The sequence below is a fragment of the Stegostoma tigrinum genome, chromosome 12, assembly GCF_030684315.1.
Source record: "Stegostoma tigrinum isolate sSteTig4 chromosome 12, sSteTig4.hap1, whole genome shotgun sequence".
Taxonomy (NCBI): Eukaryota; Metazoa; Chordata; class Chondrichthyes; order Orectolobiformes; family Stegostomatidae; genus Stegostoma; species Stegostoma tigrinum.
In genome coordinates, this window is record NC_081365.1 from 44,459,890 (window position 1) to 45,511,605 (window position 1,051,716).

The 1,051,716-nt window shown below is 41.5% G+C and overlaps 8 protein-coding genes and 2 long non-coding RNA genes across 26 annotated transcripts in view; 4 read left to right on the forward strand and 6 right to left on the reverse strand.

Annotated features, from left to right (window-relative positions):
- The window catches only part of atp6ap2 (ATPase H+ transporting accessory protein 2), a 43,388-nt gene extending 27,672 nt beyond the window's left edge, over window positions 1–15,716 (reverse strand). Inside the window, exons 1-3 of the mRNA XM_048540778.1 lie at window positions 15,555–15,716; window positions 8,438–8,565; window positions 4,183–4,311 (exon numbers count right to left, since the gene is read on the reverse strand). Coding sequence (XP_048396735.1) covers window positions 4,183–4,311; window positions 8,438–8,565; window positions 15,555–15,633 — 336 coding nt within the window. The 5' untranslated portion in view covers window positions 15,634–15,716. The remainder of the gene's footprint in view (window positions 1–4,182; window positions 4,312–8,437; window positions 8,566–15,554) is intronic.
- Window positions 15,717–16,462: 746 nt separating this feature from the next.
- Window positions 16,463–327,499, forward strand: bcor (BCL6 corepressor). Of its 12 annotated transcripts, none has more exons than XM_048540211.2 (17): window positions 16,463–17,385; window positions 17,618–17,699; window positions 267,907–268,034; window positions 271,919–272,009; window positions 275,710–278,580; window positions 279,840–279,896; window positions 280,266–280,443; window positions 288,220–288,297; window positions 291,916–292,272; window positions 294,066–294,431; window positions 300,596–300,930; window positions 310,290–310,562; window positions 316,357–316,523; window positions 317,795–317,940; window positions 320,546–320,623; window positions 324,343–324,490; window positions 325,915–327,498. In XM_048540211.2, the coding sequence occupies exons 1-17, from the start codon at window positions 17,276–17,278 to the stop codon at window positions 326,201–326,203; spliced, it is 5,754 nt and encodes a 1,917-aa protein (XP_048396168.1). In that variant the 5' UTR covers window positions 16,463–17,275; the 3' UTR covers window positions 326,204–327,498. The 12 variants fall into 12 exon arrangements, with proteins under 12 accessions (XP_048396168.1, XP_048396177.1, XP_048396167.1 ...); XM_048540210.2 differs by having other exon boundaries at window positions 16,464–17,385; window positions 271,916–272,009; XM_048540220.2 differs by lacking the exon at window positions 294,066–294,431 and having other exon boundaries at window positions 271,916–272,009; window positions 325,915–327,499.
- Window positions 327,500–371,027: 43,528 nt separating this feature from the next.
- LOC125456789 (uncharacterized) lies at window positions 371,028–393,369 on the reverse strand. 3 transcript variants are annotated; one of them, XR_009446528.1, is made up of 7 exons: window positions 393,211–393,369; window positions 392,964–393,102; window positions 389,830–390,162; window positions 383,469–383,591; window positions 380,164–380,318; window positions 378,971–379,173; window positions 371,028–371,899 (listed from the first exon to the last, which is right to left on the reverse strand). It is a non-coding gene; the product is annotated as an uncharacterized LOC125456789 (long non-coding RNA). The 3 variants fall into 3 exon arrangements; XR_007248512.2 differs by lacking the exon at window positions 378,971–379,173; XR_007248513.2 differs by lacking the exons at window positions 378,971–379,173; window positions 392,964–393,102 and having other exon boundaries at window positions 393,162–393,369.
- A 50,813-nt stretch (window positions 393,370–444,182) lies between these two features.
- si:dkey-100n23.5 lies at window positions 444,183–639,894 on the reverse strand. Of its 3 annotated transcripts, none has more exons than XM_059650315.1 (13): window positions 639,819–639,894; window positions 631,510–631,562; window positions 628,402–628,456; window positions 591,827–591,883; window positions 591,053–591,113; window positions 582,607–582,694; window positions 537,174–537,263; window positions 513,408–513,446; window positions 509,461–509,539; window positions 501,119–501,166; window positions 498,292–498,374; window positions 453,805–453,952; window positions 444,183–448,887 (listed from the first exon to the last, which is right to left on the reverse strand). In XM_059650315.1, exons 3-13 carry the CDS (start codon window positions 628,447–628,449, stop codon window positions 448,723–448,725), a joined length of 906 nt encoding a protein of 301 aa, XP_059506298.1. In that variant the 5' UTR covers window positions 628,450–628,456; window positions 631,510–631,562; window positions 639,819–639,894; the 3' UTR covers window positions 444,183–448,722. The 3 variants fall into 3 exon arrangements, with proteins under 3 accessions (XP_059506298.1, XP_048396044.1, XP_059506297.1); XM_048540087.2 differs by lacking the exon at window positions 639,819–639,894 and adding an exon at window positions 639,129–639,523; XM_059650314.1 differs by lacking the exons at window positions 537,174–537,263; window positions 639,819–639,894 and adding an exon at window positions 639,129–639,523.
- A 22,273-nt stretch (window positions 639,895–662,167) lies between these two features.
- On the reverse strand, window positions 662,168–663,500 carry LOC125456937 (mid1-interacting protein 1-B-like). The gene has a single exon (XM_048540548.2). It carries the CDS (start codon window positions 663,222–663,224, stop codon window positions 662,760–662,762), a length of 465 nt encoding a protein of 154 aa, XP_048396505.1. The 5' UTR covers window positions 663,225–663,500; the 3' UTR covers window positions 662,168–662,759.
- Window positions 663,501–691,197: 27,697 nt separating this feature from the next.
- Window positions 691,198–781,471, reverse strand: tspan7b (tetraspanin 7b). The gene is made up of 8 exons (XM_048540132.2): window positions 781,292–781,471; window positions 708,423–708,611; window positions 705,921–705,995; window positions 704,377–704,472; window positions 700,802–700,957; window positions 696,828–696,911; window positions 696,222–696,319; window positions 691,198–692,154 (listed from the first exon to the last, which is right to left on the reverse strand). Exons 1-7 carry the CDS (start codon window positions 781,370–781,372, stop codon window positions 696,251–696,253), a joined length of 750 nt encoding a protein of 249 aa, XP_048396089.1. The 5' UTR covers window positions 781,373–781,471; the 3' UTR covers window positions 691,198–692,154; window positions 696,222–696,250.
- On the forward strand, window positions 781,292–793,880 carry LOC125456750 (uncharacterized). Its single transcript, XR_007248506.2, has 3 exons — window positions 781,292–781,658; window positions 782,324–782,412; window positions 793,032–793,880. It is a non-coding gene; the product is annotated as an uncharacterized LOC125456750 (long non-coding RNA).
- On the reverse strand, window positions 786,129–853,209 carry otc (ornithine transcarbamylase). Its single transcript, XM_048540131.2, has 10 exons — window positions 852,980–853,209; window positions 846,232–846,370; window positions 845,214–845,295; window positions 823,013–823,100; window positions 813,474–813,627; window positions 803,746–803,868; window positions 802,098–802,151; window positions 801,854–802,003; window positions 793,006–793,143; window positions 786,129–789,728 (listed from the first exon to the last, which is right to left on the reverse strand). Exons 1-10 carry the CDS (start codon window positions 853,054–853,056, stop codon window positions 789,669–789,671), a joined length of 1,065 nt encoding a protein of 354 aa, XP_048396088.1. The 5' UTR covers window positions 853,057–853,209; the 3' UTR covers window positions 786,129–789,668.
- A 37-nt stretch (window positions 853,210–853,246) lies between these two features.
- rpgra (retinitis pigmentosa GTPase regulator a) lies at window positions 853,247–942,026 on the forward strand. The gene is made up of 18 exons (XM_048540121.2): window positions 853,247–853,323; window positions 855,613–855,920; window positions 866,854–866,979; window positions 868,331–868,423; window positions 873,195–873,257; window positions 875,931–876,089; window positions 883,538–883,687; window positions 888,952–889,110; window positions 889,786–889,941; window positions 891,022–891,146; window positions 893,107–893,298; window positions 894,096–894,285; window positions 895,798–895,904; window positions 900,525–900,590; window positions 930,605–930,763; window positions 933,388–933,436; window positions 936,928–937,601; window positions 941,052–942,026. Exons 1-18 carry the CDS (start codon window positions 853,247–853,249, stop codon window positions 941,286–941,288), a joined length of 3,090 nt encoding a protein of 1,029 aa, XP_048396078.2. The 3' UTR covers window positions 941,289–942,026.
- A 16,354-nt stretch (window positions 942,027–958,380) lies between these two features.
- srpx (sushi-repeat containing protein X-linked) lies at window positions 958,381–1,042,696 on the forward strand. 2 transcript variants are annotated; one of them, XM_048540935.2, is made up of 11 exons: window positions 958,381–958,466; window positions 958,559–958,645; window positions 974,668–974,739; window positions 983,364–983,555; window positions 987,423–987,599; window positions 1,010,262–1,010,388; window positions 1,021,883–1,022,004; window positions 1,024,846–1,025,025; window positions 1,032,175–1,032,308; window positions 1,036,823–1,036,944; window positions 1,041,057–1,042,696. In XM_048540935.2, exons 2-11 carry the CDS (start codon window positions 958,579–958,581, stop codon window positions 1,041,235–1,041,237), a joined length of 1,374 nt encoding a protein of 457 aa, XP_048396892.1. In that variant the 5' UTR covers window positions 958,381–958,466; window positions 958,559–958,578; the 3' UTR covers window positions 1,041,238–1,042,696. The 2 variants fall into 2 exon arrangements, with proteins under 2 accessions (XP_048396892.1, XP_048396893.1); XM_048540936.2 differs by lacking the exon at window positions 974,668–974,739.
- Window positions 1,042,697–1,051,716: the final 9,020 nt, after the last annotated feature.

The window sequence follows — 1,051,716 nt, forward strand, 5'->3', positions numbered from 1 at the left end:
GTCATTTCCTTTGTGATTGCTGCAGAAATAGGGGAAATCATTATCATGTGTATTGCTCCTCTTCCATGCAGCAGAGCCAATCATGATGCAACAGAGTTGGCTGTTGCCAATTCCTCTTGGATGCCAGTCATTCCAATTGTACCGCAGAGGAATGGCCTCAAGAGAGACTGATGCACTGCTAGCCTAGACTTCTTACTCTGTCTGGCAGTCATCCATTCCATTCCCGCTTGTGGAGTCTTAGCCTGCCAAGTTAACACCTCTTATACAGCTATCCACAATACGTAGCCTTGTGGATGCTCAACAGTGCTCCAAGTCACCACCCCAGCTCCAAAATCCAAAAGGACAATTCCTGCACACATTCTGGTCCTGATCACTGCAACTGTGGCTGACTTCCCACAAAACAGGAGCAGCACACCGTAGTCCTGAGCACTCCTTCGATGATTTACTTCTTTTACTTAAACACTCAGCATGCTCGTAAAAGAGAAATGGCAGTAATTGCTCTTGGGCCCTTCTCTGGACCACCGCACTATTGCCCTAACAAACTATAAGCATCAAATAAAGACCACACAAATATAAGCAACATAAAGTACAATACTCACCAAATCAGCTGTTGCTCACTTTCATCCCAGGTCACCTTTTCAATCCTAATTTCATTTCTTCAGTGAAGGTTCACTCTGCTCTGAATGAACTCAATCTATGTGTCACTTCTCAGTCCTTCATGGGGAAGCTCCACCGCTGCTGGTTACCCCCCGTTTATTGGCTCTGCTTCAGCTGATTAGGGTAGGCTCCAAAGTCCCAGAGATGTAGAGGAAAGGATAGCAAAGATGATTCTCAATAGGAGTGAGAGAGACAGGGTAGTTGTCATGGGGGACTTCACTTTTCCAATTATTGACTGGGAACACTATAGTTCGAGTACTATAGATGGGTCAGTTTTAGTCCAGTGTGTGCAGGAGGGCTTCCTGACACAGTATGTAGATAGGCCAACAAGGGGCAAAGCCACATTAGATTTGGTACTGAGTAATGAGCCTGGGCAGGTGTTAAATTTGGAAGTAGGTGAGCACTTTAGTGATAGCGATCACAATTCTGTTATGTTTACTTTAGTGATGGAAAGGGATAGGTGTATACCACTGGGCAAGAGTTATAGCTGAGGGAAAGGCAATTATGAGGAGATTAGACAAGGTTTAGGGAGCATAGGATGGGGAAGGAAACTGCAGGGGATGGGCACATTAGAAATGTGGAGCTTATTCAAGAAAAGCTCCTGTGTCTCCTAGATAAGTATGTACCCGTTAGGCAGGGAGGAAGCTGTAGAATGCAGGAGCGTGGTTTACGAAGGAGGTGGAATCTCTAGTCAAGAGGAAGAAGGCGGCTTATGTTAGGATGAGATGTGAAGACTCAGTTAGGGCGCTTGAGTGCTATGAGGTAGCCAGGAAAGACCTAAAAAGAGAGCGCTCAGAAGAGCCAGGAGGAGACATGAGAAGTTGTTGGCGGATAGGATCAGGGTAAACCCTAAGACTTTCTATAGGTATTTAAGGAATAAAAGAATGACGAAAGTAAGATTAGGGCCAATCACAGATAGTAGTGGTAAGTTGCGTATGGAGTCAGAGGAGACAGGGGAAGCACTAAAATGAATATTTTTCAACAGTATTCACTCTAAGAAACGACAATGTTGTCGAGGAGAATACTGAGATACAGGCTACTAGACTAGGTGGGATTGAGGTTCACAAGGAAGAGGTATTAGAAATCCTACAGAGGGTGAAGATAGATAAGTCCCCTGGGCTGGATGGCATTTATCCTAGGATCCTCTGGGAAGCCAGAGAGGAGATCGCCGAGCCTTTGGCATTGATCTTTAACTCGTCATTGTCTACTGGAATAGTGCCAGACGACTGGAGGATAGCAAATGTGGTTCCCCTGTTCAAGAAGGGGAGTAGAGACAATTCTGGTAATTATAGACCAGTGAGCCTTACCTCAGTTGTTGGTAAAGTGTTGAAAAAGGTTATAAGGGATAGGATTTATAATCATCTAGAAAAGAATAAATTGATTAGGGATAGTCAGCATGGTTTTGTGAAGGGAAGGTCATGCGTCACAAACCTTATTGAGTTCTTTGAGAAGGTGACCAAACAGGTAGATGAGTGTAAACCGGTTGATGTGGTGTATATGGATTTCAGCAAGGCGTTCGATAAGGTTCCCCACAATAGGCTATTGTACAAACTGCGGAGGAATGGAATTGTGGGAGATATAGCAGTTTGAATCAGAAATTGGCTTGCTGAAAGAAGGCAGAGGGTGCATGTTGCTGGGAAATGTTCATCCTGGAGACCAGTTACTAGTGGTGTACCACAAGAGTCGGTGTTGGGTCCACTGCTGTTTGTCATTTTTATAAATGACCTGGACGAGGGTGTAGAAGGATGGGTTAATAAATTTGCAGACGACACGAAGGTCGGTGGAGTTGTGGATAGTGACGGAGGATGCTGTAGGTTGCAGAGTGACGTAGATAAGCTGCAGAGCTGGGCTGAGAGGTGGCAAATGGAGTTTAATGCAGACAAGTGTGAGGTGATGCACTTTGGTAGGAGTAACCGGAAGGCAAAGTACAGGGCTAATGGTAAGATTCTTAGCAGTGTAGATGAGCAGAGAGATCTCGGTGTCCATGTACACAGATCCTTGAAAGTTGCCACCCAGGTTGACAGGGCTGTTAAGAAGGCATACAGTGTTTTATTAATAGAGGGATCGAGTTCCAGAACCAAGAGGTTATGCTGCAGCTGTACAAAACTCTGGTGCGGCCGCAGTTGGAGTATTGCGTACAGTTCTGGTCGCTGCATTAGAAGAAGGATGTGGAAGCTTTGGAAAGGGTGCGGAGGAGATTTACTAGGACGTTGCCTGGTATGGAGGGAAGGTCTTACAAGGAAAGGCTGAGGGACTTAAGGCTGTTTTCATTAGAGAGAAGGTGGTTGAGAGGTGACTTAATTGAGACATATAAAATAATCAGAGGGTTAGATAGGGTGGATAGGGAGAGCCTTTTTCCTAGGATGGTGACGGCGAGCACGAGGGGGCATAGCTTTAAATTGAGGAGTGAAAGATATAGGAGAGATGTCAGAGGTGGTCTCTTTACTCAAAGTAGTAAGGGAATGGAACGCTTTGCCTGCAATGGTAGTAGATTCGCCAACTTTAGGTACATTTAAGTCATCATTGGATAAGCATATGGACATAAATGGAATAGTGTCGGTTAGATGGGCTTCAGATCGGTATGACAGGTCGGCACAACATCGAAGGCCGAAGGGCCTGTACTGTAAGTTCTATAACTGAAGAATGACTTATCTTTCATAAGCCAAATAGACAAGTAGTTTAAGTTTGAACAGTGGCAAGCTCCAAGAAATATCTCAACAGAAGTTACTGAACATAAATCAGGAATGAGAAAGATGACAACTCTTCCAACTTAGGTGCACCAGGGACACATGGAGCGGCAAATGGCCTAGTGGTTTTATCGCTAGACTATTAATCCAGAGACCCAGATAGCGTTCTGGTGACCCAGGGTCAAATCCCACCATGGCAGATGGCGGAATTTGAATTCAATAATAAAAAGGATGATCTTGAATCCATTGTCGATTGTCAGAAAAACCCATCTGGTTCACTAACTTACTTTAGGGAAGAAAACTGCCGTCCTTGCCAGTCTGGCCTACTGTGAATCCAGACCCACAGCAATGTGGTTGACTCTCAACTGCCTTCTCGGCAATTAGAGATGGGCAATAAATGCTGCCTAGCCAGTGATGCCCTTATCCTGCGAATGACTACAAAACCCACCACCTGTTACCAACCAAGATACATGATTAAATTCCTTTCCACAGATGACAATGTACAAATTCATAAAGCCAAAAGGAAATCCCAAAAAGTTTTTTCAGTAATCAGCACTGCTAAAATATTAGCAATATCAAGTTTGGATGGCATAGTAAACACTAGTAACCCGGCACTTTCACAGGAGAGAACTGGGCTTCAACACCTAAATGCTTGGTTAATACTTCATCATAATTTCTGTTACTTACAAAAAAAATCATGAATTGAAATGAAGTTAAAACGTTATAACCTGGTAGAAACCTATTGTCTGCCAAGGTGCAGTATTATAATAATTTCCATGTCAATTTTGCAGAAAGAATTGACCTTTGTCAGGTTACACACAGATGGAAAACTACTCACATTTTCAACAACGTATGAAATTTCACTCTTGGGCAAAATCAGTTCTTCTATTCCCCTCACAGTCACTAGAAAGTTGGCACCTGGTCGACGAAACAAGCTGCCACGAGCAAGTCCTGGCCATAAAAGATCCTTGAAAAGCAAATTGTATAATTTTCAGGCAACTGGTACAACTTGTTCCTGCTTTTCATAAGCCAAACAAACACAGCGTCAAATTCAGCTTCAATTTTGATCAAGGTTAGGTTCCAAACTAGCTATAATCACAAGGCCATTAAGGATACCACCCATAACAAAAAAACTAATAATACAAAGCAGACGAGCAGTACAGGGATAAAGAGCGTAACCTAGCTCAATGATTGTGGTTAATAAGACAACTAAAAAGCCACCTCACCCACAAAATAAAAGAGTCACTGTTCATATGCAGGATACAACAGTCAAAACGATAGCAAGTTTGTTCAACACAAAACAGTCATGCGTGCAAGTCTCCTCAACCCACAACCAAAATGGACTTAGATTGAAAGTAATGTTTTAAACTTCAATAAAGGCATTTTAAAAAGGTACGAGAACAACTTTGGCTAAAGTGGAGTGGAAATTTTTTTGAAAGTCGTTCTAGCAGATATACAGCAGCAAACATTTAAGGATTTTTTTGTAGCTCTCAAATATATGCTACTGAAAAAGAGAAAAATGTTATGTGAAAGATACTTCCTTACTTGGGCACAGTGTGTATGACATCAAATTGAAAAGACAAAGTTGAAAGAAAGGAGCACAATACTACGACAACATAGGGTTCGCTCAAGGAACAATTTCTAAACTCTTCCGAAAGGAAGGCTTAAAAAAGGACAAATTAGAAAAAAAAAGAGAGAACTAGCAAGATGATAAAGACATTATCAGCTTCTGGAATTGTACAAATGAAAAAGATGAGTAGCCAAAGCAAGTGTTGGTTCCTACAGCATTAGATGGTAATGGTAATTGATAACAGAAAATAAAAGCATTGGAATAGACTTTGTACAAGTGTTTGTATCTATTTTACTAGTACCAAGGGAATATAGGCATTCCCCAAGAAAAACAGGTAAAATAAAGATGGGCAAAGGGAAGGGGAAAACCTTAAAACAAACCACTATTATCAGAGCGATAAAAAGGTTCTTGGAAAATTAATGGGACTAAAGGCAAACAAATCTGCTGAGTCTAATGGTCTGCATTCTCTGGTCTTAAAAGTAGCTGCAGAAACTGTGGACATTGTCTGTAATCTTCCAAAATTCCCTCGATTCAGGAGTTCCAGCCGAGGGCAAACTGCAAATCTAACTCCTCTATTCAAGAAATTATGCAGACAGAAAGCTGGAAACTTACTATAGGCCAAGTAGCCAAACATCTGTCATTGGGAAGATGTTGGATTTCATTATTAGAAAAGTAATAGCAATACAGTTAGAAAATCAGAATACAAGGGAGTCAAGAGATAATGGGAACTGCAGATGCTGGAGAATTCCAAGATAATAAAATGTGAGGCTGGATGAACACAGCAGGCCAAGCAGCATCTCAGGAGCACAAAAGCTGACGTTTCGGGCCTAGACCCTTCATCAGAGAGGGGGATGGGGAGAGGGAACTGGAATAAATAGGGAGAGAGGGGGAGGCGGACCGAAGATGGAGAGTAAAGAAGATAGGTGGAGAGAGTGTAGGTGGGGAGGAAGGAATTGTTTTACCCATTTGAAGCTCTGGGTATCTGGAACACAGTGGGGTGTAGAGACTGGAGCCACAACATTTAATAAGTGTTTTGATGTTTGCTTGAAGGGCCACAGCAATAGAAGGCAATGGGCAAAGTGCTGGAAAATCAGATTAGAGTAGATAGTGTTCATGCTGGTCAGTAAGAAAATCTATGGGCCAAAAGGCCTCCTTCCATGCTTAATACAAAGACTTGCTTTCTTGGTTCTACTCACTGCCTGCAATACATGTCTCCAAGTCTGGAAATCAGTGTACAAACAAACCATGACAAACAGTGTAAAGATTGATAGTCACAATTACGCCTTAACTTCACCTCTATTAGTATCATGGAAGAATTTTGGTAAAGCACTTAAGAGTCCAAGTCATAGGGTCTGTAACCACGTACAGCTCTTTGGTCCAACTTGTCCATGCCAACAAGATATCCTAATCTTGTCCCATTTGCCAGCATTAGGCCCATTTCCGTCTAAAACCTTTCCTATTCACAGACCCATCCAGATGCGTTTTAAATTTGTAGTTGTATCAGCCTCCACTTCTTTTGGCAGCTCATTCTATACATGCACCACCGTTTGCGTAACAAGTTGCCACATAGGTCAGTTTTAAATCTTGGTCCTCTCACCTTAAATTTATGCCCTCTAGTTTTGGAATCCCTCCACCCCAGGGAAAAGACTGGATATTCATCCTTTCCATACAACTCATGATTTTATAAACTAAGGTTAGAGACCTCAGCCTCTGACACTCTAGGGAAAATATTCCAAGCTTCTTCAGTCTCTCCCAATAGCTCAAACCTTCCAACCCTGGCAACATCCTTGTGGAACTTTTCCAAACCCTTTCAAGTTTCACAACATCATTCCTATAGCAGGAAGACCAGAACTGAACACAATAGAACAGAATTGATAAGTGGCCGAACCAGTGCCCTCTACAGCCGCAACATGACCTAACACCGATCCTCAACACACTGACCAATAAAGGCAAAAATATCAAATGCCTTTGTCAGAATTCCAACTACGTGTGACTTCCTTTCAAGGGATTGTAAACCTGCAATCCAAGTTGCTCTTTGTTCAGCAACTCTCTACAGGGCCTTGCCATTAAGCATACAAGTCCCTGTCCTGGTTTGCCTCTCTAAAAATGCAGCGTCTCACATTTATCTAAATTAACCTCCATCTGCCACTCCTCAGCCCATTGGCCCATCTGATCAAGATCCTGCTATACTCTGAGGTAACCTTCTTTGCTGTCCACTACACCTCCAATTTTGGTGTTATCTGCAAACATACTAGCCATACCCGCTGTGTTCACATCCAAATCATTTACGTAAATGACAAAAAGCAGTGGACCCTGCAGTGATCCTTGTGGCACACTGCAGGTCACAGGCCTCCAGTCTGAAAATCAATCCTCCACCACCCGTCTCCTTCCTCCAAGCCAGTTCTGGATCCAAATGGCTAGCTCTCCCTATATTCCACATGGTCTAACCTTGCTAACTAGTACCATGCGGAACCTTGAATGCCTTACTGAAGTCCATACAGATCACAGACACCGCTCTGCTTTATTCAATCCTCTTAGTTATTTCTTCAAAAAAAAAACTCAAGTTAGTGAGACACTATTTCCCACAAAGTTATTTTGACTGTCCTTGCCCCCTCCAACATCTTGCCCACCAGTGATGTCAGGGTCACTGGTCTTTAATTCCCTGGTTTTCCTTACGACCTTTCTTACATAGTGGCACCAACTTCCAGTTTTCCAGCACCTCACTTGTAGTGATTGATGACACTAATATCTCAGCAAGGAGCCCAGCAATCACTTCCCTAGGTTCCACACACAGGCAGCCTTGCTGATCTTTAAGGCACTCTATGCTCTCCCTAGCTACGCTTTTGTGCTAAAATGTATTTGTAGAATCCCTTTGGAAGTATAACTAGAATACATAACTGAATACAAAAGTTATGTAAAAGAGGAAAAGAGGAATGGAGGAGAAGTTGGGATTGCAAGTCTTAAAATTAAAAAGCAACAAGAAAATACTTTAAAAATCTTTAAATCATCAGTAATTAAGTGCCAAAGAACCAAAACTGCATTTTTGTTTAACATAAATGTTCAGTGCTAGATAGAACATTTAACAATAAAGGGCCAGGCATTTAAAAAGTTAAATATCTTTAAAGATTTCTTCAGTATGTTTATTGTTTATCCAAGTACTGCCAGGTCATAGCCTTCCATGCTCTTCAAAGCAAGAGAAGAACTAGACAACAGGTCCCTGACTTCTGCATTTCATGTGCAGTTGCTGGAAATTATTATCTGTCTTACTCCTAAATAATGGGGAATGCTGATCGTTTCACCGGTATTGCTAACCCAAACTTTGGGCCGCTTGATGTAATTTACATAGGTGAAAATGCAAAGCATATTTCACAGCATGTAACTCAAAGCTCTTATACGTGAGGCTCAGATTCAAAGGGTATGCAAATATTAAGCTGGTATCCCATGACAATAATTAATAAGTTTTCCTTTTATAGAATCGTGACAAAATTCAGTTTGCCGTATACAGGAAAAAAGTGTCAGTTACCTCATCAACTGAAAAGCCCATAGACAAAGACACAACATCTGGAATGCGGCCCCCAGGCAAAGGTCCAGCGTCTTGGAAACGAACAGACTGTGAGGCCCTCAATACACTGAACCGATCACCAAGGATACCTTTAAAAAGGGATTAAATGGTTAGATTTGAGATTCTTCCATCAATGGCTTTCTAGATACAGTTGATGACAAGTGCATCAGATACAGTTGACTTATCTATGGAGATGGTAACAATGTAGTAATGTCATTTGACTAGAAATACAGATAGAGGCTAATACTCTGGAAACATGGGCTTAAATCCCATCATGGCAGCTGCTGGAATCTGAATTCAGTTAGTAAATCTGGAAAGTTGTTTTCAGTGATAGTGGCCATGCCAATTGTCATTAGTTATTGCAAAAACACATCTGGTTCACTATCCTTTAAAAAGAGAGGAAAAATCTGTCCGGCATCCTTATCCGAGGAGGCCCACATCTGACTCCAGATCCACAAGTTGGCTGTCTCCTAATTGCCTTCTAAATGACCTAGCAAGCCACTCCGTACAATGGCAATTTGGGACGGACAAGACAAAAAAAAGGAAAGGTTCAAATTTTACACAAAATCACAGTAACATTCTATGATGTTAAGTCTAACTTGTTGGCCAAAGCACAAGGGATGCCATGCAGGGAAACTCTAAAGCCATAACTTAAGACACTTGACCACTTGGAACAGTCATGAAACATATAGGTGAAACAAAGATCACAAAATGGGCAAATATTTAGCCCATCATGAATCACAAGCAATTTCTGGTATGAATGCTGATCAGAGATAATGGGAACTGCAGATGTTGGAGAATCCAAGATAACAAAGTGTGAAGCTGGATGAATACAGCAGGCCAAGTCGCATCTTAGGTGCACAAAAGCTGACGTTTCGGGCCTAGACCCTTTGGAGTGATGAGGGGTCTAGGCCTGAAACGTCAGCTTTTGTGCTCCTAAGATGCTGCTTTGCCTGCTGAGTTCATCCAGCTTCACAATTTGCTATCTGGTATGAACGCTATTTTTTTTCATTTGAAATGAAGAGACTGAGACAGAGACAAAAGAACAATTGAGAATGCCTTGAAAGTCCCCAAATCAGTTTTTGAAATTCAAAAGTTATAGTAAATGCATTTTGTAAAGATAATATGGCTACAAGGTGGGTTATACTAAAAACCAAAGAATTATGGATGCTGTAAATCAGGAACAAAAACACAAGTTGCCGGAAAACCTCAGCTGGTCTGGCAGCTTGTGTGAAGAAAAAGAAAAGTTAACATTTTGGGCCTGGTGACCCTTCCTCAGAACAACGGTAGCTGGGAAAACATCAGGTTATATGCAGAAAACAGGGAGAGGGGTGGGTGTGGGGAGTAAAAGGTCACCAGGCCCAAAGATTAGCGCAAGCTGGAAAAACAGCACCACATTTTCTGTTTGAGGACCCTGTAGCCTGTGGACTCAATATCGAGTTCAATAATTTAGGGCCTAAACTCCCCCATGTTCTAGCCCCTTAACGCACACACCAGGCCTTGTTATCACAACCTCCTATTATACACTACCTATTGTTAGTCACTAACTGTCCTCATTAACAACTATTCACCCTCTCAGCTGAATCGTTATCAACTCCTTTGTCTGTCCAACTGTTCTCTCTCTTTGGGCCCCTCCCTATTTTCTCCACCTAAAGATATTTTCCCAGCTACCATCAGTTCTGAGGAAAGGTCACCGGATGTGAAACATTAACTGATTTTTTTTCTTTACAGATGCTACCAGACCTGCTGAGCTTTTCAGGAACTTCTGCTTTGGTACTAAACTATGGTGGGGGTTATGCAACGTAACTCCAATAGCTAGAAAAGTAGGCCAAATGAATCTGTCATAAGTTTCCTTTAATTCATGTAATTACGACATCTACGCATCTCCCACCTAGACCACTATTGAACAAAATTCCAGTATTGATCAGAAGGTTCCAGTTCCAATTCTTAGTTTAAAAGGAGTTTCGATCTCAACCTGATTAGAAACCAAAGGATAATATCACTCTCAAGCTAGTGAGGACAAAAAGCAAGCCAGATCTTGTTTGTTGCTTTTGTGCTGATGTGTGAACGGATGGCAAGTCAAGTTCAAACCAGTCTTGGCTGTGACAACTTCACAGTTTTCATCTGCTGAAACTCATCTTTTAACCTTGGACATGTAGAAAAACACTTGGTAATGCACCAAAAGGCACATCAAATCACAAAAGAGGTCTTAAAGATGTATGAATTGACAAGTGGTCAGTTGGGAGTTTTAAGGTAAACATTATCTCAGTGATTACAGTACCAAAGTTTAATATTTAGGTCTTCCAAGTCTCAGTTAGTTACTCAGGCACTTGCTGGGTTTTAAAAAATCTTGTCAATTGAAAAAGTGTTGCAAGTTTCAACTGACAGCATTAGGTACAGTAATATAATAATAAGGTTTCAGTAGTCATGGAAAGAGACAAGGAAAAACTAGCACATGACAGTAAACGAGTAGCAGTATCTCATTGTAGGCTTCCAGAGTCCAGGCTTGACATCCCCATGAGGGAAGGGAATGGCGACTAAAGCTGAAGTTCCAAAGACAAATACAGTGGAGTCATTACAGGTCAAGTGGTGTTCAAATGGCCTCCTGATATCTTGCTTTCATTCCATAATTTCATAGAATTTGACCATTGTGCTTATGCATGCACAATTAATTACTTATCTCTCATTTGTGTTGCAAAGCTAGTATTTTTACAATTACTTCAAGAATTCTTCTTAAATAATCAGCCCTTTTTTCAAATAATTTTGCAAAGATAGTTGAAGGGTTGTTTAACATTAAAGCAGACATTCCCTTTTAACTTATGCTCTCAGTAACATGGTTCCATTTCCCATCAACTGAAGTCTTTCTTTCTCAACAGGAGTAACAACCAGCCCAACTACCAGTATTAGTTTGAGTCATCCAACAGATAGAAATTAATTGTACTTCACAAACAAAATGCTTTGCTAATTGTTTTCAGCACAGAGACAATTTAGGCCAAGAGGCAGGGTTATGTAAAAATGACAGTAATTGTGGAAAGGTTTACACATCTAATGGTTTCATCTTTGTGCTGGAAAGGGAGGATAGAAACAAAATACAAGCAGGTGGTGTAGTGGTAATGTGACTGGACTCCATCCAGAACTGCCAGTAATGATCTGAGCACATGGGTTTGAATCCTGCCACATAAAAATGGTCAGAGATAGCAAGGTGCAGAGCTGGATGAACACAGCAGGCCAAGCTGTATCAGAGGAGCTGGAAAGCTGACGTTTCGGGTCTAGACCCTTCTTCAGAAGGGGGTCTAGGCCCAAAACGTCAGCTTTCCTGCTCCTCTGACGCTGCTTGGCCTGCTGTGTTCATCCAGCTCTGCACCTTGTTATCTCAGATTCTCCTGCATCTGCAGTTCCTACAATCTCAAGCATAAAACGGTCAAATCTGAAAATGGACTCAGGGTGAAGTGATGTCCCTATCTGAGGCAAGAGGCCCAGTGTCACATGCCACCCCTGCTTCAGAAGTGTGCCATTGCATATCTGAAGAAGTTGATTAAAACAAAACCTAAAGAATGATACATTGGGAAGTAACACAGTAAATTTCATAAAATAGTATTTGCACTACAGGACAAAGCCTTATGCTACACCATTGGCATAATGTTGCCAGTGTGAAAGCATCACAAGTATGATAGCCATTATCCTAGAGGTGGCACAGTTGGTAGCTTTACTCAGCTCTGAATCAGAAGGTTCTTCAATCCTATTCTTGGGCTCGAATAGAAAACTGAAAATGATCCTCCAATGCAGTGCTGAGGGAGTGCTGCACAGTTGCAGGTTAAAGTGAGAGCCAAGACTGTTTCTGACATTCTGGCATGATTTAAGAACAGAGGCATTATCTCCCAATGTCATCACCAATATATCTCTCTTGATCAGCACCATAGATTATCTAGCAAATATCACTTGCAGTTTGTAGACTTAAAAAAAGCCAGAATAACAGCAGATGCTGAAATCTAAAACAAAAACAAACTGCTGGAAAACCTCAGGTCTGGCAGCATCTGTGAAGAGAAAGCAAAGTTAACTTTAAAGGTCCAGTGACCCTTCTTCAAAACAGTTCCTGTGACTTTAGGCTGTCCCTAGGACATTGAAGACACTACTGAAGGGAAAACGCTTTCTTCTAGAAAGCAAGAAAGCTTTAAAAAGCTAGAATTTGCAATTTTGAAGGTGAATCTTTTAGATTTAAATACTCTCAGATTCTTCATTCTAAAATAGAAAATAGAAGAATAAGCTGTCAGTGCAAGAATCAATACAGGCGTTCTGTAGTCTCTCAACTTACTTTGTTCCACCTCCTTGTGAGGCTATGCCTTAAAAAATCAAAGTAATTTGGTCTTGAGACGTTTGTGGGTTAACTTAATACTTGGTGCAAAAAGCATGCTGGTATTTGTAAACAACAAAATGAGATCCAGTCTGACTGCCCACTTAGAGGCAGAAATATCGCATCATTCAAAAGGAAACAACAGCTCTCCTAGTATTCTGTCTAATATTTAATATCCATTCACCAAAGGTTTATCTGCTCTAGGCTCACAAGAGATTACTCTGGGGGCTTCTGTGGTGCAACAGTAGTAGTGTACCTGCTAAGCCAGTTTGCCTGGCTTCAAGTCCCATCTACTCCAGAGATGGGTATTAATATCCTCCCTGAACAGGTTAATTACTAAACTTAGCCACAAGAAACTATTTTATATAATAAGCTATTGGCAATACCAACTTCACTTTTACAAGTCAAATACATCTTTGTAAATACAAGTACCTACTTTCAAACACGACTATTAATCAATACTTTGACTAGTTGAAGAGATCAAGTGGTAGTGCTATTTAATATCACTAAAATTGTTAAAATGAACAACAGGTTCACATCTATTCCAATATATCATACGGCAGAATAAATTAGAAATGTAAGTATATCGCAAAAAATATTCTACCCCACAAAGCTTAAGTATTTCAATATTCTCCATCAAAGCTTCCTTGAGTTTGCACCGACTACATGAGAACGTACCACAAACAATGGGCCCAAAGGAAGTAGTCTCAACTGCCGGTAACTAGATTTCAAAGTAAGGACAGGTCATGAAGCTGTTTTTGTATTCTTTTACCAAGAACCAGGTTTATTTTCTTGAACGCAAAGCTATACAATTTTAAAATATTTGTTCTACACCAAAATATTTAAGTACTAGTAGACTGTAATACAAATGCTAAAATCTACAGCTCATCTTAATCAGAAAAATAAAAAACTTAAATGCATAAAGTATTCATTTACTTGCAGGTTTTACTATAAAATTTAGACAAACCACACAAATACTCAAATCATTTACCTATTTTATCTGAACTATTCAAGATTGTTTTAAATAGCATTTGCATTATGTTGCTACTCATTACAGCAGTTCTGCAGGGTATTCAGCAAAACAAATCTGATTTAATACTTTGAATTATTAAAGCTGAAAAAAGGAGTCACTTGACAAGTATGTGCTAACAAAATGGATGATAACCATAATACTCAGGAGCTCCAAGCAAGAAAGCATAAGTTTAAACCAGTGACAAATTATGAAGAAAATTTAAATAAATTACAGTATCATTATGAAGCATCACATTTCCATGACATTCCAAGATTGACTTCCATTCAAAAGTTAGTAAAGACATTAGATAGGCAAACACAGCAGCTAAGATAATAAAGTGTGAAGCTGGATGCACACAGCAGGTCAAGCAGCATCTGCTCCTGAGATGCTGGTTGACCTGCTGTGTTCATCCAGCTTCACACTTTGTTATCTTGGATTCTCCAGCATCTGCAGTTCCCATTATCACAAACACAGCAGCTAAATTGGGATATAACAATTTTGGTAAAGTGACATTCATCACCCTTTACTTGGGAAAATTGTGGTAGTATGCTGCAGTGAATTTTTGCAATCACTGTGCTGATGATGGTTCTACAATGGTACTAGCCCATTAGTTAAAAAAGATTTTGATTCAGTTACAACACATCCAAATTATAATGGTATATAAAGTTGGAGGTGATGCTATAATCTTGCAACTCAGCCTTATTAGAACTCAGAGGGGCTCTCAAAATAAGCTAATTTGCTGCACTACATCTACACTAACATTGGCACCTTATACAAAGGGTAGCTTGCAGCTCTATTGGCAAGTAAAGCAGCACTGCTCTTATTAAAAATGTTGCTACTACATCCAAATCACTGATGTGTGTTTCATTATTCTACTAACACTTGCTAGCAAAATAGGCCAGTGGTTCCAAAGAATCAAGAGGCAGATCACATGATACAAAGCCTCTGTGGTCTTATAGCCAAGCTGTCATCACAGTTACTTCATTAAAAAAACTTTGGTCAATGGTAACATCTGGCAGACTCATGGAGAATGTGGTAATGATGGTGTAATTTCAAGCAAGGAAGAATGTTTTTTCCACTTTCTTTTATTGAAAAAGCATCACTTGACAAGTGTTATCTGCCTCCTGTCAATGCACGTGCTGAGGTTGTTCAACTACCGTTGCAGGCTGACATGCGAAGCTAATCTGATTTACATCAGTCCAAGCAGAAATATTGTATGGGTACACATCGGTCTTCAATGTAAATCATGGGATCTAGAACTTGTTCATGAACCTCTGTCTAACGTTTCTTCTAACGTGGAACGACAATATCTCAGTATATTAAACTTAGTCGACCAGTTTGGTCATATTTTTAAGAAGTTACTGTTTTAAAATACAGTGCCTCTGAGAAAGCTCTGACTTAACATACTGAGTCAGAGGGAACCGAAAAAAAAGTCACATGACATCTTCATCTCCTTTTGAGTCAACGTATTTTCAATTGAATGTAAGAAACGTCAACTGAGTACATTCCCAAAAATAAATTAACCGTCAAGAGACGATTGCAAATAGTGTACTACAGCATTATTTTAATATAAAAGCCTTCCCTTGATTCATCGAACTGCCATAATCAAAACCGGCGTTTAAAACCTCCCGTTTGAGGACAACTAATTTAAATCAAAGGATGTCGCAACATACAATGAGGATTTCATTAGACAGATGGACCGATGTAAGTCTTACCAGTTGTCAGGGCTGCGCTGATGAAGAACAGCTGGGCGAAAACAACACTACTGCTCAAACCTCCGACTCCACGCGCCATTTTGCCGCCGCACTGCTTTCTGGACGAAGTAGGCAAGAGGTAGATGGGAGGGAAAGGGACTGGCCGATACCTTCCCGGACACGTGATTTAGGGCACGTGATGAGCTTCGATTGACAGAAAATGAACTAATAGGAGGCTACGTATGCCATGCCCCGCGTTACCCTCTTCATCTGATTGACACCAGAAGCACCAATCAGCCGTGGGATCCGAAAGAGCGAACCACCAGTCAGTAGGGCGTTCGTTCTTCTCCTCCCACCTACATCTCTCATCAGAGATAATGGGAACTGCAGATGCTGGAGATTCCAAGATAATAAAATGTGAGGCTGGATGAACACAGCAGGCCAAGCAGCATCTCAGGAGCACAAAAACTGACGTTTCGGGCCTAGACCCTTCATCAGAGAGGGGCTCTGATGAAGGGTCTAGGCCCGAAACGTCAGCTTTTGTGCTCCTGAGATGCTGCTTGGCCTGCTGTGTTCATCCAGCCTCACATTTTATTATCTACATCTCTCATCAAGTTGGTTTGGAAAGTGCTGGTATCAAAGGTGGCGAGCAAGCGGTGTAATAATTTATTCACTTTGGAATGTATAAATAAATGTATATGCTCCAGCGCGGACTACACTAAAACAATTAATATAGAGTAGAGAATCCCCAAGCCGCCCACTGTGAGATATTTTATTAATTTCTTTCACTCATTCAAGAGCTTGGTGCCGACTGATACTCAGGCTCGCCTGGTTCAATCCAGCGAAACTCCCCGGACCGAGACGAACCTGAACCGAACGGCGGCCGAGCCCGAGCCCGAACCCGAACCCGAGCGGAGGAACCAACAGGGACAGCCCAGCTGACAAGCTGCTACAGCAGCAGCCACACAAGTCGACTCTCGAGATTTTAACCTGCTCGTTTTCGCTGCGTCGCTTTTATTGCCTGTGCTTTTTGTGTCTTTTTTTCCCTACGTCAGACACAACTTTAAAAAGTAAAAAAAAGGGGAGAGACAGGATTGTAAAATCGATTTAGCAGGACACCGTGGCGAAAGGAGGGCAAAGGTGGAATCTTCAGTGACCCGGACCCCAACCAGGACTGCATGAGAGAAAGTGGTGACATAAGGGAGGTAAAGGCACGAAAAGCTCGGCGCATTTCAAAGGGCAAGACTGGAGTACATTATTTAATGCTTTAAATATCAAGAAACTACTGTATTAAAAATAACTGACAACAGGGAAGCTGGAACCTGTTTTCTTTCCTTTCACTACAGCGTCAGTCAGAAAAGAAGATCTGCTTTCAGCCTCCCGTGTGTTTAGGTGGAAATCAAAAGGAAGCAGTTGAAGTTGTTAGAGATTTGTTTGGAGGAACAGCGTCCCTTCACCAGTGCTTGGCATGAAATAACGTTGCAAGCCATCTCATCCGACCTCGATTTTATCTCTCCAGAGTAGTGAAAGCCGCGGAGCAGCCTCCTCCTCCTCAGCCTCCTCCTCTTCCTCATCATGCTGCTGCCGCCTCTGCCGTGAGGGCTCGATCAGCTTTTTCGATACGTTTTCCCCTGTGGGATTTTCTATCCTCTTAAGTTTTTAAAGAGAATGAAACAAAAAGGCCTTCCGATCTCGTGAGGACAACTGGTGAACGTTGGTTAGAGACTGTTCTGTAAAGACACATGGCGAAAACCAAAGAGAAACGCGTTTGGAAGGAAATGTATGGCGATTTTCGATCAGTGCCCGCAGAGCCCATCGGCCGCAAGGACGATCGCGACAAGCCCAACGCCAAGTGAGTTTGAGCTTCGGGTTTCCTCTTCGAGCGCATATACGGGTCATCTGTTTTCAGTGAATCAACGGATGCAATCATAGACGACAAATCTTGTGAAATACAAACGTTGCACATACATCCCAAGTCAAAGTCAGCATCGTTTTATTAACTCAAACACCACAATGTAATATTTTTCCACGAACTTTTAAGTATTAATTGATCGAATCATGTTCTTCAATATCGTCTTTTCCAGGTTAGAGGACCCAGAAAATGACAGAGGAAGACTCGAGAGTTTGAAAGTTATTGATTCGCAGTGTTTGGGAAGTGGGAAGAAGGTGGGTCCTGCTTCTAAATGTTTAACCGTTTCAGTCCGAAAGCACGTAGTAGGCCATCATAGGGAGATGTTGATAACACTTCCAAAGGTGAAGTGCCGGCTGAATTGAAGGTGATTGGAGCAGAAATTCAGCCAGCATGGTAATTGCGATCGTAATTCTAACACGTTTACCTGCTCTCAATCAAGTATATTTTCTATCAACTCCTTGCTCCTTTTCTATATTTACCCTTGCAGTGCTGAACCTCTCTATAAGATCGCAAGTTAAATACAGATTTATTTTGCCTTGATTTTATATTTTGAGAGGCTTTTAAAAAGCTGCGCATTAAGGAAAAAGTGGTTCTGGAGCAGGTAATTTAATTCTTACAATCTCGAGATAATTCTAGGCTCCTTTTTTACGATTAGATGGACCATGAGAGTAGTTAGAGCAATTTTGCTTTTATGTGGAATTTTCGGTCGAAACGCCTCCCAAAATCGGGGAAAAATGGAGGCTCAGTTGAAGAAGAGATTATTAGATTGACTTAAGATATGAGTGAGTATCATTAAAGGAGAAAAGGAAGAGCGGTTTAGAGAGGGAATTCTAGAACATGGAGCATAGGCAGTTGAAAGTACAGCTGCTGGTGATGAATTTGGGGATGGGTGCATTATGGACAAAAATTTTGGATGGTAGGTTCTGCTGCAGAAGGCTACATGTTTATGGAGGCTTTAGACCCAAAGCAAGGAGTATAAAATGTGAGGCCTTATGGGACAGGACCCAGTGTAGCTGGGCAAGAATAGCGTGGACAGTCACATTTTGGATGAAGAGATGGTGATCAAGGTTACCAAAAGGGAGGATAGCCATCAGAAAAGTGGTGGGCAAAATTGTCACATTAACATTTCATTGGCACCTGCATGGGGATATGGCAAAGACGGGAGGTGGATTTTATGAAGGACATGGCATTGATATCTCAGCTGAAGGTCAAAGTGAGCACCACAGCTGAGAGTAGCATGACACCTTTTGAGTTGGTGACTGGAAAGAGCTTGAATTTCTGGAGGGGATTAGGATAATGGAATCGACCATATTGTTAAGTTGAAGAAATTGTCTTTATCTAAAGTCAATTGTTGGACAAACCACTTGATTTTGTACATGTAGTGAAAGGATCAGGAATGCTCACTGAGAGTTAAAGCAGGAGCTGTTATTCAAGGAAGAAGCCAAGGATTGGTTCTTGAGGGACTCTTAAATAACTAGGAAAGTAAGCCATCGAGAAAGGAGGTGGGCAGTTGAGAACTGGAAGATCAACATTGTCAGAACCACGGTAAATTTAAGAAACACGGGAATGCATCATGTAACACAGTTGATCTCACTGAATGTTTCTGACTTGGTTAGTTTGTGTTGTTATGATACTGTAAGTGGAGGGATTTCAAGAGTTGGTTGCAAGATGCGCTGGCCTGGATCTTAGATGCTAAAATCTTTAGACAGGAAAGAAGGTATGGAAATTTGCAACAGAAAACGTGGAGCTTTTGAAGATTGATAGTGATGATTTTGAAAGAGAGAGGCACTGAGCACCATAATATTTGGGAGCTACTTATAATATGAATTAGTGCTGGGGACAGGAAAGGTAGTTGACTGTTCAACTGTGGGAAGTAGGTTTGGGAGGCAGCAGGTGCATGACATAGGTGGAAGAATTGCAAGGTTGGGGGCTTTTGTGGTCCAGTAGCAGTGTCCATGCTCGAAGCCAGGATACCTGGGTTCAAATCCCAATTACTCCAGAATGTGTAATGAAATCTCTGAAAAGATTGATTTTTAAAACAAAATTTACAGCATTTAGAGCTGTGAGGATATTTAGCTTGGTGGGCAAGGAGAAGCAGCAGTATCAATAGCTGAACATTGTTTCCTATCTTTGACAAAGAAATGCTTGAGTTATCTATAAATTTGTTTAAGAGCTTGGTGGGTTGGGGGAGTGGGGGAGTTGCCCAAGTTGTAAGGATACAATTTATTGTAGAAAAAGGAATGCCAGTTAGCTCTCCAGAATTGAGGTTCAATAAAAATTATTGTGGTGCAGCTAGACACAGTGATGGATTGCTAAACCATCATGTGCGAGAAATGCTTGCCTATGTCCATTTGGGCTTTATGAAGTGAAGTTGGACATACATTAGCTGAATGATCAGAATAGGAAATCATGAAAGTTTCCCAGAAGGAGGATATCTAAGGTGGGCATAGCTATTATGTTGAATGGCAGCACCAAAGGCTAGGTGGTTTGAAATTTGAAAAAACAAGTTGAAATGACTTCGACTAGGCAGAAGGAAGAGCATAACAGGATGTAGGTGGTTACCAAAGGGAATTGTGTATTTTTATGTTTAAGGGTTTATAACTTGCATAATTGTGTCAACACTCATTACTGGTAAATGTGAGAGATATTGGACAAATGAGAGATTTACATTTTCATAGGAATCAATTTTAAACGTTCACAAATATTCTTGTAGAGTGCATCTTAATATTACGGATGTTTTACTTTTGTTTACTAACTCATTGAACCTTTTTAAAGCAAATTAAAACACAAAAATATATTAACGACATATTTGATAGAATTCAGTTGTCAAGAATGTAAATAATCAGATTTTGTCAATGCTATTTTTAATACATGAGACTGGGTATACGCTATAGACATAAGACTTTGAACACTTGGGATTATATAGTTAAATATTCCTGTATTTAAAGAAATCTATTTGCTGAGCTTACATGCCTTTGGACTGTGGGAGGAAACTGACACAGACACAGGGAAAACGTGCAAACTCCACACAGACAGTCACCCAAGTTTGGAATTGCACCTGGGTCCTGGTGCTGTGAGGCACCAATGCTAGGCAACAAATCTATCTTACACTTAACTCCAGTGTAAGATAGTCACTGGAGCTTTCAGAGAGCTCAGTTTTGACTTTAAGGAATAAGAAATGTACACTACAGATGTAGTGCAGCTGATGCAGAAAAGTCTGTGATAATAAAGTGTGAAGCTGGATGAAGACAGCAGGCCAAGCAGCATCTCAGGAGCACAAATGCTGACGTTTCGGGCCTAGACCCTTCATCAGAGAGGGGAATGGGGTGAGGGTTCTGGAATAAATAGGGAGAGAGGGGGAGGCGGACCGAAGATGGAGAGAAAAGAAGATAGGTGGAGAGAGTATAGGTGGAGAGGTAGGGAGGGGATAGGTCAGTCCACGGAAGACGGACAGGTCAAGGAGGTGGGATGAGGTTAGTAGGTAGGAAATGGAGGTGCAGTTTGGGGTGGGAGGAAGGGATGGTTGAGAGGAAGAACAGCTTAGGGAGGCAGAGACAGGCTGGGCTGGTTTTGGGATGCAGTGGGGGGAGGGGAAGAGCTGAGCTGGTTGTGTGATGCATTGGGGGGAGGGGACGAACTGTGCTGGTTTTGGGATGCAGTGGAGGAAGAGGAGATTTTGAAGCTGGTGAAGTCCACATTGATACCATTGGGCTGCAGGGTCCCAAGCGGAATATGAGTTGCTGTTCCTGCAACCTTCGGGTGGCATCATTGTGGCACTGCAGGAGGCCCATGATGGACATGTCATCTAAAGAATGGGAGGGGGATTTGAAATGGTTCGCGACTGGGATGTGCAGTTGTTTATTGCGAACCGAGCGGAGGTGTTCTGCAAAGCGGTCTCCAAGCCTCTGCTTGGTTTCCCCAATGTAGAGGAAGCCACACCGGGTACAATGGATGCAGTATACCACATTGGCACATGTGGAGGTGAACATCTGCTTGATATGGAAAGTCATCTTGGGGCCTGGGATGGGGGTGAGGGAGGAGATGTGGGGGCAAGTGTAACACTTCCTGTGGTTGCAGGGGACGGTGCCGGGTGTGGTGGGGTTGGAGGGCAGTGTGGAGCGAACGAGGGAGTGACGGAGAGTGGTCTCTCTGGGAAGTAGACAAGGGTGGGGATGGAAAAATGTCTTGGGTGGTGGGGTCGGATTGTAGATGGCGGAAGTGTCGGAGGATGATTTGTTGTATCCGGAGGTTGGTGGGGTGCTGTGTGAGAACGAGAGGGATCCTCTTTGGGCGGGGGCGGGGTGTGAGGCATGTGTTGCGGGAAATGTGGGAGACGCGGTCAAGGGCGTTCTCGACCACTGTGGGGGGAAAGTTGCGGTCCTTGAAGAACTTGGACATCTGGGATGTGCGGGAGTGGAATGCCTCATTGTGGGAGCAGATGCGGCGGAGGCGGAGGAATTGGGAATAGGGATGGAATTCTTGCAGGAGGGTGGGTGGGAGGAGGTGTATTCTAGGTAGCTGTGGGAGTCTGGTGGGCTTGAAATGGACATCAGTTACAAGCTGGTTGCCTGAGATGGAGACTGAGAGGTCCAGGAAGGTGAGGGATGTGTGGGAGATGGCCCAGGTGAACTTGAGATTGGAGTGGAAGGTGTTGGTGAAGTGGATGAACTGTTCGAGCTCCTCTGGGGAGCAAGAGGCAGCAATGATACAGTCATCAATGTAACGGAGGAAGAGGTGGGGTTTGGGGCCTGTGTAGGTGTGGAAGAGGGACTGTTCCACGTAACCTACAAAGTGGCAGGCATAGCTGGGGTCCATGCAGGTGCCCATGGCCACCCCCTTTGTCTGTAGGAAGTAGGAGGATTTGAAAGAGAAGTTGTTGAGGGTGAGGACGAGTTCAGCTAGGCAGATGAGGGTGTCGATGGAGGGGGACTAGTTCTGTAGGATGCCACCCGAAGGTTGCAGGAACAGCAACTCATATTCTGCTCGGGACCCCTGCAGCCCAATGGTATCAATGTGGACTTCACCAGCTTCAAAATCTCCCCTTCCCCCACCGCATCCCAAAACCAGCCCAGTTCATCTCCTCCCCCCACTGCATCACACAACCAGCCCAGCTCTTCCCCTCCCCGCACTGCATCCCAAAACCAGCCCAGCCTGTCTCTGCCTCCCTAAGCTGTTCTTCCTCTCAACCGTCCCTTCCTCCCACCCCAGCCGCAACTCCATTTCCTACCTACTAACCTCATCCCACCTCCTTGACCTGTCCATCTTCCCTGGACTGACCTATCCCCTCCCTACCTCCCCACCTATACTCTCCTCTTCACCTATTTTCTTTTCTCTCCATCTTCGGTCCGCCTCCCCTTCTCTCCCTATTTATTCCAGAACCCTCACCCCATCCCCCCCCTCTCTCGGTCTAGGCCCGAAACATCAGCTTTTGTGCTCCTGAGATGCTGCTTGGCCTGCTGCATTCATCCAGCTTCACACTTTCTTATCTTGGATTCTCCAGCATCTGCAGTTCCTATTATCTCTATCGCAGAAAAGTCTGTGTCTATTTTATGGAGATGATCCTAAATCTTATGGCAAATGTTTTCTCCTGCTGTTATACAGCACAGTTGGTGTCAATGTGAGGTAGACATCATTTTGTGTGATGCATAAGATAGTATAAAGTTGTATCTGCAGAAAGTAGACATAAAATATTTGGAAACCTATTAACAGCTTCTGAATTTAATGCCACTTTCAAAATCCAATTCATTGAAAGGAAATTGAAAATAGTTATTCTGTTCAAATAATTTCTACCAAATGTTCAGAAAAATTTAAAGGTGTCATTTGTTAGTTAAGTTTAAAATCAGAATTTTGAATAAAAAACAGCTTTCCTAATCGATCAGCATGCTTATTCAGCAGGTAGCTGAGCCATACAACCTGCATTATTCCAGGTCAAACTACTCGTTTAGCTGATCTCAGCCAAAGTAGCAGTAAGTAGGGCATTACAATGCCTTTACTACTTTGTAATTTAATTTAAGCAGAAAATGTTGGTGGCTTTGTAGATTTCTAACTGTAATTATTAACAAAGATGGAGGGATATGTGTCCAGCCGCAGCGTGTTTTCCCAGAAGCCTGTTGGAAGTTCATGTGTTCACACTTCTGAGGTCAAGATCTGGCTTGACTGTGATGTTCCCCATTGGTAAATAACTTGTCAAAATTCTTTGTCAAGACTCAAATAAGGGTGAATTGGATATAGTACCAGTGGCAAATCAGTACCTGTTGATTTGTACTCCAAGAATACCTATTTGGTGGGGAGTGAAGGTGAGGGAAAGGAACACGTTGTAAATTCAAGAAAAGCATGTAAAGGGAGGGGTACCCTTAATTCATGTAGAAGAAGTTTCTTGGGTCAAACTTATTCAGTTGATCATTGTTTTGTAATTGCTCTTGACCCCTTTTTCGAGGTGCTCACACAATTGATTGATATTAAAGATCCCAAATTCATGAAGCAACAATGTCCTGCAGCCTACTTGGAAGTCTTTTTGTACAGTTTGTAAATAACCAGTGTTTACTCGCATTAAATACAAATCTCATATTACAAGTGGCCAGTCCACAGCTGTATGCTACTAAAAGTGGTCAATTGCTTTTTTTGTAATTGACTTCTTTATGGTAGTGTGTATTTTTCTTCTTTAAAATATCGACCGGATTTCGGCCCAGAAGTTACTGTTCCATAATGTAGTTATTCACTCAACTACAGTGAGAAGGATGGCTTATTTACAACAGAACACCTACGTCACTGATGTGTTTTTATTCCGTAGTCTGCAATAATGATGTATAACATTGTTGTGTATAATTACCTATTAGAGCAATCGAGACTCTGGAAAATGTATCCAAATCCAGAAAAAATTCTCAGAACACTAGATATTTAAAATTTAACTTTGCTTGTTAAAATGTAATCAGTATTCGTAAAGGGTTAAAATCTAGTTTCTTTGGTAGAAAAGCTGTATATTAGATTAAATTTTCTGCATGCAGTGCTTCAGTCTACCACAGAAATGTATGTTGTCTGGATGATTGCCATTTCTGATAAGGACTACGTGTTGTTTAAAATATTAATTTAACAGTCGCCGTAAACTTTGCACACAATTTTCCACTCGGAAAGCGTATCTAGGAACTGCAGCATGCAACAGCAAAGCTTTGAACTTGAAAAACGAAACTTTGCAAGAAAGAAAGGCATAGCTTTTCATAAGTATGTGTTTGATATCGAGGAAGCTGCCTTTCGTGTTTGTCGGATAATGTCGCTATTGAGGGTGACACACTGGTGGCTGCAGGAGTAGGGAAATTAGCATTTTAATCTTGTGTGATTGCTTTAGCTCCCACTTTGCATGTGCGCCACCATTTATATGGATGCTATGCCAAACTGAAACAGAGAGTCAGGTCACCACGAAGAAATTCTTTGTACTTTATAGATACCATACATTTTGAAGTTAGTGGATAACTTACTGCTGAATAAAGCCTTTTCTCTTTCGAGAGGAAAATAAACAATATTGTTGAATAGAGAAAGTTATGCACATGGTCAAATTGCTGATTGCTTTCTGCCCACACAGCAGTCATGTCATGTGTTCGAACCGTCCCATTTGCACCAGTTTCTACCTATGAACGTTTGGTAGGCAATCGGGAAAGGATTGCTAGGCAATCGGGAAAGGATTGCTTTAAGCGCATTTATTGATTCTCCCGCGGAATACGTCTAAAAATATCGGTGTCACTTTTGTCGTATCATTAATACAGCCAGGCTTCTGCGACATTGTGTCTCACCAGATCAAATACATACTGTTCTGCACCATACGTTAGCGTATCGTTAACACCTGAATTGATGAGTCATATTCCGATAAATCATCTTTTTGCCTAAATAAACTCTCAAAATTGAAGTAACGGCCACGTTTTTGTGAATAATGTGAAACTCGTTACTAACAAATGGTTAACATTTCTTGGACTTTACATTGTGCTTTACCATCTTTGCTCGCAGTCATGTGAGTCTCACACAGGAAGGTCACACGCAAAGCACCAGGGAGCTTTAGACCCCTTGTGAGCCGTGCGCTTGTACTAAAGACATTAAATCTGTATAAAAACGCTTTACGAACCAAAGCAGTATTATCTACAGTAGACAGTATTAGTTTACAATTTAAAAAATAGAAACTGTGACCATCAGTGAGTGGTTCGGAGTGATCTACAACTGTCTGGGATTTCTGAAAGAGATGGCCGAATGGTTTATGTCGGTCTGGCAGTGTCTGTGGAGGAAAAAACTGAGTTAACGTTTCGGATACGGTGATCCGGTTCTGAGGAAGGGTCACCGGACCCGAAACGTTAACTCTGTTTTCTCCTTCACAGATGCTGCCAGACCTGCTGAGCTTCTCCAGCAACTTTTGCTTTCGTTCCTGATTTACAGCATCCGCAGTCCTTTTGGTTTATGTCAGTAGAGCTTTTTGAAAGTATTCTGAAAGCGGACCTTGCAGAGTGTGTATTTCTGAAAGCGGACCTTGCAGAGTGTGTATTGGACTGCTGCAGACTTGCTCCGGTATTTTATGTATCTTTTGGTATATTGAAAAGTTTCTGCAGTTAATAAATAATTACACCTCTGTGGGGCTGAATTTAATTTTACAGCACTTTGACTGTGACTCAGAACAGAATCTAACTAAAGACGATATTTAGAAAAGAGGCGTTTTGTTGATCTGTCAACGAGAGGAGGAGCAGAAACGCTCTGGTCGCTTTTATACACAATACAGTATGGATGTGTCGAACGGTTGTGAATTATTGTATTAAATTATCACTAATTGTTTAACTGGATGAAAAATATGACTCGATGTCTTGTCGCGATATTGCTTTTCATTGGCCATGTGTTCTGTAAATAAATTGTTTACGTAATTGTGGTAAAAGCATCTCGAAGCGGTATCGCATGTTTTCAAATTATTTATTAGGAATGCTCGCTAAGTATTTAAAACGGTACCCCTCTCATATTTAACCGAGATTGCATAGGCCCAAATAAGCATGGTGGTTGAAAGATATTACAGTTCTTATTAACTGCGAGGCTTTCCCGTATCGATCGTAACCCTCCTGTCGATCGCAACAGACTGCACTCGAAAATGGAGTCGAAAAAGTTTGATATCATATCCTTCCTCCCCGAAGGCAGTGTATTGCTTATGGTATGAATGGGTCGCGGAATGTAGTTATAGATCGTGCAGAATGAACCTTAGGCTGTGGAATGGGAATGTGAAGGGGGCCACTGTTGTTGAGACGCATTGAATACTTACTTAGCTTTGACTGCCTGTTCACAGACAATGGCTCCGACTCGGGAGCGGGAAAGCAGTCAGCAGTAGCACTGTGCCTGCATATTAGACACATGCCCCACCACATGCCAATCATACTTGCTACCTTGGGTTAAACAGGGATCGTTATCTGTGGGTCAGGACGCAGTGTTTGTGCTCCCGGATGCACTTTACATACGAAGTGCATCAGCAGCAAAGCAGTGGCGCTGTCTTAAAAAAAATCTGCCCTTTGCATCCTTGTCGACTGCAAGTACGGACTCGAACCTACAGCGATATTGTACATTCAGTGTGCACGCCGCCACGTTTTCCGAAGACTATACACGAAGACAGATCCACACTTGTATCACTAGAATGGTATAAACAATTTAGCCTTAACAAGGTCCTGTGCGCTGACGATGGTTATGGTGTGTGCGTGAGGTTTCTGAACACAGCAATATATCGCATTATTCACCCCAGAGAGGGTGAGTGACGTACTTGGGCGCAGATCCATATTTCCTCAAAGTATGCATAAAAGCCATAAACGTAGCGATTTTGATTGGTGATCACTACCGTCTAGCTATTTAGTAAAACGGGGTCAAATCCATGCCAAACAAACATAATCACGGGGAGCGGTGGAGACGTGGAGAGTAGGAAATTAAGGTTTGGAAGGAATCTTTGCCTTCGAAGTTCCATGTTGGCTCGTAAACTACGACATGAATATCGCCTACACCTTTAAGATCGCTATTTATCGAAATGGGTGATCGAAAACCTTAACGACAAGAACAAATTCCGTGAACAATAGGCAATAATATCTCGACTGGAAGAGCTGTTTCTGACCACGATGCCATTTTCTGTGACTTGTGAGCCGCATGATTGTAAGCACAAAGTAGTGTTAAAATTTTAAACGCCCTTTCCGCGTGTGACAGATCAGTTTGCTGGATGTAGTAGTGGCTCTGATCGCTCATGCTCCGGATCATTAATGGAGCTGCCATGTATATAGGTTGTCCTTCACACTCCGCGCCCTGCCCATGTTTACATGTGAAGAGCAAATACTATATTTAAAAGTACACAATGAATATCTTTCATTCAAGTCTAAGCGCAACTATTTTGAGACACTTGTTTTTAAAGAACTCTCTCATACTTTGAAGCAAAAGACGTGAGTTCTGTTTGTGCGTAGTTTTCAGTGATCGTAGCTGATGGAAGAGTACGTATTTCAGCAATGTTTTTCAATTCGTGTTTGTGACGTTATGGGATAAATAGGGATGTCAGTTTTATTGGTTGAGTGATCAGATGCTGAGGTCGCAGCTTTGTTTTTTTTAAGTTTTACCCCATAACTTTAGTATATTAATGTTGAGAATTTTCAGTAATTAGTCAGAATTCTTCTGCTCCGGCGGGCAGACTAAACAATTGCAGTCAACTCACTGTGCGCCGGCCCATCTCTCTGGATCGTTATTACCTTAAAGGCCGAAAAATAAAAGAAACTACAGACTCTGAATTTTTGAAACAAAACAGAATGTGCTGGCACCATCCAACGGGTCTGGCAGTATCTGTGGAGCCAACAGATGTTAAAGTTTCAAATGTAGACTAGTGGTCAACATTGACCAATTGTTTTGAAAAAAAATCTACACCTGGAGTGTTAACCCCATGCTCCTCTCTCTGCACATGCTGCCTGCAATATTTCTTGTGTTTATTACTTAAAAATGAACCTGACAATGAATTTAAGCAAAAGCAAAATAGTGATGTTATGTGTTAAATAATATAACAGAGACTTCTGGAAGTATTCAGCAAGTGAGCCAACGTGTTCAGAGAAGTAAAGGTGGAGGGGTTGTTTAGCTCAGTTTGCAGGATAGCTGGTTTGCAGTTCAGAGTGTTGTCAACAATGGCTTCAGTTCCTAGCTGAGGTTACCATGAAGGACTCCCCTTCTCAAACTCTCCCCTCACCTGAGGTGTGATGATCCTCAGGTTAGATGACTGCCAATCACCCCTCTCTCTCTCTCTCTCTCTCTCTCCCTCTCACTGTCTCTCTCTGAGTGAGCAGCTAGTGGTCTGGTTGGGCTATGCTATGTTTACCTTTTTATCCAGAAAAGCAGAGGTTCAGGTAATGATAATTTTCAGGAATTTTTATTGGAATGTACTTAAACATTTTTCACAGTTGAGATTGAGAGCAAGAGCTACACATTTATATAAAATATGAAAATTTGACTTGTTCTTGGTTTTAAAGATTTCAACTTATTTATCATTGTGATTGGAGTGAAAAGCGAGTTTTATTTCAATCTGTTTGATGTCCATGATTGTGGGTATTTCAAAACCACATTGAAAATGGAGGTGAAATTTCTTTTCACATTAATTTTTGCAAAATAGTCAGCACAAGTATGAAACCGCCAACATTTTGTGTTCTCGCTATTTTTTCATTTAAATGAGTCACACAAGTTTCACTCTTACTGGAATTAACAGTAAAGCAGTAGCATCAGTCCTTCTTTCTACAGTTTCCACTCAGACTTCCTCCTTGGTCTTGCTTTCATGAAAGCGGGTACTTTATAGTGAGGAGTGGATTCTCTATCATAGTTGCCCTTTAATAACCCCGACTGCTGGAACCACCATTGTTGCGCTAACCTCGCACAATGTTGATATGACTAATTCTGCAACAGAAATACCGGCAAACTAGTGGAAAGTTTGACTTTTTCTCCCTTTTCCTCTCCACATTTAATGTGGGCTATGGTATTGTCAGGATTAATTCAAGTAAGATCAGCCGAGCCAAGAAATTGCATTGTGGTCCTTTACAGATTGTATAGCTCAGTGTCACACCATATGGTACATGTATTAGTGTGATGTCAAGACACTCATCCCTTGCTTCTTTAAATTCAGTTTTTGACAAAATACTGTGTTAATATTGGGTCATCATACTGACAAATCCTTTTTCAAAAGACAGTTTGTAAATCAAAAGTGGATTTTGTTCCACACCAGGGTCATTTGTATAACCATTGGTGTCTATGCCTTTAATCATGTAGGCTCAATCCCAAACTCCCTTCTTTAATCTTGCCGCATTTCTATGCCTTTCTCCTCCTCCAAATTACTCTATGAAATGTAACCCTTCGACAACATTTTTGGCCATATATCTAATACCTCTTGGTGTAGCTTGGTGTCAAACCTTGCCTGATTACCATGCCTGTGAACTATTTTGGGATATTTTACGATGTTAATAACACTATTAAAAACACATATTGTTGTTTTTATCCCCAACTATTAAATGACATAACAGTACAACTGTCAGGTGGACTGACTTTTTGAACTGCATTGACATTTGAAAGTTTGAGTTTGCACTTGAAGTTAACTCTGAAATTGAGACCAATTTGTAATTCCATAAACCTTAATATGTAAATATGACATTGCTTTACTGGAGACATGAAAGAGGTCATTTTGTTTTCCATTACAATGAAATCCAGGAAATTGCTTGACCCTGCTGAATAGCTAATAAATCAAAATAAATTAATATGGATTGTCTTTGCTTCATTTTTAATTTCATAAATTGTGTATTATGACAATGGTAGAAATAGATGATTACATCCTTTATGAGAGTACAAATCTTATGGCCATTATAATTCTCTTAGAGTCATTCTTATCGGAAGATAGAATGGCTTTTATTCAAAGTAAGTGCTTGGATGGATTGTCCATCTGGAAAGATGAAAATTGTGAATCAAACTCTGTACCTGACTCTTATTAGCTTAATTCACCCAAAATAAATACGCTAAGTTCTGTAAATGTAACCGTGAATTATTTCATTTTCAGGAACAGAATAGGTTCATGCTTTAAATTTGTTCAATCTAGTATTTAAACTTGACTAATGCCACTGCTGTATCCTGAAATTTCATGACAGCTTCTGATATTTGTTAAATAATTAATTTTGAGATTTTGGCCATATGGCCTGCTGTCATTTTTGCACCATCCGTAACTTATTAAACTTATGGACCACCACAGGATGTGAGCTGCATGTAAAAAAAAATGGACAGCTTTAATCTAGGGTGCACAAAGGAATAAATGTGCTCTGTGCTTAACTCTGCAGTGAAACGTGAGCCTCTGTACCGTATGTTTGAGTCAGTCTTCTGCATTAATGTCAAGTTTCTATGTCAACTTGCCAATTTGAAATAAATTTGCAAGTTGGCATCAGTGGTGATTGATTGGAAGAAACAAACTTGATACAAGGACATCTCTGGTGAGTGATGGACTATTCTTTGTAGTAAAATCAATATTTGCAGGGTTTGTGACACTACTATTATAGTTATTGTTACTTTCTAATTCTTCAGTTATTTTTGTATACATAATCAACTGTATTTTCTGTAGACATGATGTGCAGTTTCTGCCCAATGTGGGAGATCGGGAAGAATTTAAATATGCCTGGAGACTGCATCTGCAGGAAGTATGTTTGATTGCAAATTCTACCAGACCATAAGGATCGGTTGGAGTGGCAATTACAGGCAACGAGAAGTTTACAAGAGCAAGGGAAGGTGTGATGGATGCCAGTTTCAGGAAGGTAGAAAAGGTGTCGATACAGTTAGGTATGTGGTTGAGAGCTAGAAAAGGTAGGAGAGGTTGCTAGGTTGAGCAGGAGTCTCCAGTGGCTAACTCCATCTCAAATAGGTAAGCCATTTTGGATGCTGCAGCAGGGGGAACGGCCTCTCTGATGAGTATTGCCATGATAGGCAGGCTTCTGAAACTGTGACTGGCTCTGTTGTAATTAGCAATATGCCAGGTACCAAGCGATAAATTGTTATAGGGGACTTTCTAGTTTGGGGCACGGGCAAACATTTCTGCAGCCGTCAGCGAGACATCAGGATGCTTCCCTGGTGACAGAGTCAAGAACGTCTTGAAGAGAATGCAGACTATTCTGAAAAGGGACAGTGTTCAGCAGGAGGTTGTGGTGCGTGTTGCTGCCAACAATATAGCTAGGGAAAGGGATGAGGTTCTACAGATAGAATATAGGAAACTAAGCAGGAGGTTAAAAAGTAGATCCTCAAAGTTAGTAATATCTGGACTACTACTGGTGCCATGTGCGTGTGAGAATAGGAATAGAGGATAGAGCAGATGAATGAAAGGCTGAAGAATTGTTATGGGGATGAGAATTCACATTTTTGGACCATTGGGATCGCTTCAGGGGTAGAAATGACCTGTACAAGAGGACCAGGGTTTCACCTGAAGTGGAAGGGGACTAATGTATAGTGCTCCTCAGGAAGCCTTAAACTATTTGATGAGTGGGTAAAACCAAAGCATTATTGAGAAAAGACAAAAGGGTGAGGTTGGTACAAAAAATAGGGGATCAAGTCTAATAGTCAAGTCAGACAAGAGCTCGGCAGAGAATGAATGAAGACTGATAAATTAAACTGCATTTACTTCAATGAAAGAGGAATGACAGGTAAGACAAATGAACTCAAGGTATAGTTGGGAACACGGGACTGGCATATAATTAGCTATTATAGAAATGTGGTTCAGGGATGGACAGGAATGGCAGTTCAATGTTCCAGGGTATAGATGTTATAGGAAAGATAGAAAGGGAGGTAAGAGAGGGACAGTGGAGTTTTGGGAGGACATTACTTGGTATTTAGGGAGAATAATCCTGGGAGATTGTCCAGTGAAATTGTATGGGTGGAACTAAGAAATAAGAAAGGGATGATCACTTTGTCAGGATTATACTATGGACCCCCCCCAATAGTTATCGGGAAATTGAGGAGCGAATATGTATGGAGATCTCAGATATCTGTAGGAATAATGGAGTTGTAATAGAAGGGGATTTTAACTTAAATCCTTCCCCCTCCAGGCTGTTAAGTGTGTACCAGAAAATCTTATAATTCAACATGTGGATGTACCTACTGGAGAAGAAGCAATACTTGACCTTCTGTTGAGAAGTAAGACCGGGCAAGTTATGAAGGTGTCAGTGAGGGAGCACTCTGGGGGCACGTGATCATAATTTACTGGTTTTAAAAAAATTATGGAAAATGGTAGAACTGATCAATAAACTAAAGTTCCAAATTGGAAGAAGGCCAATTTTATTGATATTAAGCAGTAACTTTCAAAAGTTGATTGAGGGGAGGCTCTTTGCAGGTCAAAAGGACATTGAAAATTAGGAGGCCTTTAAAAATGAGAGTTCAGAGACAATATGTTCCTGTTAGTGTGAAAGGAAAGACTGGTAGATGTAGGGAATGCTGGATGACTAGAGAAATTGAGGCACTGGTCAAGAAAAAGGAGGAGGCACATATCAGGGCAGTACGGTGGCTCAGTACTTAGCTCACAGCACCCCTCAATCAACTTTTGAAAGTTACTGCTTAATATCAATAAAATTGGCCTTCTTCCAATTTGGAACTTTAATTTATTGATCAGTTCTACCATTTTCCATAATTTTTTTAAACCAGTAAATTATGATCACGTGCCCCCAGAGTGCTCCCTCACTGACACCTTCATAACTTGCCCGGTCTTATTTCTCAACAGATAGTCAAGTATTGCTTCTTCTCCAGTAGGTACATCCACATGTTGAATTATAAGATTTTCTGGTACACATTTAACAGCCTGGAGGGGGAAGGATTTAAGTTAAAATCCCCTTCTATTACAACTCCATTATTCCTACAGATATCTGAGATCTCCATACATATTCACTCCTCAATTTCCCGATAACTATTGGGGGGGGGGTCCATAGTATAATCCTGACAAAGTGATCATCCCTTTCTTATTTCTTAGTTCCACCCATACAATTTCACTGGACAATCTCCCAGGAATCTGGGTTTGATTTCACCCTTGCGTGACTGTCCATGTGGAACATAGAACATTATAGTGCAGTACAGGCCCTTCGACCCTCAATGTTGCGCTGACCTGTGAAACCAATCTGAAGCCCATCGAACCTACACTATTCCATTATCATCCATATGATTATCCAATGACCATTTAAATGCCCTTAAAGTTGATGCGTCTACTATTGATGCAGGCAGGGCATTCCATCCCTTACTACTCTCTGAGTAAAGAACCTACGTCTGACAACTGTCCTATATCTATTACCCTTCAGTTTAAAGCTATGTCCCCTTGTGCTAGCCATCACCATCTGAGGAAAAAGGCTCTCACTGTCCACCCCATCTAATCATCTTGTATGCCTGTATTAAGTCACCTCTTAACCTTCTTCTCTCTAACAAAAACAGCCTCAAGTCCCTCAGCCTTTCCTCATAAGACCTTCCCTCCATACCAGGCAACATCCTGGTAAATCTCCTCTACACCCTATCCAATGCTTCCATATCCTTCCTATAATGCAGCGACCAGAACTGTATGCAATATTCCAAGTGCCCCCACACCAGAGTTTTGTACAGCTGCAATGTGACCTCATGGCTCCAAAACTCAACCCTTCTACCAATAAAACCTACACACTGCACACCTTCTTAACAACCCTCTCAACCTGGGTGGCAACTTTGAGGGATCTATGCACATGGATACCAAGATCTCTCTGCTCATCTACACTACCAAGAATCTTACCATTAGCCCAGTATTCTGTATTCCTGTTACTCCTTCTAAAGTGAGTCACCTCACATTTTATCACATTAAACTCCATTTGCTACCTCTCCGCCCGGCAGTGCAGCTTATCTATGTCCCTCTGTAACCTGCAACATTCTTCCACACTATCCACAACGCCACCGACTTTAGTGCCATCTGCAAATTTACTCACCCACTCTTCTACGCCCTCATCCAGGTCATTTATAAAAATGGCAAACAGCAGTAGCCCCAAAGCTGATCCTTGCAGTAATCTACTAGTAACTGAACTCCAGGATGAACATTTCCCTCAACCATACTCCTCCCTTCCCCTTGTCCACTAAGCAAAGCTTCCAAGGTTCTTACCTTCTATAGCCATAAGTTTGCACATTCTCCCCATGTCTGTGTGGGTTTCCTTTGGGTGCTCCGGTTTCCTCCCACAGTCCAAAGATGTGCCAATTAGGTGCTTGGCCATGCTGAATTGCCCAAGGTGCCCAGCGATGTTTAGGTTAGGTGGGTTAGCCAGGGGAAATGCAGGGATAGGAGAATGAGTCTGGGTGAGACACTCTTCGGAGGGGTGGTGTGGACTTGTTGGGCCGAATGGCCTGTTCCACACTGTAGGGATTCTATGATTCACTCTGTCCCAGCTTTCTATACCTGATATACCTGTTCTTTGCATTGTAGGGAGAGGCTGCATAAACTGGGGCTTTTTTCCATGGATTGTCAGAGGCTGAGGGGTGACCTTATCGACCTTTACAAAATCATAAGGGGTGTGGATAGGGTAAATAGCCAAGGTCTTTTTTTCTCGGGGGAGAGGGGAGTCCAAATCTAGAGGACACAGGTTTAAGGCGGGAGGGGAAAGAGTTAAAAAGGACCTGAGTATTAACTTCTTCTTACAGAGGGTGATGCCAGTATGGAACAAGTTGCCAGAGAAAGTGGTGGAGGTGGGTACCGTTGCAACATTTAAAAGACCTCTGGATGGGTATGTGAATAGGAAGTATCTTGGAGGGATTTGAGCCAAATGCAGACAAATGGGACTAGATATGATTTAGATGTTTGGTCAACACGGACGAGTCGGATCAAAGGACCTGGTTCTGTGATGTACGACTCTATGACTCTGACTGTATTAGTTGATGACATGATTTTGATTCTTTCACATTATCTATTTATAACATTTTTTGATAAACTTTTTTTATTAAAAAATGCATAATCTATTATACTGGTATTAAGTTGAAAGAACTTTGTATCCCCCACTGATTTAATGTATGCTGCATAACATGGTTACTGGATCAAAAACCAGAAAGATCCCAAATTTGATCCATTGGCTAGTTGGCTAAAAAGGTAGGATAGTGGTTGGATATTCACTATGCTGCAAAGAAGAAAAACTAACCAGTGTTGTCTTGCAGCAGTTGTTACATAGTAAATCCTACTTAATATAAAAATGTGTGAATGCGTGTCAGGTAATAACAGGATTGGACTTTGCCATAATCTCTTGCCATACCTCTGATTAAGTAACCTGCTAAAATTCCACTTGAGGAAATGTACTGGTGTCCCTACCCCAGCAGAACTTGTAATTGTTGGAAGAAAGCAGTTAGGAAGGATGGAAGTTGGAGGCCAGTGAGCAGTGCTTCATTTAATGTTTTGCTGTTCAAATGGAGGTTGTCTGTTTCAGTGAAAACAGTGTGAGCAGCCGGTGTTTCCGGAGTGGCTCAAGATGCTGCATTGTTTGCTGCAGAAACTCTGAGGAATTGTCAAAAACTAATCTAGCTGAGTTTGTATTTCTGACTGATTCTATGTAATGTCAGTGCAGTGTAACCACAAGCCGTGGAAACCACCAAAGCCTATCTTTTGTCCTATGATGGTTGCCTTTTAAAGAGAAAAATGCAGCTGTATGGTAATATAGTGAATTGCTATGTAGTCCTTTAAATTATTACTAAAGCGTGAGGCCTATGTTCAGTTTATTACTATGTTAGCATTCAGATAAATGTGCTCTGACAATGGAGCTCTGATAAATGTAAAATTCAATCCCCCCAATCTAACAAACACACTACCCAGAGTGAGCATTATAGCTACGTGCCTTAGGCTGGTATCATTGTTGAAACACATACTTTATTTAAATTATACCGACACCATTAGTTGTCCAAATCTTAGGGATTAGCTCAGTACTGTACCCAGTAAGTAGTACTGGAAAATCAGTGGGTAATAAATTGTATTTTGCATTTTAGTGAATATACTTTATAATAAATGGAGAAAAGTGATAAGCAAAGTGTGGTTTTCCATTTGTGGGAACTCCAGTGATTGCGTGCAGATTTAGCTGTATGTATTCCTCACATTGTATGTGGTTATTTCCAGTGTAGCATCAGGAACAGTGTGGTGGAACATCTACTAAGAGGTTTCCTAAAGAGATGGACAGAAAACAGCAGTATCTAGCCAACTTAGACTGACAAATTTCCTTTTCATAGATTGGCTACACATTCCCGAGGAGAGTGAATATTTTGCAAGGTGAAATGAGAAGATGACCAAAAGTGAGGAATTGTATTATACCGTTTTTTTTTCATAGCTTCTACCTGTTGTTACTTTATAATTTATTAGTTTGGGTGTCAAATGTGATTCAGTGGGTACGTTGCTCACCTCAGATTTAGATTGTGGATCAAGTTTAATTGTAATACCTGTTGGAATGTACTTCCATTTGAATGCCTGCTAGGCCAAGATTTGGCTCAATTATTATGCACCCCAAAATTCCAGAGCTTGATAGCACCCACTATATAGACTGAAAGAATGAAGAATGAGGACTGCAGTGTGGCAAAAACCAGTGCTTTCAGGAGATGTGAACAGTGAAAATCAGAGGAGAGGGAGGATTTTTAAAATAAGTATCAATTATTGACTATACTGTGGACATTATGAGGAAACTTCAGAATGCTTCTTTTGTCATTTTGAAAAGTAGGTTCACATGAAGACCTTTCTCAAGATCAAAGAACTATTTCATAAACTAATGTTGTCAATTCAAAAAGCTTACTGACCCAACCTGTCCATCTTCTCTTCCACCTACGTGCCCCACCCACGTCACTGACCAATCCCACCACTCCCTACCTGCACTCACTGATCACCATCCCATCTACTAACCTGCAGGCCCACCCCTCCTCCCTATTTATTTCTGAGCCCCCTTCCCCCTCCCCATTTCTGAAGAAGGGTCCTGACCCAAAACGTCAACTTTCCTGCTCCTCTGATACTGCCTGGCCTTCTGTGTTCCTCCAGCTCCACACTATGTTACCTCTGGCCCTTGTTAATTTTAATTCTAAAATTAAACCAAATAATTGGATTAAATATATGCAGATTGAACGACAGTGTCACCTTAGTACAAATCTGTGCTTTCAAAAGTGATTTTCATGCAAGTATCACATGGAACCCAAAATATCGCATTGTGACAGCATAAATGACTGCCTGAGGTGTCCCTGTATAAGATTTGAATTTTCAGCAGAAGCTTCTGATATGTCACTCGTGTTCCCACAAAACTGAAGAAGAGTGATAAATTCTTGGAGATAACAAGGCCACAGGTTTTAAGTATCAACTGATTCTTTGTATTCTGTAATCACTGAAAGCTTGGATGCTTGATTTGACATACACAAAGCCAATTTTCCTCAAACCAACCCATTAAAAAAGTTCAAACATGTTTAAACTTTTTATTCTAAATGAGAATTTAGTGCTTTCCTGTGGGATTAATGGGCCAATAATTCAATTGAAAATGTCAGAGGGCTATATAAATAACTAAAATGAAACATAAATGGTATACAATTATTTAACCTTCAGGTAAAACCAAGAGGGAAAACATTGAAATTATGTTTTAGTTTCTCCTATTTTTAAAAATTGCATAGATGTTTTACACTAACTTTGGCAAATTTGCTAGCAGGAACTGATAATGCAAACATTTTTAACTTCTGTGTCATGGCTAAATGTTAATGTTTTAAAATACATTCATGTGATATGGGCATCTTTGGCTAGGCGAGCACTTATTGCCCACCCCTAGTTGCCCTTAACAAACTGGTGGTGAGCTGCCTTCTTGAACTGCTGCAGTCTGTGTCCTGCATGATACATGTATAGGTGTGTAGGAAGTAGGAACAAGATTAAATCATTCAGACCCTCAAGCCTGCTTTGCCATTCAGTAAGATCATGGTTAATCTGTTTATGGCTTCAATCCCATTTTCCTGCCTATCTTCTATAATCCTTCAAAACTCTGTCCAACTCACCCTTGAATATATTCAATGACCCAGGCTCAGTGCTCTGAGCTACGAATTCCAAACATTTTAACAACCTTCTGAGAAAAGAAATTCCTTCTCATGTAAGTTTTGTTGGGAGGTCCCTTTATTCTCAGTCACCAGTGACTGCTGTTATTTGCCAATTCTTATCCATAGCCAAACTGTTTCTACATTTGTATCCTCTGAACCAAGATCATTTCTCATCATTAGAGAAACAAATCATCCTTTGTTAACATTAATAACACTTGCTTTTCCTTTCCGCATGTCCTTCTGAAAGGTCATTTATATTTGAATATTTAGTTCCTAGCTTAGGTCACCTTATAACCATGTCTGTCATTGTACTCACTTATTTCCATTTGTGCCATTAATTCCTCTTTCCTGTTAAAATACTAACATATATTCACGTAAGAGCTTTAAGTTATTTTAACTATTTTTCCCAACAGTTATTTGCTACTGAACTCATACGGTGTATGTACTGTCACTCCCTCTCACGCTCTGCCACTCTATCACGTTCCTGTGTTCCTAGCCTCAGCTATTGTCTGGCCCTTTTTTCTTTAACTTCCTAAATTTTATCCCAGCTGAGCCCCTCCCACTGTTCATTTTAATGCATTATCTACAGCCCTAGATATTAAATTCACCAGGACACTAGTTCCATTGCGTTTCAAGTGAAGCCCATTCCACAGGTAGAGTTACCTCTTTTCCCAATACTAGTGCTGGTACCCAATGAACTGTAACCCATTTCTCCAACACCAATCTTTAGACCTATGAATTCAGTATTAATTTTATTTGTTCGTGGCTCAGGTAATAATCCAGAGAATATTACACGTTTGTCTGTTTTTACTTTATTTCTTAACTGTTCATACTCTCTCAACAAAACGTCTTTCTATGATATCAATGACGTAGGTGAGACTAAGTAGATGATGACAATGGGATCCTTTTCCTCCCATTGCCCAGACCCAAGATGACGTTCCTAACTTGGGCACTTGCAGGCAGCAGTGCAGTCCGGAATGTGCTCTTGGTTGTATCAAACGATATCTATCCCTACATAATGTTTGCTTCTATTACTACAATCCTGATTACTTCCCTGTATCATTGCCCTCTGGCCAGTTGTACTGTTTTCAAATTCCTCATCCACCCTGCATTGTATATTGTCATTCACGCATACTGCAAGAAACCTGGATCTGTTGGATAAAGACTGAAGCTCCTCTAATTAGATTAGATTAGATTAGATTCCCTACAGTGTGGAAACAGGCCCTCTATGCTGGATCCCCATTTCTGCCTCATTCATAGCCATGTCCCCTGTCCCTGACCACTAACTAAATGTTTATTTATTAAATCAAAGGGATGTGACTACCTTCTGAGAAAAATTGCTTGGGTGATTTTCTGCCTTGTTCATGCATTGCCGAGTCTGAAGATCGTCAATTCTGACCTGAAATTCCTTGGTCTACAGACACTTGGTGCAGATATGATTTACTGTAGGTCACACTGATCCTCTAATTCCTACAAGCTACAATTGCAAACCATCTTGTTGTATGTGTTTTCCATTATTTAACTATTTAAGTTTCATTTTTAAAAAGCACAGAACAATTATTTGTGGATATAGTAAGTGTTTAAACAGTTAGGATATAAATATAACATACTGCTTTAAGCTTCCTGGTATCTGATTTGATTTATTTTTGTTACATTTATTGAGATACAGTAAAAAGTATTGTTTTGTGTCCTATACAGACGAATCGTACTTTACATTATCACATCATGTTAATAGAACAGAATGCAGAATATAGTGTTACACCCACTGAGAAAGTGCAGACAAAGATAAAAAAAAATAAAACTTTAGTATATGAGAGATCCGTTCATAAATCTGATAACAGCAGGAGAGAAGCTGTTCTTAAATCTGTTGGTACATGTTTTGAAATTTTTTTATCTTCTGCCCGATGGTAAGGGTGGAGGAAAATATAACTGGAGTAGGAGGGATCCTTGATTACATTGGCTGCTTTCCCAAGGCAGTGGGAAGTGTAGACAGAGTCAATGAAAGGAAGGCTGGTTTCTATGATGGATTGGACTCCATTCACATCTCCCTGTAATTTCTCATGGTCTTGGCAGAGCAGTTGCCATCCCAAGTTGTGATGCATCTGGGTAGGATGCTTTCTATGGTGCATCTACGGAATTTGGTAAGAGTCATTGTGGACATGCTGAATTTCCTTCGCCTTCTGAGGAAGTAGAGGAGTTTGTGTTTTTTTTTGACTGGAATCTTGACATGGATGGACCAGGATAGATCATTGGTGATATTTACTCCTAGGAAATTGAAGCTCTTGACCACCTCTGGCCTTGGCACTATTCGTACTGACAAGGCATGGCCTCCACTCTATTTCGTGAAGTTGATGACCAACTCCTTTGTTTTGCTGACATTAATGGAAAGCTTATTGCCTTTACACCCTGCTACTAACTTATCTCCTTCCTGTACTCTGTCTCATTGTTTGAAATTTGACCCACCACAGTGGTGTCATCAGCAAATTTGTAAATGGAGTTGAAACTGAATTTGGCCACACAGTTGTGAGTGTATAAGGAGTGTAGATAAGGGGCTGACTGTGTAGTTTTGCGAGGCAAGGTTTTTGCAGATTATTGTGGAGGAGATGTGTTGCCTAGACTCACTGATTGTGTTTTGCGGCTCATGAAGTCGAAGATCCAGTTGCAAAGGGAGGAGCAGTGTTCTAAGTCTTGGAGTTTGGAGATGAGTTGTTTTTTGAAATTATGGTGTAGAAGGCAGAACTAAATAAATAGGATTCTGTCACAGCTGTCCTTGTTATCCAGATGTTCCAGGGATGAGTGTGGGGCCAGGCATCTGGCATCCGACACAGACCTGTTGCGATGGTAGGTGAATTGTGGCGGATCAAGGCAATCCAGGAGGTTGGAGCTGATGTGTGTCATTACTAACTTGGTGAAGCACTTCATAATGGTAGATCTCAGAGCCACTGGGTAGTAGTCAGTAAGGCATGTTGCCTGATTTTCCTTTGGCATTGAGATGATTGTTGTCTTCTTGAAGCAGATGGGAACTTCACATCGTAGTTAGGAGAGGTTAATGATGTCTGCAAATACTCCTGCCTGCTGGTATGTCTTAGTTTGATCTGCTGACCTGGTTTAGAAAAAAAGAATACACAGCCACCAATCAACCTACTCACCTAATTTATGTATTATGCTTCAAGTTTAAGATTTTGCTGTCTCTCACCCTAACGTTTGGACTGCTGACCATCTTGTTTCAACAAAAAAGCAGAATGTCGTCTCTTATCTCACTGCACCAAATGTCTAATTGAAGTACTCTTTCTGAGCCGTGCTCTATGAAGTTGGCCTCCATATTACTTATTCTTTGCATTAGCAATAGACCCTCTACATGCATTCATATAACAGCAAGAATTCCAAAGACTTGAAGCGGCAACACTAGCTTTGACTAACACTAAATTTACGTAAATTAATATTAGAGTTAAATACTAAGTGCAATATTCACTTTAAACAGATATCAATCTTTGGAACACTTAAAATCTTTCACTGACAAAATGCTAAGTCCTCTGCAGAGTCCTATTGAGCTGGTCTGTAAAACTCTACTTCCTAATCTAGGTGATGACGTGCAGGTTTAAGGGAGTGTCATTTGGAAGAAGAACTATGTACCTGTTCGGGGGGATGTAAAATTGCAAGGCACTTATGAGGAATAATAACAAGAGAGATCATTTGTTTCAAGCATTTACCTCTCAAACAACACTACAAACTGAAATGGCTAGTAATGATTGACACGACCATGGTAAATAAAGATATATGCAATAATTCAAGATCCTCGTCAAAATGTCTGGAAAAACGAACTGAATTTTCTTTTGTCAAAGTAGTCTGGAACCTTGACTTTCCTGCTCTTCTGATGTTGCCCGACCTGCTGTGTTCCTCTAGCTCCACACTGTATTGACTCTGATGTCCAGCATCTGCAGTCCTTTCTACTTCCTAGTTGCTGGATTTTTTTAACTTAACTTTTTAAAAGGTGAATGAAATTTAGACTTATTTCCTAATGAAAATTAAATGCAGCAGGTCCTTGTTTGAGAACTATTCAAAAGGAAGTTATTTATTGATAAATGTAATTGGTTACCTTGGGGTAATGTAACACTGTAAGAATCTGCTTCATCAATAACATTCAAAATCTTGAAATTCCTACCTAAGACACAGTAAGTCTACCAACGCCAGATGAACAGCAGTGGTTCATGAAGTCTTCTCATCATCACTTTCTCAAGGGAAGTTAGGGATGGTCATTGAAAGCTGGTCAGGTAGAACAGGCTGAAAATGGCATTTTGGGTGGAAGGACCTCATCAATCTCACAAAGAATTCTATGGATTCCTGTCAAAGTCTTTATGGTTGAGAACAGGATTTTATGTTGGGTGTCATCCTTCTGAGCACGATTTAAACCTAAGACAACAAGGTGTAGAGCTGGACGAACACAGCAGGCCGAGCAGGAAAGCTGACGTTTCAGGCCTAGACCCTTGTAGAGAAATGGGGGAGGGGAAGGGGGTTCTGAAATAAATAGGGAGAGAGGAGGAGGCGGCTCAAAGATGGCTAGAGGAGAGGATAGGTGGAGAGGAGACAGACAAGTCAAAGAGGCGGGGATGGAGCCAGTAAAGGTGAGTGTAGTTGGGGAGGTAGGGAGGAGATAGGTCAGCCCAGGGAGGATGGACAAGTTAAGGGGCTGGGATAAGGTTAGTAGGTAGGAAATGGGGGTGCAGCTCGAGGTGGGAGGAGGGGATAGGTCAGAGGAAGAACAGGTTAGGGAGGCAGGGACAAGCTGGTCTGGTTTTGGGATGCGGTCGGGGGAGGGGAGATTTTGAAGCTTGTGAAATCCACATTGATACCATTGGGCTGAAGGGTTCCCAAGCAGAATATGAGTTGCTGTTCCTGCAACCTTCGGGTGGAATCGTTGTGGCACTGCAGGAGGCCCAGGTGGAAACGTCACCTGAGGAATGGGAGGGGAGTTGAAATGGTTCGCGACTGGGAGTTGCAGTTGTTTATTGTGAACCGAGCGTAGGTGTTCTGCAAAGCAGTCCCCAAGACTCCACTTGGTTTCGCCAGTTTGGAGGAGGCCACAACAGGGTACAGTGGATGCAGTATACCACAATGGCAGATGTGCAGGTGAACATCTGCTTGATGTGGAAAGTCTTCTTGGGGCCTGGGATGGGGGTGAGGGAGGAGGTGCAGGGGCAGGTGTAGCACTTGCTGTGGTTGCAGGGAAAGGTGCTGGGTGTGGCGGGGCTGGAGGGGAGTGTGGAGCGGACAAGGGAGTCACGGAGAGAGTGGTCCCTCTGGAAAGCAGACAAGGGTAGGGAGGGAAAAATATCTTTGGTGGTGTCAGATTGCAGATGGAAGTGTCCAAGGATGATGTGTTGGATCCGGAGGTTGGTAGGGTGTTATGTAAGGACAAGGGGGATTCTTTTTTGGTTGTTATTGCAGGGACGGGGTGGGGGGATGAGTTGTAGGAAATGCGGGAGACATAGTCGAGGGTGTTCTCGACCACTGCAGGGGGGAAAGTTGCAGTCCTTGAAAAACAAGGACATCTGAGATGCACGGGAGTGGAATGCCTCATCCTGGGAGCAGATGCGGCAGAGGTGAACGAATTGGGAATAGGTGATGGGGGATGGCATTTTTGCAGGAACGTGGGTGGGAGGAGTTGTATTCTAGGTAGCTGTGGGAGTCGGTGGGCATGAAATGGATATTGGTTTCTAGGTGGTTGCCCCAGTTGGAGACAGAGAGGTGCAGGAAGGTGAGAGAAGTGTTAGTGATGGTCCAGGTGAACTTAAGTTTGGAGTGGAAGGTGTTGGTGAAGTGGATGAACTGTTCAAGCTCCACGTGGGAGCACAAGGTGTTGCCGATGCAGTCATCATTGTAATGGAGGAAGAGGTGGGGTTTAGGGCCAGTGTAGGGATGGAAGAGGGATTGTTCCACGTAACCTACAAAGAGGCAGGCATAGATTGGGCCCATGTGGGTACCCATGGCCACCCTCTTTGTCTGTAGGAAGTGGGAGGAATTGAAAGAGAAGTTGTTGAGGGTGAGGACAAGTTCAGCTGAGCGGATGAGGGTGTCAGTGGAGGGGGACTGGTCAGGCCTTCGGGACAGGAAGAAGTGGAGGGGGTTTCAGCCATCTGCGTGGGGAATGCAAGTGTGTAGGGACTGGATGTCCATAGTAAAAATGAGGTGTTGGGGACCGGGGAATTGTAAGTTCTGGAGGGGTTGGAGGGATTGGGTAGTGTCACAGACATAGGTGGGGAGTTCCTGGACTAAGTGGTAGAAAATGGAGTCAAGATGGGTGGAAATAAGTTTGGTGGGGCAGGAGTAGGTGGAGACAATGGGTCGACAAGGGCAGTCGGGTTTGTGGATTTTGGGAAGGAGATAGAAGCGGGAGGTGCGGGGTTGGGAACTATGAGGTTGGAGGCTGTGGGTGGGAGATCACTTGAAGAGATGAGATTGTGGATGGTTTGGGAAATGATGCTTTGGGTCTGGCGTCTGGCCTCAGCGATGTAGAGGTCAGTGCACCTCTGCTAATGTGGTATACTGCATCTGCTGTACCCTTTGTAACCTCCTCTACTTTGGGGAAACCAAGCAGAGGCTTGGGGACCGCTTTGCAGAACACCTACGCTCGGTGCGCAATAAACAACTGCACCTCCCAGTCGTGAACCATTTCAACTCCCCCTCCCATTACTCAGGTGACGTTTCCACCCTGGGCCTCCTGCAGTGCCACAACGATGCCACGCAAAGGTTCAGAAACAGCAACTCATATTCTGCTTGGGAACCCTGCAGCCCAATGGTATGAATGTGGATTTCACAAGCTTCAAAATCTCCCCTCTCCCGACCGCATCCCAAAACCAGACCAGCTCATCCCCGCTTCCCTAACCTGTCCTTCCTCTCACCTATCCCCTCCTCCCCCCTCAAGCCGCACCCCCATTTCCTACCTACTAACCTCATCCCACACCCTTGACTTGTCCGTCCTTCCTGGATGACCTATCTCCTCCCTATCTCCCCAACTACACTCTCCTTTACTGGATCCATCCCTGCCACTTTTGACTTATCTGTCTCCTTTCCACCTATCTTCTTCTCTATCCATCTTCAATCCGCCTCACCCTCTCTCCCTATTTATTTCAGAACCCCCCCCCCCCCCCCACCCCCCTATTTCTGAAGAAGGGTCTAGGCCTGAAACGTCAGCTTTCCTGCTCCTGGGATGCTGCTTGGCCTGCTGTGTTCGTCCAGCTCTACACCTTGTTGCCTCAGATTCTCCAGCGTCTGCAGTTCCTATTATCTCTGATACAAGTTAAATCTAACTGGGGAAAATCATCCGTTTGTCATGCTCGCGCTTCCATCACAGTAATTATGTGCAGGAAGTGAACAGAGGAAATATTGTAAAGATGAATATAAAATGAAACCTGTTTTAAGTACATACTTATCTCACTCCAGATATTGCATTTCAGTTTGTAGGTTTGTAGCTATTTAACTGAAATATCTTTTGAAGGGAGCCTGAAGTCATGACCAAATGGGAAGGAATGAAGTAGGTACAAGCGCTACAAAGGTAAACTTCCAATGGCTAAAGAGTTTACTAAAATACAAGAAGAAGTAGAAAATGTCTAAAGCCTGAAGTAGGATCTTTAAAGAAAACATTAAAAGACAAAACAAAATTCAGTGCGTCAGGTGGTCAGAATGTAGTTGTGTTGTGATGAGGTGTGGGGTAACTGGTTTATATCAGAGGATACAGTCAGGTTGATTGGGTCAGAGAGGGGATGGTATGTGAGGCTGAAATTAGTTGGGTGGTTGAGGGGATGATCTTGATCAGCCAAGAGAGGTAGTTGGGTCCATTTGGTGACTGGTGGGGAGCTTGTGTTTTTCTTTTCAAGTGGCTGAATGGTTAGATGGGGGGAATGCTTGAGTATGTGGAGGATATTGTGAGTTTGGAGATAGTTGGGGTGCGAGTTGGAAAGGTAATGCGGGTAATAAGGGGTCAGGTTGATAGAGCTGGGAGTTCTGGTTAGGTGTGGTGTGTAGCTTCAGGTGGGTGCTTGTGGGAATCGATTATTTAGCTACCCAGGCATAACACCACATTTTGATGTCAAACTGTTCCTGGGAAATATAAAGATAAGTACCCTGGAATTTTTCAAAATCTTTGATTATATCTCCGAGTCTGAGACGTTCACGCAGAATGTTGGGCACAGGTGGGGAGTAAAGTCCATGAGAAATTTAGACTTCCCAGGTAGTTCGTACATATATCCATGCATCAGGCTTTCCACAGGGATCCCGTGTGCATCTCAAATTACTCCTCAATCTCCAATGATCTACAGACTGGAAGATTTAGTTCAATGTTTTAATAAATCTCCTTGAAATAAGTTCAACTCATTGTTTATTATTATTTGTAAATGCCCAGGTTTTAAACTTATACAATATATTTAAAAAACAGCCTTTTGAATTAGAAACTATAATTTTCATAATCAATGACCTTTATCGTAATTGACCTTAGTTTTGAGAATGTTTCCATTCAGCTGTAACTATCAAGTGCCCAGGCCGTCCTCCAGCTGCCAGCCAGGCCCTGTTGCAAACTGTTCCCAGATAATCTGAAAGACATATTCCAAAAATATATCAGAATGCTTGTTTATTGTAGTTTAATTTTAAAAAATTCATTAACAACGTGCTGGAACATTTCACTGAAACAAAAAAGCTTGAGAAGATTCACTTTACTCAGGAGTGGAGTTCAAGTTGGGTATCTCATTGTTTGAATACCAAACATTTGTACTTGCTTCCAAAGTTTGCTGAAGTTTTTCTACGGTGCACGTCTACTACTATTTTGTGAACAAGTATTAATAATACTGAATAGAATAATGTTGAATTACAAGCATGCAAACAACATTGCACTTACCATTAAGATTTAATGATGAATGAGAGAAGGGCATTTATAACTCAACTCTTGTACCGAACAAAAGCTAATTAATAAAATAACCATATGGAACAACAATATATTGATAACATAAGATTGATACAAGAAGTTTAGACTATTTCCTAAATTAATTGTTTTGAATTTTGGGGATACTTTTTTTTAACCGTTTAACCATTTTAAACAATGATACTAAAATAATTGTATACATTTAAGTTTGAGAATCAGACATAGCCAAATTTGCTGCTGATGGATTTTTAAGATTGTAATCCTTACACTGCAGTTCAGATCTCCTGCTGCTGAATATACTCATACTGTTACCTCTGTGTTTTATCATTTTAAACAAATTCCTTTCTCACAATAAAGTCTTTTTGTAGGGGAAATTGAGACTCTTCAATGTAATGTGAAGAGTACACTTCTGTTAAACTGGCTGAAAGCTTACATATGAGTCAGAGTTCCTTTGGTAAGGCTATTATAAGTGGTCCACCAGTTTGCATAATAAATATTTTCGATCACTGATGGTTAGGAGGAGAGAAAGAGAGTTTATTTTTTATTGGTATTCAAACAAAAGAATTAATTATTGAAAAACTCTTCCACCTGTACCTTGGACAAAGGTCTTTCTTAGTGTGGGACACCAAACAGGAAGTACTGATGGGCTGTTTTGCTATGGGACTCTTATTTCAATCCTATCCTGTTCTCTTATGAATCAAAACAGACACATCAACAAAAAGGGCCTTTGGGATATGAAAAAAAAGTAGGAATCCTGTTTGCGATAATGTCCGAATACTGTTTTTAACTGAAAGCAGTTGTATCTCCTTCAAAACTGTCGATCAAACACGAAGTCTAGAGAAGTGACAGGGTATCACAGGCATGCATGTGAAACCTCTTAATATGTCTTTGATTGATGTCTGCACAAAACACCATATAGATCAGGAAAGTGCGTGGATCAAAGGTAAATCCTTATGGAATTCCAGAGTCAGTGGACAGGGGCAGGAAGAGTCACTATGTAAGGAGAAGATCTGGTTACAATCATATATTTAAGAGTGGAACTAAGTAAGAGAATTCACACACATCTACACAGTGAAGAGGTGCTTCATTAGAGGAAATTGATCTGACCTGCTGTGTCAGATGGTGAGGAAAAGTAAGAAAAGATACTATAGCATGTCACAGTTATAGAGGGTACTGTTTCTGGCTTTAATTAGAGACATTTTAACACTCTGGTGATGTCAAAAAAAACTTGAAATTCAAACTCAGAGTTGCAGGTAAAATGAGTAAGAGTTTGAGAAATTACTTTTCCATTCATTGACCTTGGTTTTATTTCCTACTTCAGGTTACACTTTAGAAGGTGATGTGGTGAGCTGTTTTCTTGAATCACTTCATTCTGTATAGTTTTCGTTTACCCACAATGTTGTTAGGGAGGGTGTTTCAGAATTTCGCCTTAGAGACACTCGAATTTCAAGTCAGGATGATGAGCAGCTTAGATAGTAACTTGCAAGTAGCACAGTTTTCATGTACTGGCTGTCCTTGTCAGTGGGCATCAGATTAAAAGGTGCTGTCTCGGGAGCCTTGATTAATGTCAACTGTTCATCATGTTGATAGTAGTACCAGTACATATTACATGTCACTGGTGGAGAGAGTGAATGTGGGTGAGGTGCCAAACAGGATACTTCATCCTTGATGTTAGGCTTCTTGAATGTTGTTGGTGTTGCACTCACATCCATGCAAGTGGTGAACATTCTGTCATGTTCCTGACTTGATTCTTGCAGATGGTGGAAAGGTTTTGGGGTGTCAGGAGGTGATATATTTGCTGCAGGATTCCTGGCTGTGACATACTTTTGCAGTTACAGTATTTCTGTGACCAGCCTAGTTTAGTTTCTGGTCAATGACAACTTCCAGTATATTGGTAGAGGGGGATTCAGCAACAGTAATGCTGATGAACGTCAAGAAGTGATGGGAAGGTTCTCCTTTGTTAGAGGTGGTGACTGCTTCATACTTAATGTGGTATGAATGTTTCTTGTCACTTGTCAGCCTGAAGCCTGGATATTGACCATGTCTTGCCGCATATGGATGTGGATTGCTTAGGACATGGACTGCTTAGGTAATCCACTTTAAAGATCCTTATTCAGTAGGCATGGCTGTATTTAGTTTCTTTCTGGCAAATGTCTGCATTTGCTTGGGGCTATTTTCTTCAGTTACTGCCCCTTTATGAGATCCTCTAACAAACTGCTAACACAGCTCATTTACTCTTAAGAGATACCAAGATGTAGAGCTGGATGAACACAGAAAATGTCAAGCAGCATCAGAGGAGCAGGAAGGCTGGCGTTTCGCGCCTAGAAGCTTCTTCAGAAATTTCTGAATTATCTCTCACTTACTCTTAACATTTGTTTGTCGAATGCATGCATTCGACAGCCTTATAGGATGTCTTCCTCCCTGATTCCTTGAAAGCTAATATTTATGAAGACATAGTAAAAACTGCTGATGCTGGAGTCAGAGATAAGTGTGGAGCTGGAGGAACACACAGGCCAGGCAGCATCAGAGAAGCAGGAAAGATTTCACACTCTGTAATGTTTGTGAAGCTTTTTTAGTTGCTAACCCCTAAGCTGCTGAGGACTTAACTGTTTTCTGCCCCGACTGTTTGAAGACAAGGATATTCCTGACCTATTCTGTTTAATGTCTAAGCCTATATATTTATTGGCCTGAAAGGGTGACTTAAAACTTAAATTCACTATAATATTATTTATAAGATTAATCATAAAGATGCCTGAGAATTTCTCTTTGTGGTACCAGTAGATCATTCCTGGAACTGCTTTTAGGTGACCACAGCTAACATTCAGCAGGTCAGACCTAAATAGGAAATAAATGATGGCATTGTTCAGTCTGTAAATGCATTTGCTTAATTTCCACAGCTTTCCTTACATATTGCATAACACTTTGGTCAATTTCAAAAGCAATTGTTTTTGAAAATATTTTATTTCACAAGAGTACAGCATTTGTGATCAGTCTGCTTTCTCATGAACGTGGGGCCGACTGAGCTGAGGAAATTTTCATTACCAAATTCCCATTGTGAAGGGTCTGGTGAAGGGTCTAGGCCCGAAACATCAGCTTTCCGGCTCCTAAGATGCTGCTTGGCCTGCTGTGTTCATCCAGCTCCACACCTTGTTATCTACTTAATTTTCTTGCTTTATACCGTTTAACCTCATTTTGTTTGTCAATAGATGTTACCTTATGTACTTCATCCTGGAAATTTAGCCATAGTTTAAAATTTCAGTAGCTTTCTTTGCACATTACTGCATTCTCTGGACCCTAATTATATGTGCAACCCTAGTGCTGACCATACACAGTGATCCTTTTGGGTATATTAACTCTGTTCTGTCCATTGGTATGATTTTGTCTAACACCATCTGCACTTATCTGTCATATTCTGTTCCATGTAACTGTTGGATATAAAAAGATGGAAGGTAAGGTACAGGGTGTCTCATCACTTTGTATTAATTATTCTGATTCTGAATATTTGCAATTAATCCTAATTAACCAAGATGAATGAAGCTCAATAGTTTGACTGTCACAGTTGGAGAACATCTATCTTCCCATCACATCCTATCTCCTTACTTGTACCTTTTTCTTCTTTCTGATTCTCTCTTTCAAAGTATGCTAGACAACTTGCACAGTGGGTCAGTGGTTAGCACTGCTGCCTCACAGAGCCAGGGACCCGGGTTCGATTCCAGCTTTGGGCAAATATCTGCGTGAAATTTGCACATTCTTCCCGTGTTTGCGAGGGTTTTCACCGGGTGCTCCGCTTTCTTCCCACAGTCCAAAGATGTGCAGGCCAGGTGGATTGGCTATGCTAAATTGCACATAGTGTGCAGGAGTGTGTAGGCTAGGTGGAATATAGTGGGATGGGTCTGAGTGGGATGCTGTGAGGGTCAGTGTGAATTTGTTGGGCAGAAGAGCCAGTTTCCACACTGTAGGCAGGGATTCTATGAACTAGGACTGAATTTATCTTGGAGAGTCTTCTGAAACATCATAAAGCTCTCCTGCATTTTTCCAAGACTTTTGCTCTGATCAATGTCCTTCTCCCTGCATGCACAGCATTCAAGCATGCTTTAAAAATAGAACTTGTGGTCTCTTCTAGAGTTGGGATTTATCACACAGCACAGAATAGACTTTAAGTTCTTGTTCGACATTGTAGATGAAACAGTGTTAAGTGAATTATGGTTTCTCATTTTCACTGATGTAACAGCTATAGAAAAGTTCTGTAGGACCATTCACATTGAAAATAACATCAAAACATCACATTCTTTAAGTGAACATAATTTACATTACTGCATTGGTAAATAAATTAGCTTTAAACTAAATTTAAAAATATTTTTAAAATGTGCTGTCTCTTTCTCTTCTTAACCTCTGGCTCACCACCTCTCTCGCCACCTATTCCTCTGACTGACTGCTTCTCATGCTCCCCATTCCCGTGGCTTGCCACTTCTTCCACTCCCTGCCACTTGTGTTCACCAACTCTCCCTCTCACCTGCAGTTGCTGTGAGCAGTAGGCAGGAAGAGTAGTTTCAAATTACAGAGATGAATTACAAGCGAAGAGGCAATAAGGGGGAATGTTGGCAACAAGATGTAAGGTCGGCCGTGACTGGCTGAATCAGCAAGAGGGAAATGATACTCTAAAATGATTCGCTCAAGTCATGCACCTTCATTTTAGACCTAGGGCAAATGATGTTGAGAGGAAACTTCCGCAGTCAATACAAATAAGGGTGCTGATAACTGATCGAAGTTGAATTCGAATGACTTCAAATAGGGAATTTTTTTATTATTCACTGATTGGACGAGGGCATTGCTGGCTAGGCCAGCATTTCTTGCCCACCCCTGATTACCTAGAGGGCAGTTACAACTCACCTACATTGCTGTAGGCCTGGAATCAAATGTAAGCCAGACCAGGTAAGGACATTTGTTGCTGATCGGAAAATCCTCAACTCCACTTTCCTGCCTTTTCCCTAAACTCATGATCCCCTTCCTGATTAAAAATTTGTCTGTCTCACCCTTGAATGTACACGTTAAGATTCATTACATTCTTAGAGACTAAATTTATTTTTATCTCTATGTTAAATATGTGACACACATTCTGAGATTATGCCACCTGGTTCTCACCTCTCCCTGAAGGGGAAACATCCTCTCCACATCTAACCTGTCAAGTCCCATGAGAGCCTTGTACCATTCAACAAAGACAACCCTCATTCTTTTAAACTCATAAAACCGTCCCTATGTATCCTGTATCAGCCTAGTGAACCTTCTCTGGATCATCTTCAATGCCAGTATATTTTCTATTAGACAAGGGCCCAAAGCTGTTCACAGTATTCCAGCTGTTGTCTGACTAGTGCCTTGTATAGTTTTAGCAACCCCCCCCCCCCACGTTTATACTCTGTACCCAAAGAAATAAAGGCCAGCATTCCATTTTCCTTCCTTATTACCCACTGAATTTAATGCTAGCTTATGTATTTCATGGGCAAGGACTTCCATTTCCCAGTGTGGAGCTGGAGGAGTAAGCAGGCCAGGCAGCACCAGAGGAGCAGGAACGTTCACGTTTTTGGTCGGGACCCTTCTTCAGAAATGGGGAGGGGGTAGAAAGGGAGCTCAGAAATAAATGGAGAGAAGAGGAGTGGGGCTGGGGAAGGTAGGTGGGATGGTGATAGATGAGTGTAGGTAGGCAGTGGCGGGGATTGGCCAGTGAGCTGGGAGGAGTGGATAGGTGGGAGAGAAGATGGCTAAGTTGTGCCAGGTCAAGGAGGCGAGGATGAGAGGGAAGGTTGATCATAGGATGAGGCCAGGGGTGGAGAGATTTTGAAACTGCTAAAATCCACATTTAGGCCATTGCCTACAGTGCAGTTCCTCCAGCTCCACACTGTGTTATCTCTGACTCCAGCATCAACAGTTCTTCCCATCTCTGACTTCCATTTCCCTCTTTTGTAGCTTTCTGCAGTCTTTTTCCATTAAAATAATACTCAACTCTTCTATTCTTCCTGCCAAGATATGTAACCTCATCTTTTTTCCCATGACAGATGGAATGCAAAGTTTTTGTCCGTTCACTTAATCTGTCTTTATCCCTCGGCAGACTCAGTATCATTCTCAACACTTGCCTTCCTGCCTATTTTTGTCAACCACAAACCTGGCTTTAGTACATTTACTCATACAAGTCATTAATATGTATTGTATTATTAGTACTTATTCCTTTTGTCTATAATTCTTCTGTTGTATCAACACCCCTGTGCTCTGTACACAGTCGGCTACTTAATAAAATTGAAGCCCTTAGTGTTGGAGGTAGTATATTAGGATGGATAGAGGATTGGCTATCTAGTAGAGATAAAGTTGTGATAAAAAGGGTATTTTTAGTGTGCAACTTGAGGGTGAGGAATTTTTAAGCAGGAACTTTAAAAGAGTTATGATCATAGTAATATTGATGAAATCGAGTTATTGAACTAGACTTCCCAAATATTTTGTTTCTCTGTTAAAAATCACTGTCTCAAAATTCAGAAGTATCATCTTAGTTTTTTTTCAAACAAAACAATATATTGTGAATTGCTATTCTGAATTATTGGATTGCCCCAAGTCTGACAAAATTAAGGTCTCCTGATTTAAAAACACTTCAAAATGATAAATCTCATTGGATGCTTTATGAAGCCTTATTATTTACAGCTAGTTTAGGGTATTGAACTTCTCTAAAATTTTGTCCACCCTGTATCATTTTTCTCAGTGCAAATCTCTATTGTTGAAATCCCCTCTTAATAATCTTTTTCTAAATTGACCCCCAATATCCAGAGGCTGTTTTGTTGGCTGCATCAATGTGAATTATGAGTTGACTCGTACTGTAAATTGCTACTGCAATATTCTTTAACAACAATTTGTCTTTGAAGTCATTACTATTGCAATTACTGTTGTTATTGATGAGTAAAACTTAAAATTCATAGTATTTTCACTTAAAAGATCAAAATAGATCATTCTGTGACAGCGGTGTTACAACTGATATGAAGTCAGAAGTCACTTCACCAGGTTATATTCCAACTGGTTTATTTGAAATCTCAAGCTTTTGAAGAGTTGCTTTGTCAGAAGACTTTACCTAACAAAGGAGCAGCGTTGTGAAAGTTTGTGAATTCAAATAAACCTGTTGCTATAAGTTAGTGTTTGTGACTCCTGACTTCGTCCGCCCCAGTCCAATACCAGCACCTCCACAGCATGAATAATATGAGCAGGATTGCAATTGCCATTTTTGAAATTACTTCACAAAAGTTATGTCATAAGTAAATATTATTTAGGAAAGGCTAAGACTCATGAATTGATATAAAGTGAACAGTACATTTGTTTTGCTTCCAGGCACACAGTCCTTTGGAGTGGACACCTATGTCATTAGTAAAGAACTAGTGATAACTCAGTGGTTTTTCAGTCATAGTGAACATTTGAAACTAATGTTTTACATTAACAGCTTCTTGTATGTCAGTTGTCCACTGGTTGTTGTGGTGTTCCAATACCAAAAGTAACTTTTGGGCGCGATCTGGTATTTTGATATGAAGGCATTATTTTAGACCCTCATGGAATCTAGGAATGCAATTAGAATGATAAAGGATTGACATTTCAATGATGAAGTTTATGTTATGTAACTTTGCAGTTTTGACAAGAAATTTGGCTGCATTTCGTGTCTTTTTCACTTTATCTCTGCAAAGAAAGACGATATGCTTTAAAGCATTGTATATGGCATTTAACCAAAGTTGGAATTCATTTAAGTTCATTTATTTATTTAACTTCATTGGAAGTTTTATTCTTCTTCATCATGATTATTTGTTTCACCTAATAAGGATTGTACAAATGAAGTTAATAGACGAAGATTACCATTGAACCGAGGGATGCCACATAATTTATTGACCAAATTTATTTGGAATAAGTGTTTAATCTGACTTCTTCAAGATGCTAAAATAACATTAAATTTGTACAGTGAGTCTGCAGTAGTACCCCAAACTGCTGCATGCTGTTTGTGCTCCTCATACATAATTGACCTTTTCATCAAAACAGAAATGAAATGAAGGGTGTGTTGTTTATTAGTGCAAGATTCTTGTAGGTATATTTATTCAGTTTAAATTGTTCACTTATGAATATAGAATTTTTCTTCATCTGAGTTCTCCTCCCTGAAGGCACCTAGCGTTAGTGTAGTATTGTTGAAGTGGCAATGGGAACTTTCAACTAGTTTTCTCTGGTGGCCATTTTTCACCCATGAACCAAGATGTAGATGAAAAATAGGCCATTAGATAAAGCTGCTTTTAATATATCCAGAATTTCACACAAAGTATGCCTCTAAGATCTAACATTTTAAAAATGTCCTTCAGCACTGATTTACAGGGATTCTCAACTGCAGTCTGCAGGAAGTTTCAAAAATGTCACCACACTAAGGTCGGTAGAGTTGTGGATAGTGATGAAGGGTGTTGTAGGTTACAGAGAGACATAGATAAGCTGCAGAGCTGGGCTGAGAGTTGGCAAATGGAGTTTAATGTGGACAAGTGTGAGTTGATGCACTTTGGTAGGAGTAATGGAAGGCAAAGTACTGGGCTATCGGTAAGATTCTTGGTAGTGTAGATGAGCAGAGAGATCTCGGTGTCCATGTACACAGATCCTTGAAAGTTGCCACCCAGGTTGACAGGGCTGTTAAGAAGGCATACAGTGTTTTAGGTTTTATTTATAGAGGGATCGAGTTCCGGAGCCAAGAGATTATGCTGCAGCTGTACAAAACTCTGGTGCGGCCGCAGTTGGAGTATTGCGTATAGTTCTGGTCACCGCATTATAAGAAGGATGTGGAAGCTTTGGAAAGGGTGCGGAGGAGATTTACTAGGATGTGGCCTGGTATGGAGGGAAGGTCTTACGAGGAAAGGCTGAGGGACTTGAGGCTGTTTTCATTAGAGAGAAGAAGGTTGAGAGGTGACTTAATTGAGACATATAAGATAATCAGAGGGTTAGATAGGGTGGATAGGGAGAGCCTTTTTCCTAGGATGGTGACGGTGAGCACAAGGGGGCATAGCTTTAAATTGAGGGGTGAAAGATATATGACAGATGTCAGAGGTAGTTTCTTTACTCAGAGAGTAGCAAGGGTATGGAACGCTTTGCCTGCAACGGTAGTAGATTCGCCAACTTTAGGTACATTTAAGTTGTCATTGGACAAGCATATGGACGTACATGGAATAGTGTAGGTTAGATTGGCTTCAGATCGGTATGACAGGTTGGCACAACATCGAGGGCCGAAGGGCCTGTACTGTGCTGTGATGTTCTATGTTCGATGTTAAAATAATCAGAGAACGTGCAGAAAACGAACTGATGTGATAATAGACTGATCAAATCTCAGTCAGAACTGGAATTTGTGAAGGTGCTTTGCTAATCAAAGGGCATTATCTAATGAGGGTGAACCAGAACGGTGGTTTCTTTCAGTTTGCATGGGTTTTGACTAAAGTGTGGAGATAGGTGGAAAAAAGAAGGAAACCAGTACAAAACTCAATGTAGCAGTTAACATTTCAATGCGGAGCAAAGGAAGACCCTGGATAGAAGTTTGCAGGAGACAAGTAAAGTGCGAAGTGTACTAACATTCGATGTTATAGAGTTTGTGACATAACTTTGTCTTCTCCTTCTCCGGTGACATGTCTCTGCAACTAATAATTTGGCAAAATTCTGTGTCCTTGTTTTTTTGTGCTACCAGTGTCTTCTCAGGTTCCACTTCTGCAAATGATTTCACTCTCCTAATTTTCCCCTCCTCAATTCATTGATTTTTCTTATATCTTATTTCTCATTTATTTTGATATTTCCACAGGCTTCAAGGAAATTTACATATTCTCCAAATTGCAGCTCAAAGCCTCCTCCCATTTTGAGACTGGAGAATGACCACAGTCCCTTGCTTTTCAGAAGTGCCTGCTTCTTTCCTCCTCAGTCTTATTGCCTCCATCATCTCTTATTCTTAACACCTGACACACTTGTTCTTACTTATCCTTTTTTGTTTAATGATCCCTTTTACGAGACATAACAATTGTTTTTCTGATGATTGAATATTTATTAGATAAGTCACTTTACCAGCATACTTAACTACTTTTAATGGACTATTGAATTTTGCTTTGAGGTTCACCTTTCAAAGGCAACCACACCAAAACTTCATCTCCTATATAAAACATTCTAGTGCTGACTATTTGTCTGCCAGTTTTTTCATTTTAACTTGTAAAACTTCAAATAATCTTGTTCTTCCTTATGTGCTCTAGAACCTTGGACACTACACTGAGGATTCATCTTTTTGGATCAGAACTTCTCTCTGATCAATTTTAGTGAATCTCTAATCTAAGACCATAAATCAATTCAAATAGATGAAACCCAGTTGACTAAATTGGGGAATTTCTGGTGATAAATAGTAAAAAATCTAGCTCTTTGTCCCAGGTCAATGGATTTTCATGACAATATGCCTTAATCATGGTTTTGAGGGTTTAGTGGTATCTCTTGAAAGCTCCTTATGTTTGTGAATGATATGCAGTTGACTTCAGTTGTTTTATATCCAAACTACTCATGGTTTCCTGAAAATACTTAGACTTGCAGTGCAATCAGGATTCTAACTTTATCTGAATTGTTGGTCCACGTTAGTGAAAATGCTGATTTTAATTTTGGAATTACTACTCTAGTTGTAATTATCCTTGAAGGAATAGATTCTGGGAATTGGGCTTTAATGTCCATCTTTGTAAAGATATACTGATGATCTTTTCTTGCTTTTGATAATGGTCATACAGAATCTACTAACACCCAATAAAATGGAGTTGTAGAGATGTACAACAAGGAAACAGACCCTTCGGTTCAATTTATCAATACCGAGGAGATACCCTAAACTGATCTGGTCCCATTTGCCAGTATTTGGCCTGTATCCCTCTAAATCCTTCCTAACCATGTACCCATTCTTTTAGTTGTCTTTTAAATGTTGTAATTGTACCAGCCTCCTCCACCTCCTCTGACAACTCATTGCATACATCACCACCCTCTGCATGAAAATGTTGCCTCTTAAGTTCCTTTTAAATCTTACTCCTCTTGTTCTGGACTCCCCTGTACTGGGGAAAAGACCTTGGATATTCACCCTATCCATGCCCCTCATGATTTTATAAATGTCTATAATGTCACCCCTCAACCTCTGTTGCTGCAGGGAAAATAGCCCTGATCTATTCAGACTCTTCCACCAGCTCAAACTGTCCAACCCTGGCAACATCCTTGTAAATCTTTTCTGAACCCTTTCAAGTTTCACAACATCGTTTCTAGCAGGGAGCCCAGAACTGAATGCAGTATTCCAAAGTGGTCTAACCAGTGTTCTATACAGCTGCAACATGACCTCCCAATTCCTACGCTCAGTGCACTGATCAATAAAGGCAAGCAAGCTAAACGACTTCTTCACTATCCTGTCTACCTGCGACTCCACTTTCAAGGAACTGTGAACTTGCAAACCAAGGTCTCTTTGTTCAGCAGCACTCCAAGGACCTTACCATGAAGTGTACAAATCGCCGCCCTGATTTGCCTTCCAAAAACGTAATTCCTCACATTTATCTAAATTGAACTCCATCTGCCACTCCCTCGCCCATCAGCCCATCTGATCAAGGTCCCATTGTACTTTGAGGTAACCTTCTTCACCGTCCACTACACCACCAATTTTGGTGTCATCTGCAAATTCCTTCAAAAACCAAAACAGATATCAAAAGCGCTGGTTTGAATCAATTTTGAAATTTTCATACCACCCGACATGGTATGTTTTTCAGAACTGCACTATATCCTTATGAAGCCCTTGGCTTATAAAGTATCTGTTTATCAATGCCTGCTTTTTCTGTATTCTAATACGTCCTGTCATTGGATGTTTGTGTGCAACTCTCAACATAGTCTTGCAGTGTCTGGGTGATACCACTACTTGATGAACAACAGTCTATTCTTTGTCCATAGGTCTGTGAGGATATATTCACTTATTCACCAGAACTATGTTTTTAATTTAAAAACACTCTGGACAGTATTCAAGCTATGCTGCCTTTGGATATGGACTGCTTTAGTATCTGAGGAGTTTGCAAATGGGTCTGAACATTGTGCAATCATCAACAAACATTCCCACTTGTCACTTTATGTTGGAGGGAATGTCATTGAATTAAGCAAGTGAAGATGGGTCAAGGATGATTCCCTGAGAATCCCCTGCAGAGATGTCCTGGAGCTGACGTGACTGGCCTCCAATAGCCATAACCTCTTCCTTTGTATTAAATATTGACTCCTAACAGTGGAAAATTTTGTGCTGGTTTCCATTGACTGCAATTTTGCTAAGGTTCCTTGATGCCACAGTCGTTCAAATGCTGTCTTGGTGTCAAAGGTTATCTTTCTCATCTCTCCTCTGGAATTCAGCTCTATTGTTTATGTTCGAACCAAGGCTGAGTGGCCTCCTGGAACCTGAGAGTCAATTAGCTGGTTATTGCTAAGCAAATACTGCTTGATAGCACTGTTGATGACTCCTTCCATTGATTGACTGATGATTGATTGAGGGTAGACTGAGGACAGTAATTGGCTGGATTAAATTTGACCTGCTTTTTGTTTGCAGGACATACCCAGGCAATTTACCACATTGTGGTATAGATGCCAGTATTGTAGATGGTTGAAGTAATTTCATTGAAGCCCAAATTTAGGGCAATACCTATGTCTTAGGAATCTATGCACAAGGAGGCCTGGCTCAAGTCCCACCTGCTGTAGGTTTATGTCATGTTTGATTTTTCTAATCAGTCCATTCAGCATTGGTATTACATGCCTCTGGAGCAGGTGTTACTTGAAACTAGGCCTCCTGGCCCAAAGATAGAGGCACAATCACTGCACCGCAAAGGTTCTCATAATCCATTTGAATAGGTTGATTAGAGATATCCACACTCTCTTGCCTTTGACTGAAAAAGTACGGTTTGAGACAGGGAATGTCAAATGCTTTGCAATTAAATTGACTTAACTAAGTCATTGATGCAGATATTGCATTTGCATATTCTGATTTTGCAATTCCTCAAGTGACTTTATTAGAGTGGGAAAGTTGAAGTTGAGTTACTGTCTTTATTTCATTGTGTATTTAAATGCTTGCTTAAATTTTGAACAAGCAACTTGCAAAGTGAGAGGGCCATAGGTATCAGAAACATGTGCATGCCTTCTTCATGCACAAATCAGTGTACATGAAGGGACACCCACCCATACCTGACAAGCAGCCTATACAGGTTTACCTGTTGGATGGGCCGTCTGTTATGTGTCCTGCCTGGACCTGAGAAAATTTGCAAATCAGGCAGGAGTCAGCCCTTAAGTGGTTCTTCTATGATTGTTAATTGATCACTTAAAGGTCTTAAGTGGAGACAGGTTGGGAAGGTCAGCCAAGAGCTTCCCTGCTTGGAATTAACTTGGCTGAAGATGGGCATGCAAATTTTCCAGGTCATTCCAGCTTCATGCCAATCTGGAAGATTCTGCCAATTCTTTCTGACTCTGCCATTTAAGTAAGACAGTTTAATTTAGTGTGAGTGCATCAACATTTGCTGTTGTACACTGCGATTTAAATTCCATCGAAACCAACTATAATATTTAAAATTTAATAAACTGTCTTGACTTGAGCATTGGAATCATTCAAAAATAAATTGGTTAAGTTATAAGCATACACACTGTGGAAAAAGTGGTAACAGCAAATGATGGAAATAGATTAGATTAGATTCCCTACATTGTGGAAATAGGCCCTTTGGCTCAACAAGTCCACACTGCTCCTTGAAGCATTCCACCCAGACTCATTCCCCTATAACCCACACACCCCTGAACACTGCGGGCAATTTAGCATGGCTGATCCACCTAACTTGCACATCTTTGGACTTTGGGAGGAAACTGGAGCATTTGGAGGAAACCCACACAGACACGGGGAGAATGTGCAAACTCCACACAGACAGTCGCCCGAGGCTGGAATCAAACCCGGGTCCCTGGTGCCATGAGGCTGCCGTACTAACCACTGAGCTACCGTGCCGCCCCAAATACTTAGTGGATAAGGCAGCATCTTTAGAGAGAAACAGAATTAACCTTTTCAGCCGATGACCCTTTATTAGAACTGAAAAAATATAGATAACGTAACTGGTTGTGAGCATGTTGAAGTTGGGAGTAGGGAGAAAGGCAGAAGTGATTAAGTGACAGAAGGTTTCACAAGATAAACACCAAAGGGAACGATGGTGGGAGTCGTAAAGAAGGAAAAGGAAAAGTCCAAATGAGGTGTGCATGACTGCATTGTGTCATTTCAATTCAATATGAAGTAATAAAGAATGAAATGATACAAAACTGAATCAGCAAAACAAAGAAACTGAATGGACGCAGTTTACAATCTAAATTGTTTAACTCAACTGTTGTTGTTTCAATGTCCAGAATGCTGTAATTTCGTGGCTGAGGATGACTTGTACTCGAGGTTATGAGTTTCTGCCGTGGATCTTCATGTTACTGAACATATCATTTCTTAATTTATAGATCTTTGAGCATGTGGGCCAGGTTGTCCATGAGTTAGTAGGATTTGAAGTGCAAGATTTGCTTCTTTTCTTACTTCCTGTTCTTTTCCTCTGGTGGAACTCAGTGTGTGTGACATAGCCTGATGGACAGATGTTTGTCATTTTGAACAATCGTTTCAAGCTCTTCCCAGTTGCTGAGGTCAGTGCTGCCTCATTTGGTCAAAGCTACTTTGCTTCCAGCAGAATTTGGCCATTTGAGAGTTGAGAGAAGAGAGGCTGGTGGGAAGATGGTCTTTCATGATTTGGGATAGTGTCCAGTGCATCAGAGTTGATTTTGCAACAGTTTATCTGAATATTTGTGAACTTGGCTTCAAAAAAGAAACCAGCATTCATTTGACAGCCTCCCAGAAGTCTCTAGAGGGTATAACAGTGTTTTCGCTGATAGAATTTCTTTGGCATTGTTATGTATTGTAGGTACAGCGGCACAGTGGCTCAGTGGTTAGCACTACAGCCTCACAGCACCAGGGACCCAGGTTCGATTCCAACCTCGGGCGACTGACTGTGTGGAGTGTGCACATTCTCCCTGTGTTTGCATGGGTTTCCTCCGCGTACTCTGGTTTCCTCCCATAGTCCAGAGATGTGCAGTCTATGTGGATTTGCCATGCTAAATTGCCCGTAGTGTTCAGGGATGTGTCAGTTATAGGGGGATGGGTCTGGGTGGGATGCTTCAAGGGGCAGTGTGGACTTGTTGAGCCGAAGGGCCTGTTTCCACACTGTAGGTAATCTAATGTAATCTAAAACTCTATACAGACCCAGCTCATTGCAATACAGCACCGTGGTGATGAAGACTGCTTTGTACATTTGGAATTTTGTTGACTTGTGAAGGTCTTCATTGTCAAACACTCACTGCCATACTTTGTAAAAGATGTAACTGACTTAGTGTTGGATGTCCTCACGAATGGTGGCAATCACGGTATGGAAGAGCTCAATATATTAAATCCTCTCTTCAACCTAATCTCAGAAGTGAAATATTTGGTTGACCAGATGAAGGTTGATATGGAGTGGCAACATCCCACCCCATGCCAAATTCCTTCAATGCACAACTGAAGACCTCACAAGTGACTTGTAAATCCAGTGCAAAGTGGGCAAAATTCTGCAGACTTCAGCAAACAGTGGACCACATATATCTATGGAGATTAGTTTATTTTTGGCATGGAGGCAACCCTCAAAATATTCAGGGGTGGTGGGAGAATTTGCCCCGAAGGCCATCAACGCACATGGGAAGACTCAATAACAGGATGATCAGTCAGAGAGGAGTCACTTTATAAGTGTAACTGACCAGAATCTGTGAGGAGCAGTTCCTGTAATCAGAAACTGGCTCTTTCTCACGTTTGATAATGTAGGAGAAAAGCAGTGTGAGATTTGGAAGAGCAGCGAGAACATGAGCTGCAGCAGTCAGCAAAACTGCCAGGGTGGAGAAATGAAAGACTGAATGTGATGTTGGGATTTGGGAGAATGAGTCTAGGGCTTGGGGGAGGTCATGGGGGGTGGGGGGGTGGGGGGGTGGGAGGTGTGGTCGGTGTGGTCTGGTGTTGGCGGGATGCAACTAGTGGGGGATGTTAAGGCTAGTGAGGCTGGGGGAGGGGTGGTAGAGTTGACATGAGGCTGGGGCTATTATCTCCCCATGTGTTTATTTTCTTGTCCTAGTTTCACTAATTAGAGGGTTTAATTTCTCTCCATCCATCATCTCTATTCTGCTTATGTTGTTGAACTTTGATTAAATCACTCCTTAATCTTCTAAATTTTAGGGAATAAAGCACTGACTTGTGTTTTCTCTCCTTGTAATTTGAGCCCATGAATTTAGGTATTATTTTGTTAAACCTGTCCTGCATATTCTAAGGACAATATATCTACATTCTGAAATTTGGTGCCCAGTGTTGCTCACAGAATGCTGAGGTCGAACCAGGGCTTGGATTGCTGCAGTGTATTCTCAAACCCTTGTAATCAGGTGCTCTAATCATGTTTTCTGTGTCTCTTCATAGTATTATCATAAATTATGTATTTGGACACTAAAATATCTTCAGTCCATTGCTGTTTCACCATTTAGAGATGCCATAGTTTTTACAGCCAAAATTAAACCAAAACTGACTCTCACTTGCCTTCATTTAAACTAATTTGCTGCTGTTTTCATTCCTCATCAAAGTTGTAATGTCATGCTTCCTTCAACACATCTTAGTGTCATCAAACCAAAAGTCATTGGAATGAGTGAATTTGATCATTAATTTACAAATTCAGCTCACAATCAAAATATGCAAAAACCAGACATGAACCATTGCAGCATTATAGAAAGTGAGGAAACAGTGAGGCTAGAGCTTTAAGAATTAAGACTTTTCTTTCCCTTCCCCTCCCTCTTCACTTTTTGTGCAACACCTGTTTTTGACTGAGCAAGAGATCTGAGCTTTGTGATGCCAGTTCTGTTCAGTAACAACTGACCAAGAGGTATTTCTGTTTGTTGTTTCTTCAGCAATGGAGAGTTGCATAAATGTCAGATAGAAATGGAATTCAAGCTTGGGTTCAGTGTCTGATATCTTACTATGAGATTCAGTCATCAGAATCTCAAGACCGTCTTTTAAAAAAAATCCTGATTCCTGTAGAATTGAATGTGATTCTTTATAGTATCCAAAGCTAGATTAATTATTTTTATGTTGCAAAGAAAATGGTGGAATATTTTTCAGGTATACAACTATATCAGAAACCTACACTTTTCGAAATGTTTTAATGTCTTGGTATTGTAATTATGGAGGAATGCATCAACCATTTAAAACAACAGGAACAGATAATGTAGTGTGCCTTATGACAGGCCAAGATAAAGTGTAGTTACATGTACTACGAAGAAACGCTGCAACCAGTATGTGTCCAACAAGGTCACCCTAACAGGTGAGATAAATGACCAGATAACTTGTTTAGTGATGTTGATTGAAAAATAAATCTTGGACAGGAGATCAGAGGGCTGTGCTGCAAATAGTGCCATATGATTTTTACATTCACCTGGAGGTGCAGATCGACCTTTTACGTTATGCTCCGTTGAAAAGAAAATGCTTCTAAAAGTGCAGCTCTCCTTCAGAACTGTGCTGAAGTGTTAGATCAGATTGTGTTTAGTTTCTGGAATGGACTTGAACCCACAATTATTACAATAAAAAGTGAGAGTGCTAACGATGGACCAGAATCATTATTCAATGTCTGCAGTAGTACCCACCCTTCCTTTCCCTATAACATTCCATTGTGGTCTCTGTTCTGGTGGTGAGAGTGGGTCAGTCAGGGGGCAGTGGGTAGTGAGAGCGGGGTCGGTGAGAGGGCAGTAGTGGGTGGTGAGAGCGGGGTTGGTGAGGGGACAGTAATGGGTGGTGAGAGCGGGGTCGGTGAGCGATCAGTGGGTGGTGAGAGTGGAGCCTGTGAGGGGGCCATGGGTGGTGAGAGTGGAGTTGGTGAGGGGGCAGTGGCAGGTGAGAACAAGGCTGGTGAGGGGGCTGTCCCTCCCCAATTACGTTGAGGCCATGATTGTTGTAACTGTGGATGACCACCTACCCATGCAGTAATCCATGTCCTCCAATGCATTTACGCCTCACCCCCTCACTCATGTTTTACTCCTTGCCTTCACACTTGTTGTCCCCTCTGCATCCCAGCATGCTGCATCCAGTACCCAGCACTGATTTTCCCAACTTCACTATTATACCAGAGGCTCCTGATAATTCATTCATTGACAATCATTGAGCTGACCCAGGACAGACTGTGGTCCATCCTCCTAACTGACTAGGACAAACAGCCCTGACTGATGACTCGCCAGACTTCTCAATGATCTGTGTCCATCTCCCTGACTGACTCGTTACAAATTCCCAGACTAGTTGTGTTGGATCTGCAGGTCTCTACATGTTCCATTTCTTGTAGAGGTATGAGTCTCTGTTTCTGACTGCCCCAAGCACAAAACTGACTCTGTCCAAGCCCTAGGTTGATAATAGACATTGCCTATAACTTACCGTGCCGGAACACTCTGACTGAAGGCTGTCCTTGCACTGACTATTCTCATAGACTTTGAGGCAAGACCATTCAGTTAATGTGCATGCAGTATGTTTGTCATATAGACTGCTGGCATGTGGTGTAGGTGTGACATTGACATAGCATGGTGCCACACAACAACACATGTACCCCCTTACTGATCACTGCTGACAATCATGACAAGCTGCTTGGTGTTGTGTCTATACTAAACAGCAAGACAAGACAGAAGTACTGTGAGCCTTTAAGCTCTGGCTCATAGGGCAAAGTCAAAAAAGATGAGGCAATGCAGAGATGCTGTGAGCATCCACTGGACACAAAGTGAGTGAGTTTATTTAAGAGAGCAAGCAAGGTGCCCTGAGAGTATTCTAGTTGAATCCATGAGTTAGGTGCCTTCTGTCTGTGTGAAAAGTGCATTGGCGGCAGCATTTCAGCGATAGGTGCTAGTCAGTTGAGCAAAGATGTGTCTTTAAGTGGGGTAAGGCTAATATGCATCTGATGTCAATATCTATGAATGCAGATATGGGTAGTTGTTGCCCATGGAGCGCCCAAACATTGATAACTGCTGTCCAAGAAGGAGGCCTGGAGGGGCAGGCAATGAGCTGAAGTCACTCATGTCAGGTATTAATTGCCAATTTGTTTATGTCTGGTAGTGTGTGAGAATGGGAAATAGCATATCAGAGAGGCAAAATCAGGCCATGATGACATGCTAATACATACAGTTGATGTAAATAGGCCTCATTCCATCTTAGAACCCTGTGCAAGGGAGGGCTATGCATTTCCCAATGCTCAATGTATTTCACTGCTTAGTATCACAATTCTCATCTCAAGGTACAAAGCTTGGTTGGAGAATCTGACTTTTCCTCTCAACGTTGAGAATCTGCTGATCTTACTCCATTGTCCCAACTGACTCACTGTTTTACGAGGCCTGGGAAGATTCTGCCCAATGTTTCAGGTTGATGACTTTTCATTAGAAATTCTGATGAAATGTGATCAACCCTGTGAAGTATTTCTATTTTTATTTCTGGTTTCCAGTGTCAGCAGTATATTGCTTTTGTATTAAAGATATTAGTTTTTTTAAAAACAGCCTTCTCAATGTGTCCTTCTGCTTATAAAGATTTCTGTGCATTTATGCCTGGATTTCTCTTGTTTCTGCAGTTCTTTAAAGTATTGCATATCTTAGAATACCTTTTGTTCATCCTTCACACCAAATGGATATCGCTGTACAATTCTCTGCATTAGATTTCATCTGCCCTGTGTCTACCTTTGTCAAAAATCTTGCTTATGTTCCTGAAGTCTGTAACTAGTCTCCACATTGTTGATGAGTTTGAGTTTTGAGTCATATACAAGTTTGCAGATATGTCCATGTCTAGTCATTAATAGCTATCAAGAACAGTGGTGGCCTTAGCAACACCTCAGAAAATCAAACTGAGTACTGCCCTCTAGTCTGAATAATAATTACCCATTAGAAATTTCTGCTGTCTGTATGTTAGTAAATTTCAAATTTCTGCACCAACCAACCTTCACCATTGTTCCAACAGAGCAGGAAATGGGGCAGTTCCCAATATCTGAGTAGTTCTAACATTCATTACGCTTACGAAAAACACAAACCGTTCTTTTTGTGGCTGCTCAAGAATTGCATTCATTCAGCCCAATATTATCTGCTTCTTGATCATTCTATAATATTGTCACCATACTTTTTAAATGAATAATATCTTCATATTTTTCTGCTTTTGTCAGTTTCTCTCTGTCCAGATCGTTCATTTTCTATTATTTCTGTTTCCTTGTTATTACATTATAAGAGCTTTTCTTTTCTCCAGTGCATCCTATCGTGGCATCATGTTGCTTCTTAAACAATTCCTAAATAATTCCAGTGTGATAGTTTCAACATAATTTCATGTTTTGATCACTCAACGAAGGAATTCCTGGCCTTGGTTCTTAATTTATCTTTGACTGGTTTGAACTTCTGTTTTCTTTGTCATACTTACACTATTTAATTTGAAATAATTTTCCATAATATGTTTTCTCTACCATTTACCAACTCTAAGCCATCTATGAAAGCTGAGCAGCCTAAATTTCTGCAGTATTTCCTCATCTCGCTATCAAGTTCGGTGTTGTGGCTTTTCTCTGTTTCTAATGCTTCAGTATTTCTCTTTTGTCCCACTGATGAAAACCAGGCACAATACTTCATCCAGCAACTCACCACCTACCAACTCCCCACACCCTCCACCACCTCCAAAACTTACAATTCCCTGATCCCCAACACCTCATCTTCACCATGTTCATCCAGATCCTATATACCTGCATTCCCCATGCAGATGGCCTAAAGGCCCTCCACTTCTTCCTGCCCTGCAGGCCTGACCAATCCCCCTCCACTGACACCCTCATCCGCTTAGTTGAACTCGTCCTCACCTTTAACAACTTCTCCTTCAATCCCTCCCGCTTCCTACAGACAAAGGGGGTGGCCATGGGTATCTGCATGCGCCCAAGCTTTACCTGCCTCTTTGTAGATTATGTGGAACAGTCTCTCTTCCATAGCTACACTGGCCCTAAATCCCACCTCTTCCTCCGTTGCATCAGTGATTGTATTGGCGCCACCTCATGCTCCCACGAGGAGCTCAAACAGTTCATCCACTTTACTAACACCTTCCATCCCAACCTTAAGTTCACCTGGACTGTCTCTGATATCCCTCTCTCCTTCCTGGACACCTCGGTTTCCATCTCTGGCGACCACCTGGAAACCGATATCCATTTCAAGCCCACATCTACTCAGAATACACCTCCTCCCACCCACTCCCCCTCCCATTCCTTCAACGACATGTCCTTCCTGGGCCTCCTGCAGTGCCACAACAGTGCCACCTGAAGGTGCAGGAAGTTGCAGGAACAGCAACTCATATTCCGCTTGGGAACCCTGCAGCCCAATGGTATCAATGTGGACTTCACAAGCTTCAAAATCTCCCTTCCCCAACTGCATCCCAAAACCAGCCCAGCTTGTCCCCGCCTCCCTAATCTGTCTTTGCTCCCACCAAGTCACACCCCCATATCCTACCTACTTGTCTCATCCCGTCCCCTTGACCTGTCCGTCCTCCCTGGACTGACCTATCCCCTCCCTAACTCCCCATCTATACTCACCTTTACTGGCTCCACCCCCGCCTCTTTGACCTGTCTGTCTCCTCTCCACCTATCTTCTCCTTTATCCATCTTCTATCTGCCTCCCCTTCTCTTCCTATTTATTTCAGAATCCCCTTCCCTTCCCCTATTTCTGAAGAAAGGTATAGGCCCAAAACATCAGCTTTCTTGCTCGGCCTGCTGTGGTCATCCAGCTCTACTCCTTGTTATCACAGTACGTCATCATTTCTGGAGAAAGCTTTACTTAGTGAGCATGGCTTTGACTCAGTTTTATGATACTCCTTTACCTACACAGTAAGACTTCTATTAGATTTACTGATTGCTGCTGTATAGTGGTTGAACATGTTGAGAATCAAGTCGACAAGGAGTATAAATCTTTAGCTTCATTTTAGCTGTATTAGCATTATTTACGGCCATTTTCTTCCTATGGATCCATTATTTTCTTCCAAAGGATCAATTTTTTTTCATCCATTTCCAAGATTACCCTGAATTCGTTGAAAGTATTTAGAAAGTCTTTGTACATAATGACTAGAGTTTGAATAGTCCACATGGATAGTCGCTTCTCAAAGGTGTAAAGAATGTTTACCAACTAGAACTGCCCTCTTTCCCCCTGTCCCCCATTCATGCCCACACCTCTACACCATTCTCCCCACCCTCATTCTTCAATCCTATTACTTCCCTCCCCATCCCAATCTCCCCTCATATCCCTCATCGTCTTTATTACTGTGGCAGTGAGTATCAGATTGGTCTGTTTCCAATCAGCAGAGTCTTCCCTCTAATCAACAAATTCCACATAATCGTAATCAATGCCTTGCAATTACAATCCCTTCTCTTATTATTCAGTGATAAACACCATCTCTCTCTGGGGTATTTATTTGTGTTGAGTCTTTTAAGCTTACTGAAGATATCCAATGTATTTTCATTGAAGGCATTGAGTTATCATTACCTGGGCAGATCATATTGCTAGTGCCTTTTCTAATGAACACCTGGAAGTGGTAATTATTCAGAACATTAAATTCCTACCATAATCTTCTGCTTCGGGCCTTTTTTCAATTTTTCATGGTACTGACCTAAAATTAGCAGATTAGTGCAGAAATTGCCTTACTTTACATGTGTGGATATACTTTATTCCAGTAATCAGACCACCATTTTGGAAAGTTTCTATTCTAACTTTCATTAATTCTACTGAACTACAGAATCTTTTTATACTTCATGTTATGTAGGTTTTACTTTGCATTTCATGTCTGATTGATCTGTTACTTTATTTAGAATTATGCTTGTTTGGTCTTCGAGATTATTTATCTTTCTTATTCCATGCTTTCTACTAGGGATTCCATTTGGGAGTCCAATCAATACCATGCACCAAGAATAAGATGGACTCTGCTCTGGTTTTGTCAAGTGGGAGTTAAGCCCAAGTTTCTTCTCAAACTACAGCTGAAAAACCATTGGAACATTCAAGTCCATAAGTTACAAAGACTTAAATGAGGATTTTTACAGCCGCTTGCCTGAGCTGGGGTTGGAGATTTGCAATAATAATGGAGCTGGATTTGCTCTTTGTCATATAGTGTATTTAGGTTCAGAAACAGATCATTGAATCAAATTGGACAACGAGGTGCCAAAGAGGCTGGTTTGGCTGGAGACAGCACATGGCGATGGGAATGTGCCAGTAACAAATTGGGGGATGTTGCAGACTGTACAAGTCTGATGTTAAAGTAGTAATCTGATATCAGAAATGTTGGACAGGTAAAGTTGGTTTCCTTAGTATCCATGTGGACCTTCAAACATGTCTTCAGGTTATATTATCAAAAGTGTTACGAAATAGGAAGAGAACCAACAGTTGATGAAGTGGAGCAAGTAAGCGTAGTGGCACTGAACTTGAAGTAGATTATCTACTTCAAAGGTTGAAGAGAAGTTCTGAGGGATGAAGAGTAATAGTGTATTATAAGATAACTGTTTTTGAATGGAGTCCCAAGTAAGAACTTTATTTCAGTTAACCACACTCTGTAAGCTGCTCACCCCACTGTTTATTACCTCCCCATTTTTATACAACTGATTTACAGCCAATTAACCTTTCCTTAATACATCCCTCACCTGTTTCCTTATTCCACTAATTCTCAGGCATCCTTTCAGACCACATTAGATGACAACAGTGCAGCAAGATAACTTTGACTAGTGCTGTTTCAGTAATCTAGCAGCATAGAAACTGCTTAGAGAGACTCAGACATTAAATTGCAGGACAGGTGGACACTGATTTTGAGGGTTACATTTGTTTATATACTATCGCAAGAAAAGGGTAAGTGGATTTGGAGCAGTGGCCTAGTGGTAATTTCACTGGCCCAGTGATCCAGAACTCCAGGCAAATTTTCTGGGGACATTGATTTGAAACCCACCGTGGCAGATGTTAAAATTTGAATTTGAACAAAAGTTGCTCCCTGTTTTTTTCAAAATTATTTGAAGCACATTCTCTGCACAACAGGGTAAAGAAGCTGAAGAAAAAATGTCAGCAGAGCTGATCACATGGCACTTCTGGGAAGTTAACATTTATATGTTCAGATTACGCAATCTAAATTCAGCTAAGTGTTAGACATGTAGATAAAAATGTCACCTCCAAGCTCAAATTTCTGTCAGATCTAAGAATTGTGAGTGAAATCTTTAACAAAGACAATTTAAAAGGGCACAAAAGAAAACTCAATTGATTTATTTATTTATTACACACTCTGAGTGTTAATATTTTACGAAGTTATTTACTTCCTAATTTTGATCATTACTGAGGAAAAAGTCAGAAAGCTTTGAAATTTGTGATAGTTCAATGGTCATGGTTGAACAACCAATGTTGGGTTATGCCAGCTGATTACTCTGTTTGCACGTGCAAAGCCTATGTTAAATGTGGACATAAGAATTCATAGATGAAAATGTTGAGGTAAAAAGTGTGACTAAAAACTGACTGACGACAGAGTCATGTAGCACTGACATAAAAATGTACACAAATATAAAATTATCATGGTTAGCTAAGCAAGAATTACTGAAGCAGAAGTACAAAAATATCTTTGCATCGGAAGCATGTGTGGCAACAAGAAGTGTGCATACTTGAAGAACTTTTAGTATAACCAAAGAATGTTCTGTTCTATCTCACATACCAGTTTAAAGGAAGAAGTACCTCCATCAACTCTAATTTTCTTCCCATTTGCGTCCTCCATTGCTCTCCTCTATTTTCCTTCAGCCAACTGGTGGGTATGAGGAGACCAGATCTATAGGAGCAGTAGACGTCAGATGAAACAAATTATGTTGCGATAATGTGTTATTTGGCTTATGAAGTGAAGGAGCGAAGAGAAATATGTAATGGGAAGACAATACATTTTTAAAATCTTCAATTTGAAGTTCAAAATTAAGTGCAATACACAGCTCACCAGGGAAGAATCATAGTTGGAAAAGTTCAATGTGATGGCAGAGTTAAGTTCATAATAATAATTACAGAATTGTTAAAGTGCAGAAGGTGATCATTCAGCCCGTCACATCTGCAGTGACTTTGTAAGTGAGCTTTGTATGGGGTTATTCTCTTGCCTTCTCCCCATAACCCTGCATGTTGTTGTTTTTCAAATAACAATCTAATTTCATTTGAATGCCTTGATTGAACCTGTCTCCACTGCACTCTCAGACAAGGCATCCAGACCTCAACCCATTGCTGTGTGAAACAGCAATTTATCTCACATTGTGCATTTTTCAATTTATTGGTGAAGAAATGATCTTTCTTGACAATGTCTTTTTTTCTTTTGTTATTAGATTCAAACGTTACAGAAAGTTGAAGACTGTGATTAGTGAGGCAAATTATTAAACACTGTAGTTATCTTGATCTTATCTGTATGATAGAACCAATAAAACATTTTAATTGGGTAGTGGGAATATAGTTATGTTTTGAGTAAAGTAACAGCTCCAGTACCTGAGGTAGCCTCTGATAATGAACCAAGGAAAATACTTCTATCTATAGGTAGTACCTACAGCAAGTTCCATCATTGGGTAGGGCTATGTTTGGGTGCAGGTAACACCACAGTGAAACCCTATTTTTGGCTGAGCTGCACATTATCTCTCTGATCATCAAAAATAAAATGTGGTAAAATTGGCATTTTAAAAATTTTGTGGCAGACAGAAACCAGAATTATTTGCAGGAAATTAGTTTCATTCCAGAGAACTGGGTGGGCCAAACAGGCTGCTTTCTCCTCAAGTGGAGAAGGAGCTGTATTGATTAAATAGTTTGTCCCCTAGATGTTTCTATGTCAGTTGTGTCTGATAGGTTTGATTATGCACTCAATGTACAGGACTTCAATGTGGACTCAATCACATTTTTCATTTCAGCATATTTCTCGCTTATTGTACAGGCCACTATTTATCCTAGATTGAAAATTACTAAACACAGATTATCTGGTCATTCATCATATTCATATTGTTGGAAGCTAACTTTGTGCAAATTATCTGTTATTTTCTGCATTACAGCAGTGACTGCACTTCAAAGGTGTACTTTTGTTACGTATAAAAGTGTGGTTAGGGATGATGTATAAAGTGTAAGTTCTTTCCTTAATCTCCTGTGTTTTGGACAATGTGATATGCAGTACGGTGAAACTCGGCGCTGGTGCACAAATATCCATCCTCGCATAATTTAGCACAACTCTTACCACTGAAAGTAAGGATAAAACAATTGCAAGACATAGGTCAGACAGAATGCAATCAAGAAATTCTCTCATACTTGGAAAATAACAGACTTTTAAAAACGTAAACAAGGATAAGCCAGTGCCATACTGCAAGTCACAACTGGATCAATAAACTGTAAAATCACAGCTGATTCTTCCACCTCAACCCCACTTTTCTGCCCAGTCACCATATCCGTTAGTGCCTAGAATTCTATTCTTGGATATGTTCAATAATGGAGCATCCTCAGGCACCTGGGGTAGAAAATTTCAAAGATTCAAGATCAAGGCTCTTCATCCAGGGGCAAAGTATGACAGCACCTGCCCTTTCAAACCCAGCAATAATTTTGTGCGTTTCAATGGAATTACCTATTTTCTAAACACCAGAATGCACAGACCCGTTCTACACAATTTCCCCTCGTAGGACAGCCCTCTCATCCCAGGACTTCTAAAGTATATCCTTCCTGAAAGAGATCAGTACTGCGTACAGTATTCCAGCTATTGACTTTAGATGAACCATCACAAACTTACTCTGAAGCTTCAACATACTCCCAGTTTGTGAACAGTCTTATCCACTATAAGCACCAGTTTATATTTCTATAATGTTCCTTAAAACTGCAATGAAATTGCATAATGATTGGATTGTAAGCAACATCTTACATATTTGGAATCATCATTTGACTTCATTACATTGCTGCTTTAAGAGGGAGTAAATGCAGAATTTCATTTTGACCTAATTGACGCTTACTGGCACAGTCAAGTCAAAAAGATCAAAGACCTCATTAGATGTAAAGTCAGTGAACTAGTTTTATTACATTTTTTATAATGCATTACAAATAGTACTTTTGTTTGCTGTGCAATACTGTTAAACAAAACTGTTACAATATCATCGGTTATCATACAGACATTGCTTTTAAAATCCAGTGAACACCCACTGATGAGCTGGTGGTTCAGTGAAGACCCCTCAAGCTTAAAAGACATCCGAGTCAACCCTGCAGTTTCAACAGAGCTTTACTGTGTGGCGGTTAGCAACAATAATCTTGACTGATTTTCTCCCTCTGACCTGTTGCTGTGCCCTAACTGTTGTGATTGTTTGCTTCAGAGATAGTAGGAACTGAATCTAAAATAACAAGGTGTAGAGCTGGATGAACAGAGCAGGCCAAGCAGCAGAGGAGCAGGAAGGCTGAAGTTTTTTGGTCTAGCCCCGAACGTCAGCTTTCCTGCTCCCCTAATGCTGCTTGGCCTGCTGTGTTCATCCAGCTCTACATGTTGCTGTGATTGAATTTGTCTTTCAAATTATGTACTGTTTTAACGCTTTTAACTCCATATGGATAATATCTTACATAATGGGGTCTTCACAGAACCCCTACAGTGTGGATACAGGCCATTCGGCCCAACAAGTCCACACCGCCTCTCCCAAGAGCATCCCATCCGGACCCATTTTCCACGCCTAGCCCACCTAACGTAAACATCCCTGGGCAATTTAGCATGGCCAATCCACCTACCCTGTACATCTTTGGACTGTGGGAGGAAACCGGAGCGAACTCAGGCACATAGAGAACGTGCAAACTCCACACAGTCACCCGAGGCTGGAATCTAACCTGGGCCCCTGTCACTGTGAGGCTGCAGTGCTAACCACTTTTATCCTGTATTTTCCATTCTGAATTGATTGCAACATTCATAATTCTAGGGGGCCTTTGTCCCCACTCAGTCTACCTACAAGTTCTCCTGTTATGGACTCAAACTTTCAGACCTCTAGTACCTCTTCATGGCCACTCACCGGGAACAAACCAATACAGAGATAATGGGAACTGCAGATGCTGGAGAATCCAAGATAATAGAATGTGAGGCTGGATGAACACAGCAGGCCCAGCAGCATCTCAGGAGCACAAAAGCTGACGTTTCGGGCCTAGACCCTTCATCAGAGGAGCAGTTTCAAGGCCGAAGAGATTACAAGAGAGTTGCAATGGGAGAGAGATTCCCTGAGGTTGGTCCGGAGGGAGGAGGGTAACTTCTTCAGGTTAGGCATCCCTGGAAGAGGCTTCGCAGTGAGGTTAAAATAGTATCAGTGATAATGGGAACTGCAGATGCTGGAGAATCCAAGATAATAAAATGAAGGGTCTAGGCCCGAAACGGCAGCTTTTGTGCTCCTGAGATGCTGCTGGGCCTGTTGTGTTCATCCAGCCTCACATTTTATTAACCAACAAACCAATACAGTAACTGTTTCTAAAGAAGGGTCTCGACCGGAAATGTCAGCTTTCCTGCTCCTCTGATGCTGCTTGGCCTGCTGTGTTCATCCAGCTCTACACCGTGTTATCACAGTAACTACTATAGGCACTTTGACTATGAAAGGGTTCAAAACTGAGCTTATTCTAATTTTTAGCAGTCATCGAGAGATCCATACTTTTCACTAGCTCTTGTTAGTTTTCTTTTGAAGTGAACAAAAAAAACCTTTTGTATTATCAGTGCACTGAGAATATAGGGATAACTGAATGACAGTTCTAACCTTCTGAGGGAATGTCAGTAAGGTTGTATGTTTTACATTCCTGTGTTTTTTAAAGAAAAGTATTCTCGGGGTGTAGTGACATTGATAAAGCTGCACTATTATTCATCTATGGTTATTTTGACAAACCATTAGTTTACTAAATTATAGCAGAGGTCATCGTGAATTAGTCAGGTATTTGGGGACTGAAGTTGTGTATACCACACCAGGGTTTAGATTTTTCTTCGCTGCCTATCATCAATTTTATTTTAACTAACTGAACAGCTTTCACTGTCATTTACTGGTCCTGACCCACAAGTGATCAGATGTATTGAATTCATGTTATCCATTGAGCACACTCCAGGCAGCGCTATTCCCCTATTATTGTTTCCATCTCCAGCTTGCCAGTTTTAACGGTGTTTTCAGTGGGTGAACTGGATTTGGCGAATTGTGAATTGTACTTATTCCGAACGGTATCTTTGAATTACGTTTTTGTTTGTGTTCCTCGATCAAAAGGAAAACTAACTGTTGCATATAATGTGTACCTTTTAGTAAGCAGCGTGTCCCTTTTTTTCTGGCTGTAATTGGAACATTTTAAGGCTGTAGAATTTGAATGGTGCGAGTGCTGTGGAATTAGTAGCAAAAAAAATGTTCTTAGTCTGATTCTGACTCTGGCTCCAAGGCTTGCATCTAACGCTCGCACTCCCTTCTATTCGCATGGCGTACAGACGATGGAGAAATTCCAACGTTGAGTACTGGATCACACAAAACAATATCTACTAAAATGTGCTTTAGGAAAGCTGTCGCAGTACTTAGTCAACATCCCTTTGTTATAACTGATAATAATTGACCAGCGTTCTGGGCGCTATCGCAAACCTGCTACCTCCGTTGTGTTGATGCAGGGCCGATACACTTATTACACAGTCAACAGGCTTCACTAAACATATTATGGTCAGAAAAAGGCCGCTTATTCATTGAAGACTAACGGGTGTAATTCTCTTGAAAGCCGTTTCTCTGGTCTTCTGCGTGCTATCATGAGGGAAGGAAAGTATTTCTGTTAGCTAAAAGGAAAATATCTGCAAAGTCGAAATTACTGTTTTCCAAAGCTGTCATTTTTTAAAAATGTGGGTGGTTATCCATTTAATCGCTTGTTTTTCTTTTTTGAAAAAGGGCTGACGAATGCCGAGTCTGTGTTGCATTCCTGTTTAATCTTGCAGTGATTCTTTGATAAGCGTCTGTTGACAGGACAATACAGAGTTTGTGAGGCTACAGTCCTGCTAATGTTGTTCAAAGCTGGAAAAACTCGGTTTAGACCTTGCTGTCAAAAGAGAAAAAAACGGCATCAGTCACGTGATTACACCGGACAAACCAAACCTATTGGGAAAACACACATAACCATCAAATTCCCAACCAGTACGCCCAGGATAACTAACGGAAAAGGGGAGGACGGCCTTCTCGAAACTAGACTACGACATTCTTTTGAATTAAAACAAGTAACTGTATGAAAACACAAATCAAGCCATATTCGGAGACAAGAGCCCGAACGAAACTATTGTAAAAAGAAAATAAACAAAGAGCAAGTCTAATGTGGAAGTTTCATTGGACAAAAAAGTGCTCGAACAAATCGACAATTCAGATGGTAAGTTCGAGGCTGATTTTGCTTGATTACATTCTTAAATTTTGTCCATACACAGGTGCTTTTTAAATATATGTATCTGCCCAATAGACTCCATTGTCCGTGCAAATGAACTGCTTGTATAATATTTACCAGTCAAAGCTAACTCGTTATAAAGACTGTGACCCTTGCAGCTGTGTCGAACTCCTGTCTATATGTTGAACACTGGTTAAGTTCCAGTCAGCTAAGCACGATGAAAACTTTCTTTCGTGCAGAGAGGAGTGACTTAGACTAACCCGGATATCACGAAAGATTCGAAAAAAGCTCCTCCTCGTGGGGCTTAAAATGTGCAGAAGAAAGCAATTTTTAAAAATGTCAAGTAGAAGAGAAAGGGTTAATTCGACGCATTGTTCCAGGATAAAGCACAGCTGTTGGGCAAGGTGACATCATTATGAACTGATAGAAGGGAAATGCAGGGACAATGTCAGGGAGCACCTTTCCCTGCAGAGCGCTAACGTTAGTGTATCACAGTGGAAGCGAAAAAAGACTCTGGAATCGTGTAGCAGACAGATGTACTAGTGAGAGAACCTGTGCAAGCATGAACAAGATAGATCAATGACCCCTTCCAGTGCCTGCAGGTTATATTTATGACCTAAAAAAGTCAACAGCCCAAACGATGCAAAGTACACACCATTCTCGACTATTGGTTCCAATCACGTGCATACAACTACAGGTCTTCTAAAGATGATCTGTTAATTTTTGCATAACTAATGTCTGATATTTGTATTCATCAATGTTGAAAGTATTTTAGTTTAATTATTTTGGATTTAAAATACATTTCAACAGTGGACATCTTAAATTAACAAGTGTGGGATCAGGAACCACACGGAAAATGACTGGACTTAGCACAGTTTAATGTGTCACATTGTTTTGAAGCAGGGATCATTGCACCTTTATGAAAAAGTAGACAAACATTTGAAGAATAGGGAAAGTGCAGAGTTATGGGGAAAACAAACAATGTAATTAGCTCCTGAAAAGAGCTGACAGACACATGATGGGCTGTACAACCAACTTTCTCCTGCCATTGTCCCAATTTGGGTTTTTGTATCATCTTGACCCCTCCTGTCTAATGCTGTACGTCCTCGGTACTTCGTCCTCATAGAGAAGGAAATCTTGTGGATTAATGATCGTTTCATTCTGTTAACCCAACAGAAAGTTGCTTCAAAGTGGTAGATAAAGATACTTACAGACAAAAGTAATCACTGCTTTTATTAATTAGGGCAATGTTGACAAATACTGTTTACCTTTGCTGGAATCACTTTGAATGGAATATAAAAAGCTCTAGTTTCTTCCACTGCAGATTCAAGTGGTCTCGGGACATCAGTTACTATCAATGTTTCAATAATCTTTAACAGGAATACATGTAACACCTTCAATTTAGGAAAACAATCAAGAATCTTCACAGAAGCATGATCAGACAAACATTAACAATGAGCCAAAGAAATGCTAGAGTAGGTAACTAAAAGCTTATTTGTGGGTGTATGTTAGGAGCTATTTTAATGGATGAGACAGAGTGGAGAGGCTGACTAGTAAATGGAGACAACTATAGAGCTTAGATAAATAGCTGATGTGACAGTTGGCAATCGTGAGGACGTTGTAGTGGATGGTGTACAAGAGGCCAGAATTTGAGGAATGCAGAGTTCACAGAAGGATGGGAGGACCTTACAAAGATAGGCACTGGCTTTGCCATTCAACAAGAGGACAAGAGTTTTAAATTCAAGGCACTCCGTGACTGGAAACCAAGGGAATCAGTGAGTGCAGGTGATAGGTATATGAGACCTGACCTGAGTGAGGACACAGACAACAGAACTTAAAATGATCTAATGACTATGGAGGATGCAGCCTGATAGACAGGACAGGAAGATTGGAATAGAAGAGACTGGAGGTGACAACAATATGGATGAGGGTTTCAGCATAGGATAGGTTGAGATCATTGTAGAAATGGATGTTAGACGAGTAGAAGGTAGTCTTTGTGACTGAAAACATTTAGGTTAGGAACTTAGCTGGGCTTGCATAGGATTGATTGTGAACATTCTGGTTCAGCCTGAGACAGTGGCTGAAGAAGACTAAAGTCATTGATGAAGAAACAAAGGCTCAGAAGTGGATGCACAGCAGGTGACTGTGTTCTTCCCAATAGTTTACTGGAGAAAATTACAATTCGTCCAGGATTCTGTCAGATGAAGTGGTTTGACAACATCGTTTCAGTGAAAGGGCTAAAAGAAATGAGGCTGGGTGCCATCAGCATACACACGGAATCTGATGCGTGATGGTGCTAAGGGTCAGATGAACATGAGGAAGAGGACCCAAATGAGCTTGTTAGGGGACTTGAGTGATAATAGTGTGAACATGTCAAGTGAAGCTATAGCGAGAATTTCTGGCTAAGATCAGATTGACAGGAGTGGAGTCAAATGAAGACAGTCCAACCAAGCTGGACAAAGGCAAAGGAATTGAAGGAGGATTGTGTGACCAACGATATCAAAGGCTGAAGAGGGATAGGAAGTAATGAAGAGAGTCACAACATGACAATTGGAGCTTTGGGTTTGAAGTAGAGACTTATTTTGAGAGGTTCAAGTCTGGAGTGTTGGGAAAGGTATACACATGCGACAGACAAAATCATGCTCAATGCAATTGTGAATACAAAGTAATGTTAGATACAGGTGATAGTTCGCAAAGATCAACTGATTAAGGTTTTTCAGGATGAAGATTGTGAAAATACATGTGAAAGATATGGAGATAGCATCCAAGGAGAGGGATCAGTCTTGGGATAACAGCAGGTGATCAAGAAAGCAGAGGAATTGAGCAGAAGGTGTTTACCTAGTCTCAGGGGAGAGAGACCTTTTAAAGTGGCATGACTGTGGCGGAAAGCAGAGGAGAAAAGTGAAGGGATCGAAGAGATAAGACAGAAGAAAAGATGAATGGATATAATGGACTTATGTTTGGAGTAACGGCCATTGCGTGCATATGAATAGATACACACAGTCTGTTTTTTGTTAAGGCAGCGGCTAAATGGTTAGCACTGCTGCCTCACAGTGCCAGGGACCCAGGTTCACTTCCACTGCCGGGTGACTGTGTGGAGTTTGCACACTCTCCCAGTGTCTGCGTGGGTTTCCTTCCACAATCCAAAGATGTGCAGCGTAGGTGGATTGGCTATGCTTAATTGCCTGTTGTGTTCAGGGATTTGTAGATTAGATGGGTTATGGGGGGGGTGGGGTTGGTCTGGGTGGGATGCTCAGTGTCGGTGTGGACTTGTTGGGCCAAAGGGCCTGTTTCCACACTGTAGGGATTCTAAGGATATCACAATGTGCTGAATCCATAATATTGTGTCCCTCGCACAAGGTATTATTTTATTGGCATGATCCAAATCTTCCCCATACTTTATTTTTAGTCCCTTTGGTGTCAAAATGAATACATTAGTTGCTTTTTTGAGACATTTTGATTAAAAATATTGATAGCATTATAGTTATGCTGATGTGGTCTAGTGATAGTGTCTCTACTTCTGCATTAGCAGGCCCAGGTTCAAGTCTGTCCTGCACTGGAGGTGTACCGAAATATGACTGATTAAAATAGCAATGCATGTAATTGACCAAACAAAAATCACATCTGAAATGAAATTCTAAGTATCCTTGAAAGACAATTTAAACATGTAGACTTCAAATACAAAAATCTGTACAGAAACAATTTGAGAAACATGATTTCACTGCAAATCTACAATTTTGTTAATTAATGAAAATAAACCTATGATAACAGTCAACTCTCTCCTCAGCTCTTTCTCAACCATTAAAATTTACCCTCCAGTCAGAAACTGGTGATCACAATACTATGCCTGAATTTACAATGGTAGGCATATTGCATTTTCCGCAATGACATTGTGATACCACTGGCATTGAAGCACTGTTCTCTATTTGTATTTATGTAGAAATTTCATATTGTGTAACTTTAAAAGAATTTGGTGGTCTATTAATGTGTCTGCATTCCATAACTATCCACATATTTTCAAATTTTCCTCTCTATAACAATCAAAAGAATAATAACACCCCCACTCCAAAACAAAACATACAGATATAATAGCTCCACTTGGAATTATGACTACTGATGCACTTATACTGCTGGTCAGACTGCAAATAGGGGGAAAGAAACATGAATGTCTTCCTTGTTGGCACAGTGCATATCTTGCAGACAATTAACTCATTGCACAGTTTGTGACGTTTTATTGTTCACACAACCTCTCTGCCTAGCTGTATGTTTCACTGCCTGCCCCATCCAAACCATTGTGGTAGTAGTGTGGTACATCTCACCATGCTTTAAGAGTTTTTAATTCTGTATTTGTTTCTGGAAGTCTGAATTTGTGACAATTGATCACAGGGCACTTGATCATGTATATTGGACCTGGTACTTGACCCCTTGATAGTGAGATAAAAACTTATGCTCATGACGCTATGTTTATAATGGTGGAGCAAGTCTAAAGAATTTTGATCTCAATGTCATAGAATCCCTACAATGTGGAAACAGGCCCTTCAGCCCAACAAGTCCACACTGACCCTTGGAGCATCCCACCCAGAACCATTCCCTATAGCTTGCCTAAGCTGCACATCTCTGAAACACTACGGGCAATTTTTTAGCATGGCCAATCCATCTAACCTACACATCTTTGGACTGTGGGAGGAAATCGGAGCTCCCAGAGAAAACCCAAGCAGACGCGGGGAGATTTGTGCAACTCAACACAGACAGTTGCCCAAGGGTGGAATTGAACCCAGGTCCCTGGTAACAGTGAGGCAACAGTGCTAACCACTAAGCCACTGTGCCCCCCACCCTGGCATTTCATTAACTTTGTTTTAAATCAGGCTATGTAAGATCAGTGAACAGAATTCCTGTCACCACTGTTGATAAGGCTAGGGGAAATGAAGTACTATACTAGCATGCAGCATATGTGGACCCACTGGATGTCTCCTGTGACTGATGAACAACATTCTGAATATTTTCATTTCCTCTTACTTCATCACTTGGATTTATTCTTGTTCATCCTTTCGTTTGTTGTGTTTACATTCTTATTTAGGTTGCTGATGGAATGCTGGTTATCAACAGCTAGTGGCTGTACTTCTGATGAGTGTTATGGCTAAAATAGTTTCTGTGGCACCCAGCAGCTCTCATCACATCTTTTTGTCCATCTTCAAGGTTTCCACCATCTTCATCCTCATCTCTCACTATAGTCACTACTCCTACAAATAAATAAAAAGTAAAGTTGCCATAATCTTACCAGACCATTGGGCTGCTCTCCCATTACATAGACAACTGGTAATGGTTTAACCTCAAGGTCACCTTGCCTTGGAGAAGGAGAATCTTTCACAGTAACCTCATTACTACAGGAATTGAACACATGCTGTTGGCATCAAACTATATCACAAATCACCTGTCCAGCCAACTGAGCTAAACCAACTCCCACAACTAATTACAGGTATCTGCCCGAACCATTTCCCTTTTGAAACAACCTCTTAACATTTATATTACCTGTGTCTTTCTGAAAACTTCCCCTACGAGAAAACGCTTAATATCTATATGCACTTATCTGTCACTGGTGGAGGGAGGAAGAAAACATCAGTCAAAAAGAGTCAATTTGGCTTTGTGAAGGGGAAATTATTTTTAACTCATTTATTGCCATTCTTTGAAGAAATAATGGATGTTGAGGATTAATCAGAGCCTGTATAAGTGCTGTACTTGGATTCCCAGAAGATATCATGTTGTCATAGAAAAAGTTATTGCACAGAATAGGAGCTCATTGTATAGGGAGTAACATGTTAGCATGACGAGAAGATTGTTTTCTGCTAGCTGAACAGAGGTTACTCATAAATCGCCATGGTCCTCAGCCTTTTACAATTGATGTCAATGAGGGGAGTGAAGGCGGAGTAGTTATTTGCAGATGACACAAGGATAGACAAGAAAGAACATAGTGAAGAGCACATAGAGGATATTGACAGATACTGATATGTTAAATGAATGGGCAAAAGTCTGGCAGCTGGAGTATAATGTGAACATTAGAAATAGGATTAGGAGCAGGCCTTTCAGCCCCTTAAACATGCCCTGCTATTAAACAGGATCATAGTTGATCTGTCTCAGGCCTCAATTTCTTTTATATGTCAGTTCAACATTGCCCTCAACTTGCCAAAATTTTAAATGTGATCAATGATCTAGCATCTACAGTTTTGTGGGGGTAGAGAATTCCAGACATTTACTACTGTCAAGAGGAAGGAATTAATTGAATCTCAGTTTTAAATCAGTGTCTCTTTATTCTGTAACTATTGTTTAGTTGGCTGATCCACCACTATTCATGATTAGATCTCCATAATGATACAAGGAAGAATGACCACTGCACAGTCCTCGTGGAGACAAAGGCCCAACTTCACATTGAATGTGCCTTCTATTGTGTTGTGTGGGATTATCACTGTGTTAACTGAGAAAGACCTTGAAGAGACCTAGCAACTCAAGACTGGGCATCTGAAGTGCTGTGGGCCATCAACAGCAGTGGAATTGTACTCAAACAATCTGCAGCCTCATGGCCCAGCATATTCCCCCATTCAAGCATTACCATCAAGCCAGGGGATCAACCTCATTTGAATGAAGTGTGCGGGAGGGCATGCAGGAGCAGCACTGGGCAGTGTATGCAGTAAGTAATGAGATTTCCCCTACGAATCCAGATCCCTGGAATATTAACTGGGTTTCTTGATTACTTGTTCAGCTACAATACCACAAGGCATCTCCTAAATTGAGATTCTCTTCTAATGGAAACATCTTCTCAACATCTTCCCTGTCAAGTTCCTTCAGAATCTTGATGGTTTCTAATAAATTTGAATGAAGGCATTCATTACCCTTATCCAAGAGGGAAGTTAAAAGTCAACCACATTAGAGTCTGGAGTTACATGTAGGCCAGACCGGATAAGGATGACAGTTTCCTTCCCTGAAGAACATTAGTGAACCAGATACGCCTTTCCAACAGTGGATAAAGGTTTCACAGTTATCATCAGATTCTAAATTCCAGAGTTTTATTGAATTTGAATTCAAATTCCACCATTGTGGGATTCAGATCTGGGACACCAGAACACTCCTTGAGTCTCTGGATTAACAGTCCTGCAATACTACCATTAGGCAATTGCCTCCCCATTCCCGAAATCAGCCTAGTGAACCTCTTGAATTGCCTCCAATACTGGTATATCCTTTCTTAAATACAGGGACTGAAACTGTGAATGCTATTTCAGATCAGGCCTTGCCAGCACCCAGAATAACAAGTCTTCCCTATTTTTAATCGCCTACACTTCCAACACACCAAACTGCATACTAATGTTTTGTGTTTCACACCCAATTCCCTCTGTAGTACACTTTTGGACTCTCTCCCTTTAAACAATACTCTGTCTTTTGATTCTTCTTACCAAAGAACATAGTCCTCACATTTTCCTACATAAACTTAATCTGTCAAGCCATTGCCCTCTCACTTTATCTATCTATATCCCTTTTGTAGATTTTTTAAATGTCCTCATTAAATATACTCTCCAACCTAATTTTGTATTGTCAGCAAATTTGGATACGTTTCATTCTGCCCTCTCCTTTGGATCAATAGTGAATAACTGTGACCCTAGGACTGCTCTTTCAGACATTCCCCCAGTTGTCTTTCCATCCAGAAAATACCCTATTAATCCTCTGTCTTCTGTGTTAACCAATCCTTAATCTCCACTGATAATTTACCTCCAATATTGTGAGCAATATCTTGTGCAATAACATTTTAGTGGCACCTTACCAAATATCTTATGGAAATCCAAATGTACTCTTCCTACTGGTTCCTTTTATCAACTCTACTTCTTAAATTTGCTAAAATTCTTTAGGATTTGTCAAATATGATTTCCCATTCTCCAAACCATCTAGACTCTAATTGATTGTGTTAAGAATTTCCAAATGATCTACTACTTCTTCCTTAACAATGGACTCATTTTCCCAATGACAGATGTGAGACAAACTGGCCTTCAATTTCCAGCTTTTTGTTTCCCTCCCTTCTTGAATGGTGGCATCCTATTAGCAGTTTTTGAACAACTGGACCCTTTTGGATTCAGTGAATTCTGGAATATTTGAAGCAATACCTCCATTATTTCTACAGCTATTCCTTTAAAATCCTTGTATGTAGTCCATTGGGTCTTGTCTGTGGTCCCATTAGTTTGTCCAATACTTGGTCCCTCTAGATACAGACTGACATGATTTTTCCTTTCATTACCACCTTGCTTATCTGTTATCTTTGGGATGTTTGTCATGTCCTCCACGTGAAGAATGATGCAAAATATTAGTTTAAATTATCTGCCATTCTCCATCATTAATTCCCCAGTTAGGCCTCCAAGGACCACACAGTTCCTTGAGCTACTGTCTTTCTTTATATATATTCATATAAAAGCAAACAGAAAGACCTTCTATTTCCTGCAAATCAACATTCACAATCAATTTTCTCCTTTCTTTAGCTTTTTAGCCATCGACTGTTGGCTGCTACAGAATTCCTAATCCTTCGGCCTACCACTAGTTCTTTTGCCCCTTTGCATGCCTTCAGCCTTGATTGAATACTCTCACTTATTTTAACTGTGGGTGGTTCCTCCTTCCCATCAAGACCATTTTGAATGGATTATGTTTTTACTGATGAAATATCTGCTTCAGTATCTGCCATTGCTCAACCACTTGCTCTCCTCTGTGTATTTTCCCAAGTAGCTTTCAACAACTCTTAATTACCTCGTAATTGCCCTTACTTACATTGAGGAAATAGATTTGAGATCCAAGTTGCTGTCCCTCAAACTGAGTTTTAAGTTCTATCATGCTGCGTCGCTAGCATTTGAATATCCTTAACTAGGAGCTCTCATATTAATCCTACATATTACACATTACTAGATCTAAAATAGTTTGTTCATAGGCAAGTTGTGCATCCTACTCCTCTAAGAAAAAATCCCTGATACATTCTACAAGTTCATTTTCCATGTTACCCTTGCCCTTGAAGTGCATATTGATGGGAAGAATAAAAAAAAAAGTTAAATAGGGAATAACTGCAGAAATCAGCGATGCAGATTATCAAGGTGTTCTCGTGCATGAGTCACAAAAACCCAGTTTGCAAGTATGGCAAGTAACTAAGAAGGCTAATGGAAGGTGAACCTTTACTATAAGAAGAATTGAAGATAAAAGGATGTTGTGCTTCCAATATATAGGCCTTCATGGGATTACATAGTATTTGACAATGTTCAGTTTTGATCTCCTTATTTAAGGAAGGATTGCATTTGAGACTATTCATAGGAAATTTACTAGACTGTTGCCTGGAATGAGTGGGTTGTTTATTGAGGAAAAGTAGGATCAATTTAGCTGGCTTGCATATGAATTCAGAAGTATGAGGGGTCACTTGATTTAAGTATATAACATCTTATAAGATAGTCATAGAAAGGATGTTTCCCCTTGTGAGTAAGTCCAGAATTAGGGATCATTGTGTAAAAATTAGGAATATCCTTTTAGGGCTGAGATGAGGAGAATACTTTTCTCCTGGAAGGTTGTGAGATTTTGGAACTCTTTGCCATGAAAGATTGTGGAGGAGGGTCGTTGAATATTTTTACAGTGGAGTTGGATAGATCCTTGTTAGAAATGGGAATCAAATGTTATCTATGGTAGATGCAAATGTGGAATTTTAAAAAAACAAACTGATCTTCCATGATTTTATTGAATGATGGGCAGGCTTAAGAGGCTGAATGGCCTGCTTCTGCACCAAATTTGCATGTTCATTCTTTCCTCACTCATTACCCTGTCACGCATTCCCCCCTCACTTCTACTTATCTAAAGAATGGACAATGAGGTCAGAGGCCCTTCATGCTCAACCCTTTAAAGTCTACTCCTCTCTCCTTTTCAGTTCTCTCAAGTGATTTTATTCACTTCCAAAGATATACATGAGGATTTTTTTTAAAAGAAGGGAAAAGTTTCCTGTTTGTGGACAATGTGCCTGACTGATTTATCATTATAAATCATAAGGTATGAAATATTTGCTTCAGGTATATATAGTATATTAGAAAAAATGGTATTTGCTAGTTCGTTTAATTTATCTTTTAAACTACACACTTACAGTTTCTAAGAATAGACAAGGATCTCTCAAGGCATTGATCATGGGTGGTATTTGGAAGCAAAGTCAAGGATGGATTGCTCTGGTCAGGGAGGCGAGGATAGCCTTTTTGGCTGGAGTTGTGGTCAGAACAGTTTCAAAACACTTGGGTGGTCCTGCAGAAATACAATTCAACATTTTAGTAACACTTTACAGAGCACTGAAGCATGCATGACATTTCAAAAATATTGTGCTGGATTAAAACACAGCACCAGTGAAGGAACAAAGCTCCATGTTCCAGGCTACAGAGAAGATGGGCCTCTGGGATGGGGGGGTGGTGGTGGTGGTGGGAATCAATTGGATATATTTCTAAAACATAAGGAATTTTATAAGTAAGCCCAAAATGTACTTGTCTATTATTTAAGCACTTATGTATTACTTTTCCTTCCATCCTGTAAGGCTAAATTTACAAAAACAATTCTAACACAGTACTTTGCCTACCAGGAGAATACATCAGGAATTAAAGTGTGTACAATTCAATACCTATTAAAATGACCAGAAATTCACTGAATGTGAATGGTAAAATTCTTTATATGTTCTGTCACAGGGTGCTGCTTCAAATTCATAATGCAAGTTTGTAAAATTGCCTTAGTTCCTCAGATACTGAGACTGCGAAATGAAAGCATTTTAGTGATTTACAGTGATTTGTTTGGTTCCCAATCTCCACATTGATTACTGTTTATTGGTGGATATTTGCTGCCTCTTTTACTTACTCTTCTATTTCCTTCTGCTTGCTCACTGCTTTCTTAAATAGTGAGTAATATTTATGATTTTCCACATTTTAGTAGGTGATTGCTTTTTCTTAATATGGATAGAACTTTTTAATATGTTTAGCATTCTTGAAGCTGCCTTTGCTCCTTGTTTCCCATAAACTGACTGTACTACTAGTTTCGTATGAGCAACCTTCCGCTAATTTCAAAAGTGCTGCTAATAGCAAACTTCTTGTGACAATATCCCATTTATATTTCAAACCATGCTTTAATGGGAATATTTCTGCAATGTTACCAGCTTCCAAAAAGGTGCTGAATTCCCTCTGTTATTGTTGATAATGCATCAGTATAAATAACTGCATGCACACCATTGTTCGCACTTTAAATATGCAAACAATATTGATGCAGGTAAATTTTGGGAAAGCCTCGATATTAGGCAGCCAAGGTACTAACTGTGAGCAAGGCAGCTAGAACGGCATGGTTATTTGACAATAATATAGACCAAAATCAGTTTTGTACTTCTTGTACAAGATTGGGGGTGTGTTCGTGGATGGCTAACTCAGTTGGCTGGACAGCTGATTTTGACAAAGAGTAGTGCCCACCAAGTAGGTTCAATTCCTGTACTGGCTGAGGTGACCATGAAGGACTGTCCTTCTCAACCTCACATGAGACATGGTGACAGTCAGATTAAACCCACCACTTGTCTAATGAGGGAGCTGATCTGTGGTGACTTTACCTTTAGAGCTTTTACATTTACAGGTAGGCACCACAACATCTCTCAAGATAATCCTGATGACTAATATGACGGGTAGATTAATAATTGCAATGGTAAGAGCAGAATTGGCTCTGGTGCATCAGCAACAACTTCTGGTGCAATAGTTTAAGGTTTCATAAATCCCTAAGGAGAAAACATTCAATGAGCTGAACAGTGTTTTTTTCTGTCACTTCAATGAATTGATTTTATACTTGGAAATATACTGCTTTCACATGTGCAGGACAGGTTAGCTTGGACCTAAATCTTTAAATGGTTTAATCTGTATTTTCAAAATATTTCACTTGGTAATGATTTATTTATAACAATTATCAGCCATTTCACTTCTCATTCTACTTGAATCCATTTGAGGTGCCTGTCAGGTGAAAGCACTGTTATTTATTGTTCTCAATTTTTTTGCATTGGATTCCTAAACCTGTGGATCATGTAAGTCATTTCTGCCACTGAAGATGTTTTCCCATAATGCTTTTTGCAAGTCATTTTAGACCCATGTTTGTCAAATTAAAAAAAACTGTTTTCAGCAATAATTAACACAAGAAATGCTGGCCAGCATCCTACAAGTAAATAAACAAAAGCAGTTGCTTTAGCATAATGGAAAATTAAATACTACATTTGGCCTTAAATTTTCTGGCTTGGATTTTTTGCTTCCTTCCATGCTAGTCCATAATTTTCCATCCATTAAAGTGAATGGACAGAAAAGAAATCAAAGGCTGGCAAATACAGAGCAAAATATCATGACTATTTTCTGCTAGTGGATCTTAAATCAGCTAGTACAGTCAATGATGTGGGCAGTTTGAGTGAACTTCATGCTGCTATAACACTTAAGTTTTTAGCCCATTACCATCCAGTATTTAGGCAGTGCAGTGGTTCAAGCTGTGAGCTGTAGTTACTTAGCTTAAACTTCTTAATTGTGCCCACATGCTTTGTATGTTGCACATTTGTTTCTGACTACAGAGAAATTTCTGCTAGTTAATGAGAACTGATATTTGGGAAGCAGGCAGAAGAGCATGGATACAAGATGCACCATAACAAATTGATTGGCAGTTAGATTGTCTGATTTTTCTTTCCGCTCTCTTCAGAACTGTCTTCAGTGGAAAGTGGGTGTACATTGAAAGGACAGTTCTCTACCATGCAATTTGTGTGCCACCAAAATTGAATTTCATCCCATGGTGTCACTCAACAGATTTAGTCGAGAGAGCAAAATACAGAGTTCCTACTACATGACCCCAACCACATAAGTACTTAGTCAGAGGAATGGCTTTTGCAATCCAAGATCCTCCATCTAGTGCACTCCTTGTCTACACCTCCCAACAAGTGATATTGGCACTTAGTGCCCAAATTAGTGTCATTTCTACACTGCAGGCTCAGCCACATAGAATTTTATTTAGATTGCCCAAATAATACCTATACAATCATGAGACAAGGAAGATTTTTAAGTTATAATTCTGGATTGGATTTTAACCCATACCAAAACAAAAGATCAGGACTAATCAACACTGCTGCCTAGTTTCTCCAAATAGCATTTATAGCTGTGCAAAAATTGCAGCAAAATATTTTAAATTAAGTGATAGGCATTATACCATTACTTTCATTCTTCCTTACATTCCTTTTATGAATGTAGACGCTCATTCCTTAGATACCATGTTAGCCACAATCCATACTTTGCTCAATGGGCTATTTTTCAGTCAGCCATTCAGCTGTGGCAAGTGCATCACTGACAAAGCTAATCCTGCCCTCACCTGTGCAGTTCCATTTACTTAAAGTTTTTGAGAAGACTTGTAGCTGGGGTTGTGGATGAGGTTGTAGACATGCTCACTGAGCCGGTGGGTTTGGTTGCAAACGTCACCCTGTTAGGTAACATCGTCACTGCACCTCTGGTGAAATGTCAGTGTTCTGTCCTGCTTGTTATTCACATGCCTTGGGTTGCTGGGGTGGTTAGCATTCCTTTCTGGTTTTGTTTCTCAGTGGTTTGTACACAGGGTCTAATTCAATATGATACCCGAAAAGCACAATCCACCATTACCTCCAAGACAGACCTCAACAGGAAGACACAACATGACCAGAATCACTTATCCCCCTACTGTACATCAAGGACATTTTAGAGATGATCATAAGACTACTTAGATCCCTAGATATCAGAGCAGCCCAAAAACCAACAACCACCCTACAACAAATGCTGATGAATGTAAAGAATCCTGTACCACAAACCAGCAAAACTGGGCAATATACAAAATGCCATGAAGGACTGTGAGAAACACTTCACAGGCCAAACTGGAAGGAAACTGACAATATGGATACAAGAACACCAACTAGCCACCAAGAGACATGACCAATTCTCGCTTGTCTCAGTACACAACAAGGGATACCAATTTGACTGAGATAACACATCCATAATCACACAAGCTAAACAGAGACACATCAGGGAATTCCTGAAGGCCTGGTATTCTAACTGGAACCCCTTCAACAAACACATTTGAATTAGACCCAGTGTACAAACCACTGAGAAACAGAACCAAAAGTAATACCAAATACCCTAGCAAACTGAGGCGTATAAATAACAAGGGGGACAGAACACCAACGCTTCACCGGAGTGCACTGATGATGTTACCTAGCAGGGTGACGAAACATTTGCAAACGAACTGAACAGCTCAGGTGAGCATGTCTACAAACTCAGTTCCATTTGCTGTTGAAATAGGACCTGAAGATATCACCCATCTCAGAGAAGTTAACTCTCAAATCCCAAAAATACTTAGAACATATAACATCCCAAAGGAATCCCAAACAGAATTTAATACCAAGCCACATAAGGAGATAATTAGAAAAAAAACAAGATATTGGAGAAACTCAGCAGGCCTGGCAGTATCTGCAGAAAGAAATCAGAGTTTCCAGTCCGGTGACCCTTCTTCAGAACCTGAAGAACAATTCTGAAGAAGGGTCACTGGGCCTGAAACCTGAAAAATATGTCCAGTTACTATTGTCCCACCATTGGTGACCAAGCCTTCAGTTGTTTAGGGTTTAAGCTCTGGAACTCGACCCATATACATCTGTCTCTTTATTTCATTTCCACATTTAAGTCATTCTTTGAGGCCACTCTTTGACCAAGTTTTTCGACATTTGCTTCAACATCTCCTTACGTGTTGCAGTGTCAGACTTCATCTTGAATGCTCATATAAATACTCTTGGGACATTTTGCTATGTTAAAAGTGCTGTATAAATTGTTACGTTGTGATTTTCATTTGGAAAAGCTAGCCTCATTACATATTTAATAGATATACTTCCAGCTCCTAAATCTAGGCTTTTGCTGCTTGTAATATTGGTTTTAAAACTAGTTTTTTAAGCTACCAAAGTTCTTTTAAAAAATATTTGTGTTCACTTCTAAAATAGACAATGGAAGTGTGTTAAAATTACTACTAAAAACATCTATGATCTCAGGAAGCAGGTAACAAGTAGAGTCAGAAGGCAAAAGTGAGGAGAAAATAATATTCATTTCTATGAATCTTTTACATTTTTAAATGTGTCATCATCATCCCGTCCCTTGCAGACTAGGATGACTGTCATCCATTTTCAGGGTGAGCTGGTAAATGACTGTGCAGACCCGACACAGCTATCGCAGGCTGTGATACTTTGGGCAAGTGGTAGTCACGGGAAGGGGTGGGTGGGACATTGACGTGGCAGCACGGTCCTTTCGCTGTTTTCGCCTGGCTTCCGTTTTCATTGACGGCAAGTCACGAGGTGCTCAATGCCTTCTCAGATACACATTTGGCTGCTGTTTCAGTGACCTTATAATATGATATTAATGTTTATTTCAGGATCAAATATGTGTCTGATGATAGAAGAACTTTCCTTGAATATACTGCTACCTAAGGATTACAGAATATTGCAACATTTTGGTTCATTCCTGATTGGAACAGTTAAATGTGTTTTGGAACAATTTGCTGCAGTATGAATATACAGTACACTGACCACTACAGTTGTACTGTAAGTGTTGGCTATGCCTTTGGACTCTTAAATAAATCACCATCATTATTTAATTAACTGTCATGTACAGTTTTGCTTTTCATAGAAATTTAGAAATTCCATTGTTCGCATAGAATGCTACAAATAATGAGAATTTTATCATTGGGGAACACCAGTATCACTTTCACTCTCACTGAAGTAATGCACATTAAAAATTAGCCTCTACTATTCATCTGTTCATAGCTTACCTTAATTTCTGATTTTTAACTTTCCTTGCAAAATTTTACTTGTAGTCAGAGGAAATTCCTATTTTCATGCCTAGCTTATTGACAGGTTGTTGTATGACAGGAATGGGGAAGAATTTTATTTCTGCACTTTGTTAAATAACACTTATTCACTACATGGAAAATATTTCTCTCATTAGTGTTAGTTTTATCTGTGCAACAATGAACAAACAGTGCAGGTAATATGCATGTCCTTACCTTTCATTAAAATCATTATGGCTCAGGTAATCAATACTATGAGGTTATGGATTTGCTTGCCGGGCCGGTGTGTTTGATTGCAAACGTTTCCTCACCATTCTAGGTAACATCATCAATGCGTCTCCGGTGAAGCGACGGTGTTCTGACCCACTTGTTATTTACATGGCTCATTTCACTGGGGTGGTTGGCATCACTTCTGGTTCTTTTTTCAATGGTTTGTACATCCAGTTCAATGTGTTTGATGGAGTTCTGGTTGATATGCCAGGCCTCCAGGGATTCCTTTGCATGTCTCTGTTTGGCTTGTGCTATTATAGATGTGTTGACCCAGTTGAATTTGCGTCCTTCTTTGTCTGTGTGAATTGAGACCAGTGAGAATTGGTTGTGTCTCTTGGTGGCTGGTTGGTGTTCAAGTATGCTTATTGTCAGTTTTCTTCCAGTTTGGCCTATGTAATGTTTCTCACAGTCCTTGCATGGTATTTTACACAAACCAAACAGACTTGCCAGGGTAACAAAGTGTGTAGATGGATGAACACAGCAAGCCAAGCAGCATCTCAAGAGCACAAAAGCTGATGTTTCAGGCCTAGACTGTTCTTCAGAGAGGGGGATGGGGTGAGGGTTCTGGAATAAATAGGGAGAAAGGGGGAGGCGGACCGAAGATGGATAGAGGAGAAGATAGGTGGGGAGGGGATAGGTCAAGGAGGTAGGATGAGGTTGGTAGGAGGGAAATGGAGGTGCAACTTGAGGTGGAAGGAGGGGATAGGTGAGAGGAAGAACAGGTTAGGGAGGTGGGGATGAGTTGGGCTGGTTTTGTGATGCAGTGGGGGGGCGGGGGGAGGGGACGAGCTGGGCTGGTTTTGGGATGCAGTGGGGGAGGGGGAGATTTTGAAGCTTCTGAAGTCCACATTGATACCAGACTTGGCCAGGGAATCCCTGGAGGCCTTGCATTCCAACCGGAACTCCGTGAGCAAACACATTGAACTGGATATACAATCCGCTGAAAAAAGAACCAGAAGTGATGCCAACCACCCCAGCGAAATGATCCAGGTAGATAACAAGTGGGCCAGAACACTGACGCTTCACCGGAGGTGCACTGATGATGTTACCTAGCATGGTGACGAAGCATCTGCAACCAAGCACACCAGCTCAGCAAGCAAATTTACAACCTCATCCACAACCCAAGCTAAACATCTGCTCAAAAACTTTAAATCAATACTATAGTCTGTGTGCAGAGTTGTCTCTGCACATTAGGTACGTGACCAGCTTCAAAAAGCCAATGTTGGAATGAAGCGCATCTCACTTTAGCACATTCAGTCTGTGTCAATCAGGCACGCACTCACTCATGCTTATGTGTACATGCACTCACTCTCATACAGTGATGCATACTTGCTTGCTCATACAGGGAACACACCATACTCATTTACTTCTTCATCCTTTTGAATAATTCTTTTCGTACACATCTTATTTTACCTAGGCAAAAAATGATGTTCAGCAAAAGAAGGGTTATTGTTAATTGAATGTAAATCTTAATATTTTCCTTTGGGTGATAGTTGGGGCAGTGGATAATCAGTGGAACTGATCATATCCAACAGCTGAGAGAAGAACACAGGTATCAATAGAAAGGAAAGCCTGATATTAAATTTTATAAAGCTAGTTGTGTAACAATTTGCTGTTCAGATCCACCTTTTTCTTTGAAGGGCTCATTCACATTGTAACATTAGTGTTAGCATGAAGCCGTTCAATTTTGTACTAAAACTGCACATTAAACAGTCTCTTTCTCGTGTAGTCTGACATTGGAATGAAATGGCATGAATGACTCTTGAGGCAGCAGTAACATCCCACCATTTCAGAATCAGCTTAAAGTTCAGATGGCAAGTTCACAAGTTGTGTTTTGTTTTTTTCATTCATGAGATGTGTATGTATCTGGCTAGACCAGTATTTATTGCCCACCCCTAACTAACTTTGAATTTTGGTGATGTCACCTTCCTGAACCAGTACAGTTTGTGGTGAGAAGTGTAGGTGTGAAACAATTTTGAATTTGCACCAACTTGGAGATACTGTCAGACTTCCAACAGAAGTCAAGATTGATTTAGCTCAAGGTGTAGTTGAATAACCAAATGTGAAAGAAGTGGGAGTGCAATTGTTGACCGTTACTTTTAAACATTGAAATATTGATCGATAAGAATCATTTCTGAACTTACAAATGGCAAAATAACATTTTTTTAACTGCAAACTAAAGTCTAAGAGAAAAGAACGAAAGTTCCTGCAAACATTTTAAAGCCCTGATGATTTTTGGAAAATGGGGAAGTCAGATTGTGTTGCCTGAAGTTACAATGCCATCCTTTTGGAATGATCAAATGTAACGTGAAGTGAAATTCCATGGCAACCATGCTTCATTAGGAAGACCCTATTGGAAGTATTCTACACAAACATTACTACTTGAAAATTCAGTTGCTTGAGGTAGATCTTTAGGCTTACTGTCTGCCAATGCTTCATCCCAAATTGTTTTCTCAAACAGGTTTTGCAGTGATGATTTGCCATTGCCGTTCTCTCTGGGCATGATGAGGAGGCAGATCAAACGTTTACCTCAACTAGATGGGAATTGAACCTATGCCTTTGTTATTCTGAGTCACATACAAACCATCTAGCTAACTGGCCTTTTTAATTTTGCAATAGCAGCACGGTGTACTTCCCTTGCAAGTGGAGACAATTTACATCCAATTCAAAAATAAAAGGACATTTATTGAGGCCTCTTATGGAGCAGTGGCAGTATCAATTCCTCAAAGCCAAGAAGGCTGAATCCAAGTCCCATCTACTCCTGAGGTGTGCAATAATATCTCTGAACAAGCTGATTACAAAGTATCTAACGTGCTAACTATGGGAAGGCAAAAATAAACAATATAAAAGATGTTTATGGAAAATAATGCGGTTTTGGTCTCCCTCCCTAGCCAAAACTAGAAAGGGTTCAGAAAAGATTTACAATGATGTTCCCATGTTTGGAGCATTTGAGCTATAAGGAGAGGCTTAATAGACTGAAGCTATTTTCCGTGGGGAGTTGGAGGCTGAGGGGTGATCTCTGTGGAAGTTTATAAAATCATGGGTGGCATAGATAGGGTGAATAGGGAAAAGGGGGCTGAGGGCCACCTTTTTCCAATGCAGAGGGTAGTGTGGAATGGAATGTGCTGTCAGAGGAAGAAGTGGAGTCTAGTGGATCCCCTTTGGCCCATCGAATTTGTATTGAATGTCCAGATAACATCACACCCAATCCCCCTGCCCATAACTCCACATTTCTCATGGGCAATCCACCTACCTTGCACATCTTTGGACCGTGGGGTGAAAATCCACGCAGACACGGGGAGGATGTACAAACTCCACACAGAATCGAACCTGGGCCCCTAATACACTGAGATAGTAGTGCTAACCACTGGCAGCTATTTAATTAACAAGGCGAAAGCGGGCTTTGCAAGTCAGGTTCAGGACAAGCCCGGCCCCTGCGCTACCAGCCTCCGCCACTAGGGCCTCAGTGCAAACCCTTTGTGCACTTGTGGAGATACAAACAATGCTGTACAAATCCAGAAGACACTCGCTACAGATTAAATGGCTGACTAATCGCCTTAAATTCGGCAAACGACGCTTTTGCTTGGCTTTGGGGATTTGCATTTACTAAGTAAAACAGTTGAATACAGAGTGCTGCTTTGATACCTTTCTGGTACAATGTTCCCATTCTGCTGCATTGTATCAATGTTGTAAAAATGTATGTTTATGTTGACTTAGTTTTAAGTATTCCACAATGTAACGTATAAAGTACGTTTGCAGCCATCTTCACAAATTCATTACCAATAAGCCTTTCGAATAAATAGTTGCCAATCAACTTAGCACAGACATTGAAAGATTAGGTTCACGACAACTCAAAACTTACAACAATCCATGGTAAAGTCTCACCAACACGATGAGAATGTAAGCAGACATTTACAGAAGCAGCGCTCAAAGACTGTTGTAGTAGCTGTCAATACGCGTGCACTCTTTCAGAAGGCCTATTACTAGCCCCATGATGGTTTCTCCCAGAAACACAGACTAGGATATTATTAATATGTATGCTGCCAAACTATCCCTTTGCGTTAGCAAATTCTACTTATACAATCTGCCAATTTGGAAAGACTTCAGCTCGTACAAAGTTGTAATGGCACTGAGAAGTACTTTTTAAAACAAAATACACTGCGCTGTAATTTACCAGACCCTAGATACCATTTGAATCTTTTGTTGGTGGAATAGGAGGAAGGTTAGAGCACAGAGTACTTTACACGTATTACCAGCATTCAGCAAATTACATGGTAATTACGGAGCCTGTAAGGATCTCACGACATCTGCTCTGAACATTTAATAGAACTGCGATTTAAAAGATCAGACGGAGAGATTTGAATGCAGGTTTGTTGGGGGTGTGAGGCGGGGTAGGTGGTAGAGTTGTCCCACAATTCGCAATGTGTTTCTGTTTATTTAGATGCCGCAAGACTGTGCTTAACGTTGACTGAAAGGTTTCAGGCAGAAAGTCGGACAGTGAAAATAAGCGCAGCCATTTTGGAAGTTAAGCGTTATTATTGTTTTTTAAGATGTAAAAAGGAGGGAAATTTAAACGAATGCCTGCTGCGGTGAAGTGTAACCAGCTGTGTTCTGTGGGGGGTCATGCGGTAAAAGTTAAACATGTCTCACGTGCTTTCAGTTGTTCCCTTGAGGCGTGACCTGGCTATACTGCTTACAGCGCAGGGAAAACATCAAACCAGCATAACGAGCACTTGTTTTTGTCTAGATATTGTGGAGAGCTTTTTTTTTAAAGATTGAAGACCACTTTGTAATCCCGAATCATGTACGTTTCGTTTTAGAAAGCTGTGAGGTTAAGAAGGCTTAAATTGAACAGTATTCGGATTTGTGTTTCTGAAACCTCACTTTCCAAATGTTGCACTTTTCTGATGGAAGATGCCGTTCCTACTTTGTGAAGTTCGGATTAACACGAGAAAGTTAATTTACCAGTAGAATGGAATGATTTTTTTCAAGTTGCATTGTCAACTGCTCACCGGATCATCATTTTCACGCTGCAATCCTTAATACCGAATACACGAATCGTTAGCGTGTAAAGTGTGGTCAAGCTGTGGCATAGATCAACACATTCAGTACAACACTATGCACACGTGCTTCATTTATCAGCTATTTTTAGGTTTTTTTTCCTTTCTGTTGTATTGCCTTGTCTTCGCAATTGCTAATATAACATGGTAGTCTCTAACGCAGGCATGTTTCTTCAAATCATTAAAAAAACTCTCTTTAAAGATGAAACGCATACAAACGTGTGATAGGCTTTATTTCCTCAGTTATTTTATCCATATATACTTTTATGAATAAATTTAACCCTTGTATTGATCATTCTCAGTTAAACACAAGCAATATTACATTGTCTCGTTGGCGTTGAATCGTGCATGATCATATTACCCAGCGCTGCACGTTTTCTGTTTAAATGGATTACGTGAATGTAAATTAATGAATTGATCATTATATTTAATCGGATGAAGGCATAGCTATCCGTCGCTATCTATAGGTTAAATGTACCTGAACTGGTTTACACTCGGTTCGTGTTAAGAGTATATATACATTTGCGGTACGGAATGGAGTTGCTTAGTTCAGTAGATAATATCGATTTACTTCCATCTTTGTAAAGCGGCTTTGCGGCGCTGGGTTTTGTACAGGGCTGGCGAGTCGAATAACCACGAACATACTGAGCCCCACGTCCCAATGTTTGTGAGAGAATGAGCTGAAAACCGTGCAGAATACGCTGCACCAATTGGCCATTTACTGTACGTAGCGCAGCAGACTTAATGGGAACCGCATGTTCTACTGTATTTTAATGAAGCGTGCTCTGTAGATTTATTGCAGGTCATAAAAGATAGCTTGCGCCTATAATCAGCAGGAAACATGTCTGTCTTATGACGGAGGTTGGGTGGCAGTGCTGATTTTTATCTCCTGCTAAGGGAACTCCAGTTTGATCGCACGATAAACTGAAGTTTTGAGCCAAGATGATGATGATATCTACCATTCTTTTCTTAGAAAAAAGTTGCAATGGACATCTGTAGCTTGAATGGATTCACGCTGGTATACAACATGCAATGGGCTGGCATTGTGTGGTTTGGTGTGTACATTCAGTACTTTAATAAAGTATCTCGTTTGTCTGTGCAGCAGCTAACAAAGGCCATTTAGGGGTAATGTTACTGTAACTTGATCATTTATGGACCTCACAAAGTCACATGCTTTTTTGATTTGTTATCCATATGATTTTTTTTGCTCCATACATTTTCCCCCCAAAAATATACCTTATTCATAAAATATCTCTTAAGAATTTCCAAAGTGTTTCAACTTGGACATTATGAAAATGAATTTTATTCAACTTTTCCCTGCTGAGTATGGTGGTCTCTGAGCTCTTGCAAGACAGTTCCAATAACCTGAAGAAGTTACCTTCCTCCCTCCAGACAAACCTCAGGGGATCTCTCTCCCACTGTAACTCTCTTGTCCTCTATGCATCTTCGATCCGCCTCCCCCCCTCTCCCTATTTGTTTCAGAACCCTTTCCCCATCCCCCTTTTCTGATGAAGGGTCTAGGCCCGAAATGTCAGTTTTTGTGCTCCTAAGATGCTGCTTGGCCTGCTGTCTTCATCCAGCTCCACACTTTATCTCCAATAGGCGTGACATTTACTTTTCTACAAAAACAAGCATGCAGTCTCTTCATCGCCCTTTCAGACCTTCCTTGTAAAAGCATATTGCACAGACTATGTGTGGTGGCCTCTTCCCACAACAGCTACTTGAAGGACACTGTAAGTGGCACTTGGACTCTCAGATGTGCATGAGCACTATGACCATGGGAGCCTGTCTCACCACCAGACTGCAGATTCCCTCCTAAAACCCCATTTTGGGGATCACATCTCTGAGTAAAGCAAGTCTATTGGAGATCTTCTTGCCATGTATCATGTAGGTCTGAACATGGTTAATCACCAACTCTGGAACAGAATTGGCCCAATTGAGAATAACCTTAGACAGAATGTTGTCATTGCACAGAGAACAGTATAGTACAGGAACAGGCCCTTCAATCCATCATATCTGAGAAATGGGCTGCCAGTTTCTCCCCCTACTGTTTGTAGATGAGGGTGCTGTTGTCATTCTTCATGGATTATGACATGCAGTCAGCCTGGAGCATACTATTGTACATGTCCAACAAGTCCGGTTTAATCCAATCCCACCCATATCCAACTTCCAGGAGTTTATTGGTCTGGAACAATTTGACAGCCTTAGTTAGCTCATTAGAGTTAGAAGTTTGTCTAGACTCTCCCACTGACTGTCATGTAAGAACTTTGTGATAGAAAATAGAACAGGAAGATAGAAGATATTTATGAATTTTTTATTGTGAAAATATACTTTACACACAAATTATTTATGTACATATACAAGGTACCAATACAGTTCTGTGCAATCTTTGCAAAGGAAATAAAACAAACATTGGAATTTGACATTACTCAGAGCTTCCCTGAACTTGCAAATAAATGCATTTTCTACTCATACAGGATATTGTTTACATTCATTCTGAGGCAACATTAGGATCTGATGACTGAATGGAGTCCCATTATACCTTGACAGAAAGACTTTAGACCATGGTCTTTCCTAGTTGCACTTTGTGGCAGCTGTCCCAGGCTTTAGTGCATCCCTTGGTATGTAGAACTGGGCTTGGAATGCACCAGTCTGCAACACTTAGGTGAGGTCAATTCTTTACACTGGAATTCCAAAACATTTCAGGCAGTCCAAAGAGTGTTTTTCACTGAGTTGATGGTATTCCAGGCCCAGTCAAATGTTTGTCTCGGTGTGCATTCTGAGGAGAGGAACAGAATGTAGAACATGGGAGTTCTGTATCACAGAAGTACTCAGGATGAACTTTGACAATAACCACTGCTCCTCCCTCCAGACTGCCTCTCATCTCTCCTTCTCCTCTGTTCCTTTGCAAAGGAGATATTTGACAGCCTTTTACCAACTTACCTGCCACGCCCAACCCTACATCTGCCTCGAGGGCAACGTGGTGGTACAGAGTTTGGGCATTCATGAAGCACCTGACTAGGAGTATCCTTCTCACCAACAGCCAAGCTATGTCTTGGTACTTGTTGGAAATCTCTGGCAAGGAGGCATTCTGTCAAATCACTTTTAGCAACTGCACATGGAATCAAGTGACAGGACTAACCCTGTCCTTTTCCTGCAGGGTCTTGGGCACTATGTGCTGACCATTGCCAGTTGTTTAGTCAGTTGTTGTAAAAATTATGAAATGTTGTCTGTGTGAAACAAAGATACTCTTGCTCCCATTTTCATAAAGAGTGACTGTCTTGGAACTCAACCAAAATAAAGTGTGAAGTGCATTATGTTTAGATATACTTCACAGCATTTAAATTTTTTTTTGGAAATTGTACATGGATGCTACTATATATATGTATGCACTTAGCATCAGATAAAATATATCCTCTCCACCAGACTCTTAGAACTCTGACCCATTTTGACAATCTTTGGCTTCATTGTTGGTAAAATGTTCCAAATAGGTGTCCGCCTAGGGTTGCTGGATAGCTTTCCAAGGAGAATCCCAGTACAGTTCTGAACTCATCAATCAAGTTGTAGCAACTATTACGATGGTGCAGAAACAGATAAAGCTAAAGACAGCAAGTCTGGCAACATGTTTTGAGAAAAAAGGGACTCAACATTTTAGCATTAAAACCTTATTTGTATGGGTGAACAGAGCAAGATCTTGGGGGAGAAGCATATTCCTGCATGTAGGACTGGACATAAAATTATCTCTTTTAACAGTTGACATACAGATGAGAATATGTTTAAGGGACAAAAATGATAAGCATGCAAGTAATTAAGATTATAAGGTGCTATGCGTTAAACGGACAAAAGCATGTTATTTAAATAGATCAGCAAGCATGAAAAATCTGGTAAATTGGTGAGAGTTTATGAATCAAGTGGACTTTGAACTTACTTATCTGTCTGCCAAACAAAGATATTCTAAAAGCGATTGTTATACTGAGAAACAGCGGGTGAAAAAAGGAGACATGATCCAAATAATGTTTAAAAACAGTTCAGATAAGAGAAACAAAAAATGTACCTTGGTGGAGATCAGCAATAATAGCCTCTTATAAAATTCTTGATTTGTCCAGTAGTTATAATTAATTAATCAATGTGGGTTTGTTTGTGTGCCTGAATCAAGTGGAGATGACATGTTGCAGGGTTTTCACCCTATCAGGAGAATTATTACGTTTTCAGGAATTGAAAAGAAATCTTGGATATTGTTGCACTCAGCAAATGAATCAGTTGACTTTTTTTAAAAAAGAAACTTTAATTGAAAGCCTGTTTATTAGCTACAATATTATCAGGAATGTAAAGGGAAAGGATTGTTTGGCCACAAATCATGTTGAAGGATATGAAGTCTCCTCACTTTTCAGTTAATGCGGGAAGATTGTGATCCCCAATCCACCAAATATAATTGTTAGGTGATCAATATCAGAAGTGTGAATGGAAGATTTGGAATTTGGGTGTCAGAGATGGAATATTGGAATAAATACAACCATCCATGCATTATATTGTGTTGGGTGGAGTAAAAGAGCTGCCTGTGATCTGCATTGGGTTGACTTCAAGCATAGTTGTGAGCATCATGGATTCACAACTGGGTTTCAATTGTTGAATACACCATTGAGGTTGACTATTGAGCCATACAGAGCAAGAAGATTCCAGGCTTGCTCTGTTCCATGCTGAATATTTCAAACAGTTCAAAAGATAACAAGTCTGAAGTGTCATCATTAATCTGAACTGTTAACTCAGTTTTTCTCCTGACCTGACTTCTTCTAGCAGTTTCAGTTTTTATTTCACATTTTAATTGGCTGTATCCTTGGTATGCCATCTATTTTATTGCTGTCTGTAATTTTTGACAGTGTTCACCACACCATTGCATCCAGCTAGTCTTCTCTGTGTTGTTGCTGAGTAGAGCTGTTGTTGCTTGATTCCATTTTTGTCTGTTCAGTGTAGCCATGGAATCATCTGCAGTAGATTCTCTTCCTGCTCATCCATCATTAACTCTGGAGCCCTCCTTACTATTTGCCTAATTTCCATCTTCATGCTGCCCCTCAGTCGCACCCCTTGAGAATATGAAGATTCATGGATGCCTTCGATGCCCAGCTCCTCTTCATTACCAGCATGTCTCTCTGTCTCCCCCTCATTCTCTGACTCTAAATGACAGTCATTTAGAAGATGGAAGCCATTGACTTTGGGCAGCTGTCTCAATCTCTGTTACCTAGCCAACAATATTTTCCCTCTTCTCTGGTTGCGGTCTCAATGAAACAGTAGGCAGACTTAATATCTCCCTCCTTAACCATTCTACCTTATTATTTAAATAAAAATAGATCATCTATGACACCCCACTACGCCATATGTGTAATTGTCAACCGTGGATTAGTTACCTCCAGATTTGAGTATTATCCAGTAGTCTCCTGGATCACCTTTTTAATCTTCTATCTCTATAAACATGAACCGTTTCAAGGTTTTATTTTGCCAATTTGTAACTCTTAACGTCCCCTACCCCAGTGTCTGCGGTCCTCAATTTTAAAATTCATATTCACATTCAAATCGCTCGAGCGCCTCACCCGACAACTATCGGAGAATGTTATCATCATCCATTTCTGGTCAGTCGTACAACCCCACTTTGTCGTTGTTAGTTGTGCGTTCAGCTATGTAGGCCTTAAACCATGGATTTTTCTGATACAGCTGTCCCACTTCTCCGTCACTCTTGCTTTAAGACACTGTCAACCCAGTGGATTAGCTTGCATTATCTGTTTAATGTCTGTTTAATTGGGCCTGGCGATGGGACTCATCTATTAAGAGTCTCGGGTCGGTTCATCAGCGTTTGAAGGCGCTCTGAAAATGAATTGTTGGTTAAAGCTTTCTGTGCTCAAGCTGAATGAGAAGAGATTAGATTTAGGCCGTGGTATTGCTGCCCTGCTGACACTCTGTCCTGGCTGATTATTTGTGAGAGTGCTCTGGGTTGTAAAAGCCCGTGGAAGGGAAGTTAGTCATTAACCAAGAGGGAAGTCGAGACAGAAAATGAATCGAGCGAGTTGGTGGGGTCGTGTCGAGAGTTGCGGGGGTGGGGGACGGGGTCGCGGTATGTAATGTGTATGAGTCAGAATGAGAGCTGATGCGTGAAGGTAAGCCATTGTTGGTGTGTGTAAGTTGTGGGACCGTGTGGGAGTAATATGTGCAGTGTGAATGTGTGGACCAGGAACAGGCTTTCATGTAGCTGAGTGAATTACAAGGTTTGCCTTTTGTGCTTGGGGCATCCACTGATTGTCTTTTAAACGTTTCAAACTAGAACCTGTAAACTTACTATAAAGCTTCTGTCCAATCCCTACAGCGCGGATAAACTGATGCAACTAAAGCGTTTTATAAGCAAAAGGAAACGTTTTTTTAAAGGAAGTCTCTTTCATTCTCGGTGTGTCACGCGATCAGCGCCTGCCAGCTGGAAAGATCTTTAACTGTTTGCAGTTAAGCGGTTTTGTGTGTGCTCGATGCCGCACTGATCGCAGTTCCCGGAATTTAAGGGGCCTAACTGATCGCTTGTCTTTGGCCCCTGTGAATGGGTATCCAGACTCGGGAGGAAACCAAACTGGGAATTCCTGTAGGTGAAATCATGCGCGCGATATACAACCCGAAAGTGGTTTTGGTGGATATGAGTTTCCTAATAAATTGTGCGGCGCTTTCATTATTTTTAAGAGGTGGAAGATTTAGTGACTGGTGGAGACAGGAGGGCTGATTTCACTGAATTATATTCGTGACTATTAAACAACTTGTAATCCGGTAACCTGTGCAGTCCAGAATCGTTTTAATACAAACAATTTGATGGATTCAAATGTGTGTACACCGTGTCAAGTGTGATGTAGACATTATTGATGGTTGGAAGCTGGACGAAGTCCTCGATCACCGACCGAGCCCCTGAGGGTGCTTGGATGTCTGGATATGGTCCAAATTGCCTTGCAATGCTCAGGGATAATAAATAGGCATTTCTACATTCCCATCTAATTCCAGATCATTAAACGGAGGCGAAGGCATGCTGTCCTCAATTTAAGAGCTTGCATACAACTGGGCATGTTTCTCCCAATTAAACCGTATTGGTGTGGGCTGGGATAGGCCGGCTGGAGTGGTATTTGAATATTTCTATTTCCCAGAAGATCGACGTCCTCACTATCGATCTGAAAGCAACTTCCAAGGAATGGTCAGTACGATTGGTTACAGTTTAACTGTTGAATTAAAATATTTTGAGAACGAGCCGCGTGTATTTCAGCTTAGCTGTGTATGTCAGGGAGGGTGGCTCATTTTGTATCAAAGAACGCAAACCCCGACAAGCACAAGTGCTGTGAGTCGAGGTGTTGGCGTTCGGGGAAACAGCGGAGCAGTTAACTAGGTTTTGTTCAAAGTGTCAGCCTGATCCGCCGCGAGCTCGGTGGCTATGTTGTGAAGACATTTTAATCTTACATGTTGCTGTTGGTCGTGAGAGAGCCTACAGCATTTGTGTTCTGTCAGACAGTACCCCATGTGTGAAATATGCCCGAGGCAGATCACACCGAGAGGTGCTGCTACCTTACACAGGCCGTGCGTGTGCCGGAGACGAAAGGCTGACTGGCAGAGCTACACGCAGGCCGAGTGAATCACAGGCTGGACAGATCGCTGTGCAAGATTTTCCTTTATGACCGTGGATTGTGTGCACGTACCGTACCGAGACAAAAAAAAACAAAACCCAGCCTTCAACATAGGACAGCTGCCTGATAGTTACTTTTCCTTTCTCGCTAAATGAAATGATGGCCTCGTTTTTTATGTTGTGTACTCATTGTAATGTAAGCAACTTACAACTTCACTATGGGAACTTCACACGATTTCCGTTTCTCTGAGCAGCGTCGCAACCGACATTACATGGCCTGGAGATGTCGGTGCATCAGGGCAGTACTGCACATTCCAGGCGATCTTTGAGCGAAAGACCACGACGGACTGATATAATCAAATATATCGCAAATTGATGTAAACATTTTATGTATGTTAGTGTGGCGTTTGTTTTAGTACGGTGTACATGTACAATGTCTCCAAAGCAGACTGAGCTCGGTCTCTTTTCATTGGAGAAAAGGAGGAGGAGAGGGGACCTAATTGAGGTATACAAGATAATGAGAGGCATAGATAGAGTTGATAGCCAGAGACTATTTCCCAGGGCAGAAATGGCTAGCACGAGGGGTCATAGTTTTAAGCTGGTTGGTGGAAAGTATAGAGGGGATGTCAGAGGCAGGTTCTTTACGCAGAGAGTTGTGAGAGCATGGAATGCGTAGCCAGCAGCAGTTGTGGAAGCAAGGTCATTGGGGTCATTTAAGAGACTGCTGGACATGTATATGGTCTCAGAAATTTGAGGGTGCATACATGAGGATCAATGGTCGGCACAACATTGTGGGCTGAAGGGCCTGTTCTGTGCTGTACTGTTCTATGTTCTATGTTCTATCCCAATTTCCAAGAGTAAATGGTGGCAGTAATTCTTTTCGCCCCCTCTTTTAGAATCAAGGTAATGATCCATAATAGTTGAGAACTAAGAACATCAACCTCTCCTTCGTCACTAGTGTATAGATAGATTTGCCGCGCAGTAGTTGATTTGAATTCTCAAGTTTGAAAATGTGAATTTTTATCTGGGCAGAATATAATAAAAATGCCGAGCAGAAGCTGTTTATGTTCCTCGAAGTGAATAGGGGGAAAGAAAGCAAAGAACTGCGAATGCTAGGAATTTGAAACAAACATAGAAGTTGCTGGAGAAACTCAACAGGTCGCACAGCATGTGTGGAAAGAAGACCGTCCACGTTTCCAATCCAGTAACGCTTCTTCAGAACTGATTGCAACTAGGACAGGGATGCTGATGAAGGAGTTTTGGGGGAGGGGCTTGGGAGTTGGGATAAAGGAGTAAAGGTTAGATGATGGCGCCAAGACAAAGAGAATACGGCAGTTGGGCAGACAAAGGGATGAATGGTGAGCCGGGGAGAAAGAAAAGCTGTTAAATCGGGTCCTTTAGTGAGTGAAAATGGGTTGGTAATGACGAAAGGAGCCCATGTGGTGAAGAAGCCGGCGGGATGGTAAAGCACATGAAAGGTGGTGTTTCGGTTCTAAAATTATTGAACCCGATATTGAATCCTGAAGAATTCCGGGTTCCCATTCATAAATGTCTCCGATTAGGCAGCTTTTCTTTTCACCCCGGCTCACCATTATCCATCTCTTTATCTGCTCAACTGTCGTTCTCTGTCTCGCTCTGGGCACCACCTCCATGAAGATGTTACTCTTCATTTTCTCCATCCCCTGTATTCAGTATATATACCACTTTTTCCTAGTTGCAATAGGTGCTGAAGAAGGATCACTGGACCCAAAACATTAACTCTGCATTCTCTCCACAGATGCTGCCAGCCCTGAGTTTATCCAGCAATATCTGGATTTTTTTTCCCCTTTTGGGATTCAGCATCACATGAACTAATGTAACATTTTTATAATGCTCTGTTAACAACTAATACATTCCAGTGACTGAACCGGTGACTGACCTTCCTATCTTTTCTAGCTTAGCACTACAATTGTCTGCCTTTTACTCTGGATCCCCATTTCCAAGGATTGAGCCATGAATTTCCATTGGATTGGTCCACATTTATCGACAATGACCTGCATTGGTTTACTTTTGCCTCCTGCAGTTTAGCTGACCAGGAAACACTCAAAGAACAAAAAATTACAGCACAGGAACAGGCCCTTCGGCCCTCCAAGCCTGCGCCGATCAAGATCCTCTGTCTAACCTGTCATCTATTTTCTAACGGTCTGTGTCCATTTGCTCCCTACCCATCCATGTACCTGTCCAAATATATCTTAAAAGACACTAATGTGTCTGCATCTACCACCTCTGCTGGCAATGCGTTCCAGGCACCCACGACCCTCTGTGCAAAGAACTTTCCACGCATATCTCCCCTAAACTTTCCTCCTCTCACTTTGAACTCATGACCCCTAGTAATAGAGTCCCCCACTCTGCAGAAAAAGCTTCTTGCTATCCACCCTGTCTATACCCCTCATGATTTTGTAGACCTCAATCAAGTCCCCCCTCAATGTCCGACTTTCTAATGAAAATAATCCTAATCTACTCAACCTCTCTTCATAGCTAATACTCTCCATACCAGGCAACATCCTGGTGAACCTCCTCTGTACCCTCTCCAAAGCATCCACATCCTTTTGGTAATGTGGTGACCAGAACTGTACACAGTACTCCAAATGTGGCTGAACCAAAGTCCTATACAACTGCAACATGACCTGCCAACTCTTGTACTCAATACCCTGCCCAATGAAGGAAAGCATGCCATATGCCTTCTTGACCACCCTATTGACCTGCATTGTCACCTTCAGGGAACAATGGACCTGAGGACCCAGATATCTCTGTTCATCAATTTTCCCTAGGACTTTTCCATTTACTGTATAGTTCGCCCTTGAATTTGGTCGTCCAAAATGCATCACCTCGCATTTGCCCAGATTGAACTCCATCTGCCATTTATCTGCCCAACTCTCCAGTCTATCTATATTCTGCTGTAATCTCTGACAGTCCCCTTCACTATCTGCTACTCCACCAATCTTAGTGTCATCAGCAAACATGCTGATCAGACCACCTACACCTTCCTCCAAATCATTTACATATATCACAAACAACAGTGGTCCCAGCACAGATCTCTGTGGAACACCACTGGTCACAGGTCTGCAATTTGAGAAACTCCCTTCTACTAGTCTCCTGTTGCCTAGCCAGTTTTTTTTTTATCCATCTAGCTAGCACACCCTGGACCCGATGTGACTTCACTTTCTCCATCAGCCTGCCTTGGGGAGCCTTATCAAATGCCTTACTGAAACCCATGTATATGACATCTACAGCCTTTCCCTCATCAACCAACTTTGTCATGTCCTCAAAGAATTCTGTTATGTTGGTAAGACATGACCTTCCCTGCACAAAACCATGTTGCCTATCACTGATAAGCCCATTTTCTTCCAAATGGGAATAGATCCTGTCCCTCAGTATCTTCTCCAATAGCTTCCCTACCACTGACATCAGGCTCATCGGCCGATAATTACCTGGATTATCCTTGCTACCCTTCTTAAACAGGGGACAACATTAGCAAGTCTCCAGTCCTTCGGGACCTCACCCATGTCACTCAGCTCTCACTACCCGCCAACAGATATATTGGAAGGATTTACAGGCTGATAATCCGTCTATTTGGCTATATTCCAAACATATCTTACATGGTTAACAAGTCCTGGCGTGGGACTTGAACCCAAAACATCTGGCCCAGAGGCATGGATTTGCTACCACTTCACCACAATACCACCTCATCAACACATCAGGATGTATGTTTAGAACTTTTGTAATACAACGAGGAACAGCTTTATGCAGATTGGGGATAGGTGGTGGTTTAGTGATAAAGTCACTAGACTAGTAATCTGGAACACAGGCTAATGGATTCTGGGACATGGATTCAAAATCTGCCGTGGAAGAGGGTGCTTTTAACTTCAATGCTCATCTAATAGTGAGTGTCGATTATCACAAAACCATTGTTTCACTAATGCTCTTCAATGGAAGGAACTTTTGCTATCCTTATCTACTGAGATTACATGTGTCTCTAGACCTACAACAATGCAGGGGACTCTTAGCTATCTGCTGAAATCACTTAGTAAGGCACTCAGTTGTATTAAACTGTTGAAATGCCTATGACAGGAAACAAAACTGGAAAGACCACCTAACATTATCCTCATCCCCAGAAGCAATGGCAAACACAACTCAAGTGGCTCTGCAAAATTCTCCTGACCAACATATCGCAACATTAGGAGAGCTGCTTGTCAAACAACAGCCTGACGTTATTTATAAGGTATGACTTTGTGAATACGACTGCCTCAGACAGTACCATCACCGACACTGGGTATGTTCTGTCTTATTGGCAGGACAGACCCACCAGAGCTGTGTTCCATTTGTTCGCTGAGCTGGTCCATTAGTGCGAACTAATGGATCAGCTTGGCGAATGAACCAACCATAGCATCGACAACCTGAGGTACAGATCTACTCAAGAACCTTCAAGACCCATCAGAGATTATGGCACAGTGGTATATTGTCAAGACGTTGCCCCAGGAGTGTTCAACATTAGCTCTGGATTCCATGAAGTCTCAAGGCATCTGGCCAAACATAGAACAATACAGTGCAGAACAAGCCCTTCGGCCCTCAATGTTGCGCCGACCTGTGAACTAATCTAAGTCCCTCCCCCCTACAATTCCATCATTATCCATATGCTTATCCCAGGACTATTTAAATGCTCCTAATGTGGCTGAGTTAACTACATTGGCAGACAGGGCATTCCACGCCCTTACCGCTCTCTGAGTAAAGAACCTGCCTCTGACATCTGTCTTAAATCTATCAACCCTCAATTTGTAGCTATGCCCCCTTGTACAAGCTGAAGTCATCATCCTCGGAAAAAGACTCTGTGTCCGCGCTACCTAATCCTCTGATCATCTTGTATGTCTGTATTAAATCGCCTCTTAGCCTCTTTCTCTCCAATAAGAACAGACCCAAGTCCCTCAGCCTTTCTTCATAGGGTCTGCGCTCCAGACCAGGCAAATCTCCTCTGCACCTTTTCCAATGCTTCCACGTCCTTCCTGTAATGGGGCGACCAGAACTGCACGCAATGTTCCAAATGAGGCCTCACTAGTGTTTTGTACAGTTGCAGCATGACATCACGGCTCTGGAACTCAATCCCTCTACCAATAAAACCTAACACACCGTAAGCCTTCTTAACAGCACTATCAACCTGGGTGGCAACATGGGCAAATAAACCTCTTGCTGATTACCACCTACTGCTCCCCTTGGTTGAATTAGTACTCCATATTGAATACCAATTGGAAGAAGAACCTGTAGGACAAGGGCATAAAATGTACACTGGATTGAGGACTTCACTGTCCATGATCAAGATTCACTCAGTGGCACCAGTTCTTACAGAGTTGACTGAGTCAAGTTCAGCACAGTATTGGATGGAACAACCATCACATAGTTATTGTGGAAGTAAAGTCTCATCTCCATATGGAGGGCACTGTCCATTGTGTTTTTGACACTACCACCTCGATGAATGGGAACTGACTTTGAACAGATCAAAACCAACTCAAAAATTGGCATCCATGGGCTGCAGGGTAACATAGCAATATTGTTTTCACCCCCAATTTGTAACATCATGACCCGGCATATTGCCCATTCTACCATTAGGCCAGTGGATGAAGCCTGGGTCAGTGAAGAATACAGGAGGGCATGCTAGAAACAGAAAAAGGCATACCTAATATGGCATCAACTTGGTGAAGCTGCAACACAGGTCTATTTACATGCCAAACAGTGGAAGCAAGACACAGCAGACACAGCTTTGTGATCCTACAGTCAACGGATCAGAACTAATGTCTGTGGTATTGCCACATCAATTAAGCAACTCATTAGAGGAGGAAGCTTTACAAATATCTCCATGGTCAATGATGAAGGACCCCAGCACATTAGTGCAAATGACAAGATCAAAGCATTTGCGTCCACCTTCAGCTGTCAGTGGCAAGTGGATATACCATGTCTGCCTCCTGCTGACGTTTATAGCATCACAGATGCTAGTCTTCAACCAGTTCAGTTCATGTCACATGATATTAAGCAGCTGAAGACACTGGACGCTGCCAAGGATATGGGTCTTGTCAAAATTATGGCAATGGTACTGAAGACGTGTTAAGAACTAGCCATGTCCCTAGTCAAGCTGCTCCAGCACTGTTACAACCTGGTATCTATCCAACAATGTGGAAAATTGCCTAGCTACATCCTGTATACACACCAATCAGGATAACTTGGCTGTGTTGAATTTATCAGTCTAATCTACGTCATCAGCGAAGTGATCAAAGGGGTAATTTGACAGTGCTATCGAGCAGCACTTGCAAAGTGGTAATCTATTCACTGATGCGCAGTTTAGGTTCTATGAACTCAGCCTTGGTCCAAACATGGACAAAACCGCAAAATGCCAGAGGTGAGGTGAGAGTGGCTGCCCTTGACATGAAGTCTACATTTGAATTCGTATAGAATCAAGGAGCCCCAGCAAAACAATTAATTCTCAATGAGAATTATGGAGGGATGGGTGAGGGGTGGGGGAGGCTCTCTTTAGGTTCAGCTGCTTCTTTGATCTTCCATTCATCCACCAGAGCCACAGAGGGGATGTTTGTACAAATCAACAGCAATGTTCAACATCATGCAGGAGTCCTCAGATACTAAAGCCGTCCATGTTCATATGCAGCAAGACCCAAACAATATCCAGGCTTGGGTGACTACTGGCAAGTAACATCTCCAACGGAGAAGATCTAACCATCACACCTTGATATTCAGTAGCATTACCTTTTTGCTGAATGCCCCATCGTCAACTGGGTTACAAGACTGGATAGCCCCATACATACTGTGGTGACAAGAGCAGGATAGAGGCTAAAATTGTTGAGATAACTAGTTCCCCTCCTGTCTCCACAGTGCTGTCTGCTATCTAGAAGACACAAGCGAGGGTTGTGAAAGAATAATCTTCAATTTCCTGGATAAATACAGCTCCAACAATACTCAAGAAGCTTGATTCTTTTTCCCAATATGCACCATGGTAGCAGTGTGTGCCATCTGTTAGATATACTGCAGGAATTCAGCAAGACTGCCTCTGACAGCATCTTCCTACCATGAAACTGCTACTAACACAAAGGACAGTCAGCAAGTGCACGAATATACCATCTGCAAGCTCCCTTCCAAGCTACATACTGGCCTGACTTGGAGCTGAATTAAAACAAAGAAAACGGAAGAAATAGCTGATGATCTGAAAGAAAAAAAAACACCAGTATGCTAGAGTAACAGTGGCTCTGGCAGGATCTATGGAGAGCAAGCAGAGTTAACGTTTCGAGAAATCTTGAAATCTTTTCCCCAGACCAAACTTATTCCTGGGAAAAATCAATTCCTGCCAAAAACATGCAGAATACTTTGACAATATCAGCCAATGATCATAAATTCTTGAATGCAAACTTGAAGAGAGAGAATTTGAATAGTGGAGGTCTTGAATTTCGCTGAAAGACCTGAACAAGTTACTGAAGCTTCTTGTCTTGGATTCAGCAGGACAAGCATAATTGTTTGAAATTTGCCACAGAGAAAGCAACAAGAAAGCCTAGACTTCCCAAACTCCCTGTTAATTGTAAAAAAAGCAAAGCTTGAACATAAGGAGGAAAGTTTAAGGGAGATATGCATGGAAAGTTCTTTACACAGAGGGTGGTGGGCGCCTGGAACGCGTTGCCAGCAGAGATGGTAGACGCAGACATGTCAGCGTCTTTTAAGATATTTTTGGGCAGGGAGCAAATGGACATAGACCGTTAGAAAATAGATGACAGGTTAGACAGAGGATCTTGATCGGCGCAGGCTTGGAGGGCCGAATGCCTGTTCCTGTGCTGTAGGTTTCTTTGTTTCTTTGTTATACTCCTTATTTGCCAGAGATAGACCCTTGCTTATGAATGCATGTAAAAACTGGAACAACTGCGGATGCTGTGAATCAGGAACTAAAACAAAGTTGCTGGAAAAGCTCAGCAGGTCTGGCAGCATCTGTGAAGGAAAAAACAGAGTTAACGTTTTGGGTCCGGTGACCCTCTGTTCTGAGGAAGGGTCACCGGACCCGAAATGTTAACTAGGAATGCATGTTCCTTATAACAAGCACAAATTAGGCACATTGTCAGATTGATTATCTTAATTCGGGTGATTGTTTAACTATTAGCTCTCAGGATTGTTCAGCAAATGCTTGTCAATTGCAGAATCTCATTTAATAGTAAGTGTTTTGCTTTGGGCTTTGTGAGTTTGAACTGGTTGAACGTGATCTGTGTTCTGTCTCTTACAAAAAAACTGGAAGAATTTACTTTTTGATCAACTGGTACTTATGGCCTACGTACTGTACTGGAACTGAAATTTGTATTGCTTCACAGAAGCTGTTTCATGCTGCTTCAGTGCTATGGCTACAATGTATTATTTTTCAGTGCTGGGATGCTGCCATCTCTCCAAATTTTGCCTACCACATAATTGGGGCATGTTGTTTCATGTTCAATACGTACTGAACGATGCTGAGTGTGCTAATAATTGCACTGACAGCCTATTTAGGATAATCAATTGAGCTTATACTGTGGCTCTTTTATGCTGGTTAGAAGTAGCATACATTCATTTAAGGCTGTCATTCTCTGTAAACAACAGGAATATGTTGAAGCCTTGAAGCATTTTTGAATTACCAAGAAGCTTTTGGAGCCTACAGTTTCCTATTGTTTTCTTCATGGCAATGCTTCAGCCATTCAAGTCAATCAATTTGCCAACCAGCACCTATTCTTCCTTCAGTATAAATTGTCATGATCATGTAAAATTTGATATTTTTGCATTTTGTTCTCAAGTGCAAAACAAAAAACATCAGCAACATGACTCTTTTCAGCAATTTTATTGGGTTATTTCATTCTAATAGTTTACCTTCAATCAGTAACAGTACATCAAATAACAATATTGTGAAAATTTAAATTATATTTAGTTGGTGAACTTTTTTTTGTTTTGAGACATGGGGTTTTCACTGTAGTTAATTTTGTTACTAAAATGTCCATTTCCTCAGGGGTTATCAACCAAAATGTAATACTTGGGACATCTAAAGTGTTTTTGATTTAACCAAGCTTATGAAAGGTGATGCATAAATAGAGGTAGATCAAGTTTATCCAAATCTCTGCCAAGGTCATAAATTGTACCAAGTTCCTTTAACTCATCACCTATGCTCACTAACTCATTGGCTTCCAACATGACAATGCTCAACTTCCTGATCCCTGCCTCTAATTTCTAGAAACCCTATAAATCTTAAGAAATCCCTGTGCTCTTCTAATTTCAGCCTTTGCTTCATATGTTAAACATGCTACAGAACTGCAGTTTCTTGTTTATTTCAACTTAACACTACACACGGCCAGTTTGGGATGACAATCCACAAGAAACCAGTTTATCCTAGCGATTATCTTGGTGCTGTTGTTCACTTGATAAAACAACATCATGGCTTAACTAGAGTTATTCTTGAGAAAGCTATCCAAAATTTGCTCCTGTACTATAATGCCGTACTGCAGAACTGAGCAACTTGTGACATGACAATAAACAATAAATTAAATTAATTTACTCTATGGAATTCATAAAATTACTTGCTGATTTGAGGTTTTAGGGAAGCAAGCTCTGAAGCAGCAATGGCGGCTAAAGAGCTGGGACTGAGCTTTGACTGCTGCTTGTGTCCTTTTTAAATGCTTATGCTTTTTGTCTTTATCACCAGGGATGGCTTATTGGCCTGTATTCTTAGTTCTAATTGTTGTTGCAAACACAGCCTGCAAAAAGATGGTCCTTTTGCTTTTTTTTTCAGGGCAAACCGAATTAACCCTCTTGCTAGTTCGTAACTCTCTCCTTTCTTCCACATCCTGCCACTCAACATCTTTCTTCCCTCCCAAGCTTCACTCTGGGCTGCACTATTTTAATTTATAATTTTTGTGCCATACACAATGTTTTGCCCCAAAAGAATACTGACAGTTTTGAGAATGTAGTGAATAGTTACTTTCCCCAGGTTACAGATTCTTCAACATGATACATTCAAGTCTCTGCAGTGTAAATTTTACTTTTAGTTCTCCTTTTCTCTGCCTGTTTTTGTTACCTCTTCCTGTCTTTTTTTAAACTTATCCATTTCCTCTGTTTCTTCTCCTTTTTTGCCTCTGGTTGGTTCTTAATGTGTTTTAAATTTATTTTCGGAGTTAAAATGTAGAAACATAAAAAATAGGAGCAAGATCAGGCCATTGATACTTTAAGTATGCTCTGCAATTCAGAAAGATCATGATTGATCATCCCACTCAGTCCCCGACCCAGCTTTCTTCCCATACCCTTTGATCCTTCGAATCCCATGAACTATATCTAACTCCTCCTTGAATATTTTCAATGTTTTGGCCTTCTCTCCTTATTCTGACAGAGAATTCCACCAATCTCTGGGTGAAAAAATTTCTCATTATCTCAGCCCGAAAGGTCCTACCCACATTTTAAACTGAGATCCATGGTTCTGGACTCCACAGTCAAGGGAACATCCTTTATACATTTACTTATACTGTTTGAATTTTGTAGATTTCTATAAGTTTGTAACCCCAGCTCCCTGATTCTTTTAAACTCCAGTCTATCTTCATACATCAGGCCAGCCATTGCAAGAATCATCATAGAATCACGCTCTTTAGAACGTCTTTGTGGACTTGTTTGTCCTAATGGCCCGTTTTCACACTGTGGGGATTCTATGCTGATGACAAATCAGTCTGGTAAGCCTTCCATTGCACTCCCACTATAGCCAGAACAGTCTTTCTCAGATAACGAAGCCAACATTGCACATAATAATCCAGGTGTGGTGTCACCAAGATTCTGTACAATTGCATCAACCATCCCTTCCCTGTAGTTGAATCCTGTCATTATGAAGGCCAGCATACCTTCAGATGCATTCACTACCTGCTGTATCTGTTTGCTTATTTTCAGCAACTGTTGTACAAGCATACAAAGGTCTATTGCATATCTCCCCTTCCCGATCTATCACCATTGGAGGTGATAATCTGCCCTCCTTTTTTTTGCTACCTCACATTTATTGACATTATACTTTATTACCACCACCTGCAATTTCCCCTCCTAGCCACTCACCGTACTGACCTCCAAATGTGTCGCTGTTCTTTCAGTGTCACTGATTCAGGATCTTGGAATTCCCTCTCTAACGTCATTGTGAATCTACCTACAGTTGTTGGACTGATTGCACTGGTTCAAGAAGGCAGCTCACTGCCACCTTCTTGAGTGCAGCTAGGGATAGGCAATCAATATTGGCTGGCCATCTGGACAGTGACACCCACATCCCAGAAGAGAATTGAGAAAAAATGTGCCATTTATTTGCCCACTCACTCAACTTGTCCAGATCACACTGAAACATTTCTGCATTCTTCTCGGCACTCTCCCAACTGGTTCTTTATTGTCTGTAAACTTGACAAATAATTTTATTTCTGTTTTATTGCTTTTTCTTAACTGCTGTACTAAAGTGGTTTCATTTAGTTTCTTTTTGTTTTGTCCTTTTGCTGAAGTTCCTGAATCTGTTTCCAGAATTTGCTGTGTGCTCAATCTTCCAGCTTTGTTAACTCCTACATGTAGAATTATCCTACCTCTTTGTGCTATTTCTCAGCTTTAAGACTGTCATGTCTAAACTTGTTCTTCTTATTTGCATCTTTTGTTGTTGTAACTATATCATAGCACAGAAGCATTGGCCATCTCACCAAGCATGGCCAAATGCACACTGTTTAAGCATTGGAGAGTAGAAACCTGATGTTTTGGTTTTAAATATTAAAATTGGAAGATTCAGACATGATTCTGATTCGTGATTTCCCTAAGTTTTAAAGCTCTAAAATCTGCTAAGTCTCTGCATTCCACCAACTCAAACATGCATAATTCTGACGTCTATTGCCTCACCAGCTGCCTAGGTCTTTTAACTATAGGAGTCTCTCTCTAAATCTCTAATTTCCTACACCTGTATCTCCTTTCCTGACAAGCCATCTTTTTGACTAAGCTTTAGATCACATGTCCTAATACTCTTTGAGTGACTTGGATGCAAGATTTGTCTGATTGTTCACAGGAATGTCAATGTTATGGCATCTTCCTATGTTAAAGGCACTATATAAATGCGACTTGTTTTTCGTTAGAGGAATGGATGGAGTATTCAGATTACAACTGAACTGAATCTAAGTGGCTTCGAGACAGAAAAGTTAATCAGGGTTTTCACTTATGTCCAATAACCTTGGAGGAAAGCAAGTATCATACATAGGTAATAAAATGTGAGGCTGGATGAACACAGCAGGCCAAGCAGCATCTCAGGAGCACAAAAGCTGACGTTTCGGGCCTAGACCCTTCATCAGAGAGGGGGATGGGGGGAGGGAACTGGAATAAATAGGGAGAGAGGGGGAGGCGGACCGAAGATGGAGAGTAAAGAAGATAGGTGGAGAAGGTGTGGGTGGGGAGGTAGGGAGGGGATAGGTCAGTCCAGGGAAGACGGACAGGTCAAGGAGGTGGGATGAGGTTAGTAGGTAGCTGGGGGTGCGGCTTGGGGTGGGAGGAAGGGATGGGTGAGAGGAAGAACCGGTTAGGGAGGCAGAGACAGGTTGGACTGGTTTTGGGATGCAGTGGGTGGGGGGGAAGAGCTGGGCCCAGTTCATCCCCTCCCCCCACTGCACCACACAACCAGCCCAGCTCTTCCCCCCCACCCACTGCATCCCAAAACCAGTCCAACCTGTCTCTGCCTCCCTAACCGGTTCTTCCTCTCACCCATCCCTTCCTCCCACCCCAAGCCGCACCCCCAGCTACCTACTAACCTCATCCCACCTCCTTGACCTGTCCGTCTTCCCTGGACTGACCTATCCCCTCCCTACCTCCCCACCCACACCTTCTCCACCTATCTTCTTTACTCTCCATCTTCGGTCCGCCTCCCCCTCTCTCCCTATTTATTCCAGTTCCCTCCCCCCATCCCCCTCTCTGATGAAGGGTCTAGGCCCGAAACGTCAGCTTTTGTGCTCCTGAGATGCTGCTTGGCCTGCTGTGTTCATCCAGCCTCACATTTTATTATCTTGGAATCTCCAGCATCTGCAGTTCCCATTATCTATCATACATAGGTGCTCAGTTGTGATTCCATCTAGTGGTCACATGAAGTTCCAACAGTCCCAGACTCACTGAGCATCAAAAATGGCCACCTGAATGAGATACTAAAGAGCATATGGAGCTCCAGGAATTGAAAGTTACTGGAGGTTTGATGCCTTTAAAAAGGACAGGAGAATGGTCAAATGACAAAAATATGGAATTTATTCATGAATAGCTCTTTAGTTAATAGTTTATTATACCCTGTCAATATATGTGGATTTGTGGTTAATGGATGAAACAGGCCTTAAAATACTAATCTTCACTATATTTGTATGAAATCATCATTTAATGATAGGCAACATTTGGTTGTGGTCAGAAGTAATGTGTACACTGTACACCCAAGATTTAATTTACAATTTTTTGCAAACATTTTATTTGTTGAAGCTTTACACACCTCAGGGCACTGACCTATGATTGATTGTATCTATGTCAGTGACTTTTTAAAGAATGGCTTACTGCTAGACTAATTTAACTGTATTCCAGTTTTAAAATGACTCAGATTATAAAGTGAGTTTGAATGTAAATATGATTTAATCTTGGGGTTAATTTGACTTGAGTTCAAAACGGAATAAGATGCTTTGTGTATCTGCAGAGCTTTGGCTTAATTGTGCCAGAGTGACAGATTTCGTCAGTAATTCAAAACCTGTTTGAAGCACTTGATAACAAGTTACCTAAAAGCACACTAAATACTTTTTATCTTCAGACATTAACATTGGTTCATGGCTTGTCTTGTAGGGTATCACCAAAATTAAAAACATGAAGATAGACTAGATGAACTTGAAACCACAATGTGGAATGCCTATTTCTGTTCTGTTTTGTCTGAAAACTTGAGTAAAGCAGAGACTGTATCTGTCCTAATCGTATGCATTATTATAATAGCTTCTCTTATTCATCTGTCCAAGATTATTAGTTTGGCCAAACAAAATATATATCACACATGACCATGTTCAACACCTTTTAACACAAGTAAGGCTGTAGAAAGGAGGAAAAGGGGAATGTCATGGCAGAGTGGTAATGTCACTGGACTAACAATGTGATTGTCCCGGGATAGGTTCCAATCCCAGTGTGGCAATAAATAAAATCTGAAATAAAAATCATATTAATGCCATGAAAAAAAAACCATTGATAAAAAGAATCTACTATCACTTAGGAGAGGAAATCTCTAGTTTAGGCCTACTTCTGATTTCAGATCTGCAGTCATGTGACAGAACTGCCTTCTGAAATGGCTCAGCAAATTACTTAGTTGATGGGCAACTATTGCTAGTCTAATGATGCCCACATCCCATGAAACAATAAAGAAAAGAGAACGTCGAGTGACACAACTTCAGAGGAATAACAATAATTTGTGGACCATGGCTTGAAGTTAAAAGGCACAGTGTGGTGGTGGAGGGTTGCTTTTCAGACTTGGTCAGTGTACCAAGTGGTGACCTTGTAGAGGTTAATAAGATCATGAGGGGTATGGATAGGGTGAATAGCTAAGGTTTTGTCCCCAGGGTAGGTGAGTCCAAAACTACATGGCATTGGTTTAAAGTGAGAGGAGAATTATTTAAAAGGGACCTTTTGGAATGAGCTGCCTGGGGAAGTGGTGGAAGCTGATACAATTAGATCATTTAAAAGGCATTAGGATGGGTATATGAATGGGAAGGGTTGAGAGGGATATGGGCCAAATGCTGGCAAATGAGACTAGATTTATTTAGGATATCTGGTCAGCACGGACGAGTTGGACCAAAGATTCTGTTTCCATACCATACATCGCTTTGACACTAACCATATTAGTGCCAATAAATTGAAACAAAGTACAAATATCTCAAGAATCTAGGGCAAAAGTTAAAAACAATGGTCACTTGGCTAATTGTTTCTTATCGAGGCTTCTTACTGTTTCATGCTGACATCTCCATCCTTGGTTGCTGTACTATTCCAGTTAGATTCTACATAAGCTTCAGAAACAGTACCTCACTGTTCAATTAGAACATAACAGCTTTCTGGATTCAAAATTTGAGTCCAACTATTTTACACCATGAACCCTGCCCCTCGTTTTGATTCCTGTTTACTTAGTCTTTGTTCTCCACTAAGCAGGACACCTGCATTGGACACATCTTTTGTTGCTTTTCTTGTCCCATAAACGTTGGAAAACTAACTTTTCACTTTTTCTTTATCTCCTGTCTTCCACTCCTCCATTGTTCCTTCGGGCTTTGTCCCACTCACCCTTGATCAAAATCATTTTTAACATTTCCTAGTTCTGATGAAATATCAAAAATGTGAAATAGTATCTCTATCTCTCTCTTTACATAAATGCTGCCTAACCTACTGAGTTTTTCCAATGTTTTCTATTCTTATTTAGAATTTCTAGCATCTTCATGATGCTGCTTTTCTAAGGCATAGGCTTATTTCTGTTTCCTAAGATTTTTTTTTCAGGAGTAGGTCAGTAGACACTTGGTAGAGGCTACAGCTTGAGATGTGGCACTCCTCATATCATGCATGATTGACCATCAGACTGTCCCATTCCTATAGCCTGGCATAGACACATTGGCAGGACTTCCATAGATGTCATCCTGGATCAGGACCTAAACTGGAATTATGGCTCAGAGGCCAGGGTCCCTCCCCACTTCAGCACTTTCTTTTCTATTTAAGGTTACATTTCATGTCTGCAAGACAAATGTTAGATAATCCAGGCATGCTCACAGTATTGAAGTATTAGGTTGGTATAGCGCATCAGCTCAGCTATTTAATCTAATTTTGATACATAAGAATATTCCAGCACCAAAAGTACACACTGTGTTTTGAGAGAGAGGATCAACTGCTCATTTGGTTCTCAGCAAGGTTCATTGCATTTGTCTTGATTAAGCCATCTACAATCCTTTTATCCTCAATGTAGTAATATCTACCATGACTGACTAGGTCGTACGCTTATGTTAATGTTAATTTTTAGATCTTTTGGTAGATTTTACTTGATTGGCTTTCTTGAATACATTTTTTTCCTAGGCAAATCTCTTGTTTCAGTAGCTGTGGGAAATTTTTGAATCAATATTCAGAAATCTGAATATTGAATTTCTGGGTTCTAGAACAAGGATTATGTCATCAATTAAAATGAAAGAAGTGACATCTGCAGGGTTTGTTTTAAATTAAACTGGATATTTGAAAGTTTACCCACATGTGCAATTCCAACCTTTTGAAATGAGAGGTGAATCAATTGGCATGATAATGCTAGATCCAGATGTGAACATGTAACTTAGAAGCAAAAGTTGGCAGTTTAATGCCTCAAGCCTGCTGTACTATTGAATGAGATCATCACTGATCTATCTGTGTTTTAACTTTTGATTCCAAATCCTAACTAGAATCTACCCACACCTGCCATATAAATTTCCAGTGATCTGTTTCACTATTTTTTTGAGGCAAAGAAGTTGTTTTATTTGAGTCAGGAAATTAACATAGTCAAGGTCAATGCAATGTACCTAACTGTACCTTACATGAAGTGTGCAGAAGAAGTTTGATTAAGAGGATCTTTGAGATGCCAATCATGTGGGACATCACAAATCTCTTCATCATCTTAACCTTTTATTTGCCGTAAAGCTGGGAATCAATAAAGTTTTCATTGACTGATAATATGGAAGAATGCTGACAGCAATGTAGAAAGGGCTGATGAGACACTCCAGCCTGTTTAATAGCTCATTGAGAAGATGGGCATTCCAAACTTAACTTGCATTCTTTAACCTTCAACTGAATGTTTATTTTGCTGTATTTTTGGCAGTTTACAATTTTCATTGATGTAGCCCCTTTATCCCAGTAAAATGTTCCAAGATGCTGAAATATTGTATTCTCACTAAGCTTTCAGCTCAAATTTTAGGAATGCCACAGCCGCTTGCTCAAAAGCTGTCAATCTATAGGATGCTTTGTGTAGAGGACACTGGGCTTACATTTTAATTACAAACTAAAATGGAAGAACTGTGGATGCTGGAGATCTGAAACAATCAAATAACAGAAATTGAAACCGAACTGAAAAGTTCTGAAGGTCACTGGATTCAAAACATTAACTCTGCTTTCACTCCACAGCTGCTGCCAGATCTGTTGAGTTTCTCCAGCAATTTCTGTTTTTTTTTGTTTCTTGCATTTTACCGTTCCACTATGGCACAGCCATGGGCCTGTGCAACAACATCAGGTATTCCTTTTCCATTGGTGTTGACATTTAAAAACCGGATCATTCCTGATGACAGTCTGATGGCTATCGGTGTGCATTTTTTAAGAAGTCCATCTCCTGTTCTCAAGGTTAATGTGGTTTGTTCTGACCTTGAGATAGACAACGGGGTTTTATTATCAGTTTAAAGCAGACTTATGAACTGTGACATTTCAGAAACTAGCCTGTCTGGTTTCAATATACATCTTCAATAACCTGTGCCTCCCCACCTTAAAAATTACCTTGTTTCCAAAACATCAGCGTAACTCAATGCCATTTTTTAAAAAAATCCAAAGCATGGAAGCTACCGAACTTCAACGTTTGTTTTTGAGAACAGGACTACACTTCTTTGCTTTTATCAACAGCTTACAATGAGCTCTGCCCTGGGCTGTAACCGGGTTCTCTTGGACGAAACACTGATGGCTCCTGTAAAATCAGGTAATCACGTTTACTTCTGGTCTAAAACGAAAGTGCAGCGACAGGCAATATAATTGCAATCATAAAGTGCATTTAAACAGGACCTTTAACATCGTAAAAATTTTACAAGAACGTTATCAAACAGGATTCTAGTCTGAGATTAGGACGTGACCAAAATTTTAGTCACGAGTTAAAAGGGCTGTGGAGGCGGTGGGGATGGGTGGGTGGCGTGGCTTGCGTGTGAAATTTCAGAACTTGTTGCCGAACTTTAAAATTGAGGGCACAAACCGACCATGTAGCTTCCAATAAACAAACATCACAATTTCACATTCAGAATATCAGTTAGTGACGAAGTGGAAAGTGTTCATGTAGCATTTTCCTGTTATTTATCCGCAGTGCAAACCAATGCAATCAGAGGAGCCATGATGCAGACTGTTTACAATCGATAGTTATATCTTGACACTCAATCAGCCATTTGGGTCTTTTGAAGCATCACGATTTCTGTTCCCTTTCTTAAATCGTGTGTTCAAACTGCATCCATATTTTTAAAAAACGTTTAAACCATGTTTACCATGACGTGCCAGTTTATTTACGGTATGTGCTTTATCTAAAGACCTAAGAAAACAATTACCATAGATCCCTACTGGTGATCGTAATGTCCATAATAAAATTCCGGATGTGTAAAAGCTGCAGTTCAAATGAACGTAACTGATTCAGCCAAGGTATGGGATAAAACATGGTGAGTAAGCGAATTACGTGTTTTCTGGCTGCTGTAATTCTATAGTAAGGGTTGTATTTACGTTGAGTACGAGAAACGGTATGTAGAATTGATGGTGCAACATTTTAGGAGGCACGATATTATTTAGAGTTGCTTCCCGAAATAAGACTGAGCTCTAAACGCCCGCGCCTGTTCGACATGGAACCGCGATATCTACTGCCGATCTCCCGCATTGTTCTCGTCGTCGGGAAGTACAGAACATGTAGGTTGAGTGTTAGCTCCGGGCTGTCAATCACCCGCTGAGCTGCGAGTTTTGTCTGCGACAGACTGGTGAAGCCTTCTCCTCTGTCAGCTTCTCATCTTCGACATGCTGTACTTGTTAATTCAACCAGCGGCCTCGAAACAAGGGAGGTAAAACAGAACTAACTCGGATCCAAACACGAATAGTAGTAACAGCCTGGCCCAACCTCAGATATATTTTCAGTGCTGTTTTGTCCAAATAAAGGGGCACACGCAGATCCAAATGCAATAACTGGTAATCACAACTTCCGAGAATAGGTAACAACTTCTTTCAATTACTTTTTGAGAAAACAAAAGATTTTCGAAACCTCGTGATACTTACAGTAAAATGACAAATTTAAAACCAGGTCAACACATTCTTTTCCGAGTGACGGGACGTTTGGATGGACTTTTTTTAAACCAGCCGTTCAGAAATAAATGTAGCTTTGAAGAACACCGTTTCCCCTCAGGTGATAATTTTGAATTGGATTGCAGTCTCTCCTGTAATACTTCTCTTCCCTTCACACTTGTATTTCCCGCAATGGAAATTATTTCAGTAAGCTGATAGTGTGTGCGTGGGCATAATTTTCCCTTCGTGAAATTATTAAGTCTTAATCTATTTGTCAAACCAATCTCGAGACGTAGTACAACTTTTAAAGTGAAATCTAATGTTAAACAACCAAGCAGTCAGCGATTATTTGAAAGAGTTTGATTTTATTTTAAATGAGCTTTGATTTAGCAATAAAAATACTCTGAAGTAGGCATGATTTGCACAGAGCATACAAAAGAGCATATGAATTATGGGGAGAACAAGCCTATGATACCCTTCGAGGCTGCTTTGCCGTTTAAAGAGTGCCAGGCTGCTCCTTGCCCTCGCGGAACTTTCCCTCCTAATCCTCATTCCCCTTGGAGTCCACAAATCTATCAATCTCTGCCTTAATATATGCGAAATATGAACATCTAAAAAAAATTCCAGGGTAGAGAATCGCAAAACTCACTAACATCTGATATGAAGGAATTTCTCCTCGACAGTTAGAAATAGCTGTTCCTCTTTGTTTTGCTGGTTGGCGAGGATTAGGATAGATTCCCTAGAGTGTGGCAGGCCCTTCGGCCCAACAAGTCCACACCGCCCCTTGCAGCATCCCACCCAGGCCCATCCCCCTTTTAACCCAATCACCCCTCTGAACACTACGGGCAATTTAGCATGGCTAATCCACCTAGACTGCACATCTTTGGACCGTGTGGGAGGAAACCGGAGTACCCGGAGGAAACCCACGCAGACGCGGGGAGAATGTGCAAACTCCACAAAACGGTCGCCCGAGGCTGGAATCGAAGCTGGGTCCCTGGCGCTGTGAGGCTGCAGTGCTCACCACTGAGCCACCGTGCCGCCCCAGGATGTGGAACTCTCGAACGTATCACATCAAGTCCTCTTGGAAACAATCTCACCAGCTTTTTGAAATATTAATTCGTCTAAAGAGTATTATATGCAGTCCATCCCAGGAATCATCTTTGAACCTTTTATTCTTGTGTCTCTTTATGACAAGTATATTCATTCCTTGGGTAGGGAGACCAAATGGTACATAGATGATGATTTACCAAGGCCTTAGGTAATATCCCAGCTCCACTTTCTTCTCCCCACCCTATAACTCTCAATTCCTTTGTCTATCCAAAATGTATGCAATTCAGATGGAATAAATTTTAAGCCCTATCTACTGCCATCCACAGTAAAGACGTGTACTCTCTAATGATCCTTTGAAAGAAAAAAATCATGTTACGAAATGGAGATCTCTTCTATATCAACTCCTTTCCCTCAAAAAGAGGAGAAACCTTCTGAGTATCCATCTTATCCAGTTCCCTCAAGATCTTTATGTATTAGTGAGGTCATCTCTTATTTTCTGATCTCCAATAAGTCACATACCTAATTTGTTTGACCTTTCTTCATAAAGCAAAAAAAAATATCCTAATCCCACCAAATTTGATTTGTCCATTGCCTTACAGTTCCAAGTCAATAGACAATAGACAATAGGTGCAGGAGTAGGCTGTTTGGCCCTTCGAGCCAGCACCACCATTCATTATGATCATGGCTGATTATCCACAATCAGTATCCTGTTCCTGCCTTATCCCCATAACCCTTGATTCCACTATCTTTAAGAGCTCTAACCATCTCTTTCTTGAAAGTATCCAGAGAGTTGGCCTCCACTGCCATCTGCGGCAGAGCATTCCATATATCCACCACTCTCTGGGTGAAGACGTTTTTCCTCAACTCTGTTCTAAATGGCCTACCCCTTATTTTTAAACTGTGTCTTTTGGTTCTGGACTGACCCATCAGCAGAAACGTGCTTCCTGCCTCCAGAGTGTCCAATCCCTTAATAATCTTATATGTCTCAATTAGATCCCCTCTCATCCTTCTAAACTCAAGTGTATACAAGAAAAGTCGCTCTAATCTTTCATGATAGTCCTGTCATTCTGGGAATTGACCTCGTGAACCTATGCTGCACTCCCTCAATAGCAAGAATGTCCTTCCTCAAATTTGGAGATCAAAACTGCACACAATACTCCAGGTGCGGTCTCACCAGGGCCCTGTACAGCTCCTATAATCAATTCCTTTTGTTATGAAGGCCAGCATGCCATTAGCTTTCTTCACTGCCTGCTGTACCTGCATGCTTGCTTTCATTGACTGATGTACAAGAACACCTAGATCTCATTGTACTTCCCCTTTACCTAACTTGACTCCATTTAGATAGTAATCTGCCTTCCTGTTCTTGCCATCAAAGTGGATAACCACACATTTATCCACATTAAACTGCATCTGCCATGCATCCGTCCACTCACCTAGCCTGTCCAAGTCATCCTGTATTCTCATAACATCCTCCTCACATTTCACACTGCCACCCAGCTTTGTGTCGTCAGCAAATTTGCTAATATTACTTTTAATGCCTTCATCTATATCATTAATGTATATTGTAAACAGCTGCGGTCCCAGCACCAAACCTTGTGGTACCCCACTGGTCACTGCCTGCTATTCTGAAAGGGACCCATTTATCACTACTCATTGCTTCCTGTCAGCCAACCAATTTTCAATCCAAGTCAGTATTTTGCCCCCAGTACCATGTGCCCTAATTTTGCTCACTAACCTCCTGTCTGGGACTATATCAAAGGCTTTCTGAAAATCCAGGTACACTACATCCACTGGCTCTCCCTTGTCCATCTTCATAGTTACATCCTCAAAAAATCCCAGAAGATTAGTCAAGCATGATTTCCCCTTCGTAAATCCATGCTGACTCTGACCTATCCTGTTACTGCTATCCAAATAAGTCATAATTTCATGTTTTATAATTGACTCCAGCATCTTTCCCACCACTGACGTCAGGCTAACTGGTCTATAATTTCCTGTTTTCTCTCTCCCTCCTTTCTTGAAAAGTGGGACAACATTAGCCACCTTCCAATCTGCAGGAACTGATCCTGAATCTATAGAATATTGGAAAATGATTACCAATGCATGCACGATTTCTAGAGCTACCTCCTTAAGTACCCTGGGATACAGACCATCAGGTCCCGGGGATTTATCAGCCTTCAGACCTAACAGTCTATCCAACACCATTTCCTGCCTTATATAAATTCCCTTCAGTTCATCCATTACCCCAGGTCCTTCAGCCACTATTACATCTGGGAGATTGCTTGTGTCTTCCCTAGTGAAGACAGATCCAAAGTACTTATTCAACTCTTCTGCCATTTCCTTGTTCCCCATAATAAATTCACCCGTTTCTGTCTTCAAGGGCCCAATTTTAGTCTTAACCTTTTTCTTCCTTTCACATACCTAAAAAAAAGCTTTTACTATCCTCCTTTATATTTTTGGCTAGTTTGCCTTCGTACCACATTTTTACTCTGCGTATTGCCTTTTTAGTTATTTCTGTTGCCCCTTTAAAAGCTTCCCAGTCTTCCGACTTCCCACTCATCTTTGCGATGTTATACTTCTCTTTTATCTTTATACAGTCCTTAACTTCCCTCGTCAGCCACGGCCGCCCCTGCCTCCCCTTAGGATCTTTCTTCCTCTTTGGAATGAACTGACCCTGCACCTTCTGCATTATATTCAGAAATACCTGCCATTGTTGTTCCACTGCCATCCCCGCTAGGGTATTGAACCATGGAACTTTGGCCAGCTCCTCCCTCATAGCTCCATAGTTCCCTTTGTTCAGCTGCAATACTGACACTTCTTCCTTCTCGCTCTCAAATTGCAGATTAAAACTTATCATATTATGGTCACTACCTCCTAATGGCTCTCTTACTTCGAGGTCCCTGATCAAATCTGGTTCATTGCACAACACCAGATCCAGAATTGCCTCCTCCCTGGTAGGCTCCAGTACAAGCTGTTCTAAGAATCTATCTTGGGGGCACTCTACAAACTCCCTTTCTTGGGGCCCAGTACCATCCTGATTCTCCCAGTCTAACTGCATGTTGAAATCTCCCATAACAATTGTAGTGATCCCTTTGCAACAGGCCAATTTCAACTCCTGATTCAACTTACACCCTACATCCTGACTGCTGTTTGGGGGGCCTGTAGATAACTCCCATTAGGGTCTTTCTCCCCTTAGAATTTCACAGCTCTATCCATACTGACTCTACATCTCCTAATTCTAAGTCAAACAACATCTTAATTTTAAAATTCTCATTTTTATTTCAGATCCTTCCTCCAGTCCTGCAACCCTCTGATTCCATGCCTCTGAAGTTATGATCTCTTGCACACCCTCAAGTATCATTGCTCCCTATTGTTAACAGAGCATTCATTATTTAACCGCTAAACTCAGAAAATTTTCTCCTGCCTACTTGCCCCTCTTCCTTCAAGGCTCCTGAAAATCTACGTATTTGGTCAGGTTTCTGGTCGCCACTCCTAATGTATCCTTATGTGTCTGCATTACATTTTATTTGAACATTTTATCACAACAATAATATTGTTAAAGGAAGACATTTTGTGACAGCTTGTCATCTTACACGCGTCAGGACAGTTTTCAAGAATACCAAATTCAAGAGAAAAACCAACATTTATATTGCATAAGGTTGGGAATTGGTGGGCAAATGGACTTTGACAGAGGTGTTGCTATGAAGTGTGCATCAACGAATGATAGATAATTGACCAGAATTTTCTTAGCTTTTAAAGAAGTCAGAGTGGCTCTGATTAGTCAGGGTATTACCTCAGAAACAAACCATCAATTGATTGTCACTTATTTTTGACTTGGAGCAGGCAAAATGAGTGCACATTCATTGATTGCAAAAACAGGGCCCTATGTATTAATTTGTAATTTCTGATACATGCAAATGGGCCATAGTCTCTGACAATCCCCCTTGGTAGCAAAAACAGAAATTGCAGGGAAAACAGAGGTCTGGTAGTGTCTGTGGAGAGAAAGCAGAGTTAATGTTTCGGCTCTAGCCATCCTTCTTCAGAACATCCTCAAAATGTTGACTATGCTTTCTCTCCACAGATGCTACTAGATGTACTGAGCTTTCCCAGCAATTTCTGTCTTTGTTTCAGATTTCCATCATCTGCAGTTCTTTGGTTTTTTTAAAATCCTAACTTGGTTGTCAGCGTAATTCTTCACACACTTGGGATGATCTAGCAAATATCAATAAATTGCAGAATCCCCTCTAATGTTGACCACTGTGTTGTGAGTTCTATAAAGCCAGAAATCACAGGACACCAAGTTATAGTCCAAGAGTTTTATTGGAAATCACAAGCTGCCTGAGCATAGCATCTTCGTGAAGTGAGTGAGAGAAAAGCACACAGACACAAAATTTATGGCAGGGAGATCAAGAGATCATGCAAATGGTACAAGTGGAGTATTGAATAACAAGTCTCTGTAGATGATAAATAGTGTCAGATCATGTGAGTAAAGTGTCAACCGCTGAATAACAAATGAAGGGATGACCTATATTCCAATTAAATGAGGCAGGGAGATATTTACAAAAAAAAATAGAAATAAGGTGGTGCTGGAGACAAACCAAATGAGTGGAATAACATGATATGTCATGGATATGTCATTGCTTCTCTCACATCACCTTAAGAAGTGGCTATGCTTCGAAAGCTGATTTCAAATAAACCTGTTGGACTATAGCTTGGTGTTGTGTAACATCCGACTTTGTGCACCCCAGTCCAACACCAGCACTTGCACTTTGAGTTTTACAAGCACAGATTCCTTGGGTGCAGTTGCAAAAGGATCTTATTCAGCTCATCCAGAGTTGTCCGATTGTCCAGACTCTTCCATGTACTGTTGTCTAAAACCTTCAAAATAAAGGACAGGAAAACTGGGAGGCTGTGCTGTCTTTGGGCTTCATGTCATCCAGCCTGCTGCAAAAGGATTTGCTGATCTTCAAATTCTCAGAGTGTGATGACCTTACTGAACTATTTTTCTTTAGATTCCTAATTATAAAGCTCTCTCTCTGCATTCTGGAAAACGACATGCAAACATCTCATCCTGTTCCATGAAATGGAAGACCATCTTGGAGGCCTATGCATCAAAGGACAAGGCTTGCTGGCTTTTTGCTTCTTGGAGATCCTCCTTGATAGTGACCTCCATTCACTGCATGGAATTAGATTCCGCATGCCTTTGAATTGGCAGATTTATCTCTGTTCATCTCTTGTCTCCTGAGGAGCTTTGAGCATGAACAACCTGTCGATGTTCACCTTGACTGCTTCCTATCAGAATCCCGGATGCGCAAGGTTCACAATTGTCCAACCTTTGAAATGAACTTTTTCTTTCTAAATTATTCATAAAATTTGTTAAAATTGAATTTGCAATAGTATTCAACTTGTCCCCCTACAGCATGTACCACTCAATATGAATGTGACAGACAAGTTACTTACAAAATGTGTTCTTAACAGATATGCAGCCTGAGGTAAAAGCAATTCAAATTGGAGATGACAGGAAGTGAAAAAAATGTAACATTTCTCTCCATGGATCATGTTACACTCTGTCCCTCAAAACATTGCTTTGTAATGTAACCTTTGTGGAGCAGGCCCAAGCTTTAGTATGTTATATAGACCAGAAGATATCAATCTGTAAAACATGATTAAGGACAGCTCTGCACTGGAAGATTTATGTGATCATGAGGGGTATAGATAGGGTTAATGGTAGGTGTCTTTTCCCTAGGATGGGGATTTCAAGACTAGGGGGCATAATTTTAGGATGAGAGGAGAGAGATTTAAAGACATGAGGGGCTTTTTTTTATACAGAGGGCGGTTCATGAGTGGAATAAACTTCTTGAGGAAGCGTTGTAACTGTGCCTGCATCCAATGTTTAAAAGAAACTTACCTAAGTACATGAATAGGAAATGTTTGGTGGGATATAGGCCAGGAGCAGTCAGGTAGTTTGGGATTATATTTGGCATGGACTGATTGGATCAAAGGTTCTGTTTCCATGCTGTATGACTCTGTGACCAAACAATTTTGGGCAGGCAAAAGAGTATCTTTCACTGAGTTGATAGTCCTATATTGTAACTTGTTTGATGAGGTGTGTGACCCTGGGAACAGATGATAGAGAGCAGTGTGTCCTGAGCCATAGAGCAGCTGGGGAAAAACTTCAAAATCACTACAATTCTTCTAGGGCCTCCTTTGTAAATGCACCTTCATAGCTAAAGTCAACTTTTAAAAATCATGAGCCAATTTATTTTTAATAAAACAAAGCATTGTAGAAAATGGAGATCTGAAAGAACAAAAACAGAAATTGTTGGAGAAACTTAGCAGGAGACAAAACGGGGTTAACATTTGGAGTCCAATGACCCTTCAGAACTGGAAATTATTTTTGTTTTGTAAAATTTCTCTCTCATTCTTTACCTATGCTGTGAATTTGAATGTGTAGGTATCCATTTTGGTATTTGTGATTATAATTTTTTATTAAATTGAGAACACCATTCAACCGGCAACTCTTTGAAAGTTACCCATGGGATTTGCATAAATGTTGGGATTTTGTATCTCCTCTTGCGACAGTGAATAATTTTAATCACAGTTACTTTATGAGATTTCATTTGGCAACTTTAGGTCCAATTACAGTAGGCTCTAGTCTACTGTTGAAAGAAATGAGACTAAAGCGAGATTTCTACTGAAATTGATGGGATCTGTCCAATTAAAATGAAAAGTCAGGTTGGTTAAGACTTCAGAATACATCTTCATTATTGATTTGTGAAGCGACTGGGGACATCCTCATAATGCTGTCAACCAATCACCCAGTTCTGGCAGTAAAGTGACAGAATGTATTTAAAGTCCAGCATTAACTTGGAACTTTAAGAACTTAAAAGTGAACAAAATACCAGGACACTAGCTATCAGTATGAACGTAGGAAGCAGTTTAAAACCTCTACCGATTTGGAGAGGGTTAGAGTGAGGGGCCGCCAATAACAAAGTATGCGGCAGTTGTTTCAATACAGAACCAAAACCAGAAACAAATGAAATTGATTAAGATTAAAGGCAATTTACATCGATCTCCTGGTTTTATTTAATTGTTTTGGGAAAACTCGACACTTATGGTTAACATGTTTCTGTCTTTCCTTTAAAATAAGAAAATGAGAGTTGAAAATAAGAGATTACTTTGCTTATGATATATCATATAATTTCGGAAATTAGTATACCAGCGTAAGTTTTATTCAACACAAATCCTGCCGGATGTGCTCTGTTGGTCTGGACTAATCAGACCCTTGTTTTGAGGTGAGGCCCATTTAGCGGCCTAATTACCTGATAAATCAGAAACATGTAAGGACTGACAAATGTTTTTAAAAGAATACCGATTCTTTACAAAAACCCAGACAATTGTAAGAGGGTCAATGGTCCATTTAAATCATATTGGGTGTTCCCGAAGAATCTGTCTGAAATAGATACAATAGTTATGAGACTGGCCTGAAAATTTGCAAACAATAAATTAACTCAAACGCTAACTACAGCTTACTTGTTCAAGAAGCGCAGATCTACCAATGATTAATTCAGTAGGCGGTTTTATTTTTCCTTGTCTATATGTTTGCCACCGTTGGATAAAAAGCAATTTGTCCAGGCTAGGAAAAGTCTGGAAGGAACTGCTCATGTGGTTGCTCTCGATGCCAAACAGCGGGGCCGAAAAGCACATTCATTGATATATCCCATATTTCTGTGCTTTCACTGAGGCGATTTTGCTGGGCGTTGCTGGGGCCACGGTGTGGGTGTAGCGCTCGGAAGGCGAACCATCATGACTTTGCACATTAGCTGTTTGGTGAAACATTAGCTGCAGCGATCGGGGGAGGGAGCAGTGCCTCGCAGCGATCAGGATCTGGGAATCTGTGATACAAAGCAGCAATGTGTTTGCTGCGGGTGGATAGGGAGGGCCTCGTCGGGCTGGTTTCCCTTGATTGATGCCTCCTCTCGCGTTTGCAAATTTTCTAGTGATTTGGATTTGTCGAGAGGTTTCGCTGGTGCCGGAGGGGTGGGGGTGGAAAGGATGATACACCAACACTGGCGGAAAGTTGGAAAAGCATGGCGCGCTTTTTTTTTACCACCCCCAACTCGATTTGCCTTGAAAGAAACTGGTTTCAGTGTGCAGCGAAGCGGAAGGAAGTGGAGATGTTTCTGAAGCCCGCGCCTACAAGGACCTAACTACAGGAGAGTCGTGACACGGTCGCGGTGGGGGCGGGAGAGGGGTGGGGGTGTGGGGGGTATTAAACGGCACAATCTGGAGAGGTGTCTAACAGTAATGCCGACTGACTGCTTTGAAACTGGAACAGAAACCACTCATCCCAGCATGCAGTTCACACTTTCGTTTCAACCGCAGTAGCCTGGCTGGAAATTACTGTTAAAAATTCTCTCCCGTGACTTTGAAATAAAGGTTACTAAAGTCGCTCATTCATTGTTGTCTTCAGATAGCCACCGCCTCGTTGCGATTGCTTGGCCGATGTGAGTTTTGTGCAGGCTGTAACGGCCCGAGCAAGCGAAATCCCAGGGATATGGAAGCGATGTTTTGATGGACTTTGGGAAAGTCTGTCTTTCAGCGCAGCAGAAGCATTGCTTATTCTGGATGCTTGATGTGTACACGAGGTTTGTCTGAGCTGACTGTGTTTGTGAGGGGGTAGGTTAGGGTGTATCTGACGCCACTTAAATTACGTATTGTGTCTATTGCATGTTTACTCAGTTTAAAGGGCAGACTCGGGCAGGTTCTAACTTTCAGAAGCAAGGTCATTGGACCTGAAACGTTAACTTTGCTTTCTCCCCACAGATGCTGCTAGACCTGCTGAGTTTCCCCGGATATTTATGTTTGTTTTTGTTTTTGTTTTTGTTTTAGCGTTCCGGCATCCGCAGTTCTGTTTTTGTATCTATAACTTTCAGATGTAATTCACTTACTGTGACAGTATTCTTTTTTTCTGAAGCAATGATAGTGTAAATCAAACTTTTGAATAGGCCACTCGCACCTCACTCATGATCCAGCAACACTGTAGATGGAGGACCGGATCGACCAAGAGACGGCGTGGGCATATGTTTTATTTCATCCAGTGCGGAGAAAACCTGCGGATTGTTCAGTAAATGCCATTGTTGGCTGGGTTTTGCTCCTCTCCTCTGGCGGTGCAGCAGTGAGGAGGAAATGAGTTCACAGCCGTTCTGCTGACACAGGCGTGTAATCTGAGATGAAGCCACGATACCGCACTGAGGCGTCTCATTCAGTGCTCCTCGCCTGATCATTCTGCCAGGTGTTTCGTGGTCTCAGTTTCAGAATGTTTTGTACATTTCTAATTTTCTCCCATCCGTTTCACCGGTCAGAGCACAATAAACACCATGTAGATAGCAGTTACATGGCTGCAGTTTGTGTGTAGGACAGCGACGTTGTAAGCGTTTCCTCGTCTCTTCATTGATGTCATATGGCTATCTGTACACAATGCATAATCCGATGTTTACAAGTCTCGCTCTGTATTTCCTGGCATTTATCTGGGTTCTTGTTGAAATCTATTGAACGTATGACGATTCTTGTTTAGAGTCTGGTAGTGGTTTGCTCTTGTTTTTGAAGTTATTTACGTTCTGGTGACTTGTTATTATCGGAGGTACTCTGTGTCTGGCAGCGAATGTGCGGATGTTTCCAGTAGTTTGGCAGATTTATCTGATGGGAATGGGTCAATTTTGAACAAATGGAGCACCGTTTGGTTAGATAGAGCCTCGTAAGAGAAATGGGCATTCAGCAATCTGAGCGTGGGCGTTTACTGTATTTTTTAATCTCAGGCACTGATATGTTTATCGTAGTGATTTAATACTGGTGTGATGTAACATTAAGCTATGTTTTACAACCGTGAGGATGATCTGTGGTGGGGGTTTTATTGCCTGTGATCATTGGTTGCTGATTGACGCTTTACACCCTGTGCTGGTCGGGGCTTGACAGAAAGAGAGACGGGGACGTAGAGGCAGACAAGGTGGGAGAGACTACTTGTGAAATTCTTTCATTCCAGTGACGACATTCCCCAGTATTGAGCCACCCGGGAGTTGTTGAATCCCATGTTCATTAGCGCGCGCTCTCTCGGCTCCAGAAACAAATGCCTCGCCAACTTGCGTCTCTCTTCTTGGTTCGGGATTAAGGAAAGCACAAAACATGTTCCTCCTTGTTCCGAAATGGAAATTTCAGTTGATATTTCGCAGGTTTTAGATTTAAGTAAATTAACACACATTGTGTTTTAACAACCTCAATTCAGTTTATCTCAAACAAAAAGTCGATCTTAATTTGATTAGGATGCCAAGGACAAAACAATAGAGGGATGCATGTTTCAGTTAATTTGTAACATGACAGTAATGTGACAAATTGTCTGGAAAGCTTTATGATATTAATATTCTGTTATAGTCTGTATATTTATGGACTCGGTCACATTTTATAATACGTTTGCAATTCACTAATTTCAACATTCAGTTGCTATCTTTTTGGCGTGTGCCTGAACCAACAAAAAGTGGAATCTGTATTTATTCATGTTTTTACGTGTTTTAGAATGCACAGTACTGCGAGAAACTTGCCACAAGGAGGACAATTGCTTGGGGCAGACTTATTTTTGTGTCACTTGATTTCCCTTGCACGGACCAATAGCTTTGAACGGCCAGTTTTAATTGGGGCAGGTATAACAGTGTTATAAATTTTGTTCCTGTCTACTGCGTCAAAGTGTGTGTATGCAGCGGGGGCGACCAAGGATACGGATGGAAGCGGCGCCTGATTGGTTATGTCAGCCTGCGTTCGGTCCTTCAACTTGCCTTGTTAATGATGAGTTGGGTGTGAATAATACAACAGCGCTTGAACCTTGAGCCCTTCAAATGTTGTATCCGGGTTTTTCCTCTGCATTCACCACGCAACATAAATATTCACGGAAAGTCAAACAACTGCTTTGGGTTCTGAAGGCCTTTACTTGGCCTGCGTATTTTCCCCAAGACTCCGGAAAGGAGGGAACTGGTATCTGACGGCCAAAATAAACTAGGAATTTGGGTGTAAAAGCATTCTACATGGAGTTGGGGTCTTGAAAATGTTAGTGTCATCTATCACATGATGATCGCTTTATATGTAGATAATATTGTTATATTTACAACTGAGCAATGGATGATGGGGAGGTTCACCGACAAGAAGCAGTGTGAACAGTCGTGTCTTCCGCGGACAGTTGTTGCCTTAAATGCTTTTCTCACAAACAGCTAAGGAGAATCTAAATGACTCTTCCTCGCACTGCGCACAAATAGCCAAGGTTGACTGAGGAGTAGTTGAATTGAACCACAAAGAAAGGAAGTACTAAAAGAGGCGGTTGGGAAAGGGAAAAGGCTTGGGAGGAAGAACCGGATGAAGGGTGGTAAGATGAAAGGAGGGAGGGCTGAGCAGGACGGGACACCTGGAGAGAACTTCTCTTCAGGTAGTGCGCGAGGTTTGGGTTTGGATTGGCTCCCAGTGTGAGGGTGCGGGAGGTGAACGGGGAAGGCAGGGGCGAGCGGGCGAAGGAGCCCGAGGATCTCTACTCGTGAAGAGGGCTTGAGGTTTTTTGATGACATCATTGACGAAGGACAGTTCCGATTCCATATTTAGCAGGAGGGCATGCTTCCTGCTTCTTTGGAAGGAGCGGTATCTTAACTGTGTTACAATAATTGATTCCATCTTGTTTAGGACTCCCCCCAAGCTCGTTGCTCCATTGCGGTCAATCCAAAGGCTTTTGGAGGCTCCTGTCACTCGAGCCTTTTAACTCGCGTCTTTCGCTGGATTTGGCTGCTCAGCCAGTGAGGGTGTGTGGTCTTTCCAGCTGCGAGGAGAAGCCCGTGTGGAGAAGATTGTGATTCACGCTCTATGGGAGGCGACAGGGAATTTGTGCAGGACGGTGGAGTGGGCTTGTCCTTAGTGGGGGAGGGCTGTGATTTTGCTCAGCTGAGGCATGGGGGATTCACCAGTTCCTGTATTCACCCATTTCTTCCTGATAGGCAGTAATGATGTTTGTATGGATTGTTCTTTTGGCCAGGAGGTTTACTTTGCCGAGTTTCCTCTGCTGTATGAAGATATTCATCGTCCATTTGCGCATTGCTTTGCTGCAATGGCGCAAGAACCTCTTACGAATTCTCTTCATTCCTTGGAGACGCTGTTTTGAATTTGCGTCCCATCCGCACTCACCTTTCGATTTCAATTATTTTATTACTTGTGTTGCGCGCGCATATTTTGGGAGCTTCTCGGATCGTACTAGACAGTACCAATTTTCCTTCGCTAAAACAAAAGTCTTGCTGAGTTGACTACTTTCTTCCTGTTTAACGTCCTCTGCGAGAGGCTTTTCTTGTTTCACTTTTGAAACTCGTTCTTGTAAGATATTTTGAATTCAGAAACATAAGGTGCTGCCCTGTTGCTTGCAGTCTGTCACAAGACATTTTGTTCACAGCACCGCTGTTCCTCTACAATTGGAATCCTGAAGCTATGCAGCATAATAACCAAAGAAAACTATTTGTTTCCTACATGGGGTTTTCACCTTCTCAGGACGTTCCAGAATGTTTCATGGTCATTGAGATACTTCGTGTTGTAATGCCCTAAGTGAACTATTGTATGGTATCGACTTTGGACACGGCACTAAAAGTAATAAACAAATGATCAGATAATAGACTAGATATTGGGCCTCATAGCACTCTTTTTTCAGGTATTACAGGGCTGTTGTGACGGACAGGGATCATGCTGTGCCTCCTAAATAGAATGGGCCACTTGTTATATAGAGTAAAAGCAGGAGCCATTCTTATCTACCCAGAGAATACGTACATTTTGAAATAAGAGGCCTGATGCCCGATTTAAGCTCCTATTCCAGTATCGGCTTACCCTGAGGCAGTCAGGGGCTAGGAAAAACAGCCTGCAGAACGCTTACTGACCACGCAGACAAGTGCCTTGCCTGAACGTAGAGCCACTTGGACTAAGTGTGCAGAAACATGAGTATTCGTCCCCGCCACACATTAAAAAATCCTCTTGATCACCACAAATTTTCCCCTTACCTCTCCCATGTCCTCACGATTTCTGACCCCCTGTTTCCGACCACAGTGATTAGTATCGCTACTGAATATCAGAGGCACCTTGAATTTCGCAATTTGGTGGTGGATAATTATCTGAGCACCCGACCAATACGTCCAGTTGAGTTTCTTTTAGGCCAATATGTTTAATGGTGTTAGCAGTATATCTTTGCTGGCCGTAATTCTGGGAAAGTCCATGCTCTGATTCAAATAATGCTGTAGGATCTTTTCCGGTTTCCTCTGAAATTTTAGACCACAGACGCGACAACATTTCCTAAGCACCACACCAAACTGTGAATCAGTTTCTTTTTAATCGCGTGGGGATGCAAGTGTCGAGGCGTGGACATCACGACTTGACTTTCTGCTGACGTCTCGAGTGACATTTGATCCCACGGCCTTCTAGTTTAGAGGTGAGAGGGCCGCTGTCGAGTGAGGAAGTGATCCATTTTCGAGAGAAGAATGAAATGATGCAATTTTTAAAACAAAGTAGAAGAGCAGAGTGATTCCTAGTTCACATAGAGATGTTGAAAAGTGGTACAAAGACTGCAAAAGGAAAACAATAGAAAATGCATTCGAGATCTTAGATTTTATGGAGTAATGATAATTGGGTCAGCCGGTAGGTGTCATAAGAGAAATGGGGGGCTGGCACGAAAGAAACAGACTGGATCCTAATAGTATGGCGGGACAGACTTGAGGGACCGAATGGGCTACTCCTGCCTCCTATTTCTTATGTTTCTGACTGCCGTTCTAAAGTGTGACACTCAGAATATTCCCCGAGCAGAAAGGCAATACAGAATATGCCATAAGTGAAGTCCGTGAAAATGACTGTACAAAAAATGAACCGTCCCAACTAATCGGCGTTCTGGCGCGACACTAATCTGGGAAGTCAGAAAGCAAAGAGAAATTGTGTGCTCTGATAAGAGTAGAGTCCGGTTGGAGATGCTCGACGCGTCTGCGGGGTTCCAGGGTTAGTGCCACCTTTTAAATGATTGGGCGCATCAAATCTAAAAGAAACGATCAGACATATCAGTGGCATACTGGATTTTATAAATAGGCTTCTAAAAGATTTGGACAGAAGAGCCGAAACTTGAGCTCAAGTTGTGGACAAAGCGGCTGGTGAATGGGTAGCTGAGCTCACGTGATTATTTTGTTTCGCTTTATTGAAGCTAATTTATTTCCCGAGGCCACATTCTTGAACGCAGGAAGTAGCGGTCAGGCCCGAGTCTCGTCTGTTCCGAGATAACTCTGGTCGAGGCTGTTGCTGCAGAAGGGCGAGCTGAGCTCGAACTCCAGAGATGAGCTTTTCTGTTGCTAATCTTTGTTAAGTAGGGAGGGAGCTGGGAGGTCTCGGCAGCAGCATTGCGTGAGATGGCTGAGCCGGAGAAGCAGCCCTAATGTCCAAGTCCTCGCTAACTGGAAAGAGACTTTCCTTACAGACCGTTTCCTTTTCTACACAATCTACCGCATCAAGGTTAAACGGGGCATTGTGAGAGCCCATGCATTCACTCAAGGTGGATTTTGAAAGAGCTCTCTTGTATCACTTGATCGGGTTAGAGACAGCTGTACGGTGTCGAGAAAAGACCAGTTTCGCGATTCCGACTACTCGATGATGTTGGGAGAGCCTCAAACGCTGACTGTGTGCCGGCGACGTGCTTCAGTGGACGCTTACCCGACGAATGCATCACATGCGCAGGAATCGTAAACGGAGGGTTTCTATTCTTCCATCGAAACTTGACAAGCTCGGGATTCTGGACTTGTCTGATTGAAGCTTTTTCCACAGAGAGCTGATACTGGAGATGGAAGACTCGCAAGCACTTCCTCCAGGTTGGAGAAGTACAGCGGCCAAGCTTTGTAGGAAGAATAAGGTGACATGACACACAATAGATTATTGTAGATCAATCGTTTTTGAGTTGCCCTTTAGTCCGCGCATGCAAAAGGTTCATACTAAACATGTTCTGAAAAAAATTGCGTTATAGATACAAGACTGATTAGATAAGCTTAACCCTTAAACGGGCTGAAGTCGCCTGTGGCAAAGTGCAGTTGTTCTAATGAATAGAGTTACGTATTAGTATTTGTTCGAAAAAGGATGCTTTAAGTCACACAGTTTGAAGGTCTGAATTCAGCCATTTGATTAAGTATTTCATTCAATTAATTGTTGGGAGGTCTGAAGCTATTGCTTTTGGTCACCATCACAAACTTTGTTCTGCAACCATTCAGTCCCCTGCTCTCATTGGGCGCGCACTGCCTGAGCCTGACCCAGGCTCTTCGTAATATTGGCGTTCAATGTGAAACAGAGCTTCAACACCAACATTGCCCACTCTAAACGACATGACATCGCCAGCTCTGCCCCCTGCTTCCGCTTTATCTGCTGCTGAAGCCTCATCCCTGTTTCTCGACTCGAGAGACTCCATATTCCGAGTTAGCCTCTCATCTTCCAGTGTCTGTAAACTTTAACCGGCCTAGACTCGCCCACTATACCCGCGCTTGCTAACGGTTCCCAGTTGGTCACGCTTGGGCCTTCCAATAGTAAAATCCTTCCATGACTTCGTCCTTCCTACCCTTCTAGCCTTCTCTAAGCCGCTAGCCCTCCGCTCTCAGCGCTCCTTCAACACTGGCCTCTTTCTAAAAAAAACAATGGCGGTTATGTAGTTTCCCTCTCCCGCTTTTAAGATGATCCTTAAAACTTATTCCTTTCACCAAACCTGTCCTAAAATCCATCATCTTGTTTTATGTCAAATTTTGTTTCTTTATGAAATGCTTTGAGCTGTTTCACTGCATTTAAAGGCTCATTATCACCGTTGCAAGAAGGAATCTAAAGAGCAAAATAGATGCAATACCAGGCATGGCATGATTGGCTTATTGGAAATTGGCATTTGTAACCAGAAACAATGAATATTTTATACTGCACGCATTATATTTGTCTTAATGTCACCCAGCAAACGCGTACACTACCTTTATTGATTAGTCGTAGTATTTCTACTTCCAGCTGATATTTCTGCCAGTTTTTTTAAAACTGCATCGATGTGATTGAACAATATTTCACAAAGAATGTATTCACGATTTGTATACACAGGGTCACGTGTTTATTCCCACACATGAAGTAGCGGGCGCCTTAGTGTATAGGTGTAGTATCTGCTGTGCGGTTTAGTCTGTGTTTAGGAAATAACAGAAAACTGAAAGTACAGAAAACTGGTCTTGTCGGCCGGCCTTCTCCCCCATTTTAGCAGATTTGAAGCAAACCTCCTTGCACCCTTGTAGCTGTCGACGTTGGTTGCACAGAAGGTGTTGCGCCTCTGCTCCTGGTGAATCTCTGTGAGCAGGAGGTGAGATGCAGAGCTCTGTAACTGATCTCTATTCATCAGTTTCCGTCTGAGACGTCGCTCTGCGCTGGGGTCACCCGGGGCAGGGGAGTGGTAAACTAAGCCGAAACGGATAATTAATCTGCATCAGAGCTGCTGGCGGCCGACACAAAACGATTCCGGCATCGCTGGGCTTTTCAATTCATTTTTAATAACAAGCACCACTGTCTAGAGGATTGTGTGTGCGTTTTTCCTTTTACTATCAGACAATACCTCAGCCGTCAGATTCAAAACCGAAACACGAAATCTGCAGGGTTAGGTGTCGAAATGTGCGATAGCAGATTCGCATAAAAATGTGGATTAGAAAGCAACTGGAGCGTAGCACGGGTTTCTTGTGCGAAATCCTTCATTCATTAGCAGACTGAAAGCCGAAGATTGAAGACATTGTATTTCGGGCAATGAGGGTAAGAGTTGAAAACCGCGCTTCGTTTAGAAGCAACATAAACCCCTGATTTGGCTAATCTCGCTGGCGACGTTTTTGTTGCTCATTTCGCAACTTCAGCACCCATTTATGTAAAAAATATACTTGTTCTGTTTTTCGATGATCAGTTTCGTAAACGTGCCGAAGTGCAAGTAATAGAATTTGCCTGCAACCACTTCATCTCGAAGTTTACAACCTCGCATTAAGTTCTAAATAGAAAGTAAAACATTCACTCGAGCTCGCGGTTAACTCGGATGCTGATCGTAGGCACGTTTTAGCCAAAGGATTTAGAATCATTTAGAATTGACCCCATTTAGAACTGACCGTCAGCCCTCGATTTATTATTCCGACAAAGGTTTGGTTATGGCAAGAATTCCGGAAAATCGCCATTTGGAAGCAGCAATTTACAATCCCACCCAACTTCGAAGGAAGGTTGTGCACACCCAGTTCCTCCAATACTTGCTGGCCTGCTCTGAATTCTGAGTAGTAACGTAGGGGAGTAGCAGCAACCTTGGCGCAGTGTGGCCCGTTTCTAGTGGAGGTAATTCGGTAATAAGAGCGTCATGAAAGGAACCCCGGAACATGCTGCACGCCTGTCTACTGTTAGGTATTGATAACACGCCAGATAGTAAATTAGGATACCGGGGAAGTAATTGACCAAATTTTGATCAGTAATGTTTAATCTGTTCTGGCCATTTTTGATCAGCAAAATTTTGTAACTTATGTAACTTTTGTAACTTATGGGTTTTACTGTAAGTTTTGTGTTCTTGTATTGGTTCATGGGATGTGGGCATCGCTGACTGGCCAGCATTTATTGCCAGTCCCTAGTTGCCTTTGAGAAGGTGGTGGTGAGCTGTGCTCTTGAACCACTGCAGTCCATCTACTGTAGGTTGACCAACAATGTCATTAGAGAGGGAATTCCAGGATTTTGATCCAGTTACACTGTACAAATGGTGATCTTTTTCAAAGTCAGGATTGACTGTGTTTGAGCTGAACTTGCATGTGGTGGTGTTCCCATGTATCTGCTACTGTTGTGCTGGATGGAAGTGGTTGTGAGCTTGAAAGGTGCTGTGTAAGGATCTCTGGCATTTTTGTGTTTTGCATCTTGTAGATAGCATGCACTGCTGCTGCTGAGTGTCAGGGAATGGAAGGAATGGATGTGGTGCCAGTCAAGCAGGCTGCTTTCTCTTGGATGATGTCAAACTTCTTAAGTGTTGTTGGAACTGCACCCACCCAGACAAGTGAGGAATATTCCTTCACTCTCCTGACTTGTGTCTTGTTTGTGGACGGGCTTTGTGGAGTCAGGAGACTTTTTTAACTTAAAGTCATAGAGATATACAACATGAAAACAAACCATTTGGTCCAACTCATCCATGCCGATCAGATATACTAAAAAAAACTACTCCCATTCGCCAGCATTGGGCCCATATCCTTCTGAACCCTTCCTATTCATATACCCATCCAGATGCCTTTTAAATGTTGTAATTGTACGAGCCTCCACCACTTCCTCTGGCAGTTCATTCCACATACACAACACCCTCTGCGTGAAAAAGATGCCACTTTTAAATCTTTCCCCTCTCACCTTAGGCCTATGCCCTCTGGTTTTGGACTGTTCCAACCTAGCCTCTGACCTGCTCTTGTAGCCACTATATTTGTGTGGTGAGTCCCATTGAATTTCTGGTCACTGGTAACCCCAGCACACTGATAATGAGATGCCCAGTGATGGGAACACCATTGAATGCCAAGTGGTGGCGACCAGAACATCCCCCATTGGAGATGATCACGGCCCCACAGTAGTGGTGTGAATGTCACCTGTCATATGTCAGCCCAAGCCTGGAAAATGTTCAAATCCCATTGCAGCTGAAAATAGACTGTCCCAGTCTCTGAGGAGTCATGAATTATGCTGAACGCCATGTAATCATTGCCAATTACACTCATTGTGACCCTATGATGGAGGGAAGGTCATTGATGAAGCAGCTGAAAATGGTTGGGCCTAGAACACTATCCTGAGGAACTCCTGCAGAGATGTCCTGGAGCTGAGATGACTGACCTCCAACAACCACAGACATCTTCTTATGTGCCAGGTATGACTCCAATCAGTGAAGAGTTTGACCCCTGACACCCATTGATTTTAAATTTTCCTACAGTTACTTGATGCCACACTCAATTGACTTTGATGTCAAGAGCTGCCACTCTCACCTAACCTCTGGAATTCAGCCCTTTTGTCCATGTTTGAACCAAGACTGTAATGAGGTCAGGAGCTGAATGGCCCTGGCAGAACCCAAACTGAACATCACTGAGCAGGTTATTGCGAGTAGGTGCTGTTTGATTGCACTGTCAATGACACCTCCCATCATTTTACTGTTTGATTGAGAGTTGACTGATGAGGCAGTAATTGGCTGGCAACAGAAAGAGAAATTACTGGATAAACCTCAGCAGGTCTGGCAGCATCTGTGAAGAGAAATCAGAGTTTACATTTTGGGCCCAATGAACCTTCCTAAGAAATGATTGGCTAGTTTGGACTTGTCTTGCTTTTTGTGTACAGAAGATACCTGGGTAATCTTCCACATAGCTGGATTGGTGCCAGTGAACAGGACAGCTTAGTCAGGAAAGTAGTAAGTTCTGGAGTCCAAGTCTTTAGTAAACTGGAATGTTGTCAGGTCCCATGGCCTTTGCAATATTCAATGCCTCCAACTGTTTCTTGAGATCATGTGGAGTGAATTGAATTGATTGAAGAATGACAAGCTGGGAACCATTGGAGGAGGCTGAGATGGATCATCCACTCAGCATTTTTAGCTGAAGATTGTTGCAAATGCTTGAGCCTTTATCTCTTTTGCACTCATGCTTGGCTCTTCCATCACTGAGGATAGGGATATTTTGTAGACCACCTTCTTCCAGCAAATTGTTTAATTACCCACTAGTACTCAAATTGATTGTGGCAGGACCACAAAGCTTAGATGTGGTCTGCTGGTTGTGGGATCTCTTAGCTTATCCCTTAAGATGTTGGCACACCAAGTAGTCCTGTTTGGTAGATTCACCAGATTGACACCTCATTTTTAGGTATGCCCGGTACTGCACCAGGCACGCCCTCTTGTAGTCTCCATTGAACCAGAGTTGATCCCTTGGTTTGATGGTAATGGTCAAGTCTGGGATGTGCCAGGCCATGAGCTTGCAGATAGTGCTGGAGTACAATTCTGTTGCTGTTGATGGCCCACAGTGCTTTGTGGATACCCAGTCTTGAGTTGCTAGATCTGTTCAAATCCTGTCCCATTAACGCAATAGTCATGCCACACAGCATGTTGTGGAATATTCCACAATGTGATGGCAGAACTTTGAGACAAAGGAAAAGGTGGTGCCACTCTTACTGCTACTGTCATGGATGGATGGATCTACAGTTCACAGATTGGTAAGGGTTAGGACGAGTACGTTCTTCCCTTTTGTTGGCTCCCTCAGCACCTGCCATGGACCCAGGAAAGGACCTATGTCCCATAGGGCTCTATCAGCTTGATAAATAGTGCTGCTGCAGAGTCACCCTTGGTGGACATTAAAATTCCATAACCAGGGGGTATGTTATGGCTTGCTGCCCTCAGTGCTTCCTCCAAGTGTTGTTCAACAGGAAGGGGTAATGATTTATCAGTCAAGGGACGACAGTATGTGGTAACCAGCAGGAAAGGTTTCCTGTCCTGAAACCTCATGGATTCTGCTGTCAATGAAGAAGACTCCCAGGGCACCTTCCTCCTGACTGTGTACCACTGTGCTGCCAGCTTTGCTGTGTCTGGTCATGCTCGTAGGACAGGACATACCCAGGGATGATTTAAGCTATGATTCTGTGAGTATGACTATGTCAGGTTTTTGCTTGACTAGTCCGTGAGACAGCTTTCCCAATTTGGTATTCATTCTGAGATGTTAGTAAGGAGGACTTTGCAGGGTTGTTAGGGCTATTTCTACTGCTCTTGTTATTGGTGCCTAGGCTGATGCCAGCTGGTCCACCTGTAGCAATTGATACAACTGAGTGGCTTGCTCGGCTGTGTCAGAGGACAGTTGAGAGTCAACCACATTGCTGTGTGTCTAGAGTCATATGTAGACCAGAGCAGATAAGAATGGAAGATTTCCTTCCCTGAAGGACATTAGTGAGCCAGATGGGCTTTTCTGACAATCAGCCATGGCTCTGTGGCCATCAGTAGATTCTTAATTCCAGATTTTTAAGAATTAAATTCAAATTCTACCATCCTCTGTGGTGGGATTCAAATTCAGGTGCCCAGAACATTAGCTTAGTTCCTGAATTAATAGTCTATTGATAATAACATTAGGCTATTGCCTCCCCTATATGTGGAGACAGGAGGAGGTGACCAAGATCTCGTGCTAAGCCTCTGGAAGATAGAGATCTGTATGCCACATGCAGATTGTTAGCAGATAAATGGTGGCCCAGAAGCAATGGCCACCGTGTTGGTGTGAATTTTTTTAAAAAATGAATAATGGAGTAGGCTTGAGGCATTGTTTATCCTTCTTTATTTTTGTTATTTGTTCATAGAATGTGGGCCAAAATTTATTCCCTACTTTGAATTGCCTTGGAGAAGGCAGTGGTGAGCTGCCTTCTTGACCTGCTACAGCCCTTGTGTTGCAGGGACACTCATAATGCCATTAGGAAAGGAGTTTCAGGTCTGATCAACCCCTTTACCCCTTCTGAATGTAGTGATTCATTAAGGGCCTTCAGTATTTCTCATAAATGTACCATTTGTGTGGATCAGGACAATAGCAAAAATAATCTACTTATCGGCAGTAATTTGCCCTTAAGACATAGGAACAGAAATGGCCATTCAGCCCATCATGGCTTCAGTGCCATTTAATGAATCACCATAATCAACAATAATCAGGAAGGTTAATGCAATATTGGTGCTTATTTCAAGGGGGTTGGAGTATATCAGTAGAGAAGTCTTACTGCAACTGTACGGGGCACTGGTGAGATCACGTCTGGAGTACTGTGAACAGTTTAGTCTCCCTTATTTAAGAAAATAGATACTTCATTAGAGTCAGCTCAGAGGAAGTTCACAAGGATGATCCCTGGTATGGAGGGATTAATTTATGAGCAAACAGATCAGGGCTCTGCTTATTGGAGTTCAGAAGAATGAGAGGTGATCAAATTGAAACATATAGGATTCTTAAGGGGCTTGACAGGGTAAATGCTGAGAGGATGTTTCCCCTCATGAAAGAGCCTGGGCTTAGAGGGTATAGCCTCAGAATAAAGTGGTGCCGATTTAAGACTCAGGAGAAGATGAATTTACTCTGAGGGTTGTGACTGTTTGGACGTCTTTGCCACAGAGAGCTACAGGGAGCGGGTCCTTAAGGTTGAAGTAGATAAATTCTTGTTCAGTCAGGGAATCCAGCTTTATGGAGAAAATGCAGGAAATTGGAAATGAGTAATAGCAACCACAACCCACTGAATGGTGGAACAGGCTGAAGGGCATAACAACCTATCCTGTTTCTATTTCTTATGGTGCAACTCTACTTGCTGCCTTTTCCCTGTAATACTTGATTCCCTTACTAATTAAAACAAAAACTATTTATCTCAGCCTTGAATATACTGAGTAACTCAGCCTTAACAGCCCTGTGTGGTTAAAAAAATTCTACAGGTTCACTGAGAGAATCATCTGAGAGAATAGACTTCTCCACATCACTGCCTTTAAATGTGTGACTCTTCATTCTGAGATTGTGGACGTTGGTCCCAGACTCTCCCAAAATGGGGAACAAACTTTCTGCATCTACCCTGTCAAGTTCCCAAAGAATCTTTGGTATTTCAAAAAGGTTGCATCTCATTCTTCTCAACTCAACAAATACGGGCCCAATCTACTCAACTACTCCTTTAGTACAGTCCCTCCATATCTGGGATCAGCATATTGAAACTTCTGTGAACTAATTACAATACATCCTAAGATGGTTTAGATGAGTGTTATCAAACAAAATTTGCCAATAAACCACAAAAAGATATTCACGTAGGTGACCAGAAAGTTGATTAATATAGATACTTTTTAAGGCAAAGAAAGTGCTAGAGACCTGGAAACATTTCAGAAGGGAATTTCAGTCTTGGAGCCAAGGCATGCTTGCTATTGGTGCTATGATTAAAAGCAGGAGCCAAAATAGGAGGAGCTCTGAGATCTTGTAGGCCTGGAAGAGGTCATTGAAATATGGAGAGACGACCCCATGCAAGTTTTGCACATAAGCATGGGAGATTTTATAATGGTGACATTGCAAAAATGGAGCCATTGTAGGCCAGGGAGTGCTAGATATAATGTAAATTAGAATACACAGCAAAATTTTTGCTGAACTCATTTATGAAGTATTGAAAATAGGGTACAGCATTGGAACAATCAAGACTAGGGGCAAGAAAGGCGTGGATGAGGCTTTTAGCAAAAGATGAGCCAAAGTAATGATTGTATCAGTGATAATGGGAACTTGCCTCTGCTCGGTTTGCAATAAACAACTGCACCTCCCAGTTGCAAACCATTTCCACTCCCCCTCCCATTCTTTAGATGACATGCCCATCATGGGCCTCCTGCAGTGCCACAATGATGCCACCCGAAGGTTGCAGGAACAGCAACTCATATTCCGCTTGGGAACCCTGCAGCCCAATGGTATCAATGTGGACTTCACCAGCTTCAAAATCTCCCCTTCCCCCACCGCATCCCAAAACCAGCCCAGTTCGTCCCCTCCCCCCACTGCACCACACAACCAGCCCAGCTCTTCCCCTCCACCCACTGCATCCCCAAACCAGTCCAACCTGTCTCCGCCTCCCTAACCTGTTCTTCCTCTCACCCATCCCTTCCTCCTACCCCAAGCCACACCTCCATCTCCTACCTACTAACCTCATCCCACCTCCTTGACCTGTCTGTCTTCCCTGGACTGACCTATCCCCTCCCTACCTCCCCACCTATACTCTCCTCTCCACCTATCTTCGTTTCTCTCCATCTTCGGTCCGCCTCCCCCTCTCTCCCTATTTATTCCAGAACCCTCACCCCATCCCCCTCTCTGATGAAGGGTCTAGGCCCGAAATGTCAGCTTTTGTGCTCCTGAGATGCTGCTTGGCCTGTTGTGTTCATCCAGCCTCACATTTTATTACCAAAGTAATGATGATGGGTAATATTACACAGGTCAAATTAAGCTGTTTAAGTGATGAAAAGCTATTGTCATGATCCCAGCTGTTGTTCCCATTAGACAAGTCAGATTTTAAAATAAAATCTGGCTTGACAGATCGTATATTGTTTTCTTTTAAACTTAATGTGGAGACGTTTTACTAAAATATTAGTACACCAGGCTGGGAATGTAGTTTTAACAATAAAAGTTTATTACACAAAAGGAACATAAATAAAATCAAACTAAGCTAAACCAAACTAAACAAATAACTTTTTAAAGATCTCTAAACACATGACAAAACAAAGTTCCATCTACTGTGCAACACGATCACTTACAGTTAATCAAAAATCCAGAGAAATGTTTCCTTCCCTGTCAAATCTATAAGTTTGATGTATCTGCTCCTTTTCTGTTCCTGAGCTGGGAGATGTAAAATATCTTCTGTGGAATATCCACACAAGTAAAAACTTTATAATATAATCAGTCTCTTAATAATTCGCTGGGTTCTAACCAAGAACTCCTGGGCTGGAAGTTTCACAAACTAAACTCTTTAACTGAGGTAACTTATTCCCTTAAATGCTCTGAACAATCTTTTTCAAGGAGAGACTAAACTTCTGTCCCCAGTCAGTTCTCCTTTGATCTGGAAGCAACCATTTTTGAATTAATTAGTTAAAAGCTTGTATATTTTAGAATTTGCTAATGTTTTAATATTTTCCCTCTCCTGTGATAAACCTACACAATATAAACAAACTTCTAGTAACACTCAGGAAACCTTCAGTCACCTGCTGTCTCACACAAAATAAAACCAAAAGAACTGCAGATACTGTAAATCAGAAACAAAAATAGAAGTTGCTGGAAAAGCTCAGGCAGCCAACATTTTCCAAGCTACCATCAGTCCTGTGGAAGGGTCACTGGATCCACAACATTAACTCTCATTTATCTTCACAGATGCTGCCAGACTTGCTGAGATTTTCCAGTAACTTCTGTTGCTATCTGACACATTCTGGTTTTAAAATTATGTTACTGGAAACATTGACATTGTTAATGTTTGAACCCTTTCACAAAAATAAACATACCCATAGGCCACTGTTTAGCATCTAAACTCTCAAATAATATATGAAACACACAATTCTCAATATGCAAATTATTAATCTCAGGAAAGACTGGACATCAAAGTTGAAAACTATTTGGTTCATTCTATCAGTGGCTTAGGTATGGGGCGTTTGGCAGAGATGGAAGACAATGGCTTTGACAATGATAATGGCTCATAAATCTAAGATACCCAGTAGAGAGAGGTGACGGTGAGATACAGCTTGATGTCATCAGTGCACGTATGGAAACAGATGTTATGATTTTTCAATGACACCATCTAGGGAAGCATGTGAAATGAGAAACAAGAGGGAGCCAAGGATAGATTCTTGGAGTCTGGTGGAGGAACCATGCAAGAGGACAACAATTTGCAAGTGATTCTCCTGTCTATGAATGCACCAATGAGAACAGAATGAAGTGAATGGGCATTCCATGTACCTGAACCATGGAAGGCAGCTTTTGAAGGAGGAACATGTGGTCAGTCATGTCAAATAATGCAAACAAATTGAAGGATGGAGATACCTTTGTCACAGCTACATAGGATGTAGTTTGTGAGTTTGATAAGGGCCATTTCAGTGCAGTGGTAGGGCTACATTTCAACTTTTTAGAAAGGTTCAAACATGGAGTTGTAGGAAAATAAGGACCGGTTTGGGAAACAGCAATGGAACCTACTTTACCTGAGCTCAATCCTGTTTGCATTCGTGCACTTTTCATTGTTTGGCAAGGCATATAAGCTCCTAGGCTTTATTCTTAGCGTAAAAGAGACACTGGTACTCAAGCAATCACCGCCCAACAGTCCTTTCACCCCTCCTACAATAACGATCAACAATCATCCCCTTGAAAATGGGATCACTTCCCATATCTTAGCAGCCTTCTCTCTCCAAGGCCAGCATCGATGCAGTAATACATTACCATCTGAGCTGTGCCAGTGGAGCCTATGCCTGACTCGGAAGAAGGGTGGATCTTCAGATCCAGATCAAACTTCTGGTCTACAAACCTGTTGCCCTTACCATACTGTTATATTGAGCTGAAATGTGACCTATCTACAGTAGGCAACTTAAAGCACTGTAACACCACCATCAGAGATCTCTATGAAAAATCCTGTGGATCACCTGGGAAGACTAGTGCATTAACACCAGCATCTTAGAGGAGGCCAACATAGCCAGCATTCCATCACCATAATTCAACAATAAATCCGATGGACATGTCATCTGAATGTCCAATGCATGCCTCTCAAAACCGATCATGTACCCACAGCTGGAGGAAGGTCAGCATGCTCCTGATGGCCTAAAGAAATGCTTCAAAGATAACATCCAGATCAGCCTTATGAAATTACACAACATCAACAATTAGGAGGACATGGCTATAAACCAGAATCACAGGGGAAACATCATCCAGCAGGCAGCTATATACGCCACTAAAGCGATCTCCGACCTGCCGCTTACCAGAAATGACTTTTTCCCAAGGAGAGACAGAAAATCATGAAGGCCCACCCAACACCACCTCCAGCCACCTATACCACCCACTGATGCCCACACTACAGTAGAATCTTTGGATCCCAGACTGACCTCATCAACTATCTGAAGACCCACAAATAGATGCCCTTGTGGAGGACATTCATACCCGACCCAAGTGATCATCAATAAATGTGTAGCATTGAACAATTGTAGCAACTTAGGAGATTGTTATCTCTCTAAACAGCAATAAATAATGCCAGTTGTAATACGCGTACTGCCTCCTGACAATGAGAAAGAATAGCTAACTGAACAATAATTCAAGATAAAACCTAAAACTTTATTTGTTTGTATAGAGCGGCACAGTGATGTGTTGTGCATCAATTTGCTTGACATGGAAGTAACACAGAGACAGAGTAAATGTAATTTATTACAAACACATTTAGGATTGCAAGTATAATTTAAGCCAATTCAGTCTGACCCAGAGTGTTTATAAATGTTGTGTGGCCTGCATCATTTTAATTGCAGCATCTGACAATGCATTTCACTGGATGGTAAATATCGTCTTGCAGTTTGTTTATTCATAATGCAGATGTTTTAGTGTTATGAACACTTTCATTTAGGATCTTTTACAAATCTGGTATGAGTCATCAATAGGAGATAGTCGCCATTAACTATCTGTTTATTCTGGTACTTCAATTTTAGATCATTGAGCAGTGCTCTGGAATCTGTTTCTAGCGTTACTTGTTTCATACTTAAAAAGAAAATAACTTAGTACATTAGCAAATGGTGAATCTGAAGCCTGGTCCTTTTGAGCTGATAACTAAAAGCTGTTGCTGAAAGTTTGTCTGTTAATAATCATATATTCAAATTTTCATTTTTATATTTCTTATGGAAAATCTCCTGATTTGCATGTATTGTGCCTCATGTGGATTGCAGCCTCATGTTCTTGTTCTTCTACTATTGCAGTGCCAAAATGTTGTGTATTAATACATAGTGCTGTCTACCTCGTTCTTTTTTAATAGCTAATTTACAAGGAAATTTTGAGAAAAACAGGAAGGACCGTAATTATTAAATGTTTAATGGATCCAAGTCCAGTAATTACAATCTTTCTCTAATGGATGTGCCAAGCATGTGTAAATTGCAAAAGAATGTTTTTAAATTGACTTCTGGGTATGTGGCAGGTAGATTGAATGGTTGGAAATTTGTCTAAAATAATGCAAGAAAGGGAAGTTGCAAATGCTTATTTAGAGATACTTAACTACTGATTCTCTAGCTGGTCAGACAGAAATCACATTGTTGAAAAAAATTGCACTGTAAACCCAGCTCAGATGTACAGTTCTTCTTGTCTTCTTGCAATATCATCAGATCAGAGTAGGCCAGTTTCACTTGCACATCATAATGTAGTTGCAATAATATAGTACTACACTTTAGTTTTCTAAAGATCTGTTCAAGTAACAATTGGAAATCCATATGTGCTACTGTAAGAGTGAATATTAGTATGCAATTAGTAAATACCAATATATCCAGCCCACTAAACATACACTGAATTAATAGTAAGGGAGGAAGTTAATATAATGCTTGAATGAGTATATTTTATTATTCTTGCAATAAATACAGTATTTGACAGTCAGATATACAGCCAGCATGTGCAAATGTTTGCACAGTAACCTCTTTTTAATTTCTATTGTTTTATTCCACCACCTATTGAGATTGACATTGCAATTTTCTTTTGTTTCTCAATCAAATGTGAAAAGATATATTTTGTCATATGAGCCAGTTGTGACATTAATTCTTCCGCTATTCATTTTTCAAATAGTATGCTACTCTTTTTTTTCATTATGAACCTCCACACAAAGTCAAAAGGCAACATAAGATAATCCATACCAACAATTGTACTTCAGCAGTTCAGACAACATCCCAGATACTACTCTCTTCTTTACGTAGGGGAATGCAGGCATTTCCAGTTTATACAGAAATTAAAAATGTAATTGTATAGTCTGACCAAGAACCCTGGTTATTTAGCCACCATCCCCTTGCCCCCTCACCTCATTTGTTCAAGTCAGTCAGATTAAAGGCTTATAAATACTATTTGTTGATGTTATTGGTGAGGAATTGGATTGAGTTAAACTAATGTCTTAACCCACTCTGACTCAGGAATTCTGTGGTCAATCATAATACTATGTTAGAGTACTGAAATTGGCCAGGCTTCCTGTTCTAGTCACTACTGAACAATCACAACTGGGAATGTGTGTGTGTGTGTGTGTGTGTGTGTGTGTGTGTGTGTGTGTGTGTGTGTGTGTGTGTGTACCAGGTCGTGATGATCTCTACACTTTGGATAATTTGCCAATATTCACCATTCAACCTCAACTGATGACTAATAGCCACTTACATAACATAACACCTGGAAAGATTCATTTGTGAAATGACTTTGTTTTAAGGAAGTCTGTGTCTTCAGAGAGAACAGGAGAGTGTTCAGTTTTTATTGTAAATGCTCAATTTTCACTGAAATATGAAGTAGAGTGACTCACATGAAAATTTATGTTATAAATGTATATGTACAAAATGAATTGAAAATAAAACATTTGTTTCACGTTAACTTGGCATTAATCCAGATGCTAATTACTGCCCTGATAATTCTATGCTCTGGATGTCAATCAGACATTGGGTCTTCTGCTATTTAGGTCCATTTATACATTCTGAATCAATCCCACTGTAACGAGGCTCACCGTGGGGTCTGGTCATAAGTGGGTGCTGATGTAGATTCAGTATGACTTCTATCCCTGCTGTACAAGGACTGATGCAGTAGAAGACTTTACAGTGAAATGGTAGTTTTGGATTTTCTGAAGTGCAGGTCAGTTATTCTGATTACGTGTGTCTGTTGAAATGGTAAACAGCAGCATGCATAAATTTTGTCATTCTGTGGACTTGTTTCCTTTTTTGTTCCTAAGTAAATAGAACAGCAGTAGCTGGAGACTTACAATTACGCTAGACTAATACTGATTCAAAATCTCCAGTGTCACCAGAGGCTCTGGTCTTGTCAGTGGGCCAGGATATTGCAGAAATGTGTCATCAGTGAACATCATGGGACTACAACAAGACGTTAGTACTGTCTGATGGCGGTGAATCCACTTGAGATCAATTCATAAGTCAGACCAACTGTACTGTTAGTATACAATGGCATGCTACGCAATATTCAGACACACATTGTTGCAAGATCATGCAAAACTGAACCTGACTTTTGTGATGAAATAATATCGAAGGAAACTATTGTAAATATTGCAAATCAATTATTAGTGGCCTAATAAATGCTTCATTTAGAATCATTATATAGAATCATTAAATGTATTACTTTTTAACGTTAGAAAACCAGGACTAAATTGAGAACGTGGTTTGATTTATTGTAGTCACATGCACCTAAGTAAAATAAAAAGTTTTGTTTTGTGAGCAGAACAGGCAGATCATAGAAAACAAGGACATGTAGATCATAGGATGCTTAGACTGAGCAAGGCATACAAGTTTATGACTGCAAAAGAGGTGCAAGATCAACATTATTTGAAATCAGAGAGGTCCTTGGGTCGAAGGAAGTAGAAATGATGGATTAGAAGGAATTGCAGATTGCATCATGTCAAAAATGTGGAAGGAAAGGAAGACTTGGGTCAATGAATTTGAGATCTTTCAGAAAAAGATTTTGATGTCTTCATTTGAACAGTTAAGATGTAGCCTGTCCTTGATTCAGTTCAGGATTGCAAAAAGAGTATTGCCTGAGGATATAATAGTGTGAATATATTACCAAAGCAAAATGCAGAGTCTAATAATGTGTAAGAAACTTTCTATGATCCATTCATTTATTATTAAAAATTTCAATGGCGATATAAAATGTTGGCATGAGTACAAGTGATCTTAGATGGTTGTCAAAAACCTAACAATTTTATCATTTAAAAATCAAACCTTTCAGAGAATTATACAAATATGAATTAGGAACTGAAGTAAGCCACTGTGCCCCTTAACTTGCTGCACTACTCAGTAAGATCATGGCTAATCTGCTGAACCCACATTATTACATACCCTTGTTTATCAAGAATCTATCTATCTCTGCCTTAAATATATGCAAACATGCTGCTTCCAGTGCCTTTTGAGGAAGAGTTCCATGAGCTCTTGACCCTCGAAGACAATTAATCCTAAATAGGCAACCACTTTGGATTTAAATAGTGACCCTGAGTTTGAGAAGGAAATCAGCCATCCTTACCCAGTTTATGCTTAAAGAAATCACAATGAATTATTGATGAAAAATGTACTGCCTGTAAGGATGGGAGAGGGATATTCAGTAGCAGCTTTCAAATAGGAAATGGATATATACTTAAAGATGAAAACAAATCACAAGAATGCTGTGTAAGATCTGGAGAATAGGACTAATTGGATTTCTTTTTCATAGAACTGCCACTGGCACAATGGGCTGATTTGTCTCCTCCTTTCATGTATCTTTTTTTGTTTGTGATTGCAAAGCAACATGGTTCATTCTTTAACTTCTCTCTGCAGCAACTCACCTAATTTGGTAGGGAGAACAAAACACTGTACATTATTTGAATGGAGACTCTACAAAACTCTAGCAGAAATTGATCTGGCTGCCCTGATACATGAATTGTAAAATGTTAGTATACAGTGTCACAAGTGATTAGGAAAACAAATACTTTGGAATTAATTGCGAGAGGAATAGAATGTAAAAGGAACATTTTTTGCTGCAGTTGAATATGGCCTTACGAGGCCTCATCTCGAGTATTGTGTACAGCATTAGTTTATTTCCTTAATAAATGAGAAACAGTTCAGCAAAGGTACATTTAATTGAATCCTGAATGAACATGTTCTTTTATGAGAAAATGTTGGACGGGTTGGTCCTATGTCCGTTGAAGTTTTCTTAAGAGGTAATGATGATCCTGAAACATGTGAGATCCTGAGGAGACTTGACAGGGTGAATTCTGAGTTTCCCATACAATGGAGTTTAACATTGGAGGTCTCCTATTTCACACTCGATGCAAGTGGTTTTATTTTGGTGAGAGTGGTCAGTCAATGGAATTCTCTTCCCCCAGAGTGCACTAGAGGAAAATTTAGGCAGATTTTTGATCAGCAATGAAATCATGTGTTTATGTGGAGTATATAGGGGTGTTGAGGCTACAAGCAGGTCAGTCATGACCTGATCAAATGATGGAGCAGGCTGAAGGGACTCAATGGCTCACTCTTGTTTTTAATTCAAAAAACATTTTACACATGGACCACAGTAGTTTAAAAAAAAAGCCATCACCACCTAGGGATGGACAATAAATGTTGGTGTTACTTGTAAATTCTACATCTAGACAATTGAATTTTAAAAGACTCTAGTTGATCACCCTGGTCAGTAATGTAAAACTGTCTCACATTTGTATCCATTTCCCCTGGACTAAGAAACAAAAATTATTTTGGTGTCCCTCTGCTTCTGTATTTGGAAGTCCAGTGCTATGGGACTGGATGAAGACTGCAATGCTACGTAGTTAGTTGGCAATCGCAGTCGACACTCACTTTGAGGGCCAAGTGATGGAAGGCTAGTGACATAAATGCATTCCTTCAAAACATGTAGGACAAAACTGGAAGCTGAGGAAGCAGTATTTTTATGCTATACAGAACAATGTACTTTTTTTGTCGAGTTGCCACAACCAACTTAATTTGGTGATAGATCTGCACCTAAATTTGAACGAAGGCTATTCTAGTTTGGTCCACCTACATAATGCTCCAAGCGGAGAACGTACTTAAAGCATAGTGTGGGGGCGTTTAAGTCCAGATGTGGCCAGCACAACCACAGTAACATTCTTCAATATTGTGGTGTCGTTGTGTCAGATTCAAAACTGAAGCACGAGAATTTATAAGATTGTATTTGCATAGATATGGAATAAAACAAGGGAGTCCGACCAAGTAGGCGGCCATTTCACTAAATGGCGCCGGTATGATGGGCCAAATGGCCTCCATCTGTTTCAGTGCTGTTTGATCTGATCGTTCTAATTACTTGCATGAAGTTTTGGCCGAGCCTTGACCTGCAGAAAAGATGAACGTCAAAGTACTGGGAGGGTCTGCCACTCTGTGTGCGTGCGTTTCTGATCTGATTTAACGTTGTTAGCCCATTGGTGTTTCTGAAGTGAAAGACATGTTTCCTCCACCATAACTTCAAAAGATGTCCTTTACAAAATAAGAATCCCAAAAATAGAATAAATGTCAGTGATTAATGTATTGTTAGTCTAATTTGAAAAACAATTAAAATGGGTGAAATTATGTTTGCGACAATTTTTTTATATCTGGATGGTGACCCAGAAAAAAAATACAGTGGACACTAAATTCCACAAAACAAAAATGGGTCGCTGCGTTTTAATCTGCATCCAGTCAGGGTCTGGTATATCTTCGAGTGCTGTCGTTAGTTAGCACTTGTGACAGGATATGAGCCGCTGTTGAGATCTGAGAGCCGATAGTAAAGGTGGATAGATAACATCCGCTGTAAATTGCCTGGTTATGACGTCGAGAGTAGGTGTATCAGTGGTCGAGGATATTTTTCTCTGGTGCAATTGCTAAAACCTTTGTACTGAGAAAGGAAAATCTACCGAACATAAATTGGAGCTTTCTTGCAATAAACGCTGTCACTTTTCATTGGTGTACGTAACGCCTAGTTCAGTTTGAGAAACAATCGTATTTGCTGTTTATTAGAATACCGCTAAAGTTCAATAGTTGCATAAGTGAAACTTGTGTGCTTCAGTTTACACTGGAAAATCGCTTTCCTTTTAAACTTTGCGATCAGACTGAAGTACGCAGAATTAACCAGTTTGGTCTGCAGCTTTATTGTGGGTGGGGGCCTGGGGAGGGTCGAAGACAGCTCACCCTCCCCCATTGCTGTAGTAAATTTACTAGATGTCTGAGCTGGAGGCATTGTACGACTTCGCCTGAACCCCAAGTACTTGTAAACTGGCATGCGCCGGGCTAGCTGTTTGCCAGCTCATGTCCGTGGATCAATCAGGAAGTTGTCGGCGTTGTATTATGCATTTGTTCAGGAGACATTCGCCCTTCAGCAGCAACGCTATTCGGCAACACTTTTTGACCTATTTCGACTCGGTTGAAACGTTACTGCGTTTTAAAAACTGTGAAAAACAGAAGCAATAGTTGATTAAATCCAATCAGTTGAATAGATCGAATAGATTCTTGTAACTCACCACAGGCTTTTTTTTAACAAACATTTTTCATTAATATTTCATGAATTTTACTGGCATTATTGGCTGCCTTTTTTCGGAGCCACGGCACGCTGCTTCTCTTTTAAAAAAAAACAATATTTAGTGATGATAAGGAGGTGAACATACAGACAAATCTATTTGCGACAGCCTTTCGGATCTTTCAAGGCTTCCCTCCGATCCTGAGCTTTTGGAGAAAAAGAACCAAACCTTTGATTACTCCTATCCCTTGAGTAATTTTACTTCTTCATTTGAGGTCGACCTGAAGTCTCATCTGTTGCTGTTATTAGCAACTTATTTACAGTTTTCGCATATTTTATATTCGGTAAAGATGCACTCCCAGAGAGGAAAAAGTATACACTGTTCAATTGCAGGAACAATAATTCAATCGCTTCAAACGGAATTTACAATTATGTGAGTTTTGAAAAAAAATGACTCGCTGTTTCGTAGAGAGGGTGGGGGTTCGAATCTATTAAAAGACAAATGTGTGAATGTGGTGGTTTCGAGTCTTGTGCAGTCAGATTCGCTGGGCATTTTTGCGGACAGCACTGGGTTTCATTAACCCAGTCTGTAGTTTATTAAACCGTGCACTTTGAGCCCTCTGCAATGCAGACTACTTCTTTCAATGGATGACTTTTTTTATGAATAGAATGCTTTTGAAGAGGCGTGTTGCGAAGTGCAGCGTGCTGTGCAAGGTAGAAGTTCCTTTCTTATCGACCTGAGCGATGTGTTGCGGAGAACAATGGGACGGTTATCCCGACGATCAGAAAAGCTACATTTGCTGCTTTTATTAGATTTGTCCGAAGACATTGGTTTGTGATAGCAGTTACATTTGTGAAAATTTCGCTGCATCTAGTCTCTTGATCATTAGGCAATCTGATGCGTAAATCTATTATTTATCTAACAGCTTCTGTTGAAAGATCCAGTTTTTGTTTAATCGCCGATTGTGCGATTTAACTTTGTAAGTTACATTCCAGCGCCAGATATTCGGACTGGACTAGCTCGCTGTGGGCGATCATTGTCCTCTCCGCTACCAACAGGCCGGGATGTTCCTTTTGTAGGCACGGCGTCATTCTTCCTCTGTGGTGCAGACGAGTGCACGGGAGGCTTTGCAGCGCTCACTGCCCCAGGCGACCATCAACCGTGACTGTGAAAGCGCTCCCTCTACCTGCTGACACGCCATTACTCATTGTGCTCCTGCAAATCTGTTCCATCCAGCTCATCTGGAGTTCACTTCTTCTAGGCTGGTGCACACGAGTGGACCGAGATGAGGTGTGAAATGGACCACCAGGCTGTCCTATCTCTGCGCACTCTGGTCACCGTCTGCGGGAATGGTCTTGAGTGTAATGCACTTCATACGATGTAGACATTTGATCTGTAAATCAAAACATCCCCAGCCGTTCTGTGCTGGGGTGATTACTGTTTTTTTAAAGTTACCTTGATTTAAACTAAATTGATGGCTACAATTTCACATGAACGGGAAATGGCACAAATGGCTATATATTTATTTAAACTCCCATGCTTCCAATCACAGATTACAGTATAACAGAGATGCCACGGTGCAGAAGGAAGCCATTGAGAGGGAGGGTTGGAACATGGGATGAGGCTGGGGGTGGGGAGATTTTAAAACTGGTGAATTTATCAGACGTCCCTCTCATCCCCGCCTTCTTGACCTGACACAACCTGTCCATCTTCTTCCTCATCTCTCCGCCCCACCCTTCTTCCCACTGACCAATCCCCGCTAACCCCACCTGCATCCACCTATCACGATCCTATCTCCCCTCCCCCCTCTCGCCTCCTAGATCTGACGCAACCTGTCCATCATCTTCAGAGATAGTAGGAACTGCAGATGCTGTAGAATCCGAGATAACAAAGTGTGGAGCTGGATGAACACAGCAGGCCAAGCAGCATCTTAGGAGCAGGAGAGCTGACGTTTCAGGCTTAGACCCTTCATCAGCCCGAAACGTCAGCTTTTGTGCTCCTGAGATGCTGCTTGGCCTGCTGTGTTCATCCAGCTCCACACTTTGTTATCTCGTTATTCTGCACACAGTGTTGTCTTCCCTCGCCATCCACTCCACCTTTCCCACTGACTTATCCCCACTACCCCCAACCTATCACTAACCCACCTACCTTCGCAATCCCCCCCCCCCGAAACGTCATCTTTCCTGCTCCTGTGATGCTGCCCGGCCTGCTGTGCTCCTCCAGCTCCATACTGTGTTATCTCTGACTCCAGTGTCAACAGTTCTTGCTATCGCTGTAATTCTAATAGGTTCCGACCAATGAGAAGGGGATGCAGGCCAACATTTAATTTTGATTTACAGCAAATGAGTGACGTTTATAAGGCGCCTTTCACCACCGCCACACCCCGTATATACTTTATATTCAATAATGTGTTTGTGAAAAGTGGAATTTCTTGTTATGGGGCATATCTGGCAGCCAATTTACACAGAGCAAGGTCGCACAAAAAAAAGCGAGATAAAGACCGGATATGTGTTTAGGTGAAGCTGTTTGAAGAATAAAGATTTGCCAAGAACGTTAAAGAATACTCTCGCCGTTTGTGCAACCGTGTTTTGGGATCCTTTACGTTCTCTCAGGTTAAGTTTAATGTGTAACCGAAAGCGGACATCTTCGATAAAGCAGCTGTATACCCATGTATAGTACTGAAGTTGAATGAGGAGCTGGGCGGTGCTCTAACCCGTGACCTTTGAACTCAGACTGTGATGTGAAGGTGCCGATGTTGGACTGGGCTGGACCAGGTCAGAACTTTCACGACACCAGGTTATAGTCCAACGGGTTTATTTGAAAACGTAAGCTTTCGGAACCTGAGTCGTCCTTCAGGTGTTTGAAGAAGGTTTGAGGCTCTGAAAGTTTGCGTTTTCAAATAAACCTGTTGGACTATAACCAGGTCTGACTTTGTACTCAGACTAGGAGCTCATTCATAGTTGTACAGTGGGAGTGGAGAAGATCCCAATGTTCCAGTCACAGCCTCCAGTATTTTTTTAAAAATTCTGTATCTAGATTTTTTTTGAACAGATTTTTGTGTAAATTCCTGTTCTCTAAATCTTCAGCAATGATCAATATTTTTGAAGCGGTGAGAAAGTTACTATGTATTTTGTGATCTGTTCAGGCAAAGTCAGCAATTGACAAGAAAAAAGTGTACATCAAGTGGGCGGGGTGAGGAGGATGTGGTGGAGGGAACAACATTGCATTTATGCAGTACCTTACATCCTTGGGACTTGAAAGTGCTTCGCAATAAATCAATGAATTATTTTGAAGTTATGTTACTGCTATTTTGTAAGGATGGTCTAATTTTGCCTTCAGCACTCCACAAAAATTAAATGAGATCATCAGTTAAACTGCTCCAGTCGTGGTTGAGAGAAGAATATTGTTAACAGAACCAGCAAATCTCTTTGCACAGTGCTAACATAATGAATTATTTCCATTTGAAATGGACACAAAAGACTTCGCTCAGTTTAGTATACAACATTATCAGTATGAACCCAGGTCTTGCATAGGAAGTTGAACTCATGATTCATTCATGACAGTACCGCCCATAAGTAATAGAAGATTGAAGAAAAATTAAAACACAATAAAGATTTTCAAAAAAGGCACTTGAAGGCAGAGAGAATTAAGAGAAGGTGGTAAGATATTTGAACAGAACCCGAGAGCCGAGTCATGATAGCTTACAGATGAAAGAATCTGATGGATGGTGAGAAGTAGTTTGAATGGATTTCCTCCAAAAGCATGGACTAATACAGAAGATTTGAAATGAGGACCAGAATCTTGAAGTGATTCACTGAAGTTGAAGGAGAGATTGAGTGAGGGTGAAAGTGATAAGTTGGGTGGGAGTTCATGCAGAGGGATATGAACAACAGAATTCTGGGTGAATTGTGTAAGAAGCAAGGTCATAAGATCATAAGAGCAAAAGTAAGTCTTTTGACCTGTTGAGGCTATTGCATCATTCAATTAGAATGTGGTGGCTTGGATAATCCTCAACACCACTTTCCTGCCTTTTCCCTACAACTCTTGATTCCCTTACTGACCAAAAAGTCTGACTATGTCAGTCTTGAATATTCTTAACCTTGCTTCTACAACTCTCTGTGGTAAAGAATTTCACAGATTTACGACTCTCTGACAGGAGAATGTGGATGAACCCTTACTGATTGATTGATTGTCGTGGATACTGAAATACAGTGAAAAACATTGTTTGAGTGGCACAGGCAGGTCAGAGCAAGCAAAGGGTGTACAGATCAAGAGGACATCGAGTCATACAGGTTACATTATTTGAGGCTAGAGTCCATTCAACAGTCTGATAATGGCCAGGAAGAAGCTGTTCCTGAAACCGTTCATGCATGTGTTCAGATTCCTGTATCTTCTGCCTGATGGAAGAGGTTGTTGGAGGTCGTTACCAGGGTGCAATGGGTCTTTGATGTTGGCCACCTTTCTGCAGCAGCGAGCTGTGAAAATAGAGTCCATGGATGGAAGGTAGGATTCAATGATGGTCTGGGCCGTGCACACCACCTTCTGTAGTTTTTTACATTCGTGGGCAGAGCAGTTGCCGTACCAATCGGTTATGCACCCAGACGCTCTGCTTTCAATGGTGCATCTGTAGAAGTTGGCAAGGGACCTTATGGACATGCCAAATTTCCTGTGCTGCCTGAGGAAGAAGAGGCATTGGTGTGCCTTCTTGACTGTCACATCTATGTGGGAAGTCCAGGACAGGCTGTCAGTTACTGTCACTCTGCAGAGCTTGATATTCTTCATCCTCTCAACCTCAGCTCCATTATGTAGATGGGGCCGTGTTGTCCTCCTTTCTTTCTGAAGTCGATGATCAGTTCTTTGGTTTTGCCAACGTTGAGAGATTGTTTTCATTGCACCATGTCACCAAGTCCCTTCTGTATTTTGACTCATCGTTGTTAGATATCCATCCCACTACAGTGTTGTCATCAGTGAACTTACAGATGGTGTTCATTTGGATATGCCCTCCAGCCTTAGTTTCTCACAAAGGCAAGCAATCTCTCAGCATTTATCCTGCCAAGCCCCCAGGTGTCTTTGTCTGTTTCAATAAGGATGCCTTCAATTCTTCTAAGCTCCGAGCACAGGCCTAACCAACTCAATCTCTCCTCAAAGAAAACTTTTCCATACCTGGCATCAACCTAGTGAATCTTCTCTGGACTGTATCCTATGCCAGTAGATCTTTGCTTAGATAAGAAGACCAGAAGCGTTCACAGTATTCTAGCTGTGGTCTGTTTGGTGCCTTGCATAGTTTTAGCAAGATTTCCCTAGCTTTCTGGATTTATGCACAAGAACTGCAGTCTTTCTTTATTTAAATAATATTCAATTCCTCTTCCCACCAAAGTGCATAACCTCTCACTTTCTTGCATTATATTCAATCTGTCAAGTTTTTACCCACTCACTTAGCCCAAGTATGCCCCTCTGTAGAATCCTTATGTCACTCTCACCGCCTGCCTTATCACCTATTTTTGCATTATCTGCAAACTTGGGAATAGTAAATCTGAAGATAGTGAAAAGAAACAAGAGGCCGCTCGGTCTTTTGAACCCACTCCACCATTCAATAAGACCATGGCTGATCTGATTTTTAAACTTAACTTCCCATTTCTGCACATCTTTGCTAATCTTTCATCCCTGGGTAATCTACCTCTGCTGTAAAACAGTTTAAAGATTTTGCACCCACTGCCTTTTGAGGAAGGAAATTCCAAAGACGCTGAATCATCTGAGAGGAAATTATTTTTCGTCATCTCTATTAAATGGGTACTCCCTTAGTTTTAAACTATATTCACTTCACTCATTCAGATCATTAATATATATAATTAAACTGATGTCTTTGTCATGGCGCGAGTTACAGGTCGACATCTTAAAAATGCCGAAAATCTGAAACAAAAACAAATAAATAATCTGACTTTTCATCAGAAAAGAAAATAATCAGAGGTGGACAATCATTTTTAATTCATTTAAAACAAGTGGAATGAATAAACTGAGTTTATCTTTGTTTTTGGTTTATTTTGTTTATCAAGTAGAATATCCTGAACCATGTTGAAACAAAAAACAACTAACTGAAATAAAAAAAAGTTCAACTGGTCAAGCATTGTCTGTAGGGAGCACAACAGTGAAAAATAGACAGCTGTTCTGAAGAGGAATCTTGGGATTTAAGAGTGTTAACTGTTTTTCTGTCTCCACAGATGCTGCCAAACCTGCTTAGTTTCTTCAGCACTGTTTTTATTTCGGATTTTCCGAATGCACTGTATTTTACTTCTTGGTGAAAATAGACAAGCTGGTAAACTGTGGTGGGGGCTGGGGCTGCTGGATTCTAAAAGATAAAAAGAGAAGCAAGGGTGTACACCTCTTCCCAAATTACTGTTTTCTGATAGGAAGGTTTCTGTCAGCCTCCCAGTGCTGAGCCACCCTAAAGAAAACAAAGGCAGCCTATAAGAGCTGCTGTTGAGGTCTGAAGCAACTGAAGTCTGGGCTCAAGCTAAATGGCTGCAGAATGTACAGGAGCTCTCATCTGATCAGAGTATTTCGACTGAGTACAAGGCTCAGCCATAGCAATTCACTAAGAACAGAGGTAAGCAGGGATTTGCAAGAATGATTTTGATCAAATATTCCAAATCTTGATTTTGGTTAAATGATTGGATAGTACAGCTTTAAAACACACTTTCGTTATGGTGAACTAGCCAAGTTGATTCCATTTGTGAAAATTGACATTGTTTTCTAACTATAATACTAAAGGCATAGAATGCAGCTAATGAACAGAAACAACCCAAACCTGAGGGCCTAGAGCTCCCCAGAAATGATTGAAAGCATAAAAGGAGAAACTGTTTTAAGAAGATGCTGTTCAAACAGGTAGCAAAGGAACAGTCAGTAAGTAGTTTCAAAGATCTGGGGCCAAGAGAAACATGGGGTGTAATTGAAGACCAGGAGAGTGCCAGCTTTTTTTTCCCTAGTCAGACAGGTGTCATTGGTGATTTTGAACAAGATGATCTTTCTGGTCTGGGCCAGTTGGAAATGGGATTTGAAAAACTCACTCCAGATAGAAATGGTAGGACAAGAAGTGAATGGTTAGAGGAGCAACGCCATTAACGTGAAACAATGATAGGAAGGCTGAGGGTGGCATTTTAATGGCAGGAGGGCAGGATAATGGTTTTAAGAACGAGATCAGTGGAGAGATTGAAAATGCAACGATCACGATGTGGTGAAGGGAATACTATGGCTGACCAGATTGTTTTGACAGCATGGTAGTAAATGTGTTTATCTTTTATTTACTGATGAGTTCAGTATGTGAGGAAAGGCTAATTTTCATATGAACATTTTCAGTATTTGGAAATCCTTGTCTTTGAGGATGATTATGCTGTAACTGTTGATGGATTCTAAACAGACTGTTCTTGGGCAAAGTAAGAGACAGACTTCTTTTGTGCAGATAGTTCATTGACTTGCACCTAGTCCCAGCTATTTTGTTTGTATATATGCCTAGTTTTTTTTTTTGAAAAGTTAACCAACATGTGAAGACACACCTGCAGCACAGGAGTGACTAGAACACTGATCTTCTGCTCAAATAAGACCATAAGACCAGAAGACATAGGAGTGGAAGTAAGGTCATTTGGCCCATCAAGTCCACTCTGCCATTTAATCATGGCTGATGGGCATTTCAGCTCCACTTCCCTGCACTCTTCCTGTAGCCCTTGATTCCTTGTGAGATCAAGAATTTATAAATCTCTGCCGTGAACACATTTAACATCGGCCTCCACTGTGCTCCGTGGCAGTGAATTCCACAGGCCAACCACTCTCTGGCTGCACAAATGTCTCCTCATTTTCCATTCTAAATTTACCCCCTCTAATTCTAAGGCTGTACCCACAGGTCCTAGTCTCCCCGACTAACGGAAACAACTTCCCAGTGTCCACCCTTTCTAAGCCATGCATTATCTTATAAGTTTCTATTAGATCTCACCTCAACCTTCTAAACTCTAATGAATGCAATCCCAGGATCCTCAGCCGTTCATCGTAAGTTAAACCTACCATTCGTGTGAATCTCCTGGACATGCTCCAGTGGCAGTATGTCCTTCCTGAGGTGTGGGGCCCAAAATTGGACACAGTAAATACAGGGATACTATCATTGTACTACAAGAGTCCCAAATATCTAGACAAATGCTATTATGGAAAGATAAGAACAAAGAAAATTACAGCAGTAGGAAAACAATCAACACTATGCTGAATGGGAACAGTCCCAAAGAAATTCATCCCTTTTCAACAGCTCTTCCTTTTGTTTTCCCCTTCTGTGTAGACCTCCAAAGTCTATTTATGACATTGACTTCAGGAACCAGAAGTCAGTGCTGCTGTCTGCATTGGCATTGCTGATCGCCATACATTGAATGTTGAAGTGGCAGCATGTGCAAGCAACCGTACACCTTTGAGGAAATATTGCTTATAGATATTTACTTTAAATTACCTTAAATCTATTCAGGAATATTATGACAGACCTTTGACCCAGAGGTGGGGACTCTACACAGTGCTACAAGAGCCCCATGTATCTAGACAGGATATTTTTATTCAACTCATTGAGTTGTTATGACACATCTTTAGAGGAGGTTGGACTGTAACCCAGGCCTTCTGACTAAGAGCTAGGGTCACTATCAGCTTGCAACTAGAGTCCCCATGTTTCCACAATTAATCAATTAGCAGCAATTAGCTACTTCCCTTCCAACCTTAATTACTTTGTTATTAACAGTAATAGGGCAATTGGTCATGAACTTAGGATGGTGCTGTTTCTTGAATTGTTCAAGATATTTCTTCAAGAGGACAGCTGAGCTAGTTAGTTTACATATATGCTATAGTTTAAAACCTACAGATTTTATATACAGCAATATATACATCCAGGTGACTGGAGACTTTTAAGGTCCAGTTGGATGTGAAGTAGCAAATCATAGACTTCTGGAAAAGTATGGTGAGGAATTTGGGCACAACTTCTGCAAATGCAGAACTGTTTAGAAGCAGGTGAGGGGATGAAGTTAACAAATAAATAATTTGAGGTGACCGTGTTGGTGCTCAAAACAACATTGGAGGCAGCAGAGCATTGACAGGTAATAAGGTGAAGAGTTAACTGTACATGCCCGTGGCAGAGGTTTGGGCATAATGAGATTGTGGATGATTGAGGATAGACAACAAACTGAAGGTGAGGCTAGGTGAATTTTGTTGCAATTGAAAGTGACTCAGAATGAGAGTAATTGAAGCATAACTGGGCTAAGGTCAAGCAAGAATAGATTCTATTTCAAGAAGAGCCAGGGAAGTGATTGCTGGGCCACTTGCTGAGATATTTTATCATCAGTAGCCACAGGTGAGGTGTCGGCAGGTTGGAGGCTGGCTAATGTGTTGCTACTATTTAAGAAAGGTGGTAAGAAAAAGCCAGGGACTGGTGAGTCTGACATCAGTGATGGGCAAGTTGTTGGAGGGGATCCTGAGGGATAGGGTTTACATATATTTGGAAAAACAGGGACTAAATAGGGATAGTCAACATGGCTTTATGCATGGGAAATTGTGTCTCACTAAGTTAATTGAGTTTTTTGAAGAAGTAACGCAGAGGATTGATGACAGCAGAGCGGTGGATGTAGTCTGTATGGACTTCGGTAAGGTATTCAAAAAGGTTCTTCAGGGTAGACTGGTGATCAAGGTTACATCTCATGGATTACGGAAAGAATTAGCCATTTTGATACAGATTTGGCTCAAAGGGTGGTGGTGGAGGGTTGCCTTTCAGACTGGAGGCCTGTGACCAGCGGTGTGCCAGAAGGATCACTGCTGGGTCCACTGCTTTTTGTCATTTGGATGTAAACATAGGAGGTATGGTTAGTCAGTTTGCAGAAGATACCAAAATTGGAGGTATAGTGGACAATGAAGGAGGTTACCTCAGAGTACAACAGGACGTGATCAGTTGAGCGAATGGACTGATGGAATGGCAGATGGAGTTTTATTTAGATAAATGTAAGGTACTGCATTTTGGAAAGGCAAATCAGGGCAGGACTTATACACTGAAGAGTAAGGTCCAGGGGAGTGTTGCTGAGCAAAGAGACCTTGGAGTGTTCATAGTTCTTTGAAAGTGGAGTTGCAGGCAGACAGGATAGCAAAGAAGGTATTTGGTACACTTACAAATAAGATAACACAGTGTGGAGCTGGTGGAACACAGCAGGTCAGGCAGCATCAGAGGAGCAGGAAAGCTGACGTTTCAAGTTGGGACATTGCCTCTCAGGTCCTTTTTAAATCTCTCCCCTCTCATCTTAAACTTATGCCCACTAGTTTTGGACTTCCCTAGCCTGGAGAAAAGACTTTGGCTATTTACCCTATCCATGCCCCTCAAGATTTTATAAATCTCTGCATGGTCACCCCTCAGCTTCTGATCCTCCAGAGAAGAAGAAAACAGCCTTTCCTTATAGCTCAAATCCTCCAATCCTGGCACCATTTCATAAATCTTTTCTGAACCTTTTCAGATTTAACAACATCTATCCAATGCAAGACCAGAGTTGTACGCAATATTCAAAAAGTGGCTTAAGCAATGTCCCATACAGCAGCAACTTGACCTCCCAGCTCCTATATGCAATGCACTGACCAATGAAGTCAAGTGTGCCAAATGCCTTCTCCACCATCTTGTCTATCTGCGACTCCACTTTCAAGGAACGATACACCTACACCCCTAGGTCTCTTTGTTTAGCAGTGCTCCCCTGGGCCCTACCTACCATTAACTGTATAACTCCTGCCCTTGATTGCCTTTCCAAAATGCAACATCGCACATTTATCTAGATAAAACTCCATCTGCCTTTCCTCGGTCCATTGTCCCATATATTCAAGATCCCATTGTAGTCTGAGATAATCTAAAAATGCTGGAAATACAGAATCATATCATCAGAAAACTATGAATAAAGGAGGCAAAAATAGACAAGTTATGGCTTTTGACGTATAACAGCTTCAGTTGGCATCACCTCTGTCAGATTCTTCACCACCCCATCTCCCCAAACAGCATTGAGCCCTACAGTATCTTCTACATTTGGTGGTGTTAACCATCTTAGTGCTGAGTTCATTCATTCTTTGTGTTCTTGAGACACATGAAACAACTGGTGATAGTTGCAGCGCTGCCAGATCCTGCATGCAGCGACAACTGTTCTGTGGACACTTACTCAAATCCACATAGTAGATATTAAGGCACTAGAATACTTGGACAATCAATTTAGAGCACAACATACAGCGGTTTTGGCAAAAATTCAAGATTTACTTAGAATATTGTTCTTCAAAGCATAGCACTAAATGACCTCCATTCAGAATAAACGTGGAACAGTCCCTCTTCCGCACCTACACAGGCCCCAAACCCCACCCCTTCCTCCGGTACATTGATGACTGTATCGGCGCCGCCTCTTGCTCCCAAGAGGAGCTCAAACAGTTCATCCACTTCACCAACACCTTCCACCCCAACCTTCAGTTCACCTGGGCCATCTCCAGCACATCCCTCACCTTCCTGGACCTCTCAGTCTCCATCTCAGGCAACCAGCTTGTAACTGATGTCCATTTCAAGCCCACCGACTCCCACAGCTACCTAGACTACACCTCCTCCCACCCACCCTCCTGCAAAAATTCCATCCCCTATTCCCAATTCCTCCGCCTCCGCCGCATCTGCTCCCACGACAAGACATTCCACTCCCGCACGTCCCAGATGTCCAAGTTCTTCAAGGACCGCAACTTTTCCCCCACAGTGATCAAGAACGCCCTCGACCGCATCTCCCGTATTTCCCGCAACACGTCCCTCACACCCCGCCCCCGCCACAACCGCCCAAAGAGGATCCCCCTTGTTCTCACACACCACCCCACAAACCTCCGGATACAACGCATCATCCTCCGACACTTCCGCCATCTACAATCCGACCCCACCACCCAAGACAATTTTCCATCCCTACCCCTGTCTGCTTTCCAGAGAGACCACTCTCTCCGTCACTCCCTTGTTCGCTCCACACTGCCCTCCAACCCCATCACACCCGGCATCTTCCCCTGCAACCGCAGGAAATGCTACACTTGCCCCCACACCTCCCCCCTCACCTCTATCCCAGGCCCCAAGATGACATTCCACATTAAGCAGAGGTTCACCTGCACATCTGCCAATACGGTATACTGCATCCACTGTACCCGGTGTGGTTTCCTCTACATTGGGGAAACCAAGCGGAGGCTTGGAGACCGCTTTGCAGAACACCGCCGCTCAGTTCGCAACAAACAACTGCACCTCCCAGTCGCAAACCATTTCCACTCCCCCTCCCATTCTTTAGATGACATGTCCATCATGGGCCTCCTGCAGTGCCACAATGATGCCACCTGAAGGTTGCAGGAACAGCAACTCATATTCCACTTGGGAACCCTGCAGCCCAATGGTATCAATGTGGACTTCACCAGCTTCAAAATCTCCCCTTCCCCCACCGCATCCCAAAACCAGCCCAGTTCGTCCCCACCCCCCACTGCACCACACAACCAGCCCAGCTCTTTCCCTCCACCCACTGCATCCCAAAACCAGTCCAACCTGTCTCCGCCTCCCTAACCTGTTCTTCCTCTCACCCATCCCTTCCTCCCACCCCAAGCCGCACCCCCATCTACCTACTAACCTCATCCCACCTCCTTGACCTGTCCGTCTTCCCTGGACTGACCTATCCCCTCCCTACCTCCCCACCTATACTCTCTCCACCTATCTTCTTTTCTCCATCTTCGGTCTGCCTCCCCCTCTCTCCCTATTTATTCCAGAACCCTCACCCCATCCCCCTCTCTGATGAAGGGTCTAGGCCCGAAACATCAGCTTTTGTGCTCCTGAGATGCTGCTTGGCCTGCTGTGTTCATCCAGCCTCACATTTTGTTGTCTTCCATTCAGAATAATATGGATCTGGCTGTACATTGATGTTCTTGCCCAGTTATAAGAAGTGAAGCCTGATGTCATGCCCATTAACCAATGTTCTTCATAATGTCATTACAATGTGATGTTTAGAAGGGCTGGAATCTTCCCTTTTGGATACAATTGCCATCGACTTGCACCGGAAATAATTTGCCAAGTGCTTGCCTAGATGAAGTGGATTGCATGCACGGGGCATTCTGACCTCTGCTGTAATTTAAGAGCACCAGTATGGTTTAGACTTGCATGTACACAATGAAGCTCCAAATCTGAAGAGCAGAGTTTCAATGCTGCTGGCATGAGCAAAACGACATTGTTAAATGCACTGCACTGTTGTGTGGCTAACCCACCATCATGTTACCAGTATAAGCATCATGACAACTGCAGCTGGCCTGGTTCATGAATGCTTGCCAAATTGCTGCAGCAGGCTGTGAAGTTGTGGTGTCTTGTTTTCATACATATGCAATAAATAGCCATGGTGATTTAAAATAAAATTTACAATGAATTGGGACATTTTTTTAAAATCAGCCAAAGGATGAAAAATAAATTAACTTTTTAACTTTATTTTTAACGGCCAAGATTCTCAATTTCTTACTATTTAAATTATACCATGTACTTAAATATTTGAATTGCTTGTTTAAAAGGAGTAGTAACCATTTGTATTACTATTCCTATACAGTAACTATTAAGGTGCCTTCGAAGCAGCAAATCATCCTTTTACTTGTTTAGTGAATTTGGGTATGGCTGACATGGCCATCATTTGATACCCCTGTCAAGTGACCTTTGAAGTGAGTGCCTTGTCACATCATTTGTGTTGCAGATAAGAGCCATTCACATTGCTGTGAGTCTGGAGTCAGGTATAGGCCAGCCTAGGTAAGGATGACAGATTTCCTTCCCTAAGTTCATCAGTGAACTAGATGGGTTTTTATGGCAATGGGCGATAATTCCAATGTCACTATGACAGAGACGAGCTTTCAATTCTAGATTTTATTAATTGGATTCAAATTCCACCAGTGGGATTTGAAACCATATCTCTCTTAGAAATAAGAAGAGGCTTAACAATTGTGCAGCAGAATGTTAGCCTGGTCCTCTGGATTACTCATCCAGTGACAATGCCACTATGTAACCATCTCCTTTAATAACTTGATAACTTAATTAAGTTGCCCACTGCATAAAATTGTTAAATTAGGGTATCTTTAATAAATCTATTTGTTAATCTAAATGGTTGAATTGTTTGTCACAAAGCATCGAAATCATGTTCATGTTTCAAAGTGTATTTGCTGCAAAATATACCAAAATGTAAAGCAGCTAAAATTGATGTAACCTGCTTTGGTGAAAGTTTCTTTCGTTTGAAGAAATACAAACTTTTTCGTTTAAAGTGCTGCAGGAACTCAGTGGTCTAGTAGCCTCTGTGGAAAGAAAAACAGAGTTAACACCTTCAATCCAGTGGCTGTTTATCAGATCTGAGAGCAGCTGGGAAATGGTGGTATTTAAGGAGTGAGTAAAATAGGTGGAGACAGTGCCGAAGAGACAGAAAAAAAATGGAAGCAGGCAAAGGAATTGCTTATCATAAACCAGGAGAGAGGTAAATGCTGAATGAGTGCTAACCAGAATTGTGAGTAGTTGAAAATGGGATGACTATGCTGGGAGAAACCAATGCAGAATAGGACCTGGGGTTGTGTGAAGGGGTAACAAATATGGAGGAAGGTGTTCGTGCTCTGAAATTGTTAATCTCAGTGTTTTGAGTTGTAAGGTACCTAGGTGTGTTGTTCCTCCAACATGCATTTATCCTCACTGGAGCACTGCAGCATATCTGAGACAGAAATGTTGCCATGGGAGCACGGTGGTGTGATGAAATGGCAGGCAGCTGGAAGCTCAGGGTCATTTTTACAGACAGAACAGGGGTGTTCAGCAATGTGATCACCCAGTCTGCATTTAATCGCCCCAGTGTAGAGGAGGCCACATTGTGATGCTCTTTCAAATAATTGATTCATTAGAGGCTGACTAGGCAGACCAAGAAGATCCCACATTTAAATGTTGATGCATGCTATTTCAGCTGGAATAGAGGTAGAGATGCTGTCCATAAAAGCCTGCATATGAGCAGACACTGCTTCTGTTGTATTGACAGGCTTGTGGAATTCAACTCTAGCATCTAATTCCTTTGGATTAGAGGAGAAAGTTGACAGAGTAAAATATCAAGTTTTTTTTGGGTGTCTTCACAATCCATGTATTAAAAGTCTGGTTTGAAATTATGTGTTGTCAATGCTTTGAATTAAATAAGCCACAGAGTTTGGTGTTTAACTGCCTTAGCACCAAAGACTTAGTTTCCATTCTGTTGTTCATGCCTGGCCCCTCTCTCAAGTCTTGTTTATCCACTGGCGTTCATTGACTTACATTGGTTCCCAGTCTGGCAGTACCCTTCTATTAAAATTTTTATCCTCTTTTGGAAACCCTCCATGGCCTTTCCCTTTCTTTCTTTTAATCTTCATCGGACTTGCAAGCCTCCAAAATCTCCATGCTTCTCCAGTCCTTGCTCTAGTGAATTCTTAATGATTAATCACTGCAGCATTGGTGCTTCACCTGCCAAGTCTCTAACATTTAGAATTCCCTAAACTTTGGAATGCTTTCTCTAAACCATTATATCTTGCTATTACATGCCCAGCTCAAGTAGGCCCCTAGAAGTATTTGTATCATGTATAACCACAGGTGAGGTGCTGGAGGACTTGCGGCCGGCTAATGTTGTGCCTTTATGTAAGGAGAAGCCTGGGAATTTGTAAACCTGTGAGCCTGATGTCAGTGGTGGATAAGTGTTTGAAGTGATTCTGAAAGATAGGATTTATACGCATTTGTAGAGGCAAGGAATGATTAGGGATAGTCAGCATGGTTTTGTGCGAGGGAACTTGTGTTTCTCAAACTTGATTGAGTTTTTTGAGAAAGTAACCATAAAGATTGACGAGGACAGAATGGTAGACATTGTTGACTTGGACTTTAATAAAGCTTTTGACAAGTTTCTACATGGTAAACCAATTAGTGAAGTTAAACCACATGAGATTCAGGTGAGCTAGCCAATTGGATACAAAATTACCTTGAAAGTAGGAGACGGAGGGGGTAGTTGTGGAGGGTTGTTTGTTAGGCTGGGGGCCTGTGACCAGTGGTGTTCCACAGAGATCAATAGTAGGCCCACTTTTGTCTGTCATTTATATGGCAATTTAGATGGCAATGCAGGACACATGCTTAGTAAGTTTGAGATGTCTTAGTAGCTTTGGTGGTATAGTGGACAGTGAAGAAGGTTATCTAAGATTCCAAAGCAATCTTAATCAACTGAGTGAATGAGCTGAAGATTGGCAGATGGAGTTTAATTTAGATTAATGCATTTTGGTAAAACAAACAAGGACAGGACTCATACGGTTTATAGTCAGGCTTTGGGTAATATTGTAGGGATTCAGGTACATAACTCTTTGAAATTTGCATCTCAGGTGGACAGGGTGGCTAAGAAAGCGTTTAGCATGCTTGCCTTCATTGCTCAGACAACTGAGTACAGGGTCTAGGACAACATGCTGAGGTTGTAAAGGACGTTGGCAACATCTCTTCAGCAGTACTGTGTGCAGTTCTAGATGTCATGCTGTAGGAAGGATATTATTAAATTTGAGAGTGTTTAGAAAAGATTTACCAGGCTGTTTCCAGGAATGGTGGCTTGAGTTGTAAAAATGGGCTTGGACTTTTTTCACCAGAATGTAGGAGGTTAAGGGATGACATTATAGCGGTTTATAAAATCACGAGGGGCGTAGATAAGGTGAATAGCGAGGGCCTTTTCCCTAGTGTGGGGGAGTTCAAGACAAGGGGGCATATTTTTTAAGCTGAGAGAAGAAATATTTAAAAAGGTCGAGAGGCAATTATTTTACACAATGGTTCGGGTGTGGAATGACCTGCCAGAGGAAGTGGTGGATGCAAGTACAGTCATAACATTTAAAGTTAAAGTTGAACAATTTCATGAATAGGAAAGGTTTCAAGGGATATGAAGAAAATGCAGGCAAGTGAGACTAGTTTGGTTAAGGAACATGATGGGCATGGTCTAGTTGGACTGAAGGGTCTGCTTCCTTGCTGTATGACTCAATGTCGATGTCAAAAGATTTTCCTTAACATGTACCTTTTGACTGAGCTTTTGATCACCTATGCTAATATTTCCTTAAACAGCGCAGTGTCAAATTTGTTTGGTAATGCTCTTTGAAGCGTCGGTGCCTTTGGACATTTTACAACACCAAAGATGCGGGATAAATGGAAGTTGTTATTGATATTACTGTTAATACGTCCATATTTTTTCTTTAGCTGTCTGTTATAGAAACCAAGTGCACATCAAAGCTTATTCCATTCTTGAGTACTAAGAATACCAATTTCAATCAAAATTCAATAACCAGGAAGAATTAGCTTTTAAGCATTTTGCTAACTTGTGGAATAACTTGTTTATGTATTACCAATACAATTAAAGGAAATGTGGATCAAATAGGTTCTAATAAGAGACAGGTAATCCTCTCTGCTGTTTTATTGATTTAAGGTGAAGGTTGCCCCTACCTAAAGGAAGCCCAGATTCCAACAAAATTTACTTCTCTTTTGTACTGACCCAAGCATTCTCCACATAATTTTCTTTCCTCTTGGATGGCTTATTTATTACGTGAGTGCAATTAAAGCTCATCATTGAATCAAAGTTAGATTATAAGCAAAATATGATAGCACTAATTTCGAATTTACCTGTTTTCATATTGAGGTACATTATTTTCCTATGCATCCACTGCATCTCAACATAACTAATGTATTCTTCACCTGAAAGGAAGTAGCTCTTGGCAAAAAGAATATGTTGCACACCTACTTGCTACTCTATTTTTAAAAATGGATGAGACTGTCTAGCCTAGATACAATCTTTCAAAGAAAAAGCAGTTGCATCTTCATATTCTGTTCAGTTAAGATTTTCCCCTCTCGGAAGTTTTCTACAGCATGTCATTGCCACCAAGCCTTAATGACACATGTATTTTTTACTCAGTAAAATAAATGTGTAAGGATCTTTTATGAGCAGGAGCCAATAATCAGTTTTGACCAGACTGACAATCAAGTGTACCCATGAAGAAAATGTTCTCTTACCTTTCTGATGTAATAATTACAAATTTTCTTAAATTATAATAAAATCTCACAGACATGATCAGTGATTTCTCTGCCAAGGCTTTGGGATGCAATGGCTTATGAAAGTTGAGAAATAAACAGAGTCAAACAGGGGAGGCGATGACCAAGTGGTATTATTGCAGGACTGTTAATCCAGAGACCCAGATAACATTCTGTGGACCTGGGTTCAAATCCTGCCAAGGCAGATGGTGGAATTTGAATTCAATAAATATCTGGAATTAAGAATCTAATGATGACTATGCGTCGATTGATGGGAAAATCCCATCTGGTTCACTAATATCCTTTAGGGTAGGAAACAGCCATCCTTACCTGGTCTGGCCTACATGTGACTCCAGACCCACAGCAATGTGGTTGATTCTGAACTGCCCTCTGGGCAATTAGGGATGGGCAATTAATGCTGCTAGCCAGTGATAACCTCATTCCGTTAATGAGTTTCGAAAAAAATTGTTGGTATCTGTTTCATCAGTGGTGTCATTCATTCCATTTACTGCCTTAAATATCTTCCTTTTGATTTCAGGCATATATATATAAAGCCATGTTAAGCTTTTCAGGAACAAATCCTAAAATACTTACTGCAGTGATTGTAACAGGTTAGCCAAGTGGACACCATAGCATGAATTCCCTGACTGGACCTGATTTACAGCCCCAATCAGGGAGCCCTGGCTGACAGATACAAACAGGAGTGTCAAAGGTTCAATGATAACTGGCTGAGGAAGCCAGACTAGTGTCAAGTAACTATGTACGTATAAATAAGGGGTGACTTGGTGACAGGATTCTCGCCTCTGAGGAGTTATTTCATTTATGAGGATGTGAAAAAGGCAAAGGCAATCAAAAGCAAACAAAAGGAATATTGAATTTTTTTTACCAGTAACAATGTTAGTTGGAGAAGGCACTAGTAAGGGTTATGGTTTGTATAATCATGACTTCATTTCAGTAATCTGAACTCCAACTGAGAGAGAACTGAAAATCTGGAAAACCAAGCCTTTTTGTATCCTGTAACAACAGTTTTTCCCATGCTGTTGCAAAATAGATAACTGTTGAAACTGTTTGCAGTGTTTAAGGAGGCATCTAATGGCTACATTTATTTTACTAATTGAAAACTGCGTATTGGGTGTCACAGGCTTTATGCACTCAACGTTTCTGTAGACTGTATGAAAAATATATTGTGAAGTCTAAATCTATGATTTCTTTCAATTATTAGATTAGATATCTAATAATTGAAAGAAATCATAGATTTAGACTTCAAAAAGAAACATCTGGAAGAAGGTACATTAATGTTCTTTGAATTAATTATTTGAATTACTGTTGTTAGAAGCCCAGCCAATATTTATTACCTGTCCTTTATTGCCCTTGAGAAAGTGTGGTAGTGAGCCAATTCCAGTGCAGCCAGAGCTGAGCAGTAACGATGCTCACACAGTGCTGTTGGGGACAGAGCTCCATGAGTTTGCCCAATGATCATGGAAAAGCAGTAATATATTTTCAAGTCAGGTTGGTATTTACTTGGCAGGGAATTTGGTCATGATGATATTCTTGTGTGCCTCCTGCCCTTTTCTTCTATTTTTTAGATGGTAGTGTATGTGGGTTTGGGCGATGCTGCCAGTGAAGTCTAGGAGATTTGCTACGTTGCACCTTGTAGATGGGAGACACTGCAACCATAGTGAGTTGGTGGTGGAAGAATTAAACATTTTAAGGTGGAACATACAGTGTCATCAAGCCGGCAGCTTTTCCTGGATGGTATTCAAGTTGTTGAGTATTGCTGAAACTGCTTACAAATAAGGAGTATTCCAAGACACTGCTTCTCAGGATGATGGGCAGGTTTTGAGGGATCTAGAGATATGTTATGTCTCTGAAAATCTATCTAATGGTAATATTGGACAAGCCAAATTTCAATGAAATTTAGCTTGGTAGATCATAAGTTTTTAATTTTGGTTACCATGGCAACCTGTCGCTGAACATATTCACACAAGGCTGCAATAATTTTATAAAAAAAGATCATAAGCTTGTTACAGAAAATGTCAAAGCTTTATGTATGATAATATAGAAAAAGCTTAACATAAACGGCTAAAAAAAACTTCAGCTATTTTCCTGTAATATCCTTTATCATCAGTCAATCCCCATGAAGTAACTCTTCGATTTCTTTCTTAACTTAGCAGTTAATTTACTTAGGCCTGTCTGCACATTCACCAGATGTAATTCACTCTCTACTGTCTCTAATGAGGACGTACGGATACAGACTAACTCACTGATTCTTTACACTGAACCTTAAATGAAACTCAGGGTCTTTTTCAGCCTTCTAATGTTTTTTAGGAATTTAGTATAGAACCCACTTCAGCTTGAAGACTTCTTCACAAACTAGCTGCCCATCTGCTATTATGAAACTGATTTAAACTGAAATCATGTTCTTGCCTCTGAACATCTGTCTTTCCATAGTCTTAAAAGTTCCACTTTATGAATATTCAACCTTATCGTCTCAGGTATCTGATCAAATCACATACTTTTTTGGAAATTATTCTTGAACCCACTGTTCAAAAAATGACTTTAAAAGAAAATATCTTCCATATTACTGACAACTAAAATCCTCCTTTCTCTACTTTAGAATCCAAATTCCTGAACGATGATACATTGTAAAGTATTACTATACCTATAGCATTTACCTGATTGGTCCAGTTGAGATAAGTTTATGGTCATTAGGAACCCAACAGGAATTTGATGGTGGGGAATTTAATGATAATGCTATTGAATGTCAAATGAGTGTGGTTAGATTCTCTTGTTGTTGATGGTTGTTGCCTGGCATTTGTACAATTCAAATTTTAACTTTCTGCATGAAGGCATGGACCCTTTCTTTCTCAGAGGTAGTGAATGAAGCTGAAATGTGTACAATCACAGAATCATCGAATTGTTATGGCATGGGTGGCCATTTGCCTCATTGTGTCTGTGTCAGCTTTTCAAATGAGCATCATTGGCACGAGTTAACCTGCTTTTTCCTCACTCTTGCGCACAATTTCTGTCCACATAATCACCCAATGCCCTTTTGAATGCCTCAATTGAACCTGCTTCTACCGTATATCCAGGCAGTGTATTCCATACCCTTGCTTTATGAAAAAGTTTACTCTCACATTATCCTTGCTTTCTTTATACATCATCTTACATCCAAGCCCTTTATTCTTTTTTGTATTAATTATGAACAGAATAGTTCAAATGGGGGAACTCCAGGACTAAATGCTTAATATAAACATTTGCCAAAATCATAAAAAAAATTGCTTTGTCAGTCACAGTGAACATATCGTGCTGCTTCCCCAATTTTGGAACATGTTGGGGTGCCTTTGCGGGGACATCAGATTTATGTTGTCAGTTGATTTTCACTCGGTAATAATAGTGACTAAACTGCAAAAGATGTTATTGACTGTGAAGTGGAATATACATGTGAAAGCACCAGAATAATCCTATTTGCTGGTTGGAATCCATTTTCCTTTGCAATGAAGTTTCTTATGGAAGATGAGCTTCAGTCTTGCTTTAGAAGCTAGTCTTATCACTTAAGGGCGGTAAAATAAATAGCTAATCTAACCTGGGACAGCCAAAAAGGCTCTCGCCTTGTATTATGATTAAAGTTAACTGTTGTATTTTCATAGAATAGTCACAGCACAGATTGATGCTATTCAGTGTTTTCATGATGTCTTTAATGGAACAACTCGCCTAGTGCCACTCTCTTGGCATGCCACCTGCCATGTTCTTCCTTTTCAATTAATCCAGTTCTCTATTTAATGCCTAGATTGACTGACTGCAAAACATTCTAGATCCTAAAGATTCACGACATAAGCACTTTTTACTCCTGTTGTCAGCCACCTTAAATCTGTCCCTCTGGTTATAGATCCTCTCATTGATGGAAATAGTTTCTCTATGTCTGTCCTGTCCAGACACTCATAAATCTGAGTTCCTCTATCAAATATCGCTTCAATTTTCTATTTTCCAAAGAAACTGAACTGGATGCAACTGTAAATACTGTGACTGCTACAGCAGGTAATATCTCAGGTTCGAACTCTACTAAGCCTGTCCACCATTTCCAAGGCAGAAGTCAAGTGTGTGATGGAATATTTTCTACTTGTTGGATGGATGCAACTCTCTCAACACTCAAACACAACACAATCCAGAATAAAAGAAGCCCTTTCAATTGACACTCCAGCCACTGCCTTCAACATTCGTATGCTTCACCACCAGCACCACCAACACATGGTGTGTATCATCTGCAAGATTCATTACAATAACCCACTAAACCTTTGACAGTATCTTTCAAACCTCTCTAAAGACAGGGAAGCAATTGTATAGGAACGCTGGATAATAAAATGGGAGGCTGGATGAACACAGCAGGCCCAGCAGCATCTCAGGAGCCCTGAGATGCTGCTGGGCCTGCTGTGTTCATCCAGCCTCCCATTTTATTATCTTGGATTCTCCAGCAACTGCAGTTCCCATTCTCACTGTATAGGAACGCTGACACCTGCAAGTTCCCCTCTGAGCCCCACAGTATCCTGACTTGAAATGTATTGCTGTTCCTTTACTGTTGCTGGGTCAATTCTGGAACTCTGCTCTTGTCAGCAATGTGGATGTAACTGCACAGCATGGATGTAGCAGTTCAAGAACATGGCCCACCACCTCCTTTTTGCAGTCATTTGGAATGGCAATAAATGCTAATCTAGTCTGTTATGCCCATGTACATTTATTATTCACAGGATCAGTTTCTAATTCATTTATGTAACTGACATTCCTTATTCCTAGGACCATTCTTATGAAACCATAGTGTGTCCATTCCTTTCTAATGCTTCAGACTATTCCTAAAGTCTGGTTCCCAGAACTGGCAGTAACATTCTAGCTGAGGCTCACCTAGAGTCTTACGCAGGTTTAACGTAACTGTTCTTCTGTGTCTATATTAATCAAACCTTGAATGTTGTATTTTTTATAAACCCCATTCTCAATCTGTCCTGACACCTTCAATGATTGTGCACTTTTACATATCAGATCTAATTCGGACCTCCCGAGAAACTGGCACTTAACTGGCTTGGGACTTTTTATGTGAAACGTTGGTAATTGGATTGCAAATTGTGCTACATTCATTAAATGTTGAAATTTAAGGGGCTTTCTCAGTGTTTCAGTTTCTGAACATCATTCCCTAATTATCTTTCACTATGGCCCCACAGGCAACAGCAGAACTGTTTTGGAGATAAAGTGGACTGGTGGTTTATTGACGCAAGCAGGATCACAGAGCAGTAATTCTGGCTGTCCACATTTAACTGTTTACTTATGTATTGTGAACGTTGATATGTGGCCAGCATTAACTGTACATCCCTAATTGTCTTTGACAAGGCAGTGGTGAGCTGCCTTCTTTAACTGTAATGTGAAGTAGGAACACCCACAGTACTGTTAGGGAGTTTCAGGACATTGACCCGAAGACAGTGTACAAATAGAAACATAGTTCCAAGTCAGGATGATGTGTGGCTTACAGGGGAACTTGCTGTTCCCATGTGTTTACTGCCCTTAATTATTCTCTGAGTTGATGGAAATTGTGGGTTTGGAAGAAGCTGTTGAAAGAGCTTTGAGTTACCATAGTGCATCTTAAAGATGGTACACATAGTTTCTATGCTGTGCATAGGGTCGAGAGAGTGAATGTTTGAGGTAGAAGATGGAGTTGCAAATTGCTTTGGCTTGAATAGTGTTAAACAACTTGAATATTGTTAAGATGGTTGCATGAAGTCTTAGTGGGCAGTATTTCATCATACTGTTGACTTGTGTTTGTAGTTGGTGAACAGACTTTGGGGAAGAAAGACGTGACTCACTTTGAAGTCTCCACCTCTGCCTTGGCGTTGTAACCACAATATTTATGTACCTTATCTGATTAAATATCTGGTCAATGGTGAGCCCCAGGATGTGGTAGATTTAGTTACGGTATTATTGTTAACTGTCAAGGATACTAATTAGGTTAATTGAATCATTACCTGGCACTTGTATGGTGTAAGTTTTGCCTGTCATATCATAGCCAAAGCCTGAAAGTTGAACAGGTCTTTTGCTTGTGCTTTATTATTTGAGGAGCTGAGCAGAACTGAGCACTGCAATCCACAGCTTTCCACTTCTGACCTTATGGTGGAGATAAAGTCATTGACAAAACAGCTAAAAGTGGTTGCACGTTAAGACATTGCTGAGAAAAGACCTACAGTGATGTGGCTGAAATGATTTATGTCTACTCAGACATCATCTTCGTTGGGCATCACATAGCACTAAACAGTGGAGCACTTTCTTCCTCATTTTCATTGACTTAAACTTTGCTTGAACTCCTTGATGCCACCTTTGTCTCACCTCATCTCTGATGATTACTCTTTTTGTTAAATTTAGGCTAAGACTACCATGAAGTCTGGACCAAAGAGTCCTGATGAGACCCAAATGGCACAGCATTGGACAGGCTACTGCTGAGTAAGAGCTGCTTGATAACAGTCTCAATGATCTCTTCAGGAAGTCAATGACAGTTGTGACTAGATTACTTTGTTTGTAATTGTCTGATTTGGATTTTGTGAACTAGGGAGATCTTTCACATAGTGTAGATGTCATCGTTGTAGCTCTCCTAGAACAATTTGTCCAGAAGCTTAGTCTGAAGCGTGAGTCATTAGGCGTGATGTTGGGTTCCATGACCATTTTTTCATACCCTGGGAATGATTTGAATTGTCTAAAGACTAGATTCTTCATTTGTGTTGTCCCCAAGAGAAGGCCAAATGGATCATGTACTTGGGCAGCCCTGACTGAAGATGATTGGAAACACTTCAGCCTTTTGGATTGGTGTACTGGTCTCTGGCATCATTGGGGATAAGGATGCTTGCTTACCTCCTTCGATTTGTTTACTTATCCACCATCATTCACAGCTGAATTTAGCAGAAAATGCTGGAGAAACTCAGCAGATCTGGCAACAAGTATGGATAGAGAAACTGTTGTCCTGTCCTGGATTGTCCTGTACTCTTGGCTGAACCAGGTTGATTCCCGAGCTTGATGGTAATGGTAGAGAGGGGCATATGTGAGGCCATGAAGTTATAGAATATGTTTGAGGAGAATTCTGCTGTTGATAACCCATTGCACCTCCTAATGCCCAGTCTTGAGTTGCTAGATCTGCTCAAAATCTCTGCCAAATAGCTCACTAGTGGCACCACACAATACCATGGAGGTTATCTCAATGTGAAGAAGGGACTCATCTCAACAAGGATTGTACACTCCTACTAATACTGTCATAAACATACTCTTCTGCATAGGAAAATTGGTGGAGTGAAGTGTATTTTATAAGCCTGAAGTAACATGTAAGCTAGATCAGTTAAGGATGGCATTTTTCCTTCCCTGAAGGAAGGCATTGGTGAGAAAAAATGATGCAGTTGCAGGCAAGGCTACAGAATTGGTAGTGGGAGATGAAGACACTTGTTTCAATTTTATTGATGTTGCAGCAAACTAGGTAAAAGCCATTGCAACCAGTGATGCAGATATCACGAAAAGTGGTGGAGATGCAGTGCTGGTTGCCATTTGCCTCTGTGTGGAAGCTGACCCCTTACCTATTAAGCAGCTGTATACAGACAAGGGGGAGGAAAATACATGGATTGATCTCACTCCAGAACATATAAATATCCATTAGAGGTGGTGTTATTTGATTAATCATATCAAAGAAGATTGAGAAAGGCAAGGAGGCATGATACACAACAGTATGACTTTGGTCGGGGCCATCTTGACACTGTGATATTTTTTAATTGCAAAAAAAAACTTATGCAAGGTGAGGGAAAAATACTTTCACATGAGTAGTTCAAGCCTGGAATGCATTGTTTGTTTGAAATGGATAGCGGCTCAAATGAGGCATTCAAGAGGGAATTCAATGATTATTTATATTTAAATAATGTGCAGTGGATCACAGAGTCATGATGCTCATTTGGAAAGTCAGTGCAGCGGTAATGGGCTGAATAGCCTCCTTCTACACTGTAACACTTCTGTCCTGTGGTAACATGTTCTAATATTTTGGATGATCCATATTGCATCACTTAGGAAGAATAGATACTGAATTGGATAACATAATTATCAATGTTATTGAACCCAGCACATAGATAAAAATATCAGAACATGGAATTACACTCCCTCTCTTTTTTTGAAGTTGTGGTTTCAGGTAATCCTATGTAAACTGGTAAAATGGCTGGCGCACAGTCATTGTGGAAACAATATTATTTTAGATTCTAAACCTGGAGGATCATATTGCTACCCGAGTCATTTATATTTCAGTGTTGGTCACTAATTTTCAATTCATCTTAAATTGGCTTAAATTGACCTTTAAATTTCTCTAGAATCGAATAGAATAGAATCCCTACAGTGTGGAAACAGGCCCTTTGGCCCAACAAGTTCACATCGAACCTCTGAACATCCCACCCAGACTCATCCCCCTGTAATGCACCTAATCTACACATCCTTATGGGCAATTAGCATGGCCATTTCACCTAGCCTGCACATCTTTGGACTGTTAAACTAAACAAAGGCATGTCTATGCATTTAGCCTAACTGCTTTAGGATTGTGATTATGCTGTTACTAATTTGTCTGTTCTTCTTATGCTACTTTTTACTTTCACTTTACTTTCAAGTGGCATGCAGCATAAACTTCTCAACTTTAGAATTATTTCATTACAAACTGATCCCATGTGGCATTGTCGTTGACTATTTTAACATAGTATACTTGCAAAGTTTAGAAGCAAACCTGGAGTGTCCCTTTCAAGATCATTCCTGAAAGACCTTGTGTGGTAGATTGGCATAAATAGAGAATTAAATGCAATTGTAGATTTAAAAATGCTGGCTGGAATAATGATCTTGAATGGCCCTTTTTGTTCAGTCATACATAATGGAAACAGACCCTTCGATCCAACTCATCCATGCTGACCAGGCTTCCCAAACTAAACGAGCCCCATTTGCTTGCATTTTGCCCATATCCTTCGAAACCTTTCCTATTTATGTAACTGTACAAATGCCTTTGAAATGTTGTAATGGTACCCACCTCCTCAACTTTCTCTGGCAGCTCATTCTAAGCTTGATTTACAATTTTAAAAACAATTTTGAGACATAAGAAGTTTTTAATACATATGCAGATCTCCCTTCATGCTTCTCCTAACAAGTCAGTTGTTTTATAATGACAGGAATATTGCATAATATGAAACAATGTCCCATTGCAAAAGTGTGGAAATGTCTTTTTTTAAGGCCACAAAGCTTAATTGATTAACATACCCAGGGAGAGTTAATACTGTAGTGAATTAAGAGGATAGGAATTTTATGGCTTTGGTATGTTCTGTTCCAACAGAGTTTGACTGTACATTCCAAATATTTGTCTTTGTTTCTTCACACTTTGTTTCATTAAAGTTTCTGCATCATGTTTGAAAATTTGTGATGTTGAAAGTGTGGGATGGACAGGAAGTCTGAGCACATAGAAAGATTTCAGAATTGTTGAAGGTATAGTTAACTCATTTCAGACATCCATTAACCTAACTGGATGCAACAAAGAAGCTGATTTCTGATTTAGAAACATTATTTCAAAAATTGTTGATGGCTTGTTTGCTGCCTGCAATAAGGAATGCGAAGCAAACGTGTCCATAACCACTCAAGCAAATATTAGTTTCCAATAATTTTATTGATTTTATAAATAACCCAATTTCAGAATTAATTGTAACAGATTATATCACAGAATTACGGAAGCACTACAGTGCAAAAGGAGGCTGTTTTGGCCCATTATGCTTTGTCAGGCTCATTCAGTGAACAATATTACCTAGTGCCAATCTCTTGTGTTCTTCCCCTATACTCTTGCATATTATTTTTATCCAATGAGCTATCGGATACCCAATTGAACCTGCCTCCACCACACTTGCAGATACTGCATTCCACATTTGCTAATTATGGATTAGCAAAGAAAGGATTTTCCTCTCTTCATGCTTGCTTCTTTGCTGATCACTTTAAACCTATGCCCTCTTCTTTTTCTTTTTTGAGTGAGAACAGTTTTTTATCCCTATCTACTCGACCCAACCTACTCCTGAATTTTAAAGCCTCTATCAGATCTCCGGTTTCGCTCCAAGAACAGCAACCCTAGCTCATCAAACTATTCTCATAGCTGAAGCTACTCATTCCTGAAACCATTCTTGTAAACTGTTTCTTCACTGTATCAGAGATAATACAACTGCAGATGCTGGAGAATCCGAGATAACAAGGTGTAGAGCTGGATGAACACAGCAGGCCAAGCAGCATCTTAGGAGCAGGAAAGCTGAAGTTTCAGGCCTAGACCCTTCAATTCATTCACATTCTTTCTTCCCAGAACTGTACACGGTTCTCCAGCTGAGCTCTAGCAAGTATCTTATACCAGTTCAGCATCACCTCCTTGTTGTCATGTTGTGTGCCCCATCAATAAAGTTGATGATACTGCATGGTTTACTTACTGCTGTCTACCTTTCCTGCAATTTTCATTGATCTATGTAGGCATGCGTTTAGATCCCTCTGCTCCTGCACGCTCCCTTAGCACTTTAGTCTCTATTTGTTTTTCGATATTCTTCCAACCAAAATACATCAACTTACATTTCTCTGTGTTGGAACTAATCTGCCACCTATCTGCACACTCCAGTAACTTGTCTGTATCCTTAAGAGTTCTACACTGTCGTCCTGAGTTTAAAATTCATCAAAGTTTTCTGTTACCTGCAAACTTTGAAATTGCCCCCTGCATAGCAAGATTCATGTCATTAATATATATCAGGTGAATCAAGGGTCTCAATACACAACCTTCCACTACAAATCTTCCTCCAGCCTGAAAAATCTATTGACGATTACATTTTTTTTCTTTGGCCCAGAAAATGTTGTACCTTTATTTCGACTGACCCTTTTTATTTAATGTCCCATAATTTTCCTCACAACTCTTTTGTATGGCACTGTATCCAGTGTCTTTTGATGTGGCTTGATGTTGATGTTTTATTCAACATTAACACATCTACTGCCTCCCAAAATCCTGTCTGACATCCATGAAGCACAATAATTGAATACTGTCCACTTGCCTGGATGGGAAGACCCTCATCAAGCCTTTCTGTTACCTCTTCAAAAAACTCTAACAAGTTGGTTAACATGATGTCCCCCTTAGAAATCCAAGCTGACTCTTCCTAATCAACCCACCATTTTCCATGCAACTTTTAATTTGTGAATAATTCAAGAAGCTTCACCATCACTGCAGCTAAATTAACAGGTCTGTAATTGCTGGGTCTATCCTTATAAATGTTACCGTCCTACAGCATGGAAATAGACCTTTTGGTCCAACTTATACATGCCGGCCAGACATCCTAATCTGACCGAGGCCCTTTTGCCACGATTTGGCCCATATCCCTCTCAACCCTTCCTATTCATGTACCCGCAGATGTTTTTTAAATGATGTAATGGTACCCATCTCCACCACTTCCTCTGGCAGTTCATTCTATACATCCATCACCCTCTGCTTGGAAAGTGTTGTGCCTTAGGTCCCTTTTAAATCTTTCCCCTCTCACCTTAAACCTATGCCCTTCAGTTTTGGATCTCCCCCACTGTTTGAAAATGACTTGGCTGTTCACCCTATCCATGCCCCTCATGATTTTATAAACATCTATAAAGTCACTCTTTGGCCTCTGCTCTGGGGAAAATAGCCCTTGCCTATTCAGTCTCTCCCTCAAGCCCTCCAGTCACAGAAACATCCTCATGAAATCTTTTCTGCACCCTCGCAAATTTAACAACATCCTTCATATAGAAGGGCAACCAGAATTTTATATACACTATTCTAAAAACGGCCTCACTAATGTTGTGTGCACCCGCAACATGAATTGAATAGAGTAGAATATCCTTTATTGTCACTTGTATTGAAGTACATGAGTACAATGAAAAGTTTAAAATGTCGCCCCAAATGGCACCATCTTTGATACAACATACCTAGATACAGAACTTAGATACAAAATAGAGAAATAAAGGGAAAAAAGTCAGATTACTTTCAGTTATTCATAGTATAAGTTAGAAAAAATGAGAAATAATGTTAAGATGATAAACGTTACAGCCTTTCCATAAAGGCCATGCAGTAGATCAGTGCAGGAAGCTTACACAAATGGTCCGACTGGGCTTGCAAGCCATTGACCCTATGCTCCGGCCCCCAGTCCAACAATCGTACCCGATCCTCACAGGCCTTCAGCCCGCTGGCTGTCCCTGCTCTGGTCATGAAATCACAACTCCTATACTCCATGATCTGCCCAACGAAGGCAAGCATGCCAAAAGCCACCTTCACCAACCTGTGTACCTGCGACTGCACTCCTCGGTCTCTTTGTTTGGCAACACTCCCCAGGGCCCAACCATTAATTGTTAAAGTCCTGCCCCGGTTTGCCTTACTAAAATGCAACTCTTCACATTTACCTAGATCAAAATCCATCTGCCACACCTCGGCCCAGTGGCCTATCTGATCAAAGTCCCATTGTACCCGGAGATAATCTTCACCAACAACTACACCACCTGTTTTGGTGTCATCCATGAATTTACGAACTGTACCTCCTATATTCACATCCAAATCATTTATATAAATGATGAAAAGTAGTGGATCCAGCATTAACCCTTGTGGCTCACTTCTGGTCACAGGCCTCCAGACTAAGAAGCAACCCTGTACCATCACCCTCTGTCTCCAACCTTCAAGATAATTGTGTATGCACTTGGCTAGCTCCCTGGATCCTATGTGATCTAACCTTACTAACCGGTCTATCATGCACCACCTTGTTGACTGCTTCGCTGAACTCCATAGAGACAGCTACTGCTCTGCTTTCATCCATTTTCTTGAATAAGGCCATAATATATAAATTTGCCAATCCACACACACCTCTGCTGAGTCTTCGGAAAATTGCAATATTGTAGCCAGTGCTCCTATATACATGTCTTTATAAGACAAAATTGATTTGCTGCTGGAATTATTGCCCATATTTGGGGATACGTTCATGTCCATTTAATTGATTGATTTTTTTCATTCAAAACAAGAAAATATCTTTTATAAATCACATTGTTACAAGGTCTGATAAGATGACTGAATCTACCCTTTTAAAAAAAATCTGATAAATCTGTCCCTGCCGCTTTCCTCCTTGGTTCACAGTTCCTAGACACCTAGACACAGATCCCTTCTGAGATGGCAGTGGCAGAGTAGGCAACATCTGGGCTCCAGTGCCCAGAGCTTTACCACACCATTTGCTTTTTTTTTGTCTTTCTTTTCTCTTCTTTTTTCATTGTTATTTTAGTGGAAGGTGGGATGAAGGCATCTTTGTTGGGGTCAGGAGCATAGTGGCAGCTAGTGAGCCTAGAGCAGGACCTGGAGGACAATGAGGCAGTTGGTGAGTATGGAGTGGGACTCTGGAATTGGTGTTGAGAAGGCGGATAGCAGAGGAGGAAGTATGGTGACCCGCTATTGCCTGTTACATCAGCGGAGGCCAGCAATTGGCTTCGGCATTGAGGTGATTTCGGCCTAGCATCCGGCGGCCCGGGAATTCTTTGGGCAGCTATTGCAACATCTTCCTTCCTGGGATTGGCAATGAAATTAATTTTGAGATGGCTTCTGTGGAGTCTTGCAGCCCAGATTCCAGTGGTCTGGTGTGGATGGACTGCTGAGAAGCTAGGTTCCAGCATGGTATTCCAGCGGCCTGGCACAGCAGCCTTGCAATGGTACTGTCTTTGCCTGAAGCCAAGACCTGGGAATTGACCTACGATAGACTTTGTCTCAACTCTTTTTAAACTTTTTTTCTTATCTATGGCTCCTGTTATTACCACATGCGCCATGGTAGGCTGACTTAAACACTCTTCACTGTACTTTTTAAAATTAAAAATACAAGTGACAATAAATGACCTTTCTCTTCTAAAACATGTTGTAAACAGGCTGCATAGAAGCCAAGTATTTAATATTAGTTGTGCACCTCTAGAATTCTATGGCCATCTTGATGTTGCAGGCAGAGATTCTTTTCTGTACAATTTGACAATTTGGAAGCAAGTGGGAATATTTTGTTCACCCATATTCGAAGCATTTAGCTTACTTGTTAATAAACAAAGGCATATTTAAACTCAAATGGCAGAATTACATTCCTATTTGAATGTACAGAGAATTCTGGAAACAGCCGTTTGCATTCAAAAATACCTAATATGAAAAAATAGTTTGATTGGGGCTATTAATATAGAAAATAATCAAAATAAATATATTATGATGCATGAGTATTAGAATAAGTCAAAAGGTGTATGATGAAGGTCTGATCGGTAAAAAGGAAAATAGCAAAACATGGGTTGTATCTTAGAGCTGCAAAGAAGTAACTAAATTACTACTTCATTTCAGTTTTCACAGCAGAACATGATCATAAAAATCCACAGATACACGACAAGTAGTGCACAAAATGTAGTAGGACAATCATGGCAGTTAAAACATAGTTTAGACTGTAATGGATGTTGGACTCTGATGACATCCTTTCTGAAATGATGACAGAAATCAGTAGAAATATCTCTGACCGCAATTTTGCAAATTTTCCAGAGTTTATACCATGGAAAATATTTGATACTCACTCAGAGACATGGATTATTTTGAGACTACTACACAGGTTTGTAAATTTCACCATGTGTGGCAAAATTTAAAGAACAATTTCAGGAAATAACACTGTATTGGTAAAAGAAATAAAGTAGATGGAAAACGTTGAAAGTAGAAGCAGGAATAAGCCATTCAGCCCATTCTTTCTAATTCACCATTCAACATCAGTATGTATCTGTTTTGTTCTTAAATATATTGAGTGACTTCACCTTCACAGCTTTCTGTGGTAGAGAATTCCACAGATTCATTTGTCCTCTGAGTGAAGAAATCTCTTCTCGTCTCAGTCCAAAATGACCTGATACATTTCATGAGGATGTGACCTCTTGTTCTGTATATGCAGTCAAAGGAAACATCATCCCTGTATTCTGTCTCACTCTGTCAAAATTTTATCTGCTTCAATGAAATCCTGTTTCGTTCTTCTGAACTCCAGTGAATAGAGGCCCAGCCAACCCAATCTTTCATCATAGGACAAACCTGCCATGCAAGGAACTAGTCTAGAGAACTATTGTTGCACTCTCTCTTTGGCAGGTATATATTTTCGTAGGTAAGGAGATCAAAATTGCTCATGATATACCGGGTGTGGTGTTACCAAGACACAGCACAGCTCCAGTACAGATTAACCTGCTCCTACACTCAAATCCTCATGCCTTCCTTGCAGCTCAGTTCACCTGCGTGCCTGCTTTGCATGGCTCAATTAAAAGGGCACCAAGATATCTTTATAGATTAAAATTTCCTAATCTATCACCACTTAAGTAATACTCTGCCATTCTGTCTATATGTGGGTTTTTTAATGATGTGTCCCATTTTGGGATCATTGGTTAGGTCAGGGTCAGTGATATTATGCAAACAACTATTTTGTGGTATAACAGAAATTGAAGATATAAGTTGATGGAGAAATTTACTATTCCAGGATTTTGAAAGGGAGATATTATTTTGCTAGTCAGCAAGACAGTAGCTGGAGGTTACAGGTTTAAAATTTTCACTGACAGATAGAAATGCCAAAGAAGTTTTTATTGTAATACAATAGCTTGATTAGATCATGGAATGAATGTTTTAAAATAAAGAATGTTGAAGGCAGAATCCATAAAAATAGATTCTAAAAGGGAAATATACATCAAATTTAAACTCACAACAGCAAAGAATCCATTGGTACATCTTGTTCTCCGTGTAGTTACAGTGCCTTATGATTCATAATACAGACACTTGAGTCAGTCATGTGATCTATTAGTTGAAAAAGTAAATAAAATCCCAAGCTAATTAGGGAAACGAAGTCTAGAAATATCCTCTTTGACCACTTCAATCCTAGTTTAGATCAGACGGAGTATCTACACCTCCATTTGATGCAGGCCTCTACTTTTGCTTGAAAGACAACAGCAAATCAGTGTTCACCACAAAACCTTGCAGCCTGTTCTACAGGGACACTATATTCACTGGTAAAGAGGAATGTTTCTAATATTAAATTTAGGCTGCTCATACATCATATGTAAGTGTGCCTTTCCTCACCTATCCAGTTGAAATGCAAGTAAGGTGGTTCACATAAACCTAATCTAGTCCATTCATTATTTTATAAACCTTTGTCAAATTACCTGGTTCTGTGCTTTTCTGAAATTTGCAGTTTCAGCTGTCTGAGCACATCTGAGTAACTAAGCTGTTTCAAAGAGGGAATTAATCTTCTGGCCCTCCTTTGAACTCATTTCAAAGGCTGAATATCCCCATATGATAGTAAAACAAATCCAAGAAGGCCTAAACTTAAGTTTTGAAGAAAAATAAAATGGTATGATTTTTGTTTTGTAATAAGTTGTCTCGTGAATGCATCCTGGAATCCTGTTTGCTTTTGCTGTAGCTTCGCAGCATTGATTTTGAACCTTTATAGAATGGATTAATGCAACAACCAAATTTTCCTTATAGCACAGTTTCAATCTTGTTCCTTTTATACATTGTATATACCTTTATCACTTTGACCTGTCTGCATGGAAAGCTTTTAAAGTTAAACATGATTTGCTAAACATGGGCCCTTTCCCACCAACATATCTAGATCTGTTTTACATAGTCCAGCATTTCCTGCACACCAAGCCTTCCAAATGACTTGGCAGAATCTGCAAAATTGTGTTTAATCCCCTAACGCTTGTACTATAGGTTATTAATGCAGGACATTTGTCAGAACAGGTTTTCAAGTAGATGTCAATTTATTGATAAATTAACAACTTTCCACCTACAAGCATTCAGCCATTCCCTATCAGAAGATTATCATGAATTTTGCAAAATTTTAAACTTTAGTAAAGCCCTTTGAAAGGTAACTTTTTCATTAATCAAAATTTTTTTGCATTTGTTCATGGAATGTGGACGATGTGGCAAGGCTTTCATACATTTACCCATCCGTAATTGCTTTTGTGAAGATGAAGCTGAGTGTTTTCTTCAACCACTACAGTTCACACCCACAGTGCTGTTGGGAGGTTTTTTTTAGCTCAATGACAGTGAAGGAATGACAAGACTATACTCAGGATAGTGTGTAACATGAGGGAAATTTGCAGTAGCGGTGTTTTGATGCACCTGCTGCCCTGAATTTTCCAGGAGGTGCATGTTGCAGATTTGGAACATGAAGGTGCTTTGAAGGAATCATGAGACTTGAAATAGTGTATTTTACAGGTGATACATGCTACTGCCACTAGGCACCTGGAAGGAACGATTATCTAAGGTGGTGGATATTTTCTCTAGTGATACGAGCAAACAGGTCTAGTTAGCCAGTCGAGGGCAATAGGGGATGGGCAACAAACATTGACCCAGTTGGTGACACCCACATTCCACGAACAATTAAAAATGTTCTGCCAGTCCAAATGAGACTTCGGTGAACTATCAAAGATGCAAACAAGAGTCTCATGTTGAACCAGTACCACTACTTTAAGGACCGCTAGTTGAAAATAAAACAGGAAAAAGATTTTTGGAAAGGGTATCAAAATGGGAAAAAGTGGATGACTCAATATAGTTACAGCGAGAGCCCAAATTGTTTTAGCCACTTTGGCTCTATTTGAACATTTAGAATCTCTAAAATATAATTTGATTTATTTTAAACAGAAATCGATCGTCAACGTTGTTTTTAAGCAGGACACAATGGGGAAGAATGAACTACCCTATTAAGTTCACTCTTAATAAAAGCATTCTTGCTTCAATTCTGATAGAGTTCTGAGATAAATGTAGTTTCTACTTTTGTTCATTACTACTTTGAGCAAGTGATCATAATTCTATTAGTTTTGAAATAGTTATGGGAAAAGATAAACCTGATGCACAAGTTAAAGTTATAAATTGGAGAAAGGCCCATTTTGACAGTGTTAGGCTAGAGCCTTCAGACATTGATTGGGGGCAGATGTTCACAGGTGAAGGGATAGCTGGAAAGTGGGAAACCTTCAAAAATGAGATAATGTGAGTCCAGAGATGGAATGTTCCTGTTGGGCTGAAGAGCAAGGCTGGTAGGTGTAAGGAATGCTGTATGACGAGAAAAATGGAGGTTCTGGTCAAGAAAAAGAAGGAAGCATATGTCAAATATAGACAACAGGGATTGAGTGAATCCCTAGAGGAGTATAAAGGCAGTAGAAGTATACTTAAGAGGGAAATCAGGAGGGTCAAAAGTGAACATGAGATAGCTTTGGCAAATGGGGTTAGCAAGAATCCATTGAGTTTCTACTTTGAAGACCAAAGAGTAACTAGGGAGAGAAAGGGCCCCTTAAAGATCAATAAGGCTGCCTGTGTGTAGAACCACAGGTTGGGTGAAATACTAAATGAGTATTTTGCATCATTGTTTACTGTGGAGAAGGATATGGAAGCTGGAGAACTTGGGGAAATAAACAGCAATATCTTGAAAAGTGTCCATAATACAGAGGAGGAAATGCTGGATGCCTTAAAATGCATGAAGGTGGGACTGGATCAGGTGTATCCTAGAGTTCTGTGGAAAGCCAGGGAAGTGATTGCTGTACCCCTTGCTGAGATATTTGTAACATTGATAGCCACAGGTAAGGTGTGGAAGACTGGCTAGTTTTTAGAGTGGCCTCTATTTAAGAAAGTTGGTAAGGATAAACTAGGGAAATGTAAACTGGTGATCTCGACATCAGTGGTGGGCAGGTTGTTGGAGGAGATTTTGAGGGACAGGATTTACATGTATTTCAGAAGATAAAGAGGGATTAGGGATATCCAACACACCTTTATGTGTGGGAAATCATGTGTCACAATCTTAATTAAGCTTTTTGTCACTTCTTCGAAGAAGATTGATGAAAGCAGAATGGTGAACATTGTCAAATGCCTTAAGGAAGTCCATACAGGCAATGTTCTGCATAGTAGACTGGTTAACAAGGTTCGACCACATGGAATACAGTGAGAAGTAGCGATTTTGATACAAAATTGGCGGAGAGGTAGGTGATGTAGAACAAGGGTGGTCGTGGAGGATTTCTTTTTGGACCGGAGGCCTGTGACCAGTGGTGTGCCACAAGGATCAGTTCAGGATCCATTGCTTTTTGTCATTTATATTAATGATTTGAATGTGAACATAGGAGGTATGGTTAGTAAGTTTGCAGACACCAAATTGGAGGTGTAGTGGATGGTGAAGACGTGCAGTGGGATCTTGATCAGATGGGCCAATGGACCAAAGAGTGGCCGATGGAGTTTAAACGAGATAAATGTGAAGTGCTACATTTTGGAAAGGCAAATCAGGGCAGGACTTGTACACATAATAATCTGGTCCTGGGGAGTGTGGCCAAACAAAGAGACCTTGGAGTGCAGGTTCATAGTTCCTTGAAGGTGGAGTCGCAGGTTGACTGGATAGTGAAGAATGCATTCGGTACGCTTGCCTTTATTAGTCAGTGCATTGTGCATAGGAATTGGGAGGTCAAGTTGTGGCTGTACAGGACATTGGTTCGGCTACTTTTAGAATACTGTGTTCAGTTCTGGTCTCCCTGCTATAAGAAAGATGTGGTTAAATTTGCATGGGTTAAGAAAAGATTGACAAGGTGTCACCAGGGTTGGAGGGTTTGAGCTATAAGGAGAGGCTGGTTAAGCTGGGGCTGTTTTCCCTGGAGTGTTGGATGCTGAGGACTGACATTTGTAGAAGTTTGCAAAATCATGAGGAGCATGGATATGGTGAATAGACAAGTTCTTTCCACCAGGATAGGGGAGACCAAAACTAGAAGGCATAGCTTAAAGTGAGATTTAAAAAGAACCTAAGAAGCAACTTTTTTGTGCAGTGGATGGTGCATGTATGGAATGAACTGCCAGAGGAAGTGGTGGAGGCTGGTATTATTATAACAGTTAAAAGGCATCTGGATGGGTACATGAATAGGTAGGATTTAGAGGGATATGGGCCAAATGCTGGCAAATGAAACTAGATTAATTTCAATATCTGGTTGGCCTGAAGGGTCTGTTTCAGTGCTGTGCAACTCTATGCTGCAGGTTTCCCCTAGAAACAGCAGTCCATTCTTGCCACTGTTGTCATTTCACTATTGAATGCTCAGGAGATGCAAACTGGTGCACCAAAAATTCTGCTAGGGAGAAATTATTTGCCCTTCCCATACATGGGCAGTATTTTTCCATCCCAGTTTTCTCCTTTCGTCAGAAGCTGTTGAGTTTTGCTCGGGATGCAGTTCCAGAACCTCTCTCAGCAGCCTATTATTAATGTGTGAAGAATGGATATTATGTGAATACTGGCACATACTTTGAACAAAAGGACTCTTGGCCTAACCTTTTCCTTGCTCTTCATCGGTACACGCGCACTTTGCTGGAGTGGGACCTCTGATTCATTGGCTTCGTTTCTTTCTGTACAATTAGTTTGAGCCCAAAATCTGATTTACCTTTGTAGTCTCTACAGTCAGAACTAATTATCTTTAATATTTTAAAAGTTATTTTGTGTTTCCATTGTGCCGTCCCTAAATCAGTGCTGAGTGTAATACGTCTTTCCCTTGTAGGGGAGTTTAAATAGTCTCGTCATTCTGGTATTTTCCGATAGTAACAGCGAGGTGGGCACAAACTATTTAATTTGCGATTAGGGAATGAAGAAAAATTGGTACACGTGGATGCATATTTTTTATTTACGTTTGCTAAATGTATAAATAAGTGTTTGGCCCAAGTTTTCTGCATCACATTGGGATATTTCCTATTTCGAAGTTATAATTCATTCAGTTTGAGACACTGGCTTTCTAGAATTCAAGAATAGAGTTAAATTGTTTACAAACCCGAAAGGGCTGTAAATCAGGAACAAAAGCAGAAGTTGCTGGAAAAGCTCAGCTGGTCTGGAAGCATCTGTGGCCCTTCCCGGACACGAAATGTTAACTCTGATTTTAATTCACAGATGCTGCCAGACTGGCTGAGTTTTTTCTGCAACTTCTGTTTTTGCTCAAGACTTAAAAGATGTGTCGTTCGATGGCTTGTATTTTAAAGGTCGGCGTAGTGGGGGCAAGACCCTAATAAGCTTTAGCAACACGATACGAAAAGAGCGTTTTGTTACTCCACGGTGCGTGTGTATGTGTATAGGAGTATTGCTCATTTTAGTTTAAAACTTTCTTGTTAAGTTTTCCAAATGATGAACGTGGATCCAGCTCCGTTCTCAAACTGGAGTTCCACTCTGCATTTTAATTTGCATTTGATTTAAGTAAAGTCCGCACAGAGTTCAACTAGTTCACGGTTTACGTTTGTATCTGATCGGAAATTGTACTCCGCAGTTGACGTGCGATACAAGCGAGTGCAGTGACATTGAAAGCCCCGGGTTAGAGCATCTGTTTGTGCAGTGAAAGCTAATACTCCTCATGGTCAAGAAACCTTTTAACGTTTCGGTGGTATGTGAACCAAATCAACGCTCTTTAACAAACGTGCTGCTGATTTTGTTAAAGGTGCAGCTACAGCTGCGGTCAGACTTTTGTGCAGTTCAGTCGTACTTTTTTTGTACCTCGTTTTGCAATGAAATAGCGATAACTCGATCGAGTCTCGTCCTCCCCGCCCCCGCACTCCAAGCGCCTATTTATTGTTCTTTGTTCGTGTCTGCAACATGAACATTGTGCATTCTTCAAGAAAGAAGGCGAAGGGGCTTTCAGTGTTTTGTTTTAAGCTGTTGTAGCGTGGGGTATCATTCTTGTCGAGTGCCTTCCATTGCTTGTTTCCTGCGTCCGTTTGGAAACGCGTTTCGATCTTGATAATAAGCTTGAGATTGGCGCTGTACACGTACCGCAGTGAAGCGGTCGGGTCGAGGAAGTGGCACTAGCTGGTGGGGGATGGGAGCTTTCGCCATCTTTGTCTTGTGTGAAGTCGCTGCTGCTGGGGTTTCTGCTAGAGGCAGCAGCACTGAGACAGGTGGCGCACTTCGCGCAGCCGCTCTCGCCAATCACATTCCCGAAAAAAAGACACAGGGATTTCATCCCATTGAATAATTTTTTAAAAACCCGAAATGTCTAACCAGTTACACCAACCTCATTATCGGCGGTGACTTCATATATAGCTTTAAAGTATGTCACCGTGGACTCGGATTCCTTTATTTGCATCGAAAACTAAGATATAGAACAAAGAATGTAGGCATCGATCTTTTATTGGTAACGTTTACTGTCAGGAACAGGTAACAAAACAGCGAGTTGTGGATGTTACCTCTTTTTAAAAAGCGAAGTTTCCTTGGGGGGGGGGGAATTACAGAAAACAGCTGACCTTAGTCATATTTGTAGGGTTGTTCATTTCGAAAGAAGGATGCGGTTCCCTGAACTAGGATGTGAAACGAGAGGTTGGCGATATGTTCTTCAGAGTGAGGTGCTTTTAACCGTCTCTGGGAGAAACCAACTAAAACAGAAGAATATCGGGAGCGGTGATGGAAATTGTGCAGCACGTACTGCGCTACACATCACACACACACACAGAGAGAGAGAGAGAGAGGTCAGCAGCTCAAGGCTATGAGGCGAGTGATTAAAGAGCCCGAACTCCACGCAGTACCGATCCCCAGGAAAGGAAAGCGTCGTGCAGTCGCTAGCGCTGACACAAATTGCTATGAAAGAACACCTCCAACTGATTGTGAATAATTGCTACATTAAACAATGCTGGAGTACAAATGAGCAATTCATTCATTGTAACGAATCTTACCCGGCACTTGTGTGTGTGCTGGGGGTGGGGGTAGATATTAGTAAAGGGGTCGGTAAGGTGACTCCCACCTCTCCTCTTCCTCCTTGTTATCTGGGCATTGGGCTTTCTTGACGCTGGGAATACAACCTCTTGTATCTCATGACCAAGATAACTCGGACTAGTGGGGTATGGAATATCTCAAACTGCAGTAGATGAAAACATTATTCGCAGTTTGTGCAATTTTTAATCTAACCGCCCCACCCCCTCCCGGACTCCCCTGCTATCGGTAAAGAGGAACTTTGTAAGTGTTATCAGCTAGTATCAGTCATGAGGTCACAACTATATCTTGGAGACTTCGTGCCCCGTGTGAATGTTCAGAGCGATTCCTTATCTTCGCGAAGTTATCGCAGACAGTATTCTCACCGTTTAAACAAACACCCGCTCTCAAACTCTGCATGTTTGATCTGTAGCGGACTGGGGAAAGAAACCTTAGCCAAAAAATGTGTTCTGTGGCGGGGGGTGGGTGGAGGAACGTCTGACAAAGTGGTGAGAAGGCTGAAATATGTTCTGCATTAATAACTGAGCTTCCTCGTGGTTGCGTCCAAAGCACTGGCTTCTAAATGAGAACAGTCAAAACTCTCAACGCCCTGTTTCCGCCCAGTTTCGGAGAAACAGAGAGCGGATTCTGCTTATACGGGCCGCGGAGAGAGAAGCAGCTGGTGCGAGCTGTTCGTGCGGGTGAGACAGAGATTGCTTCGACATGACTGAGAGTTTGCGGGGGAGTCATGTGTAACTGTGACTCCAACAAGCGGCGTGTAATGGAGGGAATGTGTTCGGTTGCGAGGGAGGCTGTGGGCGTGTGTTTCTGTGTAAGAGTCTGTGCGTATGTTTTGAGACTGTGAGAATGTGTTGGGGGCGGGGGCAGTGTGACGGACACAGTGAGGAAAAGAGCACCAGAGTATTTGCCTGGTGTAAGGAAAGAAGAGACGTGTGATGGAGATATGCGAGTGTGAAGAATACGTGTGCGTGTGTGACTAAGACTAAGGTTGTGTGTGTGTGTGAGAGAGAGAGGAAATAGTGAGAGAATGTGGCTTTCCGAAACTCGGAGCGCTTGCCTGCTGGAGGATGGATCCGGTGGTACCAGGGTATTTCGATCTATATGGAATTAACAGAATTACTGAGATGGTGATTTGCGCAACTCGTGTGTGCGTGCGTGCGTGAGAGAGACTTGCTGTTCGGGGAATTGGTGGGGAAGGGTGAGCTGGGGATTCACTGCAGGGCAGTGTGTGTCATTTTGCAGGTAAATGTGAATATTTCCATTTGTGTCTTGTTAGCCAATTGTGTGCAGTGAGGTGGTATACCGTGTGTTGAGCATGTGTGAACAGTGAGCGTGTCCCGGGGGTACAGGGTGAGTGTGCACTGTGAGGTTTATGGTGAGTGTACAGTGAATGTGTACTGAGAGGTTTGCAATGAGGGTGAGTGCTCGGTAAGTATGTTGAGTTTGTGCGCTGGGGAGACAGTGGTGAGTGTACTGGGGGAGTATGGTGAGAGTTCAGTGAGGATACTGCGAGAGTGCATTGAGGGAGTGTGGTGAGTGTGCACTGGGGGAGTATGGTGAGAGTGTGCAGTGAGTGTGCGCTGGGGGACTGCAGTGAGAGTGTGCTGACGGAGTATGGTGAGAGTGTGCAGTGAGTGTGTGCTCGGGGAGAGCACTGTGTGTGTGCTGGGGGTGACTGCAGTGAGTGTATGGCGAGTGTGCTGAGGGAGTATGGTGAGAGTGTGCACTGAGTGTGCGCTGGGGGAGTGTGCTGAGTGTGTGCTTGGGGAGTGCACTGAGTGTGCACTGGGGGCACTATGGGTGTGCGCTGGGGGAGGGGATTGTGTGTGTGCTGTGGGGGTGAGGTATGGGGCTGTGTGTGCCGTGGGGTGCGGTGATGTGTGCTGTAGGGGTGGAGAAGAAGTGTGGGGGTGTTTGTACTTTGGGTGTGTGTGTGGGTGCGCATCCTGGGTGAATGTGTGTGCACACGTGCAGAGAGAGTTTGTGTGGTTGTGGGTGTGTGTGCTGAGCGATAGTGGTCTGTGTGGGTATGCTGGGGCAGTGTGGTTTGTGTGAGTGGGCTGGGGGAGTGTGGTGTGGGTGGGCTGGGGAATTGTGGATGTGGGTATGCTGGGGGAGTGTAGTGTGTGTGGGGGTCTAGGGGAGTGTGGTGTCTGTGGGTGGGCTAGCGGAGTGTGGTGTGTGTCAGTCTGTGTGGGCTGGGAGATTGTGGTCTGCGTGGTTATGCTGGGGGAGAGTGGTGGGGGTGTACTGGGGAACTTTGGTGTATGTGATGGGGAGTGTGGTGTGTGTAGGTGGGTAGGGGTAGTCTGGTATGAGTGGGCAGGGAGGGTATGGTGGAGGTGTGTTGGGGAAGTGTGGTGTGTATGTGTGCTGTGGAGAGTGGTTGTGTGAGCGTGCGGGCGCTGTGGGAGAGTGGTGTGTTGTGTGTGTGTGTGCGTGCGCGCGCGCGCTGTGGGAGAGTGGTGTGTGTGTGTGCGCGCGCTGTGGGAGCATGGTGTGTGTGCGCTGTGGGAGCGTGGGTGTGTGTGTGTATGAGTGCTGCGGTAGAGTGGTGTGTGTGTATGTGTGTGCTTGCGTGTGCCGTGAGAGAGTGGTGTGTGTGTGCTGTGGTAGTGTGTGTGTGTGCGCGCGTGTGTGTGTGCTGTGGTAGAGTGGGTGTGTGTGTGCGCTGTGGGAGAGTGGTGTGTGTGTGTATGTGTGCGCACGTGCTGTCGGAGAGTGGGGTGTGTGTGTGCGCTGTGGGAGAGTGGTGTGTGTGTATGTGTGCACGCGTGCTGTCGGAGAGTGGTGTGTGTGTGTGCGCGCACGCGCGCTGTGGGAGAGTGGTGTGTGTGTGCGCGCCGTGGGAGAGTGGTGTGTGTGTATGTGTGCGCGCGCGCTGTGGGAGAGTGGTGTGTGTGTGCGCGCCGTGGGAGAGTGGTGTGTGTGTGTGTGTGCGCGTGCTGTGGGAGAGTGTGTGTGTGTGTGGGTGTGTGTGTGCGCGCGTGGTGTGTGTGTGGGTGTGTGTGTGCGCGCGTGCTGTGGGAGAGTGGTGTGTGTGTGTGCGCGTGCTGTGGGAGAGTAGTGTGTGTGCGCGCGCGCGCTGTGGGAGAGTGTGTGTGTGCGTGCCTTGTGGGAGAGTGGTGTGTGTGTGGGTGTGTGTGTGCGCGTGTGCTGTGGGAGAGTGGTGTGTGTCTGTGTGCGCGCGTGCTGTGGGAGAGTGGTGTGTGTGTGGGAGTGTGTGTGCGTGCGTGCTGTGGGAGAGGGGTGTGTGTGTGTGTGTGTGTGTGTGTGTGTGTGTGTGCGCGCGTGCTGTGGGAGAGCGGGGTGTGTGTGTGTGTGTGTGCGCGCGCTGTGGGAAAGTGTGTGTGTGCATGCGCTGTGGGAGAGTGGTGTGTGTGTGCGCGCGCGTTGTGGGAGCATGGTGTGTGTGTGTATGAGTGCTGCGGTAGAGTGGTGTGTGTGTATGTGTGTGCTTGCGTGTGCTGTGAGAGAGTGGTGTGTGTGTGTGTGTGTGTGTGTGTGTGTGTGTGTGTGTGCTGTGGTAGTGTGTGTGTGTGTGTGTGCGCGCGCGCGCGTGCCGTGGGAGAGTGGTGTGTGTGTATGTGTGCGCACGTGCTGTGGGAGAGTGGTGTGTGTGTGTGCGTGCGCTGTGGGAGAGTGGTGTGTGTGTGGGTGTGTGTGTGCGCGTGTGCTGTGGGAGAGTGGTGTGTGTGTGGGTGTGCGCGCGCGCGCGCGCTGTGGGAGCATGGGTGTGTGTGTGTATGAGTGCTGCAGTAGAGTGGTGTGTGTGTATGTGTGTGCTTGCGTGTGCTGTGAGAGAGTGGTGTGTGTGTGTGTGCTGCGGTAGTGTGTGTGTGTGCGCGCGTGTGTGTGCTGTGGTAGAGTGGGTGTGTGTGTGCGCGCGCGCTGTGGGAGAGTGGTGTGTGTGTATGAGTGCGCGCGTGCTGTGGGAGAGTGGTGTGTGTATGTGTGCGCGCGTGCTGTGGGAGAGTGGTGTGTGTGTGTGTGTGCGCGCGCTGTGGGAGAGTGTCTGTGTGCGTGCGCTGTGGGAGAGTGGTGTGTGTGTGGGTGTGTGTGTGCGCGTGTGCTGTGGGAGAGTGGTGTGTGTGTATGTGTGCGCGCGTGCTGTGGGAGAGTGGTGTGTGTGTATGTGTGCGCGCGCGCTGTGGGAGAGTGTGTGTGTGCGCGTGCTGTGGGAGAGTGTGTGTGTGTGTGTGTGCGCGCGTGCTGTGGGAGAGTGGTGTGTGTGTGTGCGCGCGTGCTGTGGGAGAGTGGTGTGTGTGTGTGCGCGCGCGCTGTGGGAGAGTGTGTGTGTGTGTGCGCGTGCTGTGGGAGAGTGGTGTGTGTGTGTGCGCGTGCTGTGGGAGAGTGGTGTGTGTGTGTATGTGTGCGCGTGCTGTGGGAGAGTGGTGTGTGTGTGTGTGCGCGCGCGCTGTGGGAGAGTGTGTGTGTGCGCGCCTTGTGGGAGAGTGGTGTGTGTGGGTGTGTGTGTGCGCATGTGCTGTGGGAGAGTGGTGTGTGTGTGGGTGTGTGTGTGCGCGCGTGCTGTGGGAGAGTGGTGTGTGTGTGTGTGTGTGTGTGTGTGTGTGTGTGTGTGTGTGTGTGTGTGCGCGTGCTGTGGGAGAGTGTGTGTGTGCGTGCGCTGTGGGAGACTGGTGTGTGTGTGGGTGTGTGTGTGTGTGTGCTGTGGGAGAGTGGTGTGTGTGTGTGTGTGTGTGCGCGCGTGTGCTTTGGGAGAGTGGTGTGTGTGTATGAGTGCTGTGGTAGAGTGGTGTGTATGTGTGTGTGTGTGCGCGCGTGCGCTGTGAGAGTGGTGTGTGTGTGTGTGTGTGTGTGTGTGTGTGTGTGTGCAAGTGCGCGCTGTGGGAGAGTGGTGTGTGCGTGCACGCGCTGTGGGAGAGTGGTGTGTGCGTGCGCGCGCGTGTGTGCGCTGTGTGAGAGTGGTGTGTGTGTGTATGAGTGCTGTGGTAGAGTGGTGTGTGTGTGCGCGCGTGCGCTGTGAGAGTGGTGTGTGTGCGTGTGCGCGTGTGTGTGTGTGTGCGTGTGCGCGTGTGTGTGTGCATGCGTGCACTGTGGGAGAGTGGTGTGTGCGTGCGCGCGCTGTGAGAGTGGTGTGTGCGTGCGCGCGCTGTGAGAGTGGTGTGTGCGTGCGTGCGCTGTGAGAGTGGAGTGTGCGTGCGCGCGCTGTGAGAGTGGCGTGTGCGTGCGCGCGCTGTGAGAGCGGTGTGTGCGTGCGCGCGCTGTGGGAGCGTGGCGTGTGGGTGCGCGCGCTGTGGTAGCGTGGCGTGTGGGTGCGCGCGCTGTGAGAGTGGCGTGTGTGTGCGCGCGCTCGCGCGCTGTGAGAGTGGCGTGTGTGTGTGCGCGCTCACGTGTGCACGCCGTGGGAGTGGCGTGTGTGTGTGCGCGCGCTCACGCGTGCACGCCGTGGGAGCATGGGTGTGAGTGCTGTGGTAGAGTGGTGTGTGTGTGTATGAGTGCTGTGGTAGAGTGGTGTGTGTATGAGTGCTGTGGTAGAGTGGTGTGTGTGCGCGCATGCGCGCTGTGAGAGTGGTGTGTGTGCGCGTGTGCGCATGTGAGTGTGCGTGCGCACGCTGTGGGAGAGTGGTGTGTGCGTGCGCGTGCTGTGAGTGGTGTGTGCGTGCGCGTGCTGTGAGAGTGGCGTGTGCGTGCGCGCGCTGTGAGAGTGGCGTGTGCGTGCGCGCGCTGTGAGAGTGGCGTGTGCGTGCGCACGCTGTGAGAGTGGCGTGTGCGTGCGCTCACGCGTCCACGCCGTGGGAGCGTGGCGTGTGGGTGCACGCGCTGTGGGAGCGTGGCGTGTGGGTGCGCGCGCTGTGAGAGTGGCGTGTGTGTGTGTGCGCGCGCGCGCGCTGTGAGAGTGGCGTGTGTGTGCGCGCGCTCACGCGCTGTGAGAGTGGCGTGTGTGTGCGCGCGCTCACGCGCTGTGAGAGTGGCGTGTGTGTGCGCGCGCTCACGCGTGCACGCCGTGGGAGTGGCATGTGTGTGTGCGCGCGCTCACGCGTGCACGCCGTGGGAGCGTGGGTGTGAGTGCTGTGGTAGAGTGGTGTGTGTGTGTATGAGTGCTGTGGTAGAGTGGTGTGTGTATGAGTGCTGTGGTAGAGTGGTGTGTGTGCGCGCGTGCGCGCTGTGAGAGTGGTGTGTGTGCGCGCGTGCGCGCTGTGAGAGTGGTGTGTGTGCGCGTGTGCGCATGTGTGTGTGCGTGCGCGCGCTGTGGGAGAGTGGTGTGTGCGTGCGCGCGCTGTGAGAGTGGTGTGTGCGTGCGCGCGCTGTGAGAGTGGTGTGTGCGTGCGCGCGCTGTGAGAGTGGTGTGTGCGTGCGTGCGCTGTGAGAGTGGAGTGTGCGTGCGCGCGCTGTGAGAGTGGTGTGTGCGTGCGTGCGCTGTGAGAGTGGAATGTGCGTGCGCGCGCTGTGAGAGTGGAGTGTGCGTGCGCGCGCTGTGAGAGTGGCGTGTGCGTGCGCGCGCTGTGGGAGCGTGGCGTGTGGGTGCACGCGCTGTGGGAGCGTGGCGTGTGGGTGCGCGCGCTGTGAGAGTGGCGTGTGTGTGCGCGCGCTCGCGCGCTGTGAGAGTGGCGTGTGTGTGTGCGCGCTCACGTGTGCACGCCGTGGGAGTGGCGTGTGTGTGTGCGCGCGCTCACGCGTGCACACCGTGGGAGCGTGGGTGTGAGTGCTGTGGTAGAGTGGTGTGTGTGTGTATGAGTGCTGTGGTAGAGTGGTGTGTGTATGAGTGCTGTGGTAGAGTGGTGTGTGTGCGCGCGTGCGCGCTGTGAGAGTGGTGTGTGTGCGCGTGTGCGCATGTGTGTGTGCGTGCGCGCGCTGTGGGAGAGTGGTGTGTGCGTGCGCGTGCTGTGAGTGGTGTGTGCGTGCGCGCGCTGTGAGAGTGGCGTGTGCGTGCGCGCGCTGTGAGAGTGGCGTGTGCGTGCGCGCGCTGTGAGAGTGGCGTGTGCGTGCGCGCGCTGTGAGAGTGGCGTGTGCGTGCGCTCACGCGTCCACGCCGTGGGAGCGTGGCGTGTGGGTGCGCGCGCTGTGGGAGCGTGGCGTGTGGGTGCGCGCGCTGTGAGAGTGGCGTGTGTGTGTGTGCGCGCGCGCGCGCTGTGAGAGTGGCGTGTGTGTGCGCGCGCTCACGCGCTGTGAGAGTGGCGTGTGTGTGCGCGCGCTCACGCGCTGTGAGAGTGGCGTGTGTGTGCGCGCGCTCACGCGTGCACGCCGTGGGAGTGGCATGTGTGTGTGCGCGCGCTCACGCGTGCACGCCGTGGGAGCGTGGGTGTGAGTGCTGTGGTAGAGTGGTGTGTGTGTGTATGAGTGCTGTGGTAGAGTGGTGTGTGTATGAGTGCTGTGGTAGAGTGGTGTGTGTGCGCGCGTGCGCGCTGTGAGAGTGGTGTGTGTGCGCGTGTGCGCATGTGTGTGTGCGTGCGCGCGCTGTGGGAGAGTGGTGTGTGTGTGCGCGCGCTGTGAGAGTGGTGTGTGCGTGCGCGCGCTGTGAGAGTGGTGTGTGCGTGCGCGCGCTGTGAGAGTGGCGTGTGCGTGCGCGCGCTGTGAGAGTGGCGTGTGCGTGCGCTCACGCGTCCACGCCGTGGGAGCGTGTGTGTGAGTGCTGTGGGAGAGTGGTGTGTGTGTGCGCGCGCGCTGTGGGAGAGTGGTGTGTGTGTGCGCGCGCATGCTGTGGGAGTGTGGTGTGTGTGTATGAGTGCTGTGGTAGAGTGGTGTGTGTGTGCGTGCGCTCGCGTCGTGGGAGAGTGGTGTGTGTGTGCGCGCCTTGGGAGAGTGGTGTGTGTGTGCGCGCGCTGGGAGAGTGGTGTGTGTGTGCGCGCGCTGGGAGAGTGGTGTGTATGTGTGTGTGCTCGCCTTGGGAGAGTGGTGTGTGTGTGTGCGCGCGCTGGGAGAGTGGTGTGTGTGTGTGCGCGCGCTGTGAGAGTGGTGGGTGTGTGTGCGTGCGCTGTGAGAGTGGTGGGTGTGTGCGCGCGCTGTGAGAGTGGTGTGTGCATGTGCGCGCGCTGTGAGATTGGTGTGTGCGTGTGCGCGCACTGTGAGATTGGTGTGTGCGTGTGCGCGCGCTGTGGGAGAGTGGTGTGTGCGTGTGCGCACTGTGGGAGAGTGGTGTGTGTGTGTGCGCACTGTGAGAGTGGTGTGTGCGTGTGCGCGCGCTGTGAGAGTGGTGTGTGTGTGTGTGCGCACTGTGGGAGAGTGGTGTGTGTGTGTATGAGTGCTGTGGTAGAGTGGTGTGTGTGTGTATGTGTGTGTGTGCATGCGTGCGCTGTGGGAGAGTGGTGTGTGTGCGCGCGCGCTGTGACAGTGGTGTGTGTGTGCGCGCGCTGTGAGAGTGGTGTGTTTGCGCATGCTGTGGGAGAGTGGTTGTGTGTGTGTGTGTGTACGCACTGTGGGAGAGTGGTGTGTGTGTGTGTGCGTGCACTGTGGGAGCGTGGTGTGTGTGTGTGTGTATGCGCACTTTGGGATCGTGATGTGTGTGTGTGCCTGTGCTGTGGTAGAGTAGTGTGTGTGTGCGTGCTCGCGCCGTGGGAGAGTGGTGTGTGTGTGCGCGTGCGCTCGCGTCGTGGGAGAGTGGTGTGTGTGTGCGCGCGTGCCTTGGGAGAGTGGTGTGTGTGCGCGCACGCCGTGGGAGAGTGGTGTGTGTGTGTGTGTGCGCGCGCGCACCGTAGGAGAGTGGTGTGTGTGTGTGCGCGAGCTGTGGGAGAGTGGTGTGTGGGTGTGCGCGCGTGCTGTGGGAGTGTGTTGTGTGGGTGCGCTCACGCATGCACGCCGTGGGAGCGTGGTGTGTGTGTGTGTGTGTGTGTGTGCTGTGGGCGAGTGGTGTGTGTGTGCGTGTGTGCGCTGTGGGAGAGTGGTGTGTGTGTGCGCGTGCGTGCTGTGGGAGAGTGGTGTGTGTGTGCGTGTGCGCGCTGTGGGAGAGTGGTGTGTGTGTGCGCGTGCACGCTGTGGGAGAGTGGTGTGTGTGTGCGCGCGTGCGCGCTGTGGGAGAGTGGTGTGTGTGTGCGTGTGCGCGCTGTGGGAGAGTGGTGTGTGTGTGCGTGTGCGCGCTGTGGGAGAGTGTTGTATGTGTGTGTGCGTGTGCGCGCTGTGGGAGAGTGGTGTGTGTGTGTGCGTGTGCGTGCTGTGAGAGTGGTGTGCGTGTGCGTGCTGTGGGAGAGTGGTGTGTGTGTGTGTGTGTTTGTGTGCGCGCGCTGTGGGAGAGTGGTGTGTGTGCGTGCGCGCGCTGTGGGAGAGGTGTGTGTGCGCTTGTGCGCGCTGTGGGAGAGTGGTGTGTGTGTGCGCGTGTGCTGTGGGAGCGTGGTGTGTGGGTGCGCTCACGCGTGCACGCCGTGGGAGCGTGGTGTGTGTGTGTATGAGTGCTGTGGGAGAGTGGTGTGTGTCTGCGTGTGCGCGCTGTGGGACACTGGTGTGTGTGTGTGCGCTGTGGGAGTGTGGTGTGTGTGTGTGCATGCGCTGTGGGAGAGTGGTGTGTGTGTGTGTGCCTGTGCATGCTGTGAGAGTGGTGTGCGTGTGCGCGCTGTGGGAGAGTGGTGTGTGTGTGTGTGCGCGCGTGCTGTGGGAGATTGGTGTGTGCGTGTGCGCGTGTGCTGTGGGAGAGTGGTGTGTTTGCGCACGCTGTGGGAGAGTGGTGTGTGTGTGCACGCGCTGTGGGAGAGTGGTGTGTGTGTGTGCGTGCGCTGTGGGAGCGTGGTGTATGTGTGTGCGCTTTGGGATCGTGATGTGTGTGTGTGCCTGTGCTGTGGTAGAGTGGTGTGTGTGTGCATGCTCGCGCCGTGGGAGAGTGGTGTGTGTGTGTGCGTGCGCTCGCATCATGGGAGAGTGGTGTGTGTGTGCGCGCGCAGTGGGAGAGTGGTGTGTTTGCGCGCACTGTGGAAGAGTGGTGTGTGTGTGTGTGTGTGTGTGTGTGTGTGTGTGTGCGCGCGCTGTGGGAGAGTGGTGTGTGTGTGCACGTGCTGTGGGAGAGTGGTGTGTGTGTGTGTGTGTGTGCGTGCGCTGTGGGAGCGTGGTGTCTGTGTGTGCGCTTTGGGATCGTGATGTGTGTGTGTGCCTGTGCTGTGGTAGAGTGGTGTGTGTGTGCGTGCTCGCGCCGTGGGAAAGTGGTGTGTGTGTGCGCGTGCGCTCGCATCGTGGGAGAGTGGTGTGTGTGTGTGCGTGCGCTGTGGGAGCGTGGTGTATGTGTGTGCGCTTTGGGATCGTGATGTGTGTGTGTGCCTGTGCTGTGGTAGAGTGGTGTGTGTGTGCATGCTCGCGCCGTGGGAGAGTGGTGTGTGTGTGTGCGTGCGCTCGCATCATGGGAGAGTGGTGTGTGTGTGCGCGCGCAGTGGGAGAGTGGTGTGTTTGCGCGCACTGTGGAAGAGTGGTGTGTGTGTGTGTGTGTGTGTGTGTGTGTGTGTGTGTGTGCGCGCGCTGTGGGAGAGTGGTGTGTGTGTGCACGTGCTGTGGGAGAGTGGTGTGTGTGTGTGTGTGTGTGCGTGCGCTGTGGGAGCGTGGTGTCTGTGTGTGCGCTTTGGGATCGTGATGTGTGTGTGTGCCTGTGCTGTGGTAGAGTGGTGTGTGTGTGCGTGCTCGCGCCGTGGGAAAGTGGTGTGTGTGTGCGCGTGCGCTCGCATCGTGGGAGAGTGGTGTGTGTGCGCGCGTGCCTTGGGAGAGTGGTGTGTGTGTGCGCACGCTGTGGGAGAGTGGTGTGTGTGTGCGCGCGCGCGCCGTGGGAGAGTGGTGTGTGTGTGCGCTCACGCATGCACGCCGTGGGAGAGTGGTGTGTGTGTGCGCTCACGCATGCACACTGTGGGAGAGTGGTGTGTGTGTGCGCTCACACATGCACGCCGTGGGAGAGTGGTGTGTGTGTGCGCTCACGCATGCACGCCGTGGGAGAGTGGTGTGTGTGTGCGCTCACGCATGCACGCCGTGGGAGAGTGGTGTGTGTGTGCGCTCGTGTGCGTGTGCGTGCTGTGGGAGAGTGGTGTGTGAGTGTGTGCGCGCGCAGTGGGAGAGTGGTGTGTGTGTGTGTGTGTGTGTGTGTGTGTGTGCGCGCGCGCGCGCGCGCGCTGTGGGAGAGTGGTGTGTGTGTGCACGTGCTGTGGGAGAGTGGTGTGTGTGTGTGTGTGTGTGCGTGCGCTGTGGGAGCGTGGTGTCTGTGTGTGCGCTTTGGGATCGTGATGTGTGTGTGTGCCTGTGCTGTGGTAGAGTGGTGTGTGTGTGCGTGCTCGCGCCGTGGGAAAGTGGTGTGTGTGTGCGCGTGCGCTCGCATCGTGGGAGAGTGGTATGTGTGCGCGCGCGCCTTGGGAGAGTGGTGTGTGTGTGCGCACGCTGTGGGAGAGTGGTGTGTGTGTGCGCGCGCGCGCCGTGGGAGAGTGGTGTGTGTGTGCGCTCATGCATGCACGCCGTGGGAGAGTGGTGTGTGTGTGCGCTCACGCATGCACGCCGTGGGAGAGTGGTGTGTGTGTGCGCTCACACATGCACGCCGTGGGAGAGTGGTGTGTGTGTGCGCTCACGCATGCACGCCGTGGGAGAGTGGTGTGTGTGTGCGCTCACGCATGCACGCCATGGGAGAGTGGTGTGTGTGTGCGCTCGTGTGCGTGTGCGTGCTGTGGGAGAGTGGTGTGTGAGTGTGTGCGCGCGCAGTGGGAGAGTGGTGTGTGTGTGTGTGTGTGTGTGCACGCGCTGTGGGAGAGTGGTGTGTGTGTGTGCGCTGTGGGAGAGTGGTGTGTGGGTGTGCGCGCGCTGTGGGAGAGCGGTGTGTGTGTGTGTGTGTGTGTGTGTGTGTGTGTGTGTGTGTGTGTGTGTGTGTGCGCACGCGCTGTGGGAGAGTGGTGTGTGTGTGTATGCGCTGTGGGAGAGTGGTGTGTGGGTGTGCGCGCGTGCTGTGGGCGCGTGTTGTGTGGGTGCGCTCACGCGTGCATGCCGTGGGAGCGTGGTGTGTGTGTGTGTGTTTGTGTGTGCATGCTGTGGGAGCGTGGTGTGTGTGTATGTATGCACGCTGTGGAGCGTGGTGTGTGTGTGTATGAGTGCTGTGGGAGAGTGGTGCGTGTTTGCATGTGCGCGCTGTGGGATAGTGGTGTGTATGTGCGTGTGCGCGCTGTGGGAGAGTGGTGTGTATGTGCGTGTGCGTGCTGTGGGAGAGTGGTGTGTGTGTACGTGTGCGCGCTGTGGGAGAGTGGTGTGTGTTTGTGTGTGCGCGCTGTGGGAGAGTGGTGTGTGTTTGCATGTGCGCGCTGTGGGAGAGTGGTGTGTGTGTGTGTGTGCGCGCTGTGGGAGAGTGGTGTGTGTGTGTGTGCGCGCGCTGTGGGAGAGTGGTGTGTGTGTGCGCGCGCTGTGGGAGAGTGGTGTGTGTGTGTGTGTGTGTGTGTGCGCGTGCTGTGGGAGAGTGGTGTGTGTGTGTGCACTGTGGGAGAGTGGTGTGTGTGTGTGCGTGTGTGTATGTATGCATGCTGTGGAGCGTGGTGTGTGTGTGTGTGTGTGTGTGTGCATGCTGTGGGAGCGTGGTGTGTGTGTGTGTGTTTGTGTGTGCACGCTGTGGAGCGTGGTGTGTGTGTGTATGAGCGCTGTGGGAGAGTGGTGTGTGTTTGCATGTGCGCGCTGTGGGAGAGTGGTGTGTATGTGCGTGTGCACGCTGTGGGAGAGTGGTGTGTGTGTGTTTGTGTGTGCATGCTGTGGGAGCGTGGTGTGTGTGTATGTATGCACGCTGTGGAGCGTGGTGTGTGTGTGTATGAGCGCTGTGGGAGAGTGGTGTGTGTTTGCATGTGCGCGCTGTGGGAGAGTGGTGTGTATGTGCGTGTGCGCGCTGTGGGAGAGTGGTATGTATGTGCGTGTGCGCGCTGTGGGAGAGTGGTGTGTGTGTACGTGTGCGCGCTGTGGGAGAGTGGTGTGTGTGTCAGCGCTGTGGGAGAGTGGTGTGTGTGTGTGTGTGCGCGTGCTGTGGGAGTGTGGTGTGTGCATGTGTGTGCGCGCGCTGTGGGAGAGTGATGTGTGTGTGTCTGTGCTGTGGTAGAGTGGTGTGTGCGTGCGTGCTCGCGCCGTGGGAGAGTGGTGTGTGTGTGCGTGCGCTGTGGGAGCATGGTGTGTGCGTGTGTGTGCGCTTTGGGATCGTGGTGTGTGTGTGTCTGTGCTGTGGTAGAGTGGTGTGTGCGTGCGTGCTCGCGCCGTGGGAGAGTGGTGTGTGTGTGCGCGCTGTGGGAGAGTGGTGTGTGTGTGTGCGCGCTGTGGGAGAGTGGTGTGTGTGTGTGCGCGTGCTGTGGGAGAGTGGTGTGTGTGTGTGTGTGTGCGCGCGTGCTGTGGGAGAGTGGTGTGTGTGTGTGTGCGTGCGCTGTGGGAGCGTGGTGTGTGCGTGTGTGTGCGCTTTGGGATTGTGGTGTGTGTGTGTGTGTCTGTGCTGTGGTAGAGTGGTGTGTGCGTGCGTGCTCGCGCCGTGGGAGAGTGGTGTGTGTGTGTGTTTGTGTGTGTGCGCGCGCGCGCTTGCGCCGTGGGAGAGTGGTGTGTGTGTGTGCATGTGCGCGCATGCCGTGGGAGAGTGCTGTGTGCACGCACGATGTGTGTGTGCGCGCGCTGTGGGAGAGTGGTGTGTGTATGAGTGCCATGGGAGAGTGGTGTGTGTGTGTGTGTGTGTGTGTGTGTGTGTGTGTGTATGTATGTGCGTGCGCGCCATGGGAGAGTGGTGTGTGTGTGTGTGTGTGTGTGTGTGTGTGTGTGTGTGTGTGTGTGTGTGTGTGTGTGTGTGTGTCTGTGTCTGTGTGCGTGCGCGCGCGCGTGCTGTGGGAGCGAGGTGTGTGTGTATGTATGCGCACTGTGGGAGCGTGGTGCATGTGTGTATGAGTACTGTGGTAGATTGGTATGTGTGTGTGCGTGCGTGCTGCGCGAGAGTGGTGTGTGTGTGTGCGTGCATGCGTGGGCTGTGTGAGAGTGGTGTGTGTGTGCGCGCGCTGTGTGAGAGTGGTGTGTGTGTGCACGCGTGTGCTGTGTGAGAGTGGTGTGTGTGTGCACGCGTGTGCTGTGTGAGAGTGGTGTGTGTGTGTGCGCACACGCGCGCTGTGTGAGAGTGGTGTGTGCGCGCGCTGTGTGAGAGTGGTGTGTGTGTGCGCGCGCTGTGTGAGAGTGGTGTGTGTGTGCGCGCGCTATGTGAGAGTGGTGTTTGTGTGCGCGCGCTGTGTGAGAGTGGTGTGTGTGCGCGCGCTGTGTGAGAGTGGTGTGCACGCGTGCGCGCTGTGTGAGAGTGGTGTGCGCGCACATGTGCGCTGAGAGTGGTGTGCACGTGCGCACGCTGTCGGAGAGTGGTGTTTGTGTGTGCATGCTGTGGGAGAGTGGTTGTGTGTGTGTGTGTGTGCGCGTGCTGTGGGAGAGTGGTGTGGGTGTGTGTCTGTGTGTGTGCACGCGTGCTGTCGGAGAGCGGGGTGTGTTTGTGTGCACGCGTGCTGTCGGAGAGCAGGGTTTGTGTGTGTGCACGTGTGCTGTCGTAGAGTGGTGTGTGTGTGTGCACGCATGCTGATGGAGAGTTGTGTGTGTGCACATGCTGTGGGAGAGTTGTGTGTGTGCTCGCGTGCTGTGGGAGAGTGCTGCGTGTGTGCGTGCGTGCTGTCGGAGAGTGGTGTGTGTGTGCGCGAGCGCGTGCTGTCGGAGAGTGGTGTGTGTGTGCATGTGCTGTGGGAGAGTGGTGTATGTGTGCGCGCGCGCTGAGGGAGAGTGGTGTGTGTGCGCGCGCTGTGGGAGAGTGGTGTGTGTGCGCGCGCGCGCTGTGGGAGAGTGGTGTGTGTGTGTGCGCGCTGTGGGAGAGTGGTGTGTGTGCGTGTGCGCGCGCTGTGGGAGAGTGGTGTGTGTGTGCGTGCGCTGTGGGAGCGTGGTGTGTGCGTGTGTGTGCGCTTTGGGATCGTGGTATGTGTGTGCCTGTGCTGTGGTAGAGTGGTGTGTGTGTGCGTGCTCGCGCTGTGGGAGAGTGGGGTGTGTGTGTGCATGTGCGCGCATGCCGTGGGAGAGTGCTGTGTGCACGCACAATGTGTGTGTGCGCGCTATGAGAGAGTGGTGTGTGTGTATGAGTGCCATGGGAGAGTGGTGTGTGTGTGTATGTATGTGCGTGCGCACCGTGGGAGAATGGTGTGTGTGTGTGTGTGTGTGTGTGTGTGTGTGTGTGTGTGTGTGTCTGTGTGTGTATGCGCGCTGTGGGAGCATGGTGCATGTGTGTATGAGTACTGTGGTAGATTGGTGTGTGTGCGTGCGTGCGCGCTGTGCGAGAGTGGTGTGTGTGTGCACGCGCACGTGAGAGTGGTGTGTGTGTGCGCGTGCGTGCGCTGTGTGAGAGTGGTGTGTGTGTGTGCGCACGCACGCTGTGTGAGAGTGGTGTGGGTGTGCGCGCGCTGTGTGAGAGTGGTGTGTGTATGCGCACGTGTGCTGTGAGAGAGTGGTGTGTGTGTGCGCGCGCGCTGTGTGAGAGTGGTGTGCGCACGTGCTGTGTGAGAGTGGTGTGCGTGCGCGCTGTGTGAGAGTGGTGTGTGTGTGCGTGCGTGTGCTGTGTGAGAGTGGTGTGGGTATGCGCGCGCGCTGTGTGAGAGTGGTGTGTGCGCGCACTGTGTGAGAGTGGTGTGTGTGCGCGCGCGCTGTGTGAGAGTGGTGTGCGCGCGCGCTGTGTGAGTGGTGTGTGTGTGCGTGTGTGAGAGTGGTGTGTGTGTGCACGCTGTGTGAGAGTGGTGTATGTGTGCGCGTGCGCGCGCGGTGTGAGAGTGGTGTGTGTGTGTGCGCGCGCACGCGCGCTGTGTGAGAGTGGTGTGTGCGTGCACTGTGTGAGAGTGGTGTGTGTGTGCGCGCGCTGTGTGAGAGTGGTGTGTGTGCGCGCGCTGTGTGAGTGGTGTGCACGCTGTGTGAGAGTGGTGTGCGCGCACGCGCGCACTGAGAGTGGTGTGCGCGTGCGCGCGCTGTCGGAGAGTGGTGTGTGTGTGTGCGCGCGCGTGCTGTGGGAGAGTGGTTGTGTGTGTGTGTGCGCGCGTGCTGTGGGAGAGTGGTGTGTGTGTGTGTCTGTGTGTATGCACGCGTGCTGTCGGAGAGCGGGGTGTGTGTGTGTGCACGTGTGCTGTTGTAGAGTGGTGTGTGTGTGCGCGCGTGTTGTGGGAGAGTGGTGTGTGTGTGCATGCTGTGGTGGAATGGTGTGTGTGCATGCGTTCTGTCAGAGAGTGGTGTGTGTGTGTGCACTGTGGGAGAGTGGTGTGTGTGTGCGTGTGTGTGTGTGTGTGTGTGTGTGTGTGTGTGTGCACGTGTGCTGTCGGAGAGTGGGGTGTGTGTGTGTGTGTGCCCGTGTGCTGTCGGAGAGCGGGGTGTGTGTGTGTGTGTGTGTGTGCACGTGTGCTGTCGTAGAGTGGTGTGTGTGTGTGTGCACGCATGCTGATGGAGAGTTGTGTGTGTGCACATGCTGTGGGAGAGTTGCATGTGTGCACGCGTGCTGTCGGACAGTGATGCGCATGTGCTGTCGGAGAGTGGTGTGTGTGTGCGCGCGCGTGCTGTCGGAGAGTGGTGTGTGTGTGCGCGCTGTGGGTGAGGTGTGTGTGGGAGAGTGGTGTGTGTGTGTGTGCTGTGGGAGAGTGGTGTGTGTGTGTGTGCACGCGTGCTGTCGGAGAGTGGTGTGTGTGTGTTTGTGCTGTGGGTGAGGTGTGTGTGTGGGAGAGTGGTGTGTGTGTGCGTGCATGCGGTGGGAGAGTGGTGTGTGTGTGTGTGTGTGTGTGCTGTGGGAGAGTGGTGTGTATGTGTGTGTGCGCTGTGGGAGAATGGGTGTGTGCACGCGTGCTGTCAGAGAGTGGTGTGTGTGTGCACGTGTGCTGTGGGAGAGTGGTGTGTGTGTGCACGTGTGCTGTGGGAGAGTGGTGTGTGTGTGCACGTGTGCTGTCGGAGAGTGGTGTGTGTGTGTGCACGTGTGCTGTGGGAGAGTGGTGTGTGTGCACGTGTGCTGTGGGAGAGTGGTGTGTGTGTGCACGTGTGCTGTGGGAGAGTGGTGTGTGTGTGCACGCGTGCTGTCGGAGAGTGGTGTGTGTGCGTGCTTGCGTGCTGTCAGAGAGTGGTGTGTGTGTGTGCGCATGCTGCGGAAGAGTGGTGTGTGTGCGCGCGTGCTGTGGAAGAGTGGTGTGTGTGTGCACGCGTGCTGTCGGAGAGTGGTGTGTGTGTGTGCGCGTGCTGCGGAAGAGTGGTGTGTGTGTGCGCGTGCTGCGGAAGAGTGGTGTGTGTGTGGGTGCGTGCTGTGGGAGAGTGGTGTGTGTGTGGGCGCATGCTGTGGGAGAGTGGTGTGTGTGCGCGTGCTGTGGGAGAGTGGTGTGTGTGTGTGTGTGCGTGCGTGCTGTGGAAGAGTGGTGTGTGTGTGGGTGAGTGGTGTGTGTGTGGGCGCGTGCTGTGGGAGAGTGGTGTGTGTGCGCGTGCTGTGGGAGAGTGGTGTGTGTGTGCATGTGCTGTGGGAAAGTGGTGTGTGTGTGTGTGTGTGTGTGTGTGTGTGGGTGCGTGCTGTGGGAGAGTGGTGTGTGTGTGTGCGCGTGCTGTGGGAGAGGTGTGTGTGTGTGCGCGTGCTGTGGGAGAGTGGTGTGTGTGCGCCTCCTGTGGGAGAGTGGTGTGTGTGTGCATGTGCTGTGGGAGAGTGGTGTGTGTGTGCGCGCGCGCGCGCACGTGTGCTGTCGGAAAGTGGTGTGTGTGTGCACGCGTGTTGTCGGAGAGTGGTGTGTGTGTGTGCACGTGTGCTGTGGGAGAGTGGTGTGTGTGTGTGCACGTGTGCTGTGGGAGAGTGGTGTGTGTGTGTGCACGCGTGCTGTGGGAGAGTGGTGTGTGTGTGCGCGTGCTGCGGAAGAGTAGTGTGTGTGCGCGCGTGCTGTGAAAGAGTGGTGTGCGTGTGTGTGCTCGCGTGCTGTCGGAGAGTGGTGTGTGTGCGCGCGTGCTGTGGAAGAGTGGTGTGTGTGTGTGCGCGTGCTGTGGGAGAGTGGTGTGTGTGTGCATGTGCTGTGGGAGAGTGGTGTGTGTGTGTGTGTGTGTGTGCATGTGCTGTGGGAGAGTGGTGTGTGTGTGCGCGCGCGCATGTGTGCTGTTGGAAAGTGGTGTGTGTGTGCACGCATGCTGTCGGAGAGTGGTGTGTGTGTGTGCACGCACGCATGCTGTGGGAGAGTGGTGTGTGTGTGTGCATGCATGCTGTGGGAGAGTGGTGTGTGTGAGCACGCGTGCTATGGGAGAGTGGTGTGTGTATGTGTGCGTGCGCTGTGGGTGAGTGGTGTGTGTGTATGTTTGTGTCTCCTGGGGGAGTGTGCTGAGTTTATGTTGTGTACAATGAGTGTGTGTTGAGTCTACAGTGAGTGTACACACAGCGCACACTTAATATACTCCTCCAGCACACACACAGCACACATTGTACACACACTCTGTGCACTCAGTGTCGGCACACACTGTGCATTCACGGTGCACACATTCGATCGTTGTATGCTCAGTGCACATTCACCGTACACTCCCAGCACACACTGTGCACTTATTTTACACACACTCAACATATTATACATTGAAGCGCACACTCTGTAAACCTCTCAGTACACATTGTACACACAGCACATAATGTGTGCTGAGATGTTTAGAGTGAGTGTGTGCTTCATTGTATAATAGGTGTATAGTGAGCGTAAGAGCCCTTGAGTGAAGATTTCCCGTGCGAGACCTGCGCACCGCGTCCTGACCTGTGGGTCAGCTCCCAGGAGACTGGTGAAGGCAGCGTTCCTTGAGCTCCGCAAAGCACCTTCAAAGTAAACTCTCTGTATGTGTGTGTGTGTGCGCGCGCGCGCGCGCCCGTGCTTCAACGATATGATTTGCATCTTTCGTCATTTCTGCTTGCAATCTCATACCTGGGAAAGCGTACTTTGTATTTCTGAAGAGCATGAGTTACCTATTTGCACTATGCTGTAATTTTCAAATCATTTGCACCTTGTGTCTATTTTGGGGAGGTAAATGTGACCTCTTTTCAGTGTACAGATAAATAAACAAGTTTCGAAGACTACCTGCTGAAAGCTGTGGAAGTGATAAAAATGAAGGCTGACTCCCTGTAAATTAATTTTATCGAAACAGTGAAGACATTTTATTCGACGTGAAATTTAGTCTCTGTGAGCTTTTCTGGTTAGATTCCGATGTTTTTTTCATTGAGTTGGGGGGGTGGAATGTAACGTTAGCACTTCGTCTACGGAAAAATATACCTTCATTTCTGTTTGTGCAGACAAGGTGGAAACATCGAGGTTGGCAATTGAACATAAAATTGCTCATCGGGGGCAACAACTAGAGGAGAGAACAAACCCCCGAACTCCACTCCTCCTGGTGCAGACCACCCGCTAACCTGGAGGATGTGTGTATGTGAACGGGAGTGTGATTCTCACCACGTAGTTGAGGAACGCAGTGAACAGCAGGCAGGAGCCGAGTGAAGCGGACGCTTGAAAGTTTTATCTCGCCGTCGCTGTTTCTCTCTCTCTCTCTCTCCCGGGATTCCGCCCTGTGCTCTGATTAAGACTAGGAATTCCCCCCCCCCCCCCTCTATGTTTCGCTTAAAAAATACCCAGCCAGAATGAAGCTGGTCGGCGTTCCGCGGTGTCTGCGGATTGTGAATGGCGGAGGTTGTTTTGCGGGGGTGGGGGGGGGGGTGTAGGAGGGTTTGGTCTTGGGGTTGTGAGCTAAAGGTTGATGTTTATGGTAATTGAAGTTAGCGACTGGCCTTATGGGTAAGAGATTTTTTCCAGGCTCGGAGGGGAGCTGCACGCTAAGGGCTGGATCGGAAATTTAAAAAAATCCGTTCGCTCTGTGCAGACGCTGAAGCACATCTGCTTCAGCGATCTGCCAGAAGGCTTCTTCTCTGTAAACACCGCCAACCCACCCCCCCCACTCCCCCTTCTTCCAGCAGGCAGCAGCCTGAGGTTTTACGCAAGGCAGGGCATGTGGGGCGAGCAGAGCCTGAGAGAGAGAACCCACAGACTGGATGGTTTCGCCGCTCTCGATGTGGTGAGGAACCAACATGGCGCTGCGGAGTCTTGCCGTGCCTGAGACTCGCAGCCGCCCGCCACCTGTACACTGAGAGCCGCTGCTACAACCCCAGGGGGAAGAGCCGGCAACACTGGGAGGGTGTGGGTTGGGGGGGGGCAGGCCTGCCCTGCTCGCACCTTTTACTGTGAACCGGCGGCGGATTGCTCTGTGTGTGTGAGTGTGTGTGTGTGTGTGGTGGATATCCGGACTTTTTGGGGGCGATCTGTGAGCACACGTCTGATCCGCTCAGATGAAAGAAGTCTCTCTCTGGCTTGGCGATTTAAAAAAACCTGAAAAGGCACGTGGATGAATTAAAGACGAGGTCAGCACCAGAACAAGAGGCTGGTGAAATTCTGCCGAGAGCCTGCAATCAGGTAAGGGGTGATTTTTTGTGTGCGTGTGTGAAGGGAGTGGTTTTTCGACGGGGTTTTTCTGGTTAGTAAAGCGTTTGTAAGGACGCGGAGACTGGGTGGTGATTTCTCTCTCACCCAGGAGCGGGCTAACTAGAACCTATTTCTCTGTTTTGAGGAAGATTGGCTCCTCATTCTTTCCACGTTAGCTCGGCTCTCGCTGTATATGTGCGCGTCTCGCCTGAATGTTGAGGGCAAGTTTCGAGACTCGGACTATCCGAGCACGATCCTGCTCCTCCCGTGCCTAACTACTTCGTGGGTTTGGCGCAGGATCTGATCCAATCGGCCTTTCTTTTTTGAAACCACACCGATCATTCATCTGGAGCGGCTTGGCCTGACTTGGGAACGTCACTTTTTGTTGAGAAGATTTGCGAAGTGCTGTAGACATTGCCCGCACAGTAACTGCGGCTTTTCGCATCGCATTTCGCTCAGTCTCCGGATCGTACGAGAAAGCGCGGAGCCAGTGCCACCCCGAAGGCTAATCGCGGAAAGCCAAATCTAGAAACCCCCCACCCCCACCAACTCCTCTCCCAAACCGGCGAGGACGAGGATTGATTCACGGAATTCCGGTCCGAGTATAACCAAATGCTTTTAATTGATTTATTTACGTTGTAAGAATCAGCTCAGGTACAATGAATCAGGACGGGAATCGTTTATTTGTAAAAAAAACATCGTGTCCCTTACACGGTACAGCAACTGAGTAGATGGAAGCGTTTTATTAAAGGGAGTTAACTGATCGTTTAAAGGCGGCGGGGGGAATTAGTTCCCAATGTGTATATATCGCAAATAACTACAGCGTACCAAGTTATTCTGAGCTAGTGAGTTGAACCTTATGGGTCACACTGACGGATGATTTATTTTTGAACTGTGCCTTTGAGATTATTGCGAGAGCAGCTTTTAACAAACGTGTCTCTTTTACTGTTTAAAGTGTGCATCGTCCGCCTAATATGTTACTAGTCACTTCAGACGATAAGAATGTGCCTTTCAGCTGAGGTTTAATGGTGAAGGTTGTTCTAGCCGGTTACCTGCAAGGTGACAAGTACCCGTGTGGCAGCTACCAGCTTTGCCTGACTGAAGGCTTCTGACTGTATTTCTATGTCTCTGTCTAAGTGATCGATTAGTCTAGACAGCAGTGGCCGGCTCCCTGCTCGCTCAGGGAGGAGAGAATGATCATCGCAGAGAGAGAGAGAGAGAGAAAAATTGAGGGCAAGTAAACCAGAGCCTGGTTTAGGTTTTGATGGGCAGGCCCGGCCCTCTACCCTGTGAACAGAGACTGAAAGTTGTTGGCGGAGAATTTCATGATACGGATATAGCGCGGGAGGTGTTAGCATGCATGACCATCTCGTGTGCGAGTCTCACAGTCTCAGCGTGACACAACACAAGACGTGTATGCTGGAACTGTAAGCGCATACGATGTATTTTTAAAAATATCCATTTATACAATTGCTGAGCGCCTCCTGGAGTAGATGCACCTTTGTTCAGCAAATTAACTTTTCTTTGAACTATTTAAAATGCTGCATGAATGCAGAGTTCCCTCTACTAAGGAGAGTTGGTTGGGGTGGAAGCGGCAGCAGTAGTGACGGCCTGTTCCCTTTTGTCTGTTTCGCTGGCTTGTGTGAGCGCGGTCTGCGCATCTGTCGGAAGGTCCAGTTTTAAGTGAAACGATCGCGGATTGCGAGCTGGCGCGCCGATTTCCCTTGTTAAACCCCTTAGAATATGTGGATTCTACGCGTTTCCGTTTTGTTGGAAATGTGTTGCTCTTCCCAGCTGCGTGAGTACTATTTGTTTAGTGGCGCTGTGAAACTCTCTGTTGAAGTACGTAAGGTTCCTTGCTCAAAGGCGACTGATCCGCTGACCACTCGCCTTCCGCGTCTGTTTAGATGGAAAGTAAACAAATACCTTGAAACTACCGATGTCCCAACTAGGCATCTACGGTTTCTCTACGCCTCGAAATCATGTTCTCATATCTCGATTTCCATTTCACCCTAACTTTTAAAAATATTAGTAAATGATATATTTTGACTTGAAATATTCCATTTTCATTACACCCGCATCATTAGAATTTGCTGTCGAGTTTTTTTTTAAAGACTGCAACCCACTTTAAACCAAACAAAAACTGAATAATCGCAGAAGTAGATTGCCCTTCGGTCAGAGCGCCAGAATGTGAGGAGGGGACACACTGCGTGCATCTGAACCGGGCCAACTCCATGGTGAATTCCAGACTGAACGATCTTCTCTTGGCGTAACTGACAGGTCACAGATTCCAAATGAAACAGAATCCTTATGTTGGAGGTTGTTTCAAACATTAGACGCCAGTAAAAAAAACCCGGTCGATTTTCACGAGAATATCACACGCACCTACGATTCGTTGATTTAAATACCCTATGAACGTATTGGGACAACTTCAAGAGCAACCGGCCACAGTCCACAATCCGATCTACCCTAACAGTGGCACAGTTGGATAGTAAATACGATTAAGTATCGACATGGTATCTGTACTAAACTTGGTCATGACTTTTGTGACCAAGCAAACTGTTATTTTTGTAAATACGTTAGAAATTGTCTTCATTGTCCAAAACCACAAAATTCCGCTTTGCAGCCCTCTAGGTACAATCGCTAAAGACCACGCCGTACCATTCTTTGGAACTATTAGTACTTTTTAAAATTTTTGTTATTTCCCGGGATGTAGGCTTTGCAGGCTAAACAAGCATTTATTGCCCATCCTAATTTATCTGGAGGTGGTAGTGAGCCGTCTTCTTGAACTACTGAGGTCATTGTGTAGGTGTAGCCATAGTGCTGCTGGGAGGGGAGGTCGAAGACTGTATATGTAAATAAACCACATTAACCTTCACACAAACCAAGTGTAGTGTACAAAAAACGGTAGTAAACCTGGCTTTTCCACTAAGGCCAGTATTTAGGTGTAATTATATATATGTTAGTTAGGCGGTAGGAAGCACCGAAAATATATTATTACTGTAGAACCTCTGAACCAGCTGAAGAAATAAACCTGCGTTTGTTGTATAATTCACATTGAAATGCTGCAGTGTTTTAAGTTCATTTTTTTTATTTCCACTTGTAATCGGTGCAGAAGATTTTCTGTCACCTTTGTAACGAGCAAACAATTTCAGTCAGAATCTGAGATTTTGCAGTTTATGGCATCATCTGTTGCATCTGGTAGCTACATCTGGAAGCAATATAATACCCAGGAGTTGGATTTTTACCACCTATTATTGTCCCCAGATGGCTGAGCTCACCTCGTCAGATAATCTAGCCATTCGCACATTCACCCTTTTGCACTTACTTGTGAATCGAGGCGCAAAATCCAACTTATTGTAAGTAAATGCACTTTTGTGTGTTTTAGCATTCAGATGCAAGGTTTAGTATCCGTTGCTCCGGATTTGTGATTCCTTTCACGCACAGCAGTTTATTTGGTATATTTATACCTGGTTGATGAATGACGTAGTTCGAAATTTCTCATGGACTTTAGAATTCCTGTGAATATTTGGAATACCAAATTAAGCCACCGTTTTACTCTCCGTGTACTCGAGCAATTAATCTAAATTAAAAGTATAATTGTATCGGATAACTTAAACACCTCAAAACGAGATACACGTAATTAACTTCGAGCTAATAACGTACATCATACAATCTTGCCTTCTCAGCACGTGTTATGTTTCGAAACAAAATCTACGGCAAACGTGTTTTGATTTTGCAGATCTGTTGCACATCTTTAGAAAAATTTGGCTAAATGAACAAAATATTTCCTTAAGATAGACCCCGTGAATCTGTTATCCAAACAAGGGCCCACAAACTGACATGCATCACTTGGTCAAGAATGGGTTAAGGTGCCATTCGCAATACTATCATCATAGAGACACTGACGGGCTTGCAGGAGTTAATTGTGTGTTTGCTAAGCCAAGATCAACACAAACACGAACTCTGATGAATAGTAAGGGCAGGGAACCGGTGCTTACCGCCAACCTTTTGCATAGTTGTGGAGAAACGTTTCTTGTTACATGATAGTGTAATATATGCTGCAATGTTATTGGATACTGATTTCTCTGTCGAGATAGAAGCGGGGATATTCTGTGCTCCAGTTTTATGTCGTCCTGCCGGTCGATGGACGCATTATCTTCACGCTCATTGGGTTCTCTGGCAAATAATTGTCTAGTGTTTGCATTTTTAGACCTATAAAATTGAGATTTTCTTAAACAATCAAGGTCCAGCTAAAGAGCAGATATTTTCTAAAGTTTCTTGAAGAGTGATATTTTGGCGTTTGACGTGTTAAATTTAATTGATTGAACCCAATTCTTAACCGAAATAGAATATAGAGTATTCCATTTCAGTTCCGGGCAACTATTTTTCTTATTCATCTATTTTGTGCTCAGTTTATCAATAACACTATTATTTGATAATACGTCTTTTAATGTTATCATGCAGCAACATTCTGTGTAAAGTTTAGTAAACTACAATGAATCCGAGCAGCTGCCGGGTATACATAATGCTGCAACAGCTGCAGTGACCAGTAGTAGCCTTTAAAACGTGTGATTTAGATATATTGTCACCTAGTTGACAAAATCAACTTAGAAATGTATCGGCAATGAAGTTTCTACTTCGCAGCTCGAGAGTTTAGTTCCAAATTTACTCATTTCACGTAGCATTCAAAAAATATCGAAGTGTTGCATCTGAGCGCGCGGTTCAACCCATGTATTCCGTGTTTCTCAGCTGTCGCTCACTGATGTAAAGGCTGCTTAAGAAGGTCACTTCCTTCTTCCCACTGTGGTCTCCAATGCATTTTAAATTCGTCTATTAATTCGACAAGCTGTTTTCCGAACGAAGTTGCATCAGTGGGAAGACCTGCGGTGGCGATTTTGATATGTTTTCTGTGGAGCTTATTTTGTGGATTCTTGTATTTCAAAAATGCCTTGCTTTAATATTACACGTGAGAATTTACATAACAGGCGCAAACTGGAGTGCCGTGCAGAGGCTCATTGCGCCAAGCTTAGATAAATGAAAGGATGGAAAGTCTATTGTTGGAAACCTTCTGCCCTGACCATTTGTAACTGCCCTTGCATTGTTCCCTGCAAACTGGGAGCTTGAAAGCTGGCTTTAAAGTCTTAACACAGGAGACAAGTATGGTACTTAACACTTCAGCATCTGATTATACGTTTCTTGGATTCTCTAGAGGACATGCAAAAAGAGTCCACCCTCGAGCTCTCACCCACGTGCATCGGGTGGTTGGAAATTGCAAAATTAGCTTCACTTTCCGGACTGGCCATATATTGCATAATTTTGGAGCGACAGAAGTAATATATTTGGCCGTTACATTTTTGACAGCAGAAAGTAAACCACCAGAACAAAAATGAGGAGGTTTGTGACACTTTGATTAAAGAACAGCGATGTTGCAAATTTGTAAAACTTACCGTATTAGTTATGCAAATCCCTAAAGACTATATTGTTCATACTGTCGCTCGACTGGATTTATTTGAGGTTGCTATAATCTGATGGCATCGCACGGTATATAAGAAAAATACAAATTTAGGTTTTGCCTCGTTTAAAACGATACAGCTGAACTTAGACCTGAGTATTCCTTAAAGGTGTCTATTATAAGCCGTGCGTTGAATGCATGCTTGGTTTTGAAATTTTAATTTGAACGCTGAGGCGGCTACGTGTAACATGTTAAGTGATCTGCTTATATAAGCATTTACATTTGAACAGATACATTTTGGTCTGAATTATTTTAGTGCAATGCACTCACCTCGCTCGCTAGACATAAGTAAATTGAAGGAAGGCAAAATACAAATTGCTATCAAATGTTGCCATGGGGTTGGGTATTTGCACAACAGCACTGCGTCATGTGCAGACACGTGTTACCAGGATATCTCGAATAGTTCATTTGTGGTCCCGTAGAATTTGAAATCTGATTAGATTGGCGAACACAGCAGAGCGGCCGTGGAGAGGTTTTCGAATCTGAATCAAGATTCACATTATCGTTTTTGTTCACGTTAAGCAAATCGAGTAATTTTAAAAAAACCGCACAGCCATTTAATTATAATCTGTTAAAAATCCAGTTGTGGTGTGTTACAGCAGGACTCGAGTGACACATGGGCAATCACAAGCTGAAGCATTCAAAGCACTTCTTAAAAATATCCGAAAGTTTACACTTTGATCTCTCTGCAGATATTTGCTATCCGGTCAGTGGTGATGACTTGATTAACTTAAATCCTGTTTAACGTCTTAACCTTACAATGCAAAGAAAAGACGTGCATTTATCTCGCACCTTTTACGACCACTGCATGTCCAAAGCGAAGTTCTTTCAAAGTGTAATCACTATTGTGTAGGATATGTAGGAATTCACACGGCCAAATGAACAGTTCTATTCTCTTTCTTTATGACCACGAATTGAGAAATACTTTATGCTGGCACATTTGATCTTGCAGTACTTGGTAATATAGTAGGAAAAGCCACATGATTTCTTTAAAAATCTGAAGACATGATAGTGTCAGAGTTTGGAAATGACTTCTTCCGTATGGTAAACACATTCTGGTTGTTTACGTTGGACCGGGTGTCCTTCAATATTTTCTTTACCTTCGGTACAGGGAAGTTGTGCAAACATGGAATCTGCCTCATGGCGATTTGTTGAAAGCGCCCATTGCATTGAGAGTTGGTGTCGTGCTGAGCATTTCTCATGATGTGATTTTTGTGACTAACCTCAGAACCTGCACATTTACCTTTACATAGGCAGTACCCCTTTCAGGACCTTCTGGAAGTATGATACCATACGGTTTGGTTACTTATTTACTTTGCTCAGGCCGCCACTTCTAGTCTATCGGTCACGATGCGCCGTTATGTACACTGGATACCGATTTCACAATCGCTACATCCTGTTTAAATATCTAGCATCCCCCTCCCAAACGTGTTTACAATAAACTGAGAGGTTATTACGCCCAAAGAAAACGCGTGGAATGAGGCAGGCAGTAAGTGGGCGAGATCAGATTTCAGGCTGTGCTCCCAGCGGAGAAGTCAGGGTTTGATTGAAGCGCACTCGGCTCCTGCCTCCCCTGGGAGACCAGTCCTGAAATCTGAGAGCGCAAGCAGTTTTTTAAAAAAAACCTTTGTGAAAAAAAGGGCCGAGAAGGCACGGATCGCTGAGCTCTTTGGAGGAAACGAGCTGCCTGTGCCTCCGCAGTGAATATCGAGTTGTGTTCTAACGGTGATTGACTGAAATAGCCACGTAATGCAAGCTATCGTTCATTAAAACTTGCTATGGTAATACTTCGCATATTATAAGCTGGGCTTGTGTGTCTGTGTGTGTGTCATGGCTTAACTTTATCGGCTGGATGGCATTAAGTACAGACGTCGAACTTGGCTAACAGTATCCTTTGTCCTCTGCAAGTCAAATAAAAATAATTACAGTTTTAAAAGATAATGTCAATCGGTACTTTCAACTTGAAGTGATTTTATTGTGCCGCACTCGTGCAGCTAAGTAGGTAGTGACATTCACCGGAACATTTCCTGTACTGAAAAAGAGACTTTCTAAAAGAATGGTTATCCTATTAAAACTTAATTTAGTGCACGGCACCTTCATATTACAGTGCAATCCACATTATTCCAAAACGTGCTTGGAATAAATTATTTAGCTATCCCTTTGAACACTTATTGGAAGCATTTAATGAAAAATGGGAAAGGAAACAAGCACAGCGACAACAGAACATTTGGTGTTGTTTGATAATGCATTATGAAAAGTGGAAGGTGTGCTGGGTTTATCAACGGGTGGTGTGAGTCACGCGGGACAGGTGCTCCAGGCGCCAGTAGAGCAGAACCACTGGCCCGAATATTCAGGTAGCAGTTTGTTGTTTATGGAAGATGATTTACATCAATACCACCTTCCTTGTTGTTTATTTTAAAAAGTGCACTGGATGCTGTTAACCCAGCTTGGGTACGTTCTTGTATATATAATCATTACACCCATCCTCCATCGAGGGAAAAGAAAACAAAGCGTTCTTCTCCGGCACAAAGGCTTTAGACTCCAGGCGTATCGCAAATCGACTTACGGGGTTTGGATTGTGTTTGTGAGAAAACGGTTTTGGTTGTTTAACAATTACGTGTGTGGTCAAACCTTGCGACACATCTAAAACATGTTTTGGAGCACATTTTTCTATGCCAAACTCGAATGACTTAGCTAACAGTTGAATTGTAGCTCTTTCTAGTATCCTATTAATGGATGTTTTAAAATTCATACCTAGGGATACGACAACATTACTTAATCTTTGTATAGGGAATAACGGAAAAAAATGCGCTGATGATAGAATACCCCGAAATGTGGTCGGACATAGGACTGTATATTCCTAAGATTTTCTCTTTGTTTTCCTTTGTATAAAATTCGATGATTGCGTTGCACATGGTCAGTTGAAGCAAGGAGAATTTGGTCCGTTTGAAATGCAGTGGGCCTGCTTGGGCGCCGCATTGACACTGCGATCGGAAGGAGTTGTGTGGTCTGTTGACGATCAAAATCTCGGCCAATACAGTTGCAAAGACCCTTCGTAATTTATTGCAATTGGTTAGATAGTTAGTTTGATTTGGATGAAAAACAACACGCGGAAATATAGGCTCTGTTTACTCTGGTCTTGGGCCTGTGGTGATGTGTTTGCTCCAGTCTCTATAATGGGGTGATACCATGATTAGGGAACGCAGCTGCTGCTGTAGATTCTAAAGCAATAAGAACAGACAAAGATGTTGTTGTTGGGCGGTCTCGTGGTCTTCAAATGGGAGAATGCGTAGTTCTTTTTTACAGCGGTGATCCTGAGAGACGAGTGGAAATAATCTGACATCTGTTCGAGGATGCGGCCTTTAATGCGAGGACCCGCTCGTCTTTTTAATTGAAAAAAAGAGACGTAACAACCTCACTGCTGATGTGATTAAAACCGTATTTTTTAAAAATCAGAAACAATGCTTTTTTTAAAGTCTGAGGTTAACTCTTTGAGAGCCATCCATATCACGAAAATAATAAAATGTGAGGCTGGATGAACACAGCAGGCCAAGCAGCATCTCAGGAGCACAAAAGCTGACGTTTCGGGCCTAGACCCTTCATCAGAGAGGGGGATGGGGGGAGGGAACTGGAATAAATAGGGAGAGAGGGGGAGGCGGACCCAAGATGGAGAGTAAAGAAGATAGGTGGAGAGAGTGTAGGTGGGGAGGTAGGGAGGGGATAGGTCAGTCCAGGGAAGACGGACAGGTCAAGGAGTTGGGATGAGGTTAGTAGGTAGCTGGGGGTGCGGCTTGGGGTGGGAGGAAGGGATGGGTGAGAGGAAGAACCGGTTAGGGAGGCAGAGACAGGTTGGACTGGTTTTGGGATGCAGTGGGTGGGGGGGAAGAGCTGGGCTGGTTGTGTGGTGCAGTGGGGGGAGGGGATGAACTGGGCTGGTTTAGGGATGCAGTAGGGGAAGGGGAGATTTTGAAACTGGTGAAGTCCACATTGATACCATATGGCTGCAGGGTTCCCAGGCGGAATATGAGTTGCTGTTCCTGCAACCTTCGGGTGGCATCATTGTGGCAGTGCAGGAGGCCCATGATGGACATGTCATCAAGAGAATGGGAGGGGGAGTGGAAATGGTTTGCGACTGGGAGGTGCAGTTGTTTGTTGCGAACTGAGCGGAGGTGTTCTGCAAAGCGGTCCAGCTCTTCCCCCCCCCACCCACTGCATCCCAAAACCAGTCCAACCTGTCTCTGCCTCCCTAACCGGTTCTTCCTCTCACCCATCCCTTCCTCCCACCCCAAGCCGCACCCCCAGCTACCTACTAACCTCATCCCACCTCCTTGACCTGTCCGTCTTCCCTGGACTGACCTATCCCCTCCCTACCTACACTCTCTCCACCTATCTTCTTTACTCTCCATCTTCGGTCCGCCTCCCCCTCTCTCCCTATTTATTCCAGTTCCCTCCCCCATCCCCCTCTCTGATGAAGGGTCTAGGCCCGAAACGTCAGCTTTTGTGCTCCTGAGATGCTGCTTGGCCTGCTGTGTTCATCCAGCCTCACATTTTATTATCTTGGAATCTCCAGCATCTGCAGTTCCCATTATCTCTGATATCACGAAAATAATGTTTTCTGTCCAGTCAGCGTTTAACAGAGCTGCATTTTTATTTAATTCCTTCAAAAATCCTGACGCCGTGGACGTTTTATTTGTTCTGGTATAAATACTGTGTGTCTTGTTACCTTGGGAAGCCGAAAAGGAAGTGCAGTTCTCAGATAAAAAGTTCAATGAACACAACTTTGAAAGCTCAAAGCAGTCATGAACTAATTCATTGCAGTGACCAATCGAGGGGTTAGATCAAAGAGTTGCCTAATATTCACATACTTCTCCGTAATCCATGATGTTAAAAAAGCGGGATATTATAGACATCGACTGCAGTGTCTCTATTTGGATTACATGGGTGTGAAAATGCGCCGTGTCATAGCAGCGCAAGAGGCCAGGTTGTTAATTTCCCGCTTATTGTGTGGTCACGGAGGGCTCCTGACTGAGAGACCGTCTACTGAACAATGACGGAAAGTATCCGAAATAGTTGTACTGTCCATCTTTCCAAATTAATTGTGTGCACAGTTTTAACTTGTTCTGTTCCTGGTGTGGAAAGTCCAAGCCTCTGTTATTGGAAAGCAGTTTTGGAAACTGCCAAGCATAACGCAAACCATACCGGGACTCTCTTCACTGGAAAAATGCCTGAGAGGTCATCTGATTGAGGACTTTCAAATTCAGGAAGGATTCGATAGATAAGCTGTTCCCAACACATGCGGAAAACGATGCCAACGTGGAGTGCCTACCATGTGGAATGAATGGTTGATGTGAGCAGCATAGATGCATTAAAAGCTAGATGAATACATGATAGAGAAAGAAACAGAAGGATATGAGATGAAGTAACTGGAGTGGAGGAGGCTCATGAAGAGGGCATAGATACCGATCTAAACCTGTTGGGTCGGGTGGGAATGTACAATACGTTTTCTGATTACACCGGAACAATAGTATTGGTTCCAGTTGGATACTGTCCCATGTATACTCTAGCAAAAACTACAGGTCAGTTACCCGGGAGAGAGCTTTGCACACTGGTGCTCCTCAGTTCACCGTTAAATCGCCTGTCATTGCAGTGATACTGAGCTGTGTGAAACCGAAGGGGCGGGGTGACCCCCTTCTCCCAGTTCCCGTTCAGACTCGGGTAAGAGGCTTGCTCACGTTCTCGAATGCACCTTTCTAACCCTCGGCAAGTCCGCCCAAGGTTCAGCGTTGAAGTTTCTGCCCTTTCACGACAGCCCAACCCAAAATGAACAGTCTGTCCACAGGGATACGACACAATATTTTCGAAGATGAGTTGTTTTAGTATGAAATATTGAATTCGGGCTTCATAATTAATGCTTTCTTCAGTATAAGTGGGACTGCATAAACATTTCATGTGTTTTTAAAATCTAATTTGTTGGGGACGGCACCTCGATCAAACCACTGCTTATATTCATGATCTAAACTTGCAAGAACTGACGCTTCGGTGACTTGGCTATTGCTCGATGCTTACTGCGATCCCAATGGCCAAAAGAGGCAACACTCAGAATCAGAAACGCTGTTTTTACTGCGAGCGCGTTATAAAGAGACCAAGTGTGGACAGCCACCTTAGAGAAAGGAGATTGGTTTTCGCCGTTTTTGTTCCAGGATTTCGCCGAAAATGTATCGCCGGGTGGCGGGAGGGCCGTGATTTCATTTAGCTGGTTCAGTGTGACTCTATAATTCGAGCAGATCTGGCTGCGTGCAGTGTGATGTTCTTGGTGAACTCCTAAGAATGTGTACATATGGCTGACAGTTTTAAAGCAGGTTGTCAATACGAGGAGCGAATTTTGTCAAGGAAAGCTATGGATAACTTTTTTTGGAACCAGAACCTTTCAGTCTCTCCCGATGCCATTTCCTCCGACCCGGTTTTGCTTGCCCTCAGCAAACTGCTGTTCCTGCTAACCTTCGGAAAACTGCCTTTCTGCTCCCCGGAATCGGAAGTGTGCCGATTCCGCTAACTCTGACCAGACTGCAGTTTCTGCCAGTTCTGATAAGGCAACGGTTTTTCCCAACTTTAGTTGGAAAGTTGCCGATTCCGCTAACACTAAAGTGGGGGGTGTGAGGGAGAAAAGAGACAAGCGATTCCGCTCAGACTGACCAGACTTGTTTGTACTGAAGCGAGTGGTGAAATCGCAGTGCTGCTAACAAGCACGGAGCTCTCATGGGCGGGGAGACGAAATCAAATTCGAGCTAAATTCCTAGCTCCCGCTGTAACATTGTCCTGTCAAGGCGAGTTCATCTCTCTTCGAAATTTGAAGTTAGTCCCAACAAAACCTGAAATGTAATTGAGTAATATCGCAGTTGAGTCTCCCTCACACGTCCCCACCTCCCAATCTGTTGAATACATTGCACTATCTGCGCGTATTTTTCTCTCTCTCTTGCCTTTAGCTTAAAGGAAGCAGTGGGCCGTTTAAGAAATCCCACCTAAAGGTCTTTGGTGTTGTAATGAGGATTGCTGGATACTCCTGGTGGAGTCCTGCAGACTACTCTCGGTTTCCCCCAGGGATTGCCGCTAATCGATCCTGCCGACTAAGCTGTTGCTCCGACAAAAGGGAATACAGCTAGTTGCCTGCCTTCCATAATTATGCAGAAATCACCCATCCGCGATCAATATCTCCTAACGTCCCTTCCAGTTTGTCTTTGTTTTCTCGCGCTGTTGACTGGCAGCTCTGCTTTTGGGCCAACCGGCTTTTCATTGTAAATCTGATTATCCTGTTTAAAGGGGGCTTGCAACACATTCAGAGAGCGAGAGAGAGAGAGAAGATCGCGATTGTGCTGTTAGAGAGAAGCCGGGGAGGAGAGCGCAGTCAGAAAATGAACTCGGTCCCCATGGAGCTGAGCTTCGTTGTGTCTGGCGAGCAGGAGCTGCTTCTAAAATGGCGCGGAGTGTTTGCGGAATGGAGAAAGTCCTGTCATTAAAGTTAAGCCCATCTCAGGGCAGAGTGAGACTGCCTGGTTGTGAAATGTTTAGAAGGCAGCGTTGCAAAACCCATCAATAACCAGACGCCTTGCGTCTACCTGGTTTATTGATTACGATGGAGAGATCAGGCCGGACTCTCTCTCTCTCTCTCTCTCGCCGACCCACGGCCCGCTGTGTATTACTGCAGCAGCGTCTGCTCACTCGGACTTTCGGGTTCTAAAAAACCTAGTGTTAAAACGTAGTCCATGATCTATTTTTTAAAAAAGGCACCAGCTGCCTGAGGAACGCTTCTCAGTTTAGTTCCATAAAACTGCAACTTTTTGCTTCGGCTAATGCCCCACGGGAAAAAAAAATCTCCCCTCCTCTCGGAAATTGTAAACAGGGACGTCTATATATAAGACTCTGGCTAACTACGGGTTGCCGCCATTTTAAACCGGCCAGAATCTTCAGTTCTGCGCCAGTGAATGTATAAGTAAATAACCATATCAAACTTGGCGAGAAAGCTGTACATGGGGAAAGTGCTATGTTTTTGTGGTGAGCTATTCCCCGGCCAGTTCTTTGGTTTGGAGTACAGGGTTTGCAGTGAGGGGATCGGTCAGATTCTGAAAATGAAATTTGCATTGGCGTGTCCCCCTTTATTCAAACCCGCAATTTGATCCCGCCAGCAGATTAGAACAAAGGTTACGTGTGTTTACGGACCAGCCCTCAAGGTCATTTCTCAGTGGGCTGCACGTGATCTGTCCGGGTCGACTCTCCCTCGGTTATGTATCGCTTTCAGCTGTCAGATAGCCCAGAATGAGTTGCCATGTGTAATAATTACCAGGGTGGATCGGCAAGATAACTAGTTCTAATAATAAATTCTAATTTGCCTACAATGTGTTTATCTGGGCACAACGGACGAAAACAATTTTGGGAGGATAGCCCACGGCAGCGCTCGGCATACTGATAGAGTATAGAAATGATTTGGTGTTACGAGTGCTATTAATAGACTACTGACTTTAAAGCTCGCCGAGTTGACATTATTTACAAGTTCTTTCTCGAAATGGTATAAGCTTTTCTTTCACCTTTGTATGTAACATGATGTGCAATTTGGTCCTCAGGGAAAGTTAAGTATAAGGTGCTGTGACCGTGAATTTGATCTGTTAATTCGCATTTTTGTACTTTTAACGTGTTCAGACAATTGTGTGTGCGTGTAGAAGTGTGGTGGGTGACCATATATTAACTGTGATGAAAGACAGATTACAGGCTTTTAAAATTGCGAACGCGTACAAAGTATTGTGTATTTGTCACTTTTATCTCGAGCTAGGCTAGTTCAGTGATAATGCTCCGTCCAGGACAGTTAGTTACTTATGGCTATTGGAGACTGAGGTTACAGTAATACGATCTATTTTCTGGTGTAACACTTAACAGTTGAATTGAAACGATCACTGAGGAGGGTCCACCAGGATATTTTCTGGGGTGGATGGGGAAGGCCTTTATGGAATTAAGTCTTTGGGGAGACAGGCATTTTGAACATTATCCTCCGCCTTCCTGTGTGACAACGTGATAATTTGCAGTATTCAAGTAACAGGACATCGACCAGGAAGTGAAATAACATATCTGTGATCTTATTAACAGAACCAACCAGACCTTTCAGATTTTTGTTACATTGTTTAGTTGCCTTCTACCTATTAGTCAGATGTTAACTGGTAGGATAATGTCCAGTTGTAGGTAGCACACTTTTAAATGTATGTATTCATGTTCTTGATGGAGCGGGGAGTATAACAAGTGCATTAATGTGCCATGAGAAGAAATTATGTTAAATGTGTGAATAAGCTTCAGGCGCCTATCTGTTAGATAGGAAATTGACATGTCATTGTTTTCATTAAAATTTACTCCACACATCAAAACTGTTTCAAATGACACAAAGAATAAAGAGAGCACTCTACGTTGGTCAGACCTTGGAAAAATAAAAAAAGAACTGGGTGAATGATATTCACCCAGCAACTGGTAAAATAATCTGTCCTTTGACCTTTTTCATCCAGCAGCTGCAGAAGGACAGAACGCTTGATTATTTACAGAGGAACTATGTGAATAAGGCCCTGTGCCTCTCTTATTTACCATGGGGTTATGATGTAAATAGCCATTCCCAGTTGTGCCCTAAATCTGTCTAACAACTGGAATTCAAATTGCCTGTCTTAAACCTATAAAATACCAATTCTAATATTCTATTTGTCCATTTTGGATTTAGTTCATCAATTTATAATCAAACAATTTCACATAACAGAATAGGATTCAATTTACCAATGATCCTCGTGTAAACTAGCACAAGAATATATGTATCTTATGCCTCCATGATAAATAAATTTACATTAGGATTGTCATTAAACATAATATCATCCTGTGGAGTACAATGGTTTGGATTATCTTTAATATTTATTTGTATCATATCCCTTGTACTGTCAGCAAGAATCTGTGATTAGTCACTTTGTAAGGCTCACTCTGTAATGTGTTCATTGTATTTTTGAATACTGTGTACTAAAGTGTTTCTTCACTTGTGGTTAAGTCTGGTAGTTGCATTGCCACTTTTTACCCTATTTATCCCAAACTGGAAGCAATGCTTTTTAACTAAAGTGCTATCAACTACATGTATGTGAGACGTGGCAGAATCAATTTTGTCACAACTACAGTATAATGTAAAGCAAGCAACCATACCTAGTCTATCAATGCATTGATATGGGCAGTCAGTGCTGAAACTGGAAATGGTGCAATTCATTTCCATTCTTAAGGGATAATATTTACAACTTACTCAGGGAACGTTCATATTTTTTCTCTCCACCCCCACACACATTGCCATGTATGCACTTCTCTGTGTGAATTTATTTCTGCAGGATTGTGACTCCATCTCTGTACTGCTTAATAAATGCGTAGGGAAATGATATCCAGCAATTGTTTTAAATTTGATAGAAATTCATTGATATGGTGTATCACTGTTAAGATCAATTATATTGTTCATCCCAATTTGCCATTGAGAAGGAGGCACCTTCTTGAATACATTTGAGATCGTTTCAGATGCCAGTTAAGTGTTGGTGACATGAAGTTGCATAGATCAGGTAGGAATGGCAGATTTTCTTTCTTAAATGACACTATTGAGCTGGGATAGTGAACTACAATCCATTAGTTTCATGGCCATCATTGCTGATACTGAATTTTTAAAAAAATACTGATCTAACATGGAAGTAACAAATTTTTCAGGTGCTTCCCAATGGTTGACTTGAATTCCTATCTGTGGATCATCAATTGAGACCATTAGTCCATTTATATAGTCGCTAAAGGCCCTAGTGCTCTAAATGATCTTTCCTCCATATCAATGTGACTTGCAGTTTACCAGTAAGGAGTGCTGACATGAAAATACGATTAAAAACTTGGATCCTAGATTTTTTTATATTAAAAAAACTGCTATATCTGATGACAATGGTTAGTGCTAATTAGTTTTGTGCAGTTAATTGGTGTCTGGCCAGTTGGCAGATCATTGCTTGGCTGACATCCATGCCAAGCTGTATGCACAGCTCTCAAAACCTAGTAAAATGTTACTTTCCTTTTTGATACGCACTTGTTCAATGCTTTTGAAATGTTTGTTTAAAAAGTTTGTTTATACTTTGATCCTGTTTTAATTGAACGTATAAATGAATATGGAGTGTTTTAGTTATATTTTGTCTGCTACACATAGGTTATGCTTGTCATGTTTAGTTTTGTCATTTCTACACCTACGATGGGAAATAAACAAAGATCTAATCCGAAGGCCAAATTTGCGATATTTTATTGCTGAAGTCGTGTTTTACCATTGCTTCCTGCTTTGAAAATGTCTCAAACCGACAGATTCAAATTAGGCCGGAGTTACATTCAAAATCCAAGCAGCACAAAGGTGCATTTACACCAGTACGGTGGCATTTGTACAACGAAGTTTTTGTTTACACGTGCCTTAACGTAAATCGGCAAACGTGTATTTGGATAGGAGTGGGAGCGATAGTTTAGTTCCCTAGCTGGTCAGCTGATTCGTGCATAGTGAAAGGAAAAAAAGTTCACGACCACCTCCGCCGAGCGACCTTTTGTTTTCATTTGAATACAGCTCACTCGAGCAGTGCTCAGTTTGTACAGGCTGGCTACACGGTTCATTCTACTTCTCAGAGAGAGCTCCATTATTTATACCAATCCTTTTCCAGCAGTTACACCTTAAACATGTGGACAATTGCGTTGACATTGTCTAAATGGTTAAAATTAAATGTAGACAACGTAAAATGTCCAGGTGATCCACGAATACGGAGGGTACGTTGGACATCTGATTTGACATCACGCTGAATTTACACTCAAGGAAGTCTCCTAGGTTTTACTCCAATCAGGGCAGGCCCTGTTTACCGATTAACGTGAACGCTTGTGCCACCAGAAGCTGCCCACGAGTTTAAAGTTTAACTGGTGGTATGGAACTGGCATAAAATCGGAGCTCTCTCCCGAGAAGGAGAATGAAACGTGCAGCCAGGCTTCATAAATTGAGTGAAAGCCGAACTGCATTTAAATAAGAACAAAGGCCGCTCGGCGGAGGTAGTCGTGAACTTTTTTCTTTAGCTGGTCAGCTGACTCCAATATACAGGAGGGAATTATACAATGGCCCCCACCTAGATACAATCTCAAAATCCTTGTGCTTTTGACGTGAAAGTAGCACCGCACTGAAGCCTTGAGGTTAATTTTGCACAGCAAGTTTGTTGGTGAAGCAACAGGATCTTGTGTCACGCTGATTCAGTTTGTCACTTAACGGACTATACGTTCAGCCTTGTACCAAATCTGCTGTGGCAAATCCTGAGCGTGTAAACCCACCGAACTTAGTTTCAGTGTTTAGAGGAGGGAAGGAAATGGTCCCCTTCCTGCTGTAAATTGACATTATTTTTAACAGTTGGGACGCATTTCTGTCCTCGCTTCTATTGAAAGATCCCAGAGCACTTTACAAAATAAGACAATTAAACTTGTAACTAGACAAGAATCGTTTCAGCCTAGCTGAAACTTCTGGTAGCTATATTTCAGGTTCTAGTTAGACAGGATCCAGACTGGTCGTTCCAGTGTTAATATACATTTCTTCTCAAATGGTATTGTGTAGGTACAAATACTGCAGAGTAACGGGCCCATTCTTCTACAGTAAGATCAGCGGGTCACTGATCTCGGAAAAGGCAAGGCTCATCGCCAGAGAATTAGATATAGGTACCAGCTTCTCTCACTCTAACTATACATCCATGCATATGGTTACAGCGCAGACACAAAGAGATCGCTGGTTTATTTACAAAACGGACTCTCCAGCTGGCACCACTTACAAGTTGTGTCATGAGATCACAGACTGCTTTAACAGGCAGTCCCGTGTTGTACACTCAGTGCGGATTTAAAGACTGTAAGGAAGGCCGTATTTGTGTCCGAAATGATTGAACAGTATTAACAGAAGTAAACAGGTCCGTAGGAGGGGCAGAGGTGGAAAATTGAAAATTCCCGGGGTTTTCTTGTACTGCTAGCCCGCCACAGTATTCATGGGTTCTTAGGCCCAGACATGACCGGCTCTGCATGTATAAAGTGAGCATCTCGGGGTGGGGGGACAGGGGTGGAAATAAAGATGATCTTTCAGGAGTGCGGAAGATCTCCCTAATCACTACTCCATTCTCAATCGGTGGTTCTTTTATATTCATTCTAATAGTATTGATTGTAGTCTTTTTGGTAGAACAACCATCAGGTTACCCATGCGATTAAACGACGCACTTTTAGCTACTTGGAATTCGGAGCGATCAGGGCAGTTATGATTTTAAACAGCTGACCGCCAGTAAAGGAGATGCACGTGTGTAAACTAATAATAATTTTGCATTTTGCGCGGAGGAAGTTTTAATGTGTTTGCAACCCTGAAATGATGTCTTGTGTCCCTGGGATTGTTCCCGGTCACCGGGTACCAGCGGCATTGCCTGGAGTGGTTGCGGTAGCAGGGACTATAGCGGCGGATCCCAGCTTACGATGAGGCAACCAATATTCGTATAGTCGATTGTTTCATTAAACGATTGCGACTAAGCCGCCGTCATTACCAGCATGGCCGAGTTTACTCAGTACTCACATTGTAACCTATCACCAGAAGACACGCGTAAATGAAGGGAAACCTGTAAACCATTATGTAGGAGAGGAAACAGCAGAAAACAATAACCCGTCACAGATTTAATATTAGGTATGCACGCCCATGTGATGTAGGGTAATTCCAAATAATGCTCCCCTCCCCAATGAAATCTTTTGCGTTCTTATTAAGAGGTCACCCCCTTAAAGGCCGCTCCTGGCGAAATACAAATATTTCTGGCGCTACTCTTCTTTTGGAGGAGCAACCTTCTTCCACAGTTCACTTGGAGTTCAGTGCGCCGCCAAAGTTTTTAACTCTATTGGAAGTGAGCTTTAAAAGCGGCATGCCAGTCTCATCATTCAAACAGTCAGCCGTGATCCGGAACTGCAGCTGGGGAAGCAGCCGGTCGCCAATCGCCGATTGCAACTCCGTGAATCATTTCCAAACGATGGTACAGGTTTCAAAACGGCTGCAGTGTGACTTTGTTTGACGTTTTGAATATCGATTAGTCGCAGTCGAGGGTCAGGAACTGCACTTTTTAACATATTTCAGTCAAGCCGAGCGGTGTTCACACGGAACCCTGAGAAAAGTGTTGGGGTTAGACGCTGAAGGGTTTATGTAACTTGATCTGATGCTTGGGGATAAACCTCCGCAAATCATTTGAATTTGTGAACATTTCTGGCGCATTGTTTGGTCCCGTGTTCACCGTTCAAGGTTCAGTTCGAAAGGAGTAGGATACGTTCGTTGCTCACGTGAGCAGGAATGTTTTTGTGGGGTTAGATAACAGGGTTGACTTAATCATGGATTTGAAGATGATGTGACACTCCCTCCTCTTCTCCAACCACCCACCCCCCTCAAAAGGCGCTAGGGCTCCGGCTCCAAGTGGTTTGTTTTTGTTCTGGTTCATTTCTGTCCACATTTTCCCTTTACCTCTCTGGACTTCTTTTCCCAGAGGTGCCTGGTTTCGCTTCTCTCATTCCCTTGATTTTTCTCTGGTGCCGATGTTCCCTCCTCCACGTCCCCACCTCTCGCTCGCCCTTTGTCTACTTTCCCGCAAACCCCCCTCGCTCGCCCCATTCCTCTCTCGATATCCTTGGCCTCCTCTATCTCCCTGCTGCCTCCGCGTTCCTTATATCTCTTATCTGCGTGCCTGTTTCTTTTCTCTGTCGCCTTCGGTGCCTAATTCTGCCTGTGCCCTGTCTCTGGAGGTGGTGTGTGCTACCGGCGGAGGCAGCACTTTATCTATAGACGTGAGTCGCCTCTGCTAAATGCCCCGGGGGAGCGACACGATCCCAGTTAATCCTAACGAGCTTGTACCCCCTGGAGATCAGCGCGATAACCCTCATCACGTGGCCTTGGGCTGCATCGCTTCCTGAACCACATACACACGCACACAAACCATCGACAAATACTCGCAAGGCGCCCGCCGATCTCAGACTTAATCGAATCAGAGCTCGAAATCAACTTTTCCGACCTATTGTCAACATCTGCTAAACAGTTGGGAGTCTGCACCAGAGAATAAAAGGGTATCTTGCCAAAACTGAAGTCGCATCTTTAACTTCATACCGTGGCCACGACTTAACGACAAACGATTTGAGTTTGCGTTGGTGAGCTTACAGTACGAGTACAAACGCTGTATGTTCGCCCATTTATTCCGCACTCTAACCACTCTGTAGATATGTAGGTTTTTTTAAAATCTAACTTCCTAACCGGGAAAAGAGCGGTCCTACGCGTTCTGGCCAGTGTTGACAATAGCTTCTACTTTAGAATAAAGACGTAATTGAGGGAGGAATGTTTAAACATTTTTTTTGTTTCGTGTGACGTTGGTGATATAATCGACCATGGCTAAAAATTGGTGGGTTTAAACGCCGCTGTGTTTTATTGACTGCCATTTAGAATTGTGCTCATCACAGTAGAACTTTGTGTCTAGTTAAACAAGAAGGTACAGGAAAAAAATTCACCAGTCGGGCACGCCAAAATAATTGGTAGCAAATAGGCCACAAGATGACAACCACACCGTAACACTTTGACCTTCCCTATGGGTTAGACCTTTGTCAGGCGTTTGCTTACAATTGGCTAAAGCTGCATCCTTTTCTAGTTTTATTTGTTATGTTCAATAATTGATTGGAAATGTTCTGCTGTCATTGGAGCTTAGAAGGTTGAGGGGAGATCTAATAGAAACTTACAAGATAATGTATGGCTTAGAAAGGGTGGCGGCTGGGAAGTTGTTTCCATTAGGCAGGGAGACTTGGACCCGTGGGCACAGCCTTAAAATTAGACGGGGTAAATTTAAAACTGAAATGAGGAGGCACTTCTCCACCCAGAGGGTGGTGGGCCTGTGGAATTCATTGCCACGGAGAGCAGTGGAGGCCGGGACGTTAAGTGCCTTCAAGGCAGAGATCGATAAATTCTTGATCTGACAAGGAATCAAGGGCCCAGGGAGAGTGCAGGGAAGTGGAGTTGAAATGCCCATCAGCCATGATTTAAATGGTGGAATGGGCTCGATGGGCCGAATGGCCTTACTTCCACTCTTATGGTCATTCATAATTTTTTAAGAAGCTTCATAGAATCCCCCAAGTTAGGGTACCCAGATGCCTCCATTTTTTTAGGGACTGTCCACAGATAAGGCTCAATATCCTAAGGAAGAAATACAACTTGGAAGAGTCCCTGTCCATCAGGTTCTTGCCTAAATATCATTTCTATTTTTACACTGGAATATCTTCTGTGTTTGAGAAGTGCAATATGTAGCATAGGACACCTTGTCTGCTAAATATTTAAATAAAAAGCGAGTGAGAAATACCTAGAACATCTGTATTCATGTTACTTTAAATATAACACAGATGGTGCAGCAGTATTGAGGTTGGCATAGTTATGATGCTGTCTGAATGGAGTTTGACATAAACATGCATGATCTGTGATTCTGTGGAAGGTGAAAATAGCATTGTAAAAGAATAATTTCTTTAAGATTCAGCTTCAGATGGATTTTCCATATTTATGGCCAACTGGGAAAGAAACATCTGCATAATGTTGAATTCAGCATCTACTTCAGTTGGAGGCATCACACCAATTGATGCCTCCAGTTGAAATAGACCACACTTACATCACACATTAGTTTAAATTCTGATACCCTTTTTTAAAAATTTGAATGTACACTAACTTTGTCTTTAGACAGGAGGTACAAGGGGCGCTATTATACTATTTCTGTATAGTTCCTGAATGCACTTCTGTATTCTCTTTTAATATATAAAAAGCAAGGGAGAAACCAAAGTGAATGTAAGCTCCTTAGAGAATGAGACTGGGGAAATATTAATGGAGAACCAGGAAATGGCAGAGGTTTTGAATAAATACTTTGTATCAGTCTTTGCAGTAGAAGGCTGGATTAAAGACTGGACAGGATTCCAAAATTACTAACTAATCAAGGGACAAAAGGAGGAAAGGAAATAAGTACAATAACTATCATTAGACAGCAAGTGCCAAGGAAGCTAATGGGACAAAAGACCAATAAGACCCCTGGACCTGGTGGTATACATCCCAGGACATTAAAGGAATTAGCCACTGACATAGTGGATGTACTGGGTAGTAATCTTCTGGGAATCTTTTAGATTCTGGAAAAGGTATAGAGGATCGGGATACTGCTAACCCTTTTATTTCAAAAAGGAAGGAGACAAAACACTGGTAACTACAGGCCAGTTGACTTGATGTCTGCTATTGGGAAAATGTTAGAATCAAGTATAAAGAAAGTAATAGCAAAGCATTTAGAAATATATACGATGACCAAGCAAAGTCATGGCTTCATAAAAGGAAATTATGCCTGACAAATTTACTCAAATTCTTTGAGGAGGTAACAAGCAGAATAGATAAAGGGGAAGCAGTGGACATAATATATTTGGATTTCCAGAACGTGTTTGGTGTGTTTGGTAAGGTTACACACATTAGGTTGCTTAATAAATTAGGAGCCTATGGTGTTGGAGGTAGTGTATAAGTATGTTTGGAGGACTGGTTAATTTGTAGAACAGAGAGTTGGAATACAGGTGGCATTTTCAGAATGGCAACCTGTAATATGTGCTACAGTGATTAGTGCTGAGCCCACCATTATTTGCAATACATATTAATGGCACCACATAGGTGACAACGCAAATGGTGAGGATGACATAAACAGACTACAGAGGGCTATAGACAGGATAGGTGACTGGGCAAAAAATGGCAGATGTAATGGGGAGATGTGAGGTTATGCACTTTAGCAGGAAGAGTAGAGGAGCTGAATATATGTAAATTGAAAAAGACTGCAAATGTTACAGAACAGAAGGAATTAGGAGACCTGTTCATGAATCACAAAAAGCTAATATCTAAGTTCAGTTGGCAATGAGGGAGGCAAATGGATTTCGGCCCATATTTCAAAGGAAATAGCGTGTAAATATAGGCAAATATTTCTGAAGCTACACATGGCACTGGTCCCTAGCTGGAATAATGTGAAAAGTTTTGGGACCCTTACTGAATGCAAGATATACTGACATTGGAAGAAGTGCTGAGAAGGTTCACCACACTGATATTTGGTATTGGAGGAGCTGTCACATGAGAAGAGGTTAAGTCAGTACTCACTGGACTTTAGAAGAATGAGATGTGACCTTACTGAAACATGCAAGATTCTTAGGGTACTTGACAGGGTAGATGCAGATAGGTTGTTTCCCCTTATGGGAGAGTCAAGGACCAGAAGGCATCATCTCAGAATAAGATGAGGAGGAATCTCTTCTTTCAGAGGGTTATAAATCTGTGGAATTCTTTACCGCAGAGAACTGTCAAGGATGAGGCAGATTTTTAATCAGTAAGGGAATCAAGAGTTGTTGGGAAATGTGATGTCATGATTTCAGGTCTGCAGTGATCTCATTAAATGAAGAATCAGTCTGGACGGGCTGAATGGCCTACTTATAGAGTCATAGAGCTGTGCAGCATGGAAACAAACCCTTTGGCTCAATTTGTCTATGCCGACCAGATATCCTAAATAAATCTAGTCCTATTTGCCATCATTTGACCCATATCCCTCTTAAACCCTTCCTATTCCTCCACCCATCCAGATGCCTTTTAAATGTTGTCATTGTACCTATGTCTTATGGTCTAATTTAATGAAATCATACGTGCATTTATTTTGCTTTTGTAGTGTATATCTGTCCAAACCATGGCCTGCTAAAAAATTTGCTTGTTTCACCCAAATATGTACATTGTCCATCCTGTCTACTTTGCTATGTTTCTACCGTGTATCTCCCTGGATTTCATCTAGCTCAGAATTATGGTGAATTATGAAGACATGAACATAAAATTTGAATTTATGCATACTTCCAATCCTTTGCCCACATATTCCCAAAGCATGTCTGACAATGTGGCTTCCCCAAAAACTATTTGAATCTGTAACAAAATGGGCCAGTTGAAATAGTCCTCGAATGTTTGCAACTAATAAATTTTTTTGAAAAACTGGAAACAAGTACATGAAAATGGACACTTTGTTAAATTCTTGTTCACCCAATTTACCCAAAAGTTACTTACATAGTAGTTCTACTTCCTTCTCAAGGGCAATTATCCCCTTCCACTTCCTGCCCAGATTATGAAGGCAAACTCCACCTCCTGCTATTTCTTCATTCCCCATCAAATTTAATGACACCTCTGTGATGTGTTCATCACTGCCAGTCTTGGCAACAATGCCGAACTGATTCTGCTTTAATCCAGTATTAGGTACTGTCCTGCTGACAGGAGTTCCTGATTAATCATGATCAGAAAGTCCCATTAGCAGAATCAGAGGAAAGTCCCAATTGCAGAATTAAAGCAGCTGGTTGGGTATGAGCAAAAGCTGAGTTCAGCAGCCTCCCTGACAACCACGTAAAGGAGGAAAAGCTGACTAGTTTCCAACAGCCACGTATGATATTTATATGGGGGAAGATGATGCCTTAATATTAATATCAGGAATCTATTGTTGACTGTCTTAAAATACCAACTGGATCGCTATATCGTTAGAAGAGGAAATCTGCCATCTTTACCTAGTTTGGTTTACCAGTATTCCAAATCCACAGTCATAAGGTTGACACTCCTTCATGGGCTAACAAACCGGTCAATTCAGGGTGATTAGGGATGGGCAACAACTGTGGTTTCAGTAGTGTCATCTACGTCACCAGAAAGTTGGAAGCTTTATGATATACAGTTGCAGGGAATGGACTGTGGGCTTGTCATAATTAAGCTGCAGCTCTGTATCAAATGTTCCAACACTTAACAATGCTTGTTTATTATTTTCTGGGGAAATATGGATTATGGATAGGTATTTTTCGTTGCTTAATGTTAATAGCAATTATTTTTAAATGCCCTGCATTCTTGTTATTATTACACAAGAGGTATTGATTACCTATCATATCTCAGTTTGCAGAAACACTTTCCTTCTTGGTCTTCCTCATTCCCAGTTCATACTCAGGCTCTTCCCTCTACTGCAACAGTTAATGTAGACATTACCTCTTACTACCCTCTTCAGTTGAGACTGGCGTCTTTTATGGTATTCTTCCCCCAACCCCCAACTTCCAGCAGTACTTTCTAATCCTCTTGGTTTCATGTGCTTACCTTCAGAACTTCATTGTCGCACTTCCCTTTTCTGGCTGCAGCTGCTTGTTCCTGTGGGTGTCTTGAACATTACTGTGAGATTTTTCAAAAATCAAAATCAGACGGAGTAAGGAGAAAGGTAAACAAGAGAAAAACGTGCTTAGATGTGGAACAACAATGAGGAGTATTAGAAGTTGTTAGCAATCAAGAGAAGTACATTAATCTCAAACAAGAATAAGATTCCATATTCACTAATGAGGTAAATATAAAATTTAATCGAAAGGAAATGTCATGTGCAAAACGTGTACTATAAGAAAAGGATGACAAAAGGAAATATAATGAACTTCATAAAGAGATAATAATGCCAAGAGAGAATTGTAGAAATTTACAGCACAGAAATTAAAGGATACACCTGACACGCCTGTGCTTGTCCTTTGATGGAGCAATCCTGTTTGGTCTCTCATCCTCGCTTTTTATTCATAAATCTGTGTAAAAGTCCCATCCTCTTACACTTGTCCAACTCCTTTTCAAAATTATTTCTGGAATTGGCTTTTACCACTATTTTTGAACTAGCCTTACAGATCTGAACAATTCTGAGTGAAAACATTTCTCTCATCTCCCCTCTGGACATTTTGCCAATGACTTCTTATTTTTTTACTCATTCGTTAAAGTCAATTAGTGGTTTTCTTCTATCTACTCTATCAAAATTTCTTAGCATTTGAAACTCTCTTGTGTCACTTTTTATCTCCCTCTGTTACATGGACAGTAGACATTGTTTACTTGACTGTAGTAAAGCCTTCAACAAGGTTCCACATGTTAGACTAATCAGTAAAGTTAGGTCACATAGGATTCAGAGTGAGTTTGCCAATTGGATTCATAATTGGCTTAATAGCAGGAGCCTGTGTGTGGTGGTGGAGGGTTGTTTTTCGGACAGGAGGCCTGTCACCAGAGGTGTTTCACAGGGATTGGTTCTGAATTCTCTTTTCTTTGTCATTTATATGAATGATTTGGATGAGAATATAGAAGGCATGCTTATCAAGTTTGTGACAATACCAAAATTGGTGGCATAGTAGGCAGTAAAGAAGGTTTTCTAAGATTACAAGATAATAAAATGTGAGGCTGGATGAACACAGCAGGCCCAGCAGCATCTCAGGAGCACAAAAGCTGACGTTTCGGGCCTAGACCCTTCATCAGAGAGTTAATCTTTCTAAGATTACAAATGGATCAACTGGGTTAATGGGCTGAAAAATGGGAAGTAGAGTTCAATCTGGATAAATGCAAGCTATTGCATTTTGATACAACAAACACGGTTAGGACTTAGACAATTAATGATAGGGCCCTGGGTAATGTTGTAGAACTGAAGGACCTAAGGAGTTCAAGTGTATAATTCTTTGTAGTTGGCATCACATATAGATAGGGCACACTTGCCTTCATTTCTCAATCCTTTAAGTATAGGAGTTGGGAGGTCATGTTGAGGTTGTATGGGACATATAGGATGGATATTATCAAGCTGGTGAGGGTTTAGAGGAGATTTACCAGGATGTTGCTGGGTATGGAAGGTTTGAGTTATAAATGAAGGCTGGATAGGCTGGGATTTCTTTTACTGAAGCGTGGGAGGTTGAGAGGTGACCTTTAGAGAAATTTATAAAATGATGAGCAGCATAAATAGGGTTAATGATAGTTGTCTTCTCCTAAACATGGGGTTTTTCAAGACTAGGGGCCACATTTTTAAAGTGACAGGAGAGAGATTTTAAAAAGACACGAGGGGCAAATTTTTTACACAGAGAGTGGTTCACTTGTGGAATGAACATCCTGAGGAAATAGTGAATGTTGGCACAATTACAATATTTACAAGACATTTGGTTAAGAACATGACTAGGAAAGGTTTGGAACGAAATGGGCCAGGAGCAGGCAGGTGGGACTAGTTTCGTTTGGGATTATGTTTGGCATGGACTGGTTGGAATGAAGGGTCTGTTTCTGTGCTGTATGACTCTAAGAGCAGTCCTAACCTGTTGCAACATTTTCTCATCATTGAACTCCCACATCCTTCGGAAAATCCTGGTGATCCTTCTCGATACACATTTATAAAGTTGTAGGAAAATTAATTTGCTTTTATGATTCTATTTAACAATTTCTAAATCCAAGTAACCCATTCCTTTATAATCATCTTATCAACTTATTGCATATGTTGTATTGTGGCACTCTCCATCCTCATTTTTTTTTAATGATGCCATTTGTGGTCTACGTCTTTCCGCATTAGTCTTCCCAAAATGTATAACATCATACACCTCTGCATCTAAGTTCATTTGCCATGCTTCTGCCTATACCACAGTGCTATCTGTCTTCCTGAAAACTGTAATATTTTCATTACAGCATAGTGCATTGATCAAGGGTGATATCATATGAATTATGAAATGGCCATGTTGAAAAAATTAAAACGTATTCTAAAAAAATGTTTAAAGTTTGCACAAGTAGTAAGTGGGGACTTAAAATAGAGAGGGGGCCATGAAGGGGTGAGATTGGTAAGCATGGAGTATGGGTTGATACTGAGTCAATACTTTTCCTCACTTTTTCAGTAATGAGATGGCAAAGAGAAATTTGGGTATTGTAGAGATCGTGAAGAAGGCTGTTGCAGTGATTAAGATAGCAAGAACAAAACTGAGCCTAGATAGATTATGAACGTAAATATTTGAAGGGAGAGATAGCTGAATCACTGTGAACCTATATATGAATAATTATTAGAAAAGTGTCCGAGAACTGGTGGGCAGCAAAGCATTGCCTAACTTGAAGAAAGGAGCTAGGTCTAATCCAGGATACTGCAAATGAGGTGTCTTAACATTTGGAGTAGGCAATGTATTAGAACTTTTTCTAAAAGATGGGACAATGAAATATTTAAATATGAAGAATGTATATAAACATTGATTTCTAAAAGTAAGGCTATGTTAGCTAATCTTATTGAATTTCTTCGAACAAGTTGAGCACCAGAAAGCACAGAGGATTGAATGATGACTATCATCTACTAAATTAGAAAAGTTAATAAATTAGATGACTAAATTAGTAAACAGGGTAGGAGCTATGGAGTGTTGCTTAAAATTGTAAGTTGTAAGCTGCAGGGATCCAGCTTATCCTATATTTAAATAATTAGGACTGAGAAATTGGAGGATTATATTAAAATTTTCAGGCAACACTAAATTGCAGATTTAGCTAATAGTGTGGAAGATTTTCAAAACAAGCATAAGCAGGCCGTGATGGAAGTTAATAAAGAACAACTTGTATGGGGCACAGTGTAAGGTGGTTTACTTTGCTAGAAGGAATGCAAAATGAACTTGTTCCTTGGAAGATAAGAAATCAGATGGAGTTACGGAGCAAAGTGTCCTGGGAATATATTGCTAAAAGTAATAGCACAACCAAGTTAAGTGTAAAGAATGCAAAATTATATTGGGGTTTATTTTGACAGGAATAGAATACAAAAGCAAGGAGTAATTCTGAAATTTTGTAGAAAGTTGGTAACATTTGGAAGTACTTTGATTTAATTTGATTTATTGTAGTCACGCATACCTAAGTACAAGGTAGAGCAGTCCAGGCAGATCATAGTAAGCAAAGATCATAGGGTACTTTGATAGAGGGCAGCATATAGGTTATGCTGCACAGGAGGTATGTGAAGCAAGATCAACATTATTTGAAGTTGGAATGTCCATTCATCAGTGTAATAACAGCAGGGAAAAAGTTGTTCTTGAAGCTGTTGTTGAGTGTGCTCAAGCTTCTCCATCTTCAACCTGATGTAAGAGGTTGTAGGATAGCATTATTGGGGTAAGAGGGGTTTTTGATGTTGGCAGTCTTTTCACTGATGAAAAGTGTGAGTGGAATCGATGGATGGAAATATGGCTTCCGTGATGGTCTAGTCTGTGCACACAACTTTCTGTAGTTTCTTACGGTCCTCGACAGAGCATTTGCGGTATCAGGCCATTATGCACGCAGGTAGTATGCTTTCTATGGTGCATCTGTAAAAGTTGGATGAGTGCCCTTATGGATATGTTTAATTTCCTAAGCTGGCCCCAGGATGAAGATGCGTTGTTGTGCCTTCTTGAAAATTGCATCTATGTGGGAAGTCCAGGACAGGTTGTCGGTTATCGTCACTCCGAGGAACTTGACACTCTCGGCCTCAGCTCCATTGATATAGATGGGGCATGTTCTCATCCTTTGTTTCTGAGGTCAATCAGTTCTTTTGTTTTGCCGACACCAAGAGAGAGGTTGTTGCCGTTGCACCACATCACCAAGCCCTCTATCTCCTTTCTGTATTCTGACCCATCATTGGTATCTGTCCTACCATGGTGTGTCATTAGCAAACTTGTAGATGGCATTTGTTCAGAATTTGGCTGCACAGGTGGGTGTATCAGGAGTGCAGTAGGGGCCTGGGATGCTTCCTAGTGGGGCGCCAGCGTTGAGGATTATTGTGGACGAGGTGCAGTTGGCTATCTGTTGGCTGAGACTTAGGTGTCAGTTTTGAGATCTGTCTAGACGAATTATGTTGTTGAAGGCATAGTTGTTGTCAATGAGTAGGAGTCTGACTTAGGTGTCCTGGTTGTCCAGATGTCCCAGGGATGAGTGGAGAGCTAGGGAAATGACACCCGCTGTGGACCTGTTATGTCAGTAGGCAAATTGCAGGGCATCAAGTTCGGCTGGGAGATTACTGTTGATGTGAGCCATGACCAGCTTCTCCAAGCATATCATGATTATGGAAGTCAGAGCCACTGGGCAGTAATCATTAAGGCATGTTGCATGTGTTTTCTGTGGTACTGGGATGATAGCGGTTTTCTCGAAGCACGTGGGGACTTCGTCTTGTAGGAGGGAGAGATTGAAGATATCAGTGAATAGCTCCACCGGTTAGTCCACGCAGGATCTAAGTGCACAGACAGGGACTCTGTCCAAGCCTGTCACTTTCCTCAGGTTGACTCGCAGGAAGATTGATCTGACATCTGCAGCAGTGATGGGGGGGAGCAGTGCATCCGGGGCTGTCGGGGCAGGTGACACTGTGCTGCTGACGTTCTGCTCAAACCGAGCATAAAAAGCATTGAGTGCACCAGGGAGGGATGTGTTTTTGCTAACTTTTGGCTAGCAAAATGAGTTTGGAGAAATTGCAAAACATTTTCAAAGATGTTCGAGTGCATCAAGTGGACGTGTTTGTATCAGGAAAGCTGGATAAAAATTAAGCTTTTTTATTTGGATAAAAGAAAGCTATAGTGAGAACTCTTAAGAGATCAGAAATTATGAAATGATTTCATAGGGTGAACATAGGGAACCTTTAATGGAGAAATTTTTGGTTGCATCCAGAACAAGTGGCATAATTATAGAATAACTACTAACTGACTGCCTTCTCAAGGGTCCATTAGAGATATAAAATGACTGCTGCTCTTGTCAGTAATGCTCAAGTTCTAACAATGAATAAAAATAATGAATGAATGAATGTGGCACGAATTTTGCACAGAAAGTGGCAAGAATGCAAGTGTTTCTGCCATATGAAATAATTGAAATAGATAGCAATGATGTATTAATGGGACGCTTGATGCATATAAGAGGGAGAAAGACTTACCACTACCTATGGGGCAGGGAGGGAAGAATTAGAATAGGAGAAGCTCATGGAAAATAGAAACAAAACCAGAGAGCTCATTAAAACACTAAACCAGAGGGCACGTAAGTTATCACATTTCATCTGCACATTTCATCTCGGGCCATTTGCTTGTTTTGATCATCATAACTTTAGCTAACACTATTTTGTCCATCATAAATTGAGAAAATTTTATTTGTTCCATTCATTTCAAATTAAAATGTTTCATCATAAAGCAACAAAGTCACCTTTTGCTTTTGCGCAGGGCTATTCTGCGGACAACATATAACAAACTTCAACATGAAATTAAAAAGTACATTGCACTCTAATGTTACTATCCTCCACTGATAGCACGTAGACGTGTTCCAAATGGGAAACATATTTACCCATGATATACAGTCAGAGTTATAGAGCTGTGTAGCAAGAGAACTGACCCTTTGGTTCAACTCATCCATGCCGAGCAGACATCCTAAATTCCATTTGCCAGTATTTGGCCCATATCCCTCTTAAACCCCCCATTCATATACCCATTCAGATTCCTTTTACGTGTTGTAACTATAGCAGTCTCCTCCACTTCCTCTGGCAGCTCATTCCAAACATATGCCATCCTCAGCATGAAAAGAATTGCCCGTAAGGTCCCTTTTAAATCATTCCCCATTCACATTAAACCAATGCCCTCTAGTTTTGAACTCCCCTGCAGTGGGAAACAGACCTTGGCCATTCACCATATCCATGTCCGTCATGATTTTGTAAACCTATAAAATCTTGATAAACAGTTCGGGGAAAATAGCCCCAGCCTAATCAGCCTCTTCCTATAGCTCAAACCCTCCAACCCTGGCAACGTTCTTGTAAATCTTTTCTGAACCCTTTCAAATTTCATCAAATCCTTCCTATAGCAGGGAGACCAGAATTGAATGCAATATTCCAAAAGTGGCCTAACCAATGCCCTGTACAGCTGCAACATGAAAGATTGAAAGATTAGATTCCCTACAGTGTGGAAACAAGCCCTTCGGCCCAACAAGTCCACACTGCCCCCCCCAGAGCATTCCACCCAGACCCATCACCCCATAACCCACACGCCCCTGAACACTATGGGCAATTTAGCATGGCCAATCCACTTAGTCTGCACATCTTTGGACTGTGGGAGGAAACCGGAGCAAACCCATGCAGTCACAGGGGAGAATGTGCAAACTCCACACAGATAGACGCTTGAGGCTGGAATTGAATGCGGGTCCCTGGTGCTGTGAGGCTGCAGTGCTAGCCACTGAGCCACCCTGCCGCCCCTTCCAATATGACCTCCCAACTCCTATTCTCAACACACTGACCAATAAAGGCAAGCATACCAAATGCCTTCTTCACTATCCCATCCACCTGGGACTCTACTTTCAGGCAACTATGAACCAGCACTCTGAGGTCTCCTTATTTGGCAACATTCCCCAAAACCTTACCATTAAGTGTAAAAGTCCTGCCCTGATCTGCCGTTCCAAAATGCAGTGCCTCACATTTATCAAAATAAACTCCATCTGCTAGTCCTTAGCCCATCAGCCCATCTGATTAAGGCCCCATTGTACTCTGAGGTAACCTTTTTTGCTGTCCACTACACCACCAGTTTTGCTGTCATCTGCAAACTTACCAATCATACCTCCTGTGTTCACATCAAAATAATTTACATAGATGGCAAAAAGCAGTGGACCCAGCACTGATCCTTGTAGCACACCACTGATCACAGGCATCCAGTCTGAAAAGCAACTCCCCACTACCTCTGTCTCCTATCTTAGAGCCAGTTCTGTAGCCAAATGGCTAATTCTCCCTGTATGCCAAGTGACCCAACCTTGCTAACCAATCTACAATGTGGGACCTTGTGGAATGCTTATTGAAGCCCGTACAGATTACATCCGACAATCTGCCTTCTTCAATTCTCTTCGATGTTAGTTTCCAGTTCTCTGTAATCCTCCCTTTTTACATTGCACAGTGCTCTGTTTGAAGTGTAAGAACTTGTGTAAGCTTGCATAGTTTATCAAGTCACAATTCTGGTTGTGTGCTTTCTGCAATATTGGGAAAACTGTAAAGACTGCATTGTGTGAACAAACTTGTTATGTAGTCTGCTGTCTTGGGCAACAATATATGGTGCTGCTATAGTACTGAGTTACAGTATTACAGAAGACATTAATACAGAAGAGGGAAAACCTCTCTAGGTGACACTTGGCACCACTTGGGGAGATGGCACCACTTGGGGAGATAGCACACTTCATTTGTACTTTAGTATTACTTTTGAAAAGTAGTATGCTTATCATCAAATATTTTAGTGATGGAACTCTCTTTTGATTATATCTATGATTATGCATATTAAGCTCTTAGATATAGCTAATTATTCTTTACTCCAAATTTTCTTCTGACTTTTCCATCCTTATCCTACTTCTACTATAGGTGTGATTTGTTGGGATGTATATCATTGTCTAATACCTTGTCTCATGCTATTTTTTCGTATGTGAGCCTTACCTTTGTTGAATTATATGGCCCCCTCACTGGGTGGCCTTCATGCAAGCTGACCAGCAGCACAATTTTTGGGTTGTGGGTAATGCCAAATTTCGTTCATCCATCTTCTCCCCAGTTGTTATCCCATCACCTAAAGTCTGTAACCTCCTTTGATCTCAATTTTGAGGGTAGGAGGAAGGATTCAGGGAGACGGGAGCGGACTGGCAGATTATTCTCCCTAGATGGGGGGAGGAAGCACTTGTGAACCTCTGTTACAAATATGTTCTAAAAATAATACGAACGCTTGTAATTTGCCAAAATTTTTTGTTTCTTTTTTCTGTAATCTTTCTCTAAATGTGGGCCTGGGTGGGATGCTTCAAGGGGCAGTGTGGACTTGTTGGGCCGAAGGGCCTGTTCTACACTGTAGGTAATCTAATCTAATCTAATCTAAACTGTTATAATCTACTTTGTAAACTACGGGTCTATAAATCTGCCATATTTCATAGACTAAATTCGATCTGAAAGTAGACTCAGCTTCAGTGTTTCTGCCGGTATTGCTCTTGAACTAGCTATAATGAAAATATACAAGATTGCCTCTCTGGTTAACTTCTCCTTTGTGTATCTCTTCATTATACTCCAAGGATGTGCATAGACCGTAGTGGATGCTCTTTACTTCAGGGATATTCCATGTAAACATCCACAAGCTTTAATGAACATTTTCAAAATATTTTATGGTTCTCTCAACTGAATACCAGCCTTTCAAATCCCAATTATGTAGAAAAGTTTAGTAAATACTGCAAAATATGAATAACTGAAGTGAAGAAAAGAAATGTGTTAACATAAATAATATAGCAAAGTAATTCTGCAGCACAGTACGTAGTATGCATGTAAGTAGAAGTGGCTGAGTACAGCAGCAACATATCGTGTCATGGTCAGCACTGCCCTAGCTTGCTCGTACCCTACTAGTCTGACATTCCACATGTCTAGAAGGCTATTTTTGTTGGGATGTTTACCAGTGAACGAGCATTACTGTAATCCCAGAGCCAAGATCTAAAATGTTAGATTTTCTTCATAGAACAGAAATTTGCATAGTTACGATGGATGATGCTGCTGCCTGCTGTTTTCTTTGCAAATAGCAGTCAGCAGTATTAATCATTTGGCATCAAAGCCATGTAAAATCCTGTATTGAAATCTCTGTAAATTCTGCTTGAGGGGATATTGTTCTAAAATCCCTTTTTCAGAAGAGTTCCTATTAAGAGTCTGTACAAATATACTTTAATTGTTTGGCAGTCAGCTGGACATTTTGTCAAAAAACTTTGCTATAATCTGTTAACTTTAAAGAAAATCTAAATTATGTAATAACATACAATTCAAAATTCAACTGAGATTTGATTAGGATTGCTGTTCTGAAAACTTTTCAGGGCACAATACATTTAGTATGAATAAAGTTGGGCCGACATTCTTTTGTGCTTCAAAGTACGTGTGATTCCAACAGAAATTAAAGCCTGAGGACCAAAATAAATTTGCCAACTGACCTCATCAGATTCTTGTGTAAGGTAGTGGTTCTGAAAGGGTTGATGCTGGGGATTGTTCTAGGTTCCACCTGTTCTGCTGACACCATACTATCTTTGGTAGAGAATCAAGGAATCTAACTGTAGATCCTGATGGGGCAGTTTATGTCATTTCTGGCTGCTAATGGTCACGGTAATTATGTCTAGCCAGCAATTGTAGATTGTGCCTAATGCGATCATGAAGAATTGCATCTTGTCATTCAGATAAGTGCTTCTTCTTGCTAAGTCTCACTGGTTGTTTATTCTCTACCACTGTTAACAGGATCTTCTCCGAGACATAGTGTATGGGGTAGCATGGTGGCTCAATGGTTAGCATTGCTGCCTCACAGCACCAGGAGCCTGGGTTCAATTCTGCTCTTGGGCGACTGAATGGAGTTTGCACATTCTCCCCGCGTCTGCATGAGTTTCGTTCAAACGCTCTGGTTCCCTCCCTGCAATTCAAAGATGTGCAGTTTAGGTGGATTGGCCATGCCTATTGTGTTCAGGGATGTGCAGGCTAGGTGAAGAAGAAGGGGGGTGGATCAGGCTGGGATGATCTTTGGAGGGTCAGTGTGGATTCACTGGGCCCATGGCCTGCTTTACACTGTGTGGATTCTGTGATCTGACAAGAAGAAGAATTAGGGCTTTTGTAGCATAGTAATCATGTTCCTACCTCTCAGCCAGCAGATCTAGGTTCAAGTTCCACCCTCTGTAAGGGTTGTGTCATAATACATCAGAACTGGTTGATTACAAATACCTTGTAAAAAGGGTTAAGGTTTTTGTTGCCTAGTGCTAGAGTCTGTATGTCTGATCCAGAAGGCTGTATTCAAATCCCATTTGCATCAGATGTGTGTCATGTGTTTGGGTTCTTTACAGTTGTTGGAACTGTAATGTATTACATGGTGCTCGGTATTGAGATTGTTTCTTAATTGTCTCAAGGGAACAATGGTGAAAAAAATAAACAAATTCAGAGGAGTTATTTTACCACTTTGACTCAAGACTTCTTAAAGCAGTGATATTATTTAATCAGTAGCTACAGGTGCTTAAACAGGGAATCAGTCTGTGAACTCATGGAAGGAATGGCATCACAGAAGCAGGACTTCTGGGAAAGATCTTCAACTCAGAGCTGCTATGAGGTGCAGGAAAGTCAGTTTCATCTACGAAAGGAGTAAAATGACTAGTCGCACTTAATAGTTAGAATTTTTAGAGGAGAAAGATCTGTGGGAGCAATCTCAATTCAAAGTTTGGCTGGGAAGCAAATATTTTGGAGCTGCAGAATAACGTTCAAGATCCCAGTTGGTAAGGGGCCAAAAGGCCAGGTTGAAAAAGATAGAAGGACAGAAAGGAGAACTTACCACCATTAACAGTGGGCATGGTTATCACAGTGAGTGTAGTGTGCTTGTCAGTTATAGCTCCAGAAGTGATGTCAAAGGCTATTAAGTTAATTTATAACAAAACTGTAGCATCAGGAACATTGTCAGCTTTGACAATGATTTTCAAAGATTTACAAGGCAGAAGACTTTGATTACTTTGGGTGATATAGAATTCGTACCTTGGATTTGAAAGAAGATTTTTTAAGGCCCCAGTCACCTAAGTTTATTTGAAAATCCAATACAGGGATATGCATCATATAGTAGTTCGATGAAAGCAGCAAAGTGCCCATTTTGCCCATGCAGGAATGGGAAAACTCCATCCTGACTGTGGAAGGCAAAAAAACTTTGCATTTTCTCTTCAAAGATGAGAAACCACCATTTTGATTGCATGTTGGCAGGAAACCCCCCAGCAGGCTTTATAGAGACAAAGTATTGTTATTTAGCAGAATTTCAAGCGGAAATGTAAAACTTTACAGTTTTGCTTTAATACTGAGTTTAAAAGCTTTTTGGAAGAAAACAACACAGTATTGTGATAGAGTTAAAAACTTTGAAGAAACTGCAAACCAAGTGAATTAAAACAGCATTAAAATGCTGAAAGATTAAAAACTTAAACCCATCAAATTACAAACAGATTGATGTCCCTGAAATTTATATTTTAATGGAAATAAAAATTAGCCACATTAAGAAGGAAAGAAAGGAGAAATATTACTTGAAGGATTTAATGTCAGAGATGGTCCAAACAGAGCATGGCATTGGAAAACTTGGTGAAAACAGTTCTTAAGATGCAGAATTACTTAAAAAACTAAATACTAATCTCAAGCTAAACAAGTAAATACATTCAGCAGGATCTGCAGCAGCTGATGTAAATTGCCAAAATATCAAAGGCAGTACTGATACTTTCGAAGACATTTGATAGTTACTTCAATAAGAGAACGAATGGAATTCTTGAAACAGGGAGTTATAATAGAAGAGTTCCAGATCTGGGGCATCCGTAGATAATTTCATTAATGGTTCTACAGATAAATGACTATGGAGGCCTGAAATAAAAATTAATAAGATAATTGTCACTGCAATTATTGATGACATTTATTACACTTCTTCATAAAATTTGACTTTGGAGAAAGTTATTCAGATTGCACAGGACAGTTCACAGGCAATTCCTGAGAGGAGTAAAGTCAGCATTAGCACAAGAGACCAACAGAACCAACCACTTATTAGTACAAACAGTGTAGACAGATGTGATAAGCCAACACAACGTTTAGGCCAAATAGCAGATACTAACAGCCATTACTTTGGAACAACAAAGCCTTATGGACAATGGTAGTGCCCAGCCATGATAAAAGAATGCTACATCTGTAAAACTACAGGTTATGTCCAGAAGAAGTACAGAAGTAGAGCACAGTTTCAGAGCAGCAAACGTGGTGGTGGTTACTCACTCAAAGAGTGCATTATGGTGGATCATGCAACACAGAAAGGGTAACCAGCAGCATTCCTATGTAACATTGGTGATTTGAACTTTTAATTTAATAGAACGTATGTAAGTCAATAGACATCTGTTCACTTTTAAGCTTGATACAGGAATGAACATTGCCGTCCTGTCAGATTAGATTAGATTAGATTCCCTACAGTGTGGAAATGGCTGAAGAAACAGGTTGTAGCCTATGCACATCATGCTTTGGAATATTTCCCAATTAGGAGAGGTATGCTATATGTAATGTAGCGGAAAAGGTTGAAAATGAGTACGTAGTTCACAATCAACGGTTTACGTTTTTGAGCCTGCATACATGTCTTGGTCTCAAATCCTGTAATAGTAGAAGGAGTTCCAATAATTCAAAGAGAATCATTGATTCAGAAATAAACTGTTATGGAGAAACAGGTAGCATGGTAAATTCAGCACATTAAATAAATTTGAAACAAAACTTGACATTAATAACTAAGAATGTGAAATTGTCCTTAAAACCAACCAATTCACTTTAATGTCTTTATGCCCCTTAGTGCTCTTTTGGCAAAAACAAATCTCTGCGACTCTAAACCCAAAGCATGATATTATTTTTTGAAAGAGAATGCAAAGATTTCTGTTGTAATCTGTCACTTTTATGTGCCAAATCATAGGAATTCTGTTTCTGAATAAATACTCAACTGTGAGATAATATATTTTGCTCCTTGGGCCTAGTCACACAGATTTCTTTTTGATTTTATTTGCTATGCGTGCGACCAGTAGTGTTGATGTTCATATTTTGTTTAGTGAAGAGTTTTAAGTCTCAAAGAGTTATTTAGAATTTAGAATCTGCGTATTTGGTTCTTTCACCACCTACTTTGTGTTTGTGCAAAACTTCATTTTAAGGAGGATGTACTTGTCACAGAGAATTTTACTTCAACATCCCTTTAGTTATCTGTCAATCTCTGCTGATATTTTAATAAAAATTAAAATCAATTTTGTTCAGTTCATCGGTGGGGGGGACGACGAATTAGAGGATACTTTGGCAGTGTGAATTTTAACGATTCACAGTTAGAATGCCAAGATTCCTGGGTTATTAACTGTAAATACATGTTCAATTTCTTCACACTGTCAAGTTAAGTAACCCCACCCTGTGAGGTAATAAAATGTGAGGCTGGATGAACACAGCAGGCCCAGCAGCATCTCAGGAGCATAAAAGCTGACGTTTCAGGCCTAGACCCTTCATCGGAGAGGGGGTTGGGGTGGGGGTTCTGGAATAAATAGGGAGAGAGGGGGAGGCGGACCGAAGATGGAAAGAAAAGAAGATAGGTGGAGAGGAGAGTATAGGTGGGGAGGTAGGGAGGGGATAGGTCAGTCCAGGGAAGACGGACAGGTCAAGGAGGTGGGATGAGGTTGGTAGGTAGGAGATGGAGGTGCAGCTTGGGGTGGGAGGAAGAGATGGGTGAGAGGAAGAACAGGTTAGGGAGGCAGAGACAGGTTGGACTGGTTTTGGGATGCAGTGGGTGGAGGGGAAGAGCTGGGCTGGTTGTGTGGTGCAGTGGGGGGAGCGGACGAACTGGGCTGGTTTTGGGATGCAGTGGGGGAAGGGGAGATTTTGAAGCTGGTGAAGTCCACATTGATAGCATTGGGCTGCTGGGTTCCCAAGCGGAATATGAGTTGCTGTTCCTGCAACCTTCGGGTGGCCTCATTGTGGCACTGCAGGTGGCCCATGATGGACATGTCATCTAAAGAATGGGAGGAGGAGTGGAAATGGTTTGCGACTGCGAGGTGCAGTTGTTTATTGCGAACCGAGCGGAGGTGTTCTGCAAAGCGGTCCCCAAGCCTCCGCTTGGTTTCCCCAATGTAGAGGAAGCCACACCGGGTACAGTGGATGCAGTATACCACATTGGCAGATGTGCAGGTGAACCTCTGCTTAATGTGGAAAGTCATCTTGGGGCCTGGGATAGGGTTGAGGGAGGAGGTGTGGGGGCAAGTGTAGCATTTCCTGCGGTTGCAGGGGAAGGTGACGGGTGTGGTGGGGTTGGAGGGCAGTGTGGAGCGAACAAGGGAGAGATGGAGAGAGTGGTCTCTCCGGAACGCAGACAGGGGTGGGGATGGAAAAATGTCTTGGGTGGTGGGGTCGGATTGTAGATGGCGGAAGTGTCGGAGGATGATGCGTTGTATCCGGAGGTTTGTGGGGTGGTGTGTGAGAACGAGGGGGATCCTCTTGGGGCGGTTGTGGCAGGGGCTGGGTGTGAGGGATGTGTTGCAGGAAATGCGGGAGACGCGGTCAAGGGCGTTCTCGACCACTGTGGGGGGAAAGTTGCGGTCCTTGAAGAACTTGGACATCTGGGATGTGCGGGAGTGGAATGCCTCATCGTGGGTGCAGATGCGGCAGAGGCGGAGGAATTGGGAATAGGGGATGGAATTTCTGCAGGAGGGTGGGTGGGAGGAGGTGTATTGGGGAAACCAAGCGGAGGCTTGGGGACCGCTTTGCAGAACACCTCCGCTCGGTTCGCAATAGACAACTGCACCTCCCAGTCGCAAACCATTTCCACTCTCCCTCCCATTCTTTAGATGACATGTCCATCATGGGCCACCTGCAGTGCCACAATGAGGCCACCCGAAGGTTGCAGGAACAACAACTCATATTCCGCTTGGGAACCCTGCAGCCCAATGGTATCAATGTGGACTTCACCAGCTTCAAAATCTCCCCTTCCCCCAGCGCATCCCAAAACCAGCCCAGTTCGTCCCCTCCCCCCACTGCACCACACAACCAGCTCAGCTCTTCCCCTCCACCCACTGCATCCCATAACCAGTCCAACCTGTCTCTGCCTCCCTAACCTGTTCTTCCTCTCACCCATCTCTTCCTCCCACCCCAAGCTGCACCTCCATCTCCTACCTACCAACCTCATCCCACCTCCTTGACCTGTCCGTCTTCCCTGGACTGACCTATCCCCTCCCTACCTCCCCACCTATACTCTCCTCTCCACCTATCTTTTTTTCTCTGCATCTTCGGTCCGCCTCCCCCTCTCTCCCTATTTATTTCAGTTCCCTCACCCCATCCCCCTGTCTAATGAAGGGTCTAGGCCCGAAACGTCAGCTTTTATGCTCCTGAGATGCTGCTGGGCCTGCTGTGTTCATCCAGCCTCACATTTTATTATCTTGGATTCTCCAGCATCTGCAGTTCCCATTATCACTGATACAATTTTAACCTCCCTGTGAGGTCTCTTTTTTTCTTGAAGTCATTCTACAATATTACCATTGCTTGCCAGTGCTATGCAATTAGTCTCAATTTATGCCATAGGTGAATTTCAAAGTCACACAAACTGCATTTGAGTTGCAAATTATTTCTGCTTACTGCATCTTCCACAGTAGCTGCAGTTAGTCCCGAGTGGCTAGTGAAAGAAAAAGCGTACTGCTGGTCAGTTTTGCCCAGGCTGGATGTGAGTTATGACAGAAGAAAAGATGGCATCCTACCTAATGGTAGCACATATGTTACCAGCTGTGTGCCAACTGTGGTGAGAACCACTCACTTAGATTGCTGTTGGTACCCATGGAGGCAACCTTGTCCTTATTTGTTGTCCTACTAATAAGTGGAATGTGCATTTCCCAAAAGAGTGATGAAACATCTATATATGTCCATAACTGTACTCCTTCTCTGGAATATGGCATGTGATTTTCTCCTTTAGAAATAATGGAAAAGGTGGTGGAGGAGTACATACTTGGGTGGGCTAGCACCAGAGAGATACCAGTCACCTCAGCAATTAAATTCTGAGCAGCAGGATCCGTGGCCAACTGCCTTGATAGGCCAGCAATCATGGCCCTAAATGATCCATTAATGACCACTTAAAGACCTCAGCCTCCAGTGCCATTATCACCTATCTTGCCAACTGCTTTGGAAAATGGCTGCCTTCATAACTGGGAAAACAGCCTCCCTGGTTGCTAGGTTTGGGGCAATAAGGCTCCATTTGTCCCAGTTTAGGAATTGGAGGCATGAGTGGAGATTGAGGAGGGGTTGCAGGAGCATGGTTGCTGAAAGACTCTGATCTTTCCACTGATTCCCCTGGGTCTCTGACATTCCTGCAGGTCTCAGAGATGCCACTCTCGCATTGGTTGCCAGCTTTAGGCAGGGGAGGGGGTGGTTACCTCTCCAATCTGGGACCTGTTATGTTTCCACTCAAGACTAAAGTACCATTAGAACTTTGTCTCAATGGTGGGGCAGGAGGATCCATCAGCTTTAAAGATACCCAATTTTACACAGAACAAAGAAAAGAAAATCCCATTCTTAGCATCAGACAGTTATCACTCTGTACTTCACACAAGCTACTTATTCGATTACTCTCCTTAATGGTGAGTGCTGCCAGGCTCTCCTACACAGGAGCATCAGAACTAAAGCCATTTTTTGTTCTTGCTTAATGCATTAAATGAGCTGCTTGTTCATACTAAGAATCTCTAACTTATTCATCCTTGAACCAGGATGTAGCAACTCATGCATAAACATATGATCAATCTTGGAGGTGTTACAGGTTGTATGGCAGGCACATAACAATGGATGACATACCATGGCCTTGTCCCACCTGAATTTCAGCTTGAATGAAAGTGAAACTTTAAATGCATTTGTAATCAGAATTTTTAGCATCAATGGTCATAGCTGCATGATGATCAAAGCTACACTACTGGATCTGGGGAAATAATGTTGATGACCAGCTGCTTCATTCTTATCATTTAAAGCCTGTCCACTTGGTGAGAGTAGTCATGTGATTGCTGTGATAGAGGAACTGAAGCACTGATTCTGTTCTGAAGAAAGGTCACTGGACCTGAAACATTCGCTCTGCTTTCTCTCCGCAGATGCTGCCAGATTTCTGACTTTTTCTAGCAAATTCTGATTTTCAGATTTCCAGCATCCGCCGTTCTTTGTTTTTGTTTAGCTCTGATTTAGAAACTGCCTGTCAGTTATCCATCCATGTGGGAAGGCAACTGACTGTTATAATGCAGTTGGGAGTGCATTGAGTGGGTTAGTGACGCAAAATAGAATGGGATTACACTGACCATATCCCATGAAAGAAAAAATAAATCTGGCAATGGCCATCAACCAATTTATTTCCACCCATCCCAACCGGCAATAGAAGCTTTTTGAATGTTCTATGGCAATAATTAATTGGAGGACTTGCACAGTCAGGGCATAACACATCTGCTCTACACCACTTCTATATCATTTGATTATGCACTTGACACATTTGTTTAGCTGTTAGTGGGGTCCATTTTAACTTTCTGAAGAGATTCACCTAGTCTTCTTTGCATCAGATTGATGACAAAAGGATGATGTCCTACTGTAAGAGTTGATGCACAATACAGGATGATATAACAGATCTTAGCTAGTAATGTTTCATGTTTCTGTTTAAGATAGATGCTAAAAGATTTTATAGCACTGCCCGAAGAGGAATAGGTTGTTTTCCTGATGTCCTGGTTATGGCTCCTTCCTCAAGCCCAAAAACAAATTAATTGGTCACTTGTCATTTTTTTTGTAGGCTCTTGCCATGTATAAAATAACTCATCTTACAGAATAAAAGCAATGACTACATTTCTCGGCAATTTGTTATAGAGAAAATAATGGTAAATGTCTTTTTGTCATAGGGTGCAATGACATTTCTTTAAAATATTTATCAATATTTACATTGCAGAAAAGTGAAAAATAATTACAAAGAAGTAAAAGTGACTATTTTTGTAGACTTCCTTTCTGTGAACTCACTAAAATTTTTGGTGGAGAAAACAAAGTGTGGAGCTGGATATACGCAGCAGGCCAAGCAGCATCTTAGGAGCACAAAATCTTTTGTGTTGTTAAGATGCTGCTTGCCCTGCTGTGTTTATCCAGCTCCACAGTTTGTTACCTCGGATTCTCCAGCATCTGCAGTTCCCATTCTCTCTGATCAAAATTTTTGGTGGAGTCCTATTTGCTCAAGAAGTGTTTTCTAGGTTGTGTGTCATAAAGGAACAGAACCGTGTCACTTTTGTTACAGTGTTGTTATATGTATTGTGATGTATTTCAATCAAACTTTTGAATATTGCTTGTTCAGTAAATACATTTAAGACCTGGTAAGGAGTGGTAATTTGGCTCCCTTTTTAATCTCTCGCTCAGTCAAGTGCAGCAAATGTTTTTATTCTTTTAAGCCTGCAACTATCATACTTCAATTTAAATGGAATACTAATTCATATTAAGGATCCACTTAAAAGGTTTTTAATGGATAGAAAGAAAGAGAAATTTTATTATTTCCTAACCCTGAAAATCAACATAAATAGCAACATCAAATACATATACACAAGCACAGGTAATAAGCTTTAAGAGCACAAACTGTCTACTGCAGACAAGAAGTGTAAAGGTTATGAAGTTTAAGTGTCCTTAGAGCTTTTGAGGTATTAGATTTTTAATCCAGGATCACAGTTGTTTAATTGTTGATGCATATCCTCAGCAAAATCTGTTGGTGGGAGGTTTGAGCAAAAATATTTTCACCCAAGTTTGCGAGGATCTGGAACTCACTGCCTAAAAGGGTGTTAGAGGCAGGAGCCCTCAAGATAATTAAGAACTATTTAGATGAACACTTGAAACGCCGTAGCAGACAAGGCTATGCACCAAGTGCTGGAAAATGGGATTAGAATAGGTGGATGTTTAACTGGCATGGACAAGATGGCTTGAAGGACCTCCTTCCATGTTGTAAAAACTCTATGACCTATGTTCAGAAATTTGTATTTGCAATTTCTTTAAAACACATCCTGTAGAATGGTTTTCCTTGGTCAGAACATTGTAATTAATGTAAAGGTTTGTCAAGAGTAAGGTCATATCATTTGTCTTATTGATGACACTGAGTATACAGTTCTTAACCAAATGACAATGAACCCATCAATCTCAAGATTAAGAAGATACTTGAGCTTTCTGCCTCAAGGAGTGTAAAAATCAACCAGAGTTACTCATTCCAATTGCTCTACTGTGCACTGGTGGCTGAGAGTGAACTCTACAAAAATCTGGCAAATCTGTTTTGAGAATTATGCATGAGTTCACTGACTGCTGTTTCTGAAATGCGACAATATTGCATAAATCATGCTTGATAAAGTTTTCAATGAATAATACTCTATTTTCACATAAAATATTACTCATAATATGGGTTTGTTCTTCTTTGATGTATACTATTAGAACAAATATAGTATACATGTGAAATTGGGATGTATGTGTATAGTGGAACTTCAGCAGGCTGCTTCCTTTACTTCAACAGAGAGGAAGTATGACGGTTATTGCCACACATGTGGCACCAAGTCTGAGTACAGTGTTGTTCTGAATGATTGTATGCATCTGATGATGACTTGTTGGAAAGCTATATCATGTACTTTTGAATACATTCCTTATCATATTCTTGTGAAAGAACTTAGCATCATATTGACTGGAAACTATGTAGGTTAAACAACATTTAATAATGATTTATTTTAGATAAATTAAAACATTGTTGATTGTAACCAATAATATGAATTAAATAGTTTGAGGATTGTGATCATTAGTATTAGAGCTTCATCCTAGGAACTCTGAAAGTACAATAACCTAATTTATTTATCATTTCTTCCACTGTAAAGATACAAGGATGGGGTACATTCCATTCAAAACAACTGCTAATGTTTACTGTTTAATATTACATAATGTTTTAATCCTGACTTACTAATGATGTTTTATACCTTTAACTTTTCCAGAACAAAATTGTGATTATAAATGAATACAAATGTTACATTTCATAACTGAGTACAATGCTCCAAAGATGTGTAGATTTACTGCAATAAAAATATTTTAAGTCATGTATTTACATGAAATAAGGATGTTTGATATAGATCTATATGTTAAAAGAATTTTTCTTTTTAATTGAAGAATAAAATTGTGGAGAAGGGAGGCATCAATCAAAAAGACACCATGCTGTCTGCGACACCCCTGTATGGCAACCTTCACAGCTGGATGAGTACTGATCGGGTCCGCATGTGCGGAATTAATGAAGATGGGTAAGATGAGTTCCATTTTTCCATAACTCTAAGTAAAACTACTTTTTGGCCTGCATTTTGCATTGGAATGAATGTTAATCTGTCCACATTTGCTGTCATTACTTTGTGGAATTGACAGCACCTTCTGGTGTCCAGACATGTGCAGCTTAAATAAAGAAATGTAGATGTAACTCTGTGGTCCCATGCTTATCCGCAGGGTGTGCAGTTGAAATCCACGTCGATGGAAATCAATCAAAAATCACTGAATTTGTGTGATGTTTTGCTTCCTGCACTATTATTATTCTCATTATTGAGGCAAAACCCTCAAACAGGTTCACTAGGGCTCATGAAGTGTAAGTTGTCCATTAACTGCACATAGTTCTGGCTAAGCAAATTTTTGACCCTGAATAATGAACTGTATTTGTGGATTGCCAACCTCTACATTCCATGCTAAAAATTTAATAGATTTAAATGTTATTATTTAAAAGTTTAATATTTCAGCATTCACCTTAATTCCATGTTTTTGGTAATCCACCAAAACCTTCTCTAGGGCAGTTAGGGATGGGCAATAAAAGCTGACCTAGTTAATAAGATGCATCCCATAAATGAATAAAGCAAATGTTCCATTTCTTCCGCTTTCAATAACATTATGAAAATGCCAGTAGAACTTACATATAACTTCCAGGTTTGCTGCTTAAAAATTCTTGAGTGTGGTTGACTGCATAACCTGTTTGAGGAAATCATTGTTATTTAATGTCAGAGATTCTTGTGGCTACAGCCAGATGACATGAACACTGGGAAAAGCGAAATCCGTGCTGCAGAAGATGTTTGATCTTTGTGGGAAGTTTACTTCAAGGTCAGCAATATGTGCCATTACTTTGCTGCTGACTGCTAAGCTTTGGCCATTAAAAGAGGGACTCACCAGTGTCAAGTTCTTGTTATCAAAGAAAGAGGTAGTTATTGTTATTACCACAAAGTTCCCACAACAATTGCTATAACTGCAATTCCTACACACACAGAATAAATTCTGTTTACTTGCATGAAATGGAAGAGTATTAACTAAATTTCATGCTTAGACATCTTGGTTTATAGTGTGGGGTTACAAGATTAGCTTCCTCTTTAAACTTGAATTCATAACATTTCTAAAAAGCATTTTATTTAGTAGTTTGTTTCAATGAAACAACAACTGCTTGTGATTTCAATGAAACAACAACTGCTTGTGAATGAGGAGCAAAGTTTCAGAAAAGAATCTGCAGAAATTTGGCACCGTTTCTTTGCAGTCAGCTGATTTACATGCTGGTTATCTGATATTGAAGAATTTGTCTTCAGTGCAAACAAATAGCGCAAAAGGGTCAGGCAAAGTGATAAGAGATTCTAACTTAACAAACATAATTTATTTCAATCTCATTAAGTATTGATGGAATCCCGAAGAGATTTACATATTGCTTGACAACATATCTATGAGATTTTGATTGTAATCACCTCTCATGTAATTTGTGGAGCTAGTTTGGTGCAGTCGACTTTAGATATATCCTGAAATTGCAACGTGCAACTGGTGGACAAATGCTGTTGGGTCTGTGTAAAATTTTTCTCCATTATTTGATGTGTGATGGAAATTGCAATTGTAGTGTTAAATAAATTAAACATCTGAAAATGAAATGCAAGTATACTTACGGTGCAAACAATTAGCCATATGCTTTCAGGTGTGATCTGGTTTGTTCCATTTGTGCCAAAATTGTTTGCATAGATGGGTAGGACCTGCTCAGTCTCTAAACCAAACTGATCCGGACATGAGCAGTAGGGACTATGTATTGCCAACATGCAGAGTAATATATGTAGCATGTGATTTCTATACTATTGTTTATATTTTTAATTACTAACACCCTTTTGTCAGTTTTGATGAATTGTTACTGCATTTGGTTATTTGATTCTTACTTTTTTCAACATTTTTTATCTGTCCAACTTCATTGTTCAATTTGCAAGAACAATAGAATATTGTTTTTATCTCACCAGAAATGTCACTCTAGATAGATGTCCTATTTGTCACCAAATATATGACCCCCTAACAACCACCCCCACTCCCACATCCACCCACTCCACCATGCCACCATACTAACTTTGTACCTATCCCAGCTGGCTCAGGAATACTTAAACTATGGGGCCTTTGTCTAAATTATCAACTGTCTGATCAGATTCAGAAAGTGATGCATCAAATCAATGAACAAATCTGATACAACAAGCTTCAGTGTTTGTTGCTGACTACCTGGCTGCTGAATGCATTTTATTAGAGGAGCTAGTACTTCAACAGTACATATTACTGGTACTGTCATGAATATTTCTTTCTTGAAGATTTACAGCATGAAGTAAAAACAATTAGCATAATGGTGCCACCAGTGTTTTTCAATCTGATGAAGTATGATATGCTGATTGTGGATGTTAATAATACTTAACAAAGTATGGGATTCGTTGGCCCTGGGCAATATCTGTTTCATGTGTCAGCACGTAGAATATTCATCTTAAATGTATTTCGAAGTGGTTATCTGGAACAGTAAGCATGTTTTTTCAAAGTGTTTATTTTCTTGTCAAAATAAGTGGATAACACATTTGTATTTTGCTTCTAGTTGGCTTGAAGGATAGGGCCTCAAAAATTAGCTACCATTATTTGTTCTTATTGTGTTTGTTGTACTTGGAAGTTGAATATAAAAAGTAATGTAGTCATAATCCTAGCAGACCATAGGCACATTCTTTTGTGAGAGAGAGTCAGCAGGTGATGGTTTAAGCTGAGGGTTGCTACACTTCAGGTGAGGGAAGAGGTTGAGAAGGAGGGTCCTTCATGGTAATCTCAGCCACTGGGAATTGAACACACTGCAGTGGAATAGCATTGCTTTACAGCTATAATATGAGGGATTAAATTAGTTTGGTTACTGCATATGTGACTTTGTTCTTTGAAATACAACTTTCGTTTCCGAACTCTCAGACCGTATCCTCTTGTTTCTCTGACGTCTCTATTACTTCTCGTTTTCTTTAAGAAGGTTATTACTTCGTTACTGTCTTGAGTTCTTGCTATTGCTTGCCTCAAACCTGCTTCCTGCAGACAAAAAAGAACCGAGAGTATGACCCAGAACAAGTACAGAAATCACAGAAAATGTGACATATGATGGTCTTTGCTGAAGTTGCTGTGGCCAATTAGGTGAACCCCTGAAGAAATTTCCTTAGTAAAGCAGAAGCAAGATGTTGGCCTGACCCCTAAGGGTTTAGGTTATTTTAAAGGCATAGTGTCTTAGATGGCTTTTCCCTTGGAGAATGATTGCTTGTCATGTGTTGTTTGTATGAAAAGATTGAACTTTTTTGCAATAATATTAAATACCGTATAAGTATTCAAACACTGTAGGGAAGATGAAACTACATGCTTAACATCTGATTGGAGAAATACTTATTGAAGTGGAAATGTCCTGTTGGAATCCTAAGATAATTTCTAAACCTTGTGCAAATTGCTGTGTGAGTGCATCTGCATGTGTGTGCGTGCAGCTTAAGATTCATTTGGAGAAGTGGACATAATCATGGTAGATAATAAAATGTGAAGCTGGATGAACACAGCAGGCCAAGCAGCATCTCAGGAGCACAAAAGCTGACGTTTCGGGCCTAGACCCTCTCTGATGAAGGGTCTAGGCCCGAAACGTCAGCTTTTGTGCTCCTGAGATGCTGCTTGGCCTGCTGTGTTCATCCAGCCTCACATTTTATTATCTTGGAATTCTCCAGCATCTGCAGTTCCCATTATCTCTGATAATCATGGTAGACCTTTGTTTTAAAAGTAGCCAACAGTTATGAAATATAATAGTCAATTAAACAGTGATATGTAGAACAAGATAGAAAACACTATTAACTTTGAATTTGTTTCACAGCAGGAAAGTCTCTGTAAGCGATGGTGAAACACAGAAAAGCATGAAGCGGTTTGGGATCAGGGATGACAATCACATGACCCACAACTTGGGTGTGGTAAGCTTACATAATGTCATTTTCATTACACTTTCATTGTAAATTCCTCATATTAACCATGCAATCGTAATCCAGTCTGAATGAATAATTTAACCAATAAGTTAATCATTTAGTTCTACACTAATTGAGAATTCCAGAAGACGAGCATTCACTTTTGAGAGGGGAAAGATTTAAAAAGGACATGAGGAGTAACTTTTTCACGCAGAGGTGTATGATACAAGCTGCCAGAGGAAGTGGTCGAGGCAGGTACAATTACAACATTTAAAAGGCATCTGTATAGGTAATTGAATAAGAAAGATTGAGGCGAATATGGTCCATATGCTGGCAAATGGTACGAGATCAGATTAGGATATCAGTTCGGCGCTGATGAGTTGGACCGAAGGGTCTGTTTCCGTGCTGTATGACTTCATGACCTTTGCTTATGGGAAACATGTGATCAGCATTTTGAAAGGTTAAATTATAGAACTTAGTGCATGATGGTATCGAACAAATGCCTAATTGACGAGTATCACATTTCTCTCTCAACTATTTTAGTGGAGGAGATAACATATTTGTTTAACAGGTTCATGCCTCTGTTAAAATGAGAAAAAAACTGGTAGAATGCATTAAGCAGTAGCTTTGAAGTTTAAGCTGTTTTCTCTATTGAGAAATACACATTAATATGAACATTAAAATATACTTTCAAGCTCCCTTATTTCTACCACTACTTGAAGTATGCAAAATATTGTGATGTGAACAGCTACATGTGGTATTTAGCAAAACAAATTAGGAAAATTGCATTTGACGCCAACATTGTAGTAAGAATTCGGCATTATCGTTTCAGTGCGATAATATCAAAGACGACAACTAAAATTAACTACTCAAGTATTCGGAATAAAATTCTATATACATTTTGCTACATTTTTAGTTTAGGTTTAAGTGGCTTTTGATTCCACGAGGAGACTTTTTTTTTCAAAAACTTGGCTTGTTAATTACTAGCTAAGGCCTTGTTGGAAACTAATTTACAGAGCAAAACATGGAAATCTTTGGCATGAGTTGTTTAAGGAAGTTCAGTTATTTAGCCACTGAATCAGTGTTACAAAATGCTGAAGATGAGCAAGATATTCCTGACTCCTGCATTGACTGACCCTGATTTATCATTTGTTGTTCTCCTAACGCTGATCTGTCTGCACAGGTCAGCTGACAAACTGAAAAAAAGTGGTGTGGTAACGATTCAAGATAAGTGCAGCTCATTTTGTATATATGGACTTTCAAGAAGCGGTTGATAAAGCGCCGTGCAGTCCATTTTTTAGTAAAATTGAAGCTCTTGGGACTAAAGGAGCAATAGCAGATGAACAAAATTCATTGGCAAATGAAAAAGATAGCAACAGACTTTAAGAGGTAATTGGCAGACTGGTGAAGTGGGCCGACACATGGCAAATGTAACAATGCAGAGAAGTGATAGGAGATGCATTTTGGGAGGAAGAATGGAATGGGAACAGAGAGCCCTGGAAATATGCATTCACACATTTTTAAAAATGGCCAGGTACGTTCCGAAGGCCATTAACTTTTAAAACAGGCATCGGAGTCAAAAGATAAGGGTGTTATCTAAACTTTTATATAGTGCTGGTTAAGTCCAGCTGGAGTATTTTGTGCAGTTCTTGACATTAAGCTTCAGGAGGAATATGAAGACCTTGGAGGGTGTTAAAGTAAATTTACTAAAATGGTAACAAGGATGAGGGGCCTCACTTACGTGGAGAGGCAAGAGAAACTAGCATGTTCTCTTTAGAGCACATTAAACTAAGGGAAAAATGAACAGAGACGTTCAAAATTATGAAGCGCTTTAATTAGAGTAAAAAGATAAACTTTCTAATGGAAGAACAATCTGTAACAAAAGGATAGAGATTTACGGCAATGACAAAAGATCTAGACTAGCCACGTGGACATTTTCTTTTACACAATGATTGGTAGGAAACAGAAATGTACTGCCTGAAAGAATGGTAGAAGCATATTTGATAATTCTCTGGAGGGACGTGCATGCATACTTACACGGAAATTAGTTTCTGAACAACGGCAATGGGTTAGATCTTTGAGTTACCACAAACATAGTGGCCTTATAGACCATAATGGGGCCAAGTGAAAGCTGCTCTTTTCTAAAGGGTGTTCGTGAATCAGTTTGATTTTTGTGATGATTCAACTCCTTTTACAGATTTCCATTTTTTTAAATTACAGATTTATTTATCTTTTTAAAGAACTAATTCAATAGCACAAACTTTCTTGGTGAGATTTGAACTTAAGCTTTTCTGTGTCTTCAGTCAACTCTTCTGGATAATCACCATTAATGTTCCTAGTTTGAAATTTATTTTCCTGCCTTGGTCTGTGAAATAACAAGATGTGGAGCTGGAAAAACACAGCAGACCAGGCAGCATCAGAGGAACAGGAAGGCTGACAATTTTCTGAAGAAGGGTCCAGACCCAAAATATCAGCTTTCCTCCACCTCTGATGCTGCCCGGCCTGCTGTGCTCATCCAGCTCCACACTTTGTTATCTCAGACTCCAGTATCAGCAGGTCCTACTATCTCTTGGTCTGTGAATGAAGTTTGCAGATTCAATACTTGTCAGATTTTTTGCACTGCATGGCTGGGTTCATGACAATGACATAATCAAAGCCACTTTTGTGATACAGTTCAGCCTTAAGTGGGGATTGTAAATTTATTGGCTAGCTCATTTCCACAGACCTTGCAGCTTGAAAGTCATGCTGTATATGCACAGCATGTAGAATCACTTTTATTGTACATACAACAACAATACTTAAATGATCACTTGATGCTTCCCATTGACTTTGCCGAAAGCTACCCAAAAAGATCTAGCCATAAATGTGATAATGGGAAGTGCAGATGCTGGAGAATCCAAGATAACAAAGTGTGGAGGTGAATGAACACAGCAGGCCAAGCAGCATCTCAGGAGCACAAAAGCTGACGTTTCGGGCCTAGACCTCTCTGATGAAGGGTCTAGGCCCGAAACGTCAGCTTTTGTGCTCCTGAGATGCTGCTTGGCCTGCTGTGTTCATCCAGCTCCACACTTTGTTATCTTAGCCATAAATGTGATGTATCTTTCCCCCTTCTCAATGGCAGTATGAACCCGGCATCAAGTCAAAGGGGCCTCCAAGCATCCAGCAACTGATATCAGGAAGCAGGATGAACATTTAGGTACACAATAGCTGCTATTTTAAAATCATGCATGTTACTTAATAATGGCTTTTAACATTTACTAAAGTAACAACTCTGACTATGGCAGAAAACAAGCCTAAACCAGGTGGCAAGTTGGCTCAGTGGTTAGCACTGCTGCCTTACAGCGCCAGGAACCTGGGTTCAATTCTACGCTTGGGCGACTGCCTGTGTGGAGTTTGTGCATTCTCTCTGTGCTTGTGTGCATTTCCTCTGGATGCTCTGGTTCCCTCCCGCAGTCCAAAAATGGACCGGTTAGGTGGATTGACCATGCTAAATTGCCCATAGATCCAGGGTTGTGCAGGCTAAGTGGGTTAACCATGGAAAATGCAGGGTTACAGGGAGACCATAAGGTGGTTGAGTTTGGGTGGGATGCTCTTTGAGGGGGTAGTGTGGACTTGGGCTGAATGGCCTGCTTCCACACGGTAAGGATTCTATGAACATCAAATTAACAGAATAGATATTTATTACTAATTTTTGTGTAATTCTGTCTAGGTGGATGCAGCGTCAGTGAGACAAATTGATCGACTTAGAGCTGCTAGTGGGATTATGCAAGAAGAACTGAGAAACCATAATGGTATTATGTATCCTACTGCACGTGGGCTTAGAAATGAGAAGGAGCAAGAGGCTGCTGTTGCAATGACGAGCCTCGGATTTATGACTGATAGAATGCCTGATTTGAATTATAAATCACATCCACCAGAAACCCTAGAAAATGGCAGTGGCTGCACAAAGCCTCATGAAAGCTTTAGCACACTGTATAAATCACCACCTGGACTACAAAATGCTGCTGGTGCAAGAAGTGAATCATTGGGTTTAGAAGGATCTTCGGCTGGTAAACAAGCACCAGTGAATGGAACTGGTCCTAGTTATTTGCGGCTTCCTTGGATTAGCCCGTACATGGAGAGTCCAGCACCAGGGATGTATCCATTTGTGGAATCACCAAGCAAATACTCAATGAACATGTATAAAACATGCTTGATACCTTCACAGAATTCTTATGGCTTACCACAACACATCTCCTATTCACCTGTCTGTAGCCACAGTGATCGCTTCTTATACATACCACCTCCACATTATGGTTTGCCTCACATCCCTTCATCTCTTCCTTCTCCACTAAGGATTACACCAGCTGCAACATCACCCATAATGTCTTCTATGGTTCATTGTCCTGATAAATGCCTGTCAGGAATAATGACAGGAAATCCTAGATTGCAAGTTGATCCCCAAATTTTGACGCATCAGATATCGAGTGGCAAGAAGACAAGGGTTACGGCTAATGAAAAGTCAAACGCCAGTAGTGTTCCTGCAGACCCTGCTTCATTGTTGCAATCTCCTAAACCACCTGCCCGGCTTCATCTTTCCTCAGCGCAGATTGGAGAGAGCTCTTCTGAATTCCAGAAACACCTAGCCAGAATATCTGGTTCTTCTCCTTCAATGGCACTTCCTCATGGTTATTTAAGCATAAATAGTGAATTTACTTCTCCTGCACGATCAACGAACAGCAAAAATTCAAAACCAACAGAATCTGGTGATAACTTGCAACAAACAGTTACACATTCACGAAGCTCTCAGGCTGAACCAAAAGCTACAAAATCTCCATTACAGCAAGAAACACAGACACCCACCAAAGACTGCAGTGAGAAGCCTTTAGATTTGTCATCAAAAGTAGGCTGTGGTGAGACATCAAGTGATCAGGTGTCCAAGACTGACAGTACTGATAAAGTGGTGCCAGTATCAGCAGCTGGCAAATGGCGCAACAGCTCCTCATTGTCTAGCAAGGAAACGTTTTCTAGCAGGGAAACTCATTCTGAAGTTTCAGCAACTTCAATACATAATGAACTCCCCATTGAAAGACCTGCTATTATCAACAAATTACACTCAACCTGGGCTGTTCCTGGCACTAGTTCTCCTGGTGACCATCAAACCAGTAGTATATTGGTGAGCAATAAAACACTACAGCGTATAATTCCTCATCAGAGAAGTTCCTCATGCCCTAGGATTGGGAGTTCCAATGGTTCTGTCAATCATATTCCAGGCTCAGTGTCTGGATTAGGCCGACCTGCTTCTGCTTCCCCATCACCAAATGTTAGTACTGAATGGGGTCACTCTGACAAGGCTCATAGGAATAACTCTTCAAATAAAACATCTGTGATTCACCAAACAGGGCAGTCCTCTCCAGTACCCAGTAAACAGACCACTAAAGGGACCAAAGGTGGTTGTCAGGATTTTACATCACATTCAACTGAAAGTGGCCATTCATCAGGTTCAATATTTCTCACTCCAAACGAGACATTTTTATCCCCACCTTTACCGTATCCGAACAGATATTTCACCTACTCTACACCTGAAGGAATCTCCATTGGCCATCTTCCTTTACCTGATAAAGGACTTGTATTTCCCCATCCTGCTTTGTTGCCTAATGGCAATTTGTATGCAGGAAACTTGGCACCAAAGCACAGACTTTCTTATACCAGCTTGCCAACTTGCAGAGGTGAATACACCGTGTTTCACAACACACAAAATTTGATCAACCCTATAATTTCATCACATACTTCTCAAGAAGAAAAAAGGAGTGAGGGAGCACAGCGGCGATCTAGATCGCATGATCGACTTCGATGTAATGAAGAGCTGGTTAACAGAGGAAGATCATCAGAAATTTCTCAAAAATCAAATGTAACTCAGTTACATGTTTCCACTGGACTTGAGATCCCGTGTTCTAATCCAAAGAACCATGGCAAAATGTTTGCAAAAGATTACAAGGATAAACCCTTAATCGTGGAACACAATGATCAATGGGGGAAAGTTGAAGTAAAAGCATCTAAAAGGAGCATCCTGCCAGAAGGAAGCAACAAACAATACTCAATGAAGGAAATTGATGAGAAAACAGTTGACCCTGTGGAAGCCATTGCCATACAAGACAGTGTCCACAAAGACAAAGATGTCCACAAGGCAGTAGAATTTTGTAGCTCATCACAGGGTCAGTGTTTACCAAATCAGAACTTAAACAAAGATTTTATTTCAGACTGCCAAAGTAAAGAGAGTACAACAGTTCAGTTGATCGCTGATCTATCGGAGGGTGGTCGTATCATTGATAGTGTTGCCACATCTTTGGGTAATACAAATACCGATAAGGAATTTGGTGCTGAAGCTGAGCAGTTTTTGGCTCAATTGAATCACAGTGATACCAAAGACAGAACTGATGACTTGGACATAGCAGCTGCTAAATTTATGAAGCCAAAAAAGTCTAATCTAACAAAGCGAATTGCAAACTCAGCTGGGTATGTGGGAGATAAGTTTAAGTGTGTCACAACAGAACTCTATGCTGATTCTAGCCAGCTTAGTCGAGAACAACGAGCACTACAGGTGAGTTGCTGACTTATTTGTCAGTAGCTAATATATTAAATTGTTAAAATGCTGGTAAGATCTTTTAATTTTTAATATTTTATATTCTCAATGCATGAGAAAGCTATTTGTGAAATTCAGAGAAAGGGTTTTTGAGATTTCTGGCTTGATTTATATCCAGTGCTATGCTGTGATATATTGTTGATTATCCTATTATGTCATGAGTGTGCAAGTGATGATGCTTAGCAATTAAATCTAAATTGTCCTAGGGATACCTGCGATACCAACAAGGCAATATTTATTGCTCCTCTTAATTGTCCTGAATGTATTAAGGGCCAACCACACATTACGGAACTTGAATCACATTTGGCAAAGCAAGAAATATAATGACAAAACTTTAGCTTTCCTGGTAATTTTCGTGACATTGTTGAATATTTTGGATTCATTTTCTCAAATTGCCACATTGGAATTGAACTTGAGACTTGCTGGTTGCTGTTGCATTATCCCAACACTAGACCATTGTACCCATGTAATGTACCTTGCCCCAGAAACTTTACATATTTTTCCAGCAGCCTTGTGACTTTGCACTATTAAGATTGCATGTCCTTTATATTTCATTATCAATGGTCTTCTGTATAATCCAATCATCCCAATGGAATACATGTTTTAAAAGAAACAGTAGAGAAAGATTAACATGTATACTGTGCATTTAAAAGATGAATGGTTTAGGTATGTGTTCTAAACTTGTGTATTGTCACATTTTGGATTTGTCCTTGTGTTTGTTGTCGTGCTGCTCAATGAATTGAATTTTGGAACTGGATACCACATGTAATCATCCCAATAGGTGCTCTTATTTTATACTTGAGTAGCATGTTCAAATGTTAGACATTGTCTCCTGTTATTGTTCTTGCACCATATCCTCAAACCAAGATGTAGCAAGGGTAAACCCAATTAGTGATACCATGGTCAGTAGGCCTGCAAAGATGAGCTTGCCCTCTGTGGTAGTTACACTACACACATATTGATTCACTAGCTATGGTGTGGACAAGGTGAACTCCTTCCCTTCCTCTTCATGCTTCTTTGCTTTGTTTCTCGCATTTGTACTAAGCATTCCATACATATTTGTTGTTTGTGTGAAGTCTTCAGTAAGCATCACAGATTTACAGACTTTTTGATAGGTAATAAGGCTCTTAATTTTTGTTCTTGTTGTGAAATATTGGTTTATGTCTGTAAAAATGAATGAAAAAGTTCCCCACTGAGTGATCATTTTAATTGAATAGATGGAAGGATTATCACAAGAAGACAGTATTTTATATCAGCCTGCTGCTTACTGTGAGGTCAGTTCTTAAGATTTTTCTCAGATTGTTTTAACTAAAATAAAAGAACTGTTAAGTTTTAGCAGTGAGCCAATAGCTGTGGACCTCAAGATGAGTGTACAAACTACATTCCTTATGTTGTGTTGAAACTCTCCAGCATGTTACAGAATTGTATGTAACAGAAATGTACTGATTCTTTAAAAAAAAACTGCAATATTCTCTTTTTCGCATGGGGACACTGTGGCTATTCATTCTATTAAATCAGTACAAATTAATACTATTCAGTGTTTTTTAAAAAAATACTTTCCAATGGGTGTATAATACAGGTGTGAAAATATTGTTTTATTAACATTATCTATTATTATTTCATCTTATCATTTATGGTTTTAGCGTGCTATGATGCGCTTCTCTGAACTTGAGATGAAGCAACGGGATGATAAAGTTTCTGAAGAATCATTAGAGGACAACAAAGTAAGTGACACTGACTGCAGAAGCCTCACTGGGAAAAAGGAAAAGAAGTCAAAGGGAGATTCAGAAGAAGAAAATACATCTGTGGAAAATTTTGAAGGCGAGTGATAACAGCCTTTGCAATATTATTTGAACATTAAAATGGCTGATATAATCTTCTCATAATAATTGTATACTTAGCATCCCATGAAGAGCCATTTTCTTATGGATATTGATCAAGTAATTCATTTGTCTTGATAAAGTGACTGGCATGTTGAAAAGTGTAAAATGTCTCCAAAGTTGTTTACAAAATGGAATACTGAAGTGGCTAGAGCTGTTTATTCTTTTGCTAATCAAGTTGCATTCTATGAAGAGATACCAGAGCCTTTTTATTATTTATTTATGGGTTGTTGACATCACCAGCTGGCCCAGCATTTATTGCCCATTCCAAATCGTTCTGAAAAATGAGATGGTGAACAGCTTTCTTGAACAATTGCAATCCATTTGGTGTACACCCACAATTCTGTTTCAGAGATGGTCTAGGATTTTGATCCAGTGGCACTAAAATATTTCAAAGTGACGATGATGAGAGGCTTGGAGGAGAACTTGTAGCTAATGGTGTTTCCATGCCTCTGATGCCCTTGTCTTTGATTGTGTGGCTGTGGGTTTGGAAGATTCTGATTAGGAGACTTGATAAATTTCAGCGGAACATCTCGTTGATCACCAGACTGATTTTTTAGATTCTACGTTTGCCAGGATTGACATTTGAATAGAGACTGGATCAGTTAGGACTATATTCACTGAAGTTTGAAAGAATAGGAGGATCACATAAAAACCCATAAAATTCCAGCAGGACTAGACAGGCTAAATGCAGGAAGGATATTCCCAATGACAAAGGTGACTATCTAAGGATATAGAGAAAACCATTTAGGATTAAGACGAGGAGAAATTTCTTCATCCAGAGAATAGTAGACCAGTGGAATTCTCTGCTGCAAAAAACAATTGAGGCCAAAAGTTTGAATGTTTCCAGAAGGATATTAGACAGGGGGCTAAAGGCATCAAAGGGTACGGGGAGAGAAGTGGGAACAGGGTACTGAATTACATGATCAGTCATGATTAAGTTGAATGGCAGAGCTGGCGCAAAGGGTTGAATGCCCTACTCTTGCAATGTTTCTATGATTCTAAATGGTACATGGCTGTGCATTGATGGTGGAGGGAGTGCACATTTGTCGATGTTGTGCCAATAAAGCAGCTGCTTTATCCTGGATGGTGTCAAGCTTCTTGAATGTTCTTGGAACTGCAGTCATCCAGGCAAGTGGGGGATATTGCAACACACTCCTGTCTTCTGCCTTATGTATGGTGGATAGGCTTTGGTGAGTCACTCACTGTACAATTCCTAGCCTCAGACCTGCTTTTGTAGCCACAATATTTATTTGGCGAGTTCATTTCAGTTTCTGGTCAATGAAAACTCCGGGATTGATAGTGGAGGATTCCGTGGTGATAATGCCATTGAATATCAAGTGACAACAGTTGGATTCTTTCTTGCAGAGATGGTAATTGACTGGCACTTGTGTTACAAACAAGTGTTACTTGCCGCTTGTCAGTCTAAGCCTGGATATTGTCTAGGCCTTGCTGCATTTGAACATGACTGCTTCAGTATCTGATGAGCCACAAATGGAGCTGAATGCTGTGTAACAATCAGTGACCATCCCCACTTTTGACCTTATGATGGAGGGAAGGTCATTGAAGAAGCAGCTGTAGATAGTTGGGTCTAGGACTCTTCCCTGAATAGCACCTGCAGAGATGACCTGGAACTGAGATTTCTGACTAGCAACAACTACAACCATCTTTGTTTGCACAAGGTGTGACTTCAATAAGCTTCTACAAAGTATATGCAATTTTAGAATCTGTTCATGCTCCTTGGATAATAAAACTCAGTATTTAATTAACAATTGAGAAAGTTTTAACTTTACTCAGGAAGATAAATATAAATTTCATACAGTTAGCTTGACATGCTATGAATAGGCCTTCTTGCTAGTGGCTTTGATGTTTTCCACATTGAAAAGAAGAGAAACAAGTTTATTCAGCAGCATATTTTTACTCTTCTTCTTGGAACAATTGAGGTTTTAAAAATGCATTACATCACAACAACAGGAGCTTGCATTTGTGTCATATAACTAATGTAATAACATGTCCCTGAGTGTTTCACAGGAGTATTATCAATAACATCTGACATGGCGATAAGGGAGGTAGGAGGGCAGGTAATCATAAACCTGGTCAAAGAGCTGGGTTTTAAGGGGTGATATCAGAAAGAAAAGAGAAATAATGAGAGAGAGATGTAGATGGGAAATTCCAGAGTTTAGCACTGAGGAAACTGAAGACATAAAAAGGAATTCTGTTGGTTTTCAGACAAATATGCTTTTCACAACAGTCATCATTACACTAGTGTATTTTTTTAAATTAGTTTTTATTTTGAATCAAGTATTTTTCCTTTTTAATGGCAATCAAGTGACAACATTGAGCCACAATGCTTTAGGGTGAAAAGTCAACATTGTGGTTTACAGAGATAATAGGAACTGCAGATGCTGGAGAATCTGAGATAACAAGGTGTAGAGCTGGATGAACACAGCAGGCCAAGCAGCATCAGGGGAGCAGGAAGGCTGACATTTCAGTCCTTGGTCCTTCTTCAGATTGTGGTTTACAGATCTGTTCTAATGTCACTCTCTTCTATTAATAATTATCATCGCCTGTCCTAATAATGTCGCTAATTTATATTCATCCTTGTCTGTCAGCGAGTGTTCAGAAATCATCCAATTTTTTGTTTATTTCTATTTACATTGAAAATAATGATTTAAATTGTCTCAACTGCTTTAATGCAGCATACTATTTAGTTACACTTCAAGCTGTTTCATAGCTGCATTGCAGCCTTATCTGTTTTATTAACTTGCCTGCAGTTGAGACCAATAACTGCCATAATATCTTGACTGTTTTGAAAATTAGAGAATTTCTAAATATGAATGTAAATAATGACTTGAGTTTTCCATTCTGAGCATCAAAAGTAAACTTGCAGAAAAATTGTCACCCCCGCCCTAGTATGACTATTGAAGTGCTCCCCCTTCTGTACCATTTATGAAAAAATCTTGGGGCTGTTTAGCATCTCAGTCTTTTCTTGTCCTTTTTATTCAGGGGATGTAAAACCAATATGTGTGTATATGCTTATTTAAAGGTACATGGGTGGTTTATGAAATTATTTTCAAATATAGTTTTAACACTCCAGATTTAAGCAGAAGAGCCACATTACTAGTAAGACTGCAAAAATTGTCGTCAAGGAGGATGGGGAAGGCTTTTAACAACAAAATTCAACATTTTTGGCTGTTGGCACTGAAACTGTGCTGTCCAATAGTAGCGAGCAAATGCTAATCTTATTCATCTTACATTTCTTTAATCCACTGACTTTGGTAGCAAGTGAAGAAGTTTTAGATACCCTTTAATCTCACAGTGTAGCTTCAAGGTCATTGTCATATAGAAACCGCCAGTTTCAGAGCATCAGAGTGCCTGTTGAAAAAAAAGTGACAATTTTTGGGTGCATTCAGGAAGTTGCACAGGTGAAATTGCTGTCCATGTTCACTAAAGGTTCCATCAAATTAATTTGCCTAATCAGTAATGTAAACAGCAATCTGACAGTAATATAGCCTGCAAGCATTTATCTGGTCTTTACAGTGTGTTCCTGGCATATTTAAGATTTGGTGATCCAGCCCCATTTTACTAATGCAGCTAAAAATAAGCCTTTGACAAAATATAATCAAAAATAAGTGTGCAAACTTCCACCTGAAATTACCTGCTTTAAAATTGCCAAAAAACATTTGAATGAGTCAATGTAATTTTTTCTCTGCTTGCTCTATCGGTGCTAACAAATGCTTAATTAAATATTTTTTAATGTGAGCATAAAATGTGTCCAAGTATCTCATGCCAAAATAATCGGTGCAAATTGAAGAGCCTTTCCCAACCAGTGCAATTGATACGTGCCACATACTCTGAGTTATCTCCCAATTTCCACCTCCTTGACCATATCTACCAATGGGCAATATGCGGATTAAAAATGGTCAGTGGTGGCGTCAAAAACCACAGATTGACTGGGAAAATTCAATTATTGTGGGTGAACAGGGAGGTGAGTTGAGTGAAGAGAGGGCGGGAGAGACTACCGATTCGAAGAGATGACACTGGAGGAGGAAGAGAATTGCAAAGCAGAGAGAGGGTTGCAAAGGAGTGAGAGGTGTGAATAGAGAGAGAAATTAGAGAAAACATCTCAATACACTTCAAAAAAAGCTATTTGAATTTCATGCAAATTGTAGAATGTCGAGAACAGAGCTGCAGGAGTTCAGTAAAAGTTCATAGAATCCCTACGGTGTGGAAACAGGCCCTTTGGCCCAACAAGTCCACGTTCACCCTCAGAGCATCCCACACAGACACATCCCCCTCATCTACACATCCCTGAATACAATGGGCAATTTAGCATGACCAATCCACCTAGCCGGCACATCTTTGGACTGTGGGAGGAAATCGATGCAGACACGGGGACAATGTGCAAACTCCACACAGTCACCAAAGCTTGGAATCGAACCTGGGGCTGTGGGGCAGCAGTGTTAACCTCTGAGCCACAGTAGTTAGTGTATGGGGAAAAAAGCAGTGGATGTTATTGCAATGAACACTGGCAGTTGTATAATATTGAACAGTTTTATTTCACATACGTTTTGCATTTGTGTGTTAGCCATCTCAAAGCATCTTGCGTGACCTGAATTCCTTGAGGTGCAGTGACTATGTTCAAATTAGACATATAGCAGTTTAGCTATGATGTCAGTAGTGTGCAGAATGCAATTTTTGTCTCCAGAAGAGTCAGTTTTTTTTAGTAAAAAGCATTTGTTGCTAACTTACGCCAATTGTTTCATGCTAATTTAAGTATTGTGGTGTCTGGCTGACCAGTATTTTCCTTGTATGTTGTGGCTCTAAGTTTAATAGAATAATGATAATTATTGATGATATTGATGATTTCTTCTAATTCTGCTTCTGAGCAACCTTGTCTATTAAGACAGGTTGGTGATGGTATTGATGGTGAGGAGGATGGCCCCAGGCAATACTCTGATGTAGATCAGCTGGTAAACAGAGTGCAGCAATGCCAGATGGAATTTAATCCTCAAGTATGAGGTAACACATTTTGGGAGGTTTAATAAGAGAAGATGTACACAATGAATGGTAGGGCCCTCAGAGTACTGAGGAATAAAATGTCTTTGGTGTACAAATCCATAGATCATTTAAGGAGTCAGCACAGGTAGACAGGGTGCTAATGAAGGCATATGGGATGTTTGCCTTTATTAGTTGGGATTAGAATATAGGAGCGAGGAAGTTTTGTTGCAATTTTATAAAACATTGGTTAGGCCATAGGTAGCGTTCTGGTTGCCCTACTTTTAGGAAGGACGTGCTGATGCTGGAAAACATGCAGAGGATATTCATCATGATATTGCCTGCGATGGAAAGTCTCAGTTATGAGGAGAGATGGACAGGCTGGGTTTTTCTAGGAGCAGAGGAGGATCTGATTGAGGTATACAAAAATTATGAGAGGCATTGTCATGATAAGTTATGAGAATCTTTTCCCGTGGCAGTCATGTCTGAAACCAGAGGACATAAGTTTAGATGAGGAATAAGTGGTTTAGAGGAGATCTGTGGAAACTTTTTTTTCACCCAGCGGGTGGTAGAAATATAGAATGCCCTGCCAGAGTGAGTGGTGGAGGCAGGCACTTTCTAACATTTAAGAAGCATCTGGTCAAGCACTTAAAATGCTAGGGTACAGCAGGCTGTGGACCAAATGTTGCAGGTACGTGGGATTAGTATAATTTGGTGTTTCCTGGTCAGCATAGACATGATGGGCCAGAAGGCCAGTATCCATGCTGAAACACTTTATGACTATGACAAATACAACAGCCCTTGTTGCTAAGTGACTGCATCACTTTAATAAGGAGCGAGTGAGATTGACAAAGGAGGCCTTGTAAACCAAAACTGAGCCACTGAAAATTAAAAAGAGCCGTAAAAAAAAAATTTCAAGAGACTCCTGAGTTGTATTTGAGCCCTGGGTCTGATCTCTGTGAATTGGTCTTGAACTTAAGAATTGCTGGAAAATATGAGCATAAGTGGTTTCAACATAACTTATTTGAATTCAAAATTGGCCAATGTTGCTTGCATTAGCTGATGTTAATCATGCAGTTAGTTCAAGTTTGATATATGAAATAGTATCATTTCTAAAACACAGAATCAGTGAGCCAGTGTACTCATCATAGTTGTATTGTCAAGCTCATTGTTTTCAAGACCACCAGCCTCTGTATTTAATGTCTAATTACTCAGCAAGCCATATGCTCATCATCAGTGGCATTTCAGTGTCTTGTACTATCATACAGTTTTAAATGCTTTATTCAGAAAGTGACCCTTAGTAGAGAGAAATTGTATCAGTGATCATTTCAACCAATAGGTTTTCCCTTCACGAGGTCATTCATTAATGCTGTTGAATTAGTGGTTGACACTTCAATTCCCTGTTAGTCTACTTACTCGCCTGCCAATCATCTGTCAGTGAAAGACCAGTAATGAAACTGCCTGGTTGCTGTGTGAATTGAAACTATTACCATGACAACAACGCAATGGAGTATTTCCATGGTACACCACGTAGTGATAAATTACGAGATGTGCCATGTGTCATACGATTCTTGTTAGCTGTGATTAACTAATTTAAACAACCACAAATAATTTGCCATTATGTAAGTGTTTGTCATGCGTTAGTCAGAAATCTTGAGCACTACTGATAATATTATCTTGTACACTATTAACAGCAACATTAGAAAGGCAGATAAATGTTGTAGAAATTTGCTTTTTCCAAAGTCAGTGTTTCAGTGATGCCATCAGTCCTTGCATATAATGTGTCTGTCCTTTTTAAATATGAACCAAAGCAGTAAGTGTGAACAGGTGAATAGATCCTGCCCATCTTCTGACTCACCTATCCGCTGCGCCCTTCCCAGTGAGCATACACAATAACTCCCGACCTGCATCCACCTATCCTCATCCCATCCAACCTACCTCCAGCCCCATTCACCCTCCGTCAGTTTATTTTTGGGCTCCCACCCTCTCCCCAGTCCTGACAAAGGGTTTCAGCCTGAAACATTGACTGCTGCTCGAATGCTGCCTGGCCTTCACAGTCTGTATCTCTTAGTAACAAGTAAGCTGTGTTAATGAACAGAAGAAAGATATGGCATGGTTCTCATTCCCAATCACTATTCAGTGAATCCAACTGTAAAATTTTACTAGAGATAATGGGAACTGCAGATGCTGGAGAATCCGAGACAACAAAGTGTGGAGCTCGATGAACACAGCAGGCCAAGCAGCGTCTTAGGAGCACAAAAGCTTTTGTGCTCCTAAGATGCTGCTTGGCCTGCTGTGTTCATCCAGCTCCACACTTTGTTTATCCATATGAAATTTTACTGTGTGTAGTCTGAAGTCTGAAGAGGAGTATGAACATAGAATTGAAAACAACACTTGAATTTCCTGTTGATAACAGCAGACCAGTATTCCAACACATGCAAAGAATATTCTCATACATTTCCTTTTTAATACAGCATTAACTGTTCATTTTAAAATGTTTGATGTTTCTGCTAAAATGCTAAACCAGAAATGTTGAACAAACACATAAAGTTTAAATACTTAAGAGTTACAACAAGTATTTCTTGAGTTTAGTCACCTGTCCCATTTGTTGTTATTTGATAGATTATAGCCGAATATAACTGCAGGACTGAATAATTGCATCTATAATGTGACTGACCAACCAAAAGCTGTACTTTTAATTTTATTTCTTATAAATTAGCCTTCCGAAAGAAGCAAAAGAATGGATTCCGAGATTTCATTCCACTTTTTCTGAAAGTGCAAACACGAAGCCAGTCTGGTATGTATGTATTCTGCTATTGCAGCAGAAGGTTAAAAATATTAATTATTCATACATTTTAGTCTGAATTAAGACTTTATTATTTTATAAAAATAGCATTGTGCTTGAACCAGAATAAAAGTCAAATACTGCAGGTGCTGGAGATCTGAAATAAAAGATATTGTTGAAACATCTCAGCAGGTTCAGTAGTATCTGTGGAGGGAGAAATAGTTAATGTGATCGGTCCAATATGATTTTCCAGTAAGAACACTTGGGCCAGATGTTGTTTGTGATTCTGTGCTTAAATCTCGAATGTGTTTGTATGGCCTCATATAGCAACTAATGTTTATAATATTCGTATCATACAAAGTTGTGGTCTGCAACTAACAATTATTGTTCTGAAGACTATTTATATTACATAAGAAGAACTAAATGAACCAGACCCCCTTCCCACATGTATATCACCCACTCTTTGTGAATAGAATTGTGAAAATATTTCCAAGGGAGAAGCTTGACCCATAATAAGTCAGAAATGACACTAGGTTATAATCCAACAGGTATTTGAAAACACAAGCTTTCAAAATTTCCAAGTTTTCAGATAAACCTGTTGGACTATTACAGTCCATCACAGTCCAACATCAGCACCTCCACATTACAGTAACTGTGCAATAGGTGCCATTCTACACTGCAGCTGCTCTCATCCCACTCCCTACTCTTGCCTTGTACCGTTTGATGTTTTGCTTCAAATGTTTATCTTGAATCAGTTGTGGTAATCTCTGACAATGTCATATTGAATAGTTTATTAATCCTATAGATGAAAAATTGATCCCAAATTCCTTTTTATGTTCTAATACTAATATCCATTTGTTTCCAGTTCACTGACTGGTCCAATTTGTTTTTAATTACACCTGAAAGCTATTTAAACTTTTAAACACTTGTTAAAGCACAGTTTAACCTTTCACTTGTAGTTAACACAGTTCTGATTTTTCAAAGTTTTGACAGTTACGTTTCCTTATTCTTGCAAATATTGTTTTAAATTGACCTTGCATCTTTGCCGATAACAGGGTTCTCCAAACTGCTCAAGGTTCTCTAGCTCTAGCAATGTGGTCTGCTTTTATCTTGCAACAGACTTCTGGGTTGTAGGGGTTTGTTTTACATTGTTAGTTTTCCATGCTTCACATTGTACTTATGAAAACCTCTTGAACACTTCTTACACTCTATCTCATAGATGTCTTTTATTTCTTTGATTTGTCTAATTATGCTTTAGTTATCTCTTCAGTTTGTCAAGTTTGCACTTTTTAAGTATTTTCAAATCTCCACAGTGTCTCAGGTTATTTCTTTGTCTTCTGTGTGCGCATGTGTGATTTTGTATCCTTCACCCCACCAACCTGATTTCTCTTAAATGCTGTTCATTTGTAACATTGTTCAATTCTGGAGGAGTGATTTCTACTTGAAATCTGAATTATCCCATATTTTTAAAAAATAAAACAAAAGACTACAGACTTTGAAAATCTTCAACAAAAATAGAAATTGCTAGAGAACCTCAGCGGTCTGGCAGCACATATGGAGATAGAAACAAACTTGATGTTCGAGTCTGAAGAAGGTTTACTGGACTTGAAACATTAACTCTGTTTTCTCTCTGCTAGACCTGCTAAGTTTCTCCAGTGATTTCAGCTTGCAGTTTTTAATGTTTCACAAGATCAGTTGAGTACATGTAGCATAATCTGGTTTTGTGGTCTGTGATGTTTGTGCGGATTAATTATGCTTCTTATCATTGAGTGCTGATCTAAAAAATAAAATCAGAGTCTTCTGGTTTCGCGTAGAAAAACATCACATTTTAAAGAAATATCTTTGTGCACTCTAGATCACTTTTTTTACAGATTAATAGTGTAAAGTTGGATATAGAACAAGTTGTACCTTCATCCAAGTCATTTTACATACTTATCAGTCAGTAGAATTGTCTGATAACCCTTCTTGATATCCCTTCCTTCTACATTTTACAAGTGTATGTTGCTGCTCCCTTTCTCAATTTTCCAAGCCCATTTAAAATCTGATAGCCTGAAATTCCATATTTCACATTCCTGAAAATGCTGGTATCAAAATCGGAAATTTCACGTATCTGGTGTAGATAAACTGTCGATATTTATCTGCAGCCTTTGACATGATTGACCACACTATCTTCCTTCAGCACCTCCCTTCTATTGACCAGCAGTGGGCTGAGTGTAATCTATCTTAACTATTCTTAGCAGTCTAATCATTATCAGAGAATCACTTCTTTCCCTTCTACACAATTACACCTGGTGTGCCCAAAGGATCTATCCCGAACCCCCTCCTATTTCCCAGCCAAAAGCTTCCTTTGAGTGTTACAATCATGGAACCTGATACTGACATTTTCTGTGCACTTCCTTATACTTCTCAAAGTATTTTGGCTTCTGGTTAAGCACTGATTATTTTTTAAAAAACTGTTCCCTTGTTTTCTAATCTCTCCCTGATCTGCTCCATTCCCACAATCCTAAAATGTCATGGTGCCTAACTAATTCTGGTGTCTTGAGCATCTGGAATTTATAATTGTTCTACTATTGGGGGCTGTGCTTCAGTTGCCAAGGCATTAATTCTGAAGTTCCTTAATAAACATCTTTACCATTCTTTCCTCCTTTAAGAAACTCACTTATTTTACCAAGCTTTTGGTACCTGCCCTAATATCATCTTGTCCGGCTCAGCACCAAATTTTGTTCGCTAAAACCACTGAAGTATCTTGGTGTATTAAAGGCATTGTAAAAATCTAAGTTATAGTCATGTTAATATTCCAAACATCTGCAATGTCTCCTACATTTCAATAGTTTTGAATTTGTATTTTAATTCTTTTATTTACTCTACATGCATCAGTGTTGGGTAATGCATATTTGAATGCTTGGTGCCCAATGCCTGAAATTTAGATGCACATAATCATATTCAAATCCCACTGCTGACTGTATTCTGTAGTCTTATAATTCTCTGACACTTCATCAGTTTCTTTTATTCAATCATAGGATGCTGGTGATGTTGGCAGGGCCAATATTTATTGATTATCACTAATTTGCCAAGAGAGCAATTAAGATTCATCAACATTGCTGTGGGTTTGGAGTCACATGTGGATCAGACCAGGGCTAGCAAATTTCCTTTCCTAAAAGATATTAGTGGACCAGATGGGTTTTTGTGACAATTGACAGTGGTTACATGGTTCCCATTAGATTTCTTTTAATTCAAGTTTTTCTTAAAAAATTGAATTCGGATTTCACCTTTGAACCATAGTAGGACTCAAATCATAATTCCAGAACTCTATTCTGGGGCTGTGAAGTGTTAGTCAGTCGCAATACTATTATGTCACTGCCCCCTTATTTTAACATTTGTTAAATTTACTACTATTGGTGTGAGGCCATTTTGTCTATAGTTCCTTGATTTGTTCTTTTACAACTTGTGAAAGGGGTGACAATTTGTTGTCCTACTTTTACTGTTGACCTAAGTATTCTAGTGTTTATACCATGCCTGTTTGTTTGTCATAAGTAAAATTTGCCCTGGTGTTTTCAAAGAATTTTATTCGTTATCAAACATAAGATACTGAAGTGTACCTGAGAACTAATCAGCCTTATTTTACTACAGATGATCTAGATGGTAATGAAAAATACCTAGATGGGTTGGTTGAAAAGTATAAAAATGGAGAATATTGGACAGATCAAACCAATGCAGAGAGTTCCACCACCCAGAAAGAATCCACTTTGAATGAGGAGTTTGAAAAATCTCTACGAACTTATCATCACAATGATGCTACCTATTGTTCTGAGTTGAGCTGTGAGAAGAATGCCCAGTATTGCAAGGAAAAGTTACAGGACAAACAGAATGAAACAAACACTCATGAAGTACAATCAGAGATGAAGGAATATCATGAGAATTGCATCAGTCAAGCTGTGCAGCCAGACATTTCCAAGACTAAAAGAAAAAGACAATGTTCCATCACTGGTAAGAATAATATTTTACACTTTAGTTGCGTATGTATTGTAATTATGAGAAAAAAAATAAAATGTCTGTCAGTTAGAATGAGTAAAATATATCCCGTATTTCAAGACAGGTTGAAAATTCATTCCTTATTCAAATGTCCAGCTGAATAAACACTTCTGGTATAAATTCCAAATATATCTTTCTGTTTGATATGTACACTAAAGGTTTCAAAGTTCCTTCTCCTTTTTTTGCATTTTGAACAAACACTTTGAAGGCATTTGAATCCTTAGAATGCCTGAATAGCCTCAGATGTTGCAAAAGTGCAAATACCATTTTGTTAATTTTTTTCAATTTATTAATACAAAATATTGCAAAAAGAGATTTCAAAGCAACTTGCAAAAATCAGATTCAAAATCACTATTCTTTAAGCAAAATGAAAAAGATAACTGTATATTTTAGGTTTTGGTCCAGAACTGCTTGCTTGGAAGTTAAAAAAACTAGTATTTTAAGAGTAATAGTTGCTATTGTAGGCTGTCGAGTACATTACTGGACTGTATTGCTGAGACTCCAGGCTCAAATTTTTGCTTAATTTAGTTGCTCCAGGTAGGTTTATTTCCTCAGATCTAGGATATTTTGTTCAATTGAATACAGCAGCATGTAGAAATATCTCCTCCATTTGTTGCGAGAGAGGATTTATGGGAGATGAGCACAGAGGAAAAGCCCACTGTTTGGGCTGTCCTGACCAAAGAAGATCATATGGTGTTACAAAGAGAACCAAAACAGTATATTAGCAGAGAATAAATTACTTTTAAAGGATAAGTTGACAGTGATTAAATCTTTGCCTACTTTTTTTGTACTTCTAAATTCCTTCAATTTTCAACTTACTTTCTCTGAACTAGCCATTCTGCATCTATTATTCTGGACAGTGAGTGATAGTTGTCTTTGACCATGAGGAAGATATTATAGCAGCCTGGTCACATCCCATAAAAAGTACATATGAAATGTAGGAAACACTGAAAGGCAATGAGCAGAAGCACCACAAAATTTTTGTTATTATTTTAGCTTTCTAACTTGGCAATATTGAAGTAGCTGTAACACCCCTACCTGTAACTTGGCTGATCATTTAATGCAGCACAGAATCTGGATGAGCTTGAATTTTCCTAGTTTGCACCATGCTGCGCAGTCTACTGATCCACCAGGGGATTCATTCTTACCAAGTTAATGACAACAAAAACTTACATCTTCAAAGACAGCTGATGGAATTTCTGTCTCAACATAATACCCTCTAGATATAGGCCATTCATTTTATATAAATAATAAATAACAGTTTAGGTTTGGCTTCTTGTCAAAGCTATCCACCTATGAGTGCACTATAATAGGAAAGGAACACGTTTCTTAATTTAAATATTGTGATTTACTTTCTTCAGGAGCTGTGCTACATGCAAGCAAAATCTAAATTCTAAGTACAGAACCTTATCCTTCAAGTCGTCTGTATTTTTTATATTAACTTTATAATAATAGTGATTACAAATTTGAATAAAATTGAGAATCTTCATAAGATAATTAAATTATATTGCTGTCTTTAAATAGTTAACACTTTCATTGGATAAAATGAACTTTAGAGTTACTGAGAATCTCATTTTTCCAGTATCATGTTGTGAATACTGAAAATGATGCACTGGTATTATTTAGAATACATAATTTTTTTAATCATTATGGTCATCTCTTGGTAAAAATGTTAGTGCTACATAGGGGTTTGTCTGTAGTGTTATTAGCTGTAGGGCATGTTTCATTGTCCTGAACTATTTTCACAGTAGATGAATGGACTGAGAAGGAGATGAATGATGAATCCACAGACAACTCAGAAGACTCACATTCAAGTGAAGTAACAAACCTAAAGGTGTGCATTGAGCTGACAGGACTGCATCCCCGCAAGCAAAGGCACCTGCACCATCTAAGGGCACTCTGGGAGCAGCAAGTGTCTCCTGACAGATCCACTCCCTCCAAGTCAGGTCGGCTCAGTAAGAAAGAGTTAGCTGGGGCCAAGGAGCCAGAGTTCATGGCAAAGGAAACTGAAGTCAAAGACAGGTTAGAAGAAAGAAACACCAGGAAAGGATCTGAGGCCAAATCCAGCAGAATTGGATCTGAGGAGACCTTCAATAGAAATGACATTGAAAAAGGTATACTTGTAACCTGGAGAAGTCTGTATATATTTTTTCTTAATTCCCGACATATCTATCATACTTTGCTGAGCAAAGTGAAAGTTCTTACAGTACCCACAATTCCCTCTTTAACTAAATATGAAGCTGTCCAGGAGAAGGAATTCTGAAATGTTAAAGTACTTCAGTGAAAGAAATTGAAGTACATTGACTTCAATGTATTTATTTTTCATCCTGGCCATTTCTTAACAAAGAGTTAAGTGCTTTCATGCAATTATCTATTTATTGATGGCTCCCTTCTTTCATTTCTTTCCAAATCATTTAACGCAGTGCATCCTGTTTCAGTTTTGAGGATAAGATTGTCTAGCCTGTGGGCAGGCCTACAACCACAGTCAGTATTAATTCAAGGTGGTTGACAGAAGGTCCTTTTCAAATTGTCAAATCAGGTGATACCAATCATCGCTTTTCAAAAAAAAAGGGAAGAAAGTGTTTGATATGCTACTCCAACTAAGTAACTCAACTAAATACTGGTGAATTGACCTGACTGAAGCAAACAGATATGAGCATCAGGCTGAATTAAAGCTCACATTTGGGATTTCCACTTTGGGGTGTTGGCTGCTTAACTAAATTGACCATAATATAACCAGGTCAATAATTGAATACTTTGAAAATGTAACATTTGGCCTGTCAGTTGATGAAATACAGTTTCTCGACTGTCTGTTGAGCTTCATTGGAACAATACATACAGCCAAGGACAGAATGGTCAACGTTCAAGTAGCATGGAGGATTAAAAGACACTCAACTGGAAACATTGAGTCATTCTTGTGGACTAAATGAAGGTGTTCAGCAAAATGGTCATCCAGTCTGTGTTGATCTTGCCAGTGCAGAGAAGATTACTTTGTGTGCAGCAAATTTGTACGCTGTTTTGAAAGAAGTACATGTAAGTCTCTGTATCCCCTAGGACTGTTTAGGATCCGGATGTTGGGATGGTAGGAAAAGGCAGGTATTGCATCTCATTCTTGTGTGGAAAATGGTTTTGGGCTGATGGAAAAGTGGACCCAGGTATCACTGAGGTAACAATCCCATCAGAGTGTTGAGCAAGGAGAGAAAATGGCTTTGTCAGTGGCATTATGCCAGAGGTGTCAGAAATGGCAGAGACAATCTGCTGAATGTGGATCTTGGTGGATAGAAGGCGAAGATGAGGAGAATCCTATCATGCTTCTGGAAGGGAGGCGAGAGGGTGAGACCAGAAGTGCAGGAAATGGGATTGACACAGCCAAGAGTGCTGTCAACCACAGTGGAGGACAATCCTCAGTTGAGGAGAAAGGAAGACATATTGAAACACTAGTGTGGAAATGGCATCATGAAAGCAGATGTGATGGAGAAACTTTGGAGCAAAGAATAGACCAGAATTAATATGAAGCTGTCCAAAAGAAGGAGTTTGAAAATAATAAAACATTCACAGTAAAAAAAATTACAAAGTATAATCAACTAAGAAATTCCATTTGGTCAGAGAATTAAACATAAAAACATTAATGTGTAGAATTTGAGTTGAAACACCAGCACTGATTTTCTGAGGGCATGTTCTACAAACTGAGGTCTTTGCTGAAGTACTTGCACAGCAGCCTGTTTTTGCAAGTCTCTTTAAAAGAAAATGACACCTGATTTTCACTCTTGTACTCTTCTTGCATGACATGATTAATTTCTGAAAGAGTGATAGAAAGAAGGAGAACCGTTTATCTGTTTTTCATTGAATACTGGTTCAATTGAAGGCGTTGAATTTTATAACATATTTAATATTTTGTACTTTTTCCTGTTCCCTCCCTTCTCTGTTTGTTTATTTGGGTGGTCTTCTCATCTTATTCAAAATTGTTGAACTTTTTCAAAAGTGACATGTAAGTCCTCTTTTCTGGTTAATATGACCAATTAGCCATTTTTATGTTGGCCTGTTGCATATTTCTGATGGCAAATGCATGAATATAGAGAAATGTCAGGTACACGCACAGACTGGAATCACAGTTGATCACAGTCTGTGTCCAAGTTGTAGTGTAAGTAGCAAAGTGATAATAAAAACATGGAACTTATTTTTAACCTAGGGCCATTGCGTACAAAAGCAGAGAGGTAATATCAAACTCATATAACCTTCCTGGGGATCCCATTAAAGAGCAATGGCTCTCAGAAAGGGTACAGATAAAAATTGCTAGGCTGCGCCATGTAGGCATTAGTCATGAGCAGCCACTTCAGAAATTGTTACCTTTTTTAAAATGGACCTCAGAAAGTTAGGAAGTGATCTAATAAAGGTTTTCTGAATTGTGAAAGGGTGTAATAAGGTAAGTAGTGTGTGCTGGTGGATTATTAACAGGATTCAATTGGGTTGTAACCAGAGACCAAAATTTTTTTGAAAAGGTTAAGGGGAGGGTTTCAAAAATAACCTGTGATTAGAATGTAGAATTCTTCGCCACAAATTGTTGTTGAAAAGGAATGCATAAATTCTTTGGAAAGAAAAAGATGACTATTTAACGATATGGAGATTGAACTTCCCATTAGTCATCCAATCTTCTGTCCATCCCAATATGCTACATCCTACACCATGAGCCTTAATTTTCTGCAATAACTTTTATCAAATAGATTCTGCAAACCTAGTACAGGACATCTGCTGGAACTCTGGTAATAGCATATGTTACATCCTCAAAGAATTCCAATAAATTAGTCCAACACTATTTCCCTTTCACTAAAGCACGTGGATCCTGCCTGATTACCTTGAGCTTGTCAAAGTGCCCTGTTTTAGTGCCTAATGGTTTCACGATAACAGATGTTAAACCAACTGGTCTGTAGTTTCGTGCATTCTGTCTCCAGCCCTTTTTGAATAAAGCAGTTTATTCTGCTCTCTTTCAATCTAATATCATGAATTAAGGGAGTTTTAGAAAAGTAAAACCGCAATTAATCAACTCCTCACTGGTACTACTTTTAATATGAAGCCCATTAGGACCCAGGCACTTGTCAGCTGCAGCTCTGACAATTTACTGAGTTCTGCTTCTCTGGTGATGATTTTTCCAAGTTGTTCCCCAATTTGTTGTTGCTTTTGGGATGTTACTTGCATCCTTTGAAATGAAGATTGATACAAAATACCTGTTCAATTAATCTTTTTTTCCCATTAATAAATCTTCATTCTGACTTTCTCTCGAACCAGCAGTAACTTTATTACCTCTTTTTTTTCAACTATTTATAAAAACTCTTAGTCTGTTTTTCTACAGTTTTTCTGGCTAGCTTTCTCTCATGCATATTTGTATCATTCTTTGTGTTTTTTAATGGTCTGTCCAATCTTCTGACTTGCCACCTGTCTTTGCTCAATTGTATGATTTTCCTGGTATGTTTAATACTATCTTTGGATGGATATGTCTCTTGGGATTTTTATTATTTGTCTAAATATATTTATTTCACATGTTCTGAAATATCCACTTAAATGTCTGCCTCAGCACCGCCATTAAACTAACACTTAACCTAATTCACCAAATCACTGTGGTCAGCTTTCCTTTGTGATCTCATAATTCCCCTTATTTAAATTTGCAAAAATAGCCCGCTACTTTTTCCCTCAAATTGAATCCAAAGGCTCTTGTGTTGCAGGGGTAGTGTCCCCACCTCTGAGCCAGGCGGCCACTGTTCAAGTCGCACCAGGCTTCAGAGGTGTGCAATAACATTACCAAGCTGATAGATCAGAAAATATCCCAACCTGAATGTAAAATTATTAATGGTGTGGTCACAGCTACCTAAGGCTGCCTTTACTATATATCATTATTACTGCTCTTTCACTGCACAATACCATGCCTAGTATAGTCTACTCTCTGGTTGGCTCCAAAGCCTGCAGTTTGCAGAAGCTGTCCTGAAAACATTCTATGATCTCCTCAACTAGACTACTTTTGCTCATCTGACTTTTCCAGATGAAATGTAGATTAAAACAATACTCCCCTAAGTGATATCTTACCTTTACCATTCTCCATCTCAACTCAAACTAATTCCATATCCTGGTTTCCTGAACTTAAGTCATCCCTTTCTATTGTGCAAATGCCACTACTAACAGGACCTTCACCTTTCCCAAGCTTCCTTTCGATGCTAAATGCTCATCCTCCTTGTCATGCTCATGAACACATTTTATTCAAATTATTCTTTAAATTCGAAGTTGCTTTTTGCAATTCATTTGCACCTTCTGGTTTGGGGATGATCTGCAAATGTGATTCCTTCACATTGAGTTATCTAATCTGGAGTTTGTCAGCTGCTTTTTATTGAAATGTTCTTTGGATGCAAAAGATCTTTGACCTCTGTGATCAAGGCTTTGTTACCTTGGCAGCCTTGACACCAGCAGGGGTGGTAGAAGGCTATCAATGTGCTGTAAACAACATTTTTGGCCTGGCTCCTAGTGGTACTACTTAACACTGTCTCCATATGTCTGTGTGACAACAGACTCAATAACAGCAGTGAAATGCATCAGATTTTGTGTTAACCGCAGCATCTTATTGTTATGGCCTTTGTCATTATAGGCTGTGTTGCAAATGGCCCTGGTGTTGCTTAACAATGCCCTGCAAAGTTTCTATCACTCTGAAAGTAAACAACGAGAACACATGTTTTCTTAAGATTCTAACAATAGCTTTTCTTTGCTGAAGGCTGCCGGGAAAACTGCCTAACGAATTTATCATTTTTTCACACTCTGTAATCATTTTTTTTCTAGGTAACCACTTGAAATTTGGATCTTTATCCTCCAATGGCTAAAAACAGCCAGAGCTAACCTTCTCATTAGATGATTCCTGGTTCTCAGCACATCATCCAGAGCAAACTCCTCAAACTCTCTACCATTTACAACCCTCACTTTTTACACTTACCTATTCTGCTACTTTGCAGTATTTGAATAAAAGATGCAATTTGATTTGAGTTGTGTCTTTGGCCCATGCTCAGCTTCCAGCTCTAAAGCAGGATATGAATAGGAACAAGTGCACCAATGATATATTCATGACAGTTTTATGAAATGTAGTAGCTACATATGTTGTGTTCACTTTGTCAATGGAATTCATATGTTAGAGAGTAATGAGTGAGTAACTGAACAGAAGAAAACAAATTAAAGATAACTAACAATTATGAGTTTCCTGTTTTCTCTCCTATCTTGATGGTCTCCATCACTCGTTTTAAAGAATCTCCCCTCAAATACAGTAAAAATAATTAGGTTTAGAAGTTTTCCATTCAAACATGTATTCGTGTTACACTCAATCTCCTCCTGATAAATCAGCGACCTTAATGGCATGAAATACTACTATGATGGTATCCATAGGTATTGACGTATTAGATACGTGCATCATACAGGAACTTGACACAGAGTAGTTGTCAGGAAATGGATTTGTTGAAAATGTTAATGAAGGTGTTCTTGGGCAAGAGCAGTGTTATGGCTGGTAGATGAGTGTAATGAAGAGTGGGTTAAGGCTGGAAAAATATTGTAAGATGATTTGGGTGGAATGGAGCTTTTAATCCATTTATACTTAATATACCTGATGTTTACTGAGGTTACAAAAAGTACCCAATCTTTGAGCCATACTGAGGATATTAAACCTCTGGCATTGAAGCCATGACAATGTGCTAAAATAGTTGTTACCTGCCATGACCTATGAGTAACCAAACCCAGCTGCATCCTATTTCTAGTTCATCAGTGTGAAAAAATCCTCTTCCACAAATGCCAAAGCAAAGGTGTTACTATCATCACTTACCAATATGATTCTATGCTTTATGAAGCTAATTCCACCCTCCATTCCAAAATGCAAGATTTTCCAATCCCTAATGATGATTGACCATTCTACGTTAAAGCATTAGAACCAAAATTATTGGCAATTTTAGAATTAATCAGGTTGGCATTTGCAAATAATGCTGCTGACCTGTTTATATCTGCAATGCTGAAAAATGCAAAAATCAATTTTTTTTTATATATATGTCTCTTATTGTAAACCTATATGAAATGTCCATTAATTTGGAACACTTTATTCTGTGCCTGGTCACTGAGTGTATCAGATCCATAGAAGGATTAAAAAAAACTAAAAATTTGGTGAATATTCAAGTTGCAAAAAGGCAATATCTACAAGCTATTTATAAGATTGTGAAAATTATTAAATTTCAAGAACCTTTTTCTAAAAATTGTTAACTATTTTTAGGTTTATCTACACCTCCAGCATCTCCAAGGAAAAGGACAATTTCATCTGGCATAACAAGCAGCAACTGGCAAGTACAACGAAAGACAAGCACACCAGCATCACGATCGTCAAATAAGCGGCAAAGAAACAAGGAAAGCCGCAAGCGTGGTGTCTCGTGTTCTGGAGAGGAAGAGAACCATCTACACTCACCAGTTTCACCAAAGTATTCAAGCACCGAACGGGAGAAACCTTCAGGAAAGCGCCAATGTAAAACAAAGCACCTAATGCGTCAGGATAGAAGACGGTCATCACTGACAGCAGATGACTCAACTGATGTTGAGAGCTCAGAAGAAAAGGTATAAGCTTAATTTAGTATCCGAGATAATAGGAACTGCAGATACAGGAGAATACGAGATAACAAAGTATAGAGCTGGATGAACACAGCAGGCCAAGCAGCATCAGAGGAGCAGGAAAGCTGACATTTCGGGCCTAGACCCTTCTTCAGAATTGGTGGGGGAGAGGGTTCTGAAATAAATACGGAGAGAGGGGGAGGTGGATTGAAGATGGATAGAGGAGATGATAGGTGCAGAGGAGACAGACAAGTTATAGAGGCATGGATGGAGCCAAAATAGAGGTGAGTGTAGTTGGCGAGGTGGGGAGGGGATAGGTAAATCCGGGGAGGATGGACAGGTCAAGGGGGCGGGATGAAGTTAGTAGGTAGGAAATGGGGGTGTGGCTTGAGGTGGGAGGAGGGAATAGGTGAGAGGAAGAACAGGTTAGGGAGGTGGGGACGAACTGAACTGGTTTTGGGATGCAGTAGGGGGAGAGGAGATTTTGAAGCTTGCGAAATTCACATCCATTGGGCTGCAGGGTTCCCAAGTGGAATATGAGTTGCTGTTCCTGCAACCTTCGGGTGGCATCATTGTGTTTTGAATCGGTTCGCAATAAACAATTGCACCTCCCGGTCGTGAACCGTTTCAGCTCCCCCTCCCATTCTTTAGACGACATGTCCATCCTGGGCCTCCTGCAGTGCCACAATGTTGCCACCCGAAGGTTGCAGGAACAGCAACTCATATTCCACTTGGGAGCCCTGCAACCCAATGATATCAATGTGGATTTCACAAGCTTCAAAATCTCCCTCCCCCTATTGCACCCCAAAACCAGCCCAGCTCGTCCCCGCCTCCCTAACCTGTTCTTCCTCTCACCTCTACCCTCCTCCCACCTCAAGCCGCACCCCCATTTCCTACCTACTAACCTCATCCCGCCCCCTTGACCTGTCCGTCCTCCACGGACTGACCTATCCCCTCCCTACCGACACTCACCTCTACTGGCTCCATCCATGCCTCTTTAACTTTCTGTCTCCTCTCCACCTATGATCTCCTCTATCCAGCTTCGATCCGTCTGCCCCCCCCTCCCTATTTATTTCAGAGCCCTTTCCCCCTCCCCCATTTCTGACGAAACATCTGCCTGAAACATCAGCTTTTCTGCTCCTAAGATGCTGCTTGGCCTGCAGTTTGATTCCACCTCTACACCTTGTTATCTCATAAGCTTAATTTATTTGTATTTTCACGTAGGATCTGACAGGTCACAGACACAAGCCCATAGGAAGATAGTTCCTGTAACAAATTCGCATCTCCCTTGGGTACAGATGAAGAATCATAAAATCAAAAGCAAAATATTGCTAAACTTCAAAATAAAAACTGAAAATTCATAAGGCAGGTGACATCTGTAAAGGAAAACAGTTAATGATTCAGGTCAGTGATCTTCCATCAGAACTAAAGGATAGTAAAAATGTACGATTTTTGAAGCTAGTATAGAGGGAGACAGGAAAAGAAAAGCCATAAGATCAGTAATAGATTGGATCACAGATGTTCTTCCTGCCCCCTCTTCTCCTCTTAAAACACCTTTAATTTCTACATTCCTTCTATTGTAATGAAGTGTCATTGAACTGAAAAATGTTTATCTCCACAAGCTCTGTCTGACCTGAGTATTCCTGGCATCTTTATAATAAGAATATATTTGTTACTTACATAGGTGGTGGTAGAGTGTACATGAACACTATCAGTAATTTGAAAGTAATTAATCAAATATTAGTTAAACTTCATATGACCAGATTCATCTGCTGGTTTAATTTGAAATTGTGCAAATTGGTGTTGTGCTGAACCATCCAGATCTCTCAAGTTTAGATTCAGACCCTGATCTTTCCTGAGTTATCCGATGTTGGTAGTGGCACCAGTTTGGCCAGTACTGTTAACAAGTATATAGCCCAGGAAGTGGAAAAAGCAGCTAAGGTTCCTCCTGCTAAATTCTGTCCAGTGATCCCAGCTCAAAGATATTTTTTGACATCAGTTGAAGCTGAGATTGAACCCTCTGATGCTGCCAGCAGTTGATTGCTTTAACAAAACTTATTAAAGAATGGCACAGTGGATTGCTGTTCCTGGAGCTGCACTCCAGAATAATTGTCACCTCCTGGAAGAGGAATAATGAACAAATATAAAATAGATATGGTAATTCCTACAACTATAAAATATTAGCAGATAAAAGGAGTGTACTATTTTAACCTGAATGTCAACCTATGATCTATCTATTTATTGGTCTATAATTTCTGCAGAGATTCCTTTAATTGTAGAAAATGTTCAATGATTATAAACAATGGTAATTTTAGACTGGTGTGTCTTTCCCATCAAAAGTGATTCTTTAAGAACTGTAACATTTATTGTGGAAATACTTTTCTGTTAACTGACATTTTTAATCATGTTTCTGTGTTGCAATACATACCTTTTGCATGTTCAAACCGTTACACTATTGTAAAAACATTTTTTAACATTGAATTATTTCCACTAGACTCTATGGAATTCCACTCTAAACTGAGCTGCCCTTAAAGGTTAGGGTGTATTGGAGGCACTCACTTTTTCCCCCTTGTTCCCTAAATCACAGTTTACCAACTGCTGGGAATGGAGACAGGAAAATTTTAGTCAATAAGTGCAGGTGCACAAGAAGCTTTTGGTACTATAGGTTTCTTCACAACATTGTTGTTCTTGCCATCAAAATATTGGTGCAACAGAGGCACTAAATCCTTTCTTCTAGGACTAGAACATAGAACATTACAGCACAGTACAGGCCCTTCGGCCCTCGATGTTGTGCCGACCTGTCATACCGATCTGAAGCCCATCTAACCTACACTATTCCATGTACGTCCATATGCTTATCCAATGACGACTTAAATGTACCTAAAGTTGGCGAATCTACTACCGTTGCAGGCAAAGTGTTCCATTCCCTTACTACTCTCTGAGTAAAGAAACCACCTCTGACATCTGTCCTATATCTTGCACCCCTCAATTTAAAGCTATGCCCCCTCGTGCTCGTCGTCACCATCCTAGGAAAAAGGTTCTCCCTATCCACCCTATCTAACCCTCTGATTATTTTATATGTTTCAATTAAGTCACCTCTCAACCTTCTTCTCTCTAATGAAAACAGCCTCAAGTTCCTCAGCCTTTCCTCGTAAGACCTTCCCTCCATACCAGGCAACAACCTAGTAAATCTCCTCTGCACCCTTTCCAAAGCTTCCACATCCTTCTTATAATGTGGTGACCAGAACTGTACGCAATACTCCAAGTGCGGCCGCACCAGAGTTTTGACTAGTGTGTGTTTAAAAGAACTTTTTTGTTTGTATAATTACATATCTATCAGAGCTAGGATTGATTTCTTGAAAAGTGTGCATTACCAGATAATCTCATAGAAAGGTCAGTGTATCTGCTATACCCTCAGTCCTTTGGACGTTTTCTTACATGTGCTTAAAAGATCCGATAACTATAACAACCTTCCTGAAACAACTACAGCCACCCCTTTATTGTCATTATTGCAATGAAAAGGAGTTTGTTATTTCATTGGGGAGATTATTTTTTTAAAAACCCTTCTTTATCCCAATGAATCCAGCATGTGGTTCTCAGATAAACCTTAATCTTTCATCAACTCACTTTCATCTGAATGTAACACTTCAATTTAACTTTATATCCTCATGAAGTAATAGTTGAAAGTTTTGGATAAATGAAGTGTTTCACCATGTAATGCAGTAGTGAATTGCACAAATGCAAAAATGCAAATTTAATCCTTAGGCTATGATATGTTAAGCTGTTTTTGTCATGATGACTGTAAGTGTGCTACCGTGACGTGTCCATGTAGGGAACAAGAGATTTTCCATTCTTGATCACTAAATTAGACTGTCTAAAAATGTTTGTTGGTGTACATTTCACAGGAGTGCAGTCAGAAACACAGAAACATAGAAGATAGGAGCAGGAGGAAGCTATTTGGCCCTTTGAGCCTGCTCTGCCATTCTTCACGATCATGGCTGATCATCCAACTCAACAGCCCAATCCTGCTTTCTCCCCATAACCTTTGATCCCATTCGCCTCAAGTGCCATATCTACTTGCCTCCTGAATGCATTCAGTGTTTTGGCATTTAACTACATCCTATGGTAATGAATTCCACAGGCTCACCACTCTTTAGGTGAAGAAATATTTCCTTATCTCTATCCTAAATTGTCTACCCTAAATCCTCATACTGTGATCCTGGTTCTGGACACACCCACCATCAGGAATATCCTCCCTGCATCTACCCTGTCCAGCCCTGTTAGAATTTTATAAGTCTGTATGAGATCCCCTCTCTTTCATCAGCTTGATGAACTAGCCTTGCTGACAAACTACGGAGACTTTAGTGGTCATGGCACCATGCATGCTTTTGGGCTCAGTTGGTGATAATCAGAAGGAGAGAAAGTGCACTGTTGTGTTCAACATTCCTTCACTGAAGTGTTCAATATTAATTATTTTCTTCCAACAAATCTAATACGCCCATCAGATATTAAATTGGCTTGGGATTTCAAAAGTCAAAATACTAAATTTTATTTCACATCTTTTCTTAAGATTGTGCACAATTACATTAAAAACTGGATATTGTCATAAATTTTGGAATTGTTTCCTTTGACATCCGGTGGAAGTTACACGTGGATGGAAACAATTATTGGTAATTACACACTTAAATTTCCCGGTTCTTTGTTTTCTTGGTTAGCAATTCTGTACACACATCTGTGGGGTTTGTTTGGTTAATGTGGAACAGAACTTGCTGTGGATCCAATTACAAGACATGCGCCACTTCCAATATCTGTCGTATGAGAGGGTTAAAATGGGGACAAACTGATCATCGTTTTAAGTTATTTTCAGGAAAGAGCGGCTAAATTTGTGAAATACCCAAACACAGGAAAACCTAGTATAGTCTGGAGAAATGTCCTCAGTGGTATTGGCATTCAGATACAGAACATTTCTTTCTGTATAGTATAATATGGAAGTACTACTGCGTATTTCGCTACCTGGTTCTCTCCCTCATTATCACTTTAGAATTTGTTTTTGACATTGCAGAATGCAAAAAAATAACATTTTACCGAGTTTGTTACAACAGGGAAGATGAGGCGTGTATAACAGGAACAGATTTTCTGAAGAGTGGCTATCTCACCCAGAATGACACTCCGTCCCATTTTTAACCAAAGGAAAGGGCTCTGCATTTCTGACTGGAGATTTTGATCAGGACTCCTTCAGAAATGCAGAGCCGTATTTTATTTCCGAGATTTCTTTTGTAGTGCAAAAGTATTTCAAACGGTCGGCAACTGTTTTCTGGAATTTAAATATTCAGAATTAGATATTGTACAATTAGGGTGCCAGAATTAGGATACTGGGAGGATAGGGTAGTAGGTGCCAGGTGAGTATGGTCCCAGCTGGGTAAGGGATAAAGTGCCAGATGGGTAAGTTGCCAGTCTGCAAGGTGACACGGTGGGGGTTGCAGGTAAATGATACCATGCTCAGGATAGGTTGGGATTGGTGGGAGAAATTGGCCAGGTGGGGTAAGGTGAGCCAGGTTCTGTGGATAGAAGGGTGCAGGGTTGCAGGAGTAGATTTTGTCTGGAGCAGGGGAATGTAGAGCGGAGCTCAAATGCAACACAATTCATGCTACAACTAGATGTAGCATTGGTATCTTGAAGTAGTTCACTGCATGACTGGATTAACTAGTCCTACAGTGTAGGTTTTCATGAATAATTGTTTGCTGCATGCTCCTGAATTTTGCCTCAAAATAAGACTACAGCATGGACAAAGCAAGCCGCTGGTTTGACACCACTCCTGCAGATGTTCACTCATGGCACCACCAATTCAAAGTAACAGCAGTGTGTACCATCTATGAGATGCACTTTGGTAATTCACCAAAGCTCCTTGGAGAGCACCATCAAAACACATGGTCAGTTCCACCCGGAAAGACGGGAACAACAGTTACAACTTATGGGGAGGTGATGGCCTTGTGGTATTATCACTGTACTGTTAATCCAGAGACCCAGATAATGTTCTGGGGATGTGGGTTCGAATCCTGCCATGGCAATTGGTAGAATTTGAATTCAATAAATAACTGGAATTAAGTGTCCAATGATGACAGTGAATCCATTGTCGATTGTTGGGGGAAAGAAACATCTGGCTTACTAATGTCCTTTAGGGAAGGAAACTTCCATTGTTACCTGATCTGGCCTACAAGTGACTCCAGACCCACAGCAATGTGGTTGACTTTAACTGCCCTTTGGGTAATAAATGTTGCCTGCCCAGTGACACTCTCACACAGTGAATTAATAAAAGAAAACACCACAAGCTGCAAGTTCCCCTCCAAGATGCTGACTGGCCAGATTATTATTGTCACTTCTCACTGTCAGTGGAGCATTGTGGATGTATGCAGATACTATCGTGCACCAAATGGACTGAAAATGTTTAAGATAGTAACTTACCATAGCCACCACCTCTTGAGGACAACTAGAGATGGGTTGGCCCAGCCAGCAACACTGACATGCCATGTATCAATAAATAAAATTAATGTAGATAGACCAGAATGACTGAAGCATAGTAGATTTGGAGGATGGAAATACTAATGAGGAATTAGTAGCATTATAGCAATGCAGCAAAAAATATCATGCACTGGCTGTTAAGATTAGATTCCTTCCAAGGTGTGCCACAGCTATCTCATTTCTTAAACTGCATTCATCAAATAACTGCTCAAACATCTTCAGGTACATTTTCATTTCTTCTGATGCCATATTTATTGCCTAATGCTGGAATCCTGTTGTAACCAAAGATGTAAAAGTAATTTGTCGTGTTCGGATCAGTTGCACCTCATTTCCTCTATTACATACTGTATGAATGTTTGCAGCCTGAGTTAGCATTGAAGCTGTCCATTAACAATTGTATTCTGATTCAGGTATGTGACAGCAAATCTAACACTTCCCTAAAGAGATTTCCCTGTGAGAATAGTGAACATATTGACTGAAAGCACTGATAGTCTGCAAGGGTTGTAGTAACTTGAGACCCCTTTGACCTGCGTATTGAGTGCTCAGCACATAAATCTACTACATTTAAGACTGTTTGCCATTTGTCAACTGTGGTTTTTGCCTGCCTTAGGCTATCTCTGGCCATATATAGTCATATAGTTAGTGTAACCACTGTCCTTCAAATTATGCATTTGACTTCTGGAGTACTTGCAGAAGAATATGCAATTCTTAGTCTGTGAAACGAGCTTTCCACATCCAATGGCAAGTAAATCTTAAGCAGTTTTATTTTGTCAGCTTTGCTGTTAAGCTATTTCAGGTACATGAACACCTCCAGAGTTCAGTTAACAGCTGGTGTAAGGAAATAATGCTGCTGCTCTTCCTTCAGGTAGTTCACAGACTGCAATCGAGTTTACTGTAAACTGGCTGGAAAATATAATTCTGGAAAAAGTTTCTTTTTCTATGAATAATACACCAGTAATTCCTAAGCTGATATATATTTAATGTAATTAACACCTATTTGATAATCAATTCTTGATATCAAAATTTCACTATCTATATGATTACGTGTTGGGAATGTAAAAAAGAATTTGCTAAAGGTCCAATTACAATCTGTACGTCCTTTCTAGCGCATGTCTAATTTATTCAGCACAAGCCTCACAGCCTTTTGAAAAGCATTTCTAGGAGATAAATTTGATGAATGCTTTGTCAAACTTCTATAACTTCTAAACATTTGATTTTAATTTATACAGGCACCATAATTAAAATTTGTGCTACAATTCTAAACTGTCATCTTACAATATTTTTCTTCTAGGTTCACACTCCTTGATTTTACATCTCATTTTTATGAATTGAATATTGAGGAGCACAAAACCATTACAATTTTTAATATTCATTGGAATAGACAAGGCTGTGTCCACATTTCAGAAATTGTCCCTTACATTTTGGCTGAATTATAGAAATTACAATACATAAGTAGTGTAATTCCTGAGCCAGCATTACCACTTAAGTTCAAAATATCTGTTCTAATTTCAGTTCAAAGCTTTTTAAAATTCTTTCTTTTCCCATATGAAATTCTCTTTTAAATGATGCAATACTTTAACTTCAATAGCCATTCACAGTAAAACAGTCATATCAATGATTATTTTCCTGTGAAAACATTTCATCTGATTTTCTTACTTTTTCTTCTATTCATTGAGCATACCTAAACCAAGTCAGCATAATTATTAACCCATCCTCATCTACATTCTCTTTAGGGGATATCATCTGCAGATAAGGATTCAGCTTTCACTTGTATACCGATAATACCTAGTTCTTTTGCCACCATCTTCACTGCCTTTATTTTATCAGATTGATCTCACAACAACTTTATGCACTCACTATTGACTCCATCCTCCTGTTCAGCCACTGTCTTAAAGTTGAATTGATTTTTTTTCAAATGTTGTTTTCCTATTTGATTCTGGACTGAGCTCCCTGATCTCGTTCTCTCTTACCACAACAACCCCCTTCTTCCACCTTTGTAACATCACTTGTCTACATTTCTGACTTGATCATCTGCAGAGTCAGCTGTTCTTCTTGCTTCCTATACAGCCCCCTACATAAAGTTCACGTTTGCTGAAACTTACGCTCGTTATGCCTGTTTCTCTTCAAGAACTGCCAACCTATCACTGCTGTTTTTTCTGACATGCATTAGTTCTTAGTTCTCCCATCACTTCCCGTTTCAATTTCTGACCTGTGTTTTAATCCACGGTGTCCTTGTTCCTATAATCATCCAGTCCTAACACTATCTGAGTCCTGAAATCTCTGTTCTTTTATGCACAACTGTCTCCCACTCCTACCCCTTTCGATTTACATTTGGGTTCCTATCCGTTCAGCTACTTCACCCCATGCTCTGGACTCCTTCCAAAATCCCTCTACTACTTCATTTTTGTGATGTGAATTCTTTGACCAGTATACAACAACAAACCCATTTAAAGTGTGTTGTTCGTGACCATTGCTAGGTTTGTCACCTCTCCTATGTTCAACAGCTTTCAGCAGTTTTCCTCTTGCACTTCTCAAATATTTCACTTCTTCTTGATTGAACAATGTATCATTTAATAGTGTACACCAGTCCTACCAATCTCTTGCCTAAATAACAGCAATGGATGCATTTCAAAATAATTTGTATTGAAAGCACCCCAGGATGTTTCTGAGACATATTATAAAGCAGGATGCAAATGTAAGTTTTTTGCTTTTTATTGCTGTTTAGCCAATCTTACATGATTTTTGTTAACCCTAAGCAGAGAATGTAAGTCATGTGTTTGCATAGGCTCAGTTTTATCAAAGCAGTCCTCTGTGGCATTAATTTATTTTTGGTTACTTATTTACAGCAAACCAGTGTCAGCAGGAATTCTAGAAAACGTCCAGCACCAACCACAGACATAGATTCCACACCAAAGAAAACATGTGAACAGAAGTCTGCTGATCATCTGTTGCAGATTCCATTATTCCTGCAATGCTCCCGGCCCTTGACTGTACAAGCAGTCAGCACTCCACAGGAGACAACTCCAAGTCGTCCCATGCCTCCAGAAGCACGCAGACTCATTGTCAATAAAAACGCTGGTGAGACTTTGCTGCAAAGAGCAGCGCGTCTAGGCTACGAGGTAAGTCCTGCATTCAGAAACAGATAATGAAATATTCTTTTATTTTCGGTCATCTGTTGTAGCTGTAAAAGTGGTTGAGTTTTATTTGGGAATGTGATAAACTTTAATTTCCATCCAGATTTATATAGCATTTTGTAACTGGCACCATCAGTTGGTACATACAACATTTAAACAGTTTGTAACTGTTTGCAAATTTTCCAAGCATATGTTAATTATGCATATATGTGTATCATGTTGGTGTACAAATTTAGAACAAACACTTCACTTTATTTCACTTTAAATATTGCATTATACCACATTCAGAATATCTAAACCAATATCCCATCTCCAGTATCTGAAGTATGGAAAAGTTCTCAGTAAGATTTAAAGTGTTACATCTTCAAGCTGCAAGGATTAGTAAGTTTTGTTTTATTTGGTATTGGGTTATCAATATTTTTTTTCCTAAATAGTCGGATTATGTCACTAAAGATCACCCAATTAGCTAATTTAGTATCAGGAAAAAGTAGAAGTATTTTGCTGGATTTCCATATTTCATTGTGAGTTTTTAAAAAATGTTTTTATTTTGCAAGAACAACGTTTGGTGGCATAGGGAATTATCAAAATCATAACCTGTACCAATTATATGTATAATGTGTTTAACGTGTCACAGATTTGGAAACCTCAGCCCTTAGTTAATGTTCTGTCTGGGTATAAAAACTTGCTTCAGGTCTGCAAGCCAATGTGACAGCCAATAAATCGGATTGGAAGAAATTGTCAGGTTATGAGCTAACCTGTGGTTGATCAAATAGTAATGAAATACGTTAGTATTTTGAAGATTTAATTAAGCGTAGTGAATTTATCAGCTGGTAACAACAAAGAATGTACCTGATTGCATTGTGCTAAGCTGCATTGTGTACTAGGCAATTTTTTCACTCTAATGTGGAACAGGCACTATTTTGCTGTTTAAAGCATGTTATCAATAATATTGTAATGAATAAATTTCCAGTGTGGAGTGTTAATTGTGAACACTATTGAAGAATCCCTACCTGTGCTGCATTCAACAAGCTGGCAGCAAGGCTTTGCAAATTCTAGCTTTCTATCTTAAATGTATATTTTGTGAATGTTTACTGACTGACTCAATCCACCAAAATGTTGAAAATTAGGCTGAATTACCCAGATGACTAATTGTTGTTTTAATCTGGCCGTCAATTAATTAAGCGTATTAAATTGTACTGAGTCATATTCACCAGACAGATTTTGCTTATTCTAGACACTGGAGGCTTGATTTTTCAATCATCTGTGGAGACAAAATCAGATGCAGGCATGCTTTGAAAATAGCATTGCTGGATGATGTGTCAGTGTCCTGATACCTCCCAAGCATAGTGCTATTTTCAGAGCAAAGGGAGTGGGATTAGGTGCCGACAACCCATTTGGCTTTAATTAATTGCCCGCTAAACTCCTTGAGCTTATTAATGGGCTGAATGTGCAGTGCGAGGATCCATTAAGTTAACATTTCTGCTGAGAAAGATTTTGGCAGAAAGGGTTATTCTATCAGAGCAGCTTTATACCTTCATGCTGGCCATTTGATTATTTGTTTGCATTGGATCTGATCACCTGCCTTTTCTGTTTTTAAAGCTGCTGTTTGCTTTTGAGTGTAGTACATAAAAGTCAATTCCCACCTCCTAGCGACACTCAGCTCCACTAATGAAAACTGCAGTTAAAGATTACATTGTGGGATTGGAATTCAGAAATGACCTGGGCATCAGATTCCCAATTCCAGATTGAAAATCCAGTCCTAGATGTTCCAATTTTCTCGAACCTATTTATACACTTAGTAATATCTCAAAGTGTGTGACAATTAGCCTCAAGATGAGGATCCCATTATTTCAGTATAACGTAGGTTCAACATACAATTGTGATTTTCTGATGCGCACTAAAATTGACAATATTTTGTTGACCTTTGCAACGATCCGAGGCAGTACTGAACTTACATGCCCGAACAAAAAACTAACCTTCCATGACATCACTGCTATTGGACATTGCAATGAACATTTCTTCTATTATTTTCTGTCCTCTGATGTTCCTTAATTCTATACATCATCATCTTCTTCTTAGGCAGTCAATTGCGATCAAGAATGACTTTCTTCCACTTTGGTTTTTGGGTTTTTTAGTCACTAAACAGTCCACTTCTGACTCTGCACATCCTGATCTGCTGCAGATGCCTTTTGAAGAGGTGATTGGGTGGGGTTCTCAGTTTTTGAATGCGCCTTCCACTGTTTGTGCTTAACTTCAATATAAGCTTGTCAGAGATGCTAAAAATGGTTGGCACCTTCAGAGATGCTTCTTTCCCAGTTTGGGCAGTCTTTGGCTGGAGATTCCCTCAAATTGCAAGGAATATTGTATATTTTTTAGGGAAGCTGCCTGCATGGTAACTGCTTGCTGTGATGAAACTAACAGAGAACTGGTTTTGTAAGTCATGTCAAGCATATGGATGATGTAGCCTACCTAATGAAGCTGACAGTCATCAGTGCCATGATGCTGGGGTGTTGGCCTGAGAGAGGACACCAAAATTGGAGTGTCTAATGTGTCACTGGATTAACAGAATTTTGAGGAAGAATCACTGGTGACATTTCTCAAGGTATTTGAGGTGTTTGTTGCATGTTGTCCTTGTATCCGAGACATATAGGAGGGTTGGTAACACTGCTGGCCTGTATACCATTAAGTTTGTGTCAGGCTGGGATCTTTATCATCAAGCACGCAGCTCTGATCCTCAGTTTGCCAAAGCCTTGCTGGAACACTCAAGGCAATGTTGAATTTCATTGTTGATGTTTGCCCTTGCTGAGAGGCTGCTCACAATATATGGAAAATTATCCATATTGTCAGGTAGTTCCATAGATCTTGATAGCCAGGGACTGGTGGCAGTGTTGTGTCGTGGAATTGGGTGAGTAGAGACCCATTGTCTTCTGGGTGTTTAGCCTCAGGCCCATTCTTTCAATGGCCACTATACATTCATTGGCGATAGTTTGGAGCTCAGCCTCTGAGTGTATGCACTTGCACACGTGGTCTGCATACTGCAGTTCAGTGACAGAGCTTGGTGTTCTTCATTCTGGACTGGAGGTGCCAGCTTCAATAGTTAACTGCTCATCCTGTAGATTATTTCCACACCAGCAGGAAGTTTGAAGAATAGGAAGTGGAATGTTGCAGTGAGGAAACTGTTTGCAGTGCTCACTCACTTTTGCTGAAATCCTTTTTCTTTAATGAGCTAATTGTGTCTACTACCTTTATTTCAATGCTGCCATTCTTCTTGCATTTCAGGTCCACCAACAAGTACTTGTATGTCAGGTCTTTCAGATCAGTTAAAAAGCTTAAATGAGTTATACAATATTTGAAAACGTAAATTGAACAATTTGGAGTGGTTGTAAATGTAAGATATCAAAGAGGCTAGAAATCTGACAAAAAAAGCCAAAGAATAGTAAATGCTTAGTAGCTACAGCAGCATCTGGAGAGAGAAATAGTGTTAATAGAGACATAAAGCTGTACAGCATGGAAACAGACCCTTCAGTCCAACTTGTCCATGCCAACCAGCTGCGTTAAATAAATCTAGTTAATTGCCAGCATTTGATTCATATCCTTCTCAACCCTTCCTATTCATACACCCCTCCAGATGCCTTTTAAATGTTGTAATTTTACCAGCCTCCACCACTTCCTCTGGCAGCTCATTCCATACATGCAGCATCCTCAGTGTCAAAAAGTTTCCCCTTATGTCCCCTTTAAATCTTTCCCTTCTCACCTTAAACCTATGCCCCCTAGTTTTAGACTTCTCTACTCTGATGAAAGGACTTTGTCTATTTAACCTATCTATGCTTCTCATGATTTTATAAACCCCTAGAAGATCATCCCTCAGCCTCCAACACTTCAGGGAAAATAGCCCCAGCCTATTCAGCCTCTCCCTATAGCCCAAACCCTCCAACCCTGGCAACATTCTTGTAAATCTTTTCTGAACCCTTTCAAATTTAACAACATCCTTCCTACAGCAGGGAGACCAAAGTTGCATGCAGTATTCCAAAAGTGGCCTAACTAATGTCCTGTGCAGCTGCAACATGACCTCCCAACTCCTTGCTCAATTCATTGACCAATAAAGGCAAGCATACCAAACACCTTCTTCACTATCCCGTCTACCTGTGACTCCATTTTCAAGGAACTATGAACCTGCATTCAAAGGTCTCTTTGTTCAGCAACACTCCCCAGGATCTTACCATTATTCATATAAGTCCTGCCCTGATTTGCCTTTCCAAAATGCAGCACCTCACATTTAGCTAAATTAAATTCCGTCTGCCACTCCTTGGCCCATTGACCTATCTGATCAAGATCCCATCGTACTCTGAGGTACCCTAATTCATTGTCCACTACACCTCCAATTTTGGTGTCATTTGCAAACTTACTAACCATACCTCCTATATTCACTTCAAACCATTTATATAAATGAGAAAAGGCTGTGGAACCATTACCAATGCTTGTGGCACCCCGCTCGTCACAGGCCTCAGTATGAAAAGCAACCCTCCACCACCACCCTCTGACTCCTACCTTTTGATCCAGTTCTGTATCCAGATGGCTAGTTGTCCCTGTATTCCACGTGATCTTACCTTGCTAATCAGTCTACTATGAGGAGTCTTGTTGAATGCCTTACCGAAGTCTATATGGATCACGTCCACTGCTTTGCCCTTATCAATTCTCTTCATTACTACTTCAAAAAACTCAGTCAAATTTGTGAGACATGATTTCCCATGCACAAAGCCATGTTGACTATCCCTAATCAGACCTTGCCTTTCCAAATACGTGTAAATCCTGTGCCTCAGGATTGCCTCCAACAACTTGCCCAACGCTGATGCCAGAGTCACCAGTTTATAGTTCCCTGGCTTTTCTTTACCACCTTTCTTAAATAATGGCACCACGTTAGTCAACTTTCAGTCTTGCACCATCTTACTGTGGCTATCGATAATGTAAGTATCTCAGCAAGGAGCTCAATCACTTCCTTCGCTTCCCACACAGTTCTAGGTTACACCTGATCAGGTACCAGCAATTTATCCACCTTTATGCATTCTAAGCCATCCAGCACTGCCTCCTCTGTAATATGAATATTTTTTCAAGATGTCACTATTTATTTCCACACGTTCTATATCTTCCATATCCTTCTCCACAGTAAACACTGATGCAAAATACTCATATAGTATCTCCCCCCTCTCTTGAAGTTCCAAACATAGACAGACTTGCTGATCTTTAATGGGCACTATTCTCTCCTTAGTTACTTTTCTTTCCTTAATATAATCAGAATCTGTTAATCTGCTGGAATATAATTTTTATTAATTACAAATTTGGAGTTTAAGATAATTGCCTTTCAAGATTAAAAGGGATTCAACTGTCGTTTGAGTTCAGTATCAGACTGCTAAAGTTTTTGTTGCATTGTCCAACTGACTGCTCCAATTCACACATTTTCTTTATGGGTGTAGTTTGCTCATTAGCGGCTTGCTGAGGAAGCACATGCTTTTTTTAACTTATTAGAAGAGATTACTAGCTGTTATTCCCCTTGGTCACTGGTGTTAAACGTATCTGCTAATAACACCATACATATAGTTAAACCTTATCAACGTGATCATTACAACATTTCACAAACTGCTCAGAATCGATTTGTATGGATTTTGTTTTGGGTTGAAACATTATTCTATTAAAATAGTACTTGTTGTAAAGTGAGATTGGGAACAATTTTATAGGATCACAGAGGATGCAAACAAAATTCATTCTTTTGTTTATTTTCTAGGAAGTAGTACTGTATTGTTTAGAAAACAAGGTTTGCGATGTAAATCATCGTGACAATGCTGGTTATTGTGCTTTGCATGAAGCCTGTGCCAGAGGATGGCTCAGCATTGTTTGTCACCTTCTAGAACATGGAGCTGATGTTAACTGCAGTGCTCAGGATGGAACAAGGTATTTATTTCATTGGGTTATTTGAGTCATCTCATTAAATTGTTCTAGATTCCTTATGTTAAACATCTAGTAGTGAAACTTAAGTTATCTGATAATTAGTAAAGCTAGTGCACAGAAGTGCTCAATTCAAATTTTAATTTAACCCTTCAATTAACTTTTTAATCCAAGCAACTGAAATGTATGCTTTTTCACTATAGTGAATTCTGTAGTTTCATAGAATCCCTGCAGTGTAGCAGCAGGCCTTTGGAATCATCAAGTCCACACCAACCCTGCAAAGAGCGTCTCACCCAGACTCAACTCCCTGTCCTATCCCTATTTTTCCCATGGCTAATTCACCTAGGCTGCACATCTTTGGACACTGGGCAATTTACCATGGCCAGTCCACCTCACTTGCACATCTTTGGGCTGCGGGAGGAAACTGGAGCACCCAGAGGAAACCCACGCAGACTCAGGCAGAATGTGCAAAGTCTACACACACGCATTTGCCCAAGGGTGGAATTGATCCTGGGTTCCTGGCATTGTGAGGAAGCAGTGCTAACCGCTGAGCCACTGAGCTGCTGTTTGATAAAGCTGAAATTAATCTGTACAATTTAAATGAGTTCTTTTAAGTAAACAATAACTGATTAAATCTAATTTTTAAAAAATTTGGTAGCATCATTTCTTGTGCTATTTGTTTTTTGCCTTCCAAATTCACTTTTGGTGAATTTTATTTTGTTTACCGAATTACAGTAGTGAGAGCAAGGCATAAATCAAAGACTCCATTGCAAGTAATAAGCTTCAACATCAAGTACCTCAACAAATTTATTGCTTGTAGTTGCAACTAATCATAGAAATTGGGCACTTCTCCGTATTCAGTGCTTCCATGCTCTGTCAGAGCAATTGTACCGATCTGCATCCTTAATTCTCCAACATACATGATCACTGAGAGCAGCTCATAGCTGGACACTCTGTATTACTGAGTTTATATATATGTACGTATGTGTATACACAATGGAGTATTGGCAGTCTATTCAACCACCAGTATGAAACAGAAACCAATCCTATACACATGTGAAATTCCAGTAGGATAAACTTCATCAGCCAGCGTCTCATGCCAATTTCCTATTTATTGATTCCTCCTGAAAAAGTACATAGTTATCAAGGAGATTTTTCTCATAATTAAATAGTGTTTCAAAATACCCTGTCTATTTACATTTGTTTGTATAAATAAGATTTGCATTTGTACAATAGTTTACTACCACATTAAGTTTGAAGTTTTGCTTTTACTAAAGGCCTATTCATGATGCCGTAGAAAATGATCACTTGGAAGTGGTTCGGCTGTTGCTTTCATACAGTGCAGATCCAACCCTGGCCACTTACTCAGGTCGTACTGTTCTGAAAATGGCACATAGTGAAGTGATGGAACTGTTTCTCGCAGGTATGGCGAAATTTGAATTGCTAAACATTTCAGTTGACTTCAGTGGGGGACATTTTTCAGTTGTGAAATTGCCTTTGATGTAAATTTTGTAGCACAATGATGACATTTCTCAAGTCGCTTGATGTAGTCAATTATCACAAATGCTATACATTTGATTTTTAATAAAACCCAAGGTGATTTTGATAATGCATGGTGAGATTTAATATGAATAGAAATGATTGTCTCCATATTTGGAGTCTGACAAAACATTATGGATATATATGTTCTATAACATTAACATGCAAAGTCTGTAAATTTAAGTTTGATTAAGTGTTCAAGAATCACTCCAGGATTTGAGCATCTGTTTTGGCATGATTCACGTTTCTGCATTATAAGGAATGCTTTTGAAATATTAAAACTTGATTTTACCTGTCTGTTCAGGATGCCAAAAAATAGTCAACTCCCTTCTGAAAAAGAACAGGGAATAAAAATCCAAAACCAACCCTTGCTAGATAAATTAACTAGTCATTTATATAATTGCATTTTGTAGGACCTTGTGCTCTTTTACCACATTTTTCTATACAGGACATTACAAAAGTAATTAATTAGCTGTTGAATATTTTGGTTTACATTATCCTGAACGTGCTACATAAACTCTCACGGTGAATTAACTCAGTTATTACTCAGGACATTTTCAATCTCTGTTGAATCCAATAATGGAGGTCAGCCTTGTAAAGTCTGATATCGCAGTTGCAGCACAATGGCATTACAGCACTGATGCTCAGACACCATATGCCAGTAGTACAAGCAGCACATCTTAGCAGATAACAAAAGGTTAACTGTTTGGCAGTGTAGCACAGAACTGCTTGTGCATTGACCCCAATGTTCTTGGTGATGCAGGTGATGAGTGCTCATAGAAAGTTTAGGACAATGGCAGGGGTGGTTCAGGTGGCCGAGATAAAGAGATTCTGTCCCTATAATCAAGGCTTACTACATACTGATGGAGTGAACTCTGTTCTTCTCAGAAAGGGAACTGCATTGTAGGCAGTGCTGTGCATTATTTCATGTGATCCATCAATAGGCAGGGCTGTTAAATTTTGGATGTTGAAAGAGACTATGGAAATATCTATTTGTCTTCTATTAGAGGATTTCCTCTTGCGAAGGAATAGGTTCATTATGTAATGTGGATAAAGTAGCCTTCTATGACTTGCAGGATATACCTGTGCACTATAAGGAAGATATATTGGGAGATTTTGAACTCACTTATTGGTAGGAAGAATCCAGTGACATATCAGCTCAGGCAGCAGTTGCTTTGATGCAGAATGGCATAGCCATTCCTATCCAATAATTCTTTCCAAGTTAGTTATAAAAGTAAGAACAGATTTGTTATTTTCTCCTTAAAGACTAATATTCTTCACTTAAAGCAGTTTCCAAACTGGCCTGAAATAATTGCCTGACCCTTTACTGATGGGATGCAGTATAAAGCTGGGCTATAGGAAGTGCCAAAGATACAGGAAAATCTGTCTGGTATTCTTTTCTGGGAACCTCCTTTTCTTCTTCAAAACATTGTAAATATGGAGGCCTGTATATCTCCAGGGAAATGAGCAGATTCACCAGATGTCTGAAACTTTTAAGAAGTTGTCTCTAGATTGTTCCTGTGCCCTGAAGCAGTTAAATGTATTATACTCAATACACAGGTGTGTGTGTAATGTATGAACTCTCATTTGGAACTAATTTGTAAATGCTATGATGCAGATCAACTTAATTTAAATGATGAATTGAGTTGAAATTATTTCTGAGTAGTCCAATTCAATAAGAATGAGATGTAGATTTTAAAACTGAACTTCAATTATTGCACAGACCTTGTTCTCTTTTAGCTCGAAATAAATGCATGTTTAGCAGAGATTTTAAATTCTCAAAGATTTTACCTGAAGGGATGCTTTAATGGATATGTCCTCAGGCATTCAAGTGAAAAACACAATCTGTATCTCTTTTTAAAAACTCACCATCAGGCTAGGTACGAAAACCTGATGATACTTCATTTCCCCTCAGCTCCTTTCACCCTTTCCCTCCCACTGCTTCACTAAAAGTGATTTGTGGCATAGGCTGCTGAGAGCTGTAAGTAAAGGAACAAGCAGCCTCAGAAATGTCACAAAAATGGTCTGTTACTTTCTGGGTACTTATGTTTTACATTTGACTGTACAAAAATGACAGAGAGGAAAAGTTCAAGTTATCCATCTAGCCACACAATGGGTGAGACATCACACATAATGAAACAGACCGTCCCTAACCCCTATTCAAAGCAATGTAATTGCCTGGAGGAAGCGAATAACCGAGTTTTAAAAAAAAGCACCAATCTGGGTTGGGGGTTGCGTGGACTGGGTGGAATCAGAGATGTAATGGACATTTTAATAACTGGTCCAATACCCTGATACGTCTATTTTTATAAATTTGGCCTTGCATTATTATTGAAATAACCTTTCCAATTTTAAACTGCACAGTTGGGATACTGAATATTTCACTGCCATATTTTAACATTTTTATTATTGTATGACTAAACCACAATGAGCAGAATTCTCCGCCGTCAGTGTTTTGACCATTTTGTATGTTTTTGCCCCACCCCCAGAGTACTTTGCTGATTTGCAAGGTCGAAGCAATGATGACCCTGGCTTGTACTGGGATTTCTACGGCAGCTCTGTGTGTGGTAAGTGATACCCATATGCACACTCCTACATGGGAAAGGAATAGTGTAATTGCAGCAGTAAACAGTTGAATTCCAAAGACAAACTTGACGGTTCTGTATTAATAAAGCTGTGATGAATTGATCTAACTATACAGTTAAAGGAGTTTTGTTCCACATTAACAAATTTGCCTCTATACAGTCCAGTTTACTGGGTCTTATTTTAATTGGCATTGTTTTTGTGACTCTGACATTTATTTAAAGGAAACTGTTTTCCAAAAGTAGAATGTCTCTAATTTATTGGATTACTAAGGTTAAATTTAGACTACTAGTTAAATGTTGTTATTTCATTTAGAAATTCTAATTTTGAAACCCCAGCTTAATATTTCTGAAGAACACATTTCCTGATATCTGAGACACTACTTCAAAAGGAAAGGGAAAAGCTCCATACCAAATGCATCTCCTAGCAAAGATTAGACACTACCTTGCTGTATAGCTAAAGAATGCATTTTGAATACAATTTGAGAGGACAAAATTAGAGGCGGAAGGAAGAATTACGAAAACTGTCCTAAATAATCATCCTATTCAAAAAGTATACAAATTTACAAAAGGTGCAAAGTTGTGTTCCACAGATACTGGAATTGCCGATGTTTGCTAAATATATAAAAGTTGGACTTGACATACCATATCAAAATTTGTGGGTGAAATTAGTGTTACTGTTGAGGATGGCAACAAAATATAAGATGACTATGGCTGTGCTGGTGTGGGATTTTTGATGGTGAATGGTAAACATTTGGCATAAAACCTTCTTAGTGTGTTTGCAACTTCAAAATTTAGCACAAGCACTGATTTAAAAAGATATTCTGACTTTGCAGACACACGTTCACTGTTTCACCATAAACTGTGCAGTGGACCACCCTCACAGTACCAGCACCCAGTGAAGTTATTGAACCTGGAAACTACTCCAATTTTTTTTTCTTTCGCATATTGTTATTTTAAAACCCCATTAAAATGTTGAGCCTTTACAATGAGGTGTAGTGGGTTTTTAATAACAATCTGAGTAATAACGACTGCTGAGCATCAGATATGGCGCTGAATAATTAATTTTATATTTGTCTCCACTATAATCCCTTCCTAACAGCATTGTAGGTGTACCTACCCTCCATGGAGTGCAATGCCTTAAAAGGGCAACTCACCATCATCTACCTAAGGACAGCAAAAGCTGGACTAACTAGAGGTGTCACATCCCCTGAACAAATTTTAAACAAACATTTTAACTGATGAATTTTGCTTTAGAATTTGTTATTTTTCAGTTTCTACCTAACCCCAAGTATTGATCCTCATTTTTATTTTACACTCTGTGGTTTGATTATTAGTGCTTTTTATTTCTTGGTTAGCTATCTGGGAGGAATCTTTAATGTGATTGACTGCTTCTGTTTCACCACAAAAAAGATTAGATCTCTCATTGAGACTTTATTCCAAGGCAATAATGAGGTGACTATTCTTTGCAGAATGAGTATGTGTGCTGCAATTTAATCTGAATATAGAAAGTCTGAGATGGCATATTTTGGTGAGGAAAATAAGAAGCTACGTACTCCTTGAAAATAAATGTCTAACTGGGAGAGTTGGCTGATTTCTCAACTGTCTTTGCCTCTGATTTCCCTGGCATGCCTGCCTGCATTCATCTTTGATTCAGGGTTGCTTCTATGGATTGATGATAATGACAGAGTGAAGAATATGCTGGACCACCAGGTTACAAATTATGTTGAATACAATTTCACTACTGCTGATGTTCCTCAACATCTCATGTCCACACAGTCATGAATTGCTAGATCTGTTCAAAGTCTGTCCCATTTAGCACAGTGAAAGTGCCACGTAACAGCTTAGAAGATATCCTTGATGTGAAAGCAGGACTTTGTCTTTAAAAGGACAGGGGCCCAGGGTGCAGGTACATTATTCTTTGAAGTTTGTGTCACATGTAGACAGGGTGGTTAGAAAGGTGTTTGTTGCTTAGTCCTTTGCGTACAGGAGTTGCGAAGTTATGTTGAGGTTGTACAGGACAAGGATGAGGCCTCTCTGGAATACCGTGTGCAGTTCCTGGGGTTGCTCAGTTATTGGAAAGCTATTATCAAGCTGGAGAGGGTTTGAAACAGATTTACCAGGATGATGCCAGGTATGCAAGGTTTGAGTTATAAAGAAAGGCTGGAAAGTCTAGGACTTCTTTCACTGGAGCATAGGAAGTTGAGAAGTGACCTGATAGAAGTTTATAAAATAATAAAAGGTATAGATAGAGTTAATGGTGGTTGTCTTTTCCCAGGGTGGGGGATTTCAAGGCTAAGGGGTATATTTTATGGTGAGAGGAGATAGATTTAAAAAAACATGAGGCAAATTTTGTACACAGGCAGTGGTACATGTGTGGAATCAACTTCCTGAGGAAGTGGTTCATGTAGGTACAGTTACAATCTTTAAAAGACATTTGGATAGATACATGAATAGGAAAGGTTTGGAGGGATATGGGCCAGGAGCAGACAGGTGGGACTAGTTTAGTGTGGAATTATGTTTGACATGGACTGGTTGGATTGAAGGACCTGGTTCCGTGCTGTATGACACTATGACTCTATGGCTATGTGGTGGCCGCTCCTAATGATATTCTTATGGACACGTGCATCTGTTAGATGTAGGTGGTGATGCTAATCCAGACAATGCTAAATTATTTGATTGCCCCCAAAAGGTGGAGGCAGTGTTGAAAATGGCATTAACCACGACGGACTCTGTTCCCTTCCCACATGGCAATTCCCTAGATAGGTTACAGAAATCCTAATTGTGACTCTTTCTATGGTCAACCATTTGATTGACTTGATATGAAAATATCTACTTAGGCTAATTACTGAGTGATAGATATTTCTAATGGAACAGTGCACTGGTTTGAACCATTGCCTTCAGGATAGGATGAGATCATTTCTGAGATAAAAATATGTAATTGAATATTATGGTGGAACAGTTTATCAGTCTTAAAGGAACTGTCTTGACCTCTGAGTTTCACTAGATTTTGATCAACTTCCAAGCATTTCGTGGTGGCAGAGAATACATTCTAGTTTGAGAAGTTCATTCAGCTGAAAGATATGTGGGAATCTTGCATTTAGGAGCTAGAGAATTTTCATGGCCACACACAATATTTCATTTTCGTTAGTGCCTCATGTCTGGAAAGCTTAACTGGAGTGGAAACAACCCCTGCTTGAGCTGAGACAGCATTGTTGCTGTTTTGGGTAGGGGATATCAATCAACTTAAAGATAACAGCATCTTATCAACCACTTTTTGTATGGAGCAACCAGAAGCTGGTAGAGAACTGGTAAAACTTATCTCATTTATTGCAATGAGCTTGAATGTTAACTAGGTTTTGGAATTTGAAACTGGAAGCCCAGATATCTGATGAGATCATCTTCTCCCCAACTGATGGGATTTTAAGAACTATACTATTTATATTGTTTACATGCTCTGTGAATGCCAGAAAAGATGTTTCAATTAGGATTATTTATTTGATTTATTATCTTAAATTTATTTAACATCTTAAAGTCACTTCTTAATATGGCAGCAAACATTTTGAATAGCGTGCTGTATGTTTGAGATGTATTCTCTTCTGGTGCTGATCTAAGGTGTAAACTATTGCATCATACTTTGATAGCTATAAAGAAATTCTTTATTCTCTCCTGTTAGTTAACTTTGTTGGCTTTTATGATTCCAGAATCAGTAGAAGAGTCTGGCTTTGATGTCTTGGCTAATCCACCAGGCCCCAGTGATGAAGAAGAGGAGTATGATGATGTGTTGGAATTTGAGTTTTCTGACACACCTCTTTTACCTTGTTACAACATTCAGGTCTCTCTCTCTCAGGGGTATGTGTTCTGATTAGAATTTGATAAACCATCTGATTATTTAGCTATTACAAAATAATCAATGATGAAAGGCAAAATGAGAAAAACCCAGCAACGTTCCCTCCCTTCCATTGGTTTAGCATTTTATCCATGTGCTATGATTGATATGCTAAACTCATTTCATTTGGTTCAAAGTTCAGATGTAACTACACAGTTTCAAAACTACACTAAACACTCACTTTAGCCCTCTGTTGTCTATGTGTAATGTGTACCATCTACAAGATATATTGCAGCAACTGGACATGTTCATTTGACAGCACCCTCCAAACCCACAAACTCTACCACCTAGAAGAAAAAGGGCTACAGCTGCATTGGAACACCACCGAATAATTCCCTGCCAAGCCATATAATATCATGTATTAGAACTATTTTCCCCTCTTTCAATGTTACTGAATTAAATTCCCGGAGCTTCCTTCCCAATACCAGCATCACATGGACTGAAGTGCTTCAAGAAGAAGCTCACCACAGCTGCATTCAGGAAGGCAATAAATGTTGTTGTAGCCAGCAATGCTTGCGTTCCATGAAAATAAAATTTCTACAATGCAAAGGCTATTTAAGAGTTTTGTACGTGCAAATATGATTGTATTCTAGCCTTTAACACACACATCTATAACCACCTCCCAATAACATCCCATTTGCTTCAATATGTAACCCAATTGTTGTGTAACATTTTTTTCATTTCCCTTTGGTGGTTATGCTTTCATTAGAGAATAATTTATTTTCTGATTCTGTAATTCATTGCGGAAATTAAAGTGCAATGGGTCATTAGAAATGCATGTTTCATACATTCAAACAAGTACATGATATTGATCGTGTGTTAGTTGAAACATTTAACTTTCATTTGGAACAACAGGCTGTTCTTCATTATAGTCTTGAGAGAATAATTTTAAATATTGTCCTTTCAAAAGGGAGGCAATGGTCTAGTGGTGTTATTGCTGAATTGTTAATCGAGAGACCCAGGGATTGTTCTAGGAACTCGGGTTCGAATCCTGCATGGCAGATGGTGGAATCTGAATTCAATGAAAATCTGGAATCAAAAGTCTAATGATGACTCTGAAACCATTGTTGAATGTTGGAAAAAACCTATCTGGTTCGCTAATGTCTTTTAAAGGAGTAACATTCTTTAGGGAGGAAAGCTTCCATTTTTAACTGGGCAATTAGGGATAGGCAATAAATGGTGGTCCAGGCAGCAGTGCTATCATCCCATGAATGAATTAAAAAAAGCTGATGTATTTTAGTTCTAGATGTATAACCTAGCAAATTAACAGATGCTATGATTAGGTTAAATTTTATTTGGGATATCCAGTTTGTAGACTATCTTCTATAATTCAGAGACAGGATGATTCATATAAAACTTGCAATGTTTTCTTCCTTCTCCATGACAGTCCCCGGAACTGGTTGCTACTAACAGACGTAATCCGGCGACTGAAAGTTTCAGCCCGTGTCTTTCGCTCCTCTTTCCCTCATATTGAAAATGCCACAATTTCAGAGGCAGAGTTCTACAGACAGGCTTCTTTGAGCCAACTTTTTACCTACCCAGAGAACTTTGAAACTCATGACATTGACAATAAAGAAACACTGGAGCTGGTGGAATTCACAAGCGAACTTCAAGAACTATTGGGATCATCTATTATGTATCTGTATTCTGACGATGAGGTTGAAACATACAATTAACTGCAAAAGGACTAGGTCACGTATTGGCTGCTGTTCTTACATTATGGCCTACATTCAAGAAAAAAATCTGTAAATTATGTAAATGATGTGCTATTTCATGGATCGTTGTGTTTGGAAAAAACACTATTCTGAATACTAAATGACACTGTTGTCTATGTTCTTGTACATTGAAAGCCAGAATTCCATTTTGGATGGATTTGTGAATTTTTCAAAAAGAAATCTCCCTGTTTATAATTTTTTTGTATGCTGTCTGTTTCTTATCTTTCTGTAAATGTAATTTTCTGCTTTTTGGCAGGTAGCCCAAATTAGGAACTTTTTTCCTGGCACACTGCATATGTAAACACATTCATTTGATTGTTATTTTGTTTTATTTTAAAGAAGCACTGATTTTTAAGATGGTGTCCACTTTCAGATCGTGTGGTCCCTGTCACATGATCTGTTTAGGAGGCTCGGTTGTGTTAAGGCACTTCACTTTATTGTTTACAAAGTTACTTGCCGTGGTCAGGTACACTTGTAAGATAATGAAAACTGTGTCCTTGTTTCAGAAGTACTCTGACTTGGATTCACTTTTAGATAACCACACACACACACATACATCACCCAGTCCTTTATACATACAGATATGTAAACATGTTTTACATTTTTGCTTTTATTTAAAAATGAATTTAAAATATTTTTTCTGTACTTTGTACAAAAAATTATGAAATTTAAAATTTTTGAGGATTGTACAATAAAATCTGTTTTGTCAAGAGTGGAGTTATATACTGTGGATGTTGGGGAACTAAATGTTTCTGATAGTTGTATAATATTTTAGAACATCTGTTTAACTTTGTAAGTAAAACTGCTGTATATTTAGGTTTATATTTTACAGTGACTAAAACAATTTTTCCTTAAAACAAAAGCCAAAAAAGGAAATGTCTGTAATAAAGACATTGTTTGATAAAGGGATATCAATGTGCCATATTACTTGTGTGCATGTATGATCACAATCACGAGGAAAACATTAGAAGGTAACACTTTTTCATCATCTTGTTGTGTTCATATTATTAAACAAAAACATCAACTTGATGGAAGATCTAATTCACTGCCTCCTCCTAATGTTCTCCTTTCTATAAACGTGTTTTCATCTTTCTGAAAAAAAGTAACCTGTGAGGGATAGGTCAAGACTAATTTAGGAGCAAAATTGCTACAGCACAAATTATGCCAACAACTAGTTAAAATCTGGTAACCACAGCACAACGTTATGTGAGGAAATGGTTACACAAGTTCAACCTATTTTCACGTTAAGTCTATTTTCTTGTTGAGGATGGACATTTGAGGTATTTTCCTTGCAAAGTGTGCAAGTGTTACACTCTGTGTATAATGTTCAAGGATAATAAAAAAAGCAAAGCATTTAATTCTGAAAATACAAGTGTTCATCTTATAAACAAAAATAGAAATTGCTGGAAAAATTCAGCAGTTCAGCAGCATTTGTGGAGAAAATCAGAGTTAACATTTTGGGTTGAGCGATCCTTCCTCAGAACTTCTGAGCTTTTCCAGCAATTTTATTTTCGTTTCTGATTTACAGCATCTGCAGTTCTTTCAGTTTTTATTTAGTGACCATCTTTTATGTTATTTAATGGTGCATTGCAAATTTACTCTTACTGTATCTAATAAGAACTTGCAATCCGAAGCACCTTTGACATTTTCTCCAAATTTTCTCATCTTCTATGAAGCAATATTTTTATTGGAGTATCTTTCTATGGGTAGAAAGATACCTTATTTATCGTTTCTAAATGATCAGTTTTCATGTGTGAACTCTGTCTGATCTTCAGCTTTGATTCTAACCTCATACAAATGTCATCAATATTTGCCAGTTATCAAACAAAAACCTGAAATTACATGATAATAAAAGGTGAGGCTGGATGAACACAGCAGGCCAAGCAGCATCTCAGGAGCACAAAAGCTTTTGTGCTCCTGAGATGCTGCTTGGCCTGCTGTGTTCATCCAGCCTCACATTTTATTATCTTGAAATTCTCCAGCATCTGCAGTTCCCATTATCCCTGAAATTACATATTGACTTCATCGCAGAAAATAATCCCAAGGTAGTTCACGGGAACTATCTAAACATGGACACCAAGCCTTAGGAGAACATACTAGGAGAAGGTATTGAAAGCTTGCCAAAATAAATGGTTTTGAGGATTGTCATTAAGGAGAGATGAATGTGATGAGTGTCATTTTATGAAAGTGTTTGTGTAGAGTTTAGGTGACAGAAGGTAAGGCCAAAAACGTCAGGGATCTAAATGATGGACAAAAGACTAATATCAGAATAATAGTTTCTAATGCTGTCGGTAACAATTACCTTAATGTTTGAATACTTTCTTCAATTTCAGGAGTGCTTCTGTGATCTAAAAGTAGACCCATGGTTGCTGCAAATCATTTAGGATTGTTTTCATTCTTCGCTAAAAAGTTGTGCATAAGCAGTTGTAAAACTCGGCAACCTAATTTCTAAAGAGAAAGTAATATACCATTTAAATGATAGACATACACTCAGCTTGCATCCTGTTGATGCGAATTGGATCCTATTTATGAGTCAAAATACATTTCAAGCTTTTAACAGTTTTGCCTTTCACAAGATATGGATGTGGTGTCATTGTCAGCATTTGTTGCCCATCTCTTGACAGGATAAGCTGCCATTTTGACCTACTACAGTCCATGTCATGCAAGTACAATCTCAGTGCTGTTAGGAAGGAAGTTCCAAGCTTTTGACCAAATGCCAGTGAAGCAACTGTGATAGATCTAAATTAGGATGGCATGTGGCTTGGAGAGGAAATTGTGGGTGGTTGCATTTCTGTGCACCTGTTTGAGTCCTTCTTGCTATGGTTTGAGACAGTTAGTGTCTGAAAGAGTTAGCTGACATGCCATTCAGAAATAAAAGACTGTGGGAGTAGCTAACCAGTGCTTAGGTGAGTGTTCTTAATAGCATGTATCTAAAGTAGTAATGTTTACTTATGTTAAGAGCAACATGGACAACAATGCCTGGGAGACCCTCACTCAGGAGAGTGGAACCTCCTGTATGAAGAGACATGATTATTAAAGAAAACACACCAGCAAGAGGAAGTGAAAAGGAACCTGCAAAAGGAATGACAGCACCGTCAAGGACCACTTCCATCCCGCAGAAACACCCGTGAAGTGTTTGATTGGAGATGAGACTCTAGAACTGGGTTCATCTGCCATAGAAGAACGTGTGAAACCCTTTGGTGAATGATCTTACTCTTTGGCAAGTGATTGACAATGATTTATCTTAAGTCAAGCTTGATGTCTCACAAGAGATTGTATCCTAGACTTAATACAACTAGCTATTAAGCAATACATAATAAACCTATCCTGCTGAGTCAAGATTGAGCTTATCTTCTGCCTGACACTTTATGTGGGCATCCTTCACCACTTGCAATAAGCAGCTGGACTAATAGCCATAAGAATGGTGGAAAAGCAGATCTACTCGTAAAATGTGGTCTGGCTGGCAAACAAATTTATAGCACTTGTGGGTTTGAAAAGTTCTATTGAAAAAGCACTGGTGAGTCACCACAGTGCATCTTGTAGATGGTACACTGTTGCCACTCTATGTCTGTGATGAGAGGAGTACATGTTTATTGTGATGGATGAATTATCAATCAAGCTTTGTACAGATTAATGTCAAGATTTTGTGAGTACTATTGGAGCTGCATTTATCAAGGTAAATTGAGGTATTTCATTACACACCTAACAGTCTTATAGACAGTGGTCAAGCATTGAGGAATCAGGAGGTGAGTTTCCTGCCACAGAATTCCTAGTCTCTGACCTCTTGTTGTCACCAGGGTATTGATGTAGCTAGTATAGTTCGGTTTCTGGTCAATGGCAATCATCAAGATATTGATTGTCAGGATACAATGAGGAATGTGCTATTAGTCAGAAATGATTGGATTCTCTGTCATTACGGAAAATCATTGCCTGGCAAATGTTCCTTGCTGCTTATCAATTCAGCTGGAACATTGTTCGGGTTTTGCTTGGTATAGTCATGAAATGCTTTGGTACCTGAGAAATCCAAATCACGCTGAACATTGTGCAATCACCATTGAATATCCCCACTTCTACTTTATGATGGAAGAAAGGTCACTGAAGCAGCAGAAGATGGCTTGGCCTAAAACACTATCTTGAGGAACACCAGGCATCCAACAACCACAACTATTTTTCTTATGTTAGGTATGACCTCACTCAGTAGACATTCTTACCGTTGTTTCCACTGTCACCAGTTTTAGTCAGGCAACTTGATGCCACACTCAGTCAAATCTGTCCTGATTGCAAAGGCAATTATCTTCACCTCACATCACCTCACCTCCTGAGTTCAGCTCTCTATCCATGTTTGAACCAAGGCTGTAATGAGGTCAGGAGCAGTGTGCCTCTGGAAAGAACCAAACTGTCTATGAGACAGTAGGTTAATGCTAGTTGATAGATAAATCCAGTTGATAGTATTGTCAACAACTCCAGCCATCACTTTGCTGATGATCAAAGTAGACTGTTGAGATGAAAAATGGGCAGATTTAATTTCTGATCAGAGATAATGGGACCTGCAGATGCTGGAGAATCCAAGATAACAAAGTGTGGGGCTGGGTGAACACAGCAGGCCAAGCAGCATCTTAGGAGCACAAAAGCTGACATTTCGAGCCTAGAACCTTCATTAGAAAAGAGGTATAGGGAGAGGATTCTGAAATAAATAGGGAGAGGGGAAGGCGGACCGAAGATGGATAGAGGATAAGATAGGTGGAGAGGAAATTATGGGTGGGGAGTTAGGGAGAGGATAGGTCAGTCCGCAGAGGACGGACAGGTCAAGGGGGCGGGATGATGTTAGTAGGTAGGAAATGGAGGTGTGGCTTGAGGTGGGAGGAGGGGATAGGTGAGAGGAAGAACAACTTAGGGAGGCGGGGACGAGCTGGACTGGTTTTGGGATGCAGTGGGGGGAGGGTAGATTTTGAAGCTTGTGAAATCCGCATTGATACCATTGGGCTGCAGGGTTCCCAAGCGGAATATGAGTGGCTGTTCCTGCAACCTTTGCGTGGCATCGTTGTGGCACTGCAGGATTCCCAGGTCTAAGGAATGGGAGGGGGAGTTAAAATGGTTCGCGACTGGGAGGTGCAGTTGTTTACTGCGAACCGAGTGTAGGTGTTCTGCAAAGCAGTCCCCTAGCCTCCGCTTGCTTTCCCCAATGTAGAGGAAGCCACAACGGGTACAGCGGATGCAGTATACCACATTGGCAGATGTGCAGGTGAACATCTGCTTGATGTGGAACGTCATCTTGGGGCCTGGGATGGGGGTAAGGGCAAGTGTAGCACTTCCTGCGGTTGCAGGGGAAAGTGCCTGGTGTAGGGGGTTTGGAGGGGAATGTGGAGTGGACAAGGGAGTCGCAGAGAGAGTGGTCTCTCCGGAAGGCAGACAAGGGTGGAGTTGGAAAAATGTCTTTAGTGGTGGGTTCGGAGTGTAGATGGGAGAAGTGTCGGAGGATGATGCGTTGTATGCAGAGGTTGGTGGGGTGGTATGTGAGGACGACGGGGATTTCTTTTGGTGGTTATTGCGGGGTCGGGGTGTGAGGTATGAGGTGCGAGAAATGCGGGAGACACAGTTGAGGGCGTTCTCGACCACTGCGGGCGTGAGAAGTTACGGTCCTTGAAGAACGAGGACATCTGGGATGTACGGGAGTGGAATGTCTCATCCTGGGAGCAGATGTGGCAGAGGCAAAGGAATTGGGAATAGGGGATGGAATTTTTGCAGGAGGGTGGGTGGGGTGAGGTGTATTCCAGGTGGCTGTGGGAGTCGGTTGGCTTGAAATGGACATCGGTTTCTAGGTGGTTGCCTGAGATGGAGACAGAAAGGTCCAGGAAGGTGAGGGATGTGTTGGAGATGGTCCAGGTGAACCTAAGGTTGGGGTGGAAGGTGTTGGTGAAGTGGATGAACTGTTCAAGCTCCTCTTGGGAGCAAGAGGCAGCTCTGATACAGTCATCAATGTAACGGAGGAAGAGGTGGGGTTTGGGGCCTGTGTAGGTGCGGAAGAGGGACTGTTCCACGTAACCTACAAAGAGGCAGGCATAGCTTGGGCCCATGCGGGTACCCATGGCCACTCTCTTCGTCTGTAGGAAGTGGGAGGAATCGAAAGAGAAGTTGTTGAGGGTGAGGACAATTTTGGCTGGGTGGATGAGGGTGTCGTTGGAGGGGGACTGGTCAGGCCTGCAGGACAGGAAGAAGCGGAGGGCCTTTAGGCCATCTGCATGGGGAATGCAGTTGTATAGGGACTGGACATCCGTGGTGAAAATGAGGTGTTGGGGACCGGGGAATTGGAAGTTCTGGAGGAGGTGGAGAGCATGGGTGGTGTCAAGGACATAGGTAGGGAGTTCCTGGACCAAGGGGGAAAAAATGGAGTCCAGATAGGTGGAGATGAGTTCGGTGGGGCAGGAGCAGGCAGAGGCAATAGGTCGACCGGGGCAGGCAGGTTTGTGGATTTTGGGAAGGAGATAGAAGCGGGCCGTGCGGGGTTGGGGAACAATGAGGTTGGAGGCTGTGGGTGATGAAGGGTCTAGGCCAGAAACGTTAGCTTTTGTGCTCCTGAGATGCTGCTTGGCCTGCTGTGTTCATCCAGCCCCACACTTTGTTATCTCAGATTTAATTTCTGCTGCTTTTTTCAGTACAGTACATTCCTTGGCCCTTTTCTATTCTGTCGGTGTTATTACAGTGATGTGAGACATGAGGGCCAAACATTTGTCTGTGGAAATAGACTACTGCCATGAATCCTTATTCCAATGGTAATTAGTCTGTAGTTCAGGGTGAACTTACGTTAAGTATTTAAAAGAAGTTTATCACTTCTCAGTAGCTATATTCAATGTCAGAAGTCACTTAACACCAGGTTATAGTGCAACAGGTTTATTTGAAATCACAAGCTTTCAGAGTGTAGCCCCTTCATCAGGTAAAGTGACAGAGTGGCACACAGACACAGAATTTATAGGCAGCAAGATCAAGGGCAGAGAGATCAAATGATAATACAAATGGTGTGAGTCGAGCGTCAAATATTAAGACTCTGCAGGTGATCAGAGGTGCCAGATGGTGTGAGTAAAGTGTCAACAGCTGATTAACAAATGAAGAGATGACCCACAATCCAAATAAGTGAGGGAGAGAGATAATTACAAAAAATTAGAAGTAAGTTGGTACTGAAGACAAACCAAACAGCTGGAATAACATGATAGGTATAAGAGTCACATGCTGAGGATCTAATCAAAGTAATAAGTAGCACAAAACTGTCCAAACTAATTAAGGTAGTTATCATAACAATTTATCAAGGTGATGGTGTCAAAACAGGACAGTTGGGATGATTTCACAGATACAGAACAGTGTGGTGGGGCCTACATGTAGCGCAACATGAACTCAAGATTACAGTTGATGTTGTCTTCATGGGTATGGAACTTGACTATCTGCTTAGTGATTCTGTGTTGTTTTATATCTTGAAGTCTGCCTTGTAGGACACTGAACCAAAGATTGGAGGCTGAATGTCCTTGATTGTTGAAGTGCTCCCAGACTGGGAGGGAACACTCCCACCTAGCAATTATTGCACAGTGTCTATTCATCTGTTGTCATAGCATCTGCACAGTCTCACCAATATACCATGCCTAGCAACATCCTTGCCTGCAGTGTATGAGATAAACAACATTAGTGAATCACATGAGTATCTACCATATACGGGGTGGTTGGTGTTCCCATGTGTGGCGGTAGTATCCATGTTGAAGATCTGACGTGTCTTGCAGAGGTTGCCGTGGCAGGGTTATGTGGTGTTGTGGATGATGTTGTCCTGAAGGCTGTGAATGATGATCTGTTTAAGGCTTGATGGTCGTGTTTGAAGGTAAGAAGTGGAGACGTGGGGATGATCTTGGCAAGATGCTCATTGTCATATGTGACATGTTGAAGGCTGCAAAGAACATGGCATTCTCTGCTCCGGGGAAGTTCTGGTCAATGAAGGAGATACTCTATCGGTTGCATCCTGTGTCTATATTCTGAGGAGGTCATTGTTGTTTTTCACTGTGGCACGTTGGAATTGATGATCAATGAATTGAGCATCATATCCCATTCTCATGAGGTCATCCTTTAAAATATTTAGGTGTCCATCACATTCCTCCTCATCTGAGCAAATCCTGTGTATGCGCAGTGCTTCTCCATACGGGATGGCTGTTTTAATATGTCCAGGGTGGAAGCTAGGGAACTGCAGCATTGTGAGTTATCTATGGGGAGGCATGCGACCCTTATACCTATCATGTTATCCCAGTCATTTGGTTTGTCTCCAGCACCACAACATTTTTTGCAATTATCTCTCTGCCTCATTTAATTGGATTATAGGTCATCCCTTCACTTGTTATTCAGCTGTTCTTACTTCACTCATATTGTCTGATACTGTTAATCACCTGCAGAGACTTATTATTCAACGACCCACTCACACCATTTGTAAGATACTTTGATCTCTCTGCCTACAAATTCTGTGTCTATGTGCTTCCCTCTCACTTCACCTGACAAAGAGGCTACACTCTGAAAGCTTGTGATTTCAAATAAACCTGTCAGACTATAACTTGGTGTCATGTGATTTCTGACTTTGTCTACCCGAATCTAACACTGGCATCTCCACATCATAACTATATACATTTCACAGTAACTCATAGACATTTTAACTATTGCTAACAAGAGGTAGATAAGAACATGTGTGCGTGTTTTAGGAGACCATGTCAGACTGCTGTCTGCCTGAAATGCCGAATACTCCACCCAATGGCTATATTATATGCCAGAATGGGTGGAAATACAGGTTAGCTCATAGCGGGAGAAGGTTGTTAATGTTTCGACTCTATTTTTCCACTGATGTGCTGGGCTCTCCATCTATTCTCAACTTCTAATCAAATAATTATAATTCTGAACCCCATGCACAAATCCGATATATGTTTGTATTGCTGACATTGTGTGCAGCCAAGCATTTCAGTCAATCAATTAATTAGAAAACTTTTGCAGGGTTTACATGGACTTACTAAATACAAAAATAAACAGCTGCTAGTATGCTGCATAACAGAGCAACTGCGTACAAACTGGATCAAAGCAAATATTAGCATAACATCCTTGGTAAGAATCAAACTTCTACAAAGTGTTATGATTTTGGCACTTCTTCCCAACCTTCTTAGGATGATGCAGTTAGGATTCACTATCTAAACACAATACTAAAAGATGTATTTTAGCAATCACAAATCTGTGAGAGAGTTGAATTAATGTATGCTCATATCCTGTTGCATTATATCAAGCTCAGCAAATAAATCTAGTCCGGCAGATCCATGGAGCTAACAAGGTGTAGAGCAGGATGAACACAGCAGGCCAAGCAGCATCAGAGGAGCAGGAAGGCTGATGTTTTGGGCCTAGGCCCTTCCTCAGAAAAAGACCCTTGTGTTCATCCAGCTCTACACCGTGTTATCTCAGATTCTCCAGCATCTGCAGTTCCTACTATCTCAGATCTATGGAGCTGGCATGTTTACAGTTTTAGATATCACCCAGTACATATTCACAATAAAACAGCTAACTATAAAATATTCATGTGTATTTTTATTCTACACTTTAAAGATGATGCACCAAGTGGATGTGCAATGGGAAACAATTCTAAAATGGAAATGAGACCCAACAATGCCCATGCTTCTGTTTCTGTGAATTATTAAGGTTTCTTGTGAATTCTTATAAACAGCAAAACAGCAGATGCCAAACCATGATGCCCAGACCTGTTTGTTTAGTTTTCCATTTGGCTCTGGACGTAAATGAGCTTCTGATGGTGCACTTGAACAGTAAGTGGGTGGCCTTTTGAAGTTCCTCAACTTTTCGATGGATACGCAGACAGCTTTGTCTCTGTTTACTGATGGTCATGGGCAAGATTCTTCATTTTATTTTAGCTGACTGAGAGGACATGTGTGGCTTCCCTACAGATAGTCCAGGAAACACAATGAATCATCTGTATTCATTTCTGTAGACAGTTAAAATCTAAGGAACTGAAGAATAAAAATAACTTAGAAATTGGGAACAAAAACAAGAGAATGAATCATCAGATAAAGCTATCTCGGTGGTGTTTTCAAAAAGACAGATTTCTAAATAAATGCATGTGTAGCAATTAAAGTAGCTGTTATAAATAAGGACTGTAATAGTGTTTCAGAGATAGTAGGAACTGCAGATGCTGGAGAATCTGAGATAACAAGGTGTAGAGCTGGATGAACACAGCAGGCCAAACAGCATCAGGGGAGCAGGAAAGCTGACGTTTCGGCCTCGGCCCTTCACCAGAAAAGAAGGGTCTAGTCCCGAAACACGAGCTTTCCTGCTCCTCTGATGCTGCTTGACCTGCTGTGTTCTTCTAGCTCTATACCTTGTTATCTCAGGACTGTAACAGTGTCAGCTTTTTGGGTAGTGACTGGCTTTGGACATTTTTGTACTTCTGTGATATACATCATATAAATTCTCACAACATGTGAAGAACAGCTTTCGAAATGTCCTTCCACCTCCGCTCTCTTCACATTACATGAATGTACTATTCATTGTTCAGACAGAGTACACAATACCTACATAAGATAACAAAGTGTGAAGCTGGATGAACACAGCAGGCCAAGCAGCATCTCAGGAGCACAAAAGCTGATGTTTTATGCCTTGACCCTTCATCAGAGAGCTTTCTGATGAAGGGTCGAGGCCCGAAATGTCAGCTTTTGTGCTCCTGAGATGCTGCTTGGCCTGCTGTGTTCATCCAGCTTCACACTTTGTTATCTTGGATTCTCCAGCATCTGCAGTTCCCATTATCTCTCAACACAATACCTACAGGCTAGGCTTTCTATTGGTCAGCCGTTATCCCAGTGTAGATGGAAGTTGTACATGAGACGCCGTGGAATAAGCATGACAGCAGGCTCATAAGGAATTGGCTGGGAAGTTGAAGATTCTGCTAAGCAATCCCCCAACGCTTGGAGCCCTCTGATAGTCTGCAATTAAATCTGCTAGTTCAGAGGGTTTCGCTGAAATTAAGTAAAACGCTACCCAGGCAATGTTTGACTATTAAATACCTACCCTAACTCCTGAGTAATTTATTCGACTGACCCCATACTTATCTCACCTCCGGCTCCACTTCTCTCAGCCCACTTCTAGCCCCCAGACCTGACATTTCCGGGACCAGACGCCACTGTTCCGCCAGTGGCTGAACGTCGCACTTATTTACTTGGCATTCGACAGCAGCCGTCAAAGTGGAACGGCAGCTGACCTCTGTGATAAGGATTGCTGGTTTGCATTCTCCTGACAGCTCTGCGCTCCAAGAGATCCATCAAAACGGAAATTCAACTCTGCATTTCAGAAGACGCCCTGATCAGACTCTCATGTCAGAAATGTGGAGTTCGCTCCTATTAGAAAACAAAGATCTCTACGTGAGATTGCCCTTCTCAGAAAATCCAGCCTAATGTCGTCACAGCTGAAACATTCAGGTTTCTATCTAATGGGAGACAAGATTAGACCTGATCAGTCTCGCCAGATATACAGTACTGTCATGTAGCAGATTTGATTTGAAACGTTATCCCTCAGACAGCATATTACGTCCATGACATTGCAAAATACACCTAAATACACAAATTATAAAACAGTGTGTTATTTTGAAGCTATTCAATTTTAATGGCTACATATTATAATACAATTCAATTCACATCAAAACATCTGAGGAAAGATTTTCCCCTCCTAGAGCTAAAGTGGTGGCACTTCAGAGCAGACAGTGTTACATTCATTGAAACCACGCTGCGCTAATCTTATTTATAACAAGCTCCCAACCCAGGTTGTGCCCATTTAGAGAAGCATGCTGTGTGTTGGGGAGATATTGGCAAAAGATAACACGCATCTGCGATTAAATGAACTGCTTTATTTTTGCTATCATACCCAGCAGACATGGTTGGAAAAAGTCAGAAATCATTTTCATTTTCAGTGGAAAATTTTGGAATAGAGAATAGGAGGTACCCCCTCCAGCATCCTTTGATGCTATTCTCACAGAAGGCAGCAGCAGCCCTCATTTATATTGTGAGGTTCGGAAGTAATATCTTGGAACTGTGCTTTTAAACATTAGGTAAATGAAACACATCGCATATTCAAACAGTGTGTTTGACAGCAAGCCAGGGCGGTTTGATTATTAGGGACCAAAAGGTGGGCACAGATTAAAGAAGCTACAATACATTCACATTTGGAAACAAAGCAGCAGTCTCAGTATACTACAAGTAGACCACATGTCTCACAAAGTACCAGGAATGTGTTACAGGTGTATTACAGATGACTTAGGGAGTCCAAGTTGCTTGGCAACATGTGCTTTTTACATGCATGTTGCGGTCTGCAGTTATAGCTAGTGATGAGAGTCTTCAGCTTCCTTTTCACCAAATGACTCACCAGGAATCTCTTGCATGGGCACTATCCGCCACTGGCATGTGTTGGAAGGGTTTGTAGATTGATATCAATCTGCTTGATAAAGTTTTGAACAGTTATCTTGAGGATCTGACTCAGAGACAAGGATGCTATTCACCGTGCAACAAGACCTCAATGTGCAAATGATATGGGTTGTAAAGTCGTATTATCAAGTACAATCCATTCATTTTCAAAATAAAGGAGAGTCTGGAATTCAGGATAATGAATTAGCAACCCCAAGTAAATAGAAGACTAATAACATATTACCTTTTTATCCCAATTGTCTGTCTATTTCTCAGCCATTCCTCTAACTATGCTAATATGCTATTCCCAACACTATAGGCTCATATCTTATTAAGTAGCCTAATGTGTAATACCTTTGTAAATGTCTTTTGAAAGTCCAGATATATTACATTTACTGGTTCCCCTTTAACCATCCTGCTTGTTACCTCCTCAAAGAATTATAATAAATTTGTCATGCAATGATTTCCCCTTCATGAAGCCATGCTGATTCTGTTTATTTACATCAGGTGTTTCAAAATGCTCTACAAGGTCACTGTCAACTTCCTACGGTCCAGTGAAAAAAGTTCCAGCCCATCCATCCTATTTTTGTAATTCAATCCATCCATTTCCAGCAATATTCTGGTAAATCTCTTCTGAACCTCTCCAATTCAACAATATCCTTCCAAAACAGGGTGATACACAGCTGTACACTGTACTCCAGAAGAGGCCTCACCAACATACTGTACAACCTCAACATGACATCCCAACTCCTGTACTGAAAGTTCTGAGCAATGAAGGCAAGCGTGCTAAATGCCTTCATTGCTATCCCGTGTCTAGCTGTAGTTCAAATTTCAAAGAATTATGTAGCTGAATCCCTCGGTCTATCAATTCAACAACACTACCCAGGGCTCTACTATGAACTAGTGCTGCCCTTGTTTGTTTTACCAAAGCACAATACCTTGCATTTATCCAAATTAAACTCCACCTGTCACTCCTCAGCCCATTATCTAATTGGTCAAGATCTGTTTGTAATCTTAGGTAACCATTTTCACAGTCCATCATACCATCATCTGCAAACTTACTAACCATGCCTCTTATATTCACATCCAAATCCTATATATATAAATAATAAACAGATGTGAATCCAGTACTGATCCCTATGCAACACTGCTGGTCATAAGCCTCCAGCCTGAAAAACAACCCTGCACCACAACCCAATGTTTCCCACTGTAAAGCCAATTTTGTATCCAATTAGCAAGCTCAGCCTGAATCCCATGTGATCTAACTTTACTAATTCGTCTACCAAGAGGATCCTTATCAAAGGATTTACTAAAGTCTAAGTAAACGACATCTACTGCTCCACCCTCATCAATCTTCTTAGTTACTTCCGCAAAAGACTCAATCAAATTTGTGACACATGATTTTCCTTGCATGAAACAATGCTGACTATCCCTTAATGTTCCTTCCCTCTCCAAGTGTATATGTCCAGGGTTCAATCCTTCTGCAGTGCCATTCTCCAGAGTTCTGCTACTGAAGAATCCTGATGTTGAATTTATATATTATTTTCTGGCCTTCGGGTTTATGGTGTGACATTATTGTTGACACTTCTGAAGTCACCAAGTCTGTCGCTTACTTTCTTATCAGGAGCAATTTCACTGTTCCTTGCTACGTTCAGCGTTAGCTGTCTGTTTGAAACTCAGCCTGTCCTGCCATTAACTCCTTAAATTCTTCTGCAGGGCAATCATTTGTCCTCGTGGAGAAAGGCAGCCAGTTATCAAGCAAATGTTAAAACAATTGTTCATGTAGCTTTGACTCCCTTCTTTCCCAGGCATGCCTAACTGCTTTCAATTCCCGTATAACAATTACTCCTTGACCTTTTTATCTCAGGCTCAGTTTATTCCAGCAAGAGTTATTGCTGATTTTCAATCCATGGAGAGTTATTAAACTTACATTATGTTCTGTAGGGTGTTCAACCAGCATTTGGCTGTTACTCATATTTTCCTCATGTTAACTTTGGAATATTAGAATATAAGTTATATCTATTTTTGCATTGTACAAACCTTTCTTTTTATCCCAATAATCTTGGAATGTTTGATTAAGCTTTATTTGTTATAAACAGATGATTCTTTGCTGATGAAAGAAAACTAGCCGAATAGTTTCTTATACTAGAGACCACTCTCTCTGGGACTCCCTTGTCCGCTCCACACTCCCCTCCAACCCCACCACACCCGGCACTTTCCCCCGCAACCGCAGGAAGTGCTACACTTGCCCCCACACGTCTGCCCTCACCCACATCCCAGGCCCCAAGATGACTTTCCACATCAAGCAGCTGTTCACCTGCACACCTGCCAATGCAGCATACTGCATCTGCTGTACCCGTTGTGGCTTTCTCTACATTGGGGAAACCAAGCGGAGGCTTGAGGGCTGCTTTGCAGAGCACCTACACTCGGTTCACAATAAACAACTGCACCTCCCAGTCGCGAATCATTTCAGCTCCCCCTCCCATTCCTTAGACGACATGTCCATCCTGGGCCTCCTGCAGTGCCACAACGATGCCACCCGAAGGTTGCAGAAACAGCAACTCATATTCTGCTTGGGAACCCTGCAGCCCAATGGTATCAAAGTGGATTTCACAATCTTCAAAATCCCCCCTACCCCCACGGCATCCCAAAACCAGCCTAGCTCGTCCCCGCCTCCCTAACCTTCTTCGTCTCACCTCTGCCCTCCTCCCACCTCAAGTCGCACCCCCATTTCTCACCTACTAACCTCATCCCACCCCCTTGACCTGTCCGTCCTCCCCGGACTGCCCTATCCCTTCCCTACCTCCCCACCTACACTCACCTCTACAGGCTCTATCCCCGCCCCTTTAACTTGTCTGTCTCCTCTCCACCTATCTTCTCCTCTATCCATCTTCGATCTGCCTCCCCCTCTCTCCCTATTTATTTCAGAACCCTCTCCCTATCCCCCTTTTCTGATGAAGTGTCGAGGCCCAAAATGTCAGATTTTGTGCTCCTAAGATGCTGTTTGGCCTACTGTGTTCATTTAGCTCCTTATACTAAGCCAGATACAATCTAAAACCTGTATAATTGATACTATTGCCACTCTGGATAAATTTAAAATTTGCCTGACCAGTGGAGGAGTGGAACGAAAAGGCAATTTGAGCATTCCTCTAAATTTGCTCCAAACATCAAAAATGTAGGTTAGAAACCAAAAAGGCAACTTGTATATTTCATGGAAAATGTAGGCATGGTTCTTAATGAATACCTGACATCTGCCTTCATGCAGACATTGGAAAAGAAGTGCAAAATATTGAACAGTCTGAACATAGTGAAACAGGAAACATCGAAATTCAGAATTTACGAATGTGGATAAATTGCCAGGTTGGAAGGAAATTTATCCCAGGCTGTTCAGAGAAGCAGGTGGGGCAATAACAGAAGCTTTGATAACCAGTTTGCAATACTCTTTGGCTTCAAACATGGTGCTCGAGGAGTGGGGAACTGACTATAATTCTACAGTGTTTAATAGAGAGGTAAAAGAGAGATAAAGTAATCGTAGGTCTGTTAACTCAACTTCAGTAGTGGGATAATGAAATGTGAGGCTGGATGAACACAGCAGGCCCAGCGGCATCTCAGGAGCACCAAAGCTGACGTTTCGGGCCTAGACCCTTCATCAGAGAGGGGGATGGGGTGAGGGTTCTGAAATAAATAGGGAGAGAGGGGGAGGCGGACCGAAGATGGAGAGAAGAGAAGATAGGTGGAGAGAGTATAGGTGGGGAGGTAGGGAGGGGATAGGTCAGTCCAGGGAAGACGGACAGGTCAAGGAGGCGGGATGAGGTTAGTAGGTAGGAGATGGAGGTGCGACTTGGGTTGGGAGGAACGGATGGGTGAGAGGAAGAACAGGTTAGGGAGGCAGAGACAGGTTGGACTGGTTATGGGATGCAGTGGGTGGAGGGGAAGAGCTGGGCTGGTTGTGTGGTGCAGTGGGGGGAGGGGACGAACTGGGCTGGTTTAGGGATGCAGTAGGGGAAGGGGAGATTTTGAAGCTGGTGAAGTCCACATTGATACCATTGGGCTGCAGGATTCCCAAGCGGAATATGAGTTGCTGTTCCTGCAACCTTCAGGTGGCATCATCGTGGCACTGCAGGAGGCCCATGATGGATATGTCATCTAAAGAATGGGAGGGGGAGTGGAAATGGTTTGCGACTGGGAGGTGCGGTTGTTTATTGCGAACCAAGCAGAGGTGTTCTGCAAAGCGGTCCCCAAGCCTCCGCTTGGTTTCCCCAATGTAGAGGAAGCCACACCGGGTACAATGGATACAGTATACCACATTGGCAGATGTGCAGGTGAACCTCTGCTTAATGTGGACAGTCATTTTGGGGCCTGGGATAGGGGTGAGGGAGGAGGTGTGGGGGCAAGTGTAGCATTTCCTGTGGTTGCAGGGGAAGGTGCCGGGTGTGGTGGGGTTGGAGGGCAGTGTGGAGCGAACAAGGGAGTGACGGAGAGAGTGGTCTCTCCGGAAAGCAGACAGGGGTGGGGATGGAAAACTGTCTTGGGTGGTGGTGTCGGATTGTAGATGGCGGAAGTGTCGGAGGATGATGCGTTGTATCCGGAGGTTGGTGGGGTGGTGTGTGAGAATGAGGGGGATCCTCTTGGGGCGGTTGTGGCGGGGGCGGGGTTTGAGGGATGTGTTGTGGGAAATGCGGGAGGCACGGTCAAGGGCGTTCTCGACCACTGTGGGGGGAAAGTTGTGGTCCTTGAAGAAAGCCATTTAAAAAATTTTGATTGCCATACAGATAATAATTTAGACAGACACTGATTAACAAAGGGAAGTTAGTAGGATTCATTAAAGAAAAGTTATGTTGGACATATAAATTATATAAACTCTATTTCAGGAGGTGAATGTAGGTCAAATTGCTTTTGGGATTGAATTTCTGTGTGGGGTTCTCCTGCTGCTATAACTTTGGACAAAGATCTATAGAAACCGTAGAAAAGTGACGTAAATGATATTTACACTTCTTTTCTGCCAAAGATATGGTTAATCATTGGAAGGAACCCAGTTTGAGTGCATGTGTGGTTTTGTCCATATTGCTGAATCCAAAAGAGAAATTGCAGTTCAGTATTTACCATGAACTAGACAGCATTTTGTGTCACACACTCCATCTATAACAATCATCAGTACACATATGTCTTTTCCAAGTGATTTAATTTGAAATGCACTGTACAATGCATGAATGAGATGTGTGCATGATGGAGCTACAGAGACTGAGGAGCAACTAGCTGTCCACAGCACCATCTTACAGTCTCAGTGTTGACCCCTAGGGCCTTGAGATCACAGGGTATTATTGGAACATCCATTGTTTCCCTTGTCATTACAATGTGCACCAAGTGTCCATCAATTAATAATGGTGATTGTTGTGGAGTGCACCAGCTATATCTGTTTGGTCATTCATCACTATTTAATTGAATATAGTCGAACCTGGAGTACTTGGCAATTTCGGGGCAATTTAAATAGAGGCCCCAGAGTGTTATGAAGATGTGTCATCTAAAATGTTGTTATGATGTGATTGGCTAGACATATATCTCAAACCTTTTGAAAAGAAACAGCAGCAACAATGTTGTAGCTGTGAAGAACACAAGCTGCTTGAATGGTTGCTGAATCTGCGATGCTTTCAGAAAGTGGTCACATGATTCAGTTTGGGGGTGTAAGGTATATTGCAGTCAGAAAAACCATGCCAAAGGGGAATAAAACTTTATTCTGTCTTTATCTGAAATCCCTTTCATCAAACTTTGAGAGTTGTCGACCTACTGAAAGACTTAATTGCCACAAGTGAAGGATAAATAAAGAAGTCTCAATCAGCACCACTGTCTTCAGGAAAGGAGGTTTCAGCCAGTCATAACTGATCCAGAGTGACACACCAATACCAATAGCTTGTGTGAAAAATGGCAATGGCTACAGAACAGCATTTGGGCAATCAGCAATTTTTTCCCTACTGTTGCAGAGTTTTATGGATGGCACGGTGGCTCAGTGGTTAGCACTGCAGCCTCACAGCACCAGGGGCCTGGGTTCAATTCCAGCCTCGGGTAACTGTCTGTGTGGAGTTTGCACATTCTCCCTGTGTCTGTGTGGGTTTCCTCCGGGTACTCCGGTTTCCTCCCACAGTCCAAAGATGTGCGGGCTAGGTGGATTGGCCATGCTAAATTGCCCATTGTGTTCACGGGTGTGTGAGGGTGATGGGTCTGGGTCGGATGCTGCAAGGGGTGGTGTGGACTTGTTGGGCCGAAGGGCCTGTTTCCACACTGTAGAGAATCTAATCTCATATTTTGTTAGGAAGGGGGAGAAATTGTGTTAATTTTCAAGAACGATATTTGGATATATTTCCTCACTTTAAAGATTTAGTTAATAATTTCGCATGTTTGGTTTGAGCAGTTTTTTTGGCAAATAAAACCAAATTATTAATTTGTTGTCTTAATGAGCCTTAAAGCTACCTTGTTTTTGAACAATACACAATTTCAATTGACAATTTGCTTGTTTATTCATTCAGGGGATGAGGTCATCCCTGGTTAGGTCGGCATTTATTACCCATCCCTAATTGCTCAGAGGGTAGTTAAGAGTCAACCACATTACTGTGGGTCTGGGGTCACTTGTAGGCCAGACCAGGTAAGGATGGAAGTTTCCTTCCCAAAAGGACATTAGTGAACCAGATGGATTTTCCCACCAACTGACAATAGTTTCACAGTCATCATGAGACTGTTAATTCCAGATTTTTATTGAATTCAAGTTTCTAACTGCCGAGGCGTGATTCAAACCCTGGTCCCCAAAGTATTAACTGGGTCTCTGGATTAACATCCAGCAATAATGCCACTGGGCCTCCTTTTTAAATCACCTCCCTTTTAACTTTAATGCTCTTGTGGCTAGTAGAAGTATAGGATAAGGAACGGAATCCAACCACTCCTTCTAACTCAGTGGTATTGCTCGTCAAATCACTCCCATGACTGCCATTATAAGGATCATGACAATCAGTCCCTTATGAAGCATCATGTTGATTGCACCATCCTTAAGGTTTGAATAGGGAGATCAACCTACACAGGTTCACTGCTGTCATTCCTGTTCAGTGACCCTTTTCCATGTAAATAATTCATTCTACTGAGGGGGTACCCAGTATATCAGGCTGAGGAGCACAGGGAAGATTTCAGTTGACAAATACATCTAACTTCTCCAGACACAACTGTTCAAATGATAATAGATATATCAGACAGCAAACAGAATCAGTCAACTAGCACAGAAGCAGAGATGGTGGCAACAGTTGCTAAGCTATCCCATAGCAATGAACGGGAAGGTCACCTCAATCCCAAATGTTTCCAATGATATTCAGCAGCTAATCTGCCACTGCTCGTTGTGTAACATTGAGAAAGGAGCTTTGTATTAGGTTCTAGATCACTAAAAACATACTCCTCATCTAAATGGAAACATTTGGGTACAAACATAAATTCCTAAAAGGACAATAAGTATCATTTTATTGTATTTATTTTGTCAAAATAGTTTTCTCGTGACGATTTTATAAAATATATTAATTTAGAGGATGAAGGCTTTCACTGGCTGAGCCAGCATTTATAGCCTACTCTGTCTGCTACTGAGATAATTATGCCGAACTGACTTCTTCAACTGCTGCTTGCAATTTGTTCTAGGTACATCCGCAATGTTATTAAGGAGGGAGATCCAGGGTTTTAATACAGTAACAGTAAAACAACAGCACTGTGTTTCCAAGCCAGGACGGTGAGTGACTTGGGGGTAAACTTGCAGGTGATGGGGCTGGCCTGTTTAGAAATAGGATCCCTACAGTGTGGAAACAGGCCCTTCGGCTCAGCAAGCCCACACCAACCCTCAGAGCATCCCACCCAGATCCATCCCCTTACAACTTACCTATTCGACACATTCCTGAACACTATGGTCAATTTAGCATGACCAATCCACCTAGGCTGCACATCTTTGGACTGTGGGAGGAAACTGGAGCACCTGGAGGAAGCCCACACTGGCATGGGGAGAATGTGCAAACTCCACACAGACAGTCACCTAGGGTGGAATTGAACCTGGGTTCCTGATGCTTGAGGCAGCAGTGCTAAGCACTGAGCCACCCTTTTAGGCACCAAGCCATCATGTCTAATCCTCTCAATGATAGATTACGGCTTTCACTCCATACCTCTTGAAGTCGTTAAAATCTAAAAAGGTAAGAATCTCTTTCTTGAATATAGTGAGTGACCCAGCTTCCACAGCATTCAGTATTATTGAATTCCTGAGGTTGGCCACTCTCTGAGTGAAGAAATGTCTATTCATCTCAGTCTTAAATCATCTATCCTAAGACTGTGACCCTAGTTTCTAGATGTCCCATCCAGGAAAGCATCCAGTCTGTCTAGACTAATTATAACTTTATTCATTTCAATCAGATCCCATCTCATCCTTCTAAACTCTAGTGGATATAAGCCTGGCCAAAGCAATCTCTCCTCATAGTATCAGCATAGTATCAGCTCGTGAACCTTCATTTCCTCTATATCAGGTATATCCTCTTTTAGGTAAGGAACCAAAAACTGTATGCAGTACTCCAGGTGTGGTCCCACTAAGGTCCTGGAACCCAATCTTTACAATGGATTCCTCTGTACTTTCACCACAGGAATATAATTCCATGTAAAAATGCTGTGTAGGTATTTCTTTAGACCCTTACTCTACCCCACCCTGGAATCAAGTGGACAGTTCAAAATATACCTGTTTACAAAGCTAACATTTTTAGCACTTTCCTGAAGCTTGGAGCCACATATCTGTCCATTAGCATCAGAGCAGCTATCATCATTTTCTGTAAGGATGAATACTTTGGATCTTGTTCACTGTAAAACAACTTGGATTTTCCATTCATCCTTAACAGTCTCAACCTGTTGTCATGCAGATGTCAGTCCAGGTCACATAATACTCTTCATTTTACCTTGAAGATCAAAATATAAGAAAGATTCACAAGATTATTATAACATATCAGCCTCATATTTATGACTCTTTGAATGACAATGCTGGGAAGCATGCTGCAAACTATAAAGCCCTTTGTAGGCAATGTAGTTTGGTGGTTTTAGAGGAGCTGATCTGTCTAAGTATTAAAGTCTCCAGTGTGTTTAACAGTGATCCTATTGACTATATCCATCTTGTTATCTCTGCTACAATAAAAGGTTGTTTCAGAATTAAAATAAGAGTTGGTGAAGAGTAACCTAGATTCTCTCGATACCAAATTTTCAAGTCTTTCCTTCTTGGTCAATAAATCATGCCATCAAGGACTGTTTTGAATTGAAGGCATAATGTCTGCTGTTTGGCAAGCAGCCAATCACTTTTATGTTTATATTTAGATAATCATAGACAACATTCATGTTGATGCACTGGAAGTTCTTGTGAGTCACAAAGGCATAATATTTTGTATAAAAGCATGTAGGGTCAAAGGCAAGCCAAAACGGCTTGGATTTTTAAGAACCCTGTTCTCCCACCCAAACCCCACCCAAATAAAAGCTGTACATCTTTCATTCTGCTGTCAGATATGCAGGGAAGATGATTAAATTGTTTGTCCTTGCAATAGTACATCATGATATGCTGGTGGGAGTTGGCTGTAGTTCAGATTCTAGGAGACAGCAAATGTTATCATTATTTTGTCAGTAAAATGGAGCCTTTCATTAATCATGGGTAAGTGTGCCTCTATCTAAAAATATAGATTTGAGGGTGATGTGGGTGGAGAGAATGAGGTCAGTTCAACTCTGATATAATCTGACCTACCCCTCATCTCTCCTTTCTGTATCTCATGCAAATAAGACAGAGAGAGGGCTCCTCATCAAAATGATAACTCCGAGACTTTGGAAATTTGGGAATTTCTGAGTGGTTGTGGGGAGATGGGGTAGCAGGGGAAGGCATGAAGATTCTTTATTGATGACCATAACTTTACCTGGCAGTCTTGCTAATTTTCCAAAGTTGCAGTAGTTGATCAGACTTCTCAGAGTGTTCCAACTGTTGGCCCAGATTTGATGTGATAATGGGAACTGCAGATGCTGGAGAATCCAAAATAATAAAATGTGAGGCTAGATGAACACAGCAGGCCCAGCAGCATCTCAGGAGCACAAAATCTGACAAAATCTGAGCTCTCTGATGAAGGGTCTAGACCCGAAACGTCAGCTTTTGTGCTCCTGAGACGCTGCTGGGCCTGCTGTGTTCATCCAGCCTCACATTTTATTATCATGGCCCAGATTTGATCATGCTTTTTCTGGATGAATTCAGCCAGAGTGCTAGTAAATTAGGTAAGGTGCATCAGAGAAGATTTCTTCCTGACTACTGCTGCCCAGATATTTGGACACTGGATGAGATAGAGATAGAATGGATTGAAGTGTTCTGAATTGTTGAATGTGCTAATACTAACCCTCGCACATCTACAATAGATGTTAATATTTGTTCTGTTATTGGAAATGCACTGGTTACACTGTGTGTGCCAGGAAGCTCAAAAATTATGTTGTTTTATCATGCAAGCAAAATTTAAGTGATAAACACTGGATATTACTTTTAAGTAAACTGAATTAAAAGAAAATTATACGCAAGATCCAATAATGTTCTTTTTGCACCTCCACATGGCCAACTGAAATGCCCTTGACATATTCTTAAAATCTGGGCAGATGTTACTAAAATGCATGATTGAGTGAGATAAGCAACCTTGCATATCAAAATCACCATTTCAAGAAAATTCTGCCCAAATGCTGGCATGTTCTTAAAATCTGTTGTAAATGTTAATAAAGTACATTACTCAGTGAAACTTTGCACATCAAAATCAGTGAGCATTGTTATCTTAACATAGGTCAGGTGTTACAGTCTCCAGTCTTTCCCAATGTGTATGACTTGAAACAGCACTAGGCAGAGTTAACTAACCGCATTAAAGGAGAGACCTCTGGAAAAGTCTTAAGGATTTAAAAAAAGACTCTATTTAGATTCAAAGATAAAACATGTCTTAGGATCAATCTTATTACAGTTTGTGGGGGTGCAAACTGCATCTCAACAGAACAAAAACAGAAAAAAAATTATTACTTGCAAGTATAATGACTATCAACACAGCACATTAAAGGGGAGGTGCTGACAAGCACCATGGCTGTAATTTTGTTCTGAAATTTGTTGCCTCATTTTAATTTTCCCACTGATTAAAATAAGATTTGGCTTTCCTAGTGAAGCCATAAGCATACCAACTGATGGCTAGGAGTTTAGCTGGCGAGTAGCTGATTTGTTTAATCCAAAAAGGTTAAGGTGCTTAATGAGATGAATTCAGCCAAAGTGCCTATAGGTTAGAGTAAGAAACATCAGCTAGTATTCCCCCTCCTAACTACGGCTGCCCAGATATTTGGACACTGGATGAGACAAAGTTAAAATAGATTGTGATACCCTGAATGTGCTACAACTAATGCTCACACATCAACGACAGATGTTGTTATTATGCTACTGTTTGGATGCCATTGTGATTTGCAGGTATTTTGCTAAAATATTCTTTGTAAGATAATCAATACCTAACATGAAAAGCCAGTTTCCACTTACACTTTTTCCAGTTTCTCATTTTATCACAGTGCAAATAAATTTGACTTGATGCACTATTTTAAATGTTGCATGTTGTTGTTTACATTCTTAGGTTGGAAGTTAAAATACAAGATAATAAAATGTGAGGCTGGATGAACACAGCAGGCCAAGCAGCATCTCAGGAACACAAAAGCTGACGTTTCGGGCCTAGACCCTTCTAACATACAATATTGACTGATACCATATCTGCTAATGCCTGGGGCGGATTATCTCCCCTGAGCACGTGCTTCTCAGCTTATTATCCATACAAGTGAGATGTTGTGTGAGTTACTTAGTGAATCGTGTAGTGTGGAAGCTGAAATTCCTCACAGCTGCATGGACCTTCAGGGTTCAAAGGCTTTGGTTGCATTTTTAAAGATCAGCTAAACGCTACTGGAGATGCTGAGAGCCTGGGCTTCCTCTTCAGTTCGTGGTGCTCACTCTTGTGACACGAGAGATGCTAGCAAAAAAGTTTCAGTTTGTCCCCATTTCACAAAACTTGGCCTGCAGCCCTATCTGGATAGAAAACCAAAATGCAAGAGAGGACATTCTCTCCCAGTGAAACAGAGACTGTCCAGGTTGGGCATAGATAACAGTCCAGGTCACAGGCTGATGGACACCTCAAAAAGAAGGAGGCAGCAGCGTAGTGATAATGTTCCTGGACTAACATCCAGAGATCCAGGCTGCTGATGAAATTTGAATTTAATTAATAAATCTGATTCTGTGATGGTGCCTATGATGGCTATTGTCAATGTTTATGAAAACCCATCTGGTTCACAAATATCTTTAGAAAATCTGCCATCCTTACCTGGTCTGGCCCACATGTGAGCCCAGACTCACGACGTGATTAACTCTTAAGCACCCTCTAACCGAGCCTAGCAAGACACTTAGTTCAAGGGCAATTAGAGATGGGCAACAGATGCTGGTCTTGCCAGGAATACCCACAGCCCAAAAATGAATGATGTGAAAACTAAGATGGCAAACAGTTCTGTAAAAAGGTCAGTGATTTTCTCCTATGCTCTACAAAGGTAAGTGGCACTAATTTCTCTCTGCTATGTCACACTCACAGATTTACCGTCAACTCCTCACCGTCAATCTAGCTGCCCTTTCTCCTTTCTCCTCAAGGACCAGAGAGACTCAGATACATAATTCTTTGAAGCTGTGTCACATGTAAATAAGATGGTTAAGAGACACTTGTGCTTGCCTTCATTGCTCAGATCTTTGAGTATTGGAGTTGGAACATTATGTCGAGGTTGTACAGGATGTTGGTGAAGCCCCTTATGGAGTACTGTGTCCAGTTCTGGTCTCTTGGTAATAGGAGGGATATTATTAAACTGAAGAGATTTACAAGGATGTTGCCAGGAAAGAAGGGGTTGAGTTAGAAGGAGAGGTTGGATAGTTTGCAATTTTTTCACTGGAGTGTAGGAGTTTGAGAGATTACCTTATAGAATAAAATCATGAAGAGTATAGATAAGGTGAATGGCAGGAATCTTTTCCCTCGGATGGGAGATTTTAAGACTGGGGACATTTTTTAAGGTGAGATGAGAAAAATTTTTGAAAAACCTAAAGGGCAATCTTTTTACACAGTGTGGCCCATACATGGAATGAACTTCCAAAGGAAGTGATGGCTGTGGACACAGTTATAATGTTTAAAAGATATTTTAATAAGTACACGAATAAGAAATGTTTGGAGGGATATGGACCAGGTGCAGGCAGGTGGGACTAGTATAATTTGAGATTATGGTTGGCATGGAGTGATTGGACTGGAGCGTCTGTTTCTGTGCAGTATGACTCCATGACCACGACTCTATGCTAGCAGGTACCACAGGAACCAGGAGCAACAGATATGCACCCCAACAATGTCTCCTCAGGACAGTCCGCGGGTACCCTGCATATCTGCCTCCCCCGTCCTTGTGATGGGACCTTACCCCTCTGCCTTCCCGTTCCTTATGACCTTTGCTTCCATCAGGATAAAGGAGGCTGTGCCTGTCCTTGGAGGACACTCTCAACAGGCCAGCGCTGTCTATGTCCAAAGCTGCCAGTGAACACTCACCCCCTAGCTCACAGCGGGGGTGGAGGGAGCCTATTAGCTATGATTGCACCTTGACAGAATGGGAGGGGGAGGAAAGACGTAGTGTTTTAAATGTTCATCGATGACACAGATGCTCAACCATAGTTTATATTCTAGTAAATATTCATTCATTTACATGTTAGTCTTATTGTAGGCAACATATCCAATATGAAAGCTGTGAATAATTGTGATGGCTAAGCACACACAATGAACGAGGGGCAGCTTGGTGAATTTTATCAGGGAGTGGAATCCCTTATGTCACTCAAATACCATTGGTGCAAGGGTCACTTTAGCATGCTCATCCAGGAACAGGAGCTTGGGGAAGTGCTCCCTGTGTCACAGAGTTTTAGATAATATTTGTGTTGGGCGCACTTTGTGCAGGCATTGAAACCTTTGCCAAGGTGAAGGTAGAGTCACAGTTTGAAAAAGAGCTTAACATTTTATTGTGTATATCAATCAAATAGAAAAAAGAAGTAAATCCCTGATGAGAGCATGCAGAGGGCCTTCTGCAAATTGTGCAAACTAAAATACAACTTGTAATTTCAAAGTCTCAGCCCAGCTCAGTCTGGGGGGAAGTAGGGGACTATATAGGGTCACTCTGGCCTGTTTCCTCTAATAGTTGTCCTGTTCGATCTCATCCTCATTTTCCTCCTCAGAGGTTTCCTCTCATTCATGCACCTTTTCCTCAGCTATCACTTGCCCACTTTGCCAACTGAAGGCGTGGTTAAGGAGTAGCACACTTTGACGCTATGAGACCCTCTGATTGGGCTGATTCAGGATGTGCATGTTATGGCAGTATCCTGGAAAGCTAATGCAGATCTGCATTATGAGGCTGTGATGGTCATAAATTATGGAGTGGAATGCTGCAAAAGGATATTTCAAAAGCACCTGGACTGACTAAGCAGTGAGAGCCAGGCTGATTTTGTTTGTGTTGCAAATTTGAGTAGAGTGCTTGTGGATTGGAAAGCAGGATGTTAGAACTTGATGTTTGTAAAATATTGTTGTTTCTAAAATGATAGGGGGGAAAGCAGTGCATAGTCTCCTTAAAAGATGATGTGCTTTTCTAGGCTTGGAAATTTAAAAAAAAATGTCTGTGGGCAGCTTGTGGGTTTGCAGGTGAGCAAAGCACCTGAATTGTAACATTTACATAGAACATGGAACAATACAGCGCAGAACAGGCCCTTCAGCCCTCGATGTTGCGCCGACCTGTGAACTAGTCTAAGCCCATCCCCCTACACTATCCCATCATCATCCATATGCTTATCCAAGGACTGTTTCAATGCCCCTAATGTGGCTGAGTTAGCTACATTGGCAGGCAGGGCGTTCCACGCCCTTACCACTCTCTGAGTAAAGAACCTGCCTCTAACATCTCTCTTAAATCTATCACCCCTCAATTTGTAGCTATGCCCCCTTGTACAAGTTGAAGTCATCATCCTCGGAAAAAGACTCTCAGTGTCCGCCCTATCTAATCCTCTGATCATTTTGTATGTCTCTATTAAATCCCCTCTTAGCCTCCTTCTCTCCAATGAGAACAGGTCCAAGTCCCTCAGCCTTTCATCATAGGGCCTGCATTCCAGACCAGGCAACATCCTGGTAAATCTCCTCTGCACCTTTTCCAATGCTTCCACATTCTTCCTGTAATGGTGCAACCAGAACTGCACGCAATATTCCAAATGAGGCCGCACTAGCGTTTTGTACAGTTGCAGCATGACGTCATGGCTCCGGAACTCAATCCCTCTACCAATAAAACCTAACACACCGTAAGCCTTCTTAACAGTACTATCAATCTGGGTGGCAACTTTCAGGGATCTATGTACATGGACACCAAGATCCCTCTGCACATCCACACTACCAAGAATCTTTCCATTGATCCGGTATTGTGCCTTCCTATTATTCCTCCCAAAGAGAATCACCTCACATTTATCCGTATTAAACTCTATTTGCCACCTTTCAGCCCAATTCTGCAGTTTATCCAAGCCTCCCTGCAACCTGCAACATTCTTCCACACTGTCTACCACTCCATTGACTTTAGTGTCGTCCGCAAACTTACTAACCATCCACCTATGCCTGCGTCCAAGTCATTTATAAAAATGACAAACAGCAGTGGGCCCAAAACAGATCCTTGAAGCACACTACTAATGGCCTGACTCCAGGCTGAATATTTTTCATCAACCACCACTCGTTGCCTTCTTACAGAAAGCCAGTTTCTAATCCAAACTGCTAAATCTCTCTTAATCCTGTGCCTCTGTATTTTCTCCAATAGCCTACCATGTGGAACCATATCAAAGGCTTTACTGAAGTCCGTGTACACCACATCAACTACCCTTCCCTCATCCACATGCTTGGTCACCTTCTCAAAAAACTCAATGAGGATTGTGAGACACGACCTGCCCTTGACGAACCCATGCTGACTATCTCCAATCAAATTGTTGCTTGCTAGATGATTATAAATCCTATCTCTTATAAGCCTTTCCAAAACTTTTCCTACAACAGATGTAAGGCTCACAGGTCTATAATTACCTGGGTCATCCCTACTGCCCTTCTTGAACAAGGGCACAACATTAGCAATCCTCCAGTCCTCTGGTACTAAACCTGTCGACAATGAGGCCTCAAAGATCAAGGCCAACGACTCCGCCACATCCTCCCTAGCTTCCCAAACAATCCTCGGAAAAATCCCATCAGGCCAAGGGGATTTATCTACCTTCCCACCTTCTAGAATTGATAACACCTCCTCCTTACTAACCTTAATCCTTTCAATTCTAGTAGCCCGTAACTCAGTCATCACCTCTACAATATTCTCCTGTTCCTCAGTGAAAACAGATGAGAAATAATCATTTAGCACCTCTCCAATCTCCACAGGGTCCACACACAACTTCCCACTTCTGTCTTTGACTGGCCCTATTCCTACCCTAGTCATCCTCTTATTTCTCACATACCTATAGAAAGCTTTAGGGTTCTCCTTTATTCTACCTGCTAATGTCTGCATATGTCCCCTCCTTTCTCTCCTTAACTCTCTCTTTAAATCATTCCTAGCTAATCTGTAACTCTCCATCGCCTCATCTGAACCATCTTGTCTCATGGTCACATAAGCCTCCCTCTTCTGCTTAACAAGAGATACAATTTCTTTAGTAAACCATGGTTCCCTTACCTTATTGCTTCCTCCCTGTCTGACAGTGACATATCTATCAAGGACACGCAATATCTGTTCCTTAAACCAGCTCCACATTTTGATTGTCCCCATCCCCTGCATTTTGCCAACCCATTCTATGCCTCCTAAGTCTTGCCTAATCACATTATAATTGCCCTTCCCCCATCTATAACTCTTGCCCTGTGGCATTTTCCTATCCCTTTCCATTGCTAAAGTAAACATAACCGAATTATAGTCACTCTCTCCAAAGTGCTCAGCTACCACTAAATCAAACACCTAGCCTGGTTCATTGCCAAGTACCAGATCCAGTGTGGCCTCCCCTCGTGTCTGCCCTTTGACATACTGAGTCAGGAAACCCTCCTGCACACATTGCACAAAAACTGATCCATCCGACGTACTAGAGTTATAGCATTTCCAGTCAATTTGTATCAACAGGCTGTTTTGTTAGTAGGCTAAGCTACAGTTTTGTTTTGTTATCAAGACAACCAGTTCTGATTTTAGCCAATTATTTTAAACCAGCCACTCCAATACCAAAAAGCAATTAAATTTAAATCTGTATCAGTGGTAATGGGAACTGCAGATGCTGGAGAATCCAAGATAATAAAATGTGAGGCTGGATGAACACAGCAGGCCCAGCAGCATCTCAGCAGCACAAAAGCTGACGTTTCAGGCCTAAACCCTTCATCAGAGAGGGGGATGGGGTGAGGGTTCTGGAATAAATAGGGAGAGAGGGGGAGGCGGACCGAAGATGGAGAGAAAAGAAGATAGGTGGAGAGGAGAGTATAGGTGGGGAGGTAGGGAGGGGATAGGTCAGTCCAGGGAAGACGGACAGGTCAAGGAGGTGGGATGAGGTTAGTAGGTAGGAGATGGAGGTGTGGCTTGGGTTGGGAGGAACGGATGGGTGAGAGGAAGAACAGGTTAGGGAGGCAGAGACAGGCTGGACTGGTTTTGGGATACAGTGGGTGGAGGGGAAGAGCTGGGCTGGTTGTGTGGTGCAGTGGGAGGAGGGGACTAACTGGACTGGCTTTGGGATGCGGTGGGGGAAGGGGAGATTTTGAAGCTGGTGAAGTCCACATTGATACCATTGGGCTGCAGGGTTCTTAAGCGGAATATGAGTTGCTGTTCCTGCAACCTTCGGGTGGCATCATTGTGGCACTGCAGGAGGCCCATGATGGACTGCGTCTCCTGCATTTCCCACCACACACCCCTCACACCCTGTCCCCGCCACAACCGCCCAAAGAGGATTCCCCTCGTTCTCACACACCACCCCACCAACCTCCGGATACAAAGCATCATCCTCCGACACTTCCGCCATCCACAATCCGACCCCACCACCCAAGACATTTTTCTATCCCCACCCTTGTCTGCTTTCCGGAGAGACCACTCTCTCTGTGAATCACTTGATCGCTCCACACTGCCCTCCAACCCCACCACACCCGGCACCTTCCCCTGCAACCGCAGGAAATGCTACACTTGCCCCCACACCTCCTCCCTCACCCCTATCCCAGGCCCCAAAATGACTCTCCATATTAAGCAGAGGTTCACCTGCACATCTGCCAATGTGGTATACTGTATTCATTGTACCCGGTGTGGGTTCCTCTACATTGGGGAAACCAAGCGGAGGCTTGGGGACCGCTTTGCAGAACACCTCCGCTCGGTTCACAATAAACAACTGCACCTCCCAGTCGCAAACCAATTCCACTCCCCGTCCCATTCTTTAGATGACATGTCCATCATGGGCCTCCTGCAGTGCCACAATGATGCCACCTGAAGGTTGCAGGAACAGCAACTCATATTCCGCTTGGGAACCCTGCAGCCCAATGGTATCAATGTGGACTTCACCAGCTTCAAAATCTCCCCTCCCCCCACTGCTTCCCAAAACCAGCCCAGTTCGTCCCCTCCCTCCACTGCATCCCAAAACCATTCCAGCCTGTCTCTGCCTCCCTAACCTGTTCTTCCTCTCACCCATTCCTTTCTCCCATCTCAAGCCGCACCTCCATTTCCTACCTACTAACCTCATCCCACCTCCTTGACCTGTCCGTCTTCCCTGGACTGACCTATCCCCTCCCTACCTCCCCACCTATACTCTCCTCTCCACCTATCTTCTTTTCTCTCCATCTTCGGTCCGCCTCCCCCTCTCTCCCTATTTATTCCAGAGCCCTCACCCCATCCCCCTCTCTGATGAAGGGTCTAGGCCCGAAACATCAGCTTTTGTGCTCCTGAGATGCTGCTGGGCCTGCTGTGTTCATCCAGCCTCACATTTTATTATCTTAAATTTAAATCTGACAGTTTTGACAACATAGGACCAAACTTATTGTAAGAAATTGATATGTCATCAAGGTATAAAAGATAGATATAGCTGCAAAATCGGCAGAGAGCAAACTGCCCTCTGCTAAGAGACCAGCTTTCTCAGCTCTTAGAAAAAACATTATCTAAATAAACGTACTGTGGCACTCTTAGTTAATATTCCTAAAGAAGAGCTCAACGCAGAAGGCGTTCCTGACACAAGAATTCGACAGAGAAGGTGTTCCTGACAGGAAATCAGTGGAGAAGGCACAGAACATTCTGGAAGACGTAACTCCGCTGTAGTTTTGAGAGATTAAGTTCTAATGTTTTTAAATTTTAATTTATATACGTGTGACTTATATTCATTGGAACAAGATACCATTAGAATGCTGCTTTATTCGGGAATAGTTTGTAGTTAGAAGGGTTGTTTGGTCTGTTAATAGTTCAGTTAATTTGTTTCCTGTTAGAGTTAGGTAAATAATTTGTTACTTGTTGATAATGGAATGAGTGTCAGAAGTTTAATTCATTTAACCACTCCTTTATAACAGATCAGGGGTGAGAGGCAGGTTATACCACATTCACGCTTCTTTTAATAGATTATAAGGTGAGGTGAGCCTCTCTGGGTGTTTTGGTTTTACTTATCAGAGGGAGGTCGACCTCCCCTTTGTAACAATTTGGGGCTTGGGTCCAGAATCTGGTTGGCTTGGATCTGGGATCTGGCCAGCTCAGGTCCAGGATTTGGCAGGTTGGGGCAGATTGGGTTCAGGAAATGGACAGATCTGGACAAACCTGCAGGGATCTGGACAGATTTGAACAGATTTAGGGTATGAAACGGCAGAGCAGATTTAAATGGACTTGGGGACTAATGTCCAAATCTTTAAATAAGACTTAGATAAGAAGTAAAAAATCTGTATAATTTCGGTTACTTGTTGTTGTTTAAATCAAAAGTGAGGTAATGGCTCTTTCAGTCACTGAGAGTTTTCTGGGGGTGGAAGAAGTGTCTTTGCGGGTTTTATAAAAGGTGAGCAAGGAAAAGCTGCTGGAATTTGCAGACAAGCTGGAGTTGGGGGTTGCCTGTGGCTATGACAAAAGAAGAGGTAATTACAACAAAACTTTGACATTTAAATTTGCTCGGAAGGCCATCAGAATCTTTGGAAATGACTAGAATTCAATTGTGGATGAAGCAGCTTGAACAGGAAAGGAAACTGTTTGAATTACGGTTACATGCAGAGGAAAGACAAAAAGAAAAACAGAGAGAAGAAAGGGAGAAAGATACAGAATTTGAACAACATTTCTCCCTGAGTGTTTTGGTTTTTGTTATCAGAAGGAGGTCAACCTCACCTTCATAACAGTGTGATGTCCAGCATTGGCGTGACCCAGTTTCTGGATTGCAACGCTAACCTTGCAACCCAATCCCTGACTTGTGTTGGACCAGTTGCCTGACTGATTGTAGCCGACTGTATGACTAGAAAAGAGCTAATCCCTGGACTGACTGTAGCAGAACACCCTGACGACTGGGCGTTCACTCTTGTCACACACCTCCATGCTGTTTGAGCACATACAGTGTGTTTACTACAGAAGCTGCTAGCATATGCCCTTTTTGTGAACTTGACACAGCACTAAGCTATGCATCGAGAATTCACTTTTATATTTACTCCTTGCTGCCTGCCTTTCCTTATTAATTAGACCCCTCTATTTCTGACATAAGATTTCCTAACCTTCCCCTAAGCTTTCCCTATCAGCCAAAATCTGCTGGCTGCCTCTGCCCACTAATCTGCTATGCCAGGGAAGAACTATTCCTAAACCTACAATTTTTTATTCGCTGTTGTGCTCTGCTAATTCAAGCTGATAGTCGGACGATCCAGATTAACAGTGTAGCCAGTGATTATGGAGGCTCCAGCTACAGTTGCAGCAGTTCCATCTAAATTTGGGAAAGGGAAAGCGGCCAGAACAGCCAAGGGATCACCTAGAACTGAAGGAGTCAAATCAACAAGTAGCCACTTTGTTTTTGCTGTCAAATACTTGAAGTGTTACATTTCTCAGATGGGCTAAGTTGCACTGGGAAGGGGAAGTCACTTCAGTGAATTGGATAATTAAGGAAATGCAAATTTATGTATGTCAACTTCTCACCATTTGCTGGCAAGGAGGGAGAGCTTAATTCTGACTGATTTGCTTGATGGTGAGATCTGGATTTTTGGACCCCCGCCCAATTAAGTCATAAGACTCACTATTATTCTTGCCACGTGAGGGAAGGAAAAAGCACACACTGAGTGTGTTACTTTGTTCAAAGTGGACACAACCTACCATAACCACCATGAGCAATATGATGAATTATATCTGATGGTAACATACTGCAGAATTCAAATGTTACAGATAGAATATAAGTAAAATAACATTACCTCCAATCTTTGAAAGATGAATTAATTTTGAGTTGAGACCCACAAAAGGCCAGAGATGTGTAATTTATGCCAGTTTAACAAATGAAGTTTCAGATTCAAAAATGTAAAATCATCTAAGTTGAAGGAAACTTTTTATCCAGGCTACAGTGCAGAACATAGAATGACATGACAAAACACATACACAGTAAATTTAAGCAGCAGAATCAAGTGGTTATAAACAATTTTATTTAGCCAGTTATTAAACATTTTCCAACCAACTCTTAATTCAAAACATATTGCTTGTATACAATGTTTATTTGAGATCCTCATCTGGTAATCTTCTACATCCATCCTGGTTGTACCCGAAGAGGAACTATTTGATCTCTGATACAAGCAAGTGTTGAAACCAATCCAAAATGCTAACATTTTTGATTGCTTTGGTAAACCTATCAGTCATTTAATTGTGGATAGTAGAAATATGTAAATGTTGAACTCAGTATGAATACATTAAGTACATTATTAAATGAGCTAAATAGTATTAAATAATTAACTCAATAAATAGCAAATATCACTTTTCATGTTAATGCTAGTCAAGAAGGAATGTGGGAACACGTGCAACACTACAGTTAAGGCATAAAGCTTTCTACTTTGATGAACAAATTTATGTGTACGCAATGTCATGCAATGGTGTTTATATCGCATCATTTTTAACATCTTCGGCAAAATCAGAGAATTAAGTTTGGATTTAAAACTAGTATTACTCAATCATCCTTTTAAAATTAGGGGACCACGAATAGAAATAGATAGGATGAATGATTCACTCATTCTGTTATTTCACCTCTTTGGGTGAAGTTATGAATGTACATATGAATGAGGAGCAAGAGTAGACAACCCAAACCCTGAGCCAGCTCTGCCATTCAAACAGACAGAATTACTGCCTAGATACCAAGCGAGTAACCCTATACATTCATCAATGTCCCAAATCTATTTTGCTCATTTATTTGAGCACTCATTTTCACCTCTCATTTAGAAGGTCACAGATTAAGGCCCTGTCCAGAGACTTGACCACATTGTCTAGCTTACACTGCGGCACAGCATTGTTGGAAGTCTTGCCTTTCAGATGTAATGTTAAACTAGCAGTGCTGTCCGAGGATGTGAAAGATCCTCTGACACTTTTAGAAGAAGATCAATAATGTCTCTAGACCTTTATGTCACTGCTGTTTGGTCCTTGCTGCGTACAAAATAATTGAAGGAGAGATCACAATTTTTAGGAATATTTAGTACATTAGCTGAAGAAAGTAAATGATAAAAAGATGCAAAAGGTGGTGGCCATGTGATATTAGATTAAACACTATTGGTTGTCCCCAGTAACCTGGTTGCATGTTATAATTCCACGGGATCTATTATGTGGAAATGGTTTGCGACTGGGAAATCCAGTTGTTTATTGTGAACCGAGCGGAGGTGTTCTGCAAAGCGGTCCCCAAGCCTCCGCTTGGTTTCCCCAATGTAGAAGAAGCCACACCGGCTACAATGGATGCAGTATACCACATTGGCAGATGTGCAGGTGAACCTCTGCTTAATATGGAAAGTCATTTTGGGGCCTGGGATAGGGGTGAGGGAGGAGGTGTGGGGGCAAGTGTAGCATTTCCTGCGGTTGCAGGGGAAGGTGCTGGGTGTGTTGGGGTTGGAGGGCAATGTGGAGCGAACAAGGGAGTCACTCCGCTCCGCTCGGTTCGCAATAAACAACTGCACCTCCCAGTCGCAAACCATTTCCACTCCCCCTCCCATTCTTTAGATGACATGTCCATCATGGGCCTCCTGCACTGCCACAATGATGCCACCCGAAGGTTGCAGGAACAGCAACTCATATTCCGCCTGGGAACCCTGCAGCCCAATGGTATCAATGTGGACTTCACCAGCTTCAAAATCTCCCCTTCCCCCACCGCATCCCAAAACCAGCCCAGTTCGTCCCCTCCCCCCACTGCACCACACAACCAGCCCAGCTCTTCCCCTCCACCCACTGCATCCCAAAACCAGTCCAACCTGTCTCTGCCTCCCTAACCTGTTCTTCCTCTCACCCATCCCTTCCTCCCACCCCAAGCCGCACCTCCATCTCCTACCTACTAACCTCATCCCACCTCCTTGACCTGTCCGTCTTCCCTGGACTGACCTATCCCCTCCCTACCTCCCCACCTATACTCTCCTCTCCACCTATCTTCTTTTCTCTCCATCTTCGGTCTGCCTCCCCCTCTCTCCCTATTTATTCCAGAACCCTCACCCCATCCCCCTCTCTGATGAAGGGTCTAGGCCTGAAACGTCAGCTTTTGTGCTCCTGAGATGCTGCTGTGTCTGCTGTGTTCATCCAGCCTCACATTTCATTATCTTGGATTCTCAAGCATCTGCAGTTCCCCTTATCACTGTTTCAAATCCCACCATGGCAGATTGTGAAATTTGAATTTAATTTAAAAAAACTTCTGGAATTAAGAGTCTAATGATGACCATGAATCTGTTGTCAGAAAATCTCAACTGGTTCATTAATGTCCTTTATGGAAGGAAACTGCTTTCCTTACCTGGTCTGGCCTTCATGTTGGCTCCAGAACCACAGCAATGTGATTGATTCTTAGCTTTCCTCTGGGCTATTAGGGTTGGGCAATAAATGCTGGCCAGACCAGTAATGCCCTCATCCCATCAATGAATAAAGAAAGGTTGAGGTTGATGAAAATATGCAGCTCTTAGGCATTAAGACAAATATTTAGGAAGTGCAGGAGACAAAGGAAGATGCATTAGCTTATGGGAAAACAAAGAAGTCTCACAAGATTCAATAGAATTCTCAGGATCACAAGAAATTCTAAGCCAAATGCATATAAAATATGCAAATACATATGAAATTCCACTCCCTCCACAGAACCTGTGCTGTTGTGCCGACATGATGTATATATCACAACATCCACACTGTTTTAAGCATGGTACATTTCTGGAAACAAGCTCTGCTGCATTGTCTGTTATAGTCATGTCTACAGGAACCTTCTTTTTTATTCATTATGGGATTAGGGCAAAACTGCCTAGGCAGCATTTAGTACCCATCCCAAATTGCCCACAGGGCAGTTAAGACTCAACCTCCACATTGTTGTGGGTCTGGAGTCACATGAAGGCCAGACCAGGTAAGGATAGCAGTTTTCTTCACTAAAGGGAATTGGTGAAGCTGTTGAGATTTTCTGACAACGGATTCATGGTGATCAGTAGATTCTTAATTCCAGATATTTGTTGAATTTGAATTCCACCATCTGCTACTGCAGGATTTGAATCTGGGTCCCCAAAATGTTAGCTGGGTTGCTGAATTAACAGTCCAGAGATAATACCACTAGGCCATCCCTATTCCCTCCCCTGAGCTGTTCACATACATTCACTGCCCCCAATTTGTTTTATTAGTATCAGTCTAAGTTTCCAATGTCACCTAGGGAAGGATGCCCACAGAAGAATAAGCTAGCTTTATTTCACAGCAGTGAATATCCCAGCATGGCAATGTCTCAGTGACATGCAGTAGTCTCTCAGCCTGGAGTGCGGGTCTTTTAGTGGCCCATGACGGTGTCTCAGCGGCCTGGTGTCTGAGCAGCCAGCAGTGAGAGCGGGCCCCAGTGCATATGGCATTCAGAAGCCGTGAACGGATTCTGTCCAGGCATGTTCCAGAGGCAGCAGGAGGAGATTGGAGGCAGCAGCTTCAGTAGCAGCAGCTGTGATGCCATTGCGGCCCAACACAGGAACAGTGAGTGGTGAGGGTGGTCCCCAGTATCTGCGGCAGTGGGGTTGAGAACAGGCAGCTGAGGTCTCCCAGAGAGCGAGACAAGTGGACAAGATTGGGGCCCCAGCATGACTAAGCACTTAAGGAAGGCTGGAGAACTTTTAACTTTACCCCTTTATTTTTCTAGTTTATATTAAGAAGGATATTAATGTTAACTACTATCTTATTTCTTTATTTTTCTACTTATTCCATGAAGATCCGTAATGGTCAACTTTTTAATTTTGTTTCTCTCTTTTACTGCTTTGTGCCTGAGGTTTTGTCACTAGGTACCTAAGGTGGCACCATGTGGGACTGTATTATTCACTTTTCACTGCACTCTTGTACTTCTGTATTTGAGTACACATGACAATAAAATCTAAATCTAAATCTAAAATATACAATCTAAACATTACATCAGAGTTACAAGGGAACCTTTTGTGAGCCTTCAGGTCAGACTGAAGAACAAGTATATACTACAGTTAGCTTCGTTGACATAGTACTGGAACAATAACTGGATAACAACCCCCCAGGAACAGTCTTCTATAACTTGATGGATAAAGCTTATCGCATGATATCAGTTAACCCTTTCAGGTACAAATTGTCTGCAAATGCATGACAGGATCAGTTCCTGCAAACGAAACCCACTGTGAATCTTCACCACTGACTCCTTCCTATCCATGTCTCACCATTGATAAAGAAACATTTTGGAACCTTTATGCATCGTCCTCTTTCTTGATTGTTGTGGTTCTCAATGCTCCCACCAGGTTGTGCAACCTCATAACAACCTGAATGCTCCTGCATTGGTGAAGTACAAGTCAACAACTTTAAGATAACATGCCTGGGAAACGACACAGAAAAACGAAACACACCGGTAGTCTGCAAACATAATGTCAACAGTACATCGGCTGTTATCATTGATGTTGCCAATTGCTCAAACTTCTAAAGGAAGTTATGTACATGTAGAACTCTGACTAAAACCCCAGGGTATCTAAAATTACAATTTGTGTTACCTTGTGTTAATTAATCCTGAACTATTTACGTTCCACAGATATTGATGAAATCATGATAATACAAAAGACAACTTGAAAGACCTTGCACTTATATAGCATCACCCATGGTTCAATGGAGCGCTAGTGAAAACATCTTCAAGTTTCACTGTTGTAATATAAAAAAACCTGACAGCCAATACAAATAAAGCAAGATTCATAAGACCATAAGATAAAGGAGCAGAATTAGGCCATTTGGCCCATTGAGCCTGCTCCAACATTCAATCATAGCTATTATGTTTCTCAACCCCATTCTCTTGCCTTTTCTGTGCAATCCTTGATCCCCTTACGATTCAAGAACTTATCTATTTCTGTCTTAAATAGACTCAATGACTTAGCCTCCACAGCCATCTGCGGCAATGAATTCCATGATTAACTCTGATTGAAGAAATTCCTCCTCACCTCAGGACTATAGGATCACCCCTCCACTCTGAGGTTGTGCCCTTGGCACCTAGTCTCTCTTACTAATGGAAACATCTTCTTCACATCCACTCTTCTGTAAGTTTCTATCAGATCCTCCTCAGCCTTTTAAACTCCACTGAGCCTAGGCTCAGAGTTCTCAACCACTCCTCATATGAAAAGCCCTTCAACCATTGAGTCATTCTTGTAAATCTCCTCTAGACCACCTCCAAGGCCAGCATATCTTTCCTGAGATACAAAGCCCAGAATTGCTTACAATATTCCAAATGCAATCTGACCAAAGCCTTATTAAACCTCAGCAGTGCATTTCTGCCCTTGTATTCTATCCCTCTTGAAATGAATGCTAATATTCCATTTAATTCCTAATAACCTACTGAACCTAGCAGGCCAAGCAGCATCAGAGGAGCAGGAAGGCTGAAGTTTCGGGCCTAGACCCTTCTTCAGAAAACAAAGTTGCTGGAAAAGCTCAGCAGGTCTGGCAGCATCTGTGGAGGAGAAAAAGGTGTTAACTGAGGAAGGGTCACTGGACCTGAAACATTAACTCCTTTTTCTTCTCCATAGATGCTGCCAGACCTGTTGAGCTTTTCCAGCAACTTTGTTTTTGTTTCTGATTTACAGCATCTGCAGTTCTTTTGATCCTTCTTCAGAAAGGGTCTAGGCCTGAAATGTCAGCCTTCCTGCTCCTTTGATGCTGCTTGGCCTGTTGTGTTCATCCAGCTCAACACCTTGTTATTTCAGATTCTCTAGCATCTGCAGATCCTACTATCTCTGCTAACTGAACCTTCCTATTAACCTTAAGAAAACCCTAAGCTAGGACTCCCAATTTCCTTTGTGCTTCAGATTTCCAAAACGTTTTCCTGTTTATAAATTAGTCCATGCCTCTATTCTTCCCACCAAAGTGCATAATGTCACGCTTTCCTGTATTGCATTGTTTGTCCACTTTTTTTATTTTGTCTAAATCCTTCTGCAGCCTTCCAACTTCGTCAACACTACCTGCATATGCAGTTGCCTTTGTGTCACATGCAAACTTTGCAAATTGCCCTCAGTTCCTTTGTCCAGATCATTAACATATAATGTGAATAGTTGTGCTCCCAACACTGACCCCTGTGGAATTTCACTAGTCATGTTTAGCCAGCCTGAAAAAAGATCCTTTATCTCTACTCTCTGCCTTCTGCCAGTCAGCCAATCCTCTATCCACTCCAGTACCTTGCCCCTAACACCTTGGGCCCTTGTTTTATTTAGCATCCTTGTGTGCAGCACATTGTCAAAGGCTTTTTGGAAATCTAATAGGTCATGTCCACTGGCTCTTCTTTGTCTAAATTGTTCATTACATCGTCAAAGAATTCTAATAGATTAGTTTGGCACTATCTCCCTTATTGAAGCCATGCTGATTCTGCCCTATTTTACCATGCACTTCCAAGTACTCTGCAATCTCATCCTTAATAATGGATCCTAAAATCTTACCAATGACTGGAGTCACTCTAACTTGCCAATATTTTCACGTCCTCTGCTTCCCTCTCTTCTTAAACACAAGAGTTACGCTAGCTATTTACGAGTCCTCTGGGACCCTCCCTGACTATACTGATTCCTGAAAGATCACCACCAAATCCTCTACAATCATCCGGCTCTCTCATTCTGAATTCTGGGGTGGGTAGCCCATTCGGTCTGGGAGATTTAGCCAACTTTAGACTTTTCAGCTTCGCCAGCACGTTCTCTTCACTGTTGGCCACTACACTCACCCTCAGCCCCTTGACTGTCTTGAAGTTCTGGCACGGTGCAAATGTCTTCCACTGTGAAAACTGATGCAAAGTTCCCATTTAGTTCCTCCGCCAATTCTTTTTCTCCCATTACTACTTCTCCGGCTTCATTTTTCAAATGGAACAATGTCATTCTTGCCTCTCTTTTACATTTTAGATATCTCAAAAAAACTCTTGTAATCCTGTTTTATATTTCTAGCTAGTTTACTCTCATACCTCATCTTCTCTCCGCTTCCCCCACCTCCATCCCCACCATAGTTTTTTAAGTTTTCCTCTACTTTCTTTTAAAGGTTTCCCAAATTTTAGGCTTTCCATTATTCTTCACCACATTGTATACTTTTACTTTTGTTTTTATACTGTCACTGACTTCCCTCATCAGCCATAGTCATCCCTTAGCACGTTTATTCTTCCTTGGGATGAGCTTCATCTATGTCTCTGAATTTACCTCCAGAAACTCCTGCCATTGCTGCTCCACCATTTTCCCTGCTAGACTCCCCTTCCATTCGACTCTGGCCAGCTCTTTCCTCGTATCTTCTAGTTACCTTTACTGAATTATATCTGATTCAGCCTTCTCATTCTCAAAATGCACAGTGAACTCTATTATTTTACAGACACTGTCAACTAGGCATTCCTTCACAAAATAAAAACCCAAAAGAACTGTGTAAATCAGGAACACAAACAGCTCATCTGGAAAAGCTCAGCAAGTCTGGCAGCATCTGTGAAGAAACATCAGGGCTAACATTTCGGGTCCAGTGAACCTTCCTCAGAACTGATGGTAGCTAGGAAAATGTTGGTTTATATGCAGGTGATAGGGTGGGGGGAGGGGATGAGGAGTAAATGATAGGTGGGGATAGAGCACAAAGAAAGGGAAGAGCAGTTGGATGGACTAAGGCGTTGATAATGATCTGCCTATGAGAATGAATAGCTGTTAATGGAGACTATTAGTGGCTAACATAATTAGCGTGCAGTGGCAGTCTATGTGATAACAAGGCCTGGTGTGTGAGGTGGGGGTAAGGATGTGGGAGAGTTCAGGCCTAAAATTATTGAACTTGATCTTGAGTCCAAAGGCTGCAAGGTCCCCAGGTGGAAAATGAGGTGTTGTTTTTCCAGCTTGCACTGAAGTTCAGTGCAATACTGAAGCAAGCCTGAGACAGAAATCTTGGCCAGGGAACAGGGTGGTGTGTTAAAGTGGCAGGCAACTGGTGGGTTAGGGTCTGTTTTGCAGGCAGAATGTTAATGATCTGTCAAGCAGTCACCCAGTCTACACTTCGTTTCCCCAATGTAGAGGAGACCACATTGTGAGCAGTGAATGCAGTAGACTAGATTGTGGGAAGTGCAGATAAAGTGCGGCTTCACCACAAGATATGTTTGGGCCCTTGGATACTGGGGAGGGAGGAGGTAAATAGGCAAGTGTTCCACCTTTGCCAGTTACAGGGGAAGGTGCAATGAGGCTGTGAGGCTCTGTTAGGAGTGAAGCACCAGTGGATCAGGGTGGCCTGGAGGGAACGATCTGGATGTGGATGCTGGTGGGATGGTAGGTAAGGACAAGGGGAACCCTATCGCTGTTGCGGGAAGGAAGAGAGGGGGTAAGGAGGGTATTGCGGGGTCAGACCCCGTTGAGGGCCCTGTCGACAACAGTGCTGAGGAATACCCAGTTGAGAAAGAATGTGGACATTTCAGAGGCTCCCTTGACAAAACTGGCCTAATCAGAACATTTGCACTGGAGATGGAGGAACAGAGAGAATAGCATGGAGTCTCTACAGGAAGCAGGGTGCGAGGATGTATAGTCCAGGTAGCTGTGGGAGTCAGTGGGTTTATGGTGGATATTAGTGGCCAGTCTATCCCCAGCTATCACCTTCAATTCTCAAATCAGTTCTGCCTCATTACACATCACCAAATCTAGAATTGCCTGTTCCCTAGTGGGAGCTACCTCAAGCTGCTCCAGTACAAAATCCCATAGACATTCCACAAATTCCTTTTCTTGGGAACCACTACAAATCTGATTTTCCCAGTTCACCTATGAATTGCAGGTCCCTGCAATACACATAAAAATGGCTTTGTAACATACTTTTTCTATCTCCTGATTTACTTTCTTCCCTACATCCTGACTACTGCTAGGAGGCCTGTACACATTTCCCATCAGGGTCTTTTTTCCTTTTGCAGTTCCTCAACTCTACCAACACAGATTCTATGTCTCTGACTCTATCACTTCTCACTATGTATTTCATTTCATTTCTTATGAACAAGGTAACCCTATCCACTCTGCCCATTCTTTTGACCAAACATGCATTGTTGGATATTTTATTTCCCAGCCCTGATCCCCTTGCAGCCATGTCTCCGTGATACCCACAACTTCATAGCAATCAACTTTAACTTGCACTACAAGCTCATCTATCTCATTTTGCATACTGTGCACTTAAATCTTGAATTGACTGTCCCCTTCTGTCCCCTTCATTCCCTCATCTGCTGTGCCTGACCCTTTCCATATTTTCTATCCTTTACTTGATCCAGAAACTCTAATAAACTCTACTGAGCTCGCCCCACTTTTTAAATTTTTCGATAATTTTCCACACTATTGATCCCACCACCAATATTTGGTCTAAAGCCCTATCCACAGCCCTAGTTACATTATTCGCCAGGACTCTGGTCCCAGCATGGTTCAGGTGGAGCACATCCCATTGGAACAGCTCCGTCCTCCCCCAGAGCTGGTCCTAATGCCCCATGAATTCAAACCCTTTTCTCCTACATCAATCTTTGAGCCACGCATTTACCTGTTTAATCTTGTTGACCTTTTGTCAAATTGCCTGTGGCTCCAGAAGTTATTACCATTTTGGTTCTGCTATCTAACTTAGTCCCCTGCTGTTCATATTCCCTCAGTAGAACCTCTTTCCTCTTATATTGTTGGTGTCTATGTGGACCACAACAACTGGATCTTAACCCTCCCATCCCAAGCTCCTCTGTAGGCCAGATGTGACATCCTGAACCTGGGCACCAGGCAAGCCACACAGTCTTGGGACTCTCAATCCCAGCCACGGAGAAGACGATACATATACCCAATTGCAATGACATGTCTCTTTACTCCACCCTATTGAATGACTCCCTGTACCATGATACTGTGGTCAATTTGCTCACTCTCCCTACAGCCCAAACTCTCATGCACACATGAAGCAAGAATCACAAACCTATTAGGCTCAAGGGTTGAGGCTCCTTCAGTGGAACCTCCAGCATCCCTCTACCTGTCTCTCTTGTAGTCACACCCTCCTGTTCCTCACCACTCACCAAATTTGAGGTATTTTGATTTTGTTTTGATTCAATTTGTCCCATAAAATCCTGGGGCAAATAATCAGTTTAGTAATCTTCATCACAGAATTCACATTAACCGGGAAGCCAGGAGTTCTGCTTTTGAAATAGTGCCCCAGGATATTTCATGTTCACAACAAATTCTTTTACATCATATTTCTGAGAGAAAATACCCAACACGATCCATAGAAATGGAATACAAAAATAGCCAACCTGGTTCAATGGGTCACAAGGTCCCAGGTTCCACAATTAAGACTGGGTCTTTGTTGTGGAGTACTGTGGGAGTGATGTATTGTTGAGGGGTTGTCTTTTAGAGGAGGTGGTTGAGATGAGTTTCCCAGCTGCCTACTTTCGTGTGTGTGAAAATATCCCATTGTGTTATTTTAAGGAGCGGGGGAGTTACTCCCTTTCTACTGGCCAACTTTTATCCCCCAATGGCCATCATATATGACCTGACCTCAGACGAGTCAGAGTTTGAACGTGGGAAAAAAATAGCGCAGTCAAACAGCTAAATTAAATATTTTGTTTAATTAAATCAGAAATACAATGCAAAATCCGTCCTACCACTGGAAATCAATGAAGGCTCAAAGCAGGTTGAACAGAAGTGTACGCACGCAGTCATATGTCTATCTGGCCATAACAATGTTCTTGTTTATGTTTAGTACAGCTGGCAGCACAATAACCTGATTGGGACTCGGTAATACAATGACTTTCTTCAGTTTACACGCACAGAGACACACACACTTCAACCCCCTTTATTCCACGCATAGTAGTAAAGACGCTTCCAATGCCCAAATGTGCTGTCAGTTAATAGTCCATCACGTAAGCGGCAACCTCCCCCTTCAATATTCTTTGCGATGATGACTCGGTTTTTATTATACATTCGTTCGTCCACTTTCCTTTGGGTTCCTCAAAATTCTTCCGAGCATGTCAGACCCGCTGTAATGATTTAGATCTGAGCACAGAACAGATATTGTTCACAAGACAAATCAGCTTCTTTCTTGACTGCATTTTCCTCCCGACAATTGTTGCCCTTGTCTGTGGTGCTCCTTCCATGATCGTTAGGTTCCTCCCTCGTCTGCAGTCACAAGGTCAGCTGAGCAGTTCCTTCTCTCAACGGGCAGCATGTTACTGGCAAACGGCTCGTTGGGGTGGAGGGCTGTGATTAACAACCTTCACCTCACATCACGGTAACCAATCACCGGTCACGTTCATAAAATGTGGAGCTGGATGAACACAGCAGGCCAAGCAGCATCTCAGGAGCACAAAAGCTTCCAAGATAATAAAATGTGAGGCTGGATGAACACAGCAGGCCAAGCAGCATCTCAGGAGCACAAAAGCTGACGTTTCGGGCCTAGACCCTTTAACCTCACCGGTCACGTTCAGTTGGGAGTTAAACCTGCATGGACACTGTCCATCTGTACTTAGAGACTGTTGGGGAGAGAAATAGAATTAACAAAGTTAATTTCGACTCTAAAAATCTTTCACTTTGAAGGAGTCTTTGGACTTAAAATGTTAACTGTGTTTCTCTCTCAACAGACCCTGCCAAAACTGCCAAGTTCTTCAAGTTTTCTCAATTTTTATTTCAGATTTACAACAAATTCAGCTTTTTGTTTTTATTTACTTCCTTTCAGTAAATTCTACCATCTGAAGACCACATTAACAGTGGGTTAGCTGCATAGATTAAATCACAAAAGTGTCTAACTGGCAAGCGTCCTGATAAGGATTGTTTCTGGTTGCAGGGCTACATTGTGTTTAGTCTAACACTGGAGGTACCGTTTTTACACGGGCTTCTCCTTTTGTCTACACGTTGTTCTGGCCTTGCTTCTTACAAGCGCCGTTTGGTGCTGCTGTTTTACAATGACTCAGCACGCTTCGGTGTTCGAAGCAAACACCCACCACCAACCCTAATCCAGTGAACAGGTTCTGGTTGACAGTCCAGCTTCAAAATTTCGTCGAAGCAATTTTAATTTCTTACGAGGAAAATAACATTTATTTCCACACTATTGTTTGTAGAAGTTTGCACAATCGGCTGCTGTGATTCCTACATTATGAAGTATTCCAGAGATTGTAAATCGCGTTGTTCCAGCCAATGGTTGTTAAAGGCGCTACGAATGGAAGCTTTTTTAATTAGCCCAAAGATGAGATATTAGGAGGAGGTGACTAAAAGCTTATTCAAAAAGCATGCCTTAAGGAGGGTATTTAAAGGGAAGCTAGCAAGGGAGAAAATTGCAGAACATGGGGTCTGGGTACTCGAAGGGGGTGGCCATGGGCACCCGCATGGGCCCCAGCTATGCCTGCCTCTTTGTAGGTTACTTGGAACAGTCCCTCTTCCGCACCTACACAGGCCCCAAACCCCATCTCTTCCTCCGGTACATTGATGACTGTATCGGCGGCGCCTCTTGCTCCCCAGAGGAGCACGAACAGTTCATCCACTTCACCAACACCTTCCACCCCAACCTTCAGTTCACCTGGGCCATCTCCAGCACATCCCTCACCTTCCTGGACCTCTCAGTCTCCATCTCAGGCAACCAGCTTGTAACTGATGTCCATTTCAAGCCCACCGACTCCCACAGCTACCTAGAATACACCTCCTCCCACGCACCCTCCTGCAAAAATTCCATCCCCTATTCCCAATTCCTCCGCCTCCGCCACATCTGCTCCCACGATAAGACATTCCACTCCCGCACATCCCAGATGTCCAAGTTGTTTAAGGACCGCAACTTTCCCCCCACAGTGATCGAGAACGCCCTTGACTGCGTCTCCCGTATTTCCCGCAACACATCCCTCACACCCCGCCCCCGCCACAACTGCCCTAAGAGGATCCCCCTCGTTCTCACACACCACCCTACCAACCTCCGGATACAACGCATCATCCTCCGACACTTTCGCTATTTACAATCCGACCCCACCACCCAAGACATTTTTCCATCCCCAACCCTGTCTGCTTTCCAGAGAGACCACTCTCTCCGTGACTCCCTTGTTCGCTCCACACTGCCCTCCAACCCCACCACACCCGGCACCTTCCCCTGCAACCACAGGAAATGCTACACTTTCCCCCACACCTCCTCCCTCACCCCTATCCCAGGCCCCAAGATGACCGTCCACATTAAGCAGAGGTTCACCTGCACATCTGCCAGTGTGGTATACTGCATCCACTGTACCCGGCGTGGCTTCCTCTACATTGGGGAAACCAAGCGGAGGCTTGGAGACCGCTTTGCAGAACACCTCCGCTCAGTTCGCAACAAACAACTGCACCTCCCAGTCGCAAATCATTTCCACTCCCCCTGCCATTCTCTAGATGACATGTCCATCATGGGCCTCCTGCACTGCCACAATGATGCCACCCGAAGGTTGCAGGAACAGCAATTCATATTCCGCCTGGGAACCCTGCAGCCTAATGGTATCAATGTGGACTTCACCAGTTTCAAAATCTCCCCTTCCCCTACTGCATCCCTAAACCAGCCCAGTTTGTCCCCTCCCCCCACTGCACCACACAACCAGCCCAGCTCTTCCCCCCCACCCACTGCATCCCAAACCAGTCCAACCTGTCTCTGCCTCCCTAACCAGTTCTTCCTCTCACCCATCCCTTCCTCCCACCCCAAGCCGCACCCCCATCTACCTACTAACCTCATCCCACCTCCTTGACCTGTCCGTCTTCCCTGGACTGACCTATCCCCTCCCTACCTCCCCACCTATACTCTCTCCACCTATCTTCTTTACTCTCCATCTTCGGTCCGCCTCCCCCTCTCTCCCTATTTATTCCAGTTCCCTCTCCCCATCCCCCTCTCTGATGAAGGGTCCAGGCCCGAAACGTCAGCTTTTGTGCTCCTGAGATGCTGCTTGGCCTGCTGTGTTCATACAGCCTCACATTTTACTAACTCGAAGTCAATATTGCCACCTGAGCAGGGAAACAGGGTTTGGGTTTAATCCATCGGTAAGTTTTCATTTCTGATAACATAGCACTCCTTCAGAAATGCAGAGTTTTACATTTTCTTACAAGAGCCTTCATCAGAAAGTGGTGCTACTAAATCCAGAAGGGACCGGACTTTCTCAATTGAATAAAATCAGCCTGGAGAGAAACTAAATACTTGTTTCTGAACCCAACTTTATTAAGGCTTAATATGTTTATGCTGCCTGCCATGAATCCAAATGTACAAATATCTCACTCCATTAGCACTCCCGTGATTGTGGTGACGTCTTCTTGGAACTGATGCATTTAGATCACTGCTTAAGTATGATATTTCAACTATTTGTTTAAGAAGTCTTCACAAGTCAAATTCACAATCATGTGCCTCACTTTATAGAACAATCAACACTTCAAAATTGATAACATAGTTTATACTGTTTATCACAATCTGGACATTTAATTGCATCATTCATCAGGAATAGTTGGTGTCAAAATATCTGAATTTGAAACATTTTTAAAAGTGCTTTATCTTTATACATGGAGTTTTCTTCTGAAAAAGGTTGGAAAAACTGGGCTTGTTAATAATTGAAACATATAAGATCCTGAGGGGATTTGACAGGGCAGGTGTGGAGAAAATGTTTCCTTTTTTTGTGGGGACCTAGAGATGGGTTACTATTTCAAAGTGACGATTCACCCATTTAGGAGATGAGGAGGATACTTTTCTGTGGTTTGAGAGCCTTTGAAACTCTTTTCCACCAAAAGGCAATTAAAGCATACTCTTTGTATATGATAGAGGCAGATGTAGACAGATTGTTGATAATAGGGTGAAAGATTATCATGGGTAGGTGGGAAAGTACAATATTCAGACGAGCCATAATCTTATTGAATGGTGGAGTAGGCTTGAGGGGCTGGATGGCCTACTCCTGCTTCTAATTCAGATGCATTGTAGAAATGGTGAATTACATTGAAAGCCATGAACTGATTACAGGAAATCTGGAAATCTCATTGCTTTCTGATAGCTTCTTTCACTTTGCAGGTCCACCTGGTTTTCACATGAGATAACTGATGGACTCTTTTTGGTTTTAGAATGTTTCAATCCTGTCCAAAGATTCCGAATTGTTCAATTCAAGCAAGAAAAGTACAGAAAAGGCTCAAAAATTACAAACCCTCAATCAATGGATTACACACTGTCATCATTTAGTCATAGATTCATAGAGATATATAACACCGAAACAGACCCTTCAGTGCAACTCGCCTATGCCAACCAGACATTGCAGATAACCTTTCTCCCATTTGCCAGCATTTGGCTCATAACCCTCCAAACCCTTCCTATTCATATAAACATCTACAAGGTCACCCCTCAGCCTTCAACACTCCTGGGAAATTAGCCCTAGCTTGTTCAGCCTCTTATTATAGTTCAGACCCTCCAAAGTTGGCAACATCTTTGTTAATCTTTTCTGAACTTTTTCAAGTTTCACAACATCCTTCCTACAGCAGGGAGACCAGAATTGTACACAGTATACATACAGGCCGAACCAATGTCCCATACAGCTGCAATATGGCCTCCCAACTCCTATACTCAATATACTGACCAATAAAGACAACTGTACCAAATACCTCTTCACTATCCTATCTACCTGAGACTTCACTTTTGAGGAACTATGAACCTGCTTAATAGAAAAGTCCAGAGATTTTTAAAGAAACCTTTATAGTCCTTCTACGCTTTATTTTGTGAAGTATGAACCATCTTTCTAAAGCCGCAGCACAATTACATTAAGCAGACTCTCTTAATATGATAGCAATACTGCCAAGGGTCTCACAAACAGTTGTTGTATCCAGACAAATTATATCTGGAATGAAAAGAAAGATGGAATTGTTATCAGAGTTACTACAAATCCTGTTTTGTAAATAAACAAGCGATTTCACTGTAGTTATACAGGTGAACCAGCACATACTTCTTCACTATCTTTAAGATTTTTGGAAATTGTCGTACAAAAGAAGTCCCACAATTAAAATCTTTACACAATCTGTCTCCTTGGTCTTCAAGATATCTTTGATGTCTATGGCTCAGTTTGTTTTTAATTGGCTGAATATTTCTCCAGAACAGTTGTCTGTTGGTCCTGTGTAAGGATGGAGTTTTCATTCACCGCCTAACCTTATCATGACCCCCATCTCATGTTTCCTGGGTTGTGGTCATTAATTTTGTAGCCCAGACTCCTAGCAGTATTGCTATCAGATTAAGAGAGTCTGCCAAATGTAGTTATGCTGCAGCTTTAGAAAGAGGGTTCAACCTTCACAAAGAATTGTAGAAGAGCTATAAAGGTTTCTTTTAAAATCTCTGGACTCTTCCAATGGGCCTGGACAGTGAATGAAAGATGGCAAATATCACACCCTTTCTATCCAATTTATCTAATAACTGGATTGTGACTGATCCCCCAATAAATATCAGCATCCCTCATCGACTGAGATCTAGAGGTAGCGATACAGAATGCAAAAGCAGCGAATTGGCTTGTTGGCCATATTTTACATGCAATAGGACAATGAAAAGTCTTTTGGATCGGCAAGTGCAGGGTTCCTGCTGGAGTTGAACAAAAATTGTAATAACACCGAGAGGGGGCATTTGATATCCGCCTTCCTGTCCATTCTTGTCATTTCTTTCCTGCAATTCTACCTGTTCACAATTAATAGAGAAAAACATCATCTAGAATGTCAAGCAATTCTTTTCCCACAATATTTATCAGATATCATATACAAAAATATTCGCTGAAGACGTGCTTCTACAAGACAAGCCTCATCCAATAGGAGACAGATATATTTAACACACTGATGTAGTTGGGGCTCAGTTTAACTACTAAGATGTAGGAGTAGAATTTCCATGTAGGTTGTCACTAATCTCTGTGATAACTTTGATAAAACATTCTTAGAATATTCCAGAAATGGCACAAAGAATTTCTTATGTCTCTTTTTTTCCACTGCTTTGGTCAATCTTTATCGAATTGTGGCAGAAGATTGCAAGAACTCAGCAGAAATTCTTGCCCTTGGAGCTTTATTATGTGACACTTGCCGATCTGAAACTTTTTATTGCAGCACATTAGTACTGTATCTGAGGTGAGCATTCTACGTCAAAGTTATCCTTGCAAAGGCTGTGTTCCCGCCACATGATATGAAACTAATGTTACAAGCTGATATTTCTGCAGAGCCCTAAATGATTAAAAATGCGATAGAATTTGTGCATTTTCATCTGAAGACCCAGTGCGAATAATACTTAATTTTCAAGCCCAGGCTCACTTGCATAATCATTCACAAGATTAGGTGTAGACTCAAACAGATCACACAAGTGGCAAGTCAGGTAACTTGCACATGTAGGTTTAATATATCAGGATAAAGACAATTTAAAAGGAGATTGGAGCTGACATCAAGCCAGTAGCTTTGGATGAAATGAATAAGACAAACTAAGAGGCCAGAGGAAGGATCTGAGTGGAATAAAAATTCTTAAACTCGAAGGAAGGGTTTTCTGTTCAACAGCGGAATCAAGGAAGTGGGCACTGTGGTGTAGGAACAAAGGAAGAGCTTAAAATCATGTCATGTACTTGTAGTGATTAGGCAGAACTTTGGCAGGGACAGTGAAGATGGTGAAAGCATATATACAAGGCTTATATAAAAATGTGACGATACTGTTGCTTTAAGAGGCGTGTTTAGCCCTGTTGTTTTTTTAATGAAGAGAGGTTGAGATAGAGGCGCCAAGCAGTGTGTTCCCAGCCAATAATGGAAACAGCTTATGAGGCCTTTTTCTTTCAAAGTTGGAACAATAGAAGCAGAATGAATGGGTGGGGTAAAACTCCCACAGAACCAGGATTTTAGCTTAATTTTCAACTCTTAAATTCTTGGGGTTTGGAATGTGCTATACATCTCTCCCTGCTCCAGCAAAACACTTGAACTCTCTCTCTCTCTGAGTTTTCTCTCAATGTTCTTTTCTTCTGAACTGGAGAATTGCATGTGAGAAAATCTACTTTACTGAATTTGCCTTTGCCAAGCGTGTGTTTATGGGATATTACTATGTTGGAACTGTTTCTGTTTAGCAGTTAAATAATCTATTATTCTGTTAATTTTTCCTTCAGAGTTAATTTATTCATTTTTTTTTCCTTTTGTTTGTATTTTAACTATAAATTAAAAAGAAACTATATTTTGCATCGAGCCTGGTAGTTTGACCAATTGAATTATATTTGGAACACAGTGCCTTACACTTTCCTATAAAAATAAGAAAATAGCCTAGACCCCAATTTTCTTTCTTATTATATTTTGAGGGTCCATAAGAAATACTAATATATAATGATTATAAAAGATAGCTTTGAAAAACGGAACAGGGTTAGCAAACATAGAAAGTATGTGCAGGAGTAGACCATTCAGCCCTTCCTGCCTGCTCCACCATTCAATATGATCATAGCTGTTCATCCAACTCAGTATCATGTTCCTGCTTTCTCCCCATACTCTTTGATCAATTTAACCATATGAACTGTAGTTAACTATTTCTTGAAAACATTCAATGTTTTGACCTCAGCCGCTTTCTGTGTCAGAGAATTCCACAGGCTTACCATTCTCGAGTGAAGAAATTTCTGCTCATCTCAGAAGAGTGAAGTGAAGAAGCAAGTCAAAGTGTTGATACCTAAGAACTGTTCAAGCTTGTGGTCATTAACACCTGAACAAGGCAAAAGTATTTTTTGTTCAAGGATCAGATGAAGCAAGGATGAAGGGATGGACCATCACAAGGACCAAGACAACTCAAATACAGCTACTGCTGTAAAGAATAGACACAGAAGATGGCATTAACTATAATTAGTGAGTGCACTGGGGAAATGCAGAATATCATGGATATATCTGCAATCAAGGGCAAAACATGAGGATTGAATTTAAATCAGAATTTCAGTATAATATTAAGCTGACAATTGGTAGAATGTTGTTTTAGCAGTAGTACCTAGCCTTTTGTAAGAACTGTACGGATCATGTTTCTGATCATTAAAACAGAACAGACATATCAAGACTTGTCACACCGTTTCCCAATTTTATTTATTTATGATTCATATATTTTGTCAATCCATCTTTTGATTTTTTGCTTGCCACTTTAAGATCTCCTTTTGTCTTGCACTATCCTCCCTTTGACAATTGATCCTTCCTGGCTTCTATTAAACACATTCACCTTTGTTCTTCTCCCTTCCCTACCTCTGCACTTAAACTGGCTACATTGCAACTCCTTCCAGTTCTGACAAAAGGTAATCAACACAAAACTTTTGCACAATTTTCTTTGCTACTGCGCATGACCCGCTAGACTTTGAGGAGTTTCAGCCTTCATTTCAGATTTCTAGTTATGTGTATATTGCTTAATATTCTGAATCAAAACTTGTTTATTCTGAGTTACTTGATCTTCTGTAGTCAGAGTGTTATAAATGTTGCCGCATCCCTGGGCTGGGGGAAGGGGAAGAGCTGTTGTAAGCTAACCATGAAGCACTACTGAGAATTGCCTTTTTGTGACACGAGCTGAGAATTGGATGGGCTTGGGTTTGATGATCTGAGGGTCAAACAGAAGGCTAACACTCATCATTTAGGCTGAAACTTCATGCATGCATGTGAAGAGTGGCTTGGAGGCACAGGAGTCCTGCTGATGCCCTGGATAGTATATAGCATATTGTGTACTCAACAATGAGTGACAGCTTTAGGTGAGGAGCAAAGTTACTAAGTAAGGAATAAAAAAGGGATAGAAAGGAAATATTTTAAAACTAGGAGAAATTACCTCCACAAATAAGAATATTTGTTAAATTGATTAATTCCACAACATTATTGGCATCCATGCAAGTCTGAGGAATGGGAAGGATTATCGAGAAAATGCTTTATTGCCTTCTGGGATGGAATCAGTGAAAGGAGAAATGAAAGCTGCCAGTTCATTTTCTGAAAAAAAACACAAAATGTATGTGTAAGACCAGGAACTTCAGATAACTAAGCGGGAGACTCAAATCCAAATGGTCAAGAAGTAAATTTGTACAGATCGTATCCAACTGCTCCATCCTTTAAGAGATTGCATTAAAACTCAGTGTTAAGCAGCAGCAGGACTTTTTTTACTTTAAATAATGATCATGGCAGAGCACCGCAACACTCACATCCTGCAAATGAATATTCTTAAAAAAATCTTTGGTGGTTACTTTGATAAAAGAAAGACTTGCATTTATATAACACTTTACTCCACCCAGAATATCCCAAAGTATTTTACAAATAATTAAAGTACTTCTCAAGTGTAAAGAATATTGCAGGAAATGAGAGATCCTCCCTCTTCCACTTTTGTCTTTAAAGATTACCACTATCCTACTTTCTTCATTGACCATGTGCAGCCAGCACAGGTTCTGCAATAACCAAAGCAATTCTGGGGAACTAAGCTAGACAGTGTACTGCAATATGGGCCTTTCCCTTAAATCTAGGACAACACAAGACATAGGACTTTGTAGAGCCAGACTTAGTGTCATTGATTCACAGAGTGGTACAGCATGGTAATAGACCCTTTGGTCTAACTCATCCGCATAGACTAAATTAATATAGTCCCATTTGCCAGTGTTTAACCCATATCCCTCTTAATCCTTCCTATTCATGTACCCATCCAAATGCCTTTTAAATGTAATTGTACCAACCTCCACCTCTTCCTCTGGCAGCTCATTCCATACATGTACCACATTCTGTGAAAAAGTTGTCCTTCAGGTCCCTTTTAAATCAGGTGTAGAGCTGGATGAACACAGCAGGCCAAGCAGCATCATAGTGGTCTAGGCCTGAAACATCAGCCTTCCTGCTCCTATGATGTTGCTTGGCCTGCTGTGTTCATCCAGCTCTACACCTTGTTATCTCAGATTCTCCAATCCCTTTTAAATCATTCCCCTCTCACCAATGCTGTTTAGTTTTTGACTTCCCTTTCCTGGGAAAAGACCTCAGCAATTCACCTTATCCATGTCCCTTATGATTTTATAAATCTCTATAAGGTCACCCATCAACCTCCAATGCTCCAGGGAACATAACTCCAGCCTATTCAGCCTCTCTCTAGAGCTCAAACCATCCAGCCCCAGCAATATCCTTGTAAATCTTTTCTGTAAACTTTCAAGCTTAACAATATCTTACAAATGGCAGGGAGACCAGAATTGAATGCAGTATTCCAATAGTGGCCAAACTAGTGTCCTGTACAGCAGCAACATGACTTTTTTAAAAATGTTTTAAACGTTTTCACAGAGATGAATTGGAATAGTCTCAGGCAAGTTTCTGATTAATTTAAGCTCACTGTATAGAATCGGATTTTCTCCAAATTGATGCAGGTCTGTGAGCCTTACACCAATTATTGGAGGAAATTCTTTGGGACAGATTTTACTCACCTTTGGGAAAATATAGACTTATTAGTGATAGGCAGTATGGCTTTATGCAACAGAGGTCATGTCTCACAATCTTTATAAGAACCCCCACTGTGTGGAAACAGGCCCTTCAGCCCAACAAGTCTACATTGACCCTCATAGCATCCCACCGAGACCCATCCCCCTAATAACACACCTAATCCACTTATCCCTGAACACTATGGGCAATTTAGTACGGCCAATCCATCTGCACATCTTTGGACTTTGGGAGAAAACTGGTGCACCTGGAGGAAGCCCACACAGACACAGGGACAATGTGCAAACTCCACACAGACAGTTGCCTATGGATGGAATCAACCCCAGGACCCTGGCACTGTGGGGCAGCACTGAGCCACCATGCCACCCCAAACTCAATCTTAATTGAGTTTTTTGAATACGTCACAAAGATGATTGATGAAGACAGCACAGTGGATGTTGTTGATGTGGACTTTAGCAAGACCTTTGACAAGATACCACATGGTAGGCTGATACTTAAGATGATGTCACATGTGATTCACTGTGAACTTGTAAGATGGTTACAATACTAGCTTGGTCATACAAGCCAGAGAGTAGTGGTTGAAGTGTATTTTTCTCAGTAGTTAGCTCTGTTGCTTCACAGTGCCAGGAACCTGGGATCAATTCCAGCCTTAAGTTTGCACATTCTCTTGGTGTCTGCATGGGTTTCCTCTGCATGCATCGGTTTCCAACCACAGCCCAAAGGTGTGCAGTTAGGTGGATTGGCCATACCAAATTGCCTGTAGTATCCAGTGATGAGCAGGCTAGGTAGATTAGCCATGGGGAATACAGGGACAGGTCTGGGTGAGTAGCTCTTCAAAGGGTCTGTGTGGACTCTGAAAAGCCTGCCTCTTCACTTTCAGGGATTCTATGATTCTTATATGAAGTGACAGTGATGTAGTTAGGGGATGTTTCTCTGAAGAGTAAAGCAAATATACAGCAAGTCTTCATAGCTAATCTGAAAAGTGCAAGTCTTGATGTTGACAATTCACTGAAAAGCAATACTCTATAAACCCATACATTCTATCATTTTCATGAGAGTGTAAAATGCTGCTCATTTGAAACAATTAAAGTAGACTGAAAAAAAATTTAAACGACTTTTTGTGAATTTTTTTCTTCTAGTACATTAACTGTGACGATTAATATGCAACCCTTAAACAAACAAGAATGGGTATATGATCTCCCACAGAGAAAATATATTTGACTTTTCGAAGATACATGATATGTCACTCACAGATACCCCAAATCTTTTCCCATTCTTGTTGGTTTAGTACAGGGTTTGCATAGCACAAACACATATTAAAACTATATTCTGCAATAAAAGCATGAAAGAAGCAGAATGATTTTGCATTTCAATGCAAGCATTGTTGAGATATTCCATGTCAGTGTTCCTTTAGCTTACAGCAACTTGCATTTCATTGATACACAAGCCAAAGAAAATGACATTAATGGCATAATATGTTGCAGTTTTATAGATAATATCAAAGCACAGGTACAAAGCTGTCCATAAAAAGTAGCCACCATAAAAGATATTTTAATAGTGTAATTTTGTTCAAGTTACTTCACACTTTTCAATACTAGAAGTTACTTAATTGTCAATTGTTGGACAAATCATCAAGTAGGAAAGCATGGCTGAGATTTCAAGCACTGACTGATCACTCACCCTGTGCCAGCAATTCTTATTGCTTCTCTTTCTCTTTCATGACATTTTGTGTGTCCAGAATTCTTCACTTAACAGAATCCATGGCTCTATCTTTACAGAGCATGGTGCCAGGATTGAGAAGAACTAAAATAAGACAAGTTATAAATGGAAGGATGTTAACATCTGTTTCTGATAAGGTCATCACAAGGTTTTGAAAGTTAATAAACTTGCATTTCAAACAAATGTCACTGAACCAAGCAAATAAGGTCAACTTATTACACCCTAAATACTAACAAAACAACTGCCAGAAACATGTTAAATGCAAATGCTACCACTTACACATGTCCTTGTTTAAACATTATGGCCAAAATGTACTTCAGGTGGTCTACCACAACCCTGCTGCTATTCAGCAGGAAATGAGCAAAACCAGAATGCAGCGGCTATTCATTTCTCTGGTCAGCTCACTTACTGTAACCTCATTCTCTGAACTTGCAGATCTGCACTCTCTCAACCTCAGCCCTAAAATTTTCATTAAAACTCACAAAAATCAGTGGCTTGTTGCTGATTTGCATATTGAATTCCCCATAGCAAAGCCCTTCTCCATTCTCAAACCTACTTCCTGTAAATGGCTCTTATTCCATTCTCCCAGTTCCCCACATCCATTTGGTTTCCTGTAATTCCACTCTCACCCTTTCCTGTCCCTTCCAAAAGGGTTCTCCTTGTCCTGATAATCCCAATCCATTAGCTTTGACATATTATATTCAGCCACTTCTCCAATTTTCAAGGGTTCTTCCTCCACAACCCATATTATGAACAATATATTAAACCATTCAAATCCCTAATGTGTGGAACCAGGCCCTTTGGCCCGACCAGTCCTTCAAACAGCATCCCACCCAGAACCATCTACATCGCCTTTCCCATAACCCTGCACTTTCCCCATGGCTAACACACCTAATCTACACATTTCTGAACACTAAGGGCAATTTAGCATGGACAACCCACCTAATCTGCACATCTTTGGACTGTGGGAGGAAACCACAGCACCCAGCAGAAACCCATGCAGACATGGGGAGAATGTGCAAACCCCACACAGACAGTTGCCCATGGGTGGAATTGAACCTGAGTCCCTAACACTGTGAGACAGTAGAGTTAGACACTGAGCCGTGCAACATTCATCAGCACATTCTGATGAAGGAAAAAACATGAGGCTGATATTTTATTTTATGATTGAAAAATAAATATAAAGATAATTGACTGGAAGTTGGAAAGTACTTTTTATCATAAGAAATGCCTTCTTAAAAATAGCAGACTGAGGAATTTTAAATTAACATTTTGCATTTGATTTATTGTCAACAATAATTCTAAATGTTGTTTTGATTGATTGTAGCTGCAATAAAATAGCTGTTGAAATTATTTATAAAAGCATAAAAAGTGAATCAGTTGAGCAGGCAAAAATAATTTATGAACACATTAAAGGCAAGTTATTTGCATAAACACTAGTTGCGTAATATTGTTCAGTAGATCAAAGCTTACACAGTATACATACACTTTGATAATTTCTGTCTAAAGCACATCACAGAGCATGTCAAGTCTTAGCCCCAAATGCTTTGTGTTTCCAGTCTCCATATCTTTCCTCAGTATCCACACAAGTGAGTTTCTGTCCTGCGTAACATTTAAATTCTTTGTTCACTCCACTTTTTCCAGCTTCACAGTTGCTCCATTCCACTGGGCACCTCTTAATTTATAAAAACCTCTTAATTTATATTAATTTAGTACCAGACCTCTTTCCTTGACTGTCCACAGAAGACTGCATCTTAATATTATTAAAAGGACCAAATTATATGGATCTCCTGTCACCATATCTAGATTATTCCTGTCTTGATAAATAGCTTTTTCCCAGTTGTCACAGTCTACTCAATGAGCAATTCATTTACGTAGTGGTCTCTGAAGATGGTTCCAAAGTCCAAATAATTAAAAAAGTCATGGAGATCCCAGAACATGATGCCATCAGGAGAACCTCCGTGGTATGATGGTAGGATCCCTGCCTCTGGGAAGAGCCACCCACCTGCCCGAGAGGTGTGTCATAACATCTCAAAATCATTTGTATTTTGAATCAACCTATCAAATAGACAGACTCAGCACATTTTCATAACCCACAATTCATCCTGCCTATATACACCTATATTTTAACTCCAAACTCTTGCTTTCTTCAATCATAGCCCACCCTACATTTTCTCCTCAAGTGTACCTTTGCTTCTGTCTAGGGCTTTTTAAAAAAATATACCTATGATAAAACATAATACTGACATGGCTCACAAAACCACACCTAACTCACCAGCCATTGACTTTAAATCTTTCTACAAAGCATTGATCTTAAAAAAAAGGTAAAAATAAATGTCAGGAAATTTTTTTCTGAAATGGTACCAAAATTATGGGACTGCACACAACATAAGTTTATATGTTAATTGAATTTTCAATACTTGATATGAATGGCAAGACTCCCCAACCATGTGATAAAGATGAAAGTGATCCCATGAAGGACATTCTTCTTCTGAGTTCTTTGCTTGAAGATAGGTCTTTGGTGAATGTTCACCGAAGCATAGCACAGTGTCATGATATTTTTAACAACAAATCAGCCTCAAACCTTCCACAATCTGAGCAGGAATCAGATCTCATGCCGTTCATGTTAATCTGAGCTCTAGCATTTTATGGGGATCCTTCCATTAGCTTCTGGTTAATCAATACTCCAAATTTTCTTCAAATCTCCATGACTGTAGACTTCATAGCTGAAATTTAGGACTGACTGCAAATACAAATTAGGGGCACATCTATTTACACACTTTTTCTTGGCTTTGGATAGATACAAACTACACTCCACTTTCTCCAAACTAATTGCCTGTTTTCACTAAGGCAGTTAGTGCAGATTTCTTCTTGTACCTTTGAGCATGACAAACCTTCCAGCCTTTTTTTCCAAACAAACTCTGTCTCCAAACTGAAATGTTGCTGCCCCATTTCTTGTGATGAACTATCAAGTTAGTAATTTCACTGCTTAAGGCGCACTTAGTCTACATTCTTCTCTTTTGCTCCATCGACTTCAGCTGTAACTGTCAAAAGCCGAACTGAACCACTACTCCTGTGAGAAAACACAAAAATCATAGGGAACCTCCATAATTGTTGCAGCCCACCTCCTTGGCACGATGACACACTTGGCATGGTCCAAACAGAAAAACAAAATTAATTATGTTTTATCTTCAAAACAATCCATTTGATTCTGTGATCCACAACTCTAATTTATATCTCTACAACCTTTTTCCAGAATTGCTGGTCTACCATGAAATTCATTCTGAAGAAGCAACAGCATAATTGGCTTGCTAATTCTCTCTCTGTAGATGTTGGCAGACCTATTGAGATTTTCCAACATGGTCTGTTTTGATCCATGAAGGAACTCCTGATTTACAAAGGTTATGTATCCTTCTTGACCTGTGATGTGTATAAATGATCTAAAACCCTTACTTAAACAGTTGTAGGCCCCCTGCCTCTATTAAAAATTTTCGTACTTCAAACCATAACTTTATTAGCTAAACACATTATCCTATGAAATGCAATTACTCGAAGTTTGATCACTAGTTTCTCAAATTTATTCTCATTTAAAATTCACTTTATAAACTAAAATTTATACTTCTCAAACGCCTGAGTCCTGAAATTAGACATTGCACAGTAGACAATTATAAGAGAAAGACAGAAATTTATGAGGCACATATAAACAGAAAAGAAAACAAAGCTGGAAGATAATAACTGAGAGAATGAGACAAAAATAATAAAGAACAGGAAAGAATAAAAGATGTCATAGTCTTTATCCATGTGAGAACTAAAGAAAGTCAGTCGTATTTCAATACATTAACCAGGATATTCCAATGTAATCGTTGGGGTGCCACACTGGTTAGCACTGCAGCCCCACAGCACCAGAGACCTGGGCTCAATTCCACCCTCAGGCCACTGTCTGCGTGCAGTTTGCACATTCTCCCTGCGTCCGCACGGGTTTCCTCCAGGTGCTCTGGTTTTCTCCCACAGTCCAAAGATGTGCAGGCTTGATGGATTAGTCATGCTAAATTGCCCATAGTGTTCAGGGATGTGTAGATTAGGGGGTGGGGCTGGGAGGGATGTTCTGAGGATCAGTGTGGACTTGTTGGGCCAAAGGGCCTGTTTCCGCACTGTAGGGATTCTATGATCTATGATTTACATGTGAAAAGGGAATCCTGACTAAATGGTCAGGCAAAATCTGATTACTCAGGCCAGCTATTTTCTATGAAATTTCCAGCAGCTTTATGAAGTACTCAGCCAGATTTCCTCATTCTTTCAAAATGAGATAAACATGAAATCATGCTTTCCACCTTCTGTTTTTGTTTTCTGCAACAGTAGTATTAGTTCCAATTTGCTATACAAAATGTTGCTTGCTAGGTAGTAGGAAGCACAGACTTTTGCTTTCTTTTGTCTGTTAGTTTGACTTCTGCTTTTTTAAGGTTTGCTGTGACACTTCCCTGTTCCTCCCCAACCCTTGCTGATGCCTTGCAGCAAGGCACACAAGGCGCCTTTTGATAAGTATTCTTGTACTATTCTTTTGAGAAGAGCAATCAGAGTGGGACACCAATCTGATGGGAACATCACCACTCACTCACCAGCATTCTAAAATCATGATGATCAGAAACGCTCACATCAGCTCGAAGAGCAGTGGTTTTCAGGGTTTTGTCTGCAGGGGAAGCTGGCTTGCTGCATGTGTAATGTTAGGCTCTACCACAGACACTGCACTGTCAAAGGATGTAAAGCTCAAAACTGCTCAAGTTTTATTTTGCAAGAAAATTCCAGGCAGCGACTGTGAACATCAACCAAACCACAGATGCAACATTTGATAAAATATTTTTAGTCCCTAATCATGAACAGTACATTGCAATTTTACAAGTGGTGTACATGGAAAAACATTTGTGTACAGTTAAGAGCTGTGCATGTAATGAGTAATTTCAAGGCCATATTTAAGATAGGAATGCATGCACGTGCAGGAAGACTTCCAAGTGAAGGCTGGGATTGTTAGTAGCACTCTGCAGCCCCACCCACTGCTGCCACAACCCCTCCCAAAACCTTTGGGCATTGGAAAGCTAGCAATGCACTTTAAGAAGAAAATAGTGTAGATGCACTTTACGGGAAATTAGACAAACACATGAGGGAGAAAGGAATAGACAAGTATTATGACAGGATTGATTAAGACTGCTGAGAGGACCCTCGTGCAGATAAATATCAATAGTTGAATGAAGTGAGAGGTGTCTGAATTGTACATATTTATACAACATGAGGTCATTCTAAGAAGCAAAAGTACTAATACTTCCTATGACAGTGCAATCTCTGTGGTAGGGCCTAACACTACACATGCAACGAGCCAACATCACCTGCAGATGAAACCCTAAAAACCACTGCTCTTCTAGCAAATGTGAGCATTTTTGTTCATCCTGACTTTAGAATGCTAATGAATGAGTATTGCACACCTCTGGTGTTCCCATTAGGTTGGTATCCCACTCTGACCGCTCTTCTCAAAAGAAAAGTACAAGAATAATTGTCAAAGGGAAACCTGTGTGCCTTGTTACGGGACATCAGTGGGGTTTAGGGGGAGGAATACATAACTGCCAGAACATCTCCTTTCCCAAATGCAGTTTCTACAAAGGTATGAACAAAGTATATCACTATCCTCTACTCTACTTCCTGCTGAAATATTTCTACTGCCTCAGTATATTTCCAAATTCATCATCCTTAAGTCTTTAAAAAAATGCACCTCTATGCTGGGAAGTGTTTTGGTGCTTTGTGTAAAGTACAATATCAGTGAGTTTCTCTTTTCATTTCAAGTACCTAAGGGTTTGCTGCCCTTTCAGGTTTGCTACCTAAGCCAGACTATTGTACCCTGTAAGAATGGTATTTTTGTTCGTATCACTCATTCTATTTCTACTGATTTCATAGACTTGAACGTTATTTGTGTGACTTGGATACTTCATTTCATATTTTCTGTAACTGATTCAACTTGAACAGTATTGTTCAATCTCATATCTTCTTTTGTGTTTGAATAGATTCCAACTATCCCATTGCCATGAGAGTCACAGAAAGTTCAGATGTGACATCAGTTAAATACAGACAAGTGAGTTTTTTTAAAAAAGAAACAAGTTAATTTCCAGTTTGAGATGTTCCAACACAAATAAATGACAAGGATTTACTAGTTTTGAAACTAGTGATCTACCTAGTCATTACAATTTAATTAATTTTAAAATCACAAAATCCAACCATCCATCCAAACTACCATTTAGTAACAACAGCAGAGGATAGTTAGATAGAATGAAATACCTACTTTAGCTACATACTGATGACTGTATTGTCTTCATTGGAACTGACCTTCTATAGGATAAGTGGGTGCTTTACAGGAATTTTTTTTTTTTACAGATGCAATCTACAAGTGATAACAATGACTAAAGCAGTCATGATTGAGAGTTGTATTTGAAATATTGTAGTCCGATGTAAAAAGTCATATTCAGAGTAGGAGAAACTGATTACAACTTCCTCAGAGCACTTTGTCACTTTGACAATAGCTCTGCAAACACTACAGTTGATCAAACCTCCCTGATTTCTGATTCCTTAAATATGAATTGAAAATGCCAGAAATATTCTGCAGGTCCAGCATAATCTGTGGAGACAGAAAGAGTTAAAGTTTCAGGTTAACGATCTTTCATCAAAACTACAGCATGCTTTGTTTTTATTTCATCACATCATCCAAAGTATTATACTTTTACCCCTGATTTCCTGTATGAGAGGTTTCTCTCAATATTGTGTGTGATAGATTGAGGTTTAAAACCCATTTCTCTGTCTATCAACAAAAAAACCCCAAAGGAACAATGGATGCCGTAAATCAGAAACAAAAGCAGAAATTGCTGGAAAAGGTAACAGGTCTGGCAGCATAAGTGGAGAAAAAACAGAGTTAATGTTTTGGGTCGAATGACCCTGCCTCAGAGCTCACTATGTACCACCTGTCAAATAAATTAAACAAAAAAAAGTGAATTCTGTAAGTCTAAACCTGAACACCTTCCTCTGTGTTGTTTCTCCCACACTCCAGGCCCTGTGCTGATATGGGTTGTTTTCAGCATAGCAAACCCATTTTCATTTACCCGTTATATTTTCTCTCTTCCTGGCATACTATAATCCATCCCTTTGTCTGCCGAACAGTTATTCCCTCTCTCTGGGGATCTCTGCCTAACCACTCACTTGTTTTCATTTTCTCTCTCTCTCTACCCCCCCCTCCCCCACCGCACACCATCCCCCCCATTTGCTTTCTTCAGCATGTATCACCTTTTCCTAACGACCATCACCTCTGAAGAAGGTTGAGTTCCTTCAACAATTTCTGTGTTTGTTTTAGGGTTTCTTTCAGAACTCTGCAGACTGGTCACTAGAACCATAACATTAACTCTGATTTCTCTCCATATATACTGCCAGACCTTTGTAGATTTTCAAGCAATTTCTGTTTTTGGTTTCAAATTTTCAGCATCTGCAGTTTTTTTGTTTTTTTTAAACATAGGAAGATGTGATAGTTGTTAGAGCTCAATCATCTCAAGCCCAGAGCATCTTTGCAGGAGTTCCTCAGGGCAGTCTCCCAGGCCCAGCCATCATGGAATCCCTATAGCATGGAAGCAGGCCATTTGGTCCACACAAACCCTCAGAAGGATATCCCACCCAGACTCACACCCCTACACTATCCCTGTAACTTTGCATTTTCCATGGCCGATCCATCTGACATGCACATCTTTGGACTGCAGGGAAACCAAAGCACCCAAGCAGACATAGGGAGAATGTATTAACTCCATGCAGTCGCCCAAGGCTGGAATGGAACTCGGGTCCTTGACACTGTTAGGCAGCAGTGCTAACCACTGAGCCATTGTGCTGCCCTATCTTCAACTGCTTCACCAATGGTTATCGCTTCATTGTAAGGTCAAAGACAGAATGTTTGCCAGTGATTGCACGACATTCAGCACCACTCACAACTCATCAGTTACTGAGTCATTCCATGTTCAAATGCAACAGGGTCTGTATGATAACCAGGCTTGTACTAACTAGTGGCAAATTACATTGATGTCACACAAATGCTAGGCAACGACTGTCTCTGTTAAGGGACAATCTAATCACTTCCCATTGACATTCAGTGGTGCTCCCATTATTGAATCCCACTCTATCAACAGCCTTAGGATTACCATTGATCAAAAATTCAACAGGATAAATACATTGGCTACAAGAGCAAGTCAGAGCCTAGGACCACTGCTGTGAGTATCTCATCTCCTGACTTCCTAAAGTTTGTCCACTATCTACAAGACACAAGTCAAGAATGTATTGGAATATTCTCCACTTCCTAGGATGAGTGCAGCTCCAACAACACTCAGGAAGCTTAACACAATCAGGACAAAGCAGCCCGCTTGACTGTCACCACCTCCACAAGCATCCACTCCGTCCCACCACTGACGCTCAGTGGCAGCAGTGTGCGAGCTATCTACAAGATGTACTGCATAAATTCACTGAAGATCCTCAGTCAGGACCTTCCAAACCCATGATCATTTCCATCTAGAAACACAAGGGCAGCTGATGCATGGGTACACATCCTCTTACATGTTCCCCTCCAAGCCATCCTGACTTGGATATATATGGCCATTCCTCCACTGTCACTGGGTCAAAAAATCTTGGAATTCCCTCCCTATGGACATTGGGAGTCAACTACAGCAGGTGGACTGCAGCAATTCATGAAGGTAGCTCATCATCACCTTCTCAAGGGCAACTATGGGCGGGTAACAAGTACTGACCAGCCAGCGACATCCACAACCCACGTGTAAATTTTGAACAATTGTTTTAAAAGTCCGTTGGTGACACATATTTGAAATTCATAAATACGTAAATTGGCTGAGTTTTTAGTTCCATTCCTGGAACACATTACAAATGTTCAAATGACAAAAGAACGCAGCACTTAAAACTTTATATTTTCGATTTATTGGATATAGGTAATTAATTGTCAGTTGTAACAGTCACTCTGATTTTTAGCAATACGGACACATATTATGAGCATTTTATCTCAGAGACCTGTTTGTAATGAATCTAAAATGTTGGAACCCTCACTTGTTTTATCCAAAGTATATAGAGCTATCCTGAAGCGACGCAATGTCAATCTTTACTGTTACATTCAGCATAGATTAGTACTTTATGCTTTCCCGCAGAGGGAGGTCAAGAACTTAGCTAGCTACGTACCAGAGGTCAAGTCTGTGCTCAATTTACAAGATAGTCGCTTCCTCACTGTGAGATTGTGAACTTTGAAATTTGTCTTGACTGTGATATTTGGCAATCCATAATAATATTAATGCTAGTCCTTTTGTCAGTCACATAGTCGTATCATCTTAAGCAATAAAGGCGAAATGTGTTTTTTCCCAATCAATAATAATTTTATCAATAACATACCAAAATGTTTTTGTTGTTTTTCCGGGACAGTCCAGATTTTTGGTTTTAATGACTTAGCCCAAATGGAACCTTCTGTACAACTGGTTTATGCAGGAGAGTGGGGTCAGGTCCATCTGCTCGGAATTACGGGGGGGTAATGCTTCCAAAACAAAAAATCAACAGGGGATGAATATCGGCATTAAATAAGTAAACACTTACCACTGTCGAAACCTCAATTAACAGATAGAGAGCCACGATTTTCCCCTACCTCTTGCTCCAAGCGTAAAGGTGACTTTAACTAAATATCTGCGTTCAAATTATTTCAGCCTGGGGATCTTCGTTCCAAGGCAGAGGAATGTCCTTGTGCTTGTAAGAGCGCCAATTCTCAGCATTACACTGACAGAATTTCGAGCCAGATGGCCTCCACCTCCGCTGTGCTGCATTGAAACAAACATGAGGACGAGCAGTACTTACCTGCGCTAACAGCTTCTTGCTGGCCTATCCCTTTGCAGAATCCCAAACACTCGCTATCGCTGGGCAGGCTATCCCAGGGCATTTTAAGGGAAAGTCACGTTATAACACTACTCTGTTATATTCTTCCCACGTAATTTGCATGGTATTTGAATAACTCAGAAATAAAGGAAAACAGGAAATATTGGAAAAAAGTTAGCAAGTCTGGTAGCAACTGTGCAGAGAGAACAGGGTTAACGTTCCACCTCTCTCTGTCAAACGCATTCAAATACTCCCAGAAACACTTTCGGTTAATGCATAGAGGAATTGAATATTTGAAGGTCTCCACGTCTTTTCCCCTTAACTGTGAAAACAGTCGCGTATGAGACCTATGACAGAGAAAACCATCCATAGAATATGCAAGAATTCACAGCTCAGGTGCCCCACTGAGCACACCCAGCGTGCTGTTTGATTATCTCTGTGGTGCACAGTTGCTTTCCGTCTCAAACGTGCATCCTGCACATCCTTTTGGTAACTAGTTATGCCTTTCTGGATGGTGTCTAGGTTAAAAAAAAAGAGGAGCAGGATTAGACATTCGCCCTTTTGAACTGCTCAGCCTATTAGTCTGACCACGGCTGGTCATCCAACTGAGTATCCTGTTAATAAAATGTGAGGCTGGATGAACACAGCAGGCCAAGCAGCATCTCAGGAGCACAAAAGCTGACGTTTCGGGCCTAGACCCTTCATCAGAGAGGGGGATGGGGGGAGGCTACCTTGTCCCCACACCTCCTCCCTCACCCCCATCCCAGGGCCCAAGATGACATTCCACATTAAGCAGAGGTTCACCTGCACATCTGCCAATGTGGTATACTGCATCCATTGTACCCGGTGCGGCTTCCTCTACATTGGGGAAACCAAGCGGAGGCTTGGGGACCGCTTTGCAGAACACCTCCGCTCAGTTCGCAACAAACAACTGCACCTCCCAGTCGCAAACCATTTCCACTCCCCCTCCCATTCTCTTGATGACATGTCCATCATGGGCCTCCTGCACTGCCACAATGATGCCACCCGAAGGTTGCAGGAACAGCAACTCATATTCCGCCTGGGAACCCTGCAGCCATATGGCATCAATGTGGACTTCACCAGTTTCAAAATCTCCCCTTCCCCTACTGCGTCCCTAAACCAGCCCAGTTCATCCCCTCCCCCCACTGCACCACACAACCAGCCCAGCTCTTCCCCCCCACCCACTGCATCCCAAAACCAGTCCAACCTGTCTCTGCCTCCCTAACCGGTTCTTCCTCTCACCCATCCCTTCCTCCCACCCCAAACCGCACCCCCAGCTACCTAATAACCTCATCCCACCTCCTTGACCTGTCCGTCTTCCCTGGACTGACCTATCCCCTCCCTACCTCCCCACCTACACCCTCTCCACCTATCTTCTTTACTCTCCATCTTCGGTCCGCCTCCCCCTCTCTCCCTATTTATTCCAGTTCCCTCCCCCCATCCCCCTCTCTGATGAAGGGTCTAGGCCCGAAACGTCAGCTTTTGTGCTCCTGAGATGCTGCTTGGCCTGCTGTGTTCATCCAGCCTCACATTTTATTATCTTGGAATCTCCAGTATCTGCAGTTCCCATTATCTCTGAGTATCCTGTTCCTTTTTTTTCGGATGCCTTTTGATTCCTTTAGTCGTGCACTCAGTGCTTTGACCTCAACCACTTTCTGTGGCAGAGAATTGCACAGTCTCACCAACCTGTGGGGTGAAAACTCACTTCAGTTGTAGGTGGCCTATTCTGTATTCTTAAACTGAGATCCCGGTTCTGAACACCCCTGTCATAGGGAATGTCCTTCCTGCGTTTCGCCTGTCTAGTCCTGTTTGAATTTCATAGGTTTGTCTGAGGTCATACCCCTTCATTCTTCGAAACTCCAGTGAATATAGTCCTAACCAATCCAGTCACCATTCATATGCCAGTCCTGCCATCACAGAAAAGGTTTGGTAAACCTTTGTTGCACAGCCTCCATTCCGCAGAAGATGAGATCAAAACTGTACACAATACTCCAGGTGTGGTCTCATGAAGGCCCTGCACAATTGCAGCATGACATCCCTCTTCCTGTAATCAAATCCTGTCACTATGAAGACCAACATACCATTTGCCTTCTTGACTGCCTGCTGCACCCACATGCTTACTTACAGCGACTAGTGTACAAGGACACTCAGGTGTTGTTGCACCTTCTCATTTCCCATTAGATACACATTGGACAGGTCCAAGATGCTTCTGTCAAATATTCCTTTGATGATTACTAAATTTACTGAAGAAAACTGGCATAATGGAAATATACAGGCTGACAAGTTCTTGGAAAAAACCATAAACTGTACGTTGTCATCTGTTTCATGTGTTGTCAGGAAAGTAGGCATAAGAATTTATTTAACTGGAATACTGCTTGACTATTGAATTTTGGTTTTAGCCAAACTTGCACTTGCTATAGAATGCTAAGAGACACACATAAGCCTGTAGAAACACAATTCTGTTTTGTGTGTAATTTTAGTGAGTTATCTAAACAAGTAGCAGGTCTTGGCAGCTCAGCCGACCTTACAGAAAACCCACAACTTCCTCAACAGAGGACTTTCACTCTTTCAATGTACAAATGGTGTCTAACAATATGCAGAGAATCCTATAAATCAATATGCAATGTGCTGAATCTTTCCACAATGCATTCATATTGTAAATATCCTCTGAACTTGGACATTGGTTTGGACGTAGAAATACATGGACATTTTGCAGAATGTTCCTCAACAATTGCTGCCAGGGCTTCAGAGGACATATTATCACTGAAATCTTCTCTTCTGTTTAACGTAACCCTACTTCCTTAAACCATTAGTTTAAAAAAAGAGCATTCTTTCTAACCACTACACATCCTTGAATATGACGACCCATCAACACACTCGCAATAACCACATTTCAATAAATGCAGTTTTTAATTCATTCATGGAATGTAAACTTAATCGCTGAACTAACATTATAGCCATCCGTAATTGCCCTTGAGAAGGTGCTGGGGAGCTGCCTTCTTGAACTATTGCAGCCCATTTGATGCAGGTACACCCAATGTGGTGGTGGGGATGGAGTTCCATAAATTTATATCAAGGAATCTGAAGGAACAGTGATATATGACCATGTTGGGATGGAGAATGACTTGGAGGGGAAGTTGCAGGTGGTGACATTCCCATGCATCTGCTGTCATTGTCTTTCTAGTTGAGCGTGGTCTTGGTTTGAAAGGTTCTGTCTCAGGAACGGTGTGAATTTTTACAGTGCATCTTGAGGTGCCACACTTTCAGCTTTGGAAGGACTGAATGTGTGTAGATGTCATGCCAATCAAGTGGCTGCTTTGACCTTAATGATGTCAAGCTTCTTGAGTGTAGTTGGAGCTGCCCTCATCCAGGCAAGTGGAGAATGTTCCATCATTTCCTCATAGATGATGGACAGGATTTAGGGAGTGGGGAGATAAATTACTTGCTATAGGATTCTTAGCTTCTGACCTGCTCCTGTAGGGACCCAGAAGGCAAGAGTGTCTGTCTCTGCAATTGTCTAATAGGCCTGAGGTTATTTCAGCCTGTTTGAATCAAAGTGGACGTGCAAACTGACCACTGTACAGTGATTCAGGAAGCCAATCAAGTGGGAGAACAATAAGGACTACACAGGACTGGAAAAAAATTGCACTGGGAGAGAGAGATTACAGTTATCATTTTCATATAGATACAAATGATACAGATAGAACCAGGAAAGATGTCCTGCTTAGAGAGTAAAAGGAGCTAGGCACTAAATTATAAAGAAGAATCTCAAAGGTTATAATCTGTGGATCAGTACATAAGTTGCAGGCAAATTAGCATAGGACACATAGATTTAGAATTACAGAGAAGAATACATGGATCAAAGGCTAGTGTGGGAGAAGAAGGAACCACTTTGTGGACAACTGGCACCAGTACTGGGGAATATGGGGGATGTACCGATGGAACAGTCTACACCCGAACTGTGCTGAGGCCAGTGTTCCTGTAAACTGCATAATGGAAGAGGTAGAGAGGGTTTTAAATTAAGTTATGAGGTAACCAAACAGACGTGGAAAGATGTGATATATGGCAGAGTATAGATAATGTAAAAGAGGAAGATTATAATGTTGCAAATGAGAGAAACAGAATGGCAGGAAGGGACAGAGAGAAAATATGACCTAATAGCCATTGTGAGACATGGCAATGATTCGGTCTTAAGTATTGAAGAACATATGACTTTCAAGAAAAAGTAGCATGATGGACAAAGGCAGAAGGGTAGCATTATTAATGACGGATAGCCTTTGTGCAGTAGTTAGAGATAACCTTGGTTCATGAGGTCAGGACATATAGTCAGTTTGAGTGGAGATGAGGAATAGTAGGGTAAACAAGTCATTCATTTTTTCAGGAGCACGCAGAAGAAGAGATTTAAGAGTTGAGTTTTTTCCTTACCTAAATACAATATGGGTCAAAGTATACAAAAATAAGAAAGGTGCTTGTGATAAAGGGATATAATCTCGGGTGATTTTAATTTGTATATAAACTGAAAACATCAGGTTAACATTAATAGCTTGGAGGGGAGTTTATAGAATGCTTTTTGGATAGTTTCTTAGAGTAGCAACTTCTGAAGTATCAGACAGGAAATTACATTAGACTTGGCATTGTGTGATACGACAGGATTAATTAATTATCTCAGAGTTAAGGTACCCCGAGGTAGTAACAACTACATAACAGCAGACTTTTAATCGAGATATTTCAGAATAGGTGTATTCCTGTTATTAAGAAAAGTTCTAAAGGGAGGACGACCATCAATGTTAGGTAAAACACCAAGCTTAAGGAAAAAGCATATAACTGCACAAAGGTGAGTAGCAGTTCAGATGATTGGTCAGAATATAAAGAACAGTGGAAGGCCCCTTGGGGCACAATGTCATTGGAAGGCTCAGGTTCAAGGCTGACCTGCTCCAGAGATGTGTCATACATGCCTGAACAGACTGATCAACATATTTGTATTGATAGGAAGTTGGCCAACTGACAGAAAACAGAGTATGACTGTCAATTTGGACTGGATGTGACAAGTGGAGTCCTACAGAGATCTGTGCAGGAACCTCAATGTTTACAATTTATATAAATTACTTAGATGAGGGGAGTAACAGAATGGCAGCCAAATTCAAATGTGAAACCAAGAAAGGAAGAGAGTATGTTGTGAAGCAGATGTATGGAACTTACAGTTAGATATAGATAGGTTGAGTGAGCAGGCAAAAATCTGACTGATAGAGTATAATGCTGGAAAATTTGAAGCTGTTCATTTTGGAAGGAAGAGTGAAAAAGCAAAGTAGTATTAAATAAGGTATAACCACAGAATTCTGAGGTGCAGAGGAATCTTGGTGTTCTGGTGCATGAGTCAAGGAAATGTAGGATGCAGGTATAACACATAATCAGTAAGGCTAATGGGATGCTATCCTTTATTATGAGAGGAATTGAGCATAAAATTAACAATCTAATCCTATCAGTGAGACCACATCTGAAATATTATGTGTGGATCTGGTCTCCTTAATCAAGGAAGGACGTAAATGAGTTTGAGGTGTCAAATGAACATGGGCTGATCAGGGTTGTCTTGTTTCTAGTGGAGTTTAGAAGAGCAAAGGATGATTTGATTGAAATGTATAAGATCCTGAATTGTCTTGATAAAATGGATATGGTAAGAATGTTTCTTCTTGTGGGCCAGTCCAGAAATAGGGGACACCATTTTAAAATTAGGAATTGCCTTTTCAGAACAGAGATGAGTGGATGTTTTTCCGGCCAGGGGATTGTGCAACTTTGGATCTCTGCCTCAAAAGACAATGGACGTGATCTCATTGAATATCTTTGTGACTAAAGTAGATAGATTCTGAATGAGGAATCAAAGGTCATTGGGGTAGATAGAATGTGGAATTTGAAACATAACCAGAGCCTTGACAAGGCCAGTGATATATTTCTGGTCCTGTTTGTACATTTGAGTGTGCTTCAATCAAGCAGAACTTACTGCTCCATCACCATCTTCAACTTCCACTCATCATTATAGTTGACAAGATATTATTCATGTTTCTTCATTATTTTAATGACCAGTTCCTACTTCCTCCTTTACATGTCTCCCTTTTTGTGCATTAAGAGGAATAGAAGACAAAACTAAGAATGACTGAATATAATTCCTTAAACTTAAAGAGGCGGTGAAGGTGCTGTGTGATAAGACCATAAGAGACCATAAGACATAGGAGCAGAAATTAGGCCATTTGGCCCATCGAGTCTGCTCCACCATTTAATCATGGCTGATAAGTTCCTCAACCCCATTCCCCTGCTTTCTCCCTGTAACCCTTGATCCCCTTGATAACCAAGAATCCATCTTAAATGTACTCAATGACCTGGTCTCCACAGCTTTCTGTGGCAGTGAATTCCATAGATTCATCACTCTCTGGCTGAAGAAGTTTCTCCTTATCTCTGTTCTAAAAGGTCTTCCCTTCACTCTACGGCTGTCCTCGCGTCCTAGACTCTCCCACCAATGGAAACTTTGCCCAGGGCATTCAGTATTCTGAAAGTTTCAATTAGATTCTCCTCATCCTTCTAAACTCCAATGTGTATAGTCCCAGAGTCCTCAAACATTCCTCATATGTTTAGCTTTCCATTCCTGGAACCATTCTCGTGAATCTCCTCTGAACCTGCTCTAGGGCCAGTACATCCTTCCTGGGAAATGGTGCCCAAAACTGCATACAATACTCCAAGTGTGGCCTCATCAGAGCCTTATAAAGCCTCAGTAGTAAATCCCTGCTTTTATATTCAAGTCCTCTTAGAATAAATGCCAACATTGCATTTGCCTTCCTGACTACTGACTCAACCTACAAGTTTACCTTTAGAGAACCCTGGACTAGAACTCCCGAACGTCTTTGCATTTCTGACTTCTGAATTTTCTCCCCATTTAGAAAATAGTCCATACTTTTATTCTTCTTACCAAAGTGTACGACCTCACACGTTCCCATGTTATAGTCCATCTGCCACTTCCTTGCCCACTCTCCTAACCTGTCCAAATCCTTCTGAAGCCCTGCCACTTCCAGGATACTATCCACCTGTCCATCCACCTATCTTCATATTGTCTGTAAACTTAGCCAGAATGCCCACAGTTCCTTCATCGCGATTGTTAATATACAAAATGAAAAGTTGTGGTCCCAGCACTGACCCTTGTGGAACACCACTTGTCACCAGCTACCATCCTGAGAAAGACACTTTTATCCTCGCTATCTGCTTTCTGCCAGACAGCCAATCTTCTATCAATGCTAGTATCCTGCCTCTAACACCACAGACCCCTATCTCACTCAGCAGCCTCCTGTGTGGCACCTTATCAAAGGCCTTCTTGAAGTCCAGGTAGATAACATCCATTGGATCTCCTTGGTTTACCCTGCTCATTACTTCCTCAAAGAATTCTAACAGATTTTCCAGCATGACCTCCCCTTGATGAGACCATGCTGACTTTACCCTATTTTACTATACATTTCCAAATATTCATAAATTTCATCCTTTACAATGGACTCCAAAATCTTAACCACGACTGAGGTTATGCTAATTAGCCTGTAATTTTCCGTTTTTTGCCTAACTCCCTTTATAAACAGCAGTGTCACGTTAGCGATTTTCCAGCCCTCTGGGACTTTCCCAGACTCTAGCGATTCCTGAAAGGAACACTTCCACTATCTCTTCAGCTATCTCCTTTACAGGGATCCCATAATAAAAGGGAGGTGACGAATCAGACGCCAATCTAGCTCGGCCACTATGCACCCTAATTCGTCTGTTTTGATCTCATAATTAAATAGTTTCTGGCATTTTCTACTGTTATGAAGGTGTAACTTTTAGCAGATTGCCAGTACTACCTCACACCCCATGCATTCCCAACACATTGGGCTCTGTGTTATATTTTATCTAGCTGGATTTGCAAATCACACTCAGTGAAACTGTGACATGTTCTTATCTGCCACTGTGCCATTCCCTGTTTTTTAACAGTCTCCATCAGATTCTCTCCTGTTAGTCATTTTTGTAAAATAGCACAAAAATAGCCACAAGACATCCAGTCAAGTTGGCTGATAGCCAACTTACTGAGCCATTTATTTACCTGTTGCTCCCGTAGCCTTCTGCTGCAGTTTCAGCCAAGCCTGTTTTTTTAAGGGCTACCCTGTAATTTCCAGCACATTAAACTCCTTTGCATGGGTTCTGTGACTGCAACACACATGTAAATGAGCTGAATCATAAAATTCTGGTATAAATACCTCTCTAAACCACCAGTATGTATAGAACACCTTGTGGAATTTCAGCATCATAGTATTTGTGATCATTATTTTACAAATAAGCTTTTGCTTATATTGCAAAATATTATTGACTACAGGCAGAAGGAAGCCTATGACCTAATTCATTTTGTGATCCTACATCAAGTATAGTGTGATAACAGACAGGCAGAGAAAATACTTGTGAAGGGGCCCCAACTGAAGAAAATTGGTATTTCCTGACCCCTTTCTCTTGATTTGCAAGTGTACAATGTAATCATGAGATTCATATCAAAATATATGAATGCTTTCATCTAACTGCAGTAGTGTGGCCTAACTGATGGACAGCTCCTTTGAAACATTTTACTCCCCCCAAAAAATAATTTCCCAAAAATTATTCCCTTTTAAAAATAAATACCAAAAAACTTACAACTATTTTCATTCACTGAAGGAGATTCACTGATTTAGGTGCAAAATTCTAAATTTAAAGACATCTAATGACTTAGTTACTCAATTTTGTTTATGTTAAACAATTGGATTAGAGAAATGAATCAATCTCAGAAACTGCTAATTATTTTATTATATAATTTCATAATTATTTATGACATCTGTTCTGTAATCAACTGTAATTGTTTCAATCTTGTTCCACTTTATTTTGAAAATGATGGGGCATTGGGTTGTTCAAATAAAATCATGATATATCTCAGCATATCATGATCTTATCACGAAAACTGTGCCTATCAAGAGAATGAAGGCTGTTGAGATAGATATAAACACGGTTCTTTGTGTTTATGCAATACAATGCCACATGGATACAGTCAATAGCCTTTCCAATACTGGGGCATCTGTGCACTCTATATATTATTATTACATTGTCAGTCATTTTTATGGACTTTGTGTTCACAAACATAATTGAGATACCCTAGCAAGAGGGCAGTAATAACTTCTTCAAGAATGCTAGCAGCTGACAGGTAAGAAAGCAGAAATTAGTTTTTCTGAAACTGGGGAAGATAGACTTTTAGCGTTGAAAGGGTATAAAACTGGGCAACTTAGTGCAACTTAGCATTTGAATGCAACTCACAATAGATGCAGGTTGGGTGATTAGGGATGTTGGGTGGTAGGATGGAAGTGCTCTATTGCTTTTCGTTTTGCTAACGTTTTCAAACTCTATGAATTGGTTCTTACTCTGCAGCAGAAGAAGAATGTAACTATTTAGTGAATCTCTAGCAAGTGACTATGTTTTATTCCATTCTTAAGGTTCAAATTGGTATAGCAAGTGACAATAAGGTTTAGAAAATACATAAAGATTAAGTGAATAAATCATTGAAGTAAGTTATGAAGTGGCAAACTAGGATATTATGAAGGATGGTAGAACAGGTCATGTGTCATTGCTGCAGCATGTGGGTGCTCCTAAGTGCTTACTTGGTCTGAGGAAAACTGGTCTGCTGTAAAGTTTTGAAGCTCAAGCAGGTTCAGCTCAGCGTTTATGAGTTAGTGTCTGAAATGTTTAAACTGTGACATATCAGGAAAGAGGAAAGATACCTGGGTTCTTTATGCTGGGAGGCAATCAGACGTTTTAGGGTCAGGTCTTTTGATACGTCAGTGTTCCAAGACAGGAGAGCATGACAATGAGTGAAGCAGGTAAAGGGACGTAGAGGACAGGTGCATTGTAACCTGAGTCTTTGAAATTGTTGAGATAATAAAGTGTGGAGCTGGATGAACACAGCAGGCCAAGCATCATCAGAGGAGCAGGAAGGCTGATGTTTTGGGCCTAGACCCTTCTTCAGAAATGGGGGAGGGGAAGGGGATTTTGAAATAAGTAGGGAGAGAGGGGGAGGTGGATAGAAGATGGATCGAGGAGAAGATAGTTGGAGAGGAGACAGACAGGCCAAAGAGGCGGGATTGGAGCCAGTAAAGGTGAGTGTAGATGGGGAGGTAGGGAGGAGATAGATCAGTCCAGGGAGGACAGACAGGTCAAGGGGGCAGGATGAGGTTAGTAGGTAGAAATGGGGGTGGGGCTCGAATGGGAGGAGGGAATAGGTGGGAGGAAGGAAACGTTAGGGAGGCGGGGACAAGCTGGGCTGGTTTTGGGATGCATAGGGGAAGGGGAGGTTTTGAAGTTTGTGAAGTCCACATTAATATCATTGGGCTGCAGTGTTCCCTAGCGGAATGTGAGTTGCTGCTCCTGCAACATTCGGATAGCATCTTTGTGGCATTGCAGGAAGCCCAGGATGGACATGTCGTCTGTGGAATGGGAGGGGGAGTTGAAATGGTTCGTGACTGGGAGGTACAGATGTTTATTGTGAACTAAGCGGAGATGTTCCGCAAAGCGGTCCCCAAGTCTCTGCTCAGTTTCCCCGATGTATAGGAGGCCACAAGGGAACAGCGGATGCAGCATACCACATCAGCAGATGTGCAGGTGAACATCTGCTTGATGAGCAAAGTCTTCTTGGGGTCTGGGATGGGGATGAGGTGGTAGGTGTAGGGGCAGGTGTAGCACTTCCTGCGGTTGCAGAGAAAAGTGCCAGGTGTGGTGGGGCTGGAGGGGAGTGTGGAGCAGGCAAGGGAGTCACAGAGAGAGTGGTCACTCCAGAAAGCAGATAAAGGGTGGGGAGGGAAAAATATCTTTGGTGGTGGAGTCGGATTGCAGAAGGCAGAAGTGTCAGAAGATGAAGCGTTGGATCCGGAGGTTGGTGGGGTGGTACGTGAGAACGAGAGGGATTCTCTTTTGGTTGTTATTGCAGGGAGGGGTGTGAGGGATGAGTTGCGGGAAGTGCAGGAGACACGGTCAAGGGAGTTCTCGACCACTGGAGGGCAATGTTGTGGTCCTTGAAAAATGAGCACATCTGAGATGTAAGGGAGTGGAATGCTTCATCCTGGGAGCAGATGCTGCGAAGGCAAAGGAATTGGGAATAGGGGATGGCATTTTTGCAGGAAGTTGGGTGGGAGGATGTGCATCCTAGGTAGCTGTGGGAGTCGATGGGATTGAAATGGATATCGATTTCTAGGTGGTTGCCCGAGATGGACACAGAGGTCCAGGAAGGTGAGAGAGGTATTAGAGATGGTTCAGGTGAACCTAAGGTTGGGGTGGAAGGTGTTGGTGAAGTGGATGAACTTTTCGATTTCCTTATGGGAGCATGAGGCGGTGCCGATACAGTCATCAATGTAACGGAGGAAGAGGTGGGGTTTAGGGCCAGTGTAGGTACGGAAGAGGGATTGTTCCACATAACCTACAAAGAGGCAGGCATCGCTTGGGCCCATACGGGTACCCATGGACACCCACTTTGTCTGTAGGAAGTGGGAGGAATTGAAAGAGAAGCTGTTGAGGGTGAGGACAAGTTCGGCTAAGTGGATGAGGGTGTCGGTGGAGGGGGACTGGACGGGCCTGCAGGACAGGAAGAAGTGGAGGGCCTTCAGGCCATCTGCATGCGGACCCCAGCATCTGCAGTTCCTACTATCTCTTTGAAATTGTTCAACAGCTTTGTTTTTTCAGCTTATTTGGATAACAGTAGAGCTGCAGAGTGGATGAGCCAACTGCCCATGGCACTGCAGTAATGGAAGACTGTAGGGGCTTTAAAAAAAATGTAGTGGTAGGAGGGGACAGTATAGTCAAAGAGGTTGACAACATTCTCTGCAGCAAAGAGCAGGAGAGCAGACAACTGCAAAGGCTTACAGGAGGCAATGATCAGGATATCTGCTCAGGACTGGAGAGGACTTACATTAGGAGGAGGAGAAGGATCCAATTATCATGGTAAATGTCAGTACCAACAACATAGGCAGGACAAAGAATGAGGTTCTACATTTAAGCATAAGGAACTAGGAACTAAACCAAGAAGGAGAGCATCAAAGATCACAATCTCCGGATCAGTAACTGAGCCACATGCAAATTGCCACAGAGGAAATCCAATTAAAGAGATGAATGCATGGCTCAAGATTGGTGTGGGAGAAGTGGGTTCCGTTCATGGGGCATTGGCATCCAAATTGGGGAAAGTGGCATCTGTACCAGTGGGACAGTCTCCATTGAACTATTCTGGAACAGGTGCTCCTGTGAGCTGCATAACTAGGGAAATTGAGGGGATTTTAAACTAAGCACTGACAGCATGGAAGATCTGGCAAATTATCTTAAGGTCTTAAAACAGATAGCTAGTTATATGGCTGATGCAATGGTTTTAATTTTCCCAAACTCCTTAGATTTGGAGAAATTATCATTAAACGGGAAACAGCAAATGTAACTTGTTTATTCAAAAAAAGGAGGCAGGCAGAAGCAAGCAACCTCAGGCCTGTTAGCTTAACATCTGTCATCAGGAAAATATTAGAAGCGATTATTAATGAAGTTATAACAGGGAACTCGAATAAGTACAAGGTAATCTGGCAGGGTCACCATTTCTTTGTGAAAGAGAAGCCATGTTTAGCCAATCTACTGAAGTATTTTTGAAGAAATGTGCTGTGGGTATAGGAGAACTGTACTAAGATTTCCAGACAGCATTTGATAAATTGGCACATCAAAGGTTATTGCAGGGAAAAAGGAAACCTTATGGTGTAGGGAGTAGCATATTGACATGATTAGAAGTTTAGTTGACAATCAAAAAGAAGAGAATAGGGATGTAAGGGTGTTTTATGGTTGGCAAAATGTAATGTGTGGTGAGCCACATGAATCAATTGTTCACATTTATGTTAAATGACATGGATGAAGGCATGGGAGAACGCAGCATGCCAAGCAGCATCTTAGGAGCTCAAAAGCTGATGTTTCAGGCCTAGAAACGTCAGCTTTTGTGCTCCTTAGATGCTGCTTGGCCTGCTGTGTTCATCCAGCTCCACACTTTGTTATCTTGGATTCTCCAGCATCTGCAGTTCCCATTATCTCTGAAGGCATGGAAGGTGTGGTTCCCAAAACTATTGTTAATTCAAAGACAGGTAAGAAAATAAATTGTGAGGGGGATGCTAGGATTTTGCAAAGTAAGCTAAGTAATTAGACAAAGATCTGGCAAATGGAAAATAATGATGTGGAAAATGTGAAATTTTATCTTTGTTGGGGAAAAAATTTAAAAGAAACATATTATCCCAGTGGTGAGAGGATGCAGAGTTCTGAGATGCAGAGGGATCTAGCTGTCCTGCTGGCAGCAGGTCACCCAGGTACAGCAAGTAATTAGAAATGCTTATATATTTATTATTATTATTGCAGGGAATTTGAATATAGAAGTAGGGACTAAGTGTTTCAGTTATAGAGGGCACCAGTAAGAACACAGCCAGAGTACTGTGCACAGTATTGGTCTCCTTATTTAAGAAATGTTGTAAATGCACGCAAGGCAGTTCAGAGAAGGTTTATCAGACTAATACCTATAACAGCCAGGAAAGTTTGGACAGGTTATGCTTGTATCTCCTGCAATTTAGAAGAATAATAGGTGATTTAATTGAAACATATATAAAACTGAGGGATCTTGACAGGGAAAATGTGGAGAGGATGTTTCCTCTTATGGCAGATTCTAGGACTGGGGATCATTAATTTAAAATAAGAGGTATCATGATCATGAATCATAACTCCAGATCACTTAAAGACATATCAAACCTTTAAGTTTTAAAAAAGACTGATTAGCTAAGCTGACTGACAACTGTGGCTGTCCAGAAAAGAATTCTAGAAAGTCACACCTGCACAGAGTTAGGGAAACTTCAAAAAGAAAGACTAAAAAGGAAGACGCAATGAGAGAATGACTATCCAACCCTCTGTCACGTGTAGACATGTTTATGTTTCCTTCCAGGGTCATACAAAAATACAGGATGAAAAGGAAGCTTCAATCCTGGCCTGTGTGTGTTAGTGGTCTGACATTCCAGTGTGTGGCCTATTGTCTGCTGTCAGTATCACAGTTTGAGTACAGCCATGAAATACCCTTGCAGAACAGTTGAAGAAAGGAAAAATGCACTCTCATAGTCTGTGTGCTTTATGCCAGACACTGTCAAAAGAAAACAAGACAAAAGAATTTCAATCAATCTGCAAAGGCACGAATCTCAAAATCAAGTATTTAACTACCAACATCACACGATGGATAACATACAGTGTAACGGCCATAACATTTTATGACCTACTGTTCACATGCAACCCTGAGACTTACTTTATAAAATTTCTATACTTTTTGGGCTCAGCTCTCATTCCTAATTGGCGTGAATGTTTGTTACATTATTTAGCTTTTCTAGTTTATAATTATTACACTCAATCTTTTGTTAACTTAAGAAAGCCTGGTAAAATTGGCTCCATTTAATTCATTTGGATTGGGAGAAAGGTATCCACAAGAGGAGGGATCCTTTATAAATGAATCTTGTTGTAATCATCCAAAGGGGCTAGTGAGTAAGGAAGGGGAACCATTTTATCCTTCCTCACCTGGGAGCTTAGAGATTTGAACTGCCTCATCTAGAACCATAAGGAATTGGGGAAACCTGTCTGGGGAGTGGAAAGAACAACTGCCCAAAATTTGAACCCACAGATAAAATGCAAGTATGAGAGTGGGTAAATTGTCTCTTTGAAACCACTGTTTTAAAAGAAAATTGAAAAGGGCTTTTTTGACATGGCACAATAGAAATGACTTGATGCCAGTGAATTCCTTGCAGAGTTAGGAAAAATTATTTCTAGGATTTAAAAGATCTGCCCCCCTGAGCAGTTAAAAAGCTTCGTGAGGTATTTAAAGTATAAATTTTAAAAGGTGTGGCCAGCAGTTTACAGATGAAAGCTGAGGATGATGAAACAGATAGGGCAGTGGCAGAAGGACTAAAATTGAAGAGGAAATGAAAATCTCAGGAATGAGAAGACAAAGAGTGAGAGAGAGATGGTAAACAGTGGAAAGCACAAGGAGAGAAAAGAGAGTATTTCAGGAAATCAGCAGGAGAGGGGGATTTGAACAAAACAGTATGAGCTGAGGATCAGATATCCCACTGTGTCATATCTAAAAGTGGATGGAATCTGGGTGTGTCCCTTTAATTTGTAAATTTGTAGAGCATTCTTTGTCACTTTCAAATCATTAGCACTGAAGATAAAATGGCTGATTTGCCTTGGTCCTTATTACTGCATAGTAAGCTTTTCAGGAAAATTCCCACAGTTACTGCCTCTGCTTGAGGAGGTGCCACTGATTATGAAGCAGTAAAAGAGGCTTTCTTACGTAGATTCCAGTCAGTGGGTAGGCTTACCAGCAGAAATTCAGTACTCTTCAGAAACCTCCTGACCAGGCACACCTGGAAATTGAAAGGTTTAAGCAGCTTGCTTTTGGCCAGTTTGTCGAGGCACTTAAAGCAATGGTGACTTACAAAACCCTCAATGAAATAATTCCCCTTGAGGGGTTCAAAGACTCCATCCACTTCTCAAAAATAATGCATTTCGATGAACTGAGATTGATTGGGCTCAGGCAGGTTGCTAGGCTATGATTATGAGCTGATCTACAAACCCCCGAAGGTTGATGGGGCTAGTCAATGTCCACTATTAGGGAAAGGTGCCACCCTCCCACCAAATAGTGCAACAAGGGCCAAGGTGACTACCGAAAAGTTAATGCAGTGCCCAGCGCTAGCTCCCACCTGACAGCCCAGTTAGAAGATTGTATAGATAGGGTAGGTAAAGCAAGGTAGATTTACTCAAAGGGCATTGTCAAGTTCTCTTGACTGCCTGTACAAACCTCTGCCTCCAGTGCTGAGTCATGTCATTTGGACTCTAAGATTCCCACAGCCATCTTTCAAAGGCTGATGAGCTATATAGTGGAGATTTATCTAATTGTGAAACGTACTGAGATATGCTCCTAATTTACAGCAACACCAGGGAAATACACTTAGAACAACTGGAAACCCTTTCTCAGAAAAGTACAGATAGCTGACTCAGTGGTCAGTTGTGCAGAAAGTGTATTCACTAAAATTCAAATGACTTATTAAGGGATGGGTCTAGGCCCGAAACGTCAGCTTTTGTGCTCCTGAGATGCTGCTTGGCCTGCTGTGTTCATCCAGCCTCACATTTTATTATCTTGGAATCTCCAGCATCTGCAGTTCCCATTATCTCTATTAAGGGATGTGGTGGTTCAAGAACAAGTGTTGTCCCTGGCTGCAATGGTATAAGTGGTAGCACAGTTCTCCATTTCCACACAAATCAGGAACTTGTGATATTCTTTGAAATGTAAGGGTTCTGTCAAAAGTTCGTCCCAAACTTCAACACTGCAGCTGTTAGGCCTTGTAGATCAAAGGTAGGATGGACTGAGAAATGCCAGTCAGCTTTTGAAAAGCTTAAGGCCATTTTAAGAAGTGAGCTGACTTGCAGCTCTGAGCGCTGCTGCTGAGCTAACTCAGCTCAAAAGAAAGCGGGACCAAAAAACTGAGCCTGCAAAGCTAAAAATCTCTTCATTGAAAAGTGCCGGTGTGACATTGGCTGTCTCAATTTCCCTGCTCCTCTCACCCTATCTAACCTGTCCCCTTCTGAAATTGCTGCACTTCGTGCTCTCCAGTGCAACCCTAACTTTGTTATCTACCCCACCAACAAAGGTGGTGCCATTGTAGTCTGGTGCACTGAGCTGTACCTTGTGGTGGCACAAAGCCAACTCTTAGATACTTCTTCTTACAACCGCACCCCCCCCCCACCCCCGGACCGTTACCCCACACCTGAACATCAAGACGTTGCTCCCAGGACTGTCACCACCTTTATTACCTCCAGAGAACTTCCCCCACTGCCTCCAACTTTACAGTCTCCCAGCCCTGGACAGCCCACTTCTACCTCCTTCCCCAAATCCGCAAACCAGACTGCTCCGGCAGGTTCATCGTGTCAGCCTATTCCTGCCCAACCAAACTCATTTGCCCCACCTTGACTCCATCCTCTCTCCACATGTCCAGACTCTGCCCACATACATCTGTGACTCCTCTGATGCCCTCCACCATATTAATAATTTATAGTTTCCTGGCCCTAACTGCTTCCTGTTCACCACACACATCCAATCCCTCTTTACCTCCTTTCCCCACCAGGATGGTCTGAGAGTTCTCGGCTCCCTCCTTGACCCAAGGCATGAACAATTCCCATCTACCAGAACTCTCCTCTGCTTGGCTGAACTTGTTCTGTCACTGAACAATTTCTCCTTTAATTCGTCTCACTTCTGCCACATCAAATGAGTGGCTGTAGGCTCCTGCATGGGTCCCAGTGATGCCGGCCTCTTTATGGGATATATGGAACAATCCTTGATACAGTCCTATACTGGCCCCCTCCAGCAACTTTTTCTCAGTACATCAACGACTGTTTCGGTGCCACTTCATTCTCCCACCTGGACGTTGGAAAATTTCCCCTTTATGCCTCCAATTTCCATCGTTTATAACTTTCACATTGTCCATTTCTGACACATCCTTCCTTCCCTTGACCTCTCCATCTTCAATTTGGGAAATAAACTGTCCACTGTCATCCACTACAAAGCCACTGACTTCATAGCTACCTCCACGACAGCCCTTCCCACACCAAGACCTACAAGGATTCCACTCCATTTTCCCAATTCTTCCATCTGATTTGTATCTGTTTGGATAATGCCACCTTCCGAACCAGTGTGGCTGACATAGTTTGCTTCTTCCACAACATGGTTTTCCACTCACAGTGGTTGAGGACCCTCAACTGCATCTGGCCTATCACATGTGCTTTTGCCCTTGCCCCTCCCCATCACTCACATCAGTGTGATTAGGCACCCTTGTTCATAGTTTTCCATTTCAGACAACTCCAGCAGAGTGCCACCACCAAACACATCTTCCCTTCCCTCTCCTGTCTGCATTTCACAGGGATCATTACCTCCAGGACACCCTTGTCCATTCCTCAACTACCAATACCAACCCCCTTCCCACAGCAACTTCCCATGCAACTGCAGAAGGTGCAACACCTGCCCCTTCACCTCCTCCCTGCTCACCATCCAAGGGCCTAAACAGTCTTTCCAGGTGAAGCACTATTTCACCTGCATTGTATTCGCTGTCCTGAAGGTGGCCTACTCTACACTGGAGAAACCAAATGCAGACTGAGTGACCACTTTGCGGAACACCTCAACTCCATGTGCAGGCATGACCCTGAACTTCCCATAGCTGGTCATTTTAACACAGCTCCAGTGAATCACCGCACAAACTGGAAAAACAAAATCTGATCTTCGGACTGGGCACTTTACAACCTTCTGGATTTACTTTTGAGTTCAACGCTTTCAAGTGGTGAACCCATTCTGTCTTTTAGCTAATAAAATGTGGAGCTGGATGAACACAGCAGGCCAAGCAGCATCTCAGGAGCACAAAAGCTGACGTTTCGGGCCTAGACCCTCCATCAGAGAGGGGGATGGGGTGACGGTTCTGGAATAAATAGGGAGAGAGGGGGAGGCGGACCGAAGATGGAGAGAAAAGAAGATAGGTGGAGAGGAGAGTATAGGTGGGGAGGTAGGGAGGGGATAGGTCAGTCCAGGGAAGACGGACAGGTCAAAGAGGTGGGATGCGGTTAGTAGGTAGGAGATGGAGGTGCGGCTTGGGGTGGGAGGAAGGGATGGGTGAGAGGAAGAACAGGTTAGGGAGGCAGAGACAGGTTGGACTGGTTTTGGGATGCAGTGGGTGGAGGGGAAGAGCTGGGCTGGTTGTGTGGTGCAGTGGGGGGTGGGGACGAACTGGGCTGGTTTTGGGATGCGGAGAAGGGGGAAGGGGAGATTTTGAAGCTGGTGAAGTCCACATTGATACCATTGGGCTGCAGGGTTCCCAAGCGGAATATGAGTTGCTGTTCCTGCAACCTTCGGGTGGCATCATTGTGGCAGTGCAGGAGGCCCATGATATCTAAAGAATGGGAGGGGGAGTGGAAATGGTTTGCGACTGGGAGGTGCAGTTGTTTATTGCGAACCGAGCGAGGTGTTCTGCAAAGCGGTCCCCAAGCCTCCGCTTGGTTTCCCCAATGTAGAGGAAGCCACACTGGGTACAGTGGATGCAGTATACCACATTGGCAGATGTGCAGGTGAACCTCTGCTTAATGTGGAAAGTCATCTTGGGGCCTGGGATAGGGGTGAGGGAGGAGGTGTGGGGGCAAGTGTAGCATTTCCTGCGGTTGCAGGGGAAGGTGCCGGGTGTGGTGGGGTTGGAGGGCAGTGTGGAGCGAACAAGGGAGTCTCTGCTGCTGGGCCTGCTGTGTTCATCCAGCCTCACATTTTATTATCTTGGATTCTCCAGCATCTGCAGTTCCCATTATCACTGTCTTTTAGCTTTGCTTGTTACATTCTCTGTTACCATGTCCTCTTTCCCCCTCCCCCTCCCAGGTGGGACTGTCTGTTCTTTCTAGTCTGGCAGTTAGACACACCATTGTTCTGCCATTGTCACATTCTTATCACTTAATCTGAATTATTAACACTCATTCTCCCTCAGCACTCCTACACCCAGCTGACTCACCCTTCCCCACCACAATGGCATAAATACTGCCTCCCCCACATTTCATTTCAGCTCTGATGAAGAGTCATTTAGACTTGAAACATTAGCTTGCTTCCTCTCCACGGATGCTGCCTGACCTGTAGTGATCTCCAGCATTTTGTGTTTTTACTGAAATCTTGGTGATTGTGTTCCACAAGTATATTCTGGCTTTCCGTTAATTTGGCGTCTCTTGTGGGTTTCCATTGTACTCCTTCCTGCACGGTTCCTAAAAAGTAAATGTAAAGTGGGATCCCCACCTTTTCACCTCCAAGTGTCACTGTAAAAGTCTCTCCAACTACGAGGCTCTCCATAGATATTGAAAAAGCTGTCTAGTATTACTCTGAGTATTTCATACATGAAATGGATCAAAGTCAGTTCCAAATGAATCAAGTCTGCGAGAATATGTATACCTTTAAGAGATTCTCTTTAAACAACCATCTCTGCCTTGATTAGACATTCTGGCAGCTCTGTCTGCTACATGGTGCCCTACAATCACAAAAGGCAAATAGTAATGTGAAAGTCATGTACAGTGCCACTGAGCAGGCTAATGTTTCTTTGTGCCTCCCTGAAACGTGATGGCATTTATACTGATGAGCCAAAACCTGGTGGCTATAAGTCTAGTTTAAATTAATGTTTCCATGTAGGCACAAATACTGTATTCTCCGCTGTAATCCAAAACTGCCAGTACCACAGAAAGTAATTTGGATGTCATTGCTTACCCTGAGTCAGAAGTGACTCAAAATGAATTGAGACTATCTCCTTCAGGGAATTTCATTTCTTTTTCTTCTGATATCAAGCTGGGCCCTTACTCCAGAATTAGTTTGCATTTACTCTATTGTAACCACTGAGTAAAATCGCTTCACTCCTGCTACATTATTGTGAGTGTTGCAGCCATTCTCAAAACCAGCTAAGCTGTATTGTACTAAGCGTTCAGCAGAGACCAAGGTCCAGTTTTAACATAGTGCCAACAATAAAGAGATTGCGCCAGGAAAACAAATACCTGGCAGATCTTGCAAAAATGAAGTGTGATCACACAAGAACAAGATATCAATCCAAATCAGTGGGACATTAGATATACAAGTGGAGAAAATCTGGACAGTGTATATGCAATTCCTGACAGACATTGATTTACAGCGTAAAGATGTCTGCGATATATTACGGATTTGTTGATGTTACTCAAACAGATTTCAAGGAAAGCAGGTGAGGAAAGTAAAAATGAAAACAGAATCATGGTGTAGCACAGGGTGCTCCTCTGGGGTTGAGGTACATTTCAGGGAAGTTTAAAAGGAATGTAGAATGGCACATAGGGTCCAGGCTACAGCTAGAGCTTGAAATGATTGGTGTTAACACTGGCTGGAAAAATACAAAAATACTCAATCCTTTGGAATTATGATCAATTCTTTAATGAGGAAACAGTAACCCTTTTGCTCAAAAATAACCAAAACAAAAGAACTAGCATGAAGCAGTTTGCAGTTCACTCAGTCACTCATCTGTCTGGCGAGAGACGTGGAATGCAGCTTTTAAAGTTAGCAGATGGCAAGTCTAAAGATTCTCATGAGGTTTATTCCCTCTCCAGCAAATGTATATGGCTTAAGTATGTGATTCATCATATAGTATCTGTGATCAGTCAACCAACAGAAAAAAACTCCCAGTGGCAAGGTGAGCTATGCAATAGCAATTTAATAAATGGCAATTTACCTGACAACTTTTACATTTTCTATTATATTTAGAAGGATAATTTTGTTCAAATTTTTGCTAGAAGTACCTGATAGGAAAGTTTTCTTAAAAGCATCTTGCAAAGCAAGATATTGAATTATGACTGAAACCATGGTAGAAATGCTGCATCATTGATGCCACTTTACATAGTGCTCTGCTGATATTTGCAAATCTAATCTCTGCAAGAGCTTAAAGGAACAATAGCTACTTGAAAATGTTATCTTATATGTTGGAAACATGGGCTGCCAAGGTCAACTTCAAACTCTGCGAAACTCCTTTTCTAGTGGAAAAACCTTTCATATTGTGCATTACTGTGGAGTTTGGTGAGGAAATTTTTGACTACACAAACAGCTAAAATGGAAACTTGCAGCAGTCTGTGCAACTCCACGTAGTTAACTTATAGCTGGGCTTCTTTCATATAGACTGACAATAACAATGTTCTCCAGTTTGATTTGTGTCTCTTGCATTCTAGATACCAGAATAGCATTGGGATTTTATTTCAAACTTGTAGCTGGAGCAGATACATGGCTGTGCCTAGACCAAAATTGGTAGATAAAACAAGCTTTAGCCCTAAAGGTGCTAGGTTTATAATTTTGGCAATTACTGGGATTCTGCACGTGGGGGGCCTTTGGTGCTGACAGTACCAAAATTTGCAGCATATGGAAGGGGTCAAAATGGAATCACAGAATTATTACAGTGCAAAAGACGACCATTTGCCCATCATGTCTGCACCAGTTCTATTATCTCGTGCTAGTCTCCTTCTTTTTCCTTATATTCCTGCAAACATCACTATTCAAATAAGCATTTAAGCCTTCCTGATTACCTCAATTCAGCCTGCTTTCACCACCTTTAGAGGTAATGCATTCTGCTGTGCTTCTGATATTGGCCACTCATACAATGAGGAATATCTCAGATGACCACCATTGTGGAAACATTGAGACACCACAGTGTTTAACTATGGGGTAGTGTGTGCCTGGCCTTTCATCTCTAGAAACACATTAGTATTGTCCTCAGCTGCTCTGTCTGAAAGGGAACACAAGTTAACAAATGAAAAATATTTTTTTGTGATTGCATTTTTCGAAGGTTCAGATAATATTCAAAGTGGATTCCGTTGTCCCATTTTTCACAAATGCTGTGGTTTGCATAAGCTAATTTCCACTGAAAATAGACCATGTATCACTGCTGGCTTTCAGATTTCAGCCTTCTTACACAATCCTCAGAGATTGCCTCCTCTCCTCCTTGCCCTTTCTTCTGATTTTGTTCCTTGTTGTTGCCTGTAGCAATTAGGGTTTGGTTTTCCACTCCCATTTCAGCCCCAAGTCCCCTAGGGATGAAGGATCTCCTGCCTCCTCCCCCTAGCCTGGGCCTAGCTACAACACTGCATTAAGGAACTGAAGGACCTGTTTTAGGTTTTGCAATTCATCACTTTGCACTTGTTTCTGAGTACCTGCACCCAGAGTACACTTCTCCTTTAAGAGCTGTCAGTGACCAGTAAATGGTATCAGTGAAGCCACATTTTTTCCCCTGACCCAGTTCCATCCTTGTGAAAGGTACACAAACAGTGAGCAGTTCAAATCCAATGTGATCACTGGCACCATGTGAATAAGTAATCACAGAATGCATGCTTCCTCCACCATGGCTACTTTCAGGTGCAATTAGATTTATAGGTTGCCATTTCTTCATAAGATTCTCTTAATATTTTCATGACCTGTAGATTCCATGGCTGGTGGGGGTGAGTTGTTTGAAGAATAGAAAATTACTTCTAGTAGGATGCATCTTCTTCAGAAGTTCCTAAAGCTTAATTTCATTCATTGTGTAATGTTCTTCCTCAACAAATGAAGCAAACCTCTTGAGAATTTTGGAACTGTAGCTTAACACTTTTACTTTGTATGCATGGAAGGATATGCCCTGGATCTCTCCCAAGCCATTTTCCAATGCTATCTAAGTGCAAAGCAACATTTCCCCTTCAGAGCCTCCATTCTAAGTCCAGCAATCAGTTAGTTTAAAAAGAAAATCACTAATTCTCGCAGTTTCAGCTGATGCTGGCAACATCTAATTGTGAATAACTCTTGTTGAAACAGGCTTGCTGATCATGGAGCTGGGCACTAATGTGGTCTTCCATGTCATTTTAACATACAATTGTCAGCTCCCAATTATACTGGCACAAGTGCTGTTGGAAACCACAAACAGCAGCACACTCATCATAACAGACACTCACTCAGTATTTACAGGATCTGTCCCAATCTGCAGGTCTTAGTGAGTACAAATTCTTTATTATTATGAAAGAATCAATTTATGAAATTGGCCATCAGCCTTTCCAGTAGAATAGCAGGGATCAGATGCATATTTGGTCCCACACCAAACTGTTAGAACTCTCCTTCAATTCTTTCATGGCCTATTTTTTGATTTAATTTGAATTTTACCCATTTGATCCTTATCTAAGCCCTTCCACTGAGTGAATTTGATGATCCAGAAAGCCTGGCTAGACATAATGGACTGAATGGCCTCCTTCTGTTATGTAACAAGTATGTGTTTGTTAAGCGTTCCCACCCACTAACTTGAAGCCTGTCTACAGCGAGATCTATTTGATGTCTCACTGTACAAATGTTATGCTGTCTCATTTGCCTGACTGCAACATAACAGCCAAGCAAAATCTCTGCTGGCTGGCTGCATGCAAACATGGAGCCCAACCATGTGCAATGTTTTCAGGTCTTAGTCTTCAGGTTTTAAAAGTACTTAAAAGGGAGCTGCACTGCCTGAAGCATACCATCAAGGAATGCCCTCTGAAGGAGATGGGAGCGAGTGACTGGGGAGGTCAGTGCAAGGAATGTTTAATCATTTCATATAAATGATCAAGGTCAGTAAATATACTTTCAAAGGGCATCTTCTACCCACCAACCTTTCAGGTTACCCAGAAGTCTACATCCTCATTACTCAGCAAGAAGCAAATTCAGGACTCAGGTCTTATATTCACATACTTTGCCTCACTGCAACATTCTCAAAGGCACCAGTTTCACATCCATCTCTTGTTGCCTTCAGATTACTCCAGCTATTCAACCATGGCAGGCACATGACCCGAACACAGAGAAGAAACCACTACTGACATTCAGTCCCCTCTCTGCCAGGACAAATTCATGTGAAATACGAATGAAAAGAGCAAAAGCATACAGGAACTGCACATCTTCTTCCCATGGAGATATGGTACTTCTAATCAAGGATCTAGGTGTGACACAAATACTGTGTCCATCATTGCTGAGGTCCCTGAGGATGATGGCACGTTCCTCCATTCCCACATCATCCTCATCCACTTCATGGCATGAAGTGCAAGCTGCAGATTGTATGACTATTTATCTCCTACTTGCCCTCCCTGCTCACTTCCCTCATCCCAACTCTCTCCTGAATTTCTGCTTTCAGCAACCAAGAATGCCGTCATTTCAAGTACAGAAACCTTAGGAGGAAAAATGCGCAGCAGCTCAGCTCTGATAAAGAAACATTATTACTTGGTCTGATAGTTACAGTCACCAATGGTTGTGCCAATGACACAAACTTTAGAAGCTTTGATCTGCATATGGTGAGTCACCAAGCACAAGTGGGATACAGTGATAATGGGAACTGCAGATGCTGGAGAATCCGAGATAACAAAGTGTGAAGCTGGATGAACACAGCAGGCCAAGCAGCATCAGAGGAGCACAAAAGCTGATGTTTTGGGCCTAGATCCTTCATCAGAGACATCAGCTTTTGTGCTCCTAAGATGCTGCTTGGCCTGCTGCGTTCATCCAGCTTCACACTTTGTTACAAGTGGGCTACAGACGAGCCTGTGGGGAAAGGGCCACTTGTGTATCAGCTCACTGAAAGGCAAGGACACACAAGAGTATCAGAATGGAGGGAGATTTAGATCAGGATTTTGAAGGAGCAGCAGACAAAACCATTCAGACAGCCATTCATATTGAAATCAGGAACAAAATCAAAGTTGCTGGAAAAAACTCAGCAGGTCTGGCAGCACCTGTAGGAGAAAACAAAGTTAACGTTTTGGGTCTGGTGACCCCTTCTCAGTTCTGAGGATAGGTCACCGGACCCAAAATGTTAACTCTGTTCTCTCCTTCACAGATGCTGCCAGACCTGCTGAATTTTTCCAGAAACTTTGTTTTTGTTCCTGATTTACAGTATCTGCAGTTATTTCAGTTTTTAATTGTACTGAAATGTTTGGAGCATTTGGCAAGGCTCTGCTACTGTCAAGGAGCATTGGGCAGTCCAGCTGCAAAGCCACTTGGGGCATTGTGACGTGCTTGGAGACCAACATGTTGACAAGCCCTTGTGGATGCAGTAACTTATTTTCATTTCCCTCTATGACCTCACCAATGTGTGGTTCTGTTACCTCCTTCAGCTTGACACCTCTCTGAGATATCTGTGCTCCATTAATTCTGGTCTCTTCAATCTCCTGAGTTGATATTCTTCTTCGTTGTTGGCATATTGATGTTGTCTGGGCCCCAACCTCTGCAAAGTTTGCCTCCCTCTGCCTTTCTACTTCATTTGCCTCCTACAAGGCATTACATAAAACTGATTTCTCTGACCAAGGTTTTCATTATCTGGCCAAATATCTCTTCTTGTGATTCAGTGTCACACCTGCTATAATGGACTTTTAAAGCACCTTTAAGTACATTCAAGATGCTATGCAAATATATATTGTTATTGTTATTGTTGTTGTTTTGACAGTCACTATCTTAAGAGTTTCCTCAAATTGAATAAGAAGCCACATAACATTTCAGTGGTGTAGTGAAGCTCAGACCTGCAGGCTCAGGGCGCTGCTGTCATAGCTGCAGCAATGTATCCTCCAGTAGATTATTCATAGTGGTGTTGATTTTCCCTGTGGGAGTGACAGAGGACTATGGAACATGAACCTACTTTTTATCTCAGATTGACAGCATCTGTTCCTCCAACAATGCCACACTCTGCCTGCTGTTACCTCTCAGTCTGCCAGTCTAGACCGCTGTTGCCAATGCTGAGGTAGTGCAGTCAGAAACTGGGCCTTCATTTCCCCAAGGTGCTTGAGGGCCTGCTGGAAGGTCGCCTGCAGTGGTCTTCTCTGTAAAAAGCAGCAGCCTTCCAGTAGGTACATTGCAGCCAGCAGAATAGTACTGCAATAGGAGCTGAGTAGGTTGACACCTACACAAGGTTCCTTTCTGTTTGCATGTGGATTTATTTTTGGATAAGAATGTTCTTGTGTTGTTGATGTTTTTTTAATTGCTGGGTCCTGCGCACAAGGCACTGAGATGGGGTGTCCCAGAGGGATGGAATAGTGGGGAATGATGGAGTCATGGTGGTAAGGGGATGTTTCCTATGGGAAACCACATCTGAGTTGGCGCTCTTGGACACACAGGCCAGATGTGTCTTCCCTGTTTTCTCTTCATCCTCCTGAAGTATTTTCTGACCTGGATGACTAAGGCAACAGTGTTATTGCATGCTGACGATCAGCTCCATAAGCTTTTCAGTGGCTGGGTGGCTTTCATTATACACTTATTGCCCCCATGTGGTCATATGTTTGAGGGGACATGAGCCAATTGTAGAGAAAATAGCCCATGTTTCAAACTGATTAATGTACAATGCTGCTTGGAGGCCTGTAGATGTTAGGACTGGTGGACAGTCTCAGGATGAAGGATATTGTGGCTCTTTCCAAGCAGACATTCACTGTACCAATCCCCATATATCATTGGCGGTCCCTTGCAGATGAAGATGACCCTCTTCACTTTCAGGGTAAGTCCTTAGGTGGCTGTACAGACTGATGTGGCTACCACAGGCTGTTACACTTGGGGCAGAAGGTTGTCGTGGGAAGGGGTGTTTGGGGATTTGGTGTGGCAGTCCACTCCTTATGCTGTTTTCATCTGGCTTCCACTTTTTCCCAATGGCAAGTTTTGAGGTGCTCAACACCTTCCCAGATGCTCCTCCTCCCTTTTGGACAATCCTGGGTTGGTGATTCCAGGTGCCTGTGGGAATGCCACACTTTGCCAATGGGGCCTTGAGGGTATCACTGAAGTGCTTCCTCTGTCCACTTGGGGCTTGCCTGCCATTTTGAAGCTGGGAGCAGAGCACGTGCTTGGGTATTGATATAGGGAATCATGGAATCTCATAAGAACAATAATTGTCTCTCTCAGCACTATTAGGAATCTTGGTCTCTGTTACCATCCAGCCGCAGTGTATGGGCACATGTCGAATATATCTCCAGGGTGGAATGATCCATTTGATTAGAGGTTTAGTATGACTGCAGTCCTAATGACATAAGCCATTCCACTGTTTTCCTGGTTTGAGGCTCCAGGTCATTAGATTAGATTAGATTACCTACAGTGTGGAAACAGGACCTTTGGCCCAACAAGTCCACACCACTGCTTGAAGCATCCCACCCAGACCCACCCCCCTATAACCCACACACCCCTGAACACTACGGGCAATTTAGCATGGCCAATTCACCTAGCCTGCACATCTTTGGACTGTGGGAGGAAACCGGAGCACCCGGAGGAAACCCACGCAGACACGGGGAGAATGTGCAATCATGTTAGAGGAGATAACACTGTGAATCTGAGCTGCTTTGGACATTGCTCTTTGGCAACATGGAGATATGAGAAGCATTCTCTGAAAACATGGGTTGGACAGTTTTAGTTATGAAGAGAGATCAAATAGACTGGGGCTGTTTTCCTCGGAGCAGGGGAGACTGAGGGGGAACAGGATTGAGATGTTTAAAACTATGAGGGGCAGAAATACCGTGGACAGGAAGAAACTTTTCATTTGATGGAGGGAATCACTGACCAGGGGCATAGATTTAAGGTAAGGGGTGGGAAGTTTAGAGGGTTGTGAGGAGAACCTGTTTCACCCAGACGGTAGTGGGAATCATTGCCTGCAAGGGTGGGACAGGCAGTAACTCCTATAACATTTCACAAGTATTTAGATGGGTGCATGTGATGCCAAGATATACAGGCTGTGGGTCAAGTTGGAAAATCGGCTTAGTCAGGTGCTTGTTTTTGACCAGTGTAGGCTCCATGGCTAGAAGGCCCAAATGCTGTGGTGTACATCTTTATGACTTTGTGGCTGTGCTGGGTATGACTTTCTGTGGAGAGATTTCCTCTTCCTCTTTTTGCAGAGTTCCTCTGGCTGCAGCCTTATTTCCATCCTTACTGTTGTAGGCAACGACGATATACAATGCTAAAAACCGAAAGAACTGCGGATGCTGTAAATCAGAAACTAAGCCAGAAGTTGCTGGAAAAGCTCGGCAGGTCTGGCAGTATCTGTGAAGAGAAATCGGAGTTAACGTTAACTCTGAGCAAGGGTCACCGGATCCGAAACGTTAACTGATTTCTCTGCACAGAACCTGCCAGACTGACCGAGCTTTTCCAGCAACTTTATGGTTTTGTTACAGCGTGCCTACCTCTTGCAGGGTTGTCTGGCAAAATCTGCAGCTTTTCCTGATTTAGATTCACTATTTCATTAACAAATCGTCATAAGCAACTATTAGCACTTCTCTAAACTTCTTCACGGCTGGTGAGTCAGAAGCATCACACTTTCATATCGGACACACGTCCCTTTGAAGCGGCTGACGGCGGGGAGGGAACGTGGATAAGCTCCCGGAGCTGACACTGAGGAATACAGGCGTTCCCAGCTCTTCACACGACACTGGCCTTCTACAGCTCGCAGAACACACAGCAACGAGCCAGCACCCAATTCGCACCATTACAACTCCGTGTTACTGCCTGCGCTTTAAACCCCGAGCATGATCTTATCATGTTTGTATGGAAGTCTTCTCGTTCTCGCGCACTGGTCAGAAATGCTGATGTTGAGATTGCTGCTGGACTTCCTTATCCTTCCCAACCTATTTCATCCAGCCAGCCTCTCAGCCTACCCAGACTGAACCCAGCCTCATTTTGCACCTACTCCTGCCGGCTGATGAAACCCTGGGCTCAGAGTATGCACCAGGTATTTCACAAAATATTCCCCAGTAATTTCCATCTCTTAAAAATAAATAAACAGATGGAAAAATCTGGCGAGATTTCCTGTTGGCTAAAATGCCAATAGGTCCGGGAAAGATCTGCGGGAGCGATTTGAATGAACTGAACTGTCAACTGCAAGATTCAGACGCGAAACCGAATTAAAGCAGGCCTGCCATTACTCAAGGGTGGCAATTTGCCATTGGCTCTGAGTTGCCTTAGGCACTGAGCAGCACTAACAAGCGGTGCTGCCATCTATCTATAAAGTTAATTTAAAAACTGCAATTGCGTACTGGACATATTCCACGCCACAATACACACTGTGTGGCAAGATATAAGGGGTCTTGGAAAAAAAGTGTAAATATTCACAATTACTTTACCACAACTCCTTATATTCATCTCACTTCTTTTTGAACACGTATCCACATTGAAAGTCCAGTAGATATCCTCTCCTGAGTAAAACAATTGGATTTTACAGTATTGTATGATCTTTGTAAAATTCATATTATAATAAATTACGCAAGACTTAAGGAATAGATCTAAAAATCTTAGGGATGCTACAGAAAAAATTAGAAACGTATATGAAGAGGCATGCCACAAGCAGTTTTAGAAAAGAAAAACCGCTATTTAAAAGTAAATTTACATTTATTTGATTTGTTCTTTGCTGAAAGCTAGACTTTGCTTCACTGTTTTTCATATTTCCTTTCACTTCCATGACAAGACCGAAGCTATCTTTTGCCAATTACGTCAGATGAGAGAGAAATGCTTCCAGATCACGTTACATATATCCTATTGCCATGCTACACTCCCATGAGATACAACCTCCAAGTAGCTTAAAATTATAAATCAACAGCAGAAACTTAAGTAATTTTTACTGAGCTCCGTGTGTTCTATTGGCAGCCTTATTTTTCTGCGATGAAAGGTCACTCAATGCATGATCTTTATCAGCACTGCATTAACTTGTTTCCTTTGTTAGTGTTTTTGCCCCTCCCGAAGGTCTGCTTGGGTTTATGGAGAAGTGATTAAAAGAGAATAATGATGAGTCAAAAATCGGTGCAATATGACATCAAAACAGAATATTCCTGATTACAGTTTGTCCACTATGGGGAAGTGGATGGAAGCAATTTTTACAGCCATGAAGGAACAAAATGAATCATACTGCTATTTAAGGTGCAGAAATGGGTGCCCTGCAAACTAAGATAACAAAGTGCGAGGCTGGATGAACACAGCAGGCCAAGCAGCATCTTAGGAGCACAAAAGCTGATGATTCGGGCCTAGACCCTTAATCAGAAAAGGGGGATTGGGAGAGGATTCTGAAATAAGTAGAGAGAGGTGGGGAGGCAGATTGAAGATGGATAGAGGAGAAGATAGGTGGAGAGGTAGGGAGGGGATAGGTCAGTCCGGGGAAGACGGACAAGTCAAAGAGGCGGAATGAGGTTAGTAGGTAGGAAATGGAGGTGCGGCTTGAGGTGGGAGGAGGGGATAGGTGAGAGGAAGAACAGGTTAGGCAGGCAGGGACGAGCTAGGCTGGTTTTTGGATGCAGTGGCGGGAGGGGAGATTTGAAGCTGGTGTAATCCACATTGATATCATTGGGCTGCAGTGTTCCCAAGCGGAATATGAGTTGCTGTTCCTGCAACCTTCAGGTGGCATCATTATGGCACTGCAGGAGGCCCAGGATGGACATGTCATCTAAGGAATGGGAGGGGGAGTGGAAATGGTTCGCGACTGGGAGGTGCAATTGTTTACTGTGAACCGAGTGTAGGTGTTCTGCAAAGCAGTCTCCAAACCTCCGCAATGTAGAGGCAGCCACACCGTGTACAGCTGATGCAGTATACCACATTGGTGGATGTGCAGGTAATGCAGGATGTGCATTAGCCCTGCAAACTAAGCTCTGCACACATTTGCACGTCCATGTGGTTCATAGTCAACTGGTGCCAGTCCTGATCAGCTATCTTCACTGATTTGCAGATGTGTTGTAATTCTGAGCAAGGGTAACCCTTGTGCAAGATCGTTGTTTTAGCAGCAATCAGACATGCTTCAGGTGATAGGCTGCTCTCCATTGCCTGAGTATCTTGTGTGTTTCTGAAATTCCCTTTCACATCCTGCCAATCCCAAGACCTCTCAGTATTGACAAAGGTTGCTAATGGGTTGAGATGCATTAAAAACCTTTCTCAAAGCTTTCAGAGTTGTTGTCAACCTTCTTCTTTTAAATTTCACTAACGCATAATTTTCCAGCTCTACTACAAGTGTGCTTTCCAAAACCAGCTAAAATCTTCAATCTGAGAAGAAATGATGCAAATTGGCTGAATCAAGAACTTAGAGTGTGATCAGTGCTGCATCAACCAAGCTATTGTTCAGCACCCCAGTTTCCATTAAACCACTTTAAACTAATTGATTGTATCACTAGCTTTTTATTGAGTTTCCACTAGACTGTATTTTAACCTTTTCCTTCTCCTGATGGTGTTTCATTATTACAGTGTAATTAGTTCTAGTTTTTAACCATGCAGAATCTATTTACACCATTTGAGAAGTATTGGCAAATTCCAACTCACATATAGTTCTGGAAACACAAGCAACTCTCATTACCTAAACCAAGTGACCATTTTTCCTTTGTGACGCTGGGGAGTGAATTTCAGCAGGCTACTCAATAAAGGAGGTCATTAATGCTGAGCTTGAACTTGCCATAACATCTATCGCAAAACACTTCCTGCAGGATTGCATTCCTCCCCTGTTTGTCTTCCTTCTTACAGTTCACCCAGGCTGGCAACAATTGTAATTTGTAAGCTGCTGCTCTGATTGACTGTTAAATCAAATCTGTACCATTAAATCCACTGTCATGCTGTACATTAATGTGTTATGAGTGAAAGCGTAATGATGGCAAACCTCTGCCATTGACTCTCCAAGATGTTCAAATAAATTCTCAGTCATGGAATGGGAGCATTTTCAAGTATGTTGGGTTACCTGTATCTGTAGAGGCAACAAGATCTACCTACTCCTATGAAACACACCACACTACTTCAACAGGGCAACACAAAACAAAGGAATGACTAAAAGAAAATAGGCCTTGATTTTTCTCAACTACCTTAAGGAAGCAAAAGGTCATGTTATGAAGAGTAATTGTTCTTCTCTAGTATCAACTATTTTTAATTTTGGGAGGTATGAGGTTTTCCTGTGGCTCAGTGCAGGGCCTATAGCAAATCTTAGGAAGCACAGGTCACACTGGAATGACAGGATGCTGGATAGAACATCCCAGAACTGTTCTGAAAAATTCTGCCAAATGTAAGTGCAGTGAACAGTGGACTCATCAAGATCCTCACTTTCTAGTGGCATTTGGGATGAAGAGGTAGCCAGACTTAAATCCAGTGAATGTTTCAAATTCCTGCTCTTCCAAAAGGCAATTCACAAAAGCTAAGCCTAGCATCTCACAGAAATTTGTACAGTTTGGTGGCACTATGGTGTGGTATACTGGCACGCCAACCTGCTGTTCTCTAGATTTTTAATGAGTCTCTCCCGAAGGAACACTAAAAGGAAACTAAGTTCTTCTCAAAGAGAGATGATCAGGAAATCAATCATTATCTCAGGTTGCACTTGGACACCCCTTACCGGCCAGTAATAAAATGCCATCGGCAGAGGCCTCAGGAAATATGTTGCTTGCCTTTCTTCCTGGAGGGCCTGATGTTTCAGTGCGGAAGACTGAAAAAGAAAACAAAATAAACAAAAATAATCAGTGCTGAAAATGATTTAGGAATCAAAATATCAGAAACTCTCAGGTTCCCACTGCGTGTACTTAAAAACATGAGGTGCAGTAAAGATAATCTATAATGTCTCTTGCATATATCTTTACACTCTTATTTAAAAAGATATATTCTTTAAATGTATTTTATAACAATTTCAAAGATTCGAGCCTTTTATTGTAAGTATTAATTTACACAATGACTGTTTAATTTATTTCCAGTACTAACAATTATAAAAAGCAAAGAACAAAGGTCAAATATATTTGATATTAGCGAGTTTTGAGAAGACCCTGTACAGACAACAAGCAAAACGAACGTCATCTACAAAATACCTTGCAAGAACTGTGACAAACACTACATTGGACAAACAGGCAGAAAGCTAGCCACCAGGATACATGAACATCAACTAGCCACAAAACGACATGACCCACTATCACTCGTATCCTTACATACAGATGAGGAAGGACACCACTTTGATTGGGACAACACATCCATCCTAGGACAAGCCAAACAGAGACATGCATGAGAATTCCTAGAAGCATGGCATTCCAACCGGAACTCCATCAACAAAACATTGATTTGGAGCCAATTTACCATCCCGTGAGAAAAAGAACAGGAAATGACATCACCAAAGCAGGAAATGACACCACCAACCCAAGGAAACCTAAACAGATAAATAGAAAGCGGGACATATCACCAACACTTCATTGGAGGCTCACTGTTGATATTACCTAGAATGGTGGCGAAACATCTGGGAACAAACCAGCAAGCTCAGTGAACCAGCTTACATCTGGAACACAATAAAGACCCACTCTCTTGTGGACCGAGGGGAGGAGAGTGCTGTCTTGGAGGTGAAAGGAGGACGTTGGGTTGGCTGTGCACCCTTGCGACCAGTGGATCTTAATGCTGGCTTCGGCCTAACGCTGGTTCAGGGGAGTAGCCAACCTGCAACGATGGCTGCGGCAAGTGCTCGTGCCCCAGGTCAGGGGGTCCGGAACACCATCCGTGTTTCTGTGAAGAAGGTGGATGAAGGTGCACCTGTGGACCGCACCTTCTTCGTGAAGAGGGTCCTGTTGGACTGTTGTGGGGAGGGCCAGGCCGCGAAGGAGGGCCCAGCCCCGCAGGATGGGCCCGAGGCCGGCAAAGCACCCCTGCAGGCTCTGCTCCCGCCCGACAATCCGGAGTCGATGGAGGCGGCGACAGGCGACCCAGGGGAGTGGACAACAGTCCGGAAAGCGAGGAGGAAGGTGCGTCGACGGGCCCAGGAACCGCAACCATCAGGCGGGAAGAGGCAGCTACAGGGGGGCTATAAGAGCTCCTCTGACGAGGGGGATTCGGAGAGGGCCCGCCTGAAGCAGAGGTTAAAGATCTCGAGGGGGAAGGAATGCAGCACCCCGCTTACAGGTGACGGGAGGTGTCCTGAGGCTCCCAGTCAAGTGCCGCTGGGGCACTGGAGGGCCCCCCGGAACTTCCAGGCGGGAAGGAGGAAACAGCGCGTCTCCAGCCTGACCTCGAGCCGGACCCTCCTGCCTCCACATCCCTGATGGGGGGATGCCAACCGGAAGGCAGCACAGACGGTTTCCTGAGCCCGGAGAGCGTCCAGCAGTTAGCCCGGGCAATGGGCATGAAGGGACAGACGGAGGGGCTGGACCTTGGACTTGGGGAGGGTACTGCGGTCACTGCCCACAATGGGAGTACGAGTTGCGAGCATTAATGTGTGCAGTGTCAGGTCCACCGCAAGATGTGTATCCACGTTGGCCTACCTGACAACCATCGAGGCAGACCTCCTGTTTCTGCAGGAGTGCCGGATACCGCACCTTGGCAGGTACGGGAAATGGTCCGGCGCCTGGACCTGTGGGCCTTCAATCTAGTCGGGGGGTAAAGACTGTCGCTCCTTGGGCCTGACTATTCTGCTGCGGGGGCGCGACTTCACCATCTCTCAAGTTCAGGAGGTGGTGGGGGGGGGGCGCCTCCTAGTGGCTGACGTCACCTACAGGAACACTCACCTGAGGCTGATCAACGTGTACGCCCCAGCGGTACGGAGTGAGCAGTTGGCCATCCCGCAGCAGCTTCCACCCCTGCTGGCTACGTCCAGGCCGGTCATCCTAGGCGGAGACTTCAACTGCATCATCGATGCTGATAAGATCCGGCGGGGGACAGCAGGTGGGTGGAGTCAACTGGACGTCACATCCAGATTCCTGATGGGCACGGTGAAGGACGCCGATCTGCTCGACGTCTTCAGCACCCCTGCAGACGGAGTGCAGCGGAGGTACACCTGGTTGCAGCCGGATGGGTCTATTCGCTCAAGGATAGACTTCCTGTTTGTGTCACGGGCGTTCTCGGTCAGGTCCACCGGCGTCGAGCCGGTGTTCTTCTCTGACCACTGCCTCCTGCTGGCCGATTGTCACTTACAGGATGACCAGCCGGCCAGCAAGGGGACATGGAAGCTCAACACGACTCTGTTGACCCCAGAGAACGTCGAGGAGCTTAAGAGGGAGTACGCTGGTTGGAGAACCGTGAAACCCCTCTTTGAGTCTCCGGGCGACTGGTGGGAGACGGTGAAGGAGAACATCAAGAGGTTCTTTGTCCTCAAGGGTGTTCGGAAGGCGAGAGAGAGGCGGGGAAAGCTGTCGCGACTCCAGAAAAGGGTGCAGAACCTGCTCCTTTTGCAGTTGATGGGGGTCGATGTCACGGAGGACCTCCGCGAGGTGAGGGGCCAGCAAGCCTCGCTCTTCACCGCGGAGGCCTCCAGGATAATCTTCCGGTCCAGGGTCCGCTCCGTGGAGCAGGACAAGACGTGCTCGCGTTTCTTCTTTCAGAAGGTGCACAAAGAGAGCTCTGTGCTTAGCTGGCTGAAGGAGGACGACGGCTCGGTGACGTCGTCTTGGCCCGACATTTTGAGGATCAGCAGATCCTTCTATGCTGGACTGTACGACACGAAGCCCACGGACAGCACGGCCTCCGAGTCATTTCTGTCGTCTATCACAGAGGACTTAGACAACGGCACGAGGGAGTGGCTGGACCAGCCGATATCCCTGGATGAGCTGACCAGAGCCCTCAACTCCTTGGAGAGGAATAGGACTCCTGGGACCGACGGCTTACCAGTCGAGCTGTATTCCGCTCTGTGGGACCTGGTCAGCCAGGACCTGCTGGAGATGTACGATAGTGCGCTTCAGGCAGGGGTAATGTGCAAGTCCATGAGGAAGGGCATCATCACCCTCATTTACAAGAGGAAGGGGGTGAGGGAAGAAATTAAGAATTGGTGTCCCATTTCACTATTGAACGTGGACTACAAAATCCTGGCCAAGGTCATAGCCAACCGGGTCAGGTCTGTCCTGGAGTCGGTGATTCACCCTGACCAAACCTGTGCTGTGCCGGGCAGGAAGATTGCTGAGAGCCTTGCGCTCATCAGGTGTACGATCGCCTACGTGCAGGACAGGAGGGTGGACACCTGCCTCGTCAGCCTGGACGAGGAGAAGGCCTTCGACAGGGTCTCTCATGCTTACATGAGGGACGTCCTCTCCAAATTGGGGTTCGGGGAGGGCATCCGCAATCGGATCCGGCTGCTCTACACCAACATCGTTAGCGCAGTCTCGATCAACAGGTGGGAATCGGACAGTTTTGCTGTCAGATCTGGAGTTAGGCAGGGCTGCCCGCTCTCTCCTACCTTGTTTGTGTGCTGTGTGGAGCCCTTCGCCGCATCCATCAGGAAGGACGTGAGCCTGAAGAGCGTGGCTATCCCAGGCAGCGGAGGCCTTCAGGTCAAGACCTCCCTGTACATGGACGATGTCGCCGTCTTCTGCACTGATCGTCGGTCGGTGAGTAGAATATTGGACATGTGCAGCCAGTTTGAACTGGCCTCGGGTGCCAAAGTCAATAGGGGTAAGAGTGAGGTCATGTTCTTCGGGAACTGGGACGACCGCTCCTTCATCCCCTTCGCCGTCAGGACAGACTACCTGAAGGTGCTGGGTGTTTGGTTTGGTGGAGCTGGGGCATGCACTAAGACTTGGGAGGAGCGTATCACCAAACTGAAGCAGAAGCTGGGCAGGCGGACGCTCCGGTCCCTCTCCATCGCGGGTAAGAACCTGGTTGTCAGGTGCGAGGGGCTTTCGGTACTGTTGTATGTGGCGCAGGCCTGGCCTATTCCCTGGACCTGCGCCGCTGCAGTCACCCGGGCCATCTTCCACTTCATTTGGGGGTCGAGGATGGTCCGGGTCCGCAGGGACACCATGTACAAAGACCTGGGAAATGGGGGAAAAGGCGTACCGAACGCCACCCTCGCCCTGACGGCTACCTTTGTGTGCGGCTGCATCAAGCTGTGCGTAGATCCTCAGTACGCAAACACCAAGTGTCACTACTTACTGAGGTTCTACCTGTCCCCGGTGTTGCGAAGGATGGGCCTGGCCTCGTTGCCGCGGAACGCTCCGAGTAGTTGGACCGTTCCGTACCACCTGTCCTTCGTGGAGAAATTTTTGAAAGGAAACACCTTTGACCACAAGGCCATCAGGCAGTGGTCAGCACGTAGTATCCTCGGGACCCTTCGGGAAAAGGAGAGGGTGGATCCCGTCGTGTGGTTCCCCACGCAGACTGCCAAAGTCGTTTGGCAGAATGCCTCATCGCAGAACTTTCAAACAAGCACAAGGACATTGCTTGGCTGGCGGTGAGAGGGGCTCTGCCAGTGAGATCCTTTATACATGCCCGGAATCTCTGCACCACCGCACGCTGCCCTCGAGGTGGCTGCGGGGGGGACGAGACTGTCAATCACCTCCTTCTGGAGTGTGCCTATGCACAGGAGGTCTGGAGGGGGATGCAGTGGTATTTGTCGAGGTTCGTCCCGAGCAGGTCCGTGACGCGGGACTCCGTGCTCTACGGGCTGTTTCCGGGGACGCACACCGAGACCAACATCAACTGTGCCTGGAGGACCATCAATGCGGTGAAAGACGCTCTTTGGTCTGCCCGCAACTTGCTGGTCTGCCAGCTGAAAGAACTGACCCCGATCGAGTGTTGCAGACGGGCGCACTCCAAGGTCCAGGACTACGTGCTGAGGGACACGCTAAAGCTTGGGGCAGCCGCCGCCAAGGCGTGGTGGGGAAAGACCACCATATGAAACCCCTCGTCCAGAATAGAAAAAAGAACCCTATCTGGTAACTGGACCCAGCTGGCACCTTCCCCAACTGGTCAGGGGGTCAACGGGGACTGTGCGGGGTGACGACTGCCAGGGTGTTTTCTTTGCTTTGTTTTTTTTCTTCTTTGTTTGTTTTTTTTTCCTTTAGTTGGTGTATGTACCCCCTGGGTAACCCGGAGCGGCTTGCATGACTGGGTAGGTGTGTAAATATGTTTTATTTTTTGAACATCTTATGAATAAAGTATATTTTTTCAAATAAAAAAAAGTGACGAAACGTCTGAAAACTAACCTTCCAGCTCAGCGAGCAAACTCACATCCATATTTGATATGGTGGGTAATAACACTTATTACACTCATTGTAAATACATTAATTTCATAAGGTGATAAAGGCACAGAAAGTTAATCTCCTTCAGAGCTGTTACATTTTCTTTTGCAATTTTAATTTAAAATCTACACATTTTACGTGTTTCTTTGACTCAAACATAAATACAAAAGCAATATTCAAAGATTACACTTGTCAGTAAAAACACTCAGCATGAATTTTAATAGTTGCTACAGAGTTTTGTAAGTTGGGAGCATGCCCAGCAATAGCTCCCAAAATTCTTTTCAGGATCCATACTGGACAAGTGGAAAATTATATTGAAACATTCTAGGCTAGACATAATTACTTGTCCCTTAGATAAAAATTCACTAATAATCTGAGCAGTGATTATGGGTTACATTTACACTCAGTCACGCCTGGTTTTCTAATTTGCTTTGCTTGGAACTGACAAAACACAACAAAGGAAAGTGGAATGTTAAACTGAAATTGCACTCAGTGTAAACTGAATTTCTGTAATCTTTTGCATTCATTTAGAAATTATTGCCCTAGATACCATCATTAGGATGCATTAATCACCATTGGGAATGTCCACTGATTGTACTCATTTGCTGGCTTTTCCAGGAGGCTTTAAGAATTCAGTCAGTTCTTTTGTGTGCAAGGACATTAATGGATTTGTTTTAAAGCATCTGAATGTGAATTTAAAACAACAGTAACAAATAAATTACTGTACCCTAGCATAATTAAGAAATGGTTTTGGATATATGTTTTAAAGTCACTTTCAGTGTTTTAAAATTGGATTACTCAGAAGTGGTGATAGATATGTATACAAATACTTTTTTTGTGATAAACATATTTTCAGTTGCAGGAATAAGTCTTAACATATCAAGTAATGTTTTAAAGCATTTATTTTATCTTTTTAAGTTATGCTTTAAAATGCTGCTTAATTGCATTAGTTCGTGTCAGGTTTTGTGACTGGTGATACATACAAATGAATTTGACTAGTAATTCAAGGAAAGTACTTTTCATAATTGGTGTAATTTTGGCAGAAAATTTGCACTTAGACCATTGATTGCTCCCACTCCAAAAAACTCTACTCCTATATACCAAATACCAGGCCTATTTTGAGTTGGTTACTACCGTAATCTAAGAATACAATCAATATTTTAAGTTCAATCTTTGCGTGACCATGTTCAACTCTTTATTTGCAAAGATTGAAGTGTGGTTCCACCCCGGATCTGGAGAGCAACCTGGAGCAGAAGCAATGTGAGACTGCTTCTTCCTTTACCCAGAGTGCAAAATTTATTTGCACCTGCTACTGTTTCTGAATATCAGCTAACTCAGGACAATCCAAAACTAAATCAGGAACCTCCTAATCTATATTGATAATCATCACACCATGGCAATGCACCTAGCACTGAAGTCATGAGGAAATGATATTGTATTTTTAGATGTCTGCATGAATAATAATTTAAATAACCCACTAAATGTTTTTAATACATTCAAACATGTTACAACTCATTTTATAAAAAAATGAAATTTATTATTCCTCGATGAGAAATGTTAGTACTGGAGAATCGAACAATTTTTGTTTTGTGTTCAGTATAAAACATCTTACAATGTATTTTACTATATTAAAACCAAAGTAAAATTCTTGTACTTTACCTCAGAAAGCTAGCAACCTCAGAATCTCACTCCTGACATTTTTAAAGTAGGTAGCCCGTGGACTGGATCACTTTGCCTATACAGATCTAATGTTCATTTAGGGGCTTTGGCCACATTTACCTTGAAAAACTAGGGTGAGAAACTCCAATCTCTTCTCGCATTGAATTTCACAAGTTGGGAGGCAGACGGAACTTCTAGCGAACAGGTCAACCATGTACTTGAACCTCAGATTTACAACTGAAAAGCCAGCTACAAACTTTGAAAAATATTGAAAGTGCAAACCATGTTGATAATTGTTATAGTCACATATACATGATAAAAATACAAATAGTGTTCTAAAAACACACTGTAATAATCATAATATTAAAATTATTAACTCAAAGGAATAGATTAATTGCATTCAACGAATTAAAAATGACAAAATAAGCTATTCATTCTAAGTCAGCATGTCAGAGAGATGCAAAACCTTGCAAGAGGCAAACAGCTAAATAAATAAAACTCAGACTGGAGGGGTGATTGACGCTGATCACTCCTGCAATCTATTATGCTTTACAGAGAACTTGCTTTCTTTTTTAGTGGGGAGGAGATGCAGCGTGCTATAGATCCAATGACTGAGAAAAATCAAATGGAAGAAAAGTCAAACATTGACACTATTATTTCATATGGTAAATTGTGGAATCATTTTAAGAAATGGTGTAATTCGGGGAGTTTAACAGATAAACAAAGAATGTGAAAGTTGCTGTTTGATCAGACGGTATAAATCGCTGAAACAATGAAGATTTGAGATTCATTTCATGGTCTGTGCTGAGCTACTTGAACAAAATTGTCTTCATCTAGCCTGGATTAGGGAGGGAAATATTATTGTGAGAATTCATTGCCGATAGCTGCTGGAAATGCACATGTGACACTGTTGCGTGTTGACAACTCATTGTCAACGCTTGCATTTAATTAACGGCTACTTAGGTGAGGTGTCAAGAGGATACCAGCTTCTATGAAGTGTGAGTTATTCTGGAGAAGTGGGAAGGTGAGAACATTTCTCAAGAGAAAAGTTCTCAGTTAAAACGGTATATAAAAAAAAGCAGAGATACAGCTCAAAGCTAAATGGCTAAAGCAGGGAGGTGATGGCCTTGTGGTATTATCACTAAACTATTAAATCCAGAGACCCAAATAATGTTCTGGAATCTCCTCACTGTGGCAGATGAATTTGAATTCAATAAAAATCTGGAATTAAGTCTAACAATGATGATGAAACCACTGCTGATCGTCTGGAAAAACTCACCTGGTTCAGTAATGGGGTCTCCTTTAGGGAAAGAAACTGCCATTCTTAGGTGATAACAAAGTGTGGAGCTGGATGAACACAGCAGGCCAAGCAGCATCTTAGGAGCACAAAAGCTGACGTTTCAGGCCTAGACCCTTCATCAGACCCCTCTCTGACAGTCACATTCAAAGCACTATACTGATACAAGAATAAGAATCTTGGAACATTGCTCGTCAATCATCTGAGGATACTTTAAAATGTTTCAGTCACAAAATATTAAAATGCTTGTACTAACCTTATGATTAACTCACCGATAAAAATTATTACTTGAAATATGTGTTTGTAATCATTAAACTGGCCAGAAAATATTCTTGGAAAAAAATCTCTACATAACTCATTGAGCCCTGCAAAGTATCAGGTAGTGATTATTTAGGGATCTGTCACTGTCCTTATGAGTAGCATTTTGCAAAGGTTAAATTGAGAGTGAATGGCTGTAATTACAAGAAATCACATGGGAAAAATGAAATGCTTTAAGACCACAGCTGTTAAATTGTTAGCCTTTGTTCCTAGCATGGAGTCTCACTGACCATAAATGCAGATAGGTGAATTGCAAATGGAGTATGGCACACCCAATATGCAGCACTCTCGACCTTCACCCATTCATTTTGGGGCTAAAATGATTCATCCTAAACCAAGAGTATTAAACATTAAACAAAGAGATGCAGTGGGGAAGTCATTAAGGTTGTAGCCTCCACAGTTGCTCAACTATCATTTGCAATACTGGCAAGTACATTTACAAAGAATAGTGATTTCCAAGCATATTATAATACTGTGCTTCCAATCCATTCTAAGTTGTAATGTGGGTACATGCTTCTCAGAACACTTGGCTCTGTTTAATCTTTACTTACATAATTCTGCTGGGACAAAGAATGGTTTTGAATTTGTTCACCAAAACTGGCTCATTCGACATGATGTTACTGTCGAAGCAGCTTTTTTTCCCAACTCCCACACCATAAACTAAACCCTATGGCTATTCAGACTCATTCCTGAAATCACTGACATGCCTTGCATCGTGGTAAAGCAAGTTTGTTTTTGCTAGAGGTGATTTTGCTCTGGTGAAGAATGGGACTGTGACACACCAAATTGTTCCCACTGCACTTCACTATGGTCATCTAAGTCACTGTAGCAGATTTACAGAAAATGTCAATTTTTTCTCAAAATGAAGGAGACAAAAATTCAGACTGTCACTTAAACTAAGCAACTGTTTTTTATTTGTTCCCAGGCTGTGGGCGTCACTGGCCAGGCCAGAGTTTATTGCCCATCCCTAATTGGCCAGAAGGCAGTTCAGAATCAACCAAACAGCAGTGGGTCTGGAGTCACCTGTAGGTGAGACCAGGTAAGGACAACAATTTCCTCCCCTAAAGGACATTAGTGAACATTGGTGTACAACAAGACCTTGTGGCTCATTAGGCAGCATCTCTGCACACCATAACTTCTGGGCCAAGCACAAGTATTTGGACATGTTTCAACAGACTGATAATCAAACTGCCAATCATTTCAACAGTTCCCTACCATCCAGCACAGGGAAGAATGTGCACAAAATGAAACAGCAAACATCAGTTCATATTCTGGAAGCAAAGAAATATACTGGAGGATGTACTGGAGCATACACACTAACACAATAATGGTGCATAAAGTAAATTAAAAATCTAAAACCTTAAGTCCAATATTAAGACAGAAAGGTCAGATCATAGAAGACTTAAAGTTCTCATGCCCATAAATGAAACTATCGTAATGTTCTGTGAAAACCTGGGGCAGATTTTGCTGCAAGTAGCAAATGAACACTTTTTTGTACATCAACTTGTTAGTAACTGACCATTCAGGGCATCAGTCTTGTGTGAACAGGGCAAGAAATGAGAATCTACCTAACTGCTCAGATTGAAACATTGTTAACAAGCAGTGCAGAATCTAAATGAGGAACCATATGTTAGAAAAATGAATTTAATGTCAAATCACATGCAGAAAGTGATATAAAGAGTGAAGAAATGGACTTGGAATAGCAATCTTTAAAAAAAAGAGCAGAGATAAAGTCATTCACAACCAAGGGAGATTGATTTACAGTAATTAAAACTTAGCATACTCTTAAATGAGCAAGCTTTGGTCTTCAGTAGCAAAATTAGTCTGTATCGATGATGCCAGCACAGGAATTTCGTGCACTCAATATATTTCAATGACCGGGTGGCGTCAGATGGGGAGGTGCTACTTTCTCATTGCTGAGTAGGGTAACGTCTGGATTTCTGCATGTGTACAGTTGAAGGAAGTTGCTGAGTGATCTGCAAATAATGGTGAGCACTCTAAGACTACCACTTCCATGGCAAAATTTGGTCTATTAGCATGACAATGAGTTCTTGTCCTCTAATATAGAGGTATGATGAACCTGAGTTGCTGATTTATGTGATCTAGTCTGCAAAACAAATTGGGCTCACTGGAGGTCAGGTTGGAAAAGCGAACAAGCAATTTATACTGGATGATGGGGAATGGTGGTGGTGTCAAGGGTATCAGACAATGTAGTTTTCTAATAGTATATTCAAACTGTCAATTATGAGTTTCCATCAAGACAGTTACTCCATCTGAAATGCTAAATAGAATAAGATGCTTCTCCTAAGCAGTAGATTGGGGAGGCGATGGCCTAGCGGTATTATCACTGGACTGTTAATCCAGACACCCAGAAAATGTTCTCAGGCGTGGGTTCAAATCCTGCCATGGTAGAATTTGAATTCAATAAATATCTGGAATCAAGAATCTAATGATGACTGTGAATCCATCGCCAACTGTTGGCCAAACCCATCTGGTTGACTAATGTCCTTTAGGGAATGAAACTGCCATCCTTATCTGGTCTGGCCTACATGTGACTCCAGACCCTCAGAAATGTGATTGCCTCTGAACTGACCTCTGGGAAATTGGAGCTGGACAATAAATGCCCTCATCCTGTAAATTAATAAAAAGAAAAAAAATTCTCAACTTGAAGTTCCTGGACTCACTGATTATGTGATGGAGGCTCAGGCAATCATGGGAATATCAGATTTCTTTATTGTCCTTGTTTTTTGACTTCTTGGCATATATTAAAGCTAATAATTTTTTTCTCTACCATTTTCCTTTGGGTAACCTTGACAAAGACAATGAAATGGATTTGGGGCCTCAGTGATATTAAGAAAACTACTTCAGAACTTGTAGAAGAAAGTGGTAGAGTGGCAGTAGTTTATGAAGAGGTGGTGGCATAGTAGCAATGATGCTAGACAAATAATCTGCAGATTTAGGCTAATACTCTGTGGAAATCGGTTCAAATCCCAACATGGCAGCTGGTGGAATTTAAACTGATAAATGGAATGCTAAGCTGGTTTCAACAACAGTGATCAATACAACCATCACTGATTGCGTAAAAATCTATTACATTCATTAGTGCCCTTTAGAAAGGAAATCTGCCATCCTGATATGTCTGGGCTAGACGTGAATCTGTACCCACAACGATATGCTTAAGTTTTAACGGCCTTTTTAAATGGTTTAGAAAGCCACTCAGGTTAAAGGTCATTAGGGATGGGCATTAATGCTAGCCTTGCCAGTAACTGCCACACCCCCTTAAAGAAATATAAAACATTTTCATCTTATTCATTGGTGGGACTTCACCAGGATTATTGTGCAGTTTTCGTCCCTTTATCTAAGGAGGTATACTTGTCGTAGAGCAAGTGCAATGAAGATTCCCATTAATCTCTAGGATTAATACAAATTCTAAATCTTTGGTGGGATTGTTTTATGAGGAGATATTGAGGAGTCTATATTCCTTAGAATTTCATAGAATGAGGGGAGGCCTCATCGAAACATACAAAATTGTTGCAGAGCATGACAGGGTGGATGTCGATAAAATGTTTCCCCTAGCCAATAAGCCTAGAGCTGGGGCTATAATCTCAGGGCATTGAGATGAATTTCCTTATTCAGATAGTGGTGAATTTTTGGAATGCTCTAGCCCAGAGGTTTGCAAAAATTTAACCATTGAGCATATTCAAATGGGAAATCAGTAGATCTCTGCAGATTAATGACATCAAGGGATAAGAAGATAGTACATAAAAGTGGAATTAAGATGTATGTTCAGCCAAGATCTGATTGAAAGGTGGACCGCGTTTGATTGGCTAGTGGAAATACAGACAGTAAAGGGGAGAAAAAGACAAAAAGATTTCTGAGTTATTTGAAAATAAAAGTGAAGGAATCCTGTTGAATGTGCATCAATTGGTTTGAAGAAGAATCCACGGACCTGAAATGTTAACTCTGCTTTCTCACAACTGAAGTTGCCTAACCTGATGAGTACTTCTATAATTTCCTGTTTGTATTTCTGTTTGAGAATTACTTTCAGTCTGGTCAACAAGAAAAAAAGGAACCGGGGAAGGGTGCATCATAAATAATAGGAACTGCAGATGCTGGAGAATCCAAGATAACAAAGGGTGAAGCTGGATGAACACAGCAGGCCAAGCAGCATCGTATGTGCCTCATAGTTTGCACATACCGAGGCTCCCATGAGTGCAGATGCAATAGCAGCTCTCATTGTTGCCATCAAGGTACCCTCAGCGTGTATGAATAAAAATGGATTTAAATTCTATGAATAGTTAGGTGGTCATGGACTGTCACAACTGACAAAAGGCAAGTGATCAATCCATGAAGTATTGATTTTGTAACAATTGGTGGTACCACTGTTTGCTGAGGGAACAGGAGGGCAGAGCTACATCATACCTTGGACCTACTATACTTGGGCACACACAGAGGACACTGTGCAGTTGCTATTAACTCTGTGGTACTGTAGAGGTTTCTGCATTTTGTTTTTGATTTTTTCAGGAAATGTGGGAGCGACTGGTTTGGCCAGCATTTATCTCTCCACTCATAAAAGCCCCTGAGAAGGAGGTGGTGAAACTTGAAAGGGTTCAGAAAAGATTTACAAGGATGTTGCCAGGGTTGGAGGGTTTGACCTATAGGGAGAGGCTGAATAGGCATGAGCTATTTTCAGTGGTGCAATAGAGGTTGAGAGGTGACCTAATAGAGGTTTATAAAATCAGAAGGGACATGGACAGGATAAATAGCCAAGGTCTTTTCCCTAGGGTGAGGGGATCCAAAACTAGAGGGCATAGGTTTAAAGTGAGAGGGGAAAGATATAAAAGGGACCTATGGGACAACATTAGAGTAGGGAATGAGCTGCCAGAAGAAGTGATGCAATTATACCAATCTGGATGCCTTTTCAATGTTGTATGAAAAGAAAGGGTTTGGAGGGATTTGGGCCAAAAGCTGATAAATGGGACTAGATTTGGTGACGATATTTGGTCAGCATGGACAAGTTGGACATAGGGCCTGCTTGTGTGCTGTACATCTCTATGACTCTATAACTGTATCTACTGTGTGATGTATATACATCCATAGTGCCATTACAAAGGTATGCCTAAACAGTTGTCAGAATGAAGACAATAGCACAAATTATGATTCTACTAATGATTTGACATCAGAGGGTTTGACTAGTGAGGACTGTCATTCAATTAGCACTGGTTTACATGTATGTTCTGGCTGCAGGGTTGGTTCTACGAAGCTAACTATAGCAATTCATCTATGATGAGGAGTGTCGGCAGATTAACAGCTAAAATAATTATTTTAGCAACTGCGGCTGTTTTGTTTCCAGTTTGAAATAATTTTACTCAGTTTTAGTTTTAAACATTTTTGGTTATGATCTCATTTTACCTTATTACATCACCACAAAATGTCATGTTGATTTACAAGTGAAGTAAGATCCGAAGACATCTGTAAATTTTACTGACCCAATAATATTCGAGGTAATGTCCTTTACTCTTTCTGCACTTAAATGTGTGGCTCTTCTTTTACAAACTTCCTGCTGTGCCCATATTGCTTAGTTTGTGCCTTTAGAAAGTGTAGCTTACTGCGTTTAGACACATCCTCATTAATTCCCCAGCTTTACTCCTGACAATTCTTTTCCCTTGCATTAAAGCAAATAAAAATCAAAGGAATGTTTATATCAATGCACTGTGAAAATGACCAGAGTAAATTGGTACTCATCTGTCAATCAGAATCTAACTCAGTCTATCAAATTGAATAAATCTCTGCATTAACAGAGAATAGTTCCCTCATTTTGATTTTACTGTTTTGGCGCTTTTAAGATTAAAAATTAAACAGCTTGGTGGTCAGTTATGGCATCCTATATGCTTTGTCTCATCCCTGCATCTTTACTCTGCTGTAGTCAAGACTTAATAAGCTGCATTTCAACTGTAAGCCATTCTTTTCAAGGGCCTCATAGCTGTGGAACTGCTTCAACATTCATTTCCATTATCAAACAGCTCTTAAAACTCCAGCCTGACATCATTCAATTACTACTTCCTTCTCTCTCACTTCAACCTTACACTCCAATGTGAAAATAGTAGCAGCAAGCTAATCAGCTACACTTATTCAGCACAGTCCTTTTAAACTGTCAATTCCGCATTGGTTTAGTGGAATAACAATCACACAGGATATTTTGGAAATTTTCCGTATGATTGATCTTGCAATAATAACTTTTTTTTTACACAACATACAGTTATAAAGACTGTGCAATGTCAATGTTAAAATATACCTTCAGATGATTGCGTTATCATGTATCTCTTCGTTTCTCTGATCATCATTTCTGTTGCTAGGTCTCTACAATTAGCCCTTTACAATAACCTCCAGATGACACGGTACTACCCAAAAATTAATTTCATCCTGCTCTGCCATGCTTTTCCAGTGACGTTTAGATGAGAATGGTATATCAATCGATATTATTTTATGTCACACTTCATTCTGTGGTTCTATGATTCATGGTTTAGCAGTGGGCTGACCTCATAAACTGATTCATAAAATAGTAGTTTCTGGATTGGGAGGGATAATGTTAAGCACAGCACAAACTCACATTTATGCAGCACCTTTCAGAGAGAAATATGCTTCATGGAGGCATAATCAAAAACATTGATGCCAAGTCAGAGGAGATATTAGCGGATGCAATCTGAAGCTTGGTTAAACAGATTGGCTTTTTGGAGAATCTTCAAAAAGGAAAGGGAGGTGTAGAGGTTAGCGGGATTTAGGGAAGAAACATCAGAGAAAGTAATCTGAGATAATGGGAACTGCAGATGCTGGAGAATCCAAGACCACAAAATGTGAGGCTGGATGAACACAGCAGGCCAAGCAGCATCTCAGGAGCATAAAAGCTGACGTTTCGGGCCTAGACCCTTCATCAGAGAGGGGGATGGGGTGAGGGTTCTGGAATAAATAGGGAGAGAGGGGGAGGCGGACCGAAGATGGAGAGAAAAGAAGATAGGTGGAGGGAGTATAGGTGGGGAGGTAGGGAGGGGATAGGTCAGTCCAGGGAAGACGGACAGGTCAAGGAGGTGGGATGAGGTTAGTAGGTAGATGGGGGTGCGGCTTGGGGTGGGAGGAAGGGATGGGTGAGAGGAAGAACAGGTTAGGGAGGCGGAGACAGGTTGGACTGGTTTTGGGATGCAGTGGGTGGAGGGGAAGAGCTGGGCTGGTTGTGTGGTGCAGTGGGGGGAGGGGACGAACTGGGCTGGTTTAGGGATGCAGTTGGGGAAGGGGAGATTTTGAAACTGGTGAAGTCCACATTGATACCATTAGGCTGCCGGGTTCCCAGGCGGAATATGAGTTGCTGTTCCTGCAACCTTCGGGTGGCATCATTGTGGCACTGCAGGAGGCCCATGATGGACCTGTCATCTAAAGAATGGGAGGGGGAGTGGAAATGGTTTGCGACTGGGAGCTGCAGTAGTTTGTTGCGAACTGAGTGGAGGTGTTCTGCAAAGCGGTCTCCAAGCCTCCGCTTGGTTTCCCCAATGTGTCTGTTGCGAACTGAGCGGAGGTGTAACTTGTAACTGATGTCCATTTCAAGCCCACCGACTCCCACAGCTACCTAGAATACACCTCCTCCCACCCACCCGCCTGCAAAAATTCCATCCCCATTCCCAATTCCTCCGCCTCCGCCGCATCTGCTCCCACGACAAGACATTCCACTCCCACACATCCCAGATGTCCAAGTTCTTCAAGGACCGCAACTTTCCCCCCCACAGTGATCGAGAACGCCCTCGACCGCATCTCCCGTATTTCCCGCAACACGTCCCTCACACTCCGCCCCCGCCACAACCGCCCAAAGAGGATCCCCCTCGTTCTCACACACCACCCCACCAACCTCCGGATACAATGCATCATCCTCCGACACTTCCGCCATCTACAATCTGACCCCACCACCCAAGACATTTTTCCATCCCCACCCCTGTCTGCTTTCCGGAGAGACCACTCTCTCCGTGACTCCCTTGTTCGCTCCACACTGCCCTCCAACCCCACCACACCTGGCACCTTCCCCTGCAACCGCAGGAAATGCTACACTTGCCCCCACACCTCCCCCCTCACCCCTATCCCAGGCCCCAAGATGACATTCCACATTAAGCAGAGGTTCACCTGCACATCTGCCAATACGGTATACTGCATCCACTGTACCCGGTGTGGTTTCCTCTACATTGGGGAAACCAAGCGGAGGCTTGGAGACCGCTTTGCAGAACACCTCCGCTCAGTTCGCAACAAACTACTGCACCTTCCAGTCGCAAACCATTTCAACTCCCCCTCCCATTCTTTAGGTGACATGTCCATCATGGGCCTCCTGCAGTGCCACAATGATGCCACCTGAAGGTTGCAGGAACAGCAACTCATATTCTGCCTGGGAACCCTGCCGCCTAATGGTATCAATGTGGCCTTCACCAGTTTCAAAATCTCCCCTTCCCCTACTGCATCCCTAAACCAGCCCAGTTCGTCCCCTCCCCCCACTGCACCACACAACCAGCCCAGCTCTTCCCCTCCACCCACTGCTTCCCAAAACCAGTCCAACCTGTCTCCGCCTCCCTAACCTGTTCTTCCTCTCACCCATCCCTTCCTCCCACCCCAAGCCGCACCCCCATCTACCTACTAACCTCATCCCACCTCCTTGATCTGTCCGTCTTCCCTGGACTGACCTATCCCCTCCCTACCTCCCCACCTATACTCTCTCCACCTATCTTCTTTTCTCTCCATCTTCGGTCCGCCTCCCCCTCTCTCCCTATTTATTCCAGAATCCTCACCCCATCCCCTCTCTGATGAAGGGTCTAGGCCTGAAACGTCAGCTTTTGTGCTCCTGAGATGCTGCTTGGCCTGCTGTGTTCATCCAGCCTCACATTTTGTTGTCAGAGAAAGTAATCTAAACAGTTTAAGGCATGGCTGCTGAATTAAGAGCAGAGAGAAGGGGAAAAACATATGGATGGAGAAGAAGGAATGCAGAGTTGAGACAGGGTTACTGTAGCTTTGGATGATGTTCCAGAGGTAAAGTGAGATGAGGCACAAGGACAAGAATTTTAAATCTGAGGCAATGGGAGCCAACTTGTGTGCAGACACAGGGGGTAATAAGGAAGACAAATCAAATTTTGGTATTTATTGCGAAAGGAATACTATATGCAAGTGGGGAAGTATTGCTCTATCTGTACATGGATTAGTGAGACTGCACCTGGATTACTGCATGCAATTTTTATCCCCTTACTTGAGGAAGGATGTAGTTGCAGTTCAGAGGAGATTGATTTCAGTGACGAGGAGCTTGTCTTATGAAGACAGAATGAGCAGTTTAGGCCTATACTCTCTGGAGTTTAGAAAAATGAGAGAAGATCTAATTGAGGTATATGAGATGCTAAAGAGGATTGACAATGTAGATGGAAAACAGATGTTTCCTCATGGGCAATCTAGAATGAGAGGTCATAGCTTTAGAATAAGGGATAGCAGATTTAAAACAGAAATGAGGAGAAATTACTTGTCTCAAACAGTCATGAATCATGAAGAGTGGATAGATGCTGGGTCATTGAGTAAATCGAAACAGGAGTTAGACAGATTCTTAATTATTAATGTGTTGAAGGTTTATACAGAGTGGGCAGGAAAGTGCAGTTGAGACCAAGGTGAGATCAGCTATGTTCATATCAAATGATGGAGCGGGCTCAAAGGCTGAATTATTTACTCTTGCTCCTAGTTTGTTTGTTCTTGTGTACTTACTGAGGGCTTAAGGCTGACTGTAATTGGTCGGGCAGCTCCATCTATCCTAATTGGGTGAGCTGACTGAAGTGGGGTTACTGAGTTGGGAAACAGAAAGAGAAATGAGAAGAACTGGTTTGCGCCTGACGTCGTTATACTTGATGTTACAGGAAGTAAACCAAGCTTCGTCACAACTGATTTAATTGAGAAAATGTTAACATTCCCAAAAGGAATTGGGTTGCAGTAAAGAGAAATGCTCAAATTTTAGAAATTTCAAATCCAATTTTAAACTCTCTTTCAGTTGCCAATACTAGTATCCGGATTTAGTGGAACTGGGTTAACCCATTCCCATGAGGCAGATTGTTTATTTCAATATTTTGATGGGACATTCCAAGGGAGAATATTTTCTTCTCTTGAATATGATCTATACCCTCATCATTCATCAAAGAAAGACACCCAAAACTGGAATCAAGTTATGACGTTGGGAATTTGATGCCACCACTATCCCAGCTTAGGGTCCCAAAAGCAGTATCAGCCCTTACTTTTGGTGTGCTCCCTGTCCAAATGAAATGCAAGCCTGAACCTCAGGCTGGCTTCCTGTTGGGGATCCTGTTGTGGAAATCTAGGGCCGCACTTAACACAGGAAGGGGTTGAGGGGTTGGCAGGTGCATTTGGCGGTCATCGATTCTACACAGAGGAAAACTGGAGACATTGGATGGCGTTGGTTCAAACATTTTTGGGATTGGGAAGCCATAGTGGGTTGCAGTGCAAGCAGAGAGGTATGCAGAGTTTTGGTTGGGCAGAGTGCTGTGAGGGTTTGCCTGTGATGCACAAAAGGCACATTGAAGATTGTACACCCTATGATTCCTACTGTTCAAAATAAACACTTTAAAAAAAAAAGGTCACCCACTCCAAATGAATCGTGACATGGGCAGGGTAATATTGGGATAATACTTTGACCCTTAATTATTATTGATTTATAGTGGGCAGGCTGCAGCTTTTGGCATCTATCCACACCCTATTTTATTGGAGTGAGTTCAGGCACAGGTGAAAGTGTGGCTGGTTAGCTACTCAATCTGTTTTGAATATTTCAGCCACCCCGCCCCTCCTCAAAAACACACCCCATGGGCCATGTAATATTTAGCCTCTAGGCCCCTGAATTTCCTGATCAAACTTCCATTCACCCTATCCCACTACTAAACCAATTCAAATAATAGATTTCAGTCGATTTTGCCTATATTAAATTTTTATTAAAATATTAAAATTCCTCAATTGTTTAAACAAGTGAAAAATCAGTATAGTCTGAATTATTTCTTGAAGTTCAGCATTTTTCAAAGTGAATGCTCAACTTCTCCATTGCTGTTCAGCACTCATTTCCTTTTGAGAATTAGCACTGGAACAATGTGAGAAATCAATAATTTATAATAGAATTATATTTTATGCTTTCTTAATTAAAATTCTTTTTCAGACCTCCAAAGGACATAACTTACTATGTAATTTTCCCTCAAACATTGGGTTGTAATCCAATGAGCTGAGCTCATCTTCAGAGTTCCTGTCATACAACTCTGACTGCCAAACAGGATGTCTGTTTTTGATGGGAAGGCTAGTCCTGACAGCATTCTCTCTATTCAGCACAGTGGCAGAGGATTAAGAAAAAGCATTTCAATGTCAGCTGTGGCCCAGAGGTTACAGTCTCAGCTCACAGTTCGAAGGCTGAGAATTCAACCCCCATCCCCGAGACCTCAGCACATAATCTGAGTGAACACTTTGCCGCACTACTGAGGAGGACTATGCTATCTCAGACACTGTCTTTCAACAGGAATGTCAAACCACTCTCATGAACACGAAAAAAAATATTAAATCATTGGAGAAAAGCAGGGTTTTCCCAATTCCGAGGGTGTAAAAGACACTGTACAAATTCAAATTCTTTCAATTGTGTCACAAGTCAAATAATAACTGTAGTTATCAGGCCGTTATTCTACTTTAGACCTCATATAGTTTGAATGCCAAATTCATATTTTAAAGTTCAGATGTGGGTTTCGGTTTGTTCCTCTATTAGACTACAGGATGAAATTTGACTCTGGTGGAAGCGTTAAATGAACTACAGTGTGGTCTTGATTAACTCTTCTGATTTTGCTTTACACTGAAGTAAATGAAAAGAAAATGGATCAGTGTTTATCATGGATAGCTGATTTGACACTGCTGATTTGCAGTCCAACTGAATTTTAATTACACTCCCTCTGCTTTAAAACTGCAATTATCAAATTACAGGGAACAGGATCGCCCAATATGTAAGTATACAAATTTAGAAGCCCAATTTGCTTTAATAATTACATTTTGTTTCAACGATGGTCTTCTCTCATTCTCATTCTTGGGTTTAGTCAGATCTCACTTAACAGCTGTTTAGTGTATGAGATTTTACATTTTGGGACAAATGGGTTGAGTAAATTGAGGTGACTGCCTAAATAATACTACTTTAGTGGCAGTAAAATTGATCACAGAACAATGTAAACAATGTCTCTGTAGAAAAGGCTTCAATTTTGCAAAACTTGATGATCAACTCTTTTTAATCTTTGCCAGTAGCCAAGTAACGGCTGCAGACAAGCAAACAAGAAGATTATCTGCACGCAGGCTCCCATACAGCAGCTCTGAGCAGTCTGTCAGGAGGTTAAACACAGCAGTTTACGGTGAGAGGCAATTGTATCTTCCCACTGCCACAAAGATGCACCATCTTGTTAGCCAGTTAATTCTGCAACACTTCTACTAAATGAATAAAATCAAATAAAAATGTTTCTGAGGCAATTTTGTCCATTTCAAATACAGCATTTCTGTGAGGTTTTGTTGGAAGTCTCCAGCTACAGATATGCACAATAATCTTGTAAGCAAGTTTAAAAAAACACAAAGCAGTCCATAAGCCAAAATCTGATAACAAAACACAATTAAAAATTGCTAATAAAATAAGAATCTTAATGGATTTGGACATTGACTGTAATGTTTGATTGCTCTTTGAAAACAATTATCTTCAAATAACTGATTATAAAATAAAATTGTATACATTTAAAAAAGAAATTGTCCTGCGGTTATGGCCCTCCACCATTTTGTCTCAGTGTCTACTTAGGGCTCTGCAACTGTGCATTTCCTCTCCTTTACAGCTTCCTGAACTGTCTGCGTTCCCCACAGCATACTGTACAGGGATCAAAGTCATAGTTTCACTCATTATAATTCACTACGCAACCTGAATCAAATAGACAAGTCAGCCAAATTGAGAACACACTGTTCTGAAAACATTCAAATACAATTAAAACAAAATCAACATAAGAATCCAATGCCCTCACTAAAGGAATAAAGTAAAAATAGTTGTTTTGAAATAAAACACTGCACTTAACTTTTCAGATACAACCATTACATCAATTTCATCAAACATCTCCCTCTTACTCAAAATTATGTTCTTAGTTTTCCTATTGCTTTAGACTATCTTTTTCCTTAGTGTGTAATATAAACCAGAGACAACTGAAAGGAACAACCTCTTTAACTATGTGTTTTGTTTAGCATGATGGCTCATCTACAAATCTGAAGCTTCCAGTTTTATGACATTAAATATTAAGACCCTAGAATTAATAATGAGGGTTGACAGCTCAGCTCCTGTGTCACAGAGGGGTTCTTCCTTTGTCTAGCAGTCCAACAGTGCACATGCTCAGTTGCGGGGTGTTGCTGTTGTCAGGGCCTCCTGTCCCTAGATGTCACAGTCGATGAATAAATTGCTCCTGTGCCGTCATCACATGAGTCTGAGGAATCACTTTCCAAATGGGCCATGTAGCGCACAGGCCCCGGCTGGTACTCCTTGATCAATGTTGTATCAGAAAATCGGGACTGGAAAGCAAGCTGAAAAAAAAGAAATGTTATGCAGTGCAATAAAGGAGTTATTGTAGGGCTTTATATTTTTCTACCTAAACAGTAACATGTGAAAAGTCATAAAATTTATTATAATAAAATATATTATTAAAGCAAACAAAATGCACGGAACAACAGCTCCTACAACAAAGCTCTCTCAACCTTTTTTAACAGTTTGAGAATATTAGGGACCTTACTATTTTGAAGAAAGGTTGGGATGGCATTTTTGATCTGCTGAAAAGGGGAACTCGTAACATTCATGTATTGGAGTCATCTTTCCAATCTACAAGCTACATGATTTTTACTTAAAGGTGACCTCAAAACAAAATAATGAACAAACAACAAAAGGAAATAGCCAGGAAATAAATGACAAAAACAGATTTTAAAAAATTGCACTAATATGAAAAAAGAACTGTGGAGATGTTGAAATGCAAAGTAAAGAAATGAATATATTACTTTCAAGGTCAGGGTTAATAGCAGACTAATTTATTGATGGAGCCAGTGACAAGATATGAAAGCTACACCATTCATGAAAAAGCTTTAGATGTACTTCTATGTTGAAACTCAACTTAATTTTGGCTGAAATACTTTAATCTGATCATCAGCATGATGGGATACTGTTAAGTACTGTGTTGACGTGTGTTTTTTTTGTAACATTATTATTAACTGGCTCAACAACAGGGTGCAGCTGCAGACAACTAATAAGCACAGATATCTCAAGGCTTTGACCCTGGTGCTCGCTGGAAGTACGGAAATCATACTGATCTACCAAAAGGCAAGTCAGATTTCCTGTAGCCTAAAGCATGCTTCAACTATTTTGGTTCAGTGAGTGAAGATAAACTTAGCTTTTGAATTTCTGTATAGAAAACAAATGACATTCAACTGATCCTGTTTGGTCAACAGTAACACGGACAGGAAATATAGTTTGTGTAAATTTGCTGCTAATATTCCACTCGTGCCCCCTCAGCCAGAGGCAGCGGGCTCATGTTACTGTTGTCTTGCTGCACCATTTAACACACTAAAAAACTAGGAAGCTTGTCATAGTTGTCAACTGGCCTCAGTCAAGTCAAGGGGGATAGCCTTCACTGAGGGGGCTCTGCATATTAAGTCAAGGGGGGCCTCTGATACAGTTCAAGTCCCTTATCACAGTAGTCAGAGTCAGGATCATCTCCATATAAGGGGTGAGAAGCCTAATAATAGGCAGCACATCACCCATATTGTGACTTTCAGTCCTATTGTAGTCTGTTTTCCTTCTGGAATGAGAGACAGTGAGCTATTATGGAAGATGGCACAATAATTACTGTTGGTGCAGGTGGGAAGGCAGCACAGAGGACATGCAGGACTGGTAGTGTCAAGGTGGAGAGACTGAGTGGGGAAGAAGTTGCAGGCTACAGTGAGAGTTATAGAGCATGAGCCTTGGAGGCAGGTGGATGCAGTAGCAGAGAGAGAATAAATGTGAGGTATCGCAGAGAAGATGGTGGCAATAATGGTGGTGGCGAGTACAAGGTGTCAATGACCTTCTTCCTATATTGCTGGGCATTCCTCCAAATGACTGAGAATGAACCACGTAATTTTCAAGACACGGAGCCAGGCCATTTGGCCCATCATACTTGCACCCATTTTATTAGCGAGTGCCAATTTCCTGCCTCTTCCCCATATTCCTGCACACCATTTCTGTCCAAATAATTATTCAATACACTCTTAAATGCCTCAATTGAACCTGCCTTCATCACCTTTCCAGGCCATACACTTCATACCCTAACTACTTGCTGTGCAAAATGCATTTTTCACATCCCTCTTGCTTCGTTTGCATGTCACCTTAAGCCTATGCCCTTATGTTTTCCTTTAGTTTACGAGTTGGAACAGCTTCTGCTTATCTTCTCTATCCAGTACACTCATGGTTTTGAAAACCCCTATCAAATCTTCCTTCCAAGGAAATATTCCTAATTTCTTCAATCTATCCTCACAATTTCTCATTCCAGGAATCATTCTTGTTAATCACTTGTGTGCTGTCTCCAATGCATTCACACCATCCTATAATGTGGTGCTACCATTATAGGCAATGCTGCAGCTGAGCTCTAATAAGTGTCATGCACAATTCAGCATCACCTCCCTGCTCCTGAACTCTATGACCCTGTTAAAAAAGCTGAGAACGTTGTATGCTCTCTCTACCTTCCCCACCACCTTCAATAACCTGTGCACATATACACCCAAGTCCCTCTGCTCACGCATCCTCCGTTAAAATTCTACCCACAATTTTTTATTATCTTTCGACGTTCTTCCGGCCAAAGTGCATCATCTCACGTTTCTACATTGAATATCATCAGCCACCTTTCTGTTCATTCCATCAACTTGTCGATGTCCTTTTGGAGTTCCACACATCCTCCTCACGGTAGTGTCATCTGCAAACTTTGAAATTGTCTTCAACACACTAAAGATCCAGATCATTAATAAATATCAGAAAATTACGCGCCCCAGAATCACGCCCAAGACAACTTCACTACAAACCTTCCTCCAGCTTGAAAAATATCTAACGATAACTACTGTTCCTTTCTTATCACTCAGCTACTGTCCCTTACATACCCCATGACGAGACCTTTCTTCACATGTCAATTGTGTGTCTCTATATCAAATGCCTTCTGGAAATATACCACATCAATAGTATTATCCTCATCAAGCCTTTCATGTTACTTGTTCAAAAAACTCCTTAGTTTTATCTGATGTGGCAACCTCAGACCAGACTGCCACGGTCTGCTGTCATGGACTCTACTACGGTCCTGAGGGATGAAGAAGTCTTGCTTGGGCAAGCAGGAGCTCCACGTTTCTGTCCACAAAGCAGGGTACCGATTTCCCCATCTGCCAGCTCTGAACCCTGCAGGCCAGATCTAGGAATATCAGGAAAGGGTTACGGTAGGTTTTTGCAAGGGAGATGGTATGAGCTTGAAAAGAGGACTACTTCAGTCTTTTGTCTCTCTTTGTCCCATTTTATAATCATAACATTTGTCACTTAAGTTATCTGATCATCTCATTGTCCTCCATTTAACGGTCCTCCCAAAAAGCTTTGCTGTTCTTTGCAACTTATGTGTAAATCACTACAAGTTACCTTTAATTTGGCTGCTTGTTCAGAAGTCTCTCAGTCAATGAAAACACACACCTGGATTCACAATGGGGTGGAAGTTGGGCATCTCACACACACACACACACACACACACACACACACACACACACACACACACAAGGAATGGGAATGGCAATTAATGTGACGGGTTTGGCAAGATTGTGTGAAAAACCTCAACTCAACTTGCACTTAATCGTAAACTGTAAGACTCAGCCCAATGTGTTTGACTCTTAACTGCCGGCTTAAATGGCACAGCAAGTCACTCAGTTCAAGAGCAATTTACGGGCCTTGCCAGCCGTGCCCACACACCATGAAAGAATAAATTAAAATAAAACGCTGTTGCTCAGGGGTAACATGTAGATGATAAATTGGACAAAGTTGAGGATAGATCATTGAAGGGCGTCCAAGGTAATGGTGTAGGAGTGGGAAGAGAAGCTACTGAACGTGATCCCCAGGGTACATTTGGGTAGATAAGAATGCAACTTGTACGGGTGCAATCCCACTCACCTGTGCAATGGTGGACAGGCAGCAGAGGAAGTTAGTGTTATCAACCATGTTAAAGACAGCAGAGAGGTCAAGAAAGGCAAGGTGAGACAGTTTATCTTTGTCATGGTTCAATATGAAGTCCACTGTAACTTTGATAAGAGCTGTTTTGGTAATGGGGCAGGGGTAGAAAACGGATTGAAATGATTTAAACAGAATTCTAGGAAAGTTGGGCATGTATTGGAGTAGTGACAATACTTTTGAGGATTTGGGAGTGGAAACTGATGTTGAGAAATCAATGCTGGAAGTGATGGCGGTTGGGCTCAAAGGAGAAAAAGATGCCACAGGAGTATGAAACCCATCAAGGTGCGATTTGGCGATAAGAACCACAGTACCACTGTGATTGAGTAGCAACTGGTGGAAGATATAGTCAGATGGGAAGGCTTCATTTCAGGGAATCTATCACTGAGCCTCTGCCAGGTTTATGTTAAGTTCACAATGACACTCATGAGTGGCTCACAAGTGAACAGACAGTCTGGAAGGAGATGGAGAGATGGATAATGACAGGTCCCCTGCTGGCAGAGTCCACATGATGAGGACTTGGTGAGTTTGACAGAAATTGGCAATATTATTTCCCATGCTGAGAAAACAGAATGATTGGCTAGTGGGGATGCTGCTTGCAAAGGAGGTTGTGACATGTGCTTGAATGGTCCATTCAGTGGATGACAAAAGAAGTACAGAGAATAGATACAGGCTTACCTAAGAACTTGTCAAGCCTAATACAATGTCAGGACAGTAGCAGAGGCAAAGAGGATTTGGGGTCGGGACAGAAATTTGGGAGGGCAGGTAAAAGATATTTAACACTTTAGAAATGAATATCCTAATGGCTGGTGCCGTCTTTTAATTATTTCCAAAGTTCAAAATGCTCTACACTGTGGCACGTTGCAGGAGTTGAGTTGGTGCAAAAGCAGCTAAACAGAAGTGCAGCAGTGAGAGAATCACAGCCATCTTCTAGCAGTGCTGCAGTCAAACTAATTTTAACAGAGTGGCTGAAGGACTATGACTCACATACTGGTGGGAAGGAAACAACCAGTTGTTTCATATTTTAACTTCCTGCAACTACTTAAAGGGAAAGTCTTTCAGCTTCTTAAAGGCATAAAACAACTGACTTTTAAGTTTGAAACTCAGGCGGTCTGTGGTAAAACACAACTTCTGCAGGAATTGTATAACAATTCTTCAAAGAAGGAAAGGAAGGAAGCCATATTTTTAAACCTCAGACAAGACTTGCTACTGATCAGCAAAGTTACCTGTAGTGATGTGAAGTTCAGCTGGCCCCACGTTTCCCTGTCCAATCCAAACACAATGGCATTTGCCAGTCCGTGCAGCGGTGCAGTAATAACATGGAGGAGCGTTAGGACAAAAACAGGATGATTTGGATCAAATGCATTGTGCAGCCTAACGTAGGAAAATAGAGCACAAAGTAAAAATCAAAAGCATTCTCTTATATTAAAGTGCAAGTAAAAGTTTGCAAGTACTAAATTACCCTGTCAAATTACAGCTGCATTTCACATCAGACAGTTTTGAATGTACTTCAGTGTAGACTGGCAGAGAAGTATATAAGAACAAAGACAAAATTAGGGGATATCTTCCTGGATTTGTTGGTGGGGTGAAAATCTGTTTAGCTGCTTTTGCATGCAAAAAATCCATGTAGCTTTCTGATTTTCACAGTGGCCAGGGGATCCAGTACAGGTCGACATGTATTTGAGAAAATCTCTGATTATCTCCAATGGACAAAAGTTATGTAGCCAAGAACAACATCCATCAAGAACTATGCTAACGGTTCTTATTAGGAGCTGTTTTTCTAAAGCAGGCTCATTCCAGGATTAGTGTGAGATGGGCCAAAGAATAACTTATGGATAGAAATTACTTCAGGATAGGAACATGGGAATAAACCATTTGGCCACGCAAGTCTATTCTTCCGTTCGATAACATGTTGATCTGTAACCTACCTCCTTAGCTCAACTGACCTTGACTCCTCAGGTTAAGAAAATTCTGTCATTCTCAGATTTAAAGTTAACCATTGATATTTGTGGAAAATTACATACGTGGTGGTAGACCCTGGGAACTCTGCATGCATTGCTGACATTGAAAGATCTGTATTGTTCCAGGGCATGCCTGATGCTCGACCAGCCATGTTAATTCACTAATTACATCTGGGAAGGTTCACTTTCAGTGGAGTCTAGAATCCTTCTCACTGTGCTTCAGATCACCCTGCAGACTGTGGTGCTAATGGGTAGGACGCACCTAGCTGAAAAAACAGCAGGAAGCTCACCAGTAATCTGTTCTGATTAGCTACATGATTAGCTGATTAAACTCCAGCATTTGCACATTTGGGATTCCTAAATCTCAGCTCTGCCACTACGCACCTGAATTATTGGATGTAGTCGAAATTTCACAGAATCTTGAATTGGAAACACTTAAACATTCTAATGGTGGGTGCATATCACAACAAAATAAATAAATTAGCACATAAATAGGCCTTGAGCTTTACAGGTTTAGGAGAAAACAAGTGAAAAACAAAATGTGAAACAATGAATTATAAGCTATTTTAAATGCAACATTACATAGAATTAAGACATTGTTTGAATTTGCTATATAATGCTGCAATATGAAAATATATTCAATAACAAATTTTGTTTTCAAGTCCATTTTTGTGTTTCAAATCAAATGCAGAGTATCTACAGGACTCTTAAAGCAAATAAATAGACAGCCTAACCTCAAGGCCACAGCAGCTCATAGGACTATACGTCATTTAGCATGAATGAATTGTTGCGGTGAATCATAGAGTGTATGAAGATACCAGGGGAAATTGATATTGCCAGAAGAAAACAATGCTTTTATACATTTTGGGGCTATCTTAAGAAGCAGAACCATGTGTTAGTTTTGAATTTAAAATTCAATGCATTTGTCAAAACTAATTGCTCAACACATTTAATTTGTTTTAGAATAACAGATACAGGTATAATAGCAGTCATAAAAGTTCATTTTAACTACGATATGGAACAATATTGTAAAATATATTGCTACAACAAATTATTCCTAATTGCCCAATAATTGCTGGCATGCTGACCGCCACTCACCATTTACAGAATTAACAATCTCAGTCATAACAAGGTGTTTAAATGGAGCTTAGATACTTCCCCATATAAAGATAAGTTGGAGGTCTCTCGCTTTGGGCACCTCTTAATCATGTCTCAACTGATATTGCATCCGTACTGGATAAAATACAGGTAGAAATTGCTAATTCATCTCTTCGGCCAAGGGAGGTGTATGTTGCAGATAAATCCAATATTGCCCTTTTGAGAATATCACACATTATTACTTTGTTTCACCCCAGTAAAATCCTTCCAGGCCTTAAAACAGATACAGGCAAAAGAACAGACGAATGGTCTGCTTTCAGCTATCTATACATGTCAATCTTGAGTTGGCCGGAAGAGCAAGCAGGAGTATCCCAATGACAGTCGCTGAAGACGGCTTGTTGATACTGCAGCAAGGAAATCTCTATCCCTGTTGAAGATGATGTTTGGTTTCTGCTTGACAGCTCCATTCCGCAAAATTATGAAGATTTATTTCAGTGTGAAATCAAACTTCATGTCCACCAGTGCAATACTATGCTGGATTTAATGTAACCACAAATTACACCATATACCACTAGAGAAGGTGTTTTCACTTTCCAGAAAAATACAAGTTGTAACAGTATTGTGCATGGCATGGGATCTTCAGAATTATGTTTCCTGCAGGATTAGGATAACGTACCTGCCAGTTCATAAATAAGACTTTCTTTCATTAATAGGCTTTCACTATCTACAAGCTTCCCTCCAAACCAGTAACCATCCTGACTTGGAGATACTGCCGTTCCTTCAGTAGGGTGATGCGAAGGTTTAGCTGAGGGATATGGAGGTAATTCAGGGAAACTCTCAATCTCTCCAGTCTGGAAAGCTCCACCAAAGCCAGTAATCAGAGTTTCAGGTTGCAGATGTCTGGGTCCTAGATTCCTACAACGGGGACTACATCCGGACTGCTGAATATAAATTTGCCACCAAAAATTATCGTCTCCAAAACTGAGGCAACAGGTGTGATTTTCCCCTGGCTTGTACTGGCAGGGAATGTGGCTGGAAAGGCAATCAACTGGGCAGAATGTCACCAGAAATACGACCGTTTTCTTCATGCCACCTCAGCAATTCTTGACGTGAAGACTTTCTTAAATCAGTTAAAGCCCTTAAGTAGAAAACTGATGGACACTTCAGAGCCTCAACCCACCACTAGTCTGATCACCTGAGAACACAGCATCCTGCCTGCCAGCTTGGGGGCTCCATTTTCTCCCAAACTAGCAGAAATTGGGGGCTGGGGTTAACTTCTGAAAGCCAGCCTCTTACCCTTGCCTCTGAATCTTACGATATCCCCTTTCCCTGCAGTTCCCATCCTGTGATCTCATCCTCAAAAAACACACCTTCACACTGGGCCTGGTCTTCGTGTCTGCTGAAAGCCAGCAACCTCTGACAATCTCCAGCTCCCAGATATCAGATTAGACAGCGGTTTCAGGCAGGGTAGTCTCCCTCTGCCATGGCAAGTGAAAAATCAAGTAGCCTGCCAGTCAGTACTTATGTGCCTGATGGGGGCATAGGGGCACCTATCCCCACACTTAGGGCAAACAAGGCAGAATTCCAGCCAACGTTCAGTCAGTTCCAGGCACATACCATGAATCACCATTTTCAGCCCCATTCACAACTCCTCAGATACTGAAGCAGTTCATGCCCAAATGCAACAAGACATGGACAACCCTATCGCATGTGGCAAGTGATATCCAGGCCACCTAAGTGCCTGTAATGAACATCTTCAACAAGGCAGAATCTAACTTCCGCCCATTCACATTCAATGGTGTTACCATCATTACTGAACTCCCCCATTATCAACATCTTGGTTACCACTGACCAGAAACTGAACTGGACTAGTCATATAAATAAGGTGGCTACAACAGAAGGCCAGGAAACCTGCTGCGAGTAACTATACTGTTATAACTTATATTTTTCTGGAAAGTAAAAATACCTTCTCTAGTGGTATGATGGTATAATTTGTGGTTACATTAAATCCAGCATAGTATTGCACTGGTGGACATAAAGTTTGATTTCACTGAAATAAATCTTCATAATTTTGCTGTGAGTAACTCCTGACTCCCCAAAGCCTGACCAGCAACTAGTATGGTGGACTATTTCCAACTTGCTTGGATGACCACAGCTCCAACAACACTCAGGAAGCTTGATGCTATCCAGGACAAAACTACCCACTTGGCTGGGACCACATCCACAAGCTGCCACTCCCTCCACCATTGACTTTCAGCAGCAGCAATGTGTACTATTTATAGGATGTACTGACAAAATTAATGAAGGCTCCATAGACATGACCACTTCTATCTAGAAAGACAAGAGCAGGAGATACATGGGAACACCAATACCTGCAGGCTCCCCTCCAAGCCACTCACCATCCTGACTTGGAAATATATGCTCATTTCTTCATTGTCGTTGGGTAAAAATACTGGAATTCCCTCCTTAACATCATAGTGGTCTATCTACAGCAAATGGACTACCATGGTTCAACAAGGTAACTCATCACTACGTTCTTGGAGGAAACTAGGGATGGCAATAAATACTGGCCTGGACAGTGACACCCGCATCCTGTGAATGAATTAGAAAATGCAGCTGTTGAGGACACCAGTCTCAAGGTTAGAAAGATTCTCATACCATCGTAATGTGAACTTCAGGGATACCATTATTGATGTAGATATATGTGCATGCAGAAAGAAAGCAAGTTCTGCCTGTAAACAACTCCATAAATGCACCTGGAAACAGCAGGCCATTAAGCGGAAGTCTATAATCAAATTCCACAAGGCTATAGCTTTACTGTAGGCACCATGTCAAACTGTGGAAGGCTTTCACCAAATATACCCAATGTACTTTCAAAAATCACAAACACTGGGGTTCTCCATCATGCTGGGCTCAACAGCATTGGGGCCACTCTCACAACATTCAATTTTGATCTAGATACAATAATTTCTACATGGAGGTCAACAGAATCCCCAAGAAGATTTCCTAATGGGAACTGCCTCAGGCCAAATGACATAAAAGTGATCTTGGATGCGAACGTAGGAGGTATGGTTATTAAGTTTGCAGATGACACCAGAATTGGAGTTGTAGTGGCCAGTCAAGAAGGTTACCTCAGAAACAAGGGGATCTTGTTCAGATGGACCAATGGGCTAAGGAGTGGCAGACGGAGTTTAATTTAGATAAATGTGAAGTGCTGCATTTTGGAAAGGCAAATCAGGGCAGGGCTTATACACTCAATGGTAAGGTCCTGAAGAGTGTTGCTGAACAGAGAGACCTTGGAATGTGGGTTTGTAGTGCCTTGAAAGTGGCATCTCAGGTATATAGGATAGTGAAGGGGGCGTTTGGTATGTCTGCCTTTATTGGTCAGTGCATTGAGTATTGGAGTCGGGACGTCATGTTATGACTGTACAGGACATTCGTTCAGCTACTTTTGGAATACGGCATGCAATTCTGGTCTCCCTGCTGAAGAAAGGATGCTTTAAAACTAGAAAGGGTTCCGAAAAGATTTACAAGGATATTGCCAGGGTGGGAGCGTTTATGCTATAGGGAAAGGCTGAATAGGCTGGGGCTATTTTCCCCGAGTGACCTTACAGAAGTTTATAAAACCATGAGAGTCACAGATAGAGTGGACAGGCAAGGTCTTTATCCGGGGTGGAGCAGTCTAAAACTAGAGGGAATAGGTTTAAGGTGAGAATGGAAAGATATAAACGGGACCTAAGGGGGCAACTTCTTCATGCAGAGGGCAGTGTGGTGTATGGAATCAGTCGCCACAGAAAGTGGTGGAGGCTGGTATGATTACAACATTTTAAAGGCATCTGGATATGTGTATGAATAGGAAGGGTTTAGAGGGATATGGGCCAAATGCTGGTAAATGGGACTAGATTTATAGAGGATATCTGTTCAGCATTGACAAGTTGGTTTGAAGGGTGTGTTTCCATGCTGTGTATTTCTATGACTCTGACAAACTTTGTTCAGTTTCTTTTGAGGAATACCTATGTCAAATTCACAACCATTTGACATGCCCAGCACAAGGTTGGATAACACAGTCGCAGAAGATGCCCCAAACACCAACATAAACCGTTAGTTCTGTGGATGTCAATACCAAAGTTGCTCTGGAATCTTCAGACATGACAGGATTCAGTGAAGATGATGAAATCACTTATAGCTTTGATGTTATTGAGCAATAAGGAGTTTAAGAGCAGAGGGGTCAATAAACAAGGGTACAGTTTTACAGTAATGAGCAGTAAGTTTACAGGGAATATGAGGAATTGTTTTTTCATCCAGAAGGTTGTGGATATCTGGAACCTACTGCTTTAAAGTGTGGTAGAGGCAGAAACTTTCAAGACATTTAAGAAGTATTTAGATGAGCATTTGAAACACTACAATATACCATGCTGAAGACCAAATGCTGGAAAATGTGATTAGAACAGATAGATTCCCGATGATCAACATGGACATGTTGGGCTGAAAGGCCTTTTTCTGTGCTGTATATTCCCTGTAACACTACATAAATACTTACACATAGACTCCTATAATGTTTAGCTAGACTGTTTCAATTACAAATGCTGACATACAAAGGTGACTCAACATTACAAAATGGCAGGTAAAGTTTTTGGGTTATAGGAAAGTATCTTGCAATTCATTGTAAAAAGTCCATGTTCATAATTAAATATTCATTTCTCCATTCAAGGACATGAACTGCATTACCTCAACTGGCTCAAAACAAAAAAAAAGTAGGTAACTCATTGCAAGTTTAGACACAGGCCAGTTCAATTTTTCATTTATCATTTCCTTGAGAGCACAAAGAGTATCACAGAATCCCAGAATTGTTACAATACGGAAGGAGGCCATTTGGCCCATCATGCCTACACCTGCAGGGTTAGCTAGTACCAATCTCCTGCTCTTTTCCCCCATAACCGTGCACACCATTTCTATCTAAATAAACATCCAATGCCCCTCTTGAAGCCTCACCTGCCTCCACCATACTTCCATATACTTCAATTGTCATCCTTTTGAGGGATAAGTTAAGAAAATTAGAAGTGGGCAGGATATTGTACAGGAGTACTTTTAATAAGACATAAATATAAAATACGAAGGGGCTCTTGTGGTGTTGTGACAATTACCCTACCTCTGGGCCAGAAGGCTAAGTCTCTCCTTATCCAGAGTTGTGTAATACCATTCCTGATCAGGTTGGTAGAAAATATCATTGTAAAACATTAACTCATTCATCAGCCCGATTACCCAGTGAACTGTTATCTGATAAAAATGACGAGTTAACAGAAAATCTGCTGTATTCTGTGCTCAAGCTGATTGTACTTGTCAAGTGCATCCATTTATCAAAACAAAACCTTTATCGCGACTTCAATGAGTCAGAAAAGATATTCAGCAGCAGTCTGGTATATTTATCACATTTTTACTTATTCCTTTAACCAAAACATAAAAAATATGTGCTATGGAAAACATAAAGCCTGCAAACATTGCCAGTTTATGAACAAGAACTACCATTTTGACAAAGTCTCAATATTGTATTTAAAATATTTGAACGTCCTTGGGAAACATGGCCTTGAGGTTGGGAATGTTCTTACAAGACATAGCAACCAGAAGACTGCAGACAGAATTTTACAGGTGTCTGAGTAACATGGGCTATGCTGAGAACTGGACAAACAGCGCAGCCAGGCCCATCTTGAAACAGGGTGCACCTCACTCCATCTTTAATGCTTTTTGCCAAGTTGCATGAAGGAGTTTTCTTACATAGCCATGGCAAATTGTCAATTGAGAGGTGGGGGGGGGGGAGGCGGGGCTATTGCTTGTTAAATGCCTTATTAATGGCCCCTTACCTGATTAATGTTCGGCTTCCTACCTTACTAAACACACTAAGAATGGAAGTCATGACAGGTACTTGTTGACCTCAGCTCACCACTGGTTGAAGATCTCAGAACACAATGCACAGGCACCAGCCACACACACTCCCCGGCCCATGGACTTTGGCATCTGACACTTATCAATCTTCACAGTCATCATGACATCTCTCTGATCCATTTCAAAAACACAGAACTATAATGCAGGGCGCACCAGCAACTAGCGTTGAAAGACTACAGCAAAGTCAATTTGCACATGTAGGCAGGGGCCCTGCTCAAGGACTAGACCAGCCTGCACCTCAGGGTTGCTTGATTGCTCCTTTAGCCCTTGCTCATTTAGTGCCTACCCACATGCTTGCAGTATCCATGCCTCACCTCGCCATGCCAGTTGGTGCACTGGCACTTCAGACAGAGCCAAAGGCCCACCAATACTGTTGGCACCATACAGGTTAGTGGCTTGTTGATGAGGATTTATACAGAGGTGAGAAGGCACTTGATGTACCACTCATCAAGATGGCCCCTAGCATATCCACAGTCACTCATCCACTGTCAGTGCATCCAGGTTTGTAGCACAGTCCAGGAGTGGGCAGTGGTCCACTCTATAGGGTCAGCAGCAGCAATCCGGGGAGCTCAGGGGTCGGATAATGGAGTCGTGATGACCTAGTGGTATTATCACTAGACTATTAATCCAGAGAACCGTATAATATTCTAGGGACCTGGATTCAAATCCTGCTCTAGCACAGTGAAATTTGAATTTAATGTATTAAAAAAATCTCAAATTAAGAATGTAGTGATGACCATGAAACCATTCCTTATTGTTGGAAAAACCTTTCTTGTTCTTTAGTACCCTTTAGGGAAGGAAATGTGCTGTTCTTTCCCAGTCTGGCCTACATATGACTCCAGATCCGGAGCAAGTGGTTGTCTCTTAACTGCCCTCTGAACTAATTAGGAATGGATATTAAATGCTGCCCCAGCCAGTGACATCCATCTTTTGTTAATGAATTTTAAAAAAAGGGCAGTTGGAAGTTCAAAGTAGAATCTCTTCACATTGTGGGGGATGAGTAGAAATGGGCAAAAACACAGGATCCACATCTGCTGGGCATTAGGGCCTTAATGGGGCAAATACGTGAAACATGTTTGCAAGCTCCAGTTACTTTTCATTCGGAATCATTTCTTCACACACATGCAATGCATTCAGGGCGATCACGTTTAAGCTCCAAATGCTGGTCACGGCAGATGGCACCACACCATTGATTTTAATTAAACTAACATTGTCATTTCAGTGCTGCAGAAGTCAGTGGCAAAAACTTAAAAGGAGGCAAATGCTGGCCAAAACCACCCATCATGTGTGGAACTTCATATTTGCAGGATGGGGCAAACATGGCTGCATCCTATATCATGCGACGAAAGATGAATGCAATGAAAAGTGGAATGATTGATGTGAATCTGGGATGGGAAGGGAGCTGGAGACAGTAGGCACTCCCTTTCTGATGTAATGTGTTGGTCATTCAGCCAATGTGGCACCTTCACCAGGTTGGTGCATATGCTCTAAGCAGGGCAGGCACGCAGCAGACAACAGGGTGCTGAAGGCCCAATTCCACTGCTTGCAGTAACCTGCAGGGGCCCTCCAGTATAATCTGCATAGAGTGTGCTGCACTATCCTGATGTGCTGTGTTCTGCACAATTCAAACAGGCAATGAGGCGATGTGATAAATGCTGAAGGGCCAGGTGAACGTAGCAATCATCTGAGAAGAAGGATAAGGACACTGAATTGGAGGAAGCTCTCCTTGTGCATGACAGAGCTCAGCTGTGTCAGCCTTACATGGCAGACAAAATCTGGTTAACACCCAGTTCCAGTAGATGAGAGCTGGATGCAGAAGACCATCTACTCGTGTCTGAATCAAGTTATACAAAAGCAAGGTCAAGATGCTAGCATCTAGTTTGCACTGTGGGAATGAACTGCAGCCTGTGCTCCTTTCCTTCATGTTCTCCTTTGCAAGCTGTCAATAAAAGCGCCTGTTTGGAACTGTCCAACTGCTTGCATGTATGGGATGTTACCCTACAGGCAAGAACAAGATGCAGGTAACTGCCGGGAATTAGGAAGAAGTAACAGGGGCTGAGAAAGGGTCTTCAGATAGAATTTTTCTAAGGGAAGGTAAAGTGCATGGCCCAGTAGTTAAACAGAAGCGTGGCAGAATGGGATTTCATGTGAGGTAGTGCCAGCTATGTGCCATGGGCAACGTGCCTTTGTGGCTGTTGTACCGTTACACACGCCATTGAGTGAATAATGCCAGATTACCTACACATGTCTGGGTGCAAAGCAACCACTCAAAGATGGTATGGGTGGAAGGGATGTCAGTCTTTCGGCAATTTTAATTGAGTAGCGAGTTGCTCTGGGAATACAGCACGGTAAGATGGGGATAGAATCAGTTGGTACGGGCACCATTCAACTGGGATAAGTAGCTGAGGAGGTTTGGTAAACAAGATCCAATGAGAATTCTCACTATGACTTGCAGTGAAAATCCATCCAAAATACTGTCTGTGGCTTGCACTTAGCCACAAAAATGCTTAGCCCTATCTATATGTTAACAGATGTACTAAACTTTCATAATTTTTTGATTAATTATTTTATATTTAAGCAAAAATTTGTAAAGCCAATTTTGGTATAGCACAATTAACGTGCTTTTGCAAAACTGGATTCAGAAAACAGTAAATGTTCAAACTAGATAAAGATATTTAGCTTGATGCCAATTCAATAGCAAGGTTGACAAAATACCCTTGTATTTGAATTTTATTAGAATCTAGCACTAGTGACCTACTTAGTTTGAATCCATCAGCTTTAAATTTAAAGTGGCATAAGGAGCTGGAAGCCTTTAATGTAAAATTGGATTAAATAAATTCAGGCATATTTGCATGCTCTGCATTTTAATTCATAATTGCTGTAAAATTTAGGAAAAAGTTGTGGTGTAAACAAGTTTCTGGTTAGAGAGGATAATTAATGTGCAGATGATATAAACTGGTAAATAGAACAAGATGACAATAAACAGCAGCAAATTTTTGCGCTTGTACATACCAGAGAAGCTGTTTGATCAATAGTGCTGACTGCAGTGTCAGTTCAGAAAGAGAAGTACACATCTATTTCTGACAGACCACCTACACGTTTAAATTAGTTTTTTTTGAAGTTAAGTGTCTGGCCTTTTGTCACGGATAAGCTGCCCTTTTCAGAATGTTTGCTTGGGTTTTACTTTCCAAATCTGAGCTACTCAAAGTACTTTGTTATTCAGAACAAGGAAAAAAACAGTCATAATGGCGCAGCCCTTCAACAAAATAGCAGGCTAGGTTAGTGGGAATGCCTTTCTCTACTTCAAGCACTGAAACATGCAACGCATTTTCCTCTGGTTAATGAGATTTACATTCTACAGATTTTTCTTTTGCATTGCTGAGGCTGATTGGAAAATTTTCCAGAAATTTACTAACATTTAACAGCACTGAAACAATGACAGAATTGTAAGAAACATGCTATAATTTAACCGTCTCAGCTGATACTGTTTTGACAATACCGTGTTGTTCTTACTGTTGCCCAATAACAGACTAGCACCCAACGTTTACAGAAGTGAGGATAATACGCATGGAGGATACCGAATGGATGGAGCAACTTATTAAACCAACGAGGCATGGAAATTATGCCATGTCATCAAAAGACATGGTCAAAAATCACATGACACTATGTTATTTCCAACATGCTTTTTTGAAGACACAAGCTTTCGGAGTCTTGCCCCTCCTTCAGGTATCAGTGAGAGAGGTGACATCAGACACAAAATTCATAAGTTAAAGATCAATGGGTCATAGAACTGATGTGAGTGTGTTGAACAAACCTGAGATGCCCGACAAGTCTTTAATCAGTTAGAAAAAATTAAAATCGAAATTCCAGAATTTCTTTCAAGTCATTGGCCCCAAGATAACTAAAGGTTTTATCCGTTCCCCCAGTACACCACAGGTGACGTGTCAGGTTAGACAATGCCTTTTAGGTGTGAGGCCCTGTTTAGAATGTGGCTGTGTAATAACTTGGAGTCAGACTGGTTTTATTTCCAAAGTAGGAATTTATAAAATGACACATTGACTATCTACAAACTATGTGCTTTTTGAACTAAAAAGTGTTGTATCTGTGTGTGTACTTTGTGGTGGGGTCATCTGTAGTGCAACATGAATCCAAGATCCCAGTTGAGGCCGTCCTCATGGGTATCAAACTTGGCTATTAGCCTCAGCTCCGCGACTCTGCATTGTTGTGTATCCCAAAGTCCGCCTTGGAGGACATTTACCGGAAGATTCAAGGCTGAATGTCCTTGACCACTGAAGTGTTCCCCCACTGAGAGGGAACATCCCCATCTGGTGATTGTTGCACAGTGTCCATTCATCTGTTGTCATAGTGTCTGCATGGTTTTGTATGAGATAGACACCATTGGCTGAGTCACATTAGCATCTGCTGTGCACATTGGTGGTGTTGAAGATCTGGCATGTCTTGCAGAGGTTGCCAAGACAGGGTTGTATGGTGTTGTGGTCAATGTTGCCCTGAGGGCTGGTAGTTTGCTGTGAACAATGGTCTGTTTAAGTGGCGGTTGTTTGAAGGCAAGAAGTCAAGGCATGGGAAGATCTTGGCCAGTTACTCACCATCACTGATAATACGCTGAAGGCTGTGAAGAACATGACGCAATTTCTCCGCTCCGGGGAAGTACTGGACAATGAAGGGTAGTCTATCGGTCATATCCCATGTCTGTCTTCTGAGGAGGTCATTACTGTTTTTCCCTGCGGCATGTCAGAACTGGCAATCAATGAGTTGACATCATATCCTGTTCTTATGAGGGTGTCCTTCAACACCTTCAGGGGTCCGTTGTGTTCCTCCTCATCCGAACAGATTCTGTGTATGTGTAGGGCTTGTTCGTAGGGGATGACTGTTTTAATATGTTTAGGGTGAAAGCTGGGGAAGCACAGCATTATGAGGTTATCCGTAGGCTTGCGGTAAAGTGAGGTAGAGGTGTCTGTCTCTGTTGGAGATGGAGAGTGATTTGGAAGAGTACTCCATGGTAAATTTGATGGTGGGATAAAATTTGTTGATATGCCTACGTAGTCGTTTCAGTGTTTCCTTGCCACGAGTTCAAAGGAAGAAACTGTCATCAATGCATCTGGTATACAGCATTGATCAGAGGTCCTGTGCAACATATTTGGGGAGGAAATCTGGTTTCCCATGGCTCTTCCATGTATCTGGATGAAGAAATGTTTGTTGAAGGTGAACACATCACAAGGACAAAGTGGATGAGTTGTAAGATGGTGTCTGGAAATTGGCAGTTGTTACTGTTGAGTACTGAGGCTGTCGCAGTGATGTCACTGGCGTGGGGGATGCTGGTGTAGAGGGCCGAAACATCTGTTATGGCGAGGAATGTCCTGGTTCGACTGATCCATAGGTGCTGAGTTTCTGCAAGAAATCTGTGGTATCTTGACAGAAGCTAGGGGTTCCCTGTACAATGGGTTTCAAGATATCCTCAACATAGTCTGAGAGGGTGACACACAGGGTCCCATTGCTTGATACAACGGGATGTCCAGGTGTTGGCTTTGTGTCTCTTTGGAAGGCAGTAGAAGTAAGTATGCAGGATGAGAGTGCATAGGGTAATCTAAAGGTCTGGATCAGTCTGTTGAGTTGACACGTGTGTTCTTTGGGAAGATTGGCAGGTAGTGGTCTGTAGTAGTCCTGGTTGTTCAGTTGTTGGTTGCACTTCCTTACAGTAGTCCATTTTATTCTATATGACGCTGACTCCTCCTTTGTCTGCTGGTTTGGTGACAATGTTGCAATTGGTCCAGTGAACACGGATGTGCCTTGGTGACGTTTTGTGCTACCTTGTGAGTGTGGCTGATGAATCTGGCATTTACACATTCGCTGCCAGCTTGAGCATACTTGTCAAGCCCTGGGCATCAGTCCTGCCGAGGGGTCCAAATCAAGAATGTGCATATTAATCCTTTCTAACTGATTAAAGATCTAACAGCCGGCTCAGGTTTGTTCAACACTTTTGCATCACTTCTATGACCCTTTGCTTATACATTCTGTGTCTGATGCCACCTCCCCCACTGACACCTGAACAAGGAGCAAGACTCTGAAAGCTTGTGTCTTCAAAAAAACCTGTTGGACTATAACCTGGTGCCATGTGGTTTTTGACCTCGTCCACCCCAGTCCAACACCTGCACCTCCACATCATCAAATGATGATAGTTACTCTATCAGCAAGTAGTAAACAGGATTAATCTAATTTGTTGTGCATGTTTCATTTACTGTTTTAGCTATGATTTTTAAAAATTTACGTGACTTTAATTTTGTCACCAAAGTCCAATAATCTGATACTCCCAGAGTCCCTCCCTGACTTACATTACTTAATAGTACCTACATTGCTGTTCTACCTTAAAACAACAACATTTTCATTGCTGATTCTGAGTCTACCCTTTTTGAATCCTTCCATCCACATCCCCTGTGCTCCTTTTACTAGATTAGGACCTGGTGTGGTTGTGGGAATTACATGAGATCCAGAGGAAGGGGCACTGATTTTTTTGGGGGAGGGGTTTACAATGCTGTAGAAGGTGGCATACGTAGGGACAGGGAAGGGCATGAAGGAATTTAAAAACAAAGGTGAGAAGTTTAAGTTTTGTAGATGCTGGGAGACCGAGAGTCAAAATAGATCATTGTGCAGAGGGCAATGAGTGGGTGACTGTAGCAGTATGGAAATAGGTATAGACAAATGCTTTGAAGGGCAGAGAATAGAAAGTTTGAATTTGATTGATTGTTGTCACATGTACCAAGATACAGCAAAAATTTTGTTATGCATGCCAGAAAGCCAGATGGTGCCAAACAAAGTGCATTTCGGTAGCAGAACAGATCGCAGATTACAGTGATACAGCTGCAGAGAAGGTGCAGAATTAACATTTGAGAGGTCCATTCAAAAGTCTGATGACAGCAGCGCTGAGGCTGTTCTTGAATGTATTCGAATGTGAATTCAAACTTTTATATCTTCTCCCTGATGGAAGAAGATGGAAGACAGTATAGCTGGGCTGGGAAGGTTCTTTGATTATGTTCTAAATAAAAATCAGAAAAACTGTAGATGCTGTAAATCAGAAACAAACTGGAATTGCTGGAAAAGCTCAGCAGGTCTGGCAGCATCTGTGGAGAGAAATCAGAGTTGACATTTCAGGTTGAGTGACCTTTCCTCAGAACCTATGGATGGAAGGCTGGTTTGTATGATGGACTGAGCAGAGTTTATGACTGTCTGTAGTTTCTTGCAGTCTTGGGAACAGCAGTTATTACACCATGCTATATGTACGCAGGTGGGATGATTTCTATGGTGCACCTCTAAAAATTGGAAAGAGTCAAAGAAATATTAATATCAAAGAATTCCTACATTGTGGAAATAGGCCCTTCAGCCTAACAAGTCCACACTGACCCTCAGATCATCCCACGCACACCCATCCCCCAATCTACACATCTCTGAACACTATGGGCAATTTAGCATGGCCAATCCACCTAAACCACACATCTTTGGACTGTGGGAGGGAACCACAGCGCCCGGAGGGAGCCCACGCAGACACGGGGAGGATGTGCAAACTCCACACAGTAAGTCACGCAGCAGTGGAATCGAACCTGGGTTCCTGGCGCTGTGAGACAGCAGTGCTAACCATGCTACCTGTGGACATGCCAAGTTTCTTCAGTCCCTTGAGGAAGTAGAGATGCTGCTGTGTGTCCCTGAGCACTGCAGTTTGCTTCATGAGGAAAGGTGGGACAAACCTGACCTGTTTCCAGTGGAGTTTAGAAGACCGAGGGCTGTACTTGTTTGAAGTGTTTTGAGGGACCTGAATGGTGTGGAATGGATATTTCCTCTTATGGATCAATCCAGAACTAGGAAGCACAGGTTAAAAATTAAAAATTAAAAGTTGAAATTTTAGGACAGAGACAAGGGAATTTCTTTTATCTTATAGGATTGCGAAACTTCGGAATTGTTGGTCAATGTTGGTGGAGCAGGACAGATTGTTAGTGATCATCAATCCCAGGAAGTTGACACTCTCAATCATCTCCACCTCAGCACCACTGATGCAGACAGAAGGATGTCCTCCACTCTGCATCCTGAAGTGAATAACTAGCTTCTTTGTTTTGATGTTGATGTAGAAATTGTTGTCTTTACACCACACGGCTAAGCACTCAATCTCTTTCCTGTACTCTGTGTTGCCATCAGCAAACTTGTAAAGGGAGCTGGGGCAGAAATTGGCCACAGTCATGAGTGTATAACGAGTATAGTAAGAGGCTGAGTATGAGGCACCAGTATTGAGAACTTTTGCGGTTGAGGTGTTCAGGACAAGATGGAGACTGGCAATTCTACAGAGATGGAAGTGGGCAATCTTTGTGGTGTGAGGAAATATAGGGCTCGGGTCAAAGGAAATTGTGATCAGTTTGGTTCAAACTAATACAATGGCTGGAGAGAGTGATGGAATTGATGTCAGAGATGTGGGACTCTTAAACAAATATGTTTTGTAAATAAAGGGACTAAATTTCTTGCCAATTTCCATGTATTTCTAGCTAGTAACGGTGCAGATGGTATTTTATGGTTTAAAAACTACAGTGGACACCACATTTGCTGGTTTTCTATAATAAAATCTTCTTTGGTCAATTCAGCTGATGAAAGTAAAGATTTATAAACATACAAATTAGGAGAAGTGAGTCATTCGTTTTCTCGAAACTGCTTTGCCATTCAATAAGATCATGGCTGATCTGTTTGAATTTCAAATTTTACAATCCCTTCTCCACCTAATAACCTTTGATTCACTGGCCTAATATGAAGCCAACTCTACTTTAGAAATCTTCCGAGACTGAAAATTCCGAAGTTTCACAATCCCATAAGATAAAAGAAATTCCCTCGTCTCTGTCCTAAAAATTCAACACTTTATAATTTTTAACCTGTGCTTCCTAGTTCTGGATTGACCCATTAACATGGGATAGCATCCCATTAACCTCAGTCACTATGTGATGCATCTACACTCTGGTTGTGATCCATAGAACATAGAACATTACAGCACAGTACAGGCCCTTCGGCCCTCGATGTTGTGCCGACCTGTCATACCGATCTTAAGCCCATCTAACCTACACTATTCCATGTACGTAAAAGATAATAAAATGTGAAGCTGGATGAACACAGCAGGCCAAGCAGCATCTCAGGAGCACAAAAGCTGACGTTTCGGGCCTAGACCCTTCATCAGAGAGGGGGATGGGGTGAGGGTTCTGGAATAAATAGGGAGAGAGGGGGAGGCGGACCGAAGATGGAGAGAAGATAGGTGGAGAGAGTATAGGTGGGGAGGTAGGGAGAGGATAGGTCAGTCCAGGGAAGACGGACAGGTCAAGGAGGTGGGATGAGGTTAGTAGGTAGATGGGGGTGCGGCTTGGGGTGGGAGGAAGGGATGAGTGAGAGGAAGAACAGGTTAGGGAGGCAGAGACAGGTTGGACTGGTTTTGGGATGCAGTGGTGGAGGGGAAGAGCTGGGCTGGTTGTGTGGTGCAGTGGGGGGAGGGGACGAACTGGGCTGGTTTAGGGATGCAGTAGGGGAAGGGGAGATTTTGAAACTGGTGAAGTCCACATTGATACCATATGGCTGCAGGGTTCCCAGGCGGAATATGAGTTGCTGTTCCTGCAACCTTCAGGTGGCATCATTGTGGCACTGCAGGAGGCCCATGATGGACATGTCATCTAAAGAATGGGAGAGGGAGCGGAAATGGTTTGCGACTGGGAGGTGCAGTTGTTTGTTGCGAACTGAGCGGAGGTGTTCTTCAAAGTGGTCCCCAAGCCTCCGCTTGGTTTCCCCAATGTAGAGGTAGCCACACCGGGTACAGTGGATGCAGTATACCACATTGGCAGATGTGCAGGTGAACCTCTGCTTAATGTGGAACGTCATCTTGGGGCCTGGGACAGGGGTGAGGGAGGAGGTGTGGGGGCAAGTGTAGCATTTCCTGCGGTTGCAGGGGAAGGTGCCGGGTGTGGTGGGGTTGGAGGGCAGTGTGGAGCGAACAAGGGAGTCACAGAGAGAGTGGTCTCTCCGGAAAGCAGACAGGGGTGGGGGTGGAAAAATGTCTTGGGTGGTGGGGTCGGATTGTAAATGGCGGAAGTGTCGGAGGATGATGCGTTGTATCCGGAGGTTGGTAGGGTGGTGTGTGAGAACGAGGGGGATCCTCTTAGGGCGGTTGTGGCGGGGGCGGGGTGTGAGGGATGTGTTGCGGGAAATACGGGAGACGCGGTCAAGGGCGTTCTCGATCACTGGGGGGGGGGGAAAGTTGCGGTCCTTGAAGAACTTGGACATCTGGGATGTGCGGGAGTAGAATGTCTTATCGTGGGAGCAGATGCGGCGGAGGCGGAGGAATTGGGAATAGGGGATGGAATTTTTGCAGGATGGTGGGTGGGAGGAGGTGTATTCTAGGTAGCTGTGGGAGTCGGTGGGCTTGAAATGGACATCAGTTACAAGCTGGTTGCCTGAGATGGAGACTGAGAGGTCCAGGAAGGTGAGGGATGTGCTGGAGATGGCCCAGGTGAACTGAAGGTTGGGGTGGAAGGTGTTGGTGAAGTGGATGAACTGTTCGAGCTCCTTTGGGGAGCAAGAGGCGGCGCCGATACAGTCATCAATGTACTGGAGGAAGAGCTGGGGTTTGGGGCCTGTGTAGGTGCGGAAGAGGGACTGTTCCACGTAACCTACAAAGAGGCAGGCATAGCTGGGGCCCATGCGGGTGCCCATGGCCACCCCCTTAGTCTGCAGGAAGTGGGAGGAGTCGAAAGAGAAGTTGTTGAGGGTGAGGACGAGTTCGGCTAGGCGGATGAGGGTGTCGGTGGAGGGGGACTGGTCGGGCCTGCGGGACAGGAAGAAGCGGAGGGCCTTGAGGCCATCTGCATGCAGAATGCAGGTGTATAGGGACTGGACACCCATGGTGAAGATGAGGTGTTGGGGGCCAGGGAATTGGAAGTCCTGGAGGAGGTGGAGTGCGTGGGTAGTGTCACGGACGTAGGTAGGAAGTTCCTGGACCAAAGGGGAGAAAATGGAGTCCAGATAGGTGGAGATGAGTTCGGGGGGGCAGGAGCAGGCTGAGACGATGGGTCGACCAGGGCAGGCAGGTTTGTGGATTTTGGGAAGGAGATAGAAACGGGCCGTGCGGGGTTGGGGAACAATGAGGTTGGAGGCTGTGGGTGGGAGGTCCCCTGAGGTGATGAGGTCATGAATGGTGTTGGAGATGATGTTTTGGTGCTCGGGTGTGGGGTCATGATCGAGGGGGCGGTAGGAGGCGGTATCGGAGAGTTGGCGTCTGGCCTTGGCGATGTAGAGGTCAGTGCGCCATACGACCACTGCGCCACCCTTGTCTGCAGGTTTGATGGTGAGGTTGGGGTTGGAGCGGAATGCTGCCCGTTCTGCAGGGGAGAGGTTGGAGTGGGTGAGAGGGGTGGAGAAGTTGAGGTTAATGTCTCGACGGCAGTTGGAGATGAAGAGGTCGAGGGAGGGTAGGAGGCCTGGGGTGGGTGTCCAGGAGGAGGAATTGTGTTGGAAGCGGGTGAAGGGGTCAGTGGAGGGAAGGTTAGGCTCCCGGTTGAAGAAGTAGGCATGGAGGTGAAGACGGCGGAAAAACTGCTCTATGTCCAATCGTGACTGGTATTCGTTGATGTGTGGTTGTAGGGGGACAAAGGTGAGCCCCTTACTGAGGTCAGTCCTCACCCACTCCAACCTCTCCCCTGCAGAACGGGCAGCCCTCCGCTCCAACCCCAACCTCACCATCAAACCTGCAGACAAGGGTGGCGCAGTGGTAGTATGGCGCACCGACCTCTACATCACCGAGGCCAGACGCCAACTCTCCGACACCACCTCCTACCGCCCCCTCGATCATGACCCCACACCCGAGCACCAAACCATCATCTCCAACACCATTCATGACCTCATCACCTCAGAGGACATCCCACCCACAGCCTCCAACCTCATTGTTCCCCAACCCCGCACGGCCCGTTTCTATCTCCTTCCCAAAATCCACAAACCTGCCTGCCCTGGTCGACCCATCGTCTCAGCCTGCTCCTGCCCCACCGAACTCATCTCCACCTATCTGGACTCCATTTTCTCCCCTTTGGTCCAGGAACTCCCTACCTACGTCCATGACACCACCCACACCCTCCACCTCCTCCAGGACTTCCAATTCCCTGGCCCCCAACACCTCATCTTCACCATGGACGTCCAGTCCCTATACACCTGCATTCTGCATGCAGATGGCCTCAAGGCCCTCCGCTTCTTCCTGTCCCGAAGGCCCGACCAGTCCCCCTCCACCGACACCCTCATCCGCCTAGCCGAACTCGTCCTCACCCTCAACAACTTCTCTTTCGACTCCTCCCACTTCCTACAGACTAAGGGGGTGGCCATGGGCACCCGCATGGGCCCCAGCTATGCCTGCCTCTTTGTAGGTTACGTGGAACAGTCCCTCTTCCGCACCTACACAGGCCCCAAACCCCAGCTCTTCCTCCAGTACATTGATGACTGTATCGGCGCCGCCTCTTGCTCCCCAAAGGAGCTCGAACAGTTCATCCACTTCACCAACACCTTCCACCCCAACCTTCAGTTCACCTGGGCCATCTCCAGCACATCCCTCACCTTCCTGGACCTCTCAGTCTCCATCTCAGGCAACCAGCTTGTAACTGATGTCCATTTCAAGCCCACCGACTCCCACAGCTACCTAGAATACACCTCCTCCCACCCACCTTCCTGCAAAAATTCCATCCTCTATTCCCAATTCCTCCGCCTCCGCCGCATCTGCTCCCACGATAAGACATTCCACTCCCGCACATCCCAGATGTCCAAGTTCTTCGAGGACCACAACTTTCCCCCCCCAGTGATCGAGAACGCCCTTGACCGCGTCTCCCGTATTTCCCGCAACACATCCCTCACACCCCGCCCCCGCCACAACCGCCCTAAGAGGATCCCCCTCGTTCTCACACACCACCCTACCAACCTCCGGATACAACGCATCATCCTCCGACACTTCCGCCATTTACAATCCGACCCCACCACCCAAGACATTTTTCCACCCCCACCCCTGTCTGCTTTCCGGAGAGACCACTCTCTCCGCGACTCCCTTGTTCGCTCCACACTGCCCTCCAACCCCACCATACCCGGCACCTTCCCCTGCAACCGCAGGAAATGCTACACTTGCCCCCACACCTCCTCCCTCAACCCTGTCCCAGGCCCCAAGATAACGTTCACCTGCACATCTGCTAATGTGGTATACTGCATCCACTGTACCCGGTGTGGCTTCCTCTATATTGGGGAAACCAAGCGGAGGCTTGGAGACCGCTTTGCAGAACACCTCCGCTCAGTTCGCAACAAACTACTGCACTTCCCAGTCGCAAACCATTTCCGCTCCACCTCCCATTCTTTCGATGACATGTCCATCATGGACCTCCTGCAGTGCCACAATGATGCCACCCGAAGGTTGCAGGAACAGCAACTCATATTCCGCCTGGGAACCCTGCCGCCTAATGGTATCAATGTGGACTTCACCAGTTTCAAAATCTCCCCTTCCCCTACCGCATCCCTCAATCATCCCAGTTCGTCCCCTCCCCCCACTGCACCACACAACCAGCCCAGCTCTTCCCCTCCACCCACTGCATCCCAAAACCAGTCCAACCTGTCTCTGCCTCCCTAACCTGTTCTTCCTCTCACCCATCCCTTCCTCCCACCCCAAGCCGCCCCCCCATCTACCTACTAACCTCATCCCACCTCCTTGACCTGTCCGTCTTCCCTGGACTGACCTATCCCCTCCCTACCTCCCCACCTATACTCTCTCCACCTATCTTCTTTTCTCTCCATCTTCAGTCCGCCTCCCCCTCTCTCCCTATTTATTCCAGAACCCTCACCGCATCCCCCTCTCTGATGAAGGGTCTAGGCCCGAAACGTCAGCTTTTGTGCTCCTGAGATGCTGCTTAGCCTGCTGTGTTCATCCAGCCTCACATTTTATTATTTTGGATTCTCCAGCATCTGCAGTTCCCATTATCTCCATGTACGTCCATATGCTTGTCCAATGACGACTTAAATGTACCTAAAGTTGGCGAATCTACTACCGTTGCAGGCAAAGCGTTCCATTCCCTTACTACTCTGAGTAAAGAAACTACCTCTGACATCTGTCCTATATCTTTCACCCCTCAATTTAAAGCTGTGCCCCCTTGTGCTCGCCGTCACCATCTTAGGAAAAAGGCTCTCCCTATCCACCCTATCTAACCCTCTGATTATTTTATATGTTTCAATTAAGTCACCTCTCAACCTTCTTCTCTCTAATGAAAACAGCCTCAAGTCCCTCAGCTTTCCTCATAAGACCTTCCCTCCATACCAGGCAACATCCTAGTAAATCTCCTCTGCACCCTTTCCAAAGCTTCCACATCCTTCTTATAATGCAGTGACCAGAACCGTACACAATACTCCAAGTGCGGCCGCACCAGAGTTTTGTACAGCTTCACCATAACCTCTTGGTTCTGGAACTTGATCCCTCTATTAATAAAAGCTAAAACACTGTATGCCTTCTTAACAGCCCTGTCAACCTGGGGGGCAACTTTCAAGGATCTGTGTACATGGACACCGAGATCTCTCTGCTCATCTACACTGCTAAGAATCTTACCATTAGCCCTGTACTTTGCCTTCTGGTCACTCCTACCAAAGTGCATCACCTCACACTTGTCTGCATTAAACTCCATTTGCCACCTCTCAGCCCAGCTCTGCAGCTTATCTATATCTCTCTGCAACCTACAGCATCCTTCGTCACTGTCCACAACTCCACCGACCTTAGTGTCGTCTGCAAATTTACTGACCCATCCTTCTACGCCCTCATCCAGGTCATTTATTAAAATGACAAACAGCAGTGGACCCAACACCGACCCTTGCGGTACACCACTAGTAACTGGCCTCCAGGATGAACATTTCCCATCAACTACCACCCTCTGTCTTCTTTCAGCAAGCCAATATCCAATCCAAACTGCTATATCTCCCACAATTCCACTCCTCCGCATTTTGTACAACAGCCTATTGTGGGGAACCTTATTGAATGCCTTGCTGAAATCCATATACACATCAACTGGTTTACTCTCATCTACCTGTTTGGTCACCTTCTCAAAGAACTCAATAAGGTTTGTGAGGCACGGCCTTCCCTTCACAAAATGCACCCATGCACTAGAACAGCTCAATCCTTCTACACTGCAGAATTCTTCTGTTATTTTCTATTTAAGTATTATTTTGCTTTTTTTAATTCTTCCTGCCAAAATGAACAACTTCATATTTTCCCACAATATCCTCCATCACATTTTGGCCACTCACTCCAGCGGTCAATATCCACCTGCAACTTCCACACAGTTTCTTTTCAACATACCTTACCTTTATCTCATTTAGCATGCTGATCGTTCCATCGAACACGATGAAGTCATTGAGTCATAGAGCTGTACAGGATGGAAGCAGATCTTTTCATCTAACCTGTCCATGCAAACCAGATATCCTAAATTAATCTATTCCCATTTTCCAGTATTTGGCCCATATCCCTCTAAACCATTCCTATCCATGTACCCATTACAATGTTGTAATTTGTACCAGCCTCCACCACTTCCTCTGGCAGCTTAATCGATTTACACACCACCCTCTGCATGAAAAAATTATCTCTTAGGTACCTTTTAAATTTTTCCTCCTCATGTTAATCCTTTGGCCTCTAGTTTTGGACTCCCCAACCCCGGGGACAAAGACCTTGCCTATTTACCCTATCCATGCCCCTCATGATTTTATAAACCTCTAGAAATTCACTCCTTAATCTGACATGAGAGAAAACAGCGCCAGCCCATTCAACCTCTCTCTATAGCCCAACACTCAACGCTGGCAACATCCTTATAAATCTTTTCTGAACACTTTCAAGTTTCACAACATCGTTCCTAAAGCAGGGAACCAGAATTGTACGCAGTATTCCATTAGTGGCCTAATCAATGTCCTGTATAGCCACAACATGATCTCCCAACTCCTATACTCAATGCACTGACCAATAAAGGCAATCATACCAAATGCCTGCTTCACTACGCTGTCTACCTGCGACTCCACTTTCAAGGAACTATGAATCTGCATCCTGCAATACTCCCCAGGAACTTACTAAATGTATAAGTCCTGCCCTGATTTGCCTTTAATGAGAGTAGGTTTCACAATGGTTTCTCCTTAACTGGCATCGTACTCTGTTTTTCTGATGAGCTTAAGTAGCAAATTGTATTGTTTGCCATTTTAATGTATTGACTTTTTTTTATTAGAAATGGTACAGCAGCTGTGCCATACTTTGCAAATGCCAGCTTCACACTCTGCTCAGTTCCTGATATTTCCGGGGACTAAATGGAGGCTGAAAACATTTCCCTCTAGAGGGATGGGAGGAAAAAATATCCTTTGACGTTCTTTGCTATCTGCTGGTTGCCAGCTAAGGAACCACAGGTATCAGCTTGGAAACAGTGAATAAGTTTGTCACCTTGACTTCAGCCAGGTTAGACAGAAGTAGGGGATACATTACAGGGAAGAAAACTAACCAAAATCATCTACTTTATGTATGTTTTTCCAAATTCTACAGTCAGAATTTGAATAGTTATTTGCATTGAAATTTAAAAACAGAACTTTATTTTATGGAACAGTTGATGTAACTTATCCCATATTCATATTGGCAAAATGTTTGCTCCTCTTCCTTCAGCTATCTACATTGACACAAGATGCTCGGTGTAACTGAGGCATAAGCCACCATTCTGATTTTTCTTTCTCCTGAAGGGACCAGCACTGCAGCTTCTGCTCAATATACGACAGATCAAAGCAAGACTGAGTGGGGAGTCAAACCTATGTTCATCCCACTCAGGGACAGTGAATGTCAGCGCCACAGTGTCACCCTACTGGATCTTTTCAAGAGTAATGTGCAAAACACGAAATGGGTTTGAGAGTGGAACAGGGGTCTTTGACTGGTATTGTTCAAAATCATCCAGCAGTAAATATTCAACTCCAAATTTTCTTTACAATTTGTTTACTTTACAATTTTCTTTACAATTTATTTTCATGTGACATGTTTGATGCACAAATCTTCCAATAAATTATGATTAACAGATTGTCACTTAGCGATATTTCATGTATGTAGTGTATTATTCTCACTTAAACTATGTGTTACTTTAAAATTTACATGAAATTTCTGGCATTCTCCCGACCTCCATTGAAACGCTTGTAAGCAATTCAAATTGCTTTGATTAAAATTTGTTTTGACTTCTTATGGTAGGGCATTGCATGCCTATTCACTATTAACATATCGTTATGGAAAGTTTTATCCAGAAACACAGTCTCTAAAGCCAACCAAAATAGTTTATTTTTGATACTGACAAGGTTCAAATCCAAGACTGTTGTACTTTTTTGGCAGTAGAATACTACACAATCTTTTGATAAGTCATATATATGTGATATTCCTCATTATTGCTAGGAGATCCCGTTGGCAGACATATGAAATTTAATGATGTTAGTCATTGTAAGAACACAATCATGTTGCCCTTGCTTTTTTTTGCAACCATGAATGAACTAAATAATAATGCAACCTTTGATTGACAAATGATGAATATCACATACATACATTAACAATTAGATATTCCTGAACCCTCACTCACAACATAAATGACTCATGCATATTTGCTTCAAATTTCTGATTATGCATTGTTATTTAACTGTACAGAGCACAACTGTCAAGGTACCTGTTGTAATAAGTGACTACTAAAAAGCAAACAATATCTTGTTTATCTTTTTTTTGTCATGACTAGTTTTGTCAAGAGAAAACCGTGAAAAGAAATCAAATTTGTTTTGAACTTGCTATGTTAATGTCAGCATAACATGATTGGAGTAATACTTAGATTCATCAAGAATTGAATTGAAGTGGCTTAAAATTGAGGTAGTTAGAAACATCTTTAACTGGGAATTACAGCTTAATACCAGTATTTCATATTAAATAATAGCACAAATGTTTATAAACTTGCGCATGTAACTAATATAGGCAACAAACTCCATGTTATTAAGCACATTCAAATTATCCCCGTACTGGGATTATTGCTCGCTTCAGACAGCTGGAACCGTCACTGTACATGTTAGAGCAGTAAATCTAACTGGTAGCAGTCTGGAGAGTTCATATATCTGTATTAATTATTCCACAGGTTTTTTTTTGCATGGATTACTTGAATGACAGCCTGAGTTTTAAAAGCACAATGCTGCATATTGATCTTCTGTCGTCATGGAAACATTTCTTTAAAACAATATGTTTTTCTGCACTGTTGGATCATGGTAAGCTCACTGGTTTTAAAAAGGAAGTATGGGATTGGCCATTTAAGAAACTTGAGTCAAAAAATTAAAAGGCAACCCAAAATCTGGAGCAACCTGGTGTCTCAAATTAATTCTGAGTTATATCCTGTCTGGCAAAGCCATCTATCTTGCTGACATGCTCCAGATAGTTAATCATTTGTTGCGGTTTTCACAGCAAAATATACTTTCAATCATTCTGTAAATCATATTCCGCCACTGTACTGTGCCCACAAAATAACCGTTAACAAATAAACGAGGTAGAGATGGGGGAGGGGATGGGCAAGTCGAAACAAAATGAAGTCGATTCAGCCGATTGGTGCAATCCCTGATAAACTTCACAAGCTAAGCGTTTTGACTAAAAGGCTACTTAATACAGAAGATGAACAAGTCATTCTGGACAGGAAGCCAGATCAACAGAATTCCTGCCATTATATATGGCCGGGAGAATAAAGCTCATTGACATTGATATGAGTTGTCTGCCTAACTTGAGGTAAATTAAAAACTGATCCATCAGGTTTAAGTCCCCGAGTTTTGCTTGTACTTGGAGGACCAGCACCTTCCTGATCTTGTGTGACTCCAACAAGGCTAGCTCAAATGGTCTCCATAGTAACATAGGTTCACGAATGTTTTTGCTTAGAAACCATTACAGTAGGGGACTCATTACAACTAAGGAAGAGAATATCTACATTCCTGAAATCTACATTCAACTAAATGATTTGACAGGCACTTCACAGTTTTGAGGCTTTATGGAAGTCAGCATTTAACATTTTAAGATCGGTACAATGTAGCTAGAGCTGATGAGATCATTGATCCTTTAACTCTCACACAAATAGCTAACAAAATAGGCACTGTGACAGGATAGGAACATATTACTGTTGATTGAGCAAAACAGTGAATAAAAATGTCTGGCTCATTTTGAAATTAAATTCTAAGTAAATTAAAAGATAAAGTTGGAAACGCTTTTGCCTTCAGGATAGAAAAAAAAGCTACCAGTCACAGCACTTTAATAAGGATCAGATCTTCTGGATGAAGATCTTGGAGATTCAACGCTCTCAAAATCATCTATTTATGTAAAATTTTGAAGGCAACAAACAGCAAAATATTACACTATCCAATTGGTAGGTTTATGGAGGAAGCCACATAAAATCAGGTGACCCACCCAGTCCTATCTCCCTGCAATTTTACAGTGGGATGGACGATGCTTCGGTGGTTTGGCCTGGCTTTGTTGCATTGAGGCACCTTTAGGGGATGACTAATGACCACTTCAGGTCACTTCCCGCTTAGATTCAATTTACAGCTTGGTGGGAAGAGTTCAGCAACAGGAGGGCAGCCCAGAAAGTGATCCTGCTCAGGACACAGGTGAGATGAAGGGGATTCGAGATGGCAGTGAAGAGTGGTCACTTTCATTGAAGCGGCAATGGCACAATGAAGAGGACTAGTGCCTGGCTACCAGGCCCATGTGAAACACTTCGAAGGACTGTGAAGTCGAACACATTCTCTTTATTTTCCTGCCTTTATATTCTATGTTTTGGTTTATTTTCCTTTGTTTTAAGGTGGAGCCAGAGAATGGTGACACTATACAATTTCTTTCACTGTATTTTGTGACAAAATACACCTAACAATAAATAAATCAAATCTAATAGCCACAGGCTTCACCGCCCTGCCCTGGGACACCCGCTCTCACAGAGACCCACACCCTGGGAGTTAGATTAGGAACGACTTACGGATCCAATCGGATTGGGCCAGTAGCTCCCTGAGGCAGGCTGCCTTCTGATCAAAGGCCAAAGTCCTATCTCCAGCCAATTCGTGACAACACTTACATTCCTTTGCCCCATTTCTTTTCTTTCTGGTCCTTTGCCATTTATGTTGCTTTGAATTTCTGCTTACATCTCCGATTATAGCTTTACAATTTCTTGAAGTCCAGCTCTTTTCTAGTGGGGGTGTGCAGTGAAATGCCATTGTTATGAGATAATTGAATTCATTTTTGCACAAGTGTCACAATGCTAGACTTAAACAGGCTGAAAGAAAAATCCTTCTCTTTTATATTCAGGCCTTATTTTCTGTACTGTTGCATCGCTTGATTCAATGGGACTTTTGTTTTCTCCCCCAGTCTCTACAAACTTGAATTAACTATGAATTAACTAAACCAATGTTTCATGTGGGTTGCATTGCAGAGTGATTATGTAAAACACCAAAATGGCTCCCACACATGCTCAGACACAGCCCATGATGTCAGCTTGTTGCGTCAGGCCTCGGGTGGGCTGCCAATGTCACCAGGCTGTGGATGAGGGGTCCAGGGAGGCTAGGGCAGGGCCAAAGTGCAGGCTGACACTGAGCTTCCCCTCCCTGGCACTGTCTGTGAAGTGGGTCTCTTCAGCTTCAGCCTCAGCCTCTTCACCACACTGGCACCCTCCCCTAACCCACCTCCCCAAATCTCTGCTGGCTCTTCCTGGAGCTGGGAGGCCATGCCCCAGGGGCCAGGACTGTTACTGTGCCCAATTCCCTCTTCATCTGCTGCTCCCTATCACTGTCACTACCGAGGAAGGAGTGCTTCACATGCACAAAGAGCCATGGTTCTCATGGTCCCATCAGAGACCACACACTGTTCCAGTTGCAGTGCTGTGCAGTACTTGCATGGTAAATTCCTGCTGTACGTATAGAGCACACTTAGTTTTGTACATAGTTTTGTCACTTATGAATGACATTGACTTTCTCTTTGCAAAGGCACACCCCTTGCATCACCTGGAGGTGGTAATTATACTATTCACAGCTCACACAAACACATTAATTGGACTAGATCCAATACTACATTCATGGGTTTATTAAGTTAAAGAAATTCCCATTCTTATAGCTTTGGAGGCTTGGATGACCTCAAAGCACTGGAGAAATATCACCAGTGGTGCTTTTGCAAGATCCTGTGTATCCAGTGGTGAGAAAGCAGGCCCAACTGCTGGATCCTCTCAAGACAAAATGCACATCACGAAATCAGCCATCACTCAAAACCAGCTTCGGAGGAGTAATATATTCTTCTTATGCTTAACTCCAGACTCAGGTAGCAACTGTGCTTCTCAGAACTCATTCTTAACAAGAGGCCTCCAAGGAGACATCAGATATACCCTAGGGATGTCCTCAAAGCATCCCTGAAGAGAGCAAACATTTCTGCTGACCAATGAAAATACCTGGCTTGTGAGCAACCAAAATGTAGAAACAGACTGGCCTTATCAGAAGCTTTGTAAAAGGTCCCAAGGCATTTGTTTACTAAGTAAACTCGATGTTGGAATGCAGTGCATCAAAGCCATTCAGTGGGATACTGGCTATCCTGATCAGGTCATTTCTCACTATTTACCACAAAGGCCCTAAGGCTGTCATACCTGGCCCTGAAAACTACTCAGATTACCCTGGAAAGGTAAAATTCCTCAAAGGTTTGAGCTACAGTTGAAGCTTGCTCATACCAACACGACTGATGTTCACCACTAACAGGATGCTGCATCAATACATTATCACACAAATCAGTAGTGTGGTATATGAAACAAATGCAGAGATGCTGGAGAATCTCAGCAGATTTGGGAGCGTCGGAGCTTCCAGTTCTGAAAAAAGAATCACACTGGACGTGAAACATTAATCCTATTTCTTTCTCTCCACTGATGCTGCCAGACCTGCTGAGTTTCTCCAGCATTCTCTGTGCCTGTTACAAACTTACAGCATCTGCAGTATGTTGAATTTATTCAAACGTGGCCTATGAATTTCAATTCCAGTATAATGCTCGGTGCATAGGCCTTTCTTCCCAGAGTCAGGCAGATTGTACCAAAACGTATTTTCTTCAGCTATTAGCAACAAGCAAGGTTTTAACAGTACCCAACTGGCCACGGTGGCAGAACTCACAACACAGTGACCAACATTAGAAGTGATTACACAACTGAACATTATTTTTTGGGTAATTCTGAATGTATGAAGAATTACATTGGTAACCAATTAAAGGTTGTCAGTCATGTTTGCAGTATTGCATATATTGGAAGTTACATGCATTAATAGTTGCAGACAAAAACAGCATGTACATGCAACTGTGATCAGACATAATGGGAACTGCAGATGCTGGAGATTCCGAGATAACAAGGTGTCGAGCTGGATGAACACAGCAGGCCAAGCAGCATCATAGGAGCACAAAAGCTGATGTTTCGGGCCTAGACCCTTTATCAGAGAGGGGGGTGGGGAGAGGGTTCTGAAATAAATAGGGAGAGAGGGGGAGGTGGACCGAAGATGGATAGAGGAGGAGAAGATAGGTGGAGAGGTGGGGAGGGGATAGGTCAGTCCGGGGAAGACGGACAGGTCAAGGAGGCAGGATGAGATTAGTAGGTAGCAAATGGAGGTGCGACTTGAGTGGGAGGAGTGGCCAGGCCCCAAGATGACTTTCCATATAAAGCAGATGTTCACCTGCACATCTGCCAATGTGGTATACTGCATCCGTTGTACCTGGTGTGGATTCCTATACATTGGGGAAACCAAGCGGAGGCTTGGGGACCGCTTTGCAGAACACCTACACTCGGTTCGCAATAAACAGCTGCACTTCGCAGTTGCGAACCATTTTAACTCCCCCTCCCGTTCCTTAGATGACATGTCCATCATGGGCCTCCTGCAGTGCCACAATGATGCCACCTGAAGGTTGCAAGAACAGCAACTCATATTCCGCTTGGGAACCCTGCAGCCCAATGGTATCAATGTGGATTTCACAAGCTTCAAAATCTTCCCTTCCCCCAATGCATCTCAAAACCAGCCCAGCTCGTCCCCTCCCCCCACTGCATCCCAAAACCAGCCTAGCTCATCCCCGCCTCCCTAACCTGTTCTTCCTCTCACCTATCCCCTCCTCCCACCTCAAGCCGCACCTCTATTTCCTACCTACTAACCTCATTCCGCCTCCTTGACCTGTCTATCTTCCCTGGACTGACCTATCCCCTCCCTACCTCCCTACCTATACTCTCCTCTTCACCTATCTTCTCCTCTCTCCATCTTCAGTCCGCCTCCCCCTCACTCCCTATTTATTTCAGAATCCTCTCCCCATCTCCCTTTTCTGATGAAGAGTCTAGGCCAGAAACGTCAGCTTTTGTGCTCCTAAGATGCTGCTTGGCCTGCTATGTTCATCCAGCTTCGCACTTTGTTATCTATGTACATGCAACTGTACCTATTTCAACTCAACAAAGTAAGTGACAGTCTCAAACTTAATGTTCCAAATTCTTCCAATAATATGTACTCTACAAAAGCCAGTTGGAAAAGCGGAGTTGCAGAATCTTAGGATCTCCATGAGATAATTCAGTAGAATCCTTTCTGCAAGCAACTCACACTTGCCAGAAAGATAAGGACACCGCACAAATAGTTACAGCTGAGTACAGTTTGATGAGTGCAGGCTGTAAATAAACAAAACCAGAGAGAAGGAAACCATTCGGCCTGTCAACTCAGAAACAAAAATGTGGAAACTCATATTTTGTGTGTCATACACTAAGGCATCTCCAAAAATGACCCCCTTAATTTTTAATGTGGGATTAAAGTCATTTTTAAAGCGAGTGTATGTTCTCCCTTCTTAAATACACTGGCACAAGAAAAAGGGAAAATTAAACAATTATGCTTCAAAAGTTGTTCAGAGAAGCATTAGTAATTAGGCTGCCACTAACTCAATAAATCTCCTTCCTCCCTGTATTCACAGAACTCTTTTTACCACAGATGTCTCAATTAGCTTTTATCGTATAAATGTATGTCAGTAGTAAATGCCAATCTTCCATTGTATTTCTATTATTATCTATGAAAGAACAAGCACATGTGGCGTTTTAAATTGGTTCTTCAATTATATCCCCATAAACACAGTTTCAAAATAAAAGATACTTATCATCTAAAAAGGGTCCACGTAAAGTCTGAAGATCTGTAAAATTATTCTTTTCAATTACATTGGTATTGGCACTGACAGGCAGACAGATGGACGGAGGGATATGTCTCTCATTACAATGGAGCAGGATGATGATGATGATGATGATAACGATGATGCTGTTGTTCTCACTGGTTTTAAATCCATTTTACATATACACAATAGGAATGACTTTAATTTAGAAATGGAAGGATTTGGATTGGGTGAGGGAAGTCTTCACAGTCAGATTTACGATCCAGACCTGTTGCCAACTTGTCTTAATGGCCCACATATGTGGGTTGGTACTTCAGATGTAATAGTGAATCACAGAATCACTGAATTCCTAAAGCACAGAAACAGGTTATTTGGCCCATCAAGTCCGCACTGACCCTCCAAAGAGCATCCCACCTGACCAAACCCCCTCTAACCTATCTCTGTATTCCTGCATTTCCCATGGCCAATCCAGCTAACCAGCACAGCCTGTGGGAGGAAACTGGAGCACCCAGAGGAAACCCACACAGACATGGGGAGAATGTGCAAACTCCACACAGTCAGTCGCCCAAGGCTAGAATCGAACCCAGGTCTCTGGTGCTGTGAGGCTGCAGTGCTAACCACTGAGCCACCGTGGGATGAAACTGTATTCATAAGATCACAAGATATAGGAACAGGATTAGTTCATTTGGTCTCTTGCGTTTGCTGTGCTGTTCAATAAGATTATAGGTGCTCTGACTGTTGCCTTAACCCCAATTGAATAACAGCTTAATCTTGGTCTCTAACCTTCCCCCCTGCCTCATGGGTCTGAACCATTCCTTCACTATGTCCCACTGTCCCCAAACAAACTCTTCATCACCCTGTCCCAAACTCTTCATCACCCTGTCCCGATCTCTAATCTCAATCAGGCTTCTGATGGCCCTGTCAAACATAACCCTCCACCCACAAGCTTCTGAACACCCTTTCCCTCTGCCCAACTTCATGTATCTGATTCCATTTTCTAAGGGCGGCCTCTGATGCCCTATTCACCATTAACACTTGTCCACTTTGCACAGGCCTCCATTCTGACTCAATCTCCACCCCACCCTTCTACCTCCATTAGCCCTCACTCCCCCAGTGCTTCCAACCCTGGCCTCCAGTCCCCTACTCAGGACCCCATCCTTTCTTAGCTCACAATACCTCTGAACTCTCACCTAAAGTCCCAAACCACAGGAGACCACTCCCTCATCCCATGGGATTCTACTCCACTGCAGGTGGGAGAATCCAAAGTCCTGTGTTCCCCTCATCTTTTGGATCAAGGTTCAGCTCAAAATGCACCAATTACCTTAATATTCAGCATTACATCTATCAGAATTCCAAGGCAGAAATTCTTACAGATCAATACTAGCCTTCCAACATAAATACTGGGGGATAATTACAAAACAAAAATGTCACTTGCTGTTAGAAAATGGCAACTGATTGATCTGAATTGAACTTTTTACAGAGAATTTGAACAATATTTCCCAGTCCTCCACTAAAGAATCATTCAGTTGGCTGTAGTGGTTAAGGTGCATGTTAGTTGTAGCAAATTATTCAATCACACGACAGAGAGGAAACATTTAACCATGACTGCTTTGACGTTTATAATGAGGTACTTTTCTCCCTCCTCCCCTTCTGGAGTAAACGCTTACAGGTTTCTGGTACCTTTCTAGTTCACGGATTAAGTGCCAATTTTTAATGTACAATACTGCTCAGAAGACATCAGCAGATTAATGAAGTATCAGAACGCATTCGAAAGAATACAGTTCCAGCAACAACAAAATTTATACCAGCACAAATTTTAATATCTATGTAGAGGAAAATAAACTCCTGTTTTCTGTGCTATCATTGTCATAACTTCAAACAGTACCGTTGTGCTGAATAGAATGGTTGTTTGGTTTTGTACCTAGTTCAGTTAACTGTTCCATTTTCAGCAGAGAACATTATCTGGTGTGATTAAGCGCTGCTCAGACCCAGGGAAAAAATGAACAGCATGGGTGCAGTTTAGTAGTTCCAATAAAATTAAAATCATTGGGAAGGCAATGGCCCAGTGGTATTATTGCTGGACTGTTAATCCAGAGATGCAGGTAATGTTCTGCAGACCCAGGTTTGAAACCAACATGGCAGATGGTAGAATTTGAAATCAATGCAAAAAAAATCTGGAACTAAAAGTCTAATGATGACTGCAAATCCATTGTTGATTGTCAGAAAAAAATTATCTGGATCACTGATGTCCTTTAGGGAAAGAAACTGCCATCCTGACCTGACCTGGCCTGGCCTACATGCGACTGCAGACCCACAGCAATGTGGTTGACTCTTAAACTGCTCTCTGGGCAATTAGGGATAAGCAATAAATGCTGGCCTAACCAGCCACTTGTCATGAATGAATTTTAAAAAAAATTCAAGCTAAAAAGAACTCACTTTGAGTCACCAGTAGGAAAGCTCCACGATAGGGGGGTAACTTGAACGTTCCTAACCCTGCAGTGATTAGATGGTTTATAAACTGCCAATCACCCTGCTAGCCAGCAGAGGGAGCAGGGGAGTTAGATGTTTGTCACTAATAATAATATTCAATATTTCTGTTACATTGCATTAATGGCGAATTGGTAAAATTAATTGGTACTGAAACCAGAAATATGGGGTTATTGTAGATAACTCATTCAAAGCCATTTACGTACTATATCAGTCATGCTGTCCCATGTGACAGTTGCTCTGACAAAAGAAGTAATCAAAAGCTACATCCATGGAAGTGCGTAATGTGCATTACACTTACAGAAATTCAAAGACAATTCTTCAGCTGCAAACCACAACTTTTCTCTGAAAATTGTTATATTACACAGTAACTCATTCAGTAATATACATTTTTAGTGTGGTCATTAAGTTTAATTAACTGAAAATAACTACAAATCCTGATATCTAACCTACACAATATTTCCTCATGATTTATGGAATTATGGGTCCAACAATAAAAACTAAATGTAAAATCCTGATCCAGGCAAAAAGATGGTCCTGTTTCTTTTACTCTTATCCCATGGATATAGTGCAGTTTATCTCTAAATATCTTCTAAATGACAATGTGACGTATTGTATTTTTTTGCTAAATGCTTCATGTTGTCTCTGATTAAACTGAACTGACAAACAAGCTATGCAACTAAACTTTGAAAATGCTCTATTTTTGTACGCAGGTCCAGAAATGTGGGACTCTACATGCTAAAATTAAAAATCATTGCTATTTAGTTTTGGAGTACATAATTTTTTAAAGGGTGCTCTTAATTCAAAGGCTCATGTTACAAAGTTAGCTGTGTGTAATTGAGATTTGTGTGTTCCCCAATTTGAATTGGTCATACTACAGAAACTGAGAAGGAAATGGAGTGAGTGGATAATGAAATCATAGGATCAAGTACCAAAGTTCTGATTTTCACCATGGTAACCATCTCTTCACAGTGAAAATACTGAAGGGTGTTCAAAATTTCGATATGTTAACATCGAACAAAAGCAAAGTTGCTGGAAAAGCTCAGCAGGTCTGGCAGCATCTGTGAAGGAAAATATAGTTAACATTTTGGGTCCAATCACTGTACATGAAACGTTAACTCTGATTTTTCCTTCACAGAAGCTGCCAGACCTGATGAGCTTTTCAAGCAACTTTGTTTTTGTTCCTGATTTACAGCTTCCACAGTTCCTTCGGTTTTTATTTACTACACGTAACATCACTCATTTTCACAGGGGCGTGGTTTCACACAGTTTGGACCCAGTAACCAATTGTTTCCAATGAAATATGACTTTGGAGTTGACAGTGGCTGAAACCCAGAATGTGGAGATCATACCAGGTAAGAGCTTGTCAAATTCTCAGTGCATTTCTTTTGAATAGCCAGTGTGTTCCTTTGAAAAGCTGGGGTACCTCTGTGGATAAGGTCCTGGGACATCCTGGGGGTAGTGTTTAGTGGCTGCTTGGGTGGAGGGTCAGGTGCTCTTTGGGACTGTTAGTTATGGCAAAGCTTGTGCTGAAAAAAGTCTATAAACACCTTAAAATGGTAAAAATGGTTAGGAACTACCTAGAACTGTCCAGAGGTGTAAATCTGTCGAGGAGTGTTAACAACTGTCAACCTGTCAAGAAATGTAAAATCTTGTCAAGACGTCTTGAGACATGTCAAATTCTGATTTTTATGAACAAGACAGTTTGAGTGCAGACTGTAATTTTACAACTTAAGGGCATATTTGAGCATAAAATGTGATTTAAGTCACTGGGACTGCTAAAATTCTGAAGGAACGCGAGTTGAAAGAATAGGTATTTCAGAGTGATTTGATAAGGTTCCCCATGGTAGGCTCATTCAGAAGGTCAGGAGGAATGGGATACAGGGGAACTTAGCTGTCTGGATACAGAATTGGCTGGCCAACAGAAGACAGCGAGTGGTAGTAGAAGGAAAATATTCTGCCTGGAACTCAGTGGTGAGTGGTGTTCCACAGGGCTCTGTCCTTGGGCCTACTGTTTGTAATTTTTATTAATGACTTGGATGAGGGGATTGAAGGATGGGTCAGCAAGTTTCCAAATGGCATGAAGGTTGGAGGTGTCGTTGACAGTATAGAGGGCTGTTGTAGGCTGCAGCGGGACATTGACAGGATGCAGAGATGGGCTGAGAGGTGGCAGATGGAGTTCAACCTGGATAAATGCGAGGTGATGCATTTTGAAAGGTCGAATTTGAAAGATGAGTACAGGATTAAGGATAGGATTCTTGGCAGTGTGGAGGAACAGAGGGATCTTGGTGTGCAGATACATAGATCCCTTAAAATGACCACCCAAGTGGACAGGGTTGTTAAGAAAGCATATGGTGTTTTGGCTTTCATTAGCAGGGGAATTGAGTTTAAGAGTCGTGAGATCTTGTTGCAGCTCTATAAAACTTTGGTTAGACCGCACTTGGAATACTGTGTCCAGTTCTGGTCGCCCTATTATAGGAAAGATGTGGATGCTTTGGACAGGGTTCAGAGGAGGTTTACCAGGATGCTGCCTGGACTGGAGGGCTTATCTTATGAAGAGAGGTTGACTGAGCTCGGACTCTTTTCATTGGGGAAAAGGAGAAGCAGAGGGGACCTAATTGAGGTATACAAGATAATGAGAGGCATAGATAGAGTTGATAGCCAGAGACTATTTCCCAGGGCAGAAATGGCTAGCACGAGGGGTCATAGTTTTAAGCTGGTTGGAGGAAAGTATAGAGGGGATGTCAGAGGCGGGTTCTTTACACAGAGTTGTGACAGCATGGAATGCATTGCCAGCAGCAGTTGTGGAAGCAAGGTCATTGGGGTCATTTAAGAGACTGCTGGATATGCATATGGTCACAGAAATTTGAGGGTACATACATGAGGATCAATGGTCGGCACAACATTGTGGGCTGAAGGGCCTGTTCTGGACTGTACTGTTCTATGTTCTATAAGTAATTATGGGATTTGTGCTTCAGCAGGAGGGATGTCTTATACTTAAATTTTAATTTTGAACACAATGCCTGAATCCCCGGGCAGTCTTTCTGATGAAGGGTCTAGGCCCAAAACGTCAGCTTTTGTGCTCCTAAGATGCTGCTTGGCCTGCTGTGTTCATACAGCTCCTCACTTTGTTATCTCAGACTTTCTACCAGCCTACTTCAGCAATTACCAGACTCCTCCTTTCTTCCTGGGTTATCCTTTGACTCGCAATCCAGCTACCTCACGAGACAAAAATGCAGACGGTCATTTTTAAAGGTTGAATTCGTGGTGCCAAAATTTGTTAGCTCTGTGTCCCTGAACAGGAATGAAAATCAGAACCCAACAGTTTATATTTTCTCATTAATATGTGCACGTGGTTTCCACCTCAACATTGTCAAATGGGTGCTGTGTATGATATACAGATATCAAACTAGGAACCATTCACAGGATAACATATGTTGCGGTGCCAACTGTTGGTGGCTTGTGGTTGGGGTAGAATGCTGATACCGAGTCACCTTTCGATGATTTTAACAGCCTTAATCAAACCAAAATGGGAATGAGCAGCCCTCGACAAAAAGCTGTAAGAAAAATCATACCGCAAAGGAAGCTTTTAAATTTCAATCAAAATATCCTTTGGCAGGGGACAGGAGAGGAGGGGTGATGTTACACCCAACTCCTGCGGTGCCCACTTGTCATTAGACACTGACGTTCACCAGGAGACACTGGGTCCTCCCTCTCCAAGGATACCAGCGCGTGGGCATAACCTTTAAATAGGCAGGCAGGCAGTGCAATGACTCCCTTCATGGTCTGCTGCCTGGACTCCTCCTTTCTAGTGCTTTAAAATGAACAACTTAAACAAGATTAACATTGGCAGCCACTAAAATGCAAAAAAAGTCAACGGAAACTTCAAAGGAAAGTTTTTCAAAGGAAACTTATTGAATGATGAAACTACTGAGGCAGAAGATTTGAAAGTGAACTCATAGACACTGCAAGGACACCTGGGTGCAGACGTCACTACAGAACAGAAGCTAGATTGTTAGGTCCACTGACTCCCTACATACAATGCTGCCTGCAATGCTTCTTCCCACTCCTCAAAATTAACAATAATGGCTTTAGAAAGCCTCTGTTTGGGCATCGTAACAAAATGTCAAGCATTTAATAGAACCTTCCAATGGAAAAACTCCATTCCTCCTTTCTATGCTGAGTGTAAGTATCTATCTAATTATCAGGGTTAGAAGATAACTGATTATTGAGACTTCATGAGAAGAGACACTTGTTTTAATAGCTAGGTAGTTTATTAAATAATAACAATGCACACACATTAGTTTGACCAGTGAGGCATAAATGCAAAAGTCCATCTGAAGTCAGGGAAGACACATCTGTCTCCATTGGGACCTCGAGCTAGATTGCTACTTCGGCAGCCAAACACAGTGAGACATCATCAGATTGGGTAAAGCTTAATGCAGCCTCAACACCAACTCTTTCCAAATTGTTCTCTTATACATCTCCCCCAAGCTATTTTCCCCATGGTTATTTAACTGAATGTGTAAATGTTAACTAAGTTTAAATTTACCACTGTCTAACCCATGATTCTTTGACATCACCAATTTACGTCTTCTGAAAATTTCATTCTTTTCCCAGAACACATTCTCTTTGGACTTGGAAGGTTGAAAGGCCTTTGGCTTGAGGACTGCTGACCTTTACCTGCCAGTCTACAAATCACTTCTCCACTGTCTATACACATTTCCAAATCTCTCAGAGTGCTTGTGCTGCAGGCTACTTGTAGCATACATTTATTCATGGTTAATCCCACTTACACATGCAGTTTCATCCACACAAGCTGTAAGGTCTGTTTCTCCAGCCATGATATTTGATCTGATGTTCATTGGCACACACAATTTTTGTCAAATTCAAATCAGTAGGATCACCAATTTCTCCCAGCTAATGGAGGTAATTGTCTAAAGTGGTGGCTTTTTCTATCTGTTCTAACTTACATATACAGAAAGACAAAAGATAGGAGCAGGAACAGGGCTATTCAAACTCTCGAGCCTGCTCGGCCATTCAATTTGATCATGGTTGACAATCAAGTTCAACACTCTAATCCCACACTCTCAGATATTCTTTAATCCCTTTAGCCACAAGGTGTTTATCAATCTCCTTCTTGAAAGCAAAATGTTTTGGCTTCAACACCTTTCAGTGGTTGTGAATTCCACAGGCTCACACTCTTGGGGAGAAAACATTTTCCTCTTCTTAATCCTGAAAGGTTTACGACTTATCCTTAAACTATGACCCCTGGTTCTGGTCTCCCCCACCATTGGGAATACTCTTCCTGGATCAAACCTACCTATTCCTATTAGAATTTGGTAGGTTTCTATGACATCCCACTCTATTCTTCTAAACTACAATAAATGCAATCCTAATTCAATCAATCTCTCCTCATATATCAGTCCTGCCATCCCAGGAATCAACTTGGTGAACCTTCACTGTACTCCATCTATAGGGAGAATATCCTTCCTCAGATAAGGAGACCAAAACAGCACACAATATCCCAAAGGTAGCTTCACCAATGCCCTGTATAATTACAGAAAGACATCCTTGTTCCTCAAATCCTCTTGTCTGCTTTCTTTACCACCAGTTGCATCTGCAGACTTATTACTTTCAGTGATTGGTGCATGAGAGCACCCAGGTCTCACGGAAGAGTCCCCTTTTGCAACTTAACGGACATTCAAATAATAATCTGCCTTCCTACTTTAGTTACCAAAGTGGATAACCTCACATTTATCCACATTATACTGCACCTGCCACGCATTTGCCCACTCACTTAACCTGTCTAAATCAAGCAGCAACATCTCGGTATCCTCCTCACAGTTTACTCTTCTACCAACTTTGTGTCATTTGTAAATTTTGAGATATTACATTAAGGCCACCCATCTAAATCCTTTGTATATATTGTGAATAGCTGGAGTCCTAGTCCGATTCCTGAAATACTCCACTAGACATTGCCTGCCAATCAGAAAAAAAAACTTGTCTATTTCTACTGTGATAATGGGACTGCAGATGCTGGAGAATCCAAGATAACAAAGTGTGGAGCTGGATGAATACAGCAGGCTAAACAGCATCTCAGGAGCACAAAAGCTTATGTTTCGGGCCTGGTCCCTTCATCAGAGAGGGGAATGGGGTGAGGGTTCTGGAATAAATAGGGAGAGAGGGGGAGGCGGACCGAAGATGGAGAGAAAAGAAGATAGGTGGAGAGGAGAGTATAGGTGAGGAGGTAGGGAGGGATAGGTCAATCCAGGGAAGACGGACAGGTCAAGGAGGTGGGATGAGGTGGTAGGTAAGAAATGGAGGTGTGGCTAGTGGTGGGAGGAAGGGATGGGTGAGAGGAAGAACAGGTTAGGGAAGCAGAGACCGGCTGGGCTGGTTTTGGGATGCAGTGGGGGGAGGGGACGAGCTGGGCTGGCTTTGTGATACAGTGGGGGCAGGGGAGATTTTGAAGCTTGTGAAGTCCACAGTGATACCATTGGGCTGCAGAGTTCCTAAGCGGAATATGAGTTGCTGTTCTTGCAACCTTCGGGTGGCATCATTGTGGCACTGCAGGAGGCCCATGATGGACATGTCGTCACCTGGGCCATCTCCAACACATCTGTCACATTGCTGGATCTCTCAGTCTCCATTTCAGGTTACCAGCTAGAAACTGATGTCCATTTCAAGCCCACCGACTCCCAGGGTTAGCAGAATTTAAACTTCTGTGATTGGCTGCCACTTGCACTGAGAATGGAATGTGAATTAGACTTGTAAAGGCTTTCGGAGATAATGGGAACTGCAGACGCTGGAGAATTCCAAGATAATAAAATGTGAGGCTGGATGAACACAGCAGGCCAAGCAGCATCTCTGTGCTCCTGAGATGCTGCTTGGCCTGCTGTGTTCATCCAGCCTCACATTTTATTATCTTGTAAAGGCTTGGTCCTGTTTGAGAGTTGTTTCAATGTTGAAAGGAGTGCCCTAACTCCAAGAACATGTGAAGGCAGGTCGAGCATTTCACTGAAGCTTCCAACTGTAAAAGTGGGCAGACAGGTTGATGCCCGGTACTGCTGAGCTGCAAAACAGGGGCAAGGGGGTCCAAGGAGTGAGAGGACCGAGAATGGGACAACACAATCCCTGTTTCAGTCACTGACAGCCTGGCATGGACAGAGCTACAATTGGTGGAGCTGCAAACCACAGGAGAGAGGGAGCTGCTCCTCCAATCATACGGCAGAATATTACAGGCAGGGCAGGGACGGCTCCCCTCCCCCAGAAGGAAGTCTGGCACCCAGCTGATGGGTCTCACAGAATTCCATCCTGTAACCAGAATGCCCTGTGGGTGGTTAAATTAGTGGATAGCGGGGCTCTCGCTCCTCAGACTCCCATACTGGGAGCTTCCAATCAGTCACACTGGGTGGCAGCCATAGCATCGGCTAATCTCAGCACTAATGGTGCCTGGTTTGCAACCAGTCCCAAGGTGTCCATGGATCCTAGACAAGATAAGACACCACGGCTAGGCAGGGGAAGATCAGGCATCTTGGAATTGGGTGGGGGTCGTGGGGTGAAATGTGCTCTGCAGTACGTGGGTGAAGAAGAGAGGGAGTCTACCATCTTCTAGTATGGGAGATTTGACCCTGATGCATGAAGGAGATGCCTCAAAATAGTAGCCTGTTTGTTACTTCCTAGCATTTTTTAAAAAAGCCCACTGCCCATTCTTGTCCATTGTATTATGGCCTGGGCAGGATGATATGGGGTAAACAGAACTTACAGAATGCTCCATTGACCTTTCATTATTGATTTGGATATCATGGTGGACTCAGCAGCTCATGTTGGCACCCACCACCCTTCACATAATGGGGGTGCCCTTGCAGCTGGGTAGGTTGATGGTGAACTGGGTACCTATCCTAAATCCCCCAATCCTGTGGCCAAAACACAACAGGCAGGCAATGTAAAATCCAGCCCCTAGATTCTGTCTCTTCTGCGCTTGGTGTTCCAGCTTCTCCAATCACGGCTTCTGTCTTTCTCGCCTTTGTCACTCCTACAATCACAGATTGCATCTCTGGAGAGACATGAAGAAGCGGTGAACATGGTGCAGATGGAACCCGAGACTGAAGAAGTTGCAAGCACAGGACTAACTGGCTGACTGTTTAAGCTCATTGTCAGTCCTGAATTTGGAGCATATATTTAAAAATGTGGATTTCTGCAACAGTAATGCTGGAAATTTCTCATTTCATAGAATCCCTTTAGTGTAGATAGTGGCCTTTTCGCCCATACAAACTGTACTGGCCCTCTGAAGAGCATCCTATCCATACTGTAGTCTGATATAGTTTGCAACCCACATTTCATCCTCTTTTTCATCTTTCAAAAGTACATAATGACAGAATTCTCCACGAAAATGCTCTGTTTCAAGACTGTACCTACAACCGCTGAAAGGGCACACCTTAAACTTTGAGTGAAAAGCTGTGATAGAAGTTAATTCTGAAAATAACACTTGGCTTAGGAAAAAATGTCAATTTCTAATATTTTTTCAAAAAAACATAACATCTCTTAAAATATCTCATCCCAGTGGAGTAGGATGCTATTTCAGTAATAATTATTGGGAAGCTGTAATAATATGTGAATATGTATCTTATTAAAATACATCAATATGTTGAATTTAAAACCAGAACGTTCGCTAGATATATTCACTGGTAGTACTGTTTGTAACTGACTTTCTAAGATGAGGACAGCATCCCTAATTTGTCTTTCCATGATCAACATCTATGGTACTCAGGATGATCCTTTGCAGGGAGGTGCTGTGAAACCAGTAGAAATAAATGTGCATTAAATCTTACACCTCATAAACTACAAAGGGACAGGGAAAGCAGAACATACGACTACGGGAGACGCAGAGAAGGATGCAGGGAGAGAGAAAAAGAAAGAGTATGAAATAACTAGAGGAAAAAAGAACAGTAGAAAAAAATATGAATTGGGAGGATACTAAAGTATGGAAACAAGAAAGACCAATGTTTGTTGTATTGGCTGATTAGGACCAGTTGTTTTTCTTTTTAATTAATGCAGTTCTTTGAGAGTCATTTTCTCTAAGCATGTGCTTTTTCATAGTATGTATATAAGTTTTTAAAATTTACTTCCTCAAAAGGTCTTTGTAATTAAAAGATGGTATGGCTAAATTTGCATCTGGGCTTGAATTCCTTGTAACTTAAGCTTGGATTCTCAGACTCTAAGGATTCCAAAGCTTAGAACCTTCAGGCAAGACTGTAACTCTCTCTCAAAAAATTCACTTACACAGAAATAACCCAAGGCCTTTCAAGTCTGATATTTAATTATTCAATGTTAAGCCCTTTTAATTATTGCTGGTAATGTTCTTTTCCAAGGGAAAAGAGAAATGATAAAACAGGGCATTAACTCACGGATTCCTCTTAAATCTTCCATCTATTTTTCCTTATATTTTGTGTATCTGATCAGCCTTTTTTAAAAAAAAATGCCAATAGAGATTATTTTGCAAATAAACATTCAAGACTTTTACAATCAGCAAAGTAGGGGCATTTTATCCCATCTCTCAAGACAGTCATTAAACTCAGGATCCAGGGATAAAAGATGAAAATATGCTGAGTCTGGAAGGTGTTTCAAACTAAATTACTTCTAAAAGTGCAAAAAATCACTTCAAAAAACGATTGTATTTAAACTTTACAGAGCATTAGCTTAAAAATTTCACTATATTAGCTACCGACAAGACAATGGATAGAACAAACTGAATTCAAATTCATAAAATTAAGGATAAATTTAGCCATTTTGTCATTTTCAATAAGGTACTGGTAGACTAGATGGAATCTTCCTGAATAGGAGAATTCAAAGAGTACCTTTATCCTGCACCCACAAGATGACAAAGGATGACTCAGTTTTAATCTGACAATAATCAGTGAGCAGTTATCCTTCTTGACATAGCTTAACAATTACCAGAAACAGTTGCATTGGCAATAATTATTTTCACTCACCTGTTAATGAGAGGAAAAAGGGACACAGCCAGGTATACAGAGGGGTACCACTTAAGTGGCTTGATTTCCAGCATCAATAAAATCTGCATATATATAAATAAAAATAATTCTAAACACATACTTTTCTGTCAGTTTTAAATCATTTCTCACAACTGTATCAAACACAAAATCTAACATGAAATTCATTAATAAAAATAAAAAGAAAGCAAACCCGTAGTTGTATTTTAAACTAATTACACCCACAGCTCACTAAGCATCTGGCTAGTAGTGAATGAATCCTTGTATTGGAAGAAAATTATTAATGAGTGCAACCATAATGACTCAGAGGAAACCTGCAATGACGATGTAATGAGTAAGAAGCACACCTAAAAGGTAGTTTCTCTTTTGAGTCACTAGATTCTGTAAACCGTAGCAGCTGTCCATCAGGGAGAAAGATGGATATATTTGGGGTGGATAAAAAAAAGTTACCCCACAGCTGATTAGAGACGTCTTGTTAGAGGACAACATTGGAATTGTACGGTTAGTCTAACAGCACTGCAATGTCTACTGGTCTTGTTTTGTTTAAAGTATTAGTATTGTTTGATAATATTAAAATATGTAATTATCCTTTACACAATCCATAATATTTTGACCCTTACATGCGTCAATAACACTTCTGATCATTAAACAGATTTCGCCAAAATATAAAGTGCTCTTGTGTCTACCATCCAATCAAACAAATCATTCCACGTCCTTGAGGGTCAAAATTTAAATAACGAGATCACCTTTCAATGGAATCATTACATTGCAGATAGGCTGAAAGTGAAAATCTACAATAAAAAGGATTATTTTGCATTCAGTTGTACAATTTTGCAGAAATTATTTGCGAAAATGAGATGCAAGCCACCTGTTGACAAGATATGTTGTAGTTTTACTATTAGCCAGAGAGGGGCAGTATTCACCTACTAGTGCTACAGAAATAATGTATGTTCAAATTCTTCATCCTTATAACCTGAACATACATGTGCACATCTATCCCTTTGCTTGTGATGTTTCCTAGAAACCAGCATTGGAACTGCCTCACCTTAACTGCAACAAATGAGTTTATTCATATTTGCATTATGGTTCAGATCCAGATAAAATGAAAAAAATGTAAATAGTTTTTCAGAAGAAGCTGCATTTTTATTGCAATCAAAACCACACAATAATGTCATTATATTCTGGATTGAAGGATGTATGTTACTTTTCAATTTGAAATTATTTGTGATTGCAGTTTTTCTATCTAAATAAAACAAAACCTTAACACTATAATACAGATACTTAGACTTCTGTATCAGCTACAATTTACAGCTGTACTACCAGAACAATACAGTGCTCGCTTATTATAAGTGAATTTCATTACTCAAGCTATAGGGCAGTGTGTATTTGTGTTTTATGTTCATGGTCCAAAACTGCATAACCATATTCAGCAATGTTGATCTAACATAAACAGCTTAGGAGAAATTGAGTTCACTTTTAAAGTCCAGATTCCAACAATGAATGGTCAAAAAAGATTCTCAGATTGGATCCTTAATTCAAACAAACTGAAGAGGTCTTCTTTCAAAGATAATGGGAACTGCAGATGCTGGAGAATTCCAAGATAATAAAATGTGAGGCTGGATGAACACAGCAGGCCAAGCAGCATCTCAGGAGCACAAAAGCTGACGTTTCGGGCCTAGACCCTTCATCAGAGAGGGGGATGGGGAGAGGGAACTGGAATAAATAGGGAGAGAGGGGGAGGCGGACCGAAGATGGAGAGTAAAGAAGATAGGTGGAGAGAGTGTAGGTGGGGAGGTAGGGAGGGGATAGGTCAGTCCAGGGAAGACGGACAGATCAAGGAGGTGGGATGAGGTTAGTAGGTAGCTGGGGGTGCGGCTTGGGGTGGGAGGAAGGGATGGGTGAGAGGAAGAACCGGTTAGGGAGGCAGAGACAGGTTGGACTGGTTTTGGGATGCAGTGGGTGGGGGGGAAGAGCTGGGCTGGCTGTGTGGTGCAGTGGGGGGAGGGGACGAACTGGGCTGGTTTAGGGATGCAGTAGGGGAAGGGGAGATTTTGAAACTGGTGAAGTCCACATTGATACCATATGGCTGCAGGGTTCCCAGGCGGAATATGAGTTGCTGTTCCTGCAACCTTCGGGTGGCATCATTGTGGCACTGCAGGAGGCCCATGATGGACATGTCATCTAGAGAATGGGAGGGGGAGTGGAAATGGTTTGCTTCTGGGAGGTGCAGTTGTTTGTTGCGAACTGAGCGGAGGTGTTCTGCAAAGCGGTCCCCAAGCCTCCGCTTGGTTTCCCCAATGTAGAGGTAGCCGCACCGGGTACAGTGGATGCAGTATACCACATTGGCAGATGTGCAGGTGAACCTCTGCTTAATGTGGAATGTCATCTTGGGGCCTGGGATGGGGGTGAGGGAGGAGGTGTGGGGGCAAGTGTAGCATTTCCTGCGGTTGCAGGGGAAGGTGCCGGGTGTGGTGGGGTTGGAGGGCAGTGTGGAGCGAACAAGGGAGTCACGGAGAGAGTGGTCTCTCCGGAAAGCTGACAGGGGAGGGGATGGAAAAATGTCTTGGGTGGTGGGGTCGGATTGTTAATGGCGGAAGTGTCGGAGGATAATGCGTTGTATCCGGAGGTTGGTAGGGTGGTCTTCTTTCAACTTGTCCAGCTTGGCTTTGAGCTATTCTCAGAGATGTAAGACCAATGTTTAATGTACACAGCTCATATTAAATATTAAAAGTTTATATTTAAATGGTCCTCAAAACCTGGAAGATCTTAACCACTACTTTACAGAAACTTAGTCTCATTTGAACTGTACCTTGCTTCTTTCTCTTTCAGGATCATATGGCCCAGACCAAGTTAGAGCCTGTATGAAGGGAAATTGACAGAGCAGTACGTTAGAATTTGAAAATAATTTCCGCAAAATATCTCCCCAATACCCGATGTTTCAGAGGTGCCAGAGGTCAATCTGTTTCTAAATGGCATCTGCGCAACATGTACACATTTCCACTGTGAGTCACAACATACAACAAAATCATTCAGCTGCACAAGATGTGATATACCAGACAACCTGGAGTATTTAAACAGCCAGCTTCTATCACCTTCGCCACCCAGGTGCGGCACTACAGTACTCAACAAAGCGGGCATCAAGATTCTTGGTGGTCTGCTGCATAATTTCACCAAGAGAGCACACCCACTGTCACCACCAAACAATGAGCTGGTAACAAGAAGGAAAGATAGGAAGTGGTAGTCAACACAGCAAATTTCTTCAGGCCTGGACACAATTGACTTATCTGAGATATTAGTAAACACAACACAAAACTCCATTTGCCAACAGTCCTACATCTTACCTTCCTTCCCTACTGACCATAATAGTCCTCACTTAGCCACACTCCAAAAATAAAAGTCAACACAACATTAGCAAATTTAACCAAATGAATAAATCAAACCAACCTACATTGTGCGCCATCTTTTAAGCAGCCACCTTTGTCCATTCCCTCATTGTCAATTTCAAGACTGTCATTGATTGTTCCAGTTCTCCTGTTCTGTGCTATCGTGGTAGCTGCAGAGTAGCTAGTGGGAGGTGGCTGGCTTTCCTCGGAGTCTGACCTTAAGGGATTCTAGGTCTGGAAGGCCTGGTTTCAGAATGCACCCCTCGCCTTGGGTTGCAGTGGCTAAGAAGCAACATCTAGCACATGGGTGGAGTGGCAGCAGTGGGAAGAGGATGATGATCATTTAGGAAGCAGATAGTAGGCTTCTGCTTGACATAGCCTGCGCCACTCTTCTGTGGAAGGGCATCAGTAATGCTCGGAACGTTTTGCAGGACTGCTGAGGTCGTGAAAGCCCTTTGCGCACTGGTACCTACAGCTTTCATGGCAACAAACTGAGCCTAGGTTACAGAAACCCGAGTTTTTACTGCAGCACTCAGACAAGAAGTGGCTTTTGTTCACATTGCAGTGGATGCCCAGACACTGGCCATCAGATACTCCACAAACGTGCTAAGGAAAAGAAGACACAAAATGCTGGAGATACTCAGCAGGTCAGGCAGCATCCGTGATCAGAGAACCAGAGTTAACACCTTGAATCCGGTATGACTGCTCCTCCGAATGTGCTAAGGGTATTGGCCACCAGTCCAATGCTGGAGAGGATGGGCACTCAGTCATTCAGGTCCTGTGCCAAGTTGATTTTAGAATCCTTCGTGGTTTTTCTCTGGAATGCCTGCCAAGACACAGGATTTCACTGTACATGCCCATCAGCCTTTGTCTGTCATTGTCTTACGTCTGCTCCCAGCAGAAGACTCTGTATGCAACCTCACCATCCTACAATACTCATACTCCTTAACCCTGGCTACACGCCACTTGCGCCTAGTTGTCTCAGCATATGGAAATCTCCTTCTAAGTTATGCAGTGTGAGTATCTGAGTTGGCGGCTATGAAACTGAGACAGTGCGACAGCATTTCTTCCTGTACTTCCACCTCTTCCACTATGGCTTGACCCAGTGCAGAATTTAATATCTGAGAGGACAAAAGCAGAATAGTAGGATTACATCGGAGAAGGTAGGGGCAGGAGCAGGAGGGATGTGCTTAAATCACCATGTAAATCGGAATGTAATGCTGGACAAGGTAGAAGTGGGATGTGAAAATAAGGATTAAGATAGTGTGATCTTCTGTGGTTTCCATGGCACCATCATTAACCATGGACTCAGCAATGTCCACCCCAAAAACAGTGACCACTGTCTCCTCCAATGGAGCAAGAATATGGAGCCATGTCTATTCTAAGGCAGTGGCTCCTGTTGACTCTGTATTAGCCAAACTGTTCTGAGAGAAAGGAAACTACATCAATGTGTGCGATGCAATATGTATGGGTGATGTGGCTATTACATTTGAATAGCTGGCATCATGTGGAAGTGGTGAGTATAAGGTTTACTAAGTTAGTGACGAACACGTGAAATATGATTAGGCATAAGTCATGATTGATAGCAAGGGGTGGAGCTGGATGAACACAGCAGGCCAAGCAGCATCAGAGGAGCAGGAAGGCTGATGCTTTGGGCCTAGACCCTTCATCAGAAGATTGATAGTGACGGTTTATTGGTGAGTGATGAAATTGTTGTTGAGTGGGCAATGTGGAAGGCTAAGGTGCAGTGATGACTATTCACATGAAGTTGTTGAACATCTGTATCCAGGTCCTGTGAACCGAGTTCCTGGTATTGAGCAGCACAGTTATCTGGCCCTTCGCAAAGTAAATCTGGATGCCTTTCAAGCCCCAGCAGATTGGTCACATCTCTCCACCTCTTCATTTCCTCAAAAGCAACAAGGGCAGTTTGAGAGGAACTTCAAGAATCCTCTCTCCACTGTTGTTGCATCTTCTTTAACACAGCTCAGCATTTGGTCCAGGCACATGTGACTGGCTGAGGGTGATACCAGTCTTATATGCAATTGGGTATCCAGTAGTCACTCAGTAGTGCATTTCACACTGCAACAGACTGCAACAATAATGCAAACTAGAACGCAGCACAAATTTGGCATGCTGCCTACAACAGAAAGGAATGGGATTGGGTCATGCTTCATCATTCCTGCACCCATTTTCAGACACTATCCAATCAAATTATCAATTAAATCCATAACAAATCAATCAGTTAAATCTAAAGTCAGAGAATTCAAACGCAGCACACCATATTAATTTTCTTACAATGCTTTTAAAAATGTACATGATGCAACCTTAGTGCAATTTGAACTAAAACCTGGTTTTGTTGAAAGAAGGATAAGAATTGATGTAAACTTCAATTTTAGAGATATCTAATGCTGACCACATGTACCTCAGAAGAGAAAATGAGGATATTTATTGTAAGTGAAGTAGTTAATACATCACCAAAACTATTTCTACTTGATGTCTGGTAATATTGTAAAAACTGTCCATGTCTGCAAGCATTAAACTTCACAGCAGCAACTGGGAAAATGCCAAACAGATAAACAATGTCATGGTCAGGTGGTGAGGGTTAAAAGGTTCACTTCTTTTCATACTCCTTGTTTGCCCATAGGGGCTTTTTCAAAAGGATATACTTGTCAATTGGGGTTCTTGTAGCCCAGTGGTACTGTCCATACCTCTGGGCCAGGAAGCCTGGTTTAAATCTCACCCGCTTCAGAGCTGTGTCATAATACACTTGATCAAGTTAACTAAGGAAATGTATTCTTGCCAATTCAGTGCATGTAACCATTTACATGATGTGATCATAAACAGATAATGGACTTTGTTGAGTTTTTAAAAAGGGAGGATAATTTTTATTGCACTTAACCCTGTCTAAGTAAACACATGCATAATATAAACAGGTTATAGTGTGGGAGAGCAGATATTGGAATTTAAATTCCAATAAAATTGAAATGGTTGGGAGCTTTAAAGCTTTGGTGGCGACTTGCCTCGGGCTGAACTTGGTGCTCCTGCTTTTGGTGTGAGGTAGTTTAAAATTACAGCTGGAAATTTTGACTGTTCTGGAGATAGCATCTGTTGGTTGGGTTCTTTGAAAAGTCTCTGTCTGCAGTACTTGGATACTCAAGATCAGCAGCCAGGGTTCAAAACTTACAAGTTGGCTGGAGAATGAGAGAGAGAGAGAGAGAGAGAGAGAGAGAGAGAGAGATGAGAGAGGGCAAAGTTGGAGTCCACCTCTACCATATCACCCTTTCTTCCGTCTAGTTGCAGGAAAAATGGCCATACTGCCTGCTAGTGGGTCAAAGACTGACGGGTGACTAGAGAAGAGCCGCACCACTGATGTGGAGACAGGGAGATCCGGATAGAAAGCCATGCAGTAAGCTTCATTGTGCTGAGCTGTGCTGTTCTCCCATTAACACCAGTGTTAACGTCAGGGAGGCAATGGTGTACTGTTGTTTTCACTGGGTGAGAAATCCAGTGACACAGGTAATGCTCTGGAAACTGATCTAAATCCTACCATGGCAGATAAATCTGATTTTCTTCTTAAAAATCTGGAATTTAAAGTCTAACAATGCCTAGGAAACCATTGTCAAACATTCACCACTCCTCAGATCCTGAAGCCGTCCATGTTCAAATGCAACAAGATCTTGACAATATCCCGGCTTGGGGTGACAAGTGGCAAGTAATATTCATGCCACACAAATGCCAGGCTATGACCATCATCAATAAGAAACAATCTAACCATCACCCCATGTCATTCAGTGGTGTTACCATCACTGAGTTCCCCCAATATCAATATCCTAGGCTTATCATTGGCCAAAAACTCAACTGGACTCACTGCATAAACACATTAGCTACAAGATCAGGTCAGAGGCTAGGAATACTGTAGAGTGTTACTCACCTCCTAACTCCCCAAAACCTGTCCACCATCTATAAATCACAAGTCAGGAGTGTGATGGAATACTCCCCACTTGCCTGGATGAGCGCAGCGCCAACAACATTCAAGAAGCTTGACACCATTCAGGACAAAGCAGCCTACTTGATTGGCACTACCTCCACAAGCATCCACTCCCTCCACCACTGACACTCAGGAGCAGCAGTGTCTACTGTCTACAAGATGCACTGCAGAAATTCACGAAAGACTTACAGACAGCACCATCCAACCCCATGACCACTTCTATCTAGAAGGACAAAGGTAGTAGATACATAGGTCCATCACCACGTTCAAGTTGCCCTTCAAGCCACTCACCATCCTGACTTCGAAATATATCGCCGTTCCTTCAGTGTCACTGGGTCAAAATCCTGGAATTTCCTCCCTAATAGCAGTGTGGGTCACCCCACAGCAGGAAGTCTGCAGTGGCTCAAGAAGGCAGCTCACCACAGCTCAAGGGCAACTAGGGACTGGCAATAAATGCTGGCCAGCCAGCGACATCCACATCTCACAAATGAATTAGAAAAAAAATTGGCAACCAAACCCATCTGGGTCAGTAATGCCCTTTCGACAAGGAAATCTGCCTGCCTCATATGACTCCTGGAACTTAGCAATGTGTTTGACTTGTTACTTCCCTCTGACATGGCCTCGCAAGTCACTCAGTTATATCAAGCTATTAAACAGCTTAAATAAAAGGAAGGAAACTTGACAGACAACCTGGCATTGACACAGGCACCGGAAACGACAACGGCAAGCTTAGCCCTGTCAATCCTAGCAAAGTCCTCCTTACTGGGGCTGGTGCCAAAATTGGGAGAGCTGTCTCACAGACTTAATCAAGTAACATCCAGACACAGTCACACCCACAGAATCATACTTCCCAGACAATGTCCCAGACAGCAACACCATTCCTGGAAACGGAATGTTCAATTATAGGACAGATCTACCAGAGGTGGCAGCAAAACAATATAGGGTCAGATGGAAGTTGTCTTGGAAGTCCTCAATGTTGACTCCAGGCCCCATGAAGTTTCATGGCATCAAGTCAAACATGAACAAGAAAACTACGGGCTGATAACCACATATAGTCCGTCCTCAGCTGATGCATCAGTGCTCCTCCATGTTGAACAACAATTGGAGGAAACACTGAGAATGGCAAGACACAGACTATACTCTGGGTGGGGGATTTCAATGTCCATTGCCAAGAGTGGCTCAGCAGCAGTACTAGTGATTGAGCTGGTCAGGTCCTAAAGGACATAGCTGCTAGACTGGGTCTGCGGCAGGTGGTGAAGGAAACAACAAGAGGAAAAAACACACTTGACATCATCCTTACCAATATGCCATCTACAGAGGCATCTGTCCATGACAGTATTGGTAACAGCAGCCACTGCAACCCCCCTTTGTGGAGATGATGAGCCATCTCTGCAATAAGCATACACTTCACTGTGTTGTGTGGTACTAACAGTGTGCTGAATGAGATAAATTTCAAACAGACTAAGCAATTCATGACTGGGTATCCATAAGGCACTGTGGGTCATCAACAGCAGCAGAACTGTACTCCAGCACAATTTGCAACCTCATGACTTGGCATATCTGCAACTCAACAAATAACATCAAGCAAATAGATCAACCCTGGTCCAATGAAGAGTGCAGAGGGACATCCCAGGAACAGCATCACGCATAACTAAAAATGAGGTAACAACAAGCTACAAATGGGACTAGCTGCATACCAAACTACATTAGTAGTAAGTAACTGAGCTAAGCAATTCCCCAACCAATGGATCAGGTTTAAGCTCTGCAGTCCTGCCACATCCAGCTCTGAAAGGTGGTGAGCAATTAAACAACTCACTGGGGGGGCAGTGGTGGCTCCACAAACATCCCCCTTCTCAATGACGGAACAGCCCAGCGCATCAGTGTAAAAGATAAAGGTAGAAATGCTGAGTGATGAACCTTCTCAACTTTCTCTGATGTACCTCTAAGTAGCATCACAGATGAGCATGTTCAGCACATGTAATTCACACACAAGGTATCAAGAAATCATTGGAGGCACTGCATACTGCAAAGACCATGGACCTTGGCAATATTCTGGTAATAGTACTGAAAACTTGTGTTCCAGACTAGCTGCGTCTTTAGCCAAGCTGCTTCAGTACAGCTACAACATTGACATCTACCAACAATACTGAAAATTGCGCAGACAAAAAGGCAGGATAAATCCTGGCCCTTATTACTGCCCATCAGTCTACTCTCGATCATCACTGGAAGGTGCATAGAAATGTATTAATGACTTAGATGAAAGAATTGACTGTAATATGGCACGTTTGCTGCAAATGCAAATGCAAACGGGGACACATTTGCAAAATCTGCAAAGGGATACAAGTCATTTAAATGAGTGGCCAACAAAGTGGCAAATGGCATAAAATGTGGAGAAATGTAAAGTTATTCATTTTGTTAGAAGAGAAGCACAGTATTTTTGAAAAGGCAAAGAAGTATTAAATGTTGGCATTCAGGGATCATGGGTATTCTTGAATATAACATAGATAGTCAATAGTCAGGTACAATGAGCAAGTCGGAAGGCAAATAGCTTTGTTGGGGTCTACTACAAGTGCACTGGTTGCTATTGTTCAGAGCTTTGATGAGCCAACTCCTGGAAGACAGTGCACACATTTGCTTTCCATACCTATGCCATGACATAGATTGTGAATGAAGGGTATTGCAATGAATCCTCACTGGATTGATTCCTGGGAATGACAGGGTAATCCTATGGGAGGTGGCTGAGTAGAATGGGTCTGTACGCTACTGAATTTAAATTGTCTCACTGAAACATAAGGTTCTGAGATGGTTTGACACAGTCAATGCCAAGAAGCTCCCAGGCTGACAAGTCTAGAACTAGGGACACAGTCTCAGGATAAAGAGTCAGCCATTTCGGACAGAGATGAGAAGAAATTACTTCAGTCACTGATTTGTGTACATTTAGAATATTTAACCTCTAAAGGTGTAAATGCTCATATTCAAGATGGAAATATACAAACTTTCAGACTCCAGCAGAATCAACAGATATAGAGACACAGATAAATGAAACTGAGATTAAAGATCAGCAAGGTCTTACTGAATGATGAAGCAGACTCGTGACTGACATAGTCCACTCCTGCTCTTATTTCTAATATTAAGCTCTTGCAAATCTGCACAACTCACATTAAGGTCTGAAAATGTATATTAGTTGCCTGTGATTTTAAAACGAAATAATGATAGTGATTAGCAGTTTCAGGAACTTTAAAAACAGAGCACTGAAAACACAACATGCAACATATGTAATATAGTAAATGTTTACCTAGACAACACAATGACTGAATTTCAACACAATTTATTGACATCTTGCTCACAGGGGCATTAATGAGAGAAATAATAAGGTAATTGCGCATTAGTTTCCTCTTCATTTCAACTGGTCTAAACTATGCTCAGGTTTTAATCAAACATTTCCCAAATCCAATTTTAGATTCCTGGGCATTTCACTGGTTGCAACATTAACACAATATTAATTACCACATATATGTAATGCAAATGAAGCTGATGCAATTTCAGAACCAGATAACCAACAGAAGCAAATAATTTCAGATATATTATTATATATTATTAACATAATGGATAGCAGAAGAGTTACTTAATAGCCTCACCATTATCTTGTTCATTTTTCCAAATAAAGAATGATTACTTGTTCCCTAAGTAGAAAGCAAATTCAAATAGAAAATACCATACAAGCTTAGCATCAACTTTTTGCCAGACGTAATTTCAGGAATTCCAAATCTGGATTCTTACCCTCTGTTTAGCCACATAAAATATGTGAATGTAGCAGGACATCATCAGAAAGATGAGGACAAACAATGGGATGTACCATCTGTAAAAAAAACACAAATGTGACAGTTTTTACATCTCTTTCAAGGTGTATATCACAATGTCCCTAACTGCAGAGGTATTCGCTAAACAAATGTTGTCTTTTCAACAACAACCAATCACTATACAACTAAGAATAATCCGTTTGTGTGTTATGACTATGGTATCATGAGAATTAAACACTGACATGAGAAATGGAAAACAGAGATTTTCTAATTGCGCATCTCATAAAATACAGAAACTTTTCGATCAATGTTTGAAGCTGTATTATTAATCTGTCAAAAGTACAAAATGCACAATTAGATATTTTTCAAATGCTTAACACATTAAAAAGAGACAAATGTATAGTACAATAGAACAATAAACTCAGATTGTATATTAATGTGGTGTTACAATTGGCTTTAGTGTCACTCAATTAAAGAAGGGAAAATTTTAACCAGGGTTCCTGCTATCTGCTGTTGGGACATTAAGTGTAATGATAGGATTTTATTTTAGCTTGAGAACATTCATGTCACACAATACAACTAATTAAACATGAACGTGTTAACTAATATAATCTTTGTGCAGTTTTAGCCTCCTACTCTGAGGAAAGACATTCTTGCTACTGACAGAATCCAGAGAAGGTTCACCAAACTGATTCCCAGGATGGCAGGACTGACATATGAGGAAAATCTGGATTGACTGGGCTGGTAGTCACTGGAATTTCGAAGAATGAGAGGGGCTCTCATTGAAACACATAAAATCTTAATGGGACTGAACAGGCTAGATTCAGGAAGAACATTCCCCATGTTGGGGAAGTCCAGAAGTAGGGGAAACAGTCTAAGAATAAGGGGAAAACCATTCAGGATTGAGTTGAGGAAGGACTTCTTCACTCAGAAAGTTGTGAACGTGTGGAATTCTCTTTCACAGGAAGCTTGTTAGATTGATTCAAGAGGAAGCTGGACACAGCCCTTGCAGCTAGAAGAATCAAGAGTACGGAGAGAAAGTGGGAAGGAGATACTGAGATTGCACAAGCAGGCATGATCATATTGAATGCTGTGCAGGCTCAAAGGGCTGAATGGCCTACTCCTGCACCTACTTTCTACGTTTCTATGTAATCTCAGACTGTGACTTCCAAAGTCATAAACATGACTTACAAACAGCACTGATGAGAACTTAGAAAGTTATTACTAAAATATTTCAGTGAAGTTAGCAGAATGGATTAAACACAACCCTGCACACGAGTCCCTGAAGAATTCCCCACCTAGAGTCATACAGCACGGAAACAGTCCCTTCGGCCCATATCCCTGAACTAGTTCTATTTGCCTGCATTTGGCCCATATCCCTCTAAACCATTCTCATTCATTTACCTTTTCAAACAATTTTTAAATATAATTGAACCTGCCTCTACCACTTCCTCTGGCAGCTCGTTCCCTATACCCTACACCCTCTTCATGAAAAAGTAGCCCCTTACGTCCCTTTTAAATCTTTCCTCTTGTTATGGACACCCCTACCCTTGGCAATTCACACTTCTATCAAATTGCTCACTGTCATTAGAAATACAGGACACTTGGAGGAAATATGATTCATCAGTGGGCAATTTCCTGTGATGTTTAAAGAGGGGTTAAATTCTTATAATGATAACTCAGCTGTACGGAGTTCAGTAATGCAGAAAAGTTAACAGGGAGCTTAGAAACAATAACATTAATAATAATAAATACAGAACAATCAACAAACCTGTGGCAGAATGTTACGAGTGGTGACCAAAGTGGTGATCTTTTTGAAAAGATAGTTTTCGGAAAAGGTGATGTGAGTCATGCAGAGGCATAGATAGGTTAGGGACAGGTCCAAGGTCTGTCACCAATGACAAGGTGAGAGGAACGCATAAAAAATAAGAATTATAAGATTGAATAGATCAAGATAAATATATAGCTAGAGGAAGTTGTTGAGGTAAGGTGAGGCAAGGCCATGCAGAGGTTAAAGCAAAAGAATATGGATTCTAATGTTAGGGCACTGGGTCAGGAGTATATCAGTAGGATCAGGAGTGGTGGATAAACATTTACTGGCGTGGGGCATGAAGCAGCTAGCAGTGGAGGCCTGAACAAGTTGGCCTTTTTGCACAACGGTAGCTGGGAGGCAAATAAGACGAACACTGGAGAAATTAAGTTAGACATGGTGTATAAATAAACAGGGGTTTCAGTCAGGGTTAGATAGAAGCTGGGGCAAGTGCTGAGATGAAGTAAGTATTTGTGATGATGGATAAAACATGCACTTTGAAACTCAGTTCCAGTTTGAAAAATGTGCCAAGACTTGCATGGATTAGTTCAGCTTGAGCAAGCAAGCAGAGAAAGGAATGTAGTCAGTGAGAAGAGAACAATGTTGCTTCCTATAAATATTGGAGTTATACTACTTACTGTGCTACTGTAGAAATGTTGATTCATTCACAACTCACTACCTTACAGGCTGCCTGACAGCTCAGAGGTTATTGTTGGATTAAGGAGGTGGAAGAGAGGTACAGTGCTATCTGAGGGCTAACATGTAGGTGAAAAAAACGGTCAAGGGGAAATCCTTGTGAACGGGGCGGCGGGGGGGGGTACATGCATAGCCACAAAAACCACTGTTAGATGTGCACTGGTTGCATTCAGACAGTTAAGAATGGTTTCCTAAAGAGTGTAGCAATGAATGAAGCAATGAAGCGGGATGACGCTGTTGTCAGCACCATAAGCTGTAAAGAGTTTGTAAAACAGCATTATGTGTAAAATGCTGTGGTCATACGGTCACACAGGTGTAATTTATGATTAGGAAGTGCCATCAGTGAGGGTAGGCTAGAAATTGGTGGAAAATAGTTGAAAAGGGAAAAAAAAATGCTAGGAGACAGCACTTTTGATTAGCTTTAAAGTCCATAAAAATAGAGAGTAACAAGCCAATCTTTTGCTCCTGATATCAGATGGACACCAACATGGACCTTAAAATTGACATGAGGAGAAAGCACGGAGTGATAGTCTGTAATATGACAGTGGTAATGTATTAATTGACATTTTTGTGGTAATGAAAAATGCTGAAACTTTAAATATTAAAGAGATTACAAATTATGGTTTTTGAATAGTATATTTTATGTTGAATGAGACAGCACTATTATCACTTTCATTGTTAATGAAGGATCCTTTTACATAGTGATGTAGTGCTTAATGCTGAAATGGTGTGCCTGATCAGACTATTTCAGGAGGTGTTCAGGAGGTGGAGAATATGATCATCACCATGGAAATGATGAAAAATTCATACACAGCCTGGACTCCACTGGCATTACTTTTTGGGGCTTCTGAATATTTAGACCATTTAAGAAACTGGTCCTAAGTCACTTTTGATAAGATACTTCCACTAGAAAATAGCCTTGTGACATAGATACACCACTGACATGTTGCAAGTTTTTAGTAAATTCCAGGTGGCCATGTTTATAGTTGAACAGTATTTACTGGTGCAATACTTCTGGAATCTCAAAAGCTACTTGTTTTTAATATATAAGGCACTGATATACTTCTTGCTCCACTTGACCTTACTCAATATTATTTTGAAGGGAAGCTTAAAGATTAGAGAAAATACAGTGTTTCCAGGTCTGCATTTAATAGGTGTTGTCACTTAGAGGAAATTGTTTCACTAAACTCAAATATCGAAGCATGTCTTCCACATTAGTAATGATTTATGACTGTGTAATTTTAACAATAGAAAAACTATCACTTCAGAATGCTGTACTTATTATCAATAGTAGTCCAAGTACATTAACAGTTAACGTGAGCTAGTTTTATTAGATTTTCTTCTTCTATATTTTAGGTTAAAAGAAAATGTTGATGACCTGAAGTGGACTGTGAGCTCAGAGTTAAATCAGCCATACTTACATGCCAAATCTCCAAGCAACATGATCATCTGTGATCCAGCTGGAAAAGAAAAAACATTCTTTAAATAGGAAAGGAAAACACAGAGCAGCTGAGACCATTACAAGCACAGAATCAATATCGAGCGCATAAAACAAGAGAAGTTCAATTAACAGGGAACAGAAATCTGCTACATTACTAACACCAGTTGACGCAATAACAAATGTAAACAAAAAAACAAGCACCATGAGATCTTGTTTGATAGCAACAACGTGATAATCTCAGGTAATAACACGGTTGTTTTGCAAGAGCAATAAGTGCATTACCAAAAAATGCCCATGTGCCCAACTTATTTTAAATGATCTGATTGCTGGTGATAGACTTCAAACTGAGAGATGCTGACAGGTAACATGATGATTAAGAAATCTCATTCCTTTGTTTTATCATTTAGTGAGATCATTAGACAATATAGCATGTTGTTCCATTCCTGACTGATATTTTGTGTTAGTAGTCAATCAGTGAGAAACCATTTAACAGCCTGTGACTTTATCTTAACCAATCATGCTTCAGAATCTAGCCTAAGGCTGAAATAAAATATTTGCCTTCCATCCCTGCTGGATTTAGAATGCAGGTCACATTGCTTTTATTATCCAAGTGAACTTCAGATGCACATGTACTGCCAACTGGAATACCTTTCCTGAATTAAATAACTCTTGTTTTAAGCTCTCATTCAAAATACGAACTGTGATTTTGGAAAATTGTCTAAAAGGCGTCAGGGAGTTAGGATGGAAGCTGCAGAGCAGGACGAACAGAGTAGTGTTCTCTGGTTTACTACCGGTGCCACGAGATAGAGAGGTGAGGAACAGGGAGCGGGGGCAGCTGAACACGTGACTACGCAGCTGGTGTAGGAGGGAGGGCTTCAGATATGTAGATAATTGGGATGCCTTCTGGGGAAGGTGGGACCTGTACAAGAAGGACGGGTTGCATCTGAACTGGAAGGGGACCAATGTCCTGGGTGGAAGGTTTGCTCGAGTAGTTTGAGAGGATTTAAACTAGTATGGCAGGGGGGTGGGAACCTGAGCTGTATACCAGAGGTGAGCGTTGATGCAGGTGAGGCAGTAGCAAAGGTAGACACGCTAGTGGGAAGGATTTTCCTGGGAAGGAACCAAGGGATCAGTTAAAGTGTGTTTGCTTTAATGCAAGGAGTATCAGGAATAAAAGTGATGAACTTAGAGCATGGATCAGTACCTGGTGCTATGATGTTGTGGCCATAACAGAGACATGGGTTTCTCATGGGCAGGAATGGTTGCTGGATCTTCCAGGGTTTAGAACATTTAAAAAGAATAGGGAGGGGGGAAAAAGAGGAGGGGGTGTAGCACTACTAATCAGAGAGGGTATCACAGCTACAGAAGCTTCCATTGTCGAGGAAGATCTGCCTACTGAGTCAGTATGGGTGGAAATTAGGAACAGCAAGGGAGTAGTCACCTCGTTAGGGGTTTACTACAGGCCCCCCAATAGCAGCAGGGAGATTGAAGAAAGCATAGGTCGACAGATTTTGGAAAAGTGTGGACGCAGTAGGGTTGTTGTAATGGGTGACTTTAACTTTCCTAATATTGATTGGAACCTCCTTCGAGCAGAAGATTTGAATGGAGCTGTTTTTGTAAGGTGTGTTCAGGAGGGTTTCCTAACGCAGTACGTTGACAGGCCGACGAGGGGAGAGGCCATTCTAGACTTGGTGCTCAGAAACGAGCCGGGGCAGGTATCAGATCTTGTGGTGGGAGAGCATTTTGGTGATAGTGACCATAACTGCCTCACATTCTACATAGCTATGGAGAAGGAGAGGATTAGGCAAAATGGGAGGATATTTAATTGGGGAAGAGGAAACTATGATGTGATTAGACATGAGTTAGGAAGCATGGACTGGGAGCAGTTGTTCCATGGTAAGGGAACTATAGACATGTGGAGACTGTTTAAGGAACAGTTGTTGGGAGTGATGAGTAAATATGTCCCTCTGAGACAGGCAAGAAGGGGTAAGATAAAGGAACCTTGGATGACGAGAGCGGTGGAGCTTCTTGTGAAAAGGAAGAAGGTAGCTTACATAAGGTGGAGAAAGCTAGGGTCAAGTTCAGCTAAAGAGGATTACATGCAGGCAAGGAAGGAGCTCAAAAATGGTCTGAGGAGAGCCAGGAGGGGGCACGAGAAAGGCTTGGCAGAAGGAATCCGGGAAAACACAAAGGCATTTTACACTTACGTGAGGAATAAGAGAATGATCAAAGAAAGAGTAGGGCCGATCAGGGATAGCATAGGGAACTTGTGTGTGGAGCCTGAGGAGGTAGGGGGAGCCCTAAATGAGATTTTTGCTTCTGTCTTTACGAAAGAAACAAACTTTGTAGTGAATGAAACCTTTGAAGAGCAGGTGTGCATGCTGGAATGGATAGAGATAGAGGAAGCTGATTTGCTGAAAATTTTGTCAAACATTAAGATTGACAAGTCGCCAGGCCCGGACCAGATTTGTCCTCGGCTGCTTTGGGAAGCGGGAAATGCAATTGCTTCGCCACTTGCGAAGATCTTTGCATCCTCGCTCTCCACTGGAGTCGTACCTGAGGACTGGAGAGAGGCAAATGTAATTCCTCTCTTCAAGAAAGGAAATAGGGAAATCCCCGGCAATTATAGACCAGTAAGTCTCACGTCTGTCGTCTGCAAGGTGTTAGAAAGGATTCTGAGGGATAAGATTTATGACCATCTGGAAGAGCATGGCTTGATCAAATACAGTCAACACAGCTTTGTGAGGGGTAGGTCATGCCTTACAAACCTTATCGAGTTTTTTGAGGATGTGACTAGAAAAGTTGATGAGGGTCGAGCTGTGGATGTGGTGTATATGGACTTCAGTAAGGCATTTGATAAGGTTCCCCATGGTAGGCTCATTCAGAAGGTCAGGAGGAATGGGATACAGGGGAACTTAGCTGCTTGGATACAGAATTGGCTGGCCAACAGAAGACAGCGAGTGGTAGTAGAAGGAAAATATTCTGCCTGGAAGTCAGTGGTGAGTGGGGTTCCACAGGGCTCTGTCCTTGGGCCTCTACTGTTTGTAATTTTTATTAATGACTTGGATGAGGGGATTGAAGGATGGGTCAGCAAGTTTGCAGACGACACAAAGGTCGGAGGTGTCGTTGACAGTGTAGAGGGCTGTTGTAGGCTGCAGCGGGACATTGACAGGATGCAGAGATGGGCTGAGAGGTGGCAGATGGAGTTCAACCTGGATAAATGCGAGGTGATGCATTTTGGAAGGTCGAATTTGAAAGCTGAGCACAGGATTAAGGATAGGATTCTTGGCAGCGTGGAGGAACAGAGGGATCTTGGTGTGCAGATACATAGATCCCTTAAAATGGCCACCCAAGTGGACAGGGTTGTTAAGAAAGCATATGGTGTTTTGGCTTTCATTAACAGGGGGATTGAGTTTAAGAGTCGTGAGATCTTGTTGCAGCTCTATAAAACTTTGGTTAGACCGCACTTGGAATACTGCGTCCAGTTCTGGGCGCCCTATTATAGGAAAGATGTGGATGCTTTGGACAGGGTTCAGAGGAGGTTTACCAGGATGCTGCCTGGACTGGAGGGCTTATCTTATGAAGAGAGGTTGACTGAGCTCGGTCTCTTTTCACTGGAGAAAAGGAGGAGAAGAGGGGACCTAATTGAGGTATACAAGATAATGAGAGGCATAGATAGAGTTGATAGCCAGAGACTATTTCCCAGGGCAGAAATGGCTAGCACGAGGGGTCATAGTTTTAAGCTGGTTGGTGGAAAGTATAGAGGGGATGTCAGAGGCAGGTTCTTTACGCAGAGAGTTGTGAGAGCATGGAATGCGTTGCCAGCAGCAGTTGTGGAAGCAAGGTCATTGGGGTCATTTAAGAGACTGCTGGACATGTATATGGTCACAGAAATTTGAGGGTGCATACATGAGGATCAATGGTCGGCACAACATTGTGGGCTGAAGGGCCTGTTCTGTGCTGTACTGTTCTATGTTCTATGTTCTAATGGCCAATTAGTGGCCAAATGGTGCACAAACCAAGCAGGTAAAGATGGCAGGTGGATTGACAACACAGGAGGGTGAATAGCAGACTTTCCAGCACAAAGAGCGGGGCGGCCTACTGTTGCAGGCATGGGAGAAAGAGGGTATGTCCATCCGCTCAGCACTTTTAACATACCTGAGTAAAAAGATAACCCATGCTATGGACCATCACTTTGGCTGAGAAACTCCTCTACAGCGTGACATATGGCTTCGGCCATGGCCAGCTATGCGGCATAGGAAAGTGGTCTTTCGAGTATCTAAAGACCCCAGCATACACTGGAAGACCTCCTCCAGTCTGCTGACATGCTACTGTCACCACAGGGAGCCTGCAGGACAATTTCCGTCAGCCACTGATTCAGAGTCTTAAATCAGGCTGAGAGCGAGCTTAACCAGCTACGCTCCAAATACAATCACAGAGCTGTATGGCAATGGAAACAGGCCCTTCGGTTCAACTTGTCTATTTCAGCCAGATATCCTAATGTCATTCTACTCCCATTTCCCAGCATGGGGCCCATATCCCTCTAAACACTTCCTATTCATATACCCATCCAGATGCATTTTAAATGTTGTAATTGTACAAGTCTCCACCACTTCGTCTGGCGGCTCATTCCACTCACACACCACCCTCTGTGTGAAAAAGTCGCCTCTTAGGTCCCTTGTAAATCTTTCCCCTCTCACCTTAAACCTATACCCTCCTGTTTTAGATTCCCCTAACCTGGGGAAAAGATCTTGGCTGTTCAGCCTTTCCAAGCTGCTCATAATTTTATAAACTTCTGTAAGGTCGGTCCTCAACCTCGGACACTCCAGGGAAAATAGCGCCAGGCTATTCGGCCTTTCCCTATAGCTCAAACCTTCCAAACCTGGCAATATCCTTGTAAACCTTCACAACATCCTTCCAAAGCAGTGAGACCAGAATTGAACGCAGTATTCGAAAAGTGGTATAACCAATGCAACATGACCTCCCAACTCCTAGACTCAAATGCACTGACCAATCAAGGCAAACATATCAAATGCCTTCTTCACTGTCTACCTGCAACTCCACTTTCAGGGAGTTGTAAACCTGCACCCCAAAGTCTCTGTGTTCAGTAACACTCCCCAAGACCATACCATTAAGTTTATACATCCTGCCCTGATTTGCCTTTCCAAAATGCAGCACCACACATTATCTACTTCCAGCTGGGTGGCTGCCCCAGCCGTGACCTGGTCTTCAGCAAAACAGCTCGGTCATGCTATATTGTTAGCAAACCAGAAAGCTGGTTTATTGTGTGAAGTTACAAACTTTTTTTTGGAAAGGCATCACCATGAAGTTCCTAGTTTCCACTGATGGGGTGATCTCTTTTCCTGCAGTCACAAGCGCTGATTGGTATTCTAATACGTTGGTGTGCGCAGTCAATGCAACCCAAGTGGATCAGAAACAAAAATGAGCAGGTCAAACAGATAATGAGCAACGGGAGGGGCAGGGGAAAAGCAGGTGTAGAATAAACAAGAGGAAGAGAGGAAAGGTTAGCAATTCCTGAATGATTGAATAAATTAGACTAAAATGTAATAGAGAAAGTAGGCTTATGAAAAATACAGACAAACTTTGGTAAATTTTGCAGTCTCCTGCATGCAACCAGCTATAGAGAATGTAAATTACATTTCTGCACTAGACAGATGCATCAAACAGGACACCAATATTTTGTGCCCCATCGTGGAGCAGTGCATTACACTCTCCTTTGATCTCAATAGTCAATGGCAGGGAACTCAATATTTTTCAGCGGTAACCTCAAGGTGCAGAAAGCATAAAATTTTACATGACAAGCGCAGACGGAAGTTCTTGGGTCAATTCATGCCTGTGCCAGCTCACTGAGAAAGCAAATCAATTAGATCTATCCCTCTGCTTTTGCCCCATTACACCGTATGTTTTTCTTTTGCAAGTATATTCCTAATTTCCTTTTGAAAAGTTTCTACTAAATCTGGTTAAACGTTCTTTTAGGCAGTGAGTTCCAGATAATAACTCACTGTGTTTTCGGGAAACTTTTAGAAGCAATAATTCAAGATAAAATTAATAGTCATTTTGGAAAACAGGTTAATTATAGAAAGTCAACATGGATTTACTGAGGGAAAACTGTATTTAACTAACTAGCTTGATGTGGTAAGACAGAATGTTGATGAGGGTAACACTATTGATATGGCGTACTTGAGCTTCTAAAGGCATTCATTAAAATACTGCACTGCAGACTCGTGAACAAAGTTATGGCTCGTGAAATACCCACAGAAAATAAAATTAGCGGAGTGTTAGGAAACAACATGTGGTGGGTAACACCTGCTTTTTGGACTGTTGGAACGCATGTAGTGAAATTCCACAGGGATCACTGTTTAGATCCGTGGTGTCCCTCGTACTGGTTTATGACTTTGATCTTCGTGTATGGTATAGAGTAATAAGATTTGAGGTTGATCTGCAAACTTAGAAGTATGATGAACCATGAGTAGGATAATGAAGAACTTCAAACAGCTGGCAAAATGGGTGGATGAGTAGCAGACGTAACAATGTTGTAGAGCTTGTGAAGTGTTTCATTTTGATAGGAAGAATGCATAGAGACAACATAAAGTGTGATTTTAAAGGACATACAGGAGCAGAGGTGCACGGGTAGATATGTGCATAAATCATAGAAAGTGGCTGGACAGGTTGACAAAGCAGTTAATAAAGAACACACATTCTGGGTTATATCAATAGGGGTGCGCATATCAATAGCAGTATAGAGAACAACAACAGGAAAATTATGTTAAACACACATAAGGCCCCAATTGTGCCCAGTTTTGGGCACCATACTTTAAGAAGAATATGAAGACACAGGAGAGGCTGCAGAAAAGATTCACAAAGAATGACTCCAGGAATAAGGAACTTCAGTCATGTAGAAAGAAGTATTCAAAATCATGAGGGAGTTGGGCAAACTAGACAGGGAGAAACTGTTCTGAGTAGAGGAAGGAGGGCATATATCACAATGACAACATGAAGAAAAGCATTTTTGCTTATCAAGTGGTTTGAATCTGGAAGGCACTGCCTCAGAGTATGGAGGAGACAAGGCTGATCGAGGCTTTCAAAAATAAATTGGATCATTATCTGAAAAAGATTTGCAAGACCACAGGGAAAAGACGAGGGTGTGACATTGGATAAATTGCTTTTTCAGAGAGCCAGCATGATGGGCTGAAAAGCCTCCTTTTGTGCTGTACCCAATCAATAATCTCCCTTTTGGTTCTTTTGCTATGGTTCATATACCTGCAACTTTTCCTCACCAATCCACATACCAGCAGTAATTTTAGAAACTGGGGTATGAGAGAAAGCTATCTAGAAACATAAAAATGGATAGCAAGAGTTTCTGCAGATATTTAGTGGGCAAAGTGAGTTTTGGTCTGCTAAAGATTGAGAATGAGAGATTAATAGCAGATAATAAGGAAATGAACTGAATAGAATAAATCAAATGAATAATTTTTACTTCTGTCCTCACCATAGAGGTGACAAAAAATGTTTCAGTAATAGTTGTAAATAAAGGGAAGGGAGAGACGAACTTGGTAAAATTACAATCATTAGGAACCAGTACTGAGCAAACCGATTATTCTGAAAGCTGACAGTTCCCTGACTCTTGATGGATTTCATCCTAAAGTTTTACTAGAAGTGGCTGATCAGGAATAGATGTATTGGTTTCAATTTTCCAAAGTTTACTAGAATTTGGTAAGGATCCATCAGATTGGTAAATAGCAAATATAACTTTTTTATTCAAGAAAGGAGGGCAACAGAAAACATATTAATATTTAATATTTGTCACGGGGAAAGTGTTAGAATTAATCTTTCAGGTGGTTATAGTGGGACACAGAAAAGCTCAAGGCAGTTGGGAGGAGTCAGCAGTGCCCTGTAGAAGTGACATCATGCTTCACCAATTTATTGGCGTCCTTTGAAGTAATAATATACGCTATGGATAAAGGGGAGATTGTATATGTACTGTACGTGAACTAGTAGAAGGCATTTGTCAAGGTGTCACATTAAGGTTATCGCAGTAATGTAGGAGATCATGATGTAGGGGTAACATAGAGCAATTGGTAGATGATTGGTTGACTGACAGAAAATGGACAGTATGCATAAATGGGTCTTTTGCTGACTGGCAGGATCTGTTGAGTGGAATCCTTTAAGGGTCTGTGTTTGAGCCTCAGTGTTTTACTGAGTTCTAAAGAAGGGTCACTGGACCCGAAACGTTGACACACTGATGCTGCCAGATCTGCTGAGATTTTCCAGCAAGTTTTGCTATTATCTCAAATTTCTAGCATCCATAGTTCTTTCAGTTTTTTGTCTAGAAACAATAAATGCTGGCTTAGCCAGCAATGCCCACATTCCATGAATAACAAAGAATGAAAGAAGTTTGACAGACTTATTTCCACTGGAGGTTAGAAGAGTGAGGGTGACTTGATTGAAGTATGTCGACTGTGAATAGTCTTGGCAAGTCGGACATGAAAAGGATGTTTTCCCTTGTAGCCACTCCAAAACTAGGGGGCTCTTTAAACACTAGTGGTTACCCTTTTAGGACAGAGATGAGCAGAATTTCTTCCCTTTAAGGGTTGTGCAACATCAAAACTCTCTACCTCAGAAGGCAGTGGAGGCTGGGTCATCGAATATTTTTTAAAGAAGAGGTAGTTAGATACAGGTCAGGCAAAGGAATCAAAGGCCACCAAGGGTGGATGGGAAAGTGGAATTTGAAACACAGATCAGTCATGATCTTATTGAATGGTGGAGCAAGTTTGAGGGGCTGAATGACCTTCTGGTCTTAATTCATCTGCTTGTATTCAATCAAAGCCTCGCCTTATTTTGCCCATTAATGTCCTTTAGGTAAGGAAACTGCTATCCTTACCTGGTCTGGCCTACATGAGATCCCAGGCCCACAACAACGTGGTTCATTCTTAAACAGCCCACTGGGCAATTAGGGACAGACAATGAACGCTGTCTAGCCAGCGATGTCCTCATCCCATTAACGAATTAAGAAAAAAAAACTGAAATCTCATCTTATCCTTTCCCATGTTGTTTATTACTCTAAGAGCTGGAGATGAACATTAGCCAATGGCGGCTCAGTGGTTAGCACTGCCGCCTCACAGCGACAAAGACCTGGGTTTGATTCTACCCGCGGGCAACTGTCAGTGTGGAGTTTGCACGTGCTCCCTGTGTGGGTTTCCTCCAGGTGCTCCAGTTTCCTCCCACAGTCCAAAGATGTGCAGGTTAGGTGGGCTGGCCATGCTAAATTGCCCAGTGTTCACGGATGTGTAGATTAGGTGGGTTATAGGGGGATGGGTCTGGGTGGGATGCTCTGAGGTTCGTTGTGGACATGTTGGGCCAAAAGGCCTGTTTCCACACTGCAGGGATTCTATGCAGGGTGAAAAGCCATGATGTTTTCCCCAGGGTAGGGGAGTCCAGTACCAAAGGGCATAGGTTAAGAGTAAGAGGAGCAAGATTTAAAAGAGACTTAAGGGCCAACTTTGTCATATAGAGGGTGGTGTGTGCATAGAATCAGCTGCCAGAGGAAGTGGTGGAGGCTGGTATAATTATAACATTTAAAAGGCATCTGAATGGGAAGGGTTTGGAGGGATATCAACCACATGGTGGCAAATGGGGCTAGATTAATTTAGGATATCTGGTTGGCATGGATGAGTTAGATTGAAGGGTTAGTTTCTGTGCTGTACAATTCTATGATTCGATGACCAGGATGAAATCACATGACCAAGGGCCATGTGCAGTCCAGCAGAACCGTGAAAGCGGCACACATTATTATCTACAAGCAAGTTGTATCTTGAACTGTTAAAGTGACTGCGCATTATTTAATGTGTTATTTGCCATGTGTTATTGTAAGGATATTTACTCCAGTTTCTTTATTCTCTCCAGACAAGTCGCTCAACACGAGTACCAGTCTAGTAAATCTCCTCCGCACCCTTCCAAAGCCAATGCATCCTTCCTAAAATGTGGTGACTAGAACTGGCCACAATCCTTTACCGGAGGCCTGGCCATTTAGGTTTGGTGCAATTTCTTTGTTTGTGCACTCTATCCCAGTATTGATAAAGCCAAGGAAACGTCAACTACATTTCAGTAGGTCTAGGAACTTTTTCTGCCAGACTCACATTCAAAACGGAAGTGGGCTATTCTCTGAAAAGGAAGAATGTGTGGGGTTCTAGGGAGATGGCGAGAGAATAGAACTAAATGAAATCGTCAAGTGGACAGTCAGGGTAGACATGATGGGCTGGCTGGCCCCCTTCCACATGGTAACAATTCTGTAAAAATCCAGCTCCTTTTACAGTTTTATTTCTTATCTTTAGTCCTTTCATATTGAATTTCACCTGCCTATCAGACAAAAAGCTTCCTTCCCAAGCAAGTCTTGTTGCAGCGTTTGTTTCCTGTTTGGGGAGGTACTCCCTACTGTTGTATTCCTCTACAAATAGATACAAGGAGGTCACACTTAATTGAGAGATGGCTGGGTATGTGAGTTGCCACCATTCCTTGCTGTCCTCTGTAAGTACAGTGCAAATGATGTTACTTGCCAAAAAAATGAAAATGACTCTACCCTAATAATGCAGCAATAACATTTTAAATTCATTCATGATCTGAGCATTGCAGGTAAAGCAAGCACTTGTTGTCCTGCTTAACCGCTCTTGAGAATGTGATGGTGAGCTCCATTCTAGGGTGTAGTTACATTCACAGAGCTGTTAGGGAGGGAATTCCAGGATTTTGATCCAAGAGACAGTAAAGGAGCGGTGACAGGGTTCTAAGTCAGGATTGGGCATGGCTTGCAGGAGAACTTGCAAGCTGCCTTTGCGCAAAAGAAATCTTTCAAGGGATATACTTGCCGTTGAAAGGAACCAATAATTTTTAAAACTATTGATGACAGTTGTCTTTGCTGTAATTACTGGAACTAGCTCTGAGTTTACAGAATTGTTAGCTGAATTTGTTTGCCACCAGTAGTGGGATTTGAACCCAGGTCCCCACAGCATTAGCTATGGCCTCTGGATTACTAACTCAGATCTACATTACCATCCACAACACCATCTTGCTCTTGTCTTTCTCGGTTGCAGGGTTTGCAGGTTTGGAAGGTGCTGTTGCAGGAGACTTGGTAAACTGCTGCACCACCTCTTGGAGTTGACACACATTGCTGCTGAATGTGAAAGGAACAACTATCTGAGGTGATGGATGCCGCATCCATCGACACCACCCAGAAAAAGAATAAAAAGCTGACCACAGATTGTCTTGCAAAACAGGTAAAGTAGGAATCTGGAAGCTGGAAATGTTCCTGGGAAACATGATTGTGAGTGGGTCCTCTGATCGTGACAGCTTTGTGCTCTACACATCAACTTCAGGTTTCGGGCGAAGCAGGCCTGCTGCAATTTTCAGTTAAGATCCTTTTACAATCCCAGTGTCATCATTAAAGTGAGATTTTTGAATGATACTGAAATCTCAAACTGCCACAGAGGCACATGTCCCAAATCTGAAAAACAGTTAAAGGGGGACATAGCAAGAGCAGCAACCATCCACCTCGAAGCTAAGCTCCCGACCTGCACTATCCCAATCCAGCTTTGGCTAATATTGCATCTAACAGTCTAAGCCCACAGAACAGTAAAGGCAGTGGCAGAAAGGTACAGCTAAATGCCATCAGAAACTGACTATGTGTTATGAGTGTCGGATGTGGATGAAGAGGAGAGAACAAAGGATGTGTCCTTAGAGCACTAAGGCAGGGGATTAATGTTTGGATACGGAAGAATAGAACTGTTTAAGGGCAATTCCAGTGGTATAGATGAAGAAGAAAAAAGACATCAGAGTTGGGATAAAGCATTCTAAGGACAGATTTGCTGTCAGCAACAAAGGAGCAGGGATTTAGAATCTTAAGGAATCAAACTCACCTTGAAACAGACAAGACTGTGTAGAGGCCTATCCCCTCCCTACCTCCCCACCTACACCCTCTCCACCTATCTTCTTTACTCTCCATCTTCGGTCCGCCTCCCCCTCTCTCCCTATTTATTCCAGTTCCCTCCCCCCATCCCCCTCTCTGATGAAGGGTCTAGGCCCGAAACGTCAGCTTTTGTGCTCCTGAGATGCTGCTTGGCCTGCTGTGTTCATCCAGCCTCACATTTTATTATCTTGGAATCTCCAGCATCTGCAGTTCCCATTATCTCTAAGACTGTGTAGAGGCTAATTTTACATCCTGCTGATTAACACTGGGCACACTGCAAATCCAGAGTGCTAGCTATTTTCTGCTCAATGAGTTAGGTTAAAATTAATGTCAGAACAATCAAGAAACTCAAGGTACATCTTCTCTGTATGAAATTAGGGTATTTTGTCTTTGAGTAAAAAAAACAAAAGTTTACAAATAAGATCCGTTTTAATAATGCTGTTTCATCAAATCTTGAATGAAAAGACCAAACTGAATATTAAGTCTCAAACATTCAAATGCGACCAGGGGTTTGTAATATTTTGTTGATTTGTACAAAGAGGTAGCACAAAAGTTACGCAAATTCATTGTGAAAACTAAACTAATGATTCCAGCTCGGTATAAATTGTTGAGCTCCAGCTGATGCTTTTAACCAGTTGAAAGCAAACCAAATAAAGCCTAGGCCAATGGCCAATTCTATTCCCAAGTGAGTTTCTGCCTTGCAGTACAAAGTGTGTGTGTCAGATTGTAATCTGATAGCATCTGCTATAACCAGTATGCTGTTTCAGGGAGATGTTAGGCAAAAGACAAGGGAGATCAAGCTTTGCTCAGATCAATAAATTAAAACAACATCCCCAGTACTGATGCTGTATTTTTACAAAACTGTTTTTATCCCCAAATAGTTTTGAAATGAGTTATACAGGGGTAAACCTTTTTAATCCTGCGAGAGCCTTGTTCTTGTGATCAACTGGATTTATTAATGGTAGAAGACGAGAGGTTTGCAAAGAGGACTGCAAAGGGGAAGTCAAAGTGAAACAAAAGTGCTACCAAGGATTTTTAGCAGCAGCAGGGGTGAGGGTGGGGCAAAGGTAGGCAATGTTGTAGAGGTAGAAGTAAGAAATGCTAGTGATGGGGCTGTAGGATTTGAAGTACAGAAAGTTTTGTGCAATCTGGGTCAGCCATAACACTGAAGGCAAGGTCAACAAGCTGAATTTGTGAAGCGGCTAAACAGGTAGGGGCATTCCAAAGCTTGAAAATCCAGTAACATTCCTCAGAAGATTTTTTCCAATCGTTTTGAATTCACAACATCTGGGGATTCATATATTCACCCAAGACAAAAGTTGCTCCATATCTATTCTTCTAAAATTTCTTCGCATCTTGAGAAGCTCTTATATTCCACATGTTAACTATCTCCGTCCCAAGGAGGACAGCCCCAACATTTCAATTTCTCCTCGTTGCTGAAGTCCCCCATCCCTGGAAAAATGTGTTTGTCCTCTTTCTTTATACCTATCCACAATGCTCCAACTGAGACCTAAGCATGGTCTCTTTGTCCTCATAATCTACTCTACTTATAACCCAAATAACCCATTTTGGTCAATGGCCAATGTCAATTAAACTTGACCTACCACCTCTTAAAGGGTATCACTTTACAATTTTCCATATTAAACTCTGGCTGCTATGCTTCTGCCCATTCCACGACACTAAATCATCCAGTAGTTAGCAACTAACCATGTCTTCCTTCAAGTTTCTTACCATCTGAAAACTTCGGTATACTGTTTTCTATATCAGAGTATTTTGTTATAATTGATTTGGATGAAAAGTTAAGGCCCAATTACTCAATTTAGCATCTATTTAGCTCTGGAATTCACATTTTCAATCTCTTCACCTCACTGCCTCTCCCACTTCATTTTAGATGTTTGTTAAGACTGTCTCCTTTGAATAGTCTGGATCACCTGATCTAAAGCTTAAATTGAGTCTATTTCTGCTTGTGAAATGTCTTAATTTGGGTGCAGTAGAATGGAACATGCTCCAGTTACAGTTCTATTATTATGAGTACATGGATAAAACACTGCAACACAACAAAATCTTAATCTGTCCTAAACAGACAGGTAGAATATTTGATTAATTGACAAGGTATGTCATTTACTGTGTTCTTGTTTTCCCACAACTGGGTGTTTCCATGTCATTGAGCATTAATAATGGAGAGGTAAATCACAGGGAGGCATCTCTGCAGATGCACAAAATACTAATATTCCTAAACGTCAGTTTAATTTGAGTGACCTTCGAAAACATTTTCACTCAACTTTTGTAGGAGAAATGCTCTAATTATCACTTTAACTATTTCATCAAAACAGAGTCAATAATCACACTGAGTGCTAGGAATAGAAATGGCCAATGTCAATTAAACATACACGCCTTTACAAATAACACATTCCTAACTACCAATGGAAAATAAGCCATCAAAGCCATAGCAGCTTGAGATTCTCCAGGGCACATAGGTGTTGGTCTCAATTATGCAGGCAGTAACAGACAACGGTGCTCACTGCAGTCCTCAAAGAAGTCTGCCACATTCACTTGTGGTGGGAATTTCCCCTTTGCCTCTGTCTAATCAGAGACATTTCAGCATACATCATCAGAGATATCAGCAAACATATAGGCAGTCAATCAAATTGAGGTATGCACATGAAACAATCCAAGAAGTTAAAAGCACTTTAAATCTTTTGTTTTGAACGCTCAGCTAGTGAAAGAAGTGTACAATTCTATTAAGATAGAAGCTAAAATAAAGACTTGAAAAATGTTGTTTTATTTTATAAAGTATGCGGGCTGTTTACATGATTGTGGATGAATTTGACATTCTACAAATATACAATTAGTTTTCCAGGGCTAGTGAAGCTACTGATTGATATCATGATTACGGGTCAGAACCACAAAGTACTGCGGACATTTTTAACTTGTAATTACAAGGTGTGTTTTTTAAACCAGGACTGGTACAGTCAAAAATAGCTGCAGATGTAAATTTAGTGGCTGTCTGAAGAGAGAGAGAGAGAGACCAAAGGAAAGTAGCACCTAAAGAGAAACTTCAAACAGACTGGATTGTGATCTCGTGTCTATAACGATAACAAGGAGCTCACAAACCCCTGCTCAACAGTAAGGTATCTCCTGCAAATTATGTCCCAAACTGCAGAGATAATTTGTGTTTCCCTTTGAAGGTGACAGTTAAAAAGGCAGTTTCAACTCTATTGCATGTAATCACAGGCTGAATGCTTTTGTCCGTACCACCCTAAGTTCTAGCATCAGCGTGCTATGAAGGTCACAGTCAAAGAACAATCTCCTAGTTACTTCTGTGATTTAGTTAAAGACCTTCTATCACTCCATGTGCTGCAATCCAGTTAAAAAGGTGACAGGACAACAATACAAATAATGTTACAGTGCAGTTCTCATCAACTCACCACTATGTGGTTAAACAGCAGACACCCAAACATTTACAGTACACCTCGCAGAGGGGCATACTCTCGTTGACTGCAAGTTCCAGATTTCAGCATTAGTCTGTACACTTTCAAACTCCTGAACTTTCAATCGGTTGCAGTGGCGTAATAAATGGTAGTGTGTTAGGAAAGGCAGAGGATTGGCTAACTAGAGTTGGGAAAGGGGGTCATTTTCAAATGACAACCTGTAATTAGTGGAGTACCCACAGGGATCAATACTGGGGACACAATTACTTACAATATACTTTAATGACATGAATGAGGAAAAAGGATGAAATCAGATTTGCAGATGACATAAAAATATGTCAAGTGGTGAGAATGCTACAAACTGCCTACAAGGTGATACAGTCAGTTTAAGTGAATAGGCAAAAACTCGGCAGATCAAATATAATATGAGATTATGCACTTTGGCACGAAGAGAAGAGGAGGAGAATATTATTTAAATGGAGAAAGATTGTAGAAAGTGACAGAGAGGGATTTAGGAGTTCTCATACATGAATCACTAAAAGCTAGCATATAAGTTCTGCAAGTAATAGTGAAGGCAAATGGCCTACATTTCAAAGGGAATGCAGTATAACAATAAGGACGTTTTGCTGAAACTATACAAAGCACTAGTCAGACCACAGTTGGAATACTGTGAACAGATGTGTGCCCCTTCCTTATCTAAGGGAAGGTACACTGGCTTTGAATGTAGTCCAGAAAAGGGTCACTAGGCTGCTCCCTAGAATAAAGGGACCGTCTTATGGGGAGAGGTTGAGAAGGTCGGGCCTGTTGGAACTGGAATTTAGTAGGACGAGAAGTAACTTTATTAAAACATAAAATATTCACAGGGACTTGGAAGGCGGATGCAGATGGTTGTTTTTCCTTGTGGGAATCTATGACCAGATGACATTATCTCAGAATGAAGGCGCGCAGATTCAAGGCAGAGGAGGAATTTCTTCTCTCAGACGGTATAAATCTGCGGAATTCTATAATGTAAGGTCTATAAGGGTGGGGTCATGAAGTTTATTCGAGGTTGAGATGGACAGATTTTTAATCTGTAAGGGTATCAAGGGTTATGGCGAAAAGGCAGGAAATTGCAGTTGAGGGTTATCAGATCAGTCATACTTTCACTGAATGTTGGAGCAGGCTCGATGGGCTGAATGGCGTATTCCTGCTCCTACGTCATATGGTCAGAGAACACAAGTAGCTTCGTCATTCTTTGCTGCAGCACTATCTGCGCTGCTGGTCCAAGAAAAAACTCAATTCCATGTGGTGCAATCAGCAAGGTTAGGCGTGCTGCACGTGGTCCCAGTGATCTCTTCCCATTCAATATGTGGTATTTCTGTCTGAATCCCACATTCACAGCAGCACAACCAGTTAAATTGGTCCAAAAGTGCTGCAACACTTGGGAGAGGAAAAGAAAGTTAGGGATTGGGTGGTAGTTAGAGAAGACAGAGTGGTTAATGTGGGTACTTTCAGGAGTAGGGAATGACAACAGTTTTTTTTTGAAGGGGATAGCATTGACTTCTGGGCAGTCATGGAGTAGGGCAATAGTTTAGTGAAGGACATAAGGTAGGGTAATGCTCTACATTAGAGGGTCAATACATCACTGACCTACTGCAGGACACGTCTAGCGATAAGGTCAGCCAGTGCGCACAGTCCACATTCAAGCTAATGACATATGCAGAGAGAGGGCTGTGGTTCTACAGTCAGAATTTAGAAATGGCAAGCAGGACAGGGAGAAATATGCAGCTGGTCGGATCTTAGGAGAGCTGGCTGGGAAAAGTTTGTAGCAGGTCGGAATCACCGTGAAACAGTCTGGCAGCACATTGAAACACATCTAGATTACAGATAAACTGACTGAAAGAAGTGCAAATAAGGTTGAGATCGGTGAGTGGGAGAAATCTGTAGTAGTTCAGAATCACTGCATCACAGGTAAAGAGGAGAGTACAAAAGTTCAAAATCAGTGTGAAGCAGACCAGAAGGAGTAGTGTCAAGTAGACCAGGATCACTATGAAGCAAATTGGAATGGAGGGATCAGCAGGTCAGAATAACCTTGAAGCAGACACTGGAAGGAAGTGAAGCTGACTTGTAGGAGTTTACAGCAGATTGGGATCACTGTGAAGTCGGTCAAGAGAATTGCAAAAGAGGCCTGGAAGCACTGTGAAAACAGGACCAGATTACAGTGAAGCTGACCAGGAGGAGAGGGGGCAGATCACTATTACTGTGAAACAAATCGAGAGGCAGCAAAGGAAATCAGGAATGCTGTGAAGTAGACCGGCAGGACTGGACAGCAGTTTGGGATTACCATGAAGCACACCGGGACGACCGGGCAGCAGGTTGGGATTATTGTGAAACAGACTGGGAGGAGTGAGAAGGAGGTAACAATCGCTGTGAAGCTGATTGGGAAAACTGTGAAGCAGGTCTGGATTATTGACAAGCAGATTGGTAGGACTGTGAAGGAGGTTGGGATCTCTGCATAGTTTACTGAGAGGATGGTGCAGTACATAGCAGACCAAGAATAATGTGAAGCAGCAACTGACGGCCTGATTGAGAGCCATATGGCACAGCTTTAAAATCATTGTTAGTAGGAAGCAATGGTGATATGAGGAAAAGCATTCTCATGCAGTGACTAGTTAGGGTCTGGAATGCACTGCCCAGTAATGTAGTGGTGGCAGAGTCAACTTGAGCTTTTAGAAGGGCATTCAATCATTATCTGAAAAGAAAAAAAATGCAGGGCTGCAGGGAAAAAGGTTGTGAGTGGGATTAGGTGAATTGTTCCTTCACAGAGACAAGTATGTAATTTAAAGAATGAAGATATTCATACGTCCATGAATTACACAAAATGGATATATTTTGAGAGCGTTATAAATCAAATTAACTTTAATTCCCAATTCTATTTCACCATAGTAAATTTTAAAAAATCAAACAAATTATGTTTACCCATCCTGCATGGGAGAAAAATTTAATTTGAAGGATGAAAATAGTCTTTCAGAATATCACAGTTGAAACACAATTCGTACATGAAATTCAATGTTGTTTCTGTGCTCTACTCAATCATCAGACCATACCATACAACAATCCCATTTGATCAGGATGCCTTAAATCTTGGTGCATCAGAGGAGTGGAGAAAACATTAGAAGGGAGAGTAACTTCACATTGCCAGTGTATGTTTCCTAGTGGGCACTGAGAAATTCACCAAAACAAATTTCTTTCCACCTTTTAGAGGGCTTTTCATGGAATGAATGGGCCTTAAAATAGAACTCACAGAATATACGAATCATAAAGAACTACATTTTTCTCATTATTTTTCACTATTGAAATAATAGTGTAATTTCACAATAACCGAACTGGTTGGTGGAGGATGCTTAATCAGTGTTACCACATTCAATTACAACATGTTGCAGAAAATGGGATAATACATGATTTGCTTGAGGCGTGCCCATTCCTTCACTTGACTGCTCAAAACTGGCCTTGTGGAGTCATATAAATAGCACTGGGAAGAAATACTTCATTCTAAACGTCTCATTGATTTCAATCCATTATATAGAAACAATGATATCTGTTTCACAATCCCATAATCACAAGATATATCCAGATAAGTTGATGAAAAAATTCTGAGGAAAGGTCACTGGGCTCGAAATGTTACCTCTGCTTTTTCTCCATAGGTGCTGCCAGACCTGCTGAGTTTTTCAAGTAATTTCTGTTCCTGTTCCTGATTTCCAGCATCCACAGTCTTTGTTTTTTTTTGTTTTGAATTCACTTTAGTTCATACATTTCAACAGAAAGCATTACAGACTATGGAGGAGTATCTAACTAGTGTTGGAATGGTTCAATAATTTTGTCCCTTCCTTGCCCAGAAGTCCACAAGTGGTGAAATGGTAATGTCCTTCAAGACCTGAACAACTTCATGATCTCAGGAGTCACCAGCAATGCTGAAAATTGTACAATTGTCAGCAAATATTCCCACATTTGTAACTTACAATGGAGAGATAGCCATTGATGAAGAACACTACTCTGAGGAAGTCCTGCAGTGATGTCCTACCATTGAGGTAAACATTACAACCATCTTCCTTTGTTCCAGGCATGGCTCCAACCAGTGGAAAGTTTTCCACCTGATTCCCATTGACTCCAGTTTTGATAGGGCTCCTAAATACTACAACTTAGTCAAATATCAAGGGCAGTTACGTTTAGGTCACCCACGCTTCCAGAGTTCAGGTCCTCTGCAAATGTTTGGATTAAGGCTGTAATAAAGTCAGGGGCTTCACTATGTGAAGCATCTCTTCTCAGCATCAGTCCTACATTCACCAGAAAGGCCTCTAGTTTAGACACAATTGTGAGATCCTGGAAAACTTGGTTCTGCCATTCTTATAGAGAGTGTGAGAGCTGCACTGGATTTTGTGATGGGTGCACCTCATTCTAAATTGAATGAAAAACAGGATTGGAAATGTCTGGCCAAAATGTTGATCTGCAGCACATTTGAATCAAGCATAGAAAATCTGGTAAGGAATCAGCTATTACATGATTTCTGTCATAATCCAAACGAGTAAGTTGGGATAATAAGAGAGGACTAATTCGTTCACAGAGGCACAGCAGAGAGGTACTGGAAATGTTCCTGCACGGTCACTCCACTGATAGATAGTGGTTACGTTTACAACTTACAGCCATCCTCCAGTGGAAGTAAAAGTGTAAGCTACACAAAGAAGCTCCTGATCTAATAAATACAGTCAACTCTGGGGTTCCTTGTACCTAACTGGGCAGCACGGTAGGTCAGTGGTTAGCACTGTTGCCTCACAGCACTAGAGGCCCGGGTTCAATTCCACTCTTGGGCGACTGTCTGTGTGGAGTCTGCACATTCTCCCCGCATCTTTGTGGGTTTCCTTCGGGTGGTCCAGTTTCCTCCTCACGGTCCAACAATGTGCAGGTTAGGTGGATTGGCCATGCTAAATTACCCATAGTGTTCAGGAATGTGGAGATTAGGTGGGTTGTAGGGGGACAGGTCTGGGTAGGATGCTCTGAGAGTTGGTGTGGACTTGTTGGGCCAAAAGGCCTGTTTCCATACTGTAGGGATTCTGAGTCTAAACACATTGAAGGTGTTATCTGTTCTCAGCATATGTTCAGTGAAGCAGTCGTGGCAGAATTTAACACTCCCACTGGCAGGTTTGCAAGCAGGAGAACCTCACAGAATTCTGTGGGTGGCACTCTCACAAGAGTGACAGGTGAGGCCTTGGGCAGCCTGATTACCCCAGCACACCATTAAATAGTGCCAAGGCTGCTATGCTGGAAAGAACATGCAACTTTCAGCAATGCATTGCATTTCACATGTTGAGACCAGCCCACTTAAAGCGCTAATTGACTAACAGACAGGCACTTAAGGGGTATTTCAGGGACCTAGCCTCAGTGTTGAGCCTGTTGAGGGGAGTCCACCACAGACTGAAACCTGGCAACTGACTCTTTTTGTATTTTAGGTTGTAAAGAATGGTGGGGGCACCCACTTAACAGCTGTACACCCCCCACCACAAACCCAAAGTCTGCCCCCAACCCACTGCCACATCATGTGGATGCTCCTTTCAATACTAGCTTTCTTTTCAAAGACCCAAGATCCCCTCTCCATCACCCCACTGACCCCCCGCCCCGCCTTTTCTCCCCTGCCTGCCATGATGGCCCACCTCACTTACATGGTACTTACAATCCTGGACTGTTCATAGTCCTAGTCTTGGCCATTGGCAGACAGAGCTGCTGGCTAACCAATTCTGAGGCAGGACTTCCAGAAAACATGGCATCCATAAACTCCTTCCCTTTGTCTTTAAAAGCAAGATGATTAAAGTGTTTTAACTTGTGTTGCTGCTGTGGAAAAATGAAGTTATCATGTGCTTCATATGTATATGCACCGTTCACCCATAACCTGCTCACTTTCGGTTCTGTCAGGGCTATTCAGCTCCTGACCCCACGACAGCCATGGTCCAAACATGTACAGAAAAGCTGAACTCCAGAATGACTACCTTTGACATCATGGCTGCACTTGACCAAATCTGGGCAGAAATCATCTGACCACATTGAAGAGCCCAAGAAAAACGGCAGTCATTGGGAATCAGGTGGAAAACACTCTGCTGGCCCGAGTCATACTTGGCACAAAGGAAGATGTCTCTGATGGTTGGAGATCCATCATCTCAGTCTGAGAATCTACTGCAGGACATCATCAGCATATAATCCTGGGCCCAACTATTGTCAGAGGCTTTATTAATGGCTTTCTCTCCACTGTAAGGTCAGAAGTGGGGATATTCGCTGATGATTTATATTTTCAGCAACATTCGTGACACCTCATATCATCACTTCTTAGATCATGTTCAAATGCAGCGAGACCTGAACAAATCCAAGCAAGAGATTTTACGTTATTAAGTAAGATTCCTTTCACACAAGTGCCAGGCAATAACCATCTCCAAAAGACAGAATCTAACCACCTTTCCTAAAACAGCATTGCATCGGTAATTCCCTAAATAGATGGTGGATAATGTTGATTGGAAACTGAGCTAGACCAGCCATATAAATATTGTAGCTACTAGCAGGTCAAAGGCTGTGTAACTCACCTCCTGGCTCCTCAAACCCTATCTACCATCTACAAGGCACAAGTCAGGTGTGTAGTGGAAGCTGTCCTCTTGCCTGGATGAGTGCAGCACTAACAACACTCAAAAAGCTTGACACAATCCAGGGCAAAGCAGCCCACTTGACAGGCACTCCAACCACTGCTTTCAACATTCACTCCTTCCACCATGATGCACAGTGGCAGCAATGTGTAGTGTCCACAAAATACACTGCAGCAGCTCAGCCAGGTTCCTTCAACGTCTTCCAAACCCACAGCCTCTATCACTTGGAAGACAAGGAGAGCACACACACGGGAAAATCACTACTTCAAAGTTCCCCTTTAAGCTGTTCACTATCCCAACTGGGAACAATAGTGGCTTTCTTTCACTGTCCGTGGATCAAAATCCTGGAATTCCCGTTCTGCGTACACCTCAAAGACAGCAACAGTTCAAGAGCAATTAGCGATTGGCAATAATTGCCAATGTTGCTCATATCCAGTAAAAAAAGTGCAGAAACATCATTTACAGTCATTCATTAAACCAATTTATTGCTCAGCACTTGGAATATGAATGTGATTCAATACCGAAAAAAGTAACTTCCACTGCTATGAAGGTATCAACGAAGCCACAAACAGAAGTTAAGGCATTCATTTCAGAGAGGATGGAAAAAAACTGGAGAAAGCAAACTATGACATTCACTCATTCACGATCCTCCATCAAAACAAAGTCCTTACTTTACAAACACAGAGTGCTGAAAAGACTCAGCAGGCCTGGCAGTATCTGTGGAGAGAGAAACAGTTAACGTTTCGAGTCCCATACAACTGCTCTTCAGAACTTATTTTCCAACTGACGGTCTCCTCTGAACTAAGGAAAGAGTCTTCTTCATCATCCTCTTAGTCATATGTTGCTTCTCATAAACTAGATAAATTGTACAAGTCATTGAACACAGCATTCAATGACTTGGCAGGTTGGAAGAAGCAGTTAATTAAATTTATAAATAAGGACACAGAGTACAAAGGCAAGGTCACCATCATAAACCTGTATCAAACACTGGTTTGACCTCAACTGGAGTATGGTGGTGGGGGTTTTAGCACCACACCGTGGAATGATATGAAGGCATGACAGAGGATGCAAAAAAGATTCACAAGAATGCTTCCAGGGATGAATAACTTCAGGTACATAGGTAGACCGGAGAGGCTAGGGCTTTAGAAGGTTAAGAAGAGATAAAAAAGATACTCCAAATTCTGGGAGTTCTGGACAGAGCAGATAAAGAGAAACTGTTCTCATTGGCAGAAGGATCGAAAGCCAGGATACTGATTTAAACTGACTGGCATAAGAAGCAATGGCGATTTGAGGAAAACCTTTGTCCGTAGCAAATGGTCAGGATGTGAAATATCTCGCCCCGAGAGTGCATTGGAGGCAATTTAACGTGGCTTTTAAATACAGATCTGATAATTATGTGAGTAAAACAACTGCAGCTTTACAAGAAAAGACAGGAGAGTGGAATAAGCTGAATCACACTTATAGACAGCAGACACAGGTAAGATGGGCCAAATGGACTCCTCCTACACTCCACAGAAGAACACTCCACACATAAAGATTAGATTGCAATTCAAATTATAGACCAAATCCTGAAATTATTTTTTGAATAAACAAAGTTTTCTCTTGCAACGAAAAGCAACAGAAAATTGATCTCCTTTGCACAAAGTTTACATCTTTGATTGACACAGCAATGTTCTTACCACCATGCTCCAGCAGGGCCATAATAATCACCAAGCAGTGGAAGACAGGACAGAATGAAAGGCACACCCCACGCTGCAACATAATATGCACTGCAAGAGATAATGCAAGGAGAGAAAAATTAATTCTGACAAATAATAACTGGTAAGTGAAACTGCTATTACTGATATGGCTGGGAAATTGGTTGAGAGATAATAACAATAATACAAAGTATTTATTTTACTAACTTTATATGGAAAATAGTTTTAACATTGAATTTTTATTTGTTTTCCCAGTTTGAGAGTTTGATTAGAAACATTAAACTGAAACTTAGAATTATTAAATCAGGAATATTCTCTGTAATTCCAAAGACACAGCTAAATAACTGTTGGCATCAGCCTGTCAAAGAATACAGAAAAATGACAGTTCCAACAGTCTGAGGAGAACAGATGCAGTTACAAAGGAAGCAGAGTTTCTGACCACAGTTAGAGACACAAGAACTTTCTGGCATTTACCATACCATTCAGTTTAACAACAAACCATGAAAGTATAGACTGGGAGAAGTGTGGCTAGTGAAGGCGGTGCCTAAAACCTGCGCATTCAGTAAGGACATCTTACTACCATCTATTAAATCCCACATCCAATCTGTGTAGATCACCCAGAGGAAAAGCCATAAAGCAAATTCTGTGCCATCAGGGAAGTGCCATGGCATCCACCTTTGTACAGAGCTTACTGCTGGCTTGTAGGTGTGACCTACAGTCCTTTTGGGATCTTCTCTGCTTTCTTGCATTTCTGCAGATGTTTGTGTCGATAGGCGCAATCTTCTTGGAGATCCTCTCCACTTTGAGCTGGCAGATTGTGGTGTCAATGTCTTGTTGTGTCAACACCACAATCTGCCAGCTCAAAGTGGAGAGGATCTCCAAGAAGATCGCGCCTGTCGACACAAACATCTGCAGAAATGCAAGAAAGCAGAGAAGATCCCGACAGGACTACAGAGCTTGTAGGCAGAATGAATACAATGAGTGAATTTGACCAGAAAGCAGCCGAGTGTCTATTTTTGGTGAGTTTCATGGAGGGTTTCTCTCCATGAGAGTTAGTCAGTTTTCTCACACTACCTTGCCAAACTGGCTACATACCTGTGCACCAGAGCCCTAAGGCACCCACTCTACATATTCTCACAGTCACCACAGGTGGGAATACTTGCTACTGCTGGGCCCTCCCAGGATTCCTGATGCCTGCACCAACCAGCCATATACCCAGACAAGTGCTCTGCAAAGGTTCCTGTCACTTACGTTAGATAGGGGGATTGAGTTTAAGAGTCGTGAGATCTTGTTGCAGCTCTATAAAACTTTGGTTAGACCGCACTTGGAATACTGCGTCCAGTTCTGGTCGCCCTATTATAGGAAAGATGTGGATGCTTTGGAGAGGGTTCAGAGGAGGTCTACCAGGATGCTGCCTGGACTGGAGGGCTTATCTTATGAAGAGAGGTTGACTGAGCTCGGACTCTTTTCATTGGAGAAAAGGAGGAGGAGAGGTGACCTAATTGAGGTATACAAGATAATGAGAGGCATAGATAGAGTTGATAGCCAGAGATTATTTCCCAGGGCAGAAATGGCTAGCACGAGGGGTCATAGTTTTAAGCTGGTTGGTGGAAAGTATAGAGGGGATGTCAGAGGCGGGTTCTTTACACAGAGAGTTGTGAGAGCATGGAATGCGTTGCCAGCAGCAGTTGTGGAAGCAAGGTCACTGGGGTCATTTAAGAGACTGCTGGACATGCATATGGTCACAGAAATTTGAGGGTGCATACATGAGGATCAACGGTCGGCACAACATTGTGGGCTGAAGGGCCTGTTCTGTGCTGTACTGTTCTATGTTCTATGTTCTATATGTCAGACGGAGGGAGACTGGCACCCTTCTCTGCCAACAGGGACCTGGAGGTTCTAGAGGACAGGGGGAGTATGAGATCACTGTCCTTGGTCTGTGCCCTGAGACGTTGGCAATATGGGGTGCAAGACTAAGGGCCAGTGCAGCAAGCAGAGAGATGGGAATGGCTGTATTTAGATTCTGTCCAGCAGGCTGGAGAATTGGAAACAGCATATCAATGAGGCACGATAATACAATAACTAGGATGTTAATTTAGGCATGTCACTGCTCACTAGCAAGAATCTCACCTGGCTGTTCAACATTTGGTTGAAAAATGCGTCATTTTGCTCTAGAGATCAGAAGCCCTTACTGCCAATCTCATGTGATACTCCCAATGTCTCATCCAATGCCCTTGTCATTCAGTTGCTGGGAAACACTTCCGCCCCATATTTTGTTTGTTATCTCTCAGTCTTACGGTAGCTATATGCCAAACTTTGCAACATTACTTCATTCTTTTTCTGACTGGAGCAGCATGAGACAGCTCCAGTGAGGAATAGTAATACTTTGTACAAAACAGCACCAAATTCAATTCTCAAAAAGTTACTTTAGAATGATCTTGCCTAGGGATGGAGGAAGGTGTTCTGGATGTATGTTGCTTAGTCATTGAGGGAGTTCACGTGATTGCCACTACGAAAGTACAATGACAGGCAAGGGACCATTCAAACTGAATAGTTTATACACTAGGAGGATGTGGCCCTGGACTTCTGCTGTTGGATCTCTAGAAGAGATTAACTCAGATGAGGTTGGAGCATTGATAACATCATCTATTATGTATACTCCAATTATGCTGATCCCTCTTTTGATGGCCCACTTTCTTAATCGAAATTGCATTTGCAAAACAGGTGCAGAACACATAAAATGCCTTATGATCTATTTGAAGGCAGTGACTTGGGGATGCATTACTAATATTCTTCCTTTGTCTTACGGATTTTTCAAAGATGAAGAAAAACCCACTGCAAGCAGAATCAAAAAGAGTCTGGAGGTTCACAGTAGGATGCATCAATTATCCAAGGTGCCCAGAAATGAGAACAAATATCAACACCCAGAGAAAGTAGCTGCTAGCCTGGGGGAACACGTCACCTAGGATTTCTCACTCACAAATCAGATGGGAAGGAGCAGAAGAGAAATTGGAAAAATATAATCAGCTGAATGCTCATAACATTAAATGGTTCCATAGTCAAAGAAATGGAATCTTTTAGATCTGTCTAATATAGTAATAGAAGGCATTTTCCACATTCTTGAATTCGCAATGAACAACATGCATCTGTATTTAGAGGCAGTGCGACAGCATTTCACCAATATTAATGTAAACATGGAAGGGACTTCACAAAACCAACCGTACCTCTGTGAGAGTGTCTTTCTCACAGCCATTCGTAAAGCAGTCCCAAAACACAGGACCACTTCCTTGCATTGTGACTGATGTCACTCTGAGGTGGGTAACTACTTACAGGAACCTAGCACTGACAAAATTAACAGACTGTTTGATTGGCTGAAAACAGCACTTACTCAATACAACAAAGGCTGTGGACTTCAACCATTTCTTCGCTGTAGTTTTAAATATTTGCCTGCTGCTCTCATAGATAAGATATACCAACACAGGCATGCACCAACAATGTGGCACATTGCCAAAGTACATTCTCACCATATTAGAAAAAAGCATAACACCTCAAACCAGGTCATTTACTGTTTCCTCCCAATCAGAAGTAAAATAATGGACACTGACACATTGCCAAGCTATTCATCAACAGTTCAGGTTGAACCAAAATCACTTAGCTCCTCTGGATGTGAGTTTGCTCACTGAGCTGGAAGGTTAGTTTTCAGACGTTTTGTCACCATTCTAGGTAACATCATCAGTGAGCCTCCGACGAAGCGCTGGTGTTATGTCCCGCTTTCTATTTATAGAATAAATAGAAAGCGGGACATAACGCCAGCGCTTCGTCGGAGGCTCACTGATGATGTTACCTAGAATGGTGACAAAACGTCTGAAAACTAACCTTCCAGCTCAGTGAGCAAACTCACATCCAGAACCTCAACCTGAGCTACAAATCTTCTCAAAACTCGCTATCACTTAGCTCCTGTCCTTGCCTTCATTTACATATGAACACATATGAGTGTCATACCAAAGGAGAGGCAGTCTATCTGCTCAATACATCAGTATTCAACCAAATATCGCACCAAATAGGTTCAGGAAAAGTTCAGAGAAAAGAGAATCATAAAAACGTTAGAACTGTGGGGCTATAATAAGTGGATCACATTGGAAAAGCACATTTGTTCAGCTGCAGGATGTGCCCATTTTGTAAGTAGTTTTCAATCACAGACATTTAAATAGTGATTCATTCTAGATAGTTTTTCCCTTTCCTTTTTGAGAGTTTGGACAGGCTCTCATTGTCATGGCTCTCATTATCTTGTTGCACAGGGACTTCAATTCTGGTTATTTGCTTTAGCTGCAAATATTAGGTTTGTTCTCCCTACAGCCATCATGAATTATTTTTAATATCTCCAAATGATGGAGTAATGGCAGACTGGAGCAGGATAAAGCATAATGGTTGCTCCTTTACAAGAACAGCAATGTGTAGCATTTAATTTTTAATGTGTAGCATTTAATTTTTATGATCAGAAAGTATCTAAAAGCTTTCTGAACAATATATTATCAGTTGTCAGACTGATAGTTGAAACCCTGGTGGGTTTTGGCCTTGCTCAGTAATTCTTGGCACCATTCATAATCATCAGCCAGTAAAGGTTTTGGCCTCTCTCCAACATTACAGTGTCCTCTACACTTGAAAATTAATACAGGTGCTTCCTTTGGCAAACACAACACTAGTCAACTTGTATTAGAGATGTGCATTGTAGAGAGGTTAATCTGGCAAATCATCCTAAGATTCTATTGTTTCATGGTGCTGTGACCTTCACAGCTAGAGTAAGAACCTTGAAGTCCTTGAAGCTAAGTGAGAGTCAGACTGTAATAGGAAAACAATTTGGACACTGTTTTGACAACAGTTAGCATCTTGCCCTGTATCCAGGCAGGAAAGCTGTGGTTTACAAAGGTAGATCACTGGGCAATGGCAAGAGCGAATAAATCTGAAACCACGCAAAAGGTTTAATTATATGTCTGGTGAGAATGAATAGTTTACATGCCAAGAGTGTCTCTTTTTACATGAACATGCTTGAAATATCATAGATGTTGTTCTGGCCTACTGCAGTCAAACCGTTCTCCCTTCAGTTCTGTTTCCCCTCTGCGTGCTTCTGTTTCAGACATCCAGCTTTGGCAGCACCTTTATGTTTATTTATTTGGTTTGAGGTACAACTTGCCCTGAAAATTTTGATCCCAAATGAATTTGTCCACAGCAAGCTCACACAGTGCAATCAGAATATTTCAAATTAAGCTGTGACAACTTGCATTAGAACAGTAAATAACAACGGGTGCAAATGTGTTGATTAAAAATTTTAATCTAAATTTTAAAACTATAGTAACATGGCAGAAAGGCATATCCCAAATATTTGACATCTGGTGCTAAATTAGGTAGATTAATACGCACCATCAAAAAGCAATCCAACGAATTTTATTTTAGCGATTACGTTAAAGTAGACCATGTATGTCTAGCTGCTATGTGTCCATGCTACATGTGTGAGGTGTATTGTGAAATATCGCATACCTTATTTCAATGATGATTCGATTTAATGCAGGGTTCTGTGCGCTACAGCACTGCCTGATATGATTTACAAAGATCACGCCTCACAAAACATATCCAGCTACATGGACAAGGAAGGAGCTCAAAAATGGTCTGAGGAGAGCCAGGAGGGGGCACGAGAAAGGCTTGGCAGAAGGAATCCGGGAAAACACAAAGGCATTTTACACTTACGTGAGGAATAAGAGAATGATCAAAGAAAGAGTAGGGCCGATCAGGGATAGCATAGGGAACTTGTGTGTGGAGCCTGAGGAGGTAGGGGAGGCACTAAATGAGTTTTTTGCTTCTGTCTTTACGAAAGAAACGAACTTTGTAGTGAATGAAACCTTTGAAGAGCAGGTGTGCATGCTGGAATGGATAGAGATAGAGGAAGCTGATGTGCTGAAAATTTTGTCAAACATTAAGATTGGCAAGTCGCCAGGCCCGGACCAGATTTGTCCTCGGCTGCTTTGGGAAGCGAGAAATGCAATTGCTTCGCCACTTGCGAAGATCTTTGCATCCTCGCTCTCCACTGGAGTCGTACCTGAGGACTGGAGAGAGGCAAATGTAATTCCTCTCTTCAAGAAAGGAAATAGGGAAATCCCCGGCAATTATAGACCAGTAAGTCTCACGTCTGTCGTCTGCAAGGTGTTAGAAAGGATTCTGAGGGATAAGATTTATGACCATCTGGAAGAGCATGGCTTGATCAAATACAGTCAACACAGCTTTGTGAGGGGTAGGTCATGCCTTACAAACCTTATCGAGTTTTTTGAGGATGTGACTAGAAAAGTTGATGAGGGTCGAGCTGTGGATGTGGTGTATATGGACTTCAGTAAGGCATTTGATAAGGTTCCCCATGGTAGGCTCATTCAGAAGGTCAGGAGGAATGGGATACAGGGGAACTTAGCTGCTTGGATACAGAATTGGCTGGCCAACAGAAGACAGCGAGTGGTAGTAGAAGGAAAATATTCTGCCTGGAAGTCAGTGGTGAGTGGGGTTCCACAGGGCTCTGTCCTTGGGCCTCTACTGTTTGTAATTTTTATTAATGACTTGGATGAGGGGATTGAAGGATGGGTCAGCAAGTTTGCAGACGACACAAAGGTCGGAGGTGTCGTTGACAGTGTAGAGGGCTGTCGTAGGCTGCAGCGGGACATTGACAGGATGCAGAGATGGGCTGAGAGGTGACAGATGGAGTTCAACCTGGATAAATGCGAGGTGATGCATTTTGGAAGGTCGAATTTGAAAGCTGAGTACAGGATTAAGGATAGGATTCTTGGCAGCGTGGAGGAACAGAGGGATCTTGGTGTGCAGATACATAGATCCCTTAAAATGGCCACCCAAGTGGACAGGGTTGTTAAGAAAGCATATGGTGTTTTGGCTTTCATTAACAGGGGGATTGAGTTTAAGAGTCGTGAGATCTTGTTGCAGCTCTATAAAACTTTGGTTAGACCGCACTTGGAATACTGCATCCAGTTCTGGGCGCCCTATTATAGGAAAGATGTGGATGCTTTGGAGAGGGTTCAGAGGAGGTTTACCAGGATGCTGCCTGGACTGGAGGGCTTATCTTATGAAGAGAGGTTGACTGAGCTCGGTCTCTTTTCATTGGAGAAAAGGAGGAGGAGAGGTGACCTAATTGAGGTATACGAGATAATGAGAGGCATAGATAGAGTTGATAGCCAGAGACTATTTCCCAGGGCAGAAATGGCTAGCACGAGGGGTCATAGTTTTAAGCTGGTTGGTGGAAAGTATAGAGGGGATGTCAGAGGTAGGTTCTTTACGCAGAGAGTTGTGAGAGCATGGAATGCGTTGCCAGCAGCAGTTGTGGAAGCAAGGTCATTGGGGTCATTTAAGAGTCTGCTGGACATGTATATGGTCACAGAAATTTGAGGGTGCATACATGAGGATCAATGGTCGGCACAACATTGTGGGCTGAAGGGCCTGTTCTGTGCTGTACTGTTCTATGTTCTATGTTCTATGTTCTATGTTCTATGTCACACACAAGATCAGATATACAATTTAATGACCTATGGCCTCCATAAACATAGCTAGTGGAACCGCTTAAAATTGTCAATGTAAGACAGAAGAAAACTATTCTCAAGTTTGACAATGCAATAAAACAGAAAACCTTTTAAAAATAATTATTTTCAATTTAATTTTGAGACAAAATGATCATTTAACAAGTATTGCAGAAAAATTAAACAATTTGAAAGTGAACTCACTGATACTGAAGAACTTCTTTTAACTTCCTGCTTCATTGGGTCATAGAGGTCTACAGTACAGAAAAAGTCCTTTTGGCCCATTGAGTTTACACCAGTCAAGAGCAACAACCTAACTATTCTAATCCTATTATCTAGCACTCGGTCCATAGCCTGCCATGCCTTGGCATCACAAGTGTGCACTTACATTAGTTTCTGCATGTACGTAGAACCTCAGTGCTAATCTGTCAAAAATATGGCAACAGGCTCCTTTAGCATTGCTACCTGCTGATCAACTGAAAAGCAGGTAGGTAGTTAAGTTCTGACCAAATGTAGATTTCATGTCAAGTGTCAAAATCATTTCATAAAAAAATCAATTGAAACCATTTAAATCACAGTTGAAAAGCTAACAGCAAAGGCTGACAGGCCATTTTGTAACACTTTCAGTACATGACAGTGTTGTTTCCATAATGAAAGTATCTGAGCATGTAGGCAAGGTTGGTCAATGTAAGGGTCAACTTACATTTAAAAGAGATAATGGGAACTGCAGATGCTGGAGATTCCAAGATAATAAAATGTGAGGCTGGATGAACACAGCAGGCCAAGCAGCATCTCAGGAGCACAAAAGCTGACGTTTCGGGCCTAGACCCTTCCTCAGAGAGGGGGATGGGGGGAGGGAACTGGAATAAATAGGGAGAGAGGGGGAGGCGGACCGAAGATGGAGAGCAAAGAAGATAGGTGGAGAGGGTGTAGGTGGGGAGGTAGGGAGGGGATAGGTCAGTCCAGGGAAGACGGACAGGTCAAGGAGGTGGGATGAGATTAGTAGGTAGCTGGGGGTGCGGCTTGGGGTGGGAGGAAGGGATGGGTGAGAGGAAGAACCGGTTAGGGAGGCAGAGACAGGTTGGACTGGTTTTGGGATGCAGTGGGTGGGGGGGAAGAGCTGGGCTGGTTGTGTGGTGCAGTGGGGGGAGGGGATGAACTGGGCTGGTTTAGGGATGCAGTGGGGGAAGGGGAGATTTTGAAACTGGTGAAGTCCACATTGATACCATATGGCTGCAGGGTTCCCAGGCGGAATATGAGTTGCTGTTCCTGCAACCTTCGGGTGGCATCATTGTGGCAGTGCAGGAGGCCCATGATGGACATGTCATCAAGAGAATGGGAGGGGGAGTGGAAATGGTTTGCGACTGGGAGGTGCAGTTGTTTGTTGCGAACTGAGCGGAGGTGTTCTGCAAAGCGGTCCCCAAGCCTCCGCTTGGTTTCCCCAATGTAGAGAAAGCCGCACCGGGTACAGTGGATGCAGTATACCACATTGGCAGATGTGCAGGTGAACCTCTGCTTAATGTGGAATGTCATCTTGGGGCCTGGGATGGGGGTGAGGGAGGAGGTGTGGGGACAAGTGTAGCATTTCCTGCGGTTGCAGGGGAAGGTGCCGGGTGTGGTGGGGTTGGAGGGCAGTGTGGAGCGAACAAGGGAGTCACGGAGAGAGTGGTCTCTCCGGAAAGCAGACAGGGGTGGGGATGGAAAAATGTCTTGGGTGGTGGGGTCGGATTGTAAATGGCGGAAGTGTCGGAGGATAATGCGTTGTATCCGGAGGTTGGTAGGGTGGTGTGTGAGAACGAGGGGGATCCTCTTGGGGCGGTTGTGGCGGGGGCGGGGTGTGAGGGATGTGTCGCGGGAAATGCGGGAGACGCGGTCAAGGGCGTTCTCGATCACCGTGGGGGGGAAGTTGCGGTCCTTAAAGAACTTGGACATCTGGGATGTGCGGGAGTGGAATGTCTTATCGTGGGAGCAGATGCGGCGGAGGCGGAGGAATTGGGAATAGGGGATGGAATTTTTGCAGGAGGGTGGGTGGGAGGAGGTGTATTCTAGGTAGCTGTGGGAGTCGGTGGGCTTGAAATGGACATCAGTTACAAGCTGGTTGCCTGAGATGGAGACTGAGAGGTCCAGGAAGGTGATGGATGTGCTGGACCTCTCAGTCTCCATCTCAGGCAACCAGCTTGTAACTGATGTCCATTTCAAGCCCACCGACTCCCACAGCTACCTAGAATACACCTCCTCCCACCCACCCTCCTGCAAAAATTCCATCCCCTATTCCCAATTCCTCCGCCTCCGCCGCATCTGCTCCCACGATAAGACATTCCACTCCCGCACATCCCAGATGTCCAAGTTCTTTAAGGACCGCAACTTCCCCCCCACGGTGATTGAGAACGCCCTTGACCGCGTCTCCCGCATTTCCCGCGACACATCCCTCACACCCCGCCCCCGCCACAACCGCCCCAAGAGGATCCCCCTCGTTCTCACACACCACCCTACCAACCTCCGGATACAACGCATTATCCTCCGACACTTCCGCCATTTACAATCCGACCCCACCACCCAAGACATTTTTCCATCCCCACCCCTGTCTGCTTTCCGGAGAGACCACTCTCTCCGTGACTCCCTTGTTCGCTCCACACTGCCCTCCAACCCCACCACACCCGGCACCTTCCCCTGCAACCGCAGGAAATGCTACACTTGTCCCCACACCTCCTCCCTCACCCCCATCCCAGGCCCCAAGATGACATTCCACATTAAGCAGAGGTTCACCTGCACATCTGCCAATGTGGTATACTGCATCCACTGTACCCGGTGCGGCTTTCTCTACATTGGGGAAACCAAGCGGAGGCTTGGGGACCGCTTTGCAGAACACCTCCGCTCAGTTCGCAACAAACAACTGCACCTCCCAGTCGCAAACCATTTCCACTCCCCCTCCCATTCTCTTGATGACATGTCCATCATGGGCCTCCTGCACTGCCACAATGATGCCACCCGAAGGTTGCAGGAACAGCAACTCATATTCCGCCTGGGAACCCTGCAGCCATATGGTATCAATGTGGACTTCACCAGTTTCAAAATCTCCCCTTCCCCCACTGCATCCCTAAACCAGCCCAGTTCATCCCCTCCCCCCACTGCACCACACAACCAGCCCAGCTCTTCCCCCCCACCCACTGCATCCCAAAACCAGTCCAACCTGTCTCTGCCTCCCTAACCGGTTCTTCCTCTCACCCATCCCTTCCTCCCACCCCAAGCCGCACCCCCAGCTACCTACTAATCTCATCCCACCTCCTTGACCTGTCCGTCTTCCCTGGACTGACCTATCCCCTCCCTACCTCCCCACCTACACCCTCTCCACCTATCTTCTTTGCTCTCCATCTTCGGTCCGCCTCCCCCTCTCTCCCTATTTATTCCAGTTCCCTCCCCCCATCCCCCTCTCTGATGAAGGGTCTAGGCCCGAAACGTCAGCTTTTGTGCTCCTGAGATGCTGCTTGGCCTGCTGTGTTCATCCAGCCTCACATTTTATTACATTTAAAAGACATCTTTCTACAATGAATCACTGCACAGAAAATATATTACAATATGGCAACTAATAGAGATATCTGAAAGTGTGAAACCACTTTACACCAAACTTCCAGAATGTTCTAGAGTCCGCTGAATATTTTCCATTTTCTTCACAAACTCATTCTGATGTGCTTCTAAAAAGCTTCCCAAACCCCAAACGGAAGCTCACATGAAGAACAGCAGTGGGTATGTGCTTTGCATATTAGTTATTCTGGATACGTAAAAACACCAGAGAAAAATGGCATAGGGTTCAACAATGGTGAGGAAAAGCAGATTTCTTCTCAAAACAAGAATTAAGTATGGCCTTTCGTTCATCAAAATGCGTCTCTGAACCTGCGCAAAAAGTTGCTTTGTGGTGTCAAATTAAAATTGTGAAAGCCATGCAACTCTGTGGTGTCCGAGTGCATTTCTCAACGGGTATCGGGCCTGTTTAGCTAAATGTGAAGCTGAAATTTACCTCTGACAGATGTGATTCTATTTGACGTGTTTGAACCTGTCAGTTTTTCTCCCACCATCAACCATGTACAAAAAGTATAATGTTGATATTTCCTGTTTCACTGTTGACTAACTCTACATATCAGAGAGGACAAAACAGCTTACATACATGTCTAAACTGCCTCCGACATGAGTTCCATAGAAGTAAGTTTGCAGCTGCAGTAAGTAGAAGTGGGAGCAAAGGAATGTAAAATATCCATAATATCTCATTTCGATAATGTGTCACCTGAGCCTGGATTCAGAATTAGAATATAATGTTCAATATCTATATTCCTCTATTAGTCATCCTTGTGAAATTTAATCGCTGAATATCCTCTTAAAACTATGGATGTTATCAGTTTTGATCATTTTTCTCGGAAGTCTATTCCAAGCCACCACCCTCTATGTGCAGCAATTATATCTTTTTTTTAAAAGAAATGTAGATAATAATATTAACAATTCGTGGGTGTAGCAATGATGAATCACACCAAATTAGCATCGTTTTGCCCTAGTGGCCTGAGAACTTGCAACACCCATTCTCAGAGCGTAAAACTCAAAGTCAAACATAAGACTTAAGATTAAGCATTGTGCTGGCAAGACAATGGTCCTTTCTTAAGATGTGCTGAGTCTGACTTTCAGATGCATTAGGGAGGGGGAAAATTACAGAGACGCTGTGTTTGAAGAGGCAATCCCATTAGGGTGAGGTACTCCATATCTGGTCTGTGTCTGGAGATTGGAGAGTGTGACTGCATATCAGGCACATAGAGTGATCCAGAAGGTAGAAATGGCGGAGCCTCTGGCCTTGCAATTACTGGTAAATTGTGCAGCTAGAAGCCAAATTAAACTGGGGCGGGGCGGATTGCAAAAAGGAGCTTCAAGTGACAGGGGACTTAAAACAATTAGAAAGTAAGGATAAAACAATAGTGCAGGGCCATCATGAATGTAATATGGATGTCCTTTTCAGATTGGCAGGCAGTGACAAGTGGAATACCGCAGGGTTCAGTGCTGGGACCCCAGCTATTCACAATAATAATTAACGATTTAGACGAAGGAATTGATTGCAATATCTCCCAGTTCGGAGACGACACCAAGCTAGGGGGCAGTGTGTGCTGTGAGGGGAATGCTAAGAGGCTGCGGGGTGACTTGGATAGGTTGACTGAGTGGCAAATACTTGGCAAAGGCAATAATAATATGGGTAAATTTCAGGTTATCCATTTTGGTGGCAAAAGCAAGAAGGCAGATTATTATCTAAATGGTGGCAGTTTAGGAAAGGGTGAGCTGCAGTGAGATGTGGGAGTCACAGTGGAACAATCACTGAAGGTTCACATCTAGGTGTTGCAGGCAGTGAGGAAAGCTAATGGCATGCTGGCCTTCATAGTGAGAGGGTTTGAGTATTGGAGTAGGGACGTCTTACTGCAGTTATACACACCTCAGTGTGCCACACCTTGAGTATCATGTGCAGTTTTGGTCTCCTGGTCTGAGGAAGGACATTTTTGCTATTGAAGGAGTTCAGTGAAGGTCCACCAGACTATTCCTGGGAATGGCAGGACTGACAATATGAAGAAAAACAGGATTGACTGGGCTTGTATTCGCTGGAATTTAGAATGAGGGGGGAAATCTCATTTGAACATATAAAATCCTGATGTGATTAGACAGGCTAGGTGCAGGAAGAATGTTCCCGATGTTGGGGAAGTCCAGAGTTGGGGTTCACAGTCTAAGAATAAGGACTAGACCATTCAGGACTGAAATGAGGAAGAATTTATTTACTCAGAGAGAGTGTGAGCCCATGAGGCCAGATCATTAGACATAATCAAGAGAGAGTTGGATGTGGTCCTTGCAGATAAAGGGATCAAGGGGTATGGACAGAAAGTGGGAATGGGAGACTGAAATTGCATGATGAGCCATGATTATATTGCATGGTAGTGCAAGCTCAAAGGGCTGAATGGCGTATTTCTATTTTCCATGTTTCTACGTTACTATTATGTCACTAATGATAAGCACAATGAGGCAGGGTAGGGCATGAATGAGGCTTGGACCAGGAATGAAGCCTGAAGGCACAGAATTTGTTATAAACTGTATGACAATCACTATGGTCATTAAACAAAAGGCTTCTAGGGCTGTGCCACTCCATCATTTGTCACAGACTTTATTTGTTGCATCTGTTCACTTCAATTTTACCCGATCATTCTTTCTTGCCATAACCAAAGTTATCACCTGTTTTGGTAAAGTTTAACAGCATTTAACGTTCCATTTTTAACGTCTGTATCACAAATCATATTCTCCCCATGCATAACTAATTAACTTAAAAGGATCACTCATACCTGTAAATTTGAGCTGTAGACTAACTTTATTGCTCACTCCATTAGGCAACCTGGTAGGAAAGAGGTGTTTTTGGATTTTATGCTGACTGTCGTACAGCTTGGCAAAATGTCATGAGTGGTGTGCCACAGGGAACAGTGCTGGGCCTTCAACTGTTTACAATCTACACTAATTATTTAGATGAAGGGACAGAAAGTACAGCTGCCAAATTTTCTGACAATTCAAAGATAGGAAAACAAGTTATGCAGAGGACATAAGGAAATTCAATATAAAATTGGAATGTTAAGTGCGTGGGCAAAGATATGGGAAAAAATGAATCTATTTGGCAGGAAGGAAAAGAAAGAAACATTATCTAAAAGGTGGGAGAATGCAGAACACTGAGATGCAGAGAGATCTGGGTGTCCCTTGTGCATGAATCATGAAAGATTAGTATATAAGTAATTAGGAAAGCTAGTAGAATGTTATTTAGGGGAAATGAATGTAAATGTAGTTGTTAATGGATCAATTGCACAGGACATCACGGGACCTTATCGGTGTATTTGCTTCCTTTCAGGAAGGATATAAATGTGTTGGAGGGAGTTTACTAGATTAATACCTGGTATGGGTTGTTTCATGAGGAAAGGTTGGACAGCCCAGGCTTGAATCCGCTGGGTTTTAGAAGAGTAAGCTGCGATTTGACTGAAATATATAAAATCCCGAGGGTATATGTGAAGAGTATTCTTCTGCTTATGAAGAACCAGGGGTCACTGTTTGAGAATAAAGGGTCACTCATTCAAAACAGAGATTGGGCAAAAATGCTTCTCTTAGAGGTCATGAGTTTTGGGAACCGTCTTCCTGAAAAGGGTTGTAGAAACAGAGTCCTTGAATACTTTCAAGACAGAAGTGGAATAGTATCAGAGAGTTAAGAACATGAATTCAATGTTACAATCAGATCAGCCATGATTTTATTGAATAGCAGGACAGGCTCAAGGGGCTGAATGACCTCTTCCTGCTCCTGATTAATGTGTTTGTATATATGTTTGTATGTGTTTACCAGGCTGCACAGTGGAACAGTCTGCATATGGTCTGTTCAAATCAGTCTGAGCCAAATACGCCAGCTGTTTTGGCCGGATAGTTTAGTTAGTATTTTCTGTTCCTGCCACTTTTAAACAAAGCCTACAACTGCAGTTTCAGAATGTGTACAGCTCTGCGCTGTCTGTTGAAAGGGGAACTTGACATAGAAGGAACTTTATTAATCTTCTCATAATATTCAAGTTGAAAAGTTTTACCGGTTACTGCCTGAGGTTGAACTAGATTGTCTGTAACTTTGGTATCATAGCCTACTCTTTCAAATATCCTCACCAACACGAAGACCATGTACTTCCAACTCTATTCCAGCAAATCCCCTGCTGCTGAAGCCCTCATTCTCCCTTTGCCTGCAACAGAATTGGGATCACATGTAAGACTTGATTCATTAAGACAGCCAAAAAGCTGATCAAAAGTATAAAAGTTTGGCCCTTGTCCAAAATATTAAAACTGTCTATTGTAACAGTAACACCCCTTAGTTACTGCCTCTAAATGTTCTGTGCTAGAGAGCTGCAGTTAAAGTTACTCAGTCGAGGCAAAAGGATTTAAATGCCACAGACGTTGTTACAGCATCTTAACCTCAGCCTACAATTGGAACAGCTAAAAGGAGATTTACAACTGGAAACTGAGCAACACTGCGTCACCCAGTTAAAACAGCAAAAGCGGAGGATGCAGTTAGAGTTTAGAAACAACAAGGGGCAGAGGGACAGGGTGCTTCAGCTCTGAAAACTGGAACTGAAATTATAGGCCCAGATATCAAATGAAACAAAAGAAAACTGCGGTCACAATTTCCCTAATCTACAACCGAGGCTTGAGACTTTTAAATACCCTAAGTTTGTGCATAAATTTAAAGAAGGGAAGTGGAATCCTTTTCCCACCACCTCTGAAAACCTGGCAGGACAGTGAACGTGGCCACAAGAAACACAGACCCTCATGATTCTGGGTCAGTTGACAGGAAACCTCTAAAGGTTTATTGCAGGCTAATGCTTGAAATGTTCCCAGATTATGAACAGACAAAGGCTACCAGCCCTACAGCATCTGAACCGGACCTGGAGGCATATTACCAGCAATTCAGGTGCACTTCAACAAAAGCCATGCAGAACTAGCTGCAATTTAAAAATAAAAATAAAAACACTTTCAACTAGAGCTTCCATTTGGTAAAAATTGTGGCACACCTGTGATGAATTACACAAGCTTATACTGATGGAGACATTTCTAAACCCTAGCCTGAAAATGCCAAATGCTCACACAGTCAGGGAGGCAGATGTTGTAGCAGTCGTCATAAACTCACCCTGGAAATCCAGGCTGAACAATCCTTTACAACCCATCTCCACTGGCAATGACAGGTAAACAGGATGCGTAGGTAGAAGAGATCCCCATTCCAGAGCATGCAGAACAAACTTTCTTGCAGCCCATCAGGAGTTCTCCCTGAAAAGCTACTGTGTTCTCATTGTAATAAAATCCATCAGTCCAAAACTGGATGCAAGAAGTCAAAGTCAAGCTCATGGGTCTTAGATGGGACTTCAATGGATCAGTTCAGAGAAGGATGAAGCAGCCTTCGGTGCAGCAGAACCAATAGGGACCCCTGCTGCAGAGGCCTGCCATCAGGAGCGTTTTTCATCTGTGTGGATAACCCGGGCAAGCTTTCACATTCTCTCGGGGTTTAGTGCTCATGGAAACAATGCCCTGTACTCTTCCCAGAAAGCAACTTAGTCTAATGCTTTATCCAAAGACCCTGAGACTTCAGAATGCCTCAGGTCATGGAGAAATATTAACACTCTCGCCAGGTCTGCTTTGAAAGCCATTGCCCAGCTCCAGTGTCTGAGTGGGAGATGTGTGAGTGTACCTCTGCACTGTGTTTACCTGGTTGTTTGATATGGGAACCTGCATTGGTGTTCCACAAGCTTAAGCCTAAAGTGGCTACAAAAACATGTAAATCCAAACACTGTTTCACCTTCCAGTTCCCTTTCTATTTTCTACTTGCAATTTCTCCGTTTGTTTCATTTTCCACAGTTCACATTTCTCAGAATTCCTTACAATACTATAGAACTAGTTGGTTCTACAAGTTGTCACTTCACTCTGAAGTCTACTCCTTTTTCTACTATACATTCTGATGTATCATTGGTGATGAGAATTTGCTTATCAAACAAATTTGAAATGCATTTGTTTGAAACAACTGAAGCTTCTGACTTGTCTCACTGTTTGGAAAAGTCCCATATGAATCAGGGTTTCTGAAAATCTAGCTCAGTATAGATCTAAAAGGGAAAGCGTTGATAGTGCTGCTCAGTGGCAGTAGCCACGTTTTCTTCTCAGTACTGTTTACCTTCAACATCATGAGAAAACCAACTGCTGAGGTAGATGCCTCCATCAGAGATCCAGAGATCAACATCACAACTATGTGAGAACCTAGCACATCAGTAAAAAAGATAAGGCTCAAGCAATTGCAAGCATCTTCAGCCAGAAGTACTGACTGGCTAATCCATCTTGGACTCCTTTCAAAGTTTCTAGGAAATGGCAGTTTGCCATTATCCACTCCACACCATTTCAAGAAACTGCCCATTGCACATGGTGCTGCAAAGGTTATGAACCCTGACAACATTGATGCAATGTACAGAAGACAAGTGTTTCAGATCATAGATCATAGAATCCCTACAGTGTGGAAACAGGTCCTTCGGCCCAACAAGCCCACACCAAACCTCAGGGCACCCCACCCAGACCCATCCCCGTATAACCTACCTAACCTACACATCCCTGAACACAATGGGCAATTTAGCAAGGCCAATCCACCTAGCCTGCACATCTTTGGACTGAGAGAGGAAACCGGAGCACCCGGAGGAACCCACGCAGACACAGGGAGAATGTGCAAACTCCCAAAGACAGTCGCCCGCGGGTGGTATCGAACTCGGGTCCCTGGCGCTGTGAGGCGGCAGTGCTAACCACTGAGCCTCCGTGCCGCCCCAAATCTAGATACAACCTTAGTTAAGCTGTTCTGTACAGTCAGGACACAAGCACATTCTACATCCTACTCATAAAAAGGACAAATTCAACCAGGCCAATTACAGCTTCATAACCCTGCTCTTGATCGTCAACAACCTGATGGATGATTTTCTTCACAGCATTATCAAATAGCATCTGCTTTGCAATAGGCTTCTCACTGACAATCAGTTCACATTCCACTAGGACCATTTCGCTCCATACTTCAATATCTCCAAATATGGGCAAAACAACAGCTGAGCTCCAACTGTCTGCTCGGGATACCAAAGCAAAATTTGACTGAGTGTGACATCAATAGGCCTTAGCACAACTGCAGTCAATGAGAAGTGAGGGCAAATTTTCTACTGCTTGCAGTTTTGTCCAGCAGAAAGGAAGATGATTGGGGTTGTTGGAGGTCAGTCATCTCAGCTCCAGGACATCTTTGCAGCAGTTGCTCAGGGTTGTGTCCTCAGGCAAACCACCTTCAGCTGCTTCATCAACGACCTTCCCTCTATCGTAAGGGCTGGCAATTGCACATTTTCAGCATCATTCATAACTCCGCAGACGCTACAGCAACTCTGTGTCCATATGCAACGGGATCCGGACAATATCCAAGTTTGAGCTAAGACACAGCAAGTAACATTTGCACCACACAATTGCCAGGCAATGTCATCTCCAACAAAACAGAATCTAACCATCACCCCCTCAATATCAAATGGCATTACCACTACTGAATCTCCCAATTTCAACTTCCAGGGGTCACCACTGGCCAGAAAGTGAACTGGACGAGCCATATGAATAAAAACCGCAGGAACTGAGATGCTGTAAATCAGGAACAAAAACAAAGTTGCTGGTAAAGCTCAGCAGGTCTGGCAGCATCAGTGAAGGAAAGAACAGAGTTAACGTTTCGGGTCTGGTGACCCTTCATCAGAGCAATGCACATTAGAAACACCATGTGCTATCTACGAGATGCCCTGCAGCAGTTCACAAATTTCCGACGATAACATCTTCCACATCTGCAACCTGTACCACCTAGAAGGATAAGGGCAGCAAATATATGTGATAATAAGCTGCAACATCGCCCACAAGGCACTCCTCATCCAGACTTGGAATTATATCAGTTATTTCAGTGTTGCTGGCTCAAAATCCTAGAACTCCCTTGCTCACAGCATTCTGGGTGTAACCATACCAGGTGAACTGCTGTGGTTCAAGAAGGTGACTCATCACCACCTTTTCAGGAGCAATTAGGGATGAGCAGTAAACACTAGGCAGCAATGTGCATATCCTGTGAAAGAATAAACAAAATTTGTCATCATAACTCACCACCCGAGAGCGGAGAATTTTGCAGAGCTATGTTTCACTAGGGAGCTCAGGCAAACAGTTTTCAATGCCAACCAAGAAACAGGCAAATTGAAGTTTCACTGAAAGTTCTGGTTAGAATTGGCACTTGCCCAAATGGGACAGCACCTTCTCCTGCTGCAAGTATCTGGCTGCACTACCTCTTATTGTCAGAAGATGACACTGCAGTAGTTTTTAATCTTTTTTTAAAAAAATGTGGAGTTCATTATGAAAGTACCTTTAATAATTTCTTCCTCAATAAAGTCAAGGATTATTTGCTGATCTGATAGATGAATAGTTTACTGCAGCCTTTTCTGAAGCAGTCCATTACAGACATTTACAAGGGAATAGCTAGATATGAACAGATACATCAATTAATGTGCCTTAATTTCTGCCAATTATTGTTTTTCATCTATTTGATGTAGTTCGTCTCATTATCACACTGACAGACTTTACGGTAGAATTCTGCACCCAATTGTTTACAGGAGTGGCTACATCAGAATGATACTCCCCGGGGATAGGGTGGTCGGAATTATTCGGCTAAGACACAGCAAGTAATATTTGCACCACACACATGCCAGGCAATGACATCTCCAACAAAACAGAATCTAACCATCACCCTCTCTACATCAAATTGCATTACCACTACTGAATCTCCCAATTTCAACTTCCAGGGGTCACCACTGGCCAGAAAGTGAACTGGACGAGCCATATGAATAAAAACAGGATGCACACATATGCATTTGGACACAGAGTTGCTGTAGTGTCTGTGGATTTATGAATGATGCTGAAAATGTGCAATCGCCAGCCCTTACGATAGAGGGAAGGTCGTTGATGAAGCAGCTGAAGGTGGTTTGCCTGAGGACACAACCCTGAGCAACTGCTGCAAAGATGTCCTGGAGCTGAGATGACTGACCTCCAACAACCCCAATCATCTTCCTTTCTGCTGGACAAAACTGCAAGCAGTAGAAAATTTGCCCTCACTTCTCATTGACTGCAGTTGTGCTAAGGCCTATTAATGTCACACTCAGTCAAATTTTGCTTTGGTGTCCCGAGCAGACAGTTGGAGCTCAGCTGTTATTCAGTCCAAAATCAGAGTTTGTTTCCTTTTCGTTTTATTCATTTGTGGCATGTGTGCATTGCTAGCTGGGCCAACACTTATTGACCATCCCTAGTTTCCTTCGAGAAGGTGGAGGTGAATTGCTTTCTTAAACCACCGCAGGCAATTTGGTGTAGATAAACCCACAGTGCTGCTAGATAAACAGCTTCAGGACTTTGATTAGTGACACGAAACAAACAATAACACAAGGTCACGATGGTGAGTGATTTGCAGGGGAATTGCAGGTGGTGGTGTTTCCATGTATCTGCCCTTCCAGATCGAAATGGTCATAGGTTTGGAAGGTGCCGTCTGAGGAGCCTTGGCAAATTTCTGCAGTCCAATTTGGTGACAGTCCACACTGCTGCTACTATGCTTTGGAGGGGAAGGGAGAGGATGTTGATTGATGTAGTGCCAAGCAAGCTGACTGCTTTGTCCTGGATGGTGTTAAGCTTCTTGAGTGTTCTTGGGGCTGCATTCATCCAGGCAAGTGAGGAGTATTCCATCACACTCCTGATGTGTGCCTTGTAGATGGTGGGCAGGCTTTTCGGGTTCAGGAGGTGAGATGGTCGTGACATTATTCTAAGCCTCGGACCTGCTCTTATAGTAACTGTGTTAATTTGGTGAGTCCATTGAGTTTTTGGTCAAGGATAATCCCCAGGACATTAATAGTTGGGGATTCAGTGGTGGTAACACCATTGAATGTCAAGGGGCTGTGGTTAGATTGTCTCTTGTTGGATCTGGTCATTGCTTGTTATTTGTGTGGCATGAATATTACCTGCCACTTGTCAGCCCAAGCTTGGATATTGTCCAGATATTGTTGCATTTGAACAGGGGCTGCTTCAGGATCTGAGGAGTCATTAATGGTGCTGAAAATTTCCTTCAAGGTGATGACAGCAGAGTACACAGCACCCAGGGGACTGTAGTGGCAAAGAAGGAAAAGTTGGATTCTCTTTAATAGAAATCACAGCATGGAACTTGAGGAACACAGCAGGCCAGGCAGCAGAGGAGCAGGAAAGTTGATGTTTTAGGTCAGGAACCTTCTTCAGTCCCTTCTCTGAAGGAGGGTCCCAACTCAAAATGTCAGCTTTCCTGCTCGGCCTGCTGTGTTCCTCCAGCACCACACTGTGTTATCTCGGACACCAATATCTGCATATTTCACTATCTCTGGATTATCTTTAAGTTATCTTTGTTCATTTTGTTTTAAGTTGAAGAGAATGGTGCCAATTCATGATCACAGGACAAACCTTTCACTGTATTTTATATGAACATTGGGTAAGCAATGGCCTAGCGGTATTATCGCTACACTATTAATCCAGAAACTCAGCTAATATTCTGGAGACCCAGGTTCAAATCTGCCATGGCAGATGGTGGAATTTGAATTTAATTAAAAAAAACAAATCTCAACTGCCCTCTTAAATGGCCTAGCAAGCCATTCACTTGTACCAATTGCTACAAAGTCTCAAAGGAATGAAACCAAACAGATCACCTGGCATCGGCCTAAGCACTGGGAAAGACAATGGCAGAAACAGCCCTGTTGACCCTGCAAAGTCCTACTCACTAATGTCTGAGGGTTAGTGCCAAAATTGGGACAGCTGTCTCACAGACTAGTCAAGCAACAGTCTGACATAGTCATACTCATGGAATCACACCTTCCAGACAATGTCCCATCATCATCTCCGGATATGTCCTGTCTCACCGCTAGAACAGACCCAGCAGAGGTGGTGGCATGGTGCCATATGGTCAGGAGGGCTTTGTCCTAAGAGCCCTCAACATTGCCTCTGGTTCCCACGAAGTCTCATGGCTTCAGGTTAAACATGGGCAAGATAACCTCTTGCTGATTACCACATATCGTTCTCCCTCAGCTGATGAATCAGTACTTCTCAATGTTGAACAACGCTTAGAGAAAGCATGGCAAAGATGGCTAGGGCACAAAATGTACGTTGGGTGGGGGACTTCAGTGTCCATTGCCAAGAGTGGCTCAGCAGCAGTACTACTGATCGAGCTGGTCGGGTCCTAAAGGAATTAGCTTCTAGGCTGGGTCTGCAGCAGATGGTGAGGGAACCAACACAAGGTAAAAACATACTTGACCTTATCCTTACCAATCTGCCAGCTGCAGTTGCATGTGTCCATGACAGTATTGGTAAGTGCGGCCATCTCACAGTCCTTGTGGAGACGAAGTCCCGCCTTCATATTGAGGATAGCTTGCATCGTGTTGTGTGGCACTAGCACCATGCTAAATGGGACAGACTTTGTACAGATCTAGCAACTCGAGACTGTTGCATCAATGAGGCGCTGTGGGCCATCAACAGCAGCAGAACTGTACTCCAGCACAATCTGTGACCTCATGGCTTGGCACAGCCCCCACTCAACCATTACCATCAAGCCAGGGGATCAATCCTGAGTGCAGGAAGGTATGTCAGGAGCAGCACCAGGAATACCTGAGGATGAGATGTCAACCTGGTGAGGCCACTAAATAAACTGGCATGACAAACAGCATAAGCAGCGGTGATAGACAGTGCGGAGCAATCCCACAACCAATGGATCAGATGTAACGTTCAGCAGAACATTCTGCACAACATCAGAACAATGTTCAGCACAATTCATGATTTCTCTGCTACTGAAGCAGTCTATGCCCAGGGGCAAACTCTCCACTGGTTGGAGTCATACCTGACACATAAGCAGCTGGTTGTCATTGTTGGAGGTTAATCATCTCGGCTCCAGGACATCTCTGCAGGAGTTCCTGAGAATAGTGTCCTAGGCCCAACTATCTTCAGCTGCTTCATCAATGGCCTTCCCTCCATCACAAGGTCCAAAGGGGGTTATTTACCAATAATCACACAATGTTTGGCACCATTTGCAACTCCTCAGATACTGAACCAGTCCATGTCCAAACACAACATGATCTGGACAATATCCAGGCTTGGGCTGACAAGCGGCAAGTAACATTCAGATCACACAAATGCCAGACTATGAACATCACCAATAAGAGACAACCTAACCACCACCCCTTGGCATTCAATCGTGTTACCATCACTGAACCCTCCCCAGTATCAACATCCTGGGGTTCCTATTGACTAGAATCTCAACTGGGCTCATCACATAAACACAGTGGCCACAAGTGCAGGTCAGAGGCTATGGATACTGCTGCGAATAACTCACCTCTTGACTCCCCAGAGCGTGTCCTCCAGCTATAAGGCACAAGTCAGGAGTGTGACGGAATACTCCCCACTTGCCTGGATGGGTACAGCTCCAACAACACTCAAGAAGCTTGACACCATCCAGGATAAAGCAACCTGCTTGATTGGCACTACATCCACAAGCATCCACTCCCTCTACACCCTCAGTAGCATCAGTATGTACTATCTACAAGATGTACTGAAGAAATTCACTAAAGATCCTTGGATAGCATCTTCCAAACCCATGACCACTTCCATCTAGAAGGACAAGGGCAGCAGACTTCTGGAAATACCACCACCCGCAAGTACCCCGCCAACCATCCTGACTTGGAAACATATCGCCATTCCTTCACTGTCACTGGGTCAAAATCCCGGAATTCCTTCCCTAATGGCATTGTGGATCAACCTACTGCAGGTGGACTGCAGCGGTTCAAGAAGGCAGATCACTACCACCTTCTGAAGGACAACTAGGGATGGGCAATAAATGCTGGCCAGCAAGCGACACCCGCATCCCACAAATGAATACAAAAAATGGAATGCATGTGACAATAAATGATTCAATTCAATTCCAACATTGCGCAATCATGACGAAAATACCTACTTCTGACTTTATGATGGAGGGAAGATCATTGATGCAGTTGCAAAAATGGTTGGCCCAGAACACTACCCTGAGGACCTCCTGCATAGAAATGCTGGAGCTAAGATGACTGACCTCTAACAACCACAAACATCTCGCTGTGTGTCAGGAATGACTCTAATCAGTGAGGAGTTTTCTCCGATACCCGCTGATTCCACATCTTGATGCTACACTGGGTTGAACGCAGCCTTGAAGTCAAGGGCTGTCACTCACACCTCAACTCCGGAATTCAGCTCTTTTGTCCATGTTTGAACCAAGTCTGTAATGAGGTCAGGAGCTGAGTGGCCCTGGCAGAAGCCATACTGGGAGTCACTGATAGCTGCAAATCATTTATCCTTGTCTGTTGCACTGATGTGCTGGGCCCTTCAATCATTCAAAATGGGGATGTTTGTGGATCCTCCTCCCTGGTGAGTTGTTTAATTGTCCAGTACCATTCACAACTGGATCAAGCAGGACTTCAGAGCTTAGGTATGATCCAATGGTTGTGGGATCAATGACTAAACTTTATTGGTTATACTACAGCTAAATGAGCTGGGCTGAGATTAGAAATTCTATTCAAATAGCTCTCTTCTTGACGCCCCAAAAACTGCTCATCATCTACATGGCACATGAACTAGCCATCTGGATATAAAATTGGCTCGAAGTAGGAGACAGAGGGTGCTGGTGGAGGATTGCTATATGGATGGGAGTCCTGTAACCAGTGGTGTGCCACAAGGGTCAGTACTGGGTCCACTGCCCCCTTAACATTCCATTGGCATGATTTGGATGTGAATATGGGAGATATGGTTAGTAAGTTTGTGGATGGCACTAAAATTGGTGGTGTGTTGGACTCCTGGGGAGTGTTGGCAAAGAAAGAGACCTTGGAGTGCAGGTTCATAATTCCTTGAAAGCAGAGTTGCAGGTAGGCAGTGTTGGGAAAAAGGCATTTGGTACATCTGCACTTATTGGTCAGTGCACTGAGTATAAGCATTTGGGAATTCATGTTGCAGCTATACAGGACATTGGTTGGGCCACTTTTCGAATATTTTGTTCAGTTCTGATCTCCCTGCTATAGAAAAGGACGTTGTGAAACTTGAAAGGGTTCAGAAAAGATTTACAAAGATGTTATCAGGGTTGGAGGCTGAGCCTATTTTCCCTGGAGCGTTGCAGACTGGGGGGTGATCTTATAGAAGTTTATAAAATCATGAGGGGCACGGATAGAGTAAATAGATAAGATCTTTACCCCAGGGTAGGTGAGTCCAAAACTAGAGAGCACAGGTTTAAGGTGAAAAGTGAAAGATTCAAAAGGGACCTAATGGGAACTTTTTCACGCAGAGGGTGGTGCATGTGTGCAATGAACTGTCAGAGGAACTGGTGAAGGCTAGTTCAAATATAACATCTAAAAGACATCTGGATGGGCTTATGAATAGGAAAGATTTAGAGGAAACTGATCCAAGTGTTGTGAATGGGACTAGATTAACTTAGAATGTCTGGTCAGAATAAATGAGTTGGATCAAAGGACGTGACTCCCTACTATACATCTCTATGACTCTAGGTCAAGTGTGTGGTAGAATGTTCAGCAGTTGCCTGGATGTGCGTAGTTCAAACTACTCTCAAGAAGCTTGACAACATCTAAAACATTGTAAACCAACTTTCTTCATCGCTTCATCAGTGACATTCCTCCATCATAACTTCAGAAGTGGAGAAGTTTAGTGATAATTGAATAACATTCAGCACAATTCACGACTTCTCTGCTACTGAAGCAGTCTATGCCCAAATGCAGGAGGACCTGGACAACATGCAGACTGGAGCTGACAAGTAGCAATTAACATTTGTACCACATAAATGCCAGGCAATGATTGTCTCCAACAAGAGAGACTCTGACCATGGCCGCTTAACATTCCAATGGTATTACCATCACTGAAATCACACACTATCAACAGCCTGGGGGTTACTATTGACCAGAACTTGAACTAACTAGTCACTGAAGTTCTGCAGCTACAACAGTACGTTAGGAATCCTGTAATGGGTAAGTCATGTCCTGACTCCCTAAAGCTTGACCACCATCTACAAGGCACAAGTCAAGAATGTGACGGAATGCACTTGCCTGGATGGATGCAGCTAACAACACTCAAGAAGTTTGACAAAGAAGCCTGATTTATCCACAGACATCCACTCCCATTGTTGCTCTATTGCAGCAGTGTGTACTATATATAAAATGCACTGGAAAAATTCACTAAAGCTCCTGAAACAGCACCTTCCAAACCCATGATCACTACCATCTTAAACGGTAAGGGCAGCAGATATATAGGAACACCATCAACTGCATGTTCTTCAAGCGAGTCACTTAGAAATATAATACTATGCTTTTAGGGACTTAGAGTCAAAATCCTGGTACTCTCTCATTGCACTAAATGAACTGCAGTAGTTTAGAAGGTAGCTCACTATTATCTTCACAAAAGGCAACTGAGGATGGGCAATAAATGCTGGCCCAGCCAGCGATGCCCAAATGCTAAACGAATGTGCTCCATCTATCGCCATGAATATTAACACTCTTCACCACTGATGTACAAAGGGAGCAGTACATAGTTGTTCTGCAGTAACTCACATCAGCTCCTTCAACAGCACCTTCCAACCCCGGTGATTTCAACCAGCTGAAAGGATAAGAGCAACAAATACATGGCAACACCACCACTTGCAAATTCTCCTCCAAACCACACACCATTCTGACTTGGAATTATATCACTGTTCCTTTACTGTCACTGGGTTAAAATCTGGGAACTTCCTTCCCAAAAGCACTGTGGGTGTTCCTAAACCCTATGGAATGCAGTAGTTCAAGAAGACAGCAGACCAGCACCAACACCAGGGTAACAAGGGAAGGGAAATTAATACCAGCCATGCTCCATAACCTGAACAAATAAAAAATGTCATTCGATGATGTCACAATCAGCGATCAATGCATCTTAAACTGTTCGATTCTACTAAGGCTTGCACCAACATCACAAATTGCAAATGCACCCTGGCCACATGATTGCAATCAATAATCTCTATCTTTCGGGAACCAACCACAACATTTACATGTACCACGTCACCCTCAGATAACACTGCAGCAAGCCATACACTTACACTGCACAATTTCCACATGCTTCCAGCTATTCAGTGAATGACACCTTAACACAATGCAACATATTCACTGACATCCCACCCAGCCCCACCAGTGCCACCCACCCACCTTGACAGACAGAAGAGCACATCCCAGAAGGTAGCATTGACAAACCAGCAGAGACCAAGTACAGCTGCACATCTTCATTCTGTGGGAGGAGACAGTATAACTTAATCGGTGCAGCCGAAGTTGACAATACAACTGCTTTACTGAAGCCTTAGCAATGTTATGTCCTTTGCACTGCTCAAATTCCATTTCACACTCACCTTGCACTCTGGGATGAAATGAGGCTGCAAATGCTGTGTCTCAACACCTCCACTTTTCATCCATTGCTTCCCTTTCCCCAGACACATCCCTCTCTGCATTTAACCATTCATGCTACCAAATGGCAAGCACACCGCTGTGCAAGGGGATCAACATGTGATATGTCAGTCACAGGCGCCAGCTCAGACACTGGCCTACTGAGTACTTTAGAGGACAGTGTAGAGACACATCCTGCACTAGACATGAGTAGCAAAGCAGCAAAGCAGCCCAATGCACACCGGAGAGTCAGGCTGCTTTGAGTTGTGCTGCTGAGGACTTTGATGTGAAGTTCAATGGGGTATGAACAGGAAACATGCTGACAGACATACACACAGAAAAGCTTGGTGCATTGATAGGCACGACCATACAGCCTACTGTCACTATCATCAATTATGGAAGGGTTTGGCTTTGACTTGGCACAGGACTTTGATCAGAGTTTGGAGTCCATCCTGTCTAGTGATGCATATGGTGGATCTAGCCATGTTGAGCATTTAATGGCCAATGACTCAGCTTCCAATTCAGCACAAGCAGAAACCATTCAACATCTGCTCAACAATTAACACTGCTGCCTCGCAGCACCACGTACAGGGTTCATTCCACCCCTGGGTGACTATATTTATGGAATTTTCACATTCTCCCCATGGTTTCCTCCAGGTGCTCTGGTTAGGCAAACTGGCCATGCTAAATTGTCCACGCTATCTAGGGATGTACAGGCTAGGTGCAATTTAGCATGGCTAATCCCTGTAGCATCCAAGAATGTGTAGGTTGGATAGATTAGCCATTGGAAATGCAAATTTACAGGGACAGAATCGGGGGATGTGACTAGGTGCGATGTCTTTGGAGCGGTGGTGTGAACTTGATGGGTCGAATGGCCTGCTTTACACTGTAGGGATTCTATCTGAAAACATGCTCAAAGGGTTGTGCAGGATCAATCAGCAGCCCAACAATGATGTGGCACTGGCTTGGAGAGTGACAGTGGTTCTGTGGTACACAAACCAGGATAAGAATATTCACACATTCGCTTCTCTCGAGTGGCTTGCCGTCTTCCGATTGTAGTTCCATCACCCAGCCCAGCATCTGCTGGGAAGCCAGGTGATATAACCGACTCCTGAGCCTGCTGCTGTGAGCCCTGCTCCAGCTCCAACTCCAACCTCTCCCCACTTCCCCTTTGCCCATGCTTCATGGCCGTGCCATAGTGCAGCCCAGCGGAATGATAAATACAGCCCATATTCTGAAGAAGGGTCTAGATCCGAACGTCAGCCTTCCTGCTCCTCTGATGCTGCTTGGCTTGCTGTGTTCATCCAGCTCCACACCTTGTTATCCCATAATACAGCTAACTGGATTTCTGGTTAGAGACCTTTTGAACCCACACTACCGCCTGAAAGAATATCTGTTAACCTCTCCAACAGCAGAGAATCTTTGTAAAACAATGCACAAGTAATGACTTCAGCAATTAAGTAATCTAGTCAAATAATTAAAAGCAGGGCAGAATAAATGCCTCCAACAGTTCAGTTAAATTCTGGAATCATTGTATGACAGATGTACATTACTAACTTTGTTGATTGCTCTGCTCTACCACCACTTGTACTGCATGAATGGTTGTCAAATGATGATGCCTTAAGAAATAACTCTCAGAAATTCTTCACATGCATTCATCCTGCCCAACATATAACAAGCATTGTGCAATTGCAACAGAAAATACATTAGTACTTTTAATAGCTGCTCACACCCTCACTTCCCCACCCAGCACTACAGACGCCTTTTTGGCACGCAGCCCAGGAGGAAAATTACCACACTTCAGCTTCTTTCAGGCTACGTGTATTTTCAGAGAGACCTCAGTGTTATGCCCAGCACTTGAGCACACACTGGTTCCTCTGCAGGATCATTCTGTGTACAATCAGCTGGCAGGAACTCAAGAGTATGCTCCGCAGCTCTGTGTAATCGACTGTGAGTCAAATGACAAGATCAAGCCCAGATACACATTGTGTTAGTAGTACCTTTCAATCCCGCCGCCACTCCAAAACTCACAGCTTAGTCACTAGAAGTGGTGCCTTGACATTTTGCATTTAAATCAAGTAAACATTGAATAGAATGGAAGAAGTGTTAATCATCATAAAAGGTAAAACTGAGCATTCACCAAACCCAAGCTGTATATTTGCTGTTCTAAAAGCCAGTAAAAAGTATCATGATTCATTTACGAGAGATAATGGGAACTGCAGATGCTGGAGAATCCAAGATAATAAAATGTGAGGCTGGATGAACACAGCAGGCCAAGCAGCATCTCAGGAGCACAAAAGCTGACGTTTCGGGCCTAGACCCTTCATCAGAGAGGGGGATGGGGTGAGGGTTCTGGAATAAATAGGGAGAGAGGGGGAGGCGGACCGAAGACGGAGAGAAAAGAAGATAGGTGGAGAGAGTATAGATGGGGTGGTAGGGAGGGGATAGGTCAGTCCAGGGAAGACGGACAGGTCAAGGAGGTGGGATGAGGTTAGTAGGTAGATGGGAGTGCGGCTTGGGGTGGGAGGAAGGGATGGGTGAGAGGAAGAGCAGGTTAGGGAGGCAGAGACAGGTTGGACTGGTTTTGGGATGCAGTGGGTGGAGGGGAAGAGCTGGGCTGGTTGTGTGGTGCAGTGGGGGGAGGGGACAAACTGGGATGGTTTAGGGATGCAGTTGGGGAAGGGGAGATTTTGAAACTGGTGAAGTCCACATTGATACCATTAGGCTGCAGGGTTCCCAGGCGGAATATGAGTTGCTGTTCCTGCAACCTATGGGTGACATCATTGTGGCACTGCAGGAGGCCCATGATGGACATGTCATCTAAAGAATGGGAGGGGGAGTGGAAATGGTTTGCGACTGGGAGGTGCAGTTGTTTGTTGCGAACTGAGCGGAGGTGTTCTTCAAAGCGGTCCCCAAGCCTCCGCTTGGTTTCCCCAATGTAGAAGAAGCCACACCGGGTACAGTGGATGCAGTATACCACATTGGCAGATGTGCAGGTGAACCTCTGCTTAATGTGGAATGTCATCTTGGGGCCTGGGATAGGGGTGAGGGAGGAGGTGTGGGGGCAAGTGTAGCATTTCCTGCGGTTGCAGGGGAAGGTGCCGGGTGTGGTGGGGTTGGAGGGCAGTGTGGAGCGAACAAGGGAGTCACGGAGAGAGTGGTCTCTCCAGAAAGCAGACAGGGGTGGGGATGGAAAAATGTCTTGGGTGGTGGAGTCGGATTGTAGATGGCGGAAGTGTCGGAGGATGATGCGTTGTATCCCCCTCTCTCCCTATTTATTCCAGAACCCTCACCCCATCCCCCTCTCTGATGAAGGGTCTAGGCCCGAAACGTCAGCTTTTGTGCTCCTGAGATGCTGCTTGGCCTGCTGTGTTCTTCCAGCCTCACATTTTATTATCATGATTCATTTGCGACCCTGGCCTACTGACAATGGAAAGAACTTTCAAGCTCCCTGTGTTACATCGCTAGCTTACAACAGTTGGTTCAGTCACCCCCTCACCTGGGGTTTGGTGACCCTCAGGTTAAACCACCACCTGTCATCTCTCTCTCTATCCCTTGTTCTGTGGTGAGTGGGCAGCCCTATGATGAATTTAATGAGACAGCAGCTTCTGGGATTATGGCACCTTTGCCTTTACTTCAATGTCATTGTTTAAAAGGCCATTCCTGCCAACTATAACAATGTTAATATATAAACATATCTATCACAAACGTCTGGAATAGCAATGCACATATTTGCTAAGAACATTTACAGTTAATTTTATCCAAGTAACTGTTCATCTGTGATAGTTGAGGAGAAATTTAATTTGATCTGATTTATTATTGGCATGTGTTGAGACACAGTGAAAAGTATTGTTTCACATGGTCTCCAGGCAAATCATACCTTACATTAGTACATCAGAGTAATAGAACAGAATGCAGAATATCAGAGATAATGGGAACTGCAGATGCTGGAGAATTCCAAGATAATAAAATGTGAGGCTGGATGAACACAGCAGGCCAAGCAGCATCTCAGGAGCACAAAAGCTGACGTTTCGGGCCTAGACCCTTCATCAGAGAGGGGGATGGGGAGAGGGAACTGGAATAAATAGGGAGAGAGGGGGAGGCGGACCGAAGATGGAGAGTAAAGAAGATAGGTGGAGAGAGTGTAGGTGGGGAGGTAGGGAGGGGATAGGTCAGTCCAGGGAAGACGGACAGGTCAAGGAGGTGGGATGAGGTTAGTAGGTAGCTGGGGGTGCGGCTTGGGGTGGGAGGAAGGGATGGGTGAGAGGAAGAACCGGTTAGGGAGGCAGAGACAGGTTGGACTGGTTTTGGGATGCAGTGGGTGGGGGGGAAGAGCTGGGCTGGTTGTGTGGTGCAGTGGGGGGAGGGGATGAACTGGGCTGGTTTAGGGATGCAGTAGGGGAAGGGGAGATTTTGAAACTGGTGAAGTCCACATTGATACCATATGGCTGCAGGGTTCCCAGGCGGAATATGAGTTCTGTTCCTGCAACCTTCGGGTGGCATCATTGTGGCAGTGCAGGAGGCCCATGATGGACATGTCATCAAGAGAATGGGAGGGGGAGTGGAAATGGTTTGCGACTGGGAGGTGCAGTTGTTTGTTGCGAACTGAGCGGAGGTGTTCTGAAAAGCGGTCCCCAAGCCTCCGCTTGGTTTCCCCAATGTAGAGGAAGCCACACCGGGTACAGTGGATGCAGTATACCACATTGGCAGATGTGCAGGTGAACCTCTGCTTAATGTGGAATGTCATCTTGGGCCCTGGGATGGGGGTGAGGGAGGAGGTGTGGGGGCAAGTGTAGCATTTCCTGCGGTTGCAGGGGAAGGTGCCGGGTGTGGTGGGGTTGGAGGGCAGTGTGGAGCGAACAAGGGAGTCACGGAGAGAGTGGTCTCTCCGGAAAGCAGACAGGGGAGGGGATGGAAAAATGCCTTGGGTGGTGGGGTCGGATTGTAAATGGCGGAAGTGTCGGAGGATAATGCGTTGTATCCGGAGGTTGGTAGGGTGGTGTGTGAGAACGAGGGGGATCCTCTTGGGGCGGCTGTGGCGGGGGCGGGGTGTGAGGGATGTGTCGCGGGAAATGCGGGAGACGCGGTCAAGGGCGTTCTCGATCACTGTGGGGGGAAAGTTGCGGTCCTTAAAGAACTTGGACATCTGGGATGTGCGGGAGTGGAATGTTTTATCGTGGGAGCAGATGCGGCGGAGGCGGAGGAATTGGGAATAGGGGATGGAATTTTTGCAGGAGGGTGGGTGGGAGGAGCTGTATTCTAGGTAGCTGTGGGAGTCGGTGGGCTTGAAATGGACATCAGTTACAAGCTGGTTGCCTGAGATGGAGACTGAGAGGTCCAGGAAGGTGAGGGATGTGCTGGAGATGGCCCAGGTGAACTGAAGGTTGGGGTGGAAGGTGTTGGTGAAGTGGATGAACTGTTCGAGCTCCTCTGGGGAGCAAGAGGCGGCGCCGATACAGTCATCAATGTACCAGAGGAAGAGGTGGGGTTTGGGGCCTGTGTAGGTGCGGAAGAGGGACTGTTCCACGTAACCTACAAAGAGGCAGGCATAGCTGGGGCCCATGCGGGTGCCCATGGCCACCCCCTTAGTCTGTAGGAAGTGGGAGGAGTCAAAAGAGAAGTTGTTGAGTGTGAGGACGAGTTCAGCTAGGCGGATGAGAGTGTCGGTGGAGGGGGCCTGGTCGGGCCTGCGGGACAGGAAGAAGCGGAGGGCCTTGAGGCCATCTCCATGCGGAATGCAGGTGGTGAGGCTGGATGAACACAGCAGGCCAAGCAGCATCTCTGGAGCACAAAAGCTGACGTTTCGGGCCTAGACCCTTCATCAGAGAGGGGGTGTGAGGCTGGATGAACACAGCAGGCCAAGCAGCATCTCAGGAGCACAAAAGCTGACCTTTCGGGCAGAATATAGTGTTTACAGCTGCAGAGGAGGTACACAGAAAGACCAATTCTTAAATATGAGTCTGTTCATAAGTCTAATAACAGCAGTGGAGAAGCTATTCTTGAAACTGTTGGCATGTGTTTTCACAATTTTTGAATCTTCAACCCACTGGAAGAGGGTGGATGAGAGTATAAGCGGATTATGTTGGTTGTTTTCCGAATGCAGTGGAAAGTACAGACAGAGTCAATGGAAGGAAGTGATAATGGGAACTGCAGATGCTGGAGAATCCAAGATAACAAAGTGTGGAGCTGGATGAACACAGCAGGCCAAGCAGCATCTCAGGAGCACAAAATCTGACGTTTCGGGCCTAGACCCTTCTACGTTATGGACTGGGCTATGTTCACGATTCTCTGTAGTTTCTGGTGGTCTCGGGCAGAGCAGTTGCGGTACCATGCTGCGATGCATCTAGATAGGATGCTTTCAATAGTGCATCTATAAAAATCAGTAAGAGTCATCGTGGACATACCAAATTTCCTTAGCTTTCTGAGGAAGTAGAGGCATTGGTGTGCTTTCTTGACTGTAGCATCAACGTGGATGGACCAGGACAGATCATTAATGGTAACTACTTCTAGGAACTTGAGCTCTCGTTCGACTCCACTTCAGCACCATTGATACAGACAGGGCATGTCCTCCACTTTGCTTTCTGAAGTCGATGGCCAGCTCCTTTATTTTGCTGACACAGGGAGAGATTGTTATCTTTACACCATGCCACTAAGCTCTTCATCTTTTTCCTGTATTCTGTCTCCTCGTTGTTTGAGATCTAACCCACTACTGTGGTGTCATCAGCAAATTTATAAATATAGCTGGAGCTGAATGTGGCAGTCATAAGAGTATAGCAAGGTGCTGAGTATGCAGCCTTGTGGGAGGCCAGTATTCAGGATTACAGTGGAGGGGATGTTGTCACCTATCCTCACTGATTGTGGTCTGTGGGACAGGAAGTCGAGTATCTAGTTGCAGACAGGGGAGCAAAGTCTCAAGTCTCAAAGTTTGAAGATGAGTTTTGTTGAAATTGCAGGGTTAAAGGTGGAGCTAAAGTCAGTAGTAGGAGCCTGGTGTAGGTGTCCTTGTTATCCAGATGCTCCTGGGATCAGTGTAGGGCAAGGGAGATGGCATCTGCAGTAGACCTACTTCGACAGTTGGCAAATTGTAATGAATCAGGGCAGTCTGGGAGGCTGGAGTTGATGTGTGCCATTACTAATTGTCATATTCAAAAATGTAACTATAGAAATAGCGTAATTTAAAATGCTTTAACAACTTAGTTATAACTAGACAAGCTTTAAGAAGCAAAATGGATCAATTATCTGATAGGGCATTGATTATTAATTATTTATCTGCATGAATATTTAATATAATTCCAGTCTTGAATGGCTGATTTGTTTAATAAATTAAATTGATCAATGAAGCAAATTAATGAAGTCTGATAGTACGGGTGTACTAAGTGTGGCTGGGGATGGGGTGGAAGCAGTGGAGAAGCACAGAGGAAGGGAGGGAGTAAGAGATCGGGACAAGTGCAAGGTACAGAGGGAGGAGGATCAACATGAAAGAGTGAGGGAGGAAGGAAGGGCAGGGATAAGCGACAGAGGACAAGACAGCGAGAGGGAAGACAAGTGTGACTGAGGATTACAAGCACAAGTGCACAGGCAGAGGTTGAAGCATGAAGGAAGGATAAGGATAAAGAGGACAACGGTACCTTGAGCCTTTCCAGTGAATTTCTCTTTCTTGCTCTTCATGATGTATTTTGTTCTTTCATCCAGTCCTGTCCTAACAGGTACCCTTCAATCTCATCCACATTTTCCCATGTTTGTCCTGTCGTAATTCAGACAAAGATGCGTGGGCTACGTGATCTGGAGTTTCGAAGAATGACAGGTGATCTCATTGACAAACTGAAGATTCCGAAAGGTCTTGGCAAGGTAGATATAGGGAGGTTGCATCTTTGGTCATGCATTCTGTAACTAGGTGTCATTGCTCTGGGCTTAGAGAGCCACAGCATTGTGTGTCCTATTTCTTACTCATGTGCTTATAAGATAGGTGCCTAACGTACATGCGCCTCATGGTAGTAACTTGTCCTTCAGCCTTGATCGTTCTGTTGGCCTTTCTGTGGATACTCATTGTTTTTTCTACATTGTTGCACTGGAAACCTCTAGGCTGCTTTTCAACACAGTGGATAGATCTGGTCTGTTTTTGTACATTGTGGACTGACTCACATTTCTCTCCTTGTATGTGCCATAACTATTGATTTATCAGATCAGGGTCTACACAACATTTTCAAGTTAGATTCTGTTTTCTTAGCAGTCACACAATAGTAAGACCTCTTATACCAGAAGTAATTCTTCTTTGATGAGATAATCTTTCAGATGTTTGAATTCACAGATTTCTGCATGCTGTGTTAACAGAACTGTATATCTATCAATTTGCTCCTCTTCACCTTGCGGTCACATATTGAACACATACTATTCATAAGTTACTTTCACTCAGGGTTCACTTGTGACAATACTCTGGCTTTAAGAGATGTATTTTGTCCTCTTTTTTTAAAAGGAAAGGTTGAGGTAGAGGGGACAATCAGCATACACAAAGTCAATGAAGTAACAACCTGTGAGACTTTGGGTTATTTCTAGTAAAAGTTTGGAACAATAGAAGCAGCCTGAATGGGTGGGGTCGAGCTCCCACAGAAAGAGGATTTTAGTTTTAAGCTTTCTGCAATTGCTGGGGTCTTGAGGCTGAATGTGGAAGCTTTTATTACAGCTTTTGTTTTATTCTTTGTTACAGCTAGAAGCTGTGCTCTCTTCATGCTGCTAGGATTGCTTGTGAGACAATCTGTTTTCCTGAATTTGCCTTTGCCAAGGGTGTGTTAATGGGGTGTTACTATATGGGAACAGTGGTAGTTAATATATATATATTCATTTGTTAAGCATTTTGATAAAGTTATAGTTAAGCTAATTCCTTTATTTTAATTTTGGCTGTATTTTAACAGCAGTGTTAAAAAACAAAGTGTGCTTTTGCATAAAGTCAAGTTGTTTGACAAATCAAATTGCATCTGGACTGCAACGTCTTATACTGACTAAAATAGGAAAAAGTTAGGGTCTAGGCTATCTTCTTAATATACTTTGAGGGGGTATGGTCTGGTTCATGACAGGTGTCAAGCAATTTTACATTTCTACCAATCCTTTTGATCTCTGGATAGATTTAGGGTGGAATACACTTTGAAATAGTCTTTCCTGAAGAGTGATGAGTTTAGCCACTCTTAATTGCCCAGGCTTAAGTAAATCTGTCATATGTTTGTGTGTTTTGTGTCTTCATTGTAGTATTTGTAAAATGGCTGTTTGCAGTATATGTTCCTCATGTAAGGGCTCACATGACTACAAGAGACCAGGAAGGCTATTTGTAATAATTGCAATTCAATCTGAACAAAATCCCAGATTTAGTGATCAGTTGTTTAGGACTGAGAAAAAATTTCCTCATTCTAAGTTATGAAGCTTTGGAATTGTCTACCTCAGATTGCTAAGGCTGTTCAGTCAGGGAGTACTATGTTTTAGGGGTATTAAAGAAAAGCTGATTCATAGTTTCAGCAGGAAACTTTGGTCTTTCAGACATGGGAGAATTTCTAATTTATAATAATGATATTTCCATAGGTAAGGAAAGTGTCAATAGAAAGGAGATAATACACACATGAGAACATCCAATGCATCCATTTGGGAGAAGGACAGCAAAGTTCACTCACGCAATGGAATGCCAAAAAACTAACTAACAATACCAATTTATCAGTGCCATAAAATTGAGTTTCTGACTGTCTGACTTTTGCAACCACAATCTTTTGAATTCTTAGCAACTTTCAAAATGTACGTTATTTATAAGTCATTAAATCTACAAAACATGTTTCATTAATTGTTACAGACTAATTATATAAACCAGATTCAGAACTACACACTGGCAATATTCTCTGAATTAAGTCAAAACTAGCTGAAGGTTATTTTGATAGATGAAATAATATTCAAAATCTGAAAAACATTTCAAAGCCAGATTCTAGTGCAAGATTTTGTCTTTTTCCCCAAGTGCAAGATAATGTTGGAGAAAATCACTTGAATAGATATTTTTAGTCAGTTAGGCCTAATGGTCCAGAATCCAGTGGAGTCCTTAGATCAGCAAAGGCATTAAATAATTGCGAGGTCTTTTCTAAATAGAAGGTATTCAAGCAAAATACCACAGATGGTTTATCTTTATGCTATTGGTATTTATGTTGTTTGTTGTAAGTTATGTTACATTTTTCCCCACAATTCACATGGAGATCAAGGGGCTTTCCAGTAGGAATTCCCCTGATGTTTTTTCTCTCCCCACCCCCGAAGAGAACCATAACGGTATTGTATGCCACTCAAAAGCCCTGATTACCCAAGGACCACATTGGGCCATGAAGGCAGCTCACCAGCACGATTTCCATGGCAATTAGGGATAGGTAATAAATGCTGAACCAGCAGGTGACACCAGATCCCATGAAGCAATTAAAAATCTTGTATTCCCACACCAGAAATACGGCAGGTTAGGCATGCGGACCATATTGCATGCACGTAGTGACTTTGTTGTGCCCGAAAAGTAATAAGTGACATATACTACATGTTGCACCTGCTTGCCATGATCAATTAGTGGCAACATGTCAGTATTCCTAAATTTTCAAAGAATCATTGATCATACCAACTTGCCATTTCTGATCCCTTACTTATTGTTATCATTTATACCAACAAGAAAGAGTTTTACACTCTTAATGTAAACTGTAACTTAAGCAGCAGCATCACATTATACTGATTGATACTTGCTTTCCTTGGAGCAATCACAATAACATTGTTCCAAAGCAGTTTTCATTACACAAGCACTTTTTGAGCAACCAATGGAAATGAGATTGACTCCTGGGAGATCAAGGTTATCCTATGGAGGAATGGCTTATGACACTTGACTGGCGTAAAACATGAGCAGAATGAAGTCCATTCAAACAGTCAGTGTATTAACAACAAACATTATTGGCATGTTTAAAGCCAGTTTATGTACTCATATTGATCTGAAGCATCCTGGAAGGCAGGCAAAATGCAATGAGTAATAAATTATGTAAATATGAAATAAAAAAGAATAAAATACTGGAAACACAGTGACAGCCAATATGAGTAGAAAGAACAAGTGGGCAGTTTTTCAGGAACAAATAAATGAAAATATTTAATGTAAAGGAAAGAGCAGAATCATCTGATCTACCAATGAACTTGCAGTTCAGGGAAGTCTTCAGAAAATAAATCACATCTCACAACTTCTAGAAGTAGCATTTATGTTGTTCAAGCTACAAAAATAATGACCTCATGAATAAGGCGTCACAATGGTATAAAATATTGACCATTGATTATCGAATTCAACTGCCTGATTTGATACCTGGGATTTTTATCAATGAACAAAAGCAAAATACTGCAGATACTGGAAATCTGAAACATTTTATCAACTAAAATGTTTTTAAGAAGGGATGAAAATCACTGATGTAAAATTTTCACAGGCCCCGCAGGTAGCCATGTGTCACAGAAACAACGTGGTTTAGACAAGAGGCAGCCGGGGTAAAACCAACATTTTATCTCTAGGCAATGAATCCAGGCAGCACCCCAGAAGGCACGAAAAATTACCCACCTCAATCTAATTTGCACCATCATAAGAACGTGCCGTCTTCATTCTTTTTCTCAAGATGAAAATTTGTTCCTTTTTTTATCTAAAGAAGTTCCTGGGCAATACTTTCAAGGTATGGGCTATGGCGAGACTTGTGACAGAATCATATGAGAAGTCACATGGGGCCCACTGGGAGCCTCACACTACATCTTGCATGTTTTTGTTGAGCAGGAAGGCGACTTTCTCACTGAGCAGTGCTGAGTTGCCAGGAAAGGGGGATCATAGCTTGTTAAGCAACTTATTCATGACACATTTTTCCTCAGCCCACTGTAGAGCTGGCACAGTCAGGTGCTCGCCATACTTTCTAGACTTGATATTTCTGCCAAGGAAACAGTTCCTGAGCTGCAGGAGGCAGCCTTGCTGGTGCTTCCTCTGAGGAATCAGTACTTTTATCCTGTGAACACAACCAAGTTGTTGATGTTCACAACAGTGACATTATCCTTTAATGATCCTTTCTGGTTATTTATTAAAAAGTTGCCAGTGCATTTTGCTTACCAAACTACATTGGCAATGACTGTCTGATGTTACAAAAGTTGATTTTTGGATCTGGATGAAGGGACTGGGGGTATTCTGGCGAAGTTTGCCGATGATACGAAGATAGGTGGGCAGGCAGGTAGGACTGAGGAGGTGGGGAGGCTGCAGGAAGATTTAGACAATTTAGGACAGTGGTCCAGGAAATGGCTGATGAAATTCAATGTAAGTAAATGTGAGGTTTTGCACTTTGGAAAAAAGAATACGGGCATGGACTATTTACTAAACAGTGAGAAAATTTGTAAAGCAGAAGAACAAAGGGTCTGGGAGTGTTGGTCCAGGGTTCTCTAAAGGTTAACTTGCAGGTAGAGTCCATGATTAAGAAAGCGAATGTTATGTGGTCATTTATCACAAGAGGGTTGGACTATAAAAGCAGTGATGTGTTTCTGAGACTTTATAAGGCTCTAGTTAGGTCCCGTTTAGAATACTGTGTCCAATTTAGGGCCCCACACCTCAGGAAGGACGTACTGGCCCTGGAGCGTGCCCAGCAGAGATTCACACAGATGAATGGTAGGTTTAACGTATGATGAAAGGCTGAGGATCCTGGGATTGTATTCATTAGAGTTTAGAAAGTTGAGGGGAGATCTAATAAAAACTTACAAGATAATGTATGGCTTAGAAAGGGTGGACGCTGGGAAGTTGTTTCTGTTAGGCGGGGAGACTAGGACCAGTGGGCACCGCCTTAGAGTTAGAGGGGGTAAATTTAAAATGGAAATGAGGAGACATTTCTTCAGCCAGAGAGTGGTGGGCTTGTGAAATTCATTGCCACGGAGCGCAGTGGAGGCCAGGACGATAAATGTCTTCAAGGCAGAGATTGATAAGTTCTTGATCTCACAAGGAATCAAGGGCTATGGGGAGAGTGCAGGTAAGTGGAGTTGAAATGCCCATCAGCCATGATTAAATGGTGGAGTGGACTCGATGGGCCGAATGGCCTTACTTCCACTCCTATGTCTTATGGTCTTATGGTCTTTTCTTTGACTATATCAGTTATTATAACTTAACAATGCCATTTAACAAGTCAAAGCCATACTTCCCCAATCCTCCAACCGTAGAATTGCATATGAATACTGGGGCTCTTGCCTCCTCCTCAATACCATGAGGCCGCTGAACCCCCTCACCTTTCAAGTCGTTGTGTACCTAAGCATCTGCAGTGGGAGAACTCGCAATGGAGGCCAACTTTCAGGTTCCCGACAGTGGGATGAACATCTGCAATGACATTCTCAAAATCCTAAAAGCAGATCAAGCTTCAGGACAGCAAGCATGTATTTTTGTGTTATGCATGTGGATTCAAAGTCGAGGCCACTAAATGTAACCCCAATTAAGTTTCCTGAAGTGAATAATGCATGCCTTCTGATTTCCAACTGTGTATAAGAGATATGCAGCCGATGTGGTACTGTACTTGCTGGTGTTAGAATGGGTAGCTGCTGCCTTGTTCCCTTTGGGGAATGTTGGTCTACACCTATGGTTCCCAGGCCTTTCAATAGCACAGCATACCTCAATTAAATGGCACATGCTTTTTCAGCTGAACTAATTGCTCACACTTACTGGCTTTTACTCTGGTTATGCCCTTCCTACAGGGGTTTGCAACATTGTACACATGACAAGCTAAAGAAGGATCAAAAGCATTAATCTTTTTTGGAGATCCATGAGAAAGTTATAGCATCCTTGGCCGCAAGCACAGACACATTTTCAAACACTCATCTCAACTATTTCTAATGATCCATGGTACTAAATCTGTTCCATGCTCTGCACTTGGTTCAGAGATCTCAGTTTCACAGGTGCCATTTTGTAGCTGCAACAATATTTTTAAAGGTAAATTTTTTAAAAAATAATTGAAGCCAGGCATAATTTAAATTCAGTGGATCAGGACAAACTGCAAAACAGAGTAAATTACAATTTACTGCGTTGGTGGATAATCTGGATCTGCCAGAAGGCAGGCATACAGCCTTTTTATCTGGGAAGGAATTGATAAGAAGATCACCCAGATCATGCTTCACTGACAGGCACTCCCTTCTGCTGGTTTTACATATACCAGTGCTGAAAATGCTCATTTGCAAGGTGTGGTGCTAGAAACAACAAGAGTACAGCAATTAAAAACTAAAAGAACTGCAGATGCTCTAAATCAGGAACAAAAACAAAGTTGCTGGAAAAGCTCAGCAGGTCTGGCAGCATCTGTGAAGGAAAAAAAGAGTTAATGTTTTGAGTCCGGTGACCTCTCCTCAGAACTGGACTCAAAACATTAACTCTTTTTTTTCCTTCACAGATGCTGCCAGACCTGCTGAGCTTTTCCAGCAAATTTGTTTTTGTAAAGAGTACAGCAATTGTTGACCAACAATTTGATTTGAAGATTAATTTTCATGAGTTTTAGGAGTTGTAATTATGGCTGGATAGAATATTGTTTAAGGCAAAACAATATTTGTTTTACTTTTATTTTCATTACCTTTTTACAAACTTTGATGACACACTTGGACAGTTGTCACAGCACACACTGGTTAAAAACCACAGTCTATGCCATGTCATTACTGAGATCAGATGACAGCTATCTATGTTGCCCTGGGATATACAGGATGGCCAAAGTAGACAGCCTGGAGTGCAGTGGGCATTCGTCAAGGATGCTGGCCAAGACTGAAAGTCTGAATGGCCAAGGGTGGCAGGCTGACTGGAGAACATTTAGCTGCTAGCACTCACTCAGAGCCTGAGTGATGCTCTTGGCTCGCTGGAAGTGAATATGATGTCAGGAACTTCAACACCATAAGGTCAAGGTGGGGGTGCCAACTTCCTGCCCACCACTCCACATGATTCGCCATGTATATGAGATGAGCTGAGAATTCAGTAATTGCCTGACAGAAGCCGAACCGACCTGACCAGAGGTGACACTCACATCCATACTAGAAGCAGGCTTTAGCATTAATAACAGAATATTCTGTCACCTCCCTTGCAGGGTAGGGTTTGCATATCACATCACACCATCATTTCTCCTTTGTGATGTTGGTGAAGAATAACATGATGTAAGTTTCAATCCCCACTGGCTAACGCCCTATCTTAAATCAGCTGGTCAGTTTCAATGTAGCTTTTCTTGAACAGAAGCCATTGAACACCAAAGTGCTCATAATCTGCAATTTCAATTAAGCAGACCACAAGGATAATCATTCATCTGAAAGTACTAATCTTTGTGGAAGGACTTCTGTTTCCCTGGAATTGGCATACACACCAAACAAAAATCATAATGCTTAAACAATATCTCACTAAAATCCTGACACTTTGATGAAATTTTAAAAATATAAAGTTTAATCTCAATGTGCGAGACAGCATTATCATTATATGGATTAAACGCTAAATTTATTTTCAGAAGCAAATACTTTCTTTCCTATTTTACCTGAGTAGTTTGCACCTTAGGACATTCTCCCCAGAGGGTACACACAGTCCTCCATACAATATCAGCAGCGGGATAGTTTACCAATGATTTCATTGCTTCGCTCCATTTACAACTTCATCAGCATTGATCATAAACAGCAACTGTACTTTGGATTTCCTGCATTTAAGTATAGAAATATTACTGCAATTCAAAGGATTGAAAACACACTTTACTGCCTAAATCATGGTTCCCTACCACTCTGGGCTTAAGTGAGGGTCTGGTTCTACTGGCATCAACTCCTGTAACTCTCACAAATCATCATTCTTCATGAGCAAGCCACTGAGTGATCTCTGGAAGGTATCAGAGACAGGTCAAACTCTTACCACCTAATTTTTAAGAGGTGCATTTCCCAGGAGAAGTTACTACATAGTGACGGGAACAGAGTTTAGCTCCATCTACCCAGCCTGGGGATTTGATGTTCAATTACAGAATTCAGTCGCTTCTCCATCCAACAAGCAAACAGAGTCCAGCAGATACTGTATTGCTGACTTGCTGTTACAGTTTGATATCTAATTCTTGGCTGTTTGTATCTACAAGATTACTGGGTACAGAGGTAGATTAGAGGTTGGGATTCGGATTGAGGAGAAGAAAAAACATACGTCATATACAGTGCTTTTAACGAGAACCAATTTAGCAAAGGATAACTTCACCATCATTGATTCTGAAGCGCAGAGAGCAACAAGGTTGATGTCAGAATAACTGACCTTATATCAGAACATTTCAACAACTTCAAACATTCAATCTATTTTTCTCCACAGATGCTCCCAGATCTGCTGAACACTTAAATATTTTCTGCTTTTATTTCAGATTTCCAGCATCTACAGTATTTTGCTTTTCAATTAGCTATTAATCAAAATCTTCTTCTTAAGTATTAACTATATTGCAATGGTTTAACAATCCAACTAAGAAGAACACGTTATAAACAATGAAGTACACCAGCTGAGATCACAACTGAACCCTTGTTCTTGTGTGTCCCTGGGATCACACCGAGTTCTGGCTCTTAATGCTACAGTCACTCATCAGCTTTTCAATGCTGAAGGAAAGGGCTTATTTCTCCAAGTTGACAGCAATTTGGTTTATTAAAATTCCAAGGACTCACAAATACATTTTAATCTTTTAAAGTTTATCAGTAAATTATATCACTCTCGCCGCCTCTGAAATGCAATCCACTTTGGGGGGGGTATTCTCAATTTTGAAATACATTCTGAATACAATTCTGAACTTCTGGTTGATCATTGTAGCAATTTGTATATTGTGTTACTGTCTTTTGGCTTCAGGAGATAACTAAAACTCAAATCTAAGCTTTAAAATTTTCAAGTTTTTGAGATGATCCAGTAGACCAAAAATGTTAAATATTCCGGCCTACAAACTGTCAAGATGGAGGCTGAATCTCAGCGCGGGATGTGAACTGAACCTAGCAACATGTAGCTCTGAGAGTAGGAATTAATAGGGCTTCCAACTCAACTTACATCATTGCACTCAACAGGACTCAAAAAAGAGGAATTCCTATCTACTGCACAGACTATATGAATACTTTGTGAAGATATTTTGAGGGAAAAGAAGGCAAGAAAGCTAATGAATTCAGGCTGGGGTAATCAGTGAGATCCAGATAATTTTACTGTCTAAGCAATCTTCAACAGTCTATTTGTGGATACAATTCACTTGGACAGTAAAAGAACAGAAACGGATTACTGAAAAATGCAATAAGTTTTGCTGAAAAAGACACATTTTGTCAAAATATTTGAAGGAAAGCACTGATATGTTAACAAGTGGACTCTGATTGACACAAGCGTTGCCATGGAGATCATATTGATTAATGATCACTTGCAGTTAATGACCAGGCTTTAAATTTATACCTGGCATGTTTGGTCAAGGCATCATGCTGAGAAATTAATCAGAGAATAGCTGTCACCTATTTTGCTGAGTTGAAACAGGTGCAGTGCCTGTACATGTTCTTCCTGCTTGAAAAGAACATTATGTTACAAATACGCATTGTGACATCTAACTGAATGGGAAGTTATTAGTCACAGATCTCCAGATGAGAAAATGCAAGAAGATGCTGCACATAACTCTTCAGATATTCTAGATAAATGTTATTCGCAAAACCATGATAAGTGCAGAGAAAGGTTTCGCTTGGTTGTTCTTTGATTAACATTCTACAAAAATTATTCTGAGACAGAACAATACTTGGTGCAATACTCACACTGCAAAGTGATCTGTTCTGATTTCTTTGACCAAGTTGAAGTAAAGGTTGACTGTTATGCAACAAACCCATGCCAGGGAACACCAGTCTACATGTGAACAGGAAATGAGCCTAAAGTTAGAAGATAAATTGCATAAAAACACAGACTTGAGAGGATCCTTTTCCAACTTCAGGATTCCAAGGGATAGTGTCTCTCTCACACATCTTTCATATATCCAAAATTCAAATGCAGTTTTAAACTAATGGTTGGAAAATTGTGAACAGCACTTATTTGAATTTCCACATTATATAACTGGCAGAATTGTTTTCCAAACAGGAACGTGAAGTTTGGAAAATTATTTGTCTCGATTGTTCTAACAGACACAATTATTTCCATTCCTTCACAACTGCCAACTCAGCATCTTTTCTTGGCCGATCAATACTTCACTAAGGTGAACAAAGTTCTTGCTTAAATCATCTGAATGTTTAATTTTAAGAATTAATTTAAAGTCACTTTGGAGAAGTATTGGCTCAGAAATTTCAATCAGGATTGGAAACCTGGGCCACGTTAGAAAATAAAAAATTGGAAATTGCTGGAGAAACGGAGGTCTTGCAGCACCTGTGGAGAGAAAGCAGAGTTAATGTTTTGGGTCAAGTCACCCATTTTTATCTGAAGTGAAAATACTGACTTCTGTGTTGACAACTGCTGCCCTGGAGGTTTCTGGACAGGAGTTTCCTGTGTAGGGATCCAGAAACTCAGAAGATCATCACAGAAATCAAGGGATTTCTGACGGATGCAGGGTGAGTGAGATTCCTGGTGGTAAAAGGGGGAGGATTGTAGGAACAGGATGGGTGTGTGGGGTAGGTGGGTGGAGTGATTTTGAATCCAACCCAGGAGTTGTCAGGTCCAATGGATGGTGTCAAGTCGGGGGCCAAGCTGTAGGGTCAGTTTGGGAGAGAGGGCGGATCAAGTCAGATTGGGACTTGCATCTGGGGATTTCAGGGGTCAGCAGGGTGTAGTGAGTTGGTGATGGTGGTGTGTAGAGGGGTAACCAGTGGTGAATATCACACGTTCAGTTTGTACTTAACTGAAGAGTTAGAGCAAGTTTTTAATGTTAATTTCCATGAGCAAGACCCTGGAATTCTCCAACCCTGACGGACTTTTCAGAAAGGTTTCAGAGGCAGGGGAATGCCCATTGGAGATTTCAACTGCCTAGGCAAATCCCTCAGAGTCAGCTGTGACAGGACTTCAGCAGGGTTCCTCCTGCACTGCTCCAACAACTCTCTGACCACTGTAAGATCTGGGTTTATCTGCAGCAGAAGCACAAACTACATTCGCTGCTTCACCTCATTTCAGAACAATACTGAACAGCCCATTCAAAAGTCCCTCTCGTCAGCATGTCTCTAACTTACAGGGGTAAAACTATTGTATTGAAGTTGTATGTGTACCAGTCACTTTGTTTTCTTTGTCAGACTTTGATCCTCCTCAGGCATCAGCACATACATTCAACTTTCTGACACTGTAAAATATGCTCCCTTCTCTAATTTGTAAACCTAAATAGGTGCTGAATGAGCAGGGTTCCAAAGTATTCCATTTTATTTCCCAATATCTGCTGAGGTAAGGCTGATATAAATTTGCAGGGAATGGCTTCCCTTCCTGCTCCTACGCCTTCACTTCTGGTGTTCCTCCAAGCAACTATGCAGGGATTCACACCTACACCTCGTCCAAGTGCTGCCCCTCACAGTGTCATCCAAAAGCACGACGTCAGCTTTCACATGACACTGAAGACCCTCGATCTCTGTTTTACCGACAGAGCTCGTCTGTCTCACTGTTTCTAAATTATTAGCCTGCTTACCTGATATCCAGTCACGGAGTAGCAGAAATTTCTTTCAATTACATAATGGGAAGACTGAAGTCACCGTTTTTGCTCTCCACTCCAAAATTTCCTGCCCTAATTACACATCTCAACTGTCCACCAACAATTGATTTTCTGTGACTAAAACAAACTGCTTGTAACCTCAGATAACAAGGTGTGGAGCTGGATGAACGCAGCAGGCCAAGCAACATCAGAGGAGCTGGAAGGCTGATGTTTCGGGCCTAGACACTTGTTTAGAAATTCTGCAGAAATGCAACCTCAGTGTTGTGTCTGCTTCAAGGATAAACTTCCAATTAAATGTCAGTGTCCTTCCTAAGATCACATTGTTCCCATCTTGGCTTCACCAAAATTAGCTCATATTCTGTAAACTTTAGTTCACGCCTTTATTTTAGTCTAGACTCAGCTATTTCAACACACTCCTCCTGCATTCTAACCAACATAAACTTGAGGCCATCCATAACTCTGCTGTCCTTGTGTAACGTTACATCTAGTCTTGCACCCTGACCACCTTCATGATTGATAGCCCATACTGGATCCTGGTCAAACAACATCTGGATTTTAAAATTCTGACTCTTCTTTTCAAATCACTACAGGTTTTCATTTCCCCCCTATTCTTGTAATCTGTTCAAGCCCCTCAACCCTCCAAGGTATCTCAAAATATTTAATTCTGGCCTTTGGAGCATTCCCAACCTTTTCACTTTCCCACAGGTGGCTGCGTCTTCTGCTGCCTAGGCATTAAGTTCTGTAATTTCCTCCCTTCACTCCATCCTTGAAGACAGTTCTTAAAGTTGACATTTTAGACAAATCTTATGGTCATGAAAATATGGTGTCATATTTTCTTTTACACTGCTCCTTGTATTGTCTTGGTCATATTTGTATACTGTGCTGCCTCAGGACATTTTAGAACATTAAGGGGCCGAGTGATTACAAGTTTGTTTTGCTTGGTTCTAGTTATGACCAGGTTGTCAGTTTAAATCCTATGCAGACTATAAGAGTGATGCTTCTCTTTTCAGTACCAGCAGAGGGGGAATAATATTGCAGGACTCCACAGACAGCCTTAATGTTTACTTGCATATTTTTGCAATATGGTCATAAGAGTGAAGGCAAATACATATTATAGGAGAAAAACAGGCCCACTTATACTTTTCTATTAATTAGAAAGTTTAATCATCATCTTTTTCACGTTAAAATGATAATTTCTTCCCAGAACAGTACAAATACACACAAAAGATATTATGGAGCCAATAATGATAATACAGAAAGATAGCTAGTATACTGCTCTGAGTACTCGGTGTGCTCGCAAAGTGTTAAACTACAAGGTCAACTCATTTAAGTACTTTTTCATCGTTTCCAGCACTCAGCAGTCAGCATCATAGGATTATCAGTCAATAAATGGGGAGCTGGAAAAGCACACGTCAGAAAGCATCGGTGTAGCAGGGAAATCAACATTTCCAGCCAAAATCCTTCTTCAGGACTGGGGGAGGGGGGGGCGCAGAAATAAATAGAGTAAGGGGGTGGGGCTGGGTGTAGCATAGGTGGGATGGTGATAGGTGGATGCAGGCAGGGGTTATTGTGGTTGGTCAGTGGGAAGGGTGGATAATTAAGAATTAGAACTGCACTGTTAAAAAAGATTAGGTAACACAAATACGCCAAATGAATTCAAGCATGTTTCCCCATCCCTTGCCTCCAATATCTACTAATAACAACTGGGGACATGTATTGCATTATCGATGGTCCAGGTTCTAAAATGAGCAAAATGCATTTCACTTACAGTATAGCAACCTGAAAGAGCATAATTGTTACACTTGTAAACACAAGACACTTGAAAGTCTACATTTAGATTAGAAATTCTACTACTCTCATTATCCAGAGGAAAAAAACTCGCTTTTATTGGCACAGGGTAGTTTACCTGAGAAGTTAGATGAGGAGACCTTTTGGTACAATAAATCCAGTTCTCTAGAATTCAACTTCTCATAACAGACAGTGTTGGACCAGTAGCAGTGTCTGAGTCAGAAAGTCATTCCTTCAAATCCAACTCTAGACTCCCATCCTTGTAATCCAGATGGACATTTTGGTGTAATACTACAGGAGCATCGCATTAGCATGGAAGCTGAGTTTTAGGAGAAAAATTGCCACACTTCCTAGTCTCTCAAGTGACTGTAAAAGACTATTTAAAGAGGAGCAGAGAATTTCTCTAGGTAACCCTGCCAATTTATACCTGTCAATCACACCATCTTACTGCATCAAATTAGCTACTGTTCAGGAGAATATCCTAGTGATGTGAAAGACATCTTAATGACAGAGTTTTTTGTTTCATTTCATAGTGGAGCATCTAGCTGTGCTTTGAATTCTTTCATTGGTTGTGTCGTTGTCACCTAGGCTGTCACATTATTCAAGATAATTCTCAGATTTTTAAATTTGTTTCTTTTAGCATTTGCCCTACATTAGACTCCATGTGAAACTGACCAAAGGATACTTTTAAAAGTATTGATTTTCTTTGGCAAGTATTTTATTCTTTCAATACATTTCCAATATCTGAGTGGGCATCTTTAACGAGGAGTCATGCTGAGGCTAAGATATATCAGCTTTTAGTGACTATTTAATGCTTCTTTCCCTTATTTTTGTACCATTCATATAGAATTACCAAACATATTAGCATCAGCAGTTTGTGCTTTGGCCTTAGCGTGGCCTTTCACGAACCTTCAAACCACTACATTTTGAGGCAGAGAGGGGAAATTTCTTGGACTGGAGGCCTGTGCCCCGGGGGTTGGTGCTGGGACTTTTGTCATTTGTTATTTACATAAATGATCTGAATGCGAATGGCGAGGCATGGTTAGTAAGATGATACAAAATTAGGAGGTACCTTTGATAGCCAAGAATGTTATCAAACATTACAGAGGGATCTGGATCAGATGGGGAAGTGGGCTGAGGATTGGCAATTCAATACAGATTGGTGTGAAGTGGAAAGTCAAACCAAGGTAAGATTTACACAGTACACAGTAAGGTCCTGATGAGTGTTGTGAAACAGAGGGACCTAGGAGTACAAGTACATAGTTTGTTGAAAGCGGCATCACAGGTGGACGGGGTGGTGAAGAAGGCACTTAGCACACTGGCCTTCATTGGTCGAGGCATTGAGTATAGGAGTTGGGACGTTATGTTACATTTGTATAAGTCGTTGGCAAGGCCGCACTTGGAGTACTGTGTACAGGTTTGGTTACTCTGTAATAGGAAAGATGTAGTTAAGCTGGAATGTGTGCAAAGAAGATTTACGAGGATGTTGCCAGGACTAGTAGACTTGAGCTATTGGGACAGGTTGCCCAGGATAGGACTTTATTCCGTGGAATGTAGGAGAATGAGGGGTGACATTATCAAGGTGTATAAAATCATGAGCGGCATAGATAGGATGAGTGCATATATTCTTTTTCCTAGGGATGAGGAATTGAAAACTAGAGGGCACAGGTTTAAGGTGACAGTGGGCAGATTTAGGCAGGACCTGAGGGGCAACTTCTTCACACAGTGACTGGTGTGTATATGGAAAATGGTTGAGACAGGTAAAAAAGCAAAATTTTAAAAACATTTTGATAGGTACTTTGATGGGAAGGGTTTAGAGGGATAGGGACCAAATGCGAGAAATTGGAACTAGCTGAGTGGGCACCATGGTCAGCATGTTTGGGCCAAAGGGCCTATATCCACGCTGTATTGCTCTATGGCTTTAAGTTGTCCCAGTCTCCACCCAACATCGTCTCGCCTGATTAAATGCCCCCTAGCACCAAAAGTGACACATGGGAAGGCATTAAATTCAGCCCATGGACTGAAGAGTTGATTGATTCAAGGTAGAGAGGTTAAACGCACCATTCTTGCTCTTTGTTCAAGTGCTCATCTGTTAACACTTTTCTTAGACAGGAAGTAGAAAGAGGATTGCATTTTTACACATAATTATGGAAGTGTGACAATTGAAGTCTGCATTCCATTCAGCTACACTGCATGTGATCGTTAATGTAGAAGAGTTGGAATGTAGTAAAAGCTAAGAGCATTCCACTGTACATTTTGTTGAGTTACAGCACTTTTAGAAGATGCAAAATGTTCTGGATTTATTATATATTTCATTAATAATTGTCATTTTTCCTGTTTCACCATATCTCAGATTGCGACATTAAAATGATATTTCTACAAGTAGTATCACCCAGTAAGAACCCTTGTACTCCTCTTATCAAAATATGGCCTATGACACAGCCTCAACGCAAGTACTACAATTTTGTGATCAATGTCATGTGAAACTTTCCAATGACATGCCAATTTTATTAATAAAATAAATTGCCTCTAAGTTTATCATGATTCACAAATGTTAATAAATTACGAAAGTCATGAGGCAATGCATTCTGTAACAAGGAATGCTTGGGTCTCTCTCACAATGAATGAACAGAACTGGAAACCATTGAGGGATTTCATTAAAATTAGTAATGCTCAGTATGATGTTACAATTTCCTAAACAAATTGAATTAAAACATCTTTTAAAAATTGTTACCAGTTAATTCACCATTAAAGATTGTTTGGTCGTACAGAATTTGGGCAATGCCAAGAAGGACACATTTTATTGAAGATTTTGTTGTGTTAATCAGGATAATTCCTAAGTATATCAATGCAAAGGAAAAAACATTTTTTATACAAAATGACAATAACGTGCTAACAAAGTGTGAAGCTGGATGAACACAGCAGGCCAAGCAAAATAACGCGCTGCTTGGTTGGCACGTGGAAGCTGATTAATAGAAACACTGCCACGGAGAATGCATCAGTTAGTTGAAAACTGCAAGTTAACTTCCCAACTTTGTTTAAATTTTAAACCAGACAGGTTGAATCTGATTGGTCAAGACATTGTCATGAGAAATGAATCAGAGAACTACCATCACCTATTTTGTCGTTTTGAAATGAGCCCTGTGTGTGTACATTTCTTTTCAGTCTGTCAAGGGCAGGACACTCTGACTTAATATATGCAACTCCCAGTTAAACAAAAATGTGCCAGGTTACAAGACTGACTGAAATCTTAAATTGGTTGTCAGTATAATTCTTAGCAGAGTCAGGGTTACTTAGCAAATGTTATCCAATCATAGAATCACATATAATGTTGGACACAAGGTTGAGAATTTTGCAAGTGTAAACTGGTTGAATATGATCGGTACCTTGTCCCTTGTGAACAGCCAAAAGTGCAAGATTTTTTTTTTTACACAATCCATCAGACTTTGGGATATGTGGCCTACATATTCATATTGGTCTGACACTGAAATTCATATACCACATTGATTTATGTGATGGTGTATAGGATGGGCCACAGGACTAAAAGTTAATGATGATATTTGACAACTGTATGAGAAGACAGGTTGTATAGGATGGGGTAAAGGGCTAAAATTGTTGATGATACTCAACAGGCTGCATGACCTTAGATGAGTCCTGTGAATATTCCCAAACGTGCTGGAGACAGCACAATTAAAAAACTTGTTTTCTGTATGAGTCGGCAGTTTCGTCTATTGTATCTGCTGTTTTCTGTACTGGCTGTTCCTAATACTGTATGAGGAAGTGAGAGTTTTGTTCCAAGGCTGTTAGACTTCACCTCAGACTGAGACTGTGAATGGTGACAGGAATGAACCTGAGCCTCCAGACCAGTTATTGAACAACAGGTCCCCAAAGGGCAGAGGAACATGAAACTTTGTTGGTTTTTTTTCTCTCTCCCATTTATCATTATCATTATTATAAATTATTATTATCTTTATAATTATTTATTATTATGTAATAAACATTCACATTTAAGCAAATTGCTGTTGTTGATCCTTCTCTTAATTATATTTACGTGAATCTGAAAAGAACCATTTGGATACACGCGGTGGTCCAACAGATGGGATAAATATCTTTCCGGACTGAGAGCTGCATGTTGGTGAACATTCTGCTGCTGCAGAGTAGCACAACAAAACAATGCACTTCACCAGTTACTCAAAGTTCCAGAGTAACCCGAGCTGCATCAGGCACCTTTCAGGACAAAAAGCCCATTCATGAGATTAAATATTATACAGTGAGAGATGATCTGATCATGGTAGCCATTATCGTAGCAAGATTACTTTTATGTGCTCTCTTCCAGCTCTAAGCTTGCAGAGCAAGCAACTTTAGAGTGAACTCTGTATTCAAGGTTGCCAATAATGCCAACAATATAGCACTTGGAACCACAGGAATGCCAATTACCGATGAAAATAGGCTGGACAGGCTACAGTAGAGAACACAGGTTTTAGCACATCAAGGAAAGCAAGCTCTTTCGACTGTTCAGCTTTAAAAAGTGAATTTGAAAAGCCTCTTCTTCCAACAGAATTAAAGAATATGTTCACAGAACTGGCAGTTTTCTACAACAGTGAGGAGACTTCAAGTACTTCATTTGCTTGTAAGGTGCTTTCGGTTATCTTAAAGTTATAAAAGGCACAACATAAATGCAAGACATAATTTCACTGAGAGGCAATATTGAAGTGTTGCTTGATATTCAACGTTCATAATCCTATAAATTAGCATAACACATTGTGTTTACTGGACAGAAAAGAAAACAAAACACTCACCAAAGTATGTAAGCCACCAGGCCTGAAAATTGCAAAGGACACCATCTGGGATAACCTCTCCCTGTTACAAAAAGGTAAATTTTATACTGCTGAGCAGAAATCAGAACCATTTCCAAAATATGTAATTCAATTATTTAAAATCATCGTCTTTATGTCACCTGCATATTTATTGTGGCGTTAAAACAAAGACCACCCACACATTAAGACTAAAGAAAAACTGCATATTAATGCTTCTGAAACCCTCAACAATATTACTACACTGCAAAACGCATACTTCTAAAGGATAGACTTGCTGTTTGGCATAAACGTGTACTTTTATAAACTTATTTGTAAACTATTTAAAACGATAACAATTGCAACAAAAATATTTGCACTGAAGGAGGATTTAAAAATATTTTGTTATAATATGGGGCCTCCAAACAGTCTTCACAATACAAAAACAATTATGGGAAAGAAAATACACAATAGTTTGGATAGAATTACAATTGGCAACCTAAGATATCTTCTAGTATTATTAATCAGCAACACGTCAGCATTGATCTTTTATTTCAAGTCATTTTGGTTTAAGGAAAACAATTAAAAGATGCAATACTAAAATATTACTTTCATGTTACTGTAAAATGTACAATGGAAAGTAAACAAGTGATCATGCAACTGATTTTATCATAAAACACTAGAATAAATACATTTAATTATAGAACTATGAATTCAGAAACTTAAAGACCAAATAAAATCAACCAAATACGTATGGTCCACGGGTATTTGTCTACTTACCATGAGATAGGCAATACTGTCAAACAATGCAGCCACAGTCAGGCTCAAGATCATCTTCTATTGGGAGAAAGACCAGAATATGAGGGAATGTGTTATACCATTAAACCATTAGACTGTTCTTTTAATTTTTTTCTAAAGTCAACTGGTGCCAGAAATCACTCCTGTGCTACACTTGCTGAAGCAAGTTTTATACATCCTTAAAGCATAGTATCCTGTTCTGTCACAATGATTCCCAAAGAATTTCTGGAGACTTTTTTCCACTTAGTAAGCAACCAATGTGAAAAGAAAATGTCCATTTTAAGTTGACAAGTCCTTCACGACCAGCAGCAACGTATCACAATATACACAATACACTCTCTCCTCTGTTAAGCACACAACACCAGCCAGTATCTCCACGCTTCCAACTACACCTTCCACCACTAACACCCCCCAACACACACACACACACACACACACACAGTACACTATTGTATTCTGATTAGCTGAACATTGAAACACAGCCTGCTTCAATAGAATGCAAATTAGACACGTACACACTCCATACCAGCTGATGTACGAGTGTGACATAAAAAGCAGCCCAAGACTCTCAATAAAATTAACATATGATAATGAATGAAACCCTGGAGTGGTTAAAGGTAGTAATATAATGCTGAGAGTTTAGATAATGGTTAGAAATTACTCTCACTTAGTTCTCTTGGTTTATGACACCATCTAAGAATCTCTGGTTGGATTACTGCGTTGCAATTGCTACACATTATTCTCTACACAACTGCCTTCTGAAAATGGGTGAACACAGTAAAAATTGCATTAAAAGTCATTTAAGCTGCTTTTCTCCATCCTAATGGTATTTGGGATTTCCTTTGTCAAGGTAAGAGGAAATGCAATGTTTTGTGTTTACACAATCATCAAACATGCCTCATAGCCAGTCGGTTTCCAACTAGAATACAGCTTTTAGCTACAAACAGAACCAAAGTGATGAATAAGATTTATTGCTGAAAAAAGACATATTTTGTCAAACTATTTCATCTTGTACTCATCAATTGATAAGAAAACCAATGTAAAGAGTAACAACATTTTTACACCTGTGAGATAAAGACTGATAGCAATCCAGCCATAGCATGTAGAATATTAAAACCAGGCTTTGCCATTCTCGTGAACTGTCCTAATGAATGCAAGATTTGGCTATTACGTATTGCTAAAGAAAGGACTGGTTTTGTACTACCAAACCAAGATTAAGATTGAGTTCTATTATGATCCAGACCCTACATTTTAGCTAAAGAAGCTATCCTAAGGCAATTTGGCCATGACCAATATTTCTGGGATTTTCCACAGAAGTTGCTTCAATAGAAACAGAATTTAATTAACATGCATAGCTTGGGATCAAGAATAACCACCTACCATCTGAAGGCATTATTGATCACTTTAAAAACACATTATATATTGATAGAACATGGTACCATTGTGCTACAATTAGAATTCTAACAGAATTGATTAATGCGTGTTTTTAAAAAAAAACTTCCCATTTTCATTGATATTGCTGAAACCCATAAATGTAATTCCACACACATGGAATTCACACAGACTCCATATGTTAGTACTTTACGTACAATGAATGTACAATACAATGTTCATAACGCTGGCTTTCTTCAAATAAGTAACCAATCATTTGGAATCAGAGGAATTCTACACTTCATTGCCCAACTATTCTTATGCCACGTTTTTCAAAGAATAATAGGTCTATTGTGGGAAAGTGGAACTTGTGTAGGTAGTAGTGTATTTTTGGTAGTAATATCTTTTGGGCAGTGCAGACTCAATCAGCTGAAGGATCCTTCCTGTGTTGTGTGATTGTAATCTAAATGGTTGCACTCCCCTGCCTTCCTCATGAATAGCCTTGCTGTTTTCACCCTTTCAAGTATATTTCCTATTAATCTTTTGAATCTCATCCTACCACACATACAGGCAGCACATTCGAGATCACAGCAACTTACTTTGATAAGAGAAATCTCTCATTTTCAGCCTGCATCCTTTGATTATTTACTCTTCTCCTAATTTATTCTATCAAATACTCCCCCCAGGTCATCATACTTTTTTCCATCATGAACTAACTCCGTTTAGCTTTCAACTTCAAAAAATTAATTTGCTATTAAATTTACATTTACATTTGCCTTAACTAGGTTTTATTCCTGCCAACTGTAGAGTATGTAGATTTTCTTTTCCTAGCATAGGAAATGAATTTTATAATAGACTGTGAATGCAATCTATATTTTTCAACTGGAGTTCAACTGAACAAATTATTGAAAAGAACAGCCGGGTATTAAAATATATTTTGGTGTAGATATCTTGTTTTAGGGTAATTAAAATCACTGATGACGGTACTTAAGTATACATTTTTCAGTTTGGGCATAAAGGACTTTTTTGATAGACAGTATTGTGACTATTTTTCAGAAATGAAATTATTTTTTGCATCAGAAATTTAATTGTCCGAGAATGCAGTATTCATTGCATTAGCACGATCGCCTATTGACTCTGGAACACTCAAGATTTAAACCTATTCTAAGGTCCTGAAATAATTTTTGCATCTGATAGTTTTAACAATGTTTCGAATTACAAGAGAACTAGCAATCTCACCTCAATCTACAAAAGCATTCAATTTTAAATGACATGCCAATGCAACTGGGGTTTTATTCTAACGCCGGGTCAAGGTGCATTGGTAGAGCAGAATCAAATGAGTTTTGCTGTGATTGGAAGCTCCATGCTTGCCTTCATTAGTCAGAACATTGAGTTTAGGAGTTGGGATATCATGCTACGGCTTCAGAGTACATTGGTGAGGTCACTTCCAGAATATTGTATACAATTCTGGTCACCTTTCTAAGGTAGGATGTTGTTAAATTTGAGAGGGTACAGAAAAGATTTACAAGGATGTTGCCTAGGTGTTAGGTGTAATGGAATGAGCTGCCAGGGGGAGTGGTGGAGGGGAGTACAATTAAAATTTTTTAAAAGGCATCTGGATGGGTGTATGAATAGGAAGTGTTTAGCCTAAACACTGGTAAGTGGGACGAGGTCAGCTTGCAATGTCTGGTAGGCACGGACAAGTTGGACTGAAGGGTCTGTTTCCGTGCTGTAGGTTTCTATGACTCTATAAAACTTCCATAACTGTACCTCCCAATAAAAATTCCTAAGCCTCTGTCTTCTAAGGACAGCTATGCTGCATGTCTTTTCATATCTGAGACGGCTCACCTTGTTACCTTTCCAATGAATCTTGTTTGCACCGTACAGCGGGCCAGTATTTTTGAAATCCCCTCTTGCAAATGTCAATTCTCTCTATTGCTCAACATTAATTAACTCAAGAATTTTCATCAAGTGTATAGATCGGTCTCCTACTTGTGAAAGTATCATAGCAGAAGTGAGCGGTGCTGGTCACTGGCCCTTTAAACAACCGTGATGTGAACAGCGGATCAATTAACTGCTAAATGCATCCTTCCGACTGTACTGCGTCTCCCCCATTTAATTTCAAGCCAAAGCTGGCACTGAGTTGCAACAAATACGCACTGAACTGCATTCCAGTGACAAAAGTGCTGGTTCTAGGCTGGAAGTGATTGAAACAAAAAAAAAATCACGTAGCACATAAAAAGTGAGCAATGTATGACACTTAAACAATAGATTTATCAGCTGTTTAAAGCACCAGTGTTTGCTGAGCATCAGCATGCGGGACAACAGCAAACATTAAGAATTACTGCAATGACAAAAGGTCATTCAGCTGAAACATTACCAACACCACTGACCTCTATCTTCTCAGCTGCTGCCTAACCTGCTAAACGTTTCGAGCAGCATCATTTAAATTTAGATTTCTAGCATGTGCAGTATTTTGTTATTTGACCTCCACTGTTCAACTGGCTACTTGGCAAAGTAGCCTTTTTTCAAAAATATCACTCTACATTGTAAACAATTTTCACTTGTAAATTACAGAATTTACAACAAATCTCAACTTGTCTTCATTCGTCACATGTCCCACTCTTCGGTGTCTCAATGCAGTTATATATAAGTATTCTTAATATTTATATATTGCATATTAGGCATATAGCACAAAGGCAAAACCTTTTAAACTGAAAACTTTAGAAAGTGCAACAGAAATAAACCTTTCTTTCTGCACCAAGTGTCTCATTACAATTGCAATGTTCTTGATGCTCATAAAGCACAATCCTTGATAGGCCTATAGCCCGAGGGGTTTTACAGTTTCCAATCTCTGAAAGGCCTCACGCCGTGGCATTTGTAGTGAGTGCCCCAGGCTTTATTGCATCCCTCAGCACATAGCCCTGGGCCATGTAATGTGCCAATCTGCAGGGCAACTCTCTATGCTGGAAGCAAACATCAAAAGATCAAAGAGCACTTTTGGCTGAGCTGATGGTCCTACAGGTCAAATTTTGTCTCTTTGTGTGCCCCTAGGAGTAGCCCGTAGACCGCAAACGGCAGAGCTCTGCGTCACGAAGCTGCACAAGAAATGCCCTAACGATGAACCAACGCATCAATCTTCAGACATTTTTTGCAAAGGCACATTTCACAAGGAGGTGGAGAACAAATAAAACCACTGAGCAGGTAATTGCTGAGGAGCTAAGACTCTGGGCATGTCGAAAGAATCTGACAGAAACAGCCTTTCTCGCTACCGGTCAGGTTACATCTCGGATACAATACACTGTGCAGCTGGAGGAAGACAGTAGGCCAGGCAGCATCAGAGAAGCAGGAAAATTGAAATTTCGGCTTGGGACCCTTCTTCAGGAATGGGGAGGGGGAAGGGAGCTGGGGAAAAATAGACAGAAGAGGCGTAGGGCTGGGAATTCAAGTGGGATGGTGATAGGCGCGTGCAGGTAGGGAATTGTGAGGATTGGTCAGCGGGATGAGTGGGGCAGATAAGTGGGAGAAAAGATGGACAGGTTGTGTCAGGAGACAGAAATGAGAGGGAGGGTTGGACATGGGATGGGGGGGGGGGTGCGGAGAGATTTTGAAACTGATAGAATTCACATTTAGGCCATTGGACTGTAGGCTCCCGAGGCGGAATAAGAGGTGCTGCTCCTACAGTTTCTGGGTGGCATTATTGTGGCACTGGAGGCGGCCCAGGATGGACATGTCACCCATGGAATGGGAGGGGGAGTTAAAATGGTTGGCAACCAGAAGGTGTTGTCATTTGACATGTACAGAGTGCAGACGCTCTATGCAACAGTCTGAGTCTATGCTTGGTCTCACTGATGTAAAGGAGGCCACATCACGAGCAACAGTAGACCAAGTTGGCAGATGTACAGGTGAACCCCTGTCTGACATGGAAGGTTTGTATTGGGCCTTGAATGGAGGTGAGGGGGAGGTGTAGGGGCAGGTGTAGCACTTCCTGCGGTTGCAGGGAAAAATGCCAGGGTTGGAGGGGTCAGTGGGGAGTGTGGAGCAGACAAGGGAGTCATGGAGTGAGCAGTCCCTACGAAAGGCATTTCGGGGTGGGGAGAGAAATATCTGGTTGGTTGTGGCATTGGACTGTAGGTGGCCGAAGTGGTGGAGAATGATACGCTGGCGATGCAGAGGTTGGTGGGATGATCTGTAAGGACAAGGGGGATTTTGTCTTTATTTTTATTGGGGGGGGGGAATGGGGGCTTGAGGGCAGAAGTGTGGGAGATGCAAGAGATGGGGTTGAGGGCATTTTTGATCACTGGAGGGGGGAGGATGTTGCAGTCCTCGAAATAGAAGGATATCTGGTATGTCCAGGGTGGAATGCTCCATCTTGGGAGCAGATACAGCAAAGGTAGAGGAATTGGGAATAGGGGATCTCATTGTTACAGGAAGTTGGGTGAGACGAGGTGTAGTCCAGGTAGCTGGGAGTCGCCAGGCTTAAAATAGATGTCAGTTTCGAGGTTACCAGAAATGGAGATGGAGAGGTTCAGGAAAGAGAGGGAGGTATCAGAGATGGTCCAGGTGAATTTGAGGTTGGGGTGGAAGGTGATAGTAAAGTCGATGAACTGTTCAATCACCTCATGGGAGCACGAGGCGATGCTGATACAGTCATCGATATAGCGGAGGAAGAGGTGGGGGATAGTGCCGGTGTAGCAGCAAAAGAGTGACTGTTCCATATATCCTACAAAGAAGCAGGCATAGCTTGGGACCATGCAGGTTCCCACGGCTACCCCCTTAAGTCTGTAAGAAGTGGGATGAGTTAAAGGAGAAGTTGTTCAGGGTGAGGACGAGTTCAGTTAAGCAGTTGCGGGTGTCGGTGGTGGGGGACTGATTGGACCTGCGGGAGAGGAAGAAGCGGAAGATTTTTAGGCCATCTGCACGGGGAATATAAATGTACTAGGACTGCACATACCTAGTGAAGATGAAGTGTTGGGGGCCAGGGAATTGGAAGTCTTGGAGGAGGAGGAGGGTGTGGGTGGTGTCCCAGACTTAAGTGGGGAGTTCCTGGATCGGGGGGGGGGAAAAACAAGAGTCAAGGTAAGTGGAGGTGAGCTCAGTAGGGCAGGACAGGCAGAGATGATGGGTCAGCCAGGGCAGTCAGGTTTGTGAATTCTGGGAAGGAGACAGAAACGGGTAGTGCAGGGTTGGGGAAAGATGAGGTTGGAGGCTGCGGGTGGGAGGTCACCTGAGGTGATGAGGTTATGAATGGTCTGAGAGATGATGGTTTGGTGGTCAGGGGTGGGGTCATAGTCAAGGGGACAATAGGTGGAGGTATCAGTGAGTTGGCACCTGACCATGGCGACGTAAAGGTCAGTGCGCCATACCACTGCTGCACTCCTCCCTTATCCGCGGGTTTGAAGCTGAGGTTAGGGTTGGAGCAGAGGGCTGTACATTCAGTGCAGGAGAGGTTGGAGTGAGTGAGAGCAGTGGAGAGGTTGAGGTGATCGATTTCATGACGGCAGTTGGAGACGAAGAAGTTGAGGGAGGGTAGGAGGCCTCGAGGTGGTGTCCGGGAAGATGAGGCATGTTGGAGGTGGGAGAAGGGGTCTGTAGACGGTGCGTTAGACTCGCGGTTAAAAAATAGGACCAAAGGTGGAAGCAGCTGAAAAAGAATTTGACAGTAGATGTGAACGGAATTCATTGATGTGTGGGCATAGGGGAGGCACTTGTTTGCAAATTCTGGTGATGAGGTATTCTACCAGGTGACTTTGACAGTCTGTACAGGGAACAAACCTGCAGGGTCTACCCTCTCCTTTTCCTGCAGGGTCTCGGAGACATTACGTAGTGACTGCTACATGATAGAGTTGTGTCTTGTGACTTGTGTTTCTCTGCGCAGACATGTCCACATGGGACAGTGCTAAAGCACTGACAAACTACCAGAAGCATCCTTTAGAACAGTGGAGATAGGAAGAGCCTCAGTACACAACAGCACTGAGTTTTTACATACAACTTGGTACAACCGCTCACAAAGGTGGCCATTAGAATAAAGATGATGTTGGCTATGAGTTTTTCCTGCATCGTGACCCTGCAAAAATTGTCTGTTTTCAAACTCCAGATACAGCAGTAGGTGGCTTGGGTGATTGCTGCAATGCCGGATTGAGGAACGGGCCACATATGTTCCATATACAGCAACACTGAGAGCACTTTGTACCTGATAACCAGGCCATCATGCCAACCCATCATTCCCGGTGGACTCGAAGAAGGGTTCTATGCAACATACAAACATGAAACAGGAGCGAGGGACCGGAAAGGGTTCCAATTCCCAATGGTTGATTGAAGCTGCTTTCCTGACGTTAGTGTAAACCATTCTCAATTAAACTGCGTGGACATTAGGGGAATCAAATTCAGCCCAGCTAACTACATAATATTATACAGATTAAACAGCCAAATTTTCACTCACCTGGACTCTTTCTACTGAATAATATTTCAAACTGTTTTGCAGATTAATTTCACTTTTATTTGGGTGTGAAACTAAAATTCAACGGGAAATAAAAATTCACTTGGTATGAAATCAGCTGCTAATTTGTAACTAGCTCATTTTATACTCTATTTTTCCACAAACTAATCTCACACTCCAAAACATTTGTAAGAAAACATTTTCCAAATGTTCATTGGAATGTCTACTAACCACCTTAGAGGAGACATAATTATCATCTTCAAAGCTTTGGATATAGAATTGGGGTCTTACAAATCACTTTAATGCTACCTAGATTTCCTGAACGCGTTTGCCAAATTGTAACATCAAATGTTATCGTGCAAAGTGCGAGTTCATTGTGCACTGTATGTTATATCAGTGCAGACAGAAGATTGGCTGGCTGGAAGAAAATAGTTATGCATAAATGGATCTTCTTCTCATTGGCAGGATGCAATGCATGAAGTCCCGTAGGAGTTTGTGCTGGTGCTTCAGCTTCTTACAATTTACATCAATAATTCAGATGAGGACAGCAAAGACATGTTACTTAATTTTGCAGGTGACACAAAGAAAGGTAGGAAAGCTGTTGTAAAGAGAATACAGACACGTATAGGATAGGTTGGATACGTTGTGTGAGTGGGTCAAAATCTGCTGGATGGAACATAATGTCATAAAATGTGAAGTTGTTCATTTTGGCAGGAAAACTAAACAAAAGGACATCATTTAAACAGAGAACAACTGCAGAATTCTGAGACGTGGAGGGATTTGGATGTTCTATTGCATGAGTCAAACAAAATTTATTATTAGTTACAGCAAGTAAGTAAGAGTAACTGAACAGTATCCTTTATTATAAGAGGAATATAACATAAAAATAAAGATGTTATGTTTCATTTATACAGGGCAATGTTGAGACCACATTTCAAATACTATGTTCAGTCTTGGTCTATTTATTTACAAGGTAAAGTCACCATAGCCCTACAAGACCATAGGGCTACTTTCAATACAGACAGGACTGATGGTGATTTAACTCGAGGGTCACCACACGTCAGTCGAGCGTTAAGAAGAATTGGAACCCTTTCCAGTCCCTCACTCCTCTTTCATGTTTGTACGTTGCATAGTACCCTTAAGAAGATTACCTTGATGGTAATCTCAGCTGGTGTGAGAACTGGATCAGTGCTATTGGTGTCACTCTGCAGCACAAAGCGGCTGTCCAGCCAACTAAACTTCTTTCAGTAAGGGCATCTGCCATCCTTACTCAGCCTGGCCTACATGTAACTCCAGAACCAGCACAATGTGGGTGACCTTTAAACATTCACTGGGCAAAAAGGGATGAGTAAAAAATGTTGACAGTGATGGATACATCCCTAAATAAATAAAAAATGGTGTCTGGGTCAACAAATGTTGTTAAGGTGGAGATATACTCTGGTTAGGCAGGGGTATCAAAGGTTAATGGATGGCAAAATGGAATTCAAACCACAAAGAAATCAGTGATAATGGGAACTGCAGATGCTGGAGAATCCAAGGTAATAAAGTATGAAGCTGGATGAACACAGCAGGCCAAGCAGCATCTCAGGAGCACAAAAGCTGACGTTTCGGGCCTGGACCCTTCAACAAAGAAATCATCTAAGTTCTTATTTAATGACAGAGTGGGCTATTGGGGATAATGACCTACTCTGGTCCTAATTCTTAGGTGTGCACTTTAATTGGGGTATTTTTCCCTTTCTGTTTTGTGCACTAAGCAGTGTTACTTGGATATCCATCTAGGGCAAACATAGCAAGAATAAAGATCTCGTGAATTTAACGCCGGTGGTTCCTGAAACCAGAAGAGAGAGGAAAAAAAGGAAAAAAGCTGCATAGCAATCTCAATGTAAAGTCAGACAGCAAAGTCTTCCTCCCCAGCACATTACTGCTCAAGCTAAGGGTGATGGCAGACATCTGGTCCAAGTCTTGGCTAATGGTTCAATTTAATTGGCTTTCACTGGCAGGGGAATCGAGTTTAAGAGCCGCAAAGTTATGCTGCAGCTCTATAAAACTCTGGTTAGACCACACTCAAAATATTGTGTTCAGTTCTGGTCACCTCATTATAGGAAAGATGTGGAAGCTTTCAAGAGAGTGCAGAGGAGATTTAGCAGGATGCTGCCTGGGCTGGAGGGCAGGTCTTCGGCGGAAAGGTTGAGGGAGCTAAGGCTTTTTTCACTGGAGCGAAGAAGGATGAGAGGTGACTTGATAGAGGTATACAAGATGATGGAGAGGCATAGACAGAGTGGATAGTCAGAGACTTTTTCCCAGGGCGGAAATGATGATTACGAGGGGGCATAATTTTAAGGTGAGTGGAGGAAGGTACAGGGGAGATGTCAGAGGTAGGTTCTTCACGCAGAGAGTGGTGGGTGTGTAGAATGTGCTGCTGGCAGTGGTAGTGGAGTCAGATACTTTAGAGACTTTTAAGTGACTCTTGGATAGACACATGGAGGATAGTAAAATGTAGGCTATGTAGGCTATATTGATCTTAGTAGGATAATAGGTCAGCACAACATCGTGGGCCAAAGGGCCTGTACTGTGCTGTACTGTTCTATGTTCTACGTTAATCAGAATTCTGGGAAACAGGAGGACAGCTTGGGCTATCCTACGAATTCTGCTTCAAGGGGAAGCTGTAGATTCTTCCAGATTGCCCTGCTGAAACCAGTCAACTCATATCTAATCAGTCTACAAATCAGATGTATCAGTGACACAGGTCACATTTATATTGGAAGAACTACTAATGGTTCACCTTGTGTCAAACATGCCCTTCACATAACACGAGGCAGACGCAACAATATTGAACAATGATACAAGGTCAAACTGTGGGAATTCTGGATGTGTGGTGAAGCTTATGTGTAACAACCAACTTAAGTATATTTTATAGAAAAGAGATTTTAGGTCCAGTGTTACATTTTTTTTCTAAAATATTCACAGGATATAGCTATTGATGGCCAGGCTGGCATTTATTGTGCATTCCTAATTGCCTCGGGGTCAGTTAAGAGTCAACCACATTGCTGAGAGTCTAGATTTAATTTATTGTAGTCACACGTATCTAAGCACAGCAAAAAGATTTGCACTGTAAGCAGTATAGGCAGATCATAGACAGAGCAAGGCATACAGGTTACAACTGCACAGGAGGTACACATAGCAAGCTCCGCTTTATTTGAAGTTAGAGGGTCCATTTCACAGTCTAAAAACAGCAGGGAAAAACGCTGTAGGTCAGACCAGGTAAGGATGTTCCCTAAAGGACATCGGTGAGCAAGATTGGATTTTCCATACAATCAATTCAAGGTCATCATTAGACTCTTAATTCCAGATTTCTATTAAATTCAAATTCCACCATATGCCGCAGTGGGATTCAAAACCAGGCCACCTGAACATTATCTGGGTGTCTGGATTAATAGTCTGGTAATAACACCAGCAGGCCTTTGTTGCCCCTAACAGGCTTAGGTACAGGCTCTGAAATATCAGTGTGGTGTGCATTATGTTCCACATGCCAATTTATTTACTTGACTGTTAAAGACACAGTCTCTTCCTTGTTTTGCAGATAATGTAACTTCATGTGGTTTCAATTACGAGGAATCATCTCTAAGGCTATTCCTGATGTCATCTGTATATTTTTTAAATCCATCAATCTCCTAGAATTAGGCATGATCCTGTGCAAAAACTGCGTGGTTGGTGTAAAATGACAAAAGTAGATGACTAGAAAGGATGTACTGAGTGTAGGACAGTACATTGGGAATATTGATTTATACAGAGTATTTTATAAGTTTTGCAGCAAACTCTAAATCAATATTAAATATAGTATCAACAGATCTACAAATATAAATCAGATTGCTGTTGCATCAAATTAATAAATTGCACAATGCATCTGCAGGCCAGTGATTTATGGTGGCTGAATAAATCAAATTCCACTAGTTCCTCCCCAGATCCCAAGTAATCTTTATTAATATTCTGGGACCACTTATGACAATTCTGTCCAATTTTCAACCATCAACTTAAAACAAAACCCTGTCTTCATAACTCCTGGAGTCTTTAGGAGAAATGAAAGTGGAAGATAGGCTTAGCGAGGAGGAGGTTGATGAGCAGACTCATTGCAGCCAAAGACCTGATAGAAGGGTATTTACAAATATATTAAAATCTGAGGTATAGAAACAGCTGCAGAAAGACGGATAGAAAAAGGATGACAAAAGTAAGTAACTGAGTTCCTCTCATCATATCCAATTAATAAGATGTGAGGGGAATGGATGGGATAAATAGCCACAGTCTTTTTCCTAGAATGGGAGGGAGTCTAAAACGAGATGGCATAGGTTTAAGGTAAGAGAGGAAAGAATGAAAAGGGACCTGAGAAGTAACTTGTTCACACAGAGGGTGGTGCTTGTATGGAATGAGCTGCCAGAGGAAATGGTGGAGGCTGGTACAATTATAACATGTAAAAGGCTTCTGGATGGATATATGAGCAGGAAGGATTTAAAGGGATAAGGGCCTATTGCTGGTAAATGGGATTACATCAGATTACATCTGGTTGACGCAGATGAGTTGGACTGAAGGGTCTGTTTCTGTGGTGTATAACTCTAGCCAAGAATAATGTGCTATCTCCCTGTTGCATTAGGCCTGTGGTGTCTGGTGGATTAGATCTAAACAACAGAACAAATTAAAATTACATTTCTAAAAATCCAAAATTTGCTGTATTTTTCAATTTGCTGCAGTACAATTTTACAATTCTTGACACGCTGATTATTCTGACAGTGAGCATAGGAAAACACAGAAACTTGTTTCAGATTCTGAATATCAGGGCCCTTTGAGCCTTACAATGTTGCAATGACCAGATTTACAAAAGGAACAATTGTAATTGTGCCTAACTAACAGCAATTACAATGAATATATTCAATGAGCACCAATATTATTAATCTTTAGCAGGTTAGTAATCTGCACAGAGATTTATTCTTAAGGTTTAAACTGACAAATGAATTTGTCATCAAAGCAGTTTCTTAAAATATGTAAAATGCCTATAAAATCAGTTCAGCTCAATTATTTCACCATTCACGCCTTGTGTTAAAAAGTTATCTTTTGGAAGAATTAGTTCTGAATTAAATTAACATTTCAGGGATTAAAAGCCCCATGAGAATATATTCAGCAATTTTAAAAAGTCAATTAAAAGAACCACTTTCAAGTTCACCATTCATTGGCAGTAATCATAATAGGGCCCACCAGCTTTTTGGCACCAAACTACATCACCTGGTACAGGCCACTAACCAATAAGAAGAGAATGCACCTTACCTCAAAAAGTTTGAAGAGAAACACCAGTTGGGAAAGCAGCCACGTCTTGATTAGAAACTCAATTTTAAAAATTTAAATTGCACTCCACTGCCCGCAACTGCAGCTTGTCTGTGCAATGGGTAAACTAAATTTACCCAATATTCTGATGAAAGATCACAGACCAAAACTTTGTTTTACTCTCCATAGGTGCTGCCTGGCTTTCCGAACATTCCCAGTATTTTCTGTTTTCATTTCACTTGCACCAAATTTCATTAAAACCTGAGCTGTGATGGAGTAGAAAGGACTGATACAAAGGCGGCATGCAGGAGTCCAATAAAAAGGGGGTATAATCCCTAAAACGTGGAGTTAGTATATTCAAGGGTGACATCAGGAAGCACTGATTCACAAAGCGTTGTAGTAATCTGGAATTCTCTCTCCAAAAACTGGTGATGCCTGGCAAGGACTGTAGCGGTTCAAGGAGGCAGATCACTGCTAACCTCTCATGAGTAAGTAGAAATTGAAAATGAATGCTGACCAAGCCAGGGACATCCACATCCCATGTGTAAATAAATTTTAAAAAATGAAAACTTCCATAGTGAAACTGGAAGCCTTTTGGTGGGAGAGGATACATCGGAGTTTGGAATCAGGTCAAGTCAATGGAGTTAAGATACAGATCATCGATAAGCCAATTCAAGAACAAAACTGGCTTCAGGGGCTGGTCGCCAACACAGAAACAGTGGAAGCAAATGTTCTTCCATTTGGTCAATTAGGGGAGAAATACGAGACATTCAGGGCAGGGAGTCATTGTGATATCAGGAAACCTAGACCATACCTTGGACATATAGGACATTTGTTGTCAGGCATGAAATAGGAAGGAGTTTGGAGCTAGAAGCTCAGCTGAACAATACTCACTAAAGAAAAAGCTCAGTGCGGGCTTCCAAAACTGACTCAATGTGCCCTTTAAAATGAACATTGTTATAGTTCTGCTTTCTCACAAATCATTCCATAATGAGTAGTTTACAATCAAACATCCCACGTAAAGTTAGGCTCATCCAAAAATATGGCATTTGTATCCTCAGTCATGACAAGTCCTTTTCATTTATCGCTCCTGTACTGGCTAACGTATATTGATTCTGGTCCTACAACACCTAGATCTTTAACGTTTTATCATTGTTTTCAATCGACTTGCCCCTCACCATCTCTGTAAACTCCTCCAGCACTGCAGCTCTCCAAGTAATCTGCGCTCTTCCAGTTCTGGATTCCTTCACGCCCTCGGTTTTCACACTTGTCCAGTTTTGGTAGTCATACCCTAAACTGCCCAGGTCACAAGTTTTGGAAATCCCCCCCAGCCACCTACTTCAGCTTTCCTAATTTCACCTTTGTGTTAAATTTTATTTGGTAACTATCCTGTGAAGTGCCATGGCATATTTTATCTCATTAAAGACATTAAACAAATGCAAGATTTTGTTTTTGTAGTAAAGTCATTTCCTTGAAGGCTCAGTTGACAATGGCAGCATGCAAAAGCCACGGGGAGATGTTCAATTCTCACTCTGTTGTACTTCTTCATCAGAACGGCAGATTGAGTATTGCAAAGAGCTTCAATCCCAAGATGATTTGAACAAGAGATTAGGAGAATCATGGACTGTTAAAGTACAGAAAACGCTATGCTTCTTCAGTGAAACAGTTTTTCTAATCATTTTTCCTCATTTCACCAAGATGTGGCAACAGATTAAAGAAAAATACAAAGCCATTATTTTTAACATGTCCACTGTCTCATAGTTAGCTATGCATGTCAATTCCAGGCATGACCATCTGTGAAATAGAAAGCTTAAACTGATCTTAACAGATGTAAAGATGGTGAAATATTTTCAGCACTGTAAGTGCCTTTGCCTCCTCTACTAAAGAGTTGATTTTTACTCAGGTGTGGTCAACAGCCTTTCTTCATGCATCAACCTAGTCAGTGAGTGCTGACAATTTACTATTACTGAGGCTAGCTTTTAATTCCTGATTTTTAAAATCTAACATTTCAAAATCCCAGCAGTTGCCAGGGTGGGATTTTAACGTATTGCCCCAGTGCATGAGCCTGAGACTGTAGATTACTAGTCCACTGACACCACCACAGCTTCCTCAATGTTAGTCAGGAAAGAAGAACAAAGACCACAATGTGTTCAAGGACCTTGGAAACAAAGGGAAGGCTGAAGATGCTATGTCAGAGTGCCCAAACCTTTTTATTATAAAGGTGAGGAGCAGTGACAGCAGGTGTGAAGCAAAAGCAACAACATCTCAGGAGAGAAAGCAATTAATAACGGGAGCTGACACTGGAGCCAGGAAACCAGACTGTAGGAGTGGATAAGATGAGCTGGAAGAGCCTGAGGGCAGATACGAGAAAAACAAGAGAAAGATGTGAGTGCAAAGCTAGGGCAGCAGGAATCTAAAACAGGATGTTTGGTCAACTGGGTTAAGAGGAAGATAGAGGTGGAAACGGTAGCTGAGCAATGGCCCCAATCTTTGTTACAAAGTTGTCCAGGAGTTCCTTCGATGGGAAGATGGGGAAGGCATGGTTATTCAAAATGTTAAGAGACAGAGATAGTAGGAGCTGCAGATGCTGGAGAATCTGAGATAACAAGGTGTAGAGCTGGATGAACACACCAGGCCAAGCAGCATCAAAGGAGCAGGAAAGCTGATGTTTTGGGCCTAGATCCTTCTTCAGAAAAGAAGGGTCTAGGCCTGAAGCATCAGCCTTCGCTGCTCCTCTGATGCTGCTTGGCCTAGTGTGTTCATCCAGCTCCACACCTTGTTACCTTAAGAGACAGGCTCTTTTATATCACTATATTCCAGATTTATCGGCTTCATAGATATGCATACTATCATAATATGTTAATGAAGCTTGTGTAATCAGAGTAAATTGTCCAGTGTGGCTAGGGGTGAAAGAGTAATCACAGCATACATTAATGAGAAATATCTGGATCTGCTTTCACTAACTAACAAAAACAAGACAAAAATTATATATCAGTTTACAAATAGTTTTGCTTGTTTTCATGATAATTTATATCTGGGCTTAGAGTTGGACCTGACCTTGTCCAAAAATAATTAGTTTTGTAACTTTTCATTTTGCAAAATAACTAAAATTCCTGAGGCAGTTTCATGTAAAAAAGATACTGGCTACAATTCTGCCTCGAAGTTATGTTGTTCTTTTATCCATATCCCAATTTATGTCTGTCTCCATCCTCACAGGTACATTTACTGTAAATTTTGGCAGTCTAGTTCCACAGTCCTCAGAGATATCTGCACTCCTCCAATTTTGGCATCTTGACCATCCTGAATTTTAATTAGTTCACAACTGATAGTTGTGTATTCAGCTGCATAATCCTTCTGGGATTCCCTGCCTAATTCTCTCCACCTCACTCTCTCCCTCTTCCTTTAGGAGGCTGCCTAATAGCCCAGTTCTTTGTCCCCAATATCTCTTCATGTGGTCAGTGACAATCTTCGCTTTCTCACCCTCCCATGAAGTGTCTTCAGTGACTTCATTTCATAGAAGGGTGATATGTGAGCACGTTGTTGTTTTGAGGTTCACTAAGTTTTCCTCTTGCTTTTTTTCTGCTGCAAACGAAGATCGTTTGAGAGTTCAAGTACATCAAAAGGAATTTTACAGGTAGTGTTATTTTTGTCGTAACTCCTAAATCATTAACCTCCATCATCTATTAAGTCTAGTTGTACAAATGGAGAGGAAAATCACCATCTCCAAATTCCTCTCTTAGTTACATATTCTTATAATGTGGAGATTGTCACTATGTGTTCATTGACATTCTTGTACTGCCTACCCAAGAGCATTATGGGAGCCCCTCAAATAGACCACCACCACCTTCGACAGCAACTAGTGATGTACAATGAACGGTGGCTTTCTCAGAGATATATATATTTTGAGAATGAATAAAAAAAAACTCAGGACAGAATATTTTCAGGCACTGAATGGCTGGGCATTGGCAAGAAAGTTGTGAAAATTGTGTGAGGCGGGCAGGAAGGAGCTTCTCGATGTTGAGAGAAATAAGTCACACTTTCAGTATTCAGCTGGGAGGCAAGATTTTTGGCAGTGACCAGCGATGGGCCAATCTGAAACCACTCCTCAACATTTTAAAAGCCAGGGAATACAACTCAAGTTTATGCAACCTTTTCTCATAATTTAACCCTGGGGATTCATGTTTATTCTAGCAAATTTACACTTTACTCCCTTCAAGACTAATATATCCATCTTAAGATGTGGTACCCAGAACTGGTCACAGTGTACTGCAAGTCTGTGGCACTACTTTCAACCTGCTGTACTCCAGTCTTCTACACAAAGGACAGCATTCCATCAGTCCATGTGATTACTTTCTACTCCTGTTCACGGCATTTTAATAATCTGTGTAGCTGGACCCACAACTGCCTGTGTATCTCCTCTGCCTCCAATTTTCCATCATTTAGAAAACATACAGATCCATTTTTTTTTAGGTCTAAAATAGATTGCCTCACATTTCCTATATTGAAAACTATTTGACACAATTTTGCCACTTAATCTATTTTTATCCCTTTGTAATGTTACGCTTTCATCTATGCTGTTTACAGTACCGCATATCTTTGCGTCATGAGTAGACTTGGGTGTGTACCTTTTACACTATCATCTAAATCTCTGTTAAATACAATGAGCAGTTAAGGCGTTACCACAGATTCTTGCCGAACACTACTGGTCACAACTTGTCAAGTGGAGTATCTACCAATATGTCTACTCTCTCTCCTGCCATTCAGGTTATTCCCTGAACAGATTAATAAATGACCTTCAATCCCATAGGATTCAACTTGAAGGGCTTTATGGAAGTTCTTCTAGTATGCATAAACATTATGAATAGTGGTGTTGAGGCTGCGATTAGGAAAAGTGTACATGGGGCTGTGTGAGGGGATTGAATGGGGCGTAGGTTAAAAGGGACAGCATGGTAGCTCAGTGGTTAGCGCTGTTATCTCACAACTGTGTGGAGTTTGAACATTCTCCTGTGTCTGGTTGGGTTTCCTCCGGGTCTCCGGTTTCCTCCCACACTCCAAAAATGTGCAGGTTAGGTGGACAGATCATGTTAAATTGCCTGTAGGGTTAAGGGATGTGTAGGTTAGATTGATTAGCCATGGGAAATGCAGGGTAACAGGAATAGTGTGGAGGCTGGATGTGGGTGCGATGCTCCTTGGAGGGTCAGTGTAGACTCATTGGGTGAAGTGGCCTGCTTCAAATCTGTAGATATTCTATGATCCTATGTTGTCATTTACCTTGCTTCAACAAATTCAATCAGGTTTGTTACACATAATCAATCTTTACAAATCCTTGCTGATGCTTTCCAATCAGCCTAAAATTTTCCAAGGTGTTCAGTCACTCTTTGCTTAATTATAGTCTCTAGAAATTTGAGTGGAGGCTGGGATGGGGCAGCGTGGCCCGGAGCGGAGGCCGGGATGGGGCAGCATGTCCTAGAGAAAAACTTAACTTGGTGCAGCTGAGAGCCAGTGCTGAGCGGACAGGTGGCTTGGAGGTAAGCGGGAATGGCTGCTGGACTGGGAACTTGCATGGCAGTCAGCCCACATGTGCGAGCCCGTGCACTGAGCTAGTGCAAAGTAATGTTTATTTGTAATATGTTTATCTGACTGTAATGTCTATCCTTCTAACCATATAATATTGCTAACTTATAGAATGGATCCCTGTAAAGTAGTGCAACTACTTTTTCTTTTTTATTCCTCTTTTTGTACCTAAGATTTGTGCCTGGGTACTTTGTACCTAAGATGGTGCCATAAGAGGCAACATTGTAAAATTTTCACTGTACTTCTGTACTTGAGAACATTATCTTCACCCAGAGAGTTGTGAGCGCATGGAATAGTTTGCCAGTGGTAGTCGTGGAAGCGGAGTCATTAGTGACATTTAAGCGACTGCTGGACATGCACATGGACAGCAGTGAATTGAGGGGAATGTAGGTTAGGTTATTTTGTTTTTGGATTAGGGTTATTCCACAGCACAACATCGTGGGCCGAAGTGCCTGTGCTGTGCTGTACTTTTCTATGTTCTATGTTCTCTGTGACTATAAAGGATATTTTATTCTAATGTCAGAAAATAAACTGCAGTTGTTCAGTATGCTTGGAACGTAAAGGGCTGGGAAATCAATGATAGCAATTGACCATTCTGCAGGAAGGAGACAGCATTAACAAGTTCAGAAGATGCTAATAATTCATGATGCTTACTGCTTCACCAATCTCTTGATGTGTAGTGTCCAATGCTTTCTGCATTTATTAAGTTCACTGGTACTCACTTCTCCATTATTTTAATACCTCACCAATGAACATTGTTTCACTTTTTAATAAGTTCAGTGTACTTGAATTTATCTATGAATTTAATCAGTTGGACCCAATGTTCCATCAATGGATAATGAATAGGCTGTTAAGTTATGCTTTAATGTCCTTCTATAACCTTTCATTGCTGTCAGTCAGTCACAATGCATACACAGGCTTAGGTTTAATACTCTGCTGTAATCATAAGGTATTAAATCCTTCTCAATTAAACTTTGACTGAGTTCCATTTGTTTTTAATCACTATTCTATAGCAACAAGTTTCTATTGTCTAACACTGTCAATATACTGCCATTGTATTCTTTAGAAACATCTCATCTGATCTTCATTCTTCATATACAATGCCATGAAAAATCAGCTAATAATCATAGCACACTAGAAATCTTCCTAAAGTGTACACTTTATTTTCCTTTATAAATCATGCTTGTTGCTCAAACCCAAATTTAGATGCAGAAATCATTTAATTTTTGAGGCGTACTCACAACAGTGTATAGGAAAGGCGGCATGCGGCATAACTTCCCACTGCCTTAACTGTGTTGGGCAAGTTCCAACTGCTGCACTTTCTATTGTCCAATTATTTGCTTCTTTCTCTCTCTCTCTCTCTCTCTCATTCTTTGCTCAAATTGGTTCAGTTGTAGTCTCAGGCCATCATTCTCCACTTCAACTGAAAGCCATTAACCCAGTGCAAAAGCCACATCCATAGATCACAAACAACTGTAACCTGTGCCAGAGATAACAAGGTGTACAGCTGGATGAACACAGCAGGCCAAGCAGCATCAGAGGAGCAGGAAGGCTGACATTTGAGGTCTAAATCCTTTTTCAGAAGGGACCCTTTCTGAAGAAGGGTCCAGACCTGAAACTCATTTTGGGTATCTTAGTTGATGCCAGGTGATCAATTTAGTTTAATGACCTTTTTTTTCCATTTCTAGCAGTTCATATAACTGAGTGGTGGAGTAGGCCATTTCAGAGTCAATCACATTGCTGTGAGTTTGCAGTCACTTGTAGGCAAGGACAGCAGGATTTGTAAGGTCAGCTGTTTTTCTTTGCTCAGTGACATTAGTGAACCAGATGTTTTCTTATATCAATCAACAAAGGTTAATGGTCATCAGTAGACTTTTATTTGCATAATTCTTCTGAATTCAAATTTCACCATCTGCTGTGCTGGGATTTGAACTAGTGTCTCTGGCTCTCTGGATTTCTAATCCAGCAAAATACATCCATGCCTTCATGAAGATTTCTGGGCTACACAAGGGCACAAAGCTGATTTCCTCTCATCTTGAACTGGAAGTATTTGACACCATGCTCTTCTATGTAATATTATCCTCTTTGATGATGTTGTGAGGCAGTGTTTGCAAACTTTTAGTAATCCTACTGCGTTTAAACCTCCAACTTGAATTGCAAGCATGCCTTACGCTGCGTATGTTGAAATAATGCCCACTATATAAAAGGTCCAGGTACAGGCACATTCTATGGCCCTCCTTGTTGCAGTTCTCCATTTCTGACTGTATGAAGGACTGCACTAAATGGTCATTTGTGAGCAATATAAACACTGACTACCCGTAACTGAAGAACCTGTACTGTTGCTGATATTTCGCATACATGTTCACTGGAGCCAGGAGTAATGGATCCAGCTATAGCAGAGGTTATTGTCAAAATGGTTCTAATGCTTCAAAGGTGCAGAAAAATTATGGAAGTGGCTATTAGCACAGATCCATTGTGGATTTGTGTGGGATCTCACAATCATCAACCACAAATGTATCAAGGCTGTAACCAGTACAATTTGTGATGGGTCACTTCACTTCACCTTGTTCTCCTGTGATGTGATCAGTTCAACCTTTCTTCATAAATATATCACTTTCATCCCAGCATGATTTGGGTGAACATTTTCTGAATTTCTTCCAACACAATTATATCCTTTCTTAACTGAGGAATCCAAAGAGTACACAGTCCTCCAGTGTGGTCTCACCAACACACAACACAATTATAGCAAAAGTTCCGTACTTCTCTATTCTGTTACCCTGCAATAAATGACAATATTTTATTTGCCTTCCTAATCACATGCTCAGCCTGGATAATAACTTTACAGATCATACACCCAGGGCATTCATGTCTCTCGAAACCATCAAATGGAGTAATCGCTCTCCATTTAAATAGTATGCTGACTTTCTATTTTTCTTGTCAAAATGGTCAAGTTCACTCCATTGACCAAACTTCTGACCTCTCATTTAACATGCCTATATCCCTTTGCACACTCTACCACTGCTTGCTAACTTATTTTCCCACCTATTTTGCAGTCATTAGCAAATTTAGCCATTTGGTTCCCTCATCTAAATGACTGATATAGACTATAAATAGTTGGAGCCTCAACACTGATACCTGGGGCACTCCACTAGTTACAGCTTGCCAATGTGAAAAAGGCTCATTTAGTACTTTATTCAATGCCTTTGGAAATTCAAGTATACTACATCTACTCATTCCCCTTTATTCACTGTGAATGTTTCTTCACTAAAAAACTAAAAGCTTAGTTAAACATAATTTTTCTACACAATATCAAATTGGTTCTGACTAATCGTATTGTAATGTTCTAAGTATAGTGACACATCCTCTTAGGAATGTATTCTTATACCTTCTCTACGACAGACATTAGGCTAATTGCACTATAGTTTCATGTTATAAAGGTGAGTTGCTATTTCCCAATCTCCTGGGATTGTTGCAGATTCCAAAGAATCTTGGAAGTTTACAACTAATGCATGTGCTAGACGTGCCACCATTTCTTTAAAGACCATAGGTTCAGGTTATTTGGCTTGGGAACATTTCAGCCTTTAGATCCAAAAGCTTTTCTATTCCCTTTTCCCTGGTGATTGTGATGGCTTTAAGTTCAGCCCTCCCTATCAACTCTTGATTTTCAATCAGCAAGCCTTATGAATGAATGACTACCTTCTTGGTAAAGTTTTTTGAACATATCCAATTGTCATTATAGGGTGTACAGCTGGTGCACATGAATGGAAGTGACATGACTTTGCATGGAGATATTGGCAATGATGAGCTTGCTAACTGGATATATAACTGGCTTAACAGCTGGAGACAGTGATTAATGGTGGAGGGTTGCTTTTTGGACTGGAGGCCCGTGACCAGCAGTGTTCCACAGGGATCGGTTCTGGGTCCTCTTTTGTTTGTCATTTGTATAAATTACTTGGACGACAATATAGAAGGCATAGTTAGCAAGTTAGCAAATGATGCCAAAATTGGTGGCATATTCAACAGTGAAGAAGGTTTTCTAAGATTACAAAAGGATCTTGATCAAATAGGTCAATGGGCTAAAACAGTGGCAGATGGAGTTCAATCTAGATAAATGTGAGATATTGCATTTTGGTACAACAAACAAGGGTAGAGCTTGTACAATTATTGGTAGAGCCTTGGATTGTGTTGTAGAACAGAGGGACCCAGGAGGTGCAGTACCTTAAAGATATTTGGCACACTTGCCTTCATTGCTCACTGCTTTGAGTATAGGAGTTGGGACATTTTGTTGAGATTATACAGGCCACTGGTGAGGCCTCTTCTGGAATACTGTGTCCAGTTCTGGTTGCCCAGTTGTAGGAAGGATAATATCAAGCTGGAGAGAGTTCAGAAGAGATTTACAAGGATGTTGCCAGGTATGGAAGGTTTGAGTTATAAAGAAAGGCTGGAACTCTTTTCACTGGAGCATAGGAAGTTGAGAGATGATCTGATAGAAGTTTATAAAATAATGACAGTACAGATAGAGTTAATGGTAGTGATCTTTTCCCTGAGATGGGGAATTTCAAGACTACGGAGCACATTTTTAAGGTGAGAGGAGAGAGATTTTAAAAAGTCATAAGAAACAAGGGTTTGACACAAAGGGTGGTTCATGTGTGGAATGAACCTCCAGATGAAGTGGTGGGTGTGGGTTAAATTACAACATTTAAAAGACATTTGGATGGATATACGAATAGGAAAGCTTCGGATGTATGTGGGCCAGGAGAAGCAGGTGGGACTAGTTTAGTTTGGGACAATGTTTGGCATGGACTAGTTAGCCTGAAGGGTCTGTTTCCATGCTGTATGACTCTATGACTATAACATTATGGCAGTGCTTAGCATGCAGAAGACCTTTTGAACTTGGCATGACTGTACAAAAACTGCAGAGTGCTTGGACACGCCCATCCCTGCGGTGGAACACCTCCACTGATCCTCCCAGATGTTTCAATTATGGAGACCTCTAAATCACTCAACACTATAATGTACTTACGTTGCATAATGCAAATCAAATAATTCTCTGACCATGCATACTGTCACAGAATGAACATTGGAGTTCGTAAAAACAAATGTTCACAATGACAATGTACTACAGCTTTTTATACAAGATCACAATCTCAGTACAAAAGGAGGCAGAGCATATGTTTCACCTATTTGTAAAAACAACAGTCCCTCATAATGACACACAACTGTCTTTGAAATTACTCCAAACTTTTGTTTCCATCAACCCACTCAGAAATCTATTCCATTTGGTGATCACTCTTTGTCAGGAAGTTCTCTGTCATCTATCAGTCATAAATCTGTGTTTCACCAGTTCAAACCATCAGTTCTCTGTACTGTTGTTTAATGCTCCAAGTTTGCCTTCAGTATGCGATACCTCACTTTACAGAAGAACAAAGTACAAACAAAATTACAGCATAGAAGGAGGTTGTTCGGCCCTCCAAGCCTGCACCGACATGTTGCTCATCAAAACTAAAACTCCCCCTACCGTTCCAGAAAGAACAAAGAGAAAAAGAAAATATTTCCACCAGATTTCATTTCAGACACCTATCAAAACTAAGCAGCATGTTTTTCCAGTTTCTCTTTGTAATTCAATCGCCTGATACCAGATAACAGTACTGTGGTTCTCTGATGGACTACTTGATAGCTTTATTGATTGGAATACGATATAAATTAGATACTTTGTTCATCATGTGACATCACGGGTTATAGTGTAAGAGAGTAATACAGCACAGAAACAGACCCTTCGGTCCAACTCATCCATGCCGACCACACATCTTAAATTAATCTCGTCCCGAATTCCAGCACTTGGCCCCCATCCTTCCAATTCATCTACCCATCCAGATGCCTCCTAAATGTTGTAATTGTACCAGCCTCCACCACTTCCTCTAGCAGCTCACTCCATACATGCACCACCCTCTAGGTGAAAAAGCTGCCCCTTTTAAATCTTTCACCTCTCATCCTAAACCTACGCCCTCTAGTTCTGGATTCTCTTACCCTGGGAAAAGACCTTAACTATTCATCCTATCCATGCCTTTCATGATTTTATATACCTCTATATGGTCACCCATCAGCTTCTGACGCTCCAGGGAAAATAGCCACAGCCTATTCAGCTTCTCCCTATAGCTCAAAACCTCTAACCCTGAAGTCTTTCCTGCACCCTTTCAAATTTAACAACATTTTTCCTATAGCAGGGAGACGAGAATTGAACACAGTATTCCAAAGGTGGCCTAACCAATGTCCTATACAGCCATAACATGACATCCCAACACCTATATGCAATGCACTTACCAATAAAGGCAATCGTACCAAATGCCTTCTTCACTATCCTGTATGCCTGTGACTCTATCTTTGAGGAACTACGAATCAGTGCCCCAAAATCTCTTTGTTCACCAACACTTCCCAGACCCTTGCCATTAAGCATCTGAGTCTTGCCCTGATTTGTCTTAACAAAATGCAATACCTGGCATTTATTTAAATTAAAATCCATCTGCCACTCCTCGGCCCAAAGGCCCATCTGATCAAGGTCCTGTTGTACTCGGAGATAACCTTCTTCTTTGTTCAATACACCACCAATTTTGTTGTCAGCTGCAAACTTACTAACCATTCCTCCTATACTCATACACAAGCCATTTATATAAATGACAAAAAGAAGTGGACCCAGCACCAATCCTTGCGACACACCACTGGTTACAGGCCTCAAGTCCAAAAAGTAACCCTCCACCAGCACCCTCTTACTCCTACCTTCAGGCCAATTTAGTATCCAGATGGCTAGCTCCTCCTGGGTTCCTTGTGATCTAACCTTGCTAACCAGACTATCGTGTTGACTGCCTTGCTGAAGTCCATATAGACAACACTCACCTCCGTCTTCAACAATATGCTTTGCCAGTTCAAAACCTTAATCAAGTTAGTGATACACAATTTCCTCTGCAAAAAGCCATACTGATTATCCGTAATCAGTCCTTGCGTTTCCAAATACATGTGAATCCCATCCCTCAGAATCTCCACCAACAACTTACCCACCTGTCTACTCTTCCCTGGATTTTCCCCTCCACTGACACCCCCATCCGCTCAGCCGAACACGTCCTCACCCTTAACAACATCTTCAATTCCTCCCACTTCCTACAGACAAAGGGGGTGGCCATGGACACCTGCATGGGCCCAAGCTATGCCTGCCTCTTTGTAGGATACATGGAACAATCCCTCTTCCATACCTACACTGGCCCTAAATCCCACCTCTTCCACCGTTACATTGATGACTGTATCGGCATTGCCTCATGCTCTCATGAGGAGCTCAAACAGTTCATCCATTCCAGTAACATCTTCCACCCCAACCGTAAGTTCACCTGGCCTATCTCTGATACCTCCACTCCTTCCTGGGCCCCTGTCTTCATTTCTGGCATCCACCTGGAAACCAATATCCATTTCAAGCCCACCGACTCTCACAACAACCTAGAATACACCTCCGCTCACCCACCTTCCAGCAAAAAGGCCATCCCCTATTACCAAGTCATTCACCTCCGCCGTATCTGCTTCCAAGATAAGGCATTCCACTCCCGGACATCCCAGATGTCCTAATTTTCCTAGGACTGCAATTGCCCCTCCACAGTGGCCGAAAACACCCTTGACCATGTCTCTCGCATTTCCCACAACTCATCCTGCACACCCCCTCCCCGCAATAACAACCAAAACAGAATCCCCCTCGTCCTCACATACCATCGCACCACTCTCTCTGTGACTCCCCACCACACCCGACACTTTTTCCTGCAACCCCCTACACCTGCCCCCACACCTCCCCCATCAGCCCATCCCAGACCCTAAGAAGACCTTCCACATCAAACAGATGTTCACCTGCACATCTGCTAATGTGGTACATTGTATCCACTGTTCCTGTTGTGGCCTCCTCAATATTGGGGAAATCAAGTGGAGGCTTAGTGACCACTTTGTGGAACACCTATGCTCGGTTCGCAACAAACAACTACACCTCCCTGTCGCGAACCACTTCAACTACCGCCCCACAACTCCTTGGACGACATGTCCATCCTGGGCTTCCTGCATTGTCTCGATGATGTCACCTGAAAGCTGTAGGAACAGCATCTCATATTTCGCTTGGGAACACTAAAGCCCAAGGGTATCAATGTGGACTTCAAAATCTCCCCTGCCCCAACCACATCTCAAAGCCAGCCCAGTTTGTCCCCACCTCCCTAACCATTCCTCCCACCTCAAGCCCCACTAACCTCATCCCGCCTCGCTGGTCTGTCCGTCCTCCCTGGACCGACCTATCCCCTCCCTAACTCCCCACCTACATTCACCTTTACTGGCTCCAACCCCGCCTCTTTGACCTGTCTCCTCCTATCTTCTACTTTATCCATCTTCTATCTGCCTGCCCTTCTCTCCCTATTTATTTCAGCATCCCCTTCCCCTCCCCCATTTCTGAAGAAGGGTCTCGACCCATAACGTCAGCTTTCCTGCTCCTCTGATGCTGCTTGGTCTGCTGTGTTCATCCAGCTCTACACCTTGTTATCTCAGATTCTCCAGCATCGCAGTTCCTACTATCTCTGGTTGCTTATTTAACACAGATTTAGGACAAATAGCAAAACATCAGTAATTTTTAACTAATGCATAAAACATTTCATACCATAGAAATAGTTAATCATTTACTATTTTACTGTTCATGTAAAAATACCTTATTAAATTTCAAAATCAAGATGATATAGCAAGTAACATTTTAGACAAATCTCTCATTTAAAATTAATTCCAGAAAGCTCTGTGCTGCAAAAATAACTTGGAGAGCTGGATTCAACTTAATAACCACCTCGATATGTATTAATCAAAAACAACCCTTCATTTGTGTGGAGAAGTACAACTCCTTCAAAACATCATCGAGGATAAAGCAGCCCACTTAATCATCCATCCACACTCACACAGCAATCTGTACAAACACAAGATGCACTGCCACATCTCACTTCTCATCATCTCTCCTTCAAGAGCAGCTTCCAAACTCAAAATCTGTAGGAAAACGCAACATACACAAGGGAACGTCACCTGCAATGAGTTCCCTTCCAAGCCATACATCGTCCGGATCTGGAATTGTATTTTTGTTCCATCAACATTATTGTACCAAAATGCTGGAACTACCTTCAATGGGGAGGCAACAACCGAATGGTATTATTGCTGGATTGTTATTCGAGAGACCCACGTAACATTCTGGGGATACAGCTTCGAATGCCACCACAGTAGATGGTGGAGGTTGAATCCAATAAAAATCTGGAATTAATTCATGTGAATTCATTGTCGATTGTAGAAAAAAAGCAATCTGGTTCTCTAATGGGAAGGAAACTGCTGTCCTTTGCCGATTTGGCCTACATGTGACTCCAGACCCATGGCAATGCGGTTGACTCTCAACTGCGCTCTGGGCAATTAGAGAAGGGTAATAAATGCTGGCCCTGGCAGCAATGCTCTCAACCTGTGAATGAATTTTAAGAAATCGTATTGTGGCTGCGCCTATAGTAGATGGACTGCAGTGATTTAAAAAGGCAACTCATGACTTTTCAAGGGCAATTAGAGATGTCAGTGAAACTCATATCCTTATATCACATTAAAGAATTTAAACAAAGAAATTAACAGTCATGCCTAGGCCCTGAACTCTGGAATTCTCTCTCCGTCTTTCTCACATCGTTCCTTCTTAAGGCATTCCTTAAAATCTACCCTCTCTGACTGAGTTTTTGGTTTCTGTACTTATATCAACTTATGTGGTTTGTTGTCAAATTTTTCCTTTAGACTGCTACAGTGAAATGTCTGGGAACATATTATTATATTAAAAGGCACAATAAAAATACAAAATGCTATTAATGACTATCAACAGGGGGGCTGATTGGTTAACAGTCAGATGCAGGAACTATGGGTAATTTTCCTTCTCAAGCCTCAGAGATGGTACAGATAAATACAGTATTCTGTTAGCTCGCCCAGCTGAACAGTTATTCTAGTACAGATCTGAAATTGAACATGGGAGACATACAGTTCATATAACAGAGCATGCCCGCTGTAGAGTTTACTACCATAAGTTGTCCAGTAGTTAAGCTGCTTCTGTTAATAAATATACAGAGCATTTTCCTAGCACAACCAATCTTTGCAACGCTTTAAATAGTCATAGTAGGATTTATATTTTCTGGCATATGCATCCTGTACAACAGACACACATTCCCTCTATATTAAATTCATTCTATTTATTTAACCAGCAATAGTAACCAAAGGAAACAACAACTGGACTTTGAGATAGTAAGAACTGCTGATGCTGGAGTCTGAGTTAACACAGTGTGGAGCTGGAGGTACACAGCAGGCCAGACAGCATCACCTCCTTGCCCGTCCCACACTTCTAATTGCATAATTGAACGTAATTAGGGAATTATGCCAACTCTCCCAAAAAAAACCAAACTTCTAATCTGCAGCACTCACTGGCCCCATGGGGTATTATGCTTTTAAAAACATGTTTACTGTCTCCCTTCCTTTCCATTGTCCTCACGTGCGAAGGTGACACTAATTTCTAATACAGTAAGCAGTCGTGAGAAGACTTGGAACAATTTAACTCAATGACAACCAGAAATGATGGTCGTCATTTACACTGTGTCCTTTCATGATCTGCATCAGAGAAGGAAGAAGAAAATAAATCTCACAAAGGAGTACAGACTGATATTTGAGAGTGGGGAACTCTGTCCTCAAAGATTTGCCATTTCTAGAAGGATTGTAAGAGGTGGATAGAAAAACCAAGCAGCAGTGCTTAGAGATATTGTTCCATTGAGTGGTGTCTATGTGACCAAGGATATGAAGTAATGGCTGGGTGAAAGAGGACTTGTGCACAGAAGCCCAAGATTTGAGACTACATAAACCATAGCAGGTAGGAGGGGCAAAGTGGAGCAAGGCTATGGTGAGATTTGTAGATAATGGCAAATATATATAAAATGTCAGTGGATCAAAGATGGACAGAAAAGAGAAATATTTACGGGGGCTACGTAATGGCTGGCTGAGCTTTGAACACTAGATGTTTATGGAGAGTAGATGATCAGGAAAAGGAACGTTGCGAAGTCTAGAGATGTCTAGGAGAAAGTGGTTTTGGTGATAGCTCTGCTCTGGTTTGAACAGGAAATCAAAGTGTCTAATTTCAGTGAGATTCAGCCACAGCACACGATACAGGAAATTTATGAAGTTACAAACAATGGCATCAAACTTTCTGACATTCACTTGCAAAGAAGATCGATTAAACCAACATGTCAACCAACCTTGACAAGTAAGTTCCAGAATGGTCAAGCCGACAGCTTTTAGCAAGTAATTGTGAAACCATGCAATAGCAATCCCTGGATGAAGGCAGTATAGCCAATTATGTAAAGTCTCCAACAAAGTCAAAAAGACTAATCAAGAAGAACACCTAACAATCAGTAAGAGAAAGTTATTCAAGGTTTTAGCATAGTGGTTTTAATATTGTGAGCAGGGCAGAGGCTAGACTGAAAGAACTGAAATACAAACTTTCTAGAGAAATTACAATACACTCAAAATCCTTACCAGGCAAAATAAATTATAGGCATCATTGTACAGCACTGATAGACTTTTCTAAGATGATGGGTCCTGCAGTTTTGCAAGGAATAGGGGTAATGCCCAAATAACAAAATCATTAGAAATGTTGGTGAACATTGAGTCTTGGACACATAGCAGAATAGTGAAGATTAGAGTGAGGAGGAGTTCAAAAGAACAAGAGATGGATCTCTTTGAAATGATGCCAGAAGGTGAGAGAGCAGTTCGGGCAGTGGAGTTGGAAGAGAAATGAAGACGATCTTCAGAGTGACACTGAATCAGATGCAGATTGTGCATAAGATGAGGCAAAGAAAGCAGAAGGTATGAGCAATGTAACAGAAGTAGGTAAACAGTTACCATCAGCCTCAATGATAAAGAAATCCTTCTGTTTTTTTGTACTTAAGACTGGACATGATGTGGTGCATGGAGGAGTGATAATGTCATTAAATTTGAGTTTGATTTATTGTTGTTACATATATCAAGATACAGCAGAAAGTGTTTTTTTTGCGTTCTAAACAGGCTGATCATGCCATGCAGAGTGCATCAAGATATCAGAACACAGTGTTACAGCCACAGAGAAGGTGCAGGAGAGAGAGAGAGCGAGAGATTGAGAGAGAGAGAGAGATCACAAGCAACATTTGAGAGATCCATTCAAAAGTCTCGCAACAGAAGGGACAAAAACTGTTCTTAAATCTATTTGTATGTTTATTCAAACTATTGTATCTTCTGCCATCTAATAATCCAGAGTGCCAGGCTAATGCTCTAGTGATAGGGGTTTGAATCTGATCCAGATTCTTAATTATAAGAACAGCCCCATTACCCAAATATACTGGCTAATATTTGAAACAACACCCATTAGAGAAAATTCCTTCATTGACTTAACATGCTTAACACAAAACACTAAAACTTCAAACATATTTTGAAAGTGGATTTATTTGACGTTAGTAGCTAATCTGTCAAATACATTAGAATTACAGAAACAGGACTGATACCTTGAAATCAATTTGACACGTGGTGCTGGTTTTTCCCAGTACCCTTCTCATTTTGAGTCTTTGAGGGACAAGAAAAATTCAGCCACATATCTCAAATCTATAATAGTGTCGTCATCTTATGTCTAGATTATAGTGCAGAACAATGACATGACAATTAAGCAATTGGACGTAATTTTTTGAGTTCAGTTTAAATGCTGTAATTCTGATTTCAAACAGTTGCATTCTATAATGTATTCCTGGGTTTGTAGTATAACAAACATGTTTTAATGCAGAGATCATAGGAACTGCAGATGCCAGAGAATCCGAGATAACAGGGTGTGGTGCTGGATAAGCACAGCAGGCCAAGCAGCCTGCAACCATTTAATGCAACCATTTCAAGGCAAAAGTGTATTTGTGCTCTCAATTATAACATTTTAAACCACATATGAACAGCACTTACGTGACAATTTCTTTATTGCAGGGAAGTTTTTATTTGAATTGTTCTTGTAATTCTATTGTATTTGATAGATGAGCCACGGGCATTTATCAACCCATTTGAAAATTTGTCTGAATTATTGATTAACACATGTTAAGCTGTTGTGGTAATTTTATTTCCTTCATGTTCTTCAAAGTTCCTTCCAAAAACCGAGGAAGAAGACCTCCTTCCTGGCCCCCAGCACTAGATCCAAGGTGGCACTGATGAAATGAGAGACTGCTCTGCCCCAGGGACTAGGCTCCCCGTGGCATCATGCTTCCCTTGAGCGAAGTGAAAGACAAGGAAAACGACTTCCTCTCCCTTAAGAGGATTTACAGCATTAGTGATGGCTGCTGTGGGGCCTCTGATTAAGCCCTACACATCATATGACCCACCCATATTCTCATCTAGATTTGTTTTATGTGGACAGACGATCAATTAATGGCACATCCCTATGTAATTCTGAGCTAACCAGTTTCTCACCAGAAGTGGGTGTCTGACCCCAAGAAAGAAATCTGACTCCTGTTTCCAGTCTTTGTGTTGAAAATTCAGCCCATAGAATCTACAGCCAGAGCAAACAGGAACCCACTCTCTGTTAAGAGTTATGGAAAATTTATTTCGATGACAAGTAGAAGAACAGTAATGAGCTGTATAGTTGCTAAGGTATTTCCAACAAGCTCCATTCATCTGTAAAAACAAGTGTTTTGCATTTTGAATTTATAAATAAATCTTTAAGAATTCTGTTAAATAGGTGGATTACAATTCGCAGAATATAATACATTTGCTTTTTCAGTTGAAGCAAATCATTAATAAACTTTAATTTTGAAGCCTTAACTTTCCCACATATAAAATCACTCATAACATTACCAAATCAGTATTTTCCCGCACACACAAGTGCAGAGCCATCCTAATGAGGCACGAGGGGCTCAGGTTTGGTCACAATTCAATAAACTGCAAAGGATTGGTGAACTGAAAGGCACAGGTTTAGAGGAGGGTAATATGGAGCTGAGGCTTGGAAACATTTGACAGAAATTGCAGCGGCAATTACAGATTGGCAGTTAAAAGATCCAGTCAGAGAACACAAGCAGAAGAACCACAAAAGATTTAGTGTTGAAGGAATGTTTCTCCGCCTACAGCTGTGCTCAGACTAGTAGTTAATTGTTATTGAATTTTCTGGCAGCTCCCATTGTGCTGAATGCATTGTATCCAGAGCCCTGTGCTGATATGTGCTTAGACAGCAAAGTAGTTCTCTGCAAAAACATATGAATGCACTGTATTGGAAAGCAAGCACATTTCATCCTGGGAACTGCAATCTAATTATGTGTAGCACAGGCCAAGGAACCTGTTTATCAACCCGTAAGGTTGAAGGTCACAGGGTTTATAAGCTTTAATAACTTTGCACATACGGAAGTTGTTGGAGTGGGGGATTTTTAACTTCACAATTGGGTGGTGAAGTGTGAATAGGAATAAAAATCTTTGTGGATCCTGTTCCTCTATTGTTTTCACCTCCTCTTTAAAGCATGTCGCGACATATAGGCACTCACCAAAAAGCTGACCTTTGTTATTTCTGTTTAAAAGTTTTTTAATATTTTCCAACTCAAGAACTCTTTTAGTAATTATTTGTCACGTAGGGCTAATAATTTGTTTAATTAGCTGTTTTCTAAATTAGCTTCATTATAAGCTTTTAACTGCTACAATATGAACGTAATGAATATTGTGGGCAGTCTCGGAGTCTCCAGCAAAAAGGTCTTGGATTGCGCTCTGGTGCATATCATACACAAAAGTTTCAAGTTTTCAGTTCATAGGTAACACTAGTCATTTTAAGACAGATAAGTTTCAACTGCAAACACCAGCTCAAGACTGGCAGGAGCACTTTGGACTTGCAACTCGTTTTGATAAAATATTTTAAGATACCCATGCAGTATACATGCCAATTTTATGACATAACACAACAATTAGTCTCTATTTTCAAAACCATCAGTACTGTTGCAAAGCTCAGTTCAGACTTAAACTTGGCCATCTAGGGAATTTATTGAACAAGGTGAAACAACCTGATCACACACCGATGAATGAGGAAGTCGTGACTAAATTATCAGGCTATTTGTTTTGAGTTACCAAATTCTGCATTTCATAGTTACGTACGCAATAGAATTAAATTTTCACTGGAATATTACAAAAGGGAAAACCTTTTTGTCTATTTGTAATCAAAGTGAAAGCTTCAGAGTTGGAGGGAGTTTTGCGCTCTTTTTTACACAAGCATTGTTTCGTTTCTGCCTTTGTCAGGAGATTGCAACATGTTGAAATAGCCAGTTGAGGGGAGATGGTTAATGGGAGGCTGAATCATTTCTAAATGGGATAAACTGAATGGACCAGCTGGTCTTTTCTTTACTTGTATTTTCACATTTCACAACAAAGAGTTAAAAAATACATTTTGCAGCCATCTGTCAATTTGAGCTCATCAATGTGGTATAAAGCATATGAAGCAGCAGGACTTAATACCTTCAATTCTTCCAAAAAGAGAACCTCTGAACCAAATTAAACCATCAGGAGAGGTACTCTTTTCATTGGGAGACAAAAGATCTTTAAAATCACTACTGCAACCTTAATGAGAAGATGCATCACAGCACCCTTCCTATCTTCTTTCCTTCTTTATTGTTTGTTACTCCTGAAAATATTCAAATACAGCAGCATAATAATATAGCACATGTGCTAAGCACCCCTTAATACCTCAGTCAAGTAATCATCATTTAATTTAAGAATCTTGCTAGGAATTTTTGGCAAGTGACTTTTAGGCACAACTGAAAGTGGATTCGAACCTTTCTTGCCTTTAAGACTCAACTCAGACTTGAACAGTTGAACTCAGATTTAAAATTTTAAAACCATGATTTTAAGGTTTAACAAGTGACGGCATTTGATCAAAACAAATGATTCAATTTAGCATGCTGCAGTTACACTATCGCACAGGAAACACGCCACTTTTTACTACTATAGCAACACTGTTGTAACCCTGGCAACTAGCACGAAAAGAGGGAACAATACTCTGGGAAGGAACAATATTTCTCCATTAAGAATCATATGTCATTCAATTCATGCACTCCATGAGATAAATATCTTGTACATAGGAAGTACTCTCTGTATGTGTCATAACGACTTCCTGTTACACTTTTCCTGTCCGTACTTTGTTGGTAACTCTATTGATGTGACACAACAGAGTGGTCTCCAACACAGCCCGCAATGCCAGCAGAGATCAGCTTTCATGGCAAGAAGGGTTTGGCCAACATAACCTTCCTTAATGTTTTAATTATACTAAGACTGTTGACGGCTTTGAGGAGATTAGAGGGAATGAACGAAGCCTGTTGAAAACCAGCACTGACAGAGCTTAGTTTTAGCTCAGGTCATGACAATACAACTTGAAGTGTATGTATTAGTCATGTTAACTTCACCAAAACTTTCTTAAAGTTAAATTTATCTACCATCAACACTATTAAGAATTTCGGAAAAATGCGTTCATTTACTTCAACGTGAACTTCCTAAGAACTATATATATAAAAATAAAGCACCAGTCAGTTTTAAAAACCTTTGTTACATGCAATCCTGAATGAGGAGGCTCCTACGGCACAATGGCAATGTCCCTAACTCTGAGCCAGAAGACCCAGATTCAAATCAAACCTGCTCCCGAAGTGCACAACCACTGAACGGGTTAATTAGAAAATATCTACAATCTTTATCGAGTGATACATAATAGCTCACAGCTGCTGTTGTGACAAGTAGCTTAAAGTAAACATAATGTTACCCAAAGATAGCAAGAACTGCAGATGCTGGAGTCAGAGTCGATGCAGTGTGGAGCTGGAGGAGCACAGCAGGTCAGACAGGGTCCTGATGAAGGGTCTAGGCCCGAAACATCAGCACTCCTGCTCCTCTGATGCTGCCTGACCTGCTGTGTTCTCCAGCTCCACACCATAATGTTACCCAAATAATTTGCAGGTCTGGCAGCATCTGTGTAGGGGAAAAAGCTTTGATGTTTTAGGTCAATGACCTTCGATCAAAAGTTTCTTATGAAAGGTCATCGACCTTAAGAAATTTAATCTCTCAGAGGGTTGTTCAACTGGGACTGCTGTGTCTCAGGAGAAGGTGCAGGCGGTTCATTAAAAATTTTTAAGGCAGCTGTAAAAAGGCAAGGGAATCAAAAGTTACAGAGGGGAGCCATTGGGATTCAAAATGCAAATAAATTAGATGTGGTCTTAGTGAATGACGAAGAAGGATCCAAAGATTTAAACAGCCTGTTTCTGCTCCTATTTTGTGTTCGTACCTGAAACACTAACTATGTTTCACTTTCCACAGATGCTGCCAAATTTAAAATCTTCCAACATTTTCTGTTTTTATTTTAGATTTCCAGCATCTACGAATTTTTTTTTGTGTTATGAAAGTTGAATTTACACAGGCTTCTGTCTGAACACACCTGACACACAAATCTTCCTTTTGAATAAGCATTCTGCATATTAAGTGCAAACAAATTACAAAAAAAAACACTACCTAAGCTAAAAGGCACTACTTGGAACACATCAATTATGAACATTGTGTCATTATTTTTGATGCCAGTTAAGTAGAATAGAGATTTGCTTATTCTATTAACATAGAATCTGTGGTGGCAATATATTTACTCTCCTCAGCAACCGTGCAACCTTTGTCGATCAAGGGCAACCAGCACATATCTCAATGAATATATCAGAAAAAAAGCACAAAAATATAAAAAAACCAGTTGTGTGAGCATCCTCATCATCAATTACGGCTCAGTATTTTAAACTTTAAATAACTGTCTTACCTGGGCTAAAGAGTTGTACTTTCGAAATAACCATATCACGAAAAGCATAAAGGAGCTACATGAAAACAAGAAAATCATTAGGACACGTTCTACACAGGCTGTAACAAAATATGGCTTCTCATGGGTTCACTGGTTTCATGGCTCAGTAATACAGGGGTAAGCATAAACGTAAAATTCAGGAGTATGTGTAATAAATGTAGCGATATCGATTTCAAAAATTGACCCTAATGAGAAAGGAAATGGAATAAATGGATGTTGCTTGAACCAGAGAAAGAGGGTCATCTCAGGAACCAATTAGAATTTGGGGATTGGATCTAGAAAAAAAATTGGATCTATAGAAAAAATATTTTGGGATTGGGTTATAAAATTGCAAGGAGGTCTGGCAAGAAGTAAGGAGGGGTACAAAGCAAAAGCTGATAGGGGACAAATGCATGCTAATGTGGATTTATTGGAATTTTTCAGGAAAAATAACAAGAATGTACACTATCTGAAAGACAGTGACGGTTGTGGATGAGAAATTTCAGGTTATAAATACATAATTTCATGACATATTCATAAAAACTCAATAGTAATTTCAAAGTTTATGAGTATGGTACATTTATAACAGTAGACTTTGAGACTTGATTGTTTAGGTCATGGTTAAGAGCACTGTTGACAATCTTGGATGATGGTTACGTGCAGTCAAATAAGGACACAGTATACAACTTATATTTATGAGTAACATGCTGAAGATTGGCAAATGTACTGATGAGATGATGATATTTCTACCAGAGATTGAATCTAGAGCAAATCAAATGGGACTTAAACAAAAAAAATCTTAGGAAGGGTTATGACAGAATGTATAGGAAGGTACAGTTTTCCATCTTTCAGATGTGACTTTAAATAGAGGCCATTTTTGTTGCACAGGTGAATGTAAAATGATCTCATGACAGTACATCAAAGAAGAGTAGAGGGGTTTTATCCCTGGTGTCCTGAACCAGCCATATAAATACTGTTGCTCCAAGAGCAGATCAGAGGCTGGGAATTCTAAGACAAGCTACTAATTTTTTTCACCCCTAAAGCCTGGCCACCATCTACAAGACAGAAGTTAGGAGTGTGATGGAATATGCTCCACTTGCCTGGATGAGTACGTCTCAAAAAGCTAGGCACCATCCAGGGCAAAAAGAACTCCACTTTCCATACCTGCATGCCTTCAGCAGAAGAAAGGTAAGGGCTGATGATATGGGATTATATCTTGCAAGTTCCCCTCCAAGTCACACACTCTCTTGACTTGAAACAACATCGCTGTTCCTTCAGTATCTATGGGTCAAATCCTACAACTTTGCCTCCTAACAGCCCTTGGGTTTCTCTGCACCATGTGGACAGCGGTAGTTCAAATTAGCAGTTCACCACCATCTATTCAAGGGTAATTAGGGATGAGCAATAAATGTTAGCAGCAATGCCCACCTCCCATGAAAGAATGTAAAATCTTAACTCAATTGAAAGCAGGGAATTTCACTGTCTGGGCAAAATTAATCAATGAGGTAAACTTGCTAATTCACCAAAGAAAGCCTGTTAATAGAGCATATTAATTACGTGCTGCAAATGGAAAAAATAAAAAGTGTTGGATATTTTTACATGTTATTAAACAGCACTGTTCAATAACATTCCCTTTTATTGGACTGCTAGAGCATTTAAATACATTATCCCTTAAATTTACTTGCGTGATCTTACACTTGAAAATTAAAAGTTGTTTTACTTAATGTTTTGCATGTGTGCGACTTTCAAGTCATTGCCAAACAGATTGCAAAGAACACGTGTATTCAATACAAGTTGAAACATAACCTTTCGTCTTTATGCAACATTGGCCAGTCATTGTTTAATGTATGTCCAATTCTAGGCCCATTGCAAGAGGGTGACAAATAAGGCTTTTAAAAGGGGCACAACATATGATCCCAGTTTCAAACTACTTTGGCAACTCAGATAACCTTAAAACGCTGTGTCTTCATACTTCAGGAAAGAATACTGATCTACACATTCATTCACTAATACATGTAGTTTCATGACCAAGGTCATAACTCTGGATCACCTAAGGACACACCGAACGTTCAAACTCCAACATGTTTTATTTTAGAAGAGGACTTATACAGTCAAAATTACAGATACCATTGGTAAATAATTTAAACACAACCGCTGCCTTGAGAGATAGGATGGAATGTCACACCAAACCAAGTGTCAACTAAGCTTCAAAAGGGAGAAATGCACTACAAAATGAATGGTAATCACCAGCACACCTGACTGTGGACATGATGGTAAAAGAAAAGTAAACTGGGTCAGGGACATATTTGCATTTTCCCCTGCAAAAATACACCAGGATACAGGTTAAAATCTAGCTTCAGCCCTGATCTGTGTGTGTGTTAGTGACCTGATGTCCTAGTATTTGGACTAGCAGGCTGTGAAGTTCACAGCTTTGAGACAGCCATTAATACACTTATGACATAGGTAAAGAAAGGGGAAAGGCTTTCTTTCACTCTTGAGTGCTGCCAGCTAATCACTGTCAAAAGGAAGCAGGTCAAAATAATTTCAGTCGACGCACAAAGCCAGGAACCTTGAAATCTGTTCACCTACCAGTATCAGGGCTACCGACAGCAACAGCTGTAATGGCTGCAACATTCTTACATCTACTCTTTACAATTCACTCAGAGATTGATCTGCATATCATATTTTAAAAACTTTATTTTTAGATTGACCTCTCATTCCGGATCTGCACAGGATGCGTTCCATGTTATTGTTCTTATTCACATTTAGTAATAAATGGAACTCACTCTTTTGTTAACTCAAGATGGCCAGTTGCATTGGTTCAGTTTAAAACATAAATTCATTCGGTATCCAGAAGAGAGGTGATTCTTTATAAGTTGATCCTGTTGCAACGAATCGAGGTGTCAAGAGAATAAAAAAGGGGAGTCAATCACTCCTCCCCTCACTGGCAGCTTGACAATTAGGGAAATCCCATCTTAAATCATAATAACAGGGGAAACCTAGCCAGCGGTCTGGTCATAACAATAGCCAAAGTATGTACTATAACAGCTTGATTATGAATTACAAATACAAATGTTAAACAAAACTTACCATCCAAGTAGTGAGAAGGCAGCAGAGGCTCGCTTCACAGAAATGATAGTGACCTGTAAATTACAGTTTTTTAAAAATTACTTTTGCCTTCATATTTTCCACCACATTAAGCTACTAACTGCAATGATCAGTGTCATCACACACAGAAAAATATAAATAATATTAATGTTAATATCCCTTTTGCATTTACCAGTTTGAGTACCAAAATTAAGTTCACATTGAACACAAATATTTAAAATAAAAACTGCGGATGCTGTAAATCAAGAACAAAAACAAAGCTGCTGGAAAAGCTCAAAAGGTCTGGCAGCATCTGTGAAGAAAATGTCAGGGTTAACTCAGTTCTGACGAAGGGTCACCGGACCTGAAACGTTAACTCTGATTTTTTTCTTCAGATGCTGCCAGACCTGCTGAGCTTTTCCAGCAATTTTATTTTTGTACAAATTTTAAAACACTTTTTAAAAATATCTGTGTAGTAATGATGATCTGCTTTAGAAAAGATAACAAAGTAGGGCGTAAACTGATCTGAATATCTACTATTACCTCTTTCATGCTAACACTGACTAATTTTACTTGTACTTTGCTTCCTGCCGATAAAAACATTACTTCCTGTTGTTGTAGTTTTGCAGCATTTTATTTATAAATTCAAAACTCTGTGTTCAGATGCAAGGAGACAGAAAGTGTTCGAACAAGTAAACTGAATTTTGAAAGAAATCAAGACTTCAAGAAAATAAATAGAGAGGGAGTACAGGAAAAAGGGAAACAAGAGCATTTGGACTCTGGGCTTCATGCTACCTGCTCCTGATAGTGATTGCAAAAAAGATGCAAAGAACGAGAGGGACAGAGAGTACAGATGTTGAATCTGTAGCGCCTGTTGAGAGTAGGTTGGGTGTTACAGAGACTAAGGGAGCCATTTGAAAGGGAGGAAATACTGAGAAGGCGAGGTAATACACATGCACTCAGATTAAGGTGTGGGGAAAACAGAAGTAATTATAAATAGGGATAGGAAGGGATCCCAAAGGCTGTACTTGGCCCACAACTCTTGATCAACTGCAGTGTGCAATAACTGGCTGCTTCATTCCCTATCGCCTCGGACTTTAAATTGGACCAGATTCAAACCCAGTTTCTCCCAGCATTGACAGAAAATTTGGCAATGTGATCGGCATTTCACCAGGGAAATCAAGACATTAAGCTACTGACGGTGCAGCAAAAGACTAAGGATTCTATTCGGCCTACTGCATCTGGTTCACCTTTTTTGACAATCTATCCAGACACGTCCACTCATCCATTCTGATTCCACATCCCTGCAAAGTTTATGCCTTAAAATATTTATCCAATTCCATTTTAAAGGTTACTACATCAAGCAGTTCATTCCAGTTATGAACCACTTGCATAAGAAATGTTTTTCCTTTCATTATCTCTACATATTTTTGTCGATCACTTCTATGCCCTCTTGTTTCGACATTTCAACCATTTCTATTTATGGCTTCTATATAAAATATAAACCCTTTTTATTATCAAATCCCCTCTTAAATTTCTCTCCCGTAAGGAAAACAACCCCAGTTCCAATAGTAATTCCACATATGTATAATCCCTCTTGCATGGTACTGTTCCAGTAAATCTCTTCCACAAACTGTCCAGAGCAATTACACCTTTTAAGTCTATTGAAATTATAGGAGGTATCCAACATGTGTGAACTTGTACAAGTTTATGGTGACGCCTTGACTCTTGTCCCAAACCAGGGTCAAATTTGCAGGAGATGAAAGATAGGATGGCCAGCCAGGAGAACATTGAAATAGACAGATACTGAGATAGCAAAAGAATGGATTAGAATCTCAGCAGGAAGTAGGTTGTGATTAAATGTGGAGTTTGGCCATGTAATGAAAGTGCCCACGTTTTGAATAAGGTATCTCACAAGGAATTTTTTACAAGATAAAATCTTGAAAATTAGTCATAATTTGTTGTAATGATTTAAGAATTAGTTGCATTGCCATAGGCAGGAAGTTTTCAATGATTTTCGATCTGCTTGGAGACAGATTACCAGCAGCATTCCACAGGAATCAGTGTTAAGGCTGTTGTTTTGTGTTATCTTTAGGGTGACATGGTGGCTTAGTAGTTAGCACTGCTGCCTCAAAGTGCCAGGGGCCTGGGTTCAATCCCAGCCATGGGTGACTGTCTGCGTGAAGTTTAGACATTCTCCCTGTGTCTGCATGGGTTTCTCCAGGTGATCTGGTTTCCATCCAAAGACATGCAGCTTAGGTAGATTGGTCACACTAAATTGCCCATAGTGTTCAGGAATTGCAGGCTGGGTGAAGAAGGCAAGGTTACAGGGATTGGGTGGGATGCTCATCAGCAAGTTGGTGTGGGCTTGTTGGGCCAAATGACCTGTTTCCACACAATAGGGATTCTATAACTTAAACATACATGTCCCAGGGTGCTCCGCAAGGCTACATGTTTTACAAAACTGTGTGTAATTTTTAGGACTGTAAAAGGAGACTGAATTACTGAAAACATATCTCAAGCATTAGGGAAATAAGCCACTGTATGGCATATGCTAGTTAATGTAAATAAGTGCAATCTTATGCATGTGGGAAGGATTAATGATGCATATGCATAAATCTTACAAGTAATAGAACTGAAGCCTGTGATGTATGAAAAAATTCTTGGCATCTTAACTTTTCAAAGGTTTACAATCAATGTCTTAAAGCTATGTTTAAAAAAGGATTAAAACTAAGAACTGAAGATCTGAGACAAAAACAGAAATTGGGTCACTGGACTTGAAACATTAACTCTACTTTCTCTCCGCAGATGATGCTAGACCTACTGAGATTCTCTAGCAATTTCTGTTCTTGCTTAAATAACAGGACTGTTATTAAACAACACTGTTCAGTAACAGAGATAACACGGTGTGAAGCTGGACGAACACAGCAGGCCAGGCAGCATCAGAGGAGCAGGAAAATTTCTGAAGAAGCGTCCTGACTTGAAACGACAAGCTTTCCTGCTCCTCTGATTTTGCTTGGCCCGCTGTGTTCCTCCAGGTTCACACCGTGTTATCTCAGATTCTCCAGCATCGGCAGTTCCTACTACTTCTGTAATTGTTCAATAACATTCCCTTTTATTCGACCGCTGGAGTACTTAAATACATTATCCCTTTAAATTTACTTGCGTGATCTTACACATGAAAATTTGAAGATGTTTTATTTGATGTGCTGGCTGATTGAAACTTTTAAGTCATTACCAAACCGATTGCAAAGAACATTGCATTCAATAGAAGACAAAACATAACCATTTGTCCTTAAGTAACGTCCAGTCATTATCTTAAATGTGTGTCCAGTTCCAAGCCTATTACAAGAGGGTGAAAAATAAAGGTTTTAAAAGGGACACAAGATATGATCCCAGTTTCAAACTACTTTGGCAACTTAGATAACCTTAAAACGCTGTGCGCTCACTCTTCAGGAAAAAATTAAGGCAATTTGATTGGGGTTTATAAAAGTGAACGGACTGAGTTAATATTGCCGAATCATCTCAAAAATTGTGCATTGGCAGAAATAGGTTAAGTGGTGTGTCTGTAAAGAACAGTATATATTTGAAACACGTTATCAGTTAAATGTGAGGGCTGACTCACTCTGTATCTCCTAAAGCGAGCAGTTCCTAACACAAATGGAGATCTAGGAGGATCATACAAGAAGCACTTACCAATTCATATGAAATGATCAATGTGATCTTCTGGAATAGTTTTGATCACCCAGGAAAACTGGGAAAGAATTTCCCGTTTTTCTTCCTAATTTGCCTTGAGTTTTTTTTTCATCTCTCCTAGGAGACTAGATGGCATCAAGGAAGATACAGTGTTTTGATAATGATGAAGAAGGCACCACAACCAAGCAGGGCAGGTAAGTTTTTTGTGTCTGACATTTTTTGTATGTTCATATGCAGGTGGAACAAAAAACATTTGTGAATCATGAATGCGAATGTGACTGGAGGTTCACCTTGCAGTTCTGCTGGATACAAGGGCTGCCAACAAACCGACACAATGAGAGACAGCACTAGGGAGGGACAGAATTAACTGTAAGGGTAAGCGTTTCTATCAAGATCCAATTACTATGGGCTGGATATTGTAGCATCGGTAACAGTAATGTGTTCAGCACTGATCATGGCTGAACGTATGAGGAAGCCTACAACTTCTGGATCACACGCACACTAACACACAAATCAGAATTTGATACTTGAATAAAATTATGATACTTTAATAAAGTATTGACAACTTAACTTTTACTGTTTACATTTTTAATTTTGTAAATTAATCACATCTAAACCAACACCGCTATATCTCCTTGACCCTGCTCAATACTTCATGGTGGAGCTATGCCTGGAACTGCTTGCCACTTTCATCTACCCCAGACAGTGCAACTAGGCTGTACTGCAGTCAACCCTTAAGGGGTAGCCTCACTTAAACCAAGTGAAATTCTCACCATGGGGATTTCATTCAGCTTGCGTGCAGATTTAATCAAAATCAAAAGCAAATGCTGACACAATAACAATGATTGCAAAATCTAAGGGCTCTCTTCCAAGTGTTTAACTGAAGGCAACTGCTGCAGAAAGACATGCAGTCTGATAACAAAGGCAGTGGAAAGGTCGCAGGAGGTATTGAGGAGATAGAATTGAGTGCTAGCCCTGCATATCTGCAAGTTAATCCCATATCTTGAATGATGTCACCTCAGGACAGTACACAGATATGGCCTGAAAATAACAAATGCTGGAGATCACACCGGGTCAGGCAGAATCCACTGGAGAGACAGCAAGCTAACGTCTCCGGTCTAGACGACTTTTGATCAGCACTGAGGTGAAGTGTGGACGGGTTAGCATTTATGCTATAGTTGGTGCAGGAGGGGGCAGGGTCGAAAGAACAGGAGGAGGAGGAAAGGCAGGAAAGATCCCTGGAGAGGACAGATTCCAGAGGTAACAGTCTAAGAAGAGAAGCCATCGCTGGTCAATACTATAGCTCTGATTAGAATCCCATTTAGCTTGTTAATGAAAGGGAATCATTCAAGGAGAGTGGTGTCGCTAAATGTGCCAGAGGCTCAGATCAAATGGTGCACAACACTTAGTCACAAAATCATTATTTGTGACTTTGATCAACACTTTCAGGGTTAAAAATCCGCCTGGAGCGGTTTAAATAAAGAGTTACAAAGCACTATAGATTTAAAAGGAAATAATGTGGGGGTAAGTGAGATTTAATATTGGCGAGCCGATTGTATCGGCAGGAGCTAACAAAATAGGCAAAGGTTTAGAACACTTTGGAATGCTGACTGAAAGCTGCCAACTTCTATGTCATTACGGAGGTAAGCTAGCAGCAGATAGCATTTTAAATATGTTAATGAGCCTATAAGTTTCAGATGTACAAAAACAAAGTTGCTGGAAAAGTTCAGCAGGTCTGGCAGCATCTGTGAAGGAAAAAACAGAGTTAACGAGTTCTGAGAAAGGGTCGCTGAACCCGAAACGTTAACTCTGTTGTTTCCTTCACAGATGCTGCCAGACCTGCTGAACTTTTCCAGCAACTTTGTTTTTGTTCCTGATTTAGAGCATCTACAGTTCTTTTGGTTTTTATTTAGTTTCAGATGGAACCTGTTTTGCAGGTTTAACAGTGGCTGGCCCAGTTTCCCAAGCTTTGGGGAATCCAACGTCAGCAGTGAAGGGGAACACAGCCTCACAGAGAAAGCAGTGATAATGGGAACTGCAGATGCTGGAGAATCCAAGATAACAAAGTGTGGAGCTGGATGAACGCAGCAGACCAAGCAGCAACTCAGGAGCACAAAAGCTGACGTTTCGGGCCTAGACCATTCATCAGAGAGCTCCTCTCTGATGAAGGGTCTAGGCCCGAAACGTCAGCTTTTGTGCTCCTGAGATGATGCTTGGTCTGCTGCGTTCATCCAGCTCCACACTTTGCTATCTCACAGAGAAAGCAAATGGCTTTACTTTGGGCCAGGAGGAGTATAAATGGTTCCACCTGTTTCCGCCATAGGATCTCGCTCCCTCCTCCCATTTCTACTCATGGTTCCAGATTACAGCCACTCACCCACTTTGGGTTAGGAATCAGAGCATATTTCTGAGAAGAATATTCCCCCAGCTCCATGGGGTTAGAGATCAGACCAATGTGGTCCTGTGGCTTTCAGATGCTCCCTGTTGACTAGAAGTGCAGCCTAATAATCAAGGTGAATTCCAGGTAGAAAACCTGTCAGGACCAAAAGTCACACATTGTTGAGTTAAGAACTGAACAGCATATGAATTTACTTAGATTCTGGAAAGCCCTAGTACTACCACAACACTCGAAAACACCTGTCCTCAATGTTCTCAGCATGCTGGTCAGTAAAAATTCCCAACATTTTTAGAGACTGTGGAAGTAGGCTGTTGGAGAAGTTGCAGGTCAAACTTGAGCAATAAGTGACAAAGGTGGTTTTGAAAGGGAGGCTAACAGTTCTAGAGGCAAGGGAGTCATTTACAATGTTCACTAGCACAGGGACCAGAATGTAAGCAGTTTGGTCAGGATTGTGTCGAAGTGTAGAAAAGTCTCACAGGCAAGGTGAGTTTAGAGGAAAAATTAGAGCTCACAAGAAGCTTTGGAAGTTCAGCAATGTGAAGTTATATGGAGGCGTTCATTTATTTGTATAGTTATTCAACTTTTCCAATGTTTTACTTCACATATATAGTTTTGAAACTCTATGTTTCTTTACATTGCATGAATCAACCATTACCTTTCTCTGATAGTTATAAGTGATCATTTATGGCAGTACATACACACATATAAAATTACTTTGTTGGGAATCTGAGCTCCAATGCAAAATATTAAATGTCTGCATTACTCCATCAGCCTGCCTGATAATTCTGAACGGTTTGTTTCAGTAAAGGGATCTTGAATTAATCAATAATAATAACCATTAACAATAATTTCACTTTAAGATGTGATGTTGCTGCCACTGAATTTCCTTTCTTGAAGGTAGACTGCCGTAACAACTAACAATGTTCGAGATTTTGACTGAACCAAGACATCAAAACTGCAACAAGCACTTCCCAATGACGTTAAATTGAGCTCCTCACAAAAATTTCACCCCATCAGGAATTGGATTATTCTCCCAACAAAGCATGTGCAAAAAAGGACACAATTACTTTTTCCACCATTAAAAAGAACTAAAACAAAGGTTTGACATGAACTTTGCGGACATAAAAATATACCGAATCGCTAACAGGGAGCCTTTCCTGGCCTTGTTGATGCTGAATCATTCATTTTGCCAACGAAGAAGCAATATTCAAGGCCACAGTCCTGCATGTGAGGCACCAGAATTAACATATGAATCCAGGCTGAAAGCAAGTGGTGTTTTGTTTCATATAGAAGGCTGCACGTTTTTAAAGAATACTAAAAATGTATCATTTTTTAAAAATGCCATTAATTAACATCACACAATTCAGTAATATTTACACAAGAGCCAAAATGAAACTTAGCCAAAATAAAACACGGCAAGGCAAAATCTAAAGCGACGTATATATTTATTTGATTCATTTTAATGTTGAATGTGGCTGGCCATGCAGGCCGCGCTTGTAGACTCTTGTATCTGATCAGCATTACTCACACATTTATAATCCTCCGAATCGGACTTGAACAGAGTGCAGCGGGAATTCAGCACTCCAGTAATGTTGTCGGCTGGACTGGTAATCTGCAAAGGCTCATTGCCCATGGTAACCAAGCTTATAAAAGCTGCTTTCACCGCCGCTCCCTTACTGTGGAAAGGGAGAAGGGAATCACCGGAACACAACTCAAGCGGCCTTCCACTGCAGGAGCAGGAGGTACTCAACGTAAACAGGCAGCACACACACACTGTCTCTCTCTGTCTGTCTGTCTCATCCCACCCCCTATAAACTCAAGACTGTAACAATTGCACCTTTTTTTTTAGAAAACGAATCCTAAACATTGTCAATAAATCAAAAGAACCGCGGATGCTGGAGATATATAAACGTTGTCAATAACCCTTTACATACCGTGTTGTGTAACAGCGTTTAATTTTGGGGAAATATTACTCTGAACACATCACATCCAGGTAATGTTGCTCTGTCCTTCTGAATCAATAAATCATCAGAAATAAAACAAAAATCACTTTGGCGATTTTTTGAAATGTGCACTAAAGTGATTCAACTGCAAAATTCAGGCCTTCAGAATTGCATCTTGAAAAATGTGTTAATTGCTTCATGATCTTTTCCTTGTTTTTTCAGAAAATATGTAGGTATCAGTTGAATTAGATGTATCTATTTATTCAGTTACTTACAGAAATTCCTTGCTTCTCAGAGCCATAAGGCAGAGACCAAAGTATCAAGTGTTTTCAAACTAAATAAGGAAGTTGGGTCTGGCTGAGTTGTCTAATTTTCATAACCATACTGTCTCTCCACAAGGGATTTACAAGCACCTACCAAACAAAAATCAGTTTAAAACAAAAATCAGCAATTTACTTAACTTCTACTTAACATAAAATTTTCACCAGTTAGCATTTTGAGTCTGATGTCAGAGATTGCAAGAACTGCAGATGCTGGAGTCAATTTCCAACCAGAAACATCAATTTTCCTGCTCCTCTGATGCTGCCTGACCTGCTGCGTTCCTGCAGCTCCACACTGTGTGGTCTTTGAGTCTGATGTAACTTCTTCAAAACTATAGAAGCAGGGAGACTCGCCTGTATTTGACCTTTCACCTGGCAAGTCTCCCTTTTTAACAAAAATGCAGCAAAAACTCGCCAGGTTAGGCAGTTTCTGTGGAGAAAGACAGTTTCAGGGTGATGGGTTTTGATCTGAATATCAGAATGATAAGAATTTTTTAGCCAGTGGAACGGGGAAGGGACAGGAAAACAACGGAGGTGGACTTCAGGGGAATTTGAATAACAAAAAGCTTGATGATGCAACAACTAGAGAAAGTGGTAATGGACCTAGTACAATAAAGGAACAAATGACACATATATGGCTACATGAAGACTACCTGCATATAACATGAAGGGCGTAAATAAAATTAAACAAGAGAAGAAGCCTTGGAGGCTGAGGGATGACCTTAGAGATAGTAGGAACTGCAGATGCTGGAGAATCTGAGATAACAAGGTGTAGAGCTGGATGAACACAGCAGGCCAAGCAGCATCAGAGGAGCAGGAAAGCTGACGTTTCGGGCCTATGACCCTATACAAGTTTATAAAATCAAGAGGGGCATGGCTTGGTTGATTAGGTAAGGTCTTTTCCCTGGGGTGGGAGTGTTCAAAGTAGAGGCCATAGGTTTGAGGTGAGAGAGACAAGATTTAAAAGGAAACTAAGGGGCACAGAGGGTGGTGTGTATATGGAGCAAGCTGCCAGAGGAAGTGGTGGAGTCTGGTACAATTACAGCATTTAAAAGGCGTCTGGCTAGATATATGAATGGGAAAGGTTTTGAGGGATATGGGCCGAATGCTGGCAAATGGGACTAGATTAACTTAGGATATCTGGTTGATTGGAGCAAAGGGTTTGTTTCCATGCTTTACAGCTCTATGATTCTAAGACCAATGAAGCAAAGCAAAAAAAAGTCAGTTCAGAACAATACATAGATAGTGGTTATGTAAAGTTGTTGAACTCAATGTTGAAATCAAAAGGTTGTCAAGAATCTTATCAAAAGCTAACATGTTGTTCCTTGAACTTGTGTTGAGGTTCAGTGAAACACAATAGCAGGCCATAGACAGAAATATAACAGTGTCAGCAAGGTGGAGAATTAGAAAGACAAATTAAGATGTGGTGGACTCAGGGACAATGAGTGTCATTGGCTCATTAATGAGCCTGAATAATATCCCATCACCACTGTTGTATGATAGATCCTCACCACAGTCACCTTGGTGAAAAATACAGCAAGTAGCTTTGCTGCAGTCATCCTTCTTTTAGACTGGGATCTAAATGGTCTGACTGGTCTTGCAGATATTTTTTAATCAACCTGTTCAAGATATTATTAGAGATAATGGGAACTGCAGATGCTGGAGAATCTGAGATAACAAAGTGTGGAGCTGGATGAACATAGCAGGCCAAGCAGCATCTTAGGAGCACAAAAGCTGATGTTTCGGGTCAAGACCCTTCATCAGAAAAGATATTATACACTTCTGGAGCAGGTGGGACTTGAACCCTGTCCTCCTGGTCCAGACGTAGGTACCCTACTACTGTGGTACAAGTGGTTCACCAAAATCATTTGCTACCCTAACGGGCAGGGGCTCTTAAAAAAGATGTAGTTTATTGTATGATAGCAATCAGCTACAAGTTACATTGAAATGACAGACAGTGTTACTAAGACTATGAGGAAGATCTTGATGGTAGGTCTAACTCCTTTGAGAGCCAGACCTGTTCTCTCTCCAAATCTCTATTACATCATCACATTGGACATTGCCTAATGTAATCTAAACTGTCAATGAAATGCAGTTAGAAGTGTGAAAAGCAGCCTTGCTTGTTCACCTAATTGCACCTGCCAGAACCCATTGTTGGCATTGAGTTTAGTGAAAATTCTACTTTTAGACAACTTGGCTAAATTCTTGGTGAACTATAACATTATCAGCCATAGTCCCAATGAATACAAACAAGTATTTACTTGTTCAGTTCCAGATTTAGAGTCTTGTTTGAAAAGAGCTCTGTAGTTTAAGAACTGTTAACTTCGAGATATCTGATGATGCATTCTATTTTGTGCATCTTCGAAATTAAATCTTCCTAGAAATATTGCTTCTACTTTCATGTCGTTTTAATGTGACTCCGTATTCTCTTTCTTTAAAGGACTTCAGTCCTGCATTATAACAATACTGCTTTATTTGAAATGTTAAAGGATCTTAGAGTATTTTCCCTCATTTATGCAGTCAAAACAATGGAGTTCTGCCTTCTGTGAGTGAAATTAATGATTCCTGCTTGTTTATGGGCACAGTGAATAATTCTGCCATTTCACAGCCTAATAAATAATTTCCATTCTCTTTAATAGCTTTACTGAATGAATCCTGCTCTTCATGGTTCTGTAAGATGAATTCTGTTCTCTTTAATGGATTTCCTTAGACAATTTCTGCTGTCTGCAGTGCTACAAATAATACTGCTGTCTGAAGTTTTAATAAATGCCTCCTGCTTTTACCATGGTTTAAATGACAGCTCTTGTGCATTCCTCACAGTGTCAACAGTCTACCAAATTTCTTCTCCCCCATTAGAATCTATCCACTCCGCCTTCAAATTCTCCCCTTTATCAGCTTAATTTTGGTCTTGTGTTATTGTTGGGTCTGCAACATTATTTTAATTTGTTTCTATGGATCTTGATTTACTCACAGTAGCCACACCTCATGGTGATCAGCATGTAATTATGCCATTATATAAAAAAAATTCTCCTTGCCCATTAGGAATATCAACATTTCCCCATGGAGCCTCCAATGTCCATTCACTCACCAGCTAAACCTCAACTTGGGACCATTCCTTAAGATCAGTTGATGCAATCTGTAAATGGCAAGTGTGACTAGTGTTCAGGTCTACATAACCTCTAGCTCATACTTAATTCTGCATGTCTCAGATCTGAAATGTTTTTACCATCAGCTGCATTTTCTGTCTTATTGAACTTGCCATGAGTTGCTCTTCTGTAGCTTCCTTGAATGGTCAACCTTCCCAAATGTTGAGTAACTACACAAGTAAGGCACTGTCTGAAGATTCCTTCAAAGCTCACTGGAATCTGAACTGCTACTCAGTGTGTTGTATTCTGGATTCTCACCATAGTCACCCTTGGTAAAAGCAATAAAGGGGGAAGATTCACTGCTGCCACCATCTTTCTTTTAGGTTGGGATCTAAAGGGTCTTACATGTCTAATGTGGTCAAGGAAAACTGCTTGGTACTGTAACAAGAAGATGGTGTTGCCTTACGTAGTTTACTGCATGATAGCAATCAGATACAAGTTATTTAGACATTATTACTAAGAATATGAGGGAGAAATAGGTAAGAATATGTCTTCTTTGAGGGGAAGGCAATAACCTAGTGGTATTATCCAGAGACCCAGAAAATGTTCTGGGGACCCATGTTTGAATTCATTTTTAAAAATTGGAATTAAGAGTCTAATGATAACCATGAATCCATTGTTGATTGTCAGGAACACCCATCTGGTTCATTAACGTCCTTTAGAGAAGGAAGCCGCAATCCTTATCTGATCAGGCCTACATGTGACTCTAAACCCACAGCAATGTGGTTGAGTCTTGACTGCCCTCTGGGAAATTAGGGATGGGCAATAAGTGCTGGCCCAAGCAGTGATGCCCTCAACCCGTGAATGCATTTAAAAAAAAGTCCAGACCCACCCAGATCTCAATGATATCATCATATTGGGCAGTGTTTACAGCACACATCAGCATTGACCCTTTCCTTGCTTAACATGTTATACAACATCCAGCAGCTAGGAATCCACTGTAATTAGGGGAGATATAGCCACTATTGGGAGTCTGACACAGGGGCATCTTCCATGATTAAATGGGCCCAAATGCCATGTTCACATCCAGCCTTAATTGTATGTTAATTGCTAAACTACTTAGCTTTTTATGATCTCTGTCTCAACTAGGAACTATCTGATAGCTTTTTGGAGGCATACCGAGACTTACCTCAAACTACAGAGGCTGGTAATGCATTCCATAAGCCCTCTGATAAAAGAAGAGCTGCCCAAATGTTAATTTGAAAGCAAAAAGCGATTTAAGCATGTAACGGTGAAACGATCAGGTAACTGCTTTGGGCTCTGCATAGTTGTGCACCACATCCTGCTACCACCATTATATTTTGCTCATATGAACTGACAGTGTTTGGCACACGGAAGTAACCACATTTACAGGTATTGTCATAATAACCACAGCACAATGCAGTAATAAACACTGCACAGAGCAAATTCACGGGTTGTCAGTAGAGTGCTTTTTTTCCACTGACTTTAATCCGACAAGTAGTTGAGTATACCTCAAGTATCCTTTTACCCACTGCATAGGAGAGATACCTTCTGGAAATGTTATTAGAAGGTTAGGGGAAATAGAACCAAAACTCATTTAATTTGTATTTTTTCAAATAATTTGTTTAAAGCCATCAATCCAATTGAACAGATCCTACGTCAACAAGACGAAACACTGGAGATCCTTTTGGGTTGATGAATTAACAGTAAGACTCTCCAGACTTCACACAAACACAGATTTTGTAAGCTCCTAGAGTTGCTGCACAATTATCATGACTGAGCCAAGATGCTTCTAGAAATTGTGGGAGTTGTGAAAGCAATGCATTTTTTGCCTAGGAATAAAATAACCCGCTGAGTTAAACAGAAATGCCACATTGTATGGGAAATGCAATGACCAGTGCATTGTAGATTGACGTCATTCAAAAGTTGGAACATTTTAAGATCACTTTTTGAATTATTTTCTTTACTTGATTGTTGTCAATAAATAAATGAGTTCTAAAGCATAATGAAATCTAAACCATGCTACTGTTGTTTACTAAAAGCATGAAGTGGCAAATCAACTTGTTTGATTACTGTTTGCAAGAGCCCATTATTCAAATTTCAGACCTTTTGTTTTATATTAAAAAACACAGAAATCTGTAATTAATTGCCGTTTGATTCCATGCTGGCATGAATTTATTGGATTTTATATTGTAGATTACAAACAGTTATTTGTTTGCTCGGTTTATGCTCTACACTCCACAGCAACTATCATATTCACGATTTCACTAACTTATGTAGCTTCAGTACATATTTACCGCAAAAAGACAAAATTCACATGCAGGAATATCATGCCTAAGACCACATCAAAAGTCAAACGTTTTCAAAAGTATTGATATTGTACTCAATGTTGCTACTTACCTTTTCCTATCTATGGTAATTTCATTATTCAAGAGAGTGAGGCAATGTGGCGCTAGGAGGATTAGTTATGAGTAACTCATCTTTGATCCTTCCAGTTCTGCAACTGTTTATAGTCTCAGACATAGCTGTTCCAGTGACGATGAACTCTTCTTTCTGGTGGGATGACATGCTGCAGGTGCCTGTCTCCCACCAGTTAGATTCTGCTACCTCCAGTTTTGTATTATCTAATCCTGCAAGAGAGAGAAGTGTGTCAGTGAGGGTGGTGCAATGTGCTAAGTGATATGGCTGTTATAGTTGAATAGCTGGCAATTTGTGCAAGCTGACAAATGTGCATATGAGGCTTACAACCGAGCTATAAATATGAGCAAGGTGAAGCCATGAAATACTAGGTATGCATTGTGGTTGATAGCAGTTGTTGCTAGGTAAGAGACGTGCATGGAGAAATTAAAGGAGTATGAGGCTAGTGGTTCAGTTGTAAGGGTATGGATTTTCAAGAAGCATTCAAGTATCCTGACCACTTCTGTGGGTTAGTGAACTTTTGCACTGCATCCCGGTTCTCAGAGTTGCACTGGTGCATTGATTTTAACAGCTATCTTCTCCTGCAGTCTTTGCAATTTGGGCCTGCAGAGCATCCTGATGCCCCATGGATTGATCATCCTATTCAATGAGCTTGCACAATAATCCTCAATACTGTGCCTTGGGGAATGCACCATTTCCTGCAGAACCTTCTTTGTGTATTCTTCCCAGTCAACAGCTCTTCTTCAACCAACTTCAGCCCATGCTGTAGTCAAAATGCATCTCCTCTACCAAAGGCGTAGGTTGGCTTTTAAGTGGTGCTAGCTGCTCATGAACATGCACTGCGACTAGACATGCAGGTCCACAGCAGCACACTACCATCACAGCCATGAGTAACCAGCATAAAGTTTGAATGCTGTCTGCATTCATTAGGAATGGGAGTAGGTTAATTGTTCATTGCGATCCAATCAGCCATTTGTGGATTTAAGCAAATTTTGTTGCCTTAATCTTTACTTGCTCAGTGTCATTTTGTAACAACTAAGGTCATAATTGAATTCCTTCAGTTACACACAGCATAGCTGAGTCAGGTACAGGAAGGTCAGTCAGATTCTATATTGGTATGTAATGGGTAACACTAGAAGTGCACATATGGAACGTCGAGGACAGAGCAGAGTTTGACTCTGATTCTTCCTATATTTGAAGAGCTCACTGACAATCACTGTCGCTACTGTCAGGTAGAATCACAGGCTATAACAAAGTTATGACTTTGGGGGAGACGAAAATTGATAGAAAGCATTGATACAAAATACAGAGATAGTAAAACTCAGGTATAATAGATTACTTTTAAAAGCGAAAGCTGGCGCATAGTCGAGCAGTGAGATTCCAGGACTCATCTGTACATTACCATTATCAACCCAAATCTTCCTCCCACTTCTCACTCAGACTCACATACGCATCCCACATTTCCTGAACCCCACCTCATAACTCTGTCATTATAAGAATGTATTTCAGTGCTACGAGGGATTGAATGGATGATGTGTAGCCAACTACAAATGGAATTCACTGCAACCATTGTGGAGAAATTAAGTGTGCACCAGCCCACCCTGCCCCGTGTGGAGCAATTTTTGTATGTTTGTGGCACGGCGTGCAAGGAAATGATGGCATTTTTAAAAAATGTCAGTTGAAGGGTCAACCACATTTCCTGTATTTCCTAGCTGATGTGTGCACCAGAAATTCACTGTTTCTACTTCCTGTTTTGCACAATAGCCATTTAAATAAGAGAAACAAATTGACGCAACTTTATTAAATATTAATTAAATAATAGCAAATATGTTTCCTAATGGATTTTGATGAAGAAAGGATAAATTTGTATTTCTGTAGCAATTTTCATGATCTCAAGATGTCACAGAGTGTACAGCCAATTAATTTTTTTAAGCTTATTAGGTGTCTACCTTAGTAGTGCTATCATTAAGCTAGACTGACATTAATGATAATTGAACTCAGCTTAGGTCAAAAAGTGTTTGAAAAGTATGTACAATTACATAATGTTCTTTGAATGTATCAGAAAAATCAAATAATTTTACTAATTTTGTGAAACGAGTTAGATGAAAATCTTCAGATAGTTGACACAAATGGAATGCAAATATTTATCATGGTTTCAACACAGAGAGTGAACTTAGAAATTAAAACCAGCTGCTAAGGGGGAAAATCTTTGTTGCTGGATTCAATGTTGCTTTTGGTCTATCCTGACAGAGCTGCGCAATGGTTAAGGAATTTTTTTGTCCCTAGAGAGGGCCTATCTTTAGGATAAATTTAAATTAAGGGTTTGTCTGCCTGTTTAGTGGCAATTGAAGATAGAATGTCATGGCAATTACAGAGAGTACACGGTATTGTAGTTGACATTCTCAGAACCAACGTCCCCAAAGACAAATTATATGTTTTTTTGTCTCTGAGAGGTAGTCCTGATGAAGGGTCCTGACCCGAAACGTTGACTCTCCTGCTCCTCTAATGTGGCCTTACCTGCTGTGTTCTTCCAGCTCCACAATGTATTGACTGTTCTTTTGTCTCTTTGTTGCCTGGAAAATAGTTGTCTTATTTGATCATATAGAACGTACTATGTGAGCAGCTTGATGCAGGAGTTAAAAGCACAGAAGCATATACATTTTAGCTCAGTGCTGTCTGTGGTCAATTTAAACCTCTTCTGAGCACCCACATTGAAAACACATTTTCCTGATATCTCTCCATGTACTTTAACATTCTTCTTGTTTAATCATTATTCAGTGCCTTTTAAAAGACTGTAATCGAGCTACTGTGCTTCCCAGACATGTAAAACATTTTCCATTCCAATATCAGTTGGAGATAATTTTAACTCTTGTTGTAAATAAAACAATATCAGACTGGCTGTACGTTATAACCTTCTCAAAAATGTAGTTTCATTGAAGTATGTAGAAAATATAAAACACCGGCTCAGGAATAACTTGTTCATTTATCCTAAAAGTTCACACAATTACTGTGTATTTCTAATCATTAAAGTAATCATTTCGCATTATTACATACATCCGATTCCATATTTCACATATTTTAGTGGTATGACTTTTAGTTTTAGGAATATAACTATTAGATTGTAAGTTAATGTGTCAACTATAAGATCAACAGAAAACCTGAGTAACAGCCTAATAAGTAACTCCAAAGTGAATGCAACCGAAAGACATTTGAGAACGTCTCTGGGCTTGTATTAGGTCAAAATCCTTGTTTCAATGAAAAAAACTTAATTTACATTGTTCCTAGATGATAAATCCAACAGCTAGCAATTCTGAATTGAAGGTTGTAAAACCTCCAATCTTGGTTCCTAATGGTGAGGTCCTGGGTGTTGTTGAACAAAGACACCTTGGAGTGCAAGTTCATAGTCCCTTCAAAGTGGAGTCACAGGTATCTCGGATAGCGAAGAAGGCATTTGATATGCTCACCTTTATTGGTCAGTGCATTGAGTAAAGGAGTGGGGAGTTCATGTTGAGGCTGTACAGGACTTTGATTAAGCCAGGAGTGGAATACTGTATGCAATTCTGATCTTCCACCTATAGGAAGGATGTTGTTAAACTTGAAAGGGTTCAGAAAAGATTTACAAGGACGTTGCCAGGGTTGGAGGGTTTAACATATAGGGAGAGTCTTTATAGACGAGGGCTCTTTTCCTTGGATTGTGAGTGGCCAAGAGGTGACGTTACAGAGGTTTATAAAATCATGAGGGGCATAGATAAGACAAATAGACAAGGTATTTTCCCCAGGGTGGAGGAGTCACAAACTAGATGGCATAGGTTTAAGATGAGAGGGGAAAGATTCAAAAGGGATCTAAGGGGCAACTTTTTCACGCTGAGGGTGGTCTGTGTATGGAATGAGCTGCCAGAGGAAGTCATGGAGGCTTATACAATTACAACATTTAAAAGACACCTGAATAGGTATGAGTAGGAAGGGTTTAGAGGGATTTCGGTCAATTGCTGGCAAACAGTACTAGATCAATTTAGGATGGCTGGTTGCCATGGACAAGTTGGGCTGAAGAGTCTGTTTCCATGGTGTATGTCTCTATAGCATAGATTATTCATATGGATCACAGAACCAAATTGTTTTACTTTGAAGGTAAAAGCAAGTTAATATAGATTTCAGATTGGTACATCCCAAGTATATCACATTGTAATGGAGATGTGCTGTAGGTGTTAGAAGGTTACTTTGTTTAATTTGTCCGGAATTTTCTTCACAAAAGACAGAATTTGGTCTTACCTAGGATGCAGTTCACTTAATAATTTGTGAGGAAAAAGAAATTGGAAGGTTTGCCTTGCTCGGAATATGAGGAAGAAATCTACTGTGGTCCACAGAATAAAAACAAGCAGTTAGTTTGGAGGATTCAATGAAGGTTAAATCTGAGCTGAGTCTTCAACATTTATGAAATATTAGAGAATCACTTAACCAGAAGCTTATGGAAGAATCACCCTGAAATTTCCAAGAATACTCAATACACTGAGGAGAAATGAATGTTCATTTCAGAGGGCTGCATTATAAATGTAGATTGGTCTGAGGAAAATAACATGAACCTTCAAGATAAGGAAGCTCTTGAGGGCCTTGAAAGTTACAGCTAGATTTATATCATTGATCTTTATAAACCATAGTGTTCAATTAGTGGTAACAAAGTGTGGAGCTGGATGAACACAGCAGGCCAAACAGCATCTTAGGAGCTTAAAAGCTGACGTTTCAGGCCTAGACCCTTCATCAGAACAATGAAGAGTCTAGGCCCGAAACGTCAGCTTTTATGCTCCTAAGATGCTGCTTGGCCTGCTGTGTTCATCCAGCCCCACACTTTGTTATCTTGGATTTGCTAGCATTTGCATTTCTCATTATCACTGTTCAATTAGTGGTGCTTGCTTTTAAGTTGTTTAAATATACAGTAAAGTTTGTTTAAATTGATGAAATCTTGTGATTTAATTTATTTTAGTTAATCACTTTTTAAATTTCTCTTTAAATGTTAGCAATCTCGATGGGGATTATGACAGAATGTACAATCACAAAAATTAAAAAAAAACCAAGTTATTTCATAAATGTTTCTTCCTGTAACAGTCGAATGCACTACTTAACTCAGAAATTTCACTGAATTGTCCACTCAGACTAACTTGGGTTTTGAGGGAGAATTTATCTTCATTAACATGAGATGGACAAAAATTTCAATCCACAGGGTACTTATTGATTTGTTTATTTATTGTTATCTCAGGAATCTGACCATAGCGCATTATATATCAGGCATTATCACTCTTGAGTTTTCATCCCAACCAAGATTAGAATGGCAATCAGGCCCATCTTTCACAAAATGTACAAGCGATATTTGGAGACTGTACTTTGACACACAGCACCATCTTCTACCCAAAGGCTTTTGTTCTAATTTCCATAGATTTTGCACCCACGTTGGAAATAAAATTCTTCTAACTTCAGAACTCTGAGTTTTGAGCAACCACTTCAGAGTCATCCACACCAGATAAAAGGAGACATTTGAGTTCCAAATGTTTTACATAAAAATTAGACCATAAGACATAGGAGCAGAAATTAGGCCATTCAGCACATCGAGTCTGCTCCGCCATTCAACCATGGCTGATAAGTTTCTCTTGCTTTCTCCCCGTTACCCTTGATCCCCTTGACAATCAAGAGCCTATCTATCTCAGCCTTAAATATACTCAATGACCTGGCCTCCACAGCCTTCTGTGGCAGTGAATTCCATAGATTCACCACTCTCTGGCTGAAGAAGTCTCTCTTTATCTCCCTTCTAAAAGGTTTTCCCTTTACTTTAACGCTGTGTGCTCGGGCTCTAGTCTCTCCTATCATTGGAAACATCTTCCCAACATCCACTCTGTCCAGGCCATTCAGTACTCTGTAAGTTTCAATTAGATCCTCCCTTATCCTTCTGAACTCCATCGAGTATAGACCCATTGTCCTCAAACGTTCCTCATATGTTAAGCTTTTCTTTCCCGGGGCCATTCTTGTGAACCTCCTCAGAACCCACTCCATGGTTTTGGTCTCCATACCTCTTTCCTGAGATATGGGGCCCAAAACTGAACACAGTACTCCAAATGTTGTCTGACTAGAGCCTTATAGAGCCTCAGAAGTACATTCCTGCTTTTATATTCAAGTCTTCTCAAAATAAATTCCAAAGTTGCATTTGCCTTCCTAACTATTGACTCAATGTGCAAGTTTACTTTGAGAGAATCCTGGACTAGAACTCCCAAGTCTCTTTGCACTTCAGATTTCTGAATTTTCTTCCCATTTAGAAAATAGTCCATGCTTTTATTCTTCTTACCAAAATGCATGACCTCACCATGCTGTATTCCTTGTGCCAATACTTTGCCCACTCTCCTAACCTGTCCAAATCCTTCTGCAGCCTTCTCGCATCCTTGATACTACCTAGTCCTCTACCTTTCTTTGTATCGTCTGCAAACTTAGCCAGAATGTGCTCAGTTCCTTCAACCAGATCATTATCGTATGAAGTGAAAATTTGTGGTCCTAACACTGACCCTCGTGGAATATCACTTGTGGTATGCCATGCTCAAAAAGACCCTTTTAGCCCCACTCTTTGTTTTCTGCCAGACAGCCAATCTTCTATCCATGCTAGCACCTTGCCTGTAACACCATGGGCCCTTATCTTACTCAGCAGCCTCCATGCAGACCCTCCATGACTCTAGCAATTCCTGAAAGATCACCATTAACACCTCCGCTATCTCTTCAGCTATCTCCTTAAGAACTCTGCAGTGTAGTCTATCTGGTCCTGGTGATTTATCCACCTTCAGGCCATTCAGTTTTTCTAGCTCCTTCTCCTTGGTGATGGCCACCGTACTCAGCTTTGCCCTCTGACTCTCTCAAATTTTTGGGACATTATTCATGTCTTCCACTGTGAAGACTGACACAAAGTACTTATTCAGTTCCCCACTACTATCTCTCTAGTGTCATTTTCCAGTAGTTCAATGTCCACTTTCGCCTCTCTTTTCCCCTTTATATACCCAAAGAAACTCTTACAGCCCTCCTTTATATTATGGGCTAGCTTACTCTCATAGTTAATCTTCTCCCTCCTTATTTCTTTTTTAGTTGCCCTCTGTTGGACTTTGTAAGCTTCCCAGTCCTATGGTTTTCCACCGCCCTTTGTCACATTATATGCTTTCTCTTTTGCTTTTACACTATCCCTGACTTCCCTAGTCAGCCATGGTTGTGTCATCCTTCCTGTACTGTGCTTCTCTTTCCTAGGGATGAATTTGTGCTCCTAGAATTACTCCTAGAAACTCCTGCCTTTGCTGTTCCACTATCTTTCCTGCTCAGTTCCTCTCCCAGTGAATTCTGCCCAGCTCCACCCTCATGCCTCTCTTATTGCCGTTATTCAGCTGTAACACCATTACCTCTGATACTATCTTCTCCCTCTCAAATTGCAGTCTAAATTCAATCATATTGTGATCACTGCCTCCTAAGGGTTCCTTCACCTTAAGCTCCCTTTTCAAGTCTCCCTCATTGCACATCACGAAATCCAGTACTGCCTGTTCCCTAGTGAGCTCCAACACAAGCCCTCCAAAAAGCCATCTCGTAGACATTCCTCAAATTCCTTCTCTTGCAATCCACTACCAACTTGATTTTCCCACTCCACCTTCGTATTGAAACCTCCTGTGATTACCATAACTTTGTCTTTCTTACAAAGCTTTTCTATTTCCCACTGTATCATGCGACCCAGCTCCTGGCTACTGTTTGGAGGCCTGTACTTAATAATAGCTATGGTTTTTTTCAAACCTGTGCAGTTCCTCGACTCTACCCACACAGATTCTACACCATCTGACCCTACTTCATTTCTTACTATTAATTGCATTTTTTACTAATAAGGCAACCATATCCGCTGTGCCCACCTGCCTATCTTTTTGCTAAGATGTCTATCCTTGTATATTTGGCGCCCAATCCTGATCCCCTTGCAGCGATGTCTCCATGATGCCCACCACGTCATATCTGCCAATTTCGATCCATGTCACAAGCTGATTTGCCTTCTTTCTTACACTGTGTGCATTCAGCCCTGTATTAACCGTCCCTCTTTGCTTTGTCACTCATTTATCCAGTGTGCTTGAAGTTTGATTGCTAACCCTTTCCAAACACGCTGTCTGATTTGTGTCTATGCAGGAGACTTTAATAACCTCTCCTAAGTTCTTCTTTCACATCAATTTTTTCATATTTTTCCACACAGTAGAATCTTCCCCTACTGATGTTTGCTTGCTGCTTTGTTCCCCACTGGGGGACGTTTCTCCCTTCCCTGCACCCCCCCAGAGTTTCTGGTTTAAAGTCCTGTTGACCGTTTTATTTACCCTTTTCACTAGAACACTGGTCCCAGCTTGGTTCAGGTGGAGACTATCCCAGTGGTACACAGCTCTCCTATTCTAATACTGATGCCAGGGCCCCATGAAAAGGAACCCCTCTTTCCCACACCACTCCTTTAGCCACGTGTTTACTTCCCTTATTCCCATATCCCTAAGCCAATTTGCACATGACTCAGGCAGTAATCCGGAACCCTTGAGGAATCCCTTATTTTCATTCCTGGCTCCTGCTAATCTCTGAACAGGTGCTCTTTTCTAGTCTTGCCTATAATGTTTGTTCCAACATGGACCAAAACAACTAGATCTTCCCCCTCCCTCTCTAATATCCTTTCAAGCAGTCAGGGATATCCCTTACACTGGCACTAGGCAGGCAAAACATACCATGCAGGACTCTCGATCCTGCTTACAAAGGATACTATCTATTCCCCTGGTTACAGAATCCCCTACAACTACCCTTCTTCAGAAAGGTCCAGACCCGAAACATCAGCCTTCTTGCTCCTCTGATGCAGCCTGGTCTGCTGTGTTCATCCAGCTCCACACCTCGTTACCTCAGATTCTCCAGCATCGGCAGTTCCTACTAACTCCAATCTTGGATTTAGTGTTGTGCAATGAGGCAGACTTGATAAATCCAACATTGCCTGTTTCCCAGTGGACAATGAAAAGCCTGCGTACGATCCAAGTGCTCTTGTCATCTCTACCCTTAAGGGCTGACAATTGCTGAAGACTGGTTGAACAGATCTGGAACAGATATATCTTACACACTTAGCAACATATCCCACAAATGCAATTGTAAATTTCCCTCCTCCCCTCACAAGCATAACTTATTTTCATTGAGTACATGTAACAATAAAGCTATGGAGAAACTTGAAGCATTAAGTTTCAACACAGAAGTAGGTCCAGCCTAAATCTTTTGTTTCCCAATGGTAATTGGAAATTGTCATCAGCAGCCTGAGTAACTTCGGCACATTAAGGAACATACCTTTGAATTAAGCAACCTGTAACCTCAAACTAAAAAAAATGTAACTTTGCATTCATATTTAGTTCAAATATTTTAAATTCCTGTTTGATGTCGAGGCATTAGAACATACCACACATAACTGAAGAAAGAAATTTCGATATGATTACAAATTCTTAATTAATACAAGAATGACTAGAATTAATATAACATAATAATCGGCTATTTACTAAATGATGGTAACAAAGAAAGCTGGTAAATAGCAAAATGTACATAAGGGGAAAGAAATCTGAAATGCTTGGGAATTAGGTATTTTGTGAAATAGATAGTGCTCATGACAGAAATAGCTTCACTTTCCACACTCCTTTCAGAATTCAAGCTCAAGCTAAGAATAACATTCACTTCTGAGGTATAAAAGCTAATCTGTAAGATTGAATACCTTGAGGTAATGTGCAATTTGAAGAATATTGCAAGGAAAATGTGTATATGGTTACTAAGTTTTTTGGAATTTTTAAATATCAAACAGCTTGTGATGTTAAAAGGTTTAATTTATTTAACAGTTGAATCTATAAGCATGACCACAACAATATAATTACAATGTAATTCAGCTGCATTTTTTCAAATGCTGATATTTCTCCTTTAGGAACCTGAATTCAGTTTATGTTATATATAAAGGCCTAGGAGCAAGAATGCCAGTAATATTTCTGAATTGATTTTGATGATATCTTGCAATTTTTTTTCAGAAATTAGTCAATACCAATAATACAAGTCACATTAAATGTCCTTTTTTGAAACCTTATTCTATTCCAGGAAATCATAGCTACTAACCTGGTGGTACAATTAAACAAGGGTCGTGAATTTAAAGAATAACAACTGAAATGAGAACAATGACAACATTCATATCATTGACTGGGCATCGCAGAGAATAAGGCCATTTGTTTCTTTGTGAGCTCTTTAAAGGATCTATCTGATTAGTTTCACTTCCTTACTTCCAAACCCCCAATACCTGTGCAAAAGCGTCTTCTTGAGTACATGTTCATTCCATTCTGAAAAAATAGTAATTATTTTTCCACCACCTTATCAGGCAGCACATTCTAAATTATAACAACCCACTTTATTCAGAGAAGACAATCTCAATTCCTCCATGGATGTAGTGACAATTGTCTTACAGCTATGTCATTTTATTCCAAGTGATCGTAGTACTGGAAAAAAATTCTGTCTATATATTCTCCTGTCAGGGGTTTCAATGCTGAACATTTCTATTAAATCCCCACTTAAACGTCTTTGCTGAAAGGACTACAGTCCTAGTTTCTGTAGTTTCTCTGTGTATCTAGAGAACCTCAGCCCTCGTGTAATTCTGCTAATTCCCTTCTGATTAGATTAAATTAGATTATTATATTTTATTGTTATGTGCACCCGAGATCAAGAGTATAGTGAAAAATGTACAGAGTCACCACTCTCCAGCGCCATCTTAGAATGCAACAGTTAAGATTAAAAGCAACAGCTGAAATTAAAAGAGAAACTAAAGTGAAAAAAAATTGTCCTGACAACTCTTGCCTCAAGTCCTACGCCAGACCCAGCAATGTCAAAGTTGTCATCTTTTGCAGCAGGGAACGCAACTGCCACTGGTACTGCCATTGTCAAGCTCCTCAAGGGCAAAAACTAATTGAGAGAACTGTAGACAAAGAAAGGTAGGAAGAAAAGAGAATAAAAGAGAAATGGACAAAAGAAAGCAGCGGCTGAGCAGAAGTCTGAAAGCTGCTGCCCTGCCACCATTTTGGAATTTTTAGCATTATTCCTAACGTGCAGCTCTCAGACAAAATACTCCAGCTGGGTCCAAATCAACGCTTTGCAAAAGATCAGAATGAATTTCTTGTTTTTGTATTCTTTACATTTTCATAAATTCATTGATTGCGTATCACGTTTAAATGCTATATCAACTTCTCTTGCTTCCTGCAAAGATTTGCACTTTCAAATCTCGCCATTCCAGTATTCCTCTACATGTAGTTTTCATCACAGGAAAACATCAAGGAACTTCACAGTGGCGTAATCAGCCAAATTCTGACACCAAAATAAAGGGAATGTTAAGGGGAGACATTAACCAAAAACCGAAAAAGAAGTCGGTTTAAAGGTACATCTTAAAGGAGAAAAACAAAAGGAGAGGCAACAAGCATTTGGAAAGGAATTCCAAAGGTTAAGGCTTTGACAGCTGAAGCCACAGCTTAAATGGATAACAGGTGTCATGAAGATGTGCTATATAAAACAGCAACTTGTAATTTAAGCAGCTGGCTTCATACATTAGACATTTTAAAACAAACTGGAAAATAAAAATTGGCTAAACTTTTAAGGCCAAAACTCCATTACATCTGTGAAGCCACATACAACCCAGTGAGATGGAAAGATTACGGAGAATCCAAAACAGAAAATAACATGCCTGGAGGCGAGTGGCTTCTTTCTGTGTCATCGAGATGGACAGTGGATCATTCAGGTGTCAAGTGGCAGGGAAATGAATAATTAGCCACCATTTTGACAATGATGAAAACTCAGACAGGGGATAACCAGCCTTCCTCTGGAACTCATACTTGATTTCTTTGAACTGCTGTTGACCAAGTTAGACTGAGGCAGCATGACCCAGCTGCTTGCATATGTCAGTGTTGGACTTGAACTTGCAGAGATTAATACTAATTGCACCAGGGTGGTTACCTTGCTCTGACCCTACAATATTCCTTCCAAGTTCTGAGCCCTGTTCTTTGGAGAACAACTGAGTACATCCCAACAGCAGTCAGTAAGACTTTCAACCAATCATGTTTAACTCGAGAATACCTGTCTATTTTAATTCTTATAACCTGCAGTCAAGTACATACTGAATTAACAATCCAGGATTCCTTTGAAAACGCGAAAAAACCTGCTGGCTGTCCAACAGTGAAAGGAAAAGAAACCAGTTTACTCCCTCTTTGCTCGGTCATAACATGTTTAAGATCTTGTGCGCAAGTTTTTGTTTTTGCACAGTGACTTACTTGGAAAAGGTGCACTATCTCGAGTATTTCCAATGCTGGTAACATTTTCTTCATAAAAAGTTACTACATTTCAAAAAGTACCAGTATTGCTTTGGGGCAATAGCTTTTATTTTAATTTTGCTGGTATTTTGGCTGAAAGAAGAATGCTAGCTACAATATCAAGATAATGGTTGTAATCTTCCAAGAATTTTTAGATTTTGGAAAAATCCCAGGGGATCGGATAAGTGTCAAGTTAAAAAGGGAAGGAGACAAAGAAAAGGACAATGATGGGTCAGTTAGCTTAATGTCTGTTATTGAGAAGATGTCTATTATAAATGATGGAATAGCAGAGAATTGAGATTTGCATAATAGGATCAAGCAGAGTCAGCATGGATTCATGAAAGGCAAATCATGCCTGAAAAATTTGATTCTTTGAGGTAGCAAGCAAGATAAATAAAAGGGAACCAGTAAGTATGTTTGGATTTTCAGAAGGCATTTGAAAAAATACTACATAGTAGGCCATTTAACGAAAGCTGGAAAGTGTTGGAGGCAGTATGTTAGTACGGATAGATGGTTAGCTAACTAATAGACGACAGATAGTATGGGGAAGATAAAGAACATTTTCTGGATAATATGTGACTAGTGGAGTGGCACAGGATCAATGCTGGGGCCACAATTATTTACAATATATATTAATGACTTAGATGAGGAAAACAAATGGACGATAGCCACCTTTGTCAATTTAGCAAAAATAGGTGGGAAAGCAAGCCCTAAGGACGGTGGTATGCAGCAGGTTACGCAACTGAATAAAAACTTGAAGATGGGATGTAATGTGGAAAAATGAGGGGTTATGCACTTTGGTAGGAGGATGGGGCAAGCTGGAAATCATTTAATTGGAGAACGGCTGAAGAAAGTTACAGAACGTCGGGATTTGGATGTCCTCATGCATGGTGAACAGAAAGATAGCATTCGAGTTCAGGCTAATTGAATATTGGCCTTCATTCCAAAGGAATAGAATATAAAAGTGGGAGGTTTTGCTAAAAATTATACAAGGCGCTTGTCAGACTACAACTGGAATAACATGACTAGTTTGTGTCCCTTATATAAGGAAAAGAATAAGAGGCACAAGTGAAGAAGGGTCTCAAACCAAAATGTCAGTTTTCCTGCCCCTCAGATGCTGCTTGGCCTGCTGTGTTCATCCAGCTCTCCACCTTATCTCAGATTCTCCAGCATCGGCAGTTCCTACTATCTCGGCACTAGTGGCAGTCCAGAGAGTTTACTAGGTTGATGCCAGGTTTGGAGGCACTGTCTCATGTGACAATATTGAGTCTGTACTCATTGAAATGTAAACGAATGGATGTCACCTTACTGAACATACAAGAATCTTAGACGATTTGACAAGGTGGATGCAGAGAGGTTGTTTCCGCATCGTGGCCAACTCCAAGACCAGAATGGCATACTCTCAGATGCAAATTTAAGGCACAGATGGATAAATTTCTTCTGAGGATAAGGCATCTGTGGAATTCTTAACCACACTGAGCTGTAGAAGCTGGGTCCATAAGTATAATTAAGGCTGAGACAGACACATTTAACCAGTAAAGGAATCACGGGTTATTTATGGGGAAGAGAGAGGAGTGGTGTTTAGGATTATCAGATCAACCTTGATCACAAAATGAATGGCCTGTTTCCGGTCCTGTGATTTATGGTCTTAACCATTTGATCTTTGTTGAGTAATGTTATGTGATTTCTAATAACCAGTTGAACAAGCAGATGTTTCCTGAAGACTGAGCCTTCCTTGGAGTAATACAATATTCCCTCACGCTACATTGGTGGCCAAGATCTGAAGCTTAGGCACTTTATTTTTGCCTTCTGACATAATATGTTTGGCCATTCAAAACTTGCCAATTTTCCATTGCTTATTTAACAAATCGTTTAGGCAAGCCATGATGGTGGACATCTCAGAAGTTAAAGCAATGACAACTATAAAAGTGCAACTCGGCACAGCCTCAGCAGATATAACCAAGCATCTAGATATAGATAAGCAAGGAGAAAGCTGAAGAGATCTATGGAAGACTTGAGGTAACTGCATGTAGGTGGGAAATGAAGCCATTGCATGAAACTCACTACCTCTGACTGAATAAGTAACTAATAAGGAGTGCTGAAGCATTCAGAATATCTATCCTGCAACAGAAAGCCAATCGCCTAGAAGTTGGCATTTTAACTAGTGTCATCTCAAAGGAATCAAGTTCCTTCTCAAAGAAAAGTTGCAAAATAACCAAAATAAAATTGATATTTAGATTGCAAACTTACATCACAAAATGTTTTACAACACTTTAGTGCAGTCACTATTATGCAGAGATGGCATGTGGAAGTGGTTCTGATACTAAGTTTGTAATGTGAAGAACTAGAAACAAAGCCGTAGATGGAATTTTATCTAAAGTTTAAAAAGTAGCATGAAGTTGAATTGGAGAGAGATCATGGGAACTGCAGATGCTGGAGATTCCAAGATAATAAAATGTGAGGCTGGATGAACACAGCAGGCCAAGCAGCATCTCAGGAGCACAAAAGCTGACGTTTCGGGCCTAGCCCCTTCATCAGGATGAAGGGTCTAGGCCCGAAACATCAGCTTTTGTGCTCCTGAGATGCTGCTTGGCCTGCTGTGTTCATCCAGCTCCACACTGTCATCTTTTCAGGACAGCTGGGATGGGCCTGAATCCAAACTTTTTCTAATAATGCCACGCTCAAATGAATTAGAATCCAATCGTGTATGAACTAACAATACAATGAAGTACCTGTTGGACAGACAGATTAAGAAACGTTGGTTAGGACTCTGGGAGAATGTCTTGCTCTTTAATTTGAGCAGTGGAACGTTACTTTTAGGCGAGCAGTCAGATCATGGTTTAATATCGCAGAAGGGCAAGACTTTTGCTAAAGCAACAAACATTATACAAAATTATTAGCCTGTTGCCCTCAAACACATCTGAACTAAAAGTGTATAATCAACTCAGCCAAGTGGCACTCATTAAAATGTACGACATTACAATTAAAGGACAGTTTATATCATCTCAAACCTTTTAACAAAATACACCTATGGAAATGGTTAACCAGCTTTTCACCCCTCCATATTAAACTTTGAAATGTATCGCAGCAATTGAAAAATTAAATCAGTGTGGCAAACTACTAAAAACGCCTCAAAGCTGAAAGGAAACAAAATAGTAACACAAGGCAAGCAGCCGACAATGTAGATACCACAGTTCATACATTTCCGAGTCTTATTTTTACAAAAATTCTTTATTCGATATTACGTTCAAATGCAAATATCCTTTTGGATACATTCGAGAAAGCGACAGCAGTTAACATCCTTTAGTTATCACAAGTGAAATATTCTGTTTGCAAGATCGTTTTAAAAGAAAGGTGGACTTGAACGAGAGTGAAAATGGGGAATTGGAGGAGGTGTGGAGATTTGACCAAACAATTCTAACCATGGGGGTTGGGTGGCTGAAGATAATACTCGCGTCAAAGCTGGCGAGGAGGAGGAGTTAGGGACAGAGAGAAGACGTTTTACTGGCGTGCCATCGATTAATAAAGACCACATAATCTAATAACGAATGGCAATTATTTCTTCTTATTTAAGACCAAGGTTTTCGTCAGAATTGAAACTTACTTTTTAAAAAAAAAGTGATTACCACTGAAAATTGCAGCTAGACTTCGAATCCTTTGTCAGACGCTTTTTAAAAGACCACGCGTTTATCACCAATAAGTTCCTAGAAATCGTCCATCTTAAAAGATTAGTTTGGACAAAGAAAGATTCCAACTTGTGCTTTACACAGATCAAATATTATAGTCATACTGAATCTCACAAAGAAGTAACACTCCATACAAACCTTTCCCGATTTTTCGCTCTTGCGTTTTACTATTGTTAGATTTTCAAAGGGTGGTGTATCTGCTTCACTTGAATCTTATATCTTCTTGGCACACCAGCATTGAACTTCATATCAAATGTACATCTATTGATTCTAACTTTATTAGCATGTGATTGACTTGAAACTGGAGATGTTAAACTTACGATCAAAACGACAAAAAAAGGTAAGCTTTTAAAATTGTGGGAGGTAAGCAAGGCAACTCAAAAAAAGTGGCCGAGCAAGGCGTTATCGCGGTCGCAAGAGGCGGGTTATTTTTCGAGGGGAAAAAGAATGTGGCAGAACCGAAAAACTGCTTCCACACCCTGAAATAATTGACTCAATCCAGACAGCCTATTGCAGCTTCCGATGACAGGACAATCGTTCTTCTGAAACCCCGCGCTGAGCAATGAGAGAAATCCTGCACTCTCCTTAAACAGGATGAATTAGAAGCTTCAATACTTGACATGGTTCGAAAAGCAAATAGGCTTGCCCGAAGAACGATTCACCATCTATGGTGATTTTCAAATTTATCACAAGTTCGTAAAAAAAATCTCACTAAGTTACAATTTTTTTAGTAGAGAGGTTTAATATACCAGCCTGTACAAAAGTAGGGCTTAAATAAGAAAAATAGATTGACACAGGGAGGAACCTCGTCATTATTCTTCAGCAAAAATTCTCAGATGGTTCCTATACAGTAAGTTGCACATAGAAGTAATTATGCAGCTTTCAGTCATTTCATTGGCCCTTTCGATAGCCTCATTTCGTTAGGGATCTCAACCCTTTCCAGGCGTATTTTACAAACCATAGAGACTGTAAAAAGATACGCGTCTATCTTGTGCGTTCATACAATAAGTAAACGGTATACAGACACGTTACATTTTTTTTACATCACATACAGTACAAAGTAGTGCAAAGTAAAATGATATAATCCACCGGCACTGCCGCTCACAACCACGCTTCAGTTCCATGAAAGTTTTATTTCTTAAGCACGTCCTACAAAGCCTTCCCTTCTCCCAGCAATAAGACGAAAACACAGAAAAGGGCTTATTAAGCGATCATGTTAAATCCGATTTTGGAGCAGAACAGAAAATAACCTGGCAATTTCAGTTAGGCTTGGCTTAACTTCATTAGTCCCGGTAACTCGATCAGTGCTCAATGTCCCCAGCTCCCGAAACCGATTTCCTGTTTGTAGCGGTTAGTCAAAGTGTTCGCTTTTCTAGTCAGTTTTGACAGAACAGTATATAACCCATTGAGATGATAGTGGAATTGTTTCTGCAAATCTTCCTCTCCTTCCGCTTCGTCCACTCTAATGTCCATGGTGGCGGCTTTATCTTTCTTCCTATCGTCCAGTTGCACCACACCCCATTCTATGTCGTTCTTGATGGATTTCAGCAAGACATAGTAGTTATACATGTCCCGCTTATCCGAGTAGTAGTTTGACGCTCCGGTGCTGGAGACGCCGTTGACTTCGCTTTTGCCTTCATCTTCCAGAGGGACATCTCGCAAGAGACTGGGCACCATGACTGTCTGGTCCATGTTATTGACCGCACCAATAAATTTGTTCATGGCATTGAACAGGGAGTGCTTCTGATTATAAGTATCCATAATTTGCATCATCTTGCTTGATGTGGTATTTCGCCCTTCCCGGATGGAATCCCTTCGGCTGGAGCTCTACAGCAACTTTCCTCCCGCAGTGGCAACCTGCACTTCACACTGCAAACCGGTTCGCTTCTTCAGCGGGCTTATAAAGATGTTGCTTGGCAGCGGGTTTTTTTTCACGTTTTCACGCAAAGCAAGATGGAACCTATCGTAAGATGACTCGGACGCCAGGCACTGACCCAAATCTAATAAGCGCCTCCCTTTCTTGTTTCCGGGTGGTTCCGCTGCTTTCATGCTCCCATTCCCACTGAGTGAATGAGCAGCGCCGAGCAGTCCACACCGTGCGTGCGTGCGTGCGCACTCCAGGACACGCCCCATCACCAGGCAGCAAATCAGGATGCCGCCGCTGTCGTGACGTCGGCACGCACCCTCCCGGAACTGACCAATGGCGGCGCGGACCCTCTGTGAGGTCAATATGCTAATAACTGGAAATGTAGCCAAGGGCTCCGGGCCAGACACGTCACTGGAAACTCTGGCGATAGACTGCGCCTTCATTTTGATTGACAAGGACAAGGGGGTTGGTATTGTTTAAGCGAGTCTTGTAGCGGGGAGGTGAGGGTATTGCTGGTTTAGCTAGGGGTGTGGGGGGAATGTGAGGGTGTTGCTGCTCCAGCTAGTGTTGGAGGGGAGAAAAGTGAGGAATTTGCTGCTCCATTTAGTGCTGTGGAGGAAGAGGTGAGGATTTTGCTGCTGCTACTGGCTTAGGGTGTTGGAGATGGTGCTGCTGAAGGTGGTACTGTTGCTGGAGATTTTGTCATTGCTACCTTGAGCCTGCAACAGAAGCAAATGCTGCAGACGGAAGTGCTGCTGCAATAGGCCAAGCAGCATCTGATGAAGGGTCTAGGCCCGAAACATCAGCTTTTGTGCTCCTGAGATGCTGCTTGGCCTGCTGTGTTCATCCAGCCCCACACTTTGTTATCTCGGATTCTCCAGCATCTTCAGTTCCCATTATCTCTGCTGCTGCAATATCTGGTGATACACCTTCTGCACTAGTGGAGGTTGTGCTGCTTTGCTGGAGATGGGGTATTGTCTACCATTGGTTTTAAATGCTAGTATCAGTGGCGTACCAGTGCTGGAAATGGTGGTATTGCTGCCATTGGTGGAGGTGGTGACTCTGGTGCCACTGGTTAAGGTACCACAGATGTTGAATGTTTGCTGGTGGTGATTTTATCAGTGGTGGTGGAGGTATTGATGGTTTTGTTGCTTGTAGTTACCGTGGAGCTGCTGGTGATGGCGATGACATGTACAGGCACAGAAATCATGTATCCCTGGGAATGCTCCTGTCCAAGAATAGTAGGTTCCCTAGAGTTCCACTCAGTGGTAATTTGGAACTGATATATTCTCTGTCCCAGGCCTGAGGGATGTTGTTGGCTGCCAAGCTTAGGATGTTTCAACCACTAAATTATCAATGCTGATTAATATCCTACTGACATTTTTTGTGCAGTTGTCATAATTTTATGCATTGTCTTCAAACCTTTCAATGAAGGTTGAAGTGTTCAATATGAAAAGAGGAGAATGCTGAATGTATAGCATGAATTGACTGTTGTTCTGCCCAGATGTCACAGGTCTTATTATTAAAACTATGCATTCACAGTAGAAAGGCAATCTCCTAACATGGTATACTTTTGTATTGTCAATATGAATCAACATATTTTCAACCATTAAAGTTCATGAAAGGTTAGTGGCAGGAAGGTTAGCTTTTGCTCTTGCTTGAAGTATATCCCTAACTCCTAATCGGTTGTCAGGAGTTTTCTTTCATTTATTTTTAAACCTTTAACTTCAGCTTGCTTTTTCACTGTGTCACCTGTGATCTGGCACAACTGTCACTTCTGAAATCAGAAGGATATGAACGCAAGTCTCACTGGTCTTGAACGCGCAATCTTGACTTACACTTGAGTGCAGTACTGAGGTCATTGTTGCATTGCCAGAGATTGGGTACCCAAAGGTTTGGTTTTCTATTGGTTGTTCTGGCCACTGATACCAGATGACTTCACAGATGGTATTTTGAACTTCAGTTCACTAAGTAATGTAACAGTAAGGGGTCCTTTTCCTATCTGCAGCAGCCTTTTAGCTTTTGCATTTCTTACATCACAGCAGAGATTATGCTTCAGAGGTATGTATCGGCTGTAGCACACTCTGGCTTGGAAAATTGCAATAGGACATTCAGCCCTTCAAGCCTACTCCAGTGTTCAACGTGATTGTGGTCATGGCTGATCCTTTATCATAACATCATAGCCCTGCTCTCCCTGTCCCCTTGACATTTTTAACCTTCAGAAACCTGCACATTTCTTACATATATATTCAGTGACTTGGCCCTCAAGCCTCCTATGGTACAGAATTCCACAGGTTCATCACCCTCTGAGTGAAGAAATTACTGTTCATGTCAGTTTTGAAAATGGCTGGCCACATAGCCTGAGACTGTAGCTCCTTGTTCTGGACACACATGTGTATACACACACAAACACAACTAGTTATTTTTGTCAGTTTTGCTGAGCACAATTTTCTTTTTATTGTTCATTCTGTGTAATCCCATTCGATATTTCCTAAGTGTCCTGGTATCACATCATTTATATTGGACTCCAGCATATTATCTATGATTGTAAGGTTAACTCATCTGTAATTCCGTTTTCTTCCCTACTTTTTAAAATATAATGCATCCTCCAATCTGTCCTATCTGCTGCTTGTCCTTGTCTATTCTAAATTTCATTGTTACTTTCTGCTTTCCTATGTTTGACTTCAATCTTTGTTTTTCTCACTGTCATCTCCCTGTACATGCCCTAACTTTGAGTTTCTGTTTTGTAATTTATTTCCTAGCTCTATTTCTGCTTAGAGCCCTAAGAGCCCCTCCCTCTTCTTACCTATATTGTTGGCACTGACATGGAAGACAACCTCTGGCTGTTCTCCTTCCATCTTCAGAATGTCTTGCAGTCGCTCAGCAACGTCCGTGATCCTAGCACCTGGGAGGCAACATATTATCCTGGTATCCCACCTGTAGCCCAGAACTATCTGTCAGCTCCCCTTACAATAGAGTCTGCTATCACTTTCCCACCCCCTCCAAGGTGAGCGACTACTGGTGCCACAGATGTGGCCTTTGCAGCATTCCTCGGAGAAGCTAAATGCCCCAAGGGATTCCTATTAAACCTCGCTGGTGCTTTTACTCTGTCAGGTAGTCAGCCATACCCTTTGTGTATTTGCATTCTCTACCTGTGGTGTGACCACCTTGCAGAATGTGCGAGTTACAAAGATTTTAGCCTTGTGGATACTCCACTAACTCCAGCTGCTGCTCCACATCTGAAACACAGATTTCCAGCAGCTACAAGTGGATTCACTTGCTGCACACATGGCATCAAGGAACTTTACACCTAACCATGCTGCTATGCCATACTTACCCTTAAAATACTCTCTTTCTGTTTACTTCATTGAGTCATAGTCATACAGCATGGAAACGGACCCTTCAGTCCAACGCATCCATGCTGACCAAGTTTCCCAAACTAAACTAGCCCCATTTGTCTGCTTTTGGCCCATATTTCTCCAAACCTTTACAATTCATGTTCCTGTCCAAATGTCTTTTAAATGTTGCAACTGTACCTGTGTTCACCACTTCCTGTGGCAGTTCATTCCACATACACATCACCCTTTGTGTTTGGGGAAAAAACTGCCCCCAGGTCCCTTTAAATCTCTCTACTGTCGCTTGAAAAATATGCCCCCTAGTTTTAAACTCCCCAACTGAGGGAAAAGAATTTGCTATTCACCTTCCTTATACCCCTCATGATTTTATATACCTCTATAATGTCATCCCTCAACCTCCTCTGCTCAGTTGAAAAGAATCCCAACCTTTTCGAGTGCTTTTATATCTCAGATGCTCCGTTATCAGCAACATCCTGGTAAATCTTTTCTGAACCCTCCTCAATTCATTAATATCCTTCCTAAGAGTGACGAGAACTGTACACAGTACTCCAGAAGGGACCTCACCAACATCCTGTACAACCTCAACGTGACATCCTAAGTCCTATATTCAAGGGTCTGAGCAATGAAGGCAAGCATGCTAAACACCTTCATAACCACCCTGTCTACCAGTGACACAAATTTCAATGTATTGTATACCTGAAACCCTAGGTCTTCCTGCTCTACAACACTACCCAGGGCCCTACCATTAATTGCATAAGTCCAGTCCTGAGTGTTTGCAGCACTTCATGCTTTAGTTTAATATTTCCATCATTTGCAGTATTTTCTTTTGTTCTCTCTGCCTCCTAGCTCCCATAATCCATTTGATGGTGGAAGTCATATTCAAAAAGCCTTCAATTCGCTCAAGCTTTAGAGCTATAATGATTGGGTGGAATTGTGAAGTTGACGGGCATGGCTTTGCTGTGATTTTCTTGTGTTTGTCAGAGATCTGCTGATTTCATGCCACTGCAGCCCATACAGTGTGCAAAGCTCATGCTCCAATGAAACAACATAACAGCAGACTTTCCCATGCACCTCTGAGTAACTAGTGTGTTCCCAGGCCCTTACTTGCTCTTGGGAATCACCACTATTCTTCCTGAGGCTGCTGCAATTTGCTTCTTTCCTCATAAAGAAGCACGAGCGGTCAACAAATTCTCAAGGTGGCCATCAATGCTTGGCTATCATTTTTAAAGAAAGGGAACAAGTAATTTTAGATTTTTGTCCTACACATAACCCTAAGGCTGCTACACCAGCACTTTGATATTCTACAAGAATCTGAAAAACTGCAAAAGACCATTGGCAACTTTCTAACAGCATAGCTCCTATCTGTATTAAAGTTTGTTTTATTTGTTCAAGGTATGTGGGCATCTCTGGGTAGCTAGCATTCATTTTTTGAATACCAGCTGCTCTTGCAGTGTGGAAAACCCCCACAGCATTGTCAGGAAGATAACTTGAGGATTTTGACCGAGTGACAATGAAGGAATGGTAATATGTTCCCAAATTTGGATGGTGTGCAGCTTGGAGGGAAATTTGTGGGTGGTAGTGTTCCCATGTATCAGCTACTGCAGTCTTTCTACCTGATAGTAGGTCGTGCATTTGGAAGATGCTGTCATAGGAAGCTCGGTAACTGCAGTGTGTCTTGTTGATGGTACACGTTGCTGTTACACTGCATCAGTGGTGAAGGCAGCAAACGTTAAAGGTGGTGGATAGGGTGCCAGTTACATAGGCTGTTTTGTCCTAGATGGTGATGCACATCTTGAGTGTTGTTGAAGCTACGTTCATTTGGCAACTGGAGAGTATGCAGTTCGTCTTCTGACATGTGCTTCATAGATGGTAAACAGGCACTGGGGAAATGGGAGACGGGTTGCTTACTGCACAATCCCTTGCCTCTAACCTGCTTTGTAACCACAGTGTTTTTGTGGCTGGTCAAATTCAGTTTCTGTTAAATGGTATGTCTATTCTGATAATGGTGATGGATTTAATATTGATAATACCATTGAATGTCCAGGGGTGATGGTTAGATTCTGAGTTATGAATTGTGCAGCCATGAGTGAAATCCCTATTTCTTATGATAGAGGGAAAATCATTAATGAAGTAGGCTGAAGATGGTTGGGCACAGCACTCTAGCCTGGGAAGCTGCTTCTGTAAGGATATGGATTTGAGATGACTGACCTCCAATTCCACAACTATCTTTTGTTGTGCCAGGTATGACTCCAACCAACATAGATTATCCCCCCTTATTCTCATTGACTCCAGTTCTCCTCCAGCTTCTTGATGTCATATTTCACATCAAATGCAGCATAGAAACAAGCTGTTTAGCTCACCATGTCTATGTTGATCATTTGTATCAAGGGCCGTCACTCTCACTCAAGATATTAGCATTTTTGACCATACTTGGACTGAAGCTATCATGAAGCCAGGAGCTGAGTGGTCTGGTGTCATCCAAGCTGAGTGTCAATGAGTAAGTTTTGTTTTTGTAAGTGTTGCTTGGTTGCATTATCGATGACCCCTCCCTCACTGCCAATTATCAAGACCACACACAGATGAATCATAGATGATGTCTTTGCGTTGTCTCTCTGACCATCTTGATTTAATGCCAATCTTCTGCAGTTTCCTGTAACCCTGCACATTGTTTCTACTTTAATAATTGTCCAATGTCCTCTAGAATATCTCAATTAAACCTGCCTCCTCCACACTTCTGGGCAGTGTATTCCATACCCCAACTACTTGCTGTGTGAATAAGTTTTCTATTATTTCATTTTTGCTTCCTTCACAAAACACTTTCAATCTGTGTCCTTAGGTGCTTGATTCTTTTACAGTGGAAACAGTTTCCTCCTATATGCTCTGTCCAAACACCTAAAGATTTTGAAAACTATCAAATCTCCTATTCGCCCTCTCCTCTCCAAGAAGAATAGACCCAACTTTTCCAATTTATCTTCAGACCTGGAGCTTTTCAGAACCTTTCTTGCCGACCTCTTCTGCACTCTTTCCAATGCATTTGCATTCTTTCTACAGTGTGGCTACCAGAACTGTATACAACACTCAAACTGAGGTCTGACCAACACCGTATAAATTCATCAAAACCTCTCTGCTCTTGTCTCCTATTTATGAAACTTAGAATGCTATATGCTTTATTCTCTGCTTGCTCTGCATTATAGCAATTGGGTGCAAGTTACATGAAAAAAATAGATATTGTTATTAAGATTATTGCAGGACCTATAATAGGTCCATCCCCTTCAAGTTCCTTCTCTGTCAGGAGGAAATCAGTACAAATTCTTATGACATCTTCTGATTGGGTAGTCTTGGCTAGTGATGCAGTCTTCACCATTAATCTTTTCAGAAGCATTACTTTTTATAGAACAAAGCAAAACCTGGACGTTTCAGGTGAGAATAGTGGTTGATGTGGAGATGATGTTTCAGTTCCACTGATAACACATTAATGGCCTACCGAGACAATAATTCCTTGTGAGCCCTTGCCAAACAAGAGCATAATTAAGATTACTTTTTAAAAAAAAGCCTGTGACTTGGCTGCCAGTAGTGTGGTTCATTTTTAAAGCCTTTCCATAGTCATGGCAACCTGCAGAATCAATATTGTGAAACAACTGACGGTGGTGTGTTGGTTACCACTCAAACTGTTGTTATGCTACTGAGAAAGAACAGAAATTCCAAAGATCTGCCAAAATAAACGTGATTCTGTGTAAACTCATTATGTTGAGTAAACTTATTTACGTTCGAGATGACAGCCTGTAGTGCTAATTCTGCTGTATTTTCCAGCCTTCCTCCTTTTTCAGCTACTGATTCAAGCAACCATTCATTAAATTTTGCATCAGTTGATGGCAAGTTGAAACACATTCAACCTTGAAATGCTGCTGGCTGGTGTGCAGGAAGTATGTGTCACTCTGACATAACTTTTTAAAATGCGTCTTGCTTGGGACTGATTGAGGTAACTGTTTTAATCTTAACTGTTGAACACAGCATAAAAAATTACAAATAGAAGTTGTATCAAACAATATGCTGTTACCATTTATGTAACCATAGATTGTGCATAATTAACAGGCAATATCACAAGAATTTCTCAATGATAATAGTATGTTCACAAACTAATTTGGGATGGGGAAAGTTTTTTGGCCTCTCTTAGCCCATTCTGTAGGGATCCTATGCCTCAGCTTACACCACAACAAAGCATTTTATTGATGTGTAAAGGTTTTCAGGGTTTTATTCCATTACCATTCTATTTGGAAGTTCATTCCTCATTTTATTTAGTTAAATAATTTCCTCTTACAAGCTTTAAGATTGTACTGCAAAAAGACTATTTCCTTTTCTCCCATTTGCTTGTTCTCAGCTGAAAGTATTGATTTAAGCTTGGATGCAGTTTTACAGGTGCTTGACGTTTGTGTGCACTTGATAGTCATTCCATACATGTAAGACAAGCAGTACCCTTCTGTGTTATAGAGCACGCAGAACAAGAACTGAGGGAATTAAGCACGCAAAATGTACACATTTATTATTTTACCCCAGTGTAATATTATGCCTCATCTATTAGTTCTAATTTATAACAATAAGGCAGATACTAAATAGGTTGAGGAATTTAGAACCATAGAAGATAAAATATGATTTTAAGTATACGTAAAGGGATAGATGGATTACAGTGCCAGCAACCTCATGCTGCTTGCTAACTTACTGCAGCCCAGCATTAAATGTGGTGTTGAGAGGCTGCATGGCTCAGCTGAGTACCCAATTCATGCACCCCATTAAAGCTAGCCTGCACTAATTAAGGCTTTTTTGTACTTTGTGAAGGGAGGTATGTTCTAGCTGGCATTCATACCACAAGCAGCTAGTGAAGGTATTTTTGAGCAAAAAATAACAGTCATTAATGCCACAACAGGGCAGAGAAGATTCTGTGTTCTGAAGTGCACCACTGAAGGCCTTAGTGTAGAAGTTGGAAAGAAAGACAGAGATAGTTTCAATCATAATGCATCGGCGATGAATAGCACTGTCCCCTCATGAAATTAAGGCCAAGCAGTGTGCCTGTCTCCAGCCAATCATGCTGCTGCCAGTTGTAGTTATACACTGCTGGTCTTGCAAAACAGAGGCATGTGTGTTTTTGCACTATTTGGTAACAATATGGCACATGTACAGTTTATAATGTTAATACTACAAATTAAACTTTGCAGTCATGGAATCTCTAAGCACAAAGAGGTTGATTTGATGCAGCTTACCTGTGCTAGGTATTAGGGAAGTGCTGTTCCATTGACTCTAACATCCCAGGCTTTTTCCAGTAATCCTTCATATTAGTTTTCTTCAAGTGGATGCCAGTAGCCTTTCAAAAGGTCATGTAGGATTTGATTCCACCATCCTTTCAGGTATGAATTCCCCATCATCCTAATCCTCTGTGTGAAAGAATTACCTCTTCATTTTTCTCTAGATCTTTTGCCAATTATTTTCAATCTGTGGCCTTTGGTTATTGACCCATTGCCATAGGGAACACTTTCTCTCTGCTTCATCTACCAAATCACCTCATAATTTTGAATTTGTTCTCTCATTAGCATTCACTGTTCCAAGGAGAACAATCTCCTATCTCTTCACTGAAGTTAAAATCCTACGTCCCTGGTATCATCCTGTAAACCTTCTGTGCACCCTCTTCAAGGACTTGTCAGGGTTCCTAAAGTGATGTCTAAAAGTTTTCCTTTAAAGACTTGCTTGTTGTATTTTTTGATCCTAATTTGCAAAGTCAAACATCTCATAGCCATTTTCCACTTTCTGGGATTTGTAAATGTGCAGCCCCAGGCCCCTCTACACTTGTATTCACATCACAGAACTATATGGCCTCCACAAGTTGTTTCTTCCAAAGTGCATCACTTTACACTTAACCACATTAAGTTGTCACATGACTTTGCCATCTGCCATGAACCTGCCCATTTCATCAGTCTATGTCCTGAAATTTGCTACTATCCTGCTCACTGTTCACATTGGTAAGTTTTTCTACCATCAGAAAATTCCGAAATTGTACTCCCAATTTTGCGTATTCAGGTGTTTCAATCAACAATAGCAAGAAAAGTAATGGCTCTAATTCTGACCCTTGGCTTCACTGCAAACTCTTTTCCATTTGGAATAGCATTCATTCACCAACGTCATCGACTCTTTCATACTGTCTTTCTATTTCAGAACAGTCATGTCACATGGTATTTCAGCAAATGCATTTCAAAGTCTCTATAACATCAAATGTAGTGTTTTCATTTATCCTATCTGGACATTTTTGAAGAACTCAATTGGATTAGCCAGACATGGTATTCCTTTTCTTTTTTCAAATTTGTGCTAGCTCCAGTTATTAACACTGGATAATTAACACTACAAGTTGGCGAGGTGATGGCCTAGTGGTATTATCACTGGACAGATCCGCAGATAATGTTCTGGGGACCGGGGTTCAAATCCTGTCACGGCAGTTGTTGGAATTTGAATTCAATAAGTATCTGGAATTAAGAATCTAATGATGACCATGAATTCATTGTTGACTGTCGGAAAAACCCATCTAGTTCACTAATGTCCTTTAGGGAAAGAAGCTGCCATCCTTACCTGGTCTGGCCCACAACAATGTGATTTACTCTGAACTGTCCTATGGGCAATTAGGAATGGACAATAAATGCTGCCTAGCCAGCGATGCCCTCATCTCATGAATAAATAAAAAAAACAAAAACTTACTCCTTTAAATGAGAATGAAGATTGAATATCTGCTGATTTACCCACACTAAGTTTAGATACCAGGTTTATTGTCTGCTCCCTACCTTTGAACATGGGTGTAGTATTTGCAAACTTCCATCCCTCTCTATGTATCCATATGCAAAGAAGGTTGAAGGAATTTGGTCAGAGCTTATGCTGGGGTGGCATAGTTAGCACTGCTGCCTCACAGCACCAGGGGCCTGTGTTCGAATCCCCCTCGGACAACTTACTGTGTGGAGTTTGCACATTCTCCCTGTGTTTACATGGGTGTGTTCCGGTTTCCTCCCACAGTCCAATGATGTGCAGGCTGGATGGATCGGCCATTCTAAATTGTCCATAGCGTTCAGGGGCATGTAGATTAGGTGCGTTTGAGGGAATGAATCTGGGTGGGATGCTCTGAGGGTTGTTGTGGACTTGTTGGGCCGAAGGGCATGTTTCCACACTCTATGGATTCTGTAATAATCTTCACTCTAGTTTCCACCAAAAACTTAGGATGCAACCCATCTGGACCAGGCATCTTGTTAATTTTGTCAATTTTTACCTATTCATTATTTGTACTCCCTACTCCTCTACTGTCATGTTTATAAAAGATTTTGGAATTTTCTATTATTGTTAACTACTAATCTTTTCTCAAACTTTCTCCTGCCCATTCTTGCATTGTTTTCAAATTTCTTTGAATTCTCTGTGCTCTGCCTGGTTTATTTTTAAATCATATTCTGTAACCGACATTTGTCATAGATCTTGCTTCTCTTATTTGACTTTTTCCATCATTATCCAGGGAGCTCTGGGAGATGCTCCAACGTGCCTCCTTATGGGGATGTATTTTTTTTTTAATCCCCAAGGGCCCATCATTTGTACATTTATTGTTTCCTGATAAATCTTTGTTTTCACTATATCTGTGCTGCGTCTCTTCTCAAATCACTGAAATTGGTTCTGTTCTGGTTGTTTTTCTCACCTTTGATTTTTTTCCTTGGACATAGAACATAGAACATAGAACAGTACAGCACAGAACAGGCCCTTCAGCCCACAATGTTGACATGTTTCTTTCAACTTCAGAGTTAAAGTTATGTGTTCCATTGCAACATCTTTCATATTCTACTTCATTCCCCTCAAAAAGACCCAGCATTTGAGCTGGAGGCATACTGGTTAACGAGGTTGTCCTGAGCACATTTTTGGAATTCTTCACTCTTCTTGCCTTTTTCTGTCTTTTCAGGGTTTCCTGAAGTTTCCTGCTATTATGGCTCTGTTACTCATACATTTTTCAAAAATTTTCCTGACAGATTTGTTGTATCTCTTTTTCACTTTTTGGGGTTTATAGTAAATTCCCAACAATGTAATAGTTCCTTAAATACAACAAATACGTTTGGCCTTTGAATTTTCAAGTATATATCTCTTTTTAGAACCCTATTATCCTTGATCAATACTTCTGATGCCTCCTCTTTCATTCCCTCATCCCTACTTGAAAGTTAGTGAGAAACATGTAGCTTCCATTCCTTCCTATGATTAATTCAGATCTTTTACAGCTATAATATTATAATAATGTGTGGCAACTCACAAAGAAAATACATGCAGGAGTGGGCCATTCAGCCCTTTGAGTTTGCACCAACATTCAATATGATCATGCAATTTCAGGATCCCATTCCCGCTTTCTCTCCATACCCCTTGATCTCTTTAGCTGCAAAAGCCACATTCAGCTCCCTCTTGAATATACCTAATGAACTGGCCTCAGCAGCTTCCTGTGGGAGAGAAATCCACAGATTCACAACTTTGAGTGAAGAAATTCTTCCTCATCTCAGTCCTGAATGGCTTACCCCTTATTCTTAGACTGTGACCCTGAGTTCTGGACTTCCCCGACATTGGGAACATTCTTCCCACATCTAGCCTGTCCAGTCCCATCAGGATTTTATGATTCTATGAGATCCCCCTTATTCTTCTATATTCCAACGAGTACAAGCCCAGTCAACCCAGTCTTTTCTCATGTCAGTCCTGCCATCCCAGGAATCAGTCTGGTGAACCTTTGCTGGACTGCCCCATAGCAGGAATGCCCTTCCTCAGATTCGGGGACCAAAGCTGCACACTATACACATCTGAAACCTTTCAACTTTATGATGTTTTTTGAGTGAACACATGCATTATAACACCAAGCTGCTTTATTCCTCCATCTAATTCCTGCCCAATACTCCTTTTTGTTTGTGTCTCTCCTAGTTTTCAGTGTCCTCTGTCTCCCTCTCTGCTGCTATGTCCTGGTGGCCTAACGTTTGCCTAGTTACCTTAAATTCCCTCCCATAGTCGTAGTTATGCTCATTTTGGGGACATCGGCCCCAGCTTTGTTATGGGATGCTTTCTGCCATTTGTGTGTTCAGTCTATAAGCAATGCCATAAAACACAAAAACTGTAGGTATAAACTAAAAGAAATGAGAGTCAGTAAGAATGTAATACATCATGTACATTGGTATTTCAGTATGTATGAAGAATGCTAATTAATGCATACATAAACATTTCATTCCATTTTGTCAATCAATGGAATATTTAAGCCCTTGAATCAGAGATATACAGCATGGAAACACGTCCTCTGATCCAACTTGTCCACGCCAACCAGATATCCTAAATAAATCTAGGCTCATTTGCCAGCATTTGGCCCATACCCCTTAAAAACCCTTCCCATTCATATACCCATCCAGATGCCTTTTAAATAGTGTAATTGTACCAGCTTCCATCACTTCCTCTGACAGCTCATTCCATACACGCACCACCCTCTGCATGAAAAAGTTGCCCCTTAGGTCCCTTTTAAATCCTTCCCCTCTCAACTTAAACATATGCACTCGAGTTCTATACTCTACTACCTTGGAGAAAAGATCTTGACTATTCACCCTATCCATGCCCCCTCATTTAATAAACTTCTGTAATGTCACCCCTCGGCCTCTGACACTCCAGGGGAAACTGCCTGGCCCTATTCAGCCTCTCCCTTTAGCACAAACCCTCCAACCCTAGCAACATGCTTGTAAATCTTTTCTGAAACCATTCAAGTTTCACAACATATTTCCTCTCCCAGGAAGGCCAGAACTGAACACAGTACTCCAAAAGTGGCCTAACCAATGTCCTCTACAGCCTCTACATGACCTCCCAATTCTTACTTAGTGAACTGACCAATAAAGGCCAAAACCAAAATATCAAATACCTTCTTCACTATCCTGTCTACCTGTGACTCCACTTTCAAGGAGATATGAACCTGCACTCCAAGGTCTCATTGTTTTATGCTTTAGTTAAATATTGTCTTATCATCCAGTTAAAAACAATTTTTACTTCTATTATTTTGAATGTGGTAATCTTCCATGGAGTTCCAATGTTACAAACTATAAATATTCTAGCTTTATGGAAGATTGGTATTCCAGCATCCGGTGATATTTTCTCTGCACAGTAGGTCAGTGGATTTCTATCTAAAAATAACTTTTGTATACAAGAGAACTTTTGGAGTTCTCCTAGCTGATGTTTCATTCAGAAATTAAATATACACATTGTTTTGGGTAATTGTAGCATTAGCATGGTGTTGCTAATGGACGACAATCATAAAATTAAGAGATGAAAGTCCAGTTGATATATGGAGTGAATAAAGAATTTTTAAAAATAGTCATTTGTTTGCGTGGCTGAATATGTTTGTCTGAATGCATCTGCTATAATTAAAATTATAATAGCCCATTACTCCAATAAGTTCTAAAATGTGTGCCGTGACTATACCATTCAAGCTTAAGTGATTTTTGCGACTCCTGAGTTGAATAAATTCTCTCCTGCCTTTGAGGAAGGTATTATAACCACCTAGTCATGAACAGCAACAGAACAGTCACAAGCTTGTTCATGTACTTCTATTTATTTTAAAGTAGCTCAGTTGTTATAGAAACTACAGGAAAAGGATGGTGTGCATAGCACCCTTGCTGAAGTGTTGCAAGAGAGATCAGCATTATCACTGAAATTATAAAAGCTCTCTATTTTTGTCTTTCCCAGGAGGCTATTCTGTCTGTACTCTCTCAATATGGAGACAATATCACATTTGGTGAAGGCATCTGTAAAACACTTTTTAAAAAATTGCTGACTTTAATCTCCAGTTTCCTTTTTGATTCAAAATTAAAATAGTCTTCAAATCGGTAGATTCTTGGTAGAACATAAAAGCAGGGATGTACTACTGAGGCTTTATAAGGCTCTGGTCAGGCCACATTTGGAGTATTGTGCGCAGTTTTGGGGCCCATATCTCAGGAAAGATGTACTTGCCCTGGAGCAGGTTCAGAGGAGGTTCACGAGAATGGTCCCAGGAATGGAAAGCTTAACATATGAGGAATGTTTGAGGACTCTGGGACTATACACATTGGAGTTTAGAAGGATGAGGGGGGACCTAATTGAAACTTTCAGAATATTGAATGGCATGGACAATGTGGATATTGGGAAGATGCTTCCATTGGTAGGAGAGTCTAGGACCCAAGGGCACAGCCTTAGAGTGAACATCTTCCTTAAAAGGAAGAGAGATAGTAGGAACTGCCGATGCTGGATAATCTGAGTTAACAAGGTGGAGAGCTGGAGGAACACAGCAGGCCAAGCAGCATCAGAGGAGCAGGAAAGCTGTTGTTTTGGGTCTGTACCCAGCTTTCCTGCTGCTCCTCTGATGCTGCTTCGCCTGCTGTGTTCATCCAGCTCTACACCTTGTTTCCTTCAAGGGAAGACCTTCTAGAATGGAGATAAGGAGAAACTTCTTCTTCAGCCAGAGAGTGTGAATCTATGGAAATCACTGTCACAGAAGGCTGTGGGGGCCAGGTCAGTGAATACATTTAAGACAGAGATAGATAGGTGCTTGATTATCAAGGGGATCAAGGGATACGGGGAGGAAGTGGGAGAATGGGGTTGAGGAACATAACTGCCATGATTGAAAAGTGGAGAAGACTCAATGGGCCAAAAGGCTTAATTTCTGCTCCTATATCTTATGGTCTTATAAATGATGTGGAGTTTACCAAGCATACATAATATTTTGATTAATTCTGCAATAAGAAATAAATAGATTTCAATGTGTCCAATTTACTTCGAAGTATTTATTCTCTTGTAAAACCATGTACAACATTTTTCCGACAGCATCAAAATGAATAAGGCAAAATCAAATCTATCATTTTAAAGTGAAAACAAATGAACCAAATCACATTGGATATTTTGAATTTTTTGTACTTCAAACGCCTACCAGTGAATGCATCTTTGTCGTGGGTACAAGAGAGGTTGACTGAGCTTGGTCTCTTTTCATTGGAGAAAAGGAGGAGGAGAGGGGACCTAATTGAGGTATACAAGATAATGAGAGGCATAGATAGAGTTGATAGCCAGAGACTATTTCCCAGGGCGGAAATGGCTAGCACGAGGGGTCATAGTTTCAAGCTGGTTGGTGGAAAGTATAGAGGGGATGTCAGAGGCAGGTTCTTTACGCAGAGAGTTGTGAGAGCATGGAATGCGTTGCCAGCAGCAGTTGTGGAAGCAAGGTCATTGGGGTGATTTAAGAGACTGCTGGACATGCGTATGGTCACAGAAATTTGAGGATGCATACATGAGGATCAATGGTCGGCACAACATTGTGGGCTGAAGGGCCTGTTCTGTGCTGTACTGTTCTATGTTCTATGTTCTACACAATGTCAATCGATATATTGATTCCAGATATTGAGGATCGCTTCATACAGATAGGACAACATTTAAATATAAGATTACATTTGGACCAAATAAAATTACAAATGGAGAAGATGATATTTTGTGACTCTACCATCATTTACATTGACATTCTCTACAGAGTTTTCAACTTACAGAAAATAGGCTTCACAGGAATGAGTGGGAAGAGAACCAGCTATGGACTTGTTTTCAGAAAAATATATTTTTATCTAAATTTCCACCTTGATTGCTCATTTTGAAGTAGTGCACATGCCCTTAGTATATAATAGATGTTATTGTATAATCAGGAGATGTACATTTACTAAGAGCAAAATACTGCTGAAGCTGGTGATTTCAAATAAAAACAAAATGCTGGAGAAGCTCAGCAGATCTACTAAGAAGGAAAGAGAGTTAATGTTTTGAGTTGACTATGACACTTCTTTGAAACTGGTGAGGCAGGAATATGTTTAATATTTAATATCTACTTTCAGTACTTAGGTTACTTTTTACCAAGTATTTTGCTTGTGTTCTGTGCTGTTGTCAATGCAGACAGTTTTACTGTTTACAGTCAATTTGTTTCAATTCTGATGTGTTTTGTTATGAATATTTCTCCTCAATATTTTTAAAACACATTCTAGTGCCCATTGACATTAAATTTAAATGGGATCTTTACCATACGTATGAATTACTGGAGCAGCCAAGTGGGTATCCTAGTTTGGTATTTCAAAAGAAGAATAACGCCTCTTTGTCCAACGACACAACAGTTCTCAATATATAAGGGTAGTGTCAATTTAGTTTCTAGGCTCAAATTTGCTTGGGAGTTAAACCTGTAAATTTACAAAACAGGGACTAAGAGTCATTGTCTTTCACTTATGTTTGGGGAAGGGAGAGAGAAAGGTACTTTTCTGTAAATTGTCAAAATGCAGTAATGTACAAATGTCTTTCCCACCTTGCTGAGGAACTCATTGTAGAGAGCCATTCGACAACCAGTTCTAATAAAGAGTATAAGCAACATTATATTCCTTGAACACCTAACCTGTTACGCAGAAGTAGAGCTGAGATTGAGTTCTGAAGAGCTGTAAGGAAATGCAACTATTAGAGGAGGAACACTGAAATGCTCAGACCTGCTGAAAGCTTGTAAAAGCATGAAAGACTCTGAAAACAAAAAGTAAACAGAGAAAGTGGGTTGCAGTTGAATTACTGGGTGAGTCACACAATGGTTGTAAACTTTTCTCTTCATTCAGAATGACAATTAATATGAAATAGGACTGGCAATGTTTCCACTTGGAATTGCAAAACGACAATGTTTCAACACTTTGTTGAAAAGCAGCTTGGACATTTTTAAAGTGGAGAGAAAGGAACAAGTATCCAGAGAAGGGCCAACAGAAAGTTCAGGAATGAAAATCAAGATGTAAATATTGTGGATGTCATCAGTTAAAACAAAATAAAACATACCCAGTATAGGAAAACTATACACTTTTAACAGCAAGATGTGAAACTAGTTTGCCTGCAAGTATTTAACGTTAGATACTGGTACTTCCTGTAATATCGAGTTTCACAGACTTGTGCAACGTTAAATTAGATGGTGATCGAAAAGTGAAATATTCAAATGCAAAGTCTCTCTGTGAACAATGCTTACTCTGAGAGGTCAAATTAGTCTGAGAGCCCAATGGTATAGCAAAAATGAAGACTGATATTAGACATTACACTAAAGCCACATATCTAAAACTAAACATAAAGAAGTCAAAAACTTCAATTAACAGCTTTGTTTAACATTAATAATCAATTTAGAAGTGGTTATTGTTGTTTGACAGGCCACTTTGCCTAATGAGACAGAAACTAAAAGAGGGGCAAACAGTGTGAATCAGCAGAGGCAACGGAGCAACATTTGGAACAGAATCAGAGAATACAACATTCCAACCAATGTTGGAGGAAGAGCCTCCAGCCTGCAGGGACCTCAGAAACCCATTTTATAGATCATGAGTGTCATGCACATAAAGTAATTGACAAGTGGAACCAGCTAGAAAAACAATTGTTAATGTATGGGAACTGTATTTTATATAATGTGCAACTTGGGTAACACTTAGTGACAAATGATAATGCAACCAAATTTTGTGTCTGTTTGTTGTGACAAGTTGGGTATGTACTTGATACTGCAGTTGTGTACAAATGTCCTTGCTGCTTGCTGTAGTCATGTGACATCAGCCATTAGGCACTCACTGCAGGCAGCCATTTAATAAAGACAGTACAAGAATCATTCTACTCCTTGAACATACAACATCATTTATGAAACAGATTGGACTAAATCCTGTTCTTATTCTGGGCCATTGGATTTGAGAACAATGGAGATCTGAGGATATTTATGTGTATTGTTTCTTCACGTGTATATTTACTCCATGTCGTACTGCAAAGAAGTGTTGTACTGCCCTCTATTGTTTGTTAAATGGCAACTACATCCAAAAGTACTGTCACTATATCGGCCCACTGTTGACGGTGGAATAGGCCAATAAATTGGGCTATCATTATTTAACTTTATTTAAAATAAAAGTCTTCTTATATTCAGTGACAATATACAATTCATGTATTTAAATTGGTTAAACCGATTTTTCTCTGGTCAACCCTGGGAACTGAAGAAATAAATTTTGGCTCCAACCAAAAGTTATTCCCATGTTATCAATTCCTGCTCACAATCTTGTGTTCAACTTAACTATTTGAAATCTCAATGTTTTGTTTGACCTTGAAAGGATCCACTAACCTTATATTTTTGACACAGAAGAACAACTATTTTCCATTATGTCCAATTAGTCATAGAGTAAGACAGCATGGAAACAGGCCCTCTGGCCAAACTGGTCCATGCTAACCCACATTTGGTCCGTATCCCTCTAACCCCTTCCTATCCATGTACCTATCCAGTACCTACCTCAACCACTTTCTCTGGCAGCCCATTTCTGCATGAAGAAGTTGCCCCTCAGGTCCTTCTTAGATATATTCCCTCTCACCTTAAACCTGTGCCCTTTAGTTTTCAATTCTCTATCCCTGGGATAAAGACTATATGCATTCATCCTATCTATATCCCTCATCATTTTATACACCTCAATAAGGTCACGCCTCATTCTCCTACATTCCAAGAAATAAAGTCCTATCCTGGCCAACCTCTCACTATAACACAGGCCTACTAGTCCTGGCAACATCCTCGTAGATTTTCTTTCACGCTTTCCAGTTTAACTCTGTCTTTCCTGCAATGGTGACCAAAACTGAACACAATACTCCAAGTGTGGCCTCACCAATGACTTATACAAATGTAAGATAACATTCCTTCTCTTAAACTTAATGCCTCGACTAATGAAGGCCAGCATGCTAAATGCTTTCTTCAGCATCCTGTCCACCTATGATGCCACTTTCAACAAACTATGTACTTGTACTCCTAGGTCCCTCTGTTCCATAACACTCCTCATGAACTTACCATTTACTGTATAAGTTTTACCTGGGTTTGACTTTTAAAAGTGCAACACCTCACACTTACATTTGCCAATTCTCAGCCGACTTCCCATCTGTTCAAGATCCCTCTGTAACTTTTGATAACCTTCCTCACTATCAATTTTGTATCATCTGAAAACTTACTAATCATGCCTTGCACATTCACATCCAGATCGTTTATATAAATCACAAATAACAAAGGTCCCAGCACGGACCCCTGTGGAACATCATTAGTCACAGGCCTCCAGTCTAAGAAAGAACCTTCAACCATCACCGTCTGCTTCCTACCATCAAGCCAATTTTGAATCAATTTAGCTCGCTCTTCCTGGATCCCAAGCAACCTGATCTTAATTATTAGCCTACTGTGTCAAAGACCTTACTAAAGTCATGTAGAGAACATCTGCTTCCCTACCCTCAGCTATCCTTTGGTTATCTGTGCAAAAAACTCTAATAGATGTGTCAGACATGACTTCCCGTGCACAAATCCATGCAATGTATCCCTAATCAGATCTTGACTATCCAAACGTTGGTTGATCCTGTCCTGCGGTATCCTGTTCAATAACCTACCTATCACTGATATCAGACTCACTGGCCTGTTGTTCTCTGGCTTGTCTTTGCTACCTTTCTTAAACAACACAACAACCTTAGCCACCCTCCAGTCTTCTGGAACTTTACCAGTGGCTAAAGATGAAGCAAAAATCTGATGAAGGGTCTCTTCAAATTTTTCCCTAGCCTTCCACAACATGAGGTTGGACTTGATTAGGCCCAGGGGATTTATTCACCTTAATGCACTTTAAGATTGCAAACACCTCCTCTCTGGTAATATGCACATGGTCCAAAACATCCCCACTTGATCCCTTTATTTCCTTAGTATCCATGATTCTTTCCTCAGTAAACATGGGGTGGCACGGTGGCTCAGTGGTTAGCACTGCTGCCTCTCAGCGCCAGGGGCCTGGCATCAATTCCACCCTTGGGCGACTGTGTGGAATTTGCACATTCTCCTAGTGTCTGCATGGGTTTGTTCCAGTTTCCTCCCACAGTCGAGATGTGCAGCCTAGGTGGATTGGCCATGCTAAATTGCATGTAATGTTCAAAGATGTGTAGATTAGGTAGGTTGTAGGGGGATGGGTCTGGGTTGGGATGCTTTTGAGTGTTGATGTAGACTTGTTGGGTTGAAGGGCCTGTTTCCACACTGTAAGGATTCTATGATCTAAATATTCATTGAAAATCTCCCCCATTTCCTGTGGCTCCACATGTAGACAGTCATGCTGATCTTTAAGGGGACCTATTCTCTACCTATCCCCCCTTTTATCTTAATATAGCTGTAGAACCCCTTGGGACTATCTTTCACCTTATCTGACAGATCCATTTCATACTGTCTTTTTGCTCTCCTGATTTCCCTCTCAACTGTGCTCCTACACTTTTTGTAGTCATCTAGGGCTTTGCTTAAACCCAATGTATGCTTTCTTCTTTTTCCTATCCAGAGCCTGATTATCTCTCATCGGCCAGAGATCCATCCAGTTGTCCATTCATACCACTGCCTCAACATATCTATTGCTGAATCTTAAAGGTTTTTAAACCAGATCAGGAACCAAAGAAGCAAATGTCAGCTCATTTTCAGTCTAAACATTCACCCAAATATTTGTTGCATTTACTCCTGACTGTTCCAATGAGCTTCAGGTTGGTCTCCCATGTTGTACTCTTTGTAAACTAGAGTGTATCCAGTCCTGTGCTTGGTGAGATGCATACAACACCTAGATTCTAAAATGTTCATCCTCCTATTCATCCCCGCATGTCACCACTGTTCCAATATCTCAGTCAGAGAATCAAAAATGTGATAAGAAGCTATAGTAATTATAACATTTTTATTAATATTATAAATGCCAACATTGTGGAAATGGAGGAGCTGATTTTGTAACTCACTGTCACCAAAATCAGCAATTAACAGGCAGTAGGTTGGAACCATGAGTGCTCTGGAGCCTGACCCTTCCTATATTCCACCTTCCAGCAAGGCTTCATGACGCATTAGTCCTGTTCTTCATTAATTGTATTTGGCTCTTGGTCCTTCGTTGTCTCATGTTTGAATCTCTCTGTGATTCACCACAGTTGTTCTTGATTACTGTCTGGTCAGTTTAGTATGTAGACAACATGGGCAGGCAAGATGCTAATTCCTTGTTTGAATAGCCAGTTGTGATGTGATTTATCTATACGATTTATTTATTGTCACACGTATTTTGTTACAAAAAAATACAATGGTGTTGCCACTCTCCAGCACCTTCTGTACGTTTGCAGTACAAAATTTTCCATTTTGGTGAAATATTGTGGAAAAGCTGCAACTTGTAAGATAATAGTACTGCATTAGTTCCCACTTACATCAAAGGAGAAATATTGAAAGGATCATGAGCTAGCCACTTTATTAGGGTGACTTTTTTTTAAAAACATGATTGTCCCATTTGCAGGAACATCACAGTGTCAGCTGTGATTAAAACCTTAAAGCCAGAGTCTCTCACTGCTATTAAATAAGATTTTAACTGGGGTTGGAGAAACAGGAAAATGGAGCAAACAACAACAACTTGATTAGATTAATCTGCTTACAGGTACACCAATATGTCAGACTCCTGCTCATCGACTATAGCTCTGCTTTAAAGTCCATTATCCCTTCCAGACTGATCTCAAAACTCTGAAACCTTGGTCTTGGCTCTCACCTCTGCAATTTCTGACCCAGAGACTGCAGTCAGTGAAGGCAGACTCATTCACCTCCTCCACAGTAGCCCTCAATGCTGGCGCCACACCCCCCGGCCATGGATGTGTTCTCAGCCCACTAACTGTACGCCCTGTAGCCGGATTCCAAATGAACGCCATCGACAAGTTTACTGATGACACCATTATGGAAGGACGGATATCAAACAACGAAGAGTCAGAATACAGAAAGGCGATCAAGGGCTTGGTGATGTGGTACAATGCCAACAACCCCTCTCTCAAAGTATGCAAAACCAAAGAACTGATCATTGACTTCAGGAAGAAAGGAAAACAGGCCCCCATCTGCATAATGGAGCGGAGGTCGACAGCATTATCGTCACTCCTAGAAACTTAACCGACAATCTGTCCTGGATTTCCCAGGTAGATGCAACAGTCAAGAAGGCACAACAACACCACTTCTTCCTCAGGTAACTCAGGAAATTTGGCTTGTCCGTAAGGACGCTCACAAAACTTTTATAGATGCACCATTGAAAGCATACTGTGCAGGTGCATAATGGCCTGGTATGGCAACTGCTCTGCCCAGGACCGTAAGTAACTACAGAACATTGTGCATACAGCCCAGACTATCATGGAGGCCAACCTTCCATCCACGGACTCCAGTTATGTCTCTTGTTACCGGGGAAAGGCTGCCAACATCATCAAAGACCTATTCCACCCTCGTAATGTTCTCTTACAACCTCTTCCATCACGCAGAACAAACAGAAGCTTGAACACATGCAGAAGCAGGTTTAGGAACAGTTTCTTCCCTGCCATTATTAACTGACGAATGGACTCTAACTTCAAATAATGTTGAGCTTGTTAAAGTTGTCCTTTCGTCTTGCAAGTCCTATGCTGTGTAACCTGTACACCTCACTGTCCAAGTTTTCTTTTCACCTTACGATCTGCCTGTACTGCTTGCAAACAAAGCTGTTCATTGTATGTAGGTACATGTGACATTAAGTCAAATCAAATCAATTAATTACAAAAGCTTAAAAGACATGAAATTTAAATTTAGGTCCTGGGCAGTGTTGCTGAATAAAGACACCTTGGAGTGCAACTTCATAGTTCCTTGAATGAAGTCACAGGTAGATAAGATAATGAAGGTGGTGTTTGGTATGCTTGCCCTTATTGGTCGGTGCAATGTGTATAGGAATTGGGAAGTCAAATTACAGTTGTGCAGGACATTGGTTAGGCCACTATTGGAATACTGTGTGTAATTTTGGTCTCACTGATAGAGGAAGGATGTTGTGAGACTTGAAAGGGTTCAGAAAAGATTTAAGGACGTTACCAGGGATGGAGGATTTCAGCTATAGGAGAGGCGGAATAGACTGGGGCTATTTTACCTGGAGGATCAGAGGCTTAGTGGTGACCTGATAGAAGTTTATAAAATCATGAGGGGCATAGATAGGGTGAATAGACACGGTATTTTCCCCAGGATAGTGGAGTCCAAAACTAGAGGGCATAAGTTTAAGGTGAGAGACGAAAGATTTAAAAGGCGTTCAAGGGGCAATGTTTTCAAGCAGAGGGTGGTACATGTTTGGAATCAGCTGCCAGAGGAAGTGGTGGAGGCTGGTACAATTACAATATTTAAAAAGGCATCCAGCTGGGTATATGAATAAGAAAGGTATAGAGGGATATGGACTAAATTAACTGGTAGTAGCTAGTAGCTGGACTAGATTAATTTAGAATATCTGGTCAGCATGGACGGCTTGGATCAAAGGTTCTGTTTCTCTGCTGTAAAGCTCTGATTCTATATCAGTACCTTGCCCCAAACACCATAGGCTTATACTTATTTAACAGGCTTTTGGAAATCCAAATAGATCATGTCCTTTGGCTCTCATTTGTCTAGCTTGCTTACTACCTCCTCAAAGAATTCTAACAGTTTTGTCAAACATGACTTCCCCTTGACATAACTGTGCTGACTCAGCACTATTTTACGATGTGTTTCTAAGTACTCCACAATGTCAACTTTAATAATGGACGCAAAAATCCTACCAACGACTGAGCTCTGGCTAACAGGCTGATAACTTTCCTGTCTTCTGCCTCCTGTCCTTCTTAAACAGGTGTGTTTATGTTAGTTATTTTCCAGTCCTCCAGGTCCCTGCCCGACTCCAGTGATTCCTGAATGATCACCACTAACATCTTTACAATCTCTTTGGCTATCTCCTACAGAACTCAGGTGTGATAATTCTAGAGTGGATGATTTATCCACCACAGATCTTTCAGCTTCCCCATGTCTTTTCCTTAGTGATGGACACTATACTTACATCTACCCCTTAACTGTCGAAGTTCTGTATGCTGCTGGTGTCTTCCACTATGAAAATTGATGCAAAGTACCTATTCAGTTCCTCCGGCATTTCTTTGTTCCCTGTTATTAACTCTCCAGACTCACTTTCCAGTGGTCCAATATCCAGTCTTTCCTCCTCTTACTTTTTATATATCTAAAAAAATCTTGCATTTTCTTTCATACTACAAGCTAGCTTACTGTTTTTCATCTTCTCTCCCTTTTGCTTTTTTAGTTATCCTCAACTTGTTTTTGAAGGCATCCCAAATCTCTGGCTTCCCACTGATCTTCACCACATTGTTATTTTTAATTTTTATTTTTTACTTTTATGCTGTCCCTGACTTCCCTTGTTATCTATAGTTGCCTCATCCTCTGCTTAGTATATTCCTTCTTCCTTGGAATGAAGTCAGAAGTCACAAAACCAGGTTAGAGCCCAGCAAGTTTAATTGAAATCACAAGCTTTCGGAGCAAAGCCCCTTTGTCAGGTGAAGAAAGAGAGAAGCATACAGAACACGGAATTTATAGGCAGAGAGAGATCAAGAGATCTGCCCTGTGATCTCTCTGCCCATAAATTCTGTACTCCATATGCTTCTCCCTCACATCATGTGATAAAGGGGCTATGCTCCAAACGCTTGTGATTTCAATTAAACCTGCTGGGCTCTAACCTGGTTTTGTGTGATTTTTGACATTATCCATCCCAGTCCAACACTGACATGTCCACATCCTTGGGATGAATTTCTGCACTGCCTCCCAACATTACCACAGAAACTCCTGCCATCGATGCTTCACCACCTTCCAATCAACTCTGGCCAGCCCCTTACTCAGGTCTTTGTAGTTACCTTTACTCAATTCCAAAACTGTTACTTTAGATTCCAGATTTTCCCTCTTAGACCTCACGATCTGCCGAAGCAATCATCTATTAAGTTTAAAATGCAGTCCTTTGCTGCAATCTATTTGAAGATGAAAAAAATTAAATAGCATTTATGAATAGAAAAGCATCCAAAAATCAGAAGTTACAAACTCAGGTGTTCCACAGCTATCCCGAGTCTCAGTCCAGCCACAGTGTTTGAAAGCTCACATACTTTCTCACTTTGTGGTAGTTACAGGAAGTAACAGCCATTAACAGCACACTCCACATTGCCTTCATAGACCTCACCAAAGCCTTTGATCTCATCAGCAGAGACAACTCTTCAAACTGTTGTGGAATGTAGCCTGGCCGGCCAGGTGGTATCCCTTCATCCATGAGAACTTGCAGAGATTCAGCAGTTACACTACAGTAAAATCAGAAGCTTTTACCATCAGCAGTGGGGTTAATCAGGACTCTGTCCTGACTCCAATTCTCTTTGGCATTTCTTCTCCTGCTTTTGCTGGATCAAATAAGGCTGCTTACATTTGAAATAACTCCACAGGGGCCAGTGTTGCATCACCAAGTCACCCTTTATTTACACAAGAATAATCCTTAACTGTAATACCGCCTGATACAGAGTCAGGCACCACAGTGTCAGTATCTTGGATATGTCCTTTTTGAATGTCAGCCAGGGCTCCTTGACTGGACCAGGTTAACAGCCCCAATCAGGGAACCCATACTCTGAGGTTCAGCTGGCTGACCTTGTTACAATCAATCACTAAAACCTGCATAACAGATGTTTGCAAGCTGTTCAATTTGGCAAGACTATGCCCCAAGATCCAAGTGTGTAATACCTTAGTTGGCGAGTTATTTACTGATGACAATATGCTGGCACCTCACACTGAAAATCATTTGCAGAATCTTGTAGATCAGTTCTACTGGGTCCATCAGGAGTTGGGACATCTAAAGTCATGGACCAGGATGTGAAGACACCACTTCCTATCAATGTCGAGCATATTCTTGTGATTGACAGCTTCATTTACAATGTATTAACAATCATCAACAAATGGTCTCTCGATGCTAAAAATCAACACTAAGGTTGCTAAGGCTGCAGTTGACATATTAAAGTTAAGGAGGCGAGTGTGGGCCAACAATAAAATAACCAAAAATACAAATATCTGTGTGCACCAGGTTTGTATTCTCAGCATCATCATTTATATTAGGGAAGCATAGAGCACATTATGTGAGCCAGGAGAAGTGGTTTGATAGTTCCCATCTCTGTTGCCTTAATTGAACACCCAGCGTTTCTAGGCAGGTTAGTGTGTCAAATGCCAAAGTATTTGAGCATGCCAGGATTGCCAACACGTTTGCCCTTTTGGGCCACCAGTGACTCTGTTAGTGGGCCTTATGCGCTGAATGGATAATGGCAACATTCCTAAAGAAATACTCTGATGAGCTTGCTATCGGTACAACGTCACCAAGTCACTCATGTCTCTGTACTGACACCTACAAACAAAACTTCAAGCTGATTGGCATTTGAGCTGATCCACAGGCAGCTCTTGCTGCTGAGCAGAGTGATTGAAGAGAAGCAATCAGGAAAAGTGTGGAAAACAGTGGAATAAAGAAATGAACAAATGGCAAAAAAAATGTCCAGTGGAAGAAAACACCATCAGTCACTCTTCAGCCAACCGTATTCATCAGCACCAGCGGAGGAAGGGACTGTCAGTCATAAGTCAGTCTCTGTAGAGACAACAAGCGATGTTCAATCAACACACACCCAGAAATGGTCCACCTTCTCCAGAAACAGATGGATACTTAATTACCTACGTTTGTATCACTGTTTCTATATTGCTTTGTTTTGGCTTTACAATGCTCCAAAGAACAATACTATTTGTATCAGACATTTCAATAAAAAAATCAATTCACAATGTTCTTGGAATAGACTTTATAGAATAGAAACAACTGGATGTTTCATCGAGTTGTGCTGACAAACAACAGAAGCTTTACCAGGGTAAGAAGTCTTTTAAGAAATCCCAGTTTGTAGCTGTATTCCAGATTTATACTATTCCCTACTTTTTCTCAGGATTGGTTAGTAGCATATCATCTGAAGTTCAAATAGCTGTCATAATTTAAAATGTAAACTGTATTAAAAAGGTAAAACTTAAAATCTGTTACAAGTGGATTTCGAGCTTGGCTAATAGGGCAACTATAAAATTCAATGAGGGTCTGTCCCACTTTCTATGTACTGACCTACACCTGTCCACCTTACACCATTTGAGGCTCTGACGACTTCCCACTGGGCTACATGTTGGTCAGGGGAGATCAGTGGTGGGCGAGAGATTCAGCAGGTAAGCCTTATGTGGGCTTGAGGACATACTACTTCATAGCCCTCATCCAAATGGAGAACCTGTCAAGGCTTGCCTACACCCACAGGGTCAAAATTTCAATTGTTCTCTTACTAAACTCTTCTAAATTAGTCATAAGTCAAGGTCTGGAAATGAACTTTCCAGATCATTTAGTCTCCACAATTTTAATTAAGGACTGCATATTGTATTGTATTATGATGACATTGATGACAGTACCAACCTTTGGGAAGACATGCTGCATTTGTACCATTTGGCCAAAGGGCAATGCATGTGGAGAGTGACAGGGAAAAGAGACAAGGAAATCAAACCTACAGGAATAGAATCATGAAGCATTTTGATATCTGCATCACCTAAACCACAGCACAGTGACCACAGAAAAAGACTTGGAAAAAATTGTAATTAACAGTATTTATTAATGCAGAATTCACATAAGCTCACAAATGTTGCAGTCATGTTGGCATGCTAAGTGGTGGCTGTTCTAAAATGCATTAATTTCAGCTACAGATTATTCTGCAAATGTTGATCAGACTTACTTAACATAGATCCATCCCTTGTTAAATTAACTATTCTCTGGATGCATCAATCGCAGTATAAGGCAAAGAAGAAAACAGGAAACTCAACAGCTGATTACCAGCCTTCTCAAACATTACAACAGAAATATTAACAAAAATACTCAAAACTGAAGCAATATTATTTCACATAACAAACAGTACGATCATAACTACATTTCACATGTGACGGAATGCTACATTTAGTGGCATAAGCAACAAATGTTTAATGATACGATAATTAAAAAAAACTTCAATTGTAGTTTAGGTTCAGGGGAACACTATTCATTCTCCCTTCAAGTACTACATTACTATCATAATTTTATGTTTTTCCCCTCCTAGTCATCCATTTATTTCATTGCCAAGCCTATATGGCAGAACAGCAGTGTATGAAACAAATTAAAAACTATAATATCTATATTAAATAGTCATCAATACTTATCACTATAAATAAAATGATGTAAAAATTCCAGTGATACTACTAAACAGCCTCTAAACCCTCCCCCCAAAAAAACGTCAGATCACTACATGCAGAGCCACATCAATGCAGTTACGGTACCTGTTGTAACACATTATGATACCCACTGAATTGACCAAGTAGCGAAACTACTGCAGTCATCAGTGTCTTAAAAGCCTTGATGTTCAATATGAAAAAGGGAAACTACCCCTTTATTGCACAACTGTATGACAAGAAATGGTGCACTAATCAATAATAGAAAGGGTAGTGTGTTCGAATTCAGGAGGATGTTGGCCTGATCTTCTACAAATCCTACATTAGAAACTGTCCAATTAGACCATGTTCCTGTAAAAAAAAACAAGCCATCACAAAAATGTTCAAAATAAATAGTTTTAGAGAATATTCATATAAATACATTTTCAGATTTTCTCTACTTTCTTCCCTTGTTCATATCTTAAGGAAAGAAGTACAACATTTGGCAGATGGGAAGGACCCTCTGATAACTTTCACAGTTTATCATATGTCTCACGCAATTGTGGGCAATGGATGAAACAGATAACAATTTCACCCTGATACTATCACATTAACCACAATTCTGTACCCAACTAACATCCAGGAAGCCGGAACAATTTTCCCTATTCGTAGATCGGAAACAGCAAAGCTAATTGATAACATTTACAGTAAATTCCAGTGAAAACTATAAACTTGGCACAGACCAAGGACCAAATCTGCAAACTTCTTGGTTTACATGGCCCAGTACCACATGATACACTACTTCCTTATCAGGGTGACCCTGACCCCCAAATCAGGTATGGGATCAAAACTGTGATGCGATATTTCAGGACTTTGGAGTCATTTAGAAACTAGCACAGAAACAGGCTATTCTACCCCCACTCTTGCTTCATTATTCAAGAAGATTGTGGCTGGTCTGTTTATGTTTCACATTCCAGAACTCCCATCAACTCCCAGTAACCTTGGATTTTTGTTCAGCATAGAATCAGTCTATCTTTGCCTTGAAAGAATTCAATGGCCTCATCTGCACAGCCTTCCAAAGCAGAAAATTCCAAAGTCATACAACCCTCAGAAAAAAATAGTTCTCATCTGTCCTAAAAGATTGAACTGACCTACACTGTTTTTACTGTTAGAGGCCTACAGATTACTCCCATTAATGACTTCTTGTGCCCTCTAATCCTCATCTCCACCCAAACTAATTTTATATTTGTTCTGATTTGATTTATTGTCAAATGCATCAATATACAGTGAAAAGTACTGCATTGTGTGCTAACCAGACAATCACACCTAACGAAAGGGCATCAGGAAAATAGAGCAGAATGTAGAATATAGTGTTACAGCTACAGAGAAGGTACAGAGAAAGATCTACTCTAATTTATGAGAATCATTTATAAGTCTAATAATTGTGGGGAAGAAGCTGTTCTTAAATCAATTGCTACATATTTTCAAACTTTTAAATCTTCTGCCTGATGGAAGGAGGATAGAAGAGAGCATAACCAGATTGGGAGGAGTCTTTGACTATGTTGGCTGCTTTCCCGAGGCAGTAAGAAAAGTGTCGATGGAGTCAATGGACGGAAGGCTAGTTTTTGCTATGGATTGGAGTGTGCTTACAACTCTCCATAACTGTTGCAGTCTTGGGTGCAGCAGTTGCCATTTCAAGCTGTGATGTATCTGGATAGAATGCTTTCAATGGTGTATCTATATAAAAGAAAAATCAGTAAGAGTCATTGTAGCCATTCTGAATTTCCTTCGCCTTCTGAGGAAGTAGAGGCATTGGTGCGCTTTCTTGACTGTAGTGTCGATGTGGATAGACCAGTACAGATTGTTGGTGATATTTACTCCCAGGAACTTCGTGCTCACAACCATTTCCACCTCAGAACCATTGATACAGACAGGGGCATGTCTTCCACTCCACTTCCTGAAGTCGATGGCCAGCTCCTTTGTTTTGCTGACATTGAGAGATATTGCTGTCTTCACACCATACCGCAAAGCTCTTTTTCTCCCTCCCGTTCTCTGTCTCGTTGTTGTTTGAGATCTGACTCACTATAGTGGTGTCATCAGCAAGTTTGTAAAAGAAGTTGGGGTGGTATTTGGTTACACATTCATGAGTGTATATGGACTATAGTAAGGGGCTGAGTACACAGTCTTGCAAGGCAATGGTGTTGTGGATTATTGTGGAGGTGGTGTATATCCTAATTTCCTGAACAAGTTAATCTCCAACTATTGTACTAACATCATCCTTGATCAATATCTATATCTCCACCTCTACCTAGCTCTCTATTCTTCTTGAATATCATATACCTCTGTGTTAAGGACCCAAATCTTGTTATTATACAGCCACATCTCTTTAACAGTGAATTTACTTCAATAAAAGCAATCAATTTGTTCACTTTATTATGAATGTCTTTTTGTTCATGTGGAGACAGAGCCTTCAGTTTTATCTTTTTGTTATCTTCATAACTTCTAGTCTAATTTGCTGGTTAGTGTTAGGTTTCTTGTCTCTTCCATCCTGTCATTTTGTCATCTTCATTCCCATTGACATTTCAAAATAACATTTTCTCTCCTCCCTGCCCCTGGTGTTCTAATCTCAGACACTACTCTTCACTTGACAGATCCTTCCTAATGTCACAAAAAGTAATGTGTGAAACCACAAACCAACATTTTGGAAAGATTCCAGTTAATACTTTTGAAAAGACGTCAAAGGCAAGTTCCATTAAACTATATAATTTGATCTATTCAGGAGAAGATTTTGTATTCTTCCTAAATGTCTCTTCTGATGTCAAAAGCGTACTTTGTCTCTTAATTTTTCATTCTTTTGAAATCCGTTTTGGGGCAACTCCATTGGGATAGTGAGATGATAAAAACAGAGGTTTAAATTTGATTGGAGTTAATGCTGAAAAACCAAATTCACCTTTTCTCCCTCTTCAAATTCAAAACAAAGGTATGCAAATGAATTTATTAAAAATGTTTTGTTGAGACAAGTTTAGGTCAAAAGTTTTGTGGTTGGTTGGCTCGCCGAGCTGGTTCGTTGTTCCACAGACATTTTATTACTCTGGTGGGTAACATCAGTGCAGCCTCTGATGAAGCGCTGTTGTGTTTTCCTGTCTGGTATTTAAACTCTGGGGTCCGTTGAGCTGGATTACCTCACTTTTGGTTTTCCTTTGCAGTGGACTGGATATAGGGTCTAGCTCTATGTGTTTGTTGATGGCCTTTTTAGTGGCGAACCAGGCCTTTAGGAATTCCTGTACTTGTTTCTACTGGCCTGTCCCATGGCCCTGGTGTTGTCCCAAATGAACTGGTGGTTTTCCTTATCCACGTAGATGGAGATGAGTGAGTATTAGTCATGTCTTTTTGTCGCTAGTTGATGTTCTTGTGGCTAACTTTCTTCCTGTCTGTTCAACGTAATGTTTGTCGCAGTCTTTGTGAGGAATCTTGCACATGACGTTGGTTCTGTCCGTAGTGTGTAACGGGTCTTTTGTTCGGGTTGGCGTAGAGTTGATGTGGGTTTGCGTGCTACTTTGATGCCCAGTGGTTGTAGGAGTCTTATGGTCAGTTCAGATGTGTTCTTGATGTAAGGTTGCATGATGAGTGTGTAGAGCATTGTTGTGCGTGTAATAGGCATTGTCTGACCCAGTTGTTCGGGTATCTGTTGTCCTTGAATACTTGGAGGTGGTACTCTTCTTCCTTTTGGTGTAAGGAACAAAGGACAGTGGATATCCAAGCAACTGGGTCAGATGATGCTTATTACACAAACACCAACAAGACTCCCTGCAAAGACCGCAACAAACATTACATTGGACAGACAGGAAGAAAATTAGCCACAACAGTACACGAACATCAACTAGCAACAAAAAGACGCGGCCAATACTCACTCATCTCTATCCAAATGGATAAGGAAAACCACCAGTTTGATTGGGACAACACCAGGATCCTGGAGACCGTCCAAGCAGAGACAAGCATGGGAACTCCTGGAGACCTGGTTCCCCACCAAGAAAGCTATCAACAAACACAGAGCTAGACCCAGTATACACTCCATTGCAAAAGAAATCCGGAAGTGAAGTAATCCAACTCAAGTGACATCAGAGTTTAAATCCTAGGTGGGAAAACACAACAGCACTTCATCAGAGGCTGCACTAATGATGTTACCCAGCAGGGTAATGAAACATCTATGGAACAGTGAGCCAGCTCAGCGAGCCAACCAACCACAGCATCCACAACCCAAGCTACAAATCTACTCTAAAATCTTGATCAGAAACACTTGATTTGATTTTAGACACTAAGTGTGCAGTTGTAAATTAGCTGCTAATTTAGAAACTATTTTGACCACTTTTGATGCATATATTTTCTGAAAGTTGTATTTGTTCTGTGCACAGTGGAGCAAAGTTAACAGTTTTACTCACAAGCAGAACTTATCTTCTTCATCCCTGTATTACACCATTTCATATTGGTTTGCAGTGATGAATCGAGACAAACAACATGCCAACAACATTCCAATTAACTGGAAAAGGGAAAAAAAAACAACTTGGTGTGATTTCATGACAAAAGTGATAGAATTCTGATCTGGGACATGAACAGCTTTTTACTTTGTGTGCCAGTATTTACGTGAAGGACAGACAGGTGTAATCTAACATAATTCTGTTTGAATCTGGTCACACAGATAGGCAATGGGTGAGCCCAATGACATCACATCAGGTCTCCCTCCAACACCCTTCCAAGACAGCATTCCCCTATCCTTACCTCGGGAAGGGGGCACAATTAAAACAAAGCAAACCAGCTAAATGTGACAGCAGATTTCATTACTATCATTGAATGGATTCGGATGACAGTGTCAACCATCTTTACTATCATGGAGAGCCTGAGGAAGGATAATTTACTTATAGTAATAAGGGGTTAGATAATGAACTTACTTTCCTAGAAATTTTCCAGAGTTCCTAAAATGAATCCCAGCAGATAAATTTGTGCATCAGGTGTGCAATGTCAGAAAGTGACCCCAATAATGACTGTACCTGTAGGAAAGCAATTCCAAACGCAACCCCAGCAATAATTCCCATGTTTGTCTCCATGAAGCTGGTCACCAATTCATAACAGCCCTACAAATAAAAACCAAACAAGTTAATGACATTTTCTCTTTAATTCTTAGTTAGACATTTATTCTTCACTTAGCACAGCAGACAATCCTTCCTAATGTCACTAACACAGTAACGTGTGAAACCACAAACCAACATCTTGGAAAGATTCCTTGTGTTAATCTAATTGAATTCTGACTGTCTTTTATCAAATATATGTGACAATCCTTCCTTTTGGCTTTCTCCCTTAAAGACGCTGACACTGTGCAGATGATGGTTCTACTAATGTCAGCAATCACCTTGTACTTTGCAATAAAGATGTCTTTTAGCCTTCCTGGGCTTATAGTCTGGTACTATAGGGAGGAATCAATGGATGTGGTTTACTTTGACTTTCAGAAGGCTTCCAATAAGGTGCCATATGAGCGATTTAAAACAAATGGGAATGGGGATAGTGTACTGCCATGAATAGGGAACCGTCTGGTCAGCAGCAAACAAAGTCGGAATAAATGGGTCTTTTTCCAAGTGGCTGCCAGTGACTAGTGGGATACCTCAGGGATCAGTGCTTGAACCTCAACTATTCATAACATATATTAGTGACTTAGATGAGGAAACTAAATGTAATGTCTCCAAGTTTGTAGATTTTACAAAGCAGGATGGGAGAGTGAACTGGGAAGAAGATGGAGAGTTGCTTCAGTGTGATTTGGTTAAGTTCAGTGACTGGCAAGGCATATGAAGCATATTATGGATAAATTTGAGGTTATCCACTTTGGTGGCAAACACATGAAAACTTTATCATCTGAATGATGATAGATTGCACCAGGGGAGAGTCAAACGACACCCGAATGTCCTTGTATGTCATTTGGTATAAGTAAGCAGGCAGCTTCAGCAGGCAGGGAAGAAAACAGATGGTATGTTGGGCTTCATGTTGAAAGGATTTAAGTCTTGATGCATTTGGGTCTTGGGCCCTTGGTTAGACCACACACCGAGTATTATGTGCAATTTTGGTATCCTTATCTGAGGGAAGATGTTCTGGTTATGGAGGGACAAAAGGTTTACCAGACTGATTCCTGGGATGGCAGGACTAACATGTGATGAAGACAGACTGCATTGGTTCTGACTATATTCACTGGAGTTTAGAAGGAGGTGGTGGTGAATCTCATTAAAACCCATAAAAGTCTGACTGAACTAGACAGGGTAATCGCAGGTAAGATGTTCCTGATGACCGGTGAGCCCGGAACCAGGGGTCACAGTCTGAGGATATGGAGTAAGCCATTCAGAAATGAGGTGAAGAGAAATTCCTTCACCCTGACAGCAGTGAGCCTGTGGAATTCGCTGCTACAGAAGGCTGTCAAGGCCAATACATTGAATGTTTTTAAGGGGGAGTTGGATATAATTCTTAGGGCCAAAAGGCAAAAAGGGTACTGGGAGAAGCAGGAACTGGGTATCGAGTTGAATGATCAGCTGTGGTCATATTGAAGGGCTGGTTTGTTTACTCCTCTCCTATTTTCTATCTTTCGATGTTTTTTAACCTCTCTGTTCTACCATGTCCTTTTGCTGACCTGTCCTAATATTTCCTTCTTTGGCTTGGTCAAATTTTGCCTACTTCACCGCCTGGGTAATTCATGGAGGTGTTGCTATGATACAGAGGCTATACAAATGCATGTTTATGTTGCACAAAGATAAATTTTGATTTAAACTTTACTTCCAAGTATTTACCTACCGTGACAAACAGTCTGAGCAAAGTCCTCACTCTCAAGAAACAAATTCCTTGCATCAATGTTTATAAATACTAAAAACTTGTGGTTTGCAGTAGCAACAAGGTACTCATCAATTTATAGCACAGGTTCTAAGAAATATCAGTCATGGGAATAAAATAACAGAAGTTAGTTCTCCATGGGAAAGGCGATGTTGTTGGATGGAACAATGCATTTATATAGCAATAGCACATAAGTCCATTTAATTAAATCACTGGGTTGCAATCCTAGAACTCCGTCCCTAACAGCATGGAGGATATTCCTATAATTAATGGGCTGCAGATGTTCAAGAAAGTAGTGTCCCATCACCTTCTCAAGGGCAGTTACTGACGGGCAATAAATACTAGCCTGGCCAATGATGCCCAAAACCCTATCAACCAAAATAAAATCAAACAGTCATTAACTCTTCAGGACTTTGTTTTAGTACTCTGCTAACTTCAGAGTCCAAAAAACTGTATATTCAAGCCCACTAACTGATTTGGAGCATAAATTTAGACTGCTCTTGCAAACAATTGGGGTCAGCAGGCAGGATAAAAACAAACAAATGTAGCAAATTGCACAAGACAGGCTGTGATAAAGTTTCTCTTCATTAGAATGTACGTTTTCTGACCATTTACAAACATACAAATGCAGAACAAAAGTAGGCCTTTGGCCCTTCAACCCTGCTCTGCCATTTAATAAGGTCATGGCTGATGTGATTTTAACCTCAACTGTACATTCCTGTATATCCCAGATAATCTTTCATTCCCTTGGTCATCAGTAGGGATTGCCATTTTGTAAAATAATACAATTACAGTTCCAATTTTATTATTTGTAGGACCTACAGAAATCACACTCTCAATATTTGAGTTGGCATACTTTTTTTTAAGGACATTTAAGCAACTCTTGAAAAGGCACAGGAGGATCGTAAAATGAAGGGTATCCAGGGTAGTTTGATCTTGCAGTAGGATAATAGGTCGGCACAACATCGTGGGCCGAAGGGCCTGTACTGTGCCGTATTGTTCTATGTTTTATGTTCTATTTTTAAACTACGACCCCCTGGTTCTATGTTCACCCACAAGAGGAAAAATCCTTTCCACATCCACCCAGTCAAGTCCTCTCAGGATCTTACGTCTCAATTAAGTCACCTCTGATTCTTCTAAATGCCAAAGGATACAGGACTAGCCTTTCCCCATACGCAATCTGCTCATTCCAGGTATCAGTTTAGAAAAGAGATACAAAGAACTACAGATGCTGGAGTCAGAGATAACACAGTGTGGAGCTGGAGGAACACAGCAGGCCAGGAAGCATCAGAGGAGCAGGAAAGTCGATGTTTCAGGTCAGGCTCTTCAGTAAACCTTGTCTCAACTGCTTCCAATTCATTAACATCCTTTCACAAATACAGGGAAAGTAGTGTACACAGTATTCCAGATCCAGTCTCATGAATTCCCTGTGTAAGTAAAGCATTACATCCCTATTTATTCATTAAATTTCCCTCACAATGAGAAAAGATTCTGATAGCTTTCCTGAGTTCATTGCTTCAATCCTTCCACAAAGCAGCACAGCCCTAACCATAAAACGACAGCACTGAGCATTTCTGGCAATTCATATCTTTAAGATAATTAAACAGATTTTCTTGTTACAGTTAGTGGATCGCAACTGAATGGTGGAGGAAAGAAAGTAGGCAGGGTCATTCATGAATAACTTTACACATTAAAATTAACGGGCATGAGACAGCATTGAGCTGGTTGCTAATTGTGTCTCTGTGTCTTGGCCAGGTGATCTTTCTTTCGGTCGGAGTACTTAAGCAGGAAAATCCTGAAACGTCAAACATGAGTCCTATCTGCATTTTTAAGTTCGAGGCTTAAAATTTCAAGTTTGGAGGAGCTGTAAGTTCTCCCAGTGTTTTAACATTCTTTGCTCAAAAAAGAAATCACAGATGAATTGTTCCTTGTGGAACATTGCAGTTTTCATGCTCTGTATAGCTGCATTATTGTGACTGCACTTAAAATATTGTTCATTGGTTGTAAAGTGAGTTAGGTTATCTGAAGGCAAGGACAATAAAGAAATAAATTCTCACTATATGTTTCATATCCTTTGTATATTTAAAAGTAAAATTATGTACAAAATCCAACGTGCAAATGCAGTAATACTTCTCAAAAACCCCACATGTGCCTATACCTGTTGGTAGACTTTAGTGGCAGCAACAGTCATGTTCCGCAAATCCTCTGGGTTACAGTCACTGCTGTTTATACAACAACTCCGAGGGAAGCTGTGCTCAGGCCAGTAAGTGCTGGTGATCCAGTTTGTGTAGTTCTGCACTCCACAGCAGCGTAGCTGCAAGAGAGACATTTGATTTGCTTCAGTGTGATTTTGCTGACAGCAAGATAAAGAAATAACTTCTAAAATTTGAGACTGAACCATACAAGAGAAAGGAACAGGGAAAAATGAAAAACAGAAAATTGGACTCATAAAACACTAAGCACTGTTGTTTTAATTAAACTGGACCTTTGACTTCCCCATCAAGAATGAAAATACAGATAATCAATGCAGACCTCAAAAGAGAGCTGCCCACAATCCTCTTGCCTTCAGTGTTGCCACATTTGCATTGGGAATTTGATTCTGGCCCTAACTATAGGGGGTGGCTGGGTTTCTGTAGAGCCATGTTGAAATGAAGCATTGTACCGTAGACTGGCAGGTGCGTCTCAGGCATCCTTGAACCTCATCTGGCTCAACACTGAATATTTTGATAACCATTCAAATTAAAATTGGATTAAAAGTATAGGTTGGGATTTCTGACTCTGTCTTGACTATTTTTTTCAGCAGAATTGGCAGAACAGAGGTTCTGCCATGTGCTGGTCATTCCTGCGTCCATCCAGTTTCCTGCCAAACTGGCAGGAAAGCTGATGTCCAATATATGTTGACGGACTGTAATGACGTAAATTACAGAAATACATCAAAATTAAAATTGTTATTTGTGCTCTAGAAAAGCTGAACGGAGGGAAAACCTGTTTACTCTTGCTGTCCAGAGCGGCGATGGGTAACCTAGTGGCTATTTAAATGTAATTGTTCAAACAGCCTATGTAGTCAAACCAATTAAATCTATGATTATACGCCAAAACATTACAGGAAAGCTGTGGAATCATTGGAAAAGATGCAGAGGAGATTTACCACAATGTTGCAAGGAATGGAGGGAAGGTCTTACGAGGAAAGGTTGAGAGCACTAGGGCTTTTCAATTTAGAACGAAGGATGAGAAGTGACTTGATAGAGGTGTACAAAGTGATCAGAGGTATAGATAGAATGGACAGCCAGAGACTTTTTCCTAGGGTGGAGGTAGCTATTACAAGGGGGCATAGTTTTAAAATGAGTGGAGGTAGACATAGGGGAGACGTCAGAGGTAGGTTCTTTACTCAGAGTGGTCGGGGCGTGGAATGCATTGCAGGAGAGGGTAGCAGAGTCATCCTCATTAGGGGCATTTAAGCGGCTATTAGATAGGCATTTTGATGATAGTATAAAGGTAGGTGTGGAGGTTAGATAGACCTAGGTTTAGGATAAAAGTTTAGCACAACATCGTGGGCCGAAGGGCCCATACCGTGCTGTACTGTTCTATGTTCTATGTTCAGAAAATGTCATAATTCAAAGGCCAAATCCTGGGATAACTATAACTGTCAGACCATGTACGTTATTGTTACACCCATTTAGATCCTTCTGAGATGCCAGATGCACTTGTGGATGTCTGAAACCAAGCTTAAAAGGAGTCTTAACTTCCGTTAGCAATCTGCTATCTTTGTCTGTAGGTACAACTCTGCATCCTGGAAACAATATTGGGCAAGTGGTAACAGGGGTATCTCAGTACCCAGGGGTACAGGGTTCCTCAGAGAAGCAGTTTCACAATGTTTAAGACTAAATTAAGCTTTCACTCTTCCTCAGTGGGTTTTGTACCAACCGCCATGTTTGCAAGCCAAAAGTTCGGCACGAACATCGTGGGCCGAAGGGCCTGTACTGTGCTGTGCTTTACTGTACTACACTATGTTCTAACACTGATGTTTTTCCTTGATTTACACCAGCATTGAAGCATGAAGACTGAGTCCTTTTATTTGTTTTAATTGTGGATTGAAATGTGAAAAGAACAGTTTGAAAATCCAATTATGGCTGTATGGTTTGAAAGCAAGCAATTATATATTCATTTTGAAAGCTGTTTGTATGGATGTCAGTTATAGCAGACTAACTCAAGCTGTTTGATTGTGTACAGATGGAGCTTTCGTTGTCAAGAAGTTCATTGGTCTATGGATCAGTTATTGATGACAAAGGCCTTCTACTTACCAACAACAATGTGATTGGTTCTCAGTTAACTGAGCAGCTTGGAGCTGGAAACAAGATACAGAGAAGCCATCTGACCTCCACCAGCTTGGAGTTCTCTCTCCATTCGGTGTAGTAAGCCATTTTAAACTCATAGAAAATCAGTTCATCTTTCCTTCAGCAGTTGCTTTAGGCTGTGATTTTTAATTGATAACTCAAACAACTTTTGCAAACCAGTGAAAGCGTCCACTGAAGGACAACTGTAAATTAGTCTTTTGACCCGCATAATAGTGCCTTGAAAGTCTCAGGTAGATAGGGTAGTGAATGTGGTGTTTGGTATGCTTCCATTTATTGGTCAGTGTATTGAGTATAGGAGGTGGGAGACCATGTTGTGGTTGTACAGGACATCGGTCAGGTCACTACTGGAATACTGCACGCAATTCTGGTCTCCCTGCTTTAGGAGAGATGTTGCAAAACTTGCAAGTGCTCAGAAAAGATTTACAAGGACGCTGTCAGGGTTAGAGGGCTTGAGCTACAGGAACAGGCTGAATAGACCGAGGCTATTTACCCTGGAGCATCAGAGGCTGAGGGGTGGCAATGTAGAGGTTTATAAAATCACGAGGGTCATGGATAGGGTAAAGGTCTTTTTCCCAGGGTGGGGGGAGTCTAAAACTAGACCGCATAGGTTTTAAGGGGAAAGATTTAAAAGGGACCTAAGGGATGAGTTGGACAGAGGGGTCTGTTTCCGTGCTGTACATCACTATGACTCTATGACAAGAATCACCTCAGAACCAGAATCACTGAATTGTTTTTTCCGATTTCCCTTCTATCCATAATTCATGTTCTTCTCCCCCTCTGTCTGTGGTCTGTGTAAAGGGAAGTCAACAAGGGGATTAGAGGTTTAATTGCATGAGTAGAATTACATGACAATGGTTTACAATATTTTTACGCGCAGCTTGAGGCTATTTATTTGTAAAAAGTAGTACCTCCTGTTCAGTCCAGAAACCTGGTCCATGTTCCTTTCCCACCACCTCAAGGAAGCCTTCAATCTCTAATATGGCCGTTCACTTCCCCAGCACTGATCGTAGAGCTCCATTCCAACTCAAAACTGCTCTTTCAGCTCTTTTTCCCCCACCCTTCCCCTTACCTAACCTGGTGTCCCCATTTTTTGCCCTGATTGTCACTTATTCAGCTCTCTGTGAATTATGTTGTTATGTAATTCCAACTTTTTAAAAATCTGTGCGCAGGGATTGATATAAGTGCGTGCTGAAATAAAAGCAGTGAAGGGATATACTCATAAACAAGGTGTAGCAACATCTAGACAAGCTTTCAGATCTGGTTTCAGCATTTACAATATACGCTTTTGTCGAAAAAGCCAATTTCTTTTTAATAATCCTTGCTGACCCCATAGGAAAAGAACTAATTACACTTGACACAACAGTTATAAATGACTTACACTATTCTGTACATCATCCACTGCATGACTTTGCTCGTCTTTTCCATTGTAATTATGAACAGCATCTGTGTAAGTCTTGAAAAAGATGTCCTTGATCTGTTGTAAAATGGAACGATATTTAATATCTGCACAAAAAATGCTATTGTTTATATTTTGCTAAACAAATTGCACTAAAATGTTCCAAAGCACATTACAGCTGGATCAGCAGACTGAATAGCAAGGAAGAAAGCTTAGAAGATGCAAACTAAAGCCCAGTTAAAGAGGTTATGAAAAGGACAGTAAGACAGAAGAATTGTGAAGGGTGAAGTCCACAATATAATTGGCTGAAGGGTCTGCTTTGGATGGTGAAATGGTGATCGAATAGGGGAACAATATGGAAAAAAATCTGCAGTTTTACACAGTCGTCTGTCATTTAATAAAAGTTTCCATTTCAGAATAGTAGGAAAGCATTGTTCACAGGCATTTGTCATTTAAACATTGACTTTTATCTTATTGTAGTACATTTTGCCAATCCTATTTGCTGTGGAAAAGGCAGTGGTGAGCTGCCATCTTAAGCCACTTCGGTTCTTGGGGTGTACAGGCATTTGGGAGTGTTCCAGAATGTTGACCCAGTGATGGCAAGGGAATGGCAATGCATTTCCAAATCATGGTAATGTGTGGTTTGGAGGGGACCATGCAGATGTTGTTGTTCCCAAACATTGCTGCGCTTGTCCTCTTAGATGATAAGGTCATAGGTTGAAAGGTGTTGCTGCAGTTGTCTCAGTAAGTGAGGGCAGTACATCTTGTTGATGGTACACACTCCTGTCACTGTATGTTAGTGGTGAATGACTGAATGTTGAAGGTGGTAGATGAAGGAGCCACAATGAGTGCCCCAAGTTCAGCACCTTTCAAACACCTGATCTCCACCACCTAGAGAGACAACAGCAACAAATAAACAGGAACATTGCCACTTAAAAGTTCCCTTCCAAGGCATAGACAATCCTGACTTGGTGCTTTATTGCCTTTCTTCACCTTGCTGGAAAAAAAATCTTGGAACTCCCTTCTTAACAACACGATGGGTGTCCCTACACTTAAAAGGCTGCTGCAATTTAAGAACACAGCTCAACACCACCTTCTTCATAGAAATTAGGGATGGGTAGCAAATGTTGGCCTAGCCAGTCCTGTCTACGTCCAAATGAATGATTTTAAAAAAACCCTCATTCAAAACACCCAGGCACAATTTGGCTCTACAGAAAACATCTGGGTGAAGAAAAAGTCTGAATTTGTCAAATCAAAATCTAAGAAATGGATGAATGAAAACATATTTGGGTGCAATACAATGAAAGCAATTGTGTAGTGTAATCTGCAGAGGATGAAACTGAAACACTCCATTTTAAATTATTGCTTTGTATATTTCTCATGCTTATTTTGCAGCAAATACACTGCAAATAAGCATTTAATTAAGATAACATGAGTACTTGCAACACGGATGAAAATTGGAGAACAACATAAAAAGATTCATGATTTTCAGATCCTAATTCAAATAAGATTACATATATACTTACCTCATGTCGGAAGACAAATCCAGAAATGCCAGCTACCAACTCCGCCAAGAATACCAGGGAGAGGAACATGGCATACTGCAAATAGAGAAGCAATGGTCTAGATGTTAGTGATGTTAAAGGTCAATGACTAGATAAAGCCAAAAACATATTGAAAGAAATTCCTCCTTCTGTTAAATGATGTGCTTAAAAATAAAATGCCGTAGCATCTGACCTCAGGAATTTCAAAGAGAAACCAAAAGGGATAAACATCAAGACTTTGACTTTCCACAGAAAAATTGCTTTGCATCTACTCTTCTCTGCTCTCCTCAATTAGCTACTGATCCAAGTGGTTTCTCTTCATAGGCAAGCTTACCAATCATCAGTAGGCATTTGCCTGCTTGGAATTATTTAAGCTGAGTCCAATCTTATAGCGACCAGCACTTAATTTATCAAGACTAAGAACATTCCCAAATTTTCTACTATCCCAAGGAACCTCAGCTGGCACTGGGAGATCGGAAACCAGAGGCAGGGCCTCTACCATCTGCTGTGATCAGCTAAATCAGCACCAACTCTTGATCAAGTGGTTGGTATGAATCAGCTACTCGTATTAATCGCTGGAGCCATGGGATGCCCAGATAAGAGTGAAAGAATCGCACATCAGCCAAGGTGCTTCCTATTTTTTTAATTTTGTTGTGATAATCTACATGTACAAAACAAAGAGCTGTGGATGCTGCAGATCCACAACTAACAAAAATGGAAACTGCTGGAGAGGCTCAGCAGATCTGGCAGCTTCTGTGGAATGGAAACACAGTTAATGTTTCCAGTCCAATGACTCTTTACTGGACTCAAAACAGCAACTCTGTTTTCTCTTTGCAGATGTTACCAGACCCACTGAGCTTTTCCAGCAATTTCTGCGTTTGTCTATTGCAATTAAATAGTGGGGAGACACACAAAGGAAGCAGAAAAATATAACGTCTGTGAACAGGGACGGGAGAATTATGTTTTCAAATCAATTTCAATGTGAATAGGTAAATTGCACTTGTGAAAAAAAGGTATAAAAATCACTGCTGCAACACTGACTCAGTGAATCACAGAGCAAAGGGACATATGGCCATCCCTGTCTTGTGGAATTAGTTGTGTTCAGGGCATTAGCTATGAACACACAGCTAGTGAACGAAGGCCAACTGCTCATAAGAAAAAATTATACACTCTTTAAAAAAAAAGAGGTTTTGCAACTGTAGTTCTGTGGGAGTGCTAGCCATGGTTCAGCTGGTAGCACCTACATCTCTGGAGTCAAGTAGTTATGACTTCAAATCACACTCAAAGACTGCAGCACAACAGTCCACACTAGCATCTCAGTGCAGTGATGGAATGCTGCATTGGTCAGAGCATTTGTTCTTGGTATGAAATGCTAAACTAAGATGCCAGTTACTTTCAAAGATGGAGAGTTATCCATGGTGACCTGGCCAATATTCATCCCTCAGTCAGCATGAAAGACAAGACAATCTGGTCAATAGCACACTGCTGTTTGAGAGACACGCTGTGTGCAAACTGGCTCCCATCTTTTCTACAGTACAACAACGACTGCACTTCAAAACTACTTCACTGGCTGTAAAATACTTTGAGATGCCCTGAGGTCACAAAAGCTGCTGTAGAAAGGAAGCCTTTTTCTCCTTCACTACATGTCGTATAGCACCAATTGACCCAGCAAAGTTTTGCATCTATAGAGCATTATTCATGACAACCAGACATCTCAAAGCATTTTACAGCTAATGACATTTTTTTTGAAATATAGTCACTGTTGTCATTTAAAGAAAAAGAAAAAAAAAGTTGTTTATACTGTTGAGAGTTTAAGCTATAATATCTTAGAGGTAAAGGCCTTTATGCCCCTTAAATTAATAATTTCAGAAATAAGTTCATGTGCATCTGTAAAGGAAAAATAGTTAAAATTGTACAATAATAACAGCCTTGGTCAGATGACCTAGAGATGTTACTGAATTGCTACGTGTCTAATATTTATTTATTGAATTGTAGGTTGCATTGGTAGTTTTTCTTTAAAACAGTTTGGGATTTGGTAGCTTTGTCCCTTTCAATCTCTTCTTGAGAACTTAGTTTGTGTTCAGCAAAATTAAGGAATTGCTTCTTGAAAAGAGTCATCCTAGCATCTTCTAGCCTGCCTGCAGGTTGAAAATCCCTGTGAGAACATGTGCAGGTCAATCAATGTGCTGCAATCTGCCACTACACTATGTTTTATTAGAAAAGCTGGAAGAAAATACAACATTTGCTCAACCCCAATCTGCAGACACTCTTACATTTCAAGTTGCACCAGCCCCCACTATCTTCAGTGGAGTGTCAAACTTACCAAGATGCATGAACTTACATAATTAAATTAGCTGTTAAAACAGAATTGCAATTGTAATTTTATCACTTGTGATATATTGCTCCAATAATTCTCCATTCACTGAAACTGTTTTGAGATATGCACCATGTCCATGTTCAATGTAGCAAAACTGTGTCACTTACAAGTTTCAGCATCCATGGACTTCCACGACATGTTGCAAAACAACCAAAGAGGCCGAAGACAACAATGGTAGTGCCAGTCCCAATAAGTACATAAGGGGCATTTGTGGAATTCTCAGCGACAAGCGAGATATAAGTACCTAACGTGAGTTTACCCCATACTCCAACAGCCAATAGGACGACACCTGTGATCTGCAAAAGAGAACATCAACAGAGACTGAACACTTTAGAAAAAAGGACAGCTCTCCACTTCCTAAGGATATGACATCCTGAAAGGGAATAGGAAGAATATTAAACTGAAACTCCATTTATGTGAAAATAGAATAATACTTAGAGAATTAAGCAATAATGCAACTCCATGCTCCATATTATGTGACCAGTGGATGGTACAACATGTAACCACAACTACACAAAGCTGGGGTTGTCTGGGACAATCTAATTTAAGTGGTGAAAAAAATAACTGGTCTTCTTAGCATTAACAGAAATGGTGGTGTGTGATCAGGCAGATGCTTCTCCCTCCTAACGAAAAGAGTCGGAAAATGCCATTTGGAGGCAGTGATCCCAGCATTCAGAATACAAGTGAATTATGAAAAATTGAGTCCCACTAGAGCCACTAATTGTCAGTATAATGTTTAATTATTGATAGAGAGTTGATGACATATTTTGGATTTTTAAAAAAATTAATCCTTTGCGAATAATGCTACACTGGGCTACCAAAATTGTTTTTTAGCTTTAGAACATGACTTTTTGCTGTGATCTTATACTGGTTGCTCTCATGCTTACTGGCAGCCTGCCAATGGTGTTCAATTTCTATACGCCTACTTTGTAGTGGATTTCTGTTATTATAACTAAGCAAAGACTGCAGTGATGTGAAATTTGCAGAACACAAGCAGCATTCTTTGTATAACGCAAGAATCAGATGCCTTATAGGAGCTATTGGCTCAAGAAATGGGTTGCTATGATACACAAAGATGTACAAATGTAGACTGAACAAAGCCTCAGGGCCACCTACACTGTGAAAAGCAAGTGAACATGATTCTGGTAATTTCTTCCTTATTTTTGTCGATTGATTGGTCCAGAGATTGAGAGTTCTGCATTTTGCTCAAATCTCATTTACATTTCATGCAACACTTTGCTTTATCCTTTTACTAAATGAAATCATCAATTTTAAATTATTTCAATGAGTGTATGATGAATGTACATTGGTTGGAATCTTGAGCAATGTTAATACATCCTCACAGTTTCATGAAGAGCATAGGTGCACATGCAGTCTGAAGTAAGTCATGGGAAACAGTGGAATAAAAGTGAGAATAGATGGCTGATAATGAGCAGGCCAGATGAGACCAAGAAATGTCAAGAAATAACTAAACTCTTCAAACTTTAAGCAAAAAGAAAATACAAAATAATTGTGCTATTGATGTTGACGTCACATTTTGTAATGTTGGTGTTTCTTGCAACAGATAATGAATATTCCTATCAAAGCTAGCAGTGCAAGCACTTTGCTGGAGAATGTTTGGAAATTGTTCCTAGTGTTCAGAAAATGTGATCACATGATGGTGTAATATGTTAAACACTACTGCAAAAAATGTTATGGTGGAAGCTAATTTGTATCTTTAAATAGAAGAAATGAATGTATTTGTATACATTTCACAGATGAAAGACAGAAAGAGCAGAGATGCAGGATGACTCCTTCCTTTAAGGCAGCTTGAGATAACATGTATGCACTTGTCATGACCCTTGTAACAATTGCAGCCAATGCCTCGCATTATGGTGATAAACTATGGATGAAGCATCATTAGATGATAAAGTTCAGGGCTCCACCCTGACATAGCAGTTTCAGCCACACCTTTTGTGGTAGGAGTCAGTGAACTGAGAAGGGGCACAGTTCCCCTGCTTTTCTCTGGGCTGTCTTCTTGATCAGCTGAGCTGCTTATTCCTACTCGCCTTTGCCAACACTGTTTCAAACTGTTTCAAGCCTTCAGAGGTCACAGCTGTCAACAAATGTCTCTCAGTAGTCAGTGTCACTGCCCACCATCATCATATCTCATTTGCAAATGATATGTATGCTAGGAGGTTTTGACGCAGTGGTCAGTTCACTGTACAAATGGTCTTTGAGTAGATGGCCATCGTCCATCCGAAGAATGCTACAGGAATCAGCTCATTTCAGGACCTCCAAACTGGAGACATGCCCTGCCAAGAAAAGCTGAGGATATGTATGACACTGTTGATGGAAACCATTCAGCCTTTTCTCCCGCCTAGCATGTGTTACCCAGGTTCCACTATTGGAGAGGAGTGCACTGAGGATGCAGGTTTGGTAGACTTGCAGTTTGGTGTTTTCAGCCAGGTTGCTGTCTTTCCATGCTCTCTTACTCAGTATAGACTGAACAATGTTTGTGACAGCAGAGGCAGTAGCATCATGACAATGTCACCGGACTAGCAATCCAGCACCCACAAACTAACTTTCTCAGGGCTGAGTTCAAATCCCACTGTCTAATGGCAACACATAACCACTATTATAAATACCAGTCTGGTTCACTAACATCCATCGGAAAAGCAAATTTGCCATCCTTACCTGGTCTGGTCTAATGTGACTCCATACATACACCAGTATGACTCTAGGCAATAAGAGATGGGTAATAAGATCCAGCCAATAATGCTCACATCCAAAAAGATTTAAAATGGAAGTTAAACCACTGTTATGTTAAAAAGTGGACATGTGGCCATTACCCTGATGGACTGTAGTTATATCAACAATAAACAAGGATTGAACCCCAAATATTCCAAATTGCAATAACTGTTTTACATTCTTCCAATAACAAAGCAAGGAATAATGGGCACGGACTGGTAAGCATTGGTTGCTTCAACGATCTGATTGTCTAATATAAGTGCCTGACCAGTACCGCAGAGATACTGGTTCTGCATGTAACTCAAAATGAAAAAGCAATTGTCTGGCACTCCTTACCCAAACTCTGACAATGCAGCTTTGATTAAACATTTCTTTGTGAAAGCGTGGCATTGTTTCACAGTAATCAATTATTCTATATGTCGATGCTAAAATGAAGAATTTTAACATAACTCATCTGCATACTTTTAAAGAAAATATTGCAATGCTTTTGTAAGTGATATTCTAACAGTACTGCTTATTTGGCACAACCCTGACAGTTGCCCAGGAATGTGTGACTTAAATAAAGCAAATTACTTTTGAGTGTTTAGGGACAACAAATTGCTGGTGTATATTTTTTCCTGTGCTGCACAAGGTGGAACATATGAATATGTGGTTGTAACATCAGTGTCTAAGCATGAAATGACACTTCTAACGTTTCAATCTTACAAACTCTGAATTGGAAATTGGCAATAAAGCATTTCACGGTTCATTTTAGACCAGTATTGAAAAGTAAGGGAAGAACACAATGCATCTTATAGTTTGCTCTCTATTGGATGTCACTTTAAAATGACATGGTCTGGTGGAATGGCCCGAGCAGCTAGCTTTTTAATTGGTCTTTTCCCCTGAACACTCATTGTACCAGACAACAAGATCCGAGTATCCCAATAGTGTGTAGCAGTGGAACTCCCTAGAATGGTCTATAAGATTGACTGTTGGCATCTACTAAACATCGCTTGCTTATGCTGCATTTTATATTGTATTGAAAGAATAAGCCCAAGACACACCAGACAAAAACCAAAGAATTGTAGATGCTTGTACAGAAACAGGTCTGGCAGCATATGTGGAGAGAAAAAAAAAAGCCAATTTTTCAGGTGCAGAACACTGAAGGGTCTCTGGGCTTGAAATATTAATTTGGCTTTCCCTCCGTAGTTGCTGCCAGGCTTGCTGAGTTTCTCCAGCTGTTTCTGTTGTCGTTAAAAATGTGACATCAGACTAAATACATCAATCCTGTTTCATAGATGAAAACAAAATAAAATTTTGGTTTTGTACAATCTGCTGCTATTTCAAGCAATATCAGTGTGATCATTAATTGAAGGTTTAGATGGAGCCACTTACTAGCCGAGTGAATTTTCTATACTTTGGCACCATCTAATGGAGCTTGTTTGTAATTACTTCACATTTCATAAATGCTTCAACACATCTAACTTTTCAAAAGTATGTAATTCTTAACCTTAAACCAATTTTAAACTGATCTGTTCTTACAGATCCCAGAAAAAAAAACAAATCCTAAATTGCAGATAACTTCACAATAATAACTAGAAGTTGATACTGTAGAATAGACTTTTAACATTTTTCTCTTTTACTGCGATAGAAAAGTAACAGCCTGCAGGGATATACATGAACAAAGAAAATTTAGAATACTACCAATGAATTTTTGCAGTATTGGATAACAACTTTGAGAGAATGCAATAGATTAGGATGAAGAGAGTTAATTGTGATAGTAGTAAAGATTTAGCTGTATGTTTGATGGTAATAAAATTTGTTAGTTCATTTTGTGGTACTTTGTTTTATAAAGAGAACAAGGTTATTGAGTACGTTGTACGAATAGGAAAAGATATTTTTCAACTAAGAAACACGATAGCATAATGTTAAGCCACAACATTTTGCAATAGCTAATCAGTGTCTGGACTATTCTGTCTGTTTTCAGCAGATAGCCCTGCATGGGAAATGGATAAGAAACTGAAATGCATGGGATTAGACAAGATAGCATACTAAGCACCCTTGTAATATTTCAAATGCTTTGAATATCTGAAAACCTTGGGAGCAACAGCAGACTCCCAAGGTCAAGTAGTTATCAGAAATGGAAATAATTTTTATGCTGTTGAAAAGCCACAAACTGGAGGTACATATGGATAAGGGGTATAAAGATATACATGTTATTTCTAAAGGAATTTCTGGTTTCAACTTTTCACCTTAAATCAGAGATTGGACAGTGGCTTAGCTGCTGCTGACATAGGAGAGGGTATTAAAGAATTTGATAATGAACTAAGAAGAAAGCTCTCAAGACTGAGTTAATGGGCTGAATTTAGCCATCATGATGGAGTCCAGTCAACAAGCGCCAAAAGGTGGGAGGATGATGGCAACTCAGAGATGCATCTTGTCAGTTGCAACCAGGGAGGTTGCCAGCAAAATCAGACTTCTGGCAGCTCAGCTGTACCATCAGGAGAAGTGACCTATGCTGGGACCGTACCTAGGAGAACAGCATGCAAGGGGCGGTGGCAGTGGCATTCTCAGAATTGACTGTGTAGAATCCCTACAGTGTGGAAATGGGTCATTTGGTCCAACAAATCCACACCGGCCCTCTCAAGAGCATCCCAACCAGAGCCATCACCTTACCCTGCCCCTGTAACCCTGCATTTTCCCATGGCTAATGCAGCTAACATACACATCCTAAACACTATGGGCAATTTAGCATGGCCAATCCACCTGCCCTGCGCATCTTTGGACTATGGGAGGAAACCTGAGCAGCTGGCAGAAACCCACTCTGACACAGGGAGAATATGCAAACCGCACGCAGACACTCGCCCGAGAGTTGAATCAAATCTGGGTCCCTGGCACTGTGAGGCAGCAGTGCTAACTACTGAACCACCATGCCACCCTTGGTAAGTTGGAAATTGGAGGATAGAAGTTAGTAAGTGGGGTCGTGGGGCTGAGTTAGTCAGGAAGACCCCAGTGAGGGGGGTTGGTGAGGACAGGTAGCTTCATTTGTTGTGAGGGAGCCCGACCATAGGCTAAAGAGTGCCTGAATTGGACAAAGGCTGGGAGGCATCTTGGATTCAGGTGGTAGTCTCCTCACCTGGTAAATGAGCCTGGTGCCATTGATTTCAAATGCCAGCAGCGGGTGAGAATGTAAAAATTAGGAGCAAGACTGTCCAATTTAGTCCTTCAAGACTATTCCATCATTCAATGAGACCATGGCTTATCTCATCTTGGCCTCAACTACATAATTTTGCCCACTCCCTATAACCCTTCAACTCACAACCAATTAAAATATTGGTATCTTCTTTTTAAAAACTTATTCTGTGTCCCAGCATCCAATCCACTCTGGGGTAGTGTACTTCACAGGTTCACAACCATTTGTGAGAAATGATTTCTCATCAGATTCAAATTTGGTATCTCTTATCCTGAAACTATGACCTCTTGTTCTAGATTGTTTCACATGAGGAAGTAGCCTTTCTAGATCTATTTTGTCAGTGCTCTTTGGGTTATTACATACCTCAATTTGACTTCCTCTCAATAACAGCCTGTGAACGCACCACTGGGGGAATTTTACGATGCAGTAGCACCATTCATACCTCTGGGACACAAACTCCAGGTTCAAGTCCCACACGAGGTCTCGTTGGCCGTTAAAACAGTGTTCATGACGGTGTTCAACAGGCTACAAATCCTTCCATCACTTCCCCATAATTCCCCATGTGAAGATAGGCAGAGACAGCACTGACAACATTGGACAACATCCATAATTGGCATTGAGATATTAATAACTGTCCATAGATTGAAAGAAACAGCACTAACTCTGCCTGGAATAAATTACTAAAGGGACAGGGACAAACATATATGGAAGTTGAAGGCAATTAACCATGTCTGGGAGAAGGAGTCAACACTACATGAGCAAAACGGTTTTAACATCTGCTTGAGAACTGGCTGTTTTATGCTGCAAAGGAATAGATTGGACACAGCTTCCTGGCAAGTAACTCCTTGCATTCCTGCAGAGGAATGCAAGGAGTTACTTGCCAGGAAGCTGTGTCTTCAAACAGTCGATGCCAAATGTACAAAAGGAACAAAGAATCTACTCCTGTACGAACACAAGCTGTCTACTGATTTTTTCCAGAGGAGTAATCAATATTTTAGATGAAAACATCTAAAAGACCATTAACAATGTCACAATATAGACCTGAAGGATGAGAAACTGTATAAGAATCCAACACCAGAACTCTTCGAAGCAGAACTTCAAAGAACCACACTGTACAAGGATGAAACCCTGGACATCAGAGACAAGCTGCTGTTGGTTGGAATCGTAGCTAAATTTCACCATTAATCAGCTAATTGTCAGGTTGAGTTGTAAGGCTTAACTTGCTTACATGAGGGGTCTTATTTTGGGTGCTATGGACAATAAAATTCACACCGATGTTTCAGTACTGGGATTGTCTGTGAGGTTTCTGAATAAGTAGCTGAATTAAAGGTAACGTGTGGCAATTTACCCACAACAGCAGAGCATTCTGAAAATTCCTCAACCAGACTAAAGCACATCGGACTGTGAATACAGTGTGTTGTCAAATTGGAAGCTGCTGATAATTACAATAACCACTCATCATACCATTGACAAGATTTCGCTGCAGACAATTGTCACATTTCTTATGCTTAATTGCCAGTAAAATGATGTCTTTTCAATTGTACCTTAAGGCTGTGTGATTCTTGAGCTATTGGTAAAAAAGACGACGACTAGGGAAGGATTTTGAAATATTAATGAGAATGTAATCTAAACACTACACATAATTAACCTCTAAACACATTACTTTGGTTTGATCTATTGAATTTGATTTGTTGTAGTCACGTGAACCTAAGTACAGGGAACAGCTGTTGTTGCAAGCAGTACGAGCAGATCATAATAAGCAAGGATATACAGATTACAGGGTGCTTCGACAGAGTGAAGCATACAGGTTACACTACACAGGAGGATTGCAAAGCGATCTTGTACTAACACGATCAACATCATTTGAATATTAAGAATGATTTTTACAGACTTTGAATTTAGGTTTAAAAGTGTGGAATGGGTATAAAAAATTGTTACAATAAGATCTGCTGCAGGGAGCTTGCAAGAAGTTACCCGGTGTCAGCGCCACTTGCAAAAAGTAAACTTTTAGGCAAGTTCAGCCCGATTTTAAATTTAATTTTTCAAAATACTTCTTTCTGGGATGCTTGTATTTCGATTTTTTATAAACTGCAACTAATGTTTAATTATTCATTAAAACACTAAATTTACAGAATAACATTGACCCATTTATTTCTCATAACCTTTTCATCCCTGAAAACATTAAATAATAAAAAGATAAATTATTAGCATAAAATCCAAAAAAGAAATTGTAGCCAAATTTGATCTTAAAGATCTCCCTGGATTAAATCATGATCAGCTGTTTTTCTAATCAAAATAAATCAAGAAAGTCATGGAGCAAGCAGTACAAGGGAAGAGGAGATTTGCCTCCACCAATATATTACATGAAGAGTTCTGTGATCACCTAGTGCACAGAGACTGCATGGTGGCTGATTTGAAGCTTTTGCAAAAAAAAACAAATTTTTGATAATTCAGAAGTAAGGTTTTCATATGTTTTTCACGACACTATTTCTCATAGTTTGAAAGCTATGCATTTCGCATTACTCTTGTCCATATAAAATGTGCTTAGCAAGAAGGCCAACTCATCACTATCATCAGCAATTTTACACTGAAAGGGACATGGGTGATTGTCACTTGTTTATGATGTCGTCTTTTTCTGCCATTTTTGTGTGCCAAGTTACTTCTGCAAGTAATGGGCTAAAAGTTTTGGCTGTCATTTGTGCTTTACTCTTAGTTTGCATTATGTGGACCAGCCATTTAAATACTATGGCTACAACAGCAGTTCAGAGGCTGGGAATTCTGTAGCAAGTAACTCACCTCCAGTCTCCTCACCACCATCTACAAGGCACGGGTCAGAAATGTTAAGAGTACTCTCATCCACTTGCCTGGACGTGTGCAGCTCCAACATTATTCCCCGATCTCCCAGTGTCTGTGTGGATTTCCACTGCATGCTCTCACAGTCCAAAGATGTGTAAGTTAGATGGACTGGCCATGTTAAATTGCCCATAGAGTTCAGGGATATATAGGTTAGGTGCACTAGCTGTGGGAAATGTAGGGTTACAGGGATAGGGTGAGGGAATGGGTCTGGGTTGGATGTTCTTTGAATGGTCAGTGTGGACTTGTTGGACTGAATGGCCTGTATCCACATTGTGGGGATTCTACGAATACTGAAAAAGAATGGCACCATCCAGGACAAAGCAGCCCACTTGAGAGGCACGCAATCTAGAGCCCTCAATATTTATTCCCTTTACCACCAATACACAGTGATTTCAGTGTGTACCATCTACAAGACGTACTGCATTAAAATCATCAAGGCTCCTCCAGTACTACATTCCAAACCCATAACCTCCATCATTTAGAAGGACAAAGCCAGCAAATGCATGCAAACACCGCCAGTTGTGAGCTCCCCTCCAAGACACATATTCTAACTTGGAAATGTATTGCCGTTCCTTCAGTGTCGCTGGATCAAAATCCTGAAGACCTTGTGGGAGTACTTATACCCCAAGGACTGTAGCACTTCAAGAACACGGCTCATCATTGCATTCTCAACAGCAGTTAAGGATGGGCAATACCAGTGATATTTACATCTTATGGATGAATAATAAAACCAAAAGTGAGCATTTCAATGAGTTTGCAATATCAAGGCTCGGGCTGACCAGTGACAAGCAACAGTTGCACCACACAAATGCCAGGCTATGACTACTTCTAACCATTGCAAATTGACATTCCATGGTGCTACTATCATTGAATCACTCACTATTAACATCCTGAGGATTGCCATGAACCAGAAACTGAACTGGATTTAGCAAGTACAATGGCTACAAAAACAGGTCAGATTCCAGGAATCCCTCAATGAGTAATGCACCTCCTAACTCCCAAAGTTGGTACACCATCTACGAGGCTCAAGTGATGAGTGTTGTAGAATTCTCACTTGCCTGAGTGCAGCTGCAACAACATTCGAGAAGCTTGACACCATCCAGGAAAAAGCAACACATTTAACTGGATCACATCTACAAACAGTGAATCCCTCCACACTGATGTTCAGTACAGCAGTGTGTACTATCTACAAGATATACTGTAGGAAATCACTGAAGACTCTTAGACAGCACCTTCCAAGCCCACACCACCATCATCTAGAAGGACAAGGGCAGCAGACACATAGGAACACCACTACCTACACGTTCACCTTCCAGCCGCTCACTATCCTGACTTGGAAATATATTGCCGTTCTTTCACTGACACTGGGTGAAAGCCCTTGAATCTCCTCCCTAGTGGCACTGTCAGCCTACCTACAGCAGATGGACTACAGCCGTTAAGGGAGGCAACTCAATGCTACCTTTTCAAGGGTAACTAGGGACAGACAAGAAATCCTGGCCCAGCGCCCAAGAGTGCAAAAAAAAACTTCCATCTGGAATCTTATATAAATGATCATTCCATCCAAAAGCATTTCCCCAGTATCGGGTTCATACTTGATGATTTACCATCGGTTTCATTTATTTTGTTTACTAAAATACTAAGTTTTAGAATTGTTATTGGATCGGGGTTATAAGATTGGAGATACGGGATTGGTACGTTGGGCACGAGACAGAGATTTGGGAGCAAAGATAAAGATAAAGGTCAAGGGGGTGGGAATAACTGATTCTTTAAGGAATTGGCAGAGGTATGATGGGCAGAGAGGGCTCCCGTGTGTATGATTAAACCATCCGAAGAAACTGTCATCATGTTTCTGAAATGAAATGCAACCAAATGTAATTCCCTAAGAGTAGTAATATGTAGTGAGTATTTCCTTCAATTCATTGTGTCTCCACGATGTTAGTGAAAAGATATGGGGTTTAGAATCTGGTACTCCTTTTCAATCCTTGAGTGTCTAAGTAAGTAGTGGTTGGAAGATGGCTTTCGGTGTAGGCTTGCTGGCATTCGACACTGTTTTCTTCTGTTTGCTCATAAATTAAACAGTGCTCAGCTTGACCTGCTCACACGTTGTCACAACTAGTCATTAGAATGTGACTGGGGGAGCCTGGTGTGACGTCTGAATGGTGTAGTAGCCTTCCCTCTATTGTTGCACAGTACACCAAGGATTTAATTAAGGCTTTAAAACCCTTCATAATGGAACGTTGTAGACAGCAATTAAAAATACCATTCATTTAGTACTGTACAGATATATCAAGTAGTTTCTTCCACACTAGCTATTATACATTGCCAGCTGCTGTCTAATGTCGTGCAAATGTTGGTGCAGAGATAGGGTTCATTCTCCAAAAGGTAGGTCTTGTGAGGCCGACATCTCATTGTCTTGCAGCTGTTGGTGGCTGCAGGTTTTCCCTCAGGCTAGGTGTTCCTCTGTCACCTGTTTCACAATATGAATACTGTCTTCCTCACTGACTGAGCCCCTCACACACTGTCCAAACTCAGTGTGTGCGTGTAACCTGTGCCGTACTAAACAGTAACTTTAATAACACCTCAAATCAATTCCAGCCACTTATGTTCTGAAAGATCGCCCACTACTTCAGATGATTTCTTCCTTAACAAAACTCCAAATATACAATAGTATCAGTGATAATGGGAACTGCAGATGCTGGGAGAATCCAAGATAACAAAGTGTGAAGCTGGATGAACACAGCAGGCCAAGCAGCATCTCAGGAGCACAAAAGCTGACGTTTTGGGCCTAGACCCTTCATCAGACCCTGATATACAATTCCCTTGTCGACTGACTTGCATTTCCATTACTTTAACAACCTATGAATACCAACTAGAAAATTCATTAGCTTTGTTGTTTTTTTTTGTACGATGTGTCTTATTTCTATTGTCACATTTTTTATAACTGTTGTGGTTGTGCAGTTGTTATTGGATTGGAAGTGATCTCACTATAAGCTATTAAATTGAATTCACCTAACCCTAACAATTTGTAGCACAAAACATAACCATAAGAATCCAACTGCTTCACTCGTGTCTTACAGGCAAGAAAGTCATTATGTCCAGTCTGGTGCATGTGGCTGACTCTGATGTTCACATAAAATGAGGGATGGAATCTTGCAGGCCTCCCCGGAGGTTTTAATAGGGCTGGAGTCAAAAATACTGTTTCCTGATGATGGATTAAGGTTTTTGTGTTAAGTTCTCAGAACCTTTCAGACAGGTCAGCTTTCCTCACCTCCTGTTGCATTCATTAGCATGTCATAAATACTCACTGCCACCTTGCTGCTGGAATTAAGTGTGAGGTTGCAATCTTGTTAAGCAAAAAAAAAACCCAAGAAATATCTGTTCAAACCAGACTAGATATACGTGGAGGTGTATAGCTTTTGGGGCTGTCTTCTTCCTCCAAGCCCTGGTGACTACAGGCTTGGCTGCTTCATAACCAAACTATGTCTTTGCACAAACACTTGCAGTACAAGGGCTGAACTCAGACCAGGTTAACAAGGTTGTTCAAAAGATGTGGGCATACATCCCAGCTGGGCAGGCAATGGGGTGCTCAACTTAAAAAGGGGGTCCAAGGCAAAATTATCAGATCAAAAGTGAGGTAGGAAGAAAGGAAAGGTAGGCGATGAAATCTAATGGATGTGGTGGTCAGGATCCCACTCCAGGAAGGTGGAAACTTAAGGTGCTGAGGGGATAATAATAGAGATAGGGTTGGATGGGGGTCAAGGAAGAGTGGGAGCTGCATACTTAAAAGTGGGTTCATTAACTGGTTGGGGAGGGAGAAAGAAGCAGGTAAATTGAAAAATGGGTGGTATAAGGCTTAGACTGGACTTGGAGATCTAGGCAGACAGAGGAAGGGTCAATAGTCCTAGGGGAAGACTGAAGTATGACAAAAGAGACACAGAGTAAAAGAAGACGACCAGAAGACAGCAATGTGGGACAAGTGTAAGGTAGAAGCCAAACAAATCAAATGAAAAATATTTACTATCATCATCTCATTCCTAAATCAACCCACAAAAGACGGATGCACAGAGAATGTGTAATACAAATAGGAGGTCCAGCAATCTCCCTGCATGTATTCCTGCACAGTGCAAATACACCTAACTGAGGAAAACAAAATACAGCTGAAAAGTACTACCGCACAAGTACTCAGTTAAAGAGATAGTAGGAACCACCAATGCTGGAGGATCTGAGACAAGGTGTAGAGCTGATGAACAGAGCAGGCCAAGCAGCATCAGAGGAGCAGGAAAGTCGACGTTTTGGGTCTCGGCCCTTCTTCAGAAAATTTGTCTGCTTTCCTGCTCCTCTGATGCTGCTTGGCCTGCTGTGTTCATCCAGCTCTACACCTTGTTTACTCAGTTAAAGGCTTTCGATGGAAGGGAAGAACCCACTGCCCAATAAAGGTGAATAAGTTCTTGCAGCTATAAACAGCAACACCATAACCATATTCCATGATCCACTTCACTCTGAACACTTGGGCACCTAAGACTTACCAATAGTGTGTGTAGTGCTGGAGTGAGGGTGGGGGTGGGGGAGGGGAGGAGAAGGAGGGGGAGGAGGAGGAGACTCCATATATGGTCATGCAGTAATATTCAGAGGCTTATGTACCTGAAAGTTAAGGACGTGGGGAATAACATCATTATGCAGGCTACAGATTTCAGACGTTTGTAGGGTTGTATTACAGGGGATTAATGAAGACCACAACAGTCAGAACAGCACATGCACAGAAACCAGTATAAAAATGAAGGCTACAAAGATATTACATGTGACAGAATGGGGAAGGGGTAAATGAGTCATGGGTCATGGAGGATGCACTGCACCATGTAAAGGTGGTCATAGGGCAGGCTCTCCCCCAACATATGAGCTGCTTGATAAGATCCAATTGACAATCCCAAATGGAAAACACAGCTGGTTGGCAATGTTCCTTCTCAGAGATCAGCAAATTCATGACAGATGTTTGATCACCTTCAGCCAGCAGCTGTACAGTTTGCAGCCAATGCTGGATTCCCTCTCAAACAAGGAGGTTATTGACAACATACACATGATGCTCAGAGAATCACAGCATCATCCAACAGGTTCTTGACTAAGCCCAATATTGCTCACTCATTGTCCAGCCCATTTGTGACCACAAGCAAAAAATTCCCAGAGGTGCATGTGCCTGCTTTACAGGGAACTGTCACAATGCCTACATTTTGGACAACTCTCAGGCATGGCAAATGTTTACTACTCTACATTTGTCGCTGCAATGAAGTGATGGACATTGATTGTGTACAAGGCATCTGATGGAGATGCCTGGCACCTAAGCTTTCAAGTGACAGTCCTCTGCAGTGAAAACCTTATAATATTGACCCATTCTTGTAGTGACATTAAGCACTGGGGAGAAACTGGCACATATCCTTGTACAGTACATCATCCATCCTTTTGCACCACAGGAACCAGGTTTTCTTGTGCCTGCTATGATCACGGACTTCTGCACCAGAAAGAAACCTACTTTCTCTCCTCAACAGCCTGCAGGTAAACCTTTGGGCAGGCACTGCTAAAGTGTGGCACCGCTACATAGCCAGAATGTCACAGTTGGGTGCATAATTTCTTGCCTGTCCAGCCATAGCATTTGAAATTTTACCTGTGTATGCATAATTAATAAAGTAAAAAGAATGCAATCTCACAGGAAAATATGACCTACCCAAAAGTAGAAGGACCACCTGCCTTTAAACTCACCTCCACACTTATTCCCAAAATATCAAAATTCTATCCCTAGGGATGGACAGTAAATGTGGAACAAAAACAGACGTTGCTAGAAAAGCTCAGCAAATGTGGTTTTATTGAGGTTTTCCCACATCCAAAGTACATTTGAAAACAGAATCATGTCAAGATGTCCCAATTAAAAATAACACCATGCAATAATTTGGAATGATAAAATCAAATTTTAAAATCATAACCCATCAGAATCTGCTGCTGAATCAATTGAATAACTTAAAATGCTTTCGCAAAAAAGGACATTATTGATGCTTTTCACTGTAACTGAACAAGTTCCTGGGATGCACCAGTAATGTTAACTGGCCAATTTTATTTTGTTCTCTAACGATATATTTATCTGCTTATTTCTCAAAATTATTTAAAACACAATTTCATTTGGTTGAGGTTTATATAAATTGTCTTTTAAAAAGTGAAGTTGTACCTGTGATAGAAACATATTTGGACTGAAGCACGCATGCTTGACTGATCTGAATGATTGAGAAGGGGTTGTGTGTGAAAGAGAACATGATGAAATTGATAGCATGAGAGAGAAAAGAATACACGTCAGAGGTGTACAATAATATTAAAAGAACAACTGTAGAAGATGAAAATGCAGAGAAATAAAATGGCTGTGGCTGTTGGAGGTCAACCACTTCAGTTGCAAGATGTCACTACAAAGGATGCTCAGGGTAGACCTTTTCTAATTCACCTGTTCAGAGTTCCACACTTCTGGAGCAGGTGAGACTTGGTTTGGAAACCAGGCTTTGTGATTCTGAGACAGAGTCACTAACACTGTATCACAAGAGCCCTTCTCAAATTCCTCGGGATTCTGTCCTAAGCCCAACTATCTTCAACTGCTTCATTAATGACTTTCTTTCGGTTTATAAAGGTTGGAGGTAGGATGTTCTCTGATGATTGTTCAATGTTCAGCGCTATTCATAGGAGCCAATTTTGAGGCAGTCCATGGACAACAACCAAGTTTAGACTGACAACCACCAACCAATGACTCTCTCCAACAAGTAAGAATTTAGCAACATTCATAAGAACATAACAGCTAGGAGCAGGAATACACAATTCAGCACCTCAAGCTGCTCTCAGTTCACACGGCCCTCAGAAAGAAACAAACAATGTCCTCATCTCTGTCCTGAAAGGGTAATCACGGACTTTAAAACAGTGCCTTCTAGTTCTGGACTAATCCACAACGGAAACCATCCTTTCCAAATTTACTTTGTCATGACCATTCAGGATCTTATACACTTCAAACAGGTCACTCTTCATTCTTCTAAGCCCTAGGGAAAACAAGCCTAGCCTGTCCAATCTTTCCTCATGGGACAACCCGCTCATTCCAGGTATAAATCTAATAACCGCTCTCTGAACCACTTCTAATGCATTTATATTCTTCCTTCAATAACGAGACCAAAACTGAATGCAGTATTTGAGGTGCAGTCTCACTAAAGCCCCATATAACTGAAGCATAAACACCTTTAGGTTCAATCCCTATCATAATAAAGATTAGAATCTCATTAGCCTTATTGATTTTGTATGGCCCTGCATCCTAACATTAATGATTCATTAACCAGAACACCGAAATCCAACTGCACCTTGGACTTTCTTGGGTTATTCTCTTATGTAAATAATACTTTACATTTTTATTCTTCCTGCTAAATTAAACAAATTTCCATTTTCCCACATTTATCCTACCTACCAGCACCCTAAAACTCCAGGAAAGGTAGGAGAGGGAGACAGGTCCTGCAGGAGTCTATTGTGGCTATCCCGATCTCTAACAAGTACGCTGTTTTGGAAAATATAAGGGGTGGTGGACTGTCAGGGGAATGTTGCACTAATAGCCAGGTTTCTGGTACTGAGACTAGTTCTAACATAATGGTGGGTACCTCAGCTTCCAAGTGGTCGATTGTGATTGGGGACTCTCAAGTCAGAGGCACAGACAAATGTTTCTGTGGCCGACAGTGAGACACCAGAATGGTGTGTTGCCTTCCTGGTGCCAAGATCAAAGATATCTTGGACAGGGTGCAGACTATTCTCAAAGGAGAGAGATACAAATCGGAGATTTTTGTACACATTGGAACTAATGACACAGGATGAGAAAAGGACAAGATTCTGTGGGCAGAATGTAGGAAATGAAGCAGAAACTTAAAATGTAGGTCTTCGAAGGTTGTAACATTTGGATTACTCATGATGCCACGAGTTAGTGACAGCAGAAACAGGAGGATACAGCAGCTGAATGCATGGCTGAGGAGCTGTTGCAGGGGAGAAGGATTGACATTTTTGGACCATTGGAATTTCTCCTGGAGTAGAAGTGACCTGTACAAGGAGGACTGATTGCACCTGAATCCGAAGGGAATTAATGTATTGGCAGGGAGATTTGCCAGACCTGTTTGGGAGGATTTAAACTATTAAGGGGGGAGGGGGGGGGAAGGAAGAGAAGAGTGTGTGACTCAGAGATAGCTCTGAGATTAGTGCAGTTGGGAAAAGGAGGATGTCAAACAGGCAGGCCAGGCAGGAACAAAGCAGAGAATGATGTAGAACTGATAAAGTAAACTGTACTTATTTCAATGCAAGAGGCCTAACAGGTAAAGGTAGATAAACTCAGGGCATAGTTGGGAACATTGGACTGGGATATCATAGCAATTACAGGGACGTGGCTCAGGGAGACAGGACTGGCAACTTCATGTTCTGGGGTAAAGATACTGTGGGAAGGATATAAAAATGGTGGCAAGAGAGGACAGGGGAGTGGAATTTTTTTTTATTAGGAATACCATTACAGAGTAGTTAGGCAAGTTATTCCTGGGAGTGCATCCAGGGAAGGTATTTGGATGGAACTGAGAAATAAGCAAGGGATGATCACCTTATTGGGATTGTACTACAGACCCCCAATAGCCAGCAGGAAACTGAGAAGAAAATTTACAAGATCTCAGTTATCTGTAAGAATAACAGGATGGCAATGGTAGGAAAATTTAACTTTCCAAACAGAATGGGGCTGCCATAGTTTTAAGCATTCAGATTGAAATTTGTTCAGTGTGTACAAGAAAATTTTCTGATTCAGTATTTAGATGTACCTACGACAGTTGGTGCAAAACATGACCAACTCTTGAGAAATAGGCAGGGCCAGTGACTGAGGTGTCAGTGGGACAGCATTTTGGGCCAGTGACCATAATTCTATTAGTTTTAAAATAGTGATGGAAAAGGATAGACTGGATCTAAAAGTTAAAGTTCTAACTTGGAGGAAGGCCAATTTTGACAGTACTAAGCAAGAATGTTCAAAATTTGATTGGGGACAGATATTCACAGGTAATGGGATGGCTGGAAAATGGGAAGCCTTCAAAAATGAGATAAAGAAAATCCGGAGCATGTTACAGTGAAGGGTAAAGCTGGTAGATGTAGGAAGTGCTGAATGACGAGAGAAACGGAAGTTTTGGTCAAAAAAAAGGAGGAAGCATATGTCAAGTATATACAGCAAGGATCGAGTGAATCCAGGAGGGTATCAAAGCAGTCGAGGTATACTTAAGAGGGAAATCAGGTGGGCAAAATGGGGACAGGAAGTAGTTTTGGCAAATGGGGTTAAAGAGAATTCAAAAGAGATTCTACTAATACATGAAGGACAAAAGAGTAATCAGGGAGACAAAGGACCGCTTTAAGATCAGCAAGACTGCATGTGTGTGGAACTGCAGGAGATTTGTAGGTGGGGAAGGGGGTGGGGATACTAAACGAGCATTTTGCATCAGGGTTTACTGCGAGGGAGGATGTGGAATCTAGAGAACATGGGGAAATAACTCGCGACATCTTGGAAAAATGTCCACTTTACAGAGGTGGTGGTACTGGAAGTCTCAAAATGCACAAAAGGTGGATAAATCCCCAGGGCTTGATCAGGTGTACCCTAGAAGCTAGGCAATGATTGCTGACACCCTGAGATATTTATATCATCAATAGCTGCAGAAGAGGTGCCAGAAGACTAGAAGTTGGCTAATGTGGTGCCACTATTTAAGAAGAGTGGTAAGGAAAAGCCAGGGAACTATAGAGTGCTAAGCCTGACATCAGTGGTGGACACATTGTTGGATGGGATTCATATGTATTTGGAAAGGCAAGGACTGATTAGGGATATTGAACATGGCTTTGTGCGTGGGAAGTCATATCTCACTAACTTGATTGAGTTTTTTGAAAAAGCAACAGAGAGGATTGATGAAAGCAGAGCGATGGACGTGATCTAAATGAACTTCAGTAAGACATTCAACCAGGTTCTGTACGATAGACTGGTCAGCAAGGTTAGATCACATGGCATACAGGGAGAACTAGCCACATGGATATGGAACTGGCTTGAAGGAAGGAGAAGGAGGGTGGTGATGGAGGGTTGCTTTTCAGACTGAAGGCCTGTGTCTGGTGGTGTGCTACAAGGATTGGTGCTGGGTCCACTGCTTTTTGTAAGTTATGTAAAACGATTTGGATGTGAACACAGGAGGTATGATTACTAAGTTTGCAGATGGCACCAAAATTGGAGATGTAGTAAACAGCAAAGAAGGTTATATCAGAGTACAACGGCACCTTGATCAGGCAGGCCTAAGACTGGCAGACGGAGTTTGATTCAGATAAATGTGAGGTGTTCCACTTTGGTAGCACAAATCGTATTTTTGACCGTCCACTAAACCCTTGTGCAACTTCATTATGTTTCCTTCACAACACATTTTCCTACCTAGCTTGCCCTTGTTACAAATTTAGCTAACATATCTTAAATAGCAAAACACTGAAGGCCCTTACATGGCTCCATGTGTCACATCCTGCCAATCCGATAAGGACCTATTTATGTATATTTTTTGTTTCCTGAGTGCCAGCCAATCTTGTATCCATGTTATGCTTAACACAATGAGCTTTTGTTTTCTGCACTAACCTTTAATTATCAAATGCCTTTTTGAAATTCAAGGAAAATACATCTTTAGGCTCTCATTTATCCACAGCGCATGTTAATTCTTCAAAAGAACTGTGATAGATTGGTTAAACAGGATTTGCCTTTGATAAAACCTTGCACTGTTCCAGATTACTGGACACTGTTCAGGATCAAAGTGAGCAGCTATAATGTCTGTAAATGATTGATTCTAACTCCTTCCCAAAGAATCAAGCTAATGGGCCAATAGCTGTCTGTTTTCTGCCACTCTGCTTTCTTGGAGGGAGATTATGTTTCTTGCATTCGACTCCAAGGGAATCTTTCCTGAAGCTAAGGAAGTTTGGAAAATTAACACCAACGCATCTATTAATTCACTGGCAACCTCTTTTTAAGATCCTCGAATGAAGTTCATCAGGACTTTGAAACTTTTCAGCCCAAAGCACCATCAGTTTGCTCAGTATCTCTTTCCGCATTATTTTAACGTTCCATTGGAGCACCATCAACCACAAATTCCTCTCCTTGCCATATGTCCCAACTTGGAACTGTTTCATCATTCCTTCACTGCCAGTGGCTCAGAAGCTTGGAATTCCCTTGCTAACAACACTGTGCATGTACCTACCCCCAAGGACTGCACTGGGGGTTGAAGAACATGACTCATTATCACTATCGCAATGACTGTGACAAACAATAAAAAGTTGTCCATCCCAGTGATGCCCACATGCACTGAACAAATATTGAAAAAGATAAGCAAAATCAGCAGCACTTGTGTAACTTAATCTTGATTGTAAACCTTCTAAGAGCTAATACCAGCCCAGCTGTACCCAGTCAAGCAAGAACAAGAAACTTAAATACATAATGCTGTAAATTCTCAACAGAGGAGACAATGTCTATGAAGAGAGGAAGCTCAATAAAGTGTGAAGCTGGATGAACACAGCAGGCCCAGCAGCATCTCAGGAGCACAAAAGCTGACGTTTCGGGCATAGACCCTTCATCAGAGAGGGGGATGGGTTGAGGGTTCTGGAATAAATAGGGAGAGAGGGGGAGGTGGACCGAAGATGGAGAGAAAAGAAGCCGCACATCCATTTCCTACCTACTAACCTCATCTCACCTCCTTGACCTATCCCCTCCCTACCTCCCCACCTATACCCTCTCCACCTATCTGCTTTTCTCTCCATCTTCAGTCCGCCTCCCCCTCTCTCCCTATTTATTCCAGAACCCTCACCCCATCCCCCTCTCTGATGAAGGGTCTAGGCCCGAAATGTCAGCTTTTGTGCTCCTGAGATGCTGCTTGGCCTGCTGTGTTCATCCAGCTTCACACTTTATTATTTTGAGTTCTCCAGCATCTGCAGTTCCCATTATCTCAGAGAAAGCTCAATGTTGTTTTTCTCCATCATAGTACTGGGTATTTTCAACATTTTGGATATCTTATTCCACATTTCACTCATTTGCAATATTTTGCTTTCCTATTAACAATTTTGAATCATCCCTTTAAAATACAGAATAATTTATCTGAGGTGAGAGAAATTGACAATAGTTTAGCTCTGATTGTCATTATACTTAATTAGCTAGTGGATGAACCATCAAAAACTCAAGCTGATTAAAATTATATCTTTATGCTGGTATATTTGAAGTGTCAACTGTAACTCAGTGGTAGCATTCCACGTCGGAATTGGAAACTTGTAACTCCATAAAATCCTGACAGACCCAAACATAAAACTACTGCTCGCGCTGCAGGGCTGTGCTGAGGAAGGAGTTCTCTGGTGGAGATGCTATCTTTCAGAAGAAATGTGGATTATGCTGTGGTAGCAGTATGGGGCTGGGCAAGGAGACAGTCCCCAAAACTGCGTCAACGTGTAGAGCTGGATGAACACAGCAGGCCAAGCAGCATCAGAGGAACAGGAAGGATGACATTTCGGACCTAGACCCTTCTTCAGTAATGACTCTTCTAAAGAAGGGTCTAGACCTGAAATGTCAGCCTTCCTGCTCTTCTGATGCTGTTTGGCCTGCTGTGTTCATCCAGCTCTACACCTTGTTATCTCGGAGGCCCCAGCATCTGCAGTTCCTACTAGCACCCCACTTCCCCCAATCTGCTTCAGCTGGCTGCTGTTGGTGATATTGTGCATCACACTGCCGCTTACTGAACTAATTTCCCTTGAAACTATTTTAAATACATCAATAAACTTGAATATTACTGTTCATTCTTTTGGCCTGGCAAGGAATTTCTCTGAATTGTAATATTTGAAATAATTAAACTCCAACATTCTTTAATGATGTTAAAAATGCAGTTTGAAGTCTGAATAAAAAAAACTCCTTTAATATTCAAACTGTCATTGTCCTTTTATTCTTTCAATCTTGACTTCGTTTTCAAATCACAACATCTTTTACATATACCATTTGCCAAAGCAGCTGCCTCAATTTACATAAACTGTAACATCTTGTTATAAATCCTTGAAGTTAAACCTGCATCAGGAAAATTAAGAATGTCAAGGGCAAATGATGTGGAGGTGCTGGTGTTGGACTGGGGTGGACAAGGTCAAAAACCACACAACACCAGGTTATAGTCCAACAGGTTTATTTGAAGACACAATCTTTTGGAGTCAGCGAGAGATATGGCATCGGACACAGAATTTAAGCAAAAATTCAAAGGGTCATGGAACTGATGCAATGTTGAACAAATCTAAAGATGGCTGTTAAATCTCTAAATCAGTGTGAAAAGATTAGTATGCAAATTTCAGAATTTCTTTCAAGTCATTGCCCCGAGATAACTAGAAGTTTTAATAGTTCCCTCAGTACACCACAGGTGACATCCCAGGTCAGACAATGCAATTGAGGTGTGAGGCCCTGTTTGGAATCTGGCTGTATAATAACTTGGATTCAGACTAGTTTTATTTCCGAAATAGGAACTTATAAAATACCACATCAATTATCTACAAATTGTGTGCATTTGAACAAAATAGAATGTTTCCGTAATTATAAGTCCGCAAATGCATGTCCACCCCATAGTTCCAGGTGTATGTGTATGAGAGAGAGCGCGCAAGAGAGCAAGAGGGCGGGGGCGAGGGGGGCAGAGCGAGAGAGCGAGAGAGCACGAGCGAGAGCGAGAGGCATGGGCAATGATAAAGGGAAGTCAGCTAATTACGTAGCAATTAAAAATTAGAAACCAACGTTTTTCACCTAAGTAGTACATTGCCAAACATTTCTGGGAAATAACGTTTTTTTTTAAAATTAAATGTTTAGCAAATTGTCACCTTATTTTCCACAGCCTATGCACATTAGTAACGCTAATACTTGATTGCTTGGAATTACCTTCCCTTGACAAAATCAGCATATTTTAGAACAGTATGGTAGTTTGGGAACATGGAAATACAGTATAAGAATAAATCAAATGACTTTTGCTGCTACTTTATAATGTCTGTCACTGTGTTATGTCTAAGTCTAAAGGTGTTGTGGTGCCATATTAAGGAGGGACATACCGGTGAGCAGGTAACCATATTGTAGAACAAGTGACTGCAGCCAATGCTATAACATAAGCTTGCAATATATTGTGTGAGTGACTGTAGATGAACCTCTAACAAATTTGTCTGCCGACCAATCTGTATCAGATCGTCAAATAAATCGTCCATTTATCAGTTCTGGTATGGGATTGGTAAACATGTATCAGTAAACAAAACAACAATTTAAGGTACATATGTAAATCTTATTTGCAAATTTAGAGTGCCTAACCACAAAATTATTTCACAATCCAAAAAATTCCAAAATCCAGAAATACCTTAGTTCAAGCATCTGGACTAGAGACATTAGTTACAATGTATTCTGTGTTATCGTTCTATTTGAAATATTGCATATCTCTCAAAGATTCTCCTTCCCTTCAGCTGCTTTCTTTTATAAAAAAGTAGATGGTCCCAAATTTCTTCAACATTTATTTAAAATCTTCTCTTCTCCATATCAGCCTCCTATTTAGCAAGAGAAAGTAACTGCCAATTATAGGATGTTCCTATTGAGAGCAATTTTAATACCCAACAGAGGTGATAGCAAGCCATTGCAGTATCATGGCTTTCAAAGGTAACACAGGATTGAGGAAATAAATTGTATGCTGTTTAATTATGGCTGTGAAACATTTTCAATAAGGAAAAATAGCCATGAAGGTCCAGGTCAAAAGTAAGGTCATGGTTTTGTGTTTTATACCTGTTTTTAATTACTCAAGCTCGTAAGCTTAGAGGAACTACTATGAAAATGCTTTGAGGTAACAGGCACTTAACCAAAGACCCATATGTTTTAAGTTGTTTGAATATGAAGAATATCACTCAGTGGTGACAGCGCATACTCTAAGCACACACAAATTACATAATTGATACCACATTATTTTGGCAGATATCTATGAAGTTAGTAAGCCAAGAAGGGCAAGCTGTCTTCAAAGGAATGTGATAACATTCCAAGGAATAAATCAGGAAATAGTAGGAAGTGATATCACTAAGATAACCATCACTTTTAAAGAAATCAATCAGGAATTGGGAACATAAACAAAGTTGCTGGGAAAGCTCAGCAGGTCTGGCAGCATCTGTGAGGGAGAAAACAGAGTTAATGTTTCGAGTCCGGTGGCCCTTCCTCAGAACACACTGTTTGGCCAATCTGAGAGTGGATTGGAAAGCTAACTACAATTCAGGATATCTTCAGTTCTAGATAGGGTATAGCAGCTAGCTGGGGTCAATTATTAATGATCTGGAGTTAATTTTTGCACAGGGATGAAGACTGAAAAAAAAAGATGAATTTTAGTCAATTGAAGACAACCAGAGATGTGTGCTTCATCACCCAGAAATAGCGAGCTGCTGACTGAAATGGTTTGACCGACAACCATTGCTTTTATTAAGTACTATTTATTTTGTTTATATCACGATAAACTATAAATTCTGAATGGGCTTTGTAATTAATCTGGACTAACAAACATTGAAATGTTCTCTAACCTCTGTCTATAATTGCAACTAATTTAGGCCTCGCAATTACATTTAAAATGCAACTCAAAGCTTTAATAAGCTCACAGACCCAAGTGATTTTGAGGGTATCAGACAGGGAGAGCGAGAGTGAGAACAAAAAATTAAAATATTGACCTTATTATTCGCCAGATAAAACAGGGTGGGAACTTTTGTTCTGACTGAAGAAATGGAGATAATGGGGATTTACCAGGAGGCTGGAAGATATGTCTGGCTTGGACTAGAGAGATAAAAACTCCAGTGTAATGCTTAGAGTGAAAGCTAGTCCTAGGGTGATATGTTACCCAGCTGAGAAAGGAAAAAGGGAAGCAGACTATCATGCATTTGGAATAGCTTTGAACTTGTTCCAGATGAATTGTGACCACTGAAGGAATAATGGGAATATTTTTCTGTCCTTAAAGTGGAAGGCTCCTCCTAAACAGCGATTAGTTAGTGTTGCCTTAAGATTCTCTGTTAATACTAAAAGTCAAAACGGCTTCAGTGTCATGTGATCCTTTCAGTCAGATGCCGGGAATTAAATTCTCTTTTTAAAATGGAGTGGCCTCTGCAGGATCACAACGCTGTTGCCAGTGAAACTATACCCCTGTAAGAAATTAATATCTTGATGATTAAGTGTATTAATCAGAGAAGTCAACAACCTTCATGGAGTGGAATTCAGATCTGATTCTGCTATTGGGTAAAAATGTTTCACTAGTCTTTTCAGCCAATTAACTGGCAGTTGAAATTTCACCGGATGTATGGATTTGGTCCATTCCTGTAACACTTCCAGATACAGTGCAATGTGTCTGATGGGTAGAAAATGGTAGACATTCCACTTATCACATTTGCCTAATGGGCACAAAGGTTCTAGGCTGCTGAGAGAAAGCACAGGATTTATTGCAGCCTACATCACAAGCATGTAGTAATCAATCCCAGAATGACCTATCAACGTGAGGAATGTCTAAACCATTAGATGTCAAATAAAAATGGCTCAGCATCAACTCTGTATGCTTCAAGTGCTTCTGTGATAATAAAAGGTAACAGCAGGGGTTGCATCTTTGAGATTTAGAAATTCGAAAACGAACCTTGCTGCTTGTAGTAACGTTTTGTGGAAAAGTGTAGAAATATCATTTAGTTTTAATTATTGGCCCGAAATCCTGGCACTGTCCTGAGGACACAGTTCACCGACTTCAGACAGGTCAGTTCACACGTATTCAACAATAAACCCGAGGTAAAGAAGGCTGCTAAGGCCATTCATCCGACCATCCATTACCCTTCCGGGTAATGGTGCAACCAAGTAAATCACTGACTAACTTAACAGGCACATAACCTTTTGGAAAAGTCAGATGAAGTCTTAACTTATTAAAGAAATCAAGCAAAGGTGCAGGAAAGCTTCAGGTTATTGCTAATTTCCAAGTGTCATGGGCAGCACTGACCTTCAGGTTGGTATTGCCTCAGATTCTGGTCTCAGAATTTTCTCTTTAGAATGACAAAGGATGAGAGGTGACTTGATAGAGGTGTACAAAGTGATCAGAGGTATAGATAGAGTGGGCAGCCAGAGACTTTTTCTGCATGTGGAGGTAGCTATTACAAGGGGACATATTTTAAAATGAGTGGAGGTAGATAAAGGAGAGACGTCAGAGATAGGTTCTTTACTCAGAGAGAGTGGTAGGGGCATGGAATGCATTACTAGAGAGCATAGTGGAGTCAGCCTCATCAGGGGCTTTTAAGCAGCTATTAGACAGGCATATGGATGACAGTGTAAAATAGGGGTGGAGGTTGGTTAGACCTTACGATTAGGGTAAACGTTCGGCACATCGTGGGCCGAAGGGCCCATACCGTGCTGTACCGTTCTATATTCTATGTTCAGAAAATGTCATAATTCAGAGGCCAAATCCTGGGATAACTATAACTGTCAGACCATATACATTATTGTTACACCCATTTAGATCCTTCTGAGATGCCAGATGCACTTGTGGATGTCTGAAACCAAGCTTAAAAGGAGTCTTAACTTCCTTTAGCAATCTGCTATCTTTGTCTGTAGGTAGAACTCTGCATCCTGGAAACAATATTGGGCAAGTGGTAACAGGGGTATCTCAGTACCCAGGGGTACAGGGCTCCTCAGAGAAGCAGTTTCACAATGTTTAAGACTAAATTAAGCTTTCACTCTTCCTCAGTGGGTTTTGTACCAACCGCCATGTTTGCAAGCCAAACTGGAGGGGAGACCAGAGTCCCACATGGGAAACAGCTAGTTGTACAATTCTTTCATAATCATACAATTAATAAACTGACAGGAAAGGCTAATTAGTACAAAATACTAGCACTTCTGTTCAGTGAATCCATTCTGATATTTCACTTACAGCCAGCTGTGGTAGAAAAAAAAACTTGCATTTGTACAGCACTTTTCACAACCACCTCATGTCTCAAAATGCTTTACAACCAATGAATTACATTTTGAAGTGTGTTCATGTTGTAATGTAGGAAATATACCTCCTTGCAACTTAAGCTAGCTTGAAATCTTGCTTGCAGAGATAAGGCCACAGTATGTATTACAAATATAGTGTTCAGCACAATGTGCTCATTTTCTCTCCAAATAGTTGGGTAAAACATCCTCAGATAAAATAAACAAAGTCATTTTCGGTAACAAAGTGTGAAGCTGGATGAACACAGCAGGCCAAGCAGCATCTCAGAAGCACAAAAGCTGACGTTTCGGGCCTAGACCCTTCAGCTCTCTGAGGAAGGGTCTAGGCCCGAAACGTCAGCTTTTGTGCTCCCGAGATGCTGCTTGGCCTACTGTGTTCCTCCAGCTTCACACTTTGTTATCTTGGATTCTCCAACATCTGCAGTTCCCATCATCTCTGATCACAAAGTCATTTTTGGTTTGTTTTTGGATGTGGGCATCCCTAATAAAGGAAAACATTCATTACTTGTACATAGGTTCCTCTGGGAGGACAGTTTTGTACCAACTTCTAGAACCAATACAGACTGTTGGTATCATGCACTCAGTACTGTTTGAGGGGGACGGCCTGGAATTTGGTCACGTGACAATGAAGGAATGCAATAAATCAAAGATGATGCACAACTTGGCGGGGAACTTACAGTCAATGGTGCATCCGTGAGACTGCTGCAATTGCCCTTCTGAGTGCCAGAGGTCGCAAATTTGCAAAGTGCTGTTAAAGAAGCTTTGGCAAGTTGCTACAATGCATTTTATAGACACTCAGGCAACGCTGATGGACTGAGTGAATGCTTGAGGTGGTGGATACGTGCACCAATCAGGGGGATACTTTGTCCTTAAATGGGGATAAGACTCTTTCTTGGTCCTTTTTGGAGTTGTACTCATCCTACCGGATGGAGATTATTCCACCAGTGTCTTGATTTGTCTGCTGGGTGGTAGGACTTTCAGTAGTCAAGAAGCGAGTTACATGTCAGCCTGTGTTGTACTCTGTAGCCACAGCATTCATCTTGCTTTTCTGATTAAGTCTCTGGAAGATGTGGGAGCCCAGGACACTGATGGAGAAAAATTCAGCAATGGCTCTCCTGTTAAAAATCAGAAGGAAACAGCTAAAGGTCAGCAATGACTTAATGGGTAGCACTCCAGATCCTGAGTCAAAACGTTATTCACTCCAGGTTTGTTCCAGAACTTCAGCACAAACAAGGTGTCTGGGCTTACACTCCAGAACTTACTGAAGGAATGTTTTCTCTCTGCTGACATGTGAATCTGTGGTCTGCTCTGTCCTTCTGAAACAAGTGAGGGCAGATACAGCAGCTTCATAAACAGAAGAGTTGTGCTGTGAGAGAAAGGCAGTGCTGGTAGGAGATAAAATCTGGTGGCAGACAGGGAGGCCCAGAAAATGGAGAGTGGGGCTGTGTGAGAACAGTAGAAAGAGGAGATGAAAAACCAGCAGCAGAAAGCTACTCGACATGTTAGAGCTGAAGCGTGCCGTCACGGGAAAACTGGTGGCTATTTCTCCTTAGATTGGCCAAGAGACATCATTACAGCTTAACAGTAGAACTCAAAACACCCCTCTCTGAAAATAGTTCACACGCAAATTATTTAATTAACTAAAGGATGGCTGGGCAGGTGGTGTGTCGTAGAACATGGAAACTGGTGGTCACCAGTGTCAATGTCAGTGACATTCATGGTGAACATATCTAAAGCAAAGGTTGCCTGCTCGAGGACCCTGGGCTTGGAGCTGGTGATCTGAAGTCTAAGTTGCAGACACTGTGACACATCAGCATGGGGGAGTTCCATGGACACTGTTTTAGGAGGTAGTCACATCCCTTAGACTAGCTACATCAAATTGATCCATGGTCAGGAACGGGGGGGGCGGGGGCGCGTCTGTGAGTGAGGCAGGTACGGGATCCAGAATTTAGCTTGGACGCATCTCAGCCAGTGTCTTTGTCCAGTGGGAGCGAAGTTCTTGTTTCCCATATGGCCAAGGGCACAGACTGCAGGAAGGATGATCAAACTGACCAGAGCACCATGGTCCGCAGCAGCGTTCATGTGGGGAGGTAAACGAAAAGAGAAACATTAGGGATTGTATAGATATTGGAATAAATACTGCTCCCTGCAGCAAAGACAAAGACAGAGTCCCGAAGGCTGTGTAACTTATTTGACACTGGAGGTTCAAGGCATCTCAGAGAAACTGGAGTGGGAAGGGATGCATCTGGTACCTACTTGGATCACAGCAATTAATGTCATTGTTAAGTCAACGACAGAGGCTTTGTGGGTGGATTATGAATACTGATAACTGCCTGGGCCACATTCAAGCAGGGGGGCAGGTCTTGTGAGGGCAGGTTGAGGAAATTAGGACTTTTTTCATCAGAGTGAAGAAGGATGAGAGGTGACTTGATAGAGGTGTAAAAGATGATGAGAGGCATACAGTGGATACCCAGAGACTTGTTTCCAGGGCGGAAAAGACTATTATGAGGGGGCATAATTTTAAGGTGATTGGAGGAAGGGTTAGGGGAGATGTCACAGGTAGGTTCTTCACACAGAGTGGTGGGAGTGTGGAATGTCCTGCCAGCAGTGGTAGTGGAGTCAGATACTGTAGAGACTTTTAAATCGACTCTTAGAAGTGTACATGGACGATAGTACAATGTGGCATATGCAGGGTAATTTGATCTTAGAAACATAATAACATTGTGGGCCGAAGGGCTGTTTATGTTCTATGTTCAAATTGATGGAAGGTAGACAAGACTAGGGGGCAAATTATTGGCTTTAGATTGGTTTCAAAAGAAAGGGGTTCCAAATTATGGAGCACAGGCATCAGTAGTGGAAATCACAGAGATATTCCTTCGACACAGTCTTCATTTATATTGTAACAGAAATTGCTATAAAAACTCAGCAAGTCTGGTAGCACATGTAGAGAGAAAGCAGAGTTAACGTTTTGGGTCTACTGACCCTTCTTCAGAACTGATTATAGCTAGGAAAATGTTGGTATATATGCTGATGGTGGGCTGGTGGGGAGAGGAAGAAATGGTGGGCAGAGGTGGAGCCCAGAGAGACAGAGAAAAACACAGTTGGCCTGACAAAGGAACAGCTAAAAGGTCAACATGGGGAAAATCAAGGGCTGCTACTGGGCACCATTAGTAGCTGACAATGGATTGTTTATGGGAGCAACCTATGCGTGAAGAAGACCTAGTGCGTGGGCATTGAGGCTGCAGGGCACCCAAGCAGAAAATGAGGTACTGTTCTTCCAGTTTGTGCTGAGCTTTACTGGAGCACTGCAGTAAGCCTGATTTAGAGGTGTTGGCCAGGGAACACAGTGGTGTGTTTAAATGGCAGGCATCTGGAAGTTCAGGGTCATCTTTACAGACAGAAGATGGGTTCTGCAAAGTAGTTATCCTAGTTGCATTGTAGAACATCGTAGAGAAGACCATTGTGAGCAACAAATATTTTTGACTGGATTGAATAAAATGCAGGTAACTTGCTGCTTCACCTGGACTATGGATACTCAGGTGGGAGGAAGCAAAAGGGCAGCAATTTGCAGGGAGGTGGGAGGTGATATTGGGAAGGAAGGAGGATTGGAGCAGAATCCACAATAAGAAAAAAAGTAGCCTTTAACTTATTGAATGGCAGTGCAGGCCTAACAGGTCAGATGGCAAACTCCTGCTCCTATTTCTTATGTTCTTATGACAGGATGCCCCAGAGGGAACTCTCCCTGTGGAAAGCTGACAAGGTACAGCAGGGGAATGTGCGTCCGGTGGTGGCATTCAGCTGGAGGTGAGTGACACCAATGGCTGCAATTGATCTTCTGAATGTGGATGCAGATCAGATGGTAGGTCAGGACAAGAGGGACCCTATCGATGTTGTCGGAGGGAAGAAAGGGAGTGACGGCTGAAGTGTGGGAGATGAGTCGGACACAACCAAGGGCTCTACCAACCACAGAGGTGGGAATCCTCAGTTGAGGAAGGTGGACAGTTCAGAAGTTGAGATCATCAGAATAGATTTCATAGAGGTGGGAAAACTGGAAAAATGGAATAGAGAGAGAGAATTTACAGGAAGCAAGGCGAGAGAATGTATATTCAAGGTAACTGGGAAACGTGATGGCCCAGTGGTGTTATCACTGGACTTTTAATCTAGAGACCGAGATAACGTTCTGGGGACCTGGGTTCAAACCCCACCATGGCAGATGGTGGAATCTGAATTAAATCAAATATCTGGAATTAAGAATCTAATAATGACCACAAACTCATTGTCAATTGTTAGAAAAACCCTATCTGGTATACTAATGTTCTTTAGGAGAAGGAAACTAACATCCTCACTTGGTCTGGCTAACATATGACTCCAGACCCACAGCAATGTGGTTTACTGTGAGCTGCCCTCTGGGCAATCAGGGGTAAGCAATAAATGGTGCTAGCCAGCGATGCCCTCATCCCGTTAATGAACAAAGAAAAATAAACTGGGAACCATGGGTTTGGAGTGGATATTGGTGGCCAGCCTATACCCAGAATCAGAAACAGAGATATCATGTCTGCGAGAAGTCAGAGATGGATGAAGAGAAGGTGAGTGCAAGGTGGAAATTGGAAGCAAAATTGATAAACCTTTCCAATTCCAGATGAGAGGAAAGCAGCAATGATATCATCAATAAATCAGAGAGAGTGTTGTGGAAGGGATCTGGATTAGGATTGGAATGAGGAATGTTTCATATACCCTACAAAGAGATATGCGTAATTGGGGCCACGTAGGTACCATGGCCACCCATTTGACCTGAAGACAGTAAGAGGCATTAAAAGGAGAAGTTGCTCAAAGAGAGGCCAAGCTCAGCCAGGCAGAGGAGGGCAGTGGCGAATGGAGACAGTTCAGGCCTTTATTAGAGGAAGAATCGGAGAACCCCCGAGACCATCCTTACGGGGAATGGGTGTGCAGTTGCACAAGGTGTAATACTTGCCCATTTACTTCCTCCTTCCTCACCATCCAAGGCTCAGACACACCTGGTAAAGTAATGATTTATCTGCACCTTACTCAATCTAGTCTACTGTATTCACTGCTCACAATGTGGTCTGAGGAGCCAAAACACGGACTGGGTGACTGCTTCGCAGAACACCTTTGTTATGACTGTCAAAATGATCTTGAGCTTCCTCTTGCCTGCTATTTCAACACACCACCATGTTCCCAGGCCAATATTTCTGTCTCGGGACTTGCTGCAGTGCTCCACTGAAGCTGTTTAAGAAGATCTTTCCATTATTAAGGGAATTCCGAACCAGGGGCACAGTTACAGAATAAAGGGAATACTCAATTAAAACAGAGGTGCAAAGATATTTCTTCTCCTTGAGTGAACTGAATGTCTAGAATTCTCTACATTAGAGTTATGGAAGCTAGATCACTGCAACTATTAAAGAGGAGGTGAATAGATTTGTCTAGGGCTATGAGTAGCTGGGATGGAAGGGGTGTTGAGGCTTGTGTCAGATCAACCGTGACCATGTTGAATGATAAAGGCAGACTTGAGTGGCAGAATAGCAAACTCCTGATTCTATTCCTCATGTTCTTACATCCTGTAAGGTGGCTTGTGGCCTGAGGAAAAGCAGGTGAATTATCCAGGTATGCTGGCTAATTCCTCGAACATCATCTCAATGATCTGGTTATGATGACATTTGAAGGAGCATTCTGTCAGCAAATTAGCCATCACATTACTCAGTAACAATAGTTACACTTCAAAATACGGAACTCTCCTTTGTAAAGTACTTTGGATGACCTCGAGGTGTGAAAGACACAATAAAAGTGTAAGCCCTTCTTGGTCATTTTCCCTTGCTGGAGATGGCCATTGCATGGAAACTGTGTGGCATGAATGTTACTTGACTCCTATCAGTTCAAACTCCAAACACTGTCATGGTGTGGCCGCATGCGGCTATAGCCTGAAGAGTTGCAAATCAAACTGGATATGAGGCAATCATTCCCAAAACTCACCTTATGATGCAGGCAAGGTCATTGATGAAACAGCTGAAGATGGCTGCCCTCAGATGCCACCCTAAGAACTCCAACAGCTTTATTTTGGAGCTGAAAGGATAGTCCTCTAGCAAGCACAACCACCCTTCTCTATGCTAGGTATGGCCCCAACTCATGGAGAGCTTTCCCTGGATTGTCACCAACATTAATTTTGCTGGGGCTCCATGACGCCACATACAATCAAATTCGGCCTTCATGTTAAAAGCAGTCACTTTCACTTCACCTCCGGAATGCAACAGCTTTATTTACAATCGAAACAAGCTGTAATGAGGTTGGGAGATAAATGGAGCTGGCAGAATCCAAACCTGCTGGCTGATGCTTAGTTATTAGTGGATAGGTACCGCCTGATAGCGCTGTCTATCATACTTTGAATCTCTTTGCCGATCTATCGCAATGCTAATTCTACTGGAAATTTGAATTAACATCAGTACAGTTTACTTGTTTACCTCAATTTTCTCATCTTTTCTGAAAATGCTGTCTTCTTGAGGAGTATGGTTCCACAGGCCCAACCAAGCTGTGATACTGCAACCAGATAACAATCCTGAAGATCACGAAGTATTGTCATGTGCTGCTCTACTGTGCTTTAACAGAAACCATAGCTGGGCCCAGTCCCCCCCCTCACTGCAATGCCCAGCCATAGTTACAAAGTAGCAAACAGATTCAGTAACTTCAATTAAACTTTGTTCTGAAGAAGGGTACTGAACCTGCAATGTTAACTACCAGGATATCCCATCTCCACAAATGCTGCCATACCTGCTCAGATTTTCTAGCAATTTCTATTTTCGTTTCAGGTTTCCAGCATCCACAATTCTTTCAGTTTTTTAAATTATATTCTCCTCTCCTTGGTGAAGTGACACTGTTGCCTTGGCAAAGATCAGGCATTAAAGCATGAACCTTTCCACTGCCCTTACTAATTAATCTATCAGGGAACTGCACAGACAGATGATAAAATGGCAAGCTATTCACTGCTACTACCAAACAGGATTGCTGTACAGGATTTACCGATCTTTTCTGTCATTTCCTCGAAATATGTAGGCTGCCTAGTCTTTTGACATTAATGCTCTGGACAAAAGTTGTGCAACTTCAATTCACTTTGTGTATTTACATTTTAAACAAATTCTCAACCTGAAACAAGCCTATCAATTTTTCTTTCCAGGCTAATTCAATTTTTTTTGTAACAACGGTATATACACAAGACTTCTTTTGACCAGAAAAAGCCAAGTATGATATCCCATTTTCAATGCAAGGGAAATTTAAATAAATCTAAAAAGCTAAAAATTTACCATTAAAAAAAATTAACTTTGCTTATAAAATGTCACATAAAGCATCATGTTGTATACTTGTTTAATATTTATTTTTTATTTCATATATAAAACATTACTCTTCACCCTATTTCATCACCCTCCTCTATTCCTAAATATTATCCTACTTGCTGACTGTAGATTAATTATTTCACTCATTTCATTTTCAAGCCTGTGTGAAGAAATTTGTTGTAGTTGATTCAATACACAGTCATTCAACTCACTTCCAAATGAAATGCTCTCTTCTAGTCACATTCCACAGTTCCTATCTAATGAAAGCACTTCTATATTTGGATTTACCCTCTGATCCCCAGTAGCCCTTGACTCAGTATGAATAGTCAAACCTCAAAGAACCTGCTCGTTATAATTTTGCATGTGTGTTTGGTAGGCAATTTGTAGATATGGTCCAATTAACGAAATACATTTCTTCAATGTTCACAGCAGCAGATATAAGCAGTGAGTGCAAATCTGGACCCTTGTGATCTGACTCAACGGTGATAAGAGAATAACAAACAGTTTTTAAGCTTATTCAGTATGCAATAACACTGTGCGTAGGTGACAAATACTACATGATCCAGTTGCTTTTTCATCAATGTTTGCTGAATTCCTTTATTTTCTTTCAGAGTTTAACAACTGTAACTCATTAAGAACAAAGAACAGTACAGCACAGGAACAGGCTCTTCTCTTCGACCCACCAAAACTGCACCAACACGTGATGCTTTTCTAAATTAAAATCTTTTGTCCCTACATGATCTGTATCCCGCTATTCCCTGTCTATTCTACATCTGTCAAGATGCTTCTTAAACGTTGCTACTGTATCCGGCTCCACCACCTCCTCTGGCAGCGCAGTTCAGGCACTTACCATACTCTGTGTAAAAAACCTGCCACTCTCAACTCTTAAAGCACCCCCTTGTTATACACCCCTTTTACTTTAAACCTATGTCCCCTAATAACTGACATTGCTGATCTGGGAACATGGCTCCGACTATTCACTCTATCCATCCCTTATCCTTCAACATTCAAGTGAAAACAAACCAAGTTTGCCCAATCTCTCCTCACCTTCCAAACCAGGCAACATCCTGATAGACCATTCTGAACCCTCACCAAAGCTTCCACATCCTGTTAGTAGTGTGGAGATCACAACTGTACACAAATTTCCAAATGTGGCCTAAAGTTCTACAGGGCTGCAACATGACTGAGCAATTTTTATACTCTGCACTCTGACTGATGAAGGAAAGCTAGGTGTCTTCTTGATCACCTTAACCAGTGGTATTGCTACGTTCAGGGGATTATTGATCTGTATGGCTAGGTTCATCTGTGTGTTGATGGTACTTAGGGTTCTGCCATTTACTGTACATTTCCCTCCTGCATTAGGTCTCTCAAAATGCATCACTTCACATTTGTCCAGATTAAACTTCTTCCGCTGTTTCTCCACCCAAGTTTCCAGCCTATCTGTATGCTGCTGTATCGTCTGGTAATTCTCCCCAATATCCACAGCTCCACTAGTCTTTGTGTTGTCCACAAACTTACTAATCAGACCGCCCACATTCTCTTCCAAATCATTTACATATATTACAACAACAGGAATCCCTGCACTGAACACTACTGGTCACTGATCCCCAAATCGGGAAAACACCTTTCTGCTGTTATTCTCAGTCTTCTATGGCAGAGCCAGTTCTGTATCCATCTTATCAGCCTAAAGCGGATCCCATGTGATTTCATCTTGGGTATCAAACTGCCATGACAGGCCTTGTCAAAGGCATTGCTAAAGTCCATTAGATAACATATCATCCTGCTCTTGATCATCCTTGTCATCTACTCAAAAAATGCAGTTAATACACGACCACCCCCTCGCTTAAAACCATCCTGCCTAATAAGACCATATTGTTCCAATGAGTAAATACTGTCCCTAAGAATCTTCTCCAACAATTTCTCTATCACTGACACTTCCCTGTAAAGAATACAATTAGAATGCTAATAAAATAATTAGTAATAAAATAAAAAGTAACAATTAGAGAATCAATAAAGGCTTAAACAGGTATGAGCAAAAAAGGTCACAAAAAGATTGGTGAACAAAAATCACAAATTGCATTTAAATGTAATTAAGTTTATGCTGGTTAGGCTTTGGTTAAGTTTCTGATAAAATCATTTGCATAATCACAAACATAAAATCTTGTAGGAATTAACATATATACACAATGTATTATAACATTTCTCTTTTGCCATTTAGAAGTATTCCTTGATGCATTTACCTCCTATTACCTACTACATTTTTGTTAGTATTAGTTAACAATAGATTTATTTTGGAACTTAAGGGCTGAACCTTACTTCTTTAAGTCAGTTTCATCGAGTTTCATGAGGATTTCTTGCCGCGAGACTGAGCAAGATCTCTTTCTGCATCTTACCAAACTTTCCTCATTAACTATCTATTCCATTCCAATGCCGCTCCCTTGACCAATTCTAGTCTCATCCTACCTCACATTGTGCTTGAAACAACTCACCGCTACTGGGATATCCCAGAATAGACTAGCACCCCTGGAGCCGGCACCATCTTTAAAGTAGTGTTGTCCACCAGACAAGCACAGTTAGTGCGGCCTATCCAAGCATGGTCCCTGACAGTCACCCCATACACGTAAGGCAAGGAAACCTGGTGCACTGCTTTGCAGGCAGAGACCTGGAGCTCCTGTCGGACAGGATGGGATATCCACTTTCCTTGCGCGGTCATTGGAGACTATAATACCAGGGAATACCAGCCTGATTTCAGGTTGCCACCCAGGTCAGCGCAGTTTCAGTACTTAGATGAATGGCCAGCAATAAGGGAAGAAAGTCAATGACCTTTTCCACTCTGCCACTAAGCGTCGCCATCTTCTTAGCGTGGTGGGAACTCCTGAATGAAGGCTTTCTACCTTTATTTTACTGGGGCCTGCTGACAATGTCAAATGTCAAAGCAATGCAGGGCTGTCGTGAGTGTCCGGGATGGCTCAGAATTAGCGAGTGAGCTCTTTGAGAGCAAGTGAACGGGCTGGAGGTGCAGTCTGATCCAGTCCATGAGCTAGGTATGTAAGTGCACAGTACACTTGCTGCAGCATTACACTGATGGCTGTGGGTGTAGTATTGATCTACAGAAGTGTCCTTTAAGTGGAATGGGGACGTGCTGTGAGGGTTCTTAGAAGGTGGCACAACACATGCCATTGGCCGTGGATACGGGGACAGGTGGCCAGTACCCACAGTGTGTGCCCAGAAATGTTTACACAACATGGAGGTCACAGCAAGCAGAGAGCTGAAGTCACTAGGTATCTGCATTGACCTCCACGGGAAGAATTCTCCAGTTTACTTAGCAGGAATGGTAAGATAGGAAGCCGCATATTAATGCGGTGAGGTGTGCAGTTGATAAGTCGATAACAAGCAATAATCCCTGGTAATGGGGTAGTTGCTATTCCCTAGCAACAATCTCACTTTAACAACTGGCGGTTGTGTAAATAGATGCCACAAGTTGCATCAGAGGTCAAGATAGGCCGCACTGAGCTTTCTACATGATTCTGTCACAAATCTCATTGTAACCCATACTGTTCAGGCTCCTGTAAGATTCCAGCCTGTGCATTTTTATTAAATATCCAACCTGATTTAAAATAAATCAAAATAGCCTAAAAACACTATTCTGAATCATCTGCCTATTCTTGTTGTTGTACCCAAGTCAGTTCCTCAGTACATAGGTTGTCACACAAATAAACTTCCATATTGTGCTTGTGTGCTTAAGAAAATAAACACAAATTTAAACATCTTGCACTGTTTACCTGGTGATGTGCGTGGGGGCAGGGCTTGTTCTAGTGAATTTAATCTTAAACCAGAGGACAGATATTTCTGTTATAACATGTATTTTAACATGAATTGGCTGTAACGCGATTGATGAATAGTGGGCCCGAACTTTCTACTGTATAGTGATTTTTTATAGCAATCTCCCCATAACTCGATTTTCTGTAGCGTGAGGTCGCACAAGAACGCATCTATCATGCTATTGGAGAAATACCTGTAGGCAAAAAATCATGGCAAACAGGAACATAAGTGGCTTTGAGTTTAATTCACTATGTGTACAATTCTCAGTCCTTTTGTGCTGCTGAGCTAATAGCACCAAATAGCACTGGGATAGCACCAAATTACAAATGTAAAAGGGCCAAAATTCAACTGTAGAATTTGTACAAAATGTCTTCTAAAATAGTGGCTGTTTTATTATTTCAACTGAGAATGTCCAGTTCATTTGAAATCAGATAATTTTCTCTTATCCAATGTTCTGATTATTTTTGTCTGCCATAAGCACCGATTGTTCTTCCAGCAGACAAAAAGCACTCCCTCTACACACTGCACTGAAAAAGAACAATCACATCTTTTCTCACAACGCCACCAGATTAAAAATAATTTTTTAAAAAATGAACATTTCATGATATTCCACTTAATTAACAAGTCTCAGGCTAACAGAATACTTCTCGCAGTATCCTTGCTTCTTCTCACAAATCCCACAATGAAGATCAATCCAGACGTGTGCTAATTTCACTATAGTTGACAGATATCCATTATTTTCAAATGCAATCTGCAATAACCAGACAAAAGTCTCCTTCCACTGATTAGAAAGCCTCATTATCACCACAAATACTGAAACTGTTAGACTGCTCAGGATCATGAAGGACATTCCAGGCACCATGCATTGTGTATAATTGAAGAATAAATAAGGATAATGGGATAAAGAAAAACTATTAAGAAAAATATGATGATAGAAGTTATAAAGCTTAATATTAAATAGGAGCTGCACACAAAATGAGCCTAACGAAGTGTTAATGCACGAAGCTGGAAGCTCAAAAAGGCAAGAACCACAAAAGTCAGATATCACTATGTGAAATTTTTGAACTTGCAATTTGAAGGGAAATCAAAAACATCTAGGTTTGGTTGCAAATGTAAGACTCGAGATACCAAAACTGCTACAAACTGGTCCGCAGCGAAGGTCCCTAATTCATTACTGTTTTGGATAGGCTAACCCCCCCCAAATGGTTATGCTCCTAGTGAGGGGGTGGATGAACTGGCTCTCTTTCTTGGCTCAATCCTCTCAACTGGTCACAACAAGGTTTATGCGAAAAAGGAGGATACCTTCTCCAACAATCCCCAAATACATTTACGTTTCATAAGAAACTAACTATACTTGGCATTCTTGAGTTAAAGAATGTATTTGTTAGGTACCAGAATGCAAGAAAATAACAAAACTCAACACAGACACAAAGAGTTAAGGAGCGATAGATGAATGCAGGGTGAGCTGGTTAGAAAGCGCATCACATTTCCCTGGAATTTGGCTCTCCTGGTCTTAGAAATTTTAAGGACTTGGAGTCTTCACCTCTACATCCTGACAGTCCCCATGACTCCTCTTAATTCCTATACCAACCCATGTTTCCAGGCCCTCATACATTGTAACAGTGGGTATGTGGGGCAAAGATATGACACGTCACCCAATATCCACCTCAGGGATGTCCCAGGAGCCATGTGGAAATTAAAAACAAAACAAAAAAAACTTATAAAAATCTAATACAGCTTTCAACAATATGCTTCACAGTAGAAAACTCCCACCATTCAAGCAAACATTAATCCTTCAATAGTCTCATTGTGCAATTTCATTTTTTGGGTGTGTGGGGAATGGTGACGTCAATGTCTGGATTGAAACTGTTTAAGTAGTTGGTACACTTGCTGGCTCGTCAGTCAATTAAAATAATAAACATCTGACTGCACAGTCTTTTTTACAGGTTAAGGAGCAGAAATGTAAAAAAATCAGTTGTTAAACAGTCCAGTCCATATACATCCTTCACAAGGGTTTGTATCTAGTCCATACATTTGTGACTCTCACACTGTAGGTTAAGAACTTTGAAACAGCCATTTTAAAATAATCCACAGGATGTAGGCTCACTGGCCAAGACAACATTTATCATGCAAGAAGTATGGGCTTTTTGTAGATATTTTCTTGTACTATGAATATGAAATATTATACTTTATGACCATTTCTAGAGGCTTTGGGTGAGCAGAGAGGTACCTGCTGGTTTGTGAATCACTCTTTACACTGACTCGGTTTATTTGCAGACAGCATTTTGCATGAAATCTGGATATTAATAGAAACGAGAAGTGGAATCTTCCTGCCACACCACGGGTTCACCTACAGTTGGCTAAGCCAGTGGAAGACCCAACATTCAGGATTGCAACAAAGGCCCACTGGTTCATCTGTCAATCAGGGCACATGGTTGGCCTCCGTTAGGAATCTGGTCTCAAGGATGGAAATCTCTCCCACAAAGGCTGGCAGGTCCTGAGCTTAGCAGCATCATGTCAAAGGCTGCAGGTGCAGTCTGAAGAGTAACCTCAGAGACCAATGATCCAGGACAAGATGGGGTGGGCAGAGAAGTAGAAGGAATCATGCCAGGTGTGAGAAGTAGGAGCAGTGGGGTGACTCCAGTAGCTGCCCTGTGTGTCTATGGCAATGCCCTCCGCCAGGCAGGCACAGACTAAACCCACTTAACTCTGGTGGGGATTGGGTATGCCACCACGCCAGACATATAAATGTTTTATACCTCACCTCCTCAGGGACCAGGAGATGTCACCAACAGGGTGAGACATTAGAACAATTCAGTAAAATTGAATGGACATGGAAACAGATTAATTATAGCCAGAATTGTTTATTCTGACAGTAAAAGTGGAGTTTTAATTGTTGCAGTTATCAAATAACATATTAGATTCCAAACTTACTTATGGCTTAAAACATTGTAACTTATAATCCATGGTGTAGCCATTGATTCAAGTATTCATGATCCATTGACGTATCTGAGAATGGAGTATCAATCACATTGATGTTATCAAGGGTCTGAGCTAACTTCTTTCACCAAATAGTCAGAAAGATCATGGATACCAGAGCAAGACGGCAATTAAAACAAGCGAATTACTGAAGATGCTGGAATCTATACTGTAACAAAAAACACTGGACATAACAGCAGGCCAGGCAACATCTATCAACAGAAAGACAGCTAATGTTGCAAGTCTTCAACACAGCTGAAGTGAGTCTTAAGGTGTAAGGTAAAAAGTGGTCGTAAAAGTAAAGGGAGTCTGTCTGAAAGTATCCAGCACATGGATGTACAGACTGTCAGGTACATGTTGTCGGAACAGACCAGAAATAGCGCTGCTTGGTTGGTGATCGTGCTATTCTAGAAAGTAAGGTGCTATGTGCCTCATATGCCTGTTTGCAAAGTATTGGTGAATAAGTCCTCACAATTTGTCACTGAATCTAGGGTCAGCCAACATCTTTTTTTGTCAAGAACCTGACTAGAAGCTCAGGTAGTTTACAAAACTAAGTTGCCTATTTCTAATGAGTCTTCATTAGGTGGCGCTGAGCCGCTTTCTTGAACTGCTGCAGTCCATATGGTGTGGGAACACCCACCGTGCTGTTAGGAAGGACAGTCCAGATTTTGACTCGACAACAGTGAAGAAGCAGTTATATAGTTCTAAGTCAGGATGGAATGTGCCTTAGAGCAGATCTCGCAGGTAGTCATGTTCACATGTACTTGCAGCCCTCGTTCTTCTAGGTGGTAGAGGCCGGAGGTTTGAATGGTTCTATCAAAAGAAGGCTGAGAGAGTTGTTCCAATGCACCTTGTGTCTGGTACAAACTGCTACCTGTGTGAGAGTTGTGTGTTGGAGGGAATGAACGTTGCAGCTGGTGGATGGGGGTGCAAACCAAGTAAATTTGAATGTTGTTACTGCTGTATTCATCGAGGTGAGTGGGGAAAAGAATTCCATCATGCTCCAACTTGGAGCGTGTAGATGGTGGACAGGCTTTGGAGAGTTAAGAAGTGAATTACTCACCATAGTATTCCCAAGTTCTGACCTGCTGTCATACTGACATGGCTTGTCCTCTTCAGTTTCTTATCAGAAGTAACCCCTGAATGGTAGCAATGGTAATGCTTTTGCACTTCAAATGGGAGATGGTCATTGCCTGTTACTTGTGTGGCATGAGTGTTACTTGCCAAAGATAAATTTTGTCCAGGTCTTGCTTCATTTAGGCTTGGATTGCTTCAGCATCTCAGGAGTTGTAATTGGTACTGATAATTGCAAAATCATCAGCAAACATCCCCACTTTGAATTTATGATGAAGCAGCTGAAGATTGCCGGGCCTAATACACTGCACTGCGGAACTCCATCATCGATATCATCAGCCTGAGATATCTGACCTCCAAAAGCCACAAATCATCGTCTTTTGTGGAGAGTTCCACCGCCGCCCACCTGCCCCACCCCCCCCCCACCATTCCCATCAGCTCCCCTTTTGAGAAGGCTCCTTGATGCCATATTTGGTCAAATGTTAAGGGTAATAATTCTCACCTTAGCCTTGGAAGTCAGCTCAATTATCCAAGTTTAGATAATAATAGGTCCAAAACTGAGTGGCCCTGGTGGAATCCAAGCTGAGTGTTAGTGAACATGTTATTGCTGAGTAAGTGCCACTTAATACAGTGGCTCAGTGGCTTGCACTACTGCCTCACAGCGTCAGGGACCCAGGTTCCATTCTAACCTCAGGCGACTGCGTGAAGTTTGTACATTCTCCTTGTGTCTGCATAGGTGTCCACCCACAGTTCAAAGATGTGCAGGTTAGGTGGATTGGCCATGGGAAATGCAGAGTTACAAGAATGGTCTGGAATGGGATGCTCTTTGGAGGGTCAGTGTGGAGTTGATGGGCCAAAATGACCCATTTCCCCATTGATGGGATTCTATCGTATGTCAAAAACATGTTCAGTCCATCACTTTACTGATGACAAAGTAACTGGTCAGGTTGGTTTCGTCTGACATCTTGTAGACATTTCATATTGTGGCAATTTTGCACATTGCTGGATAGATGTCAGTGTTGGAACAGCTTGGCTAGGGGTCTGGTTCAGTCTGGAGCACAGATTTTCAGCACTGCTGCTGGAATGGTCTGAGTGTGCAGCCTTTGCGACAGAATGAATTACATCAGCTGACAGCTAGCTGCTGTGACATTTGTGACCTCAAGAGAAAAGATGAAGAATTATCCACTCTGCACTTTTACCTGAAGACCGTGGCAAATGCTCCAGCTGGTATTTTGGGCAATGAAGTTGCAGATTATGACTGAATACCAATACTGCTACTAAAGAGGTCTGTTTGAACTGAGCACTAAGTTCAAAAGATGCTGCTACTACTGTTTTGGGTTTTGTTCCTTGTCCCCTTTTCCCAATGAAAAAGAATGGGATCTGTTGCAAACAAAGGCACAAATAAACAAATCCTGGTCCCAACTACCAGTTTTAAAGGTCAGCAGAGTTGGGATGACTCAAATGAAAATTTAACCTGAAGAGTGTGTTTTATTTATTATTAAATTAAATGCGTTTTACCACAGGTTCTAAGATATTTCTTAATGTATTCAAAACAATCCTTGTAAAGTTTGTTTACCTAATCACATTATAAAAATCGTACGACTGAAAAAAAATGTAGATACGGCTATATGGTTCAAACGTGGGCAATAGTCGAGTTCTCCCTTGGCACATAGCTTTGAATTTAAGTTGTTCAAAATTACTAAATTACCAATTGACAAAATAAATCATAGCAAACCCGTAACAACATCAGGAAAATATTTTCAATATACAAGAGAAAATAAACCAGCTGTTTATTTGTAATGTTGTGCTTCTGATTCACTGATTATTTACTAATGAGACCGAGTAAGAAATGATCTCATCCAGCATATCAGGAAGGGACGCAGACTGTAAAATGATTCCATGTACCATAAGTAGGATGTCTGTTGATAGACAGTAAACAACACCAATTTGTTAAGAATCTCCTTGAGTGAAAAATTTAAAATGTGTGGAATTGAGACACTCAACAGCTGGTGGAAACATGACTATATATAAAAATAACAAAATTAATCTACTTTCAAGAACGAAGTCCGAGTGTCTTCCTGAACTTCAGCAGCCAATTATACTCCAGTTGCTTCTTTGTAACTGATTCTTGATCACATGACATGGATTTATTTCCAGTGACGTTGTCAGTTACAGTTTGAATCTGTTCAATGAGGATCCATCTGTTTCAATGAGTCTGAAATCAAGGTGTGGCTTCAAACAGTATTTATAACTACATATGCATGATAATTTAAATTGGAGCATCTTGGTCCTAAACTCCCAACCTCCCTCACATGACTACTGAGGTCATTATTACAGCTGAGCATGTCACAGAAGCTTATCTGCATTTTCAGTGAATCCCATCTCTGCACGTGCTTCAAGTACATTCTTAGTTTCCAAAAATTATTGACTGAAAACATTTAATTGAAAACACGGTTCATGGTCAGCTGACATACTATTGTCTTTCTACACCATTTTGAATGGCAAGATCAAGAAGGACTATGAAATTGGAAGTTTCCCATTTGACTGAAGGTATTTTCAACACAGCATCTATCCTTATAGACTGTTATGTATGCACAGATTCAAGACCTGTCCAGATCTCATAGTTCTTCTTGGTCTTGCCATTCAAAATGGTATAGAAGGACCGTGGTTTGTCAGCTGACCTTGATCCATATTTTTAGCAGCTGGGATGAGAAAACAAGGATTAGTAATGTCATCCTCATGGCATTGCAAAGTCCAGATGGTCCCAGAGCAGATGCATTCAGAACAAAGTGTTCATCGAGAGGTTATTAATTCCTCTTGATTGCCCTTTTGATTAGTCTCAGCTCCTAACATTCTTCACAATATCAAATTGTCTTTCTAACAGAAGTTAATGAAACCAAGCTAAATGTTAAAGCTATGTTTATTGAGGAAAAGTTTACAGGGCATCAGCAGTAAATTGATGGTTTGCACCTTATTCTTCTTGCACCTTATTCTCAGTTTAGGAAAAAGCCTGATCTACAGGTAAAAGTCAATGATATTGCTGTGGGGCACAATGGAAATGGAAGGTAGATTTCTTTTCCTTAAGGACTTTAGTGAACTGGATTTTTTTTAATGACAATTGGTTATAAGATGCTATTATAATAGCTTTTATTCCAGATTCTTATTGATTTACAATTTCACAATCTGCCATGGAAAAATTCAAAGCCACGTTCCTAGAATATTAGCCTAGCCCAATGACATTACCACTGAACAACCTCCTCCCCACCTGTTAACCCCTTACTGCATCGTCCATTTCTGTGTGTTTTGTGCTGAGGGTTGGCTTTTATTCAATAAGATAACCGCTGATCTGGTTAATCTACATTCACACCTAGCCCAATAACCTTTCAGCCCATTAGAAATATTCAAAGGCTCTGCTTCCACCGTTTTTTGATGGAGAAAGTTCAAGAGACAGTCAGAATTCTATGCAACTGGGAAATTTCTAGAATATGAAAAATCCCAAAACCCATGAACACAAGTCCTCTGAAATAAAAGCCAACCCTCTGCACAAAACACACAGAAATGGGCGATGTAGTAAGGGGTTAATAGGTCAGGAGGAGGTTGTTCAGTGGTAATGTCATTGGGCTAAGCTAATGTCCTAGGAACATGGCTCTGAATTTTTCCGTGGCAGATTGTGAAATTGGAAATAAAAACTATTATAATAGCATCTTATAACCAATTGTCATTAAAAAAATCCAGTTCAAAGTCCTCAAGGGAAAGAAATCTGCCATCCATTTCCATTGTGGCCTACAGCAATATCATTGACTTTTACCTGTTAGGGATGGGCAATAAAATGCTGACCTAACCAGTGACATTCCACAAAAAATTAAATACTGCAACAGAACACTCACAGTTAGGAGATTAAAAAAGGTAACCACCACAGTGATGGTGCAGTCACTGCCATTGCCTGAAACAGTTAAGATCATTATCAATGGTACACATCAATTACCACTCTCACTCAATAAGAAACTGAGAATGCCATTACTGTGAACAGATGACCCAAACAATGCATTCACTGCTGTCAAGGGAAGTGCAAAACAATTACATGTCCATAAACTTTGAAACCAGGGATCCCTCAGCACAGGACAGGGGGCCACTATTTTCTGCCAATGGAAAAAATGAGGGAATTAAGTATGTCTGTGGTTCTGTCTTGATGAGGGTTTAGAATAAGCTAAAGGTAGAATGATGCTAAACACCAGGGTATTGAGCAGGATAGTAACTAAAGAGGTGGTTGTGATAGTACAACATGAATCATCATAAAAAGAGAATGAATTTGAAGGGAGGTTAATGCAGTCTGGGTGGGGGGTGGGGGTAGGACTGATGAGTTAGATTTAGGCCTTCAATTAACACTAGATGCATCAGCCACGTTCGGGATTGAAATTGCTTCTGCCAAATCATACTGATATTGATCTGAGGTTTCCGTTTGTAAGATTTTGGCATGGAAACAACATTCTCATTTTACTAATGTGTGAGCAAGTGAACTCGGTGACTTTGTTGGGTTAACCAGGAGATGTGGTCAAATTGCTGAAAGGTTATACTGGGAATTAGAACTTCCTCTATTGGCTAATCGCCAAAAAATATGAAGGAGGTCCATTTATTTTAACTACGTGTTTGTGTTATCGGAACCATCATAGAGAGTGTTGACATTAGGGACAAACGATGAATTCAATAAAACATTAAGTTTGTAGCTGAGCTCAACTGTCTGAGTAACTTTGTTCTTCAGAAAATGTTGAAGTCCAATAACTATATGTAAAGTGTACAGTGTGAGAATCTTTGCTCCTTGATGAGAAAAATTTTCCTTTTCTGTCTTAAATTGACAACTTTTATTATTAAACACAACCTCTGGTTCTAGCTCTTCTCACAACAGGATATAACATTTCCTCATTGAGGGGTCTGTCAGGGTCAGGGTCTTCAAGTCACCTCTTACTTTTCTAAACCCCAGTGGATACAAATCTCACCTGCCCAACCTTTCCTTACAAGGCAACCCGTCCATTCCAGGTATTGATCTAGTAAACTTTCCCTGAAATTAGGAGACCAATACCGTACACACTAATCCGATGTGGTCTCACGAATGCTCTGAATAACAAAAGCATAATCTCCTTACTCTTGTGTTTAATTCCCCTCACAATGACAATAACATTCAATTAGCTTTCCTAATTAATTGTTGTATCTATATTCTAAACCTTTTTGCAATTCATACACTTGGTCACCCAGATCACTCTGAATCTTGGAGCTTTGCATCACTCACCATTTAGACAAATTCTTCCTTTTTATTCTTCTCACCAAAACAGGCAATATAATCCATCCAAAATTTAATTATATCAAGTCCTCTGAGTATTAATGCTATATCATTTACTAAAACCAAAACGTTTAGTTAGACATTTTTTCCTTCTTTCCTTATGTTCTGCAGAGACACAGGTCGTTCCACAAACCTATTGCAAAGTGAATTCTCATATATGGTATATATCTGTTTGATTCATAGAAGTGAAATAGAAAGGAAGGAGCTTGGAGAATAAAATATATTCTAACATTAAGCACAAGGATCCTGGAGATTGTCTGAAGCAATTGTTATTTCAGTCAAAGGTTATTGTGCATTCTCAATTTAAAGTTAAAACTGAAAAGGGATGCATCAATGTTGTCATTGTGTTTTCTCACTCTGTAGCTATTTATCTTTATACCCCTTCCATTCTAATTGCCAGTGCAAAACAAAGAATCCACAGGTCTTTTCACATATTCCAGCAGTTAATCAAACATTATTATTCATTAGCACATAAAGAAACTTTTAGTAATGTGAAAAATGAGTTTCTTTTTCAGTTTCTCTTGGATGCAATGCTTTTCTTCCAGTTAGAGCTCTGTCCTATTCTACTGACTGCCAGGGAGTGTTAATATCACAACGGAAGCAAATCCAAATGATCAATCTACAAATTCAAAAGTCACACTTCCAGTTCAAAGTCAAGTATAACTCCTGGATTACTCCACTATGATGGAGGCAATGGCCTAGTGGTATTATTACTGAATTGTTAATCCAGAGACCCAGATAATGTTCAGGGGATGGGGGTTTGAATCCCGGCACAGTACATGGAATTTGAATTCAATTTTTTTAAAAAATCTGGAATTAGGAATCTAATGATAATTGCGAACCCATTGTCGATTGTTGTAAAAAGCCACCTGGTTCACTAAGATAACAAAGTGTGGAGCTGGTTGAACACAGCAGGCCAAGCAGCATCTTAGGAGCACAAAAGCTGACTTTTTGGGCCTAGACCCTTCATCACGAAAAGAGGGATGGGGACAGTGTTCTGAAATACATGGGAGGTGGGGGGGGGGGGGGGGGGGGGAGGCAGATTGAAGGTGGATGGAGGAGAAGATAGGTGGAGAGGAGACAGACAAGTCAAAGGAGCAGGGATAGAGCCAGTAAAGGTGGGTCGAGGTGGGGAGGTAGGGAGGGGATAGGTCAGTCCGGGGAGGACGGACAGGTCAAGGGGGCGGGATGAGGTTAGGAGGTAGGGAATGGAGGTGTGGCTTGAGGTGGGAGGAGGGGATAGGTGAGAGAAAGAACCGGTTAGGGAGGCAGGGATGAGCTGGGCTGGTTTTGGGACGCAGTAGGGGGAAGAGGAGATTTTGAAGCTTGTGAAATCCACAGTGATACCATTGGGCTGCAGGGTTCCCAAGCGGAAAATGAGTTGCTGTTCCTGCAACCTACAGGTGGCACCGTTGTGGCACTGCATGATGCCCAGGATGAACATGTCGTCTAAGGAATTCGAAGGGGAGTGGAAATGGTTCGTGACTGGGAGGTGCAGTTGTTTGTTGTGAACCAATCCGCCTCCCCCTCTCTCCCTATTTATTTCAGAACCCTCTCCCCATCCCCCCTTTTCTGATGAAGGGTCTAGGCCTGAAACATCAGCTTTTGTGGTCCTAAGATGCTGCTTGGCCTGCTGTGTTCATCCAGCTCCACACTTTGTTATCTCGGATTCTCCAGCATCTTGCAGTTCCCATTATGTCTGGTTCACTAATGTCCTTTAGGGAAGGAAACTGCCATCCTTACCTGGTGTGGCCGACACGTCACTCCAAACCCACAGCAATGTGGTTGACTCTGAGCTGCCCTCTGGGCAATTAGGGATGGGCAAAAAATGCTGGCCTAGCCAGTGACACCCTCATCCCAGTAATAAATGAAAAAAAACTGCAGTTTTGCAAACTAGAAGCAAGTAAGTGCAGTGAAGGAAATTGGTGTTTTGAGAGTGGAAAGTTAAAGTTAATTTCATTCTTACATTATGTTGTCAAAATCTAATGTTGTCTGCAATTAGGAAAACATGGAACTACTGTGCAAATTTCTTTCTTCCTTGCAGCTCAGGCAGAATAAAAGTTCTTATGCTATGATAGCTGAAGAGTTAATTAGCTAAGTTAACTGGCTAAATAGAGCATCTTTAGGCCCAGATCAGCTAGCTATAAGTACACGGTTCTTTATTGCAGCCAAAGACAAACAAATGCAGTTATAGACTTGGTTTGGTAAGCAGAGAGCCTGGTGTAGTGAGATAAAAGTGATAATTGTTTCATAGAGTCTCACAGCACGGAAACAGACCCTTCAGTCCAACCAGTCCACGCCAGGCATAATCCCAAACTAATCTAGTCCCAGCGGACTGTGCTTGGCCCATATCCCTCCAAACATTTCCTATTCATGTACTTATCCAAAATGTCTTTTACAACGTTGTACCCACATCCTTAGGAAGTTCATTTCACACACAAACCATCCTCTGTGTAAAAATAAAATTGCTCATGTCTTTTTTGGATCTTTCTCCCCTCACCTTAAAAAAAAGGTCCCAGGTCTTGAAATCCCCCAGCCTAGGGGGAAGGACAGCCGTTATTCACCTTATCTAAGCCATCATTATTTTATAAATCTCTGTGGTCACCTCTCAACCTCCTAGGCTCTAGTGGAAAAATAAATAGCCCGAGTCTATTTACAGACACTGATATGTCATGGAGAGGAATGTGGTGTAGATTTTTGATACCAAGAGACAGTCAAACAACTTACGACAAAGGTTTTATGATTTTTTTCAAAGTTAGGAGGGTTGGACTTTGTGTGAAGCAGTTAAGGGAACCAGAGGGTATGGGATTATATATTGAAAGATGTCATAGAGAATAGAGGTGAGACAGGGAAATAGTATGACAGGGAAGGAGGGTAAAAAAAAATGACAAGAAAGGACAGAAAAAAAAACTAAGTAGTCAAAAGTAATTGGAAAAGGTCAGCTTGGTTTTGTGAAGAGACAATCATGCTTAACTGATTTAAGAATATACTATGGATAGTGGGGAGCCAACAGATATACCTCAATTTGGATATCCAGAAGGCACATGATAAGAAGTCACATCGAAAGGTTACTGTGGGAAATAGAAGCTCATGGTGCAATGGGTAACATATTAACCTAGCTGGCAAAAAAAACTGAGAGAGGATCCACAAATGGGTTTTTGTCTGATTGGTGGGACGTAACAAGTTGAACACTGCATGGGTCTCCACTCAGGCCTCAACTTCTTACAACTGACATCTACGAACTGTATATAGATATGTTGAGTGAGCAGACAAATAATGTAGTAGATGGAGTACAGTGTGGGAAAAATGTGAAGTCATTCCCTTTGGCAGGAAGAACAACACGCAGATCTTAATTGAGCAGAGAATGCCTGTGGAATTCTGAGCTGGATAGGAACCTAGGTGTTCTAGTGTCATAAAAAGTCAGTTGGTAGGTATGGCACATAATCAATAAGGTTAATAGTTTGCTTTCTCTTATAGAGGGAATAGAACATAGAAGTAAGGATGTTGTACCATCATTGGTAAGGATGCCCACTTTTGACCCGATGATGGAGGAATGATTAGTAGAGTGAGTGGCCCGTTTTTGTGCTGCATCATTCTGTGATTCTTTCAAAGAGCCACAAACCAAAAAACAAGTCAACACATTTGATGATTTGGCATCTCAAATACGTTTAGTTTTCTCCTCATTTAAAGAAGGGTGCAAATGCATTGGAAGTGGTTCAGAAGAGATTTTCTGTATCGAAGTCTGAAATGTGGGGATTGTCTTAGAAGGTTAGATCAGACAGGATAGGCTTGTTTCCACTGGAGTTTAGAAGAATGAGGGGTGACTGGAAGGGATAAGTTCTGAACAGTCTTGGCAAGGAGGATGTGGAAAGGACGTTTCCTCTTTTGGATGAGTCCAGAGTGAGAGGGTATAGTTTTTAATTTAGGAGTTGCACTTTCAGGATAGAGATGAGGACATTTTCTTTTCTCGGGGGGTTGTGGGACTGGAACTCTCTGCCTCAGGACGGTGGAAGTGTGGTCACTGAGTATTTTTAAAACAGAAGGGGATAGGTCCTTGAGAGATAATGGGAACTGCAGATGCTGGAGATTCCAAGATAATAAGATGTGAGGCTGGATGAACACAGCAGGCCAAGCAGCATCTCAGGAGCACAAAAGCTGACGTTTCGGGCCTAGACCCTTCATCGGAGCTCTCTGATGAAGGGTCTAGGCCTGAAACGTCAGCTTTTGTGCTCCTGAGATGCTGCTTGGCCTGCTGTGTTCATCCAGCCTCACATCTTATTATCAGGGGATAGGTCCTTGTCAGGCAGGGGAATTCCAGGTTACCAGGTATAGATGAAAATGTAAATTTGGAATGCAAATAGATAGCCAGGGTCTTATCGAAAGACAAAGCAGGCTTGCAGGTCTAATTGGTCCACTTCTATTCATAATTCTTCTACATAAACAACATTAAAGTTACATAATAAGAACTGAAAGAACTAAGGATGCTTTAAAATCAGAGAAGCAACTTGGAGGAAGGGTCACCGGACCCAAAAGATTAACTGATTTCTCTTCATTGGTGCTGCCATTAATATAGAATTGAAATCTAAAATCAACATTTACATTAAATCATGTCATATTAAAATTAAATAAAAACATCCACCAATGGCAGTTCCTTGCTCAATAACAGAACTTGATGGAAAACATTTTTAATAATACACACATACCTGTTAGAAGATTAAGAAATTTGATTATCAATAGTGACAGAAGTAAATATTTTACAAAACACTACGGATGCAGACTTTCATTGAAGTTTAGTTTTTGAAAACTAATGTACGAGATCAGAATATAGGCGATTAGATGGAAATTAAACAAATATTTAAATTTCACATTATTGCGTGAATCTCAGTCATTGTCCCAAAAAGGAAGATTTGCCCTTATCTACCACATGTAAAGAAATAAAGAAATAATCAAGAGCCAATTAAACTTAGGGAAAGCTCAATTGATCCCAATAACATGCTGCTCACACCAACATACGGCTGGCGTGGGCAGGTGGACTATATTAGGCAGTCTGCTGTAAAATGCTTATTTGGCCTGCTTGTGGTGTCGTGGTGGTGTCCCTGTCCCTGGGCCAGAAAGGCCTGCGTTCAAATCCCATCTGCTCCGAGAGTGTGTAATGACATCTCTGAACAGGTTGATTAGAAAAACAGATAAAGTTTTTTTTAAAATATCTATTTGATCCTCTTCTGGCGCAGTGGTTGTCTCCTTTCCCTGGAAAAGGAGGGCCGCATTCAAATCCCATCTGTTCTACGGTAATGTACTGGTTGATTAGGGAAAATAGATAAAATATCTATTTGAGGAAAAGCAGAAAGAGAGGAGGCACCTCATTTGGGGCACTCCATGTGGATTGTGGGCATCCACCTCAAGATGCCACCCGCCCTTCCTTCCATACTTCCTGAAAGAACCTGTCATGCTCTCTGTCCACTTTTCCATCGACTGTGGGATCCTTCTGAGATGTTATTGGGATAACATCCCATTGTAGAAGTATAGAGATCAATGTCCTTTATCTGCCTACGCATAGGTATGCAGACACTGCCTTAAAACTTCCTGCCCAACTAGAAATTAGATGTAAAACCTTGTAACTCCTTATCTTCCTACACATCGTCATGCAGACACTGCCTTAAGCTTCCTGTCTGAATAGAATTAGAGTTAAACTGCACAAATCTTTATCTTCTTGCACAGGGGTATGTGGAAACTGTCTCAAGTAAGGTTAAGTGAGGAACATTGTAAAGGTATGAGACTTCTGAAGGATGTAACTTCTGTCTCTGACAAAGGGGCCAGGGCACTGACTTTGTTCCAGCCAGACACACCGGCAACTTGAAATTACACTCTGTCACGTTAACAACTTGAAATCGCCTCCTGTCATTAGCAGTCACTTTACGAACGATCAATACTATATCCTGGTCTTTTATGTTCTTGATGTAATAATTGTTTTGTATCCTGTCTTTGTCTGTTGTAGTAATTGTTTCATGTAACATGTCATTGTGATATGTGAAATTGTTTTATGTATTATGCACATAGTAAAAAGTGTAAAAAGCAGGGACTGTCCACTGCTCAGGTAGAATTACTTACAAGATTCTGCACTCTGTGCCGGGTCGAGTACAGTGATTCTCCACAGCTTGTACTTGCTCTGTACTAAAAAGATTTGTGTTTTTCTAAACAGGTCAGTGTCTTGTTATTGCATCAAGTCCGTGAGGGTCTCCAAAAACGAACCCGACACTTCCTACCCTAAAACCCTAGGATCGGCCACCGTGGGGCAGCTGTGATCTTCTTGTAGTCCTGGCCTCTTAATTCCAGTGCTACTGGGAGGATTGGAGTTGCCAGTAAAATGAGATTCACCTGGCAGCTTCCAAGGACAGGATCTCCCCCAAGTGATGACTGGGAGACCAGCTATCAGGCAATATAGCTCAAACAATACATTTTGGCTGTAAAGCTGGTTACAAATCGACAACTCTCTTCCCCCACACCCCGATATCTAATAAGTACATAGAACAAATATATGTTCATTCACTAACAACCGATCAGATCTTGTAGCACAACATTTTGTAGACATTGAACAAGCTATCAACTTTTTAAAAAAAAATTGTAAAGCAAAGCTTTATTTAGTTCATTCATGACAGTGCCACTTGGATAGACAATCAATTATTGCTCATGCTTAACTTTCCTTGAAAGATAGTTGAGAGTCCCCTTCTTGAATTACTACAGTTCCATGTTGTAGGTACAGCAACAGTATGGTCAGGGAGGATGTTCCAGCAACTTGATTCAGTAGGTGAGGAAGTGATGACATATTTGCAAGTCAGGATGGTGTATGACTGGAAGGGAAGCTTGTAGGTGGAAGTGCTCCCATGTATCTACTACCCTTGTCCTTCTAGGTGGTAGAGGTCACAAATTTGGAAAAACATTGTTAAAGGAGCCTTGGCAAGTTGCTGCAGTTAATCTTGTACGTGGTACGCATGGCTGTCATGGTGTATCAGTAATGGAGGGAGTGAATGTTTAAGTTGATAGATGGGTTTAACTATTAGGCAGTTTGCAGATGATTTTAGCTATTGTAAAATGAATAAAAAAAACTTAAACAGCTTTATGATCAATAATAAGTATGGAAAATTGCAAAATTATGTTGTTTTCCAACAAATACACACAGTTGAAAGGCATATGGTTGTCAATTAATTAATTGCAGAATTAATTGTAGAATTAATTGCAAAGGCATCATTTAACCTGATAAAATGGTGTTTTTATAAGAATGGACAGAACCACAAACAATAGCAAAAAGTTTAGGGTGAACACTGTCAATTAACACAAAAAGCCACTTTGTGCTGTCAGCTATTTGGCATACATAACATTTATACCAATTAAACTTGACCTAAGTAGCAAAATCATAATTTCAATTCACAAAATAAACTATAAAGTAATCGGATGTCTAATATCTATGAGCTAATGCAGCACAGACATACATAAATTATATCAAAGTGTAGAGCTGGATGAACACAGCAGGCCAAACAGCATCTCAGGAGCACAGTTCCCATTGTCTCTGATCATAAATTATAATCGATAATTTTCTCCAATAACGATCAGTGTATTTCATTTTGCTAGTGAGTGTGAGAATTTCAATTCCAATTCCAAGTATGTACAGTTAGCAGCTGTAGGTCAATAATATTCATTGAAATTACTTTTTCTGCGATTTTATTGTTTTAAAGTTTATTTGAAGGTTGATTCATTAAGATACAAGATGCCTCTTCTGTACCTTCTACGTCAACTGAAATTCTCTCATTACTAAGTTAAAAGTGGTCACTAACATGAATAGATTGCAAAACATGTCAATTAACTGTATTGTGATGGCAACAGCAACAAAAAAAAGGTCATGGTAAGGGCTAGGAATATCAGCACTGGAAAAAATTCAAACCAAGTTCCTCAATCGCCTTTTCTGCACGTCAATTATCACACAACGGCATTGATAATAATTGCAATGCCACTTACTCAGTGTTCTGAAAGAGACTGAATAAATTACAGCACTTAAAATAAAATCTTATTTAACACCATGTTAAATCAGGCCCTAATATTCTGGACACATTTCTCTTTCCGTTTCAATTATCGTATGACAGAATTTGCACTACTTAAGAGGACAAAATTGGCAAAAATCCTGTTGCCACTAGCAACCTTAATGAGTTACTGGGGCTAATTTTATTTGTGTACAAGCTATTATTTAATTTTAATTATGACAAGGACTACGGATTACTGCAGGGTCACTCCACTACATGTCACTGCAATTAAATCTCAGTCTTTACGGTTTCACAAATGAACTTGGACACATAAATGGTGGAAATATGTTCTTTTTAAAGTAATTATTCAGAAGTCATTTTTTAAAAAAGTGCTGAAAAATTCTCAGTAAATATTGTGCACACACCCCATTTTATAAGACAGCTGATTTGGTGCAACATGATTTAATCATGAGGAACAGCAAAATAGAATCAACCAATCATCTTCCAGCTTAATATTTCACTGCTAACTGAACAGCCAGCTAACTAGTATAAATGATGGAATGTTTTGAAGCAGATAATACTCTTGTGAAGTGGCAAGTGACAGTCAGAAAGCTTATTTTATAAACCAGAGAGTGTCTTGTGGCACAGCGGTACCGCCCTCTCTCTTCACCACAAGTCCTGGTTCATGTCTCAGCTCTGTGTCAAAACATGTCTGAATGAGTTGATGACAATAACTGTCGCAGACTGAGCCTGAGCAATCTACAGAACAAAAGAAGTAACTGCCAAGGTGCAACTTTCCAAATGGCTTTAAACAGAAATGAACAATTTGCTTGAAAATATTCTTGCGGTCACTCCAAATCACTTCTTCATATACAGTACACATTACAATTTCCCTTTTCAATTGTACATAGAGTCCATGCGCCACTTGGATTATTAAATTCTTTTGAAATGCTGTATAATATGAAGAAAATTACAAAGAGCAAAATGCTCAACTTTATCCTGCTAAACACCAATAGAATTTGCTTCATGAATAACTTGTCCAGACAAGAACATTAATTCTCAAATCATAGAAAGCTGTAAATATGTATGAAGTGAAATTAGTGTCAGGTAATGATATCATGCAGTGTTATCTATGCTTCCAGTTCCTGAGAACCCATTTTATTCTTTGAGAAAAGTATTCCTATTATATTTTTGCAAAGGGGAACAGTTCCCAACAGCTTTTAAAAAGAGCTCTGATTGTTCGAATATTGGCAGCACAGTGGTTCAGTGATTACAACTGCTGCCTCACAGCACCAGGGACCTGAGTTTAATTCCACCCTTGGGTAATTAGAACATAGAACATTACAGCACAGTACAGGCCCTTCGGCCCTCGATGTTGGGCCGCCCTGTCATACCGATCTCAAGCCCATCTAACCTACACTATTCCACGTACGTCCATATGCTTATCCAATGACGACTTAAATGTACCTAAAGTTGGCGAATCTACTACCATTGCAGGCAAAGCGTTCCATTCCCTTACTACTCTCCGAGTAAAGAAACTACCTCTGACATCTGTCCTATATCTTTCACCCCTCAATTTAAAGCTATACCCCCTGGTGCTCGCCGTCACCATCCTAGGAAAAAGGCTCTCCCTATCCACCCTATCTAACCCTCTGATTATTTTATATGTTTCAATTAAGTCACCTCTCAACCTTCTCTCCGATGAAAACAACCTCAAATCCCTCAACCTTTCCTCATAAGACCTTCCCTCCATACCAGGCAACATCCTAGTAAGTCTCCTCTGCACCCTTTCCAAAGCTTCCACATCCTTCTTATAATGCGGTGACCAGAACTGTACACAATACTCCAAGTGCGGCCGCACCAGAGTTTTGTACACCTTCACCATAACCTCTTGGTTCCGGAACTCGATCCCTCTATTAATAAAAGCTAAAACGCTGTATGCCTTCTTAACAGCCCTGTCAACCTGGGTGGCAACTTTCAAGGATCTGTGTACACGGATGCCGAGATCTCTCTGCTCATCTACACTACTAAGAATCTTACCATTAGCCCTGTACTTTGCCTTCTGGTTACTCCTACCAAAGTGCATCACCTCACATTTGTCTGCATTAAACTCCATTTGCCACCTCTCAGCCCAGCTCTGCAGCTTATCTACGTCTCTCTGCAACCTACAGCATCCTTTGTCACTATCCACAACTCCACCGACCTTAGTGTCGTCTGCAAATTTACTAACCCATCCTTCTACGCCCTCATCCAGGTCATTCATAAAAATGACAAACAGCATTGGACCCAACACCGACCCTTGCGGTACACCACTAGTAACTGGTCTCCAGGATGAACATTTCCCATCAACTACCACCCTCTGTCTTCTTTCAGCAAGCCAATTTCCGATCCAAACTGCTATGTCTCCCACAATTCCATTCCTCCGCATTTTGTACAATAGCCTATTGTGGGGAACCTTATCGAACGCCTTGCTGAAATCCATATACACCACATTGTCTGTGTGGAGTTTGCACATTCTCCCCATGTCTGCGTGGGTTGCCTCCGGGTGCTCCGGTTTCCTCCCACAGTCCAAAGATGTGCAAGTTAGGTGAATTGGCCAGGCTAAATTGCCCGTAGTGTTCAGGGATATGAAGATAAGGTGGGTTATAGGGGGATGATTTGGTGTGGACTTGTTGGGCCGAAGGGCCTGTTTCCGCACTGTAGGGATTCTATGATTCTAGACTCTGGCCTGAGCAGTCACTAGCATAACTCAACAAAGGCCAGGACAGGAGTTCCTTAAACAGGCTCCACCATTCAAAAAGTTCAACTGCCAGGAAACAGCCCAGTCAATTTTTTTCAAACTGCCTCCAATATTAGTACCTTCTTGTTGAAACACTAGGATGAAAACAGTTAGTAGTACTCCAGGTGCATACTCACCAGCCACCCTCTACAGTTTAACAAGATTTCCCCGTTCTTGAATTCCAACCCTCGAGTCATAAAACAATAAGATTCATTTACCTCCTTAATCATTGAAGCACCTGCATGGTAAGATTTAGCACCAGCTGCTTTTTTTTGTAATTGTCTCCACTTAAAATAATAGTCTACCCTTTTGACTCTGTCTGCCAAAATGCACGAGTTACACTTTACTACATTTAAATTCTTCTGCCAACCTTTAGTCCGGAAAAGGGATGGCAAGGCAGCTCCTATGGATCACAATATGTACTGGGTCATAACAAGACTACTAAACATATGAGTCTATTGTTTTTTTTCTGTTATTAAATATACAGGCAGAGATACATAGCATGAAAATGACCCCATCGGTCCAACTCGTGCATGCCAACCAGATATTGCAAAATTAATCTACTCCCATTTGCCAACATTTGGTCCACGTCCCTCTAAACCTTCCCAATGATGTACCCATCCAGATACTTATTAAATGTTGTAATTGTACCTGCCTCCATCATTTCCTTTGGCAGATTGTGTGAAAAAGTTCCCCTTCAGGACCCTTCTAAATCTTTCGCCTCTTGCCTTAAACATATGCCCTCTAGATTGGGACTGCTCCCACCCAGGGAAAAGACCTTGGCCCTCCATGCTGCTCAGGATTTGGTAAATCTCCATTAAAGGTCATCGTTCAGCTTCCAATGCTCCAGAGAAAAAAAAAGCCCAGCCTATTTCAAGTTTAACAATACTCTTCCTATAGCAGGGAGACCAGAATTGAACTCAGTATTTGAAAAGTGGCCTCACCAATGTCCTGAACAACTGAAATATGATGTCCAAACTCCTATACTCAAATGTTCTGACCAATGAAGGCAAGTGTCCTAAACACCTTCACCAACCTGTCCACCTTGGACTCTACTTTCAAGGAACCTGCACCTCCAGGTCTCTTGGTTTGGCAAAACTCCTTTGGGCCCTATCATTAACTGCCCTAGTTTGCCCTACCCAAATCAACATGTCACATCTATCTAAATTTAACTCCATTTGCCACTCCTTGGCCCATCTGATCAAGGTCCCATTGTACTCTGAGATTACCTTCTTCACTCTACACTGCACCACACATTTTGGTATCATCTGCAAACTGAGTAACCATACTTCCAATGTTCACATCGAAATCATGGATACAAATAACAAAAAGCAGTGGACCCTGCACCGATCCTTGTGGTACACTGCTGGTCACAGGCTTCCAGTCCAAATAACACCCCTCTACTGCCACCCTCTTTTTTCCTATCTTCGAGCCAATTTTATACGCAGTTGACTACCTCCATCCGGATCCCATGTGACCTAACCTTGCTAACCAGTCTACCATGCAGAGTCTTCTCGAACACCTTGCTGAAGTCACAATTTAGCAGGCACAGGAAGGCCCACTGGCAGCAGGATGTCAAATAACCTCATTAATGAGCACCTGAAAAATACTTGGTTGATCTTGTCAGTAGTGCTTGCGTGTCTCAAAAAATTAAGCAACTTAAATGCAAATATTCCTGAGCCCACCAGAACATAATGGTGGCTTGAGGATTTGGTGGGACCAAGGGGACTCTTGTGGTGCAGGGGTAGTGTCCCTACCTCTTAGCATGGAGGCCTAGGTTCAAGTCCTACTTGTCTCAGAGGTGTGTCACAACATCTCAGGGCAGATTGTTTAGAAAATATCTTCATGACAGTCAAATGGATCTCCCATTGTTCCCAATGCCACCAGGAAACTCTGTCCCTGGCCTATAAAGGGGAAGGAAGGGAGGAGGGTGGTTTGTTAGACTCATTCACATGCACTCCATACTGTTCAAGGGACTCAGCAACAATATGAGAGTGGAAGCTCATGGAAATCCTTTCCTCTGCCTTTGATAAGATCCCTTTCCCCTATTCCCTTGCCAGCAACTTCCTCTTGCTGCCATCCATTCCTCCTAGTTATGCCTAGCTCAAAAGGAGGATAGTTCTGGTTGTTGTCTCAGTTGAAGGAACGTTTTTTGAAAAGTTCCTCAGAGGCAGTGTCCTCTGCCTAAGCATCTTCAGCCAGTTCATCAATAGCTTTCTCCATCATAATGTCACTCATGTACTTACATGGGGATCCAGCAATGATGCGTGGTAAAAGGTCTCCAAGAATTACCAGCAGTAACCACTGCTCTAAGGTGCACTGTTGCCTGTTTGGAGGGGAGATTTCCACCATTCAGGGGTCTGGATCATGTGAGAGGCCCAACTTGCCTGATAGCAAATACATTGCTTTGCACCTCCTGGACAAACTGACATGGAGTTCACAAGCATCCAAACTCCTCCTTGTTGACTGAAATGCAAGGAACAGACCACAGTTCAGAATGCATTTCTGCGTACGGTCCTCTTTTAAAAGATGAGGCAATAGGACTGGGAATTAGTGTCAGGCTTTGCAGTGGCAAGACAATTAGTAGTGGGAGTACACATTATCACAATAATAGTTTCCCATTCAGTATAGATATAAATTCATTTCTTTTGCATTGATTTGCTAATCAGTGATTGAGCATAGTGAACGAACACAGTTAAACAAACTAGAGTTTTGCTGTAAAGTGACATGAAGTGAAGACTGATATTTAAAGTTCATTTTACACTTTTGTATTACATATCTGTATTACATACCTGCATTCAATATAGGTTGCAAATATTAATCCACTTGAAATAAAATAAAAATAAGATACAAATGTAGCACCATGTCCTAAGTATTTGCAATGTGGTCTTCAGAACATTTTAGACAAGTCGGTGCATTTGTATTTTGCAAGTTAATACTTCTATTTTATTAACCAGCAATTTTAATTTTCCATGGTATAAAACACATTTGAATAACATAAACACTATATTATCATCTGACTTCTACATTTATATCATTGATTAACTGGCAAGTTATTCTGTTCTATCTATTGTATTCTATTGTTCTATTCACAAGCACCTAGTGTCCTCCTGCAATGAAGAAACAAGGCAACCATCCACACAAGCTACAAAGTTCATTTGTTTCCTAGGCAGTGTATTGACAATCTTTATTTTGATGAACAATCCCACGTGCAACAAGCTGTCAAATAAAATAGTTCCAGCCCTATCACATGATGTCCAGTCCCAACTTCAAGTCATTTCCTTTTATAAGTCATCTTGACCTCGATATCAACAGTTAGTATCTGGTTCAGCTGGTGCTGAGCACATTTATAAATGTCGGTGGAATGTGGATGTTAGCTTATGTTGCAGAAGAAAAAAAAAGTGTTGTGTGCAAGTCACTTCCTACAACATGACTGTGGTTCCCTTCAGTCAGCAGATATAAGAAAGCAAAGCATACACGCTTGTTAGGAGACTGCTTCAGCATTGGAAAACAAGGCAAGTTAATGGAGTTGATAATTATTGGTGTCTGTGGATCAGTGCAGTGGTCTGGACCATTTACTCATGGATTCAATAATCTAACAGAGAACCATTTATCCAAGTTTGCCAATGCCACTGAGATTGGTGGCATTTTCAGCAGAGATGGTTGCATAAAATTACAGAGGCGGTAATAGATTAAGTGAGAGGGCAAAACTGTGACAGATCAATTTAAAAAAAAAGACAGATCCAAGGATTTTTAAAATGGTGAAAAATGACTTTGGACCTCCAAAGAGAATTATTAGCCTTTGCACAGATTATGAAAATATTGAACCTGGTACAAAAAGACAAATGAAGTGTCCATCTTTACAACTGGGAGATGAGAGTATAAAGGGGAGTACATGTTGCAACAGCAATACAAAAAACTGATTAGGCCCCAGCTGATGAACTATACAGAAGCCGTTCAGCTAGAGAAGAAAAATTAGGTCACATGTTCATGTAAATGATTTGCAAGAATTTATTTGTTATTTGTTCACAGGATGTGGTGCTGCTAGCTTGGTTAGCATTTATTGCTCAACTCTAATTGTCCAGGGGACAGTTATGAGTCAGTCACATTGGATTGATTACTAGTCCAGTGACAAAGACCCAGGTAATGTTCTGGGGATCTGGATTCAAATCCTGCCATGGTAGATAGTAGAATTTGAATTCAATAAAAATCTGCAATTAAGATTTTAATTATGACCATGAAACCATTGTCAATTGTCCAAAAAATCCATCTAGTTCACTAACGTCCTTTAAAAGGAAGGAAAGCTTGTTGTCATTATCTGTCTGGCCTCCATGTGAACTTGGACCCATAGCAATATGGTTAACTTTTAAACTGTTCTCTGGGCAATTAGAGATTGGCATTAAATACTGGCCTGGCTAGTGATGACTACATCCCATGAATGAATTAAAAAAAAATGCTGTCAGAGCCACATGAAGATGTCCGATTTCCCTCCAAAAAAGGATTACTGAACCAGACGAGTTTTTATGACAAACCGAGGTCACATGGTCATCATTCATCCAGCTTTCAATTCCCAGTTTTATTGAATTCAAGTGTCAACATCTGCCATGGTTAATTTTTTTTCATAGAATCCCTGCATCGTGGGGACAGACCCTTTGGTCCAACAAGTCCACACTGACCCTCAGAGCATCCTGCCCAGACTCATCCTCCCATCACCCACCTAATCTACACATCCCTCAGCATTATGGGCAATTTGGCATTGCCAGTCCACCTAGCCTGCACATCTTTGGTGAATGGGAGGAAACCAGAACACCCAGAGGAAACCCAAGCAGACATGGGGAGAATGTGTAAACTCCCAGCGGACAGTCGCACGATGGTGGAATCGAACCCAGGTTCCTGTGCTGCGAAGCAGCAGTGCTAACCATTGAACCACCGTGCTACCACATTTGAATCTATGTCTACAAAACTTTGGCCAGGGTTCTAGTTTACTAGTCCATTACCACTACACATTAATACTGAAGTGTGCTATAAGCACTACCAAAATGACAATGTTACATGGACTCTTGGAAGGAGAACAGCTTAGGATCTCTGTGGAATACGACCTCATATTAAAAGGTTTCCATTATGGATTCAGGAATAATCAAACTGAAGTAACTTGTACACAGTTGTCATCATGCAAAAGGCTATACTTTACTGAAGACAACAGCCTCCTATTGTTAGGCTTTGAGGAATGGGTTTCATCTATTGCATTAAACCAAGCAGGTCCCGTCAATCTCTACAATTAAACAGGATGATAGTAGAAATCTCACACAGTACAATGATCTGACTCCCTGCAAAACATGGCAGGCAAGAGTATGAACATGACTGCCTGTACAAGATAGTGGGCAGTGCAGTGGATTCGATTTGACTGTTTGTGTAACATTATGAGAAGCAATGTGAGAAAGTTGAGGGATCTGTGCAAGAGGGAATCTTGTGGCAAGGCAGAATCTACATTCAGTCGCAACAAGCGCTTCAGACCCAGTAAGAGATGCACACAAGTTTGTGTGAGCTAGAAACTCCATGGAATGATAACACTAGTCACACCCATATGGTCACAAATTTCATCTGGTCCTGATGATCTGTAGGAACAGTCCTGACTCTCAGTTCAGACAGGAAGTTTTTAATTTAAAATTTATGTCAAATATTCTTCCAGAGGACAACATGGGACATCTTAACATGGACAGATGATTTCCTAAATAATCAAAGAAAGAGTTGGGTAAAGGTGAGCATTTTCAGGAGAGCAACCTGTAGCTCGCGAAGTGGTCAAGGAATAGGGCCGGTCCATTATTATTCACAATATACACGAATGAGTTGAATGATCAAAATGAATACATTACTGCCGAGTTTGCAGATGACACAAGACCAGGTGGGAAGCTGAGCAGTGAGGATGACACAAAGTCTGCACAGGTGACAAGGACACCTCACAATGTAACTGCAATACATCTGCTATTTGGAAGATTTTCAAGGGGGGAATGGTTTCCCCATCATGGTCATGGGAAGAGGGCCATCAGGTGAGAGGGCCCTCTGGGTTAGGTTCATTCATCTCCTTTGGAGAAACAGAGCAGGCTAAAAAGACTATCTGTATTCTTCCTTTCTATGCCAGTCATGAATTTATATACCTCAATAAAGGTCATCCCTCTTTCTCCTATGTTCCAAGGAATAAAGTGCTATCTGCCATCCCACCACTTTGCTGCCCCAAATTGCCTGATATCAACAGTGGGACAGCCATTCTGATTGATTTACACAATGAGAAATCAGAGGGTTGGCCCAGTGGCTTGTTAATGAGGCCTGGTTGTTAAAAGCGCCATATCTTGCACTGTCACTTCCAGACGAACAAGCTGCTGGTGTTAAAATATTTCACAACGTAATGACAAACTCCGAGAATGCTAATGCTTATTCAAGGCTTTTCTGCCTTTAAGTCAAATAATGGGAGAAAGTTACATTAGATTAATTCTGACAGGCTCCAAATTCTCTTCTCAATGCTTCGATTGTTTGAAAGCCCCAACACCATTGCAAAAGCTCACGTCAGACTGACATGTAGTTGAAAAGCTTACCATCAGCGTGTTAAAAAATGATCATTAGCATGTGTGTGACCCTTATCCTGTGGCCTCTGCGGGAAATGGGTGAAAGTAGAAAACCAGCAAAGAAGGAATTGGAATCATTTGTGCTATTATGCTTCCACTGAACAGATTCTCCACGCAACACATTTACACGCTAACCAATATTTACTGATAGAGCTCAGACATGAAATAACAGCCATTTGGACTAGGCTTTGCAGCAATTATATCCCTGCAGGGATTCAATGTCTTTGAGAAGGAGGGAAAATTAAGAAAAGGGTCTGCAAGCATTGAATGAATTCATAAAGTGTTGTTTGGTTCTGGGTATACTTGTTTGCAATCAGTATTAGATACTTGCCAGGCTTAAATTCAAGTTTCACACACAAAGCCAAATTATTTTTAAAAATGCAGAAGACTTCAGGAAGGAATATATTTTGGTTAGATGAATAGCTATTAGCCACACTATCAGTATTGTTTTGCTCAGCGTCTGATTAAAATTACACGCATTTATCTGCTTGCTGAAGCTAAAATACGCTCAGATTTTTACAATTACATTCTATTTCTGTGCCAAAACTATTTCTTTATCTACATTTTAAAAATATGAATAGTAAATGGGAGTTAAAGTAGAAAAATTCTTCAGAAGCCACACTGTAAAGACTGTCGTAAGAATTATCGTATGTTTTTCGGATTGCAGGAACAATAATTGCACTTTGACACTTAACTTGCACACAAATAAAGGAAACAGCTTGTTTGTTACAGTTATGGAAAGGAGAACTTAAATGACTCAAATGCTTCATTTACAAATGAATGTATCAGCTGATGCTTATGTATAAGCATTTGTTCATGAAAATAATTTTTGACCAGAAACACTGCAGCAGAACATGTTGCTCATTAGATACACAGGTCTCTGAGCTTTTAAATGCTGGGGGTATGAGCTGAAAATGTCCCAGTGAGGCCAACAGAGATCAGACTTTTGCTGGTGCCCCAGGGACAGGTTGGAATGTGGGAGGGTCGGTAAAGTGCCGGTGGAAGACATTGAAATGAAATCCCAATGTCTTCTAACGCAATGCGATATTCCCAAAGATGGGCAGGCAGTGTACTGGCTTCTCCCTGACTGGAGGTGGGTGACCAATTAGTCCAATGGCTGCCATTTCACACTTCTACCAACACGTTTCTGATATTATAACAGCACTCACACAGGTACGTTGCAGCGACCTCCAACAACTTCTGCAGGGGAAGGGTTGGAGCATTCCTTCTCAGATGCCCGATATCCCAAATAGGGGCTGCTCAATAGCTGCCCCTAAAAATCTGATGCTAAGCCAGACCTGTGGGTAAAGTCAAGGTTTCAAACTTTTGATCATCAGGATCTGTCTGTCTGGCGCATTGGAAAAACAATTCTTCACTGCCTTTTGACAGTTCTTCAACCTGGAGAACCCTTCTCCCTTTGCTTGCAGCCTCAGCAGTCAGGTAATGCCCCTCTGTTAGGGTCTGTAACCTAGAGAGGCAGGGGACAGTGATTCAGGTGGCAGCCTGTTAACTCCAGTAAAATCTCCTTCATTACTCTCCTGGGGCAGGCTTGGAATCCACATTTGATCCCAGCAGTGGGATCCACTGTGTGCTTGGGAGGATGCAGGCCAGAGTGTCTGGAGATTTGGTCAACAATTGGACAAGCCGTCTTAACTCTTTAGCCAATGAGATGAAAGGATTATGAGGTAAGCAGAGGATGAATGGCGAAGGAGTTAGAATTGGAGTGAGTCAATTTAAATCTTACACAAAAAAATGTGAAAGAAAAAGATTAGATTGTCAGTGACAGAGATATGGGAGCTGCAAGAAAGCTTTAAAAATTAAAATATAAAAGTTTTGAAATCTCCTTAAACAACTAAAAACCTGCAGGAGTGGAACTTCACACTTATAATTATTCACCTTCTGTCCATGGGGTGATGATTAGTGATCATTAGATTTCCACCTCTGCACATTAAATCCTCTGTCAAAAGTTAAGCCTAGTAATTATTAACACAAAAGTTACTTTTTAAATGGATGTGATAAATGAATGATATTATTTCAATTAGCAATTATGTAGTGCTTTTAACATTTCATTAAGTACAGAAATGTTCCAATGAACTGTAGAATAAAGGGTCAACTGCATCTTCACTATAAGAGTAACTGGATGAATATGTGCAACTGAACATCAGATTACATGGATTGAGAGCTTATGTCTGAGTCTGTGCAGTACATCTTCTCTTACCATGTCTTGTAAATTGTTTTGTTAATAAAATGTGTTCAGTGTACATTGATAAGTGTATGTTAAGTGTATAATAACAAAATGAGTTCTTCATTAGAATATAGACAACACCTTTCCTCATGTTGACAGTTGGTGATCAGAGTCACAGAGCCAGATACAATTAAGAGCCTACGAAGAAACCCAGTAACAATGCAGTGCTCCAGGTACACCACAAGGCCAGTCCAACAATCTGAATTCAGAACTAAGTCAAATACCTGAAGAGAAGCTTGACAGCTCTAGAAACCAGCAAATGGTGAACTTCAAAACCTACACTGGCACTGACTCACAGAGATGCAAGACCCATGCAAAACCTGACAAAGCACTGAAGGCCCACAATGTAGAACACAGCATGCAACAAAAAAAACCTAAAAATCAGTCAGCCACAGTGAGTAGTAAACTTCTGCACACAGAAAAGCATAAGAATGCAGGTTGCCTCCGCTGCACAATGTCGAGGAGATTGCTGCACAAACAGAAAACAAAGGAAGCATTTTACTTCCCATAAATATATTTAAAATACTCTGAAGATGGAAAAGGCTACCTTAACTAAACCAACTACAGCCATGACTAGACATTGCATTGGCTACAACTGTGCCAAAGGCTCAGCAGACACTCTACTGCTTCAGGCCTCAAATACCAAACCAGACAAAAGTTGGGTCAATTCATTAATGCATTCGGTTGCCTGCAGGCCCGTGCCATTTTTGTAAGTCAACAAATGGCAGAAGAAATGACAATAGTGAATTAGTAATTAAAGCTTCCTATTTTAATGTAAAACAAACCCCATTATAGACTGGGAAAATTTTAAGTCGGCCTAACTGATAGCCAGGGAAATCACTGACTTTTATTTGAAGAATTTACATCAGCTCATGGATAACTGTTAATCTGGAAATATGAAAGTAGAGTTCATACAAAACTGCAATGTCATAGGGGCACAGGCTGAAGATCCACCAGAAATCTGCAGTCTAAAAAAATCTAATGCTATCTCCAAGCAGTTCAGTAGAGCTGGGTATCATCGTTATTTCTGAATTATCAGACTGCAGAAATGTCCTTCAATTAAACATTGGAAGACTGAAGACATTGTTGACACTGTCCACCCTGAATTGTGTTTGCAGCTATTGAGTCCATCACTCACCTTACCAACACTATTAATAAGCCAGTTCTATTGACCTAATACTCCCATGTTCACTGACATACACTGGTAACTGGACAAGAAATTCACAAAACAACTTGTAGTTAATGCCAATTCATGGGATGTCTGTTCCTCACTACAAGTTGCTGGACAGTTTGCTTAATAAGTGTTCCTTGATCAAAATTATCTTTTCCTTACAAAATTTGGCCTATTATAGCCAATTCTTTATACACGTGTTTGGTAATAAGTTTTCTTTTGCCAAAATAATCTAACTTGTGTGGATCATAAACCTATCGGGCCACAACGCCACTTCTGTACTGTATATTCCATGTAACCATAGACACCACACCTAAATGCACACACACAGCATTTGCTAACCCTGAGATAATGGGAACTGCAGATGCTGGAGAATTCCAACATTTGCTAACCCTGAGCCCTTTATGCGACTTCACCTAAAGAAGCAGCGGTCCAAAGCTCTTGATTTCAAATAAACCTGTCATACGACAACCTGGTGTCATGTGACTTCTGACCATGTGTGAACAAAGATTAGGGAGTCTCCCAATCTCTCATCATTAAGTCAGGTAATCAATCCTGGTTCAATGGAAAGTGCAGGAGGGCATGCCAGGAGCAACACCAAGCATATCTAAAACTGACATCTCATCATGGTCAAGCTATGACACAGGACTACTTGTTTACACAGCAAGTGACAGACAGAGCTCAGAAATCCCACAACCAACAGATTAGACCCAAGGTCTATAGTCTTGCCACATCCAGTTGTGAATTGTAGTGGATAATTAAACAACCAAAGGGGAGTCCTGAACATTAGGGTAACAGACAAAGATGAAGTATTTGTGCCTGCCCTCAGCCAGCAACTCTGAGTTGATGATTCATCGCAGTATTCTGAGGTCCCCAGCATCACAGGTGCCAGTCTTCAGCCAATTCAATGCACTCCATGTGATAACAAGAAATGACTAAAGAAACCGGATCCTGCAAAGGCTCTGGACCTTTAAAACATTCCAGCAACAGTACTGAAGATGTGAACTCCAGAAACAGCCAGCACTAAGTACGAATGTAACATATGTGTCTTCCAACACTATAGAAAAGTTTCCAGATGCACCATGTCGGAGGACAAATCTAATGAAGCCAGTCACTACCCGTTCAGTCTACTCCTGATCATCAGTAATCTGATGGAAGGGACTGTCAGTAGTGCTATCAAATTGTGTTTACAAACACATAACCTATTTACTGATGTTCAGTTTGGTTTTCATCACGGACACTCAGCTCCTTATCTCATTACAGACTTGGTTCAAACGCAGACAAAACAGCTGAATTCCAGAGGTAAAGTGAGAGTGACTACATCAAGACTGCAGTTGGCCAAGTGTAGTATTAAGAAGCTCAAGCAAAATTGAAGTCAATGAGAATCAGGGAGAACCTTTCCTCTGCTTTAAGAAATACCAAGCAGAAAGGTTGCGAGAGATCAATCATTTCAGCCCCAGGATATCACTGCATGAGTTCCTCTCGGTGGTGTCCTAGTGAACCAGTGGGCACAAATTAAAAATAAAGGGTCACTGCTCAGGTCTGAGATAAGGAGAAAATGTTTTTTACCCAGAGGGTTGTGAACTTTTGGAATTCTCTATCCCAGATGGCTAAGGAAGTTCAGCCTGAGTACGTTTACAGTACAGATTGATCAAATTCTCATTACCATTGGTAAACTGGGTTAAGTGGACAGTACAGGTAAAAGGCCTTGGTCATACTTAATAGCAAGACAGGTTCAATGGATTGAATGGCCTCCACTAGTTCTTACATCCAAATTCCTAAGAAACTCTTCTCTGGTCTACCTAGTGCCTGTCCAAAATCTACAAGGCACAATTCAGAAGTGCGATTGGAATAATCCCTACCTGCCAAATAGATGCAACTCTGATAGCAATCAAGAAGCTCAATACCATCCAGGACAATGCAGCCCACTTGAATGGCACCTGAATCAACATTTTTAACATTCACTTCCTTCACCACTGATCCATGTTGACAGCAGTGGGTACCATATACAAAATGCAATTCAACAACTCACCAAACACTCCTCCAATAACACCTTCCAAACCAGGAACTGTTCCCACACAAAAAAGGACAAAGACAGCTGGTGCATGGGAACTCCTAAACCAGAAATTTTCCCTCCAAACTACATACCATCCTGACTTGGAACAATATCGTTCCTTCACTATCTCTGGGTTAAACTCTTTTCCTAACTGTATCTTGGATGTTCCTACCACCAACTTCCCTCAGCCAAAAATGGACTGTGGCAGTCAAAGCAGCTCAATCATCACACTACCTTCTCCAAGGAAATGAGGAATGAGCTATAAATACTGGTTTAGGTGGTGGCTTCCACATCACGAGTAAATTTTAAATGTACCTTTAACACTGTTGCAGAAGCTTCTAAGGAATTTTATTATGACATAATCAGCCACAAACTGACATTGAGACAAGAAAGGAGAGGTTGTCATAAATTTTAAAAAACCTGGCCAGAGATATTACCAGAAACCATTGCTATACTGTGACCAGAGATGATGGGAACTGCAGATGCTGGAGAATCCAAGATAACAAAAAGTGTGAAGCTGGATGAACACAGCAGGCCAAGCAGCATCTCAGGAGCACAAAAGCTGACATTTCAGGCCTAGACCCTTCATCAGAGAGGGGGATGGGGAGAGGGTTCTACAATAAATAGAGAGAGAGGGAGTTGGACCGAAGATGGATAGAGAGAAGATAGGTGGAGAGGGGATAGGTCAGACCAGGGAGGATGGACAGGTCAAGGAGGCGGGATGAGGTTAGTAGGTAGGAAATGGAGGTGCGGCTAGAGGTGGGAGGAGGGGATAGGTGAGAGGAAGAACAGGTTAGGGAGGCAGGGTTGAGCTGGACTGGTTTTGTGATGCAGTGGGGGGAGGGGACAAGCTGGGTTGGCTTTGGGATGCAGTGGGGGAGGGGGAGATTTTGAAGCTTGTGAAGTCCACATTGATACCATTGGGCTGCAGGGTTCCCAAGTGGAATATGAGTTGCTGTTCCTGCAACCTTTGGGTGGCATCATTGTGGCACTGCAGGAGGCCCATGACGGGCATGTCGTCTAAGGAATGGGAGGGGGAGTTAAAATGGTTTGCAAGTGGGAGGTGCAGTTGTTTATTGCGAACCAATCGGAGGTGTTCTGCAAAGCGGTCCCCAAGCCTCCCCCTCTCTCCCTGTTTATTTCATAACCCTCTCCCCATCCCCCTCTTTGATGAAGGGTCTAGGCCCGAAACATCAACTTTTGTGCTCCTGAAATGCTGCTTGGCCTTCTCTGTTCATCCAGCTTCACACTTTGTTACCATTGCTATATTGTTTTACTTTGCAGTCCTATTTCACACAGAAGTGAGTTTTCATCCACACTTGCGTTCTGTCACCAAACTATCTTACTGACTTCTCAAAACAGTCTTGGTCAACATCCCTGCACCAGTTTAACCTGTTACCAAAACCATCCTGGAAGCCTCAGTTCCCTACTGATTCACTGTTAAGTGATCTTCTGGTGGAACAATCACTTTGCGGCATTTGTAAATTTGCACTCATTTGAATTCTGCTGCCAAAATCCTGGGGTGGACTGGCTCCCATTCATCCAACAACCCCATGCTTGCTGACTTACATTGGCTCCCACTCTAACGACACCTCATTCATAGAATGCTCATCATTATCTTCAAATGTCTCAATGACCTCGTCCTTCACCATGCCTAGAATTTTTCTGAGCCCTACAACCTTCCAAGATCTTTGGGGTCTTCCAAACCTCACCCATGGTGCATTCCTAGCTTTCAACACTGTACGCATCTAGCCACAAATCGCTGGAGCTCCCTTCGCACAGTTAACTTCCGACATCGTAATTGATAGCATGCAGCCACAATAGGCTTTAAGCATAATGATAACATGCTATATATAACAACATTTACTGGTCTGCTATTATCATGTTCAAGTCTCAAACTAAGATTTTAAAATAGGTTTTCCGGATCTTCAGTCGGATTACAGTAAATCCTTAGCAATGAAGCAAATATTTCTCCGGTAAAAGGAAGCTTTGGGGGAGATAAAGTAATTATTTAAACAAAAATAAGTTATTTCCGTTGCTTTAAAAAATCCACCTTCAAATGTAGCGTACAGGTTGAAAATACTGCAATCGAGTAACAAGTCGCCGTGCGAATCACTTCACGACTGCGTTCGTTCAAAAATACACCAGGAATTATTCAACAATGCGGCAGCACGGATTGCTTCATTCAATGTGGGAACTGTAGAATACACGTTTGTATCTAAAAAAGGTGAGAAATAAATCTCAAGGAATGCGAAGGCAACCGAATGGAAGTTGCTTTGAATCTTGAATCCGGACGGGGTTGGCGCACTATCAATGAAAATGTTAATTTACACAATAAATATTAAACAGAAATACCATGGCTTTATTCTGTGGGCGAATCATTCAAACAGCACAAACAAAGTTGCGGGAGGGGAGGGGGCGAGGTTCTCCGTGGGACTGATGATCTCTCATTTTTGCTGCAGTATTCTCGCCCGTCAGTGCGTCAGTATGAAAGACATGGTTCATTTTTGATTCTTGCCACTGTCTGCCTAAGATTTTGTAAATCGGGTCAAAGTGTTAAACATTTAGGCAGAGGGGACAAGGTTAAATGTGAAGAAGCGGCTCCAGTATTCTTGCTTTTCAATCTTCTATTTTTGTACCAAGCACCCGCCCGCAAAGCAAAAACACAGATACTGTTTTTCTTGGTCTCTTGTAATCAGGAATTAAAAATAGCAAATAATCTACCGCTCTTACCCAGAAAACGAAGCTGTAGATGATGAGGAGTGTTTTGAGACACGTTATCACCGGTTTAGTCTCCATTCGCCGCGATGCCATAATAATCTATGCGTTTACGCTCCAGCGGCTCTGCCGTGCCTCCTCCTCTCAGTGCCAGGAGACTGCAGCGCTCGAGTCATTCAGCGGCGGTGCTGCGTCACCGGACCAATCAACACCTCTCGTGACGTCAGCTCCGCAATGAGCCCTAAACGTCAACTCCAAGGAGCACGCGGCTGCAGCCGGAGAGGTTGCTTCGCTCTGTGGAGGAGCTGGTGTCAGCGAGGAGAGCGTCAGCTGTGAGCTCTGCGCTGAGGCCAGACGTTCGAAGCCGCCCCGGAGACTGAAAGTTGGTGCAGATGTAGCTTCTCATTTCCGCGTGTTTTATTGATGGGTAAACGGGAAAGAGTCGACGACCCTAAATTTGTGAATGATGCGTACGTTTGTGCAGAGATGCAATTGCGTAACGTTTCCAGCACAGAAACAGACAATTCTTGCCCGATTAGCTGGGATTTATATCCACAGGCGTGCCCTACCCTCATCTCAACCCAACAAACACAGCCTCGTACTTCTTCATATTCCAGCTTTCCTTGAAATTAACGTGGAAGGGGGAAGAGTCGTACTGATCGATTTTAATTTGACCTGAAACAAAATTAATGCCAAATAAACTCGAGGCAACATTAGCATTATTACAAACAAGCCATTAAATCGAAAAGATCGCAACCGTAATTATATGCTTATGGCTGAAGGTTCATGTCTCCTTAGCAGCCCGTTACTGGTAATGGATAGAGGTAGAAGGCGAATGGGATTCACATCGGCTTGTTACACTTCATTTTATACGTACAAGTTAAAATTTGTAGGGTGGCCTCCGAAAGAGAAGCACGTAAATAAGATGCTGCTAAATGTTTGAGGATTGCGCAGCTATTTATTTCAGAATGGTTCAAAATGTAGCCGAAAACCTTTCATCTTTGCCTCGTTCCCGAACAGTAACAGCAATCATGTTTTTATTTCCAGACATTTGCCTGGAACTTTCTGGGGATGAAGTTGGGGTTAGGAATGAGCATGCTGGTACACGATGTCCGGTCACTGCTGAATGAAGCAGGGTGGGTATTCACGTTCAGAAACCTTTTGTTCAATCTCCTTTCGCTGCTCAGTTAGAGTCACCACCCCTCCCGCGCTCTGCCACTGTGCCATGGGTACGGTTTCTCATTCACAGAGGGATGAGATTTAATTTCCTCACAATAATTGTTTGAAGCGCCGAAACATTAATTCAATTGAAAAACATGTTATTTGTGGAATCCATTTTTTTCTTAGTCGACGTTAATATGTTCACCCCACGTGTATATCTCTGAGATCTGTTGCAGTATTTTTCGGTTGTATTCCTGTTTCTATTTGCCACTTTGTATGCTCATCCTTGTCCCATGCGACCTCCCCCAGAACATCAGTCCTCTTGATACCTTTCCTCATTCTTATCAAATTCCCACCCTCAACCGAGGTGGTTGAAACTGACGTTGGTTGGGGCGAAAATGGATTTCACGTAATTTCAGGAATTAACCTGTTTCTGCAGTAAACTGCATAGCTGTGCACTAACGAGGCGTGAACCTGTTAAAGGTTTTGCAGCCTTCCGTTGTGATAACGCCGAAACCACTGGCAAAGACGTGGATCGATGTATGTTTAAATCGCCAGGAAGTTTGTAAGAACAGCCCAGTGACAGCTATTATTATTCTACTGTAAGTCTGCCCCTGTAGTGTGAGGAAACAGGCTAACTCACTACTTGCTTATAAACTGTGTCGCTTCTGTTCTCCACTGCCAAACCTAGAATATTGGTTATCTCTTCCCCCATACGTGCAGCTCGACCAGCCTGCATCTCCGCAAGTTATCGTTTTGATTTCAAAAATCCAATGTCTGAGTTCAGAGATAATGTGGACTGCAGAAGCTGGAGAATCCAAGATAATAAAATGTGAGGCTGGATGAACACAGCAGGCCAAGCAGCATCTCAGGAGCACAAAAGCTGACGTTTCAGGCCTAGACCCTTCATCAGCCCGAAACGTCAGCTTTTGTGCTCCTGAGATGCTGCTTGGCCTGCTGTGTTCATCCAGCTTCACACTTCAATATCTGAGTTGATTTTTTTTCAGTTTCAAACCAGCATCTGCCTGCAGGAAATCGACCACGTGGAAATTGTGGTATTGACCACCTGGCACAGGTTTATGCCACTACTTGTGTCCTCAACCAGTTATTCTGCGAGCTGTATGCTTAATTCATATTTAGGATAACGTGGTGTAAAGCTGGATGAACACAGCAGGCCAAGCAGCATCAGAGGAGCAGGAAAGTTTGATGTTTCGGGTCGAGATCCTTCTGCTTAATTCATATGCCGTGTTCGTCAACAAAATGTGATTCTAGAATAAAAATGTCTTTAAATATTGATGCTTCAAATAATAATTCAACTTAGATGTTTAGATATTGAAACCTCTCAAGATGAAATCTATGTTTGGATGCTGAAACTGTATTTGATTTGTTAGAAAGAAATCAAAAAGCTATAATCCTCCTGTAAATTCAATCGGCCTTAATAAAACTCAAACTCTATGATCACTGAATTTTTCACTTGCTCACTACTTAGATATGCATTTCTGAGAAAGGCCAGCCACATTAAACGCTATTTATGTTCCCGCACAGATTCTACCAGATCTGCTGAGTATTCCCAGCATTTGCTGAGACCCGATTGCGCCACACCAGCAACCAATTTAAGAATAATTAGTCCCAAACAAGTCACATCAACCGAAAACATTAATTTTGTTTCTTTCCCAACAGATGTGCCAGAGCCGCTGAGTTTCTCAACAGGCTCTGTCGTAAGGTTACTTGCTGTAGATGACGCATATTTATATACAAAGACCCTGTTCTTTGCAAAATTACTACAGGACAATGAATAAAGTTGCCGATCAACATCTTTTTTTCTGGTAATATAAATTGTAATTGAAATTTGGCATTCTAATTGGTTTGATGTGTGCAAGATGTAAAGCTTTGGTAATGTCTTACGTTTCACCTATTTTCTATATTTATTTCTGATTTCCCACGTCCGGGAGTTTTTGCATTTGTTATCCAAGCCCTGAGGTCTTAAACGCTTAATTTTTATTAGTTCCTGAGACGTGCGATCTTCACGTCTGACGTAGAGGTAAGGTAATGTGTTTTCATTTCTGCTGTATCATGTGGAATTTGTTTCATTTCAGAACACCACATTTTTATACGGGACTATTTCTTCTGATAATGTTCCATGCATGTAACAAACAAATTAGTTTTTTTGTCCATTCCAATAAGTCCCTGTCATTTTTCCGTATTTTGGAGAAGCACCTGACCAAATTGAGAACCCAATGTATTTTAACCATCCTACTGTAGTTATCTAACATGTGGCCAGGTGATAAATCGATTTTTTGGGTCTTTTCCCCATTTGATGAAACCAGCCTGAAACAAGCCTTAGATGCAAAGGACGACAGGGCAGGGCCTCTCTGGTCCTATTTTCAAAGTTCCATGAGGCACCCTGGTGACCAGAAGTTAGGATTGCACAGCGTCTGTAGATTAATCACAGGTTGTACATAATTGCTTTTGCAGGGAACATACTTTTAACCTGATTTTACAATCATTACTTTAAAACAAATTTTAGATTGAATAACTTTTACTTTAGAGATGGTGTCCCTAATTTTGTGGGAAAATTATAGATTTTTTTGGTTTTGTTCAAAATTCAGCTTCAGAAACTTGTAACAGAGATCAAGAGCACAGATCTAGATCCAGCAATGCAGTGGAAAAGTACAATTGGCAAAATACATCAAAATGGGAAAAAAATTTACATTTTTAACAAGTAGTACAATTTGTATTCAGACTGATATTCCAAAGAGGTTGAAAGTGTTATCTGTCAGAACTTATGGAACGTTATTTAAACATGATTATTGCCATCCTATCTTTACTGTGTGAGCTAGGGCACCGGTTCACCCCAGAAACTTAAAAAAAACTTGATTGAAAAATATGTTGATGAAAAAAGAATTATGTAGTCCAAATCAAATAATTTGAAGTGTATTACATATGTATTGTGTTTTTCATAAATGCATATTGCGTAGATATTATTACTGATAGACAAGATATATTGTAAAGGCTTTCTCTCAATGCTGCATACTGATGCTTGTGCCAAAGTGCACACCTTTATGGATTTGAAGCTGCTTCAACAGTCCTGTCAAATCGTCTTAAGTTTGTGGTTATATTTATAGGTAACTTGTAAAGGAGACATTAAGCAAACACTGGGAAACCAGATTCTGTTATCAAGTGGAGTATACTACCATTCATTCCTGCATCTTTAACAACTTCCAAGGGTCACAAACATTCCCACAGTAATTATACTTTCACCGCTTTTATAAACAAAAGCTGTTGTCAGTGGGAATGTATGGGAACCTCAGCAGAGTTCACAAAGGCTAAATGGTTTCTATGGGAACAAGTGAACGTACAAGCTGTGAAAGCAAATATGTATAAAATCATAAGGGCTTTTGTTTTGCATAAGACTCCTTCAATCATCACAAAATTAAATGTTTTATGTCCATTGAAAGATGGAAACAGAAAAATATGGGTTGTTTTGTAATTACAATTTTAAGTGAAATGCCAGTGGGTACGACATGGACACGTTTACTCTTCCTAAGTAACACTAGTATGTGTATAATTAGTTTTATTTTGAAATCAGTATTAATTATTTAAATGAGTTTAATTTTACATTCCCGCTAGATCAGTAAAAATTGACTGGAAGAAATTAACAAAACAGAAAACGTGGGAATCACAGCATGTCTGAAAGCACCTTGAAATTTTATTGAGTGAAAGTTCTTCATCAGAATTGTTCCAGGTGTATGTATGCTTACAAAAAATGTTGACTCATCCAATTCATTGCAACATTACTTCAAATTTGCCTTCAGGCTCCTATGGATTTTGGAATATCCTTTTTAGATGAAGAATTCACCAGTATTGATGGATATTTACAAATGACAGAAATAATCTACTGCAGTCTTGTTTTTCCATTTATTTATCTTCTTTTTGACTTTCACATTATTGTAAGATAGCATTTTACACTTATCCATTCTTCAGATTCATCAACTCCAATCCTCCTTCACAGATGAATAAAATGACATTCTAATTATTCATCTGGTATTTTCCTCTGTCTCTTTGAGACAACACTTCCTAGGTAATTGAGCATCATCCTAAACAGTGTCCTGCGATACCAGAGAAGCACAACATTCTGGTATTGGCCTGCCAGGTCGAATTAGCTCAGATCTCCCTTTGCAATGTGTGGAGACAATTTGTATTTCCCAAAGTGAATTGTCACAATCCAACAAGCCTGAAGTTTAAACAAAAATTCCAGTGTTTAACTCTTGATAGGCATAATGCAGTACCAAATTCTTGGCTTGAGCAAAACAACTCACCATAAAATATGAGTGTACTATTACCATCTTCTTCAGCATTGCATGCATACAACCATACAAGAACAGAAATGTTAGCAGTTAAGAATCAGGGCCTTCAAAAAGAACTGAAGTATCCCGAAATTCTTAACATAGGTCTGGGTACAGCCTTCTGAGACAGGGACATGATGGCCAAGTGGTATTAGTGCAGGACTGTTAATCCAGAGACCCAGATAACGTGCTGGGGACCCAGGTTTGAATCCCACCATGGCAGATAGTGAAATTTGAATTCAATAAATATCTGGAATTAAGAATCTAATAATGACCATGAATTGATTGTTGGAAAAACACATCTGGTTCACTAACGTCCTTTAGGGAAGGAAAATGTCATCCTTAGCTGATCAGATCTACATGTGACTCTAGACCCACAATGAGTTTAACTCTGAACCAACCTCTGAGCAATTAGGTATGGGCAATAAATGTTGCCTTGCCAGCGCACCCTCATCATGTTAAGAATAACAGGGAAAACAAATCCAGTATTGATAGATACTGAACTCTGGTAATATATGACAAGCTGGTATAGGAAAATAGCCATGTTGATGTTCTGAATCTCTCAGTCAAATGTTGCACACTAGTTTAACCTATCATCACCTGATTAATCCACATACAAGTATGTACTGCAATGTGCTCCCCTTCCAATGTAGGCCAGTGCTCTTCCATCCCATAACATATTTCTACATGGCCAAAGGGTGAGGTCTTAAAAGGGCTGTTCATAGTAAAAGTTAACAGAGAAAATGTGTATCAGCAAGGAAGTGTTATTGCTGATGAGGCATAGGAATGGGGACTGAGAACTAATCTTGGGTCTGAAGAGTGGAGGATGTGTGCAGGATTAAATGTGATTCTAGACAGACCAAATAAAACCCTTCTGCTGGAAGCTGAAAAATCCAAACCATGGCGGTCTGTCTTGACAACCTGTATACCAGAGGTTTAACCTACACTCATACCTTATCTCCAGCAACAATAAAGATTAGGACATCCCTCTGTTCACCTTAGTGCAGTTGCAAAGAATATCTCTACTTCAGCAATCTCATCAAGTCCATGCTCTTGCACAAAACCTATGCTGTCTTGACCCCAGTATATTTTTCATTAGCTGATCCTTCCAGTTCATTGTTGCTAGCTACATCTTCAACCACAATGGTCCTGCCTTGCCAGTTCCCTCCAGAAGCATGGCCAAGCACGGCTTTCTACTAAGCCGTCCAATAGGCTCTTCTTTTACCCACTCATCATTCATTACCCAGCAAAGCACTTAGACAATGCAAGTTGTTTCTATTGTTTAATTAAAGCTGATCAGAATTGCTTTAGAGATAGTAGGAACTACAGATGCTAGAGAATCTGTGATAACAAGGTGCAGAGCTGGATGAACGTAGCAGGCCAAGCAGCATTAGAGGAGCAAGTAAGCTGACGTTTTGGGCATTAACCCTTCTTCAGAAAATTTTTCTGAATAAGTGTCCAGGCCCAAAACATCAGCTTTCCTGCTCCTCTGATGCTGCTTGGCCTGCAGTGTTCATCCAGCTCTACACCTTGTTATCCATGACCAGAATTGCTTGCTATTTTTATGAATTAACAATTGGAACAGACATGTCTTAGAATGTTCTATTTGATACTTTTGAATTCTTGTCCAGAATCATCATATCAAATGGTAGAAACACAATACAATCAGCCATTACCTAATATGATGAATGCAATGTTCTAGATCCTTAGACATTCAGCAAAATAATACAGTCCATCAAAGTGCCAAAAGTGAAAAAATGATAGTTACGAAAACCTGAATCCCAAAAGATGAATAGAAAGCTTTTGAGCCAGTACTTTAGCAGTTAACATCCAAGACACCACAAGCAGGTTGAACAACATGGTGAATCAGTGGCTGACAATGTAAGGTTAGTTCTTTTTTAATTACTTTTGAGAAATAGACATGGTGGATTTTATGATTACACTTTCCCAGCCTTTGGAAATTGTACATCTTTTCAATCCATTAACATTAGTGAATGGAAAACCATGGATGTTGCACACCATTTTAGTATGGATGACTTGAGTGGGCAAGGCTCCCTGCTAAGAACTTGCAATTGGAAAATTCACCCCTGTGGATCCATGTGAATGTAACTAATGCTGACTCTATTGACTGATACTGACTGTAAAGTCATGCTATCAGAGAGAATGTCATACATAAAATATACATTTCCATTCTGCTTCTAATTAATAATTCTCATGAATAAATGTGAATAAAATGATCATGACATGATAATCTAACTCAGCAGCTTGTTTCCATTTTATATCCCTATACCCTTTAATCCTTTTTGACCTCAGAACTATATCTAACTCCTTCTTGGAAACATCAAATATTTTGGCTTCAACCGTTTTTTTGCAGCATAAATTTCCACAATCTCATCACTCTCTGGGTAAATTGTTCCCCATTCTCATTCGTGAGTGGCGTGGCCCATATCCTTAGACAGTATCCCTTAACAGATTTAACTGACTGTATCTCAATGAGATGATGAGATGGTTCACTAAATGTTTCTCTACTCTAAACAATACATGCTGACAAAATATACATAACTAGGTCAAAGAATTGTACAGTTACATGTTCACTGGCTTTTTTTATTATCTTTAGGCTTGTATTGTGGATGTTGAGTAGGACAGGATGTAGACTGATAACATGAGATGCTTGGACATCATATTTGTATTTCTTCATCGATCAAAAGGGTCTCTTGTGAACTATTAATTTCTTCTTGATTACTGCTAATTAGCCATGCCGTCATCATTGTGTAGTGAAATGTTGTAATACAATTATAGAAAAACAAATTGTTGAGTTAAAACATTTCTGGAAGCTTTTCGTATTATCCTTTCATTGCATCTTGACATTGGCTGGATGAAAGGATTCAGAATTTTGGCTTGGAGCTCTTTGGCGTATAATCCGTTAGCATGCTTACCATTGCACCCTGTTTAAAGAAAACACAAACAAGAGGTAATTCATGTTAAAACCATAAAAAAAATTTCAGTAGTACAATGCTGGATTCCTGTGGAGTCATCTACATGAATCTGTTGCTGACACGAGCTAATATTTTTAGCACTAGGAGTCTGTTAGGATGGTAAGGTGCCATACAAGTATTAAAAAAAACTAGCTAGATCCATTGCAGACGACATACCCGACTGGGATTCCAATAGGTATCCAACACATGCACATGTACTTTCTGTTTGCAGATAACGGGGCCTTGTGGATTAATATAGGTAGCTTCCAGTGCGCACACATGTGCAGCATTGCATGCCCAACAGCCAATCTTCCCAGATGGAAAGAACATTATTACATATTGCAACTTGCTTCCAATTTAACAAAATAGGCGACAGTCTATCTCTGGTTCATTCCTAACAGCAATGTCTTGAGCAATCAGACTCAACCTGCCTGGTGAAATTTAAACAAACCTTGGTGGTTAACTGTTAGCCATCATCTAACTGATGCATCTAACAACCAGGGTCCACATGCCAACCGATCAGTACTCTCTTCTCAAATGGTATAAAATGTTGTTTTCCTTTATGTTGGGATACTTGCCTGCAATGACTGTAAAATGAACAACATGAACTAAAAGTACCTTTTTTTTCAAGCAATACTCAAATTCTGTACAATCAAATGACTATTCATAATTTCATTTCTTCATTTTCAGCATTATCATTACTGAAACTTTGCATTTATATATTGCCTGTAACATAATTAACATTATAAATCCTATAAAAGCAGCAAAATGTCTGATGGATCTTCACAGGAACATGATCGATATTAAAACAGGTGACCAGAAATTTTGCTAAACTGGTGGGATTTCAGGACCTTTTGGAAGGAGGATGGTGGTATTGAAGCCAAGAGGTATAAAGCAGAAAATACACTGCTCAGATATGAGACAGTTGAAGGAATGATCATCACTTATGCGGTGAAATAAATCAGGGATGTACAAAAAAGACTGAATTGGAGGAACACAGTTCTGCTATGTTATAGCACGAAAGGAAATTATAAAGATAGACAGATGCACTAGCATGGAAATTGAGGGAACAAAATGGAGACAGCCATTTTACGGCATGGTACTTCATTAAATAATTAAATGGGAAGGGAAACTCCTGTTTGTGAGCACAACTTGAGTAATCAGTTCTGAAGGGTCACAGGACTCGAAATGTTAGCTCTGATTTCTCTCCACATATGCTGCCAGACCTGTTGAGATTTTCCAGCAATTTCTGTTTTTGTTTGAGTAATTTTAAGTTGTTTATACTTAACCTTTTTCATTGAGGTTTTAGTTTATTCTCAAATACAGAAAAAAAAACATGAAATTAACTGTATTGAATGCAAATTGGGAGGCAATGGACTAGTGGTATTATTGCTGGACTGTTAATCCAGAGACGCAGGTAACGTTCTGGGACTCAGGTTTGATACCCACTATGACAGATGGTGAAATTTAAATTCAATAAATATCTGGAATTAAGAGTCTGATGATAACCACGAATTCATTGTCAATTGTCAGAAAACCCCATCTGGTTCATTAATGTCCTTTAGGGAAGGAAACTACCATCCATACCTGGTCTGGCCTACATGTCACTCCAGAACCCAGAGCAATGTGCTGACTCTTAACTGCCCTCTGGGCAATTGGGGATGGGCAATAAATCTTGCCTCACAAACAACGCCCTCATCCCGTGAATGATTAAAGAAATAAAACTGAATAGTTTGGGAAAGGACAAGTTGTATAATGCTAAAATGAACTGGCAGGCATCATTTGTTCCATTGTCGGAATCTGCTCTCCCATGGAACTCCATTGAACTATTCTTTGTGGCAAAGGTTATTGAATTGTTTTAAATGGTTGATGGTTCAGAGTGGATGATGTGCTTCCTAGGTCAATGCAGAAAGCAGTTGCATGAATAACAAAACACTTAATTGAATCAACAATCGTGCCATCAGATTTAGCCTTAATTTTGTAATTAATTCTCCTTCTGTGATTAACAGATTTAACCCTAAAATCAGAAAGCTTGTCTAAAATGTACAAGCTTAAAGGGTTTGAACATGTATTTTTCCTTATATTAGTAACTCTTGGAGTTTCCAGCTTGACAAAAGTTGTTGCATTTTTGTGTTGCATGAGAGGAGCAGGAGACATGTTGCAGTTCTTTCCTAATATTACAATTATTTAAAACATTTTAAATATTAGTTGTAGTATTTATGAATCTACTATAGATTAGACTCATAGCTGCTGAATCAAATAAAGTTTCAGACTCCTGGTGCTAAAAGTTGTGTGCCAATAAAGAATGCTGAATTAAAATTCCACTGCTATTAGCACACCTACAATTCTCTTAAGCTTCCATTTCACGGAAAATAGTTGTTTGATGCTTGTATCTGCTGTAGTTCCGAGTGATGAAATAATATGGACAAACTGTGTACTGGCCTGTGCTTCTGACTTTGTGCCTATGTACCTTAAAGCATAATTGAACATCTGGACATCTATTTTGAATTGCTGCTATGAATATTTAATGTTATGAAACAATTATATCTCTTGTTGTGTAGCTTCCTAATTTTAGAAATGTAAAAGAAGTCCGACGAACAGTCATTTTATAAAGTATAAAATTAAATTTTAATAACATGATATTGCATGGTTACAATTCCACTGCAACTGGTGCAAAGCCCATGATCTATGTAGCTAGCTGTTAGAGGTGATCACACACCATATGCCAAATTTTGAATCACTCCCAGGTTGGCAACTTCAAAGCAATTAAGGCACAACTTGTGAAAACTAAACTGAGTTAATCTAGAAACTGCAACATAAATGATCCATTAAATAAAACTAGGATTCGTAATCAAATGGAACACATTTGATCTGTTAAATATTACAATTATAAATCAGCTTGTATAAACTAACTGCACAGACTGATAGGCAAATGGATGATAGCAGTAAGTTTTTAAAAAATCACATTGGAAGAAAAGTAACCTTATTTTAGCTCATTACATGATAATGTATTTCCAAAATGTAATGATTTTCACTATATTCAGCAATGTACGGTTCACAGAGTCATACAGCATGGAAACAGACCCTTTGGCCCGAACAGTTCATGCTGAACATAATCCCAAACTTCATGTTCTTGTATGTGCTTAGAAATATTTCAAGAAGCTTTACTGTTTGACCATGGTGACTTCTGTTCTTATTACAACTGTAGCTTTCACAAGTTATACATCCAATCTTCTCATTTTCTTACCATAATTGTCCATTTTCTATTTTCAGCTTCTTGGAAGACCAGAGAGTTTGTGGCATAAAATACTTCATCATCAACTTCTTCTGGTTTTCGTGGCAAACAATGCAGGAACACCCAATTAGGTGCAGCATACTGTCCAGTCTGTAATAACATAAAAAGCATAAGTTATTGAATACACCCATCCAGTTTTAATGCGAATGTGTTTCAACTTTTGCCCACTTTCTACGGACAGCTTCCAACAAGAAAATGACACTACAACGAGCCATACCCACTGAAGTTAGTTATATAAGAAAAGCACTGCTTATAATGTATTAAGCTGGTTTGGGCAGCAACCGTTCAGAATTGCCATTGTACATAGCAATTGAAATAACTTAGTGAAAATGCTATAAAAGGCTTTGAATGACAAACTGTTTATGAAACCACTTGAGCCCTTTGTTGGATTAAGGCTGCCAGTCCCAAAACCTCTTATAAGAGGTAGTTCAAGGCAGGCCATTCCTAAACAAAATGCTACAGAATGTTACAGAGATAGTAGGAACTGCCGATGTTTCAAACTTCCCTGCTCCTCTGATGCTGCTTGGCCTGCTGTGTTCATCCAGCTTCACACCATGCTACAGAATGTGCTCTTTAACCCTTATAGACACTACATTGCTTTAGTAGATTCCTCACTTTCTAAAATAAACACTATATGCAGTTATACACACCAGCTAGCAGAGTATTTTCATTGTTATAACCAGGAGCTAAGAAGTCATACTCTGCTTATAAAAAGCAAATTACATTACCACCACAGTGGCCAACATCAGTGATTTTGACTGTTTTTAAGTACTGTATCCACAATGCTCTTACTTATAAGCATTAAATAAATATTGAATACACTTGCCAACTCCAATTTTTGCCATATTTCTTTTGAGGTTAATAATGCAAAATGGTTTATGGTTCCAAAGGTTAGTTTACCAATATCAAATGGCTACTTATCACATACAAACTTGAATAAATAATGTATTATTTGGTAATCAGCAACTTCCACACACCTTTCTCTCAATTTAATTGTGTAGTATGTTTCACATTTCACAACAATATTCTTTTTCACCTTTGTATGTTACGACAGGAAAGCTCTTGAATGCAGGAGGATGAATGAAGGAAAATGCTGATCCTTATTGCAAAACTGACTAATGCAAAGGGTAAAATGCAGCCCAGGAACTCAACATGGTATTTTTTTTGAGATGAAGTACGAAGGTGGGCCTAAAAGCTAGAAGTATTTCCAGTGGGTTGTGTCTCCTTGCTTGATTATGTTCCTGTCAGCTCATTACATATTACAAATGCCAAAGCTTATGGGTAGGAAGTTACCCCCTTCACTGGATCCTTCGAGGCTCCAACACTGCAGCATTAATATTTTACAGGTACTTGGGCAGCATCTGCAATCCAGGAGTATCATTCGACCTTTTCTCATCACCCCAACAACTCCTGGCAATGTCAAAGACCAGGCAAAAAGTAACAGCGCTCTTTCGTAACACCTACCTAGTGGTTCCCCAAAAGGCTGTCCTAGATAACAGGGAAGTTCTTTCCCCCAGTGATGGCACGCGAGGTCATTCTGAATGAGGAAAGTAGCCTGGTCAGAGGTGGTTGCAGAAGTCAGCCACAGTGGCTGGCTCAGGAGAATTCAGCTCCAGTGCTGCAAAAGGCTAAATGATCTGCTGTGTTGTGCTAGAACGTGCACCACAGACTCCTCAATGCTTCATGTCCCATGAGTGTGAGTTCACATTGTCAAGCTGCCACATGCACAGGACCATCACAAGGGACTGGGTGTGAAACATCTCAGTCAGATGCCTCATGTGCAATCACAGAACTGCAGAATTGGTGGTGTACAGAGGGATGCCATTTAGCCAATCACCAGTGTTTACACCAGCTCTCTGAGCATCTTGACTTGGTGCCAAACTACTGCCTTTTCCCCATAACTCTGCAAGTTGTTTCTATTTAAATACTCATCCAATACCCTCTTGAATGCCTCAGTTAAAACGGTTTCCACCACACTTCCAGACATTACAAACCTAGACCACCCAGTGTTTGCAAACATGCTTTTCTCATTTTGCAATTGTTTCTCTGAAAATTAATTTAAAACTATTAAAACACAACATGTTGGAGAAACTCAACAGGTCTGGCTGCATCTGTGGTGACAGAAACGGAATTAACACTTCGAGTCTGATTTGGAGATAACGAAGTTGGCGCTGGATGAACACAGCAGGCCAAGCAGTGTCTTAGGTGCACAGAAGCTGATGTTTTGGGCCTAGACCCTTCATCAGAAAAGGGGGAGGGGGAAGAGGGTTCTGAAATAAATAACGAGAGAGGGGAAGGCGGACTAAAAATGGAGAGAAAAGAAGATAGGTGGAAAGGAGAGTATGGGTGGGGAGGTAGGGAAGGGATAGGGCAGTCCGGGGAGGACTGACAGGTCAAGGGGGTGGGATGAGGTTAGTAGGTAGGAAATGGAGGTGAGACTTGAGGTGGGAGGTGGCAATAGGTGGGAGGAAGAACAGGTTAGGGAGGCGGGGACGAGCTGGGCTGGTTTAGGGATGCAGTGGGGGTGGGGGGGGGGGGAGGAGAGATTTTGAAGCTGGTGAAGTCCACATTGATACCATTGGGCTGCAGGGTTCCCAAGCGGAATATGAGTTGCTGTTCCTGCAACCTTCGGGTGGCATCATTGTGGCACTGCAGGAGGCCCAGGATGGACATGTCGTCTAAGGAATGGGAGGGGGAGTTAAAATGGTTCGCGACTGGGAGGTGCAGTTGTTTATTGCGAACCGAGCGTAGGTGTTCTGCAAAGTGGTCCCCAAGCCTCTGCTGAGTCTGGTTTGGCTCTTCTTCAGAACTGAAAGGAGCTTAAGAATAGCGTTTTTAACGCTATTGACAAAAGGGCAGGAAAAGCTACTGCAAAAAGGTAGAACTGATGGTGGTGAAGGAAATATAATATGATAAATAGGTGTGAATGTAATGTGTGAATGGGAGAAAATAGATCCTCCCCGCTAAGAGCAAAGCCAGTAAGACACAAACAAGACTTGCCTGGAAATACTATGGCACCATACTCAGAAGTTGTGGAGCTTAATCTTTGAGTCCTCAAGGCTGTAAGGTGCCTAAGGGGAAAATTGGCTGTTGATCCTCCAGGCTGCCTATGCTTTGCTGGAAGACTGTTACAGGTCATAGATGGAAATGCTGGCATGGGAGCAAATGGTTTATTGGAATCGCAAAAAGATGCAAATCAGGTTCATTCCTGCAGACTGAGCAGATGTGTTCTGCAAAGTGGTTACCCAATCTGTGTTTGGTCTTGCCAATACAAAGGAGTAGCATAAAAATGCCATTTTCCACCATTTTTTTCAATTCTTAAGAGCAATATTAGATTTTAAATCTTAAATCTCTTTCTCTCTCTACAGTTGTTTTTTTTATTTATTTGTGGGATGTGGGTGTTGCTATTTGGTCAGCATTTGTTGCCGATCCCTAGATGCCATTGAGAAGATGGTGGTGAACTACTTGCTTGGACTGCTGCAGTCTTCCTGCTGTTGGTTGGCCACAATGCCCTTAGAGGGGGAATTCCAGGATTTCGACCCAGCGACGGCAGTGATGGAATGGCAATATATTTCCAATGCAGGGCAATAAGTAGCTTGGAGGGGAACTTGGAGGTGGTGATGTTCCTACGTATCTGCTGCCCTGTCCTCCTAGATGAAAGTTGTTGTGGGTTTGGAAGGTGCTATCTGAGATCTTTGGTGAATTTCTGCAGTGCATCTTGTAGATTGTGCACATTGTTGCTACTGAATGTTGGGGTTGAAGGAAGTGGTGCTTGTGGATGTCGTACCAGTCAAGCAGGTTGCTTTGTCCTGGATGGAGTCAAGCTTCGTGAGTGTTGTTGGAGCTGTACTCATCCAGGCAAATGGCAAGTATTCCATCACACTCCTGACTTGAGCCTTGTAGATGGTGGGCAGGCATTCTGGCAGGGTTGGAGGGGTTCAGGAGGGGAGTATCATCTCGCCACAGTATTCCTAGCCCCTGGCCTGCTCTTGTATCCACAATATTTATATGGCGAGTCCAGTTGAGCTTCTGGTCAATGGTAACCCCAGGATGTTGATAGTTGGGGGATTCAGTGATAGTGACATTAGTGAATGTCAAGGGATGGAAGTTAGATAGTCTCTTATTGGTGATGGTCATTCCCTGGCATTTGTGTGGCACAAATATTACTTGCCACTTGTGAGCCCATGCCTGGATATTGTCCAGATCTTGTTGCAGTCCATCTTCAAATGCTTCAGCATCTAAGGAGTCACAAATGGTGCTGAACATTGTGCAACCATCAGTGAACATCCCCACTTCTGACCTTATGATAGAGGGAAGGTCATTGATGAAGGAGCTGAAGATGCTTGGGCCTAGGACACTATCCTGAGGAACTCCTGCAGTGATGTGCTGGAGCTGAGATAATGACTTCCAACAACTGCAACCATCTTCCCATGTGCCAGTTACTGACTCCTACTGTCTGAGAGAGTTTACCCCCCACCGATACCCATTGATTCCAGTTTTGCTGGGGGTCCTTAATGCCACAATCAGACAAATGCAGCCTTGAATTCAAGGGATGTCACTCTCACCTCAACTCTGGAATTCAGCTCTTTTGTCCATGTTTGAAACTTGGGGGTTATGATGTCAGGAGCTGAGTGGCCTTGGCTGAACCCAAACTGGGCATCACTGAGCAGGTGCTGCTTGATAACACTGTTGATGTCACCTTCCAGTTCGCTGATGATCGAGAGTAGATTCATGGGGTGGTAATCGGCTGGATTGGATTTGTCCTGCTTTTTATGTACAGCACACACCAGGATAATTTTCCATATTGTCATCCAGATGCCAGTGTTATAAATGTACTGAAACAGCTTGGTTAGGAGAGCAGCAAGTTCTGGAGCATGTCTTCAGTACTATTGACAGAATATTGTCAGGGCCAGAAGCCTTTGCAGTATCCAGTGCCTCCAAAATGTTTCTTGATATCATGAAGAGTGAATTGCATTGGCTGAAGACCAGCACCTGTAATGCTGGGGATCACTGGAAGAGGCTGAGATGGATCATCCACTCGGCACTTCTAGCTGAACACTGCTGCAAAAGCCTTGTCTTTTGCACTGATGTGCTGGGCTCTTCCATCATTGAGGATGGGGATAAATGTGGAGCCTCTTCCTTCATTGAGTTGTTTAATTGTCCACCACCATTAACTACTGGATGTGGCAGGACTGCAGAGCTTAGATCTGATCTGTTGGTTGTGGGGTCACTTAGCTCTGTCTATCACTTGCTGCTTATGCTGTTTGGCATGCAAGTAGTCCTTTTTGGCAGCTTCTTGGCATGCCTTCCTGCACTCTTCATTGAACCAGGGTCGATCTCCTGGCTTGACAGGAATAGTTGAATGGGGGATATGCTGGGCCACAATGGTGCAGATTGTGCTGCTGCTGATGGTCCACAGTGCCTCATGGATGCCCTGTCTTGAATTTCTAGATCTGCTTGAAGTCTATTCCATTCAGCACAGTGATAGTGCCACATAACACAATGGACATTATTGTCAATGTGAAGATGGGACTCTCTCTTTCCCAGGTCTGTGCAGTGGTAACTCCTACTGACAACATTATTGACAGATGCATCTGCATCTGGCAGATTGCTATGGATGAAGTCAAGTATGTTTTTCCCTCTTGTTGGTTCCCTCACCACCTGCTACAGACCCAGTCTAGCAGCAACGAACTTTAGGATCCAACCAGCTCGATCAGTAGAACTGCTGCTAAGCCACTCTTTGTGGACACTGAAATCCCCCACCCAGAGTACATTTTGTGCCCTCACCATCCTCAGTGCTTCCTCTCAGTGTTGTTCAACATGGAGGAGTACTTCTCTCATCAGCTGAGGGAAGACAGTGCATGGTAATCAGTAGGAAGTTTCCCTGTCCATGTTTAACCTGAAGCCATGAGACTTCACGGGGTCTGAAATCAATGATGATGGACACCCTTGACAACTCCCTCCCGACTGTATACCACTGTGCCATCCCCTCTGGTGGATCTGGCCTTCCAGTGGTAAAAACAGTTACCCCCTGAGAGACCAAAGGAACAAACCAAGTTTGAAATCTCAACCAATCCAACCTAATCAGGTTGATGTCAAGTTCATTGAAAGGGAGATGCCCGATAGACAGCAAACCTCAGATTACCACCGGCCAAACCCCTATAGATTGTAAAAAGCAAATGCTTCAATCTGGTAACAAAGTGTGGAGGTGGATGAACACAGCAGGCCAAGCTGCGGGGTCCTTGACGCCATTGACCGCGTCTCCCGCATTTCCCGCAACACATCCCTCACACCCTGCCCCCACCACAACTGCCCCCAGAGGATCCCCCTTGTTCTCACATACCACCCCACCAACCTCCGGATACAACGCATCCTCCTCCAACACTTCCGCCATCTACAATCCGACCCCACCACCCAAGACATTTTTCCATCCCCACCCTTGTCTGCCTTCCGGAGAGACCACTCTCTCCGTGACTCCCTTGTTTGCTCCACACTACCCTCCAACCCCACCACACCCGGCACCTTCCCCTGCAACCGCAGGAAGTGCTACACTTGCCCCCACACCACCTCCATCACCCCTATCCCAGGCCCCAAGATGACCCTCCATATCAAGCAGATGTTCACCTGAACATCTGCCAATGTGGTATATTGTATCCATTGTACCCGGTGCGGCTTCCTCTACATTGGGGAAACCAAGCGGAGGCTTGGGGACCGCTTTGCAGAACACCACCGCTCGGTTTGCAACAAACAACTGCATCTCCCAGTCGCGAACCATTCTAACTTCCCCTTCCATTCCTCAGACGACATGTCCATCATGGGCCTCCTGCAGTGCCACAATGATGCCACCCGAAGGTTGCAAGAACAGCAACTCATATTCCACCTGGGAACCCTGTAGCCCAATGGTATCAATGTGGACTTCACAAGCTTCAAAATCTCCCCTTCCCCCACTGCATCCCAAAACCAGACCAGTTCTTCCCCTCCCCCCCCACTACATCACAAAACCAGCCCAGCTCGTCCCCTCTCCCTACTGCATCCCAAAACCAGCCCAGCCGGTCTCTGCTTCCCTAACCTGTTCTTCTTCTCGCCCATCCCTTCCTCCCATCTCAAGCCGCACCTCCATTTCTTACCTACCACCTCATCCCGCCTCCTTGACCTGTCCGTCTTCCCTGGACTGACCTATCCCCTCCCTACCTCCTCACCTATACTCTCCTCTCTACCTATCTTCTTTTCTCTCCATCTTTGGTCCGCCTCCCCCTCTCTCCCTATTTATTCCAGTTACCTCTCCCCATCCCCCTCTCTGATGAAGGGGTCTAGGCCCGAAACGTCAGCTTTTGTGCTCCCGAGATGCTGCTTGGCCTGCTGTGTTCGTCCAGCTCCACACTTTGTTATCTTGGATTCTCCAGCATCTGCAGTTTCCATTATCACTGCTTCAATCTGGTGCAGGGATTATAGAAAGGCAAAAGATCTCAGGCAGCAAGCCACCTCCCCCTCTCCCTCTTATTTCAGAACCCTCTCCCCATCCCCCTTTTCTGATGAAGGGTCTAGGCCCGAAATGTCAGTTTTTGTGCTCCTAAGATGCTGCTTGGCCTGTTCATCCAGCTCCACACTTTGTTATCTTAAATAAGAGGAGCCCCAGCCCCAGGGTCCAGCTCTAACAAGCCCCTTGAACCACACTGAGGAGATAAAGTCACAAGCCGCAGAGGATGCACTGTCAAGACGTTCTTCGTCAGCCTTCACCAGCACAGAAACTCTCATTTTGGCTGGAGAACAGTCTCTGTCTAATTTTCTTTCCAGATATTGATTGCATACATGGGACATCAGAACACTGCTCAGAAAAAAACATTTTTTGAGTAAACTAGGGTAAGCTGGGGAAGTTGGATATAGCCCTACGTGAGCTCCTACCTACAGGAGAAAGAAATGGTTGAGATTCTTGACATTTGGAGGACTGGTGCAGAACAGGCCCCAGCTGAGACCAGTGGAGATGCTGAGCCTCTGGCCATGACCTTTAATGAGCAAGCAGAGATACACAGGCAAATGGGAACATCTGGTTAGAGATCATGCAAAATCTCAAGAAAAGGGCTTCCCAAATTTGATGTTGTGGCTCCAGTGTGCAAAATTGTTTTGCCTCACCAGCTGCTGTGAGTTACACATACTACTTAGTGATGCAAACAAACAATGCAGTGAGTCTTTCTATTTCCACATGTGTTATAGATGCTGTTCATCTGATCCTGTCTGATTTTAGGAACTGACATGAAGAATAGACCGTATCCCTGGAGGTGCACTGTTGCCAAGCAAATGACAGTGATTCAGCATTTGAATCAATGGGCACTTGTTTTGGTTGGTTCAGAATTACTGCAGGGATCATACAGCTGCTGGAGGTCCTGAAGCTCAGGCTGCAAAATGATTTTTTTCATCTTTTGTAAGCTCACCTTTTGTGAATGGTGCAAATTATGCAAAAAGCACAGCCAGGTCCAATCGTTGTTCCTCTTTACCAGTTTTGTATTGTAAATATATTGCAGTTAACAATACTGCTTAGAAATCTGTGAAAACACAGCTATATCACTGGTCAAGTACAATATTACAGTAGTACGAGTAACTAATGTTCAATACCTTGGTGAAATCAAATCAATTCTAGTTAATTTAGGAATTGGAAAATAAATTTAGAACAGAGGTAAAAAGTTGGGATGCATACGCTGAGGAACATATTTGATTGAGGCAGGCAAAGGAATAAATACATGATCTTATGAAAATTGCCAACTATGCTTTGTACTTTATATTTTTCAGATTTCACAGATCCTACCTTCATGGTGATTTGATAACCATGAAATGCTTTCAGTCTCTCTGCTTTCTCCTCTTCTTGTCCCATGCTGATCCAAGTATCTGTTACCAGAACATTAGCTCCACTAGCTGCTTCCAGGGGATCATTAGTGAAAAACATTTTGGTTCCACACTAATTTCAACAATAATTGAAAAAAAAGGACAATTCTTAGAAATAAACAACTTCACCCACAAAATGGAAAGACCACCAAAACTTGAAATCCTACCTTTTCTGACAATGACTTGGCAAACTGAGAAACCGTAGCATCAGGTTCAAAGCCCTATTTAAAAAAAACATAATTCACAAATCTTTTCGATTGATGCTGCAGGCTAACAAGAGAAGAAGTTTGCAAAAGGTATGAAATTGATCCTCTAAGTTGATAGCAAACTTCGATAAATAGGGTTATACAAGACTGCTATCTTAAACTAAATGATCCTGAACAGAAGGATCAAAATTTGTCACTTGGTAGCAGTCACTCAAATTTGTCCACTTCAGTAACGGGTATGTTATTGACTTTCTCATGCAGCGAGTGAACAGCAGCAAATAGCAGCATTCGAATAAATTGTGCCTGAGCAGAATGGGCAATAAAGCAAATCTGTCTTTGGCATTCAGTTAATGTTTCCTACGTTTCCATTAGGAAAAATTAAACAAAATGTTTAAGTATGTAATGACAACAAGGGTTTAATACTATTCTCAAGAAGATGAGAGTTTTAATTTATTATTCTTCAGTTGGGAGCAACAGTGATTCTCCAAGCACCACAATAAAAATTGGGTCAATACCATATTGGAGCTGAACATTTGTGATATATTGTTATTTGGAAACTTGGATTTTAAAATGGATAGAACCATGTGTAGCTGTAAATTTATTAGTTGTTTGCCTGTTTGTTCTATGTTGTGTGAATTAAGACAGAATGGACATGGTTTTGGTTTAATTTTGGAGTAACTCTGAGCGAGTCATTGAGTTGCCTGGAAATCTGTTTAAGTGCATTTAAATCAGATTTTAAAAGACCCCTTTAGATGAACTTTCAGTGCTTTAGAAAACAAGAGCGTGAAAAATTGGAAAAGTATTCTTAAGTGGTTGAAAAGAAACATTCCAGAAGCAGAAAGCCCTAAGGTGTCAAAATCAAAAGCCTCTTATGAGGCTACTGAATGCACGTTTTGAAGGAGCACTTGATCAGGAGTAAGTGAGCTGCGTTAACAGTTTAAGGATTTCATGAAGAGCATTAACTAGTAAATGCAGTGGTGCTCTGGAAAGAACCCAAATATGACCATGTCAGCTAAACAAGAAGCAAGAAGGAAGAGGTGACCCTCTATTGAATCTTCGCTATCTGTAAAGTTGTTGTTGAGGTAGAAGTGAAATTTGTAACAAGACTATTTCTACTGGTTCTTGTACACTGTAAAATAGCAAGGAGTTAGATAGGAGTACACAATGGCAGAAAGTGCTAACAGACTACTTGTTCCTCCTGAGAATATCACAACATGTCTTGAAACTATGTATTAGAACCATGTTGTTAGCTGTCAAAAATATTTATACAAAGAATGGGTGTGATTATTGACCAGTCAGTGATTATTAATCTGTCAGCAACCATAATAATGTGAATATACACATTTCAAATGCTTTTGTATGTGCATTTTGGGTTAGATCCATATTTGATGAAATTTGGGATAATGTCTTCAGCACGTTCAATCTCTCAGTCCTTCTGGGAGAGTAGCAGCCGTTACTTTTTCAACAGTTCAAATGCTTTCCTAATGTGCCTGCAGGAATTAATACAGTATCACACCATACCAATAATGTACAAACAGTAATCTTTTAACCAATGTGCACTTAATTAAACATTCCCATATTGTGATTAATCTTATCCTAGAGAGGTTACCTTAGGTGTGGCAACACGAAGATGCATTCCAAGTTTAGGAGCGCTCAACAAGAAAGAGTGTAACACATTATTTCCATCTCCTATCCAAGTCACAGTCAAGCCAGTCAATGAGCCAAAATGTTCCTACAAAGAATGAATGTTAAAACATCTATAAATATCTGTATTTGCTGAACAGCGTTTTAGACGTGAACCACAGAAAAAGGGCTAAACTGTCTTTCGGGGTGAAGCCCCGATGTAAGTACATCAGAGCTGCACTTTCTGACCTGGTGGTTGTGTAATGTAAAGTTGTCACTTTTTCTTAAACCAAGGAAGGATTCTAGCACTATTTTGAAGCATACCCCATAGGATGTAGGCTGATGGCAGTGGGGGATTTTCTAGCAGGGCTGGTGGGCAGGAAGAAAGAATCTGCTGCAGTATTTAAATGCCTGAAACAGCTGAAGAAACATGTCAGTGATAACTTTGGAGCCAGGAATAAAATACAATTCTGCAAACAAATCAAGAGGTCAAGCAGCAGTTATGGACAAAAAAAAATTGGGGTAATAATTCAGGTCCATGACCTCTCATCATACTGAGAAGCACAGATTCAGTTTATAGTAAAGAAAGCAGATTGGGAGTTTGCAGGGACATAATTTTCTCATTCATACAATTCCCTTACATTTGTGCATGAATTACTCAGAATAATCTGTCCATCATTACTATATATAAATTGTTGAGCACATTTCAAAGGGCCATAGTGACTGATCTATACACAGAAAATTGTTTGAAAAGCCCAGTGAAATGACACAAAAAATAATTTTTAGACAATTTATGCCCTATTTCTCTTATGACAGGGCTTCGTTTTCTAGATGGCTTTTAATCAAGTGCTTAGTTGATGTCTTTTTCCATCAACGTCTCCCAGTAGTGCTACAATGCTTTTTCCGAAGGGACTCTTATATTTGTGCTGTTTGAAGAAAGAGTGCTGATGCAGAAAGACTTGCATTCATTCACTGGTGCTCCCAAACCAACATGTAGCACTGTATTTTTGTGCAGTCAATGAGACTATGCAGACATATAAAAGAATAAGTGGAGCCCGATTCTCAAATTCCTGACTCCATTCTTGGCCTTCCAATTATCAGCACTGCATGGCAGGAGTGCAAGTTGCTGTATGTAATGATTCCTCTGCCCACACTCTTGACCTGGCTCCATTGCAATGAAAGGCATCTTCCAGTCCCTCATAATTTTTATGGAATGAGGTTAGGTTCAACCTAACTGTATGAAGAGGATAATCCATTGTTTCTATCTTTTACCCAAGACATAGTCAAGCAGTGCGCCAATACAGAAAATGGTTTAAAAAAGTTAAAAACAGCTGTACTTTCTGGACAGCAGTTTCAGCGTGAAGCATTTACCACAGAAATAAAACAAAGAAATAACATGTCTTTGGGGTAAGGTTGCAAATGGAAGTTCATCAGAACAGTTGCAGTGAATGCAATCTAAAAGGTGTCGAAAAGTGCCTGCTCTACACTTAAAATATTAACTAGTTGCTACCTACAAATATTATGACTTAGAAGCCCTTCAGGCTGCTCCACTATTTGATTTGAGCATGATTGATATGACAATGGCCTACATTACTATGGCTCTACATTTATGTGTATGTGCCAAAACGTTTTATCAATTAAACATGTTTCCAACTCTGCCTTAAAAATATTTAATGGTATAGTTGTCTATTGTTCTTTGGGGAAGAAAATTTCACACACTCTCAAACTGCACAAAAAAGTTTTCTCCTTTTAGTCTGAAATGGGTAATCCTCCATGGGGTCCCCTACTTCTAGACTGACAAAGGGAAATATCTTTTCAGCATCTACCCCAAACAACCAGACAGTGTGGTTTGCATTGGTACCAGTGACATAATTACAAAAAGAAATGTTGTCCTGCAATCAACATTTAGGGAGTTTGGTAGAAAATTAGAAGCAGCTGTCAAAAGTTGTCATTATTGGATTATTCTCAAAGCTACATGCAATGGAATACTGAAGTAGCAGGATAAGAGATGATTGTGTAACTGTAAGGAGGGAGTGCTTTAAGTTTCCAGATGACTGGGACTGGTTCCAGGGAAGATGACCCTTATACAAGCTGGATGCACCTGAATTGAGTTGGGGATGAGTTCTTTGTGGTGAATTTTTGCTTGTGCACTTTCAGGGCTTTAAACTATCTCAACGGGGGTGTTTGGAACTAGGACAGGAGATGAGACAGTAATACCACGGGTGCCCAAAACACTTGGAAAAACAGGTAACATTAATTTGCTACTTTCTATTATAATAAGGGTAATTACAGAAAGAAAGAATGAAATCTAAATCAGGGTCACACAGTGTGTATGTGATAGCACAGAGTTTAGTTAATAAAATTGATGAGTTACAGGGGCGGATTGCTACGTGGAATTACAATGTTGTGGCTATAACAGAGACATGGCTCAAGGAAGATTTGGACAGATTTTAAAGATACCTGTTTTCAGGGTGTTTGGAAAAGATATATAAGGCAAAAAGGAGGGTGGCAAAATAGGTTACCAAGCGTAGTATTGTGCTGCAGAAAGAGGATGTTTCACACAGTTTAAGTACAGACACAATTTGATTAAAAATAGAAGAATAAAACGATCGCACTTATATTGTATTCTGTAATTTCAAGACCACCTAGTAGTGGAAAACAAGAAGAGGAACAAATCTGAAAGTAAATTAAAAGACAGGTGGAAACATCATATAGCAGTTATAATGAGGACTTTAATTACTCTACCAATATCCCAGTTCACTTAAGCGTAAGGGGCAATGAGGGCCAAGCATTCCCGGATTTTGTTCAAGAGAATTTCCTACAACAATAAATTTTCAATCCAACAAGAAAGGATGCATTGCTGAACCCGATTCATGAGAATGGGATGGATCAAAGTAATCAAATGTGTGTGGTGGACCATTTATGGAGCAATGATCATTATATCATAAGGTTTAGGACGACAGTCAAAACCAACACAGGATAACCACAAGGCAGAATAATTAACTGGGGTAAGTGCCAATTTCAATGGGGCAAGAATGAAGTGGGGCTTGAAACACCTGGAACCAAAGGTTGGCAAAAGAGAGCTGTTGCTGAATAATGGGCAACACTCAAAGAGGAGAGGGCTTGGGGAGAGCTGAAGTACATCCCTGCAAAACGGAGGCGTAGGGTATATGAACACAGAGCTTCTTGGATGAAAAATGAGATTAAGATATAGAAGAAAATGTGAGCTTATGACAGGCGAGAGGCAGAAAATACAATTAAGAACAAAACCAAGAATAGAAGGTTCAGAAGGGAAATGAGAAAGCAAAAACCAGCAAACAGGATTGTGAATGAAAGATGAGCAGCTAACATAAAGGGGAATCCCAAAGTCTTCAATGACTAATAACAATGAAAAGGTGTTAAAAGAAGGAGTAGTTGGGCTGAAGAGGGATCAACAAGAAAACATACACATGGATGCAGGTGGCATGACTAATGTATTAAAATAATAATTTGTATCCGTATTTACTAAGGATAGAGATACTGCCCAGGAGGTGACAGGAGGAATCTCAGCCACATGAACAATTTAAAACTGCTAAGTAGATGACATTGGATAGACTGTTGGTACTTAAAATTGATGAATCACAGGGACCAGATGAGATCTATCCAAGGATATTGAACAAAGTGCAAGTGGAAATTGCAGAGGCACTGGCAATAATAATACCCTAGACTTAGGGGTAGTGCCAGAGGACAAGAATTCCAAATGGAACTGTCTTATTTTAAAAGTTGTCAGGATAAACTCAGCAACTACAGACCAGTTTAACTAAACTGATGGGGAAACGTATTGAAAGAACTATTCCAGATCTAACTAATGGAAAAAATCTAAGTTAATTAGGAAGCACCAGTACAAATTTTGTAAATGGAAGTCACGTTTAACTAACTTGCTAGAGTGTTCTTGAAGAAGTAACTGAGTCAGTTATGATGGTAATGCTGCCGATGTGGTACACATGACTTCCAAAAGAAGTCTGATACAGTTCTGCAAAACAGACTTGTGAGAAAACTTGTGGAATAAATGTAACTGTAGCAGAATGGACTTAAAGTTGGAAAAGGTCTAGGAAACACGGACTTATGATTAATAGATATTTTTCAGGAGGAAGGTTTGTCTTAGAGTTCTCCAGACTTCAGCTTTGTAATGTTTACTTTTTCCGATTTATAATTACTGATCTAGATGTTGGTGTGTGAGGATAATTTCCAAGTTTGCAATGATGGAAAACTTGCAAGTATTGTAAAGTGTGAGGAGGACTATACAAAATTACAAAAGGACAGTGACAGGTTGGAGAAGTGGACAGACAGGTGACGGACAAAGTTCATTGTAGATAAGTGTGATATGATTTTTTTGGACAGAGAAAACATGGAAATATTGTAACAAAATAAAAGGGTGAAATCCTAATGTGTGTACAGAAGCAAAGAGACCTGAGTATTTATGTACATAAGCCATTAACAGTAGTATGTAGTCCACTCTTCTGCACTGAATGCCTGTCACTCTGTCTGGAAAAAAAACTGAATACAGAATGTCTGAAGAGCACCCTTGTAGTATTTCAGCATTTGTACTTCGTTGGAAAAAAATGGGGGGAAGCAAGTGCGAAATAAAGAATCAGGGTGTTCTCCTGTCTTTGTTTAAGTCATAAAGCTGTTAAATAGTTTTGTTAGCCGTTGGCTCGGCTTCCAATATAGCTGGGGTGGTATTCAATACAATAACCAGCTTTTTCTAGGCTACTCCACATGGGGACCAGCAGAGTTCACTTGTTGACAGCACATCCCTCCACACCCCATTGTTTCACATCCTCCAAAAGAATCACCATGGAACCATCTGAGAAATATTCAGCTCTCTCCTTCCAGTTACTGTATTTTAAATCATTGATGCCTAAAGTTCTGAAAATGGCATTTCAAGTTCCACAGAAAATTAAAGTTTTCTTCTCACTGGAGAAAGAGTTCCTAGTTACAGACATTTTGCATAATTAGCACCTACCATCACATTAAAATAAAGATCATCTAGTAATTATGCAATGGGTGGTGTCATTGTTACATTGTTTGAGTACGACATCCCACTTCCTGTCTGGTTTACACTTTATTTGAAAAAAAATCGGTGCTCGAGTGCCAGGAGACGGGTGTCACAGCTGGGTCGAGTCCTAACTTTGAACTTTTTGCAAGAGTAATCAGGGCTGACTGCTACTTTTCGCCTACTCTTGGAGGGCATAAATGGTATTGACAGGGAGATGGATATCAGTGAAGGGAGGATGAGATGGACGAAAAGATGAAACAAGTCATATTGCTCAGAAAAATTTGTGAATAGCTTCACAGAACAGGACCTGAAACGTTACCTCTGTTTTCTCCTCCACAGATGCTGCCAGACCTGCTGAGCTTTTCCAGCAACTTTGTTTTTGTTCACAGAACAAAAACCTGACAAATAAATAAGGACGTGAATTTGTGCCACAACAGAATCAGAATCATGTGATCACTCACCACTTAAGAACATAGAACAGTGCAGGCCCTTCGGCCCACGACATTGTGCCAAACTTTTACCCTAAACCTAAGGACCAACCTCCACCCCTACCTTATATTATCATCCATGTACCTATTTAATAGCCACTTAAATGCCCCTAATGAGGCCGACTCCACTGCCCTCTCTGGCAATGCATTCCATACCCTGACCATTCTCTGAGCAAAGAACCCACCTCTGACACCTCCCCTATATCTACCTTCACTCACTTTAAAACTACGCCCCCTCTTAATAGCTACCTCCACCTTTGAAAAAAGTCTCTGGCTGTCCACTCTATCTATACCTCTGATCATTTTGTACATCTCTCTCTATCACGTCACCTCTCATCCATCGTCATTCTAAAGAGACAAGCCCTAGCTCTCTCAACCTTTCCTCGTAAGACCTTCCCTCCATTCCAGGCAACATCCTGGTAAATCTCCTCTGCATCTTTTCCAATGCTTTCACATCTTTCCTGTAATGAGGCGACCAGAACTGGTAACAATACACCAGATGTGGCCGAACCAGGGTTTTGTATAGCTGGAGCATAACTTCATGGCTCTTGAACTCGATCCCTCTATTAATGAAAGCTAACACACCATACGCCTTCTTAACAACTCTATCCACCTGGGTGACAGCTTTCAGGGAACTGTGAACATGAGCCCCAAGATCCCTCTGCTCCTCCACTCTGCCAAGAATCTTTCTGTAACCCAGTATTCTGCTTTCAAGCTTTTCCTTCCAAAATGAAACACCTCACACTTTTCAGGGTTAAACTCCATCTACCACTTCTCAGCCTGGCTCTGCATCCTATCAATGTCCCTTTGTAACCTAGAACAGCCCTCCACACTGTCCACAATACGCCCCACCTTTGAATTGTCTGCAAACTTGCTAATCCACCCTCCCACTCCTTCATCCAAATCATTTCCAAAAATCACAAATAGAAGAGGACACAGAACAGATCCTTGTGGCACACCACTCGTAACTGAGCACCATGTTGATTATTTTCTGTCCACTACCACCCTTTGTCTTCTAAGGGCCAGCCTATTCTGAATTCAATCTGCCACATTTCCCCCTGTTCCATGCCTCCTTACATTCTGTAGGAGCCTACCATGGGGAACCTTAACAAACACCTTACATAAATCCATGTATACCACATCCACTACTCTACCTTCAGCCACGAGTTTGGTCACCTCTTTGAAGAATTCAGGAAGGTTTGAGAGTCATGATCTACCCCTCACAAATCGATGCTGACTATCATGAATCAAACTGTGCCTTTTCAAGTGGTCATAAATCCTATTTCCCAGAGCCTTTTTCAACAACTTGTCCACCACTGATGCAAGACTAACTGGCCTGTAATTTCTGGGGTTATCCTTACTCCCTTTTTTGAACAAGGGAATGACGTTTGCCTCTCTCCAATCTGCTGGCACTATACCGTGGACAGTAAGGACGAAAAGATTATGGCCAAAGGCCATGTAATCTCTTTTCTCAATTCCCATAGAATCCTTGGATAAATCTCATTAGACTTGGGGGACTTATTTATCTTCAACTTACTTAAATTTCTGAGCACATCTTCCTTACTAACATCGACCTCCTCTAACCGGCCAGCCTGTTTCACACTGCCCTCCTCTACTACTAGGTCCCTCTGAGTTGTGAATACCAAAGAAAATTATTCATTAAGGACCTCTCCTATCTCTTTAGGCTCTGTGCACAAATTCCCTTTCCAATTCTTGATCGGCCCTGCCCTTTCTCTGGTCATTCTCTTATTCCTCACATACGTGTAAAAAGCCTTGTAGTTTTCCTTGATCCTATCTGCCAAGGTTTTCTTATGCCTCCTTATAGCTCTCCTAAGCTCTTTCTTCAGCTCCTTCCTGGAAAACTTGTATCCCTCTAGGGCCTTTGCTCTTCCTTGTTTCCTAAACCTTACATAAGCATCCTTCTTCCTCTTAACCAAATGTTCAAACTCTCTTGAGAACCAAGGCTCCCTCACTTGGCTGCACCTTCCCTGCCTGCTAGGAACAAACATATTGAGCACACGCAGTATGCATTCCTTAAACAATCTCCACATTTCAATAGTGCTCCTCCCTGACAGTATCTACTCCCATTTTATGTTACCCAGTTCTTGCCTAACAGAATTGTAATTACTCTTCCCCCAACTATAAACTTTACCCTGCTGTATGTACCTATCCTTTTCCATGACTACAGTAAAAGCAACAGAGTTATGATTGCTACCACCAAAGTGCTCTCCTACCAACCAGTCTAAAACTTGGCCTGGTTCATTGCCAAGCACCAAATCCAAAGTGGCCTCTCCTCAGGCCAAGCAGCATCTCAGGAGCACAAAAGCTGACGTTTCGGGCCTAGACCCTTCATCAGAGAGGGGGATGGGGAGAGGGAGCTGGAATAAATAGGGAGAGAGGGGGAGGCGGACCGAAGATGGAGAGTAAAGAAGATAGGTGGAGACAGTATAGGTGGGGAGGTAGGGAGGGGATAGGTCAGTCCAGGGAAGACGGACAGGTCAGCATTCTCCAGCATCTGCAGTTCCCATTATCTCTGATTACCTACTAACCTCATCCCACCTCCTTGACCTGTCCGTCTTCCCTGGACTGACCTATCCCCTCCCTACCTCCCCACCTATACTCTCTCCACCTATCTTCTTTACTCTCCATCTTCGGTCCGCCTCCCCCTCTCTCCCTATTTATTCCAGCTCCCTCTCCCCATCCCCCTCTCTGATGAAGGGTCTAGGCCCGAAACGTCAGCTTTTGTGCTCCTGAGATGCTGCTTGGCCTGCTGTGTTCATCCAGCCTCACATTTTTTTAATCTTGGAATTCTCCAGCATCTGCAGTTCCCATTATCTCTGGCCTCTCCTCATATTGGTCTACCTACATATTGTGTCAGGAATTCTTCCTGAGCGCACTGGACAAAATCCGCTCCATCTAAACTATTACAACTAAAATGTTTCCAATCAATATTTGGAAAGTTGAAGTCACCCATGACTACAACCCTGTGACTTCTGCATCTTTCCATTATTTGCCTCCCAATCCGCTCCTGCACTTCTCTGCAACTACTAGGGGGGTCTGTTAAAAAAACCACAAAGTCACTGCTCCTTTCTTGTTCCTGACCTCAACCCAAACTGGCTCTGTAGACACATCATTCTCGAACTGCCTTTCAGTGGCTTCCAAACTAGCCCTGACTAGCAATGCTACTCCCCACCTCTTTTTCCAGTCTCCCTATTTCTTTTAAAGCATCTAAATACCAGAACTTCCAACAACCATTCCTCTCCCTGAGTTACCCAAGTTTCTGTAATGGCCACAATATCGTAATTCCAAGTACCAAAACATGCTCTAAGTTCATCCGCCTTATTTCTGATACTTCTAGCATTGAAGCACACACATGTCAAACCACCTCTGCGTCCACAATTACGCTCCATCAACCGCATTTCTTCATAAACAGCCTCACTCCCTGTTGTGTCCGTTGGAAGGCTGAATACCTCATCACCTGAATTACAAACCCGGTTCCCTACCCCCTGCCAATCTAGTTTAAACCATCCTGTATAACTCGAGCAAACCTCCCTCCCAGGATATTTGTGCCCTTCTGGTTCAGGTGCAACCCATCCTTACTGTACAGGCCCCACCTTCCCTGGGATGTGCTCCAATTATCCACATAATGGAAGCCCTCCCTCCTATACCCGCCCTGTAGCCACGTGTTTGGCTGCACTGTCTCCCTATTTCTTACCTCATTATCACATGGCACTGGTAGTAATCCAGAGATAACTACCCTGTTTGTCCTGAACTTCAGCTTCCAACCTAACTCCCTGTGCTCGTTTTTCACATTATCAGTCCTTTTTCTCCCTATGTCATTGGTACCAATGTGTACCATGACAGCTGGTTGCTCACCCTGCCCCTTAAGAATCTTGAAGGCACGATCCAAGCCACACGGACCCTGGCATCCAGGAGGCAACATACCATCCGTTCATCTCATTAGCGTCCACAGAACCACCTGTCTGTGCCTGTTGAATCCCCTACTACAATTGCTCTCCTATTTTCCCCACTTCCGTTCTGTGCCACAGGGGCACGCTCAGTGCCAGAGACCTGTCCACTATGGCCTTCCCAGTTGGACTGTGGTCATGATTGAGGTGCTGGACAATAAAGCATCTTTCACCCTGGGAGATTGTTACATTTAACCATCTGAAACTGCTTTGGAGATACCTGAAGAGTAAGATAATCAGCCAGGATCTGGATAGGATGATAGAGTTCCGACAACCCATTAATCACAGGGATTGAGCCATCTTCTGCTAACTGCTGGAGTTCAGAGTGTTTGTAAACGCGGGCCAGAATCAGGTCAGTCATTCCAGACAACACCCTGGAATATGAATCAAGCAGACCCCAACGTTAGCAAAGAATCTCAAATTTAGAAACTCCAAATTAGTAAGAATCAAACACTATGTTTATATTTTTGCAAATGTTTCTTATTCTTTTTGATATGCATCAAATACCATCATGTTTGATAACACCTGAATTCACATTCACTGTTAAGAAAAACAACCTAGTTAGTTTGTTTTCATTCAGAACCCTTGGGTCAAATCAGAAAGTTTCAAAGCTCTCTGATTCACTGAATTTGAAGGCAAATCACACACATGAACAGACATTTGAATGAACAGTGGCATCTAGCTCACCACCTCATATTGGAAAGTACCAGCTTCGGTCATCTGTTTTCAGTGTAACAACATGGCTAGTGCCATTGAAGTCAGTGGATGTGTCTCATGTAAATAATATCTCAAGTGGCATTACCAATATATGATAACCACAAGCTAAGCAAATCATACAAATGACCATAAGTCAACGCTGATGATAAAGAGAAAGCAGACTGCCCTCTAGTGCCTGTCTGGCCTGGGATTCCCAGTGCAGCCTTGTGGTGGAGGCCCTGGTTTGGGGTGGGGAAGTTTCAGGAGCTGGGGTTGTGGGGGTGCATCTGCAAAATGTGCTGCAATGGTCTCACTATATGGGTAATATCTGTTGCAGGATGTGACACAACAAACGGTCAGTGCACGGAAGAGGACTGGAGGTGAAAGATGATGGTGATAAGGTGACGTGATTTGTGACTGCCTCAATACCATCTCTTCCAATCTCTGCCCTTTTGTGGCAGCCTTGGTCACAGGAGGGAACCAGCAGTGCAGGCAACACTCTATCCTTCACTGCACCATATGTGCCACTCACCAGTCAACCCAATATTCACAATATTCATTGTCTGCACGACACTGTGCCATTCCTAAAAGTAAGGTTTCAGCAAAGATCTGCAGATTGGGTTGTGGATGAGATGGTGGACTTGGTCTCCGAGCTGGCTTGTTCTTGTTCAGATGTTTCATCACCGTGCCATCAGTGAGGCCTCCGATGAAGTGACATTATTCTACTGCGCTTGGAATTTATACTGTCTGGGCCGTTATGGTTAGTGATACTACTCACAGACCAGACAGTATAAATTCCAAGTGGAGTAGAACAACATTGCTTCATCAGAGGCTCCACTGATGATGTTACCTGGCATGGTGATGAAAGAGCTGAACCAAAATAAATCAGCTCAGCGAACAAATCAACAACTTCATTCCTATACCTGCTCAGAGTAATGCCATCTTTGGCTCTGCATGGGGTTCCTCACTCTCTTAAATGGAAAACTCGATTTCAAAGCGCTGAGGCACTGTGGAGCACATGAGATGAATGGGTTCTTCCATTTTTGACTCCATGGCTTTGCAGGGCCTCAGGTGATTCGGACATATTAGCAGGTATCTCGGGCTGAATCTCCAGATACTGCCAGCTGACGTACTGCTCCCAGGGCTCTCACCCTGCTGAGCAGGGCTGCGTCTGTCCTCATCCTCCAAAAGGAGACCGATGACAGCCCACACTATTTTCTCTATATGTTCCTGTGATTTGTCCCTGTGTCACCTTTTTTAATATCACATGAGGGCCCCCCCGCCGAAGAGTGTGTACTGTACGTGTTCCCAAGCTACGCTGAGATGCCGTGACTGTGCAGATCCCGTGTCCTTGTCATGTTGACTCCTCCCCTTGTGCAGAGATCAAAGAGAAAATGGTAACAGGAGCAAGGGTAGAAAACAGATGTGACTTGCAGTTCCCCTGGGACTTGCAATTATTCAGCACATCTCCCAAAAGACCATTCTTTATTATTGAACCATGATATTGTCACTGGGATAATTGGCCATGGAGCATAAAGCTTTCTCTGGCATTATCCAATATCCACAGAGACACACTCTAGTCAGGATGGAGGAAGCACTGAACAATGCTATGACCACAGTTGGAGATATACTGTCACTTTAGTCCGATTAAGCCATAGCTCAAAGTTTCATTAAAATGCTTTTTCCAGCTATCAAGATGTCCAAATAGAATAACTTATTAATATCAGATCTTCATCATAAATGATTTATCAGCAGCTTTCTTAATAAATACAATTATAGGACTTTTATCAAAGCAAAACTTATTGAACAACAATACAACGGTTGATCGGCATATACAGTCAGTAACACAGGGCTAAATACTGTATTCTGCACATTGGTCTCCAGGACAGCCAACTAAAAGGAGTTCCTGAGCTACGCTATTCTGATGTTTAAAGGCTGTTTCAGAATCCCGTCACACGTGAAGCCAATTCTGGGCTCATTTGGATGTGACCTAGTAAGGGGGCATATCATCAAAACATTTATTTCAATAAAGTGAAGCAGGAATTCTCCTCAACTCCAATTCACTCCTGGCAGATGCAGCTGCCCTTTTATCAATTTCTGTGCCCACTATCCTTCTCTACATCTTCAGGGAGGCATTTAAAACCACTGAAAGAGCGACATCTGACCCAAATTCAATCCACGTAAAGTTGGAATTTGCCTATGGAGGTATAAAAAGGGCCAGCAGCTTACCTGAATGTACTGTAGAGGCCTGAGGTCCAATTTTGTGCTAACTATCCCGTTTTGTTCAAGTGTTGACTAGTTGCAAAGTGCTGAGCAGAATCCAATTTCCACCCACATATTCAGTTCAGTATGTGGCTTATTTAGAGGCAGACAAAGGGGAAACCAGCTGTTGATTAATTTCAATTGCCTGGCCACTATGACCCTCGTTCAAAATATGGGATTCCCTTTCCCAATTCATTGTGCCTTGAATAAAGAGTCAAAGTAACGCCCCTCACCCCTTTCCTTCACTTATGTATGTTTACATTTCCTTACATTGTTGCTTGGGGCTGGAGTGCTACCCAATCACCTCTATAATGCAGACCTCAGGAGACACAGATTACTGCTTACATTCAAGGTATGAAGCCCTTTCACTGGATGGAACCGTTAAAACTATGTGAAGGCCACAAACATGCAAATTAAGTTTCTGTCACTTGTAAATTACTTTCTTAGAAGCTGTCTGCACTTTTTTTTTAAAAAAAGCTTTCCTTCATTATCTGCTAAGATCAAAGTGCTCTTGGCCCACCAATGGGGTTTTATTTAACCTACCCTTTATTGCCAATGCCTTGAAGGTGCTTGGACTTCCTGTCCTAAATAAGACACTTAACCAATAGCGTGCCTTCAGCTGGACCTAATGTCAGCCCTTTCCACTGTAATGATGACCAAAGGCAAAATTGTGTGCTGCTCAAGCCCACAGTCTAGCATACTTCCAGGATACTGCACTTCCACTGCCCCAGGACAGTAATTGGCCAGGAAAATTGGCCCATTTATATTTATTGCCATGAGAGCTTCTGTAAAAAGAACATGAATCAACTCCTCAGAGCTTTATTTTCTTTCTGCTTGTTATTGTTGTACAGGTATGAAAGATAGTTGTTCAATCTCAGCCAATGATCTAAATGATTAAAACTACTACATTAATCAGCAGGCTGAGTGGTTGAAGTTAAATGTGAGAATGTTCTTTGTACAGAAAGTAAAAAATAACATTTGGAGCTGCAGTCCTAGCTGTTCCCTCAAGAAAATCCTATTTGAGGTAGCAAACCAAAACAACACTGTAATGGGGGTTGCTGAGCAACAGCACATGCATCAGCTTTTACTTAGAACATTTATACTCTGCACCGTGGGATACTTACAGTGTTTACATTAATGTAAAACCCTGATTTAAACAAGCATTCCCAATTGCCTAGATACAAAATTAAAAATGATTTATTGGATGATAGTTTTGGCCCGAGTTCTTTTTTAGTGTTATAGAGTTAATTGCTGGTAATGCTTAGTTAGATTCTGTACATTTGAAACATAACATCTAATGTAATACAGTAGTAGACTGAGCAAAACCTGGTTTAACACAATTTTGGCAATTCAACAGCCTCCAATGATGCTGATTCAGCTACCTGCATTAATTTTAGTTAAAATAGCCTTACTGGTACTCCACATGCAAATATTCAGTTAACGAACACCTACAATTAATCAGTGCAAACGTCTGTAGTGTTCATCTTTCAGTTTAAAATTTTGACATTAATTTATCATGCAAAGAACATTTTAATCAAGAATACTTTTTTGTTCAGCTTTTTTTGACTTTGGAGAGATGTTGATATATAACTAGCCAGTGGGGCTGATTAAGCAGAATTATTTTCACACGGAAAATTATGAAAATGATGTTGTGCAATAGTACAAACAGAAATTTTGCATTTTCAATTATTTTCCACAGGCAAGAATCAACATGATCAGGTTTTAGCTTGGCACAAAATTGCAGAAATGAGGGTCACTCTATTCCCCAACAGTTTGTCATCCCTTACCTATAATGTGAAATATCACTTGCCTTCTTAAACCTAGTGAAGTGCAGCTAAGGGTTATCATGTCAATTCTGGGCCAGATACCTACTGTCGAGAGCAGGGAGCCCTGTGCATTAGGGCAACAGTACAGACTCCCATTAGCAACTCATTCTGCTTTGGGTTTTGGTCCAGCTCAGCTTCCTGTCTTTGGCATTATGGTGCAAGTCTAACTAGTCAGACTGGTCATTAAATAACTGGTGAAAGTGATAGGTGATGGTGCAGTCTGAAGGTATCCTATATGTCGACAGTGGGACTGAGCAGATTAACTGTCCATAGGCCTGCAATGACAGGTTCCCTCCCTCCTGCCTCGCTGCTCTTTCAACATGGATCTGTCTGTGAAGTAGCAGGATGATCAGGAGAGAGGGAACCTTTGATTGGATAGGTAGGAGCAGTCAACATAGGACAGACTGAATTATTCTGTATTATTCATTCAGGAGACATGAACTTTGGTGGCTGGGCATCTGTGATGGGAGCAGTAGCTTGGTGTTACCCGTGTACACTGCTCCTCCAGCACTTCTGGGGTCAGTTCCTGCTTTCAAGAACTGTCAGCTTTAACTGACAGTTAATGATTTTTTAAAAAGCAACGCAACTTCTGTAAGCAGGAACGTTCCAATTTTTTTTTTCTTTAAAGCCTATCAGAAAACCACAAAGCTGCCCGAAGGTCAGAAACAGAGCTTCTGGCCTGTAGCAACTGTCAGCAAAACTGACAACTTCAATTCTTTCTTTTAAAGCTGCTCTTTTGACACCTGTCTTTCTGACCTTTGTCCTGACAGTGGATTTCCAAAATTCCTCACCTTTGAGCTTCATAAAGAGTTCATTCAGTTTTTGTCACCCCCCGTATTTTGCCACTCGAGATAGCTGCCTGTATACATACCACTACCCTCCACTAAGGTCACAGTGGGGTCTGGCTTGTCCTTTGCCAGGAGCACCCTGTAGGAACTGCTCATCGTTCTGCCACCTGGAGGCCTTATTTCGACTGATTAAGGGTACCCAGAATGACTTCTCCCCATATTCCATCTAGTGATGCCAGTGTTTCCACGGTGCATTTTCACCTCGAGTGCCACGTCACTTTAGCAAGTGCCATTGACACTAACTAAGCAAGTAAAGCCACAAATAAAAAATACATAACACTAACACATATGAAAGACTTTAGAAACTCTATGTAAATATAAGCATTAATTTATGTTCATTAAGTGCGCCTTTTCCTCTGATTCGCCATCAGAAAATAAAAAAAATACAAGAAGCTGCATCAGAGTTCAATTTAACTACATGTGGGCAAGATATTGGTAAATGATTTTTTTTTAAAACAGTTCTTTGCTACTCCTTTTCCATATATATTTCCTTTGTAATTTTATGTAACATGAACAAAACTCTAATTAGCAAAGATGCATATTTTTACTGTTCACTTACAAACATTACCTGTTGTACAGTAAAATATTTCAAGCTACCATATTATTTTTCCCTGTAAGAAGCTGCAAAGCTTCTTTATATGTGTCCAATTATGATGTATACTCTTTTGTTTAGTAACTATAAGTTACAACTCCATCAAAAGCTTTGTGCAAATTACAACTATGGTTGGACTAATTGTATCGAGTTCCTGTGAATCCAGTAAACCGGACAATACAATGCGTAATTAAGTTTTGTTGCTCTGGCATTACTGTCAATTGCTTTTCTGTTTGTTTCATAGCCCAGGGCACCAGATGGTCCAGCCTGATTACCCAGAGTGCAGTGCAGAAAGCAGGGCAAACAAACAATAAAAAACATGAATAAGATGAAGGGCAGAGCCACATGGACCATCAAGCAGAGGGATGTACTGCTAGATAAAAGGCCCTAATAATAATAATATGTCATGCCCACATTTCCTATTCCCTGCGGAAAGGCTATTTACTGGCGAAAGATTACACTACAATTAGGCTGGCTCCAATTTGCAGCTGATTCTGATCTGATCTATTCCAACCAATATGAAGTTCAATTCAACAAAACTTCTTTCAAAAATGTCAGCAAAAGCAGTGCTAATTTTTGGCGGTAGGGTACAAAGAACTGAATTTATTTTAAAGACATATTAATCAGTTTCTTAATTTTGAGTATAGTTTATAAACAGAAATGCTAAATGATTAATTATAAACAAGACCTGTGATTTGTGCAACACATTTGATAGTTTGTAATGCATCAAGCAGGAAAACTAGGGAATTTAAGGGAAAAATAAGGACTGCGATTAAATGTTAAAACTTTTATACTTTAATGCTTTTTATTTTGAGGACAGGTATACATACAAGTCCATATTGTTTAATCATTAATGAGCGTTTTAGTGTTGATTGTCAATGCCTTGAAAAAAAAGGCCAAAGGTTGTTCAAATCTCATTTTACTCAAATTTAGCCGCATTGAAACGGTATCCAAGTTGAAGCTCAAACATCTTCCGGCATGAGAAAGGAAAAAGATCAGTAAAGCTGGTCCCTAGCACCATCTGGTGACCAATGTTGGTAGCAGTCCTTAGTTGAATGAATCAAATGGGAAGGCTACGACCAGAGAATGAGTTTTTTGTTGTGCACTGATATTGTCTCGAACTCTGAGTCAGGGCACTTAGATCCAAGGCTCAGGGTGTGTAATAACATATCCAAACAGGTTGATTAATATTACTACAACAAGAGGATGGAAAGAAGTATGGGAAGTCTTATTCTATGGTATTCGTGAAACAATAAAAAGAGCATACTTTTATATTTTAGAAAGCACTAGAATGAAATGATTCTTTATTTGATGTCTAAAAAGTATATATTTTTCTGACAGATATCAATTCTATATTTGAAGGATTGTATTTGTTCAGTAGCTATTGATAGTTAAATGGGAGTTTAACTTTAAGTGACTGGATTATTTATTTGACAAAAATTAAGAGCTGATCTCGCATAAGATAAATGACCTAAGTGACGACTTATTAACTTACATGGTATCAAGGAACCCAAGCAAAACCAGCATTAATGGAAATCAGAGGGAAAACTCTGCTATGTGTAATTGTGGTTATTGTAGGCCAGTCCTCCCAACTCCAGGACATTATTGCAGGAGTTCTTGAGTGTTGTATTCTAAGCCATTTTCAGCTGCTATATCAATGACTTTCCCTCCATAAGATCAGAAGTGGGGTGTTTGCTAATGACTGCATAATGTTCAGCACAATTTGTGACTCTCAGATACTGAAAAGGTTCATTGCCACATGCAACGAGACCTGGATTACATCCATCCTTGAACTGATAGCTGGCAAATACAATGCATGCCACGTAAGTGCTGGGCAGTGTTCATCACTCAACATGAGAGAACGTGAGCATTGTCCATTTGTTATTCAATGTCATTATCATCACTGAAATTCTGCTATCAACATTCTGCAAGATTATCAATGACCAGAAATTGAACTGGACCATCCATGAACATGCTATGGCTATAACAGAAGGTCAGAGGCTAGAAATCTGCAGTGTGTAATTCACCTGTCTCCCCAAAAACATCCACCATCCACAAGGAACAGATCAGGACTATGATGGCATGCACTTCCCGTGTCTAGTTGAATGAAGCTCTGACAACATTCAAGGAAGATTAACACTATTCACATCAAAGCAACAGCCTTGATTGGCAGCACATTCACTACCTTCACCACTGGAACACAGTGGCATCTGTGAGTAACATCTCCAAGATGCTCTGCAGTAACTCACATCTCCTTCAACAGCACTTTGCCAACCTGCAACCTCGATCACACAGAAGGACAGGACTGCACATACATGGGAACACCAGCACCTGCAAGTTACCCCCTAAGTCACTCACCATCCTGACTTGAAACTATTTCATATTTCCTTTACTGTCATAGGGTCACTGTACTGGAACTCCTTTCCTAACAATATTTAGAGTGTTTTCACAGACCAAGGACTGCAAGGTTCAAGAAGGTAGTCAACTGCCTTCTTCTCTGGGCCATTTAGGGATGGGTAATAAATGTGAACTCAGCCAGTGATGCTCATATCCTATAAACAAGCAAGAAAAAAAAAATTCTGCGAGTAGCACCCTGTCACAAGTGTACCACAAGTCCATTATGCTGCTGCCTCTAATTTTTATTACTGGAGGTGCATCTAATTCTGAATAATTCTGCGTACAGATTGAAGACATTGGTGACAGTACACAGCCTTGTTGGATTCTTTTCTTCACTTGAAACATATCTGACTGTCCTTCTCTAGTTTGATGCTCACTATTTGGTCCAAAGATAAAGTCTGGGTAAATCTCATATCCTTATTGACAATGTTACATTTCAACAGCATATCTATTGCTAGTGATATACAAAGTTGAAAGCCTTTCATATTGTATGAGGCACATGTAAATGTTTTTCTTGCTTTTCAACTTTTTTTAAATGATTGTTCCCAGATTAAATATTCCTTCTCCTGTTCCTACTCCAGGTCTAAGTCCACACTGTGTCACTAATTTTAGTTCAAAATCTATTATTATTTATTTGTTACAATTTTCGAGATCACATTTATTAGATGACAATCAGCTTGTAGAAATGTTTGTATTCTATTGTTGTAAATTTTTTAGGTAACTAAACAAATAATGCACATCTTAAGTCTCTTGAAATGTATTCTTTGGTTGCTGTAAGCACTTTTAATTCTGTTTGTCCAAAGACACCTTTAGATATTCTGTGTATATATTGCGTCTGGAGAGAAAATTACCACTTCATTCTTAACTGACATCAATAATGCTTCAAAATGGTACATATTGTGGTCAGATGAAACACAGTTCCACTTCTTTATATTTAGCTATGATTTCTCACTTGGTGGTAGCTCTACTGGATTCCTTTATTAAAGACCATAAATTCTGGAGAAGATCACACTCCAAACGTGCCATTGCAATCGTACTCTTGTACTGGAGGCACTATTTTCTAGTTTCAATTACTATAACACATTCAACATCATATTGTCTTTATCATCTCCCTGTCCAGTTTTATGCTGCCACTAACCTTGCTGTGTCTTTACGACTCTCATTTATTCCTAGATGAATATCTTGTGTAGTGAGGAAGCATGGGTGTCCTCCCAGCAATGCAAATCCTTTGGGGAGAAAAACAGAGAATATTACACGTAGTAGTGAACGATGAAGAACTGATTTATTTAAAGTTTCTCCTAAGCATCTTTATTGAAATTTTGAAACTTGTATAGATTTTCCTTGAGCACTAATTGTATGGTTTGTGCCCAGATAGCTAAAGATTCTTAGCGATGCTGCAGGCACAGTAAGTGTACATTAATGTGAGGTAAATCCAAGGTCAAAATCCCCTGTTGCCCTTTGAATAATGCATTTATTCAATTCCCTCCATGCCTGTAACAAATAAAGCAACTTGTACGTTTTTCATGTGCATTAAAGCTGGTGCTGAAAAACTACAAAACAAGAGTACAAAGCTAAATAATAATTTAATCCAGAAAATGGGCAGGAACAAAGTTTGCATAATGTGGACAGGGATGATGATTCCTAGGTAAAAGACAAATCAGAAATGGTTATTGAAAGTAAAGGCAGTGGGGCCAATTTTAATTTCAACCATCTTATAGGATCAGGTCAAACATCAATTTCACAAGCCATCATTCTCCATCAAAGTGAATGGATACTAAAATAAAATTGAGCAATTCTTGGGAGAAATGGGTAGTGTTGTCTACTAAGTATTACAGTTTCCATTGTACAACTCCTCCCAAGAATTCCTCAACATCAAGGACACCAAAATAGAAGAGGACGAGACAACGATATCCTTCGACATAACATCACTATTTACATCCATAAACATCAACCCAGCCAAAGAGACAATTACCACACTTCTGGAAAAATCAGGAAGACAAGCGCCCCACGATACCATCAACAAGGACGGCACCCTGAAGCTGCTGGATCTGTACCTCACAACCCACTTCAACTTCAATGGGCCATGTATTTCAACAAATCAACAAAACACTAATATCAGGACTGATTGCAGAAGCAGTAATGCAAAGGTTAGAACAGACAGTACTACCCACTATACAACCTACATTCTGGGTCCGCTATGTAGGTGACATCTTTGTGATTATCAAATGCACAAGACTAGAAGACACATAAACAACATCCTCATCAGGATAAAGTTCACAAAAGAAGATGAGAACAACGAACTACCCTTCCTAGACACAACGGTGGAACACGAGAACAATGGGGAATTCCAGACTGGCGTACATAGAAAGTCCACACTTGTGAGTCAGATACTTAATTACTCCAGCAACTACTCCAACACCCATAAATGGAGCTGCATCAGGACATTATTCAAATGAGCTGCAACACACTGCAGCAACCCGGAATTGTGCAAAGCAGAAAAGGTGCACTTAGAGATTTTAAAATGAATGGATACTCAAAAAAGCACAATCCGCTAATACCTCCACAACAGACCACAATAAGACGACACAACGCAGCCACACACTCTACTGTACTCACCCTACTGTAAAATCAGAGACGGCCACAAGACTACTCAGACCCCTTGGCATCAGGGTAGACCACAAACCGACAACCACCCTGCGATAGCAACTGACGAACGCAAAAGGATCCCATACCCACAGCCAATGAAATTAACATAACATGCAAGATACCACACAAGGACTGTAAGAAACATTACATAGGCCAAACTAGAAGGAAACTGACAATAAACATACACGAACACTATTCTCACTGGTCTCAATACACACGGACAAAGAAGGACACAAATTCAATTGAGACAACACATCCATAATAGCACAAGCCAAACAGAGACATGCCAGGGAATTCCTGGAGGCCTGGCATTCCAACCAGAACTCCATCAACAACACATCGAATGCAACCTGATATACAAACCACTGAACAACAACTGGAAGTGATGATAACCACCCCAGCAAAACGAGGCATATAAATAACAAGTGGAACAGAACACCGACACTTCAGCGGAGGCACACTGAGATGTTACCTAGCAGGGTGATGCAACATCTACAATCAAATACACCGGCCCAGCGAGCGAGTTTACAATCTCAGATTATGTCATAGGATTGGAGGGTACCTTGAAAAACTGTTGTTTTGACTGTACTGTGCACAATAGAGATCAACTTTTTTCATTCAGTACACATTGTGGAGCTTTTATTTCTTTGATCAGATGTAGTTCCTTCAGTGACATTTCTATGAATTATCTTCCTAGCAATTATTTCCAGAGGCATTTTTAAAACAGGTAACTCTAAGTCTTTCAGCTTCGGGTGAAAAAACAAGCTAACAAGCAATGTTTTGACAGCAGGAGCAGCAAGTCTTAGAAATATCTGATTTTGTTGATTGACAGTAATTTAAGAACTAAGACCAAACTAAAAGCCATAACATCACAAGTAATAGAAACAGGAATTGGCCACTCGGCCCCTCAACCTTGCTCCTTCATTCAATAGGGTCAAAAGCTCCTGCAGATTTTTTTGTATCTGAAATTTCTCATGTCCACTTTGCTGGCCTTTCCCCCATAACCCTCGATTCCCCTAATAAACAAGAATCTTAGTGAAAATAATTTACAGCTGAGGACAATAGTCAATTCTTCAATAAAATATAATGCAGTGATGCCGATATACACTTGTATTTTTCCACCAATTGTGTTATTATCTAAAGTTTATAGAGCTTAGTTTATAAGTTTATAATTTCTTAAGGATAGTGAGCTCTCTTCCACATTTTGAGCTCCAAGTTTCAGTTTTAATAAAATGCTGGATGATTCAGATATGCCTTTGCATTTCTAAATTGAAAAGTTTAATCTGATTCTTGTAAGGGCAGTTCATTTACCTCAATGACTCCGATATGGTGCACTTTTCACCAGGGGGAAACTGAACAATGAAAAACAAAGCATGAAAATATCATTTGACTTACGCCTAGTCTTCCCACATTCAATTCGGAACTGGAAAAATAATGTTGTTTAATTGGAGCAGTGAGTTGTATGCGCTCACAGGACTACAACCTAAGCCATGTAACGTAAACAAGATTAGACTGTGATGTCCTGCAGCCAAGTCAAAAACACAGCCTTCAAAGTAATTTCACAAAATCACTCACATCACTGCGGTCATTTCACTCAGCTATGTTCAGAAACCAACACAAACACCAATGTTACACATACCACAATCAGGTGAGGAGGGAGTTAAACAGCTCCTTCTTTTGCCCGCTTGATCAAAACAGGCTTTTGTTCTAAAAGAAATGAATGTGCTGGCCAATGTGATCAGAGATAATGGGAACTGCAGATGCTGGAGAATCCAAGAAAACAAAGTGTGAAGCTGGATGAACACAGCAGGCCAAGCAGCATCTCAGGAGCACAAACCTCTCTGATGAAGGGTCTAGGCCCGAAATGCCAGCTTTTGTGCTCCTGAGATGCTGCTTGGCCTGCTGTGTTCATCCAGCCTCACACTTTGTTATCCTGTGCTGGCCAATGTGGTGTTTAACTGTTTACATGCTGTGAATATAAATATACAGGTTTTCTTGATTATTTTGTTTGAAAATAGAATTATGCTTACAAGGTCCCAGTAAAATAATAAAAATGCTTCAATTTTCACACAAACACCCATTTGAAGTTCATACACACAATCACCAGTAAGCACCAATAATAGAGAGGGAGGATAAATCAAACAATATGTTCAAGTCCACTTCTCATTGGTTGATGGGTTGATCTAGGTCGTGATCATCTGAGCTTGGTGATCCATTTGCTTTCAGCGTCAAGGCAGTTTAAAAGTGTAAACAGAAGATTTATCCATTCTTATATGGACAGCAGCTAAGTAAGATACTTTAAGATCTCTATAATTGCAGACGTGCATATTCAATTAGCAAACAGTGTTCAATCTTTCAGAAGGGGTGCAGAGAGAGAGAATGCAATCCACAAAAGGGCTCTTCAAATGGTATAATTTCTGCTATCATCTATGGCTTGGCCAAACAGTTCCTTAAACACACAGGTTATCTGACTTGTTACATGTAACTATCTCTAATTGAACAAGTAACCCACACATGCTAATATATAGTGGATTCTGCCTGTAACTTGATGAGATTATGGCTGGGTGTTGAATATTCCTCTGATCCAAAGTCCTTTGTATGGAGTGGTGATATCTAATGCTTGTTCCCCACTCAGATGAATCTGCATGACCTACATTTAGGGACAGGAAATGTGGTTCTTTCACATTCCTCTAAGGTAATTCTCTTCGACAGGCTCTTTGCAGACAGGTTGGTTTCACTTAACGGCTTCGATGTACAGTGATGCAAATATTCAACCATTTTAGAAAAGATACAATTTCAAGTCACTGGTCTGCAGCCTCAGTCTTCTTTCAAAATCCAATCAGTGGTTTCCAATTCAGTTCTTTCTTTAAAAAATAAAGCTTAGCTTGAAATATACAATAGGGAAAGGGTTTTAACGGGGTCCTTTTTCCATAAATGTGAATACATTCAATTCAATTGTATTGCTCTTGACTGGGTTTTCATTTTAACTTCACTCCTCACAAGAAACGTACTTTCAACTGTAAATCTGTTTCAAACATTGGAGGTCCATTTAAAAATAATTTTTAAACTAGACAATAGTAAAATGCACTCAGTAAACTCTTGACTAACACTCGTGATCAGACATTTTTTTTCCACTCTAGATTCATATTTTCTCTCTCATACGAAGGATCCAGTATTCATTGTGCTACCTAAACCTCATAAGATATCAAGCTGACTGAATAACAGTAGACCACAAATATGTAAAATTACATTGCAATTTTTGTCAGCCCAGTATTGTATTACTTTCTCTCTTGATCTCTAAATCATATCCTACATTCTTAACATTGAAATTTCATTCAGCTACCATGCTTTTTCTCATATTCATTGGGAGTTAAATGACATGCTGGCGCCAGTGGATGACAATTGAATGGATAGTCTGTCAGATGTTAGACTGTCTGCCTTCCTCATCAAAATCAATTGTAAACTTGGATCTCAGAACAATTCTGCCACATGAAGGGATTGTGTATGCTCCCTGGTCAGTGTGTCACTGCATTAAAACATTTTGCCTCTGGCACTGCAGACCATCTGTGCATGTCAAACAGGAACTCTTGCAGGATATGAGGGCAATCTTTGACAAGTATACTGGGAGAAAGTGGTGCACGCCTATAGACAAATATACCAGCCACATTTAGCATCACTAACACAGGGAACAGAAGGACTATACAGCATGCTTTTCTGCATTAAAAAGAAAATAATACATTTGCCTATATGCCTTACTGAATATATACCTCAGTCATTTGAAAGCTGCAACTCATGCAAAATGCCCAGAAGAGCAATTATATGCAATTTCAGTGATAGTTAGTAATCAATTAAGCCTACAAATCCCCTCAATAAAAGGCTAACATTTGACATTTCTCATATAGTCGTGCTGTACTTTTTAAAGCAGAGTTTGCTTTACACATGCCAGGAGATCTGATTTTAACTGGATAAGTCCACAACACTGCAGACATTTCAAAATAACTTATAAAAATCTTCCTTGTAGCAGTCGGGACAATGGATCCTGGCCTCACCCCACCTTAAGCTGCAGAGCACTAGGACCTGCCAAATATTTGTTATTCAGCTTCTTCTCCTTCATTTGGGCTAGATAATTCTATCTAAGGATGGGTGTAGTTGAAGGGGAGGCCAAAATTTGTTTTGTGGGGCTCAGAGAAGCATCTTTTTCCTTCTGGATAAACAAAGGAAATGGAGACAGTGGGAATATCTAGATCTCCGAGATATAGTGCAGCAGCTTTCCTGGGGTAACAAGTAAATCAAGGTATTTTCAGCATAATGAGACCTTTGATTTTCTAAGGCAGGTTCCCATCTACTTTTCGCAGGTGCCTCAGCCACCTGACTATAGGGAGCAATTAAAACGCTGACCAACAGATTTCCAGCAAAAACATGTTGAGTCCCAGTGTTGCCTTTTAAAAGCCCCTGAACACTGTTCCTGCCAAGTGCAATGAGTTAATTTAACCATCAACCCTCAACCATTCCCTCATATATTGCTTGAGTGTCTACTCAACAGCTAGCAGCCACAGAGTGATAGGGTTCACTATTCAGGGTCTTTTAACCTAACATTTCCCAGCAATTACTGGCCAATATCATTTTTCAGTGACTCATAGCTCAATTTTAAAATTTAGTTGCTGCTGAAACAATGAGACCAATAGCTGGTTGTGAATTTGTTGAACGCTTCAATAGATATTGCTTGACTCTTTTCCAAAAGAAATGGGTAACTTTCCAACTACTGATAGAGGATAGGTAGGAAGGTGAACCATCTTTTAAAATAAAAGATGTGATCTACAATGCCACAACAGAACCTAGGTTCTTGAGGGCGCAACAACTACAGGATTGGAGATGATCTGGGAAGGCTTCCCTCCACTCTGGCTCTCACTCTTACCTGAAGTTTCTGCAGCAGAATCTGGTACACAGGAGGAACAGTAAAACTTCTCCAATCCAGTAGATATATACGGAAGGCACAAAAAATGTCAGCAGTAGAACCTACTTCCTCTATCTCGATGATAGTGCTCCAAAAGGATCCACTACCTCACGTGTAATGTATCCTCCCTTCCCCTCAGTTGCCAAACCCACACTGATGTTCCTAGCATTCTCCTACAGAACTCTCCTCTGTTTACCACATTTTGCAGCTCCGTCCAACCCCACTCTCTAGGAACCTCAAATTTCCATCTGAACAGCCAGCACTCTCATCTTAATGACCTCTCACTCTCATGCCTCAATCACCTTGATTTGATTCGATTTATTGTTGTCATATGTACCTCAGTAAAGTTTTGTTTTGCAAGCAGATCATAACATACAAAGGACAACTAGATCACAGGCTGTTTAGATAAAGCAAGGCATACTGGGTTACAGCTGCACAGGCAATGCACAAAAGCAAGATCAACATTAGATTTGAAATTTGCAAGGGCCTGTAAGCAGTTTAATAATGCCGGGTAAGAACCCATTCTTGAAGCTGTTGGTACATGTGTTTTAGCTTCTGTATCTTTTGCCTGATGGAAGAGTTTGGGAGAGAGTGTAATCAGGGTGGAGGGGTCTTTGATGATGTTGGCTATCTTTCTATGGCAATGAGAAACGTAGATGAGGTCCATAGATGGGAGATTGCTTGTGTGGTGGGCTATGTTCACAACTTTCCGTAGTTTCTTACTGTCTTGGGCACAGCAGTTGCCATACCAAGCCATGATGCATCCAGATTGGATGCTTTCTTTGGTGCATCTGTGAAAGTTGGTGAGGATCCTTACGGATATGCCGAATTTCCTTAGCTGCTGGAGAAAGAATAGGCCTTGTTGTGTGCCTTTGACTGTTGCATCTAGGTGGGAGGTCCAGGACAGATTCTTTGGTTATTGTTGCTCCGAGGAACTTGACACTCCAGACCCTCTCCATCTCAGCTCCTTTGAGGTCGATAGGGGCATGTCCTCCTCCTTTCTTCCTAAAATCAATGCTCAATTCTTTAATTTTGCTGACATTGACAAAAAGTTTGTTATCTTTGCACCACGACACCAAGCGTTCTATCTCCTTCCTGTATTCTGTCTCGTCAGTGTTTGATATCTGGCCTACAATGGTGGTGTTGTCAGCGAACTTATGTAGAGCATTCAGATGAAATTTGGCTACACAGTCATGAGCGTACAGACAGTACAGTAGGGGACTGAGAACGTATCCTTGTTGCCACTCCCCTTATTCTTCAGAGATGCCAGTTGGAGCCACAGAAGACACAGCCACGGCAACAGCTGGCAGCAGGGAAGTGAGTTGAAGGTGAATAAGTGAGGTGCAAGACAGGCGAGGTGTGATGACCAGCTTTCAATCTTGGAGAGTGATCTCTGAGAAGGAATATTACAAGCAGCAGCCCCTTTCCCAGCCTTGGTTACAGCTCTTCAGTTTAAGTTAACAACAGGTTCCCAGCCTGTCAATTTCAACGAACACACCCTGCCTGCCCGCCCTCCCCGCTCCCCGCTCCCCACCCCCACCACCAACACCATGCTGTGCACCTGCCTTGGTGACTCTTATGAGTCCCACAGAGTTCAAAATAGGCCCATTGTTTGTTAAAGCCAGAATTAATACAATTGTTTATTGGAATATTTGAATGCCTAACCAACAAATACAAGGCATTTTCCTACTCTCCTACAAACCCAGAACCAGGCAGGATCACATTGGGATCCTAACTCAATATCATCTTTAAAGGATTTGACTGCCTACCTAGAACCAAACCCATCTACCTTCATCAATAAAAATTCTCATGACTTCTTCTTTTGTGAGTTTCTGTGCTACTGTAATGACAGTGTTCCATTAATTACTGCATACTTTTCAGATTGATCAATTCCCGTAATGAATAGTTTGGGCTTTGTTAGACATGAGTGATATGCAAATGATAACTTGCTTTACATCTGTCACAATATTTTAAAATTTCTCTTGAAATAAAGAATCAATGTGAATAACATCCTATTCCACACTTCCTGCAACAAGAAAACTAAACTGTCAGTATAACAATTAGCAGTATAACATTTTTACATGGACAAAAAGAAACACAGATCTCATTATTTACTCTTACACTGGAGACTTCAGCATAATTGTAGGATAATTGTTTATTAAAAATGCAACAATTCTTTTTCAGCAAATTAATTTCATCAATATCCCATGCTGTCTTTTCTATTTAGTCATTGCTGGTACAGTCTCAGTGCCCGTTCCAAACAGGTTTCTTTATCTACACTAATTGAAAGAGATAGAAAAGTTTGAATCAAGCTTGACCTCTAGAGAATGAACTCAGATGAGAAGGGACCACAGGATATCGGATCAGAATTTGGCCATTCAGCCCATCGAGTCTACTCTATTTGATTATGGCAATTGATTCCAATCTCATGCATCAAGTTGTTGTGATATTTTCAATAGAATTTTCTTCATTTTGATTTTCACTTTACACATTTTCTTTGCCATACTGTGCTCCATTTCTGCTAACCTCTCAGATCAGATGAGCTCCATTTGGCACTGCTTTGTAAACTTCACCCCTCCTCTGCAAAATATACGAGTGATGCAAGGTCCCTACTGCTTCTAAAACTTTAAGGTGCCAGATGAAATGCAACCCATCAAAGCCTCAAATAAAGAAAAGATGAAAGAGGACAGTGTCTCTCACTAGCTACGAAGGTGGAAGAAGGGTGCAGCAATAAGATAGTCCCAATCATTGGGGCCCGATTTGTTACCAAAATCTGAGCACCATGTCATCAAGATCTGTTGGGACAATGACAATGCATGAATGACCTTGCAATAAATAAAGCTGGTCATTTATCTCATTTTACTGCATGGACCTTGCAGCATTCAAACAACATAAAAATAAGTACATTTCAAAAATTGATTGTTATGTCATTTAATGCAAGACTTTCTTTGTATACTAAGAGATGGAGGAAATTCATCAAGTCAATTAACCCCATCTCAACATGGCTCAGTGATTAGCCCTGCTGCCTTGCAGTGCCAGGGACCCAGGTTTGACGTCAGCCTTAGGTGATTTTCTCCCCGTGTCTGCATTGGTTTCCTTTGGGTGTTCTGGTTTCCTCCCACAGACCAAAAGACGTGTAGGTTAGGCAGATGGGCCATGCTAAATTGTCTATTGTGTCAGGGATGTGCAGGATAGGTAGATTAAACATGGGATATGCAGGATTACAGGGATGTGGTAGGGGAATAGGTCTGGGTGGGATGCTGTTCACAGTCTCAGTCTGGATTTGATGGTCCAAATGGCCTGCTTCCACACTGTAGGGATTCTATGATTCTAAAATTATGTGCAAACTTCTACCAAGGTCCACTTGTCAAGTCTGGTGGCAATGAAGAATTGGTGATAGGAACAGGGCTGTGAACCTGGAAGTCACTATTCAAGTATCTGCAAACAGACTACTGGACACCTATGTTGGGAGAGAGGTGTCTTTGGAAAACACAGTGTCTGTGACTGAGCAGTCATCCTTAGGATATCCTTTGCTCATCCAGTAGGGAAGGGGCTTCAACAAAACTGCCCTAAAAAAAAGGCTGCCCCACTTTCTCCTGGCTATGAAACCACACTCAGCAAGATCACCACTTTGGTGCTCAAGAAATCTCTGCTAATTTGTGGGACACCATGCCCCGTTTACACAAAAACCTGTGGGTTCAGAATCAGTATGTTCAGTCAAGTGAAGAGCCATGGCAGAAGCTCACAAATCTGAGGTGAGGACATCCTCAAATCGATGGAGCGCTGATGACAATCAAAGAAACTTACTTTAATCATTTTGATTTTGCAACATGAAACCTGCCATTCTATTTCAATCAGTAACTTCCATGTCTAGGCAAAAACATCAGCCACACAGCAGTACTTCATGGAAGGAGAATTGTAAAGACTTGCAAGAAACCTGTTAGTAGCTGTTGTAGAGAAATATGTCTGATAACAAAATACAGTTCTCTGATTTCACCGTCAGTTCTAGATTATTTTTCTTCTTTAATGTGAAGTTATTTACTTTCATTGCTGGTTTATTTTCTATATATATTTTTGCTACAGAATACCATGATTACACATTCTAAACTTATTTTTGTCTGTGTCCATAACAGCATTGTATAGTCTTCTCTGGTTACTTGAGCTTTTCTTTGCTATTTGTTCAATAGATCAAAGAAATGAAATTTACTGAAGTTGCATTGCAAAATACCTCAGGAATACTGAATTTGCCATAATGCTAAAACCATTAAATATAAAAGGAAATATTGATATATGCGCAATCAAAAATTGAGCACTTTATAAACTGCACATTTGCGCAAGAATGACTTTTTTTGATGCCAAAGTATTTGTTCACAAATTATTTATTGCAGGACAAAGTTCCTGCTACAGGCTTTGTGTCTGCATTAGCTATTTATTGTCAGTGTCAGTGCAGGGTTCAATGTCAGTGTATTAACTTGCAACAAAACAAAGTATCTTTACTGTCCAGAACATTATTCAAAATCCATTTATATTGTGCTATTATCTATAAATCAATGTTATGAATTCTGTGAATTAAATAAACTTGCAGATGCAGGATTGCTTGAATTTCTCAGATCATCGAGTACAGGAGTTGGGATGTCATCTTCCAGCTGTACAAGACATTGGCAAGGCCACATTTGGAGTAGTATGTACAGTTCTGGTTTCCCTGCTATAGGAAGGATATTATTAAACTGGAAAGGGTGTAAAAAAAGAATTACAAGGATGTTACCAGCACTGGAAGGGTTGAGTTATAAAAGGAAAGGCTGAGTAGGCTGGGACCTTTTTTCCCCCAGAGCGTAGGAGACTGAGGGGTGACCTTGTAGTAGTTTATGAAATCAACAGGGGAATAAATAAGCTGAATAGCCAAGGTCTTTTCCCCAGTGCATGGGAGTTCAAAACCAGAGGGTTTAAGGTGAAAGGACAAAGATTTAGAGGGACCTGAGGGTTAACTTTCTTGCATAAAGAGTGGTGCATATAAGGAATGAGTTGCCAGAAGTAGTGGTACGGGGGGGCCACAATTACAACATTTAAAATACATTTGAGCGGGTACATGATTAATAAAGGTTTAGAGGGGTATGGGTCAAACTCTGGAAAATGGGATTAGTTCATATTAGGAAACCTGGTAAGCATGGATGAGATGTGCCAAAAGGGCCTGTCTTCATGTTGTATACCTCTGATTCCTTGTCCTCAACTAATGTTTGTCATAACAGTTGTGCATTCCCATCAGATAAGCTGAATTCTAAATGCAACCTAATACACAACTGAACGGAACATGCGGAGTGAACTTAAATCTAACATTTGTAAAACTTTACAAAGATAAATATTGTCTTATTATACGTATTAGTGAACTCCATTCTTTTTGGATTAGCAATTCACTGAAATCTTTTGGCATTAGGTAAAGGGTTCTTATCCTCAAATCCAGGTTTCTCAATTGTGTGCTAGCTTCTCCCAGGCAAACAAACAGACTGCCAACTATCTCTTATCTGTGACCCATTATATCAGCTAGATTTGGGCATCTCTAACTGCTGAGTTCACAGAAATGAAGCTATTAGACCTTGAAGTTGGATGGCTCGCCAAGCTGTTTCGTTGTTCTGCAGACGTTTCATTGTTCTGCAGACGTTTCGTTACCAAGCTGGGTAATATCCTCAGTGGAGCCTCTGATGAAGCGTCAGTGTGTTTTCCCGTCTGGTTTTTAAACTCTGGGGTCCATTGCGATGGATTGCCTCACTTCCGGGTTTCCTCCGTAGTGGAATGTATATGGGGTTGAGTTCAATGTGTTTATTAATAGCCAGCTTCGTGGAGTGCTATGCTTCCAGGAATTCTCATGCTTGTCTCTGCCTAACCTGTCCCAGGATCTTGGTGTTGTCCCAGTCGAAGTCGTGGTTCTCCTTGTCCATGTGGGTTGAGATGAGTGAGTATTGGTCGTGTCTCTTTGTAGCCAATTGGTGTTCATGCACTCTTGTTGTTAGTTTCCTTCCTGCAATCCATCGCAACGGACCCCAGAGTTTAAAAACCAGGTGGGGAAACACACCGACACTTCATCAGAGGCTGCACTGAGGATGTTACACAGCACGGTAATGAAACGCCTGCGGAACAAAACAGCTCGGTGAGCCAACCACCCTCAACACCCACACCCGAGCTACAGATCTACTCCAAAACCTTAAAGCTATTAGATCACTTTCCACACATGGCCCTCCCTGGAAATGTATGAACAGATCTTTTGTATCAAACTATGTCATTACTTCAGAATCAGCATCTGGAACAGATGATTTGACTGATGTAATCCAGGTCTCAGAATGCGTGGAATCTGAGAATTTTGCCCACTAAGAGTTGGAAATTCTTTGGTAACAACAGTTTCCCAAATTATTTCCAAGTTAAAAATACACACATGATAATGCCCAGCTGTCCAGCATTTGTTCAGATTTGGAAATATGCAAATGAGCTGGTTGGCCAGTGGGTGTGTCGGTCCCTCAATTTCTTTCTTGGCTGTGATTGTTTTTAAGAGGACCTTCCCTTCACTTGCCTTACACTGGCAGCAATATTATCAGCAATTTCCATGCTGATCAGTAATCTAAATGAAAGGATTCCCGAATTAATGGGGAGAATAGATTCAGAATTTAGATCTGCCAACAGTCAGAACAGAGAAGAAATGTGTGCATTCTTCAAGAAAGTACTGTTAGAGTCTGTGTGAGATCCTTAACTGTGACAGATGCAGTGGCTTGTTTTATTGCAGGGTTGAACATAGAGTGCTGAAACAGTTGGTGGTCTACTCATTTTGTAGGGGCACTACCACAGCTTACAACCATCAGGGTAATATTTCTGTCTCAAAATGGCATTCTTCAGTATGAATGTTCCTTCAAGACTATAAACAGGATAAAAATTTAAAACATACCCAATTTTAAAGCTTCCTTTGGGAACTGCATTTGTTTCTTCTGTGTGTGTCTCAAATTATAATTACTTCTTTGTTTAACCTGCTGAATCCAGCACCACAGCGTAGGCAGCCACGGAGGAAGATGAGTTCGGAGATTTTACGTCCTTACTTCCCAATGTACCTTATTAGCTCCCAACTCATCACACCCCATGACCCCCTCATGACAACTTTGTGGTCATTCAACCAATATTAACTTAAGAACATAAAAATAAAATAGCAGCAGGAGTAGGCCATCAGGCCCATCGAGCCTGCTCCATCATTCGATAAGACCTTGGCTGATCTTTTCATGGACTCAGCTCCATTTAACTGTTCACTCACCATAACCCCTAATTTCTTTACTGTTCAAAAATCTGTCTATCTATCCTTGCCTTAAAAACATTTAACAAGATAGTCTCAACTACTTCACTGGCAATGAATTCCACAGATTCACAACACTTTGGGTGAAGAAGTTCCTCCTCAATTTAGTCCTAAACCTGCTCCCTTTTATTTTGAGGCTATGGCCCCTAGTTCTAGTTTCACCCACCAATGGAAACATCCCGCCTGCTTCTCCTTTATCTACTCCCTTCATAATTTTGTGTTTCTATAAGAATCCCCATGATTCTTCTAAATTCCAACGGGTATAGTCCCAGACCACTCAATCTCTACTTCAGAATTGACCTAGTGAACCTCCTCTGCACCCCCTCCAGTGCCAGTACATCCTTTCTTAAGTAAGGAAGCCAAAGCTGTGCACAGGACTCCAGGTGTGGCCTCACCAGCACTGTATACAGCTGCAGCATAAACTCCCTGTTTTTAAACTCCATTCCTCTAGCAAAGAAGGAGAATACTCCATTTTTGCCTTCTTAATTACCTGTGAAGATGTAAACCAACTTGTATTGATTCATGCACAAGGTCACCCAGTCTCTCTGTACAGCAGCATGCTGCAGTTTTTCAACATTTAGATAATAGTCCATGTTGATGTTATTCCTACCAAAATGGATGACTTCACATTTACCAACATTGTACACCATCTGCCAGACCCTTGCCCACTCACTTAACCTATCTATCTCCCTCATGCTGACTTTCAGTGTCCTATGCATGCTTTGCTCTACCACTCATTTTGGTGTCATCTGCGGACTCTGACGCACTACACTTGGTCCCCAATTCTAACTCATCTATGTAAATTCTAAACAGTTGCAGACCCAACAGATCCCTGAGGCACACCACTGATCGCCAATAAAAAAAAACCACCCATTTATCCCTATTCTTTGCTTTTTGTTAGTTAACCATTTTCTATCTTTGCTAATGCGTTACCCATAATGCTGTGCACCTTTATCTTACGCAGCAGCCTATTCGAGATGACAGATGTCAGAGGCCACGTGAGGAAAAAGTAAACTTCCAAACATCCAAAAAAGCTGTCATTATTTCAGCTTTGATAGTGAAAAAGGAACTCCCAGTCATGAAAGCAAAGCTTTTAAATTTCAAGGGGTTACTTGCAAAAAAACAAACTTCTTTTAATACCCTTAATTATTTATCAATTGCTTCAAGTTGTCAAAACTGTGAACTCAGAATTCCCCACTAATATAATTTCAGCATTCATACTGAATAGTGCTTAGTGAAATATCAACAAAAGTTATTACTGAAAGTGCTTGAACAGATACTAAATCAACTTGCTTGTCAATCAAAAATAATCCAATAGAATCTTTACTTTAAAATAAACAAAAATCAATAACAGATTTAGCCAGTTTACTTTACAGTTTAAAGAATGTGAGATTTAAAAATCTGAGCCTATGACAGCCAACAATATTTTACTCATCTTTTAAGAATTTTAACATCAGCTCCATAAATTTGTGACTCCCACTCTGGATCAAGGCACTTGCAAAAACCGAGGGGGGGATCTATTTGAAGTCAGCACTTAGTTCAAATGCTCTTGTTGATTCCAGGCACTTTGGTGATTTATTCCTTTTTTGACAGCAAAACAGGGCCTGACAAACCCGAAGGTAAACCATTCGGAACTGAGGAAGGGTCTCAGGACCTGAAATATTAACTCTGATTTCTCTTCACAGATGTTGCCAGAGCTGCTAAATTAATGAAGATTCAGTAGCAGATTTCACCAGGCATGCTCCATATAGGAGGGATTTGACATTACCCAGTGATTTTTTTTATTCCTATGAGAAATGCTGTTTTCAGAATTTCAGACCCATTCTTAATTCATGCACAGATTCGTTTTTACTCTTTGGTTTTCCTTCTTATACTGTGAATCTCTCCAAAAGAATTTTACCTTTAACTGGAGAGAATAAAACAAAATCAACTTTTCAAGTTGCTCGCCAGGGCTTGACTATATAATGTACACTGCTACTTTAGTGTCATTCCTAGTGGGTTCTATATTGTCTTCCATTTTATCTCTTAGAAAAACATTAAATATAGGCATGGTTTGCTTTTTAAAATAATCATAGAAGGTCTCTTGTCACAAATTGAAGCAGGACAGGAGTATTCTCGCAAACTCAATGACAGAGCAGCACTAAATAGTTTTATTGTTTATTACTTTGTGGTAGTTTGCAGAAGTTTATTGCACATCACAATTTACCCGCCACCTTAGGTTTTTAAGTTCATTGTTATGCATCCAACAAATTGTTGCAGTGTAGGCCATACAGTTCCTTGATCTATTTAATAAGATCACAGTAGACAATCCTCAAACTCAACTCCACTTTCCCATTTGACCCATATACCCATATATTCCAAGAATACAAAAATCTATCAGTTTCAAAGTACTTAATGACTGAACATTTTCAAAGCTCTAGAATGGATTCTGAGGATCCATTCCTTTGGGCTGAAAACGGTTTCTCCTCATTTCAGTCCAAAATGTTTATTCTAATTCATGCCTCTAATTCCACCTTCTCCAGTCTGAGGAAATAGCATCTCAATACATCTCATCCCATTCTTCTAAACTCCAGGGACTATTATAACATTCTACTTAAACTCCTCTCAACCTTTCTCTTCACATTATCCTTCTGAATAACTTTGTTGCACATTGTCCAAGACAAGTGTATCCCGTAAGGATTGGAACAATGTCAGCCAGGTTGATATCATAGAATAGGAGTTCCCTGATGTGGGCTGTTAACCTGGTCCAACCAGGGAGTCCTCACTGACAGATATAAACAGGAGCATTGGGTTGTCTCTGCCAAGTGCCTGCCTCTCTTCCACGGTTACATTCGAGCCTGGGTGTCATTGGAGACAGAGCATGCAGTGTCCACCAATGCTCTCAATGTCTTTAGGGAGAGGTGGGCACAATTGGCGGGGGGGGGGGGGGGGGGGGGTTGGTAACAGTTTTTTATTTCCCCATCCAACTCTAATTTGATTTAGTCCCCTCCTTCCTCTCTCTTACACCCCTTCACTTTTTTGATGTGCATATTCCCCATATCAGGCTTTGTTTGCCAATGTTTCACCTGCCACACTTCAGGACACGCTCCAACTACTGTGGTTGACATTGGAAGGTACAGCCTCACACATGGTCATGGTACATTTTGGAGTAACTTTGAATACAGATCTCCATAGTTACAAGGAGGCAATGGTCTTGGGGTATTATCGTAAGACTATTAATCCAGAACCTCAGCTAATGTTCTGGAAACGTGGAATTGAATGCCACCATGGCAGAATTCAATTTTAAAAAAATCTGGATTTAAGAATTTACTGATGACCATGAAACAATTGCCAGAAATAAGCCATTTAGCTCACTAAAGTCCTTCAGGACCATAAATCTGCCATCCTTAACTGGTCTGGCCTACATGTGACTCCAGACCCACAACAATGCGGCTGACTCTTAACTGCCCTCTGAAATGGCTTAGCAAACCATTCAGTTGTATCAATCATGACAAAGTCTCAAGAAAGAAATGGAACTGGATGGGCCACCTGACATTGACCTAGGGGCTGGAAAAGGTACAGCCTTGTTGACTCTGCAAAGTGTTCCTTGCACATGCCAAAATTGGGAGAGCTATCTCAGCCTAGTCACACTCGCAATTTCATCAGAGACAGATAATGTCCCAGACACCGCCACCACCATCCCTGGATTATGTCCTGTCCCTGCAGCAGGACGGACCCAGCAGAGGGGGCGGCATAGTTGTACACAATCGGGAGACAGTTGTCTTGGGAGTTATTAACTTTGGCTCCAGGCCCCATGAAGTCTCATGACTTCAGGTATAACATGGACAAAGAAACCTCCTGCTGATTACCACGTACCATCTTCCCTCAGCTGATGAATCAGTGCTCCTCCATATTGAGTAACACTTAGAGGAAGTACTGAGGGTGCAAATTGTACTCTAGGTGGGGGACTTCAATGCCCAGCAAAATTAGAGTGGCTTGGCAGCAGTCCAACTAATCGAGCTGGTCGGGTCCTAAAGGACATCGGTGCTAGACTGCATTTGGGGCAGGTGGTGAGGGAACCACCGGGAGGGCGAAACATTCTTGACCTCATGCTCACCAATCTGCCAGCTGCAGATGCATCTGAATATGACAGTATCGGTAGGAGAGACCACCAAACCACCCTTGTGGAAATGAAGTCCTGCTTTCACATTGAAAGTACTCTGTCATGTTCTGTGGCACTGTTTCTGTTCTATATGGGACAGGCTTCAAACATTCATTTGGTGCCATTAACAGAAGCAGAATTGTACTCCAGCACAATCTGTCCTCGGACTGACCTATCCCCTCCCTACCTCCCCACCAACACTCTCCTCTCCACCTATCTTCTCCTCTACCCATCTTCGGTCTGCCTCTCCCTATTTATTTCAGAATCCTCTCCCCATCCCCCTCTCTGATGAAGGGTCTGGGCCCAAAACATCAGCTTTTGTGCTCCTGAGATGCTGCTGGGTCTGCTGTGTTCATCCAGCTCCACACTTTGTTATCTCAGATTCTCCAGCATCTGCAGTTCCCATTATCTCCAATCACAATCTGTAACCTCATGGCCTGGTGTATCCACCACTCAGCCATTACTCTTAAGCCAGGGAATCAAAAACAAAAACAAAAACAGAAGTTGCTGGAAACGTTTAGCAGCTTTGGCAGCAGCTGTGAAGAGAAATCAGAGTTAACATTTCACGTCCAATGACTGTTCCTCAGCCAGGGATCAACTCTGTTCAATGGAGAGTGCAGGGCAGCATGCCAGGAGCAGCATCAAACATACCTGAAGATGAGGTGACAACTTGGTAAAGCAACCAAATAGGACTACTTGCATGCCAAAATGCATAAGCAGCAAGTAATAGGCAGAGCTAAGCAATCCTAAAACCAGATTAGCTTGAGACTCTGCAGTTCTGCCACATCCAGTCATGGACAGTGGTGGACAATTACGCAAATCACTGGAGGAGGAGACTCTATAAATATCCCTATCCTCAATGGGCAGAAGAGCCTGCATATCAGTGCAAAAGGTAAGCCTGAAGTAATCTTCAGCCAGAAGTACCCACTGCATGAACCATATCAGCCTCCTCCAGTGGTCCCCAGCATTACAGATGCCAGTCTTCAGCCAATTCGATTCGCTCCATGTGATATCAAGAAACAGTTGGAGACACTGGATATTCCCAAAGCATTAAGGGTCCTGGCAACATTTCAACATTAGTATTGAAAACTTATGCTCCAGAACTTGCAGCTCCCCTATCCAAGCTCTTTCATTTCAGTTACAATACTGGAATCTATCCAACAATGTGGAAAATTGCCCAGGCCAAATCTAACCCAACCAATTACTGCCCCATCAATCCACTGATGGAGGTGTCATCAACAGTATCTGCTCAGCAGTAATGTGCTCAGTGATGCCTAGTTTGGGTTCTGCAATGACCACTCAGCTCCTGACTTCGTTACAGCCTTGGTTCAAACGTGGACACAAGAGCTGAATTCTAGGGGTGAGGTAAGAGTGACAGTCCTGGATATCAAGGCTGCATTCAACCATGTGTGGCATTAAAGAGCCCCAGCAAAACTGAAATCAATGGGTATCTGGGGCAAACTTTCTACTAGTTAGAGTCATATCTGGCACACAGAACATGTTGGGGATGTGGAGGTCAGTCATCTCAGCTCCGGGACATCATCTGGGAGTTCTTCACGGTGGTGTCCTAAATCCAACACCCAACCTTCTTCAGCTGCTTCATCAAAGACCTTCCCTCCAACATAAGGTCAAAAGTGGGATTTTTGCTGATTATTGCAGTGTTCAGCACCATTTGTGATACTGATGCAGTCCATGTTCAAATGCAATAAAATCTGGACAATATCTAGATTTGGACTGACTAGTTGCAAGTCACATTCATGCCTCACAAATGTCAGGTAATGCCCATCTCCAATAATAGGTGATTTAACCTCCATCCATTGACATTCAGGGGTGTTACCACGACTTCCTTTCTTAGTGCTTACTCATTTCATGCCTACCCAGGTGCTAACAGCATCTCTACCTGAGCTATTTGCACATTTTTGCCTCAGTTTACTGGAAGGTTAAAATCTCCTATGATTATTCGTTTATTACCTATTGACTATTCTCCAAAATCAACTTAACAAACGTAAAGACACTCAGAGGGTATGAAGCACTCTCTACGAATGAAATTTCTTTCTTTTCGGTAGGAAGTCTGACTTTTTCCTTTAATTTTCCATTGATGCCAATGCACAGACTTCGAATTTCGAGTTATTGCACATCCAAACACTGACAAGATGCATGAATTTTGGATGATGGTGGAAATACTTTAAGAAAGTTTTACTTCAGTTAATCTAAAAAGTCAATAATTTTAAGTCTACACACAGTTTCAGTGCAATTTTTGAGTCCTTGGTATTTTTACATTTACCTTTCTGTAAGTGTTTGTCATTCTTTTGCTGACTCCCTAAATGATAAGAAAGTAAATGATTTAATTGTTCGTCCAGAGAGTCAGTTACCTTTGTGAAATAGATAAATAATGTTGCAATGTTTCTGTTTGATGGTTTCAGAGCTGCTTTTTAAAATGTTAGTAATCAGTAACAAGATAATTACATTCTGAGAACTGCCTTCATGTGATGATTAAAGCTCTTTGATTTGGGATCTATGTATGTTAGGGCTTTAGGAGTCTGAAATAAAAACAAGATCAGGATTAGTGCAACAGATGTGTGCAGATTCTACTTTTCTCATATTTCTAAATTGATGTAGTAAACAAATTACAAGTTGTCAGGTAAATCTCTTGTGGAGCTGAATGAATAACAAAGCAAAATGACAATACAATTAACACTGGGGGATTTACAAGGAGGTAGGTATGTACCATTATTGAAGCATTTTCAGGTGATGCAAACTACACTCATTTGTAATTATGCTTCCTGGTCACTAACTTTGCCATTTGCATTGTTTAGCCAATTCCTTTGTCACCTCGAAGATATCTCCTCAGGTTTATTCGTCCTGTCTTGTTTGATATCATCTAAAAACAGTAGCAATCCTTCCATTTGGGCCAGTAGCTGAGTTAGTCAATGTTGTTGTAACTTGACCAAATACATTCCCATTGTTAAATATATTTCTGATTCATTGCTAGGTTTTATTGAGTCCATTGCATTTTCACATTAAATAATACCTTTTGTTTGGAACTTCTGATAGTAGATCTGCATTGTCTGGGTCACTTTGACCATGGATATAGGATACAGGAGCAGAATTAGGCCATTTAGCTCATTGAGTCTCCTTCATCATTTGATCATAGCTGATATGTTTCTCAACATCATTCTCCTGCCTTCTCCCATAACCAATGATCCCTTCATTGATCAGGAACCTATCTACCCATCTCTGTCTTATAGACATACAGTAACTTGGCCACCACAGCCTTCTATGGCAACGAGTTCCATGAGTTTGACATGCTTCTTAAAAAGGGCACCATGTTTGCTTGTTTCAAATCTATTGATATCATCCAGTGGCCATTGCATTGTAACATATCAAATGGTTCACAAATGTGATTTTGTCTCCATTAATAATTGAAATTCAGTAACTCTGATCTTCAAGCTTGTTTAGAATCTTGTTACTCAGGTTCAAATTTCCATTTCATTTATGTTAAAACCTTTAAATTTACTTGGATTATTGGACTTTGTGATTTACTTTTTACATTTATTGGTGGTGCCCTGGCCCCTCACTGTGATTTTTATAAGGAAATAGGAAACAGGAACGGGAGTAAGCCATTCGGTCCTTCAAGCAAGATCATGGTCAATCTTCTGTCTTGACTCCATCTTCTCACTAAATTCATAAATCCCATTAATACCCAAAAATTGATCAAACTCTCACCTGAGTATACATGGTGACAAAACGCCCCCCCACTCTCCAGGGCATACAATTCCACAAAGATTCACAATCTTCTGAGGGAAGAAATTTCTTATCATCTCGCTCTTTTTTTAGGAGATTGCAGCCATGTGGTCTGAATTTTCCAATCAGGAGTAATATTATCTCAGCAACCACCCTGTCAAGACCATTAAGCATCTATATTTTTCAACTGGATCATCACTTTTTCTAACAAACTCAGACAAATCTAATGCTAATCCGATCAGTGTCTTCTCACAGGAAAATCTCTTCATCCTGGAGCCAGTCTAGTAAACATTTGTTGTATTCCCTCCAGCAAAGGTATGCCATTTCTTGAGTAAGGAGACCAAAACTGTATACAGTACTCCAGTTATAGCCTCTGTATCACTGCAGTTAAACTTCTTTATTTTTTGTACTGTAGTCTTTTGTAACAAAATCTAATATCCCATTTCTCTTTAATTGAGAAAAAAAATCACCATTGTATATATAAAATATCTACACAAAATTCGTCTATCTTATGGAGAAAAAACTCTTACCTGTTTCTGTGGAAATTCTTGTTCTCGTGCTTCTTTTTTCAAATATCATGGCAATAGATTTCCCTTGAAGTAAAGGGAGCATCTGTTGTAACCCATAAAGTAGAATAGAAGCAAACTAAGATTAGGAAGGAGCTTTACTATAGGCAAAAGATCTCCACAGCAGTAACATCAAATGTTGCGAATATTTTGCACTAATAATTACTGGACTCAAGACCCTGCCAAAACTCCCAAGGTGGGTGAGTGTGAAAGTAAGAGAGGAATCTCAAATGAATTTTACAATGGTTCAGGAGTTATCTGCAACAAGGTCTATCACTGCACCCAGCTGGCACATGTGCTAGTGGTGGCCACAGTTGGAAGAAAAGATCCAAATACTATTAAATTAAAGTTATTTCAATTCAGATATAACTAATATTTTGGAGTTTTGACATATGCATTAAGTTATATTGGAGTGAGCAGCAGAAAAGTCATGAGGGCACCTTTTCCTAAAGCACGATAGTTGACGAAAGGTGGAGATGGAGCCCATAGAAATAGGCCAAGCTGGAGCACCTTCTCCTACGTCCTTACACAAGCCCCACACCTTCTCATCACATGGGCTGCTACCACAAACAACTCATTATCAGCCACTGATGGTCTCCATTTGCAGCTATTCATTCTCCCAGGCTGACCTTGACCCATTCCTTTGTCTGCCCAATTATTTTCCTCTCTCTTCCGGGCTCCATCTCCACGTATCGTTTACTCCTTTCCCCCACCCCTCCTTTAGCATATACCAGTCTTTCCCCTGCTATAATCAGTTCTGAAGGGTCACTGGACCCAAAATGTTAATTCTGCTTCCTCCCCGTAGAACAGAACCCAACTCAGTCCTGACTAATTGTGGAAGAACATCGATGATGTTAAACATTGCACTATAGTCTGACTGGACTGGGAGGAGGAGGGAAGTCTCTCAAAATGAACAGAAGACATCTGTGAATCTTTACAAAGAAATTTCTCATATCACTGACGTTATGATCTTCCCATTTACCTCGCCTTTCTCTTTAATTCTTAATTTCAAATCAGCTGATGTCCACAAGAGTTGCTTTATTTCTTCACCGTTAAAATCCTTGAGTGTTAACAGGTGACGTCCTTTTAGAGAAGTAGCACTCAGCATAACTTGTCCACATCTGCATACAGAACCACCAACATTAAAATATGAATTTAAAAGTAATAAAACAAATCCATTTCTTACTTCAATTTTAGTAGGGAAGAGTGGAGTTTCAAAGTGTCGTACAAAACACACATTTTTTTCATTATAAACCCAAAACATGCTGTTAAGTGATTTGGATCTGGACTGGAAAAATGGGCAGGTTGGAACAGGAAAGACTGACTGATGGCACAGAAGTTTGACCCATTTTCAACTGGTATGGAGGATACAAAGTTTAATTCAACTTTCCAGATCTTGGTCTTTATCCATGTGAATATTTAAGTATGTGTCAGCCATGATGAAAGATTCTGGCCATTTGAGGCAATGAGCTGCAGAACCCACCCACCCCTGCCCCAGCCCTCCATTACCCTCTGAGTGCAAAGATTTTCTCTTCACCCTCTCTCCAATCTTTCCACAAAATAATTTAAATCTATGTCCACCGGTTATTGACCTCTCTGGTGAGAGAGGTTTTAGTCCATTTTATCCGAGCTCCTCATAAAATCAATGGATCAGTGTATTTCTGGCATTTTTGTCTCAAGTTTGTCCCCCAACTACATTGTCACTAAGTTATTACTACTGCCACAGAACAGAATCAGAACAATTATCTAATTGGCTTCGTATCGTACAAAGCAGAGGCACACAAACCTTCTGCTATATGATTTACCAAACTGATTGATAATTTCAAACTCCATTTAAAGATTATCTTAAAGATTAATAAAGTCTTAAAATGTAATTGTACTATCAGCACTATAAATTTTCCCTTGAATACTTGACTTCTTAAAAAAAAATTTGAAAATGTTTTAACCAATGTTCAGATGCAATGTGACTGGTTTCTAAAATACTGAAAAGGTCCATCCCAACTATTTACAGAGAATTTAAAAGTATTTTCTGATGATCATTAGGCAATGTCTAAGTTACAAATGTACCTTCAAGCCTCTTGCTCTACCCCTCAGTCACACGATACCTGCTACTTTCCTTATATATAGGGTAAAATTTTATTCCTCTCTTATGTTGGGTTTGTAGAAGGAAGGGCCATTAAATTAGGTGCAATAGTGGCAGAGGGGTTCAGATTTTTCATCTCTACCAGAATTAAGCCAGAAGCAGGAAGGCCAGTGTTTGGGCTTCTCAGCCTTGCTGTCGGCTGAGGCTTTTAAGTGGCAAATAATGCTTACTTGTCGGCCTCATTCCACCACTACTGGTATCCAGTCAATAGTGGATGGACCTCTTGATAAGCAGTCTCTGTAACAAGTAGAATTGACTGGCTTGCTTGTGGTCTCTCAGAGAGAGGGGTCTATGGGCACTCATGTTCAAAGGTATTCACTATCTGATCAATTTCAGGAAAGGGATGTCCCTACAGAGAGTTATCCCCAAGCCCTTTCTGCCAGAACTTCCATACCCTTCGTCCCGATATTACTTAGGTCCATCTGCGACCTTGGGACTTTGGTTGCTGTCCTTCTGGCAGCAGCCATGGTCCCCCCGGTGTCACCACTTTTAAAAGGAGGTGTCAGCCTATGATTGCTCAGCAGCTCTCATAAAGACAGATTTGCACCCTCACGGTCCTGGATCCCTGGAAGGGCCCAGTGGTGACCATGAATGCTTAAGCGGTGCATTATACCAACATGGCACTTATGGATGAGGCACCAGGTCTCTCACCAGCTCGCCTGTTAACAGTTAAGAGCCCTCCCTCCTCCACCCCTGATTCCTCCATAAAATCTAATCCTATTGATTTTAATTGCCTTCAAAAAAAATTTGCAAACAGGGCATAATTTACATATCGCAGGAAATCAAAATAAATTGATTGTTGTTTGACTATTCTCCCACCCACTCCATTAACCATTCATCCCTGTCTCCAGAAGGAGCTCTCACGATTGTCAAGAGACAAAGATGTACGACAGATTAGTGTCAACAGCATGGGGTTTGATGTCCTTTCCAGCTGAGATTGACTGAGGTTCTGCCTCCATACCTTACCTGCAGTAAAGATTTATAGCATTTTGCTGTGGTCTGATGAATACTCACCAAAGTCCAGCCTTCAGACAGACATCTAAGGGTGAAGTAATGGGTGGAATCCCGTGCCATTTGCATTTCCCTTGAATGAGAACATATCAAACCAAGGATCCAGCCCATGGTTCTACCAGGGAAGTCTGAGGCACTTCCACCCTGAGCACTTGCCAAGGTTGTCTCATGGTAAGTCAAGTAGTGTGCGTGTTACCGCATAACACCACAGTTATTGAACAATGGAAATTTTTAAGATTTGGCTGTCAGTCTTAGTAAAGAAAGTTACATTTTTGATGTCAAGATGAAGTGAAAATTTAATTCTTTCCATTTGTGACAGTACAAAGAACTCACAGGATCACATGAAGGCTCTGTTGTACCCCAACACAACTCAGCCCCAGTGCCCAACTGTCTCCAGCTAATGCATCACTGGGACCCACACTGACTCCCAAACCTGCAACTCTCTCATAATTCTCCAGGCACTATGTAGACTCCAGCATGATTTCAGCAAACATTGTGCCATCAGCTCATGTCCATTAGAAACTGGGCTCAAAGGAAAATCATTTCGGAAGGGAGACAGAGTTTCTGCTTTGGGTGCAAGTGATATTCAAAATGCATTGTTTTCCCATGGTGAAACTGTAGTTTAAGTTTGCACCCAAAGAATGTGCAAAATCAAGTACAAAATTTTCCATGAGGCAGTAAAATTGGACAGTGTAATAGCATAGAATTGTTTTTTTCATTAGGGAATAATCACTGATTTAACAGAACCATCTTCTGAAACTTTATTAATACAGTTTAGCATGTGATTACAAAAAAAGCATCTTTAATAAACTCTCTCTCCACCTACAAGTAAACTGATTCTAATTAACTGTGAATGCCTTCAAGAAACCAAACTAAATTTAAATTGTTTCATTGGTAAACAATGGAAAGTTTCTAAATCTTTGCAAATATTTACAAACTTATATAGCATGCCGGCATATAAGTTTCTTTATACTTAGAAACTTCTGGCTGAATTTTCTCATTTTCTGACACTGGTTTTCCAATTGAAATTCAGATCATCTGGTCTCCTATGTTCTGTAGCGGCTTTTCTCATGCTACCTTCCACTCTTTGTCTCGTTAAGTAGTTAATTGCCTCTTGATGTACATCTCAAGGAATTGTGCAGTAGGAGAAGCAGAGGTGTCCCCAACCAGTGTTTCCTCTAATTTTCTTCCCAGCTGCATGAGCCTCCAAGGCAGCAGTGACTTCCCAAAACTGCCACATGTAAAATACTGCGCTGGCTGTACGCATGAGCTCCTTAGAGGGAAAATTGCCTCCACTGCTGGGACTTTGCAACGTACACATCGCTGATACCATATTTGAACCCCAGCTCCACAGCACTTCAGACACCACAAGCTAAGAAATGCCCTTCACACTCTGCACAATTATCCTTAATGAAATGGCCTCAAACACAAATTATCTCCTTGATTCTCTGAGAGGAACCTGGAGGTGCTGAGAAATGGGAAGTTTGACAGGACAATAAAACGTGAGGCTGGATGAACACAGCAGGCCCAGCAGCATCTCAGGAGCACAAAAGCTGACGTTTCGGGCCTAGACCCTACAGTTGCTGTGACTTGTTGACTATCACAAGGAGGCCGTGCTACTGGACACTGCCAGCCTGGGCCAGGAGAATAGCCCAACTCAACGACGTGTCCTGGATGAACCTAAGTGTACAGCAGTGCAGGATGAAAGCGAACAATATTCTGCTCTCAGATGAGCTCAGTAGTACCATCTTCTTTCAGGACCACCACTCACTCTAACTGTCAACTACACACTTATCTCACCAACGTTTATGAGCTGCAACTCTCATTATTGTATCATTTCCACTCAACAGCTCTTACCCACCTCATCCTCTCAAATGAGGATCGTCCTTGCCCTCTGTTTTCTGCTCATCCAGTAGGAACACTTCTTCTGCACCACTGTTTCCAATGATTGCTACAATACACAGTCTCTCCCTTCGTCTCATTGCAGGACTGATTTGTCCAAAGTCACAGCATATCTCATGTACCTGTAATCCCTAGTCTTGTCCAGCAGGACAGAGCCATGGCCAAATTCCAGACTGCAAAGACACATATCCCTGAGCTCTGCTCGGACCAAGCAGCTAGCTGAATGTGACCAAGTCAATGGACTGGGATTGGATGAGTCCATTAGCCTCCTGTGGCGGTCATCCTTGACTAAAGGTGACCCCCAAACTGCTCCCCTCGGACTTTCATACATTGCCTTTTGGCCGAAGCATGCAGTCTGTTTGCCACGTACATTGCTGGCACATGCCGTAGTTGCAACATTGATATTGCACAGTGCCAAACAGCAATGAATACGCCCGCTTAACTATTCAGTCCTTCAAACCATGAAAAGGTGCTGCCTCTCCCATGTGATAAAAAGTGATGCAAGCCACAGAGGCTGGCACCCCTCAAATAAGTATGTAATGAGTAAGTGCTTGGGGATGGTGCTAAGAGCCATAAGATGAATCGTGTATAGATGCCTATTCCTCCAATGTGCAAAGTGACCTGGCAGAAATTCACAAGCCATAGGTGTCCTTGAACTTCATGGTACAGGGCTGAAATGTTAAAGTGCTTTAGTGTTGCCTCCAAAGCAGTCTTGATGATGTGGGCAGGCTGATGGTTTGCTAATGCTAACTTGTGAGGGCTGTGTCCATGAGCAAACAGGGATTTTGTGGTGAAGACCGAATTAGATGAAGACCTGGAGAGGCAAGTAGTGAGTGGCAGTCGCTAGGGAACTGCTTTGTTTCTCATCTCAGCAATTTATGCTATCAGGTTTCCTGGAGAAGAAGAACAGCAATTGGATGCTGCGTAGAATTGAGGTCAGTCATAGAGCCATAGAGATATACAGCACAGAAACAGACCCTTTGGTCCAACTCGTCCATGCTGACCAGATATCCTACATAAATCTAGTCCCATTTTCAGCATACCCCTTTAAACCCTTCCTATTCACACACCTATTCAGAAGCGTTTTAAATGTTGTAATTGTACCAGCCTCTATCATTTCCTCTGGCAGCTCATTTCATACATGCACCATCCTGTGCATGAAAAAATTGTCCTTAGGTCCCTTTAAATCTTTCCCCTCTTCCCTTAAACCTATGCCCTCTAGTTTTGGACTCCCCATGCCAGGGAAAAGGCCTTGGCTATTCACCCTATCCATGCTGCTCATGATTTTATAAACCTCTATGAGGTCACCCCTTAGATACGTGGAAATAAAGTAAAAGCTGCTCATTGGTGAGATTCAGAACTCAGCATTTAAAACTTATGGGGAAAATTCAACTTTTTCCCCTTGATTTTGATATTCTGACTTTTTTCCATTTTTGCCATGTTTTCCTTGACTTAGATACTTAGGTTTCTTGTCATTGCCCACACCATTCAAGGGAGCAGACAACTCTACCCTCAACTTCCAAGAACCTTCTTGATCTCACCATATTCATTAAGACACTGCAATTTGGGCAAGGCAACTACTTCCAGTCTACTATTAATAAACCATAATTAAATAATGCAGAAAACAGTGGAACTTGGTCTTAATATTCCTTGATAACAAGGTGTAGAGCTGGATGAACACAGCAGGCGGAGGAGCAGGAAAACTGACGTTTTGGGTCTGGACCCTTCTTCAGAAAAAGTGAATATTCCTTGACCTTTTTTGGCACATTTTATTATACTTTATTTTGTTAAAACCAGTTTCTCGATGGTTGCGCTAACAGAACAAACCTAAAGCAATCTGCAGCCACACAGTTCCCCGTGGGGGTAGGTGGGCCGATGGATAAAATAAAGGATGAAATTGATCTCGGGCAGCAGTGTGAAATGGCTCAAAGTAGACAAGGAATGTCTCTACTTCAGAGCCAGGAGGCCAGGGTTCAAGTCCCACCTGTTCCACAGATATGTCTATCTATAAAAGTCCGAGCAAGTTGATTCAGAAAACCTCTCTAAAACACGTTGTCACATTATTACCATCCGTAATGCATTTTACTGGCGACCGACTTCATCCTCAAACTGTCCTGATTCTGACAAAATGGTAATGTCATAATGATCATTCCGGATTTTTGCTGCAGATAAGATGCACCATAACATTATTTCTGTTTTGGGCAAATGACATTTTTCTCAAGGTTTTAAATCAGACCATTGTCCTTTTATTAAACTTTTGCTGAGTGTAACTGTATTTTATGGTTTAATTTAAAAGTTGTGGCGATTTTAATGAAACGAGGAGAGAGATTTGTAACTGGACACTGCTGGCCTGAGGAATCCACACTCCCCTTTTAAAAGTCCCCATGACGGGGATGTTACTGACTGAGACCCTGCAGCCTGTATAAACTCCTGTACTTATCAATGTCCGTGAAGTAGATTCGGTTACAATCATTGCGATATTGTAACAAAATGACAGAGTTAGAACACGCTGGATACAATTCTGCTTAATAGATAGAGCACTGCACAGACATAATTAGGAGTCGTTGTAATAAGAGAACAGGGTGTGAGTTCTGACATGACCCACCACTCCGCCATTCCTACTACATGTTCCTGCGCTCCTTCTCCTTTCAAACTTGGATTAAAATAAACTCACCGGAATGAGCGCACAGAGTACTTGTTGCTCAGAGAAATCGAGCGCCCGAGAAGATTCCTTAAAGTGAAGTTCATCATTGTCGCTCTGAGTCGTGGACTAACCAGCAGCCCCAAGCAGTGCTACAACTACAAGGGAGAATTCCCAGCGCTCCTGTCTCTGAGCTGAGCTTTAATCTTTAGATTATCCACAAGCTGCTGCAACGAAAACGCCAGCCTGACGTCAGTGACGCCCCAAGTGGTACTGGACGAGAAGCTGCAAGAAGTGAGTATGCATTTACCTGGTCGGCAAGCAACCTCTGGGAAATGCCGAGGGATCTCCGTCCACGTGGAAGCTGCCTCAGACAGGTTCAGAGCTGACAAAAAAAAAACATTTCCACATTAATGAACTGTTTGCACAATATAGTCCGACCAGAAAAAAAATCCTCAATCATTCGACAATATTAACCTTCATTTGCCAAATAATAAATCTGCGTTACTTTTCTTGTCTGCACTGTCCCCAGTCGCTGCCAGTGCTTCCAGCTTCTACAATGTTTTTACCTCTTTTTGTGAGAGTATATTTTGGTTTGGACCAACTTCTGAGTTCATTGAAAACTCCTAGGTTGTCATGACTTCTCGAGGTGTAAAGGGGGTCAAACACAGAAGGCCAGGCAGCCTCAGAGGAGCAGGAAAGCTGACGTTTAGGGTCTGGAGAGATAATGGGAACTGCAACCCTTCCCAAGTTATCATGCTGTGTTTTATCAGTAATAGATCCTGTATAAAATCTTCAGTAAAACCTGAATGTAGTACAGTACAAACGAGTTTCGAAGGGTTATGCACTGAACACTTATGACGGAAACAGACTTCAGCCTTTCCCCTTACTGGACTTCATCAGAATTGTGCACAGGGATGTTAATGGAGCATTGTCCTGTAAATAGTTATCTGGTTATCCACGACCATTGTTGTTTCAGATATGATAAGATTTACAGGGTTTTTCTTTGATTCAAAATTAATTTAAGAAATACACCACATTAGCAAAACAGCATTGATTCGAGTGAGAGATCTTGGCTGATTAAGCCAAACATATTCCTAATTCATTGATTACCCTTCACTTATTAAAAAATTTACAGATTTAAAATAATAGATATACATAGAAGAAACTAAAATATCACTAAAAATCTTCAGTTTTTTTATTACCTTAGAAACTCATGAAAAAATTTGGATAAAATATTTAGGAAATTAGTTGTCCAGACATTAGAGGTTATTTGACGTAGGATTGCATTAAAACTCAATTATAGCTCATTAAAAACGCATGCTTTTCCATGGTCATTAACAGTGATATTATAGTGTAATGGGAAAGTTGCTATAATTCCAGTGATTTCTAAGGAGTTTCATTTGTAGGACTAAACAATACATCATGTGGAGAAGCAGCAAATCATTGACACCAGTTTTTGAATTTCAACTAAATGTTGCCACATGCTTAGATAGTGAACAAGGACAGTTTTCTTATCATTCTCACTGCAAAGTCCAGCTCATTATCAGTCAATTCCATACTCAGTGAAAGAGATCCTCATGTATCACTTAAGTGTGTAGCTGGATGAACACAGCAGGCCAAGCAGCATCTCAGGAGCACAAAAGTTGACGATTCGGGCCTAGACCCTTCATCAGAGAGGGGGTCAGTCCAGGGAAGACAGACAGGTCAAGGAGGTGGGATGAGGTTAGTAGGTAGGAAGTGGAGGTGCAGCTTGGGATGGGAGGAAGGGATGGGTGAGAGGAAGAACAGGTTAGGGAAGCAGAGACAGGTTGGACTGGTTTTGGGATGCAGTGGGTGGAGGGGAAGAGCTGGACTGGTTGTGTGGTGCAGTGGGGGGAGGGGAGATTTTGAATCTTGTGAAGTCCACTTTGATACCATTGGGCTGCAGGGTTCCCAAGCGGAGTATGAGTTGCCCAATGGTATCAATGTGGATTTCACCAGTTTCAAAATCTCACCTCCCCCCACTGCATCCTATAACCAGCCCAGTTCTTACTGTCCCCCCCACTGCATCCCAAAACCAGCCCAGCCTGTCTCTGCCTCCCTAACCTGTTCTTCCTCTCACCCATCCCTTCCTCCCATCTCAAGCCGCACCTCCATTTCCTACCTACCACCTCATCCGCCTCCTTGACTTGTCCATCTTCCCTGGACTGACCTATCCCCTCCCTACCTCCTCACCTATACTCTCCTCTCCACCTATCTTCTTTTCTCTCCATCTTCGGTCTGCCTCCCCCCCTCTCCCTATTTATTCCAGAACCCTCACCCCATCCCCAGAGTCTAGGCCCAAAATGTCAGCTTTTGTGGTCCTGAGATGCTGCTTGGCCTGCTGTGTTCATACAGCTCCACACTTTGTTATCTTCCCTTTTAATCTTTCGGCTTGTACATGCTGATTGCTTTCTACCTCCGTCTTAGCATGGGTTAGAGTATTTGCTAAAACTCGTTTTCAGAACCACGTCTCTGTCCAGTTCTGAAGAAGTCAGAAAAGCTAACACATTCTTCCTCCACAGATGCTGCACCCCGTTTATTTGTTTCAGATTTCCAGCAACCAGCAGGACCTTATTCCTTTCTCTTAGCATTTAATCACTGTTTCTCTGCTATCTGCCTTTCCGGTTGCAATCCTCTGCTAGCCAAAAACCACAAAAACGGACAGGCCAGGCACTTGCTCTTGCAGATCGATCACTCGCAGGGTTCGTGCTCCCGGGTTTGAGTGAGGGAGCAAGGTTCGGAGCTGCGATCCCGGGTGCGACCTCCGTGCGGCGCTGGCGCCCTGGGTCGTTGCAGCTAAGCCATGCGGCCGCGGGGTGCCGCTGCCGAGGCGGGTTCTTTGTTCGGTTGTCAATGGCAGGCCGGTTTGTTTACTTCCGGGTTGGTGGCCCGCTCCACGCGAGCCCCGGAGCCGGTGCTAGGGACATGGCGGCGGAGCCCGAGGTGCCGGGTGAGTGAGTGAGTTTGTCACGCAGGGGCCTGAATGAAATATTAATGAAGTGGGGGAACAGAAGGAGTTCACAAGGTGAGGGGGGAGAGAGTGAGACCTCCCAGTGTGAACAGTCTGTTTGAGGAAAATGGAAGCGCCGGTCAAGTTATTGGACATTTGGAATGATTCTTATGTTAGGCAGCGTCTGAGAGGGTTTAATACAACTATTGCTATAGCCAGAAATTATTGTACACACTGGTAGGAATGACATTTTTAGGGAAAAGATTAAAGCGTACAGATTTTAAAAAACCTTTAAAAGTAGTGATTTATGGTTTACTCCCAATGCCAAACTCAAATGAGGGAAGCACCAAAAGGTTCAAGGAGATCAATCAGTGGCTGAAGAGCTGGTGTATTGTTCAGAATTCAGGTTTTTGTGCAACTGGAATGTCTTTTAGGATAGAGAAAATGTGTTCAAAAGTGATGGGTCTAACCTAAGCTAGAAAGGGGCCAATACCTTAGGGAGATTTGCTGTTTCCATTAAGGGAGACTTTATATGTTAGAAAGGAGGAGTGGAGGAATTCTAAGTTGCATTGTAAAAGAAGGGTTGATGGGGAAGGTTCTGAATATGAGGAGAGCACATTAGTTAGAAAGGAAAGACAACAAAATCAGAGTATGTAATAACACAAGAGCTAAATTGTATTTATTTCAATGCAAGGGGTCTTGCAGGTAAGGCTGCATGATGATCTTGGGGTATGTTAAAGAACCTCAGATTGGGATGTCATAACTATTACCGAAACTTGGCTGAGAGATGGACAAGACCAAAAGATCAGTATTCTGGGTTATAGATGCCAGAGGAAGGATAGAAAAAGAGGCAAGAATGTGGGGAGTGGCATTTTTCCGTTAAGGAATACATTATGGCTGTTACCAGGGAAGATATTTGGGTAGAAATTACAAATAAGAAAAGAAAGATTACTTTGATGGGATTGTACAATAGTAAGAGGGAATCTGAGAAAAAATATGTAGGGAGATCTCAGATATATGTAAACATAATAAGGCTGAAATAGTGGGGAATTTTAATTTTCAAAATATTGACTGGGCTACCATAGTGTTAAAAGTTTAGACAGTGAAGAATTTATCAAATGTGATCAAGAAAATTTTCAAGAATATTTGGATGCTCCTGCTAGAGATGGAGCAAAACTACACCTTTTGAGCAATAAGGCAGGGCAGGTGACTGAAGTAAAAGTAGGGGAACACTTTGGGACTAGTGATCATAATTTTATTAGTTTCAAGATGGTTATGAAAAAGAATAAGCCTTCCATGAAAATTCAAGTTTTTAATTGGAGTAATGCAAATTTTACTGGTTTGAGACATAAACTTTCAAAAGTTGATTGGTGTAGACCGTTTACAGGTAAAAGGATGTCTGACAAGTGGGAGGTGTTCAAGAGTGTGATGACAAGAGTTCAGAGGCATTTTCTTCCTGTTAGACTGAAGGTTAAGGTCTGTAATACTAAGGAACCATGGATGAATAAAGATATTGAGGTTGCAGTCAAGAATACAAGAAAATCTTATTTTAGATATAGACAACTTGGTTTAATTGAATCCCTTAATCATTATAAAAAGTGTAGGGGCATTTGTAAGAGAGAAATCAGGAAGGCAAAGAAGGGATATGAGATAGCTTGGCAGATAAAGTTAAGGATAGTCCAAAGAGATTCCATAAATACATTAAGAAGAAGAGGGTAACTAGAGAGAGGGTAGGACCTCTTAAAGATCAAGGAGGTCGTCTTTGTGTTGAACGTCAGAAGATGGGAGAGATACAAACTGAATATGTTGCATCAGTTTTAACTGTGGAGAAAGAAATGGATTGTGGAGAATGCAGAGAAATAAACTTTGATGTTTTAAAAACAGTTTATATTGCAGAAAAGGAAGTTTGGGAGATCTTAGAGAATATAAATGTGGATAAATCTTCAGGATCTGATCTAATGTACTCCAGAACATTGTAGGAGTAAGGGAGGAAACTACGAGACCCCGTGCAGAAATAATTGCATTATTTGTAACTACGGGTGAGGTGCCTGATTATTGGAGGGTGGCTAATGTTGAACCTTTGTTTAAGAAAAGTTTAAGGAGAAACCAGGGAGCTATAGACCTGTGAGTCTGATTTTGGTTGTGGGTAAACTGTTGGAGGTGATTATAAAATACAGGATTTATGGACATTTAGAGAGGTTGAAATTGATTAGGGATAGTCAGCAGGGTTTTGTGCGAGGAAAATCATGTTTCACAAACTTGAGTGAGTTTATTGAGGAATTTACCAAAAAGTTTGATAATGGCAGAGTAGTAGATGTTTTTAGGATTTTGGTAAAACCGTGGACAAGTTTCCGCATGGTAGGCTAATTAGTAAAGTTAGGTCACATGGGATTCAGAGTGAGTTTGCCAATTGGATACATAATTGGCTTAATAGCAGGAAACAGAGTAATGGTGAAGGGATGCTTTTTGGACTGGAGGCCTGTGACCAGTGGTGTTCTGGGGTCCTCTTTTGTTCATCATTTATACAAATGATTTGAATGAGAATATAGGAGACATGGTTAGTGAATTTGTGGATGACACCAAAATTGGTGGCATATTCAATAGTGAAGAAGGTTATCTAAGATTACAAAGGGATCTTGGTCAAATGGGTCAATGGGCTGAAAAAATGGCAGATGGAGTTCAATCTGGATATATGTGAGGTATTGCATTTTGATACAACAAACAAGGGTAGGGCTTATACAATTAGTGGTAGGGCCTTGGGTCGTGTTGTAGAACAGAGGGATATAGGAGTTCAGATGTGTATTTCTTTGAAGTTTACATCATGTATAGACAAGGTGGTTAAAAATGCATTTGGCGTGCTTGCCTTCATTGCTCAGTCCTTTGAGTATAGAAGTTGAGAAGTCATGTTGAGGTTGTACAGGACATTGGTGAGGCCTCATCTGGAATAGTGTCTCTATTTCTGGTCGCTCAGTTATAGGAAGGATATCAAGCTGGAGAGGGTTCCAAAGGGATTTACCAGGATATTGCTGGGTATGGAAGGTTTGAGTTATAAAGAAAGGCTGGATAGACTGTGACTTCTTCCACGGGAGCATAGAAGGTTGAGATGCAACCTGATAGAAATTCACAAAATAATGAGAGGTATAGATAGAGTTAATGGTAGTTGTTTTTTCCTGAGGATGGGGGATTTCAAGATGAGTAGCACATATTTAAAGTGAGAGGAGAGAGATTTTAAAAAGACACGAGGCAAATTTCTTACACTGGGTGGTTCGTATGTGGAATGAACTTCCTGAGAAAGTGGTGGATGTAGGTACAATTACAACATTCAAAAGACACATGAATGGATGCATGAGAAGGGAAGATTTGGAGGTAGGTGGGACTAGTTTGGTTTGGGATGATGTTTTAGCATGGGCTCGTTGGACCGAAGGATCTGTTTCCATGCTGTGGAACAGCACAGAAAGGAGGCCAATCAGCCCATCAACTCTACCCCTCCCCCAATCCCAATCTGCTGCTCTTTCACCATAACTCTCTCTGTTCCAAAAGAATTTTATCCATCTGAGTCCACTAGCCCTCCCCCCTGGCCAGGGTATCCCAATTTCTAATCACTTGCTGTATTTGAAAGGTATTGCCTCACATCACTAATGAAGTCACGCCTCCAGTTCATGGGGCTTGCACAAAGTTGTAAACTTCGGGATTTTGGGTAACTCATCAGCAGGAGGAAGATTTTCCTCTGCCCGTGGTGAAATTGCACTTCATGTTTTTCCACAAATAGATAATAGCAAATTACTTTCATCAGTAAAGTCAGATGCAGGTGACATGATGCTGTGATATGTGTCATGTATATGTGAAAAAAGCCAATTTTTTTGCAAATATGTTATGATGAAATGTGCATTTAGAATTTTATTCTTTTCACAATCCAGAGATTATTAAAACATTGGATTAACCAGTATTATTTGATTTACTAATTTGTGCTGTCCTTGTGGTACAAGTGCTTGCAACTGGGTTTACACGCACATTGTACAGACACTACTTATATTTATATCATCTGTGTAGCCAATTGTCCAGTTTCTCATTCACTTGTTTTGCTGTCTTCATATCACCCTCAACTTTGATATTTCTTAATTGGGTGGGCTGAATTTCATGCTGCTGGACCAGTGTTCTATCCCCCTGGTCCTCATTTACTTACTTGTTGAAAATTTGAAGAAGGGTAAAATCACAGGACTGAAGTAACTTTGTAATCATTACTAATTAAATCAGTTGAGTTGAAGGCTACATGTCTGAGCATAACTGGTGACTAATTGACCTAACAGTCAAATCTGATTTGACCTGTAATGTCCTCACTTTACTCATCCATTTGACCATTAAAGATAAACTACGTAGACCTGTGCCTCATCACACACTTTGTCTTTAATGGTGAAGTATACAAACAGATCAATGGCACACTAATGGGATCACCCATCTCAGGACTCATTGCAGAAGCAGTCATGCAAAGACTAGAACTCACTACCCTCCCCAGCATTCAAGCTAAACTGTGGATCCAGTACGTAGATGACACATTTGTCATTATTAAATGCAGCAAACTGGAAGAGACATACAACTGTGTCAACACTCTATATGCAGGGATTAAATTCACAAGAGAAGAAGAAAACAACAATCAGCTTCTGTTTTTGGATGTCAGAGTTGAGCGTATGACCAACAGGGAGTTCCAAACTTAATATACAGAAAAGCAATGCACACTCATCAAATCCTCAACTTTCACAGCAATGACCCCCTGTCCACAAACAAATCTGCATTAGGACGCTATTTAAACGTGCCGTGACTCACTGCAACACTCTAGAACAACGCAGGAAAAAGAAAGAGCACCTATACAAAATTTTTGCTATGAATGGATATCTCTGGAACTTCATCTTCAGATGCCTACTAAACAGACAATAGCAAGAGGGCACAGTGTACCCTAACACACTGGTCAAACTGCCCTATATCAAGAACATATCAGAACTGACAACAACAGTCCTAAGACCACTAGGAATCATGGTAGCACACAAGCCCACACCCACTCTATGACAAACACTCATAAGGATTAAAGGCCCCATTCCCACAGCAGGCAGAACCAACGTGGTTAAGAAAATACCATGCAACAACTACACAATCATTACATCGGACAGACAGGAAGGAAACTAGCAATCAGAATACATGAACATCAGCTAGCAGCAAAACGACTCAACAAACTTTCCTTAATATCTGTGCAGTCAGACAATGAAGGCTATCAATTTAACTGGGACACGGTAACCATTGTAGCCCAAGCCAAACATAGACATGCATGGGAATTCCTAGAGGCCTGGTTCTCAAGCCGTAATGCAATCAACAAGCATATTGAATTGGACCCCATATGCCAACCCATATAGGTCAAAACCGGAAATGACACCACTCACCCTAACAGACCAGACAGTATAAATTCCAAGCGGAGGCCTCACTGATGATGACACCTGGCATGGTGCCGAAACATCTGAATGAAAACAAGCCAGCTCAGCAAGCAAGCCAAATACATCAGCTAGCTTATTTTCCTGCACCTGAATAAGAATCATTTCCTTGAGAGTTAATTTCCTTTGATTTTTCTAATAATTTCTTTCCACCAACACACATACACATGCAGTATCCACCTAACTCGCTAATTTGCCTAATTTGTAACACTACTGAAAGTTGCAATCATGATACTGTCATTTGTATTGCATGCTAATATATTAGTTGAGTGGAGTTTTTGCAATGCAGTGGTAGTATTTCAAACTCTGAGGCAGGAGGCCTAGGCCTGCGGTATATCTGTGCCATAACACATTTGAATGGGTTGACTTTTTTAAAAAAATCAGCTGAGTTCTGTCCTCCCTTATTTTTAGAGAAAAAAAAATACTGGTTGTAGCAAGAATGGCCTCAAATGATTGATTAGTTCTGTAGTCTTTTAATGTACTTATTAATAAAATCAAACAAATGTTAATAACTTGTATTTTGTTTGAGGGTAACGTGAACTATTTCTACAGCATTTTATCTGGCATGTTTTTTTCAAGAAAATATAGGTTAGTTTATAACAGGTTATGCTGTTTGTAAAATCTAGCTGATGCAGAATGGTTGCTGTGTTTTCTTAACAACAGTTACTGCACTTCAAAGCAATTAAATGCATGGTAAAGCATGTTGGGACATTTCGTGTGATGAGCCTGTATGCAAATACTGCTTATTTTTCAGCTACAGAACTTTGTTGGCATGTTAGCATTCTGCTCAAGAGAAATCAAAGATCCATTTTGTTTACCAATATGCACTGTTTTTGAGCAACTGAAATCTTAATTTTATAGCTGGTGAATTTGTGGTCTACAACATCTTATTAGAGCTTTTGTTTGAGTATCTGAGAAGGAATCCTACTCAAATTGCCTTTCTCTTTAAAACCATGATTTATCAAATCTAACGCATCTGTTATGGATTAAGGGGAATTCTATGTATGGAGAGAAAAATGCAGTATACACGATGGGTCAGAAATCAGTCAGTAACTGCAGTTTTAAAATTGCAGAATAATTTACTGTCATTGCATTTTCCATGGTCTGATCCTGGAACATTCTGCATCTGAAAGCAGGGTTGGTTTTTGCATTTATACTCTCAATGCCAGTGCTACCTTAGCACCATTTCCCTTAACTCCATGGTTGCTTATTGATCAGACTGTTTATTAAATATTCAGTACTTGATGTGCAGAAATTTGCTCCTCTTAAGTACTGAAATGACTTTAACGCTGTTGTATTCAGTCCTGACTGCAAACTTCAGTCCATTGCTACTGACTTCATCCCTCTCCCTGGCAACAGTCTGAGATGAAACCAGACTGACCATAAATTCCATCCCCTATTCCCAATTCCTCCATCTCTGCTGCATCTGCTCCCACGATGAGGCATTCCACTCCCGCACATCGCAGATGTCCGAGTTCTTCAAGGACCACAACTTTCCCCCCACAGTGGTCGAGAACACCCTTGACCACGTCTCCCGCATTTCCCGCAACACATCCCTCACACCCTGCCCCCGCCACAACCGCCCAAAGAGGATCCCCCTCATTCTCACACACCACCCCACCAACCTCCGGATACAACGCATCATCCTCCGACACTTCCGCCATCTGCAATCCGACCCCACCACCCAAGACATTTTTCCATCCCCACCCCTGTCTGCTTTCCGGACAGACCACTCTCTCTGTGACTCCCTTGTTCGTTCCACACTGCCCTCCAACCCCAGTACACACGGCACCTTCCCCTGCAACCGCAGGAAATGCTTCACTTGCCCCTACACCTCCTCCCTCACCCCTATCCCAGGCCCCAAGATGACTTTCCATATTAAGCAGAGGTTCACCTGCACATCTGCCAATGTGATATACTGTATCCATTGTACCCGGTGTGGCTTCCTTTACATTGTGGAAACCAAGCGGAGGCTTGGGGACTGCTTTGCAGAACACCTCTGCTCCATTCGCAATAAACAACTGCACCTCCCAGTCGTGAACCATTTCAACTCCCCCTCCCATTCTTTAGATGACATATCCATCATGGGCCTCCTGCAGTGCCACAATGATGCCACCCGAAGGTTGCAGGAACAGCAACTTATATTCCGCTTGGGAACCCTGCAGCCCAATGGTATCAAAGTGGACTTCACCAGCTTCAAAATCTCCCCTTCCCCCACCACATCCCAAAACCAACCCAGCTCTTCCCCTCCCCCCACTGCATCCCAAAACCAGCCCAGCCTGTCTCTGCCTCCCTAACCTGTTCTTCCTCTCACCCATCCCTTCCTCCCACCTCAAGCCGCACCTCCATCTCCTACCTACTAACCTCATCCCACCTCCTTGACCTGTCCGTCTTCCCTGGACTGACCTATCCCCTCCCTACCTCCCCACCTCTACTCTCCTCTCCACCTATCATCTTTTCTCTCCATCTTCGGTTCGCCTCCCCCTCTCTCCCTATTTATTCCAGAACCCTCCCCCCATCCCCCTCTCTGATGAAGGGTCTAGGCCCGAAACGTCAGCTTTTGTGCTCCTGAGATGCTGCTTGGCCTGCTGTGTTCATCCAGCTTCACACTTTGTTATCTTGGATTCTCCAGCATTTGCAGTTCCCATTATCACTGACCACAACCTTGCTGTCACATGCAATCCCTGGATGCACTACATAACCCTCATCCCTCTAATCAGTAAGGTCAAATATTTCTACCTTCATCTGAAGACTTCTTTTTCCACAAAGGGTAACTGACCTGTTACAAACTTCTACATTGCGCATACTTGCATACATTCTGTTTACAATGAAACTTACAAAAAATAAAATCTCCACCTGTCTGCCTACAAATCATATGTTCTGTGTCACAAGTTTAACACTTTCCCTGTCAGTATTTAACATGGAAATATATTTATAAATATTTATAATAGAAACCTGTAAGTAAATGGTTGTCATTGTCAGAGTTGCAAGAGCCAGCTGTTCAACGTGGCTGAGTTCATTCATCCAGTTGTGTTTTTTAACCGATCTTGAGCTCTGTCTACTGCCTTGTCATTTCTACTCAATTTTAGTTCAGCTTTTCATTTTGAATTCGTAAATTTAAGTAGTCCATCATCCACCTCATTAGCCACCTATTTACTCTCCTTGTAGGCTGTATTGTTGTGCTGTGTTCTGCTGCTTGCTATTTCTTGTTCCTAATTGACTCCCTGCTCCCTCATTCAATTCTGGGATTGCCTTTTGACTTTCAAACACATCACCTGACACTATTTTTGCCTGTAGCAATTAACTTGTGGTTTCAGCATTCAAGTGTGGCGGCAAAAGACACTGTCCATGGGAGTAAGAACCAGAAAGTAACTAGAAAAATTGACAATCAGAAAACAGAAGTACCAAAGAACTAACCTGACAGCATTCTGTGACCGTGAGTCAAATGCGAGGTTGCTAGTGGCAAATCCATTCGCTATAGAGTGAGGAACAGTGAGACAGTTGTTTGACAGAGAGATGTGGTGGATGAAATAGGACGTGAGTGTCTGGAGTACTAGTTTCTGGGAAACTAATGAGGAAAATGAAAGGGTTTGCATAAGCCTCTACTGTCTGGCTGCATGCTACCTATTTATCCACTTCTTCCTAGGTTCTGACTCAGGTAGATTGAAGAAAAATAAGACAGAACAAGAGCTGGTCATTATCATGGAATCTGTACAGTGTGGAAACAGGCCCTTTGGCCCAACAAGTCCACACCGACTCATACAGCATCCCACCCAGAGCCATCCCCCATAACCCACCTAATCTACACATCTGTGAACACTACGGGCAGTTTAGCGTGGCCAATGCACCTAGCCTGCACATCTCTGGATCATGGGAGGAAACCAGAGCACCCAGAGGAAACCCACACAGACATGGGGAGAATGTGCAAACTCCACACAGACAGTCGCCCGAGGGTGGACTTGAACCCGGGTCCCTGGTCCTGTGAAGCTGCAGTGCTTTTGTAGAAGGTGAAGAATGCAGGGTAAAGCAGCAAATGAATTACGTGAACAGGAATGCACTGTTCAGAATCTGTCCTTGCAAATTGTGCTTGAAATTTTTCTTCAACTATTTTTGCTTCAAGGTCTCTAAATTTTCTGACTGGTTGTCTGTTGTTCAGTAATGGAGGAGTAGAAGTTTCCTCCGAATAAATTTTGGGAAGACTAAAGCCACTGGCTTTTGTCCTGAATCCAATTTCCATTTCATAGCCATTGATCCCACATTGCACTTGACTCCTGGCCACACAATGCTGTCCGGCTAGTTCTTTGGTGTTTCTGTTTCCTGATTGTCAATTTTTCTCGTTACCTTCTGGATCTCACTGCCACGGACAGTGCCTTTTACTACCATACTTGAATGCTGAATCCATAAGGCTGAAACAGCCTGCAATCAAGGCAATTGCATTAACTGCTGAGATGAACCACCAATCATAACTACACCTCCCTAAGACTGCCTATTTCTTCCTCCTCAATGTTGCCAATTTTGCTCCCTGCTTCAGCTTATTTGCTGCTGCATCTTTCATCTTGGACTTTACTACTTGTGAATTGTAAGAGACAAGCTCACTTCTAACTGGCCTCCTATCTTCCAAACCCCATAAATAGTGATGTCATCCATACCTCTGCTCCCATGTCCTAATTTGCACCAGTGCTTCTTTATCCATTATGCCTGTTCTTATTGTGCTACTTGGCTCCAAGTTGAACAACACTATATGTTTTCTCTCAGTGTCTTCGTGATTTAACTAAATAGGTTTAATGAGTAGTTCAGGCATCTTTGCTACCAGGTCTGATGAAGACTCATCTAGATTTGAAAAGTTAACTTGCTTTCTGTCCACGGATGCTGCCTGACCCGCTGTGATCTGCAGCATTTATTGTTTTCAGTAGAGATTCCAGCATCTGCAGTAATTTGCTCCTCCTCGACTATTGTTAGGTCTTGTGGGAAGGCATGTAGTGCTCACATATGCTGCCTGGTCTTTTTCTTGTGGTAAGTTCTTCCAAAGTTGACATATGAATTGCAACAGCATTGAAATTTTCCTTGGTGTTGAAAACCATCCTAAAAGCACGAAGAACTGAACAAGCAGCTTTACTGCTGTCATCCTGATCTCCCCGCTACTGCCAAAGGCTATCTCAGGCAGTTGGTGGTACATCACAGCAGTTAATGCAAATGCCTTGATTGCCCTTTTCCAGTCATTGATAAGGCCATCACCTCCATTGGATGTCTGGCTCCAGATAATGCACTTGAATCAAAATTGCAAAATTTATGAAAGGTAACATAAGTATTGGAACATCTTGGGCCATTGGTAGAACTTTTTTAGTTCCTGGTTGTGAATAGAAGTTTGTCGATTTTGGAAAATTAATTCATTCCATGCCAACATTAAAACATGTTGATTAAAAATACGTAGTTCATATAATTTATTTTACTTTCAGATTCTGGAGCTGTTTTTACATTTGGTAAAAGCAAATTCTCAGACAACGTTCCCAGTAAGTTCTGGCTAAAAAATGACAAAGCTATCTCAATCAGTTGTGGGGATGAGCATACGGCATTTGTAACTGGTAAGTAATTGGTTTCAAAGTGGCATTCGTTTAATTATTTTCCTGTATGCAAAGACCGGGAAAAATTGCTTTGCTTCAGTTGTTCAGTTGGGACAACTGATAAGGATCACAGACTGTGGAGTCTTGACAGGGTAGATGTTGAGAAGATGTTCCCTATAATGGAAAGACTTAGAACTAGGGTCTCCATTTAAAAATCAGGGTTCATCCATTTAAAGCAAAAATTATTTCAGAGATAGTAGGAGCTGCAGATGCTGGAGAATTTGAGACAACAAGGTATAGAGCTGGATGAACACAGCAGGCCAAGCGGCATCAGAGGACCAGGAAGAAATGGTCTTCAGCCCATTTCTGCAGAAGGGTCTAGGCCCGAAATGTCAAGCTTCCTGCTCCTCTGATGCTGCTTGGCCTGCTGTGTTCATCCAGCTCTACACCTTGTTATCTCTAAAACAAAAATGAGATTTCTCTTCTCAGGTTTGAGCATTTGGAACCCCCTTCCTGAGAAGGTGGTGGAAGCAGTGTCCGTGAATAGTCTAAAACCGAAGGTAGGTAGATTTTTGTAAACAAGGGGGTGAAAAGTTATCAGAGATCAACAGGAATATGGATTTGAGGTTACAATTCGATTAGCCAGGGTCTTATTGAATAACTGAGCTGAAAGAAATGAATGGCCTTCTGCTCCTAATTTGTCTGTGTGCTCATGTATATTTGACTATTTTATCTCAGGTTTCCACTGAGACTCAATTGTATTTTCATGGAGATGATGCTTGTGATTTTTTTTTCTAATTCTATTCTACAGAGAATTACTTATCCTTTCATTACGACACTGCTTGTATTGATAAATTCAACAGCTCATTCTGTGAGATTCCAGCCTCAGGGTGGGTGTCTGTGTGGAGTGTGCACATTCTCTCCATGTCTGTGTGGGTTTCTTCATACAGTCCAAAGGTGTGCAGATTAGGTGGGTTGACCATGCTAAATTGCCCATAGTATCCAGAGATGTGCAGGCTATTTGGATTAGCTATGGGAAATGTGGGATTACAGGGATACAGTAGGAGGATAATTCTGGGTGGAATATTCTTTGGAGGGTCAGTGTGGACTTGATGAGCTGAATGGCCTGCTTCCACACTATAGCGAGTCTATGAAAAGTAGATGGGCTGGTTTGGATGAACATCTGTTCAGGGGTTACAGATACCTGGCTTTTTCCATCTTTTAGTCCTTGCAAAATAATCCAGATATGAAACACAGAAATAAGCAAACAGATCAGTTCTTATATGTTATAAGATGTTGTAACATTATTCAGGGAAACAATGTCAAGTATGGCTTTCAAAAACACATTCACAAATATTGCTTTCTTTGACAGAAAATGGCAAGTTATATATCTTTGGGAGCAACAACTGGGGTCAACTAGGTTTGGGAACAAAGAACACCATCAACAAACCCACTTGTGTCAAAGGTAAATTCTTCCGTCCAGACTTCTCTGTACCCCCGCAACATTCATGTTTCTTGATACTGTAATTTTTAGTCATATATCTAATATACATGCTGTGTGAGTTTCTTTCTGCAATTTGTGTTCTTTTACAGAACCGCTGCCACTTTGTTTCACCAAATTTGTTTTGACTTTACTTGGCTGTAAGTTGTCCAATAATGCAAGATTTTATAATCTGAAAATGTGAGAAGTCATGTTTAAATCAATGTTTCATACTGCACCTATCACAGCTTCCAGTGGTGACCTAATACTAGTATCAATACTTCATTTTGTTAACACCTTTTAATGATTTCTCCGGAGTTAATCCACTATGGAAAAGCACCATATTATAAAATCCTCTACATCGAGCAGACAAAATGCAGAATGGGTGGCCACTTTGTGGAATATCTCCTGTCAGTCTGCAAGCATGACCCTGACCTTCCTTTCACATCAATACGCCATATTGGTCTAATGCTCTCATTTCTGTTTTAGGTCTGTTGCCGTGTTTCAGCAAAGCCCAATGCAAGCTAGGGAAACAGCGTCACATTTTCTGTTTAGGTGGTTTACTGCCTCCTGAGCTCAACATTGAGTTCAATAGATAGAGAACATGAACTCTTGTCTCCCACATTTTTGTATTCCCTACCTTATACTCCAGCATCTGGTTTTCTTGTTTGGCTTTCAGCATAAATTACCCATCTTCTGTCATTAACTACCTGCTGTGAGTACCTACTGAGATCCAGAATCTTTTCTTTACAACCATTACCTTTTGTTCTGTGACACCTGTGATCTTTAATTTCCTGCACTTTCTCAATCTCTTTTGACCTTCTGTTTCATTTTTTTTCTCCCAATCTTTTTCTGCAGAAAGAAACATCACTTTTCCATCTCTGTCTTAGTTCCAAAGAAGTCATATTGGATTTAAAACATTATCCCTGTTTCTCCTCCCACAGATACTGCCAGACCTGCTGAATATTCGGCCTTACTTCCACTCCTATGTCTTATGGTCTTATTCCCCGCTATTTCAGCAGAAGTTAATGGTCAAGTTCAGGATGAAATAAACAGAATTAAAAGCATACTTTTTGGAACCATTTGCAGTGGTATGTTTATAATTCTCAGTTTACGTCATTCTGAACCTGAACATTGATTGCTGTTGACAATTGAAACTCAGCAGGTCTGATAGCATCTGTGGAGATAAAAGCAGTGTTAACATTTTGAGTCCAATACAACTTTTCTTCAAAACCCCACTCAGGGAGCATGAATTTAGATCCCATTGTGGCAATTCATTGAGTAAAATATCTGTAATCTATTTGATTCATTCACAGGATGTAGGTGTCGCTGGCTATTATTGGCCTTTCCCTAATTGTCAGCCACATTTGTGTGGGTCTGGAGTCACAATAGGCTAGACTGGGTAAAGCTGCAGTTACCTTCACTAAAGACATTAGTAAACCAGAGGGTTTTTCTGACAGTTGTTTCATGGTCATTATTAGAATCTTAATTTCAAACTTTTATTGGATTCAAATTCCACCATATGTTCTGGAAGAATTTGAACTTGGGTTCCCAGACTAAGACTTGGGTCTCCGGATTGATAGTCTGACGATAACACCATTAAGCCATTGCTTCCCTCATTTGAAAGTCGCCTCAGTAATCGTGACCATGAAGCCATTCTTGATTTTTTTTCTAAAAATCAATCTGGTTCATGAATGCTCTTTAAAGAAGGAAATGTGCCATCCTTACCTGGAGTAGCTTGCATTTGTCTCTTAATTGTCCTTTGAAATAGCCTGGCAAGCCATTACAGAAAGTAAATAGGTTTTAAATGAAAATTTAAAGCAGTGTGACAATTAGATCATATACCCAGATATTTTCCTTTGTATATGTTATTCTACCTAAATGATAATGATACAGAAGCATTTGATGGAACAGACGTTACAAGGAATAAGAGAAAAACAATGGATAAGCTGAGAACATGAGTTATCCTTATTAGATTAATGAAAATAGGTATGGAGCAGTCAAGTTAATATTCATTGTACAGGTGAGTTTTAAAATTTAGGCCAGAAATGCAAATTTGTCACGTAGAGAGAATGAGAAATTTTTAACACTGACACTTTACAATAAGCATAAACACCTTGGGTCCGTTTCTTAGTTGTTTGGATTTCCAAACGAAACCCATTATTTGTAGTTGTGACTGTTTCCTCTTAATTACATGTTTAAGTACTGCTGCAAGTGCTATATATTTAATAAACCAATGGCACCAGATTTCAGTTTTAAAAACCATTATGATTTGTGGAATAATAATAAATAATAGCCCCATTTCTAACACTGTCATGTCCTTGGAATTCTTTTGGATACTTTTGAGTCAATGAATTGCATAATTATGATAAGGCATTTAGCAGCAGATAAGCTACAGCAGGAGCAACGTCGGGCCTGGTGAAAGTAGGCTGTCCTGGTGATAAGAGATAATGGGAACTGCAGATGCTGGAGAATCCAAGATAACAAAGTGTGAAGCTGGATGAACACAGCAGGCCCAGCAGCATCTCAGGAGCACGAAAGCTGACTTTTCAGGCCTAGACCCTTCATCAGAGAGGGGGATGGGGAGAGAGTTCTGGAATAAATAGGGAGAGAGGGGGAGGCGGACCGAAGATGGAGAGCAAAGAAGATAGGTGGAGAGGAGGGTAGAGGTGGGGAGGTAGGGAGGGGATAGGTCAGTCCAGGGAAGACGGACAGGTCGAGGAGGCGGGATGAGTTTAGTAGGTAGGAAATGGAGGTGCGGCTTGAGGTGGGAGGAAGGGATAGGTGATAGGAAGAACAGGTTAGGGAGGCGGGGACAAGCTGGGCTGGTTTTGTGACGCAGTGGGGGGAGGGGACGATCTGAGCTCGTCCTGGTGATAATGTAATTATGTGGTCAGAAGCTCATTTCAGGGTTGAATGCATTAGCAAACGTACTGGTCTGATCTTGTCTGCCTCAACCCAAAGTATTCGCTAGAAAGAAGAATGGAGTTGGTAGCATAAACTAATGTTAAATAAAAGATATTCCTCCTTATTATAAATTTTTAGATTTATGAGGATGTAATTGAGACCATTTAAGGGTACAAAGGGGCTTAAAAATAACAAACATATATGAAGATAATAAAATGTGAGGCTGGATGAACACAGCAGGCCAAGCAGCATCTCAGGAGCACAAAAGCTGACGTTTCGGGCCTCTGAGCTCTGATGAAGGGTCTAGGCCCGAAACGTCAGCTTTTGTGCTCCTGAGATGCTGCTTGGCCTGCTGTGTTCATCCAGCCTCACATTTTATTATCTTGGAATCTCCAGCATCTGCAGTTCCCATTATCTCTCAAACATATATGAAGATTTGTTTCAATGATGTAATTGTTAGTGGAGACATGAGTTGCTTGTAATCCATCACAGAATCTGGAATGAAGCTTCATGGCAATGACTTAATTTGCATGACTGTCACAGGTAAGCTTAAGTGCTCAAAACCAATAAATCCCCCAGGTTGGATGTTATAATAACATAATTGGTAAGTGGGGCTGTGAACATCATGTGTAAACTATCAATCATTAGAAGTGTGTTATTGAATCCCAAACTACAAATAAACCAATATGGTGCCTATTTTTAAGAAAAGCAATGAAAATGCTAGCCTTGCATCGGCTTCAGACAAAATAATGGAGCTAATGTGGTAATTTTTGGCAGATAGCATACTTTCAGGAAGGAACAGGCAGGAAACAGTGATATGGACTACGTGCAAGCAGACGGAAATAGTTTGGAATGAGATCACGGGTTGTACAGACATGTGGGCCAAAGGTTGGTCTTTTTTAAGAAAGTGACAATTCTGGTCAGTGTTAGAAAGTCATCTGGCATTTTAATCCTCAACTTTTAGAAAGTACATGATACTGTAATTAGAGTGAAAAGGTTGAAAGTTTTCATTTTTTTTAGAAAGACAGCAAAGATAGCAGTGGAGGATTACCATTGACAGTTGAAACTCGACAGGCCTGTGGCTAAACTGTGTAAAGGCAGCAGTTTCCTTCACTAAAGGAATTAGTTAACCAGGTGGGTTTGTCTGACATTAGTTTCATGGTCATCATTGGAGTTTTAATTTCAAACTTTTATCGGATTCAAATTCCACCATCTGCTGTGGCAGAATTTGAATGTGGGTTTCCAGAATGTGACGTGGGTCTCTGAGGGATGAAAGATGTAGTGTCAATGCCACCAGATAAGTAAGGTTGAATGTGTATGAAGCATCTCAGGAAAAGTTATCAGATCGTTAGGAGTTTTCATATGAGGGAGTAGAAGAGTTGGTGGTGGATCCATAGATGAGAAAACTTTAGTAAGGGAAATGGAGGAGAAGTTATGAAATGAAGAATGTGGACATCACAGCACATCTCGTAGAAGATGAATATATAGTTGTGGTTAGCAGAAGTCATAAACAAAACAAAGTGGACGTTCAGCATCTGCTTTAAATTGATATATCAGGGATGCTGTGTTTCCTTGTAATTAATACCATAAATCTCTTGAATCAGGCCTGTGCAAGAAGTGTTATACTCATGTTCCCAAATTGTTGGGGGTAGAGCAATTGTCTGAGTTCTGTTTATTTCTTATTTGCAAGAGTTCAATGTATTTGCGTCAAAAACAAAGTATCAAGCAAAGAAAAACAACAGCTGCACATGAACAAAATTATTTTTAAAACATTTTGATGTAGTTTTATCTATTGAAGTTTTTACATGAGAACGGAATTTTGTATTCAATGTTTTTGTTTCTGTTTCAGCATTGAAATCAGAGAAAGTGAAGCTAATTGCCTGTGGGCGAAACCATACATTAGTTTGCACCGGTATGTTGGTTACCAGGTGATGCTGGTTTTTCAATTACATCATTGTTAATATGAATGTTTCAAATTATACTTACGTAATTTAGCTTGCAAAAATAAGCGAAATGTGTCGTAGGAGCAAAGAGGTCCTTCTGCAGCTGTACAGGGCCCTGGTAAGACTGCACCTGGAGTACTGTGTGCAGTTTTGGTCTCCAAATTTGAGGAAGGACATTCTTACTATTGAGGGAGTGCAGCGTAGGTTCACGAGGTCAATTCCTGAATTGGCGGGACTATCATATGTTGAAAGATTGGAGCGACAGAGCTTGTATACACTTGTTTAGAAGGATGAGTAGGGTCTGATTGAGGTGTATAAGATTATTAAGGGATTGGACACTCTGGAGGCAGGAAGCATGTTTCCGCTGATGGGTGAGTCCAGAACCAGAGGACACAGTTTAAAAATAAGGGGTCGGCCATTTAGAACAGAGTTGAGGAAAAACCTCTTCACCCAGAGAGTGGTGGATATGTGGAATGCTCTGCCCCAGAAGACAGTGGAGGCCAACTCTCTGGATACTTTCAAGAAAGAGATGGATAGAGCTGTTAAAGATAGTGGAATCAAGGGTTATGGGGATAAGGCAGGAACAGGATACTGATTGTGGATGATCAGCCATGATCATGATGAATGGTGGTGCTGGCTTGAAGGGCCAAATGGCCTACTCCAGCACCTATTGTCTACTGAATTTTGTAATGTGTTATAATTATTACGTTCATGTTCACTTTCTGGCTACTTTATTTTTATATTATAAATGTTCAGATTTGAATTTTTAATAGAAACTGCCTATGTAAAACTTTCATACTGTATCTCCAAGCTCCCAATGATAGTGGTGCTGTAGGACGTCAGTTTTGGAACTCCAAATTCTTCAGCCTGAACAGAAAAGGAGCAGCATCTGTTCTAATAACTTAGCTTCCCAATTTTCTCAATATCTATAACATTATATATATGTTATATTTGTATATGGAAGCTGCTAGACCCTGTCCATATGACTTGATTTATTTTGCTGTGCTTTGTATACACTTCCAGTTTTTGACATCATGGATTTTTGACATCTACATTCTTAGTAGGATTTGCCTGCAATCGAGCTACTGCATGTTGTGCAGATAAATGTTGTAATCTCTCAAAGATCTTTCGCCACTTTGTTGTTAATATTGACAAGAATAGCAGTGAGCATTTGAACAGGGCAGGATATTTTGCATGTAGATTTTTCCTGTCCAACCATTTTGTGCACCCAGGAGTGTAAATGGGCTGGAAGTTGTCTCTGCACCCTGAATTCCTTTCAGCAGCCTCAAAATTGAGACTAAGTGTAAAGTGGCCCCATTAAGGTCCTCACTTGGGACAATGGCAGGCTGGATGCCCTAGGCCTCACTGTTGCATCTAAAGTTGTGAATAAATTGAAAGTGAATGGGGAGGGTGTTGGGAGGACCACCTCAGAGCCCTACAGTGGTTGATTGTAAATTCTGCCTGGAAAATTTTAAGATCTAGCCATTTTCATTTAGCGTAAATTTTTGGTTTATGTGCAGAGACTAATTATGTTGAGAAGTGTCCCTTTTTGACACATTTTGTGTTCTCTTGATTTGTGCCCTCTTTCATCTTGGGCTTCTCCTGGGATGTGCCAATGGTGCATACCCAGCTTTCTCCCCGATCATTCAGTTATTAACATGTTACCCAGGATTCTTGCACAAACCATTGAGGATGACAGTGGAATCAGGTTAAAGAAACTCTGTGCAGTTTAGAGACTGGTAACGATCTAGAAGACAAGAGATTAACATTGCCAGGTTGATAGAGCAAGTGGGAATATTCTGAGACACTCATGTAGCATTTAGCAGTTACTTGATTGGTTTTAATATAACATCATTAGCGATACATCTCCAAATCAATAATTAATAAGGTGAAAGGAATCTGAAAAGAAAGTGCATTACTTGTTTTTTTAAGGCATTAATAATTTATATTTTTTTAGCGTTTGATTCCTGTGCAACTTCACAATCTGACTACCTTTATTTATAATTGGACCTACCTGTATAAACCTGTAATTACTTATGTGTTTAAAACAGATAATGAATTACACCTGTGCTACATCAGTTCATTTAGGGTCTGCGTTCAACCTCTTTTGTACTTCAGAATACGAACGACTTACTTTGCAATGCCATTGCAGATTAACCAGCACGGAAATGAATTTTGTCTGTTTCATCTGGACCTAATGTTCTGCAAAAACATCAATGTGGAATAGATTTCTGGCAGCAATCTGTTTGTTTGTAATTGGAGCACATCCTGTAGTTTGTTTTAGCAAAGCGGTTTTGTCTTGTACAACCAATGAAGACCAACTTAGAGTTAACAGTCATTTCTGGCTGGCCTAAAATGGCCATGTTATGCAGTGCCTTTTAATTAAAACAAAATTTGGCTGGAAGTGGGTATAACAGCTTTTACATTTTTGAAGATGAGCTTTCACAATTTTGGATCAGTGATTATAATCCAATTCTGCGTTTGATTTTTAGAACCTTTTTTTTGGTTTCCTCAATTCCTCCCTTTGTTGATTTTACCTGTGCTAATCATGGTTTATCGTTAAGACATAAAAAATCATAAATGGAGCTGAAACGATAAGAATTGTGCTTAATTTTAAGACCTGACCAATATATCTATTTCAGAACAAGGAAATGTTTATGCTGCTGGTGACAACAGTGAAGGACAGTTGGGCCTGGGACACACTGAGGAAAGAACAGCATTTCAACGTGTAGAGTTCTTCACAAGTCAGAAAAAAATCAAACATTTGGCAGCTGGATCAAACATCTCGGCAGCTTTAACAGGTAAGGGATTTTGAAAGCATTGAGGCTTAATGGGCATAATTAACAATTTACATTATAATCAGGACATCCCTATAATCAGGGGATAGGTTGGGATGCTGTTTGGCAGTTTGTTGCACGCTCGACGGGTTGAACGGCCTCTATCTGCATTGTAAAGATTCTATGATTCTACTTCAGGATAGTTGTACATACCTTGTCTCTTCAAAATATTCCCTTCTGTTACAGATTTTACTGTATGATCCTTGGTATGCCCATTATGTCTGAAAGTGTCCAGGCTGCATCCAATGCTAAGTTCTAATTTTCAAACCTGAAGTAAATCCTAGGATCAAATGTAATAAAAAGAGAAATTTCTGGAGAAATACAGCAGACTTGGCAGTATCTGTGGAGAGAGAAACAGAGTTAATATTTTGAATCTCTGCTTCAGAACACATTGGATCTGACGTAGAGTCATACTGGACCTGAAACATTAATTGTTTCTTTCTCCACAGAGCCTATGATGTGGAGGTGCAGGTGTTGGACTGGGTTGGATAAAGCCAGAAGTTACATGACATGAGGTTGTAGTCCAACAGGTTTGTTTGAAATCACAAGATTCAGAGTGCTGCTCCTTCACCTGATGAAGCGCTTCGGAACCTTGCGATTTCAAATAAACTTGTTGGACTAAACCTGGTGATAATGGGAACTGCAGATGCTGGAGAATCCAAGATAGTAAAGTGTGAAGCTGGATGAACACAGCAGGCCAAGCAGCATTTCGGGAGCACAAAAGCTGACGTTTCGGGTCTAGACCCTTCATCAGAGAAGGGGATGGGGTGAGGGTTCTGGAATACATAGGGAGAGAGAGGGAGGCGGACCGAAGATGGAGAGAAAAGAAGATAGGTGGAGAGGAGAGTAGAGGTGGGGAGGTGGGGAGGGGATAGGTCAGTCCAGGGAAGACAGACAGGTCAAGGAGGCGGGATGAGGTTAATAGGTAGGAAATGGAGGTGCGGCTTGGGGTGGGAGGAAGGGATGGGTGAGAGGAAGAACAGGTTAGGGAGGCAGAGACAGGCTGGGCTGGTTTTGGGATGCAGTGGGTGGAGGGGAAGAGCTGGGCTGGTTGTGTGGTGCAGTGGGGAGAGGGGACGAACTGGGCTGCTTTTGGGATGCAGTGGGGGAAGGGGAGATTTTGAAGCTTGTGAAGTCCACATTGATTCCATTGGGCTGCAGGGTTCCCAAGCGGAATATGAGTTGCTGTTCCTGCAACCTTCGGGTGGCATCATTGTGGCACTGCAGGAGGCCCATGATGGACATGTCGTCTGAGGAATGGGAGGGGGAGTTAAAATGGTTCGCGACTGGGAAGTGCAGTTGTTTATTGCGAATGGAGCGGAGGTGATCTGCAAAGCGGTCCCCAAGCCTCCGCTTGGTTTCCCCAATGTAAAGGAAGCCACACCAGGTACAGTGGATACAGTATACCACATTGGCAGATGTGCAGGTGAACCTCTGCTTAATATGGAAAGTCATCTTGGGGCCTGGGATAGGGGTGAGGGAGGAGGTGTGGGGGCAAGTGTAGCATTTCCTGCGGTTGCAGGGAAGGTGCCGGGTGTGGTGGGGTTGGAGGGCAGTGCGGAGCGAACAAGGGAATCACAGAGAGAGTGGTCTCTCCGGAAAGCAGACAAGGGTGGGGATGGAAAAATGTCTTGGGTGGTGGGGTAGGATTGTAGATGGTGGAAGTGTCGGAGGATGAGGCGTTGTATCCGGAGGTTGGTGGGGTGGTGTGAGAGAACGAGGGGGATCACCTAAACCTGGTGTTGTGTGACTTCTGACTTTGACCACAGATGCTCTCAGACCTACCGAGTACCTCTGTTTTTATTTCAAATTTGCAGCATCCACACTGTTTTGCTTTTATCTCAAGATCAACTGTATTTTTTTCTTGCCCCCATTGATGAATTACTATACTGTTGCTAATCAGTCCATGGAACAATGTTCTTGCAGAACACCAGTATGCTGTTTGACCAGTGTTGTTCAAGCTTTGACTTTACTAAAGCAATGTGAAACTACTTCAAGTTCTGATGAAATCGGCAACTGTTTCTCTTCTTGCACTTGCTGCCAGACATGGCTTAAATGCTTTCCAGTATTTTGATTTGAATTCAAAACTTGCTGCCAGATTTTTGCTATGACCAATAGCCTTGTGTTTTTCCTTCAAATACTTGCTTCCCTTCCCTTAACAGATGTGATTCACTGCTTTAACGACTTCTTTAGGCAAAGAAGTTCATGTGCTCATAACAGTTTACAAATTTCTCAATCCCCTTGTGACAAGTTTAAATTAATGGTTACTTGTTGCTATTGAGCTAGGCAAGAAATATTTGTTTATTCACTCCGTGGAAGACCTACATGGTTAAAATAAAGAGGGATTAATAAATCTCTTAGCTTGTATGCTAATCTCGTTAATATATTGCCTCTGCTATATTAACTGTCATTCCTCATCCCTTGCATCATCTTGGTGACTTTGTCTAACATGAGCTTTATGGTTTTAATTTCCTTTCTATAATGAGTAAAATGTACAGTAGAACTTTAGTACAGTCTCTTTACTCCCTGTGCTTTGACTTTATTTTTAAACATGGAAGTTGTTTTTAAGGAAGAAATTTTGCACCCATAAATCTCTCTGCTCTACCATCCACTTCCACAGAGCCTGTATTCTCATTCTTAAATCTTCTTCCCAAAATTCACCGTTTCATACTTCTGAATTCCGCATCATCAAAAAATTTCAAGATTGTGCCCCATAAACCTATCTTCAAATCCTGATCCCCAAACACGGAACGGTGTTTTGAAGATTCACACAAAACTTGAAGTATTAACTCTGTTTCTCTCTCCATAGATGCTGTTAAACCTATTATGTTTCTCCAACATTCTGTGTTTCAGATTTTAAGCACTCACAGCATTTTGTCATTACACTGCTTACAAAATTTTCTCCAGTCCTAATAAAAACAGTTAATTATAACCATTTATTTACTGTCTTGTTAATCGACTATATGTTCATATTGTTACGTTTCTCTTATTTAGCATTTTAAAATAATAATACAATCTTTCCAGTTTCAGTTATGCGTTGACAAACTTTTAAATAATTCTTACTATTTGCATACTGATAGCTCATTCATTTGATTATCAAAACCTCTGAAGAGGAATTTTGGCGGAATATTCACCATGATCATTTCATCCTGGAAACTTAGGTTTGAATCCATCTTAGGCTAATGAGACAACCAGCTCCTCTTTCAGTCCTAGCTGAAAGATCTTGACTGATGTAAATTTGGCAGTCTTAAATCAGCTCCTTATGAAATTCGCCAACATAATCTGCTGTTTTCATTCAGAAAGGTCATGGTAATGTGTTGTAAACAGTGCAGTCACAGTTCACTTATAGCACTGTTGTGCTGACGTGTTGTGAATTGAGTGAGACTTTGTAAAGGCAGGTGTCTCATTCTGCTTCCCATAAAAATCAGTTAGGACCTTGATGTCTGTTTTACAAGTCACATTTATTGTCAATATAAAGTGATTCTGACATCACACCATATTAAACTTGTTGGGTGTGAATGCAGTGTTAAACAATCTATGGAATGAGACTGTCTGTCTTTTGAAATTACCAAATGTTCATTGCAACTGAACTGAAGGATTTTAACATTACAAATAATGGGTATTGAGACCACATGATGCCAGACCCACAACTGCTTTGTAGTGATAGGTTTCTGGTATGTTGTTTCATAGAACATAGAACATAGAACAGTACAGCACAGAACAGGCCCTTCAGCCCACAATGTTGTGCCGACCATTGATCCTCATGTATGCACCCTCAAATTTCTGTGACCATATACATGTCCAGCAGTCTCTTAAATGACCCCAATGACCTTGCTTCCACAACTGCTGCTGGCAACGCATTCCATGCTCTCACAACTCTCTGCGTAAAGAACCTGCCTCTGACATCCCCTCTATACTTTCCACCAACCAGCTTAAAACTATGACCCCTCGTGCTAGCCATTTCTGCCCTGGGAAATAGTCGCTGGCTATCAACTCTATCTATGCCTCTCATTATCTTGTATAAGATTTAAACTGCCATTTTGAAAATGATTATCTGTAATGTGTATTTAAAATGATATGATCTTTCTAGATAAAGATTGCTTTCATTCCAATGGCTTCATTTAAATACTAAAGAAAAAGGTCAAAGAAGATTGTGAAGAAATAAAGCAGTGTGGATTTCATCTTTAGAAATAAGCTCATGAAATAACGTAGTTCAGGTTAACATTATAGGTCCCATGAAACAATATTTTGATCTGAAACATAAGAATGAAACCAGAGAATTTATGTATCAAACTGTCTGGATCCTGGTATTAGGCAAATTACTAACCTTCCTTCACATCCGAGAAAACCCTTGGTTGACCAAGTACTCCTCATACTATCAAACATTTCAATTGATTTTTGCATTCAGGCCCTTTCAGCGTGATCCATTTCGTATTCTCTAGATTTGCTTTCAACAAGTTTAGTTCTTCAAATTTCGGGATATTGCCTTGTTTTGGATTCCCTTTCTAGCTTGATCAGTCATTCACTATTGAGGACTTTTCTTTGCTGTTCAAACCTCCTCAGTCAGGTTAACCTCCTCAATTCCAGGGAATATAACTCAATTTAATCTAATCTTTTAGCTACATGCCTTCGTCCACATACCATCCTGGTGAAATATTGCTGGACTTTGTTCAGGGTTAACTGTGTCCTTCCTAAGTAAGGTGCCTAACAAAATTAATTAGATTACCCCAATGCAATCTGACTGGTGTTCTGTGAATTTTAAATCTATATGTCATAAGATGAATCCCTTTTAGTTTACTTGTTGCTTTTTGCAATTTAAACTGTGCTTTTAATGGCAGAAGGACCAGGATTGTTAAATGTCCTTGCTTATCAATTCCATCCACCCAACAATAATCTGACATAGGATACCTTGTATATTCCTACCTACTATATTTACACTCAGCCTGCACCTACCATTATTCTGCACATTTGTTTAACTTGTGTCCTTTTGCGACTTTATGATCTTAGTTCTTAACTATTTTTGTACCTCCAGGCTAACAGTGATGTTCAAACTTTGACATACTTTCCCTATTCCAAAGGATTTTTTTCTGCAAAGGTGGATAGGTTGAGTTTGGAAATTTCACAGAGAGACCCACTTGATTTACAAGATCCCATTGCATGTAATTTTCATTCTGGGGTGGAAGGTGAGAGGAACTGACTTGGGTGTTACTTTCATGCTAATATGTGTAATAGGTGTACAAGGTAATGAGAGGCATGGATAGAGTCGATAGCCAGAGACTTTTCCCCAGGGCAGGATTGACTGCCACGAGGGGTCATAGATTTAAGGTGATAGGAGGAAGGTATAGAGGAGACGTCAGAGAGAGGTTCTTCACCCAGAGAGTTGTGAGCGCGTGGAATACTTTGCCAGTGGTAGTTGTGGAAGCAGAGTCATTAGTGACATTTAAGCAACTGCTGGACATGCACATGGACAGCAGTAAATTGAGGGGAATGTAGGTTAGGTTATTTTATTTTTGGATTAGGATTATTCCACGGCACAACATTGTGGGCCGAAGGGCCTGTACTGTGCTGTACTTTTCTATGTTCTATGGTCAGGCCACAGGAACCATAGGGTTCCTTAACAGAGCTCATATTTACTTGATGCCAATAAAACTCTCTCATCTCCTACATCCATTTAACTTTTAAAAATCCTGTGCCTATGAGGGCCATGTGTGGTAGTTATGTCTTCATGCAAAAGTTCACTCGTCTGTAGCTAACCAACTTGCCTGGAACCTCTGGTGTTGGAGGTTCGGGGTGTGGGTGGGGGTGGTGTGGTTTGTGGCGTGTGGGGATGCTGGAAATGTGCAGCCACGCAGCTTACAGTTAACATTACTAATCTTTGAAAACTGTACAAAATGTGAAGTCCGTTGACTCGGTAATCTGTTGTAAAAACAACAAGCATCTATTCGGTAACTGTCAATCACAATATGAACATATACACTAATCCCACTCCCCTGCATGCACTAACTTTTGTGAACTTACAATCTCTGGAATGGCTCCTGAATCTAGCAAGCTTTGAAAATGTATAAGCAATACATCCTCAATTTAAATGTAATAAATGACAAAAGTTTAATTTGTAAAAAAACGTTATTGTTTAATTGCTGTAAATTGGATACTTCCTTTTAATATTCTGGTATGAAAAATCAAGTAGAGCTTGAGATTTATCTAGTTTCAATCTTATTAATTTTTTTTCTATTCAGAACATTGTTTTCTAATGTGTAATAATGTATAACTTCTATTAATCTATATGAGGTAAAAGTAAAATATCGCAGATGCTGGAAATCTGAAACCACAAAGAAAATGCTGAAGAAATTTAGCAGGATGGCACCATCTGTGGAGAGAGAAACACAATTAATGTTTCAAGTTTGATATAACTCTTCTTCAGTTCTCAAATGTTTCTCACTTCACAGATGTTGCCAGACCTGCTGAGTTTCTCCAGTATTCTGTCTAGATTTCTCCTGCTGTGCAATCTCTGGTCTCTATTGTTATACTCTTTTTTTTCTTGGTGAAAACAAAGGAAAATATAAGCCTCATATTCTATAATATATAAATGTATTTTAATATGCTCAGCATTCAGTTTATTACCCTCTTATTGATGTACTTTGAAAAAATACTATCGTCCTTAAAATATTTTTGCAAGTTTGTTTCTCTTTGCATCTCTTCGTTTTTTTGGTCAACTTTTGCATTTTTTTATAATACTTATACTCTTAGCATTGTCCCAGTTTTTTCATACTTTACATGATTGCTCACGTCCAATCTTTGCATTGATACACAGATATCACATTTGTCGTCAGGTAATATTGACTTTCTTTGTATCCCATTAATCAGCTTGAGTAGATTCCACTGTTAGTCCATACATTTTCGAGTTTAATTTCTTCAGCAGCATTGTGGTCAATCTTCTTCACTCCTTTGCTCTGTAGTTCTCATTACTCCTTTCACATGTGCTGGTAAATTTAATTATAATATGGTTTTAAGGAAAGTTATTGATGAGATAAAAAGTACTAACATACAAAGATGCTATAATAGTAGCAACAAAACTGAATGTTTAAATGATTGTATAATTCTCTTTATGACAATCCCAAACAATTGGTCAACACTATTTCTGTCTTCTATTGCTTAGAAATTTGGCCAAAATGATCCAGTTACCAAGAAGTCTAAGTAATCTAATCTTCACTGCAAATGGTCTGTTTACTGCAATAATTATTTCCTTATTTCCTGTTACTCCTCAATAAAGTACAAGCGTGGAATGATATTGGATGTGCTATTGTAAAAATTGTGCATGTTTTTTTACTGAGTATTATTTTGTTTAACATTGAAGAGATACTTTCACATCTATGCTCTTATTTTTTTCTTGTTTCATTGAACATATTTTTCAGAGGATGGGAAGCTCTTTATGTGGGGTGACAATTCTGAGGGACAGATTGGTCTTGATACTAAAAGCAATGCCAGTGTGCCACACCAAGTAGATGTCGGAAAATCAATTAGCTGGGTTTCCTGTGGATATTACCATTCTGCCTTTGTAACAGGTATTTTTTCTAAAAAAAAGCATAATCCGCGTTTTCTGTTGATTTTCTTGTTTTTCAGTCATGTTTGTGCAAGATCGAAGGGATAGAACTCAGCCCCTTGTCCCTTCAAGCCATTCAGTCAGATCATGTCTGAAATGCACCTAAACTCTGTTTAAATCCCTTGCATAAGAAAAATGTCTCAAACTGTACTGAGATTTTCCACTGACTAATACTGGGGAGAGATTTCCAGATTTGCACAACCCTTTACATAAATAACAGCTTTCTAATATGACCCTTGAATGATGAAGCTTTAATTTGAGCTACGATCACCTCATTCTGGGATTGTCCACTAGATGAATTATGCTATTTTGCAATCAGCCTGTTTGGAAATGTTATGACATACCTCCAGGGCAGATGACTCATGAGCTTACTACCACTACATCACGAAACCATCCCAGAGGAATTGTATGATTATTGATCATATATAAATGATCTACTCTATTAGATCATTTAATAGTCTTAATTACCTCAATTAGATCACTTCTTAATCTTCTATATTCAAGGATAGAGCCTGATCGATTTAAAATGTCCTGATGATTTAATTTTTTAATCCCATGTTGTGAAATACATTTATTGTTGCCATTAATTTAAATCACTATCGTTATTAAGTTTTATTCATTGTATATTATGTTGTTGTTTCTATTGAATGCATTTAGTAATCTGAAAGACATGTTCATATTTGTGTTTGATTGTAGTTTGCTGCAAAATATGGCTCAATTTTATTGTTGTTTCAGTAATATATTTTAGATCACTGCAGAAGAACTGTACCTGAAAATGCTTTTTTTCTAGCTGATGTGATGGCCTGGAATAAGCTCAAAAACAGGTCAAATGACGAAACATATTGACAATTTCAGTTGAACCATTTCTGAGTCACAGAGTAGATAATCTTCTCCAGATGAAAGCATGGAGCATCAAGAGTGCATTTAGCTCCAAAGTGGTGTCAGCAAAGATCTGAGAAGAGATTAGTTACCTACTCTTTTGCAACTCTTTCCTAAGGATGGGTCGCAAATGAATTTCAAATGACGCTCAGATTTGGCAAGGAGTCTTTAAACAATTGGCAAAGATAATGTAATTTTCACAAGGTTATAGTCTCAATTTCCAGTTCTTTCAATACCAGTGGACTGTCCGTTGCAGTATTTAAAGGATGCATAACTTCTAAAGTAATTTTCTTGCCCTACTGTGACTAAAACACTACTTTTCCAATCTTAGTAAGACAAAATATTTATTGAAACAAAGCATCACAATGATTTGAGTCAAAAATATTAACTTGGCTTACAAACATTGAAAGATGTAGACCTCACAGTTTATGTGCTATCTTATAAAACTAGTTTAAAAAGCATGAAATTATAATCTTCCATAGATCCACTCAGTTTAGTTATCTTCTGTGATTTACATTAAGAAAATACTTGCAGTGCTTGCATAAAATACCTTTGTTTGTTTGACCTTTTTTCCCCATTAAACCCCTTACTTTGTTGCACAATTATTTCTGCCCATTATGTTCCAAAGTAGATTTGTATTCAAGCTGAATCTGATGGACAGGTCTAAGTGACTCCCCAACCAACAGATGACATCTAAGGTCTGCAGCCCTACTATTGTCTTCAATATAGTGGACAATTAAAAAAGTCACAAAAGGATGGGGCTCCAGATATATTCCCATCCTCAAAGATTGGTAAACCCAGAACATCAGATTAAAATACAAGGCTGAACATTTGCAACAATCTTCAGGCAGACTTCCAAGAAGATGATCCATCTTGACCTCTCTGAAAATCCCCAGCGTCACAGACGCCAGTATTCAGCCAGTGCCATTCATTCCACATAATATCAAGAAATGGCTTAACGCTTTGATATTGCAAAGCCTATTGGACTTATAACACTCCAGCAAAACTACTGAAGACTGGAGTTCCTGAGCTACCTCTAACCTAACCGATTACAAAATTAGCAGAACAAGTCCAATCCATCCAATTACCTCCCTAATGGCCTGCTATCCATCAACAGCCACTTGATGAAAATTGTTAACAATACAATCAAGCAACACTTGCTTACTAATAACCTGCTCACTGATGCTCAGGGCCACTCAGCTCCTGACTCCATTATGATCACCTCCAACAAGAGAGAATCTTGTGATTGCCACTTTCCATTCAGTGGCATTACCATTGCTGCATCTCCCATTACCAATATTGTGAGGCTTACTATTGACCAGAAATTGAACAGGACTCACCGTAGAAGTGATAGAAGTTCTTGATAAAAGTTTATTCATTGATGGGAGCCAAGGAAAGAATGGATAATCGGTGTCTTTTTCCTGGGATTGAAATGTCAGTTACGAGCGGACGTAGGTTTAAGGTAAAAAGGTGGAAATTTATGGGAGGTAACGCATGTGGAACTAGAGGAACACAGCAGCCAGGGAGCATCAGAGGAGCCGGAAAGCTGATGTTTCGAGTCGGGACCCTTTAAGGGAGATGTGGGATAGACTGGACTTTTTGCCCTGGGATGTAGGAGACTGAGGGGTGACCTTATGGAGATCCATAAAATCATGAGAGGCATGGAAAAGGTAGATAGCCAACAGCTTTTCCCCATGCCACGCGAGTCTAAAACTAGAGAGCACAGGTTTGAGGTGAGACGTGAGTGATATGAAAGGCTGCAGAGGGGCACTTTTTTCAGACAGTGTTGTAAGTGTCTGGAATGGGCTGCCAGAGGTTGTGATGGAAGCAAGTACAATTTCATCATTTAAGAAACATGGATGGGATTGGTATGGAGGGATATAGATCAAATGCAATTAAATGAGACTAGTTTAATTGTGAAAACTGGGTGGCATGGCAAGTTGGGTCGAAGGGTCTGTTTCTATGCTGCAGCCTATGACTACGAGATGTGAGAGGCAAGTGTTTTACACAGATGGTGGTAAGTGTCTGGAATGCACTGCTAGAGGAGGTGGTGGAGTTGGAGACAATAATTTAAGAGACATCTTGACAGATGTACACATAGGCAAGGAATGGAGGGATATGGACCACATAGAGGCAAAAGGTTTTAGTTTAGAAAGGCATTGTGTGTCGACGCATTCTTGGTGTGCTGTACTGTTCGTTGTATCTTTGTATATATGTATCATGGCCATTAGAACAAGTCAGAAGCTAGAAAATTTGCAGCGAGTAACCCACCTCATAACTCTCCAAAGCCTGTCCACCATCTACAAGGCACAGGTCAGAAGTGTGGTGAAATATTTTCACTCAGCTGAATGAGTACAGCACCAGCAATGCCCAGAAACTAGACACTAACTGTGCCAGACCAGCCTACTTGAATGATCCCACATCCTTGAACTTTCAGTCCCTCCATCACTGAAGTATATAGCAGCAAAATGTACCATGTACGAGATGCACTGCACAAAATCACCAACGTTCCTTTGTACTTTCCAAACCCACAATCACAACCGTTTTGAAGAACATAGACAACAGATTCATGGAAGCACCACTAGAAGAAAATTGTCGTTGAAGCCATTCACCATTCTGACTTTGTGTAGTTGGGTAAAAAGTCCTGCAACTTTTTCCCTAACAACACTCTGTGTACACATGCCAAATGGACTGCAGTGATTCAAGAATGCTGCTCATCATCATTGAGCGCAGCTGGAGATAGATAATAAATGCTGGCTTGGCTAGTGGAGTTTGCTTTCTCTGAATGAATAAAAAAGTTGGACCAGTATGTATCATTCACATGTTTTACTATTTTATCTTCTGGGCAGCAAGAAAACAGTTTAATCCACGAGAATTTCAAGTAAAAGCAGCTACATTCCCATTAGAGAGATAGCAAGAACTGCAGATGTTGGAGTCAGAGATTACAAAGTGTGAAGCTGGAAGAACACAACAGGCCAGGCAGCATCAGAGGAACAGGAAATCTGATTTTCTGAAGAAGGGTCCCTGACCTGAAAAGTCAACTTCCTTTTCCTCTGCTGCCTGGCCTGCTGTGTTCCTCCAGCTCCACACTTTGTTATCTCTACATTCCCATTAGATTTTTTAGGATATCATTCAGGCCTACAGATTGGATCATTAGGCTATACCCACTGTTTCATAAACCGCAATGATTTAAAGGACCACACAGTTGTTAACTCTTGGTGAGAACTGCACTGCTGCATTGGACATACTTGAGAACAGAAAATTTTGGCCGTGATTCCTTGGATGTTGAGACCCAAAGGCTGCGAACCTCTATTACATATCATCTGTCTTATGTATATTATGTACTACCTGTCTTGTTATTATAAGATAGTTTAGATATTGTAGTTAAGCAGGGGCATGGTGAACAAGACCTGTGAGGCATCTCTGTCATCCAAAATACTGCAACGCAGTGTGATCTGGATGTTCTTGGGTATGAAACACAAAACGTTAGCGTGCAGATGAAGCAAGTAATTGCAGTGTCAAATGAAATTTTGGCCTTTGTTGCTAGGTGTTAGAGTTTTTTTAAAAAAGGGAAGGCTCGTTACAACTCTACTGGGTGAGATCGCACCTGGATTACTGTGTACATTTTGGTCCCATATTTAAGAATGGACGTACTGGCATTGGGAGTAATTGAAAAGTGATTCAATTGGCTAATTCCTGGCTTGAAGGGATTGACTTATTAAGAGTGGCTGAACAGGTTAGGCCTTTATTTGTAGGTATTTAGAAGGATGAGAGGTTATCTTATTGAAATGTATGAGTTTCTTGAGGTCTTGACAAATATATGAATAGGCAGGGAATAGAGGGATACTGTCAATGTAGGGACAAAAGGTTTTTAGTTTACAAAGACATCATGTGTTGGCGCGCAGAAGGGCCTGTTCTTGTGCTGTAGTGTTCTTTGACGTGACAGAGTAGATGTTGTGAAGATGTTTCCACTAGAGGAAGGATCTCGAACTAGGGGACATAGTTACAGAATATGGGACACTTAAAACTAATACATAATGGACTTTCTTCTCTGAGAGTGGTGAATATCTTGAATTCTGTACCCCAGAGAATTCTGGAGGCTAGATCACTGAAAGTATTTAATGAGGAGGCAGAAAGATTTTGAAATATTAGGGAATTAAGAGATCTGATGAGCTAGAACAAAAAAGGAATTGAAGCCTGGGCAGATCAGCAATGATCTTATTGAATGGTGGGGCAAATTTGAGGGGCTGCGGCCTGCATTTGCTTCTGTTTTTTTGTTTCTCAAGCTAACGTACAGGATCATTATTAACTGAATTACTACAACATATTTGTATTTGATTCCCACAGATGATGGACATCTCTACACCTTTGGAGAACCTGACAATGGAAAGCTGGGATTACCACCTGATCAGCTTATAAATCACCGCATCCCACAGCTTGTTAGTGGTATTTCAGGAAAGGTCATCCAAGTTTCCTGTGGGGGAGATCATACCATTGTTCTTGCAGGTGCGTTTACAGTTCTTCAAAATGGATTTCAAAGATTGATGTCAAAATCACACTCTGATATGTATTACATTAAATTATATGGCATATAAGTTACTCCTACATAATTGGTTTGAAAATAGACCCAAATAGATTACGCACAACTACAACTGAAGGGGAAAAACATAGAAGCCCAATGACATTTTGGAAAATGAATGAACGTTCAAATCCTTAAGTTCTATGTGCATCCATGAAAATATTAGAACTGGTGAAGATTGATTCTGTTGAGCTTATGAGATTGAAGTTAGGAATCATTATATTCATCCTCTTATTTGCAGTGATCCTAATTTTTGTCTCCTTGCATGCCCTTTAAATAAACACCTTAGCATTGTATTATAATGTGTAGGTATTCAAGTTTACAAAAAAATTGAGTAGAATTCTACATTTTTACTTCATTTATGGATTAAGTGTTTCTAATTCTGTTCTGATGAGATTGCAAAGTCTTAGCTCTATTTCAAAGGATCTGCCAAAGTATATTTCCATTTGCAAAATGACAATAAAATTGTATATATCTAATCTTTGTGAGCATTTTGATTTTTGAGCACAAGATTTGATTGGTAGTAAAAGCAAAGAATTGCAGCTGTTATATTTTGTTGATAAATTTCTTCACCTCGTATCTTCTGTTTGGTCTTTCTGCAGAAGAGGATGTATATGCATTTGGCTTTGGTCAGTTTGGCCAATTAGGACATGGCACATTCATTTTTGAATCTTCATTGCCAAAGGTGATAGAACAGTTGAAGAAGAAAAATGTACGGTTTATTTCATGTGGAGAGAACCATACTGCTGTAGTGACAAGTATGTAATATTTTTTGTGTTGACACTCAGACAAATACTTTATGTTGATTTATTGTTTTTACAGAAAGCCCTAAAAATAGATGCAATAGTTCATTATTGCAGTAGAGATAAGTACTGGACATTAACTACAACTTTCTGATTCAGACATAGAAATGTCGTCAAATAAGCCAAGCTCACACTAATGGAGATTTTACTGGTTGTTATCACCACAACACTAGAGGGAGCACCTCCTGAACAGATGACTTCGGAAACTGCAATGAAAGTTGACAGCATTCCCCTTGAGCAAATCTTCCCCAGAGAATCTTAAGATCTTAAAATCACTCCATACTTGCCCAACAAATAAATAACAAACATCTGTTGGCTTCAATGCCTAACTTTGGTACGCCAAATATTATCTCCAAATTTGACTTGAGTGCAACAGTGTAAAAAATTGCCGATGTCTTCCTTTGTTAAACTATTTTAGTCACTTTCGCTTCAACATTGTTAAACAAATATTGAGGCAAACTTCTAGATGAAGAACTTTTGTTTAATTTCTGACATTATTTTGACATTCTGACATTGCACACATGGGAATTGAGCTTTCGAAAACGTTAATGCCGTACATGAAAGCAGATGATAAAAAACACATTATCAACAACTTGTTAAAATGTTATGATTCAACTGTGATACCGTTCTACTCAAACTCTGAAAAGGCGAAAGCGTGAGCATGTTGGGGGGGGGGGGGGGTGGTGGGGAGGGGAGGGGAGAGAAATGTGTGCCAGGCACCAAGTGGAGCAAATGTTTAATGTTGCTTCCTGGTCTTGCCACCATTTTAACTTTCTGTTCAATGTCTAAAGCCTAGTTCAGTATTAAAAAGTAAACAGAAAAAAAACATACATGTCAAATAATCAATTTAAATTAATTAATAAATTCTGGCTTGTTCTGTATCATCATTGATTGTTCTATCTGGAAATCAGTCTTGGTTGCAGCTTGTGCCTTATTCCTTCCCTTATCCTTACCTCAGCCAATGTCAGTTCAGACATTGTAGTAAGATATACCCCAAATGTCAATCTTCTATCATTGCTTGTATCTTATTGATAGGCAGTGGTCTTTTGTATACCTTTGGAGATGGACGGCATGGCAAGTTGGGACTTGGAGAAGAGAATTTTACCAATCAATTTAAACCTACACTTTGCTCTAGATTTTTGAAGTTCATGGTCCAATCAGTAAGTATTTAAAACAATATCTTATATTCTCACAAAGCTTCTATTAAATGTTAACTTGTGCAAAATGCTAAACTCTGACCATATGAATTGGGAGAATTCTGAACGTTCAAGCTTTAACTGAGTATGAGGAAAGCAACTTTTCCCGTGCAAAACTGGGGTGAAGTTTGCCTAAGGGGCCATCATTAATGGTGTGATCAATTTGACCTGAAAACATAAGTATATTGGACAACTATATATTGGTTTAAATATGGGTTTTTGATTTTCCTACGTAACAAATTATTAATAAAATTAATTGTTGTGCCCTTTTTCATTCACCTTGGAGGTAATACAGTGTTGCCTCCTGCTATAACATTTTATTCATTTTACAGAGGATGGATGGGGCTAACATTAGGGATAAGAGACAATACGGTGTGGAACAAAGGATTTGATTACAAGTAAACATGTCCTGAATTATCTGTGCCAATGGAAGGCACCTTTACATTTTTTTAAGAGGGTCCCAAAGTGACAGTGGATGTTCCTGTCCAATATACAATGGAGTTTCAAGTGTATGAAAATTAGTATCAAACAAAATAACTTGGATATTAAAATGGTCTTACAGTGTAACCTCAGTAGATTACATCAGTTAATCAATATTCTCCACAGAATACTTATCAGATCTTTGGGGTTGTTGTGATCACAAAACTCTGGGTTTCATAGCTTCTCTGTGAAACTGAGAGCAACATCTGACTTTCACACATGCAATAGAAAGTGAAAAAATCCAGATGTTCCTATCTGGTGTTATCCTTGCAGGGGAAAGACTTGGAAATCAACTTGAGTTGACTGTGTTTTTGCATTTAGTTTCACTATAAAAACCTTTATTTTCCTTTATCACTGACAAGACCAGAATTTGTTGCTCATCCCTTGAACTGAAGGTCTTGCTAGACCAAGTAGGAATAAACCACATTGCTGTTCATATGAGTTATATTTAGATCAGACTGGGTGAGGAAGGCAGATTTCCTTCCCTCAAGTAAACGTGTGCAGTTCATTATCAGTCACCAGTGATAGTTTCACTTTATTACAGAGGCTGGCTTCCATTTTTAGTAACTTAAATTCCCTCAGTTGCCACAGTCAGATTTGAACTCCTATTCCCAGTGTATGATAATAAAAAAATCCATAAATTAAAATATATATTTTGAATTTACTATTTCATCTTTTACCTTCGTCCCACATATACATTAAATCTTTGCCTGTGAAATGGCTAAAAACTAAATAATAGTCAATACTTTTTGCTTCCTGGCTAGTAGTCTGAGAATTCAGGTGTTTGACTGCTTAACTGCTTAAGGACGTCACTTGTTGCAGGGCAAATATCCTGCATAGCTAGCACAAGAATGAAATTTCTCATTAACAAATGTAAAGTTAAAATGTAAATCTACAGAGGTTGCTAGACATTTGTGAGCACGTTTCTTTGGGGTCAGCAGCAATGCTATCATTTCACTGTTGATTTCAAAGTTTGACCATGGTTCAGAATAATCAGTACAGACCTATTTAAAAGGTCATACTTCTATCAACAGGGTACTTGGAATTTTGCTTCCCTTGTGTTTGAAGAGTTTTATCAAGAATTTTTGGAAGCTTCTTTTGGACCTTGAGTGTCTTCTTTATTGGTTGATTTATGAGAAAGATTGATGGATTCACATAAAATAACGTCAAACAGTAGGAAGTGTACTCCTATCCATTTTTACCTTTCCAATTCTTGCATAGGCCAAGGCACACTTGCCGGAACTGTCAGATAAGAGCAGTGTACTAGAAGATATGCGTTGCCAGGAATTTGGGGAATAATATTATTTTTTCTGCTGCAGGTGATCTCCAGGGAAATATTACCTATTGATGTAAATGCCATTGCAGCTCTCAACTTTGATAGAATTGTTTCCTTTATAGTTGCTGATTTAAGCACTGGTACGGTTTTTCTTGGTATCTTTTGTAGGTTGCGTGTGGAGGATGTCACATGCTTGTGCTTGCCACACCCAGACCAAAAGGTTCAGAAAGTGTTGTGATTCAAGATGATGACATAAATGAGAATTACTTGACTAATACTTACTCTATGACTCTGGGGAATTCAAGTACTCCAAGTACATTACGTCGAGCATTATCAGCACGTGTTAGACGTCGAGAGCGGGTACGTGCAAAAAATGTGTACATTATCCTTAATAATAAAATCTCCAGTTTATTTCCTTTAATTAAGAATTCTAGAAGAAGGCGCTGCCAATACAAGTTTGTATGCAAAAGATTTACGATGGCAATCAATGGAATCTTTTTTATTTAGAGGTGTAAGGCTTTCAAGATTAGAGTTTGAGACAGTGTCTGTGTTCATGTTCATGTGCTGGATAGGTGAATGAAGGAGAAGAGGATGGTGGAATAGGGAACAATGGGTAAATATGTTTAGAACCCTTGTCATGCAAATTAAATGTTGAACAATGCTGGTTAGAGTGAATTGCTTGTTCAGATGTTAACATTTCTATGTTCTTCCTTTTAGTTGGGCTGTTTTAGTATCACACTAATCTGGATCTAGATTCCATGCAGCTCTTTTAAATTTGTGTTTACTTTGGCCAAAAAGCGGGAATGCATTATGACAGAAGACATTGCCTGTTGAGGCTTATCTTATTGATGCCTTCTGTGCCAGGAATTAAAATTTTCAATTGTGAAATGTTTCAGATAATAGCTTGAATTAGTGAAACTTTGTCCATCGAGAGTAATTTTAATGTTAAGGCAGAAAGTTAAACTTGATAATAGTAGTTCCATGCTTTAATATTAAAGGATATGACAATTATGGCAAGGGGCCCAATTTCTGGTTTGTGGAGGGAGAAATTAGCGGATTACTGATAATTGTTCATTGGGTGGGAAGAACAGTACCATTTTATAACTCCTGATTTTGTGAAGATTTATAAGATTTAATTTATAATGATTTGTTTTCAGGAATTGTCTCCAGATAAATTTGGTCAGCTGGTACGCACACTACCTCCAATTGGAGCTGGTCTCCTTAATTCCTCTCTGCCGATTAGTAGTCAGACAATTCCTGGAGTGAAAATTGCTGAAGAAAAGGTCATTGCCTCAAAACCAGTTAATGATGCTCAAATCAATGAAGAGTCACCATCTCCCAACATAGGTAATGCACTCATAGCTAGTGGAACTACATCACTGCAACTTATTAATCATGCAATTACAGAATTTTTAGGAATCACATTCCATTGTTACATTTGCTTAGATTGTAAAATAGTGTGAAGCCACAGCAATAACAATAAAGCAGTTTTTTAAACTTGTGTTTTCTTTCAATATTTAAGCAAAATATGTGCTTAAAACCAGATGTACAAATTTTGTTTTTAAGTTTGGAAGTGCATTTCTTTGTAGGTCTATGTGTGGACTAATCCATTAACAACATTTAGTGAGCAAAGTATTAGAAGATACTTGTATGTAAAAGCAATTTGAAATTTTAACAAATTGATTACAATATTGCAGAGACATTAAAAGCCAACTAAACTGAATTAAGAACATACCACATAGAACATAGCAATGTTCACCTGCACATCTGCTAATGCGGTATACTGTATCCGTTGTTCCCGATGTGGCCTCCTCTAAATCGGGGAAACCAAGCGGAGGCTTGGGGACCGCTTTGCGGAACGCCTACGCTCGGTTCATGACAAACAACTGCACCTCCCAGTCGCGAACCATTTCAATTCCCCCTCCCACTCCTTGGTCAAAATGTCCATCCTGGGCCTCCTGCGGTCCCACAATGATCCACCTGAAGGTTGCAGGAACAGCATCTCATTATTTAACTTGGGAATCCTGCAGCCCAATGGTATCAATGTGGACTTCACAATCTTCAAAATCTCTCCTCTCCCGTCCGCATCCCAAAACCAGCCGAGCTCATCCCTGCCTCCCTAACCTGTCTTTCCTCCCACCTATCTACTGTGCCTACCTCAAGCCCCACACCCATCTCCTACCTACCAGCCTCACCTCACCTCCTTGACCTGTCCGTCCTCCCTGGATTGACCTATCCCCTCCCTAACTCCCCATCTACACTCACCTTTATTGGCTCCAACCCCGCCTCTTTGACCTGTTTGTCTCCTCTCCACCTATCTTCTCCTCTATCCATCTTCTTTTTCACCTCCTCCTCTGTCCCTATCAATTTAAGAATCCCCTTCCCTTCCCCCATTTCTGAAGAAGGGTCTAGACCCAAAACATCAGCCTTCCTGCTCCTCTGATGCTGCTTGGCCTCCTTGGCCTGTTCATCCAGCTCTACGCCTTGTTACCTATGAACGTAGCATATGTTTTTGACCCATTTTACGTGCAGCTCCGTCATCAAAACATTTAAATTTTAGGCTAACGTGAAATATTTTATTTGACTCTTATCCACCCAAAACTATTATTTTACATTGTGCTGTTGAGCATTCATTTTAAAAAAATGTCTGATGTGTCAGCAGATTAAGTTAAATACTCGTGAAGAGATTAAGCTCTTTCACGACCGAAGGCTGTGTTTGCATATGTATTATAATGTTAATATTGAAAAATTCAAAATAACCAACACACTGCAACGTTACACTTGAAAGTTAGTTACACATTTGTGTACACATGGAATATATTGATATATTCAGTTTGTTTTAAATATGTTTTTTTTAAGTTCCAAGGATCAAGGAGATCAAACCTGCTGAGAAAAGTTCCGCTGATGAACAATCTGAAGAGGAAAATGATGAAGGCCTTGGTGACACCACTGATTTGTTGAACATGGTAAGATCATTCCAGGATATCGTTATATCAGGGTAGTGATGATTAGGAAATGATTATGATCACATTGTCTAAATCTGGTGGATCATTAGAAAATAAAATTCAGTATACTAAAGTATGGGGTGGCTCATTTTGGGAACAAAACTAAGTTAAATCAAGTCCATATAGTACTGGTACTTATTTCTAGAGGAATAAGAATATAAGACAAGGCTGTCATGTTAAATTTAAAAAGAACCATCATTCATTCACATTTGGACTATTGTGTGCAGTTCTGATCTCCATATTAGAGATAGAACCTTGAAGGGCTGGAGAAAGTGACTAAAATCATTTTATTAGAATTTAGAAGGTGGACTGTACAAGCTAGGTTGAATAGACTGGGGCTGTTTTATTTTGAGGAAGAGGACACCTGATCAATGTTTCTTCAAATTATGAGGGAGTTCGTCAGAGTGGATGTGAAGAAACAGTTTCCACTTGTGGATGAATCTATAACAGAGGAATATGATTATAAGTTAATCACTAATAGACCAAATACTTCATTTAAGAAGAATCTCTTTACAAAGAGAGAGAATATTCTGAAACTTGCTGTCACATGAAAATAGTTGAAGCAGATGGCATTGACACATTTGAGCAAAGGCTTCATGTCTGGACAACAAAGAAAATAGAAGGATATGAAGTAGCAGTTGCAGTGGGAGCAGGCTCATGTGGAGTATAAACACGAACGTAGACTGGTTAAACAGAATGCCCTGTTTCAGGGCTAAAGCTTCTATTTAATTTGTGAATAGTTTGAAATGGTTTTGTACATGAATAGTTGTTCAACAATATACCTTTCTGTGTATGTGCCTTTTTGCTTTCCTGCTCCTCTGATGCTGCTTGGCCTGCTGTGTTCATCCAGCTTCCAGCTTTCATGTTAGCTTTTTGTATAGTTTGCCCATCCAACATCCAGCATGTCAACAAAAATCTTGATTAAAAGCCAGAGTTAGTGGTTCTGTCAATAACAGGGATTTCACCAGTGAGCAAGTGATCCATAGAAACCAGGGTAATCTTAATTAATTGATTATAGCAGGTTAGTTGAGTTGATGTATCCCCATACTGATGTAGCAACTTGGATCAGGTACTAAAGAACACCTAGCTCTCATTGTCTGAAAAGAAAAAATGAGGGGAAGAAAATCTGATCAGCAAATACAAATTAGAGGTGGCAGAAGGTACTTTGTATTTAATTCATTCAAGTTTTACTCTTCAGATCCGTGTAAGCATTGATAAAATGACTTGTTATAAGCCCACTTGACTTTGCTTCCACCTCAGATCATCTGCTACTGAAGCTTCATCCATGTCTTAGTTGCCTCTGGATTTGATTATTCCAACATGCTACATTCTACTTACTGTAAACTTCAGGTTATGCAAAATTCTGCCTTGTCTTGCTGCAACTCCTGTTCACCTGTCGCTGTTCTGCCCTCTCAGCTGCATTGGTTCCCAGATAAGCAATGCCTCAGTTTTTAATTTCACTTATTTATTTTCAAATTTCTGTATGGTCTAGTACCTCTTATCTCTGAAATCATTTCGAGCCTAACAGTTATTTGACACCAGTGATCCCGTTTCTGACCTCTTGAGCATTCCAGATTTTAATCACTCCGCCTTTGGTGGGCTTGAATTCAGCTGCTATAGTCTTAAGTCGCAAACTCATCTCAACCTCTCCAACTTTTTCTTTGTTTAAAACTCATCTTCAACCAAGGTTTTTGTCATCTGCATAATGTCTATTTCTGCATCTTGATGTCAAATTTGCTTTTACATCCCCCTTGGAATACTTTATTATGTTTAAAGGTAATATATATACCAGTTGTTGATGTTTGTTGTTTGAAATTTGGGTGATACTTGAGAATTTCCTCAGAACATAAAAGAGTTTAAAAGTTCACTGTGCAGAAAGGATTCATGAGAGTAGTTCTGCTGGTTAAGATCTTGAATGTGCTGCCTGAAGATGTTGTGAGGACAGTTGCACTAGAGGCATTGAAGAGGGAACTGCAAAAACGCTACAGAGCTTGCTGCAGTAGAGCTAGTAGACATGAAAATTCCCTTATCCACCTCATTGATTCATGTAGAAGCTCATCTTCTTTGATGTGTGTGAGGAGCTGTATTTCAGGAGGTTTAGATTGTCAAATAAAGAAACTAAGGAGTAATTAAGGCAGTTGCCTATACATTATGTTTGGTTAAAAAATGCCATAGAGCAGAGAGTTGGCATGTGTAATTTCATGATGTTCAGAGATTCATACAATATTCACCAGTCAGAGTCTCCTGTGGCCTGCTATGTAATGCATAGCGTTGTTCAACAGAAAGGAATGGAAATGCAAGAGGATGACAACTTTCAGGACTCGACATTTGACAAGGAAGAACATAGCGAGGAGGACAAAGGATGTAAATAATTCTGTGGTCCGAGATGCAAAGGATACGTGTATCACGCAGCATTTCACGTAGAGAACTTACTCTGTCCACTCTTGTGTAACTAGATGTTTATGCTTCAAGCATTCTGCATTCTTTATTCTGTTGCTTTACAATCCTCCATCCAGTCCACTTGCAACACTGAAGCAACATCTTTACACAAGAATTAATGGTAACTTAAAGTCAAATTGCCCTAAACTGCAAAATCAGACCCAACCCCTGCTGTGTTGTTCTTTTCCACCTTAAATCATTGCACGTCTCCCCACTTTGCTTGCTGCCATGGTACAACCTTCATTTCTACTTTAAGTCTATTTGATAGAGGTTTAAGCATTTAGCTTGATCCTGTAAATCAACTGGAAGCTGTTCTTCATTGCCAAAATTGCTCATTATTAAAAGATAATTCATGAAGATTGGGAGCAATTTAGAATTGGCAAGTGATGGCTGAGAAACCGATAAAGCAAAAGGGAATATAACAATGCAAGCTGTAAAATCTTCTTTAGGTGTGTTACAGGAAAAGACTGACCATGACCCATTACAGGTGGAGACAGGAGAATTTATAGTGGAGAATCTACTAAGGGTTCCTTCACCTTAAGGTCCCTAATTAAGTCTGCCTCATTATGCATCACCAAGTCCAGAACTGTTTGTTCCAGAATGGGTTGTACCACAAACTTCTCCAAAAGATCATCTTGCAGACATTCCACAAATTTTGTTTCATGAGATCCGTAAGCAACCTGATTTTCCCAGCCCACCTGCATATTGAAATCTCCCATGATTCTTACATGTCTTTTCAATCCCCCGATTTATTTTGTTTACACATCCTGACTACTGCTAAGATGCCTGTACATAGCTGCAAACTTTTTTTCTTTGAGGTTCCTCAATGCTACCCACACAGATCTACACCTTCCACCTCTATCTCTCTTCATGCTTTCAACATAATTTATTACTATCAAGGCAACCCCACTCTTGCTGCCCATCTGCCTGTCCTTTTGATAGGACGCATATCCTTGGATCTAGATTTCAAATCCCACAATGGTGAATACTAGTGTCAGTGTAATATAGTAGCATATAACTACAAGACTGTTGTGAAAAAAGTATTGTGCTTCATTAATGAACACAGCAGGAAAGCTGACGTTTCGGGTCTAGACCCCTCATGAGCTTCATCAGCTTTCCTGCTCCTCAGATGCTGCTTGGCCTGCTGTGTTCATCCAGCTCCACACCTTATCTCGGATTCTCCAGCATCTGCAATTCCTATTATCTCTTGTGCTTCATTAATGTCCTTTAAGGAAGGAAGTCTGCCGTACCTGATCATGCTTATACAGGCAACTCTGAACTGTCCTCTAAAATAGCCTAAGCGCTCAACTATATCAAATTACTACACTTCTCTGAAGTGCCTTAATCACACAGAATGCAGCAGTTCAAGAAAGCAGCTCAGCATTACCACCTGAAGGGTAATTAGGGATTGGGTGGCACGATGGCTCACTGGTTAGCACTGCTGCCTCAATTCTAGGGAACCGTGTTATATTCTAACCTGGGGTGACTGCCTGTGTGGAGTTTGCACGTTCTCCTCTTGTCTGCGTGGGTTTCCTCCCACAGTGCAAAGATGTGCAGGTAAGGTGGATTGGCCATGCTAAATTGCCCTGTAGCACCCAGTGGTGTGCTGGGTATGTGGATTAATGCAGGGTTATAGGGTTAGGATGGATTGGGGTGGGGGGAGGACTGAGTGGGATGTTCTTCGTAGGGGTGGTAGGCTTGATGGGGCGATTAGCCTGCTTCCTCGTTGTAGGGATTCAATGATTCTGCAAATGCTGGTCTTACCTGTGATGCCCATGTTCTGTTGAATAAAAAAGACGAGCAACAGTTAAGCCTCGAATAAGACTACAGATGCTGTGACTGTTTGGGTGCAGTTTCCATTTTGGTGGTCATGGGTTCACTATTTGTGTGAACAAGTTTGCATGAAGCCTGTGTGATATCCTCAACATAATTATGCTGTTTTGTAGGATTATTTTATTAACAGGAACTTCTGAATGTTCCAGATTGCTATGTAGAACTTATATCTTGATGCTCAAAACAACTTAAACATGTTTACTATTATATAGTTATGAATATCTATTTTGTTGATCGTCATAAATCTGTGTTAATGATCTGATTATCTTGAAGTACCTGTAAACTTATTGCACAATTCTTGCTTTTCAGACACATGCAGTCATGGTGAATCCTAATGATCAGACCCTGACCTTGTCACCAGTTCACAAGGAACGGGTAAGAATGATGTGGATTTTCCTGATCTAAACTTTGAAATCAGTTAATAACAGAGAACAACTGATTAAATTCCTATTTTAATTATTCTATCTTAAAGCAGGTATTAAATATAAAAAAAACACTTCTCCAAAGGTGGAACCCATATGTGGAGTTTAGTTCTTTGTATAGTGTAGAATATAGTAATTAAAAACGCTGTTCTTTTACAGATTTATATTCACAGGTTTTAACAAACGTAATACTGGGAATATCTTTTTAAACAATAAATATAATGAGTATCGAAAGACTGTTGGTGTGCACAGCATACAATGTTTTGATGGAAACTCTCCAGCCCATCTGAAGAAACAAGTTTACCTTTTGTTTTTACCTATACTACCTTTTTGTCGGAATACTGAGAAAAATATGTTGGCATTGTCTCAAATTTGTGCAGAGTAATTGGTTTTTATGCTGACAGACTATGATTAGTATTTTTGATGCTTTCATGAATGCCTTTGAATGGTGATATTGTTGATTATTATGTTTAAAACAATTTCAGATGATTTGAGCACTTCAGCTGGCCAATACATATTTTATCTCAATCTGTCACCTTTTTTTAAAATTCATTCCATTGCCCCTGTAATTTTGCATTTTGTCTGTTTTCATGCTAATTCTTTTTTTTCTATTCAGAACACAAGCTGTGTGGGGATTAGGTTTGCCTTTCATTCATTTTAAAATGTACTTCCTATTAATTTTCTTTTCTCCTTTCCATTCATTGCTTTTCATCTGGACTAGAAGAAACTTGAAAGTTCTGGTAAGGGTGGACAAAGAAAGACCGATTATAATATTAAGCAGCAGGCTAAAAAGCCAGTAAATCTTCCATTGCAAGCTCAGACTCCAAGATTAAATTTGCCTGCAAGTATGCTTGAAGCAGTGGGAGATGGAAACCTCACGAGATGTAGGAGTCAAACTGTTAGTAAGGAGAAAAAAACAGCCAAAACAAATATTGTAGCCAAATTGAACCAATCAGCCAAAGTAAGACACTCCCAAGTTACATATGACAATGGGATAATGAATGAGAAACAAAGTACAGTGGACATTAAAGTAACACAAGCACAAGGTGCGCTTGATAAACAGAACTGCATAAACTGTTCTGGCATGGCTGGGATTAAAAAAATACCGAGCCAGCCTTTTGAAGGAACCTTTGAATTGTCACATGACGGTATAAGCCCTAAAACTGAAATACTTCTTAAAACAATTAACAGAAAAACTAAATCAACTTCAATTTTGTCCACAAAGCAATCGGAACAAAACATTCCAAGACACAGTGAAGGAGCAGCAATTGAAGAAGGAAATAATAACAATGAAAGCAAGCATAGAAATAGTAGTGCAGCCAGTAACGTTAAAAAAGCAAATAGAAATAGTCTGAAAGGTAATCAATCAATGAAACATTGTCAGTGTGCTTATTTTGTAGAAAAGGAGAAGGGAAAGGAACAAACAAAAAGCATGTTTATGCATTATGAAAAGCAGATACGAGATGAGTTAGAAAGAAATTTAAATGAAGAAATGGGAGAAGAAAATATGTTACAAAAACAAACTCAGAAATTAGGCAATAAAGTAATTGATAGGGCTCTTGCTGTGGATGCATTATTACAGGAAAGCACAAATACAGAGGGAGGAAGAAAAGAAATTAAGGAGGATGAAGACAATGAAGCTGCTGGAGATGACATAAACTTTGGTAAGAGCGATACCATAGCAGATGATATGAGCACTGAATGCAATTGGGGCCAAACTGAGGAGAGTATAACTACTGATAAAATTATAAGTGCTGAACAAAGTCAAGAAGCAGAAGAAAATAGTGAAGATATTGTTCAAGAAGGCAGTGAATCTGAGCAATGCCAGATCGAAGATAGAGAAGGTGGAGAAGTAAGGGAATTAATTAAAATGCAGCGTGAAAGTAACAATAATGAGGGAGGTGGGAGTAGGAAGCATAGTGATGAAAGCAACAGTAAAGAAGCCAGAGGAGATGTGCAACATAAAACTAAAAGAAACAAAATGAACAAAGAAGTTGAAAGTAGGACAACAGGAGGTGTTGAAGATGAGGATAATGAAGATGCATTTGAAAGTGAGAGTAGAGAAGCTGCAATCAATGCAGAAGTAAAGGAAAAACAAACAGATAATGTTGAAGAAGCTAATAGTGGAGAAAATGGTTCCGCAGAAAGTGAGGATGGGAAATATGGAGTTGATGAAAGTGAGAATAGTGATGAAGAAGAGGAGAGCAATGAAGGGGAAGATGGGAGTGGTGATAAAGATCAGATCAGAGAAGATGAGAGAGGGGAAAATGAGGAAGAGGAAGATGAAAGTGATAATGAAGAAGAGAGAAGTGATAATGATAAGGAAAAGGAAGGTAAGGATGAGGAAGAGAAAGCTGAGAACACTAAGGAAGATAAACCTGAGCGAGAGGAAGATGAGGACAATGAAGAGGAGGATGAGGCCTCGGAGGTTGAGGAAGAGGAGGGTGAGGCCTCGGACGTCGAGGAAGAGGAGGGTGAGGCCTTGGACGTCGAGGAAGAGGAGAGTGAGGCCTCGGACGTCGAGGAAGGGGAGGGTGAGGCCTCGGATGTCGAGGAAGGGGAGGGTGAGTCCTCTGACGTCGAGGAAGGGGAGGGTGAGGCCTCTGACGCCGAGGAAGGGGAGGCTGAGTCCTCTGACGCCGAGGAAGGGGAGGCTGAGGCGTCTGACGCCGAGGAAGGGGAGGGCGAGGCGTCTGACGCCGAGGAAGGGGAGGGCGAGGCGTCTGACGCCGAGGAAGGGGAGGGCGAGGCGTCTGACGCCGAGGAAGGGGAGGGCGAGGCGTCTGACGCCGAGGAAGGGGAGGGCGAGGCGTCTGACGCCGAGGAAGGGGAGGGCGAGGCGTCTGACGCCGAGGAAGGGGAGGGCGAGGCGTCTGACGCCGAGGAAGGGGAGGGCGAGGCCTCGGACGCCGAGGAAGGGGTGGGCGAGGCCTCGGACGCCGAGGAAGGGGACGGCGAGGCCTCGGACGCCGAGGAAGGGGACGGCGAGGCGTCGGACGCCGAGGAAGGGGACGGCGAGGCCTCGGACGCCGAGGAAGGGGAGGCCGAGGCCTCGGACGCCGAGGAAGGGGAGGCCGAGGCCTCTGACGCCGAAGATGATGATGATGATGATGATCTGGATTATGAAGGTGAGGAAAATGAAGTTGAAGACTTTGTCAAGGAGGGTGATGAAAATGAAGACAGCAAGAGTTATGACAATAAAAACAAGGTCAGGAGAGGCAGATATGAGGATGGAGAGAGCTGGGAAGATAATGAGCTAGTTGAAGAAGAGGAAGATGATAGTGCTGAGAATGAAGAAGGTGAAAGCAATAAAGCAGAGGATGAAAGAAAACAGCTAATCAAAGCAGCACTTGAAATAGAAGGCAACGATGCAACTGGAGTAAAACAAAAAATGAAAGATAAAACCAAACATATTATTTGGAAGGAACGCACAGGTGCAAAGCAAAGAATAAGTGATGAGGAAAAATCTAATGCTGAACAGTTTTGGAATAATGTACTACCTCATTATTTAACACTCAACTAATTACAGGAGCCAGAATTATGTAAATAGTCTATGGCACAATGAGCAGCATCCCTAACTCGAAGCCAGAAACTTTAAAACTGTAAGCCTGAGTTTTGAATCCCACAGCAAGATGTGATGACCAAAGAGGATAAGTTCATAACACAGCCTAACTAGTTAACTATCAACCTGCAAACCTTTCTAACATAGCCAATGGTATGTAGCAGAAATGGGAGAGATTTCTGTGTTAAATCATTGGAGCCTCTATGTCGCTATCTATAACTTCAAACTACAACATGCACATAAAAATTGCCGCATCACGCAGACTCCCTGAATGAACTGTAACAGACCACCACAACCTTAAGTAATAGCAAAAAAAAGTTTACCTAGTCCGCTGTTCTCCCATGAGATCGCACATGGGAAAAGTGAAGGTAAAACTTGTTTTTATCCACTCCCAAAGCGTATCTTGTGTTCTGATCTTCTGATCAAAGGAAGAGAATTAATGAAATATGCTGACTTCTGTGATGTGTACAATTCTGTCTATTTCTTTGTTTCTCCATATATCTTCTTCCATTTAATTTCCAATGTTTCTCTTTCCTAATCTCCTAATTTAAAAAGAATGTTTTCTAATAATTTCCTTATTTTTAAATGTGTAGAACAGATAGTAAAGTGACGTAAGTGAGTGATTTTTATCTAACTCACCCAGTGTGAAAGTGAGATTAGATTGGCTACCTGTATTACTTTTCCTGACTTTACTTTACCAGAATCAATGCTTGTTTCAATTTTTTTTATCTCTTTGAGTCTGCAACATATCTTGTTTTTGTGGTTCAAAACCTATTACATCTCTACAAGTGCCAGTTCTCATGAAAAGTCTCAGATCCAAAACATTTTCTCAGCACATCTGCTTCAACTGCACAGTATTTTCAGCATCTTCCATTCCTTCATTGTCACTGGGTCAATCCTGTTTCAAACCATGATGAAGGATCTCGGCCCAAAACATCAGCTTTTGTGCTCCTAAGATGCTGCTTGGCCTGCTGTGTTCATCCAGCTTCACGCTTTGTTATCTTGGATTCTCCAGCATCTGCAGTTCCATCATCTCTTGTTTCAAATCATGATGCTTTGTGACCTAGAGGGGGATTTACAGGTAATCATACTCCCATGTGTCTGTTGTTGTTCTTATTCTTGGTAATAGAGATTACAGGTTTGGAAGCTGCTGGTGAAAGAGTTTTGTTGAGTTGCTGCAATACATCATACAGGTGGTACACAGTGCTACCAAAGAGTGTTCCTAGTGGAGAGAGTGAATGTTTAAGATGGTGAACACCGATTAAGCAGGCTCCTTTGTTTAAGATGGTATAGTGTTCTGCCTCATGGTCAATGTGAACATGCAAACATAGGAATTAGAAGCAGGAGTAGGCTACTTAATGCCTTGAGCCTGCTCTGCCATTCAGTAAACAATGGTTGATCTGATTGTAACTCCAAATCCACATTTCTGCCGACCTCTGATAAACTTTCAGCTCCTCGCTGAACAACAGTCTCTTTGTTTTAGAAATATTCAGACTTTGCTGCCACCACCTTTTCAGAAAGAGAGTTCCAAAGACTCATGACCCTCGAAATAAAAGATATGTACCTCATCTGTCTTTTGCATGGATATCCCATAATTTTGAAACAGTGAGCCCTGGGTCTAGATTTTCCCATAAGAGAAAACATTCTCTGTACATCTAAACATCAACTACTACTTAATTTTCTAAATTCCATTGGATACAAAGCTAGCCTGTCGAACAAAAGAACAAAGCAAATTACTGCACAGGAACAGGCCCTTTGGCCCTTCAAGCCTGCAGTGACACACTGCCCATCACAACTAAAATGCTCTACCCTTCTGGGGACTATATCCCTCTATTCCCATTCTGTTCATGTATTTGACAAGGCGCTGTTTAAAACTCACTATCATATCTGCTTCCTCTCCCACCAGCAGCAGCGAGTTACAGACACCCACCATCCTCTGTGTAAAAAAACTTGCCTCGTACATCACCTTTAAACCTTGCCCCTGACACCTTAAACTTATGCCCCCTAGTAACTGATTCTTCCACCCTAGGGAAAAAGCTTCTGACTGTCCACTCTGTTCATAATCTTGTAGACCTCTATCAGGTTGCCCCTCAGCCTCTGTAGTTCCAGTGAGAACAACCCAAGTTTCTCCAAGCTCTCCTCATAGGTAATGCCCTCCATACCAGGCAACATCCTGGTAAATCTTTTCTGTATCCTCTCTAAAGTCACCACCTGGTAGTGTGGCGACCAGAATTGAACACAATATTCCAAATGCATCTGAGCTAAGGTTCTATAAAGCTGCAACATTATCTGTCAACTTTTAAACTCAAAGCCCGGGCCAATGAAGGCAAGCATGCTGTGTGCTTTTTTGACCACCATCTCCACCTGTGTTGCCACTTTCAGTGACTTGTGTACCTGTACACCCAGATCCCTCTGCCTCTCAGTACTCTTAAGAGTTCTGCCATTTACTGTAGCTTTTTCATCTGGATTTGACCTTTCTGAAAAGCATTACTTCACATTTTACTGGATTAAATTCCATCTGCCATCTCTCTGCCCAAGTCACGAACCAATCTATATCCTGCTGTATCCCCGATGTTCCTCATCGCAGTGAACAATTCTACCACCCTTTGTGTCATTGGCAAACTTACTAATCGGGCCAGTTACATTTTCCTCCAAATCATTTATATATATTACAAATAGCAAAGGTCCCAACACAGATCCCTGAGAAATGCCATTAGTCATAGCTCTCCATTCAGACATGCACCCTTCCGCTGCTATCCTCTGTCTTCAAGACTGAGCCAGTTTATTTTTAATTCATCTCGTAAGCTCACCTTTGACCCTGTGCAATTTTACCTTCTGTATGAGCCTGCCATGAGGGACTTTGGCAAAAGCCTTACTGAAGTCCATGTAGGTAACATCCACTTCCTACCCTCATTGATCATTTTCATCACTTTCTCAAAGAACTCAACCAAGTGAGTGAGACACAACCTCCTCTTCACAAAATCATGTTGCCGCTCGTTAATGTGCTCACTTATTTCCAAGTGAGAGTAAATCCTGTCTCGAAGAATCCTCTCCAGTAATTTCCCTACCACTAACAGCCTGCAAGTAGTTGGATTATCCTTACCACCCTTCTTTAAAAAAAGGAACAACGTTGGCTATTGTCCAATCCTCTGGGATTGCCTCTGTAGCCAGTGAGGATACAAAGATTTCTCTAAAGATCCCAACAATTTGTTCCCTTGCTTCTGTCAGTATTCTGGGATATATCCCACCAGGCCCTGAGGACATGACTACCTTAATGTTTTTCAAGGTCCCCAATACCTTCTTACTTTTGATATCAACGTGACATCAAACTATCCACACACCCTTCCCTACCCTTCATCATCCACCAAATCCTTCTCTATGGTGAATACTAATGCAAAGTACTCATTTAATACCTCATCCATTTCTTCTGGCTCCACATAAAAATTCTCTTTCCTGCCCTTGAGTGGGCCAACCGTCTGCTTGGCTACCTCTTGTTCTTTACATATATATAAAACGCTTTGGGATTTTCCTTAATCCTGTTGGCCAATGACTTTTTGTGATCCTTTAGCCCTACTGACTCCTTGTTTGTTTCTTTCGACATTCCTTGTATTCCACCCTTGCTTTGTGTGTTGCCAGCCCCCGAGCCTTAATAAATACTTCCTTTCTCTTCTTGATTAGGCTCATAATATCTCTTATTATCCCAGATTCCATAAACTTGCCATATTTATCCTTCATCCTTAAATGAACGTGCTGGTCCTGAGTTCCCAGCAACTTACACTTGAAAGCCTCCCACATATCAGATGTTGATTTGCCCTCAAACATCTGCATCCAATCTATATTCTTCAATTCCTGCCTAGTATTGTTGTAATTAGCCTTCCCCCCCAATTTAGCATCAGTCACCTGACAACTACACTTATCTTTACTCATCAGTACCTTAAAGCTTACTGAATTGTAATCAGTGTTCCCGAGCTGTTTGCCTGCTGAGACGTCGACCACCTGGCCAGGCTCATTCCCCAGTACTATGTCCAGTACGACCCCTTTCCTCATTGGACTATCTACATTCTATTTTAAGAAGCCCTCCTGGATGCTTCTTACGAACTCTGCCCCATTGGCACACCAAGCACTAAGTGAGTCCCAGTCAATATATGGGAAGTTAAAATCACCCATGACAACAGCCCTGTTACTTTTACATCTTACCAATATCTGTTCTTCTATCTCCTGCTGGCTGTTGGGAGGCCTACAGTAAACCCCAAGCATTGTGATCGCACCCTTCCTGTTCCTGAGCTTTACCCATATCGCCTCGCTGTATGCACCATCCGAGGTGTCGTCCTGCAGTACAGCTGTGATATTCTCCTTAATAGGTAGTGCAACTCCCCACCCCTTTTACATGCCCCTCTATTCCGTCTGAAATATCTGTATCTTGGAACGTTAAGCTGCCAATCCTGTCCCTCCCTTAACCAAGTCTCTGCATTAGCAACAACGTCATAGTTCCAAGTACTAATCCACCCTCTAAGTCCATCTGCCTTACCTGTTACACTTATTGCATTGAAACAGATGCACTTCAGTCCACCAGAACTGCTTTAATCAGCAACTATACCCTGCCTGCTCTTCCTCTTAGTTTTACTGGCCCTATTCTCCAGTTCCCTTCCAGGATATTCATCTTTACATTGGTTCCAACCCTCCTGCCAAGCTAGTTTAAATCCTCCCAAGGAGCCCCAGCAAACCTCCCAGCCAGAATATTTGTGCCTATCCAGTTTAGATGCAACCCGTCCTTCTTGTACAGGTCCCACCTAGCCCAGAAGAGATCTCAATGGTACAGATATCTGAAACCCTCCCTCCATACCATCTGTTTAGTCATGTGTTGGGCTGTACTATCCTCCAATTTCTAGCCTAACTGGTACGCAACACGGGGAGTAATCCTGAGATTACAACCTTGGACATCCTGCTGTTTAACTTTCTACCTAACTCCTGAACTGCTGCTGCTGGACCTCACAATGTACTACAACCTCTGGCTGTTCACCCTCTCCCTTCAGAATGCTTTCTGCCTATTCAGAGTCATCTGTACCCTATCAACAGGGAGGCAATATACTGTCCTGGAATCTCTTTTACGTCCACAGAAGCACCTACCTGTACTCCTAACTATATTGTCCCCTATAACTACTGCTATAGTGCTCTTTATGTTTCCCTTGTTAAGAACAGAGCCAGCTGTGTTGCCAAATGTCTTGCTGCTGGTGTTATCCCATGATAGGTCATCCCCCTACCAAAAAAAAACAGTACCCAAAATGGTATACTTGTTAAAGAGGGGGATGACCACAGGGAATTCCTGCACTGGCTGCCTGCCCCTTCTAGTGGTCACCTATCTATTTGCCTGCACCTTGGGTGTCACCACATCTCTAAAACTACTGTCTGCGACGCTTTCTGCCATGCTCGTGCTCCTAAGTGCATCCACTTGCCACTTCAGCCTATCTATGTGGTCAGCGAGGAGCTGCGGTTGGGTGCACCTCCTGCAGATGTAGTCATTTGAGATGCTGGAAGCGTTGCATATCTCCCATATCTCTCAAGTGCAGCACTTAACCATACTGACTGACATTTCTATTACCAATTAAGCTGTTTAAGAAAAGTTATTAAATTCTTACTCTTACTTATCACTGCAAATACCCGAGGTAGGTCTTCCCTCACTCATCTTCTGAGGATGCTCTTTGGATCCCTCTCTTTCCCTTGCTTCTGGTCCTCTCAGTGGCTTGTGTGTGCTTTTTTTTTGGTTAGAGGAGGAGGTAGGGAGGGAAAAACTGAGGAAGTGTTTGAGGTTGGACTGTCACTTGTTCCTTTTAAGTCAATCGCCTTCCCCTCCACTCCAGACATTAGTCTAGTAAATCTTCTCTAAAGTGCTTCTGATGTATTTACTGTACATTGATGCTTTGCACAATACTTTAGATGCTGTCTCACCAGCATCCTTAATTGTTTGCTAGACCTGCATACGAACCTTTCATGATTTATGCACAAGGGCATCCAGATCCCTGTGAATTTCAGAGCTCTGTAATCTTTTACTGTTTATAAACTTTTTTCCTGTCAAAATGGACAATTTCACATTTTTCTACATTGTACTCCATTTGCCACACCTTTGTTCACTTACTTAACCTATTTATGTGGAATCATATAGAATCATAGAATCCCTACAGTTCAGTTCTTTTTGTAAATCTCCTTTTGTCCTTGTCAAAACTTTCTTTCCCATCTATCTTTGTGTCATCTGTAAATTTGGCAATGGAACCTCTGTCCCTTCATCTAAGTCATTTAAATAATTTGTAAACATTTGAGATCCTTGCACTGAATCTTATTGTACACCACTTATTACATCTTACCAACCTGAAAAAAAATATTTTTGTGTGTTTAATGCTTTATGTTAGTCACAGAGTCCTCTATCCATGTCAATATGTTACTTGCTACACCATGAGCCTTTATTTTCTACAATAACTTTTGGTGTTGTACTTTATCAAATGCCATATGTAAATCTCAGCACAGAATTTCCATTGGTAACCCTTTATCCACAGGATATGTTGCATCCTCAAAGGACTCTAAAACATTGGTTAAAAATCATTTCCTTTCCACAAAACCATGTTGTCTCTGTCCGATCAACTTAAAATTATTGAAGTGTGCTGTTTGAACAGTTCGTGTTTTCTGTCTGCTGTTCTATTTAAATAAGGGGGTTACATTCACTATCTTCCAATATAATGGGATTGTCCATGAATCAAGGGAGCTTTGGAAAACTAAATCCAGTGCATGGACTATGCTACCAGCCACTTTAAGACCCTAGGATGAAGTCCATCAGGTCCCCGGTGCTTGTCAAACCATAACTCTAATAATTTAGTCAATACCACTTCTCTGGTGATTAGAATTTTTTCTGAGTTCTTCCCTCTCTTCTGTTTCCCAATTTACCACTGTTCCTGAAATTTTACTCTCTCCTCGATGGTGAAAACTGATGCAAATCTCCCATACAATTCTTCTCTCATTTTCTACTTATAATTCTATAGTCTCACTTTCTATAAGACCAACATTTACTTTGCAACTCTTTTTTGCTTTAACTACTTATAGAAACTCTTACCTTTTGTTTTATATTTCTGACTTCCTTTATCTCATTCTGTAATCCTTCCCTTTTTATTTTCTTGGCCATTCTTTGCAGTTTTTATATTCTATCCAATCTTTTGACTTGTCACCTGTCTTTGCTCAAACAATTGCTTTTTATTTTAGTTTCACACTCATTAACGTTTCTTGTTAACCACAGATGGCAGGATCCATCCCTTGAAATTTTTTTTAGTGCATCTGCTCTGAGTACTCTGAAATATTCCCTTAGTTGTCTGCTATTGCATCTCTATTGACCCGGCCTTTACCATAATTTGCCAAATCACTTTAGCTAGCTCGGCTTTCATGCACTCGAAGTTCTCCTTATTTCAATTTTAGCCTCGGACCTGCTCCTCTCTTCCCTAACCCGAATGTAAAGTTCAAGTGCGAAGGAAGGGGCAAGAGGATCCAGGGAGACAGAGATTATTGGTACCGACACCACCATGGAGCCTTTTTGTAGAATGGAGAAAGAGAAGCAACGTCCTCCCACATCCCAGTGGCCCTATATCCTGTTGTGCTGGCCTCTGGTAGTTTTTTATGGTTTCAAAAACCCAGCACCACCACCTTTTTTTAATACTGACATCTCACAGATACCAACATACCACTCTCACGTCTCACCATCTGCCATGTCCTTCTCCTTTGTAAATATCGATGTATGTATTAAGGTCCTCACCCACTTCTTCCGGCTCCATGCACGCATTCTGTCCTGTCTCCTTTAGTAGATCTATCCTTTCCTTACCTAATGCCTTGGGATTTTGCATAATCCAGTTGGTCAAATATACTTCATGGCCCCTTTTAGCCCTCCTAATTCCTTGTTTGAGTTCTTTCCTGCTCTCTTTGTACTCTTTGATGGCCCTGCCTGTCTTCGGTTTCCTTCCATATACCTCCTTTTACTTTTTGGCTATAGAAGTAAGAATTGATAACAGTAATCAACATAGCTCAGAGAATGCTGAAGCAATTGTGTTGCTAGAAACATGGATGTGTCATTGTCATGGATGTTTCAAGAGGGTTGGAATATAAAAGCAGTGATGTGCTTCTGAGACTTTATAAAGCTCTAGTTAGGCCTCATTTAGAATACTGTGTCCAATTTTGGGCCCCACACCTCAGGAAGGACATACTGGCACTAGAGTATATCTAGCGGAGATTCACATGAATGATCCCTCGAATGGTGGGCCTAACATACGATGAACGGTTGAGGATACTGGGATTGTATTCATTGGAGTTTAGAAGGTTGAGGGGAGATCTAACAGAAACATACAAGATAATGCATGACTTAGAAAGGGTGGATGCTGGGAGGTTGTTTCCGTTAGCTGGGGAGACTAGGACCCGTGGGCACAGCCTTAAAATTAGAGGGGGTAAATTTAGAACAGGAATGAGGAGACATTTCTTCAGCCGGAGAGTGGTGAGCCTGTGGAATTCATTGCCATGGAGCGTGGTTTTGGCCGCGACGTTAAATGTCTTCAAGGCAGAGATTGATAATTCTTGATCTTGCAAGGAGTTAAGGGCTATGGGGAGAGTTTGGGTAAGTGGAGTTGAAATGCCCATGATTAAATGGCAGAGTGGATTCGATGGGCCGAATGGCCTTACTTCCACACCTATGTCTTATGCTCTTATTTGAGTATGCAACTAGTTGAGAGTTAAAATTTGTGATTCTTAGCGTCATAGCATCATAGAATATTTAACTGGCATCACAGAAATTTGTTTTCTGTCTCTCTTAAAGTAATGAAACAATTTACAGATTTAAATTATATCAGGTTTACTTAGCTTGGATGTATCTCACAGGACAATGTAAGATAAATTTAGGGCTTTTGAGGCACGGTGGCAGAGTCCCTACGTCTGAACTAGTAAGCCTAGGTTCAGATCCACTTAATTCAGAAGCATGTTGCAGCATTTCTGAACAAGTTGATAAGAAAATATTCTAGAATAAATTTTACATTGTCACAAAGTGAAAGGACTTCAAATGCACTGGCTTAAACAATGTAGAATGTAGAAGAAACAGCTGCAGCTCGGCCGGCACGGTGGCTCAGTGGTTAGCACTGCAGCCTCACAGCACCAGAGACCCGGGTTCGATTCCAGCCTTGGGCGACTGACTGTGTGGAGTTTGCACATTCTCCCCATGTCTGTGTGGGTTTCCTCCGGGTGCTCCGGTTTCCTCCCACAGTCCAAAGATGTGCAGGCTAGGTGGATCGGCCATACTAAATTGCCGGTAGTGTTCAGGGGTGTGTGGGTTATAGGGGGATGGGTCTGGGTGGGATGCTTCAAGGGGTGGTGTGGACTTGTTGGGCCAAAGGGCCTGTTCCCACACTGTAGGGAATCTAATCTAATCTAATCTATGGCGTGGATGCAGGGCACCCTATTTGAGACAACAATCTCTACCTCCTGTAGCAAGACAAAGGTTCATTAATGACATCCGTACATATAAATATATTAGGATACCAAAACATTATCTTGATGATGTTAAAAAAACTGCTATTAAAGCTGTTCTTAATTGCAAATGGAACTGTTGCCACAGTTATTTTTGAATGAACTTAAATTGTAACATTTGATATTGGAGGAATTAACTATTTATTCACACAAGATTTAATCCAATTTTTAAAATGTTTTTTCACACTTGCATATACTTCTGCACTTGTTATATTTTTAAACCATATTAATAGTTGTACAATGTATATTTTTACAGTAGAAAAATTATTTTAGATCATTCATCTGTATTTTTTCAAACTGTATTTAATTAAAGTTTATCTTGTTCAAACATATTGGAGAAATGATATTGTGGTGTACTTTAAGTCTGATCAACCCTGTAATACCTTTATACTAAGAGTGTGGTTTATTAGAAATGAATAGATAGCAACATTGACAAGGGGAGCAATTACTTGATACTTTTTGACTACAGTGGTACTAGCTTCACATTAGCGATATGAGATCCAAACTTAGCAATGCAATCCCATTATTATTTAGATGTGTAGGAGGGAAGTAATTTGGGCAGTTATACAAGGACACCATTCCTTATTTATTCTGTTTTATCAGCATTGGGATCGGGGTGTATTATGTCCATCCACTGCAGATATCATAGAATAAATGAAGAACTATGCTTCCTGATAGTCAATGCTGTGTTTGAAGCAGATGTATTAGTAGCTCAGGATCAATCATAGTAGAAGTGAGAATTGTTCTTCTTTGACACTAGTCTGGTATTTGAGAAAGCAGCACATTTTAAAAAAAACTTAAAAGAAATGTTCAGCTGGCACAGTGATCCAGGCAATATAGTACCAAGATACCACTGCAATATTAACATGGCAGCTTGCCAAAACAAACATCTGTAGGATGAACACAGGCTATGTTCCACTCTAATTTACTGACAGAAGGCTTCCAATTTTTTTTTAAACACATCTTTGAATATTTTTATATTTATTTAATTCCGCATTCACGCTATGATTGAAACAGCTTTGGTAACTGTTTTCTCCTGTTCCCTTTTTCATTAGGCATTTCTGAGATCCATGATTCTTCCTGGGACAGTATTGCAGTAAACCTTATTTGGATAGGTGTCTTGTCAGTTGTATGTGTTTTTAAAAAAAGCAAAAGATTGACTAAATATTTCAGTCCTCTATCAAAACCAATAGGGTTAGGTCAGTTTCCCTGGGTGGGCATAAAAGGAGAAAAACCTTGGTATCAAGCAAAATCTCCAGATAATTTAATGTAGTATTGCTTCTTGTATGTTTTTGAAAATTGGCATGCAGGATATTAACTGATACTATAAAATGTGTTTTATCTGTCAGTGTTTGAAGCGTTGGAGTTTCATTATCACAGGCCAGCTTCTAAATTCATCATGACACGCAGGACTAGTCTGCACAAATGTGGAATTTCTTTAGATTTATCTAGGGGATATAATTTATTTGCAAAGGTTCTGCCAAAACCAGTATCATTGGTGAATGAAGCAGACTAATTTACCACTTTTAGAAAAGTAAACCAAATCAAGGGGAGAGAAAATCCCCTGAGGCAAAGGATTTTTACATTGGCCGTAGATGGTTCTACACATAGCAACTGAAGCAATTTGGGATGAAATTCCACTTTGGCAGACACAAAATGAGACTGTTGTGAGTCAGTCGCAAATATAAAATTGTTGGATTTTCCTTTCCATTCCCATGCTGTGTATTTGTCCAGATCAACACAACATTGGACTGGATCAAATTCAAATAGCTATGTACCTGGTTTGTTGAATAGTCCATTTAGACTGTGTCTGATTTAATCCAAAAAGTCTTTGAAGTGATTTGCGGATTATTTGCAATTTCTCAGGTTTCTTCTGAAGCTATTGCACTCATTTTTATCCTGTCTTTTCACATTTTTCAAACTTGGTACTTGCCTTCTGCTCAGCCACTCATCTCAAGTTATAAAAAGAAAGGATCATCAGTTCACAGCACACTCTGCCATCAGTAGAATATTTACTGAAATGAATATATGAAAAATTGAGAGTCTGTATAATGGCAGTCTAATTCCTCCTTTCGGGACACAAGTGAGAACTAGAAGATTGAAAACTTAATGATGAAGGGAAGAATTGATGATTAATGAAGTTGATTGGTTACTTTATGGTAACAGATTAGTTCAAAACAATGAATTACAAGAAATTGCTTCAATCTGATTTGCAGCAAACTTCCACTAAACGTTCCTTCTGTTCCATTCCTTTGTTTCTCTCTAATATCAAGTGTGAGAATCTCATTTATATTTTCAGTATTGAAAAGTGTTTTCCCATAATGCGGTTTAAATAAAGACAGGGTGTCCTCTGTGCTGACATTTATCGCATACTCTTTTCTTTCAGCTGCATGCAGTTGATGCTCCTTCCTGCTCAGAACCCCATTGTCTTTCGCTAGCCAATGTTTAACTGGCACACTACACAGTTCACCTGTCCTTACTACATCCAGCTAAACACCCTCTCCACAATATCACTACTTTGTCCCCGGTGCCCACTGGATGCCCTCATATTTTCATTGTCCAGTAGGGGGACATCACATACACAAGCAATTGGACAATTCCAGAAATGAGCTTTTACTTACAGCGAGCAGAAGCAAACATAAAAAAAATAGAGGCTTAAGGTTGCCCTTAAGACCACATATTTTTCAGGCAATGATTGACGGTCTTTGACAGCAGCTTCCATCTATTGGAGCCAGGTGTCAGTCAGGTCCTGTCTGCATAGTAGTGCAAATGCAGCAAGGACAGCTTCCTCTAGCTCAGTCTTTGCATCATTCTATCATTCTCTTTGAAAGACTGCTCCAATTACTCCAATTTGGCAGCATCAATGACATCACTTCATTTCCTGCTCCAATTGTTTAAGGCACAGGACGTTAAGGTGATGTAGTGCACCCTAACTGACCTATACTGGACAGCTCTCCTCAGACCACTCCAAGCACCAGGATCACATCTTCAGAAGTCCTGGCATCTGCTTCACCATGATTCTGATTGAGCATTGAGAAGGTGGTGGTGAGCTACCTTCTTGAACCACTGATGTGGGTTGATCCACAATGCCATTGGGGAGGGAACTCCAGGATTTTGATCCAGAGACTGAAGGAATGGCGATATATTTCCAAGTTAGGAATGGTGTGCAGCTTGGAGGGGAATTTGAAGGTGATGGTGTTCCTGTTCATGGGAATGATTGACCACCATCAACCACGACCGTCTTTCTACGTGCACGGTATGACTCCAACCACAGGAGAGTTTGCTCCTTAATATCCATTGATTCCAGTTTTGCCAATGCTCCTTGATGGCACACCTGGTCAAATGCAGCATTGATGTCAAGGGCTGTCGTCCTCACCTTACCTACGGAATTCAGCTCTTCTATCCAGACTTGAACTAAGGTTGTCAAGGGCAATTGGGGACAAGCAATAAACGCTGGCCAACCAGTGACTCTCATGTCTTACAAATTTAAAAAATGTGCTTGAAAACGGTACAGGAAACTGTTAGTACTCAAAATGGCTTTTCACCATAATGTACTGTGATATATACAATATATGATTAGGACAAACTTGAAAGAGTTTGGAAAAGACTTACGAGGATGTTGCCAGCTATAGGAAGAGACTAAATAGGCTGGGCCTATTTTCCCTGGAGTGTCAGAGCCTGAAGGGTGACCTTATAGAAGTTTGTAAAATCATGAGGGGCATGGATAGTGCAAATAGATAAGGTCTTTTCCCCAGGGTGGGGAAGTCCAAAATTGGAGGGCATAGGTTAAGATGAGAGGGGAAAGATGTAAAAGGAACCTCAGGGCCACTTTTTCATAGAAGGTGGTGTGTGCAAGGCATGAGCTGCCAGAGGAAGTGTTGGGGGTTGATACAATTACAACATGTAAAAAAAATGTGGATGGCCATACAAATAGGAGTGGTTTTGAGGGATATGGGCCAAATGCTGGCAAATGGGACTAGATTTATTTTGGATATTTGGTTGGCACGGCCGAGTTGGACTGAAGGGTCTGTTTCCTTGCTGTAAACCTCTATGACTATGACTATGACTATGACTATGTGAACCAACTTGGTATTGGTTGAGTAACCAACATATTTACATCTAAAAGGGATTGATTGCTGCCCTCTGACACACTTTTCATCCCAAACTCATGGGACCTTATGAAACTTGTAATTGAATTCAGGACAGTCAGTCATTATACTACACGTTTCCATCATCCCATCAAGTTTTACAAGTGATAGGATGGTTGTGGCCAGCATTCTCCTCCTTAACTCATTGCCTGTAACATTTGTATCACTGACATGACAATGTTAGGTTTGAAAGCACCAGAGTACCTTAGATCAGCATTTGTTCTTTAAGCATGTCCTGGCTGCATGCATTACAAATGGTTGAAACCATGATTTCCAATAAAATTTAGCACTAGTTTGCAATGCACGCTTCATGTTTTGTCCCTTCACTGTCCTAGTATCTAGCAGATATGGATCCCATGCTTTTGCCCATCAAACTGGCATGACTCCACTCTCCCCGGGCAATAGCCCAGCCAATTACCAGTTGCATTTTACATCCAGTAAACAGCAAATGATGGTAGGGAATGCAACTCTCAGCACATACCATCAGTACTGGCTCTGCTTGTTTGCCAATACCACCATCCCCCACCCCCACCTCAAATCCCCAAATCCCCTTTTGCCTCACTGTACCCTTATAGCCCATTCTACCCATATGCCTTCCTCCACATTGATCTTCACCTGCAATTGTTCTCCTTGCTCCTGAAAGCTGACATTACTCTTTAATAATGCCCACATTGTCATCTATGCTCCCCCCATGGAGGCCACCCTGGTGATCACTGTCAATAGCCCCTCTACCATGCCAACCAGTACTGTTCCATGTATCCCCTAAACACCGTGAGTTTACCCCCATCACTGTCTTTCTCCCTACTTCCAAGTATGCCCCTGCTTTCCCCAGCCCCAGTTTCTGCTCTCCAACACCTTTTGACATGTCACTCTGCTGTCCCCTACTCTATCAACGATCAGCCATTGGGCCCCCAGGACTCTGACTGCTTTTGTTGTGTTGACCAGATCCCTGACCACTGTGTTTGTACCTCACTGACTGACAATGCACAAGTTTCCTGACTGCTGCTGCTGAACCTGTAGGACTGACCTTTGCCACTTGCTGATTGTATTCAGATAGTTCTTCCAACCTTGACTGGCCCAAGGTGGCGACTGACCATGGCCAAGTCACTGAACTGTGTGTGGGCTGTGCCTGTGACTGATGATACTGGTGTCCCCTTGCAGCCAAGTGTTCTGCCGCCCCTTGACTGGAGTGAGAACTAGCCCACAGCTAGTTTTGGACATGGCTGTTTGGTTGAATAAGTGTGCAGTCTGTTTGCCATGAAGACAGCTGGCCCAAGCTGTGTGTGTTAGATTGACATCATTGCATGCCCTTCATGAATGCAACCACAAGACCCCCTTGCACAATTCCCTCATGATGAGCAGACTGTGTGTCTACACAAAACAAGAAGTACTGATGGCCTTTGGTTCTGCTTGAATCACCAAAGTACTAACAGGCATGGAAAAATAAAACATGTATGGTGCAAGCATGCAAATAAGCACTAAAAGAACAAATGAACAAGCCTTTAGATGCAAACTGCTGCAATCTGTGAGCTCGGTGCCTGTCCCTGTATGCACAGTGCTCTTCAGCAGCCTTCTGTGATAGTTGGTACTGTGCTCTGCTATGGAAGTGTATCAGAGAGATGCCATTATGATCATGAAGGATTGGTGTATATCAGATGCCCATGTCCATGGACATGGGTTGTGTGTAGCTGATGCTCCTAGATTGTGCCCTGAGATATTGCTTTCTGTTAAACAACACGGAAGCGTCTCTCAGCCAGCAGTCTGCTGAATTTGCCAGGTACTTCCATGTCAAGAATTCCTGACATCTACATTATTCAGTGCGTTTGGTAAGACAGGAAGCTGAATATTGATAAACCATGTCAAGGTATTAATGAAGCATTTAGCACACTATATTTCCCTTTGTTTGGCAACTCACCAATGCCTAGAGAGAATATACCGCCCTACTTGGCAAATGCATAAAAGATGCAGCAAGTTGCTCCCAACATTGAGGTAGGCCTTGCTGAACTTCTCATCCAATTCTGTCATATATCTTGCTATTGCATACTTCACTCAGGCCCCTATGAAATTCTGTGCAAAGTCATTGTTTAGCTTCTGTGCTCGTTTCCCATAAAGTCTACCTATCCTTTGATGTCAATATTCTCCAGAAATCTAATGCTTTCTGTCTTGAACGCGTTTAGTGATTAAGCTTCTGCAGCCCTCTGGGGTACAGAATTCCAAAAATTCATCACTCTCTGAATAAGAAATTCCACATCTCAGTCTTAAGAGGCCCACCCCTTATCCTGAGATTATGTGTACAGTCACCGGCCAGGAGGAACATTTTACCTTCATTCCTCTTGTGAGGCCCAATAAGAATTTTGAAAGTTTCATTGAATTCAACTGTCCTTCTTCAAACTCTAAAGAATACAGGCCTAGTTTCCTTAACTTTCTTAATTAAACATTCTGCCATGCTAGGAATTTGTCTGGTAAAACTCGATTGCACTTTCTCTATTGCAATTATATACTTCCTTAGATAGGAGACCAAAACTTTATGCAATACTACAGGTGTTATCTTACCATGGCCCATACAATTGCAGCAAGACATCCTGATTTCTGTACTGAAATTCTCTTGCAGTGACATCCAACATTCCATTTGCCTTCCTAACTGCTTGCTGAACCTGCATCTTGAGTTTTAGTGACTCATGAACAGGGACATTTGGAAATCAACACTTTCAACATCTCTTGAAATTTAAGAAACATTCAACTGTTCTTTTTTTTCCACAAAATAGATAATTTCACATTTATTTCCATTTAACATAGAACAGAACAGTACAGCACAGTACAGGCCCTTCAGCTCATGATGTTGTGCCAAACTTTTACCCTAAACCTAAGGTCTATCTAACCTCAGTCCCCTACCTTATATGATCATCCATATGCCTATCTAATAGCCACTTAGATGCTCCTAATGAGACTGACTCCACTACCCTCTCTGGAAATGATTCCATGCCCCTACCACCCTCGAAAGAACCTATCTCCGACATCTCTCCTATATCTACCTTCACTCACTTTAAAACAATGCTCCCTTGTAATAGCTACCTTCACCCCAGGAAAAAGCCTCCGCCTGTCCATTCTATACCTCTGATCATTTTGTACACATCTGCCAAATCACCTCGCATCCTTCGTCACTCTATAGAGAGAAGCCCTACTTCTCTCAACCTTTCTTTGTAAGACCTTCCCTCCATTCCAGGCAATATCCTGGTAAATCTCCTCTGCATCTTTTCCAAAGTTTCCACATCTTTCCTGTGATGAGGCAACCAGAACTGGACACAATACTCCAGATGTGGCCGATCCAGGGTTTGTACAGCTGGAGCATAACTTCACAGCTCTTGAACTCAATCCCTTTATTAATGAAAGCTAACACACCATATGCCTCTGAACAACTCTATCCACCTGGGAGGCAGCTTTCAGGGAACTGTGGACATGAACCCAAGATCCCTCTGCTCCTCCACACTGCCAAGAATCTTTCTTTTAACCCTGTAATCTCTTTTCAAGTTTTTCCTTTCAAAATGAGTCACCTCACACTTTTCAGTGTTAAATTCCATCTGCCACTTCTCAGCCCATCTCTGCATCCTATCAATGTTGCTTTGTAACCTAGAACAGCCCTTTGCACTATCCACAACTCGACCCACCTTCGTATTATCTGCGAACGTACTAATCCATCCTTCCACTCCTACATCCAAATCATTTACAAAAATCACAAATAGAAGAGGACCCAGAGTACACCCTTGTGGTACACCACTCGTAACTGAGCTCCATGTTGAATATTTTCCGTCCATCACCACCCTTTGTTTTCTAAGTGTCAGCCAATTCTGAATCCAATCTGCCACATTTCCGTCTATCCATGCCTCCTTACCTTCTGCATGAGCCTACCAATGGGGAACCTTATCAAATTCCTTACTTAAATCCATGTATACCACATCCACTACTCTACCTTCGTCCACGTGTTTGGTCACCTCTTCAAAGAATTCAGTAAGGTTTGTGAGGCATGATCTACCCCTCACAAATCCATGCTGACTATCCCGAATCAAACTGTCTCTATCCAAGTGATCATAAATCTTATCTCTCAGAGCCCTTTCCAATAATTTTCCCACCACTGAAGTAAGACTAAGTGGCCTGTAATTTCTGGGGTTACCCCTATTCCCTTTTTAGAACAAGAGAATGACGTTTGCCACTCTCTGATCTTCCAGCACAATGTCAGTGGACAGTGAGGATGAAAAGATCACTGCCAAAGGCCCTGCGATCTCTTCCCTCGCTTCCCATAGAATCCTTGGATAAATCCCATCAGACCTGGGGGACTTACCTATTTTCAAGTTGCTCAAAATTCCTAGTACATCTTCCTTACTAACATTCACCTCCTCTAGTCTAGCAGCCTGTTTCACACTGTCCTCCCCTACAACTAGGACCCTCTCAGTTGTGAATATTGAAGAAAACTATTCATTAAGAACTTCTCCTATCTCTTTCAGTTCCGTGCACAAATTCCTTTACAATTCTTGATCAGCTCTATTCTTACTCTGGTCATTCTCTTATTCCTCACATATGTGTAAAAATATCTGGCATATTATTGCTCATTCCCTTAGCATCTTGAAATCCCCTTGAAACTGCCTTCATATAATTTTGTGTCATCCATAAATTTGAAAATATTTACAATTCATTCCCACATCAAAATAATTTGTAAATGTAAATAGCCGTAGACCATCAGGTTAAACTCACTGCCACTTGTATTTCATGAGAGAGTAGCCCTACGGTCGTCTGAGACTGTGGTGACTTCATTTACTCTGAGCTTGGATAGAGAATTTGATAACTAATAGAATGCAGAGAATTGGGATAAGGTGAGCATTTTCAGAATGGCAACCTGTAACTGTTTAAAGGAATGAGCGGTGACCTATTGAAACATACAAGATTCTTGGGGACTTGACAGGGTAGTTACACAAAGTTTATTTCTACTTAAGAGTAAGTTTCAAAACTGTGGGCATATTCTCAGAATAAGGGGTCTCTCATTTAAGACTGATGTGAGGAGAAATTTCTTCTTTCCGAGGGTAGTGAACCTGTGGCATTCTTTACCATAGAGGACTGCTGAGATTAGGTTGTTAAGTTGATTTACAGCTGAGATATACAGGCTTTTTTTATCAGCAAAGTAATCAAGGATTATAGGGAAAAGGCAGAAATGTGGAGATGAGGATTATCAGATCAGCCATGATCTCATTGAATGGCAGAGCTGACATGAATGGCTCACTGCTGCACCCATTTTCAGCTCTCTTAGACACTAGCACTTTCCCTACTACTTACGTCAAACTAACAGCCATGTAGTTCTCCATTCTGCCTCTAACTCCCTTCTTAGAGGTTACATTTGCTATATACCAACCTGCAGGAACCTTTAAAATCTGAAAGTTAACAACTATTTCTGTAGCTTTCTCCTTTAACTCTGTGATGTAACTGATCTAGGGGATTTTGTCAACTTTCAATCCAGTTAATTTTTGAAGTATTGTCTTTTTACCAGTACTAATTTTGTTTAGTTCCTCAGATTCACAAGTCACTTAGTTGCATAATAATTGTAGGAGAAGTAATCCTGTATCTTCTTCCATAACGACAGCTACAGAGTTATTGATCAATTTCCCCTCTGTTTCCCTGTTCTCCACTATAAATTCCTGTCACCACCTGTAGTTTGCCCCAGTTAATCTTTCCACACACCTAAAGATGCTTTTATAGTCTACCTTCCACCAATCCAATCAACCTGGATGCTGGATCAATTGTTAATTTTAAATCTGAGATACTTTTTTATTAAGTGAAGGTATTAAGGGATATGGGCCAAATGCAGCTACATGGAAATGACCATTGAATGGTAGAATGAAAACACAGTGCCTAACATTCATTATTATCTGGGGGCCTATAAACAGCTCCCAGCAATATCTACTGCCCCTTATTGTTTCTTAGTTGCATTCAAACTGATGCTACATCTTGAGCCCCTCTCAGTAATGTACCAAGTTCATTCCTAATTCTTATTCAAGAAGGGAGCATAGTGTAAACTAAGAAACTACTGGTTGGTCAGTTTAACCTCAGTAGTGGGGCAACAGTTCTGAAAGCAGTTCTGAGAGACAGAATTAATCTGCTTTTGACGAGACAGGGATTAAGAACAGTCAGCATGGTTTTGTTAGGGGATGTCATGTCTGACCAACTTGATTGAACTTTTCAAAGAGGTGACCAAGTGTGTAGTTGAGGGCAATGTTTTTAATGTGGTCTACCTGGACTTCAGCAAGGCTTTTGATAAAATCCTGCATGGGAGATTGATAGTAAAGGTAAGAGCCCACATGATTCAAAGAATTTTGACAAATTGGATTGAGAATTGGCTGAGTGACTCTAAGCTGGGTGTGCTTTTCAGGCTGCACGTTTGTGTCCAGTGGGATCCCACAGGAGTCGATTTTGGAGCACTTGCTGCTTGTGGTTTATTTAAATAATTTAGACTTGAATGTAGGAGGGTTGATCAGTAAGTTTGCAAACAATACAAAAATTGGTGGGTAAATAATAGTGAGGAAGACAGCTTTAAATTACAGGAGGATATAGACACGCTGGTCAGACAGACTGATCAGTGTTAATTGAAATTCAGCCCAGATAAATGTGAGATGATGCACTGGGCAGGACAAATAAAGTAAGGGAATACATGATGAATGGTGGGATCCTCGGAAGCACCGAGAAACATATGTTCATCAAAGTATTGGGACAGGTGGAGAAATTGGTTAGGAAGACTTATGGTATACTTGCCTTTGTTACTTGAGGCATAAATTTAAGATCAGGGGATTATGCTGGAATTACATAAAGTGTTGGTTAGATACAGTTCGAATATTGTGTGCAGTTCTAGAATCCATATAGGAGAGATAGCACTGGACAAGCTGCAGAGATTTACCAGGATGTTGCTTGGGCTGGTGAATTGCAGCTCTGAAGAGAGATTGAACAGACAGCTGTTTTCCTTAGAACAAAGGAGATTGAGAGGGGAAGTGATTGAGATATATAAAATTATGAGGGGCATAGATAGGGTAGACAAGAAGAAACTTCACCCCTTGGTGGAAGGATCAATGAATTGGGGCAGAAGATTTTGAAGAGTTGTGAAGAAAATCTTTTTCACTTGGAGGGTAGTGGAAATCTGGAGCTAACTGGCTGTAAGGGTGGTCCAAGCATAAGCCCTCACAACATTTAAGTATTTAGATATTCATAAGGCTAGGGATCAAGTGCTGGAAAATGAGATCAGAATGGTTAGATGAGGTAACAAGGTGTAGAGTTGAATGAACACAGTAGGCCAAGCAGCATCAGAGGAGCGGGAAAGCTGACGTTTGGGTCTGGACCCTTCTGGTTGTTTTTGACTAATATATGCAGTAGGTCAAAGGGCCTTTTTCTGTGCTGTGGATTTCAATAACTCTAAGAGTGCTACAACATCTTCCTTTCATTTTTGCTTTTCCTTCTTAAATGATGAGTATCCTTGCATTGTCAGTTCCCAATCTTGGTTACACTATAGCCACATCTTTATAATGATAATTAAATTATACCCAACGATCTATATTTGTGTCTTAAATTATCAAACATTTCGTGAATTTAACATGCATTCAGATAGATTCCTGTTAAATCTGCCTTTTTAACGTTATTCGGTATTCTGATTCAATTTTATGCTTGCCATTCCTTAATCTTTCTTCTAAATTTGCTAAGTATTTTTCTATGCCTTTACCAGTTTTGCTTCCCGCCAATCTGCATTTCCTCTTGGTGTGTTTGCCCCACCCCAAACTAGTTTAAACAGTTACCAACAGCAGCAGCACATTTCCCTGTAAGGGTATTAGTCATGATCCAGCTTAAATGTTACCTGTCAATGTTGCACATGTCTCTTTTTCCCCAGAATCGAACTCAATACCTCAGAAATTTGATGTATTCCCTCATATACCATTTCTCCAGCCACATGTTCAATAGCTTAATTCTCCTTTTTTGTATGTTCGCCAGTATGTGGGACTGCTGATCCTGAGATTACTGTATTTACTGCCTTGCTTTTTAATCCGCTTCTGAGCTCCTCGAAATCTGCTTTCAGGACCTTGTTTCCCATCTTAGCTATGCTGTTGGTACTAGCATGGATCATGATCTCTGGTTAGAGTGTCTCGCACCGACTCTGTGACATCCTGGACCTATGCACCAGCAAGGCAGCACGCACCCTGGAGTCACGTTATATAAATGCCTGTCTGTTCTCCCAATAAACAAATCTCCATCACTATTAGTGTTCCATTTCTCTTCCTCCCGTTCTGTACAGCTGAGCCAACTGCAGTACCAGGGACTTAGCTCTGACTGCACTCTACTAAGGAACAATCACCCTTGCCAACTTCCAAACTGGCACACCACTCAACAAGGTGGATCATCTTGAGGAACTCCTGCATTATCTCATGGTTCAAGTTAGCCGGCCATCTATTGCCAATCCGTCTGCGTACTTCTAACCTGTATAGGGACCATCTCCCTAAAGATGCTAACCATTATTTTAGACACAGTTGAGGTTTATTCCCTCAAAGGTACAAGATAGTCAGTTCCAACATTTTATTGCACTTTGAGAAAGAGAATTAAGATAAAGAACAAAATGAAGAAGAGAATGTATGCTTCTGACAGATGTCACGTAGAAAATACAATTGAGAATAGGCTGAATTTGGAAAAATGTACAAGGAAATAAAACCAAAGAGGGGAATTTAAGAAGAGACTGGAAGCGACCATTAAAAATAATCCCACAGTCTCCATTAGGCATGTGAGTAGTAGAATGTATAGTAGAGTAGTATGAAATGACTCATCGATCCCAAACATTTCTAATTTGCTAATCAACCTGTTATGTGGTACTGTATCAAATGCTTTTTGAAAGTCCAAATATATAACATTCCTAGCATTACCGTCATCCACTGCCTCTGTCATCTCAAAGAACTCAGTCAAATTTGTCAGACATGACCTGCCCTTGACTAAGCCATGTTGACTGTCTAGCATGAACTTATTTTTCTCTAAGTATATATTTACCACACCTCAAATTATAACCTCCATCAGTTTTCCTACTAGTGATGTCAGGCTGACAGGCCTGTAGACTCCTGAAGTTTCCAGGATGGTGATTAGCTTACAGGGCATTTTGCAGGTGGTGTTCCATGTACAGCTGCCTTTGTCTTTCTAGATGAAAGTAACTGTGCATTTTGAAGGTTCTATGCAGAGAAGATTGGTGAATTTCTGCAATGCATCATGTAAGTAATAGTGTTGCTACTATGGAGGCACTGTAGGGAGCGATTGTTGGTGGTTGTGGTGCAAATCAAGTGGGCTTGATGGTGGTAGTGTCTTCGGCAATGCGTTCATCCAGGAAAGTGGGAAGTGCTTGATTACACTCCTGATTATGACTTTTAGTCGATGGACAAATTTTGAGAAGTCAAGAGATGTGTTATACGCTGCAGGCTCCCTATCCTCTGACCTACTGTTATAGTCACAGTATTAAGAAGGCTACCTAGTTCAGTTTCTAGTCAATGATGAAGATCAGAATATTGATGGTGGCAGATTCAGTGATGGTTATACAATTGAATGTTCAGGGTAATGGTTAGATTCTCTTCTTGTTGGCGATGGTTATTGCCTGGCTGATTTGTGGTGTGAATATAATTGCATTTGAGTATGAAATGATGCAGCATCCGAGAAGCTGCAATTGGCATTGAACATTGTAAGCATCAGTGAACATCTGAAGTTCTGACATTTTAATGAAGAAGAGTCATTGAGGATGGTTCAGCCGATGACACTACCCAGGAGATTTCTTGCAGAGATGTCTTGGGGCTCAGATGGCTGACCTACAACAATGAAACTCATCTTCCTGGTAAATATGATTCCAACCAGTGGAGAGTTTTCCCCATTGACTCCAGTTTCGACAGAGCTCCTTGATGTCAAAGACTGTCACTTTCACCTCATCTCTGGAATGCAGCTGTCTTATCCAATGCTTGAACCAAGTCTGTAATGAGGAAACAGTTGAGTGACCCTAATGGAATCCAATTTAAGCATCAATGAGCAGGTCATTAATAACCAGGTGCTGTTTAACAGCACTATTGATGATCCCTTCCATCACTTTACTGCTGATCAAGAGTAGATTGATGGGACAGTAATTGGCTGGGTTGGATTGGCTTGGTTTTTGTGCTCAGGATATGCCTGTGCAATTTTCCGCATTGCTATCAGTTAAGTAAGAAATTTAAGAGTTAAAGCAAGAAGAATATTTCACTAAAATTGGGTACATGTAAAGGATATTGCTGGCAAAAGGGTTGAATATTTATTTTCAGTGTTTATGTTAAGAATTATCTAAGTTGTCTTTAGAAACTGTATATTGTTTTTCTTAATATAATAAAGGTGTTTTGTTTTGCTAAAAGTGACTACTATGGCAACCAGCTTAAACAACGATCAAAAACTCAATGCCATCCAAGACAAAGCAACTTAACTATTTGCCCTCCATGACCTTCCCTTTGCATTGATTCCCTTCACCACAAATGCAAGATGGCATCAGGGTATACAATCTACAAAGTGCACTGCAGCATCTCATCCAGACTCCCTTGACAGCAACTTTCAAACCTATGACTTCTGTCACTCAGATGCAGCTGGTGCGTGGGAACACCATTACTTGAAAGTCCTCCTCCAAGCAAACCACCATCCGGATTTGGAGCTGTATAATTGTTCCTGCACTGTCACTGTTTCAAAATCCTAAATCACATTTCCTAACAGCATTGTAGGTGTACCTAAACCCCAAAGACTGCTGAAATTTAAGAAGGTAGCTCAGCACAATGTCCTCAAGGGCAATTAGGGCAATGACCTCACCCACGACCTGAGCTACAGATCTTTGCTAAAACTTTAGGCAATTATGGGTGGTTAATAAATGCTAGTGTAGGAATGTCCATGTAGCACCATTGAGTAATCATTTTAAAGCAGTAAATCTGAAATATAAAGCGAGTCTTAATGATGGAGATGATGGCAACTATCATTGATTAATATAAAAAACCCATTGGTTCACTAATACATTTTGGGGAAAGAAACCTTTATTTGGTCTGGCCTGGAGATGACTTCAGTTTTGCAGCACTTGATGAACTCGTAACTGTGCTGTGAAATGGCCCATCATTTTGGCAATTATGTGTCGGCAAAAATTGCTTGTCACCGATACGCACATCCCATGATAGAATGAAAAAAAGTAAAAGTGAATCATTCAAAGTGGCAGTATAGTGGTTTGAGAATCACTGTATACAGTTTCAAACGTTTAGTAAACCTTAGCCTATTTACCTTCAGATTTGGAGGAAAAGGGATACTTTAATGGTTCAGAATATATAAAGCGAAGCTAAATCATCTTAAAGGAATTATTATATAGATTTTATTTGTTATTCTTGGCATCTCATGTGGATAGAGCCATTAAAGAAACAGTATTATTAAACAGAGGACTTTGATGGAAAAAAGCCAACCTCTCACTAAGAAGGTCTTGTTAAGCTTGAATTTCTTTTCAGCTTAGCTGTTTGAGACAGAATATTTGTGGTAGCGTAATGTGTAGAGTAAAAAGCTGAGTGAGTACCAGTTTGAGCTGATACTAAGATTTCGACAGTTAATTTTCCAATTAGTGATTGCATCCATTGTAATTAATTCATATTTCTATGTTTTAAAATAAGTGCCTTTGGAAGTAAAGATTATAAATAGCTGAGGTAAATGTTTAAAAAATGGCAGTGTTTATCGTATTAGAAATAATTGTAGTTTTAAATTTGATTTATCAAACCAAATATTATAATCCAGAAATGTGTTTCCCACCGACCATGGTCCCATAGTTTTTATAGGATTCCTAAAGATTTATGGTATGCAACAATAAACTTAATTACATAAACAGATATGTGGAATTTCTGTTAAGTATAGATTTATTTCTGGTAGTAGGAATACATTGTCAACTGTAATTAGCAATTTTCAAAATGGACAATTGCCTAAATGAACCATGAAAAGGTTTGACATTGCAATATTCAGTGTTCTTGCAAAGTCCAAGAAGGATTAATAAAGTAAACTAAATGTTTCCTAACAGTGTGGATGCAGTTTATTTATGTCAACAGATAATAACACTGAAGGGAAAAATGCAACCTATGTGTAAAAATATATAAGATGGTTACAATTCTGTGGCTACCGATGTCTGCCATTTGTAATGCACAGTTGGTAAACTGGTAGCAAGGTGAAATAGTAACAGAACTCTGCGAATTGGTGCTTCAGTTTATACACAGAGCTTTGCTTTACTAGCAGCTAAATTTTTATGCTTGGTGTTCATAGAGGAAATGTCTGCTTTCTAGCAACATTTTAAAAAATCACATCAGTTTTCAAAAAGTCATTTTAGCACCTCAGTTTTGCATAGGACATAATATATAAGACATTTCTCATCATGCCATTTATTACAATACTTGGCCTTAGTATATATAAGGTCAGGACTTTGCAAATTAGTTACTTGCATATTACCTAAATGAGACACTATATAAATATAAGCACATACTATTATCCATTATTCATTTAACAATTCTTTTCAAAAAAATTAACTCTAGTATATCATCATCATAGAATATTCAGCATTTTTGTTTTCTTGTAGTTTCCTTCCAATGGAAATATAATGTATATCTGAATGGAAATATATATATCAAGATAAATTATCTTTCTTTGCAGAAGGAGATTCTACAAGATGAAGAAGTTGAAGATGAGAAACATGAAAAAGAGAATAATGAAGAATTGGTTGAGAATGTGGATGAGATGGATAATGGTGAAACAATGGCAAAAGAAGAATCCAAATTTGTTAATGAAAAAGAAAATGATTTAAGTGAACAGGTTGGATATCTGATGTTCATATCCCAACTTTCTCTAGTTTACCCTAATTTGTTCAGCGAAGCTCCTATTACTTTAGCATGATGGATTTTGTAAGTTTTGCATGTGTATTACTAAATTTAAAAATCATATTTGTTTCATACTACAGAACTTGCACATTGCTGAAATGAATGATGTGTTGCTGAAGGTGTTTGTCTTGCTGAAGGTGTTTGTCTTGCACTCATCAGGACAAATGTAAGAATGCCAAATTTTAAGTGGTCACAATAATTTGTATCACAAGAGAAAAAGTTACTGATTTATTTGCAAGTGACTGGCTGAGGTATTGACATGGAGAAAACAATAGGAAACTGTAGCCTCCCTAAACTCTTAGGTAACTCAAAAAAGGCACCATGATTCAAAGTATCCCTTCTGCAGAGAATGGGTTGCTTCATCTGAATGATTGTCACTTCTAGCAACCATAAATGAACCAGAGGGTTGTTCAAATCTGATATCCAATCACAGAACCATAGTTAACAGTAGATATTTTGTTTTGGATTTTGCAAACATGGGCAGATTGAATGGTATATAGTCTCCTGATCACAAATAATCAAGGGAACGTGCTGTTTGATGCAGGTAAGTAACTGGTTGGGACATGTAGCTCATTTACCTGGCATTGCACCAATATCGAAACTTAAGCACAATATTGCTAACCTGCTGGTGGGCAGAATGTGTTTTTGGACTAAAGTCAGCAGCCTATTGTTAGTAGCTGTGTCAAGTGACTTCACTAAACTGTTGCTCAAACTTTTGAGATACTGTTGCTTTTCCAGGGTAATTTGAGATAGTCCATGAGCTCTTTTTAAGTCCAAAACTAATAGCCTTTTGTCCAATTCCGAGATTGCAATTCGAGAAAAAACAATGATCTGATCGGGATAGCAGTTGTCCTGAGGAATAACTTTGATCGTGTAGAACATGAAGCTGTCGGAATCCCAATGTGGACATCAACTGGTGAGACTAGGCTTAGACAGAAATGGTGAACCCATTATTAGATTTTTCAACCATATGCTGTATAAAGGGTGTGCGTTAGATGGCTCCATCTCAAAAGTGCATGTGAACATGAGATTGAGCATATTCATTTAAGGAGCTCCTTACACACAACTGCAAATTCAAAGATTGCAAATGAATCACCATGTTCTTGCAGCTTGCACAAAAAACATGGTTTTTGACAGAATAAGGTTGAACCTCCTACCGTGTAATATTTCTGTTATGTAGATTCAAAGAACAAAAGGTAGTTTTAGTTTCAGATATACAATTTTCCCAGAACTAAAAGGTTTTGCAAATGTGCAGCATTTAGGGAAGAACAGAACAAAAGAACTGAGGGAGAGGAGAAGCAGAAACAAATAACACAGAGGAAGAACGGAATTACCTTGCAGATGCTAATGTGGTAGTATAGAAGTGATGAAATGGTAAAAATTATGTTGCACATGCAACAAAGGGAGGCACAATTGAGAAATTGAAAAATAGAGAAGTCATTGTGAGCTGTGCGCTAGCAGTTGGTCTGTGGATGGGTAGAAATTAAAATAAATGCATGGATAAAATTAAAATTAAACCTTAACCAGCATGAAAGAAAGGAAACGTCAAGGTAGCAGTTGGACCTGAGTGGCTGAAGCCACTGTGCCAAACGAAAGTGGAGAACTATAGTAGAAATGAACAAGATAAAAATATTTATGGGCATTTAAGGGACTTTTAGATAAACACTTGAATATGCAAGGAATGGAGAAATATGGGCCAAGGGCAGGCAGAAGGGATTGGCTTCATTTGGTATCATATTCAGAACAACATGGGCTGAAGGGCCCATTCTTGTGCAGTACTGTTCACTGTTAATATCTAAGTCAGACAGATAATTAAGTCTCCATCCTGAATATTATTCAAATTGACACATCTGGCAGTGAGATTTATGACAGGAGTCACAGAAAAACAGCAGTTTTAACATGTTGTATTAGTAATGACAAGTACAGATGGGAACAATCTTCACTCAACTGGAGTTAGTAAGTTTAACAAGGCTCGTGCCAAGTGAGAATAAAAACACAGGACACATTTCAGACAAAGGCAAGTTGGAAATGGAACAGTGACTGAGGACAAGCAAAAACCTGTAATACACAGGACAGATGGTGTGTGGCCTGAAGATAAAGTAGAGTTAGAAATTGCAGAAGATAGGATTAGGTAAAGCACATATAATGAAAATGGCTAGTTTAATAATGTAGATATTTGGGGTAGTGACAAAAGACTAACAAGGAGATGTGTTTTAAAGAGAAAAGGAAGTTGGAGTAGGAGAATTTCTGGAGTTTAGTTTTGAGGTGGATGAAAGCAAGGTGGTACAAAGCAGAGGGAATGCATAAGATGGCAGAGTCTGCAGGACTTGCAGAGACAGAATTGTTGAGTGCAGAAGGAGGCCAATTCTTCCCTTAAATCGAGCAAAAAAATCCAGACCCTGGCATCTTTCTGAGTAGCATGGTTTACCTGCATATTGTGTTGAGTTGCCATTGTACATAGATAATGTATCCTACATTGATTGTTCGCTTTTATTTGACTGAAATCTTTATTTGTGAGGATGTCTTTTTTACATATTGACATTGCTTATTTTTTGCAAGGTAACATCAATTAATGAAGAAAATGAAGAATCGGAAGAAGATGAACGAGGTATGTATTTATTATGCAATCTTGATACTAGTGGCACTTCATTATAACACTAGAATCTTTGATTCTTGAATTTAAGTGAGCCATTGCCCCCACACCTCCTCCCTCACCCCTATCCCAGGCCTCAAGATGACCTTCCATATCAAGCAGATGTTCATCTGCACATCTGCCAATGTGGTATATTGTATCCATTGTACCCAGTGTGGCTTCCTCTACATTGGGAAAACCAAGTGGTGGCTTGGGGACCGCTTTGCAGAACACCTCCGCTCGGTTCGCAACAAACAACTGCACCTCCCAGTCGCGAACCATTTCAACTCCCACTCCCATTTCTCAGACAACATGTCCATTATGGGCCTCCTGCAGTGCCACAATGATGCCACCCGAAGGTTGCAAGAACAGCAACTCATATTCCGCTTGGGAGCCCTGCAGCCCAATGGTATCAATGTGGACTTCACAAGCTTCAAAATCTCCCCTTCCCCCACTACATCCCAAAACCAGCCTAGTTCTTCCCCTCACCCCACTGCATCACAAAACCAGTGTAGCTCGTCCCCTCCCCCCACTGCATCCCAAAACCAGCCCAGCCTGTGTCTGCTTCCCTAACCTGTTTTTCCTCTCACCCATCCCTTCCTCCCACCTCAAGCCGCACCTCCATTTCCTACCTACCACCTCATCCCGCCTCCTTGACCTGTCCGTCTTCCCTGGACTGACCTATCCCCTCCCTCCCTCCTCACCTATACTCTCCTCTCTACCTAACTTGTTTTCTGTCCATCTTCGGTCCGCCTCCCCCTCTCTCCCTATTTATTCCTGTTCCCTCTCCCCATCCCCCTCTCTGATGAAGAGTCTTTTTTACTATACATTTTCAATCACAATTTTTATAGAAATTTCATGTTTATATGTTTGCACTTTTTAACATATTGAAAAAGTATGAACTACATTAAGAAACTCAAATAGATTTTAAGCTTGTTAGAAGCAACTGTGCTTTACTAGGTGCAAACAGCATTAATGAGTCACCGTATTTCCTTTAAACTGTGTATGTATATGGCTGTGCAGCAACCATACAGACTGTTCACTGGTTGTTCCTTTCAAGATGGTATGCACAAAAATTGAAAAATGCTGCATATTGATATAAACAGGCCACACACTGCGGAAGGAATTTAAAGGGAATCGTTGATAGGTACTGTGCCTCACTGCAGCAATTTTTAAATGACAATTTTGCTTTATTTTTAAAATTGCTCGGTATTCAGCATACAGCAACCCAGGCTTAAGTTTTGAATTAAGAGCTTTGGTGATCTTGATTTTTGCATTGTGTAAATTGTGAAGTATCTCTACATCACATCACTTCAAAATGATGTTGTCTGGTTTTTCCTAAAACCATAGTTATGTTTCTAACCATATAGAATTCACATACTTTAATGATTTCAGGCTAAAGTTATTTCTTAAAATCTAAGAAACTTTAGAATTTCCTTTGTTTTTCTTGTAGACAGATGCAAAATTTAACAACAACAAACACTTACATAATGCCATTAATGTAAGAAATGCCCACAGAGCTTAACAGAAGCATAATCAAGAATATGGATGCTGATACAAAAACAATTGGGAAGGCTGACAAAAAGCTTTCTCAGAAGAAGATTTTAATGGAAGGTCACAGCTTTAAAGAAGTGGAGATGCAAATGGGTATAGGGGCAAATATCCTTGGGTGGCACCTGAGACATGGCCACCAATAGAAGGACAAAAGAGAGAAGAATGCATAAGGCCACAATCAGAAGAATGGAGAGTTTGAAGGGGACGTGTAGGTGTTAGATGTTGTTAAAAGTATAGAGAGAGGTGATACCACGTGAGTGACAGTTTCTGATTTGGAGTTTTGTGGAAGCATGAGTTTATAAAGGGAAGTGAGGATGGGTGAGTCAGACATAATGTGTGATAAGATGGAGGCAACAGAGGTTTCAATGCATTCAATGGTAACGCAAGAATTGGACAGAGCACATGTCCATCAAAGTGTCAGTCAGTATTCTTATATTTGGTCGCGCCTGATGGTGGCTTATTCAGTAAGATGAATTCAGCAGTAGCTTGCCCTGGTGTATGTTTTTATTGTTGGCCTGAATGGCCTGCTGATGTCAATCTTGCATACAATGCTGTTGCAGTTCATTTGGCAAATCTGCACCATTAGATCTTCTTGAAAGCATCAAAAATAATTTTACATTACAGCACTTAGTAGTGATTGATTAGTCCAACCATGTAAGGAATGTTAAAGCCATATTGGTTAAATCTTGAAACTCATTTATCTCAATTCCATATCAAAGAACAATTTGGAGATTTATGTACTTACATCTAGATGGTGCATGTATTTCAGCTATAACGCATGTTTTGTTAATGTGATTTGGCTGTAACATGATTGATGAATAGTGAATACTGTTTGGATAATACAGACTTTCTACTGTACAGTACAGCGAATTTCCTGTAACATGATTTTTCTGTTGGGATTTTCTGTAGCAGGTCATACAAAAATACAACTATTTTGTTACAGGAGAAATACCTGTATGAGATATCTGTAATTTTGACTCACCTCTGAACTGCATTTTATTACTCAGGCGTTTTAATAGTTAAACAAGCCAAAAAAAAACACAAACATATTACCTTTTCTTGTTGAAGTCAGTTTTTGATATATAAATTTGCAAACTAGTCCTGCTTTCTGAAAACAATTTTGAGAGCACAATACTGTCTGGAGATTAAAATTTGTGGATTACTAATAAATATTAGTAATCAAGAGTCTGAACTAAGATTGGCACAAATATATAACATAACATCTCAATGTGAGTCAGGACTTTCCAGGTTCAAAGGTGGCAAGAATAATGGCAGCTGGGTGAAATTAATCAAGTGAGATGCAAAAATCGCGATAGAGATTAGCATTAGCAATTTAAACAGTCCTCTTCAGGGGGTCATTGAAGTATATCGCCAGCAGATGGCAAGAAATCTATCTACTTGCAATTGCAAATAATTAAAGGTACAACATGCTGGAATACTCCTAGTCTTCCCAATTAGCTCCGTCTCAGTCGAGGAATTCAATACTTTAGATACATATCATGCACTCAGAGGATGTGCTTTTCCACAGAAAAGTGGAATTAGAAGAAGATAGTGTGAGCCTATTGTTGCTTCCAATTTCCAGTTTCAGGACACAAATGAGAATGGATAAGCCAGAAAAGCATTATTTGCAGATTTCATTAGGTGAATAGAGATCAAAAAAAAAGAGGAAATCTCTTTAAGAAAAGAAATGTTGCCCCCATCAGTATTACAGTTTCAGTGATCGAGTATTTTTTTTCTGGTAATTACTATCAAAATCTATTACAGTAAAAGTTAATTAGGCCTTCACATTTTATTGTAACTGCATTAACTGTTAAATGTTTCAGAGGTTTCAATACGTTACTGTTGAATTATTTATTAATGTATTAAAGTCACAACAACTTGGGTAAATAGTATTCATTACTTTTCTCTTTCAGATGGCCAGAAAAATGAAGACACAGGAAGTTTAGGAGAAAATGAAGACTCAAACAGCTTAGGAGGAAATGAAGACGTGGCAAGTTTAGGAGAAAATGAAGACTCGGCAAGTTTAGGAGGAAATGAAGACTCGGCAAGTTTAGGAGGAAATGAAGACTCGGCAAGTTTGGGAGAAAATGAAGACTCGGGAAGTTTGGGAGAAAATGAAGACTCGGCAAGTTTGGGAGAAAATGAAGAGTTGGCAAGTTTAGGAGAAAATGAGGACTCAGCAAGTTTAGGAGAAAACAAAGACTCTAGAAGTATAGGAGAAGATGAAGATGCAAGTATAGGAGAAGATGAAGATGCAAGTATAGGAGAAGATGAAGATGCAGATATAGGAGAAGACGAAGATGCAAGTTTAGAAGGAAATGAAGAATCAAGCTTAAGAGAAAATGGAAACGTAGAAAGTTTAGAAGGAAATGAAGAAGCAGACAGTTTAGGAGAAACTGACACAAAACGTTTGGGGAACGATGAAGGAGTAGAAAGCACAAAACATTCGGTAGAAATTGAAGACACAAAATATTCAGGAGAACATGACACAAAAGTTTCAGGAGAAAATGAAGACACAAAAGGCCCGGGAGAAACTAAAAAAATCATAAATGATAAATTAAATGGTTTATTAAATATAACCAAAAATGTAAGTAGACTTGGTCTATTTTCCTTTCTATGTATTTGTTTCATTTTTTTGCAGTTAAGTGCCGACCAGTAAAATACATTTTCTTTTTGCCACTTGATGTGATAATTGAAATACATGTTGATGGAAAAAAGAACTGAGAGGATAATATTGATTTGCACATAGGCCTTATCGTTCAAAAACATGTCAAAAGAGCCAATTGTGAACATTGTGTACCTTTCTAAACGCTAGAATGCGCAGCACGGTGGCTCGATAGTTATCACTGTTGCGTTACAGTGCCAGTGGCCTGGGTTCAATTCCAGTGTAGGATAACTGTTTGTATGGACTGTGCATATTCTCCCTGTGTGGTTTCTGCCAGGTGCTCTTGTTTCCTCCCACAGTCTAATGATGTGCAGGTTAGGTAGCTTGGCCTTAGCCTTGCAGTGTCCAGGTGGATTAGCCATGGTAAATTTAGAGTAATGGGAACTAGATCCATGTGGGATGCTGTTCAGAGGTCTGTGTGACTCGATGGGCCAAATGGCCTCTTTCTACAATGTGACAAATCTGTCATTCTGTGAAATGGGAAAAGTTTGAGATGAGGTTTATTCAATCCTGGCCATATATGTTTTGTATCCCTCTTCTGCTGTATATGCTGAGAACAAAAGATATTGAGTGAGATGCAAATTGAGACAGTTTGTAATTTCAGTGGTTAGAGAACACATTCATGGTGTAAGTTTGTTAATATTACAGGTAACGTGCTCATATTGGTAGTTTAAGATTTTTCATCTAATGAGGATTAACCTAACAGTTTTTGGACAAGCATGAGATTCTTGTCATTTAGTTTATCAAGCACAAGACCATAAAATGTAGGAATAAAAGCAAGCTATTCAGCCCATTGAGACTATTCTGCCATTCTATAGGATCATGACTGTTCTGGTCATTCACAGCTCAATTATCCTGTCTTTTCTCTATAATTGTGGATTTCCTGACTGATTAGATCATATCATAGATTTCCTACAGTGTGGAAACAGGTCCTTCAGCCCACCAAGTCCACAACAAGTCTCACAGCATCCCACCTAGACCCATCCCCCCATAGCCCACCTAATCTACACATCCTTGAACACTATGGGCAATTTAGCATGGCCAATTCACCTAGCCTGCACATCTTTGGATTGTGGGAGGAAACCCAAAAAACATGGAGAGAATGTGCAAACTCTGGATAGACAGTCACCCAAGGGTGAAATCGAACCTGGGTCCCTGGCACTGTGAGGCAACAGTGCTAATCACTGAACCACTGAGCCACCATGCTGCCCAAGATAGATTAATAATCTATCTTTCTCAGCATAAGATAGACTCAATGACCCAGCCTCAACAACCTTCTGGGTAAAGAATTCCACCAACTCATGACCCTCTCAGAGAAGAAATTCCTCCTCAGCTCTTTCTTAAAAGGGCAACCCCTTACTCTGAGTTAATGCTCTCTGGTTCTAGCCTCTGTCACAACGGGAACAACTTTAATGCATCAATCCTGTCATGTCTATGAAGAATCTTGTATGTTTCAATAAAGTCACCACTCATTCTTCTAAATTACAACTGATTCAACTCTCCTCATAAGACTGCGTCTATCGGGTATCAGCCTCATGAACCTTCTCTGAACTGCTTCCAATGCCAGTACATCTTCCTCAGATACTGGGCTTAAACTGTTCACAGCGTTCCAACTGTGACCTGACTGGTGCCTTGTATAGTTTTAGCAAGACTTCCCTATTTTTATAGTCCATTCCTTTTCAAGTAAAGGCTAACATTCACTTGCCTTCCCAATTACTTGCTGAAATTGAATGCTAGCTTTTTGAGACGTATGCACAAGAACACCCAAATCTTCTGTTGTCTGCAGTCTTCCTTCAACGAAATCATATTAAGTGCCTCTATTCCTTCTGCCAAAATGCATGACCTCACACTTTCCCTCTTTATATTCAATCTGGCAAGTTTTATCTCACTCCATTAATCTGTCTAAATCCCTTTATAGACTCAGTGTTACCCTCACCGCTTGCCTTCTCACTTATTTTTCTGTCATCCACAAACTTTGCTAAATTTACTTTTTTCATCTAAGTCATTAAGATATATTGTAAACAATGGTTGTCTCAGCATTGATTCCTATGGCATTTCAGTATTTACATATTGATATCCTGAAAAAACCCTTACCCCCAACTCTGACTTATATTAGTTGCAATAATGTATTCATGCTTATATACTGCCTTCAACCTGATGGGCTGTTGTCTTATTAAGTAGCCAAATGTGTGATATCTTATCAAACACCTGAAAATCCAAGTATATTATGTCCAAAGCTTTCTCTTTATCTACGCTGCTTGTTACCACTGCAACGATTTTTAATAAATTTATCAGGCATGATTTCCTCTTCATGAAGCCATGCTGACTCTGTCTGATCATATTATGTATTTCTAACTTAAAGTACTGAGAGAATCAGAACTAAGGAATGGTCACTCTGATTTCTCTCCACAGATGCTGCCAGACCTGCTGAGCTTTTCCAGCAATTTCTGTTTTTGTTTCTGATTTCCAGCATCGGCAATAATAGAGCCATACAGCATCGAAACAGACCCTTCAGTCCAACCCATCCATGCAGAACATAATCCCACCTTCTTTTGGTTTTTATTACATATTTCTGCTATTATGTCCTTTAAAGTATTTTCCAATAACAAACATTAAGCTAATTGGTCTGTAGCTGCTTTTGTCTCCATCATTTTAGTTTTTCTTATCTTGGCTTTTACAAGAACAACTTGCCTTTATCTTTTTTATTTAAACATGTAGAGCATTTTTTAAAGACACATTTTCACTCATATATTGTCAAGCAAAATATAATACTGAATCACAGAAGAGAATAGCAGGGCAGATGGCCAAAAGCTTGGTAAAGGAGCTACATATTAAGGATAATCGTGAAGAAGGAAAGAGAGGATGGCTTTAGGGTGGGAATTCCAGAATTTAGGGCCTCAGAGGCTGAAAGAACAGATGCTAAAGTTGGAGCAATTTAAATTGGGGATGCACCAGATATTTGGAAGGGTTGAAGGGCTGCAGGTAGTTGAAGCCACATATGTATTCGCAAACAGGATCGTATTTTAAAACTGAAGCTTAGCTTAACCATGAGCCATGGTAGATTAGGAAGCACAGAGGAAATAGACAAGCCAGACTGATGCAAGTTAAAACATAGGCAGCAAAGTTTTGAATGAGCTTAAATATATAGAGAATAAAAAATGGAGGAATACATTGAATAGTCAAGTCTAAATGTTAGCAGGTAAATTAGAATATAATCAATGCCACTGTCAAAACTTGTGGTGGTTATTATTCCAGATACTAGAAAATGTTCACAAGTATTGAAAATAAGTAGAAATTATTCTGCTGTATCTATTGTTTAGTTATTGTATTACCAGCCTCAGTAGAAATGATGATTCATGGGTTTAATTGCAGATGACATTATTTAAGGGACATTTCACCAAAGATTCTGAAGCAAAGGAAATGCACAGTAAAACAAAGTTGGAGGGATCAACCAAAGAAAGCTCAACTGCAGATGAAAAACGTGCCTCAAATTTGAACAATTCTTCAGAAGATATTGGAAATACTGCTTCATCAAGTCTAAGTAAAACTAATTCAGTGCGGAGTGTTTTTAAAAACAAATATAAATCAATTACTTGTGTGTTGGTGTAAAAACCCTACAGTGGCAAGGAAAGGTAATGTTCCTTTTAAGCAGTTCCCAAGAACAATTTGCACTTTAATTATACGACAATCCAGAATGTAGCTTTTTTCTACTTATGTACAATTAATGTGTCCATAAAAGCATCAGTGTTATTAGAATCATTGTTTGTGGAGACTTGTAAAGAAACCTTTGAAAGTTAGCAAATTGATTTTATCCTTACAGTGTTTCTCTTATGGTAATGGCATAATGTTTTAATAAATGATTTCATCAGGATAATGTAAATGGGTATATTTTTGTATAAACAAACTATGATTTGAATGTTTCAGAACTATGACTTTAATGGTGCTTTAATATCTTTGTCACTTGCTAGAAAACTTGTAAAATTTTCAATGTAAGTAATTTAAAAGTTTTATATCAGCTGTAAATAGTTTTTCCTATGTTTGCAAATGTTGTCCTGATTATAATTTCTTACCAGTACTTTTAACATATTATATATATTAATGCCAGGTTTTATCTATGCATATCAATTTGAGGTCATACGTAAACTGGAATTCTCCACAATTCTTACGCTTTTCAGAAAGTAAACAATATAATGAAACAGAATATGACTGTTGAGTGGAATGAAGTGATTAAAAATGGTCTTTTCATAATGAATCAAGCCATCATTGGCCTGATTAATGACTGGGTTCAATTTTAAAATAAGCTGTTAAATATTATAAGACTTCAAGTGCCTTTTAGAATAACTATGGTCCTGGAATTTTTAATGTAAATGCTGAATAAAACATAAAAAATCTCAAATGTGAAAATCCTCTTTGTTATGGTAATTGCATTTTAGCTGCTTTATTGCTAACTTGCAGCAATGGTTGTTCCAGTTTTAACTGAGATGCTTATTTTTTTCACTGCATAGTAATAATTGTGTAAATACTGTCAACAGCATTCACTACATGAAATACTGGAATTGTGAAACATGTTTTAATGTAGTGGTTCTACTACGATTTTGTTATGATATCTGTATCTTGATATTTTACTAGTTTATTTACAACTGGATTTCAAATTCCCAGATATCTAAACACCTCTATCCATTCTGTTGTAGCTCATAGTTATGTCATCTACATTGGTCCTTCCCTTGCTTTGGCCTCTTTCCTCACTCCCCAAATGTAAATTTGAATGTATCTGGGGAATGAGTGGTTTTGGCAGCCATCAGTAGATTTGGCAGGACCATTGGGTCAAATTTTCCTTTGTGAAGATCACTAATTCTTCTATGATCATCTTGTAAACAAAGATAACTACTACATTATTGGTGGTGGAGAAAATAGTGTCCTTAAACTCAGACCTCTTCTATGCTCATCTCTCAACAATAAATGCTAAGACAGTGAACTTTTGTACTGCTTCCTCTGAGGCTTCCACTTTTTTTCACTGACCAAGTCAAATATCCACCAGGAATGTTCTAACTTTCTCTAGTGTGAAACTATTCCCCCAATAGTTTTTCAGAAATAATTTCTGGGGTGTTTTCTTAATTTTATCTATGAGACCTATCTCATGTGCCTCTGATTCTTCAGTCAATGAAATCAGTGTTAGTGTCTTCCGAATCACCATCATCTTGTGTGCAACCCCCCATTTGAGTCACTCCAATCAAGCTCTGTTTCTCTAACAGCATTGAAATTACTCTAACCATGAACACAAATTACATTTTATGTGAAATCATTGTGTCTGACCTCAACCAGCCCATTCTTTTCAAATCTCTCCTATGTTTCTCTTCTTGAAAACACTGCCCTCAATTGATTCCAAACTTATATTCTGGTGTAATCAGAGAATGTCCAGCAATGCCTTCTTTACCTCCCCATGCACCATTATTTTAGAAACCACATTGACTTCTTTATCTTCCTCATTTATCCATTCCTGTTGATGACATTGTTCACACTATGGAGACAGCTTCCACTTTTCTGCAGATGTCCAGCTTTACCTGTTCACCTTTTTAAATCCTTACACTGTCTCCATTCAAATTTAACATCCAATCTTCAATGGTCTGCAATTTCCTTTATGTAAATATTGCAAAACCTTAAGTATTTTGACCACACCATATGTTCTGCACCCTTACCACTGAGTTCTTCTTCCTAGTTATGTTTTTGGCTATGAGACCATACAGGCATCAGCATTCAGTTTGATCTCAGAATGACCTTACAATAACATGACCTCACCATCCTAAGCTATCATTTTCCATTTTCATAACCATTGTGGGCCTCCACTGCCAACCTAGGCTAATTTTCCACTGAAGCCCTTATTCATGTCTTTGTCAGTTCCACACACAACAATTCTAATGCTTCCCTGGCTGACCTCTTCCTCCATTTTTCAGATCAACTTAAGTTTTGTTACGGGTGATCTATCCTACAACCAATCCTCTTTGCCCCTCATCTTGTTCTTGCTGATCTGTGTTAACTGAAATTTAAGGTTCTTATCCTTGTACTTAAATTTGCTTGTGACATGGATTTTCCCTGATCCTCTATACGAACACTTCATTTTTCTAACTGCCACGTCTTGTGATTATCGTCCTCTTCAACTCTCTATTTTTAATTGTTCTTTTTGTTAAAATTATTTTTCTCTCTCCACAGAAGGGCAGTGGAACATGTCCAGCATTTCCAGCTGTAACATTTCCAGCATCTTTACTATTTTACTGATGCAATATTTAGGTATAAAACAAGGTTTCCTTTTTTGTAGAAATTATCTTAGCAACATGTTTTAATAAGTTTGATATCTGTATACAGAGCTGGTACTGCCACTCTATTTATAATAATACAATTTAAGTTATTTACTTCTGATATACTTACAAAATATATTCCTTAATTTTCTTCTACATGAAACAATGTTACTTATCTACCGAAGCTAATTGCTAACGTATGTTCCCCTGCAGTCTTTCATAATCTTCATCATAATAATTGCTCTACCTTCAAATTTAGTAACCTCGAGAACTGCTTTCATTAAAATCCGGACATCTTGAGGTTGTGAAAGACACTGTAAGTGCAAATTATTCCTTTTATCATAGGAGGCCTATTTCATAACGTGTGCTTAATGTTTTAGTGTTTATGCTTTAATAGATTATGTGCATGGGAGAGTCAAATGCTTAAATAATTGTACATAGCTGTATTCACATCACTAAGGCAAATATGTTGTCACAATTGTAACAAATTAAAGGTTGGCTTTGTTTTTTTTTTGTAACAAATGCACATCTACTTCATTCTTTCTAGCTGAAATTATAGAGAATTGAAGCATACTTTAAGTAAGAAATTTATCATATTATGGTAACAAAATGGCGGGTCTATGGACATTGCTTAGTTTGCAGTAAGCTAGTCTTATGAAAATGATCATACGGAAAGCAAAGTAATTCTCAGCCATCCACGTGGTTAGCTGTCATAACTCTTGTGATATTTAGACAAAATCAGTAAATTTTGTAACAGCACAGAAAATAGAACTGAAAATCCATTGAAATAACTACAACGCGGTGGCTCAGTGGTTAGCACTGCTGCCTCACAGCACCAGGGACTCAGGTTCAATTTCACCCTCGGGCGACTGTGTGGAGTTTGCACATTGTCCCTGTGCCTGCGTGGGTTTCCGTCAGGTGCTCAGGTTTCCTCTCAGTGCAATGATGTGCAGACTGGGTGGATTGGCCATGTTAAATTGCCCGGAGTATTCAGGGATGTATAGCTTAGGTGGGTTATAGGGGGATGGGTCTGGGTGGGATGCTCCAAAGGTTGGTAGACTTTTTGGGCCGAAGGGCCTGTTTCCACACTGTAGGGCTTCTATGATTTTGAAAATATAGCATTTAATGATGTGGCACTACTGTGTAATTAATTTGAGGAAATTATTTCTGTAGGATATTAAATAAGTTTTAAAAATGCTCAAATCACTTCCATTAAAATTATGTAGGATTTTGCAAATCTGCTTCTTGTCTCTCCTGCAGAATACATTTTTTTGCAGAAATAGATACCAGTTTTTCCCATTTATACAGTGAAAGATGTGGTAAGAAAGAAAACCAGTCTAGACGTGTCTAAAATCATGGGCAGTTCTAAAAGTATCCAGCCTGAAATGAACAAGCCACTTTAACAAGTTTGACAAAGAACCAACAGAGTAACTGAAAGTAATGGGATGGTATGGTTATGTGGCCTGCTTTTGCAAATGACCAGTCGGAATATTCACTGCTCTTAAGTGTATTTCAGCGACACCATATGTGATAGTGGGTACAATACTGGTTTTCTTAGGAAACTAACTACTGTTTTGTTGGAGAAAGCAGGGGAATAAAGAATTCCTTACAAACAATAAGGACCAATACTAACTCTTTGTTTTTGTCCTTTGTTTCGAAAATGACATTGGTGATGTTTGTTAGTGTTGTGACTTCAACATTCCTTCAGTTTAAAGGAGTAAATAAGAGTATTTTTTTGAGGAAAATTGTTTTTTTTCTGCAATCCTTTAATCTGTTGCTGTTATCAGTTATTATGGAAATAATTTGGAGATGTTTTGAACTGGAAACCTGAATATTTCAGTAAACCTTGCTACATTGTTACATTAAATACATCAATAGTTAACGACAACTTTGAAACAATTTGAAACCACCTGACTTTTGTTTGTATTCTGGAATGCTTCCAATTTCTTTTCCTGAATTGCTCACAACCAATCCTTTTGAGGATCCTCGAAAAGGTCATTTAATGAATTCTCACTCTGTGTGAGTGGTAATTATCTAGATTATACAAAGTGCTCATGGTGTTGTTAACTTCATTATGTTTCCATGCTACATTGTATTTGAAAATATTTTACCCAATTATTCTGATGTGCATACGATAGGACTAGATAGCTACAAACTGATAACGCTCTTGAGTATCCAAAATTAGGAAGGAACTTGAATGTGGAATTAGGAAGACTAAAAGGGGCCATGAAATGTCTTTAATAAACAGGGTCAAGGAGAATCCTAAGGCTTTTTATGCATATATTAGAAGAAAGAGGGTAGCAAGGGAAAGAGTAGGCCTTCTCAAGGACAAAAGAGGCAAGTTATGAGTGGAGCCACAGGAAGTGGGAGAGATCCTTAATGAGTACTTTGTATTGGTATTCACCAAGGAGAAGGACATGACTGATGTTGAAGTCAAGGATGAGTGTGTGAATACTCTACAGAATGCCTACATAGTGAAGGAGGTTGTTTTGGGTATCCTAAATTGCATTAAGGTAGACAAGTCTACATGGCCAGATGGAATATATCCAAGGTTTCTGTGAGAGGCAGAGGAAGAAATAGCCGGGGCATTAGCAGATATTGTCACATCCTTTTCGACCACAGACAAGATTCCAGAGAACTAGAATTAGCCAATGTTGTTTCTTTGTTTAGGAAAGGAATCAGGGTAATCCAGGAAATTAAAGGCTGATGAGCTTTACGTCTGCGCTGGGGAAGCCCTTGGAGAAGATACTGAGGGTGAAAATATATGCACATTTGAAAGAAAATGGACAAGTTAGTGACAGGCAGCATGATTTTGTACGGGGAAGGTCATGTTTCACCAACATGATTGAATTTTTTGAAGAAGTGACAAAGGTAATTGATGACGGAAGGGCTGTGGATCTAGTTTATATGGACTTTAGTAAGACATTTGATGAAGTCCCACATGGCAGATTGATACATAAACTAAAATCATGTGGGATTTGGGCTGGCTAGATGAATACAAAACTCGCTTGGTCATATAAGACAGAGGGTAGTGGTGGAAGGATGTTTTTCAGAATAGAGACTGGTAATTATTGGTGTTCCACAGAAATTAGCCTTAGGCATCTGTTGTTTCTAGTATGTAAAAACAATCTGGAGGAAAATGTGGGTGGTCTGATTAGTAAGTTTGCAGATGACACAAAGATTGATGGAGTTTCTGATTGTGTTGACAATTGTGAAAAGATACAACAGGCTATAGATTGGCAACTTTGGCACAGAAACAGCAGTGGAGTTTAATCCAGACAAGTGTGAGGTGTTTACATTTTGTAGGATCAAATTTAGGTGTGAATAATACTGTGAATGGCAAAACCCTTAGGAACATTAACATACAGACGGATCTAGGCATGCAGGTCCACAGTTCCCTAAAAACTGGCAACACAGGTGGCCAAGATGATGAAGAAGGCAGAGATAGCAGGAGCTGCAGATGTTGGAGAATCTGAGATAACAAGGTGTAGAACTGGATGAACACAGCAGGCCAAGCAGCATCAGAGGAGCAGGAAGGTTGACGTTTCGAGCCTAGACCCTTCTTCAGAAAATCATTTTCTCAAGAAGGATCTGGGCCTGAAACGTCAGCCTTGCTGCTTTGCCTGATGTGTTCTTCCAGCTCTACACCTGATTAAGAAGGCATATAGCATGCTTCCGTTCATCAGCCAGGGCATAGAATACAAGAGTTGGCAAACTATGTTGCAGCTATATAAAACCCTTGTTCGGCCTCATTCAGAGAATTGTGTGCACTTTTGGTTGTCATATTACTAGAAGGATGTGGAAGCTTTGGAGAGAGTGCAGAGAAGATTCACCATTCTCGAGGGCATTGGCTATGATGAAAGGTTAAAAAGACTAGGATTGTTTTCACAGAAAAGGTGGCAGCTGAGAAGAGACTTGATAGAAGTCTACAAAATTATGAGAGGCATAGATAGGGTGGACAGCCAGAGGCTTTTCCCCAGGGTTGACATTTTCATTACAAGGGGGCATGGGTTCAAGTTGTATTTCAGTCTGAAATGAGCCCAACTCCTCTTATTGAACCCAAATTCCCTATGTCTTTAAAAGTTAATCCATTAGTTATAGTTTCTAGTTAAAGTATATGTGCTTAGGATGTTAGACAGATCTTTTTCTAACTGTTTTAAATAAGTGTAATCATCCTATACATCTACAGCACTGTCATCTGCCTTTAATTATGCAAAAGAGTACCATAAATTCAGAACTCATTTCAATTTTAAGTATAATTACATTTAGCGATTAACTTTATTTTCCAAAATTGAATAAAGAAGCATTGATATCTACATTATAAATAAAAGTCTTTATTTATCATGTAAAGTGTGTGATTTATACATATTTTAATACAATTTGATTTGGATTTTTGAATTTTGAACAAGTAGCATGCAGATTTTCTGAGTGTCTGAAAAGGTTTAATAATTAACATCTATAGCTCTGGTGCTTTTAAAAATAGTCCAAGATTGATAGCTGGGAAGGCTAATGGAAATCTGTTTACATTGGGAAATTCTTATGGGTGATCAAAGTGAACAATGCAGTGCATTTGGCTCTCAGATAGATGATTTTCAAATTTCTTTAGCACTAGTGGAAAACACCAAGAGCCTGACCAAAAAAAGGCCTTTGGGATTCAGTTTAGCAGTTTTTGCAAAAGGCTGGCTGAATCTGCATGTGTAAGACAACTGCATCTGATGAAGGGAGGTGGTTTAGGAAGAGGTTACTTCATTGTAAGGAGTTTAGTTTAAAAGTTCCAGACCAGAAGTGTTTGGTTAAAACTTTGAAGGAGTTATTTGAAGCTGAGAAGATGTAAGCTTAGTTGTATGAGTTGATTAGATTTACAATTTGATTTGATATATTACTGTCATATGTACCGAGTTACAGTGAAAAGTATTGACTTAAGTGCGTTGCAGGCAGATCATACTATACAAGTGCATCAGGGTAACAGAATAGAGTGCAGATTACAATGTTACAGCTGCTGAGAAGGTGCAGAGAGAGATCAACATTAACATGAAAGAAATCCATTCAAAAGCAGGGAAGAAGCTGTTCTTGAATATGTTCGTATGTATATATATTATTTTATATCTTCCGTTTGACAGAAGATCGTGGAATACATTACAACCAGAGTGGGAGTGGTCTTTGATTATGTTGATTGCTTTCCCAATGCAGCAGTAAATATAGATGAAGTCAGTGGATGGGATGTTGGTTTGTGTGATGGACTGGGCTGTGTTCACAACTCTCTGTAGTTTCTTTTGGTCTGGGAAGAGCAGTTATCATGTCACACTGTGATGCATTCAGATAGGATGCTTTCTATGGTGTGTCTATAAAAATTTGTGAGCATCTTTATGGACGCACCAAATTTCCTTACCCTCCTGAGGAAATAGAGGTGTTATAAATGCCCCAGTTAGAGGCTAAAAATGGGGAAAGTTAATTCACAGTTAAATTAAGCCCTACAGATGTGAAACAGAAAGGAGTTCTGACTGGTATGATTATTATCAAGGATTTTTGGGAATAATGGCACTGTACTCTACCACACATTTTCAATCTTTATGTAGCTCTGTTTATTTTGTTTCATCATCATTTCTTTTGCATAATAAACTTTTTGTTTTATTGTTAATCTCAAATATGCAGCATTGTGTGTGTTTTTCAGTGAAAGACAACCTGATTAAAAGGAAAAGTAAAACAGAAAATCAACTATTGAGACAGATTTCAGACTGAGATTTGACTTGTCCAGTAATAACGTCAGCTGGGATCGAAGCAGGTAAAACAACAAATATTTCACAATCTATGTTAAGTAATTCGGATCATCAGATTAGTTGCACTGTTACTTTTCTAGTATTTCCCATCACTACAGGAACTGATGCTGGCCTGAGATACATTTGATAATTGCAAACTAATTAAAAGATTTGAATAGTTTCTTAACTACTTCAGAAAATATTTATTTGAACATGGCTCTTTTTAAAAACTATGTGCTGAACCTCCTTAAATAATACTGCCAACTTCAGGGAGTTTCATGGATATTTTTTCCCTGTGAGCATTCATGGGTTTTCTCAGTTAATTTTATGGTCTCAGCTCATACAATCATGGGATCACAGGAATGGGAGCAGGCTATTCAATCCATTAAGTCTGCTTTGCCATTTGATAAAATCATGATTGATTGAACACTTCAATGGCTTTGACCAACACAAACCCAAAAATCCTTTATGCCATTTATAATCAGAAATCTATCTATCTCCTTTAGTGGAGGATTCCAAAGATTCATAACTCTCTGATTTAAAAAAAAAGCACCTCTTAATCTTGGTCGTAAATGATGTTTTCCCCCCTCGCTTTTCAATTGTGTGCCCTAGTTTTTGACTTTCTAACCAGCAGAAAGAGCTATGTCTACACTGTCTATCTTTTCAAGTTCTAATGAGATCACCTCTCATTCTTCAAACCTTTAGAGAATACAGGCACAATTTGCCCAAACTCTCTTCAAAGGATGGTCTCAACACCCTGGAAACAAGTATGATGAAGATGTTGTACTCTCTTAATGGCAATAATATCCTCCCTGAGGTAAGAAGACCAAAACTGCACATTACTCCAGGTGTGCTCTAACCAAGCTCCTATCTTTTTGAAGCAATCTTCACTCTCTTGAATTAAAGGCTAACATTCCATTCGCCTTCCTAATGGCTTGCTGCACCTTCATGTCAGCCTTATTGAGACTTATTGAAGAGAACACCTAGTTCTCATTGTCCCTCTACACTGTGGTTGATTTGCTCGCTGAGCTAGTTCATTAATTCGCAGACTTTCCATTACCCTGCTGAGTAGCATCATCAGCGCAGCTTCCGATGAAGCGCTGTTATGTTTTCCTGCCTGGAGTAAAATTCTGGGATCCGCTGGACTTGATTACCTCATTTCCATTTTTCCTTCGCAGTGGTGCATATATAGGATATAGTTTTATGTGTTTGTTGATGGCCTTCTTGGCGAAGAACTAGGCCTCTAGGAATTCCCCTGTTTCTCTCTGTTTGGCCTGTCCTGGGATCCTGATGTTGTCCCAATCGAATTGGTTATCTCCTTATCTGTGTGAATGGAGACAAGTGAGCATTGGTCATGTCTTTTTGTTGCTAGTTGGTGTTCATGTACTCCTGTGGCCAATTTTCTTCCAGTCTGTAATGTTTTTCACAGTTCTTGCATGGAATTGTGTATATTACGTTGGTTCTGTCCATAGTGGGTAAGGGGTTTTTGGTTTGAGTTAGCGATTGATGTAGGTTTGTGTACTACTGTGATATCCAATGGTCATAGGAGTCTTGTGGTCAGTGAGAATTTGTTCTTGATGTGTGGTAGCGTGATGATTGTGTTAGGGCCTGCAGTATCTTCCTGTTGTTGTTCGTGTGATAGGCTTCGTCGGTTACAGTTTTTGGGTATCCATTGTCCTGAAATATTAGGTGGAGGTACCCTTCTTCACTTTAGTGTAGTTCCGGGTTGCTACAATGTGTTGTCACTTGTTTAAGTAGCATTTTCACACAACTTCATTTGTGGGTATTGCAGTGGTTACTGTTGAAATTCAGTACTTGGTGAGTGTGTGTGGTTGACCTGTGTACCTTCGTTAGAAATTTTCCATTGGCCCTGCGTTCTACCCTGACGTCCAGGAATGGGAGCTGTTCGTTCTTTTCCACTTCCCGGTGAATTTGATGCTGGTGAGAGTGTTGTTTATAAGTTGGTGTGTCTCCTCTAGTTTGGTCCATTTGATGATGACGCAAGTATTGTCCACATATCGGATCCATAGTTTGGGTTAGATCTGCAGAAGGGCCATGCTTTTAAGTCTCTGCATCACCGCTTCTATTAGTCCGGAGATAGGTGGCCCCATGGATGTCCTGTTGATCTGTTTGTAGATTTGGCCACTAAAGGTAAAATGGGTCCTGAGGCATAGGTCCAGTAGTTTCAGCATGTTATCTGTGGAGATTAACTAACACCCCATGATTCTATGGCATTCCAAAAATACACAAGCCAGAAGTACCCCGCAGACCCATACTCTCACTGCCTGGCACACCAACACATAGGTTAGCCAAGGAGTTACAACGAAGATTAAAGCACCTTGTCAGCAAGTCACCCCACTTAATCCACTCAGCCCAGGAGTTTCTCAAGGACATTGGAATGGACGATGATGAGACCATGGTGTCATTTGATGTTACTGCCCTGTTCACATCGATTGACATACCACTGGTAAGAGAAACGCTAGCAACACCACTAAAAGAATGAGAGCTGAGTGACACAATCTCCACAGACAATGTGCTGAAACTACTGGACCTATGCTGCACTGATGATGTTACCCAGCAGGGTGATGAAATGTCTGCAAACTAATGAACCAGCTCGGTGATCAAACCAACCGTAGCATCCACAACATGAGCTACAAATCTACACAAGAACCTTAGTATGAACCTTAATATGTACAGCTTCTAAGCTCTTACTGCTAAAGAAATAGTTTGCACATCTTACCAAAGTAGATAACCTAATTCTTTTCTACATATTCCATCTGTCACATTCTTGTCCCCTCACTAAACCTCTTGCTAAGAAATCTTCCTAAAGTGCTTTACATTTTCCTCACAACCCACATTCCTGCTTAGCTTTGCATCATCCAGAAATATGAACATACCACATTTGTTTCTGCTTATAAATCATTGATTTTTTTTTGTGAACAGCTAGGGCCCAAGAACTGATTTGTCCGGACTTCACTAGTTATAGTCTGCCAATGCAAGAATAACTTATTTAGTTCTACTCTGGTTTCTGCCAAATAATCAATTCTTAATCTACGCCAGTACATTACCTACTATCTCATGTGCTTTAGTTTTGCTAAACGACATCCTATGGGGATCTTATCAAAAACCTTCCTAAATCACGAGTTTACTATGTCTATCAATACTCTTTTGTCAATTTTGTTAACATTCTCAGAAAACTCCCAACAAGATTGGCAATCACAAATTCCCATTCACAAACTCATGATGACTATCAGATCATTATTATCCAATTGTCCGTTTATCACACACTTTAAAATAGATTCTAATGTTTTCCCCTAAGCTGACATAAAGTTAAAACATACATCCTCCATTTTCTAGGTGAGGTGACATTTGAAATCAAGAGCTTACAATATTGGGATTGTCAGTGAGGCATTCCTGAAGTGAGACAGATACTCTTCGAGTAGAAATCTTAAAATAGTGCTCCACCTGACTTTGTGTAGTCTCTCAGCTGTATGAAAACTGAACTATTTCCATTGATTTCAGGTCTGGGATTTTGAGACCATTGACACAGGGGAGTCTTATGATGAGGATTCTGTATTAGAGATGGAACCAATGAATGAATTGCACGTTGGCAGGCATGTTAACCTCCAGTTCATGGTGAAGTTCAAAGACTCAAACTTTATTTGGTGTGCCCAGGTATTTTAAAAAGATTTGTTTTGAAAGAAATAATTTGCATGCATTTCACAGAGACATCATAATACGTGTAGTAAGATGAACTGGAGCATTCAATGCTACAAGATCTGGTACATTAACCTATATTAACTGTTTTATGGATAAACATGGTGCCTGTGAAGTACTATTCACTTCCCGTGACAAATTCTGCATTATACTTAGTCGAGTGGCTCAACATGAGAGAAATGGATTAGGATTGAAAAAGTAAGGAACTGAAAAAGTAAGAAAAAGGGCGGCACGGTGGCTCAGTCGTTAGCACAGTTGCCTGACAACACCAGGGACCCAGGTTCAATTCTACCCTTGGGCAACTGTCTGTGTAGAGTTTGCACATTCTCCCTGTGTCTGCATGGATTTCCTCCAGGTGCTCCAGTTTCCTCCCACAATCTAAAGATGTGCAGGCTTGGTGGATTGGCCATGCTAAATTGCCCGTAGTGTTCAGGGATGTGTAGATTAGGTGGATTATAGGGGTATGTGTCTGGGATGCTCTGAGGTTCTGTGTGGACGTGTTGGGCCGAAGGGCCTGTTTCCACACTGTAGGGATTCTATGATTTCTTATTTTCTCTCTCTTGCTGTATTCTTAATTAGTGGTATGGCCTTTGTTGGCTTCCAATCTGTAGAATTTTGGAAGATGATCATGAATGCAACCAATTCTATTGCCACCTTCTTCAATACTTCTGTATGTAGAATATCAGATCCCAGGTGCTTATCAACTTTCTGTCCATTAATTGCTCCAGTACTGCCGTATTACTCATACCAATTTCCTTCAACTCTTCATTCTCCCTAGTCATTTGGATATCTGATTCTGGAAGGTTGCTTTTATCTTTCTTAGTGAAATCGGACATAAAGCAATAATTTGACTTTTCTAACGTCACTCAATTCCCCATTATTAACTTTCCTGACACCGCCTGTAATTCACCTTAGCCAAACATTCCCTTCTTATATACCTATAGAAGTTATTTACAGCCCATTTTCATGTTTTTTTTATTAGATTGCAATCATATTCTGTTGTCTCTTGCCTTATCAATTAGTTTGTCCTCCATTGCTGTTTTCTCAAAATTCATCCTAAAAATCTCATCCCAATCCACTGATTCATAACTATTTCTGGAAACTTTGTACTCCATTTCTTTTAATCTTATACAACACTTCCTTTTGTCAGCCACGGTTGACTGACTTTTTTGAATTTTTGTATCTTGAAGGAATGTATACTTGCTGTAAGCCATAAAATAGTTCTTTAAAGGATAATCCATTTCACCAAAGACAAAATCCTTGGCCTAATAGGACAGATCTATGACTGCTTATGTGGTGATCCTATTAGGAAAATCAAGGGAAATCTAGAAATCATGATTCTTGTAACTGGGGCAAATCTCCTGGATGGAGTCTTACTTAGCACAAAGGAAGATGGTTATGGTTTTGGAAGTCAATCATCTTAGCTCCAGGACATCTCTGCAGGAGTTCCTCAGGGTACTGTTGTAGGCACAACCACGTACAGCTGCTTCATCAACGATCTTCTCTCCATTGGAAAGTCAGAAGAGGGGATGCTCCCTGACAATTCCACAATGTTCAAGAACATTTGTGACTCCTCAAATACTGATTCTGCCAATGTCCATACATGGCTAGACCAGGACAATATCCAGACTTGGGCTGATTAGCGGCAAGTATCATTTGTGTGATGCAAGTGCCAAGCAATGACCATCTCCAACAAGAAAGAATGTAACCATTGCTCCTCACATTCAATGGCACTACTATTGTTGAATCCCCACTATCAATATCCATGAGATTACTATTGACCAGAAACTGAACTGGACTAGCTATATAACTACTGTGGCTACAAGAGCAGATCAGAAGCTAGAAATCTTGCAGTGATCAGCTCACTTCCTGACTTCCCAAAGCCTATCCACTATCTACAAGGCACAAGTTGGATGTGTGATCAAATACTGACCACTTGCCTGGATGGCTTCAGCTCTGACAACACTCAAGAACCTCAGCACCATCTTAAACAAAGCAACCACGATTGATGTTCAATAGCAGTAGTGTATGTTCGCTACAAAATGCGCTGCGGTAACTTAACAAGCTCCTCCGGCAATACCTTCCAAACAAATTACTCCTAACACCTAAACAGACAAAATCCTGCAGATAATATGGAAACATAACATTCTGTCTTGGAATTATATTGCCATTTGTCCACTGTAGCTAGGTCAAAATCCTGGAATTCCCTCCATAATACACAGTATGTACTTGCACCACATGGACTGCAGCCATTCAGGAAGGAAGTTCATCACCTCCTTCTCAAAGGCAATTAGGGACGGCAATAAATGCTGGTTCAGCCAGCAACATCAACATTCTATGAGTAAAACAAAAAATTCACTGCTCTGGACTTGGGTAAAAGGGCATCATTTCAGTTTGTGACAATATGAAATTCAGAAATCTAATAAACTGACTTCAGGAGAGAAACTGCCAAATGGGCATACACATGGTAGATAAGTTGAATTATTCAGTACTTCAGGTGTTATTTGATTCTGCACACTGCAGCCAGATGGTGGATGGACTGCCGATCAAGCAGGCAGCTTTGTCTTGCATCTTGCATCTTCTGTGTTGCTGCAGCTGCATCCATCCAGGCCAAAGAAAAATATTCCATCAGACTCCCAATCTGTGTGGTAGGTAACAGAGAAATTTTGGTGAGACATTCGTCGCTGAATACAAAATCTCAGACCTTCTCTTGGAACCATAACATTTATATAGTCTGTTTGCCTGAAAGTGGTTATGTCTTCAACTGCTTTGGCCCCAGGCTGTGGAATTTGTTGTCAGCCTAATCTGTCTGTCCACTTCCAGGAACGTACAGCCTATGGAATTCAGGGTCAAGTGGAAAGTTGGATTTGAAACTGGCTCAGTGTCAGGTATTAAAGGACAGTAGCTGGCAGCTGTTTTTTTCCAGTGGTTTTCTATGGGCTCAATATTAGGTCCCTTGTTTTTCAAGGTATATGTAAATGATTTAAACTTAAATGTAGCAGACATATTTAAGAAGTTTACTGCTGATACAGACGTTGTTTTGTGTGGTTGATATTAAGGACAAAAGCTGTAGATTATGAGAAAATATCAATAGACTTGTTAGATGGGCAGAAAAGTGGCAAATGGAATCCTACTTGCAGGAATAAGAATCAGTGTTTATAGGGAAAGCAAGCAAGACAAGGGAATACTCATTGAATGATTAGAAATGTTATAACACACCTCTGGAGCAGGTATGACTTGATAACTGAAAAATGTATACCAACACAGATCTTGTTGTGCATGCCCACAGATTCCTGATGGTAACATGACAGTGAGTTAAACAGGCATATGGGATACTTTTCTTTATTAGCTGGAGTGAAGAATATCAAAAAAGGGAGCCTGTGCTTGAACTGCAAATAACATTGATGAAACTTCAGCTGGAGTACCGTGTAAAACTTTGGGCACTACATTACAGGAAGAATGTGATTGCACTGGTGGGGTATAAAAGATATTTACACAAAAGTTTCCAGCTATGAAAAATGACTGGATAGACAATGGTTGTTTTCTTCCGGAACAGAAGAAGCAGTGAGGACCAGCAAAGCCAGCACTGTTGCTCATCCCTTAATGGCCTTTAAAATATGTTGGTGAGTTGCTGCCTCCTATCTCGTCTAAGCACAGTTTGGAACGGAAGCTTTTCCGTCTGTAAAGTCATCTTTAAAATCCATTCTTAACAAGCTTTTGGATACCCTGATCAGCTTCCTTGACCCAACATCCATTGTATTGAGATATGTGATTGCTTTGAGGTCGTTATATATACTTAAGTAAAGCTGTCACTGGTAAATGTCTTCAAATAGGCTGACATAAGACATAGCTGTAGTTATTTTAATTGACCTGTTCTGAAATGTTATTACGTACATCAGAATCAGATGGAACTTGAACTTAGGTACCACTGCAACAAAAGAACCTTAGGACGTGACAAACAAAAGCTCAACAGCAGGAAGATGATAGTAGAGTAGTAAGCATAGTGCATCCCAAGTAGTTGACCCGTGTTCAATTCGCAGCAATCACAGTATTGCACTTTGGGGTGACATGATGGCTCAGTGGTTAGCACTGCTGCCTCAGAGTGCCAGGGATTGGGGTTCAATTCCACCCTAAGGTGGAATTGGTCTGTGTGGAGTTTGCACATTCTCCCCGTGTCTACGTGGGTTTCCTCTGGGTGCTCCCACAGTCCAAAGATGTGCAGGGTAGGTGGATTGGCTATGTTAAATTGCCAGGAGTGTCCATGGATGTGTGGCTTAGGTGGGTTATAGGGGGGTGGGTCAGTATGGACTTTTTGGGCCAAAGGGCCTGTTTCGACACGGTAGGAATTCTATGATTCTATGGAAAGCATCAGGATGACCAATATCAAGGCTCTAACCCCATGCACCAATAATATATTTGTAATTAATACATAACTTTGTGAATATTACAGTGTATACTATTTTCTAGGGAATTTTCTTTTACAATATGGGAAAAATGGGATGTTTTTAAAAATCTTGATTAATCAATAATTGGGAATGTCTAAAGATTTACAATTAAACAATCTTTTGTTTAGTGGCTGCCACCAGTAATGTTATTGTGTTGGTGCTAATGATTTAGTCACTGCCAAAAGATACGTGGATGAAAGGCAGAGTTTAAAATCTCTGATCAATGAGAAGGCGGACTGTTCTCGCTGTACCAGATGTGCATTATAAAAGTAGAAAAACTAAATTACAGCGTGGGTACATAAAAACTAATGCAATCAGAAACTTAGCTATGCTTTTAAAGATTACATTTCTATTTAATGTAATTTTCGGTACTAAACTGAATTCTTCCAACCATAACACCTATATTGCTGCTTTAAAATGCAGAACCATGTTTTTCCCATTGATGTAATTGTGATAACTACTTAAGTATCAGTTAATATTGCAGAGTTCCCCCAATCACACTCACTCACTGTTGTTACCGGTTATGGGAGATTGATTTGCTGGGCACAGCAGTTGGACATGACCAGCTGTGATCAGGTATTTTTGGGACTGGCTTGGAAAAGCGGTTTCCGGTAAAGGCGGCGTTTACTCGGAGGAGTTTAATGTAATTTTTTTCTTATACGTTGTAGGGAAATTAGGCGTGCTCAGAATGGACACTTCTATCAAATGCATTTTTCTGTCTACTGTGTGCATCTTCACAGCGGAGGCTTACGCAGGTAGGTAGTTCCGCCTTTGTGTGATCCAGACAGGTTTTCCTTCGCAAAATTGCTGTTTCTTGTATTTTTTTTGGGAGGACAAGGTCACTATTAATTCATAGCTGGCGTGCACAACGGCTCCCTGCAGGAAAATGCGGTCAGACGGTTGATTCAAGGCTGATTACAGATCTTCCTCGGGGTTAGACCGATTTGAAGAGAACGCAAACATCCCCCACCTCCGGAAAAGTTTCAAATCCCAATTACTTTAAAGCGAGTAAACTTGAAAGTGAGAGTTTTGTTGCAGGGTCCTTCTTGTTTGTTGCTAGAGGGAGGGGGCGGGGATTGGGCGAGTGACTTTGTGCAGTTTCACAAGTTGATGTTGGTTTGTAATTGCATGGGGAGTGGGGCAGAGAATCCCCTGGAACGTACTGAGCATTCGGTTTTCGGAAAGAACTGACAAAAACTTAGGGGTCCAGAGGAAACGGCATCTCCTTTTGCGTCCTGACGCCACTCCTCACAGAATAGTAAGCAGCGCCTAAAGCGTGGCATTGTTCCCCTTCAGAAAGAGGCACTCTAGAAGTAGCTACAGGCAGCATTGAATTACCATGTATACATACACACTTCAACATCCTGCACCGAAAATAGCTCTGTTATGCATAGCTTTAGTCCTCCGAGATACTAAGTCAAAGTGAAATGGTAAATGAAAACTTGTGAATTCGGACACCAAAGTTTTTTGTTTCATTCGAAGATGTGCAGGAAGATTCCTCAGTTGTGAAGGAGCCATGCCAGACTGGAAACATTTAACTTTTTTTTCCCACAGATACGAAGTTTCTCCAGTTCTGTTTCAGATTTCTTTTTAAACCCTTTAAAAAGTGGGCATTGCTGGTAAACTTGGTCAGTCCACTTGTCAAAGTTTGGATTTTGCTGCGTTTGCCCCCCGGTCTTGCTCCCTGCTTTCCGCATCGCAAAATGCACTGAATTTAAGATGTTCAAATTCATCTTAAAATCTTCTCTGGCTGTCTGATCATTGCAAACTCCAAAATAAGGTTGAAATAGGGTTGTCAGTTGTGGTTAAGTGCATTTTTTAGTGTTTTCATCACTTGACTCCTCTCCCCCCCCCCCCGAAAGCCATGATACTATTAACACCCATCTTTGTAAGTCCCACCTGCTGCAGAGCTGTGTAGTATAGTCAACATGGATTTGTAGATGAGAAATCATGTTTAACAATCCTGGAGTTTCTTTAGAATATAATGAACAAAGTTGATAAAGGGTAATATGCTTGGACTTTTGGAACAGTTTTGATAAGGTCCCTCACAACAGGTTGGTTAGCAAAGTTAAAACACGTTACATGAAACGTAATGTGCAGGTTGGATTTGATTGGCTGTCAGGCAGAAAACAAGGTAGGAATAACTGGGTCAGAGATATTCTTGCATTGGCAGACTGTGACTAGTAGGGCAATAATTTGGGTGTAGAGATCAAATGTAATATTTCCAAATTTATGGATAAACCAAAGCTAGGAAGGAATTTCTGTTGTGTAGAAGATACAAAATAACTTTAGGAGGATTTGAATGGCTGAGTGAGAAGGCAAGACCTCGGAGATAAGATAATGTGGAAAAATGTGAGGTTATCTACTTTGGTAAGAGTAACAGTAGTGCAGACTATTTCTTGAATAGTAAACAGTTGAGATGTAGAGAAGGACCTGGGTGCTTTGTCAACATGTCACTGAATGCTGACATGTACGTGCAACAAGCTTTTAGGAAGACTAATGCGATGTTCACCATTATTGAAGGAGAATTAAGTACAGGAGTAATAAAGTCTTTCTTCTATTGTATTTGAGCATAGTTAGATTGCACCTTGAGTGCTGTGTGCCATTTTGGTCTCCTTACCTCAGGAAGGATATTGCTGCCGTGAAATGAGTGCAACAAAGGTTCACTAGACTTGCTCCTCAGAAGGGGTAAACTGTGTCATTTTTCTCTGTAGAGTTTTGAAGAGTGAGTGATCATCTCATTGAAATGTACAAAATACTTAAAGGGATAGACAAGGTAGCTGCAGCTGAGGGATCACAATTTAAAAATTAGTGATGCCATTTAGTGCTAAGATGAAAATTATTTTTCTCAGTGGATCTTGAATCTTTTGTGTTCCGTATCCCATAGGGCTGTGGATGCTCAGTCATTTAGTATGTTTCAAGTGGAGGTTGATAAAGTTTTGATTGTCAGTGTTGTGAAGAGTTTGGGGATTGTGCAGGTAAAAGTCATTGAAATGTTTGATCAACCATGATCTATTTAAATGATAGAGCAATCTTTTTGGTCTAAATGGCGTACCCTGTCCCTGTGCTCCTCAGCCATAACTCTTCTTTCAATGTAGTCAATTTTTGACTCCAGTTTGACACCTCTGTAACTGAGTAAGGCAGTTACACCTTTTTTTGTTCTTGAGCTCTAACCAAATAGATTACATCTTTGATTCCTCTTGGACATTCTTTCTGCAGCATCACACTGCTGTCCCAATACTGCTTCTCCCTTTTTTCCTTTACTATCTGTCCTTAACATGCAATATCCAGGAGTATTCAGCATCCAATCCTGCCTTTCTTATATATGTCTAAAAAAACCCCTTTATAACCAAATATTTATCAGCCCTCTTCTAACCTTGCAATGTTTACATTTCTGCGTGTTATTGCAACTGTGTAATTTCCAAGTGCATTATTCTTGTATACAATAATAACCAGATGGCCACCCTCAGTGTTGTACTTAAAGCTTCAGCTGGAGTAGCAGTGATTTGTTTACTTGTCAGTAAACTCAATATATGTACCCTGTACTACCAGGACAGGATAACTGTGGGATAAGCCAACATAAGATTCACTGCAGCAAGTCAAAGCCTACTTTCATCATAACCCGGAGGGAAAGAAGGGGAGAAAAAGTAGCATTTTATGGGAAGATCATGACCTGTATGCCCTTGTCTAAGAAATGCATTCTAACTGGCCTGCACTGCCAAGGACAAAGTTTTGTGGCTACTGGAAATTAAAAATATAACCAGAAAGTACTGGAAATAGTTGGCAGGTCAGGCAGCATCTAGAGAGGGAAAAGGAGTTAAAGTTTGGGTTTCATGACCCATCATCAGAACTAAAAAGCGTTGTGGACTTAACAGGTGTTAAGGGTGCCGAGGCGGGGCAAGTGAGAAGAGGAGCAAAGAACAAAAGACAATGACCAGTGATATATGGAAGGCAGGAGTGATTTATATGGTGGAACGGATGATGGTGCATCCAGTCAGGGCAACAAGGTCTGTCCGTGCCAAAATCACCCAAATCCTGAGACCAAATGTTAAACATACTACACTCCAAGCCTTTTCTTCTGAAATGCTGTTGGTTACTTTAATGTAGTATTTTGTGTTGTCAGTGGCAAGTTAGTATAGACAGCAGGTCGGATGATCAAATGACATGGTCTGATATGAAATATTACCTGGATTGTATTTGCTACATGATTGCACGTTTTTATTTAGTTGTACAATGCAAAGAAATATGTTAGCATTTTGTAACACAATCCAATTTGAAATTTTGAAACTGTGTGTAACAGCAGTACAAATCACAGTACATCCTTGTAACGATCCACAGGGATGCCTGGTTAAGATTTCAATTTCCCCAGTCCAGATTTATTCTTAAGTCACGAGCTAAACAGAAAGAGCCAGCTGTGTTGCTTTTGCCACCAATTCAAATGCTCCAAAAATTCCGTTCTGAGAGGTCACTGATGGTAGAACCATGCACATACCAACTGTGCTCCTGTCTTCAATCCATTCCAGATGTAACCCCATGCTTAATGCCCTGCTGCTGGCAGGACGAGGAATCTCCATTTTGTGAAAGCTGGTGAAGCTTTTGAACCAATACTGAAAAAAATTGTGTTTTAAGTTGTGGTTTGTCAAACAAGGGCAAGATGTCTGACAGACAGTTGGTAATTGGAGTAAGTGACATGGAAACTTTATTTGGAACAGACAAAGTACCAATGCACTGCATTCCCCTCTTGTGGTCTTCATCTATCCAACAATGACTTTTGCATCTTAAAAAAAGAAGTCACTTCACAAAGACATAGAAAAGATTTTAGAGATGGCCGAAGATAGGGATTTTTGGTATGATCACAAAGCTCAGTTAAAGTGTTTGGTTCTGAAGAGTTTTTAAAGGAGAAGATGCTGGTAGATAGCTGAAGAAGCTTATGGAGAGAATTCCACACTGTGTGCCTGAACAGCTAAAACATAGAAAATGGGAGGGAAGGAAAGGTGCACTAGAGGTTGGAGTGAAAACAATTCTGAATTATTGGGCTAACAAGGTGTAGAGCTGAATGAATGCAGCAGGCCAAGCAGTATCGGAGGAGCAGGAAAACTGATGTTTCGGGTCTTAACCCTTCTTCAGAAATGGGGTGGGGAGAGGGGATTCTGAAATAAATAGGGAGAGGTGGAGGCGGATAGAAGATGGATAAAGGAGAAGAGAAGTGGAGAAGAGACAGACAAGTCAAAGAGGTGGGGTTGGAGCCAGTAAAGGTGAGTGTAAGTGGGACATTAGCAGGGGATAGGTCAGTCCAGGGAGGACAGACAAGTCAAGGGGGTGGGATGAGGGTGGTATGTAGAAGAAAGGGGTGGGGCTTGAGGTGGGAGGAGGGGATAAGTGGGAGGAAGGACAGGTTGGGGAGGCAGGGACGAGCTGCGCTGGTTTTGGGATGTGGTAGGGGGAGGGGAGATTTTGAAGCTTGTGAAATCCACGTTGATACCATTAGGCTGCAGAGTTTCAACTTCCCTTACCACTCCTCAGACAACACATCCACCCTGGGCATCCTGCAATGCCACAATGATGCCACCCAAAGGTTGCAGAAACAGCACCTCATATTCCACCTGGGAAGTCCGCAGCCCAGTGGTATCAATGTGGACTTCACAAGCTTCAAAATCTCCCCTCCCCTGACCGCCTCCCCAACCTGTCCTTCCTCCCACTTATCCCCTCCTCCCACCTCAAGCCCCACCCCTTTCTCCTACATACCACCCTCATCCCGCCCCCTTGACTTGTCTGTCCTCCCTGGACTGACCTATCCCTGACTAATGTCCCACTTACACTCACTTTTACTGGCTCCAAACCCGCCTCTTTGACCTGTCTGGTCTCCTCTCCACCTATCTCCTCCTTTACCCATCTTCTATCCGCCTCCCCCCCTCTCTCTATTTATTTCAGAATTCCCTTTCCCTTCCCCTCCCATTTCTGAAGAAGGGTCTAGACCCGAAACATCAACTTTCCTGCTTTGATACTGCTTGGCCTGCTGTTTTCATTCAGTTCTACACCTTGCTATCTCAGATTCTCCAGCATCTGCAGTTCCTACTATTTCTGAATTATTGGGCATTCTGTGACTAGAGGATAAATGAAACCACAAAGAGCTTTAAATACAAGGATGAAAATTTTAAGTTTGAGACATTGAGAGAGCCATTTTTGACCAGTAAGAACAGCATTGAGTGCGACACATAGGATGCGCATTGCATGGTTTGTAAAGCACAATTGCTGCAGTGAAAACCCTTTAATGAAGTGGCTGCTGTGTGGGATATCTGATTCTGTTTCCTGAAGAGCATTTTGAAAATGTAAACATATAGTGTGATCCTTGGTTAATTTGAAGTTAGCAGTGCCAACAGTAATGTAATTACAGACATGAAAACTCTGTATAAAGATAGAATGTGTGAGAAATACTCAATAAAATAGGTGACAACTGTGAAGAAAGCAACAAGATCAGAACTGAAAATTGTTGGAAATGAAACAGGATTTAAGCAACTACAGAGGCAAGGAAAAGGGCCTTGGCAATGAAAGAGCGTAAGAAAAAATCTGTGATACGGTAGCAGGCTGATGAAATTCAATGGCAAAAATGAAAACAGTCCAAGGTACTAAGAGTAGTTGTTTAGCTTGGTTGGCTGGACAGCTGGATTGCAATGTACAGTGATCTAACAGTGTGGGTTCAAATCCTGCATGGTCTGAGGTTACTATGAAGGACTGATAAGGCGTTTGATAAGGTTCCCCAAGGCAGGCTGATGGAGAAAGTGAAGTCACATGGGGTCCAGGTTAGCTAGATGGATTAAAAAACTGGCTAGGCAACAGGAGACAGAGGGTAGTAGTAGAAGGGAGTTTCTCAAATTGGAGACCTGTAACCAGTGGTGTTCCACAGGGATCTGTGCTGGGACCACTGTTGTTTGTGATATATGTAAATGACCTGGAGGAAAGTGTAGGTGGACTGATCAGCAAGTTTGCTGATGACACTAAGATTGGTGGAGTAGCTGATAGTGAAGGGGACTGTCAGAAATTACAGCAGAATATAGATAGACTGGAGAGTTGGGCAGATAAATGGCAGATGGAGTTCAATCCGGGCAAATGCGAGGTGATGCATTTTGGAAGATCAAATTCAAGGGCAAACTGTACAGTAAATGGAAAAGTCCTAGGGAAAATTGATGAAGGGAGAGATCTGGGTGTTCAGGTCCATTGTTCCCTGAAGGTGACAACGCAGGTCAATATGGTGGTCAAGAAAGCATATGGCATGCTTTCCTTCATTGGGCGGGGTATTGAGTATAAGAGTTGGCAGGTCACGTTGCAGTTTTATAGGACTTTGTATCGGCCACATTTGGAGTACTGTGTGCAGTTCTGGTCACCACATTACCAAAAGGATGTGGATGCTTTGGAGAGGGTGCAGAGGAGGTTCACCAGGATGTTGCCTGGTATGGAGGGCGCTAGCTATGAAAAGAGGTTGAGTAGATTAGGATTATTTTCATTAGAAAGACGGAGATTGAGGGGGGACCTGATTGAGGTCTACAAAATCATGAGGGGTATAGACAGGGTGGATAGCAAAAAGCTTTTTCCCAGAGTGGGGGACTCAATTACTAGGGATCATGAGTTCAAAGTGAGAGGAGGAAAGTTTAAGGGAGATATGCGTGGAAAGTTCTTTACACAGAGGGTGGTGGGCACCTGGAACGCGTTGCCAGTGGAGGTGGTAGACGCAGACACGTTAGCGTCTTTTAAGATATATTTGGGCAGGGAGCAAATGGACGCAGACCGTTAGAAAATAGATGACAGGTTAGACAGAGGATCTTGATCGGCGCAGGCTTGGAGGGCCGAAGGGCCTGTTCCTGTGCTGTAGGTTTCTTTGTTCTTTGTTCTTTGACTCTCCTCAACCTTTTGCCCTCACCTGAGGTGCAGTGACTGTCAAGTTAAACCACAACCAGTTGACTTCTCTAATGAGAATACTCCTATGATCCATTGGGACTATGGTAACTTCACCTTTAGAAGACGGGGAGAAAGAAAGCAACTAAAGATGTGTCAAAAGGAGCTGTAAAACAGTAGTAGCAGAATTATTTTCAACATCTGGTGGATGGAAAAATTGAACCTGTGTTTATGATCTAGCATTATTTAACTGTGTGTTGAGTCCAGTAGATTATAAAGTGCTTAGTTGGGATGCTGTTGCCCAAGCTTCATTTGCTTTGTCAGAACAGTGTAACTTTAGATTAGGATACAATTGCATATTTAAGGCTGCGGTTATTCAAAAATCCAAACAAATATGAGCTGATGTGTGATTTACTTCCATTTTTACTTATTTTACTAAATCCCAATTCTCTCCCTCATTTGCTGTGTTTAAGGTGATTATTCTGCCACTTAGCCTGTGTGTGGGTTTTCTTTGGTTTTGTGCAGAATAGTTTGTCTCAAGCACATAACGAACTTGTACTAAGGCTTCAGCACTGGAGGTTGGCTACTAGTCCTGGCTTGTCTGGAACCTGTTTAGCAACGACCACTGTTCAATACTTCAGTAGCTGCCTTTCAACAGATAGGGTCTGTCATAAGCTGCTTGTTACTGAGTTCTTGCATTTCCCATTCCTTGACCCAAAGAATACCTGCTAGTAGATTTTTCTCATGAATGTAGGTGCTGTGATTGAAGGTTTCAATTACCTTGAGAGTTTATCAGCTGGGTAAAAAGAGAAAATAGCAAAATGTTACCCTGATTCTGCCTACAGCTTGTGTGATGCAGCACAAAGCTGTGATAGACCATAAATCTGTGAATCGAAGTGTCCGTCTGTGCTGAGTTTCTATCTGCTCTTGTAGAGTTTAACAGACCTGCCAATACTATCATCAATACTGCATCCAGTTGGAATGTGTGATAATAACTTCCCTTTTGTAAGGAAATTGTTGAACACCTTTTATGATAAGCCAGCCAGAGTTTAGTTTGTTAAACATGTGTCAGGTGCTGTGGGAGAACAGAGCAAATGCAGAAAGCCTCCTGTTGCTAAATGCTTGCTTTCATAATTTGTATAGTTGAGAGGTATAACTTAATTGCTTGTATATTTTAATCTATTCCTTTTGTTTAATATTAGACTTAATTTGTTCTTGCTAGTCTCTCCCTTGCTTGTCCATTAACTTGGGCTCAACAAAATACTTTGCGACCAGCATTCTAGCTAATACTGTCCCCATTCACCACTATCCCTGTATTTGTGACCCTAGTTTAGCAGCAACACCATTTTACTATTATCATCCTTTTCTTCTTGCATGCGCACACATGCATACACAGACACACCCGTTTGTGTGTCCTAACATATTCAGCCATCCTGATCCTAAACCTTGTAATTACCATCTCTCCCCACCCCAAACCCATTTCTTTTCTGCTTCTTTAAGGTGTTCCTTACAACCTACCTCTGATTCAGATTTTTGTTTCAAATTCTCCTGTGGATCAGTTTCAAATTTTAATTGCTAATCATTCCTGTGAACCAACTTTTGGACGTTTTACTTCACTAAAGGTACAAATAAAATTATTCAACACTTTAAATAGTTTTGGTCAGGGCTTGGATCCTGAAGTCTTCATAAAGTCTCTGTGATAACTGTAGTGCCTCTATCCGGGGAACACTTGTGTACTTTTCCAACTGAGTGGGGTTGTTACAGTTTATTCTCTGAAAGGAGCCAAGTGAGCTGTCCAACTTTATGTCTCCAGTTCTGGCATCCTGATTAATATGGAAGAATCCCAAATGGCACTTCCTCAGTAAGTTTCAAGTTTTGGAGTGTGGTGAGTTCCAGAACTAGATACCTTGACAGACAAAATGGTTCTGGAGATTCTTGCCTCCACACAAGTTTATTACAGTTGAAATTTAGTTTCATATTGAAATTCCAGATGTAAAGAACTTTAGCACTGCTAATACTAGAAGCTGTTGCCAGTTGTAAAATCTGATTCAGTGTTGGTAGGTCTTTATGTGGGTTACAAACATTGAAGCCTGGAGATCATGTCATCACCTACGAGAACAAGGTTAGAGCTCATTTTAACAATGATGTCTGAAACAAGTTATGGTTAAACAAACGCTTACACCATTTTGATCATAGAAGGGAAAGAAGCTGCCAGTATAAATATTTTTAAGCTGGAAACCAAACAAAAAGTTTGGGGCTGGGGATGGTTTGGAGGGTAACAATGTAAATAACTAGTTGTAGTGGATGGCCGTCGTTTGTATATGATAATGTTTCAGGAGGAGTTAATGTGAGGCTGCACTAAGCTCCAGTCAATATTTTGCTAATGTTGCAGAATTTTCAGGTGGAAATGGATCAGACTTGCACAAGACCCTGTTAGGATCAGAAGAGACCTGCTCTTATCATAGAGTCAAGGAATCATACAGCACAGAAACAGACCCTTCAGTCCAACTGTTGCATGCCAAGCATTATCCCAAACTAAACTCGTCCCACCAGCCTTCTCCTGGCCCACATCCCTCCAAACCTTCCCTATTCATACGTCCAAGCAAATGTCTTTTCAACGTAATTGTACCCGCATCCACCACTTCATCAGGAAGTTCATTCCACATGCTAACCACCTTCTGTGTAAAAACATTGCCTCTTGGTGTCTTTTTTAAAATCTCTCTCCTGTCAGTTTTAAAAATGTTCCCCTAGTCTTGAAATTCTTACCTTTGTTTGTTGTACCAAAATGCAATATTTCCATTTTCTATTTTTCAGCCTGTTGACCAATTTGATCAAGATCTCTTTATAATCTTAGAACACCTTCTTTACTGTCAAATATGCTACCAATTTTAGTGTCATCCACAAACTTACTAACTATACTTCTATATTCTCATCAAAATCATTTATATAATCACAAACAAAACTAATCCCTGTGAAACACTGCTGGTGACAGGCCTTCAGTCCAAAAAGCAACTCTCCACCATTTACTGAAGAAGGGTCCACACCCGAAACGTCAGCTTTCCTGCTCCTCTGATGCTGCTTGGCCTGGTGTGTTCATCCAGCTTTACACCTTGTTATCTCAGATTATCCAGCATCAGCAGTTCCTTTCTTACCACCATTACTCTTTGTCTGATGCCGTTAAGCCAATTATGTATACAATTGGTAAGCTTACCCTGAATCCCATGTAATCTAATTTACTAATCAGTCTACCATGCAGAACCTTGTCAAAGGCTTTACTAAAATCCAAATAAACAATGTCAGCTGCTCTGCCATCATCAACCTTTTTTGGTAGCTTCCTGAAAAAAATCTCAAGTCATCTTAAGTAATTATGCCTAACCCATCAATGTAACTTGTTCCTAGTGCTATTGTGCAATAAATTACCTCCTGTTGTGTAAGTCAAGTGCTTCTTCATGCTAAGACCCAGCAGCCTTAAATTAACCATCTGCCACTCTCACATTTAGACCCGTCCTTAAACTCTTAACCATATTGAAAAACTCAATTTATGTATTCTGGTCAGCATGGAGGAATTTCTTGTAGGGACTACTGATGCAGAACCTTACTTTCTTACAATCTGTCTACAGTTCGAACACACCCTTGTTGTATTCTAGATGATAATTGTATATGAACAGGGGACAAGCTTATATTTTTAGTGAGCGCTTTATATCAGCTAATCACACTATAAAAATCACCTCATTTATTAATAACTCCTCACATTTATACAACCCTAAATCAATATTTCTGTTGCTTGTTCCGTCATTCCATTACATCTCAGGCATCCTTTCAGGTCATATTACATAAGCTGATCCTCTTTTTAGAAAACACTGTTCTTTACTACCTCATCATGAATGAGAGTTTCTGCCTCTAAAGTACTTCTTACAATTCTTTTGAACTTCTCAAACAAACTAAAGGATAGTATCTAAAACTTCCTCCATTTGAGAACCCATTATAGAGGCTCACATAAGCATCTCTCAAGACATGTTGCTGGCATCTCCCAGTTGTGGAAATTTCAAAACACTGTGCACCATTTATAATGTAATGTTCATCCACATAATATCTTGCACTCAATTCTAAAACCTCAACTGACATCTAGCCTTTATGGGGTGCCCAGACAGATGTATAGGAATCATGTTGTAGGAAAAGGCAGGAAGGTTGAGTTGAGGATTATCAGATCATCTCGATCTCATAAGCATAAACTACATGGGCCAAATGGTCTTACTGTGCTCCTGCGTCTTATGGCGTCATAGAACATAGAACATAGAACAATACAGTGCAGAACAGGCCCTTCGGCCCTCAATGTTGCACTGACCAGCCCCTCCCCCTACAGTATCCTATCATTATCCATATGCTTATCCAGGGACTGTTTGAATGCCCCTAATGTGGCTAAGTTAACTACATTGGCAGGCAGGGCATTCCACGCCCTTACCACTCTCTGAGTAAAGAACCTGTCTCTGTCTTAAATCTATCGCCCCTCAATTTGTAGCTACGCCCCGTTGTACAAGACAAAGTCATCTCCTTGGAAAAAGACCCTCACTGTCCATCCTATCTAATCCTCTGATCATCTTGTATGTCTCTATTGAATCCCCTCTTAGCCTTCTTCTCTCCAATGAGAACAGACCCAAATTCCTCAGCCTTTCTTCATAGGGCCTATGCTCTAGACCAGGCAACATCCTGGTAAATCTCCTCTGCACGTTTTCCAATGCTTCCACATCCTTCCTGTAATGAGGCGACCAAAACTGCTTGTGAGGCTGCACTAGCATTTTGTACAATTGCATCATGATATCACGGCTCTGGAACTCAATCCCTCTACCAATAAAACCTAAAACACCGTGAGCCTTCTTAACACCTCTATCAACCTGTGTGGCAACTTGCAGGGATCTATGTACATGGACACCAAGATCCCTCTGCACATCTATGCTACCAAGAATCTTTCCATTGACCCGGTATTCTGCCTTCCTATTATTCCTCCCAAACTGAATCACCTCACATTTATGGTTAAATATGATATCGAATTTATTAAATACTGATGAGTCTTCCTAATTAGCTTTTGTGAATTGTGTGTGGCTATTAATGATCTTTATTAGTATTAATTAATTACTTTAATGATCAAATCTAACTCCCGCATCAGGGATGACACATTTACCTGCCTAGAATTTCTTGTTGAATGGATGCATTATATTTTCCCATCTGCAGTCCAATGTAACCTTACCCGAGTCTAAGGAATTTTCAAAAATCAACACCGATGTATCTGCTACCTTACTAGCCATGCTTCAAAGCCTTAAGAAGATGTGCATCTGGACCTGGACACACATCAGCCTGCAGCTCCATAATGAGTACCAATCTTCCAAGTCTGAAGCGAGCGTATTCTGGAATAATTGTGAAATCTTCACAATGCCTGGATTTGTGATATCATAGACTTCGGGAGGAGATAGGGTAAATGTAAAAGTAGTTCTATATGTGAATGTGTAAATTGTAACTATGGGGGTGGAGAAAAGCTTGGAGGATGAAGTTGTGTGAAATAATAATTCTGAAAGATTTAATGTTGAAGCTGCATTGAGCTTCACCCGATCTGAAGATGTCACACAATATTTAGGTGGACAAGAAGCGCATTATCCTAATGGAGTCACACACCCAGCTCCCAGCACTGTTAAATGATAGAATGTAGCCAGTTACTCTAATTTCTGCCGATTTCTATCATTAATAAACCTACTTCTTGTTTAAGACAAGTCACTTGTAGCCTATTCTCTTCCACAGTTTACTAGAGAGTACATTAGCCTCAGAATGAACAGGAAGGTTGGTAGCCGCTTTCTGTGTTTTCCTTCCGGTTCAAAGTGGTCTAACTTGGGTGAATACAGCAACCTCTCTGATCTAACTAGAACAACTTTGTTGAGTAAACAGTATGAAGTTTATTGCTTTTCTGCAACTGTATTCAGATTACAAAATCATGACCTATATGACACATAGAAACTGGGAGCGTGCTAGCCCCAGATATGTCATCTCCAACTTCCCTTTATGTTGACCAGTTCCCATAACATCATCGTAGAGGGTGGTACTTATTACAGCCAATCAAATATTAATCTTTTTAGATCCTTTCAGATGCATATATAACAATTTTGGCACAGTTGCAGATTCAGGACTTCTAGATTTATTTATTTGTCACATGTATTAAGTATAGGAATACAGAAGTACAGCGAAAAGTGCACAAAGTCGCCATTCGCTGGCATCCACTGGGTTACAAAACCAGACTTATAAGATTTAGCAGCACCAAAAGGTAAGCAAAAAAAAAAAAATCCAGATCTGAGTCCCAATGGTGTAGGTGCTGCTCCAGTCGCTAGGCCACCACGAGGCCGCCTCACCTGCTTGCTCTAGCCGCTGACTGCTGCTCCCTCACCGACATGCTCTCGCCGATTTTGCCACACCGTCCTGGTCTTGCTGCCAACGTGTCCTCTATTCTGAGCTAGGAGTCTTGGGTTAATATCCAACTACTCCAGAGATGTCTAATGACATCTCTATAACATGTCAAGTAGTAAATACTTATAACAAGCTTTGTGGATAAATTGCATCTTCAGACACTATTGTGATAAGTTTATGCTAAGTTTTATATTTCTCAACTTGATTTTGGTAAGTTTATTTTTTTGGTTTGTATTTAAAGATCTGGCACTTCTTTATTGTAGGTAACCACACAGATCAGGGGAACATGTCTCTCAACCCCTAGATTTTTTTGGGACAACAAATCTTGAAAATAATCCTACTGTGCTTCCTTTGCACATGGTTGTACAGCTGCTTTACCTTGTGCATCTTGAAATAAGATATAAAAGACAAATTTGACAATAGGTATCAAATATGGCCATAGTTCACAAAGTAATTAGATACATTAAACGTGCAGAAGCAGCATGATTTCCTGATTATGCCCTGCCAGTATGCTCTTCTAAAAGGAATGAAATGAATTCCATCATTTATTTATGTTGCTTTTATTTTTACTTTGTGTTTTTAAAAACACTCCTGAATCCTCTGTTCTCCAGTGCAGTGATGACGGATGGCTGTACTGTTAGACAAGCCACATTTCAGCTGAAATATAAAATCCAAGCCCTCATTCTGACACCGTGTTGAAGAACAGCAGGGAATATTGCCTGATGTCCTGACTAATATTTGCCCTGACCAGCAATTATACCTTCAACAAACATCCTTTGTACCAAAACAAAAACTTTATCTGGTCATTGCCTTCTTGCAGTTTATAGGATCTACTATACCTGAAGTTGACTGCTGTATTCATACACTATAACAGTGATACATTTCAAAGTTATTTCCTTGGCTGTAAAATGCTTTTGGGACTGTCTGAGATTGTGAAAGGTGCTCTATAATTGAAACTCTTGCATTCCAGTTGGTCAGCTCAAATCGATCGATTGTCATTTACTTATGGAAAGCTTGGATAACAGTTATTTAATTCCTAGAAGTTTGATCCTCTGCAAATTGCAAAAGAATGAGATTTATTAGTTTTGAAACTGTTCCTGGATATGTTTTAAGGGCAAATTGAATTTCCAGGCATTCCTTGTGTAAAGTTAGACAGGGCTTTGATTTATAAAGGTGACACCACCTTGTATTTATGCAGCATTTTATAACATCCAAAAATGTGGTTCTTAGGAACGTCAAACAAAATCTGACATTGAGCCATATGAACATGGGCGAGATGACCAGAATTTTAGACGAAGAAGGAGGTTTTAAGGACTGTCTTAAAGGAGGAAGGAGAAATAGAGGCAGAGAACCAGAAATTGAACAATAATAACTTGGAGAGTTCTGGACATGGCTAAGACCTAGGCAGGAATGAGGCCGTAAAATGATTTCAAAACAATGATGGGAAATTTAAAATGCACACTACGTTAGCTCCCAAAATTATTCTGTTGCTATGTCAAAATCTTTCTTTAAGGATGCTCCATCTCATTACTCACGAGTAAATACTAGATGAAACCAGACTTCATGTCCTTCTCAGCCTTCAGATAGGCATGCGGCTTTTTCTTAAAAAAAGTTTGAGGAACAGGAGAAAAGAGTTAAATTATTGAGTCCGTCAGGCTTGCTCCAACATTCAATGAATTCACGACTGTTCTGTGACCAAAATCCATATGCCCGGCATTGCCACATAGCCCTTATATTCTTAACACAAACTTATGAATCTCAGTATTTTCAGTTCACAATTGATCTTGCACCAGTTCTCCCAGATTTGGAATAACATACAATGGTAGCAATCTCCAGAGTTCAGCAAATGCAAAGTTACTAAGATTTCAGGTAATAAACAGTATAATGTTTTCCATAGTTCAGACAATGATCAATACCACTACTTCAGACACAGCTGACCATGGTTTAAGTGAACTTTGAGCATAAACGTTGGTATTAATCATTTGGAAGGACTGTATTGCTGATGTGACAACATGTTTTTGGACTGCTGAAGTTTTAGCATAGTTCAGTTATTTCATAATGTACTGTGTCTGTTGTTGTATTTTACTGAATTAACTGACAATTCTTACATCATTACACAAATAATAGTTGATCATTTGATTACAGTTTGTTATTGTTGTCATTCAAAAAGTGGCAAAATAATGACTAAAATACAGCAACATTAAATTGAAAAATGTTGCAAAGGTGGAGAGAATACATGGGTCAATTCTGCATCATTGTTGTACTGCAATAACTACACTTTGTTTTATGTCCAACAAATGGTTTCCAATGTGGAATATCGTGAGATGAAAGGGGCTATATAAGTGCACATTCTTTAATTCACTTAATGCTTGTCATTGCACACATAATTGCAAACACAATTTTTTTTGGTCCAGTTTTAGTTTCTATTTTGTGTTTGTAGGATCTGGATACAGCCCATTAGAAGACGATGAAGATGCTTATGCAAATGAAGCACGTTACGCTAAATACGAAGGTGAATGGTTTATTCACATGTTAATAAATAACTTGAAAGGAGTTGTGTCCTTTTCAGTTCACAGCGATCATACTGATTCTAGTGTGCACTGGCTAACTTAAATTTGGCTGCTGGCACGGCTGAAATTCTCACCAAATTTCTCTTAACTTCCTCATGAAAGAACCATTTATTCCCATGTTAGCAACATCCAATATAGTATCCAACTTTCTATCTTGCAGTCAGTTTACTATAAAGCACAGGATGTTCTAGAAATCGTAAACTTTTACCTTGCCCTCTGTCAAGTACCTTTTACTGCAATGTGGTGTTACATCTCGAGCTTCTTTCCCATGTCCATTAGGAACATTGTTTACCTGTAGTACTTGTATTCATCAGTTGATTATTACCAAAATTGAATTTGGATCTACATCAAAAATATGGGCAATAGAATCACAGAACTAGGAATATTGTCCTGTCATGTTCTGTATGGAGGTGTTATGAAGAAGATGGGTTGATTGAGCAGATACCCTGTTGTACTAGTTGAGACCAAAGTAAGATCATACTTTCATGTAATTAAGCAGGCTTAGAATATGTAACTGACAAAATAAACATTATTTAAATCCAGGTCATTAAAAGGTAGCAATGACCATAAAACAATTCTTCCACATGTATATCTTAAATCTCATTTAGTAGTATTGTTAGCTATATAAGTTATTTTAGTTAGAAGATAATCACTGAATAAGGAAGTATTAAAATCTTTATTCTAAAAGGAACCTTAATAAAACTGAGTGCTGTAATATTAATGCTGTCTAATGTTTCAATATGAGGGTGCTTAGAAATATCTTTAATATATTTTTAAAAATAATATTCACCAGTGTTAAATTATTGAATACACCTTTCTCAAAAAATGTTTCATTTGAGACCTGACCAAGATAATTCAGAAACTTGGATGTTTGAGCATATTAAATAATGCACTGAGAGATTTAATGTACTTTGAGTAACAGTTAATGAACTGACATGCAAGATATCTGAGCATGTTGAAACAATAATTTGTGTTAAATTGGACTTTACCAATAAGACAACTGGATGTTAAAGTAGACTGATGGTTTTGTGCACATCTTGCCAGTATGATTGTTGAAACATTGCTTTTGAAAATTAGCAATGTTTTAACGTTTAATAGCTGTGTTAGATTATAGCATGACCATTCAACCAGTGATTAATTTATTTGGCAGCTTTCTGTATGCCTGCATGAATTAATGTAAAATTACAAATTAGAATGTATTTTAGAATATAGCTTTATTCCAAGATTTTTGAACGAAGGGTAAGTGGATTTCTTTATATAACAACATTGCATTCTGAAATAAATATAACATTCATAACAAAAGTATGCTAAAATATTATGCAAATATAGCAAGCTTAGTCAGGTGACACAAATGGAGTTAGTTAGTACACAGAGATAATGGGAACTGCAAACGCTGGAGAATCCAAGATAACAAAGTGTGGAGCTGGATGATCACAGCAGGCCCAGCAGCATCTCAGGAGCACAAAAGCTGACGTTTCGGGCCTAGACCCTTCTTCAGGTCTAGGCCCGAAAACGTCAGCTTTTGTGTTCCTGAGATGCTGCTTGGCCTGCTGTGTTCATCCAGCTCCACACTTTGTTATCTTAGTTTGTACACACTTTTTGCAGTTGCAGCTTCTTACAGTTAAGGCTGGCAGTTTGATATGCATGCTACTGCCTAAGTTCCATTTGTTTTATACCAGATAAATCACGTACAAAAATAAATCCCTTCTGAGTTGCCTCCTATTGTGCAATATTGATTTCATAGCATTGATTGTTTTTCTTCTCACAGCAAGAGAAAATTCTGTTTTAAGGATTAAATAATCAAAATACTATCAGTAATGAAAATTTCTTTTGAAGAGAGAGAAAACTGGGAGAAGAGGAGACATTCACAGTTTAGAGGACCAACAACACAATGAGGACCGTCCACCTTATGGACACTATTGATTGAGTTGGATGTGTGCATGGTAGTTGTGTCCAGCTCAGTGTAATATGAGTGAAGTATGTTGTTATGTCCCTTTTTGTTTTGCAAATTGAAAGCACTGCTATCAGGACATGGCTAAAGTTCTGAATGTTGGTTAAAACAGATAATCACCTTTGGAAGAGATCCTTAAACTTTTGTATAAGATGATGTTGGCCTGGAATTTGCAGCACCTTGACATTTTGAATTGAAAAGCCTGTTTCACCCATTAGCCTCCACTTTGTGACAAAACCGCTGAGGTGCCAGTTGATAATTTGCATTTGGGAAACTTGATTATTAATGTTCGGTGAGTTAAATTCACAGTTTGGAATAACACTGTGTCATACACACCAAAGTGTGCTTGATCCAGGCATTTTGTACCCTTACGAGTGACATCCTCAGTGCTGTGGAGCCTCTTGTAAAGTGCTGTTGTCTTGCACCAGTTGGAATTTACATGGTCTTGTTTTTGCTGCTTCCAGTAAGTGCCTGTTCGGCTGTGTGTTGCAATGATCGGTATGTCTGGTCCAATTCAATGTGTTTGTTGATGGAGTCCGTGGATGAATGCCAAGCCTCCAAGAATTCCCTGGCTGTCCTCTGTTTGGCTTGTCCAATGATAGTAGTGTTGTCCCGGTTGGAAGTGTGGTTTTTCTCGTCTGTGTGTATTGAAACCAAGGATATCTGGTTGTGTTGTTTAGTTGCTAGCTGGTGTTCGTGTCCAATAGAAACCATGGACAGGATGAATGTGGTTTAAAAGACACCATGTGAGACTGCACAAAACAGGTAGACAACCAGCAACTTGCATCTATGAACACCAGCTCAGCGACCATACCAACATCTACAACCAGTGCTGATCTACAATTCATTACTGAAACACTGTGCCTAGCTCCATTCAGTTGTTCCCAGCCCGGGAGGCAATGTTGACTATAATTGGCTTTATCATCTTTTTGAGCTAGGAAAGGACATGGTTAGCCATGATGTCTGCTCCCATTGTTATGCTGTGAACTCTATGGGCAAGTATATTTGTGTAGACGTTAAATAAGGACCAGATATGATCTAGTGGTGGTGTTGTTGATGAGGTAGGATGATATTTTGAGTGTTACCTGTATTGCAAATTTACAACTGTTTTTGTCAATTTGCACGTTTTCAGATGTTACCAAACGTCCTTCAAAAGGCATCAACTTGGTTTGAATTATTTTGGTGGGAAAATGGACTGCTGAGGCTCTTTCTAACTAATAACAACATTTTATAGCAAGCATCTTTGCATGTTTGATTTCCTTAAATGTGTCTGACCCATTTTAAAACTTACAAACTCAAGGTTGTAAGCTCCATCCAACTACAATGCTTGCTCCCACTGCTGTTGTTTCCCTGGGGTAATTGTTTTGAAAAAGGGTTATCAGAAGGAAGCAAAGATATGGGTAAAGTTTTTAGACTTTAGAAGATTGTGCAGCTTTATGCATTTGCTGACAATAACAGTTTTTGATGATGTTATCACATGATTGTGATCTTTCAGTTCAGATCATACACTTGGTGGGTGTACACTTCCAACAACATTGTTTTACAGTGCAAATACTTGATTGGCATGATTCAATAATTCAGAATTGGTTCTAATATACCCTGAGAAATGGATTTTATTCTGTATTAATCAAGAATAAAAGTTCCATTATTTCTATTTCACTATGTCATGTTTTAAGAGCATATATACATGGGATTATAACCATTTTTGGAAAGTCAAAACCTTAACAGATGTATAAATTTGGATAAAGACCAGAGTTGAAGTATTATCATTCTGATGTTCTGGTCTGAGAGCATTTTCGTTTTTGAGGAAATTCAAATATGTTGTACGTGTGTGTAATCATGCTAGATTAGTAATTTCGATCTTGAAATACAAATGAATGTGGCTCTCATCTATTGTTGGCATTGGTCTGAAATTAATTATACAAAATTAGTTCATATGAATGAATGGAACAGTGTATGCTCAGTGTTATGGCCTGTGTGAACAGGAAGTGGTGGTGTAGTGATAATGTCACAGGACTGATAATCCAAAAACCAGACTACTATGGACCCCACAATAGGCAGCAGGAAATTGAGAAATAATTTGTAAGATTTCATTTATCTGTAATAATAATGTGGTGGTAATAGTAGGGCATTTTAATTTTCTAAATATAGACTGGGAGTGCCATAGTGTTAAGGGCTTAGTTGCAGTGGTGTTTAAGTGCGTCCAAGAAAATTTCCTGATTCAGTGTGTGGATGTACTAGAGAAAGAGCAAAATATGATCTACTCTTGAGAAATAAGGCAGGGCAGGATACCAAGGTATCAGTGAGGGAGCTGTTTGGGGTCAGTGACCACAATTTATATTAGTTTTTAAATAGTGACGGGAAAGGATAGACTAGTTCAAAAAATTGAAGCTGTAAATCGGAGGAAGGCCAATTTTGACAGTATTGGGCAAGAACTTTCCAAAGTTGAATGGGGGTGGAAATTGCCAGGTAAAAGGATGGCTAGAAAAATTGAGATAACAAGAGTCCCGAGCCACTATGTTCCTGTTAGTGTGAGGGGCAAAGCTGGTAGGTGTAGGAGATGCTGGATGACTAGAGAAGTTGAGGTTTTGTTCACGAAAAAGAAGGAAGCATATGTTGGATACAGACAGCAGGGATCAAGAGAATCCCTAGAAGAGTATAGGGGGATAGTAAGAACTGCTGATGTTGGAGTCAGAGACTGGAGGAACACAGCAGGCCAGGTGGCTTCGGAAGTGTAGGAAAGTTGACGTTTCAGGTCGGGACCCTGCTTCAGAAGTAGCTTTGAAAATACCGTTAAGGAAATTAAAGAGAGTCTACAAATATATTAAAGACAAAAGAGTAACTAGGGAGCGAATAGCCCCCTTAAAGATCAGCAAGGCCACCTGTGTGTTGAACCAGAGGAGATGAGTAGATACTAAATGAGTATTTTCCCTCTGTGTTTACTGTGGAAAATGACACATAAGCTAGAAAACTTGGGGAAAATATGTCCATTTTACAGAGGAGGTGGTGTTGGACATCTTAAAATAAATGAAGATGGATAAATCCCCAGGACCTGATCAGGTTTACCCTAGAACCCTGTGGGAAGCCAGGGAAATAATTGTTGGGCCTCTTGCTGAGATATTTGTTTCATTGATAGTCATGGCGAAGGTTGCAGAAGACTGGAGGTTGGCTAACGTGCTGCCAGTATTTAAAAAAGGTGGTAAGGAACAGGGGAACTATGGACTGGTGAGCCTGACATCAGCAGTGGGCAAGTTGTTGGAGGGGATCCTGAAGGACAGGATTTATCCGTATTTGCAAAGGCACGGACTGATTAGGGATAGAGATCATAGTTTGTGTGAGGGATATTGTGTCTCACTAACTTGATTGAGTTTTTTTGAAGAAGTAATGAAGAGGGTTGATGATGATGATGAGGGTGATTTATATGGATTTCGGCAAGGCGTTCAACAAGGTTCTTCCTCAGGGTAGACGGGTTAGCAAGGTTACATCATGTGGAATACAGGGCAAAGTAGCCATTTGAATACAGAACTGGCTTGGAGGTGGAAAACCAAGGGTTGCTTTTCAGACTGGAGGCCCGCGACCAGCAACGTGCTGCAAGGATCGGTTCTGGATCCACTGCTGTCTCGTCATTTATATAAATGATTTTGGATGTGAACATGGGAGGTATGATTAGTAAGTTTGCAGATGACACCAAATTTGGAGGTGTAATCAACAATGAAGAGGGTTACTTCAAGAGTACAGCAGGACCTTGTTCAAATGGGCAAATGGGTCAAGGAATAGCAGATGGAAGTTTAATTTAGATAAATATGACGTGCTGCATTTTGCAAAGGCAAATCAGGGCAGGATTTATATATTTAATGGTAGGTCCAGAGGACTGTTGAACAAAGAGACCTTGGAATGCAGGTTTGTAGTGCCTTGAAAGTGGTTGACAGGATAGTAAAAAAGGTGTTTGGTAAGCTTGCCTTTATTGACCAGTGCATTAAGTATAGGAGTTGAAAAGTCATTTTGCTGCTGTACAAGATATTAGTTAGGTCACTTTTGGAATACTGCATTGAGTTCTAGTGGCCCTGTTGTAGGAAGGATGTTGTGAAACCTGAAAAGATTTAGGAGGAAGGTGCTGGGATTGCAGGGTTTGAGCTATAGGGAGAGGCTGAATAGGCTGGGGTATTTTTTCCTGGAGCGTTGGAGGCTGAAGGTTGACATCATAGAGGCTTATAAAATCATGAAGGGCATGAATAGGGTAAATAGACAAGATGTTTTCCCCAGGGTTAGCGGGGGTGGTGGGAGAGTCCAAAACTAGACTGCATAGGTTTCAGGTGAGAGGGGAAAGGTTTAAAAGGGACTTAAACAGCAACATTTTCATGCAGAGGGTGGTGCGCGTGTAGAATGAATTGCCAGAAGAAGTGTTGGAGACCACTTAAATTACAACATTTAAAACAATCTGGATGGGTACATGAATAGGAAAAGTTTAGGGGGATATAGGCCAAAAGCTGGCAAATGGGGCTAGATTAATTTAGGATATCTGGTTGGCATGGACGAGTTGGACCGAAGGATGTGTTTATATTCTGTACTACTGTATGACTTTATAAGATTTTTTGAAAAGATTGTGTTATGCAGTGAAGAGTAATTGTGATTTGCATGGATATTTAATTGGAGACATGATGATATCTTCGAGGAGAGAACTAGTATTCAAATACAGACTATAAGAATGGGGCATTATGAAGCATTTGGTTTTAAAAGTGAAGTATAAATATGAACAGGATGCTAATACTTTATTCAAAATTTACTATTTTCCATTTCAATATTTTTAAAAACTTTTTGGAATGGGGTATCACCGGCAAGTCCAACATCTGTTGCTCACCCCGACTTTCCTTTGAACTGATTGGCTTTCTGTGTTTCAGAGTGCAACTAAGCTTTAACTTGAAAGGGGAAGGATTTTAAAAGAGACCCAAGGAACAACGTTTCCACAAAGGGAGGTACATATTTAGAATGAGCTGCTAGAGGAAATGGTAGAGGTGGATACCATGACAACATTTAAAAAACACCTTGACTGGTACATAAATAAGAAGTTTTTAAGAGGGATATGGACAAAACACATGCAACTGGGACTAGTTAAGTTTGGGATATCTGGCCTAAATGAAAGGGTTGGACCAAAGGGTCTATTTCTGTGCTGTATGACACTATGACTCTATCAACCAAACTGTTGTTGGATTTGGACTACATGTGTAGACTAGACCGGGTAAGGATGGCCCATTTCCTTCCTTAAGATGATATTTGAAACCCATCTTTGAAAATGTGGCCCCTTGGTTCCTTTTTGTATCTTTCCCCGCCCACTATTAATTTATGCCCTCTAGTGTTGGGTTCCCTTGCCCTGGGGCAAAGATCTTAGTTATTCACCCTATCCATGCCCCTCAAGATTTTATAAACCTCTACGTTTACCCCTCAGCCTTCGATGCTCCAGGAAAAATAGCTCCAGCCTTCCCAGCCTCTTGGCATAGCTCAAACTCTCCAACTCTGACAACATACTTTTGTAAATGTTTTCTGCACCCTTTCAAGTTTTACAATATTGTTCCTATAGCAGGAGACCAGAAGAGAGCACAGTACTCCAAGTGGCCTTGCCAATGGCCTGTGCAGCTGTAACTTGACATCCCAATTCCTGTACTCAAAAGCAATGGTCAGTAAAAGCAAATGTACTAAACGCTGCCTTCACTATCCTGTCAACCTGTGACTCCACTTTCAAGGAACGATGAACTTGTACTCCAACGTCTCTTTGTTTAGCAACACTCCCCAGGGCCTTACAATTAACTCTGTAAGCCCTGCCCTGATTTGCCTGTCCAGAATGCAACATCTCTCATTTATCCAAATTAAACTCCCTCAGCCCATTGGCCATACTGATCGAGATCCTGTTGTACTCTGAGGTAACCGCTTTCGCTGTCCAATACATCACCTATTTTGGTGTCTGCTGCAAAATTTACTAACCGTACCTCCTGGGTTTGCATCCAAATCATTTATATAAATGACAAAAAGCAGTGGAACCAGCACCAATCCTTGTGGCACCCCCGGTCACAGGCCTCCAATCCAAGAAATGCTTCACCACCGCTTCTGAGGAAGGGTCACTCGGTGCAAAACGTTCACTGTCTTGATTTCTCTCCACAAATGCTGCCAGACTTAGTGAGTTTTTTCCAGTAACTTTTATGTTTTTGCCTCCACCACACCACACTCGATCTCCTACCTCCAGGCCAATTTTTAAAACATTTTTCAATATCTAAGATGTAAAATAAGTTACTTTAAAATGTTAATGAAACTATGTCCTCCTGAATGTTTGTTTTCTGATTGCTTGATATCAGCGAGAGACTGCCATCGACTTGATGGGTTGAATCGCATCCATCTATAGTGATTGTACAGCATTAAGAACAGCTGTTATGTGATTAACCAACTTTTCAACAGTATTATTTTCTATTAACCAGTTGGATATGGGAACTGCTAACAATGTTTATTCTTCCACAGTGGAATAGGCAGGTTATTGTACATGGCAAGCTGCCTGAAACAGTAAGTATTGAGGATGGATTTGAGCAATCAAGATGTTAGCTGTACATTTATTATTATTGCTGTTTACAGATATTCCCAGGTGCGCTCCTCTAAAGATCAAACATGGTTATGTCCATTGCAGAACACCACACGGTGGATATTATAAAAATGTACAAGGAACAACGTGTGATATTTCTTGCCAAAAAGGATATGAAATTCATGGAATTAGCCACGTCCACTGCCTATCAAACAGACGTTGGTCACAAACAGTTAGTTGCAGAGGTAGGTGATACTAATTTACTTGTTTTGTTGAGGGAACGTGATGGCATCAGAAAACTGTTTGTTTATTTCATGGCATAATACATAGGAAGGTGAACGACTGACACAAATAGTAATAAGCCAACTTTGCTGGACGTTTTGGATAGTACTAGGCTCCAAAACATCAAAATATTTTCCTCATACCTCCTTTTTATTCATTCACTAAGTTATTTAATGCCCCAATAAATATTTACTTAAAATCTTCAGAGAGATGTTTGATAGTATACAGTTGGAAATTTTGTACCTCCTCTTACTTGGGAATCCCAAATACTGTTGCCAAAAATGAGTCCCACACTATCAGCATCCTGGGGTTACCATTAACTAGAGACTCAGTTGGACTCACCATATAAATACACTGGCTCCAAGAGCAGGTCGCAGCTGGGAATACCGCAGAAGGTAATTCACTGCCTGACTCCCTAAAGCCTGTCCACTGTCTACAAGGCACAGATCAGGAGTCTGATGGGATAATCCCCAAATACCAGATAAGAGAAACTTGACACTATCCAGAACAAAGCAGCCCATTTGATTAGCACCACCATCACAAAGATCCAAACCATCTACCAACAATGCTCTGTAGTAGCAGTGTGTACTATCTACAACATGCATGATGGAAATTCTCCAAAAATCCTTAGACAACATCTTCCAAACCCCACAGCAACTTCCATCCGGAATGATAAGGACAGTAGATACATGGGAATACCACCACCTGAAAGTTCCCCTCCAAACCACTTGACATTCGAGTCAAAATTCTGAAATTCTCTCCCCACCAACATTTGTGGGTCTAACTGCAGCGCATGGACTTCAGCAGTTCAAGAAGGCAGCTCACCATCTTACCCATAGAATCCCTACAGTGTGCGAACAGGCCCTTCAGCCAACATGCCCACACAGACTCAGACATTCCACCCAGACCCATTCCCCTATAACTTGCCTAATCTACACACTCCTGAACACTAGAATACACTTCCTCTCACCCACCTTCCTGCAAAAATGCCATCCCCTATTCTCAATTCCTCTCGCTCTGCCGCATCTGCTCCTGAGATGAGGCATTCCACTCACAGACATCCCAGATGTCCTCGTTTTTGAAGGACCGTAACTTCCCCTCCACGGTGGTCGAAAACACCCATGATCATGTCTCTCGCATTTCCTGCAACTCATCCCGCACACCCCCTCCCCACAATAACAGCCAAAACAGAATCCCCCTTGTCCTCACGTAGCACCCCACCAACCTCCGGGTCCAATGCATCATCCTCCTCCGTCTGTAATCTGACCCCACTACCAAAGACATTTTTCCCTCCCCACACTTATCTGCCTTCTGGAGGGACCACTGTCTCCGTGACTCCCTTGTCGGCTCCACACTTGCCACCAGCCACTCCCCGACAACTTTCCCTCCACCGCAGGAAGTCCTACCCCTGCCCCTACACCTCCCCCCTCACCCCCACCCCAGCCCCAAGAAAACCTTCCACATCAAATAGATGTTCACCTGCACATCTGGTGATGTGGTATACTGTATCCGCGGTTCCTGATGTGGCCTCCTGCACATAGTGGAAACCAAGTGGAGGTTTGGAGACAGCTTTGTAGACACTTATGATCAGTTTGCAACAAATGACGGCACCTCCCAGTTGCGAATCACTTCAGCTCCCCCTCCCACTCCATGAATGACATGTCCATCCTAGGCCTCCTGCAGTGTCACAGTGATGCCACCCGAAGGCTGCAGGAACAGCACCTCATATTTTGCTTGTGATCTCTGCGGCCCAATGGTATTAGTGTGGACTTCACAAGTTTCAAAATCTCCCCTCCCCTGACTGTGTATCCCAAAACCAGCCCACCTCCTCCCCACCTCCCTAACCTGTCAGTCCTTTCTCCCACCTATCCACTCCTCCCACCTTAAGCCCCACCCCCACCTCCTACCTACCAGCCTCATCCCCGCTTACTTGACCTGTCTGTCTTCCCTGGACTGACCAACTCCCCACCTACACTCACCTTTACTGGCTCCATCCCCTCCATTCTTTGATATGTCCGTCTCCTCTCCACCTACCTGCTCCTTTATTTATCTTCCATCTGCCTCCCTGCGATCTCTATTTATTTCAGAATCCCCTTGCCCTCCCCCATTACTGTAGAAGGGTCCAGACCTGAAACATTAGCTTTCCTGCTCCTCTGATGCTGCTTGGCGTGCTGTGTTCATCCAGCTCTACACCTTGTTATCTTAGACACTGGGAGAAAATGCACAATCCACACACAGTCGTCTGAGGTTGGAATCGAACCTGGGTCCCTGGTGCTGTGAGGCAGCGATCCTAACTGTGGTACTGTGGCGGCACGGTGGCTTAGTGGTTAGCACTGCAGCCTCACAGGGCCCTGGGTTCAATTCCAGCCTCGGGCGACTGTCTGTGTGAAGTTTGCACATTCTCCCTGTGTATGCGTCGGTTTCCTCCGGGTGCTCCAGTTTCCTCCCACGGTCCAAAGATGTGCAGGTTAGGTGGATTGGTCATGCTAAATTGCCCGCAGTGTTCAAGGATGTGTAGATTATAGGGGAAGAGTGTGGGTGGGATGCTTCGAGGGGCGGTGTAGACTAGCTGGGCCGAAGGACCTGTTTCCACAACTGTGGGGAATCTAATTTAATTTAACCACTGAGCCACTGGGCTTCTCAAGGGCAACTAGAGACAAGCAATAAAAATTCTCGCCAGCCAGCAATACCTGTGTGCCATGAGTGAATAAAAGAACAAGTGATTTGAATAGCAAATTATTCACATTTGGTCGGAGGTTACAAGTGACCTGTGGAGACAAACAGAAAAGAAACTCTTACAGTGAGATACTGAACGAATATTGGAATCAGGCGATCCTATCAATAAGGCTGTAAACAGCAAGAATAGTAGGCTGTTTGGCCCCCACAAGCCTGCTCTACTATTAAATAGCATCAGGCTCATCTGACATTCCTCATATTCACTTTCTTGGCCTTGATTCTCCTACTGATCAAGAATCTGTCTATCTCAACCGTAAATATACACAAGGAACATGTCTCCATTGAGTTCCAAAGACTGTCAACACTCAGAAGAAATTCCACCTCCTTTCAGTCTTAAATTAGCACCCCTTAGTTATGGGACGGTGCCCTCTAGTCCTGAACACGCTATGAAGGGAAGCATTGTCTCAGCATTTACCTTGTCAAGCTCCTTAAGAATCCTCTAATTAAATGATATCACCACTCATTATTCTAATGTCCAGTGAGTCCCAACCGGTTTAATGCTGATAATACAGTAAGCCCTCCATACCACGGATTATCCTTGTAGACCTTTTTCTGAACCACCTCCAAATAAAATGAAAATTATCCTTTTATATAAGGAGATGAAAACTGCTCACAGCACTCCAGATGTGGTCTCACCAATATCTTGTACGGTTGCAGTAAGACTTCCCTACTTTTGTACTCCAACTCCTTGAAATGAGGGCCCATGTTCCATTAAGTCTACTGATTACCTGCAACTCTTGTGTGCTAGCTTTGTGTTTTCATGTGAAAGTAACCCCAAGACCCTTTTGTGTTGCAGCTTTTCTGCAGTTTTCATCATTTTAAATAATACTGTTCATTTCTTCTCCCTTCCAAAATGAACTACTTTTGCATTTTCCTACATTATCAACTTTTAACCTTATTTAACCTATCACTAACACTCTGTAAACTATTTGTAGCCCTCTCTCTACCTGTCTTTCCACCTATTTTAGTGTCATCTGCAAATATGGCAAATGTACATTCACTTCCTTCCTTTGCCTTTGAAACACATTCATTGTCAGGAAGGTTGGATTTAAATAAAAAAAGTTCTTCAACTTAATATAATTTTTTTGTTCCAGAAATACGCTGCCCAAAGTTTTCATTGCCTGTCCATGGAGGTGCAAGGTGCTCTGATGGAGCATATTTTAACTCGAGGTGTGAGTTTTACTGTACTCCTGGATATCAAGTTAAAGGACAAAAAAGTGTGGTTTGCATGCACAATAAAAGGTGGAGTGGAAAGGAACCATCTTGCCTTGGTAAGTTTTATTCATGAAATAAAAACTGTTTATATACACTAGTATAAAACTGTGGAGTTGTTTAAAACTGCAAACAAACTTCCTAATTTAAGAAGTCAAAACTTTTATTACCACCTTAAGTGCCAATTTTCTTGCTGTTGTTGGTTTTTTGTCATTTTTCATGTCTTAACTCGATGTTAACATTTCCTTTGCAATCATTTATTATTATTTCCTGCTGTAAACATTTTCACTTGTTTCAACCTCATTGCCTCTCCTTAAAAGTCCTTATTCTTTATGACACAAGCAAATATTGCATGTAACCTTTTCACTGAGAGAGCATCATTCTTTCCCTGCTCAAAGACTTCTCATCCTCAGTAATTTCATTCTCATCTTCAACTGGGCATGACCTCAGCTTACTGCTTTCCTGCCCTCCCTTATACCCTACATTACACCCTATCCTCCCTTTCCCGACATGTGGACTCCTTGACTAGATTTAAGGGCTGTCTACTCAGTCTACCATCTGCCATACCCTCTGCACCAATTGCATCATGTTCAAGGCTATCTGATCTCTGGTATGCCCCTCTACTCTCACCCTTCTCTAGGTCTCTCCAAATACCATAACCTTAATGTCCCCTAGCGAGTTTTGAGAAGATTTGTAGCTCAGGTTGAGGTTCTGGATGTAAGTTTGCTCGCTGCAGTCCAAGCATGGCATTCCAACCAGAACTCCATCAACAAACACATTGATTTGGAGCCCATCTATCACCCTCTGAGAAAAAGAACAGGAAATGACATCACCAACCCAAGGAAACTTAAACAGACAAATAGAAAGCGAGACATAACACCAGCACTTCACCGGAGGCTCATTGATGATGTTACCTAGAATGGTGACAAAATGTCTGAAAATGAACCTTCCAGCTCAGCGAGCAAACTTACATATAGTGTCCCCCTTAGACATTTTTCTTCCAAGTCACTTAAAATTGCTTTAATTTCATAACTGTCTAGCCTTTAGTTCTCTTTTCACAACAGCAATGTTGTAGTTACCAATCTACTTCAGCACACTGTCAGCTTTACCAGACTCTATTAAAATCACTGTTTTCCCATGCCCTGGTCATGTTTCCTAGTATTGCACTCATGTTCATTTATTTAAATTTAAAGGATGCACATTTGAAATGTTAATCCTAGATAACTGGTCCAGCCATTGATTGTCAGATCTAATTAGATCCTGCTGTCTCTACTGAAACTTGTCACTATTGCAGCATCATTCTGGAATGCAAATATAACCCATGGCTTCGCCTCACTGCAAAGTATTTTCTTGAACTTGGTCCCCTGCTCTCTCCATTCTCGCCCCCAATCTCGAGCGCCAGGAGAACAATATTGTCATAATGAGTGGAACTATTTGCTCAGTTTCCTTTGCCACTCCCTCATTGCTATGGGCTATCAAACTAAATTTCTCCTCCGGTTTCCCCTTTTCTGCCAGTGATCCCTGTTTCTGTATTGTGTATTGTTGAAACTGCATTCATGTTGGAGCCATGACTTAAAATTAATTAAAATTTCTACATTGCATTTGTTATTTCTCGACATGGTCTGTTTCAATGCTTATCTAGTCAGTGTCACATCCTCCTCTCTCCATAAACTTGGATCCATTCCAAACTTATCTATGCTCATCCTAATTCACAACAAGGCTAGTTTACTTAGCATCATTTCTGTACTTGTTGTTCTAGATTGACTTCCACTCCAGAAATACCTTCAGTTTAAAATTCGCACCCTTGTTTTCACTATGGTCTCACTGTTCCCTATTTCTGTCACCACCTCCAGCTGTACAATCTGTGGTCCTCACTCCACCAATAAAACACATCCCAATATCTCTAATTCTGGCCTCCTGCACTTTGATTTGAATTGGTCCACTGGCAGTGCCCATGCCTGAAGCTAGCAGGGTCCAATGTTCTAGAATTTTATCCCTAACCCCCTCCACCATTTTGTCATTCTCTCCTTTAGGAAGTAGATTAAAACTTAACTCTTCAGCCGACTATTTAATCAACTGTCCTAAAACTCCCTTAAATGGTTCGTTGTAAAATTTATTAACCTTGTTGCATGACTTCATCTAAGTACCGGGGGACATATCATTAAAGGCTATATATGAATGTAAGAAGTTTTAACATCTTCCTGAAACATGGGAGAAGAGAACTAGGTCTAATATGTAACTTTAATCTTAGCATTCACAACAACGCAGTATTTCCTGAGTACTATACTGAAGTAGTAGCCGAGAGAGTGTGTTAAGATCCTTTTGTGTTCAGTTTGAGCCTGCTAAATTCTACAGACTACATTTAAGCTGTCATAATGTGATGTACGTACAGTGAAGATAAGATTAGTGGCTGTTGGGTCATAGAAACTGGCCAAGGCTTGTGCAGATTTAAAAGATAATTTGCTTGTTATACTTGTCAAGTTTAAGTATTGGAGCAAAGCTTAGCATTAGTCTGTCAAGTCAGGAAAGCAAATTAGAAATATTCCCTCAAGTTGTTAATTTTAATAAGTTTCAGTTGGATGCTATTGAAATAATTACTGAAGTTCTTTCATAAGATTTATTTTTGTTTGTCAGATGTGAACATTGCTGGCAAGGCTTGCATTTATTGCCTGTTCCTAATTTTAGCTTCAGAAGAGGATTATTACTTCAAAGGGCTAAAGATAGTCATGCACCACAGAAATGGAGCATTTAATCCAATCCATCCATGTTGATCAGACATCCCCCCCCCCCCCAATCTAACCTAGCCCCTTTTTAGTCAGCATTTGGCCCACATCCCTCTTAAACCCTTCATATTCATATACGCATCTAGATGCCTTTTAAATGTTGTAATTGTATCCACCTCCATCTGGCAGCTTGTTTGATAGATGCATTACACCTCTGCATGGAAAATGTTACTCCTCCAGTCCCTTTCAAATCTTTCCTAACTCCTCTTAAACCTATGCTGTCTAGATTTGGATTCCTCCAACCTAGGGAAAAAAAAAATCACCCAATTCAAGCCCCTCATGATTTTATAAACCTCTATATGGCTACCTCAGGGTCTCTGGAACTCTTAGGAAAACAGTCCCAGCCTACTCAGCCTCGCCCTATAGCACAAGCCCTCCAGTCCTGGCAACGTCCTTATAAATCTTTTCTGCACTTCCAAGTTTAATAATATCCTTCCTACAGAAGGGCAACCAGAATAGTATGCAGTATTCTAAAAATGGCCTCACCGATGTCCTGTATAGCTGCAACATGACATCCCAACTCCGATACTCCATGCACTGACAATTGAAGGCAAGCATGCCAAATGCCACCTTCACGAGCCTGTCTACCTGCAGCTCCAATTTCAAGAAACTATGCAGATGAATTTCTTCTAGGTCTCTAGGTGTTCTAGGCAACACTCTCCATTAAGTGTATGGTCCTGAGTGAAACCCCATCTGTCACTCCTCAGCTCACTGACCCATCTGATCAAGGTCCCGTTGTACTCTGAGATAACCTCCTTCGCCATCCACTTACATCAACTTACTTACCATACCTCATGTATTCTCATCCAAATCATTTATGTAAATGATGAAAAGCCGTGAACCCAGTACTGATCCTTGTGGCACACCTGTGGTCACAGGCCTCCAGTCTGAAAAACAACTCCTCCTCCTCGTTGTCATCACCATCACCATCACCATCATCATCACCCTTTGTCTCCTACCTTCAAGTCAATTTTGTATCCAATTGGCAAGCTCCCTCTGAATTCCACCCCCACCCGTGTAATCTGACCTTACTAACCACTCCACCACGTGGAATCTTGTCGAACATTTGTTGAAGCCCGTATTGCCTGTCTACCCGTCTGCCTTCTTGAATCCTCTTTGTCATCTCTTCAAAACACGATTGTCCATGCACAAAGCCATGCTGATTATCCCTAATCAGCCCTTGCCTTTCCAAATGCATGTAAATTCTGTCCCTTAGAATCCCCTCCAACAACTTACACACCACTGACATAAGGCGGACTGGTCTATAGTTTCCTGGCTTTTTCTTACAGCCTTTCTTCAATAATCACACCACATTAGCCAATCCTCCAGTCTTCAGGGACCTGACTTGTGGCTATCAATATCCCTGACTACCCAACAGAAGATCAAGCATTGCTCTTTCTCCAGTAGGCATGTCCACTTATTGAATAAAAATGCTTTCTTATGTACACTTAACAAATCCCTCCCCATCCAAGCTGTCAACACCATGACAATCCCAACCTACATCTGGAAAATTCAAATTCCCTAACATTACAACCCTATTTTTCTTACAGATATCTGAGATCCCCTTGCATACTTGCTTCCCAATCTCCTGCTCAATATTGGGAGAGAGGGAACTATAATCCAATCCCACCAAGGTGATAATCCCTTTATGTCTCAGTTTTTTTCCAAGTAACTTCACTGGATGATCTCCCAGGAATATCCTTCCGAAGTACAGCAATAATGTTTAAGGGAGGTGATGGCCTAGTGGTATTATCACTGAACTGTTAATCCAGAGACCCGATAATGTTCTGGAGAGCTGCGTTTGAATCCCACTACAGCAAACGGTGGAATTTGAATTCAATAAGTATCTGAAAATAAGAGTCTAATGATGACTGTGAAATCATTGCCAATTGTCAGGAAAAACCCCATCTGGTTCACGAATGTTCTTTTAGGTAAGGAAACCGCCATGCTTACCTGATCTGACCTACGTATGACTTCAGATCCACAGCAATGTGGTTGACTCTGAATTGCCCTCTGGGTAGTTGGGAATGGGCAATAAATGCTGTTTAGTTGATTTGAGTTTCTACCTTGATGAGGAGACTTAAGATAAATCTGCATACAACAATCTGCTTTGAAAATACTGCTCACATTTTGACAGCTATGACCTATCCTTCAAATCTTGATAATCTTTTAACGGCTTGGTAATCAAGAATCCATCTACTTTCACTTTAAAAATATTTAAAGATCATGTATTCACTGCCTTTTGAGGAAGGGAGTTCCAAAAGTACTCATTAACATAGTTCCACATGTACAGAGACCAGTATGGTTGAGATAAATTCTGGAAGTGACTGAAGCAATCCACAATGTTCTAAAGCCATCGACAATATACTAAATAAAACAGCTCTCAAAATTCTTTTTTAAAAAAAATATAAAGTTGCTCTATCTCCCAATTTTAACATTGTTTGTTTGACAAATCCCAGGATCCAGAATACTTTCTGGCAAAAATGTTAATCGGTTCTTCAATGGGCCATGTCTTAACTGTGTACTAAGTTTTCTTGAAATTCATTTGAAGTGTATTGATTACAGACAAACCGACTAAAGAGTGAAAACATTACTTCAGCCACCTTAAGTGGCAGAGATGACAAAAGTTGGGGAGGTTGCCTTTCAGAAATTACACAAACTTAAAATAAGGACAGTGAATGATGATTTGGGAGAAAGTACTGTTAAAAGTGATGGTAATCACGTCAAGCCACGAAACTGTTTTGATTTATAAAGGAACGCAAGACAAATGTTGAGAACAAACCATCAGAGAAGACTTTGGTCTAGGCAGTTAAAAACTTTGTTTAGAAAAAAATAAATTCTGTGGAATATATTAAATGTAGCCAGAGCGGTGAGCAACGAGAAAGATTTGGTTGTAATTTTAACACATTTAAATTCCATTCACTTAACTACATTTTAAAGTTCTTAGGGGCCTTAGTGAGGCACCGGTTGTTGGCAGGACCATGAATGGTAGGATGAAGGAAGTGTGTAAAATGTGAGGCTGGATGAACACAGCAGGCCAAGCAGCATCTCAGGAGCACAAAAGCTGACGTTTCGGGCCTAGACCCTTCATCAGAGAGGGGGATGGGGTGAGGGTTCTGGAATAAATAGGGAGAGAGGGGGAGGCGGACCGAAGATGGAGAGAAAAGAAGATAGGTGGAGAGAGTATAGGTGGGGAGGTAGGGAGGGGATAGGTCAGTCCAGGGAAGACGGACAGGTCAAGGAGGTGGGATGAGGTTAGTAGGTAGATGGGGGTGCGGCTTGGGGTGGGAGGAAGGGATGGGTGAGAGGAAGAACAGGTTAGGGAGGCAGAGACAGGTTGGACTGGTTGTGGGTGGAGGGGAAGAGCTGGGCTGGTTGTGTGGTGCAGTGGGGGAGGGGACGAACTGGGCTGGTTTAGGGATGCAGTAGGGGAAGGGGAGATTTTGAAACTGGTGAAGTCCACATTGATACCATTAGGCTGCAGGGTTCCCAGGCGGAATATGAGTTGCTGTTCCTGCAACCTTCGGGTGGCATCATTGTGGCACTGCAGGAGGCCCATGATGGACGTGTCATCTAAAGAATGGGAGGGGGAGTGGAAATGGTTTGCGACTGGGAAGTGCAGTAGTTTGTTGCGAACTGAGCGGAGGTGTTATGCAAAGCGGTCTCCAAGCCTCCGCTTGGTTTCCCCAATGTAGAGGAAGCCACACCGGGTACAGTGGATGCAGTGTACCCGGTGTGGTTTCCTCTACATTGGGGAAACCAAGCGGAGGCTTGGAGACCGCTTTGCAGAACACCTCCGCTCAGTTCGCAACAAACAACTGCACCTCCCAGTCGCAAACCATTTCCACTCCCCCTCCCATTCTTTAGATGACATGTCCATCATGGGCCTCCTGCAGTGCCACAATGATGTCACCAGAAGGTTGCAGGAACAGCAACTCATATTCCGCCTAGGAACCCTGCAGCCTAATGGTATCAATGTGGACTTCACCAGTTTCAAAATCTCCCCTTCCCCAACTGCATCCCTAAACCAGCCCAGTTCGTCCCCTCCCCCCACTGCACCACACAACCAGCCCAGCTCTTCCCCTCCACCCACTGCACCCCAAAACCAGTCCAACCTGTCTCTGCCTCCCTAGCCTGTTCTTCCTCTCACCCATCCCTTCCTCACACCCCCATCTACCTACTAACCTCATCCCACCTCCTTGACCTGTCCGTCTTCCCTGGACTGACCTATCCCCTCCCTATCTCCCCACCTATACTCTGTCCACCTATCTTCTTTTCTCTCCATCTTCGGTCCGCCTCCCCCTCGCTCCCTATTTATTCCAGAACCCTCACCCCATCCCCCTCTCTGATGAAGGGTCTAGGCCCGAAACGTCAGCTTTTGTGCTCCTGAGATGCTGCTTGGCCTGCTGTGTTCATCCAGCCTCACATTTTATTATCTTGGATTCTCCAGCATCTGCAGTTCCTATTATCTCTGAAGGAAGTGCGTGATGTGCAAAAAGACAGAGTTGAAGAAATGCAGATTATTTGGAGGCTTGTTGAGGGGTCAGTCCATGCAAGGCATATAACCCAAATCTGTAAGTTTAGAGAGATGCTGTGAGCTAATATAATTTACTGAACACAGAGATGATAGGTAATTGGGATTTAGGATACTGACGACAAGGTTTTGCATGAACGGAATTTTATGGAGAATGGAGTCTGGCCAGAAGAGTTTTGGAATATTGTTGCCTAGCAGTGATGACAGCAGGAAGGAGTATATTGGTGGAAAATAGGGAGAGATGTCATATACAGAGAGGGAGAGGGAGAGAGAGTCAAGCATGTGAATTTCATGCCAAGTAGATATGAGGTTGGAAGCTTACCTCTGGGTTCAGTGGTTTGTCACGGCTGTGAACATCAACTTCAACCTCTGTTCAGAGGTTGTGTTTTGATGTTGGTAGAGTCCTTTATTCAATTTGATATCCATAAAGATAACAGAACAAAAATATGTGATATTTTAAATGGCTTCTCTAAAATCACCTTTGCCCTTGAACGACACTGTCATTGATCTAAATGTCAGGCAGCTCTGGATTTTAGATGATGTGAAACCTAATTGTTCAATTTTGAGAATTGTGGAGAGAGGACATCTCTTGTGAAAAAGGCAAAATGTAATTGTCTTCAGAGAAATACAACTGTCACCTCCTACCACAAAGGAAGCCCAAAACAACTGTGCAAGGTAACCACATGGTGGTAGTATACTGCAGGTTACCTGTGCCTGCATTTGTCTGGGCTACTTATTTGCAAAAATCAATTTGTATTCAAGAAGGAATTCTGGTTCATTGAGCTTCTTTCTGAGAATTACAAAACTTCTGTGAATAAATGACAGTTGAATAATGTTGGGCCAATTATGTGAAAAAACATGAAAGCATTTTTCATGTTCTGAGGTAATGTCTTGAGAGTAAGGATAATAAACCAAAACTTTACAATGAGATCAAGGAGGGGTTGACTTTTGGCCCAGGGAAAGGCAGAAAGAAATGCTACCAACACCCACCTGAATTTCTTCCTGAGAGGTTTAAACTATTTTTAAGATTTGGACTTTGTATCAGTGTAACACTCAGCCGCAAGCACTGCAGTGTTTGCAGACAGCATACTGATCATAATGGGTAGCATGTACGGTGGATAGAACTGGAAGGCAGGAGTACGCTTTAGACTTCCTGTAAACTCTTGAGACTCTTAGAAACAGAAGTTCTTGCTGGACATTTTTATCCTGACAAAAGGGAACATTTAACGGTTTGATGACAGGCTACAAAATTTGCCTGAGACGAGGAAGAACCGACGTGCTTCTGCAGATGCCACCTGACCATTTTAAACACTCTCAATTAGACTACCCAGCAACTGTCTGTCTTTCCGCCCTTCCGCATTTCGAAGGGTTAAGCTACAGATTTCCATTAGACTGGTCCATGCATAATGTCAGAGTAGTGCCCTGGTTTGCTGTTAACATCTGCAAGTTGGCTGATAATGAGACTGACCCTGCTCTTACCACATGCCAGTTTGGGAGAAATTGCAGGCTGGCAATCACTGTGACCCACTCTGAATACACTTTCCACGGCCAACAGATTCTGGTGTTAGCCTGAAGTAGGAACTCTACCTCCACACCACCAGACCTCAGCAATGTCTGGTATTGATTCACTGTTAAATGAAGTATGTTTTACATGCATAACTGTGTTTGGAGTTCTTGTTCTCAAAACAACATCCTGCTATTCCATGCTTGGATTAATTTCCAAAATAAATTAATATATCTGTCCCTATATTTAGCTTTTGATTTCTGTCTTTTCTTTGTGCATACTGTTAGTCCTACATTTTGCAAGTCATATGTGCCACCACTACTATGTAGACATGTGACTAATGGAACTGTTTCTTACTGGATTGATGGATATCTTTGGTAAGTACCCAAGCTAACTATAAAGCAGAGATAGCAGGAACTGCAGATGCCTGCTCCTCTGATGCTGCTTGGCCTGCTGTGTTCATCCAGCTGTACACCTTGTTATCTCTAACCATTAGGCACTCTACTTGTCAGTTCTTGAGAAATCTAAATTACTGTCAACTGTGGCAATATTTATGATGTACAATGAACAAAGATGGGATCTGGACCAGGGAAGTTAAGGTCAGCATCATACTGTAAGAAAACGTGTACAATTTGGCAAGGATTAATGTTGAATTCGAGTTTCAGCAAAGTTTTTAAAAAAACCACAAAATGATGCAAAAGGGTGAAAAAAAAACTGAAGGCCAATTGTGTGTGACATAAGAAAATTCAACAAGACCTTCTTTGAGAGAGAGGCAACAATGAGCATAAACCCCTTAGAGAACAAAGCTGTGGAAATAATAACGACAGGAAATGGCAGAAGAGTTCAATAAATGCTTTACATTAGTCTTCATGGTAGATGGCACTAATAGCATGCAACTAAATAATCCAGGGACTAAAGCAAAGTTGTGGGTGGAGGTGGTGTGTGCGAAGGAAATAAGTACAACAATCTCAAGAGAAAATGTACTAGAGAATCTATTAGGGCCAAAGGCTGATAATTTCCCTGGACCTGATGAGTTGCGTGCTAAGATTTTATAGGAAGTAGCTGTAGTGATAATGGATGCATTAGCAGTAATCTTCCAAGAATACTTAGATTTTGGAAGGGTCCCAGAGAATTGGAAACCAGCTAGTGTAACAGCCTTAATTCAATAACAGGAGTTAAAAAAGCAGGAAAGTTAGAGCAGTCAGCCTTAACGTCTGGCATTGGCTTCATGAAGGAATATCCTCATTGACAAATTTCTGAGAATTCTTTGAGTAAGTTATATAAGCAGGATAGATAAAGGGAAACTAGTTGATGTAATTTATTTGAATTGCCAAAAAACATTTGACAAAGTAATTTGCATAAGGTTACTTAATAAAGCAAGAACACATGGTGTTTGGTGTTAGTATATTAGTTAGGATTGGGGATTGACCAATTAGTAGAAGACAGAATTAGGATAAAAGGGGCATTTTTCAGTATAATAAACTATGACTACACAGCAATCAGTGCTGGGATCACAATTACTTAAAATTTATATCAAGGACTGGGATGGTAGAAGTAAACATGATATCGGTAAGTTTCTGGATGACTCAAATATGTGAAAAGGCATGTAGTGGGAATAACCCAAAATGTCTGCAGAGAGATATAGGCTGCTTAAGTGACCAGGCAAAAACTTGACAGATGGAATATAATGTTGGAAGATGAGAGGTTATATACTTTTGTTCTGAAAAATAGATGAGCTGAATATTCTTTTAAATAGGGAAAGACTGCAGAAAGCTGAGGTCCTAGTGCACGAATCACAAACGTATCATCTAAGTTTAGTAGGTAGTAGGGAAGGCAAATTAACTGGCCTTTTCAAAGGGAGTGGGGTACAAAAATGGGGAGGTTTTGTGAAAACTGTACAAGGCACTAGTCAGAACACAGCTGGAATACTATGAACAGTTCACTCTAAGGAAAGATTTACTGACATCAGGGACAGTCTAAAACATGTTCACTCAGTAGATCCCAGGAATGGTAGGATTTTCTTATGAGGAGAGGTTGAGTAGGTTGGGCTTGTACTCATTGGTGTTTGGAAGAATGAGAGGTGACCTTATGGAAAAATAATAGATTCTTAGAGAGCTTGACAGAATTAATAAAAGGCATAATCTCAGCATATGAAGTCACTGTTTTAAATCAGAAAGGAAAAGGATCTGTTTCTCTGAGGAACCCATGGAATTTCTAGCCACAGAGGACTTTCAAGGCTGGATTACTAAGTATATTCATGGCCAAGATAGACAAATTTCTAATAGTTAAGAAAATAAAAGGTTATATGGATAAGGCAGAAAGGTCGAGTTGAGGATTATAAGATTAACCATTACCTCATTGAATGATAGAGCAGACTCCATAGGTTGAATAGCTATTTTGCTGCTACATCTTATGTTCTTATGGCTGATGCGTCATATAGATTTAACTGATGAACCAATGTTTGCACCAGGCCACCTGTGCAACTTTTCAATTATAGTGAAATCAAAAGAGCATTGATACAATTTTGATGAGGCATATTGAAAGCCTCAGGCAGTAAAGTTGCAGTTATGTTCTTACCAATCGTCTTAGTATTTGACCAACATATGTGATAATAAGTACTTAAATAAAATCCAGACAGCACAACGAAGACCTTTTGAATATTGCACAGATAACAAGATCTGGAGCTGGATGAACACAACAGGCCAAACAGCATCTTAGGAGCAGGAAAGCTGATGTTTCGGGCTGAGACCTTTCTTCAGATATAGGGGAGGGGAAAAGGGTTCTGAAATAAATAGGGAGAGAGGGGGAGTTGGATCGAAGATGGATAGAGGAGAAGATAGGTAGAGGGGAGACAGACAAGTTAAAGAGGTGGGGATGGAGCCTGTAGAGGTGAGTATAGGTGGGGGGGTAGGGAGGGGATAGGTCAGTCCAGTGAGTACGGATATGTCAAGGGGGCGGGATGAGGTTAGTAGGTAGGAAATGGGGGTGTGGCTTGAGGTGGGAGGAGGAGATAGGTGAGAGGAAGAACAGGTTAGGGAGGCAGGGATGAGCTGGGCTGGTTTTGGGATGTGGTAAGGGGAGGGGAGATTTTGAAGCTTGTGAAATCCACATTGGTACCATTGGGCTGCAGGGTTCCCAAGCGGAGTATGAGTTGCCGTTCCTGCAACCTTTGGATAACATTGTTGTGGCACTGCAGGAGGCCCAGGATGGACATGTTGTCTGAGGAATGTGAGGGGGAGTTGCAGTGGTTTGCAACTGGGAGGTGCAGTTGTTTATTGCAAACTGAGCGTAGGTGTTCTACAAAGCGGTCCCCAAGCCTCCGCTTGGTTTCCCTGATGTAGAGGAGGCCACAACGGGTACAGTGGATGCAGTATACCACGTTATTAGATGTGCAGGTGAACCTCTGCTTGATGTGGAAAGTCTTCTTGGGGCCTGGGATGGGACTGAGGGAAGAGGTGTGAGGGCAGGTGTAGCACTTCCTGCGGTTGCAGGGAAAAGTGCTGGGTGTGGTGGGGCTGGAGGGGAGTGTGGAATGTACAAGGGAGTCACAGAGAGAGTGGTCCCTCCGGAAAGCTGACAAGGGTGTGGAGGGAAAAATGTCTTTGGTTGTGGGGGGGGGGGTGTCGGATTGCAGATGGCGGAAGTGTCGGAGGATGATGCAATGGATCCGGAGGTTGGTGGAGTGGTATGTGAGGACGACGGGCAAGGTGTGAGAGTGAGTTGCAGGAAATGTGGGAGACACGGTTAAGGGTGTTCTAGACCACTGCAGGAGGGCGTGATGCTGCGGTCCTTGAAAAACGAGGACATCTGAGATGTATGGGAGTGGAGTGCCTCATCCTGGGAGCAGATGTGGTGGAAGCGAAGGAATTGGGAATAGGGGTTGTCATTTTTTTCTTTTTTTTTGCAGGAAGGTTCCATTCCCACTTCTTTAACTTATCTGTCTCCTCTCCACCTATCTTCTCCTCTATCCATCTTCGATCCGCCTCCCCCTCTCTTCCTACATATTGCAGAATCCTCTTCCCGTCCCCCATTTCTAATGAAGGGTCTAGGCCCGAAACATCAGCTTTCCTGCTCCTCTGCTGCTTGGCCTGCTGTGTTCATCCAGCTCCACACCTTGTTATCTCAGATTCTCCAGCATCTGCAGTTCCTATTATCTCTTTGAATATTACATATTTGTTTTAAATTTAGAACTGATCAGCAATAATCAGTTACACTGAAAAAATATCTTCCATTCATGAAGCCTGCACTTGAGGCCAAGTACTGAATAACGGGGTTGTTAGTTTTAAAAATTTCTAAATATTATTATTGAGAAGTGTGAGGCATTGATGAGAGAATATAGGAAATTAGGCAGGAAGCTCAAACCCCTTGAGGATAGTCATATCTGGATTCCTCCCAGTGCCACAAGCTTATGAGAGTAGAAGTAGAAAGAAAGACTAGATGAATGCGAGGCGGAGCAGCAGGTGTGGGAAGAAGGATGCACATTTTTGGATCATTGGAAAATCTTTTGGGGTGGAAGTGACCTGTATGAGGATGGGTTGCACCTGAATTAGAAGGGGACTAACATACTGGTGGCGAGATTTGCTAGAGCTGCTCGGGTATATTTAAACTAATAAGGGAGGAGTGGGACTCCAGGAAGATAGTGGAAAAAAAATCAGTCTGAACTAGTACAGTTGGGAAAAAGGGCGAATCAAACAGTCAGGACAGGCAAGAACGCAACAGAGAGCAAGATAGGACTGATGAAATAAACTGTGTGTTTAATTCAATGTAAGAGGCCTGATGAGTAAGGCAGATGAACTCGGTGCATGGTTGGGAACATGGGACTGAGGTATCGTAATAATTGCAGAAATGTGGCTCATGGATGGACAAGATTGACCGCTTAATGTTCCAGAGCATGGATCTTTATAGGAGGGCAAGAGAGGAGAGGGACTGGTGTTTTTGATTAGGGATCTCTCAGTTTCTAAGCTCATTGGTGGATGTGCATTTCCAAAACCATTGTTTTACAGGTAAAAGTTATTTGATTGGCATGATTCAATGATTCAAAGTTGGTCCTTGTATATTCTGAGTAATGGATTTTATACTGTATTAATTAGGAATAAAAATTATTATTTCTGTTTCACCATGTCATATTTTTAAGAACATCTACGCATAGATTATAAACATTTTTGGAAAGCCAAAACCTTAACAAATGTAAAGTTGGAAAAAGACCAGTATTGAAGTATTGCAATCTGATGGTCTGGTCTGAGAGCATTTTTATTTTAAGGAAATTCAAATATGTTCTGCATATGTGTAATCATGCTACATTAGTAATTTTGATTTTGAAATGTAAATGAATGTGCTTATATATTGCTGGCATTGGTCTGAAATTAATTGTACAAAATTAGTTCGCATGATTGAATGAAACAGTATATGCTCCATGTGCCAATAGTACCATGCTTATTGGATTGGGCAAGTTAGGCAATAGAAAGGATAGAACTTAGAACAATCAATAATGATAGGGAAAAAGTACTTGGCAAACTATTAGGATTGAGTGCAGATATGCCCCCTGGGCCATATATCCTAGGGTATTAAAGAAAGTGTCAGTGGAGATAGTGGATCTATTGGTTACAATATTCGAAAACTCGCTGGACACGGGAGAGATTCCAATAGATTGGAAAAATGTGAAGGTTAACACCTTTATTCAAAAAGGGAGGGAGACAATATGTGGGAAATTACAGACCAGTCAGTTTAATATCTGCTGTTGGCAAAGTATTAGTATCAAAGAAGCAATATCAGGACATTTGGAAAGTCAAAACGCTATCCTTCAGAGTCAGCATGGTTTTATGAAGGGCAAATCATGTTGACTAATTTGCTGGAGTTCTTTGAGATATAATGGTAAAGTGGGTAATAGGGATCCTGTAGATGTAATATATTTGGACTTCTGGAACATATTTGATAAGGTGCTGCACAAAAGGTTAATTCACAAGGTTGGATCATATGGGATTAGGGATAATTTATTAGCTTGGATAGATGACTGGATGATGGACAGAAGACAGAGTTGGGATAATTTTTTTTCTTCTTCTGGATGATGAGAAGCAATTTAGTGTAGTGCCACAAGGTTCAGTCCTTGGAACCCAGCTACTTACAATCTACATTAACGAATTGGAATAGGAAGGATAGGCTCTATTGCCAAATTTATGGCCGACACAAAAATAGGTGGGGTGGTAAATTGCTTTGTGGAAATAAAAACCTTACAAACAGATATAGATAGGTTAGGAGATTAGGCCAAAATGTGACAGATGGAGTTTAACGTGAGGTCATGCATTTTGGTCAGAAAAACAGGAACACTACCTATTATCTAAATGGGGAGAGACTTTGGGGTGCTCCAGGGCAGAGAGATCTGGGTGTCCTTGTTCATGAGTCGTGGAAAACTAGCATGCATGTATGGCAGATAACAAAGAAAGTGAATGGAATGTTGGCTTTTATAATTAAATGAATAGAATACCAAGGAAGGGAATTGCTGCAACTAAAGAAGGCACTGGTGAGACTGCACCTGGAGTATTGTGCACAGTTTTGGTCCCCTTATTTGAGGAAGGATGTGGTGGCATTGGTAGCAGTTCAGAGGAGGTTCACTAGATTGAGCTCAGAGGTGACGGGTTTGTTGTATGAAGAAAGATTGAACTTTCTGGGGTTTAGAAGAACGACGGGAGATCGGATTGAGGTATTCAACATAATAAAGGTATGGATAAAATAGATGTGGAGCAGATTCTGCCTCTTGTGGGGCATTTTCGGATGAAAGGTCATAGTCTTAGGATAAGGGGTGGCAAATTTAAGACAGAGTTGAGGAGAAAGTACTTCTCCCGAAGGGTTGTGAATCTGTAGAATTCACCACCACAAATTATGGCAATGCTGGGCCAGTGAGTAAATTTAAGGAGGAGTTATACATTATTTTTAATTGGTAATAGGTTGGAGGATTGTGGGGAGAAGACAGGAAAATGGGGGGTGAGGAGCATATCAGCCGTGATCAAATGGCAGAGTCGACTTTTGATGAGCCAAAAGGCCAAATTCTTCCCCTATATCTGATGAAATAGTGGTGGTATAGTGGTAATGTCACAGGGCTGATAATCCAAAGACCCAGGCTACTATAGAGACCCAAATAGTCAGCGGGAAATTGAGAAACAAATTTGTAAGGAGATCTCAGTTATCTGTAAGAATAATAGGCTGGTGATGATAGGACATTTTCCAGACATTGACTGGGATTGTCATAGTATTAAGGGCTTGGATGAGGAGGAAGTCTGTGCAAGAAAATTTTCTGATGCAGTGGGAGTGCATACTAGAGAAGCAAAACTTGACATACCACTGGGAAGTAAGCCAGGGCAAGATATTGAGCTGTCAGTCGGAGAGCAGTTCGGGGCCAGTGACCATAATTGTGTTAGTTTTAAAAGAGTGATGGAAAAGAATAGACTGGATCTAAAAGTTAAAGTTCTAAATCGGAGGAAGGCCAATTTTGATATTATAAGGCAAATACTTTCAAAAGTTGAATGGGAGTGGAAATTCACAGGTCAAGGGATGGCTATAAAATAGGAAGCCTTCAGAAGTGCGATAACAAGAGTCCAGAGCCAGTATGTTCCTGTTAGGGTGAAGGGCAAGGCTGGTAGGTGTAGGGAATGCTGGATGACAAGATAAACTTGAGGTTTTGTTCATGAAAAAGAAGAAAGCATATGTCAGCTATTTACAGCAGGGATTGAATGAATCCCTAGAAGAGTACAAAGGCAGTAGAAGTATACTTGAGCGGGAGATCAGGAGATCAAAAGGGGTCATGATATAGTTTTGACAGAATCTCTTTGGATTCTCCTTAATCCTACAAATACATTAAGGTCAAAAGAGTAACCAGGGAGAAAATAGGGCCCCTTAAAGATCAGCAAGCCTGCAGGAGACAGGAGGTGATACTAAATAAGTATTTTCCATTAATAATTACTATGGAGAAGGATATGGAAGCTAGAGAACTTGGGGAAATAAATAGCAACGTCTTTGAAAAATGTCCATATCACAGAGGAGGTGGTGCTGGATGTCTTAAAATGCACAGAGGTGGATAATCCCCCCAGGACCTAATCACATGTACCCTAGAACTCTGTGGGAAGCTAGGGAACTGATTACTGGGTCCCTTGCTGAGGTGCTTGCATCATTGATTGCCACTGGTAAGATGCCAAAAGACTGGACGTTTGCTAATGTGGTGCCACCATTTAAGAAGGTGGTAAGGAAAAGCCAGGGAATACCAGCCTGCTGAGTCTAACATCAATGGTGAGCAAGTTGTTGGAGGGGATCCTGAGGGATAGGATTTATATGTACTTGGAAAGGCAAGGACTGAATAGGGATAGTGAACATGGCTTTGTGCATGGGAAATCATGTCTCGCTAACTTGATTGAATTTGTTTGAAGTACCAAAGAGGATTGATGATGGCAGAGCAGTGGATGTGATCTATATGGACTTCAGTAAGGTGTTTGACAAGGTAGACTGGTTAGCAAGGTTAGATCACATGAAATACAGGGAGGACTAGCCATTTGGATAGAGAACTGGCTCGAAGCTAGGAGACAGAGGTGGGTGGTGGTGGTGGTGGTGAGGGTTGCTTTTCAGAATGGAGGCCCGTGACCAGCCAAGGACTGGTGCTGGGTCCACTGCTTTTTGTCATTTATATAAATGATTTGGACAGGAATGCAGAAGGTATAGTTAGTAAGTTTGCAGATGAAACCAAAATTGGTGATTTAGTGGACAGGCAAGAAGGTTGCCTCATAGTACAATGTGATGTTGATCAGATGGGCCAATGGGCTGAGGAGGAGCAGATGGAGTTTAATTTAGATAAATGGAAGGTATTGTGTTTTGGAAAGGCAAATCAAGGCAGGACTTGTACACTTAATGGTAAGGTCCAGGGGACTGTTGGTGAACAAAGAGACTTTGGAATGCAGGTTCATAGTTCCTTGAAATTAGAGTTGCAGGTAGACTGGATACTGAAGAAGGCGTTTGGTATGCTTGCCTTTATTAGTCAGTGCCTTGAGTATAGGAATTGAGAGGTCATGTCTCTGTTCTTCAATAAAAGAAATAGAGGCGCTGGAGGTGGTAGAATTAAGATTTGTTAGAATGATGCCAGCATCGATACATATCATCTATTCAGGAAAGATTGAACAGGCTGTGGTTCTTTTCTTCGGGAAAGACTGAGAGGTAATTTGGTTGAAGTCATCAGGATTGTGAAAGGGTTTGTAAGGGTTGACTTAGATGAACAGAATGCAGGGAAAATGAATATAGGACCATGACTAACGAATCCAGTAGGGAATTTAGGAGGAAGAACCTTCTTCACCCATAAAATTCATGAAACTTGCTTATGCTGGGGTAATTGAAGTGGATAGCATTGATACATTAACAAAACTAGATGAATAAGTGACAGAAAAAGGGATAGTTGGACAAGAGGAGGGTATTTTTAAGAATAAATACTGACATGGATATTTTGGGTGAAATTTTTTTAGATTAGATTCCCTACAGGCTGGAAACAGGCCCTTCGACCCAACAAATCCACACCACCCCTTGAAGCGTCCGTCCCCGACCCATACCCCTATAACCCACACACCCCTGAACTCTACAGGCAATTTAGCATGGCCGATCCAGCATCTGCAGTTTATTTAGAACACAGTTCTGCACTCTGAAATATTTTCAATATTGTAGTAAATGCTTAGTTTCTTACTTCATAGATCACTTGACATCTCGTGATTCAGAATATTAAAATACACAAATTCTTCTCATGGGCAACAATTATCATGTCAATAAAAAGGGAAAAATTATAGGGCAAATGTGCTTAAAAAGCATTCATCCAAACGTACTGTGGCTAAATATTTTCTTTTGATTCATTGTTTGTTGCATTGTATTTAACCTTCGAAGTGTTATTGCAATTCCGCATCATTGCATGGACTTTAGTAACTGGTGAATCATGGTGATTTCTGTCGCACAGCATACTTAAATGATAACATATCATCTCATCTTTTGTGGCATTAAGAATACAAGAAACAGGAGTTGAAGTTGGTCATTTGATCCTTAAGATATGCTCCAACATTTAACATGATCATGACTAATCTACATCAATTCCATCTTCCTACACTATCTCAGTAGACTTTAATTCTCTTAATATCCAAATATACAACAACCGCTGTCTTGAAGATGCGCCGTGACTGAGCATCCACTGCTCTCTGGAGAAGTGAATTCCAAATTCAGTGAAGAAATAGCTCCCAGCCCTATATGACCAACTGCTTATTCGCAGACTGTGATAGTGTGTTCTAAATACCCCAGTCAGGAAAACCAATCTGTCAAATCCCTCATGAATTTTATATATTTCATTACTCAAAACTCCATGGAATATTGATGCAATCTACCTACTCTCTTCTGAAATGATACTTCTCTCATCCCAAGAATCATTCTCATAAACCTGTACTGCATCCCTGAAATGCAAGTATGTGTCCTCCTTTAGGGAAGGAGACCAACACTGCACTCAGTATGTTAAGTTTGACCTCATCATTCCCTGCTAAATTGTTCCTCTTCGTTATTATACTTCAATGTCTCTAACAAATGTTAAAATACTTGTTTACCATTGCCTTCTATACCTGCATGTTAGCATTTTGTGATTTGCATGCAAAGACATCGAAGTCCCTTGGAATGTAAATCCTTCCAGTCTCATCATATTTCAAAAACTCTCCTGTTTTTACTTTTTCCTAATAAGGCGGATAAGTTCACTCTCATCCCTTTGTATTCCGTATTCCATGTTCTCGCCCAATCACCCAAAATGTTTATCGCGTGGAAAGCTCTTTGCATCCCCTGACCTCAGTCTGTATTGCGTTGTTCTCAGTGGTGGTTTTTCAAGGCGTTGCTGTAAAGTGAATTCCAGGTTAACTTCTGGTGGAATTTAGACTACTTTACTACAGGTAAAGTATATGCAAAAATGTTCTACAATTTATTCAGAGAAAACAAACTAAATGAGATAAAACTCAGTGGATCTGACCACAGTGGGAAATATGTTTTGAAACTTTAACAAACTGTGGTTGATCTTAAGTTCTGAGAATGCAAAACCATGTATTATAGCTTCATGATTATGCATCTCTTAATAACATTTTTCCTTATTGAGTATATTGATTTATGTTGTACTTCCATCATGTGCAACAAAGCACAAATGAACAAAATATCAATTTGTGTCATTTTAAAGAAAAGGACAAAGAGAAGAATTACGAATGACACTAAACCGTATTATTGTATTTTATGTATAATTGGCTAAAATTTATTGCAAAATGGCTTCATCCAATGTGTTTAACAGCTAACAAATTGTGCATGACAATCTAGCAATTGACAGCTGCATCCTAACATTGCCCAAAATTAGTCCATAGTTCTATGTTCTTTGCTAGAACATTGCAAAAGTGATCCCATTGTCTCACTCCTTCCTCATGATATGGATTCCACCCTAATTCAAAGTCAGACATACTTCTGTTAACTCTGCAATATAATCTGAGCAGTAAACTATTTTATTAAGGCATTTCTTGATGGAAAGTAATAATGGTTTAAGCTATGCAGTTTGTTTCCAGTTTCTCTTCTGCTATATAACAAATTAGATCTTTTTGGTACCCATTGATGCTGTAGATACATGCTGACACAAACCAAGCACTTTATTTTTAAATGGGACAATTTAAATTGAGTGCATATTTTGATGTATTTAATGAGTTTCACATGTTTGAAATTGCAATCAGCACTGGTAGCAACTGCAACTTTAATACAAAATAAGCTAATCTTAAGAATGTTTAGCTTCATTGATGTCACATTTAAATAGGAGAATCTAAAGGAAGGTGAGCTAATGAATGAAAAATCATAACCAGGATCAATGAATTATGTGAGGGAGCAAGGTTTAAAAGCATTGTGGAAGCAAAAGGGAGGGAGGGGGTTTGTGTTGTATGTGAACCAACATGAACCAGTTGGGTCTATGGACCAGATTTGGTACTACTGATTCAGGGCAACAATGTGGGGCTTTCTGGTCATGTGTATCTCATCCAACACATGCAGTGCACAGAAGTAGGCATGTATAGTGGCCTCTGTCTAGGGGAATGACAATTCTCATGTATTGCTCCCATTTTAAAGCTGTCTTTAGAAAGTGGATGAAATAGACACTCATTTAACTGAACTCTTGCCAGCACTTTATCATCTGTATTAATGCATCTAAATGAAAACCATCATTCCTTGTTTTGGGAAAAACTGCATTTTTGAGCTTTCTGTCACTTTTTTCTTGGAATGATCCCAGCTGATGGTAATACAAAATAAGTCAGATCCTAGAATGAAACCTGGCATGATAGATCATAAGTTTTACTTTGTAATTTGGTTATTGAATATATTCGCTGCCAATGTACAAACAATTAACAAACTAATGTAACTTCAAGACATAAGAAAAGTTAAAATACTATATATGAGAATGAATATTTACATATAAAGCAATTTGAAAAGATGTAAAAAAAAGCAAGAAGATTCAATCCTCCTTCCCAGCAATATTCTATACAGACATTCAACCCAAGTAAAATATCATTCATTTCTTTAATTTCTCAGCTGATGAGGTTACAAGCATTTCCTTTCATTGATTTCTGGAAAATTTACCACATGTAATACTCTCTCTGTAATTCTCTTACATGCGCGAGCAGGATAACTGACTGCCTGACTGAACTCTAAGAAAAAGCTCAGCACATTCCCCAGTAGGTTTACTTGGACTGCTAAAACAACTCTGGCCATTTAAATTTTCAAAACTAAACTGCTCTTCTGTTATGGCTCTTTTCTGTCTGTACTGGACCTGATTATAGCCCTTTTTCATCTGTCAACTCTTTTTGTCATAAATCTTAGATTAGTGAACACACCAGCGGTAATCTCATCAGAAAGCTTTTCTAGTCATTTAGCTTAAGTAACGTGATTTTTTTTGGAAGTATTGTTTGATCCACTGCTGAAGAAAATCCATTTCGGATACTTAAAAATGTTACTTTCACAAATCTGAAGACCAGAAACCCATTTAGCTCTACTTTAGAATCAAAGTTCCCACATAATAACATTCTGTAAACCGTCACTATATTATCATAATACTTCAATAGATTTTCTTGTTACTTTGAGTGTTCCTCAAAAAATATTTTATAGTCCAGTTTTTGTGTCTTATGTAATGTTAGCCCAAGCCTAGATTTGTGTAACTGATTGCAACTGATTTTTAAAAATTATTTATTGTCATATATATTGAGAAAGATACAGTGAAATGTGTTATGTTGCCACAACCCAGTGTCATTTTGAATTACAAAAACAACAAAAATAAATTATGCAAGTAAGTTTATCTTCTGTACAAGGAGTCATTAAACACAGCTCCCAGAACTTCTGCAAGGAGTCCCCCGCTCCGGGTACAGCAAAGATGACCCTGTCAAGAGTCCACAGTCCAGGCCTACTGCAGCCTGGAGTCCCTGTTGTAGACACCACCACCACTGCTTGCAGCCGACACCCTGCTAACAGCACTCTGGCTTCTCCACAATGTCAGAAGATGAAGAAATGAGAAATAAGAAAAAGACGGAAAAGAAGACTACCCAAACGCTATCTACCGTGCTGGTGCCGCCGTCTTGAATAACTAATTCTGAATGAAATCAGTATAAGCCAGACAAATGGAAAGATTGACTTTAACTTTGTGCCACACTTATTTGTTCTGTTTAAATAAAACTGGTCTAACTATGACTTAAAATGAAACTATCAAGGTTAACACCTCCTAAATTTTGACAGTTTGATATTATTGAAGCATGATGCTACAAGTATTTATTTTCAACTTTTTTTAGACTGAGAATGACAAATGTTACTGGATCTGTTAAGTATCTCTTTACTGTTTGTTTTATAGATTTAGACCCACCAAAAATAAGATGTCCCAGCTTGAAGGTGAAGACAGCTGAACCTGAAAAGCTGACAGTACGGGTGAACTGGGATACTCCGGAGGGAAAGGACACAGCTGATGGCATTTTGACCAAGTAATTTCTTTTTCTGAAATGAGGGAAATTACTTGCAGAGACAATGATTCAAAACCATTGCTGGGTTAACCTTAACAAATTGTCTGGTAAAGTAAGGTTGATGTCTATGTTGGAGCTGTAAGAGCTCATTTCTTTTGTTAAATAAAAATTATTCTTTGCATATTTGCTTTAAAATGATGGAAACAAGAAATCTCCTGTTAAAAATAAAATAAAACTTCATACTGAACATCCACAAAATCCTTGTGGTATGTTGGCTATTTTTGGCAAGTATTAGAGCCATCGAGGCCTACAGCATAGAAAAAGGCCCTTTGGCCTATTAAGTCTGCACTAGACAAAAACAAGCCCTGAACTGTTCTAATGCCATTTTCCAGCCCTGCCTCATAGCTTTGTATGCCTTGGCATTGCAAGTGACCCCCTAAATGCTAAAATGTTATGAGGGTTTCTGCCTCTACCACCCTTGTGTCAATAAGTTCTAGATTCCCATTATCCTCTGGGTGAAAGGGTTTTTCCTCACATCCCCTCTAAGCCTCTTGCCCTTACCTTCAATCTCTGCCCCGGTTCAATGATTCCTCCAATAAGGGGAAATGTTACTTCCTGCCTACTCTGTCTATGGCCTCCACAATTTTATACATTAAGGGTGACATACTTGAACTTTCCTCTATTCCAAGGAAAACAATCTCAGTCCATCCAATCTCTCTTCATAACTAAAACTCTAGCCCAAGCAATATTCTGGTAAATCTCCTCTGTGTCCTCTCCAGTGCAATTCCAGGTTTCAGATTCTGGATTCCTGAATTGCTCTCTGTATTTTATTTGTGGACTACCCAATATTTTCTACAGTTCCAGCATCACCTCCCTGCTCTTAAACTCTCCCTGATCTAGAAAAGGCAAGTATCCTGTGTGTCTTTAACCACTTCATCCACCTGTCCCGCTACCTTAACCGACCAGTGTACGTACACACCAAGAGCCATCTGATCTTCGGTACTCATCAGTCCTACCATTCACCATGTATTTCTTTGCCTAGTTTGTTCTTCTCAAGTGTGTTGTCTCACACTGATCTGATCTGGTTTGAATTCCATTTACCACATCTCCTGTATTCTATGGCTATCCTCCTCTCTCTTTGCCATCCCACCAATTTTTGAACCATCCACTAATTTACTGAATAACATTCAAGTCTAAATCTTTTATGTAACCAACATGCAGAAAGGCCCCAACTCTGCATTGCAGAACCCCACTGGATACCAAGGCTTCAGTCAGAAAAACACCATCACCATCTTCCTGCCACTCAGTCAGTTCAGAATCCAATTTGCCAAATTTCCCTGGATTCCATGGGTTCTATCCCCTGCTGTCAGTCTCCCATATGGGGCTTTGTAAAAATCTGTGCTGAAGTCCAAGTTAACTGGTGTCATCTGTACATCTGGTCACTTTTTTTTTTGAAAAGCTCAATCAAGTTGGCTAGACATGACCACTCCTTGACAAAACCATGCTGACTGTTCTTGACTAATCCCTGCCTCCCTAGGTAGAGAAGAATTCTGTCCCTCAAAATCGCTTCCAATAGTTTCTCCACTGCTGAGGTTAAACTGACTGGCCTGTACTTTCCTGGTTTAATCTCTTGGTCCCTTTTTGAATAATTGTACCACAGAGGCAGTCCTCCAGTTCTCTGACTGCTCTCCTGTGGCCAGAGAGGACTTGAGAATTATTGCCAGTGCCCTTGTTACTGCTGCTATTGTAGATGTAGATGTAAACGCTGAGCATAATGTATAGTATGTACAGTATAATTTCTATAATATGGTAATTGAAACTATAAATTTTCTAAAATTCTTTACCCACGAAGGATTAAAGATTGACGTAGTAACTGACTTCAGTCAATGTTGTCTAGCGCCTTACGTTTTAATTTGAAGAGTTGTTAATTCTTGTTATCAAATATCCTTTTGTCCTCCTCATCTCCTTTCTTAATTCAGTCAGATCTCGCTGCACAGCCTTTCTGTCCTCTTGTTTAAAAGTTCATGATTAAATGGATTGTTGTAATAGCTTACAACTATGTGTAAAGGAAAGCGTTAATAATACCCCTTTTCAATTATTCCCTTTTAACCATCCTCTTATTGTTGTCAGATCTCATGTCTTGCAACTTTAATCAATAGATCTGTTTTCATTATCTAATTTATAATTTCAGTTTACTGTCTAATATCACAATCTGCACAGATCTTTTAGATACCAGAAAGAAAACGTGCAAATAATGGAATCCTTTCATCGGGACTAGAAAAGACAAAACAAAAGTTGAATGTCATTTAAATAGAGAGGTAAAAGAAAAATAGCACACCTATATATGTGACCTGTAAAGGAAAAGACAATTAAATTTGGGGCGGCACGGTGGCTCAGTGGTTAATGCTGCTGCCTCACAGCACTAGGGACCTGGATTTGATTCCCGCCTTGGGTGACTGTCTGTGTGGAGTTTGCACATTCTCCGTGTCTGTGTGGATTTCCTCTGGGTGCTCCGGTTTCCTCCCACAGTCCAAAGGTATGCAGGTTTGGTGGATTGGCCATGCTAAATTGCCTGAAGTGTTCAGAGATGGGTAGATTAGGTGGGTTATAGGGGGTCTGGGTGGGATGTTATGATGGTCAGTGTGGACTTGTTGGGCCAAAGTGCCTGTTTCCCCTACTGTAGGGATTCTGTGATCCATGATGATAAGTTATTTAGAATCTGCAGCACAAGTACAGCCTAATGGGTCTCTGCTGGGTGTTTATACATCTCATGAATTTCCTCACACTTTAATTGTCTGCCACAACCTTCCCCCTTACCCACTATTCCTGTTTCCATCATGTATGCTTAAAGCATCCACTTTAATGCATCAGTGTTATCAACATCAAAGTGGCATCTCGCAGTGCCTAAGCAATGGCCGGGGAAAGTAATTATTCCTGAATTATTTATTTGATCTGCTAGTGGCTGTCTCTGTAGTATTGTGAGGTTTACACTCTTGAGAGGGAACACTAACAGTTTGGTTTTGAACAAAGCCTATTAAAAGAGGACATGCTGTAGAAGCTTTACAGGCTCAGGACCCCCCTGTAGTGACATCAGATCACGTACGACCTAGCTCATTTAACACTTGATGAAGGGTCTAGGCCCGAAACGTCAGCTTTTGTGCTCCTGAGATGCTGCTTCGCCTGCTGTGTTCATCCAGCCTCACATTTTGTTGTCTTGGAATTCTCCAGCATCTCCAGTTCCCATTATCTCATTTAACACATGTTCAGCAGCTCGTCACAGCCTAAAGGCTTGTTTAACTCTTTTGTCCACACCTCCTTGCAAGTTCTTTTATGATATTCCATTTAATCATGAACTTGATCATTTGATTCTAACACACCACACACACAAACGCAGTTTGACATGTTAATCTCTAACATTGTTTGCTCACCTCTTGGAGATGTATAGTACTCAAATGTAACCCCACTATTTAAGAGAGATGGGGAAGGGAAAATATTAGGATCTCTTATAAGGAATGTGATTAGTGGCTACTTAGAAAATAATTACATGGTTCGATAGCGTCAACATGGATTTGGGAAAGGGAAATCAAGTTGGATAAACTGAATAGAATTTTTTAAATTATGAAGAAGTGTCATCTCGGAATCAAAGCATGAACTCTGTTTCTCTGTCTACAGATGCTGCTAGTCCTCTTGAGTTTCTGCAGCACTTTGTTTTTATTTCAGATCTCCAGAATCAACATATTTTGCTTTTATTTGTGTGAGTTGATAAGTTGTAACTGGGGATATTTTGTATTTAGATTTCCGGAAGGTGTTTTGGTCAAGTCCCACATGGGGTTAGCATACAAAATTAAAGCACATGGGATTGGGCATGTATTAGGGATTGATTAACAGGCAAAAAGCAGACATTTCAGAAAAATGGTTGATTCTCCAGTTGATAGATTGAACAGGTAGTACCTAGTTGGTGACATAATTTAAATTAGTGATTTGAATGAAGCCAAGAACTCTGGATGCCGGAGATCTGACACAAAAACAGAAATAACTGGAGCAACTCATTTAGCAGCATTTGGAGAGAAAACGGTTAATGTTTTGCATCCAGTGACTCTTCAGAAAATATTCACCGATTTGAATTTGGTAGCCAATTGTAATATGTTCAAGGCTGGAGATAAAAACAACGCTGGTGGGAAATGTGAGTGGTGAAGAGCATGAAAAGAGGCTGCAAGAGAATTTAGACAGGCTGGGCAAGGGCATGACAGGGTTATTATGTAGTAAAGTGTGAAGTTAACCATCTTGGTAGGAGGAGTGAAGATGCAGAGTATTTCTGAAATGGTGAGAGGTTGGAAAGTGTTGTGTCCAAGGGAACGTAGGTTTCCATGTGTATGCCACTGAAAGCTGGCATGGAGGTTCAGCAAGCAATTCAGAAGGCAAACAGTCTGTTATACTTCATCAGAAGAAGATTTGAGTACAGGAACAAATGGTGTTGAGGTAAATAATCAACCATAATTTTTATAGGCAGAGCAGGCTCAAAGGATTGAATTGCCTACTCGCACTCTTGTATTCCAATTATCTTGTTTCCCATAGAAGACATCTTTCTTCACTAAAGAAAATGGTGGACATTTCAGAAACTCTATTGTGGAAGAATCCATCATTACAAACAACAGAAAGTGGGAAAGAAAGAGCTATAATCTAGGTTTTGGGGTCATTGGGCATGTGACAGATGTCAATATATTGCTTTTCACCCAAGTGAACAGAGTGAGGCCCATGATGGAAAGGGAGGGTGAAAGGAAATGCTAAAGATAGTTTGCATGAAGTATGAAATAAGTGAAATTTTGAGGAATATCTTATGAAGTCTGTAAATCAGGACTAAAGCATGAAATAGCTGAGAAAATGCCAGAGAGGACACTGAGATAAAGTTAGGCCAGCCTATTCTGCAGAAACACAAAGCTAAAACACTTCTGCACCTCAGAGCTCTGCAATCCCTCACATTTAGATACATTTTTAAAATTTTTTTCTTCCAAAAATTGACAATTTCACATTTTCACACATTATACTCCATTTGCCACAGCTTTGCCCACCCACTTAACCTATCTATTCCCTTGTAGTCTCCCTATCTCCCCTTCACAACTCCATATCTTATTTATCTTTTGTGTCATCAGCAAATTTAGTAGCCATACTTGCAGTCCATTTATCCAAGTTTTTTGGATAAATTGTAAAAAGTGAGGCCCCGATACTGATCCCTGTGGCACAACACTTGTAATGTTACTAAAAAAAACAGCCATCTGTGCTTACCCTCTGTTTCCAGTTAGCTAACCAGACTAGTATCCATGCAAATATATTAACCCCTCCACCATGACTTTTTTTCTGCAACAACCTTTGACACAGCACCTTCTTAAAATATAAATACAGTACATGCCCTCCCCACTTATCCACAGAATGTTACTTCCTCAAGAAACTCCATTAAGTTAACACTGCCGGATTATCTTGACAGTTTCTAATTGCCTTACTAAAACCCTTTTAGTAATAGCTTCTCACTTCTTCTTTGTGATAGGTGTTACGTTAACTGGCCTTTGGTTTGCTGCTTTCTTTCTTCCTTTCTGAATAAAGGAATTACGCTTTCTGTTTTCAAATATAAAGGAAACTTCTCAGAATCTAGGGAACTTTGGAAAATTCAAACCAAGGCATCATTGATTTTAATGAGGAGGGTTCACTGGACCCAAAATGTTAACTCTGATGTTTTCTTCATAGACCCTGCCAGACCTCCTGCTGAGCTTTACCAGCAACTTCTGTTTTGCATCAATGATCTTATTTGCCACTTCTTTTAAGACCTAAGATGAATCCATTTTTATGGTGAAGACTGATGTGAAATGCCTGTTCAGTTCATCTGCAATCTCCTTATTTCCCATCATTTATTCCTGTGACTTGCTGTCTATAAGCAGAATGCAAACTTATTTTAAATCTCTGTCTAAACACTAATCTATATAAACCATTTATACTTATAGACAATGTTCTCTCATGCTGTACTTTTTCCCTACTTATTAATTTTTTGGTTGTACTTGGCTGATTTTTGTATTCTGTTCAGTCTTCAAACCTGCCACCCATATTTGTGTAATTACACGCATTTTCTTGAGGTTGATTTTTTAAAATTTAAACTAACTACCGTAGTGAGTCCTCCTGTTGGAATTTTTCTTTTGTGTTGCAATGCTTTAATCCTTTGCATTTGGAAATATCCCCTTAAATATCTGCCACTTCACCCTGTTGATCTATCCCTTGGCCTAATTTCCCAATTCACTTCGACTAGCTCTGTTTTTATGTGCTCATAATTGTCATCTTTAAATTTGAAATACTACTCTTGGGAAAATTTGTTTTTCCCTCAAAGGAGACAATTAGTGCCAATTTAGTGTCATGATTGCTTGATGCCATAATTTGTCATGCTAATTTTAGGACAGTGTAGGACCTGCCAACATAGTGTAATTTGATGCCATGTGTGGCCTTGCCGAGTCAGTGCATGATTAATGCAATTGCCTTGGAGTGCCTCACATTCAAAACATTCACCCTGCCCCGATGAGAAAAACAGCAGCATGCTGCACTCACTCTGTTTGGGGTGGCAGCCAGTTTGTACTGTTGTTGCGCAGTTGATATTTGATCGAAGATGGTGGTGTTTCAACTCTAGAGATAGTAGGAACTGCAGATGCTGGAGAATCTGAGATAACAAAGTGCAGAGCTGGATGAATACAGCAGGCCGAGCAGCATCAGAGGAGCAGGAAGGCTGACGTTTTGGGCCTAGACCCTTCTTCAGAAATGGGAAGAAGGGTCTAGGCCCAGAATGTCAGCTTTTCTGCTCCTCTGATGCTGGTGGCCTGCTGTATTCATCCAGCTCTATATCTCGTTATCTCGATGTTCCAATTTTGTTTCCTTGTGAGAGAGTTCCAGGCCATCTGAGAAACAGCACAATTCCTTCACTAACTCGTGTCCCATTTGTGTTGCTTTTCCTGATGACTATTCAGTTCCTTTATGTAACCATAATGTCCCCAGTTTACCCTCATGGCTTTGCAGAATACCAGCCCCTTTTTGATCATACACTCTCCTCATTTAGAGGACAGAGTAATTGTGACTTGTGAAATCTTTCCTTCCCTGCCAGAGCTCTCCCTTCCCTCCTAACCTTTGTGACATCCCACCCTTCTATTCTGAATTGAATGCTTACACTATAATCATTCCCTCAATGACCAAATCCAGTGAACTCCTTCTCCACACTTGAACTTCCCACTTTTTCTCGGACTCCATGAACTGTTCCCTTGGTGAGTCCCTGACTCTTACTATGCAAACTCCCAGTCCTGACAATACCTCATGCCCTAGACTCACTTGACAAGACCGCCCTGACTGAGAACGATCTACGTCCCTGGACTGTTGTCTCCACAACACCCTGATGGACATACCTGTAATCCCTGGGCTGCTTGCACTTGACCTCCAGGACTGACTGTTAACCAATTCTGGATTGCTAGAGCCATGGGCAAGAATTGGATGAACTCTTTGCCTGATCGAGGTGGGACTCCACTACAGATTGCCCCCCACCATTGATTTTCAGATTTCAGTATCAATTTGGCTGAAGCATGCAGTGTGTTTGCCACGTACACTGCTGTTCATGCTGTAGATGTTTACATTGATGTGGCATGGTGTCACACAGTAATACATTCATCCCCTTGACTGTTCAGTCTTTTGAACCATACCAAACCGCCTACCTCTCCCTACATGCAAGCCACAGAGGCTGGCTTTAGATAAGCACAAAGTAACTGAGTACTAAGAAGGAACCTAAGAGCCATAAAATCCTTCTTGTGTGCAAAGTGATATGGCAGAAATATACAATCATCTGTGTTCCTGAGCTCCATAGTAAATGTTGAAGGGTTGAACTGTTGAGAGTTGGTCTGATGATGTGGTGAGGCTTGTGGTTTGCCAATGCTGACATGCGTGGAGGAAGGAGGGAGGAAAATGGGGGCCATGAAGCAGGCAGAGGCATCATTGTGAAGACAGTTGGATAAAGGCCAGGTGAAGCTGGCAGTAAGCTGCTGCTGTTAGATAACCACTGTGGCTTTCATGTCATGAATTAGGGCCATCTAGTTACTTGAGGAATTGGAAGCTGTTTAGAAATGAGTTCTGAAGTAGTTATATCAGAATTTAAAATATTAACTGTGTTTCTTTCTCCATAGCTGATATCAGACGTCCTGAGTTTCTCCAGCACTTTTTATTGGAAATGAAATGAGTTGGGCTAAAATAAGATGCAAACGCTTGGAAATAAAGTAAAGCCGCTCAGACCCAGAGGACCATAGGACTCCTCTCTCATTAGAGAGTGACTGGTTTAACTTGATGTTCACTCAAGTTTGGGCAAAATTGAGACGGAGAATCCTCCCTGGTAACATCAGCCAGCCTGGGAATTGAACCCACACTGTTAGTATCACTTTGCATCACTAACTGGCTGACCAGCCTACTAAGTTAACTGAGCTCTTTTCGTTAATGGGAGGAAGATAGTCACTACTCATTGGTGAGATTCAGGACTCTCCATTTAAACCTCAAACAGAAAATTGGAAACTGTTTCCCTGATGTTGAGAATCATGTTTTCCCATTTTTGCCATATTTTTCCATGTTTCTCGCCATTGCCCATGCCTGTCAAGGGAGCAGAAAATTACACCATGTACGTACTTTAAAATCTGCCATGTATATCTCGCTACCTTTCTAATAAGCTGCCATTATTTCTCCCTTTTATAGCCTGTCCTACCAAGTGGTTACTCTTAGAGGTCCTGGACACCACTCCCACAAGTGACTATTTGCCTTTATAATGTATCATGACCATACCATTTCCACAACCTGCTTTCCTGAATTTCAGTCATCTTTTGCTCTATCAAAATGCTTCGGCTGCTGCTTGGCCTGCTGTATTCATCCAGCTCCACACTGTTATCTCGGATTCTCTAGCATCTGCAGTTCCCATTATCTCTCTTCATTTTAAGTCTCTGCTTTGCGTCCTTTCTGCAGTGGAGATAGGTCAAATTTTTTTCCTGCTGAATCTACTTTGTATGTTCTCTGGCTTCAGTGTTCTTCCATTTATGTTGTGCCAAAAACAGCACAAACAAATCTTGTCCTTTAATTGGACACAATGTCGTGAAGTAAGATGCTTTGAGCAAACAACTGTAACCTGATAGGGCTTTGATGATCTTTAAAATTTTTCGCTTCTGGCCTCAATTATGGCATATGATGGCTCAATTAGCAATTATGGCATATATGTTAATCCTTTAGAATTTTTACCTGACCTGACGTGAGATTTTATTTCAGAATGTCACAAAGTTAGATCAGGATTGTCAGGAAGAGAATCTCATTAGTTTGCTGAGCAACAAATTTTGAAGCACAGTTTAATATGAACATAAATAAACCAATTGGCCAGTAATTATTTAACACTTTACAGTGATTCTAATTGTATTTTTCATGAGGAATCTAGTTATCTGGAGCTGCTAACTCCATTTGTGCATGTGGATAGATCTATCTAAAATCTGCAATGTGTTATGATTCAGAACTTTGCCTGTAAAATTTCTTTCTGAGATAGTTATTGCAAAATTTATGGTATACTGTTTGCAGATAGACACCACCTGAATATTGAATCCCCACTGCTTTCAGTCTGATTCTATTCAGAATTCACTTTCACCAGGGAGTCATTTTAATTTGCTGCTATAAACAAAACATGTTCTAATTTATATTGAATTAGAAAGTTCACACTTTTCCTAAAATTATCATGCAGAACAACATTAAAAAATACAACCAATGTAAAATGGCAAATAATTAACTTAAGTAGCAAATATCATGGTGCTGTCTCATTAACTTTTCACCCTGATTAAATTTGATTTTGGATTTGTGTTATTATGGTATTTAATTTCCATTTTATGCATGAAAAGATCTAAAATGGTATCCTTTGTTGTGACAGTGTACAGCAGTGGGTTAATGAAAGAAATGATTGTTTCTGTTAGTGTTGTGCAAGGCTCTGGTGGATTGGGGAATGGGCAGGCAAGGAGAAAGAAACAAAAGATTGGGAGAAATCAGTCTTATGTTAGTCCTAGGATAATCTCAGTACCACATCACCTGTTGTGATGACTCTTTTGTCCATGCATTAATCAATTTTTTTTAGGAACAATAACTTGTATAATAATTTCAGATTAGCATCTTCTATTTCAGTGAATATAATTCAGTAAATTGCATACTCCATTGATTATTTCAAAGTAATTTGCGTTCAGAATGCATATTGATCTTCGTGGACTATAAACAACAGAAATATAGTTCTGGTTGGGACATTACAAATTATAAATGATTTATACCGTGTGATTTCTGGGGGTTGTGCTTAGCTGTAATTACTAAAGATTCAACCGTTGAAGTCTACTATGGTTCATCTGTTGCTTTGAAAAAGTCAATTAACTTTGAAGAGGCAAAGCTTTAACGAGAGATAAGAGATGCGGTTTTATTATCAAATCAAACTATTTGAAGGGGTCCATTGTGAACATTGCCTAGCAACAGCTTCTGGACTGAAGTTGTAGTGTTTCACAGCCCACCACGGTGGATTAATTGATCCAGTGATTCACTTCCTGACTCCCAAAAGCCAGACCACCATCTCGGGGCAGAACTCAGGAGTTTGATGGAATACTCCCCATTTGTCTGGATGGATGCAACTCCAACAGCACTGAAGAAGCTGGAGACCATTCAGGACAAAGCAGCCCACTCGACAGGCACCACATCTATAAACGTTCACATCCTCCACTACTGATTCATGGTAACAACAATATGTACCATCTGCACGATGTACTGCAGAAATTCATCAAAGTTCTTCAGACAGTATCTTCCAAACCCATGACCATCTAGAAGGCTAAGGGCAGCACATACATGGGAACACCACCACCTTCAAGTTCCCTTCCAGACCAGTCACCATCCTGACTTGGAAACATACCACCATTCCTTTAGTGTTGCTGGGTCAAAATTCTGGAACACCCTAACCACTCACAGCTCACAATTTCAAGGGCAACTAGAGTTGGGTAATTAAAGGTCACAATTTCAAGGGCAACTAGAGTTGGGTAATTAAAGGTCAGCCAGTTATGCCCACATTCCATGAGTGAATACAAAATATTTCTGCTCAGGGCCAATTTCTTCTCACCACTTCCAGGGAGGTGAAATTCTGCCCATTGTATTGAATTACCCTTTTCTTCCATGTGAGACTTAGACTTTGAGAGGTGCTGCACTGGCAACATATAAATAGAATCCCTCACAATGACAGTTTGTATGCCCTTCCTGTACAACATAGTCAATGCATCACACGAAAATCGAGGTGGTTCATAGCAATTAATTTTTTTTTGTGTTTTCTTCACTGTTCACCTTGGGATGATGCACATTTTCCCTGAGTAAACTTGTACTGCTGCATTTTCATATTTGTATTAAATTGTATTGGGCTGTGTTGTCGTAAAATGCAACAGAATTCACTATAAACACTTTTATCTTTTAGTGTCATTTTAAAAGGCCTTCCTCCTCGCTCAGATTTTTCAGAAGGCCAGCATAAAATTCAGTATACCGTTTTCGACAGGGCTGGAAACAAGGCTTCTTGTCGGTTTACAATTAAAGTGGAGGGTAAGTCTCATCTGATAATTCACGCACATTTAATAATTTCTGGCCTCTGAGTAACAAATGATATTTAACATAAACATTAAACTTCGTTTTCCAGACTGTTTCACAACGTTTACTGCTTTATCTTTTACAATTGATAATTGTTGTATTGCCTTGAAGCAAGTCAGCTTGGGCATTTGTGAAGTATTTTTAGCAGTCCTCCAATTTTAGCTTCTCTCTGCATTTTGGATTTCCTTCGCCTTAGCATCGATAGCCATGCCTCCAACTGTCCTTCACTTTCCTAGTTTGTGTGTTGTGGCCATGCAGTTTCCCAGCAGAGCCTATCTTGAGTAGATCCACGTACAATGGAACTCTTAAAGGAATACAGGCAGCAGACTTTCTGGTAGCAAAGTACCTTTTTAACATTGTAGAGATAGTAGGAACTGCTGAGGCTGGAGTCTGAGGTAACAAGGTGTAGAGCTGGATGAACACAGGAGGCTGGGCAGCATCAGAGGAGCAGGAAAGCTGATGTTTCAGGCCTGGACCTTTCTGAAGAAGTCCAGACCTGAAATGTCAGCTTTTCTGCTCCTCTGCTGCTGCCTGGCCTGCTGTATTCATCCAGCTCTACATCTGTTTTTTTTTAATATTGTACTTTTTTTGGATTTTGTTTCATATTTCTGAAAATTTTATCAAAATTGACAGTTACTTTTTAGGGTTAATTTATTATTTTAACAACTTAATGTTAAATGTCTCAATCAGTGGTCTGTTATTTCTGGTTTTTATTTTTGGATGTGTAATCAAGGAGTTCGTTAATGGAATTTCAAAAATGAATGAAGAATGGACTTCAGCTCATACTAACATTTAGAGGAACCGAAGTGAAAAGAAGGTTTATGTTGAAGATAATATTCAGTATATACAAACACCAACTTATATTTTATAGCACCTTAAATATAATTAAACATTCTAAGGTGCTTGACAGAAAAATTATAAAACAAAATGTGACATCAAACCAACTAAAAAAGATCGTAGATTAGCTGACTAAAGGGTTGGTCAAAGAAGCAGATTTAGAGAAATGTCTTCAAGGAGAAAAGCACAATAGAGAGGCGGAGAAGCACAGAGGGACCTCCAGAACTTGGAGCCGAGGCAACTGAAGACATGGCACTATTGATGGAACAATTACAGTCATTCAATTTTCCAATTCTTTTCCATCTGTCATTTCATAACCTTCCTTTACAAATACCAGCCCAGTTCTGTTTTAAATATTGTAATCTCTGAGTGAATACTTAGGAAATTCCACTTCATTTTTAAAGACTTTCTCCTTCTTTCTAGTGACCATCTTCAATCAACAAAATTCTGTCTTTCTCAAAATCTTTCAGAATGTTGAAAGATGATAATGCCTCTGGTCTGGAAAAATACCCCATTTGTTTTTAGAGCCTTTCTTCATTACTATAGTCTTTCATTTTTTGTTTCATCTCACTGCTGAAATAGAACACCTCTTACTTTATCCTTACAAAAACTGTTGCCTTGGTTTTCAGTTTAGCCTTATTTTAATGAAGAAGTTGGGTACCTGACCCATATTGAATCCAACACAGATAGCCAAAGGGAAAATGAATTGATGCATATTTCATTTACATTGTTAAATCTCTTCATTATGTTAAAAATACTTACTTTTGTTAAGCTATCTTGTGGAACTAAGCAGCATCAACCATGCAGGAGCATGGGTGACAGGTTTGATCACATTTTAAATGTTCACAACCTAATTTGTATTCAAAACTGAGAAGCAGAAATCTATGAAACAAATTATGAACATGCAGTTCGGAGATAGTAGCAACTGCTGATGCTGGAGTCCGAGATAACAAGGTGTAGAGCTGGATGAACACAGCAGGCCAGGCAGCATTAGGGGAGCAGGAAAGCTGACTTTCGGGTTTGGGCCCTTCTTCAGAAATGGAGAAGGGGAAGGGGATTCTAAAATAAATAGAGTGGGGGAGGCAATGATAGAAGGTAGATCGAGGAGCAGAGAGGTGGAGAGAAGATGGACAGGCCAAGGAGGTGGGGGTGAAGCCACCGAAGGCGAGTGTAGATAGGGAGTAGGGATGGGGGTTGGGTAGGAGGGAGGGAAGACGGACAGGTCAAGGAGGGAGGGATGAGGCTAGTAGGTAGGAAGATGGGGTGGGGGTTGGTCAGTGAGGTGGGAGGAGCGAATGGGGGAGAAAAGATGGACAGGTAAAGAGGCAGGGATGAAATGGGCTGGTCTTAGGATGAGGTCAGGGTGGGGAGAATTTGAAGCTTGTGGAGTTTACATTGAGACCATTGGGCTGCAGGGCTCCCAAGCAAAATATGAGGTGCTGATCCTACAGCCTTCGGGTGGCATCACTGTGGCACTGGAGGAGGTCCAGAATGGACATGTAGCCCAAAGAGTGGGAGGGAGAGTTGAAGTGGTGCGCGACAGTTTGTTTGTCATGAACTGAGCGTAAGTGGTCCACAAAGCTATCTCCAAGCCTCTGCTTGGTTTCCCTGATGTAGAGGAACAGTGGATACAATGTGCCACATTAGCAGATGTGCAGGTGAACATCTATTTAATGTGGATGGTTTTCTTGGGGCCTGGGATGGGGGTGCATGGGGAGGTATAGGAGCAGGTATAGTTCTTCCTGCAGTTGCAGGGAAAATTGCTGGGGGTGCTGGGGCTGGTGGGGAGTGTGGAGCGGACAAGGGAGTCACAGAGAGTGCAAACAAGAGAGAGTTGAACAACTAAGAATAAATGACTCCATAACTATTTTGAATTCCACAGACTCTAAAGCAAAAAAAATTCAGTTATTTATTGATTGATTGATTGAAAACTGCAGTTCAAATTGTTTTTATTATCAGTTAGACGCTGTGGGAAGCTCTCTCCACCAGATAATGGCTCCATGAAATGTTCGAGTGATGGAGATAATTATGGGGCAACTTGTGAATTTTCGTGCATGGGTGGCTATGAATTACGTGGAAGCAAAGCAAGTGTCTGCCAATACAACAATATCTGGTCAACGGCTGTACCCGTCTGTGCACGTAAGTGTATTTGTAACATGTAGAATACACCACTAAAATTCTTGTTGGAATCAGAATTGTAACCAGCCCTCTGCATACTTGTGTCAAATGTATAAACATCATCTAGATATGCATTGGTGTAAGGACCCATAATAGGTCTATGTGTTGATATTTGCCTACCCAGAATATAGGAAGAGCAGCTCATTACACTGCAAAGCAATGTTCAGATCTTATGAGCTTATTAGGTGTAAATTATGTATAAACTTATAAATTAAACTAACCATATTTTGTTCCTTACAATTTCTTCACCAAACTTAAGTCTGTATTTACTAAATAGTAATAAAAGTTTTGATTTTAAAAAAGAACAAACAATCTCTGATTGAAAATTGATCTAAACATTTGTTTTCTGCGGTGTAGTTGCTTTCAGAGAATACGCAACAATGCATTAGAAGCCAAAAAAAGACAGCTAATGGCATAATGTTTCTGAAATAACGTAATGTTTGATTTATATGAATAATGCCACAACTAATTTAGGAGGCTATTTAAATCTTTCCGTAATACTTAGATATCACCCTGTGATGACATCCCATCTTTACTTCACTAAAATGATTAATTTGGCAGATGGATCACTGTGGAAATTCACTCAGGAAATTAGCCATTTTTCTTAGCTGCCAGGGAAGAAGATAATCAGAAGTGGGGGATGTAAGCCCTTAAGTGCCATTACTTAAGAAAGGCTGCAGGGAAATGCTTGGGAACTACAGACCAGTGAGTCTAACGTCCATGGTAGGTATGTTGATAGAGGAGATTCTGAGAGACAGGATCTACAGGCATTTAGAATAGTCAACATGGTGTTGTGTGTGGGAAATTGTGTCTTATAAATTCCATTGAGATTTTTGAAGGGGTGACCAAGAAAGTAGATGAGAGCAGTGCAGTAGACATTGCTAAAGTCCATGTAGACAAAGCCTTTGACAAGGTACTGCATGTTGGCTTCTTGAACAAGGTTAAATCTCTTGGGATCCAGGGAGAGCTAGCCAATTGGGTACAAAATTGGCTTGACAGTAGAAGATAGAGGGTTGTGGTAGAGTTATCTTTCAGACTAAAGTTCTGTGACCAGCAGTGTCCCACAAGGAACAGTACTGGGTTCACTGTTATTCATCATTTATATAAACGATTTGGATAAGAGTTTAGGAGATATGGTTAGTGAGTTTGTGGATGACACCAAGATTGGTGGCGTAGTGGACAGTGAAGAAGGTTATCTGGGAATCTAGTGAGATCTTGATTGACTGTGCCCAGTGGGCTGAGGAATGGCAGATTGAGATAAACTAAATTAGATAAATGCAAGATGTTGCATCTTGGTAAGGCAAACCAGGGCAGACTGACACAGTCAATGGTAGGCGCCTGGGGAGTTGTAGATACCAAGGGGATCTAGGGGTACTAATTCATAGCTCCTTGAGATGGAGTCACAAGTAGACAGGGTTGTGAAGAAGGCTTTCAGCATGCTTGCTTTCATCGCTCAGAGCAGGGTGTATATAGGAGTTAGGACGTCTTGTTGCCTCTGTAGAAGATGTTGGTGAAGCCATATTTGGAGTACTGTGTGCACTTCTGGTCACCCTACCATAGAAAGGATATTATTAAACTAGAAAGAGTGCAGAAAAGATTTATGAGGAAGTTACCTGGACTGGAAAGTTTAAGTTAGAAGGAGGGATTGGATAGGTTGGGACTTTTTTCCCTGGATCGTATGAGACTGAGGGGTGACATTATAGATACCTATAAAATCACGAGAGGCATCGATAGCCAGCAGCATTTTCCTCATGGTAGGGGAGTCTAAAACTGGAGGGCATAGGTATAAGGTAAGAGGGGAGAGATATAAAAGGGCCCAGAGCAGCAATGTTTTTCACAAATGGTGGTGAATATCTAGAACGGACTGCCAGAGTTAGTGGTGGAAGAGAGTACAATTCTGTCATTTAAGAAACATTTAGATAAGTATGTGGATAGGACAGGTATGAATGGACATGGACCATGTGCAGGCAAATGGTACTAGTTTAAATTGTGAAAACTGGGTGACATGGGAAAGTTGGCTGAAGGGCCTATTTCCATGCTGTAAACCCCGACTCTAGGACTCAAAGTGACTATTAATTAACCACTTAAAATTCTTAATTGCTGGCAAATTGTGAAAACATTTTCTCATTGGCACTTCATTAAAGAGTTGACAAGAAAGGTGCAACTTTCTCTCCAGAGCAAAGGCGCACAATTATTTCTCTTCTTGGTCTCTCTTACCACTTCCAGGGATAGAAAAACCATGTTCTGAAGCTTCAACTGTTCCAAGTTAATCAGATAATGTAATATAAGCATACCAATTTCTCAAAAATAAAAATGAAATAACTCATATTTAATTAGTGACTTGTGTTGCCTTGGGCTACCCTAAATCAGTTCACAACCATTGGATTAGATTTGAAGTGTCCTTAATGTATTTCAGTAGGTTATATGTTAGCCAATTTATGTGAAATGAAATTTTGCAAATGAAATAACTTGTTCATTTTTTTTTATGGTGTTTATTGGGTAAACATGGGATTAAAATTTAAAGATGGAAATTAGCCTTTTTAAAAATTATCTTTGGGTTATCTTTATTAAAGGTTTGGAAGGATTTGGCCTTTCTCAAAAGCGTGGCTTTGCAGTTGATAAGCCTGCAGTTATCATTCTGTGCCTGCCTTTTGCAGTCTGTGGTTTGAGCGTGTGCAGACTGCAAATCTTCTCAACCTATGTCAAGATAAGAAAGAAAGAAGGATCTTGCATCTGTATTTCCTTAGTTAAAAACCTCCTCATGCTGCCAAAGGATTTCTGTGTTTTTAATGTCCACATTTCAAAGGTGGCTGAGGAATACATATTTGAATAATTTATTCAGGAAAGTTCACTTTGATATGAACATTTGGACAATAATAGTAGAGAGAGGAATGGAATAGATCAGTGTGCCACCCTTTGAGCAGGATTGTACAGAAGTCTGAAGAAAATAATTCTAGGACTCTCCTATCTGAGAAATTCTATACTTGGATCACAAATCTAACCATTAGAGAGATATTACATTCATTTTTAAAGTTTTTCAGCAAAATTTCAGATTTTTATTCTGAGCAAGTACGCTATTTTAAGTTCAAAATTCTCTCAACATTGTCCTGTAATATGGATTGTGAATAAATCAAGTTTCCCTTCGTTAAGATATTTGTATGTTATTTACTCTGTCTTAAAACAATTTAATCCTATATGAGAATCAATTGAAAAAATACTTTAGAAATCCTTGGCGAGACTTCCTGCTGGAGAATTGCAAATGTTACGGCCTTATTCAAAATGGCTTGTGCTAATGAAAAGTATGGAAGCTGAATCCTACAGGAGAATGGGAGGAGGGATGAAAATTCAATCAGTGAAGTGGGACTTTAGCAGGGCTTTAAGGAAGGAGAGTGAAGAGCACATGTGGAAGTGTAGAGGGATGGAACTCGGGAACACATCAGCTGAAGTAAGTAAAGGATAATGGATCACGCAGAATTAGTGGCCATGGAGAGCAAGAGAAAGATGCAGTACAATGAATAGTCAGCAGCTTTGCAGTAGAGTCGGAATTAACATGCATAACATAGCTCAGTGTCTTGATAAGTCCAAGTACAGGAGCAGAATTTGAGCCCGTAGAGAATATTACAAGGAGTATTAGAAACAGTCTGACAGAAAACAGTATCCATCTCCAGAATGGATTTTCTGTTCTCCATGCAGCAGTTTTGAGAGTAGGTGTTATGTAAGATCCATTGATTTTCTGATCATCTGCCTTGCCTGACATGTTACAGGAGTGAGAGGGTAGGCAGTGTGGTATGCCCATCCTTTGGCCTATTCAGAGGCACCTTAAGGACCTCATTCTGTTCTGCGGTAGCAGGGTGGTGGCCTATACCTTGTGGGGAAACCAGCAGCTTAAGTAGGTGATAATAAAATGTGAGGCTGGATGAACACAGCAGGCCAAGCAGCATCTCAGGAGCACAAAAGCTGACGTTTCGGGCCTAGACCCTTCATCAGAGAGGGGGATGGGGAGAGGGAACTGGAATAAATAGGGAGAGAGGAGGAGGCGGACCGAAGATGGAGAGTAAAGAAGATAGGTGGAGAGAGTGTAGGTGGGGAGGTAGGGAGGGGATAGGTCAGTCCAGGGAAGACGGACAGGTCAAGGAGGTGGGATGAGGTTAGTAGGTAGCTGGGGGTGCGGCTTGGGGTGGGAGGAAGGGATGGGTGAGAGGAAGAACCGGTTAGGGAGACAGAGACAGGTTGGACTGGTTTTGGGATGCAGTGGGTTGGGGGGGAAGAGCTGGGCTGGTTGTGTGGTGCAGTGGGGGGAGGGGACGAACTGGGCTGGTTTAGGGATGCAGTAGGGGAAGGGGAGATTTTGAAACTGGTGAAGTCCACATTGATACCATATGGCTGCAGGGTTCCCAGGCGGAATATGAGTTGCTGTTCCTGCAACCTTCGGGTGGCATCATTGTGGCAGTGCAGGAGACCCATGATGGACATGTCATCTAGAGAATGGGAGGGGGAGTGGAAATGGTTTGCGACTGGGAGGTGCAGTTGTTTGTTGCGAACTGAGCGGAGGTGTTCTGCAAAGCGGTCCCCAAGCCTCCGCTTGGTTTCCCCAATGTAGAGGAAGCCACACCGGGTACAGTGGATGCAGTATACCACATTGGCAGATGTGCAGGTGAACCTCTGCTTAATGTGGAATGTCATCTTGGGGCCTGGGATAGGGGTGAGGGAGGAGGTGTGGGGACAAGTGTAGCATTTCCTGCGGTTGCAGGGGAAGGTGCCGGGTGTGGTGGGGTTGGAGGGCAGTGTGGAGCGAACAAGGGAGTCACGGAGAGAGTGGTCTCTCCGGAAAGCAGACAGGGGAGGGGATGGAAAAATGTCTTGGGTGGTGGGGTCGGATTGTAAATTGCGGAAGTGTCGGAGGATGATGCGTTGTATCCGGAGGTTGGTAGGGTGGTGTGTGAGAATGAGGGAGATCCTCTTAGGGCGGTTGTGGCGGCGGCGGGGAGTGAGGGATGTGTTGCGGGAAATACGGGAGACGCGGTCAAGGGCGTTCTTGATCACTGTGGGGGGAAAGTTGCGGTCCTTAAAGAACTTGGACATCTGGGATGTGCGGGAGTGGAATGTCTTATCGTGGGAGCAGATGCGGCGGAGGCGGAGGAATTGGGAATAGGGGATGGAATTTTTGCAGGAGGGTGGGTGGGTGGGAGGAGGTGTATTCTAGGTAGCTGTGGGAGTCGGTGGGCTTGAAATGGACATCAGTTACAAGCTGGTTGCCTGAGATGGAGACTGAGAGGTCCAGGAAGGTGAGGGATGTGCTGGAGATGGCCCAGGTGAACTGAAGGTTGGGGTGGAAGGTGTTGGTGAAGTGGATGAACTGTTCGAGCTCCTCTGGGGAGCAAGAGGCGGCGCCGATACAGCCATCAATGTACCGGAGGAAGAGGTGGGGTTTGGGGCCTGTGTAGGTGCGGAAGAGGGACTGTTCCACGTAACCTACAAAGAGGCAGGCATAGCTGGGGCCCATGCGGGTGCCCATGGCCACCCCCTTAGTCTGTAGGAAGTGGGAGGAGTCAAAAGAGAAGTTGTTAAGTGAGAGGACGAGTTCAGCTAGGCGGATGAGAGTGTCGGTGGAGGGGGATTGGTCGGGCCTGCGGGACAGGAAGAAGCGGAGGGCCTTGAGGCCATCTCCGTGCGGAATGCAGGTGTACAGGGACTGGACGTCCATGGTGAATATGAGGTGTTGGGGGCCAGGGAATTGGAAGTCCTGGAGGAGGTGGAGGGCGTGGGTGGTGTCACGGACGTAGGTGGGGAGTTCCTGGACCAAAGGGGAGAAAATGGAGTCCAGATAGGTGGAGATGAGTTCGGTGGGGCAGGAGCAGGCTGAGACGATGGGTCGACCAGGGCAGGCAGGTTTGTGGATTTTGGGAAGGAGATAGAAACGGGCCGTGCGGGGTTGGGGAACAATGAGGTTGGAGGCTGTGGGTGGGAGGTCCCCTGAGGTGATGAGGTCATGAATGGTGTTGGAGATGATGGTTTGGTGCTCGGGTGTGGGGTCATGATCGAGGAGGCGGTAGGAGGTGGTGTCGGAGAGTTGGCGTCTGGCCTCGGTGATGTAGAGGTCAGTGCGCCATACTACCACTGCGCCACCCTTGTCTGCGGGTTTGATGGTGAGGTTGGGGTTGGAGCGGAGGGAGCGGAGGGCTGCCCGTTCTGCGGGGGAGAGGTTAGAGTGGGTGAGAGGGGTGGAGAGGTTGAGGCGGTTAATGTCTCGACGGCAGTTGGAGATGAAGAGGTCGAGGGAGGGTAGGAGGCCTGGGGGTGGTGTCCAGGAGGAGGACTTGTGTTGGAAGCGGGTGAAGGGGTCAGTGGAAGGAGGGTTAGGTTCCCGGTTGAAGAAGTAGGCATGGAGGCGAAGACGGCAGAAAAACTGCTCTATGTCCAACCGTGACTGGTATTCGTTGATGTGTGGTTGTAGGGGGACAAAGGTGAGCCCCTTGCTAAGGACTGACCGTTCATCCTCAGTCAGTGGGAGGTCTGGGGGGATGGTGAAGATGCGGCAGGGCTCAGTGTGGCTGTCTCCTCTGGGGTTGCTGGCTGTGGAGGTTGTGGGCGGAGCGATGAGGTCGTCGCTGTGGAGGTTGTGGGCGGAGCGATGAGGTCGTCGTGTAGGTGGATTGGTGTCAGACAGGGAAGGCCCTTCTTTGCAGCCTCTTAAACCCATTGGATGTGTTGAAAGGTTATGTCACCGTTTTTAACCCTTTCCCTGGCTTTTTGAATCTGGCTCCACGTTGCCTTTGCTGAGACCCCTGACGCCAGGCTTACTTGGATTTCTCGGGATAGTGGGACTGTCTGCAGTCATTGCAGCAGGCCCTGGCTTAAAATAAATAATGCTCCTTCTTGAGTTAAATTACTGCCGTGGGAACATGGGTAAGCTCCACATATCTGAATGTTTAGCCAGCGATCAGGGAAAGTTGCACTGAGTAAAATCCAGCCTTGCTTAGAAAATAAATATTAAGTATTGGTTAAAGTATGCTTTTTAAGATTCCAGTGCACAAACTCAGGCAATAGTGAGAGATGAGATTCTTTTTGTTCACCTTTAAGCTGTGCACTTTATTCCTGTTGATATTTCAGCCATGAACATTAATGTGGGTGTTACTACAGCAACAGCACTTCTGGATCAGTTCTATGAAAAGCGTCGTTTGCTGATCATATCCACTCCTTCTGGTGCAAATCACTATTATAGATTCCAGCTTGGAATAATTCAGGTAACGTTCACTGAAAACCAGCAATAGATTCCTAAAGAATATCAATACAGTAATCTGATTGGGTGGGTTTTTAAAAAAAATTTAGTTTATATGTCTTAAGCACGTTGTTGGGGGACCAGTAAGTTTGTTTGGTTAGATGGTTAGCATGTGGATCAAATAGTGCCATCAGTTTGGTGTTCAATCCCCTTCCTGGTTGAGGTAGATTCATGTTGGTCTTCTCACCTTACCTGTGTGAAAAATCATGGCATTTTGCTGCGATATTTGTCAAAAGCCTGCGTCCAGGCAAAGAACTGAAGAAATCAGTTTCTCCCTTTTTTATCCATCCCTACATTGCCATAAACCATGTTTTTAGCTCCTATTCTGTAATTAATCATGACTGTTTGAGTCCAGCTCTCAATTCCACTCTGTATGGGCTGATATTAGGAGCTCGCTTTCTAAATAAATGCCACCCTGCATCATTGTCTCATCATTTGAAGACAATATAAAATCATTCACTTTACTGTGGGTCTGAAGCCATATGTCGACCAGTTAAGGTAAGGAGAGTTCATTCCCTAAAAAGCATTAGTAAACCATAAAGGAGCAATTAAAATTTTCTATGTGGGGTCATGAGTACAGTGTAAGGGCTGTTATTGAAATAGGTAATGGTGTCAAAGCAAAGGGGCAGAAGGATCCAGAAGGATGCTGGTACCCTTGAGCTGTTCGTAAGGGCTGTGGGGAGAGTGCAGGTAAGTGGAGTTGAAATGCCCATTAGCCATCATTAAATGTTGGAGTGGACTTGATGGGCCGAATGATCTTACTTCTACTCCAATGTCTTATGGTCTTGTATCTGTTACTATATCAGTGCAAGGCTCCTTTGGATATTATCTATCATCAACACAGATTTAACATATGATACTGATTTTATCAGTGGAATTACATAAAAATTCCTCTTCAACATGTTTAAATTTGTGTAAATACAAATTTTTGGTCTACAGACTACGATTTTATTTTCTTTGTTAACCTATTCTTCTTCCCCTATCACGTTGCAACATTATTCGTCTCAAGTTGATTAACTGCATTGAGAAGATAAAGTAAGTCTCTTTTCAAATGGTGCTCAGCATGGTTACTGCATTTTTGTCATCTTTGCTTATAACCACATTAGGAAGGAATAGTTGAGTTCAGTAAACTTCTACTGACAATAAATTCCAATTGCAATATTAAATAATATGCACATACACATTCAGTGAACATAGGAATCATTAACTACAAGATGCAGTAATCATGATTAAGTTTTCTGTTGTTATGTTTTGTTCTTGGAATCAACAGAATTCTGGCTTTTCATGTTGATTACATTTGATTTAAAGTGTGAAATCCAAGTGACAATAGTTGTTGCCTGTGTTCTTGACTAAAAATAAACCTGTGTTACATGATATGGGTAAATTGCCATTAAGGATGAACAAATAGATATACGGAAGCAGGGTAGAAAGACACAGCAAATGTGAGCAGGTCCAGTATAGAATATGGTGTGCTGCCTTGGGACCTGACTACAAATAGGATATTGATTGTTGCAAAGGGCTCATTGAAAATAAGTAAACTTTGAAGAATGATGTGACTCACCTCACTGGAGAAAAGAAAATTGAGAAGATGCATGGTACAGATCTTTAAATTAATGGCGTGTGTGAAATGAGAAGATGCAAGTTATTTCAAAGAAACAGAGTTGAGAAAGGAACGTTTTCTTCCCTCCAGGAAGGTGGATATGTAGAATAATCTCCAAGGTAAAAAGAAGCTGGATTGATATCTGTCAACATAATGGAACAAGGAAAGACATTAGAGTCCCATGATGTAGGTGGCAGTGGGTGCTGGGGAAGAAACAGGGATGTGTTTAGTCTGGAAATAGAAAAATTATACTACTTCTTGTTTTGGAAAGGACTTCATGGGACAAATGTCCTTTTCTTGTTCTTGCCTACATAGTAAAAATGTTAGATGTAGTAATAATGATGACGTGAAGGTAAAACAAAGTTTGAGTTGAAGTGCAGTTCTAATTGGAACAAGGAATTGAATGCGTGAGGTTTATTTCATCAGCATATGTTAATATGTCTGTCATTTCTACAGCAATAACTTATGAGGCTGTGAGAGGAAAAGAATTTCATTGTTTGTCATAAAAAAAACTTTCACTTTAAATCTTGCAGGCTTTACTCATTTTTGTACTGTACCAGGTAATGAGTAGTAGCTACTTCATAGGTTTAGAATCTCATACAATTCGTACAGTGTGGAAACAGGCCATTCAACCCAAGAAGTCCACACCAATTCTCTGAAGAGCATCTGACCCAGACTCATCCCTCTGCCGTATCTCTTTAACCCTGCATTTCCCATGGATAATTCACCTAACCTACACATCCCTGTACACTATGGGCAATTTAGCATGGCTAATCCACCTGACATGCACCTGTTTGGATTGTGGGAGGGAACTGGAGCACCCAGAGGAAACCCATGTAGACATGGGGAGAATGTGCAAACTCCACACTGTCACCCAAGGATGGTATTGAACCAGGGTCCCTGGTGCTACGAGGCAGCAGCATTAACTATTGAGCCACGGTGCCATCCTAGAAAAACAATTTAAATGTTTGGTGTAAACAAATATGATAAGAGATATTTATTATTAAGAAAGCTGCCTAGTATGTTAGGTTGTGTGGGCAAAATTAGAGTACAAATGAGCAGTAAGCAAAGTAGATGGAAAAGTGATGAGAAAGTAGATGACGGTATTTTTATTTATTCCCTACATTCAATTGTCAGAATCACAATGTTGCAACCACATATTACAAGATAACTAGCAATATTTAATAATTAACAATTCCTATTCAAATCATTTCTCATTTAAAGTATTTTTTGTTTTGGTCAAAAGAGAAAAAAATGCCGTCTTTTTAATACTAATGTTAAGGCATTTACAGAAGGCTGAAGCAGAGATGAAGTTAGTTAAGGTATATGGACTCTTCAAGCCTTTCAGTCAAGTGAGGCACTCATTAGTGTCAATTGTATGGTACAGGGCTTACGAGAGAAAGGGAATTTTCTTAATTGACTTCCAGGGAGTTACTTCCCAGTTCTAGATGTACATCTGCTTTATTGCGGCATTGGATCTTGAAACACATATTCTGATTTTTTAAAACAAATATTCATTTATGGAACGTAGGCATCACTGGCCTGGCAAGGCCAGAAATTATTGTACATCCATAAATATCCTTGAGAAAATATGTTTGGGTCACCTTCTTGAACTGCTGCAATCCATGTGCACAGGTACATGCACAGTTTTATTAGGAAATATGTGCCAGAGGTTTCATTCTGGCTCAGGGGTCACATGTTGGAGAACAAGTTTAATGCCAAATTAACTGGACATAATCCTGGTGAGTCATAGGAGACTGTACCTGTCCCAAAGCTTCCTTTATGTGGCTTGGAGAAACACATCATATTGCCTCTTGTCAATAGATAAAACAAAAGAAACAAAACCCACTTATTATTTTGTCTTTCTACTTACCTTTGCTTCTGGTAATGGCTTAATTTGGAGGCTTCTCTGTGCAGATCTCTTGCTAAAATTGCAGCTTACATCATTGGAGCCCAAATTGCATATATAAAGAACATTCCAGCTGTGATGTTAGTTTTAAAGTGAGTGGAAGTAGCTACAGGGGAGAAGTCAGAGGTAGGTTCTGTACTCACAGAGTGGTCGGGGGCGTGGAATGCAATGCCAGAGAGGATCATGGAGTTGGCCTCATTAGGGGCATTTAAGCGGCTATTAAATAGGTATATGGATGATAGTATAAGGTAGGGATGGAGGTTAGATAGATCTTAGGATTAGGGTAAAAATTTGGCACAACATCGTGGGCTGAAGGGCCTGTACTGTGTTGTACTGTTCTATGTTCTATGTGACAGATGTCCCACTTTCTGTTCAGGAGACCAATTTAAGATTCCAAATCCTACGGTGGCAACAGGATTAGTGTGGCCAAGTTGTGTGAATTATTTTAGCTGCCCTGGACAGGTTGCTGATATAATTTAGAACAACCATTGATCAAGCCTCCTGGCTCAACCAGTAACAGTAAAATTGCAACAGTCTCAGAGGGTGCTGTCTCCGTTGAGAGAAACGGGCTGTTGGTAGTTTAACCTGAGGACTTCACCCTTCAAGCAGGGGGTGAGGTTGAGCCCTTTGTGAGGGAATTCCCAGTCTTGACTCATTAACTGAAAACAGGCATTCTCTTTGGAAAAACTGTGCCCCTCTTAACTTCTAATAAAGCTGTCAAGTAACCAAGCACAGGCAATTCAAGTCCCATTGGGAAACCTTCAATCCACCTTTATAACTCTCTCTTGAATCCAAATAAACTTAGTATCAAAGTATATGTAGGCGAAGCTGGCAAGACTGCATTTACCTATGTTGTTCTATGAAGATGGTGGTCATTTGCTTTCACAGCAAAATAACAAGGTCAGAAAGATGTTAGAATATGAATTTTGAATTTTAAATATTGAAAAATTCTTTATGTAATTCTTTACAGCAAGCCATATGTGGCTTTGACTTGAGACATGTGACAGTCATAGAACTGGTTGGTGTTTACCCTGTGCTTGTAGGGAGGATAAGGGAAAGATTCTTGTCACCACCACTTGTTTTACAGCTGAGGTAAGACACAATTGCACATTGCTTTTGTACTTCATGAATAAAGTTATGAATAAAGTATCAAGTTTAAAATAGTTGCCAACTCTGAAGTACATTTAAGTTACACAGTTTAAACAGTGCATGATTTGATGCTTAAGAAATCAAGATGTGAAGTGTTATGAAAAAAAGTCATGTTTTATTCTCGGGCCAGTAATATAAATGTAATGCTTTTAGCTGTTATTTATAAATTTTGTTCTGTATTCGTTATTAAATTAAAAGGTATGCACACTCTGAAGAGGCATGCAAACTTCTTTCCTCTTTTTCCCTCTTGTCTTCAAACATCTACTCCCAAGAGTCTGGGGAATGTGTGCTCCCATGCTGCTAGCTGGTTTCTAGGACCTACATAAATACCCTCCAGTAAAGTTTCTATAAGCAAGCTGCCTCACTGGCTCCTTTTCCTTCTACAATATGGAGGCCAGTTCCAAGTGCAATATTCCAAGAACAATCCAATCCAGTCTCCAGATAAATTGAACATAACAATCCCACTCCCGTACACTGCCCCTCCCAGGAATTAGTCTTCATGCATGATTGGCTGTTCCTATGATCTTGTTAAGCAGACTCACCACTTCCAGTGATCTGTGCATGTGTACCCCAGACACTTCCTGTTCTGGAGCACCACTGAACCAGGGTTGATCCCCTGGCTCAATGGTAGTGGTAGAGTCTGGGATATAAGACCATAAGACATAGGAGTGGAAGTAGGGCCATTCAGCCCATCGAGTCCACTCCGCCATTTAATCATGATTGATGGGCATTTCAACTCCACTTGCCTGCACTCTCCCTGTAGCCCTTAATTCCTTGTGAGATCAAGAATTTATCAATCTCCACCTTGAAGACATTTAATGTCCTGGCCTCCACTGCGCTCAGTGGCAATGAATTTCAAACGCCCACCACTCTCTGGCTGAAGTATCTCCTCATTTCCGTTTTAAATTTTAAGGCTGTGCCCACGGGTCCTAGTCTCCCCGCCTAACGGAAACTACTTCCCAGCGTCCACCCTTTCTAAGCCATACATTATCTTGTAAGTTTCTGTTAGATCTCCCCTCAACCTTCTAAACTCCAATGAATACAATCCTAGGATCCTCCGCCGTTCATCGTACGCTTAGCCTAGCATTCCAGGGATCATCCGTGTGAGTCTCTGGTGGACACGCTCCAGTGCCAGTATTTCCTTCCTGAGGTGTGGGCCCCAAAATTGGACACAGTATTCTAAATGAGGCCTAACTAGAGCTTTATAAAGTCTCAGAAGCACATCACTGCTTTTATATTCCAACCCTCTTGACATAAACGACAACATTACATTTGCCGTCTTAATCACAGACTCTACCTGCAAGTTAACCTTTAGAGAATCCTGGACCAACACTCCCAGATCCCTTTGTACTTCTGCTTTATGGATTTTCTCACTGTTTAGAAAATAGTCCATGCCTGTATTCTTTTTTCCAAAGTGCAAGACCTTGCATTTGCTCACGTTGAATTTGATCAGCCATTTCCTGGACCACTCTCCTAATCTGCCTAAATCTTTCTGCAGCCTCCCCATCTCCTCAGTACTACCTGCCTGTCCACCTATCTTCGTATCATCGGCAAACTTTGCCAGAATGCCCCCAGTCCCTTCATCCAGATCATTAATATATAAAGTGAACAGCTGCGGCCCCAACACTGAACCCTGCGGGACACCACTCGTCATCGGTTGCCATTCTGATAAAGAGCCTTTTATCCCAACTCTCTGCCTTCTGTCAGACAGCCAATCGTCAATCCAAGCCAGTAGCTCACCTCGAACACCATGGGCCCTCACCTTACTCAGCAGCCTCCCGTGAGGCACCTTATCAAAGGCCTTTTGGAAGTCTGGATAGATAACATCCCCTGGGTTTCTGTGGTCTAACCTAATTGTTACCTCTTCAAAGAATTCTAAAAGATTTGACAGGCACGATCTCCCCTTACTAAATCCATGCTGACCTGTTCTAATCCGACCCTGCACTTCCAAGAATTTAGAAATCTCATCCTTGACGATGGATTCTAGAATTTTACCAACAACCGAAGTTAGGCTAATCGGCCTATAATTTTCCATCTTGTCTTGATCCTTTCTTAAACAAGGGGGTTACAACAGCAATTTTACAGTTATCTGCGACTTTCCCAGACTCCAGTGACTTTTGAAAGTTCGCAACCAAAGCCTCCGCTATTTCCTCAGCCACCTCCCTCAGCACTCTAGGATGTAGCCCATCGGGGCCAGGAGATTAATCAATTTTTCGACCTTTTGGCTTTTCTAGCACTTTCTCTTTTGTAATGCCGACCATACTCAACTCTGCCCCCTGTCTCTCCTTAATTGTTATGCTGGGTCATGAGGTTGCAGATTGTGCTGGAGTCCCATTTTGTTGCTGTTGATAGCCCTCAGCACCTCATGGATGCCCAGTCTTGAGTTGTTAGATCTGTTTGAAGTCTATCCCATTTAGCACTGCGATAGTGCCACACAACACAATAAAGGGTATTCTCAATGTGAAGCTGGGAATTGTCTCCAAAACTTGGCCGCTCTTACCAATAGTCATGGACAGATACGTCTGCGCTGGCAGATTTGACAAGGATGAGGGATGTATGTTTTTACCTCTTGTTGGTTCCCTCACCACCTGCTGCGGACCCAGGCTAGCAGGTATGTCCCTTAGGATCCGATCAGCTCGATCAGCAGTGCTGCTGCTGAACCACTCTTGATGGCGGATGTTGAAGTTTCTCAGCCAGAGTACATTTCACACCCTTGCCACTGGTAGTGTTTCCTCCAAACATTGAAACATTGAGTGGTACTAATTCATCAGCCGGGGGAGGATGGTACATTATAATCAGCAGGAGATTTCCTTGCCCATGTTTAACCTGAAGCCAAGAGACATCGTGGGGTCCAGGGCCAATGCTGAGGACTCCGATGCCAGCCCCTTCCTGGCTGTATACCACTGTTGGCCACCTCTGCTAGATCTGTCCTGCCGGTGAAAGAGGACATATCTAGTGATGGTGGTGTCTGGGACATTGTTTGTAAGGTGATTCTGTGAGAATGACTATGTCAGGATGTTGCTTGACTAGTCTGTGAGACAAGTCTCCGTCAGATATTAGTAAAGAGGACTTTGCAGGGTCGACAGGGCTGTTTCCACTGTTGTCTTTTGTGGTGTCTAGGTCAATGCCATGTGATCCATCCAGTTTAATTTTTGTTGAAATAATAAGTTATTCACAAAATTCACATGTGCTTAATGTGTAGTAGATAAAATCTAAAGTTTTATGCTGTATTGTTGTCATAATGGCAGTGACTTTAAAATACAATTGAGATTGACTGGGATTTTGATTTAAACAATAAAGAAAGAAATAAGCCACAATGAAAAGATTATAATAAATCCCAGACAATAATCTGTGTGCTTGTGACCATAGACTACCATCCCTACCTCTCAGCCTTCCTTCACTATCCAGCTGAGCACAGCTGCCTTAGCTTGGTTCTACACTTCCCCAAACGTCTATCACTGCTTTTCTCTTTTAGATGTTTTCTCTTGGTTACGTCAGCTGAAGATGTGCCATCTTTCGACAATAACCAACACCACCACTTCATGAGCTGTCTGGGTGGGCCTCATCACTGCCTGTGCTGTTAGGTTGGTTGTCTGGCATCGATTCCATCTCCTGTGTTCAAACTTACACAAATATGCCACTGAAAGCTGATCCCTGTCTTCCTCAAAACAGCAAATGTACAATGGTACTCCTGAAGGGAATTTTCATCTTGGTAAGGGAATTAGGGAGCCCCAAAAAATTCTGCATGGCCTTTGAAAGCTCCCATATTCTGCGCAGCTTTAGTGTAACAAAATATGTTTTTGGCTCATGATAGAAATTTTTAAAAAATGTAAAAACCACAAATACTTAGCAAGTCAGGCAGCATCAGCTGAGATGATGTGTCAGATCTAAAGTTAATTCTTCAAGGTTTATCCATTACTTCTACTGAGTGGCTTGCCAGGACCTGCTGAGCACTTCCATTGGGTTTTTCTTTTAATGTTTGCTGATGTTAAAACTTCTGGTTCAGATTTCTGATTCAGATTCTTTCCATGATACATTTTATTGTTGGTTGGCAGGTTGCTGCTTCGGATTTCACAGTCGAGTTTCAACATGGTGCTTATTGACAAGTATGGTATGGACAAAGAGCGCTATCCTTTCCCAGTCACTGCTGCTGAGCTATTCACATTGATCGATACATTTTCTCTACGAAAGAAAGAAATCAAGTTGCAAATTGAAAATGGTCAGTCATGCAATTGATTCCTAAGGTTCAGGATGATCCTCCGGTGGAATTGCAATTTAATAGGTGCATTTTTAAACTATATACATAAATATTGAAATGCTATTAATATATAAGAAGTGCCATATCCTGGAACTTTTCTGTTTAGTTTGATACCTTTTGCTATGTATTGCTTTGTTATTATGAATATGTAAAGTATTGTGCATGATGTAATTTATGCCGCTCGTTCATTAAAAACTGTACAACAGGAGTCATACAGCATGAAAGCAGACCCTTTGGCCCAAATCGTCCCCACCAACCATGTTTCCAAACTAAACTAGTCTCACCTGCCTGTGCTTGGCCCATATCCCTCCAAACCTTCCCTACTCCTATTCAAATGTCTTTTAAATGTTGTAGCTGTTCCTTTATCCACTATAATTTCTGGTAGTTCATTCCACTTATTAACCATACTCTGTATAAAAACAAAAATTACCCTCATATCTTTTTAAATCTTTCTGATCTCACCCTAAATATATACCCTCTAGTTTTGAACTCACCCAATCTAGGGAAAAGCCCTTGTCATTCACCTTATCTGTGTCCCTCATGATTTTGTAAACCTCAATAATGTTACCCCTCAACCTCCTGTACTCCAGTGAAAAAGTCTTGGCCTTTCCAATATTTTTTATATCTCAAAACTTCCATTCCCAGCAACATCCTGGTAAATCTTTTCTGAACCCTCTCCAGTTTATTAATATTTGAAAATAGTATGCCTGGGAAGATTTAACTAGGTTTGGGAATATGACAGAATTGTTTATTCTATTGCTTGCACCTCTTTAAAAATAATAGATTATGTTCTAGTGCAATAACAAGTTGATTCTTATTGTTGACAAATGCCACTTGTTTACACATTCAATCTTTTCTTTCTCGCTGGCTGAATCCATTGCCTCTGATTAACAATGTACTGCTGATATAAAGTTCTATTTACTACATATTGCTAATTTTCCTCCTCACTATTGTATAGAAATTGGAGATCCAAGTTTTCTGAGTGCTTTCAGTGCTTGGTCATTCAGGTGACGTATTTCAATGAAGATTTAAGACGGCAATAATTATTTTTTGCTGGGTTTGTAGGGAAGAATAAATATAATGAGCACATTTAACTAGTAGTCTGAATTTTTACATAGAAAATGCCTATTGGTGAACAATCCAATACAGTTCAGTGCAGCCAAAATTTATGATATTGCATTATATTAGTTCATTCTTCTGCATGAACACATTAGAAATGGATGCAAAGGCAGTCTTTGTATTGAAGAAATAATGTACAATAATTGGCATAAATCTAGTCACATTGTTTTGTGAGTATGTTTGTATGTGTTGAAGCAACCATTCAATAAAAGAGTTAGAGGTTGACAACATTGTAGAAATCATTACTGTTGTACTCAGGAAGATTCGTAATTCACATCTTTAAGATTAATGCTGTGCAAGGGTTTAAATATGTATGAAACAGACCTGGAGACCTTTCATGGAGAGATAAAAGATGACAGTGAAAGTAAAATTGACAAAAATGCATCTTTCACATCAAGTACCATATACTTTGCAAGTAAATAAAATAATGCCATTAGAGTGGTGTCTTCAATTAACATGTTATCTTTTCATTTATTTAAAATCCTACATGATTTCCCATTAGTTACACTGGGGTATAATAGTTTGTGTTCTTTAAAGTGTCTAAATTTATTCCATTTACATATTTAAAGACTGCTGTGATTGTCTGGATCATTCACAGACTCATACTCTAGATCAATAGTCATGAAAAAGCTCATGGTTTATAATAGTCATGAAAAATAGTCAATACAAAGACTTGGAACAAAATTCTCCTGTGAAAGCACTTCAGGGAACTCGAGACTTTGAAAAGTGAAAATAACTGGAGTGTGAGGAGCAGAATAGTAGGTTTCACGTTAGTGTGGTAAGCAAATGGACTTGACTGATGGTTTGTTTATGTCATTAAAATGCCTGTTCTAACTGAATGTAGTAATGTTGTAAAGCAAACCATTTCCAGTTGCTTGATGATAGGTAGGAGGTTTATGAATCAGAAGTGAGAATATCAACTGATTTTTACACCATATTTAGTACCATGTTTGTTTCCCTTCGAATCATAGATTTGTTATAGCACAGGAGGCCATTTAACCCATTGTGTCCATGCCTGCTCCCTGACGAAGCAGTTCACCTAGTGTCGTTCCTCTGCCTTCTAGGCATAGCCCTGCACATTCGTTCTATCATGTTAATAAAGCAATTTCCTCTTGAATACTTGAATTGAACCTACCTCCACTAAACATTATTTACCAGAAACTTAAGTGGATCAGCCATATAAATACCTTGACTACAAGAACAGGAGATGAGATTGGACTAGTAACTTACCTCCTAATTTCCCACTTGCTTGGATAAATAGTTGACAGTATTGAGGGCAAAGCAGCCCACTTGATCGGCCACCTCACACATGTCCCTTACCTTGTAGAGTGACAGCAGTGTGCACCATAAACAAGCCTGTACTCTGCCCAGAAGGCCCAAGGCAGTGGACATACCTGTTACCCACCAACCAACCCTTGTGCCATCCTGATTTGGAACTGGATGAAGGGACTGGGGGCATTCTGGTGAAGCTTGCCGATGATTTGAATATAGGTGGACAGGCAGGTAGTACTGAGGAGGTGGGGAGGCTGCAGAAAGATTTAGACAGTTTAGGAGAGTGGTCCGGGAAATGGCTGATGAAATTCAATGTGAGTAAATGTGAGGTTTCGCACTTTGGAAAAAAGAATACAGGCATGGACTATTTTCTAAACGGTGAGAAAATCCATAAAGCAGAAGTACAGAAGGAACTGGCAGTGTTGGTCCAGGATTCTCTAAAGGTTAACTTGCAGTTAGAGTCCATGATTAAGAAAGCGAATGTAATGTTGTCGTTTATGTCAAGAGGGTTGGAATATAAAAGCAGTGATGTGCTTCTGAGACTTTATAAAGCTCTAGTTAGGCCCCATTTAGAATACTGTGTCCAATTTTGGTTCCCATACTTCAGGAAGGACATACTGGCACTGGAGCGTGTCCAGCAGAGATTCACACGGATGATCCCTGGAATGGTAAGTTTAACGTATGATGAACGGCTAAGGATCCTGGGATTGTATTCATTAGAGTTGAGAAGATTGAGGGGAGATCTAATAGAAACTTACAAGATAATGTATGGCTTAGAAGGGGTGGACGCTAGGAAGTCGTTTCCGTTAGGCGCGGAGACTAGGACCCGTGGGCACAGCCTTAAAATTAGAGGGGGTAAACTTTAAAATGGAAATGAGACGACATTTCTTCAGCCAGAGAGTGGTGGGCTTGTGGAATTCATTGCCACGGAGTGCAATGGAGACCGGGACGTTAGATGCCTTCAAGGCAGAGATTGAAAAATTCTTGATCTCTCAAGGAATCAAGGGCTACAGGGAGAGTGCAGGGAAGTGGAGTTGAAATGCCCATCAGCTATGATTTAAATGGCGGAGTGGGCTTGATGGGCCGAATGGCTGTACTTCCACTCCTCTGTCTTATGGTCTTATGAATCGCCATCCATTGTTGCTGGGTCAAGAGCTTGGAATTTGGGTCAACAGTGTTGTTAGTGTACCTACATCATCAGATAGACTCAACTCAAGAAGCTTACTTTCTCAGTGGCAGTGGGTAACAAATGCAGAACTTAACGGTAATGTTAACATTTTTAAAAAGTTATTTGGTTAAAAATGTGGTTCTAAAGAGCAGTTATATTCATTTTTAACATGAATGCCTTCTCTCCACAGATACTGCCAGACCTGCTGATTATTTCCAGCTATTTGTTTTTATTAATTGTGGAAAGTTTATTCTTTTGAATTATGTCAATGAGGATTGATAACCTGTGAAGTGAAGGAGGCAAGTACAAATGTATTAATCTAAATTCTTGTTCAGAAAAGAGCACCACCCATTACATTTTCTGTTTAATATTTTGAAGAAAATGTGTACGTCTTTGTTATCTCACTAGCCATATGCATGACAGGGGCTTGATCAGCACAGGGCTAATGGTGGGTTCTTGCTTACCTAACTTGAAAAGTTTTTATTAGAACTAAAGAAAAAAATTCTGTAGTTTTAAAAAATCAAAATGGTAGACAGAAGAGGATCATGACTGTGAGAACTGCTGGTGGTTTTCTTTTGGAACATTTTTTTGTGAAAAATCAAAAATAAATATTTTAAAAGGTTAGAATGAGAGAGTATTTTGGAATCAAAACCGTGTGGCAAGGTTGGAGACTGAGGAATTGTATAAGGCTCAGAGATCAGCTTTTGCCAGCCTTTTCCCTGCATCCTCTGAGAAAGAAAATCACTTTCTAAAACATTTGCTTGATGCTTGTGTCATTTTCTCCAGATGTTCACTTCTGGTAATTTGTGGTATTTGCCATCTCTATCAGAATGTGATGTAGGGCAAAGGATGTTTGAGGTAGTTTGCTGCCACCGATCTTGCTTTGTTTTGGGCCTGTCTAATGATCAATAGTAGAGATTACACCACCATAAAGTATCAGCAGAGGAAGTACTATTCTCAGATAGCAAGAAGGTTTATTGCATGGTAGTAATAAGTACAACTGCTTTTGGTAAGGTGTAATATTAGAACTTCAACACTTAAAAGACATTTGGAAAGGTGCATGATTAGGAGAGGGTTAGAGGGATATGGACCAAATGTAGGCAAATGGGACTAGTTTAGTTTAGGATACCTGGTCATCATGGATGAGTTGGACCAAAGGGTCTGTTTCTGTGCTCTGATTCTAGTTACTTTATAATAGCCCCAGTTGTTTAATCAAAATCAGTCAGTCATGAATCTTGAATTACATCTGAAAATGCCAAGCTACTGCACTAATTACAGTTTAAAACATTGCGTTTTTCCATTGTTCGCTCAATTGTGCATTTACTGTTTAGACGATAAAATACGATAAATATGCTGCAGCAATTTTTTTAAGCTGGGATAGAATATTTCACCTGTTTGTGACCAGAAGGTTTCCTGTCACTTTAATATGCCAACCTAGGTGGGTGTTTTACAGCTCTTTTGCCAGCTATTAGGTATTGGGGGTGTTGTGTAGAAAGGAAACTTAGAAACTATAGCTTGACATTCATCTTTTTGATGCTAAGCTAACATTAATGTAAGAAGTACTGTGCCTTGGGTGTAGAGACTGGACTGATTTAGCTGGTGAAGACTAAATCAACCTGCCCCTTGGATTGAAAGGAGCAATTTTCCTGCTGTTGGGTTTACATGTGGAGGTGGGTTGGGAATTGTGAAGTTCACCAGAAGGCTTTCCTACTGGGCTCCCACCCACCCAAACCTCACCACAGTTCATGACTGCTTCAGGGCCATTTTTATGTGCAATATAAAATAAATAAACGTGTTGCTTTTGTTGCATGCTTAATTAAAGGTTAAAGGTTAAGAAGGGCAAAAACATTATAAATCTAGCTATGTAAATTTCCCCATTACTTTACATGATGCTGCTAAATGGATTCCAAATTAATCAGAATGAGTTATTTAAGGAACATAAATATATTAAATGTTTAATGAAAATATTTATGAAAGATAACCTAGTTCACTTTTATTAATACAGCTGAAAATGACTATCAAAATCTCATAATGACTAATTAGATATATTTTAAAACATTATAAAACATGCCTATTAGTGCTTATCTTCTTAAAGACATACAATAAATGGAAAATTGCATTGGAGATTTCTTTACTCTGTTTGCAAATGCGGCTTATTTTGAGGGAAGCAGTGGCCTCTACAGCACAATGTTCAGAAAAATCTATGAAAATCAGAAACTCAGCTGGAAATTGAGTCCATCGCATCATGACTCATCATGTCTGTGCCACGTTTCTGCAAGAGTGACTCAGCTGGTTCCATGTGCTGCTTTTGCCACATAGCCTTGCAAGTTTTTCTCTTCCAACTTCCTTCTGAAAAGCATGATTAAGTTTCCTTTTACTATCAGAAAGTATGTTTTAGATTCTAACTGCTTGCTTCACATAATTTTCCTCATGTTGCCTCAGGTCTTTTCACAAGTCACCTTAAGTCTGTCTCCTTTAGCTCTCAAACCGCTGCTAATGAAGCAATTCCTCCCTATCTACACTTCACATCACATGATTTTCAACAACTGTGAAATCTCCTCCTTCTGTAATGAGAACAGCCCAGGTACTCCAATCTATTCCACATGACTGAAGTCCTTTGTCTCCAGAAGCATTCTGTAAAATATTTATGTATAGACCCGAAACATCAGCCTTCTGCTCCTCTGCTGCTTGTCCTGCAGTGTTCATCCAGCTCTACTCCCTATTAAAGTGTGGAGCTGGATGAACACAGCAGGCCAAGCAGCATCTCAGGAGCACAAAAGCTGACGTTTCGGGCCTAGACCCTTCATCAGAGAGGGGGATGGGGAGAGGGTTCTGGAATAAATAGGGAGAGAGGGGGAGGCGGACCGAAGATGGAGAGAAAAGAAGATAGGTGGAGAGGAGAGTATAGGTGGGGAGGTAGGGAGGGGATAGGTCAGTCCAGGGGAGACGGACAGGTCAAGGGAGTGGGATAAGGTTAGTAGGTAGGAGATGGAGGCGTGGCTTGAGGTGGGAGGAAGGGATAGGTGAGAGAAAGAACAGGTTAGGGAGGCGGGGACAAGCTGGGCTGGTTTTGGGATGCAGTGGGTGGAGGGGACAAGCTGGGCTGGTTTTGGGATGCAGTGGGTGAAGCAGAGAGTTTGAAACTTGTGAAGTCCACATTGATACCATTGGGCTGCAGGGTTCCCAAGCGGAATATGAGTTGCTGTTCCTGCAACCTTCGGGTGGCATCATTGTGGCACTGCAGGAGGCCCATGATGGACATGTCGTATGAGGAATAGGAGGGGGAGTTAAAACGGTTCGTGACTGGGAGGTGCAGTTGTTTATTGCGAACCAAGCGGAGGTGTTCTGCAAAGCGGTCACCAAGCCTTCGCTTGGTTTCCCCATTGTAGAGGAAGCCACACCGGGTACAGTGGATACAGTATACCCCACCCCAAGAGGATCCCCCTCGTTCTCACGTACCACCCCACCATCCCAAAACCAGCCCAGCTTGTCCCCTCCACCCACTGCATCCCAAAACCAGCCCAGCTTGTCCCCGCCTCCCTAACCTGTTCTTCCTCTCTCCTATCCCTTCCCCCCACCTCCATTTCCTACCTACTAACCTCATCCCGCTCCCTTGACCTGTCCGTCTTCCCTGGACTGACCTATCCCCTCCCGACCTCCCCACCTATACTCTCCTCTCCACCTATCTTCTTTGCTCTCCATCTTCGGTCCGCCTCACCTTCTCTCCCTATTTATTCCAGAACCCTCTCCCCATCCCCCTCTCTGATGAAGGGTCTAGGCCCGAAACGTCAGCTTTTGTGCTCCTGAGATGCTGCTTGGCCTGCTGTGTTCATCCAGCTTCACGCTTTGTTATCTTGGATTCTCCAGCATCTGCAGTTCCCATTATCTCTACTCCTTATTGTCTCTTAATTAGGAAAGATAATGGATTATTGTTATTTATCATGAGAGGAATCGAACACAAAAGTCAGAAACTTATATTTCAGTTATACAGGACTTTGGTAAGACAACATCTAGATTACTGTACACAGAACTGGTCACCTTATTTAAGGAAAGATGCAAATGATTTGGATGCAGTTCAGAGAATATTTACTAGACTAATACCTGGAACAGGTGGGTTGTATTGTGAGGAAAGGTTGGACAGCCGTGCTTGTATCCTCTGGAGTTCAGAAGAGTAAGAGGTGACTTTGTAGAAACGTAGGAAATGCAGAGAATGACATTTGTGCATGTGAAGAGGATGTTGCCTGTTTTGGGAGAATTCAGAACTAGAAATCATTGTTTAAAAATTGGAGATAATTAGTCATTTAAAATGAGATCACGCATTATTTTTCTGAGGTTTGAGTCTTTGGAACACGCTCCCTGAAATTATGGAAAGAGTTCTTGAATCTTTTAAGGCAGAGGTGGATAGATTCTTGCTAAGCAAGAGGTTGACAAGTTAACAGGATAGGTGAGAATGTGGATTTGAGGTCACAATCAGAACAGACATGATCTGATTGAATGGCAGAACAGGCTGAAGGGCCCAAGTGACCTACTCTTACTCCCCCCTCCTGATTCTAATGCTTGTATGTTGGTGTTGTGCAATGATTCCTCTCCTATCCCACTTCTTCTTTACTGTTCATAACAAAATTTAAATTTATAAAGGGCAGTGATGTTGCTAATTATATGGCTATTGGACTGAATTTAGTTCAACATCAGATTTAAGCCAGCCTGGTTTCTTTAGTTAGTCAATATTAGCTAGTTAATTACAAACAAACTTTACTCAAGATAATCAGATCAGGCATAATCTCATTGAGTGGTGGAAAGAACCTTTTGGGCTGAATAGCCTACTTCTGTTCCTGTGTCTTACAGTCTAAACTTTGATAAGACTATATAACTACATACATAACAACAGTGAGAGTTAAACACAGGAGAAAAAGATTGTTCATGGATCATCTAAAATGCTGATATTTGGTAGATTCCAAAATCATCTTTGGGAACCCTCCATGAGTGCGTAGAGGCCCTTCTAGTTGGTTTACAGTTCATACGCTTTGCTGTTTCTCCAGAACTTCTCTCAATGTGCTGTTGCTCCTCAGGAAAGTTATCTCAGATTCTCTGCTGTGCTCAATATTGCACCCACAAACTGGGTTGCGTCGCTCTTAAGTATTGTAGATTAGCTATCTCCAGCCTAACAGTCTTCCTTGCTAATTCAACATTGTTCCTTTTGTAACCAGTGCCCTTTACTAAGTGTGTGTGTGTATATACAGTGTGCCAGTTACAAATTATTGTTTGGATTACATTCATAAGTTAAATCAGAACTTTTAAATCATACTGTTTCCCTAGAATCTGCATACATATTTGTTATAAATTTACAAAGTTTTGGTGCACCTTCTTGTGGTAATCAGCTGATTAGATTAGATTAGATTCCCTACAGTGTGGAAACAGGCCCTTCAGCCCAACAAGTCCACACCGCCCCTTGAAGCATCCCACCCAGGCCCATCCCCCTATAACCCACACATCCCTGAACACTATGGGCAATTTAGCATGGCCAATCCACCTAGCCTGCACATCTTTGGACTGTGGGAGGAAACCAGAGCACCCAGAGGAAACCCACGCAGACATGGGAGAATGTGCAAACTCCACACAGACAGTTGCCCGAGGCTGGAATCGAACCTGGGTCTCTGGCGCTGTGAGACTGCAGTGCTAACCACTGAGCCACCGTGCCACCTGATATAAACTTTTTTTATGAACCTAGTTTTCTGAAATCGCTGTACAGTGTCAGAATGTTTTTGCTTAACATTTATTTGTAGTTTGTTTGTTTATGATCAAATATTCAAATCATATTAATCAGTGACCTAATTATATTAATTGCAATCAAGAGAAAATCTTTACTATGTTACTGAACTTCCTTGACAAGTGAAATATGCCATATGGCCCTAGGCTTGTGCAAAGCTTTGCTTGCTTAATTTATTTGGCTCCTGTTGCTGCAGAGACTGTTTAGATTGACTAGATCTGTGGTTAGGATCATTATACTCCCTAATAATTAACACTCCTAAGTGTACTCGTTATTTAAGACTCAAAGCTGTATTACATGAAGAGAATTGCTGTGATGCTTCAATCTTTCAGCAGTATGTTCTAAATTTAGTTTATTATTTTAACTTATGGTGGCTTAAATAGAAGCGGTCATGGCTGTTCAAATTAGATAACAAGCCTATGTTCTCTCTGGCTCTGTAAACGTTAAGTTCTGTTACCAGTTTATGTGGCTATGTTGTTCTTTTGACTCATTTTCTAAGAACATGTATCAATTTAAATTGTCCATGCTGCATTTTATAAGTGTGCTTTACTACTTCAGACAGTCTATACACAGGAAATGACTGAGGAGTCCAGCTCCAGGAGTCACAGATTAAGGATATGGGAAGGCCATTTAGGACTGAGATGAGGAGAATAGTCAGTCCGTGAAAACTGCTTTCTGTGGCAGAGGATGAGGCCCAAGTATTGAATGTTTAAGAGAGTTATAATTCTTAGTGCTAGTGCTAAAGAGATCAAATGATTTGGGGAGAAAGCAGGAACAGGGTACTGAATTGGATGAACAGCCATGATTATGTTGAATGGTAGAGCAGGCTAGAAAGGCCACTTTGTACATTTTTATTACATTTTCTAAGTTAACTTGAGTCAAGCATCCACTGAACTCGACAGTAATGAACAGTTCTTTCACCCAAAACACACAGTAATGAACAGTTCTCTCACCCAAAACACACTGATAAGCACCTGTCTGATTGTGAGTTCTACAGGACAGGCAATAATGATACCTATGCATCAATTAGGCATTTGAGACAATGACGCTCAAAGTTAGTCATTAGTTTCGGACACCACATGCTCTCAAATTAGTGGACACAGACTTACTTTCAAGTGCCCCATTATCTCA

What these genes read in the sequence shown, in the direction of transcription:
- bcor (XM_048540210.2), top strand. Translation starts at nt 17,276, where the DNA reads ATGGCGAAAACCAAAGAGAAACGCGTTTGGAAGGAAATGTATGGCGAT. An exon ending in TGACCCACAACTTGGGTGTG is followed by an intron (nt 272,010 to 275,709) that starts GTAAGCTTACAT and finishes AATTCTGTCTAG; the next exon opens with GTGGATGCAGCGTCAGTGAG. An exon ending in GCAAACACGAAGCCAGTCTG is followed by an intron (nt 288,298 to 291,915) that starts GTATGTATGTAT and finishes ATTTTACTACAG; the next exon opens with ATGATCTAGATGGTAATGAA.
- si:dkey-100n23.5 (XM_048540087.2), bottom strand. Translation starts at nt 639,233, where the DNA reads ATGGGCAATGAGCCTTTGCAGATTACCAGTCCAGCCGACAACATTACT. An exon ending in AGAACAGATCACTTTGCAGT is followed by an intron (nt 537,264 to 582,606) that starts GTGAGTATTGCA and finishes TATCTCTTGCAG; the next exon opens with TGCATATTATGTTGCAGCGT. An exon ending in TTTATGTGGCTAAACAGAGG is followed by an intron (nt 501,167 to 509,460) that starts GTAAGAATCCAG and finishes CCCTTCATACAG; the next exon opens with GCTCTAACTTGGTCTGGGCC.
- LOC125456937 (XM_048540548.2), bottom strand. Translation starts at nt 663,224, where the DNA reads ATGATGCAAATTATGGATACTTATAATCAGAAGCACTCCCTGTTCAAT.
- tspan7b (XM_048540132.2), bottom strand. Translation starts at nt 781,372, where the DNA reads ATGGCATCGCGGCGAATGGAGACTAAACCGGTGATAACGTGTCTCAAA. An exon ending in GTCCATGGATGCTGAAACTT is followed by an intron (nt 705,996 to 708,422) that starts GTAAGTGACACA and finishes CTCTATTTGCAG; the next exon opens with TATGCCATGTTCCTCTCCCT. An exon ending in TTGGAATTGCTTTCCTACAG is followed by an intron (nt 696,320 to 696,827) that starts GTACAGTCATTA and finishes TCCCTTTTCCAG; the next exon opens with TTAATTGGAATGTTGTTGGC.
- otc (XM_048540131.2), bottom strand. Translation starts at nt 853,056, where the DNA reads ATGATGAACTTCACTTTAAGGAATCTTCTCGGGCGCTCGATTTCTCTG. An exon ending in GAATTAAAGAGAAAGGCGAG is followed by an intron (nt 845,296 to 846,231) that starts GTAAATGGGAAG and finishes GGGTTACAACAG; the next exon opens with ATGCTCCCTTTACTTCAAGG. An exon ending in CTGATTATCTTACTCTTCAG is followed by an intron (nt 803,869 to 813,473) that starts GTATCTCCAAAG and finishes CATTCTTTGTAG; the next exon opens with GAACATTTTGGCTCATTGAC.
- rpgra (XM_048540121.2), top strand. Translation starts at nt 853,247, where the DNA reads ATGCATTTACCTGGTCGGCAAGCAACCTCTGGGAAATGCCGAGGGATC. An exon ending in TGAAGTTCATGGTCCAATCA is followed by an intron (nt 891,147 to 893,106) that starts GTAAGTATTTAA and finishes TATCTTTTGTAG; the next exon opens with GTTGCGTGTGGAGGATGTCA. An exon ending in GTCACCATCTCCCAACATAG is followed by an intron (nt 894,286 to 895,797) that starts GTAATGCACTCA and finishes GTTTTTTTTAAG; the next exon opens with TTCCAAGGATCAAGGAGATC.
- srpx (XM_048540935.2), top strand. Translation starts at nt 958,579, where the DNA reads ATGGACACTTCTATCAAATGCATTTTTCTGTCTACTGTGTGCATCTTC. An exon ending in ACAAACAGTTAGTTGCAGAG is followed by an intron (nt 983,556 to 987,422) that starts GTAGGTGATACT and finishes TTTTTGTTCCAG; the next exon opens with AAATACGCTGCCCAAAGTTT. An exon ending in GGCTGTACCCGTCTGTGCAC is followed by an intron (nt 1,025,026 to 1,032,174) that starts GTAAGTGTATTT and finishes TTGATATTTCAG; the next exon opens with CCATGAACATTAATGTGGGT.